This window comes from Rhinolophus sinicus, chromosome 5 (assembly GCF_057876585.1).
Source record: "Rhinolophus sinicus isolate RSI-liver-muscle chromosome 5, RSI-T2T, whole genome shotgun sequence".
NCBI lineage: Eukaryota > Metazoa > Chordata > Mammalia > Chiroptera > Rhinolophidae > Rhinolophus > Rhinolophus sinicus.
In genome coordinates this window covers 102,618,923-103,680,535 of record NC_142505.1, presented here as the reverse complement: position 1 = coordinate 103,680,535, position 1,061,613 = coordinate 102,618,923, and the positions used below count along the sequence as shown (strand labels likewise).

The window sequence follows — 1,061,613 nt, the reverse complement described above, 5'->3', positions numbered from 1 at the left end:
AAGTGTCTGGACGCTGATGGGAACCATATTGAGCACCTCTGTAACTGCAGACATCAAATGTGACTTGTATTCATCTTTTACTATCAGTATATATTGAGTATTACAACTTTAATACAATTTTCCTTTCTTAAAATGTGTATACATTTTTTTGGCACTGTGTGTGTGTGTGTGTGTGTGTGTGTGTGTGTGTGTGTGTGTGTGTGTGTCTGTCTGTCTGTCTGTCTGTGTGTATGGAGAGAGAGAGAGAGATTTATTGCAAGGAAACGGCCGATGTCAATGTGAGGCTGGCTCGGCAAGTTTAACATCCATAGGGCAGGCCAGCAGGAAGCACAGGTTGGATATTTTCAGGCAGAAGTTGAAGCTGCTGTCCACAGATGGAATTTCTTCTTTTTCAAGGGAAACTCAGTTAAGGCCTTTCAACTGATTGGATCAGGTCTATTCAGATTATTGAGGATAATTTCCTTCATTCAAATTCAACTGATTGCAGATGACTGTAGATGTTAATTATATCTACAAAATACTTCCAAAGCAACACCTAGATTGGTGTTTGATTGAATAATTAGAGTCTGCGATTGCACCAACTTTACTCATAAAACTAACCACAGCAATATTACAAACTGGACTATACATCAAAGGTTGGTGAACTTTTTCTATAAAAAATCAGATAGTAAATATGTTAGTCTTTGCAGGCCAAGAAGCAAAATCAAGGATATGTAGGTACTTACGAGTATATAAAAATCAAGTTTCCAGAATTTTTGCTGATAAAATTCAAACTTTGATATAATTGAGTACATCCATGTGTGATAGAGGTTTAATAATGAGAAAAATACATTTCGGGGGAAATCACATTTCTCTTCACTGGAGTTTAAAATTAAGAGTTCCTTTTCAAGATTGATTACAAATGTTCACCTGTTAATGTTGATCTTTAATGAAATTTTACATGTTTCATCTTTGACAATGTCTTTTTCCACAAGTGGTGTGTAATGAACAATTAACCTTGCACAAAAAGAGGGCTTGTGTTTGTTTTCAGCTACTGGGAGGTGATATCTAGATCCTTTGAATGTCATGGTTTGCCTGTGGGAACTTGGGTCACAGTGGACAGTCTAAAAATATGATTCAGGGGTGGGGTCTGCCTATGACAGAACGACCAACAATGTTATGTAAATGGGGGCGTTGGGCCACAGGATATCAGTTGACCTGGAGGTTGAGATCAATCACGTGGGCAATCAATCAATCACACCTATGTGATAGAGCCCCCAATAAAAACTCTGGCCACCAAGGTTCGGGTGAGCTTTCCTGATTGGCAATACTCCACATATATTGTCACATATTGATTCCAGGAAAGTAACATGTCCTGGCTCCAGGTGGAGAGGACAACCAAAATGTTTGGCAGGTCCCTGGACTCCTTTCTATGTACTTTTTCCTTTAGCTGAATTAAATCTGTGCCCTTTCCCAATAACAAATGGTAACTGAGCATAACAGCTTTCAGTGAGTTCTGTAGTCCTTCCAATAAATTATTGACCCTAATAATTTTGGGACTCCCCCAAACTTGCAATTTGTGTCAGAAGTGAGGATAGTCGTCTGTTGACTATGTGCCATCTGAACTTTGCAGTTGGCTAACTTTCACAGTTGGCTAAAACTCTCAAAGAAAGGTACTGCCAAATACTGATATCAATCCATGAGCATAAGATTTTATTAAGCATTTTCATTGCTCAGAAGGCATTTATGGAATTCTATTAAATCTTCTCTTGATTTTTGCCTTTTAGCACATCATTATATTGCAGATTAATCAATTCCAGTTGAAGGTTAGATAGAAGCTCTTCAACTGCACAGTTAAAATGGATTTTGACATTTAAAATGCTGGTTTGTGCTGCACTGAGGTCTGAAAAACATTGTTGACACTGTGTTTGAGCCTGGAAAAATGTGTTCATTGAATAATTGTGTAGGGATGGAGATTTAACTTTTTGTTTTAATTTTTGACAACACAGAAAGTTTTTAAAGCAATTTGATGTTACTTGTTTAAACATTAATTGTCATCAAAATGCCTTTACCACAGTGTTCTGCATTTAGCCATTGTTTTGCTTTGTAATTTTGGATGAATCCATTAAGAAACATTATGAAGTCTAGAGCAAAAGGTAGTTTCCAAGGTTATCCCATGTTCAATAACAGTGGTTGAAGGCTGTTCTCATTAGGAAAAAAAATCAATCTTAACCCTGAGCTCAAAAAGTCACAGATGACTTTAACTACTGTTAAACCAACTGCTATGTGATCAGTAGGGCAAGTCAGGATATTCAGCTTCTATTTTTGAAAAAAGTTCAGAAAACAGGCAATAGTTAAGTCCAGAAGAGCTAATGAAATTCACCTTTGACACAACTGGTTCAATAATACATAAAAGATTAAAATATTTTCCACAAAGTACCCTCTGATGAATATTAGAAGATTTTAGTATAGGCTTTAAGTAACTTACATTTTTACAACCTTTGTAAATTTGTCCAGAAAGTCTTTTTCTGCTCCACACATATTTTTACTACCAACTATTGTAACACATCTTAGCAGATTCCACTTCAGGTTGTACTGAATTAGTGTTTCCTCATTTTCTTTGAAAATATTTTTGCCCATAGCGTCTTCACATGAACTGTTCATAGAAGCTAATTCTCCATTCACTTCAAAGTTAGCATTGACTTGTCAAATAAACAACTAGCTGTATTGGTAACATCTGTCAACTTATCAAGAGTCAAGAAAAACTATTTGAAATCATTTGTGCTGCTTTTAAACTGATGATTTAAGTTGCTCCCAATGTCCTCAACTCTTCAAGAAACCACTGTCACCAAATGGTGAATAGTCTTAAACTACTTTTTCTGGACACATTTCATATGCTGCTACAATCAAAGGTACTTTGATTAATCCACCATCAATAAATGTCTTTCCTTTCATGGTTAATACGTGAATCACTTGAAGACTTCCTTTGGTTGCAGTCTTATTTTCATTTTCTATTTTTATAAAGAAATCATGCTGTGATGAGATGTTTTGTTTTAAGTAATTTTTCTGGGCACTGTTTTCCTGCAGTTGAGACTGTTGTGATGTGTATTTACTCTATTGTACTGTTGCATTCTGTTAGCACAGTTGTACTGTCCTGGCATCGTAAACACAATGCTTTCTTATCTAATTGGATAACAAAATAATCCATATTCCACTGTACCTTAAAAGCGTGCCATTTGTATCCCATTACATTTTCTCTTTTTTTTTTTTTTTTTTTTTTTTGACATGATGGCTATTGCATTTGTAATTAAAATGCTGCTGTACAGTGATATGCATGGCACTTGAAACACTGTGGAGTTATAATCACATGCCTGAGATTTACAGGTTACTGGACAGCACTGCAAAGTAATAAGAGCATCATATGAAGTCTTTGTTGCAAGTAGTAGCTCTGTCATTATAGCATTAAAGCAGCTACAGATGATATGTAAATGAATGAGCTTGGCTGTGTTCCAACAAAACTTTATTCATCTATGGACAGTGAAATTTGCATTTCATATAATTTTCATGTCGTGAAATATTCCTTTTTTCTTCTTTTTATTTCTTTTCAACTATTTAAAAATGTAGAAATTATTCTTAATTCACGATCCATAGAAAAACAGGTGGTGAGTCAGACTTGGCCAGTAAACTATAGCTTGTCATCCCTTCCTATACACAGTTCTATTATCTTTATAAACCCACGGCCAGGTGACCTAAGAGATGCTTGTATTTCATCTTAGGTTTCTGACATATATATACACAAGTTCACATCAACAGTATGGCAAAGTATTTGGTGGGGAACCAAGGGTGGGTAATGCCAGAAAGTAAATAGGTTGAGATTTGAAGAGCACTGAAGATTCTTCCCTCAATTAGCTTAAAACGCAATCTAAAATAGGTATCTGTTTTTTGAATAATGTTAAACAAACAAATTATTCAACATATTAAAAGAGTTGAAAAATTGCTTATAGTCAAGAGAGATGAAGTTTAGAAAGTTACTTTGAAGGTTAATTAACTTCTTAATAGAGTAGTTTTTAATATAGAAATCCTTCAACTTCATACTGATTAGACTATGGCTTTTATATTTCTGAAATATAAGCTTTTTATTATAGTTAATGATTATATGGCATGATGAAACATTTTGGCAAGAGAGATTAATGGTCAAATATAAAAATCTGACTAAAACCACTTCAAAAACTCACAATTATCTTGGTCACACAATTTTATTAAACACCATCTATCAGATACCGGGCTATTAAGTAGTGTACTATTGATGACTCTAATTTCACACAGAGTCTGAGCAATGACTCTGGGAACAAGGATTTCTCTGGCCAAGACCTTTCCTTGGGTCCAAACCCATGTGTCCAACTGCCCCTTGGGCCTCCCTTCCTACCCCACATTAATGTCTCCCTTTCCAAAACCACGCTCATCACGATAGCCACAGCCCAGGCCTAGCCTTCCTCTGACTGTTTCCATCCTATGTAAAAGGTGAAGCGACCAGGCTCTGTGCTCCAATGGACGTACCAGAATCCATACTCCATCACTTACCTAGCTGTGTAGTTTAGAACACATTATTTTACTTTTCTAATCCTCAATTTCCCAAAGAAAAAAACTGCTAACATTTATTGAGCACTTACTGTATGTCAGTCACTGATTGAACACTTTATTAGCATTATGTGATTTAATCCTCATATTAACCCTATTAGGTATGTACCATTATTAACCCCACTTCGCTAACAAGCACATGGAGGTCAGATGGGTGAAAACTCATTCTGGCCACCGAGCACCACGTCTGCCTACGTGTGGTATCATCACCCTCTAGGTCACTGGGTCAGAAACGCATTCATCTTCATCTCCCTTTCACTCCACATTTCCACCTCACAAACAGCTCTTGGATCTGTCCTCTCTGCCCCGTGAATACCTTGTCAGGACTCTCCCTGGACTGGAGCTGAAACTTAGACTGGAGCTCCCTGCCTCCAGGCTTGCCTCCTTCCAATCTCTTCATCGTGTTATTTCTCAGATGCCTTATCCAAGCAGTTGTGGTCTCCTCAGACTCCCAAAAGAAGCTAGGAAAGATAAACAAAACAGGTTGGTGGTAAGTTGGGGGATTTTAGTTACTTTTTTGAAATCAAGATATTTCATCGAAAAGTGCCATGCCAAACCTCAAGTGCAGGTCAAAGAACTCCATCTGGGCCCATAGTTAGTGAAATCGCAGAAATCTCTGTTTAAGGCACAGCAGAAGGGGAAGGTTTTAAGGTCCATCTTTCTCAAGTCATAGATTAGTTCTGAGATTTTACTATAATTCATGAGTACGGTTGTGATGATGACTAGATACTGAAATATTTCCAATATGAGTTGCTAAGAAGTCATTGCCTCATCCTATTCGTGCCTTGCGAAACCCTTACTGGCACCTCTGGAGTCGCTGTGGTGCCTGCCAGCTTGTCCCCTGTAGTTTCTGAGGGTGTACCCCCTTCCCTGCAGGTCTCCCCACCTTTCAGCCAGAGTGCATTGAACCAGGGCAGGGAGACATATATCTGCAGTTAGCCCTGGTATGTCAGTAGGTAAATGCCGAGGGTCTTCCAACCCACCCTCCACTGGTGTCTGTCATGTGCCTTTGGGAACTATGACTGCCACAGTATTATTCAGTATTTTCATCAACATCTCTCCTTGTGTTACTCGTAAGGCAAACAGCTTCAATGAGCATGTTCTGAGCAGTTCAAATAGTCTGGAGCTACACCTTGTACTTACCTAACTTTTCCTTATCAGAGGAAACTCTAGGTCCCTATCAGGACCAAAAAGACTCTAGGTAAGAGTGCTCAGAAGTAATTCCTAAACTAAAGGAAGCAGCCGCAGCAGCAACAAAGACTGTATGTAGATACAAAGGCATTTAAATAAGTCTGCCTTAAGGTAACAGTCAAATCTCTAGAAGTGAATGTGGGAGTGGGGGTTGGAGATGAGGGAGCTCAAAAGCTTTCCTACTTCAGGGGTTTCCTCTGTTTCATTAAATGCTAATAGCCTCAAACCTTACTGCTAACTAACACTCACACATGGCTAGGGAGCTCTGTCTGAACTGCAAAACCAAGATGTCAAGGCCCGGGCTCACATCCGTCAGTGCATCCTCCACACCCTTTAGGTACTAGTGAAACTTCTACAGCATCACCCTTGAAGGCCCCTCCTGATGAGATTCTAGCTGTTCTCTACAGCTTCACTTCCTGCCTCCTGCACACTGCCCCTTCTCACAGCCCTGCTCCCCTGCACCGAAACACACAATCATGCTTCACCACATGACACCATGTTGCAGAGGTGGTGTCTTGCCACAAGGTACTGTTTGAAGTCTCCTAAAAGTGCCACAAGTTCTCATCTCTACGTGCTCTCATCTTTCCTCCAACAAAAACACCTCTTCTTCTTCCTCTGGCCTAACCTGTTATGGGAAGACATCCTTGCTCGTCCCCCACCCCCATCCCCACCTTCTTCTCCAGTCGGACAACCCCCTGGCACCTACAGTAGTACGTTCTCATGAACTTCTATCCTTACTGCTTAACTGCCTCTTCTGTCCAGAATCTTTAGGCAAAGCTACCAAGGCTCAGGTTGTGCGTATGGGGACACAAGCCTGTTTCCTGTCTGGTTGGCACTGACTCATCACCTACAGACAACTATACATGCAACAGAGCTCCAGCACCAGGAGTCCAAAGCCCAAGTTTGAAGGGCAACCTATTTGTTTAACAAGCACGTTTGAGTCTCACAGTGTTTAATTAAAAAGAAAAATGCCAACAATTAACCATCAAGGGATTTCACCTAAACTTCTGGTTTTTCTCAAAACAAATACGAAGGTCTGGCAATGCAGGGTCTGCATCTCCACAGACAGACATCAACTGGGAGTAACTTTCGCTGCCGTTCTTGAGCCAGAGCATGCGTTCTAGTTCGCCGCACTCCCTCTTCTCCCCCCAGTACGGAGGCCAAGTCTCAATCACCATTTATCATCACACTATTATTTTCCTTAAGGAAGACAAAAATTTAAAACTACTTGAGCTTGTGTTCTAGCAAAAGTGGGAAAACAAAAGAGGCTTAGAGGATATATGTTTCAGGAAACATGGGAGAGGGTACATATATTTATAGATGTGAAAAATCGTCCTAGATATAGGTCTGAGTCTAAAGAGTTCTTCTAACGGAAGCAAACCCAGTTACTTCACTGCCGAGTCCCTGCAGACGTGTGAGTTGTAACCCCCGCCGGGTGGGTGCACTGGAAATGAGGTAGGCATACCCTTTCTGGCCACTAGGGAGGCTTTGTATTGGGTGACAGAAAACCAGCCAGTCGGGGCCTCTCCTTTCAGTTACAAATGGTAGGTGTTCCTGGTGAAAGCACATTGCTAGAGCCCAGGAGCCTTTTGAACAGGCTCCATCTAGAGAAATCAAGTTCAGAGCAAGTAGATGGCTCACAGGAGACAGCGAACTCCTAGTGAGCTCTCGCATCCTGGCAATAAGCCGCCAACCATGTGGGCGTGTCTGTTCCCTAAGATGTGCAACGCACGTCTGCACAGACGCTGTCACTGCTGACGTACTTGCCTTCACTCTTTCCTAGAGGCGAGCTCCTTGACTCCACAGACATTTATTGAGAGCCGATCACGTGAAAAGCGCTGTGAGAAGCACTGAGGCTATATCTTGGCAAACGACACAGACGAGAGATTCCTTTTCTCTGGACCTTGTAGCCTAGCAGGAAAGGCAGAAAAACAACAAGAACATAAGGTTTAATAAAGAGAATAGTAGCAACATGATATAAAGAGTATCTTGGGGGTGTGGAAAGGGGGAGTCAGAGAAGGACTTCCTGAGGAAGTCATATTTAAGAAGTGGCACCTGGGAAAAGCATGTTCCAGGGAGAACCAACCACAGATGTAAAGGTCCTAAGGGGAGAACAAACTTGGATCGTTCAAGAAACTGAAACAGGACCAGTGTTATGTGAATGTAGTGACTATGTGGTAGAAGATGAGTTTGGAAATTAAGTATGAACTAGATCGTGTAGGACCTTGAAGGCCATGGTACCACACTTCAATCTTATTACAAGCACACTGGGAAGTGATAAAGAGACAAGCAGCCCGAGTCAGGCGTTGGCATGGCACTTACAGCTAGATTGTGGTGTTCTGCTGCTGGAACATCAAGAATTTCTCAGAACTTAACATCAGACAAGGCTAATTTGTAGCCATGATGGATAAAGATAAAAAATAGACCACTCTGCAATAATGAATAAACGCAGAAAAATAAAAGTGAACATTACATAAACTACAAAAATGACCACACATCTCCCTGTGGCTAATATGAGCAGCCGGTGCTGTTTTCTTTTAATCAGTTTCAGGTTTGGCCTCATTCTAATCTTCCATCCTTCTATATGAGATTTATTAATATATCTAATCATAGAATTAACTGTGCTTCCTTAAACATGACCCAACATCACAAGCATCAATCTCGTAATAAAATCCTTTCTAACACACTCTTACTCAGACACCCTATGGCTCCCCATGCTGTAGAGTCGCAAGCAATAAACCCAGCATGTTTTACTTTCGATGCATCGTGGATGGTCTTCTGATGGAGGCATCGATAAGCGTCACTAGAGGTTTTAGGTAGGAGGTGATACAATTTTTTAAAAAACAACAAACAAATTCTCACTGGAAAAGAAACTCTACAGGTCAAGAATAAAAGCAGTTAGAGCAGTTCAAAGCTGTTTTAGCATCCAGGGAAACATGATGGGACAAGGCAGTCACATCCGAGATATATTTCAGAAGCGGGGTCAGCAGGACTTGCCTATGAAGTATAGGGGTACAAAGACAGATAGGTGCACAGCCAAAGCCAGAGACCCCAAATTAAAAAAAGCTTAAATAAGCTAGAAGCCTATAGCTTTTTCAGATAAAGTCCTAGCTGGCACTGTAGCGCTATGAAATTAGCAGGGACGCAGGCTCCTTTCTCGCTATTCCACCATCCCTCAAATTTACAAACATTAAGTGCATGATCCAAGATGGCTCATCACCACATTCTCATTTCCAGCTAGCAGGAAATGAGACAGAGGAAGAAGAGGGCATGGCTCAGAAGTAGCACTCATCACTCCTGTTTACATTCCTTTATCCAGGACCCGGTCCTATGGCCACACGTAAGTGGAAGGAAATTTGGGAAATATAGCCTTTATTCTTGGTGGCCATACGCCCAACTAAATGGTCTATTGTTGTGGAAGGATAGGAAAAGCGTTATTGAGACAGTGGAGGGGCAAGACAAAGCCTGGTTGGAGGTAGTTACGGAGAGAATACAAGATAAGGAAATAGAAGCATTGAGTATAAGCGACTCTTTTAAAGTTTTACTGGAAAAGAGAGCCGATAAATGGCGTGGTCGCTGGAGGAGACCATAGAATGAAGAAGAAATTAAAAGAGGTGTGGTGACCACACAGATATGTCTCTCAAATCTCCATCTGTAAGGAAAGCAATTGCTTATGGTCCTACGCGCTGTGTTCTAAACATCTTTCCTAGTGGATCACGCCAAGACTACACTTCCCATGGGCTGCTCACCGTCCATGACTAGGGGTGGTAGGGCGACCAAGGGAGGCATGCAACTAATATACTGTTTAAACATAAGTTTAGCCTATGTTTCCCAACTTTGTGGACTTTGCATAGTAAAAACAACTCAGGCCAACTCTCCCCTCTTTACTTTTTAATGCACAACACCAAAAGAAAGTTATTCTAAAAAGAGAGAGGTTTTCACAAACAGAATCTAGGGGAAATGTGAATAACAGATTATTCATGGTAAATAATTCATTGTAACCAGATAGGGAAAACATTGCTTCAAAGGGCCATATGTTCAGTTAGAAGAAATTACTTTTTTTAGGTTTTAAATTTCACTATTCTTATTCTCTTTTGAATTAATCTTTGCCTGTGCTTCTTTTATAATTTCTTTGCTTTCCTTTGTCTTCTTCTTCTATATGAGGTATCTCTCAAGGTTCACAGGAAGTACCATTATTAAAAAGAATAATAGATATGGGATCAAGTTTTCTGGATTTAAGACTGGGCTCTAAGGGAAAATTATCTTGCCTTACATTTACATCTGCAATACATTTATAATTGACATTTACATTAGATGGAGATAGGGATGAAGATTTACTTTTTTCCCCAGGTTATACAAATTGACCCAGTGTTATTTTTCAAAAACCACTCTTTGCTCCCTGCATTTGTAATCATTTTTTGGTCGTGCATTTGTCTGTTTATAGATTCTCTATTTTACTCCTTTGATATATTTCTCGTTTGCATTTATACTACACCAAATTAATTATCTTACAACAGGCCTCTTTATCTGTTAGTGTAAGTCTTCCACCTTTGTTCTTCAAGATTTCCTTGGACATTCTTGGCCTTTTGCATTTGCACATAAATTTTAGAATCAATTTGCCATGTTTCAAGGGGAAAAAAAATCTTGCAAGGAATTTAATTGGAATTGTGGTGAATCTTTAGATCAATTTGGAGAGAAGTGATGCCTTTGCTATGGTATATTCCACTATTTAGATCTTCAATTTATCTGCATGATGTTTTATAGTTTTCAGTGTAGAAGTCCTGTACATCTAATATCCCTAGGCATGTTAAATAATTCATACTATTGTATAATTATATTTTTTCATTTCTATTCGTTTTTAACTAGTATAATTGATTTTTAAAATTGATCCTGCATTTAATAGTTACTCTTAGTAAATTTAGTACTTGATTTTAATAATTAATCTACAAAGTGTTTTAGATTTTCTACATACACTGTCATCTCTAGATAACAACTTTTTACACTTTTAATTTTAACATAATTTCAGACTTACAGAAAAGTTTTGAGAATAGTTACAAAAATCTGTAGACTCTTTACCCAGATTCTCCAAATTTTAACATTTCACATTTGCTTAATCATGACCCTTTCAATATATATAAATGTTTTCCTGAACCATTAGAGAACAAGGTGCAGACACAATACCCATTTGCCCTTAAATTTGTCACAGTGCATTTCTTATAAACAAGGGGGAGGGGCACAATGATCAAAAGCAGGAAATTAACATTGACACCATACTAACAGATAATCAAAGTCCTCATTTAAATTTTTCTAGTTGTCCCATTGTTTTCTATTGCAAAAGAAAATTCCGTATCACACATTACATTCACTTGCTATATGTCTCACTAGTCTCCCTTAATCAGGATCAGTTCTTCCACCTTTCTTGTCAATCATAATTTTGGCATTTTGAAGACTACAGGCCAGTTACTGAAAAGGATGCCCCTCAGTTAGGGTTTCAGGATGGTTTGTCATGATTACATGCAAGTTATACATTTTATGGCGGGAATACCACATAGTGATGTAATGCTTTCCTCAACTGCCACTGAGATGCTGTTTCTCAGGATCAGCAGGTATGTCTTTGTGTAATTTTTAAAAATCGATCTCCCCCAAACCATGTTTTCATACAGACACCTTTAATTCCAATCCAACACCACAGGTTCATTTTCTGCCTTCCTCTTCATTTATTTAGCTTTCCTCCTGGTTTAGTTTTATTTCCTTCTTCAACAGTGAGAAATCTGGTTCCAATTATCCACAACATATTTAGTTCTTTTTTCAATCCTTCACTTCTTCTGCAAGTTTCCTATGTCATCTTTTTGGGGATGGTTACTTATAGATTACCCCAGAAGGTTCATAGGTACAAAAAACCTTGACTTCTAGCATTTGAAAAAGTTTTCCTAAGCCTTGATGCCTAAAGAATAACTATAATGTGAATAAAATCTCTGATTCAGTTTCTTTCCTTGAAGTTTTTAAAGTCTGTATCATTCATTAAGGCCTTCTTCCAAATACTGTTCTGGCAGTCTGGTGTCAGACTAATTTTCTCATGTCTGTAAGTTGATTTTTTTTTCTTACTTGACTTCTGGAGGACTGCTCTTTATTTTAAATAAAAATTAATAGTTTTGAGTGTTCTAGATCAATTTTCCTAGTTTAGAGTTATTGTTATATTTTGCTTCTCCTTCATGTGGCTTTTGGGAGGGGAGGGCTGAGTGTTGGTGGTGGGTCATCAGTTCATGAGGTGGTCTTGTTTTCTGTTTCCTTCATATAATAGCTTTGTATAGCTTTAGTCTTTTTTTTCCTATGTCATGGACGGAAATTTCGGGGTGTTTTTAAAAAGGTTTCTAGTCAAAGGTCGCCCCCTTCTGTCATCACAGCGAAGCACAGTCTTTAATAAAGTTTTTGTTGCCAGTGTTTGGGGGAGTTGTGATGAGTCGAATCCACTGACACTGTGGCTTTTTTCTTATAAGGCCCCTACTTTTCTCTTTCGCTTCTTTCCCCCTTACTTTTCAGTCTACTAAGGTAGTCCCTCCCCCTTTTGTGACGGAAATTACACATTGATTTCTAGTTTTGAAATAAATGTTTTTTTAGAGCAGTTTTAGGTTTATATATATTGCTAAGTTTAAAAGTGCCCCATAGGTCTCCTAGGCTCTGTTCATCTTTCATTCTTCTCTTTCTGCTCTTCAGCCTGAATAATCTCAATTGGCCAATCTTCTAAGTTCACTGATTTTTCTACCTGCTCAAATGTGCTGTTGAACCTCTCCAGTGAGTTTCTCATTTGTTATAGTACTCGTCAACTCCAGTTTCTATCTGGTTCCTTTAAATCATTTCTATCTCTTTGATAGCCTCTATTTGGCACTGTTCTCATGGTTTCCTTTAGGTCTTTATCTATGGTTTCTATTTAGCTCTTAGGGTATATTTAAAATTGTGATTTAAAGTTTTTGTCTAGGAAGTCTATTGTCTGGGCTTCCTCGTGGACAGTTTATTTTGTTTTTCCCTATGCATGGATCATACTTTTATTCTTCCATGCTTTGTACTTTTTGTTGAAAATTGAACATTTTGAGGATTATAATGTGCCAACTCTAGAAATGATTGCATCCCCTCAGTCTGTTGCTGCCCATTGTAGTTGCTGCTGCTGTAATTTTTAAATGACTTTTCTGCACTAATTTTGTAAAGCCTGTGTTCTCCATTATGTGTGGCCACTGAAATCTCCTCTCCGTTCCATTAGCTTAGTGGCTAGCTGGCGATTTCAGAGATTTCCTGAAATGCCAAGACTCGGCTGATTTTTCTTGATTACTGTTCATCTGGTTGCTACAAATCCTTGATTAGTTTCCAGCATCCAATAAAATTAATTCTGACAGTCCTTGCCAGCTTATTGGCTGATTCTGAGGAGAAATGGGCTTTTGGTGTTTCCTATCCACAATTTTTCTGATATCACTCAGTATTCTACTTTTCTCTAAAAAGGAGGATGAAGAATCTATCTATACCTACCTACTATATTTGTGATGTAAAAAAGAAAGAAAAAGTAAACTACAGAATTTAAATAGCTCCTGGTGGAAGAAGGAAGAAGGGAGAGAAATTGGACTTCTTAAATATACCTTGTTTTGTAGATTTTACTTTGGATCCACATATTTTACATAATTATAAAAACAACTGAAACATCAAAAAAAGTATTACCTGAAAAAAAAATCTATTCCCAGAGTCATAAACTTGCCCAGGTCTCACATTTATGTGCAGATTTTGAGTCCTGATATCTAACTACAGATGCTACAAGAATAACTACTTTGCTAAGTTATGTAGTATTAAGAGACTTAACACAGGTAAAGCACCTAGCAAGTCAATTAACACTAGCTCCCTTCCACAACAACCTTACCTGGGGAGACAAAACATAATTATTTTACCATCTTTGTTCTAGGCCCATACTGTCTGATCAGTGAAAACTGAACCAATCAAAGCTATGATTATAAACATTTTATAAGCTATGATTATAAACACCACAAGGCCACTTTTTAAATAATAATGGAGGAAGGAAAAGTGCTCACTGGAATAGAGTTTTGTTAGTGTTCCATTTTCCTTACAAGTATAAGGGTTTGTAAAGATTTATTATTTTTGCTTACATAAACACAACACACCCCTTGCCTTCAACATGGACACCCCGAAGTTACCTGAGTTAAAGTGCTCATCAAAACAGAAATATCTTGTACTCCTCGTTACCACAACTGCTTAGCCACATACAGCACATGCACCCCTTCCCCCTAGAATCCCACATATTTTGCCAACAACTCCTGACTGCTTTGCTTCTCTGAACGGCACCTTAAATCCAACCACGATCCTACATTCCTACTGCCTGCCTCAGTTTGCACCTCATTTTCCTGCCTGGATTACCAAATGGTCAGACTAATCTTTTCTGCCTCCATTCTTAAGTTTTTCCAAATCCATTTTCCATTATGCCTGGAGTGTGTTTTTACTAAAAATAAACTGAATAATTTGTTCAACCTTTCAAATTCAATTGCTTTGCTTATATCAATTATTCAGTCGCTTCCCATCATTTACAGCCATGATTTTTCAAAATATATTCCTAAAAGACACAAGATTCAAGAGAATTACCCGTCCCCAAGGATGTAAGGCAGAAGCTAGATGGATAAGTCTCTTGTCACCCCTTCAAAATTTAATCAGTTGCTCAATATGTTTATGTCTAAGTTTTTGTGTATAAAATAAGATTTCCCTAACTCCAGATCTTCATGATTTTATTTCTAGCTATCTCTTCAAATTCAATTTACTGTTACTATTTTTCACAAACTTTATCCATGCAGCCATTTTGAAGCCCTGTTTACTGAACTAGAGTTGCTTCATGCCTTTATTCTCTGAACAGCTATTTCTTCTACCTGTGATGCTATTTGTTCTCTCCATGCCTTTGGAAACCTGTAAAGTTGAAAAAAATATAAAAAGCCCCCAGGCAGTTTCTTGTTTCCTTCTCTGTTCCTTTAGTACTTTGTATATTCCATCACAACCTCTACAACTCTAATTTTTTTCATCATTTACTAATACCTGTGTCCTTGGACAAGTAACAACCTCTCTGAGGCTTTGGTTTCCTCATCTGTAAAATGAGGATAGGTATAATATCAGCTCACAGAGATGTTGGGAAGGTTAAACATGGTAATACACGAATGGGGTTAAAGAGTGCTTGGCACATTAGTTATTGTTAGCTATAACTATTGTTACTAGTAATAACACCACTACCAATACTCATCTTTGGGGGCCTACTAAATGCGAGCTCTGATTTTTTTTTGAGCCCCTAGCACACACATAGCTCACAGTAAAAACTCAATACTGCAAGAAATTGATGTACATTCAGTGCAATAAATATGGTCATCCATTTGTTATTTTTCTTAGGTTAAAATTGCTTACTGGTACCTCCAGCTACTTCTGAGACATTATTAAATATGCAATTTTAATTTCCCGAGAGTATACTTTTTGCAGCAAATTAAAAATAAAAGTTTATTATTTGATTTATTTAGGAAAGGCAATTTCCTTTTACCTAATATTTTTCAACAGACTTATCTAATTAACCCACTGGGATAGTTAATTCTATGTGTCAACTTGGCTGGGCCACAGAGCCTAGATAGGTGGTCAAACATTGTGGTATTTATGTGAGTGTTTTTGAATGAGATTAACATTTAAATCAGTGGACTTTGAGTAAGGCAGATTTCCCTCCAGAAAGGTGGGTGAGCCAATGCATGCAATTAGTTGAAGTCCCAGATAGAACAAAACATTGACCTTCTCCAAGCAAGGGTGAATTCTGTAGCAGATGGACTTGAAACTTAAACTGCGACACTGGCTCTTCCTTGGATCTCCAGACTGACAGCTTCTGGACTGCAGATTTTGGACTTGCCCGCCTCCATATGCACATAAGCCAAATCCTTAAAATAAATCTGTGTGTGTGTGTGTGTGTGTGTGTGTGTATGTATGTGTACACACACACGCACACACATATCCATACAATGTGTATATATGTATACTATATATAGAATAGACTAACACACCCACCTATAGTATATATGAAATTAAGTTATAAACAAGTCTATAGTCATTTAAAGAAAAATAATCTTTATTTGTAAAGGTTAGAATTAAAAATACAAAGATGAACGTAGATGCTTTAAACACTGACAAAATCTAGTTACAATATAACATATGGCTCTAACGGTATGTTCAATTATTTTAAAAATCCATATAAAATACAACAAATAGATTTATAATAACACTTTCCTTCATTAATAGTCTATTCACTGTGATTCATAGAAGCTCCATGAAGTGTCATCACTTAAGGAAATCTCCTGGTTCAACCAAATTAAAACATTTGGTCAAAAGACCATGGACATGCCATGTCTTTGCACAATGAACAGAAAGAAATAACCTGCCAGGTGGTATACTTCAGATAAAGACAACCTTTACTAAGCTCCAAAGCAACCTTTTGGGCAAGTGGTACCTTACTCTTATTAAAGGAAAGTCTTTACTGCTGAGGGCACTGGGCCTCTGGAGTTGATTTAGAGGACACGTACAGAATAGGGTGTGATTTCTTACAAGTTTTCTTTTCCAATTTGCTTGCAGTTTCTTTCCCTTCTTTAACTTCTGTTTGAAGCTTTGATTCAGCAGCTAACCTACAGGCATTAAAGCATCCACTCTGAATTCAAGCGTTGTTAAGAAGAATTAAAGAAGAGACAATCCTCTAGTACAATGGGCTTCTAATTAGACAGTGATTTTTTTATGTATATAAGGAAAAAAATATATAGTTGGCTAAAACGCTATTAAGAAAACTAAGTCACTGCCTTTCTAAAAGAACCTTTTTAATGTCAATAGAGTTAATGTTTTAAATGTCTAAAGAACTATCTTTAAGGTTGATAATAAGTCACAGCAAAGCCTAAATTAAAGAATTAAAATATAATGAGGGTGCCCATCGTGATAAGCACACCTAACAAAATAAATAAATAAATAAATAAATAAATAAATAAATAAATAAAACACGAGAGAACTATTTTAATGTTAACATGATATACAAAAGGCAAAATGCAACATAAAAATAACATGGAATTCTGGGCTGTATGAATAGATGTATTTATCTCATTAAAAAAACTCAAATTGATTCTCAACTAGCAGAATAATAATATAAGAAAAAAACACAGAGGAGAGATTTCTCTTCCATTTACTTTCTCTACCTTTGACCTGTATTATTTTAATTTTTTAAATGATAAGACCCTTACAACATGAATTCCTATAGCCATACATGTCCGACATCTTCTATTTTAGTCACAAATTCAAAATATCCAGAAACTAGAAGCTTTGAAGTTTTGATGTAAAACGAAAATAAATTTACCTTTGATATTTTGAAATGTCAAAATAGGTAGGTATCAAGGCCCATTCTTGAAAGCTTAAGATAAACAATTTCAAAAGCCATAAAAAATTTTACCTAACAGTTTTCTAGAAGGCTAAAATTTCTTAGACTACTGGAAAGCCCTTTTAAGGCTTTAAGGGGTAAGTTAATTTTTCTTTCATGGCCACACTTGAATCAGGAAAACAATAACAAGACACTTATTTAAACCAACAAAAAAAAATTCAGAGAGGTATTAGGCTGTGGTATTTTTGTTTCATGAAAGCGAAAAGTGTGACATTTAAAAATAATTCCCTAATTCGGGAGTCCTTTACCCTTGCAATCATTTCAGTCTTTCTTAAAGTTTTAAGAAAGTTGAAAGTAAACGGATAAAACTGGGGAATTATAATGCATGTAATACTAAGAAAACAGGTAAAGAAACAACATAGTTCCCCTAGCGACAGAGGAGAGACGGAGAGGTGTGCTGGTTGCCTTGAATAAAAGAGGGCACTGACCTGGGAGAGTTAGGGGTGTTTCCACATCTTTCATTTATGGCAGGAACGTCTACAAGTTTCACACATTTCTTTTCCTTTGTTGGTTGATTACTCATAGGCAGACTTTTGTGAGGAGAGAGAATGACTTCTGGTGTGCTTCCAGAAACTGTCTTTTCGAACTGCAAGTTATCATCTTGTAACTTGCTAGTGCAGGACTGTGCCTCCTCTTTCTGAGGTGGTAATCTACACACTTCTTCCCCAACAGCACTGTCGGCACACACATTGTTCGGGGTGGTTATATCCACAGGCAGCACCTCGCGCCTCTTTTTGAGCACAGGCACTTCAATTTTCTCTGAAAATAAAAATCATTCAAAATATATCCAGTTAATAAATCAAAGACAATCAACATAAAGAGGTAGAACTAGTTATAGATATTGTTTTTTCTTTCCTTTTTCCCATTCTTTTAAAACCCACTCATCTCCTTATTGATACACACTGTTTTTGTCTTTCATCTTTCTTTTTCTTGGACTCCATTAACTTTATCTTTTAAAGGTTATCTGGCTATACATTTTCCATTGGGAGCCCAACATATTTGGCTTAGGAATACGACTTAAATGTGCTTTACTGGTGTTGTGATAAAAGTCGCACGGGGCTTCATAAGGTCACAGTGAGGAGATGAGAAAGAATACAGTGGTTAAGAGTCAAGGAATCCAGGAACAAATCCTAGTATAAGCACTTTGCAGCTCCTTGACCTTGGGGGAAGTATTTTATCTTTAAAATGGGGATTCAAAGTACCCACTTCACTCAGTACGGTGTGTTGTAAAGATAAATGTAAAGAACAGGTCAAATTCTCTGAATATGCCTGTTAGCCCCGCCTACAAAATATATTCAAAACCTGAGTACTTCTCCTGATACCTCCCCAGTTCCAACCACATTATGTCTCAGGCAGACTACTACAATAGCCTTCTACCTCGCTGCCTAACATAACGTCATTACAACCCCTATGCAATCACTGAATTAATCGCTCTAATATGTCTTCCCTATTCCCATACCAATGAATCTTTTCATTTTCAGAATCAAATTTTAGTGAAGTTGGAGAAATCCTGGTCGAACATGGGGTAGAGTTCCTGCTCTACAGTGATGTTTTAAAGTCATCATTTTCCCTTTCTCTGGCACTGCTCCTTTGCAGCCTGTATCACCTAGATTCACTGTTCTTCCTCAAGTCTCTTTGCTATGTTTAGTTCAACAAACCTTTGAAATTCAAACTGGATAATTATTAAGAGAGCCTGTTAGAATAAGGAAGAGAAAAAGGATGAGAGAAAAAGAAGCCTTTTTAAACTCTAAGAAGCCTTACTATTGCGGACAACCTCCCCACTATTGTTGAGGATAATTCCAGACATTGAGACAATAATGAAGAGAGAGCATGAGGATAGGAGCAAAACCTATAACCTAAAACTTGTAATAACACTTTCTTTTTGGTCCAAGAACCATCACATTCTTTTCATTTTTTAAATTTATATACAGTAACATCACTCATTTTAGTGTGTGAGATGCACAGCCTGTATGGTTAGGCTATTTCCTATCTCAGTGATTCTACTTGCTAATTGGCCTCTAATATCTGTCCCACTATTCTTCCTTAACAACAGAATCCCCAAGACGTAGTTGGAAACCTGAACCCTGAGAATCAAGGCTGCATTTCTCAGCTTTTCTCGTAGGCAGGAGGGGTCATGACTAAATTCTGCTCAAGATGGATACTGACCAACAACGGGAACAAAACCTACATCCCGACACTCTGACCAGTCCCGGAATGCCTCTTCCAGACGCTTACCAGGGGGAGGAATAACTACCTATCTTGTTTAAGTTTCCATAATTTTAGGTTTTCAATAAACAGTATTAACTAATAGAATTTCCAAACATCAACTACCTCAACAAAATTGACTCTTTGGTATTACATACAACGCTTCAATCTTAAATGGCAAAGTCTCAAATGTCAAATTCTACTAGATACCCCAAAAAATACCTGTTATATTCATACACACCTAGTACCCAGTTCTCTTTGAATTTTCCCACCCATTTTGAAGCAATATTTTTTTTACTAGAGATTACATAACTATAAATAGTTTGCAATAGGATTTGCATATAAAGCTGTAGTAAAAAAAAACTGGTATGAACTCTCAGAGCTTCTCATGATTTAAAAGACAAAATATATGAGACATACATACCTTCAGGTTCATACTTCAGTTTTAACTCATCTATTTTAGCTCTCAGTTTCATATTTTCACTCTGGAAAAGCTGGAGGCATCGTTCATTGGCAAAAAGTTTTCGCTCAATATCCAGAGCCCGTTGGCTCTCAAACAATGCTTTCATTCTCTGTATGGACAATTCACCTTTACTGCTTTCATTTTCTTTGCTATATTAATAAAAAAAAAGGGGGGGGGAACGAAAGGTATTAAAATAACATAATATAAATATGTTGTTAGCGAATATCTTTTATTCTATATTTGAACTCTTAGTCAAAAAAATACATTTCCATGGGGTTTTTAGTAACAAAGAAACAATAAACAAAATAAGCTTTAACAATGGCACTTTTAAATAAAACACTAAAAAATCTCAAGCATGCCTCAAAGGAAATGGACAAAGGGGGGAAACTATTCTTTCCACGTTTATGCATGTGTAACTAAATTCTTTTAAGTTTAAAATTATGTGCTATTTATTATTGAAAATTTAGATTATAAGAACATTTTCTACGTTACACTTCTTTTCATATAGTTCTTACCAAACTAAAAAGCTCCACACAAAGAAATAAAAATATTTACTCATTAAAAGTATTTTTTCTTCAATAATCAGCACTAACTATATCTTGATAAAACTCATTTACTGCCCAAAGATATTTTTGTTGCCTTTCTTTTATGGAATTTTCTTTTGGCAATATTAAAACAAAAATCTGTAGTCTCTAATACTACTTATAATAAACAAGTCAAAAGATTCTCCATCTTTCCATCCAACCAACACTTACTTTAAGTTGTCAAGCTTTATCTGAAGTAAATCTGTGTAATAGGTGTTATCTTTCAGAGCATCAGAGCTGTCTGAAGGCTTAGATTCCACACTTTCATATAAACTCTAAAGAAAACAATACTTATTACTTAAATAACAAATTAGATTAGTATATGTTTATTAATAGTATCAGCTACCACTTATTGGATACTTATCACAAGCAGCCACTGTGCTAAGCAAGACCCATGTAACTTTATCTTCTGAACTAGGTACAAGAAGGAGCATTCCTTTCAGGCCCATAAGGGCACAGGTTTAAGATGCCACAGGCAAGTAAACTGAGAAGAGAGACTCTGAACCCAGATCTATCTCCAAAGCGTATGCTCCTAACCACCCCTGTATCCTCTGGTTTCCCTCTCCTTTTAAAATGGAATACATACTCAGTGGGTTTACTTAAGGCCTTTATGAGAAAGCCTAAAATTAGGAAAATATGAAAAAGAGTAGAGATACTTTTTGGTACCCACTCTTCTGAGAGTCTGATGGAATCTCTACATGATTTCTCCAGGGTGAAAAAAAGTATAAATCTGCTTAAAGACTTGTAAACAATGTAAAAGATTGCAGGTTAAAACCTCCTAAAGCCATAATTTTCAAAGTATAGTGCTGAGCCCACGGGTGAGCCACATGTACTGGCAAATTTAACCAAAACTGTAGTCCTTTCAGCAGATCTTATAAAAGAAAGAAATAAAGTTACAGAAACTTAAATTTTTATAATACACTAATAGCTACAATTTAGAATGCCTAAGAGCTTAACATTGAAAAGATCTGTCATTTATAAACTTTAGCTCTTTCATTAGTGAGAAGGTAGCTGTGCTCCCTGAGATAATTTATAAATGTAATATAATTCTAATTAAAAATATCAATAAGCATTTTTTGGAGCTTATTCACAGAGAAAAACAAACATGCAAGAATAGCCAAGGAAACACGTAGGAAAAAAAGCTACTCCTATAGTATTCTGTCAAAAATACACACCATGTTTCCTTGAAAATAAGACCTAGATGGACCATCAGCTCTAATGCGTCTTTTGGAGCAAAAATAAATATAAGACCTGGTCTTATTTTAATATGATATGATGGTATGATAATGATATGATACGGGTCTTATACTCATTTTTGCTCCAAAACACACATCAGAGCTGATGATCTGGCGAGGTTTTATTTTCGGGGAAACACAGTAGCCTGATTCTAGTCACTTCACACAAACCCAAAATGAAGGACAATATACAAAGTAACTGGCTTACTCTTCAAAAATGTCAAAGCCATGACAGATATAAAAAGACAGAATAATTGTTCCAGGTTAAGGGAGACTACAGAAACTTGACAATTAAATACAACATGAGATAGTGGACTGGACCCTAGCAAGGAAAGCATTCAGGTATTTTTGTTTTGCTAAAGGACATTAACAGTAATTGGTAAAATGTAAAAGGCAGCTAAGCTCGTACTATGTATCAATGTTAATTTCCTGATTTTGATCATTGTACTGTGGTTATATAAGAGGATGAACTTCAGTAACATTGAGGTGCAACTTACAGGGAAAAAGAATATCTGGTTTGCAATTTATTCTCAAATGTTTAATAAAAAAATATACCCACATAAAGAGAGAGATAGAACTATAAAAGCAAATATGGTAAAATTAACCATTGGGGAATTAGGAGAAGAGTATATAGGAAGGAATTACAACTTTTCTGGGAATCTGAATTTATTTCAAAATAAGTTTTTTAAATAGTTTATTAAAGACTTCTATAAATTCCAATTGCCACATAATGTTGGATGTGACAAAGCTCCTACTATGCATTCATTAAAAAATGGAGGTGGACAGCACTGAAAATTAATCAATTACTGATAACAAGCAACATGAGGAACAAGTCTCACTGACATCATGTTGAGTTGAAGACAGAAACAAAAGAGTATATAATGAATGATTCCATTCACATTAAGCTCAGGAGTATTTGTACATGTAATGCTAATAAAAAAGAGACACGTTAAAGCTCATTGAGTCAAACTAAAGATACGGGCACTTTGAGTTATAACTTACACACAATAACAAGTATGAGGGAGGTTCGTTTACGCTGGCTCTACTAAAAGAAGTAACAGTCAAAATCAGTAAAAAGCAAAAACAAACTAGAAGAAAAAATTAATTTAAATATTGGTCAACCTCAACTGAAACTATAAGTTAATTATATAAGAAAGAAACCTATTGGAAGTTTAAAGTATTAGTCAAACCAAAATTTAGTTGTTTTTAAAAGGTGTTACACATACCTTAAATTTCTCCAGTTTTCTAATTTCACCTGAGAGATGTTTAATTTCACCATTCTTCTGCTCCAACATGGCAAACAACCGTTCCTGCTGCTCAAATTCAGTTTGAGACCCTTTCATTTGTAGCAACGTGGCGATTTGTAACTGGAAGAAGAAAAATTACCCACCCCCATAAAAGTGAGCGGGGAAGAGGAAGATTCTGATAACCATATTTTTGGTATAATGCATATTTTGTACTATATTACTCTGAACTCATTTTGGAAATTATACTAATTAGCTATTTCTAGTCTAATAATCCAATAATTTGAAAACACTTATATTAATAAATTTAGTTACTTATTTTGACTACTTATGAGTGATATCTGAAGTCCATAACAAATCTTTGTACTTCGGTGAAACATAACTGAACTGCATGGCTGTGGTCTGCAAGGACGTCACTTAACTCATAAATAATAACCTGGCCAAATGCTGTACTCTACTCATCATATGCACTGTCATTGAGGGTCTGATGGGTTCCTCAAAAATTTTAATTAACTTCAATAGTATTAAGTGGGGGAAATTATTAAGCCACTCATATTCACAAATGTGAGATTCACAAAGCACAAGGATAGAAAGCAAAAGGTAAAAAGCAGTCTAAGGATATTCAGAAAATATTCAATATAAATATACATTGAAGAGCAGCAATCAACTTACCTAATTATGACTCCATTTAAACCTAGAATTTCATAGCAACTGAAAGGAAATTAACTAAAATCTAAACCTAGAATTTCTTTCTGCCTTCAAAAATCTCTGGAGTTCTATAAAAGTGTCAGTTAAAATATAATTTTAAGTAAAGCAAGCAATGATATGTGGGTGCAGGTATGGCTACAAGAAAGAGTCATATGACTTCTAACATTCTCAAGAATCCGTCTTTTGTTCCGTCTTCAGACTGGAGGCTAGACACACTTAGCCTAAGAAGATCCAGTATGCTACTTTTGTCTAAAGACAGTTTGGGATATGATGGGGACATTAGGAGATTAACAGCAGTAGTAGCCGAATAAATACTGAAAGGACACAAAGAGCAAATGTAAGAAAGTTTACAAAGAAATTATTCCCAGGTAGTGGAGAGCCTCAGTAAGCCAGGCAGCATGGTCAAACTCCTAAGAAATAAAAGCCACAGCTATTGTATATTAAGTCAGCACTTCCTTACTTGCCAAGCACCATGCAAGCATCTTTCTATGCTTTTATTTAACTCCAGGACAATTCTAAAAGGCAGGTTCTATCATCTCCATTTTACAGAAGAGGTGACCGATGCTGTGAAAAGTAAAACTACTTGTCCAAGTTCACACAGCTACCAAGTGACAGAATGAGGATTCAATCCCAAATTCATCCAACACCAAGGTTTAACCACTCACCTTTCCTATTTCTTTGCTAAATCTCCTAAATAAAAGGCAAGAAGCCTTCCAAACTTTAAGTTACCACATTAAGAGAGGTTAGGTATAACAGATCAGGAATCGGGATTCTAAGGACTGACATAATTCTGCAATCTTTCCAACTTCCACATGTCTTTCTTAAACCTCCTGTTTGACTAAAAGGATGACCAACAAACCCTTACAATTAAAAGGGCCTAGATGCTTGACTTGGGGAACTGCAAGGAAAGGAAATCCAAATTTCACCCTATAAATAAGCCTTAGAGGAAGAACTGAAGAATGTCAGTTAGTTTTAGTTGAAGTAGAAACCTTAGGGTTATGCTCAAAAGACACCAAGTCAACAGCAGGAAATAAAAACATTTAATTCTTTTCGTCCCCCACTCCACAGAAGATTTATACCTCTCTGGCAAGGTCAGTAACTATTAAAAAAAAATCAATCAATCAATGGATACTAAATATACTACTACTACTAAATCTTCACTAATAAGATTTTAAAAAATAAAACATATATGAATCTTTTGCTCAGTTTAAAAATACTGATTTTCTAAAATCATGCTGTTCTAGAAATAACTTTGTAAGAACACTACTTGAAAAGATGCTTTCTTTAATACATTTGTACATGCTCATACAGAATAGGTTTATTAAACCTTTGATGGTGATCATTCCATACCTTCATTCTTTGCATTTGTTCTCTATTAAATGCATTTTGCTTCTTTAGTGACTGATACTTGACTTTCATACTGATAAACTGACGTTCCATTGCTGCCCTTCGATCCTCCACCTGAAAAATATTAACATGCTTAATTACACTTGTATTAAGTGAAATGCCAATTGAATCAATGGACTGTTTACCTCTGCAAACAAAGAGTTGCCTTTACTATTGGGATCCAGGGCTTGCTGGAGTGCCTGGTCTAATTGCACTTGAAGGTCTTGATTTGCTACACGAGCTTTCTAAATTCAAAACAAAACAATTTAGCTAATAGAAATTAGATTAGCAAGAAAACAACTTATTATAAATTGCAAAAGAAGATGGTACTGCAATCATAATACCTCTAAGGCATTATAGTAAGAAACTGCTTCTTTCTCTCGCTCCTCTTTTTCTTCTTTAAGCCGGTCTACCTGGCGCAATAAATTAGAATTAAGAAGTTCTAGTTGTTCTTGTCTGTATTGTAGTTCATTCACTTCTTCTTCGAGGGTGGTCTATTTAATAGGAATTGAAAAAGAGGAAAATCTCTTGAATAATCCTTCATTTAGCAGCTGCTCAGTTTACCTATAAGCAGTAATTCACACCTAAAACTAGAAAAACTAGTTAAAGGTTGTAAGGTGCGTAATAAAATAATAAAAATCATTGCATTTTCAGCAGGGAACCAAATAAAAGGCTCTAGAGACTTTCTTTCCTATGAATTTAAGGCTTTAGTTTTTAATTAACTTTAGCCTGCAATGAAAACAACTACGTTCATACGCATATCAACTTCCAAGGGACCAATGTTTTACATCGGGCTTTTATGACACAAACTAGGATCAGAGCAAATGTCTCTAAATTCTTCCAGAGGTTTTATTAATCTAAAGGTAAAGTCTAACTTATATAATTATGTACTCTAAAGCTTTATTATGCATGAAGTAATTCACTTAAAAACTCTGTAAAACATTTTTTAATTAGTTAGATCAAAGTTAGGCCAAAAAAAAATTTCGGCCTTAAAAGAAGCTCATAAGGATTATTACAAAAACATGTAAAAAATATGCAAGGAAAAAAAAAGAAAACCTGAGAACACATATGCCATAAAAATTACCTTTATACTTTCCATTTCAGTCAACTCAATTTGAAGGGCCAGCATCTCTGAAGACATGCTTTCATGTACACGTTCAGACATTATCCGCATTTCCTTTGATTTACAAGAAAGGAGTTCTTTCTGATGATCTACTTTGTGCTTCAGCTGCTTTTCACTAAGCCTAGCTTCATCTAATTCCGCTTTCAGTTTTTCTAACTAAAGTAAAAAAAAAAAAAAAAAAAAATCACAATCTTATAAATCAGAAGGTTACCCCAAAGAGTATCACAACATAAACTGCAGTACAAACTTCTCTGGTCCCTGCAGGATAATTATTTTGAAGATAGTCAAGCTGAACAAAACTACTTAATAACTCTTTCTAAAATGCCACATAGTTCCAAATCTTGGCAAATTGAGAGTATATAGCTTCAAAGGGAACAAACTTATAGCAGAAGGGTGAAGCTTCAGAGTCAGGCCTAGGTTTAACCTGTCTCAGTTTCATTCTTCATGTGTACAACTGGTAAATGACTGTACCACCATCACAATTCAGACTGGGTGGGTAAAACATTCAGCACCATGCCCAGTATTAACTAAATGGCTTTTGTTATTAATGAAAAGCTATTGCTTGATGTCCAGGGTCATAATTATCATCTATACTGAATTATCTTCAACAGGGTTTCAACATTCTTAGAATATATCCTGATATTTATTTCCTATTTAAAAAATAAGAGCCTCTTACCTTGTTTTCCCACTTCTAGTTTCATGACAAAATAAAAATTTCAGGTGAATGTCTATGTGGATCTTTCTAAAAAACATCACTGATTGACTCAAACTTACTGCATGATGAGATTATTGGTGTTTCCTATTTGGCCAAGGCTAGATATCTTTTAATAGACAGTGACATGCCTTGAGTTTTAAATATTCAAATAATCCATATAAGTAACCAGAATAGGTCTGGACTCCTGACCCCTTTGGCTGCTGTGTGAAGAATAAATGGTATAAACAGCAATGATAGAAACAGGTTATCTGGACAGAGGGCCACAGTAGGAATCTAGAAGAAAGCTGATGGTGATCTGGACTAGTGGTAGTCATGCAGATAGAGGTTTTGCAGGCCAAGATTTAGAACTTGTTGATGGATTAAATGTGAGAAGTGAAAGAAAGATAGCATAAAAGCTCCAAATTTTTGGCACAAGTGATCTGAGAACATCAGTAAGACTGAAAATATTTTTTGACTGATTTAGTATTCGCTCCATCCAAAAACCATTTCTGTAATTGGCCTTGCCTCAGTCCCTAAATATTTCCTACATTACTCTTTTTTTTTGTTTAGGTAATGAAAGTTACTGATAAAATGAACATAACACCCAGGGGGAAAAAATAATGCATCATTACCAGTCACTGATGTCTCAACTAAGATTAGTTTCAGATAAGCTGGATTATTATTTGCCAGAGTGCTATGCAAGATTATTCTAAGCATTACACAAACATTTGACAGTTACGTTTGTACTGCATATTAAGAAAAAATATAATCAGCTCAAACATGCAATTTCATTGATAACATTACTTAAAATGAGAAAAGACTTGAAAGTCCCCTTAATGAGAAATTAAGTAATAGTATAGATGAGACACAGATATGGAAAAATCTTAAAAGATTCTACATCAAACACTGAAAATTAGAAAACAGGCTTCTAAGAAATCAGGACAAAAGTCACGGGCACATTTTGGGTGAGAGAGTTCTGCAAAGTATGGACTCTATAGAAAGAGGAGCTATGATAAAAGTTCTGGATTCCTAAGAGGTAACCTGAGGGCACTGTGCAGATAAGGAGGTCAAAAAGGAATGGACAATCACTGAACAACCTTTTATTTTGTATTTATGCTTGAAATGGAGCCAGTATAACACATTGTTGGATTAAGTGTAGCGATACAGGCTTGAGAATCTGACAGGCTCACTTCAAACTTTGACAGATAATTTCTAGCTCTATAGCTTAATTTGATTAAATATTGGTTTTCTCACCTGTTGTATGGAGATAATAATGGAACCTCCTTTATAGAGACGTTATAAGAATTGGATAATATGTATTATTTTCAATAAACAAACTATAAAGTATCAATTCTAATGTACATTAACTTACAAGAAGCTATTAGTTTTTTTTTTGTGGAATTACAGAGTGTACTACTAATTATAGAGAAAGCTAGGGGACTAGTCTATCTGAAAAAGGTCTGCCATACTATGCATACTATGCACTATAAGCAAGGAGGTCATGCTGGTCACTAAACTAAACTCGGTAACAAATATCCGGTTACTAAAATGAAATAATCGTATTTAATTAGTAGAGTGTTACATATACAAGTTCTTTAGGTAAACTCTTGTTTCTCAGTGTTCCAACTCCTAACATTAGGACGATAGAGCTCATGATCCTAATGTCAGCTACTTGGCATAGATGGTACTAAGACAATCTTCATCAACTAAAGTTTACACATTGCTGCATAAACATGGACCGTTTTTGTTCTGAAATGCATAGATATCCAAACCTTATTTTTTAGTTCATTCACTTCCTGTCCATGGCTTCTGCTCAGTTGTTCTTCTAATTTCTCCAGGTGCATTTTTTGATCTTGTTTAAGAGCTTCACATTCAGAGCTCAAACTTTCTAACATTCGACTCTTGAGCTCAACTTCTCTCTGAAGAGTATATTTTTCTTGTTCATAATTCTGAAAGGAAACTCAATTATAATTCAATTGCATAAAAATATAACTTAAAGCCATGTATAAGCAGTTCTCACCTTCAACTGTCTCATTCCTGTTTTACACATTTGCTGCTTTCTATGTAACAATCACATGTTAAATCTGGAATAACTTTGTAGCTAATCAGTGTTAAAAAACCCCTAAGGTGTATTTTGAGACTACATTCAAATCCATGCCAGGGATATGGTAATTGCTTCTATGCCCTGTCAACGAAGCAAAGTGTTCCATGGCAAGTCAATGTGTCAAGTAATCTCTGCCAGGGGAAAAAAACACACACAAAAAGACTTAATAGCACTGACGTTTTCCTAGTGAGAACTACTTAGTTTGATAATATGTCCTACCTGTAGCTCTCAATAAAATGAACAAAGCAGTGGACTATGTGGAAAGAGAAATACTAAGTCAGTCCTTACTTTTAGAATGTAGTCATCTGAGAATGTTCACAAATGACCATTTGAATGAATACAGTGTTAAGACAAAATGAGTATTAACAGAACTTTTGCTTACTGACAAAGTTTAAAGACAAAAGGGGCATCATCAGTTCAAACTCCTTCAACAAGTTTTAAAAAAATAAAATAAAATTAGATTAAATGTAAAAGAAAAATTAAGAGTTGCCACTAGTTATTTTTACCTGCTATATTTAAATTTTGATATAAAAGTTTACATACTCGTATGTTACTGAGCATTTACTAAATGAAATTGATTTATTCATTCTTTCAATAAATGTGTGCCAGACATTAGGGATACAGCAGTGAACAAGACAACAAAATTCCCTGTCTCATGGTGCTTATAATCTGGAGATAATTAGTACTGCAGAGAATTAAGAGAGTAAATGATGGCAACTTTACAACACATAGTCAGGGAAGGCCTCTCTGCTGAGGTGACATCCAACAGAAACCTGAAGGTTACGAGTTCAGTCCATGCAAGTGGGGTATGAACAACTCAGATGGAGGCAAGAGCTCATGTGAAGCCCATAAGGCAAGACTAATATAGCTAAGAACAAGGGAAAGTAGTTTGAGATGAGGTCAAAGGTTGGCGGGGTGAGATCACATAGGGATCTTCACACCCATATAAGAAGCTCAGATTCTGTTGTAAATATAATCAAGAAGCCATTGCACATTTTCAGCAGGGCTGTGACATGATCTTTTGTATATTCTTCAATGACCACTTGGCTGCTGTGTAAGAATGAATTGTAAGAACGGCAATGAGGGAAGCAGGCAACCTGGCTCAAAGGTACATGAGTAGTCTAGGGGAGAGATGACAGTGGTCTGGAGTAGAGTGGCAGTAGTATAAATGAATGTAGGTCAAGTTCTTAGAGCTTATTAGTGGATTAAATGAGAAGTAAGGGACAGAAATATATTGAGTAAAACTACTATATTTCTGGTTCACACAACTGGATGGATGTTAGTACGTTTACTAAGTAAGCTAAGGAAAACTGCAAGAAAATGTTTGGTTATTGGGCAGGGAATCAACTCTTCTGTCTGTTTAGATTGAGATGTCTATTAGCGGGCAATTGAATATACAAGTCTAGACATTAGGGGAGAACCAATGAAATGGTGTAGCGTCATGGGGTATTCAAATGTTATCTAAAGCAACAAAACAAGTGAGGTCACCTAGGAAGAGAGCAGATAATACAAAATCCAAAATCCAGTATGTGGTGAAGAAAGCGATCATAACTTGATTTTTTCAAACTCAGAACACACTGGGTCAGAAGGAGTATTAGGAATTCATTTAGTTCATTCCCCTTTATTGGGGATCAGGGTGGGTAGAAACTAGATCTAAAATCTTTAGAAAAGAATAAAAATAATATTAATAATAATTGCTAGGTAACACAAATCTTCAATAGCTAAGCACATCTTTGTAAACAGGAGTCTAGAGTCCTACCTCAGTTATGGTCATCATTTCATTACGACATTTATCTAATTGCGTCTGCAATTCATTTTGACTCTCCACTAGTTGTAAACCATACTGTGCAGCTTTCAGTCGCTCTTCTTCAACCTCTTTGAGCTTGCAACGAAGATCTGAGATTATATCTGCCTCCATAACTTTTTCCTATTTTCAGTCTACTGTAAATAGAGAAAAATAAAAATATGTAAGCTGAAACAAAACACTCCATACAATGATATCAGTTAAAGCATACGTATATATTTTTTCCAATACTACTGCCATATAAAAACATACTATGAAAGATTTTCTTCCTGAGTGTTTAAGTCGTCACATTTACATTCTTGTTCTAAGAATGTCTGAAAATTTTATTACCTGATGTGAGACAAAATCAAACAAAGCAAAAAACGAACAAACAAAAACCCTAAACAAGTGTTATACGTGCAAGAGGGAGAGATGTATGGTGCTATCTGAGCCTGTAACACAGAGGAGCTGTCCTAATCTGGGTAGTGGGTGGGGGTGAGGAAGGGGGGGATACGGACAAGAGAGTTCCCTGAGGAAATGACTTTTCAGCAGAGATCTAGTGGATGAGTAAGAGTTAATCAATCCACAAAGATGAGTAAGAGTTAATCAATCCGCAAAGAAAGGTAGACAAGGTTGAATGACAACTACAGCTAATATACGTCAGACATTGTGCTTGGTGCTTTGTATACTTTATCTTATTTAACCCTCTCAACAACCCCATGAAATATAAGGTACTCCCCCATTTTACACATGTGCAAACTGAGGCACAGAAAGGTTAAGTAACTTGCCCAAGGGTTGTCAGCTAATAAGTGGCTAAGTGAAAATGGGAACCAGGGTCTCACGCCAAAGCCTGGTGTCCCTGACTTCTCTGTTCTGCCTCTGGGGAGCAGCATATGCGCACAAAGCATCTAGGAGACAGGCAGTCCTGGAAATCAAGCTGCCTGTGTTCGCACCCTCCATTCATTACTCACTGGCTACATGAACTTGGACAATTTACTTAATGTCTTGTCTTGTCATCAATCAAATAAGGGCACTAAGAGGATTTTTGAGACGATTAACCCAACCAAAGGGTGAAAAGCAATTAGGGATGAATCTGACGAGCAGCCGTCTGGGAAAGCGCTGTCCAACCGAAATCTAATGGGAGCTATATACGCGATTTTTCATTTTCAAGGAATCACACACATACAAATACAGGTCAAAGTCCCTTGAATAATATCTGACTTCATCCAATACACCCAAAATATTATCATTTCCACATATAATAATAAAAATTATTAACGAGACATTACTTTTCATGGAGTCTTCGAAAGCCAGTGTGTATTTTATACGTAGAGCATTTCTCACTGGAACTGCCACATGGGGCTAGTGGCTCCTGTACTGGACAGCGCAGACCTAGTGTGTGTTATCCTTCGGAAGCCCAGGCAGCCCAGCCGGCCAAACCGGCCCTCCATGTTTATGCAGCATCCGCGGGGGCAGCGAGGCGGCCCAACGGAAAACGGAGACCCGCTCGCGACTCAGTTTACAGGAACTCGGGGTTCCGCTGAGGAAGCTGCCCGGGCGAAGGGCCTCGGCGGAGACCCAGCCCCAGGTTTCCTTAGGCCCTGCTCTCTTCTCCCGAGAAGCCCTCCTACGCTGCTCCCCACCATTCCTCTGCACACGCACTTCCCGTCAGTCCTTCGCCTCTGCGTCTCTCATTCCTTTCCCCTGGTGCAGGTGGCGGGAGTTCCCCGCGCCCAGGTCCGTGAGGGCAATTAACCCACCTCAGTCAGAGACGTCAGCCGACTCCCTCAGCTTGCTCTCAGGGAAGCGCCACGGCGTTTTGAATGCAGTTCCCGCGAGAACACGCACTTCTCACGAGATGTTCCGCCCAAGCCTCCCGTCAAGGAAACAGCGAGAACCTACAACAGCGTGCCCCGCCCACCTAGTGCGACTGCGCAGGTGCAAGCGGAGAGCTGTGGGCTTGGCGTGGGCTCGTTTGGGATTCGTTCTCTCGTCAACTTTAGTCTTAGTTGGTTTCCTGGTTGTCTTCCAGGTTTCTGCTTTTAGTTGCCTGGTTTTTTTTTTGTTTTGTTTTTGTTTTTTTTGGTTTTTGTTGTTCTTTTGTTTTTAAACGACAGTACCTTCTGGAGAGGTGGTGTCACTAGAAGGTGAGGCACTGGGGAATTCTGAGTTGTGCGGGGCTCACACATCCTTCCAGTGGATTGGCCAGTGTGTGCGCTGAGTACTTAGCTTGTTTTCCAGGAATCTGAGTCATGTGACAGAGCCTAAAAGCATCCTCAGGCAGACTCTCAGGTACCTTTATGGGACAGACTAACAGTGAAAGGGACATTAACACACTTGAGCCTTCCCTGTGTGCCAGTGCAGGGCTCAGCTTTACAGGGACCATCTCATCTAAGCAGCCTTGTGAGTTATGTAGGTATTGTTATCCCATTCTTCTACACAGGGAAACAAAGCCCCAAGAAGAAATGTGTCAGCCCAGTGGTAGCATTAGAATTTGATCTAATGCAGATTCCAGGCTCTTGCATGTGTTTCAATAATGAATTTATGTTTCGTAAATCTGATACCTATTCATTATTCAAAACTTGAAGCAATCAGAACTAATGATAGCCAACACGTATGAAGCACTGCTGAGCCCTAGCAGCTGTTCTATGGATCATGTGTTTCTGAGCCTGTCTTTTCTTGCCTACTTAAGGACTTGGCCATATCTCCTCTCTTTGTCATCATTAGTTTTTTTTCTTCCCTGTTTGATCTTTCCTATCAACAAGTAAACATGCTGTAATGACTTCCATCTCAAAAAATAATGCTAACCTCCCTTGGCCCTCATCACCTACCACCCTATTTATTCACTTCCCTTGATAACAAAATTCCTGGGAGGGGAAAAAAAAAAGTTTAGACTTGGTATCTTCATTTTCTTACCTTTTATTCTAACGTTTTACCACTTCAGGTTGTGGTCCCTGCCAACCCAGTGAAATGGTTCATCTCAAGTCACCAGTGAGTTCTATCTTACAAAATCCATTATTTAGTCCTCACTTCTCTTGACACCTGACAGAGTTGGTTGCACTCAGTGAGTCTGCCATTAGGTCTTGGGATGCTACACCGTTTTTTTTCTTTCCTCTTCTCAATTTCCTTTGCAGACTTCTGTTTTTGATTGAGGTAGGCCAGATCATAAAGAATTGATCTGCATCTATCCAATTGATTATTGCATCTATCCAAGAGGTAATTAGCAAAATCACAGAAGCTACCAATATCATTATTAAGATCATTCTTTAGGAACTGTCTGAATAGAGAACTGCCATTACCACCGCTGGACACTAGATGTCACAAGTGAGATGTCACAAGTGAAATGAATGCTAGATGGTCCCTGCTTGTTTAGATAAATCGCTTAAGATTCACAGTTCCAGATGCAGGTCCATATACCCAGATGAGGTCCGCATACCGTGCACTAAATGTCAAAAGTCAAAGAAAAAGACATTTATCTGTCATTGTCAGTTTACAGAATGAGAGATTGTATTTTGCCTCCTCACACAGAAGGTGAGTTCACCAAGCATAGGAAGGGAATTTTGATGCTGGGAAACAACCCCCCTCCCCCCCACCAAACACACACACAGCAATGCAATTCCTAATAGCAATTCCTCATACGTATTATAGCTGTTCAAAGCTGCGATAGATGGCTATAGTAACTAGCCATCATTCCTTCACTGTACCTGTTCTAGTGGAAATGAGAGGATTGGTTATCAGAAAAGGTGTAGAAGGGAGAGTTGCATTGTAGTGAAAGCTGTATGTATTTTGACATGAACTTACTGATTAAATTTGGTTTTGGTAGCACCGGTGAATAGTCTCTGTCCTCAAGGAGCATTTAGTGGGAGGGGTATTTACCAAACAATAAACCTTTACTCAGAGTGTGGCTTAGACTTCTTGCTCCTTCGTGTATTTAGTAAAACTCCAAGCTAGTCTTTTTGGCATCAAGCAAGAACAAACCCAGGACTCTGAGACACAAAGTTTGCAAATGAGAACTGGATTGATCTACAAAGTTCCATGATTCATAAGATGGGCCAGGAGATGACATTTTTGAAGTGACGCTCAAGATTGTGGTCATTGAAACCTGGAGGATGGCTGAGATCAAGAAAAGAAGGTCAGAGAGAGGGGAGAGGATGCTATGTGCAGTAATTGCCCTGATTCACTGAACGGGAGGAGAGTAAGGATCTGACAAAAGAAACAGAAGAGCCATCTGAGAAGAGATCAGGCCATTGAACTGTCACAGCTCCTGTGGTAGTTTGCTATCAAAATGAATAGTTGTACCAGGAGGCAGGTTTGACTAACAGTGATGATGATGATGATAACCCAGTCTGCAGTCTCTCCTGGCTCTGCTGTGGAGAGCATCAGCTTCAACTCTCCGTGAGCCCTATTGCTACTGTGTTTCCCCAAAAATAAGACCTAACCGGAAAATAAGCCCTAAAATGATTTTTCAGGATGACACATCCCCTGAACTTAAGCCCTAATGCTTCTTTTGGAGCAAAAATTAATATAAGGCCCAGTCTTATTTTCGGGGAAACACGGTATACGTTTTTTCACCTTGAATAGGTGCAACCCTCACTTGGAGCAAAGGCACACCATTCCAATATTGTGGGCTTTTATTGGTTAACATCCCAGCATCAATTTTCTCCTCCTTTTCCTGCCAAAAGCGTGTTGATTATTCTTTGGGTAATACATCTTTCCTTCCATTTTCAGCCATGTGGATTGTTTAAAATTGATAGTGCCCTTCAGCTTTAGATTATCCCATCACTGTGGTTATATAATTGGTTCAGAGGTGTGACTGAATCTAAGTCAATGAAATAAAATGACACATTCTGTGGGGCTGCTGGAAAAATGGATTTTATTAACCCCTTCTGTACTTCCACTTTGCAGCCCAGAGTTGCCAGCTGCCATCTTGGGTCCATGAAGCTTAAGTCAGCCTCAAATAGAATCAAAACAGCGCTGATAAATAGTGAGGGAGAAAAGGGTTCTGGTCGTGCTGTGTGGGCCCTACATGAGGTTCTTCTTGAGATGTCCCTGAACTGTTTAGTTTTTGCTCAAGTGGATTCAATTTGAATTTTCTTGTTACTTGCAACATAAAGAGTTTTAACCAATGCACTCAATGATACTTACATCTGAGCTTTAGTGGACTAATTAACCTGTCAAGTTCTTATTCTACATTTAGGATTTTACGAGGCTAAAATTGAAAGTCGCTATCTTTCAGAGAGAGGATCTAGTGATGGTTCCTCTGAGAAAAGTACTTTGGTTGAACCAGAAAGAAGGTTTATCCTAAATGAAGGATCTTCATGTATAGTAGAGGAAAATAAGGATCCAAACAGCTTGTATGTAATCCCTTTACTGGCACTGCTTCCCTTACCATTATGCCCCTGGTAAGCTGACTTCTTCAGGTGATTTTAGCACCTAAGCCAGTTAGAATTAAGACTGAATATTTATATCAGTTATGATTCTTACTTGCTAAGAATAGTACTGACTCCAGTTAGTTTGATATATATGTACATAAAAACAAACAAACAAACAAAAAACCAGTGTCCTAATTTTTTCAACTAGTTACAAAGCTGTGGTTGCTACTATGACTTCCTATATTCTAGCACTCATTACATATTCCTTTTGTTTTCTGACATTACCTCAACCATTTGAGACTCTATCCAGTACAGTGTCCCAAATCTACACTGCTGACTACAACTAATGGTTTATATTACTTACTGTTTTGTTAGCCCACATTTATTTGGTCTAACTTCAAGTGGGATGGGATTAAACTTAGGGTCCTGATCTTTCTCTGAGAGGCTGAAAATCTGTGTGTGTGTGTGTGTGTGTGTATTCAGTGGAAAGAACTGGCAACTGCCTTGATGTTGTAATGCTTAATTTAATGTATTTTATTCCTAGCAAAAGCAACTTGGAAGTGCACACAGTAAAAGGGGAAATTGATAAGTCAGCACCCCTAAGTAAGCAGCTGAATATACCTGTTCAGTAATACTTGCCCATAAGTTACCTCCTGCCTGTTACCACTAGGTGCCAGTGTTTGCAAATATTTTATCTGAAGGGAAGGTATTTTGTTACAGAAATTGGATTCTGTCGGTAGGTATAGTTACGTTGCTAGATTAAGCTAGAAAATTAGCCAAACACACATATTTGTTATAACCTACACTCTTAGTCATTTGTAATCATAGTTATTTCTTATCTGGGACACTCGTTCTTCTCCTACTTAGTTTACTCTATGCTGTCAATGGAACTGTATCCCTGAGAATTCATATGGTGAAGCCCTAACCCCCAATATGACTGTATCTGGGGATAAAGGCGTTAGGAGGTAATTACAATTAAATAAGGTCATAATGGTGGAGCCCTAACTCAGTAGGATTGGTAACCTTATAAGAAGAGGAAGAGAATGAGAGATCTCTCTCTCTCTCTCTTTCCGTGCACCACAGAAAGAAGGCCATGTGAGCACACAGTGAGAAGGCCACATCTGCAAACCAGGAAGAACGCCCTCATCAGAAACCGAATGGGCCAGCACCTTGATCTTGGACTTCCCATCTTCCAGAACTGTGAGAAACAATTTTTCTGTTGTTTAAATATTTCATTGCAGCCCGAGCAGACGATTATACTCCATCCCATCCTTTTCCCTGGAGAGGCTCTGTGACTAATGGTTAAGAATACAGTACACGTTCTGGAAGCAGCATCTGGGTTCATTTGCAGGCTCTGTTACTCCCTAGTTGTGTGAGTTGCCTTTAACAAACTGCTTAGGCTGTCTAAGCCTCAGTTTTCTCAAGTACAAAATGGGATACGAAGTACCTGATTCAGTAGGTAGTTGTACGGTTTCAGTGAGCTAATATTTTTTCAACAGTTAGCATAATGTCAGTAAATGGTAGCTGTTATTATTAAGAGCATTGTCTCAGCTCAAATCTCTCTCTCTCCTTTTCTGAATCCTTAACCTTGGTAATTTGTGGAATTTATGTCTGCCTCCCTCACTGAATTATAAGCTCTTTGAGGATAGAAAGGCCTATATATGTTTTGCTCACTATGGTTTCTCCCAGCAAGTGTGATAGTGATTGGACGTGCTAAGTGCTAACATCAAGTTTGAGGAATGAAGGAAAAATGCAATTCATTGATTTATATGAGGAACCTATAAACTCTTTTTGAGAGATCAAAGTCAAGTAACTTGTAAAAAAAATTTACTGTTCTTAATTTAATCCTCAGTGAAAAATGCTGAAAATTTGTTAATGATTTTACATGAAACAAATTAAATGTCCCAGAGACAGTATACCAAATAAGTACTTTAGGGTATTTGATACCCTCTGAAATTTTAATTGCTTCGTTCACCTATGACAATATGTGTCCCTCACTTGAACCAATATTTCTTCATTGAGAATTTATGTGTTGATGTTAAAATTTCATTTTAAATTGTACTCCAAAACTTAGTATAGAAAACAACCCTATTGGGGAGGCCTCTGAAGCATAGAATCCTAAGCTGAATTGAAGTAAATGTTGATTTTTGTGTCAACATAGACTTTCATGTATTCAATTCTCTTAAAAGAAGAGCCACCCTGGATGTACTTAAAGTTTTAAAACTCATGTTTTCCTAATATTTTATTATGTCTTGGACCGGTTTATTTATTTCCTGCAAAATAAATCTGGCACCTATTGTCCTATTGCTCTTCACAAACTAGAAAATATTAAAAAGGGTGTACAATTTCAGTAATCCTGAAGTCCATTAGTTATGAAATGATGAACTACATGAATAAGGCTCAAAAGCACAGTAATGAGAAACGTTAATTATTTGTATTGAAAAGATAATTTTATGTTTCCAAAGTTTTCTCAAAATATGAGAAATGAGAAAGTGTTTTGTGGTCTTTACATACCTTATACAGATAGTGAAAGCTCCTTTCTTTCTTATCATGGTGGTAAAACCTAAGGCAGCCCTGATACTAGATGTAAACTTTCCTTTGTATTGGTCATAGTTTTATCATTTTATTTTCCTCTCCATTATCAAGCAGGATGTGCAGACTCTGGCTTCATCACAAATGAACCCCATCAACTCCCCCATGACACACCACATGCTGGCAGTATTTGTCTGCTTTTGATAAATTGGTCAGTCTTGTGAAATACCTCCCTGAGCTAAAGTTCTGGAACTTGTCAGGTGTCCTCTCTGACAGTCATGTCTTCCTTTGGCTCTCAGATTACCCAACCAGTTGGGGTAAAGCCCATATCCTCCCACAAAGCATGCTTCTTTGGAAATTCAGATCTATTGGCTTTGGCACTAAAAAGTCATGCTCTTGCACTTCCTGTCAGATCAGGGCTGAATAATTTCTTGGGGGTGAGTAACCTTTTAAATGTTGGAGGACTAAGAGTTCCAGGGATCACTGTGCATTTAGCAATTTGTAAGAAAAATCAGAGGAATACAGTGTTCCTTATGACTACATGTGAATGTAGCAAAGCCCAGGTTATTTTCTTCCTTTTTGTGAATTAGTCAAAAGGTTGGCGTCACGCTCTTCCCTCCAAGTCAATCCATGCATTCGTGCGTAGAGCAAATTCTATGCACAAAAGAAGCCTCTGAATTATATCAGCACATAATCATTATTATTATTTTTGATTGAAAGCAGGGAGTTACAAAGGTCTTGGGTGACCATTATCCTCCCACCGATAAACCTCCTGGCAAAGGGGTTAATAGGTGTCCTATAAACAGAAGCAGAGTTAAGTTCTTGAAAACAGCATTCCATTCATAGGGTTTAAATCTCCCAGCCAACGTGGGAAAGATAAGCTTAAAAAGTAACATCTAATTTATTCTTAAATATGATTGGCAGGTCTGATTTCATTCCTACACCCACAAAAGTAATTAGTGCTGCTGTCATCCTAAGAAACAGAGGTATGTAAGTTTCAGAGTGGTTTCCAAACTTTGTCCTACCTTAAAACACCTGAGGAGCTTTTACAACTCCTGATGCCCAGCCTGTACCCAACGCTAATTAAACTGGAATGCCTGGTGGTGGGTGTCAGGCAACAGGAATGTTTAAAGATCCCCGGGAGAATGCAGTGTGCAGCAGAGTTTGGGAACCTGGGCTAAAACAGTCATGCACACTCTCTATCACACTTCAGCTTTTCTTTATGGCTTTTTTAGCGCAATGCTTTTCAGTCTCACTGCTCATTAGAATCACGGGGCATCTTTAAAAATCCCATTCCGATGCATTTGGTCCAGAACAGGGTGTAAATGTCAGCGATGTTTAGCTGTTCCCTAGTGGCTCTGATGTGTAGCCATGGTGGAGAATCACTGGGCTAGCTGACTGTGTAAAGCGGCAGGAGAAGATAGGTCCTTCAGCCTTTTTCTGGCCATTAAGAGCTTGCTACATTTTAAAATTATTCTTTAGTTTTGGTGAATGAATTTTCTTCTTCAATTCACTGGGCTCTAAAGTCCAACCATTTTCCTGAATCCGTTGGTGGTAGGATTATTGAATAAAATATAGGATGGCCAGTTGCATTTCAACTAAACAATGAATAATTGTGTAATATAAATAATGTTCCTGCAATACTTGTGATGTATAATACAATATTTACTGTTTATCTGAATTTGAATTTAAATTCAAGTTTAACCAGTGTCCTGTATTTTCATTTGCTACATATGGCAATGCTAATTGGTAGGAGAGCATGGTTCATTCTTAGGCAAATCAGCAGCTGATTTCCAGGAGAGTTCCGTCTTTTTAATCGTCAGGGTTTATGGCTTGTCTTTTAGCTCTTATCCCTTCTAGCTGCAGAGGTGGTAGGTAAAAAGGCATGAGTAATTTGGGAATTAAAAACTACTTCAAATTCCTCAATGAGCTGAGAAGGCCTGCATTTTCCTTTTGCTGAGGGTTTTGTTGGGTGACCAGCAGGGAGGAGTGTGGGAGAGGAGAGTCACTGTGCAGGAAAATGGACTGTGGAAACAGGTGAAGACCTGACTCTTGAATATAAGCTTTGGTTCCCCGAACCCCAGTTCTGTGGTCTCCAAAGCATTGCCATTTTGAGCCTTCTCTATGACTTTCAAGCACTTCAGACTTACTTTCTTTTTGCACATTGTATTTTTAAAATTTATCTGAATATCAGATGCTTGCTGCTTTGGCTGGAGTTGAGATAGTTTCCAGGTGAAACTGTTCTCATCGCTTACTGAGTATGAACTAATGGAAACTTCAGAAGTCCCTGACAATTTTATAAGAACCCCGTAATCTCAGGAGGCTTCCTTCCCAAGTAGTCTCAATGCCTTTCAGCCTCATCTTCTAAGGACTGTTCACCACTAGCTGATTCCCGAAAATTCCTTTCTCCTCACCATCCCAAACAGGCCTTGAACTATACATAAAAGTCATGAGTGGGTGTATTTCTTGGCTAATAGCAGGCTGTACACAAAGGGAAAAGGAGTAAGATTTCACAATAATTCCCAGAAAGCAGGTGTTGTAATGATTTTACCAAATTAGAGCCTGACATTTTGATGAACAGCTCTTGAGCACCCCTCATAGTTTCTTCCATGGAGGAGATAGGCAAATGAGTAATGTGTCAAATACCCCTTTGCTGGTCTAAGTTTACTAATGGCAGGAGGTAAAACAGATGAAGCGCATTAACTTTTAACCTGTTAACACTGATTTTTTTCACTAAGCATTAGATGTTTAAAAGGGAAATGCACAATGGCAGAAAGGAGACAAGACAAAGGGTGATAGGAAGGGGCTGGAAGCTGGCCTGCATCATGGAACATATTTGCACGCCAGCTGGGCCCTCTTTGCACAGATGTTTTTATAGGAATGAGAAGGAGAGACAAGTATTCTAATGTTTAGCATGTCAGCCAAGCAGTGGAATATCTCTCTTCCCGTGATGCTTCTCCTTTCTCATGCCTGGAGGTGGAGGTGGGGGGATCAGGGGCTTTGGGATAATTTTGTTCAAACTGAATTCAAGGAAATTGCATACACTGATAATAGGCTTTAGGGTGCCAACTCTGAAAACCAAAGAGCTGCATGTTTATTCACCTACAGATAAAACTCAATTCTCATCAGTTATTTTATTTATAGGTGAGGAAACATGTAGCTATTTGGAGGAAATACTTTCAGAATTGATCTCATTGGGTGTAAATGTTGAGCTTGTTTTATGGCACTGCAGATGAAGTCCTCCCTTTGCCAGGTGGTTGCCTTGGCCTTCTACTTTTTGCCTGAATGCTTCACTAGCATGCCTACGTAGCATGCATTCCAGAAAATGGAGGAAGTTAATTTTTCTATATAAGTTAGAGATCTGCACATTGGCGGCCCACTGCTGTGCTGTTTGGTCCATGGAGTGAAGAAAAAACTTTGAGCCAAAATTAGAAGCTTGGGAATTTACACACACACACACACACACACACACACACACACATACACACACACACACACAGAGCTGGATCGCTAGTTTCTCTTGAAAATCAGATTTGGCAGTGCTGTGCCCACATTCCTCATGCCAGCGATCTGGTGGGTCTTTGTATTGAGCACGTATTTTGCAATTTACCCCAGCCGCTGTCATTTTGTCATTGGGTTTGAAATGGGTCAGATATAAGGAGACATTACCTATATGTATGGTTTCTGTATGCATTTGAATTTGCCATCCAAGATATAAGGCAAGATTAGGTTATGTTACTGCTCCACTGTCCTCCACACTGATTCTATGATTCTTCTCTTTTAGACAAATGGAATTCTTAAGGTTGTTATAGATTGTCAGCTACTTTGCTTTAGAAAGAGACTTGACTATATTGTAGCTCAAATGTCATTTCTGTCCTATTTCAATTTAGTCTGCTTACAGTATGAATGAACTTATAACTAGCAGAATAACTCTTAAATTGACTTCTTTGGCTGTGTTTTTATTGATGGAGAATTAAAGTGATCATCTGGAAAAGCTCAACTATAAATGAAAAACAGAAATTAATAATTTGAATATTTAGAAGTGGTTGCCTTATGGGTAATGTCTAGCAAAGAAATGCTCAGCTGTTGACTCTACTCCACCTAGTATCAGAAAACTTTAGCACAAGAAGGGACCTTAGGGATAAAATTTGATCCCTTTGCTTTACAGATAAAACTGGGTTAAGGTGCAGTAAAGCAAGTTATTCTTCATCACACTATAGGTTTGTGTCAGAGCTGGGACTTTAACCAAGGCCAGTATTGTTTGTACTATCATTAATTGCCTCTAATTATGTAGGTGCAAATTCAGATTTATTTCTCAGTTTTCATCGTTGCTTATTATTTATTACAATAAGCATTATTTAAAATAAAACTTATAACATTGTCATAATGATCTATTTATAATTATCAGAATTATGTGTGATGAAATTATAAATTATTTCATAGGTACTTTTATTGAATATATAAAGGGGACCCTTAATAATGAAAAAAATTATGATCAAATTTTAATAAAAAGGCTTCCAAACAATAGGAAATGCTAATAGTAGTTTTCTTTGAATGACTTTTGATGGCTTCCCACACTTCTTTCGTTATCTGCATTCCAAATTTTCCACAGTGAACCTATATCACTTTTATAATTATTAGAATTTTAAATGCAATTACATAAGAGAAACAAAAGCAAATTCAGTCTGATAAAGACATGAAGCATTTATGTGAAATTAAAATGTTCTCACACCTCATTCATTCCTGTGAGTGGAATGTAAAGACCATTTCCTGTGACTCAAATATGCGCACACAAAGAGAAAGGATTTGACACTTTCCCACAGTGAAAGAAAAATGGTGGCCATGATTGCAAGGGGCATGTGCTGAGGGCTGCGACCTAGTGTGCATTCCAGGCTGCATAGTACTGACTTTAAAATTAAAAATCCAGCAGTTTCAACTCTCTCACTTATGATCCCTTCACAGTGTCTGGGTAATTGACCCAGTTTTCTGGTATGGACTTTTATTTTCTCAGAAATTCTGAAAGTTAAGGAGAATTCAATTTATGATTAACCTTTGTCTAGTGTTAGGGAACTTAACGGAAAGTTAGCACATGACCTCTCTCCCAGAGACAGTTACTGCAACAGCTGTGTGGTTACCAGGGGAAGAGTTTACTTGGATGGAGAGGGAAAATACTTCTTTATATATAATCTGTTTTTACTACTCCTGTTTCTGGGAAACCTGATATATACAATGCACCTATGAGTATTGGAGGTCAAGTTCTGACTGTGTTTTTATTAAATATTTGACTGTTTTATGTGTTATGGTAATTGACTGAGTTTGAGACCTGGTTGATTAAGGAGCTTGTCTGTAAGGAGCTTGCCTCTTGGTCTCTCTTCTCTCTGTCTCTTTGTCTGTCTCTTCTGTGTTTTATCTCTCTATATTTTGCAAATATTAAGTTTTTAAATACTCTGCTTTCTCATGCTTCTTAATCTTTAGTTCTTAAGAAGGTGAATCATCAGAGAACATTGGAAAGCTCAGTGTCCATCAATCAATCAGTTAATGTCCTTAGTCCTTTCATGTCCCCTCTGCAAAGCTGAGATGCGTGGGGGGGGGGTGGTGGTACTACTGACAAACAGAGCCAATGTTTAGTGTCTGTGAGGAACATACCGCTTTACTTTCTTTCCCTTCATCATGGAAGGGACAAAGCCCTAGTTACAAAAGGGTACTTTAGGACCCTAGAGAATCTCAATAAAATATTGCATCAACTTTTTTTTTTTTATCAGCAGTTAACTCTTAGAGGGACTGCTCCCTTTTTAACATTTTGGTATGTTTCTAGATAAGTTATGTCCTCTTTTAACTTCTAAATCAACATTCACACACACACACACACACACACCTACCTCCCTTATCTGTATCTATAGACCTTCCTGTTACAGTTGGGATGTAGCACTACTGCGGCTGATGGAGTTGAAAAAGATCCCTTAGGGCAAGGCTAGTGACACTTCACATGACAGAGGCCTGAAATCCCATCCCTCTTGTTTCCTCACTAAGTATTTTGGTAAATTACACTTTCTCACTTCCTCAGAGTCAGGATTGATGAACTATGGCTTCAAGCTGGGATGCCTGAGGCTCTGAGCACAGACAGGGAAGTACTTAGAAGTGACAAGAGCACCTCAGCTTATAAAGAAGAGTAATTGAAAAACCCCAGGCTGCTCCGTGCACTCCTTCTCAGGTTATTCCTGGAAACAAACTTTCATAGTTAAAACACCCTCTCATTCACAAGTCTTCTTCCTTCCCACCCGACAATGACGCAGGTCAAAGCCCGTTTACAGTGGCAATGCTGGGGAGGAAAATTCTAAAGGGGGACTTTTACCACAAGTTTTGGCTTCTATTGAAAGTCTTTAAAAATAACTTTCAAATAGTTGTTGGTTTAAAATGTCACTTAAGTTGGAGGATGAGTGAACTTTGCATATTACCTTACACTTTATGAAGTACTTGCAGGCGCAGTACATTATTTAGTACAAGAAAATCGGGGAGTTCCCCCGGTGGAAAATGGATTGTGCAATGTAGTCGGATCGTGATTGAGTTTGGGGTATTCATTGTAGTCCGATGTGCACATTTGGCAGGAGGAACTTGGACAGTCAGCGGACTGAAGAACATGACCGGGGAAGCACCCAGCTTTGCGAGTCCCACTGGAGACACACAGGCCTCGGGTCTCATTTCTGTTTTACTTCTTTGCAGGGAGGAGGCTAAGAGTGGACGCTTTGCAGCCTCGTTTCTTGGATCCATGTCCTGCTTTACTCACTTGTTCTGTGTCCCTGGGCAACCTCCTGGTGTTTTTGTTTTCTTATCCCAGAGTGGAGATAATAATAATGTCTAGTGCATAGTGTTGTGAGGGTTAAAAGAGATGTGACATGCAATGTGATTGGAGCGGTGCGGGTCCACTGGATGTTTTTAGGAAAGGTTAGCCATTAGTACTAAATACCTCACCTTGGCAAGGGCCAGTCACAGGACTGCCCTCATCCCAGTGTCCCCAGGTATATAAGGAACAAGAGAATTCTTGTAAGGATTCATTGAGAGCATGTGTTTTGTTAGTGTTAACCTTTTTATTTAAAAAATTATAAATACACACAAAAGTAGAGACCAATGTGACTTCAGTTTCCAGTTCCACATGTAAAGAGCTCAGAAGTCACACTCCGTCCTAACAAATAAAAGCGGGACTGAAAACTAAGCAACTCTTCTAGGATCTGTAGGAGAGGCGAGGGCAGGACACAGGGCAAACCGTTGGCCCCAAGATCGGAGAGACAGACAGGAGGCCCAAGGAGGCACAGCTTCCTGGGTCAGAGACTCAGAGCGGGTAGGAAGACCTGAGCTGTAACCTGAGCTGGAGGCTCAGTGTGGGCAAGTCGGAGGGGGATGCAGGATATAAGGAGACGCCCACAATATTGTCATATTTACCCTCAGGAGCCAGACCAGGTTCCCATAGTAAATATCGGAGAAATAGCCCCTCATGCTTCCATCAGAGGGAAGAGAAAGGCATCGCTTTGAAATAAGACAGAGCACTCTGTTCCTCTTAACAAGGATTGACTCAAGAGAAAGTAGTTAACCAGAGCCTAACCTCTCGGGGTATTATCAGAGCCTAACTGACCAGGGGATGGGAAATACTCAACTTCAGTCGGCTTTAGCCTCTCTGTCTGACCTACGACGGGAGAAAAAACTGAAAAACACAGTGAGTTCACAGTCCAGAGACACAGGCCCACCAAACACTGAACCCTGGTCATAGAACTACGGAGTATCTGCTCTTCCCCACACATCACCACACATCACTAAAAGTCTATTTACAACAGTAAACACCTGCTACGTCAAGTCTGGCTATCAAGAAAAAAATTACAAGGCATACCAAAAGTAAAACAAAGCAAAGCAAAACAAAAAGCACCACCATTTGAAGAGACAGCATCAGAACCAGACATGGCAGGAATGTTGAACTTATCAGCCCAGGAATTTAAAACAACTATGGTTAATATGGATATGGACTCTCATGGATAAAGTAGACAGAATGCATGAACGGTGGGCAGTGTAAGCAGAGAGATGGAAACCCAAAGAAAGGACCGAAAAAGAAATGCTACAGACTAATGTAAAGAACCCTATGTGTCCATCATGAAGTTTTAACAATGATCACTTTTTACCATTTTCATTTCAACTATTGCCCCATCAATATTTTTCTGGGACTTTTTGAGAAAATTACAGAGATCATATTCTTTTAACCATAAATTCTTCAGTATGCAGGTGTAGTGATTTTTTGCTGTGTGCAGCCCCTTTGCAGTGTAACTTACGTCTCCTCCCATTAGGAGGTGCAATCTGTTTCTGGCCTTGTGAAACTTGATTCATGAATTTAGCAAAAGCAATATTGTGGGATTCCAAACTCAGGCCTTGTAATCCCTAGAAAAAAGGACTGTGCTGCTGAAGCCTGTTCAAGTTGCTGACCTTACTGAACAATGAACAGGTAGGTAACACTGCTAAGTTCTGGGTGGTTTATCCTGTAGCAGTAGTACCTAGCACACAGATGTGGTTTTTAAAGAGCTTAACACAGGTCCTCATACATAACATAAAGCTTTTACCATCCTCACCAGGGGACTGAGCTTACAAGGCATGAGCCACTTTATAACTGTGAGGGAGACTGTCAGTGTGGAAAGAGTGTTCCATGACATTCATTCTCACTGTGAGCCTTCTGTGGCTGAATTAGATATTCCGGTTTAAGTTCCAAGGGATGCTGATCCTTGATCTAAGCTTTATTGGGGCACGGCCTCTTCTGAGAATCTGATAAGATCTACAGACTTTCTTCCTAGAAATAAAATGCACATGTACATAATCCCCTTGCCACCCCCACCCCCACTCCCCACCACCACCACACACAAGTTTGCTTACTTCGTGGCGGCACATGCACCAGTCAGAACGTGGATACAGTTAAGCAACTCTGACCTTGAGTGAGCAGACCCCTCCTTGAATCCCTAGGGTTGTACAGTCAACTCTAACTGCTATGTATCTGTGCATGACTATTGGCCAGGTGTTTGTTTCCACTGCTATTGCTGTGCCAGCTACTGGTGAATGAGGAGGAGCTGTTGGTCTGGGCTTCTGGCTAGATCGCAGGTTTAGAGTCTGAAAGCTTCTTGGCCAGTGCTTGGTTTAATCAGACACGTTTCAGTGTCTTTCAAAGCTTCTAGCTCATTCTTCCACGCCAGACCTTCCTTTAGTCTAAGCTCTGGGCGGTAGAATGCTTGGGACAGTGGCAGAGCCCCACCATGCTGCGCTGCTGTCCGATGTGCCAGACGCTTCTACGTGACTGGCTGTGCATTTCTTCAAGATGGTAGTTGCTAATTTATTAGACTTGTGCAGACTATAAATATTTGCTTTCATTCCTATGTGTATTTTACCAGTGTATGATTGTTGTCTATGCTGTTTACACACACTAGTTTTTTCATGATCTTATTAATGGAAATGGCCAGCCCTTTGGCCACTGAGTCCATCCCTTGCTAATGCTCCAAAGGGCCCAGTATTCTCCAGGAGTAGGTAAGGATGGGAGGAAGCAAGAGCATGCTGAAGGTTAGAGGGCCAGCCCGAAACTCAGGTGAACTGAGAAACTGGAATGCTTCTAAGATTGACATTAAGGTAACTTTATAAGAGAGATAAATGAAAGGTATTGATTATTAATAAATACAAAGTAGTACCTCCTCCATATCACTCATCACTCTTTGCCCTGACTTTGCTTTCTTCTTTGTGTTACCGCTTACCACATAACAATATGCATTTATGTGCTTTTTATTTACCTTCCTCCATTTTAATATAACCTCCATTAGAACATGGGCTTTGTTATATTCCCATAACAGTGGCTGGCACATAGTAGGTGCTCAGTAGTTATTTTAATTCTTTTTTGAATGAATGGCTGAATAATTGAATGAACTAATGTTATAATAAACTGGCATCTCCCAAAATTCTTCTGATATTGGTATGTATAAGAATCCTTTGGGGAGTGACTTTATAAGATGTAACTGTCTGATCTATATTTTTAGAGACTCTCATCATTAGTATGAGAATTGAACTCCAGAATCAGATATTTAAGTTCTCCAAGTGATGCTGAGGTAAGTGTCCTCGAAAGTGGTTTTGAAAAAGCTTTGTCACGTGATTTATATTTCTTCCAAAGACACACACAAGGAACACGTAGCAAAACACCCTGTGTCCCTGGCAGTTTGGAACAAATCAAAATATAATCAAAATTTTTAAAACAATTAGCTAGATAATTCAGAAATTTATTCTCATTTGAAATAATTTTCTTTCTGTTTTTGTCCCTCATTTTTTTCACCGTGTTCCTTTTCGTAGGTTTTTCTGAGATACATATCTCACAAGGGCTGAAAATTTCTCTTGACTAAATATTTCTTTCAAACTGAAAAAAATTGGTAGCAGTCATTGAAAATGTAAAAAGAAATGTTTGGAAAATTGTCAGTCTCACTTTTGTCACTGGAGTCTTTAATTTAAAGAGCATGTAGGTCAACCAACACCTATCACAAAATATCAATTAAGTCTTGAAGGATCCAATCAAGTAATTCATTTTTTTTTAAAAAAGGAATATGAATGGTTTAAAAACACTTTTCAAGTTTAAAACTTTTTTACTGATCAAAGAAATGCAAATTTAGGATAATGAGATTTTTCACTGACCATTTTGGCACAAATTAATATCCAATGTTGGAAATAGTGTGGGAAAACATGCAGTCTTGTACCAAAAATAAGCAATCCTACATGACCTGGAACAAGTTTTCTGAAGGGCAGCTTGGAAATAAGTGTCCAATTTCCAAATGTGGATATTTTTTGGCCCAGCAATCATATTTGAGGGTGTGTATCCTTAGAAAATTATTGCACATGTTTCCAAAGATATATTTTCAAGGATATTAATGGATGGAACGTTTATACAATAAAATATTTTATTAATAAAACAATATTAATATCCACTAATTCAAGATTAATGAAATTAATTGACATATCTTTATACAATAAAAATAGATGACAACTTATTGAGCACTTACTATTTGCATGCCACTGTTCTAGGTTGTTATAGGGATTACTCACATAATTTTCAAATAATCCTCAGCATAGACAGTATTATTATCTCACTTTGAAGATGAGGAAAGTGAGGCACAAAGAGGTCAAGTAACTTGCCCAGGGGTATGCAGCTGCTAAGTGGTAGACTTGGGGGTGATGTCCAGGCAGTCTGTCTTGAGTCTGTACTTTCTAACCCCTACATATGGGATATAACACAGCAACTACATGGAAAGAGGACATGGTAAAGGAAGTAGATTGCAGAAAAATCTAGCATAGTTACAGAAAGAAAGGAGTGGAGGAAGGAAGAATATGTGTAGACTGCTTAGAAAAACGTATGAAAGGACATATACAACACATATTATATCAGGGGTTACTTTTAGGTGACTTTCACTTTTTTTCTTCATAATTCCTAACAATCTAAGTTTCTTGTTCAATAAGCTTGTGTTTCTTTTACAATTAGAAAATCAGCCAACTTTCAGACTTAATTTGTTTTGACAGATGTTGAGGCATTCCTGTTTGACTCAGTTGGTATTAGTTTTCCCTGTTAACATTTCCTACAAGCCAGTACCTTCCTAAATGTTCAATTATTTAATAGTTTAATGTTGATTCTACATCTACATTTTAGTGAAACCCTAGATACAACTATCCTGGGCGTTGTAATGAAGGAAATATGTAGGGATATGAAGATACAATACTGAAATGATTGTAATCGGCATGGCTACTTGGCTGACCCTAGAGCCGTTGAAGGGATCTCCACCCTGCAGGCTGGAGAAGCTGTGTACTCACTTTTGCAGCCATCCTGGGACCTTGTGTTGGCCATGTGACACATGAGACCAATGGGTTGGCCGCTGCAGGAGCTTCTACAAAATACTTTGTTTTCTTTGTAGAAAGATCACACCTAACTGGCACTGCTCCTGGCTCCCCTGCGCTATTCAGCAAATTTTGAGGGTCTGATTGTTGCAGTTGTAGCAGCCATTTTGTGAACTTGAGGCTACAAGTGAGGGGAAGATCAAAAGATAGCCTGATCCTAACGTGTTGCTACCGACCCAAAGCCAGCTGAGACTCACCTTTAGTCTTCTTGTTTTGTCGGGGTGGGGAACCCTTATTTGTTAAAGCCACTGTTAACTCTTTTATTGGTTCACAATCAAGCATCTACACTCAAACTCGGGTATTATTCTTTCTTGCGTATAAAAACGTTTTATATCTTACCTTACATAGAGATATTGTTTGAATCATTTTCACAGAATCCTTAAAGACTACTAAAATTAGAACTGAATTAGAATAAGAGTTCATCTGTTAAACTTCTTCTTTTTATATACACAAAAGTAACATTTAGGGAGAGGAGATGATTATCACAAGGTTATACAGCTAGTGGTTATTTTCTCTTATAAACCTTTTCAGAACTTTGCATGGTAATGCCCTCAGGTGGCTATTTCTATTGACTACGAGTCATAAGTCATGAGTCATGGCTACAAGCTAAGTCATGAAGCACAAGGTGATGGACTATGGACATCCTACAGCATCTCAATAGATCAACTGCCTGACCAGAGCTGTATCTGCTCCTTACCCTGAGCATGGGAACTGGGGGCTGATGCATTTGCAGGAGATATGAATAGAAGAATGCTTGCCTGGCTGTGTTGGTAGCTGTTCTTCATCAGACGCACTTAAAGAGTCATTTTGTTGGATGATTTTGGTCACTGATAGAAGCTGAGATGTGCAAGCCTGTGGCAGCCGGCACAGCAATGAACTCATTATTTTTGTCTCAAAGGCCAGCTCAGCCTCTGCTGGAACATCTTTTTGAGGTTTCTGTATCACTCACAGCTAATGGGTCTGGACTTGCCGTTTATATTTCCAAAGTGGATTCCAGTGGTATAATATCATTTTAAAACAAAGCTTAAAAAGGGAAAATGAGGGTATAATATAGAACCCCATCCACAAGATGTTTATTCTAATAACTACATTTGAATGTCTACTAACAGGATCTTTTTCTCATGGCCAAGCCATAAAATGACCCCCAATCAGAAGACAGAGCTACATCCCAAACACCTGTGAGTCAGCTCTCAGCTCAAAAATCACATCTAGTGGAATGTTCCCTGATCCCTCAGTCTGAGGCAGACCTACAGCCACTCTAGTAAGATATCACTCTATGTTAGTTTCTTCTAGGCTCTTCTCACCATCTGACTATTGTTTTATTAATTTTGTTCCTATCCAGTGTCTCTCTCCCCTCACTAGCGTGTCAGATGAGAAGCAGCGGGACCTACTCTGTCTTGTGTCCTGTGGCCTTTTCAGCAAAGATGCCCCGGGATATGAGTTCAGTCCATCGTTGTGGAATGAGTGACAGGATGACTGTGACGCTCTCTCTATGGACTTTGGCTACTTAGTCAAGTCAACACGGTGTCTTTTAAGAGTAAGATGGATTCTACCTTTTCAATTTTGGTGAGGGTTTTGATCTGTGTGTTAGACAAGTACTCGTGTACCTCAAAGAGTCACAATATAAATATGTGGAAAAAGTACTGGAACAGTTAGAACTAGCACATGCCTTAGTCCCATTAAAATTCATATTTGTGCATATGTATGTGTGTGTACATATCAGTCAGGGTTATGGTCTGGGTTACTGAGGAAAAGATAAGATGTATTTTTAAAATGTGGCCAGAATTATGCAGATATTTTCACATTTCACTGCATTATATGTTATAGAGATGTTATATTTTCACAACCTTCCACTGATCCTGTGTGCTGTGCATACATACACATTGGTCTGAGACCCCGATGTAAAAAGTATTGAAACGAGGCCAGCATTAGCCTAGCTTAGGAAACCTGCGGGGAGCTTGACTGAAAGGAAACCTGGGCATCTGCAGCCTCTACGTACCAAGAGCAAGAACTCAATGCTGTACCCACCAGAGAAGAGCTTGGAGAGAGCCCCGCAGCACCCCATCCACCCTGGGGATGGAAAGGCATGTGGGATGCGGTGTAGCGAGAACATGATTCAGCTCCAGAGAGCAGCTAAGCTGCCAGCAAACTGAATTTTCAGAGTAAGATAAAACATTAATTACAGATGTCAAGCTTAGAGTTTGCTTTTTCTGCAAATTCCATGGGGTCTCTAGGCAACTTGATCTTTGAATTCCCAAGGTACTAAAAACCTACAGAGAAGAGATTATTTTAATGTTGCAAGAATCCCCACCTTGAGCACTGCCAAGTGAAAATCTAGCTTAATGACACAGACTACAAGGAATATTTCTGGGTGATTTTTTTTTTTTTTTTTTTAGAGGGCTAACATTTAAAACACAATTTAAGCTGATAATTGTAGCTGTAAATTCTTCCAAAATTCTATGAGTATACAAGGTGCCTTGCCTGAGCTTAAAGAAACAACTGTGTAATCACCAAAATTGGATTTTGATTTTAGAAAGCCTTCCCACACAACTAGTTTTTTAAAGTATTTGTCACTTTAAAAGTGTGTGTCATTTTAACAGAGAAGCACTTCCCAAAAGAGAAATTTGGTGGTTGGAAGGCAAAAAGCTGAGTCTTCATATTTGATATTCATAAAAGTGAAATCACCTTCTCCTCTCAGTTCATTATTACTGATTGCTGACATTCCTTGGGAACAGAATACAGATTAAATTACCAATGTCCGAGGTTTGGAATAAGTTACCAACCTCCAAGCAATATTGAGTTTATTAGAGGGAAAATGTTGTTGTGGATATAGACCCTCAGGCCACAGAAACACAGGTGTATAAAATGTAACATTCCTTTTTTTTTTTTTTTTTTTAAAGCACCAGCTCATCTCAATGTCAAGCCCCATTCTGTTGAGTGGCATAAAATATGAAATTAGTCACTTGTGGGTAAACTCAGTCTCTCCAGGTTTAAACTCAGTAACTTGAGAGTTTCTTTCTCACCATCCTTCTTCCTGGGGTGGCAGATGGAACCATGGCATCAGGGCGATGAGCCCACTGCAGGCGGGAGGCGAGCAGATCCCCCTGGAGCACACATGACACATGAGGCGATGCTCAGTGCTCTGTTCTGTCTCGGGCAGTGTGGTTGGCTGGCTTGAGCCCTCTTGACTCTTATGCAGCCCTCTCAGTCTTATTCCCCCAGGCACGGGCAGTGTCTCCCAGGAATCCGGGTGGAAGTCCCCTCTACTGTCACATTGTCACATCTGCTCATTGTGTCGTTTTCCCTTTTACAACAAATGCTAGCCCTTTGCTGAGAGCCCTGATCAGCATCTCACTGTTTTACTTTCCTTTCTGATTCTATCTCTCCTATTTCAAAAAGTGTGTTAATTTGGAAAAATTCCACTTTCAGTAAAGTTGTAATACGATGAACATCTACATACCTATTATGTTATTTAGATATACTAGTACTTAACTTTTTGTCTTATTTGCTTTCTCTCTCTGTCTACACACACACACACACACACACACACACACACACACACACACTTTTTTCCCCCTGAATCAATGGAGAGTTAGTTACCTACATCATGCCGTTTAACCTTGAAATACTTCACTATGTATCTCCCAGGAACAACACATTCTTCTATCTTATCACTTTGGGAATTTGATATTGACACAATGCTTTTACCGGTATCACTAATAATATACATCCACAAGTATATCTAAAAATTCCCTATCATCTCAGCAATGCCCTTTGGAGGTATTTTTCTCTTTCTAATCTAGGATCCAATTTGGGATTACTAACTGCATTTAGTCATCATTGTTCTTTACTCTCCTTGTCAGAGTGCATGAAGGGAGAGGAGGTGGAAGAGGGGAGGGAAAGACTCACTTTGTTCTTTAGGTTTAACCCTTGGTTTTTAAAGCTCAAAAGCCAAGAGATCAATTCTTTTGTCACTGTTTGCATTTTTGCTCTTAGATTCCTATCCTTGTGGGCAGTGAGTGCCAGCAAAGGAAGGCTGGAGGGAGGAAAAACCATGGCAGTTTATGTGACACTTCAAATTATCGCCCTGCCCCAGTGTTATCACAGAAAAATGGATTTGTGTCTCCCATTAAAGTGGATTTTTCTTCTTGGGGTGTTTTTGATCGTTTCCCCCAGTGTCATCTTGCTCTGCCTCATACAGGCAAAGTTCTTCCCTCTCTTGCTCTCTTTTGATTCCCATCCTTCTGCTGTATTATTGCAATCGATGCCAGAGAGAAAAGAGTTTTAGATGGCTTCTAGGAGGGACATTTTGGACACTGATTAAATTTAGAAGGATAATCATGTGCAGGATGAGATATGAAATCAGTGATATTGCTGATGAACATTTGCAAGATCCTGGTAACCAAGTGAATTGCTTTCACACAGATCTCATGTAGCTGAAAGCGTAAGTAGCACTTAAGTATAGCAAGTTAAGAGTGTCTTTGTTTTCCCATAGTCTCTGAAACTGTCTTTTGGAGGATGAGCTCAGTTTATTAATTAGAGCTGATAACTTGTGAACTTTAAATCAGTTGCAGATTTTTACCATGACAACCTTGCTACTTTTGAGAGGCTTATATTATAAAGCTAACAACTTTATGTCAGTGAAGTAAGGACCTTTTGTGCTGTTCTAGGCAGTATTTAGTTGACATCAGGGAGATGTTGTGTAAATACTTCACTGATGGAAACACAGAGAGTAATTATTCTTGTTTAAATAATAGTGTAAACAATTGAACTCAGATTCTCATATTTACTAAACTAACCCTCAAAACATGCTTTGCTGCTTCTGAATGTGAAGGAAAAGCAAAACAAAACTTTTCTTTCAAAAGCAAGTCACAGACTGGGAAAAAAATTATTCAGTATGTTCTTGTATGATAAAGGAGTTATATCAGAATATATAAAGATCTCTTATAGTTCTATAGTAAAAAGGCAAACAACCCAATTGAAAATGGGCAAAAGATACAAACAGACACCAGCTAATAAGCAGACAAAAAAGTGCTCAGTAACTTTAGTCATCAGGGGAATGTAAACTAGAATGAGATATCACTTCACTCCCACAAGCATGGATAAAAATTAAAAGGCTGCTAATACCAAGTAGTATTAATGACCCAGATGTTTGTCAACATGTGAATACATTAGGATGTCCATACAATGGGATACTACTCAGAAAAAAATAATGAAAAGAAATGAGGCAATAGCATGGATAAATCTCAAAGTATATTGAGTAAAAACCCAGGGAAAAAGAGTACATATTGTATGATTCCTTTCATGTAAAATTCTAGAAAATGCAAAGTAATCTGTAGAGGCAGAAAGGATACCATTGGGTGCCTGAAGATGGGGGTAGAGAGGAGGGGTCTGAGAGGGGAAGGATTACAAAGGGACATGAAGAAACTTCTGGAGATAATTCATGTGTTCAGTATCTTGATTATGGTGATGGTTTCACAGGTGTACAGATATGTCAAAACTCATAAAACTATGCACATTAAACAGGTCCAGTGTATTATATGTTGATTATACCTCCATAAAGCTGTTTTATATAAAAAAAAGAAAGCATAGCTTAGGAGAAAATATTGTAATATATAAAATTGAAAAAGGACTGGTATCCAGAATATTAAAAATAAAAAAGTTTCTACAGATCAATAAGGAAAAAAAGGCAACCCAGTAGAAAAATGGGCAGATATCTCTAAGGGAGTAAAATATATTGAACATAGGCAAGAGGGAAGTAAATGGAGTTAAAATGTTGTAAAATTCTTGAATTTCTTGGGAAGTTGTAAACGTACTGATTTATATTAGATCAGATACATTAATAATGAATATTGTAATTTTCAGGAAAACCACTATAAGATAATATAAAAATACATGATTGACAAGATAGTAGAGAAGACAAATGTAATAATAAAAGTACTTTTTCTTAATGCCCCACATCCCAAGAGCCCTGAGCTTAAATCTTTCACATCCTTCTCTAACCCTGGTTCAGTGTGCAAAAAGTAACACATTTGTAGATTGTTCTGGTTTCTTACTTTTTGTTTTTTCTCTTTTCCTAGTTTGGGTTAAGAATTGTGTGTGTGTGTGTGTGTGTGTGTGTGTGTGTGTGTATGTGTGTATGTGTGATTTTGTTTTGTTTTTGTTTTTGTTTTTTTGCTGCAGCTGCTGCCTAGGACTGTTATTGTTGTCATTAATAAGTCTTGAAACAAAGGGGATGGTATTAGGCTCCCAAAACATTTGTTCGATTACGTTTATCTCTCTAAACACAATCAAAAGGTGGTTCATTCTTTGTCCTAATAATCAGAAGATAGTTATGATTATAACTTAAATTTTATAAGTTATAAACATAAAGATGAAAGCAATTTCATTTAAAAATTTTTTCTATTTTTAAATTACATCCACACTTTTCTCCCCCACCCTATTAAATATGAAAATTTGGTCCCCATTTTAAGTTGATTTACTTTATGTGGACTTCATGTGGGATCAATTTCCCTTGGATAATGAAGGCCAACACTTGAAAAAATTCATCATGTTTGGGGGTTCAGTCCAGTTTGGCATATGGCATTCAGGAACTGTTGCCATCTAGTGGTATTGCCATGCAGTTAAGAGGACTACGTTAGCATTTCAATATCTATAGGTATTAGCTCAACTGGTTAATGCATGAAACTATTCATTGGGCCACAGTCTTAATTTTTCCAGGGTTGATATTCAAAATTATCTACAAACAAGAAGACATGGACACTGACCAATCAGAATGAATGTCTTTCATAAACAAATGGTAGGGCCATACTAGGGCATTTCAGCCAAATAGACAAATACCACTCTGTTTTGGATATTTCATTTCACTCTGGGCTAGGCCAGTGTCACACTGCATTCCTAACGCCAGCTTCCTTTACAAATGATTGTGCTGATATCACACTAACCAAAGGAAGAGGGTGAATTCTGTCAAACCACTTGAAAGTCCAAAGATTAGTGCTCAAGCGTTTAAAAAGACTCATGAAAACTTCCTCGACACCCCCTCACACCCATCCAAATAATCTCCTTTTTTTCAGGATGACATTCCCAAAGGGCAGAGTGAATAGCTAGGAAGTGGATGGGACTTTTGTTCATCTGCATTCTGGGAGACTGTGCCTCGAATACATTAGACTTACACTCCAGATGTTAAAAATCAGTGGTTTAAAAATCAATTGTTATTATTATTGTTTTTCTTTAAAATGGGGGTGGAGAGGGAAAAACATCTAAACTGTATAGTCCAGGATATTGGCTTTGTGCAATATTTTTGACTTCAAGTATGTTTTCAATGTAGTGTTAGACCAAGGCCAGGCCTGATTATGCAAGTCATGGCCCTAAAAGTGAGTGCCCCTTCAGTTTTTTTGTTGTTGTTGTTCACTAGCTGCCTCACTTGCCATATCCTGGTCCTCCTTGTGTTAGACCGTGACCACAGACTCAGAAGGCCCACTGCCGTTTTCCTAGGAAACTCAGATTGCATTCACTTGTTCAGGATTCTTTCCACTGTTCTTATTGCTCATTTACTTATTTGTCTATTTATTATATTTTCAAAAGCATATAAGAAATATGTAAATCTGTGCTTGTAAAACAATTCCCCAAGTGCAGAAATACAGAGAAGAAGAAAGTGAAGATTCCTTTTCAGCTCCTTCTTCCATCCAATTCAATTCCTTCTATAGAGATAAGTGTTGCTATTGGCTGATCCTTCCACTGTGCATTTATATACACACATATGCGTGCTTACCTATATGTACTTTAAAAAATTAATCAAACCCTCCATTGCATATTTTCCTGCAACTTTTTTTTTTAACCTCACAGTATATTTTACAGTTTTCTATGGCAGGAGCTACAGCTGGATTCACTCTTTTTAAATGCTGTGTAATCATGTGTTCAAAATAAGAATCATGCTAACATGTATTGGGTACCTGCTATGTGCCAGACAATGTTCTGGCTCTTTAGAGTGGCATCTCAATTAATTCTCACAATAGCCTTACAAAGAAGGAAATTTTATCATTGGGGGAAACTAAGTCACTGAGAAGCTAAGCCATTTGGCCAAGGTCACCTAGCTGGTAAGCAGTGGAGCTGAGACATGAACCCAAGCAGCTTGTTTCTGCAAACTTTGTTCCAGCCACTACATTTTGCTCCTAGAATAAATATATTATTCTTTATTTGGCATTCTCCTATTCGTGGATATTTAGGTTGTTCTGATTTTACATTATTATAAATGATATTACACTGAGAAATCCCTGTTTATCTGTCTTTGTGTGGATATGCAAATATTCCTGTGACATCTCAAAAGAGCCCTTTTGACTCTCTGAGTCCGAAGTCATTTCCTTTTCAAAGTGCGATAGGTCAGGTACCAGGAGGGCTGTTGCATTTGGTTATTATTGACCTTGACCATGAACAAATTCAGAGCAAAATATAGCAGGTATATCTGGAGAACTTGAGAAATGTCTGAGCTTTGAAGCCCAGTCTATCCTTTTATACTGATCTCATCGTTTGCTTCACAGACACTCCAGAACCCCTCCCCTGATCTGTCTCCAAGGAGGAGTTGCCTAGTCCACATGTCACATTCTGCCCCAAATTACTGTTTATTTCATTTGCATTTGACTTGTCTCCTAATGATGCAATTAGCATGTGGAGGAGGTCCGATTGCCCAGGGGATTGTGAGTGAGGACCAGAGAGTTCCATCTCATTGGGACCTCCTCAGATCTTTTTGGCTGGTTGGGCTGTAAGTGCTCTTGGTTATGCTTATTCTTGTGGTCACAAGAATATAAACACGTTCTCTGACATTTTTTTGTTTACTTAAAGGTCTCATCAGCCTATACTCTTTTTTCCCCTAGATTTTCTAATTTAACTCTTTACTTTTACTTACTAATCTTGTTACCTTTCTCCCCTGCATTTTAGCATATTTACTTTCTACACAATATTGAACACTCAACATAGATGTCATTCATCCAAGGTCACACATTTATGTCAAGTGTCTCATTTAGATGGGTACTTTGACTGGGTCCAGAGAGCTGGAATTTCTGAGTGGTCAAGTATCTTTTCCTTGATTTACTGGAAATGTAAGCAAGGGTTGGCCTCCTAGTGCCCTGGGCATGAAGTGAGCAGGGGTATCATACAGAGAGTCAGAAATATTGTTTAATATGAACCCTTCTCTTTCTTGGGAACTACACAAAAGGGCTCCACCCAGATAAGCAAAGAAGATTTTTCAGAGGGCCTGACTCTGTTATAATTTCTAGAGAAGACAGAATTTGAGCTTATAGGCTGTGCTTGTTGGTAGAATTATATTCTGCTTTTCTAAGAAATATTCTTTATGCTTATATTCAAAACAATCTATGCTCCATTGGGACCTTAATAGATATTTGATATTGTATTTTGTTCCTTTTTCCTCAGGTAAACTGATGGTAGAAAGTCTAAATCAGGTATTTAAGAGAAATCAGTTACAAGCCTCTCTTCATTTTCATGTACACCATACAATGCCCTCAGTCAGATAGATTAAAAAAAAAATTTAACTCTCCATTGCCTGTTTAAGTAATGACCTTTCTCACTTTCCACAAAGACAGAAATTAATATAAAAGTCTTATCATTGAGTTAAAGTCAATTCCTGAGAGATACCGTTGACCTTTTCCCAGATTCTTGTGAGCCACTCCCTTGAAATTACCCTCCACCTGTGTGAGCTGGGGTTCCAATCAGAGGGCCTCCCTCCTCTGAAGGGAAAGTATGCTTGTGAGCTCTGCCTGTAGTGAGCAGCTGTCAGACTTGAGCCATCAGAGGAGATGGAGCTAATGAAATTGAGGGGTCTCTTGAAAATAGTGCCCTCTGTTATCACTAGTTCTGCCATCACGCAGAACAAGCCACAAAATAATTTTGAGTTCTGGAGCATTTCCCAGATTTACTCTATCTCTTGTGGTCTCTTTTTTGGTGGGAGAATGTCCAAGGTTAAGTAAATAAAGCGCAAAGGCAGCTTTGCTATGAACAATAAACTAGAGGAAGTGAACGTTCTCGTTTATTGATTAGATTCGAGAAATACACTACTCTGTTTCCTAGTATTAAAATCTAATGTCCTAGAAAGAAATAATTTTGGAAAAAAGAAACCACTAGACAAAATACTGATAAAGAAGTTTCTATCTTCATCAAAATATGTACCTTATACTCTCTTGGCTAACTAGACATTGTGAGCCCAGAATAATTGAAAAAGATGAAAGATGTACATCATCTACTTGGCTATTTAAGTTTCAGACATTGCCTTTTTTTTCTGGTAATTAAAACCTTATCATTAAGAGGCTGAACTTTGAAATTATTTCCATTTGATTGCTGACAATCCCGGTTTTCCACAGGAGCAAGGAAGTGTCCTGGTAAAAGGTAAAATCATCATCATCGTCATCGTCATCATGAGGGCACATTCTCACTGAAGAAAAGACCATTTTGAGTTTAAAAGCATCTATGGATTTTCATAGTGCTCTGCCTTGAAGTTTTCATATATATATTTTTTAAATGCATGGAAGTTTCCATAGGAGAGGCTAACTCTGCTCATCCTTTTGATGTGCTAGGCAAGCAAACATGGTGGGAACTGTTTCCTTTCAGACTCTGTATTAGAAAAATATCATATCCCGCTTCCCTGTGGGATGTGATTACATGGGAGGAAGCCACAAGAAATTTCTTTCTGTATATTGACATCATGAGCTGTATTAATCATATGCATGACTCACTATTATTATCCGGCTTCCAAATCAAGGAGAATCAGAAAGCTATCTGAATAATTCTAACTACAGCTACCACTGAGATTTCCTTTGAACTCACGGCTGCATATTTACGAATAAATACTTTTTGTTGTTGTTGGGTTGCCTCTGGAAAATACTATTAAGTAGGGAAGGAGCTTGTCTGTGCCAAATTCCTTCAAGTAAGAGAACATATTCAAATCACTGTGAATTCTGAATTGGTAGTAATTTTCAGGCTAAAATTTATCTAAATAGAGATGAGAAGATTTCTATTCCTATTTAAGTGTGAAATTTTATGATGGAGTTATTGGTATCTTTGACTATTCCATTGGGGAAAAAAGAGGAGAATTTAAAACATATATGAAATTTCTGTTTTTGTTTTTGTTTTTTAAGATTGTCTATTCTAGAATGAGATTCCCAAACCACCAATAAAAATCCCCTTCAGCTTCCTGCCATTGTGTCATGGAGAATGGAGCACCACTCTGCTCTTGAGGCAGTGTAGCAGTTGTGTCATTGAGAATGGAGCACCACTCTGCTCTTGAGGCAGTGTAGTTGCTGCCCCCACATTTTGCTGATCCCAGGCTCCCTAGAGCAACTACTGTCTTGGACTCCTCCTTGAGTCGCTGATCGCCTGGTACCCTGACTGAAGAGTCTGTCCAATTCTAAATGCTGCCTCTGCCTGGAACCCTGTACAGACAGGCTTTACTGCCAGACAGGACACCTGAGGTATTAGGTCAAACCTGGGTCTAGGCTGAGTTTCTCCGTACTGTTTGGGGCCCTGAGTACTGAACTTCTGGCCTTGGGAGTTAGGTCTAGAACTGTACAACGGTTAATACTCGCCGTCCTAGTCCTACCTGTTCCCAGTTTCTTTCTCTGCTCATCAGCTTATGCCAGTAGCAGACAATACCAGAATTATGATAGGCATATTCTCAGGAAAGGAAAAATGCAAACAAACGTGACTATGAGATCTCAAACAATTAGTAGGCAAATCTTCAATAATCTTCCTCCAAAGTACTTGTAATGGTTTTATTTTCTGTTTAGGGTTTTATATATTATGCCCCTTTCTATTTATACTGATCATTGAGAGCTGATTATGTTTCCAGATGTATTGAAATAAGTGATTAAGTTATAAGCCACTGGATGTCACTCTTAAGCTATGCAAGTTTGGCTGTAGTAGAGATTTTTCAATACAAACTCCAAGTGGAGAGTTAGGAAACACAGCCACGGGTAGAAACTAATTGTGCCTTTTGGGCAGGTACATTTGCAGTGTCAGTGAACTATGGCAGAAGTTGGTTCCTATATATCTTCTCTGCTATAAACTCTAAGTGGTCATTAAACAAGACTAATAGATCCTTAAGCACTAAAAAGCTAAAAAGACATTCCTTTATCCATTCAATGTATATAGGTTAATCACATGCTGTAAGTGGAATATTGAGCTAATGAACTATGGGTACAAGAACAAATGAATTTGCATCATGTATACATTTAACTTACTGGAATGCAACTATGGTAAAAGAAAATGAAAGAAAATTCTGCTTGTCGTTGCACTCAATGAATTTATATCTGAGAATATTTTACCTATTGTCTCTGAGCCTCAAGGTCAGACTTTTACATTCTGCTGTGACACTGGAGCTGAGACTATGCAAACTGCATGTCCCAGACTTCTTTGCTGGCTGGCTTCTGGTTAGTTTCTGCAAATAGAGGCACTAGTAGGAGATTAGAAGGTGACAGGAGAGCAGAAGGAATATTCTTCCTGTTTTCAGTTCTAATCAGCTTCCCTTCAGCAGTAGCACTCAAGTAGGACTCTAACCTCCAGCTTATTTCCACATTTCTAGCACCAGTTCTGTGGTGGCTCCTTCAGAGGTGCCAGTAGCAACTGTGCCACACTTCCTCTTCGAGTTCCCTGTAAGAGTCCAAGTGGCAATTGTGATATACCCCTCAGAGTTCCCAGTATCAGCTGAGCAGTGGTACCTTGGGGGTCTGAATATCTGCTCTGTGGAGACACGTCCCCCAGCTCCCAGGTTCTGTTAACACCATTTCTCCTCTTTCACTCTCACAGCCCAAAGAGTGGCAGCTGCTTCCCATGCTGCTAATACCAGGGTTACCTTAGCAACCTTTCTTTGCTCTTTTAGCTTTCCAATCACTGTGTAACCCATTCCCTGTATTAAATCACCACTGTCTGAAACACCTAGCATGGCTTCTGCTGTTTTGATGAGACCCTGACTGCAGTGAACATGAGATAACAGACGTGAATGCTCCCTTTCCTCATTCAGTATCAAATTTTGTGTACTTCTCATGGTTGAGATATCTTGTAACCCTGAATGAGATTCTAATGTTTATATGTTTCAAATAATATGGGCGATAATCACAATCAAACTGATAGTCAACCAAAAAATCAGTAGAATATAAAGTTTCATACAAATAAAAATGTATTGATACACTGACCTGCTCCAAGCAGAGGAAACCTGGCTCTGATGGACTTAATAAAAAATGGTCTCCAAATTGTCCCTTTCTGAGAGATTTCCCAGGATGATTTGACATAGGAAATTTTTGCCTTTCATCTTGACTTTAGACATTGAACTTCTCACAATGCATCTCCATAGTCTAATCTTGCAAAATTGAGCATGACAATGTTCTTTCCTTCAGGAGCTTTCAATTTAGTAGAAGAAATAGGCACGTAGAAACAGACAGTGCGTATCCATGTTTGATAGGAGCGACACAGGAACAAACCCATTTGTCACCTGTTAGTAGTCAGATTTTATGAAATAGGTTGGAAGGGTAGAAGGAGAACAGGAACATGATGCATAGATTCTGCTAGAAATTTCATATACTCCCCTGCTTAGAATAGGACATTATTATTATTATATTATTATTATTATTATTATTATTATTACTATTTAAGTTTTAAAGACCGTTTGGAAGAAGATGATTGCCCAGTCATGGAGCTTTGCTTAATATATAATCTTCTAATATATTTCAGTGCCATTTAATTTTGCTTTTCTCAATGACATTAGAGAACATTTGATTACTTCCTCAAAGCCTCTCAATAATATACTCTTTAAGGTTTCATAGACCGGTGTTCATTCTTCATTTTGTGCTATCAGAGTCTATTGAGTTTCCTTTTTCAGTTTGTTTGTTTGGTTGGTTTGTGGCTATTTCTCCCCTAGAAACAATGTGATTACAGTCCCTGGTTCCAGCCTTGCTGTCAGCCCTGATCCTTCATTTCTCACTTCTGGAGCCGATGAAATAACCATTGTCCTTTCAGCATGGAACCCCAGGTTTAAGAGGCAAGAAAAGAAATCTTTCAGCTATAGTGCTGGTACCACCAGTCCATGGTTGCTTTTGAACCACAGTACGTTTCATCGTCTTACCAGGTCATTTATCTTTGAAGGTGGTGACATACTAGGGTGAGAGATGACCTAATGATGAGGGACGTCTTCACAAGTTATCATTTGAAGAAGTAGTTTTTGAAGAATAAGGAGGGGATGTGGGAGGGAGATTAGCAGTGAACTCTTTTCTTCAACTGCTAAATCTTTCGGGATTCATCACTTTATCAAACTATATTTGCCCAAAATTCTTCAGGGGTTCATTTAAATGAGAGGAGCAAGAGGAAAAGAGAGGGGTTTGAAGCTGAAGAGAGACTATTTGTTGCTTTTTTTCTGTCATGTTTTGTGCTTATTTGAACAGTTTTTGTCCTGCCAAGTGACTTAGTTTGAGGGATTTATTCCCTGGTTTTCAAAGTGTTGAGGGTGCAGAACAAATTTCCCCTGAAAAACGCCCCTCCTATTACTTTGAACTATATCAAAGCATGCTGCATGCATAATTCTGTGCACTTATCTCCTCTTTTTATGGCAACTCATTCCAGATGAATGTGACAACCTGAGAAGTACTAATACAATGGAAGTAATAAACTTATTTAAAACTGGTTTTACTTTACCTTAAAACAAAATATCTGTGTAGCTATGGCTTGCTGAGTAGAATATAAAGCTTTTTACAAATGAAGGATCTAATGAGATACTGACATGTTTTGAATATTGGTCCATGAGATTGTTAGAAGAACTTGGCTGCTTTACAACATTACGTTATAGAAAACTGCAGCGTGTAGTAATACAATTCATATACACCTTAATGGGAACCTCCTGGCTCTGACTCACAGCGAGAAGTGAAGCCAAACACTCCAGTCTGTAGTGCTTGTTCCAGTTCTTGGATGTAAATCTGGAATCATATTTACTTTGCATTTATTTTCTGAAGTGAATGATATCATGAGCGCCAGGACTCCAGGTATGGAGCACTCACAGGTAGTTCAGAGATACATCACCTTGCAAAAACATCTGTGTCAAAGATTTTCAGAGGGTGAGCCAGAAGAGACTGTTTCCAAACAGCAAAGACATAGGCAAGAGCCGATGGAGAGAAATCCAGTGGAGGAATTTAGCTTTATTTAGAAGACATCCAACAAGCATTTGTGAAGAAGAACGCTGGTTTCCAAAAAAGGAAAAAATAATTAATGGAGCTAAATCTTAGCCTGTAGCCCTGACACCATAACAGTATACGAAGGAATCTCAAACTTGCAGTCAATTAATTAAGTAAAAATGTCAAAGCAGCTGTTAGTATCATTTGAGTAGGACAAATGGTTGATTGAGTAGTCATTTTGCTATCTTGTAATGTGAAACTGGGAATGAGTTTAATATTAGTCATATCTGTGTAATATGATTAAATTACTTCAGGACAATCAAATTAATATGTTTTACTATCCCCACAACTGATTGTGTTAAAGGTAATGTGATCCACAAGTGATGTAGCAAAATTCTGTTTTGAAACAGGCCTCCGTGGCTGATTCAAAATGGTTATTTTAGTTGTGAAAACACAGTCTCAGTCTCCATGACCTAAGCAATACAGGTGGTTGGGGCAAATCTCCAAATACTCTAATGCAGAGAAAACATTGGCTCTTCTGGAAATTACCTGGGTTGTTTGACATGTGCTTTGCTTGAACTACTTCAATAAATTTTCCAGTGCTCTACTTTGCTTTGGTCAGAGAGACACAGCCCTATAATGTCTGGACACAAAATATAAGCTAGAGATGTAGGATTTTCTTTGCTATAGGGTTTCCATAGGATTTTTCCAAGCTGGCAGGTGCAGTGTCTAAAATTAGGAAAAAGACTGTTGATCTAGGTTGACGTTTACTGGGAGTGTGTGGCGTGAAATAACAGAGATGTGTAGCTGTTTGAGGGCAGGGACCAGAATGCTAGAACACAGCTTTGCAATCAAACCTGATCGATAACAGGACCTGTCATACCAAAGGTTTTCATCATTTTTACGAATCTTTCTATCCAGTCATCAGGAGTCCACTAAGAAAAAAAAAGAGGATCATTATTCTAAACACCATTCTATGATTATAGTAGGAAATGCAAAGGTAAATGCCAGGACAAGATTCAGGGCTGAATTAAATGCCTGAGTGTAAATAATACGGAGTGGCGGGGACTATGGCAAATTGGGACACTCATGCCCCATCTAAAGGTGACTTCCGTTACTCAGCATTATGGATACTATGTGTCAATAAGGCCCAGTCCTGCCAGACCTTCCATTTTTCCACAAGAGTCAGAAACCTAGATCTCTGTATGAAATGTCCCATTGTTTAAATGTTGGTAATGTCTTGGAGTTTTGGGGAGCCAATGAATTATTATACCCCGTCTTTTCTCCTCTTGCATTCGTTACCACTTGAGAAATGACACAGGAGTAAGATGGCGATCAAAATGTCAAGATTATTACTGATAAAGCTCATTGAAGAACAAGGCAGCATCTGCAGGCAGATGTATTTTCTAATTCCCACTGTCCTCAGAAGAAACCTTGGGTATGCAGAACTGCCTTGTGTGTGTGGAGTGGGGAGGTGGGGAATCATAGCACTCTCCGATTGTTAATAGAATAACTCCCCAATTAAGAAATGAGGACCACGAATGTCAGCCCTAGCCTCCTACCATCAGGGAGAGGTCAGAGAGCTCTCGAGCGGAAGCCCCCCTGGACTCACCATCACACACACATGAAGCTGTAAGACATGAGGAAGGCCCGGGGGATAGAAGTTCCACATTGGAAAACTCGTTTTCTCAAATGCTGCGCAGGGGAAACACAACGAGACTCAACCCACAGGCACTCAATTTTCAACCTCGGTATATACTTGTTCTGTGTTCACATGTGTCAATTAGTTGCGATTTTTAGAACTAAAAACTTGCAGTAATATTATTGTAAGCATAAATACTAAAAATAAAATTGTCTTCATTTTTATGGAAATTCAGCATGTCACTTAGAACAGTTTTTAATGGTTTTATACAATAATTGAATAATTGTGTCTTCTTCCATAGGCTCAGTTTCTCAACAGCGTATGTCAGGAAATAAATTTCAGTTGATGTCCAACCCTGTACTCTTTATTTATTTACCTGGCCCGTTAAGAAAGCCTCAGTACTCAAGTTTCATGGCTCCAGTTCTGACTTCACATTTCTCTCCCACTTACGTTTTACTTTCACGTGTGCTAAGACTGTTACTCACCTTCCAATTTCTGTCCTTGCCTCACCCTTCTATTTTAACATCTGAAGTCGTTTTCCTGGTGACTGTTTTGACTTCTTCATGATTCTGGTTCCTCCTCCCCTACCCATTTCCAGCCACGCTCCCTAGAGATGCTTTGAGTAAACACTCCACTAGGTTCAGCACCAGAGGCCCCCCTCTAAATGTATGCTTCTCCCATTAGGCTTGCTCCAGATCCCTTCAGCAGGAAATGGCATTCATAGTTTTTCCATTCTCAGTGGTTCTGGAAATGTTTATTAAATACATTTTGCAATGAGTGGACCATTGGCTGAGGCAGTGATATTTGTCATAACAGGATTGGTCTTGTTCTAATAGTTTGGCATTGTAAATGTGTTTCTTATTCAGCAGAGAGAGAAAACAAAGTCATCCTTGATGAAAATATCTTAAGAAAAATGATTTCCTCCCTAAAGTTACTGAATCTCAAGAAATATTTTTAAAATCCTGCTTCCATTTTTGTAAAACTCCTTTCTTAGAATCATAATTGACTAAAAAATCTTTTTAATTTCATTGTAGCGGTGGTCTCAGGCATTTTTGATTTGTACCCTAATTCACTCTTGCTCTTTGGTGTGTTTTTCATTATTCAAGAGCTTTTTTTTGTTTTTTTTCCGGCAAATGTCATCTATATATCCAAATGATGACCCTTTCCTTGCATACTATCCCTGAAATTTTCTCATCCAGAGCTTTCTCTCATCATTTTCAAGGGATGTCTAGAGGGTCAGATAGAGTGCTTTGAAGGGGGCGCTAAACAGGATGCTGGAATCCATGCTTGGTGATGTCCTTTTTTGTTCTAAGATGACTCTCTTGCATAATTTTTTTTTTATCTCTGTGTGGGGGCATGGGGAAAAAATCTCAACTCTGGCTTCTCAGCTTGCTCAGCTATGGGTCTTGAACTTCTGCTCCTGCCAGCACAACCCAGTAGGGAGGCTGATCTCCACCAAGGCAGGCAGGAGGCCAGAAGACTTTGCATACTCATGAGCAATGCAAGGAGTCAGGCTGGAAGTCGGAGGTTCTGACTAGGGTGAACCTAGCGATGCAGCATCCGCCCAAACTGTTACCAAATGACTTCCATTTATTGAGTACCTACTTTGATTTTGGAACTGCACTGAGCATTTTTCATGTGTTATCTCTTTTCATTTAATCCTTGCTACATCTGTGAGATAGGGGTCCTCAGAGACGGAGAAACTCAGGCTCACTGCTTAAAGACATACACAAGGTCACACAGCTAGTTAGCTGCAGAGTGAGGATTTTTCTGTGGTTGTCTAATCCAATGCCTGCTAAGCACTGCCCAATGGCCTGTCCCTACAATTTTGCTTTACCTAGGCATTCATTTCAGTATTCCAGTCCCGATTCGGCTGGGCACCGCGGCATTTGCCTAGCTTTTGGTAAACTCTACCCAGGTATATTTAGAGCTACCACCCATTGGGTGGTCCTGACTGTACGTTTTACCCTGAACTCTCAGTTACAGACTGCCTTAGTTTGCTGAGGCTGTCAGAACAAAAGACCACAGGCTGCGTGGCTTAAATGACAGAAATGTATTTTCTCGCAGTTCTGGAGGCTAGACGTCCAAGATTGAAGTGTCACAGGTTTGTTTTCTTCAGAAGCTGCTCTCCTTGGCTTGCAGATAGCTGTCTTCTTGCTGTGTCCTCACATGGTCCTTCTTCTCTGTGTGTGTGTCCGAATCTCTTCTTTGCATAAGGACACTAATTAGATTGGATTGGAGTCCAGCCTATCAGCTTCATTTTAACTGAATTAATTACCTTTAAAGATCCTATCTGCAAATACAATCACTTTCTGGGGTACTGGGGGTTCGGGCTTCAACATATGATTTTTGGGGGGACACAATTTAGCCCATTACAGGGCCTGAGAGCCTGCTACCCATGAACTGATTACTCAGGTCCCCAGTATTATACCGACTACTTTTGACTATCACCCGGCCCTGCTGGAATACACTCCACCTGAACCACCCTATAGGAGGGGGCCCCTTAGATTGTGAAGCCACTGGAAATTGAAAGCTTAGTTTTCGTACCCCATTGCCCCACATCCTGATTTCCACCCCTTTCCCACTAGCCTTCCCACACACACAGAGAGAAGCCTCAAAACACCTGTCTTCATGCTCATGATTAAAAAGACTGATACTTAAGGCCATTCCCTTAACACGAACGTTGTTGAGGTCATAGGTTCGGTTTCCATTATACTGCACATTAAAGAGATACCTTTATTTGAGCTCTTCATTTTCACCTTTAGGCTACTTTTTGATCTTTACACCATGTGATGACCCTGATCTCTTCGGCAGACACCTTTATAGCGATGAGTGTTGAAAAGTAGATTGTTTTGGAGGTCTTAGCAATGAAATATAGCAGTTGTGCACACAAGCTCTGGAATCAGATGACGTGTGTTAGTCGTGGAGCGCCACCTTAATACTAAAGTGACCTTGGGTAGGTTTCTTGACCTCTTTATGTCACACTTTCCTCATATGTAAAGGGGGGAGGGAAATAATACCATCTACCTGATGGATTTGTTGTTAGGATTAAATGAATTCAAACATACAATGAAATTACAACCGTGTCTGGCCCACAATAAGTACTAAAAAATCTTAGATCTAAGTTTTATTATTAGTGTGAGAGTTTATAGAATTATCTTTATCCTTTAGTGTTATTTTATCTTGGTTAATTTTTATGAGATGTACATATATGTATCATTTATGGCATTCTTTTATCCTGTAAAGGATAGAAACTAACCCAAACTGGCTTAAACATGGAAAAGTATGTATTGGTGCTTATAATTCAAGCAATTCATAGACATACCAGCTTCAGATATGGCTTAATTCAGACCCAAATGGTGTCTCCAGAATTCATAAATTTCTCTATAAATTTCTCAGCTATGTTGCCTTGGTGTTGTCTCCATTCTTAGTGGTTCCCTTCTCATGCTTGAAAGATGGCCTGCATCAGCTCTTGGAGCTGCATGCGTCTGTGTTGGAAGGCAGTGAAAAGCAGTGAGCATCGTTACCCTACCATTTCCAGAAATCATTCTGGGGTCCACTCTGATTGGACTAGGTCAGTCCATGTGCTCACCTTTGAGTTGATTCCTGATGCCATCAGAATGCAGGACTTTGGCCATATCTGGATCATTCACCTCATTCTTGAGTTAAGGGTGGTGTCAACTCCACTGGAAGCGCATGAGTTGAAAGTGGGGGAAATTGGGATATAGCTACTGGAAGAAAGATAGAAAGATTCCAGACAGCAAAGTAATAGATTTTCACATCATGGATGCTTTTGATAGATTCGAAGGACTTGGAGTGTAGCTACGGGGACTCCAGTACATATTACAACTCAGTTCTGTTATATGTCCAAACCTGTTACGTTGGATGACTAATTATGTCTAGCATTATATAAAAGATGACACATACAATTGGGAAAGTAAGCTTCCTAAATGAGCCAAGTAGACCTATGGTAACATACACAATGCTGGGGTGTGAAAGATTGTCACACTTGGGTTTCTAAGAATGGGGAAGAGCTCTTCGAACTTCTCCTTTTCATTATAACCTCTTCTCTCCACCCTCAAATGGGGGGATTGTGCCTAGAGTCGATCACTTTGGGCAGAGTCGTTGTACAGGGTTCAAAACTTGGTCTCTTCTCCTTTGGGGTGGTATATCAGACTGGTTCTGCTACAGTGGGAAAAGGGTCAGTCGTCTGTCTTCGGATGCTTGTTTCCCACTAGATCCTAAGAAGTTCCCGTACAGCGTGGCACGGAATACTTTGCAGAGATAAGCATTCAAACTGGTCGGGCTTTGTTGAGATAGAATAGCCTTCCTACTTGCTTCTAATCCATTCAAACCTGAATCCCTTGGCTGAAGGAGCTTTCTATGAATTTGAGCCCAGTTAGCTTGAATTCTGCTTTGACATTTGGGGTCACAGACCCTCTACTTTGCCTCCTTTGTTTAAAAACTCCCTTGGAGACATTATAAAAGAAGTAGTGTGAACCTATGGCAAGAATTCAGGTAGTGCTACGCCCCCTGGCTAACATACTATTATAATATCTTTATACCACCACTTAATTGCACCTAATTATTACCTTGCCAAAAAAAAAATACTTTTGAGAACATTTAGATGAAATATTAAACTCCAGAATTAAACTTTAAACTCCAGAATTAAAGGTCCAATGAATGAATAAGAGGGAAATCAAAGGCACATTATAATGGTCATGTGTTTAAAGAATATAGATCAGTAGTCTGAGCTGGGCTGTCAAAACCCCTGTTAAGAACAAAGGAATCTATCTCAGAGAACCAAAGTTGAGTAAAACATCTTAATGGAACCAACTGTTTACTAATATGATTTCCATGGGAGGAATCTGGCCCTAGCTCAAAAAATTTTTTTTAAATACAAACTAATCTACTAAAGAGATTTGTTTTCTTAACCCAAAGCCTGAAAATCATTTGTATGAAGTATAGCACTGTATACAATATGACTGTTGTGCGTTCCCCTTGTTAGGAGAAAGAGTGGAAAATATCAAATCTTGTCAAATGAAGCAAAGGGAAAAAAAATTAGTCTTTCATTTGGAGGAGAGAAAATAACATCCCAGGGATTCAGACGCCTGCTCTGTTTTACTAGGCAATCTCTAATTGAGCCCTCCTTCAAAAATCCAACTTCACAACTTATGTCTTAGAAATTTCCTCTAATTTAAAGTACTCAACAGTTTAGCATCTGAGAATGTCCCCTTCTGAGCTGGAAGGACTAATGATCAAAAAGGAACCTGTGAGATACAAAGATATTTAACTTCTCTCATGTGAGTTCAGTGATTTAGAGGAGATTCATATGCCAGTTTTTTCTTATTTTAATGACCTTTCCTACATGTGGCCTCCCTGATTCCCATAATAACACTTTGTTTATACAGATAATTTTCTCTCCAGCAGGAGCTCTTACATACTTTAATAACCTTTTCTCATAAATCAACCCAGTGCCCTGTGAAGTTTGATGAGGTACAGAGGCTAGGCCTTCCTCACGTGAGGCTCTGATGGCTCCATTGCCCCCTCCCAGACTTCCAAGTGGGCTAATGGTTGGTAGGGACCTGGGGGCAAGGCTTGACTGGGGAGGAAGGTTGCCACACAGTGTCTGGGGGAGAGTGCAAACTCTTTGAGACACAGAGTGTCTGAGAAGGTCCCGTGTGAAGAAGCCAGTATGTGAATTTGCATTTAGATTGAGGAAAGCTTGAGTCAGAGATTCTTGGGTTGGGCTTTGGTTATCTCTTAGGAATGCCATACTTTGTATTGACCCAAACCTCCATTTAGAAATTAAAATATCTCCACTGGATAATTCAAGTGAATTGGATGATATTCTTTTGGTATCACAAGATGGTGAAACAGAGCTCAGATTGGAATAGACATAAAATAAAAATTAATGGATGATGGCACTGGGATACCCAAAGAAGGGCTTCAGGCATAGTCTGATCCAGGGTATCAAATGATGTCAAGGAGCGCTTTCTTTTTCTTATCTCTTGGCTTTGGTTCCCACTAGAGGTCCTCAGCCAGGCTTTTAACACATAGTAAGAAAAATGGCAGTTAGCAATCTCCTATTTGTATCATAATGACTTAGGATCCAAAGGGAGAGAGAGACCTTTCTCTTGGCATTTCTGTGTCAAACTTCAAGGAGTATGTTGACACTGTGATTGATCATCTAAGTAGAGCCACATGGACTGTGTATGTGGGTCAGTTTCTTAAAGATGTCAGAGAAGGAAAATGCAAATCACTGCGGGACTTATCCATCTCTGTTAGCTCTACATTCCTCTTTCCTGTAACCTGCCCTGCCCCTCCCCAGCGCGCGCGCACACACACACACACACACACACACACACACATAGTGTTGTTTTAGGTCTGGCTAAAATATTCTGAAAGGAAATCTCATATGACAAAAAAAATGTAAATAAATATGACATAACTAACAAATTACAGTTCTTGAGGGTATCATTGTAATATCACAAACAATTCGTTAATGCTACTTACCTTGTCTGTTTTATTTCATAAACACTATTTTATCTAGCACAATATGTACCAGACACTATTCTAAGTATTTTACAAATAATAACCGATTTAATCCTTGTAACAACCCTACGATGCACATGCTATTGTTACTCCCATTTTAGGCATTCCCACATTAGGAAACTGAGGCAGAGTGGCTAAGATATTTGGACACAGGCAGTAGGAGTCAGAGCCGGGATTTGAATCCAGGTAGTCTGGAAAAGTGTCCTTCGAAAAGCACCTAAATGTATGAAATGCACGCTCTCCTGTTGATCAATCCTCGCCCCGTTAAAGCTGCTGCATTAATGTCTCCTGTGTCCTTTGCTTGACCCACACTTCAGAGTTGGCAGCAGCCACGTCTTATGCTGTCCACTGCTCCCTGACCTTTCTCTTCCCTTAGCACATGCGGCACACTTAGCATTGCTCTTGACTTGGATAGACCACAGCGATATTATTATGCAAAGGATCTTACGCCGAGTGGACTCTCAGTATGGGTTCACTCTTCCACATTTACCCTACCTTCGTTTCAGCTAATATCTACTTGGCTATTTTATTTATTTCTTAAAAACATTGTTCAGCTTTAGTCTTGGGAAATGAGAAGATCGTTGTATTCCATTCGAAAGAGCCAACACCCTGAACTTTGAGCAGAGCCAGGAGTAGCTTTGTATTCTGATAGAAATAGAAATGCCTTTCTTCTCTGGATCCATCATAGAAGGCCCAGTAGATGTCCCCCAGGTCCTGTGGACCTGAATTGGAGCAGACACCCATACTCTAGCTGACAGAGGCATTGAAAGTGAGCATATGGCATTTGTAACCTCTTATAGGAAGGGTAATCACTACCGGCTTCCTTCCCCTGACAAGCCTTCCCCAACCTGAGCCTCAGTTTCCTCGTCTATTAAGTAGAGATAGTAATACATATTCTTGTAGGGGTCTTGCAAGAACTAAATGAGGTAGGGACTAAAAGGTACCCAAAAGAATATGTGGCACAACGTACACATTCTATAAAAGTAGACTTGCCCTCCTGTTACCTGGCTTGTTGTCAAGGGGACTGCCCACCTTACACAACCAGGCAGCTGCTCTGTTGACTGAGGTATTACATGGACCCCTTTTTGGAGCCCTGTCATCCCTGGTATGTTATTTAGTCACAAAACTGTGAGAAAGCCATTATCACCTTCTTCCAAATGTGGGAATTGAAGCACTGAGAAGGAAAGAGTTGGGATCCCTGTCTCCAGTGAGGTTATCCATAATGGCTTTTGAGTCCAGAGCTGTGGGAACCATTCCTCTTGAGAATGAATCTATATGTCCATAGAGATTTTGCCAGGGATAACGTAGACACCCAGCCTGTGGTCACAGCTTCCTGCTCCAGCCTCAAACAGTGAATTTTTCCTGATGGTTCCTGGGAGCAATGTTTCTACACACATTTGCAAATACAAATACATTCATCTACAGCCCAAGGACATCATATTTCTGTCTCTACATTTTGGTTTACACATCGATTCCCCAGTCTTGTTCATCCACACAGAGGACCCACTTCGAATCCCTCTGCTTCTGCTTAAATCACTCGCATTTTGGAAGCATCAAGGAGGGGCATCTTTGAGCTAAGGGCTTGTGGGGTGTTGTGGGAATTTCCTGTCTGAAGCGTCAGGGCTAGTCAGCCTCTCTTTCCTTTATTTTGCCCTATGTGTGATATCCATAGCCCCCTGGACGTGGTGGTTAAGTGTACAACAATCTTTATAGTATATCTGGATGCCAAAAATATTCCTATTGATTCACATTGATTAAGTGAGAGGTAAATTGCCAACTGCCTTAACTTCAAAGCATCCCTTTGGATCTTGAATATTGCAGGAGTTTCCTAAAGCATTGGTTTCTGTATCGTCCCATGACAGTGTCGCCTTACCTTTTCAGGGACACTGTCTTTCCTTTTAACCACAGAGACTCTTGCAGTACAGTGGTTCTCAACCCACAGTAAAAGTATTAGGTTCTGCCACGTAACATTTTGAAGAACTGTTTAGATGCAGTCTATCTGTGTGTATACGTGTGTGCAAACATGTCTAAGGAATTGGAGGGTAGGCAGTACATGTCGCATTCTTCTGTAGGACACTGAGAGATTCTCATTCCCTCGCAAATCCTCTGCAGCAAAAGAGCTAAAGCCCTTAGACTGGCCCGAAAACATCATCTTGTCATTTTTCATGGACACTCCTCCCCTATTACGTGCCTGTCTGCAGTTAGTGCTTATACAACTGTTGCTAAGTCTCTGGCTGTACTTGGAAGGGAACAGAGTGGGCAGGAGGTGGAGTGACCCAAGTTTGTGAAAAGCTCCCCCTTCAGTCTGCAGCAAGCAGACTTGTGTACTCTGTGGAACTGGAGCCCAGCGAGCCGCCTCTGAAAGCGGTAGGAGCTGTTCTTAGGAAGGAAGCTAATGACAAGTGAAGCTCAAACTGATCTGATGGGTGGTAACTGGTATTCTTACATATGGCGTGGTGGGGCTGGGGTGAGCTGTCAAGCCTGCCTCTCATTTGATGACGATGCAAACAGCGTCACTCCACAAGTCACATTAAGAAAGTCCTCAAAGCATTTTGAGGAGTGTGGAGACAAAACAACAAAGATAATAACAGAGCATTTCCTTCCCAGGGAACTGTATGTGGAAAGTGCTGGAGAGACAGGAAACAGCCTGTCTAGCAACAAAGATTGTCCTGGGGTCTGGGTCCTGGTCCTGACTCTAAAACTCACCCCGAGATCAGGGGCAGGTCATGTGACCTCGGCAGTTAGCAGGGTTAACCGTTCTCTTTGGGGAAATTCCACCATTAAATGCAGGGACATCTTGTGAGTGCTGGGCAAGCGGGGTTTGCGGAAGATGAGAGTGACGTGTTCAGTAACAGCTGCGTTTGGGGTTTTGTTTTGCGTTTTGGAAGATCTTTTCTACTCTAACACTTGATATATTTGTATATGTGTATCTCTGTGGCACATTTTAACCATTGAGTAGTCACTCAGAAGGAGCAGCGGATTTGGCATTCTGGGCTTATGTGGCCCATTTTTAAAGACTCTGAAAAGAATTATTTTTTTTAATAAAAAAATCATTTGGTGGGAAAGCTCAAGCCTCAAACTTCTCAGTCCTCCTTCCCAAAGTAGAGAACCTTCAACGTTAAACATGAAGTCAAAATTTCTATACTTCTACATAGGTAACAAGTGCTAACAAAAATTAATCTAATATTGTCTCAGACTCAACAAACATGGTTCTCTGCACAGGAGATGAACTTTGCTGCTCCCCAGATGGGGATGGGAAGGGGTGGGGAGAGAGTGGTGATTGGGTATGAAATCTATAAGCTTTTCATTTCTCCTCAATCTGCCTCTGCCATCACCTCTCCCACCCTCTCCAATCTGTGACAAATGAATTCAGAGAAGTTGCTACTAAATTATGACATCAACCCTGTTGATTTCCTAGAGTTAGAAATTAGCACTTTAAAAATGTTAAGCCTAAATATATGATACAATCATAAAAGCCATATTTTAGCCTAGCACTAATCCCAATTGCTTACTTATTAATGAAACAGATAAAAACACCTTTTTCATGTCTTTTCCTACTGCAAGTAATACATTGCCTAGTTCAAAAACAGTTCGTTCAGAGAGAGAATATAGGAATAATCCCTAAGATCAAAATAGTTCACCTCCAGTATTTGCATCATCAGCAGTGTTGCTATGGACATTCTTGCATGTGTCTTTTGGTGCATGGATACAAGAGTTTGGTGCTTTGGCTTAGGAGAGGAATTGCTGGGAAACAGTAAATGCATTTTTTCAGTCCTATAAAATAATGTCCAATTGTTTGGTGCTTATACTCATTGACAATACTCGAAGCAGTTCAGGTTGCTCCAAATGCTCATTGATACTTGGTATTATTATTAGTCCAATCAACCTTTGCCAAAAACCCATCTACAATTGAACCAATAATACAATGAAAAAGTCACAAAAGATCACATAGGGTACTATTTTTATAAACCTCATAAAGAAAGCAAAATGAAACAATATGTTAGGTTGGTGCAAAAGTAATTGCAGTTTTGGACTGCAAGTTTCAGACAGTGAATTTTAAATCCTAAGTGTGGACCCTACTCCAGTGTCACTGGGGACATTTGGACACAGAGACAGGCATAAAGGGAATACAAAGTGAAGAAACATAGAAGACAGCCATAAACGAACTGAAGAGAGAGGCCTGGAACAGACCTTCCTCTCACAGCCCTCAGAGAGAACCAACCCTACCTTGCTAAAACCCTGATTTTGAATTTCTACCTTCTAGAACTATAAGACAATAGGTCTCTATTGTTTAAGCCACCCATTTTATGGTACTTTGTTACAGTAGCCCTAGCAACCTAATAGAGCTTATTTCATATGCCAGAGACAGACCAACTGCTTCCTGGATGAGATTATTGACATCTCAGAAATGTGGGCTTTTAAATGGTGGGAACATTTAAGTGTCTATAATGCCCGCTGGCAGGTGCAGAAGACGGCTTAATAAATCCTGTTTCCATAATCGATACTCTGTTAAATACGGAAAAAAATCACGATATTTCTCAATATCCAGGTCATCTAATAGAAACAAAACTGGCCTTGGAGTCCAAAGACCTAAGCTCAAGTTGTTATTCTGCAACAGACTGTGGGGTTTTGAACACATTCCTTCATTTGTGAACCCTCCCTAGGGAGGTCCTGTGGTCCCCATTCAGTTCTCTCATTCTCTCGCTTCAAGATCCCATGTTTAGAAAGTATACGTCTCTAAGGTTTCCAAAATGTCAGTCATCCCCGCAGCTGGAGGGAGGGAGAAGTCAGGGCAGGGCTCATGGGATGTGTGAAGAGGTTTGACTAGCTGTCTAGACAGACAACCTCAATGTTTAAACTTGACTGAACATCTGTTAATCATCTAAGATGCTCCTCATGCTACGCCAGCCTGCAGATGGTCACCTGGGGCCTGGCCACCAAAGGTGTTGTGTGATTGTGGCAACTCAGGGGCCACAAGATAGGGAATTGGTGAACGGGTAAGGATCTACCTACGTCCTACCTAGAATCCCGATCCTAAATGATACTAGGAACCTGAGTAGGCTACTAGCATTGGTCTACCATGAATGAAACTCAGTGTTCCTCCTTATTGGCGGGAATCCAGGATCCAAAACCCTCATTGCCAACTGTTTAGTCTGGCTATAAATGGATAAATTTTGTTCTCAGAAAGTAAGTTATCTAAACTAGAAAAAGCATCTCTTCCTTTAGTCTTTACTCCACCAGCGGCCCCTTTGTCTCCAGCCACGACCACCCGTGTAAGGGCGCTTATTCTGACAGTGGAGATTTGGAGCTCATCACCTACCACATAGAACCTGGTGCTTCCCTTTCCCTCAAATGTTGGGGAACTTGGAGTGAGAATAAGAAAGGAATTTTCAAATCAATCAAATTAAATCATATCACTCAAATCAGGGCAAGTGTGTGTTATGCTGCCTTGCTAACCCATCTGGAGGAGCAAGAATCAGACTGAGACTCCAGCTAGGTTGATGGAGGTTCGTTTCCATCTCCTTATACAGTGATGGTTCCTGAAGGAACAGGGAAAACCGAATCTTTAGATGGGAAAGATGTAGGCTCACCCTTAGCAATAGATTTAGCTGGCTTCACATGAGAGGGAAGGTGTACTAGGCAGGACGAAGGCGATACAAATATTGTTTCTTCAAGTCCTTTATCCAATACCAAAATGTCAGTGACAACAATACATGTTTTCTGAGACACTGTGTTAGGCATTGAGAATCTACCGATTAGCAAATTCAACCATGGCCCCTGCCTTCTCAGAACTTACCATCTCGTGTGTCAGGAGGGGAGCCCAGTGTTTTTAGAACACTGTATGTGCTAGTGCTTTCCATGGATTATCTTATTAAATACTCCCAACAACTCTGTTGGGGGACTATTATCATCCCTGTTCTGCAGTTAGGAAAACTGAGGGTGCAGTGGTTTCGTTTTACCTGTGGTCATTTATCTTAGAGGTAGTGATGGTGGCATTTGATTTTAGGCACTCTGGGGTGGAAGACAGTCCACCTATCCATCCTGCTTCCCCACTTCCCAGTGGGATCCTATTACCAGTTATATGTCTTACTTCTGCCCTGTTTGCGAGTGTTGGTTTGCTGGGAACCAGGACACATCCCTGGCTGGGACTAGGCTTACTCACGCACATCTCACTCTCCGCTGGAGTTCAGCATTTGCCATTCTTATTGTAACTCAGTGCTGCCCCTCACAGAGCTCAGTTGCAGAAATGCTATTTCAGTTGTGCCATCCACGTGTTTTCTGTCTCTCTTCTGACCCCTGCGTTCTCTCATTCTCTTAGCAACAGTTTGATGAGGAGGTTATACCTGGTCCTGGGCTGGTATTTCTTCAGTACCTTGGCTCTGTATTTGAGGTTTGGGGATGCCAGTTATCCATTCATTTTCTCTCCTGGGTTCTTTACCAGGGGCAAACAGATATAAGGAGTTTGGGGAAGATCAAATTTCAGGATCGGCTTTGTGAACCCCCAGATTTGGGGCTCCAGTCTATGCTGGAATATACAAATTGACCTTGAAGTCCTAATGGGGCCTCCCACTCCTTCCTTCCTCTTCCCCTTACCCTGAGTTTAAACTCTGGTGCCCTCTCTGGGGTCTGCCCAGCTGACACTTAGCTAGCCAGTTACTGGGTGGGACAGATTGCTGAGGAGGGGCTGGGTCTGCAGGTCTCCCCTCGGAGGCAGATCCACAACCTGAGCCAGCTTTCTGCCTAAGGGGGGAGCACAAAGTGCCCCTAGGCCCACCTGCTAGCCGGTGGATGAAGTAAGACAGTTCAGAGCCTGTCGTCCACCTTTGTGACAGAGTACCTCCAACACGCTAGATCCAGGACATGTCCGGCCGGAGAATTCACTGGACAGGAGGTAGTGATGCCATTAGTGGGGGGAGAGAAGAGCAGAAGTGTTGGTGGAAGTCCCCTCTTTTCTGAGAGTGTGAAGATTAGAGGAATAAGCACTTTGTTCACCACTCAGAAATCTAACACATGATTTTTCCAGGTAGCCGACCATAGAGCAATTCTTTCTGGGCAGGAAAAAGAGCCAGAGAAACACTTAATGCTGAAAGAGGAAAACTCTGTCATGCTGCAGATGAGAAAACTGAGTACCTGGGTGACTCACCTAACGACACACGTTTGCTTAGAAGCTCTTTTCAGGAACCCGGAAGTCCTGACTCCCGGCCCAGCGTTCCTCTGTTCATTGATTCAGGCTGGAACTCAGAGGCTTCTCCCTAAGAACATCCACACACCCACAGATGGTTTTCAGCTTGCTCGTGATAGAGTCATGGAATACTGAGGTCTCTGTTCAAGAGCTTTGATCAAGTGGCCTTAGGCAATATATGGCTTAGTTCACTCCCCATTCAGTCAGCTCTGTCTGTTGACTGTCACCCTCTCCCCAGCAGCCTTTTGTTCTACAGCAGGAACCCTCAGGGCAAGCATGGAAAATCAAAGAGCCCTTCTAGTAGATGCCCTGTCACTCTGGACCAGACAGAAACAGGGAGCGATGTGTCACAACCCATCTTCCTTATCCTCATCCCGTTTGGCAATTTTTAATTTGAATTTCTATTTATTACACCAGTAATAATATGAGAACTATAAGGAAAAGATGGTTCTTTCATCTGCCTCAGAAAGGGACGTGGGTGGAGCCCAGGCTTTGGAATGAAAGAGGCCTGGCTGTAAATTCTATCTCTGCCATTCCATTGACTTATGACACTGAACAACTTATTTCATCACTCTGAACCACAGTTTTCTCATTTATAAGTAGGAATAATAAAAGCTGTGTGTGTGTGTGTGTGTGTGTGTGTGTGTGTGTGTGTGTGTGTATGTGTGTGTGTGTGTGAGTGTGTGTGTTTAAATTATCATGGTTATAAGGTCCTGGATATATAAGTCTAAGTTTTAGTTCTTTCCCACTTTCCTTTTTCAATATAACCGTTTTAAATTTTGTTGTACTTCCTTCAAGTTCTTGTCCAAATGCAGGTATGCTTTCACATACGGTAGATGTGATTTTGCTTTTTGCATTTTTCATCTAACATTATACCATCATCTGTTTTCCCCTGTTACTCTTAAATTGGATTACATGAAAGTGCTGGTATTCAACTATTGTGAGCTAGATAGAGCAATTTCATACATTTCTGCCTAAAACAGAGTTTTCAGAATCATCGTTGTAAATGACTAGTATTCTATTGAGTTGAGGTACTATGATTTATGTAATGACTCCCCATTGTTGACTATTTTAGTTATTTCTCATTTTTTGCCATTAAAAATAGTTCGATAATAAAAACCTTCATGTATATAGATTTTTTTGAATTATTTTCTTGGGATAAATTCCCAGAAGTAGCTCCAATTTTATTTTATTTTGAGGTTAAATGAACTGTACTCCTTCTGCCTATATTTGTCACTTCTATAATCTGTTCCTTAGGTCTGGCTAGGATTGAAATCTGTTGGCAGAAGCAACTCAGAAACAATGGAAATTTTAGAAACGAGCACCTGGTATTTGTCAGGGCTGAGGCAGAAGGGCAAAGAACAAAGATACAGCGGGAATTCTTCTCTGGAGGTCTGGTCAATCTCAGCAAGAAATTAAAAAGAAAAAGAAAGAAAGAAAAAGACATTTCATTCATTTTGAGCTGTCAAGGAAGTCAGGGAGAAAAGGCACAAAAAGAAATTTGGAAGCCACTTCAAGGTCCATCAATAGGAAAATGAATAAATAAAATGTAGTGTGGTTCTTTGATGGACTATCATAAACAGTTAAAAATGAACAAAATTTACATATAACTATGAAAAATTCTCAAAAAAAGTTAATAAAGGAAAACAAATGATAGTATAATATAGCATACCATTTATGCCAACTTAAAAACCATACATTTTGTCTTCTCATGGATTCTAGCACATGCATTTAAAATTATTAAAAATGAACTGGAAAGATGCACATCAAAGTCATGGTTTTGACTATGGAAAGTAGGAACAGAGGCAATTTGAATTATACTTATACTAGTACATTTTTTATTAAAAACACAAAAGCAAATATGGCAAAAAGTTAACAATAGTGAATTTGGGGAAGGAGGTACCTAAATATATGTTTCATTATTTGGGGTTTTTTTCTGTATTTGTTAAATTTTCAAATCGTCATTACCATCATTAATAACAAAAGATGGAAAGATGAGAAGTGGCAGGGGTGATGGATTGGGGGAAGGCCACCCACATGGAAGGGGCAGCTCTTCCAGGTGGTCATGAATCAGCACATCTGTCTCCTCCTTACCTTTTGCTAAGTCAGTTTTCCTTTCCTCATGCTAAGACAGGTTCGTCCTGTTGTTGGCATCTTGACATTTCCAAGTGTTTGGTCAGCTGGTGTTTCCAGGAAGTGCTGAAACCCCAAGGCTATCCTGCCAATCTTGCCTAGAGTGAATCCCATGAAGGCTGACCCTCTGGGGAGGCCCTTCATTTGAGATCCCAGACATCATCTGATGGAAGTTACCTGTCTGATTTCAGAGCAAGTGTTGATGGTTTGGGCGCTGATCAGTTGCTGGTCCAGTTAATGAGCAGGTTTTTAAAATGTTTGTCTCTCTTTCTTATAAGTGGAACAAGAAACTTCCAGGAAGGGAACATTTATGAAGGACTAGCTTTTGATCTACAAGTGGACATGCTTAGGGTCAGGTCGGGCATGGAGGACATAATAGAGAGCAAACAGAATGATCCCAGTTGGAGCTGAGTGTCAAGCACAGAAGCTAAGGTTAGAAGGCCAGTGGCTCGTGCTGTCCTGTTACCCAACTACCGTGTTTCCCCGAAAATAGGACCTAACTGGGAAAATAAGCCCTAGCATGATTTTTCAGGAGGACATTCCCTGAACATAAGCCCCAATGTGTCCTTGGGAGCGAAAGTTAATGTAAGACCCAGTCTTATTTTTGGGGAAACACGGTCCAGTGGACACTGTGAAATGCCATCAGACTCTGCCTTTAGGGGTGAGCCAAGGGGGGTGGACTCCTGACCGCTCACAGCACATCCCTCCCCAGGAATTGCCAAAAGCAGTTGCTTGCACAGAGTTATTCCCCTTCCCCAGGTCTAGTCCACATCCGAAGAGTGGTCTAAATGGACAAACAAAGACCTGGCCCCCTTGCTTCAATTGGGACAACTTAAGGGCCATCCCAGCTCCAGAGATCCCCATGAGACGGAATAAAGACTCTTACAACCCCCTCACAGCTCACCCCTTACTCCTTCCTCTGCCCAGTCTATCCCTCATCCCCTGTGCCTCACGCCCCACTCGTATTGATCCCAAGAGCAGTAACTTCCTGAAAGCAAGTCTCAAGCTCTCAAAAGGAAAGCAAAAGCAAACCAAAACAGTGCAAACCTCAGCATTTCACGTTTTATTTTTGATGGACCAGGATCTATAACCTACCGACCTTGACATCCAACTTTTTCTTACGTTTTACTTGCCCCCATTTGGGTAGTTTAGTTTTGTAAATTGCCCTTCCTGCTTTCTGTCATCCCTAGTCATTAGTCAACTACTGTGCTTGCAAAAAAGAAGACTCAGATGCAAATCCTGGTCTTGAGGAACTTACAGTCCAGGTTGAAAACTAAGATCTCAATTTAAAAAATCAGCTAAGTGAAATAACTATAAAATTCTAGCTGAAGGAATATTATAAATGTACTTGCTTGGTGTGTAGAACAGACATGTTCTGTGAGCACAGGAGAGAGAAAATGTGATGAGTTAAAAAAGTTAGCAAAGAGATTGGAAAGTTAGCAAAAAATTTAAAAGAATTAGAAAACTGGCAAAGAACCAAAAAGTTCACAAATAATTTGCACACAGATATATAATGAAGGATTAGATAGTTAAGGAGAGAATGAAGGTAATTTCATGTTGGAGTTTGGAGTGATTAAAGCACAAAAGAAAGGCATAGCTGAAGGAATCGTGAGAAAAAGGAGGGAAAGGATACTGGGACACACGACTGAAGGCGTGTAAGTGTCACATTGTGAGGAGCATTGAGTATCGGGCTAAGGAGCTTGGTTTTGCCCCGAAAGCATGGGGGTTGAGGGAGAGGCGGACGCTGAAGGCTTTAGGAGCAGGTGGAAACAAGAAGTAGTGTTGAAAGAAGGTTGAACTGGTGGAGACTGTGTAGAATCTACTGGAAGGGAGGAAACCTGAGGCTTATACAGAGGTCTACGTTAAGCTACAAGGCAGAGGGTAAGCCAGCTTCCTGTACCAACCACTGAGAATTAGTCCAGATGTTCACTGTGACCTCTGTCACAGTATAATTCTCACCTCTATGCTCTTCTTTCCATAACCTCGTTCTCCGTCTGCTCATCTGCATCCTGTTTGTCCAGCAGGGCCCAGGACAGGTCGTGTCTCCTCCGTGAAATCTCATCTGGCCCCTTCAGTCCACACTGATCTTCTCTTCTTTGCACTTCTACAGTCCTTCAAGCCACACTGTTTAATTGTTTGTTCTAAGTTTAATCTAAGTTAGCACTGTCTTACAAGTTGCTGTTGAAGATCATTATAAACATATCAAAAGAAGTGCTAGGAACTACCTCTGTGCCGCTGGGTTGTCTGATTTCTTAATTCTTAAGGAATTGATAGATTTGTTTCTCTTCACCATCATCCCTGCAAGGTTCTTTTCAGCTACATTTTCTTCTTCTGACTAAAGACTAGTGCTTCGCACCGAGTAGTGATAATTAAAATTCATTAAACATTTACTGCATTTTCAACACTGTTCTAAGTGTTTTGCATCTGTAACTCTCTAACCCTCACCGCAATCCTAAGAGGTAAGTCTTGTCAGTATCCCCATTTTCCAGAGAGGGAACTTGAGGCTCAAGTGGTTAAATAACTTCCTCAGATTTACACAGCAGGTGCGGAGCAGAGTCAGAGTTTTAAACCAGGCAACCGGAGTCCACTACCCACCCACATAATCCCTACCCTGTTCGATAAAGCACTCAGAAGGGCTTAACGGGTGTGTAAGCAAATGAGGGTGAATCAGGCAAATTATACGTTCATGACTTGTTGCACAGTGGGAGATTAGATCCTCGGGGAAGGTATTCTCTGAATATGTCCAAGGAAAGAAACTTTGCTGCCGACCTTAGCTATTCCCACAGTGAGTTTCCTGTGTGGGGATAGGCTGCTGCTGACCTCTGAGGTCCTGTCCAGTTCTTACAGATTAAGCGACTGTGAAACCCTCTTTCACACAGGGTGTTGAGACTTTAGGAATTTCTACAAAGCATGTTTTATTGACTTAAAGGTGTATTTAATGTGAAGGCGCTAAACAAATCACAAACCTTTTAAACTATTGTTCATCTTAATCTGTAGCTTCAAGTGCTCATAAACCTCACCAGATATTAGATAGGCCTGTAGGGTTTGGGATTCTTCGGGGGCTCAGTTAACTTAAAAAGGCCAAAGAAAATGCACAACCAGGGTGTTTATCATCAATGCTCATCATTGTTTCCCACTTTCCTCTTCCTTATCAGAAGTCAAAGGCAACAAGTAAGATGTATGGCTGTCAGAGGGTTATCGCTTGTTGCCAAATGAAAAAGCACAGCCAGTTGGGTTTAGCTTGATGGCCCCTCTGTTGAAATTCAGGATCTCTTATCTTTGCTTCCACTTCTCCTGTCTAGACACTTGACAATGATTTGCAGGAAATTGAGGCACTTACCCCTACTGAGAAGTCAGGGCTAGAACATTTCTAAATATAATTTGTGGGGTGTGTGTGTGTGTGTGTGTGTGTGTGTGTGTGTGTTTAATGCAAGTTAATGTTAATCCAAAAGGAAAACAACGTTTTATTTTGTTTTCTGTCTCTGAGAATGGCATTCGCTAACCCTCACAGGCAGTACTATACGACTTTTCATATTCTAGTTTTTCTAGGCTGGTAAGCTCGTCAAATTATTTAGGGTACAAAACACTGACCTCTCTTCTCTGACAAATGACAATTGGAGGATCTAAGATTCTTGTATTCAACCACATATTTCTGTCTTTTCTCTCTCTCTCTCTCTCTCTCTCTCTCTCTCTCTCTCTCTCTCTCTCTCTCTCTCTCTCTGGCTTTCTTTTTATTTTCCTTATAAAGATAGGAGAATAATTTTACTCTCTCAACAGCTGGTATTAGAACTTCTGATGATGAGACATTGGCTTTCATTGGAAAATACACTGGTAAGATTCACGTTAGGGTCTTGGAGCCTTGGTAATGCCATCTGGCATTCAGGTTCTTAGAGGAGTAGAGACGGGTTTGGGGCTAAATAGAGTAGCGAATTTGGGATTTGGCTTTCTAGCTGGCATCTAGATGGGGTAAATGCTGTTGGGAAAGCAGAAGAGAGATGACGCCCAAAGTTGTCAATTCTAAGGAAAAGCTTTGAGAGAGAATAAAGAAAGCCAAGGCAAGCTTTAAGATATTCTATTAGCTTAAACTACTTCCCACCTCACCCCTCACCTCTCTCATGAAATCCAATTTCTTTAGAGAAGAGGAGGTAAGTCATATGTACATGTTGGTGACCAAAATGCTTTCATGATTCAAGAGCCAGAGCTCAGGAGGAAAGCAATTGTCTGGGGCACATTTTATGCTATTTAATTTATGCATAACATACCATCGGCTGCTTGGTTTGTCTGATCCAGAGTAGATAGCTAAACTGGTCAATAGGCTGTTGCTCAACCACATTACCTGTCATCCTGCAATACATTCAGGAGGGAGGAATTAAGGAAGAGCCAGCCATTTATAAAAAGCCAACTTTCCGTACAGGAAGCATTTCATATACGCTTTTATCCTGTACAAATTGTTAAGTGTGGTAGTTTGCTAGAGCTGCCATAAGAAACACTACAGACTGAATGACTTAAATGATAGAAATTTATTTCCTCATCGTTCTGGAGGCTAGTCTGAGCCCTTGGCTGATCAGGGTTGATTTCATTCTGTGGTTTCTCTCCTTGGCTTGAAGATGGATGACTTCTCCCCTTTCTTCACACAGTCTTTACTCAGTTTGTGTTTTTATGTCCCAATATCTGCTTCTCATAAGGGCTATTGGATTAGGACCCACTTATATAACTTAATTTTACCTTAATTACCTCTTTAAAGGCCTATCGTTAGATATAGTCATATTCTGAGGTACTAGGGGCTTGGGCTTGAATATATGAATTTTAAGAGGATATAAAATTCAGCCTATAGTACGGCATCTACAATTGGGGAAATTTCTACACACATGCACGTCAATACACATACTCCCTGCATCTGAAAACACACGTTTTGAGCTGCTACACAAAAACACAAGCACATCTTCGTGAAGCTTGAAGGAGTTCTGCCATCACCGGAGGCACGATGGCAGGGGTGATGCAGTAAATTCTACCTCATACAGCATGATGTAGCCCACCAGGAATGTTTCCTGCTTTGCAGAACTCTTTACAGTCACACTGGGGCTTCTTTCCCCATGTCTGTAAACTCCAAATGGTATTACTTTCAGTCATGCTAGACGTGTGAAACTCAGACTTTGACTTTGTCTCCTCCAAGAGCCAGCGCTTTTTGTTTGTTTGTTTCATCTCAGTGCCTGGCTTTCTTCAGTGCTTCTACAATTGCTCAAACAGGACACTGTTAGTCTCTATCAAGGACACTAGCAAATCCTTTCAATATCTCCAGCCTGCTCGCCTTGCTTCTCAGAGAACCCATCAACCTTGGCTGTGTCCAAGGATGTTCCCTTTATAGCTGGGGGTGAAGTTAGGTGTAGCAGCAAAGCCCAGCTTTTGTTCAGGTATTGCCTCCCTTGGTGGCCATGTGCTTGAGGAAATGGGGGACTTCCACTCTAGAGGAGCTTGTGTGAATCATGATTTGCTTAAGATAATTGTGATAATTTCCATTTCTCTGGCTGGTGACTAGTTTGAGCATGGAAACTTAGAGAAAGAAAGTCTGCTCAGTGGCTTCTGGGAAGAAGAGGTGCATGGAACACAACACCCCTTCTCTTTTTCACTGGTTGTCCTACTCTCGCTTTGATACTTGGTACCACTGGAGCTATTTTATGTCTAAGAAGCATCTCTGTCTATCCCAGTATAATGATACCTATCTCATAGGTGAGTTGAGAAACCCAACTGAGTTGAAATGCTTGTAAAACATTTAGAACTGTCTAGAAACAATAGGTATTCCACGAGTATGATTTTATGGATGTGAGGGGCATATTATCAGGGGCATGCTGATATTGCTGAGATGCTGAGTCAACTCTAACCCTACCTCTGTAGTTACTTCTACTGGGCCTCTTGTTTTGGGGGGTAATGCATATCCTTCGTGTTACTGAGGATACTTATAATAATAGTTGGGATTTACGTTACTTGGCACAGAAATCATCCTTACTGATACCTATCGGTAGACTCCTCTAAGTGGAGGCATAGCACACATCACCAGAACCTTCCGTTGTTTCTAGTGCTACTAGTTGATAAATTAGTTATTTTGTTAAAAGGTTAACTATGTCTCATAATCAAAGGCAGTATTTTTCATCTTCCAACTTATTTATACCAGGTACTCTGGGATTTCAAAAGCAATAGACCTTGCTTTTTTTTTTTTTTCTTTTGAGACCGTAATATACTATAGTGAAAAGGACCTGAAATATGTAGTCTCAAATAGTTGGGCTTAAGTATCTAAAGTGCCACTCACTGGTTCGGTAACCCTGGGCAATTTGCTTAATCTGTGTGTATGTGAGTTTCTTTATCTGTAGCGTGGAAATAAATAATCTTCATGTTCCATGGTTACTGAGAGGATTAAATAAGATTACACACGTAGTAATAATATTGAGGTTCTCCTATGTGCCACCAGTCACTGTATTAAAACACAGACATGTTTTTCTCCCATTCATGAATCTACTTAAAACTGTATTAAACAAGTCATCAAATGAGAGTTCCGTTTTACTCACAGATGTTGAAACTTCCCTAAATGGAGAAGACCTGGACACAGTGGTCTTGAGCATTGGAGTGGTACCTCTTCATTGTTATTGTCATTTGCAAGACATTGGAAAGTGGACATTTACTTTTCCATGATGTGCTGAAAGGAATGATGAAATATTCCCCACCTTGACACAAAAACCTTAACATGGTTCTCTCGTTTCACTCTATCAGGAAAACACTTTCTTCATTTCATCATCCTTGAGAATATTCCCAACCAAAAAGCTGTGGATCAGAATGGTTAGCATTGAACAGAGCCCCAAGCAGGCTAAAGGAATGCTCACCAAACACAACTCACCTCGGAAAAACAGAAGTCAAGACAGGCTCACTGGCGGATACCCAAGTAACTGATGTGTTCTGAGTTTCAGGTGAAGTGAGTGAAGATGTTTCCACTATGTTGGTCATTATTCCTTAAAATACTTATAAAAAAGAGTCCTGATTTCAAGTGCTTCTCTTTAGGCAGAAAACAGTATGCTTCTTTTGTATGCTTATAATGATGTTTACTTTTTATGCCTTAATTGCCAGAAATCCCAAAGTTAAAATTTTGTGTTTAATAGTGGTGAGTAGCTTTAGGCAAGGGTTCTAGTTGAATTATATTTCCCTTCTCCACTATTATATGGTTTGTGATCCAATGTCCTTCTTTAAATGGTCAGCACATGCTTCATCGTTAGTCACCTCAGGTCTTCTGGAAGTAGATATTACCTCTTCATTGATATATTCACACAAGCACCCAACAGATATGCATGGGCATTCACCATGTACTAGGTAAATAAGACCCTGTGCTGTTTGCACAGTAATCAGAGGTAGATAAGACCCTCGGCCTCCATTCCTGCGATTCTCACAACCCACTGGAAATGATAGATATTAAGTAATTTTACAAGTAATTTCTTTTAGCTCCTAAAAAGGAGAAGCAGGGGTCCTATAAGAATGGGACATAGGCAATGCAGGAATGCATGATCCTCATTTGTACGTATTATGAAAAGGCTTCCTAGTACTCCGTGAATCTGAGCTGTAGATATCAACAAGCTTTTTGGCTGATAGTGTAGACAGAGACTGAAGGAGATGCTTTACATATAAAGAATTGGGTCCTCATTATTATTTGTCATTTTAAAAAATTCATTCATATTTAGCTCATGATTATCATCAACAAATATAATCTTCAAAATCCCCAAACCATAATATATACTCTAAAAAAATTTACTTGGCATACATTTTTCTCAACATCTGGATTCTGTTGTTGTTATCGCTTTTCCCTCTATCTCTGCTGATAACAGAGAATGAATTGTAAGTTCCCAGAAGAGAGTTCTACATCTTTCTACATTGTTTTGCAGAATATAAAATACCTAGTCTACAAGCCTGTTTAAATTTTGGTTATTTTATTTTGAGATAATTTTTTTTGACCACTAAGTCTTTGGAAATTTTGTGGGTAGAATTCACAGTCGAGTGTGTATATTAACAGATGCATATGGGAAATTGTCCAAAAATTTAGAAATGTAAAATCTCAGAGGCCTACCCCCTCATTTGTAGATGGGGAAACTGTGACAGATAGGAGAAGGGATATACCTAAGAGATATATCTTTCAGGATATTACTTACGTATCTTATTCTTGGTAGGCGCCAAGTTCATCATCACTTGTGATAATTTTTACTCTAGTTGCTGAAGTGACAAAGGTCAATCTAAGAAAGTTGCATTTGACTTGTATTGTGAAGTGCAATACTTCACTTCTTTTCAGAGAAGTTCTTACTCTTTATTCATAAGTAAACTAGCACGTAGTGGATTTAGTACAAGTGCAAAAACTGGAGTTTTGTACCAGAAAATATGTACTAGGAAAAACCCAAGAAATCACTTTATTCATGTTTTGGTTTCATCTGGATACACATGGTTAGGGCCCAATTTGTGGAGTAAATAAAACGTGACATTATTTGTTTTGAGGAAGGATGTGCCCTTCAAACCCAAGGCAGTGAACTGATTATATCTTTTCAAACAAAACCTCTTCAGTCTAAGGAACCTGCTGTTTCTCCCTACCCTTTGCAAAATTGCTGTTTAAATGTAACTTAATAGAAAATTTCATTGTTTTGCATGAAGAATTTCTGTGACCTTTTCTCTAATAGGAAGTCAAGGTCATGAAGTGTTTGCATCTTCCAGAACCTACTCTGAAATAACTTAAGTTTCTGAGGCACAATGGCTTTCTAAGATGTCCTTCCAGGTAGTTTTGCCATTTTTTAGTTTAAAAGAAAAATTAGGGTACCATGATATGAAATTGTTCCAAGCTGTTTGTTTTGATGAATGCTTTAGAGCAGTGGTTCTCAAGCCTGGCTGAATATTCAAATAATCTAGAGAGCCTAATTCAAGTTCCCAGACACTCTGATTTAATTAATCGAGTATGAGGTAGAGTCAGACTTACCCTAGGGGACACAAGCTTCATGCACCTTGTTAGCTTCCATTGATCTCTTCCACATGCCTGAAAGCCCTGTTTGACTTTCTGACCATGTTCCACTGCTTCTATCTTTGCTAGGCCCTTGCGGAACACCCACCTCCACCACCACCTCTTCAACGCCCACCCCTTGAGCTTGCTGGAGCTCAAGGTGAAACCCAAAGAAACAAGAATCTCATGACCCACTTGCTGAGCTCTAGCTACTCCAAGTCATCTCTCTTTTTATAAAGATACAGATAAAGTGCCACACCTCAGGGCATGGAATCTGATTTCCTGAGAGTAGCGGTGGACTGAATGATGCTCGGAAAGCAGTTCCCCACTAGGCAAAACTTGACTAATAAGAAATGGGAGACAGGAGGAAACGCGGTAGATAGATTCCCCTCAGCTGCTCTTCCTCTCTTCTGTGGACTGCCCTTACCTGTGGCTGCTCCTTACACATCTGGAGTGGACTGCCCTTACCTGTGGCTGCTCCTTACACATCTGGAGTGGACTGCCCTTACCTGTGGCTGCACCTTACACATCTGGAGTGGACTGCCCTTACCTGTGGCTGCTCCTTACACATCGGGAGTGGACTGCCCTTACCTGTGGCTGCTCCTTACACATCTGGAGTGAACTGCCCTTACCTGTGGCTGCTCCTTACACATCTGGAGAAGTCCAAGCAACTACTCTGTCTCCTCAATGGTTTTTATGACCTGCTTCCATCAAAGTAAGACTGTATCCCATTACTTTGCCTCTCTCTTTGCCCACGTCTCTTACCGCCTCACCTTGTTGTCCTGGGCTTGCACTGCCCAAAGAAAGTGTCAATCATTTCAATCCTTTCCTCAGGCTCTGCTTTCTATAGAACTTTAATAGACACATTTTTTTTTTTTCAAGTCCCCAAGTGATTCTACCATACCAGCCAGAATTGAAAAACACTGCTTCCGAGGAAGACCTGACCTCCCAGCTCTTCAAGAATATCACTTAGGAATAGGGTTTTTCTTCATGTTGTTTCCTTTTCTTAATTTTCCCAAACAAGTCTAGAATCCCATTTAAAACTCGCTCTTTCCCATTTCTTTTTCTCACCACTCCCTATGCCTTCACTTTCTCAGGGTCCCAGCATTAACGTCTGTAAACACTTTGATGCGCTGCCTCCTAGAAGTGTGTTTCATACAGAGACGTAGCGTTCCCAGGTTCTTGTATGTTTTGCATAAACGTGACATCTATCTGTATTGTCTTGTAATACCTTTTGTCATTTACCAATATAGCTAAGAAATTGTCATAACACAAAGGGATCCTTTATTCTTTTGAGTTGTGGTATAGTATTTCATAATGTTGGTGGGTAGAATAATTTTTCCTTGCCCCTATTAATAGGTATTTAGTTTACTCATAACTTTATCACTTTAAAAACCATGCTGAATTGAGCACCCTTGACTGGGTATCTTTGTCCGTATGTGAATGTCATTCTCAAGGACAGTCAGCTAAAACTGGAATTATTGAGTTGAAAGGCAGTCACAGTAAATTTTGATATATACTTCTAAAATGCCCTTTTAAAATGGTGTCTCAATTTATACCTCCACCAAGAGTATATGACAATTACTGTTTCTTTTCCTAACACTGGATATTATCAATTTCAAAAAAATTGTCAATTTGGGCAAATAATAATATCACATGGTTGTTTTAATTTATTAAACATCATTTTTTTAAATCCTTATTTTAAACCTTTATGGCCTTGCATCTTCAGTTTGGAAATTTTTATTAAACTTTATTAGAACATGATGTGAGTACAGTGTGGTTGCTGAGAAGTTGGACTGTTCTTTATAACAATAGTCTTCTAAGGCAAGTCTAATTAGACTTTCTATAACGTTGAGTCTTGGAACTTAGAGGGCTGAGCCATCCCAGCCCCCTCTCTGAGAGGAACCAGACCTGGACACCAGACAAGATGATTGAAAAGGCTTTTCAATGTTTGGGTTTCTGGAAGAGGATTTCACACCTGGCTGGCCTGCTCTCCAATCCCCTGTTGACTCTAGTTCCACCCAGCCAGTTTGAACAGAGGCAGAGCATGCTGAGAACTTTCCCCAAAGACAGACCAACATGCTCTGCCAGGGAGTCTGCATCCAGAGAAGCTGGGCCAAGATTTTTTTGGCAAACAAGCTTTAGGCAAAGCTGAAGTTGGCTTGCCAATGTGGAACAGCCCGGTTCCTCAGTCAGATTGGAGGATGGTTGTAGTATGGATAGAGAAATTGTGATAGAAATGAGGTTTATTACCAGATGTGGGGTTACCAGGGCTGTAGACCCCAAGCCAGCCCTACATCTCTTCTCCTTTTTACAGATAATCAGTATTTTTATGCATTATTTTTCCCCTGGGACAAAAAAAGAGTCACGGTCCCTATCCTTGGGATACACCTAGTCTTATAAAGAGATACGGTCTTTTCTCCTAAAGTCTCCGAAAGCTACTAAGAAAATAGGTGTTACTATGTCCAGTTGGAGTTTATAATATGATTGAAGAGATGAAATATCTTCACATAAAACAACTCAAGAATACTTCAGAAAGCAATGCATAGTGATTTTGGTATAAGCACATTCAGCACACGAGGGAGCAATAGGAGTGGTTAATTTGGAAACAGTTCTAAGAGGCAATGTTTAATATTTAGGAGCTCAGAAATTTGGCTCCCTTTCATTCTTTCCACTTAAGTTTCCATCCTTGCCTCTCCCCAGGTATCTCCTTCAAATTGGCCAGAGATGGAAAGTCAGCCAGTGCCCCAGACTGGCTCTGCTTCCCAATGCATCCTTTCAGAGAGAACAGGACCGAGTCCTGTTCAGTGTGATATCTTTTAGCTTAGACTATTTATCTCACCTGCTTCTGACAGATCCCCTTATATGTGGGATTCAGTTTAATTGAACATATTTATTAAGAAGTTCTTTAATTTCAGAAGCTGTGCTACGTGTTAGAAAAATAACAATGACAAAAACATAATCTCTGCTAACAATTTAAGAAGAGAGAAAAACACAAACAACTAGCTATAAATAGTGTGATGAATGCTATACGGAGATTTAAATAAGAGTTGGTAAGAACATATAGGAGGGAGTTGTTTGTTTTGTACATGTTGAATTCAAGCAGCTTATGGGACATCTAGCATCAGCTAACCAGGAAGTCACTGGCAAGTAGATATAGAAATTAGGAAAATGGACTGAGATGATGAGGGAAATTTAGGATTCATCAATACTTGGTTTACTCGAAACGCTGGGATGGGATCTCCCAGGAAGAGAGGGATGAGGGTGAAGAACAATTGAATGGAAACATACCAAGTTTTAAAGCATAAACGGAGGTAAAGTCAGTGAAAAATTGAGGAAGCATAGCCTTATCAAAATACAATCAGGGACTTCTATGTTCACTTAATGTAGAGCAAAAGTGACCATCCTCCTGCCTGGAAAAACAAACAAACAAAAAACAAACAAATAAACAAAAACCTCACAAACAACAAAACAAAGAAATACTATAAAACGGCACTTTTAAAATACTTGCCATCAAGCAACAAAAGACAGTGATCCGTGTCAGATAGGAAAAATGAGGTAAGCCCTAAAATTGTCCCAGTTTATTGCTTTGAGAGAGTTTCCAGGCTGCAGCACAGAAGGAACCCTGACAGTGCCTGTTGGATTCTAGAATTGGAAGAAATGGAGTAGAGAATCTGGCGAGATCAAGGCTGTTAGGGTTGACAGGACAGAATACTGGAGGGAGAGAACTGCACAGAAAGGGATCTTTAGAGATCTGAAGGTGATGTCACTCCAGTATTCAGATAAGTACTCTTTGGTGCGTGCATGTGAAGAAACTACCCCAAACCTAGGTAAGACTGACCTGAAAGTACAGTAAGTTCTCTCTTTATGTCTTTGATAGCTTCTGTGGCTTTAAGCAAAATGAGGTATAACGAAACCAATTTTACCACAGGCTAATTGACATAAACAAGAGTTAAGTTTCTAGGGCATCTCATCAACATTATAATGAAGTGACTTGAACAAAATGATGTTTTGAGGACCTGCTATAAAACAAGGGACACTCCCTAGGACTCAGATAAAGAGGCCAGGATTAGTGCTTGTTCTTACCACTTAGAGTGGAAAATCTTAATATCTTAAGTGGATATCAGGGTTTATCTTAATTGGATATCAGTACTAAAGGGATTTTACTTTAATAGTATGATAAATTTAGCCCTACAATAAATACACTTAACTAAAACCAAGACCAAAAGGATCAGGCCCTCTCCCAGTAACTTAACAGTGTCACAGAACAAAACTCAAGAATATTTATAAGAATACCAAATATCCAACAGCCAACAATGTAAAATTCATAATGTCTTGTATTCAATCAAAATTACCAGCTAATCAATTAAAACTGCTTCAGAAATAAAAGAGATGATAATAATAATAGACAAAGATATTAGATCATTGTTATATAACTGTATCCCATGTATTTACAGATCCAGAAAAAAATTGAATATATTAATTAGAGTCAAAACAGATATAAAAAAGAACTGACTCGAACTTTTAGAGATGAAAACTACAGTGTCTGAGATGAAAATACACTGGGTGAGATTAACATCTGATTATACATTGCAAAAGAAAATACTGATGAATTTGAATATATAGCAATAAAAATGATCCAAAATGAAACACACCAAAACAGAATTTAAAAAAATAGAAAGAATATCAGTAAGCTATAGGAAAAGTACAAGCAGCCTAATGTACATATACTTTAAGTCCCTAAAAGAAGAGAGGAGTATATTTTTAAAAGGAATTAATGACTGAAGAATTTTCAATTTTGATGAAATCTGTAAAACCCACAAATCATGAACCCTCATGAACCCCAAGCATGAAAAGGAATCCATGTCGAAACTACATCATGGCACACCATAGTGAATTTCTCAAAACTCGCAATAAAATACTAAAAGCAGCTAAAGAAAGAAAAGCACACTATGTTCAGAGAAACAAAAATATGGATGACAGCCGATTTATCATTAGAAACAATGAAGGCAGTGGAACAAGATCTGTAAGTACTGAAAAGGAAAAAAAAAAAAAATCCTGCAAAGCCAGACTTACATACCCAGTGAAAATATCTTTCAAACTAAAGATTAAATAGAGATATTTTCATACAAAAATTCAAGGAACTCATCATTAGAATACCTGCACTACAAGAAATGTTAAAGGAAATCCTTTAGACAGAACGGAAATGACACCAGATGGAAATTACTACACAGAGGCATGCAGAGTAGCCAATACAGTAACTGTACAGATGCATATATACAAGTTTTCTTATTAAATATCTCTGGAAGAAAATGACTGTTTAAACAATGGTAATGTCAGTGTCTTTGGAGCTTTATTATATAAGCATAGGTAAAATGTATGACAAAAATAGCAGCAAGCCTGAAAGGACAGAAATGAAGTGTAGTGCTATGAGCACTATACATAAGGTGTCATAATATCACTTGAAGCTAGATTTTAATAAGTTACAACTGTATTTTGTAACCTTAAAACAATCAATAAAATAAAAAAGAGCTATAGATAATAAGCCAATAAAGAAGATAAAATGAAATTATACAAATAATCAATGCAGAACAACTCAGAAAAAGAGGGTCAAAAGGGAACAAAGGAGACAGATATAACACAAGCCGCAACATGATAGACTTAAATCTAATCATATCAATAATAATATTAAATGTAATTGGTCTAAACACCCCATTTAAAAGTCAGAGATTTGTAGGTTTGGTATAAAACATTTAGATGTTCTCTACAAGAAACATACTTTAAATGTAAAGACAAAAATAGATTAAAGGTAAAGGGGTGGGAAAAACATACTATGCTATCACTAGTCAAAAAGAAGCTTGTGTGACAATATTAATCTCATAGTAGCCGTCAGAGCAAATAATTTTACCAGGGATGAAAAGGTCACTTCATGATGATAAAAGAGTCCAATTTATTGAAAGGATATAACAATCCTAAATACATCTGCTCCTAATAACAGAGCTTTAAAATACATGAAACAAAACTGAAAGAAACACAAAGAGAAATAGAAAAGTACCCAATTACACTGAGATAAATAACTCTTTCTCAATAATGTAGAACAAGCAGACAGAAAGCCAGCAAGAATGTAGTAGACTCAAGTAATCCTAGCATCCAGCTTGTCCTAACTGACATTTATAGAACACTGTACCCGACAGTGGCAAAATGCACTTTTTTTTAAGTGCACACAGAACATTTATCAAGATAGACCATATTGTAGGCCATAAAACAAGTTTCAATAAATTTAAAAGGATTCAAGTCATACAAAGTATGTTCTCTGACCACAATGAAATTAAATTAGAAATCAATCACAGAAAGATATGTAGAAAAATCCCCAAATGTTTAGGAACTAAGTAATATTCTGCTTAATAACCTATGAGACAAAGAAGAAATAAAAAGAGAAATGAGAAAGTATTTTGAACTGAATGAAAATGAAAATACAGCATATCAGCATTTGTGGGATGCTGCTAAAAGAATATTTAGGAGAAAAATTATAGCTACAAATGACTGTATTAGAAAATTAATAAAAGAGGTCTCAAATCAATGCATTCAGCTTCTTCCATAAGAAAATCGAAAAAGAATGGCTGATTAAAACCAAACTAAGGATAGAAAGGAAATAATAAAAATTAAAGCAGAAATCAATGAATTATAAAACAAAAAACAATGGAGAAAATCAATGCAATAAAGGCTGGTCCTTTGAGATCATTAAAATTGATCATTGTAGCCAACTGCTGAGGAAAACAAGAGAGAACACACATTACCAGTATCAGTAACCACTGAGATTACAGTATCAGTTGATTACTGAGTAACCAACTACAGATTCTCTATATATTAAAATAATAACAAGGGGGATAGTGTGAACAACTTTATGCCTATAAATTGAGCAACTTAGATAAATTGGACAAATTTCCTTGAAAGACCCAAACCACTGAAGCTCATTCAAAAAATAGATAACCTGAATAGCCTAAATCTATTTAAGAAATTGAATTGTAATTTGTAATTAAAAATCTTTCTACGAAGAAGCCATCCAGACCCGTATGGTTTCACTGGTAAATTCTACCTAAGATTTCATGAAGAAATAATACCAACTCTACATAAACTCTCTACATAAACTCTCAAGGACAATGAAGAGGTCATACTGTCCCACTCATTCTTTAGTGCTAGTGTCACCATGATCCCAAACTAAGACCACGATATTGTAAGAAAACTACAACTTGATAAATTTGACTTCATCAATATTAAAAAGCATCTGAAGGACAAAGTTAAGAGAATGAAAAGACAAGGCACAGATTGTTATAAACTACTTGTATTCAGAATAGTATATGAAGAACTCTCATAATTCAATAATTAGAAAATACTCAACCCAATTAAAAATGGGGAAAGACTTGAAGTGACATTTCGGCAAAAAAGATATTCAAGTGGTACATAAGCAAATGAAAAAAAAAAGCTCAATATTAGTCATTGAAGAAATGGAAATTTAGTCATAATTATATACACTAAATACCTTTTAGAATGACTGAAATTCGTAAGACGGCCCCCTTCCCAAGTTGGTGAAGATGTGGAAGAATGGGAACTCACACACTCCCACTGGGAATGCAAATAAAGGGTACAATCACTTCAGGAAAAAGTTTGGCCCGTTCTTTAAAAAAGTCAACATGCCCCTAACATGTTATCCAACTACTCCATTCCTAGGTTTTTACCCAAAGGAAAAGAAAGCACATGCCCACATAAAGTCTTGTCCATGAATATTCATAGCCGCTTTATTTGTAAGAGCTCAAACTGGAAACAGCCCCGAAGTCCATCAGCAGGTGACTGGATAAACAAATTGTGGTGTATACATACAGTGCAATACTACTTAGCAATCACTGGGAGTAAACCGATGCCGGCAACAGTCTGGATAGATTTCAGAATAGTTATGCTGAGTAAAAGAAGTCAGATCAAAACCAAAGTAGCTCGCAAGTTGCCATTTACATAAAAGTCCTGAAAATGCAATTGGTCAATAGTGATAGAAAGCAGATCAGTTGTTGTTGGGGGCGGAGATGAGGAGGGCAAGCTGGCGGGATTACAGTGGGGATGCAGAAATATTTGGGGATGATGGCTAGGCTTACTCTTTTGACTGTGGTGAGAGTTTTATGGGTGAAACTCATACAGCGAAACTTAGCAAATTGTAAATGTGTAGTGTATTCGTTATGTGCAGTTTATGATACATTAATTAGCCTTCCTAATAAAGAAGCTTTTAAGAATCCTATAATCATTTTTTGTGTGTGTGTTTCCATAAATGAAATTCTTGTCCCAGGTGGAATGTTGAAAAAAGAAACCCTTAAGCAGCATTACAGTTCTCCATGCTTCACTGTCTCACTTCCATGGCAAACCAAAAAACTCAAGTCATTTTTAGCATGATGTCTGAAATGCCTTCAAGAGGTAACAAAGCTAGTGTACCAACTTAGATAAGGCTTCAAGTGTCCAGGGATAATTGCTGATTTCTCACAGGTCTGCCATACAGGGTGTTTCTCCTTTTTGTGTGTGGTAGAGGTAACTTGAGACAGTATAATGGGGAGCACCAGGGAAGGGCACTCGAAAGAGATTTTCATCTTTGCCATTAACTAGCTTTGTGACTTCCTGCAAGTCGCTTGTCTTCTCTGTTCCGTTATTTGGCTTTAAAATAAAGTTGGACTAGAGGCTCTCTACGGCTCTTTCAGGCTCCAAGATTAGGTTTATAACATGCCCTACCATCATACAGAGGTTTTTTATACTGCTTCCAACATGTGGAGAACTAATTTCACTAGTTATCCTTTGATAACATGATTCCGCATTTAGGTGGATTTACTGCTTACTATAGCCACCTTCTGTCTGGAGTATTGCAGTGCACATTAGCGTGTTAAGGCCAGCGCATCCTGCAGAAGAAGAATGAGTTTCATTTTGCTTTTGTTTTGTCTTCCCAAGTTTTGACCACAGAATCATGTTTCACTGAACACCTAATAAATATCTGATGATTCGGCTGATGCTGCTGTCACAGATTGTCTTCTAGGAGCAAGAATTAGTGAGGGGAGGAAGCTTTTGGAGGGTGTGCTGGCCCTCTGGGACCAGGAAATGGAGAAGTTAAAAGGGATGTGCGTGAGAGTGACCAAGGATATGGAAAGGGACAGCTGTAGGGTGATGAAAACTAGTAGACATTTTGGAGTGGGCTGTGGGGGAAAGAAGAGCAAGTGTTTCCTTGGGGATGTATGTTCTAAGACCCTCAGAGTTGCTTTCAACCCCTCTGAACCCTCCCTGCCTCCACGCTGAGCCACTGCAAAATAGGTTTCTGCAAATCCATCAGTCTGCATGTTCTACTTGGCTTTGAGTCTCTCGCTGGATTATGAGCAGATGGAGTCTTTCTATTGCCTTGGCTCAGTACCTCCCCTTGTGTACAGAAGAAGGTGGTTTGCTGGTGGTGTTGGGGGAGGGTAGTAGGTACAAAGTTCCTCTGGGGCCAAACCTCCTGGTCCAGGGCCCAGCACTTCTGATATCCAAGGGGAGTCTGGGTCACACACCCCTCTAAAATTCATCATTTTTACCAATGGAACTAGCTAGCTTTGTTGCTTTTTTTCTGTACATAGATTTGCAAATACGCAATAAATAAATAAATAAATAAATAAATAAATAAATAAATAAATAAATAAAATAAGACACTACATAAAAATTTGAAGGGAAAGTAAAAAGAACTGACTTTTACTACCTGTGAGAACCACTGAATCATTTTGATGACCATCTCCTGTCATTTTATGTATATATGCATCCACATGTTCATAAATGGGATTACAATTTATGGCAGGCAGAGCCCTCACAGGTGCCCGCATCCTACTCCCCAGAACCCGTGAGCGTGTTACATTACACGGCAGGGGGAATGAAGGTAGTGGATGGAATTAGGGTTGCTAACCAGTGCACCTCAAAATGGGGCGATTATCCTGGATTATTCCGATGGGCCCAGTGTAGTCTCGAGGGTTCTTCAGTGTGGAAGTGGGAGGCAGAAGGGTCAGGGTCAAACTGATGTGATGTGAGAAAGACTCGACCGGTCATTGATGGCTTTGAAGATAGAGAAAGGGGCCACCAGCTGAGGAATGGGTGGCCTCTAGAAGCTGGAAAAGCACATGAAACTAATACGTACTGTAAATACTATTATTGTGAAGAACACTTTCCCCTCTAAGTCTTTCACCATCCTTTCCTTGTCGCTACTTCTCCACCCCACATAAACAATTTCAGTGACCTGATATGTACCCTTTCATGCATTTTTGTGCTTATACGGTCATACAGACACAACCCATGTAGATAATTTTGAAATTATTTTATAAGAATGGAAGCACAATTTCCATTTGCACCATACTTGAACTTTTTAGATTGTTTTTACAACTAAACATGGCTGCAAGTTACATACTTGGGGTGCGAGTCAGCCTGCCGTACCAGGATTTCCTCAGTTGTCTGCATGGAGCCCAGGGATAAAGCTGACATTAGAAGGCGTACAGGAGAGATGCAGAGAGAGGGTCTGAGCTGTTTGCTGGGGACAGTGTTTGAGCTCTTGGATCGAGCTTTGTTGTCTGTATGTGAGAGCACTTCTGGACTTTTCAGCTGCATGGGTCAATACATTTCCTTTATTTTTTAGCTATTTTGAACTGAATTTTTATTTATTTATTTTTGTAACTTAGCAACACATTATCCTAACCGAGATGTAATCTCTGAAAATCTGTTCATCTTTGGCTACAATACTATGACAAGGTTTGGGAGGCTAGATGACTTACCAGCTCATTCCCCTACCCCACCACATTTCAAACCCTGGCCATTATTTAGTCAAAAGTCAAAAACCAATGAAATGGCCTGGCTTATACAGAACAAACAAGAAAACAAAACAACAATGACAACAAAAACAGCAAAGGTTCATTAGTTCATAAAACCAAGAAGGGGAGACCCAGGAAGCACCATGGCCTTTCAGCTTATCTTTCTATTTTCTTTGGCCCGCTCTCTTCAGTAGACTGGAACTATGGATGCAGGCAGTGCTTGGCTCATGACTGCCAAGTATTACAACCAAATCAGAAGTAGTTCTCAGTGCCAGCTCTGGTTTTGAAAATCCAGGGAAAGGATTCTGATTGGTTGGCTTGGATCATGTGCTCACCCCTTGGACCAACCTGTGTGCCTGGTGATGAGAAGCTATGATTGGCCCAGCCTGGTCACCCGTCCAACTCCATGGCCCTGGTTGAGGCCAGGTCTGTTCCCAGATGAAGAAGTTATAGCACAGATATCTCCACAGAGGATTATCGTCAGTACCTTACAGGAAAACTTGATAGGCAATGGGAGACTGAATGAAAGAAAGATCGTCAGAGAACTCTCAGATTTTCGGGCTCTATCCCTCCTGGGTCTCTGGAGTTTCTTGCTAAAATATGAGTAAAATTTAGGACAAAGTGAGGTACTTGTGATGCACCATTTAGTGAGCAAAACGGAGAGGTAGGCGAGTAACATGAAATGCATGATTTGTCTCATACGTTTAACTTTTAAGGTAGGTTTTGGCCAGAGGCTAATACTGAAGACCCTCGTGCCCCATGACATACTCCCTGACCGGCTGGCATGTTGGGTGCCTTACAGATGCTCGTGTTCCTAGAGTTTTCCTGGGATGATGGTTCTGGCTGTTATCTTTTCTGTCCCTCCCTGCTGGACGAGTCCTCGTCCTCCCCTGGCATCAGACTGGATGGCATTTTGAGTCAAGCTGTCTCTTGGAAACTGAAACCACTGTGAGAGGCTGGGTTGTGATGGTGGGACAACTGGTACTCGCTGAGTGGGAGGACGAGCGACAGCTTGCCAGCTGCTGAAGAGGGTTATTTGCAAAGTACGTGAAAGAGAGAAGACAAATTGTGAAAAGTGTGTGTGTGTATGAGAGAGAGAGAGAGAGAGAGAGAGAGAGAGAAGCTGGGTGTGTCCATATAACATTAATTTTATTTATTAAAAATACTTTGTTCTTTAATAACAGACACTTAGGTTTTCTGAATGTTTCTAGAACCCATGCTTCTCAAGGGAAACCTAGAGAAGAGAATAATGGCATGGGATCCCCCAACCTTCCACAGATGGTGTGTGCCCCTGTTGGACTATAAGGTGCAGTGGGTGGCCTCTCTCTCTGAGGCCTCCATCAGGCCATTGAAAACCTGTTGATGCTTCTATTAATTCCCTCTATGTCTGTGGAGGACTCCTTCCGTCTCCCCCATTTGTGTACCTTAGATGGATCATTTAAGCTGTCTTGTGGGTTGGGCCCAGTGCATTGCCCATCCCAGGTTCACTTCAGCTCTCAGCCCTAATGATAATGAAACAGACACCACTGAGCTCCTACTACGTGTGTGATCTTTGGAGTCAGACTCCTGGACTTCAAACACTGGCCCTTCCAGCTACTAACTTGGATGTGTCTCTTAAATGCTACGGGCTTCAGATTTCTCACCTGGGCAATGGGGTGAAAAAGTATACACACTGCCATAGAGATGTTCAGAGCTGTTGGTGAGAGAAAAGATGGGACGTCCCTAAAACAGCTCCTAGCACGCAGTAAACCATCAGGAGCTGTAAGCTATTGATATTAGGCCCCGTAACCTGGTGAGGGGGTATATTACCTGCAGTTTGGAAATGAGGAAATTGAGTGTCGGGGAACTAAACAATAACTGGCTCACAGGTTCTGAGGGATGGAGCCAGAATGTGTGCTTCTTCCTCCACGTGGCAGAGCTGCGTCATGTTAGGGGGGACCTCCTTACCCAGTTCATGTGCATTTGGGAGGGCCAATTCCTGCCTGCAAGACTGAGCGAATCATGTTATGCCTCAGAGCCAGTTTCCTCATTTATATGACGTGGATAATAGTACTCTTACATAATAGCTGTTATGATGGTTAAATGAGATAATGTAGTGGAAGTAGTAAACATTCATGTTTTCCAACCTCTTTTACTTTCTATTGGAAGCACAACAAAACATGATGGAAGAGGTAGATTTCCTACCTAAGAACACATTCCCAAATGATAAATTCTCTCTGGTGTATTTCATGCTGTGGCTCATCTGCATTTCCACTCTCCTCATGATGATGGAGAATCAGCAGCTGATGAGTCATCATTTTCTTACCCAAACTGTCTCTTTCCTTCTTGGAAGGACACAAGATGTGTGAGCAGTAGATGGCACAGCACAGGAAAGCTTTGGATAGGGATTCAGAACATCGCCCCTCAGCCCGGCTCTGCTGTCATCCGCGTGCGTGGGTGGCCTTGTCAATCGCTGAATGTCATTGGGGTCTCATTGCCTTGTTTTAAAATGTCGGCACTAAGGTGTCCTCTGAGGTCCTCACAGCGTTATCAGGAAGGACATATGAAAGAACGAGGGCAAAATAAAATCGGAATGAGTAACATGCTATGAAAACAGGGATGTTGATAGATGTCAGACCCAACTCGATCACTCTTCTTCTGACAGTCCGCGTGTATTACTAACAAGGTGCCGTGGAGAGCTGGACTTGGCATCTACATGTGGAAGTTCAAAGTTTAGCTCCAGGACCTTGGCAAGTCGCATCTCTTCTCTGGATTCACATTTCCTTTCCTGTGAAACCAGAATCATCAGCCCTGCCCTGCCTACCAAAATATTTGTCATGAGTACCAGGTGAGAGAATGTATGTGAAAGAGTTTTACAAACTGTGTGACATCATGTAAACTGTACAGCACCCAAAACAGGGAGTCACCCTATGAATTTCTGTTATGTGAACAAGAACAGGTTGTTCTTCTCACCCTGAGAACTTGACTGACCCTGCCCAATTCTCTACTCCCTCAGTCTCTCCATCCCTTCCATCCCCAGCTCAGAGTTGGCACACAGTCCCTCTACCGTTGTTTGTCTTCAGTGGGTGGCAAAAGGCAAGTTGAGCTGCAGTGCTCAGCCAGGGATAGTCAGAGAAGAACAAAACAAGGACAGCCTGGGACAGTGGCAGCCTCAATCCCAGGCTGCAGAGTAGAGATTTCTGCCCAAGGGTATAGTCAGTGTACTCCTTTAGGGCAGGAATGTTGGGCATAGCCACCCTGGAGATGGAGCAGTTCCCGGGGACCCCTTCCGTATCACGAGACAGCCCTTTGGTTACTGGGTGGTGTGAAGGTTTTGGTCATAGGAGGAGGATCAAGCACCTGGTGTGACGGTGCTGGGAGTGAAAGATAGTTACCAGCTTGTTTGCAAGTCTTCCAGGATTCTCCATGCATAGCTGTTCCCTGCTGCCGAAGCTCACACGAGCAGATGAGTAGCAGACTTGCTTCTTCCCCAGGCACAACAAACTCCAGCCTTATCTTCAGCGTCTCTAAGGAGCTGGGCAATGTGCCTGGAGCTGCCTTCTCCTCCTCTTCCTCCTCCTTCACTTCACCTGCTCTCTCCTCCCTCTTCGTCTCCATCTCCTCCCTCTTCATCTCCCCCATCCTCCTCTTCCTTGCTGCTTTTAACACAGCAGCAAAGAAAAACGCAAACATACGAAAAAAAGATAGATGCATTCCTGAACCTTTGGAGCCCTAGTCAGACTTTGGCCCTCTTCCTTCTAAGTCACTTTATTGAATCAATTTAATTCTCTGTTTCACCTTAAAAAAAAAAAAAAAAAAAAAAAAAAAAGGTGTTTATAATTCAGCCACAGGGTTAAGTAAACAGTTGACTGGAACAGGAAAAAGACCCTTCCTTTTCTTCCCCAGCCTTCCTCTTAGGGTGAGACTTGGTTTTCTTTCTAGGGAGGAATTTGTAGCTGCCACAAAGAATAATGTGGGACCCAGAGAGATAATTAATTAGGTCTTGTGTCAAAGCCAGGATGCAATGAAGAACATTCATGAAAAATTTTCAAAGACATTTATATGAAAAACATTGAATTTAAAACTGTTTTTGTAACACAAGGAGTACTGTTTGTTATTGGTTCCCCTAACCCCCTTCCCCATGATGAGAGTATCTGATTTGAGATATAAAAGGCCACCTAAGGAAATTTCAGGGAGTGTGGCACCTGGCCAGTCTGTCTGAATCCCTGCCATACCACTTTCTAGCTATGTGAACTGGGCAAATGCTTTACATATATATGTATAAATAAATATGTGAATATATGTATACATACATACATATCTATACATGTACATATGTGTGTGTGTGCGTATATATTTATATGGAGAAAGAGAGATTGATTGATTATGAGCAATTGGCTCACACAGTTATGGAGGCCGAGAAGTCCCATGACGGCCTCTGCAAGCTAGAGGAGACCCAGAATAGCTGATGGTGGGAATCCCAGTCCAAGGGCAGAAGACTGATGTCCAACTCAAGCACGCAAGCAGGAAGGAAAAGGGGCACATTCCTCCATTCAGGCCCTCGGGGGACAGGATGATGTCACTCGTGGTGGGGAGGGCGGTGTGCTTTACTAACCCCACTGATGCCAGTGTTAATCTCATCCAGAGGCACCTCCCAGACACACCCAGAAGTCATGTGTCGGGGCCTCCATGACACAGTCAAGTTGGTGTAAAGTTACCCATCATCACGTTCATTATACTTTACATGTGTTAGTTCCATAGCTGTGGCAGAGACAATGCTATGTGTTCATCAAAACCGTGATTCCTCCTTGTGGGCACACAGCTAGGCTGAAATACCCAACTTTCCTTAGAGTTTTGTCTGGATATACGACTGAGGTGTGCCAATGAATTATAAGCAGAAATGATGAGACCCCTTCAGGCACTGCGCTCAGGGAGGGGTGGTTTGTCCGTGTCCTTTGGAGTGCTTCCGAGTGAGAGGTTGCCATGTGCAGTCCAGGGCCCGGGTCTGTGAATGGCTGTGAGGAACGAGCAGAGCATCTCTCCACCACCATCTGTTTTGAACTGTGACACAAAGAAGGAATAAACCTTTATTGTGTTTTCCACTGAGCTTTGGGGGTTTGTTTGTTGTAGCTGTTAGTGTACCCTGACTAATAAAAGTGAGTCACGTTGCTTAAAACTACATAGGAAGAGGTTAGAATTCTGTTTTTCCTTCTTGTTTCCTGAGGAGTGGGCGAGGGTATGAGAAAATACAGGGCTCCATCTCCAGGCATTGGCTGTGACTCAACTTTGGCTCTTCCTAGACAGTGTGACACCATGTAAAACACATGGCACTGGGAAGCAGATAACTCGGGTTTCAATCTTGGCTCTCTCTCTCCAAACTCTGGGACCTTGGACAAATTGTGTAAACTCTCTCAATATGTCTTATTATCTTAAAAATGAGGATAAGTGGGATGTCATAGGAATGGTGGCAGCGGGGCGCACTTTTTGAGTTCTCCTCCAGATCTAATCACAAACGGGATATCTATAACCCATCAAAGGACTCTCTGCTCATCACGCAGAACAGCTAAGAGACTTGTGCAAGGATTACTTGAAGGTGGGCAAATTGGGCGAGCAGGTGAAGAGGGAAGGGAGCAGAGTGGAGACGCGACCTGCACCTTTGGCTGTGGGGACGCGGTCTGCATCTGCAGTGGTGGAAACGCCACCGGCATCCGCAGCTGCAGAGACGCAGGGGATCCAAGGACGAACAGCGAGCACAAAAGCCAGGAGGTGGGCTCTTTCCCTGCGTCCCACAGCTGATCTCTCCCGCCGAGGGGGCAGCATATCCAGCATTTGAGGCAATAATCTCAGCTGAGACCTCCAGTTGGGCTCTACCTCAGACAAAGGACACAAACTCCATACCTGGGCCTCTCACCCCGCTCTTCCAGAGATTTAAACTGGCCCCTGAACTGAGGAGTAGTGTCAGGTTACAGAGGAGCCTTAGTGCTTAGGCTCTGGGAAGACTGGCGTGCAGCTCTGACCCAGGGAAGAGGCTGGGAAGAGTGTGATTTTTGCTGGGCTAAGAGAGAAGAGACTCTTCCACCCTCAGCCACCACCTTTTCTGGCCTGCAGGAAGAGTGTGACATGGCTGGGCTGGGAGAGAGAAGACCCCCTCCATCCCCAGCCCCCACCCTTTCTGGCCTGCCTAGGGCAGGGCAATTACAACTGCGGAGACACTCCCAGGGATCAGCAGTAGGCGCAGACTCAGCTCTGGGCTTTCAGCAACTCAGAAATCTCCTGCCCGCCACACACACACACACACACACACACACACACACGGAAGAAGTGCCCTAAGACTCAGGAGAACTGGACACAGGGCTGGTGGTGCTACTCTCAGTGCGCATATGTGCAGGCAAGGGCAGAAACTGCACTGCCTTCGTAGAAACTACCATCCAGACCCCTCAGCCCCATGCATCTAAATCTGCAGTCCCAACGTCACTCTGGGCACCAGGTGACTGGCTCTGCCTGCACAATACGCAGGGGACTCTTTGGTACAGCAGAGGACAACCTGGAGATTACTTGGTGGGCTTAAGCCAAAACTGGCGCTGCTTTTTTTGTTTTGTCTTTATATCTTTGATATCTTTGCCTGTGTTGAGTGGGGTTTGTCGGTTGTTTTTACATGTGAATGTATTTGATTTTTTCTTTGTGGTTGTTGTTGTTGTTGTGCTTGGTGATTTGCTTTGTTCTGAAATTGCCCTACCAGGGCCCAGCTTAAGAGGCACAAGATTCAATATACCCAGAGGCCAACTTCAGACCAAACCAGAGTATTACCGGGTTTGACCTACAAGTGACACACCCAGAGGGAATTCTCTATAGGCACAAGAGCCCATAGAGGCCAAACCACATTTAAGTGGTCAACCCTCACGCAGCAGAACACCCTGGGGTGCGCAGAGCCAAGTCTCACAACTAGTCAGCCTAGGAGTTAACCCCACCTACTCACAAGTGAAAAGCAATTAAAGATCTTCTTTAACAGGACAATATACACGACACAAGAGTCACCTTTGGAGCACACGCAGAGGAGAAGAACCAAGTAGTGCAAGTCAAATATAAAGGACACATACTACAAAAGATAACCCAGCAAGAACTAAGAACTCTAGGAGATCTACCTAATACATCGAAGCAAACACAGAGAGTCAGCCAGAATGGGGAAACAAAGAAACATGTCCAAAATAAAAGAACAGAAGAAACCTCCAGAAATGGAACCAAATGAAACAGAGGTAACCAACCTATCAGAGACAGAGTTCAGAACACTGATGATAAGAATGTTTAAGGAGCTTAGAGATGACATAAAGAAGGATAGAGAAATCATAATGAACTACCAGTTAGAAATAAACAACACAATTACCGAAATAAAGAACTCATTTGAAGGAATTAACAGCAGGTTAGATGAAGCAGAGGATTGAATCAGCGACTTAGAAGACAAGTTAGCAGAGATCACCCAAACAGAACAACAGAAAGAAAAAAGAATAAAAAACAATAAAGATGGTTTAAGAGACCTCTGGGATAACATCAAGCGCAACAACATGCGCATCATAGGAATACCAAAAGGTTAAGAGAGGAAGCAAGGGATTGAGAACATATTTGAAGTAATAATGTCTGAAAGCTTCCCTAACCCGATGAAGGAAACCAACATACAAGCCCAGGAAGTGCAGAGCGTTCCAACCAGGATAAACCCAAACAGGTCCACACCAAGACACATTATAGTTAAAATGGCAAAGGTTAAAGACAAAGAGAGAATCCTAAAAGCAGCAAGAGAAAGACAGAGGGGTACATACAAGGGAACTCCCATAAGACTATCAAATGACTTTTCTACAAAAACACTGCAGGCCAGGAGGGAGTGGCAGGAGATACTCAAAGTGATGGAAAACAAAGGCCTACAACCTAGATTGCTTTATCCAGCAAGGCTATCATTTAAAGTTGATGGAGAGATAAAGAGCTGCCCAGAAAAGAATAAGCTAAAGGAAGTTATTACCACCAAACCAACATTGCAAGAAATACTAAAAGGACTTCTGTAAATAGAAGAAAGATGAAAACAATCTAACTACAAATTTAAAAGTGGCAATAACTACGTACCTAACAATAATCACTTTAAATGTAAATGGATTAAATGCTCCAATCAAGAGACATAGGGTGGCTGAGTGGATAAGAAAGCAAGACCCTTGTATATGTTGTATACAAGAGACTCACCTCAGATCAAAAGACACACACCGCCTGAAAGTGAAGGGTTGGAGTAAGATATTTCATGCAAATGGAAATGAGAAAAAAGCTGGAGTTGCAATACTTATACCTGACAAAATAGACTTTAAAATGAAGAACATATTAAAAGACAAAGATGGACACTATATAATAATAAAGGGATCGATCCAACAAGGACATAACCCTAGCAAACATCTATGCACCCAACATAGGAACACCTAAATATATAAAACACATATTGACTGACATAAAGACAGAGATCAACAGTAATACTATCATAGTATGGGACTTCAACACATTTATCAAGACTTGTTTTGTGGCCTAGCATATGGTCTATCTTGGAAGATGTTCCATGTGTGCTTGAGAAGAACGTGTATTCTGCAGCTTTGGGGTGAAATGCTCTGAAAATATCGATTAAATCCAAGTGGTCCAATGTGTCATTTAAGGCCATTGTTTCCATATTGATTTTCTGTCTGGAAGACATATCCCTTGTTGTCAGAAATAGAACATATAATCCTAAAATTTATATGAAACCATAAAAGACCCCAGATAGTCTCAGCAATCTTGAGAAATAAGAACAAAGTGGGAGGTATAACAATGCCTGACATCAAATTATACTACAAGGCTACAGTAATCAAAACAGCATGGTACTGGCATAAAAACAGACACATAGATCAATGTTGTATATCCTTTTTGTAGGAGGCTCTTCCTAGGCTGTGTGGCCCCGATTCCCTGCTGCCATTGCAGTCTTGACTATCCCAGTTTATGACCTCTTAAGTACTTTCTTCTAAAGAGGTAACGTCTCACCAACCATAGTATGGCTTCAAAATCCTTGACAAATCAACTACAATCTTCTTCCAACCAGGACGAAGTCCTCTGGTCATTTCATTTACACATCACCAATGCCTATATGAGTATGATGGGAAACCACCAGAGGGACATTAGAGCACTGGGGCTCTTGGCCCTTGAGATTCAGAAGCTGAGTTTCTATACTGATTCTCTGTTTCTTATATATTCAGTGGGTTGGGAATTCAGACAGAGCACAAATGGGACAGCTTGCTCTGCTCCAGGATACCTGGGGTCTCAGCTGGGAGACTCATAGGCTAGAGACTAGAATCTTCTGAAGGCTTATTCACTCACATGTGCAGTGGTTGATACTGGTTGTTGACTTATGGCCTTGATTCCTTTCCACGTGGGCCTCACCAAATGGTCTCTCCACGTTGGCTTGATTGGACTTCTTCACAGCAGGGTGTCTGGGTTCCAAACACAAGAATCTTGAGAGATATTGCGTTTTATAACATAGCTTTAGAAGTCACACAGCGTCACTGCTACTGCATTGTGTTCAAATTAGTCACAAAGTCTTGCCCAGTTTCAAGGGGAAAAAAATAGAGTCCTCTTGATGAGAAGGTTCTGGAAGAGGATGTGGGACTGAAAATATTGCCCTAACCATGTTTTAAAATCAGGACTGTTCACCGTTTATTAGCTCTGAAGTTCCTGGGGTGGGAGAGATCATGGCATACTTGCAACTCCTGGATTTCCTGCTAGTCGAAGTGATTGTGGGGCCCCTGGGTTCATGAGCTATGCTGAGAGCTGTGTGTGGCCCTGTCCTTTTAGGGTTTCTCCCAATTGTTTTCCTCTGACAAGCAAGTGAGGAAATACAGCAGAGAATCGTTTCACATGTTCTTGCCTTGCTCCAAGCTGCAAACATCCGCAGTAAATTCTGTTCATAACAATTAAAAAATTCAACTCAGCACATCTTCTGTCTTTTTGATGAAAGTGTATTTGATCCCCCCGCTCCCTACATTTGGATCCCAAGGTCCTACAAAGCTGACGATGGGGACCATCATGCTTCCTCGGGACTTCTCACAGGGAAGAAACCTAGATGGGGACCTGAATTGTTATCTCAAGTTAGAAAAGCAATCATTCTTTTTGGCCGGAGAGCTGCTTGTAAGAAATCTTTATCTCTGCCTGTTTACATGCTCAAGTCTCTACCCAGAAATATTCCACATAAACATTTTAACATGGTGATGGTGATAACACATTTTATTTTTATCTGCCACAAGAGTCAAGGATTCTGTCCTAGGGGCCAGTTGTTGTATTTTGTTGTCTTTGGTACTTAAGCTACTAAAGATCAGGAACTAAAATTAGTTTATAGAGAATTAGAATGGGGTGCTTCACTATTTCTTGTTCTTAAATCAGCACTGTTTGGTTTCACTCCATCTGTAGAGAAGTCAGAACATTTTACTGTAGTTGTGGTGGTGGCGGTGGCAGGATGGGAAGGTTGTATATCTTGTCTAGAATATTGGGTTGTGGTTTCCTGTCTTCAGTACATTGTTATTGCCATTGATGTGTTTACTGTCCAGACAAAAGGATCAACAGCTACCCATGGAAAGGCCTTTCCAATACAAGGCAGAAGTACAAGAGGGGAGTGGAAACCCAAGAGACTTCTTAAGGCCTTTAGCTCAGAGCTTTTCCCTGTCACTTCCACTCCATTCTATTACTCAAGCAATTCTTATTGCCAAGCCCAGAGTCAAGGGCAGGGAAGTACACTCCTCCCCCAGTGGGGCTGCAGTATTGGTGTAGATGTAGAAAGAGGTGAATAACAGAGGCCAACAATTCAGTCAATCACTGTTCTCCTCCCCTCCCCCCTTTTTTTCCTCCCTATAATTTACTTGCTGAAGAAACCAAATAATGTGTCCTGTGGAATTTCCCACATTCTGGATTTTTCTGATGGCATACCCGTAGTGTTATTTGACATATTTCTCTGGTCTTTGCATTTTCTGTAAATTGGTGGTTAGATTTAGAGGTTTGTCTGATGTGACTTCACAAGGATCTTTCATAGGTAATGAAGTGTACTTTTATCAGGAGGACCATAATGCCCCCTTCTCTCTCTTATTTGTTGTTGTTTTTCTCTTTTCAGTTATCTTTGCTTGGGTACAGTATTTAGTTAGGGGTTTGCAAAAAGGATACTATCATTTCTTCATTTATTACCGGGAACCCTTCTATAAAGAAAAACTTTTCCTCATCAACCTTTGTTATTTGAGGTACAGGTCAGGTCCTACAGGAAATCATGTTAACTGATTGATTCTTTCCTTTATTTACCATCTTCCAGAGTAATGTGTTGGTTCCTCAGCAAGCGCCAAAGATGGTGTCATATTAAGTATTGTTTTTAGTGTTTTATGAACTCATGGATTTTAATATATTTGAAGTGTTTTAATTCTTTGTTATGATATTATTCATGGCAATGCTCTCAATTGCCCCATTTTAATCAGTGGAAGCCTCTTTGAGCTGATTCTTGACCTTCTGACTTAATTCTTAAAACAGTTTTTGACAGTGTCCTTGCTTTTCAGGTGTGATGAGACATTCCAGGGTCAATGCTTGTACATTTTCTGCCTGTGATTTTTGTTGTTGTTCCAAAGGTTCCCAAGTAACTTAGCTGCTTTTGAGTGCTAAATTAAAGAGTGATGTCAGATGCTGAAATAGTGTTTATGCTCATCTATTGAGAAATAAGAGGAGGAATTCAATGAGGAAACAGGCATTGACGCTGAATAAGACGTATTTGTTGACTGGGCTACAGAGAAAAAAGTGGGAGATTCATCCTGAGCGCAGTCTCTGGGTTTCAGGACTCTGACATCCATCGTTACCCCTTTGTTGGTCTGACTGCCTACAGATCCATGACCCAGTGTTCTCTAGGAGCTTTGGGCCAGGTCAATAAATTTGTGTAACAGTAATTAATGTGTGCAGTGGAATCATCTCAGGGCAAGACCATCTCTGGACAATGAAACATCACCTTTAGTCCCTGGGTCACAGCTTCATTTTGGAGCTGTCTGCCTGCTCGTTCAGATAACTACTTACAGATCAGCCCTTCGGTCTTGGGTTTTGAACAGCTGGTAGCAATTTTCCTGCACTAAATGACTGCTAATTATCCTATACACCACACTTAATTCATGCCTTGTTGGCTGAATTGCGAGTTCACCTACTCATTGTAATTACTCTTTATCCTCATTTTTTTTATTGCCCCCTTGTTTCTTATCCCACCTTGCATTTCCAGTACCACAATATAGGGAGTTAGATCCAATTGAACTGAAGTTTCATAGCAATAGCAAGTCTCAGTAGATCGGGAAATGAACCCTGGTTCTCTGCACCAGACCACCTAATAATGAGGAAATGAAAGCTCTAAGGAGAAATTGTCATCGCAGCATCGCAGTGAGCTAGAAAGCATCACAAACAGGAGGCAGACACCCTGAGATCTAGTACCGATTCTTCTATTGTTAGGCTGTTTGCCTTTGATTGTGTCATTTCAATATCTCAGTCTCAGCCTTTTCACCTTTAGAATGAGAATAATAGTTCTTGCCCTGCCCATCTCACAGGCTAAAGTGGTATCATGTGTATTAATGGAATTAATAAACTTTGAAGTTCTATTAAGTATGAATGTTGGCAATTTAAGTTTTATGAAATATTATTACACCCTCACAGTAAATAGTAAGGGGAAGAAACTCTTCCAGACCTTGCAAATCATAATCTGTAACTTCTACACACTTTTTCCACAAACACATGATGTCTAAAGACATTATCCTAATGAGTCCCCATAACAAATGATGGGATGGATCAGACAACTGGAATTATTGGTTTGATTTGTGTCCCCCAACAGGGCATATTGAAGTCCTAAACCCCCATACCCGCGTGATGTGAACTCACTTCGAAATAGGGTTGTTGCAATATAATTAGTTATGATGAAATCGTACTGGACTCGATAGACCTTAATACAATCTGACCGGTGTCCTTATAAGAGGAGGAGGAAGGAGCACACAGAGAGGACGTCCTATGACAGCAGAGGCAGAGACTGGAGTGACACAGCTGCAATCCAAGAAATACCAGGGATTGACAGTCGCCACCAGAAGCCAAGAATAGGCAAGGAAGGCTTCTCCCCTACAGATTTCAGAGGGAACATGACTCTGCTGACACCCTAATATTGGACTTCTATCTTCCAGAAATGTCAGAGAATAAATTGTTTTTGTTTTAAGCCACTTAGTGTGTGGTACTATTATGAAAGCCTGAGGAAACTAAATAAATTCCCCATATTTCTGACCGATATACTGAGGTTCAAAAAAGATGAATGGGCAAGTATTTGCCAAGAACCTCTTATGTATCAGGTCGTCTTCTAGGCCCTAAGTATGTGACTCTACACAGAAAAAGTTAAAATCATGCTTTAGAGTACACAGCTTGTTAAGGACAAATAATATGAAGAGACCCGGGTCTCCGGCTTCCAGATCAGCCTTCCTGTTTTGGTTTATTTCAAGTATATTTTCCAAAGTAAGGAATGACTGTACTGCTGGCCATGCTTATACTGCCTGTGACTGAGCCTGGAGTTTTCTGCTATTCTCTAGGGAGCCTAGGAGCGTAATTCCATACTGGAAAACGTATTTCCTACAGACACATTACGTGTATTATCACAATCCTCTCTAACCCTGAGGATGGGCACCCTTCTTTCTTTTCTTGACCTTGAATTTGAGATAAAATAATCTGATGCAAGAACAGCTACTTGTGATGGGACGTTTCTGAACAAAGGGAGAGTAAGAGGAATTCCAGATTTCCATAACATTTCTAGTGGTGGAACTAGGTATTTAAAACCCTTTGAAGTGTTGACAGTCACTGGTTAAGGGACTTGTGCAGAAAGGTTTCCCCTAGAGCACCTGAGATTAGTCTTCCAGGTATGGGGAAGAACAGAAGAAGGGAGAGTTTGCCCTACCACCGAGAGAACAAAAGTTGGCTTCTCAGCTCCTTGATGATGGGGCAAAGGGACTCGGTCCTTTCATCACTTAAGGTAAAGAAGCGGTAAAATAAGTGTGTACAGGAACCCTACTCCATAAATAAAACCAACTATGGCAATAGCCTTGAAAGACTTATTTCAAGACCTCCTTTCCCTCCCACCTTGACATTTTAATGGGGTCGGCAGCTTGAGCTTCATTGTAATGGAAACCAGAAGACATCTCCAAAAGCAAAAGGCTACAATGGAGGCCCAGCAGCCTTTGTGTCTGAATGTATCAGCTCTGTCCTTAACAAATGGCAATGTTGCCTGACAGGCAATTACTGCTGTTCCTAATTGCTTCCATCAAACCCCGCTGTTTGAAATACCTAGAGCCCCATACCAAGCCCTGCCTCAGCCAACACTGCTGTCTTGGCTTTGGTTCATGCTTTATTTTTGGCACACTGGTCTCTGTCTGGCAATCGAGTTCCTTTTGACCCGTTAAACTTTCTGAAGACCGTCTCTGATCAAAGCCAGAAGATGATCTAATTAGGTTCTCTCTTAAGTGGAAGACTGGCAAAGTAAAGTGTCTCCTGTTCAGCTTGTCAGTACAAGGGGCGAAGATGAAAGCTCTCCTTAGGACTCTGCCCACAGATATATAGTCCATGGTAGAGCTGCCTGATAGTGGCATTTTCTTGAGTGCATGTAGAAATGGGTATTTGTGTGGGAAACTCTGAGAGTCCATGAGAAAGGATGAATGGGTTTACATTTTAAAGTGTGGAAATTCTGATAGCTTGCTATAGGAAGCATGATTTTTTTCTTACTCTGAAAGGTTTCCAATGTGATTAAATTATAGCACTCTTGATAGTTCCCTCTCCCAGTATCCCCATCTCAGCAAAGGCCACAACCAGATAATTAGGAGTCATCTGGAGGTTTGCCATGTCCCTCATCCCCTATTACTTTGAGTCCTTTCTCTACCTCCATTGTCACCAATGTACCTCAGTTCCCACCATCTTGCACCTGGACTAGGATAATAGCTTTCTGGGTTTTTTTATTTGTTTTGTTTTGTTTTATTAAATTTATTGGGATGACAATGGTTAGTAAAATTATATGGTTTCAAGTGTACATTTTTATAATACATCATCTATGTATCACATTGTGTGTTCCCCACCCAGAGTCAGTTCTCCTTCTATCACCATATATTTGACCCCTTTTACCCTCTGTTCTCACTGCTTCTTCTCTTGGCTCTCTCCAGTTCATTCTCCACAAGGCAACAGGAATGAATTTTTAAAAATGTACATCTCACAGAAGACTACTTACTATATGATTCCATTTTTTGACATTATAGAAAAGGTAAAACGAAAAGAAAAATAAACAATGTTTCCAGGGCCTGTGTCTAGGGGAGGGAATTAACTGCAAAGGAGCAAAAGGGAAGTTTTGGGGGTGATAGAAATGTTATATATCGTGATTGTGACATACGAATGTCGGCATTGTTAAAACTCATCAGCATGTATACTTAAAACAGGTGAATTTCATTCTATGTGCATAAGCCACAATAAGCATGAATTTTAACAATGTCAAAAAATGTAAAAGCTCCAATCTTAGGGCTCGTCTTTGGTTGGCTGATGCAGAGCTCTGCTCTTTGTGAACAGACCTGCCTATCCCTTGGGAATCTGTCAAAACAATCAGTGGCAATTGTTTAACATTGCAGTTGCTTATGGTAGCGATACCAGTTAAGGCTAACAAAAAACCCACCACCAAAAGTCTTTAAAGGAAAAGCTGGGGAAGGAAATGTTCATAGGAGAATTTGAAAACTATGGCGTATCCTTGGGAATCTAGAAGGCCGTGCAGATAGTTAGGGCAGTGCACATGCTCAGGAAGTACATGAGAAGACCCTAATCACACCTCTGGCTGACCTTGAGCATCTGCACAATCAGAAAGTGAAGGCTAAGGCAGAGTCATCAACCACGTGTTGGAGCGTTGAAGTCATGCCCCAGCAAACACAGAGAACCTCCTGGTGAAGGCTGAGAGATTTTTTTGGTTGAAGACCTTTAAGAAATCTCTTGTCTAATCATTAAACACTAAGCTAACCAAGCAGAGACTTCAGCAGCTCCACGCAAGAAATAATACAGACTTCATAGAATTAGTACTGGAAAGTCGCTAAACAGATATTAAGTAAAAAACCTAACATGTTATGTAACTTTACTAACAATTGTCACCCCAGTAAACTTAAAAAAAAAACACATAAAAACAAAACAAAACAAAACCCTAATCTGCTATTTTAAGAAACTAGAGAAAAAAGAGGAAACTAAACCCAAAGCTAGCAGAAGGAAGAAAATAATTCAGATAAAAGTGGAAGTTAATGGGAAAAAAAATTTTTTAAGATCGAGAAAATTCATAAAACCAACATGTTGATTCTTTGAAAAGATCAATAAAATTGACAATCTTTTAGCCAGATTTATCAAGAAAAACAAAGATAGAGAGAGAGAGAGAGAGAGAGAGAGAGAGAGAGAGAGAGAGAGAGAGAGAGACTCACATTACTTAACTCAGGAAAGAAAGAAGGCACATCACTACTGAACTTAAAGAATTTTTTTTTAAAAAAAGGTATTACAAGGGAATAGTACAAACAATTGTATGCCAACAAATTAGATAACATAAATGAAATGGACAAATTTCTAGGGGAAATAAAACTACCAAAACTGACTCAGGAAGAAATAGACAATCTGAATAGACCTACAAAATATAAACAGAATGAATTAATAATAAGAATAATAATAAAAAAAAAATCCACAAAGAAAATCCCTGGACCAAATGGCTTCACTGTTGAATTCTATCAGAATTCTAAAAAAGAATTCCAATTTATGTAAACTCTTCCAAAAAATAGAAGAGGGAGGCACACTTCCTAATATATTCTGTGAAGCCAGTATTACTCTGATACCTAAACCAGACAAAGACATGACAAGAAAACCACAGACCAATATCCCTTATGACTATAAATACAAAAATCTTCAACAAAATACTAGCAAACTGATTCTAGCAACATATTTAAACTATTATACAGCATGACCAAGTGGGATTTAGCCCAAGAACGCAAAGTTGGCTTAACATATGAAACTCAATCAATGTAACACATCATATTATTAGAATAAATAACAAGAAACATATGATAATACCATTGACTCTGAAAAGGCATTGACAAAATACTACACTCTTTCATGATAATAAAAAACAAACAAACAAACAAACAAAACACCTACCAAAGTAGGAATGGAAGGCAACTTCCTCAACCCGATAAAGGACATTTATAAAATACATACTTCTAACATCATACTTAATGGTGGAAGACTTAAAACTTTACCCCTAAGGTCAGGCATAAGGAAAGATGTCCACTCTTTTCAATTCTATGCAACACTATTTTAGAGATTCCAGCCAGGGCAACTAGGCAAAAAGGACACACACACACATCCTATTAGAACTAATAAGTGAGTTTAGCAAGGTTGCAGTTATGAGATCAACATATGAAAATTAATTGTACTTTTATACACTGCTAATGAAATCCAAAGGGAAATTTCATTTGCAGTAGCATCAAAAAGAATAAAATACTTACGAATAATTTTAACAAAAGAAGTACAAAGTATGCATACTTAAAAGTACAAAACAATGTTGAAATAAATTAAAGAAGACAAAAATAAATGGAAAATCACTATATTTTCATTGTTTGGAAGATTTAAGATGATGATACTATCCAAGTTGATTTAAAGATTCCACTACCTTTATCAAAATTACAGCTTGCTTTTTTCCAAAAATTGACAGGATAAACCTAAAATTTTTATGGACATTCAAGAGAACCAGAATAACCAAAACAATTTTGAAAAAGAAGAACAAAATTGGGAGACTCACATTTCTCAGTTATCAAACTTATTAGAAATCTATAACAATCTAGACCACGTGGTAACTGTCCTAGGATAGACGTTTAGGTAATGGAACAGAATTGAGAATCCATAAATAAAGAATCACATTTATGGTCGGCTGATTTTTGTCAAGAGTGCCAAGACCATTCAATGGGAAAAGAATAATCTTTTCAACAAATAGTGCTGGGAAAACTAGGTATCTGTATGCAAAAGATGAACAGACTTGTTCATAATACATACAAAAATTAATTCAACTGGATCATAGACCTAAATGTAAGAGCTAAAACTATAAACTCTTACAAGAAAATATAGGAGTAAATCTTTGTGACCTTGGCTTAGGCAAAGCCATATTAAGTATAACACCAAAAACACAAGGGACAAAAATAATAATAGGTAAATTGGACTTCATCAAATTAATATTTGGAGGACTTCAAAGGACACCATCAAGAGAATGAAAAGACAACTCTCAGAATGGGAGAAAAAATGTATATACAAATCATATATCTTATAAAGGACCTATATAGAAAATACGAAGAACTCTTCCAACTCAAAAATAGAAAGACAAATAACTCAATTAAAAATGGGCGAAGTATTTGAATTGGCATTTTTTTCAAGAAAGATTTTAAAATGGCCAACAGACATGTGGAAAGATGCTCAACATCTTCAGTTATTATGGAAATGCAAATCAAAATCATAAGATACCACTCCACACCACTTAGATGGTTAAAATAAAAAAGACAGATAACAGGTATTGGTGAGGATGTGGAGAAATTGGACCATCATATATTGCTGGTAGGATTATAAAATTGTACAGACACTTTGAAAATTACTTGGCAATTCCTCAAAAAGTTAAACATAGAATTATCCTATGACTCAATAATTCTTTTCCTACTGACATGCCCAAGAGAAATGAAAACATTTGTCCACATAAAAAATTTTTATACAAATTTTTATACAAATGTTTTAATAGCCAAAAAATGTAAACCCAAATGTCCTGGATGGACAACCCAAATGTCCATCAAAAGATGAATGGATAAATAAAAGTGGTATATCTATACAGTGCAATATTATTGAGCCATAAAAAGGAATGAAGTACAGGTATGTGACATAACGATGTTTCAGTCAACGACAGACCATACATACAATTGTGATCCCAAAATTTATAATGAAGCTGAAAAATTCCTGTTACCTAGTGATGCCATAACATCAAAGCACAGTGCATTATTCACGTGTTTGTGGTGATGGTGGTGCAAACAAACCTGTGCTGCCAGGCATATAAAAGTATAGCACATTTAGTTATGCACAGTACATAATACTCGATAATGATAATAAACGTCTGTGGTACTGGCTTATGTTTACCACACTAAACTTTTATCATTCTTTTAGAGTGTGTTCTTTCTACTTATAAAAAAATAAATTTACTGTAAAACAGTATGCTGAGTTATGCCAGCAGCAGTCTCATGTATCTTATGCTTACTGTGTCTTTTGATTGCATCATTTTCTCTTGTGATTGCTTTGATCTCATGTTGTTTTGCTCATTATGGCTCCTAAGCATGTAAAATCCACTTCTCATATTGCCAGTAAGAGGCCATGTCAAGTGATTGACCTGGAAACAAAACTGAAAGTGATTAAGGACCATGGAGGTGGAAAGTCAGTGATGTTACTGCTCACCAGTCAGACATGTCCCCTTACACCATAGCTACAAGACCTTGAAGAACAAGAACAAAGAAGCTGTTAAAGGATCTGCTTCATTGAAAGGAATGATGCTAACAGAACTTTGAAAAGGGTCTATATGAGATATTGAGAAACTTCAAATGACCTGGATTGATGACCAGACACAGAAGCTTATCCTTCTCAGTACCATGGTGATCATGGTACCAAAACAAAAAGTTTGTGATGTTGAAAGAAAAGACTGGACCTGACTCTAATGTTGAATTCATCACTGCTAGCTCTGGATGGTTTAAAGGATTCAAGAATTGTTATTCATGACATAATGTGAAAGTGAGTGATCATTCTGCAAGTGTTGATATGAAGGCAGCTGAAGAATTTTTGGAAACTCCAGATAAGCTGATTGGGGAAGAAAATGACTTGCCAGAGCAAATATTCAATATGGATGAAAACTCCCTGTTTTGGAAATGGATGCCTGAAAGGACTTTCATCCATAAGGTGGCCAAGTCATTGTCAGGTTTCAAAACTATTAAGGACAGGATAACAGTCTTGTTAGGGGCAATGCTGCACCCCACAAATTGAAACCCTTTGCCATCTGGCGCAGGGAGTCCCCCAGGGCCTTCACATATATCAGTAAGCACACACTGCCAGGGTACTAGAGGGGCAGTAGGAAGTCATGCATGACCCAGCTCCTCTTCCAAGATGCCCTCCTGGGTTACTGTGCCAGGGAAATGGAGAAGTGCTGTGTGGAGAATAACATGCCTTTCACCATTTTGCTTATTGTTGGTAACGCTCCCGGACACCCTCCTGTTATTGGTGATCCTCAACCCAGTGTCAAAGTGGTGTTTCTCCCTCCAAACACCACCTATTGGATCCAGCCAATGAATCAAGGCGTTTTAGCAGCTTTAAGGCCCACGACCCAAGAAGACCTTTGCCCAGGCTATCGCTGCAGCTGACGAAGACACTGATGCAATTCTGGAAGGACTACACCATCCATGACTGCATCTATGGCCTTCTTGGGCTTTGGGTGATGTCACCAAGGAGTGTATGAATGACATCTGGAAAAAGACACCCAAGAGGTTTGTCCATGACTCCAAAGGATTTACCAAGGATGAGGAGGTTGTGAAAATCAACACGGCTGTGGCTGAGATGGCAAACAACTTGAACCTGGGTGTGGGTGAGGACGACACGGAGGAGCTCCTGGACGTGGTTCCTGAGGAAACGACTAAAGAGGACGTGTTGGATCCGGAAGAGGAACACTTAGCTGAAGGAGAGGCAAGAGAAAAGGAAACTGCAGGAGAACAAGGAGGAGGTTAGCAGAAGCTTTTGCAGACCTCAACAGGCTCCTTAAAACGTCTGAAAACACGGACCCCAGCACCTAAAGGTTTTCATGAGAGAGAAGAATGTTCCTGGTGTATTATCTGCTTACAAGCAAATCTATGATGAAAAAAGAAGCAAACCGAGCCAACCACCGTGGACATATTTCTAAAGAGCGACACCTCCTCATGAAGAGCTTCAGGCAGGCCCTTCAGCAGGTGTTCCAGAAGAAGGCAGTGTCCTCACAGGAGATGACAGCTGCCTGTGTGTTACGGCCCCTGAAGACCTTCCAGTGGGTTGAGATGGAGGCGGTGACGGTGACACTTATGGCCCTGACCCTGTGGGGCCTACGCTAATGTGTGTGTTTGTGCTCGGTTTTTAACAAAGAAGTTTAAAAAGTGAAATAAATAAATAAATAAAATAAATCAGGAAAAAGCTTATAGAATAAGGATATAAGGAAAGAAAATATTTTTGTACAACTGTACAATGTGTCTGTATTTTAAGCATCATTACAAAAGAGTTGAAAAGTAAAAAAAAAATAAAACATTTGTAAAGTAAAAAATGTTATAGTAAGCTAAGGTTAATTTATTGAAGAGAGAAAAATACTTATAATTAATTTAGTATCGCCTACATGGACAGTGTTTATAAAGTCTACCGTAGCGAGTAGTAAGGTCCTGGGCCTTCATGTTCACTCCCCGCTCAGTGACACCCAGAGCAACTCCCAGTCCTACAAGCTCCATTCCAATGGTACGTACCCTACACAGGCGGACCACATTTTATCTTTTAGACGTATTTTTACTGTACCTTTCCTATGTTTAGATCTGTTCACAAATACTTGCCATTGTGTTACACATGCCTAGAGTATTCAGTACAGCAACGTGGTGGACAGGCTTGTGGCCTGGGAGCGAGAGGTGTACCACGCAGCCTGGTGTGTAGTCAGCTGTGCCATCTAGGTCTGTGTAAGCGCACTCCAAGATGTTCAAAAAATGACAAAAATCACCTAACAATGTGTTTCTCAGAATGTATTGCTGTCCTTAAGTGACCATGGCTGTCAAAATAATGCACACTCTAAAATATCGATTAAAAGTAAGCTATAGTAAATACGGACGTATGCCAGTAACATAGTTGTTTAGTAATCATTATCATCAAGTATTACGCACTGCGCACGATTGCTTGTGCTGTACTTTCCCACGACTGGCCGTGCAGTAGGTTTGTTTACACCAGCATCACCACAAACACGAGTAATGTGCTGCAACATTGCAATGGCTCCGACGTCCCTAGGGATAGGAATGTTCCGCCTCCATTATAATCTTATGGGACCACTGTCACATATGTGGTCTATCGTTGACCCAAACGTCATTATGCAACACACGAATGTAGCACCAAGGCTGAGAAACCCTGGCTGAGACAGTAATTCTTAATTATTAATTGCTGCGAAAACTGTCCAGTGAGGGACTGTGAGGTAATTTTAGAACAGGGGGATCTGACTGAAAACGCTGATCAATCTTTCCACAAAAAGAGAGAGAGCCAGCTGTTCTTGTCCCCTTGTGTAGTATATGAAATATTCTCACCAAAACATCAAATTTGAACCTGATCCACCTCTGGTGCAGCACCGGCTATGTGAAATATGTGAGTCATGTATGTAATTTTAAATTTTCCAATAGCCACATTAAAAAATAAAAAGAAACAGGTAGAAATTAATTTAAATACATTTTTATTCAACCCAATATAAACCAAGTGCTATTGTTTCAACAAAAGTCAACATAAACCTTTTTAATGGGCTATTTTACTTTTTTGGTGCCAAGTCTTTGGAATCTGGGGTGTATTTCACACTGACGGGACATCTCCACTCCGACAGGCCACATTTCAGGTGCTCAGTAGGCATGTGGGTAGTGGCTGCCACTTCGGACAGAACGTGTCTGGAGTTCAACACCAATCTGCGGGACGACTGGAGTACAGAGGAACACATTATACACACTCAAGGATACAATCGGGAAAGATCCAGAATGTGGGAAACTCTTTAGAACAATGATCTCGTTTCTTTCACAAAATAGTTGTAAGAAAAAGGCTGAGGCGGTTGGGGGTTGGGGGCGTTATCACTTTAGAATGACGTATGAACTATAACAATCAGATGGATGATGTGGGTCTTGTTGGATCCTGATTTGAACAAAACAATTGTAAAAAATTCTGTTTTGAACACTAGCTATTTTATGATATGAAAGAATGATTAATTTTGTTAAGTATAATACTGGTAGTATGATTATAGTCAAAATCAACCTCTTTTTAAAGACACGTACGGAAATATTGAGGAGATGAAATGAAACGATAGCTATGACTTGCCTCACAATAATCCCCTGGAGAGGGCAAAATGGGTGTGAGAATAGAGGAAACAAGCTTGGTAAGTTGATAATCCTTGAAAGCAGATGCTGTGTACATGACTGTGCATTATGCAATTGTCTTTACTTACAGAAATATTTTTAAAATAAAGATTAAAGAGGGATTTTAGAAATGTGCTTGGTTTTGACAAATACTGCCTGTGGCTCTGTTTTGCTGTCCTGGCCCATGGCTTTTATGTGCATCTGCCACTTAACGATGGCTTTCCAGAAGGCATCTCTTTTCTCCTTCCCTGTTTCCCCAACATAAGTGGCACTTTCCAAGGGAGTTGAAAAGAGTTGATGGTCGTATTACTTATTCTCATTTAGGGATCCTAGTGTTTTTAGAAATGAGAGATTCTGGAGATTCTATCATTGAGCTAGTGCAGCAATTTCAAGTTGGCATAATTGTTTGTCACGAGCAAAAATAAAGAGAGAAACATAAAGGGAAGCTTATATCACTAACCTGAGACAGCATGCCCCTATTGGACACAAGAAGTGGGTTTTTCCCCCCTAAAAAAAAAAAATTTACCTGAGGGTATGATTTTAGGTGATACAAAAGTCAAAACTTTCAAACTTTAAAATTATGTTTATTTTATGTGTGATAAAATAAAAACTGGCAAGCACATCAAACTCATAATTTTGTGGATGTTATTGGGGCAGGTAGAAAAACGTATAAAATAATAAGTCAGCTTAAATAGAAATATTAAGTAAAAAAGAGTAGAGGTGAGATACAGATATGGCATGAGCTCTGAAGGTGATTCACAAATGGGTGAATTTGGGGAAATGCTGGCTATGGGGATTTTCTTCTTCTTCTAACCTGGATCACAGGGGATGAAAAATATTTAAAAGCATGTGAAGAAACAAGCACATAAAACAATTCAGGCTGAAATATCATTTAATCCAGAGTGATTTTCATTATGAAAGCAGCATACTCCTGGATTAATCTCTCTGTGTTGTGCCAAGACATATTTCCCCATATCCTATGTCTCCTGGAGCACAAATCTGGTGGGAAAATACATATAATGAGAGAAAGGGTGGTGGCTTTTGTTTTAGGGATAACATGTGCTGCTCAGAAAGTTCTGAATAGGGGTGGAGAGGCCTGTGCTTGCATGTGCTGTATGACAGACAGTCAGTCAGTCCCTCTGCTGTTTCTGCCTCATCTCATCCCCAGGGCCCTCCCTGCTTCACCTGGTCCCTGCTAGTGTCCAACTTCACCTTATAAGCCCCAGTTTCCCAGTCAGCTTTCTGCTCTACAGCATCTGAGACTTGTTCTCTGTCAGAGCCTTTGGACTTGCTCTTTCCTCTGTCTGCCTTTCCAAACATCTTTGCTCGGCTGGTTTCTGATCACTTAATCTCAGTAGAGCCTTCTCTCAGGGTCTCCCTATTGAAAAAACCACTTCTCAGGTCACTCTTGATCTCGTATTGTGTTTTTATCTTCTTATAGAAATTAACACTCTCTGAAATGATGCTATTTGTTTACTTGCTCCGTAAAAGAGGAGCCTTGTGTGTCTTGTTCCCATATTTCCCCATCATGTTGACTGGTGCCTGGCATGTGCAAGGAGCTTAGTAAATATTTGCTGAATGAATACATGAATTAGATAAGCCAGGGTTTGTACTAGATCATCTCTGAGGGTCTCCTTCCAGCTATGAAATACTATGATTTTCAAAATCCATCACAGAAAGCATTCATCTTTCCAATGGAGAGCTTTGCTCCACAAATTGGCCAAAATAGGATTTCCTAGGGCTTAACTGAAATGGTGGATAAGCAAGGCGAGTGAAACATGTGCCTTCGGGTGCCGACACATCTTCCTCTGAGTTTAGCAACAGAGCAAAAAGCAATCATCATAATCAGTACAGAGATAGATGAGAGAGTAACGAGGTCTTCTGCCAAATTGCCTTTGTGGACGTCAGAGCCAGCTTCTCTGAAAACAGCCCTTTATTTAAAACATTACTCCAAACTGAGCTTGCCCCCCCACCCAACCCCCTTTTCTCTTACTTGGGCTCTCCAACTTGTCACATATGTGTTCAATTGCTTTCTTAACATCAGTTTGGGTAACCCTGATGCGAGGGAGATGCGAGAGTCAGCCATTAGGTCTGTGAAGGTCTGATGAAAGCAACTTTAACACATAACCATTTGCTTTGGCAGGAGCTCGGGCCAAGAGCAAAAGTCCTCTTGATGTGTCAAATTATAGATAAACACAAGTTTCAAAAACATTTGTGATATAACTGCAAATAAATGCTGGTAACTGGCAGAGTGCTCCGTTTACAAATAGTTCCTGTCAACCAAACAGTAAGAGGATAAACTTGAACACGACTGACTTCCCAAACATTTGAAAGCACTTTAATAGCGAGGCTCTGAGACTGCAAGTATAAAACAGAATAATAATTAAGGCGTCAAATACCATCGAGCCAACAGCAAAGCTGCATAGAGCTGTGCCTTGGGATCTGGGGTTTATCATGATGACTCAGCGTCTGATTCCTTGGGCCCCGCCTGTCTTTTGAAGACCCTCTGAGTTGTCCACACCCCTGCTTTTGTTTGCGTTGGCTTTTCCTCTTCAGGTCCCCAGTCTGAGAACATGACCTTGGGAACCAGCTGGAGCAGTTGATACTTAAGAAGGAGGGGTGGTACATTTCTTCCCTAGGTGGAGAGCTTCAGGCCTTGTCACAGTGGTTACATCTGGCAGGTTCTCTAAAGAGACAAAGTCAACAGGGCTCTTGACCTGTCTGTGAAGGTTTTGGGTGATGGTGGTAGTGGTGGTAGGAAGAGAAAGGGGGATATAACTCCTTCCACCATGGACACTGCGAGCTTTCATCCATCCTTCCATCCATTCATCCATCCATCCATCCATCCATCCATCCATCCATCCATCCATCCATCCATCCATATGTGTTGAGTTCTTCTGATATACCCACAGTGTACTAGACACCAGAATGCATTGGTAAGAAAACCCCGGTGCTAGAATCTGATCTTTATGACACAGCAAAGCTCTGAAAAGGGAAAGCAGAGGTTTAGCTTCAGGTCTGTCTTGTCACTAAGTCTGTTGCCTGTGTGCTTTATCGGTAGCTTCACATTCAGGTCTTGATCAGGTGGTAAATGGATGAAGCAGACAAGGTGGGGACCGTGACACTCTGGAAATTCCATGCCCCATGTGCAGTGGGGAGTGAGTGTGGTTCTGCTGGAAGACAGCACAGTTTTCTAGATTTTCGAGAAAAGCAAGAAATCTTGACCTTTCAAATGAAAAATCCACTCCTTTTAAATATTGGTGACTTCGTTTTTAAAAACACTGGTCAGGGCAAAAATAAATAAAATACAGTTTGCAGCCTCTTAGGGTACAATGTTCTCCTTCTCGGTTTGCTCACCGGTTAGAGAGAAGTCCTAAGTCTGTGAAGTGTGATGTTCTGTGTGATGATTAGAGGCTCCTGTGGGGGCCACAGGGAGCCATCCGGTGGGGCACTGGTCCCCACCCAGTGCCAACCAGAGTAGTGCTGTTTCTACCAGCGTTTCCAGATACCACTCGAGTCTTCCTTGCCCCCCGAGATCCAGGTTAAAGTGTCTGAAATCTGCCAATTCCAAAGTTCAAACACCTGCCCGATACCCCGAGAGTTCCTGGAAGTGGAGCGTGTGTTTCATGACCTCCTCTAGCTCTCAGGCGACTGATTATTTCTAGAAGTTGCGCTGTACCCAGACATGGGACTTGGTCCTTTTTTTGAATTCCACAAAAAACTAACTCAATCACCCCAAATGTTTGTAGACTTTACAGAAGATGCTTTACATAGGGGTGGGGGCAGGTTTGGGAAAGCAGAGAAAAGTTTTAATTTGTAGCAAGGTAATCAGCTTCACGGAGCAACAGACATGATTGTTTTTAAGACGCCGTCTCACTGACTCCCGGCCTGTTCCGTACTTGCCAGCTGTAGGATCTGGGGAGATTGCTTAGCCTTTCTGTGCCTCAGTTTCTCATATTTAAAATGCGGATGATAATATTGACTCACAGGATTGGTATGAGGATGAAATGAGTTAATATAAGTAAAACCATTAGAACAGTGCATATATATGTATGTATACAGAAATAAGACGTGCATTATATACACATATATAAATTCAAATAATAATAGTGTGTATTTGAATTTCTGGTTCCTCTCACCTCCCCCTCTCCATTCTTTTCTTTCTTTACCTCTTCTCCCTGCATTCAGAAACAGAATCAAACTGTTGTTCGTCACTCTCCTCTCTTCTCACCCAGAATAGTTTGTCTTCTTTCTCGTCTGAGGTCTTGGCTCCGGTGGATGCTGTGTCCCAAGTATGTTGACGAAGGTGTTTTCCAAACAACGATCGCTTCCTCCCTAAGAGGGATTAGGATGTCAAATGTCAAGCTACTAGTTTTTCTACTTGTTTTATCCATATATACATACAAAGGGATCTGTATCCTAAAAATAAACATTAAAAACACTGGTTAGGTCTTCAGGGTGTTTTCAGCCTCTAAAATTCTGTGATTCTAGGGAAACAAAGTTTCCTGTCGGCATGAAATGCGTTACTACATGTCTTCTAGTCACGGATCTGGGAAGAGTACATGTTGGCGCACGCAGCCTGGCAAGGGCTCCTCTTGGCACATTTCCAGGAGCTTGTTCGCCCTTTTCTAAGGAGTCAAAGGGGCTACAGTGCCAGAAGGCCAGAACCTAGCACGATATTCAGAAAGTATGCTTTTCCCCTCAAAAAATGTTTTTCTCATAACTCTCGGAATATTTTTAGCCTGTTTAATCCACCTCGCCCCGCTCCACCTCCAAAAAAGTCAGTCACACAGATGATATAGGTGGAGAAAGACTTCTCTCCGTGAAGAGCAAGCCTTATTATAGTCTTACTTTATGTATTGATGTTGGCTTGTAGTTGGAATAAGCAAATATAAAATCCCAAAGAGCCGTTCTCTTCTTGTACTCCAATAAAGCCAATAATCCTATGTATGTGTGCGTTATGACTTTTATGAAGCATATTTGCATCCATTAGAATATTCACAGACAATGGCAACATTAAAAAGTCAAACCTCCAAACTCTATCTCAGTTTCCAATCTTCCCTGTGAGTCCTGACCTCCTTGCCACTATGGCCTAAATAAGAGGTTGGACGTCTGAGTTTTAAGCCCTTGGTTGCTGTCCTTGGCATTTATCAGAATGAGAAGTTGACTTTAGAAGCATTGTAATAGAAATGGTCTATTGCAGATTTGGGAAATAGATATGACGAAATTAGAGAAACAGGAAAGGCGTGTTCTACAATCCGTTTCACACAGGTGTGTCATGGAAAGAGCACAGCAGACTTGGCTTTGAGTTTCAGCTCTGACTCTAACTCGCTTTGTGATCTTGGCCAAATGAAACTAACCTTTCGGGGCCTAGATTCTGCTTCTCTAAAATAGGAGTGGTAACATCTATTATCACTTTGAATTCCATAAGAAACGGCGAAGGAGCTGGGAAGGTCTGATATCACGTCGAGCAGGGGTTGGTCTGCCTTTGCGAAACACTCTGAGGTTTGCAACACCATTCCCTCTCGCATTGTGTTCCTGCCTCCCTGGCTCCTTCTCCTCAGTCTCCTGTTCTCTTCCTCCAGGCTAGCTTGAGTTGAGGCTCCTTAATGCTCGAACCTAAAAACAATTGTGTTCTTCTTTGACACTCTCTTCCTGGATGATTTCACAGACTCTTTTTCTTCACCTACTTTTACTCCACTAGAAGGGATGGCAAAATGGTTTTCCCATTACTCCATAGAACAAACCAAGAGGAAGAAAATACATAGTCACATATTGGCACCCCAAGTGGTTTTCAGGTTTGGGATTTTTCCAGAAGACATAATCCTAGGTCGGTCAGAGCCTACCAGAGGAGTGGTCTGGGTGGGCAGGAATGAAGACACCCTCAGCTGTCTAACAAAGCCAACATCCTGTACTCATGACAGCAGCGACCTAAGATCATGGGATATTCGTAAGACACTCTGAGTCTCAGGAACCACTGGGGGAACTCTGAAGCCCCGCTGCTATGCAGGGGATGGTGGGGGCGCTGAGCTACAGATGAGGCTCTGAATGACAACATGGTCACATTTGTACCACAGACCAGTGAGCCCAAGAGCACTAGTTATAGATGTGTGCTGCCTAACCTGCAGTAGGTTCTTAGTATGTTTTAAATCTCTTCATCTCTCTTTTTGGTGTATTTGGATACCAGAGACCATTGGTCCTTTTTGAAACTAATCATATTTGCTCTAATGATTAAATTTTATTGAAGATTTCAAGGAATTTTATAGTTGAAAGAAACCTTAAAAGGTCAGGTGACCCAACTCTTGCAGTGGGATTAAAGATGCTTGCTCATGTAATCAGTATAAAATAAACTATTTAAGGATAAAAGAAAACTGGGAATGTCTGAAGGAATCAAAAATTGTTGATGTGTTTGGGCACCTGATTTGGGCTAATTATAACTCTCGGGTAGTACATTTTTGGCACAAGCTTCCTGGCAGTGAAGGCAAAGTGGAAACATGTTCAGTTACTTAGTTTTGGTTTTCTGACAATGGAAAGCATACACATTTTTCTGCAGAGACAAACTTTTTCCTGGAACCAAACTTAGACATTCATCACATGAGTCATTGTATAAAGGACACCATGGGACAGAATGGGCAATATCTCCCTCCATGGCTTCTTGCAGAATGTTCAGGGTTTCATCTGGATGTTCTCATCTTGACAATTTATGAGAGCAAACGTGCTAGTAACTAGCCTACACAGGTTTTGTAAGTATAACAAGTGAAGTAAGGCTTAGTGAAATGAGATAACTCTCCAAGCTCACGTCGCTCATCCTGGTGGTTTCCATCTATGTTTTATTGGTAGTTCCCAAAGTGTCATGTTAAAGAGCTTTCTGAAGTCACCTTGAATAACAGTGGGAAAGAGCTCTGGGATCGATTCATGGCGTGCGTGGAAGAGGAGAGTGAGACTTCCAGCTATGCATTTGCCACCACTGTGTGATTACATTTTCCTGCAAGCAAAGCGAATTTCCTAAGACAGCAAGTAACAGATCAATGTGTTGCCTATAATTCCTCTCCCTTTGTTAGTGGAACTATCCCAAGATGTAAGTTACTTGACTGCTTTTTATTATATACCCCTTGGAACTTCAGGATTCACAGAAGTGATATATGCACCTAGGAACCAAACCAAACCAAATGAAACTCGCAACATCACCCCTCAAAAGAACCCCACAGCAACAATGCAAATCAGAATTATTAATATGAATTAAATATGTCTACATACATCAACTTGCAACTGTATTAACTGTTTTAAAATCTTACTCTGAAGCTAATGACTGTATTTTTTTTTAATTTAAGTAGTAGAATTCATTAAGAGTTTCAAATTTTTCAGGCTCTCTGTGTGACACTTTGAATGATTCAGCAATTAGACACTCTCTGTAACAGTTGAAATGTAGTGTGTCTGTATCCTTAAGGGCTGTGGACCCTTAAGATGAACCTCTTATTCCGAGGATGTGTGAGGCAACTGATAGCCCCCAGGTGGGCCGCTGTTGCTTTTGCCTGCTCAGCCTCTCTGCGTCTGGTAACAGAGCATGAGGTTCTGGTAGAGCTGCCTCCACCTCCCAGGGCAGGCACGTACCCGTTCTGGTACCACATTCGCCCAACCAATGAGGGATGCAGAAGCAGATACATATTAACAAGGCAGATCAGTTAAACCCCACGACTTAGGGCTTTGGCTGGACCTAGGAGATAAAGGCCCTCACTGGCCTTGGGTTGCTAGGGTGGTAGAATAAACAATAGCCGTAGGTGGACATGCGCCCTGAAAATGAATCTTGCCCCAAAGAAAGTAGCAGTGAATGGAGAGAAAGGGATTCAAGGCTTTGAGCATGTACACAGAGTTGTGCATCCATCACCACAATCAATTTTAGGACATTTTTATTACCTAAAAAAGAAACCCTGTTCCTCTCAGCTGTCATCCCTAATCCCTCCAGATGCTACCGCCAGCCCTGGGCAACCACTAATCTCCTTTTTCTCCCTGTCCAGATTTGCTTCTTCTGGACATTCCTTATAAATGGAGTCAGACAATATGTGGTCCTCAGTTCCCTTTTTATTAACTTTCATAGCTCTCTTTACTGTCCTTGCAGCCCTTAGTAGAATTAAAATTTTTAAATAAAAATTTTTAAATTTGTTTAATGTCTGTCTCTCCCATTAGACAGTACATTTCCACCAGGACATGGATTCCACGTATTTAATTCACCATGTACCCCGACCCCCAGTGCCTACCCCAATGCCCCTGCACCACAGAATAGACACTTAATAATGTTTACTCAACGAATAAATGGGTGAATGCATTAATGAGTGGGTGCTTGAATGAATAAATCAGATACGCACCCTGCTGTCACCACCGAGATAGAGCCAGAAATCCCAGTCTACTTCGTACAGTGACACAGGCTAATGTGGCTAACTTACTTTAAACCCAGTTCCCCATGCTGGGCACAAAGAGAAGTAAATATCTATCTAACAAGAAAGAGTGTGGTTACACATGCAGATGTGTAATATTTGTAAACGAGAAGGGGATTGTTTGTGTATAGGAGTGGAGAAGGGAGAGACTCGGTAAGCTGGAGCTAAGTTAAAGTAAACTATTTATTGCACTAACTAAGCCGCAATGTGGCCGCTGCCAACGGGTCACAACTGCAGTTTCCTGGTTTTTTGGGGTTTTTTTTTCTCTCTTAAAGGCCTAGTCTTTGTACGATGCACTCTTGAATAATAGGAAAGAACGGGTCCTAAGGCTCAGGATTTGCTCATGGCATTCTTGACTGGATTCCCTGGCTGGAATGACGCCTTATTCCATGACAATTTAGGTCTGGCTGTTTTCTGTCTGTCCCCGTAACCGAACAGGGAAAGCATGGGATGGCAGAGAAGTCAGATGCATGCTTTGTTCCTTAGACAAGCAGCTTGTGGAGTGTAGCACACACGCTCCCTGCTTGGATGGCTTCTACACTCTGGGGCTTGGCAAAGCTGTTGCTGAAAACACTGAACAAAATAAACTACAAAATGTAGAAGGAATGCAGGAAAAGTCATGAAAAACAAATTGGTGATTCATAGAGATTACAGTCTAATGGCTACAAGATTTTCCCGGCTTTGATTTGGACTTTTTCAAGAAATCAGTTGCAATAGAGGCTCCCTTCGTGGTTGGACATGAGAGGGGATTTTCTAGAAATAATGAGTTTTTGTTGGGGGTGTTTATTTTATTTTTAATAAAGCAAATATTGTTTTTATCCCCTTGCTTCTCCACTGAAGAAATAAAATCTTTAAGTAATCCCAGCTCCTGGATGCAGGCGGCATAAAGAATATACACAAACAGAGAGAGATTATTGCAGAGATGGGGTTATTATTTTTGTCATTCGTGAACACTTCAACAATTACATAAAGAGTTATAAATGCCAAATGTGACACCAGATGGTGCAGAGATGTGTGTGTGGATGTGTGTGTGTGTGCACGTGCGTATGTGTATTCTCTTGTGCCAGCAAATCCTTGATCAGAAATTCAGTGAGATCAATTTCTTGAACCTAGACCTCTGTTTATGATGATCTACAAAATTATAATTGATTTTTTTTAAAAAGATCCAAAATTCAAATAAAGAAGTAACTAGGGCTACTTTGCATAAATCTTGACCAGTGGGATATTTCACAATACATTTTTGGAATGTGTACTCCAGGAATTACTGTAATGGGTCAAATGTTCAGCCCATCTCTGCCCAGCGAAGGGATATCCACATGCTTACCGGGTGTAATACACAGAAGGAGCGCTGCAGTGTTTTGTTTCACCTGTTTCACCCCCGACTAAATATCTCCCAGTTGTCTGTAGCTTTTGCTGTTAAATTTACCATTCATTCCTCATTTCTTTCAGATAATTCAGTACCTTCTAAATTCTACTGATGGTAAAAATCACCCGGATGCTTGGTAAACTCACAGATTATAGTTTCTACCCATGGAAGCAGACTCCTCAGATGAATCTCTTTTTAATAAGTGCCTAGGTGATTCTTAGGATCAAAAGAATTAGGGAAAATGGGGCTAATGATAATTTTTCAGTTTCACTTTATGATAACAAAGCGTTTTCATGAAACTTTTTCATGAGAGTCTCACCATGAGTCTGTGACAAAAATATTATTATTCCCATTTTACATAGAAGGAAATTGATCCTCTAAACGGTAAAGTAACCTGATTAAGGTCACTTGGGGCTAGACCTTGATTCCAGGCCGCGTGGCTTCTAGTTCAAGCCCTCTCCACAAAGCCCCACTGCCTTCCAGGAGCTTGTGGTAATGATGAGGACATCGGCACTGAGAAATCTTGTTTGAGCAAAGAAAGGAGAAAAGGGAATTACGACAGGGGCTCTGAAAACACTCAAAGGGCTTTGAAGAAAGAGAAAGTCTTTTATAGTTGAAGATGAGGGGGAGAGTAGGTGAGCAAAGTCTTGGAAATGTGAACGTCAGTCTATTGTTGACCAATGAGAAGCTATAGAAAATAGTTGGAGCCTAAGAATTTTGTAAAATATGCTCCATAGAACACTGGTTCTGTAAGATACTCTATGAAAAGGGGGTTCCTATCTCAAATGAATGAATTTGGAAAATGTGGTGAACTTCACTCCAGTGAATAGATTCTCAAAGCACATCTGCATATTAAAGGCTCTGAGAAGTTCTTCTGCAAAGAATTGTAATTAAAACTTTAAACCTGCAATATCCCAAAATTATTTGACCATGGAATTCTCCCATTTTTCCATAAAATATACGTCTGTCTGAACATACTTTGGAAAATGCTGGCTTAGGGCATAGAGTTGGGAATATGTCAAATATTTTAATACCACGGTAATACCCACATAAGAGATTCTATTCTTCTATTCTTTATTTTCCTATTGTCTTTGTTTATTGGGGAGGGAGGAAAGGAGAGAGAGAGAGAGAGAGAGAGAGAGAACCCATAAAATAAGCTAGAGGATATTTATTGCCTGAAGTTTGTTGATTGTCTCTTGTTATTAACACAAAGCAAGTGTATGGCAAGAGAACCAAGCGGGAGCTGAGCTAAACTCTGAAATGTGGAACCCGATCTGTCTGGAGCCCCTGGCTCTTTCCAGGCATCGGGATTGGAGGCCCAGCTTGTCTTCCTTTCTGCCTTTGTCAGTCTGCCTCTCTGAGGATGAGACTGTCTAAAGATGTCGCCTCATTGACACACTTCCTGCTCTCATGTGTTTAACCATGTGGATTCAGAGGGAATCTTCATTCCAGGGGCCTCTTGGGCCCCAGGACTGTCCTAAGCAAGGTCCAGGTGGCCTCCAGTCAGAGAATGGCAGCAGAAGCATAACTAGGCAGGATCACCAACTGCATCAACCTTCCCAACAACACCACGCTGGCACAAGTGCGAATACTGTCTGCTTATGGTTATGAGTCCCATTTGCCAGAGCCTGATGGCACCCAGAGATGCTGCCTCAGCTCGAGTGGGAAGTGGGTGGAGATGGGTGTGGTGTGGAATATAGTTCAGATGGCTGGATGGGGCTCCCAAAGAGGGTGGAGGGTTAGAGAAGAATGATCTTCCTTTGTTCTTTTTAAACTAGTCTTTAAGCAGGGAGATATTTCAGTTGCTTGTGTTTAGATGATTTGGAGATGACTGATTTCTTAGTAGTGTAAACTCTGCCTTTATTATTCCACTGGGCCCTGACCTTGACCTGTGTCCTAGATCTGACACAGCAAAATGGCAATTGGAGGAGAGAGATGTGAAAAAGTTTTGTTTAGAAGGGCTGTGCTTTAAAAAGTGAATTTGTATGCATTCTCAAGGGATGGTTTATCACCATTTCAATGTCTCCATTGGTTTGCTGATGAATATCTAATGACCAGCTTTCCAAAGATTAATAAAGTATGTATGTGTGTGTATATACACTCATAAATTTATTGTAAATTTTACTGACATAAAGGGTATTAGCATAAAATTTGTAAGTAATAATAAAATACACAATATTCTTTGTTGTAAATTTCATATAGCCAATTGATTCTCCCAGGATTATTTTATTGATTTTTAGCAAGCTCTTTTATCCATAGCCCAACTGACAAACAAGTGTTGTTCTAACATGAATGTTTACTGATATTTTTGTTTATGTTAACAAGTCAGATAAAAGTGAAACAATGAAGATATATGCCTCGGGTTGCCAAAAGCAGTATAAATACAGATGCCTCACTTAAATTTGAATTTCACATAAGCAACAAATAAAATTAGTGTAAGTATGTTTTGAACAATATTTATGATATACTTATGCTAAAGATGTTCTTGTTGATTTGAAATTCACTTTTAACTGGGTGTCCTGTATTTTATTTCGCACTGAAGAACTTCACTTGTTCTTTAATGACACGAGTAGCTTCTTTGCTGAATCACATACTAGGTTTTGAATGCTAGGAAACTATTTCCTCATTTTTTTGTACCATTCAGGATGCTACGAATATAAACATAACACAATTTTAAGTTTTATCATTAATGACATTTTTGCCATCACTCACTTCAGTGTAAAAAATCAACAAAACAAGTCAACCCCTGATTTGTAGCGTTTGCTAATTTCTGTAATGTCTACATGCCCACCATAGCCAATTTCCATCTGCCGACTTGACATCACTGAAGGAGGACGAGGCCAGGGATGTATAGGGACACACAGTATACAGATGGGATTCCATCATACAGATACAGATGCAAACGACCTCAAAAGCATAGATAAGAGCTGCATTTAGTAAAATAATTCGGAAGTGGTGACTTGGACAATTTACTACCTTTGTTTTCAATGTAATTTATTAATATGTAGTGGTAAGTTAACAAAAGGTTTGTTTCAGGCTTGCAAAAGTCCTCACAATACAACAATTGGCTCTTACAAGCTGGTAACAGCTGCTGTAGCACGTTCATTATTGAACCTGTCCATATCATCCTATAACCAGCCTGATTTATTCATTTACAAAATCGGCTTGGCTCCTAGAGGTGTTTGAATTTGTGGCCTTTGTTAAGTTGTTGGGGAGATTAAAAACAAAAAAGAAAAAAACAGAAAAACAAACCAAAACAAAAAAACATGATACAGCCTTTTCTAGGAAGCTTTCAGCTGCTCAAAGGAGTAATTAGCATTTATTGAGCAACTTCTCTGTTGGAGACACTGCTTTCCCCTACAGATTAAGACTGCAACCTTGTAAGACCCCATGCTGTGTAAAAGCCAGAAAGGTAGAGGGGACGTGCCCTCTAGACCTAAAACGTCACTAATATTGTAAGGAAGATGGTTAAGAAAGGAAATCAAAATTCCTACCATGGTTGTGATATTATTGATTAGCTATGCCCATAATTAAGGATTGGAAGGGAAGGGATTGTGGGTAAATAATTATTCCTTTAGGGCAGTGGTCTTAAGGGGTGATGCTTTTTTTTTCCCCCTATATTTTCCTTTGATGTTTTTGTGAAGATTTTCTGGAAGATAAGCACTAAAGGCCACAAATGCATTAAATTCATCAAAGGAACATTCTTCTGTGCTGGGACAGCTTTCATGGAGCATAAACTAGGCCTTGAAGAATGAGAGGGATTTAGATAAGTAGGGAAAGCATTCCAGGCAGGGCAAACAGCATAAGTAAAGGGTTAGAGATAGGTATTTTGAAGGAACAATAAATAAAATAGTCTGGCTGGAGACGGTTCGGATTTATACATATATGTGAAAGCTATAGAAAACCAGGCCTCACAAAGTCCACTCTTGGCATGGAATCAAATCCAGATAACTAATAGAAAAATCGAAACTAATTTAAATCTCTACTACAGCTTCTCAAGGCAAGACAAAAGCTAGAGTACTTCTGCTCCTCATCGCCGATCTTTCTTTCCCCTTAGTTCTCATCTCTTCGGGTAAATAATTCTCTACCTTTTTCAGCACTTCTCTACTTCACTGATTGCCTCAATCTTCCCATCAGGTCTTAGGATAGGGTTGAGTGGTAACCAGAATTTTCCTTAGCAGATGGGGGAGGGAAATAGGCTATATACTAATGCAAAAGTATATTTTTGTCTGACACACCTAATAATAATAGTCGTATTCACATGTAACAGTGACATCAGTAAGTAATTTCTCTATATTGCCTCTCCTTTCCCACTCGGTAATAGTATGTTCATTTCATTTCTTTTTAGTGTTCTCCCTTATGCTAGGCCTTTGTACATGCTATTTGATCTGCATATAATAGTTATTTATTTCCTCTCTCTTTGACCCACCCCAATTCCTTTTAATCCTGAAGGGTTCAGTTTAGAGGGAGCTTCACCCAGAAGCCTTCCATGACCACACAAACTGGCTTAGATGCCTCTCGTCTCTGAACCTAAATTACTGGCTGCTTCCTCCTGCTTTAGAGCTCACCACATTACCTTGTAATCGCCTCTTCTACCTGTCTTGTTCCCACTGGACTGTGGGAAATTTGAAGACAAGCCCTAGGTCTCAATGTGGGGTGTGAATGTGTGTATGTGTGTGTGTGCGCGTGTACTCACATATATATACATTTATAAGCACATATATATATACACAAATATATGTATATATGTGTACTTATGTATGTATGTTTATATATGTACGTATATTTATATATAACAATATATAAATTATAATATGTATTTCTTATGTGTATGTACATACAGAGTTTTTAGTTCTCCTTTTATATTTTTGGATAAATTAATCCACTTATTGGCAACTTCTGTGTGACAGGCACTATATTAAGCAATTTGCAAACGTATCTCTTTTCCTGCTCTGACTCACCGTGTAAAGTAGAAGTCACCCTTACTCGTCAGAAGGCAAATCTCAGACTCTAAAAGGTGTAATGGTTGCCCATGGTCACACAACCAGGTAATGGCAGCAACAAAATTTGAACCCAAAATTTGACTGGCCCATGGCTATGCCAAAGCATAAGAAATCCTTTAAGGAGCCTGCCTTCAGTGGAGTGAGGGGAGAAGACGTGTGTTAACAGACAGGAAAGTGCAAACCCTTTTGGGATTGTCAGCCAGGCCCTGGGGAGAGGAGCTTGTGCCAGTTAGCTGTTGCTGACTCCTCAGAGTGGTGAGGAAGGGAGGGTAGAGAACAGACGCAAACACACATTCATCACCTGCCATTAAAGGACAGTTGTTTATTGATTCTTTTATTATGAGACATTTAAATATAAACTACTTATTTTCAATGATGATATCCTGCCCTCCTTCAGAGGCCCACGAATGAGGCTGTGTGCAGGCCTCCTAGGCGGCAAGCACATACTCTCTTACTTTATTGGGGAACATTGGGGAACAGTGTGTTCCTCCAGGGCCCATCAGCTCCAAGTCGTTGTCCTTTAATCTAGTTGTGGAGGGTGCAGCTCAACTCGAAGTGCAGTCGCCGTTTTCAATCTTAGTTGCAGGGGGCACAGCCCACCATCCCATGCAGGAATTGAACCAGCAACCTTGTTGTTGAGAGCTTGCGCTCTAACCAACTGAACCATCCGGCCGCCCCAACCACATATTCTCTTGAAATTTACGATGATTGTGTAAAGTTGTATGAGTTTCCTATAGCTGCTGTAACAAAGTACCACAAATTTAGTGGCTTAAAACAACACAGATTGATCTTTAATTTCTGTAGGTCAGAAGTCCAACATGGGCCTCGCTGGGCTAAAATCAAGGTGCTTTCTGGAGGCTCAAGAAAAGAATCTATTTCCTTACCTTTTCCAGTTTCTGGAAGCGGCCTGCATTTCTTGGCTTGTGGCCCTTCCTCCATCTTCAAAGCAAGCAACAGTGGGTCAGGTATTTTCATGTTGCTAGCTCTGTGATATCCTTCCATTGCTACACTCGGCCTCGGGAAATAACCAGGAAAGATTCTCCACTTTTAAGGATTCATATGATTCCACCTGGATAATGCAGGATAAACTCTTCTTCTCAAGGTCTTTATTCTAAATGACATCTGCAAAGTACCTTTTGCCATGTAGAATAACTGTGTCACATATTCTGGGGATTTGAGTGTAGACATATTTGGGGAGCTTTTATGCTACTTACCACAAAGGTATATACAAATAGCCTTATTGTCCAGATGAGGAAACAAAGACTCTGAAAGGTGAAATGACTTTTCTGCAGTCCCAGCTCTAGTAAGTGACACATGGGAGATTCAGACTTCGATATGTGTGACTCAGAAGTGGTCGCCTTTTCTGGGACAGCAAGCTGCCTTCTGTGACATTTCTGTGCTGGTCATAGAACTGAGCAGCAATGCCGAATAGGTAGCCACTTGTAGAATGTAACGAATGGGATGGCTTTCCAACTGGGAGCTGCAAAGCATCCTTGAATAATGAGAAAGCAGAGTGCCCTTCGTGATCAGAAGGTTATTGTTGCATTTTATCCCAGGTGTCTTTTAATCATTTCCCTGCACAAGTTACACTGGGTGTGAGCACTGCAACACATTAGCGTTGGACCATGGCGCACCCATTAGTGTGCTCAGGTTGCCATGACTAGATACCACAGGCTGGGTGACTTAAACCATGTAATGAATTTCCTCCCCCTTCTAGAGGCTAGATGTCCAAGGCATTGGCAGGGCTGGTTTCTGGCGAGGCCACTCTCGCTGTGTCCTCATGGCCTTTCCTCTCTAGGCAGAGAGAGCGTGCGCTGGTGTCTCTTCCTCTTCCTGTAAGAACAGCAGTCCTATCAGATTAGGATTGCACCCTAATGACCTCATTTAACCTTGTTACCTCCTCAATGACCCTGTTTCCAAAGACAGTCACATTGAAGGTTAGGGTTTCAGCATGTAATTTTTGTGAGGACACAGTTTAGTCTGTAACAGCCCACAAGAGGCATTTAGTAAATATTAGCTGAATGAGTGATTGATTTAATTAATTAATCCCCTTTGTTGAGCAGTTATGATATACTGGGTATTTACTAGGATTTAACATTTGTGGTTCTTTTCATCCTTAGAATGATCCTATGGTGTAAGTATTATTGTTCGTAGTTCTCTAGTCCTTGGTACACTGAGCTGTAATCCAAGGTAGTCGCTTAGGTTCCTTTCAGCTTCTTTAAAAAAATCTGTGGTCTTGTTAATGACCTGCTATGTGCTGTTCAGGACCTTTGTCTCCTGACACTTCTGACCAGAGGTTATAATTGTCAAGAGTTTGGGCTTCTATTAAACAAGCCTTGTATGTTCTTCTCCCTCAATCCTCTGTGTCGATCAGCCTTCTGTGAAAGGTGTAATAAGAGCCCTTGGGTTAGCATTTTGGGCTGGGAGGTCAGTAGCGCACGTTACCTACCCCGGCCATGATGGAGGAGGCTGACCTGAGCAGAGACGAGCCCCACATGTGCCCCGACAGAGCCGGCCCACTCAGGTGCTGGCTGTGCATCGACTCCATCAAACTACTGAGCGTCTATTATGTGCCAGGTCAGGACTGTAGAGGTTATTCTACCCTTAAGGTATTTCTAGTCCAGTCAGGAAGCCATACAGGTAAATCAGCAGGTACAATCTAGTATGTGAAATGCTGTTAGAGTCAAGGGCAAGGGCTAAAAGAATATAGAACAGGAGCATCTACACCAGCCTGGAGGGGTTGGGGAAGGCTTCCTGGGGGAGGCGATTCTTGGACTGAGTATGCAAAGATGAGAAATACTAATATTTAGCCAAGGCCAGAGAGTAGAGGAAGGAAGAAAGGGTGCTTGACTTAAGACAGTGTCATTCCTGTGTGTGGACATTTACAGCAAGAAAGAGAGCGATGTGTTTCAAGGTCCTTCACAATGAGCACAAGTCTTGTTCCAGTAATTCCACTTCTAGGAATTCATCCTGAGGAAGTTACCAGATATGCACATAAAGATTTATGTACATGGATGTTCATTGCTGCATGATTTATAATAATAAAAAAATTGGAAACAGCCTAAATGTTTATAGTGAATCGGATAAATGAATCCATATGATGGAATATAATGTAGCTATTAAAAGCCATGTTTAATGAGGAGAAAGTGCTTAAGCTATATTAAGTGGGGAATAAGTAGTTTAAAATATGATCCCAATATTGTTAAAATTGAATGTGGAGTAGGACAGAATACATATTAGGTATATAAGTTCTGCCTGGAAAAAAAAGTTTGGACTGAAATACATCAAAATGGTCAGTGGATAGTAGATATATTGATTTAAATTTTTCTTTGTATTGTTTCAAATTTTCTACAGAAGTATTCATTATATTTATAATTGTAATGCAAGTTTAACCCCTCAAAACTGCAGTACTGCTTTTGTCACTCATGCATCCCTTAGCATCCAGTTAGCACTGTACCCTACTGTGCTGGGGCCTGTCGTTGTGTCTCCATCTCTACCTGGCTCTGTGGACCTGTCTGCAAGAGATACCCAGAGCACAGCTTCAGGATGGCATTTCAGTTTCAGCACCCCCAGCTGCTTTTCTTCAGTGGCCTTTTCCACCTTCTCTGTCCTTTTCCCCCAGAAGGGTCCCGTTCTGCCCGAGTGCTGCTCCTGCTCAAAGCCTACTTTTAGGGAGTAAAATAAGTACATTTATTGAGCACTCACTATGTGCCAGACCCTGTTCTAAGCACTGTACATGGAATAACTCCATTAATGTACACAGCACCCTATGAGGTAGACATCATTGTAACTTCCATTTTACCGGTGGGGACACTGAGGCCCAGAGAAATTCAAGAACAGGCCCTAATCAGTAAGAGCAGGAACCTGGATTTGAGTGCAGGCAGTTCCTGTACACATACAGACTCCCAAAGAGATGCAGATGCCTAACCAGGAGCAGAACCTTTCCCAGGAAGGTGTGTGTTTTAGTAGAAGACCAAGTTCTCAACTGACTTAAGCCAATGCAATCGGATTGCGGTGAAGAGATGAATATTCAGTGGGTGTTGGGCCTCCCATTCCAATGAGATTCTCAGGGTATTCTATAGACCTGTTGACATGTGTATCTTTATGTTCCTATTTCTTTGAAGCTCACTTCTGGGCAAAAAGCCCTGGGAGCAGTGAAGAATTGGGCCCCTGCATGGAGTGGAAAGGGTGTGCCTGCAGAAAGGGCACCGAGAGCTGTGTTCCATGATTCTGCAAGTTCATGAGCCTCCTGTTATTGTTTTTCTCATGTCAGGGAGGGGAAACCCCAATCTGTAAGTGGTTATATGCAGAAAAAAAGCTAGCTTGCTAAAGGGCCTGACCAGAGCTTTTAGCAGGTTGAGAATCATGGATGGACAGGGTCCTGTGTGAACAATTTTGACGGGATCCCTCAGTGAATGAAACCCTTCTACTCGGGTCGACTTGGGCTGCAGAGGCGGAGGCCAGGGCTGGATGGGATGGTGAAATTACCAGTCCGATAGGCATACACTGAGGTATCAGGCAGCGCCAGTTCATTGGCTGAGTCCAAGGTGACCTTTTGCATTTGTACCAGTGTATTCTATCCAGCCCAGAGTGCTTGGTGGTTTATGCAGCCTGCCCAGGAAATTCTTTGGCCTGCCTGAAAAGGAAATTAATTGTTAGAGGGCTAGGCTTCTGGCCAAGAGATTTCTTTTAAGGTTTAATGTAGATAGACAAAAGCCGAGATAATAGCTATAGTAATATTAGTAACACTTACTTTACTTTCACATACATTCACCCAGGAACAAAAAGAAGCATTTTAAAGCCTTTGTTGAGGCTCTTGGCCTATTGTCTTTGTCATAGGAAAGCGTTGCTTTATCAGTCATCTTGGTTTCCTCTCCATGTTTACCCTGCTCTTGAGTCCGTAGGACTGGAAAAGTAGGACCCTGAAGACCCGTACCCTCTCCACTGTGTTCCTGACACAAGGCACGACTCACTACAGAACGAAGAGACAAAGGCCACAAACCTACGCTAACAATTTCCAAAAGTGAGACAGAAAGGAGATTCTAGTAGCCACCTGCTGATCCATTTCCTACCTTATGACTAGAAAAAAAGGAGGAGGAAAAAAAGGGAGACCCAACCATGTGGGACTGATGCACACAGCAGAAACCAGTCATCAACAGAGTCAAGGGGCAGCTAAGGTCTCGCCCACTTATCTTTGTCACTGCCAACCAGGGAGGGTGACCGACCATCAGCCAGATGGTCCCCAATAATCAAGTAATGATTGTGTGGGCTTGAGAATTTGCTTGGTCCACATCCAACCACCCCGGCAGACATTCCTCTTCTACTGGCCTAGCATCCTCAGGTGTCTTCGAGTGGAGGGTGGGTCCTGTGCTCCTAGAGGCCATGTATTGGCGTGAGAAGGAAGCCCCTGCATCTAACCAATGAGGGACGAGCGAGAACCAAACCCGGAATTCTTTGTAAAAATTATGTATTGATTACAATTGGCATAAACATTAGTTTCAGGTGAACAACATAATAATTCGCTATTTGTATCGAACACAAAGTGCTCACCATGATAAGTCTGGTTATCATCATACAGTTGACCCCCTTCACCCATTTTGCCCACCCTAACCCCCTACCCCTCTGATTACCACCCATCTGTTCTCTGTATCTCTTCCTGGTCCCTCCCTGCATACCAGCTGCTTCAAGTAAAAATATCAGGCCAAGTGATTTCCATCAGGTCTGCAGTTAAACTACTGGTTCTCCTACTTCCTAGCATATGGCCTTGGCAAGCTGACCTTCACCACTGAACCTTAGTTGTCATCTATACACTGGGGGTCGAAATACCTACCGTCTTAGAAAATAAAATAAGACATACATTAAATAGTCATTTTCCACCCTGGCAACATACTGGAATGATGTGAAGAGCTTTACAAAATGCTGATGCCTTGGTTCCGCCTCCAAAAATGTAATTTAATTCGTCCACAGTGCAGCTTCCATGTGATTCTAATGTGCAGCCAAAGCTGAAAATACCTCATGTAAAAGGACTAGCACATTGTTAGGCCCCCAAACCTGCATTTGATAAATGAAAGTTCTTAGCTAATACTTCACTAAGAATGGTAGACACTTCAAGCTGCGTGAAGAAATCTTTGTGGGTTGTTGGTTTGTTTGTTGGTTTGTTTTGTAGCTGCTAATATTATGTCAGGGCAGCGACAGTCAAATGTGTCCATGGCAGAGGGGCTCAAATGCAATCCTACATGTTTAAATCCTTTAACAAATAAGTAACCCTTTTTTTTTTCAATGTGGAAAATTTGGAAAACAGAGAACATTATCAAGAATTTCCTCACTGAGGTCCCACCGTTACTGACTTGATGTGCCTTCTAGTTTATTTCCGACTATACTTAAATTCAACAGTTAATTCAATCAAGTATTTATTACTATTTGTTATGTATCTATCATATACCAAGCACTGTTTTGGCTGCTAAACCAGTTTATCACAGTAAACAAGACAAACTAGAATATAATTTTGCACTCGACTTTTCCCACCGGACATTTTATTTTAAGCGTGTCTTCCCACCTTATTAAGTATTCTGTCAAATTCCTGGTTGTCAGTGCCTAGATCATAATCCAGTTCATGGCTGTCCCGTGATATAACCATTGTTGGACATTTAGGTTATTTCTTGTAACTATTCAGATCTTGGAAATACATTTTAAAGCATTTTATTATGGAAATTTGAAAACATCATTCCTGCATTTCAGCTGTCTACTTCTACCTTCTCTGAATGGGGGTGTGTGTGGGGTAAAGCTCAGCCCCTTCCCACACAGCACATTTTCCCCAATACCCACATCACTCCCTCTCTTGCTGCCTTCAGAGCTTCACTCAAGCTGCCCTTTTGAAGTGAGCCCTTTCTCTGGCACTTCCCATCACATCCTTGCTTTATTGAATTCCACAGCACTTGTGTCATACTGTATATTTCACTTTTCGAATTCTGTTTATTATTTGTGTATGTCTACTCAAATGTAAACTCCACAAGAGCAGAGATCATTCTTTGGTTCTGTTTCCTACTATATCCCCAATGCCTGGAGTGGGCATTTGCTGTATGAATAAGTAACATTTATCGGAGACCATTCCCACAGACATGGGAAATACGCTGCTGCTGGTACTGGGAGAGGGCCTGAGAGGCTGAAGCCAAGAGAACAATGAAACCCCATTTCAGAATAAAGTTCAGAAGCAAAATCTTGTCTGCATGTGACTGCTCTCTCACCAAGCTTGTCCTGGGACACATAGAATTTGAAGAGACATTCTCTAATGCCTCGCTCTGGGGAACTGAGAGCTAAGTGTTCTGCATCAGCATTGAAGCCTCTCTTTGTTTACAAAGTTTGACCCTGGGATTGTCCACAGTGATTGGTCCAGCTCAGTATCCATGGATGTAAGTAACTCCCCAGAATTAAATGGCCCTAGGCAGACATAAAGGCCTGGGCCCAAGATATCAACTGTTTGCAGGAAATGTTCAGTACCAGCCCAGGGGAGGCTTTTGTGTTTTTAGCAGACAGGGCCCTGGGAAGGGTGACTCGTGTTCCCTGTGCCTATATGTCCAGCCGCCTTGGGGAACCCTCTGCTGTTCCTGCTCAGAATGGCAGACAGATCCATGAAATTCACTCTCAATTCCTAAGCCTTGTTAAGCTGTAGCTAAGGCCCAACCTAGGACGGAGGCTTTGAGCGAAATCATCTAAAGACAGAAAAATGGCAGGGAAGGTAACCAGTAGTTGCGACGTATCTGCCAGAGCCAGGATCTGATATATTTATTTGTTTATTATTTGTTTATAAACTGTAACTCAAGATACATGATGCACACACACAGTTTAAAATAATGTAAAGGGCTGAGAGTTGAAAGTCTCTCTTTTATGAATATAAATCAGCTTTCCAGTCTCCCAGCTATTCCCCCCGAAGGCAACCATTCTTACTCGTCTTTTGTGTGTAAGTGTGTGTGTGTGTTTGTGTGTGTACAAATGGCAGTATACTACACCTCATTTTCTGCATCTTGATTTTTTTTCTTAATATAGTTTAGTAAATGTTCCATAGCAGATAAAATAGATCTTAAAGTGCTTCATCATAATCTATTATTTGAATGGACTATGATTCATTTAACAAACTCCCTATTGATGGAGTTTAGATGTTTTCAATATCTGCTATTGCAAAAATTGCTGTAGTGAATATCTTCATATATGTTTTAAATAATCTTTCTGATTATTAAAAAGTACTTATTTATCTGCATAGAAAACTAAAGAAATACAAAAAACAAAGATAATAGCTTTCACCTCGAGACAGACATCATGAATATTTTAGTGTATCTTCTGTGTCTTTCTTCTTGGTTCTTTATTTTTATATAAATTTGTACAGAATAATTTATTATCTTTCACTTAACTTTTGCTTATTGTGAGCATTTTCCCATGTCATTAAACACTCTTCAAAAGCAACACTTTAAAGCACTAGATATTTATCCATCATGTGGCTATTCTTTGATTTATTTAAGCATACCCTGCTGTTGGACAGTCTGGTTGTTTGGGTTTTGGTTTGTATATGCAGTGCTTCAACATACACTTTTGTTCATAATCTTTGTCTGAGTTTCTGCTTCCTAAGAGAAGGTTCCATGAAGAGAATGAACTCTTTAGACCCTTAACACCAGTGCCAACTTGCTCTCTAGAGAGTCTGCCAATCTGCACTGCTTCCGGGGGGCCTGCGAGTGTCCGTCTCACCTAACTCTGGCCAATGTTGTACTACGTAGTTACTAGGGCTTCTAACAACTATTTTCCTTCTTCTCCTTCCAGATATAATGTCAAATTGTGCTTCCCTAATGCCTTAAAGTTAGAAGTGGCTGTGTGACTTGCTTTGGTCACTGAAATGTAAGTGGAATTGACGTGTCACTTCCAGTTGGAAGGTTATGAGGTGGTGTGAAAAACACTGTCCTGCCTGGGTCTCTGAGGGAGGAGACATGCAGCAAAGCTCCCAGCTGACCCTCACTGGATACTTCATGTGAATGAGAAATAAATCTTCTTTTTAAAAGGCACTAAAATTTGGGGGTCATTTTCTGTGGGGTTCATTGGGAGAACTCAGCCTTAATGCTCTCAGATGTCTGTTGTATGTAATGGATGACCTTTTCTCCTATACATCTAAAATGGTACGAGTTATGTACCATCCGAGGGGAAACTGAGAAAATTGTCACTGGAATAGAGTAATCCCACCCACTCTCGTTGCCATAGAAGTTGTTTCTGGTAACCCAGCTCTAAGTCAGTCGTCACGTGGTATTTCCTTGGACGTAGGAATTGTTTAAAGAGTGGTAGAATGACTCAGTTTGGGCTCATGAAATGTGACGAGAAATTTGCTGGGTGCATCTGAAAAGAGGATTGTTTTCTAACTGACATACTAGAAGCTAACTCTTCTTTCTTCTAAATACTGTTATGTCTGGATATGAGTCCTGAGACTGGGGCAGCCTTCCCATGACCAGCTGTCAGACCAACGGAACTGCCCAAACCCCACCTGATCGGTGGTTACACGAGTTCTCAATTACTTGCAGACTACCGATGGGCTAACTAATATTTTTCAATTATTGCTTGAGGTTGGGCTTTTCCTGATCACCTCCTTTCCTACTCAATCCCCCACTCGCAGTCCAAGGTGGCGATAAAAGCAGGACAACCTGTTTCCCACCTCTCCCCTGCCTTCTTCCTCTCACTTTTAGTCTGCTCTTTCCGTTGCTGCATCTCTTTCGCAAACCTCCCATCCTAGTGACTTGTAAAGAGCAAGGGGCTTGGTCAGGAATAGCTTAGCACCATGTAAGTCTTAGCTCTGTCCACTCAGCTGCTGAGTCTTGCACCCCTCCCAGATCTCCCGTGGGGAACTCAGTGCAGATGCCGTTCCCAGAAAAGCACTCTGAGCACTTCTTCTTGCTTTGCTTGACAAGTTCAAAGTCAGGAGCATTGTTGAGGTAGAGTGGAGATGGCTCTACCGGAATCCTTGGCCCTAGGCTGCCGACAGCTGGTGCACATTCAGTGGAAGGAGCAGCGAAGGTCACTGTGTCTTCTTTCCGATGCGCTGAGCCCACCCACTGCACTCTTGTGTACCTCTGCCTGTGCCCTGGGGGACTGACCGCTGCCGATCGCACTGCATAGGTGTTCTTGCCTTATGGCTTCGGGATTGGTTTGGCCAATGGCAGGCCACCCCAGGAAATGAGAAGCAGAGGCTGTGAGGTATGGTATTCTCTCCTGCTCCCTCCATGCCTCACTGAGTTTGGGCAGAGTTGGCATTCCTGTAGGACCACAGCTCCTGCCAAGTGCCCTTCTTCTGCAGCTCTGTCTTTCAACGGAACCTGGTGAGTGTTTGTGCCTTCGCTCCTACAGGCCAGGGCTTGTGAAGGCTTTTCAATATTTTTAGTCCGGGTGCTTCATCAGCCCTTGTGCTTTCCTACCAAGCCCTGTCTATGCCTCTATAAGGAGAACAATTAAACTCCTACAGTTAAAACCTTTGAAGGTACAAGGTTTTACCTGAATGTGTTTCCTGCTGGGACCCTGACAGTTATAACCTTTATTGTGCTGTTATAATGTAGCAGACAAGGGGGCTATACACCTATTATTTATTGCTTAATGTAACCTTTTATGATTTGACTTCTGTTTCATGGGTAGTGAAACTGAGGGTCAAGGAGTTGAAGTAACCTGCCTTTCAAAAGTAACCTTATTACACTGGTACAAAATGGTGAATCTCGTGTGGGCCATGTTTTTTTGACTCCAGGTTTTGTAGTTGATTTACCCCACTCCTCAATTACCAACAATCCCCGCTGGACACCAAGAGCAGGAGTCACAAGCAGATGTCTTTCAGACAGGACCTGGCCATCAGATGGGTTTAGCTCAATTTGTTCCAAGTTTTAAAAATTGGACAATTTCACAGAAATCTTGATTTCTGGCTTCTATTGACAAACCAGATCTGGAAGCAAAGAAGTGACATTGTTGTGTGGAAATAATAGTGTGGAACCAAATAGCAGCGCCCTCCTTTTGATGGAGTACGAGACCTCTAGTTTGCACAGTCCTCAGCACTCCCTGATGCTTTGCAACTAGATTACTCCTGGCTGCTACCATCCAGCCTCTAGAGGCATTGGCTTTGAGAATCCTGACCTTGAATCTCAAGGTGCTACGGTGCTTTGCCAGACAAAGAATGCCTTACACTAGAGTGTAAGCTCCTCAAGGGCAAGAATTGTTGTCTGTTTTCATCTCTAGGACTTAGAACAGTACCTTGAGAGTTCTAGACGTGCAAGAAATATTTGTGAATGAATGAATGATGTCTTTGTGTGGCCCAGGCGTTTTGAGGCTGATGGCTTGCTGAAAATGTTGGGAGGATGTGGAATCCAGTAGGGGGCTCTCAGCAGCAGCAGTAGTCAAGATAATCTCTCTGATTGAGAAATATCTGCAAAGGCATCTCATACTGAATCTCTCTTCTTATCTGCCTTCCTGCCGTGGAGATTCCAGCTCTTCTCCTCGTTGAACTTGAGCCTGTAGACAGATGTCCTGAATGTTGCAAACTGCATTTCTCTTACCTTCCATTTCCTGCCCATTGACACATTTTACCCCACCCCCCTGAGGCCTCTGCAAGTGTAAACCCATAAAGTGTCTGGATTACAGACAATATTCAGTGTTTCTCCAAAGCTTTTTCCTCTCACCTTCCTTAGTGAGATTCTATCATCCAAGATATCTACTTTACATTCAGAGATCCAGATGCTTTGGGTGGGTTCTTGGCAAAAAAAAAAAGAAGGAGGAGGAGGAGGAAGAGGAAGAGGAAGAGGAAGAGGAAGCAGGAGGAGGAGGAAGAAGAGGGGGAGGAGGAGAAGGAGAAGGAGAAGAGAAAAGAAGAAAGAAAAAGAAACAAAGCCTAGATGAGAGGTGTTAGGAATAATGGGGCTTGAAAATCAGCAGGCTGCTGCACTGATGGAGACAGGATTTGGAGCATCCAGGCACAGGCGCAGAGGGCGGCTTTCTCCTCTTCTGCTTGGATTCATGTCCAGCCTAGAAGAGGTGAATTTCACTCCTGTAGGGACAGAGTCCCAGAGAGCAGTTTCCAGGCTCTCGACCTCATGTGGAAAGGTGCTGGCTCGGTTATTGGAGGGTCATCAGCTGTGATCAGTTAGCCATTAGCCACTAATACAACTGCCGTGCCTACGCTGGGAGGTTGGTTGGCAGAGAAGTGGACGGCGGATTGTGCCTAGCAAGTGCGTTAGCCAGCAGATTACATTGTGGATTATGTGGATCCTACTTCCAGTGAATCATCCGGCCGCTGCTAGCGAGACTGCGGTGCAGGAAGATCCCTCATTGGGGTACTGGTGGATGTTTTTGCTTTTGTGGCTTGACCAGCCGCCGTGGAGAATATAGTGGTATGAACCCCCTGTCTGTGGCTCCGTTGTTGTGCCTTTCTGGCCTCACATATCCTGCGTTCTTGTGGGGGGAGCAGGAGCTGAGTCCCTGCATTACAACCCCCCTGGCTCTGCTGTGACTCCAACAGAGGGGAGCAAGGCACATTGGGGTAGTGGATTCTCTAGCTCACCTATGCAGTGTGACCTGCACAAAACATTTTCCTCGAGCTGCAGTAGGGGTGTTCATTCCACAGCATCTGCTGGTGGAAGAAATTTTGTGGCAATATAATGACAACTCTCTGTCAACAATGCAGAGCCTTGCTTGTAAAGAAGTGAGCCCCCAGTCACTGGAGGTTCTCAGGGCTTGTTTCCCCAAAGCTGCATATTGAGGAATGGAGTTGAAGTTGGCCAGGGGACTAGCTCCACTCCACAAGCACATGCGATGTGATTGGACAGCTAGCTGTAGATCTATCTCTTCATCCTTACCCTCCGTGAGGAAGCTGGGGCTCAGAGAGTTTCAATGACTTGCCCAAAGTCACATAACAAGTAAGTAGGAGAGTCAGAATTGGAACCCAGAACTCCAAGATTCCCTGCTCTTGGTGACAGTATTTCCTATAGAGCAGGTGGAAAAGCCATCTGGGAAGAGACATGTTCACGCACAAGACAAAGGTATGAAAAAATGGAACGTTCTGAGAAGTGGGGAGATTCAGCTGGAGACCCGATTGCAAATGGCACCGGGGGAGGGGGGTTACTTGTCATGGGGAAAGGAGCCAACTTTCTTTTTTTAAGGCAACTTTATTATATTTTTAGAAATATGAGGAACAAATACAGAAGCTGTTCTTGGGTATTGCAGTAAAGAAGCTGAAAGATTTTAAGATCTAGACAGTGAATAAGGAGCCCATGTTCACTTAACATTTTCACCGCGTAATCCTTAAATCTTCCCTCACCCGCCCACACTGCAGCCGGGGCCAAAGAGGCTTTGGCTCCTCTTACCCAGAAACTGGAGCTGCTTCTGTGGTGAACCACAGCTCTCAGGGGCCTGGCTTCTGATGAGAATAGTGACGTCACCTTCGGTAGGAGTTTCAGATGGAGAATCCCCCAAGGACCTCAATCAATATATCTCTTGCCCCCATCACCTTCCCAGCCAGAAAAATATGTCCAGTCTCTGAATTTTATATGCTATTCCAATATCTCGGCCTGCCACCAAGCTAGACATTTCTTCTTACTCTCATCAACTTCCACGCGCCCCTCCAACCCCATTTCATTAAAGCCCAGCTCAAGTAAGGTGAACGTCAGAGTGTTGCAGCAGTAGAAATGCCCAAAGATGGAACAGTCGTTTCCCTTCTGTGGCTTCTTCAGTAACCGGGAAGAGGGGCTGGGGACTCCAGAGTAAGCCCCGCTCCCCATTTCTTTTTGAGGACAGTAGATGCTCTTTTATCTGTTTTAGATTTTGAGCTTCCGCATATTATTATTGTTAAACTGGGACTGAAAGAATTCAGAACCTGCCTCCTTACAGAACGTGTCTGCAGAGGTGGTAGCAGCACTTGGGAAAGTGTCGGAATGTACATTTCTTAGTCTTCCTTTCCCTCCTGTGTTTTCTTTTCTGGGCAAAGCTGTATGTGATCCACTTGGGAGGGCAAATGGGAGCCATGATGTGAGCTTATGGTATGAGGATGGTAGGAACTGTCACGTCCCAACGCCACTTTCATTACTGAAAAGGTGGATGGAGGAGAATTAATATGCATATCATTAAATCAATATTTTATTTCCCTCCCTGACCGCAGCTACCCTCCCAGCTTTGATCTTTTTGCTTCTGGGGCAGAGCTGGACAGGTGACTTTCATGATGCAAATCAGTCTCGCTGGGCTCCCTGCCCAGGCTTTGAGCAGTGCTTACCTAAGGAATAGGCTGGCAGGGAATGCTGAGTGCCCTCATCCCTGCTCATCCACTGCTGCTCTGTAACCTTGGAGGTGGAGCCTGTGGAAGGGCCTTCCTGTTCACTGTGTGGAAAAGTAACCGGATTCCTAGCAGCGGTCCTCAAACTATCTGAGATATGGTAATTTACACCCTAGGAGGCATTGGAGGGGCAAGGATGGCAAGGGCATCTTGTTGAAAAGATTTTCTCTACTTACTTATTTTTACTCAAATATAGATTAAGAAGCTGAATTTAGAGCAAGGCTAAGGGCACTGAGCAATAATAGATTTTTCTACTTGTCTCATATTGGAGGCTTCTTTTATTAAATCTGATAAAAGCTACGTACCCACCCCCATCCCCCAAATGTTTGTACTAGCCTGTCTTATACCATGTACTGCTGATGAGAGATATGAGTCTTGGGTAGGGACGAAGGACATGACATAGAGGAAGTGGGAAGTCGGAGTTCCCCCTTCCCTAAGGGAAGTGCAGGTAGATGAGATCTAGGAGGTAAAAGCAACTCCCAACCTTTTCGATCCTGGAGCTTGTGGGGAAAAGAAGAGAGGTAGAGGAAGGAGAGGCAAGGAGAGACCCGGATGTGCAGATGTGCCCATCTCTTGATGGCCAGGAATTTGATGGTGAATGCTTGGGTGGTGGGAATTTGATTCCCTCTTATTTCACGTTTGAGACTCTGAATAGATCATTTCACAAGCTGCCTTCATTAACTTGAATAAATTTAGGTTCATGAACAAAAATTTCTAGATCGTGTTTATATTTCTCATGACATTACAGAGTTGTGAAAACCTTGTTAACTTCTATGTCCATGGATTAGCTTCTAAAAATGTCGGTCCTGAACTATCATTGTTTCGGTCTCTTTCCAGTTGGATTTTAGTTAGTTTAGATTATAAGGAATCGAGATCTCCTTAACTTGCTTCAAATAAAATAATGGTGTTTTGAAAATAGATGTGTCTCTGTTGAAGACTAGAAATCTTGGACAGCAAGGCAGTCCTGGGAACCAGTATCTCTCTTGGAGATTGCACTTCTCTCTGTCCGCCTGCTCCTTTCTCTATGGGCCGTTCCCGTTATCCATCACTGCAACAAACCACTCCAAAACTTCGTGGCTTAAACTACCAGTGATCATTGCCGCTCATACTTCTCTGCGTTGATTATACCCTGCGGTTCTCACCTAGGTGTTCTAGGTACGTGCAGTCCGATGGCAGCTGGGGCTGGGGCAATCTAAAGGCTCAGCTGGACTGGACTTTTAAAATGGCTAAGTCACACAGCCAGCACTGGGTGCTAGCTGCTGATGGTGGAAGTTGAGCTAAGGATGTTGACGGGAGGAATTATATGTGGCCTCTCAGTGTGGTTGATGTTTTTCTTGGCATGGGTTCTAAGAAAGAGCATCCTAGGAGCCAGCATTCCACGAGACCCAGGTGGAAGCTGCAAGGCTTCTTATGGCCTATCTTTGGAAGTCACAGCCTGTCACCCCCACCATATTTGACTGGTTACAGGGTCAGGACAGAGTCAAGGGGAGAAGACTATAAAAGAGCATGAAAACCCAGGTGACTGGTCGATTGGAAGGGCCACCTTTGAAGACCAGCTATCATAGAACTATTTATTTGCTTATCCATAGTTTCTGCTCCCTCGTAACTTTGATTTGCTTATGACCCATCTTGACTGCTGCCTCTGGCCTTTAGATTTTTTTCTATGACACCCTTTCAAGTTCCTTACTTTACTCTTACTGGCTTAATCGTTCAGTTTACAGATTCTGAATTCTTGATGGAGCACCCTGTTTGGCTCAAAGTTTCCCTGTACAGACTGTGGATTGCTTGCTCAACTTTTGTCCTGTCAGTTCCAGCCAGATTTAGGTGGGGCCCAATGGCACTAAACATAGCAACCCAGATTTGCCCTCTCATTAGGGTCATGGGTGGGACAGTCTCTCTAGGAGACATGTCTTATACAAATTGTTTGTGCTTTGCCCTGGCCCATTGGATTTGATGATTAACTAGTGCTGCTACAGCGGGACCAAGAGCCTGGAGAAGTCAGTTCCAGAGTCTCTGCTTATGCCTGACAATCAATTTGCAGTTCTTAAATTCTGTCACATAATTCTACAGGATAGCCTCTATGAATTCTGGCATTTAACTTTGCCCACTGCTGTCCCTGACTCAGAGAATACACTTGTGTCTTAGTGCTTGAAAAGAGCCTGTGGTCATGAATTCTTGACCCCTCATTTTAGAGATGAGCAAATGGAGAATTCAGAAGAGTCTTGATTAAAAATAACTACATACTGGAGAGACAGACCAAACTCGTTTCCAAGATTCCAAATCCAGCACTCCCCACTGTACCATGTTGTTTCCCTGGGAGGAACAGGCAACTCAGAGGCCAGCAAATATGGACCCAGAACACTAAAGCTAGTAAGTGGTCCCATGTTGACATCACTAAGCCCCATTCAGACTGAAAACACTGCCCACTTTCTCACAACTTAGCAGCCAGGATTCTGCTCCTCGGTTGGCTGCTGGCATCTGCAGGTTCAGCTGACTCTCTCTCTACGTTTGTACACAGGTTTTCCTCAGCCCAACTTCCTGCCCCTCCAAGTGACCAGTGTTGGCTCAGGATCTTCCATTCCCACCCTTGCTTCTCTAAGGGAAAGAGGTCAGCATCTTGGCACGACTCCTTAAAGCCATTTTCACATGCTGCTTTAGGCTCTCCGGGGAGCTCGATAATATTCTGGGTTCGGTGACTTCAGCCCATATAAAATCATGGAGTATTTACTTATATGGGATTTTTCAATCCCACTTTCCAATCTGGGCTGAAGAATTAGGCAGAATGCCTTGAATTTATCCTGGGGATCATAAAATGGATTCTGTAGAGTGGTATCGGTTAAAAAATAGTTATCCATATGGAAAGTAGAAAAGTGCTGGAGAACCACCTTCCAGGAAGTTGTTTTCCATGAAGATGAAAACAACAATGCTTATAGTTTAGGGACAAGTTGGGTGACAGGAGGAGCAAGATGTCTCAAGGTTCTTTCCAGGTATAGCTCTGAGACAGTAGTGTTTTTCCTGAACATAGTATAAAAGAAAATACATTTCTCAATTTGTTTTTGTATTTATTTTTGTTTTTTAAGCCCTTGAGGCAGAGTTGTGGCAATTAAGGTCCATCAGTTTCAGGGTCTACTTAGACAAAATTGTGAACTCCACCAATGTGTTTTTCCTACTCTAGCTTTCCTTTGGCACATTTTTACTCCCATCACAGAAACTCTTTTCTCCCCCTTCAAGCAGAATACTATTTCTTTACTCTGTTATCAAAACCTGCTAAATATCAAGTATAACCTAATGTGTAGTGAGTGATCTTCTTTGTCTAATATATTAACTAACCTAAAAGAGGGACTGCTCTGGTATTTATAAATGCATGACCCTGGACCTCTTTGCCTGGCATAGCATCGTGGAAATAGCGTGGTGTCTGGAGCTAGGCAGACCCTGGGTGACCTTGAGCAGTTACGGCTTCTTCGGCCTCCGCTTTCCCCCGTATAAAACGATAGCTATTAGGGTAAACTCTGTGAAATTGTCATTTTAGTGCCTCAACCTAATATCCCCCAGTGCTGTCATGAGTTTTAAGTGAAATGAGTGTGCAAAGTGTATAGCACATAACTAGTCAAACGTCAGATGCTCCGCTAGTGTTAATTCATTCCTCTTCTTTATTCAGTCTATTCCAGCGCTGTAACGATGGTATTACTCCTTCTAAATAATAAAAAAAAAAGTAACCTTCCATTTTCCATTAAAAATCCTTTTATCTTTTACTTCCATTTTTGGTTCTCATATTGGAATGTTGCTCATCTAAACAGCTAGAGCGACTGAGCTGTAGGATTTTCTTATATTCAAAATTTTCTTATAATGCCCTCTTTCCCTCCTCCCACTCCCTCTTTTTTGTATCTATATTTTTCCTCCAAAATATGCTCTGCCCCAGAAACTGGCTATTTACACTACGCATGTTCCAGAAATCCCTTGTAATGAACCATACAAATCTATTTGTCCTGCTGCTACTATAATTGCCTATATCTTATTATAACTTAATATGTAACAGATTTTTTTGGCAAGGCCAGAAGCAACTGAGCATTCACTGAAAACGCAGCCGCTGAAGGTTGTTGAGGAGCCAGTGAACCCACTAATTGGATAAAGGGGAGGGAATGGTGTGGAAATTTAATTAAACTGGCATTTGTTCTAGCTGCTGAAAATATTAATCAGAAAATGAGTTGCACAAAAGAAGTAAAAGGCGGGGGTAACATGAAAAATGCCATTGGTGCCACTCTTCCTGGCAATGATGAGAAAGTGAGTCTTTGTTTTTTTGCATGAGGTGTCGGTCATCTGTCCAGTGGGCTCTGCCTACAGCTTGTTTGGGCAGAGATCACAAAGAAAGACACTCCGCAAGCTGTGAGTTGGGAGGAGGAGTGTGAGATTCTTGATTTGGGGACCAGATGCATCTCTTGGCAGTTCTTGATACAAACATAAAGATAAAATATGTGTCTGAAAAAAAAAGAAAGAAGAAAAACACCAATTTCCCCCCTTTTTATAAAGAAACACTCTTCCCAATAAGAGATGAGCTGAACATCTGCATCCATTCAGGCAATAATGCTTGAACAATTGTCAAATTTGAGAGGGGTGGATGAGGGCTTTGAACCAGGCATTTAAATACATTCCATAACCCAGGAGCCACTAAGAAGACATAGTCCTCCCTAGGCTTGCAGACAAGCGTGGAGGAGGGCAAACACAGCGGGGACACTTTAAGAGCTGCTCTCCTAGATTTGTTTAAGTGCTTTGAGTGGCCTGGACAGTTGTTCCCCTATAGACCATTGCCCCGTCGCTACTGGGGATAGCTGGGCCCTGCAGGAAACTCTCAGTTAATGGACTTATCTAAAGAGCACGGAGGGCAGAGACAGAGAATTCTTTATTTAGAAGGCCGAAGGCCCCAGAATTTTCTCTTCAAGATTGGCCATTTGGGCTTCAGCTTCCAAAAGAGCCCCCCTTTTTTTTTTTTTTCCAGAAGAGCCTTTTTGGTTAATGGAGGGTGACCTTGCTTTAAGAAAACCTGTTACACAAAAACCAGAATGTGTAAATGCACAGTGTTCTTGCTTCTTTGTCACGGCTGCTTTTTAATTTATTTATTTTTTTTAATTAATTGGGAAAGCTTTGATGACCAGTGCTGATTTGGGACAAAATGTGTGGCACCCCTTTTATAGAAAATTCTGTTTCTTGTGAGTGTCCAGGGCCTTGAGAACTGCTGCTCCCGCGGGGAACTGTTGAGTGAGGCACATTTTCCTATAACCTCTGATGTCTACATCCCCAGTCTGCTCTTTCCTTGGCCATGTAGTAAGAAGGCAGAGCCAGCAACTAGAAGAGGAACTGTTTTTCCTTGGCTTCTTTCAGTTCACCCAGAATCGTCTCTGTATTCATTTCCTAAGGCTGCTGTAACAAAGTTACAGTACAACCTGGGTGGCTTAAAAAACCAGAAATGTATTGTCTCATACGTCTGCAGGCCGAAGTCCAAAACTGAGGTGTTGAGAGGGCCATGTTTCCTCGGAAGCCTCTAGGGAAAACTCCTTGCCTCTTCCTAGCTTCTGGTTATTCCTGGCAATCCGTGGCATTTCTTGGCTTGCCTCCACCTTCGCACTGTCATCTTTTCTCTCTGTTTGTCTCTGTGCCCCTCTCCTTTCTCTTGTAAAGAACCAATCACTGGACTAGTGCCCACCCTAATCCAGTACGACTTCATCTTAACTTGATTCCCTCTGTAAAGACTGTTTCTATATAAGATTACATTCACAAGTGCTGGGAATTGGGACTTCAACATAGCCCTTTGGAGGACACAATTCAACCTACATTAGTCTTTAGAGAAAGAAATGGTAGTATCAGGTATGTTGTTTCCATTTGGGGCCACATGCTTATATCAACCTGGATTTTAAACAAGATCCATGACAACAAAAGTTGAATGTTTGAGCTCTAATTTGCATCCTACTGGTGAATGTATATTCCTAACTTGACCAAATGTACCAAAGTAAAGTATATGCAAAATAACACCACGAGTTAAAATGTATCCTGAAGTTCTTCAACACTTAAAGGTATTTAAATCTCTATTTAAAAATCAGTGCACTACTGGCAACTGTTGTTTCTTCATTTATTGTGAGCTTATAGCGTGGTATTCAAATGTCCCTTCTATTATGAAGTACTGATGATTCCAAATGGTATTTATTATTATTTTTAAAATTTTATAATGCCCTTATTTAGCAAACTAAAGTGTTGACTATCCTATCAATTCCTAAAATATTTTGGGCAATTTTACTACACAGTAAAATCCAAAAGTATTAGAATCACTGTCATAGGAGAGTCCTGTTTTTATTGCTTAGGCCTAAAGAGTTTCTTTTATGAAAACAATCTCTTAAATAGAGGCCATCACTGGTTCCATAGCGCTTGGATTTTTGTTGTTACTGTTGTCCATAAAATTAACTATCCATCTAGGGATGGGATAGAGTGGGAATTTGAAGATAAACCCAAGGCTGACCACCATGACTCTGGAATTGAGGACCTTTAAAATGCGGTTAACAACGTACATGGAAAGCTAATTCTGGTTTACAAAAATTCTGCACATTCCTGGCTTTTCAGAGGCCCGTCTCCTACATCAAATGCACTTTGTCATTTTCAAATTGTGATGCTAATGCCTGAATGAATGCATGGCAGTGATTCAGTATTTGTCTGCACAAACCAAAATGCTGCGAGACTCTTTCTAAGTGACCTGAACATCTCTCCCTACCGATCATGAGATGGGAAGGTCCAGGTGGTGATAGTCTTGATGGTCCAACAAATTAGCAGGTCACAGGTAGGACAGCAGAGTGAACAATTAGTCTAAAACATGGATTTCTAGATTTTTTTTTAAATGTGAAAAACTAGTTCAGCTGTATACTTTTCAACAGGAACAGCTTCTCATAATTTGAAGGAGGCCAGGCAAGCATTAGACCTAATGATTAGACAAGATTGACTCTGGATATCGTCACTTAACCTTATCAAAGCTCTTCAGAGCTCTCAAGAGAGGTTGATTAATTATTGACAGGCAGGATATGAGCAAATCCCACTGGATTGTGGTTACCTAGTGACAGAAATCAAAGCTGAGGAATGACTTAATAAAGCCTGTCCTAGGACCCGTAGAAAGGAAATGGATTCCCATTATTGCCGGGGGTCAGGTGGAAGAACTTCCAATCAGGATCTTGAGGATTTTTCAAGTGAAATCATGATGTCATTTCCCCAGAGATCTTTCGGGTTCAGATGAAGTGATACATGTCTGAGATGGGTAGAGAAGTCTTCCCTTAAGAGGGCAGGGAGACATCTCTGAATTGCATCCCACTGAAGTAGCAGGGGTTTCTCTTTCTGTCTTCTTCCAGGGTCCCCGTCACGTGTCCATGTGAATACAGAGAGTCCTCTCTCCATCAGGACACTCTCTCTCAAGCTATGGTCACAGACAGAGTAGGTACAGGTGCATCTTTATGTGTAGATAAATCCTCCCTCACCTGTATACAGCCCAGGGTCCGTTTTCACTTTGGTAAATGATACTTTCCACATTAGGTCATTTTCCAATAGAGTAAGCTGGTTTGGAGCATCCTAAACCGAGGAAAGGCCTTTGATAGGGAAGGGAACCTCGCTCCTCTCCCTCCACAATTCTGCCTGAGTCCAAAGGGGGGGAACTATCCTTCTCCCCATCTCCACATATATACTCTATCCTTCCCCAGAGAGCGCTGCTGACTCAACTGATGAAACAAAGAACATTTACTGAGTCACCTGCTAGTGGGTGAGTTACCTGCGTCAGGCCTTGCGTATGGTCTTCTTCTCTTTCTGTCTCCTTATGCTGTTCTCAAAGGGCCTTGCTCTTTTCAGACAGACTGGTCATCGCTGGCCACACAGATTGTGGGGTTAATGAACTCAGGGTCTGCTCTCTAGCCCTAGCCACATCCTTAAAGGAGGAAGTAGATTAAGCCACATTTTCTAGCATCGGTTGCCAGACTTGTCCTCAGTTGTGGGAGACAAAGGGAATGGAAGACAGAAGGAGATGACTTGGGAGCATTGCCCTGCACGCCACCCACAGCTTTGCCGTTAGTTCCTTTGTAAACAAACCCTCTTCAATGAGTGTATCCCTGGGGCCTCACTGACAGAATAACCCTTGATTACAAAAGTCAGGGTAAAAAGAAGACTGATTTTTGTACATCATGGTACTAATTACTTTCAAAAGGACATCTACGTTGCATTTGAAGCTCCAGAGTTCTTCACCTCTCTCCCAACCATCACCCTTGGATTACTGAATGGTGGACGTATTAACTCATTGAGTGGGAATGTTGTTTTAGAGAAGCCAGTCTTCAGTCTCCTCCTTGACTTTGGAACCATTTGGGAAATGGAGGCAGAGGGCGGAAAGGAATCAAGATTTCAACTTTATTAACTATTTGAGAATGGGCTTCTCCCTTTCCACCTAGAATTAGACTTATGCGCCCGCCCATAGACAAGGTGGAAAAAACCCTGCTCAGGTGAGTTCACCTGCTTCCATGGGACTGCAGGGAGAACAGAGAACACTCATGTTCTGTGGAGAATCTCAGAGTCAACCCGCAAGGGGCCGAGCCCTGCAATTCCTGCTCCAGTTTCCATCTCACAAATCAACTACACCATTCCTTCCTCCTTGGCAAGAAGCAGAGAGGGACACGAAAGGAAGGGAAGCAGTTGTCTTCCAAATATTTTGGAAGAGGGAGAAGTGTTTTATTTTATGGAACAAGGAAAGACTTACAAATCTTTTTAGGTTTACAAATCTCCTATAGAGAAACAATCTTCTAGGATCAAAATCTCCTTCTGGATTGACTATAGGTTGGCAATGGTATGACTTTTTGGATGTTTTCAGATGAAAGCTTCCTCTTTTGTCAAGTCCCATATGGTGGGAAAAGAAGGGGGATGCATTCTGCCCTGGGTTGCTATCGTCGTGTTACTATTTCTTGGATACCTCTTGAATACGTTTAGTATTATTATCTTTCACTAAGAATGAGTGAGTGAATGAAGTCCTCTTTAATTTAACAAACTTTACTGAGTGTCTGTCATACACTAAATTCTATGCTCAGTGGTGATACAGAAATAAAAGACAGAAACTATCATGAAAATATTCACAGATTAGTTGGACAGAGAGGTACAGAAAAGTAAGGTGACCGTGACAAGTGATAAGAACTGATGGTAGCCCATTTTTATTGAGTGTTGGATGTGATAGATATCGATATATTCACTTTGCGTGTGTTACATGATTTAATCCTCATAGCACCCCTACAAGGTGTTAAGTAGTACCCCTACTTTTATTATCCCCATTTTACAGAGAAGGAACCTGAGCACAGAGTTATTAAATAACTTGTCCAAAGTAACAGTAAGTGGCAGAGCTGGGATTTGAGCTCTAGCAGCTTGACGAACGCCCTGAGCTGCTAACTGATACAAACATACTATGATTGTAGTGTGCAGCCCTGGGTATACAGAGAAAGCATCCCAATCAAGACCACAGAGGTTTGTGAGATTCTTTCAAGGGCGCTCAGGGGTTGTAACCCGTTCATAAGGTCTTTGGGAGCAGCAGGAGAGGATTACCCTGGAGAGCAGAGCCTTCCATTTATTTTAATGCAAGGTCCAGAGGAGTCAGGGTCTCCTCTGAGACCCACATGGCCTCGTCTTCACTCCCTTCCCTCTGGAGATGGGCCCAGGGCCTGGGCCAGAGGAACCAAGCTCTTCTTCCTTCAGAACCTCCCAGCAGCTAAGTCAGTGGCCCTCTGTTAGGAATCCAGAAATGGGCTTGCCAGCCTTCATCACAAAGAACAGATTCGTGGGTGATTCTGGCTGCTTCCTGCCTAATGACAAAGTTCTGAGCATCTCACTGCTGCAGACAAGTGTGGGCATTGTCTGGTTAGACCAGCTCATACCCTTGTAAGATCTCAGGCCTACAGAACACTCAGGAGAAACTCCCCCTGCTTGGAGATGCCTTGAGAATCCTATGAGGAATTCCATTCGAATTTCCCCATGGACTGCAGAGTCAACGCTCTCTGTGCTGACACCCACAAAGTGACAGATGTGGTTCGCATCTGTGTGAGGCTGGCTCCTGACTCAGCTTCCTGGAATCCCTGAAGGCCGAGGCTGTTGATTGTCTCCAGGACATGCTTTCTGTTCTCACATTTTTTCTTAACACCCAGGTGAAGCGAGTAGGACTTGCAGTCCAGAAGCCCAGGGCTTGAGCCCTCTTTTCTCTACTTATATTGACTGTGGGACCTTGTAAAACAACCCCACAGCACTGGTGGGAGAGTCAGAGAGCCAAGGCAGGCTGTGCTCGGTATGTTGTCAGCTCAGTAAGTGATGGCTAATATTATTACTGCTGCTGTTATGGTTGTTACACGTTAACAAGTGAGTGTATGTCAATATTGTAAACTGAAGACTCAGCATTTTCCAATGGATTTCTCTGAAGCCTGCCTTCCCCAGTCACTCATTTCTTTGTGGCGATAGGACAGGCAGGTCGGGACCAGGCTACCTGGAGCCCAGGAAGAAATGGATGGTCTTGATGTCAGCTCTATATCCTAAACATATTGCTTTTTATCCGGGAGTTTACCCAAATCATTTTTGAAGTATTTTTCCAGTTATTTTCAAAAGCTAAAGAAGATTCCTCTCTGCTTTGTAAAGTAGTATTTCAGCTGCTGTTGATCTGATCCTTTGAGATCTAGTTTTCTAGGATTGCATCAACATATCTCTGTTCACTCTATCTGTGCTCAGCACGGTTTTATATTCCTTTCTTTCCTACAAGGCAGAATTTCTCACAGGTGGAGATGCCTATGTAACGAGCCATTCACACATATCTCTTGTATCACCTCTGGTGTCCTATCAGAAGTGGAAAGACTCTACCCGCTGGATTATCTTCTTACGAATCGTAATGCCCTTCTTGGTTAAGCTGCCTCCGTCCCAGAGACAGCGTAACCTAATGGCCAAATGTGTGCTTCACTATCCAGGTTCCCTCCAGGACCAGCAGTGTGAATTCTCCACCCATAGTTGCTTATATGTAAATGGGAATGATGATAATAACTACTACTTTGTGAGATTGTTATAGGATTTAAATGAAGCAATTAAAGAGCGTGGTACAGTGCAAAACTCATAGTAATCCTCAATAAATGGAGCGTTAGTGTTTGGGTTAGCAATACTGATTGGAATTGGGATTCAAATTAGGCTGAGTATTAATATTCGTACTCCATGTCCTTGCAATAGTCTCTGTCTGGAGTCGCCCTTCCCCTGTGTTCTTTGTAGAAGCCAAATCATTCTTCAATAAATTCTGGCTCTTCTAAGGTACCTCTCCTGCTCTCTCAGGTAGAATGTATCCATCCCCTTAGTACCTTTTAATTTACCGACCGATCCCTCTAAATGGCATTCGTGTATTACTGTGGCTGTCTCTCTTGCTAGACTGCTTCCTGAGAGTGGGCCCTGCGTCTAGGTCCTGTATGCACCACCTGTCGGAGAGCCTGGCAGAGCTGACCCTTCGTATATGCTCTATCATATGAAAAGAACTGCAGAGGCTGCCAAAGAGATGAGCAGGCCCAGAAGTGCCCAGAGGTCTGCTGACTAGAAGAAAACCAAGATGGACCCTTCCACTCCGGCGGCACTGTACAACTTCTAGACAGTGTTTCTTTTCTCAGGAGCTGGGCCAACTGTGCAGGGTTGGAGGCATATGGAGGAAGTTTCTGAAAGTTACAGCATGTCTCTACCTACCCAGAAAGACAGGAATTAGTGAGTGACGCTGCCTTGTCATGCTGTCAGATGCAGGAAAGACACTGGGGCATGTGACGGGGAATGTGGAAAGGAGGCATGTCATTTATAAGTTGTTGGCAGTGCTGTATTTATTTACTGCATAGGGAGGAGAGTTGAGTGCTTCATGCCAGTTCCACTCCTTTCCTTGTATTCATGAAGGGCTCCTTTCTTCTTGGTATTTATTGCTATGAGTCACTTCTGTGTGTGCCAGATGGAAGATGCAGAAGCTTCTGGCTCCTGGGAAAAAACGTGAGGTGTAGGGTGGGGGATCAGGCTGACAGTGGGGAGGGGAAAATGAGCGGGACTGGGGACATGTAGATTTGTTTTTCGATAGAATTAAGCTCTTAGTCTCCTCCATTTAGATGGAATTAAGCTCTAGTCCCACAAGGTTTAATCCATTCTCTAGAGACGGTTGTTCTCATGTGTTTTCCTTCTTACTCTTTGAGCCCATCTGCACATTTGCTGGAGAAATTAAATCCATATGGGCTCATTCATTTAACTCATTAAGCTGTTGTTTAATGAGAATAATTTTGTGACTACAAATCCTTCAAAGTTTACTCCTGGCAGCTATGATTTCCTGTTTGTGAAGAACCTGAGCTGTCAGGTCTGAGATTGTTGTTCTTCAAGTCCCTTGTCCCCAAACTGAAACTTACCTCTATTTCATGGAGGGCTGAGAGGGTTACCAGATGCAATACTGGCACCATATCTGTCCTTCTGGGTCAGGATGACCATATCCAGCTAGGCCTGGAAGCTTTCAGCGTGCTAAATGCTGTGGTCTTTTGGATTTATTACAGGTTACATCACTTCCACGCTGTTTGCTCTAATAATCGGGCTGGACGTGATCTCTTCCTTGGTTTAATTCTCTTTCTACCTCTCTTACATCACTGTTTATTTCTTTCTTGTATGTTAGATCTAACTAGTGTTCTCCACTAGATGGTAACTTGTATATATGCTTGAGGGCACGGGCTTTGGGGTCAGGGCTGTCCTGAGTTGATAGGCATAGCACCTGAGACAACGCCATTAAAAGCACTGATCCTCGGGTTCCTATCTTCATTTTAAATCTTATTTTAAAACTGTATAATGTGAAACTATACAGATAAAATGTTTAAACCATAAATATGCGGCTTAATGAATTCTTATAAAGTGAATACACCAGGTCACAGCAATCAGGGCGTAAGATATAGAACTTCATAAGGACCTTGGGAGCCCTCTCTGCCCTTTTCCCATCACATTTCACCCTCTCACCTAAATGTAAGTACAATTCTGGATTACATAACGATATCTTCTTTGCATTTTTTTCAGTTTTACCACCTAAATATCCTGAATTACTGTAGTTCATATTTTCTGCTCTGGATGTTGTTAAAATGGAAATCTGTAGTACGCATTCTTTTGTGCATGGTCTCTTTCCCTCGATATTATGTTTGTGTGATTCCGTCATCCTGTGTGTAGCTATGATTCACTCAGTTTCATTATGGTTTAATATTCCATTATATAACTGTAACCACAGGTTGTTTATACAGCCATTCTTCTTGTGGTGGTCATTTGGGTTATTGCAGTTAGTGGCCATGACAAGTAGTGCTGCTAGGAACCTTTCCGTCCATGTCTTCTGGGGCACATGTGCGTGCATTGTGGAATTGCTGCGTCACAGCCATGCATTCTCTTCAAATTTAGTAGGTAATGCAAGTATTTCTGGAGTGTGCCATTTATAATTCTGTCAGCAGAGTTCAACAATTCCCGTCGCTTTCCATCCTTGCCAACACTTGATCTTGTCTTTTTAAAACAGTTTTAGCCATTCTGCTAGGGGTGTGATAGTTCATTTGCTCTTAATTTGACTCTTCTTGATTATTGGTAGGTTGTGTACCTTTCCTTATGGAAAGGGAGGGATTATTTGGATTTTCTCTTTTGCAAAAAACCTATTAGATCCTCTTCTCTGTTTTTCTTTTCTTTTTTACTTTTCCCCTTGCTTATATTTCTGCTGGATTATCTGTCTTATTTTTATTGATTTGTAAGAATTCTTTATATGTCTTGGATATGAGCCTTTTGTGGGTGATATGTTTTGCAATTATCTATTCACACTCTGTGGTATGCCTTTTCATTTGCTTAATGGTACGTTTTGAGAAAATGAAATTCTAAATTTTAATGTCAAATGTATCAACCTAGTGTTTTTATGTCACATTTTAGCATTTTTGTTTCAAATTAAAGTCATAAAGATAATCCCCTTTATTATCATTTAAAATGCTATTGTTTGCTTTTTCATATTTAGGTCTATAATCCACCTATACTTGATATTTTGTTTATAGTGTTAGGAGTCTCATTTTTTTTCATATGCGTATCTAATTATCCCAGGACTGTTTATTGCAAAGGCCATGCTTTCCCTGCTTCTCTGCAGTGACACTTTTAGCATAAATCAAATGTCCACTTATTGTGTAGATCTGCTTCTATTATGAGGAAGTGGTCTATTTGTCTAACTTTACACTGATAAAACATTACCTTAATTACTATAACTTTATAATAAATCTTGATATCCAATAGAGCAAGTCTCCTCATTTTGTTTTTCTTCATTAAGTTGTCTTTGTTATTCTTGTCCATTTGCATTTCTGTTTATATTTTAAATCAGATTGAAAAATTCCACAGAAAAGATTTTGGGATTTTTTTTTTTTTAAGGGAAAACCAATCTGGAGAGAATTGAACACTTTTGCAATGAGTCTTCTAATTCACAATCAAGATATATCTCTATTTAGGACTTTAAAATTTTCACTCATTGTATTTATAATCTATGAGGAGATATTGCACAGATTTTGTTAAATTCCTTCCTAGGAATTTGATTTTTTTAAATTTATTGTGAATGCTTCCTTTTTATAAAATTTATTTTCAAACTGCCACTTGAATTTAGAAACACAGTTGATTTTGATATATTGACCATGTTTGTTTGACTTTGCTTAGTCATTCCATTTCAATTATTTCCCATATTTACATTTTAATGTCCCTTGTCCCTTCGTGTGCATCATTTTTCTTCTGTCTGAAGGGCATTCTTTAGTGCAAATCAACTGGCAGCAAATTCCATCAGCTTCTCTTGGTCTGAAAATGACAGTTTTAATCTTCGTTTTTTGCCAGTTTGTTTGTTTGAAGCCGGGTCCTAATAAAGTCTATACATGGTAATGACGTAATAAAATTTTTAATGATTTTAAGCAACAGCTTTCTCTCTGCTTTTTGCTTACATTTTATTTTATTTTTTTGGAGCTACCATCATTTCTTCTGTAGAGTTTCCCCATAAACGTAGTTTTGCTGAGAGCATCTCTGGACTGTCACTTAACATGTTCCTCTCTCCCTGTGTTTCTCACAGATTGGTAGTTAATGGATTTATTGAATGCAGATTAAATTATTTGGAAAGATTTTTCAGACATGATATTGAGTCCTTTCATCAAGAGGCACATTTTGTGTGTGTGTGTGTGTGTGTGTGTATGTGTGTGTGTGTGATGACAGCAGTTATTGACCAAGTGTAACCATATTATACCAATAACTCTCATATTATGTCTGACAACTTATTTTGGTTGTCTGAAACCTTTCATCTCTTACTTTCTTCCAAAAGTGCAAATGCAAATAATGTTCTTACATGTTCATGGTTTATTTGGGCCTTTATCCTTAAAAGATATTTGACTGACTAAATAATTAATTCACATTCCCCTCCATGGGAATTTTTAATATGGTACATCATTGTCTTCTGGCATTCAAGTATAGCTATTAAAAAATCACATGACAATGTGATTTTTTTTTTTTCTTTATAAGTTACTTGGAAACTTTGTCTGGTCATCCAAAGGAATTTTTCTATTTCTATAAAGTTCAATTGTTTTTCTGGAATGTATTTGGTATTGGTTGTTCTGGGTTGATTTTCCCATGGAAGGTGTATCCTTTCAATATGTACTTTCCTGTCTTAAGCTTTTTTTTTTAATTTTCACAAAATTTTGTTAAATTATAGTTTAAAATTTTTTTCCATTGCTTTGATTTTTTTTTTTCAGATACACCTACCTTCTATATCTTTTATTTTCTCTCAAATAATTTTAGTCTCTTCATTTCAGTTTGATTTTTTTCCTTTTCACTTCATATTTCTCTTAAGGCATTATTTTGTTTGTTAGTATATTCCTTCTAGTTTAATCTTTATTTCTAAAATACATTTCCTTTCCTTTTCTTTCTCATTCTTCCTCGAATCCCCTCACTTTATTTCTGAGTTTTTAAATTTCTGATGTACTGTAATATCCCCTTATTGACAGAAGATGTGTTCCAAGACCCTCAGTGGATGCCTAAAACCATGGGTAGTACTGAACCCTATATATACTATGGGTTATTTTCCTGTACATACATACCTATGATAAAGTTTAATTTATAAATGAGGCACAAGACAAGATTAACAACAATAATTAATAATAAAATAGAACAAATTATAACAATATTCTGTAATAAATGTTATGTGAATGTGGTGTCTCTCTCTTTCTCTCTCTTCCCCTGATAACCAAGTATATACAGCGTGGATACATTGGACAAAAGTATGATTCGTGTCCAAGATTGGATAGAGTAGGTCAGCACAAAATTTCATCAAGCTACTCAGAACTATGGGCAACTTAAAACTTATAAATTGTTTATTTCTGGAATTTTCCATTTAATATTTTCAGACCACCATTAACCACAGGTAACTGAAACTGTGGAAAGTGAAACTGCAGATGGGGTTAGGGACTACTGTATGCTATTCTTTTATATTTTGGTTATTTTCTTAATCTGTTTTCAGCTTGGTTAGATAAAGAATTAGGTTACAATCTTTGTGGACATGTCTTTCTGGTGTAATATCAGTGTCTGTAAGAATGTTAACCTGCTCTCCACTTTCTTTTTTCTCCTGATAACTTCAAATAGGTAATGATCAAGGTTCCTTTCGGTTCTTTTCTTTACTCATGAAATGTGTTATTGATCTTTTAGGAAGTAGGATGAATAGTTTTTCTAGCTCTGCTACTCAACAGTGCCTCCTTCCATTGTTTTTGTAAAATGTTTATATATATATATATATATATATATATATATATATATATATATATATATATGGCCTCATATTTTATGAGACCTCCTGGCTTTTCCCGCCTTCTCCACTGTTATCTGGGTCTTCTCTTTTCTTTGCCTCTGTTACCCTATCCTGAATTTTAATTCTTTCTCTAGCCATTTTTCTCCAGTAGAAGCTTTCATTCTGGAAGGAAACTTGAACTGGTTAATTTAGAGAAATCGAAAGGCCCCGTCTGCTCTAGCCATTCAAACCTTACCACAGATCCCTTGACTTCAACTGTGAATTATGTGAAAAAATCCCTCCCAGTTTAAGCTCCTCAATCTCAAATTGGACTCTTACATTTTTCAGGGAATAGCTGTTGAGGATTTTGTGATTCTCATTTCAGGACAATCAAATGCCATTTCTTCTCTCTGCTCTCTCACATACATGCTGACACCATACATGTCAAGTAGCTGTTGGTCTAAATCACTTAGGTTTGTGTAGGTAGGGTTACCTTAATCTCTATTTTCGTTGCAGATATCGTTCTTGGTCTCTTTGTTTTTTAATCTTAGTTGCTCTGAGTATATTTTATGGAGTGTTTCAGAGGGATTGAAAGACACCCATTGTCACCACTACAGCCATCTTCCCAGAATTCATCTCACATCTTTATTCATGAAGAATATTTTTGCTGGATATAGATTTCTATGATGGCAATTGTTTTCTTAAACAAAATAAAAAGCTGTCATTCTACTGTCTGCTGGCTTCTATGATTAATGTTGAAATTCATCTGACACTCTTTACTCCTTTGAACGTTATCTGTGTTGCCTATGATACCTTTAAAGAATATTTTATTTTTCAAAAGTTCAACATGATATGTTTGGGTGTGATGTATATGATATAAGGATTTATTAGGTTATCTTAAAACTGTGGATCAATATTTTCATCAATTTGAGACCATTTTCAGCCATCATCCCTTCTTCCCTATTTTGTCTTTTTTTCCTTCTAATTATTTTGGTTCTCCAGTTACAGGTATGTTAACCCTCTTCATTGTATCTTCTGGGATCCTACTTCCTCTACTCTGTTTTAAGTACATTTTTTTCCCCGTGATATATTCTGAATAGTTTCTTCTGCCTCCTTTTCCAGTTTACTTATTCTCTCTTCAGCTCTATTTAATAAACTTGAATCTAACCAGCGTTCTTTTTTTAATTCTAGGATTTCTAGTTATTTTTCTAGATCGGCAAAACTAGTTTTAATAATTTCTAGTAATTTGCTGAAAATATTAAATTCAACTTTTACATCTATGGGAATAATGAGCTAATTATTTTCATAATCTATGCCTAGAATTTCTACTGTTTGGGGCACTTGTGGTCTGTTTAAGTTGTTTTTACTGATTTTCTTTTATATTATCATGTTTTCTCTTGGCCTGTTTATTGTTGACTGTGTACTTGCTCTTATATATAAAAATGACTTTAGAAAAATAATGTAATGACTATCACGCTGTTACCTTTGTCCTGAGAGGATTGTCATTTGCTTTTTCTAGATGCCTATTACAACATGGGGTCATCCGAATCCAATTTTAGGACTTGGAATTTTTCTGAACCACTGGCATGAATTAAAACTATTCCATATGAATGTGATTTCATCAATATTTCTAGAATCTAGTCCTTCCACATTCTGATCCTTAGCATAGTATGTTTTCTTAGGACCTTTAAGTTTGGCAAGGCCTGATTTTCAACTTTTGTCTCTGTAATCCTTCATGGCACAGTGAAAGTACTGCTCAGCTTCTGTCTACTTCTGCTGCATCAGTAAGTGTCCTCTGAGCTAAAGTCAGGCCAAAGCAAGCTCACTTTTCTGAGATGTTTGTTTTCTCCCAGATCTTTTCTTAGTAATCCCACTTCTAACTTAATTGCTCTGTGACACTTTTAGAGGAAGATGTTGTACATATTCTAGATTTTAAAAAAATTGTCTTCATCAGGAATGTCATCCTGAACTACCCAATACTTCATTTCTTCATCTGGCAAATTGAGTCCATAAATATTGATCCTAGTTGTAGACCCAAATGCTGTGTAAATAAAATATTTAGCAGAATACATGGCATATAATGACCTTTCAATTAAAAATATCTATTATTATCATTATGTTATAGGCACAGGCTATGTCTTACTAATTGTTATACCTATGCAGCAACTGTTAATATTATTAAACCTCTCTGGCAGGAGGGAGAATAATTTTATAATTAGCACATCATTGAGAACTTCAAGGTGGGTAAATGGAAAGAAAAGGTTTTTCCAGTCCAGATTTACTTCTGTGGCTAAGATAATCAGAAGGGAGTGAGCAGATACCGGTAAAGATTGGTTAGAATCTATTTCTGCTTCCTAAACATTTCAACCAATTATCCACTGATTATGGAACGTATATCAGTTAGTATTTTTTAATCTTGTTTGTGTTTTATCTTCCATGTGTTGCTGGAAAATAAATCCCATTGGCCTTTCTAGTCTTCATGTACTTAACACACTCTAATCTTACATGGTCTGTAGGAGAAACAACACAGTGCGTTAATTTCTCAAAATGTGGAATGAGCCAAAGGTCATGAAGCCTATGGGGTGATTTAATTTCTTCCTCTTCCATCTTTCTGCTGCGAGTTCCCTATAGATAGGAGTGACTGCCCGATTTAGTGACACTTGAAATGAGACGACATCAGTTGGGAGCTTCAGATGCCTATCCCCCCATGGTCAGTGACTCTAACGGCTTTAGTTTTCCTGTTCAAGAGAAATAAAGGGCACCAAACTCCCTTCACTGCTCAGCTGGCCCCATTCTATGTGAGGCCAAGGCATTCTGAAAGGAGCAGACCACTGTTCCCTTTCATACCCATTACTGAAAGCTGTGCAATAATGGCAGTGATACAATTATCATTATAATCACTAACATGCATTACTAAGCTCTTCACAAGTTTTAACTCACTATGATCATCACAAAAACTCTAAGCACTGGATGCTATTATTAGACCCATGAAGAAATGGCTGCGAATAAAGTTTAATCAATCATCCAAAGTCACATATGGAGTAGGTTCTTACTACACTTTCTAGCTTTATATTTTCCACCTGCAAAGTGATGAATAATAATTAGCCTTGATGGGATGATTGGGTAAGGTAATTACGTAATATGCCTTGAATGTGATAGACACTCAGTATTGTTTGTTGTCTACACAGGCAGAGACATTTCCCAGAATTGTACATTTCATAGAATTTCACCAGGCTGTTTTATTTCCCCCCTTGGGTGGGTTATTTTGATCGTTATAGTATCTCAGCACCTAACACAGTACCAGGTACAGTATTGGTGCCCAATAAGTATGAAGATGTAAGCACAGGAATCTTGGAGTTAAAAAGGGACTTTAAAAGTTACTTAATCCAATCTGACTCATTAAAGGAGTCCTTTTTTAAGGGAACCTCTGAAGAGAGAAGGCAATTAATTAACCATTTTCACAAGGCAGCACACTCTATTATTGAAAAGATCTTATTCTTAGAAAATTCTTCCTTTACATGAAGACAAATGATCTATAAATTTAGGGACTAAGCTCTGGTTCTGCCCTCTGGAAGTGCATGAAATCGGGCTTTTTTGGTTCTGTTTTATTTTGCCTGAATCTTCCTTCAGATGTTGCACTACAGCTCATAGATCCACTAGGTACCTTCCTTTACAAGCCAGATATGCCCAGTAACTTCTATTATTCCTCATAAAAACCAGATGTCAATTCAGGACAGCGGGTCCTTTGAGATTTAAATAAAATTGGCTTGAGCCTCAAATCCCACATCCTGTGGGAAATCCAAGGCCCCACCCAAGGTTTCTGTGAATTCTTGGGATTTATGTTCTTAAGGTGACCTCTGGCTTTGAGTTCCTAATTCCACAGAACTCTGTCTCACTTATATTTCTTTGCCTTGGATCTTCTCAACTCTTTACCCAACAATGATCTTGACATCAAAATCATTCTTGTGAACCCTTAAACCACACACATGTGGGTGTATGGCAGATTTTACTGATGGTGATAATAGAGGCGATTTCCACTTCCAAACACACACAATTTGAAAATAAATATTTGGTATTATTGTTCTTCAGATCTCTTACTCATTCTGCACCAGCAATTTATTATTTGTCCCTGTGTACCAGATTATGTCCTCTCGCACATTGTTCTAGTTCCTTCTCTTCATTATTCTCCCTACATCATAATCTCTGTCTCTCTCTCTTTTTTTTTTTTTTTTTTTTTAACAGTATTGAAATCCCTGCTCATTACTTACTCAGGGCTCTCTCCTCCCAAGCTATGTCCACAGGGTCTCATCTTCTACACCAAAGCAATTTATCAAAATATTTTCCTAAACAACAATTACCTTCCTAAAAGGGCCCCTGCTACACACTTGCGACATAATTTCAACCCTTCTTCTCTCTCCTAGACGTCCTCATTAAACAAGCTTTACTCATTAATATCTCTCTTGGATTAGAGCTCCCAGAAGGAACATGGTGAGGTCTGAGCAAACGGCTTTAGTAATGTAAAAACTGTACGTAATAGAGTTCCAGAATGGTGCCTAGATAGGGCCTGAATGTAATATAAATGCCAGACGTGAATAGCATGGTGTCTGTTATTTCTTCTCCTTCAAGGTGTTTCAGCCGGCCAGAGATATAATTTACATATGTATGGAACAGTAGAATCCTTTGTTGTTACTCCTGCAAACATTCTGCACCCACGATGGGACGCAGACGCCCTGTGCACATGACTCTCATTCAGAATGATGAGCATGTTCTCTTAATCTGCTTGTACCTGGGGAAAGTTCTATTAATGTCACATACATACTTTTTAATCTACATTTGATTGCTTATGGATGTCAAGATGTGACTTGGACATTTTTAAAGCCTAAGAAAGCAATCAGAGAGATCCAGAGTGATAACAGCAACTTGGGAAAGCCCCAAGTTTGGTCCACCAGATATGATTTCTGTAGACAGTCTTGGAGTGCCCTAGAATGCTAAGTGGAGACTTGATATTCAGACTTGATGGCTTGAAGGAGAGAGAAACCCGGGATTTGTTTGGTTAGAACAGCGTATATTTCCCGAGTACTTACTTTGCGCCAGATGCAGTACTAAATGCATTGTATCTATTATTTAATTTCCTCTTCCCTAAAACCCTAGATTACAGGTAACTTTCCCATTTTATGGATGAGGACGCTGAGGTATAGAGCAATGAAGCAGTGTGCTCAAGGAGACCCAGCTAAGGCGCAGGAGAACACGTTGCCAACTCGGGCTGGCTTGAAAGCCCGTATTCATAGCCACTGTGCTGCTCTCCCACCCCGACAGGCGGGAGAAAAGAGGCCAGCTAGAACATTCCTCTTCTGAATTTTCATTTTTTTGCAGGGTGCCTGAACAGCCCCTTTTTGGGTCTGTAACATACCATTATTGGCAAATGTAAACCAGGTGGCCGGTCAGTTGTGTTTTTTTTTTAAAGTAAACCTGGGAGAGGAATTGCTTCTTTGTCTTTCCCTTGTGGGAGCCAGAGCTGCATAAGAAGTAATGGGAGAGTTCACTGAATTTTAAAGAAAAGAGAGGCAATGGCTCAGAGGGGGCATGAAGAGGTTACCAGGGAGGTGCAGGGGGTGACAGCTCTCTGAGATGAACTGGCCCCATCTCGGTCTCCGTGGAAATGTCAGTCCCTTTCATAGAGGATTATTTTGCATCTTGATTAAAGTGTCTCAGGAGATGAACCTCATTAAACAGAACCAATGGGTTGAAAGCATGTAATTAAGCTAAACCATTTTTATTCTTCTTAATGCCTTAAGTACTTGTTTGTGTGGAGGCCTGAACATCAAATGGCTTCCTCAGGCAAAAGACAGTGGGAGCCATGGCGTTACAGCAGAGAGAATTCTCTGGACCATTAAGAGTCCTCATGTTTCCTCAGGGGCTGAGCTTGCCCTCCCAAACTTTCTACTCCTATTTCACAGAAAGTACATGTGCATACACACACTCATTCTCACACACATACACTCACACTCACCACATACCACACACACACTCACGCTCACACACACACCACACACACACACTCACACACACTCACACACACACTCACACACACATACATACACACATACACACACCACACACACACTCACACACGCACACACTCACACACACACTCACACACACACTCACACACACCACAAACACACACACACTCATACACACACACACACACACAAACAGTCAGAATTTCAGAATCAGAGGTGTTTCTTGGTACATCACATACTTCACTGATTTGCTGGTTGATTCATTCATTCATTCAAATTTAGTAATTACCTACTGTGTGTCAGACACTGGGAGCCCAGGAGTGACTCAAACTTGTTCCTGGCCTCAAGGGATTTACACTCTAGTTGAAACACAGCAGGCTTCTTTTAGTGCTCTGTAGGGATCCATCTTTGGTTCCTTTTCTTTCCTTCTATTTTCACTTTATATCTTCACCTAGATGAGCTTAGCTATTCTCATGAATTCACACCATTTCTATGAAGATGATTCTCAAATATATGTCGCCTGTCCAATCCTCTCTTTGGCGCTTCATACCTGTCCCTAACTGTCTCTATGTTTCTCATCTCCAATGACTCACACGAATCTCAAAGTTCACATGACCGAAACTCAACTTTCAATTGTCCTCTAAAACCTTTCTCCAGCCTTCTTCCATCTTGGCAAATGGACCTGTCTTCCCCCCAGGAGTCCAAATCAGAAAACTGAGAGACATGAGACGCTCCCTTTTTCCCTCTTACCTCCCACATCCAGTGAATCTGCAAGCCCTCTCCCTGCTACTTTCAAAATTGATCTCATTAGATATGTGTCTTCATCCTCCTGCCATGTCCTCACTGTAAATCTCCGTCATCATCGCCCCTCTTACTACAATCGCCTCCTCACAGGTCTCCTTCCCAGTCTTATCCAGCTCCAACCTGGTCTTCACACAGCAGCGAGAGTGGTCTTCTCACTGTGCAAGTTGGACTGTCCCCATTCGGCATAATTTAACACACTGGTCACAGTAATTACAATGTTCTACAAGCCTTCCCAGATACAGTCTCTGCCTACCCCCAGCCTCTTCTTAGAAATCGCAGCCCTCACAGGCTTGGTTTGGCTTGATGTTAGGTTGCGGTGGGGGAGAGTATGTAAGAGATTCCAAAGTCCTTAGGATAATAGCTACCACGTGCCCAGCCCTGTACTAAATGGTTTATTTGTAGAATTTATAATCTCACCACACTCCCCGGAAAGACAGGCATTAATATACCCATTCTACAGATGAAGAGGTCTAGATGCGAGGTCACACAGCCAGGGACTAGGAGAACCTGGGCTCGACCCCAGACTGCTTTCACTTTCACGACCTTGTGTCTGATTTATCGCTTGTGCCACTTAGCACTCAACAAACGTACGGCCTTAAATCCAGTGTCAGTACCTGCTTGAACCAGAATTTGAACCCAGAGCTCCAAAGCCTGGGTTCTTCCTATGCTACAGAAATGACACTTCCTCTTCTACTAGGAAGCCTTCTTTCAAGACCAGTAAACCGTGAGAAGAGTCCTGGCTGTGCAGAATTTAAACTTCTTTATCAGTGACAGTCAACAGCGTCCGTTGACGCTGGCTTCATAAAGAGCTTTCATAAAAGAATAATGCACAGGCCCTCCCCCCGGGGACTCTGACTGAAGTGGACGGTGGTGGAATCTGGGCTCCAGGTATGGTTTTACATTTGCCTTCCGTGATTCTAACCTGCGGCCAGAACTGAGAAGCTGTCCCAGTTTGGTTGGAAGGAGGCTGCCTGCTTCCAATTGAGCTGGTCCTCTTGGCTGTTTCTCCCTTTGTAAGCCCATTGGCCAGCCCAGGGGAGCAGGCAACTTCAGGGCCCCGGTAGTGTTCCTGGACAAGCGAGTGCTTTGAGAGGCAAACATAATAAAGAGGTTTTCTAGAAGCTATTTCGTTTCACAGGATCGTGTGAATGATCGTTTCAGATCTCCTCCAAAAACTCATTTCGTGCTGAGCAGCCCCTGAGGAATATAACCCACATCTCTCTTCCCACCATTCTCCTACAGTTTCTTTTCAAGTGGGAGATGAATGGTCCCTAAAGGCGGAGGCTCCATCCATGTCTAGGGGCGTCAGTGGCTGCAGCTTTGCAAGCCTGGTGGAGTTCTGCAGGGGGTTTGGGGAAGGATGAGGAGTCAAGGCTCAGAGTTGGGCAGGCGAAGGAGATGCGAATCAGCGTTCTGGCTTTGCTCTCGTTTTCCTCTTTCACAGCCCCTGGTGCAGACCTCAGACGACCCTTCAGCACATTAAACTGGGGGTTAAAACACAGTGACTTTCTTTTTAAAGAATGAGAATAGTAGTCATATTTGTTTGCCGTCTGCGAGTCTTACCCTATAGTGTCAAGATTGACTTGGCAGCGAGCGCCTCCCTGCCTCTGATCGTCGTCACCCCATCAAGTACCGTCCATGAGCATCAAAGGCATCGGGGTCCTGTTGACTCCCTTTCTCCAGTAGAGCTAGATGATTGCGAGGCTTCACTCTGGGGCCTGGTGCTCGGGCTCCTGAGAACCTGCCCTGACTAATGGAATACTGGAGGCAAGTTACTGTGCCGCTGTTTCTCTAGCTGTAAAGTGGGCGCTCGGCTTTACCTCACTCTGCGTTACTGAGATTAACAGGATATGTGTGAAGTACTTCCTGGCACTTAGTAAGTACGGGATGAATATTTGTCTTCAAATAGCATAAAATACAGCCCATAACTCAGTGGATTAACTGTCAGCTTGTCCAACTGCCATGAGAAATACAGGCTAATGTTCAATCTTTGAGTTTGTGGCATTTCCCATCTTGAACATACGTATTCCTTGTTGAGGTAGAGAGTAGAGGAGACTTCTCTGTGCTATTCTCTCCATCTTTCAGTTCATCGAACAGGCCTGGGATATTAGCTGTGGACTCCTGGGGTGCCCATGAAGCAGCCCCAGTGTCCCCAAAGCCCTCACATCCCTTCTTGGGTGGTGCTTTGTCCCTCTGCTCCCACACTTGCTTAATCCTTTAAAATCCTTTGTTTCCCACGATGTATCATTTATACAGCTCCTTTCTTCCAATACTGCTTAAAGGGAGGAGGTTAGAGCTTGAGAATGGACATAGGAAGGCAAGAAGATGCCCTCACCGTGGTTTTGCCAGAGAATGAGTCTCTACATGATAGTCAGACCTTTGATTCTATCAATATTAAATCCTTGCTGGTGTATTTCATTAGTTGATATTATGCTAAACGTCCTTCTCTTTGTCATTTATTTTCTTGGCTTCTCATGTGCCGGCTTCCATGGGGAATACATCTATCTCATCTTGAAATCATAGCTCTCTGCGGGGCACCTACCCTGTGACACACACCAACTAGATTGGTGCTGTTTATACTAAGACCCCTCAAAAGTAGGCAGGTATTATCCCAATTTAGAGTAAAAGAAATCAAGGATAGAGGGATTCCTTCCTCCCTGTGATGCTGCTTTTCAAGACGTTAAAAGGTGAGTCACTTCAACAACCACAGGCACCAAAATAATTAAAGATTGCTTTAACCGCATTTTTACATTTATTCTTTGAAACATCACCGTGAAACATTTAATATCTTCCTCATTATGCAAATAGGGGAACCAGATTTCAGAGGATTGAAAGGGTATGCCCTCGGTGACACAACTCGTACAAAATTGGGACCAAAAGCCAGGTTTCCTGACTGGAGTCCCACATCCTGCTCCCAGGACCAGTTGTTGTCATTACCTTGTGGCTTTTCTTAGTGCAGAATCGGGGCCTGATATGTACTAGGTGATCATATGTTTGTTGAATGGATGGATGAAAAAGTGAAGGTTGTCTTTAGTTCCTTCTTCATCTCTTTTTCCTGCACCCCCAAGATGGCTAATCTTGCTGATACACAGAAGTTTCCTACTCTGTGGCGCCCAGGAAGCTTCCTGTCCTGTTTCTGAAACCTATAAAAGCTTAGCTGTCTTTTATCTCATTCTATCTTGGTTATAAGAACATAAATTATAAAATCAGTTAATGTTTACTGAGTATGTACTGTTCATTAGGTACTTAACCATATTAAATCCTAATAGCAGATTTAAGGGTTTAGGATCTTTATTTCTATTTACAGATGGCAAAACCCAAGACCTTAAAAACTACATGATTTATAAAGCTAGAAAAGAGTAAGGTCTGCTGTTCTATCTCAGATTTCTCTGGCCCTTCAAGTTGAGGGTCATGCTTGCCGAACTTGCCTGCCTCCCTGCAAAGCTGACAGTGACTGCCAAGAGTTTATTTTTTTTATTTTTATTTTTTTTACCCATCCTTCCCAGATGACATTTGCATTTTAATAAGGTCTTTCAGCACGTTAGCTCAACAGTTCTCAAAGTGCAGTCCGTGGGCCTCTGGGGTCCCCAAGAACCTTTCAGGAGGTCTGCAAAGTCAAAACTATTTTCATAATGATACTAAGATGCTATCAGCCATTCTCACCAAGTTAACATTTGCACTGATCATGCAAAAGCAATTGTGGACTTAACTGCTGGTGCTTAGAACACATCAAGGCAGCGATGCTCAACTGGCATTGCCTTCGCAGCACCACACACTCGTGGGAAAAACCAAAAGGCAGTTTTCTTAAGAACTTTTATGAAGAAGTAATATTGTTAATTTCATTAAAATCTCAACTATTGAGTAGATATATTTTTAATGTTTTCTGTGACGAAATGGGAAGCACACATAAAACACTTGTGCTGTACACCAAATTCTCAAGGAAAAGCACTTGTGGGATTGCTTGAGTTGTGAACTAAACTTGCCACTTTTGTCATGGAACACCATTTTTTCTTGAAAAAAATGACTGACAAAAAAACCTGGCTATTCAGACTTGAATATTTGGCAGACATTTTCTCAAAAATGAAAAGTGATTCTGTCACTTCAAGGAAAACAACTGACAGTATCTGATGTCAGTTAAAGATAAAACCTGAGCTTCCAAGTGAGAATTAGAATTTTGAAAAATGTGTGTCTGCCACTGTGAGCTTGACAGTTTCCCAATACTTAAAAGATTTTTCTGATAAGATCAGTGGTGATATTAACACAGTGATTCTTTTTATATTGTATAATAAAATGTATCAACATTTGGAAGATCTGCATAACTTAGTGAATCAGTATTTTCCAAATGATTAATGTATAATATTACAAAATCATACAGGGGTAAAAAGATCTATTCAAAGTTCAGGACAGGTCGATGGATTTTAATGTAATAGAGTACCATGTTTCCCCAAAAATAAGACCTAGCTGGACCATCAGCTCTGATGCATCGTTTGGAGCAAAAATTAATATAAGACCCGGTTTTATTGTACTATAATATAAGACCGGCTATACTATACTATACTATAATATAATATAATATAATACCCAGTCTTATGTCAATTTTTGCTCCAAAAGACACATTAGAGCTAATAGTGCAGCTAGGTCTTATTTTCGGGGAAATGGTACGAAAAGTTCATTGATATGCGGTCAGGTTCCACAGTCTAACTAATGTGTTTTGGTGTCGTAAAAAATGAGTCACCACAGTTGTCTAAAAGGGCTATTTAAATACTCCTCCCTTTCCCAGTTACATACTGTGTAAGGTGGGATTTTCTTCATAACCTCCAACCCAAACAACATATCAAAACAGATTAAAAGCAGAAGCAGCTATTAGGATCCAGCTGCCTTCTATTAAGCCAGACATTAAAGGAATTTTCAAAAATGTAAAACAATCACAGTCTTCTCACTAAATATTTTTGTTTTGGAAAATAGTTTTGTTTTGTTTTTTTCAGAAAAATGTTAACATGTAATGGCATTTTGCCATTTTAAAAGGAATTAGCAAATTATAGTAAATATTGAGAGGTATAATTCACATAAACAAAAGTTCTCGGGGATCCTCCATTATTTTTAAGAGGATAAGTGGGGCTTGAGACCAGATTGCGTGAGAACCACTGCTTTAACCCAAAGAAGTGATGATTTGTGTGTTTCTGATAAACCAGTGGAATGAAGAGGACGTTTTATCCTCCCTCCAAAAACCAAATGGACAATCTATGCTTGTTCCTCTGAGAACATCTGCACCCAGGGAACCCCCAGTCAAGAGTTGGGTTACGTGCTGTCCCTACATTCCCATTTTACAGTGCCACTTAAATCAGTGCTCAGGCGAAAGCTTAGTGTGACATGCATTTAATTCAGATTTTGTTTTTCATGGATCATGACCTTAAAACTATAGGAGTGAGCTAGGGGAGGGGACTTCTATATAGTACCTCTGGGAGGGTATCTTTCACTCCCATGGTGAATCTTAGTTGGAGAACACTTCTTGGCTGGGTCTGAGAGTCTGTATCTAATTAATCACCTCTTCAGTCGTTCAAGTGGACAGCCTTTGGGGCAGGAAGGGAGAGGCCTGGGAGGCAGAGCAGAATAAACATCTTAATCCAAATCAAGACTGAGACCAGCTGCCCAGGCTGTTCTTGTGGCCACACTCCCAGGGCTGCTGCCCACTGCTGCCCCTACTTTACTCCACTGCCCCTTAAAGGTGCCTCCTTCCCTCTCCTTCCCACGCAAGCAGCCCTTCCAGTGCATGCATTTGTGGGTTGGACTCTAATTGCTAGCTGTGCTGGGAAGCCTGCCTCCCTCTAATTCAGCCTTGACACAAATAGCTAGAAAGTTCACTTGCAAAGCCACAACTCCCACAGCGATGCACAGAGGGGTCCCCTTCTAGAAAGCAGACTTCTGTTCCATGCAAGTCAACATCTACTTACTGAGCACCTATTTGGTACTCAGCACGCCCTGTGAAGAATGAATTCCAAAAGCAAATTGAACAGAATCATGAAGGCTTGGAGTTTCCAGGCATCTGTCTACAATTCCACCCTCACACAGGAACTTCAGGGATGAAGTGTTGACTGCCTCTTCAAGCATTTTCGGAGAGCTTTAGTTCCCAGAAAATTCTTTCTTCTTCTCGAGGAGAGACTGCATAGAAACAGTGGTTCTGCCCCACAGGGTTTTAATCCTGTCTCAGTTACTTACGATCTTGAGCAAGTTGCTTTATCTGCCTATGCCTCAGTTTCCTCATCTGTAAGAAGGGAATAACAATACCCATTTCAAGCCATTGTTGAATTAAAATAAATTGTGCTTGTAAAATGTATCGCCCAGGTCCTCACACAAATTAAGTGCTTTTTAAACCAGTCCCACCCTGTAGTCACCTTTGGCCGTTAGCAGATTTGGTAACCCGGGTCTTTTGCAACTAAAATAATAACCTATAACACAGGTGCATCCCTGCTCCAGAGCTCACTAGATTTTCAGGACCTTGGGCAAGTTATTTTAATTTTTCTAAGCTTGATTTTTTTTTTTTTCAATCTGTAAATTGGAAGTAGGAGGGCTTGCTACTTAAAAGGCTTTTGTGAGAAATAAAGTAGATACATAGTAGCTCTGTGCTTGGTAGGTAGTAGACTTCATCATCACGTGCTTCCATCCGTTTTTGCCCGGAGAGATGTCTCCCTTGGAAGGTCTTTGGCCCACTTTTTGGATCTGTGCAGCTCAGTTAAATCTTTCTTCCAGGTAGATCCTTCATTGTAATGTCTCCCACAGGTTGTTTTCCCCTATTGTAGACTTCCCCAGTATCTCCAAGGTATTTCTCATATTAGGTTTTGAACACCTTTCACCTTCCTGGGAATGTTTCCTGGGTGGCCTTTAGGTTGTCAGGGTTCTTTTCAAATATGATTTTCAGATTTAACTGCATCTCCAGGTGCAGACTGACCAGCCCAGGACACTTTGAGACCACCCTCTTCATTGTGTGTGATGCTAAGTTTCTTTGAATCAACCAAAGGTTAAGTGGCAGCCTGCCACATTGTGCATTCCTAGTGAGCTTGTAATCAACTGAAGTCACGAAGTTGTTTTCATGTTTGCTGCTCCTGAGCCATGTCTCACCAAGGCCATACTAATGAGGTCCATACTAATTTTTTAAATCACAAATACAGGGTTTTTTCTTGATCTCTACAGTAACACTACACAGCCCATCCTTTGCTCTCATCTTGTGATTAATATGGGGCCTACAGAAACTTTCCTTGGCCTCTAGATTTCTTAAACTTTCAGTTTTCTGCCTCTCATTCAGGGCTGCGTGGCTTCCAAGCAAATTCAATGTGGGGACAGAGTCCCAGAGAACAGTTTCCAGGCTCTCAGCCTCATGTGGAGGGGTGCTGGCTTGGGTGGCAGACGGTCATCAGCTTTGACTGGTTGGCCATCAGCTGTTGCCAGTTGGCCATTGGCCACCGATATAGCTGCCGTGGCTAAGCTAGCAAGTGCGGATGGTGGATTGCAAATTGCAGAGAGGCGCGGATTGCAGTGAGCAAGTGAGGTTGGTTGGCCGGCTAGGTGGGTCAGTTGGTTGGTGGGTCGGTTGGCAGGTAGAGAAGTGAATGGCGGACTGCGGATCATATGGTTACTACTGCGTGTGTCTCCAACCCAGCCGCCAGCGAGAATATAGTGGTATGACTCCCCTACCTATGGCTCCGTGGGTGTTCCTTTTTGGCCTCACCATATCCTGCGTTCTTATGTGGGAGCGGGACCAGAGGCCCCACAGGCCGCCCCACATGACAATTCACTACTGCATTCTACCTGGAGAAATATTGGGGGCGGGGGGGGGGGATTCCCACAGCTCCCTGCCAGGCACTGCCTCCAGCAGAGGTAGCCTCGAAATCATCTTCCTAGAGATTCTGACAGGCAGCTGTTGCACAGAGAAGATGTAGATCTGGGAGAAATCTCCAGGGTCACGGGGTCATTTTACAGAGAGTGGAGTGGGACCCAAAAAGTCGTACTTGCTCAGGTGCACGGCAGAGCCAGTTGCAAATTCATCCTCATTTGACATCTAGTACTATCCCACTCCACTTATGACCAGCTAAGTATTGTACTGGGCACTGTAAGAGAGCCCAAGGAAGCAGACTATTTCATCGAGTTAAAGATGCACATTATTTCACATTTTAAAATCTTTGAAATAGAGATGCTATTTATAATCAATGGCATGTCTAATTGTCAACATATTTTCTTTTTTACGGGAATGCAGCATTTATTTGGGTGTCTTAAATCCAGTCAAATGTAGTTTATGAAGTGGCTTCAATCTTCAAGGTGTTTCCCCTCTACCGTATTTCCCCGAAAATAAGACCTCATTGGAAAATAAGCCCTAGCACGATTTTTCAGGAGGACATTCCCTGAACATAAGCCCTAATGTGTCTTTTGGAGCAAAAATTAATGTAAGACCCGGTCTTATTTTCGGGGAAACACGGTAGTTAGGAAGATGATATTTCTTATGTTTGATGTCACAGTAAACTGTATAAGACAGAATATTATTGGGAAGTTCACACTGACATCTTTGGCTATAGAAGGCAGAAAAAAAAAAAAAAAAAAAAGATTGAAAAGGCAAAACCCATCACGTCCCTACACTCCTTTTTTTAAATCCTTCCCATGGCTTCCTCTTGCTCTTAAGATGAAGGTGAAACTCCCTACATGGGCCACAAAGCTTGGCATGTCCTGGCCCTTCCTAAGACTCCATCCTCATCTTGCACCACACCTCTCTCTCTCTCTCCACTGTGGTCCTCTGTTAGCCCATCATCTCGCCATGCCTCTTCCCACCATGAGAATTTTCCCCATGCTGTTTTTTCTTCCAGGAGTCCTTCCTTCCATTCTTCAACCAGTAACTCTTAGTGCCTCCTCCAATTTCTTTACAAGGATCACTTCTTTGGAGAAACCTTCACTAATTCCCTAACTAGGTCAAATAGGTTTCTTACATGCTCTCAAAAACATGTGTAAGAAATCTTTCTCAATAGCCCTTGCCATGGACACATGTATTTCTACATTCATTTGGTCATTTGAATAATACCAGTTCCCCCCTTAGACTCAAAGCTCTAAGGGCTTTGAGGATGGATTCCTGTCTGTTTTTCTCATCATTGTATCCCAGGACCCAGCATGTACATAGATGACATCAATAAATATTTGTTGATGAATGAATGAATGAATGAATGAATGAATGAATGAATCAGTGACGAATCTGCAGATGTTTATAGAAAATTTCATGGTGGCTATATGATTTGACCTTCATCTTAAAAATTGATAGGCAGCGAGCATAGAGAATAGCACAGTCTTTGGATCACAGAAACATAAAGAAAAATCCCAATTCTGCCTTCAGTGGAATTATTGAGGTCATTAAACTTAATCATATATAAGGTACTTGTGCAGTGTCTGGAATGCAGATAACACTCAAATCACAACTTTTATTGTTAGTGTTACATCCTCATCTCTAATGGGTTGTTTGGGGTAGGGCTCATGCCTGATGTAGTGTTTTTGTACATTCCTCGTGCCTTCTTCCTGCTACGTGTCCATAAATGTCCATTAATTGAATGCATGGCATTAAAACTAAAGAAAAGTTTCAGGGCCAGCCAGATGGTTCAGTTGGTTAGAGCGTGAGCTCTCAATAGCAAGTTTGCCGATTCAATTCCCACATGGGATGGTCGGCTGCGCCCCCTGCAACTAAAGATTGAAAACGGTGACTGGACTTGGAGCTGAGCTGCGCCCTCCACAACTAGATTGAAGGACAACGACTTGGAGATGATGGGTCCTGGAGAAACACACTGCTCCCCAATAATTCCCAATAAAATTTATAAAAAAAAGAAATATTTCAGAGGGCAAGTATTGGGATGATTGAATTTGCTTTCTACCCAGATCCACAACTAAATATTAACTATAAAAGTTGCCTTCATGTTTTTCAAGAAATCATTTATGAATGGTAGGGAATCATTCAGAATGATAGGGAACGTTATCCATTCTCCTGCTTAGTGCAGATGTTCTCTTTCAGCATCTGTGATTCAGCAGAATTTTCAAGTTTGTCACCAGTCCGTGGGGAATGGACTTCCTAAAACAAGCTATAGGGGGAGGGCTTATTGAATCCACGGGCTATGCGTTTCCACTGTGGCCCCCGAGGGCAGTTCACAAGCTCGTGATTCCTAGCTCTTTAATCTGGCTGTCATTTTTGGCTGCAAGCCTCATAGTATAGAAAGTTTGACACAATATGTTTAAGAATCAATTTCTTTTCTTTCATCATGCTTAGATTTCGGTGAGCCTTTTAAACCCATGAATATTGGCATTTTCTCAGCATAGAAACCTTTTAATCTATTTTTACCTTTGATCATTGCTTTTAGTTCCATTTTATAACACTATTTGTCTATATATTAGGTGTCTTTTCTCATCTCTAATTCTCCCTTAATGTCTTCATATCTTTGTTCTTTTTTTCTGAATTAAATTTTTATTTTGAGACATTTTAGATTTACATGCAGTTGTAAGAAATAAGACAGAAAGATCCCGTGTACCCTTTGCTCAGTTTCCTCCCACGGTAACACCTAGCAAAAGTAGGGACTCACAAAAAGAATATTGACATTTGTACAATCCACCCATCTTATTCAGATTTCCCCAGGTTTACTTGTACTCGTGTGTGCGCGCGTGTGTGTGTGTGTGTGTGTGTGTGTGTACTTAGTCATATGAAGTTTATTACGTGTTGATCCACTTTCCACCACCACGGTCAAGACACAGAGCACTTCCATCTCCACAGAGATCCCCCATGTTGCCTGTTTATAATCACACCCAACTCCTTCTTGCCTCACTTCCCACTTTGTTCTTTTTCTCTGCGTTAATTTTATGTTTGTCTACCACATGCCTGATTTGAATTTCTGCCATATCAGTCCTGCTCTTCACTGCTTCTAGTAGAAATGATAGTTCTACAGTTAAAACCTTGTTTACTCACAATCTTTTATATCTTTTAAAAATATCTTCTTCATGTTTCTTGTTTTGTTATTCTCTTTTCCCCTTGTAGCTATTTTCATATGAACATAAAATTGTATAGGAGCCTGGAGAATCATCAAATCCAGGGAGGCAAATTCTTGGAAAATATGCTGACCCACACTTCTCTCCAGTGGCAGAGGGGGCTGGTCAAATACTGCCATGGCCTGCAGTTCTCCAGGCAAATACAACTAATTAATTGTTTCTGGCCTACAAAAGCAAATCTGTTTGCCACTTGTGGTCTTTTCTAATCCTTCATTTTACAGCTAAAGGAACTAAGGACAAATATAAGAGAGTCTCTACCAAATGGTAGAGGTAAATTAGTGTTAGAATTGGGAATAGATCCATATCTGAAAATGATGAAATGGAAAACCAGTACCATTTGCATTCTGACAGTTGTCATTGCTTGGCCTCAGGGGTATTTTGTATTTATGCTGAGTGTATGGATGGTATTTCTGGAACACAAAGAGCTCTCAGAAGGGAGAGCTCTTTTATCTTCTGATAAAGCTATTTTTCAAAGTGTTCTCTGCCTGAAGATTCTCCTGCCCAAATAAGGGAAGAGAAGGAAGGACAGAGGACCCTGCCTCTGAAGTTTTATTTATGTTATTTGAAACTTCTCTCCCCACCTTTCTCTTCTTCAGCTAGTCAACTCATGCTTTAAAAGCAAGTAGGACTTCATCTGGCTTTATGTGACTGAAAATACAAACTAGCACCGATAGAATGGGTAACGGAGGACAATTTGCAATCCTGAGCACGAAGAAACCTCCATATAGTGTAGAGCTCTCTTCGGAAGCGTGCGGTGGTATTTTTAGTGGTTAGGGCCATACACTCGGGGTTCAGCTTCTGAGGTGTGAAGGCTGTCTTCAGCACTGTAAGCTGGGTGACCTTGAGCAAGTTACTTAACCTTTTCATGTCTCAGCTTCTTCTTCTGTAAAACGGGGCTTATAATAACATCGGTACCCGCCTTATAGTGATGTTATGAAGATTAAATAAGGCAACACATACAGACTCAACACTTAAAAGGTTTCCTAGAAGTGATATGTAAGTGTTGGGAATAATTATTCTCACCATGTCCAGACCATGTACATAATGATCTTATGAAGTAGATATTATTTTTCCCATGAAGGAAGCAAAAACTCAGAAAGTTACATGACAAAAACAAATAAGTACTCATTTTAATTGGAGAAGAGAAAGCAAATACTTCCAGCTTGGGGATATCATGAAACGCTTCTTGAAAGAGCAGGCAGATGAGAAGGAAAGAGAGCATTAAAACATGAATAGATGGAGGAAAGAACAAAACATGTCATAGCCCAGGTATCAGGCCTCCTGAGGGAGGCTATAGATGCACAGGACCTAGACCAGCAATGCCATTCCATTCCTTCCCTATTTATTGGGCAACAGTTAAATGCAAACTGTGATGCAATTATGATGAGGAACATAAGACAATAAAGAAAATATAACCCTGACCTCACATGTATGTGCCATATATTCTGCCAGGACAGAAGCAGGGGATAGAGGTTGGTATTTTCATGCCCTTTCATTTTATTATTTTCTAATAAATTCCTCAGCATTGAGCAGGTGAAATTTTCCAAAGAGATAATATTTTAAGGTCCTTTCTTTTGTTACCGAAAATGTCATCAGAGTTTGTCCTCTGAGTGATGGCTTCAAAACAGGGATTGCAAACTCAAATACCCCCAAGGGCCACAAAGATACCGTAAGCCAATGAAGCATTCTGGGTGTTGGTGCAGAGGCACCAAAATGTAGAAGTTGGGGTGTGAATCATGGAAGCCTTCCTCGGAAACTTGGGGAGCACACAGCCTGTATAAAGGGCAGCTGATCTTCACTTGCAGTGGGTTTTTGCCAGCTCTTTCGAATCTTTGAGAAAATCCAGAAATCTAGACTTCAATGTGAAAGCTTTTTATTTTTAAATATTGCATCAAATATTGTAAACAAAACTAGGTGTGCCAAACAAAACATGTTTGAGTGTCTTTTTAGCTCTTGGCAACCAGCTGGAGCTCAAACAAGCAATGACATGCAGTGGATGCTGTTGTCTTTCCAGGTTTCTGAGAAAACCTAAAGTCCGTACTCCAAACTCTCCCCCCCCCCAGACACCCCCACTTTAGCCCCTCATTCCTACTGGCTCTGTAGACAACAAGCTAGACAATTTGAACCAAGAGTCTTACTGCCAAGGTATTTCTGCTGAGGTTTTCAAGTTTCAAGTCCCTGGTTTAGAGTGAGTAATCTCAAATTCAATTAGTGGAGAGTTCCTCTGGGTTCTACCATCATTGGCAGAGGGGGAAATGACTCAGATGGTGGAGTATGCAGTACTTAATAGGTCCAGTATGTGGGGGCTTTGGAGATTGTTGGTTATAGTGCTCACGGTGCCATAGGGGAACCCAGAGGAGGGTTAGAGGTTGCCACAGGCTCTCAGCTAAACTCGCTGCTGGCTCTTTGGACTAGAAAGATTTAGAGACATTTGTATCTGACCTCAAACATAAAGTAGGTCCAACACCTGAAGGAGTTGCATTATTTCAAGCTCCTGGCTCCTTCCCCAGCCTTGTTTCCTTCTGCTTGCCCAAACTGTGCACTTGCATTCTGGCATTACCAAACTATTTGCAGTTCCCCCAACCCCCTTTCTTGCTTCTGTACCTTTGCACATGCCATTTTGCCTTTCTGGAATGCCTTTGCCTATGTATTTATACTTTGCCTTTGTAGTTCACAGTGTCCTGTACATGGGCAGGCAGTCAATAGGAATTCACAGGACTGTACTGAATTGAAATATTATGCAACTCTGAAGTGACCACAACATGAACTGTCTCAATCCTCCATAGGACCTAAAGCATCGTTAACTCAGCCTTTGCCGTCTAAAGCCTTCTGAGTTATCCATGGGCATGAGTGGAGTGGTTACAGCAGGAGAAGCAGGAATGCACAGGTGACTGAAAAATCAGTAGGTTTGCCCTAGTGATAGCATTCACTTGAATTCTGTAAGTAGTCATTGAACAAATACTCGATTAGGCATTGTTCTAGGCACTTGGGATACAGCAATCAGTAAAAGGAAACTGTTCTCTGTTCTTCTATAGTTTATGTTATATGTGGTAGGACAGGAGAAATAAATCAGTAATATAAGCAAGACAATACCAGATAACATCAAACGCAATGAAGAAAATCACACAGGGTAATGTGATAGAGATGTATGAGGTGGGGTAGGGTTTCAGATAGAGTGGCAGTGTTGGTCTTCCTAGGAAAATAGTGTTTGTGCTGAGATATAAATGAGAGGAGTCAGCGATGATAAGATATGAGAAAAGAGCATTTCCATAGAGGAGACAATGACTGAAAATGCTCAGAGTTGGAAATGCACTTGGTGTGTTCAAGAAAGAAAAAGTCCAGAGTAGTTGGAGCAGAGTGAGAGAGGGCAAGAAATAAGCTCTAGAGATGTAGTCAGGTGCCAAAGAATATCGGGCCTTGGAAGAACACAGAAAGGAACCTGAATTGTTTTGAGTGTGATGGGAAAGCAGTAGAAGGTTTTGTGCAACTTTCATTCATGCCATGGCTTTCCTCCATGGGATGGATTATTTCATGAGCAGAGGAGGAGAAACCATAGAACAGAGTGACTAAGGCTGAGATTGAACACTGGATGGCCCTTTTCTTATGGACCCAGCTTCAGACCAAAAGACCTTTATTATTAGTAGTCTTGAGGTCAAGGCCTTGGCAGTACTATTAGGAAGCTGTAGACTCCATAAGGTGCAATATTATTGAGAATTAGACAACCTCCACGGGCAGTGTCCTTTCTGAAGGACACAGAGATCTTTGTGGGACTACATCCTTCCTTTGTCTATAAAACCTACTACAACATTGTTCCTCAAACCTTAGCATGAACTTGAAACACCTGCAGATCATGTTAAAATGCAGGTTCTGATTGGGTAGATTTGGGTGGCTCGTTTCCGGTAATCCCCCAGGTGATGCTGGGGCATCATGCAGTCAGATCATATAATCTGAGGACTACGAGGTGTGATCAAACAATGTGGTGAATGTTTAAATAAAATAAAAAAAATTACAGTAAAAGGCACATTGCCATTTATCACCCTCAAAATACTCCCCTTTGCTTTGAACACACTTATCCCGTCATTCTTGCCACTTTCTGAAGCAGTTCTGGAAGTCCTCTTTCGTGAGTGTCTTTAGTTGCACTGTCATGGCTGCCTCGATGTCCTGAATTATTTTGACTTTGGGGAAGAGCCAGAAGTCACACAGTGCCAGATCCAGTGAACACACTGTAATGTTTTTATTTGACAAAAAATTGCTGTATACTAGAAGGGATGTGTGACATGGAGCGTTGTCATGATAGAGAATGATTTACAGCACACTTTAAAACACACCTTCTCTCAACCGTAGCTCACACCTGACTGATGGCACCAAACAAGTTGAAACTTGTCACACACTGTTACTAAGGTTCGATGCACCGCTTTCCGTATTGAAGATCCAGCCTTTCTGTTGGATGGCACTCGGCAGCAGCACTCAGCATGTCTTTTGATCACAATGAAAGGCTCCATGTCACATTGCTTCTGGTATGGCAATTTCTGTCAAATAAAAACATTATGGTGTGTCTTAATCCACCTTATTTAATGAATCTGGCACCATGTGACTTGTGGCTCTTCCCCAAAGTCAAAATGATTCAGGACATCGAGGCAGCCATGACAGCGCAACTTAAGATACTCACAAAAGAGGACTTCCAGAACTGCTTCAGAAAGTGGCAAGAAATGGGATAAGTGTGTTCAAAGTGAGGGGGAGTATTTTGAGGGGGATTAATGGCAATGTGTCTTTTACTATCATTTTTTTTTAATTTAAACATTCACTGTATGTTTTAATCACACCTTCTATATTTTGAGAAGCCAGAACTAAGGCTTCTTTGACCAAGATGCAGCCAAAGTCCTTGAACTGCCTTCAGTTCACCTGTTCAGATTCAATCCCCTTGATTCCAGGGCTGAGTGACCTCATATACAAAGAGGGAAAAGATTAAAAGGGACCAGAAACACTTTGAATTCATACCTAGGCCCATGGAACCCTGAAGTAAGCAATGACGCCAGATGGACCATGTCAAATCAAAGTCATATATGTATTAAGTGGTCACTCCAGATGTCCTCCTGAGGCCACCAGAGCCATTTGTTCCAGAATCTCTTGGAAGACAGAAGGCAATTTGAAATCACACCTGAGCCCTGAGCACCCAGGGCTGGCCAGCTAGGCCAGCTGACCCTGACCGAATGGCACCCCATTTCTGTCTTTCAGAAACACCAGGCTCTCAGCTAAACTCCTCCTTCAAGGAAGGTTCTCTGTTTGCATTGCTTCAAAGTCTTGCACAGGATATTAGCCACTTCCTTCTCTATAATTCATCCTTCCACTTTACCATCTGGAATATTTCTCTTTTATAAGTGTATAAGTTGTTACAGTTTGAGGCAGTTGAATCCTAAATTTGGGGTAATTTATTGTTTTTAATGCTTTCTTTCCCAAATTCAGATTCTGTGGTTTGAAACAGACTCCAGCTAGGATTTCTGCTTCCTAATTGGACATCTGGTGGTCTGCCCTTTCAGGTCTTCTCCGGGTTCATTTTTCAGCCTCCCACAAGTGATTGTCAGAGGGTTCTTCAGATCACTCCTCCCACAGCATTCATTAATTTCCCCCATCCCATCACCGTCCTGAATGCCTTGGTCATACCCCTTACTGAGGGAGCTGAGACAGTTAGTGGGGACCAGTAGGCTGTAATTTCAGTTGCAGCACAAATGTATTGCTGTCCCTAAAACATGTTCCTACTAATACCCCAAATCCTACCTTTAAAAATCTTTTGGGTTAACAGTCACATAAATGAGAGGTAGAAATAGTACAAGGTGACCAATGAGACTGGGGGGAAAGAGACCTCACAATTGCTGTGTATTTAATATGTGTCAAACCCTAAGCTGATAGACTAGTGATAGCATCCCTACTTTACAGATGAAGAAACCAAAACTCAGAATAACTTTCCCAAGGTATCCTGAGTTTCAGAGTGGTGGGGTCAAAACTTGAATAAGATCTAACTCAAAGCCCATATGTTTGTCATTATTTGGTTAGCACTAGAAGGTTAGATGAAGAACAGGACACCAGATGGAGGCTGAAAATTAGGTTCTGGGGGTATTCGAGGATGGGATAATTGAGCACAATCAAGCCAGCAGGCAGAATGGGCACAGAATTTCTGGAATGGGGCACCAGCTACTATGTAGAGACTTACTAAACTAACCTTGGCATGATTGCAAGATTTTATGAGCTTATTTATGGCAAGAGCCACATTTTCAGTTTGGCTACCTTGACGCTTGCAAGTAAAAGTGAATGGAAATAAGGGCATTGGAAATTTTGAGTAGGAGTGAGGCAAGATTAGTTCATCCCTAGAACATCTCCCGTGATTCTCTGTGCAGAGGCGTTTGTTTGTAGGTAACAATACCTTAATGGTTCTCAACCCGTGGGAACTCTGGAAGAGGTAGTGTACCTGGGCCCCATCCAAGACCAACTGACTTGGGTTTCTAGCTGTGGGGCCCTGGCATCCATGCTTTCTAAAGCTATCGAGGGCTGATGAGCAGCCAGGGTTAAAACCACAGCCCCAGGATAAATGAGCTTACTATTTGTCCTTGCCCTGAGAACGAGAATAGAGCTAAAACACTGTGCAATTCTAGGGTGCAGAGGAGAGCAGGGAAAGGTTTCTGGTACTGAAATTTAGAAAACTGAAATTTTCACATTTGAAAAAAGAAAGAAAACAAATTTTAACCACTTTACAGTTTTGCCAAAGGACCAGCCACCGAGAGTTTCCCTTTATATCATGTTTTGGTGAGCCTTTTTTTTCCCCCAATGACCTTTACTTCCAGTGTTTAACCTTCTTGGAGTCAAGGTCAAGATTGACATCGGTAGTATCTGGCATCCACTTTAAAAGCTCAGTTTTAAAACTCTTTGCAGTACAGGTTCTCCTGTTTGTCTAAAGGAGTGGCTGCCAAGGAAAATGGTGCTTTGTTGATTTTAGACCCAGAGAATCTAAGGGGTAGAGTGGTTATCTCTCCTGACCAAAGTTCCGCACTAAGTGATCAGGGAGCCAGAGTGAGGTCTCTCCCATCCAAGAACTCTTTTTAAACTGGAGCAGCATTTAAGATGCTCCTGGAATGTGATGAGAAATGCAATCACCCCAATAAAATTAACAACAGAGGATGCTGAGAGGTGACAGTCTCTGCATGCCCAGCTCAATCCATCCTCATAATGGATGCCAGAGGATTCATGGGGTATCGTGGTTACAGTTCCAACTTCTTAGCAAGTCTCTCTCTTTTTGGAATTGCTGCAAGACCCCAGGAAGATGAACTATGTCCTATTGAATGCAAAATAAACTGTAAAAGATGATGGAAACTTCAGAGCAAGATGATCCAGCTAGCATTTACCCTTTTCTAATCTGTCGTGGGTCTCTTTCTTAGGATTTATTACAACTCAGAAGAGAAGAAATGAACTAGACCCACTATATCTAAATAAGAGCTCTTTGCCTAAGAGAAGTTATGGCCAAGAGAGAAAATATAAAAGTCTCATAGAGTTGAACTAAGCTTTTAGAGATAGTCTAGAACAGTGTATCCATCAGGACTGGGCAAGAAATGAAAATGTCTTCCCCATCTCACATGAATATACCTAATTGGCAGAATGTAATAGAAATACAGAATCCGAGCTGCAAGGAGGTCTGAAAAATACAGTGTTTGTTCCCACCCTCTCTGAATAGAAAGATGATAAAAAGGTTTTGAGAACCAACCCAAGTAATGGCCCCAACAAGCATTTTTCAATCTATATACTATAGAATAGTGAGATGTAGATGTTACTTTTTTAAAAGATGTTTTGTTCTCAAATGAGTTTGAGCCATGCTGGCAAAGCAAAGTGAAACATGATTCTTTACTGCAGTATATCTCGGGGTCTTTAATATCCACACATGCACCCCAGTTCTTAATATTTTGGAGAATATGAATTGGGTAAATACTTATCTAAGCCCATTTTACAGATGAGGAAACTGGGCTCCAAAGAGATTAACTAAGATGCCTTATGTTGAATAGCCAGTATAGTAGCAAAGCCTGAACCAGAATCCATGCCTCTTGACTAGTCAGGAGTATTCTTTCTGCTAAGAGGGAATGAAAAGAAGGTACGGGAGACAGGCAAGCAAGAAAGAAGAAAGATGAAACTGACAGGAAGGTGAGAAGGACTAGAAATATAGACGGAGGCTATGCATCTCTGTCTGCCCCAGTTATTGAGAGTAGCAAATACAAAAACACGCTGTATGTGTCCTGACCCCGAGCCAGAATGAATTCATTAAAGAGGTCAGAGCCCGGAACCCACATCTCCATTCCGTTTCACACGTGCCTGGAATATGTTGGTGCTTTGGCCCCTAGTAACAGGGGAACTGGTTCTGTGGGATGTGTCATCTTTATAAATAGAACCAGAGTCTAGTGGTTTCTAAAGTCAGGAGACACTCTGTCTTCTGGTGTCAGCTATTTATTTGTATTTCCGCTCCATAAAGTGCATCTTCTCTGGTTCCAGGCCTTGCCCCATCAGACGTCTGCTCTCCTGCCCAGATGTGCTGCAGATTCCTCAGCCTCTGGGCTCAACGCCCTGGGGGTGGGGGCAGTGGGCACCTTCTCCTCTGGTCCCTGCCAAGGCTGGCGCTGTGGTGAGGATGTTTGTGTTTGTCAAGAAGCTGGGGGACTTTGGACGTGGATAGTAATTCCCCCCTCAGATGGTAAAAAGAAAAATACTCTTCTCAGCTGCAGGTCTCATGGCCACATCTCTTTCTCTCAACCAACCTGCACACTTGTTAATCCTTTTTAACAGAATTTTTGGTGTGTCAGTTCTTTCTGGTTTGGGTCAATCTTGTCACTCACCAAAAATGCAGAAAGTAAATAGTAATTCTGAAATAATACTTTTGGCTAAACATTTCAAGCCTTTATGGGGAGCCTGCTGGGCAGTCTGGTTGGTATTATGGTGAAGATTCCCTCCCTGCACTCCTGCCTTTTTTTCTCCCGCATGCGTTCTCTGCTCCAGGCCACAGACAGAAGCCTCCAGCCTCCATCAGCAGGGCTGACAAGACCTTAGGCTTCCCCGCTGAGTCAGCATTGCCTTTTCTGGTAGACTTGTCTTGAGTTTACGTGCACCATTTTGGAAATGGGAAACTCAATACTTTGTGAAGCAACTCATGCTCTAGATATCTATTTATTCCTATTAGTCAACACACTTTTGGTTGCAAGTAGGAGAAAAGTCAACGCAAACTGGCTTAAACCCCACCTCACCCCTCATCCCCCCCCCCCCCCATGGCAATTTAATGATCACACAAACTGCGGAAAAGGAATAGACTCACTTCTTATATTGCTGGATCTAGGGGCTAAAATAATGTCATCAGGACCCAATTTTTCTGTCTTCACCCCTCAGTCCTGCTTTCTCTATGTGACTTCACCCTGAGGCAGATTTCTCTCAACCAAGATGTTCCTGGATGCTCCAGGCTGACATCCTCACAGCTCCAGGTCAGCAGATAGATTCTATCCTCCCCTTTTTCAACCAAGGCCTGGGATGAGGCTTACTGCTTATTGGACAGAGTTCAACCACGCCCACACTTCTCAACCAATCACTAGCCAGAGCCTGTTCATTAACTGATTGCCTAGGCCTGGGTCACGGGGCCACTTCTGGAGCTAGAGGTGAGCTGCTGTTACCGGAACCAAGGGCAATAGTTGCTGAATAAGAAAAGATACTCTCAGTTACACTCTGTTTATTCATATTCATTCATTCATTCATTCATTCATTCATTCATTCATTCATTCATTCAATTTGCAGAGATGAGTTGAGGACTTGTTCTGTGCTAGAAACTAGAGATAAAATCCTGAGTAACTTCTACTTGTCCATAATAATTCAGCTCAAGAGTCATCAATTCTATGATGAATGAATTCCTTCACTGTCACCCCCTCAGCAGAGTTAGATGTTCCCTCCTGAGGTTCCTGCTCTTTTCAGTAAATACCACAACAATAGCACACACCATTTAGTACTGCGTTGCTCCTCGTCTTTCGCCTTCATGTGAGTTCCTAGAGGACAGATATTGTGTCTTAGTTATCTAGGCCTCCCCAGATGCCAGTAGCAGGCACAGACAAAGCACTCAAAGAAAAAAAATCTGTTGCTGAATAAATATAAAAGAGGACTGAGAAGCACATTGGAAGGTGATGTGTAACAGAATAATTGAAAAAAAATGAAGGTATTCTTTGTTATTTTAAATCGAAATCTATCTCCCTATGACTTCTACCCACATATTCTTAGTCCTTCATTCTTGAATAACTCCAAATATGTCTACCGGTTGTTCTAACATCTAACATGGGACAATTTCTGAAACACAAAAGGCCTCAGTCAATATTTCTGAAAATAATTAACTGGATTTTCTCAGCCATGCAGCAGTATCAGTTGTGTAAAGGTAGATATCTTATTCTCCTCTTGGATATACTCTGCTGACGGCTACACCATCGTAAGAGCAGAAATACTTTCTTGTTGACAATCCCCTGTGTTGGCATGCTTGCATCCCAAAGTCCAATTGAAAATTGGTTGTTTGGAATTTGAGTTACATTTTCTTTTAGGTAAAATGTGGTGCTTGTCTTCCAGGCAGGCTAGTGTACACTAGCTAACCTGGTGGATTTGGTGCTGGCCTGGGACTCAGGGGTCTAGAAATAGTCCTCGCCCTCATTTGAGAGGTGAGTTGGGCCTTGAGCAGACCTGGGTCAAATGGGTCTTTGGCCTCCCTTACCTGCTTGTATTCCTCTTCCTTCCTCTCTGCTCCTGCTCAAACATGGGCTTCTGCTGCACCGAGGCTTCCACACCTGTGGTGGCCTTGAAACTCCTACTGTGCCACAGGGACCATAATTGATAGACAGACCCAAATGCTGTGTTCCAAGTCCTTCATGCCATCTGCTCTGAGGCTTTGCTTCCCGTAGGCTGCTCTTAGCCAGTGATTGAGCAGAAGGCATTACTAAGGCAGTCTAATTTCTGCAGATATTGGATAGGTTGGCTTGAGGACTTTCTGTCAGGTTGGCCAAAACCTTTAATTCTGTGTCAACTCAGCCCTCCTTCCTTCCGTCTCTCCTTCACAGGGCCCCACCTGCACTGTGGTGTGATGGCTCTCCTAGCCTCCTCTGACGCCTGCTCTGATCCTCTCGCAGACGTTCTCCCAATAGATATCTTGCATATCTAATCCCCTCTTGGCCTGTGCTTCTTACAGGATCAGGAATAACACACTTGAGACCTTGAGCTTGTACAGGAAACATGCAGTAAGGAGACTTCTCCAACCACGGCAGCTAGTGAGTGCTTCCTTGCTTAGGGCGTAGGAGAGAGTGCTGGCTAGTGAATCAAGGAAAAATTGGAGCAAGAGAATTTGGAGCTGCCTAATGATGCGAGGTTCTTCCATACATGACTTTAGCACCTAGCCTATCTCAAAACCCCAGGTCAAATGGATGATCTCTTCCCCGTTTCCTGACTTATATTTCAGACTCTTTTTTGTTTGGTCTTTACTTTATTTCCACATTAAAGTTACTTTGAAAATTAATTTTAATCTGGTTTAACGTGGAAATAAATGAGAGTAGAAAGAAAGGGTTTCTAGTGCCGTTTCTCTGAGTTTCTGTACCATCGTCTTCCATTACCACTGTCCATGCACCCAGGGCAGAATGAGATGTGAACATGGCAGGTGAATAATTGGGGGCCTTTTACACTATTATTCTTTACATGTCTGTTCAGTATTTAGTAGGAATAGAAAACAGTGATAAAAGTAGTTTTTCTATGTTCAAAATGAAGGTTTGTTTTTCATCACATATTACATGTGATTTTCTGAACTAGACAATTCCTTGAGAGGTATATTAAACTCTTTCAATGTAGACATTCTAATAAATCATTCCCAGGAAAGAGCACAGACAGCATCGTGAATTTTTCAGTTTCAGAATCTTAGCAGGCAGGGAACTCTCAGAGGGCCGTTCTCAAAGTTAGTGGTGAGACCTTATAACCACCATGTAAATTGCATGTACTTGCCACGAAACTATCAACGGAGATAGGCTGGCAGCAGTGGGGAGTGTTTAATTGCAGCCAAACCAATTTATATCTCACCAGTTTTGTCAGCAGTCATGTGTGGAGACCTGAGTTAACTGGCTCCCTCCCCTAGTTTTATTCTAGTGACATTTCAGTAGCCCGTATTGATTGGTGCTCTGGATAGCTGCCCAGCGGCTCACCCACTAATCCGGCCTGCATCATCCTTAGCCTGGGGTGTGGAATGGACTCAGCCAGTAACACCAAATCATGTCTATGAAATGCCCTCTGGAGAGCTCGAGTGCCATCTGGCCGGGGGCAGACTGGGGAGAGGGGAGCCAGGGGGAGCTAGACGGCGGAATGCTGTGCCGCTCATGCAGATAGAAGGGTGAATGACAGCTGCAGCAGGAAGGCCCGGGTTTCCTCCGCATCCCAGAGGAAGAGTATGCAGAGCAGAGAAAGAAGGAACCAGGTAGTGATTTTCACCCAGGGGTTATTTGGCTTTTCCTCCCCATCCCCAGAATATTTGGCAACATCGGGGACATTTTTGGTTGTCTCAACGTGTGGATGGATAAGTGGTACTGGCACGTGATGGGTAGAGGCCAGAGATGCTGCTAAGCGTCCTGTGAGGCACTGAACACCCCCCACGAGGAGGAGTGCTCATGTCCAGAATGTGATTAGTGCTGAGGCTGAGAACCCTCCTAGTCCTGGCTTAGGGTAACTTAGGGGTGTTTCCTTTCCTTTCTAGGAGGCGAGCTTGCCTGCAAGGCCCACCGCACCCTCTGCTTCACCCATGGTTTGCCTCCTTCTCGTCCGAGTCTTCCAACTCTCGAGTCTGTTCCACACCCTCAGTCCATGCTGGTGGAGAGTCTGCGTGGCCAGAGCTGGGAGAGCAGAAGGCAGAGAGCTGTGGTCCAGGGTGCTCCCCACCTTTCCTGGCTGTGCCTCTCACTGGCACACTGAGGCATTCACAGGAAAAGGAAAGGAAGCCCCTGCAGACTAAGAACTAGGCTGCGCTCAAGAACTGGTGGGGTCCACATTTTTCAGAGGAGGGTAAGCTTCCAGAAAGGGGGCTTTGTTAACATAGAACGGGAATGTGTAGTATGCTTGTGTTCCATTTGTCTAAATAGTGTTTCTGTGACGTCAGAGCTCTTACCTGTGTTCTGAGTACCCGTGAATGCATAACAAACTGCCCTTAAATTAAGCGGCTTAAAAGTTCATTAGGATCTCTCACAGTTGTTCAGTGAGAGGCTCACCCGGGTAGTTCTCGCTTGGACTTCTCCCAGGTCGTTATAGTCAAGTGGTGGCTGGGGTTGCAGTCATCTAAGGCTCACCTGGTCTGGACGTCCAAGACAGCTCACCCACATGGCCTGCATTAGAGTTTAGCTGAGGCTGCACCTGGGATACCTACACGTGGCCTCTCCATGTGGCTTGGGCTGCTTACAGCATGCTACCCGGCTTCTAAGAGGAAGAATTTTTATGACCTAGCCTCGGAAATCCCAGCATTCAGTTGGTTACAACAAAGTCACTGAGGCCAGTCCAGATTCAAGGGGAGGGAAATTAGATGACCTCTTGATGCAAAGAGGAGCGTGTACACACAGGAGGGAAGGGACTGGTGATTACCGTCTTTGGCTCTTTACCACTACCTTATCCTTGATGCCGGGGACTCTCCCTCCCAAACCCAGTGCCCCACACAAGAGAGCCTGCTCAGTGCTTGACAAGTAGCAGAGCAGCAGTATGGAGTAGGGGCGCAAACTGCAGATATTTAGAGGCGGGGGTCCTGGGTTTGAGTCTGGGCATTTCCACTTACCAGCTGTGCATCTCGGGCAAGTGATGTAACCTGTCTGAACCTCATTTGGCTCATTTGTAAAAGGCTGATCATAGGTGTGGCCCCCATGTGTGGTTTGGGGATTTAAATGTTGCCCAGCGTAGAGTAAGCATTCAATAATTGTTCACTGTTAGAAATGTAAAAAGAGGTTGTGCTTTGCTTTTGCAGCACCCCTTGTTTATCCTGATACAACCATTGAGGTGACCTCCAGGTATCCAGCTCGACGGGGCCACTGGTGTTCAGGTCTCCCCAACAAGGAGGTCATGGAGTCGAGGAAACTACCGTCAGGGAGACAAAATCAAGGTTTTGGGGGTGAGTGTGGCAATGTGACCCTCAGGGACCTGAAGAAGGAAGGAGTTTGTCCTGGAGAATAAAAGTGAGGGGCAGGCTGTGATCTGGGCGGGGAAGTGTGGTAGACAGGGTGGGGGGTTGGGGAACTGCCGCAGGCTCAGATCCCTTCTCCTTTCGGAGCCTTAGTTGTCTTGCAGCAATGGATGGGTTGATTCGAAGACCGTGAATGAGTTTCTTCTCGTCTTGGCCACGCTCCATCATGTTAGAAACCCCTAAATTGGGCCACTTCTCCCCATCAGCTCATCAACTCGGCCACCACTCTGGCTTAGGCTACCATTTATTATTGCTTCCTTAAGTGCTACAGATGCCTCTGTACCTGTCCTCCCACAGCTCTTAATCTTTTGCCTGTTGGTCGTCTGCAGAGCTGTCCGAATAAGCTGTTTTGTGATACGAATCTGATCATGTCGCTGACAGGCTAAACAGCCTTCTGTGTTGATTATTCTCCATTTGCCCCTGTCTCTGCCCTTTTTCGTGCCTGGTTGTGGGGATGGGTACTGATATAAAAGGATTCCTCTGGCTTTCTTGCTTCTGTTTGCATTCAGACAGTGAAGGATCCAGTAGGAGACTGGAGGATAAGAGGCAAGAGGGTTTGAAGTATTCATTTCCGCTGGAATCCTGCAGTTCTGTCATCGTCTATGACTTTCCATGACCACAGCTCCTGCACGGTGGCTCAACTTCCTGGCTCCAGCTCTCACTCTTTCCTCCCCTTGCCTCTTCAGGCCTAGAGGTGATAATAGCTTCTTGATGTTGGTTTGTTTGGGTGTCTCAACATCCTCCCTTGGTTCCTTTAACTCCACCCACACCCATGAAAAGAATCCCAAATTATGAAAACATTTCACTTAAGTATGGTTCAAGGAAACCGGCAATTTCCTCCTGAGGCCCTAATGGCAACAGCTTCCAATGGCTTCCTATTGGCCTCAAAGTTCCTCTTCACACAGCCCCAAAGCCCTTATTGACTAGACCCTGCCTCCTCTCCGGCCCCACTGTGCTGCTTCTGTCTCATCTCTTCATCTGGCGCCCTGGCCTCAACCCAGTTCTTATAATGCTCATTCCCACCTCCCAGCCTCTGAAAGTACCTTAACTGGAAATCTCATCTTCGTCACCCCCACCTCCCTCTTTGCAGTGTTGACTCTACTTAACCTTCAGCTCAAATGCTGCTTTCTTAGGAAAGTCTCCATGAATCACTAGATTAGGCATTTTATTTGTTTCTTAGATTTCTTCGTCTCTCATATCACAATGTATGCAATTCTTTTGTCAGTCCGTCTCTCCTGCTAGATGAAAGAGGCAGGGGATGAAACTCCTGGAAACAGAAAGTAGAAAAGTAGTTGCCAGGGGCTGGGAAGTGGAGGAAGTAGTGAGTTGGTAAAGGGTACAAACTTTCAGTTAGAAGATGGATAAGGTCTGACTATCTAATGTACAACATGGTAACTACGTTGATAACACTGTGTTGTATAATTTAAATTTGCTAAGGGAGTAGAACTGGAATGTCCTCACTGAAAAAAGGTGGAGGTAAAAATGTGAAGTGATGGATGTGTTCATTGACTCATTGGGGGGAATCCTTTCACAGTAGATACGCATATCAAATCACCATGTTATACACTTTAGGTAGGTATCTCACAATTTGACTTGTCAGCTATACCTTGATAAAGCTGGAGGTGGAAAAAGGCAGGAGAGCAAGCATCTTGTCGATTTTGGCTCACCTTTATGTCCTCAACTTCTAGCACAGTGCCCTAGTACGTTGCAGACCCTCAAGAACGAATTTTTGAATTGATACAGATAATCCAAAACCCCAAATCCTATTGCTGGAGGGTAGAAAAAATGGGTCAGTGCTTCCAAGGCCATTTAAAGAAAATAGAGGCTGTGATGAGGGCTTGAGTCACCAGATTTCACACAAGTTAAATTGCCCCTCTGCACCTTCAATTCCTTTTGGATATTTATAGAAACCCTTGTCTAAACAAAGCTCTGCAAGGAAAATTTATACCTCACCACCACCACGTGTGTGGTATGCAGCGGAGTAGAAAAACCATCAGAAATGCACTTGATGAAGGAGAAAACAGCAAAATGTGAGTCCCTGGGCAAAGCTTCTTGGAGAAGCCAGCCCAGCAGCTGCCTGCATTAAAATGATTGCTTTATATTTATGGGGGACAGGCAACAATAAGCAGTTTATAGCCTATAATCTACCACAAATGACTTGGGAAAATATTCTTAATAGATAATTCAGCTGAATGTCCCAGGGCGTTAGGAAGCCCAGCAGGGAACACTCAGAATTGGCCGTCATTGATCTGACAAATCCTCACCAACTGGCTGCATGTTAAACCATTTCTCTGCACAACTTTAAGTTCTTCCACTTAACAAGACTCTGCAAAACACTCACCAAACTCTGAAGGTACAGACTCTACCAGATCCTCAGCCCCCAGAGTTGCCACTGGCCCCTTAGAAACCGAGTCCTCCTCCCTAGGCTGCATCAAGCTGGGCAAAATGAAGCGTGACCTTGTAAAATATCAGTTGCTGACTTTTCCCCCCCCTAATTGTGGGGATGTTATCATGGCAGAAGAAAAATATCGTTTTCCACACTCCATTCTGGAAAACGATATCCATCTGTGGAAATGCTGAGCAGGCATGATTGCTGGGGCCAGGCATGGTATCAGACTGACAGGGTGAGTGAGAGTTCGGTTTCTGTAAAGGGTCAGCTAGAAGAAAGAAGTAGGTTCTGGGGAAATTCATGTTTTCAGTACCCTTTCTTCTGGCCCTCTCCCTAGTGTGCCGGGCCTTCCTGTGGCTCAGTGATGCCCAATGGAGCCTGCAATAGCATCTTATACTGTTGGTTCCTATATTACACACATGTATCTTTAACTGGACATAGAGAAAATGAGGTTTCAAGAGAAGGCAGCCCTTGCCTGGGGGTGCAGAGCTAAGGCACTGCAGTGCTCTTTAAATAACAACCACAAAATAGCTTATATGTGGGCTAGCTCTAATATAAATTGTAGACCTATTTCTGTGATTCTTTCTCACAATTAAATCTTACAATTGTGGTAGAAACCTTGTCCAATGGATTTGATAGCTTATAAGTCTTCCATGTCAAATAAATGCTTCCAATTCAATGTTCCTGAATCTAGGCACCATTTCTATCTGTAACTTATAGGAAGTCTTCCCCTGGCTGCTAGTGAGTTTTTGATCAAATTATGATTTTTCAGGCCTTCAGTCTTTAGCTTTCACTTCGATGTCATCTAGTGAAGTGGCTCCAGAAAGTCTAACATGACCAGTGACCCCTGGGTCCTGCTGGTAGTCAGGACTTCCAGGGGTGCAACTCAGTGAGGATAATCAATCCAGCTTCAAGAGCAGTGTCTTCATGGGTCCGAGAGGAACTTGGAAATGTCACCTGCTCCCATGATGTCCACGCCACACTGTAGCAAGGTGGGAAAGCATGAACAATACAATTTAGCAACAGACTCCAGAAATCTCAATCAAGGAAGGCTTTCTTAGGACTCTAAAGAAGGCATCCAAGCCACAAGCTGGAAGAGAATACTTACAATTCACAAAGCTGACAAAGGATTACATCCAGAAAATATAAAACTTCCTCATAAATCAATAAAGCAAAGATTAAATCACAATAGAAAAATGGATCATTCACAGAAGAAACCTGAACAGCCAATAATGTTGAAAAATCTCAACCTCATAGTAATCTTGTAACTGCATACTAAAACCACAGTGAGATAGCATTTTATATTATATAGATAAAAAGTAAAAGGTCTAAAAATAATAAGTTTCACTTGGATATTGAAAAGCCAATATCATATTCTCTATCAAAATGCTTATGAATATAAATTGGCAAAACCACTTAGGATAGTAATTTGTCAATATTTAATAAACTTAAAGATGTCCAAATCCTTGGATCCAATAATTCCATAACAAGTATATAGCCCATATACACTTCCACAATCATGTACAAAAAAATATTCAGATACCAGTAATTTGTAATACTGCAGAATTAGAAAGAACCTAAATTTCCTTTTCAATCTTTAGTGAAAATTGATGAATATTTGTGATGTTTTACAGTGGAAAACTACAGAGCAATTAAAATAAAGGCACTTGATCTGTATTTATCAGCATATTTAAATCTTGAAAATATGTTCACTGGGGGAAAAAAACAAGTTGCAGTGAATAACCAAAATATGATGCCATTTTTATACATCTTAAAACAGCCATCAAAACTAGATACTATTTTTAGACACACATATAAAGTATAAATACATGAATGGAAAGGATATAAACCATCTTCATAATACTAATAACCTCTGAGGAAGAGAGTTGGGCAGTGGCATTGGAGAAAGAAGAGGAAAGGCTCTAACTGAATGCTCTGTGGCTCAGAGAAGTCAGAAACTTCCAATGAGAAATCAAACCCCCAAACTTGTTCTTGGGTGAGTGAGTCTAAATTTACCCTACTTCCATGACATAAAAATCTCCAACTGAGAAACTGATGTTTGAAACAAAAAAAAGCAGTCCTGGACTGCTGAATTCCCTGAAGCACTTGGCAGAAACACTTTCGAATGACTGACCACACTCATGCACACAGATCCCTACTGATGATCAGCTCACAAACAAAAATTACAAAATACGCAAGAAAGTAGAAAGTGGGCAATCATAAGGGAGAGTCAGCTGACACAACTGACTGAAGAAGGAGCCTTCCAAGAACTGATATTGTAGAACACTCCTAAAGAAACTACATGATAATCAAGGATTTCCCGTTCCCATGAAGTGGACACTCATGACGTCTGCTCAGTGCCCTTTCAGATTGGCTACAGACAGATGACTGTGGTGCCTCTCTCTTTTGCCACTTTCTGAATGGATGGATGAAATTCCCTGAAATTCTGCTGGCGTTCTTCTACTGTGTTGAGGAGAAGGGCAGACATTTGTCTTTTTGGTTCATAGACCTCAAGGCAAAAAGGAACCATGTCTGGATCTGATAGGGTTTGAACTAGATGAAGTGACTGGTTTGGCCTTTGTGTTGTTTCCCTTGGGGGAGGGGAAGGGGATGAATGTTTTCTATAACTCGGAAGAAAGGGGATAAAGAATATTTGGTAATTAAAAAGCAGAACCATTTACTGCTCACCCAATATTCACGTGCCACCCCACAATTTCCAGGCCACTTGCAGTTAGGGCTATGTGACTTATTTCTAGGTAGTGGACTGTAAGTGGAAGTGACACAGTCACTTCTGGACTGAAGCATAGAAGAGAAATCATGGGGTCTCCTCCTCTTCCTTTTCATTCTTCAGTGACAGTGGCAGCTGCATCTTGACATAGTTTAGCCACTAGATGGAAACAGCCAGATTGCTGGGTTGCTGCTTGGAAGGCAGCTTCAGACTTTGCATGAGGGAACAATAAACTTTTATGTGTTGAGCCAAAACTCATGTCACATGTGATTCTTACACACACACACACACACACACACACACACACACACTGCTTAATGAAAAAAAAGACTGCATACAAAGAATGTTGCATAGAGAAGCAATCCACTATGAGGAGAACGGCAGACATAGCAAACTGAGGATTAATGCTCCAAAAGCCTAAAGCAATGGAATTATATGATAGAGGCTATATTAAAAAGTACATTTTGAGTTTTTGAAGTACTATTTACAGAAATATAGGGTACTGTTTGGGAATTAAAGAAAAAACTATTTGAAAAAGAAATTAGCAGATCTTTTAAAAAGGAAAAATTTTGCATTTCAAATTGAAAAGTCAATAGAGCACATGCATATACATGTTTACTCATTTTATGACAAAAGTGAAACGGAAATACAATAAGAAATGAAGTGTGTTTTCAATAAGTTAATATTTTATCAATTGGAATATCAATATGAGAAAATTGAATATTGATTTATACCTCATATTATACAAAAATTCCCTATAGTGTAGATTTAAATATAAAAATAAAGTTTTTAAATGGCAAAAATCTTTAGGCAAAGATTTCTTATAGTATAACCAACCATAAAATACTAACAATAAAAGACAGTTGGATGGTGCTAGAATTAAGAACTATTTGTCAAAAGACACCTCTATGAAAGTGAGAAGGCAAGCCATAGGGGGGATAAGATATTTACAGTACATATATCTGACAAAGGATTGCTACCCATAATATCTGAAGAACTCCTACAGATCAATAATAAAGATAAAATTGGGCAAAAGACTCAAATAAGTACTTCAAAAAAGAAGATTTCCAAAAGCCAGTTAACACTGAAAAAGATGCTCAACAACATTAGTTATTAGGGACATAGAAAAATAAATAAATGACTTCAGTGAGATGCCAGTATAATGCCACCAAAATGAATAAAATGAAAAAATAAAATAAGTATTGGCAAAGGTATCGAGCAATTGGAATTTTCCTCCACTGCTGTAGGAGAGTAAATTGGTATAGACACTTGGGGAAAGTATCACACAGTAAAATGAAGCTGAACATATGCATATCCTGTGTGGTGGGCAGAGTAACGGCTCCCCAAGGATCTCCTAATCTCCAGGATCTGTGAATATGTTGGGCTACATGGAAAAGAGGAGTTACGTTTTCAGATGAAAGTAAGATTGCAAATCACCTGACCTTCAAAAGAGGAGATTTAGCTGAGTGTGCCCAGTATGATCACAAGGGTCCTTAAAAGTGGAAGAAGGAATCAGAAGAGAGAACCAGATGACAGACTAAGGAGGATTTGGCTCAAAGTTCCTGGAGGAAGGCGGGCATGAGTCAAGGAGAGTAGCTGACCTCTGCAAGCTGGAAAAGCAAGGGAATGGGTTATCTCCTAGGACCTCCAGAAAGAAATGCAGCCCTGCCAAAACCTAGATTTTAGCCCAGTGAGATTCGTGTTGGACTTCTGATCTACAGAACTGTAAATTAATATATTTTTGCTGTCTTAAGCCACTGAATTGATGGCAATTTGTCACAGTATCAAGAGAATGCTAATCTATCTTATGACCCAGTAAATCTACTCATAATTATATACCCAATAGAAAGGCATTCTTGTATGTGCAAGAATGTTCTTACAGTCTTATTCATGATTGCGTCAAATGGGAAACTACTCACCTTTACATAAATGTATAGTAGATCATATGAAATGTCTTAATACAGGGAAATAATAAACCACAATGAGAGTGAATGCTATACACAACAGTAGGATGGCTCTCACAATCATAATGTTGAGTAAAAGAGCCAAAAGAATTCAGATCGAAAATTCCATTTACATTAACCTCAAGACGAGTAAAACTAATCTATGGTGTTGTAATCAAAATTCTGGTTGCCTTGGCCAGGAGTCTGGTGACTGAGAGCGTGTACAAAGGGAGTCTATAGGGTGCTGGCAACACTGAATTTCCTGATCTGGGCGGTGATTTCACAGTGTGTTTGCTTTGTGAAAACTATTTGAGTTGACATTGATGATTCATGCGTATTTGTGTATGTATGCTCTATTTCAATAAATAGTTTAACTTTGAAAAGGCAATGGATTGGTTGAAAGAGATCAGACAACAACTGAGGTGAGAAATGAAAATTGAGAAATACATCTGAAGAAATCCTCCAGGATACAACGAGAGGATATAAAGATGGAAAATATAAAAAGGAATGTAAGAATAAGAAAGATCAAATTTATCTATAATAGACGCTACATAATGAGAAAATAGAATAGGAGATTAAACATTCAAAGAGGTAATGCTGAAATTTTTCAGATCTCATAATAAAAGATATGACTCCTCAGATTTGGAAAGCAGGATAAATATAAATGAAAATAAACACACCCTTTTATATATTGTAGGTAAGCCCAGAAATACCATTATCAACAACAGTAGAGGATGGCAGGCAGTGGAATAAGAATTTCCAAGTGCTGAGGAGGAAACAGCAGTCAGCCTATATATATATATATACACACACACATATATTTACTCAGTATAGTTTCTTTATAGTTCCTGTGAGACAAATTCTCCTTTTAGTGCATGGCTCTATGAGATTTGACAAATTCAGAGTCATGCAATCTCTACTATAGTGAAGACACAGAATGGTTCTACCACACAAAAAGATTCCTTCACGCCTCATTGTCATCAATCCCATCGCCCCCACCCCAGAACATCATATAAATGAAATCATACAGCCTGTAGACTTTTCAGACAGACTAATTTCATTCAGTATAATGCATTTGAGATTCATCTAAGCTGTTGTGTATCTATACTTCACTTGTTATTGCTCAGTAGTATTCCATTGAATAGATGGAATGCAGTTGATTTACTTGTTCACCAGTAGAAAGGCATTTGGGAAGAGAACAGAGGTTCCTAAGGGTCCTTTGAAATACAACATGCCGATTGTTCTTTTAAAAACTTTATTTCATTAAATGGTTTCCTCTGAGCACATGCGTAACTTACATTAGCATGAGCTTTAGTGGAAAAACTTGGGTTTTGGAGTCAGACAGACCCATCTCTATTACCTACCATGAGACCTTAGGCAATTTGCTTATTAGTTTGTTTACATTCAACAACACTGTTTTGAACGCCTGCCAGGCTCTGTTCTTAGCACTGCAATGCATCACTGATGAAAATAAAGGGCCCTTCCCTTAGGAAATTCTCATGCTTGTACAGGAAATAGTTAATAAATGATAAAGATGAAAAAAGTGACTTACACGGTACAAAAAATGTATAAGTAAGTGCTTGGCAACAATGGAAAAACACAGCAGGTAAGGAGGACTCTGGAGAGTAGGTGGGGGCTAGAGGTAGGGGCTGCTATATTAGGTAATACGGTCAGTGGAGGACTCATTGACGAGTCAGACATGAGCAGACTCGAAGGAGCTGAGAGGGTGAGCCAAGTGGATATGGAGGGGAGGTTTGCTCCAGGCTGAAAGAAGGTCTGGGACCAAGCAAGGCAGGAGGCTGACCAAAAATTCAGCGACCAACGAAGAAAGCCAGTGGGGCTGGGGTGGAGTAAACACAGTGGGGGAATAACAAGGAGGGAGACCATCAATGTCAGACCATGTCGAGCTCAGGGCATTGTAAGAACTTAGGCTTTGAGAGAAGTGGGGAGTCATTGGAGTATTGTGGGCAACAGGGATGGAAACAGCCCAATTAGTGGGGAAAGGTGATCGCCCTTGGAGAAGGTTTTGGAAGTAGTGAGAGGTGGCCAGAATATGAAAGTATTTTGAAATGGAACTGACAGGATGTCTTGATATATTAAGACGCAGTGGGGGCGAGAAAAAGGAAAGGAGTCAGGGATGGTTCCAAAGTTGTAGGGCTGAGAGACTAAAGGATGGAGTTGTCATTCGCTGCGATGGGGAAGGTGACCAGGTGTGGGGACAGAGCCAGGAGTGCAGTTTCCAGGCTCTCGGCCTCACATGGAAAGGTGCTGGCTCGGGTAATAAATGGCCATCAACCGTGATTGGATGGCCATCAGCTGTGGCTAGTTGGCCGTCAGCTGTAACCAGTGAGCCATTGGCCACTAATATAACTGCCGTGGCTACGCTAGCAGGAAATGGGGGCTAGCAAGGAGATGGCGGCTGAGCCTGCAAGCGGAGGAGAGTTGCGGATCATTGTGGCTCCTGCTTCCTGTGTCTCCAACCCAGCCTCCAGCGAGAATATAGTGGTATGACTCCCCTATCTATGGCTCCGTGGGTGTTCCTTTTTGGCCTTACCATGTCCTGCGTTCTTATGTGGGGAGCGGGAGCAGAGACCCCGCATGACACCAGGAATTCAGTTTTGAATTTGCTAAGTTTGGGATTGCCATTAAACATGTAAGTGGAAATGCTGAATAGGCAATTGGATGTACAAATCTGGCGTCTGGGATAAAGATATAAAATTGTTAGCCATCAGTATGTAATGGTGTTTAAAGGCCTGAACCAGATAAGATCACTGAATAAATAAGTGAAATTAATGAAAAGAAGAGAGAAGAGGTCCAAAGACTGAGTCCTGAAGCACTTGAACATGAGAGTTTGGGGAAAAGAGGAACAAGCGAAGGACACAGCTGCAGATTATTCAGCAAAGAAGGAGGAAAAGCACCAGTGCAATGGGATAAAGTATTGAGAGTGGTCACCTGTGTGGAGTCGGTCAGAACAAGGGCTGAGGATTGACTGTTGCTTCAGCGACACGTAGAGGTCTTTTGACCTCAGCGAGGGTTTTCAGTGGCAGGGTAGAGGAGAAGCACGGGTGGCAGCAGCCTAGACAGAAAACCTGTCCAAGTGCAGAAAAGTTGGTGACAGATGCTAAAGTGTGGTAAAGAAGAATTTTCTTCTTTTTTAATAGGAGGAGAAAAAATACATTTTTATGCTGAAAGGAAAGGCCCAGTAGGGAAAATTTAATTAAATAGAAGAAGAGAAAGGGGAGAATTGCTAGAATGATCCTGGAAAAGATGAGATAGGATCTGGTGTACAGGTGGAGGGGCTTAGCTTTAGGTGGGAACACGGATGGTTCACACACAGATGAGAAGACAAGAAGAAGTCTGTGGATGGAAATTGTAGCAAGTGGCTAGATGTGTCAGTGGGACCTATAGAGGTGGAAGTTCTCTTGCGATAGCTTCAGTTTTCTCAGTGATTTAAGAACCAAGTTCAAAGAGAGACTAGTGGAGAGGAGGGGAAGGAGGAGGAAGGAGAAAGGAGAGTGGGAGAGAGCCAATGTGAAAGCCACATACATCTTTGAGCCTCAGTAATATTAGGGACAGGAATTCCTGAATTGCACAGATTTTGTGAGGGTTGGCAATAATATAGCAAAAGCCAATGTTCAAAAACTCACAGTTACCGTCATCAGATCTCCTGTGTGTATCCGCTTCTCTCTCGGGCTCTCAGTTCTCTGAGAATGTGGAATCATGTAGTACTTTTTTCTTTGGATGCTACCTATAAAAGTATGAACTCCATCTGATGTCTTAATTTTTTAAGTCACAAGGGTTTAGAACATAAAATTGCAAAGAGAGCAAAGAAGATAAACCACCCATACATCTTCCCCTTCTCCTTGGTGTTTTGCTTTTTTTATGCCAGTTTTTGTTCCATTCTCGTAATTAAATAGCACGTGTACATCCAGCATTACATATTGTTTCTTTCATTTAACATTATGTATTAAGCAGTTTCCATAATATTAATCTTCCAAGCCATCATTTCAATTGGTTGCATTTTCTAATGTGTATATTCAAGTGAATGAATGTACTATATTTTACACAATAATTTATTACTGGACATTTAAAGTGCTTTAAATATGTTGTAAAATTTATTACAATGAATGTCTCTGAGCATACTTGAGCATAATTGATGACTTCATAAGAAAGCTGTCTACCATTTAATGACCAGTTATTGACACCAGCTATGGAGCATTGTGCTAACGAGTTTTCATACATCTTATTTGATGCTCTTAATGGCAGAAGGAGTGATTTTTATTTGAAATACTTTAACATATGTACAGAATTTTCTAAAGAAATAATATCACAGAGAGAGGTGAAGCTGCCCATCCCACTGGCCTCCCTTCTTCCCCGTAGGTGACTACGATCCAGAATTTAGTGTTTACATTTCTATTGATTTGCTAATTTGTTCATATGAATGTGTCAATAAAAAATAGATGGTATTAAATTTGCTTGTTTTAAGCTTTCTATAAGTGGCATAATACTTCACATTGTCATTTTGAACTTCTTTTTTCACTTAATTGTGTTTTAAAACTATGTTTATGTTGATACACAATGCTCTCATTGATTTAAACTGCTGCATATTTTCTACTGTATGTATAATCACAATTTATTTATCTATTATTGGTAAGCATTTAGGTTTTCCCAATAATTTACATTTGCAAGCAGTACTATAATATAATTAGCATCTTTTATATGCATGCACTAGATGTGGAATTGTCGCGTTCTTTAGGATGAATATCTAGATGTGAAATTAATTAGTCTAGAACAGTGTTTGGCAGTTGTATAGTTTAAGGGCTCCCCAAGGCTTCGAGTGTGCATCTGGGCTGAGAACTGCTGCTCTAGATTGCATCCTTCTCAGGTACAGTTACCTTTTGCTTTCTAAATGTAGAACGAGGTGCATAAAGTCAAGGTTGCTGAGTATGAGACTCAGTATCTGGGGATGACGGATCTTAAGGGCACCCATGGATCTCCTTGGATATGGTCTCGGTAGAGATGTGAAAGGGCACTCGTCACCAGATAACACCTTTGGAATTCATCTGCCACCTCTGTCTGTGCTTTCACCTGTAAAAGGGAAGAATGAAAATGCAAGCCAAACAAGCTCAGCCAGGACAGGGATGGCAAATGCTTTTGAACTCATCTATCAGTGGTAATCAGTGGCTGGAAGCTGCCTCAGCAGAACAGTGAGACTGGGAAACCACCTAAGAGCTCTGTGCTTGATTAGTGATGTCTGCCATGGGTTGGATCTAAGAAGTATGTGGTCATATGGGCAGATAATTATCAACTTGAAGCCAGAATTTGCCCACCAGCTGCCATCAAGGAAAGCAGTTGTCTGCAGATTGGCCGTGCTGTGGCCAAGCAAGAGGTCTAAAGGTTGTCTGTGGCTTGATCAAGAAGAAAGCTTTGCCAGTATGTTTTGAAGTCTCATTTATTTCTCTGGGCAAATATGTCCTTGCTGACAGGCAGGGTGAGCTCTTGATCCTTCTAAGCCAGGGCAAGAACATACGTTTTGGAGTCAGACCTGTGCTGGAGCCCAGACAGGCCACTCATAGGATATGGGGCTGGGCGCAGCCGTTGACTGAGATGCTCTGTGCCCCCATACCTTGTTGTAAAGTGGGGACCATACCTAGCTCACGTGAAAGTCGTGAGGGTTAGTGATAAGTATGTAGGATTGTCCTGGGCCCAATTACCAACTAAGGGTAATGGCTGCCATATTCTTATCATTATTAGGATCATGATGATTATTAAAAAGCAAAGTAACAATCACGGTGATACACTTGGCAGATAGATCTGGTTTAGAAAATTCCACTATTGGTGGGATTAAGGAGTTTGTCTCTAGTTGAAATAAATGACTAGGAATGGGGGCCCGTAGGATGGGATACATCAGGATAGCAGAAAAGACTGCTGAAGGCAGTAGACACGAAGGTGAAGCAATGGGAATTATGCTAGAGGCCACGTGAAAGAAGGAAACTTCCAGAGGAAATGGAAGGGAAGAAAACACAAAACAGATTCAATAACTCTGAGTGTAATTCTGTCAGCTATGAAAACGCATTTACAAGTCACATTGCTGTGTCAGAACCCTGATACCTCATAGGTTCTGAAAAATAAATAGAAACAGTTTTGAGAATTCTTCCTTCAACCCAGTCAACATTCCATTGCAAAGTAAGAAAAGAGGGCAGGACATGGATTCAAAAAGCAAATTGTTGGGCCGGCCCAGTGGCTCAGGTGGTTAGAGCTCCATGCTCCTAACTCAGAAGGCTGCTGGTTCGATTCCCACATGGGCCAGTGGGCTTTCAACCACAAGGTTGTCAGTTCAATTCCTCGAGTCCCGCAAGGGATGGTGGGCAGCGCCCCCTGTAACTAAGATTGAACATGGCACCTTGAGCTGAGCTGCCACTGAGCTCCTGGATGGCTCAGTTGGTTGGGTGCATCCTCTCAACCACAAGGTTGCCGGTTCGACTCCCACAAGGGATGGTGGGCTGTGCCCCCTGCAACTAGCAACAGCAACTGGACCTGGAAGTGAGCTGCGCCCTCCACAACTAAGACTGAAAGGGCAACAACTTGACTTGGAAAAAAGTCCTGGCAATACACACTGTTCCCCAACAAAGTCCTGTTCCCCTTCCCCAATAAAATCTTTAAAAAAAAAAAAAAGCAAATTGTTCTCACCATGGTCTGTATGGAGTGTCTTCTTGGACCCTAATAAAAAGACTCTTTCTGCCTCTTTTACTAAATGGCATACTCATATAAGTACTCACAGAAGTGTTGTGCAAGTTACCAGCACATATGGAGCATAATAATAGATGCGTGTTGTAAATGTATTTTTATTTTATTTATCCATAACACAAAAGACAAAGGATAATCAAAGCAATGACTTAGAAATCAGGGCCAGGACGATATTTTCATGGAAAAGAATCGTTTCTAAGAGAAGAATAATAACAATCACTGCAATTTTATAGATGAAGTTGAGGCTTAGGTGAAATTTTGGAGGGATCAGGTTTATTGAGATATTTATAGATGATGAAATTGTCCCTTTTTTAAGAGTGTAGTATGATGAGTTTTGATAAATGAATATAGTCTTGTAACCAAAATGATAACTCTGATATAAAACACTTCCATCACTAAAAAAAGGTTTCTGTCTCTATTTGTAGTCAGTTTTCTCCCCTCACCTCCAGTCTGCAGCAATCAATGATTTGGTTTCTGATCTGCTTTTTGCCTTTACAAAATGTCATATAAATGTAATAATATACTATGCAAGTTTCATGCTTTCTTTCACTAGCTTAGTGCTTCTGAGAGTCATACATTTTGTTGCCTGTACAGATGCTTTATTGCTTTGTTTTGTTTTTTTTACTAAGTTCCATTATATTATGTACCACAAATTGATTATCCATTCACTAGTTCATGAACATTTGAGTTGTTTCTGTTGTTTGACTATTATAAGTAAAGCTTCTATAAACATCTGTATACAGGTCTTTTGAGGACATAGGTTTTCACTTTTCTTGGTTAAAATGCTAGGAGTGGGATTTCTGCATCACACAGTGAATGCGTAACTTTACTAGAAACCGCCAAAGACTTTACCAGATTGCATTCCCATCAATAATGTGTATGGAGCATCCAGTTTCTCTATATCCTCAACAGCACTTTTTAATTTTAGCCATTCTAATGAATGTGTAGTGGATCTCATTGTGATTTTTATTTTTATTTCCCTAATGATGAGTTATGTTTAGTTTCTTTTCATGCTTTTATTTGCCATCTATATGTCTTCTTTGGTAAAGTATCTATTCAAGCTTTTATCCATTTTCTATTGCATTTCTTGTTGCATTGTATTTTGTTTTTATATATATATATTCTGGACACGAGTCCATTATCAGATATATGTCACTTATGTTTTTATTTTTTTAACAATATCTTTCAAGTGACAGATATTTTTAATTTTAAGTTCAACTTACCAGTTTTTTCTGTTAGCGTCTGTGCTTTATGTTTCTTATCTAAGAAGTCTTTGCCTAACTCAAGCTCAAAAAGGTTTTCTTCTACGTCTTCTTCTAAAAGATTTTGTACATTTAACACTGTTATTTAGATATGGACCACTTCAAGTTAATTTTGCTTATGGTGCAGGCAAAGGGTCAAGGATATTTACTTATTTAGCATATAGATAACCAATTGTTCCAGCACTCATTGCTGAAAAGATTATCTTTTGTCCATTGAATTCCCTTGGCGCTTTGGTTGAAAATCAATTACTGTATCTATGTGGATGTGTTTCTGAACTCTTGATTCTATTCCCTTGATCTATGTATCTCTCTTTTAGCCAATACCACACTATCCTGATTACTGTATTTTTATAGTAAGTCTTCAAATCAGGTAATGCGAATCCTCCAACTTTGTTCTTATTAAAAATTACCTATTTTAGCTCCTTTGCTTTCCTATATAAAAACTTTATATATTTTTATATATAAAAACTTTAAAATTACCCTGTCAATTTCTACCAAAAAAAAAAAAAAAAAAATTCCTGCTGGGATTTTGATTCGGATTGCACTGAATATGTAGATCAATTTGAGGAGAATTGACATCTAACAGTACTGAATTTTCCAATCCATGAGTGCAGTTATATCTATCTATTTATAAGGACCTCTTGGTTTCTCTCATCAACATTTTGTCATTCTCAGCATTTAAATCGTGTGCATATTTAGTTACATTTGCCTTCAAGTATTTCATGTTCTTTAATGCTATTGTAAATTGTACTGCTTTTGTTTGTTTGTTTATTTGTTTTAATATAGAAAACCTAGATTTATTTGTTAAGCTATTATGAAGACAAAACAATTATCATCTGAAGTTCTTTGAGGACTTCATCCCAGTTTCACTTGTTCTATTACAGAAACTGACCTAAGAGGCTGGAAATGAAAGGATATAACTACAGAGCTTATAGCAGAACAAACTGATGGACGTGGCTAAAGGAGCAGAAGCTAGTCAGAAGCACTTGTGTTAGTGGTAGTATGTGTGGCCGGGATGTTTCCGCAGAGGCTCCCTAGAGATGCCTAAATGAATTAATCTGGGTCCCAAATTAGTAAAAAAGACCCTTACCCCTGTGGAGAATGAGCAGAGGCCAAGATTTCTTTGAGATCTTTTTGTCTCTCTCTTAAGGGATAAAGGTATCCATAGGCCCTAAAGGGTGTATATCTGAGATTCAGCCTCTGTCCCATCCCGTCTACCTAGACCTTCAGGTACTTGTGCATTTTCACCATATAGCCCTGCTGGGTTATGGAAGATGCGTACACTGAAGGCAGGAATATTGGCCTGCTCAGAGGGTATCTGTACACAGGACGTTTGCGGGTAAACGATAAACTACAAACACCCTCCTCGTTAATTCACCTTTGTTAGTAAAGGTCATAGTTTCTTCTGCTGCTGACAGCTTGTTGCCTCAGTATAGTCTGTCTCAAGAAAGAACTGGTTCAGGTAAGTTTTGGAAAAGGAAAAATACTTTCATCAACACTCACGCCACAGTGGAAAAGGCACCAAGGTCTCTCCCACAGTTATGAGCAGAATCCCAAAAGAGCATAAAATCATTTTCACTGTTCAAAGTCTGCAGCCTCAAACTGCCCAGCATCTGTCGGTGTAGCATCTACCTCCATCCCACCTTCATAATCTCTTACTGAATCTTCTGTCCAGACTCCAGCCATGTTACCCTGGCTGCACACCAACTGCGAAAGCATTCCTTCTCATCTCTCCAGTGTGGCCTGGCCTTCTGCTGTTAAGTGGGATCGTCTTTCTTCATAGGTGTAAAATGTAGGAATGTCCCCCTGCCCTTGTCCATGTGCTTCCACATCATGTTCTTCATCGTAATCGTCTGAATCTTCATCCTCAGGGTCAGGATACAAAGCCTGGCATTCAAACATTGCAGGGAACATTGCCTCCAATGCTGACTTATCACTGGGCACAAATCTGAATTCAGCAATAGGTTCAACTCATCATGTCTTCCTCTTCTTCTTCAGCAACAGACTCTTTTGATTCTTCTTCAAATCTGGCGTTCACCATAACATAGATGCTCTCCTGGAGATGCATTTAGGTCCCTGGACACCGCATGCAAACTAGTGATGACTTCCAGTGAGAATCCTAATCCAGAGCCATCTAACCAAGACAGATGGCTCTCAGCGATGTCAAGCACAGCCTGGGTGTCTGGCAGGAGCCCCTCAGCTGACCCCAGTGGCGGGAAACTTTTGAGGAAGCTCATTGCAGCAGTGATCATGAAGATACAGGCCAGGTGAGCCTGCTTTTGTGATTTCAATTTCCAGTTAATTCATTGATAGTGTCTAAGAAAACAATTGATTTTCATCCTGTAACCTTACTAAACTCCCTTATAAGTAGATCCTTTGGGATTTCCTGTGTAGATAGTCATGTCTATAAATAGAAGTTTATGTCTTCCTTTCTAATCTGCATGCCTTTTTACTTTTTCTCATATTACTACATTGGCTTGGACTTCTAGTAGAGTGTTGAAAATGAATGGTGAGATCAGACAGCCTTGCCTTGTTCCTGATTTCAGGAGAAAAGCATTCATTTTTACATCATATATTAACTGTAGTTTTTGGTAGACGTCCTTTATCAAGTTGAGGAAGTTTCCTTTTTTTTACCACCTAGTTTTCTGAGAATTTATTTTTTCAGATACTTTTTCTGCATCTTTCAAGGTCATATTATTTTTCCTTTTTACTCTGTTAATGTAGTAAATGACATTGAATAATTTTCAAGTGTTGAACCAATTTTTCACACCTGGGATAAAATCCACTTGGTCATGACATATTATCATTTTTGTTTATTACAGATTCATTTCCCAATATTTTGTGAAAAATTTTTAATATTTATGAGGTACATTGATATATACTGTCTAGTTTTGGTTATCAGAGTAATTTTGACCTCATTAATGATTTGGAAAGTGTTCTCTCCCTTTCTGTTTTCTAAAAGAATTTGTATAAAATTTGTCATGTTTCCCAGGGAAACCATGTAACCTGGATTCTCCTTGTAGGAATGTTTTGAAACTGAATTCAATTTTTTAAAATAAGTGCAGGACTGATTTGGCTATTTATTTCTTCTTGAGTGAGCTCTTATAGTTTGTGTCTTCCAAGGGATTTGTTCATGCTATCTAAGTTATCAAATATTTGGCATAAAACTTTCCATAATATTCTGTTGTTATTATTTTAATGTTAGTCAGCTCCACAGAGATGACCCCTATTTCATTCTTGATATTGATAGTTTGTCTTCTTTCTTTTTTCATAATTATTCTTTCTAGTTTTGTTTTCAATTGTTTTTATTTTTTCAAAGAACCAATTTTGATTTCATTGGTTTTCTCCCTTGCAATCCTTTTTCAATGTTAGTGATTTCTGCTCTTTATTTAATAATGCCATTCCTTCTGCTTATTTTGGATTCAACATGTTCTTTATCTAGTTTCTTAAATGGAAGCTTAAATTATTGATTTTAAACCTTCCTTCTTTTGTAATATAAGCACTTAATGTCAAAATGTTCCCTCTGAACACTGCTTTAGCTTCATTCCACAAATGTTCATATGTTGTGTTTTCATTTTAATTCAATTCAAAATATTTTCAAATTTCTCTTGTGATTTCTTCTTTGGCCATGATTTATTTAGAAGAATGATGCTTAATTTTCAAAATTTTTTATGATTTACAATATATCTTTGTGTCTTTGATTTCTAAGTTTAATTCTATTATGGTCTGAGAATATTTTTATATAATTTGAGTACTTTTAAAATTATTGAACCATAGTCCAAACTATGGTATATCTTTGTGCATGTTCCAAGTGGACTTGAAAATAATGTGTATTTTGCAACTGTCAGGTGGAGAGTTCTCTGAATGTCAATTAGGCTTACTTGTTTGCTAGTGTTTCTCATTTCTCTTATATATCCTTAGTGATTTATTGGCTATGTATTCTAGCAATTACTGAGAAGAGTGTCGATACCTCCAGCTATAAATGTGGATTAATCTGTTTCTTCTTTTAGTTCTACTAGTTTCTGTTTTCATATATGTTGAAACTCTGTTGTTGGGTGCATTCATATTTACATAATCACTCAATGAGGTATTGATTCTAAGAGTGGGTTAGAGGGTCTCTAACCTCCTACCACCGTGGTTTTCATCAACTCCACCCCTTACCCCATAGCCACAAAAGCTTAAAAGCTGTAGAAAAATATGATGTTGCCTATACAAGATAACTTTAATACAAATCACCTAACTAGTTTATGAGCCCCTTTGTTTGCAGAAACGCCTGCAATTGTAATGGACTGCATGTCACGTCAGATTGATCCAAAAGTTTAGGCTTCTCTTCATACGTACAAATGGAAGCAGTAATAATACTCATTGTCATATTTCATATAGACTGAGGTCAATAGAGCAGCGAAGGAGAAATAATTCTGACCTTTCCAGAAGAGGTCTCCTTTATGTCCTAGGATCCTTTCACAATGCCCTTCTTTATATTCCTACAACTGGCCCACTCATACTGTAAGGTCTTTGCATGGACTGTTTGTCTCTTGGAATAGGGACCTACCCACTCATATCTTATTATATCATAATTAGCTTCTTCTCATCTTCTGAGTTTTCTTCCCTGACCACTTTTTTGAAACTTTGCCAGAGTCACTTAGTCCTTGTCACATCACCCTATTAATTCCCTTCCCAAAACTTTATAATTCATAATTACGTATTTACTTTCTTGTTCAATTGATTATTTTATATCAGCTGCCCATACAAGATTCCATGAGAATAGCAATCATGTTTAATTTGTCTTCACTGTAGCATGTATAACATTACCTGTACCTAGGAAGTAAATATATGTGGAATGAATAAATAAGAAATAGATTAAGGACAGATAAGGAGTTACTAAAATTAAAAGCATTTCATCAATTAATCAATAGGAGGAGGTATTATTTTGGGGAGGGAGGAATTTTATGTTGTTTCTGAAATCATACCACATAGACAGTAGCTTTCCCTAAGAGCGGCCCTTTGTGATTTGGGGGAACATAATGGCCAAGATTGCATTGGTATGTCAGCCTGGGTAATGAATGCTAATAGCTATCATAAACAAAATGTCAGTGGGGAGTTTAGGTTTTTCTCATGTTATAGACTGAATATTTGGCCGCTGCTTTCTATGTGATGAGTCAGGGATGCCAGCGTCTTCCTTTCTGTGGCTCCCATCCTCTCAGGGCACTCTAGGATCCTTCACTGGATCCCCTCTATTTGCCCAGCCAACAAAGAGAGAAAGCTTGACTGATTATGTAAGAGGTTTCAAAGACCAAGTCTGGAAGTGGCATGCATCACCTCTGCATACGCTCCATTGGTCAAAATGAGGCACATGGCCCCAACTTAACTGCAAGGGAGGCTGGGACATGTAGTCTTCCTGTGTATCCAGGAGGAAGAAACTGGATCTGTGAGCATCCAGCCAGATTCTTCCACAATAGGGGACTTCACTTGATTGTTGTGAGGATTAGACAGTTAATATATGCAAAACACTCAGAACATGCCCAGCACATCAGGGGCATCCATGGTTCCAAATAAGTTGCAAGAGGAGTTCCTCTGAGTTTGCACTAATCACTGCTTGCTAAACAAGGCTGGGATTCTGAAGTTTCTGTCAAGCCCAACAGCTGGCTGGAGAGTTTTGTGAGCCCCAGTGCCAAGGAGGCCAGCCAAGGATGCAGATGCCACCACCATGTCTGTGCAGCACATCCTCATGCACTGCTCAGTTTGGTTCCCTGGGTGGCATGAGTTTTATGAGCAGGTGTTCTGGTTAATTAGGTGATTAATACTCCTCAAGTTGGAGAGCCATTTCCCCAGCGATAGTTCTTGCTTTGCTCAAATATGAGACAAATCTTCATTGCATAGTTTGGAGAGGCCCGTGGTTGCACTCACCTGTCTGCCAGGCCTCTCAGGTCAGCCCTTTGGTGCTGAAGACCAGGAGCCTGATCCCACATCTGACTGCGTGCCCATCTCGATGCACCAGTTTAGAGAAACAAGAGCTCCCCACATCATCTGACCTCCTTTCAGACCTCCTTTCAGGGCAAAGTCAATCTGGGGGCACATTGCTGGTTCCCTTCTGGGGATTCCACTCTGTATCATCTCTCAAGGTTAGAGCCATTGCCTCTGCACAGTGTTCTCCAGCTTCTAAAGCAAGGAGGCTAGCCACATCCAAGGACAAATCAGGCATCAAAGCTGTTTTTCTCAAATTTTCTCTCAGACCAGTAGAAATCTGCCCCAAACTCTTTTATAATGCACATTCTCAAAGTCTTCTCCCCACCCCCATACACCATTCTATTCCTGCCTCCTTGCCTCTGCTTCCCTTAATGCAAACACCCTTTTCCCTCCCACTGATATCATCAAACCCATGCATCCTTCAAAAGTCAAATGATATTCCTCAGCCCTTCCAACGCAGGTTGAAGTGATTTCTCCTTCTTTAAAATTTCATAGCCCTTACTGTGTGATCCACATCAATTAACATTTAATTATGTACCATATCTTTTCTCTCATATATCTTAATTTTGTCTTCCTAATTGAATTATTGGTAGCTGTGAGCTGTCTCTTCTCCTGAGCATATATAAGGTTATCAAAATTGTTGTTTGAGTGCTAAATTAAGCTAAATGCCACTTAAACTTCTGGACAATGGGTCAAATCCACTCTATCGTACCAGTTTTGGCCCCACAGCTAAAAACATGGCCACTCACTCCTATTCCTTACATGTTCCAGCTTTCCAACCACAGAGGTACTGAATCTCTTTCTCCATTTCCAGTTGGAAAAATCCCAGGGAAGACTCTGATTGGCTCATTTCAGTCCTGTGCCCACCCCTAGAAAATCACTGTCTTTGTGAGGCAAAGATCATATAAGAACAAGAAGGTTCATGGTTGGAGCGAAAGAAAATAATACTTGTCCACTGTAGGTAAATATGGATTTTGGAAAGTTGTGTTGCTTTATCTTCTTCAGGATAGGTTATTTATTTTAAAATTACATATTTATTTATCAAACATTTATCCAGTCATAATAGATCCTGCCCCATAGGGAAGCTCAATAGATTTACTGGCAGTAAACCTTTATTGTTCTTTCATTGTCAAGGGAGAGAGAAAGAAGCATTTGCATTGAAAAAAAAAATGGCCTCCCAGGTCTAGCTGATGGTATATTTTTCCCTTAACCCTACTCTCCAGAAATTCACATACATGATTGGTCTCTCTCCCAGGAAGATTTAATAGGGATCATAGTCTTATATCAAATTGGAGTTTTCATTGTCTCTCCCTCCCCTCCCTGTTCACCTACTTTTCAGAGATCTGCCTCAGTGACTCGGTGAGGTAGTGTGTCAGTTTCAGGGTCACTGGTAGGAAACAGATGACACAATTCAAAGAAGTAATTGAAGAAATTTAGTAAAAGGATTATTTAGAAAAGTGAGGCAGGGTTAAAGAATCAACAAGGGATGGGCTGCCTAAGGTTTAGCAACAGTGGGAAGCTATTCCTACTCTTATCCTCTAAAGAGATAAGGTGGTGGGTATGGTACCCGGAGGACAGGGCTGGAGGACATGAACTATGACCTTCAGTAGGGGAAGGTAATCACTGCCGAACTGCTGTCCTTGTGGAGGAAGTTCTGGCCTCTCCTCCAGCTCTCTGAGGTGCCACCCATGTGGCCAGACCCAAGAGAGTGTAGGTGATACAGACTGTAGGGATAAGCATCCTGGGTAATAGAACAGGGTGACAATGGGCAGAGAGTAATCTATACAACCCACTGGAGAATGACCAGAACAAATGGCTACTTTCAATGGGGTGGGAACAAACATATCAGAATTGTGTGGGTGTTGCCACGCAGCAGCCTACCCATCTGTCTCCTGGTACCTGCCCCTAAAGAAAGGAGAGTCTGTGAGAAGGATCCTTTCAGGGACTTTGCTTCACCTTTGTGCTTATACCTTATGTCTCCCTGTTTGGCCCCAGAAAGATGGCTGGCTAGTCAAAGACCGGTATGATTCCCCATGGGTGGGGGAGGACAACCCAAGCCAGACACAGCCACGTGGGGACCATCTGGGGAACTCACGGGGTCAATAGAGGTGGGCACAGCGCCTCACCATCCCCCAGCTAAGGAGAGCCTCTGCCTCTGTGGCTGCATTCCTTCCTACAACCTGCAGGGGAAGTGACTCAATGATGTGCGCTCCATCTACTCATATGCATAAAGGTTTTGTCCCTTGGGGAAGTACTTATTCTGAGACTTATGGTCCAGCTGCCTGCAGGCAAGGGTGATTGGCTTAAATCAGTTTCCTATTATAATGTGTGGGATTCACAGATCTTGAGATTGACAAGCTTTACTTCTTTTACTTCCACACCTAATAAAAGCCATGCGTTGGCCCAATTCGGGGCTCAGTCCTTGAGGTTGCAGTCCCTTGGCCCCGCTTGCACTCTATTCTTGTCTACTGTCTTTTTTAACCTTGTACCACCCTCCTCGCTTCTCACAATTCTTGTCGTGCTGGACACGACATGTGGAGGGGGGAGGGGGGATGTGTATAGTTTTCAAAAAACTCGCCCAGAAATTCTGAAAGAACATAATCTCCTCCTCTTCCCCCAAATGATCAAGTGGCACTGATCAAAATAAGTAAAACTGCAACGAGAATGTCAGATAAACTGGCTGATTAGGAAGATTATTCATTCACATAATTGTTCATTTATTCGTTCATCAATCATCAAAGATTTATTTGTACCTCTAAGGCATCAAGCATGCAAAAATGGATTAGACATCTCTGTGTGCTTGAAACTTTTTATAATAAAATGTTGGAATAAATAGATTATATAGAGACACTGCCCTTGAGAATCGAATAGTCTGGATCAGCGAGGTTTCTTGGAGGACTGGACAGCAAAACTGAGTCTAGGCTTTGGTGGGAGATGAGGTGGTGGAGGCAGGAATCTACTTCAAAGTTTAGGATTGCAGCGTCAGGTTTGCATTTTAGAAAAACCCCTTGATCATCAGGGTAAAGAATGGATTGGCGGAACAAACAAACAACGTTTAGAGAACTGATGTGGGTGCCAATGTGAGCAATGGCCATGCGTGAAACCAGGACCTGAACAATGGGAGGAGGCCCCAAAATTAAAAGGGACAGATTCAAGAGGTAATCATGGGGGACCATTAACAGGACTCAGGGACTGAATGGTTGTGATGTAAGACAGAGCGAAAGTGCTTCGCTGCTGTTTGGCCTCTTCATCACCCCCCTACGTTTTCAGCTAATAGCTCCCCAGTTTTCTGTTAAGAGCTTGCATCTACCTATCCCATTGAGTATAGTTTCCACGGAACCATCATCCATAGGTTCTTGTCTTCTCTGGCTGAGAGGGCGATCACGTGACCTTTAGCCAGGCCAACCAGTCTTGCCCTCCTGGGAATTTGGAAATGTTGGGCTTGGTATCTCGATCATGCCTTGGTTCTTGTCTTTTCTGAAGGCTCCTTCTTCAGTTTTTCCCCCCATAAATTTTGTAGGCCACCCAAAAGCCTTCTTAAAGAGTCCTGTTTTAAACTCCAGTTAGTCATTTTCTGTGGCTTCAACAAGAAAACCTCGACTGATTAACGCGGCCAGGAGTCTGGTGGTGTCTTTCACTGAAAGACAGAAGACGGGTAGAGGCGCATGTGTGAGAGGCGCTTACTTCGGGGAGGGTGGGCAATTTGCTTTGAGAAGCCTTTGGAAAAATAGAGAAAAATCCAAAATCAGGCCCCAGAGGCTTATGTGGAACTCTGAAAAAATGACACCACACAGAGTAAAAGCCATTTCTGGCACTTAGACATAAAAAGTCCCACCCAACAGCCTGGCCTCCCAAGGACTTATCTAGACTTCTCCGGAGGGGGGGTAATTCTAAGGGGAGGCTGACACGTTCTGCAGATGCCCCAGAAGCAGTGGGCGACAATGGACAGAGCCCCATTCTAGGCACTGGGAGCCTTGTGTCCTGGCTGTGGCTCTCTTACTAGTTAGCTGGGTGACCTTGTACCAGCGTCCTCTCCTTTCTGAGATTCAGTTTCCATATTAGTCAATACAGGGTTGAATTATATTGAGGGGTCTTCAAAAATTCCAAAAGAATTCTAAGTTTACATGTAAAAGAGTCAGCTGTACTGGAAAACTGGGTTGAACAAGTCTTAAGCCTGTCTCTTTACTGCAGGACTTCTCAGGGTCTTAAATTCGCTCATCTGTGAGGCAAATCTCCAGGAGAGGTGAAGGTGAGCAGCATTTCTCACTGCATTTCTGTCCAAGGAAACAACCTCCCTCCCCATGATGAACCCATGGGACTACTAGTTCCATGAAAAAAACACGTGGAACTAGTAGTGATCAGAAAGCACTTGCAGAAATGCTGGGTTAGGTGATTTCGGTGGTTGTTTCAGCCCAAATATTCCCTTATTCTGTGCAGCCAGTGGCCTGTATACCTCCTGTTGCTGCCACTGGCCTCTTCCTTGGTGGTGATTGACCCCTGTACTCTGTGTTAAAGTGGTTCTCCCAGGGAAAAGCATGTTTGAATGCCTGTGAAGTCACTTACAGATCTAGTCAGGCTCGCGGAAACCCCCAGCAGCTTAAATGAAAACAAAGCTTCCCCTCCCCCTCCCCACCGTTCTCAGAGCACAGACCCAGGCCCAGCCTGAAGGGTTTGCAAAGAAAAAAAAAACATGCTCTAGTGTGCATTTGGGAAAACAAAGAAAACCCTACTCTTTTCTACTCCAGACAGTCTGAGATGCTTGTGTGCCCTTGGGCCTTTACCCAGTTTTCTCATCTGCCTCAGACCTGGTACTAAATTGGTTCAAGGTTTGGAGGAAAGCTTCAGAGGAAAGGATGTTTAGAGTTCTTAAAAGCTGAAGTCACCCTGAGGCCCCGAGGCCCAAAGACCTCTATGGCCACCAGAGGGCGATCACAACAGTGTGTGTACAGAAAGCGCCTCCCAAGAATAACAGCAGTAAATTGCACCTAATGTGTTCATGAATGGTGGACGCTGAAGTGTGCTTGTGTGTGTGTGCATGTAGGTAGAATTGGGTGCCTGGAGCTATGACTTTGAAAATCTGCTAAGTACAATAAAACAAAATCTGCACCTCTACCATATATTCGCAGGATGTGGTCAATAGTTGAAAGTTCCCTTGAAGGAAAATGAAGTAGAAGGAATCAGAATAGCATTTAAATGAAAGAAAAAGTGTTCTCCGTGGCATAGTTGGTATTGTGGTACATGTGATACTGTATGTGTTTTTTGAGAATGGATGTGCACATTTGCATATGTGATTGAGTATGGATGTGTAAGCATGTGTGTGCACAGGTGTGTGTGTGTGTGCGCACGTCTGTGTGTGAATGTGTGTATGTGCAGGGCTCATTCAGGATTTTCCAGGGTGAGCAGACATCAAGGAAGTCTGGGCAATGCTTCCTCCAGTTCCTGTTCTCTGCCTCCAAACAAACAAACAAAATCATTCCTACAAGTATTTATGGAGCCTCTAACACCCGAGCCCCTCCCCAAAGGCATCTGGAAAAGCTCAGACCTGGCTAATTTAGAGGAGGCACTGAAAGAAGGAAGGCGCTGGGAGCAGAAGTGATGCCTCGCGTATGAACGTTTTGCAGAAACACTTTCTCTTCTTTGATGCTCCATGCACCCCAGTGAGGAGGGCTGTGGCCCCCTGGCTTAGAGGTGACATGATTGACCCAGAGTCACCCAGTCGGGAAGTGGAAACTTGGAGAATCCAGGGGTCCACATCCCGCCATCACTGCTTTTAGCTGCACAGCCGGCATTGGCTCTGGGCAGAGCAGGGCAGGCCTCCAGGTAGGGTTAGCCAGTTCTGTGACACGTGTGACAGGAGTGCGTTCGTGTCCATACAGTAGGTCCTTTAGGAATAAGTTGTGGATCTTTGCCAAGATGAGGTAGGATCTTTGAGTATCTTTGTAGATGAGGTAGGAACGCAGCTTTGATAGACTGTGATGTAGAACGTGGGTGAATTACACAGTGCCACGGTTTGGCGTCCCCCTAGTAGCTGTGTGACCTCCGGCAAGTCACTTCACTAATTTGAGCTTTTTTTCTTCTTCTTCTTTTTTATTTTTTTCAATCTATAAAATGGGGGCACTCAGATGCCCCCTTGCGGGCGGGACGGAGTTGGGACAGAAGGAAAGAATATGAACAGAATGCCTAGCTCAGTGACAGAATCAAGAAAAAGTGCCACCAGCCTGATCTATCCTTGGTTCCTAAGAGTGAATGAATCTCAATTCTGGGGCTCTCCTGGCAAAGCCCCGTCCCTTACCCAGTTACTTCCCTCTCCCTCCTCTGCTTCCTCCTCCCTCGGGCTCTCGGTTGCTCCAGCAAAGTTCCCAACTTAGTCTACATGACGCGCAGCGCAGCCAATGGGAGGCGGAGCTGGCATGTTTTATTTATTTATTTTTTTTTGGCTAGGGGTTGGGGGGGAGGCGCAGGAGGGGTGGGCCGCGTCTCTAGTGTCTGCCCTGCTCAGTGAATGGAGAGAGCGAGCGCCGGCCAGCTCGCCTGGCTGCCCCGTGCCCCAGCCGCCGACGCTGCGCTCCCCAGCCCGGCCCCAAGCCGGACCTCCCCGGGCTCCGTGCCCCACTGCTCTAGCCCCAGGACCCCGACCCGGCCCACGCTCGGGGCCGCGGGCCAGCGGGGACAGGGGGCGCTCGGTACCTGGGCACTCCGAACGATGCGCAGCGGGGCAGCGCCAGCCCCGCCGATGGAGCTGCTGCTGTCGCCGCCGCCCGGCGCGCCCCACTCCGCCCGCGCCCCGTGCGCCTGAGCGCCGAGCTCGCTCCTCCTCCGCGCCAACTCCACCGCCCGCTCCCCAGGCCGCCCGTGCTCCCCCGCGCCTCTCCGGGCTTCAAGCGTCTTGCCCCGCCAAGGCAGCCTTCTCCGGGCGCGGGCCCCTGCACACCATGGTCCCCGGGAGGACAGGGTCCGGCGCCGCTGTGCGCGCCCGCCTGGCGCTGGCCTTGGCGCTGGCGAGCGTCCTGAGCGGGCCCCCAGCCGCCGCCTGCCCCACCAAGTGTACCTGCTCTGCCGCCAGCGTGGACTGCCACGGGCTGGGCCTCCGGGCGGTTCCCCGGGGCATGCCCCGCAACGCCGAACGCCTGTGAGTACCCCTGCCAGCCTCCATTCGGGCCACCCACTAGGGTCCCACAGAGGGGCCCCCAGGCGCCAGATCCTGCCTTTGCCCTCGGTCACGTTGCATGCATTCTCTGCTCTGACCCTCTCCTGGATGGGATCCTCCATTCTCTGACTTAGGGGTTTGTGGCTTTAGGCAGGTCTGGGGATAGAGGTCTGGAAGCCCCTTGTGATGAGTAGAGTAGTGCCTCTCCTGGGTTAAAGGCTCCAGATGCAGGGCCCACTGACAGCTTCCAAGCAGAACGCTGGCAGGAGATGTGGGGAGGAGAGAGAACACTGCAGCCAGTGAGGTCTTAGGGTGACGGTAAAGGGTCTGCGCTCATTAAAGAGGGGCTTGAAGGGAAGAGCTGAGGGGTAATTGGGCTTTAGGGCGCCGATACAGGAGAGAGGGCCCCAGACTGTGACCCGCTTGGAGATCCGAACGGCCGGGCCAGCCGCTCTCTGGCTGCCCTTGCAAGGAAAGTTGAGCGTGTGTGTGAAGGTCTAACTTCTGAGGAACCAAAAGAATTCAGAGTGGGTGCTCGCAAAACCTGCCCTGCCTGGAGCGCAGCCTTGGAGATGCCAAGTTGCAGCCCCGGTGAATTTTTTATTGCTTGGTTATAAATGCCTCCCCAAAAGGGCTGGAGAATGGAAATGCTGACAGCCCTTTAAATGAGACCGAGCGCTATAATCTTACAAACCGCACTCAGCCTAGGATCCTGGGCTTGGCAGGGAGAGGAGAGGCACTTGGAGAGTGGGATGGATTGACCCTCGTTTTAACCTCAATTGTGCAACCAAATATTTACTTTTCATATGTCAACGTTTTGGAAACATTCATCATTTTGATCCTCCGACCAAATTCAAAACTTGGATTTGGGGTGGGTTCTTCCTAGCCATCAGTTGGGAAGTTGGGAAAGGAGGAAGAAATGGTGGAGCCGGTGGGAACTGGCCTGGGATCATAGCCCAGAGTGGGTGAGGGTTTGCTCTCCGGTGGCGGACTTCTCCAGGTCTTAGTCTCCTGCCATCCTCTTTCCCCACGTGTCTTAGGGGTAGGTGCCTGAGTCTTCCATTCTGCCTTCTTGACTTTGGGCTGGGAGAGAGTGGTGATGAGACTGAGATGAACTGTCCTAGAGTGTGTTATCCTTGTGAATCACCTCCTGTCACCCCATTTCTTCTCTTCCTTTTCCTCTTTACATGTCCCTGGGTGGAGACTCAATAGAACCGCCTTTTTCCTGGAGCTTTCCTTTGGCTCAAAACATTTTTTTCCTCCCACTGCAGAGATTATTCTGTGGGGTTGAACCATGCGATTCTAGAGGGTTAGAGCTGAATCTTCATTAACACATGTAGAAAAGAAGGCTCAGAAATGTGAAATGACTTGCCCAAGGTCATACCCTAAGTTGATGGTGATGAAAGGACCAGAATCCAGGTTCCCACAATTTAAGTCAGACAGTATGTTCTACCATACCAGTGAAAAGGGGGTTTGGTGGTGTTTTCGTCTGCCTATAACTTATAAAGTAAATCCCCCTCCCTCCTCACGTCAGGGCCAGCCACATGAGTTAGTGAAATAATAACTGTGGTTAATGTTTAATGAATGCTTTTCCTGCTCAATTTGTTTACATGTGCTATCTCTTTGAATCTCTATAATAGTCTTATTAGTTATATAGATAATGCTTATTATTTCACTTAACAGTTAAGTCATCTTGTGACTTGTTCAAGGTCATGTAGCTAGTGAAGCGTTTGAATTTGAGCGTATTGGCTCCTAAGGCCACACCTAGTACTCTGCTGGACATTCTTGGAGCAAGGGTTAGTTGGGCCAAGATCTATAAACAGAAGACGGCCTTGGGAAGGTTCTGGCTGGGCCTGGGTCTCGGAATAGGCACTTCGGCTGTACCTTACAACATTCAGCTTGCTTTGACATTAGCTGTCCTTTTGGGGCCTTGCGATTACTTCTCCCCCATCTTCAAAATCATGTTGCATGTTTGGGAAACCAAGGAGAGTAGACCCCTCTCCTCCTGGCATATAGGAAGTCTTCAAACGCTGCAGGCACATCACTGTAGCGAGCAGGCCACCCAACCACCTCCCCCAGGAGACCCAGGCAGCTCCGGGCTGCCCATTTGCTCTACAACTGGAGAAGCTAGGCAGACATCGGAGTCCTGGGCATTCCCTGGGCCCGCTGCTGTAGTCATGGTCACTGGCCGGCATCGACAGGGTAGGAGGTGCTTTGGAAGAAATACCTGTGTCTCACCTGCCTTGGTTCTGGTCACTGGGACTGCTTTGGCTGGGGTGCTGGGGCTGATACGGCTGCCAAGGCTGGCCCTCATTCTCGTCTCCTTCCTCCCCAGGAAAGGGGGCAACGTTTAGGAGACAGCTGGGCCCAGGGGGTCTGCAGGGGTCACGAGCAGCCCACCAGCAGTCTTTCAATCCCTCACTGTCTCAGTCAACTCAGATGTAGCATTTCAAGTCTGCAGACTTGTGGAGGGATAGTTGGCATTCCTCTGCAAAGGCTTTCTTTAGGGAGGAATTTCTCCTTCCTTCTTTCCTTCATTCATTCAACAAACATTACTTGAGCCTTTATGCATTCCAGTAACTGTATATAAAACCATTGCGTATACAGAAGAAAGCCAGAAATTCAACGTAAAGAATGTAAGCAAAGGACGGGGGAAGGAAACTTCCTTTAGTGAGGACTTCAAACTCCTCGGGGCTGTTTTCCAAGGGGCGTAAGTTTTGTCAGCACTGCCGTCAGATGCTCGGGACCTTCCTCAAGTCCACTCTTCTGATCCCAAATGTTTACATTGTGTTTTATAACAAAAAAGACGCATTTTCTCTCTTCTTTATTTTTGCTGCTCTACCTCCCAAAGAAGCTTTACTGAAGGTGCGTGTGTGTGTGTGTGTTTGGTTGGTGTTTCTGATTCTGAGGCCTCGTCCATTCATGCTGTGCCATTAAGAAAAACCTGCATGGGGATAATGTGGTCACCATTTGGACTTTGCTTTCGGCCTGGAATGGGGCCTGTTGAATTGTTTGTAATTAAGCTGCTATCAGAGTTGGGGGGCTGTGTTCCAGCTCCTTCTCCATAATGTCAGCACATCTCACAGAAAGAGAAACTCTGTCGTTTATAAACTCCTGACAGTCCTTTCCCCCTCAATGAGGAGGTGACACCCACAAGAAAGCTAAATAAACGCAGAGGAGAATTCAGTGTAATTTATTATCCGTGCAGCAAAGATAGAGGACAGGAGGAGAGGAAGTGAACAGTGGTGCCTGAAACAAAACATTTACCATAGAGCACAGAGTAAACAGATGTTGCCTTTACCCTTCTGAGTACAAAAGGAGCCCACAGATGTAATTCTTCTCCAACCACAATCTCGGCCTGGAAAAGAGGAGACAGATGAAAATGAACTCTCATGTGGGGCCCCTTCTCCCCGGCCTGCCTAGAGGCAGAGGCCCACTTCTCACCCGCAGCGAGGTGGTGGCCTGAACAGCGGAGTGGGGCAAGAGTGGACATCTTTGGTTTTTCACTTGGCTCCAGAACATGCTGGAGACTGCTGTATTTAAATAAACATTTCCTGTTTGCGAAGGAAAACGGGCGAAAGGCTGAAACGTGAGAATGTGGTAACTTAATTTTCTCCGTCACTCCAGATGACGGCAAACTTCGCTGGTGGTTGGGTCCAATAAAAACCCACACCGTATCATAGGCTTTCCCTCACTTGACCACAGAGGTCCCGAGGTCAAGTGGGAGACTTTCCAAGATGCTCAACAGCCAAGCCCTGCTTTCTCGGACTCTCTGCCCTCAGGGCCAGCTAACAATGCCAGGGGCAAGCTGGTGAATCACGGGGCCTGTCTGAGCCAACCATGATGATGTGGCCTTTAGGGAAGCCCAGTGCTCTCCTGGCAAGTCTGCTGGGCTGGACATGAGCAGTTGAGCGCACACACCTCCAGTGCGCTGTGCAACTCTGAACAGATTGCTTTACCTCTCTGGGCCTTGTTTTCCTGAAAGTAGAAACTTAGTGTAGTCTTAATGGTTTTTCATGTATGGTCCTCTTCCCCAGTATCTAGAACAGGACCTGGCACATAGTAGGCTTTCAAGTAATATATGCTGACTAAATGAATGATGATTCTCAAAAATGCAAGTCTTTCTTTAGTTCTTACAAGTGAAAGATGGGCAATTAACAGATTTGTATTTTTATGTTTGGCTTCAGGCAATTTACTAGTAACCTATTACATGAGTTATTAAGGGTTTCTAAAATTTGGCTTTCGTGAACTAGACATTATTGCCTTACTAGAGTTACCAAGGATTCCTAATGAGTGATTCACTCTGGAGTCTGGTTGCCAGGTGTTGCTTAGCAACCTTAGAAAACTCCTACTGTGCACATGCCAGTGAAAAGAGCTAGAAATCCTGAACACTTAAACCATAGGACTTTCTAATCAGGAACTCAGCGGCGTCATCCTGCACTCTCTGTGGCTTTTGATGGTGGCTCTTCTTGTATTGATTGATGTATTTGTAGGATCATTATTAAGTTTTGCTTTTGCCCATCATCTGGCTCTTGTGTTATTTCTGCATATTTGCCATTTTGATTGTTATATTGTTTCTCTCCAGCTCCATTTGTTGTCACTGAGTTCTTTCTCCCCTAGAAGGTGAAAACAGTGGGTCTGAGCATTGTGGGATCTTTTGGGTCGACTAAATGGGCTGTGGCAAGGTGTCAGAGCCCCGCGCCTAGTGGTTTGGGCGTGGGCTCTGGAGATGGCTCTGGTTTGAGTTTTGGCTCTGTTACGTCCTTGCTGTTGTACCCTGGGCAGTCATTCCAGTCCTCTGGGCTGCAGTCTGTTTAATCCCTTTGCACCATATTTCCACACCGATAACACAGGATGATAATTGCATGGGCCCCATGGGAATGCTGTGCACGTGGCCCAAGACAACCCATGTAATGCGCTCAAAAAAGTGCCCAGCACAGTGTTTCATCCACTCCTGCTCCTTTTCCTTCCTTGTAAAGGGCACAGTAAACATTCCTCTTGGGGAGGATTAAAGGAACTAATGGGCAGGAAGTGCTTAGCACGGTACCTGGCACGGAGTCCGCCACACACTGGTAAAGATGGTGGCCATGGCCGTTATTGCCAGCTCTTCATCTCAGGCCCCATTCAGCTGGAAGTTCGAGATGCCCACCCTAAACATACCCTGTGGAGGTAAGCTCCTGGCCTGTGGGCAGGCTGTGCCCAACACCCTCGTGCCTGCTCTCCTCCCGCTCCTCTCTAGTAAAGCCCAGGTTGGCCTCCCTTCCATGAAGAGGGGATTACGGTTGAAGTGATTTATGTCTTTTCCATGGGTGTGCTGCTTTGTGGTATATTTAAATAAAGAATGCAGTTTACTTATTTATTTGGGGTGGGGGGCGGGTTGGATTTTCAAGGGGAATTTTTGGCCCTGACTGGTTTTTTTTCAATGCTCATTCCTCCTGTCTCTCCCTAAATACCTCCTCATACTGACTTCCCGTGCCTGCCTCCATTACTGCTTTTACTTGAAACAGCTGCATTTAACTAGCATGCTCCACCCTCATTATGTAAGGTGGTCTTAACCCTTTTTAGAGCTGCTGAAAAGAAAAAAAACAAAAACAAAAACCAAGGCTTGGAAGCTTTTCCGGAGAGCTTTTCTGAACCACCACTACTTCCGGAGAGGACAGAGGGTAGAGGGTTCCCGCTGGGGTACAGGGTGTTGACTTTTCAAGACTCTCATTAGTCATCACTCTCTGAAATTCAAATCAGCCTCACCCAGGTGGGAAGAGCTCACACTGGGAATCCTTTGCTTCTCTGTTCTGAAGACCTGGGTTGTGTTTTCTAAGTACTGTGATTGCTGGTCTACCAAAGGCTATACGTTCCTCCCCACCCACTGTGGTCTTCATAGATCTGTTGCCAGAACCATCTGATACAGCTCTTCCCTGTACATTGGTGGAGGATGTGTGATTTGAAGTCCTCAATACTGAGCAGATAGGGAGGTGGGGAAGGTAACGATATTTGTGGGTAAAGGTGTGGACTCCAGAGCCAGATGGGGCTCCAGTCCTGGTGTACTACTTACTAGCTGGGTGATCTCAGTTTCCTCATTTGTAAAATGGGAATAACAATGATATCTCCTTTATAGGATGGTGTGAGTATTGAATTAACTCACATCGATTGCTTCAATCATGGTGTATCCTCTATAAGTAGTCTTATAATTATTAGTATTGTAATCCTTATTTATTAGTCTTCCTTCCAGAGCATGCTCAAGATAAAATCTGATTTGGAAAAAAATATGATAAATTGTTAGGGTTGAAAGGGGTTCTCTTGTCCAAATTCCAACCATGTGCATGCTGAGCTTCCACCAACATACGAAGGGTGATCAAAGAATACGGTGAATGCTGCTGCCAAGTGCCACCCAACAGGAAGACAGGGATCTTCAATATGCGAAGTGGCACATTGGACCTGAGTAACAGTGTGTGACAAGTTTCAACTTGTTTGGTGCAGTCAGTAAGGTGTGAGCTACAGTTGAGAGAAGGTGTATTTTAAAATGTGTAGTAAAGCATCCTCCATCATGATAACGCTCCGTGTCACACATCGCTTCTGATATACGGCAGTTTCTATCAAATAAAAACATTACAGTGTGTCCTCATCCACCTGTTTGGCTGAATCTGGCACCTTGCGATTTCTGTCTCTTCCCCAAAGTCAAAATGATTCAGGACATCGAGGCAGCCACGACAGTGCAACTAGAGACACGAGAGAGGACTCTGGAACTGCTTCAGAAAGTGGCAAGAATGATGGGGTAAATGTGCTTGATGCAAGGGGGAGTATTTTGAGGAGGATTAATGACAATGTGTCTTTTACTGTAATAATTTTTTTTTTAATTTAAACATTCACCGTATTTTTTTTATCACACCTCATAATTTTGGAGAAAGTGAAAGTGGTCATTCTCCTTTACTTGATTACGTTCAATGGTGAGGAACTCAGTTCTTCCTAAAGCAATTTATTCCATTTTTAAAAACAGTTCTAAGAATAAATTTTTCTTTGGGGGTTGAACTTTTCTCCCATTGATTGTTGTTAAACAGAGCAAGTATAATCCTTCTTTCAAATGATAGGATTTCAAAAATCTATTGCTGTTGGGTTTCTCACCACCCACTTATCCAAGTCTTCTCTTTTCTTCCATAGATTTTTATAACTTCCTCAACTATTGTGCATGTGTTAGACTCGGAGGCAGGCTCTATCCCCATTCCTAGTTATCTTATTCTAAATAGGTTCCAGTTTTCTTTGCCTATGTTACTGTGAGACCATCCGCTGTCATGCTATCTTGACTTTCATCAATGTGTTTTAAAGGGACGTTTTCACTTTGGACGGCCACCCCCTGGTTTGGTCATTTGATCGGGCTGTTCACTGTATTCTCAGTGTCTCCCTTGCCCTCCCTGCTGTTGATCCTATTCTCTCTCATTCATTCCAGACCCAGACTTGTGCAGTTGACTTTTTGGAGTCTAAGTGCAACAGTTTGCATTTATCCTAATTAAATTTTGGCTAATGGTTTCATTTCATCAGCTTTTCAGGAACATTTTCTATTTTTATTTTCTCCTCTAGCATATTAACCACTGCTCTCCCCATTTCCTCTGCAATTTCAGTGACCTTGCCCTATGGATCTTTATCCAAGTTGTCAATATAATCAGCAGTGTCCTGTCTGCTTTTCTCAAAGTCGTTCTGTGGTCTGGGGTGTGGATTACATAAATACATTGTCCTGTTCTTTCTGGCTGGGATGGATAAAATTGTTGAGGTCTTATTGGCCCATAGCATCTTCTTTCCCTGGGGTTCTGTTCATATTTTCTCTGGAATGAATTCCTATTAATGCTTAATTCCTTTGTTTGTTGAATTTTCTCTAACCTCTTGGTTTCTCATAGCACGTTCCATCATGACTTTAGCTTCATCCGTGTCCTATTAGGCTGGTGCCAGAAGCCCACGGATGTGGTGTGTGTGTGTGTGTGTGTGTGTGTGTGTGAGATTTTCTCCTGGAAAATATTTCAGCCTGAGAAACTGAGCCCTTCTGTCAGCAGTAGAGCTTGTCTGAGAACCCTCAGCTTCTTAGTGATTTCCTTTACCATCTTGGGTACCCATTTGCACAGGCTCCTTTGCTGGAGTACTGCTGTGACTGGATGTGAAGAAGGATGAAGCATAGAGAACAGAGGTCTACAGGCTCTCCCGAAATCTCTGTAAATCACCACCACCACCACCACCACCATGACCACAACTGCCAGTTATTGAGCCCCCTTTGTGCCTGGCACTGCTTTCATACTTGACACACACGGACTCACTTCATCATCTAACAATCATGCAAGGCAGGAACTCATACTGTCCTCACTTTATAGATGAGGAAACTGAGTCATAGAGGTGCAGGCACTTCCCCAGGTAGGAGCCGAAGAATCAGGGTTCATCAGGTAGGCTGGTCTCAGGTCTGCCCTGCAACTACTGGTCATGTCATTCCTCCCAAATCTTTTAAGACAGCCCCTTCTCTGTCTTCCAAACTCAATTCTCAAGGAACAACTAGAAGAGAAAAACAATGAGTCCCAGTTGAACCAGTGGGCATCGATTCGATGCAAGGCATCCAGAGAGGAATGCCAATGCTACGTTCTGGACACCTGGTGTCCAGATTGGGGACGTAGGTGGCATTTGAATTGGAGCTTGAATAGGGTTTCTATAGGTAGAAATGGGAACATGTACAGATTCGTACATGTCTGTGGTTGCGCGGAACCTAAGAGAGCATGAGCCCAATTTAAAATGATGGGAGCTGCCCTTTAGGGAGTTTTATCTAAAAGGGCATTTGGAACAGAATCTAGTAGGTCAAGTCTTAGGGAAAAACATCACATGGCTATGTGGCTAATTGTTATTTTTTTAAATTTTGAATTCGGGAGATAAACCCTCCAAGAATAGTTCTGATGAGCCCTCTTGGCCAGTATTTTTCCCCACAAGTATCTGCCTTGCTCTGGACAGGAATTGCCTTCTTTTCCAGTTAGATGTCTTAATACTTACTGCTCACTTTCTCTCAGCCATGATCTTAAGGCTCCCCCTACCTTGAGATCAGGTCCTACTAGAACAGACGGATATAAGATGCGTCCTGGCAGGAATGAATGTGACTTCACTTTTCACAGTCTTATCACTGCTTGTGTGGGCTCAGACTCCTCTTTTCATGTCCGAAACGCCAGTCTGGGTTCCTGACCCCTGATTCATTGTGCACTTTAGCAGCAGTGTGGGTTGTGGTTCCTGAAAGTCTGCCAGCACATTTAACCACCCACCTTGCCTCTCTCTTGAGTTTTTGGCCTCCCTAGTTCGTGTCTGCTACCCAGCATACCCATTCCTTATTCCCCTGCCCTCTACAGTTAGTGTCTGCCTTAACTCAGGCTGGTCTGCAGGGTGTGGACTCCATGGACCTCTTCTCATCTGAGGTTTGTGGGCTTGACTGTAGACGTACACACCTTGTGCATCTCTCCCTGAGCCGGAGCTGCTCCTGACCCCGCCATTGGCTGTCCAGCTTGGCCTCTTGCTCTCTCCTCCCCTCATGCAGCTCTCCTTAGCCTCGGGACTGAACCTAGACTTGTACTATCTAAGCTTCAGCTCCCGAGACTGGATTTGAGGAGGATTTTTATGACCTGGGCCTTCATCGGAGACTGGAGGTTCCCAACCCATGGTTGAGTCTTGGAAATAACTTCAGACTTCGTCTTCATGGCCATCTGAAGCCTGTTTTGATGCCCAGGGTGGTGTGTAGAGGACACCAGGGCTGGACTCTGTCAAAGATGAATAACAATGTGCCCCTGAGCTCCCTACAACTCAAGAGAACAGAGCAGATTGTTCTGTGATTGGGAAGCTAAGTGAGGATGATGTCATTGGAGAGCTGTCCTGCTCAGAAATGTGTTGCAGGAATCTCTGGACTGTCTAAAACTTTCCTGACATTCTTCTTTATTTTTTTTTTTCCTCCTCTCATCTCTTCCTAGCTCTAGACAGTAGGTAGAAAAGTATTTTGTATGTGAGGTTTCTAAGTGGTATTAATGGGAATCCAATGGGGAGTACAACTTGACGTAACCTTAAATGAGTAAAAAGACCTAGGCAGAATTGTGGTCTGCGTCATTTTTTTAAACTGTGGGACGTTGTTGGAGTATCTTTCCGAGTCTCGTTTGCCTCATCTGTAACCTTTAGAATGGTAGGAATAACACTTCTCTCATAGAACTGATGCAAGTTTTAAATGAGATCAGATATGTACAAATGCCTCCTCTATTCAGTGCTATGCAAATACTTGAATTCGTCCACCTGCAATGTCTGATTTTAACCACGGGATCCTGTATCTGAAAGACGATCAGGGTTTGTCTTAGAATCTTGCATTCACAGGTGAGGAAACTTGATAGCTGAAAAGCCTTGCTCAGACTTACCCATGTCTTCAAACTCTTACTGGGCTTTTCCTTTTCACTCATCAAGATGCATCTTTCACAAATGCAAATGTAGCCTCGCAACAGGCATGCTAGCTACTCAACCAGCTTGAGTTGAGAGGACTTTTGGCCTAACTAAGTAATTAATAAGTGTCAGTTTCCAAGAAAGTAGAACCAAAGAAGGGGCTCTGTGATGGAGGGTTATTTAAAGGAGCTGTTTATTGAGAGTCTATTATGTGCTAGGAACAGTGATGAATAAGCGAGTGAAATGTCCGCATAACTAGAACAGCTCAAAATAATAGGAAATCACTCTGGGTGTTGCTTCCCACCCAATGACTGACGAGGGAAAGGCCACCATGCTAGGTTCAGAGTGATTTATGAGATGGTAGGGGGAAGTGCTAGACACCAAGCCGTCAGGAACCACTGAGTAAAGCAAGCCCCACTCATCCCTTTAAAGAGGTACAAATATGTAGAAACATTCACACATCATTAAAAAAATAGTACATATAGAATTAAGAAAAAAAAAACTCATGGGGAAAATATTAATCTGAGAACAATTGTCTCTGAGAAAGCATTCAAGTATGCCTCTGCAGCTAGCTGGCAAACAGCGCAGGGTCTGCATTTTATTAGAGCCCCAAGTCTTAGAGCACTAGAGCGCTGACCTTATTTGAGAAACATTTCGTAAACACGGACACACAGCACAGCAGCATTTGAGCTACAATGAGATACAGGGCCTCCTTCGAGAGGCCAGCTTCCCCTGTTGGGCTGTTCCAGCTATAACTAGACCACTGGATATGGTTTCCCTGTGGTGTTAATTCCCTCATTCTCCTCTCTTAGCTTTAACTAAGCAGGTAGGAGTTTTCCCCCGGGGGGAAATGCGGGGGGCACTTTGGACTGAAATTTGCTCTTTGGGCAGCTTTGTGGGATAGTCTGTGGGGGAACTCGGCTTTGAGGGGAAGGGTCTAAGAACTGTCATTTGGCCCAGTTTTTTTTTGGAGATCTTGTCTTGCGTCTGGAGACCTGTCATGCATGTATGTAGGAGGGTGGGTCTCAGGCAGCATTCACTTACTGCTTTGGAATGGAAGCCCTGTGGCTTGCAATAGCTCTAAGAAACACGTGCACTACATCTCCTCCTACTAGAAGTTGGCATTTTTCTTTCCATCCTCTGCCAGCTTACAAGCCTGAATTTCTGCCACGGAACTTGGTTCTGTCCCTCCCCCCTCATTTCCTCCGGTGGCCAAGAGATTTTCAGGCTTTTGAGGTCTCTCTGGAGGTCATCTAGTCTCCCCCTCCCCACCGATCTCGGCCCTCCTGGACAGCTGAATGTCTGTAATGGGAGGGGGCCTCAGAAGAAGTTCGCCCTGCTTTCCTTTCAGCCTTGTTCACAGCGTTTGGTGCTCACTAAAGATCTCTCAGAGCCATACGAAGCTTCTGCCAATCTGGAAAGCTAGGGAGACAGAAGAGGGATGGAATCTAGTACAAAAAATAAGGACTTGTGGAGCCAGAGGGGAGAGGCACCAGATGGGTGATTTCGGATTGCAGATCATATCCTGAGGGCCATCAGCACCAAGGTAGTTTGTTTAGCTTCTAGAATGGGAAGATCTCAGATAGGAAATCTGCAGGGAAGGAGCACTGGGAACCAGGACTGGAGCAGGAATCCAAATGGGAAGGCCACTTACTTCCTGGGAGTTTTAACAACCCTAATGCACTGCCCCCTGCCCACTAATTACTTCATACCACAAGATGGTAACCAGTGTGCTCTGTTTACTCTGTTAGGCGAACATGCTAATACTTTTTAAAATGTTTCCCATACGCTTCCTCCTACCATGTGCCCTCCTTGTATGTTCTAGAAATTTCCCAAAGACCTAAATCTCCTCTGGGTTCTCTCCTGACTGGAGCTGCATGCTGATTTGAGCCATATTCAGCCAGGAAGCTCTCTTCTGCCTTTAAAACAGGAAACATCTCCTTCTGAGAAGACTGCACTCCAGTTTTCTTTGTCTGTGTTGCTAATGAACAAAGAGGCCCTATTGCAAAACAGCATTTCATGAGCAGAGTGGGCCCGAGAGCACCTCTTGCCAAATGTAGCTGTGTGTAGTTGTGTGGGGGGAACAGCTTTGTTAAGAGGAGGACAGAGGGAGGAGGCTCTGGGGAAGTGTCAGCAGCGGCCGCATGGGATAGTGGGTAGAATGCTTGCATGGGAATGTGGGGACCTGGCTGGACGTCAGCCACGCTGTGTGACCTTGGACAAGTCACTTGACCTCTCTGGGCCTCAGTTTCCTCATCTTTAAAGGGAGTGAGAGGAGTAGACTGGAAGGTCTCTAAGGATCCTTTCAGCCTGATGCATTCTCACTTCTGGGGGCTGGGATTTGGGGTTTAGACCTGAGCCAACATCTAGCCAACCCAAGGGACTTTCTGAAGGCAGTCGAGAGGCCAGGACAGCTGCTTCAGGGAGTGGCTGGGCCCTGATTAAGGCTCAAATAATTAGCTCAGCTCCACAGTAAGCCTTCTGAAATTAGGAAAGAAAAAGATGTTTAGTTTCAAAAATAGCAGTTGGTGTTTCTTACAACTGCGTGGCTTTGGGCTTTGTGTACTTTCTGCGTAGACATCATTTCCCTCCCTCTCCAGCAGAGCGGTTCAGAGTATCCATGCCAGAGTTCGTGCGACCTGGGCTGGAATGCCATCACAAGCTAAGTAACCTTAGGCATGCTCTTTCACAGGAACGCGCTGGGCTTGCTGGGAGGCTCACATGAGGTAATAAATGTCAAGCTCGGAGGACAGTGCCTGGCTGGCATTAAATAACTGCTCCAAAAGCCGTAACTCTGATGACTTACGGCTGCTTCGCAAACCACCCCAACACTTGGTGTTGTGAAGCAACACCGATTTGATTATGCTGCATGATTCTTTGGGTCAGGATTTTGGCCATGGCTCAGCAGTACGGCTTCTCTCTGCTCCCTGATGTCTGAGGCTTCAGCAGGAGAGTGCGCGAATGACTGGGGGAGACGTGAACAGCAGGTGCTGGAATCCCCTACGGGCGGCTGGCTCACGTGTCTGACACCCAGGCCCAGCTGACTTGAGGGCTGTACTCAGCAGGGACTGCTGACCTGAGCACCTACAGGTAACCTCTCGATGGGGCTTGAGCTTACTGCAGCAAGGTGGCCTTAGAGTTGTCTGACTTCATACATGGAGGCTCAGAGCTCCGAGAATAGTTGTACCTTTGAACAACTCAGAAGTTGCGTGGCATTTTAGGAACTAGCCTTACAAGCAACATAGTGTCTCTTCTGCTGTAGCCCAGATTCAAGGATGGAGACCAGCTCCTGAAGCAAGAAGTCCCAGAGACTCTGCCGCCATGTTTTAAATCCTCTATAGCCATATAAATATCATCCTTATCTTCTACAATGTGTAACTAATCTCTTAACTAGATTAAAGTTGCTTGACGGCAGGAGCTGTACATTTCTCTCCAGAGGCTTAGTACATGCTTGTGAAAATAAGACTAAGTCAATACATTTTAAAAAATCAAATTGGATAGGCCGGGGACTTGGTGGAAAGACCCTGCGCTTCAAAGCCAAAGAGATTTATTCGAAAAACATCTGTATTCAAAATGTACCCTTTGGCAAATCTTGCTTGTCTTTTTAGACTCAGTTTTCTCATCCAATAAAAAAGAGACAGTAGTATCTGTCTCCAGGATTGTTGTGTGCATTAGGGATAATACAGGCCAAATGCCCCACACATAGTTGGTGCTCATGAACGTTGTGAGGCATTGTGGCAAGTACACAGCCGCTCTGCGTAGGGAGACCCAGTTTCAAATCCCATTGCTTATTGTTCTGTGACTACTGTAAGTCCTTTTATCTCTTTGAGTAGTAGGATCCTTGTCTATAAAATGGGTATAATATTATGCGTTTAGGGTTCTTGTGAGGATAAGAAATCCGTTATATAAAAGTCTAGCTCCATCCCTCACATACAGTAGGTACTTAATACATAGTACCTACAAACTGAGTAGTCACAGTTAACAATTGTAGTTCTTTTGTTTGCATATTGATTCATCCATGAATTTATGCATTGACCAATTATTGACTTACTGCTAATAAGTCACAGTAGCCTCATTTCTCGAGGCCCACCATGCTAGGGTGTGTTGATGCCTAGATCTGGGAGGATACCGCACAGGATGAAGGGCATCCCTGGAAAGCAGCTCCCAGGCCCAGGCCAGCAGCTCGGGACAGCACGCTATTTGAATACATGTGCAACTGAGTTTTAATTGCCCCTGTTGGCTTTGACCTCAGAGCAGCCCTAGCTTCCTCGAGTTCTAACCATTTTGTTCAGATATCCACATGTCTCTTTTCCTCTTTGGGTCTAACTTCTTTCTTACTACAAGCAAGCGTGTTACCTCTTTACCTTGTGCCTGTTTTTGTTGTTGCCTTTTGAAAAGCATCGTTTTCCTGGCTCAAGTTTGGCAAACTGTACCAGCCTTATCTGTGTGGTACCAGCCAGGACATCAGCTTTCTTTTTTTAGATAGCTTATAGGACCCAAGGTTCTGTTAGAAACTATTGATTAGGAGCTTCTCCTTTTTCTCCCTAAGATCACCCCAAAGCCCCAGCCTTAGCCTTTAAAAAAAAAAAAAAAAAAGAATCTAGCTAATCTGATAAAGTACACCGACCTGTCTTTAGAAAAATGCACCAATTCATAATATTTTGCAAATGATTTTGAGGCCATTCACGAGCACCTCCCCAGGTGGTGTATTTCTTCTGAGTGACCTACCTGTTTCAGGGATTTTGATTACGTGGGCTCTGGGGTTTTGCTGAGCTCTACTTGCGGGTCATAATGTACCTGGGAGGCGCTCTTACGTCTTTTTGCTTTTAGACATTGTGTCTATCCCCTCCATTGTAGTGGACGTGTGTTGTGTTTGGGCTGCACAGGATTCAGTGTCCCCTCCTAGCGGAGTATCGTCTTCTTCATCCATGGCATATAGTCAGCTGGAATTGATCAGAGACCTTACGTTCTCCTGGTCAAGGGATAGGCTCATGACCCAAGTCAGTTCTACTGGATGCCTCTGCCTTGGACTTGAAATCTTGACCACAGGGACAAGGAGAGTGGACACGATGGCCTGCCGTTCATCTGAGCACTTGTGTAATGACCAGACATGCCTGTTGTGCTGTTCCCCATTGAATCTACAAGTCCCTGGTAGCCGTCTAGTGATTTGCCTTTTGCTCAAGTTCGTACACTTGTAACCAGATAACTCTAACTGAGAGAGCCACCGACGACAAACTTCTGGGGAGAAGGTGGCATAATGAGCAAGATGACGCCTGGCGTTTGGAGAAAGGCAGACCCAGATTTGAATCACAGTTTTCCGTTCACCAGCTGAGTACCCTTAGGCAAGTTCGTTTTTCTCTTAGGGTGTTGGCATCATTGTAAAATAAGGATAACGAGTCCAGAAACCCTGATTCTCAAACTAGGCTGCACACTGGAATCACCCAGGGAGATTTAAAAATGACCGATGCCTGAGTTTCATCCCCAGCCATTCTGATTTAATGATTTCGGGGTGCGTCCTGGGTGTTGTGATTCTATACAGCTCCCAGGTAGCTCTGATCTCCAGCAGTGTTTGAGAAAACTGACCTAAAGAAATTCTTCAAATCAAGGGAAGATTAAATAAGTTATGTAAAATACTTAGCATAATGTAGGAACTGGCAAAAGTTGCTCTTTCTTTCCTTTCTTAAGGTGAATGAGATTCACTTGCTTCTGCCACCAGCACCGTTTTCTTTGTTTGGAGTAGTCATAGCAATGCATGACAACCACAGTGCAATAGAACCCTACTTATTTATACCATTTGAGGTGAAGGCCAATCACGCATGTTGCCAGAATTATGGAACATAAAAAATGTGATTACATTCATATCCATGGAATAACTAGGGTGAGTTCAACAATGCTTTGTGAGAGCATTCTATGGAGTAACTGTGTTAAGGGATAGATGAAATTGCTTTATAATTACCATGGCAACAGCGACATTGAGTGTTGTCTTCCTGTGGGACCTGGCCCACGACCCAGATCTGCCTTGCAACATGCTGAGTGACCTTGGCTCAAGCAGGACCTCATCTCTTGAGTCCTCAGTTTCCCCAGAGCCCATGTTCCAGTTGGTGCAGGTTCAACAGAATTTTTAAGGCAGTATGTTGATGTGACAGCAGTTAAAACAATGATGAGAAGATCCTGTGGGCAGCAGAATGAAAGCAGGGCCCTGACCCTCTTAGAGGGGACAATTATAGATGTTGGTTCTTTCATCTCCTCTTAACCTTCTCCCGTATCTAACCGTGTAGGAAACTATCCAAACCTCTGTTCTTATAAAGTCCTTTCTATAAAGAGGTTGCAAAGGGAAACTACCTCAGTACTATTGACATTGGGGGCTAGGTGTTTTTTGTTGTTGTTGTGAGGGGCCATCCTGTTCATTAAAAATATTTAGCAGCATCCCTGACCTCTACTCACTAGATTCCCGTGGCATATACTACCCCCTACCCCAACCCCAGTCAGACGACCAAACAATGTCTCCAGACATTGCCACTTGTCCCCTGGGGGGACCAAATCACCTCTGGTTGAGAGCCACTGCTCTAGCCCAATCTCAGTGAAGTGCGCTTCAATTAATGAAGAGCATGACTGTGTATGGGCAGTCGTTAATCTCTGTAGTGCCTGCAGAGGTTTTCCCAGATGCACGTGAGCCAGACAGCTACCAGGAATCCCAACTTCCATTGTTACGGGTAGGGGTTCTGAGTTACCGAGAAGTTAATAGTAATAATAACCACGGCTGTCATTTATTGAGTGTTTATTATGTGTTACGTGCACGACTAAGTGCTTTATGTATTACATTGTCTCAATTAATACTTACACTGACAGAGTTTGCAAACCAGTGGCTAGGAGGCCAAATCCAGGCCTCCGACATGTTGTGCTTGGCTCACATGTATTGGCTCATATAATTGTTTTGTGTGGGTTTTTTTATGTCAGTGTCTTGCCAACATTTTAAGATTGGGTGAATTCATATAAAAACCTACTTCTAAGCTTCTTTTTCAAAAATTGGGAAATTTGGCAACAGGGGGTCAGCTTGGCTCTAAGGCAGTTATTGACTGGCTTTGAGATGACACGTGTCTATTTCACTGCAGTCCTCACCACTCCCTTAGTGACTCCAGCACTGAGACTATGTGTCAGCTGCCGTTTGGTGTCATGTTGTTTTCTTCTGCTCAGCCCAGCTTTTCTCGTTGATACCATCTTCTGGCTCCTCAGGCTGTTGTATTTGTGGCTCTTTCCTTACACCCACTCTCTGTTGGATATATTACTATTCTCATTTTAAAAATAGGAGAACTAAAGCTCAAACAAAGGAAGGGTCTGACCAAATTCACGCAGAAAATAAGCAGCAAAGCTGGGAGAGAAGCTGAGCCTTCCTACCTCAGCAGCATAGCCCTGCCTGGCATCACAGAGAAGCCGCTGGCAGAGTCTTCCTGCATCCTGGGATGCTCCAGCCAGATCTTCTGCCTCTTAGGGTTTGCTCAGAGAACCAAATCTCAGTGTTCCTTTTGCTCACCAGGAAACCCACATGTCACCAGGATGGGAAGAGTGTCCTCCGAGTGTAGCTCCCAAGCTGCGTTTTTCCCTGCGTCTGTGCCACTCTTTGGTCTGTGTCCAAAGGCTGCTCACACACTCCCACGTAGCTGAGGGGCCAGCTGGTGTGTGTGCTTCTCCCTGAGACAGGCCGCTTGCCTGCGGGGAGGATGTGATTGCTTTAGGAAATTAAGTGGGAGTGATTAATTAGGAAATGTACTGAGGACTCTGGAAAGAAATAGCAGAAAAGAAAAAAAAATTGGAACCCTAAATACAGAAATGCTTCTGGCCACATGGCTAAGGATACAGCGTTCAGTGGAGCCGAAAGCGTTCGATCCCATTTATCTGGTGCTGCAGCTTTGATACAGCCCCCTTGCATGGGGGTGCTGGAAGGAACCATGAAGTCAGCTGGCCCGACCTGTCCTTCCACTAAACGGTAAATGAAGGCTTGGAGAGACCACAGAGACCACCAGGAAAAGCTGGCAGTTTAGAAGGAGCAGCAGGGTTTGAGAGTTAGAAAGACCTGAGTTTGAATTCTTGGTGCGTTCTTGCTAGGTGTATAACCCTGGACAGATCTGAATCTGTGAACAGGCTCACTGTGAAATCCAGGTAGCATTGACTATTGCCAAGGGTCGTTGCAAGGAGTGAGTGAATAGAAGCATGAATAATGACAGCTAATAAATAATACGTGCCAGGCACTGTTCTAGCACACTGCCTGTGTTTTCTCAATTTTTACAGCAATCTTATGAGGTCGGTACTACTCTTAGCTCATTTTATAGATGAAAAACAAAGGCACTGAGAGTATGTATTATTTACTCAGTGTCCCATAGCTAGTAAGTGACAGAGCCAAGTTTCCCACGCTGTCGGACTCAGGAATGCACGTTCTTGACCACGACGCATCGTGCCTCATACACATGGTATACAGTTTATAGATAACACTACCTCATTAATAAGGAGAACATTTATGTGTGATATAATTTATATGTAATTTGTAATGTATGATATAATTCCTATACATTTTTTATATAAAATTTTAATATGTAAGGTGTTACATTAGGTTGAACCCTAGGGGTTTGCATTTTTGTTGGTAGAAGAGGTTGAATAATAGTAATTTTATAGAGTTCATCATCATATATGATACTGAAGTCATTTGGCTTTGTCTTCTTTGTGTACGTGTATGTGTGTATATTCAGAAAGAGCACACACACACACGTACACACACCGACGCAGCGGGTTTTCTCGTCCATCGCACGGGGCTAACATCCCTGCCACTTGGAGCTGCTGTACCATGTCCGTCAGACAATATGTGTGGAAAGCACCTAGCACAGTGCTCAATAAATAGGATCTATTGTGATTATCCGGTCACAGCCATGGCTCCCACACACCTGCAGGGGCCTGCTATGTAATGCTCCTTCTTTCATCCCCAGTGGCTTGGCTTTTGGTTTGAGGGTCTCCATGTACAATCAAACTTTTACGTTACAGGTGAAGTATTGAGCCCAGGAGCTATTTTTTATTCCATGGGATTTTTGATATTTTCAATATGCTTCAGTCTAATACAAAGCTTCTTGTCAGGCCAAGCTGAATACTGCTGCCTTCCATGCACATAAGAATTACGGTGCTGCCAGCATGAAATACCACTCTGCTTAGCCTCGTAGCTCATTCCTTCTGTGTTTTCTCTCGGGTCCTCATGGTACAGTCCCCTGCTGTTCTTACTGAATTTTTGGCTTGTCAGTCAACCTTCTCTTTGGTAACTCGACCCATCTGTGGGTTTTAATACAGTGAAAGTTCTTTCTGACCTCTTGGGGTGTGGCTTTTAGGTCTTGGCAGGAGAGCTGTGTGGTGATGGTTCTGCTCTCTCCTCAAACCTCTTGCCAAAATGAGCTTGGAGAGATTGGTGGCCCAGGTGGAGAGGAAACCAGGCTGAGGTCCTGGTCTTCAGTCCTGACTGCGGACCTGGATACGTATTGTCAGCCTTTCCTGTCAGCATGGGAGATGGTGAAGAGACTAAGTGAGGAGTCTGCCCTCCTCCTGAGCCACTTCTGCATTCCCAGGAGTCTTGGCGACCAGAGGAAGGAGCCGAGTGGGGGTTGTCTGGGTCTGTGCAGTCACAGAAACAATAAGAGCTCACTTTTATTGAGACCCCGCAGTGCATCGGGCACTGTGCTAAGTATTTATTGTTTCATTTAATCCTCACAAGGATAGGATCGAGTCCAAGCGGAGGCACGGAGAGGATACGCAGTTTGCTGTGGGCACACACATGACAAATGCTAAAGCTGTAATTCAGGCCAGGCTGTTTGACCTGTAGCTTTGGTTTCTTAACTACACACTCTATAGCTTAGTCTTCTTACTTTTGAGGTGCTACGAACTGGGCCCCCGTGACTCTAAAGCAGCAGGTTTTACTGATTGCTACGTGTAGGAACAAATGCACAGAGAGGCGCAGGTGGTCCCTGCATGAAAGCCCTGAGAGCGTGTGATCTCAGCTGTTGCCTGAGTCTCTTTTGTGGAATGGGGCTTCCTTGTGCGAGCTCAGGGAAGACTTGTGCAGGACCTCAAGTCCAAGGGAGTAATACAGAGCTGTAAACAGGAAGGCCCGTTCATTCATTCAGTCAACAAAGCTGTACTCAGTACACCCAGGTGTGCCATGCTCTGGCGAACCAGCCAGTTCTTCCCTCAGCAGTTTGTTCTTACAAAGAGCAACCTTATCATACCTACTACAATGGCTATTTAAAAACAACAAAAAACTAAAAGCTGAAGAAATAACAAGTGCTGGTAAGGATGTGGAGAAATTTAAATGTGATATAAAATGGTACAGCCTTTGTGGAAAGCAGTATGGAGGTTTCTCAAAAAGTTAGACATAGAATTACCATAGGATCCATCAGTTTCACCCCTAAATTTGTCAAAAGAATCAAAAGCAGGGACTCAAACAGATACTTGGATGCCAGTCTTCTAGAAGCATTAATCATAATAGCCAAAAGTTGGAAACAATCCAAGTGTCCATCAACATATGACTGAATAAACAAAATGTGCTATATATGTATCATGGAATGATACTCATTCCATGAGTACCAAAAGCCGTGACGTTCTGATAAATGGTACAATATGGATGAACCTTGAAAACATAGTGTTAAATGAAAAAAGCCAGACATAAAGGACACATATTGTATGATTCCACGTATATGAAATATGCAGAACTGGCAAATTCTTAGAGACAGAAAGTAAATTACAGGTTACTAGGGGCTGGCAGAGTTGCGGGTGGGGAATCAGTACTTAATGGGTACCAAGTTTCTGTTTGGGGTGATCAAGTTTTGGAAATAGATCATTGAGATGGTAATTGTGAATGTACCTAATGTCACTGAACTGTGTACTTAAAAGTGGTTAAAATGGTCAATTTTATGTTGATATACTTGACCACAATTTAATTAAAAAAAACAAAACAAAAACAATCTCATCACAAGAGGAACAAAGTCTGCTTTGTAAAGGAGCAAAATCTTAGAGAAATCCCTTTCTTACTCATCTTAGCACCCAGGCTTATGCCTAGCACAGGGCCTGACATACAGTAGGTATACATTTCTTTTTTGGCTGAACCAAACTGGGAACAGCTAATTTCATTTGTAGTTGAAAATGGCAGTGAGGCTGTTGAGTGTAAGTTTTACTACCATGGCAACTGTGGAACACAAAGATGATAAACATGAAAATGCAGTAATATTTTTGGCGGGTGTGATTAGCTGGAGGTGACAGGGCCTGTTGCAGGTAAATATTAAATTTAAAGGAGAGTGAATTGTTAGTAATTATTATAAAAACTCGTAATCCCAACCAAGCTGTGTCTTTTTTGTTCCCGTTGAAGCATCTGGAGGCTCCTTGGACCAGTTGAGCCAAAGGGGGTGGGGGGACGAACTCCAAGTTGGTATTTGGACTCCAGGAACCTTTGTTAGAAACTCTCAAGGGAAAACAGGAGGCCAACTACACTTTTCTCCATTTATCAATGACATAGTTCGAAACCTCAGGAATAGGCATTGTGGGTCTACAGAGCTCCTCGGCCGGTGGCAGGGTCACAGGTGGTATCTGGGGGGAAGAAGAAAGAAGACCACAATTTGGCCCTTAAGGAAGTAGACCTGGGAGGAGATAAAAGAGATTTGTCTTGCTGCGTCGTTTCATGGGCTAGAATGCTTCTTTTAAAAGAAGAAAATTGTTTCTAAAAGCTGATGTGAATTTTCTGTTGCATTCGGTTGTTCTCCCTCTGTGTTTAAGTTGGTAACTATTTTTGGATTCAAAAGGAAAGTCTTTGCCTCACCTCCCCTTCAAAAACCCTTTTCCCTCGACAGACATATGCACAGATGTGAGATGTACACACTTAATCATTGTCAGCAAGGGGGGAGCTGTCTTAGAATCCGGAAGTCTGACCTCCTGCAGGGTGCACCATCCTGCCCCAGCCCACCTAGGACTTTTTCTTCCTAACTCAGAATTCTGAGTTATATCCGCTCCTGATGCACGTATGGCGCAGTGGCCCTCTGACACCGCCACTAGGTGAACCCCATTTGCAATGTCTTTAGGCATCCTCTGGGGGTGATTTCATGGTAGTACAGTGACCACTGGGTTTTGAATTAGGGCTAAATTTAAACCCAGGCTTTGACACCCGATGGCTGTATAACTGATGAGTCACTAAACTCCAGTTTGCTCATCTGTTAAATGGGCCCAATGATGCCTATGTCCCAGGGTCATGTGGACAGCACCTATAAAGGAGAAGTAGCTGTGTACAACCTGCAAGTAGGCAGCTGCCCAGTACTCGGCAGCTACTGCTATCATGAAGCAATCAAATAGCCATTTTGTGTTCTTGGATCTGGCATGGAGTGCACTGATGCTGGTCTGCTTGAAAAATCCCAGCCAGCCATAAATGAGCAGAGGGCACGGTAATACCCAGCTGCCTGCCATGAAACAGAGATCACTCACTACCGTGTTTCCCCGAAAATAAGGCCTAACCAGAAAGTAAGTCCTAGCATGATTTTTCAGGATGCTCTTAATATAAAATAAGCCCTACCATATTTCCCTGAAAATCATACCAGATCTTATGTTAATTTTTGCTCCAAAAGACACATTAGGGCTTATTTTATATTACGAGCATCCTGGAAAATCATGCTACAGCTTATTTTCCGGTTAGGTCTTATTTTCGGGGAAACACAGTATATTTAAAGCACCAGACTACATGGTCTACACATATTATCATGTTCTGTTCTCACAACTCTATCGTGTTGGTACTATTATTATACCCATTTTTCAGAAGAGAAAACTAAGGCTTAATGAGGTTAAATGGCTCGCTCAAGACCACTCACCTAGTAAGTACTTGCACACAGACAGTCTGACCCCAGAGCCCAGGTGCATGACCAACACACTGGCTGTCGTGGCAGGAAACCCTGCCTTGGAGTCACTTAGGAAGCTGCGCTGAGAAGATGCCAGTCTCAAGGTCTGCCTTGTGCTCTGACCCGTCAGTCTTAGAAGCCCTTGTCCTATCTTGACCATCTCCCCATTTTCCCATTAAATGAAGCCCTCATTCTTTATTGCTTTTCCAAGCTTGCCACACCCAGTCCCTTCAATCATGTATTAATTCACTCCTTCATTCTGTCAACATTTGTTTGCGGCACAGCTCCCTTGTATCATGGCTGCTGGCGCGGGAGATTGTTTACTGAGTTGACTTACCAGTCCCCAAGCACTGCCTCATCACTTTTACGTCTTATCCCGCGTGCTCGGCAGACAACTCTACATGGTAGACCCCATTACCACTTACTGCTTATTACTACTTTACAGTTGACCAAATAGAGGCCAGAGAAAGGTTAAGGTAGCTGCTTAAGTTCCCCCAAATTATGTGAGAACCAGGATTCAAATCCTTCAAGGCTTTCATCAACCCTAGACCCAAGGAGAAACCTTCCCTTTACCGACTCCTGTAGCATTAATTAGTCTTCCAGACTAGTGGTTCCCGGACTTGAGCAGGCATCAGAAGGCTTGTTAAAACCCAGATGGGGCCCCAGCCCCAGAGGTTATGACTCAGTAGTTTGGGATGAGGCCCACGCATGTGCATTTCTGTCAAATCCCTGGGTGATGCTGGCGCTGCTGCCCAGGGGAACCCACTTTGGGAACCCCTGCTCTAGTCCAAGCTCTTTGAGCACCAGGCTCCTGTCTGGTTTCCTGTGGCATTATACGAGGCACACAGTCGTGCATAGTATGATATGTATGTTATTTGGAATTGTTCGCACATTCGGTTCTCTTTTATACACCATGTAGTGTTTTTCTTTCTCCATGTGCAAATTCTTAGGTTTTCCATTTAGGGTTTAAACTCCTGGAGGTCAGGAATTTCAGCTTCTAATTTTTAGCACCTTTTGCAGAGCCTAGCACACACTGGGTGTCAGGTAAGTGTCCGCTGGTGGGTTCCTTGATTCAGAGACCTACCTCGCTAAGACCCCCATTGCAAGCCCGTTGAATTCTGTGAGGACAGCTCTTGAGACAATCTCTAGAAACCCAGAAGAGCGTCTAGTATATAGCTGGTGCTCAGTCGTGTTTGTTGAACGAATATCACTCGGTGGGTTTGGTCAGCAGCCCACCTGGGTTCCAGCCCAGCTGGGGGCAGCAGCCTCCGGATCTCCCTGAGCTCCTGAACCCGGCTCCAGCTTGGGAGCGCAGCCTCAGAGCACAGGTTGCTGGGTGGGATTTCCAGGGCTTTCAGTTCCCCTACAGCAATGGGTCTGTGGGGACAGAGCCCCAAAGAGCAGTTTCCAGGCTCTTGGCCTCACGTGGAAAGGTGCTGGCTCAGGTAGTAAATGGCCCTCAACTGTGATTGGATGGCCATCAGCTGTAGCTAGTTGGCCGTCAGCTATAACCAGTGAGCCGTTGGCCACTAATATAACTGCCATGGCTACACTAGCAGAAAAATGGGGGCTAGCAAGAAGATGGTGGCTGAGCCTGCAAGCGGCGCAGTGAGGGTTGCGAATTGTGTGGCTCCTGTTTCCTGTTTCTCCAACCCAGCCGCCAGCGAGAGTATAGTGGTATGACTCCCCTACCTATGGCTCCGTGGGTGTTCCTTTTTGGCCTCACCATGTCCTGCGTTCTGATGTGGGGAGTGGGAGCAGAGACCCCGCATGACACCCTGCATGGCAGAGTCTCAGACTTAGCTGCACACTGGAACCACCTGGGGGGCTTTAAAATAATACTGATGCCTGATAGCTGCACTTAGAGATTCTGGTTACATTGCTCTGGAGTGTGGCCTGGGCAGCAAGACTTTTAAAGCTCCCTGGTGATCCTAATGGGCAGCCGAGGTGGAGAACCCGGATCGAGAGCACTTGGCTGCATGACTTGTCTGGGGTGTTTACAGAGACACATTACGTACGTGCAACGGGATGCACACGTGTGCAGAGCTGCGCGAGGCAACGGGGTGCTTCTTAAGTGGCGCAGAGTGAGCCCCTCTGACTCCAGGATGAGGATGCAGGGATTGGCAGTCAAGCCTGGGGAAAAAGTTGGCAAAGCCCGAGGGTACTTGAGGGCATCGAGCTTGCCTACCAACGATGGCCGCCGTCGGCTGACTGCTGATGGCCACATTTCATAGCCAAGGGGGCTCTGTTTCAGGGCTGAATGCAGGTGGTGTGGCTGCTGCAAGGCCCTTTTGTTCACCCTCTTCCAGAAGGGGCCGTCCTCCCAGGATCTGAGGTGTGGGGCTTAGCATTTGGCATCATGTGTATCGGCACTGAGTTTATTCTTGGGTTTCTCGGTGGAAATGCACACGGCTACTTGACACCCATGAGCTGGCTGAGAGCAATGGGAAAGGTCATGCGTGCCCCCTTTTTCTCCCCCAGCAGGTTGCTTGACTCAGCACAATCCTGGTGTAATTAAGCATGACAAGAAGCCAAAGGGGAAAGGGCTGGTGCTTACCGGTGCGCACTCAGCCCGGGCCCCCAGGGATCGGGGTATTCAGAAGTGCCAGCTGTTCTCAATTTTATTAGAGCCCAGGTTTGGCTCACCTACAGCCATCTTCCTCAGTTTGGCTCTGGGCAGGTGGGGGTGCGCTTCCGTAGAACTGTAGGATCAAGTCTCCCGGAGAGATGGTTGGGTGAGTAATTCTCATTCCCTTCCCTTCTCTCTACTCATGTGGACTCAGAAACTGAGTGTAGAGACGTGACCACAGCAGTACATTCAGATCGTTCACTGTGGTTTGAGAAGTAGCGTCGTGTTAGGATTGGAGCAAGGACTGGTGCGTAGGACGTGGTTTCTCTCCTCACGGAGTTTTTACACCAGGTGGGAAAGCACCCAGTCATAGTCAAGCCTGGAATCAAATCCAATTACCTGCTTGGGCCAGACCAGTAACAGGAAAGGGTGAACTGAGCTGTCTATGGAGCCATAGCAAGTGATGGGAGGGGCTACCAGGGGCCAGAAGTGAACTGGGACCACACGCCGAGCCAACAGTCATTTTATAAAAACCCTCTTTGCCAGGTTAACAAAGCAGAGTCTGTACAATGGGGCTCAATGCTGGACAGCCGGTGTGACACCCACTTCTAGCCACCGAGGGTGGTGAGCGCTTGGCTAAAGGGCCATAGTCTCCCTTCCGTCTGTGTGAGGGTCTAAAGCCCAGGAGCCCAGAATGGACTCCTGACCCTGGAGTGAGCTCTTCGGGAGCAGCGGCTGCTCAGGAAGCCCATGCTGAGCAGCTGCGGACGCTTCCCAGTGCACCTGGCCAAACTGGGAATTGGCCTGGGCCGGGGGTCAGTGTGGGCGTCTGGTGAGGCTGCACGTGGGGGAGGGAAGGTATGGCAGTGACTCTGCCCTCCAAGTATGACTCAAAGGCTCACTCTCCCTTTCTGTCCCTTTAGAAACATGAGACGCGTGGGTCAGAGAGAAGGAAGACTAGGACCCTGAGCTCTCTCGCCCATTCTTAGACAGGAATTGTCGATATTGAGGGCTTGGTGGGCTCTGCCCTGCTCCCACCCCACCCATTTCCCTCTGGTCCCCCTCTGTCCTCACCTGCCTTCTTTCACCAGCGCTGTGCTCATTGGCCCATCACCGCACTGCTGGCCAACATCCCCCAGGGGCAGTCCTGGAGGTTTCGCCTGTGGGTTCAGCCTCCCGAGCTCTACCGTGTGATGCCAGGGTCTGTGGCAAGGTTTCTGTATATCAAGTGGCCTGTGTCAGCCTCAAGGGGCCTTTCTTTAAGAGGCTGACCAAGAAACGCGGGCTCGGGCTCATGGGATTCGAGGGGCATGTCCCTTTCTCTGGGTTGGAAGCACCACATAGCTTCCAGTTCTTTCTGGCGTCTGATGTGGTGCTATTTTTAGCATCCTACTCTAGATATATGGGACTCTCCCACTGTTGTTTGCTTTCTATTTATCCATCCATGCGCTTCTGTTTTCCACAGAGTGTATTGCCGTGAAACGGTTCCTGCAAAGCCCCTTGCATCCTTCCTAAAACAATTTACCCTCTCGCAGTGCCCCACGAACCAGACCCCATGGCCCCAAGCCACGTCAGAGTGAACAAACCACAGACTGAAATTGCAGTCGTTCAGGAGAGAGGAGTCTTTAATTTGGGCTTAAAATAGCCCACAGCCTGAGATTGGAGGGACGAGAAGCAAGGTGTAATCGCAGCAATGGGTTTTGGAGACCCACCCCAGGATCACTGAGCAGGGGCCGGGGCTGGGAGACAGACAGGCATAGAGGCTGGGAGTCTGGGCTGAAGGTCCTCCCCTCCAGCTCATTTGATGCTGTATTCTTGGGTCTCTTTCTTAATGGAAGAGTGAATGACATGGCCATAAAAATACATGGGACCTGTCTACGCCATCTGAATGGAGCATCTGCTCGCTGCCTTTGCTCAAAACTCTGTGCAGCCATCATTGTCATGTTAGCTATAACCAGGGCCACCATGTTCCGGAACTCCTGGGGTCACCAAACACATCGGATGCCCCAGCGGTGCCAGTCTCCCTGTGTCTCCTGAACAGTGTCCGCTGGGGTGTGCAAGCAGCAGGACTGGTCATAAGAGCAAAGAGACATTGAGCATTTACGGGCTCAGCACTGTTTTATAATCTTAACTTGTATAAACTTGATTCATTCTCAGCCCAACCCAAGAAGGACACGGATTCTCTCCATCTGACCCACAGGGAAGTGGAGGCATGGGGAATTGAAATACGTGACACGGGGGCAGTGTGCCAAGTGCAGAGTGGGCTTTAGGGTGACCCTGGTGCCACTCAGCCATTATGTGTCTGTTCCTCTTCTTATAAAGACACTACGCCCATCGTGGGGCTCCACCCCATGACCTCACCTGAACCTAATTACCTCCCCAAGGTCACACCTCCAAGTACCATCACACTGGGGCTTCGACGTATGAATTTAAGGAGAAGACACTTGTAATGCGGCCGTGTCTGGTTTTTGACGCTCCTGGACTGTAGAAGCTCCTCGATCAGGGCTCCACAAACTTTATCTGTAAAGAACCACACATTAAATATTTAGATTTGGGGGGCCGTACAGTTTCCGTCGCAAGTATTCAACTCTGCCCAGATAGCATGGAAGCAGCCATAGTCAATCCATAAACGAATGAGCGTGGCTGTCTTCCAGGATAGCTATATTTGTGGATAGTTAAATTTGAATTTCATAGACTTTTTATGTGTCATGAAGTGTTATTCTTCTTTTGATGCTTTTCAATCATTTAAAAATATAAAAACCATTTTTAGCTTGTGAACCGTACAAAACAGGCAGTGGCCTGGATTCGGCCCATGACCTCAGTTCACTGACCTAGAGCTCCGGGTTTGGAGGGTTCTGTGTTTCTTTCAATCCCTGCCTTCCCAGGGTCTCTCTTGTCCTGGCTCAGTCTGCAGCCACAAATACTGATTGAATGAATTACTCCAGGGTAGACTGTCTCAGGTGTGCTGAATGACGCGGGGACACTGCTGATTTTCAGAGAATGAGTCCCAAGTTTCCCTTGTTTAAAGCAGGGGTGGAGATCCAACCTTTGTCACCACCATGGCTGAGAAGGGGGCAGGAGCCTCCTTCGGTGGGTCTTCACGAATGTTTGTAGGAGAGGGAAGAGGGATTTTGTGTTTTCTACATAAAGTTAGAGATTTTTCACAAATAGACCTCCAGAATGTGATTTGTAATAGGAAACAGATTTCCCCCCTGAAGAAAAATGGAATGTCCCCACCTCCCAAACTGAGAAGAGAATTGTTTCCTCTTTACAAAGGAAACAAACTGGATTCTCAAAGGAATAATCAGAGAAGTTTTTAAAATTGTTATAATAAGCAAGATATCGTTTCCTGAATGATGAAAGCAAGGCTTGCCTTCCTTGGGTCTGGACATGGAGGACCGGTTGGAGAATCACAGGCCCTTCTTGCTCCCTGCCCAATTCCTGTCCCTTGGCATTTTTTTTTTTTATCAGTGCCAGATGGGGGAGAATGGCTTCCATCTGAATGGGGTTAGTGGGTCCATCCTGGCCCGGTGTGTTACTATTAGGTGGGTGCAAAAGTAAGTGCGGTTTTTGCATTTATTTTTAATCTTTTAAACCACAACTACTTTTGCACCAAACTGATATTATATAAAGATATTCTCTTCCTTTCCAGCTCTTCTCTTTCAGCACACTACTGACATGGGTCCTCATTCCCCAGCCAAGCTTCCTACGGCATTTTGGGCCATGGGAGAGGGCATTACAGATGGGGGGCTTGCCCGAGCAAAGGGATGGCACTTGGAATGAGCCTGCTGGGTGGGAGGGACCTGCGTGGATGGACGAGCTACTTGGGCTCCACTTTTAGGCGTCCAGAGCCCAAAGCTGAGGCTTCTTACCTTGGTGAAGGTAGAGAACCGTGATGGGTTGAGGGACCAGTGCCATAGACCTGGACAAAAGTCAGCTGTGTGTTTGGCCAAATGCTCTTGGGTCTGATGCCAAGTAAGAGTGGCTGGGGACGGAAGAAACTGCAGTCCTTTGATTAAAAAGGCCTTACCTCCCCGGTTCTTAGCTGGGTCCTGAAGACGTGGAAGGGGCTCCCACACAGCCCTTGCCCTCTAGATACAGATTTGAGTCTTTCAATTCTTTAAAGTTCCTGGGAGCTACAGGGGCAAAAAGCAGGGAGCCCCGACAATCTAGTACTGCCCTGCAGAAGCACTACCGTGTGGATAATAATCAGAAGATTTGTGCACTGGGGCAAGTTACTTAACCTCTCAGGACCTCAGTTTCCTGTAAAATGGAGGTAATATATCCACTTCCTAGGATTGCTGTGAGAACTCAAAGGAGATGAACAGCACTTGATAAATCAGGAGAACTCAATACAAGGCCAAATAGTTTTGTTATTGTTAATCATTATTTTTATACTTTCCCAGCTGTGATAATTTCCTGCATTTGTACAACTCGTAATTAATTTATAAAGTCCTTTCTCTTATAACACTTCATTTGCTCATCTCAAAAGCTCTCTGAGATTCAGCAAGTACTGTTACCCTATTTTGCAGATGAGAAGAGTGGCTTGCCCGAACCACACAATTAGGAAGTTACAGAACGGGGTTCTGAGCTGTGGTGTCGTAGCTCCTGGTCTGGCTGTCATCAGCTGTGTGTCATTCTGCCTTCTCACAGGGGTACGAGGCTGTGTCAGCCCTGTGGGTGATGCCAGATGGGTCAGAAGTGTTCTCTGCTCTCAGGGAGCTTGTAGTCTAGTTGACATTCAGACAGCCTTGATCTAGGAAATGGAGAGTCCACATTCCAGGGGAAGCCACTTTTGCTGTCTCCAACAAGAAAAGGCAAGCCAGAAATTGACTAGCCAGGAGTCTTATATGGCGCCATCAGATGACACCCAGCATTTTCTTGTGCTTAACCTGCAAAGACCCGTCTCTGATTTCCTGCATGTCACTCAGCAAATTCCCTCCATGTGTGAAATGAGCATGGAAGCCAACTCTGTGGTGGATGGTGTTAGCTCCAAGTTGCATCACATCCCCTCCACCACTCCTCCTTCGCAACAGACCTTAACATTATTCTGTGATTACTTCGCATCATCTTTCCCAAATGTGCATCAAATTAAAGAGTTATTAGGGCATGGCAGGACATGTGTATGGGGAAGAATTTCCTTTAAAGTCACAGCTCAGCCTGAACTTTCTTTATTAGTGTTTATACAAAGTATGTAGTCTGTTCCAGTGCAATCCATGTTTATATTCCTGCAACAAGCATTGCATTCCTTGGGCTGCCCCTTCCTGTTTTCTTAAAGTGATTGCTGCACCTATATTAAGAGCTGATAGTGGCAGTAAGAAAAGATGATACAGGAACATTTGTGACAACATGGATGGATCTTGAGAGTATAATGCTAAGCGAAATAAGACAGACAGAAAAAGCAGAGAACCATATGATTTCACTGATATGTGGTATATAAATCAAAAACAACAAAAGAACAAGACAAACAAATGAGAAACAAAAATTCATAGACACAGACAATAGTGGTTACCAGAGGGTAAGGGGGGTGGGCGGTGGGAGATGAGGGTAAAGGGGATCGAATATATGGTGATGGAAGGAGAACTGACTCTGGGTGGTGAACACACAATGGGGTTTATAGATGATGTAATACAGAATTGTATACCTGAAATCTATGTAATTTTACTAACAATTGTCACCCCACTAAATTAAAAAAAAAAAGAGCTGATAGTGTGTGTGCTCTATGGCTCGTGGGGCCTGGAGACGTGCACCAGTCAGAGAATGACACTTAACTATGATACGTCCCGCAAATGGCATCAACTTTAGAGTGGTGTGGCCCAAGTGGACAAGGGGACTCCTTAAAAACAAGTGTGTGGTGGGCAACAAGCCCCCTTGTGAGCACTTCCTTTGTCTACTTACTGCTGTTGTGGGTGTTCTGTAGCTCTACCTAGGACCACGATCTGTGTTGATTTGCTCAGGATAGTCCCAGGTTTTCCTGGTTTCCTGGTATTATTAAAGACATCTCCTTTGACTTGCAAAAGCATTCAGGTTTGGATGGTAAGTTACCTGGTCACTGTAGTTCTACCTGGTGCCCAGGTTTGCTGGTATAAGTGAAATACGGACATCGACTTTGGATCGCAAGTTATGGTCGATGAAGAACAAACGTAACTCAGTTAGAACTGTCAAAAGCTCAAGTCCAAATCATTCAGTTACTCAGCAGATGTTTCTTTGTGCCTTTTACGTGCCAGGTGCTATGCTGAACCCTGAGGACGTAACTTAAATAAGACATGGTCCTGACGCCCAGGAAGCTGGAGGTTATTGGTTTCGATAAAATTTTGAGAATGTTACAAAAATTAGCTGATTAGATCATTTCAGTCTGTCTTTCACCCTTCAGTATTCTGTGTTTCTTCCTTGAAGGTGATTACTAAGTTCTTAGGCACTGACACCTGACTGCCTGGATATAGACGCCCACACGTATGTACTTATCAGCTTGTGACCACAGACAAGGGTCTCAGCTCCCTGTGTCTCCATTTGTTCATTCATAAAATGGGGGTAATCATAGCATTGACCTCATAGGCTGGTGGTGAGGATTGCAAGACGCGCTCAATGTCAAGTGCTAAGCATAGTTCTCGGCAGCTGGGAAGTACCCAGTGCACCCTGGCTCTTGCATAATAATTACTCGTTTCAGAGATACTTATTTAGACCCTAATGTGGACTGACTGCATCTGTGGTACTTCTGTTGACCAGACCTTTGGTAGCCTTCTCTTAAAAAGGCATAATTTAAGGTAATGTATGTTACCGTGTTTCCTCAGTGTCCCTGAATTATCCCCCAGGATACTTCTCATAGGCTTTGAACTCCATTACCGTGTTTCCCCGAAAATAAGACCTAGCCGGACCATCTGCTGTAATGCATCTTTTGGAGCAAAAATTCATATAAGACCTGGTATTATACCCAGTATTATACCCAGTATTTATTATATTATATTATATTATATTATATTATATTATATTATATTATATTATATTATACCTGGTATTATATTATACCCGGTATTATATTTATATTATATTATATGAGACCTGGTCTTCTATTATATTAAAGTAAGACCAGGTCTTATATTAATTTTTGCTCCAAAAGACACATTAGAGCTGATGGTCTGGCTAGGTCTTATTTTCAGGGAAACACAGTAAGGGAGTTCAAAGCCTATGAGAATTATCCTGGGGGATAATTCAGGGACACCGAGATTCTGACCCCGGGGGATTAACTAGTTTATTTTCCTCCTTGTAAAGTTGGGGGAGGTAGCTTTTACAAGGTCATGCTATGAGACAGAAGCAGAGCACAGAGAAAGATCGTGATTATTTAAGTTCTAGGCCTTTCTTTCCCAGTCTGCCATATTGCCATGTGTATTAGTCAGCACAGACAAGGGTATGCTGCAGGAACCAAAACCCCAGATGTATCTGTGGCAAAACACAGGAAGATGGTACTGCATCCTCATATCATAGCCCAGTGCAGTCTGTCTGGGCCGTGGCCTATGCTCCATGCAGTCACTCCAGAACCCAGGCTCCTTCCATCTTACCACCACTTTTGACACGTGGCCTACACATGTCAAGACGAAAAAAGGGCAGAGAGTGTAACGTCTTGTCGGATGTTTTGTGGCCTTGACTAGAAATGGTGTATATCACTTCCATCCACATTCTTTTAATCAGAAATCAGTCTTATGGTCCCACCTAGGCACAAGGGGTGCTGAGAAATTTAATCTTGCTGTGTACCTAGGAGGAAAATGAAATAGATTGTTTGACAGATAACATGGTCTCTGCCATGCCATATGCCATTCCTTGTCACATTTCCAAAGGCTGATCCCAGTCTCTTCTGAGATTTCTGTCCCCTGACCCCCGGGGATTTGCAGAACCGTATTTTCGTATGCTCTATATGTGATTTGGGTGAGGTTTTAAGAACAGGCCTTCTGAGAAGAGTTTGGAAGAATTTGAGATTTCTTGTAATGATAAAGTGGGACATAAAGGGTGAACCTTTTGGATAGATAGTTATAACCTGGAGGTTATTGCTCAGAATAGAATAAGATGCCTGTTCTAGAATTGCTTTATCATCTCATTTAATCCTCACAACATCCTAGGAGGTAGGTACTGTCATTTTACCCATTTTATAGATGAGGAAAGACAAGCTTAGGCCTGGGCTAAGTAACCTGCCTCAAGTCACACCACTGTCTGGTAAGACTTGAGCTGAGGCTGTCTGATTCCAGGCCGTCTTTCTTAGGCACTGTGCTTTGGAGCGGGGATCTCAAATTCAGGTGCCTGTAAGGACCAAGGACGTGGCATCAGTGAGGGAAGCAGCTCGGGTGGACTGATGAAATGCAGAGCACATGCCTTGTCCGAAATGAGCAGTTGCCTCTTAGCTCCAGTTTACAGTGGCCCCGAAGGCCCAGGGTTATTAGATCATCGGATTTTTTTGGAGACAACCCCAGATTCCAGATTTGTAAGTGAAATTCTCCCAAATTGGCAATTGATTTACAAATCTTAAAGCCATACTGAGATCCAGACTACACATGTCCGTAGGCCAGAATTGGCCTTTGGGCTACCAGTTTGCAAATTCTACTCTACTGGGTCCAGCCGGGAGCTAGATATATCCCATGCATGCCCTTTCCTGCTGGGCATGGCGCTGAACAGAGCAAGATGAGGCGGGGTGGCAGGGAGCCCTCCTGCTGGGAGGAGAAGGAGAGTGGAGACCAAGCCCGCCCCTCCTCCTTGTAGGACCCTCAGCCTGCCGTCCAGGTTGCCCCTCCGTCTGGCCCGTTCTCCTCCCTGCAGGTAGCTGTCTGCACAGTGCTGGCTGCACTCTTTTGCAGGTGTAAAATTATATATGCAGGACTGTTGCCAAGCCAGAAATTTAGCCCAGGGAGGCTCAGTTCCCAAACAACTGAGGTAGTGTGGAGCCAGTTTTTAAATCAAAATCAATTTCTCTCCCGGATATGTGTACGTGTTTTTAAACTTATATGTAAGTGATGTGAATGTGTGCACGAGTCAGAGAATAGTTGAATGTTGCCTCCTGCTGTGCAAGTCAGGATTGGTAAATCAGGATGGCGGCTCTGTGAGGGCGACCCCAGGGACACATGGCTGCCTGTGACCTGGCGGCAGTCATTTGACAGTTCTTGAACACATGCTGTTTCCTCTCTTCCATCAGGGATGACGGGCAGGTGGCATTAGGTCCTTTGGGCTGGGGAGAGGAAGCACAGACAGAAAGACACCCATAGGCTAGGGGTCCCAAGAACTGCCCTTTGGCCAGATTTCCAGAGTCTTGAATGTCTGTAGTTCTGCCGGTCACTTTAGCTATGGCCAGAGTCATATTTCACAGGACCACATTTTTCCACATTTTTGGGGGCAAGAGAAGTGTGCATGAGTAATACATATTTACTGGGAAAAGATTGGTAGTCCTAATAAGGAAAATGTAAAATGGTTTAAGAAAACAACACAAAAACTCTTCACCCCAACATCCAGACAAAACTAGTGTGTGTCTCTCTGCATGTCTCCAAGGGGCCTCACTTCAGCCGAGGTGTCTGGGAGGAAGTGAGGGGCGCGTAACCTGTGGTCTTGGCTCCCACAGAGCTTCGCACTCCTTTGGGAGACGAGGCAAACACACAGGAAGCAGGCAGCAACACGGAGTGGAAGGAAATGTGATGAGAGATCAAAATGAGTTGTGCAGAGGCTCAGTGATGCAGAAGTTGAGAGATTCAGAGAAGGGAGAGAACAGAGTAGAAGGAGAGGCTGGGAAAGCTGCAGACAGGAGGACGGGAGGCCTCATAAAGCCTGAAAAGAGGGTGTCGCTTTCCTGGGGCTGCCGTAACAAAGGACCACAAACTGGGTGGCTTCAAACAGCAGAAGTGCATTTTGTCGTGGTTCTGGGCGCCAGACGTCTGAAACTGAAGAGTCGATAGGGCCAGAGTGGCTCTGACATCTGCAGGCGAGGATGCTTCCTCATGTCTTCCTGGCTCTGACCGTGGCCGTCAGTCCTTGGCTGGCAGGTGCATCCCTCCGATCTCTGCCTCTGTCATCACACAGCGTTCCCCTGTGTGTGTCTGTTTCTTCATCTTAGAAGGACTCTAGTCATATTGGATTAGGGCCTGGGGACCCTAATGGCCTCATTTTCACCTGATTACATCTGCAAAGGCCCTACGTCCAAATAAGGTCACATTCACCAGTACCGGGAGTTAGGACTTCACCTTTTGGGGGAATACAATTCAACCCATAATATAAGGGTAGGGTTTGGATGGAGAAAGGATGGTGGTGGCTTTAGAAGCCAGCAAATAGCAGGGACATATGTGTCACTGGAGTGCCTAGCTGAGTTACCTGATCTGGTGGGTACTCCGTAAATGTCTGTGGACCAAAAGAAGAAAGAATTATGTGAGGCAGGCTGAGAACAGCAGAGAGACCAACCTGGCCGAAGTACCGTTGCCCTGCGAAAGAAATTGGCACGTGGGAGAAACGAATCTGGTTGTAGGGGGCAGGTTTGATGACAGGGAACAAGTTGGAGGGCTGTGGAATCAGGCATTTCCTGCTTGACTGCTTCTGTGGCTCTGATTGCTGAAGGCATGACATCTGTACCCTGGGTACTCCCCAGACTGGGTGCCATGTGACTCTGTGTTCCCCTTTGCTGCCATTCGGCTCTAGTCACCCGACCTCATTTATGGTCTCAGACTCTCCAAATTCTTTCTCTCTTCAAGGCCTTTGTGATTCTGTTCCTCCACTTGGAAACTTTTCCTTTCAGCCTCTGCTCTCAGCTGGCTCCTTCTTTTCCTTCAGGTCTCAGACCTAATATCTCTCCCTAAGAGAGGCTCCTCGTGACCAGCCTAGCTTGTGCACCCCACTTCCTACCACCCCCACCTTCATTCCTTTAACCTTACTGTGAAATGACTGCCTATTTATTTTCTTGTAATTTCTAGTCCTGTTGTTTATTTGTGGTTGCCTATATTCCACTATATTAATTTTCTGTTGCTGTGTAACAGCCTTACACAAACTCGGCAGCTTTAAAGAACTCCCATTTATTACCTTATAGTTAGCTGGGGGCCTCTATGTCAAGGTCTCACAAAGCTGCAATTGAGGTGTTGGTTGAGTTTCATCTGAAGGCTTAACCGGGGACGAGTTTATGTTCAAGCTCTCGAAGTTGTTGGCAGAATTTAGTCCCCTGCAGCCTGTTAGACTGAGGGCTTCAGGCTCTTGCTGCTCATCCTCAGTCCCTTGTTGGTTGTCTGTGGAGGCTGCCCTCAGGTCCTTGCCATGGGGAGCTCCCTAACATGACCACTTGCTTCATCACAGGTTACAAGGGAGAGTCTCCTAGCAGGATGGGCACTGCAGTCGTGTAATGTAATCACAGAAGTGATATCCTGCGGCCTTTGCTATAGTCTATTGGTGAGAAGCAAGTCAGTAGGTCCTGCCCATACTCAAGGAGTGGGGATTACACAAGGGTGCTGATACCAGGAGGTGGGGATCATAGAGGCCACCCTAGAACCTATCTGCCACACTCACCAGGAGACTACAAGTTCCCTGAAAGGAAATCTTTTGTTGTTGTTCAACAATCTATCCCTTGCCATAATTACAGTGCCAGGTCCAAAGTGGGTGTTTCATAAAGGTACATTGTAGGAAGAAAGAAAGGCTGGGAAGGAGGAAAGGGGGCAGGAAAGGATGAAGGGAGGGAGGGAGAGAGGGAGGGAGGAAGGAAGAAAGATCTTGCTTTCCCCTGCAACATGCTTTAATAGCCAAACAAATCTGCTTGCATTTATCCCAAGGCAATGACTCTGGGCTTTTATACATTCTGTTTCTTTTACCTGGAATCCTTTCCCTCCTTCTCACATATTCCCTTGCCAACCATCCTGGAGTTGGACAGCTCATTTGTGAGATCTCAATTAAAATGTTACCATTTCCTAGAAGCCACTCCTGACCCTTGTAACCTGATTACTCCATTCTCCTTCCTCCATTCTCTCTCATAAGCTTTTGTTTATACGGCTGACACAGTATAGAGCAGGAATCTGTAAACTACAGCCTGCAGGCCAAATCTGGCCTTCAGCCTGTTTTGTAAATAAAGTTTTATTGGAGCACAGTTATACGCATTAGTTTGCGTATTGTCTTGGGCTGCTTTCATGCTGGGAAGCCCAACTGTGGTGATAGAAAATATGGCTGGCAAAATCTAAATTATTTACTAGCTGGCCCTTTAAAGAAAAATTTGCCAACCCCTAATGTATTTATTGCAGTTTATGGTGATGGACCCTTTGTTTATTTTTCCCCACTAAACTCTGCATTGCTCAAGGGCAGAGACCGTGCCAGTCTTGTCAGCATTTAGTACAGCACCTGAAACTTAATGGGCAAGACATTTATTGAATGAATGAATAATAAATGATGTATATCCATCAGAAAAAGATAAACAAGTGGGAAATACTCAAATTAGGGTTAGTCACGGAAGGTTAACTTACAAAGGGACTATTTCAGAAGTGTGAGCGTGGTTCAGGAGCCACGACTAGAAATGACAGAGCTCTTACCACCCTGGGGCCAGAAGAGATGAGAAGAGGTATAATGTTCTAGAAACAGGAAAAGGTTGTCTGAAGGGGAGCTGTGACCTTTGGTGGAGACACAAGCTAACCTGCGTGACCTCTGACTCACTCTGCTCCCTTCCTCCCACCTCCTGCTCAATTCAGAGAAGCAGAAGGGCACCAAAGCCAGCCCCATAACGTGTTCCATTCAGGTCAGCCTCCCAGGAGGCGGAGAGCGAATAACTGAAATTGCAGCCAAAGCCCCCTCGCCAACTTATTCTGATTTGGTCAGAGCATCTTCTTTGCTGGTGGTAAACAGGTCTCGGGCTGGGCCATAATTGTATCTTAATGCTGCTCCCTCTTTCCCTTTTCCTGAGCAGGAGTCCCCAAATCGAGCTGTGGGATCTTGAATGTGAGTGCATCACGCCGTCTGCCCTTGTCCTCAGTCCCTTCACTCTCTGATTCCCACCATGGCCCCTGCTGTCACCACACCACCCAACGCACTTTCTTCCCATCTGCCTCAAGAGGTCTCTCTCTGCGCTAAGTGAGGGAAAGGACTCAAGTGCACATCTTCGGGTTTACAGTTGAAGCCTTTGCTTTACTCTGTGCTGACGGCTTCACTCGGCGATGTTTTCACTGCTCCCCCTTCCCACATGAGCCATAGCAGGAAAGACATTGTGCAGGAATGCCACAGAATGAATCAAAAGAAGGCTATGAATATACATGTGCCAAGATAGTGACAGTGGCCTGCCCTAGAACATTGTTGTTTCATTTTTTCCAGTGTAGTTCTGAATTCCTTCATCCTCTTCCACCCCACCCAAGGTGTCAAACAGATGTGAAAATACCACAGAGCTGCAAGTCACAGGGTTGGTGTATGATTCATGATTGGGATGGGGAAAACAATACAGGGGATTACCATGGTGATGCCCTGGTCATAGAGGATGAGCAACATGGCAGCAATCAGACCTGGGCAGAAATAGCAAGGAAGCGCTTGTGCCCAGACGTGGCAGAGGAGCCCCTGGCCTGACCTCACTGGGCAGCAGAATAGCCACTGGGCCATCTTGGCTGTAGTGGGGAGAAGCGAGGCCGCTGGGAGCACCCCTTTGCTTTCTTCAAGACACAGGGATAGGGAACTCTGTTGTGTTTCTTGACTCATTTTCTTTCAGTTGGCAGTTAATCTGACCCAGTAGAAGATGCTTACGCTCTAGATGGGCAGCGTGATGTGATAAAATAACATGGCATTCGCATCCAGAGACCCGAGTTCACATCCCAGCCTTTGCCACTTACTGGTCGTGTGACCTCATGGCAAGTTGCTTTATTGGTAAAATCTTCTAACCTGGGGTGGCGGTGGGGGAAACTAAGCTTCAGTTTCCTCTTGTGAAACATAGGCTAATAAGAGTACCTCCCACGTCTGATTGCTGTCTGGGTAAGAGAGAGTGAACATGAAGGTTTTAGCACAGTGCCTGGTGCATAGTTTGGGCCCAACAAATACCGACTCTTATTAAGGCTGATCTTCGATATTTTTATCTGTTGAAGGAGGATGACAATACTACCTTTCAGAACCATTGCAAAGACCAGGGAAAAAGCAAAAAGGATGGAGGGCTCCTGATTCAAAGATACTGCATTTGTCAGTGTAGGTTGCTGTAACAAATAGTCCCCAAATCTCAGTGGCTTAAGAGTGGTTTCTTGAACATGCCTGACCCTAATGTGAGTAAATGAGGAGAGGGGGAGGGGAGGTCTCTGTTTCATGCAGTCACTCAGGGGCTCAGGCTCTTCCCGTCTGCCATCCTTGCGTCCTCCCCTGGATCTAGTGACTCCAGCCCAGGATGAGGAAAGAGAATGAGTGTGGAAGATGGGCAGGAAGTTTGATGGATCAGGCCTGAAGACGGCGTACATTGCTTCTGCCCATGTCCTACTGAGAACTCGGTTACAGGGTCGCACCTACCTTGGAGGGAAGCTGAGAGATGGATCTATCTGTGTGCACCAGAAAGAGGGAGAATTGGGCCCATGGACCGCTTGCCAGTCTCTGCCCCAATGTTCAATGACTGTTGCCCACTATTGTGATTCATAGAACGCTTGGGGGATTCCCACTGTATCCTAAGCCCTTCTTGGAGGGATAGGCAACCCTAGTTATGCAGTCTTACTCCTCAGACCCTGCGGGATTCACACCTCATCCCTAGCCTGGCACGGGTGCCTTTGGCCCCTGTGAACCATCCGTGACCATAATGCCGAGTCTCAAGGGTGACAGACAAGCCTCAGAAAGGACATGTGAGCGTCATGTGACTGTAGTTCCGTGGTTAGTGGGAAACTAAATGTTGGAAGCTGGCTTTCTCTTCCTTTCTCTTCCACCACTCTAGTTTTTGCAAAATGAATCACTCCAAAACTTAATGGCTTAAGACGTAGCATCCGGTGTAGTCTTCTCTATCCCCGTCTCTGTGGGCAGGGGTTCACGCGTGGTTCATCTGGGTGATGTGGCTCAGAGGTTTTCGTCAGTTATAGCCAGATGGTAGCTGGAGCTGGAATCTCAAAGGTATGTGCATTTATGTGCTGGTCTTCTAGGCTAGAAAGATTCAAACAGTCAGGGCTGAAGCAGCTGGGGCTCCTCAGGCACCCCTCTCTCCCTCCCTCCCTCCCTTTCCCTCTCTCTCTCCCCCTCCCTCCCTCCCTTTTCCTCTTCCACTCCCTCTTCCCCTGTCCCCCCACCCCTTCCTCCCTTCCCCATGGTCTTCTGGTCTTTTACATGGCAGCTTAGGGAGCAAATACTCAGAGAGCCAGTCAATCACTTACTGTCTCTTCTAACCCAGCCTCCGAAGTTCTGCATCACGTCTGCCTGCATCTTATTTGTCCAGCTCAGGTTCAAGGAAAAGGGGCATACACTCCGCTCTTGATGGCAGGTGTAGCCAAGAAACCACCTGCAGGCATGTTTTAAAACCACCCACATCTAGATACTGTAATGGCGTCTCCATCCAGAATCACCCTGGGTGGGGCCATGCCTGCAGGTTCAAATGCGTCCTGGGCTGAGATCTGCTGATTCCCTCTGAGGCCAAAGCTGAGGGATGAGAAATCTAGCTAACAAGGCAGAGGAGCCTGGACTGCCAGGATGTGGGCTGGGCGAGGACGGGCACGTGAGGTAGCACAGCCTTCTCTGTGTCCATTTATTTAATCCCCATTTTCAGCCAAGCATTTTTGCAACTTCTCACCATGCCAAAGTCTGCATGTAGGAGAGGGTTACATGGAGGCTCAGAGAACTTCAGGAAATTATGCAGCCTCACAGAGCTGGGAGTGGGGGGTGGACAGATACTTGAACCCTGACCTGTCTCACCTCAAAGCACACATGCTCCCTGACCTTCTCCCTCGCAGGCTGGCAGTTTGTGTTTGTTGGGTGGCGCCGGGGAGATAGCATGGAAATAGGTGTCCTAGGCAGCGTGAGGGGGCCACTCTTTTCACCTATTGGAAGATATTCTATCTCTTGGAGAACCCCAGGATTCATCTCTAGGCCAGAGTTTGGCGTGGGGCAGTCAGCTGTTGTTGGTGCACTGAAATTTCAGAGTACAGGAAAGGGGGATATGTAGTTCAACTTATTATAGTAACAATAGCTGCCATGATTGAATATGTAACAAGTGTCACATAAGAGCTGTGCATGCATTATCTCATTTAACCCTCATAATAACTCTTGAGGTCAAGATTATCACCCCTGTTTAGTAGGCAGAGAAACTCTGCCTGGGAGATGAAGTGAACTGCCCTGAGGTCACCCATTAAGGAGCAGGCCAGGGATTCGGACTCGGGGCTGCTTTCCTCGGAGCTCAGCCTCCCAAACGTGGACTGGGGCAGCCCCACAGTCGCCCCACCCTACCCTCAAGCCTTCAGCATCTCAGCAGCACACTCTGTGCCCCTTCACATAATACATAATAATTGATAATATTGATGCTGGGGTGCCATGTTGTGTCCCAGTAATTAAACCCTTGGTTGCATTGTCGTATTCAGAGTTGTCAAGGGCCCTGAACAACCGTCCCGATTGTGACGGGGTGAGCAGAGCCCGCAGGGTGACAGTGAGAACGCAGACTCCTGCCTGCGTGCTGGCCTGTTCCTTGCAGGAGCAGCCCTTTTCCCTGCGCCGTTCTTGCTCTTCTTGTACCAGCATTCAGCTTGGCCTGAGAAGTCTAAATACTGCTGCTCTCCATCACAGGCCAGTTAAGAAATGGCTTTGCTATTTAGAGGGCAGAACACTGGCTGAGGAGGGGAGGTGCTTCCCAGGTGACGTTGCTCAAGGACCCACTGTTTTTTGTTTGTTTTTTTCAGTATTTCAGATCTCAGGGCACTAATCCTTCCTCCAGCTTGATTTTGCCTTGTGCCAAGTGCTACAATCTGAACATTGTTTCCTTCTTTTTATGCAACTGTAGAACTCACAAGTCTTACTGAGACGTGATTGCAAGATGGCAACTTGAGGATCTGAGTAGGAAAACCAAAAAAGTACTGTAGTTCCCCCTAATTCATGGTGGCTACGTTCCGAGACCCCGAATGGGTGCCTGAAACTGCAGCTAGCCCTGAACCCTCTGTGTACTATGTCTTTTCCTGTACATACTTACCTTTTCCTTTTAAAAGGAAGCGCTTTTCGGATTCTCTTTGGTGTATCCAAATTGCCAGCATCACTACTCTTTTGCTTTGGGGCCGTGATGAAGTAAAATAGGCCTGACTTGAACACAAGCACTGTGGTTTCACGACTGTTGATCTAATCACCGAGACGGCCACTCACAGGTGGCGGGCATTGACAGTGTGGACGCACTGGACAAAGGGGTGACTCACGTCCTGACAGGAAGGGTTAGGAAGGCGTGAGATTCCATCATGAAACTCAGAATGGCGCATGATTTAAAACTTATGAATTGTTTATTTCTGGAAATTTCCACTTAATGTTTTCAGACTGCCATTAACCATGGGTAACTAAAACTGCAGAAAGCGAAACTGTGGCTATGCGGGGACTACGGTAGCCAACAGTTGGCTGGGGACCATCACCAGAAAATGGCCTCTTAGTACCTTAATGTTCTGGAAGCAAGCAAAGCCAGTTTACAGGTGTCTTGTTGAAACCCCAACTTGACCAAAACCCTGAAAAGATTCTCATAAAGAATGCATAATAAATGGGAATGAATCGTTCAACATTCGTTATTGAGAATTATCATATCATTTATGGTCCCTTTTGTGTGTCCAGTCTTCTTAGATAATTTTGTGAACACAGTGTTTATACAGTTGTTCGCAGGTTCGTTCTGGACTTTGGTTTTCTCCTTTCTCCCCAATGTCACTGACACCATAATGTTCCCATGGTATACTTTTCTCTTTGGGGCCATTTTCAGGAACTTCAGCCTGCAAGTTGAGGCCGGAGTGATCCATATAGCTGTCGTTACCTCCTATATGAGATTAATGATGTAGGAGATGACCGTAGTTTGTGCTAGGCACGTATGCTACTGTGTTGGGCTATGGAGTTTAATGAGGTATGGTCTTTGCCTTCACGGAGTCTGCAAACTGGCTGGAAAGTCGACAAGTACTTAGCTAGGTACCACAGTCAGTCAAGATTCTTTTGGTTTCAAGTGATAGCAAATAGAACTCAAACTGGTTTAAGGGAGGTGGGATGGAGTCGCTCATGTAATCTTAAAATACAGAGGTACGTGGCTTCAGTCATGGGTGGATCCAGGATAGCAGCAGGAGTCTGTATATGTTTGTCTCCCGACTCTGGAAGGCTCTCCCTTTGTGGTGATAAGATGGCTTCAGGCAGCTTGGCGACTCCACTGGAGAGAAAGCTGCTGGGAAGTGGAGTGGGGTATCCATTCCTGAAACAACCACTGTGGTCAGGGGAGTGCAGATGGCTTCAGCCGGGCCTGGATTAGGTGCCCATCTGGAGCTGGGACAGGAGCCAGCCTCACTTATGTGACAGGGTCTGAGAGTTGGGGGAGGGGAGCTTCCAATGAAAAATTAGTTACCTGATGAAGGGGTGACAGAAGCAAGGCAGCTCCATAAACAGGGCTCTACTGCATGCATAACGGACAGCTTATTCCATGCAGTATCCTTAAGGTTAGTTGGGCATGCTCAGAGGATATCATTTATCATTGGAATTGCCTTCTCCTTGACACACAATATCCCTCCAGTCCAAGCCAGTCTGGGTTGAATAGACCATAAATGTAACCTGCAAAAATCTGACGCGAATTTGCTCTTCATTGCAGTGACCTGGACAGAAACAATATCACCAGGATCACCAAGATGGACTTCGCTGGACTGAAGAATCTCCGAGTCTTGTAAGTCGCATGTGACTCTCCCAAACGTTTTCATTCTCAGCTCTTCTGCCTTGTAAAAATGTTCCGTTGCCCTGACATCATAAGCACTGGGCAACAGGCGTTCAGCATCCTGCAGCAGGAAGCCTTGTGTTGCTGTGCCCAGGTTTTCACAGGTGTCTTGGTGCTGCCGGCTGGGCCAGACCAATGGAAGAAGTCAGTTCCAGCAACAGGGAAACCGAAGGCTACACACACATAAATCAACATGCCCAGCTTCTGGGATGACAGCAATGCTTCCCTTCCAAAGAGATTGTAATTTCTTCTCCAGCCTGTGCGTCAAAAGAGCAATCAAGACGAAAGTTATTTATCTTGTTGCTTAATGGAGAGGCGGGGAGGAAGGAGGGAGAGAGTCAGATAGGGTCAGAGCCCTCGCTGAACACGCCCAGCTGTGCAGACAGGTAGCAGAATTTAAGATGGGCATTGGTGGAATGGGGGAGCAGGGACTGCCAGGTCTCATTGCTGAATATTGAACAGCCATCTCTAAGTCTGCGAGTGATAAGCTGCCCAAGTGATGGTCCACGGGCAAGGCTCAGGCATTCAGTTGTGCAAGAGAGGTGCAAGTGGACCCTCTTTCCTTCTGGACTCAGAAGTGGATTGCACCCCATAAGTGTGACTCCAGACTTGGAGCTTGATCTGGGCCATTTGGTCACTGCCTTGGTATTTGTTTCCTCATGGAATCTTGGCTGGCAGATCGTTACTAGAAGCAGCAGCTAAAGGCTTGGCATCGGAAGCCACCTCCTTCTTTGTACTAATAGCCCTTTATAACACAGTGAATTTTATTCGAAGGACAGGAAGTACCAGGTCCTGGTCCTGACGCAGAACTGACTGCCCACGCGACCTTGGGCAAATCACCACAGCTCTTTGGTTCTCAGTTTTCTCATCCACGACATAGGGAACGAATAGCATATTAGTTTGCTAGGGCTGCTGTAACAAAGCAGCACAAATAACAGAGATTTATTGTCTCACAGTTCTAGAGGCCAGAAGTCCAAAATCAAGGCCTTGACAGGTTGGTTCTTTTTGGAGAGCTGTGAGGAAAGGATCCGGTCCAGGCCTCTTCTAGCTTCTGGCGGCCTTGGGTTCCTTGGCTTTTAGATGGTTGTCTTGTCCTTGGGTCTCTTTCTGTTGTCTGCACTCTGTGCCTGTCTGTCTCTGTGCCCAAATCCCCCCTTTTTATAAGGACACCAGCCACATTGGATCACGGCTCACCCTAATGACCTCATTTTAACTCAGTTACCTCTGTAAAGATCTTAGCTCCAAAATAAGGTCGGATTCTGATAGACTGGGGGTTAGGACATTAACATATGAATTCTGGGGGGAATACAATTCAATCCGTAACAAATAAAATTCCTTCTGACTCTCATAAGCGCACATACAATGCTTTATGGTTTTAGCATTTTCATGAACAGCCTATGTATTCTCAGTGCAGCTTGTGGAGTGTTGCTTGTATAACTGTTTTCCTGATTGAGAAGTAAGAGTGGTAATGCTGATGACGATAACCAAGTACATGTGGTACCTTCCACAGCCCCAGCTCTGTGTTACATAGTTATTAACCCCCATCTGCCCAGAGGAAGCAGAGGCTCAGATCAGGTAAGTGGCCCCCACTCCACACAGCAGGTGACTGAAGGAGGAGGAATTGGAGCCCAGGACGTGTGCTCTCTAACCTCCGGGCAGTGCCACTGTTAGTTTGCATTAGAGGGAGTTTAGAAAACCAAGAAGGAACTTGTCTACCTGCTTTGTAAATGCAGCACTGACGTCCAGGCAGCTTATTGAGTTTCCCTGAGCACGCTGGGATCTGCATGCGGGGCCCCAGCCAGGATACACTCTCCCCACGACGTGTTCTCTAGTCTTTGGCCAATACATTCTCCTCTCGCCATCCTCAGAGGGCAGACCCCACCCTCTGCCAAGTCTCTCTTTGGCTCTAAGCAGTTATATGTCTGTCAAATGACTGACAGCTTTGACAAGTGGGTGGGGATCAGAATTGAGATTGGGATGAGAATGGGGGAATTCCATGGCTTAATTTTAGAGTGATTTTTATTGAGGCGATGCAGGTAGTAAACACCTAATTGCAGATCATTTGCCAGCGTAAAGAACAGGCAGTAACTTCTCTCTTTATTTTTTTCCCCCGTTTCTAACCCCTGCCTCTGTGAAAGATTTCCTTTCATACAAGTCAGAAAATGTTTCATTTTCTAACAAAGTAAAAAATAATCTTTTGATTTTACCATTACTTCAGAAGGACTAATAAAAATTCCAATTTCCATATCTGTTCTCTGCAAATAGAAAGTTTAAAATAATCACAAAAGGTTGTATTAATATCCTTCGGATGGTCTGCAACATTCCTTTGACTACAGTTTATGTTTTCAGTTAATTGGTACATTCTTCTTCTTTTGATAAGCAGTGCCCAAGCCCTCTCCCTTTCCCCACTTTATAGACTCTATTAATATACTGGGTTTCATTATCTTCCTTATCAACTCAAAGACAATCCCATTCAAGTGGCCCTTTATTACTGTGAAAGAATCGGTTAGGTGGGATCACTGAAATGCTTTCTAACAAACACCAGGAAAATACCCAGACATATAAACCATAGTGCCCCTCAATCTATTCTTTGTAGCTGAGTAACCTAGACAATTATCTTTTCTGAAAAGCTTTCATCACACCTTGGCACATTCCCTGTATCTGTTTCTTATTTACAGTTTATAGTGAAGTCAGAAAAGACTTGATAGTCTTGAATAATTTGAGCTTGCCACCCATTTCCAAGCAGAACTGCTAATATGGTGCTGGTGGGTGGACAAAAGTAGATAAAATGGAGATTGGGGAACGTGGGCCTCATTCAAAAGCAGTTTTTCCCAAATAAAGTGCATTCAGAAAGAAGATATAAGAGTTGCCCGTGACGATTCTCTCTCCCATGGGATAGGAGTAGGAAAAGGTCTCCTCTAGTGCTGTCACGTAGTTCCCTGTGTAGTAGTCTGTTGCAAGGACTCTGCGATGCCCACAATGTGGGAAACAGCTTTATCCCAAATGGGGTTAATAAAAGAGCTAAACTCCACCCAGCCATCATCACATGGGAGCGACTTCCGATTCTGGTCCAGTGTTAAAACTAAAAAAATAACAGTGCCAAAGGAGCTGAAAATGAACACAGTCTGTATCCTCTAATGCAGAACAGACTCAAGCCAGGGGCAGTCCAGCCTAGTCTGGATGCCCTGAGCGCCTGCATCTGGTCAGTCAGATGAGAGCGATATCCAAGGCTTTAGCACAAGCTCCTGAACTGCATCTCAACCCAGAAGTCTGGGGAGGAGGTTCACAGCTCATCGATTCATCAGATAATGATGATTTGTCGAGCCTTTATGTGCCAGGCTGATGGATCTAGGAAGTAATATGTAGGGGCCCTAGATACCGTATCAGTCAGGATCCTGGAAGAAAAGAGAGATACTCACACAGGACCAACGAGGAGCACTAAATAAAGACTTAGGAGAGGCAAGGTTAAGAGAAACCAAGACAAGATGATGCGATATCCTGGAGCTTGTGACAACAGGCCCCTAGGCCTCGAGGAGCAGTGGGAGGAAGTGGTTACTGTAGGAAAGTAGGGACTACCTGACAGGACCTGTGCTCTTAGGTAGGAGGGTGTCCTCTCACCTGCTGATCACCTGCCGGTGACTCCCATTGGCCAAACCCAACAGGAAGCCGGAGTCTGATGAAGCTGCCAGAAGTTAGCCTCCTGGGGCCTGAGCAGAGCAGGAAAGGGGCAGGTATCTGTACAGATATATTTGCATTTCTTCTACTCCCTTTTCTGAAAGACGCTAGCAGTGTTAGATTAATTAGTACAGAACTAAGAGATTCAACATAGGAGGTTGACTGCTTCAGAAACCCAGAGGGGATGTGACACTTAGCTACCCTAGTGTTGCTCCTTGTTATAATTGGGAAGTGATGACAACCAGCTCTGTGATGGATTGATTGATAGTAAAAACCCAGCTGAACAAACCACCCGTCACTAATACTGAACTGCATCCCTGTTTAGCAAGATGTGCTAGTGTGAGCCTATTAGCATTCCAAGGCCCTCCTTGCCATATGGAGGGTGGAAAAGGAAGAGGAGGGAAGGAAAAGAACATTATTGTGTACCAGACCCTAGACGAGATAATTTACACACTTCATTTTTATTTTCACAAGGACTGATGAGATGTGTTCATTTTTTCCACTTTACAAAGGAGGAGACTGAGTCTTAGTGAGGTCGACTAGATAGCCTGTCAGCTGGTAAGAAGGCAGGAAAGGGATTCTAAACCAACTCTGGCAAGCACGCCAGCCTGGGAGTTAGAGGGCCCACCCTCGCTGGCTACGTGACTTTATACAAATCATTTCTCCTGGGACACGTCTCTTAACCTCTCTGCTCTGTGGTGTACATATTCGTTAAGTGAGTAGACTATACGAGACTAGCCTAAAGGGGCCAGAAGTAACACGAATGTGTGAATCAGAGTAGATGAGGACGGTGGAAACTGGGGAGCCCATGCGTCCTGCCCGACCCATACTCAGTTCTGGCAAATTGTTGATATTTGGAAATGGGAGAGCTGATTTTTCAAAAGGAGTTTCTTGTGTGTGTGTGTGTGTGTGTGTGTGTGTGTGTGTGTGTGTGTGTGTGAAAGAGAGAGAGAGAGAGAGAGAGAGAGAGAGAGAGAGAGAGAGCCTGATTTTTAATTGTTCGCAACAAATTCACAAACACATAAGCTGTCACTGAGCCCAAACACAATGCCGCATCGCTCTGACAGTCTCAGTTAGAAACTACGTGTCTCCTAGACTAGCCTTTCCCTTGATGCAAAATCAGTACGTGCTGTGGCCCAAAGTCCCCTTTAGTTTTTCATCCATTCCGTAAGCCTTAATTAAATGTGCTGGTGACTTGCTAGGCCTGGGAAGATGAAGACGAATGGAAGGTCTTCCCTTCTTGGTCCTTAGGCATCTTGGGGAGCTAGACTTGAAAATAACAGTGGCCCGAGTGTTAAGCCTAAGAAGTGCAGGGGGTTCTGGAATGTGTCAGAGCTGGAGGGCTGTCATGGAAGGACTCCTTCTGAACAGAGAGCTAAGCCTCCTCGAGGCTCCTTTGCCTTCCTTCGGCCTTGCCTTCAGGTGCGTCAGGGAGCCTCTCTTCCTGCCTAATCCACAGCAACCCTCGGCCCTTCCTAAACTGCACCCTCCAAAGAAGCATCCTTCAGTCAGAACGACATCCACCCTAAGTCCCATTCAGCCCCCAGGGGCAGCCCCCGATGGAAACTATGCAGTTTCATTGCTTCCCTTCCCAACGTCCAGCTAATCCAGTTTAAGTTGCCACTTTTTTTTTTTTTTTTCTTCAAAGTCAGGGAAACAGATGTCTCACTGTCTGCTCAAGTCTTAGGATTATGCCACATGCAGGAACCCAATTCATTTAAGCAGACTCTTTCGGTTTTTAAACACCTGCGTGGAAGACTTTGGAGGTCAGCAGAGCCCGTGACCCGGGAGCCCCAACTTCTGTGACCATCAGCCTCATGTTGGGAACAGCCAGGCCCCGGGTAGCAGAGTTGCTGGCACCAGGCTGGTTTTTCTTCGTCACAGGAAGTTGTCCAACAATAGCTCCACCCTTTCTACGAGGCGACCCAGAGACAGAGTGAGCAGAGCAGGCCCTTTTCAAGGAAGTAATTTTGAATCCCTGAGGGAGGGAACTCCAAGGGAAGAGATGCTCATTATATGTGTGGTTTTTATAAGAAGCAGCTTTTACCTCTTCCTTTTCTGTGAAACATCCTGCAGTGCTTGGGGGGACATTTGCTGAGAACATTCTTAAAATAGAGGCATGGAAACCAATCTGCCAGGTAGAAGTGTGCAGGCGGCGAAACCCTGGTTACCGTGACACCAAGCTGGGATGTGTGTTTTCTCATCCCACTGTACTGATCTTGTGGAGGGTTGTGGGGAGCACGCGAGGGTCATGGGGCCTGAGTGACCGCACCTGCATGGCCAGGAGTCTAGCGTGCGTATCCCGGGCCCCTGCTGTCCTTGACCACTGTCTCTGCTTCTAGGCATCTGGAAGACAACCAGATCAGCGTCATCGAGAGGGGCGCCTTCCAGGATCTGAAGCAGCTGGAGCGATTGTAAGTACAGCACAGCCACCTTTCTGGAAGTCTGATTTATTTAGCTTTTCGCAAATTGGCTTCATTGTGACCTTGCTAAAAAAAAAAAAAAAAAAGTCTCCAATGTTTAATAAAATGTTTGCTATTATATTTAAAGCACATTAGATTCATGTTACAGAAGCACAAAGATTCATATAAGCACTTTAAAAAAAAAAAAAGATGCTAGAATTGGCATCTGGGGTTGGTTTTTCTTCTTCCCAGCCTTGAGCTCGCTCTTGGTATCTGTGTGTGGGGCTACTTCTGGCTCAAACCTCAGCCTTCCCTTTCGCGGAAAGAGGCCCGCAGTCAGTTCCTGTTATGGAAACCGGCGTCAGAGGGCGCCACCCTCCTCAGGCCCTCACCTCCTCCCTGCGCCCCCTCTGCCCCATTCTCATGGGAGAGGAAGGACACAGTGGGCGAAGCCTTCAGAGAGCATGTATCTCCTCTGAACGAGCATCGGCCTGTGTCAAGAAGCCCACACGTTTCCACGAGAGAATACATTGCCAGTGGGTTAAAAATAGGCCGCTGTTCTGACTGTATCAGAGGGAGAGAGGAAAAGGAGCAGGATGGGAGATGGATGGGGTCCCCATTTGTTTTGTTGATTAATGCTTCAGCAGAAAACTCTTAGGTCACTTTGATGAGGGAGGCTGCTCAGATGGTTAAGTGGGCAGCTTCACCTTTCTTCAGTTAATCACATCTGGCAGCTCATAACATCTGGATATTTGCTTTCTGCCCTCTGAGCGGGGATTGTCCCCAAGAGCACTTAGTCATGCTGGTGGGCGGCTCTCTTCCATGCTTGCCTCCACGTCCTGGTTGGCCTGACATTTCAGCCTCCTTCCTCTGCACTCAGGCACTGGGGGGCTGCAACAGCTCCCTGCTCCACACATTACCTAGAAGGTCGTTCCATTTGACCTGTTGTCAGATCTCACCTACAGAGATGAGCGTGGGTAAGGTAGGGCGCCTGCCACCAACTTGTCAGCCCGTGATCATCTGAGGCAACATGGGAATGGAAAGGAGTGGAACCCAGCAAAATCCTCTATTCTTCTTTCTGTTGTGTGAACTGTCTCATTTATTGCTCTCCTGCTGGGTCAAAGATCAGCATATGTTCTACTCTTGTTGGTTTGAAAATATGACCTTTTCTTATAAGGGAAAATAGTTATACAAATAATGAATGTTGCTTCTTTTTATGCTTTTGTTTTTAAGTTTCTTAAATCTTAAATTCTGCTCCTTACTTAGACCAAGGAAAAAAATACAAGTATTTGTTGGACCTGGTTCCTTCATTTGCAATAGGCAACCTTTCTATGGAAGAATAAATACACAGTTCTTCGTGAAAAGGCCACCTCTTACTTAATCTTCTGATTAGAAGAGTAAATAAATTTCCAATTCATTAATTTCATGGTTGTTGGGAGGGAACTAGTGCAGTACCTTCGACATGCGAGGAACTGTGCCAGTATTTTATATGCTGTTATTTTATCCCCACAAAATTCCTGTGAGGTGTTATTACCCTCATTTTGCAGATGAAGAAATAGAGGCCCAGGGAGATGAAGCCAAAGAATTGTCAGGGGGGGGCCAAGATTCAAAGCCACGTCTGTCTGACATCAAAGCCCACACCCTTTCATACTTCTGTGCTGCAGACGTTAGATGAAGTGTGATCTTTAGCAATGGCCCTGCAAATAGCCTCTCACATGCCCATGTAACTCTAGGGAATATCAGGGAAATGTTCTGGCAAAGGCACTTTTCTTTGACTTGGTGAACATGGCTGAAATACCACGCATGTCGGGGGACTAAGGGTATTACACGTGCAGGGTAAACCTGGCTATTTCTCTCCTTTAGCTTATTAGTGGGATAAGGCTAGCTGCTGTACTAGATAAACCCTCAAATCTCATGGCTTAACCCTGTGGAAGTCACTTCTTATTCATATCAAACCCAGGAAGGGCAATCCTGGTTGCTGGGCCTCTCTCCTGCAAGGAGACTCAAGGACCTGGGTTTTCTCCAATCCTTAGCCCTGTCGTCCTTACATCTGGCCTTCCAAGGTACCAGTCTTTGTCTGCATCAAGCCAGTGGAAGGGAAAATCGCATGAAGGATTGCACATGGAGTGTTTTCAAGGACGAGACCTGGAAAGGGTACAGGTTGCTCCCCCTCGTACATACCTTGGGCTAGAACTCAGGCACAGGAAACTGCTGGGGAGACTGGGAAAGGTGGTCGAGTGATATGCCCAGGAACTAGAGGAAACAGGCTTAGTAAACAACTAACCAGTCTCTGAGTTAATATTGTGAGCAAGCTGAAGAAGTGCTCGGTTAGGAAGAAGAATGGAAGTATAGGCAGCTGACTAGTATGCACAGCTGGGTAGGCACTTTCAGACTTTAAGGTCTTTAAGTGTCAGCGAGAGGGAGAGTGTGTGACAGACATCCTGACTAGCGTTAATCTGGTTTTAGTTATTCAGTCTGTCCCCAAACAGACTGAGAGCTATAAAATGGGAAAATACAATATATTTGCTGTTAACAACTAAAGAAGTAGATGGCTGATCGTTCCATCTCTAGCTCTCACTCCTGACTTACCTTATGTGTGTCTCTGTATTTGGTAGTAGATTAATCTTTTTTGGTCATATTCTGAAATACAGGCTGGAAATTATATAGGTCGTGATAATTCATTTCTGGACTGTTTATTTTTCTTCAGAACAATCATTATTGCTTTGATCTCTTGAGCCTCAATGAGAAAAGGCGGGGAATTCTGACCTGCAGGTCTGAACTCAGATTTCTCTATTTCTCCATGAAAAGATCCCTGCTCGAGACCGAGGGGGTTGTCCCTCCTGTCATAGCACATTGTCTGTCGTTGTCACAGCACTTAATCACACCACATTTTAATTCCTTGTTTGCCTGATGTCTTTCCCCAAATGATGAATGTGTGGAGATCAGCAATCATGTTCCATTTAGCTCTTAATCTCAAAGCCTTACATAAGGCATGATAGTAACTGCTTGTGGAATATTCATCAAATAATTAGGGTTTTGTCTTATGCCAGTGTTTCTGAAGTGGGACCAATTTTTTCCCCTAGAGCATACTTGAAAATATCTGAAGATATTTTCAGTTGTCACAACTGGAGGATGCACTGCCATGTAATGGGTAGAGGTCAGGAATGTTGCCAAACATCCTACAATGCACAGGACAACACCCACAGTAAAGAATTATCTAGTCCAAAATGTTAATAGTGCGTAGGTTGAGAAACACTAGTGTTATATTTACCTATTATGTGTCAGACAGTACCTTAGGCACTTGACTTATGCCTCTCATCTAATCCATACAACAATATTATAAGATTAGAATTATCATGTCCCTGACATGACAAAATATAAAATTCAAAGTATTGCCCATGAAGTGTTGTTGTTAAATATGTTTACCCTAAATCTAATTTAGCTAGATGTCACTTCTGGTTTCCAGAAAGTGAACAGGATAGAGAAACAAGTGAAATCAAACTTAAGAGGAAACAAATCCTGTAGGTGGGACGTTATATAAGATAACTGCCCTGGTCTCTTCAAAAAGACAGTGTCATGTAAGATGTCACACATAAAGGTCAGTGTGGCTTTATTGATAATAGATAAAATAGACTTTAAAACAAGAAACATTGTTGGAGATAAAAAGGAATATTTCATAATGATAAAGGAGTAAAAACATACATAAAGCAAATTTTGACAAAAGCATACAACTGTAGAATAAACATTCTTTTCAAGTATATGTATGGAATGTTTATCAAGTACTGGTCTAGAAATCAGGTGTCAACAAATATCAAAGGATTTAAAACATATGGATTATTTCCTCTGACCACAACAGAAATATTCAAGAAGTCATAAGAAAAGGATAAATTAAAAATTCCAAAATATTAGGAAATTAAGTAATATACTTCTAAATAACCTCTCAGAGAACATATCATAGAGGAAATTAAACTATATATTTTTCTGATCTTAGTAAACACACAATATGTGTGGATTGCAGCCAAAGCCATGGTCAGAGGAAGATGTATAGCCTTGAAGCTATATTACTCAATTTATGATATATCTTATGTATGGTATATATTTAAAAAGAAGAAAGGCTAAATTCTTGATGAAAGTATTCATCATAGCAAGCTAGAGAAAGAACAAAGTAGAAGAAAGGAAATCAGTAAGAGCAGAAGTATATGAAATATAAATAAATAAATACACACACACGCACATTTATATTAAAAAAACTCTAAAAAGCCAAACTTTCATTGTTGAGACAATTAATAATATTATTAATACTGGCAAAACTGATCAGAAAACAAAAAGGCAGAAGGTTAAATTACCAATACAAAGGATAAAAGGGGGACATAACTATGGATTTTACAAAGATTAAAATGGTAAGAGCAGATTTTGAACAACTTTATTTTAATAATGTTAAAGATTAGGTGAAATTCATAACTGAGACAAGGGATGGAAAGTCTGTATAGTCCTTTGCCTATTAAAGAAATGAAATCTTTAATTAAAACATTTCACCAACAACATCTAGGTTCAGATGGCTTCACCAGTAAATTCTACCTAACTTTTAAGAAATAAATATCAATTTAACATAAAACTCATTCTCCAAAAAGAATGGATATTTGTCATTTGGACAACATTACCTTTATAGCAAAACCCACCAAGAGAATTTCAAGTAAAAATATGAACCAATGTATTTCATGAATATCTTTACAAATCCTAACTAAATAGTAGCAAAATGAATTTGGTGATACATAAAAGGGATATATTACAACCAAATTTGGTTTATTTAAGGAAGGCAAAGTTGGTTTAATATTTGAAAGTCTCCTCTCCCAAATAAACACATGCTGAGCAACTAGGATAGCAAAACCAAAGACACACAAACAACATCTACAATAAAACTAGTGGACAAAGTATCCCAGTAAATCCCTGCCTCTTTAAGGTGTTGGGGGAAAACAACTTATGGTTACAAGACTTTTGTGTTATCTCATCTGTGTCAGAGAAAGCAGAGGGAAGGTCACTGAAATTCTTAAGACCCTGAGAAAAGGATATCATTTAAATTACCAATATGCATTCACTGGAAAGAAAATAGAGTGGCCAATCTGAGAAAAGCTGCCAAATCGGAAGGGAGTTTGATTAGATCCAATTTATGGAAAGTACAAAGGAACCATATGTGATAATGACTTATTTGGAGTATTTTTGGCCCTATAAACTCTTCAAACGAACAAAAACAAGGCTCTTTTTCAAAGAAAGGCCTAGCATTGATAAGAAACTTCTGGGAATAGTTGATCAGAACAGGCAAAATAGTAGAAATGAAAAGAGAACTTCTTGATGAAAGTGTTAGAAATCACCAGAAGAATCGTATCTTAGAAAATACAAGGCCCTGTGTTTCATTAGTTTGCAAGAAAAACCAAGAATGAGCTCTAGACTCTTGAAAGTAAAAAAGTTATCACTTCCCACCCCTCCCTCATAAAACTAGAGGGAATTTCTTTCATTTAAGAAATAAACAACCAAAGGATTATGATTGAAGCTCATACAAAGTTTTTTTTATAAGAAAAAATTTAAATAAGAAACATAATAACCTCCATTGAAACAATGAGAAAAAGGTACTAATAAAACCAATGAAAACTATTATAGCTTAGTTCAAAACAAGCTACACAAATTTAAGATCATATAAAGTATAAAAGAACAACATACATCTAAATTTAAAAACTCAGTTATTAGATGATTAGAAAAAAGTAGGATTTGAAAGGAGGAGTGAAGAAATAAAAAAAAAGAATTTAGAAATAAAAGAAGTCATTTCAAAATAAATACTGCCAATATCCTGAAGAAGAACAAACTTGGAAAAATTGTACTTTCCAATCTCAGCCTTACTATAAAGCTACAGTGATCAAGATAGCATGGTACTGGTGAAAAATAGACATATAAATTAATGGAACAGAATGGAGAGTCCAGAAATGGACCCATTCAAATATAGTCGACTGATTTTTAACAGGTACAAAGACTATTCAATGGAGAATGAATAGTCTTTTCAACAAATGATGCCAGAACAATTTGATGTTCATGTGTAACAAAATGAACCTAAACACAAACCTTCTTACACAAAATAAATTCTAAAGTGTATTGTAGTCCTACATTTAAAATGTAAAACTATAACATTTCTAGAAGAAGATATAACAGAAATCTACATGACCTTGGGTTTGGGGATATATTTTTTTGTTATAACACCAAAAGCATGAACCATGAAAGAAAAAAATAGTAATAAGTTGAACTTTATTAAAATTAAAAACTTCTGCTTTGCAAAGGGCACTGTTAGGAAAATGAAAAGACAAGCCACAGACTAGAAGAAAATGTTTGCAAAACACATAGCTGGTAAAGGACTTGTATACAAAATATGCAAAGAATTTTCAAATCTCAACAGTAAGAAAACAAACCACGTTTGCCCCCCCCCCCCCAAAAAAAAAAAGAAATGGGCAACAGATTAGAACAGACACTGCACCAAAGAAGATAAATAGATAGCAAATAAGCATATGAAAGAATTCTCAACATAGTTTTTCATTATGGTAATGCAAATTAAGCAAAATGAGATACCACTGCACATGTATTAGAATGGAGAAAATACTGAAAACTGACATTACTAATTGCTGGTGAGGAGGCAGAGTATCAGGAACTTTCATTTATTGTTCTTCAATAATGCAAAAATGCAAAATGTTTCAGCCCCTTTGGAAGACAGTTTGGCAGTTTCTTACATATCTTAACAGAGTTTTATGCAATCCAGATCAGTGTTTGGTTGCTAGGGATTCCGGGAAGATGGGGTGAATGTTGAATAGGTGAAGCATGAGGAAGGAGGGGCTCAGGATGGTGAGACCTTGCTGTAGGATGCTGAAATGGTGGACACGTGCATTTGTCAGAACCCAAAGCATTTTACAGCACAAGGGTGAAACTTAATACATAACAATATTTAAAATCTTTTGGAAATTGGAGGATCCCCAAGTGGAATGCAGATTGTGATGACTGTATGAGGTGTGATCAAACAATATGGTGAATGTTTAAATTAAAAATGAAAATTTATTACAGTAAAGAACACATTGCCATTAATCCCCCTCAAAATGCTCTTCCTCGCTTCGAACACACTTATCCCATCGTTCTTGCCACTTTCTGAAGCAGTTCTGGAAGTCCTCTTTTGTGTCTTTAGTTGCACTGTCGTGGCTGCCTCGGTGTCCTGAATCGATTCAAAACGTTTACCTTTCATGGTCATTTTGACTTTGGGGAAGAGCCAGCCAGAAGTCACATGGTATACCAGATCCCATAATGTTTTTATTTGACAGAAATTGCCATATATCAGAGGCAATGTGTGACATAGAGCTTTTCTGTTGTGATCAGAAAAAATGCTGAATGCTGCTGCCGAGTGCCGTCCAGCAGAAAGGCAGGGATCTTCAATATGGGAAGTAGCACGTTGACCTTAGTAACAGTGTGTGACAAGTTTCAACTTGTTTGGTGCAGTCAGTCAGGTGTGAGCTGTGGTTGAGAGAAGGTGTGTTTTGAAGTGTGCCATAAATCATCCTCCATCATGACAATGCTCCGTGTCACACATCCGTTCTGGTGTATGGCAGTTTCTGTTAAATAAAAACATTACAGTGTGTCCTCATCCACCTTTTTCACTGGATTTGGCACTGTGCGATTTCTGGCTGTTCCCCAAAGTCAAAATGACTCAGGACATCGAAGTAGCCACGACAGCACAACTAAAGACACTCACGAAACAGGACTTCCAGAACTGCTTCAGAAAGTGGCAAGAACAATGGCATAAGTGTGTTCGAAGTGAGGGAGAGTGTTTTGAGGGGAATTAATGGCACTGTGTCTTTTACTGTAATTTTTTTTAAACATTCACCATATTGTTTGATCAGACCTCGTATGAGTCAACCTCATTGAAGGTGATGGGGGAAAAGGTCAATTTGGAACTGAATGGAGTCTGTAAGACTAAAAGGCAAAGGGAACAGCACTAAGTACTGTACTCTAATTGGTACATTGTTTACCACAGGCTGACAGGTTAACAATTCTGAAATCACCGTATATGTACATTGCAATTGAACAATGGATAGATGGTGGGGACTGGTTTCTCACTAGTAAAATGGTGGGTACGGACAAGCAGTGGAGATAGCTATAGGGATCCATATGGAATGGATTAGAGTTGGGGACGTCAGTATGAACGAATGTCTAACCTAATATAGATGCTTCCCTTAATCCAGATGGATGGATATACATTCATACATTTATTGACATGCGAATATACACAGATTTGTATATAAGCAAACATCCCTTGTTGTGTCAGGAGGAGGCCCTAGAGGCAGTGACAATGAGCGTGCCCAGTGCCCAACTGTAGTTTCTAATGCCATTCTCCAGTAAAAAGCAACTAAGGCATCTCGGAGAATGGGCTGATTCTAGGGCTGTGGCACGAGATGTGTTGTGTCAGAGAGGAAGTAAAAAAAAAACCAAAAACAAACAAACAAAAAAACCCCCAAACAACCTACTCTTATTAGGGTATATCAAAGGACTTAGGAGCAAACTGAAAGAACTTTAATGGCCAAATCTAGAGCAATTTGAGCAACAAAATAAATAAATTAGATTATTGCCAAGGTATAAAATAAATATCCATGAGTCCGTACTGATATAAATAAATACTTGAATAAGTAAATAAGTAGGGAAAGGAGAAATCTCCCATGCAGAAGAATTCTAAGTAACTTACACAGATTTTCTGCCCTCAAGGGGGTAGAGTATAACTCCTTACTCCTAAAATGCGGGCTTCACATAATGATCTTTCACAAGTACTGTATGAAACAGGGGCGGGGAAAAGTAACTATGACACACAGATGTAAAAAGTTTACATCTATGATATTCATCTCGAAAACCCATAACCACAGTCTAATGAGAAAAACATCAGAGAAATCCCCACCAAGGGGCATTCTGAAACCATCTGAATAGTCTTCCTCAATACTGTCTAGGTCATCTAAAACAAGGAATGTCAAGAAGTGTCACAGCCAAAAGGAGCATAAGGAGATGTGACAACAAAATGTATAATAAATAGGGCATCCTGGATGGTATCCCAGAACAGGGTGGGGGGGAGGGGGGAATCTATATATATTTATATAATGAGGGAATAAAGCTTTGACTTTAGTTAATGATAACATGTCCGTATTGGTTCACGGCGTCAGATGTACTGCACTAGTGTAAGATGGAAATAACAGGGCACATGAGATCACTCAAACTATCTTCCCAACTTGTATGTAAATCTCAATCTATTCTAATACAAAATGTTTATATTAAAAAAAAAAAAAAAAAAGCTGACTATGCCAAACCCTGCTTGAGTTACAGATTCATGAGCAAAACAAATGTTACTGTTTTTATATGAAATATACATAATACATACTAATCTAGCTGGAATTTGGGAGCAAATAAATGTAATGGATAATGCTTTAAGAGAAATGGAAAATGGCAAAGAGAATATTTTAAAAATCTGTATATTAATATAGAGGTAAAAAAGATTTAAGAGAAAGTGAAAGATACAGAAGTCAGTCAAAGAAGTTCTAAGATTTACAATATGAATGTCTGAGGAAGAAAACTAAAGCAATGGAACAAAACACAACGAATAGTAATTTAAAAACTCCTGAAATAAAAGATAATGTGAAGGTACATTTTGAAAGGACACTGAATGCCTAGAAAAATAGACCCTGAAGATTTAATACCAAAACATAGTCTAATAAAACTATTGGGTCTTAAAGGAAAAAGAATAATCCTTACACATTCTTCACTGAGACACTTATAATGGAAAGAAAATCAGATTTCCAGTGTACTTTTGACACCAAAGCCAGAATACGATTGAATAACTTCTTAAGGAAATAAACCGTGAAGCAGAGGTTTTATAAAATGTGAACTAGAGCCATACATGTAAAGTGTAATGACAGCTGACTGTTACGAAATTCAGGGACTCAGCCATCAGGGCGCCCATGGAGCTCATGCTGAGGAATCCACCAGAGAACAAGTTGCACACAGCCCAACAAGTGGAGAGACAGTGGCCTGAGGACAGACGGAGTGAACCTCAGAACTCCCTGGACTTTAGGTGGGGACCTGTGACTCGGTGTTAGCATCCGGTGAGAGAAGGGCTGTGCTGTCCACAATCCTCCGTGCTTGCTCTCTCCCTACGCTGGCTAAACAGACAGCTCTCCGAGAACCTAAAGGATGTCGAAACACAAAAGGAAACGATTCTCGGTCCCTGCTGACGTGCATCTGGCTCTTACATGAACGAGAAATAAACTTCTGTTATTTCAAAAATAATAATGTAATTTATTCATCCTATTGACAGTAAATAAGAAAAGTCATTCCTCTCCATAGATGAAGAAAAAAGTACTTGATAAAATACAACACTAATTCATGATTTAAGAGCATGTAAAATAATGAGAATAAAATGGAACTCCTTTGCATAAAACCTAAAAGAAACATCATAGTTAATGGTGAGATATTGAACTGTTTCTCCTGCAAGATGCCTGTCATCGTGACTTCTGTTCACTATTGTATTAGAAATCCTGGTCCTGGCAATGATAAAAGAAGGGAGGCAGAGAAGGGGGGAGTGGAAAGAATAGATATAAGGATTGGAATAGAAGAATTATGTCATTATTTGCAGATGCCAGTATTGAGTACATATAAAATATAAAATAATCTACATATAAGTTATCAGGATTCCTAAGTTAATTCCCAATGTCACTGGACACTAGATCAATACATCAACAAATCAGGATAACTTCTATATACCAGTGACACATAATTAGGACATTTTTAAAAATGATGTTTACAATAACACCAAAAAATATCAGCTTCCCAGGAATATAGCTAATGAAAGACGTGCAAAATCTTAACACAAAAAAACAAACATTACTGGGAGAAATGACAGATGACTCAGATACATAGAGAGAAATATTATGTTCATGGATTGGACAACTCATTATCTCAAAGATGTCAGTTCTCTCCAAACTGATACAGAGATTTAGTGAAATCCTAAAAAAAAAAATGTGAATAGGTTTTTATAGAAATTAAGGTGATTCTAAAGTTTATATGGAAATGCAGAAGGTTAAGAAGAGCCAAGATCATCTTGGAGACCCAGATGTAAAGTACACGTGATGTGTAACAAAGGTGGTACCATGAAGCAGCTTGGAATTGTGATAAACTGGTGTGCATTTGGAAAACAAACTATCTTGCCCTCTACCTCTTACCATCAGTTACAAGTGGATTGTAGATTTACACATGAGAGCTAGAACAGCACTATCAGAAAATAACATAAAATATCTTCATGGTTTGAAGGTAGTTGATAATTCTTAAACAGGATACAGAAGGAACTAAATTTAAAGGAAAAAGTAGATAACTTGGACTACATTAAAATAAATAACTTTCATTCATCAAAAAACGTCGAATAAGTGAAAAAAACATGTCAGAGTGGATGAAGATATTGGCAGTGCATGCAATTGACAAAGGCTTACATTGAGAATATATAAAGAACTCTCACAAATCAATAAGAAAAAGACAAATGACCCTGTTGAAAAATGGGTAAGAGTTTTGAACAGACACTTTATACAAGAGAACATCCAAATGACCAATGATTATATGAAAAGATACTCACTGTGTCAATAGTCTTCAGAGAAATATAAAGTCAAACTTCGCACATATACCACATACCCATCAGAATGGTTAAAATTTACAATATGTTGAAGATAATATGAAACAAACTACATTTGTCCTAGACTGCTGTGGACTAATTGATACAATTACTCTGGAAAACACTTCGGCAGTGTCGACTGGAGCTGAATATACACATATCCTGTGACCCAGCAGTTCTGTTCCTGGATATACACCCCACAAAAAGATTGCACAGAATGTTCATAGCAGCACTATTTGTAATAGCCCCAAACTGGAAACAAGCAGAATGCTCATCAACATGAGAAAAAATAGATTGCAAATGAAAACAGCAGCATAAAAAACTGCTACATGTAACAACATGATAAAGCTCAGAAACAGAATGAGTGACAAAAGCCAGACATAAAAGAATATATATTACCCGAATCCATTTACATAATCTTCAAAACAGGCAAAACTAATTATATTAAAAGTCAGGGTAGTCTTTATCATTGGGAGGTTGTAAATGGAACGGGACATTGAGGGATTTTTGCAATGTGTTGTCATCTGTTTCTAGATATGGGTAGAGGTTTGTGGATCTATTCCCTGGGTGAAGAATGCTTCAAGCCCTACCATTTTGATTGGTACTTTTTTCTGTATATATGTTGCACTTCAAAACATAATTTATTTTAGAAGACTTTAGAGATAGATATAACAACCAAATTCAATTCATGGCTCTTAATTAAAGCCTGGTTTGAAGAAATGAACATATAAAATAACATTTTGGGATACGTAAATGGAGACATCTGAAAGTGGACTGGATGTCAGAGGGTGTTAGGGAATTATTAATTTTGCTAAATGTGATAATGGTACTCTAGTTGTGTGAGAAAAATCTCCTTACTTTTTGAGATGCACACTGAAGTATCTAATGATCAAGTCTCTTTATGTCTATAATTTACTTTCAAATGATTCCATAAAAAATAAATAAAACATAGAGCGAAATGAAAATAATTGTTGAATCTGAGTAGTGGGCCTATGAATGCTCAACACATGTCTCCTTTTCTCCTTTGACAATTTTCTGATTAAAAAAAAATATTTTAAATGTAGTTTTAAAAATCATCATGTGTCCTTTTCACAGAGAAAGAAAACTGAAGCTTAGAAAGTTTAAGTCACCTACCATGCCAAGATTTGAATCCAGGACTATTCTGAATTCAGAACAAGAAAGGCGCAGAAGGAGATTGAGACATGCTATTACCCAGTGTCCTCATTTTGCAGACAAGGAAACAAGCTAGAGAGGAATTGGACTGCCATGAAATGCTCACGCCGCATGCAGTGTTGGAGCGCTTGGGTTGCCTGGGCGTAGCTCAGTTTTTCCAAAAAGCAGCACACAGGGTGTCCTTAGCTCTAACCCCCAGTTCCCACTTACCCTTTAATTAGATGTAAAGTAAATAATTATATTACATATTTAAATGCATACGTGTGGCAAATATATATATTTATATTTAAATTATTGCAAGGGTTCTTTTGTTCTGGTGCATAGAACCCTGCTTGTCCCACTAGCACTAACGTATGTTATGTTTCTTGAGCTGATCATTTCGAGACCAGACCCTCAAACAGCCATGAATGTGGCTTTTTCTTCACCGGGGCCTCATTTGTATCAACATCAAACCCTGCCCATTGTTATTAACTCAGAATTATGCACAGGGTTTTCTTTGTGAAATGAATCGCCTGCGCTGTCTACACTTAAATTACTCTAACTCCATGAAAAACCCCCAGTGTCTGTGTGGGTGTGTAACCTGCCAACGCCAGAAACACCACTGTTGACAGATTTTTGATTGGTTTACGTTATTATTCCTTATATTTAAAAAAAAAAAAAAAAAAAAAAAAGTAACTTCTATCTGGGAATATATTCCCCATCGGTTCCTCAAGAATTACAAGACAGACTGAAGGGAAGCCACAAAACTAGGGAACTATTAAGAGGAAAACTAAAAGCTGGAGAAGACTTGGGGGTCACGAGAAGACCCAGGAGGGCCTGTCTGCCTGTGGCCCAGACGAGCCCAGGTGGATTCTCTCCCTCCACACTTTCTCCTCTGGACGGACGAAGGCAGATGAGGAAGGACGTTGGTGGAAGACGTACACCTAAAATCTTCCAATTAGTGGAGGACGGGGCTGTATCTCTAGAGAATAAAACTCAGGAATGTAAGTTAATGATGACAAGAATTTAATCAGAGAAGTAGGAGGAAAGAACGGCCGAGAGGTCAGGGACGTGGGCTCTAGCATCGTGGCTCCGGCTTACGTGCTGTTTGACTCTGGACAAATCAGTGAACCTCTCTTAGCCTCGGTTGCCTCAGCTATAAAATGCCTGTATGTCTGCCTCATAGGGTTGTTGGGAAAACTAAACAGCATGCACGAGAGGAATTTAGGATGCCGTCTGGCTCATAGTAAATGCTCATAAGAATTTCACTGCAGTCCCTTAAAGAGAACTGGAACAACAAAAATGATATGTGTTCCTAGAGAATCTCCAAGACAGGCTTATTTAGGCTGGAGGCAAGAACAGCAAGGGCCACTGCCTAGAAGTTTCCACAGGCCCTTAAATCTGCTGATTTAGTGAGAGTGAGTGTGTGGTTCTCGATTAAGAGCGTGGACTCCAGAGTTCGGATAGGCCCGGACTTGAACCTGGATAAATCTTCTCGTTTCACTTACCAGCCATGAGACCTTGGGCAAGTTTCTTAAGAGCCCCAGGAACCATCTGTTAAATGGGTATAATCATTGTTGAGCGGAGTTGCCTTTAAAAAAAAACAACAGGCTCGTTTCTAAAGTTGGCACCAAAAATGAAAGTGGAAAATATTCGAAATTATCGCTGATTCTATCTCCCATACACAAGACCAGTTGGGACCATTTTATATGAAAAGCACCGTTGACCACTGGCGTCCCCATTGCCGAGATGCTCGCTGGGAGTAGTGCCTGAGGCCTGAGAGCTGAGGGGAAAGGAGACGCACGTCTCTAAGCCAAGGTCATTTGCGGGCACAGGTTCGTTGAGCAGAATGGCTGGCAGGACCTTCTGCACCTTGCATTTCTCACCTTCTCCTTTGAGTTTTGCAGAGCGCCCACACTCCAGCTCACTCTCAGGCTCAATGCGCACATGGCATGACTGCTAACCCACGTCATGGGGCACTCGTGACATTAGCCCTGGGAAGTGCTCCCACAGTTACCCCTCGGTGTATTTAGCCATCTTCCTGAACCTTCCTTCTCTTCCCTGTCTTCATCATCGTCACAGGCCAAGAGAGATGAACAAAGAGAGAGAGCAGTTTGTTTGACTCAGTGGGCCAATGACTACAGCTTTACTCACTGGCTTTTTCCATCTCTTAGGCCAAACACCCCATGCCAAATACATCCCAAATTGCCTTCCTGTCCCTGTTCTCCTATCAGAAGTTGTCAAAGCATGTTTTTTTCATCAGATAAATGAGCTTAATAGTATTTTCTGTCTGATAGGAATGAGGGCATTGTCAGAAAGTATGTATCTACTAACCTACTATAAAAAGGCAAACAGATAAAATGATACAAATTATCATTAATATTTCTCTGTTACTGTCCTAGTAGGGCCGTGGCCACATAAGCAGTTTAGAATTGTGCGCGGTTCTTCTCTGAATGCCTTGAAGATCGAAAGAACCAGTTCTTTAGGTTCATTTGTTTTATTCTCTTTCTTTATATCATTTTTTGGTTAGAATTTAAAGAATGTCTGAAGAATCAATTTTGTCATTTCAAAATGTAACAAGGAGAATTGCTCTAAACTTGGGAATATGTCAGCCAACTTTGAGTCTTAAAATGCTTATATACTTCTCTTTTTCTCTCTTGCTCTGTGTGTGTGGTGTGTGTGTGTGGGGGGGCACTTTTCCAAGATGCGGAGGTTTGGAATAAAAATGGTGATTGACCTTTAACGAGAGAGCTGAGAGAACTGCTTCTGTATATTGTATGGCTGTGAGCTGGATTTTAAATGTTTGATTAAGTTATTAGAGTGTTTTGCTTTGGCATAATGTACTATAAATTCATGATTGCCGGCCAAAGCAGTTAGTCAGTGGAGAAGAATAAATTGTTTTGAAAGGTGCTTCAAAACCTGGATTTTATTCTCTTGGAAAGACAGGGGTTTAAATAAATCATGTAATACAAATGAGAATTTCCATAATTAAGGTTTTAACTAGGAAGATCCCTAGGAGCTTTAGAGTGGTAAAACGAAGAAGGACATTCCACGATGCTTTCATTTTCTTTTCTTTTTAAATGTATGTTTTGAGTGTGCTGCTTTGTTTTTAGGGGCCAGAGACCAAACGGCACAAAACAAGCACACATGAAACATAAGTTGTTAAACAGTTTATCTTGGAGATGTGAATGCTATAGGGAGACAGATATGCTAAACAAATGTATTAAAAAAAAAAAAATAGTTCCGAGACACCTTTGCTTCATAAAGTGCTTCAAATGGTTAGAGGCCACTATCGATTGCACCCATATTGTTACTTAGCGAATTTCTGTTTGGCAGTTCTCACTGCTGTCACCCAGTAATTTCACTCTGACAGTTTTCCTGTTTTCAGAGCATGTTCTCCTGCTTCTGTCATTTAGGAAATCTCTCTTAAATGGCAGTGCCCCTCTCTTGGGGGCTCATTCTGGCTCTTGGCCTCAGACCCTCCCCCCAAGAATCTTCTGGCTGTTTTCTCAAAGTCCCACAGCCTTCCTCAGCTCTGCGAGGCTCTTCTCCCAGGAGCACCTAAATAAATAAAATGTGATTAAACGTGTGTGATTGGTTCTTGTGCTACTTTGTTCATTTGATCTGTGTACACATTGGAGAACTTTCTACTGCACAGTGTGCACATATACCATTTATAATTGATGGCGTTGGGGAGTGGTGCTCATTTCTAGACAAGTATATCATCAGGTCCTCTGTGGGGAACCTGGGCACATGTGATGCTATGGTTTCTACAGATCGAAGGAGATAAAGTTGGGACTGCAGCCCTTTGTGGAAGCTACCCATGTTGTAGTGCCAAAATGCTGCTTTTTGGTGGAGATGGCTTTCGTGATTCGGAGCGCAGGCTGTGTCCCAGGCTACCTCCCTGGACTCTCAGGGTCTCCACGGGCAGCCGTGCAGCCTTAGGCAAGGGCCTCACTCTCTCATCTGTAGAAAGAGGCAACAGAATCACCTCCCCCAGAGTTGTTGAGAGGATTAAACGGAATAATGCATGTCTTGTATCTAGCAAAGCACCTGACACAAAATAAAGTAGCTGGTTAATGCATATTAGCTGTTGATTATATCATCGTCAACATGACAGATTTAAGTGACATAATTTAGTATATAAAAATATCTTCCAAGAATGGAAGCAAGTATAAATTTGAAGATGGACTACAGCTAATCCCTAACTCACGGATGCTCAAGTGTGTGCATCCCTTTTATACCAGTGGCCGTCCAGGGAGGCCACCCCATGACCTGTACATAGCAACTCTCCATGCCGCTCAGTTACCCATGATCTTGTACATGTGCTGTTGCCTGGGACCCGCCCTTTTCCAAGCTGGTCCCCACTTCCTATAAGGTGGGAGCTGTAATGACAGGACTGAAGGATGCAGAGGAATGTGGGGAGTTCAGATGAAGTCACTGCCACTCCCCCAGTCCTAGTATCCTTCTCATTGAGGTGTCCCCTCGTCTCATAGTGTTAATATGCCCCCTTCAGCTTCCACTTTGTAAGATGACAGAGAGAATCTAGGCCTGGGTCTGAGCACAAATGAAAATGAATCTTCCTTGGGTCTTTGAGCATCCTGAGACCCACCATCACCACCTACCACTGCAGATTGTGACAAAGTGAGAAAAGGGGCTGAGGACAACAGGCTGGCATTTTTATGTTGGACTTAACCTCTCCCTTAGAATAATGGACACTTACTAGACATCGACTCAGTCAGACACAGTGCTTGGGGATTTACAGACATTGTATGACTTCATTCTCTGAACTATGCTGCAAGGCAGAGGTTATTCTCAGCATTTTTCGGAGGAGGACACTGGATCTCAGGGAAGGTGAATCCCTTGCTTTCTGTCCCACGGAGCAGGGGGTGGCACCTAGGACCGAAGATTAGATCAAAGCAAGTGCTCAAGGTCTCTATGGGACTTTGGTTTTGTGGTGGGGACCGAGCGGCGGGGAGTGGTTACAAGGCCAGTTCATTTCCCATCCTGAGAGTGGGGATGGGTCCGGGAGAAGACAGGAGCTGAGGAAGCGTAGGTCCTGTCTCCCAAAGGCATACCTGGGTGGGACACTGTCCCCCACCGATGCCCAACATTAAGCGTCAGTCTCTAGTCCTCCTGCTGCCTTCAAGAGCTCATGGGTTTACCCATCTCTGTACCCCCAGAGCTCCCTGGGCCGCGATGAGTGGTAAGTGGGCATGAGAGTAGGGATTCCACCTCCCTCTGTGCATCGTAGGACCAGGAGGGAGCTGGGGGGGAGCTGCCTTCTAACCATGTCCTCTCACCTCTCCCCTCGTCTCCATCTCCACGGCCAGGTAACTCATCCACACCAGCGTCTTCTCTTACTCGAGAGACCACGACACCTTCTCTCTTACCTGTCTGCTCCCACTGTGACCCCAGGGAAAGTGTTCTCCGAGCCAGAGCAAGCCGCAGCAAGCTTCTCAAATACAGACCGAGCTTAAAATCCTTTCTCTGCTGCCTTTGGCTCTTAACATCAGCTTCAGTCCCTTGTCGTGGGCCCCAGAGCCCACGGGGTCCAACCTCACCCACCTCCAGCCTCCCTTTTCCCCTCGCTCTCCCTTTCTCCCTCAAATCCTCACTTAGTAACAGTCATTCATACTTCAGCTCTGTGACAGGGTCACTTCTTGAGGGAAGCCGCCCAGGCCTCTCCAGGCTGTTAAATTCCTCTCTGGCACATTCTTACGGGACTCTGACCCTTTGCTCATCTCAGCCTGTACTTCTGCATCCCTTAGGGATGCTGACATTTCCCTCGTGACACTGTGAGCCCCTGAGATGGAAACAACATGCCCAGCACACACTGCTGGCACTTAACGGTGCCTGGCCACAAACCATGCTTAACATTTGTCGTGTGCTCAGGCAGTGTTGCTGGTGATTCCAGGTAGAGGTGCAGCCAGACCCAAGGGTAACCGTAGTGACCCCTCACCATTTCCCTCCCATCTCCAGTTAGACGGTGTATGCTGGCCTCTCCTCTGCCACACCCCAATGGGAATGGCAAGCATCTAGAACTTCATTCTGAGTACCTGCCTGTCACAGTTGTTACCTTTGAGGCCATGTACCCATCCCAGTGAAGAGCTATTTGTGAAACACCTCTTCTAGAACTCCTTCCACCTGTCCCCAGACTCTGATAGACGACCTGGCATCTAGTAGGTATTCCGGGAACATTTGCTGAATGTTCAGCAGCATATTACTTTGAACGTCCTTCTCAGTGGCATTATTTTTTTTTTTTTTTGAGGTATAGTTTATGTAAAATAAAATATGTAAATTTTGAGTGTTATCTGACTTTTTAGAGTGTGCATTTAATTTTAAAAACGGATAAACTGTTTGGAGCCAGGTTGAGTAATTATAGTATGTTGGTAAGCTGGGCAATCTCTCATAGTAATTTCCTGTATACTGTCTAATTTCTGTAGCGATATCCTATTATGTGTCTGGCATTCATACCTGTCCTTGTTTCATCTTTACTGTAACCCTGGGAGTAGTAATGATTGTGCTTCCATTTTACCAGTAAGGAAACCAAAGTCCAGAGAGGTTAAATAATTTGACCGGAGCCTCATTGCAAGATTTGAAAGCAGCTCTTGTTACCTCCAAAGCGGACGGCCTTGCCTTCGCCTGATGCGCTGCCTTTTCTTAAGACCTAAGTGGGAAAGATGAGCTGTGCCTCCAAAGTCAAAAGCCTGCTTGTTCTGTGAGCTGTGTGAGCAGGCTCTGTGGAGGCAGCCCACAGGCAGAGGACCCGTCTCTACAGCCTCCCCCTTCCCTCCCAGATCCCTGCAGATGGCCTGGGAGACACATATGTAGGCATTGCTACAGAAATGGATCTCTGAGTCAGCCCTTGGAAAAAAAGAAACCTCTTTGCCGGTTTTATTTTTCTTGGTTGATTTATTTGACAAGGACCCATTCTGTACATCGTTTTGGAATTTCAAAATCTTTATCTCCAAAGGTCTCTCTTAAAAATACCAAAGAAGAAGTTAAAGAGAGGCTATGTATGCTACTCCCCAGGCAATGCTTTCTAAACCCTGAGCTCTGCTGTTTTTACTTTATTTTCTGATCCTGAGATCGCACAGGTTGCAGAATAAGGTCTGAGCAGAGCTAAATTCCATCAGATGGGAGTCAAGTTGGCACTAATCCCTAAAGATACATCGCTGTCACTGCTGCTTGACCTGTCAGGACACCTACGCTGCCAACCCCGAGAACAAGGGCACACGGATTATTCACTCTGACAGGGCTTCTCTAGTGACACCGGGTGTTAGAACCAGCCAGCAACAGGAAGTGTTCCCAGCTCTGGCTGGCTGCGGATCCAATTACCGTTGGTCTTCTTTAGCTGGAGGTCCAAGATGCCAGACTCCGAGGCCTTCAGTGGAGATTCCAGGCTGGCATTCCTGGGGTCACGACTTCAGTAACAAGTCATTTCCAGAGGCATCCCTCATCCTGGCCCTGGCATGTCAGATGCAATCAAAACAGGCACTAAGCTTCTTTGAGAACTTTCTCCATTTTAACATGTGTTTCAGCTGTGGGAAAAGCAGGGGGTGGAGGGGAAGGGGGAACCTCAGGCAGAATTTACAGTTGCCTTTAATAACCCATGCAGCTAAATTTATTAGGTCACAATGCCCCTTTGAACGATGGCATGGAATTTTCCATGCACAGTCTGGTTTCTCTGGTGGGAAGCAGACCTTCCCATTGGGTTTTGTTTGTGCCCTTGTTGAGTGAACAGCCATGCCTTAGCCATTTCGGTTCAGAACCAGCTTTGATCAGGGGTGGGCTGGGGGATTTCACCATGGCCCTTGAGGTTTATACCTGATGACAATGGCTGAAGCACAGACATCCACCCATGGCCCCTGTGTGCATAAACCAACTCTCCATGAAAGGTCTGTGTCTGCACACATTCTTCCTCCTAAAGACACTTGCAGCAAAGTTCTGCATCGTTTTTGCAAGCTCTGTTTTCCTGAGTGCTGTCTTGTTTTGCTAAGAATAAATTATGGCATAACTGTGTCAGTTTCCTCAGACCCTTCTAATTGAGCCAAGAAGTTCAGGACGAAGATGTTTTTCCAGTAGCTTCCAAGTCTCAAGGCCTAGAAATCAGGAAAATAATTTGCTTAGATCCTGGAATATAATTTTTGTTTAAAATCACGATCCTGACAGTTTTGGTTCGATGACACCTGAGATCAATTCAAACCAGCAGACTGCTATTGAGCACTTGCTATGTACAAGATTCCTCGCTAGCCTGGTGGGAAATACAAAGAATTCACAACACGGTGGAGCTTCTTGACTTCCGAGTGGTAACTTTCCTTCCAAGTGTGCCAGGCTGTGACAGACATAACATTTTCATGGATTTTTGTGTGTGTGTGATGAGTATTAAATAAGTCTTCAAATGTGTGGCCTTTAAGGGTATTTTGCTTAGAATAAGAGTAAAGCAGGCCTTTAATTAAAATGAAAAAGGTGAGTTAATGTACAGAAATATATTAAATAATAATGCAAATGATGCCTAGAAATGATAACAAGGTGGTCTATGCATGATGAGACTCTCAAAAGCCACTGCCCTGGATGTACTTAAACACACGTCCCCAAGGAAGCTAGTCAGTTTATTATTCAGGGAGGTGAGCCAGGGCCTTAGAGTATTTCACAATACCTGGTCATTAGCTTGCACGGCTCACCGCCCAGCGAGGCCGTAATGGACTTTTAATGAAACTGCTCTCACACACGTCCTTGTGTACTTCCCATTGTCCACATGCCAGTGGCACTGAAATATAGACCACTCCTTGCGTCCTTCTCTCTGGATGACGAGGAGACATGGTGGGGAGGAATGAACGTCCCACGAGACTACACATCCCACGGCTCACGTTAGCGTCGGTCGGAAGGGGGTGCTGGGGAGGTGGCGAAAGGCAGGTGCAGCCCCACGAGCTGATGGCTACAGGGCAGAGGAGGTACAGAGGGAGCAGCACGGGGACCCCCGGTCAGACGTGCCTCAGCGAGTGCCGGCCCCAGAAGCAGTGAACAGACCCCACCACGCACCCCTCCCAGGGACCTACACCCATTCCAATGCGTGATACTGTGGAGTGGAGTGAATAGACTAAAGCTGTCTTTGCACCTCTGAGGTGACTCATTTGTGGGCCCCTTGATTTGGGTCTGAGTTTAGTGGTCTTTATGTTCCGATTCTGGCAGCGTGGCACAATGATACATTGTGTCTGTGATGCGGCCCGATTTATGGGCGCTCACAGAATGACAGCCTGTTGAATGGGAAGAAGTGGTGCGTAGACAGGGCGGCCTGAGCCGGAGGGGAAGCACTCGTTTTCTGAGCCCCGTTTGCTGAGTTAGTCGTGAGATTTTCTTCTGTCCGTGTGAGCCAGGATTTTGAACCCTGATCCATATACAGGTTTACATTTCCTCTTGGAGCGCCACACGAGCTCCAGTTTGATTCTGTAAGGAAATCAGGAACTAGCACAAAGGCATCCTTGCCGGATAGAGAAAGTGAGTTCTCGGGTCCTGACCCCTCGCAGGGACTGGGGTGGGACCCTCTGGGTTTGGGATCCAGGAGTCAGCACTGTAAGGAAAAGCCTGAGGGCACATCCTGGGCAAATCCTTGGTCCCAAGAAACCAGATCAGCTGATTTAAACAGAGTGGGAGCCAGAAGTAGAGGCCAAGTGCAGGGTCTGGTCGGGAAGGGGAGCGGCGTTGAGGTGGATGAGATTTGTTCTGAAAGTCACTGTTCCTGGTTGTCCGCACGTGTGCAGAGGGCTCTGGGAGGAGGGGTCGGTTTGAAGGACCAGTTTGGAGCGGGCACACGACGTGACGAAATTTCTATCTCCACTGTTGCCTGCTGTTGAAATTGAAAGTCTCAGGTACTATATTCACGGTACAAATCTATTAAGGATTAAAAATCAACAAAATGTAAGTGTCCCTGCTTTACCTGATTTGTAGTTCCCCTCCTCAAATGTAGCCATTGTCTCAGGTTTGCGTTTTGTTTTGTTTTGTTTTTTATGTTTCCAGAAATTATTCTTATGCAAACTTATGAGAGAGAGATCTTATACACCAATGAGAGTTTTATCCATGGATGGAGAACATAATTAGTTGGTACAGTTGAAGGAAACCAGAAGGAAGCAAAAAACAAAACAAAATAGAAAACAAACAAAAAACCTTAAACCTCAGGACCTGCCATGGATGGATCCAATTTTTTAAATCATTTGAACGTTATTTTGTAGATTTTTAAAAATTGTTAAGCCTATATTTTAGAACAGTTGAAGGTTCACAGCAAAACTGAAGAAGGTACAGAGATTTCCCGTCTACCCCCTCCCCCCACACAAGCACAGCCTTTCCCATTATCAATGTCTGCTCCAGAGCGGGACATTTGTTACATTGATGAACCTGCACTGACACGTCATAATCACCCACAGCCCGTAGTTTACATGACCATTTATTCCTGGTGTTGTACAGTCTCTGGGCTTGGATTTGGATTTTTTTTTTTTTTTTTAACCTCCAAATTAAGACTTTTCTTGCACTTGGCGAGGACCCATTGCCCATTTGTGAATGAAGAGGGCCTGTGGACAAGTGGGTTGATTTGAGGATCTTATTTCTTCTGCGGAGGCCTCGTGGGGGTGTTGGCCGCGTGGGGCACCGTGGTACCCAGGGCCGCGTGGGGTCCCCAGGACAGGGAAGGGGTGGAATGAGAAAGCCCTGAGTGCAGCAGGATTGGAGGGTGAGAGCGAGGCCGCGTCTGAGGAGGGGAGCCAGGAGCCACTACTGCAGACCCAGGGTGGCAGAGGAGGCCCAGGGGCACTGGGATTGGCCGCCTGGTGGGTGAGTGAGGAGCCTAGACGGAAGAAGCACGTACCGAGCAGAGATTGCGGCCTCTATGTTTGCCTCTGCATGTGTCTCCACACACACAACACTGAGTCCCTGAAACTAGAGGCTTCTTGACCACGTGAGGTCTGAGAAGGCTTGAGAGAGCAATGGAAGAAGGAGCCATTCAATGAATGCTCACCTATGACCATGTGCCTTTGTTGACAGATGCCTGTCTTTGTACTTTTGGTGATAAATTGTTTCTCTGATCTCATCTTTTGAATTTCCACGTTGCCGTTTCTCGGGGTAGGAATAGGCGTCCCAGAAAGTGTTGCTGCTCGCTTGTAGCTGAGGCTGAGTAAGATGACAAGCCTCCCTCAAGTGGTTCTGGAATCCATCCCTCCCAAGGAAGATGAGCCCCTTGTTGCTGCCTCAGCCCACCCACCCTTACCACCTCGGGGCAGCACAGACAGCCTCTGGCCATACAGGACAGACGGACGGCAGGGGAGCCAGGAGTGTTCAGTGAAGGCACAGAAGAGGTGAGAGGTGCCTTCTGCACCCAGCCTACCTCCAAGTTCTGCCGCTTACTAGTGGGGTGATGACCTGTGTACCAAGTACCCCATGTTCTCTGCACCTCAGTTTTATCTTCTATAAGATTAGATTAATAATGGTCTGGGCCTTATAGGTTGTGAAGAGGATTCACTGGGTTAAAACCTATAAAACCCCTAGCACACTGCTGCTTCGCTCTCAAGAAAGCCTCGGAGGTGTTGCCACTATTCTTCTGGAAACTTATCCTGTCTCTGTGTCAACCGATGGCACCACCGATGCTGGGGGGGGGGGGGGGTCAGTCTGGTGGGCTTTGTGTCGCTTCTGGCCATTAAACCACTGCTGGTCAGGGCCTGAGGTTGACCCGCTGGTGTTTGCCTCTGTCCTCGGAGAATGTGGCCTCAATGTGTTTGCTGATCTAATCAGGAAAGCGATTCAGGGCCCATTCCAATGTTTACATTGGCTCTGGGCCTGATCTTGTGTGTCTTGAGCTGTAAGTCGGAGAAGATGGGCCAGGTCTGGTTCAAGTACTCTGCAGGGTGGAGCCTCTAAGCATAGGCGTGATACAGATGCATCTGGGGACGGTGGCCGGGTGGTGGTAGCTTTACTTTAGTTGTACTGATTCGTTTCTTTCAGAACATTTTATAACCCGAAGAGCAGTCCATTGGACCATCATTCTGCCTCCTGTCTGGGCACTGAGTTTCTAGTAGCCATCGCTGGCACTTGCCAGTTACAAGCTCTGTGTTAACTACTTCCATATGCGTAATCTTGGGTCAGCCTCAGAACTACCCAGTGAGTCAGTTTGATTATTTTCCCCTTTGCATAGAAGAGGAATTGGAGGCTTGGGGATGTTAAATCATTTGCCTAAAGTCACAGATGCTATAAGTGCAGAACCAGAATATAGGCAGCCCGTCTGCACAGCTCTAAACCCTCAAACCTTAATGTCCACGCGGGTCCTCGGAAGACGAGGTTGATAGGCAGAGGCGGAGCAGCAGATCCGGGGCCTGGCCTGAGGCTCTGCATTGCTCACCAGCTCCCAGGTGAGGCAGCTGGTCCCTGGAGCACGCTTTCTTTCATTGAGTGACATGGCACCAAACTAGGACTCCACACCGTCTTATCTTGGTGTGTTATCTATTTTGCTGGGTCTAACATTTGACCTCGTGCACAGTTGCCTGGCAGCCACTGGCTCACCCACTCATGGTGTAGGTAACGTCCGGTGGGGCTCTCAGCTAGTGAGACACTAAGCCCTGCAAGGCTTTGGGCGGTTGTTCTGTTCTCAGGAGGTTGGTCTGGGTAACCTCTTTCCTATCTGTCTTGAATCAGTCCCACTGGACTGAGAGAGGGGGGCCTTCGGTGCCCTCCAACATGTCTGTTTTCTAGTCTTGGCTGGATTTCTGGGCTTGGGCTCCAGAGGAAGTCACCATGACCTTTATGTTGCACTCAAACCTCTTTCTCTTCTTGTGCTTCCCACCTCTGATCATGATCACGTTTAGCTTTTCGTCTCCTCCTAGGAGCCTTTGATTCTTTCCTTGGTCCCAGCTTTCCTGTGGTTCTCCTAAAGTGGTTCCAGCCTACATCGTATCTCTGCCATCTCCTCTCTCCAAAACCTAGAGAAAGGGACAAGGCCCTGATCACCTCTTAATAACAGAGCCATTATCTGCATGATAGCTGATATGTGAATTACATACTTCATTAAGCCTGTACCACTGTTCAGCAAAGATGCTTTTATCATTGCCATTGGTCAGATGATGCATGCATGGTCAAGACGCTCACTCAACGTCACCCAGAGAGTAAGTTTTGACTCCACTGTTGATCCCAGAGAGTCTAATCCAGTGCTTTCACTCCTAACCCCTCCGCAATACTGCCTCTCTCCTTCCTGTCTGTCTCCACTACAGCTGGGGCATCACCAGCAAACACATGTTTGATCACTTATTCATTCAACCACTACCTTAGCCTTCTAGTATGTTCCAGCACTGTGCTAAATACTGGTGATACAATGGAGAGCGAGACAGGTATGTCCCTACCCTTATAGAGCTCATCCCGGTGATCACGTTATTGCTACCTGTTAGCCACGTGACCTATATCAGGTTCGTTAACCCACAGGAACTCAAATGGTCTGTATGAAACTCAGTTTTCTCATCTGCAAGTGGAGATCATCATAGTACCTACTCCAGAAGGATGCTGCAGCTATCAAATGAGGTCACACATGTGTCACTTAGCACTGGCACATAGTAGGCGGACGATCATCTTACCTGAAGTTGAGTGTGGATTAAGTGCAGGTTTCTCAGCATGCCGTTGCAAGTCCTTCGCTGCAAACACCCATGTAGCCTCCAGGATGAGCCGTTGCTCTTCCCCAGGCACGACATGCTCTTTCCTGATTCCACGGAAAATGAAGTACCATTTTCTTTTACTGTTCATAATAGTCTACCTCTTCTTGTCTGTCAAACTCCTACTCAGTCTTCAAAGCCCAACACACATGTTGCCTCTTCCACTAAACCTTCAGAGTCTCACCTATAAGAACAGCCCTCTTCCCCATGACACTCTTGTCCCCTGGGCTCCCGTGTGGCAATGCGTCATGCTGCCTTGTGTTCTGGCGTACAAGTCTGTCTCCTTTGCTCAACTGGGAAGTTTCCCACTCACTGAGCACTCACTGTGTGGTGGGCATGGGGATACTCAGAGTGGCCTGTGATGAAGGTAAGAACCGTCACGGTGTCTGACTTCATCAGGGTGCCGTCGAGACAGCTCTGTGCAGTAGAAGTTTCTGCAGGCCTGGCGGTGTTCTAGCCCTGTATTGTCCAGTACGATCACCGCTAGCCACATGGGGCTGTTAAGCGCTTACAATGGGACTACTGTAGCTGAGGGACTGAATGTTTAATTTTTGTTTAATTTTAATTCGTTAAAATGAATTTAAATAGCCACATGTGGCTAGTGGCTACTGTATTGGACAGTGCAGGTAGTGGGAGAGAGTTGCTAATCAAATGACCACCAAAAAGTCGATAGAAAGTTACAGGTGTAATAAATACTATGCAGAAGGACTATCCGGTTGCTGAAGGCATCCTAGGGAGGGCCGACCTAGGCTGGTGGGGGTGATGATGAGGGAGGGCTTTCCTGAGGTCGCAATGATTGAGCAGAGATCTGAAGCTACTCAAAAGAATGTAGGGATGAGCAAAGGGCATGCAAGCAAATAATGGAGCAACATGTGCAAATGGTCTGTGGTAGAAAAGAGCATGGCCTACGAGAAGATCTCTGCAAGCCCAAGAGCAAAAGCCACCTGCCTCCTCTCATGCCACGTACTCTGCACACAGTAGGCACTGAATTCAATTTTAAGTTTGGATGTGTGAGGCTGATGCGATGTCTCACTTCCTGTGCTACCTCACCCAAATCCTTCTCAGAACTGCCCCAGCCAGAGAGCCAGGAAACGGGAGTTCCCATTCCCTCACGGACGGTTCCAGTCAGTAAGTAATCTTGTATTTTTGTCTCAAGGAACCTTCTTTACCGTATGGTTGGTGACCTCCCACCTCTCAGGATGATGGGAAATATTCTGGGTATACATTGGAAGAGTTTTACTGTGTGTTGTATTCATCTGTTCGTTCATTCAGCAAACACTTGTGAGTGGCTACTACAAGCAGGTACCCTGCTGGGTGGAGGTTGCAGTAAAAAACAAAAGGATACAGCCTCCATCCTCACGGAGCTTATGATGTAAGCTGAAGCCGCCGGGGCCACTGGGTCTTCCAAGGACTCGCAGCCTGTCTGGCAGGATGTCATATTCTGGGTCACTGCGCAGCTCACATGCTCCAAACCCAGTCACCCACACTGGGGTCCCGTGGCCATGGCGTCCACCCTCGGATTGCCAGGTACTTTTGCTGTGAACTCCTGGGAACTTCATGCAATTTGCTCTGCGTTCGCCTCAGGAACTCTGCCATACATACAAGTGAGGAGTGTGTGAATTCCTCAGCGTCCTCATCTTTTAATAAGAAGAAACAAATAACTCCTTGTTTACACCCAGCTGTGTCCCTCATACCGATCCCTTATTCACACCATTGGCTCACAAAAGAGCTTAAACAAAGTTTAGTTCCCCAAGGCTGGGGGACGGGGGGAAAAATCTAATTTTTTTTTCAACCTACTCAAGGTCTTGTCCAAACGAGTTGTCACCAAAAAATGAAAGCCAGATGTTATTTTAGTGAGAAATAAGTATGTGGCCAAGCTGTGGATTGAACCTGAGGTCTCCCTGGATGGTTTCCACGTGTGACGGTAGCCGGACTCCCAGGTATCGGCGGCCGCTAGTCTCTCTCTTGTCTGTCAGCTGAGGCCCAGCACGCACGACGGCTAATGAGCAATTAGCATCCACGCCGAGCATCCCACCGCGGTGTTAGCCACTGGCTTCTAAGTCAGATTCAAACCAGCCCCGGGAGCTGCTGAGTTCAGGCTGAGAGGCAGAGACCCATGTCCCAAAAGGGGGGGAAAGACAAATTCAGGCTGCAAGTGCTGCCTCCAGCTTCTCAATGAGGGGTCTGCTTTTGTTAGGAGCCCTTAAATCCTCACGGGGAACATACTTCAGATAACCATCGAGGAATTACAGATGAAATCAGGGCCTCGGAGCAAAGAGCGGCCCTTTGGGGTTTAACATTACAGTGTGTTCTTCCCTGAGACTGATTCAATGGTGAGCTTTTCAGCCAACGGAAGTCTTTTCTGTAATTGGCCGAATCTCCATAGGAAGACTGCTGAGCTTGCTACTGCCTCTATCAGAGCATTTCTCATCTCTCGGATTTTTCTCACACTTTACAAGTTCTAGATATAGTCAATTGTGTGTTGGCCTTTGAAACATGTTATGCTGGTGTTAAAACTTCCTTGAAGAACAGAAAAAAGGTGAGAGAAAGGGAAAAAGTGATAGGATAGAGTTCAAAGGGTCATTGGGGCTCAGAGCAGAGAGAGAAACCTGAGGGGAAGAGACGAGCAGCGTCAGATCTGGAGACTGTGGGTGAGGAAATCAGAGGGTTAGGCCATCAGGCGACCTGAATGAGGGCTGTCTGACCCCAGGCTGGGTGCAGGCACAGGGGCGAGCAAGCCAAGGGGAGGCCTGGATCCAGGTCCACCACAAAGACACAGGGGGAAGAAGGCCCACAGGCCCTGTGAGGGGCCCTGGGGAAGGAGGGGTTCGCCACGGGCAAGGCAGAACCCCATCATTGAGGCGCCTGTCTGAGGCTGCCTCATAAGGCAGTCGAAGGTAATATTTCCTCGTTCATAGGGCTATGATGAGGGTAAAATAGGTTAATCAGTGTGAAGTATTTAAAAGAGCAACACTCCACAAATATTATTATTATGTGCAGGCAGTGGTTTAGACACGAGGGAACAAGAAAAACAGTTCCTAAAGCATGAGTTTGAGTCTAGGAAAGTTTTTCCAAAAAGATTAGTTTGGTTTTTGAAATGTGCCATTTATTCATATATTCATTCAACCTTTCTTTCCTTAATCAAGACATCTTTGTTGAGGCCCTTGGATGTGCAAGGCACCCAGAGATACAGTGACAGTCTAGGACAGGGGCTGGCAAGCGGCGGCAGTGGGCCAAAGCCTGCCCACTGCCTGTTTTTGTAAATAAAGTTTTATTGGAACTCAGCTACACCCATGCATTCATAGATCGTTTACTAAAGGCTGCTTTCATGCTACATTGGCAGAACTGAGTGGTTGTGACAAACCAGCTCCGGGCCTGCACAGCCTGAAGTCATGACCCCCAGGCTCTTTACAGAAAACACTTACCAACCCTGAGCTAGAGGTGCCTTGCAGTACAGCACCCCCTCTCTAATGACAGAGGCAAGTCAGTGGGAACGGGCAGTGTAGTACAGTAATTTCAGAGGACCGTCGGAGTAGAGAGGAGAATCAGGCAGCCTTCCTGCAAGACATGCTCCCTCAGCTTGCTGAGATATGGCGGTAAGTAGGAGTTAAAGAAGTAGAGAAGAAGGGACAAAAATATTCTGGAGAGAGGGAACAACATTTGCAAAAGCCCAGAGGTGAAAGAGAGCAGGGTGTGTTCAGGAGCTGAATGACACCCATCACAGCTGGAGCATCAGGAGAGATGACACATTGCTTCCCAGGAAGGGTGAGGACGCACTGCTCACTTCTGAGGGCAGTGGGGAGCTACTGAAGGCTTCTCAGCAGGCGGACAACATAATCAGGCTTGTGTTTTAGGGAGAACCTTCCCCCTGGAATACAGAGGCTGGCTTTAAGCGTTGAGTGGGAGGGTGGTTGGCAAGATTGGAGGCATGAAGACCGGTGGGAGCCATGTCCGCAAGGCAGGGGAGACCGTGGTAGCCTGCACTGGGGGAGTGGCGGCAGAGTTAGAAGAGGGGCATGGTTTGGAGACGTGTTCAACGGGCACAGCTCACAGCACGTGGTGGCGACTGCTCACAAGGAGTGTCAAGGGAACAGAAGGGAAGCATGGAAGAAGGCCACTCCCTCGGATGGGGACCGCGTGGGCACGAGCAGCCTTGGGGTAGAGGGAGGTGGTGACATCCCTCGTGGGTATGCCTGTGGGGCCTCGTGAGGAGATGTCCAGTTGGATTCTTTCCGCAGCAACCTGTGCCATTCATTCCACAGCTTTAAGACAGAAGGTAAAGATACTAGCTGTTTGGGTGTCTGAGGGACTTGCTTTCTAGGAAGAGGAAAGCAAGGAAAAGGCCCAAGGGAGGTGCACCGTGATACGTCCCAGGAGCAGCAGGGAGGCCGTGTGGCTGGAGTAGAGAGAGACCGTGGGAGAGTGGAAGGAGGTGAAGGTTGAGGGGTAAAGGAGGGGCGTAGTGAACAGGCCCTGAGGGGCCAAGTGGCCCATTGCAAGGACATTGACTTTCAGTCTGAGTGAGATGGGAGCCATCGGAGTGTTCTGAGCAAGAGAAGGGCTGGATTCATGTGGGTTTTAAAGGATCCCCGCAGTGCTAGTGGAGAGGAGAACATAGTGGGGTGAAGAGGGGTGAGAACAGAAGCAGGAGTCAAGAGATCACTGCACATCTGAACTCAACCCCTCCTCTGTATCGGTCAGTTTTCCCTTCTAGCCTAACAACCCCACAGTCTCCGTGGCTTACAAAAATAAATATTTATTTTCTTTGCTGACAGATCATAGGTTGGATGGGTTTGGCTGATGTCAGCTGTTCTCAGCTAGACTCCGCTGAGCTTGGATTCGGGCTCTAGGTTGCGTTCCGGGTCTTACATGTGGCTGCTCGTTCTCCTTCGGCTGGTGGCTGCCCAAGGCATGTTTTCTCATGGAAGATAGGGGAGGAGCTGGGATCAAGCCAGTCACAGAAGCATGTTTAAAGCTCTGTTCATATCCCACCTACCTTCTCTTGTCCAAATCAAGACCCACGGCCCAGCCCAACCCCAGTGAGGCAAGGAGACACACACAGCCACTTCCATGGGAGATGCTGCAGAGACCCATGGCTAAAGATTGGGTATGTGGTTCTTCAGCAGAGAAGGAGGGAAGAATTGGAAATAATAAATCAAGCTACCATGTTCCCATGTTCCCTGTCTGTCCCAATTGTCCTCATCCAATGTCACCAAGTTTTCCCTTATCTTCCTGTGTCTTTCATCCTCTGATGAAAGAAAGGGCACCTCTGATCCTTGTCAGCTCACACGCTGCCTCACAAAGTGGCTTCCTTCACGTTCTCCCCGTCCACTCTGGCTTCTCCCCGATGGCCCTGCTCCGTGCCCCTGCCTGAGTCTCTCCTATGTGATCCTGTCTTCACGCTGATCCTGCTCCAGAAACATCAGTGAGCAGCCATTTAGCAACACAGGTTCCCCCGATGCCAGTAATTTCTGTGTCCCTGTCATGGTTTGGTCAATCTGGGTCGCACCTGTACTATTATTCCTTATTATCTTTAATTTGACTTTAAGTCAACTCACGTTATTCCTTAGCCTCATCGTAAGTAACAATGACCGTGAGAGTTATATGTCTTTCTAAAAACATAACAATATATGCTGATTGAAATAAACATGCTTGTGCGTTTACCCTCTGAAATCACTAGAGGGTAACTTTGGGACACACGGGCCTCGCACAAGCCTTTGCAGCTTCGTCCCACCTGTCTAGTCTCCATTCTCATCTCTCCATATTTCCCTTTAAGGTCATCATGCTCCCCTTGTTATCTGTGTCCCTGTCATGGAAAGGCATTTGCCCAGAGCTTTGCTCCTACCACCCTCTGAGCCTGGAAGACCTTCCCCCTTTCTCTCTACCTGTCCTCTAAGACTTGCCTCTTCCACCAGGCCCCTAGGCCCTAGTCGGCTCTCCCTTCCTGCTTCACTTGTAGTCTCAACCCATTGCCCAGGATTCCAGCTCATGCTTTTCTCATTGTTTCCCATGCGCTGATCTTACCAACGTGATTCACAAGAGCCTCAAGCCTGACACGGCCTCTGCCTGCCAAGTCTCTCTCCGCCCACCCCATGGGTATTCTTCCTCCTTCACTCTGCATATGAAAATTGGGGCTATGGTGCCCCATCACTGTACCTCTCACCATGCATTCTCTCTACCCTTTCTCTGTTTTCATCCCCTGGCTCATTCCTCCTTTTCTTTAAAGATGCGAGTCACATATTGCCTCCTCCATGAAGCCGTAAAGACTTCGCCCCCAGCTCGCTGCACGTCCTTCTCTCTTAGCACAAATCACATGTGCTAGTGGTCATCAGTGTGCTTCTCTTTCTCCCCAGGCTGACTGTGAGCTCCTTAAGGACAGGATGCTGCTGGATTGTGTGTCTCAGAGCATGACATGGAATAGGCATTTCGTAAACGTTCAATTTTCTCATCAATTTATGAATTAAGTAACTTGAATTTTGCTGTTTCAACGGGACTATACGTTCTTTGAGGGCAGAAAAATCTTGCCTTCTCTCTTTTCCCTTTCCAGCATTGCCCCAGGTAGGCCAACAGTGGTGCTTGTTAAATTTGCAGTAAGATGAGTTGCAAAGGAAATGCAGGAGGTGTCTAAGGCTGACAATGAAAATCGGTGCCAATTAAGATGGTTTTGCCATTCTAAGCTCTGTTGGGCCTAAACTGATTTTGAACACCAAGCGTGTCCTGATTTTGATTATGGAAGGCAAAGGGGGTATGTGTGGACCCCTGTGCCTTTGTCCATGATTGAAAAGATGTAATTCATGTTAGGTAACTCGTGCTGGCGTTCTCCGTCAGCTCTACATCTGGAGATGGTGTCGAATTCTTTTCAGGATGGAATTGGTAGTGTGTGTGTGTGTGTGTGTGTGTGTGTGTGTGTGTGTGTAAAACAGAAAAAGAGACAGCAGTCCAGATGCCAACACACCTGGAATCTATTTGTGAGATCACTGACTCAGTCCACAGCTTGGGCCATTCATTTATTTCTCGCTAAGTGAACATCTGGGGTTCAGTTTGAGACGCCAACAAGTTTGGATGGGATCTCAAAGCCGTGGTTGGGATGGGGGTCTGCTTGCCCAAAGTGGGAGTGAGCGAGGTGAGCAGAGGCTCTTAAACTATTCTCCAGACTTTGGTTCAAATGCAATAGCCAGAGAGCTGAGAAATTCTTCCCGTGCTGGAAAAGCATTCAAAAGCAGGAATTAACCAAAGGAGATTCAGTCTGAATAAAGCAATCTGAAAAGCACCCTTTTGCTCTTTCACTGGGTTCTCTTTCTACCCTAAGTTCTAAGTAAATCCAGGTATCTTCCTTTTCTAGGGAAAAAAAGAAGAAAAAAAAAATGGACCTGAACCAGGAAGGATATGCTATGAGAAAGTAAAATTCTAATTAGTTATAGATGAGAATTGGTCACAGATAATTACTCTACATTCCTTATCTCATGCCTGAGAAGGCTCAAAAGATCTCTTTTGTTGTTAAATATGTAGACATATATCTAGATACCTCGATAAACACCCAGGGAAGCATACCATCATGAACAGAGCTTGCAGAGTGCAAGTGTTTAGAACAGAAATGAAAGGGAAATTTGTCATTCACGAGCTAGGAATGTTTGAATCTTTAGCTGTCAGGCCTGTTTTTTTCCCATTCCTTGCTTGCTTGCTTGCTTGCTTGCTTGCTTGCTTGCTTTCTTTCTTTCTTTCTTTCTTTCTTTCTTTCTTTCTTTCTTTCTTTCTTTCTTTCTTTCTTTCTTTCCCTTCCTTCCTTCCTTCCTTCCTTCCTTCCTTCCTTCCTTCCTTCCTTCCTTCCTTCCTTCTTCACTTTGAACTTTCTCAAGCAGAACCATTTTAAACAGTACACTTCCAGAAAATTTGTGCTGAGTCGTGCTTGCCCTCCATGAAATATACCAGCTAGAGTGTTTATCCTTCAGTTTGCATCTTTCGTTTTCCTCCCTGTGGGTCAAAGAGGTTGGAGACCCAAACGAAAGGCCTAGAGTAATCCAGAGGGAACATGGAAAGTCTGTGGTGTGCTATGCTCACACCTTCCAGTTTAGAACCAGCTGGCTGCATTGTTTGGGAAATTTTAAGGGGGGAATGTCCTCAGCTGCCTAAAGTATGTTCCTCTTATTTCCTAGTAGAAATGACTCTACATTAACCGTAGGCTGCTCCCGGCATGCTTCGTGTCTTACGGAGCGTGCTTTTGTAGAGCAATACGAACTTCTAAGGAATTCTCAGTCTTCCCCCTCTGCCCCCCAGCATAGCTCTCGCATACATGCCCAGGCAGCAAATACAGGAAAGAGTTAGCCTTTGGGGGTCTTCTGCCTTTGCCTTTTGTCACCCCAGACTTTGCAGAGATAGAAACCTCACTCAAAGCCCCGCATGGTGTAGAGACCCTCACCCTCCGTCTGGCTTCATTCAACTTGGAAGCTGTTGCTGCCTCCCCCTCAGCCCTTTCTACAAATCAGCTGACGTGTGTTTCATACTCTGAATGCTTAGGGCCCTCTGTCAAGCACTGTGGCAAAAGCGTTTACTCCGTACCATCGTGGCTGCAGCCTTCCAGGAACCTGGCTGCAATACACTGGAAGGTCCCTAGTGAGATACCCTGGTTGGAACAGCCGGAAGTGAAGCACCCAGCACAGCACCTTAGAGCACTTCAAGTGTTTCACACGGTTTACCATCATCGAGGTCTCCTTTGTTCCTCAGTAATTCTGTGGGCAGGGGAAGTGGGTCTTCACATATTCATTCATTCATTCATTTATTCATTCAACCAACCAGCAAATATTTATTGAGCACCTACTAGTTGCTAGAAACTATTCTAAATTCTGAATTACAGTGAATAAAACAAAAATCCCTATTCTCATGGTACTTCACATCTAAGGAGTATTCTCATAGATATCGTCATCCCCATTTTCACATGAAGAAACCAAGACACAGAGAGGTTAAATCGTAAGGACACACAGCTCATTTAGAGCTGGACTTAGAATCCAAGGATCCTATCCAGCTCCTAGAATAAGAGTAAAATAGGGATCTTAGAATAGGACTCATCTAACCCACTGATTCTTTCTGACTTCTGTGAAAACCGAGGCTCAGAGAGCTGCTGTGGTTTACACAGTCACACAGCTCTTGGTGGCAGAGCTAGGACCATAGCCTGGCTTCCCTAAGGCCCTGGCCCTCATCCGCCTAACCACCACCGTCTTAGTCTCTTCTGGCTTCTTTAACACAATGCTGGGTAGCTTATAAACAACGGAGATTTATTTCTCAGACCTCTGGAGGCTGGAAGTCTGAGAGCAGGGTACCGGCATGGTGGGCTTCTGGTGAGGACCCTCTTCCTCGTTGCTGACAGCCAGCCCCTTGCTGTCTCCTCACATGGGGGAAGGGGCGAGGGCACTCTTTGGAGCCGCTTTTATAAAGGTACTGATCCCGTTCAGAAGGGTTCTGCTCCAGTGTCCTAATCAACTTCCCAAGGCCCCATCTCCTACTGCCATCACCTTGGGGGTTAAGATTGCAACATGAATTGGGTGGAGGGTCACAGACATTCAGACCATAGCAACCTCCCCTACTTCAGTCAGCATACATTTCATGGCCCCTTTTCACAATTACTATAAGCACATCTCCTCGACTCCCTTGCTCCTGTCTTCCTCCATCGTTACCTGGATAAACCCTAATCTTGGCTGATTTCAATCTTGGGTGGTTTGCACCCTGCCACCCAGGCAACTTGGAGATGACCGGAGAATAAACACGTTTATGTGGACAAATCTCACTCACAACTCAGGGCCACTACCCTCGAGTGAGACTGGCTGCTGCCCGCCAACCCGCCAGCCTTTCCTAGTCAATTCACTGCCCTGCTCTTTCCTAGACGACTATTTCTCACTTTCTCTTCTCAGTCATCAAACACCTCCGTCCCCTCCTCAGTCTCTGCTGAGGATCTAGCTTCCTTTTTCACTGAGAAAATCGTAGTCGGAAAAGGCTTCCACAGACGCCCAGCACCATATCTGCCATACACTGTCCTCTAACCTCTGTCCCAAACCCCCCCACCCCCGCCACTGTTGGCACAGATCACCTGTCTTTGGCCCTGTCAGAGGCCACTGCCAACCTTTGTACCCTGGGATTTCCTGTCACCTATTTGTGAGCCTCTAAGAGTTCCCCCTTATCCTTTGCATCATCAATTTGCCCTATTTTCCGGGTCACTCCAATCAGTATAAGCAATTTCCCTTATCTTAAAAAATAAAGCAACAGAACCTTTCTTGACCCCATATTTCTTGCTGGCTAACAGCCTATTTTCTGTCCCCCTTTAGAGCAAAATCTCTCAAAATCATTGGTTTCCCTTGCTTTTCTCTCCCCGCTCTTCCTCGAACCACTGCAGTTCACAGTTCCTGCCTTCGTCTGTACCAGGCTGCGCTTTCTGGGTTACAAAAGGAGCTCCACTTTGCCAAATCCAACGTCCTCCTCGGCACAGCATTTGGCAAATCAACCCCGCCCTCCCTCTCTCCTTGGAGCCCTTTCTCACTTGGCTTCCACATCTCCACTCGCTCTCGCTTCTCCCCCTACCACACCGAAAGCTGTTTCCTCCAGACTCTAGTCTCCAGTGCAGCCCAGCACGCGGACTTTTCTCCTCTTCTTTTCTTCATCTCCAGTGATGACCACATCCAGGTTCATGGCTTTAAATACCTTCTACATGTCTACCTTGGTCTTACCCCTGAAGCTCAGATTTGCATGTCCAATTGTCCATGACGTATCTACTCTTGGATATTTATAGACATACCAAATGTAACATGTCCACATTGAGTCCCCTCAAACCTGCTGTGTCCAGTCTTCCCCCATCTCTGGTGACAACAATTCTAAGTGTCAGATACACAGGCCAAAACCTCACCGTTACCCTAATTGGCCGCCCCCTCCCCCTGCCATGCCTCACTTCCAGTCCATCAGCAAATCCTGTCTGCTCTGCCTTCACAAGATTTCCATCTTAACACCTCTGTAGCTGCCAGCCTGGTAGCAGAGCAAAGAGAACTCCCAGAGAAGGGAGGGGTGTGTGCAGAACCCTGCGTCGGGCGAGATACAGAGCGAGAGAGTCAGAAAAGATGGAGGCATGATTCTTGAGTCTCGGGAGCTACGTGGCCTATTGACCACCTTAGAAATGTGGGGTGAAGACACTGCTAAGGGGATCCGAGCTTGGGCCACAGCCACATGGTCTGGCCTCCTGGAATGGATCTGGCCAGCTCGGACAGTTATGTGTGACTCTGATGGGGCATGTGCATTGTGTTTGCCGTGTATGTCACGTGTGTTGCATGTCTATGTATGGGCATTCACATACCTGTGTAAAGTATTGTCTTCTCCCACCCTAGACATGTTTTCCTGAAGTCTGAGCCCTCAGTGTACTAATGGAGTTCTGTGTACAATCTGCTGGGGATCCTCAGAGACCCGGCTCATGGCTTTAGTCCTAGATAGCAGCCTATTGGTCACATCTCCTGGGGTTCCCTGCATTGTTCTAGGCAAACATGACTTAGCCTGTGGGTTACCCACCCTGGAAGCAGGGTACGCTCGGTGCCCTTTGCCTCGTGCTCTGCAGAGCCACTAGTGTCCACTGCTGCTGTGTGGACAGGACTCCTTCCACTCTTTCCCCCACCCCTTTCTCTCCTCCGGAAAGTCAAGGTCTCCTGAACTGTATTTGAGCATGTGGCAGCAGTAGGAACAGGGGTCAGAGGCAAGGCAGGCTCAGGCCACTGATGTGCTCTGCTTTCTTCCTAACAACCGTGTAATTGGAGGAAAATTGGTCCAATGTGAGGTGCGGCAAAGTTCAAAAGGGGTTGTTTGGAGGTCTTTGTGCTTGTTTTCTTTTCATGCTGAAGTCCTGAGTTGGATCCCAGTAAGGTGAGATCCTGGGCAAGCCCCTGAGCTCTCTAGGACTGTATATGAAGTGTGATCAAAAGCTATGGTGAATGTTTAAATAAAAAATAAAAAAATTACAGTAAAAGACACATTGCCATTAATACCCCTCAAAATAACCCCCTCGCTTTGAACACACTTATCCCATCATTCTCCCACTTTCTGAAGCAATTCTGGAAGTCCTCTTTTGTGAGTGTCTTTAGTTATGCTTTCGTGGCTGCCTCGATGTCCTGAATCATTTTGACTTTGGAGAAGAACCAGAAGTCACATGGTGCCAGATCTGGTGAATAAGGTGGATGAGGACACACTGTAATGTTTTTATTTGACAGAAATTGTCGTACCAGAAGTGATGTGTGACACGGAGCATTGTCATTATGGAGGATGATTTACGGCACACTTTAAAACACACCTTCTCTCAATCATAGCTGACACCCAACTGACTGCCACTTCCCATATTGAAGATCCCTGCCTTTCCATTGGATGACACTCGGCAGCAGCATTTACCGTATTTTATGATCACCACAGAAAGCCTCCATGTCACACATCGCTTCTGGTACAGCAATTTCTGTCAAATAAAAACATTGTGAGATCTGGCACTGTGTGACATCTGGCTCTTCCCCAAAGTCAAAATGACCATGAAAGGTAAACGTTTTGAATCGATTTAGAACTTGAAGGCAACCACGACGGCGCAACTAAAGACACTCATGAAAGAGGACTTCTAGAACTGCTTCAGAAAGTGGCAAGAATGATGGGATAAGTGTGTTCGAAGAGAGGGGGAGTATTTTGAGAAGGATTAATGGTGATGTGTCTTTTATTGTAATAATTTTTTTTTATTTAAACATTCACCGTATTGTTTGATCATACATCTTATATATATAGGGATAGAGTGACCTCCAAGGGCAGGCAGGGGCTGAAATACCCTTGGTGAAGTTTTGCGTGGACAGACCCTTTAGGTCTGAGAGGGAAGTGAAGATAAATGCTCTTAAAAGATGGCTCAGAATTTTTTTCTCCTGCCTTGGGGGCAGTGATTTCTAGGAGCCCTCAGAGCCTTCTTCTAAAACCAGAGGGACATCATTAAATAGGCTTTGGACAGCAAGGCCAAGGGATCACAGGGTCAGTTTTCTAGTCTGCTTTGACTCAGTTTCCACAGCTATCAAATGGGCACATACTTGTTGCTGGCCTCCCTCCTAGGATTGCTGTGATGCCTCCTGGTCAGCCAAGCACCAAAGAGTTAAGGAAGCAGAATGCTGAAGGGTTCAAGGACAGATGTTGGTAGAGAGAACTCTGTCCAGACCTTCTCTATCAGCTGTGTGACTTCAGACAGTTACATAACTTCTCTGTGTCTCCGTTTCCATATGTAAAAGAATGAGAGTAACAATGTTTACTTCAAGAGTTGCTTTAGGGTGAAATGAGATGATGTATATACAACACCTCACACAACACTTAGCACACCCTTATATGCACTATGTTGGTAGATAAAAGGAAGGAAGAAAGAAACAACAAGAACACAGAGGTCATTATTATTGCTTTGATGCTAAGGCAAGTTTGTTGTTATGATAGTTCACACCGAATATTCAAGTACCCCTGTGGATTTCCCAGCTTTCTTTGCAGTGGTTTGGCCATGTGACCCGTTCTAACCAATGGACTGAGAGCAGAAGTGATATGAGTCACGACTTTGTCAAAGAAATGATGACCTGGGGTGGCTCCTCCCTGCCTCTCTTCCCCTGCCACCGTGGCCTTGGAGGCCACAAGTCCTCTATGGCGTCTTACAAGACGGGGCGAGTGTTTCACATGAGTGTGGAATCTGTGTCTACTGTGTTAACTCAGAGCTATTTGGGGGTTCATTTGTTACTGCTAATAGCCTCGCTGACCAGTACAGTCACCTCTGAAGGAAAAAGAAATCTCCCGTATTACTGACCTCCTGGGCATTTAGGGATGATGATAATGATAATACTAGTAGCTGCAATGGCTGCCATTTACTGAGTCTTTGAGAAACACTGCAAAGCCCAATGCAGGGGTTAAACCAGTCAGCCCTCTCAGGTAGCTCACCTGTGTTGTTATTACATGACATTGTGTTCCTAAATAAACTTAAAGTTCTTTATAAAAAGGGTTCTCTTAAACAGCTTCCATGAGGGAAAAACTGCTTACAGGCGAGAGTTTTAGACCAACTACAAAGTTATTTCTCCTACAGAGATGTCAAAAATAAAGGTTTTTAATTAGGACACTTTGAAGTTACAGATTAAACATAACATCTTCAGAACTGTCATAAGCCAACCTAAATGTCGCTGAACAAATGCTGAATTCCGTGGAACACAAGACTCAGGTCAACTTGCTCCCAAACCATCAAATAAGTTGTTGCTTAGTCCAGAAGTGCTGTTGAAAAGAGGCCCCAGTGGGATCTCAGTGAAGCTACTACCAAAAAATAAAAATAAAATCTGAAACAGAAAATCTCAATGGCAAAGAGGAGCCAGTCAAGCAACTGAAGTGGCCGTGGCTGTGGAGGCAAATAAGCTTTCTTCACACACGTGGGACCGTTTCTGAGCAAGACGGTGGGGTAAACCAGCAACCATCACAAATCAGGTTCCTCACCAGACTGATCAGGGTGCATCCAATTTGCTTTCTGAAAATTTGCATAGCATGTAAAAAGCCTGACTGTCATTTGTTTGACAGGCAAGGAAACCAAAAAAATATGAGACCTTTAGTGACCTACAGCAAGTGACTGAAGACAAAATCTCTGCTCTTTGGACTCTGCTCACAGAGTTCCCTTGATGTACCGTGACATCTGTACATCCTCATGGATGATGTCGCCACCTCTGAGCTGGGATTCCAGACCTCTGCAGTTTGGTGCTACCCTTCTCCTGGAGCCCGCCATCATCCCTGGGGCTTCCCGCCTCGCGTCCCAGCTCACAGGGAGCCCTGGGACTCTCCATCCCTCCATCAGGGGAGGCCTAGACCTTCTATTCTGAGTAACAAAGCTGCTTTGGCCCTGGTTGTATCAGACAAGTTGGTGTTTCCGAAAGTGCCAGTAGACATGGAAAGCATCCAGGCTGCCTAGGAAAGTGCCAGGAGAAGGGGACCCAATTAACTTCGTTATTAAAGCAAACAATTCTGGTGATTTTTAGAAGTTCCCACACGTTGACTTTTTCCCTCCTTTAGGCGTAGCTGGGCAGCTGGACATTCCATGCCTCCCTGAGATAAGGGAGGGACTTGCTCTGGTGGTGCTGGGGCCTGCTGCTGACGTACCATGCTTCCTTCTGGCCTGGAGGCCTCTCACACCACCCTTGACCTAGTGAGGGGAAGCTCTGAGCCCCACCCACTTCACACCTTGGCAGGTCAGTAAGGCAGGTGAGTCTAGAAGCTGAGTCTCTGAGAAGATTCTGAGGCTTCAGACAGACTCAAGCAAGTGGGCTTTCTGGAAGTCCTGTTGACCTCCAGATAGGATAGCTTTCCTCACCTGATTCTTCAGGCTCCCCAAATTGACCATCCTTGTTTTGTGATTTATTCATGAAATTCAAGGGGTTCTTATTGAACACCAAGCTGATATTAGATGTGTTGCCCACTCTCGAGGACCGTAGAACATAATGGAAGGATGAGATCCACGCATCAGGTAACACATCAAGACAGTCTATAAGGAAGGGTTGGATTGAAGATCATCATTATCCACAGTAGCTAAGAGCATAGGTAGTTTCAGATGTCTGGGTTCAAATCCCAGCACCATCATTTTGGTCAAGTTTGACTCTGGGCAAGTGCCTAACCCTTCTCAGGCCTGTTTCCTTAGGGTGACGAAGCCTGCTAGCCGCGAAGTGTTTCTGTGGGGAATTAAATGAGATGGTAAAGTGGTCAGTACCGTGCCTGACTCGTGGTCTTAGTGTTCTTATTAGCTACTGCTGTCAGTTGTCAGACATATTGGAGAGACACCTGTGGTACAGAAACCCTGAAACTTCCGCGTGGTGGTGCCCCCTTTCTCTGTTCCCTTCAGCGGTGATCGGTAATTTCAACTGATCAGTTACCCAGGCAAGAGTCCCAGGGGTGCTTTTAGCTCCTGCAGTTCCTGTGCTCCCTCAACCCTCATAAGCATCCAGTCCCACAGCCCTGTTGATTGGACATCACGTCTCCCTCCTGCACTGCAGTCCCACTCCATCCTAACCAGGTCCTCACACAGCCACATTGATTACTCAGGAACTCTCTTAACTGGTCTCCTTGCTCCCAGTGTCACCCTCTTCCCAAACTGCTTTGCTGCTACTCCAGAGAACTTCCCAGCACCCAAACCACATTATCATGTCCTTGCTCACACCCCTTTTCTGGCTCCCTATGACTCAGGGAACAGCCAAGCCCAAATCCTTCATCGCGACCCACAAGGACCCCTGTGCCGTGACCACTCCCGAGCTCTACAGCTGCATTGCTTGTGTTTCTCGTCACCTCCATATTCCAGCAATGCAAGCCTGCTCCCCAGATGCTTTTCAGTCCCCTGCCCCCATCCCCTCATGCCCCATAGCCACACACATACTGCCCTTGAAGTCTAAAACCTTTGCCCTTGTCTCCAGAAGAGTCACAATCATGCTTCAAAAGCAAACTCCAAACCACTATCTTTGAGAAGCCTTATTTTACTCATCTCTGGGTTAGCTGCCCCTCCTCTGTGCTCCCGCAGTACATTTCCTTACAAGATCATGGTGTAACTTTTTGTTCTCATGTCTGTTTCCTCCACAAGAAACATTCTTAATCATCTAACATTCTTAATCATCTGCATTTTATTATGCAGATGCAGGAAAGGACTGCACCTTATTAATCTTTGTACATTCATATTGAAAAATGACTGCAGAGATGATGGCTGGATGGATGGATGGATAGGTGGATGGGTGGATAGATGAATGGACGGATGGGCAGATAGTGATTGGATGAATGGGTAAGTTAATGGTTGGATGGTTGAATGGACAAATAAATGAATGAATTCAACAAAGTGCCATAAACCTCTAATTAGACCTTCTACCTAGGTACCTCCAGGAAGCTCATCTGTGGTCCTACAGACAGGCTCTATTTCTTGAAGCTTCCCAGTTCAGGATGAAAAGCAGAGTGACCTTGCTACTGGCAGCCAGTGGGTTTTTGACGTTGATGTTCCCTGTTGTTCCAGCAGGACAGCTGAGAAAGTGTGTTGATCTTAGAGGAAGGGAAGTAAGGACCCCAAGGAGGGCTTTATCCCATCGCCTACCTGGCCTGTAGCCTCTTTTGTCCACCTCCTCAGGTGTGTCCTCATATGGGTCCCTTTCAGTCCTTTTCTCCGTCCAGGCATCTCAGATTTTATTTCCAGCTTGAACTACGGCAGGAGAATGCCACCTCTGGGCCCAGGGTGACAGAGTAGCAGATGGCATTAGTGATGGAGGGTACCATGGCCAAAGCCACTGTCTGTAGTCCAGTGCTTACCTGTCCCTCTCGGGACCACGGCACATTTCAGTCTGTTCATTTCCCTGTTCGGGAGCTGCTCTGACAGTAGCCACATGAGAAGTGCACCTTCTGCAGCCCAGAGCCCTCATCAGCTCTTCCAGGAAGACCTTCTAGGCCAGCTTGGTTCACTAAGGAAACATGAATTAATTCTGGAATCAACTGGAAATGAAACGGAGTGTGCAGCTCCTTGTGATCCAGAGAACCCGCATGTGGCCCGCCCAGGCTGGATCAGAAAGACCCTGAGTCTTTGGGGAAAAGAGCCGGGCCCAGCCCAGCCGCCCTGGAATCCTCATTCAGGGTTTAGGAAGCAGCAGGCAGAGCAAAAATGGCTAAATTTGGTTGTGTTTTTATTTTTGTCCAGCCACAAATACCGGCAAAAAACAGAAAACGATTCCTTCCCTTCCTAGAGCCAGGCTGGTTATATTTTTAGCTTCAACTATGGTTTTGGACTTTGAGAATGCTAAACACCCTTCCCACAGTAGGCAACGGTGGGCTGAATTTTAGGACTTTTGCCTAGACTGGAGTGTTGGTTGTCTGAGTGTAACTGTCACTAGGCTTTGTGCAGCTGTGACAATAGAGGGTGGTTCCAGACAGGCCCACAAAGAGTCCCAATTCTCAGGGACCTCCAAGAGAGTCCTTTTCAAGGAGGGATGTGCACTCAGGGTGGATGGTTGTCTGGGCGGCAACCCTGGATGGAAGGCAGACGAGGAAAAAGAAAGGAACGGGGAAGGGAGCTGTTTATTGAAAGGCTGCCAGTAACATAGTGGTTCAGAGCCAGGGCTCTGGAGGCAGACCACCTGGTCCCCACCCTGCCTCCACACTTCCCAACACTGCGGTCTTATGGAATGTGCTCACCATTTCTAGGCCGCAGGTCTTTACCTATCAGATGCAGACAGTAACAACTCCCGCCTCCGAGCTCCGCTGCCTGAGATCCTGCCCATGCAGCATGTAGCACAGCACCCGACATGCAGGGAGGACTCGACAAGCACCATTTATATTATCACCGTGCTGTTATTGCAATGCTAGGCACTTATGCATACACTGTGTCATGAAGACTTGGGGCAACCCGGTGAGGAGGGGTACTACGCAGATGGAAAACTGAGGCTCAGTGGGCCAGATAACGTCCCCAAGCTCCCACAGCAAGAGTGTGGCATAGCCAGACCTGAACCCTGCCCTGGCCAACCCCGGTTTTGCCACCACGCCTTCTCCAGGACCAGTCAGTGCTTCCATATGATTTAAAGGGATTTATCGCTGACGGTGTGGGAACTGCTCTAAATAAGGAACCAGATCCCTCCTCCCCCTCTTCTCCCCAGGGCTCTTCACTTTCTTTCCACTTGAGTGACAGGAACACTAAAGAAGGGGATACCAGGAGTGATCAAAAGAGCCCTGAGACAGAAGGTGGGATGGTGACTTCCAGGGACTGGGGGGGAGAACGGGGCCTTATTCCATGGGTGCAGCCTTTCCATTTTGCAAGACGATTAAGTGCTGGAGGTCTGTTGCATAACAAAGTGAATATGCTTAACGCTGCTGAACCGCACACTTCAAATGGTTAAGATGGTCAGCTTTATGTCGTGTGATTTTTTTTTTTTTTAACCACAATTTAGAAAACAAAACAAAAACCTGACTCACAAGAGCACGGGTGCGGGAGTCATGCCACCGTTGGGGCCAGGGAATCGGAGCTTATCCCGGCCAGGTCCCCAGGGGTCACAGCGGCAGCACCGCTGGTCCACGCCTGCCACGCCTGCCACACACTGCTTGAAGCCCCTGGGCCGAGCAACACACTTCTGACGGCAGCCTTATCCTCTGAGGTCTTCAATGCTCCTCTCTCACACGCTTTGCCCTTTTTTACTTCTTTCTAGTCCCCTGTCCTTCTGAAGTTTTCAGCTATCTCCTAGGATGAAAGGGGGAAAATAGCAAAATTCCACCCAGGCAATGTGGCTGCTTGGTGTGTGGGGAGAGCGTGAGCTCTGGGGCCAGAAGCTGAGAGGAAGCTCCCCTTTTCTTTCCCTTCGGGTGGCTTTGCTCTCGGATGGGGCGCTGCAGTTCTCCCACGTAACCAAGCAAACACCGTTCACGCTAAGCGGAGAAATTCAACCAGGCTAGAAACTGATCTTTGGCCCCAGGAGATTTGGGGGAGTGAGATGCTGAGGATTCTGGGGGCAGAAGATGTGGGGACACCGGTTTGGGTATTCACTAATGATTATGCTGTGGACGACGTTAGGACAGAGAGGCATGGGAGGGAGCATGGAACAGCGTCTCCCTCTGGGCCACACGACCCCAGGACGGCAGCCATCATGGAGACCACAACAGTGGCTCGGCATCCCTCAGACACCCAGGCTGCCTTCTTTTCTGTGACGTTAGCATGGACCATTCCCAGGGGAGAGTCAAGCTCTGTTGGCAGCATCCAGCCTGGGGCATTCCTACTGGGCTACGTTGTATTTCCTAGAACTGCGATCCCTGGCCCAGAGCCGGCTGTACCCTTGGGCCTGTGTAGACAGTGCCCAGGGCCAATGATACTTGGATGGGCCCATGAAAATGGTTTAATTTCTTTTACAAATAGGAGAAAGAAATGAACTTTCAGGTCAAAGGACATGTTATAATATAGAATATTAACATGTTGGACTTTATACCAACGCAGTTGTAAAATATATTATTATTATCATTATTGTTGTTATTTATTATTTTATGGAAGAAGGTACCCACAAAGGCACAGGTGTCCAGGGCCCATGAAAGGGGCCCTGCTTGTTCTGGTCCAAAGAGCCAGGCTGGCAGAGATTCCACTGGGCCCTCCAACCCATGGGGATGTGCCTGGCCCTCGTCTCTGTTCCTATAGCAACCGTTGTCTCTCCCTCCCACCTCACCATTTAGGATCTGGAATTTTCTCTCTGGTATTTTATTTCTTTTTAGCCACCCATTTCACATGCCACTTCTGTCACTGGACAATCGCTCTCTGGAGCACATGGTGAGAAAAATTCCAAAGGCTTGTCTGGGTCGGTGGGAAAGAATGTTGTGATCCTTTCGTGGTGTCTCTTCCAGGCTCGTGATGGGCAGGGCAGTGGGCAGGCTGTCCTCGCTTATGAGTGACCTTCCGCCTTCCATCCCCTACTTGATTAACTACAAGCTCCACAGGACGGAATACGCCTTATATGTGCTGAGGATCCCACGAGGAACAATCTGGAAAGACTCTTAATACGTGTTCATTGATTGATTGAACTGGTGTCTGGATGCTTGATTCACTCTAATGTCCCCTTGACACCCTCTCTTTCTCCTCTTCCTCTTTAGGCGTCTGAACAAGAATAAGCTCCAAGTCCTTCCAGAGCTGCTTTTCCAGAGCACGCCGAAGCTCACCAGACTGTGAGTAGCGTCGAATCGTGTTCTCTGCCTGGTGTCTTGCCTGGCTTTGGTCATGTGGAGAACGTGGTTGCCTTTGTGTGTGGGGCCTCAGGCTGTGAGGACCTTGGCAGTTAGGCCTCGGCAGGGCGTCGTGTGCTGTGCCCCCAACCTGCCCTCCCAGGATCGCGGCCGAAGTGGCCAGTGGGGACTAGCAGCTTGTGTAGTGCAGGAAACACTGCCATTTAAGTTGGGTCTGAACTTACCTCAGGGGAATTCCCTGAGGGGGGATTCAAGGTGAGTTTATTCACAGGAGACCCCCCCAGTGGTCTCCAAGGGCATGGATTTGGACTAAACATTTCAGCCTTACCTCCTTGCTGGCTACAAGTCCGGCAAGTCGCCTTCTTCCTACCACTGCCAGTCTGGGAACCCTGGGTCGGAGGCCTGCCGTTTTGTGGGAAAAGAAACACCTTGAATTTTGCTTTGTCTTCCGGAATGGTCCAGGATATAATGTGGCGGGAGGAGTTGGAGAGGCCTCTGTGCATTTACTCAGTGTGCATTTGGAAGGTCAGGACCTGGAGAAGTACATCTGATGGAGACTGTGGTTCCCGTGTTGTGGGCATTAGGCGGGTGCTTATTATTGATGGTGAGCCACTCCGTGATTTTGAACCTGAGAGTCCTATTGGCAGGGACTAGCATACATTGTGGGGTGAACTGGGGTGCCCAAGGCTTGACTTCTGAATGGAGTGACACAGTGACACGCTACTTAGCAGTCAGGCAGCGAGATTTATAGCCTGGCTGGGAAGACTCTTACGGTACTAGGGAGGCACCAAGCGGTGGCCACCATGCTCACTTCCAATGGCCGAGTTTACCACCAACTTGTGCAGTCAAACAGTGCATGCAATTCCCGGGATAAAGTGGGAAATATGAACCACATGTCGGTGTGTACCCTGAAGAATGAGTTCTGAATTAGGAATCTATAGCACTACATCCATCTGTACACACACAGTGAGACTATATACATGAATGTATTTTTAAGGGTGCTTTGTTGGAGCAAGAATAGGCAAGGTCTGGCTGGTGTTTCCTTGGTACAATGACCTCACTTGCCTTCTCTAGGACACACCAGTACTCTGTCAAGGTCTCCTCGTGCTGTGTGTTGCATTTCTCTCGCTCAGTCCGCCTGGCCGACTTTGCTAAATGTGGGGAAGTATATGCCTCCCTTTCCGCTCTTTCACTCTGAATTCACCTTGATGGGCGTGAGGGCGGAGGAAGCACAGTGAGTGTCTAGCCGGGCCGAGTGAGCAATACTAAGAGGGCATACAGGGAAATCACCTTGATTTTGAACTTCCTCTCCTCTGTATTGTTCCTTCTTTAAATGCTCACCTAAAAGCCATCTCTTCACCCATTGTGCCTTCTCAACCTGCTCCTAACTAAATAATGCAGACTATCTGCTATTCGTCTGGAATCTCAGCAGTGCTTTCTAGGCAAATAGAAGGCACCTCGGGCTGGGCCTGCTAGGAGGCTTTGAGCAGGTGGGGTCTGAGTGTTCCACTTTCTTACTGAGGGAGGTTGGGAGAGTCACTTTCCCTTCTGTGCCTAAATATGCTCATCGGGAAAAGGGAGACAGGCCCTATTCCCTTCTACCTACCTCACAAGCAGCTGTAAGTGTCCAGTAAGACGACGGTGCGTGTGTGTTTTCTAGGGGATAAAGTGTGATGTGAGTGTAACCACCATGATAACTGTTGTTACTCCTGCATCCCTCACAACCTTGGTTTCCAATCTCCTTTCTCTGGGAGCAACGAAGAAACTAGGAGTTGCTATGAGCACTGACATAAATTACAGTGCTGAGCTTTTGCTTCAAGCCAGAGAGCTACACCGGAAAGGCTGGGACGACGATGCTGGACTCATTTTGGCATCCCCCTCCTGCTCTGTCTAGGCCCCTAGCCAGGCAGAGTGTGGTACACGTGGACACTCGTGAATGGGCGGATGAATGGATGAATGATACAGGCCTGAGGGTATAAACAGCGTTCTCAGGGGATCCTTGGTTCTTTTACCCACAATTCATTCATTCACTCATTAATTCATTCAGTAGGCTTTTCCCGGGTGCTTGTTCCAGCGTGGCAGTTCTCTGTGTGCCCCATCATGAGATGTTCTGAGTGGCTACCAAAAGGCTAAGAGCTAAAAAGAATTTTTTTCTGTTTTTAATTGAAGCAGCTATATTAACGCCGGTTTGGGCTATAACCAGCAATCCCTTTTTCTCTCTGGGCTTGAGCTTTGATTTTTCTTAATGGCCCTATTGTGTCTTTGTCTTACTTTGTCAGCCACTCCAGGGCCGTTTGGGGAAGTAAACAGGGTACAAATTAGAAATCAATAACTGTGCAGTCATGAGTGTGTATACACATATGCCACCGGCTCTGTTTTAAAAGAGCGCTGCGTCTCAGCAGACACAGCGGGCCATTTTCTAGGGAATGGTAAATGTGGAGACTGTGTGGCTATCTGCGCCTGAGCCTGCACGTGAGACGTGCAGCAACTCCAGTCACACCCTTTCTCGTTGGGGCTACAGACAGAAACTCCTTAATACTCAGTGTTTATCCAAGGGCTATGGACGTGTAATCAGACGTGTTTCGAGTAGTGATGGGAGAGAGAAATAATATTTATTGAGAACCTTTGCTATTGTAATACTGCTACTTCCTAGTGACAGAAATGTAACTAAAGTCAGTGTCACCCAAAGAGGACATGTATTAGTTCCTATGCCTGACGAGTCCCATGATGGTTGTAGGTGGCTTTGGGACAGCAGGATCCAGGGGCTCGGTGGTGTCCATCCCTTGGCTCAGTACACATGATGGTGGCCAAAAGCAGAAGACTCCGCGGGTTCTCCTCCAGCAACTCAGGGGAGGGGGTGCCCTGGCCAGCAGTCCTGCAGGAGAAAACTGAAGGTGGAAAGCTTAACTTGGCCACACAACCGTGTCTGAGCGAGGTCCTGTTTGCAGTGATAGGTGTCCTCTGGGCGAGGAAGCCGTGGTCGGGTATCCATCCCACTTGTTTGGGGATGAGGGCCTGGGCGTGGGATTCTCAAAGGAAAGAATAATTCTGTAATCAGACGCCAGAACGGATGCAAACTTGAAAACAACAGATACCTACACGGTTCCTGAGCATCCACTCTCTGCAGTTCCCCGTATCGTGCATGAGTGCCTTGGCACCGCACAGTAACACCTCAAGACAGTAACAGTCGCAAGCACATTGGGTGCCAGGTACTGTTCTGAGCACTTTACATGTAGCGCATCTGATACTCCTAACAACCCTAGAGGGTGGGTACTGTGCATATTACTGTCCTGTACATATGAAATTGGTGCTCATTGAGGTTAAAGAACTTGCCCGGTATCAAAGAACTACTGAGTGACAGAACCAGGACTCCAATTTGCATAATCTGACACCGGAGTCTACTTTTCTCTACTGTAATCAGCTCCCTGCCTCAATCCTCCCATTTTGTAGAAGAGAAAACTAGAGCTCAGAGCTTCAATGGCTTGTCCGTACAGCCCGTATTTCTGAGAAGCAACACTGCACTAGACACTCTGCCTCAGGCTCAGATTGAACCTTCACACCAGAAGGGAATCTTTGTTAAATCTACTTCTGAAGCTCAGAAGAGTTGTCTAACTTATCCGTACTCATGTAACCAGGATACAGTGGGCCAGGGACTCACACGTGTGCCTGTGTCACCACACTTACTACCATGCCACATTGCCATGCTGAGTATTTATGGAGACGTAAAGTTAGGCTGGAAAGGACCGATAATGGCCCTGCCATATATCCGAGCACTTCTGTGAGGCCTTGGCTGGTTACCCCGCTCCCACGCCCTCAGACCCAGTGCCATCTGATTCATTGATGCACGTGTGTATTACTGGTGTATCTGTCCTCTTACTTTGCTCTCAAGCACATGGAGCACGGCCGTAGCTGCTAGGGTTTAGAAGTGCCCTGAGCTTCAGGTGCTGTAATATCACCGTGGTCTGTGAAACGCCCAGCAGGTTCCCCGTCATGCCTTTTCCACTCAGTGGACATCGGCTCCCTCCCATCCTGATGCAGATCGTAAGGTTCCCAAGGTCGGGGCTGTGCTTCCACCCTTCCCAGATTCCCTAGGGGCTCCTGATCCAGAGCACAGCCTAGGAGATGGCAGGGAAGTGAAACGGTGAAGGGGCTGCCGATTAGGAGCCGTGAGGCTTAACGTCTCCAAGTCTCAGGTTCTTCATCAGTAAAACAGACACCAACAGGACCTTCTCTGTGTCAGTGTGAAGATACGTGGACACAATCCGTGGGCCGTCTGTAGCACTGAGGATAGCACATAGCAAGAGCTCAGGGAGAGATGACAGTGGTTCACTTCCGCTAGCTGACTGGCGGACCGGTGCATGTGCTGGGGCCTTGGCATCCGTGGTGGGAACATTTCAGCACCTGGGAAAGAATCCAGGCTTCAACATAGGTGAGGGCTGAGGGAAGCACTGTTCCTGGAGTGGGAAGAGCCTGGTCCTCACCCTGGCTCCGCCCACCACAAGCTGTGTGACCTTAGGCACGTTCCTTCAGCGCTCTGGGTCTCAGTTGGGTCAGCTAGGGAGGGTGGGGTGGAGCATGTTCTATTACATGGTCTGTGGGTTAATTTGTGTGTGTGTGCGTGTGTCCTTCCAACTGTATCTTTCACCTACACATGAAAGAGGGAGTGAGGGATTTCTGGTTATTAGAGGTTAAGCAGCTAACACTGCTAGAAATTCTTTAGCAGGAGCAGAAGACAAGGTGAAAACAGGGATTAAAAGCCTTCTCCATCTCACTCGATTAGAGCTTGGAAGTAGAGGAGCGACACAGTTGTTCACAACTGTTTGTTAAGGGTTTGGCTTCGCCATCTGAGGATGAGCAGACCACCGGGGTCCTTTTGGCCCACCTCTCCTGCATTTAGGTCCAAAGAGCCCATTAAATATTTGGCAGTGCTTGTAAACCAGTAGCTGGGTAGGCAGTTATGCTAGCAGTGGTGCAGACACCTCCAACTGTTCTCTGCTCAGTCCTGCGGGGTATTTGACAGCTTTTAAAAGATACCACTAGGGTTAAACCTGTTGCTCACTTGGGTCAGTGGAATAGCAGACACTCAGGAAGCTAATCCCCAGGCAGTTGGAAACACTATGAAATGTGGCCGACCAACTTAGCCCGAGTCCCTGGGGCTCCTATCATGGCGGAGCAGCGGCCCTCAGAGTTCGGACATGACACTTCCGTTTCCAGGGAACTTATTTCCAATGAGCGAGCCCTTCTCGGAACCCTCATCTCTGCATACTTGTACCTCTCCTCTGTGCTTGCCGTTTTCAGCTCTTATCACAGCCGTGTGTGTACATGCCCTATTTCCCCAATCAACCCGGAAGCTGTGTTCAGCAAGGTGAGCTAATGTCTCTTTGAGGCAACCCAGTATTTGCACAAAGAACAGAAACTAGGGAAGTGTACAGGCCTGGGTTTGCATCCTCCTCTCTGGTGACCCTGGGCAGTGACCTCCCCTTGCTCAGTCTCCAGCTGGTTTGCTATATGCAACAGGAAGAACCATCGTAGTTCCTGTCCTAGATGCTCAGGCTGCCGTAACCGAGTGCCTCAGACTGCATGGCTTAAAGAACAGGAATTCGTTTCCTGTTCATGGCTTAAAGAACAGGAATTTGGGGCCTGGAAGGTGAAGAGCAAGGTGCTGGCAGCGTTGGTTTCCTGCTGCCTCTCCCCATGGCCATCCCCTCTGTTCTCACACACCCCTGGTGTTTCTGCCTCTCCTCATAAGGACACCAGTCATATTGGCTTAGGGCCCCACACTAATGGTCGTAGTCTAGCGTAATCACCTCTTGAAAGACCTGATCTCCATTCTGAAGGAGTGGGGACAAGGGCTTTGACATATGAATTGGATGGGAGTGGGGGACACATTAACACATAATCGTTTCCAAATGTGTGTTGCATATTTACCGTGGGTCACATGCTCTGCGAACTGCTTTCCCGTATATTCTCTTACTCATTCTCAGGTTAGGAGGCTAGATACTATACTGTCCCCATTTTAGAGACAAAGAAACAAGGGTGCTCGAGACTTAGACAGCTTGCCCAAGGGCACGGAGCCAGTAACTGGCAGAACCAAAATTCAAACCCAGGCTTGCCTGACTGCAGAGCCCACAGTGCTCACCACGGTTTCCATTCTGTAGTCACGAGACGTTCCTAGTTAGTCCCCGTGCCAGGCACGTAGTAGAAGCTTGGTTGGCTCTAGTTCCTTGATTTCTGTGAGGCCCTAGATGAGTCCAGATTTGTAACTCTAGGTAGTACCTTCTGCGATTCACAGATTCTTTTGCAGCCACCTTAGTCTTCCAGTTCTGCACTGAACTTTAAAGCATCACTACATGGAATATGTGTCTCCATAAAACTCTGTATTGATGTGAAACAGTGCTATAAAAGTGAAAAACTGGTGGAGAAAACAAAACCCATGCTGCTCAATTTTCCAGCAGAGTTGTTACCTGATGTGGTGAAATGATAATAGGATGATGGGAAAACCAATCCCTTGTGGTGGTGGCAACCTCCGACAGTGCCTGCCTGCCTGTGGCTGGGTCCCAGACACCTGCTCCCGTAGTGCTGGCCCAGCTTTCAGAGGCCAGGGTTGGATGGTGAGACCAGCCTCACCATTGCAGACACGGGGTCACTTTTTCCAGGGGCACAGCCACCTAAAGCTCATGGAAAATGTCCCTGCAAATTGGAGCTCTGTTTCCACCTCCTCATTCTCCATTCCTCCAGTGCTTAACGCTGTGGTGAGGCAGACCTTCGGTTTGCGTTACGGAATATGAATACTTCCTCGATGGCAACTTCTGTCCTGTGCTAGAAGACAGCTTTGCTCTAATCCGCGTGTGGATACGTAATGGATTACAGTGGGGGCCGTGTCGCTCTTGGGATTTCTCCTTTGTGTGAGTTGTACTGTCTCTGCAGGACCTTAAACCGGAACCAGGAAAGAAGTCACTCAAGGTTTCTTTTCTTCTCTCTCCTTCACTGCAGTTTTATGTAGCCGAGCACAGAAGCCTGTTGTCTTATCCTTGATGACAGGCTAACACTTAGAATTGTCTTGCAGACACATCCTATAGAATTTCAGGGCTAGGAACAAAAGTTATCTAGGCCAGCATTTCTCAAACTGTACCATGCGTCGGAAGATCTGGGAATCTTGTTCAAGTATGGGTCCTGGTTCTGGAAGTCTGCGGTGGGACCTTAGGGCCTGCGTTTCTAACACGCTTCTGGTGATGTCCCAGGGCCAGGACCACACTCTGCAGAGCAAGGATCTAGGCTATATGGTTCTCAAACTTAGCATATGGAGAGGAAAACAAATCCCTTGAGGTCCTGTTTAAAATGCTGGTTCCTAAGCCATGTACCCAAGAAGTCTAGTTCAGTAGATCAGGAATGGACTTAGGGATTTGACTTTGTAAACAGGCGCCCTGGGTGATTTTGGTGCCCGGCACCCATGAGGCATGTTTTCAGAAACATGATCTAGTACAGCCCCTTACAGATTTGGGGGCAGGGAAGGAGTCAAACATCTCTTGATGTGTTAGGTGCCTTCTGCCTTTGCCACCTTCCTTGGTCTTCCTGCAAGACAGGTATTTCTATGCCCACCACACGCGATGAAACTGAGTCTTCAGGAGTTTAACTCACCAGAAATAAACCCAGGTCTTTCTGACACCCAATTCTGTGGTTTTATTATACTTTATCATGTGCCTCCTATGTTGAAGCATACCTTGAAATAGAGAAAGAGAGAGAGAGAAAAAACAATCATGGATCTCTGCAGCGTTCAAAGTTCAGTATTTGTACTTTATGCTCCTATGAGCATATATGAACACATGTTCATATCTGAGATCTAGGATATTAAGACTTGAAACATTAAAAGAGAAAAAATTTATAGACTTAAATGAATGTTTGCAAGTAGACATTTCTAAATTCCCTCCAGTTTATCAAAGATAAACTTGGGTTTTACTTTTTCAAATTCTTCAGCTCTTTGGGCCAGCAGAACAGTTTTCTAAAGTGATCAGGCGATAGTTGAACTGAGAACATTCTGCCAGCTTAGGAAGTTGTTGTGTGTGTGTGTTTTTTTTTTTTAAGAAAGAAAACCAAGCTGTGACTTTACAATGCTTTGGAATTACAGAATATGCTTGTAATTTTTACAATTCTGCGCAGACTTCTTTGCCACATCTGGTTGATATTACTGGCAGGGATATATGGGGGAATAAACCATAGGCTGGAATGTGAAACATCCCACAAAATGAGTTTCTTATAGATTGCTGCATAAAACATTCTGAGTCCCCCTTTCTTTGGAAGGGTGGCTTAAGTGATTTCATGGATTCAGTATTTTCTTTGGTTTGAAGGTAAACGGTTTTTGCTGGTCTACTTGGTGGGGGTTCCCAGATGTTTTTTCTGAAGATGTGTGCAAAGGGTTAACCATTCCAGAGTCGTGCGATGGATCAGGGTGAGCCAAGCTACCCTAAAAGGAAGTCAGCCCAACCTTTGGTCCAAAACACTGGACCCTGGTGATGATGTTGAAACCCTAGGGCCAACGGAATTGCACGGAGAAGGGAAGAATGCAGGCAGACTGGGTCAGGTGTGTAAGGACCTCAGGAAGCCTCCTGCATCTCCGCGTGGGTGGTACGTTAAACAGCTGATGGCAAGAAGAGTTCAGCTCTCTCACATGCCACTGGAAGCCTTCGCACGTCCGGCCGGGCATTCTCTGTGCTGTGGACGGAAACAGTGAGTTGGGAAAATGTAAAAATAAAACAAACGCCCAGCTGATACCTGGAAATCAGTCAATTAATTCCCCGTTGGGGACATTCCTGTCCAGTTCCCAGGAAAAGAAATGCGTGACCAGGATCCTAAAAATATTCACTGAATACCTACTGTGTGTGTGTGTGTGTGTGTGTGTGTGTGTGTGTGTGTGTGTCGCTGCCACGTGCCGGTGGTTAGGATGCTGAGGACAGAATGCAGACGTGTCTGAGCTGAGCCCACAGGGTGTGAGTATGGGCTCCTCGCCACCTGGCTGCTCCTCAGACTTCCTTGGCCGGGCCCCACCTGCAGGGTTGGAACAGTTCAGAGCACCATGTGCTGTGGCATGTGGTAGGGTCAGCCAGCCGGCAGGACTGCATGGCCATTTCCAAGAGTGCTCAGGTAAAGGCTGCGTCCTCCAGTGACAACAGCCGTTTGCGGAGAATGAGACCCAGAGGCCAGCCTCACCCGTACCCCGGGGTCCTCCTCCGAATCTGGAGGTAGAAACTGCCTAGGGAATTGACAATGTCAGGGAAATACCACATTGTATATAGAAAAACATCAGCCTTTTGAGGTGGGCAGACCCCAAACACACATTCTTCAATTGCCTGAATGATGCAAATGTACCCACATCTAATAATCCTGAAATATTTGTTCTCGAATCACATTCACCATCAACAGAAACATTTCTAAAGAGCCTAATCATCTCTCATTCTCAACCAACATTTGGGAATCTCTCCAGGGGACAAATACTGTTTTAATTTGATGCCCCAAATTCTAGCATAATTTCAGATCACACTCACACACACAAAGTCTGTAACTTTGGCTTTCTTCTGGCTTTCCTGTGGGCACAGTATCCTGGACATTGAACATTAATTTCCATTTGTAAGGTTTGCAGTCCATTTACAAAGTCCTGGAGATTGAAGCTTGTAATGAAAGTGTTGACACAGTATTAACAACAGCAAAACTATGATAACACAGTACTGTCCAAACCAAATAGAAATGGAGAAGTTTAAGTAAATTGCACGCTCCTTGCCTGGATGTGGTGTGCTGGACCTGAGTTTCTGATTCATGGTTTACAATAATATTTTAATGTTTTATTCATGATGTTTCTTTCTTCCCATCATTCCTTCTCTAATTCTCCTCACCCTACTTAGGGTGATGACGCCTCTTGGAAGTCTGGCCTCGTCTAGATTGGCGCTGCCTGGTGTATAGCCAAGAACTCTCCCCGTGGTTGGCTAAGTAGAGTATTCAGCTATTGAGCCGATGGTTTGGCCTTTCATTGGTGTGTCTAGGGTGGTGGACTCGAATTTTTTATCAGTGAGTCAGCTTTTGATTGGAATATACATAGAATCATGCCAACATTTCCCCTAGTGAAGGGCGCATCTTGACTTTTGGAGGTCAAAATGCTGTAAGGGAGAAAACTGCATTTTTAAGAGGGTGAAAGGGTAACCAAGGATTGGTTCCTTTCATCTCAGTTTCATTTTAATTTAGGATTCATACAACTCCGAGCTCTGGCTCCAGATGCTCAGAGAGACCCAGCTTCAATACATTTTGAGAAAATGGAAATCAGTAGTAGCAATACAGAAAAAAATGTTGGATCATCAATTTCACTAATACCATGGCCCTAATCACCTCTTTCCTATGACTCTATATTACCTCCTCTCCTTTTCTTTTTCTCAAAAGTACATGAACATACACATAACATACCACACACATACACTTAAAACCTTCTGTCTATAGGACGATCCCAGGCAGATAAATGAAGATCCCTTTCAGGCTGCTGAACGAAAGCGCAGACATAATTTCACATGAGTGCAGGATACTGACTTATAAATTAGCTGAAATCATTGAGCAACACTGTGAGGAGATATCAGCGGGTCAGAAAGGCACAAGCAGTGGCACAGGGAGGGGAGATGCTTTGTCTCCTTGTCTCATAATTGGTGTGTTTGGTGCATAGAGATCGTAGTGGCAGATCTGCGTCAGAGACAATAAATTATTATGAATGTTTTCTCATCTCCAGAGAGTTTCTCTTTTCCTTGGAAGAGATATTCATGGGTCAGGCTTCTACCCGAGACCCTCAGGGACTTTTACTACATTTTATAACACAGAGAAGAGCATTGTCCACCCGAGTTCCCAAGGGCTCAGCCATTGAACAAAATTAGCTTAGGAAATAATTGTTATAGCTTCCATTGCTAACGGGCCTTCTCTGCTGATCCCCTTCCTCTATGCAGGGCACTTCCTTTATTTAAATAAAGTGAGAGATGGGAGCTCATTAAGGCCTAATGAGGCCAGAAAAGCAGCAGCAGGGAAAGTGGAGTTGCCCAGGGAATACTCTGCTCACCGTTTTCTCCACACGGGTACCGTCCGTGTGGGGAGTCACACAGACTGGTGGGGAGATGGGGTAGATTTGCCAGCGCTTCCTTCACCATGCATTACCAACTTGTCCACCACCTCCTGTCTCTGCTGCCATCACCCCAGTTTAAGCCCCCATCCTTTCTGGATTAGATGACTACAAGGGCCTCCTCACTAAATCTTCCTGCTTCGATGCATGTTCCCTCACCATCCATCCAAAAGCCACCTTGTTCATTTTAAGACAAATCAGATCTAATTCCCCATTTCAACCACATCACCCTCAGAAGAAATCCACGTCCCTCCGTGACACCTCCATGCAGCACGGAGGTGAGCTGACCTGGAGGGCCAGTGGGGTGTGATGCTGTGCTCCCACCAGAGACAGAGAAACAGCCTGTGCCAGAATCCTCTGCGAGCAGATGTGAGCCCATGCCTGAGACTGGGAGCTGGTGAGGGAATGTTGTTTTGGGATGCTGATTTTCTGGAGGGGGGGGAATTGATTACACTAATTTAGTGAACATTGACCTAACCCTCCAAATTATTTTCCCCCTTGGTCTGAGATCTACCAGAGGTTGTTGGAAAGACATCTGATGGATGAGTCCAGACCTGAAGTGAACCGTGTCTTCTAACTAAGTGAACCAGAACCACACCGGAACATCAAAATGTTAATGCTTTCCAAACTAACGCACTCTGGGCCTCTGGCTGGTATGGCTACACCACCAATCTACTGTTTGTTCCTCTTCTGCACCCACCAAGCCCCTGCCCCTCTGTCACTTCTCCTTTCTGCAAACCTATCACCATTCAGCAGTGGGCCAACCCCACCCCCACCCCCCATGAAGGCAGGCCTCTCTCTCTCTCTCTCTCTCCCGCCCCCCCCGCCCCCCCGCTCCAGGATGATGAGTGATGCTGCTTTTCTGAACCCTTGACAAAGTCCCCATCCTGATTCCGTGTCATGAGGAAAGAGGATGTGTCTTTTCAGTGAAGACATATCCACTAGGTGAATGGGGAAGGGGGAAGATAGGATGGAGAGAAAGGAAGGAAACCTGGAATAAGGGGGAGACGGAAGGAGGAAGAACAACAACAAGCATGGAACAGAGGTGGTAAAAATAGATACAGTAAAGGAGAAAGGAAAGCAAGAAAATAGGACTCTTTGGAGGAAAACACACCTTAGCTTTGTGTTTGTCTTTTTCTGGTTCCTCCCAAGGCAGATGGGAAATAATCTGATCACACACGTAACCTCTCCATTCCGTGCCAAGCTCTACGTAAGCGTCTGTCTCTACAGCACCCCATCAGGAGGTAGGAAGCATCATCTTCATACAGTGCCAGAGCTGGCTGGTACCTTCTGGAACTTCTGCGCCAATGCCTTCATTTTATGAAGTTGGAGAAACTGAGGCACGGAGCAGTAGGGAACTCACAAACCCCAGCCCTCGGATTCCTGGTCCGGTGCTGTGGGCACAGCCCAAAGATTCCTTCTTACCTTGGTCATGATGTTTCATTAAGTGAGGAGGAAGAAAAACTATGGAAGAAGGATTATTGGCTTACAAAGGATTAAGGATTAATGCTTCCAGGGGTCAGTGTGGCTTGCGTAGCAGTTTATCTTTTAAGAAAAAGGATATTCTTTTGAAAGAGGCAATACTGGTTATAAATTTGCTCATCCAAGTAAGGCTGAGTGATTCTTCCCTATGATGGTGGAGGTTCTGTGGAAGCTTATGTGGTTATTGTCACAACCTACTAAGGAGGGGAATTGAAAGGGCAAACCTCATGTGCGAGCCATTCCAAGAAGAGAGTCAACAAAACCGGCAACCAAAAAGGAGGCGGAGAGGCCGCCCTAAGGCTTTCGTCCTGGTGCTGGGAGCACGGAGGCGCCATCAATGGGAAGCGAAGAGAAGAGGAAGTCTTCTTGGAGTGGTCTGATGGAGACCACTGCTCAGCGTTTGCAGCCCTCCCTGGCACATCTGAATCGCCACCCTCGAGGAATTTCAGATGTTAAAAAGCTAAAGTCAGCTTGGTATCAGCAGCAGCAGCAGTTTCTTTCCCCTCCCAGCTACTTCTCCAAGGACAGATCCTTTTAAGGAGCCCGTGCACTTAAGCAAAAAGACCCCAGCCTGTTACTTATAACTGAGCAGCCACTAAGAGTTGACCAGGTTTTCCTAGTGGGCTGGGGTTCTGCACCCTGCTTGCCTGTCACATGTCACATCCACCTGTAGTGAATCCGCCAGCCTCCAGTGTGGAGTCCCCAGTTGCTATGCTAATGATGGCAGCCCACCGCTCCCAAGAGGTGCTGACTTCCCAGCTCAGCCTGAGGGACTTCAGTAATATCTCTTTCTAATGATATAATTTGATTCCATCATGGGAGGCTGCTCTGGTCCTAGCTCACTTAGCACTAAATCTCTCGCTAGATGCTCTCATTACTTAATCTTTTCAGGCCCCAGACCAGCCCGGGCTTCTTCTTTATTTATCTGGAGCCCTGTTTACTTCCCTGTTGTAAATTACTTCTGGCTCCCAGCCGTCTGATTGCCTCAGTGATAGACTAATAGCTCCGAGCTACCGCATTTGCCTTGTGTGATGAGGCAAATAATGTGCTTAACCTATGGGAGAGAAGTGCACCCTCCATTGATTTCAGTGGGGGAAAATATTACTCAGGGGAAAGGCCCAAATCATTTACCTAATGGCTACTGGTGGAAGCCGATGTAATTACAGACAGAATTATGTGAAACAAATTGCCATGCCCATAAATCTAAGCCTCCAGTTTCTCAAAGGCAGAGAGGGAATTGCAGCACTGGCGTGGGTTCCTGCTCTCTGACGAGTGGGTTTCTGAGAAGGTGCTAACAGAACTTCACTCTCCAGGCTGCTGGGCAAGGGGGATGCTCTTCCCAGCTTCAAATTCTCTAAACATCTAAGGCCAGGCTGGACCGACTAGCCCATGGGCCCATCTAACCCACTGCCACCTGCTACTGGAAATACGTTTTATTGGGACACAGCCGCACCCTCCATTCATAGGCACTCTATGGCTGTGTCTGTGCTATAGGGACAGTTGCAAAGTTATGACAGAGACTACGTATCCTCCAAAGCCAAAAATATTTACTATATGTCCCTTTATAGAAAAAAATGTTTGCCAATTCTTGCTCTACCAGAAGAACTTTCAAACAAATGTTTTATATGGCTATGGAGAGATTAATTTGGATCACACCCCTTAACTTTTCTTCCTTCAGATAATTCAATCCCATGTCAAGGAAATTCAAAGGGAACTAGAATGTTTACCACTCACTCTAGTGCTTCTGCATCTATTCATGTGGCCTTTTTTCCGAAACCATGTGACTTAGTAGGTTGCATGAGCCCATTTGACAGAAAAGTAAACTGAGACTGAAAGGTGAAGTGATTTGCTCAGGGTCATTCGGTGAGGAAATTGCAGAACTGGGATTCAGAACTGGGAATCCTCCCCACCGCCTTTCCTGTCTGGCTTCAAATTCTGTCTTCGCGCAGCTAAACTTCACTGCTTCCCAAGAAAAAGAAGGGAGAGGACTGGCAGTGAGGAGGGTTTATCTAGGCCTCGTCTCTCTCCACAGGAGGGGTGTGTGAGCAGCCAAAGCACAAGAAACACACCAGCTAGAGGAGAAGTGAGGGGATCTTGTTTTCTTGCTGTGAAGTAGATGGTGGAGCAGACCGAAGGGTACTTGATCATGTTGTTTGTCAGGCACTAAGAGAAAAGCAAAGGGAAGAAGACCTGGGTGACACTAAGCTCATTCCATGGCCCTTGTTGCCTATGCAGTGCTGACTGTCAGAGAACATGACCCATATGGCTTCCTTGTGGGGGAGACTGGGGCCCACCAGCTCTGCTGCAGCCGAGGTGGGAGGAGCATCTTGGCTCTCGCAACCTCTGGGAGCAGTTCTCTAGGCTGTGGGGCACCCTGGAGCGACTTGATGCCCTGAACATCTGCAGTGCGTGCGGGGAAACGTGGTGTGTCCGCAGGCCTGCTGATGTCACCAGTGTGCCGTCTGCAGCTGTGGAAATCTCGGGTTGGAAACAGAACCAAAAGCACCTCTTGCAAAATAGGCATGGGGTCCGAACCTGGGAAAACGGGAGGGCGTAGTGGAAACAATAGTCGTTCATACAACCCTGTAGCAGCAGCTACCGTTCGTTGAATGTTTACAAAGTACCAGGCTTTGTTTTTTTGTCATTTAATATTCATTATCATCCTGGGAAGTGGGTATAACTGTTCCATTTTATTGAGGAGGCATTGTCGCTCAGTGTAATTTGCTCAAGCAGATGTGTACATGGGGGAGCTGAAAACCCAGTCTGCCTGACGGCTTAGCCATTCGGCATGCTAGGGGTGGGAGTGGGGGGGCAACAAAACAGAATGACTACTGTAGACCAGCTCTGCCCCACGGGGACAGGATTTTGCTTTTCTGGGCCTCAGTTTGCACAAGTGCTCTCTGATCTCTTCTGACAAGCGCGCTGATTCTAACATGAGGACCCCACCCTCCTGACCCCATCTAAACCTCATTACTCATCAAACCTCATCTAAACCATATTTCCCAAAGACCTCACCTCCAAATGTTGGAGATTAGGACTTCCGCCTTCTGAATCTGGGGTGGGAGGTGGGACATAAACGTTCAGTCCCTAATAAATGGGAAGTAGTGCCGTAGAGCAGACGCTGGTTTCAGGGAACTCGTTACCTTTTGAGGTGTTTGAGGCAGAGGACAGGCACATCAGCTTGAAATGTCTAGATGTACATTTCCCAGATGTGTTCCATCTTAATCGATGTTCAGTAAAACAAAGAAATGTGTCCTGGTCAAATATGTTTGGGAAATGTGCTAAAGGAAATACAGAAGGCTTCTTGATTGCAGGACTTCTCAGAGCCTTTACCTTGTTCATATGCCTTATGAATTTCCAAGAGGTGAAAATAAGTGCAGAGCTAGTTCCCAAACATTTTTTGACAGTGGAATCTGTGTTCACTGGTGTTGAAAAAATGTGAGGTTAGAACTTTTTAAAGTCAGGTTAATTTGTAAGTATAAGATCCATAAAAAGATGCTGAAAAAAATATCTGAGGGCAAGTCAGTATTTCCCCTGGAACACCATGGTGATCAAATGGACCAAAGATTGGTCAGTTCAGGTTGGTGATTCTGAGGCCCGTTTAATTGCAATCTCAGTGTGACGCTTAAGGTCCTTTCTGTTGTCGGTTCTGATACAACATCCAGGCCCTTCTCCAGATTCTTCCTTCCACTGAAGTCAAGAAGCATTTCAGAGGCTTTCTTCACACCCTTGTTCTTTCTCAAATCTTCCCCTGATTTGCTAGAAGTGTGGCATTTCCCCTCCATTCCCACTGTGTCTGAACTCGCTGGTCCTCTCCTTTCCTCTCCTAGCCCATCACCCTCAACGCTGCCCCTTTGACTCTGTCTTTAGGGGTTTCTCTGGCCCCACAGGCAGAGAGTAGTTATGGTCTCCTGAGGCATTCTGGTGAGTTGTTGGAACCCAGATTCCTGCCTGAAGCCAATATCCCGACCTCACCCTACCCAGTCTCCCTCCACGGGTGGGGGGAATTCCTCCCAGCTTTGCGAGATGAGATGGATGCCTGCAAATACTCAGCAGCTTTCCCAAAGCAGCCATGCGTTCACTGGGTGGGCTGCAGTCCACAAGGGACGGGGCCCTTCCCTGCTCTGCCACCCTGTCCCTCAGGAGTGTAGTCTGACCCATGGACCTCCTGCAGGGAGATCCCATCGTCAGCTGAAATCTTTTCCCTGAGGATGCAGGTCAAGGGAGTGCTCCCCAGCTCGGGGAGCTGCATAAAAGGCATAAAACACTTGCATAAAAGGCACAAGCACAAAGGAGCCTGCAGCACGCATGCAGACTCCCGCCTCCCCTGCCAACACATCTGTTGGACCCATTGCCACCTCCATGCTCTGGCCCCTGCCATTCCCCCTGCTTGGGATGCCTGCTTCTCTTCTACGGCCTAACCGAGTCTAGAGACAGTGTGTGTGATTCTGAAGAGTGAGGGGGCCACAGTAGACAATTCTTGCAAACAGTAAATGGAGGAATCCTTATAAAGCACTGAGCACACTGCCTGGTGTTCCGGAAACACCAGTTCCTTTCGTCTAGTCCCCAAGCCTTAGGCCCTCCGCATTCAGTGAAAACTTCGTGGTGCTCTCACCCCATTTGGGTCCCCGCGTTCCTCAGCGTGGTCATCGGAACCACATTGATGACAGTTCTCGTGGTATTTTTGCAGTGTTTTAATGGACTGCTGCTCATCTTTGCTCTTACGAAACGGGACGCTCCCTCTGTTTCTGCCTTTGTCTTCCAAGTGCGTGGTTGATAATCACGTGGTCTGCTGGTGTAGACTGCATAGCATAGATGGTGAAGTTACTTGTCTGTTTGATTGGGCCACCTGATTGGCTAAAGTCAAGGATTTGAAAAAAAAATCACCCCATTCTTCCTCCTCTTGCGACCACCCTTTCATTTAAAGAAATGGCAAATGGTGGTCCTGCGGCTAGCATCCTGCCCACGGATACATTGTGTTTGGCCCCCACAATTTTTTAAAAAGTGAGTTGACTATATTTAAAAAATTGAGAGATTTCATATAAAAATCCAGATTGCTTGTCCTCCCCTCAGACTGGGAGCTCTGGGAGTAGCACTGGGCCCTGACTCCCAGAGAGCAACAGTCCTCAGAGCCAAGCCTGGGGCGCCCCTTCTCAGGAGCAGGCTTTCTCCAGTTTGCTAAAGTGTCCATCACTCTCACCAGCCCACATGCGCCTTGCTCATTTCTCTTCATAACCCACATAGCCATTTAAGGTTTGGGGACAAGAGCTTCATTCTCCAGCAGCACTGCACAGAAGAGGTGACCTTGGCTCTGGGGTGACAGTGCCCCAGGGTCACAGGGTTTGGAATGACCTTAGCCCCCAAGGTCAGGGCCGACTGGCCAGTGATGGTGGAGACCACTGGAGGGGCTGGCCATCAGGCCTCTTCCTCACTGCCCTGTATGAAGAGCAGCCCCTAGCAGGGCTCCCTTTTCCTTTGCTGGGTGTGGAAATTGTTTTAAATTCTACTGGACCTTTCTCTGATGGGTTCCACAGTCTTTTCACCCCTGAGAGGTTGGCGTGCCAGACACGGCGATCTCCGTCCCATAGAATAGGGTACCCAGCAATACCAAGATCTTCAGATGCTCTTCTTGGGAGTCTGAAGGCCAGGGCGTGGGGAGGAAGCACGAGCCTTTCAAAAGTGGGCGTCCGTGTCATCTCTGGACCCTCACAACACACTTGCCACCTCCAGTCCAGCACTGCCAAATGCCCTCAGTGGGTGCTGTCAGGGAAGCGCAGAGAGGATGCCGGCTTGGAACCCGTAGGAAATCCTTTGCCTGTTCAGAGCGTTCTCTCATGCCTGTGCTGCCTGCCCCACATCACAGACCTCCCGTCTGTGGCTAATCCACGCAGCCTCACAGGGTCAGGATCCAGCCTTGAAGCTCCTCTGCCTGGTGGGGTTTTACAAATAGGGGGTTGAGAAAAACTGCTAGGTCTGTTTTTAATTGGAACAGTGACTTCATTTCATCTTGAAGTCCTTGGTCAGAGCCCTGTTTTTGCGGTAATATAGCTTCTCTCAAGTTTAGGCCCCTCTGTCCCCGGGTCTTAGTTGTGTTGATGCCGGCAAGGGATTTGGGGCGTGCTAATTACCGCCTGGACAACGCAGCAATCTCTGATAGGGACCAATTTGTGGTGAGACTTCCTTTGCCAGGGATCCCCTCTCTAATTTTCTGCACCGTGAAAACGTCTTCCATTCTCTCTCATTTGACATCCCCAGGGCCCCTGGGCTCAGGATCTTCTCACATGGAAAGGTTTGGGAGAAGCCAGATAATTTATTTTCCCCGGTTATGTCATTGAAAGCTGATTCCATTATTTATTCCAGAAAAATGTGTGTTTTCATACACTTCATGTATAGACGTACCAGAAAATGATATATTAATCGGAAAGGGTCCTTTGAGACCTAGTGTAGGCATTGCAAATAGATTACATCTTGAGTGTCCACTGTGATTAGATACCCGGTGCCCAGGGTCGTTCGTTGAAAAGGATTCTGAGTCCCATCCAAACTCAGGAAGGCACCCTGGTTGGTTGCCATGGACCCAGGACTGGCAGTGGCAGCATATTCCCTAGGTGCAGCCACCCCTGATGAAGCTCAAACTCCCCATTTTATAGATGAGCCCTTACAATACCCTTATGTAAGTTAGAAAAGGCACCCGCTCTGGGGTGACAGTGCCCCAGGGTCACAGGGTTTGGGATGACTCCTGAGAGGGTCTCTCAGTGCTGTAGAGCTGGGCTTGCCCCTGACTCTCTGTCCGAGCAAGGTCTCTGGCCAGTGGGACAAGGCGCCTCTGCAGTTTGCCTCCCGTCACCTTCTCCCTGTGTTCCTCCTGAAGGACGCAGGCAGGTGAGACATCAGCCACCAGCTGGTGGGGGCATTCCTTATAGTTAAGAACTTGAACAGGCTCCTGTCTAACTGAGTGGTTTAAGACTCTGACATCCAGACAGACCTGGGTTTGAATCCTGACTGCACCACAGTGGGGTCCTGAGACAAGCTAGTTCATTTCCCAGTGATTCAATTCCATTTTGTTCTGTTGTGAAGTCGTGTAACTCACAGCACCTACCTCATCGAGGCATTGTAAAAATTAAGTGAGATGATGTATGTGAAGTTTCTAGCACAGTGCACAGAATTTAATTACCACAGTCTCAGTAAGTGTTTGCTATTTTTATCCTCTGACTCCGTGGAGTGCGTTTTCCCCTGTCAAAAGGGGAGAGAACTTACCAGATTAGTGAGCAGTCCCGGGGCTCGGGGACTCTGCAATTTCGGGACAATAGAAAACAATATGGCAGAATATTATTTTCCACAGAGTCATTTTTTACCGTATTAAAGTTGATTTGAGTGAACAATTTTGGAAATAAGTACTAAATCACAGTGAGACATGTAGCCTCCTCTCTGGAAAGTGTTTTCTCTACTGGGAGGTTGCAACGAGGGGCCGACCCGTGCGCAGAATGAATGGCCCAGGAGGATGTGAGGGATTTGGGTTCTGTTGACCTATGGTGTGGAGAAATGCTTGGAAAGATGGAGAGGAGCCCCCACAGGAAATTCCCTCATTAATGCCCGTCTTTGTTGCCAGAAACCTCAACAGAACGTTAGAGTTCAGATCCTCACGGTGCAGAGGTTAGGAAATTCTCAGGTAGTGTTCCAAGAGAGCTGTGCGTTCCCTGCCCCCCAAACCGGAGCAATTTCCAGCATTCACCCAGCCTCGGCCCTGTTACTCATCTCCAGTTAGTAGTATTGCCAGGGGACCAATGAGGGAGACGCTAGGAGGCAGGTGGGGGCGGGCAGGGGACAGTGCCAGGAGCCAGCCTACCTTGGTTTGAACCCTTCGCCACTTACCCCGGGCAGATTATTTAACCTCTGTGGGTCTCAGTTTTGTCATCTGTGAAGTGGGTATGAGAATAGTGTTCCGCTCACAGGATTGCTGTGAGGATAAAATGAGTTAATAATGCACACAAGTACGTAGAACGGGACCTGGAACCAAATAATCATTCAGTTCATGTTGCCCAATATCATTGTTATTAGCACAGGGATGGGGGAAGGGAGGTGGGAAAGTCACTTTGGAGAATATTCCAGATTCTCCAAGGGATATGGGAACATACACAGACTTTTCTGGATACAAAGCTTGATTCTGCTCTACCATTCATTCTTCATTGTTTCTACTATTTCTGAGTTTCTCTCACTTGTACTCTCAGTGCTATTACTGACATAAACCAGAAACTGGCAAAGATGAGGCCTGTGGCATTTTAGGGAAGGTGATCCGGGGACCAGGGCCAGAGGAAAGCATGGAAATACCATCTGTGGAGAACCTACCATGTCCCAGCCCTCTGTTAAGTACTTACTGGATTAGCCTAACCCAAACCCGGCAAGTTGTTTCTCTGTAGGTGAGGAAACAGATGTCGGGATTGGAGACCTGACTGGGCCACAGCCGTGTCGTAATAAGGTCTCCCTAGATGCAGACCCAGGTGTGTGGCTCTGGGATCCGGGCTGCTTCTGCCACCTCACACCGCTGTCCTAGAGCTTAAGACGCTCTCCACAGCCCTGCTGGCAATCACAGCGTCTCCGTGTACCTGGATGGGCCCGCTGCTAAATGAAGCATCTGACATGAACACGCGGAGTGAATCATTCACCGGGCAGCGGTTTCTCATTAAGAACATGTGTGTCTCGGCATGAATGTGTCCTTTGGGGGAGTCATTGGTCTCTGTGGAAAAGAAGGTCAGAAACAAAAAGCAATGACCTTAGGAGTGGAGGAGGAGGAGGAAGATGATAAAAGATGGTAGCATTAGTTCAGACTCTGACCTTAGACTGAACGGTGAAAAACATAATGCGCGATTTCCGATTTCCAGTCCTGGCTTCAGTCTTTACTGTGTGACTTTGGGCAAGGTCTTTACCCTCTCTGGGCCTCAGTTTCTCTATCTGTAAGACAGGTTTGATGATGTTAATAGTACCTACCTCATTGGTTTCATTCAGTCAACACGTATCTGTTGAACACCCACTCTGATGTAGACACTCAGACACTGCTCTGTTCCAGGTACTGGGGACATGGCTGGGAGTGGAACAGAGCAAAATACCTGTCCCCAGGGGCCTTGTGTTCTAGTGGCGGAGGCACACGATAAACAAGTTTGGTGAATAAAACAACTAGCATGTTGGCTAGAGCGATACATGCTAAGAACAAGCACAGAGATGATTGAGCGACAAAGTGAATTTTAGGTAAGATCGTCAGGGAAGCCCGCACTGAGGTGCCATTTGACTAATCACTTGGAGAAGCTGAGACATCGTGACACGTGGATACCTGGGGAAAGAACACTACTGAATGAATGAGTGAATGAATGAGGTTGTGGGGATGAAATACGCATATGATCATAATAAATGTAGATCATTTAGAATAGTGCCTGACACATAAGATGTGCTCAATATGTGTTAGCTATTTTTATATTTAGCAGCTTAAGCAAAGAAGTTGCCACGTCCCCTACTTCTGGCTTTCTGAAAAGTCATTTTCAAGATAGGCGGAAAGGAAAGCCGCAGAAAGCTCTTTCTGATTCCGTTGGCAAACAGTGTACAGTGGCCCTCTCTTTCTGGTTGGCGTAGGCACGAGCTCTAAGACTCATCACACATAGTACATGGGTCATAATAACGGTCCCTTATACACGTAGTCCTTTACAGGTTTTCCGTATTCTGCATTACTTGTTCCTACCCCTGGGCGGGTAGGTAAGGCAGGCGCCTGCCAGCTGCCCACCTGCCTCAGAAGAGGCAAAGGGATCGGGCATTTCCTGAGCAGCTACTGTGGGCAAGGTGCGCTGCAGTAGCTTTACATGTGTACGTTGGTTCTTTAGTCCCCCCCTCCCCGCGAGTCCAGGAGGATAAGCATCGTGGCCACTGCTTGAGAAAACCAAGTGTGTGCAGCTGGGGCTGGGGCTGGGGCTGGGGCTGGGGCTGGGGCTGGGGCTGGGGCTGGGGCTGGGGCTGGGGCTGGGGCTGGCCCAGAGAGGTGTAGCAGTAAGCGGCCTGGCTGGAGCTCACCCCCACGCACCCTGTGGCACAACACCCTCTATGGGTTACCTATGAGTCTGCCCCCATCTTTGTCCCTGTGTGAAGGCTTGGGGTGCCACCTCGGGGCAGCCAGCCCTGCACAGGAAGCCAGGGGACAGGGCTTGTGGTTGGCTTGCAGTTGAAGTGAAGTGGAAAGCAACCCAATGAGACAGGCCCAGATCTGCTGATCCTGAGCTAGGAATGCCTGAGATAAAAGCAGCCGTGGACCAAGGGAACAATAGCCCCACATACCAGAAGGAAAGGGCACGGTCATTGCCCCCAACCCAAACAACTGCTCTTTATCCGGCAGAGCCAGGGCCTGGAGGCTTTGGCTGGGTACGGCCCAGGAAAAGGCTGACTCACAAGAGATGAGAGAACACCCCAGAGAGAATGGGAAATGCAGAAGCCAAGATTGTCCCCAGTGCCATATACTTTGGGGCTGAGTAATGTGACAGACAAATCACTCCCTTCATTATCCCACCCAGAGTGGAAGCACAGCCTGAAGCCACAGAGATAATTTTTACTAAAACAATCGAGCAAAATGGAATCACGACCCTGCTGCTTCTTCAGGAAAAGACACTGCGGTCGGTGCCCCTCACTCGCTTCCAGTGGGACCTTTGGAAGCAGAGCTTTCTCTAAGGGAATCGAATTAGCTGGAAAGATTTAAGGTCACATTTTCCCTCCTGTTGACTTATGTTTATTGGTCTTGGTGGGGAGTCTGAGGGCGGTGATCAGAATGGCCTTCAAGGGAAATCCTAGAACAATAGGCCAGACTTCCAAATATGTGGTCATATTGAGATGCCTTGGGTTGCTTTATGATGGCTTTGAAAAGGAGCAGCCAAAACATCTTGACTTGCTAAAATCCTTCTAGAACATAAGTCCCTGGGGTGAGGGGGTGGGGGTTGGGTGCTGTCGGAACCCATCAACCAGTACCCTTCTCCCAGGCCCTTTCAGTTCCACTCTGCCCTCTGCCCCAGGGCCGCTCTTGGCCCGGCCCACAAGCACCGTGTCTGCCCAGGAACAGAAGGAACTGATCCAGGCCAGGCCTGGTAAAGTCAAGTGAGTCCATTCAAGTTTCAGCTTCCTCTAGCACAGCACTTGGTGCCCAGAAGACTTACATGTCTGTGTCGTTTGAGAGATGTGTGCAGCTTGTGTTCACTTTGTACCAATTAGCGGGAGACAGGAAGGAGAGCTTCTTCTCCCGCTGTGAGGGGAAGGTGATGATGGTGCAACCCAGCTTTCGGGCAGACACCCTCCTGGACGGCTGGTTACACATCCAGGACCCACCTCCGGGGTTTCTGAGTCAGGAGGTCTGAGTGGGGCTGGGTAATTTGCATTCCCACCAAGTTCTTGGGTGGTCTGGAGCCTCACTTTGAGAAGCATTGTCATGAGAAGTACAACCCACGTTCAAACCTTACTCTCCCACTTACTGTCTGACCAAAAGTTTCTGCAAGTTAATACAACTCTGGGAGATCCAGTAGACTTTTCTCTAAAAAGAAAATAATAAAACCATCAAGCTGTTATGAAAATTAACTGACGTCACGAAAATACATACTATGTCTTTACCCAACATGGATACGGCTCTTGCTGTGTGCTAGGCACTTGCTGGCATCGTTCACACATATGAACTCACCTAATGCCTGTAACGAGCCTAGGAGGTGGTCCTCCCATTTTCTTCATTGTACAGAGAGGCCTGAGGCCCGGAGACGGTCGGTGACTTGCCTGAGATCCCATAGCTCCTAGGTCGGGGGAGCTGGACTGCAACCCAGGCAGCTGGCCATTCAGTGCTTCAGAGCGCAGTACCTGGCTTGTGCTGGCAAACATTCTTTCCCGTTTCCAGGTGGGCTAAGAATGGGCCCTCCAAAGGCCGGAGAGACTGGTTTTCTCGTTTATAGAAAAGAAGACTGTTTCATGACCACAGCTTGAAAATCACATGCTTGACCTCTCTTCTGATACCAATATGGTCAGTCGGGAGTGGCTGTTTCTCTGTAAACTTGTCTGGCACCAAGGTTTATCATTGCTCAGGAGGAGGGTGCTTGAAAGAGGCCTGTGGGCTGGAGGAGTGTAGGAGGTAGGTTGTGGGTCAGTAATAAAAGTGGAGAGAGGTTTGCAGCCCCCTCAGCTGAGGGCCTCAGGGAGCCTGGCGGGCGGGCAGTGCAGAGGGGCAGCCTAAGGAAGGGGCAGTGATGGACAGGGCGGGCGGGGAGCAAATAGTTTCAGCCTGGCTGGGTAACTGAAGCCGAGAGGGCAGGCAGTGGGAGAATTCCAGCTATGTCATGGGAAATGGCTATGGCCAGGGCTCTGATTAGCAGCCGACCACAAATCCCCTGGGACCCAGCCAGGGGTCAGGAGACCGGGGCGCTGCTGGGATGCCAAATGGTTGTTGTATTTTATTGTCAGAGAAGAAGGAGGCGATTTTGACTGTTCTCCCTGGATATGAGTGCTGGCACTGCCAGGAGCCGGGAACTGGGTGGGGACGTGGGAGTGAGAGGGAAGCTAGAAAAATCTACTTTTCATTCCAGGGAATGTAGAGGAAAGACCGAGCCACGCTGCTGGGGCTTGGCATGATCTCAAGGCCTTTTTGGCCACCATCTCTGAAGCGTTTTGCCCTTTCTTCTGTCTTGAAGGTGAGACATCAAAGTCTCTGGAGAAGAAATAGTGATAAATTGACCCAGATCCCTCAAAGTGTAGATGGGATGGAACGGTAGGGCTTCTGGGAAAATGAAATTCCCCAGTGAACCCCTTGCCCTGTCTGCTTGTTTGACATCTTGGGCTTGGAGCTGAGCAATGAGATGGGGGAAAATCAAGTTTCAGAATAAACGAGCTCAGTGCCAACCCATAATGGAGACCCCTGAAGGAACAGGGTCACATCGCTTGATTTATTCTTCTAGCTTATCTCAAGGCCTGGCCATGAGCTTTTATAAATGTTTGTTGAATGAATGAGGGGACTGATTGATTATGTTCAAAAAAGATAATACATTCAAAAAGAATCTCAGCTAACTCTTTAGAAATGTCTGGTAAATAAAAGCTTTCTCTGAGATCATCATGGTCCCATGTGACTATGGAAGGAAGCCTTTCAGCCAGGCTAGAGAGAATGAGACAGCCTGTTTTATTTTTGTTTTGGGGGTGGGGAGGGGGTAGTGAGGGGAGATTTGATAGTACACTGTTGGGGTTATCAGCCCAAGCTCTAGAGTTATACTAATCAGGTTTACACCAGGCAGATGAGATGTGTGACCTTGAGCAAATCACGTAACTTCTCTGAGCAATAGTTTCCTTACCATTATAAAATGAGGAAAAAACTAGTACCTTTCTCCTTAGTTCATTAAAAAAAAAAAAAAAAAGTCTCTGTGAAGGGCTTGGCATAGTGATAGAACCAGACTGTCAGTAACTGTAATTCTTTGGTTTTAATGAGGATTAGGTTCAACTGCAAGGAACAGAAACCCCCACAGTAACAGAGTTTAAATAGGGTAGAGATTTGTTTTTCCTTGAACTAAGAATCCATGGAGAGGTGTAGAAGAATCCAGAGTTGGTGTAGAAGCCCTACTTTAACAAGTCCTCAGAGAGCCAGATTGCTCTGGCTTTTGTTCCATTATCTCTTCTGTTGTGGCCTTAACCTAGTAGTCTAAGATAGGAGTCTAAATTCGAGTGGCAGCCATCGCATACATTTTCCAAGAGGCAGAATGGAGGAAAACTCAATAAAGGGAAACAGCATGTGCCAGTTGCCTTTTAAGGGAAGTAACCCCATAACACTTCTGCTTACATCATATTAGCATACAGTTGAGTCATTCTTTTTTTTTTTTAAACCATCAATCTCTGTCTTTTAGCTGATGTATTTAGGTCATTCACATTTAACGTAATTATTGATCTTTTAAGTCTGATGTTTTATTTTCTGTTTTCTGTTTGTTATGTTTTTTGTTTCTCTAGTTTCCTTTTCCTTTCTTTTTTCTGGGTTACATAAACATTTTTTTAAGAATTCATTTGATTCATCTATAATGTTTTTGAATGTCTTTCTATATATAGCATTTTTAGTAGTTTTCTAGGTATTAATTATACATACTTATCACATTCTGCCGCTGTTGACAGTTGACCTGCTTGAGTGAAGTATAGAAAGTTTACCTCCATTTATGTCCCTTTACCTCTCCAAACTATAATTGTCTTAAATATTCCCTCTGCATACATTAAGAACCACACCAGACAACCACCAAACATAATTTAAGAACCTTAAAAGGAGAAGGAAATAAATTTACTTATATTTTTACTCTTCCCATTTTTAGTTTCTGATGTTCATTTGTTTTCTATTTAAAGAATTTGTTTTACATATATATATATTTAGGGTAGATCTGTTAGTGACAAATTATCTTAGCTTTTTCTGTTTTCATTTGAGAATATCTTTATTTTCCCTTCCTTCTGAAGGATGCTTTTGCTGTATAGAGTTCTGGGTGGATGGCTTTTTTTTTCAGCCCTTGAAAAAATTTGTGCCATTTCCTTTTGGACCTAATGATTTCTGATGAGACATCTCCTGTCATTTGAAATGTTTTTCCCTTATAGGTAAAAGGTGGTGTTTCTCTCTGAATGCTTTCAAGATTTTTTTTTTTCCTTGAGTTTTCGGAAGTTTTACTATGATGCATCTCGATAGAGATTTCTTTTGGTTTATCCTGTTTGAATCTGCTTATCTTAAATTGTGGGCTTATGTGTTTTTCCAAATATGGGAATTTTTCAGCTGTTATTTCTTCAAGTACCTTTTCAGCTCTGCTGTGTTTCTTTTCTTCTTCTGGGTCTCCAATGACACAAATGTTAGATCTCCAAAGGCTCTGTCCATTTCTTTTCAGTCTATTTTCTCTCTGTTGTTCATATTGGGTCATTTCTATTATCCTGTCCTCAAGCTTACTGATTCTTTCTTCTGCCCACTTCATTCTGCTGTGGAGGCTATCCATTGAATTTTTTATTTTGATATTTGTATTTTTCAGTTCTGAGAACTCTATTTGGTTCTTCTTTTATCTTCCAGTTCTGTGCTGAGACTTTCTAGTTTTTCATTTGTACCAAGCATGTTCTTTATTGCTAGTGAAAACATTTTTATAATGGCTGCTTTAAAATCCACATCAGTGTTGGCACCTTTTGATTGTCTCTGCAAATTTAACTTGTGACTTTTCTTGTTCATGGGATGGTGAGTGATTTTTCTATTGAAACTGAACATTTTGGCTATTATGTAAAGGGCTATTATTTAAATCTTCTGTTTTAGATGGCGACTGACACTGCTCTGGCAGTGGGAAGGCGTGGCACTGCCTTGTCACTGCCAGGTGAAGGTGGAAGTCCTGATTCCCTACTTGGCCTCCAGTGATATTTGGGGGAGAGGACTCCTCGTTAAGGCTGGACGGGAGTGGGAATTTCAGCTCCCCACTGGGCCTCAGCTGATACCACCTGGCTAGGAGGTCAAAAGTGCTGTGTTCCTGATCCTCAGATGGCCTCCCCAACACAGGGGAGGCGTCGTTACTGTTGGGCAGTGGTGAAAGTGCTGACCCTCCCTCGGACTCCTTTGACCCCACCCCAGTCAAAGGTCACTGGTGAGGGCCACCTGGTTACGTACCATCACGTGAGGCTAGAAGACCAGGTTCCCCACACGGTTCCCACTGACACTTGGGGGAGAGATTTCATTACCGTTCAGCAGGGATAGATGGGCCTTCTCTGATTCTACCCCAGCAAGGGGGCGGCGTGCCTTGTCAGACTGATGAGGGTAGAAGTCTAGGTTCCCACTCAACCAGTGCTGGTGGAGGTGGGGCTAAAGATTCTTCTGTGATCTTTGGCTGGAGTTGAGCAGTTATTGTCTAGAAGTTTTCTATTTGCTAAGCTGCCTCTTTTCTGCTCTTTGACTAGTAAAGCAGGCTTTACGAGTGTAAAGCAGGCAGAGGTGAGGCATATTGGGGCTACTGGCTTCACTAGCACCAGGTCAGGGATATACGAGGCAAAAAGAAACCCCAGAGCCTCCTCCACCTTGTGATTCCTCTGAGTCTCTAGCCAGACTTTCTTTTTTCCACCTTCTAGAGTCTTCTGATCTTTGTTTCATATCATGTCCAGGGCTTTACACTGAACTAAGTGGGAGAAAAAAGGAAAATCCCAGCCACAGAATAGTCCTTTTGTTCTAACATCCCAGAGTGGAATAAAGAAAATGGTTCATCTACTCCACCTTCCCAAAAGGGGAAGTCCTCAGCAGTGGCTTTTTAAGCATTTCATCAGGTACCTTGATGGTTCTAGCAGGGCAGACCAGAGCCAGTGGATGATTTGGGCCATGGTTTGTTCATCTCTAAATCCATCTGTAAATTCCCTGGTGGTTATTTTTAAAGATTCTGCATAGTGTCCATCAGAAATGAGACGGAAGAGCCGGTCTCAAGGGAAGGGGACGACACAGCCCCCAACAGGACAGAGAGAGATGTGGCTGGGCCTTCCCATTTCCACAGCCTGGGAACGCTGCTCTTCCCGCCGATCCTAGGACCGTGCTGCTGAGCTGGAAGACTGTTGACAGGCTGAGCAGAACACTTGTCAGAGTGGCCACTGGGGATGGGATCAGTCAGGATGGCCTCAGTTCAGGTCATAAGGTCATTAAATTGGATGTTGCTTGGGTGTGTGTGTGTGTGTGTGTGTACACGCTCCTTGTGGACTTCTGTGAGGCTTCTGTCTTAGAGGAAATTGTGTTTTCAGAGGCTTCCCTTCATTGCCATAGGGATTTCTCACTCTTTGTCAGGAGGGAATGAGCTGGCGTGAGAGTCACCGGTTTTTCCTTTAGCAGTCAGAGGAAAGAACAGGGCAGCTTACAATGATACGCCTAACCTTTCCCAGAATGTTTTCTGAAGATTCCATGGGCTAATAAATTTTAAAGTTCTATGGTCAAAAACATTTGAGAAATACTAGGTTAAAATAAGTTACATTTCTTTATTGTGAGACTTCCAAGAATCTTTAATGTGCTGACATGCGTTGTGAAATCTGCAGCGCAGTGTTTCCCAAGTTTGCCTGGTCGTGGCTCCATTTTGTTATGGAGAATCGCCGGAGATTCGTGTCCTGGGCAGACATCTCGTAGGACATGTTCCTTAGACAAGGCTGAAAGTTTCCCAGCGTTGAAGAAGAGTCTTGCTGGTCTTCCTAACCAAGGTGCACAAGCAAGCTCCCCATCTGTGCCCCCTCTGTACCTTTAGAAAAGGCAATGCCAGTTTCCATCTGTCACTTGGGGAATTGGAGAGTGATATCTTACACCTCTGGCCCCCACAAACCCTTATTTTAAAGGTAAGGAAAAGTTCTAAGACTCTGCCTTGGGTTTCCCCAAAGAGTCGAGTCCCCCGAGTGACACAGGGGTACAGGCTCATTCCACGGATCTGAAGGAAGACTCAGGTTCCTGTCTTCTTCCTACCTTCTCTCTGTGGCAGCCCTGTACCTACAATGGAATTGAGATCTCTGCTCATTTAGGGCCCATTTGCTTCAGTGATTTGATTTTACCTGAGACAAAAGGTTAAAACTTTGGCAGCTTGTGAGGCATTGGGGTTTTCAATGAATTAATTTCAGATCCAAATTATTCGTGATGGTGCGTTATGTAAACGTGACTTGAGCCAGGAGAAAAGCTCTGATCGCTATCGGTTGCAGACACTGAGGTGTTGACAGTGGTTGGAACAGTCTCGCTTTGTCTGAGTAGGAATGCAACCTCCGAGGGCTGGCCATGCTGATAGGAAGACGTGAGAGCATTGTCCTCTTGTCGAGGTAAATATGTGGATGTGCTTTGTAAACTGGTCCTTATCTGACTCACAGACACAGGGCTTAGCGGCTCAACCCCAGCCACCGATTACTAGGTTACTCAAAACCGCAACTGCTTCTGCACGTCGGACATATTTTAACCAGGTCTTGGTTGAAGCTGTTTGGCCAGAATGTCTGTTTCTGACTTTCTCATCCTATTTCATTCTTAGAGCTGATTTTTCGAGGGCTTCCTCTGTTAAGGAGCCCAAGTAGAGCATTCTTTTTGCCATAAGATATGTGACGAAAAGATGGCTCAATCTGAGGTTGCTTTGAAGGTTAATCTGGAAGAGCCGTGGTGAGAATACACGTTCCCAAAGACTGTTCCAACTAATCATGCTCATTTCTGATCCTCATTCTCAGTTTGCTACAGATTTCAAAATACATTTTAGAATTCCCAAATATCGACACCACATCATTTGTATAATAGCTAATAGTTATGGTACACTTAAAAGGCACCAAGCACCATGCTTTCCTTTCTATTCATTATCACATTTGATTTCCTTAACAACTCCATGAGGACTTCACCATGAGGAAATGGAGGCACAGAGTGATCGAGGAATATGTTCAAGGTTGCACAGCCGACGAAGCTCTGGGGCTGGGATTTGAAGCCAGCCGTCTAACCCGGAGCCTGTGCAGCTCTTCTCAAGATACGCCTGGGCACGGCCCTGTTCCCGGCAGTGAGATGAAACAGGCAAGCAGAGGCTCGACATAGAACTTGAGGACTAGACAGAAGGGGCAGATTCACGCCCAGCTGTAGGTGATGGCAGCAGGCACAGGTGAGGGAAGTGGAGGGTATGGCCGCAGGTCATGCCAAGGAGCTGTCAGCCCGGGGAGATACAGTTAGGAGTAATGGGAGCAGAAGAAAGTGATGGAAAAGTCAGGAGTCTGTGTTTCCCAGACATCTGGAAAGGCTGGCAGCATCAGGGGACTTTGTCAAGGTTTCATTTGGGTGGGTAAAGTTCAGAGGCAGGACCCACAAGTGAAGGGACACAGGTGCCACATAATTCACTTTAATGTGGCCAGACCAGAGGGAAATGTCTGGAATCAATAATGTCGAAACCAGAGTCCAAGACGGAGACTGAAGGCAAAAGGTGAGCTAAAAGATCAGGATTAGAACCGAAGTCAAAGCCATGCTGCTGATGGGAGGGGGGGGGGGTCCCCAACATGTGAGGCAGAAATCCTGAGATCCTCTCTGCCCAAGTGATAATTAACTCCTAGTATCGACCAGTCCCCCAGGCAGAATACAAGCTGGCTACGCCTGACACACAGCCTGTCTTGGAGCCAAAGAGAAAACCCAGGCCTGAGCGTTTCCAAAAAAATGCCAAGTATCTGAACATTGTCTGAGAGTCTGTTAGTGGAGATAGGAAAACAGCAGACTTGGGTGTTGCAATACCACCTAGCCACTCACTCAAATAAAACACTGTTTGCTGCCACAGTTTACAGGATATAATATTTGTCGAGAGAATGGGAATTCTACGGAGGGACCTGTAAACTCCCCAATATCATTTCCTTTGCTTTGTAAAGTCTGGAAGTTGGATATGAAATTTTTGGACTTCGGGGGTTGTTCAGAGAGAGGAAAATCATTGTTTGTCCATTTTCCAAATACTGGAAACTTACTCTGAGTGAAAGCAGGGCGAGGAGTCCTCCCCTCCTCCTGGGTCCAAGTGGAGGGAGGGGGGGGTGAGCCATGTAACTCGATTGGACGCAACTCGTCCGTATTCAGCTGTGAGTTCTGCGACGTGGCCCACGTCAGAAAAGCGAGGTCTTACCCAGACACTCACCATAGGAGATGTGAACTGGATTGAAATCAGAGCAGGGACGGCTATGGGGACCTCAGCGCCTTCTGAAGGTATTTTTAGAATGTTTTAACCTGAAAAAGCGAAAGTGCCAACCTTCTGGAGACCACAAAGCTGAGAATGGCTCGTGGCCACACCAGGCTCATCCCTGATTTGGGGGAGGCCCCCTGGCTGCTCCCCTGGGGTGGTAGTGGGAGAGCCTGTCCTTACACTCTGTGGATGTGACATGCAGGGGACAGCTCTAATCGTAGCTGCCCCTGTGTTTAGCCTGAGACTAGGACATCCACAGTGTCAGGGAAGGAAATTGTTATTCCCTGTATTTGTCAGTGTGGTTTACAAAGCACACGTGCAAATGGGTTTGATATCATCGCCGGTACTGGATGCAGCGGCCAGACCTATTGCCCCCCACTTTTCTGATGAGAATCACGAGGGTCACACCGCAGTACAGGAGGCCCTCAGCCTCTGCACCAACACTTTCTGGCCCTACACTCAGCACATGAGGCAACAAATAACTTACCGCCCAAATTACCCTGAAAAATAACAAATCACCTCCCAAGTGCAGGACCAGTTTGCTCTCCAGAATTGGAAGAGATCAGTTTGCTCCGCGGACTGCCAGCCGAAATAGTGGATTTGCATTTAGAGGTCATGTTTCATGAGAAAAGGAAAACCTCATAATGCTCAGTGTGCTGAGACGCAGGCAGGTGAGAGGCATATAGGAGCTGGGACGGCACAAGGCGGGGCGCGTGCGGGCCTCCCCTCCCACGCTCACTGGCGCAATTTGCCTCCCGAGTGGTGTGGCAGGTAACTATTTCCAGTGTCAGCTTTCTCTCTCTTCTTCTTTGTGACAAACACATGTAGTTGAATGAGCCCCATTTGAATGAGTGTGGACTGAAAGTTACAGAGCAGACGGACATTTCAGGCAAAGCCCCCTGACGTCAAAACTAGAACTCTTTATGTGGCCTCCGTTGGTCTGGTGTTGCCTGGCCAACAGAACTGCTGACCATTCAGTCGTAATGATACTAGTAATAATAATTATAATAATGATGGCAACAAGTACTGAGATCTCACTTGGCATTAAATGTTATACATGCTTTATCTCCTTTGCTCTTCAGAGAGGAGCTCTGATTATCCCCATTTTATGGATAGGGAAACTAAGGCAAGGAAAGATTGAACAAGGTCACTCCGCATGTAAGAGCCATGGGCAGGGTTTGAACCTAGACCTAGGCATCTCCCAAGTCCATGCCCGTAACCAGTTCACTCGTCTGCCTCTTCCTCACGCTTTGCCCGACCAGGGAGCCGTGTGCTCACGTATGCTGGGGAGAAGGCCAGCCCCTCAGAGGCTAGAAGGAGCAGACCCGAGCACCTTATCCCGGGCTCTCTGGCTTGCTCATCGCTTGGGAACTTTGTAGCAAGTAACCCTATCAGCTGATGAAATAAAGTCCTCAGAAGGATGACACTGATCCCAAGTGAAGCCCTGGCCAGCCCCTCCTGCCAGGGCTGATGACATTCTTCAGATACCGCACCACACTGTACTCTCCAGAGAAGAGTTTGGGTCCCTGACAGGAGGGCTGGCCCAGCACTGATCTTCCTCCTGCCAAAGCTGTGATTCCAGACTGACTCTTAAAGTGAGTTAGTCCTTGGAGCGCCACAGTGCAATGGGCCATTGGAACCTGGTCCCCCTGGCACTGTGCATGGAGCTCAGTGAGGTCTCAGAAATGAGGACAAGAGGTTTGATCCCAGAAAGGGGGGCGGGGGAAGCAGAGTCATTCAGCCAGGAGCCAAGTACACTCCCAGGCAGTGACGGGCTGCCAATGGTGCATTTCATGAAATGGCCACCTGCTGTACTGAGAGAGATGGCCCCAGCCAGGCCAGTAGCCACTGGCTCAGTGGGGAGCAGGGTGATTGCTGCCTCAGTTTCAAACATTGAGCCCGGTATTCCTTACACTTAACTCTTGCCCTCACTCCCAGCCCTGATTTCCTGGCCTCCACGTCCCAAGTTGTGTTGCTGGGGTTTCTTCCACTGCTGGACTTCTCATGTCCAGAAGTCCAGCTACTATCGCTTCTCGGCCTTTTGGCTAAGATCAAGTGCAGAAGTCCAGCTACAAAATGCTCAGGGGCCCTCTCTCGGGGGCAGGGAAAGTTTGCGTTTTGCTTTCTCCATATTGCTGGGGACAAATTTCAGTAGATATTTCCATCACCTCTGGCATGAGTTCAAATTGCCAATTCCCAAAGCCACGTGCAAGGGTAGTCCGTTAAGAATGACAGATAATTTACAAAGTGATAGCTGGACACTGTTCTACACCCCTGGGGCCTTTGAAGATGTGTAGATCAGACCCATCTTCTTCAGATGGGAAGCTCTTGTTCAAGGTCTTGTTCAAGGTCACAGTGCTTCAGTAACGACCAAGAACAGAAGCCAGGTTACCTGATTCCCAGGCCAACCCTCTTACTCTCTACATTCTGGTACTCGCATGTGGCGAAAGGGTGACAGAGTGGCTAGAACAGAAATTGCCATTCGCCCAAGTCCTTCCCCCGCTCCATGTGAGAGGTGTCCATATGTGAGAAAAAGTGCGTGTGTCAGGGAGGGATGTGTGTGAAGTAAGGTAGGACATTGTTCTTTGATCTCCGCCTGGGACAGAGGTCATTTTCCTTTCCTTGTTTAGACCCAAGTGTCATCTGCTGGCCCCGAGAACCTGCACAGCCTCATAGCTTTATCTTTATTTTACTTTATATTTAACCTCATTAGCCATTTGCAGGCCCTGCCTGGAGCGGATCATAATGGCAGACACACAAACCAAGGGGCCCTGATGTTTATCTCTGCCATGGAGTGTCTGGTGCAGTAATTAACTTTGAGGTCTTAAATGCAACAGGATGTTGGGGGGGGGGGGGGGTTTGGATCCGAAGACCCCTTGCTAATTTGCAGATGTCTTTATAAAACAGAAACCAGTTATTTATCTGTTGCTCGTATAAGGAATATTTACAATATGCAATTGCATATCAAAATGTAACAAAGAAGAACCTGGTTTGGGCATCTGCCAGGGTTGAAATCCTACTCACTGGCCTCACGGTCCTGGGAAAGTTGTTTAATGTCTCAGAGCTGCAGTTTCCTCATCTGTAAAACAGGAATGATAAAACGCGGATCAATGAGCTCCTCAGCCAAAGGGCCCTCGGCATTGTCCCCGGCTCACAGGGACGTCAGCAGACGTGGGGAATCCTGTGTACCCCCTCTGCTGCCCGGTGCCCAGCTGGACCACTGTGCCTGCAGCTCAGAGGCTGCTGAAGGAGGGCCATCTAATGCCGATTCCTGCTGACTCCGGAGAGAAGACTTGGTTAGAATTTGATTGTTAAGGAGCAGCACCTCTACACCTTCCTAGTTCGGGACACCATTGCATAGACCTTTGGTCATTCAGGTTGTGCAACGTCAGACAAATTGCTCCACTTTGCTTTCACACACTCAAGCAAAAGTAATTCAACTATGGCCCCCTTCAGCTCCCCGTTTGTTTCTAGGGACTCGTGCGCATAACCACTAGAGGGCGCCCCAGAGTCCCCCGGGGTCTCGGCCTCCTACTGTTGGGTACACAGAGAAGTCAACAGTCAGTAACTGCAGAACCCTCCCAGGGAAGAGGCAGGCTGCAGTGCAGAGGACAGGACCAGCATTTTGGAGCTGGAATTAATAAAGAGTCTCACCACATGACCAGAAAAGCCCCGCGTTGTTTTCCTTTGTGAAGTCAGGCTGTATCTTTTTCTAACAAGACCATTTACCATGATTTTACCCCAAAACAAGCATCGAGTACAGAATGCCTTTCTATAAGCAATTAAATAAAATCTGTTAGTATCATTTCCTCTTAATTTGTCATGCAATTAGCATGTGACTAGAATTTCCCAGACTATGTTTCTTTATTCTGTTTTAGGAGGCTACGACGTGGCTGGGGGCTGAACTTTAGAGTTAGAGTGGTCTGGCTTCAAATCCCAGCGCCCTCCACTTGCCAGCTGTTTAGGTTTTGGCGGATCATGTCACCTTTCTGACCCTCAGTTTCTCCTCTATAAAATGCGTATAAGGAGATTCCTTTCAAGGACTTCTGTGAATAGTAGATGTACAGTGAATACGCTACCGGGGATATGGTGACTCTTCACTAAATGGCAGATATGATGATGATTTTGATTTTTCAAAAGACAGTGTCAGTCACAAACACCTGGGAGAGCAGCAGCGTAAGACTCTCAAGATACAGTTAAGTGTGTCCGCCTCACTACTGTCACAGTTTAAATTTGATCCATCCTATTTCCTTGTTAAATGTTTATTAGACTAGTTAAGAAGTAAGCATTTTATATAGAGCAACAATGCCGCATCAGAATTAGTGACAATTTTTATACAACACATAACGGAGTTCGAGAGCTGTTTATGCAAGATGACAACAGCCACCGAACAGTGTGCAAAGAAAATATTATGCCTTCTTAGCCATTTCTAACATTTCAAGTCAAGGTGTTGCATTTAATTAGTCTCTAGAAGGTTTAATCTCAGACTTATTAAGAGCATTATTTTGTGAAGGCAAACAAACAGGTCTGCTAGCGGCACCAAACATGTTTATTCCAAATAGTTAATTAAATTGTGTCAGTTCCTGCCCTGGAGCTTTCAGCCTATTCTGTTTTTCTACTCGTGTGGACATTTTGTCATCATTCATTTTTATTTCCTCGCTGGCCTTAGAGAGAGAGAGAGAGAGAGAGAGAGAGAGAGAGAGAGAGGCTGAGCAGCAGCCCATGCGTATGTGTAGTTGGAGCATTTTGCAGTTAAATTGGTTAAATACGGGCCCTGTACTGGCTACTGGGATTGTCTCCATTTTTCCAAACCCATTGGGATTTTCCAGCAACCTCAAAACATACCTGCACGATTCTGACGCTGCACATAAGGCGGCAATAGTGACTGAGACGTGAAGGTCCCTGGCAGCCCCTGGAGCTCGGAGCTGCGTGGAAGGAGGAGCAGAGACAGGAACTTGGGTACAAGGAGACCTGAGGGTTGCCTTCCAATGCTGCCAACCCACATCTCTTCCTGTTTCACTCTAACCTTCAGAAGTAGAAAGGGATAGATCAGCTTAGGCTGCTCCTCTGAGAAGTACGGGACTCTCTTTTGCCTTCGGTAGTGCAGGGAGGCAGCCCCATGGGTGCCAGGACATGGAGGCAGAAGGAGAGGCACACACCTCTGCACACGTGGGATGGAATGCAGTTCGCTGCACTGTTAAGTAAGGAGGACTCGAGTCCCTAGACACCCAAGGCCCAGGGACACTGGACTTGGGGCAGGCTGGCCCACGCACCCTCCACTGAGAAGCAGGAAGCTCCGGGTCCGTCCACGCTCCTACTCTGACACGTCCAAAGCAGTTAGAAAGAAAGGTGCAGAGGTCCAGGTCCTCTCCAACACGCTTGTAAGTCCTCCTTGCGCATGAGCGTCAGACATGGTTCCGTCCTCACGGAGCTGTCATCCAGGAGGCTAGATAATACCAGCTGACATTTATTGAGCACTTACTATGAGCCAGGCACGAGGCTAAGCAGCTTCCCTACAAACAGTTCTATGAGGTGCGCCCGATCATGGTCTCCACTTTATAGACAGGGAAACTAAGGCACAGAAACTATAAGTAGTCACTCAGGGATTCTGCTGCAAACAAACAAACACAAAATGTATCATGAATTTACACACACACACACACACGTATATACATACACATATACAGACGTATATATGTATTTCTTTATACCAGCACAGAAAATGTACGTGCCCAGTAAGGCCTGAAAGAACTCAGGGCTAACGGTTTCAGGAGGAAGGGGTGTCCATGAGCGGGTGTTTGGCAAACATGCCATAGATACGGGGCGTACCAGTTGGGTTTGGAAGCCCTTCCCAACGTGGGGCGAAGGAAGAGCCAGGGTGTCCTAGGCAGGTGGGCAGCAGAGGAGGGTATGCGAAGGCTAGCAGGGGACTGAGGCCAGCTGGCCTGTGGGCGGCCTGGAGCTTCAAGCCATTGTCATCAAACCAGAACAGGGGAAATGAAGTGATGAAAGCCCCAAAGCCAGCGGAATCTTGGGGGACAGGGGACCAGGCACCGGCGTCCATCAGGGCAGTAGGTCTCCTTGTCCTAAAGGTGGAAACTGCCCTCAGTTAGCAGGGTCGTGGGCCACCCACTGCATCAGTGCTGTTTACACCAACACCAGTATGTGCTTGAGAGGGAGCACGTTTGTGTTAGGAGCAAAGCCTGGGTTTTGTGTTCTTGTTCTGCCACTTCGCTGTGTGTCCCTGGAAAAGTGACTCAGTTTCTCTGTGCCTCCGTTTTTCCTGCGCTGTGAAATGGAGGGAGTGACAGTGCATTCCTGATGGGGTTCTTGTGAGAACTGAAGGGCCTGCCTTTGGTCGGTCTTCAGTATGTGTCAGCTGTGCTGTTTCTCCTGTCGTCATCATCATCTTCAGCTTTGAGACGTGAGCATTGTTCCAGAGCTCAGAGGATGGCAGGGACCTCCCTCTGTTCCTCAGCCATCTAAGGTCATTAGCTCCGCTGAAGGGTGATGGGGAGCCCAACCCATGAACCCGGCCGCTTGGCTGCGAAGAACCGAATTCAGCCTCCTTCCCATAAGGCTGAGAGCATGGAGGGGCCTCCTTGTATCCGGGGAGCCTCACCCAGTGGAGGGCTCTGCCTGCAGCTCTGGGCTTCTCTAGCATCTGCACATTTGTACCTTAGGAGAAGTGTTGACAGGGGAGAAGTGGCAGTGCAGTGAGACAGCTTTCCTGGGAAGGCCTTTTGTCCTCGGCGAACCTAGTAGCATCGAGCAATAATAAATCGCATTTCCTCTCCAGTCCAGGAGACAGGAAGCTCCAAATTGGACCCTAATTAACTCTGTGGGAACTATGGGTTTCTCCAGAGCCTGGCAGTTCTGATTGGGTCTCAGGAGGTGTCACACAGCCTTAGAAAATAATTACAACTGGAATGACGATGGCTGCAAAGTCAGACTCCTGACGGTGCACCTCAGACAAACGTGTGTTTCTCCTTCCTCACAAGGTTCGCTGCCTTTAATTGCTACGCTGCTTCATTAAGGGGCAATTAATTTTGCAACTGGGTTTAAAAAGGCGGTAATTATAAGGCAAGGACACAAAGCCCGTGGTTAAACATAATCAGCTGGATGTAAAAAGTGCTCCCTGGCAGGTTAAGGAAGGAGCGAGGGAAGGCGCCTGTGTCCCAGGCAGGCGACATTTTCCTTCTTGGCTTCTCCTTGCTCAGTTCCCAACTGCCTCTGCTGTTACAGGGTCGGGTGTGGGACAAGCCCATCTTTTTGTGCCTAGGTTACAAGACTTGGCATCTTATAGGTCTTCGATTGTGAGGTATTGGCCAGTGGGCCATCTCCTGCCGTCGAAGTCAACCAGGAGACTTGGGCCAAGCTCGGTGGTGGTGGACATGGCTTCCCCAAAAGACCGGAGCCCTTCTTAGGACCTTATATGTTAGGGGCACCTTTTATTCCAGGGTCGCCCTGACTACACATTCACTCATCATTCATCCAGTGTTTGTTGAGAGCATTCTAGACACTGTCCTAGATGAAATAGTGAGCTCCGCACACATGTTCCATGCCTTCAGATGGGCCAGTAGGAGGGGAATGAAATCATAATCCAAATATGTTACTGGAGGCAGTGAAACGTGGCACGTAAGGAAAGGGTCTCTGGGAGCATAAACCAGGGACATCAAAGTGGTCAGGTAAGATGACCCCAAGAAAAGGACTTTTGAGATGCCATCAGGCGTGGACCTCAGTTAGACAGGTCAACATGGGACAGAAGGAGGGAGTATTCTCGTCCCAGGGAAGAACAGGTACAAGGACTCAGACCAAGAGTGAGCGTGACACCTTCAAAGAACAGAAAATACAGGTGGGTAGACTGGCGCACAAAGGGAAACGGGATGAGTGTCACAAGACAAAGGGAAGAAGCTGGGTATCTTGATGGACCTTGGTTTTCTCATCCATGAAACAAAAATGGCATTGCCTTGTCTACACCACAGAGAATTGGTGACGATCAGGTGAGAGAATAGCTTTGTGGCTGTGTTATCTGTACAGCAATATTGACTGAGACCCTACCAGGCTTTTTCCTTACAGTGAAGAATCAAGACTGGAATCACAGTCCTCAGCTTAATGCTGGCGGTGTGTGACCATAGGGCCTTGTGCTTTGATATGTCTGTATTGTCTCCCAGTTTTTCACCATATACTCATGATTCTGCCTATTGTAACCCACGCGCGCACACACACACACACACACACACACGCACACACAGATCCATATTGTTTATGCAAACAAAATCAAAGTCATGCTGCAGCAAGATAGCATGTGGATGGGCTTTGGTGTCAGAGTGAGTTTCTATCCGAGCTGTACCAATCCCATGGCCTTGACATTGTACGTAACCTCTTTAAGCCTCAGTTTCTCATCCACAGAATGAAGGGGAGAGTGTCTACTTCACTGACGGGGTTTGGATTACATGAGACCATCCCTGGAGAGCCCTTAGCTGACTATAAACTCTAAATAAATAGTAACGATAATAAACATTATTAGTACTAAATGGCTTCGTACAATGTCGGGCACCTAGTAGGTGCTCAATCCATGATATTATAGTTACTGGAAAGACTATTAAGAAGGAGCCTCTAGAATAAAGAGTCAGAGACACAACGTACACAAAAATGAAGACCTACAGGCTATTAACAATCACCCCCTTTTCCTCTTGGCATCTCAGCTTCTTTCTCCCTGCAGCAAATAGGCTTTCTTTTTCTCTTTAAGGCTTTCTTTTTTTAGAACAGTTTTAGGTTCACGGCAAATTGAAGAAGGTACAGAGATTTCTCCTACACCCCCTCCACCCACACAGGCACATCCTCCCCCATTATCAACGTCCCCACCACAGTGGGACATTTCTTACAACTGATGAACCTACGTTGACACGTCATAACCACCCAGAGTCCATAGTTTACATCAGAGCTCACTCTTGGTGCTGTACATTCCATGTGTTTGGACAAGTGTACAGTATGCATCCATCAGTGTTGTATCACACAGAGTATTTTCACTGTGGATGGGCTTTTTACGTAGCAAGAAAGGCAGTCTCCAGAAGCTCCAAAAACATGCTCTCCCATTGGTGACCAACCTGGAAACGGATGCCCTCTTTCAGCTCCCGTTAGAACCACCCCCAGTGTGGACTCTCATTGGCTCTGCTTGGCACACATACCCGTCATGTGGACCGATTACTCGGGCTCTGGCATCTGAGCTTGGGTGGATGGAGCCCCCACCACATGGTTGGATCAAGGGGTGGGAGCAATGTCCCCCATAGGAGGTGGGACGATTTAGCAGAGACACCCCCTCATTAGGGCCCATGTCCAGAGTGGAACACAAGCTCAACCCGCAGTTGCTCTTAACCTGACCCGTCAGTCACATGGGCGCCGAGGATCACTGCCCCGTAGGTGGACACAGAACCTGGACGGTTCATGAGTCCCAGTTCACAGTCAGTCTCGGAGCTAATGAACTGCTTTGCTGTTTCTCTCTGTCTCTGGGCTGAATCCAATGGGCAGTCACCCAAAGCCCGAGTGATTTGTGGGCCTGAAGGGAGGAGGGGAGACGCTGATTAGGGAGCCAGCAATTACTCTGCCCGAGCCCATGCCGGCCAGGGCCTTATCTTTATTTATAGCTGGCTGAGCCTCCCAGAGCCCGGTTTTTGCCCTTGAGTGACTAGTGTACTGCAGTTTTAGTTCATAAAACACTGTTTGTTTATAATCCTTAACGGATTCTGTTTTATTAAAAGAGAAGGCTCCATCCAGAGTATAAATAAAGTTAACTGGTTAAGTTTTAGTTTATATTCACAGTGAATATGCAATGGATGGGCACCCACCACAAAACTATGCGCGCTCATGACCTGACTTTATTTTTTTTAAAAAAAGATTTTTTAAAGGTCTCTGTGGCCTGGACGAAACCTTTTCCAAAGTGGGGAGAGTTGGGGTAGAGGACTTGGTGATCCTAAAATCAGCTCGTGGCAGTGGACATTTTATGTTTTTGTTTTTGTTTGAAGCAGTGTGTCTTTGAATATAGTTCTATGATTTGGGAGGTGGAATTAGGGTAAAGGTCAGTCTATTTCTATTTGAGTGTGTGTGTGTGAGAGAGAGAGAGAGAGAGAGAGAGAGAGAGAGAGAGAGGTTGCAACTCAAGGGCATAGTGAAGGCTTCTTGGAGCAGGTGGCATTGCGCTGAGTCTTGAAGGATGCATCGGATTCTGACCAATACAGAAGCGAAAAGGAAGGGGAAAAAAACGACTCAAATTCATTGTGAAGAGGAAAAGTTTGGGTTGTTTAGGATATTGTAAGAGGATCGATTTGAAGAGGGCAGGAAGACGCAAGGGACACGAGATAGACCCTAGGGTCCTGCTGGAGGGTAGCGCCCAGATGCAAAGGGTTTTATACTTGATTTGGGAAGCAATGGGGAAACCACTGATTCTTGCAGTGGGGGAGGGGCATGGTTGGCCTAACCTTTGGCCTACATGATTCTTCCGACTGGGACCATCCCTCAGAAATGGTTCCCCCTCTTTTAACCGGTGTCTTCCTTAAACCCTAGAAGAACAGCCCCACGTCGCTCTCCCGATTGCCCCCCAGCCTCCCTTTCCTCCCCTTCCTCCTGGTCTTCCTGTTGGTGTAGCCCCAGGGGGAGGTGGGCCCCAGAGTGAAGCTTTGCTCCTGGAGGAAGGGTGGAAGGGGGAACATCGGGTCCCTGTGAAGTGCATGGGCTCTGGCTCTTACCCAGGCCCTGCTGCTGCTTCTGGACTTTCTAAGTAACGTTTGGTCCCTCGTGGATGGGACGGGTCTTGGAATCTCCCTTAGCAGTCTTGCCAGAGGAAAGAGAAGTCCAGGAGTGAAGGGGAGTCGGTTAAGTCAGTGAAACTCCTGGGTGCCAGAGGTAACCTGTCTGCGTCCTCCCTCCCTCCCTCCCTCCCTCCCTCCCTCCCTCCCTTTTCTTTCTCCTAATGAATAGATTTGTTAAGCTTCTATTATGTGCTTGGTATTCCACACAGAACACTCCATTTTCTCCTTGGAAGAACCTGGAAGGGTTCTTGTGAGAGGAAGATGACAGCCTCAAGCATTAGCGTTATCCTTATGCATTTAGGAGGGAATGGCAAATAATTGGTGTCTTAGTTGAGACACCCCTCCACCCCCGTGCCCAGGCCCTGCCTTGCAGATTGATCACAAAACACTGTCTCATAGAACATGGAAGACGCCTCAGAATCGTTCTTGACAAAATGCTCCAGGCAGCCAATTCCAGTTCGTAGTAAGAGTGGGTTCCTGGGATAGTTCTTGCCTGTTGAGCGCCCTTACCCAACACCACCTGGGCCTGCCCACCTTCCTTCCCCCATGACTGGAGGCCCACATGTGCCCCACCCCACCTGCCACCGCTCTCCCCTCATGTCTCCACCCACCCAACCCCTCCTATGTCAGTCAAAGCTGAGGAGACACAATGGCCTCCACTGGAAATGGCAGTGGTATCTGAGGGTGGGGCGATGGTGAGGGGCGAGGCTTCATGCTGCAGGAGGATGGAGGGCTGGGTCCCGTGCTGGGCGTGCTGTTCACTAGCTGGGACCTCGGGCAAATCAGTCCACCTGCCTGGGACTCAGTCCCCTCATCATTCAAACGAGAGTTGGATGAAGTGGTGTCTTGTGTCTCATCCAGCTCTGGCATTTTCTGAGCTAATTAAGTATTTCCCTTTAAAATCTAAGAAACTAGGTTCCCATCTTGCCTTTCGTGACAGAGGAAATAACAAGGGAAAGAGGTCAAACAGGTTCCCGGGTTTTGTCACTATGTGTACTCTGCGTACAAGAGCTCTGTCATGTGTAACTGAGCAGAACTCAGTGCGGGGTCTCCACGTAGACCGTCGGCGGCGTTGGCATGCCTCCTGAGCTCCTTGTTCCCAGCCTCCTCCCGGCCTGGTTTGCACGTCCCTGAAGCCTGCCGAGGAGGTGCTGGCAGCCCCTGGAGCTCTTTATGAACAGGCTTTCGCTCCATCTCCAGCCTGGCTTGTCACTTGCCCATTCGGCAGGGGGTAGGGGGGTGGGGCAGTTCTTAGCATCCTGAACACCTGTCCCCCCGCCAGCGCTGGTGCAAGGGTGCACAGATCCCGCCACTGGGAAGGAGAGCCCACTGCTCGCTCTGACGAGGGCTGTGGGACGTGGCAGTGAGCCAGCCACCCCCTCCCTGCTCAGGCATGCTCACTGCACTCACAGTGTTTGAGCTGCGGTTAATATATCAATATTTGCTCGAGAGGGTATTTGGCACGGAGCAGGTCCCTGGGACGCTGGTAGATAGATTCTTCCCTTGCAGCATTCTTCATTTCTTTGGCACGGATGGAGGGGGTTACTGGCTGCTGACAAGAGGCAATGGAAAAGTAGCCCCGGCTTCTCCCAGGAGCACTTCAGTCTCACCGCTTGGCACTGTGTGATGTTGTCAGTGCCCCGTCACTCACGCCACCCCTGCTAGAATATGGTCCTTATTCCCATGTTTGTTTGTGTCCACCACTCAGCTGGAAGCCCCAAGAGTCAGGCTAGTGCTAGGAGGCACGGAGCTTAGTAGCGGAGAGCGTGGGCCCAGACCGGGCTCCTGGGATATACCCTGCTCTCGCCAGCTGGACACACATGCTGGGCAAGCTGCTGCCCTCTCACGGCCTCAGACATCCCTCTGGCGAGTGAGGAGGAGGACAGAGAGCTGTGAGGATTGAATAACGTCAGACATGCAGAGCAGCTAGCAAAACACCTCATGCATAGTAAATGCTCAATAAAGCCTGGCTCTTGTTAAGCATTGTTTTTCAATAAATGTCTAGTGATTCTTGGATCCTTTTGTCGGCCCTAAGCTTCTCAAGGACGGGACTGAACCCTCGGATTCTTCTGTGGTTCTTCCAGATGTTCTAACAGCGCAGTGCTGGGTACACAGGAAGGCTCCAATAGTGTGGGGGTTTCAATCAAAGTGTCCTATGTCAGAGGCTGGTGCCCTCACTGCCCCAGGCAGTGGCACCAAGGAGAAGACTTGTCTCTGGACCTGGGACGGGGCTTGTAGTGAAAACTGAGAGCAGGACACTTCTGTCTGTGGCCTCTCTGGGAAGTGGGTTAAAGGCCACGGAAGGTCTTCCTTCCAGGAAGGGCTGGGATGGCGGGGAAGGTGGGGGGAAGCTAGATGCAGGCAGCAGTTCTCAACGGCAATCAATTGATCAGCCAGCCATGAGCAACCTGTTACTGACAGAACTCCTGAGGTTTCCAAATGGTTACTGTAAAAATGAGAACAACCTGCCCTTGACGGCGTCACTCAGGGCCCTTTCCATTCTGAAGCACTTGGTTGCCTCGCAAGCCGGGGGCTGTGGAACTGCTGGGGTCCCCAGTTTGGCACAGCCCTGGTTTTGCCTGTGCAAGGGCGTCATACATAAGGGCACAGATAGCAACTGTGGTGCCAAGGGAGGCAGGGGGAGGGCCACGACATGCAGCTCCGTGGGACAGACTGAGCGGCACAGCTCGGGACAGAGCAGCCACAGCAGGGGCACTGTTACATGCCAGGCGCTTTATGTGCACACTCTCATTTCATCTTCCCGGCAGCTCTGGAAGGCAGATGGCTTAGCGCATGCTCCCTGGAAGTGGAGCCTGCGCTCGGGATGCTTCAAGTGATTCCATGAGGAAGAGCTCCAGGAGAAAAGCTCAGGAAGTGAGGGAAGCAGGCAGGACAGGGGAGGGAGCCACGCAGAGATGTGGCTGCAGGACAAAGTCCAGCCTCAGCCTGGTCCCTTGAGGAGGTACTGGCATGTGAATGGCACCACAGATCTGTTCTCTCTGGCAGCAGCAGGGCAGGGCTTCTGTTCTCTTGTCAATCAGTCATTAGCTGAAGGTCACACCTGCCAGGAAAAGGTGCGGCATAACGCCCTGTGCATTTCTGGGAGAGGGGCTCGCATGTTCCAAGGCACTTTGAGCTATTAGCAGCCAAACCTCATGGCAGCTGGGGGACTATGAGGGAGAACTGTGCGGGGCACCAGCAGCATGTATTGATCCAATTAGTAGGCCCATTTTACAGATGAGGAAACTGAGGTCTGCAGTGATTGTGTCATTGACCCACAGCTGTGTGGAGCCAGGAGTCAAGTCCAGGCACCTATCTCCAGTGCCTTTGGTCTGGCGTGACTTACGCTCCCTCCCTGTTAACGCATGTGTCCCAGGCAAGGGCCAGATAGGACCCAGTAAACCAGAGATGCATGGGACATGAGCTCCTGAGGCCTGGAAGTAAGGTTAAAGGTCATGAGAGGAGCCCAATGGGCTCTGTAGTGTAACCAACTCATCCTGCTTTGCCCAGGACTTTCCCAATTTGGGCACTGAAAGCCCCACATCCTGGGCTATTTAGGGGACATGAGTGAAGGGGAGCAAGCCAGGAAAAGCCCAGGGCAGGAGGGTATCCTGGCCGGGAGCTGAGCAGAGAGGGTGGTCTGCGATCCAGGGTGGGCTAATGAGAGGAGAGACTTGGATGGAGCAGAGAAGGGGAGGGGAGTAAGTTACCAGCCCCCTGAGGCCTCCTTGGGGAGCTTGCCAGAAATAGATACCCTCCTCCTGCCTCCTGCTTTGAAGCAGGCTGTTCTGCTGTGTGCGTGTGTGTGCGTGTGTGTGTGTGTGTGTGTGTGTGTGTGTGTGTGTGTGGTGGGGAAGGTGGGGGAGATATGCACATTTGGAGCAGTCCAGTGAGTGAATGCTGTCCTGTTAGGTTCCGACCCCATCCGTGCGGCTGGGCAAGGGAATAGCTTCTGCCCGTGTTTTTGAAGGGCCCACTCGTCTGAATCTGAGTATCTTCTGCAGAACTGACAAGAAAAACGATCATGAAGTCAGGAGCCATGAAACTCATGAATAGTCATGTCCTTTGGTGAAGCTTTCTGTGTAGCAGGCAGATGGGTGGTTAAGATCTGAGGTGCAGAGGCCTGAAAGCAAAACTGGGTCCTGGGTTCCCAGGATCAAGTCTTAGGCTATAATGGCTCAGCTCTCACACACATGTGAATAATCTACATAATGAACACATGTACCTGTGTGTATGCACACCTACATATATTCATGTGTGTGTATACATATATACACATGTGCATGCGTGTCTACCCACATACACACACACCCTTCTTGCTAGAAAAATACCCTGGCCTATTCTCCAGATGAGAAAGCTGACAGCAGGCCCAGACTCTGGGCTTAAGCTTGTGTTTAAGAGTTGAAAGAAGGGGCCAAGGGTCACCCATTGAACGTCCAGGATGACCCAGTTAGCAATCCCCCATAGCACTGTAGACACACGGTCCACTGTGACTCCTGATTGGACCGCGTTTCCTGCCAGCTGGGCGTGGAGGTGGTCATGGGATCACCTGGGGTCACACCACAGGTTAGAGCAGAACTCTGGCCACGACGCCTCGCTCTAGTCAGAGAGGAGGGACAGCTCTGCTTCAGCGGCCGGGAGTGGATGGGGTTTGGGTGCATGGGTTTTGGAGGGCATGCTGGGAAACGCAGTCAGCCCCTACAAGAGGCAGCACCCCCAACTCCCTTTCATTTAGGAGTCTCTCGGGTCACCGCTGCATCTCATTTGCCGTGCTGGTTTCTTCTCATGTTTCCTGATCAGTGTTAGCCACTGAGACGTCTGCCACTTTGGGGGATGCTCTGGGGAAGGGGTCCCCCGCACCCTCTGGAGCTGAGTTCTGACTGTGATGTCCAGCCTAGCTCCTCCCCACGTGATAGGAAAATTGAGAGTCACCTTTACTTCTAGTTCTCCCTGTCTGGCATTCTGACCCATTTCCTTATGTTCAGAAGATTGTCCTGGGACGGGGCAGGGCTCCCTGTTTGGGACCCACAAGACCACACTGCTAGGGCACTACAGGCAGGTCAGACTGGGACACATGTTCCTGTGGGCCAAAGCTGTTGCTTCCAGTCTCTTCTCAGTCTCCTGGGGCAGAGAGAGCTGCTGTGCCATTGAGAAGGACGGTGCCATCTACCCTCGGTGGAGAAAGGGGGGTCAGAAGGCTTTGAGCAAGCCAAGGCTGGGAGCCGGCTTAGGGATCTTAGAGGTTGTCTAGTCCGGTCCTCTTCCAGCTTGCGGTGTTTTTAACACTTTTTGACATGTTTTATCTGTCCCCAGAAAAAGATATGGATATTTTACATCATGACCCAGTAAACAAATGCATATAAATATATAAATACTGAAAAAAGGGTATCACAAAATAATACCCTTCTGGGATCGCTGGTGGAGACAGCAAGTGTTGTTTCCATGTTTCTGGTAGTTTCTATGTTATTTCACATTTTGAAAGTATTAGTCTTGATAACCACCAAATTTGTCTCATCAACCTAGGAACAGAGAGCGACCCATTGGTTGAAAGAACACTGATCTAGTCCACACTCCCATTTTCTAGAGGAGAAGACAGAGAAGACAGAAGGGAAATGACTTACACAGGGTCACACGCAATCCACATGTATTTACTGAGCAACTACTACATGCCAGGAATTGCCTTAGGCAGTGGATGTTTAGTGGTGAGCAAAACAGGTGTGATGTCTACCCTTGAAATGCTTAGAGTCTCATGAGGGAGGTAAACATTCAACCAAACACAGACTGACATGTAAAATTTTAGTATAAAATGTGATCAATGCTATAAGGAAAAAACAAGGGCGAAAAAAGCAGGGAGCTCTAGTAGATACCAGCTTTTTATAACATGATCAGAAAGTCTCCCCGAGGATGCAAAACATAAGAGAATTAGGCAACTATGGAGGAGTGGGAGATGGAGAAGTGGAAGAAGAGTGTTTCGAGCAAATATGAAGACCTTGGCTCCAAGAGGAATTGGATCTGAACTGAAAAAAGCTATTGTGGCTGGAGCACAGTGGTGGGGAGACAGGCCTGAGGTTGTCCGATGCAGGAACCCACTCCTTTTGGCCTTTGGCTTTTATTCTGAGGTCAGTGGCAGTGAGAGCCACTGAAAGATCGTAAAGCAGGTATGTGCCACTACCTGATTTGGGGCTGGAAAATATCCCCATGGTTACGATGTACAGAGAAGAGTGTGGGGGTGGCGGGGGAAGGGGAGAGTGTGGAAAGAGGGAGATCAGTTGAGTTTTGTCTGCAGACCAGCGGACCTGTTGCAGTGGCCCGGAGCTTTGCACACTTAGAGAGACTGCATTTCTAATGAAACGTGCATCTTTGAAAATGATAAAACAGGCTGCTATGTGTAAAACTTAAGTAACTCAATTTGTTTCAGCAGCTTGTGCTCTAGTACAGCAATTTGCTTGGCATATACACGGGCCTCCATCGGAACAGTAATTATGCCATGCTAATTATTTGGCTGCATTGTGTAAATCTGACATTTAATTACGGGAAAGTATGTGAGAGTAGATTTTCTTCTCCTTCCGCCTGCCTGACAGGTAGTTTTGTTTCCCGTACCTCTTTTCCACCTACATTATCTTTATGCCAACTTGTCATCTGCAACGAAATCATGTTTCCATGACAGCTTTGCTCAGCCATGTTGCCTGCAACTTGCAGACAATTACCAAAATAAACAGTTGACGCAGATGTCATGCTCACCCCTCCCATTCTGCCTCTCCCTCCCCCTTGATCTAGCTCCTACTATAAAGATCTGATTTTTTTTTCTTCCACTTTGAGAAAGGAAAGTGATCCCTGTAGACCTGGAGCATCCTTTGATGCATTGACATGTCTCTCTGTGGCTTCTCTTATGACCTCTGACCTTCTCCATGGAGACTGCTAGCAAGCTGACTCCCCTGCATAGGTGACATATCCCAGCGGCTGTTAGGTGGTAGACAGACAGGCTCCGGGCTTTGCATTCACAGGGAGGTGGCAAAGGTGGGCTCACCACTCAAGATTCCAAGAAGCTGGACCGAGGCTGCGCATGCGCTCCAGAGGGGCCCATTGACAGCTCTCTAAAGCCATGTCAGGCTGGGTGCTGGCCATGCCTGCAGAGCTGGACTGGAAGGCTGGGAGCTCTGCGGAAGGAAGGGCGTGAGGAGGGGTAGGAAGCTTCTGCTGCCGCCAGAGATGCCCACGTCTCCACTGGGGTAAGTGGAGGAAGACAGATGAACAGACAGATGAACACCTCCTGCTGGTCTCTCATCTTGGCTGGTGTGCGTATTATGGCCTCTCCACACACCGGAGAGGGTTATTCACATCTCTCTGCTGGGGGGAAGGTAGTCGGTAAGAGAAAAGCCACGAGAGAAAAGAAGTTTTGAGAGCAGAAGAAGGAAGAAGCAAATGACTTGAAGATGAAAGCTACCAGAACACCACAGGGCATTTTTTTTTAAAAATATGCCTCGCTACAGGGCTCTATATCTCAACCTATAGCAAATACACATTAAAATATATAATACATACACAACCCTGCTTTGGATATACATTAAAATAAATGTCCCACAGGTTTGGGGATCACAGGGCCTCCCCAAGGCCTGAGCAGGAGCCCTTCTTCCCTCTCTGTGTCCATTATATTTCCTTTATACTTGGGGTTAGCCAAGAAGTTTGGTGCACCTTAGGGAAATAAAGAGAATAGACGGAAAGACCTTCGGCTTGGTACAGAGTGTGCTTGTTGAGAAGGAGTGCTTCCCTCTAAGTTCAAGCAGCCTTAGGTCTGGATCATTCCAGGTTACTTTTGCTGTTTCAGACCAAAAGCCGAAACCCTCTGGCCAGGAATTTGCCCAAGTCAGCGCTCCCCGAGTGCCAGGCAGACCTCTGTGGCTTCACAAGATGATTTTTGGTGGCACATGGACCGAGATATATTTTTATTTTCATAGTCACGTATTCATTTTAGTGTGCATTAAAATATGTGTAGCCAGCACATGCAACCCATGTTTTAATGGCTGTAGTAAAGTTTCTTGTATAAATAACAGGTTTGGCATGCTTTCTTTTCCCTCTCTTCTAGGCCTTTTCTCACTACAGCCTCCCTCAAAGCTTACTCCTTTTAGGAATGCCAGCCTCAGGAATCCCACCCGTGTCCCTTTAACCCTACCGTCCTGCTTCTCCTCTGCTTCCTCTCCCTCCTCTGTCATCATCCGCGGGCTTTCCAGAGAGCCTAATGTGAGCAGGGCACATCATAGGGGTGCATCCCATGGGAGGATTGTACTCAGCTGCAGGGACAGAGGAATGAGGGAGCGGCTTAAAGAAACGCGGGCTTTTGAGTCCTGAAGGAGGCAGAACAGAGATGGTGCTTGGCTGTTCCAGGATGACATCAAAGCCCGGGCACCTTGTGCCTTCCTGGGTCTCCGTCCTTCCCATGTGACGTTTGTCTTCATGTTCGCAAGAAGGCTGCTCCACAGAAGTGAGCCTGTGAAAGGCCTGCTTCCTTCTAGGCTGCGCTTTACATTTAGGAAGGAGACCCTTCCACTCACATCTCACTGGCCAGCACCGTGTCACGTGGGTGTGCCTAGCTGCAAGGGAAGTGGGGAGAGAGCAGATTTTAGTTTGCCCATCTCAGCAGTAGCGGAAGACGAGGGAGAACTGGATTATGGGTAGTTTGGGGGTAGCTAAGCTACAGAGAAGTAGACGCGGTGATCTTCATTTTCCCACTTGAAAAGGTATGAATTAGCCTTACCCTCTTATAGGTTGGTATATGATCGTAAACTTGTAGAATTGGAAAAGAATCTAGAGATCTTTGGATCTGATCCATATTTAAAGAGATGAAGACACTAAGTCAGAGATAAAGGGACTCAGTAATGGCTCAGCAGGGCAAGAACCATTCAAATCTGGCAGACTCTACTCACTGGGCGGTTCTCTTCTGGAATAAGTATCAAAATGATCTGCAGGGCTTCCTAAAATCCCTATTTCTAGGCCCCACCCCCAGAATGGGTTTGGGGCGGGGCCTGAGAATTTGCCTTTTTATCAAGTTCCCAGGCAATCTTGATGCTGCGGGCCCAGGAACTCCACTTTGAAAACCACTGTGCCAACCAATTGCAGGCATGCAGTTTGCAACCAGTACTTCCCATGGCAAAGTTTTCTAAACTACACTGTTTTAATTTGTGCTTCTTTGTTCCTTAGCAACTAAATAACATAATAGCAGATAATTGATGCTGTTTACAGGCCAGCTACACTCGCCCTTGGAATCATCAATGGTTACATTGTTTACATGCCAGGGGCTCTTTGCTCCTATGGCCTGAAGTGCCTCCAAAGGGATGGGCAGTGGTCCATCTTCAGTCACTCTGCTCTTTCCCCAAGATGACCACTTTCTTGATTTTTTTCACCACATAAATTAGTATCTATAAACGATATGTGGCACCCTTTTGGTTGCCATATACGGTTGGCAACCTTGCAAACGTTTTACATAAACAATATCATACTGCATATATTATTCCATAACTTACTATTTTTTATTCATCATGATATTGAACTCTAGTGGTGGTGATGCATTTCAATCTAGTTTATTTGTTTTAACTGTTTTGTACTGTTTCACTTTTATACACCATAATGCATTATCTTTTCCCCTTATTTCAAGTTCTTTTCAATAGGATTAATAAGGTTTTGCTATTGCTACTATAGCAGCAACATATTGAGGTGAGGTGCCATTTTGAACTCTTTTCATATATTCACTCATGTAACAAACATTTGCCCGGTAGCTACTTTGTGTCGGGCTGTTTTAGACACCAGGGTTATCGCTGGAATGACCTGTATTAATACCTCCCCTCCTCCTGATGCTTTCAACATGGTACTTGCAACAAATCTATCAAACAAGTGTTGCTCCTCACATGTTACAGACGAGGAAACCGAAGTTCTGTAAATTTAAGGACTTACTTAGGTACCCACTGGAAAGAGCAGGGAGTTTTGAATCAAATCTTCTCACTGTAGTTCTAACACTCTTTCTAACACTTCAACAGGATTTCTGGTGAGCCAGTATTAAGCAAGCTTAATGATAATTATCATTGCTCATCTGAATTCTCTTTGGAGGCCTTGACTTATTATTGTTGTTGTTGTTAGTTAGGAATAACTTTCGATTCACAGAAAAGTTTCAGAGGTCGCGCAGAGAGCATCTCTATACCTCGCATCCGTGTACTCTGCTTTGTCACCCTGATTTACACCTTCTGTTAGGATGGGATGTTTGCCAAGGTAAGAAACTGACATGGATGTGCTATTAAGCACCAGACTTTATTTGGATGTCACCAGTTTTTCCATTAATGTCCTCCCTGTTCCAGGATCCTGTTCAGGTCACCCTCTTGCGTTTAGTTGTCATGTCTCCCCAGTCTCCTCTGGTCTGTGACATCTTCTCAGACTTCCCTTGTTCTTTATGACCTCGACAATCAGTGTGCTGAGTCCTTGATTTAGTTTAGTTTATGACAAATGTCCAAACGAGGTAATATGAAGAATTTGGAGAGCCATAACCGACTCACCTGAGAATTAGGGTTTTGTAGGTCCCAGCAGTTATGAGACATTGACATTTTAGCCCTTCAGAAAGGGGTATCTTTTTGACACTGCTGCCTGGGTGCTCTCCTGGTGCGAGGACACACACAGGGAAACAAGAGAATGATCTTTTGTCTTGAGACTAGAGGGGCCAGATGATTGCAGAATATGGCAAAGGGTAGGTTTCGGTGAACAAGCAGCTGACCGAGGGATTATAACCTCTTATATTAATTTTTGCTCCAAAAGACGCATTAGAGCTGATTGTCTGTCTAGGTCTTATTTTCAGGGAAACATGGTATTAAATAAATACAAAATAGTTTCTCATTTAAATCTTTAGTTAATCATTCTATGATACATTTGGTTAATTTTCAATGCTGAGAGAAATAAAACTCTCTTCTCCTTATATATCAGATTATTTCTATAAACTAGAGTCCTAGATGTGGGGTTATTGGACCAAAGATTATAAACATTTTTAAGGCTTTTGATGCATTCTGGGGTAGATGGGGAACACATTTTATTAGAGCTCTATGGAAGCCAAATAATAATGCTGAATTTTCTAACCCTGTCCTACGTAACTGCTTGCTCTCTGGCCTTAAACTTTGAGTTAGCCACAACTAAAGTTCTGCGTCATTCATTCATTCACTTATTCATTCCTTTGTTCACATAAGTCTGTGTGTCAAGCATTCTAGCAGCTGTGAAGATAAGATGCTGAGCAAGGCCAGAACTGCCCTCCGGGCCAGAACAGCAGGTGGCCCATGATTGGGCTGAGAAGACAGTTACATAACTCCTTTTGAAAGCATCTCTTTCCACCAGAGGCTTGATGGTTCAACGCCGACTGTCTACCTCCAGTTTTGTTTTTCTAACTGAGCTGTTTTGATTTTAAAGAAAGTCAGCCACTCCACATTCAATTTGAGGGACTTTTGATTTGAGCCCAGGAGGCAAAACTAAAGCATTGTCTCTGTGTGTGAGCGAACCATTTTGATGAGATGGCTGGTGCTCATGGGCCTTATTGCTGCTGCCTCCTTTTAACAATTGAAATACCCTCAAATTTCTGATAAGAATGGAAAGTGCAGTCTGGATGCTATCTCCAGCGGTTTAAAGGACCATGCCCATTTTGCCGCTGTCTGTGTTGGAGAGGAAAGTCCCTGATTGTATCACTCTACCCTTCGGACCCTACTCATTGATCATCTTAGCCTCACCCAAAAGGTTTTTGTTTGACGTTTTCCATTTTGTGCTGATGAGCGGTCGTGAGAGGCGCCATCTTGAAGTGGTTTCCCAATGGGGTTGGAGGAATGAATGTCTGCCTCTTAGCCACCTGCGACTGAAGGCCGCAGCAGGAAGTCTCAGACTATCTCTGACGATGACACCACGGTCAGTTGTCTAAGGAGCATTTTGTATAAATCACTGCATCGTTGAAGTCAGTGCAGACATTTCATTGTAATTGTGTGGGTCCTGAAGTCTTGATGACTCCTGGTGGATACCAGTAGTGACTCATGGGTCATGGGGTCGTTGGGTTGAGTTAGGGAGAAAATCCGGGCCCCCCAGGACAAGGCCTGAGGCAGTTCTCGTCTGCGAGCAACCGGCAGCCCATGCTGCCTCCTGTCACCAAGGGTCTCGCACTCCTCAGGGCCCGCCGCCCAGTCTCCTCAGAAGAAAGCTGTAGACACACTGTCAGGTTCATGCATCTCCAGCTTTCCCACTGGCCCCCGGAACCGCAGTGGTTGATATCGCCGTGTCAAGAGAGCAGAGCCTATGTCTGAGCAAAGCTGATACGGAGCGTGTGTGTGCGTGTGAAAGGCAGCGCTCTGTGTCAGCCATGGTGTCATTGGAGAGGGTCATCCGGCCCAGGCTGTGCTTTTCACCGTGTCACCACTGAAGTCCCTTGGCTTTGAATCACGGTTGTTTCTCTTATACTAACACGTTTGGTTCACTGGTAATAAAAGAGACCGAGGCTCTGAGGGTCACTAAAAATACGTTTAGCAGCATGGCGTTCCCTGAATGAGTCTCTCTCTCTCTCTCTCTCTCTCTCTCTCTCTCTCTCTCTCTCTCTCTCTCTCTTTCTCTCTCTCTCTCTCTTTCCTCCCTCTTTCCCCTTGTTCCTCTTCCTCTCCCCCTCTCCTGCTCTCCTTCTGTCTCTCTCTCCTTTATCTATATGCGGTTGCTTTTCAATTGTTCAGAGTGGGGGAACAATTCGCTTTGGAACATAAATAGGGTGTCCAACATGGATCATTTTTTTAATTTAAAAAAGCTGTAAATAAAAATGTATCACAGTCTCTTGCATGGAAAAATATTCCTACAAGGTCCTTTGCTATCCAACTGCGTATGCACCATTGGAGAGCTGCAATCTGACGTGGCCTCATGGTCTTTCTATGGTTAAATGCAGTGTCTCCTGCTATAATCCCATGGGGCCCCTTTTCTCAGTGGGTTCTGATGCAAACGTGCTGTCATGAGATGAGCTCAAAAGCAAGTTCTCCAAAATGAAGTCCCTGAGAAGCGTGAACTCTTAGACACTGGCACGCTCTTCCAACAGCCAGGCTGGAAGCACATCTTATCTCTTAGCAAGCTGGTTTCATCTCCACCTGAGGAAAGATAAAGAACTTTGCTCAGGAAATGTGAGCCCCTGTTCCCAGGCCTTGTTGCTCTCAAGCTGATGGACAGGTATGGAAGGAATGCATTTGTTGGCAAGAATTAGATGGTACCCAGGCACAAATGGGAGTCACGTTCTTATCCATCCTCTCTCTGCTTTGGGGGAAAAACCATGTTGGAGGGGGATGTTCCGCAGGGAGCGGGCTGCAGAACAAGCTGTCTCAGTTTCAGCCAGCTGCCGCTTGTCAGCGGATTCCAGCAGTGGCATCTGACTCTCTGAGTGGGGAAGCCAGGAATGTGCCTAATGGTGGAGGTGGGTGGCCAGTGGGCGGCGAGATAAGCCTTCACCGCAAGTCAGAAAGGCGCGGCAAGGACTTCGCTTGCCCTGCATATATGCTCCCGAAGCAGGGAGTTGCACCGCCATAGCTCCATTCAGACTTGGAGGCGTGCTGTTCCCTTTGCTTCTGTTTCCAGCCAGATGACTTTTCATGGCAAGCAGGTGGCTAAGGCAGGAATTCGGCAACCTAAAGAACCGGAAGTTCCACTCCAGGCTTGGCCAAATGCATTAGCGTTCCAGGGAACGCTGCATGGCTGTTGCAGGTCATACTTGAGGATATGTTTTAGCTCATGTGCAAAGATGGGCAGGATGTCACAGGCCAAAAGCAAAGGCCATAAAACAGTAGGTACAGGACATACAGCGTTGGAATTCTCTCTACATATGCATTTGGAAAAGAATGGAAAATACCAGAGATAATCGTGTTTCTCAAGGTGCTATTAGTGGTGATTATTTTTCCTTGGAGTTTTTCTGTTTTCCAAAGTTTTTTCTTTCTCCTGATGACTTACGATTATTCTAGTTCTTGCAGCCTCTACCTGTATCCATATTCAAATCCAACTATCTTTTGTCTAGGATTGTGATGGTTTAGAAGAGATGAGTAAAGTCTGAAATCCATCTCTTGATCCACTTGCCAAACCATCCCTGGACTATGTCTTCCCAGAGGAAAGGGGAACTTTTTCTAACTTACTGCCCAGAAGAGATGCCTTTTTCTAACTCACAGTGACAATGGATTTTCTTGCTGCAGATTTCTCTCTCTCTCTCCTCTCTCTCTCTTTCTCTTCTTCTTCTCTCTCTCTCTCTCTCTCTCTCTCTCTCTCTCTCTCTCTCTCTCTCTCTCTCTCCATGTTAATCATTTTGACCATTTAATATAACCACCATATTACATTACAAAGAGGAATTATTTCCCAGTGTAAATGTAGCAGGATTCTTTATTCTCAGGTTCAGATTTTAGGAATGGCTTTCTGTAAAGGTAGGTGAATTTCAAGGGTTCTTCACAAGAACCAGCTTCTTTGGGCCTTGCTATTCCTTATATATGCTTAACTCCATATTTCCCGGGAATAGAATAGATTGGCAGACGAGCCAGAATATTGGACTTTGAAATGTCAGTAACAGATACTGCCCAATGAAAGACCCAAGTAACCCCCCCGTGCCGGTAGGATGTAAGCTACCTTCGTGTTTCCGGGGGTGGTGATGGTGTCACCAGTGGCCTGTGACCATGTGGCTGTGCTCTAGGATAGAAGATGGTCAAATTATTTCATCCTCTTTTCAATCTACATCTCTTTGTATGGTCTCACCTTTGTTCAGTTGGAGAAACTGAGGCAGCCTAACAGAGAGCATGAGCTACCCAGGAAGCATGACATAATGGACCCAAATGGCTCCTAGAATGTTTTCCTCAAGTCACAGAAAAGCTGTGAGGAGCCCGGAGGACGCTGGGTTACCTGAGCCTAGGGCTTTGATGCACATGCAAAGGGCAGCCATGTGCCAGAAATAGGTCCCCTGTCCCCAGAGACTGGGGCGGCCCTGTTTTAATTTCAGGGTTGGGATAATCACAGTTTAATGAACAACCAAATAGTTATCCTGGGTTCTCCTCGTGCGAGTGTGGCCTGAGACCTTGGCTTGTGTTGTCTGAGTGTGTAATGCCATCTGCCTGTGCTCCTCATGATCCTGGGGCAGCCTTCACTTGGGGTTCTATTTCAGAGCACCCTCCTTTCTGGGTCGCTCACATATAGCGTGTAGTGAGGCGGGATGTAGAGCAGTATTATCTGCAGGGCAGTCTGGGCCCAAGAGGGCCAACTCCCCACTCTCCGCTCAGTGACAAGCAACAAGAAGTCACCCCACGTTAGTGAAAGACCCACCATTTGGTAAACAGAGGCAGTGTCCCTGGATGGCTTATGTGCAGCTCTAGAATTCTCTGAGAAATCAGTAGAATGGGAGTGTCAGGTGGTGATGTGTGCTGGAGGAGAAGCACCACACTAGGGAACACAGCAGCTCAGGTATTTCTCGGTCCTTGGTATTACCATCTCCAGTTCCTCACCAGGGGTCCTTCCTGCCATAAAACCCCATGGCTTTGTGAATGGAGCCGCTAGCCAAGGATGCCTTAGAGAAACATTATTCACAAGGAAAAGCCTTCAAACCAGGAAGAAATGATGATTGGTTCCCCCCTCTCTCTCTTCGCAGAATAAGTACCTCCAATTTTTACCAACAGAGGGGTTTTAAAACATGTTAATGATGAGACTGTGTTTACCTCACACAAATGCCTCTAAACGTCAATATAATCACCCCCTCATCTGTGGGGGACACGTTCTAAGACCCCTGTGGATGCCTGAAACCACCGGCAGTCCTAAACCCTATGTATACTATGCTTTTTCCTATACATACACACCTATGACAAAGTTTATTTTATCAAGTAGGCACAGTAAGAAGTTACCGACAATAACTAATGATAAAATTGAACAGTTATGACAATCTGCTATAATAAAAGTCATGTGATTGGCTTCAGGGCCATTATTAAGTAAAATGAGGGCTCCTTGAACAGAAGCTCTGTGATAATGCCACAGTCCGTCTGGTAACCTAGATGGTTACAAAGTGACTAAGGGTGGGGAGCATGTACAGCGTGGACATGCTGGATAAGGGGATGCTTCATGTCCTGGGTAGGACGGAGCGGGACGGTGTGAGATTTCATTATACTACTAAGAACGATGCACAATTTAAAACTGATGAATTATTTATTTCTGGGAGTTTCCACTTAATAATTTTTGAACCATGGTTGTCTGAGGGTAACTGAAACAGTGGAAAGCGAGATGGCAGCTACTACTGTACAGAGCAGCAAAGGGATGTTGAGATGAATGACCCCTTGTACATTGGTTGACTAGGAAAATCAAGCCCTTTCAGTTCTGAACACTGGACATTGACAGGATAGGACAGGCTGCGTGTCAGTCAGCAGTTGGGGTAGACAGGCCATCAGAGGTCACGGGACAGTCTCCCTGTAGAAGAGCCAGGCGTTTCAGACAGAGACACAAGTCCACAGGGGTGGGGGGTATTTTTTTGCATCACTGTAGTTGATGAGTCTAAAGCTATACAAAGCTACACTAAAGCTGTACAAAGCATGCCACTCTAGAACTTAGATTTGACCTTGTTCTCTCTAGAATGAAATCAGGTAGAGATTAAGTCCGTTTTGATTCTCACGAGAAGAATGTAGGTAGTGGAGAAGCTAAAGCTCGTTCTGAGCCATCGGAGTTAAGAGACCAGGCTCTGCGCCAGCTCGGGGCTCCCGCAGGGCTGGGTCATGGGAAGGGCCATGCTGAACAGTCCTAAGAAGACGGACTTTGGAGTTGGACATACCTGGGTTATAATCCTGGCTCTACACTTAGTATCTATGTCGATTTGGGCAAGTTACTACCTCTCTAACCTTAGCTCCCTTATTGCTAAATAGGGGGAAATACAGTATAGTGAGTCATTCTAAGAAGTAAGAGATCTCATGGTAAATCCTAAGGAATGGAGGCTAGGGTGACAGGAGAGGATCCTATAGTGACCCTTAGACTGAAACACTAGGATCGGACCCGGCAACTTGAACAGGGAGAGCGGGATGGCTGGAGGCTGAGTTGTGGTGGTGGGTCAGAGGCAGGTAAACCAAGACTGTGGTAGACAGAAGAGTAGTGGGAAGCTGTGGGGGTGGGCACAGCTGTGGGGGTGGGCACAGAGCAGGTATGTGTGCAACGTAGGAGAAGTCTTAGATCACACGCTGTGTTGGTTTCTTACTGCTGCTGTAACAGATTGCTCCAAATTTTGTGGCATAAAGCAACACAAGTTATTTTCTTACACTTCTGGAGATCAGAATTCTGAAGTGGATCTTTTAAGTTTATTTTTTATTACATTTATTGGGGTGACATTGGTTAATAAAATTATGTAGGTTTCAAGTGTATAATTCTGTAATACATCAACTATGTATTGCGTTGTATGTTCACCACCCAAAATCAAATCTCCTTCTGTCATAATATATTTGACCCCCCTTTTCCTGTTCTACTTCCCCCCTTCCCCTCTTCCCCTCTGGTAACCACTAAGTGGATTTTAATGGGCTGAAATCATGATGTTGGCAGGGCCACACGCTCCCTCTAGAGGCTCCAGGGGGGAATCCGTTTCCCTGCCTTTTGCAGGTTCTAGAGGCCGCCTTCATTCCTTGGCTCATGGCCCCTTTGTCCGTCTTCCAAGAAGCAGGGTAGCGTTTAAATCTCTCTCTGTTTCTGTTATCACATCACTTCCTCTCTCCTCCTGGGCCAGGAGTAGAACTCTGATGGTGGCATTAGACAGAAATCACTTCCCTTCCATAAGATTTCTCCAAAGCATGTGTTCCCAGAGCAGGTATGAGGATGTGTTATGCCATCACCCCCAAGCTGAATGCTCTGCATTTATATCTGTGGTCATTGTGTTTCTTGAAAGATCAAGTTAAGTCTAATTTTAAATGGAAAGAAAGGTAGGACTTTCTTTACATTGCTACTTAAGAAGGTCTCCTTCTTGGTTCTGTTCTGTTTGTGCACATGGAGTAGGGTTTTAAATAGCCAGGTCCAAGGCTGGTTTTGGAAGCCGATGAGAGGTGCAGCTGCGAAGAGCTTTATGTTGAAAAGGGCTTTTAAGGGTCTCCCATCAGTTAGCTGATTTTTTTCCTTCTTTAAATAATATGACAAACGAATGTTCTGATAAGGCTGTCTTTGGTGTGGCTTCATGAGTTGACATAATTAAGAGCCATTTCCACTTGGCAATGCTGCAAGAGAACCATCCAAGTCAGAGGAACAAGGAAATTACTTAATTAGCAACTCAGGTGAGCACTCGGTCTTGAGAAAGTAGATGTTAAGATTGGAGGGAAACCTACAGAGGCAGCGTACCAAGGTTGGGTGGTCAGCCAAAGACACCCCCCCATCCCTTTCCTGCTGCCCCTGTGTGACCTTTGCCGATTGTACACCTGAAATGGGATGTGGGTGGGCTCTGACTGCTGCTGCTGCCCACAGGTTGGACAGAACATCAGTGTCAAGGAAAATGATCGTGTCTTTGATTCCCTCCAGTTCTCACGAAATAAACACCACCTGACAATTCCTTTGAGATTGATCCGTCACTATTTCATTGCCCTGGGTCTTCCTACTGGGTTAATGATTGTTTTTAACAATGGCGGCATTAAACAGCATGATAACAGTTTCTAATCATTAACAACATAGTGAGGTTTTGTGCCTTTATCAAACCTTCAGGAATACCGGAAACTCATCCCATGATGGGCACTATTCCCTAGGAGTGCCACCTGTGCCCACGGAGAGGACAGGTTCCTGTGGGACACTGAGTTTGGGATCAGTTCCAGGGATCATCTGTGAGGCTGAACAAGTCTGTTCTGGTGGAACCGGGAGACCTTTGCTGTGGATCAGCCACGCCTTGACTCCCACAGGCACCGGCTTGGATGCTTTCATAGCTGCAGAGGCAGTCCCAGCATCGAGGGTTAGTAGACGTGTGTGGGATCTTGGTCAAGACGGACTTGCGGTTAAATATGAGCTTTAGCACTAACTGGCAGTGGGGCATGTGGGAAATTTTAACACAGGAATAAATATAAAGTCTTGTAGCATACTTTTAATATGGTGCCTGGTATATAGTGAGTGCTCAGAAATGGTAGTTTAGAAACTGAGAACACCACTCAGATCCTTAAAAAATAATTCATGAAACTTCACTCTGTTTTCTGGGACTTAAATGTCATGGGATACGTCCTGAAGGGCAGAAGCAAACTGAAGAATGTCATAAATGCCATTCGGGTGAAAATGTGTCTAGAATGTTCCCCGCTGTCCAAGTCACTAGCAGAGTGGCAGGTTTGCCCATAAACGTATTCCTGCAGTTGCCAAGTGAGTCGCCCTCTCCTTTAAAAACGCCAAGTTTCATCTAGTGATGTCAGAGGTCCTAAATCCCCCAGACCTGGGCAATCTCTCCTCTAGAGACCAGAGCAGACCATTTGGGAGGCTGCATCTTATATCTCTACCTTCTGCGCCTTGACCCAATTCTCCTGGGCTAACGGCCTGGTCTTGCCTAGGATTTCAAGAGAGCAGAGCAAAACCCCTAACTCCAAATTCTCCTTTCCCTTCTTAGTCTCCTGTGGCCTTTCCAAGGTCAAGGAATCCTCAACGACTTAAGGGAGCATTCAGGTCATAGGCAACTCCAGGCACTGTTACAGGGGAAACAAACTCAAAGACCAACGTGTGGTCTTAGTGTCGTCTGCCAAACGGTCCTCCCCCAGCACACAAATGCCCTGCACTGAAGACTTCACTGAACGCCTCACACAACCTGTCTAACAAAAATCATTGAGGGAATAAAGACTATTATGCATACACATTGGAAAGGTACACATTGCAAAGATATTAAAGTAGAAAGCATGCATCATGGAATCAAAGAACTATGAGCTCGTATCAGAGTGGCTTTTCCTTGTTATGCCAATTCATGCTTAAAACACTCGGAAGGGTCATCAAGCGCTATTTACTGTAAACGGACAAGGGGAAGGAACCCAGAGTTTTCAAATCTGTTCAATCTAGTTCTGACTTCACTGCCAATATTCAGCGCTTACCTTGTAGGAGAACAAGAGAGTTCTCTTGAGAAGGGAGACCTTCGGTTGGCATGGAACCTCCAGGGAACGGGAACCTTGGCCTTGGGTTGGGTACGATGTTTTAAACAAACAGAACTCTGGCTAACACTGCCCATCAGTGGTGGTAGAAATCCTCTGTTCCTCCTTCCACATCAAACTTGAGGTGAAGTTCAGGTTGGCAGCAGCTTGGCTCTGCCATCGTGTCCAAATTTCACTATTTCTGGCCCGAATTTGCTTTTCCTGGCAGACTTGAGCCAAGCCCCAATGAAACATATCCATGGCTTGCAAAATTGGGCTGGGAGAAGGTGGGGGGCGGGTGCAGAGGAAGGAGGGCTGGGGAGACTGTCCAGGGTAATCGCTGTGAATGGCCCAGGGATGAAGAGCTGCGTCCAGGAAGCCATTTCACGAGAGCGCTGTTCACTCACTTCCGGTTTGGCTCTCCCAGCTCCCTGAGGCCGGGCAGAGTTGCACTTTTTATAGACTGTAAGTCCATTGTGAAGTTATGTATCCTGGCAGTTTGTAAGCAGTGTTTTCTTTATTTTTATTGGTGCCGCAGGACAGACCAGGCACACACACGCTTGTTGGTGCCTTCCCTTTCACGCCGTCGCTGATTAATCAAGAGGGACTGCCCTCCTCCCCTACCCACCTCCTCCGTTCCTCATAGGAAGCCACGTTCCTTCTGGACCAAGGGCAGCTTCTGATGTGCTGAGTTCCTGGCTAAGGGTCCTCCAGCTCCCGGATGTTGTGGGAATGAAGGGGCCGTGAGGACGCGGCCTCCCTGAAGGCGTATGTAAATCTGGAAGGCTCCATGGCCTTTGAGGCTGGCCCAGGAAAACCTCAACAAGTCAGCTACCTTTTGCTTTTTATTAGATTCCATGTAAACAATCAGGCCGTGATTGCCGTGGGAATCCGAGGACAGGAGGCTGTTTCACGCTTGAGGACTTTTCTCCAGCGTGGGTGCCAAGCAGTTGGAGCCTCTTCTCACACTGCAAGCTTGATTAGCCTGGTTTTCCCTCCGACCTCAGCATTTTGTTGAGGGGAAGAAGTATTTGTGGCCAAAGGAAATGTAATTAAGTGAAAGATCATGCACATTAACCATCATCTTATCAGTGATGGTAATAGTCCTGGTTGCTTATATTTTGCAATCAGCCACCATATTCTGTCAGGATAGCCTTTACACCCCCCCCACCGCCCCTCCCATTCCATGATCAGTGTCTTTGGGCTTCTACTCGGTCCCTCCTCAAATGATCCTGGACATGTAACCAGCTCATTGATCCTAGAGCGATATCTCGGCACCTTGCCTTGAACATTCAATAGCTCCACATTTCCCTGGGGTGAAGTCTTACCTCTCTGAGTCAGACATCTGAATCCCTACACAGCCACACAGCATGGTCTCAAACCATGTTTATGGCCTCGTGTCCCACCCCTCTTCTGTGGAAACCAAGCCAGGGAGCTCATGGTCCCTCAGACACCTGTCTCACCACACACATCTCCACTCAGAATGGCCTCCCTTGGCTGGACTGCCCTGCAGTGATGCGCCATTCAAATTCACATCCCTCTCAGACCATCCTGAGAGCCCCAACCCCAGTGGGTGTCTGTCTGTCTATCTATCTATCTATCTATCTATCTATCTATCTATCTATCTATCTATCTATCTATCTATCATCACTATCTCTATGTCTCGCTATCTCTAGCTCTGTCTCTCTTGTCCTTCAGCACTTTCAGGCCAGGACCTTCTTTTCTGCTGTCAATGGAATGGCTGCCTGAAGGGCAGGGGCTGCTCTCTGCGTCTGCCCCCCCCCCCCCGCCCCGCGTGCCCCCCTGTGCCTGCTGTGCTGTGTGGGCCTCGTCAGGTAGAGCTGGGCTGACGTGGATGTCGGGAGCCCTGGCCGAGTCAGGAGGACTGAGGCTTGTCTCACCTCCCAGTGTGCAGGCCTGGGCAAGTTCCTTCATCTCGCTGGTCCAGAGTTTCCTCATTCGCAAAGTGGGGGGAGTGATGACTCATTTGACAGAAGTCGTTGTAAGGATTAAATGAGATATTTTGGGTTAGGCCCTTGGCCTGGCGCTCAGTTCACGACTATTATTGTCATTCTCATTCAATAGATGAGTGTTGAATAGAAGTCTGGTAACAGGACCCAGGGCCGTTCGGAGGGGTGGACTTGGGCTTGGTCTATGCCTGGAACCATTAGCCTGGATTTCGTACGTGTCACTAAGTCTGTTTTCTCAGGTGTAAATAGGAAAGAACAGGAGGACCCACCTCCCTTGGTCGTAGAATTCATGTGATGATGGCTGTACAGCGCCGACACTCAGGAAAGGCTCCGCTGATGAGGGAGCAGTGGAATCACTGTGGTGAAACGCTCGGGAACGCTGACCCACGTCACGTCTTGGACTCGGCGGCCCTCAGTTTCCCCAGTCCCGACATGAAGTCTAATTGGGGGGGGGGGGGGGAGAAGCTTCCTTTGCCGCTAACTTTCTGTAATTCTGTTCTTCTGTCCCCCTTCACCCACTAAGTCCATACCAGAGCTGGGAGGGCTTTGGAATTTCTGAGACTGTTTTGTGTTCCCAGCTTAGAAAGATGGGGCCCTTCAAGTGGCTGAGAGGGACAGATCACGTACTTCCCCCCAGGCAGCTCGTCAGTCCCCTGCACATGCCTTCCCATGCACACAGAGAACCCCTGGAAAATACGTGCTCTGGGCTGTGGGCCCAACAAAGACAGATTAGCACCCCTTTTCCCCCAGCCTTGCTTCTCCATTTCATCAGCTTTATCCTGGGGTGGATAATGTTTCTCTAACTGCCTAATTGGGAGAATTTAGCTGGAAAATTGCCAGCATGTTCTCTTTTAAAGGTTGCCAGCAGCCGGAGACTGCCAGCTGTAATGTCAGTAGGTAATCCCGACGTTGCTGCTGTGGAGCCAGGCAGCACCCCTCTTTCTCCAATCTACTTCCTGAGTGGTTAGAGCAGGCCACCAGCTCTAGGAGAAAAGAGCTCCAACGAGCAGGACAGAGGTGACCAGGGGGCTGCTGCAAGCGCTGATCTGTTTCCCCCGCCCCGCGTGCCCCACTGGGAATGAAATGCAATGAACTGGAACGTCCAGGATACCTTGGTGCAGCGGTTACCTCCATGGACTCCCACCACGGCAATCCTGAGTTTACACTGGCTCTGGGGCTTGTCTGGGGAAAGGGGGACCTAAATACGAGGCCTCGTTCCTGTTTGACAGACACGGTGTACAGCAGAGCTCAGGACTGGACCCTGGGCCAGACCACGTGCTGGGGTTCAAATCTAGGCTCTGCCATTCACTGCAAAAGTTGCCAAATCTCCTGATTTTATCATCTATAAAACATGGATGGCAATACTAGCACCTACCTCTCCTCCACAAATGGGGGGACCCAGGCTGATAGCGGCTCTGCCATCTTTAACATGTGGCACCCAGGATCTTGCAGGTTGGGTGTCGAGCCCCAGAAAGGGAGAAAGCATAAAGCATTGAATGGGAGGGGTTTTGATGGGCAGATGGGAGAGGGGTTTTAGAGGGGGGTGGCCCATTCCAGTCACATCCCACTCTCTAGGGGGCGTCATGTTGTCCCAGCCTAACTCAGCTAGGGAAGGTACTTAGCTGGTGCTCCAGATGTGGAGGCTCTGCCACCCCATCTCTGCCGCCCACAGGCACCTTCCTAGTCACAGCCATGGCGGGCATTTATCACGTATCTGCCAGGTGTCCAGAGCTGTTCTGCTGCACACGTATTAAGTCAATTACCCAAAACAACGTATATACCTATTATATATCCGTGAGTGTCTTGGTGGAAACCCACTGGAACCCTTGAAGGGATAATTAAAGAGGGTGGAAGAATGTGTGCACCCCATGTTCACAGCAGCATTATTCACAGCAGCCAAAAGGTAGGAGCAACGCAAATGTCCATCGACAGATGAATGGATATACAGCATGTGGTCTATACATGCAGTAGAATAATGTTCAGCCTTGAAAAGGAAGGAAATTCTAACACATGCTACAACATGGATGAGCCTTGAGAATAATTATGCTAAATGAAATAAACCAGTCACAAAAGACAAATACTGTATGATTCCACTTATATGATGTATCGGAAGTAGAAAACTCATACAGAGTAGAATGGTGGTTACCAGGAGATTTATTGTTTAACGGATTCAGAGTTTTGGTTTTGCAAGATGAAAAGAGTTCTGGAGACGGGTGGGGGTAGTGTTTGCACAATAGCGTGAAGCTATTTAATGCTATTAACCTGTACTCTTCAAAATGATCGAAATGGTAAATTTTATGCTATGTGTGTTTTACCACAATTAAAAATAGGGCTTAAGGAAGGGGATATTAACAAAAGATATAGGTGGGTTTTAAGTGTCATTGAGTGATGCTTAAGCATGGAGGAGGTGGCAACTATGACAAGTCATGTCCACCCATAGGCCGAGGGACAAGCAGAAGGAACACTTACCAGAATGAGGAGGGGACAGTAGCCATGGGGGAAGGGCCGCCCCACAGGAGCTGTGGCTTTAGGTGCAGGAACTCAGCAGTTCCAGGCCACAGCCCGCAGAGAGGAGCCAGGGGACACATGGTCAGACCTCTGTACTGCTGCCTGTGAGTCCCACTGGCCCCACCCAGCCGGAATCAGAGGGCAAGGTGATGCTGATGGTGTCTTCTGAGTCAGCCTCCCCAGGGCTCAGAGAAGGGCCGAGGGTGGAGAACAGACCTGGGCAGCGACCAGAGAAGGTTCACTGTATCTACATGATTCCCATTCTACAGGTGAGGGCACTGAGGTAAAATAAGTCCCCCAAGGTCACCCAGTTAGTGACTGCAGAGAGGCTTTGAACCTGAGATGGCGGGCCCTGAGCCCCCTGAGGGAAAGGGCAGAAACTGAACCATCACGAAGTTCTGTGGTGTGGCCAGCATTCTGCTTTCTCCACATCGAAGGAGAGAAAAGAGACTCCAAGAGCCTAGTTCCGTAACTGCCCAAGGTCAGGCAGTGAATCTGCAGCGCACCCAGGGTTTCGGACTCCAAAGCCGAGCTCTTCCCACCAACTGCAGGGACCTTGCGGAGGCCGCGGCTTGCTGTCACCACCACTATCACCAGCATCAGGACGCGGTCACTGAGCAAGGGCTGCATTGTGCCTTGTGTCGGGACAAAGGCAGCTACTGTGCACAGACCCCATGCCTCTCCCACACCCCCTGAGCCTACAGGCCTGGGCACCCACTTTGTAACAAGCCATGCTAAACACGGAACAAATCGCTGTCCTTCCCAGTCCGCAGACACCAGCCTGCCAGAGCTGAGAGACACACATGAAACCGTGTAGCAAGCCCCTGGGCCAAAATGACCCTCAGTCCACTGGGAGTTCAGTTCATGAATTCAGTGCATACCAAGCGCTGGGCTAGAGCCCAGTCTGAACTGGACATAAGGGAGGCCCAAGGTGCAGACCTGGGTATCTCACACACCACCCCCTTCTTTCATCTGCACCACCGTCGCCTAGATCCCGAGCCCAGAAGCCCAGATTCTTGAGTGAAATAGGAGGAAGAAGAAAAGCCAGCCAAGCTGAGGGGCACACGACATAGTGTGGGCACAGGCCCGGGAGTGGGACAGTTTGGAGGAACTGAAAGGAGGCGGGTTGGGCTAGAGAGAAGAGGACCAAGTGGTGGTTCTTGCTCAGTCTGAAATCAGACGCCAGACCCAAACAGACAGAGTGAAAGGCGCTAAGCCCGCCTCCTTCCCGGGCTCCTTGTGGTCACGACATGCCAGGCCTCCCATGTGTCATCCTGAAGAGCCCTGCCAGGCCTCCTGTCTGGGGCCGTCACCCCTTAGGAAACACTATCACACGCAGAAACCCAACCAGTCCTCTTACCACGTTCAAGGCACACAGCTTAGAATCATAACAGCTTTTTTCAAGCCTTCAGAACTGTCAAACCCATATCTACTTGGAAGAAAAGCCCAGGTTATACCTCTTAGCACCAGGGAAGTACGTATGCCACAGCTCATAGGAGATTAAATAAAGCCAACAAGTGCATTCAGGTCTGTAAAGTGTGAGAGGGAAGCTTAATTTTCTACCCTGTTCGCCCCCCAGCACCTTCGGGTTTGGAATGCAAGCTTGAGCTGGGAGGGGTGCAAGCTGCAGGGTTGATATATGAAAAAGAGAAAGGGAGACAGACAGAGTCACTCACCTGTGCAGTAGCAGTGAGGAGCGAGGTCCAGCCATATGGGCAGCCGTGAGGAGGCAGAACTATGTGCCCTGCTCAGCACTAATTAGAAGCAAACGAAGGCCTGGCTGAAGTGGCTGCAAGGACACCAGTGGGGACCATTTCCTGCACAGGGTGGGCAGCCCTGGATGAGGGGCTGACAGGTGCTGCCTCCTCTGATACTTTTGGCAGCATCTCACCGGCTCCTGCAGCTTATCTCGAGATGCGTGTGACCTTGGAACGCACAGGGAAGCTGAGTTTGGCTAGAGGTTCTGGAGACCGCTTTCTACAGGGAATGGCTGTCTCCCCAGCTTTCTCTGTTGAGGGTTTATCTGCAAAAGCTAAAGGACTGTTGCTTATTTTGAAGTTCAGCACCGGAATGGGTGATATTTTGACCTAGCTATTTTGACACGGGGTCATTTTGACATGACCTAGAAATCGAGCCAGTAAATTGTCAGTGCGTGTGGCAATGCCTTGATGTGCTGCCGGGAGACAGGGAGGAGGTGATGGGACGCGTAGCATCAGGAATAGGGGAGGCTTAGGATGGAGACCAAGAATGAGGAGATCAGAAACAGTACAGCATCAGGGGTAGGATGATGGTTGCACTCAAAACTGGTCATTTTTAAAACAGTATTTTGCATGTTGATGCAACATTTGTTAACATTGAAATGACTGTCAAGATGATCACATCAGAAAAACCACTTTGCACTGGCGATGCTAAGGAGAACGGTTCATTGGACAGGAATTTTCATTGAGTTCCCGTGTCTCTCCTGCCCTTTCACACCCTTGTCCAGACCCTCATCGTCCCTCACTCATACTATTGCAATGGTCCCAGCACTGGTCGCTCTGTGGTCTCCTCTGCATACTGCAGCCGGCGGGATTTTGCTAAAACACGTCTGTCTGTTTAAAAGTCTTCTTGACCTCTGCATTCTATACAAACCCAAGGCTGCCGACTCGGATCTCTGAATCCTGTTCTTTCTGCTTCCTGCTCTGGAACATGTTGGTGCATCCAAGAATGACCTTGAAGGGCATTGGCTGGTGGCTAAGTCTTATCTTCACAGTCCTAAGGCCCTCCTGAGGCTGTCGTGTACCCAGAAGGCGTCCCCAGTCTCAGGAACACTCGTCATGCCTTTGGGAGGCAAGGGAGACTGTTCACAGCACAGCTGAGTATGGCCCTCCTGCATTCCTTTGCCTGAAAACGGCTTTCCCATGGGGGCGAAGATGGGGCAAGTAATGATAGGTACTGGGTATTTCCTTAGTTTAAAAGGAAAAGGAAAAGCTTTCTCCATCTGTGTGAGCATGTACATATACGTGCATTGGAATCCTTAATGTTTCTTTGGAGAGAGGTTAACTTTATATGCGGTTTATCCAAACGATGTATCTCTGGGGGGCAGGGAGGGAGAAAACCGCCCCCACCCTATTAAACAGTATTTGTGATGCATGGGGGACAAAAGTTAAAGAAAAGAAACCCTGAACTCCACGAGCGTGAGAAAACAAAGGGGAAATCGAAATCGTGGATGTGCCAGAAACCTGCCACTCACGGAGCCCACAAATCACAGGGAAACAAAAAGAAATGGAAAGATTTGGTATTAAAAACCCATTTTTCCCTGAACCTGTGCCAGCGCCTATAAAACAATTACATGTGATCATACTTGAGGCTTTTCTGAGACACTAATTCTTCTCTTGACATTAAAATGTTGTTGCATGCTGCTTTCAAAATGTCTCCCGCATTCGGGAAGGGCACACGTCCGAGGGCAGGCTGGAGTGCGGGACCCATGAACCCAGCTCCGGGAAACCGGGAAACCTCTGGTTTTCTTCCTTTTCTGCCGGGCGACTTTTCCTTGGAGCTGCCGATTTTTGACCACCGGGGTGTGATCTGCTTGTGTGGTTCCCAGAGGGTTCCCTGGTTGCCAGGCGACGGGACAAGGGGATGAACGGTTTCCTGAAGTGCCCCCTCCATAATACAAGGAAAACTCACCGAAGCGCGGGACCAGGAGAAGGTGATGCGGCTCCAGGCGTGGCTGAAGGTGGGATGCACACACGCGCTCAGGGACCCGGAGAAAGCTGACCGCGGATCCATTGGTGGATGTGAAGTTCCTCGCAGGCGTCCAGTGGGTCTCTGATTTCAGATTATATAGCGCCCCTCTGTGAAATCGGCTGTTAGTTTGTAAAGCCTTTTCATTCTGACCGGTGAAAACCTCATCAGAATTACCCTGCGCAAAGATGTCAGGGAAAATATACATGAGGAAATGGGGAAGTATGATGGAGCCGGGCGTGCACTCCCTCTTCTCTGGTGTTTCTGCACAGGCTTATTTATTTCTCACACATTTGCTCTGCGGGCCTTTCCCCTAGTTGAAGCTTAGATGTAAAAACGCCCAACAGGCAGGTGATGCCCCAGCTCTGTCTCCTTGCTGGCATGGCTTCATGGGTACACCTCTCAGCAGGGGGCCCACCTTCGGAGCAAATGCGAGGGTATTTCCCAACTGAGCTTTGAGGGGTGGAGCCGAAAGAAGGAGAGGCAAGAAGAAAAATAGGTGAATTAAGTGAAAAGCATGTTGTGGGCCAATTTAATCAGGGTTAATATATCAGGCCGCGTATTGTTTTTGGAACTGGATGCGGGAGTAACAGGATCCCTGACAAGTTGTAGCCAGCCCTGCTAACGAGTGACTCCGGAGTTCACAGCCCGGGCTTGAGGAAACCCTAGCACGGAGCAGCCAGTGGTAGATCCACTCTGGTGGCGGGGGTGGGCTGCAGGGCCAGCCATGGTTCACTCTCTCCTTGGTCTCACGACTCTCCATGCTGGTAAGAGACAAAGGCTGGGAGTCCAGGCTTCTGGGCAGCATGGCCAGCCCCAGGCCTGTGCGGCCTGCCCCTGGCCAGAGTGGGGGCAAAGGGGGAGGGGGCACCCGGCCATGCTTTCAGAAAGCTCCTGTGTTGCTGGCTGCAGGCAATTCCTTCCATCGGCGGAGAAGAGGCAGGCCCTGCCATCGCCCAGTCACAGCGTGGGGACCCTGGGGACGGTGTGTAATTTAATCCCTGTGTTTTGCCAGTGGAAAACGAATGGCCCAGAGTAGGAAAGAGGTCTCACTCTCCACATATGCTACTGGCCCTGGCCCAAGGGACGACTCAGGATACTCAGAGCCACTTGCTCTAAAACTCGCCAGGCAGAGTTGACCTTTCTTGAGCTGGGGGCCACAGGATCACATATCCTTGGCTTGGTTTTCCTCACAGACTCAGGACCACCTGAGCCAGGGCTCCTCAGACCCCTACTCAGAGACTCCACGTCCAGGGACACTGCTGGGAGAAGGGGGCCGCACCTCCCCTTCCAACAGCGCAGGCTCGGTTTGTCTGTTTCATGTAACATGCTAGGGAAAAAATCCTATTCCTTGGTTTCAGATGCAGCCTCCACTGCTTATGAGCTGTGTGACTTTGAATGTGTTATCCTACCTTCTCTCAGCCCCCACGTCCCACCTGCGTAAAATGGGAAAAAGAATGGTACCTATTTCACAGGATTGCTGTGAAGAGTCGGTGAGGTGATGCATGTAAGCAGTACGGATAGGGCCTGCACGTAATCACTCAAATATTACTGCTCCTGTTCATTATTACCTTGGTCGTTATCACAGTAGCGTTGTGGGGAAGATGCTCTTTGAAGGAAAAGAAGAGTTTCCTGAAATATGAAAGCATTTTTGAAATCCACTGATTTGGAACAAAAGTGACCTGTCATGGTTAATTTCATCAACTTGACTGGGCCATGAGGTGCCCAGATATTGGGCAAACATTAGGCTGGGTGTTTAGGTCAGGGTATTTTGAGATTAGATGAACATTTAAATCAGTAGACTGAGTAAAGCAGATTGCCCCCAGTAACGTGGGCGGGCCTCATTCAATCACTGAAGGCCCGAATCGAACAAAAAGGCTGACCTCCCCTGAGTAAGAGAGATTCTCCTGCCTGACAGTCTTGGAACTGGGACATTGACTCTTCCTGGTTCTATAGCAGCCTGTCTGCCTTTGGACTAGCCCTGAGACATCAGCTCTGCAGATTCTGGATTTGGCAGCCTCCATATAATAAATCTGTGTGTGAATGGTGTGTGTGTGTGTGTGTGTGTGTGTGTGTGTGAGATACACATTTATATACATGTAATATGTATATATAATAGGCTGTTTCATATTTATATATACTGTGTTTCCCTGACAATAAGACCTAGCCAGACAATCAGCTCTAATGCGTCTTTTGGAGCAAAAATTAATATGAGAGCCGATCTTACATTATATTATATTATATTATATAAGTATATTATATTATATAAGACCCGGTCTTATAGTAAAATAAGACCGGGTCTTATATTAATTTTTGCTCCAAAAGATGCATTAGAGCTGATTGTCCCGCTAGGTCTTATTTTCGGGGAAACACACACACACACTCACACATATATGTAAAATCTCCTATTGGTTCTGTTTCTCCGGCGAGCCCTAATATGTGACCTAAGGGCCAAGTTTGGTGTGGGGAGGTGTGTATGTGTATACACACATATGCATGATTGTCTACATACCTTCCTATTTAAAAGAATCCAAATAACTGAAGATGGGGCAGCAGTAGTCTCAAATTTGCTGGAGGTGATTTCAACTGTCCGCATCATACAGGGCATATGATCCCCAGTTCTCACCCCCACCCCAACACATATACTCCCTTTTATAGCCACCTCAACACAGACAATGGAGAAAATTTTTGAGGGATACTGGGAAAGTTGGCTGCCTTCCAGAATATAGGATTCATTCATATAATCAATATTCACTGGTAGGAGACAGGGTAGCCGTGAATAAGACATGGGTCGTGTCACTTAAGGCGCTCACAGTCTATTGGGGAAGATGAATGTGTAAGTGGAAAACTGCAGTGCTGCACGTTAAGTGCTGGGACAGAGGTAAAGTGCTGGGACAGGGTTATCCAGTTTGGGGTAGTGAGGGTGTTAGGGAAGGCCTTCAGCTAAGTTGTGAAGGTTGCACAGGTTAGGCAAGTGGAGAAGAAGAAAGATGCTCTAAGCAGAGGGAATAATAGCACATGCAAAGGCCCTGTGTTAAGGGAAGCAGAACGAATTTAGAGGATATTCTGCCACAGCAGGAGCAATGGCGGCACGCAGGTGTTGAGGCCAGAGACAGAAGGAGCTGCAGATCATCGGGCTGTTTTTCTTGAAAGTGATTCAAGACCATTGAGAGGTTTTTAGCAGAGAAATGACTGTTTCTCCAGCTGCTTTGTGAAGAATGAATTGAGAAGGAAAGGTTGGGCAAGGTGACCAAGGCGTCTCCGTGGCAGATGTCTGGAAGTCTAAGATCCCATTCTAGTAGTGACACCTTAGATCTCTGTCATATCCTGTGTGCGGGAGAAGAATTTAATCTCGTGTCACACTTCAATGTGAGTGAGTTCAGGGACTGTCCCCAAGAGCAAGTTTCCATGGTAGGAGGCGTAGAGGGTACTCAGGCATTACAAACAAACTTCACCCACCTCATGATTCTGCCCAGGTTCTGTCCTGTGAAGAGGGACTATTTAAGAGTTCAGTAATGACCTTGGGACGTTAGTTGGCTGTTCTTCTGGGCTAAACATTGCGCAGCAAACCAAAGTTCTCATCGTCCCTTGATGCTCACGTTCATGGTTTTCTTCTTGGAAGGTGATAACCAGTTTTCCTTTACCCCCTTAGACCATCAAAGTGAAAACACTGACTTCAGATATCCATGGGACTTGGGGATGGGAATGAATGCTTGATACGGACTTTTCCTTTGTCAAAACAAACGGAAGTCAAAAAAGCACAAGGGAGGCAGGCTCCAGTCGTCAACTTTCTCTCTGGCTCCCCACGCTGGGCTGTTTGTTTAAAACACAGGAGGACGTTTGGAGAGGCAGCAACTAGCATTTTCTTGCCAGCAGGCTTCATTGATGAATGGGATTTCCCTGTGTCAACTTGTTGTCCTCCAATGAACATGGAGAACACTGACGGATGTGTCAGCCTGCTCCTCAACCTTGAGGTGTCGCAGGGCCCATTAGTGAGGATAGAGTGCCTGGAATTAGCCAAGGAGCCTGGAAGATGGAAGGCCTCTGTCTGCTCCAGCCTTTCGCTCCACCACAGGCTCGGGGATAGATGCTCGGTGGCAGATGGTCCTGATGAAGGTTGTGGATCATGGTTTTGGCATCTTTGTGCCCCTGTTCTCCCCAGCCTCAGTGTCTGAAGGAATGACACAGCATCAGAAGGAACCTCACACATCATTTGTTGGGATACCCTTATTCTCCTCTGCCTAGATGAGATCATGGGCCCATATTCCTGACTCCCGTACATTGCAGAGAACCTTACCTGCCTTCGTTACAAAGCACTTTCTTGCCACCTTTTCCTGTGTGCCTGCACCATCCCTGTGAAGTGGATATCATATTCCCTATTTAACTAATAGGTACACTGAGGCTCACCTATTTCGGAGGGGTTGACCCAAGTTCCCAAGCTTCCACGTGATGCCACGAGTCCTGAACCCAGGGGTTAAGTCCAGAGTGTTGTGCTGCCCTCTCCTCCCTGTCTGACCAGTGGTGTGTGTCAGTCTCCTTGGGCCCAGCGGGATCCCACCCTGGCCATTCTCCCGTGGCTCCTCTTGCTTTGGACTGGATCCCGCACTCGGCTTGGCTCTGCTCCGGGCCTGCCCCTCCCTGCTTCCATGGGCCAGTGCTGGCTGCTCTGTGTTATCACTGCAGCCCAGGCTTTCGGGGTGCCCGAGGAGAGCTTGACAGGGTGATTAGATAAGAGGAGGTGAAACAGAAGAAGGCGTCCCAAGCTAAAGGCCAGTCGTCTTTCTGACACCTGCTCCCCAGGGAAGAAAGTGCCGTGTGGCTCATGGTAGGGAGGCCTTTGTTTAGGTAAACCCAGCATGTGGGCCTGGACCTTCCTCTCCCAGCTGGCAACAGTCCCACGTCCCTCCAGGGCTCACCTTCGAGTCCCCTCTCCCCTCCCCTCAGGCAGGGTTAGGTGCCCCTCCGGCACACTCACTCCTCCAGTAGCACTTGTCACACACACCACATCGCAGACCCCACGTGAGCTGGCCACCTCGCCTCCTGCATTGTGAGCACACTCAGGTTGAGGCAAGGAGCAAGGGTCTGTGTCAGGACACGGTCACCGTTGGCACGAGGCTGGGCTGTGCAGTCAGACTACCTGGATTTCAACCTCAGCTCTAGCACGTCATGGCTGTGTGACCCACGCAGAGGATCAGTTTTCCATCTGGGCTTTTAAAACAGGGCTAATAAGCATATCCACCCAGAAGTTTTTGTGAGAATAAAATGGTGTCATGTCTAGAAAACATCCAGCCTTATGAAGGGTGCTCAGTAGGTGCTCAGAACATGTTAATGATTATTATTATTATTTGTACCCCAGTGTCTAGTAAGTGCACATGTAAAGGAGGAAACCTGGGAGGGAGGAAGAATTGATTGAATTAAGAAATGACAAATGGTTGAGTGGATGATGAACAAGTCATACAAGTGTGTTAGTCAGGGTTCTCCATAGGCTTTGGCAGGTCTCAGCTTTCCATAGTAACAGAACCAAAGGAGATAGATAGGTAGGTAGGTAGGTAGGTAGGTAGGTAGGTAGGTAGCTAGATAGATAGATAGATAGATAGATAGATAGATAGATAGATAGATAGATATGATTTATTATAAGGAATTAGCTCGTACAGTTATGGAGGCTGAGAAGTCCCATGATTTCCCATGTGCGAGCTGGAGACCCAGGAAAATCGATGGTGTGATTCAGTCTGAAACTAGTGCCCTGAGAACCAGGGGAGTCAATGGTATAAACCCCAGTTTTCGGGCAGGAGAAGATGAGATGAGATCCCAGCTCTATCAGTGAGGCAGAAAAAGGTGACGACTCCTCCTTCCACCTGTGGTTCTAGTCAGGCCGTCAGCACATTGGATGACGCCCACTCAGTCTGCTTTCCCGAGTCCACGGATTCAAATGCTAATCTCATGGGCAACACCCTCCCAGACACCCGGAAATAATCTTGATCTGGGTGCCCATCAACAGTCAAGCTGGCACATACAATTAGCCATCACATAGAAACACGCGGATAAGAACGGGGCCCCAGCAGTACTCCGAATCCTTCCCACCAGCCTGATGTGTCGAGGCCACTGTCTTCGGGTGCTGCTGCACCTATCCGTCACCTGTTTTGTGCAAACACAAGCTGTATAATCTGAAAGGCACATTCCACTGATCAGTGAATTCCGGAAACAAGAAAGGACAGTCCATAGCTGAGATGGCAGAAGACTGGGGAGAAGGGGTGAGGTGGGAGAAGATGCTTCCTTAAGTCTCCAAGCCATCTCTGGAGAAGGTCCACCAGAGGTGGCCGATTTATGAAGCCTTCCCCAGGCTACTGGGAGCAGGCCCTGAGCTCCTGTGCTGCTAGGAGAGGGCCGACATCTGAGAGCTGACCTCAGAGCTCAGCGCGCTGGCCTTCTCCTCCCTGCCCAGGTGTGCGACCCTCCCACCTCCTGGAATGTGGCTGCGCTGGAGATGTAATCAGCAGAATTCCTCTAACTTCTCAAGAAATGCCCCTTTGAGAGGGGAAAAGTACAGACAGGTTGGGAATATGTGAATTCTGCTTCTTGTGTGAGAACAATTGTCCATTGTAATGAGCCGGTGCAGCAGCGTAGACATCTAAGATTTCAAATGACATCTTTGTCAGAAGCCGTCCACATGTAACTCAGACATCACTTGACGCGTTCGTAGGTGGGCATGTCGACTTCATCCACTTTCGCTGTTGTGTGTGTTTGCTGAGCTGTTTCATATCCACCAAGCTATATGCAGCATCTCCCTTTCCAGATTATCAGAGCTGCAAATATCTCAAACGAGACTCACGTGATGTGTGGAACAATAGACAGCGAATCCACTGGGAGGTGGAATCCTACCAGCATTTGTTCATGTTCTGGTTGAATGTCATCAGAATCATCTCCCTGAGTCTCTGGGCTCAGGGAAGAAAAGCTTCTGCATCCACTCGGAATGGATTCACACTCAGGCCAAAGGTGCCTAAGATTGCGTGTAGTTACCAGTTGCGTGTCTGGAAAGCATGTACATCATGCACATGGGCGTGGTTTGGGCAGGGGGTGCCCATGTTTCAAAAGATGAGGTTCTTTGTATAGGAAGAAAGACACTTGGTCACTTGACTCCATGAAAAGGGAAGGAGTAATTTGTGACTGAGTAATGAACCCCAGCCCATGAAACATCATGTGTGAGAAGTCAGCTCTCCAAAAGAAATAAAACCAAGCTGGGGCCCAGTGATAACCATCGAGAAGGTGCGGGCAGCTTGCCCGGAGTCAGAGGTTTCCTTTGCTCTGGGCATCCCTTCTGACAGGTTTTCCCCAAACTGAGAGTAAGCGCTTGTCAAGTACATTCAAAAATTTAAAAAGGAGGAGAACATTTTGAATGGCCCCTAGTTCAGGCCCTGGGGGGTACCCCATTTATGTTTTTAACAGCTCTGGCTTTGGCAGGTCTCAGCTTTCCAGTTGGCAGAAACGGAGTGGAAAATGCACTTGATTCTCCAAGTTGTGCCTGGGGACCTGGGTTTGGACCTAACAAAGGGCAGATGGGGAGCAGCATTGAGGGACTTTTGGGGGCTCCAGAGCGAGCTGTAAATCACAACTGTCAAACTGACAGCACTCTTGCTACTTCGCTTCACCTGACTTCCCCCCAGAATGTCCTGTGGCCCGAATTGTGCATGGCTGCTAGGCTCACATTGTCCCCTAACTGCTTCCTTGCAGAATAGACCTCTCCCTGGTAGTCTGCCCTTGATAGTCTTAATGGGTCCCCAAACTGTCCCTAAGAGATGAAAGCATATTGGGTAATAGATAACTATAATTTTTAAAGGGCATATATAGCAGTTCTCTGAAAGGAGCTGTACGCTTCATGAAGTGTTACATAAAGTTTGTAGAACCTGAAAATGGGGGGCCATATATGTTTAATAATGGGATTTTCTTTCCCTTTTCCTTCCTTCATTCCTTCTTTTCTTTTTCCTTCTTTCCTTCCTCCCTTTCTCCCTCTCCCCTGTCTCCCTCCCTCCCTCCCTCCCTCCCTCTGTCCCTCCCTCTGTTCCTTCTCCCTCCCCTTCCTTCCTCCTCTCCATCTACCTGCTCCCTCTACCTGTTCACCAATCTATTCATCCATCCATCCTCCTTTCATCCTTTAGTAGGTGAAACACAAGCCAGCTTTATTGCCACTTCCCAAACTTACTGGACCAAGTGGGGAAGAAAAGGGAGGGTCCCTCTCCAGGGAAGGGAGCTCAGACTACTGGAGCTCAGCCCGGCAGACGGGGCAGGTGCATACTGCGGGCAGAGCAGTCAGGTGGTGGTGTTTCAGCCCCGCATGGATGTCCAGCCACATTGGGGCATGTAAGGCATCTTAACCTGAGGCTTATGGGTGCCGGTCCAGAGCACCGAATGAACTGAAATTGTAGGCAAAACGCATGTGCATATTCCTGGAGAGATGGTCCCCCAAACTCATCAGATTCTTATCTGTCAGAGCCACCTGGAACTTAAGTTACTGATTAGCTGCGTTTTCACCCATCTGCATGCTACCTCTTCTCTCTTTAATAGGAGGAAGACATTGTGGGGTAGTGGTAGCTGAAACACGAGCTCTGGGGTCCTGCTGCCTGGAGGGGAATACCAGCTCCGTCAGCTACCAGCTTGGTGACCTTAAAGAATTATTTCATATCGCTGAGCCTCAGTGATTGGACTACTTCATAGGAATGTCGCATGGGTTAAATGAGCTAATGCAGGCAAAGCACATAGCAGTGGGCATGAACCTCTATCTAAAGGGCTCAGTAAATATTCGTAATCATTGGTGCTTCGGTGCAATAGTCTAGAAATACCGATAAAACACCAATGGTCTAGCTCGAAGTTATGCTCCAAACTAAAGGACAGCATATTGGGGCCTCTGGGCCAAATGCTACTCACAGGCTGTTTTTGTAAATAAAATTGTATTAGGACACAACCACACCCATTCATTTATTCATTGTCTATGGCTGCTTGTCAAAGCACAAGCACAGAGTCGAGTAGTTGTGACAGGGACCGTTTTGCCTGCAGAGCCTAAAATATTTGCTACCTGGCCCTTTACAGGAAAGCATTTGCCAACCCCTGCTGTAAACAATTAGAACACAATAAATAATACGTAATTTACCCTGGAGAAACTCACAAGGTCACAAGGAGGCTTAGACGAGGCTGTTCATAACATCATCATTTTCCTGTCAAATCCCTGGGAAAAGTCTAACTGTCAGTCAGAAGAGGAATGCGGTATTCATACTATGGCAGAACAAAAGAATGCATTCTACCCATGTTGAGTCACGTGGAAAAGTCTTCAGTAGGGACTGTTGAATGACAGAAAGTCGAGGATGTTACCATTTGTGTAAAACATGCAAGACATATTGTATATGTTCTACCAGTTCATACGTAATTATGCAAATGCGTAGAAAGGACTCTGGAAAAATATGCAACAAACATATAAGAATGCTTGCCGTTGAGGAAGAATGGAGCTTGAAGGTTTTTGTCAACAGAGACTTCGGCCCTGTCCTTAATGCTTTCACGTTATGCTCAGGAGAATGCATTCATGTATTTCTTATTGAATTAAAATTGATTGAAAAAGTATTATATAGAGAATGTAAGACTCCCGGGCAGAATGTTGAGGTATAGACTGATTCTGATAGTGGAACGATGGGGGAGGAACATGATGCCAAGCAGAAGGGGCACAAGAACAAAACGATGGGACTGGAAAGGCGCTGGTGTCATGGGCAGTGAGGACAGTGACCAACGTGGCCCCGTGACAGGCAGGAGGAGGTGAGGGTCGGGGAAGGGCAGCAGACAGCTAGCATGGAGGGAAGTCATTATTCACAGTAAATGTCAAAAGCACTATACCTGTTGTCACACTGGGCCACTCTCTAGAGAGGCAGCACGTGCGAAGGTCATGGATACTTACGGTGAGGCTAGCCAGAGCCCTGGGGTCCCACGGCAGCCCAAACTAGGGGTTTGGGGCAGGGGGTGGGGGGTGCTCTTCTCAGTCCACACCCCATGCTGATTTTGTAATTTCTTCACGTTATGTTCTAGCAGGAGAGGACCAGAGAACTTGTTGGGCTTCATAAAACTGACTAGACAATTGGGTTTGGTTTTTAGCATGAGGAGGAAAAAAACGCTTGTTTCTAAAACAGTTGCTGGAACATGTGAAAGTGCCAGTCAGATGTGGTTTGGGCGAGACGACTCTGCATTCATATTTTTAACATTAGGAAATCCACCCAGTTGGAGGAGAACTGAAATGAGCTTCCGGGGATGAGCAGGAGTTGTACATTGTACAAGAGGAAACCGAGTAGGTGGCCAGATCTGGGGCTCTTGTTTGAAACAAGGGTGTGCCCTGGCTCTGAGCACTTGGCGGAAATCGGGAAATCAAGTTTCACCGCTGCAGACGTGATTGTCAAACTTCATCTCTGGGAGTAGGTAGCAGGGAAGCAGTTGTTGTTGTCCTTCCCCACCCCATCCACAGTGGTCCCTGTGGGGTAAAGTGGAACCAGAGAATCATGAGCCGTTCTGGGTCCTCTCCAGGCAGGGGTCAGTTGGCAAGCTGTTTCTGTAAAGAGTCAGAGAGTAAATATTTTAGGATTTGCATTACATGTGGTCTCTGTCACAACTACTCAGTTCTTCTGTTGTGACATGAAAGCAGCCATAGACATGTGGATGAATGGGGATGGTTGTGTTCCAATAAAACTTTATTTATAAAAACAATGGCAGGCTAGATTTGGCCCATGGGCCATAGTTTGCCAACCTCTGTACTATCTTTTTTTTTAATTAGCTTCAGGTGTACAAAACAATGTAATAGTTAGTCATTTATACCCCTCACAAAGTGATAACCGCCCCCCCCCGACACCTACTACCCTTCTGACATCGTATGTAGCTGTTACAATTCTATTGACTCTATTCCCTACGCTGTACTCCACATCCTGTGATCATATTATATATATATATTAAATTATAGTTGACATTCATTATTATTCAGCTTCAGCTTCAGGTGTACAGTGCAGTGATCAGGCATCTACACTGTCCCTGAAGTGGTCTCCCTAATAAGACAAGTGTCCATCAAATACCCTACAAAATATTTGCAACATTATTGATTACATTCCCCAAACTGTCTTTCGTATCCCCGTGGCCATCTTGTGGTTACCGACTGTGCTTTCTAGTCCCCTCACCTTCTCCCTCATCCCCACCCCCCTCCCATCTAGCAACCCACTTTTTCTTTATATCTCTGAGACTGTTTCTGATTAGTTTGTTCATTTATTCTGTTCTTTAGATTCCACATGTAAGTGAGATCATATGGGATTTGTCTTTCTCCGTCTGACTTATTTCACTTAGCATAATGTTCTCTAGGTCCGTCCATATCGTTGCAAGCTCTGTTCTAAGTCGATGACTCTACATCCCGGGGTGCCAACACTGTTCGGCCCCCAGGGCTCTTGCCGTGTGTTGGGAGGTGGTTAAGGGCAGCGGCTTTGAATTCTGGCCCAAAGACATTATTAGCTCTGTGAACTTGAACAAATGGTGTAACTTCTTGAGCCTTAGCACCCTCATCTGTAAAATAGGGACAGCTGCCACTTCACTGGGTTCTCCATATATGAGGTCAGATTAACAAATGGAGGAAGGATAGCATAGTAGTTAAGAATACAGAAAACAGATTTACTGGATTCAAATCCTGTCTCCAGCATTACTCAGCTGTATTATTGGGCCAGGTTCTTTATAATTCTATTTCTCAGTTTCATCATCTGTAAAGTGGGATTAATAAAGTCCCTACTTTATCATATGTTAGGACGATGATGTGAGTTCACAGATAGAAAGACCTCAGAACAGCACTGGGAACATAGTATAATCTGGTAGTAAGTGGTAGTAATTACTTCTATTTGAAGTATTTTGTTTTAAATAATGATAGATTTCACCTGCCTTAAAAATTAATAAATTAAAATTGATTCAAGGTACCCCGATAATAAGGCCATTTTTACTCCCTTGCATTGCAATATAATTTTTTTTTCTTTTTGGAGAAGGTGAGAAATGAATGGGACATCAGTTTATGATCAACAGCCTGTCTTGTATCTGACACTACCAATAGAGCAAGCAACTAATTCTACTAATAATATATTAATTGTCCTAAAAGAAAACAAAAATTAAAGCATGAGTTACTCTATTGTAAGACTTTAGCTCCCATAAATTGGGGAAGTGAGAGGAATGAGGGACAAAGGTCGTAAGCAAAAGCTGAGAACATTGAACAGAATGATCGTCTTGACCCCACAGCACAATCCAGACCTGGGCCAGTCAGCCCCTATCCTCCCCGCCACCCGGCCCCACCCTGGCCACAGCTTAGACTCGATTTTACCCAATTATAGTCTGTCCCAGGCTTTTGCCGGACTTTGGGGGGGAAGTGAGCTTTTTGTTTTCCTACTGGAATCGCTAAGCTGGTAGGACACAAGCCTGGAGGAACCAAAGACCACTACATGAGCAGGACCTGCCTGTGAAGGAAACCAGTCAAGAGGAAAGCAAGAGAGAGAAATTCTTGACATTACTTTCCTCACCAGATCCAGCTGTACCTGGATCCTGTTAACCCCCATACTTTAAAGTTATAAATAAATTGTCATTGTTCTTAAACCAGTTTCTGTCACTTGTACTTCAAAGAGGTTTGACAAATATATCCAACCGATTATGCTGTGACAGAAAAAAAAAAAAGTAAATCATTTTTCAGAGCTCTGCTCTGGATAAAACAAGGCAAACTTCTCTCGCTTCCTCTAACCATTTAGAAATAAGCCAGTAGACACTCTGGATCAGGCCAGGTTAATAGTTCCGAGAAACAGTCATCCACACTGGCCGAGGTGAAAAGCAAATTTATTTATAGAAAGCAAATCAGGCAGGTCTCAGAACTGCTAGAGATCAGAAGAACGGGGCTCAAGATGGGGCCGGGAACCAGGACAATTGGGCCACCAGCACCACAAAGGGCCACCATGGAGAGAAGGCCCCGGCACTGCCAGCACATCCGGTGTTGGCTGGGTGCTGGCCCTGCACACAGACAGCCTTCTCTGGCACTGCTGCCCCATAAATGCACAGTGCTACCACCCCTGCAAGATTTCTACATGCTGACTGTTAGTGCTCTTTCGTTAAAAGTTCAGATTCAAAATCTCAGGCTGGTGTATCTGATCCGCTGAGCCTCGGTCACATGCCTGCTCTAGTTGCAAAGGAGTCTGGGGAAGTGGCCATTTTGACTTGTAGAGGAAGACAGACTGACTGCCCCTCTCCCTGAGACTTTAGGTAGCAAAAAAAAAAAAAAAAGGAATGGAGTGGAGTGAGTCGAGTAGGAATAAATAAAATACAACGGCACGTATGCACTATGGCCCATCTTCCCTTTCCTAGAAAAGCTGCCACTCTGCATGGGTATCGCTCACCATCCTTGGCCTTCAGCAACTGCCACAGCTCACCTCCTGCCCCCATGGGTCAACCAGAACCTATGATCTGACCCACCCTGCCCACCTGTGAGTCACTTCTCTTGGCCGCCCAGTGATTTGCCTGGAACCTGTTACCTCCCCGGGCCATCAGCCTTAGGCAGTGTGATTTCCAAAAGGCCCTCAGTCTGGCTCATGCCATCTGTGAGCAGACTCTAAATGGGCCCACAGCACCGAGTGGCAACTTACTGTCAGGCCGGTTCAGCCTCGCCACATGGCTTAGCACATGTCTGCGCTGCACTGTGGGCAGAAGGAGAGTCGGCCGAGGAGCAGCACCCAGAAGCCACAGATTCCATGGAGCCTGCCCGCCTTGTCATTTCCCTGTTGTCTCCCCGGAAACGAATGCTGCCCCTCCCTCTTGGTGACTGCACAGTGAGGCTGCTTGCTTCAGTGATCGTCAGTGTAGCTTATCCCCTCAATCATGAACTACTCAGAAAAACGCTGCACACACTGTGCCACTCGGCTTCTAGCTTGTTAACACAGGGGACTCGAGAAACTCTGCCTGGGCCCATCGCTGTGAGTTGGATGACTCGAAAGAAAAGCTGGATGGAAGAGGTGCTTTTTCTCCCATTGCTCACCATCCCTTTCAGGGACTATGGGTAGGAAGGATAGGCAGGAAGAGTGGGACCACTACTGTCACTGGGAGACTGTGTTTTCTGCCACTTAAAGCAGAGTCTCCACTGCAGCACCGTGGAGGGTGGGCGTCGGATTACAGGGTAGAGAGACCTGCAGAGTAGAGTCTGGATAGAAGGGTAGAAATATTGGAATGTATTAACCTCATCGTGTGGGCAACATTATCCTAAATCAGGAGTCCAAGATCAGGTGTGGCATAAAACCTAAATTTAATGTAATGATATGTATTTGTCTCCATCATATGCCGTTCGCTATGCTGGTAACTGGGGGAAACCACCAAAGACGCAGTGAGGGATAGCCAGCGTGAAGGATGGAGAAGACTGGCTGTGGCCAGGAAGGGGCTAGGTCTTCGTGCTGTGATTACTGCTCCCCCCACCCTACATCCATCTCTCCGGTCTTGCTCACGTCCGGGCTGGTTGGAAAGCCCTGGTTCAGAAATGCTGGTTTTATGCTGTGATGCTTTGGGGCTTGGCTGTTCCAGTGCCCAATGTTTGTTGTTGTTCTTCTTGTTGTTGTGATGGTGACAAAGAACAACTTCTAACACATTTTGACAGAGGTGTCGCAGGGCAGTGAGGATCTCAGCATTTTGCAAACTCGCTGCTGGACGTTTTGTAACACATGTTGTGTCTTCCAAAACATCTGATGTGCCATATACCCCCTGGCGAAGGTGAGGACCACTTAGGAGGGAGGGCAGCCCTTTCTCATCAGCAATACCAGGCAGATAGCCCCCGACTCTAGGAGGTACACGTGCTTCGCTCCCACCTTATCTAAGCCACTGTCCTTTGTTACCTACTTTATAGAATCTGGGGCGCAATCAGCCTAGAAAAGAGCCGGGTATTCTGCAAAAGTAAAGAGACATCAATATTGGCATCTAGGGACCCTCCCTGCCCTCCTGCCGCAATTGCCCACCTTAGAAGCCAGGGGAGCCCCCATTTGTAAGTGGTCTGGGAAGCACAGTAAGGTTGGAGAAGAAAGAGAACGTGGGGAGGGATCGGGGTGATGGCAACACACTTTCAGAACTCAGAATATGACTGGATTCTTGGGTTCTGACCCGAGCTGTTCACCCACCCGCAAGTCATTTATGTTTTGTTCATGTGCGAAGTGGGGAGTCGGCCTGTCTAACCTCTAAGGTCTTAGAAACCAAAGTGTCCCTGCTCCTTGGCTTTGACCGTCCTCACAGTGAATAGGAATCGATTACTTAGGGTGCTAGAGCTCCTGAAGGACACTTGTGGCTGGGAGCGGACCCGCCGCGGGCGTGAGAGCAGGGCTGCTGTGTTTGCTGTGGAAGCCGATCCCCTCAGTCATGGCCTCTGACAGAGGGTTTCGGGAGCACTGTGGGATTAAAAGGTTGGTGCCAACTCTCTGGGCTTCAGGCTGGTGCCCTGTGGCTGAGTCAGCTGGAGATCAAAGATGCCAACATCGGGCCCGCTTCTAGAGAGAGCAAGATGGTGCCGCCTGGCAATGCCCAGGTCATTTCCGTTCGTAGCCTGGACATGCTTTCTATCCAGCTGTGAAAATCACAGGAGGAATTTTCATGAATTCACAGCCTTTCATTACTGCAGAAACAAGAGAGAAGATGGATCAGCGTTAGGCCCGGGTTAAGCGTTGCAGACTTCTTGCCGGTCCCTTTAAGACGGGTTCTGTCTTACTGCGTTGGGGCAGCTTGTGTTTGGTTTGGGTGTTGACACCAGGCAGTTCTGAGTCACAGCCGTTACCTCCTTCTGGTTTCCGTTTCATTAATTTTCATTAAGGTTTAAGCAGCCATGCCTGTGGCCTGGATTTGGGGAATTGGGGTGGATCTGGACAATTGAAAGTTCTTTAGGTTCTGCAGGTTATCTCTGAGTAGAGAAAGACTAGAGAAAACAACTCTTTCCCCCTCTTTTACTGCTGTGTGAGGCAATTTCAGTGGGATTCATTGACTGCTGCAATGATTTGCATTTTATTGCCCAGGTCTGCTCACTGGGTCCGAAGATGCCATCAGAGCAGAAGCCCAAGGTTGCTGACAGCCTCCGAGACAGCGGGCCGCTCCACACGTTGCACTGGCTCTTCTTATTTTTTATAACTCAGTGGGGTAATAAGCCACATGTGTTTCTAGCCTATCTGTTCTGGCTCTGAGAGTCAGGTTTTGTGTTTTTCCAGAACCCTGCCAAGCACGTAAGCCTTAGCAGAAGTCAGGGCTGACTTTAAGAAAGCAAGAAACCTGGGGTCTAGCAAAGGTTGGACTTGGATGGCAACCTAGTAAGAATTTTCTCTAAAGCCTGGGTAGAAATCTAATGGACGTGTTGGTGCTGTTGAACTTGTAAAAAGTTTATAGCTGTAGGTTCTTGTCTGTGGCAGGGATTAGACGCTCCTGCTGGGAGAGCAGGTAACATGAATGGGTGAAGCTGGTCAGGTGGCCAGTGGAGGGAACTGGGCCCCTCTGGCCCACAGGGAGCCTTTGTGTGACTTAGGAAAAGCGGCCCCTTCCTCCCCGCAGACGCCAACTGGACCAGCTTTGATCTCAGCCCCTCTGCGCCCCCTCAGCAGGCACTACCGGACCCAACCAAACGCAGTGGCCTGCCCCCCTGAAAGGGGTACACCGCTCAGCTCAAGACAGCGTTTGTCACACAGAGGTGTGGACCCAGCTGGCTAACTGCCTCTGATTTGTTATTTTCAAAATATACTGGAAATCTAACTTTTGGGTGGGAAACACCCCTATTTTAAAATGTAAGCCACAACTTCAGTTTTCTTTCCCCTAAGTAGTGTTGGCGTGAACCAACAAGGCATGTATGAAGAAGGGCGGATTGGGCTGCAGGTTTGCAGACACTGGTATTATATGGCAATACACCACCTCCACTCCTACACACACACACACACACACACACACACACACACAATTGAAACAAAAGAGTTGAGGATTCTGGGATTCTTTCCTATGATTCTTCCACCCAGATGAGTGCACATTTGGAAAAGAACAAGCGCCGAGCATGAGCATGTTCAAACTGGTAAGGTAGAGACTGCTCTCCAAAGAGAAGAGAGTCAAGTCTCAAAGAAGTGAGACACAGGGCCCTTGGGAGAAGAGGGGGTTCTAAGTGAGCAGGCGGAGCGAACCAGGAGGGCCAGTCGTGCTCCAGGGGGGTGTTTTCAGTAGCCCACAGTGAGCCGTACCTCTTTAATTGCTAGGCAGACTAGAAGAATCCCGGGTCTCCCCTTGGGGAGTTAAAAAGCGGGGAAGCAGAAGGAGGAATTCCTGGAGGGCGGTTGGCATGCCAGCTCCCTGGTGCCCCAAGCTCTGAGCAGAGTTCCGTGCTCCCCGAGGCCCGTGACAGCTGACTCCAGCCCTGACAGTGTTTGGTCCTCCCTGCTGAGCCCAGATTGAGTGCATAGAGATGGCTAATTAAACTCTAAACTGACAAACACACTGGAGAGGCTCCCTTTGAAGAGCAGGAGATCACGGGACAATTTCCTGCTGGCCAGTTTGCAACCCCAGGTCGCATCAGTTTGGGATTGTGTTAAATTTAACTAAGGCGTGTTGATGGCGCTCCACACCATTCCCTTTTTGCTGAAAGTTCTAATCTCAGATTGCTGGTGATCGCTTTTCTTCCCACATTTCATTTTCAGTATGTGTGCTTTGGGGGAGGGGGATGGATTTTACATTAGTCAAGCTTTAGGGGCCCAATTAACCCAGAGAGTCTTTTTGTATAAGTCTATTAAAGGAACAGATACACGTCCTGCTGCCCGTATATGTGTATTCGTACATGTATCCAGATGACCATGCATTTGATGGGTAAATGCAAATGCACGTTATATATATGGAAGTAGTGTCCATGATGAGGTTAGTTTGGTTTGGGGCCTTTGTGTATCCCATTCCCTCTTCGGGGTGACCACTTGGTTCCAAATAGTTCTGAGGGACAGTGCTTCTTACCAGCCACCAAAGGAGCCTAATTCTTATTTTGGATAAGTTATGTCACATATGGTAGTTATTGGATAAAGATCAGATTATCTGATTCTTTGATCACTCCATTTGCTTTGGAGCCGTAAGATGTAGGGGCTGAAAAAACAACTTTTCCTCCACCTTCTAAGGTCTTGTAGCTGGGCTAATAATCAAATTAACAGAGACAGATTAACAGGAGAAGATAAAATTTTACTACGTGCGCATGGGAAATTCACATAAGCAGTGAAGTAAAATTGGGTATATATGTCATTTTGGACAAAGTAGAAAAGGGGGTTAAGAATCTGAGATTTCAAAGGAAGTAGGCAATTTACAGGTAGTTGAGGAACAGTGGCAGGTAAATGTTTCCTTCAGTGGGACATGGGGTTGATGAGTAAACAGGGCCCTGCTGGTGCCTTCCTAGCTACCATACTTAATTCAAATTAGGCTGAGGTAAATATCCTAAGGTTTCCTTCCTGGGGCAAGCCTTGCCCTCTGAATCTCTTAGGCAGGAAAGGGGGAGGATCAAAGAATCTTCTTGAGTCTTTTGCTTCGTAATAACCAGTGTAAAATCTATATTGCAAAAGGCAAAACTTTGGTCTCCTTCAAAGAAAAATGGATAAGTTCAAATTGTGGATTTGCCCTGTTTTGAGCTGCTGGCAACACATTTATCAATGACTGTGTGAACGGTGTTATTGAGGCAAGAAAGGAGCAGGATTTAACTTCTCTGAAAGGAGTACGAAATTGCATACGGTTGCTGATGAAGGTACCTGATCACGGCGGAAAGATAAACAGCCTCTTACAGGAAGGAAGGATTAAATAAAGGCACATGGAGAGTTACCATCTCCTCACTTTTGTCCAGAGTTACCAGGATACTCTGAACTGAACATTAAATGGCATATTGTCCTGGTGCATTCATTTCTCCCATCTGCCACATAATTTTACACACACACACACACACACACACACACTTTTCCCAAACCTGGGCACTGGGGTAGGTATAGCAAGTCAGTAGACAGACATCCAACCCTGAGGAGTTTACAGGGTGGTAGAGGCCTGTGTGTTACTTTTTTTTTTTTTAAATAAACAGTCTCATTACTCTTTTGGAAATAAGCGAGACATACAATATAAAAAATAATTACTCCAACATTAGCTTAACTGCATCTTTGGCCAGAAATTAAAACTGGAAGCTCTGTAGATTTAAAAAAAAAAAAAAATCAGAGCATAAAATATGAACCCTGTATCTTCAGGGTGTGTGAGCTTCGTTGGGAGGGTAAGGGAAAAATAGAAAAAAAGCTAGAAAGGATTGAGTGTTTTAAACTAATCACGAAAAGCAGTGGTTTGTTTAGCATAGTGTTCCACTCAAGGATGGGGTTGCGGAATCACCACCCCCATTCCAGCTAAGGACAGTTACTGTGTTACTTTGTGCAACTCCCTACACCTCTCTGAGCTCCGCCTCTGTCATCTGCAAAATGTGTTAATAATAAGGACCTTAACAGAATTCTTTACGTTAAAAGAGAAACTGAATATATATTACCTTGTCAGTACTTATTAAGTGTTGTGGTGTGTGGGGTCTGGAGTCAGACTGGCTTGGGTTCAAATGCTGGCTCTGCAGCTCTCTGGCTGTGTGGCCTTGGGCAAATCGCTTAGCCACTCTGAGCTTTTGTTTTCGCAACTGAAAACCTGCGCTGATGAGGCCTATCTTTGTGAGGAGTGAGTGTATGGGACAAAGTACAGTGCAGGATGGATTTTTTATAAAGTTGGGGCGTTTTTAGCTGCTTTGAATATAATTCATTCTATTCAGCCTCCTACTCCAAGCACCGCTGCCCACTACTCACGCCCCCCTCTAGCTACATGCTGAACAGGGATGTGTGCTGCTGAGTGAAGTTTCTAGTGGCTTCTGGGACCTTCCCAGAGCAGACCCTTCCGTTCAGCATCCCCTATCCTTGGAGGCCCTGATGGAAAAAGGCTGTGAAGCGTCCAGTCACTCCAAAACATGTCATAAAACCCCAGGAGGAAAGAGCCCGTTAGCACCTGCACGACTGGGGACCCGTGTCAGCAAAATGGCCGGGAGCTTCCTGCTGAAACCGGAGGGCATGGCAGGTTTACAGAGGCCCTTCATTAAGATGAATTATGAACCTATGCGTCTCTCTGGCTGGATTTGGCCAGGTTGGGGGGCAGAGGCCCGGCTGGCCCCCTGCCTGCGAGGCCTGAAACCCTCTTCCTCTCCTCCCAGGCTCCTTCCCACCCTGCTGAGTACCCCCTACCCTTGTTTAATGAAAGAGAAAGGCATCTACCCCTCCAGGGGGTCTCCAAGACAAGAGGTAAACTTCAACCTGAGAAAATTGTTTTTCTTGTAAGTGGCAGGCACCTGGCTGGCCAGGCCTGGCCCAGGCCCTTTGTGACAGTACTGGGCCCTCTCCTGTCCAACCCCCTCTGGCCTCAGGCCATTTACAAGTCCACACACCAGGAGGAAGAGGAGCCATGGTGGGGGGCGGCCAGCCACAGCCAGGAAGCTAGCTGTGCATTCCTTCCCATCCTAAGCCACAGGTCAGAGGTTATCCCGTCAGCTCCTCCAGGGTGCCTGGCTTTTTATGTTTTTGTTTTTTGTCTTTAAAACCATAAAATATGATAAATGGTTGTTCGGAGAAGCAAAGCACAAGTGTTCTCTAGAGCAGTGGTTCTTAAATGTTAATGTGCTTGAGAGTCACCTGGGCATCTGGGAGTGGTGGGGAAAACCTGCAGCACAAAGGTGACATTTGGGGGCAGCCAGCTGAGCACTCGGAAGCTCATCTGCGACAAGAGGGTTGGAAGGAAGAGGGTGTTAGTTCCCCCACCCAACCGACCACCGACCGCAGAGTTGGCCGAATGGTGGAATGGAGGGTGGCTGGTGGGCAGGAAGGGAGAGATTTGTGAAAAATAATTTCCCCCAGAGGTGTCATACAAAGAGAAGAGGACACTAATAGTATTCGCTGAGTGCCCACCATGCGCTTGACAGTTTTGTCCAGGGAGGCAGTCTGACATAGCAGTGCAAGGGCAGTTTCTGGAGCCAGATTGCCTGCCATCAAATCCTAGATCCATCACCTACTGTGGGGGTCTCGGGCAAATTCTGTCGTGTCTCCCAGCCCTTGACCCCTTGGGGCATGATGCTAGCACCTCCCTCACCAAACGATTTTCATTAGCACAGGGCTTGGCACATAAATACCCAGTAAGTGTCACGTGCTATGACCATCATCTTCCTCCCCTTCTTGTGGGGCCCCAAAGCTGCAGTTCCCTCTCTGACCCTGCTCCCTTGGCCTGGTCAGCAGGAATCTTCCTTTAAGCGGAAAGAATTGAAATGCTCTCTGCTGGGAGACCAAGGATGCAAGGATGAGAAGCAAAGCTTCTTTGTTTAGCTAGAGGCTGTGAAAGCTGAAAACAAAACAAAAAAAGCAGAAAAGAGGCAGGTTTGTAACAACACGCCTCACCCTGTAATCTCTGGTTTACACAACCACCTGGGCAAACCCGGGCCTGAAAGCCGTGGGCCCCTTGAAGCTGTTCCCTCCCAGCTGGAAAAGGAAGGAATTCATTGGTGACTCATTGCCCTGGGATACACACGGATGAGAGCCAAGGATTGCTTTTCTCCCCTCCCACTCTCCCACCTCCCTCACTCTCCCTCCGAGTTCTTTTCTGTCCTGTTCAGAGAGCTGCAGGTTAAGGCTGATTCTGGAAATCTGTTTTGTTTTTTTCTGCTATTCCCCAGAATTCTGTGCCATTACGAGGCTTGGACTCTGGAGTCCCAAAGGACAATTCTGGGTTTGAACTATGGCATTGAGTAGGTGAATTAATTCTTCCAAGCCTCAGGTTCTTTATCTTTTGAGAACAAATGTCAGTGGAAGTTTCCACTAGACTTTAAGTGACTTGAGGGCAGGAGTTGGGTCTTATTTTAGAAACTTACTTCACTTGGAGCCTTTAGTATTATATCGACCACACCGTGACCGTCCAATCCCTGTACGCACTTGAGTGAATGCGTACCACCTACCTTACTGAATTATTGGAATTATTTTTTGAGATACTGTGTGTGAAAGCCCTTAGCCCAGTTATGTTCATTGTGTGTTCATTTTACCGTTTCTCATGTTACTTAGAAGGAGAAAGGTGTAAAAGGTAAGGAAAGGAATGTGAAAGAAGGGGACGCTGGAGAAGAAGGAAGCAGGGGAAAGCCTGGGGGTGAAGGGGGTGAGGTAGGAGGGATTTGCAGGAGGCCCGCTGCCTTTCACACACTGGGTCTGTGGCTTCCCCTGGGCCATTTGCAGTTCTGAGTCTCAGGTTTCTCCACCACCCGATGGGAAGAAGACCATGCATTTTATTGGTGGTGTGTACCCAAGGAGACATGGATTGGGTACATCAGGTACAAAATAGTGTGAAATCCGAAGGTGGAGAGGAAAAGAGAGGCAAAGAAAATACAAAGAAAGAGACTGTGAAGCAGGCGAAGCAAGAGAATGAGAAAAGGAAGGGTTGGATATTTTTTCGCTTCAAAATCTAGCCTGTTCCTGCCGCTCCTGGCGAGTTTGGGCTGCACTTAAGCCTGAGAAGTCATTGCTCTTGGACCTCACCTCATCGCTGAACCCTGTACTTTGTACCCGATGTGATTCCGTTGAAGCAGGGCGTGTTTGGGGTCAGGAGTGGGTGGGAGTGCACAGAATACAATTCCTACGGGGGAAGCAAAAGGCAGATCGGTTCCAGACTGTGCTCCTGGAAAGTAGGTGAGGTTTCCTAGGGCTCTGCGACCTTCAGGCCACGCTCTTGAGCCTGCGTGGGCTGGGGCTGTGATGGGCAGATGGCCCAGCAAGCCAGGCAGCAAACTGTCGGTGTGAACAAAGCCACGGCCTGAGAAAAGTACACCTGGGAAGTGTTGTTGTTGTTTTAAATAACATTTAATATTTTTACAATGACAGTTTCATTTTTAATAATTGAGGAAACTGTGGACAGTCATTCTGAAAAATCTGGAAAATGTAGAAAAGAACCCCTATAAGACCATCCAGAGACAATCCACCGCTGGCTTTTTGAAATATCATATATACCTTCGTGGGTGCACGTGCGCCTTTCTATTTAATGAGGGTGGTATAAAATTGGGGTATATTTTTATTATTTTCTACGTACTTGTTTTTTTGTTCCCCAAGACCTATCAGTTCAGTAACATTTCATTCACTGTGTATCAAGTCCTGTACTCAAGGCGTGAACTAGATTGTTTCTGATTAGCTTTTCTCAACTCCTTGAAGTTAAAAAGAATATTCTTGGGAAATGTTAATTGCAATACTCTACAACTTATTCTAGAATTTCCAAAGACTAGAATTCCCTGGTGTCAACAGATGCCCTCCACCCTCCCTCTCCTACCGTAGTCACAGCAACTTCAGACTTTCTGGTGGAACGAGAAAACACAGCTAAAACGTCAAACCCGACTGTCACCCCAAAGTGTCTGATCCAAAATTAGAACCAAGGGAAGACAAGCAATCACTCCCAGGTGACGAATCATGACCTGGCCAGCAGCAGAGGCTCTCGGTGACATATTCTGCTTCTATCTGACTCCCCTTTTGACAGTTGGCCTTCTGCACTGGGTGTCCTGCATTATAGAGCTGCTCCACGTATGAAAACAGCTCAATCTGTGCAGCTCTCGGCCTAATCCATCCCCTGTCAGGATGGGGATTAAGAGGTCAACAGTGACATTTCCAGAGTGAACCCTCTGTCCTCCCTGCAGCCAGCTGGTCCCAGGGCCCCAAACCCCTTGGGGAGCTCTGGACGCAAGGCGCTCCGGGGGCCTGGCCCACTTTGAGCCCTCACTCCAGCTGTTTGTCGCAAGGCTGGCCAAGGGAAAAGACCGCAGTTTGGTCCTCTGGAAGGAGTTTCAGCATCGCCACAGAGAACACTTGATGGTGTAAAGGTTCCCCCTTAAAGAAAGCTCACCCCAGGTCCAAACACAAAGGAGCCAGAATTAGGAGTCCAGCATGATGGCTTTCAGCCTGAATTCCGTGCCCAAGCCCGCTCCTTAGGAGGGGGTAGAAGGAGAGGGTTACACTTGAGACGTCTGCAGTTACTCACCTCTCAGACCTTCTGCTTCTTCATGTAAAACTGGGTTAATGAGAGTGCCTACTGCATAGGATAGGTTTTAGGAGTAAATGAGTTATTATATGAAAAACTTTGGGAATGTGGAAACACATGCTCAATAGATGCTAGCTATTATTGTTATTATTGGTCTTATTATTTATTTGTGTCATTTGGTGTATCACTCAGGATTCCTAGTGTCAAGCTGCAACATCAGACTTAGCTGATTTGAGCAGGAAAGGCATGCATTAAAAATTATTTTGGGTAGCCTACAGAATTGCTCAGAGAGGGAAAATGAGACCCAGAGGCACCCGGCCAGGATCAACACCCCATTGCCCTGGAGACCTGACTTTGAGGGCACCCCCCCCCCCCCGCCCCAGCTCAGGAGCTTACGTTGTGCATGATCTTGCTCATTCTCACAAAAGGGTTCTTCCAAGTCCCCGCTCTTCTTATTCGTCTATGGCTCAGCTCTGTCTGACTGGTGGAGACTCTGCGCTGTGTCTCTTACCTTGTTGCCCCGAAAATAAGCCCCAGTTAAGATCGTCAGCCAGACAGACGCTTTTAGTACGTTATGACCATGTTCCAAAAGAAGATGACATGACTGTATTTGAATAAATGTAGATTGTTGTACATGAAAAAATAAGACATCCCCTAAAAATAGGCCCTAATGCGTCTTTTGGAGCAAAAATTAATATAAGACCCAGTCTTATTTTCAGGGAAACACAGTCTGCAAGGCGATCTAGGAGGCGAGTATCTGGCATTGTCTGGTTCCGCTGTCAAAAGGGGCCTTGTCTCTCACCGAGACTCCAAATGGGGAGAATCCCCCCAATGTCAGAAGAAGGATGGGGATATGGCAGGGTTGTGCTTGTGCGGGGTGATTACCGTCGTGCACAAGCCCTCCCCGCCTTTAATGTGCCGGTGCTTCTGGAAGTACAGGAGAATTAGAAGGCTGACTTCCCCCACCCCTAAAGAGAAACGCGGTAACATGGAGACCTCGTGGGGAGTAGAAGCCTGAAAATACAAGCCCAACAATGGCATGTGAGGTATGGGGTTTGAAGGCTAAATTCCCAGTGATTTCCATGCTCCCTGCTCTGCGTGAGCGTTACCCAATAAATAGGAAATTAATGTGCTGTAATTACGGGATGAGCCCACTGACCACCGGAAGCCGCCTGCGTGTTCAACGTGGGGCCTGCTCTGGAGGCTGGCAGTGTCACAACGAGTAGCAGGCGCCCTTCCCCCGATCGCTCCTACGCTCTAGCCGTGATGTTATCTGTGCAAGAGGGAGGGGGTTAGCGGCTGAGAAAGGGGAGGTGGCAGGAAGAGTCTCCAGAGGCTCAGACCAGCTCAGCCATAAGGTTGCCTGAGGGAGTACTCTGGCCAGTGACTCAGCCACATAGATGATCCGTGTGTTTTAGCCTCCCTGGCCGGGCCCTCTCTGCTCTTTGGTGACCCCTGCCCAGCTGGAGTCTAGAAACATCCCTGACCCTCTCCCTGGGTGGCTATGTCAGGATGATGAAACCTCTCCAGACAGGCGAGACCCAGCACAGTGGCTCCATTGACCCATCTGAGACCCTTCAGCCTGGAGTAAGAAGCCACATCTTCATTTGTACTCACCTTTCGTCACAGTCCCTTTGGAGCTGGAAAAACATGATGTGAATAATGGAAGAGTTGATTTTACACAAAGGCTTACATGCTTTTAGTCATTTGCTTCTTTCAACCCATTGGGGAAGGTCCAACAGATATTTACAAACCTCATTTGATAAATGAGATAGGCATATGGGGTTCAGGAAGCTTAAGTGACATCTCCAAGGTCACAGAGCAGTGAATAGAGGGCGAATCTCAGGTCTCCAGTCTCTCGGTGCAGTGCCAGTGCAGTTGTCACTCTTCTTGTCTGGAGACATGGCAGCGTAGTGGGACAGGGGACAGCGCAGTGTGTGCTTGACAGCCTTGGGACTGGACTTAGGCTGCCGGGCAGCTGTAAGGGTGAGAGGAGACAGTATAACCCGTAGCACACAGCCAGTCAGATGGCAGCACTCAGCAGTGTCCTTATGCTTCCTGCTTGTCATGGCTCTCCGCTGTTCTCTGGCCCAGCAGCACACTTCCCTCGCTGTACACAGTCCCCTCTCTCTTGATACAATACTTTCATGTGACGGTCGTCTTCCTCTCCCCCTCACTAGTTTCTGGAATCTGAAGTAGTAATTCTCATACCTGTAAATAAAGGAGTCTTTGGCTCTTGGGGGATCAAAACTGAGCTTTTGTTCTATTCCCAACTCAAGTCAACTTAGATCCAAGAAACATCAAAGGGAGCTTTTGTTACCTTCTAGTGTTTCCTTGTGACATTCCGAGAGCCCTGCACCTGTCATTTCCCCCCCTTTCTCCTCTAACCATAGTGACCCAATGCCTGCCCCCTGCCTGCCTGGTCCCACCCTCACACGAGGAATTGAGAAGGCACGAGTGGCCATTTCCTGAACAAGAGGTCACGTCAGTTGTGGTGGTAACTCGAGGGCTCAGGGTTTTTGCTGTGGGAACAGAGGGGACAGTTTCCATTCCAGTCGCAGTCCTGGATTCTAGGCTCACCCCCAGCGATGACTCACGTCACAGGGTTACACAGAAAGTCCCCTGTGCTGTTAGTGGACAATGGAAAGCACTGAGTATCCTAGAGGCGTGCGGCTTCTTTAGAGGGGCTGTGACCTGAAGGAAACTCCTAGAGTGAGAAAAAGCCCTCTTCCAACGCTTGGTTCTAGTTTAGTCCTCTGTCGCTCTGTGTGCCTCCACCACAGTAATCAGTGTTTTATGAACTACCTCTGCCTCAAAGGCTCTTTCTCCAACCTTATGTCACACAAAATAAGAGTTTAATTAAACTCTGGGTTGCTCTTGCTGCTGCTTCTTAGAGAAGGGAAATACAGCTGGAGGTGTTGGATTGTGCAGAAATGATTTTATCGGTTGCTTCTGCTTATAAAGAAGAAGACACACAAGCACAGTCCCTGGTTGTGTCAGCTACACAGGCCCCATCAGGGACTGAAACTAACACAGCACCTTCTGTGTGACGGAGTGTAATGAAGGCTTGCGGAGCACAAGGGCCACGCGTATCAAGAACTACCCGTGTGCCACTGCGGTGACAAGCACAGTTGTGAGACTCTTTCCTATTAGCCTCATAACTACCTCACCTGTGAGATGAGTTCTCTTGCTAGTTGCACTTTGCAGCTGGGGAAATGGAAGCTTCCAGAGGCTGAGGAGCTCGTTGAAGGCCACACAGCTAGGAAGCCAGGACGTAGGCCCAGTGCAGTTCGCTGGTTCCAAAGCTCAAGTACCTAACTGCGACACATGCTTCCTTTTAAGGACGATGATGGATGATGATTAAGGAGGCTTAGCATCATGGATTCTAGAAAGTTTGTAAAGTCAGTTTGCGAGTTAGGGCGTCAGACTTTTTTTTTTTTTTTTTTTTTTTTTTTCTTGAGGCAAAGGGAGAGAGAAAGTCTAGGCATATGTTGGTAGACGTAGCATGCTGGCATTCAGGCAGCGGGTTTGGGAACTCAAGTGATGAATCTGGCCTTTGCATCTTTAAATACCTCAGAAGGTCAGAATAGCACAGCAACCCTGATGCTGAACCGAACACTCGGTCCTCCCAGTTGGCAAACATTAGCTGGTTGAAATACTTCCTGATGGAAATACCGATAGCACGCTGACAAAGTTCAGACTTGTTTCTAAAGGTCACCTCAACCGGCCGAGCAATTAGTTCAAGTTTGCCTTTTGCTTTTCCCTGGTGAGAGTTTTAGCTGAAACCTCAAATTTTAATCCACTTTGCAACATCTGCTCAGGGACAGGAAACAATCTGAGATTAGACCCAATATAGAATGCGTGGTGATCAAAAAGTTTCTCTTCAGCTGGGCCAGAAGCAGAGTTAGACATTCATCCTGAGTGTAGCGACAGGCAGCCACCTCTCCAAGGGGCGTCTCTTCAGTCTGCCGTGGGCTACTCCCCGGGGACGCTTCCTGAACCCCAAGACATGGCAGCCACCTCCTGGACACATGGCAGCCACCTTGCAGACACGTCATCTGACTATACAGCAGGCCCTCCACTCATGCCCTGGTGCAACCCTGAAAGTCCCCTCTCCCCTCTGAGTCACTTGTCACCTTCAGCCAGAACCTAGAAATCTGCATCTGTTGGGACCGTCTGCCCCCCTTTCTTCCTTTCGTTCCCTTCCTTTTCCATCCCACTGGCTCTTCCCTCATTCGCGCCACACAACCTTTCGCCTGGCCCTTTCCACTACCCTGTGCATCCTGCCTTCCTGTGCCGATATGCAGGCAGAGTGTCCTTTCTAAAATACCCATCTGACCTTGACTTCATCCTGCTTAAAATCTTTCAGAAGTTCCCCACTGCTCTCCGAATGAAACCCAAACTCTTTCGTGGATTCAACAGGTTCCTGCTTGCTTCTCTGTCCTCATGAGTTATACACTCTCCACACTCTGTTTTTCGATTTCATTCCATCTATGTGTCTGTCTGCCTCTCTACCCGCTACCTGCCGTCCCCCTGCCCTCCTACCACCCTCCCTCCCCAATAGGCCGTGCTCTCTCACACAATTGCCTCTACCTGTAATGGTTTTACTGTACTGAGTATGCTGAGCCCCCAGTGGAAGTTAGATGTCTTTCTCCCAGGCTCCCAAGCCCCTGGGAAGCACTCCCACAGAAGAGGCAGGGGTCCTCTCTCTCCAGGGATAGGACCTGGCTCGTAGGTCATGCTCAGGCTGCCAGTGAGCGAAAGGGGACTGAATGAGCCTTCGATGCCCCTGCTCCTCCTGCTGACTCTGGTCCTAATGTGACTCCGTATCTCTGGCCGTTTCTCTTCACGTGCCTCACCTGCCAGCCACATCCACTCTTCTGCCCTTCATGAGATGGGGGCGTCTGGAAGACAGTCCCCGGACATGATGCATGGTCTCGAGTCCGGCTTGCATTCAGCTCCTGTCTCTGACACGGGATTTTCACGCCTCTTGATCTGGGCCCCTTCTGTCAGTGGGGCATGGGAGTCGTAACACCCTCCAAGGGTTGGGAGGATTGAGAGAATTTGTATCCAGCACAGAGCCCACGTCGGGCTTCTGCTAGTCAGTAAAGGGTAGCGCTGCTCTTCTCTCAGTGCCTTCTGCCCCACTGAAGCACCATTTGCGCCTCTCCACTCATTCTCCTGTACGTTGCAGAGGCTAAAAACTCACCCCACAAACTTACTGATTGAAACCGAATTGCCCCTGAGCTGCCGCTGCTTTACAAGTTAACCTTTTCCTGTGGGATCATAAGAAAAAGATTCTGCATTTTTCTTTTGAGGCTTTTAAAATGCAGATGTTTAATAGGTGTGTCCCCACAGTAAGTGGAGTAAAAGCGCTATGGCAGAGCTTCTCCATCGGGGAAGACTGTGTGTGCATCGTGCACACATACCCAGTGCCAGGGCTGCTGTGCCATCAAAGCTCTGTCTTGTCTGATACCTAGGCGCTCAGGCCTCATGGCTTTAGGCCTTTGAAGAGTAGCTATTGCTGAACAAGGGGCATCATACGAAACATAAGGTTCCCAGGGGCATCGTAAGAGGCAGTCCTGTGAAACATGCCAGGATGTGGCCTCTCGAAGGGTATTGTTGGGGACATTGTTTTTTGAGGACTCACTGAAGAAATTCCTTTCAGCCTTTGGTTGTCAAGAAGAACTCTTATTTCTATAGAACTATTGCTATTTTGTAAACGTTTGTATCACTCTTTGCTTTGGACACTGGGAAGCTCAGAGTATAACTTGTAGCCTACTTTAAACAAGTCCCTCTGTTAATCAGCATCGTCTTCTGACTTTATCCCAGGCTTCATTTTAGTGGTCTATCTTACTTTCCTTTCGCTAGTCTCTTTGCCTCAGCACCTAGCTCTATGCCTGGTCCATAGTAAATACTGTTTAATGATAATCTGTTTCCCAAAATCTATTACCAACAGACTACTCTTCATGGGTTTTTCTATAGAAATGTGTGTGTGTGTGTGAGAGAGAGAGAGAGAGAGAAAGAGAGAGAGAGAGACAGAGAGAGAGAGACAGAGAGACAGAGAGAGACAGAGACAGAGAGAGACAGAGAGAGACAGAGAAAGACACAGAGACAGAGACAGAGACAGAGATTTGGAAAATGGCAAGATAATAGATGACGAAATGTTATTATTAACATTTTTCCTCTCTCCCTCTCTTTTTTCTGTCCTCATTGTCTCTCTTCTTAAAACATAGTGAGAGTTTCCTTAAAGCAGGATTTATTGTACTTTACGGCCACACAGGGAATAGTCCTTACCAGCTCGACCGGTAGAAAATTTCCAAGCTGCACAGTTCACTAGTTTATATTACCTAATAGAGAGATAAATAAGCCATGATTCTTCTTAAGGACTGGCTCTTAATTAGATTTTTTAGTGGATCCTCTTTGACTTCCCCAAGCATAAGTACTGCTACATTAGTGCATCATTGTGATTGAAAGCAGCTAATAAGATCGTAACTAAATAATTTTCCTCAAGTGGTCCTGCCCAGCCTGACGCTCTGCGTGTTAGCGGTGGCTGACCACAGCCTACCTGTTTTTCTGTGCACAACAGAGCTCCTGTGTTATGTCAGAGGCTGGGAAGGCTGCAGACACAGGGGACAGACCGCGATGTCCCTCAGAGCTCATGTTTTGTGTTTTATGGAGTGCTGCTTGCAACACCCGCCAGTGCCTTCCTCTAAGCAGGGCTTCTCACAAGCTTGGCCCAATTGGAATGCGTCCCCAGCTACGTTTAGGTCACTAGTTGGGATGTAAGTTGGGAAGCCCACTCGCTGGAGATGTGTGAGCTTGCCAAAGGCTGCTGCAAAGGCACAGCCACATCCATACTGGCCAGTGGCCTAAGAATTAAAACTTGCCACATCCTCCCTCAGTCTGCCAGCTCTTTCGCCTTAGAGGGACAGAGGTGACTGGATTGCCCTGTAGAGGATGAAGGGGAGCCCTGTTTCCTACTGAGGTAATTAGTCTTCACTCTTTATCCTTTACAATATATATATTAAACCAAAATGTGGTCATTGTGGAAATTTTTGAAAACGCCTAGAAGAAACAGAACAATCACAGTTTGTTTTACTATTAATGCTGCATGTCTGTTCTTCTTGTCTTTTTCTAGGCATATATTTATCTCTACTTTTGTTTTTCAGAAATGGCATCGTGTTGTTGCCTTAGCAATATATCATGACCATTTTCCCATGTCAGTAAACCATCGAATACACAATCATTTTTTAAGGTCTGCAGAGTATGTCATTACAAAGCTGTACCATAATTTAATAACCTGTACCCAGTGTTGTACTTGTAAATGATTTTTAAGACTTCTGTTATAATAAGCAACACTACAATTAATATCCTTTTAAAAACGATTTGAGCACAGTCATGAGCATTTTCTTGGATGAAAAATTTAGATGCTGGTCAAAGGGATTAGAGAATGTTAATGTTTTTGCTAATGTTATCCGATACAGGGAATTAGAATTTGTACGATTAATATTCTTTTCTAGGTTTCAAGGAACAAGGAATAGTAGTTGATTTGTTTTGTGCTTTTTGCTTTCCCCACCCGAGTCAGGTTGATTTTTTTTGTTTTTTTTCATGTGTGTGTCAGCCACTCAGATTCCTTGTTTCGTGGATTGTCCCCTCTCGTGTTACCCATTTTGTGTCGTGGCATCAATTCTGGTGTGACCACCTTGTGAGTGGCCCAGGTAGCCCTCCTGCTCTACCAAGACAGTTTCCCCCACTGACTGGCTCTGTTACTTCATGCTAACGGAAGGATAGGCTCAACTCTGGGTTTAGGGTTGCAGTCAAGTCTAACAAAGTACGTGTAACAAATTCCAGGCTGCCCCAAAGTATTTTTAAAACTGTACAACACAGTCTTGTTTTATTTGTGTCATTACAATGAGACTTTGCTTGCGTCCTTGCTCTGCCACTTACCAGCCCTGTGAACTTAAGCCAGGTTGCCTCCCCTCTCCGATCCCCAATTTCATCTGTCAAATGGGATAATGACCCTTAGCTCACAGTTTTCTCTAGCAGCAAATGTGATAAAGCTCAGAAAACATAGCGCTTGTCACACAGATGGCAGCCATTGAAAGACGTTAGTATCATTATTATCGTTCAAGACTGTGCAGAATGCTGTCCAGTTTTCTGCTGAAACATGTCGGGTTTGAGTCACCGTGATGTACCCTGTGGGCCCTCCCCCACCTTCTTTCCCTCCCCTTTGGGACATGTGGGAAGAGGTGCATGCTGTGTTAGAAGGAAGCCCACCAGCCCCTCTTGGGCATTTGCATACATCCCTCCTCTGTCCTCGCCCACAATGCCGTGAGAATACAAGTGCTCCCAGGCCCCGAGGACACCTTGTGGGGGATGCCTTGGCCTTCGCATTTCCCAGCAGTGAGTGGGATGCCTAATACGGTCAAGTGAAAGGTCAAGGCAAAGGTCAAGGCCAAAGGAGGATAACTTTGGGGGTCAGACGCCTCCATTTCGTTCCCAAGGGACACAGGCTTAGAGCTTCTGGGGACATCAGGATGTTGGCTCAGCCCTACAGACATTTCAGAGCGGCCGCCCAAGTGGAGGGAAATGGATTTATGAGGACACGGACATGACCCTTGGGCCCTGCTCTGTGTGACGGCTTCCACGTTATCCATTTGGGATGGAGTAGGGAGAATCTTGGCTGCCACTTTTGATTCCAGGACCCTGTGTGATGCTGTACACAGTAGCTGCTGTAAAGGTGGGTGGTGAATGTTTGTCTGCGAGTTGGAGAGGAGATGGGAGTGTGTTTCAAGCTGGTTTGAGTGCGGCATTAATCTTACTTCTTACGCACGTCTAAGACTCTCTGAGGAATCCTCTGAGCATTTGGGTCTTATCTCCAGGTCCAGCTTTGAACCTCTCCACCAGTATTGCCTGGTGGAAACAGTTGTCTAACTATGTGACCCTTGTTCTGCTGGGTTTCCATTTCTTCAAGGGCGATAGCAATAATTTCCACAATTTCCTCAAAGGAAAAGTTTGGAAGAGAAAATTAAATAGTAGGAGTGAAAGGTCAACTCATAGTGTCAAGGTGAGCAGTTAATCTGGGTTCTAGTTTTAAAACGACCGGGAAAAAGCCTCTGAAGCTTTTCTTTCACCATCTCATTTCAAAGGTGAGTTCAGCTGGGTCCCTTCTAGTTACAACAATCTGGGAGTCATATGAAATGTCCAAAGGGATTCATCAACAGCAAATCCCTAGAACACAGAAGGTGCTCCTAGAATTCAGTCAATATCGAAGGAGATCCAGCTGCACAGTACAGATGTGCACGGAGGAGAGACTGCCTGCCCTTGCTGATAGCCACAGTCAGGCGTGGGAAGCGGTAACACTCAGCGCTCAAGCAGCATTACATACCACGGACATTACATTTGGCAGCAGAAGACCTGGATTCCAATCCTCCGGGGTCACTTTCTGTCTATGCAACTAAAAACACATCATTTTATCTCTCTGACCTTAGCCTCCATCTCTGTAAAAAAAAAAAGGCGAATACACCTGCTGAGTCTCGTGAGTGGCGAATAAGGTTGTATGTCTAAAATGCGTGCATGTCATAGGACCTCACACAGAGTGGGCATTCACTCGTGGGACCACCATTGCTATTATTGGACTACACCAGAGAAGACACGTTTCTATTTCAGCCCCCCAGTCGATAGGCAGTGGCCCCAAGCCAAGAAATATTCAAGCACAGATTGTTCTGTCCCTGCCTCGCCTTCCCACTTCAGTTAGGGTCCTTCCAGGAAGTCACAGGTGAGTCACAAGAGTTAAGTGTGACTTTTAATAATCCGAGAAAGAGCATCTGTGCATCTGTTTAAAAGAGAGCAACGGAATCCATTTTTCTGGCACCATCCAAGATGGAAAGGTGTTCATTTGCAATGGGCTGGTTTTGTGCCTTAAACCCTTTCCTTATGAAAATAATTTACCCTGCTAATTACATCACATTAACTAACTACTCCCGGTATAGATTAAAGGACTGCTTTTTCAAATCATTCCATAAATTAAAAGCAGTCCTCCCAGATACATGATTTCATGGATAAATACTACATTTGTGTTGTCAGAATTTATGTTGAGAGGAAATGGAGGAAATGTATCCTTAAAGAAATATTTTGCAGTAGTTGTTAACACCTTCTACTCCTTCTGCTCACTGCTTCCAGTCCCATAACATAAATGTGCAAGCTGTTAGCATGAGATGAACATTCCGGAGCTTCAGGGGCCACCTGCCTGCATGGCTGGCTTGGTATTTAAATTCCCTTTGCTTTTCACAGATTTAAATACTGCCAGGGTTCTGATTTATGGGGTCCACATCACACACATAAAACTTGCACTTGCTGCTCCCTCTTTCTTATGCATGGGAAGAAGTCAGGAGGTGGACTGTTGCCCCAAGTGGCATCGATTGTGGAACCGATAGTCACCTGTAGGGTGTAAAGTCTAGGAGAGAGCATCCAGAAGCCAGCTGGAGTTGGCAGTATTTGGGAGCCTCCGTTCTGACAAGTCTGTCCCCACTCCTTCCTTCAGCCATGAAAGAATAAAGAGAACGTGAGCGGATTGGGGGAGCAGAGACCTGTGGGAGAGGAAACGCTGAGGGGTATCGTGTGCCCCTGGCGGGAAGGAAACCCGCAGCCCTCCTTCCAGAGATGGAGCTAGTGTAATGGGATGCCAAGGAGCCGTCTTGTGACAGGGGACTGAACTAAGTGACCCTGGAGGGTACATCTGGGTCCCGCATCTGGCGCCAGGGCGAGTCGTGGCCCTCTGGGCACAGCTGGCGCTGGGCTCAGTTGAATTTAGGATTCCCAACCTCCCTCTACATCTGTATCCAACTGCCAGTGTCCTACTTTGTCCAAGTGTCCTGTCTACTTGGCAGACAACCCAACAGTGCATTTTTTATAACAGTTCATACAAGTAAATTTTCCAAAATATAAGGAACATCTTAGCGAAGGCTTGATTTGAAGAGGTTCTCTGTCTCTCTCTCTGTCTCTCTCTCTCTCTGTCTCTCTCTCTCTGTCTTTCTCTGTCTCTCTCTCTCTACCTCTATCTCTCTCTCTTTCATACACACACACACACACACACACACACACACACACCCTCTTTATGGTCTTGCTCATCTTCCAGGACCGTCTTTTCATTCATAGTTAACGACCTTTCTCCTTTCTGGCTGTATTGAGAACGTCTCCATATGGGTAAGGCAGGGAGGGAACATTAATGAGAAAATGATGGTAAGAGTAACACCCTATTGGACCTGACACTGTGCCAGAGGGACTCATGGGTAAGACAACCTCACAGGCAACCTCTCAGCTCTCACGGAATTTGCATTGTCTTCGGCAGACAGGCCATAGTAACCAAACTCATGAGTAAATGAACTAATTTCAGAAAGTGTAAAATAATAATAATAATAATAATAATAATAATAATAATAAAATATAATGTAGTAGTGACTGTTGGCAGGGGAAGAAGAAGGGGCCGAGCTTGACAAGTTCAAGGGACAGAAAGGAAGAAAGTGTGGCCAGAGCACAGTGAGTAGGGGAAGAGGGTAGAAGCAGAAGCAGAGAAGGAGGAGAGGTCAGATGGGATGGGTCACGGTGGGGACTCAAAGATGGGAGGTGCTTGTCTGTACCATGAAGGTACGAGAAGGATGAAGCCGTTTCCAAAGTTTATTCCTAGACGTCTGTATAGACTCCCTGAGCAATACTGCGGTTCCTAAAGCTTTAGTGAGCACTGAACAAATTGGGTGGGTTTATCTTCCAGCAATAAAGATTCCGCCTCGAAGAATGGCTGGCAAAGTTCTGTCAAATGAACTGCCTGGAGTTTTTTCTGGGATGACAGACTCTAACTGTCCCCAACATAGAGGGGTAGATTCAGCCTCTCTAGGAGGTGCCTTCCTGACGCCAAGAGAGTGGATGATGGGGAACGATTCCATCATCGTGACCCTGGTCTCCAGCTGTAGGGAAGGGGGAGGTTTCTCAGGGCCTAAGTCATGACCTTAGATGTTCCAACATTTTCCCAGGAAGGGCTGGTAGCAACTCACGGATGTTTGCTTTAAAGTCTTCTTTGTCCCAGCACTTCTGGCTGTTGAACTACACTGTCAGTAGCTCATATGACAGAAACAGAGCCAGCCTCCTCCTTCCCAGCATCCTGGGTGGGGCTCCGGGAGAGCTCTGTCAGACGTTCAAGTGTAGATGACACAGGGGCTCAGACGCTGCAGAGGAGTGTCTGCCCATCGGCCCTCACCTGGTGTGGTCAACAGGATACTCTCTGCAGTCAGGACGATGGGGTGACAGGAGGAGCCAAGGGGCAGGGAGGTGGGCCTCAGTCTCAGAAGAATGGTGATTACCGTCACGGGTGAGTGAGGGGAGACTTATGTAGAACAAAACAGACCTGAGGGGCAAGTAGACCTGGGTTCTAGTTCAGTGCATGTCACTAGTCAGCATCCAATCACACACACATCATGTGGGAAACATCAGGTCAGAACTTTCCTGTCCTGGTTTCATGGACCAAACTGCTGAGAGAGCCACCAAAGATACCACTGAAGCCGCACACAGCATCCACACCGTTCTAAGGGCCATTCTCCTCCCTGGCCTGAGTTGACAATCCCTCCAAGTTATCCAAGAAGGAAACACTAATGGGAAAATGATAAAGAGTTGCTTCTCTTTATGGAATGTTCATTCTAGACACCACGCGAATGAATTACTTCATTGAATGCTCACAGCATCTCAGGAGACAGCTCCTGTTACTATCCCCAGTTTGCAAATGAGGCCTGGTGTGTAGAGAGGTGACAGCCTTGCTCAAGCACACAGCTTACGGAGTGACTACGTGAGACCTATGCCCTGGTGTCTGTGACCCCACAGCCCAGGTTGGCATGTCTGCACTTCCCATTTAGGGCAAATGGGTGGTTCATCCTGAGCAGACAGCTGGAGGGGCTGTGCTTTTCCCAGCGGCATTTGAACAACCGTCCGGTTTTCTAACCCAGGACCCGAGTCCATCAAACCAGGTTGTGGTGAGTCCCTCGCACAGCCTGTCGTCCACCATCCTTTTCTGCCTCCATCGGTGTTTCTGGTCAACCTCAGGCTGGAATTTCACCCAGGGCCTGGGCTGTGTCACTTGGGGTGCTAGAGAGCAAGAGACATGCGGAGTCCTGAGCCAGACTGCTGCTCGCCCTGCAGTGGGGTCTAAGGTCAGTACACACAACTAGAAAACTCACCTCCCTTGGGGCTGGGAAGGTCCCTGGGGAGGTGAAAGCCAGGCAAATGTGAGTCTGTCCAAGTAGCTGCTGTTCCTCAGCTTTCAGCTGTTGAGCCCCACGGTAATGCAGGGCTGGGATACTCAGGTCTATTAATTATGTCTTAAGTCCAGCCAGAATTCGGATTTCTAAAGGTGAAATCTTCCACCTTTCAGATGTTGGCAACTAATTTAAAGAACTGTTTTCAGTTTTGTGCCACGTATACTCAGCATGTCTGTGGGCTGAAGGAAGCCCAGGGGCTACCTGTTTGAGACGTCTGCAGGAGAGGGTGAGAGCTAGGGCTTTGGGACAGATGGCACTGGGTTCACATCCCTGGGCTTCTCCTTCCGAGCTGTGCAACTTACATAAATGAGTGGACATCTGGATCAAATAGGGACCCTGGTGCCACCTTGCAGGCTTGCTGTAGGATTAAATGCATCATGCTTTGGAAATACCTGGTGCAGTGCCTGGCAAGTACTAAGTGCTTAAAGAATGTGGCTATTGTGATGCCTGTGGTCAAGGAGGCATGAGGGTGAGCTACCTGATTTTACCCAGAAAGACAGAAAGGCATTTTTACGCTGTGGTGCCCTTCATAGAATCTCCACGGTCTTCTAGAGCCAAAGAAATCGCAGCTTTCTGTTTGCCAGGACGATTCAGATAGTGACTCTCTTACCAAGAAGGTCAAAGGAGGCCATAAGCTTGTGACCTGCTCCTTCAGCACCAGCTTCAGGACAAAAGCACGTGTTCTTGCAGCTCAAGCTTTAAAATAAACACTCTTACTCAGGGTTCTCCTCAGCTCTCTTGAAAAACTCTCCTGCACATGTGATCTTCACTTGGGACCTTGCAGCATCCTAACTGTGTTTACTCTGCGCAACGGGGCCTGAGATGGTGGCTTCCTGGCATGGAATATTCTGGAGGTTCTTCGTTGCTACCCTCTGGAGCAGCAGAGAGTCCTTCCCCTGGGGAGATGCACTTTACAAACCTGAGGCCATCTTTCTCTTGCCTCTGGTCTCAGCCTACTGTCTGAATCTCATAAAAAGTGTGAGAGATAGTGGAGGGCTCAACTGCCACGGTGCAGGATAGCCAGAGAAGGAAACAGAATTAGAAATTAATTCATAGAAAGCCATAGACAGCCTAGCCTATCCCAGCACAGGCAGAACCACAGACCAGCACCAGAAAAAAATGCCCCACAATCTCAATCTAGAAACAGGTTCTCAAAAGTTTTAGCACCAATTCCATTCATAACACACAACACAATTTCTCTGAATTCTCATTCTCTCTCTCTCGCTTTCTCTCTCTCTCTCTCTCTCTCTCTCTCTCTCTCTCTCTCTCTCTCTCTCCCTCTCTCTCCCTCCCTCCCTCCCTCCTTCCCTCCCTCTCTCTCGGAATAGGTAAGGTAGATCGATAGCATTTTCCTATTTTACAGTTGAGAAAACAGGCCCAGAGAGGTTAAGCGACCCACCAAGGTCACACAGCTTGCGAATGGCACAGCTGGGAAGAGCACATGGGTGTTTTGACTTGATTGAATGCTCTTCTGTAGCCCATGCCGCCTTGCTGCTAGGGCACTGTTTCCTCCACGGGGCTGTGAAGTCAGCCATGGGGCAACATCAGCTCTGCCAATCTGCTTCCCGGCCCCTTAAAATGATTATAAAGTGGAAACCATGAAATCAGCAGCTTCACGAACGGCAGGAACTCGGCCTCAAATAGGCACAAACCCTGCATCCAGCAGTTACTGCTGAAATCACTGGAGCCTCGTGGAATCTTTTCTTAAGAGCCTGCCAGCTATGACTGTCTGGGAGGTGGCCATCGATCTGTTGTAAGCACTAAATAATTTGTAAGTCAAGCCTCTCTATTGATGGCAATGGGATGTCGAAAATCACTCGATGTAACGTGCATTGAAAAGACAAATCAATTATCCCCGGGCCTCTCCAAAGGTGCTTTGGGAAAGCAGCACAGGGATATGTAAGTATGTATCAACATGTATATTAACGGAGCACAGAAGGAACAAACACCGGCATAATAAGCGAAGAATCTTTTGTACCGACCCTTTCCCATGCTGGGAAGTCTGCCCGGCTAAGAATCCACACGTCCCCTGATCAAGGAGCAGCCGGTCCTCACCCACCGGGCTTCGCAGCAAGTGAAACTCCTGCTGCCCAGAGGAGGGCCTCCAGAACCTAATCAGGCCCCTTTCTGCGCAGTACTCTTACCAGAGCAGAAAATACTGAACACCCCACTCCACTGCCTCCCCTAGGCCCCTTTCACTCCCTCCCAGGCTCCTATGAGAGAGCTGCCTAACCAGCCTGTCCAAACCAGCCTGCTCTGACCAGCCTGCCCTAACCACTCTGTCCTAACCAGCCTGTCCTAACCAGCCTGTCCTAACCAGCCTGTCCTAACCAGCCTGCCTTAACCAGCCTTCCCTAACCAGCCTGTCCTAACCAGCCTGCCTTAACCAGCCTTCCCTAACCAGCCTGTCCTAACCAGCCTGTCCTAACCAGCCTGTCCTAACCAGCCTGCCTTAACCAGCCTTCCCTAACCACTCTGTCCTAACCAGCCTGTCCTAACCAGCCTGTCCTAACCAGCCTGCCTTAACCAGCCTTCCCTAACCAGCCTGTCCTAACCAGCCTGCCTTAACCAGCCTTCCCTAACCAGCCTGTCCTAACCAGCCTGTTCTAACCAGCCTGTCCTAACCAGCCTTCCCTAACCACCCTGTCCTAACCAGCCTGTCCTAATCAGCCTTCCCTAACCAGCCTGTGCTAACCAGCCTATCCTGACTGGCCTACCCTGACCGGCCTGCCCTAACTAGCCTGCTACTCCACTCTGCCCCCTACAACCCACATCCATGGAGAAGCCGGCGTGTTCCATGGAGAACCTGGGTCAGATCATGTCTTGCCCTGCTCAAACCCACCTCTACTCATGGCCCATCGTATTGAGAATAAAATTCCAATTACGCACCATGGCTGATGAAGCCCTGCGTCTTTTGACAGCTGCGTGCTTCCTTGACTTCTCATCCCTTTGCCCGGCGCTTTCCCTGAGCGGCAGCCTCTTTTGGCCTGCGTGCTCTTCTGACTTCATTAGATCAAGATGCTGCTGCCTCTGGGCCTTTGCTCAACCTCAGCCTGAACGTCCTGCTTTGGACTTAGTACATCATTCAAGTCAAATCACAAATATCACCTCCTCAGAGAACCTGAAATAGGTTGTATTGTCTTGTTCTATTTCCTTTAGCATATATCCCATCTGAAAATTTACTTATTTACTCAATTACTATCCATCTCTCCATCTACAGTGGCGGGTTCCAGAAAGCAAAGACTTGGTCTGTCTTCTTCGCAGACACAGCCGCAGTGCCCAGCATGCCTCTTGGCTCAGGGCTGGTGTCCTCATGAAACTTGACTGACTGGACTAATTCCACTCCCCACTAACTGGCCTCCATGACCAGTTGAGAAACAACCATATTGAAGTTTACCAGAGATTCCGACATTGATTTTAAAATTCGTTTGTTCAACACTCACTAATTCCCTACTATTTGCCAGCCTGTATGCCACACACTGGGGTCACAGAGCAGCCTCTGACCTCACAAAATTCAGGGTCCAGAAAACTCTGTATACCTGTTCAGCATGGAAAGAATTGTAACAAAAAGAGTGGGACCCTAGGTCAGGGGTTTCAAGGAAGGGGTTTCAAACCTTGATCTGTATGTTGGAGGATGAACAGCAGTTAGACAAACGAGGGGTTGACGTATTCTTAGCAGAGGAAAAGCAAACATTAAGAGACCCAAGAGATTCTGGCAGACATCTGTCATATGGTGGCTGGAGTAATAGATCCCCGTGAAGGAGAAGCAGGAAAACAGAGGTTTAGATTCAGAAGGACCTTCCTAATGTGAAGGAGTTTGGACTTTACCTTGAATCAACCACAAAAACTCTTAAGAAGGGGAGCGAATGTAGGTTTGGTTTTAGGAAGATCGCTTTGCCCTAGTGGAAAGGATGTGTCAGAGGAGGAAAATGTTGGTCTTAAGAGACCCTATGGGCCTGGACTAGGGGAGTGTAATGCTTTCCTAAGGCATCTGTAACAAATCACCGCAAACTAGGTGGCTTAAAACAGAAATGTATTCTGTCACAGTTCTGGAGGCCAGAACTAAAATCAAGGTGCAAGGAGGGCCACGTCCCTCTGAATCTCTAGCAGAGGAGCCTTCGTGCCTCATCCAGCTTCTGGCAGCCTCGGTTGTTGCTTGGCTTGTGGCAGCATTGCTCCCACCGCTGTCTCAGTCCTCACATGGCCTCTTCTCCTTCTGTGTCCGTCTTCATAAGGTATCTTCCCCTTAAAGAGCACCCATCATGTTAGATTAAGGCTCACACTGATGACATCCTCTTGATTACATCTACAAAGACCCCATTCTGACGTAAGGGCACATTCGCTGGGTGGCTTATAAACTACAGAAATTGATTTCTCGCAGTTCTGGAGGCTGGAAAGTCCAAGATCAGGGAGCCAACAGATTCCATGTCCGGTGAGAACATTCCTCGGTTCTGCAGACTGCTGACTTCTTGTATCCTCACGTGGCAGAAAGAGAGCTGGAGAGCTCTGTCGGGGTCTGTTTTATGCCGCCCGGATCCCATTCGTGAGGGCTCCACACTTTGAGCCTAACACCATCATACTGAATATTGGGTTTCAGCACAGCAATGGGGGAGGGAAGCACTGATATTCAACCTATAGCACAGGAGTTTGGACTTCAGTATATCTTTGGGGAGGGACATAATTCAACCACGGGAAGTGAACGAAAAGAAGGGGAACAATTCCAGACTTGAATGGAAATGGATTCAATAAGTCTTTGAAACTAAGTGGATTGTGCAAGTTTAAAGGAGAGGGTAATCTAGAAAGATTCCCATGTTTTGGGTTTATGCAGTCGGGTGAGGGTAGAGCCAGTCATTAAATTATAGGCTACATCATACAAGGAGTGAGAACCCAAGATCCGTGTTTCTCTTCTACAAATACTTAGCACATCCTCCAAAGCAATCTTACAGCCTGAAGAACTCCCCGAGAGAGGAAGTAATGGCAAAAAAAAGCAACTGCATGAGTAAAGCATAAGGGAACATTACCTTCCTCAAAATTCAGACCAGAAGCCAAAATGGAAATCAAATTACTGAATTCAATTGATTTCTTAAAAACTCGAGCCACAGACACAACCTGAGTTTTCCTGGTGGAGGAAAAGGAAGGAAACCTGTTTTCCCAGCCTAATCTATTGACCCTTCATTCATTCGGGAGCCAGGTTGAAATCAATAGTGTCTTGTTTGGTTAGAAAACCTTAGAAAAGGGAGGCCAACTCTAGCGGCAGTGAAGCTCAGAAGAGCGTTCAGTTGCACAGGAAACAGCCGACTCTACACAGGTACAGCACCCTCCACCGTGGCCCCCATAATCCAGGGTCTTGTTCCGACATGGTTCATCCGGTGCCTATTGCCGAGCCACTTTGATGTCCAGACCAAACGCAACCCGCTTTCCCATGGGCATCGGTGCTTTTCAGCATGTTTACCTGGAGGCCATGGCTCTCTGCAACATCCGCCCATGCTTTGAAAGAGTGGGGCAGAGGTGGGTGGCGATCCCCGTGAAAAGGCCGATTGAATTTGTAGGCACCAGGCAGAGGCGATGATACAGTATTTCAGCAGTGGCCTGAGAGGAAGCTTGGATGGATGGTGCAGAATGAAATCCACCTTCCTTCTTTCTCCTTAGGACCCAGTTCAACCTTGCAGGACCTCGGTAGTACGATCACTTACTGGGCTGAGACATTGCCAGGTCGAGGCCAAAAGCGGATGTGACCCACCACAGTTTACAGATTGTTGACAGACGGGCTTACTGGCTCTCACACTCTTTATTCTTTTGGACATTTTCCCTCCTCTACTTCTTCTGACAGTTGGAAAGTCTTGTCTTGGCCTTGACAAGCTTTCTGTTGCCGGAGGCGGGAAACCACCTCTGCTCTCACTCTGACCCAGCTAATTGGCCCCGAGGAAGTAAATTATGTAGAAAGAAGAGCCGCCTAGACTCTTGCCACATATATCTCCTAAGTATAGGGGACACAGAGGGTGACCACAGCCTTCTTATAACTCTGTTATGGCCTCTTGACCTCTGAGCAATAATAAATAGTATTCTCGCAGGCTGTCCTAAAGATATGAAGACGTTTTGTGAGAACATCTGGCATTCATTGACTCAGGAAAAGGGAAAAAAAAAAATCACAAAGCCTGGGACAGAATTTCATTTTCTTTTCATGTTGCCATGTGGGTGAAGGAACCCTCTCTGGCTTTAAGCAAATGTGTGTGTGTTGAGGTGGGGAGGGGGGGTTGGGGGGTATGTGAGTTCCCTTTCAAGTTTTAAAGGGAGCATAAAAATGCACATGCATTTCTGGGAAGAAGTCCTCTGGCAGGAGGGGCATCTTTTTGAAGGGGCTGAGGATGTCCGGTTAGTGTAACTTACTGTCCGTATGTCTTCTTTCCTTCTGTTCCTGTGAAGTTTTCTCTGTGCCGCCCTCTAGGAAGACCTGGGTCACAGGTGATGAATTCTGTAGGTTGGTTAGGGGACACCAAAGGTGTGCAAGCGTAAAATGGACAAGCGCCCAGAGCGCTGGTGTGTGTGCTCACTCATTCACCCTCCAGTTCTATCAAACAACCTGGCTCAGAAGCTCAAAACTCAACAAATTCCGAGTCCCCTTGGAATGCCACGGAAGTTCACTTCTAATGGTGGATTTTTCTCTTTCCCACAGGATGAGAATATGCTCTCTTCCCCTGTTCCCTCCCCCAAAAAAAGTTGGTCTCTCTTTGATCAGTGAGTTTAAATCAGAATAGGTCTTAGGTAGCCAAAGTGGCTTAAAATGTTAGCAAACAGTGGGATCCCTTTTAATTTTTAAAGAGAGCTCTAATTCTACCCTTTATGACTTGCTTAATTATCCTGGGCCCCTGAACAGCTGTCTATTGATTCCAATTAACATGATTGACGTCTCCTCTGGAAGGTAAAAGCTAATCAACTACAGGATGCCCCACTGAGAATTCATTTCCTTCTTGGAGTCACTCCTGGGCAGGAGGAAACTTAAATAGAGAATTGAGATTCAGCACCCACAGCTCTGATTTACTCCTTTATATACAGCACCCCAGTGTCTTGTGGAGGGAAAAAAAGGCTAGAAATTAAAAAAAAAAAAAAAAGCAATTTATTTTTGAATCAAACTAGCATTAATTCTGTTGGCTTTCATTTTCCTTCCTTTCTATTTTTTTATGAATCTAAATTGATCCCTTGAATGTTTGATTTTCCTTTCCTTTCTGGTTCTGAAGGACCCACAAAGTCTACTTCTGATTACTTCTGACAAGTTCAAAAGTTGACACAAACTTTCTGGTACAGCCAGCTTTCAATTTTTCCATCTTTTGGTTGTAGACCTCGATGGCTTTCTAGTGGTATTTTCAGATTTAAAAAAAATCCAAATAAGAGAGAGGTTATGTCAGATAACAAACCAGGCTCCAAAAGATAGCAGAGGGCTAGAATGATACTGGGTTGAAATAAAAGCCATAAAAGAAATAAAGCCAACAAATTCATTCAACACATATTTCTGTTATGTTCCAGGTACATAGAAACTTCTAGAAGGGGTGGATGTGATTTGGCTGTGAAGCCCGTGGCATCCCCTTTTCTCCATGTGTAGTCCGCTTAGTCAGAAAGGAGATCTAAGTATGACAGTTGACGTCAGCAAGCTCAATATGAACAGTGTTACGTGGTTGCATAAAAGAAAAAAGTGCCATTAAAGGCTGCATAGTATCCAGTTCAAAGGGGGCAGTGGTTAGGCAACTCCTAACATTAACTGGTATTTTATTTGACTATAAATCTCATTAGGGCTGACACAATATTGGCCTGGCTGATTACCACGTTCTGATAGCCTAGCACTGTGCTTAGCCTGTCACAGATACTGAATGGATATGTGTTAAATGAATGGATTTTCTGGCCACAAACCTAATAATTTCAAAGCAACATGGGCCAACTTTGTGCTCGGAAAGCTGGTCAGAGAGAATAATTATTGGATGGAGGGTGGATGGATGGATGGATCAACAGACGGGTGGACGGACAGATGGATAAGGTGAGATAAAGGGAAATGAGAAGAGATTTTGTTTTGGACAAATAACTGATGATGGGTAAATAAGGCTCCATGTTCACTCTCAAGAAAGAGCTCATAGACTCTGGATATTTGTGCATAAGGAGACAGAGCATTCCATCGCTAACTGTTGCATGACTCCCCTTTGGTTAGGTTTAGGCAACGAGTGGGAAGAATGGTGAGAGAGCCCTCGACATCAAGCAGTGTGGTCTGGGAAATCTAGGGTCTGCTGATGTGTTTACTCCACGCCTTTGCTGACTAGAGAAAATACTCTCCCCAACACACCTCTTTTACCTCTTGTTCTGGCGCTATGGCATTTACTAAGAGGGGAAATAGGAGGGAGACAGCCAAAACGGAATAAATGGCTTAACTCTGCCCAGAAACCAGTGTCCAAGCCTGACATTGCATGGCTACCACCTCCCTGGTAAAGATTAAACACTTGTGGCAGTATTTCTTGACCAACATGGAGCCAACAAGTAAAACAATACCACAAACCCACCCTGGGAGTTACAGAACACTTTCATTTTGTTTCTCTTTCACCCACTTCCAAATTTAGGTTTTTGTCTAACAGATGTAAGCGTGTTGCCTATCATTTGTCATCCCCAAATACCAGTGTCTGTATCTTAATGTCACTTCCTCTTACCACTGCAATAAATCTTGGGACAAGTAGAAACTTCCCAGCTTTCAGCAGGGAGTCTGGGGCCCTAGACTAGCCTTCCTGGGGGGGAAATGAGAACTTCTGATGCTTCCACTCATGATCATTCGAAAAAATTACAATCTCTCTACATCTCGAGTGTTCCTCTCCACTTCGCCACTTCCGTTTCCGGTTGGCTTTTCCTGCTTACAAAGCTTTTGGAGGGAGGCAGAGGAAAGGTTAATAACATGACCTAAGAGACCAGCAGTCAAACAAAGCAATACCTGATTCCAGGAAGTATGTGTATTGATTCCTCCTGATCTGTTCTGATCACCCGACAAACTATAAAAGCCCTAGAGGTCTTAGTTTTGGAGGCGTCCCACCTTCCTACCATAGCACACACAGTAAATTGCACTTACATCACACAGTAAATATCATAAATTCACAGAAAAACTGAAGCAATTTTTATACTATTGCTTCTTATCATTTTGATTTTATACTTTTTTGTGTATCGGGGCAAACATTTCCATGTGCCCTGACAAAGCCCAGGTGACGTAGGTATTGACTAACCTGTAAGACGGCCCCACCCGCCACAGTAATTCCAGTGGCCTCCTTGTAGGCTGTTGGCTCTCATCAGAAAACAGCCTGACTGTCCTCTCCGTTCAGTCAAGCTGGATTTTCAGGCCTCTGCTAAAGGCCCAGCAATATGCTTGGCTTCCAGGGGCCCCAAGTTCCGGCCTCTGTGTTGCTCAGTCTAGTCGGCACTCCACATTTCCAGAGCAATGTCTTAACTAAATGGGGGCTTTTGCTGAGCAACCGAACCGGTGGGGCAAGGGAGCTGGGGTCCCTTTTTCAAGTTGTGATTCCTTCCAGCAGAATCCCACGTCACCTGTAGAAATGAGGTAGATGCGGTAGCTATAACAACTTAATATGGTTATTATTATTATTATTGTTATCTGAAGCAAAAGTATGGTGTTTTTTAATGTGTATTACTGAACTGGAACCTGTTGCTTTTTATACCCAAATCTTAAAAAGTACAAACATTTTTGGAGCCCTTGGCAGCGACACTGGAACAAGTCGGAAGGCAAACTAAATAACTTGCTGTGAACAGCCGTGTTTGTGATAATGCTGATAAGTCTGGTTTAAGGAAATCAGTCTCCTTTTTTGATCGTCACACCTCATCTGTCACACCAGCTAGATGGCCAGCTTCACCAGGGTAGAGATTGTCTTATAGTTTGAGGAACTACCAGTAAAAGATCATTAAGGACAATAATAAGAACTAATAGTAAAAATTATCCTTCACTGAACGCTTACCAAGTGCCGGATTCTGTCATCAGAATGGTTTATACCTTACCCTTCTGGTCAAAAATTAAGGGAACTCTGTAGACAAACTGCTGATTCTCTGTTTAAGAATGAGGAAATTGGGGCGGCCGGTTAGCTCAGCTGGTTAGAGCGTGGTGCTCTTAACAGCAAGGTTTCCGGTTCGATCCCCACATGGGCCACTGTGAGCTGCGCCCTCCACAACTAGATGGAAACAACTACTTACTTGGAGCTGATGGGTCCTGGGAAAACACACTTAAAATAAACAAAATCTAAAAAAAAAAAAAAAAAAAAAAAAGACAAAACTGAGGCTTAGAGAGGTGAAGTGAAGTGAAGTGAGATCACCCACGGACAGACGGTGACTACACAAACCTTTGTCTGCTGCAAACTCTGTGTTTTGAGCCTCCTCGGTTTCTCCTTTCTAGCTTGAATTTCATGCAAGGGGCATGGAAAGAAACTAAATGAATTTGGGGGGCAGTATGTGGACCCTGCCAGCAGTGATGAAGAGGAATTTGGCATTTTCTTCCACTGCGTTTCCTTCTTTTCTGTCTTCTTTCCTCCTCCGCTCTTCCGTCCACAAACCTTTATCGGACATCGTACGAAGTTGACTGTACCCTGGTCCTGTTTTCAAGTCTCTCTCACCTAGAAGAGCATGTGACAACGCAGTGCGCCCTAGTGGCACGATGGCCCAAGGCCCGTCATACAGCGGTGTCCGGTTTGTACTAGCACAGGGGAGAAAGCCAGGGAAGTGGGGGGAGAAGTCTCCCCGCAGAGAAAGAAACAGCCTTGTGTGCAAAGGCCCAGAAACGTGAGAACATACAGCATATTCAGCGCGTGACACCATAATCGGGGGATTTCGTCAGACCAAATGGATGGAAGGAATCAGCGTGGGAGGCGATGGTTACAAGCCTCAGTAGCATTAGAGCCATTGGAGTGATGAAGACCCTTAGGGGTTGCTGAAGGCAGAGACCCCAGTAAAGATGGGCCTATGTTAGGACGGAAGGTAGCGGGGATGGAGGAAAGGGTAGGATTCAAAAGCCATTTCAACTGTTAAATCCACAGAACTCAGACATTTGAAAAGGGGCTGAGAGGAACAGGGGAAAATGGGTCTGAGGTTTTTAGCTGAAGCAATAGGGTGGGTGGGGGTGTTGTTTACCAGGATGGAGGGGATAGAGGTGGCTTGAGAAATTGGTCAGGGAGTTGTCAACAAGTGCAGATTTAGACATGTTGGGTTTGTGATGCCTACAGGACATCAGGTGAAGTATATTTTCTTCGGCTGTGCATTACTGTATGCCTTTGTTTTTCCCAATCTACAAATAGAACTTGAATCCTCCTTAAAGAAGTAAAGATGCCAGTAAAAATAATGCCGGAATTACTGTGTCTTGACTGTGGCCGGAGTAGACGCCCTGTGGCAAAGCCCAGAATATAGAAAGCAAATGGTGTTTTTGGCCGTCTGGGATAGGCACCCAGCTGCTGAGGAGGGCTTTAGACCTGGAAAGGGGCCGGAAGCAGAGGGCTTTTGGGGAAGGATGGAGAAAAGGGGGCAGGAGAATTATCTCTAAGAAGAAATCACTTTTGTTTTTAATTTTATACACATGGGGCTCATAATACTTTTAAGAACAGGGCTTAGCAATGGGAGAGATGGAGAGATAAGGGTGAGAGCCCCCCTGCCTGAGAGGCTGGAGGCACTGCTGCTTTCTGCTGAACAGATCCTGGTGCTCCAAAGAATGTAGTTTTGGGGCAGGGCGAGGAGAAAGTGATTCCCAACCGTTCCATGGCTTTCTTCATGCTTTCCTAAATGTGCAGTCCACCTCTCAGCTCTGATTTGCCCAGAGTAGACCCCGAGGTTACAGATCTGGAGAAGTTTCAAAGATGCAGAAGAAATCTTCAGTCTCTCTTGTGCCTTATTCTTACTTCCTTACCTGCTTTTCAAGCAATGTCAAAGGGAACCGGTATCCTCTGCAGTGTATCCAATTCCGGGAGCCTCACCTCCCTTCTTGTATTAATTTAGGAATGTTTCATTTCTGCAAAAATTGTGCTGTGATCTTTGCTTTTCTTTGCATGCCTTTCATCTGGCACTCACAATGTGCTGTACAGATGTTCCACTGCCAGACCCGGTGCCCCCTAATTTGCTTTGAGATCCCCAGCTCGTTACAGTCTCTCTAGGCAATACCACCCCTTACCTGCAGCCAAGCCCACAAGTAAGATATGGGGTGTGTTTGGGGGGGTGGTCTCCATCCACACAACTGCTTCCTACACCTTTACCTTTATCCATCAAACCCTTCGCATTCTCTACCTTCCCTGTTCAGTCTGTCTAACGGTCACTCATCAAGTCACATTCATTCATTCATTCATTCATTCAGTATGTCTACACTGAGTGATACACTAAGCACTGTGTTGTGTGGACCCCTACCATGGTGAGGTAGACTAGGGAGTAAGAGCTTGCTATGTTTTGAATCCTGGATCTATTTACAAACTGTGTTGCTTTGGGCAAGTCACTAAATTCCTCTGTGGCTTTAAAACTTTATGATAAATTAAAACCTTAGTAAAGTACGTAGCACATAGTAAATGCATAACAAGCCCATATTCATTCAACCATTCATTCATTTATTCATTCACTCTTTCATTCAGTAAATACCTATTGAATACCTACCACGTGCCAAGCAGTATTCTTGAGGGTGTGTTCAGGTGTACACCGGTCTTGAGATATCAGTTCTTCCAGGATGTAAATTACTTCATCTCAGTCCTTTATCTTCTGCAAGGACCGTATTTTGAGAAAGTCTTAGAAGTAAGATTAATACACATTCTCTTTTGCTGCCTGTTGAAGCAGCCTCCAGGAGGACTCTTCCAGGGATGGGGGAGAGTCCAGGCAGTGAGGAAGCAGCAAGCCTAGCTGCACCCAATTTGCACATTCCCAGTCTCATCTCACGTAGGGCTCCAGGCTGGCTTCCCACTGGCTCCAGCCCAATGGCAGTCACCAACCCCCCTGCCCCCGACATCTACTCCCCCAGCCCATTTCAAATTTAGGTCTGCTTACCGTGACAAGCCACAGAGGAACGCGTCGCTATCCTCAGTTGCTGTCACAAATGGCCTAAAAAACCAAATAGGATCCTTCAAGTTTTACACGCACCCACTGCTGCTACATACTTGAAATTCTTAGAAGTAACACACATTGCTCCCAGCTTTTCCTCAGGGAGAACCTGGCCATCCCATTCACGTGTCCAGCTGCAGCTGTGTCAGGCAGACCCCCCGCCCAGAGCGAGGAGGAGACTGAAGCACTAAGCCCGCTGAAACCTTAGTGTGCTCCAGCATCTCTGTCCCAGAGCAAGTCCTGAGCTGTGGGGGGTCCTCCCCAACCGCCACGGACAGGGGCTGCTGCTGCAGAGAAGATAAGCTTGCACAGCAGGGCGCTAGGGAAACCCTGCCTACTGCTCCTGTTGATGCTGCAGAAACGCAGCACTAAGGCGTCTCCTTCTCCATGTCCCGAGCACAGATGGGCTCTTGAGTCCCGCGGAATTGAAAGACAGGAAAGCACCACAGTCTGGGGCCATTCTCTTTCCAGCAAAGTCCTCGCCCTCCTTTTTTTCTCTTGAGATAGAATTCAAATCATATCACATTCGCCATCTTCACGTGTGCCATTCGGTGGTTTTTAGTATATTCACTATGTCGTGCAACCATCCCCACTGTCTAATTCCAGAGCACTCTCATGATCCCCAAAAGTAACCTGCCTCCCCTTGGCAGTCTCTCCCCCTGAGCCCTTCCCTGCAGCTCTCGCAACCACTAAGCTACTCTTTGCCCCTGTGGATTTGCCTTTTCTGGACATTTCATGTAAATGGAATCATGTAACGTGTGACCTTTTGTGTCTGACTTCTCTCACTTAGCATAGTGTTTACAAGGTTCATCCATTCTGTAGCGTGTAACGGTACTGCATTCCTTTTTCATGGCTGGATAATATTCTACTGTCCAGATGGTTAAACCGCATTTGGTTTATCCATTCATCGGTTGATGGGTATTTGGATTGTTTCTACCTTTTGGCAATTGTGAATAATGCTGCTATGAACATGTGTGTACAAGTTTTTGTGTGGACGTGCGTTTTCAGTTGTCCTGGGTGTATACCTAGGAGTGGGGTTACTAGGTCGTATGGTCATTCTATGTTTCGCTTTTTGAGAAATTTCAAAGTGGCTGTAGCATTTATATTCCTACCAACAACATATGAATGTTCCATTTTTTCCACATCCTTGTCAACACTTGTTATTGTCCTTTTCGTTTGTTTTTCTTGTTTTTAGGTATAGCCATCCTAGTGCCTACAGGGTGTGAAGTGGTACCCTTTCTGATCTGCGTCAGTTTGGCCACTCTAGGCTTTTTCTGCTTCTCTGTACTCGCTGCTCCTGTTAGTACAGTTTCCTCCTATCTAGGATTCACTTTTTTTTTTTTTCCTAGAATGGAAACAAAGATGATGGACAGTTTTTAATATTTGGGACTCTCATCATTGCAGCGTGTTTACTGTTAACCTGGCCAGAATGTGCGTCACCCCGACCCTGAGCTCCCAAATCCCATGCCTTTCAAAGGTGAAGATGCCTCTTACTCCCCTTCTTGGTTAATTGTCGGGCCTGGATTTGATAAGGCAGACAGAGCTGCTGCCTCTTAAATGGGCCGCCCTTCCTGCCCCGGCAAATGGAGAGAGGAGAGAAAGAGCTCATCGCTTTCCCAGGCTGTTTCTTTATCTCCTGCTTCTCTTTATTTCTAAACCAAGGGGTTAATGAAATAGAAAACCCAAAAAATAAAACAAAACAAACAAATGAAAAAACTTGGGTTTGGAAGAAATTAAAAGCAAAGCATAATCACATTAAGGTTTACTGTTGACGAATTTGCGAGCCCTTGAACATAAGTTTGTATAAAGTGCCCTCAAACGAGATTGTGATAAGCAAGTTATCAAGTTATGCTAAGGCCACTTAAGGAAACTAAATATTTTCATGTGTTTTAGTTGTGTGTTTCATTACCTCTATGCGTTAGGGTTATGACTTATTAATTCTTATCGTTAAAGTGAGTCCTAAAGGCTCTCCCGCAAACAGTGACGTCACCAACCCATTGTGGATACTTGTGGATAATCTGTGTACAGTTTGTGGTTCAGACTTTTCTAGCGGATTTAAACTGTCGTGTGTCTCAACCAGCGCAAACTAAAGAGACTTTAGAGTACAGCCATTGAACCTGATTTCTAACAAGATCGGAAGAGTGAAGTGCAAAGTAACACAGACTTTGGCTTTGAGTTCCAGCTCTGCTCTGGCTGTGTGACCGAAAGCAAGGCATTTTTCTCTAGTAGAAAACGAGATTCTCATATGTAGATTGCAGGGCTGTTCTGGGCAGTAAATGAGATTACTTATGTAAAGTGTGAGCACAGAGACAGTCACATAAATACCAGCCATTCAGGAAGGAGAAGCCATTAGCAGTAGCTGTACAATAGATGCACCTTTCTTTAAATAATAGATGTGTTCCAGAAATGGTGCACGTACACACCCTTTTATTTTTTATTTTCTGGACAATGAAACGTATTACCTACATTAGTGATCTGATTTTTAAGGAACCCCATGGTGAATCCTCTTTTGTAAATGGATGAATCACTTCAAGTTTTGTCTGGTTTTTATACTTCCGATTTTTGAATAGCAGGGTTGTGTTTTTTTTTAACGGGGCACAACCTGTCAATCTTAAGCCCCCATCTTTTGTCTTGGTTTGAAAAATGTCACAGTTTTATTATCAGGTTGGCAAACGCAGGTGTGGCCAACAAACACCACCCCTCTTCATGGGACCAGACTGTATGTGACAGCCTGGGGTCTCTGGGTCAAAGGAGATACTGCGCCTGGGGGAAAAAGACTGATTTAACTAATCTTGCTCTGCATTGGGCTTTTAAGGGAAATCTCACAAAAACGTTTCAGTTAAAATGAAAGCAAAAGTGGTCCGATGATAATAAGGATCTCAGTGATAACCCTGGGAGAGCAGATGGGACTGGATTTGACAGAGGAACCTTTCAGCACATCTGTCTTTGACAACTTCTAATGCAGTGTATGCAGCCTTTGAAATTAATTGGTCACTCCAAAGCAGCGTTTTTAATAAGGCAACTGAGAACTTTTTGTTATGTAGAACAGTCCTGACTGGTACTGACTTTGAGGCCTGAATTAATTTTTCATGAGTTCATAGTGCTTCAGGCTACCATTCCAACCTCTGCTGGTTTCTGAGGATGTTTTAACTGTGTAGAGCGATTTAGTTTAAGCATCTCCATATGAAGGTATTAGAGGAGCTCTGTTCTCATGGCGACTACCTGGAAGGGTGATTCTGGAAAGTCTGAAAATCCCCCCGGTGGCCCTATGAACTGGCCTCTTCCATTTCACTGTCAAGTATTCGTTCTCATTTTCCCAGTTTCCTTGCATGTGCCCCGTGGGCCTGCTGTATACACACAGCCACGGAGCCAAGAGGCCAAGTGGGAGAAGCAAGCTTCCCTCTTGGAGAGAAGTGCCTTCCTTAGAACCGCAAGGTTTGAACGAGGGATGGCGTCCGTAGCTTATTTTTCCCCCTTCACCCCAGGAAGTGGTCTGGGGGCTCTCTTCCGACCCACCTAGTTTCCTAAGAAGACTTACTTTCAGAGGTCTGCTTGCTGGAAATGAAGGTCTTGTCTAACAGAAGTGGGAAATGCTGACTTCAGATCAGTTTATCTTAGAAAACAAAGTCGGCTGCCTCATTTTCTAAAGCATCTCCCAAATACACTAATCCACATGGCGGCCCCTATTCTCCAAACCCCTGTAGCAACCATGATGTCTTCAACCTTGGGTGAAGCATTTAGTCAACCATAGCCATTCATCAGGTAAGATATATTTGTGGCAGGAAAAAAATAGGAAATACCTTTTAGCTTGCCTTTCTTTCCCAATATTTCATGAATATATCATATTTTCCTGGATTGTGAATACAAGAATGGAGGAACGTCTGAAAGGAGGGAGGGAAGGCAGGGAGGCAAGGCAGGTGTGTGGTTATTCTGTAGTTAAGGAGACTAAGCCTAAATGCTGAGAACACTGCAAATGTAACAGATCACAAGAAAAGCTCTGAAAGCCTTCCCTGCCCATCCTCCCGAGCCTGACGCAGAGGCTCCGGTCATGTGTCCCCACAGCGTCTGGTCCATGGTTCCTTCTAGGTCACCCCAACTAGACTATGTTCCCCGAGAGCAGGGACTTGTTGTATGCCTATGTTCTGTTTGCAGCTCTGTCCCCAGCACTTAGCATCAAGGCTACACACAGCTCAGGAAATGTTGAATGAATGATTGAGTGAATGAATGAAAGTCGTGTGCATGAATCGGGGCCTCTTCTCAAAAGAAATGATGCTGAAAAATGATACGTGACTATCCAAGATACTCACCATTGATTTGGAGAATGATACTCCAACTCATAATTTAGTCTGGGCATAATAGTACCAGGAATCATGGGAAGAGTGACAAATATGGAATACTGGTCAGGTAAAGACATTGTGGGAGCTGCACGTTTTGCAACCTTCCTCATGTTCATGGACAGCACCCCAATTACTCACCACCCCCATCTCTTTATCAGCCTCACTTTAATCCATCGGTCACCTTTTGCAGAGGTGGGCAGTAGGAGGAAGGGGCCGGCTGGGAGAAAGATTTCTGCTCCTGGAGGGGAGCTAATCAGCAGTGGTCTGCTGCCTACTGGTGGGATTCTCCAGGTCCTAATTTACGCACAAGACTCCCTTTTCCCCTTTATTAAGGGATAATTGATGAGGTCAGAAGTTTTGGAGGGTCCTGGGAGATTTTTAATCCAGTGCCATCAGGCAAAGCTGACTACATCAATAAGACGGTTCCATAGGGGGACGAAGGAGTAATTGAGATGCCACACCAGCTGGAATCCAGATGAAGATACATTTGGAAGCTTAATCACAATCGTGTTCTACACTAAATATTCATACTTCTGTCTCCCAAAGAGGACAGGAAATTAAGTTGTCAGGGCAGGGGGATGAGGGCTTAGCTGAAAGAAACCCTCACCTCATTCTTAATCTCTAAATATGCAAGACTGTCTCCCATGGTTGAAGCCAAAGCGTCTTCTTTCCAGTTTTATTTCCTGAGAAATATTTGAGTTGTTTATACACAATTTATCAGCTTTACAGTTACCAAAACGGGCTGTTAAGAGAGTGCAGCCTCCTCACTGTGGGATAAATACAGATGAGCAATGCCATCTCAGTAGAAAAAATGCTTTATTGAGCCAATATAGAAAAGTATTAAAGTTGTGTAAACAGCAGGAAGGAGCAGGGGAATTCCTAAACAGAGCTGACAGACTGTGATTGCGCGTGGCTTGATGTACTGCGCCCCGAAAGTTGAACTAAACCCCGGATGTCGTCAGAAGGAATTACGTTACATATTGTGGGGTTTCTTTCATTTCTTTTTTTTTTTCCAATTTAAACTCTTTACAGTCCCATCAAGTCATCTAAATTTCATTGCAAATTGGGATTTGGAAGAGGTATGTTGCTGCCATAAATTAGATGAAAGTTTCCTTTCAGATTCGGGCCCAACAGTGTGAACCAAGCACTAGCTTTTATTAAAAGGGACTGTGAACTTGCGTGTCACAGAATCATATGAGAAGGTTGCATTAGGCAGGATGTCATTGGCTGCAAGTAACAGAACAGCCCCCACTAGGATTAGTTTGAATAAGAGACGTAGTGACTCATGTCTTTAGTTGGGGGGAGAGGGGACACCCCAGATACAAGAACTTCGGGCTCCAACTCTGCCTCTCCAAAGTTCTCTTGGTGCTCTGCCTTCCCCAGTGTGCTGACAGCACCCTCTCCCTGGGTCTTAGATGACTGTCAGGTATCCAAGCTGTCATATCTTGATGCTTCAGTCTCCAGAAGAAGAAAGGGTCATCTCTTCTCTATGCCTTTCTCTTGGGAGACACTCAACTTCCTAGAGGCTCATCAGTAGACTTGCCCTCCCAAGAAACCTGCTTAGGCAGCCCCCGTGTGGTTATTTACAGCCACCTTGGCCTGGAGGTGGGGGAGGAACACCGCCCTCCTCTCAGGACCCTGTGTGGGGGGACCAATGCACAGCTACCATGACGTCACGAGCTCCGTGGTGTGGTGGAGAGCTGGGGCTGTGGAGTCAGCCCTGCACTGGAATCCCTTCTCCCGCTGCGTGCTGTGTGACCCAGGCAGTCACTTATCCTCAGTGAGCTTCACTGGCCCGTGGGTAGACTATGAGTTTGAGAACTGATCCAGAGAGCTTGTGAGGATGAAAGTGGGGAGCACGGAGCACAGGCCAGGCGCTGCTCGGTCCTAACTCCCTTTCCTGTGCGCCGTTTCAGGTGAGTCTGGGTGGCCACTTGCTAACTTTCCCCTAGGTAGAGGTCCCCATTCTGTAATTCTGTCTTCCAAGTACATCCATGTGTCAAGTATAACTTAGTTGAATGTATGTGCATGCAGCTATATTTGGTATGAATGTATGACGTGTATGTATACAGATGACATGTGCATATATGTGTATGTTATATATGCATATATATTCAACCAGCAGCCACGTGCTGACGAGCTATCCTGTGTTCCACCGTGTTCCAGGCAGTCCAGTGTTCTGGTTCAGTGCTGCTCAAAATGTGCCCCACAGATTGGGGCCAGTTAGCAAACTGTGTGTGTCACTGGTCTGAGACAGGCAGGTACAGAAATTGAGAGTAAGTGTTTAGACACAAAGGAATTTGACACCCCTAAAACATCCATGCCCATGTTCATTTTTCCAATTCCTCACTTGTATTATATCCCACAATATAATAAATATTCTACAGTATTAGTGCATGACAAATGGCAAATTAAAAAGGAAACACACTGGCCCTTCACAGAATCAGTGGAGAAGTTTGCTGGAATAGACACAAACCAAAGCTTTCCAGATGCTAAGGTTTATTTGGAGTGAAAAGAGATGGTGACACGAAGTTGTTTAACAACAGTACAAACACAGTAGTGAAATATGATGTCACAGGCAGTTGTGAATGACCCAGTGCCACATCCGTGGTCGCGATAACACTTGCCACAGATGTCCACAGCAGGACGAGGTCATGGTGTGGCCGTCGGCAGGAAAGTCTTCCCTGAGCAGGTGGATTGGTTTTGATTTCCGCTGCGTCCCAGGTCGCCTGCTTTGGTCTGCTCTGTCCCTTTTCACTCAGTGGCTGGTCGGGTTAATCTCCTGGTGAGCGAGGGCCTGCGAATGAAGCTGGATAGAGTTATATGTCAGACTGCAGCAGGCGTGCACTCAGTATCCCACCCCATTACCCCTGACGGGCTTTGATGTAAGTGCAAAACACGTCAGATTACACGGGACGTCATGTCATGTGTCAAATCAGGGTTGGGGCCCCATTCTGACACTTTAATTAGTATGGGTGGAGGGAAAGGGTGTATTATTTTTCTATTCCAAGGCAAAGACCCTAACACCCACTGAGAACTGTTTGGTTATGCCCAAGCCTGAATGCGGTCTCCTCTCCTTTTAAAAACACAGCCTTCACCCCCTAGGACGATGGCCAGAATGTCAGCCGATGAAAAGAGCCGTAGGCCGGGTGGTATAAACCTCACTAGATTCTAGTCCCCGGGAACAACTTGTGTGAGCGAGCTACACCCCCAAGTGTCCTCATCTTCAGCAACACGCACACACTCGTTAATGATGGACTTTGCAGGTTTCTCAGCCTTAAACCATGGCTCCTAATGCTTTGATGTATCTCGTGGAAGTATTAGCTGTTGCAAGGAGATGATGCCTCTGACAGTGCTCCAGGGGCCAAGCATGATTTTTCATATATCATAGGCGGTGTAGAGCGTAGGAGGATTGGGAAAGATGCCAGTTGGAGACCTTGGCTTTTAGGAACCCTTGGTCAGTTAGCAGCAGCTCACCCCACAGCTGGAAACACCGTGCTTGGCTTGTGCCATGACAAACAGGTGTGGGTGTCCAAGTTCAGGAACACATTCCACCCGAAAAGTGTCCGGGCACGACCATAGCCCTTTGCCATTTGTGAACGTGGCCTTGAGAAACGAGAAACCTGCACTTTGCTCTCTGCTCCCGGAAGAAGGTCGTCCAACTTAATACTGAGTGAAATTTCTGACTGTCAATAAGCTGCATTCATGTTGACATCTAGACTCCTGTGTAATTAAGACCTCAGGTCTGGCGCTTGGCTTATCAGCGTGTCGATTCTCATTTACATGACTTTGGGTTTTCCCACATCTCGGCACAGACACCGCCAAAAAAAATACTATGAACAATGAAAGGGCTAAGGATAGAGTTACACAGCCCATCGTGTCTCTAATCCCTACTTAACATTTCCCTTAAAAAGAACATTGCCCTATTCGGAAATGAAAAGCAGTGTGTTTAAATGTTCTTTATGGAGGGAGAAGGGAGGTCAGTTTTCCACTGCTTTATTGTGAGCTTGAAAAACATCCGATTTCATGCCCCTTACTCAACTCTGCTGCATAATTGGAGGGTGGTGTCTTCATCTCTCTTTTAGAAAACAACAAGCTCTTCTCACCTCCCTGTAACTGGACAGTAAAAAACGGAGGCTGGACGCACAGATCCCCTAAGTGTGTCAATCTGGTATCGTTTATTCAGGCTGAAGTCTGTTGGGTGTAACTGGATCCAACAAAAGAGAAAAGTGATTTCTGGGGCTGCTGGCAACCGTCCTTCCTTCCTTTCAGAGCTTTCTCCAGGGCAAGGAGTGGTGGGGAACCCAACCTGGGATGCCGCCTCTTCTCCCAGCTTTAATGGCTACAAGGCAGAAGGGTTTATTTTTGCAACTCGAATGAGAAAAGCCATGTCCAAGAGAAGTGAGGGGACATTCACCAGACCACACATGTAGTTGGTTATATGACCTGGAAAACCACGCGGCCTCTGTAGGTCTTCATTTCCACATTGATGAGATGTGCTCATCTGTAAAATCAGGGATGGGGGATAAAAAGGCCCAGGGAATGGAGACCCAAAGGTTGTGTAACAGGATTCTGGGTTCTAGCATCCCTGTTTTAAGTAGGAAGCCTAAGATAGAATAGAAACTTGGGGTTGCTTTCAAAGAACCTCCCACTCCAGCTCTTTCCAATGGGTGACATTGGAAAGGTTACTACACTTCTCTGGGCCTCAGATGCCTCATCTTAGAAATGGACCTCTGTAGTGCTTTTTTTCTTTTTTTTTTTTTGGAGTGTTGCTGTGAAGATTAAATGTGATAATTCCTATAAGGTACTTAGAAGAGTAACTGACATTAAGTTATCCCTCAATTAATGTTGCCTATTATTAGTAATAGTATGACGGTTACTACTGGTATTTATCCAGATGGCCGTTCCCTTCTATATGAGACAAAAGCAATGATTGAGTCCACTACTGCCAGGTTCTCCCCTACAGTCTATCCTCAATGTGGATCCAGTCCTAGGAGGCCTGGACAGTCCTGGAAGGCATCTAAGAACCCAGGTGGTTCTCAACCTGGGTTCACAAGAATCACCCCAGGAAATTCACACAATACTGATGCTTCGTTCTCATTCCCAGAGGTTATGAGTTAACTGCTCTGGAGTCTAACGTGGCATGAATTGTTTTAAGACCTCTCCAGGTGGTTAGTTAAGAACTCCAGGCTAGTGGGGGCCCTATTAGTTTTGATATTGAAAGAAGACCTGAAATATGAGTGGGATAAGCTATTGTTTCCCAAGCATAGTGTTTACTGGTGGTGTTGTGTGAGAGCCTGTTAGATACTTTAGATTATTTATATGTTACTAAAGCTACAACTATCTTAATGTAAATTAGGAAAAAATGTAACTAGCATACCGACCCTGTGATTTCACAGGAAATAGTCTTTAGGTTGAAATTTCTGTTAAAAAAAAAGTGGAGGGTAATGTATATAAAGTCAATTTAAATAAAATATCAAGTTAATAGTTACACATTTATAGTGTAAAATACAACGTTAGTGCATAAAGAACTAAGGTTTGGGAAACGTAATCTGAAACAAATATGATTATAATTCTGAGCAGATGTGTCATTCTAAAGAATAAAACTGTTTTATTCAGTAATTATACGTTTCTCAGCATTTGGGAAAAAATAAAGTTAGATTTATGAAATATTGTGAAACTGCTAACCAACCTAAGAACACAAAATCCTTGGTTTCTAGTAACTTATTTTCAGGATGCAATCGGAGATAAAAATGTTATTCATATTTACTCTGAACTGCAATTGCTTTGTATACATTGTCACGGTCAATGAAAATGACATCCTGCGTTTTAATAATGCTTTACCGTTTGCAAAGCGCTTGCACTTACATTACGTAATCAGGCTTCCTAACAACGGAGGTTGGATTCTTAGCTCTTGTCACAAATGGGGACAATGAGGCCCAGAGAGTTAGGCGAGTGGCCTGTCCCACGTTACACTTCTGAGACTGGCACCTCATCACCTACCTCCAAGGTAGAACTTCGTGTTTGCATCGCTCTTCGAAGAGCTCTCTCCCACCAACAGTTATAAGCTGCCTCAGGGGCATCTCTCCTTGTGTGACTGGATTTTCTTTTCCATAACTTGTTCCGCACCCAAGAGCAGTCAGTGTTTCCAGTACCGGAAATTAATTGGGCGAGTTAGGTCACATTATAGAAAAACCACCTTACCAACTTCCTCACAGATCCCGTCGCTGTACTGTTGACCTACCGGACAGTAACCCAAATCGTCTTGAAAACATGTCAGTCCTGCATGACATTCCCTACTTAGACCGCTGCAATGGCTGTCCATTTTCCTCCCTGTAAATTGTGAGCCCTGTTCCTCCTGACCCCTCTCCCATCTCCTGATACTCTGGTCCTGCTCACTGGGCACCGGCAGCTTCATCTCATGATTCCTCAGACAGGCCACATGCCTGTCACGTCACATCTAGATGACACTGTTCCGTGTGACAGGGCTGCTCGCCTTGCTTCTCTCTCCTCCGCCGAGAAAACCCTGCTTCAGCGTTATCTCCACCGGGAGTGCAATTCCCTGACCTCCTGATCAGTTCAGGGGGATGAGATCCCCCATGTTCACTCTTTCATGCAGCAGACAGATGTTTCCTGCAGAGCTCTTATTATGATTTGAATTGTTTATTGGTGTGAAGCTTCATGAGGGCAGAGATGGAATCACCTCCATATTGCTTTTCTCCCATTCCTGTCCCAGACCCTAGCACAGAACTTAAGTACATGTAATCGCTCCACAAATATTTGTTGGATTGATGAACAGAATATGCAGAGGCTGAGGGGTAGCTTACCCTCCCTGAGGACAGAGTGCAGTGTTCACTGCCTACACTGAGAGCAAGCCAGGAGGTCGGAAGTGTTTGCAAGGACTTCCAGGCTGATCGGGGCCAACTGCACTGATAGCATCCGCAGCTGTGGTCTACACCTGCCTAGTACTACCACCATGCTGGGTACTCCAGACAGGAAGTGAGGACCTGCCAGTGGGGAGAGAATGTTCTCGTTAAACCCGGGGTAGAATTCCCACAGCCCTGCCGGCCCCACCCTTCCCTGGCTCCCCCAGAAGTTCCCGAGGCAGCATGTAAGAACCCTGAGGTCTCTCAGGAACATAATTTTAAAACCACATATCTAGTAGGTAAACACAGCAGCAGAAATGACAAATCTGTAACCTATTCCCAGTGACACCACTTTCTACTTCTGAGCCAGTAAGGCGCTTTTACTGGCCAAGCTTCAGTTTTCTTACCCTTCCAATAGGTGTAATATTGCTTAACGTACGTAGCTCATTGGGTTGTTTTGTAGACAAAATGAGATAAAATGAAAATATTTTGAATAAGTAGAAGCGCTTTACATTATTATCTGAGCCCAAGTTACACAGATGTGATTTCTTCTCCTTAAGGGCTTTTAAATGAAGGAAGATGCACTGATTTTCACAGCTACCAAGACGTTCCAAAGACAAACACGGTGAAGAACAAGCACATCATTCACCAGCGTTAGGGATTTAGGTGGGTGATACAGCAGGGAGAGCTTCGCCTGCGGATTGGGAGACCTGGGTTTGAACCCACCTTGTCATCCGGTGATGAGCTGTGTGAGATTGGTAGGTCACATAACCCCTGGAAGCCTCAGTGGCCCCATCTGCGAACCTCAGGGGGCAGAGTGGGTGAGGAAGTGAAGAATCCTAATGACATTATCGAGTTTGGAGGATCGAATGAAACTGTAAAGTGCCTTAGCAATGTGAGGCATTAAATTCTCCAAGCACTTGCATTACTTAGCCAAGGGGCAGGCAAGGAGTTGCCAGGGAAGGCTGCCCAAAATAGCAAGGAAGTATTGAGAATGACTTGCATGATGGCAGGGAGAGGGCAGGTCTAGCGAGCGAGCGAGCGAGCGAGAGAGAGAGAGAGAGAGAGAGAGAGAGAGAGAGAGAGAACGTGTGCTTCAGGCAAGGGTGCAGCCTGGGAGAGGGCTTATTTCCAAGGGGCTGGTGGGACCCAGCCAAGACGGTGGGGAGTCCCTCCGCCCCTTGCAGGAGCTGAAGTGGCTCCTAAAAGCTCTGGATTACAGGGCAGAGGACAGCATCCAGGTGGGCAGAGGTGTTAAAAGGATCCCAGGTACACTCAAGGGTGTTTGTTTTTTATTAGAAGATGAGGATTACTTGGATTAACGAAGCCTTACGGATGGAGAATGTGCAGACTCTAATTGCACCTAAATTACAGTGGATTCCATTGGAACCGTGTATTCTCCTTCCCAAGCCTAACCACCGCCCTCCCCCCTCCCTCCCCCCTCCCTCCCTCTTCACACAATGCTAAATGAACGTGTCATTTTAACTGAGATGAAAGGCCTTGAAATTTATTTTCCACTTCCCTCCAAGATCCCTTGTTTGCAAAATACAAGAGGACCTAGGTTACTAATCTAGTTCCAGTTTATATATTACCAAAAAAAAAAAAAAAAAGTATTTCAGGGATTCAGATTTCTGGTAAGCTTTTCCAAGTCCTCTTTTCTTGCTAGGTTTTTCTACCACACCAGTGACCAGAATCAGGGATTCTCGATGTTGAGTGTGCTTGAATCCCCTGAGAGACCCCATCCCAGAGTCTCTGATGCAGTAGGTCTCAGGAGGATTTCCCCCAAAGCTTGCATTTCTAACCAGTAACACTGATGGTGGTGGTCCCAAGACACTCTTTGAAAACCCCTGAACTAAGAAAATGTCTAAGTATTTTCAAGAACCTGGGGAAAGAAAAAAAGAGAAAAGAGAATGCAAACCTCAGGGTCCTAGAGCTGCATCTCCTTGGAAGAGGAGGTACAGTCACTCTGACCTTAAAAACTACTTCCTGAGTCAAATATGCATACATTCTCTTGGATTTTGCAAAGCATGTGGGTTATGGGAGAAAGGTGCTTTGCTATGGCACATGCAGAGGAGCTTGGAACTGGGGCAGGTTCTTCCTGGTGGCCCTCACCCCTTCCTCCTTCAGTCTGGTTTGCATACCCTCCTATTCTGACTCGTACTGGCAAGTTGATTTTTGACATCTCCTCAGACACCACACCTCCAGACCCCGGAACATGCTCTCTGCCTTGCTGCCACCAATGTGTGTCTAATCCTGTACCACGTTTATTTACAGATTGCTTCTTCTATGCAAGGCTGGGTAAGGCTTGGGCTACTTTTGCTAATGTTTCCAGTACTTTGCAAAGCTCTAGACAGTGAGTCAACAAATTTGGGGTTTTAGCTCTGGCCTTACATCTGTTGTACCATGTGACTGTGGAAAAAGCATTTTAAACCCTTGGGCATGATTTCGCTCATCAATTAAAGGAGAGAGTTAGTCTAGCTAGATTAGTGGTTCTTCCTCTTTGGGGAAAAAATGAAAATGAAATGTATGGACCTCTTCCCAAGAAAATGCACATGTGCACATAAATGCCAAATGTTGCTTACAGTGTTTAGACTGCATAAATAAAAAGGTAGTAATAACAAGCGATAAAAATCGCTGGCCTTTATCGAGTGTCAACTATATGCTAGGCACTGTGCAAAGCACTTTGCCTGTATGATCATATTTAATCCTCGCAACAACCCTGTGAGGTCCCCGTGCCCAATTTCTAGATGAGACAATCATGTCAGAGACGCGAAGGTATTCATCTCAGGTCACCTGGTAGTACGCAGTACAAGCGGGATTTGAGGCCTGAAGCTGATAAGTGGTCCTCTGGGAATGCATGACTCTCAGTTAAGAATGCCCCCTGCTTTGGTGATATTTCAAGTTCCTTGAGCTCTGAAGTCTCAGGAGTCAGAACTTTTTTCCAAGTCCTAAGAACCGAATGTTGTGGAAATGACCTGTGGCGTTCTCAAGGCTTTTATGTGTCAGAGGTGGTCACAAAACTTAGAATTTAAAGGCACTTTGGAGTTCGGGCTCAGAAAAGCCCGCTACTTCTGTCCTTTGTGTCTGTCTTAAAAATGAACGCTTTCTTATCGTGGTTTCTGACCAGAGGCCGCCTCCTTTCAAGGCGAGCAGAAGTACCCATCGCGGCTTGAGCAGGTCAGTAATGTGACGAGATAAAGGGCAGTTTCTTAATGAAAACCACTCTGCCTCCTGCCAGCAAAGGAGTTTTCTTAGTGCATTTCAAGTCCGCTAACACCTCTTCCCAGATCAATGGCTTTTCATAAATGCGCCAGGAGATCTTTGAACCGCTAATGCTTCAGGGGCTGTTTAGGTTTGGAGTCAAACTGTTTAATATAACTCTCCTCCAAGTCTGGCTCTATTGAAAGGTCTCAGGAAACAAGGCGGGGGGATGTATAAAAAGCAGAACCGCCATGGCCAACTGACGTCCCCTGCCTCGGCCTCCTGTTTATACAAGCAAATTGGACCAGGCTGATTACTTTCAGGAGGGGAAAGGAGGAATGAAATGACATGTGGGTCATGGTGGAGAGTTGAGTGAAAAGGAATCAGATTAAAGGTGCCTTTTGATTGGAGTGAGGCGAGTCATTTGCTTAGGAAGGGGGGCAGCCATCGACTGGCTTCATCAACAGATTAAGTCACCAACAGATTAAGCAGTACAATAAAAACTGCATTGTGCCAGGGACGTGTGGGCCAGACTTCCCATGTTCCTGGGAAAGTGAGCGCCGTTTCATTTCAAACGTGTTTAAACACTTAAGCGAAAGGCAGGGTCTTTTGCAGAAGGTAGATAGATGCCTGTACGCCTCCAGGAGGTGTTACACCAAAGGGCAGGCTTGCTTTCTTCCGTCGAAGGCCGTTCCCACACCTGCTTTCCCAGAGCCCTCGGTGAGACTGATAATAATGAAGTAATAACAACAGTTGGCATTTCCCTAATGAACCCCCCGCAGGCACTGGTTATGTCTGTATCTCATCTAAACCTCACAGCAGTTCTCTGAGGTGGATGCTCGACTGTTACTAACCCCACTTCCGGGTACCTCAAGGCAGAGAGGCAACCTGACCCATGTCACCTCCGTGTGGGACGGGCACCTCAGGGACCTCTTCCTCTAAACCACCAAACTGTCTGTCACCCATGTGACTATGATCCACCGTCAGCTAACGTTTGGCTTACTTACTCCTAAAAATCTGTGACTTAGTGGTTATTTCATGTATCCCCTCGTTTAGAATCCAAGCCCCTCGAGGAGAGGGGCCGCGTCTCCCTCCGCTGTGCCTGGTCCAGGAGAGAACGAATCCCTGTCCTTTGCTCTTGAAAAGAGCTCCAGGTAGCTTTAGGGTTTTGTGTTGTGTTTTCTCTCACGATAATATCAGTACAAGCTCACTGCATAAAATACTGCTTTGGTTACCAAAATCATATAAAGATCAAAAGAAGAAACCACCAGGGATAACAGTCCTTAATATTTTGGTATATAGCCTTCTCTTTTCCTATGCACACACACCCATAAAGATACACTTTACATGGGATTGTACTGCGTATGTTGTTTTGTAGCCTGATTTTTTGCTAACAGCGTGTCGTGGGCAGCTTTGTACATCGATAATCATCGATGGTCAGCGGTTTGTAGGTTGTAGCCTAGTTCCCTTGGCTGGTGTGTCAGAATTCCCTGAGACACACCTGCTGGGCCTGCGTGGTCCCTGACATCCGCTTGTCTCTGCAAACACGGAGCAAACACACGTGCACTTACAAGCAGGTACTCCTGGCCTTCAGACCCTGTTCTTGTACCCACTTCCTGAAGACGTCACCCTCAACAGCCATTGCTTGGACTTCCGTCCTCCTAGAAATGGCAGCGCATCTGCATTGTCAGTTTCAGGATGCCTTGGAGATTTGTACAATTCAGTTTTTAATATGACAATTAGGCTACTTACCTTAGAACAGAAGGAAGTCACACACGCCATTCCTGACTCAGCCCCTGGGAACGTCCTCGTCTCCTCTGCTGCAAGCACTCTCTCCCTGGAGGTGTTCCAGCCAAGGGCTCAGAGCCATTTCCATAAATGGCCTGTGTGTGGAATTGCTGTGGACAGCCAATAAACCCGGGGTCAGAGGTTAATGACTGCCAGCCAGAGCATGGGGAGAGGAGGTAGGCTGGGGACTTGGACATTTGGAGAATGAGCCACTTCTCTTTAAAGTTCATGGGCTCCAGCGCACCCTGGGGAATCACAGTTGGTGATAGCTATGCAAGGACCGGCCAGGTAAGAGGGTGGAGCTGGGGGAGAGTTAGGACCGTGAGTGAGAGTTAATACAAATGGCAGGCCCCAGGAGCCCTGTTTATTATTTTTCATCAGCCAAATGAAGGCAATTTTTAGATTACTTTTTTGGAGGAGCTGTCACCATGGTGATGGAATTGGAAATTCTTTTTTGACAACATTGCTGTTAAACCATTTGTTGGATTATTTGCATATCATGGCTCTAGGAGGTCCCTAGAGTTGAGTGCTTCCCTCTCTATGAAGAACAGAGCCGGTCTCAGCCATCACGTGGATTCTTTACCACAAAGGGGGCCAGGTGTCCTATGTGCCTGGTCTCCATCAGGGAGGGCATGAGGCTCCTGGATTCCGCCGTCCTACAGGCCATCCTGCAACAGGGTCTCATGAGACAAGACCAAAGAAAAGAAGAAGAGCAAAGAATTTTCCATGTATGCCGGGGAAATGGTTGTGAGTCTCTCTACTTCTTCTCTGGACCCACCTGCTGTGGTCTCTTGTACATCACGTCTACAGACTCCACCACAGGCCAGAGATGTTGGAGGAAACGCAATATGACCTTCCAGAATGGCCCAGGAACTCAGGAGTCCAACTTGCTGCTCTGTTACTGGGCAGAAGCCATTTCTGAATTCACCTCTTTCCTTCCCTGAATGATAGTATCTTTAAGATTCCAGATGGACTGTAGACAGTTTTCCCAAAATCCTCTCTCTTAAATCTGACTGATTCCAGAACCATGTCCAGAGAACTCCTCTCTAAACACCCCCCTCTGGTTGTGGCCCAGCAGAAGAGAGGGATTGCATTCTGAAGCTTCCCACACTGACTCACACTTCCATTCAGACCTGTTCTCTGAAACAGCACTAGCGCCAATAATGAAGAACAGTGTCCTGATGAGAAGTAATTCAATTTTGCAAGTTGTCTCGTTTGGTGAGATGTGGAGGTGTTCGGAGACTCCTGGAGTCACTGTCTTTCTCTCACCCTGTGGCCCTCTGAGGATTCCGTACGCCTGGGTAGGAATTGCTTGAAGCTGGACCTGCCTTGGGCTTGTATCTTTTCTTTATTTTGTCTCCTCCCCCCTCCCCCCATTACTCCGCTACTTTTCTTTAAAGACAAGCGGGGGGTGGGGGGCATTATTCAGGGTTGTTATCAGTTTGCTTCTGGAGGACGGGTGTGTGTGACAGCTTGGGTAAAGCACAGAGCCCAGGCTGTTTGTGTCACACTCCCTTCCCACCGACAAACACTGCTGCTCGCCTCCCTGTCCTAATGGGATACCACGTATGTTCTCCCAGTTCTATGCTGTTGCTCTGGAAACTGAAGCAGCCGCAGCTCGATCTGGAGCAGGATCATGGCCTAGTCGGCCGGAAACATCTCACAGCTGTTCTGGCAACTTCTGGCCAAAAAAGTGCATCCGCTCCCACTGCCCAGTGAGAAGGTTTTGACCAGTTGCTTTCCCTTCTCAGTGGAAAAGTTTGCCTCTCGAAGGTGGACAATGTGTGTCTGCCCACAGCTCACGTTGGGGTTTATTAAAAGAGGACTCAAACTCCTCTGAACCTCAGCCCTGCTGCTTACTAGGTAAGGCACACAGACAGGGCTCAGTAAATAGGAGCTGTTATCTCATTGCCGTGGGAACACCCCTCCACTTCCTCCCGGGGTGGACTGCATGACCTTGCTCTCAGCAGTAAGCTCCTGGCTCAGAGGTTGACCAGCTGGGTGACTGGCCATGTCCTGCACCTGATTCTCCGTTGGTTCCCCGTACGAAGAGAATCATGACGCCGACCTCAGAGCTGGTTTGGGGGGATGAATAAAATAGCATGCGTGAGCCCCGCAGTTAAGGACACACCCAGCATGACCTGCTGGCAGAATCAAATTGCACAACTTCAGGACATAAATCTTTCCTCTGGGGACAGAAAACAGTTCTTTCTCTTTCTCTGTATTCAGTCCCCAGGCGTTTCTGAAGATGCATGTGCCCTTATGACACCTGGTCCCCGTCTGCAGAGATGGGGAAGCACAGGTAGGATGCCCAGGCTCTGACCCCCTTTCCTCACACGGCGCACAACCCTTACCCGAGCCTCATTACCTCTGCTGGCACCTTGCACGCAAGGCCTTCGGTGTGGGTGAGGGGAGCCCAGGAGTCGAGGGCAAAGAAGAAGGCAGGTGAAAATTACAGAAGGCGATAGAGAGAGAAAGTAGCGGAGGGTGGGAAGGACAGAGAACAGAGGGTAGAAATACGAGAGGCATGAGCAGGAGGGAGGGAGGAGGTCTCCCAGTGAGCTTAGAAGTCCCCAGGTGCACAGAAACCTTTGAGGAAGGTGAATCGTCGCCTCTTCTCAGTGGCAGTGCCTCCAACCCAGAGCTCTCAAGCTGTCTCTAAAGCAGATGTCAGGACCTTTGAAAATCTTTAGTCTTACAATCATGCTTCTTTAAATGAAAATTCCATGCCCCCCTGCATATTTTTTTAACAGAGCCCCAAAAGAACTCAGCCCCTTCTTTTTACAAAGAACAAACCATTTTTCACAGTAACGGAGGACAGGACATTCCAAGGCCGTCGTGGGGGGCTCGCTGCTGGACACCAGCATGAGGAGCTCACAGCCATGGTTCTCAGGCCCTTCCTCAGTGTGTGTGCGTTATACGCAGCTCTGTGCGTCTGGACATCTGCTCAGCTCCTCACCGAGAGATGGGCACCCACAGGGATCGTAATGTGGCTGGCATGACACTGGATAACTTGATTAAGAAAATATTCGGGAACATAATTAAGAAATTATGCTCAGATGATGGAAGCTAGAGCTTCCATGTCTTTACACATCCTCGTATGTGCAGAGGACATCATTTTCGAGGAAGCGTCACTAGAAGTACAAACAATACAGTGCTGTTACCGAGAAGGGGATACTTTTTTGCTTAATACCTGTTCCCATCTTGCTCATTTTCTGGTGGAACAAAGCAGGGCTTTACGTTTGAATGGGCTGTGTTCTCACTTGGTGCACTTCTGTGTTTAAGCTTAGAGCACACACACAGTTGTTTACTTGGCATGGCTCTCGCTCCCCTCAGGAGGGGTGTCAGGGCACACGGGAAAATTCTGTCACCTCTACACACCCAGCATTTCATCTAAAATGGTGAGACACCTGAAATCCCATCCTGTACCTGCCTGTTTGACCCAAAACCCATTCTGTCCAATAGGAGGCTTTTAGGGCCAAGAAACAGAGTTCTTTGACTCACATAATTTTTCAGCCTTTCGTTGTTTTCAGCAGTAAGATCGGTTTTAGACAAGGCAAGCATAAGCAATACATAGTGGGTATAAACTCAGTCTGCAAACGTCACCGTATACAACAATTTCTCACTTGTGTCCACTTTCCACGTAGACTAAATCTCAGGCACTCTGGGTCCCTCATACCCTTTCACAGGGCTATGTCCAGCTTCCAGGGTGTTTAAATGGTGCTCAGCATTAGGGAGGTGGAGCTGAGCATCCTCAGCCTGCTCACCTTGGCATCCAGTGGGACAAGCCCTTTTCACACAGCTCTCTTCTTCCTGCAAACCTCCAGGGTTCAAGAAATTATCCTTCAGTTTCCTTACTCCTCAGAGCAGTGGGAAACCACTGAAGGCTGTCTTTCCGGCAAGGCTGCTATTTGCCACCATGAGTCTATCCATCTTCTAATGCTCCTGCCCCAGGATAGAGCCTTGGGGGTTCGGGGAGCCCTTGCCATCTCACTTGGGTCCACCTGGTAGAGAGGCGTATATCTCCTCAGAGTTCAGCTTTGGTCTTTCCCCTTCATCCCGCCCACTTGCATCCTGGTACAAACAGATATTTACAAAGGGGTCTCTCAGCATGCGTTCTTCTGTGTCGCAGCTTCCTTCATCCTTTTATTTTCCCCAGCAGGAGAAATCCTAGGAGGAGGGTGGTTACCAATGCTGACTAATCTAGTGTACCCCGAGTTCACGCCCTGCTGTCTAACAGAACTTTCTGTGTGATGGGAATCTTCACTGTGGTAGCCACAGCTACATGTTACTGGTGACCCATGAACTGAATGTTTAATTTTAATCGACTGAAGTACAAATAGCCATACTGGACAGCACATGTCTGGACTTTTTAAACTTAAAAGCCAAGACTTAATGTTGTTGTTCTCTGTGTGGTGCTGAGACAATCCATCCCTAAGGCAAAGGTGGAATATATCCTGTCTGCTTGGGTACAAGAAATTGTACGTGTGTTGGAGGGTGCATCATGGAACAGATCGGTTATCACTGCAGTCCCACAACAAATAAATAAAAAGTTGTGTTGTGCTGATTGAATCGGTGGACACCCCAGAATCTGCCCGTTGCCCATCCCATAAACATTACAGAAGATACTGAGGCACCTCTGAAGGATCGCCGGGTTCTTGGAACTTGCTTTGGAAATCACTGAGGTGGTTATATCTGAAATCCAGCCTGGCTCTTGCATTTGAAAATATAGACTTGTATAGATGAGGAAGTCATGGCGTCAGAGGGGTGGTGACTTGCCTGAAGCTACACAGCTAATTTTTGCAGGAAATATCTGAGAGCCAGGTCTGCCCGCCTTATTCCAAACGCTTTCTCCTATACCTCATGGCTTTCTACGGGATTCTAACCGTGACGCTAGACGGTGCCATGCCCCCTGGAAATAATTATTTCCTGGACAAAGGGGCATGTCTCTTCCTCTAGCACTGTAGGTGGTGGGGCACCTACGAGTCATCGATGGGGAGAACCGACTCGGTGTGCTGGTGTTGTAGGACGTGAGCAGAGACGTTGTGCAAAAAGGCTTCCCACAACCACTACCCTCTCTGACCCCCCTCCATCCTCTCTTTCCCTTGTACACAAGTAGCAGTCCCCATACGTCCCATCCGTCCTTCTGGAAATGCTAAGGGTGTTCTGGATAAGGAAAGGCCCTTCCTCAACTCTCTCTAACATCTAGCCCACGGGAAGAGGCTCTGTGTTTAAGTTAAATTGAATTGGACTGCTGCAACAAATGAATGTAGTGTAATGTGTAACGACTCCTACTGATTGAGGTTTATTTCTCTCCCGTATAAAGTCCAAAATGGCTTTTCCTGATGGTTGAGGGCTTGCCTCCAAGTAATGACTAAGAGAATCAAACTCCTTCGTGAGGCTCTGTCACTTTCAGCAGGAGATTGCCTAGGATCAAGGCTAGGCTTGTCTGCAGCATGGAGGATTAATTTAGGGAGATTTAATAGGCCAGGCTAGGCTAGACTCATATTGTTTTCTTTCAAGAAATCTTGGCCAGAACTCAGTCACATGACCATGTCTAATTGCAAAGGAGGCTGGGAAATGTAGTCTAGATATATGGCCAGGAAGACAAGGAAATGAGTTTATTGAATAGCGAGCCAGTCTCTGCTACCCTTCTAAACCACTGTTGCGCAAACTTTTTCTACAAAAAGCCAGACTGTAAATATTTTAGGGTTTGCAGGCCTCCTGTCTGTTGCAAATACCTCTGTCATTGTAGTACAAAAGTAGCCACAGACAACATGTAAACAAAATGGCATGACCGTTTTTCAATAAAACTATTACAAAAACAGGCAATGGGCCAGATTTGGCCCAGGGACTCTAGTTTGCCAACTTCTGTTCCAGACAGGGAAGATACCTGTTCCCAAGCAAAACACAGCATAGGCACATTTTAGCGTATTTGCAAAGACCTGAAAAACAGTATGTGTATTTTCTCTGGGTGCTACAGGCAGCAAAAGAAAGTGGATTAAAGTGATTAAAAGGAGTCAGCGATGTATTTAATTAATCCTTTATAAAAAGAGAGATGTTTGTAGCTGCGCTTCAAAGGAAAAGAGTGCTAGTTATGAAGAGGCAGTTTACTATAAATGTAGATTTCAAGATTCCACCCTCAGTACCTGGGGTGGGGCCCGGGAGTCTGCATTTTCAGGATGCTCTCCAGCTAGTTTTCAGCAAACAGTTGAGGTGGTGGGTGATCACAGCTTGCTAGGTGCGGTCTGGCTCTCCTGGATGTAACCAGTCCTGAGCCTTCGGGGTACATCGCGAGTCACAGCAGGGTATGCACAAGTCCACTGATCTGGGCGAGCTTAAGTTTCCTTTTTCCTTCAAGGAAGCTATCAGAAGGCAAGGCAGTGGGAGTGATCCCAAGGGCTTTCTGATTTATTATTTTAAGCGATCATCTGATTATTAATGGCTTGCGCATGGCACACCCCACAGTTGGTTGTGATGCAAGGAGCAGGGAGTCAAGTCTTCCAACCGGCTGTGCCCGGCAGGCCGTTTTGCTGCTTTTAGGCACTCCATTACTTACGTCCCTCTTCTGAAAAGTGTTGACCCCCAGATCAGAGAAGGGACAGTGTTTGCACTGGCAAGAGAGATTCGCAGTCTTAGGGAATGAGTTGACACAGCTGGGTGACTGATTTCTAACACCATGTCACTTCCCTTCCCCTCCCCACCACACAGCTCAGAAGTTCTCCCTTTGAAGGCAGTGAAACAGCCCTAGCCACCTGCTCCCCCTCCTGTCACCCAGCAGCCCAGAGTAGGAAGAGGCAAATGGACCTGGCAAAGTCAGGAGTGGCTAGCTGTCAAAGCCGGGTGCTATGGGCACCCCAATGGAGAGAGGCCAAAGTGTGTTCTGGGTGACCTGGAGAAAGTCAGCACAGGAGTGCCCAGGCATGCAGGGCGACCCGTACGCCAGCCCACATGTTCATGTTCGAAAGATGTAGTAGAAACATAAGGAAAAAGAAACGTGCCTTGGAGCCCCCTCCTTTCCCTGGAATTAGCCAGTCACCTACCACCAGAATCACTGCGGGTGTTTTCAGTTCCCTCCACAAGACGGCAAAGCAGTGAGGGCTGAAGAGCGAATCAGTAAGTGCGTCTCCACAGTTCACCACCCAACTCAGGGATGAGAGAGGGGCAGATAAACTGCCCTGAGATTTCTTTCCTTAGTCGAGGACAGCAGTCCTGTGCTCAGATGTGGTTTCTGAGCATGGGAATTTGCCATAAGTGAAGTTTCTCCCGATCCCTCCTCAGAGGAGGCCCGGCAGCCTCCCGACCTGTCTGTCTGCAAACAACGGTGGCCAAAGCCAGACCTTCCTCTTCAACCCAACAGCTTGGCAGTGCCCTGGGCTCGGGATGGTGCTCTAGCATCTGAGCAACCCATCTCCCTGGAAAAGGCAGCACTTATTTTTATTTTAATGCCCTTGCCAGCAGCCATCTGATGAGTTTGGTAAAATGTGTACAGAAAGTCACCTCACATTGATTCACGCCCTTAATGCAGACAGAGGACTGTCCAGCGACTTCAGTATACACAGGAATCATCTTGGTAACTTGTAAAAATGTGGGTTACAGGGCACCCCCCTCCCAGGGATTCTGATTCAGAAGTCTGGGGAGGGGCCTGAGAACTTGCATTTCTATACGCTTTCCAGGTGACTGCTACAGGTGATGCTGGGAGAAGTGGTATAAGTAGGAAGCATGCAGGAGCCTAGGGGTGGGGAGGAGAGTTGCGTTTTGCTTGGGAATTATATTTTGAAGAATTCTGGGTATACCCATAACCGTACTCAGCAGTGAAATCTAGCAGTCTCATCAGTTGGCATTCGAAAAGGACTTTCTTTTGTTCAACTGGAATTTTCCTCCCACCTAAGCCTATATTCCTTTCTTTGATCCTTGGTGGCGCCAAATTACTTCTCTGATTCTTCCTCGTAAAAGCAAACTAAATAAAACTTTGGAACTGCTTGAAGACACTAAGCCATCCCCATCCCTGTTTTCCTGCCTGTTTTGTTTTGTTTTGTTTTGTTTTGCCTTATAGACAAAATTCCTTTAGGACTTCCTCATAAGACGGGTTATCCAAGGCATTTTGTCACCCTTCCTAGAGTTACCGCTGCAGCACACACCTTTGAGGTCATCCGTTTCTGCAGGAAACTTGGCCCCGTTGCTCTGCACAGTCTCGGGGAAGCATCCTGCCCACTCTGAGATTCTGGCTGCAGATGGTGTGGACTTGGCCCGCCCTTCCCAGCCCTGCTGCAAGCAAGGGCTGGCAGAAGCGTTACGAATGTCCCCCAAGCTGCCAAGGTGGCCGCTTTCCCTTCCATAAAAGCTTCCTTTGGAGTAGCCTCCCGTGTTCCCAGGTCTGTGCCTCCCTGTGCCACCCGTGCCATCACCCTTCCTTGACTCATTCCTCCAGATGACTGTGTTAGGGACCCCTGGTGCCTGGTGTGAGCTGGGTCATTAAGGGAGGAGCAGAAGGCAGTGCCCCAGAAGAGTCTGGAATGTGGGCTGGGCGATGAGGTGCAATGCTCAGAATCACAGGTGATGCATGAAGCAGCCTGCACTGCCTACCTCAAAGTCAAAACTCGAATTAAGGCCCAGCTGCATATGCCACAAATTTACGTGACCTTATCAGGTCCAATCTATTGGAACTGCAGATCCAAGGTAGATTGCAGGACAAATCACACAGAAGGTGCGCAGTTTACGTGAACATTTAAAGCAGGTGCCATCTAGCCGTCTTAAGTTCAGCAGTGATCGTTTATATCACAAGGGACGGCAGACAGAGCTAGCTTCAAACCCTGTACAAGCTGTGTGACCTTGGACCGGTCACTTGACACTCTCTAGGCTCTCGTAGCCGTATGTGCAAAATGATGCTAAAAACCATAAATTACATTTGTGGAGCATTATAGTGTGTTCTTACCATTGCATTACGTGCTTTACATCATTCTGTAATTGAAAAGTCATGCCATCCCTTTGAAGCATATCCTGTTATTTGTCCCATTTCACAGATGAAAAAACTGAACTGCAGAGAAGGGCAGAATCTGTGTGACTATTAACATGCTTTTAACACTGTGCTAACATTTTATTGTCAGGATTGCATGAAATGTGTATAAGGAGCTCAGCACAGTTCCGAGCATACAGTGCTCGATAAATGATAATTACGTGTATTGTATATGTTTAATGGATGGGCCTGTCCCAGATGGAGTGATTTCTCAATTTATAGGACTAGACATACTTAATGAAAATGCTATTATGTTTCATCAAACTTGTACATTATGTGGTTTCTCCTAGGAAGAATTTCTGGATCCATAAAATTTACTCCTCCTAGAATCAGCATGATACCTTAGTTGCTAGCATTTCACCCATTAGCTCTCTGTCTTGATTTCTGCAGAATTTTATTTCCCATTGAATTATTTTTTCTTTTTTTATTGAGGTATAATTGACATATAACATTGTATTAGTTTCAGGTGTACAACATAACAATTCAATATTTGTATAGATTGCAGCAGAAATGTTGCATTTCTGTGGGCACCTGTTTCTGTGTTAGACCAAACTTGAGACCAGGACTCACTGAGAGACCCTTGCTTGCAGCCTGGCTGGTCTTCCTCTTTATTACTCAACAGGAGACTTGGGGATTTGTCCGAGAGCCTAAGGACTAAAGAGCTGAAGCATATTTGGGGAACATGAGCTACTTCAAACCTTGTGAAAGCAATCACTGATTTGCTGGCTTCCCTGGCTGGCTGCTGGGGTCGGTGGCCTTTGTGAGGCAGATGAAGCCCCTTGACCAAGAGGGAGGACAGAAGAAAGCCAGACAATGACAGGGAAAAGGCACAGAAGAGAGAAAGAAAAGAGGGTGAAGAGTAATGTTTGTCACAGAAGTGTAGGATTATTAAACTGGAACATCCTTCGAGAGTATCCATTCCAATGTCTTATTTTATCAGTGAGGTTAGAAAGTTCTAGAGAGGCTATTGCACGGAATTACACAGCTACGGATGATGTGGCAATTGTGGACAGTCGTAACAGAAACTTTGTGCCTGCCTGTCCGGCGTGCCTGCACGCGTGCACTTTGCCAGACTCTGGGTTTGTGAACCTCGTTGCTAACTGGCTCCTGGAATTCGGAATTCCCTGTGCAGAGGCACCCACAGCTCCAGCCACTGGATTCAGGGTCACCAGAGAACATGCCCTAAGCCTGCCTTTGCAGGAGCACATCCATGCTGGGGGTAAGAACAGCCAGGGTGGGCCACGATAGGTACCAGGACACAGGGCAGCCAGACCTGCTCTCGTTTTGTTTTTTCATAATATACAGAAAATCCACACTGGGCCAAATACATCAGTCCAGCGAGGGTGCAGCTTTGTCTTTGTTCTGTTAGTTGGTTTGCAATCTATTTTTGTTTGGACACATAGCCTTCCTCAAAGAGCAGGTTTTGCTTTGTGCCGCCCTGGAAGTCTTGTTCTGTAGCCTACAGGCCTACAACCTTCGAGGTTGCTTTTTAATCCTCCTGCAAACACAGCGACCCCTCTCGGCCCGCTTATCTCCCTTCCCTGCAGCCCTGTGCACCGAGAACAGTTTCCCAGCTCAGAGGAGAGAAGAACAGCGTGCGTGTCCATGGGAGGGAAGCCAGCTGGACGTTGTCTTGACCTGTCCTTTTTTTTCAATCTTAGACTTCTGGCAAAGGAGAGTCCTGATTATCTTTGTCCCTTCTCCCATCTGACCATCCTCTCTCCCCCACCCGCCCTTCAGCTTTCTCGGCTCTCACCAAATGTATACTGACTTTCCACTCCATGTAGTTAGGTTCAGAAAATTCACTAGATGTAGCTAGAGAGAGAGAGAGAGAGAGACAGAACGAGTATGAATGTGTATAATGTGTAGAGGCAGGTGATACTTCCAGGTAAAAGCATCTTGAATTTCTCAGTCCTTCTTTATCATGTCATAAAGAGTAAAACTCAGTCCACGAGTGTGGCGTAAAGCTTTGGGACATCAGGAGTAAAATAACTATCTTTCTTTCCCCCCTTCCCTCCCTCCCTTCATCCAGAAACATTCCTGTACTCCAAGCCCCACTGGCAGGCAGGTCTCTTGGTTTTTGTGTGGCGTTTTATAAATCTCGTCCTCTTTTCCCTCATCTACTCACTGCAGAAACTAGCGCATCCTGGGCCGATAGCATAAACAAGACAGGCAGAGTTTCTCTTCTCATGGAGCGGACTGTCTGGGGCAGCAAGTAAGCAAATGTATAAATGAGATGCTTTGGGATAAGAGGCATGAGGAAATATAAGGGCAAATGTGCAGAGAAGATAAGAGATGAGCGATTTCGTATTTGCAGGTCTGGGAACAACTCTCTAAGGAGCAGACATTTGGGCAGAAACCTGAATAAGTACAAGGAGCCAGCCTTGCTCAAAAGAAATATTTGTCCACCCAGGAACTGCCTCTGGCCCTGGCGGCCCTGGACTAGCTCCTGAGCCAGGGTTGAATTCCAGGTGAGTCCTCATCTCAGGACGGGCTTAGGAGAGGTCAAGCAGCTGCTGAAAGTGGAGTAACCCAATCCCGGGGACAAGTCAGCCCTTCATGGGCATCCAGGTAGTCCTTTGAAAAATGAAACCTGTGGGCAGGCCTCCCAAAGCAGAGAGATCGACTTTCAGTTTTAATTATGAAACCAAAGCGATGTCGCTGCCTATGTCCGATTTTGCTACATTTCAGCTTCCCCTGGAGGAAGGTTTCCTGTCTCCGATCCTGTAGGCCCTGGGATGCTTCCCTCCTACAGATCCTGCTCTGTATGGCTGCTCGGATAAGGCTGGACATGGAACTTGGGTTGGACGGGCTCATGAACTGGTAGGATGGAAACAGCGGCCCAGCTGTGTGCGAGTGGTGATGAAAAGCGTGTGGGAAGTGAGGACTGGTTGCAGGGGTTTAGAGTTCAGGGACGCGGGCTGCAGCTCAAATGATGACATCACGAAAGGATGGGACGACTTAGGAGTCCAGGAGCTTGACTCTGTCTTTTCCTCCCCTTAGTTCTTATGCACGAGATAGAACATTGCAACGGGAAGATAGGCGGTGCCAGCAAAAGACCCCCTGTTGATAGCTCACATTTTTGGCACTTGCTATGTGCTAGACACTGACTTAAGCAGTTGATATGCACTATTTTGCTTAACCCTCTCCACATGTTCTACAGTAGGTCAGAGTCCTAGTCCTGTTTTATAGATGCAGAAAGTGAGACTCAGAGCGATTACATAACTTGCCCAAGGTCATCTGGGCACAGGCAGTGGCCAGGATTTATCTTGGGTCTGACTTCAGAGTCTGGATTCTTCACAGTTTTGCTTTACTGCTCTTGTGTAGGCACCAGACCTACCATAGTAAGACAAACGGAAAGAGGTAACCTACCTTCTGAATGCCGTTTTCTGAAGTGATTTCTAAAGATACTTGATACGGGCAACTTTCCAGAATTAGCTCAGTTGGTAGCTGTTTAGTGGATAATTAAGTGGGACTGGGGGTCGGGGGAAACGGTGAGAGGGAGACACATGGGTGGAGAATGGTTTCCACGGCTAGATCTTTTCTTTGTTTGACTCTAGTAAATGGCAGCGAGGCCCCTAATGAAATCGCAGTGCTTAGCAGAGCCTCCACGTTTACACATCACCAGCTCTGGGCGCAGGAAGGGGACTCGGGCCTTGGCCCTGAGCTCAGTCCTGCTGACCTTCTGTCCATTCAGGTGAGCCAGGCAGGTAAAAAGAGCACCTCGCTCCACGGAGCACACTCGTGCCCAGACACGGTGGCCGAGAGTCCTGACAGTGACACAAGGCTGGCCCCAGCTCCTTAGCGGTGGCGTCCTTCCAAGGACGAGCCTCAAGTCCACGGCTGCCAGTCGATGAGACCCTTGAAAGAAAGATTCAGATACAGTTATCACAGGTCCACAGAGCTTCGTGTCATTTTGCTTTGGAAATCTTACAAAAGAGATGTTTATAATGAATATTTGGGTGATCATTAAAATCCTTGTCTCATTTCCCAATCTAGAAGGTGCCCTTTCCCCAAACCAAAAAATGGCATCTACCAACAAGGAAGAGTGATTCCTGCTTGTATTAATTACTTAGTGAGTGATCAATAATATTTATAACATATCAAGGTATAAAGAATTAAACAATGACAACTAAACTGGTTCCTATCTTCCAACATCCTTTTAAAAAAAAATGGACCTTTCCCTGCCTTTGAAGTCCTCTATGTACTGTGAAAAGTGAAATTTGTATCAAAGTGGGCAGTGGCATACAGGGAGTACAGGGAGCTTCCCCAGAATCACAGCTTTACTTCTAAAACATACCTTTAAAAAAAAAAAAAAAAAGCACCAGCTTTTGTAACAGCAAAAACAGCTGCAGTCCATTTGCTGACAGCAGCACCAGGTAACTTTTTGAGTCTGGCTGAGCTTTTTTCCTTCCCTTTGACCTGATGTCCATAAGTAACGATTTTAGGATGTGTAAAACCCTGAGCTCTGACAGAGTGGGTCCCTCCCCCGTGCAAATGGCTGTCTTGAGTGTGTGGGACAGAACGTTCCGCAGCCTGGTCTCCTCAGGGGTCCACAAGGCAGCCCCAAAGTCTGGCCTCGTTCTTTGCACAGCTCTCTTCTCCATAAATCACCATCCACACCGTCTTCTCTGAGCGGCTGTGGGGTCAAGCCATCTTATGGTAGGGAGGTGTTGCCTGGCCTGGGGCGTGAAGAACCGGAGGGTTAGCAGCTAAACCTATTACAGGCTTGTAATGGACTCTTAACTGTGGTCATCTCACGGAGTACGTAGAACCGTTGCCTAGTTCCAGCTCTTCTGCAAATCAGAAGTCATCTGGAATCAGACACCCCTAAAATGTCATGCCTCACACAAGCTTGTGAGGCATTGTGTGTTGTGAGAGGCATTTTGGAACTGAACTGCGTAGTGTCGTCTGTGGCACGCTGGAGCCTGGGCCAGGCTGGGCCTCAGAGGCAGGGCAGGGTCCCAGAGCAGAGCCCCCTGGGAGCCGAAGCAGGTTTTGGTGACAGCTTTGAACCACATGGACTTAGCGTCTTCAGCAGGCTTAGCTTCCCTGAGCCCCGATTCTTTTTCTGGAAATAATTAGACCACAGTTCTCATCTCACCAGGTCATTGGGAGAATCACATGATAGTTTATGTGAAGGCACTTCATAAACTGTAAAGCCCTCCAAAAATAAAAGGCATTGTATTTGAATGGGTATAAATCTCAGTCCACAAATTGAGTTCTACAAACTCAGGTATGAATTTTCATCCAAATAATTTCTGTTAATTTCAACCTCAAGCCCAATCTAGAGTTGCCACATTGGACAAATAAAATACAGGACACGGTACAGGCTCCTATGTCGTGTCTGGCAACCTTAGGCTATCCCTCCAGACCAGCAGGTCACTATGGTAGCAATTGCTTGGGTTCCACCCTTAGTCCGAGCCACAGTTCTAGGGACTTGTCATTGTCAAAGTGAGGCAGAAGCCAAGGCATTTACCTCTGGGATGCCCCTTATCCCCTCCACATGGCATCGTTAGGGCCAGCAGCTCTCTCTGGTCACCCTGGGAACCTGAGACTTTTTTTTTTTCTTTCAGAATCACCTTTTCTCTTGTGTTTGTTTAGACATACCACACAGCCATTGCTTTTGGGGGTCTTGCTCAGGCAAGAATCAAGGGGTTAAGCCCCCTTTGCCTAAGTACCCAACAATCCAGCCTCAGCCAGTGTCTCTCACTCTCTCATTCTCATTCTTGCCTCCCTCTGTCCCCACCCCAGGATATTTCTCTCTATTCTGGGAGAGGGCCGCTCCTACCTTCGCTTTCTCCAGTTCACTTTGCTTCTTCCCCCAATTCTTCTTTGTCCTCCTTCCTCCTGCATAAACCCCACTGGTTCGATTCTGGGCATCAGCTTTTGGAATATTAAATCCAGGGAGTCTTACACGTGACTTCTTTGTCTCTGCAATGAACCATCTTTGAGTCAATGAAAGCAAGGATGGTCGGCTACTTGCTTGAGGCGAGTGGGCAGGAAAGGAAAACATGGATGAAAACTAAACACAAATTAATGGTTCAAAATATGTTCCAACCATAATTAAAACAATGCTGATTTAGCATGTAGTTGATTCTACCCGATATCGTGGCATTTTTTCACTGATCGTTTTCTGGTCTACACTTAAACAGTTTGGGGAGGGGTGGGCGCCACACTTGATCACGTCTGCTATTTGACCTGAAGGAAGTGCTCAGTGAATGTTTGTTGAACTTGTTTTGGTGGCTTATAACTACTTAGTGGTATTGGTTTGTAGCAGCCATCAGCTGCAGGGCTCTCACCATTTGGAGCCTGGGCACCTTTCAGGAAAGTGAGCTACTGTGGATGACAACCGCGGAGCAGATATTACCTCCCTGGGTGACTGTCGGTCCCGTATTCACCAGCAGGGGTCGCTGCGTGGGCCTGAGGAGCCTGCACAGAAAGCTGGCGTGGAAGGGAGCTGGTGGCTACACAGAATGCTTGCCCTTAGGGGAGGAGGGAGGAGAGTATTTGCAAACACACTCCTTGCATGCTATTTGGCATAATTTCCAACTAAAGATATCTTTCCAAGAGCCTTGCAGACCCTGACAGCGGACTCAACCAACTTATGGTCACCCAGAGACATGGCTGCGTGGGATCTGGAAAGTGAATTAGCCGGCTGTGGGTTTCCTCAGCCGTGGGGGAGGGCATGGACGGAAAATGGATGTTTCAAGAGGAGGAAGCTGATTTTCAGGCTGACACCTTTTGAAGGCCTTTCATGCTTGCTTTGTGTTCCAAGGCGATTTCTCTCTCCTAATTTACCTTTCCCGGTTTCTTCTAAAAGGAGCAGTAACTATTGCTCATATTGAAATGTTACTTTGGGTGCAGAAAGGTCGAACTGCTCTGCTCAAATCCCAGCTCGCCCCCTTAGGAGCGGTGTGACCTCAAACAAGTGAGCTCATCCCTGAACTTCAGCTTTCTTGTCAGAATAATAATAACAGCACATGCGTGTGTTTGCCGTGAGGCGGTGCGAGGGTCATGTGACAACATACGTCCAAGCGCTCACTGCCACACCTGGCGCATAACAAGGACGCAGTGAGCGTTTGCTGTTACTGCTTCTGGAATGATTTTTCTGTGAGGAAAGGAAGAATGGGTGATTTCTCATTTTAAAAAGGGACGGCTGGACCCAGAGAAGCCACGTGGCTTGTCCAAACCTACAAGGGAAGTCAGTAGCTGAGCTGGGGGCTGCTCTTCCTCCGTAAGGTAGACCTGGCCAGGACCACAAGCTGTGTGGGTTTCTCTGGCTCCTTTCAATGCCGGCTCTAATCACGGCTGCTTTTCCAAGCCTCCGTGCTCCTCGCTGCGGCCAGGGAAATCAGGGCCCATTCTCCAGGTGTCCTCCTTGTCCTAGGGCTTCCTCCCCACCTCTCAGCTCCATTGCCACAGATTATGTCGTGACCCAAAGATGACTGACCACAGGAATCATTCGCCTTGTCTCGTAGGAGGCTAGAGATACTCTTCTCCATGGGACCCTGAGATTTTTCTAACGCACATCCTGCCAGAGATGATTTCTTTCCATCACAAAGAGTTGATCCTGTTTTGGCTTTTTACTCTCTTATTTTCCTTGAATGGGCTTTACACAGGAGAAGAATAAAGTTATCTCTTCACTAAGAACCACATAGAGCTGGGAGTATACGCCCAACTCCATGGCAGGACGACTGCTCTCTACCCACCGTGTTTCCCCGAAAATAAGACCTAGCCGGACAATCAGCTCTAATGCATCTTTTGGAGCAAACATTAATATAAGACCCGGTCTTATATTATATTATCTAAGACCTGATCTTACATTATAGTAACATAAGACCGGGTCTTATATTAATGTTTGCTCCAAAAGACGCATTAAGCTGATTGTCTGGCTAGGTCTTACTTTCGGGGAAATGGCACTAATACCCAAGGACAGTGGCGGTTCTCCTGGACCTGGGTGCCAGGACCTCCTCGCAGGCTGGCTGCTTTGCAAGGAGTTACTGTTTGGTGTCCCTTTAAGGCAACAGTGAAAAGGGAGATTAGCAGGGAAGATTACTGTCCACATTAACACCCAGAGACGACTTCCTGGGCTGTGAGTGTTCCAGCAATAGACTTCATGGGGAACCCAAGACTTCTAAAAGCAAAGTGTGCGCCTGTGTATAGATGTGTGTGTGCCTGTGCCCATCACACACCTGTGCAGGTATGTGTGTGGGTACACATATGGGTACACACGCTTGTGTACACACAACATAACTGCATTGGGAAGAGGCCATCGCCAGCTCTGACGAATCTTGGGAAGAGAAGCTGTTGAGAGGAACTTTCTCCTTTGAGAAAGTTAAAGCAGATAGGATGCAGTGTACATAAGCAAACATTCGCAGACTGTGTACCCCAAAATGCACGCTTTCAAGAACACACACACATGCACAAGTGCAACATAAACACATTTACACACCTATCCAGAGACTCCTAGACCCTCTACCTAATCTCATTTTAAAGTCTGTTATTTGGGGATCAAAGAGTGTGTAGAATGAGGTTGGCGCCAGAGGGGTGACCTAATGTCCCGCCCTCCCATCCTTGATGATCAGGCACGTCCCCTGAAATTGTCCGTGAGTCATGATGACAGAGTAGGAAAATGTCCAAAATTCTGAGGTCTGGCAGGTATGCAGGTGGCAGTTGGGGAGTGGAGTGGGCAGAGCTGTGTGACAGGAGTGGCATGTCTCACCGAGTGCCCAGGCCACTTCCTGGGCATCACATGTGCCTTCTCGCACTCTGCCAGGGAATGACAGCTGAGAAGGCCAAAGGGATTGGCTTTACCCTCCGATAAAAGGGAGGCGTGAGTGGGAGGCACTCGGGGTTCCTGGTAGAGCGAGCTCTCGCCTGGGGAACTTTGGGCAGGAAAAAACAAATGAAGGTCAAGAGCTAGGTTTTCTCTCATTGAATTTTCAAATCCTGTTTCTAATAGTAAACACCAGGCTGTCATCAGCTCTTTGTACTCAGAGGTGTGTGTGAGAGAGAGAGAGGGGAGGGGGGGGGAGGAAGATAGGGGGAGAAGGGAGAGTCTTTAAATTTTAATTGGTCTGCAATGAAAGACTTAACTGTTTAAAAAACAAAACCCTCTTAGTCCCAGAACACAACTTATGTGCTCATGTGGGAGGCTGGGGGCTAGGGAAGGAAGAAGGAGGGAAGGGGCCGATTCCCAGTGGGTCCCATGGGGAGTCCTGCTGTTAAGGGACAGTCGGGTACAGTTCAATCTGCTAAATTCTCTAGTGTTGTCCCAGCTCTACAAGGGGAAGGTAATGTTTGCTTCCCTTATCTTTAAGATTATCTTGTAAATGAAATAGATGATTATAATACGCAAAGTTGGCTTAAGGTTTAGCATGCACTCTGCTCCAGAAGATGAGCTGCCCGGTGGATGCTGATGCTGTAAAGCCCTGAAACACAGGGATGTGGCAGATGCCGTGGGGATCGGGCCTTGACATGTCACAGGATGATTGTTTTCTTGTCTCTCTTCTCCCTCTGCTGGATCGTGTACCCTAACCTCATGTCCTGGGACTGTGCCTGCTCTGCCCACCATAGGATTCCTCAGGCCTGGCATAGCACTTGCTACCGAGGAGATGTCAGAAAATACCTGTGGGATTTCTTGTGAGTGTTTGGGGAAAGGGTGGCATCTAAGCTACTGTGGCCCTGACGACTGCTGTGTAGTGTAATTTGGTTGTAAAACTAAACCTGGGCGATAACTCAGGCGTCTTGCACTGTGTTTGCTGAGGCTGTGTTATAGCCACGATGGGAGAGGTGACGGTACCCTCCAGAAGGAAAGGACTGTGTCCATCTCGCCACAGCTGTATCCACCTCTGTAGAAAAGTATCTGGAACAGAGAAAGGACAATATTTGCTGAATGAATGAATGTTACAGCTGTGTCTTTTCCCATATCCCAATTGTGTAGCTGAAGAATGAATCTGGGTGTGTGTGTGTGTGTGTGTGTGTGTGTGTGTGTGTGTACGTGCGTGCACTGGTGCTATCGTAAATGCAATTTGCAAATCCATTCTAAATGCCATTGAGTTGAGTTGAACTTACTGCGTCTGTCCTTATTCAATATGGGCCCAGGTCCCCAGAGAAGGTATTGGTGATGATGATGATGATGACGATGATACTCACCATTAACTGAGCACCTATCATGTGCCAGGAAATCTATACGATTTACATGCATCAACTCACTGAAGCCTCATAGCCGTGCTGTGATGCAAGTACTCGATTCCTCTGGAGTTCACAGAAAGAAGCCCAGACGACTCAGCCTACATGTCCAAAGCCTCTTGCTTAGGAAAGCGTGGAGGCAGCATTTTAATCCAAGTGTGTTGTATGCTCCCAAAGTCCCCTCTCTTACCTCCCCGCCATGCTGAGCAATAGCAAACTTGGCAATGGAGGAAGGCACAGAGGGGTCAGTAAAAGCAACAGAAGAAAAGCAAATTGTAGGGAGTCTATGAGGGTTGATCTTAAAAGCCTTGTAATGGCCTTATTTTCTCCAGAGCACATTCTGAAAGCCAGTGATTGACTGTGGCTCCCTGGCTAGGGGGAGATGTCCAGCCCCTACCTGTGCCCCAGGGCTCCAGACGTAACCCCGCAGAAATCATTGGTTCTGAAGGAACCATTCCCATTCCCATCCACTGTTCCTTCTCTGAGACACACAGAATCTCAGCCCCTCCGATTTTGTGGGTTTTTTCCAGGCGGGTCATGGGCTTCCAGCCAACAATCCTTTCAATTAATGGACGAGGAGCAGCACCCATGAAGAAAATTAAAAACAGATAAGAGAAGGGCCCGTTGCTCAGAGCAGAGGAAAGGAATAATTCTTGGATTATGCTGATGATTTACCAGTGTTTTCCTAACGTGAGAATCGGTCAGCAGGGGCCTGGGTGTTTTATGAGGGAGGAACCTCTTCCAGACAGTTCACTCCCCAACCTCCCCGATAAATCCCCACACCCCCACTTCCAGTGAGAATGTTGCCCTCTCCAGAGTCACCGTGTCAAAGACTGTTTAGCTGTTCTGTACTTATCAGCCGCAACCCCAACATTAGTTCATGCTTGGAATATGAAGCCATTTCATATTTATTCTTGTTTTATCTGGCAAGGAGCCTTAAAAGAAAAAGGAGTCCCCTGCTGATGCTGTTCAGCTCTTATATCTTTATAGTCTCTTGAATTGATTTGACAGAGCAATCACAAGCCACAGGCCATGGGTGAGACCAAACGCTTCTCTCAGCAACAGGCTGGGAGAATGGATAGGGCTGCTCAGCTCCCTGGACCTGGTCCAGCCGCGGCCAGGTTCTGCCCGGAGTGGGTGTGTGCATGCACTTGCCGGCTCTGGCCCCTGCAGACCAGCGCCATAGGAAGAGTTTCCTTGTGGCAATTGTCTGGTGGGAGCCTCTGAAAAGAGCAAGGGTGTCTGGGGAGCTGTTAGGAATGGTTTTCACCATAGAACATTCTAGAAGCTGAGGTCAGACTACCCCAGAGGGTGTTCCAGGCTCTTGGATGAACTTCTCCAAAGCCGTGGTGACCTTCGGGAAGGTTTGCAAGTAATCTGGCTTGCTGGGAAGCTAACATTCACATTCTGCAAGCCTCAGATAAGTCAAGAGGGTTTGAACCCAAGGGACAGCGAGAACGTGAAATGATGTACAGAATTGTGTGTGTGTGCAGACATTCATTTCTGGGAAAAGGATCTGTAGGTCTTAGTAGGTAAGCAAAGGAGCCTGGGACCCTGGTAAGCTTAAGAAACCCTGAACTAAGGCAGCTTTCTCCCAAGTATACATGCCCCACTGGCAGTTTGAGATGATTTTAAGTACAACTCAGACAAAGTTCGTATTTTACTAGCCATGTACTTATTTTTGTGTGGGTTAAATACGTGTATGTATACATATATATATAATATATCAACTTTATGATTTCAAATAGTACAGACAGAGGTGAGGCTAAAACAGATTATGTAAGTAAACGGAAGGGTCAAGTTATTAGTGGATATGGATAAATAAGTAACTAGTACAGGTTCTGTGTATCTGTGGCAAAATTTGCTAATACTGAATAAGGAAATACTTGAATCAAGGAAGAAAAACATGAAAGAATGCAGCCCTCCTCACCTCTTGTCCCGATTTCTGAGCTGTTTCTAAACTAGATCCGGATTCTGGTCTCCTCCCCAGTTGTCTGCACACCACTGCCACCCTAACACCCACTCAGACCCCAAGACTCCTGCCCCAGAACACACGATGGCTCCCAGTGGCCGCCACGTTGTCCAAATTCCTCTACCTGGGTTTTCAAGTCTGGCTTTCCACCTGATGCTACGTATCTCTCTGTTTCCCCCCTTCGGAAACTCTTCTTCTTTCCACCGTCCGCCCCAGCTGCCCAGATTCCATGTCCATTTTGCCTCTGCTTTTGCCAGTGTGATTCCCTCCAGATCTGTGCTCTTCTTCTTCCTCTCATCAGCCCCTGCCGCCCTCAAAATCTGTTTGCAGTTCACCCTGGTGCCCCCCTTCTTGGGAACATTGCTGCGTTGCACTTGTGCATGTCACAAGAAAGGGGACTTTGGGTTAACGACCACTTTGTTTGGCACCCGTAGCCGAGACCCAGAGCGGAGCTACAGCCAGGTGTCTAAAACTTCCCTTTGGCTTTTTGGAGTTGTTGACGAAATGGGATAAGTTTGTGATTATTCATTGAAAAACAAGTGAGATAAACTCCTGGGTTCCAGAAATATTAACTCGTTGGTCCTCATCCCAGCCAGGGTTATCAAAACCAAGAATTGTTCATTTTTCACAGTTTATGAGGTTTATCTTTGGCCTGTCATGAGATGCTGACAGAAAAATGAAATTGGCCTGTTTCTAGTCTGTTTCACTTTCTCGTTCCCACTCTAACAAGATGAAATGCTCCACTGTAAACACTCGAGGATAAAAAGAAATAGAGACATGAGTAGCGAGTGTGTGGGTACCTCTGAGAGTTACAATATTTTGCGTTTTTATCTCAGTCTTTTTATTTTAAGGCCAAACTCGAAAGATGGGGGCGGGGCTTTCCGTTTCAAGCTGAAAGTGAATTTTAAGTGAATCAGTAGAGGAGAGTGACTGCAGATTAGTAAGTGGGGGTAGTTGGAGAACTTTTTATTTTCTCAGGATTAGGATGATGGAGAGGCACTAGCTATGAGGAACTTCTGGAAGTGTTTTCTGAGATATTTTCATTTCATCCCCATCAGACATTCATTAAAAATTAGCAAAGCATTTGGGTAAACACGGAAGTGGTTTAAAATGTGAGAAATACTATGTATTTTCAGAAAAGCGTTTTTTCAATTGAACAGGACTATTTATGCCCCTCTGACGTATCACAACTTTACTAATACATAAGATGACAAAGTGATAGGCTTTCTACCTGTGACCCTGCTCAGTGCAGAATTCACTAAAAAAGGTGTTGGAAACAACTCAAAGGACGGATTAGCAGGAAAAATTATCCAAGAGAGGTTTTAGAATTAAAACCTCCAAAATATGAGCATCTAGGATAAAATAAATAATGACTTCATAGGTTCTCAGGACTGTTGTTGTAACAATCAGTTGATCCGTCTTTATCGGATGCTTGCTTACCGTATGCTCAGGTCTTTCATAACTGGCAGGTGTATGTCTTTCTTTTTGTGGCTATAGTTGTATGAACGTCATTTCCGACCATCCTTCAGTGCAGACAACGTTTACGAGGCCTGTGATGTTCAACTCCGCGTTGTGTGATTCACTTTATGCTCTGACTTCTAATACCATAAAGTTCCCGTTATTAGTTCTTAGCTAGAGGTTTTTTTTGTTGTTGTCATTATTGTTTTCGGGTTCTTGAACATTTTCTGTGATTCCTCTGTTGTTTTTCTCTTTGTATAATTCTGAATTGCAGACTTAAGCATTAATGGAACTGAAAGAACTTGCCAATTCTGGAATGGGTCCTGTTCATAACTCTTGCAACTCTTTGTGTTTTTGACTAACAGTTTTTGAGACAAGGCATACACGACTCAGAATTGACAGCCTTGCCCCAGCCGGCCAGTGGATCCGTGCTGTAGCCCCGTGGCTGGGGACAGAGGCCCTGCAGGCAGACCTGGACTTGAATTTGGGCTCCCCCACTTCCTGACTGTGTCACTCTTGGCTACTGGCTGAAAATCTTGTGCTTCAGTTTCCTCATGTGTAGCACGGAAGTGAGAAATATACCTGCCCCATAGTGGCGGTGTGAGAATTATTGGGTTACTATGCTGAGTTATGCATGCCTAGCCAATAATCACTTACCCATGCATGTTGACTATTGCTCTTCTTACCTGCCAAGAAATAGTCCACGTTACCACTTTTTTTTCCCTGTAGCAATCTGAAAATGTCATATAACTTCTTAATAATGATCACGGCATTTATTGAGCACGGATTTTTGCTAGAGATGGGGAATGTTTGGTCCCCACTCCTCCTATTTCCACAGAGGGGCGGGACCATCAAGGCTCCAAGAGGAAGAATTATGAGGCTGTCTTCCACACTCCTTCACTCACTTCTCCCTACTCTGAGCCCAAAGCTACAAGGTCTTTGAGTCAAGAGAACCACCTGAGTCCAGCAAGTCCCCTTTTGTATAGATTTGCCAGCTCGCAGGTGGGCGCCCACCATGGCTGCAGCCACAGAGCCTGCCGCTGGGGCGGAGCCAGGAGCATCCCATATGAGGCCCATGGATAGGCCCTCTGCTCACACTCATGGGGTTAGACAGCATGAGGCAGACTGTGCTTCAACGTGCCTCCTCTGCATACCTGCCACCCCCCCCCCCCCAAACCACCCTTCCGGGGACCTTGTGCAATGTTCTGGGAGGCAGCATGAGGAAGCCCAGGGTGGCCAAATGCCTGGGTCACTTCCTTCCATGGAGCCTTGTCAGAAATAAAGCCAACGTTCTGGTCTCCATCTGCCTGGTCCACGTTGGTCTAGAACTTGGAATGGATGGGGTTATGATTAGTTTTCACAAAGCATCCCCCAAACACCTGCACCAGGCTCGGTAGATGTGTTGTTTCACTTGATCCGACAATCCTATGAAATGGAGATTAATATTACTGTTTATCAGAGAACCAGGCTGAGAAAGATGAAACCAGCAGCGCAAAATCAACAACCTAGTGACTGCGGATCTGGGACTCAAAAACCCAGACCTCGGGGTCCTGAACCCCTCACCTGAGGTTCTCATACTTGGAAGTTCACTCAGCATCCTCCTGAAGATTCATTAAAACAAAGGTTGCTGGGCCCCCTCCCAGAGTTTCTGAGTCAGTGGGTCTGGACTGGGGCCCTAGAATTTGCATTTCTATCAGGTTCCCAGGGGACTCTATACTGCTGATCCAAGGACCCCGCTGTGAGAACACTGCTGTAAAATCAACCTCATTCTGTCCAGTGGCTGTTTCTTAGTTCCAAGCTTCAGAGTTCACCAGTACATGAAGGTGGTATAAAATTTTGGTGCAAAACACTAGAACTAGGAAAGTCAGCTTATTTGAATAATTCAGACATTAACAATGTTGCATGAAAACCAGATCCTTTTGAAGACACTTGGAGTTATTTGTGCTTTCTAAAGTGAAAATGAATTGAAGAAAGGATGAAAGGCTGTGTCCCTTTAAGCCATGACAGAGTATTTCATTCTTAAAATACATTTTCTGGTGACATTTTCTTCTAGAGACAATCTGGATGACTTTTCTTCTTGTAACGCTGTGAAACCAGGAACCATTCCTAGTAAGTCCCAAGAGATTCCGAGAATTTTTTACTGAGAGCTTTCACATAGTTTTGACTATGAACAGTTGAGAAAGAAATAGACAGAGATGGAGATAAATAGATCGGAAATTGGTCCCAAATTCAGGGAAAGGTGAGTACGTGAAGAATAGAACCCCTGGTCCCTTATAGACACCGAAGATAAGGCCAAGCAAGGTCTACAGGTGGGTGTGGCGTGCACAGGACAAACTCAGGTGTGTAAGAAATACCGTTCCCAGGAACCTGATTTTGACCCATCAGTCCTCATCTTACCAGGCTGGTTGGAAATTCCATGTCAGTCACTGTCCGGATCGAATGCCCTTCGCCCTCCAGCATCCGTCCTGGCAGAGTTAAGAGTCTGCCTGGTGCCCAGAAACAAAGGCTGGCTTGCCCGGACCCCCACTGCCCAGGCCACTGAGGTCCCTAGGAAAGGGATTTGGAAGCCAGATTTCTAGACAAGACAAACAGCTGTGATTCTGGGGCTCCTTCCTCCTTCCTGGGGCACAGCAGGGAGTGAGGCCACTCCCAAATCTTTGTGTCCCTTGACTACCTTTCCCTCCCCCATCCTTTCTAGTTTTCAGGAAAGAAGCCCCTTCCCACTTCTTTTCCAGGTCGCTCTGCATCTCCTTTCAAATCCCATTCGTTCCCAGCAGGACCTCATGCCCATAGACCCAGGGTCAAAATACTCAACTCTTTCCAGGTTATGCAGAAACATAACTGCACTCTGTCCTTGCAGGAAAAACAGCAGAGCCCGGATTTGATCCTGAAACAATGTAACTGACCTTAGATTAGGGCCATGGTTCTCATAGAAGGGGGTGCCCCTCGCCAGCCCCCCTCATGCTAGGGATCAGCGTAGCAGAGACACAGCTTTCCCAGGTGATGATGTGAACTCTCAGGGGCCCAGCTTCCAGGCCGTGTCCTGCAGAGCGCAGATGTCACTCTTCAGGAGGGGGCTAACAGTGTCCAGTCCCCTCTGTAGGGGGCAGACGTTGAGGTTCTTTGCAAGGAGATGGAGGAATCTTTGTCAGTCAGGAAGCTGGTCCCTCCCTCCCACCACGATTTCTTGGGGGGCCCTAACCTTGCCTCCCAGCTGTAAGTCAGGAGGCTCTCCCGCAGCACGCCCGCAGAACCTGATAGTCCTGAGGTGGCTGAGAGGCTCCTAAACTGGGTCCGGCCGTGCACCAGACTCGACTCTATACCAGCTCTGGCCCACGGTACTTAGCGAGGCAGGCTTGAGTCTCACTGGCTTCTGCATCCCTTTGGAGACCATAAAAACCTCGGTGGCCAGAGTCCGTCCATAGAGGAGTGCTACTTCCAAGCACCATGCCTGGGGGTGACATGAACGGGCTGGATGCCATCACTGACCAGCCCAAGTGGAGTGCCCATGTGTGAAGGGCCATTTAAAAAGGCACTGCTGTAACTCTGGTCAGGTCCTTTCTTACAAGCCGAGTCGACAGTTCCTTACGGCTCTCTGAATTCACCGTTTTTAAGAGATCAGACCGTGGCATCGGGAAGGGGGCTTGACACTGTAGCTGAGCCCCCCCAATATACGTAAGCACTCTCGGGGTTATTGGAAATCATAGGTGATTTCTCTTGCATGAGTGCGGATTGCGGGGAGCGGGTATGAGTGCCTAGGGGAGACTGTTTATTGGTGTTCACTGAAAATGAAAGTGAGGCTCTTCCCAGCCTCCCTCCACTTCACATGGAGCCATTTTCTGTCACTCTGGTGTGAAATGGGACAGGATGTCTGTAGCTGTCCCCATGTTGACTTGGGCCTAGGAAAATTGTGTATCTGGGCGAGAGGAGAGCAGGCCAGGCTTTGGAGGTCTCTGCCAGCAGACCTGGTGCCTGGGTCTTTGTTCCTCTGTCAGAAAGGGCAACGCCCTCCCTTCAAGGGAAGAGCTGTCGCCAGAACACAGTCTCTTCACTCCTGCTCTGTGCCTGGTGCTGTGCTGAGGGTCTCATGTACATTAATGACCTTGGCAGCCACCAGTGGCACGTGGGTCAGGGAGAGCGTGGAAGGCTACTCAGGGTTGGTCAGGGGGAGTGGAATTCAAAGGTGATCCTTCTCTGGGAAATCAACCACAGTTCTCAAGCTCTAGACGATCACAGAGGCCCAGATGCCCAGTGCATTCTGGCCTTGCTCTCTGGGAGCTGGGCTGTGTGCAGAGTTGGCAGGAACCAGCTTAACGCTGGTTTGCCAAGTAAGCAGTTATGCCACAAAAGGGAGTGAGGAGGGGTTGCAAGGGAAGCCGCCATTGGAGACCACAAGTTCCCAAGCCATTGGAACCATTTCCATCTAACTAATGACAATCATTTATTTTGCAAATATGTCAAGTGGGTCCACTCAGGGGACAACCTCTTGACACTGATAGTTCTCAATTTTCTGACAGTAGATTACCAAGTTTGTTTTTTTCTTCTTAACCCCTAACACAATTCAAATCATTTGCTTTCAGCACTTAACCATTGATTACCCAGGGAAGAACAACTAGGTTTAGTGGTAGCTTGTACAAACCATGACTAAGGTGTCACCATTAGCAGTGGGGAGAATATATTTAAAGTCATGTAGTTAATATGAGCAGAGACTAAGGGATTCTTGGAGTGTCCCTCATCTTGGATGACCCAAATGGCTAATTTTTTCCTGTCCTCTCCCACACCGCCCTCTTCTCAGCCCAGCCCTGGATAGTTCCCGGTGAATATCTTTCTGCTCTGTGTGCCTGAAGGCCTGGGGTACTGTCACACAGTGTCGGTTTGCTTGTTTGTGCCGTGTGTGTCCTGCAGGGCAGATGCAAACTGCCATTGAGAGGCACGCATAAAAGATGAGGCTTTTAAAGTTAGGTTTGGTTTGAATCTTGCCTCTGCCCGCTACTAATTGTGTAACCTTAGGCAAGACACCAGAGTCCTCTGTGCCTCGTTCCCTTATGTAAAAATGGAGATACTAACAGCTCCTAACTCCACCGGCTTGGTATAAGCACTAAGTAAGATCACATGTGCAAAGTAGAAAGCCTGACACATGGCGGGGTTTAATAGGCTAAATATTATTACCCTGTTCGTCACCATTTGACCAGGATATAGAGAGGCTGTCAGTCTTGGCAGCGAGGTGGGGCTAGTGTGAGCGTGCACGTAATTACATGGTTGGGAGTGGGAGGAGACCAAGGCGGACAGATAACTGAATCCTGGGATGGTCCTTTCACCCTTACTGGGGTGTGAGTAAGTCCAGGTCAGAAAGTGTGGAAAATAAAGGTAGAGGGCGGTGGAAGTGAGGGCTCTTTTCCTGTAGGAATCCAGAAGATGCCTTTTGATTCTCTGTATGTCCCAGGAAGCCCTGGGAGCAGGTCTTCACCAGCTAGAGCAGCATTGCATCATCCCTTCCCAGCCCCGAGGGGCCCATTTAGCCTGTTTGTTCCTCAAGGTCATGAGTCTTATAGCCCATGGGGCTCTGGAGGCTTCCCCCATGGATCCCACACAGCCGTCCCACTCCTGTGCCTATGGGACAAGTGTGTCTGCGGGCAGCCTGGTAAAATCCTTTTCTTTGCCTTCATCTTTTTTTAAAGCCACACAGCTCGTGTGAGGGGCAAGGTCAGAATGAGAACCCCAGCCTCCTGAGTTCTCGTGTCCATTGCCCCACTGTGGTCCCACGTGCCCCACAATCCTAGCTACCTGGAGCAGCCCTCAGTCAGCTGCTGTCTGAAACTTACATTCCTTGTGTTTTTCTTTTGTTTGACTTACGTTGTAATACGACGTCAAGAGAAATCCAAGGGCTCTGCCAGGATGGGGGAGAGGCGGGATGATGCGATCACTTTTCTGAAGCGGCTCTGTAGCTAACGCAGCAGAGGAGCGAGCCACCACCCTGCAGCGACAGGACGGCCTTCCAGGCTGGTCAACACATTTTCTTGTTTTTATTTCCTGCACTTCATCCTTTAGTCAGAATGTTGTTTTTCCTGATTACTTAGAAAGTATATGAGAAAACAAAGACGCTTTTCCATCAATCTTGATGAGGAGATAGAAAGCTTGTAGTCACTACAAATGGAAAATCCTTCTAAGACTCCAGCATTTCGGATCAGGCAGTAAAGGGCACGTTGAGCTAAGGAGAGAGGCTGCCCACCTGGGGGATTTCATCGTCTGACCTTTCACCTCACACCGTCTCATCGCCTCCCTCTGTATAGTGGGTTCCTGTGGGTCCTGCTTGTGTCAGAGGGTGATGGGAGGAGTCTCTGAAAAAGCAAGGCTAGGATCCTTGCTGGCAAGGCCTGTATAAGCGCAGACGTACATGTCAGAGCTTGTGCCCTGACCCCGGGAGCCCGGGCAGAGCACAGAACCCCTGAGTCCTGCTCTGTCACATCAGCCTGTGCACAGCTCCCCGTGGACCTATTCTAGGCTGACGTCTCAGGTTTCCTTGGGCCCTTAGGAGATGGAGAGGAAATGTGTATTTTCGGTTTGAAAAGGAAGATAAATCTCTAAATGTCAGACCCGAGGCTTGCAGTGAGCACATAAGGATTGTTTTCATTTGGGCTCTGAAAGAGCTGCATGGATTGCCCCGTACCCACCCCCTCAACACCCACCTACTGAAGCCCCAGAAGCTGACCCTCCTTGAGAGACTCAGGGCTGAATCCTACCCCTTGTCACCCTTTCCAATAAAGAGAACTCTTTGAACCTCACCAAGCTCTGTGACCATTGTTCTGCACGTGAAGAGCCTGTGCTAACACCCACCGGCATTTTCTAGTACGAGCGGGCCACTGTATCAACCCCGATGAAAACGGAAATGCTGATGACACTGGGATATGCAACCGTCGTTCCCCTTCTGTGTTCAGTCATCCTGGGAAGCAGAGGCTAGAAAATATGTTCCAAGGAGTGTTCATTCCTTTGGAGCAGTGTTTCTCAAACCGCATTCCTCGGAACCCTGAGGTTCCATGGACGAGGTCAGAGGCAGAGACAGGGGTCGGGGGCCAGGAGGAAAGGGGCAGCCACTGGAGAAGCCCAGTGGGCCGGGCTCCAGGCCGTCCACCTCGGTCCGGGACCATCTGCTCTTACCCGCCCTTTATGTTGTGGATGTGTGTGCTGCTTCATTGACAGAAGGTTCCACTGCTTTTTGAAGAGTTGGAAGGCCACTGGCTTATTTAGAGATTCCATCCACAGGATTCAAGCTATAATTATAGTCACAGGAAGAAGTAAATAAAAATCCATTTACAAATCCAGCTTAATTAGCCCTTGCATGAAGTGAAAGTAAACCTCAGCAGAATCCTTCAGCATCCTGAGTTGCCATAATCCTTTTTTTCCCTTTCGGATGTAGTGGAGGGTCCTTGAACCTGTCATCAAGCACCCCACCCCACCCCCACTCCTAACTCATAAAGTTTCCCTGCGCTCTGTGTGAGTAACTTCCATGGGCTCCGGTTGGAGAGTGAGAAAACTTGAGCGATCTTCCCTATCTGAACAAAACGCAGGGGTCAGTCTCTTTTCTGCAAGGGGCAACTTCTCAACCACTACATGGTGACCCAGGAGAGGGGGTGGGGTAGGGGGCAAGTCCAGAGGCAAATGTAATGGCTTTGAGCCAAAGGGTAAAATGCACATTTTCAGGAAAATTCGATAAATTTGCCTGAGGCAGGTCCTGCTTGCACACTGAGTTCTTATATGGGCCCTTTTATATTCCTGTTTGCTTTGCTTTTAAATAAAAAATGAGTGCCTGCCAGCCAGGGGGGCCCTGAAAGGGTGTGCACAGTGTTGCCCCACCCCCGCGCTCCAGGGTCAGAGGCAGATGGGAACTGCCAGCCCAGCGTCAAGAGGGAGTGAGTGCGGGGTGGAGGCAGGCAGGAGTCTGGGCTGGGTTTGTATGGTGAAGGACAAGCAGGGGTGGCCACTCTGAGGGGTTTTCTCCTCTCAGGTTTCTGGGGCGAGTCCTGGAAAATAACTTGCCTGCTATAAAGAGACTACAGAGGACCTTCCTAGGGGTCTCAGCAAACACGGGAAAGGGAGAGCCTTTTCCTGGTTCCTCCGACCACCAGGGCACTGTATTTCCCAATTCTGGCTACAGGTTTGGGGCTGAAAAGAAATGCCAAGGTGGGCATCTGTGGTTTATGATGCCGTGACCTCGCCTCGGATCCGAGAGGGCTCCAGCTGGCAGAACACCTGGGGCTGCCATGCCCCTCCTGAGCCTGGGGCACGAGCCCTCTACTCTCTGGGGCCAAAGGGTAAAAGGCCATTTTCACGAAAATTCGATGAATTTGCCCAAGGCAGTTCTTATTTGCACACTGAGTTCTTATGTGGGCCCTTTTATAGCGCTGTTTGCTTTGCTTTGCTTTAAAATGAAAAATGAGTGCCTGGCAGCCAGGTGGCAGGGGAGGCTGTGCTGGTCGCTGCTGGCAAGAGAAGGAACCTTGGAGTATTTCAAATCCTAGCCCCACTGCTCTCTCCTTTTGAGCCCTCTGAGCCTCAGTTTCCTCAGCTCTAAAATGGGGATACAAATAGCACTTGCTTCATAGCCTTTTGGAAGGATGAAAGAAGACAATCGTCATGGAACCCACAGCTCAGTCCTTGGCACACAGAGACACTCCGTGAACATCAGCAGTTATGAGTTCTTCTTGTGGGGAGGCAAGTAAGAGCATGGGTTTGTAGTAAAAACGATCTGGGTGCCCGTCTCCAGCTGTGCCAATTGCTAGCTGTGTGATTTCGGATACACTCCTTGACCTCTCTGAGCTTCATTTTCCCCTTTTGCCGAATAAAGATGATAGTGGCCGTCTCACAAGGCAGCAGTGACAAATGAAAGGAGGTCATACCAGTAAGTGCTTAGCACAGGGCCTGGCACGAACTGAGTCAGCAGTCAGTAAATGGTAGGTGTTATTAGTGCTGGCTCCCAAGTATGGAGTTCTCCAAGGAGAACTTGTGCTTTTTCCCCCAAAGTCTCCTCAGACTGTGTCCCTCCAGCTGAAGCAGCGGCCAGATCGTGGACAGAGTGCTGACCCACCAGAGAGGGACAGGGCACCCCCCCCCACGGGCCTGCACCCTGGCCCCCTTTTGGAGCCATGGTGTCCAGGTTGTTGGCTGGGACAGGAACATGTTGTTTTAAACTTTTTGATTCTCATCAAATTTAATACAGATAACACTCTTAAGACTGCAAGGTGATGAAGGAAGGTCTGGTGAGAGATAAAGACCTAGATAAGACAGTGAAATAGAAGTGACAGGATTTCACGGGATCTGAGTCATGTAAAAACAAAACAAAAACATACGCGCAGAGCATGAAACCAAAGGCTTTCCCTGAACGTGCTGGAGCTGGGACTGGAGTTTCTCGCCAGGCCCCACCCTCGCAGTCCTCTTTTGCTGTCTGCTTTGTTGACAGCGGGGTGGGGGCCGATGAGAGAGGAGATTGTGGGATGAGACGGTCAGAATGAGAAGGTGCTCCTGACCGAGATGCCCTCTTGGCCACAGTGACCAAGAGCAGAGACGGGCACCCCGACGACCACACGTGAAACATGTCTAGACTCCGCTGGACAGCAGTCAGTTGTTAGTCAAGCCCATCCCTTCCCGTCTTCAGGGGAAAGGCCCTCTGGATCTGCCGGCCGGGTCTGACCCCCAAGGACTTTCAACCTGATCCCATCACTTCGCAGGAGAAGGACACGAACCTCAGACAGGTGAATAACTTGTCCAGGGTCCTTGCACTGGATTCTGGCAGCCCTGGGCTTAAACCCCAGAGCTCTCAGCTGATGATCGATTTCTCAGCTCATTTTCTCTGGCCCTCCCATTTTAGTGGCGCTACGGGCAGTGATGACCACTTCTTCTTCCGGGTCTTTTGCCCAAATGCTCTGCATTAGTTTGTATCTTGTGAGCACTGGTGACAACTCAGACTTCTCTAGGTCTTTTAGGATCTAGCTAACGCACGTGTCAAACATTTGGAATTACAGTAGATGCAGAGGTGAGCTGTGACTTGTACCCATGGTCTTCCCTTGGTTGGTCTCTCCTTTCTGACCCTGGGGAAGGGGACAAGTGCGGCACATCCCACAGACGGCAGAAAGTCTTTCTATTGTGTTCTCAGCAGATTTCACTCAAGAAACTAAACCTGAGTTTACAGTTCATCTTCTATCTTATAGAAGAATCACTTGGCTTTTTGTCTTCTTTTTGCAGAGACTTTCATTCCCCACAAAATTTGTTTTGAGAAACAGATTTCTAAATTTTTCACTAACAAGAATTTTGTTTTGTGAGCCTTTTTAACCAAAAAACCCAAAAGAGATCATTTCTTAAAATGTATACTTAAACCGTATTCAATCGTGAATGGATTTGTCTGCTTTTCATGGCTCTGTAACAGAGGCATTCTTTCCGTCCTGTTTTGCAAAGCTTTTCTGCATTCAGTTTAGCTTTCTAATAAAAAACTTGAATTCAGCGGTGTGTCTCTGAGGCAAATCAATTTAGTGCCAAGGCTGAAACTGTGGAGATGTAAATGTCCGATAACATTGAGAGCGGGAGTTTGTTGCAGCTGGATTTGTTAATGAAAATAAATCCAGAAAATTTTGCTTTCTGAAGTGAACAAGGAGAGTAACCACTGGTACTGCTGAGACAGGGAGCGGCAGAGAGATTCCAGAAGAAAGCTGGTGCATTCTTGGCTGCGGAGGCCAAAGCCAGCCTGCTGCCGTGGCTCAGTGCTTGCCCTGCTGGCCCCACGGGAATCTCCTAGTGGATCCTCCTCCGGCCGACTAAAGTGATACTGGGAAGGCTTGCCACCGAGGTTAAGTTTAAATCCCACCGCTCATCCTCATATACGATGTGTGTGAGTTGAGGAGCACATGAATTATCTCCCTAAATATCTGGTGTGAAGTTTGCTTTCTGTTAGATCTTCCAGCCTTCCTGTGTATGTCCTGCCCGGGGTTGCTCATTTCCAGAAGCTCTTCTGAGAGAGTGGCCCGGAAGCCAGACACCCCTCCTCTGTCCCCTATGGCTCCAAGTGGAGCGGAAGCCCCTCGAAAGAGCTGTGGATGAGAACCAAGGTTCTGGATCTTTCCTTGCCAGCCCCTGCGTATGACCTGGGCAAGCCCTTTCCATTCTTGTAGTAGTGCCTGTGATCCCTTCCAAATATAAAATTAAAGAATTCTAGGGCTTTGGCAAATTTCTATGTCTACATCATTGAGAAAAACAGAAAAACCACGTCGTTGAATTACAGGAGCGACGGGGCAGAGAAATGCCCTAGATTGACCAACTGTCCTGGCTTGCCTGGGACTGAAGGCCTTCCTGAGACACAGGACTTGCAGTTTGCAAACCAGGATGGTCTCCCAGGTGTACTTAACTGTGCCCTGCATCAGCCTCCCTGAAACCCTACTGTAGACATGCTTAGGGGAAGCCCAGTCTCAAGGGGATTTCTTGGCCCAGCAGGCTGAGGGAGCCTGGCTGATGCAAGGAGGGGGTAGGTGCCAACCACATTCCCCCAAATGTAACACCTTAACTTGCAGTTGACTTGTTTAATCAGCTTCAGCTGTGCCATTTTGGGTTGTTGTGCACTATTATTAAACTCACAGAAAGTGGAAGCAGAAGCCCGAGGATTTTCAGTCCACCCCCGCGCCCAAAAAAGAAGAAGAAAACTCATCTACGTATTCCATAAGAAATCATTTCATCCTCTCCCTGTTCTGGGAGTGGATGTTTCCTCTCTAATGGATAGGCTGCCACCTCGTGGCCATGAGGGGGAATGTGGGAGAGTGCAGGGAACCATGGAGAGGAAATGCCTCTGGGTTAAATCAATTCAGCCCCTACCTGGCATGAAGCAGCAAGCTAAGTGCTGTGCAGCTAAGACTGTAATGAGATTAACAAAGGTCGAACTTGTACTATGCATGTGATAAACAAACATGCTTAGCACTTCGCGTGCGGTAACTCTAGTTTCCAACAACCCTGAGTGGTAGGTATTATTATTATCACCAGTTTACAGATGAGGAAAGTGAGACAGAGGTCACTTTTTTAAGAGCTAGAGTCTGCAACCAGGATAAGCATGGTCCTAAACGTCATGAGCTTGACCACTTGACTATATTGGAGGTAAGATTAGCGTGACGAGAAACACAGGACAGCACTGATAGTCTGAGTGGGAGAAGTAGGTCATCCTCGATATATAGACATGAAGGATGGGTGCCGGTCAGGGCATGGCTCCAACATCGAGTGCAGTGGAACCCACAGCAAAGGGGGAGAGACAACTAGAGTTGTCAGCATTAAAGGTGAAGGCAGAAAGCAGGATTTGAAGTAGCCGTTGAAGGAAAGGTAGGACTCTATAAACAGAGCAAGCTGCAGCTTAGTGACTATTAAGTGATGTGCTGACAGAGTCCGTGCTCGATAAATATTAGCTTCTGTTAACAATGCTTATTATCGTTGTTAGTGAGACCCATGCTAAGGGTTTGACACATATCTCATTCATTTGCAAAAGCTCTATGTGCCCTGATTATGAACCCCATTTTACAGGTGAGGAAACTGAGCCTTCTAGAGATTGTCGCTTACACATAGTCGCATCCATAATAAGTGAAAGTCACCATTTGAACCCAGGCCCTTGTGACTGAAAGCCTATGCTAAAACCTCGTCATGTTTCCTCGTGGAGGGAAACAGAACTGGCAATAATGTTCAGAGTATTTCTGGAAGAATCAAAGTCATGCGAGCATCGTAGGTGGATTTGTGCAGGGGAGAGATGGGTGAGGACACTGGGAGCTGAGCTGGACGCCTGGACGCCAGTGTTCTGGCTGAGAAATATGCTGAGAATCCTCTCCAGCTACCAGTGTGGGCTGAGAGCTGCCTTTGTACTGCGAGGGGGTGAGGAGGACCATGTAGCCCAAGTGAGAAGGACCCCACTGTTAGGGCTGACTTTCCAATCTCCACACCTCTGGCCATGCAGTGGTCTGACTGCTTCATTGGTCCATTGACCTCAGGCAAGTAGCTCCTCCTCTCCTGGTCTCAGTTGCCTCATCTGTCTCATGGGCATCATCATTTGTGCCCGACCTCCCGGAATTTACTTAAGTAGCATTTAGCACTGCGGGATGGGAAGTTGTGAGACTCCAATGTCAGAAGAGACGTGAAAGAACTGACTTCCGCGCTGTATTCTGATTTCCTCAACCGCATGTGCACGCTTGATGGGGTAGCCTCAGGTCAGCGTCTTTGTACAAAAAAAATAAATGTCGTGTTTTCTTTGTGAGGCTGGACAGCTCATGCAAAATGCCGCACTAGATTAGTTAGGTATCTTTCAGTTACAAAGGTTTAGGAAAAGCCAACCCAAGTTGACTTTAAAAAAAAAAAGAAAGATGATTGTCTCACAGATCTGAAAAGCCCAGGAGCAGGAGTAGGGCTGGATTACATAACCAGGGGTTCAGCTACAACCGCCACATCCAGTTTCTCTCTCTCTCTCTTGCTCTCTCTCTCCCTCCTTCCCTCCCTCCCTCCACTAGTTTTCTCTGCAGGAGCTCCATTTGCAGAAAGGTGCTCCCTTTACTGTGGCAAGATGGCCATCACAGCTCCAGACCTCACATTCTCCAGGTTCAAGTTGAGTGGAGAATAATACCTGCCTTTGTCTTTGTTCCCTTGTTCCTGCAAACATACCTCCTCCCATTGGTTCCAGTTGGGTCATGGGACAGAGAAATGAGGAGCTCTGATTGGCTCAGCCCAGGGCCACATGAGCCTCCCACTCATGCACAGGAACTGAAACGTGCAAACAAAAATTCAGGCTGTTGCAATTCAAAAGGAAAAAAAAAGCAGGAAAGAAATGCTGGGGAGATGAATCATTAATCAACAGATGACCCCATCATTGCCTTGCCCTTCAGTTTGGGATACAGACTCCCCCCTGTGGAACCAAAGCTGCTACTTCGTTCTTCTGATGACTTGCTAACAATGACAGCAGAGCAGAGATTCCTGAGACCTTACAAAATCCAGAAAAATGGGCAGTTACCTTGGGGACCAGGATGGCATATTCCTGGCTCAGCTCAAATGAGAGCTGTAAGGGAGTTGGGTCCTGGCTCTTGAGCTGGTTGCTGAACCGGTTCAAGTGAACTTAGCCTAGTTCAGTTCCCTTCCCAGGAATTGAACTCTTCCTGCACAGTGCAGAGCCCAGGTGGCCGCGGGTACAACACTGAAAATCCCTGGCCTCATCTAGTAGGACCTGAGGGCCGAGTCACGGTAATTCTGTGAAGGAACCAGAATATTTTAGATGACCCCTTGATGGTTTCTTGTTGCTTCTCTCTTACATTTCGCTTCTATGTGTGATGGTTATGGATCGTTATTTCCTAAAGGTTATTGTTGGAATCATCTGGGTGCTTGAAGGTGCAGAACTCTCCTACCGTGGACCTTGTAGTGCAGAATGGGGGTGAGAGACCAGGAGCTGCCTGTTGAACCCTGGGATGCTAAGTTTGAGGTGCTCTTCCATTATGTACAAATGTCCCCTGTAACTCCCATTTTATCAACACTTAACCAAAAATCAGCCTCACACTACAATTATGTTCCTCTGAATTCTGGAAGTAACCCATTAAGAAGCAGAAAACATTGTACATGGCCCCCTCCTCTTGGAAAAGCAGGGCAAGCAAGAGGTTTTCTGAGTTTCCCTGACATTTTCCCCCAATGAGGTCATTAAGCCGCATGCAGCCTCACCTTGATATTTCTCGGGGACTGGGAAAGCTTCCTTCTGTTCTTGGTCTCATACAGACAGCATGGCTTCCCCAATTTCACGCTCAGAGGCCATCGTGGTTAAAAGACAAAGCCAGCTCAGAGCGAGGGTCATGACAGGAAGCACGCCAGGTGACTTAATTGAATTTGGGTGATTCAGATGGGGTAGCTGGTTCTCATTTAGGAAATTCAGATTGAATAACCAGTTCCCTTGTGAAAGAGGGCGATGTAATTTGAGAAGTCTGCATCAGACACCGACAGCCCAGCCAGTTCCAATGCTGAGTTCTCGCCTCTCTTCATGTTCACCCGCATTTTAAATCCACGATGCGTTTGTCTGTTTCCTCCACCCTTGGGACTGTTTTTTAAGTTCTTTCATTATTATTTTTTTTTAATTTTATGATAGAAGGATATGTGTGTGTGTGTGTGTGTGTGTGTGTGTGTGTGTGTGTGTGATATCACTTTACTGTGATGGTGTGATCGTCTGGACCCAAACCCTCGGTGTCTCCCAGGTAGGCCTGTACTCAGTTCCAAACTCAAGTGGCATTCTGGTTTGTCACAAGTGCATTTTACGTTTGCCCTTCTTTTTCCATTATTTTTCCTGTGAAATTCTTCATTTCTTTTTCCTTTCTCTCTTGGCCCCCTTTTAATATGGTAATGATATCCTAATATAGTTTCATGCCAAGATTCAGATTTTGGGGGAGGGTTCTTTTGAGAAAGGAAAACGTTTTCTGTAATTTCTCTATCCATGTCATGCACCTAAACAAATCCTTCTGGGAATAGCTTAGACCGTCTTAAATAAGTCATTATTGCATCTAATGCTTACCATGTGCCAAGCATCCTTCTAGGTGCTTTATAATTTAATTTCTACAATAACTCTAGGAATCAGGTTCCTTCATGTTGCAGATGAGGAAACTGAGGCACAGAGCTGTTAAGTGATGCCTCTTGAGGCCCACAGCTAAGCAAGGAATGGACCTCAGGCCTCTGTCTCTCTCCACCCCTCTGTGCCACCTCTCGAAAAGAATCTTAGCCTCAGAGAAACAAGGCCACATCAAAGTCCCACTTAGGATTTGCAACATCACTGATAAAGAAGATATTTGCTCTCATCCTATGAGAAGGGATTGCGGGGCTTACGTGGAAAAAACCTTAGCCCTCACCTACTATTGATTTATGTGGAAAGATAAATTGGCACCAGACAGGGAAATCCGTGGCTTTAGGTAATCTTGGGGAGTTTACCGAGGGGATAAGGCTTGCGAGAGCGCTACAAAGTGAGGGGCATTTTATTGTCCAGAGAGGGATGTTTTGATTGCTAAGTTTTCTGGAGCCGGTAGATAGCAGGAAGTCTGACTTAGCCTTTTGACGTTCCAATCCATCTCGAATGCGAATGGGAACGTCCCCTGAGAGACAGGCATCGATTCACCCAGGTCTCCAGGACAACTGTATGACTACTCTCACCCTCCAGTTTGGATATTCCGTGCCTTAGGTTGTTTGGCTTAAAATGCAGGGTTATCCTTCCTCAAAGGAAACCAGTCGCGTAAGTTAAATGCTATGGGGCTGATATCTTACCACACACACCGATCTTACATACGTGTGCTTGTGGCAGAGGCTGTTTCAAACACAGTGCGAATGTTGCTGACCACAAGTATGCAGCCCAGAACGTTTGAGTGAGATTTCCAAAAGGCAGGGTGCGGTGGGGATAATGACTGTTTGAAAGAACTGTTAATAAACAGCAGTCCCTCGGCACGAAATAAGGCGATTGCGATCCGGAATGCTCTCCGTCACTGACCTTCCCATCAGCCTAGTCCACAGAGATTCTTAGAAGCCCTGGTTGTCCCCCAGCTGGGTGCCCCCCAGCTGGGCTTCTGCTCAGTAACAAAGCAGGACCCCAAAAGCCAGCTCTGTTCAACTCTTGATTCGCTCTATTTAAAAAAAAAAAAGCTGAACGGACGGAGCCCAAACTATCTGTGGATATAGACTTTTTGCCTTAAAAAAAAAACAACTCTAACCTATAGATTAATGCATTTCCTAACATAATAAAAATGGAATAAAAAGGACACACCCAATAAAAGCCTGAATGTTTAAATATGAGACAGGCCTAGAATGAAATTTCAAAAAAATATCAGAATACACATAGTGAGAAAAAGGGAAAATAATTACAACCCTGTGCATGTATAGGTGATGAACGTCACTTACTAGGTAGGATGTGGTTATGTCAAACCGTTGTAAAAATTTCTAGATAATTTACTCTCAGCTTCGGTGTTATGTCTTCAGAGACCAGGAACCAACAGTTCATGGACTGGCAGTGAGCACCTGAACGTTCTTGGGATGCCAGTCTTAGCTCCAGCCTTCAGTGCCCTTAAATAGCCACGGTCCGAGGAGCTTCCTAGGAAACCTGATGTCTTTGATACAGTAACCCAGAACTGTAGGAATAATGCACCTGACATTGATGCACACCATTTATCAGAGGGATATGAGAGCCTATGATGTACCTTAAGAATTCAGGCGTGGAGGTATTGATCGGAGATGAAATTAAGACTTATGATTATTATAGTAAAGGGCGGGAGAGATGGGGGGAGCAATTGAATGGGCAACTCATTTGACTCAATCTGCAGTAATCAAAGTCAGGGAACAGTGCCAGCCACTGAGGCCTGCTCTCGGGCCTGCCACCTGAGGCTTTATTTGTTTTGTTTTGTTTTATTTGAAGGGCGTGAGGGAGGATCTATGTATGCAACCCCTGCCGCATGCATTGGCACTCCTGTTTATGAGGAAGGAATAATCCCCCTACTTCCTTCCTAGATGCCCCCAAGTCTCGTCATAGTCCTTTGTCTTCTCCACCCTCTCTCTTCAGATCGCATCTCCACCTCCCTTGGATCCCCCCATTTACCAAAATCTGACCTGTTGCATCGTCAGATCCCTTTTAGCTTGTACCCCACAGTGTGCCAAGTACACAACAATAAATCAACGTGTGATTCAAACTACAGGTATATTGATAAAGGTATATATAGTCATCACACATAATGACAAAATCACATATTGAGACAGTCTCTAAAAATAGTGCCTTGCACATGATTGTTGAAAATTGTTTTTAATGCTTTTTTTATTATTATTTTTTAAATATGTGTTAAGGAAAAATGCAAATGAGCAAAAAGCAGAAATCCTTCTAAGTCAGTATATAGAACTCAATCATGTTTTTTCTTAGCATCATAATATTCCATTGTCTGGCTATACTAAAATGGATGTAACCATTACTTCATCGATGGACATTTGGTTACACATTCATTTTCTCACTTAACATTACATTGTAAACATCCCCAGGTCATTAAATACTGTTTTATCCTAGCGACTTAATGACTATTGCAGAGTATTCTATGGTATAGAAATGAGACCCTATTTTTCTCCCAAATTTCTGCTGGTAAATCAGTAGTGTTACTGAACATCTTTATAAATATGTCTTTGTCTGCCATCATGATTGTCTTCTTAGGTGAAATCCATGGCCTTGAAAGCACTGGATCAAATGGCATGGAAAATTCTGGGGCCTTCCTGAAGCCTTGTCATATTGCCCCAGCCAAGGACAGAGGAGACCTTGGACTGTGGAGAAAGACAGGCTTTGGTCCCAATCCCCGCTCTGCCTCTTGCCAAGCTCGGTGGGCTTCGTTAAGGACCGACGTTCTCCGAGCCTCACTTGCCTACATATAGCAGGGGTCAAAGCAAAAGCATTGACTTCACAGGACTGTTTTGAAGCTCAAATAAAATCATGCATTTCAAGCCCGGAGCACAGTTCCTGGCCTAGGAAGCAGCCTTCCCCTTGGTCAAATGACGTATGAGTGAGGACACATTTTCAACTCTGACTGTCATCTCCATCAACTTTTATACAACCCTCATACCTGGGTCCATAGTACATTTTAGGTGGGAAGAAGGGGAGCTGGAATTTCAAAGGCATGCAGAACTGGCCTCGCTCTTCTGTGGTGTGAACAAATGGTTACTGGATGAAACAGGTTTGGGGTTTGAGTCTTCTGAGGGCTGTGTCCCATCCTCTCCACGTGCAGGGCCTCAGAGATGTGTGTTTTCGCTTCCTTGATGAACAGGATGACAGTGTCAGGTTCTGCAACCCCAGGAACTGAAAAAGGGTCCCTTTGGCCCAGTTTTCACTCTCCCAGGGTTCGCTGTGACGCACGCTCCTGAGGAGGGAGGGGAGAAAGAGGAATGACACCCGCTGTTCCCCAGCAAAACTACATCCACCTCCCTTTGATCTGTTCTGGTTGAAACCAACAAAGGTTAAAACTGAGAGAGCCCCAGGGAGGGCAAATGGTATGTGGTTGGCTTTGTTTGGGAGCCCGAGGCCTGCGTCTGCCCTTGCTCCTGCAGCAGGCACATTTGTATGTTTGGATTTTCCAGAGGGGATAAATCACACAAACAGAGCACCTCAGGAATCCTTTGGGGAGTCAGCGCTGCTGCAGCCCCCTCCTGTTAAACACATGCCCCATTCTCCAGGCTGTGGAGAGGACTGCACACACTGCCCTTGTCTGAAGAGCTTTTTCTGGAAAACTCATTCTTGGAGAGAACTTTCTTTGTGCAATAGTTCAGCCTTTTAGACTAAACAGACGATGAGAAAATAGTGAAGCATAGAAAAAAAAAAAAAAGACAGGAAAAAAGAGTTCCTTTCGGTAAATAAAGAAGGGCTTGCTTTGGGTTTGACATTCCCTACCTCTCTGATTCTTAGGCTCCACGCTCACCGTGGCACCCAAGCCAAGAAAGAGACTGAGAAACAGACCCCGTGTTTCACAGGCCCTGTTTTCTCTTTGTTTTCTCATCACTTGGCTGGTTCTGTTCGCCTGTCTGGCCTCCAAGCCCACATCTTGTCCCCTTCAGGCCCCAACGCAGGCCTGCAGGATTTGGCCCGCAAAGCAGCATCTATGTAAAATCAAAGCCTTGAAGGCTGGTCCGCTTTGAGGACAATCCGGGAGCCCGGATTCCTTGGCACGTGAGTCCCGCGCCACTGAGTAGAAAGAGAAGAGTCTAGTTTTCCTCCACCTCCACGGCCAGGACCGCGCCCTGCCCTCCATCCCTGTTCCGCGGGTCAGGCTGGGCTGTGGCGCGCACATCCGGCTTCTATTACGAGATGCGTTTCGCTTCCAGCCCCTTCTGCTCCAGTCCCCGCCATGCTCTCCCCCCTCCCCCCATGAGATGAATCCCAGTCCCACCAACGTGCTGATGGAGTCAGGGCAGATGACAGCACCGCCCAAGGTTGAGCTTCCAACTGAAGAGGGGGAGAATCTTGGACCGGCCATTTCGGGAGACAGTTAAAAGATTAGATAGTAAATTTACTTAACAGAGACTAATCGCCTGGGACTGGGTTTCATATCCTGTTTTGAAATAATGTATTTTCTTTTGTGCTCTGGTCTGAATCTGTCATCCCGGCTCTAATAATGAGAGGCAGCGATTTTTAATCTTTGACCCTCTTCTATATAATCTAATCACGTTGGTTTTCGGGTCCTCTTCTCCTTATTTGGTGAAGTTCAGAAACGAGAAAGAACTCCATTTCTCGGGCATCGCGGGCCATTCTCTACTTCTTTTAAGAGGCTGGATTGATGGTAAAATGAGGCTCTACCTCTTGGATGTTCAGCTCTGTGCTCTTCAGATGGGGGAGGAGGGAGCAAGCAGAGAAGAAGAAAAGGAAGGAAAAGAAGGCCGCAGCCTCTCCTGTCTGAATCAGATGAATGAAGGGTGGCAAGTCTGAGCCACAGTAAAATGGCTGTGACATCCGCTTCTTACCAAGGCTGTCTCCCGAGCTGTGAGTCACAAAGCGGGTGCAGCCCTAGGTGAGGTTGGCCTCCTCCCACAAATAACTCTCTGGAGTTAACAGAGTTAGGAAGGAGAACCAGGTAATGCTCCGATTGTCTGCACATGGAAACTTTTACACATGTAGCCTCCGCCCCTTCCCTTTCAAGCTGGGAGGTCTTGGGTGTCTCTCCTTCCGCTCTGGGTTTGGCTCACTGGCGGATGTTTGACCCCAGGCAACTCGTGCTGAGGTCTTCCCTTCGGGTGGGGTTGCCAGATGGGGTGTCTCTCCAGGCTCTCTGGCTTTGGGATCGCCCTAACAGGAATCCTGGAGGCTGGGAGGTTGGGTTCAGTTCCAATGAGAACTGGGAGAAAGTGAACAGAGGAATGCTTTCTCTTTTTCTCCTGCCCATCTCTCCTCATTTGCGTGATTGGTGCTTGATGGATGCGAGAGGCATAGACAAGGTCCCAGCACCTCTCTCTTCACCTTTTCCATTTCTCAGGGCTCGGTGACATTCCAGACACCTCTTTGGCTGCCTAGCCAGTTCTCTAGGTGAAAGTAACAAAACACAACAAATCTAGTTACATAAGAAGGGATGTTTTTGAAAGTGTGTGGGATGGAGCATCTCAACTCAAAGGGAAGGTTGAAACTCAGGGCTTGCCGAGACAGGCACTGCTCATTTTCAGAGGGTCTTCAAAACAACAGTCACTTAACAGTCATACCCAGGCACCAGTGCTAGTGACAGGTGCCAACCACTTGCAGCGTTTTCGGTCCCTTTACCTGTAATTCAAGCGCCATGGGCAGAGACTCCGACTGGCCCAGCTTGGGCCAGGCATTTGGCCAGGGAAAGGTAGGGCGTCTTGATTTACGGTCCTACCAGATTGTATGCAGGGCCAGGCAACTTCTCAGTAGGTAGCAGGACAGGGAGCTGTTATCCAAAGAAGGTGAAGGCCATGGCGGACAGCCAAGAAGCAGCCCATTTCCGCCAAACATCTGCAAGTCCAGGTCTCACTAAGGCCTGGACTTGCTCGGGAGGTCTTGCTATGGCAGCACACAGAGCAACACAGGATAACAGACATGACAGGAGAAACTGGTGCCACTCTTCCCTGGCTCCTTCCCTGCACGGTGCTGCCACCTCACCCACACCCAGGCACCTGTCAGCATCAGAATGGGCAGATCCATTCCCACGAGGTGACCTTTCGCGTTGAGCGTATTTCTTTTGAATCTCCAAGGGGCTAATCTTCACTTGTTTTCATTAACTTACCTCCTGGGTCTCCTTGTTCCTCATTCAGATCCTTGCCACCACTCACATCTCTGTCCCAACCCTCCCCCGAATTCACAGCTAAGATAAATAATTCACAGGCAAAATAAATACCCAGCCCCCAGCCCCAGCTCTGTGTCATTACCTCTCCGGTGTGTGTTGGCTTCGCCCTTATGGGAAATGTGAGGAGGGAAATGGGTCCTTTTAGTCTGTGAATGGTGCTTTATTATTTTGATGCATGAATGCAGAAGGAATAAGAGACAAAATAAAGTTAATAATACATTGTGGTGTAGATAATTCATCACTTAAATCAATAGGAACTGCAGGTCACTGAACTGAAACGGGTGTTGCTGTGATCCAAACATGGAATTAATAATTGAAACTACACTGATCCGTCTTCCTGGAATGGGAAGACAGACAACCCCAGGGAGAGATCTGTACAGCACAGGAGGAATGAGGCAAGAGAGATAGACAGATGATTCATTTAATTCCTACGGCTGTCACATACAGTAAATAGGAAAATCTGCTTTCTATCTGCAATCAGCCTCATTTGGGAGCGAGGTTTGCTGAATTATATCCTCAACGGTGTGTTTATTTTTTCACTTATTGCAGGAATTTCAAATGATTGGTTAGCATGGAATGTCACACTCCATGAAGTTGCAAAGGCTCTCCAGCAGTGACTAGGCAGTGGTATGCACAACACTCAGCCCCACTCCCTCCTGGACACCTACCTGGAAATTCTGGGTCTTCAGTTTCCCAGGAAGTTGGGTTCGACCACCATGGTGTAGACAGTGGAATCTGTAGCGAGCAAATAAGCATAACACTAGAGTCAAGAAGACAAGTTCTGAAGGAAATCTCAGTTCTACAAACGTAGGCAAGTTACATAGTCTCTCTGAGCCTCAGTTTCCCTCCCTGTAAAAGGAGATGAGAGCACCCCGCTCATAAGGCACTTGAGAACTGCATGAGACAATAAATGCAAAGCGCCTAAAGTCACGGTGGCCCCTGGTAACCAACATGTTCGGTATGGTTCTCAGTGACGGTGGTGGAGTTAGTGGGCCAGAGTAAGGCTGAAGTTGGTGGTTATGGAGAGATATTTACCGCTGTTTAAAATTTTAAAATCCACCTAGCTGCTGTGGCTCTTAAAGCAGGAGGATCGATTGTAGAAGTTAATCTCTGTGCTGTTGCCTTGTGCTTGGAGGAATGAGAGTGAATGGGACCCCAGTCTGGGGCCCACAGAGAGATATGGATGCAAAAGTAGGCCCTCCACTTGCAGGTGGGGAGTCGGCGGAGTTAAATTGTTCCGCCTAATAAAATGGAAGGAAGTGGGCTGAGGAACAGGTTTCTAGAGGCCTTTTTCAAAACAGAAAAGAGCAAAGGAGAGAACTCAGGGAAGAACTCAGGAGGTGGAGCGTTGCAGGCAAAGGTGGGTGAAGTTTTTTAAAAACAGAGATGCTTGAGATTCCAGTTTTTTAAATTATTTTTTTCAGTGACAGTTGACATACAACATTGTATTAGTTTCAGGTGTACAACATAGTGACTAGACAGCTATATACCTTACGAAGTGATCACCCCAATATTCTAGTCCCCACCTGGTACCATACGTAATTATTGCAATGTTATTAACTATATTCCCCATGCTGCACTTTACATCCTCATAACTGTTTTTATAACTGGCAATTTGTACATCTTAATCCCTTCCCCTTTCTGTCCCATCCCTCCAACCCCCCTCTCCCATCTGGCAACCATCAAAATGTTCTCTGTATCTATGAGTTTGTTTCTGTTTCGTTAAATTTCCCTCCATGTCCAGTACCTTCACATTCGTCTGCATCTTATATAAGTGTGTGCATGTGTGCGTGTGTGTGCGTGTGTGTGCGTGTGTGCGTGCGTGTGTGTATGTGTGTGTGTGTGTGTGTGTGTCAGGGTAGGTGTGATGGTCATAAGTGAAGGAAAGGAAGCTGGGTTTCCTGGCTGGGGGGACATGACAGAACAGCACGTGAGATTGGCCAGATGACCCATAAGCTGATCTACCGTTAGCAGAAGTAGGACCTCAGAACAAGAGCCGACTGGGAAAAGCCCTGGTTTCTGCCCCTCCCCCTGGCCCTGGAGAGACTCGGGGGACACAGGGCTTCCTCAGCAAGTGAGGCGAGTCCTGCTCCACCTACACCTGTGTAGACTGAGGGGGGTCTGGCTGGACATCACCTGCCAGGTCTAGGAAAGCGCGTTGCCCAGGAAGTCCCTTCCTATGTTATAATACCTGCAGTTCTGCTCAAGGATCTGTTTGTCCCTTGTAGTGACCGACTTTTCTACCTAATAGAGGACCGGTTGTGTAGGAGGAGGCGGGGGTTGTGTAGCCAACCCTGGGAAAGGGAACGGTGGGCGACCAGCCACCTAAGGCCAAGGAGGAAGGTCCGGCAAATGAGCAGAACTTCTTGCAAGGGACACTCCCAGTCCTTTCCCTATCGTCAGAGGAGACGCTAGAGGTGTCAGCAGGTAGAAGACCAAGGCCACCACCTCTGGGGATTTCTGAATCCCTTGCAGCAGCTAAGGTCAGTCATGAGAGCTGGGCAGCAAGAGTAACGCTAGCAAAGGAGAAATCGGCTTGGCTAAGCCTTCGTCTGTCAGGCTGGGGGCCCAGGGCAGAAAGTAGGAACATGACAGCCCCTCCCTATGAGCAGAGGAAACCACATTCTAAATTGTTATTAAAGAGTCACCTCTCCTCTTCTCTCAAGCCTTTTCCAGAGCCCAAGAGCTTCTTCTAAGTGGAACATATTTTGAAGGGAAATGCAATATAGTCCATTGAATGCAAGTGTTTGGTTCTAAAGTCAACAGTCATGTGAAAATCTGTACGACCAGCTGTACCCTTGAAAAATCCCTTAAATCACCCTGAAGTCTCCAGAATCGGGTCCCTTCAAAACTCAAAAGCCAAAACGGAACTTACTTTTTAAAATGTTCTTTTCTTTTAAGATCTTGCCTTCCCTGGAGTAGTAGAGGCCAAGATCGAGCTTGAACTGGAAAGAGGATGGGCATGACAAAGGATTGTTCTCTTTTTGCTGAGCAGTATAGTTCTGGGTCATCAGTCAGATGCCTTTGCTGATACAACTTCAGTAAATAACGGTAAGAGTGGAGAAGGCAGTGACCCAAGAGGCAAAAGACCTCAGACTGAGGTCTAGCTCTTCTGCAAACTAATTGTGTGACCTTGAACAAGACACTTGACCTTAATTTTCCAAACTTGAGAACAAACTCAGTGAAAATATTTAGGTAAGTAAGTAGTTAGATACATCAATCCCACCTTTTCCAAAAAAAAATAAAAAAAAAAAATGAAGTATTCCAAACAAGAGAATGGGATTCTTTTATAATTATCATTTTATTGTTACCTGTATTTTTCACGAAAGTCCTATGAATTTAGAAATTCAACTTTTTCCCTTTAATATTGTTGAATTGGATTACAAATGGCCGGAATGTATGTACAAAGTGTTGAATATATCCCATTTTAGAACTAAAATCAGCTAACATCTGTGATGTCCTCCTGTCAACTGAGAAAAATTCCTCCCCACTATATACTAGATGCCGTGTGTATTGGAGATAAAGAAGTTAAATGAGGCAAGTCTTGATTGACAGTTTGGCCCCTGGTAGATAACTTCAGAGGAACTGTAATACCTTACAGAACATGGAGGACCATATTGTTTACAACTTTGTTAATTTATACAAATAGGCCGTGAGGATGTTGGGCTATATTCATGGTCTTTTCATCCTTTGATTGGGTTCTCTGGACGTGCCCCCTTTTTCAGAATGGGGTGGGGAGAAAAGACATGAGGAAATTTCTAGCTGTCAAGACTCCAGGTATCCCTGGGCCCCACTTGTAATGATACAGCTCCATTTTTATCTGATTTATATATTAAGATTTTTGTGTCAGATTTCATTTAAAGAAAGGGTATGTCATGAGAAAAAAAAAAAGAGAGACAGATGATCTTTCAAGTCTAAAGTCTCCATGGCTAAGTTTTGTGATCGTAAATAGAGAAACAGATAGAAATCTGAGCTGGTGAGTCCTGGGCAGACGTATCCTGAGCACTATGCTGATTTCCAAGGTGGGTGTGGATTCCCTTCCATCATCCCAACCACCCCAGGACCGTAGAACCAATAGGCAGTCGAGTCTTGTTCTTCATGGTCCTTACGGTCTATAAAGTTACCTAGTACCACTGAGTTAGTGAATTACACACACACACACACACACACACACACACACACACACATTTCACATGGATTATCATCTTGATTCCTCAGAACAATTCATCCTAGCAAATTCTATTTTCTCTATTTTATGAAAGGAAAAACAACGTTCAGAAGTAAGTGTTAAGTAGATTGCCTGAGGCCACCCCACTCAATAGGTATCACAGTTGGGATTCAACCCCATTCACCTGGCCTGAGAGCCAGCTCCCGTATGGCACTGCCCTGCCACCACCCCCTCCACCCCCTGCCATCTCTGGAGGAGGCCTGACACAGGAAGGCAGAGCGTCACCTTGTTCGGCCTTAGCTGGGGCCCTCTACATTGGGCAGCTCAAATTTTTTGCCGCTGTACACATGTCCACAAATGACCTCGAAAGCACTGCATGGTTTGATTCTGAGGTTACAAATACATTTTTGCAAGTAAGCGAATTCACAGAGACGGAATCTGTGAATAATGAAAATCAGCTATCTGTATAATGTCAGCCATTTGCATTCTAGTCAAAACTAGGTAAATGATTCATTCTACCATCCTGCTGCTCATGGGCACAGTACGTCTTACGTATCTATTTGCCTTTCCTGGTCATCTGTCAGTCAAATGATCTGAGTGGACCCCTTGAACAAGTCAGAATGTTCACACACTCATGGAAGAACAAAGTGAAAAATGAATGCATTGTAAGAAGAAAACATAAACACCACAAACAGTTCCCTCCTTCTCCGTCCCCTTCCTTTCCTCTCCTCCACCATTCCCTGCTGCCTCCCTGACTCCCGCTGTCCAAAGGAAAGGCCCGTCCTTACCAACCTCGTTCCTGGATGTCTTGTGATGTGAAATCTGGAGCATGGGTAGAGAGACAGGACCTGAGAGGCAGGGTTTTAAGTGAGGGCTGGGGTGTGTTGGCAGGTAAGGGTGTTCAGAACATGCGTGAGGTACGTACGTGATGCGTGGAGATCGGGAAAAAGGGTGTCTGAAACGTCGTTTCCAGAAGAGTGTAATTTGAGAGATTCGAGTAAATATCGGAATTCCTTTTTCACCGCCTGTGGTTGCCTAACTGCTTCCTGACATATAACTCCAGGGAGAAACACAGCCTTCATCTTATCCGGGTCCAGGTCAAGCCCCAGGTCTGGGTCTGTTGATGCCTGTGTTTGTTTATGTCATCTTTACAGCATTATTTTTCTATATTGAAGTCATTAGAGGACAGGGAAGTGGATGCAAATTTGAAGGTGAATCTCACTGGAAAAATGAATATAAAATTTGGGGGCGGGGCTAAGTGTCACAGGGACTATGACCCTTTGGAAGAAAAAGTTTTCGGGATGAGTCTATGCCTTTCACGTGTGCTTCTCCTAAGAAGAGAAACAAACCTGGATGATGTCTAGGAGTTTTTCTTCCCTCTTATGTTATTCAGATTCTGTAAAGCTCAGGTTGCTCTGTAAACTAGGGATAAGAAAGTACCTAACTCGGTCGGGCCAGCCTAAGAGAATTCAACGAGATAAACTTAGCGCAGTTTTGGCACCAACAGACAACACAATATATTTGTTATGACTGATGAGCACCATCCTATCCATTTATTCAAAGAGGTGTTTTTGAAAAGTTATTTCTAAACAGAAATGAAACCATGTTCACGCAAAACCTTGTGCACGAATGTTTATAGCAGCATTATTCATAAAGAGGAAACAACCAAATGTCCATAATGGATAAACAAAATGTGAAGTATCTATACGATGGAGTATTATTCAGCCATAAAGTGTAATGAAATACTGATACAAGCTACCATGTGGATGAGTCTTGAAAACATTAAGCTAAGGGAAAGAAGCCAGTCATAAAATATCATGTATTGTATGATTCAATGCCTATGAAAATCCAGAATCGGGAAACCTATGGACAAAAAGTAGATTAGTGGTTGCTTAGGACTGGAGGCAGGGCAGAGATGGAGTGTGGAGGGATGGCCAAAGGATATGGGATTCCTTTCTGAGGTCATGAAATTAACTGTGGTGATGGTTTCATGGATCTGTGAATACACTAAAAACCAATGAATGATGCACTTTAAATGGATTAATCGTAAGGTATATGAATTACGTCTCAATAAAGAGGTTTGAAATTTTTCAATGAAGAATAGAGGGGGAAAGTTATTTCTAGATGATTTTGCTTCTGACCCTGAGTCAGAAGCCAACCGTTAGAAAACTGTCGTTATATTCATGACAGACACGAAATAAGACAGCAGGAAGCTGTCTGTGCCCTTTCATTCCTTTGGGCTCTGCAAGGACCATACACAGACTCGATGCCGAGCTGGAGCTCAGCTTCCTTAAGTTGGAAAGAATTTCAAAGGTCATCTAAGGAAAGCATGCTGCAGTCACCGGCAGTGTTCTGCCTCAGCCAAACACTTCTTAATCTCTGCTTTTATCAGGAAATTACACCTAGAGAGGAGAAGGGGACCTCCAAATCCATGTGGGGGATATTTGTGGCACAGCGTGGGGGGAGGAAGGACTTTGGAAAGAATGCACTTGACCCAGGAAAGAGGAGGAGAAGGCAGAGTGACAACAGCTGCCCTGACGTGTGGGTGAGATGTTGCATGCCGCTCACACCCGGTACAAGCACACACACACTGAGTTCCAACAGGCAGACGCAGGTATGAGTGTACAGAAGACAGCAAGGGCGGGAGAGCAAAAGGGAGCCAAGGGGCACGGAGCCCTCATTACACGTTGCACACCACACCAGGTGTTTCACAGTCAGCTCACCTGATCCTTACATCATCCCTAAAAGTAAGTGCTATTATACCACTTCCACGGATAAGGAAACTGAGGCTTAGAGAGGTGATGTACCTTTTCAGGTACAGAGCGTGAGAGCCCTGTATCCGAGCCACGACGGTGATCTCAGGTGACTCACACAGGAGCATAGTGATGACGATGACAAGGACTATGATGAGAGCAGTGGTCACCATACAGCTCGCGCTCACAATACGCCAATACTGGGCACACCTTCCCGGCTTTATCTTGTTTGGTGCCCACGTGACCTCTATACAAACATAAGCTCCCTGAGAGCAGGAAACTTGCCTTTTTAACCGTTGAATCACCAGCATCTAGAGTAGTGTCTGGCCTGTACAAGATGTGTAGTAATTGTTTGTTGCGTGAATGAACAGAGGAGGTGGGTTCTCTAAGTCGGCAAGTTCTTTGCATGCAAGGGGCTGTTTGGCTGTGGTTCACCACCACAGATGCGGTGCCGAGGAAATGGCCGACATACAATAAGCACTCAATAAATAGTTGCTGAATGAATGATGCCCCATTTCACAAACGAGGAAACTGAGGCCCAGAGAGATTATGTAACCCGCCCAAGGTCACATTGCCAGGAAGTGGTAACATAATGGCAATCCAGGCTCCTGATAATTATGAGAAAAGGGGACTTGGCAATTTAAGGGTAGGAGTAAAAAACTGCATAGAAAAGAATAAGTGAAGGTGTGAAGTGAATTTGAGATAAACACACACACAAGCGCACACACAATGCTGTGACTTGCCAGGACAGCGTTAAACAATGGCATCTGTGGGCAAAAGGCAGCTCAACACTGGACTCCCGCAAAGGCACTGCTTCTGGGTTTTCTTACTCGTGTGCAGTTCAGAACCGTTGTCTTTTTTTTTTTTTCTTCCTATTTTTAAAGAAAAGGATGGTGAGGAAGAATTAGGGTGTTAACTAACCTTTTGTCACTATGAGAAGTGTTGTTTCAAGGACCCTAAAGGGAACCTGAGATAAGCATTGCCTCACCCATCGCCAGGAGCTGGGGCTGCTACAGCGATAGAAAGCAAGTTTGTGGAAACTGCACCTGTCACAGACAAATTCAGGGCGTCTCATTCCCATTTATCAAGCTGTCAACTCCTAACCTGTCAGAAAACCATCTAGATGCTTTTGCGTTTCTCAGCCAGATTGAGTCGAGCAGATCCATCCAGCTGTTTTTCCGGCCTGTAGCTTGATGGCTGTTTTCAGGATGACCTGAGAGGAGGGGGCTCTCTTCCTGCTGCTGTTCCTCTGAACAGGAGGAAAACAAACAGAGCCGCACTTGGGGGAAATGTAGACGCCAACAATAGAACCGCCTCTGCCCAGGATGGCACAGGTTGGCTTTGGCTATTTTTGTCTGGTTAAACTCTGGCTCCTGGGCAGTATGCTGCTCAAGGGACAACATGTCAACTGAGGAGAAAATTAAAGCTGAAAACCTCGGTATAATTTATTCATCACAACCTAAAATTGACTCCCTGCTTGTCTGCATTCAGTCTCAGCTCATTTTACTGCTTCCACTGTGTCCGTTTAAAAGAGAAAACATAAGAATCAGCTGACGAAGTTAAGATAAACCCAGACACGAAAACGGCACAGCAGTTCTTTCATTTCACTTCTCAGATGACTTTGTTCCTCTCTGCTGGTTAAGATGAAAATGACTGCATTAAAATGATTATCATTATTTCAAGTTTGGTGTCTCTTGGGGGGAAAAAGTGCTCTGGATGTTTTTGTTTGTTTGTTTTTTTGTGATTTTTTTTTTTCCTGAACAAAAGTTCTCTAGACTAGGAAAGCAAAACCCCAATCACAGACTCCAACTGTGTTTTCTTCTGTTTCTGAAAACATCAATGCGCAGTAGACATTATTGTCCCCATGTCATAGATGAAGATTAGAGGTAGAATGACTGTCCCAAGGTCACACAGCTAGAAAGAATCAGAGCTAAGACAGACGTAAGTCACTGTGAGTCAGAGCCTCCAAATATCCTTGCCTTTCATGTAGGAGATATTGGTCAGTAGGGCAAAGACCTACAAAGGCAGGAAGTCAAGACGCAGTGAAATAGGAGATGTATTTGGTAAATAGGAAGTTACTCTAACTTTGGAAAAGTCGTTTGGATTGACAGATGCAGTGGAAGCCGGACAACTGTGGAAAAGCAAGTGAGGTTTGTGTCCTATCTCCCCAGGGAGATTTTATGCTCCTTGAAGACACGTACTTCAAAAGAGCATGTCACTAGGCCTGCGAAACTTTGTCCTTTGTAGTGCACCCAACAGAGCCAACTACAAAGATACTCTCCACAGTTTACGATGTTGACAGTGACGGCAGTGAAGGATGGTGCCTGCCAGAGTGACGACAGGGATGGGACTCGCCACTGTCCAATGGGGAGACGGGGGCACCCATCCCAGCCATATTTGGGAAGAGAGAAGTCTGAAATTCCAGGATAACAGGGAGAGGCAAATGAGAAGATTTACATGTTGCGTTGGGAGACACAGAAGAGTAACAGCTGAGCAAGGGCACGGGAGGGAGGCAGAGTCGGGAGCTCGCTGATAAGATGGTGGTGATCAATGTGCCCGTCCCGCCGACCTGGGAAAGCAGAGGAGGAGATAGGCTGTGAGAGGAGGATTGACACGGTTAACGGAGGGGAGAGATAAATAATTCCTTATCTTTATGTTCAGGGAGGAGGGTGGTAAGGAATCTTAAAAACCCACTCTTTCCAAGGCCCAGGGAGTGTAGAGAGGAAGGAATTTGAACGCCTGCCAGAGCAGGTGAGCGAGGCTTGGGAAGAAAATCTGGTGCCAGGGCGGAGATGCTGGCAGGAGGTGTGAGCATGTGAGTGCAGCCCACATCTTTTCTGGGAAACTGATGCATTATGCTTCCTGCAGAGGAAGGCTGACCACACCAAAGATCGTAGCTGTAGAGCTATGAGCTGCACAGGTGCAAGTAAGTCTGGTGATAGAAATCCCTCAGAGATTTGACATAGGGGTGCCAGAGGAATGCGAGGGTTTTTTAAAAAAATATATACAAGTGTTAGATATTGACTGCAGAAAAATTGCATGATATAGAGAAGCCAAGAAATAAAAATGATTTATTTATAGTCCATCACCTAAAAATAATCATTAATATTTTGGTACAATTTTTCCCCAGAACTTTTTCCTTACACACACACACACACACACACACACACACACACACACGTATGTTTATCGCATTGGATTACACTATGCATTCTCTTTGGAAACTTCCCTTTTCACTTAGAATACATATACAGAGCTTTTTTTCTAAGTTTATGAAAAACAGCCTTTTCCGAGACAGCCGTTGGTCTTTCATTGTAGTGGCGGACCATAACATTCAGCTCCTACAGTTGGGAAGCTTAGGTGGTTTCCAGATTTTTCCCTCATCAAAAGTTCTCCAGTGAACAGCCTTGTACATATCATTTTTTTGTACCTTTGTCAGATTATTTCCTTACGAGCAGAGTTGCCAAATAAAGGTTATGCACACATTAAGAGCTTTTGAGCTGTATTGCCAAATTGCCCAACTGAAAGGCATTACCAGTTCATATTCCTTCCAGAAGCGAGTGAGAGCATCTGCCTCTCCCCATCCTCACTTTCACAGGGTATCATCTTTTTCTTTTTTAGAAAGTTAATGCTGTTCAAGTTTGAGAGGATGGAAGGAACACCATGACCTAACTGCCTGGAACCCCCACCCCCAGCACTCTTGAGGCTGAAAAGGGGTAGGCACTGCCATTTAGAGCCTCTGGTGAAGGAGTTTGGGGAATCAAACCATGTAAGACAGACTCATAGATACAGAGACAAACTGGTGGGGAGAAGGAATTGGGGGAGGTGTTGGGGAGCGGATAAAAAAGGTGGCGGGATTAAGAAGTAACGTGGGTAGTTACAGCACAGTCACGGGGAGGTAAAGGACAGCACAGAGGATACAGTCAGCAGTGTGCCCACAACGATGTCTGGTGCCAGGTGGGTACTAGACGAGTCGGGGGGCGGGGGGGGGGATCACTGCATACATTGTGTAAATGGCCAACCACTGTGCCGTACACCCGAAACTAATTAATGCTGAATGTCAACTGTAACTGAAAAACGATTTAAAAACAAAACATAAAAGTGCATTTAATGTATGGGTGACGGCAGGGACCGGGAGGTTCTCTCTGTCAGGTTTAATATATAGAATCAAGAGACGGCCTCTGCCGCCACAACCGCCAGTTTACACAGGAGTGTACACACGTCGTAGGGAAACAAGCGAGCGGGCCCATGGTCGGGACCCACGGACAGGAAGCACCACGCTGACCCCTCTGCTCTTCTTCCTGTCTCATGCGCCCTGCGGATTCCAAGCGAGGTCCCAACGTTTTTTCTTTCTCTGACAAAAATCACCCTGGCTTTCAAATAAAATCCAGCGACCTCCTCAGTCTCTTCTAGGCAAAAGATTGAACTTCATCTGGGTCCCATTTGAGAAGAGCAGGCATCTGAAAGTCTGACATAAATGGTGCAGATAAGATCGAGAGCTCACCTGGGGAGACTTACAAGTGTTTCGCATTCAAAGCACATGTCTCTCATGCTAATCAGATAACTGTAGCATTTTAGCTCCTACATCTGGCACCAAACTCTTGCTTTTATGTCCCTATTTTTTTCCCAGAAGGTAATAAAATTCACAATTGTATCTCATAATCAATATAGCGTCTCTTCAGGCCCTTCTGCACATCACGAGCACGGAGCACCGAAGCCCTGGCCCGCCTCTGATAAGAGAACCATATGCTGTGGCTTGTTTTTCCTTGTTGAGATACTCAGTTCTGAGATCTTACCACTGGGTGACTTAGAAGGCAGATCTTGTTTCCCCAACCAAACAGGGCAGGGAGAGAGTCGGGGTGAGTTCACAATTGGGAAGGTAGACACGTCTCAGTCCATTCCAGTGGGATTGTTGAGCTATTAACCTAGAAACCAGAAACACTAATTCGGAATCATGTGGAAGCTTTGCCCTCAGAAAGACAGTGAACTTGTACGTGTCACTGCTGATAAGTGAGAGAGAAGAATTCTGTCTGTACTTAGAGTCGCCGTATAACAGCCATTTGCAACAATGGTGTATCAAAGTGCGTTTGGCATGAAGTCCATTTTGGATGGCTAGCAAGAGATAGGCCGGCAGGGAACCATGCGTGAATAGGCAGAATTCGTCATGTTTTCCTGAACTAACTTAATATTGGTCAAAATGCACTGAAAGTCACAATGGTATATTTTGGGGCTGACTAGAATAGACCAAGTACTTGAGCAGCTTTTATAGCTACCTCAAGTTCATGTTAGTAAGAAAAAATGCCTTATCAAAGTTTGTTTGCTTCTTGGCTGTTATAATCTGAAACTTCATCTTCCTGTTTTAGCTTTCCTTGAAGTATTTTAGTATCTTTTCGAGTTAAAGTGAGTAAATTCTCATCCCTAATTAGCATGTTATTATCTCCTAACTGTTACGCGAATAAGTTTCTGCCTTAATGTGGTTCTTAACATTTTGTCATTAATAGATATTTAGCATCTAAAGATTTTTCGCTTTCATGATCCTCCGTCTGAAGGAAATCATTTTTCCCTTTGAGAGTGATCCATGTGGGCTCAGGTGTTCTGAGAAGAACGAAAGGACGAGGGTGAGGTGAGCAAGGTGCCCAGGGCACCCTGTCCAAGATGGGCGCGTCCTCTCAGGGGTCAAGTGCAGGGTCAGCACCTTTGACGGAGCGCCTCCTAAAACGGTGTCTAAGGTGCCTCTGCTGGCTTCACCCTAGTCCTGGCTCGGGGCCTGGTGATGGTCTCCAAACCCTTTTTGGACACAGCAATGATATGAGCCATCATCACTAGAAATGTATTAAGGGCCTTACTAGATGTCAGGAAATGTGCTTTGTGTTGTGTGCAGGTGAAGAGCAGACATGTCTTATGGTCAGGGGGTGCCTTTTTGCTGACCTCCAGGTCGCTCAGCTACTAGCAGCACAGACTGACTGCTCTTTCTTCCACGTTCAGCCTAGTTTGTATTGTAACTTTGCCTCCATTACAACATTTGGGCCCAAAGGTTTGAAACAAGTACTGCCGGTGACCGGAAATTTCACGGGTTGGCTGTGTTGAACTGGATCATTTTATTCAGCTGTTGCTCTATTTATAAACAGGAAAGTTCACTTAATTCAACGGGCTTCTTAGCTTTTGTTCAGCTTGAAAAATGAAATGAGTTTGTTTTTAGTGCTATGTATTCAGCAGTCTCCTAATTTCCCCTCATGCATCTTGTGGGCCAATAATATGTGAAACTAGGCCTCAGGCTTTCTGGAAGTGCATGTAAATATCTGCATCTGTCTTATCTCCTATTGTAGTAATTTATCCAGGAAACTTATTTCCAACAGGTTAGGTGTTCAACTCCCCCACATACACCCACATTGGATGTTTCTGTTGAAATATTATTTTCAAAGTATTTCATCACTGAATCCAGTTAAATTGTTCCTAATATTTTCCCATGACTGGGTGACTTTAAAAATCTTGGTTGTGCTACAAAAGTGTTTGCCCAAATGTTTATTAAATTAAGATTTGCACAGACACTAGCCTTTTATCAGCAGGAAAGGCTGTCTTTGCCCACTTGGAGAAAAGTCAAGCTAATGTGTGTTTTTTTCCCCCAGTCCCTCACATTTCTCTCCATTTGGGCCGCCTTCTTGGAGCTCGCTATTGCAACTAGGGACGGCCCTCTGTGGCCTCATAAATCAGAATTGTTCATATTTATGGCCCTGTTGGTCTTTTAAAATGCAGTTTGAGGATTTGTTCTTTTTCCTTTCTCTTAAAACTTTACCATTTGTTCTTTTGTAAAGGCACGATGTTATGGAACTAAAAGTATTTTCTCCTGGTTTTTAACCACAAACTAAGTTCAAGGCAACTCTTAAACAATGTAAAAATAATAATAATAATAAAAAGAGTCTGAGGTTTAAAGATGCAAGTCATCCTCTTTGGTCATTGACTCAGCAATCCCAACCTAGCATTTTTAAGATCTGTCAACAAATGCTTACCAAGTGCCTATGATGGGCCAGACTCTGGGCTAGAAACTGGTAACACATTGGTAAACAAGACAGGCTCCATCTGTGCCCTCATGGAGTTTGCTTTCCAATACAAGGGTCACTAAACTTTTCCATAAAAGGGCCGGAGAGTAGTATCTTAGGCCTGGGAAGTCTCACGGTCTTTGTCACAAGCACTAACTCTGCCCTGTGTGATGAAAGCAGCCAGTCGGTGAAAAAATGAGCAAGGGGGCAGCCGGATGGCTCAGTTGGTTAGAGCACGGTGCTGTTAACAACAAGGTTGCTGGTTCAATCCCCACATGGGCCACTGTGAGCTGAGTCCTCCACAACTAGATTGAAACAACTAGTTTGACTTGGAGCTGATGGGTCCTGGAAAACACACACTTAAAAAATAATAATAATAAAAAGAAAGAAAGAAATGAGCGAGAGTAACTATGTCCCAACACAACTTTATTTACAAAAATGGGCAATGGGTTGGATTTGGCCCATGGGCCAAGGTTTGCCGACCCCTAGCCAAAAGAAAGAAAGAAGTGAAAATAAGTAAGAACTGACTATAATAATCACCAGAGGTAATCACTGCCATCAAGGAAGCAGGGCGCTGAGATGGACGGGGAATGGGACGCTCGCTCTGTATAGCGCAGTCAGGACAGGAATGGCTGCTTTGGAGGGGTGTCGTTGTAGCTTCAGTCCTGACGGAGCTCAGTAGCATCAAGTCCTGCATTTCAGACAGTGAGAATGGCAGGTCCAGAGGCCCCAGGCAGGGAAAGTGCTTGGTGGCCCCAGTGCTTCGTGGCCCCCACTGGGGCCACCTTACATCCCTGCCAGCTTTCGTCATGCCTGAAGTAGGGGCGTCTATGAAACATGGGGCGTCTGTTGGCATACCCCAGAACCAGGCCGTGGAGGTGGCTGCCCGGGCTGCCCTGGGGACTCCTTGGGACTTCTAGTGGGTGGATAATGACATCTCTAGCCGCCCGGGGAAGATGGGGGTTGGGCTCACCTTTTCTTTTTCTCTTTTTTTACTTCTGCTTCTTAAGAGAGGACCTTTCACCAGCACATGGAATACAGAAAGCTTCTTTGGAATGTGTCAGGCTAAGCAAAAACACATGGTCTGGATACATTCTCCTAAAATAGAACAAGAGAAAGGCGGGAAATAGAGCAGCCTCCCATAAATCATCATTTGTCCAGGGAAAAGATTTCTGACAGATATGCAGGGTACCGATATACGTGTGTGTGTGTGTGTATGTGTGTGTGTGTGTGTGTGTGTGTGTGTTTGATTTCCAAGGCAGCAGAATTTCATCATCTGGTCCTGTCTGGAAAGCAAAATGCTTGTGCTTTCTACATCTGGAAGCCGCATTTCTGGTGTGGCCAGCCACTAGAGAAATTCCCTGAACCCCGTGGCTACCAGAACTGGTCAGAGATCCCTGGTGGGGGCAGCAGTTGAGCAGGTGGCTGAGAGTATCAGAGTCCATAGGTCTGCCCAGTAAGAATGCGGAAACACTGCAGTTCTGTGCAGTAGAGAGGGGAACCATGGCCCTGTGGCCTTGCCACACCTCCCGCCCTTCCCCATCCATGCGCCATACAATACCCAGAACGATCTCAAAGCACAGCTCTGGCTCTCTCTCTCTCTCTCTCTCTCTCTCTCTCTCTCTCTCTCTCTCTCTCTCTCTCTCTCTCTGTGTGTATGTCTTTCACATGTATATATATAACCACATACACGCACATAGGCGTATGCATACTTAAATCGTACCCTATTGCTTTAAAGATAAAGATAAATTTCCTAGCATGGCATAAAATATCCCTATAGTTAGGCCCTGGGCTTCTTTCTTCTCCAGAGTCATCTTGCATTTTCTCCAGCATCACTGAACCTTTTATCAATGCACCCACCCATCCTGCTTCCTCCTGACACTGAGCCTCTGCACATTTGTGGAAAGCTCCGTTCCCTGGGACCTCTTCACCTTGTTCTCCACTCAAACACCTGGCCAACTTATTAAGTCTATTTTCTATTTCTAAACTCCTATGACACTAGTATTTCCCTTTCAAAGCATTTATTACTACTATCGTTTTATATTTACTTATGTTATTTGATAAATGTTGATTAATCTTCAGTTAGTCTTATTTCTCATCCCCCACCCTCCTCATCAATCCTGGGGCAAGAAACAGGGCAGGGTCTGTGTATACGGTCAATTCTGTTTTTGTTCATTGTTGTACTAAAATGATATCTGGTACCTGGATGAAACTAAATACACTTTTTAAAATAAGTGAGTGAATTTGCTGGCTATTTCCTTCTGCAGTGAGCACCTGAGTAGCCTTCAGTAATTATATCCTGCTACCTGCTGGTTTCTCCCCTACCAGGACTTTTTCCAATCAAAGATGCCTTGGTCCCTGACTGGGTATTTCAATGAAGAGGGAAGGGGAGGAGGGAGGAATGATCATTCTTTCTGGAAATGAAGATTTTTCTGAGCAAAGGGAGATGTTAAGGATTATCCATTGACTCCTCATTACACAGGTGAGGAGCTAAAGGTTTTCAAGGTCACTAGTTATCAGCCATCTTTACAGCCCAAACGGTCAGTTCTTAGGACACAGATTGTGACCAGAAGTCTTGCTGCTTGCCCTCTGTCTCAGTCCAAGATCTTTCCTGAGTGCGGTGCCTTTTTTTTTTTTCCTGAAGACAGATTTAACCTTCAGCAAGCTAGTAAAGAAAGGTCCAGCTCCCTTCCCCTTCCCCTTGGATTCTTCCTCTCCTCTCTGTGTTCCCCCACCCCCACCAGGCCCAGAGCCCCTTTCTAGTCGAAGGGTGTTCCACGTCTTCTAGAAGGTGCAGCTTAGGCCCACCTTTCCTGACCTAATGTCATCCTCAAAACTTACCTGTCCTGTATCCATGCGCATTGATTTGTACCTTTGCTGACTCAACCGTCAAACCGTCCACCTGGTTGTGTCCATGAGTCTATACGCAGTTCAGCTCAGCTAACCTACAGGAGCCGCTTAGCAGTGGGAACTGGGGACACTGTTGCAAACTACTGTGGCAGCTTTTCACCCGCCTTAGCTAGTCCAGCCCTGCTCTCAGCAGAAAAGGCAGTAGCCTCACCTCTAAAACAGGGATTCCCCCAGCCCTGCCTATGGGGAAGGCTGCCTCTGCTCATCCAAACTGAACAGACTTGATCTCACCACCCCTTGCCACCTACACGTGGACTGGAAATCACTCAGGCTTGCCGACATGTGCACGGTGAGAAATTCCCTGCTTCTGTCGCTGGCTCCGCCCCCCCACGTGGAACTAACTCTCCTGCCTGACCTGCAGCTGTGGAATATGCCCCAGCCCCCCGAGCCTCAACTTCCCCATCTGTAAAATGATTCCAACCCATCTACCACCTTTTGTGTGTTTCTAGGTGCCTACATGTTCTTTCCTTTCATTGGGGAGGTGGGGGCATGAATTAGAGTCACTGTCTAACACCTGGGAAGCACGGGAAGATAAGCAAGGTATCAGACAATGGGGAGTGGTAGGGAGCATGGTTATTGGGGAGCAGGTGCCCACCAGGGGGACAGCAGGATCTAGTGGGCAATGACACTACATCCAACACCAAGCCTGCCCCTCCCCCACTGGATGGCAGCCCTGTGCTTACAGTGGGACCCACCCCAAGCCGCATGTTGTGCCCCTGACTGATGTAAACGAATCCGAAAAATCCCATACACTTTACTTTCGTGATTATTTCAGGTAACCCAGTTTTAAGCCTATAGCGTGGTATTCCCAAAGCTACGAGTATTCATTCAAGATGGCCCCGTCAGCCCAAAGCTCGGGAATTCTGCGACACATAAAGGCTGGTTTCCCCTCAGTGGTATAGACCAGAGCCAGTGTCCATTTTGCCCCCAGGAGTCAGCCTGCCTTGTAATGAAACCAATATCTTAGAAGAAAGAACGGGGATGCAAACATAAATTGGGCGCTTGATGACCTTATTGAGCCCTAAATTTCACCACCCGTGCCTTCCTTCTACCTCTGGGCTTTTCAGGTATGTGGCTTGGGTTTCCTCTTACTTGTGACAAGATTCGTACCTGATTCACTCCATCCAATGTTTACCATGTGAGAGTGAAGGCCCACAGTTTTCAGATCTTTTTTTTTTCCCCCAAGAAAATCTGAAAATCTGGAGTTTTAGCTCGCATTTCATTATTAAAATACTGTGTGAGCGTCTAGTCCGTACCTCCCAATGCGCTAGGGATCTGACTTCAGAATTCTCTGGTTCTGTGACTACAAATCCTTACTACACCCCCAGACATTTTCCTTCCAATAACCATAACCCGGCTTTGTATTGTCAGCTCTGTCTTAAAATAATAGCATTATCTGGGACACTGAAGAAATAGCCACCAGTTTCCTCCATTGAGCTCATGAATGTCTGGATGAGTTAAGGGCTTTGAAGCTTCCCAAGGTTTAGGCAGGTTGGGAAAATTTAGGGGAAAAAAGAAATCTAAGGGGGGCACATCTGTGTGTTCGTTGCTGTCTCCGGCGGCACCTCCTCCAGCTGCCCAGAGGGAGGGCATCTTCTCCCGACTCCAGTAACCCCACGACTACAGTTCCTGGCCCTCTTCTGGGCTCTGTTTCTGCCACAGAGTCACAGACCGTTAGAATTGGGAAGTCCTTGAGCGGTCATCTGCTTGAGCCTCTTCGTTTTACAGGTGGTTCCAGACCGGAGAAGCTTCCTGTGCCTACATAGTTAAGGTGCCAGGCTAAAACCCATCACTTCTGCTACTTGGTTTTATCTTATCTACATGTTGCTATGTTGTGCCTCTTTCTTTTCTCCCAAACCAAACAGTCCAGGCCAAGAAGGTATCTGTGACTGAAGGTATCTCTGACAGGGGCTGGTTTAATTTTGGACTCACACTGGTAAGAACGCACGTTCCTGGAAGAGTCATGGCTCTTGGGAGTCAGTCGGTTCTGAGTTTGAATCCCAGCTCTGCCATTTAAATCTACGTGACCTTGGGCAATTTCCTTAAGTTCCCAGCGCCTCCGTTCCCACCCTCACCCATGCGTAAAGGAAGTGTGACGCTGTACCTCATGTAGTTGTTATGACAATTAAAGAAACCAATCATGGCAAACATTTGGCTCACTATCTGGCATATAGTGGGCATTTAACAAATATGTGTAACTTCTTTTTGGAAAGCTTAACATTCTAGGGAGGAAGTACTGCTCCTGAACTCTTGTGTGTTGAATCGCAGTCACTCGTCTATTCCTGTGTGCATTATACATCAGCGTCACTGGGCACCTGCTATTGCCACGTGTCTACTAGACACCACTGGCGCAGTAGTAAACACGGAAGACAGGGCCCCTGCCCTCCTGCAGTTGATAATCCAGCAGAGAAGATAGTTATTTAAACAAGTGCATAGAAACGCAACAGTGTCCCCGAGTCTCTTTAGCACCACCAGCCTTGTTAGGGACATGGTGTAATATGTGGCTGAAGTGAAGGGCTCCAGAGTCCGCCTGCCTGCAGGTGAGTCCTGGCTCTGCCTCCTCCCAGTACGTCACCTTGGGCACGTTACTTAACCTCCCTGTGCCTTAGTCCCCTTATCGCTGAAATGAGGAGACTGACAGTTCCTGCCTCGTAGGTCTGTTGCGAGGGTTCAAGTGTAGGTAATGATACCTGGTGCAGAGAGAGCGCTCTGTGATTGTTCCCTGTTATTATCTGGGCAACACGGTTCTCAAAATGCCAGACGTCTTCATTTGCGTTCGGAAGTCACAGCCACAGTCCTGCATGTCTGAGCTGAACAGAGGAGAACTTGGAGCTGATCCCAGGCACAGAGAAGACAGCTGGGGGCTAGGGGGCAGCAGGAGAACTGAGCAGCCGTGTCTCGAGGTCCAGAATCCCTCTGCCCACATCATAGGACAGGTTCTTGGCCCCACACTTCAGGTTCCATTCTACCGAGATCACCTGCTCCAGACAGCTGGGCAGGTAGGGCCTCTGCCAGGTTGTCGCTCATAATTTGAGCAAAGGATATCGTGTTTGCTTTTTCTTTTACTTACAGACACTTTAGTCTGCAAAGTTGCAGATGATATAGAATAGTGGTCTCTCCAAGGTGGTTTTTCATATGCATGTGGGGGCTTTTCTTGCACAAGTTTGGCTGTGCAGTCATATGTGTGAACCAACACAGGCAGAGCCTCTCTTTCTCCTGATGAGCTTCACCTGGCTTTGAACACCTGTCAGAAGCTAGGATGTTATTTTCGGGTTAAGCTTTAGATTCTCTAGGGCATAGGCCAACTCTTTCATTTACGGATGGTAAACTGAGGCCCAGGATGAGACATAACCTCCATGAAATCACAAACAAATTGGTGCAAGGAGTGTGATTAGAACTCAGGCTTCCAGATTTCCAGACAAGTGCTATTTCTGCTTTGCCACAGTGCCAGTAAGGCTTAGTGCCCAAAGACAACCACCATCTTTTCAAATCTCAACCCAAATCTGTTTGCTGTGCCTACCTGGAGGCTTCTGCAAGAAAGCGTGGTGAGGCTACATTCAGCCTCCTGGAGATAAGAGCTATGATTGATTAGCAATGTCTGCCACGCACAGGCGAGAAGAGCCATGTATTGCACGTATCCATTATCCATGGCTTAATGTAAGTCAAACGAGGCACCACTCGTGGTAGAATTTCAATCATAAGCCACAGGTAGGAAGGAAAATCTAAGGCGTTAGGTTAAATTAGGAGGTGAAGGTTGGTGGAGAATGTGGACGGGTATGTCAGTACACCACTTCACCCCCTTCCATCAGCACACACACCATCCAGTTGCCCCTTGCAGGCAAACATCTAATTTCCCTTCTCTCCAGCCCCCCACCCCCACCCCCTGAGGTAAAAATCCATCCAGTCTATGCCAAGGAATTGTCGTGGGTTGTAGATGAGAAAGGTGGCAGTTGTAGCATAGTGGTTAAGGGCACAGACTGTGCAGACTTTGAATCCCACATTTCTGCTTCATAGTTGGCTTACCTTGAGCAAGTATTTAATTCTTTGGGCCTCAGTTTTTTCATCTGTAAAGTGGGGATGATAAAGCCCGTCTCATAGGGGTTTTGTGAAGATAAAAAGAGAGAATACGTGGAAAACCCTGAGGACAGATCCTGGCATATAATAGACTCTCGTGTAATAAAATGGCAGCTGGACATGTATGTACGTATCTTGAAAATATAAAGTGCTGTGCAGAGTGCCCTCCAGCTGTAAACTACTAATCAGTCATTCTTCCAGTTGGGTAACTGATGTTCATGTATGATGAGGCCCTCAGAGCCCTATTCACTAGTAGGTTTTCTCAACTGTGAGAGCTTTAAACAAACTTTTGTGCTAAGTGAATTTTGTTACATCCTAATATCTTGAAATATGAGTTAATGGATTATAGGGTGATCGTATATGGTTAGTTAGGATACTTTAATTATCAGAATATTCCATCCAAAGTTGCCTGAGTGTCAGGACCGAAGCTAACAATTCTCAACAGCCCTGCAAAAAAGTTGTAGAAAGGCAGTGTGTGGGCAGGGGAGATCAAATGAAATGGTTTTGTGATCATTCTGCTGTTTAAAATAGTTGTATTAGAAATAGGAAGGAGTTAATATTTAGATAACCAAACTGAGCTACCGTGTTTCCTAGAAAATAAGACCGGGTCTTATATTAAGGTTTGCTCCAAAAGACGCATTAGAGCTTATGTTCAGGGGACGTCATCCTGAAAATCATGCTAGGGCTTATTTTCCGGTGAGGTCTTATTTTCGGGGAAACATGGTATTTATATTGAACCCCCACCCCAGTGTTGAGCTGAAGATCTTAAGACTCAGAGTGGTTAGGTGACTTGTCTAAGGTCACACAGTAGAAGAACCAGGACTAAAAGCCATGGCACCATGGTCCCTCCCCACCTGTATGTGTACACAGTAGAGGGTACAACCGAATCACCTGAGGAGCTTGTGAAAAATATACCTCAGTATCATATAATCACAGCCTCCTGGGTGGGGCCCAGAAACCTGTATGATTAAACCAGCTGCACAGGTGATTCGGAGGCACTCAGGTCAGACAACCATCGCTGGGCCCTGGCCACTCCAAGTGGACCCGAGAACCAAAGCATGGGTATCACCTGGGAGCAAAGAAGCCCAGGCCCCAGCCCAGCCTTCCTGAGTCAGAATCTGCACGTTAACAAGCCCCACTCCCCTACCCGCCCCGTGGATGTGCGCCCCCTACTGGCTGACGCCCTACAGGATAGTCAAGTACAAGGTCCTCACAGGCCAGTCCAGAGGCAATGCGCTTCAGAAGGGGCCGAGATGAACAAAAATATCTGCCTTGACCTGAAGAGACTATACAGACCTGGGATGGAGTAAAATTAAGCCTTGGACCTTGGGGGCATGTCAGCAATAATTTCAAATCCCAGCCACTTTCTTCATGGGTCAGCTAGTTGAGCCTTCTCGCTGCAAGTTAAAAGTGATTTGATTTTTTTTAATGAACCTTAATATTTCTTCAAATGTATTTGCATCAGTCTTACTAATACCTACAGAAACGTAGACAGATTTTCCCCAAATTGTCTTTATCTCACATGCAGAGAACATCTTTACCTTGCTTGTCTTACTCTGATTTCTCAGAGATCCTAATGGCTTTTTATGCCCTTTGGATTGTTTTTGAAGAAGAATTTTGTTCTTTTGTTACTTCTAATAGCGGTTGCACATGGTGTGCGTGATAAACAGGCTTTACATTTGAAATGAGGTGGGAAGGAATTTCATTTCTCACTAGGGAGGTTTATTGTTTGATTTCTAATTTTACAGGTACCATTGTGTGTGTGTGTGTGTGTGTGTGTGTGTGCGCGCGCGCTTCCCCTTTAAATCTCAAAGTGAGTTTTCCTTGTCATGGAGTGGCTGTGCAGTCTGTGTGTTGCCAGCAGGTTGCTGTCCTGCTGTGTTGCTGGCATGGACATAACCCAAATGTTTTGTTGGCTGGTCTCTCCTCTTGTTTCTTGAGCAACGTTAGACCAGATTCAGCCAGAATCACATCCCTAAACCAGAAATCTTAGCCACTAATGGACATGTTTCTGCAGGATTTGCCGGGCGGGGTAGAGAGAGCAGAAAGGAAGGTTCCATCACATGTCACAAAACATCTAAACAGATTCTTCCCTAGAGATCGCTTCCCTGCTGGGACTCTGTTGGGTTTGTCTTCCTCCCTCACCTCAATCAGCAGTCTCTAAAACCCCCACTCTTACACTGAATCTTGCAGCAGTGGCCTGAAGCCCATGGCCCTTTCTGGTCCCGATAAAGATTTGGAATTGCTCCAACGATGACATGCTCCCCAGGCCTGTCACTTGCATGCACCAGTTTACCTGCCACCTAGCTGGAATGTGTGTACCGGGGTGTAGTCAGGGCCGTGGATTTTGATCTCATGCCTTCCTCGTTTCTTACCCTTCAGAACAGCCTGACCCACAGGAGGAGCTCAGTCAACTCCAGCAACCTCAACTAGTGAACAGGCTGGGCCTGCTGTCTGGGAGAGGGAGGTGTGGGAGGGAGAGCAGGAAGCACTTTAGTCCAAACCATTAGTATTCGCAACTTCAAGAAAACAGCCACATGGAGTCCCTCTTGGGGGAGCGTCCAGGGAGCACTGCTGTCTAACCTGCAAAAATAGAAAAATAATTTTCTTTTCAAAAACGCACGCTACCCAATTGATTTGCTAATGGATTCTGGCAGCCTTTGTATTAGTCTGAGAAGCCATTCAGACCACCACTGACAATGTCAAACGTATAAATTGCTCTTGTTAAAACCTGCACATCAAAATTAAATAGGAAACACCTGGTGAGCTGGGCCCCCCCCCCATGGGGAAGGCCAGGAGGGCCACTAGGTGGCCAGAGAAGTATGGCCAGGGGACAAGTCTTCCTCCAGAATGCAAGATGACATCCTGAAGTCTCTGGAGGCAGAGATGCGGGGTGGGTCCAGTCAAATCTCACATGTAGGTACTTTTTTTTTTAAATTTGTCACCATTAAGAATCCAGCATTTTTGTTTTGCTTGGAAATCAGAAGATCTGGCCACCCTGGCCCACATTCTTTTATGGCAGCAATCGGCTAGCACAATTGTCCCTTCATTTTCCATTGTACCAAACAATGGCTTTACTTCCAGCCATTCGCTCTTCTATTTCACCTACCTGGCCCCTAACTGGTGTGGGAGTCTGAGCTCCCTGTGTTCTTAGACTTTGGAGACAGAACCTTGGCTTCAAATGACCTTGAAAGGTCATATCCTGCGGGCAAACCTTGGTTTTCTCATCTGTGAAATGGAAGTGATAATGCTCAATTGGTAATATTTTGTCAGTTAACTGACAGAATAATTATCTCCAGGAGCCTACTTTGCAGAGTGTTTACCAGCTTAAAACTGTGAGATAAGAATCTTGAAGGTGTTAGAAAGGAATATTCTTCCTTTCCTCGCAAAGGTGTGTTTTTGCTCCCCAGATCCCAACCAGAACTAAGCCACTATTTCTAATTAAAAAAAATAATAATGATTTATGATAATAGCTAACATGTATAGAGAGCCTTCTATGTGCCAGACACACTTCTCTCACTTTAGGTCCGTTATCTGTGCTCCTCCCCGCCCAGCAGGGTTAGGGTTGTTCTTCCTAGTTTATTGATGAGAAGTTAGGGCCCAGGAGGTTGGATAAGTCCTTTGGAGAAGCAATCGCCAAAGTGTTCTGCCCCCCTCCACTGCCTCCTTCTTTGCTGGGGCTTGATCCTCTAGAATAAGGCAATTTTCAGAGAATTGTTGGGCTCTGGAGTGACACCCTTTTCCCCGGAGCAGCAATGACACCTTTGAAGTAAAATTTTCTCAGCTCCTGGCTCCACAGGAAAAGCCTATTTGGGGCCCATTATGGCTGCATTCTAGAAGCCATCAATTCAGACGCTTAAACAGAGCATTTCTTCCGTTCTCAGCCGCCAGCAGCAGAGAAAACATTTTGAAGGGCAAATAAATATTTATGTATGAGGGCTCTTTGTGCACAGTAAATGTTTGATTCTGTTGTCCCAATTCCCTGGGCTGCGAGTCAGTGATGGAGCCCAAAAGAGAGTGGGAGTGAATATGCATTCAGCACCTAAGTTCCGTCAGCAAGGTGATACTGAGCGTGTGCTGTGCGCGCGCCCTGGGCCCTGCATCGGTGATAACAGCTTAGGAAGTGCTCGCTCGCAGGTGCCTAGAGACCCTGCCTAGTGCTTTGCATTCATCTCCTTTAATTGACACAACCCTTCATTTTACAGATGAGAACCTGCTAGACTTGTTTTTGACTGACCTGATGTGTGTAGTAGACACGGCCAAGAAAGGGAAGATAATAGTCTCACTTCTTTCTCTCCCTGTTCCTCCCTAAATTGTGAGTTCATTGGGATGATAATAGTTGCTAAGATGCTGTGGGCCCTTCCTGGGAGGCAGCCCCTCTGCTAAGCACTCGTGTTTCTTTGACGCCTCACAACAGCCCTCCTGACATGGACGTGATAAATGCCACAGAAATGCCTGTGCAATGAACGAACACCATTTGTACTGATGCGCTCACAGCCATGGTAGCAGGAGGAGAGACCTCCCTTCGGGCTGTACCCAAGTCTCTGTGGAGGAGGCATCAGAGCAAAGATGCCTCCCGCCCAGTGAGCTCGTCACTGGGTTTGCCTGCCATGCTCTCCGCCCCTCGTTTCTCCTTTTCTTACTGTCTTTGCCTTTGTCTTTTTCCTCTTCTTTGTGATCTTCCCTTTTCTTTGGATCTCATTTTTTTCTTCCCTGTCCATTCTGTCCTGTACGTTTTGGCACTTCCTCTTCCTCGTCCTCTTCCTGCTCTCTCTCCCCGTCCTCCACTCTCGCCCTTTCTTCTCCTCTCCCCTTCTCCTCCTCCTCCTCCTCCTCATCTTTCGCCTGCTCCCCACAAAGTCACTCCTCAGGCCTCCAAGATTTAGGGGAAATGTTTGCAGGAATTTCTGGGGTGACAGACCTGGGATGGGGGGGTGTGCAGCATCTTAGGGGAAGTGATACCTACCAGATGTGTCGTTGGTGCCCACCGTCAGCCGGAACCGTACGCTGTGCCAAGCTCCCATAATAAAGCCCTTACAGCGGGGGTGCCGGGACTGCTTCCTAACCAGAGATGGCTCAGAGTCGGGTTTTTGCATATATTTATGCCTCCAAATCCCTTTCTGCTTCTTCAGAAAGGTGATCTGTCTTCCCCCAAGTTTATTAAAGGTGGTTTTCCAATACCGCTTATAAAATATTACAGGTGGCCCCGTGATTCATGGCCTCATAACCCACAGAACTTGAGAACTTTGGGGGAATATTTCTCATTAAGTCTATTTCCCAACTCTTTGGAGCTGCCTCCTACGTCTCCAAGAAATACCAGGAAATTCAAGACAGGTGTGAGGCGTGGAACACCGTGGATCTCCTGACATTGAGCCCGGATGACAAGGGTGAGGGAGAACGGGGAAGAGGGAGGTATCCTTCCAGCTGGGGTTCTCAGGCTGTGTTTGGATCCCCCACATTGGAATAGCCTGTGTGCTTAAGATCTTCAGTCTGTTCACTCGACTCAGCACCTTCCTTTGGCAAAGGTCTGTCTTCACGAGACCATTGTGTAGGGACAGATGGGGAGAGTGACAGGTCAGGCCAGGCCGTGGGTCGGCCTCCTGATCAGCAGGAACCCCTTGTTATAAAGCAGGCCCCCTTCCACAAGGAGTAAGCCAGGAGCACGTTTCTCGGACTTTCCCATCCAATAGTGCAGCTCCTTCCTGTTGCCTGAGGTGATATTTTTCAGAAGCATTGTTTACGGCTGGGAATAAGTCGTTCCTTTCACCAGGCAACATTAAGTCACTGCCTTGAATTCCAGGCCAACTATCTGTAAGGTTTTCCCAAGGACTTTTGTGCTTTGACTATTATACAGAAACAGAGCGGTGCTATTGTCTTGCTGAACCTCGCGGTCAGGAAACCCCCTCCCACACCCTTGCTAATCCTCTTCCCTGGGGCTGACTTTTCTCTCGGTGACTGCCATCTCTCAGAGAAAGGAATAGAACCTGACTTTTGTAACGTTTTCCTTTCCTGCCACTCACGATTGAGACGTGCCATAGTTGAACCCTACAGGATGTAGCATAGCTCACTGAAATGAGGGGGGGGAAAACAGACATGACGTTTGTTTTTATATTTTGGGTCATGAAGGGTAATAGTCAATTTATAGACTTCACCTCTGTGTGCTGAGCAGCAAGAGATGGATCAGTCATTTAACTATTGGGTGATTTCACCACGCGCTCTGCTCAGTGTGCCCAGGGTGAGCCTGAGATGGAAAACAGGAGTCTGCTCCTCATTCCAACCCCACCTCCTTGTGTGGTGGTGAAGAGGCAGATATTTCTTGCAATCGGGATCCTTCCGTCTTTACTGTTTTATAATAGAGGTGACAAACTATGGCCTGGAAATTGGCCAGAGGGCCAAGTCTGGCCCTCTGCCTGTTTTTGTAAATAAAGTTTTATTGGAACACAGCCGTGCTCCCTGTGTCTGTGGCTGCCTTCATGTTCCGTCAGCAGAACTGAATAGTTGTGACAAAGACTGTAGGACCCACGTAGTCTAAAATGTGGACCATGTGGCCCTTTAAGAACAGTTTTCCCACCCCTGCTTATATATTGACATGCACACATTACTATACAGAGCTGTATACGCAAAGCCATCCACTGCAGTATTTTATGGGGGACTCAAGGGCAGTTTTAACTAGCTGTGACTTTGCCTTACACACCAGCTTCTGTATGATAGATTCCCCAAAAAGATTCCCCTCCCCTGGGGCACTTCGATTGTTGTTGGCGTTTTTGTTGTTGTTGCTGTTTTTAAACCCAACCTGGTCAGCTGTTTTTGGCCTCATGCTTGTTTTGTCCTCATGGTACGTGTGTTTGGAGGATTCTCAAAGGAAGCCTTCTCCAGAGGCTGGGCTGGCTATAACAAGAGCGGCGCCTCCCTGTGAACCTCACTGCAAACTGAGCCCCTGGCCTCTGGGTCCCCCTGACTGCCTGGACGTGCTGTGGCCGGTGCTCTGGGGACATGTTATTGGAAGGGAAGGGACGCTTAACCAAACTAGTTAGGTGTGTTCAGGGTTCAAAGCAGGGCTGCAGAGCCTTGGAAGTCTTCCAGTGAAGGCGGTCTCACAGGTCAGTATGCCACGGTCGTCAGAGCCCCCAAAAATGCTTATGAGCCCCCAGAAATGCTCGTGCTCCCCCAGGAAGTTCTGATCCTGGAGATGTGGGCTGTGCGGGTCTGTGTTTTGAATAAGCTTTGCCGAGGGGTCTGAAGAGCAGCCTGGTGTGGCAGCTGCTGATCTAGACCTGCGTTCCTCCCTGAGAGCTCAGGAACTGGCATCCAAAACTGACTCTGCAGCTGACCCACCAGGGCCAAACCCCGGGGCCTTGACAGTCTGTCCCCACCTGGGATTCCCTTGTTAGCAGAGCCCTGGGTTTTTACAAAGATGGCTTTGAGGCTGTCCAAGGGAGGGAGGGACACCTGAGGGGTGCGCGGGGGGCGGGGGGGGGGGGGGCAGGTAGCAGAGCTCCGCCTCGTCTGTGTTCAGCCAGACTCCATCTGTGTGTTTTATGTATTAGGCTCATGTCAGATTTTGTTTCTAGAGCAAGAGCAGGCAAGAAAACATATCTGCTAATGGGGAGAAAAAGGGGGAAAAACACACACAAAAATCACTCAGCCCTGCACCTTGCAGCAAATCAATCCACTGAATATTTTCTACCAGATTCCCCTTTTCTTTAAAATCTCCAGAGAAGGGGTCACCCATTCATCATCCTTCACGATCGTTTCTCTCAGGAGCTGAGAGGAAGCTGCTGCCTGCAGCCCTGCATCCATCCACAGTTCCCCCAGGCCCCACTCTGTCCTGTTTGTACCTAAATCACATCAGACCTAAAGCCTGCCCACTGCAAACTGGCCTCTGTGACCTTCTCCTCTAAACCCAGAAAACAACAGCTCACCTCAGCTGCTCCAATGCCTCTTGTAGCCATGACTACAAGTCACACAGTGGTTGAGCACCTACTATGCACCAGGCCCTGAGTCATGCCCTGGACACAGTGTGCAGGATACTTGGTGGGCCATCCAGCCTGGAGAGGTGACAGGGAGGAATGTGGTCTGTCACCACCCTTTCATAGGCAACAGTTTCCAGTGCACTTGCCGTCCGGCCTTTCTTCCCAGATGGGGCAAACTAACTGTCAGGCTCCTTCCCCATTGCCTCAGGCCCTGGATGTGGGGCTCGTGTTCTGAGAGGATTTCACCAAACCCAACAAAGCGTGCAGAGGAACGGCCCCTGACCGCATCGCCGGCAGCCCTGAAACTTCAGTCCTTCCCTGTGTAGGGCTGCAGCGCAGCAGCAGCAGCGGGCCCTGCATCCCAGCCAGGCCTTCCTTTAAGCCGCTTCCTTGGGCCTCCGTCTTGCGCAGCGTCTCTGCCCTGCCACCTCCTGGCCAAAGCGGGTGTGGAGCAGGACCTGGGAGGTGACGTCCAGATGGCCGGGCAGCTCCTGAGAGATCCAAGGAGTATCCAGGAGTACAGTCTGCAGACAGCACCCACAGGCCACGCACAGGTGATGGGCCGACAGCAGCTCAAGTGCTCCCCCAGAAAATGGCCCCGGCAGAGGCAAGGATCTGTTTTCTCTCTCGCTGCATTTCTCTGTCAACCTCTGCGTTTACATTGCCCCCCTAGTGTCTCTTTAGATGCTTAAATGTGCGCTCTCTCTCTCTCTCTCTCTCTCTCTCTCTCTCTCTCTCTCTCTCTCTCTCTCGTCTAATTATGTGTGGTGTATGTTCCCTGCTTCCATAGACAACCTTTACTCTCTGTAGTGCTGATCAAGCATAAAGGAACCAGTAGTGACTGAATGATAAAATAATAGTGAGAGACCTAATAGTACTGATAAGACACCCTAGCACAGTTGCCATTTGCTTGTGAAACGTTTTCTCTGTGAGGGAAGGACGGAGCTCATTTCAGTTCCAGGAACTTTTCTATCAAAGGATGGTGCTGATAAAAGACCTCATGAATGGAGAGGTGTTCGGGGCATGGAGAGAGCTGCTGTGTATTCAGCTAGGTCAAGTTAGCGACGCCCTCCCTAAGTGCTGGCTTCCTTGAACCACAGGCGGGGGGTGGGGTGGGTGTGAGGGGAGGGCATGTAATAGTGACAGTGGTGTAGCAGGACCCCAGGCAAGCTGCAGGGGGAGAGGTACTGACTGACAGGCTCCCAGATGCCTGTCCTCTGATGACTCAGGGTCTGTGTGCTTGTAAGTCCACCCCGAAACCTGCTGAAGATGCTGGAGACAGGCGGTCCCTGCTGTCACCCAGCCTCTCCCCTGGATGTCACTGTTGTGCTGTGTGAACACTGGGGAGCACGTGTGGATGATGAAAAACCCTCCCTGGAAGTGCTGGCCCTGGGTCTGGGGGAGGCACAGCGGGACAAGGCAGGCCCAGTCCTATTTGCAGGCGTTTGGGAGGTTGGGGCTTAATGTCCCCAAGTGAAAGCTGCTGCCCCATGATGGCAGGCAGGGGTGACACCAGGGTTCTCTGGTGCCGCCTATCCTGGGGCAGGACTGATTCTCTTATCTGAAGAGGCCAGGGGGCTAAGAGAACTAGGGTCACCAAGCCCCCCCTTCCCCCGCAGTCCCCCACCCTCCATGGCCCTCAGGCCCTCAGTTGCCAAGTCAGAAGCAGCGGGAGAGGGTTGCGGGCCAGCGTGTGAAGTGGTTAAGGGCACAGATGTGACATCAAACCTCAGCCTCACTGAACAGGCCAGGTGAGCTCGGGAAATTGTCCCGCATCTCAGAGCCTCCGTTTCTTCACCCGCGTTACATGAGGCTCCCGCACAGCATTGCTGTAAGAATGAAATGGAAGGAATGCATACGAAACTTAATACATGTAGTGCAGCTATCATTATAACAAGGCATTTAGAACGAATACCCAAAGAACCTTCCAAAGCCTTAGCCAGGGAGGAAAATCTTGTCCCTAATCCAATCATGAAAATAAGCACCAGCTCAGAGATTAGAAGAAATCAAGAGAGATTTGGCCCAGACCTACCAGAACCAATGCCCTCTTTTCCTTTTACTTGGTTTTGAGTTTCCTGAGACGCTGGCTGCCTCTTCATGGAGCCACATATGCATGTGTTTTGATCTATGTGTTGGGAGGAAGCCTTCGACTTTAGCCCTAAAGCAGTCAGGGCAATTTCCCCCCCTATCTCAGTGTTGTATTTGAAATAACTGAAAGCAGACCTAGAACATACTACCGTGTTTCCCCGAAAATAAGACCTAGCTAGACAATCACTGCTAATGCATCTTTTGGAGCAAAAATTAATATAAGACCCAGTCTTATTTTACTATAAGACCCAGTATAATATAATGTAATGTAATGTAATGTAATGTAATGTAATATAATATAATATAATATAATATAATATAATATAATATAATATAATATAATATAATATAATATAATATAATACCGGGTCTTATTTTACTATAAGACCCAATATAATATAATAGCGGGTCTTATATTAAGTTTTGCTCCAAAAGACGCATTAGAACTAATTGTCCGGCTAGGTCTTATTTTCGGGGAAACAGGGTCTAAGGAAAGCTGAGCTCCAAGCAGGGTCTCTGGCATTAATGAGCGAGAAGAGGCGCAGACACACTGAGGTGAGGCCGGGCCCGAATTTGTCAGCCTCTCCTTTGCCCTAAGCGTGGACTCCAGTCCAGACACCTTTGATCTTTTGGCTTTCTAACCTGGAATGAGATTTCACACTGTACGTTGTTAAAAGGACTCCCTGATACCAAGCCATGTGGTGGAATTTTGGGTAGTGTGAGCTAGTTTTACCAGGGTCTCGCTCCAGTGACATGGGTTGCCAGTTTTACCAGCGTCCCATGCCCTTTGCACAAGTTATGCATCAGCGTTGCAGATCTGCTGACCTGGAGAGAGGTACCACCTCGGGACCTGGTCACCACCTCCCACCTCCTCTCCTCTAGTATCACTGGTCTGTCCCAGTTGGGGTTCTGACACTCATCTCTGTTTCATCAGCATCCTTTGGATGAATGGAGGTGCAGACCCTTCAACGTATTCAAATGGGCTTATTAACTTGGGACTGCCTTTCTCAGCTTAGAGAAAGTTAGGGATGCAAGTGAGAGGTCCGTTTGATGTTAAAGAGCCATCAAGTCCCCTTACAAAATGGCTTGGGGGATGGCAAGCCCAGACTTGCTAATGACTTCCACCCATAGACAATCAAACAAACTGGGAAGTGGAAGGCGCCCTTTTAGTTTTCTTGTTCATTTGACTTTTCTGTTTTTAGGGAACACTTTTGACACCTTATTTCCGTAATCACTGACTCGACCCACACTTCCTCTTTCAGAGCATCTTGGGCCAAGTGCGCCCTAAAGAGGCTTTGTGTCTTTGTGTCTGAAGGGTAACAGGGAGAACAGAGGCAAGTGTGGCATGCTTCAGTGGGGGAAAGGTAAATTGGAAAAGCAGGAGGGAAGCAGTGCCCGAGCAGCTGCAAAATTGTTCCAAACCATTTTCTTAACTGGGTTAATTGTTCTTCCCCGTGGTGCAGAGACACCTCTGCCTTCCGCCTTCCCAAGTCTGCATTTCTTTAATGCAAGGAGCAGCCTATTAAGAGAGACAGATTGTCTACGAAGAGCAGCTGACTCTCCACCTCTGTTTCCTTTCCCTCTATCGGCTCTCTCCCGCCAACACCCCTTCCCCCCAACACAGAGCTCATCTGACTCCCTCCCTTGGCACTAGCTGTATCACTGGGAGGGGTTGTCAGTGATAGGAAGGGGGTGGGGGGCAGACTCAAACCAGCTCTGCTTAAAGAGTAGGAATAATTATAAAATCTCAGGCCGTTATCCAATTACTTTGACATGTGGCCATTCTAGGGAGTTCTAACTGGATTAAGTTCATTATAAAAAGATTAGTCCTAGGGTGGGGACCGCGCATAACAAAGTGAACCTTCAGAACGCACGCTACTGGGCCACCAAGGACTTTGGGGGTAAAACCGAGCGAATGGCTTTGTTTATTGAATTACTGCTTAGGGATTCACCAAGGAGTTTTATTCAGATAGAGTCTGTGGCTTACAGCAGCTGTCAGCAGTTTCCTGTTTGTTTTCCTTTTTTCAACACTGTTCTTCAATGCCATTGTAGTTATTGTCAAAGTGCTAATCCAAGATATTTGTCCCTGATGTTCTGTATGAGCGTGGAGGTGCGATTATTGATCAGAGTGGATCTGAGGCCCACGGAGCTCATGCATTATTCATGAACTGTGTGGACATGTGCATGTCTAGAGAGAGTGTGTGCCCATATAATACGTCGCATTTGCATAATGTTTCATAGCTTTACAAAGCACTTTCGCATTTCGCATTTCACCCACACAGCAACACTTTGGAGTAAATAGGCATTATTATAATGATTTTACAGACACTGAAACTGAGACTCAGAGAGGTTAATCTGTGGTCACCAAGCGCGATAGCCCTAGAAAGGAGGTTACCACTCAGACCTGCTATTCCTAGTCTAGCATTCTGCAAACACATATGAACACAGTTTACATATATATGTGTTTTAACCATAAAGTATGTGTTCAGCTCATGGCGGCTGGATATTTGGATTAACCAAGTTGGTTGGGATCATTTTTCTTCCTTTATTTGCCATGAGAAATGTATATCAGTTTTGAACAACTAATTTAGTTGCTAAATACTGTCTTCCCCTTCCCGAGCTCGGGAAAATTTTGTACACAGAAATTTTCAACAGTTTTCGTGCAACTGTTCTTTGGGTATTTTCTCAAACTCTTCTTTTGGTATATTCACTAGAGTCTGTCCTCCTTGAGGAAATTGGTCATAACTTCACCTCCCTAGAATAAATGTTTGAGCCCCTTCTGAGGATCCTGGGATTAGAAACACAGATATTAGGGTCAGTGGAAAGATGTAAGTTACCAATCTCTTATCATTTCACTTAGCACTTAGTTTTTTGGGGCCCCCAATTCCTCTGGGTGAACTGGTAAGAATTAAAACTCTAAGTAGGTAAATCTGAGCTCCTGGTGTGTTTTAGGATTAGCAGTGCCTCCACTTCTTCCTCCTAAGCCCATTGCAGCCATTACTAATGGATCAGCACACACTTCTCTACTTAGCCTGGGCTTAGATTTCCAACACATCTCAAAACTGACCCCCAAGCAGCCACCACCAAGAGTCGAGGATTGGCTGGCAAGATGACATCTCTTTACCATCCTGTCTTAGACTCTGGTGACCCCACACAACTCCAGAGGCATTGAGAGGTACAGCCAGACCAGCCGGTCAGTCCCTTTATGTAAGCACTTTAAAACGAATAGCCCATTTAATGCTTAAAAATTACCCTATGGAATAGCACTTCTTATTCCTACTAGACAGCTGAGAAAAGTAAGGATAAAATGACCTAACCTAGGTAGTGTGTGGGGCCAGAGTTTGAACTCAGTTCTGGCCGACTGGGCTCTGTTATTCTTCCAATTGACAGATAAATGGGCCCCATGTCTTTGATCTCTTTCCCTGATTAGAATTCATGAGAAAACTGGATAGAAATGGGAAACAAGGAAAGCATCCATCCCAAACTTTGTGGGAACCCAGAAAAAGTGGAACAAAATTAAATTGTTTACAAATTTCTGGTGATTCGAAAGGCCTCAAAGCAGAATAATGAGAAACAAATAAGCAGGCAAACTGCTGGCGAAAACAAGAAGATCATCTTTCAAAGATTCCCAAGTTAAAATTGACTGGACTTTAATTATCCAAGCCCTGTGGGCTAGTTCGCTTTCCTATGAGAGTCTTGCGTTTCGCTGGCTCCTCTGACTCACTCAGGAATGACAACAGTTCGCAGGGATCCTGGGTGGTTCCATCTGGAGATGCGGGCAGACCTGCCAGAGCCTCACTAAGACAGAGCACACACACACCTTCGCCCTTCCCCTTTGCCACGTCTGCTTGCTGCAAACCTGCGTGCTTCCATCGTTTATATTTTCCCAGGTACATATCTCATGACAACACTGGCAGCTTTCAATTTATTAGGCTTATTAGCAAATAAAACTGTCCTGAAAAGCCCAGACTTGATATCTGGAAGATTCATTTCAGGATTGATTTAATGCAACCTGCCTAGTAGTTTATTTCACATCTCCAGGCTGGAACTAAATCACCCTAGTCTGGCTGATACCCTTAATATGACGGTTGGTGTTTGCAAAATAGGCCAGGCTGTAAAAGAACCTGAAGACTCTAATTGCTTCCTTTTTTTTTAAAACAGAGATGATAAAAATACTTTATGTGTCTAGGAGATTCTGTTTTCTTTCTTTTTTTTTTTCCCTTCTTTGCTACCAGTGATGTCATTTGAATATAAATGGTGGTAAATACATTCAAGGATGTGGTTCTCCTTAACTGTTGATTTGCAGCAGTGGGAAACCACCTACTTTCTGTGGAATTACCACTCTGCATGAAGGACTAGTGACATCTGGCATTCAATATGACAAGCCTATAGAAGCACCATTCAGAAACATTCCATCATTTAAGTCTTCCCGTTCTCAAGCCCGGGGCAGCCATCATACTTTTTCAAGACAAAGACTTGAACAGAACAAACCTGTTATTACCAAACCAGCCAGTGGCACTTATCAAGGGCCATGACCTCTGTTAGCATCATCTTACCCACATCTCATTTGACACTTCTCATTTATTGCCTGACAGTTTTATTTAGCTTTCAGCTTCTCCTCCCACACGTATTTACCATCTGCTGAGAGCCTGGGCCCTAGACTTAGTCCATTCCAGTTCAAATCCCATCTCTGCCATTTCCTACCTGGGTAACCGTGGCTATTTAACTTAACCCCTAATCTCAGTGTGCTCCTTTATCAAACAGGGATAAAAATTGGATATTAGGATTGTATTAAGTAATGTACGAAGCATCTGTAACAGACTGCCGAGCACGTGGAAACTACTTAATAACTGGTAGCTGGTGTTATGATTAATACAGAGAGCATGACAACATAAAACATGGTCTTAAATGTTACTTTCCATTTTTGTATAGCACAGTGCCTTGCGTAAAAGTAGATGGCGTGCATCTGAGAAAACTCTTGGTTATAGAACATTTATGACAAAAATCCGTTTCACTGCATTTTAACATAGTATGTACTATTTTATATTATAAATATGTGTATACACATTTATACATATATATGCATATATATACATATATACACATATCTCCTCCAGCAAAATAGTGACCAACAGCAATACTTATGGCAGCGTACTTGATAGAGAGTGCTTGAAGCTGTCCGATGTGCTTTGAATGCTTGCTTTTTCTGACAACATACTTCTCCCTCTATCTTGTCTGCTTTAGGAAATTGGTTAGCCAAGGCTTCCTTCATAGAATATGCTTAGAGCATCTTAAGCCTTCTGAGTTAGCAAAAATTCCAGATTTCTAAAGTGTGAGATGCTTCAAGTTTGACTGTATTCCTGGGACACTCACCAGACAGCAATTCTAGCTGGAATTTCTGAGCCAGGTACAAATCGTGCTCTTCCCTGTTACCTGTTTTAATGTAGTGAGTCAGGGGACAGGGGACGCTGGCATCCCACCGTAAAATGTCCCAAGCACAGCAGTACTACCTGGAGACCCTGCTCATCAGTCCAGCCCTCATCTGCAACCGGAGCGGACTTGTTAGCCAGGTACCTTTACCTGCCTGCGGCTGCTTGGGCTGCCTCGGGTTCTCCTTTGTTCTGTATTTCTCGTTCCTTGTACGTCTCCCCTTGGGTGTCCATTCCTGTGTTGTCTACAGGAGTGAGGACATTTTTTCATGTCATTGTCTGGCAGTGGATCTGAAGGTTATCGTGTCTTCCACTTTGTACAAGTATCTCTAGCCTCCAAATTGGGGTAGATTGGTTTCTGCTACAATTATTGTATAGAGAAAGAAAGAAAGCAGGATAGAGGGGATTTAAAATCAAATTGCAATGTCTAAATGCCCTGAGAGGGTTCTTATAAATTACAGTCCTCAGATACCTACGCTTATTCTAGAACGTGGCAAATGTCATCGTTAGCAGCAGCCCAACCATGCCACCATGTATTTGTCACTAACTAGGTACCAGGAGATGGGCTAAACACTTTACATGCATTTCTCACCTATTTCCTGTTAAATGACCCTTTCCCTCACACACTAATACCTGGCATTAGAATCAAACATTCTCTGTAAAAGTTAGGTGCTGAAATCCATCCATACTGACAGTTAAATGCAGACAGCATTTTTTAAGGGGCTTTTTTGCTTAGTATTTTGCCAGAATACACCTCATGTTCTCTCATCATGGACAGAATCACAGCAAGTTGTATGAAATAGCCCTTCACCCTTCCTCCAGTTGACTTCTCCGTGTCGGAAAATTGTGATATGTAGAACAAGGACCGTGTTGCCATGTTCTGGGGAGGAAAATGTCATAAATACACAGATCTACAGTATCTATAATATAGGCAGGACCCCTGAGGGTTATGGCCACAGTGTATACTTGCATTCCGGAAGTTAGACATTCCGTCTAAGGTCATTTGGATCAGGAGCTTTAGTGTGAGTCTGATGGTTTGCATTAGAAAATACATCAATCATGATTATAACTGCTCTCAATTCTTAGAGACTGTTATGTACCAGGCATTGTGCTAGACACCATACTTTATTGTGCCTAAAAAACAAAAAAAAATACAAGGTAGCTGTTGATGCTCCTCTTACTCAGAAAGGAAAACTGAGATGCAGGGAGGGCCGCATGACTCACCCAGCTAGTGGGTGGCCAATCTGGGATCCGTACCCGTGTCTGCGATCTTCCTTCCCAGCCCCAGCTCCCACCAGTGTCCCGGGCTCAGAGAGTGCCAGGCCCTCCCATCCAGTGCGTGAGGCTAATGCCATCTTGGATACCATCTCCCCCCTACCCCAACTCCATATCTCAGCAGTCTGATTGATTGTATCGTGTTTCCCTGAAAATAAGACCTAGCCGGACCATCAGCTCTAATGCATCTTTTGGAGAAAAAAATTAATATAAGACCCGATCTTATTTTATTATAAGACCGGGTATAATATAATATAATATAATATAATATAATATAATATAATATAATATAATATAACATATACCGGGTCTTATATTAATTTTTGCTCCACAAGACGCATTAGAGCTGATGGTCCGGCTAGGTCTTATTTTCGGGGATAAACCGGACCTCTGAAACATATAATTGATCCACTTTTCTCACTGACACCACACAAGGCCAGGCTGCCATGACCCTTTTCCTCACTGCTATCTCCTAAATGGTCTCTCCTCACGCTCTCTTGTCCCATCCAACTCATGCTCCGCGAAATCAGTGTCTCTTCCAAAATGCGCATCTGATCCTTTCACTCCCCTGCTTAAAGCGCTTTACTGGTTCCCCCCATCTCTTAGGGCAGAAATGAAAATCCTCCCCCGTGGCCTCCGGGCCTTGCCTGGTTTCACCCCAGCGTCCTCGCCACGTGCGTGCTCTCCGCCTGTGTGCTGTGAACACACTGGCCTTCCCCCGACCTCTCCCGTGTGCGAGACTCCGTCCTACCACAGGGCCTCATCGGAGCTTCTCCCCGACTCCACCTGGTACAACTCTACTCCTGCTTCACACCCCACCTCGAGTGTCCTTTCCTCCAGGAAGTTTTCTCTGACTGTACTCTTGCCCCCATAATACTCCTCTGTGTGCGATAAACCCACTTCCAGTTATAATTAAAGAGCTACTTGTGTGGTTGTTTACTCTCTTGGTACCTCCATTAAACTGTAAGCTCCTGGAGAGCTTAAATGTTCACCACTGTAGCCCCGGTACCTGGCATGGGACAAGAACCTAATAGGTGCTCAGTAAATGTATGATGAGCAAATGATTCCAAAGCCCCCTCCCTTTGCTGAGCAGCACCCTGCATCTACTGGGAATCAGTGTCAGCTGCTCATCCAGCCTGGGGATAAGACATCACGGGTAGTCCTGGACATGGAAAGCTGTGTTATTGCAGCATGTGTAATTTAGCTGTGCTATTCCCTGCTTGTCAGTCCAGCATGATCTAGGCTGTTCACAGAGTTAATTTCCTCCTGGGACACTCATTTTTACTGAGTGGATCCTAGGGCTTGGGAGGTCTTCACAAATGACCGCTTGCTTTGAGTGAAGAAGCTGTGGTCCAGGAGGGCCATGTGAGTGGACTTGGCCTAATGGCGGCTGGTTTCCCATCCCCCACAAATAATGGGATCCGAGTACCTGAGTGCCAGGGGGCAGCTTCGCCTGCAATCTCTTTGTTCCATTTCACTAGTCCCGCACCCATGTGGTCGTCTCTAGGTTAAGCGTGCCTAATTGTACAAGGAAAGCTAATTATAACTATGGGAGTCCAGAGCCTTTATTTGCTTGGCCAGGTTCGTTTCATTGTTTGAAATTTACTTTCTGATGCGCTTTTTTGTTTTGTTTTGTTTTTTTGGTTGCCAGACAAATATAAACAGATTTGCTCCTTTAATGTTTGCCATCTTGGAAAGGATATTCTTTAAACAAGAATCAGACACAAATACAAAGGATGCTTCTCAAAGAAACCACACCACGGGGCCTGTGAGTGCTGTCATGAAATTTCTCTGAATTTCTCTAGGGCCCTAGGCGCTCAGAACGGGATGTTGTGATTTGTGCTGAAGCTCGCTCTCCTAGCTACTCCTTGTAACCCTAGACAGACCCCTATTTATGGAAACACCATGAAAGCTGAAACGCACTCAGACTTCCCTTGTGGCCAGGAGTCAGAGGCATATGTGGGCCCAACAGACTTTTCCATTAAAAGAAAATCATTTCATCAGTACTGGGACAAAAGAAGGATCAGTTGACAAATACTTCTTCAGGTACTGTGGGAGAATTAAAATAAAGGAATGAAACAAACGTACCAAAACAACAGAGTGGAGGCTGTACCCCTGACTTTGAGGAAGGTGCTCTCTGGTTGTGCAGATAAGATGGAATCCAGAGCCAACCAGGGAAGGAGCAGACTCTCCCTGCAGGCTGATGAAGTCGGAGAAGGCTTCCTGGAGGAGGTGTGGCCAGAAAGGCCTTCAGTGCACAGCGCAGTGGCTCCATTTCAGGACCTGGAGGGACTTAACCTTTACCTGAATCCTACGTTACTATATAGTAACATGTGACCTTGGGCAAATTAGCTGCCCTCACTGAGTCTCAACTGCAAAGTGAGGGCAAGACCTACCTATAGAGCTGTTATTCTCTTACTGTTTTTTTATTGTTCTGTATTTAAAGATATATGAGATAATGTATACAATGTGTTTAGCACAGAGCCTGGCCCACGAGAAGTGCTCAAGAATAATGAGTCATTATTTATTGTTGTTTTAGTTCCCCAAACAGGCTGTCTTGCCTCCAGACCTTTGCAAAGGTGCTCTGCCCTCCAAATACATTCTGGCCAGTCTCAAAGGCTGACTTGCTCTTCTTTCAGGACTGAACGTCAATGTCAATTCTAGTAGGAAGCCTGCCCCTCATCCTGTACAGCTCTGCAGCCTCACGGTTCCTTGTTATCTCAGTGTGGTATCAGCCTGACGTCTCCTAGGGGCACAGACACTGTCACACTGACCTCTGCTTCTTCCCACAACAGGTTCAATAATAACTAGCAGAATGAATGAACGAATGATTTTTCTCCTGTAGTTTTACTCCACAGAGAGAATATGTGAAAGAGGAAATAGATCATTTAAAGAGAGCTATTTAAGTAGAATTTCAAACAGCAGGAATGGGAAGCAGGCTTGGGTGCCTCAAAACCATCAGCCTGTTCGGCTCTCCAGTCTCTTCCCACAAGCAGGAGCTTCCGGTAGGTTAATAATTCTTTTTGGAAGCTCTTGTGGGTGATGAGGGCTATGCCATCTGCCAAGAGGACTTGCCCACTTTGGCAAATGGATCTCTGTAGACAATGACAGAGCTGAAGTCCTGGGGGGCTTCTGGGAGGCAAAGCACCCCCCCCCCCCCGAAGTACTGCAGTTTGTGTATTTGTGACAACTCCAGAGCCACTGCTGCTTGGGAGAGCTGAATGCAGAAACGTTCCCTTCAGAAACGTCAGAAACGGCAGGAGTGGGGGGTCAATCAAGCAAACACCTGCTCAGCACCGAGCTCAGTAAATATCAGTGCGTAATAAACGAAGGATGAATTCTTCCTCACCTCTCTCCCCATTCCGTGTGCCGTTCAGCCCATCCCGGCCAGGTTCATCCTCTTAAAACATCTCTGTTATCACGTTCCTCTTCTGCTGAAAAACCTTCCTTCCCTCCCCATTGCTTATTCCGTAAAATCCAAACTGTCCCGCTCGGCCTTTGCTGACCTCCAGGTCTGGTCCCAGACGATCTTTGTCATTTTCTCTCTGACACTCTGTGCAAATCGATGCTTTGGAGCCAGTGGCCCTGGGCTCCAGGCCTGGCTCCAGCTCTTACTAATGACGCTTTCGAGGGGAAGGAGCACAGCTCCTTGGAGCCTCAGTTTCCTCCACCCTGAAAAGGGAATCGCGATTCTTGCCTCCTGGTGACGGCAAGAATTACAAGAGATGCTGGTCAGAAAGGCTTAGCAGACTAAAAGGTCCTTTGTCATATGCTAATAATTGTCAAATACCCTCCGCATCAGCCCATTTGCTCTGTGTGATACCCTCACATGTCTTTGCCTTGAATCTTTGCTCATGCTCTCTCCCGTCCTGGGATTCTCTTTATCCAGTGAGACTGGATGTCGTCATCTCTATAAGCTAGCAGTTCTCCCGCTGCACCTTGTGTGCTTGGTGGTGTGATTCACCTGGAAAGCTCAGCCATAGTGTCAGATTCCAAAGACAAGGATTGCACCCATAGGAATCGCTGGTGTTGACGGAGCTCTTGATAGGGGCCCGGCTGCCACATAAGGTTATGCATGTTGCACAGTGTTCAACTCTAGGGGGCGCTACCCAAATCGTAGTCTGTGCTGCTCAAGTCTTGACGTGCACTGGGCTGGTTTAGACATTCATGACCTCACTCAATTCTCACCACAGCCCTGGGAGGCACACTTCCCCATTTTAAAGATGTGGAAACAGAGGGTAAAAATTGACCAGTCACACAGCTAGGAGGTGGAGGAGCTGGGACTTGACCCCAGGTCTGTTTCCCTCCAACTTCACTGGTGACTCCCTGATCCCCCCACGAGGTGTCCCCAGTTGCTTACCCACGTCACACACGTTGTTTGCTTGACTGAGATGAGTAGACCAGGGCTTTGCATCCTGCGAGGAATTTTGCCAACAAAAAAAACAAAAGCAGAAACTACCGCTCTGTCTGTTTTCCTTGTAAGACAGGGGCCCAGGAAGAGAGAGGACTTAAGGAGAAGAAACCCATACATTCGTGGCTTTTTCTCCTCGTCCTCTTTCCCTTCTTCTTACCTAGGCCAGAGGAATGACTTGAAACTTTAGGGTGACTTCTGTCAAACAGAAGAGTGTCAGGAATGGGGTGGGGAGTTGAGATTTGGGGCTGAGTTAGGAGAAGTGGTACCAACAGGTCTGGCCACCTAGAGGGAGCTCCTGGCGTATGGCAGCCGTGTTCCCCTGTAGCAGGCAGCCTGCCCTCCCTTGGCCAGTCAGTGGTTCTTACTGATAAACCGTAGCCTGATCCCACCACATTTGAAACGACCGCTCAGCACCATCCCACGAGCAGCACTGGGACGGCTGCAGCCCTGGCAAACAGGCGGGGCTTCCCGAAAAGGGGGGTGGGCAGCCCTCGCCGGCAGGTCTGTGACTCAGAGGGAAAGTGTCAAAGAGCGCTTTAAAGTCTGGCTCCAGTGCATGAGTACACGGTGAAAACATCTCTAGGAAGCTGTTAAAGCAGATGTTGGCAGGGGAGCCTCCAGGAGTCATCTCGGGCCAGCATATCCTCGGCAGCATTCCCTGTGCACAGTGTGTGCTGACAGATAACCGTGCCACAGACCTTCCGGCCACAAAGCACTGCTTCATTCCCTGACACTCACTTAGTGCAGCCTAGCGGCAAAGCGCTGAAGCCAGGAAGCGGGGCCTGTGGCCATGAGGTCCCCTGATGGTCCAGTGCCACCCCACCCCATCTGCTAGGTCACTGCCCTAGTACATGTTCTCAAAACACACTGTCCTTTGCTTCCCAGAGAGAACTTTTATCTGAACTCTGAATGTGACTTGAGATTATTGTGGAGGAATAGGTGGGGTAAAGGTCTGTCTCCTACTTCGTCCTTAGGCTCATTGATGCCAGGGACGTCTCTTTGTTTCGCTCACCCCTGCGTCCTCAGTTCCTAACACAACATCTGGCATATAATAGATGTACAATAATACTTGCAGCAGGGATGGAGGATGGATGGATGGGTGGATGGATGGATGGATGGATGGATGGATGGATGGATGTTTGAATGGGTATATGGATGGGTGAATGGATGATGGATGGGTGGATGGATGGATGGATGGATGGACGGACGGATGTTTGAATGGGTAGATGGATGGGTAAATGGATGATGGATGGATGGATGGATGGATGGATGGATGGAGGATGGATGGATGGATGGATGGATGGATGGATGGATGGATGTTTGAATGGGTAGATGGATGGGTGAATGGGTGATGGATGGGTGGATGGATGGATAGATGGATGAATGCACAGATGACTTGCTCTGGGGAGTTTGGTCTATGCCTGTGCTTCCTTCCTGCCAAATCATAGGCAATAATGCAGCTAGAGGGGTCCCCCAGGTTTTCACTGATAAGGGCATGGAGGTCATTGGGCCTGGCCTCGTTGGCAGCAGTAGGGGCTGGAGAAGGTATCAGCAGAGGGAGGCAGCAGCATTGTCAGGCCCAGGAGATTCCAGAAGGCTTTGCAGGCTCTCCATGGATTTGTAACATTTATCCTCTGAAACAGGAGGTTTCATCTTCCCTGGGCCTGAAAGCCCACAAGTTATTGACCAGGACGCACGTCCTTATGCCATGTGGCACCATGAAATGGCACAAAGGACTTAGTGTGCTGGCTGGGTCAGGTCTCTGGGGGGTCACCTAGAGGGCGCTCCCTCTACCTGGTTTGAGAATGTCCAGAACTGGAGCTCACTTCCTCATGTGAACCGAGCAGCAGGTGTCAGCTGTGAACCCCTCACCAAGGTTGTTTCTAGATGTGAGGGGGGAAGACAGTACCCCAGACGTCCTCGTTAATTATAATAGTAGCAGTAACAGTGTAAGGGCTTGTACTTGCTGAGCACTTACTGCGTCTCAGATTCTTAGCTCTGTCTCCTTATAGCTTCCCAACAACTCGGGTACAGTAAACTGGACAGTTATCTCCACTGTGGAGATGAGGAAACAAGCCTATGAGAGGTTTCGGTAACTTCTCAAAGTCACACGGCTAGAAGTGGCAGAATCCATATTGGAAGCAGATTGCTGGGCCTCAGAGCCCCAAACAATGAACCATTCAACCTGCCAGTGCATCTGCCTGTTTTATCGTTGGCTTACATGTACACCTATTCCCCTGAGAGGCCTGTACAGAGGAAATTAAAAGGGAGGCATTTACATTCCCATCTTCCCCCGCGCTGGCGCTGTTTCATCTGGGAGGATGCCTGGGAATCTGTACCCTGACTTCTCCCCAGCGGTGCAGGTGGACCACGCCCCTCACCTCTGTAACATGACGGGGCCCTCCCTTCTGTCTCAGGAGAGATGTGTTCAGGTCCCTGGGCTCACCGTGTCTCCTCCACGCCTGCCTGCCTGCCTTAAGTGCAGACACCAGGTCCAAATGTGGGTATGATCCCCAGGGAGGAACAGCCCACAGAATAAACCAGGCCAGAGCCTGGCTGCGAGGATGCCTCTTCCCCTGCAGTGGAGACCAGCCCCAGCCACTTCGCAGGTGTCCACTTTCTCCAGAAGCTCCTTTCACTGTGGCCCGAGGGCCAGTGTGAACTACTTATTGGACAGTCTCCCAGGCATTTCCCTCCCCACAGGAGCCAGGCGTCGTTTTCCGTTCATGCACAAATAGACTTCTCAGACAGACTTCAGGTAAATAACCTGCCAGTCAGTACAGACAGCTATCCCTCCCGCTTAATTCCAGGAAGCCTCATTTCCAGTCGTGCAGAATTTCTGCTCTCTCTCTGCTCTGACCGGTGCTGATGCAGGCTCTGGAGATGCTTGGGTTTGAGTCCCGCTGCTGCCACCATGTATCTGCCAGCACAGCTTTGGTTAACTGCTCAGGGCCTCAGTTTCCTCATGTATACAACGAAGGTCATGATAGCACCAACTCATAGGATTGTTGTGATTAAATTATTGAAATCATATAAAATGTTCAACACAGTGTGTGGCATATAGTAAGCCGTCAATAAATGTCAGCTGTTGCCATAGCAACAGCAATGCTAATAGCAATTCTTCTTATCGGATGTTGGGTGAAGTTGGGAAGCACTTGCTGGTGTAACCTCGAGCATGTAGCCTAACCTCTATTAGCCTTGGTTTACACATCTGTGAAATGGACACAGTAAGAGTACCTAACTCACAGAGTTGAGTGAATTAAGTTCTCAGAACAGTGCTTGGCAATAGTAAGCACTCACCAAGTATTAGCTATTATCATTATTATTACTCAGTGTTTCTAATGAATGATGTATTATTGGGTCCAGACCAGTGACTTATAACCTAATAGAGAGAGTTTTACACTGAGAGCCAGAAGGATGTGACATGGACCAGCCCGGGGACTGGGGGCCGAGGGATTTAAATGTTCTCAGCCTGGGTCAGCCTCTCCATCCATAAAGTAGTGCCCATTTCCCCGCTTCCTTCCAGAGAGATTGTGAAGAGAAAATGGGAGAACAGGTGTGGACATGCTGAAGCTCTAAAAGTTCTATTTTCAGTACAGAAATATTCATTAGAGTCACTCCGAGCTGTTTAAATGTTTAAAAAATAAATTTTAAAAATCCTCCAAAGGAGAATGTAGAGTGTCAAACGCTAGAGATTTTTAAGTTACATTTGGCATTTCCTCCTAGAAAGATGTGAGCATACACAAGGGGTCAAGAAGTGGCCCACCTTCTAAGCAGAGGGAGGAAAAGTGGGCAGATGTGATATACACAGTAGCCTCTGTTACCTTCTTTCCGGGCTTGACCCCAAATCCAGTCCTTGCCAGGAATCCTGGAGGGACACCAGAGTGGCATGGAATCAGGTGCTTATTCTTTAAACCAGTGTTTTGCAAAGAATGGTGGTCAACATAATTTTAGGGCTATGTGGAAAACGTTTTGAAATTTCTTATTATGCATTAATTTAATGTATAATAGAGAAAATATAACTAATACATTCAATTCTTGATTTCCCTGATACTACTAGTTTTCCTCCTTGAATGATACTTTAAATGTGAGCTGATTTAAAGGAAAATGTAAGTAAATATGACAAAAATCTTGAAGGTGAGAAAAATGACCAAAGTTTTCGAAATGCTCCATTAAACAAACTTTTTGCGGAGCACCTATTATTTGCCAAGTGTCTACGGGGTACTGGAATGTCACAAGTAACAGTGTATGGTCTCTGGCTGGAAGCTTTCCATCTGGTAGGAGAAATAACCACAACCACGCTACCTGTGACACAAGGTGATAGGCCATGTGCTAGCAGTGGAAGAAAGTACAAACCAATCCAGATCAGCAGCGATCCATTCTGCTAGGATAAGTGAGACGGGAGGAATTCAGGGAGGAATGACATTTGAACTCAGTCACCCAGTTAACGATCAAGGGGATAGTTTGAGCAAAGGCCCAGAGACATAAAGGGGTGTGGTGAGCTTCAGGAATGACCAGTAAAATTCATCGCAAGAAGCAGCATAAAGCTAGAGCAAGAGGTTGGAGCCCACTGGTCTAAGGTATTGTATTTCACGCTAACTACCTTGGACTTTATTTTTAAATTGTGGTACAATGCGCATAACCTAAAATTAACTATCTTAATCATTTTTAAGTGTACAGGTCAGTAGCATTAAGTATATTCCCTTTGTTGTGCAAGCAATCTGCAGGACTCTTTCCATCTTGCAAAACTGAAACTATACCCTGCTCCCCCATCACGCCCAGACCCTGGCAGCCAGTGCTTACTTTCTGTCTCTGTGGCTTTGACTGCCCCACGTCCCTCACATGAGTGCAATCATGCAGTATTAGTCCTTTGTGTCTGGCTTATTTCACTCAGCAGAATGTCCTCAAGGTTCATTCATGCTCGAGCACGTGTCGGAAGTCCCTTCCTTTTTAAGGTTGAATAACAGTCCACTGTGTGTATGTACACATTCTGTCCATCCATTCATCTGTCAGTGGATACCTGGGTTCCCTCAACCCTTTGGCGTTCGTGAATAATGCTGCTACGAACATGGATGTACAAATACCTCTTCAAGATCCTGATTTCAGTTCTTTTGGGTATATGCCCACAAGTGGAATTGCTGGATTATAGGGTGATTCCATTTTTAACTTCTTGAGGAACACCATACCACTTTCCATAGGAGCTACACCATTTTACATTCCCAGCAACCATGCACAAGGGTTCCAATTTCTCCACATCCTCGCCAACACTTAACTATTAGAAAGTAATAATTTTTTTTTGATAGCAGCCATCCTAAAGTGTGTGTAGTGTGCGCTCTCATTGTGGCTTTGGTTTTCATTCCCCTGATGTTTAGTGATGTTGAGCATCTTTTCATGCGGCTGTTGGTTATTTTATATCTTCTTGGAGAAAAGTCTATTCAAGTCCTTTGCGCATTTTTTTTCGTTGGGTGGTTTTGTTGTTGTTGAGTGGACTTTATCTGTTAAGCAGTGATGAGCAAAGATTCTTAAGCAGGGAGTTAGCACAGTCAGATCCACATTGTAGAAACATAGGTCTAGCGGTAAGAAAGACGGATTGGAGAATAGAAACACAGCCCAGGGCTCCCAGTAAGCGGGCTGTGCAAGATCCAGTTGAAAAATGATGAGAGCCGGGACCAAGGCAGGGTTGATGACTAACAGAATAACTATGTCTACTCACTCCTGAAAACTGCAGGCCCCCCAAATCGGAGCTATCTATTCCCTCCTAGAGAAGCGGGCTTCTCAGGACCTCACAACCACGCCTCCCCCACAGCTGGGTGGATGGACTCAGGCTTCCTGCTCTTTGCGACCTATGGCTTATAGATTTATGACGATCCCGAATTCTGAGTTACTGCTCCCGGAGAAAAACACTTGTCATTGAATGCCCTGTTGGATGAAACATGTCCTCTGCAAATCACTTTCTGAATGGTGACTTGCGGGAAAAGCTGGTGGAGCTTCCAGAGCCTACCCACCCGGGGTCACGAGCTAACCCTTGTCAACTGACGTTTAATCAGTTTTCCAGCAGCTAGCTGAGTTCCAAAATGTGTCTTTTTGGCAGAAAGAGGACCGAGGCTTCACTTGGTTACTGCCTTTGAATGTAGCAAATGACATTCTCTTGTGTTGGAAAAAGCAGTGGAGCTTAGAGTAGGCAAACCTGGACTTGACTTTGGGACTGAGCACATCGCCCTCAGCACCTCAGTATCTGCTTCTGTACAATCAGGGAAACAGCTCCTTTTGTTTTCTTTCACACGATTGAGGCTATAGATTGCCTTACTCACTGTTCACTCCATCTTCCTTATGCACTTTACTGCAGAGAAGAGAAAGCTGCAAATGACAGTCCCTGGACTCTCCTGCAGCCAGGGCTCTGGGGGTGACTTAATATCTGCTACCAGATGCACTTGTACGAGACTGGAATCCAGAACCGAGTTATGTGGGAAGGGAGGAGGCCTGCCAGGGGTCCGTCTTGCTGGTGTCGCTCCTGCACGCAGGGCATAGCTCTGGAGCCAGCAGCTCTGGATGTAGCTTCTGAAACCCCGTGTGGCAGCAGGATGGTCTGACTCTGGAACTAGCAGTCATGGCAGCGGCGTCTTGCTTCCCCAGCGAGTGCGTACAAGCAGCTCCCTTGCTGGCTACGTCTGCAGTATTTTTCCAACGAGTTACTCCCTGAGCTGCGTCCTGGAGCCGGTTTCTCCAGCCCATCCAGGAGGTTTGTAAGCATCCGATCCCAGTTGCTACAAACTTGATAGATGCTTCCAACGTTGTCCGTCTTCCCATGAAACTATCTAGAGTGAGGGAGTCCTACCACCCGCAGCAGAACCCAGACGCGTTTACACGGTGCAGGAGAACAACACAAAATAACAAGGAAACAGTCCTAGCTTCCTTCCAGCTCCCAGAAGATGCTCCACGCATACTGGTTTACTCTGAAGCGGAAATTGGGGCTTAAATTGGTGGAGGGGGCCACTGCTTTCCTCTATGACTCAATCTCAGGGATGTGAGGAAGGGATTTTTCTACGCTTGTCCCTCCATTCTGCCAAGTCCTTCCACCTGCTCACTGACCTTCGGAAGGCTTTGAAAACGGGCAAAGTCTGTCTCGCTTAGAAGTAAGGCTTGCGCTCAAAGGTTCCTATGTTCACTATCCAGGTTTGAGTAGAAGGGAGGTGCAGTGGTTGTTTTGGGCTCCTTTCCTAAGAGGAAAGTTTGAGGGGGAAGGAGTGAGAGCGATGGAGGTTACTGGGCCCCAATCCACAGGAGGGAGAGAAGGGGAAACCAGACAAAGGCTGCAGCCAGGACTGCCCTGAGTCCCAAGGGCTGTCCCCCAGAAACACATGATGCTCTACGGGCCATGCCAATCCATGGCCATTAGCCCTGTTTCTGTAACCCCACCCCCCCACCCCACCCTGGGCAACCAGAAGCTGGCCAGGATGGCTGAAAAGCCGGGAGCAAGGGGGTCGGTGATGTGAAGAGAGGCTGGAGATCACGTCGTGCGTGCCTCAAGGACCACGTTAAGGTCTCCTCTAGTCCAGCGGTTGGCAGACTTCTTCTGCGAAGGGCCCGACAGGCTCTGTCGTGACTCCTTAACTGCAGAGCAGCACAAACGCAGCCAGAGACGGCACAGAAGTGAGTGTGTGCGGCTGTGTCCCAGGAAACTTTCTCTCAGGCTTGGCTGGGTTGGAGGGGACCCAGAGGCCACCGTTTGCTGATGCCTCGCCGAGTCTAAGGACACTGAGCAGCCTTTACAAGGTATTTAGGAAGGGGGTTGCCTCATTATATTTGTTTGTCAAGGAGCCCTCTGACTGCAGGGCAGAGAGTTGATTGGAAGGGAACAGCAGGATTTGAGAGGCCCAGGTGATGATGGTGGCTTGAGTGAAGAAGCTGCCAGTGGAGACAGAAGTGAATTGCACACATATTTGGGAGTAAAAACAAGAGAACTTGGTGATTGGTCAGATATAAGAATTAAGGAGGGAAACAACAAGATGGACACCCACGACCTGGCTTGTTCCGAGGCTCAGCGTGTTCCCTCTTTCTCTTTCACCTGAAGATTTGTACAAGTCAACCATTTCCCCAACACAGTCTCCATCCAGGCATCTCTCCTCTGTTTAGGCATCACTGTCTGCCATTGTCCCATCGTAGGCTCCAGGCAGGAACCATCCTGGACTCCTTTTTTCCCACCAGTCCTGCTCTCCTCCAATGAAGTTCATGATCTATCGACTCAGCTACGCAACATCGCTTAAATGCAAATATCCTTGCTTTCCTCATCTGCTCACTTCCTAGTTCAGACAGCAAGACTTTGGGTATAACATGTTCCACTAACAAGGGAATCCCAAAAGACTTCTCTGAATCAATTCATTTCCTGAGCTAGGGGGGCAGAAGTTCCCTTGTCGAGCAGCACCCATAGTTTCTTAATCATTCCCAGGGGCCCCCTCAAGCCCCTTACTAGCATGTGGGGCTCTCTCACAATCCATTTATACATCAGTGCCTGATCGAACTTCATGAAGCACTTTTTTGTGTACCTGCCTAAAAACCTCAGATGGTTGCCCACTGCCTCCACACTGAAGCTCATGGCCGTTCACTTGGCATTCCGACATCTGCAGTTGCAGCCCAGCCCCTGTCGATGACCTTGATCTCGCACGCTTTCTTTCCTCTCCAGACCCCTTAACCTTGGTCAGCCTCTTCTCTCGAATGTACCATGTGCATTCTCACTTCTGCAGATTTGACTCACGTCTGTTCCCATGCTCCACTTATTGTGTTCTATACAGGATTAATCTTGTTTGCAAAAGGAAAGACCTCAGGGTGAAACCTTGCTCTTTGACTTACTAACACTGCAGCATGGAGCCAACTACTTAACTTCTCAAAAGCTCAGTTTGCTCATCTGTAAAATGGGCTTCATTTCATTAACCTCGCAGGGTTGGTATGCATATTAACAGAAATACATTTAGAATGTGACAGGTGTTTGGTAAATATTGCTTTCCTTCCCCCACACTCCCTAAGAGTGGTTTGAATAATTAAACAATTTATGAATCGAGTACTTAGAACAGTGTCTGGCACATAGTATGTACTCAGTAAAGGTTGATTTTTTTTTTTTTCTTACTTAATTTGAGGAAGTATCAGGCACAATTTATAAACAAACTATTCTCCCTCTGCTTGTCACTCCATCATTATGATGATCAGTTTGGGAAACTTGAAGATTAAGAATGCTACCTGGGCAAAGAGGGTAGGCAGCTTGGAACTGAGACGTGAGGCGGTGCAGCCAGAGGGAGGAAAAGGGCACTAATGTGTGCATTTCCCAAAATCAACTTCACCTAATTTTTAATTTTGCTAATGGCTGGCCTTTATTCGAGACGTCATGCTGAAATAACTCTTTTAATAAAGGAGAACTAATGCACTCAATTTTTCCTCCCTTCCTTTACATCAGCAAGGATTTGGTGCAATGATGTATATCACCCTTTTATTTTAATTAAGCATATAGCTGTGCGAGGCTTGTAAAAATGTTGCCAACAGAGAAATGCTTTAACGGATGTGAACTTGAGGTTGGCATGTCTCATACATCTTTACTACATCAAACTGTCCTCTTCATCTTGCACGTGAGGGGAATGGATGAGCGTTGGTGGGTGCATCTGAGTGGAAGCTTGAGGGAGGTGGGTGTTTGGGAATGTGAGGAGTGTGGGATCGTGAGAGTTTTCAAGGAGGTTGGGAAGAGAGGAACAAGGAAAGGGAGAGCTGTACACTGTGCACGATCGTGCATGGAGAAATACCTTCTTAGAGGTTCTCTGTCACTTTTCCTTCCACATGTCAGGTGACAGATGATATCAAAATACACAGATTTTGAGAACAAAATTCGGATTTTTAAATCAGAGACCTGGGATAAACCCAGCAGTCTGACTGCAGAGCTTCTGCATTCGCATTCTGCTAAGCTGCTCCCCACTGAAGGAGCTTAGCAATGTGTCAGGGTAGTGAGGATGCAGTTATTCATTCCACAGGCTACGGATGAAAGAGCGAGTGGTGCCCTGTAGGTGTTTGTGCAGTGCCTTGTGTCTGCTATTTCAGTGAGTAGGGAGAGAGACTCAATTTGAATATGCCAGACAAAGAGAGAGACAGAGAAACTGCCTTATACAAAAGAGGAATTAAGGAGAAGAGACTTCACCCACACTCAGAGAAATAAGATTGAACGAGAAGATGGAGAGAGGAGGCAGTGCTTTGGACACCGGAGTTCCCTGCATGTCAATACACTCGATTCACAAGGGCTGGAAATGTGCATCAGAATTGAGTGAGGACGTCGATGGACGTAGCCCCACCGTGGGCACCTGTATTCCCTTTGTGCAGCGTGACTGTCTCACTGGTGAATAATTCACCCTGAGATTATCTTCCCCACCTCTAGTTAGGTTATTGTTTCTGCGTTCTGCAAAATTGGCCCGGGTGTGTGAAGCTGTTGTGATTCCATAAGTGTGAGGTGTCCTGGAGACGGGTAGTTAGTGACCTGGTGACGTTCACAGGTATAGGGTCTCCGAAGACCAGGGGACTGATGTGAAGGGGCCAGAGGCGCCAGCTTGCTGAAATCTTTGACTCCCAAAATATAAGCCAAATGAATCAAATACATGTACACATCTTCCCTGAAGGCAGGGCTGATTTCCTTTCTTTGTATCCTTTGCTTGCCCTCTGCTAGAATTCTGCCCAAATGGAGCCAGATATCCGAACGTCGCTTATCTTCCGTAATCAAGGTCATTCTTACAGAGAGTTGGCTGTTGGGGGAGCGCAAGGTGCTAGAGCTCCCTGCTGAAAAGAAATGACAGTCACTTCCATGTAGTAAAAACCAACCCCTCTCCGCCCTTGGTGGTAACCCTGCTAAGTTGCTTAGTGTGTACTGACTGTGGACATGGACTCTTCTCGAAGCAAAGTCTCTGAATAGAGGAAAGAACATTGAATAATATCAAATTGAGTGTAGCCACTGAAACGGCATGGAAAAGGTTCTTTGCGTGTATGTTCCCGGTTTTATCAACGAGGAAGTGACTTTAAATAATAAATGTGTAGAATCCAAAATATAATCTACTATTATCATTATATTATTATTGAAAATTAAAGCATTTGGTGGAGCTGAATCCGAAAAAGACAGGAAAAGAAAAGACTCATGTGTGATTCAGTTTATCTTTATTAGATAAAGGACTTTTTTTTTTTTTTTTAGTCTTTAATTATAAAAGTAATAATGTTCTTTGTTTTTAAAAAAACACACACATTACCTAAACTTACAATATAAAAGTCCCTATCCCCTCTCATATCCCTCCCTACAGAGGCAGCCACTATCAAAAGGTTGGGTATCTTTCCAGAAAGTCTCTATGCATGATCTCTATACTGTTTGGAGGCTTGCTGTTTCACTTACTATATTATAGCTCTGTTTTCACATCAGAACATAATTTTTTTTAATAAGCTGTATGGTATTCTGTTGTCACGATGCCGTAGAATTTAGTTTAACATTAAGCAGATAATCATTGATATTTAAATTATTTCTAGTATTGCTAATGCAATGGTGCGGTGAACAACCTTATGGATGTATCTTTGCACATTATTCTGAGTATATTTATAGGCTAAATCTCTAGAAGTAGAATAGCTGGGGTGAAGGGTATGAACACACTCTGTTTGGGTAGGTATTGCTAATTGGTCCTCTGGAGGGCGTTTTGATTTTTGTTTTGAGAAGGAGGTTGCGATGTCTGCAGAACATTTTGAAGAAAAAAATGAAACAGGCACAAATTAAAGCCAGAGTTCTTTAGACAAAAAATACAGCATTGCCATTCATGTGTAACCTTGAATGCATCCCTGAAGCTGTGACGTCTTTTTTTGCTAAAGATGCTGCATCACCGCATTGATGCTTAGGGAGGTGGCCATGCCATGTCTGTGCAGGATCCAAACCACTGCGAGCTGAGTGCTTCCATCTGACCATAATTAATGGCGAGTGCAAGGAAGTTGTTGGAAACACAAATCAGGTTCACAAACCTCTTATAAAACATCTCCAGAAACCCTCACCTTCGTGTAGCCATTGACGACATGGCTGGGGCCTCAGTGACAACCGATAAACGAACTCCCTTTACCAAAGCACGACTAACCCCAGGGACCCTTAAAATCTCACTCTATGTTTTATTTTATTTTAGTTTTACCCAAGTCAGAACATCAGGCAGAAATGCATGTATGTGTAAGATGAAAGCAGTGCACAGTTGAGTTTTCTCCTGCTATGAGTCTCTCTCCACACCTTGAATTTTGGACTCTCGAGCCGGTTTTAAATGCGGCTTCATTTTTCTTCCCTGTCATTACCTGATTTCATCTGAAAATCTCAGCATGTGGTTCTCTTTTCCCTTAATTCATTAGATCTGGCGTTGCTGTTTATTATATCGATGTGACATCTGTCTAATATAACATCTTTGAAGGACCAAGATGTTTTTGTTTTTGTTTTTTAAAAAAGAGGCTTTAACTCTTCAGGGCTAACTGGAGACTGTTTAAATTTATAGAGGTGACTTTAGCCCTTTGTAGATCTTCCTCTAGATAGAAATGTATTTGTAATCAAAATGATAATCCATAGGCCCTCATTCCTCAGCTGAGATGAATGGAAAGAGACTTGGGGGAAGCCTGAGCTATTTATTCACAGATTGTTTAAAGTCAGAGTTAGCCTGTCTTGGAAGAGAAGATTGTATTAGCTTGATAAAGCTAACCCTTTCAGCCTGGGGAGAAAAGAATTATACAATAGCACTGCAAAGGTTTCCTGGGCTTCTCCAAAGCGAAATTAGATTTGAACACACCAAAATTTTCCGTACTGGAGGGTATGTTTCTGGAGATAATATGGACAAAAAAGCAATACGCAATGCTTCTTTTTCAATAGGAAACAGGAGACATTACAACAGACCTCAGGATTTAGAGAGAAGGCTGGCAGGGAGCCATAGGGGCATGGTGGAAGGGCTCTGTCCATCATTCTTCAGACAGAGTCTTGTAAAATACTGTCGTTACTGTCCAGAGCAGGGTGTGCCTTGTTTGGAGTTCTGGTTGGAATTCTTCAGCATGGAAAACAAACACACACATATACACACACAGGCGTGCCTTTGGCTGTTATTTATATCAGGGAACCCAATCTTTCCTTTCCTGCAGTGCCACACACAGATTCAGAAGTAGGCAAGGGATGAGCTGACGTGTAGAGCCGAGGCACAAGGCCCCCGACAGAGCCGAGCAGGAGGGGTTCGGTGCTGTTAAAATCTGCCTTGGGAGTCCAATGTGCGATGACACTAGGATTCAGCTAAGTATTACTGCTGACTCTGGCCTTGGCACCTAAGCTCACTATACGCTTGACCTTAGGTAGGGTGTTGATTTCAGATTCTTTGAGAGTTTCTCGGGCCCTCAACTTGATGATTACTGTGCAGTGATGCCCGTGGCCGTCTGATGCTGGGTACTCAGTATCCGCCCTGAAGGGGAAGGAAAACTCCTGTTTAGCGATCCTTTCATTATTTCCGTCTGCTTTGTACCTTTGAAGCTGAACATATTAGTCATGTTGTATGACAAGGATTGCAGGGATATTCCCAGCTGTTCGGAAACAGAGGGGGAGAAATGACAGGCGGAGAAGCTGCTATCAATAATACAAAGCACCACGGGTGAGGTGTGCAGCATTTTGGTGTTGTCAGCAATCCAGGCAGACCCCCGTCAATCTCCTGTATGAGGCTTCCCCAGTGGCGCAGAGAAAAGTTGCCTGGAGAAAGAGAGATGGCGAAGAAAAAAGAAAAAGAAAAAAAACTCCGTAAGACTGAAAAATGCATTATTTCTAAAATTGGCAATCCTTTTTGATGAGTTAAGTGGAAGCAAGTTATGATCTAAATCAATAGAATTGATAATGTTTTCGTCTTGAAAGGTTAACTGTATTTTTGACACTCCCCTATCTCCCAAGCAACTTGGCTTTTAAGAAAAAAGAAAAAAAATCCTCTGGGCAAGGAGCCTCAGATACACTTAATTTAGGGCTGATGTTTATGACTGGTCATTGACCTTGAAATTCCATTAGTGCTAATGAAGGACAGTGCTGGATGCGTCCTGCCTGGAGTCCGGTAAGTGATGCGTTTGGCGCCTGGAGGGGGCCCCGCCCTCTGGCTCCATGCTCAGCTGGGACCTGACTTCCCCCAGGCCCTGCTGCCTGAGCTGCAGCCCTCTGTGTAGAGCCCTCCGTGCAGGGCTCCGGAGACAGCCTCCCCTGGCTGTGGGATCTCCCAGCCCCCTTTTCTAAGGAAAGTGAAAGACCCTATGAGAATGAGAGTTCACTGCTTGCTGTATATGCTTCTCCTTTCCCAGAGCAATGGAATTCAAAGGCAGATATACAACCAGCATCATACAAATGTCCTTCTGGAAGAGACCTTAAAGCTCGCTTAAACTGAGATCCCTCTGATAGCCATCACCTAGATGTAACAGTTATAAATATTGTTGGAGGCCTTCTCCACCCAGCCAGAGGCAGTTTCTCTGTCTTGTCTCTGTTTGTATTTGAGTGTGTGACCCCGAGTCCACCTTCTGTCATAAATAAGGAAATTAAAGTACAGAGAGGAGAAGGGACTGGCTGAGGGCAGAACAGCAAAGCGAGGGCCAAGCTGGGACCAGAAGCCGGGTGTCCTCTGTCCCGGGAGACCACTGTGCTGATTCTTAGGGACCAAGGGGCTGCTCCCAGGAAGTTTGAGGAGCAGCAGGCGTCGCAAGTGGAAGGTGCCCGTTCAGCATATGCCCTGCGTTTTCAACATGCAGATGACAGCTTAATGCTACTGCCATGGTACTTCTCTCTGACCAAGATCCCATTTTCCCCAAGCCCTGGGCAGATTCTGCCGCTGCCCATGGCATTAGCTCCAGTTCAGGGCTCTCCTCGGGGACTGCAACCTACATTGTCAATGTGAATTACTCAATGTAAATAAGATTAGCGCAACCTCTTTTGAGACCCCTTGGGTAACATTTATCAAAATTTTAAGTGCATGTACCCACTTAGCCCTAGCAATTGCACTGCCAGGAATTTTTCTAACATACCTTCACACAATTTTCCAAGATATACGTGACTTAAAGTTCACTGTCCTTACAGAAAACTGGAAGCAACCTTCAATAGGGGACCAGTTAATAATTCATGGCACATCCATATGTAAAGGAATAGTATGTGGTCATTTGAGCTACAAAGAGCTGTATGTGCAGATATGGGAAAGGTAGTCAAGTTAAACGGTATCGTTAATTTTTAAAAAATGTATAGCAGTATTAGATTTTATTTGGGACTATTTTAAATGCTATGTATACATGCCAGTGTATGCATTACATTTTAAGAAAAGTGCAAGGTGTGATCAAACAATACGGTAAATGTTTAAATAAAAAAATGTGTTACAGTAAAAGATACATTGCTATTAATTCCCCTCAAAATACTCCCCCCTCACTTCGAACACACTTATCCCATCATTTTTGCCACTTTCTGAAGCAGTTCTGGAAGTCCTCTTTTGTGAGGGTCTTTAGTTGCGCTGTCGTAGCTGCCTCGATGTCCTGAATCATTTTGACTTTGGGAAAGAGCCACAAGTCAGGCGGTGCCAGATCCGGTGAATAAGGTGGATGAGGACACACCGTAATGTTTTTATTTGACAGAAATTGCTGTACCAGAAGCGATGTATGACACAGAGTCTTTCCATTGTGATCACAAAACATGGTGAATGTTGCTGCCAAGTACCATCCAATGGAAAGGCAGGAATCTTCAATACGGAAAGTGGTGTGTCGAACCTCAGTAACAGTGTGTGACAAGTTTCATCTTGTTTGGTGCAGTCAGTCAGGTGTGAGCTGTGGTTGAGAGAAGGTGTGTTTTAAAGTGTGCCATAAATCATCCTCCATCTTGACAACGCTCCATGTCACACATCGCTTCTGGTATATCGCTTCCACCTTATTTACTGGATCTGGCACCATGCAACTTCTGGCTCTTCCCCAAAGTCAAAATGATTCAGGACCTTGAGGCATCCATGACGGCGCAACTAAAGACACTCACGAAAGAGGACTTCCAGAACTGCTTCAGAAAGTGGCAAGAAGGATGTGATAAGTGTGTTCGGAGCGAGGGGAGTATTCTGAGGGGGCTTAATGGCAATGTGTCTTTTACTGTAATATTTTTTTATTTAAACATTCACCGTATAGTTTAATCACACCTCATACAAGAAAATATTAAGATCTTCAAAAGAAGAGAGTAGAAGTCAGAATGAGGAAGAAATGGATTTTACTTTTTATATCTATCTGTTTCTTTTTAATCATAGACAAGTAGTTTTTAAATATTGAATTTATAAACAAGCGTGTGTGTTCAGATAAAGCAACTGGGTTAGAGGAGAACCAATGGAACAATTTTTTTTTTATTTTTTTTTAATGTGGTCTTCTGGTCTCTGAACAAGATGACAATAGTGCTTCTCAAACCAGCAGCATCCAGTTCCATTACTATAGTTACCTACTGAGCCCTGGAGGTGCTAAGCACTGAATAGATGCAGTGAGGAGGGACAGGCCAGTGGTAAGGAGCTTGATGTCCAATTAGGGAGAAAAGACCCTTAGACCTGAAAATAACTGGAACACCACCGGTCTGGAATGAAATGCTGAGCTTGGCTTTTAGGCTCTTGGTGCCTCACAATATGAAAGAGAATCTTCTCTCTGGAAACCAGTGCGGTAGGGGTGGAATCCCTAAGCCAAATGAACCATCGTGGATGATGCGTTCTGGCTGGGACAAAGAAGAGGGAGAGCAGTTTGGGGAAAGGATAGGCAGGACCAGAGCAGTGGAGCTGAGACTGAGTGTAGAGGTTCAAGGGCTTCGGTTTGATAGGATGTGGGTTTGTAACCTAAGTTGGCCACTTGTTGAGGAGCCATAGACAAGCACATGCACCCCCGTTCCCTCATTTGTAAAATGTGGAAAATGCATCATAGAGACATTGTAAGGATTAAAAAAGATAATGCACATTCAGCGGTCAGTCTGCATGTAACACACAGCCAAGTTTTTCTGGCTCTGGGTGAGTATGGGTGGGGAGAGAGAGCAAAACCAGAGGAGTAGACATGCGGCGGCAGCCGATGGCAGAGCTCTCACTCACTGACGTGGAAGTCAGGTTGTCTGGATCTGATTCTTCACGCTCCCCCTTGGGAGCTGTGTGACACAAGGCTCCTCTGATTTCGGGGATCCTTGGTTTTCTTGTCTGGGAGATGGGGAACGGTGGAAAAACCGGTGCATTCTAAGTGTTTGGTTAAGTGGTAGTGGTGGTTGTGCAAATGAAAGCCAATCAGACTTGAAGGGGGCCCAGCACAGCCAGCATTTATTCATGCAGTCTAGGCTTCAGGCTGTTTTAAAACCATGTTGTATCAAATCGTATCCAAGAGTGTCTAAGATACATAAGATAAGATCTAAGACACAAGGAGGGAAAGGTTTCTCTGAAAAGCTATGGAGTTCAGACTCAAACCTGAACCTGGCTTGCATCCAACATGACATCCAATATAAACCTCCTTTATTCTGAAATCGGGGGCTGGACTTATTTAGAAAGGTAACCAGAGGGTGATTAAATGATGGCCACTTCTTATTGCTAGAGCGCATATACGTTTTTGTTATGCTAGCAAGACTCAACATGTGGCGAGACAGTTTGAAGAAAAAAATTTCCTAAGCCATGCATTTAATTTAGATTTTGCAAAAACCCCATTTTTAATCTGAGACTCTTCATTAAAAGCATACTCATTGGGAGCTAATGAAAAGTCGCAGAAAATAAGTTTAAATCCACCGTGCAGCTGTTCTCCCACGTGCACTCGCTATACCAGCATTTGGAGACTGTACAGAAAAGGAGAAACGCTAAGAGGCTCGATGCTACAGCTCAGATGCCCTATAAATTATTCAAAACTTATGCACTGCGGCCTAACATACATATATCTGTTATGTACATAATAATGATTCCTTCACAAGTGTTTTTAATAATCATGTGGTATTTAATTAACATGCACTATTTGTCTTGGGAAGTTGGGCTGAGACGAAAGTCAGGAGTAAAGCGGAGGCTGGCTTTCATCAAACCAATGAAGAAGCTGTTTGATTTTAAACACAGCTTTTTCTGGTTTTGCTTTTGTACCTGGTGCAAAACATCAGGCTGCACACTCTCCATCTCCCAGAGTCCAGGATTTTTGGTAGTGTTTTCTTCACAAAAGAAGAAGGGGGGCTGTGGCTTCCCTCAGCGTCTCACAGGTAGGGCTCCACATGCCCTTTGTAAGGAGACAAAGCCCAAAGAGAGGCTCTAGTCGCAGAGGTCATTTTGGTCAAGTACATAGGCCCACTTGTTATTGCCGTCTAACTTTGGGAGTATCGTGTGATGGCTTAATCCATCACTGATGCATGGCCAAATACGCGTGTATGTGTGTAAGTGTGTAAACATACGGATGTGCATAGGTGATTATATAAACGTGTATGCGTGTGTTTACGGATAAAAATATTTCTTTAAATAAACAACTGCAATGACCTAATGTAATGGAAATTCTGCTCATTTAGATATTTTGGTCTTGAAGTTGATTTTTCTGTGACAGCGGAGAGTACGGAGAGTACGTAACATTGAGCCTTCAGTTTCATTACCATGTAAATAAACAGACTCCATCTACATAGCTAGGCTGAATCAGCCAAACAGCGGAATACTCTAATGTGATCCACCAGCAAGGGGAGGAGACAATTATTTTAAGAAGCTGTTTCCAGCCCAGATGGTTTCGTTCTGCACAAAATCATTTGATTATGTGCTTCTCTCAGCTTTGAAATCATGTACCTATCTGTCCCTGTTTAACAAGGAGGAAAACGCTGCACATTTGTAGCAAATTAAGTTAATGGGTTTAAAGCAGAGCCTGCAAAGGAAGGCGGGACTTTCTCTGGAGAGCCAAGTCTAAGCAGACATGTCCAGTCTTGGCTCAGTGGACCGTGAGCTCCAGGCCCTTCGAACATGCTCGAAACCCGGTTTTGATGCAAGAAGTAGCTAAGTTAGGGGATTGCCACAGTGGAGAGGAAAGCAGAAAACATTGTTCTGTTCTTGCATCTCTTACTTTTTTATCATGCGAAAATAAATCTTCAGGCCACATTCTCAGAACTCTAGGCCAGGGATTATATCAAATGCCTTCACGTAAAGCAATTGAGTGAAGTGGGCAGGCATAATAAAATTATTTCTCTAGGATAAAAACAACCATGGAAGCTCAATGACAAATGGCAGTGGACACAGGAACCTTGATGTTAGGAGGCAATAGGGACTTCTGTGTGTGATGCAGAACTTGAAATACAAACTGCCTGCACCTTCCTCAGAGGGCAGCTGCCACTGAGCTTTGCCATGGGAGAGAGGGCCTAAATTGATGGATATTTGGAGTTTTCAAAAGTAGCCAAAAATCCAGATGTTTCTGTCAATTTTGAGATTTGAAAATGTTAGCTCAGATTTTAAAAAAAAAAAAAGAATGTGCAAGCCAAATTAAACACCAGTTTGCAACATCTGCTGTAGTCAAAGAAAAACTCTGCCCTAAATATTAATCCCCTGTGTGAGAACAGTCCGAGAATATCCCCTTCCGTCTTAGATGCTGTTGATTCACATATACACATGGGCATGATGGATGTGTGACTGGAGGACAGATGTCTGTGTGTGTGATACAGGTTTGCGTAGAGAAGCTCCTGAGCATACTGGGAGAAAAGGCAAGAAGACTGGGTGAGCACCCGAAAGTTGTCCCCACATCATCTCCGTATCTGTACGGAAGGTCACAAGTCAAGGTGTTGGGGTTAAGAGCATCGTTGGGGAGCCCCTGACATAGGGTTCGTGGGGTGTGTGCCTCTACGATTCCTCCACAGGTCTTAAAAGGGAAGCATTTTCATTTGAAATGGAGGTTGGACACCTCCATCATTCTTAATATATGATAGAGAGTTAATCAGGCTTAGAAAAATGGCGGCGAACTTTGTTAACTGGTCTGTTTTATTCTGTTATTTCAGGACAAGGAAGCTTTATCCTCAGTTGTGTTTGCTGGTCTTCAGAATTCCTTTCCTCCTTTTTTCCCAGTGTAGGTCTCACCGTGTTTCTTTGCACAGTTTGTTACCCTGCTTATAGGTGTTCCAAAATCCCGTGTCATCAGAGGAAGGAGAGGTCCCTGGGGCCACCTTGGGAGCAGTCGATCCAGAGCATGTCTGCCTTCTCAGCTTAGCGGCGCAGTTGTGGAAGGTCTGGGAATTAGAGATGCTATTAATTCAGGCTCCCGTCCTCCCCCACGCATCCTTCTTGACATCAGGGTACATTCCCATAGAGTGACATCAGCTGGGCTGGAAAGCTGCCCTCAGTCCTCCACAGACCAAGCCGTGGCCCGCATGCCACCCAGGCAGATAAGGTGGAGAGAGAGAGCGAGGGGATGAGACGGTCAGGAGGACCAAGGGGCCCTGAGCACCACTGACGTGGTGGCCGTCCTGGTCACGGTCCTCCCAGAATGTTTGCAAGGAAAACAACACAATGACTTAAAAAGATGAGTGTGGCAAATGCTGAATACAACATGGAATTATATTTTATTTTAATCTATTTTAAAGTAGGCAAGACATCCACATGGTTCAAAATCCAAAAGATACAAAAGGGCATATGATGAAGTTTCCTTCCCACCCCTATACGTAGCTGTCCACGTGGTGACATGATGTGAAATGAAAAAAGAGTATAAAGCTAAAGCTTTCTCCACCTCTCGCTCCCTAAGTATGTATATTGATTTGTATGTTTATTTACATAGATGTGTATGTATATATACACACACACCAACTTATGAATAGAAGACTGAAATAGGCAAAATATTTACAGTGATTATTTTGAGTGGAAAGATTATAGGTAGTCGCTTCTACCTTCCTGTATTTTCCAAAATGTCTTCCTTCCATGTGTATTGCACTAAGGAAATAAATTTCTTTATTATACATCTAATACCGTCACTGAAGTCACTGGAGCAAAATTGGACATGACCAATCATCAAAAAGAAGAAAATAAATGTCACTCATTTTGTCACAACCCAGAACTCAGAGCTGATGGTACTTAATTTCTTTTTGCATGTTACCTCCCTGGTCTTTTCTTTGCATACCCATGATCAGACTTTACCACTGTTGAATAATTTGCCTTCTAAGTAACAAAATAGTCAACATATCTTTTCTATTACCTATGTAATGGAAAAAATAACTTTCAGAAAAAGAATGCTGTATCTGCGTGCAAACAGGTATTGCAGGAAATAAGAATGGCGTTAGACCTGGGAGGCAATAGGTAATAAATTTGCAGCCTGATAAACCAGTAAGACAAACTGGAGAGAAAGGAAAGCGGGCAGCTATGCTCCAGTGACCTGCCTTTCAGTGTGCGGTCCCAGGACCAAGGCTGCTTTCCTCGCTCGCTCACAGCTGTGCTTCTGCATGGGCACACGGTTTGGCAGAGCAGAGAGCCTGGCACCAGCCACATGGAGCATACAGGTTTCAAATACTTGATGAGAAAGTATAAAAAAATCCCTCCCTTGCTCCCAGGGATGGTAAAAAGGAGCTCTGAAAGTGTAATCACTCCCTTTCATTTTAACTTTCAAGTGCACACAACCTATAATTACTTTATTATAAAAGTTATTTAAAATACGTAAATATCAAGAGTTATAGAGCGGATGTTTCTGGTCATATATTTTTTCTTTCCCTCTATTTTTTAATTGAAAAAAGAAATGCGGACAATTCCCCCTTAACGCTCTCCCCACAACCCCACTCCTCACTGAAGGTGTAGCCACTGCTAATGCCGTGTTTCCCCGAAAATAAGACCCAGCCGGGCCATCAGCTCTAATGCATCTTTTGGAGCAAAAATTAATATAAGACCCGGTTTTCTTTTACTATAATATGAGACCTGGTTTTTATCAATAATATAATATAATATAATATAATATAATATAATATAATATAATATAATATAATATAATATAATTAATATAATATAATACCGGGTCTTATATAATATAATCTAAGACTGGGTCTTATGTTAATTTTTGCTCCAAAAGACGCATTACAGCTGATGCGTCTAGCTAGGTCTTATTTTCGGGAAACATGGTACGGGACCGAACTTTTCTGATACACTTGCCTTCATATCCATAATCACACAAAGACACATAACAGGTGCCTGCTTTTTTTTTTTTTTTTCTTTAATTAAACTTAAACTCTCAGGATTTTTATCCCCTGGGTTCTAAATCTCACTTATTCTAAGCTGTTTTCCAGAGCAGTAATGTTTCCCTCGTACGAATCACCAAATGCTAAATGTGCGCTTCTCAGCAAATGCAATTCATTTGAGAATAACTCCCAATAAATTGCCCGTGATGTTTCTTCATTGCTCGAGACAATGGGCAACGGCAAGGCAGTGAGGTCGGACCAAGCCAGTCATTACTTTTAATGTGGTCTTGGCAGTGTTAATTCTTTCTGTATTTTTAAGTATAATAGCATGGTACGGTGTGTTAAGACTTTTCTTTTCTCTCTCATTCTTCTTTCCTTTCTTGAACATTAAAATATAGGGGGAATGTGAGGAGGGGAACGTGATAGTTTCCTTGTGAGAAAACATACTGCTGACTCCGTTTTTGCAGATTTGGAGGGGTGTGGGGCAGATAATTAGGGTTCTGGCCTTGCTGTTTCTCGCATTCCAGTTGAGTCCTCTTAGCCCCTTGTATTTGTTTAACTCTCACCCCCTCTGAATGTTTCGCTTTCTAACACTCGATACCTCAACCAAGAGCTTACTGAGAACCGACTTCCATGCACGAGTTCATGCTACACGACATGGGACATGAGTTAAAATCTTCTCAGAAGAGACTGACTCTTCAGCCTGTTGTACCCCCAGCATCTTATGGAAGCTTAAGCTTTCGCATGACCCCAATGAATGAAATGTGCTGAAATAAAATACTGTTTAACTCCAGAATAATTGACAATATTAAACCAGAAAGATACCATCTTCTTTCCAAGGTCAAAAACTCGAGACATCGTCTCTGTGTTCATGGGTACCCAAGGCTGTCCTTTCTAACCGGGCGGTGTCGGGGAGACGGCGGTGATGAACCAGGCTCCTCTGAGCAAGCGTTGTGCTTTAGCAAGGGCAGGACAAGCTTCTGCAATCAGACAGACACGTCCAATCTCAGCTCCTCTCCACTCTGTGCCCCTGGGCAAGCTGCCTAGTATTTGAACTGTGGTGTCCACACATGTAAAATTGGAACAGTGGGGCCTGCCTCATCATTGTTTTGGAAGTTGAAGCGAGCATATAGTAGGTGCTCATCAAATGCTTGTCTCTCTGAGTATGAGTGCAGACTTAAGCCAGCACTCCTAGCTTTATGGGTGCATTCCTGTTGGAGGGCTTTGAAAATCTCTGTCTTTTTAAAGAAGGTTGTGAGATAAAACCCTGAGGAAACCCAGGATTATCTAGAACTTCGGTGCCAGCTCAGGGCACCCTGGACTGCCAAAATAATGGCAGAGAGGAACTGCCCCCCCCCCCCAGAGACCAGTGGTATGAGCCCTTTTGTCGTGGGTTCCTCTAATTATGCACACGTCTCACAGAACTATTATCTCCATGGCAATTCACACTCCTGCCATTATCCTGCCCCCAAAGCCCGAATTAGCATTCTGCAGTGATGTCTGGGAGGTTTTTTGTGTGTTTTTTTTTCTATGTTCTGCTCATAGGAAAGAGAAATTGAAACCTATGCCAAAATGCTTAGAAGAATACTAGCAACGTGATTAAGTGCTGGTTAAGTATATGGAAGGTGTTATAATCATTGTTATTATTGTCATTATTATTTCTCAAGTAAAGTTTTCTGGATTAGCCCCAAAGAAGAGGGAAGCTCTGAATTTCAAATTCTATAGCTTGCTCTCTGAGGGGCGCTCTGACTCACTGCCTGAACACACAGAGACTGATTATCGGGAATGGAGAATTAGGCTATTTGGGTGTTTGTTTTTTTTAATCACTGGTCTCGTACCCCAAGCAAACTTAGCAGGAAAGGCCATGAGGAAAATGAAATGCAGTGTTTCTTATCTAGAGTGTGTGGCCCCCACGTTGGTTACTAGTAAGCAAATGCAGATGAGGTAAGAAACGGGAGTCCACTGAGTTGGTCTCCAGGCTCTGAACCTTCCAAAGCTTCTGGAAACAGAGTGAGGGGAGTGCAGCTCTAGAAGTAGGCAGGCCAGAGCCTTGGTTTCAGTGACCCTCTGCTGAGTGGGGGCCTGCGCTTCCTCCTGAGTGAGTGGAAGGGGCTGGTAACGTTCACAGGTTTCCCAAGTACCCTAGGTGATGGGGAGTGCGGCCAAGCCGGCTCCCTGTCACTGTACCTGTTTTGTACATCATGGTACTATGGAAATGCCCATTCGACAAAACAGTCTGCATTTACATAGTAGTTTTAAACCCACAGGACTAGATGAAAGCATGCTTGAAGGAATCCCATGATTGATACTTACGGAGAGTAAGGAGGGTTAGGTGCTAGAGGTGGGGTCAGGGGCAATGACCGAGAGGACGGAGGGGCAGGGACCTCAAGCAGGGTGCTGAGAGGGCAGTGTGCTCCTGCCACGCACACACGGCCACGGGGCCAGGCCTGAATGCCCTCTGACTGCAAGTCACCCATCCCACTCCCCTACAAGTGCGCTCTTTTCACCTGGGCGGCAGTGGGCAGCTAGAACTAAGAGCAAGGACTCGGGGTCCTGGCCTGACTTTCTGTGATGTGGGATCCGGGGCAAAGCCTCCCCTTTGACCTGGACAATGGGGTCCAGCTCCCTCCTCTACTGAAATGCTGAGGTGCCGAGAGGTCCATAACTCATCAGGAAATGCCAAAGAACTACAGCCCTGGCAGGGAAACCATGGGCTTCCAGGGGCAGCAGGTTCACACCCCCAGGGAGCAGATGCTTTTGATGTTTTTATCTGCCTATCTCCTGCCAGGGTGCAGACTTAGGTGGGCTTATTCCTCACTGCAGAGAGCTGGATGAGGAAGAGGCATGGATGAGAGAGCAGCGATCTGTGGCCTTTTAAATGAAAATGTACGTGAAACTGTGAATTAGTTAAAATATCAGCTATGTTTTCACTGGCTTTCCAAATCAGCGTAAGGAAGACCTATTCCTGTCGGTCTGCTTGTTTAGTCGGGAGATTCTCATCAGCATTCGATGCAGAACTGTCCTCTCCCTGCTTCAAACCCTTCGGTGGTTCTCCTTGTCCTGGGATCTAGTCCAAACCTGATCCCATCTGCCATCAGCTCCCGTCTTCCCAACCAGCCTCCACTCAGCCACTGCCCTCCCCTCGCCCCGTTGTAGCCGCACTTACCTCTGTCTGCCTCCCAGCCTGCTGCATGCAGGAGCAGCTGAGTCCTGCCACCCCCTTCCTTCTCCCAGCGTGCCCTCCACCAGTGGTTCCCAAACTCCAGCCTGCATTAGCATCCAGAGGGCCTGTTTAAAACACAGGGGGCTGACATGCAGTAAAATGCAGTGAGATGCAATGAAATGCAATGCCTGGACTTGTTTCGACCTTGACTACAAACCCAGTTTAAGGACTTGTTAAGTTTGTTAGGTGTCATGACGCTAGGTGGTTCAAGTAAAAGTCCTTACTGGTTGGAATTAATACTGAAATAGATATATGTGGGTAAAATTGCATGATGTCTGAGATTTGCTTTTACAGTAGTCCAGAAAGGGAAAAAACACACACACAAAAAAAAAACCGAAACAAAGCATGTGTATGTGAGGAGGGGGCTAGGGACAGATGAAATGCTCTTAGCAAAAAATTGATCATTGTTCAAGCTGATGTTTATTATACTATTCTCTCTAGTTCTGTGTATATTTTTAAATTTCTACTAAAACATTAAAAACGATTTCCTTGGAGGGGGAAAAAAAAACCCCGCAGATGGCTGTTCCCCACCCCCAGAGTTTCTAATTTAGAACATCTAGGATTGCATCTGATAATTTGCATTTCTAATAGAAATTAGATCCCTGGGTGATACTGAGGCTGCTGGTCAAGACCCCGCACTGTGAGAAGCGCTGCGCCCACCCCACCCATGCCCGTCCTGCCCTTGTCTGACACCTGCTCATCTTTCACGGCTCCACTGGAGCCCCGCTCCCTCTGGCTGCCTAGCATGGATTGAGCGCTCCTTTTATACATGCTCCTGTCACACAAGCGTCTTGTCCTTCTTCATAGCGTCCACATGAATGATAAAAACTCATCGGTACAATTGCTTGCTTATGTTTGTCTCCCGCACAATTTTATGAGCTCCATGAACCAAGAGCTAGTTCACCACTTATCCCTGTGCCTCCCACTGTGCCTGGCACATAGTAGGTACTCAGTAAATGTTTGTGGATGGATGGACCTATTTTAACTGCAGGCAGAACATTCAGAGGGCTGTTCACAAGTTGCAGCGCGTGTCGCAGAGAGAGAGCCAAGGAGGGACGGCACCTGCCCCATCAGCCAGGTCAGCCAGATGCTTCCTGGCAACCAGAAAAATGACGGCTACTGCACCCAGACCTCCCTGGACAGGTCCTTTCTCTTTCGGGTTTTCCAAATGTCAGCCAAGAAGCTTGGATCTTGTAGCTCTAAAATTTGTTAAGAACCCTGGGTTCTGAGCAAAGATGCTTCATTCTGAGTAGTGTCCAGTGACTCAGGGTGTTTGGTCCTTTCTCCTCATCTTGGCTAGAGTGTGTCAGCAAAGGGAATCAAACTGGGAGCGTTGACCTGGTCCCTGCTTCACTCCAGAGCCTCTGTGTGGAGCCGTCCTCCCCCAGGACCCAGGCCAGGGTGGCTGTGAAAGGCTGAGCGGCCACAGTACAGCCTTCGCATGCCAGATCCTTAGAGGAATCAGGGTGCACAGGAGTCCACGGGGCACCCACCTCCTGCTGCCTGTCACCCTGCTTTAGGGCAGCGTGCCACCCAGCGGGCTGGCTGAGGTATCAGGACTGGGGTATTTAACCAAGACTCAGAATACACTTGTGTATCTCAGATGAGGGTCCCCAAATCCTTTCTGGTTCTTCTCATTTTCTTTTTTTGCAGTCGCAGATTTCGATAGTAACTCTGAACTTCCGTAGCAATACTCACAGTCTGCTCCTTCTGTCTGACCTACTGGGAGGCTCCCACAACAGGTGTACGATTTCTTTGCACATGTCTAGAAGTTCTTCTCTCTGTTTTCCATCCTTAGGAAAATATAGACTGTAGTTCTATACATAAATAAATTGATGTAGAAATGATGTAGAAAAGCTCGGAGAGAGAAAGAGTATAAGAAGAAAGAAGCAAGGATCTTGACTTCTTGGCCACATGGTTCTGTTAGAGAAAATCGACTTTTAAACCTGGCTTTTACATAAGGGATTAGGAATCCTTCTACCCAGATGCTTTGATGTGATGGTAATAGCTTTCTCAGGAATAATACCTTTTAACCTTCTGCCCTGTTTTGTTTGGGGTTTTGTTTGTCAGGGCAGAGGGTGTCCGTTTCCCTGTCTGGGGGGGCACCAGGGAACTCTAGTTGAAGATTATTTAAAAAGCAAGCTCCAAAGGACCCAAAGAAAGTGAAGGCAGGGCGGTGGCAGGTTCAATGGTGTGAGGCTTAGAAAAGTTGATAAGAAGGATTAGAACTAAAGAATAAAAAAGACCCTTGAAAAGCCAATCCATTATGGGGTCCATTACTTTATATACATTCTCCAAAACCACATGAATAAAGGGGAAGGAAAAGAAGGAAGGAAAAAGCTGGCTTCAGTTCAGGACGTCAATTATGTCTTTTTTTAATCCCCTTTTCACAATTTATTTGACATTTTGAACAGTGGCCAAAAAAGCTATTATAACTATAAAACATATTCATTGGTATAAATCTCATTAAGTTGAGCGATTTAATTAAGGTATTGACATGCTTAATTGATACGTGTAAGCCAAGACCATTTTCATATCTCATTTCCATATGCTTTTCTGCTTTCAGAGAAGCAAGGAGCTGGATCTTAAAAAAAAAAAAAAACACTCCCTCCATAAAAATGCTATAGATTCATCTGTGCCTAATGTCCCAGGGGACCACTTCGTGCCACTCTCCTTGATTCTGAGCCAGCTACTCCTCTAAGTGGCACCGGTTGGATAGAAGGTGATGTATACCCAGCTTGAGTGCCTGTCAGGCCCTCTTATGATCAATAGGAGAATATTTATATTAATAAAGCACCGAGTTAATTAAATAAAATGGTCCTCCGGGTAAACTTAAGATACTAGACGGTGGGCATGGATCGATGTATTCTGCCATTTGAACATGAAGTATGTGCCTTGAAATTTTATGGTGCTTTTAAAAACTCGCTTCGTAATGTACAAAAGTTTGAAACCACCACAAGTTCTCTGTGCCAAAACCGCTCGCTCCTCTGGCTTCCGCCGCAGAGGGAGACAGGAAGGATGGAATCCGCCAGAGATGGGAGCTTAGAGGTCCTGCAGAGGGAGACAGGAAGGATGGAATCCGCCAGAGATGGGAGCTTAGAGGTCCTGCCTGGCCTCCCCTGGTCTGAGCGGCTCCCCTCCCGCTGGGGGCTTCTCTTGGCAGACAAGGCGGGGCTGGGGGACCCAAGCCTGAGCTCAGTGCAGGGTCCGGACAGAGAGGATGACACTTCCTTGTCCCCAGAGCAGCCTTTAAGTCAGATGTGAGAAAGACACACACACACCCCCACACACCCCCCCCACACACCAGTTCTTGGTCCCCTCAGCCTGGGAAAGCCCCAAAGCTAGGATCTTTGGGAGAGGAACTTCTGCTAGGCTTGCAAATTCTTGCTGGCTTCTGCCGGATCCTTTCCCTCTTGCTGTCCTCTGTCTCTCGTTCTCTCGGTCTCTTTCTGTGAATCTCTTCTGTGTGTGTGAACCAGTCTTCACCCTGTTTCTCTTTGTCTCATTTCTGTGACTCTGTCTTTATCTGTGTGTCTCTGCCTTTCACAGTCGCTTCTGTAAAATCACTCTCTCTGTGTATGTGGGTTTCTCTGTGACTTTCTCTTTTGTTTTCTCTAGTCTTCTGTTTCTCTTTGTTTCTCGCTCTTGGTCTTTGTCTCTCTGCCTGTCTTTCCCTCTCTCACTCTTTCTTTCTCCACCTTTCCCTCTCTGTCTCTGTCCTCCTGTCTCTCTCATCACATCTTTCTAACTAGCATCCATCCAGCCATCTATCTATCTATCTATCTATCTATCTATCTATCTATCTATCTATCTATCTATCTATCTATCTATCCATCCCTCCCTCTCTATCCCTCTTCGCTTCGGTTCCCCTGCTCATCGACAGCTAACTTTAAAGAAGCACCCTTGTACGCAGACTCAGCCCCTCCACACTGGCACTGAGAGGAGGTCTTTCTGGTCCAATCCCCCTCACTCCTGGAGCAGCCTCCTCCACTGGGTGTGGGGATAGGAAAGAGGACAGAGACCCCCTGCATCTTGCCTTAGCAGCTGGGTCCATCTGCAGAGGGGAAGTTCATTTCCTAAGAGGTGACGTCATGCCTGCTGTCCCCTTTGTCCTCTCCCACAAACCGTGCCTTCTCATTTTCTTAGCTTTGACCCATAGCACCTAACTTTGTGGGTACGCTGTAGTCACCCTATTAATGATGACCATTCATTGCAATGTCAGCCCCCACAGTCTTTACAGTGTAGTGAGGACAGCCAGGGAGTGTTCTTTAGTTGTCAATTCAACTCACCTTCCTCCCTTGACTTATCTCAGCCTTTCCTCTCAGGGATGTTTCCTGCCTGCCTCTGGGCCCCTTGGGAGCTCACCCAGGTCCCCAGCCTCCTTCGGAAGGTGGAGGATGCTGTGACTTGTCCTGAGTCTGTGCCCAGGTGGCTGGGTCAACATTCTGCTCTCCGCCCAGAACCCGTGTTTGGGTTGAGGCCACTTTCCACCTCACCCTGCCCAGGCTGTGACCTCAGAGCCCTCCTCTCAGCTGTCCCACCAGCTGCCTCGGGCTGTCCTCTTCCATCCTCTCTCTCCTTGCAGAAGTCTCCTGCCGACTTCTCTGCTCAGCAGTTGCTGCACAGTCCTCCATTTGCAGCCAGCTTCCTACGGGGTTACAGAGAGCGGTGTGGCTTTCACCTATGTCCCCACCTTGGCCGCCACACCCTCTTCATCGTAGGGAGAGCCTGGTAGATTCCATGAGGTTGAGTCCCCATGCAGGACCCAGTGAAGCACTGAGGCACAGGAGGCTGAGGGGAACCCAATTATTGCTTTCTTCGGTATTGAACTTGACCTGGAGTTGCTGCTTTACAGTTTTTGAGTTTCTGTGCACTATTCTCTGGGCCAAGGAGTTTAAGGGATTTTCTTGTCTTCTGCTCACAGTGTTTGAATGCAGACTTGAACAGATTCAAGTACTCGTAATAATTAGTACTTTTAAAGTGCTAAAGCCAGGTAACATACAAAGAGCTCTAAATGCATTAGTCATTTCATAGTCATTCCATAAGTATTTTCATTGCACCCATGTTACAGATGAGGAAACTGAGGGGTAGACAGGGTATCTACTCATACAAAGCCACACAGCTAACAAGAGGCCGAGGTGGAGTTCACACCAGCATCTCCCAGGCTCCTGAGTGATGCTTTCAATATTTGGCCTGACTGCCTCCTGGGGTCTTGCCCACATGCAGGACTTCTGGGGTCAGGTATGAAAGGAAAGGAGTCGAGTTACCAGGAAAAGTATAGGAACAGTCTCAGAGAAGCAAGGGAGGTGTTCCAGAAAAACTCTCCCCTTATCCCTTCTCTCTGCCCCCCACCTCCTTCTATGGAGGTCCTTTCCTCTTTCCCTGGGACAGGAGTTTACTGTATTTGGCATAAGACTAGTAGCAGCAGCCTCACATTTGTCACTAATTAATTTCACCTTTACAGATCACCAGGTTCTCCTAGCACTCAGATCCCTTGTCTAGGGCCTTTGAAGCTAAACAGCCAGAAGCAGATCTGGGATTAAATGTTAGTGTTAACTTCAATCTCGGTGTAAATCTATTTTTACGTAAATAAGCAAGAGAACAGCATCTATTCTCCTTTCGTCAGGACCAGGACATCCACAGGTGTGAGATATTAGCAGTAACTGCAATTGCTTTGAATGCAATAAATAGTGCAGGGGGTCATGATGAGAAATGTCAGCTGTAGTATTAACATAGCTTAATGGCTTAAGGTGCTATATACTGCAACACTCGCTTCAAGAAGCTAGCCTTGCAACTCAGGGTGCTGAGCTCTTGCTGAATTGCTTTCCTGCTTCAGTAAAAGATAATTTTGAGCCTTTCTGAAGCCATATTGATTTTATCGGCAGATGGCCCCAGGATAACATCTCACCTTCACCATTGAGGTTTCACTTATTTAATGGGGTTCTGAAAAGTTACAGGAAGGAACTGGCATATACCAGCCACATTTCCTTGAGCTACAGCTCTGCCTTGCAAATTCCAAGCAAGGCATAATCCCTCCCTACCCGCCCTCGCGTGCTGACCTTTCTTCAGTGAAACAGAGTGGACCACAGAAGAGTAACCCCGCTAGTGGAGAAGGGAGCAGTTGTTCAATAGGGTCAGGCACACACGGGGCATCCAGAGGAGTGTTCAAAGAAATCTGTCTTCATGATCAAGTTGAACATTTAAGGTGACAGGGGTGGGAATTAGGAAGTGTCTTCCATTGCTCCCAAACTGCGGTCCCTGGGCCCTCTGGACTGCCTCTCTTCCTCCCCCCTCCCCTCCTCTCCTACCCCATTTTGACTTCTGCTAAATCCTCAGGCTCTGTGAGGTTTTCAGATTTTCTCTAGACAGTTTGGCAGCAAGGAAACTGATCGCAGAGCAGATTATCACAAAGATAATCAAAACTTTCTCACTGCCAATCACCCCCTTCTAACAGCTACTGGAACTAAATGCTGAAAGTGTCTCTTTCTGCACCCGGACTTTCAGGATCTATATTATCCTAGTCTCAGTGAGTTTCAGGATTCAGAAACGGGGAGAGGGGGCGTTGTTATTGGCGGTGAAACACTGTCAGGCACACGTGGTCCTTTTCTGGATCGAATTCACTTTCCAAATCTGTTGTATCCTCTCAGGTCAGGTTTCAACTCTATTCTGAGTTCTGCTTAGCCAACCTTCCCAATCTAAGTGTTCATTCCGTGCTTCAGTTTAGCTCACTAATCTTTTCCCAGTTGGAGACCTTATCTGACACTCCTTCCAACCAAAGCCTATTCTAGTGTCACTAGTTCTCGAGCATGACACGCCACCAGGGAGACGGAGAAAGAAGGGTGGAGGAATAGGACAAGAGCCTCTTTCTAATCTAAAGGGACAAAATGAACTGGGGAAAAAAAGAAAATCCCCATAGCTTGAGATTTATTCTCAATCATCCATGAACCAGGAAATGGCATGAAATCATTTTTGCTTATTTTTTTTAATCCATTCAACACATATTTTTAAAGCTGTGTGTCAGGCCTTGTGCTCAGCAAAAATCTCTGACCACACGAAACTAATAATGTAATAAGGTTGCCAGTGGAAAAGGCCATGTCCCCTTATAAGCTTGACCTTCAGTCAGCATGTAGGTTAGCAAACAAGCATTCTCCCCAGATCCAAACTCACTTTTACCTCTGCCCAGGACCCTAATTCACATTTACCGTTTTGGTAAAGTCAGTTCTGACAGTGCCCTGGGACAGCTCCTGAGTTAAAGGACCCTGTTGCTGGATGATCTGCCATTTTGCTTGAGCTTTCTTTTTCAGAACAGGTACGAGAGACAAGAGAAAGAGACTGATTCAATCACAGACTCGCTCCTTCCTTCCTGGTGCCAACAGAAGTGGGCCCAAGCAGCAACTGAAAATACAAACTTAGAATCCACCAGAAAAGCAAGTTAGAAAGCACGCTCTCCATCCATCCCCTTAGTTTTTGCTGATTACGGCACAAGCTGGTCTTCACCTATGGGATATTATGCCTCAGAACCTAGGCTATCAGGCCACCATCTGGGAGGCAAATGAGGGTGCCCAGGGCAGCAATTAATCACGAAGCAGGCCAAGCACACACTGCACTTCAGAACAATTCCATAAACGTCCCCCCTACCCCCACCATCTCCCGCTGGCTCCCAAGGTTTCATCTCCTAATTGCAAAAGCTTTTTGGCATGGAGATGTCTTTGTGGAGAAGAGAGGACTCAATTTGGGCCATCAAGTCACGGGAACAAGGGCGCTTCTCCAATTAATCAGCAAATGCTTGGCTCCAGCTTTCGGCCAGAGAGCATCGATTTACGTAAAGCTACTTCTCAGGATGAATTTGCCTCCTTCTACTCCCCCGGCAGTCCCCTTGTCCAGCCAGCATTAGACATGCTACTGGATTTCAGATTGACAGTGTCGGCTACGACAATCAAATTAGGGATGAAAGCCTCAGAGGACTGCCAAGGGAGCGGGATGGCGGGGAGGGAGGGGCTGGGAACAGTGTGTGAGCCTGGGAGGAGGATGGATTGCACAGAAATAGGCTCCCTTTCCCAAACTCCATTGGGCAGACACATAGCTTCCAACAGGGGGAAAAAAAAGGAAAGAAAACACTGGTCTCCATCGTTTTGAACGAGGTGGACCTCCCCACCCCATAACCAAGACTGATAAATTAAACCAAAACATCTCATTGGCCCTAAAACTTGGCAGGGGACGATGTCAGTTGCAAAATTAGATCCTGATGAGCAGATGATTTCCAGCATCAGATTCCTGCGTGGGCTACAAGGACACCAAAGTCTCAGTTGTACCCCCAAAGGGTACGTGGTGACAGATGCATGGACTTGAGTCAGCTGCCTGTCGCGGGAATCCTGGTGGTGTTTCCTGGACCACTTAGCTAAGCAGGGAAGTCTAGGCCAGAGCAGAAGGCGCAGTCGGGCTGACACTAGTGAGAGCGCCCCGAGCAGCCTGGGTAAACTGCCTCGCTGCTGAGCTGTGATAATCCCAGAGGTCCGTGAGCTGTTGAGAAGCCCAGCCTCACTACCATTTGCTGGAGATCATCCCTCAGTTACAGTGCTGCTTCCTGAACACAAAGGGCCTTCGTTGGAGTGGCCTGTGATAATTAAATAAAGAAAGCTTCTGTTTAGACTGGAAGCCTCCGTGAACCCTGCCCGCCCTGGAAGGCTGTTGGTTCAGAAAGATTCAAATTAAATCCTATGGCTTGAAAGTCACTCTCTGCTCATAGGAAGGATGGCTGAATGACTAGAATAGTTCAAGCCATGGCTTGTTTCCCGTAATCCAGAGGTTTCTATCTTGAAGGGCTCCCCTTCACATTCCCTGTTACATACCTAAACCCCGAAGGAGTCCCATATTGGGCTCCTTGAGATTGGTTCCAATCTCTCTCTCTCTCTCTCTCTCTCTCTCTCTCTCTCTCTCTCTCTCTCTCTCTCTCTCTCTCTCTCTCTCTCTCTCTCTCTCTCTCTCCCCTCGCACCCGTAAGTGGGCACAAAGCTGTAGCCCCCAGCTTCTGGCCTTAGCATAGAACTGCACTGTCCAGTACACTAGGCACCAGCCATATGTGGTTACTGAACACTTGAAATGTGGCCGGTCTGAACTGAGATGTACGTGAAATTCAACTGGAACCCACAGACTTGTTAGAAAAAAGGATGTCACAGATCTTACTCATAATTTTTTTCATTGATTATATATTGAAGTGATAGTATTTTGGATATATTGGGTTAAGTAAAATACTTTGTTAGAATTCATTTTAACTGTTTCTTTCTACTGTTTTTAATGCAGCTAGTGAAACGATTTTAACCGTATGGATATGTCGTGTTCCCTGGGACAGTGCTGTCCTAGAGTGAGCAGCTCTCCCCCGAGGAGTATTGACCCCTGCACCCTTCAGCCCCGGGCTGAACGGTTCTGTTGGCCAGCACAAAGGGTTATTCGTTGACCATTTGGGGGAAATTCATTTAGATGGGCCCTGCATTCACCCAGCTCCCCCCTCATGACGTTTAGTGTGGACATTCAGCCTGCTTTACTCATTTACTTTAACCTGGGTAATCCTAACGCGTTTGAGTCGGTGATCTCTAGAACATCTGCCCATAAAGAGGCAAAACGGGCACCCACGTTGGTGACTGAGCACAGAGCACCGTGGCTGCCTCCGCAGCCCTTTGTAGCAGCTCGCAGCCCTCTGTGCCTCAGAGGCGACTGGCGCCGCTATCCTTGGACAGCAGGCCGCCACAGGCGCTCACAGCCCTGGATGCGCTGCTGGCTGGCCGCACAGTCCTGCCCACTGCCTGCCCTCCAGTGACCTCCCCCCATGGTTGGAGCCCTTCTGGAAACCTGCAGGAAGTTACCCGTCTGTGAGGTGCCACCCTAATCCCAGTCAGCCAGAGTCTGCCCTCTGCATTTGGGAGAGGCCAGGGGCAAAGTGCGTGCCCTCCTCCTGCCATGTCTCTGAGACCCCAAGGAAGGGTGTCACCACCTGTGGACTCTTACCCCTTCTAGGTGAGCCTCCAGACTGGGCCCCTGACTGGCTTCCCAACATACAGACCATTTGTTTTCGTTCTCTACCCCCTCAGCCACCTCCGGTGAGTCTCTCCATCCCTTAGGCGTTTGGCCCAACCCCAACAGGCTCACACTGAGACACAAGGAGGTCGCTGCGTCTTGGATCCAAGATTTTTCCTAAAATCAGACGAGACATCAAGGTAGTGGGATGCTAAATTTGTTCATGCTAATAAAAGGAAGAGCGTGGTTTGCATTGGGACATTGCATCCGAGTACAGAAAGCGCTTGCTTGTCCATTATCTGCAATGCTTATCCTAATTTCACGGACGTTCAAGCGGAGGCTCAGAGAATTGAATGGATGTTCCTGAAGACACATGGCCTGTTCCGTAGCACAGCTGGGGCAGGAACTTGGTACCTAATCCCATGCACTAATCATTCTACTCATGTTCTCAAACTTGTTCAAAATTTAGACTCCAGAAACCGTCTCTGGGGTTTCTGATTCACTGGGTCTGGGGTGGGTCCCAGGAATCTGCATTTAAATGTTTTATTATGGAAAATTTCACACATGCATAAGTAAAGAACAGGTTATAAATGACTGATACCCATCAGTCAGCTCCAGTAAGTATCAGCTCACAGCCAATCTTGTTTCCTCTGTACATCTACCTGCTTCCCCCGATTCTATGTTACTCATCACTTCATGCTTAATTATTTCAGTGTGTATCTCTCAAAGATAAAGACATAAATGAAAGAAACAATAATCCACAATACCATATTCACATCTAAATTAAAACAGAAAAACAGGGTCATATATTTTTTCAAAGCCCTATCAGTAAATTCTGGCCAGGTAGGCCATGAGTCCCACAGTGAGAACAGCTGCCCTGTGCCACGCCAACTCTTTATAATGACATCGAACTGTCCTGATTTTTATCAACCTGTCCACTTAGAAAGCCAAAGTACTTGATGGAACAATGACTAAGATTGGCTGGCATCTTTCCCTTTTTGTTTCCCTTAGAAAACTAAAAAGAGTTTGGGGCCTCAAGCAAAACTTGTGAGTTATATTTCTTGGTGGTTAGAAACAATCTGAGGTGTGAGTCGAGCTACAGACTTTCTTCTTGATGAAAAGGGAGAAAACAGTGAACTGCAGCTCTGATGTTTTGAGGTATCTAGGGGTTTATTTTACCTTCCTAAATGTCTAGGTGTCTGTTCCCTTGTATCTGGGGTCTATGAGAATGCAAGATCCAGGAGGACAGAAACTTGGTTCTGTTCATTTGTGTATTTCAACATGTGACATGGTGTAGCACATACTAGGTGCTCAATTCAGTTTTTCAATTGAGCACCTACTATGTGAATGAAATAAATCTCTGAGGTGACATGTAATCTGCCCATGTTAAATGTCTGAGTGGTATGATTAGGACTTTTCGAATGAGCTTGTTAGAGAAGGCAGAACAGAAGGGGCTCTTATTGATATCTTTCACTCAGTAACTTTGAACATCAGGAAAGAAGCAATGTAAACTCCTGCTGCTGTGAAATATTCAAAAACCCAACTAGAGCAGTGGGGATAATTGGTGTGGTTTTTTTGTCCACCATTGATACTTTGATTCGCTGGATCCCCAAGACAGGTGGCGGTTCTTTCAGGAAATGATTCAGTCACTCCCTGTACTCTCCCCTGGACAAAGGATGCCATTGGCCAGAAACCCTGCTGGAGGCACTGGGGCTTCTTAGCTGGGACATATGCTTGGGTCACATTTGGTTTTGACAGTGGCCCAACTGCAAACATACAATCTTGCTTATTAAGATAAATTGCCTGCAAAAGAGATTTGCCTTTTAAGCTAAATCCTCCCTGAAGTCCACATTGTAAAATCCCCAGGGAACAATTTTTCCTGTCCTTCCTGCTGGATACAATAAGCAAAATAACATCTTTCTCCTTGTTTTCTGGAGCAGAGTGCTGTGTCACCGTTACTATACATTAGGAGTCGGGGTGGGGGGGCAGGGTTCAGCTTTTGTTTAGGAGGGTAGTATTGAGAATACAGGACATTGTAGATTTATGGATTGTCCATCAGAAATTCAAAAATCTCTAAATGAGTTTTGATTGATACCTGTTGTCCCAATGGGCTGGTTTCCTCCTACTAGGCAATGACTGAGAAAGTAATTCTAATATATACTCAGGCCAAACAGAATCAGAATGGTAATCCACTGCCCTAATCCCAAATCCAGTCATGCTGTGAGATATAAGTGCTTTCAGATCATTTCCTGGTTTAGTTTAGCTAATCAAGAGTTGATGGATTTTTTTGTTTGTTTTTAATGTTACTGAAAAGGCACCTGACTGGTCTCAGTGAGGGGCCTTGGGGATGTAGAGAAAGAGGTTCCAGACTAGGTTGTTCAGTTTTCTTTGGTCACTTAGCTTCCACCTGTGGCCTCTTGATCTTCGGTCTTGGATTATGTCATCTTTCATGAGTGTTTTTTTTGTTGTTGTTGTTTTGTTTCGTTTTTTTTTTAACCTTCTGATCACTTCCTGATTCAGAACTGTCCTTGAAGCCTTCTTATGAATACTTGGGGTTGAATCCCGTGGGTTACTGACACTGGCCCCCATCCCCTGCTTCTTTGGACTATGCTGCTGAAGGTCATGGCTGGGAACGTCCTCAGCAATCTGTCCTTGGGTTCCTGGACTCTCCTCGTCCAGCCATGTGGAGAGCGGGCAGAGCCAGGGAGTTTGCATTTCTGTTCTCTCCAGCCAAGGACTGTCGGATGCAGGGCTGCAAACACCCAGACCCGCTGGTGAGAGACAGAGCTCCCAGATTCCTGGGCCAAGGCCAGGACGTGACCTAATTGTCCTTCCTTCCCCTTCTCCATCCTGCTTCCTCCATCCCTTACTGCCTCTTCCAAGAGCACTTTGTGAACCCATCACTCGACTGAGTGTTTGCTTCTGAGAGAGCCCAACCTAAGACAGACCCTGAACAACCTCTCCTGTTTCATCCAAAAGGATCCAGAATCAAGTATGGCTATTCCTCTCTAGATGATAGATGAGGGACTCTTTAATCCCTCCCTCAGATCTTATCCAAAGAATATTAGCAACATTCGTGAGTTTTGTTCTTTGCAAAGTTGTAGGTATATGTCCTGAGGGTGATGATAAAGGATGTTTTCAGCAATGTGAATCCAGGGCTAAATGGGGGGAAAGTCCAAAAAATAAATGCAGCCATTCATTGAATGTCTACAGGGTTCCAGGTGCTGTGCAAAGTACACACATATATCAACTCATTTCACCCTCACAATTAACCTCTGAGGTCCATAAAATTAATAGTCCTACTGCAAAGATGGGGAAACTGAGGCATAGAGCATTTCAATACTTTGCATGATCATACAGCTAATAAGGAGCTCCACCCACTTCAGAAACAAGAATTCCCCAAAGATGGGGGAGCTTCCAAGCGCTTTTTTGTACCTTCAGAATAATTCGAGATTGATATCTAGGAGCAAATCCCCTCTCTGCCCCCCAAACTGTCATTTAACACAGACAGGACTTCCTGGTAATATGAATGTGACCAAGATGAGCGCATTGTCTGCAGTGGAGCAAAGAGGAGACTGTTTTCCTGCTCCTTGCCTGGTAAACATGGGGTGGGCAGGGATGGGGGTGAAGGTGGGGACTGTCTTTCACTGGTGCTCTGAGAACAAAGCATGCCTGACATTGCAGGGAGAGCCCCGGGAAGCATTTCAAAAGCTCCACTGAAACTAGACAACCTTTCAATCCATTTATCAAAGTGTCTGCAGTTCCCATTTCAAGGTAGATGAAGCAATAATAAATTTGCGAAGAAAGTTAATCTGTGTCCAAAGCATTTTAGTAAATTAAAAAGGGGGGTGTGGCTGGAAGGGAGATGTATTGGTTCTTGCCAACTCCTATATGACTTACTGTCTCCTTAATAAGTCCTCTTTGGTCTTGTGTTTTTGGATGGAATAATCAGTCAGTTAATCATTTTCCGGAAGCAGGAAAATGCACTTTAGCTAATGCAGTTCCCCTTTCTTTGAGAGCCCTAATTATTTAAAAAGGTGCCCAAATTCGTAACCCTCTTTCCCAAACAAGAAAGCCTTTCCTACCAGCCATTCTCCTTTGTTTCCCCAGAAAACCCCAGCATACCTCTCACCCGACTCTAACCTCATACCTTTCATCTAATGTTTTAAAAAAAAGCAAGTCCCCTTTCCTCGTCACTTCCCAGCATTTTCCCTCAGGAAGGATGAGGCACTCAAGCCCCAACAAGCAATTGGCCTGAACTAGGCTCCAGGGCACTACAGATAGATTTTGTTATTTTTATGTTAAGTGTCAGCTGCAAAACGGTGGCTCTTGTCTTTCTCAAGGACAGTACTTAACAATAGCCCCGTGCTCCAGCATCACGCTGAGATACACTCACTGTTGGGAGCCCTCACCAAGGCCCTCGAGTTAATTGCGAAGGGACAGTTACAGAAAATGAAGCACCAGCCCCGAACCCTCCTCCTCGTCCCATCAGTAACACCATTAAAGCTGTCAGTCTGTCAGCCTACTACAGGTATTTATGAAATCAATATACAATCCCACAGATGGATGGCAGCGGTATTGTTAGCCGGAGCAGAGACCCTCAATGGAAAATAAAATTAATAAAATTTATAAGCGGATTGTCATGGAGAACAGATAAATTCCCTACAATCTATTGGTTTGCTCAGTTGTGGCAGGAGGGAAGTCACAGCAGGGAGGTGGAAAGAAAGCTGTGCTTTAAACTGGGCTCCCTAAACTTAGAGCAGGACTGGGGATATTTACCACAAGAAAATAGTGAACAGAAACCCCAAGGGCTGCCCCGCCCAAGTGCAGGATTTTGCCTGTGTGCGCCCTTTTGTGGGAGACCTCCCAGCAACTCGACCAGCATTTTCTGCTTAAATATTGCTCTCCTCTCCCCGTCCCACCGTATTGCAAACCAGGACCTTTGTGCGGTCACTGTTCCTTCAGTTTGGTTGGGGCAACTTAAACTCGAAGGGTTAATGCATTCCTGGGTGTGTGCCCCTTCTCTGGCTTCCAGGCATAGTTAGAGCTGACAGTTCTGAACCTCTCTCCTGTTTGCTCCCCCTGCCTCTGATTTTAATCATCAGCCATTTGCCAAGAAGTACGGTCTGAGCTGTTTGCCGGGGCGGCCAAATTTAGCAGCCAAGCCTGGGAGGGTGATGGGCAGAGACCAACCTTCGCTTGGCAGAAAAGTCTGGGCCCAAGGTGGCTACCGGAGCCTTGGGTACAGCCCAGATGCCTGGTGGAAATTGCATTACTCAGATGACAGGACATGGGCCCCCTTCTCCTGGAGGCTGATGGAGAGCAGAGAAGTGGCCTTGGTGACACTGCCTGACCTCTGCTGTCATCGTGGGCTTTGTTCAGCGCCGGACTCCAGGCTGGAGCCTTGCTCATTGAATCAGGTCCAGCCAGGGGGAGCCTGCAACGGGGCTCATCATGCATCTAAATGTACTTACATCAGCTGCAGACGGAGGAAACTGGGCTTGAGATGGGGAGCACCCTGTTATTCAGCCCCAGAAGCCACTAGTATTCATTCTGTACCCCAACTCTAAGCCTTGTTCACAGTGTCCCCAGGCAACCCCCAAGGGTCTCGAGTTTCAGCCGCTCAGAGTGTGGCGGCTCGTCTTCTCAGGTGAGAGCAGGAAAATGGGCACCTCTCTGCTGCTTTCTCTTTTTCCTCCTGCCCCCCTTGCAAAATGTTCGTTTAGACAGCTCGGGTTTTGGTGGAGGATGGTGGTCTGACCTCTCTTTCCAAATATATTTGGAGTAATCCATAGCATTTGATTAGGTGTCCGTGGAAATCAGCGTGGGAGTGACCATTGGTACACTCGGACTCCAGGAAAACTCGGCAGTGAAAGATGTGTTTACCCTGTGACCCCGCACGTTCTCCTCACAGGACTTTGTACCATGGAAGTAGCTGAACAGGTGTCCCCAAATTGTGTGGGCAGGAAAATCCATCCTAGTGTTTCCTTAAATAGAAAAGTGATTAATGAATACCCAACGTTGTGGGATCCCTTAGCCATCCATACAGCTGGATGGTCCGCAGGCATTAAAACCGTTGGCATAGATGCACTGGTAATGACATGAGCAGATGTTCTCAGTACAATGAGTGAAAACAGAGGTTGTAGCAGACTATATACTATGAGAGCATATTGGTGAAATGTATGTATGTCCCTCCTAATTAGTAACAGGGGTTATGTCTGGGTAGGTAATTTTTTTACCATAATATCTGAAGGTTTTTGTGTTGTTTTCAAAATAATATATATATATATACAAATATATACTATATATTATATATATATAATATACATGTATGACCAAAGATATATACATATGTGTGTGTATATACATGTATATGATTGCTATATATGATTGATTACTCTCTGAGATCCCAAACAGCTGGAGATAGGAATGAAAACAAGTGCATGTGTTTGGTCTAGCAAAATAAAGAAATAAAGAAATAAAAGTGGAAAACAAAATAAAGAAGGCCGCGTGGTCTTCGGGAAGGAGTTTGCCACTTTGGGTGTTCTTAAAGAAACCCCTGACACAGGACTTGGGTTTGAGCTGCTTTGAGACCTGAGGCTTTGTTAGTGACCCTCCTCCTCACTCAGCGACATGTTAGCGCTGCCAGCGGGGATCCCCGTTTTGGATGGTTTTGTGGAAATGCAATTTGAATTCATCATGCTTGTCACTAAGACGATCCAGGAGGCCCCCTTGGGGGGTGTCTCTGGGGCTCTAGAATAAGCAGAGATGGTCATTCCCCCTCAGAAAATCAGGATGGCCATGCTCCCATTCCAATCCCAGAGGACAAAGGCAGAGTCCCGGAGATGTGGGGTTGGGGTGGTATTGCCCCAGCAGGGGGAGGGATGCCTTGGGGGAGGGGGCCAGGGGTCGTCTCTGGGAGGTGGCAAAACAGACTTGGGTACTGTCTGTGCAACAAAGAGGCCAGTCCTGGCTCGTGGCCTGGAGGTGTGAGACCACCCACAGAGCCCGCCCTGGAGGCGAGCTGCTCGCCCTGTAACCATTTCAGCAAAGGCCATCTCGGGAGGAACAATATGCAGGCTGTGACAGCCTGGGGCCTGAGACTAAACAGTCCCCCAAACAGCCTCCATGGGGTTTTGTTATCATAATGAGATGCAGAGAAAGCCAGCCTCAGGGCTAATGCGGTGCCTCTTCTCTCCTTGTTTAGGGATCTGAGCGAAAACCAGATCCTGGGTGTCCCAAGGAAGGCTTTCCGCGGCATCGCCGACGTGAAGAACCTGTAAGTACTGTTTCTGTTGCTTTGCTGCAGGTGTGGCTCTCTGGCCGGAGCAGGGGTGAGGGACGAGGGGGGACGAGGGACGGGACAGGGAGGCCGTGTCACCGTCGCACTGCCTGAGCCAGGCGCCTTTGAGTCAGACTGAGGGCTGTGCTTCCGTGGTTCCCAGGGAACACACGTCGAACGCACAGCAGCTCCACACGGTCCTGTTCTCCGGTGTTTCATCCCCAAGTAGGCGCCTTTGCGTCTCAGACCTGGGTCGGAGCCTGGCCCCGCAGTAGGTCTGTGGCCTGCTGCTCAGCTCTGCTTCTCCCAGTGTCATTATTGTCCCTAAAACTGGGGTGGTAGCCTGGTGGGGGTGTGGATGCAAGTGAGAAAATATTGTAAATCCGCACTGCATCGGACATAGTACATGTTCAGCACATGGGAGACTTGGTGATAAAGAAGATGATGAAGGTCATGATGGTGAAGATGTCACTTGTTGTTAGAATCTCGTGAGAGCCCAGGGGCTTGTGTCCCAGGGTCATAGGGTCATGGGGACTTAGGCAGATCCACTGCACGAGGGGCTCGGACTTTTTTTTTTATTTAAAAATACCTATTGAGTCACAGGAAGTTTCAAAAACTGGTAGACAGGTTCATGTACTCCTTCATTCAGTTTTTCCCCCCCAATGGTGACATCTTATAAACTGTAGTCTAACATCAAAGCAAGGAAACTGATGTTGGTGTAATTTACTGACTTTATTCTTTAGATTTCACAGTTTTACGAGCACTCATTGGTGTGCATGTGTGTATGCGTGTGCACACGCGTGTGTGCATGTTTGTGTGCACACATGCACACGCGCAGTTCTGTGTAACTTGATCACGTGCCAATCCCTGTGCCCACTGCTGCCATCGATGCAGGACTGTCCCATCACTCTGTTTTTGAACTTGCCGGATAACTTCGGTCGTTTCCTACCTGGCCTCCACTGTGCTGCACGCTTGTTAGTGTCTCCTGGGCCCTCAGCTTCACGAGAAGCATGCCTTCTGAATTTTCTACCCACATCAGTGTGTCGATGTGTTCAGAACATGTGTTTAGAGAGGGGCACAGAAGTTCTGGTTTGTGTGAGCAGGCGTTTCTGCCCACTGGCCTCCTCCATGGGCTCACATTCAACTTGAGAAGTCTTGAAGGAGGCTTTTGAAAACTATTTTAGCTGTCACTTTTTCTTGGAGTATACTGGGAAGCTGATGATGGCTTCCAGACAGAGGTTATCTGCATCCCCTGGTGCTGAGAACTTGTCGGAAAGCTTTTGGTGTTAAACAAGCAAAGCACACAAGAGGGCAGAGGCATCTCGGGTGCAGGGAAGGGGGCAGGGAGGACTTTGTAAGGGGCTCCCAGACGGAAGGCGGCCCACTGCTGCATCTGGAAAGGTTTGCCCTGGAAAGGGCAGGAGAGGACAGGGCTGCTGGGACGGACGAAGCTTCAGAGAAAGTGACTCAAGATTGTGCCCGTAAACCAACACTAAGATGTTTGTATTCAGTAGCATCCCAGAAATGAAGGCAAGGCCAGAGGGGGCCCTAGAGAGCCTGTAAAACCCCGCCGTCAGCCGTGAGAAAACTGAGGCCCAGAGAAGGGCAGTGGCGAAACCGGGCCAGCCAGCTTCTTGATGATTGAGCCCCAGATTAGCATTTTACATATGTGAAGTGGTGTATCTGTCAGATATTACAGCTTTCATTTTCCATGGGCCAGTTAACAACAAAATATATATGTGTCTGTGTGTGTATATATACACACACACATATATATATACATATGTATGTCTGTGTGTGTAGTGATGATGTAGAGGAAGAACTGTAATTACCAACTACATTTTTGATTCTCAGGAAAGTGATTCCATCTTACAATGGTCCTCAGTAGTTGCTGGAGGGTTTGGAGATTATTGTTGTTGTTTTCCCATAATACCCTTAACCTTGCAAAGGCCTCAGGAGCTAAAAGGTTCAACATTCTACAAACACTGGCTTCTGAGTCTCAGAAACTCCTGTCAGGCTCTCCTCCTCCAGGCCGCACAGATGTGTATCACTTAAGGGTCTTCTCTCTGGTTTATACCCAGTGTCAGCATGTGGTCCTGGGGGGGAGAGGGGAGGGGAGTAAACTCGCTGCTTTATGGGTGAATTAGCCAGCAAAACTAAAGATGGATTGACTGCTTTACACCTCTAATCGGTGCAGTCAGCACACATTAGAAGGTACAAAAGTATAATTCCTGTTCTCAGGTAGCTTCCAGTAAAACTGGGGACCAAAAAAAAAAACATGTGCATACAAGAGAGCGTTTTGTGATTTAGCAGTCCACATGAAAATCGGCACATGAGTGGCTATGCATGGGAAAGGGCTGTCCGAGCTCAGAGAAGAAAAGTAGCTTTAGGCAGTGTCGCCTGAGGGTTAACGTCCTGGCTGTGGTACCTGATAGATGTATGTCTGATTTCCAGCTGTGCTGGGTACCAAGTCTGGGGCCATAAGAAGATCACTTGACGCTTCTGAGCTAGATTCCCTCCACTATAAGATGAGGATAGAAACTGTCCTTAACCTCCTGGGGTTTTTGTGAAGGTTAATAGAATGAGTAACGCGTACAAAGACCAGTACTATGCTTGGCACATGGGAGGTATTTAGAAAGTTCTAGCTACTGTTACCATTGTGCTGTATTCCTTTGTTGTTGTTACAGTTGTAAAGACTGTAGCTGAGCCTGAGTGATCTCTGGAATTCACAGAGTACACAAGGCAAATCGTGTGTGCAAAGTGTGGCGGCAACCCTGTGTGCGACGTGTTTCAAGGGACACAGAGTCACCTCGTGGAAGTGAGGGAGGGGTGTATGAGGCAGAATGATAGGTGATGAGGTTAGAAGGGGAGGAGGTGGAGGCCGGGTGGCGGCGAGCCTCACCCGCAAGGAGTGTGGACTTGAGATAGAGTCTAAGAATGTGGGTGGCTTCTGATCTGGGCAAGGTCATGAGGAAAGCGTTCATTCTGGAAGCGGAACTGGGACAGGATGAGGGGCAAAAGGAAAGGCTGAGGAGGAACATGGGGGCGTGGTTCAATATGAGGGACGAGGCCTTGGACTTGGGAGGGAGCAGCGGGAAGTGAAAGGACTGGGGGGGTGGGGGCCAAGTCACCAGAACTAATGAAAAACAAGGAGTTCTTGGAAGCCAGGGAAAAAGAAGTGGAAACTGATGAGATCCATACTGCGACAATACAGAGCATGATGGCAAGTTCTCAGTCGTTCAGCCAAGCAGCCACCAAAATATGTTCTGAGCCCATGAAAGGCCAGTTCTGGGGGAAACCATAGGAAGTAAGGTATGTCGATCTGTGAGCTCTGCCTGCTTGGAGCTTCCACTCCACAGAGATTGACAGGTCAGGAGGGAGAACCAGGCCTGAAGGACATGAATTGGCTGTGAAGCGATGCCAAGTCTTTCACGGACAGTGTGGGTGGAGCAGCTTCTACGTTCAGAAACGTCATTCTGACATGCCTTCCTGTCCCTGCTTGGGAAATGACTTTGGTCTGTGGGCAACGGCTTATTAAAAACATGTCAGCTTCCATGTTTTTAATAAGAGGGAGTTTCACTCAATAACCTTTAGCCGGAAGAGAAAAGGTGGTGCTGGTAATTGGAGCTATAGGCCCAGAGCTGAGGAGCAAGTTCAAGAAGGCGAAGGGAAACGTCTGAGTAGAAGCGGTAATTGAAGTTGTACATTTAAATCTGCGTCCGTGCACGTGAAGGAGGAGACGCTTCGCAGAAATTAGGTTTGTGTAAAGCCTGTTGGGGAAAACACTTCTCCTCCCCCAGCTCAGTCACCCACATGGAGCCTGTCAGTGATGAGTGGTGAGTTTTCAATCTCAGGAGTATGTATTCCTGTCCTCAGTCTGAGAACCACCTCCCAGACCCCGAGTCCCGTCCATCACCCTGTATGAGCCTGGGAATATAACATTATTCTACTATTACTTAAGCCAAATAGGAGTAGAAGATGAATTATTGGACCGTCAGGCTGTGGCCTGGCTACAGTTGGGCCGGATTATCCGTAGGACCATAAGCTTCAGGAAGAGGAGAAAATCAAGGATGGTCTATTTTTTAAAAATAATTTTGTAATTTTCACATTGTCTTTGCTTCTCCTGACATTCCCCTTCAAGAAGGAAGAGTCTTTGTTATCCCCACTTTGCAGAGGACGACACTAAGTTTCGATCGGTGTGTGTAATTTGGTAAAAGTCAACAGACGCAATTAGGCCAAGGCCTCCCCAGCTAGCCTGCCCTTAGTCACACCCCCAAACATCTAGTCATAGACACGTGTGTCTACACAATTCCTCCCCGCTCAGCCATGATGCAGCGGGAAGAATGAAAAGTAACTAAGGAGGCTGCTAGTGGGTGGAGCAGGCAAGCAGGTGAGCCAGCAGCTTTTATCAGAGCTGAGAGAAAGGAGGCAGGCGGGCGGTGTTGGAACCGTGTGGGAGTGGGGAGCCCCGATGTAGCACTGGTGCTGAAGGGACTTGGTGCCCAGAGCCCCAGGCTGTGGAAGAAAGCCCCTAATTGCTTCCTGCTTCTCCAGGGAAGAAAGAGAAAGTAATTAGCTGGGGATCCCTCTCTATGCAATTACTAAAAGCTGGTTTCATGGGCGGGTCCCACTCTGCTGCCTGTCTGTAAGGGGGAGCGAGAGGTGCTCTATGTAAAGAGACAGGCAATGAGATGGACAAATTGATCTGCAGGAAGAGACACTCAGAGAGACTGACCTGTGAGTAGACCAACATTTGATGCACCAGCATTACATGCCTACTGTATGTAAACACTGTGTAGGTACTGGACAAAGGCAGAGAGAGAGAGAGAGAGAGAGAGAGAGAGAAATCAAAACGACATAGAGATAGGAAACAAGAGAGATGACAAGCCACAATCCAACAAAGCATAATAAGAAACAGACAAAAACCAGTATAGATTGTTTTTTTAAAAAAAACAACAAAAAACGTCCCCTTGCCCTGCCTTTCTCAGCAGTCATGTTTTCCTCTGTTTTTCGGTTCCTATTTGCGAGGACTCTGTAGGACATGCATTCCAGAAGGGAAAATCAATAACCCTTGTCTCTGCCAGCTCGCAGAATTTGGAATTGACAGTTTCAAAACAAAGCTGGGCCGTCTCCTTTGTGTTCTCTAGTCAGTCTGAGTGGCTGCGCTGCCCAAGTCTGCCCTCCCGCTTCCTGAGATTAATGAGAGGCTGTCTCTGCCCGGCGTGAGGGTGAGGGGGGGTGGGAGGGGACGCGGAGCACCCATTCCATTGGCAGCGCTCTGCCTGCTCATCTCGGCAGCTGTTCATTCTGTCCCTGCACCTGGAGCAGAGTGCGCACTCCTGGTCATGGCCTGCAAGGCTCTCCGTGGTCGGGTCCCCTCTCGCTCAGCTCCTGCTTCCCACGCTCCACTGCATTCCGTGAACACCATAAGCTCCTTCCTGCCTCAGGGCCTTGGCCCTTGCTGTTCACACAGACAGCATGTGCCAAGCCCTCAGACCTCTCTACAGATGTCACCTCCTCAGAGTGGCCTTCCCTGACCCATGTAAAGCAGCTCCTTGGCACCCACTGCCCTTCCTCTCTATCCCCGGATCCAGTTATGTTTCAGAATGAACATGTGTACGCAGGGACCCTGCCTGTCTCAGTCACTGTGGGATCCCCAGCGCGCAAACAATTCATTGCAGAGAGGAAAGCGGACTAAGAATGCATCGAAGGAATGTATTTGTTTATTCATTCCTCAGGTGTTTGCAGTGGGTCTATTACCTACAGGAAATCAGGCACAATTATTAAAATGCTTAATATGAAAATTATAGCAAGAATAAGACACCGTGCTTGTACTCACAGTCTACTGAGGGGGCAAATGGTAAATGAGCAGTTGCAGGATGTGGTCAGGACTCTGCTGGAGGCACGAAAATGAGGGGAAGGCCAGAGAGACAGGCCTGATTCAGGCTCCACTCAGGAAGTGACCTGAGTTGGGTCTTAAAGGATGAGTAGGAGTTTATCCGAGGGAACAGCATTCCAGGCAGAAGGAACAGCATGTGAAAAGTCAGCAACCTGTGTAAAGACACCGAGGTGTGTGAAAGAGTTGACACTTGTCAGAGATTCGTGACTGGAGCACCGTGAGTGAGCCAGGCATTTCTGCAGTTGTTCAAAGATTGTGGGAGCCTGAATCAAACAGGCAAAGTGGACCAAAAGAGTTAGTGTCTAACTACAGAGACCTGCGGGAGAAAGCCGATAGGCCTTCGGCAGCTGACGGGTCGGGTGAACTGAGTGCCTGTCCCGGGGCTCATCAGGCTGAGGCAGAGGCGGCCTTCAGTGCAAAGCATCTCTGTCCGCGCTGACGGGAACAGTGCCCACCTCTCCCGACAGCAGTGCTGTGTCTTGGAAGAGGGATTTGGGGAAATCTGCCCACAGGAGGCACAGAGATGCTGATTTATCACCTTCCCGTGGTGCAGCAGGTTCCCTGGCCTTCCCTCCTCTGCATTCCTGGCTGAGTGTGTCTGGTTCAGAAGCGCTGCTGGAAGAAGCTGGACCGGGCCCCAGCCGCTAAGTGCTACCCAAAATGAGCTGTCTCAGGAAAAGGGTCAGCCTGCCTGCCTCCCTCTCTGCCTTTTCCTCTCTCCCTCTGTCCCTTCTCCTTCCCTCCCTCCCTCCCTCCCTCTTTTCCACCCGCGCTTCCATTTTTCAACTCATCTTTCCACACATCATCATGGAGCCCCTTACCCTTGCCAGGCCCCAAGCACGTCCTAGAAGTAAAAAGACAAATAAGGCACAGTGCCTGCTCCTGAGAAATTTCACCTACAGAAGGAGGCAGACAGATACATGAAGAGCTTGTATAATCTGGTAAGTACTCGTCTAGAACTCTCTTCTGTATCTGCCCCATGGCTAACAATGGAAGTGCTCAGTATACAGTGGGTTTACTAAAGTAAATCCCCCGAAATGAGGGGAAACCAGTCAATTAGATGCCATTTGTCTGAAAAAGACAGGATAGTGTCATCCAATGGCAAGGAGATGCTGCTGGGAAGTGCCCCATCCCGGAAGCTGTGCCTCGAGTCGGAAGTTGAGTAGTACATGGAATCCCTTCCCGGCCAGATGACACAAATTTATATATTGCGTTAGAGGTCCTCTGTTGCATATTTCTTAATACACACAGTTATATACACAGTCAGTTATAGGTGTCTGCTCAGCTGCCTCTCCTCCAGTAGCCTGGAAGCTATGAAGAGGGAGAGGTCAAGTCTTTGTTCGCTGTTTTATTTGCAAGACTTAGTCCCAAGCCTGGGATGTAATAGTCATTCAGTAAACAATGAATAAATGGGTGACTTTCAGCACAAAGAGACTCCAGCACTTAGAGAGCAGCTAAACCCTGTATAAAAGTACATGATTGTATCCTGGCGCGAAGAAGAATGAAAGCAAAGCAGCAAGAAGCAGCCCAAAGAAGCCTTCATTCATTTTTTTTTTTTTCCAGCATAATGGAGACCATTCTTCTGGCACCCATGCTAAAATATATTATCTGGGACATTTTTATTTGTGGACAAAATTCTTTTTTAACTTACCACATATTTAACCCCTCTGAGCACTAAATCCCCAGCAAGCAAAGGGTCTAAAACACACATGTAAAATACATTCCCTGTTTTTCCTACATTCTGGCAAGAAGGCGGTGATTCTAGGCTCTCAGAGTTGGGCCTAGGGGTCATATGGGACATTCGCCCCTGGACTGAGCTTATGCCTGGAGATTTTTAACTGCAAAGAGAAACGAAAGGGGGTTGAGGGGACATGAGTGGTACAGTGGTGAGTACGCTTTGAGAGTGTAGTAACTATTAATGTTCTCATTCTTTATCTCGTTGGAGTCAGTTTTGCATAGTGATTAAAAGGAGTTTTGGAGTCAGACTTAATTTTTTTTTTTTTTCCCAATCCCAGCTTTGCTGCCTACGACCTTTGTGACTTTGGGCAAGTGCCTCAGTCTCTTAATCTATGAAATGGAAAAAATCCTAGTGAGGAGAAAAACAGGAGAACGTGCCTCACATGCGTGAAGAACACTGTGGTTCACCCAAAGCCTTCCCGTGAATTATCTTGTTTCATTAGCACAGTAGCCTTGCCAGATCATTAGGGAAACATTTATTAGCCTTGAGATGCAGATGGAGAGGTTAAAGCTCAAAGAAATGCAGGAACTCTCCCAAGGCAGCAGAGCTGGTCAGTAACAAGGCTAGGACGGGATCCCCGGACTCGTTTGGCATCTCAGCCAGTGCTTCTCTGAGCGGTTAGCTGCGCCAAGCTCTGAGATTTGGTAGCATGGAGTGATGTCCTAAAGGAAACAGCAGCGACAGAGCAGCTGCAGGTGTTGGAAGAGCATTTCTGGCTTCCAGCTCCAGGCCAGCAGACCCTAGGCAGGCGCAGGCAGACATGGTCACCGTGGGAAAGGTTTTCTGAGAAGACCGTCAAAATTGTCTAAAAGTGTGTTGTTGTTGTTGTTGTTGTTGTTGTTGTTGTTGTTTTTAATAGATTTTATTTTTAGAGCAGTTTTAGGTTTCTGGAGGAATTGAGCAGAAAGTAGAGTTCTTATATATATCCCCTCCCGGCCCCCCACAGTTTCTCCTCCCATTACATTAACATCTTGCATTAGTGCGTTACTTTTGTAACAATTGATGGACCAATATTGATACATTCTAATTAAGATTCATAGTTTGCATTAGGGTTCACCGTGGGTGTTGTATATTCTGTGGGTTTGGGCAAATGTGTAACGACCTATATCTACCATTGTAGTTGTATATGGAGTAATTTCACTGCCCTAAAAATCCCCTGTGTGCTGCCTACTCTCCCAAGCCCTAAAGTGTAAACTCTTAAAAGTACAGGTAAAGCCCCTCACCTTTTCACAGCCCTTCACAACAGCTTATATATACTCAGTTTTTCAGACTCTAGCAACATGAATCTTTTTCCTTCTTTGAGAGAGAGAGTGACGCCCCACAAGTTTCAGTGCCATAGAGCCAGTCAGCAAGAAAGCCCAGAGCAGCCCCAGCTTCTCCACCCGTAGCCTGGGGTATGAGCATTAGAATTCCTTCTAGTTCAGAGAAGACCTGTGGTTCAAAGAACCTGCCCAGGCCTGGAGTTGTATATAAACTCTGCATAAACGCTGAGGATGTTTAGATAATAGTTAAGTACTCACAGTTCTGAGTCAGGCTGTCTGGAGTCAAAGCCTGGTTCTTACCACTTACGTGCTAAGCAAATTACATAACTCATTCTTACCTCAGTTTCCCCAGATATTAAGTAAAAAGAATATTACCTTCGTCATGATGTTGTGATGAAGAGTAATAATTAATATTATTCTGCTTTTATTCCATCTCTGAGAGTCAGTTTGGCTCAGGTTATGACATCTAATGGACTAAATCTCCCCTTCCTAGAAAATCCATGCCCAGAGACAAAGGTTATATATATAGTGTTCTGGCTCCCAGGCAACCCAAACTCTTAAAAATATTTAACTTCATCACACCTTCTCTTTCTTCTAGTGGGTCTGTCCTGTTTTCGTGTATAGCTTACAAGAAGCCAGGTACAAAATAGGTCAGAGAAAAAGAGTGTGCTTTCCCCACCCCTGGCCCCTCCCCTTCTCCCTCCCCCTCCCCCTCCCCCTGTCCCCATGGAGACGCAGAGAGTACCAAAAGAGCCCAGGAGTCCTAGGCTTGGTCACAGCTCGGCCATTAACTGCTGCCCGCCTGCGATAGGCTGAATAATGCCCCTTCCCAAAGATGCCCACCCCCTAATCCCGGAATATGTGACAGTGTGGCCCACATGGCAAAAGGAACTTTACAGGTATTAAATGAAGGATCTTGAGATGGATAGATTATCCTGGATGATTCAAGTGGACCCAATGTAATCAGAAGGGTCTTTACAAGAAAGAAGACAAGTGCTGGACGCAGAGGTAGAAAAGACCATGTGATGTAGGAATGACGACAGAACACATCCTGGAAAGGAAACCGACCTACGCTCCCCTGGGGCCCCAGAAGGAACACAGCCCTGCTGATACCTTGCCTGTAACCTAGTGAAACTGATCTAGGACGGGTGACCTACAGAATGCTGAGAATATACATTGTCACTGTTGTAAGCCACTATGTTTGTGGTACTTTGTTACAGCAGCAATAGGAAGCCCCCTGGCTGCTGCTTACCTTCTTGGTCTTCATTTTTGCATCTGTTAAAATAAGGCATGGATGCGTCGTGATCAGTGGATTTCAATTTATGTTCTGAGAAAGCTCGTGCTTCAATATCTCACCAATGAAAAGTTCCTTTTCAATAATGATAAAGTTTTAAGTTGCCTCTTTGAGACAACAAGGCTCAACATGAGATTTTGTGTAACAAAGAGTCCTATTTAAAAATAAGCAAACAAGGCTTGAAAGATCATTGGACTAGATAGATTACCTTTCAGGTGGGTTCAGAGTGGAATGTGTGATGATTCTTTGAGACCATCTTCCATCAGGGAGGAGCTGGGGTTTGTCATTGAGACAATGGGCCAGATGGGGGGATGGCAGAAAAGAGAATAAGGATAACACCAGGTCCCAGAGGCTGAAGACATAGACTGGACTTGCCTTCCGAGGAAAGGAAAAGGGAAAGCTGGGTGTTGACTGGGAAATAGGCCCTGGAATGGAGCTGCAGTCTTCTGAAATCTTTCGGGCATCCTCAGGAGGGGGTAGACATTTCTGCAGCAGGTCTAGTTCAACCAGCGCTCCTGAACTGCCTCCCTTCCTGCTGGCTACCCGATAAACAACTCTGCGTCTCAGGGAAATGACTGGTTCTGGAAGGAGAGTTCTTCAGAACTCAGGGGGAAAGACTTGGCCAGCCACGGTGCTCAGAAAATACTTGCTGGGAGAATAAAGAAGTCGTGTGTGCAGGGTGTGGGACAGTGATTTTCAGAGCCTGAGATCTCAGCCGCAACTCTGCTCCTGGTGGGTGCAGGTCTTATTGGAGCTGGTGTTTCAGAGAGCCTTGTATGAGAATTGACAAATCCACGTGCTCAGAGCCCGCTGTGCCAGAGCGAAGAGCTCTGTGTCTTCCACAGGTGTTCAGCTCCGTAAACGGACAGCTTGTAGCAATGTGTCCATGTAGAACGACAGCTACTGTTTGCTGTTGTTAACATTCTCCTTTAAAACTCTCTCCATAACCAGTCCCCAGGCACAAGTGTGCAAACCGAAATTACTTCTAAATGCCAACCATCAGCTCTCAGGGTCTGTGTCTGCCGGCAAAACTACCTAGCCACACAAATAAGTACCCAGCGGAGAAGGTTTGGTTTACATGGTGCATGATCCAGTTGCAGTTGTGAGATTTTATAGCTAAAGAACGTTTTATCATGGAAGCTTGCATTTCCTTTTCTCCTCTTAGAGGCAATGCCATGTCTTGGGCTCTGGGATGGGATGTGTGTTGTGAGATCTCTCTAATGCCCATGATTTAACCTGAAGTGCTCCTATCTACCTCCCCCCTCACCCCCCACCGAGAATAAATAGAGGCACTGAGTGCTTAGAGAACCCTAGCCATGGAGCAGACATGGTCTTATTAATTTCTACCTACTATCTCACTTAACCCTCATGACTGCCTCCGGATTTCATCACCAGCTTACAGATGCTAAAACTGAGGCACAGAGAAATGATTTATCCAGGGTCACACGCTCGTACGTGGCAGAGCTGGGATTTGAACTCAGAGAGTTTAAATCCAGAGCCTGAAACCACTATACAATACTGCCTAAGCTTAGAAAAGCATGCGATGAAAATCAAAAACCATGGACCGAATCCCACCTCCACAGAGGTTTTATTTCTTCTTTATAGGGTTTCAAAAATCAGTAATTTCGCTTGAAAAATCTGGATTCCCAGCTTCTCTGGAAACCTCAGACGTTGAACCATGTGTTGCTCAGTCCTGTGTGGCAACAATAGACTGGACCTGAGCTGCAGCTTCCCTCTTGGGTGCAGTGTGTGCCCTCCTGTGCCGGGCGGGCCTGTTCACTAGACCTGCCGACTTCTGGAGAATCCCATTGTCGTATGTGTCATCTTAAAGGAAGCGTTAGCAACCCACCTCTTACCCTAGGAAGAGCCCCTGTCTCCAGCGCAAGAGGTGGGCACACTGCTTCTCCTCCTTGAGTTTTCCTGTCCTTTTCAATAAAATGAAGATGATTAACCATTATCTGAGCCACACATTTTCATGTAAAAGTTAAATGAGATGGCAAGTGGGAAAGACTTAAGCTAGAGCTTGGCACAAAATAGATGCTCAATAAGTATTACTATTCTGCACTGCATCCGAACACATCCTTTCACCTCTATTGATGCAGAGGGAGATTGTCTCACAGTTGGACTATTGGCATGTGAGGGTGAAGGAGAGGGATGGTTTGGTCTGGCGGTCGTGGGGGTTCTCTCTGATCCAGTATGTTGAAGATAAACTCTTCAGTAAGGGATTGTAAACTCATATACCACGAGTTGACAAACGACAATTGGACTCAGCATGGGTGCTGTTAGGAAGTACCAGGAAGTGGTGGGAACTGTGCCTAAAGAAAGAAGGCGTGCTCCAACGTCACTGCCCGTCAGTTCTGCCAGATGCACCTAGGCCCAGCTTTAACAGTTGTTTTTTTCATTTTCCTAAGAGAAGCAAGGAATTTAGATTTCTATGTGAAATCATCTGCTTTTGAGATGTTGGCATTTAACACAGAATCTCTTTAAACACTGAGTGTCCACATCGAGTGGGTCCAAATTGCACCATCTATGGGTCAGATTCAGCCACAAGTGTCTGGCTTAGATGGCGCCCCCACTCCTTGGGGACAACAGAGGGTCTTGAGGTTCAAAGCCCTGTGTGTCAATGATCTGATGCTTGCTAATGTGTTGGCAGATTGTAGTGTCCTAATTCCTTAACCATTCAAAACCCAAGTGTCTCCAAAGGCCCTGAAAGAGTGGCTCTAATGGTGGCAACCAAGATGGCTAGCGAGGGATAAATGCGGGGACACCTACACCTAAATCCGCATTGCGTGGACCATTGCTAATGTGCTAAGCAGAGCACAAACCCCAGACTTGAACTTCTGTTCCGATCACAGCCAAATACTCTTGGGTTGGCTACATCTGTGTATGGCCCTCGTCCATTCTTGCAGCAGTTGACTCTGGCATGCTTCTTTCAAAGTCACACCCCAGCGGTCATCTTCACATAAGCCTCCCAAAGCCTCTACCCCCCACGGGACCGACACACTGTTTAGCTTGACTCAGTTATTCAGACAGATCGCCTGCATGTATTGACTAAACAGTCTGTGTGCCCCCCACCCCCGTCCCCAGTGTCATCTCTACCTGTCATTGATTGTCTGCCTGCTCTTTGGAAACTGGCCAGAATCAAGAGCTTACAAGTTTTATCGTCCCCTTCCTTTCTCTGTCCCTGGGGACCCCAGAATTTCTCTCAGTTTGCTTTCTAAAGTAACAATTGTAAAGTAACAATTGCTTTACAGTTGTTTCACTGTTGCCGTATGCAGTGTTTCCACAATGCGGTTTGAAGACCCGCTGCTTTAAGTGCCCTGGGCCTGCTTAAGAAAGCAGGTTCCTGAGTCCTGTTAGTGACTGAAGGAATCGTGGTTTCTGGGCGAGTCCTGTTAGGCCCAGAAATCGGCATTTTTTTTTTTTTTTTTTTTTTTTTTTTTTTTTTTTTTTTTTTTTTTTTTTTAGATTTTTTATTTATTGGGGAAGGGGAACAGGACTTTATTGGGGAACAATGGTGAAATTGTTGTCCTTTCAATCTTAGTTGTGGGGGGTTCTGTTCAGCTTCAAGTTGTTGTTCTTTCAGTCTTAGTTGTGGAGGGCGCAGCTCAGCTCCAGGTCCAGTTGCCGTTGCTAGTTGCAGGGGGCACAGCCCACCATCCCTTGCGGGAGTCGAACCGGCAACCATGTGGTTGAGAGGACAGGCTCCAACCAACTGAGCCATCCGGGAGCTCAGCGGCAGCTCAGCTCAAGGTGCCGTGTTCAATTTTAGTTGCAGGGGGCGCTGCCCACCATCCCTTGCGGGAGTCGAGGAATTGAACTGGCAACCTTGTGGTTGAGAGCCCGCGCTCCAACCAACTGAGCCATCCGGGAGGCAGCTCAGCTCAAGGTGCCGTATTCAATCTTAGTTGCAGGGGGCAGAGCCCACCATCCCTTGCGGGACTCGAGGAATTGAACTGGCAACCTTGTGGTTGAGAGCCCACTGGCCCATGTGGGAATCGAACCGGCAGCCTTCGGAGTTAGGAGCACGGAGCTCTAACCGCCTGAGCCACCGGGCCGGCCCCCCAGAAATCGGCATTTTAACCCACTCCTCAGCTGATTCTATAACGTAAGAGAACTACTGGTGTGCTGAGTAAGGACTTGGCATCGAAGGGAGAGAAATCTGGGTGCGAGTGCCAGCCGCCCCACTGATCTTAAGTTGCTAACTTCTCCAAGCTTGGTTTTCTTCAGGAGACTAGTATCTAAATCAGATAATGTTTGTAGAGTAGTTAGCGCTGACATGTAGTGAGCACTGCAAATGTTCATTATTATTATCTCATTTAATTGTTGTAACAGCTCAGTAGGGGTGGTGGGATTGTCCTTCTTAAAGATGAGAAATGTAGACTCAGCAAGGACAGGGAGCTGCAGACACCACACAGCAGAGCTGAAGTTTGAACCAACCTTAATCTGACTCACACTGTTGAGTGTTCTGAAAACAGTACTAGGAAATCAATCCAGAAGTAACACGAGAGGTAAGAGGCCTGAAGGATAGAAGAGGGGAACCCATACCAGGCTAGTGCTGTCTGCGTTGGATTTCCCTGTTCCTTTCGGCTGAGAGGCTGTGGTTCACGTTGACTCCGTTTGTGCCTAATAATCACCACCCCCAACGCCCCCACCCCCACCCCCACCAACACCCCCACCAACACCCCCACCCATCCCCCACCTCTGCCATCTTAATTTGTCAACCCCTTGGAATGTTGTCAGTGGCAATACCGCCCCTGACAATGGCTTGGAGGACCGGGAGGGTCTCCCCTGGAGCAAAGCCAGAGAACAAAACTTCCCTGAAAAGTTACTTCCAGGCGTTTGTCTCCCCAAACAGTGGAGGGTGGAGGACCTCTGGTTTGCTTTGGAGCCTGTTCGGGGTTTCTCCCTGTGAGTGTCCTACGAGCTGTGGGTGACCCTGGCCCAGCTCTCAGTTTATGCTGACTCCGCTGTACCTTGAAAACGTGACCCCGGCTTGGCAGTGAGACGGTTGCCATCTGCCTGCGGCCAGCTTAACCCACACATCTTGTAGGGAGAAGGAGACAGCATCTGAAAAAAAAGAGATGCCCAAACTCACGGCGCTCCTGCAAACTTGGTTAGCTACGAGGGTGATACTTTACCTACAGCTGGGCTGGGTAGGGAGGCGACTCGGACCACCGCCTCTGTTAGAGCCAGAAAGCAGTCTGAGACGAGGCATTAAACTGTTAAGAATCTAGCCAATATATTATGAAGGCTTTTTTAAAAATCAGGTTACCAAACCATATGTTCCCATTTATTAAAAATATAAAAAGAAAGGTACATGGAAAAGTGTGAGTGTAGTTTTATGTGTGTATATATTTGCGTGGGGAATAAAGTCTGAAGGCCATAAACCAAGATGCTAACAATGGTTAACTGGAAATGGAAGGTGATTTTAATTTTTTAATCAGGTTTATCAAGGTGTAATCTACCTACCATAAAATGCACCCGTGTTAACTATACAGTTCAATGCGTTTTGAAAAGTATACAGTCATGTAACCACCACCCAAAGTGTGCCTTGTATCTCTCTGGTCAGTCCCCTGTCCCAGGCCTGACGCTGGCAACCACCAGTCTGCTTTCTGTCGCTGCAGTTTTGCCTGTAGACCTAGTTCATATAAAGGGATTCTTACAATATGTTGTCATATGTATCTAGCTTCTTTCACTCGGCATAATATTTTGAAATTCATCGTATGTTGTATTGTCTGTCAATAATTTGTTCTTTTTGATTGCTGACTAGTACTCCACTGAATGGATACAGTACAATATATGTTTATCCATTCCCTTGTCAATAGGCGTTTGGGTTGTTTGCAAATTTTGGTTATTGTGAACAAAACTGGTATGGATATTCACTTATGTTTCCATTGCTCTTGGGTAAATACCTAAGACTGATTTTATGTTTTTACTTTATTTGTTTTCCAATATTTCTACAATGAACATACATTACTTAACAACAATGACAACAAATACCAGAGTAGGGAAAACCTGTCCTGCATCCCATTGTTTTAGAAAGCTGCCATCAATGGGCAAAGAAAGCCTTACTATATTATGGCCGTGGCTTTCTCCATTCCAGGGCAGTGCATCCAGCTTCTCCCCATGCAATTTAGATGTGATTAGAGAGATTTATTTTCTTAAGTGCCGGGTAAGAATTTATGGGACACTGAATTGATCAGGATGTGGGGCATATTTTACACTGACAATGGGGGTGTCACTTCGTATAATCCCCTTAACAAGCAATCTGTCAGTGGTTATCAAAATTGAAAACATACGTACTCCTCAATCCATCCATTGAACTCTTATGCATTTATTTTAAAGATAAACTTGCACAAGTCCCCAAAAGATGGATAGGTAAGTGTCATTTGTAGAGAAATTTCTGGGGAGCCACCTAGACGCGCCTCAGTAGGACACTAGTTAAATGAATCATGGTGTGTCATCCTTGGGACTCTTACAGAGTAGTTAAGAGCTGTGAGATTGATCTTTATATATGACCCAGGACAGCATCTAAAGCCAAAAAATGGCAAAACGGGTGCAGGAAGGTCGTTGTCGTTTTTTCCTATTTGTGCTGTTAAAACAGTGCGCTCATGTTTGCTCTCACATGCTTTTGTATGTGTGAAATATCTGTGGACAGATCTACAGGAAACTCTAATCGTAGTTCCTGCTGGGGAAGGAAAATACAGAACTGGAGGGGCAGAGGCAGCAGGGTGTTGCTTTTCACGCTAAACTCTTCGATGGTCTCTGAACTCTCCTTTATCATGTGCATATATTTACCTATTAAAACAGTTTTGTGAGTTAAAGAAATCATCTGATCTCAGCCCAAAGAGTTGGAGCACACTCGTTTCACTTGATTCCCTTGCACAAGATATTCGAGTGTGCTTTTCTGAACAAGAACTTACAAGACTGAGCCAGCTATGCCCTGTGTCTCCTGTTTCTGTCACGGCTGACCCGTCGTAACTAGAAACTATGATCATTTCCATTTGCATAAGTACAACCACACTGACCCACAGGCCTAGTTGCCAGTTTTGAATGAGGGGGAATTATTTGTATTCCAAGGTTATCTCTGATTATGGCCTTGACCAGCCCTGAGATATCTTTCAACAGCGAACCCCCAGCAGCCAACCCCATGACCTTTGGAAAATGAATTTGCCTGCCGTTGGGCCGGCCCCAGGTCTCTTGCCCAAGTAAAATGTCAATTAGATCACTGGCTAAATATTGCTTTTGTCTACTTAAGCATATTCAGCTCACAAACACACAAATGTTTGCTTGCTTTCTTCTTAAGAAAAAGAAAAAGAAGAAAAAGACTCCACACCCAAGTTCAACGTTCTTCGGGCTCTGTGTGGTCGCAGAAAGAAGCCGGTGCATTGATTCATTAGGGAGACACAGATTTTGAGTCATTACTCAGTTGTCAGGCAAATCAAACTTTGTGGTGTTGGAAACAGACTGCGTTTGTTTTAGGTCTGTGAACACTTCCGGCCTTATAGTAGGGGTGTCTCATGCATGGCATTTTTCTCCTCCACCACTCCTAGCACACCCGACAATAAAGAAGATAAAACCCAGCTTTCTCTTAGATGATCTTCAGCAGTTAAGGACAAGAGAGAAATGAATGGGGAGGAAGTTATAGTGACTCAACTTAGAACAACAGAACAAGGCGGGCACCCCCCCCAGGCGATACAACCTCAATGAACTTTAATCAGTTTCTGGTTTTCTGCACTCTGACTTTAAGACATTCATGGGGGTTGAAACAAAAGGGGTTTTCCAAAAGTTTCCTGAAGCAGAATGTCCCTGCCACCATTCTCTTTGATCTGCCTTTTATTGCCCAGGCCTTATTTTAAATGCCCCAAGGGATTCCTTTGACCTTTGACCCCATGTCAGCCCTCGGCATGCTTTCCAGATGCAGGGAAAATTCCTAGACCACAAAACCAAGATTTGCCACTGGAACTGCTTGAGAAATGGTCCCTTTTTGTTCTCTTTCTAAAAAGAAGGCTCTCTCCTAATTGCACCTCTCATGGCCCATGAAGGGGCAGGCTCTCGCTGCCACTAACCAGCCACTAATGTTAAAAAAGGGTCCATCTTTGCCCTGCAAGCAAAAATCCCAAGGCCCCCAAACTCAGGGTTCCTGCTTTGAATTTTAAGGGTCTTCCTTATTGTGTGTCTCAGAAGTTGAACAATTTGAATCAGATCTTACTGGGTCCTCTTTACATGTCTCAGGCCATTTTAAAGAGAGGGTTAGCATTGAACTTCCATTTGCGTCCATTGTGAAATTGTTTCACAGCATTTGCCTCTTTCCAGACATTAAGGTGGCCCGTGTGCAGTTTGGGAACCTGTTGTCAACCAGTGTAATTGAGTTGTGAATGTGCAAATTTTCTCTGCTGGATTGTTCGTCACAGACGACAAGCCTTCTCAGTGGACTATCAATCCAAGACCCTTTTCTGGAATCAACTCTTTCATGCAGTTAGATTTCCTAAAATGAATTCCTTTCTTTGCCCATTTACTACTGAGACAAGTATAAGCTGTGCTTTTATAATAAGTGGTTTGACTGGCGTGCAATTTCTCTACTGCAGCCTGCCTCTCTGCCTGTTGAATTCAGGGGTTGGAATTCAGGTCACTTTACTTAGCGTCAGAGGCTTACCAAGCTAGAAAGAACCTGAAGGAAACACAGTCTGCACCTCTCTCCCTCTTTTTTTTTTTTTTTTTTTTTTAATGTGGTGATTAAACTTGTCCAGGATCATTCAGACAGTGAACAGGAGTTGTGACCAAAACCTGGGTCACTTGGACCTGTGCCTGGTTCTTAATTTATTCGTATAAAAGTGACTGAGTGGCTGTGAACGGAAGCCAGTGCCATTGAAAGAAAAGTTCCTTGTTACCCAGAGTTCTCCTAGAACTGAGAGGCACACCATTCCACGCAGGGCCTCACGGGGAAGCACCAAACAGTAGGCAGAAGCAGGAGCGAGAGGAGAGCGTGGGCCACAGCCTTTATTGAGCTTTCCCTGGGAAAAGCAAGGCAGGGCAGGGTGAACCGTTTGGGATTGGCTACTTTGAGTAATTCCCGTGGGCCTTGGAGTTTAGCAACTGTCCAAGTGGTCTGATACCTGGCTCTGGGTGACTTAGGAAAGGGAACTATGGACTTGGTCTGTGAAAGTGAGATAAAGGAGGGGGTTGGGGGGATGGACTCTGTCTGGATTGGTTGGTTTGTATATGAAAGACAGGCTCACTGCCAAGTTGTTTACTACTATCTCTAGGAATTAACTCGCTCTGAGAGGGGCAGTCTCTCCCCAATCCCCCGCAAGTTGTGAAACCATCATAAAATATAAAACATGGTGATCCACCCCTAAGTTCCTGGGACTCCTTAGCTCCTGCTTATTAGCCCCCCACCTCCTCATCACATCTGAAGGCCAACATGGGTTGAAAGAATTAAGCAGCCCTGAATTCTAGTGGCATTTCAGACTTGACAATGCAATTTACTCATCATTTACTGTCTTATTTTTTTCCCGCTGGTGTATCGTGTCATTCTTCCCTGTCCAAATAGTGTGACGAAGGGGTTTGTGATCAAGTTCTGACCACTCTGCCAAATGCGATTTTAGGATTTTAAGTAACGCTTCCTCTCTCTGGTCCTCACTTTCCTCTTCTGTTAAAAATGATGGACTTGGACCTGATGATCTCTCAGATGCTTCGCACACTGACATTCTATGGTTCCCCAGTTATAACCACCCAGAGGGCTGGGATCTCCTTCAGCAGGACTGATGGCCATAGCAGGTGATGTTGTGAATGACCTCAAAGCAAGCAGTGATGCTCCGAAGTTAGGGGGATGCATAGGTGGGTGGGTAGGTAGGTAGGAGGGTGGGTGGGTAGGCAGGTAGATGTTTCCCAAGAAATCTCAGTGTCACAATTTGCAATCAGGGCTCAGAAAATAAGTCCAAGGAAGATAGCGCATTAGGACTAGAAGACTTGGTTATGTCAACCCCTTCCTCTGTCACCTCCTCCTATTCCCTCCCAAATAAACAAAAAGGTCATCTTCTACACACACACACACACACACACACACACCCCTAGATTTTATTCTGAAATATGTGGGATGCATAAAATAGCAAATGCTGTCAGATCTCAAGTTGGGCAAATACAGAGACAGCATTTTCAGTCTCATTGAAAAGTAGTTGTCAGAAACATGCCATTCATTCAGAGTCTCTAAGTGCTCTGTCAAGCTTTAACTTGATTAAAATTGAAAACCACATTGCTTGAAAACCAAATGCGAAATCGAAATCTCTTTACTCAGTGCTCTTACATTCTGAAGCCTGGACTTATGGATTATCCTCAGTTAATTTATGCCATCTTTGTGCCATACATTAATTTTGAATATATTTGTTGAAAATTTCCTGTAGCTTGCATTTATGGTTGTCAAAGGGGCTTTTATCTTGAAAAAAATGGTGCTGGTTTTAATTACAATTCCAAATAGCTTCATAACCATCGTGAACCCTGGATTTACATCATCTTTATGACAGCACGCAATTCCTGCTTTATTGATTTTGTCATTTGCTTCATTACAGTTAATGCAAACCTTTTGTACAGACACAATTCTGGGGCTGCGCTCTTCTTGGAGGGGTTTGTATAGACATCACGATCAAAATAGACCCCAGCTCTCCACCCCCTGCTTCCACAGCAATGCTGACCAAAGGGAAAATCAGGACAGGAAATAGTTCCCAAGTGGCTATCCATCACAGACAAAGGAAATGTTAGCTCTGACTAGCCAGCCCTTTCCTCTGAGCAGATGGGCTCCGACTTCTTAGTTCTGAAGTCCAGGGAGGTGGCATTGCTCACTGTAGCAAGACGCTTGGGTTCACCCCGCCCCAGGCCTCCTTTGGACTCTGTTTAGAGAAGCCTCGAGGCAGTGGTCACCCCGAGCCACATTTCACATGTGAGTCCTGAACCCCCTGCACCCAGTCTGGCCAGGGGGCAAAGGCTCCAGAGTGCATTGGGATGGGAATGTGTCGTGGCCAATGCTGAGGTCCATCCCAGGATGTGAGCGCCCAAGAAAGGAGAAGAACCTGGGATGGAAAATTAGAACTTTGGGTGGTGAATTTGTAAAAGGATTTTTTAAGGGAAAAAAAAAAGAGAGCTTGAAGAAGTCTTAGAAGACACAAGCTCGTGTGTTTTTATCCATCAGGCACCGGGCTTAGGGGCCCAGCAACAGCTGTGGGAGATGGGAAAGCTGCTGGGCGTCCGTTCAGTGAGGGACGCTGCTTCCGGGCACATTGTGGACAGAGGCCAGGAGACTGTCCAGGTAACGTCTAGATGGTTGAGAAAACAACACTTTTAACCTGGAAATGAGCATCGCCTCCTCAGGGCCAACTTCAAACAAGCCTTGCTTGGCCCAAACCAAGGGTTGTGACGGAACTAGCTGTTAGCTGGAATATAAAAATAGGATGAATTTGGCAGAAAGAGCAGTGCGCATGCAGAGGTCATTTCTGGAAGGGTCCCATCTCTAATGTACTTTAGTGACAAATGTTAGAAAGTCTAGAAGGCTTTCTCTGCCTTTGTACCTCTCAGGAACTTCTTGGTGAGTCACTCAACATGAGTGTATCACCAGGGATGGCTGTTTCCCCTTCCGCCTTCTGAGGCTGTGACCCCCTTCCGCCTTCTGAGGCTGTATCCCCCCTTCCGCCTTCTGAGGCTGTGTCCCCCCCTTCCGCCTTCTGAGGCTGTATCCCCCCCTTCTGCCTTCTGAGGCTGTGACCCCCTTCCGCCTTCTGAGGCTGTGCCCCCCACACCCCCACACTGTCAGTTTTCTAGTCCTCTGTTGATGGGGATAGCTAGCCTGAGCTTTCTGGGGCCACTGTAAAAATTACTGAATGCTTTTCAAAAGTTGTCTCTGTGACGAATGAGAGGGAGAGAGAGAGGATGTTTCTGACCAAGAAGAGGAGACATCTCCAGGAGATAAGCTGGAGGGAGCCACAGCAGCCTGGCCGCCTATTTCTAATCCCATAAGCACCCAGAAGTTTGAGAGAGCTGGTCTTGTCCTACCTAGGAAATGCTGCATGAATCTCTGCCCAATAGGCACTGCTGAGGGTTTCTGAGCTTGGTGGGTTTCCATGGAGCAGTTTGGCGGAAGTTAATACCACATTTCATTCACACTTGTATTTTTTTCCTAACCTACTGTTCAAACCTCCAGTGCGCTAGAGTCTTCCCATGCTAACAGTTCTCCACAGGAGGAAACTTACATTTGCATTCTCAACATACCGCATTAAAAATAAAATCTGGCTCCTTGACAGTACCTGTAACAACAAACGAGAAAATCCTCCTGTGAGAGGTGGATTAAAACTCTGCAGCCCTGACTGGCAGCTCTGGCGGGATGCAGAGACATCTTCCCTTTCATGCCTTTATTTTACTGATAGAGACATTTTAGCCCTAAAAAGTTAGGCCCCCACCCAGCACCACACCATCTTAGCTGAAACGCTACTGCTGGCACATGAGGAAAAGAGAATCACTCTCTTTTCCATTTTCCCCCAAGTGCAGTGCTCATCCTCAGTTTGGAAATGTAAGCCATCTCCTTATTTCTCGTTTCTGGAATCGGGAGAAATTAGAAACTGACTTCAGGCCTGATGCGGCCAGCTGAAAAGCAGCAGCCCTGATAGCAAGGCCGAGACTCACTCAGAGAAGGGAGTTTGTCAATGGAACTGGCCCTCACCTTGTACCCAGGTGGGAGCCATCGCAGTGGGCCCCCCCTGGCTTCCAGCCCTTTCTTTCCTTTGTTCTTCTGGCCTCTTCCTTCTGGTTCAACTTTTTTGGATTTATGCAGTTCAGTGAGACCAATGGGACTGCTCCAAACTGTCCCGTGAGAATTTGGAGTCACGCAGTAGGAAGAATGGCACCCCATTTTCACCTGGCCCTCACCCTCAGCCCTCCCCAGGAGCCTTGCCCGTGGGGCTCCCATAGGCCACCCAGCCCAGAGGCCCAGGCAGGGAGAATTTGTGGTCAGAGACGCTTCTCTCACTGCCACGAAGGTGACAGCCAGACCTCCTTTCTAGCCTTCTCAGAGAGGGAAGGCAAAGAACCAGTCTGAGGAAAGGCAAAAAGAAAATGAGGAACTCAGCTTCTGAAACGCAGACTCACCCCCTGAGTGATCTGTGCCAGTACCTGTGGAGAGCAGCAAGCAGTGCTGTGGAAAATACAAAGTCTGGCTAATCCCACATGTTGTATTTGACTTGGGAGTTGAGCAGGTGTTGTTCCCCCCCCTCCCATCAACTTGACCGACCTCATTCTCTTTGCTTCAACCAATTTTGGTTTTTCCTGAGTGTAGAGTGATGGGTTGTGTCCCCAGAGCAAGCCAGGAGAGAGAGTTTTAAAACTTGCTCTCAATAACCCCCAAAGGAGGCGAATCAAATCCCGCCATGTTTCTTTTATTCTCATTGCTCTTCAAATGCCAAGATACTTCTTTCCACATCAGACAGTGTTGGGTTTGCTGCCTGATCCTAACAACGTAAGTTCTGGCCCAAGGTTTCCCTGCCCTTCTCTGTGATGTCACAGGAAAATTACCCTCACACTGTGGATCTCTCATGAAGGTCTTCTGCGTCACAGAAAGAATGAGGTCCTCTTTTTTTTCTCTTTTAGGTAAAATTCACATAACAGAATTCACCATTTTGCAGTGTATAATTCAGTAGCACTTCGTATATTCACAATGTTGTGCAACCATCATTTTTATCTAAAACATTTTCATCCGCCTAAAGGAAACCCCACACCCACACAGTAGTCATTCCCATTCCCCCTTTACCCTCACTTCCTGGCTCATCTGCTTTCTGTTTCTATTATTACCTGGATATTTCACATACAAAATGTGTCCTTTTGTGTCTGGCCCTTTCACTGAGCATAATATTTTCAAGGTCCATTCATGTTGTAACATATATCAGTATTTCATCCTCTGTTTATGACTAATATTACCTGTAGGTATGAATCACAATTTGTTTATCCATTCATCTGCTGATTTTTTCTGCCTTTTGACTAAGAATGGTGGTGCTATGAACATTTGGGTACAAGTTTTTGTTTGCACACCTGTTTGCAGTTCTTTGGGGTATATTCGTAGGAGTGGAATTGCTGGGTCATCAGGTAACTCTGTTTGACTTTTAGAGCAACCACCAAATTATTTACCACAGCAGCTGTACCATTATACATTCCCACCAGCAATGGAGGAGGGTTGTAATTTCTCCACATCCTCGCCAGCACTCGCTTTCCATCGTTTTCATGATAACTGCCCTACTGGGTATAAAGTGGGACCTCACCGTGACCCCTCTAGGGTTTTGTCCTGAGCACCTCCTGTGTGCCTGGCACTGTGTGGCAGGTGTAGTCCCGAGCAAGACAGATCCTGCCCCCTCTGTCCTGTTGCTGAACAGTCCAGGTGTTTATTATTCATAAAAAGTAATAGTACAGAAAAAGCAGCTGGCCTTTTCCGAGAGTATTTCAGCTCTGTGCGTCAGCTGGATTGAGTGCGGTTATCAGCACTGCCCATGTGCTGAGCTCTGATGCACCTTTTTTCAGCAGTTAATTATGGGGACCTTGATATCCCCCTTACACTGAGCTTCCAGGACACATTTTAATTGGCTTCTGTTACCACAAAGATACCTTTGAGTGACACCTCGCTAATGGCCACTGACCCCGCACATCCGACTACACGACCTGGTTCGTTTGTGCTGCCAGTTGTTTCAGGACCTGCAGCTTGTACACCTTTGGAAGACAAGCCTGTGTCACCACTGGGGAAGGCCATGCCCGGGGAAGGACTGACTAAAGCCTGTGCAATTTGCCACTTGCCTGGAGCAAAGAGCCATTTCCTTGGGGGTTCCCTCGCCCCTACTCAAGAAAGCACTATGCTGTCCAGCCTGGTCAGGAGACACCCGTCAGGTCCCAAAAGGTGACCTGGCATAGTAGCATCTCCTTAGGGTGTGGGTGTCTGTCCAGCATCCCAGCATTTGGAGCTAAAATCAGTCAGCTTCCCCCAGCAATTCCAAAAGTTAAGTGGCCTGGGACTCCCAGGGAATCTAACAGAGACACACAGGGGACAGTGAGGGAACACTGTTACGTGTACTGCCCTCACCTGCTATCTCCTGGCTAAGAATGCTTGCAGATCAGTGAAAGCAACTAGGTCCCAGTGACAAACGCTGAAACCAAGCCCTGATTTTTCTCAGCAGCCTCTTCCCCACGTAAGATAACTGAGTTAAGACCGCGCAGTCATAGCACAGGTTCCGTAGCTTTGCACTTGGCATGTCAGAGCGAGGTGGAATAACACGGTGGGCAAGCCCCCGACCTCCCGCACAGGAAGACAGGTTTGAACCAGACTCTCATGATCAGCTGAGTTCCCTTGATGATGATGCAGAACCTCTCTGAACCTCGGTTCCCTCATGCGTTTGCACCTAGTCCTACCGCTGGGAAAGAAATATTTTAATGGAGGGATGATCGAAGGGCCAGGCGGGTTTGGAGGGAGGAGTCCATTTTGCCTGGGTTTGTACAAGAAGGTTTCATAGAGGATACGGCCTCCGAGGAGGACCTTGACGGATGGGAAGGGAGTCCCCAGACGGAGGAGGGGGAAGGAGCAGCACGTGTGAGGCACGAACGTGCAAGGACTCGGTGCATTCACGTGTTGCACAGAGGGGTTGCAGGAGCACCACACTGAGGAGCCTGGCTGTTCGTAGAGAAGTACGTCACCCAGTCGCTGCGACCCTGACAGAGCGGGCTTCCCAGCCCAGCACAGGAATGGAACTCTCAATGCCTCACTGGCCTTTTCTGTAAAATGGGGGTTGTGCTGTTGGGAGCCCAATTGCGACAGGACATTGAAGGTGCTCGGCCCAATACTTGCTGCCTACAATATGCTGGACGGATGCTCTGTGCGCTTATTACTGTGGTTGTGTTGTGGTTCCGCTTCCTAGAGTAGGGAGTCGTTGGAGGCTTATGTGCACATTAAGGAATGTGAAGATGAAGAAATTGTACACCCTAGAGGGTTGTGTGGCGTTTGACTATTTTAGATGCTCCATACATTACGTGATTGGTTATTCATTGAAAATGGCCACCAAGCAATGGGGTTCAATTTTTCAGTTAACTCTCCTTAATGGTTCTCATCTAGGGGAATTGTGAATATGGGCCCATGTTAACATCATTCTCCCAGTAAGAGAAAAATTTGTATTTTGCATAGGTTTTTGATGGCATCTCATATTTCAGTCTCATATCAGCTAGAGAAGTACAAAAAAGCCTGTGAGTCTGAACTGCTGCCCTCAGTTCAGAAAGACTATATTGAATATCTCAAATAATAGATTCTTTGGTCTGGGACAGAAGAAGAAGGGATAAAGGGATGGGCTCAAATCACAGAAAGATCTGAGTAAGATGAACAGGAACTTTTTCTTGAGAATCTCATAAGAAATTGACCTCAGGCCACATAGCTTCAGAGCTGAAAGAGACTTTGGAGATTATGTCAGATGAATTCCTATATTTAATATTATTTGTTTCAAAGCAAATTGAGCAATGCCACAAATATATTTGCAGGCTACATACATTTCACTACTTTCATACGCAAAACTTCCTTTTGGGCTAAATGTTACTATCTCCATTTTATAGATGAAGAAACTGAGACTTGGGGGCAGGCGGGGGGTGTTAGTCCGTTCAGGCTGCTCCATCAAAAAACACCACAAACTGTGTAGCTTACAAACATCAGAAATTTATTTCTCACAGTTCTGGAGGCTGGGAAGCCGAAGGTCAAGATGCTGGCACTTTCTGTGTCTGCCGAGGGTTTGCTTCCTAGAAGACTATCTTTTCTCTGTAACGTCACATTGTGAAAGGGCAAGGGAGCTTTTACAGGCCTCTAATCCCGTTTGTGAGAGCTCTGCCTTCATGACCTAATTACCTCTCAAACATACCACCTCCTAATACAATCACCTTGGGGAACAGGTTTCAACCTATAAATTTTGGGGGGATAGAAACATTCAGTCTACGGTAGTCTGCCCTTCTCCCCCACCAAATTCATGTTCTTCTCAAATGCGAAACACATTCATTCTATCCCAATAGGTCCAAACTCAGCCCAGCATCAACTTAAAAGTCCAAAATCCAATGTCTCATCTAAATATCATCTAAATCAGATATGGGTGAGACTCAAGGTAGATTCATTCTGAGGAAGATTGCTCTGTTAACTGTGAACCTGTAAAATCAAACGTATTATGTGCTTCCTGCTTCTAAAATACAATGGTGGGTCAGGCCCAGGACAGACATTCCCATTCCAAAAGGGAGAAACAGGGAAGAAGGAAGGAGTGACAGGTCCCGAGCAAGCCGAAACCTTAAGACTTAAGAGTGGTCTCCGCGTCGATGCTCTGCCATCCAGGATCCCTGGGCCAGATGTGCACTGCATCGTTCACACCACTAGACATTTACAGGAGCCCGAGTCTTCCATTTTATAAAACGGACAGCAAATGTTGAGAGCCTCCAAAAGGTTAGCATGGGTTGGAAACTCAAGAAAGTTTTCAATTTCTACATGCAAGATCCGTGAGATTCTTTTAAAGGGAAACAAAGATCTTTCAAAGTCTTAGGAGGCCATCCCTGCCCTCCCATGAAGCTTCCAAGCACTGTGGGTAGGGGGTAGGGGGGGCAACGGGACTTCACCCCAGAGTAGAGCTGCTGAGGGTCCTTGTATTTGAGTAAAAATCAGCGTACCGCCTGGGCTCCTGTGCCTGCAGCTGTTTCAGTCTAGGAAGAAATTCTCTGCTCTGGCTACTGTTTGTCAGTCATATTCCACGGCTGGGATAATTTACCTCTAGAGTCCAAAGGGAAAATTACTGAAACACCCATGAGGGTGAAAAAAATTTAAAAGGGACTACAGTTTGTGCTTGTTGATTTAAAAAAAAAAAAAGAAGAAGAAGAAGAAGAAGAAGAAGGAGTAAAAACATGTGGGAGATAACTTTCAGGCCCATTAACACAAGCACATTTTTACATTTCATCTTTCCGGTGTCTCTTCTCACTCCTTCCCTCTGCCAGGGAGGAACCCCAGATGGTTATCGCTCAAGAGTGTAACTAGGGAAACCACAGACCTGCCCCAATTGCTATGGAGACAGCCTTTTATTTGTTTGGCCTCTGAGTATTCATGACATCAGCAAGGCCTCCGAGTGAAACAGATATTTCTTACAAAGAAATGTTAATTCCCATTGTGGAAGGTTGAGAATGCACATTAGAACATTTCAGCTACTTTCAGGGCTCCCACCAGCCTGGTTGTAGGTGTGTTTGTCTGCAAAGGGACAGCCCATTTCACAGTAGATGAGTGAGGAGCCTTTTAGAGCCGACCTGACTGGAAGCTCGAGTTTGGTCCCTGGGTCTAAAAGTTGCTGGGAAACAAATGAAACTCTCTCATCATGAATGTGGGGTGTTTCCGTTTGATTCGCTTCTTGTTTGGTTGGTTTTGTTGTTGTTGTGTAATTTATCTAGAAATGCCAGAAATTTGTTTCATACTGAAACTTGTCTAAATTAAATGAGAGCTCAGCTTCTTTCCAACAACTCTCCTTCATGCTAAATTGGTTTGCAAGGATTCTCCCCCTGCATTTTTCAGCACAAATTCATTTGCCAAGTCCCCAACAAACCGGAAACTATGTAAACACAGCAGTGGAGTTATTGCTGTTTCCCAGCGGTGTGTAAAACCAGCCTTTTCTTCCCCAAGCTCCAGCGTGCCTCTTTGGTACCAATCCATCATCTGTGTTGGCATTACAGCAGAGCTCACTTTCAGGCGCTTCCACTGGAGTGGATGCAGTTACTCTCCTGCTGAGGAGTTGCAAGTGTTGAACAATAATAAGATATATACTAAATAAGAGGCATTATGCTAGCCATTGGGCACAGCATGCATAGTAACAATGCTTGTTAAAATAGAGTCACGCTTCTATTTTTAACTAAATTCTAGGCAGGATATGCTGATCTGAGAGCTTAGTTAACCTGGGACTCTGTCCTTTACAAAGAAGGTTTGGCTGCTTGAAGCCTTTAGAATGCGAACAATCACTTGATTATCCAAATAAATCTGTGACTATAACGATACAGGTACATTACATTTTGGCCGTCAACAATCACTTTACTTATTTTATAATATGCTTTTGCATTTACGTGCATTCGATAGGGAGAGATTACGTGTAATTATTATGTAGGAAAAATAGGCATAAAGTTGTCAGTTCTGTAGACAGGAATCTTTGTAGATACATAAATAAATCATGGATCAGTAAACATCTATATGCATGTATTCTTGGGTCTGGTGGACAAGTGTACAAAATGTGCAAAGTAATAGATTCACCTCTTTTTGCTCATTTGAGATGTCATTTTAATGTGGAATTACAGTAGCTCCTTAATGATGACAAGTAGTGACAATTCATTAGCAGACTACAGCTTAGATCGTGTTTGATTTGCCTACAAAGTGTGACCAATACTCAATTATATGAAGTGTATGCATTTCTTTTGAACATAATTTTTTTTCAGTTGAAATAACCTTGAGCTTTGTGTTTTTCTTTCTTTTGAAGACCCCAGCCAGCAGCAGACAAATGCTTCTATAATTTGTTCTTCAATAATGACTTTTTTAGAACGTTAAACTGTCATAAAAAACAACCTTCAGAACTGCTACTAGATTTCTTGTTTTCTGCTTAAAGGACAAATGGATAATGGAGAGAAAAGAAATAGCATGTCAAGGCTACCTCATGTTTTGTCTTCTGGTTTATTTTAAGAAAGCAGGACTTCCCCCAGGTATTTTTTTTTAACAGTTACAGCATTTTATTTCTCCTCAGTGTAGAAAAAGAAGTACACTCGAAATATATGTGTGTGTGTGTGTGTGTGTGTGAACATACCTATTTCATCAAAAGCAAATCCAAATTAGTTTAGTTTTTAGAATTCTCTTGTACCCCTTAAGATCGTTGAGATGTAAAAACCATAGGTGGTAACATTCTTCCAAATAGTTTCAAAGGCCGCCTTATGCTTTATTTTATATCCTGGGTACCTAATACAGCATGAATGTCTAATAAGACTCAGTGGCTCTTATGGGTTAATTTACTGTTGGATTCGGAGACCGTGGACTTGCTTTGACTTTCTGGTAAGGCTTCCCTTGGAAATTTCATGCAGAAGTCCTTCCGCTTGTTAAGCACATGTCATGTAGTTTTTTGCTCAGAAATTAGCAAACTGTTTAACTCGAAAGGGTACTGAACCTTAGCTACTTCTCCCATTTAGCATGAGGACTGCGGTGAGTGCTGAGGTCCTAGAGAGGAAAGCTGCTGCAGGATTGGGGGCCCAGAGCGACAGCACCCTGAGGCTAAGTTTAAGTCCCAAGGGCAGAGAGGCCTGGGACGCCCAGCACATCTGGATGAGAAGTGAACACCTGGTGGGTGTGCCCCGGTATGTAGACCTTGCATCTAGATAACCAGTTGGGAATTCTACTTTCCTTCCAGATATCCAAAGCCTGTTTTTGGAGATTTCTGTTGTCAAGGTATTTCTCCTGGGGAGTCAACGACACCATTGAAATCATGGAATTGTCTTTCTTCTTTTGTTGTTGAGGTGGTGCTTGGGAGATGGGTAGATTGCTCTTAATATCACGATCAGGTTTTTAAAAACCCTTTTAGAAGGATTTAGATACGCTTCTTTGAAATTTTTGAACCACACAAATAGGTCTATCCTGCTTCAATTATGAAATTTGACGTTGTGATTGAAAGAGATGAATTGTGATAACATTCCGCTTACGGGAAGGGAATTCTTTCGAAAGTGCTGCCTCCTTGCCTGCTGTTTGTGGAGCTTATTTTGAGCCCTCACTCATGCTGGCTTTCCTTTCTGACTTGTTTATATTCTCAGAGTATAAAATACAGTAGCCAGGAAGCACCTCTCAGGGAGTCTGCATTTAGTTCTTGTCTGAGGATTCCTGTCTAAATGGACTCTGGGATCATTTTAGCACTCACATTGTTTGCCGAAATCCGAGCTGCCCAGGGAAATTAGACCAGTTAATTTAATATCAAGAACGTTTTGGGGCTTCTCAGCTTATTCACAGGCAGGAGCGTGTAAATCAAATTGAGTATTCTGTAGAAAGCAGAGGACAAAAAAAGTTGCCTCCAAAAAATAGCCAGCCTTCCATCCATCCTCTGCCTCCCTGCTCCTCACCTGTACCCGAGCCCATAGAAATCTTACTTTATTCCAAGTGTCCTCCTCAGATGGTCCCCAGCAGAGGTGTGTGTGGCAGAAAGACAGCTCCCGTGTGGTCGTAGAGGGAGTGCTCAGTCATTGTGCACTAGGGATAACAGGGTCCTAGGGCCACAGCCAGTCCTGCATGGCTTATGGCGTCGGGTTTTCTTCCATATAGTTTGAGCCCAGCCCTGCCACACTTTCAATGGAAGGAGTCATTCGCAGCCATCCGAGACCAACTGTGACTCCCCGGCCCTGTGCTAGGCACCGGAGGGGGTTACTTCGTGTGGTAGAAAGAACGGAGTCCGTAATAGAACAAAATGCATTTCTTGTCACCAAGGAAAACGGAAAGAGCCCTAAAAGTCTTCCTAATGTTGCTGAGTTCTCTGTGCTCCTTTTCCAGAGTTGCTTTGCACAGGCCTCCTGGGTACCTGTGTTTCGTTTGGACTGGCCGGTGGGCTTTCTTGATTTGTTTTGGAGAGGATCTTTGAAGGAGGCCTTGCAAAGGCATGATCCAGACCTTTGACCTGAGAGCTCAAAACACCTCAGCAGCCTCCATCAACCCCCAGAAGCAAACTACTAAGTCACGTTCTTTGGCCTTAGCTCCAGAAGGTTCTGTGTGTTTACCAAACTCTCACAGAAATGCTGGCCTTGTGTTCATTTCACCTCCCCTCTCTTGAGCGTCAGGACCAATTTTTGTGTGTCTGCGATGTACTTTTGAAAGAAAAAGCAACCTTGTGTGATCCAAGTGTGTATTTATTTTGTTTTAGGGACCTAGCTTATTTGCATGAAATAACAGGATTGATTGCAGATAATTAAGGAGCTCTTTACGAACACGCTGATGCTCATTGCCATGATCATGTACTAGCTGGGCAGTGAAGTGACTTAGGTTTTCATTTGTCTGACGGGACTCTCGTAGGCATTGTCCGCCTATAGACTCAGGTAACGCGCACGATGCATCTTGGGAATGACTCTAACAACCGGGGTTGGTGTACTGTTGACCTGTGGTTCAAATGAAAGGAGACAATCTTGGTTATGACAAATAAATGTCTTCTGGAAAAGCACACTTAAGCATAAATATTTTAAATTTTGATACACTTTGTATGTTCTAAAATGGTCTATAAAAAACACACCCACAGAAATGTTTATAGTAAAGCTTGGTTTTCCCCGTTACTAATAAACAACTGGGTGTTGACTTGTGCCACCCACTGAAAATATTTAAACATCATGCAATCGATGATGTAGTAGACATCTCTGCTTTCAGCCTTAAAATGATCAGGGCCTCTCTAAGCCTCGTCATCATGGGTTGCAGGACACCAATGGGACATTCAGTGGTGGATTTTTTTTTTTTTATCTTTTTCACATTTCCTTTCCCCTCACCCTTTATAGCTCTTTCCATCACTGTGTTATTTTTTTCCTCTTCTTTCTGTGAGTTTCTCTTCTTTCCTGCAGATTGCATCCTTTCCATGTAAAATTCTATACATCTAGAGTATCCTGTTTGATTTCTAGTGTTCTCAAAAAGAAAAGGCATAGAAAACGCTTCACAAATCCAGCAAATAAACAATATTCTAATCGCAGGGACCTCTCTAAAATGTCTGTACAAAACTAGACACACCACAGACTGCCATCTCTACACACTACCCCGGACTTCCCAATTTGATGATTTAGATGATTTTCTACTTAAGTGGATGGTGCCGTTTTTGCCGAATTCAGCATGTTTATTGAGCAATTTCTTGGAGCCAAGAGCCAGCTACACCGCGTTTCTGCTTGGTAAGGTCTGGTGGCCTTGGCGCGGGGCAGGGGGTGTTGATTCATCGGCCCTGAAACTGATGATAAATCCAGAAGCTGGGCAGCAGTCATGGGCTCCCTTAATGGAGCCTTTGCAGGGAATCGGCGGCCCGACACTTACGGGAAGTCTATGGAAAGGATACTCAGTAAGCTTATATTAGGAGAGGCTCCAGCAGAATCAGGAGTAGAGAGAACTCAGACTCCGCGGGAGTGGGTATCAGCAAGAACTTGGAATACCAGATACCGAGCACGTCAACCTAAAGAGTGCTTCTGCTTCTTGAGATACCCGCTTCCTGTTTACTGTGAAATTCTGACTGTCTGCTCTCTTGCACCGTGAGCATCCATTGAGATGACTCGATTCCCATATTGTCGTGACAGAGTGTATCTGTCGTGATGCATTGCCTCACTCTCATTGCACGCATTGCACGCGTGTGTATTTACACAATCCTATATCTATATATTTTTTCAGCGAGAACAGTATTTTGATTCTAATTCTGCCTTCCTTCAGCAGAATGTGAAACACTCCGTGAAGGTTACCAAACGCAGCTTTGACATATCTTTTGCGGAGAGTTGTCTTGGGCTAGGTAGGCACAAGTTTAACAAATGAAAATTCCAGCATCAGGAGATCCCTCCACCTGGGAGGGACTGGTGTTTTCTGAAACAAAGGAAAGAAACAGGAGCCTGTGAGGGAGTTTTTCAGCCATACTTCTTTTGGCCAGCCACCCCTACTCCCAAAGACTGTGGTGTGTTCTGCACACAAAATACAATAGACAGTCTGGTGATAATAACGATTTTATATACATCTTTTTTTTTTTAAGACATAAATGAGTTATATATAATATATGGTATTTAAGTTGGAGTGTGGTCATGGCAAAATATCCTGACGTACACATCAGATATATTATTATTTTGATTCAGAAATTACGGTATCTATTTGTTATTTCTCGACTGAAATTCCTTCATCTCCAACTAGACTATATATTCATCAATGCATCTTTTTAAAAGACATTATTTTCATTCTCATGAGATGGAAAGGAACATAAAAAAAAGGCAGTCCTGAAATAGGTGCATTTAATTCTCCCCAATTTACATTTAAGTGGTACGTCTTTAAGGCCATAACAATATTCCTTCCCCCCCCCCCATCAGGAACGTTTCCATCAATGGATTTCATTAATGTTGATGATGGTTGGTGCAGTTTGAGGGAATCTGTATTTAGTCAGAAAAAGCTTCAATAGAATGACCTACCAGATGGGCCCCATAACAAAGCACAGAGGCATCAAACCACCACAGACATTTGGTGCTTAGAATAATAAAAAGACTATAAAATTAGATTAGTTGAGTCTAATTTGGAATTGGTATATTCCCCATGCACCCTTGCCGCTCTTGGGCAGATAAAGCCTTGAGATTTAGCACTGTGTCAGAGCAGAAGACTGCAACTTCCAGTAAAAGGGAGCCAGGGAGAGGGAGCGAGGGAAAAAAAGCATTCTGGGAGGTCTCGGAGGGCAGAGCAGTGACCTCCAATGATTTACAGGCCTTTAGCTTAATGAAATTGTTTCAGTGACATGACGGTAAGAGCTCGTAATGGATTGGATGCCCTAATGTAATGAAATTACTCCCTTCTGCCTTAAAAAAAAAAATGCGCAATTAATATTTACTGAGACCTGACAGCCTTTGGTGCGCTCGTCTGTGTAGTTCTCTCAGACAGTCAGAGAGGAGAGACGGAGCAGCGTGGCAGACAGGCTAGCTCTGCGCGAGCTCCTGGCGGGGACGAGCAGAGCCTGCGAGGGGTGGAGGGGCCGGCGCTAGGGTGGCCAGGGACGCCCGGCCCAGGAGCCGCTCCTCAGCACTGCCCCCACTCAGCCTTCATGCTCTCCCCTTGCTTTTCCACAGGCAACTGGACAACAACCACATCAGCTGCATTGAAGATGGAGCCTTCCGAGCGCTGCGCGACTTGGAGATCCTGTGAGTTGATTTTGCGATCGCTGCCTTGTGTGCATGTGTGTGTGTGTGTGTGTGTGTGTGAGTGTGCGTGCGTGCGCGTGTAGGAGCAGAGAGAGGGGGAGTGTGTGTGCAGGGGGTTCCGTGCGGGTGCATTTCTGGGTCTGCTGCTGCAGTGCTATTAAAATTGGGAAGTGGGAGATCCCTCCGGCTCACCTTGGCCAAAGTGTCTGCAGGCAGCAAAGTGTGATTTCTCACCTCCCACAAACGGGCTCCTGCTAATTAAGTCTCAGCTGAGCCCTTTCTCCCCCGATGCTCCCACTGCGTTTGTTGCTGGGGGAAACAGATGGGCTGGAGTAGCCCCCAGCACCTGCCAGCATATTCAGGGGGCGTCTGTTGAGTGTGAGTGTGCAGGAGACAGGTTACAGGTCTGGGGAGACCAGGTTACAGGTCTGCGGAGCATGAGGGGGTCCACTTGAATCCCCTAGAATCAGAAAGGGAACTTGGCACAGAACTGGAGGGGAATGTCAGACAGGCAGATAAAGTACAGTTGTTGCCGTTGCTCCTAGGATCTCACCTCAGGTTTAAACCCAAACTTTAAACAGTAACCTTAAAGTGGTGGGGGTGGGGAAGGATGCGAGGAAGTGACCCTCCCCTGAATCCCACTCTATCTCCCTTATCTAGGAAACCGTAGCTGCCTTTCTGTGTTCCGGGTTTTCAAATGGGTCTAGCTAAGGAAACATGATGTCAAGGGGCAAAGTCAGCCGGGAATCATCCTGGGGTCAAACAAAAGTTGAATTGTGTAAGAAAACATTTTGATTGTTCTCACCTCATGCTACACTTCTACTGTCCCTGATTTGGGGGACGCTGGAGAGGCAGGCAGTGAAACCTAGCAGAACTTCTGTCAGGACATACGTGGTTCGGTCCGACTCAGCCCCTAATTAGCTGTGTGACCTTGGACAAGTCCCCTCCACCCTTGGAGCCTCAGTGCTCTCATCTGGCAAATGAAGGGGTTGGTTACTGTCCTGTGGGAGTAACTTCTCCTTTCCAAGTTCTAAATTGCTTGGTTCTAAAAATAATTCTGATGGTACAGTTCCAGCCAGTGAATGGTAAAGGTGGGGTTTGTTGAGCATCCCTCCAGGATAAAAAATGTACATAGTCACCAGGTTACATATCTCTGACTTCCAGAAGAACAAATACATGTTGAACAAATAAATGAATGAATATATTAAAATGTCCCTTGGCACAGAAAGGAAGGAGTGAAAGGGCTGCCTTTCACCTTCCTTTTCACCTGGCCCCGCAGACAGTAGCACTCGTCTGGAGAGCTCCTCTCCACGTTGCGTGAGAGGAAGGTGATTCCAAGAGGAATCACGGGAAATGAAAGGGGATGCTGATGCTGCAAGCTGCTGGAAATCTGGTGAAAGCTGAGACTTCCCCGTACAGAAAAGACAGGACACACAGCCTGGGAGGTTAGGTTGTCATTCGTAAGATGGATGGTTTCTCCTCACCCAAACTCTGACCCCAGAACAGGCAACAAATGCATGTCTGCTAGGGCGAGGATGGCAGCCCAAATTTAGTAACTTAGGACTTCTCTTATCAAGAGGCTGGAACTAAGAAGAGTAGGCACAATTTCCCCTGCCTGCAGTGAAGCCTTTGTGGAAAGGGCTGCTAGGAGCATATCCCCCTATTCTTGAAAAGGATGAGCAAATTCCTTGGGAAGAGACCAGGAAATGAAAGTCACCAGCTGCCACGAAACAGCTGGGCGACCTGAGAGCCGCATGTTCATTCTCTCCCAGGAGTGTGGTGTCTCGCCTCACCAGGAAGGCTGTCTGGGGGAGAGGGAAGGGCTTTACAGTCAGACACACCTGGGTGTGGAATCCCAGACGCGATGGGACTTTGGGCAAGCTACACAACCTCTCTGAGTCTGTTTCCTTAACGTTCAGAAGAGGCGCCTTATATACGTCATAGGAAGGGCTCTCCAAATGTTCTCCCTTCCACTTCCCTCACTTTCTCCCCATCAAACGCCTGTCCAGGAAAGAATTGGACTGTTCCTCTCTGCTCAGATGTTTGCTATTAAAATAAATAATTAAATGTTGGTATCCAGGTATACCAGGTCTCTCAAACTTAAAGCTTGAAAACCTATAATGGGAATAAGAGGGGGGGAAAAAAGCCCACAAAATCTGATTACTTTATCTTCTCAATTCCAAACAAAGCCAGATCAATAGCTTTGTTTTAAAGACACTCTCATTTGGCTTCACATGGCTAAGTACTTAAAATTAATCATAATCAGTTATTCCATGGGTTTTTAATTTCCAGCAGAGGCACACAGCTCTGGAACCATCCATCTTAATGGTGAGCCATCTGAAATTGGCTAATGCTGACATCTCCATTTAAAGTACCTCCCCTCCCCAGCCCCAGACCTTCCAACTCTCATCTACATATTGACAGTTTATAATACTTCCCTGTAATCACAACTTAGGCACCATAAAGAATCTTCACATGAAATAATAAATAGGAACTAAGTGAGGGTATCACACATGAACTTAATAAATTCTTCAGAGAGATTCAGAGAAAGAGAAAGAAGTGGCAAACACCCTATCCCTGGAAAGGTCATCTTTAAGTATCTAAAGCTTTAAAAGTCTGCAAATTAAGAAGACAAAATATAATATTTCAGGGGTGTTTCCTCTGTGACATTATGCAGCATGAAGTACAAAACAAGGACTCATTACCTCATAAAAAGCTCCCTCAGAATGAATTAACTTAAGGAAAGTATGTGGACGTCAACTACATTTGACCCTTGAATAACAAGGAGGGTTGGGGTGCCAACCCCCACACTGCTGAAAATCCACATATAACTTTTGACTCCCCTAAAACTTTAGTTGTCGCTTTGTATCCGCAGGGGGTTGGTTCCAGGACCCCTCACAAATACCACAATCCATGGATACTCAAGTCCCCTATATAAAATGGTGTAGAGCAAATGCACAGTGGAAAGTGCGCAAACTTAATTGTCACACTGTACAGTCAGCCCTTCGCATCTGCAGACTCCCAACCTCGGATTGAAAACAGTATAGCTGTTTAGTGTAAAAAATCCATGTGTGAGTGGACCTGCGCAGTTCAAACCCATGTTGGTCAGGGGTCAGCTGTACTAGTGGAAATATTTAACATAGGATCACCCTGTGATGGAAATGCCGTAAAACTTCTTTCCATCGAGGCTGAGGTTGGTTTCACCGGTTGCATCAAATGAGAACTCGGGAGGCGAGACAGCAGGAACTACTGGCAATAAGGAGAGAGGAAGCAGTGCCAGGTTGGAAAAGACTGTGCAGTCTATCCACCTTGACCTCGTTTTTGGCTCATGCCTAAGGGGGAATGTGCGGCACAGAGTACGGTGGACAAAGGCCCGGAGCCACCACCTCCCCTTTGCAGGTAGCCAGAAAAGAGATTAAGACAAGCCCAGCATAAGTGAGTCTTCTCAAGGCTCCCGTGCCACCACAGGAGAGGAATCCCAACGCCGGTGACAATCGCTAGCATTCGGGCAGTTACCTGTCCCCAACACCATAACCAGTGCTTTTCCATACCTTATCTCTTTGCAACCTTACCAATCCTGCCATGAAAGTGCTACCATTGTCGCCCTCCGTGTACAGAGGAATAACGCATGTCAGAGGAGCTGAGGCACGGCTTAACTAGTCAGCAGTAGAGCTGTGTGAGTAACCATCCTGCCAGGCTCCCTTTCTTATCGCTGCTGCCAAGGCGCCCATGGCCTTGGCTCCCCCGACGCCTCCAGCGTACGGCACCGCGTGGTGTGCTCTGGCCCCCGACGCACAGCTAGGCAGGCTACCAGGGACTCAAACCCCCGCTGAGGAGAAGGTCAGCACTTCCCACAAGCCTGTGACATGTCTTTCCCTTCACCCAGTTTAGGGGTCTCCACAGAGTTCAGGGGAAATCAGACTCACAAGGGAAAGAAAATAATCCTGCTTTTTCAATAACAACGTTCCAGTCCCAGAAAAGATTTCTCACTTTTGAATGTTGCCAACTAACTTTGGCAGTCAACGGTCTGGGGGTTCCATTCTCCAGATCTCCCCAAAATACAGCCCCGTCTTTCTGTATGGCACTTAAGCTTATTAATTAGGGGCCCTGTTTTCTGTGAGTCAGACACCCTTCTGTTACCCAAATCATTGTCCTTTTGTTTCCACCTGTTCTACATGTTTGGCTGTTCACATAGTAGGTTTTCTCCAAGGAAGGTGTGCTTATTTATACTGCAGTCGAATATGCCAAGACTGCATTTCCAGCCCGTGTGGTCAGGCATCATTTGTGGGGGTGCTCTAAGCCATGGCTTTCTAGTCCCTGTTGGCGAAGTTGAGGACAGCCAGGTATTTCACCAATTATGCCAGGCTCCCCCCTGCCCAACATGCCACCCTGGGTAAGAAAAATATTTAATGAAAAAAAAGAAATGTTAAGAGTATGGAAAAATGAAACAAAAAATGAGAAAACTTAGTTAACAAGATTTAATTACATTTTTTGCAGTAGTCTAACAGGAGAAGAAAACAGGTTTTCAGGCATTGTCTCCTGACTCCATGTAGCAAATCAGAAGTTCAAGTAGATAGGCTGCCAAAATGCCAGACCAGAGATGTCGGGAACACATCCTGAGCACGCTCTCTTCTTCCAGTGAGTGGTCTGCCCTTGGTAGAGCACTGGTACCACGAAACTGTCTGCACGTCTACAGGCCTGCAGAGAACCGGTGTGTGCTGTTTTGACGGTCTCACTCCCATTTATGGCACTTGCCAATATTGGAAATTCAGTGACATTATTATGGGCTGGCCCTGGAAGGACCTTAGGTGTCTGCAGAATGCCTTCTTATTGTTAAGATAAGGCGCAGAGAAGCTGAGAGCAGGGCCGGGGCTAGAGTAAGGCCCATGCCTCCTAACATTTTGCACATTGGGCTTCCCTCACCCTAGTCCCGGCCCTGGCTAGGAGACGCCCAGGGCAACAGCAAGTTGGCGGTTCAAAGAGACTAGAAGCGGGGTCTCCAGAGCCCTGATCCCACGTTCTTTGCCCACATTGGGCACCTCCATAGAGTTAGGGGGTTCAGGAAAAACCCCCCGGTAAGACTGGGATCCTAAGTGCAGTTGTCCTTCCAGAACCTATCGTTAAGTGTTTTTTTATTATTTAGGAGATTGGGGGAGGGCAAACGTTAACCCAGGATCCCACTTTCAGCTCTCGTGAAACCAGAGGTTGCAAACTAGACCGCAGATAACATTGGGCCCACGGATGCGTTTTTTAATACTGTAGAGTGTTTTCTAAAAATTTTGAAATTAGCATTTAATATTTAAAACATACAATGTTTTTTTCATAAAAGTCTAGATTTCCAGCTTTGGACTTTTAACACACCAGAAGTATTGGTGGCCCTACGCTGCATTTCTGCATTGCAACCGTCCATTGTAGCTGAAGTGCACGTACCCTCCTTTGATGGGGTGTGTAGACACCACTTTCACACCAGTCCCCACTCATTTAAGTTACCTGCCAGCCCAGGCAGAGCCTGCTGTAACCCACCCAGGCAAGGACACACTGTGTGCCTGCATAGTGCCCGATGCCAGGGACAGTAAAGCTTTACGTGAGCAGGTGCACAAACTCTCTAGGCCAGAGCTCACCAGAATAATTGAATGGACATGTACAGACAGCTAGAACTAAGCGACGCAGCATCCAGAATCCCCAAACTGAGCAAGGACCCCGCAGAAGCAAGCAGGAATCTCTCAAGCTGCATCTTCTGGGAAGTTCTTCTCAAGAGTTCAGCTTGCTTCCATATTCCCTTTAATTTAAAGTGGTTGTAATTGGGTTTATGCAAATGATGAGAAATAAGAGATGAACACCCCCCCCCACCCAGTTTCTTGCTCCCCAGACCCTGGCGTCAACCTGTGTACTGAGCTTCCTCTCAGCCCACGTTGAGAGGAAAGAGATTCAAGACTTAAAGCAGTGGTAGGACTTAACCAGACTTTTAGGGTGGTTCTAATTCCACATCCGGTGGGTACGACATGGCCTGACCCTGAGCCCCTCCTGTAGACACAGAAGAATGGAGAAGAAAGCCCGTTAGTGGTAACAGAAGGCAATGAAAAGAACTTGACAACAGTCCTGATACCCAGATAAGGTGTGCGCAGTCTCCTAGCTTGGGGCTGCTGTCTGTGCTGAGGGGTTCTGGCCACTGGATGTAGGGACATTCAGACATTATCGGTCCAGTTCACCAAACCCAGCACTTCATACAAGTGGCAGTCTGTCCTCTACTTCATCCGAGCTTCTTCTGGATGTGGAACTAGATGCTCTGATTAACAAGCAGTAATAATAATGCAATCATATGTTCTATGCAGTAGGCCCCCCGTATCCCCGGGGTATGTCGCAAGACCCCAGTGGATACCTGAAATCTTGAATAGTACCGAACTCTATATATACTGTTTTTTCCAAACATACATACATACCTATGATCAAGTTTAATGTATAAATTAGGCACAGTAAAAGATTAACAATAACTAATACTAAAATGGAACAATGATAACAATGCTCTGTAAGAAAAGATGTGACTGTGGTCACTCGTGTCAGGGGATCCCTTGCTGAAGTCTTTCTGGGGCAACGCGTTGCCATCAATCAGAACCTGTTTTCTGTTCATGTTTTCCACTCGCAAATTTGATGCCTTTTCCATCGTAACTAAGCACTTACCACGCACGATGGCTGTAATTTTTGCAGTTTGAGGCATGATAGCAAAACTAGCACGAATTTCTTTTCCCTTCTTCACAATTTCGTGGATAGATTTGTTCTTACTGTAGATTTTTAGCGATCTCAGAATATGATCTTTCTTCTTCCCTTATTCAGTTGAGAACTTTCACCTTTTCACTTAAAGGAAGCACTTTACAGCTTCACTTTGGCATATCCGAATTGCTAGCATCACTAATCTTGCACTTTGGGGGCATTATTAAGTAAAATAAGGGCTACAAGCACTGTGAATACTGCGACAGTCAATCTGATAACCAAGACGGTTACTAAGTGACTAACCTGCCGTTAGTGTATGTACAGCATGCGGACGCTGGACAGAGGAATGGTTTACGTCCGGCATGGGACGGAGCAGAAGGGTATGAGATTTCATCACGCTACTGAGAATGGCTATGAATTGTTTATTGTTTATTTGTAGAATTTTCCATTTAAAATTTTTGGACCGCAGTTGACCACAGGTAACAAACCACAGAAAGCACCACTGTGGATAAAGGGGGGACTACTGTAATACAATGATATTTAACAATTATTAGTATAGTCATGATAAATATTTTCATTACTGTTATAGCCTCCATTTATTTTTGTTTCTGTTGTTCTTTACATCTACTATCTTCTAGGCACTATGATATTACAATGAAGCATTTTATGTAAATCCTCCCCACAGCCTTATAAGGTGGATCTTGTTAGCCTCCTCATTTGACTAGTGAGGAAACTGAGGCTGAGAGAAGTTGAATGACTTGCCCAGTGTGACACTGGCGAGTACAGGGGGGCTACTCTTCCAGTGTCAATCCCAGCTCTGCCTGATATCTGAGCCCCTGCACTTAGCTGTTCTGCTACAAAACGATTAAAAATTTTAAATGTTTTCCAAAACACACACCAGAGAAGCAGTTATAGGCATTAGTGAGATTACTGGCTATAGTAAATGCCCAGCATAATTCAGGAACCACAGTGGCCCCAGAAGGCACTCGGAACTAAAACCTATGACCTCGGCGTAATCAGCATCACATCCAGAGCCACGAAACTGCCCCAGACGTGGAGGAACGAGGCGAAGGCTGAGCTGCGGGTGGCAGAGTCCTCCTATAGGACAGGCTACCAATCCAGCTTCACCAGATTGGGTGGTTGGGGTTCATTTCCTTATTGTGATATAGAAGCAGTAGTCTCAAATCCTTAGGCTAGTTATGAAGACTAAAGGAGATATACCGTACTTGTATGCCTGGCAAGTACCATGTTTCCCCAAAAATAAGACCTAGCCAGACCATCAGCTCTAATGCGTCTTTTAGAGCAAAAATTAATATAAACCCGGTCTTATTTTAATATAATATAAGACCGGGTTTAATGTAATATAATATAATACAATATAACATAAGATAATATAATACCAAGTCTTATAAAATTAATATAAGACCGGGTCTTATATTATAATATATAAGACCCGGTCTTATATTAATTTTTGCTCCAAAAGACGCATTAGAGCTGATGGTCTGGCTAGGTCTTACTTTCAGGGAAACGTGGTAGCAGACACCCAATCAGGGCGCTCATAATAATTGAGGTTAAAGAATTGCCCTGTACTGTTTCACTGCCTGATCTCCAGTGCCTCCCACAAGCCCAGCACATAGTAGGTAGCTGGTTAAGTACGTGGAACCACATCGAGTTGAAATTAAGTGAATGGAGGCGCACTCTGCCCCAGCCCCTGGATTCTCTGTTATGTTTTGGCCCACACAGAACGATGGTGGTTGTCCCAGCGTTATTTTAAATATTGAACAATGTAATATTTTACTGAACCAGTACATTTCTCACATTACCATTGTTTTTTAATTCCTCCAGCTAAATGCCGATTTATTTTTCTTTCTTATTAACAATGAACAAAATTAGAGCCACCGGGAAAATTGGTGTTTTCCAACAGACAAGACTCGCTTTTGTTTATTTACAAAATGTTTCACCTGGGTTTCTCTGGGAAATGCAAACATTTTGTTTTTTCAATAGACTTGGACTCAGAGTGTTTAGTCATGACACAGCTTTGAATATAGAACTGTCATGGCTTAATGAAAGTCTTAAAATAATCTCCAGAGTATGATTTTTTTTTTTTTTTTGGTACTTTGCTGCAAATTGTGATTTGTTCAGGCAATCAGTATCAAAATGACACTTTGTAGAAAGCACCAGTCACTTCCATTCAGCACCCAGAATGCTAGGAAAGGACCTGGGTTTCCTATAATTGGGTGGTTTGTGCCACACCACACATCCATCCTTCAGAGTCACCCAACTTGAAGTTTCATCATAGTCCTGTTAAAACGACTAGCTTGGTTTTGAGAACATCAGCTTTTAAGAGAAAAGTAAACATTTCTTTGGGATGTAAGGTAATTTTTGCTCCATTTCAATAAGCAGCCTTCACAGTTGAGGTAACTAGCTAGGATCTGGGGAGATTAGTGGTTCCTGTTGGATTTCCTCTTCCTGTTAACTAAGGCTAGTTTCATAGCTGAATGGAAACGCATTGGTATGCGTTCCTGGGTTAAGAGGCTATGGTGAGGATCACTGAATTGGTCTTGAATTGGTGGGCTCTTGAATCGGTGGGACCCCCGTTATCCATTTCTTCTACGAGCAGCATTTAGGTGGAATCATAATGGAAGTCCTGCTGTCCCCAGTGGACGCAGATTCTGGCCACAAGGTCTCTGGGCTGAAATTCTGTCTTGACAAACCAGGTTTGGGAGTATCCCTTTGGTTTGCTTTCTCCCAGCTAAAACAAAATGGAAAATTAGCTCTTTGTCTTTGAAAAGAGAGTCCAGAGGGTTTTCTCCCAGGCGCAAGCTAAGGAGGCCAGTGGGGAAATGCCACAGAGCTGCCAAATGCGTGTGGGGGTCAGTTCATTCCCAAAACGGAGCTTCTGCACCGATTTGCAAATGTGCTCCTGTGCCAATGGTCAGCCTCTGCCCGTTTCCCATCCATCCCCCAGCTGCCAGCAGTGGCTTTGGTGGCCAGGATTTGAGCATGTTCAGGGAGTATCTTGCTCCTTGATCCGCTGTCGTCTCATGGCTCTCATGGGCGCCACGATCCCCTTGAAGAGCCAACCCTGCCTATTGCTGCTGCTGCCACTTCCGTCCAGGATGTGAAATGTTAGATGGCTCGGCTTACCTGTGGTCAGGAGTGCATGACTCTGCAGACGTGGGTCCTGAAAGCCAAGATCCTAGGAACTCAAGCAGGAAATTGTCCTCCTCTGCCAGTTAGCTTCGTGGTGGGGAGGAAGGCATGGGGGAGAGTGGAGATGCAGAGCTAGAGAGAATCAGAGTTCCGACCTTTCCCTGAGCTTCCGTTTCCTGTCTGCGAAGGCCCACAGAAGCAGGGGATGGTGAGCAGGAGGGATGAAGGCAATATGATTCCGTTTTTCCAGGGTCACCTTTGGACTCACCGTAAAGCAGCTCTAGAGAGCCCATTTCTCCACTGACTGATACCTACGTCAGAGGACCCCAACTATTGGCTCATAGGCTGAATGAAACCTGCAGATGTGGGATTTGATTTTTGTTTTGAATTGCTTGGGTCTTTACAGTGTTGTTGTTGTTTAAATAGAATTAGTTGCCAATGTTTGAAACTCAGGTAATTTTACTTGAAAGTGTATGATTTGAACTTTCGTTGAATATCTAGAGGTTATAGGCCCGCATATGCTGGGAGGGTCTAGAGCAGTTCTATCCAATAGAATTTCCCGTGATGAAGGCAGTGCTTCATATCTGTGCTGTCCAGGATGATAGCCACTAGCTGTACGTGACTCTTGCGTGCCCGAAATGTGGCTACTGCAAATGAGAAACTGAGTTTTTCATTTCATTTTAACTGATTTAAATTTAAATTGCCACATTTAGCTCGTGGCTACCTTATTGCACAGCGTAGGTTTAGAGCCCAGTGGCAGGCACCCCATTTGGACAGGGCCTGCCCTCTGCAGGTCTCCATAGCTCCCACCAGCCCAGCTTGCCTGCCTGCCCGGCCCCAAATCTCAGGGGCCATTTCACATTCATTAAGAAGCACGGTGTTTAAACAGTGTATTTTCTGAAACTAAATACGTCAGAATATCTGCCACTCCCCTCACCCTTCACGCTTCCATTTCTCTATCTTAATTTAAACATCTGGATCTGATTCCCCTAAATAACCCATTTGCATGGAAACCCTGGAGAATGATTATAAAGCCGTCTCCCAACAAAGCAAAACCCTCTCTGCGTGAATTAGTTCCCTGATCCCAATTACTCTCTTCTCTCAGCCTTGTAAATGACTTCCACAGTGTCAATTGGGTAGGGAAATCACTCCCATGTCTGGACCCGTCCCTTCTGCATACGTGAGCTGGAAATGTGGCAGCCGGTTAAGGAAGCAAGGCCATTAACCCCCCAGCAGCTGAGCCAGGGGTCTGCACAAAAAAGAAAGAAAAAGAGCCGACCCCACGTAACTATTTTCAAATGCTGCCCAGTAGAGTCGGGTGGCAACTTTCAGAGTTTGGCCAGATGTCCTGTCTTTATACAGATCTGAGCATCCACGATCCCTTCCAATGCTGTCTAGAAAACTATTCCCGTTCCAGAAAGGACATTTTAGAACCAGCATCAGCCCAGCTGGAATCGGTAGGCTGGAAAGACCTTGGACGTCAACTGTTCCCACCACTTCATTTTAAGAGAAAGAAACCTACCCAAAAGGTTAAGTGACTTGCTCACAGCCGCAGGGAAATTTCAGGGAGGAATTAGGCCAGAAGACGGCCAGCTCTATTGACTTTATCCAATGAGCTCTATATGGCTGTCTGCCTTTCCCCTATATCAGCACGCAGGAAACAAAAATGTGTGAAGACAGCCTCTGAGTCCTGCCATCTCATCCTCCTTTAATCTCCAGCATTTTGCCAGAGGGAGCATTTTACATTCAGCATGGGGACCACACCCTCCCCTTCTAGGGCCTTCCCTGCCTGCGGCCACTGCTTGGGGGCTGACCCCCGAGTGCCCCAACAGGTGGCTGTCCAATCAGAGAGCAATCTGGAAAGAGATGAATGTCCACATCACTGATCTCGGCTACCGGTGCTGACCAGAGCCCAGTGAGTAACACTGGGGTCCCCTGCCCGTCTCTGAACCCCAATAGCCCAAGGTGTAATTGCAGCCAGCTCCCTGAGGGTCCCTCCCTCACAAATGGCAGAGGGTAAAAGCAGGACCTGTTTGGCATCTCAGCCCAGGAACTGAGCCTCACGCACCCGGTGCAGTTTGTCTGCTAACAGCTCTGGTCTGGCTCAATTCTGAACTGTGCACAAGAGGCAACTTGTATGTTTGGCCACAGAACTGATGAGCGGCGTGCAGAAACCAGACAGGAGCACACCTGCCGGGCGAAACACAGCTTTATTCTTTAAACGGAAACTTCTTCAGGGCTCTTTGTCTCCACGAAATGGTAGTGGGGAAAGAAAGCGTTGAGTCATTTTCTACCGTTTAAAGATAGCTCATTGGAACAGTGGGTTGCCAGAGTGTATCTCAGCTGGTGATGCAGTATGGATGGAAGGCTTTACCACATGCCACCACAGGCCATTAAAATACTTTGATTGTATACATATGTGTTCGATATATATATTTGACACACACACGCATGCGCTCACGTGTGTGTGTGAAATATACATATTTGATTCACATTGTTAAATGCATCTGTTTGGTTCAGCGACCGAAAACTGGCATCTGCAAGCCAGATCCCTCCCCCAGGTGTTTCATTTGTGACTTTTGTACCTTAAGGTGATTGAGTCACCCATATTAAAAAAGCAGGAGACCTCACATAAAAATTCTAGATGTCTGGCTTTCTCGTTATAACAGGGAACATCTGGCACCACTGCACCCCCATCCCAGCATAGCAACGTTCCTATGACACGAAAAGTGACAATCCCATGGAGTAGAATTGCGTTTCCTGCAGCCCCACCAGCCCACTTACTTAATCAGATGTCAACCCTTGTTCCCGTGCTCGCCGATCAGCCCAGACGCTGTTCAGAGTGGAAATTTATTTTTATTAAAAGGTGCCAAAAGCATGGCCCTCCACATTTTGAAACTCATCCATCTATTCAGTAAATATTTATTGAGTCATCCTGTGTGCCAAATGGAGGGCTAGGCCCCGCCCATACAATAGGGAGCAAAGCAGGCGTGCTCTCTGTCCTGACTTCGTGCCCAGAGCAGTGGGTATTTACACACTTTCCTCATCTTCCTCTCTCACTGGGCTGGACAGCAAATGCAGCTGACGTGGAAATTGTCCGTGTGTCCCCCTCTCAACCACAATCTCTATGTCCAGTTATGTAAGTCGGAGGTCATTCTTTCACCCTCAGCCCATTGCAGACATCTGGGCACCCTGGAAGCGGCCTGATTTTGAAATAATGTAGCAGACAAGATGGATGGTCCAGGCTCCTGGTTTATAGATGATGAAATAGAATTAGGACACTGCGGCCATCTCATTCATGTTGTCGTTTAAGGTACAATTTTACAATTAAATTGGTCATTGGGAGGCAGTTGACTCATTCTGAATCACCGCTAGGCAATATGTGTGACGTTCTCGGTACGTGAGTGAGCAGTGCTTCAGAATCCAGGGACCGGTGACACTGGAGCAGCATGAAAACGTGCACCACCGGTGTCTCACTGAGCGATGGCGGGATTTGAAAATGGATCTTTCCCTTTTGATCTTCCACTTTTTCACATTTATTTCGAAGGCATCCTTTTGTTGTTGTTGTCACTGAGGCTCTGCTGGGCAGCAGGAGATGAGTGTCTGCCTGTCACAATAGGAATAGATAATAAAGGGAGACCCAAAGACAGACCCTTCTGTTAAGGAATCCATATCATCCAAGGCCCCAATTGGCAGCTGATTGTTTTTATTTATTTCTGTAGGTTTTACATGACACCTGGAGACCATTTAAAATGTTACTTGGCGGTGAGAGCTCTGTGTTTAAAAATAACACTCACCCAGTGCCAAAGCACTTTAGAGTCGGGTACAAATATTGAGACAAAAACCCCAGCTGTTATTGCTTTGGCTGCTAATTTGAGGTGTCAAATGAGAGCCCTACTGCTATACGTCAGTGAATAAGGCCCCTTGTGAGATCATTATGTTTTCTAACAGTTGAGAGTAATGGACTAATCAGTGCAGCATCAGTTGTTTTCATTATATGCCCACACAATGGTTATGAGCTTTAATTTAAACGGTCCGCGGGGACATCAAGGAAATGAGTAATATGCAGCACCCAGGATAGTCCAGGAAAGTGAGCGACGGAAGAGGTGGCTTCTCGCCCTCCTTTTTCCTCTCTCCCTCTGCGTTCCATTCCTCTGGCCCCAGGTGCCCTCAGAGACTCATCGCCTGCTCCAAACGGGCGAAAGAGGAGCTTTGTTTAAGGAGCAGATCTGTAGTCTTGGTTCTTGAGGGTATTAAACATTCCAGTCAACCAAGCCAACAGTCAGGGTGGCTTTGGGCAACAGACTTGTTATAACGTCAGTCCCTGACCTCAGGTGGCTTTGAGACGTAATCACCCTCTCTTCCAAGTCACCTCCGACACCACCCACACTCTCTGTGCTGAGTGCTTTCTGTCCTGCAGATCAACGGAGGGTAATGCTGTTGCTTTGAGCAGCCTTGGCAGAGAGGCCAATGCCACCGTCCCTGCCACTTCCAAGTCCGTGAGGGCTAGTCCACCATTAACCTCCGTGACTCACCTCCACCTTGGGAAGACACAGAAATTAGGCAGCTAACGTCTGTCGGAAGACTGTGCTGGAAAAGACAGTTTTGCGTAATGGTTAAAAATCTAGGTCCTGGTATCACACTTGGAATATTGGCTCCACAACTCGATAGCTGTGTGAGTAGGGAAAGAGTTCATTGATCCTTCTTTCTAGGATCCAAAATGAAAATGACCATCAAATCTCAGGATGGTTGGGAGAATTAAATGAGATAATATGTGAAAAGTGCTCAGCCACGGTGAATTCAACACAGGCAGTGCTGGAGGTAGTTACGTCTTCCAGGCTTAGAGTGCTGGCTGGCCATTGGGCCAGCACATTTGTAAGTGAAAGTCAGGATATCTCCAGGCTCACGGAGAAAGACATCCTGTTGCCATGGCTGCTGATGACTCACTGAGTCTCCTTCCTGGGGAATGTTAAGGAGGGAACCATCTTACTCATCTAGACTTGAGGAATGTCAGCCTGCCTCCAGACAGGGATGCATGGGCCAATCTCTCTGACCCAAAAGTCTGGATCCTCACCTGCGTGGAGGGGAGAAAGAGGGGTTCCAAGAGTATCCTAGGAAGGTTGGCACACTGGGAGATCGCAGTGGCACTTACTTACTGTGGATGCCTGGTTTTGCAATTATGTGATACATGCTCCCAGATAATATGGCTGCATTAGAGCCAATTACATAGTGTTATGGACACACAACACGCAGATTACACCCAGAGCCGGGAAAGCACAGAGTGATAAAGTGATGGCCTAATCGGAGGGGACAGAGGAAAATGTCAGCCTGATTAAGGTTGCCAGGGTGGTGTGGCTGCAGCTGGACTTAGCTTCTCCAGATCAAAGATGGCTATCTTGAGGGGTGCACGGGAGAGCCACACTTCAGCTCTCAGCAGAGAAGAGCGGGGAGCAGGGGCAGACACCACGTTGGAGTTCTCCAAGGGGACCAGCCACCGCCATTGAGAGCCACGTACTGTTTCAGAGCTTGGGCCTCTTCCTAAGCAGGAAAATGCTGCCCTCCGCACAACAGGCTTCTGTCCCAAAGGTGGCGAGGGGACAGTTGTGTGCTGCCCTCCACACTCAGGTAAAGGCTTTCTTCTTAGCCTTTTCCCTTGTTCAGTGGTTTTCCAACTGGAGCTTGCATGAAAATTCTCTGAACGGTTCATTAAAAGACACAAGGCTGGGCCCACCCCTGAGTTTTTGGTTCGGCAGGTGTGGGTGGGGCCTGAGGACATGCATCCCTGGCAAGTTCTAGGTGATGCCCCAGGTCCGGGAACCCCACACTGAGAACCACTGCCAAATTCATTCCTCAGCCAACTCATGTGGATTCTAGGGCACTAGGGGTTAGTGAGCTCACTGCTGTAAGTTACCTGCCCCATCTCTTAAACAGCCTTTCCTAGGCTCTCCTTCCACCCCAGCATTGCAGGTTCCAGGAGAGTGGGCCCCGTCTGCCCAGGTGGGGCCAGGAGTGTGGAGTCCAGAGGGAGATGGCATGCTTTGAATCCCAGCTCTGCCACTTGCCCCCTGGGCTTTCCTGCGTGTGGTTTTTGTTTTTCAGTTGTGAAAGCTTCCGACCTGGTCTTCTTACTGAGTGGCCATCTGACGTGGCCGGCACATTGAATGTGATCACTGGGAAAGACAGGACAGGCACTGCCCAGTTCTAGAGCAGCCAGGGGTCGGCAAACACTGTCTATAAAAAGCCAGTTAGTAAATATTTTAGGCTTTCAGGCCATATGGTCTATGTCGCAACTACTCAGCCGTTGAAACATGAAAGCAGCCACAGACAGTACATAAACAAATGAGTAAAACTTTATTTACAAAAACAGGCCGTGTTGGATGGGATTTGGCTTGTGGACTGTAGTTTGCCAGCCCCTGGCACAAACCAGCATGTTCACCACTTCCTCATACATTCATCATTCCTAGGGAGCCCTCGTCTTGCCACAGCACCCCAGTATCTCACTAAGGAACACAGGGGAGCACAACTCTTTCAGGGTCATAAGGTCCAGTTTACGCGCTATAGAAACAGCAGTAAGTTCAGTAATCCCTAGGGCCCTGGAAAAAATGTTTAATGCCCCCTCTCTCGTGCTCACAATTGAGAGAGAGTGCAATCCATCAGTAAAAGAAGCATTGTCCAAACAGATCATTTTAATATGGAAAATGATCCCTTTTAATTAGGCATTTATGCTCCAAGTTGGACAAAACAGAAGAAGAACTAGACAGTATACAGGTCAAACCTCAGTCTTAATATAAATGCAGTATTTATAATGGGGAAGGGCTGTCATTTGAGTCCAGTGAGGGCAGGGGCTTGCCTTATTTCTAGTTCGTACTGAAATGCCCATTCGGTAGCTTGTGATTGTGCAAACAGGGAAGGCGAGAACAGTCCTGAAGTTTTATACAATTAAGTTGACCCTGAGCTTACGCTTGAACCCTCACGAAAAATGCTGAATTGAAAGAATTTACCTGGGGAAAAACCTCCAATCTGGGTGACTTGAGTAAAGCATATTTTCTCAAGGTATCTCCAGAGGAGCAGAGAGATGAGGATGAAACTAAACCCTGGAGCTAGCAAAACTCTTCCAGGACATGGAGGTAAATAAGACGAGGTTGATGAGGTCACCATCACTGAATCTGAGCCAGCCGTCCCGTGGGGGTGGGCGTGGATCATTGTCAGACCAAACTATTTATTGTTCTGTTGGTTAAATTTTAAGAAAGTTTATAGAACAAGAGGCAACGGGAGGCTTGTGCAGCTATTTCTAGCTTTGGGTCCCTGAGTGGAGATGACAGAGAGCATATCCATACTGGAATCACAAACTTGCCCTGGAAACAGAAGGCAGTGGGTAAGTTGAGAGGAACTGGTGTAAAGGAAGAATAGCAAGGCCTGCCTCCTCCTCCAGGAGACGCAAGTCCCTTACCTCTCGTAGCCTCAAATTGCCCATCTGTAAAATGGGGGTAATAATTTCAACCTCAGAGTGCTACAAGTATCAAATGAGATGAATGTGAAAGTGGTTTTTAAACTATAAAGGACTAAACAAACAAGCCACAGTGATAATAGCTAGTAACTATTGACCATTGGGTATGAATCAGGCATTGCACTAACTAACTAACTAACAAGTATGCTTCCCATGCCTTATTTCAAGTGCATGGCTGTTGGCTGGATAATGCCCCACCAAAGATGTCCATGTCTTCATCCCAGGAACTTACGGATATTACCTTATATGGCAAAAGGGACTTGGCAGATGTGACTGAGTATCCCGAGAGGGGAAGGTTGTCCTGGGTTATCCAGTTGGGCTCTAAATGTCACCACAGGGTCTTCATTAGAACTGAAGCAGGAGCTCACAGTGAATAGCAGGAGATGTGACAACAGAACTAAGAGGCTGGAGTGCACAAAAGGAGCCACGAGCCAAGGAATGTGGGTGGCTCTACAAGCTGCAAAAGGCGAGGAAGCAAATTCTCTTCCTGATGCCTCCAGAAGAAACAGGGTCGCGGGGACCCATGTTAGACATCTGACCTCCAGACTATAACGAATACACTGGTGTTGCTGTAAGCCACTAAATGATTGGTAATCTGTTCCAGGAGCAATAGACAATGAATACAGGCATCATTCCTGGAGTGCGGCCCATTTGAACTCAGACCCTGGTAGCGCCACCTGCTTCATCCAGAAAATGGAGATGATAAGAAAGACCTGCTTCACAGGGTGGCGGAGGAATTAAATGAGATGGTTCAAGTAGGACCCTCCACCCAGTGCCTGCCTGGCGTACAATAAGCTCTCAGTTAATGCTCACAGTCATTAGTATATCATTTAATCACCGCTGCAGCTCTGTGAAACCAGTGCTATTATTATCTGCATGCTACAAAGGAAGAAACCTCTTAAGATTAAGAAAACTTACTTGTGGTTGCACAGGCTGTAAGTGGCAGAAGCAGAACCTAAACCAGGTCTCCACCTGCAAGGCCTTTGCTCACCGGCTCTGCTTCACCATGTTGGGGTTATCACAATGACACCTCCGCAAATACCAGATGCTTAGGCAGGGGGCACAGGAACCAGACAGGGCACAGAGCTCCCTGCGCGGGCAAAAGCCACTGAGGCTGGAAATCAAATAAATCTGTGTTTATTAGGGAAACAAAAACTCTAGCTGCCATGGAGATCAGCGTCCGAGAGGTTACCAACCCTCTGACGTCCCTGGGCTGGCCAGCCCCACGCAGCAAATCACAGAACTCTAAATACTGTGTTAAGTCATTTTGGTCCTAGAATAATTGCTATTATCGTAAATGTTTCATAGCCCTCATTACGGCTCACTTTTAAATATCAGCGTAGTAATACACTAATAGGTCATCGCTGCTGGATCACTGCCGGATGCAGTTAGAGTCAAAGCCTGCATATAACTGCACTGTCTATGCAGCTAAAGCAGGGCTGGCTGTGAACTCAACCCTGATGGTGACTGGCTGAGCACGGTCAGAAGGAAGCCTCTTTTCTGCAAAGGCATCTTGCTTTTTGCCTTTGAGAGATAAAGAGGATGCTCAGGATTTTGGCTGATGGTGAGTCAACAACCCTGACTAGGTACCAATCCTCCACGTGTGGAGCCCAGAATTCTGGGCTGGATAGGAAGGGAAATGAAGGCATCATTTCTGCCCCAGAGGCATTTCTAATCTGATGCAGAAATGGGGGTGGGGGCATGGTCCTCACCCCTGCAAAAACAGGAGAGCCTGGTCTGATGATGTTCTGAAGGCTTCTTGAGTGGATGGAGATAGGATGGATTAACACACACACACACACACACACACACACACACACACTCATACTCATAGGAAAGATAAGCCACATGAAACAAATAGCTCCGTAGGTTCAACTTCATAAAATGCAAGATGGCTGTGTGCTGGTGCGTTCGGAAAGTTGCAGAGCGGGCAGCAGCAGATAACGGAAATTCGGTCTGGTCCTTTTTACCACAGTATATGCCTAAAATAATGCCAGACGCATGGTAGATGCACAATAACTAGGGGAAAGAGGGAGGGAAAAGTGTTAGGTTCTGTGCCTTTGTGTGAACGGATTTCCTCCTGGCCAAACAAATGCCAGGTAGACCAGGGGGGATTGAGGAATAGACTGAAGGAAGGGGCATGTGACCCCTGGAATCCTGCTGTGAACTAGGGTCACCAAGGGCTGGAGGAAAAATCCGTGCAGGGCCCCATGGGTGGGGTGGTACGGGGGCCGCTGTGTGCCGGGCGAAGCTTTGCTTCTATTTCCATGGGGGTGGGGAGCGGGAACAGGAATGAGCAGGACAGGACTAGATTGTCTCCATCAACGTCAGTAAAACGGTAGCTTCCGTGTCCTGAGTACATCCTGCGTGCTGAGCTTTTTACACGCTAAGCCTTGTACCGCCTGTGAGGTGGTACCCTGGCCTGCCTCCTTCAGCCAGTAAAGAACCCATTGGTAAGAGATGCTGATAATTTGCCCCAAACCACACATCTAGAGTATAGAAGACTCAATTTGAACCACGTGTGGACTTGCTCATGGGGCTGTAGTAATGTACAAGACAGAAAACGTTAGAGGCCATTTTAAGAGGAAAAGAATGTGTTCACTGAGGGCCAGGGGGACTTAAAAAAAAAAAAGTCTGTTTAAATAATGAAGGCTTCCAAGAAAAGGCTCCTTCCTGGACCAGCGGCCGGCCTGTGAGAGAGTTAGAGGAGTTGGGCTGGTGAGAGGGGGACAGAAGAAGAGCGGAGGAGCCAGTTCTCCCCATGAAGGAGTGGGCCAAGGGCTGTGGGAACAGCTCTTGCTGTCAGGGATGCACAGTGCAGTGGGGATGAAATCCTACTATGTGCTATGGTCCAGGGAGCAGAGAACGAGGCCCAGCCTTGCCGTGTGCGGTTGCCTGTCCGTCTGGACAGTCGCTGCAGTGACCGACCGGAAAAGGCCCTCCTGCTACCTAATGTTTCCTTCCATCTCTGCAAATGGCTTCCTTGGCGGCCACGCTTTCCTTGGGCTTCCACAATAGGTCCCTGAAGAAGGGTAAGCCCAGGGCTGTACTTAGCTACATCCTGACTTCATTCTTCGGCAGCCTCATTTCACCGTGATCCATTTCCGGAGCTCACATCGCTCTCGTTTCACTTACGCACAAACCAGTTAGTGCTGACGTTGCACTGTAGGAGTGCTCATCCGTGGTCACGGGGACGCTCCAGAAAGAGGACACTTAATCCCTGTCCCCACAGAGCTCACAGACTCACGTGAGATAAGTAAGATGTGCTTAAAGAGTCAGAAGATGCCTAGAAAATCCTTACAGAATAACCTTTCCACATGGCATCCTGTTTGAGGCAGTATGTACCCGGAGCAACACAGGAGTTTGCAGCACGATAGCACCGGGTTCAAGCCCCATCTCCAGAGCTCAGCTGTGGGTCCTTGGAAAAGCCATGTTGCCTCTCTGTAGCTCAGCCTCCTTATCTATAATGAGGCTAATGCCTACCTTGTAGGGTTGTGTGTCACTGAGCAAAATGATGTCTATCCACTTCCTACTCCCTAAAATGAGAACAGTAATACGTAACTGGCATTGTAGGTGTGAGAATGAGAGACACTGTCATGAAGCACTCAGCACATAGTAGGATTTCAGGAAGCCATATTACTGCTTCAGGTGGGTACAAAGTACTGAGAGAGCAGCCAAGGGGGGGGAGGGATCCACTGGCAACAGGAATCGGGTTCTCCAAGCAGGCCCGCCCACTTGTCCCCAGCTGCTCCGCCCACTGGCCCGTGGCTGCTGAGGTGTGGTCCCTCTTGCAGTCACATCCGTCCCTCCCCGTTGTGCTGCGCATAGGCTCTTGGTGCCCCTCAGGCTGCTCCCTGCTGACCGTCTCCATTTTCCCTGGTCTCTGCAGGACACTCAACAACAACAACATCAGCCGCATCCTGGTCACCAGCTTCAACCACATGCCGAAGATTCGGACTCTGTGAGTAACGGGCCCTGGTCCTCCCCCCCCCCGCCCCTGTAGGCAGCCCACAGTGCACCCTCCAAGCTGCCTGTCAAGCCTGCAGTGCTATGACGTGCCCCATGCTTCCTCTATCCAAATGCTGCCTCCTCCTGCTATTAGCTAAGGGGGTGCTGGTGAGCCAGGGCAGACGGGGGTAAGGGTCACGGTGCCCCCCGTCACTCTCGCCCCCCCATTCCGCAGCAGACAGACTCATTGCTCTCCATCCTGGGACTGTGGGAATCTTCTTGTGTTTTCCATCTTGGTGGGAAAGTCGATTCGTGTTACCCTGTCACAGAGCATAGAGAACCAGGCCGTAATGACTCACCATTTCCTTGGCTAATGTCATGTACCTCTGACAGTTCTATCATTATTGCCAATGGTTACACTGGTTTTCCCCTCTGGGAGCGGTGGAGTAGAGTCTTCATGGCTCCTGGTCCCCTGCCTCCCAGCCCCACTCACCACACTCCCGTGCTCACCTGCACGCTGGAGCATATTCTGATACTGGGATGCAGGAACTTGGTTCTTGAGCTTTAATGTTGGGTGGGCTCAAGCCCAGCAGGATGTGGGCTGGGACAGCAGGTCTCCCGACAACAGCCCAGACCGAGCGCAGCTCCGGTGCCTTATTGCCTGGGGAGTTTCCCTCTACTCTTAGCCGGAAACCCTGTGTAAGTTTCTCTGCGAATGGACTCCGCTGCCCCTTCCAAAGAGGCTCGTGCTCATGCTTTCCCGTGGTGGTGGAGCCTCAGGGCTGGAGCATCACAGTTCCAAGGGAGAACCAGCCCCCAAGAGCTTTCCGCCAAATTCACTTAGGGCCAAGATACAGGGCTGGATCCCTCCTGTGCCTGTATTGGCTCCGGGACCTCTGTTTCCTCCTTTACAAACCATGGCGGGGTGAGGAGCCGATGAGCTAGATACGTAAAGTGCCTGACACGGAGTAGACAGTAAATGATATTAATTGTTTGTTTTCTTATCATCGTCTTCGTTGTCAATCATTATCATCACAGTATTTAGCCAGAAATCTGGACTGAAAGTACCAAACACCCAGCTTAGCAGTGGCGCCTAATTAACATGGAATCCACAGAAATTGGAAAACCCTTAGAGCAGTGGTTCCCAGAGGGGGTCCCTAGATGGGTAGTGTCCACATCACCTGGCACTTACTAGAAAAGCAAACTTTCAGGCCCCACCCCAGACCCATGGAATCAGAATCTCGGGGGGTGGGACCCGCCACCTGTTTCCAGCAAGCCCTTCAGGAGGTGTTGATGCTCTTAAAGTCTGAGAACCGCTGCATTAGCGAGAAAGCAACCTCACTAAGTGAGAAGCAGTTTAGAAGGAAACAGCATAAAGTGCCCTAAGAAGGACACAGACTGGGAGTCAGGCAAACCTGAATTTAAATGCAAGGTCAACCACTTACTCTGGGCAAGTTTCTTCCCACTGCTGCCGTTCAGGGACAGCTAGTTAATAAGTTAATGAGAATGAAATGTGCTAAGGTGTAAAGTCATGGTGTGCACTCAACAAATACTAGTTATTATGAAGAAGAAGAAGAAAAATGATCCAAGCCCAGCTTCCATCATTGTTCTCCAGTTCTCCTTTTGATCCCTCATAGGATAACATAATTCCTTCAAGGGCATCTACCTTTTTCCCTCCCTTTTAAAAATGGAATGGTGCCCGTAATGGAGTTTTAAGGAGAAACCATTGGGTCTTCAAAGACCTCCTCAGAGTCTCCAGAAAACCACCGATGAGCCTGAGAAGAGAATGGCCCAGCGGCCCTGGCCTCGGGGTGCTGGGCCTGTGTCCACGAGTGGGTTGAATAGGAGAAATACGGCTCTGGCTGGCGGAAATTGGCTCAGCTCCAGGGAATGCTGCTTCTGTGACCACAGGGGCTGCTGTGATTTCTACTCCCCTGCTTCTTGTTTCCAGTTTAGCAGCAGCAATGACAAGCTGGGCTGGGTCCACAGAAGCGGGGAGATGGCTAGGTCTGGGTCTTGGGGGCTTGGTTTGGCTGTATGGGGTGAGGGAAGAGGGTGGGACAGAGTGTTCTGTTGGCGTCCTCCCCTGTGGTCCTGAACACTCATCTGATGAGTTCAAATCAATGAATCAATCTCGTCTGTTCTCTTTGCTCCCTGCCTGGTGCCATTTTCTCTTTAGTTTAATTTCAGAGATGGCTCTGTATAGAACTCTCCAGAGACTTGAGCTGACTAATCCCCCTTCACTGTAATTAAAGTGGGGGGGGGGGAGGGGAACTGGTGCTGGAGAAGGGGGGAAGAGGAGAGAGGAAGTCATAAATGGGATTTCTAAAGGAAAGCTTTTATATTGAATTCAGAAAGCCACATTTTATAGAAAATGAACACTGACCCTCTCTAAAAGGATTTGCTGGAAATTTAATTTAGTGTCTGTTGCTAAAAGGCACCTTTTACAAATTGGCATTTGTACTCATTCACCTTATCTCCTGTAAAGGTGGGTTAGCCAACTTGGAATATGGTGTATCCGTCAGCAGAAGATGGCAGGACACCATGCAGGAACCTCCTGGCTGCCTCGATGCTTCTGTGTCTAAATCAGAGATGAGAGCCTTGTACAGGCAGGACCATGGGTTGGGACGAGACTGCAGTGTGGAGCTAGTTTCCTCATAATGGTAGTAACAGCAGGCTTTGTTTTAGTGGTTTACAACGTGCCAGGCCGTGTGCTAAGCACTTCTCGTGAATCGTTTCAATACCTAGGAAGGGAGGGACCACCCCCGTGTCATCACCCTCCCAACTCACCAAAATTATTGAAAGTAAAATAATTTCCCTTCTCACTCAGGAGGACTAAAAATACTCCTGGCGGTTTCCAGGCTCACGTTTCATGACAAACATGATTATTTTTTTCTTTTAATCTTAGTATTTAGGATGTTATTACTCAATTTGGTCTCCCAGACATGATATGAAAGGCAGCTTGAAAGAGTCTGCGACCACTAGCTCTGGCACCCTCTCTCCCAGCATGTTTGATGGGTAAAATTCCGAGAACGGGGGGAGCTGAGCCCATCAACTGCCTCCGGCTTCTGACAAGAGCCTTCACGTGGCTTCTAAGTTATTTTTGGTCACCTCTCTTCCTGGTCCCCTTTGGAAGAAGAGAAATTCTTACAAAGACAGACAAAGGAACAGGGACCATCAGTAGCAAGGGTAAGAAGCGAGGTGGCTTGAGCTGCAGGCGGGGACTGAGGAAGAATCAACCTAATACAATCTTCCAAAAGGGGAACAAACCTCTGACATTTTGATTATCTCAGAAATTAATCCTCTCAGTGAGGATCTGACTTACCTAAACCTCATTTTGGTTCTTCCATTGATCTCTTAGCCCTGATTGGAACTGACGGGAATTTGTTCGCATTGATCCGCCTCGTAGGTCCACACTCGTTGCTTCAGAGTGAATCCCTGTGTCCTCAGCTTTCCCTCCTCACTGCCACAGAGGGCAGTCCCTTTCCTAACGAAAGCCCCACTCTCATTAAAAGGTGTGATCCTCCTGGCATATGAAAGAACTCCGCCCCTCAGCCTGCACATGCCACCACCTTGTCACCAGGACTGACCCACTGGTCAGTCCCAGGCAGCCTTTGTACCCCAGGGTCTATGTCCAGCCGTGGAGTCCTCTCTCTCTCTGTCTTTCAGGACAGCTCAGGACTGGGTCAGTAGACAGACCATTTTCACTCATCTGCCGTTCCCCAGGAAGGCCCAGTGTGGTAAAGGAATTCCCTTCTCTCCTCACGCTCCTTAGGAAAGAGGAACCAGCTGCAAGTTCACCCCCAGACTCCCTGTGAGAACTGAGGTGCTTCTCCAAACCCTTGCTAACTGCTAAACTTCTTTCTGAAGTGCCTTCAGCAGCACTGGGGAGCTTTGAAACTCAACGGGGAGGATTGATTGGGGCCCGTTATAGGCACTGTATCTTGGGCCTAGGAGCCTGTTAAAATGGGTTGGGCCTTAAATGTTGGCCCTGGAATACAAAAAGAAAATTACATCATCAAAATTAATGTTAAAACAAAATCATAAAAATCTTTTCAGCAGGAAAAATAAAATGACATTCTATGTGGGAATCAGGTTCACTGAGTTCCTCTGATGGGCTGGGATGTGGGGGCCCCCCCGAGGCTGCCAAGGCACCCACTGGCTCTGGCATGCCCAGGGTTTTCCCGCCCCACCCCCCGTGCACGGCAGTGAGGCTACGCCGGCATGCAGCACAAGTTGGCTGCACTTGCCCGATGTTTAGCGGTGTTGGCCTCACGCTAAGTGAAGTGTGGTCAAGAGCCCTTCAGCTCTCTCCATTTCAGGCATGGCGGCAGCCCGAGTCCCTGCTTTCCACTGCCACTCAGTGTTAACTGGCTTGACACAGAGTGCTTGAAAGTCCCCAGATACTGCTCTCTGATTACCATGTCCCGGATTGGGCATCAGAAAGCCAAGTATATGATAAGCCGATGTGACTAAAACTGGCCTATCACCACTTCTAATGACATAGGGTTCTAGGGAATGTGGACGTTGGAAGCTCCGGTAGAGAAACCTGGGGGAAGAACCCTTAGAAGCCCCTGGATATCCTTAGTTTGTCCCCCAATTAATGGAAAGGAAATTCAAGTCATGTAACAGACGGGATTGCCCTCAGAAGTGGAACCTGCAGATTGCTCTGGGGAATCTTGCTCAGTCAAGGGCAAGAAATTGATCTGGAATCAGCTACTAGAGGGAGAAAGCCAGGGAGTCCTGGAACTGGCTTTCTCAGAGGCACCTGAGCCAGTCAGAAGAGCAGATAACCCAGGTAGAATTGAACTTGGGAAGATGAAGGGCATTATGGAGAGACGGCGGTGGGTTACAGGAGTCTGGTGTGGACAACAGTTATTTAAATAAGTGCATCCTTCACTCCATGCCCTGCTCTGCTCACCCTGGCTGGTGCTCTCCGTGGTATTGGTTTTGGGCTCACCAGCATTACGTGCAGGGGCTTCATTAAAGGACACGTAGGGAGAGAACGAAAGGGTAAAAGCAGCAGCAGAGCTCAGCCGCCATGCCACCATAACCCGGGGCATTGAGATTGAGAAGCTGTCTCAAGCCATCTGTAACGCATGTTAGCTACAGCACTGAAATTCGCACATGAGCCACCCCTATGGAAGTTTGACCTGAATCAGGATGGTCACTGTCATCCTGTCACTCTCCCCCTCCTACGTGCTGAAGGTGTTTTGAGTGGGAAAGAAAAGGGTGGAATTACTATTAAGAACTGGGGAATTGCTCAGCCCCTGGAGGCCTCCGCTGGGTGTGGCCTCCGTGTGAAGATAACGGTCATTTGTGGTTGGCAATAAAAGGGTTGAGATTCCTGTAGTAATTCAGTCATGCAGAGGGGAAAGCTCCCCTGGGCTCCTGAGCATTATCACGCTAGACAGAGGGCACAGAGGTTTGGCCCGCTCTGTCCAGCCAGTGGCAGCCTCCCCTCTTCATGCTGTGACATGTCTTCCCTCTGTCGCTGCCTCTCCCAGGCGCCTCCACTCCAACCACTTGTACTGCGACTGTCACCTGGCCTGGCTCTCGGATTGGCTGCGACAGCGGCGGACCATCGGCCAGTTCACACTCTGCATGGCTCCTGTGCACCTGAGGGGCTTCAACGTGGCAGACGTGCAGAAGAAGGAGTACGTGTGCCCAGGTGAGGCCGCCCCCCTGCTCTGCCCTCCTGCGCTGTCACTCACCCACCCAGGAGGTCACCCTGACCTTCAGCACACACCTTGGCCCAGAGCTGGGTGTGGAACCCCAGGTCACCCCAGTGCTTAGAGAATACTGGAGGCCTTCAAGGGGTTCCAAGCAAGAAGCTCTTGTCATCTGTTAAGTGAAAAGGCTCAAAGAACTCATGAACCACTTTCTGTTAGAAACCTAACATTTGTTAGGGACTTGAGCGTTTGCTAAACATGTTTCTGTCCTCCAGTTGCTCACAGCAATTGGGAGACAGGATAATGGAGGCTGTGGGGTCAGCCTCCTTGGCTGGAAATCCTAGCTCTGCCCCTTACCAGGGTGTGACTTTGGCAAGTTTCCACTTGTCTGCAAAATGGAAATAATACTAGTACATAACTCACAGGATGGGTGGGAGGATTAAATGAAGTAATGCATAGAAAGCCCTTAGCATAATACACAGCACTTGGTAAAAGCTAATAAGTGAGGCTTAATTATTATAGTTTAGTGGGCCCACAAAATGCGCTGAGCAAACATAGGCGTTTGATCTGTGGGCGATCGAAATGTAATAGAAGCACAGAAAACAGAACTGTGCACAGATGTACTGAGGCAGCGCGGACGTCCGGGGATGGGAGGTGGTTGAGAGACCGAGAACGTCGTCCCAGAGGATGGAGCCGCTTTTACACAGAATCCTAAATGTGCTTGCTGGTTTGCTTTTCACTTTCCGTTGATATCCTCCAGTCCCACCGATTCTCCCTTTTCTTCTGGCAAAGTAGAGCGAATCCCTTGATTTCCTCAACAAAGGAAACAATAGAAACTATGGTTGTTGAGGACGTTCCCAAAGAGGCATATCTGACATCCAGGAACCCAGTCCTGGGATCAGGGCCCAATGGCCTGCACAGGCCGGTCTCAGGGAGACGGTGCAGGAAGAGAGAACAACAGGGCGCTTAGCACGGGTGGGGCTGCAGTTCCCACCGTTCTTAACTGGTGCAGCTTTCCGTCCTGCAGGTTTATTGAGCAGCAAACGCTGCAGGAGCTGCTATGACAGGAGTGCGGGTCGGCCCTCTTCTTCTCTGGGCTGCACTTGCAGTATGTGTATATGTAAGCATTTCCTTGAATCCAGCTTCCTCTCGTTCTCTGCTGTTGCCCCTGTCATGTTACTACTTCATCAAGTTCTTTATTATCCAGCGACATCCTAACACGTCTCAGAGCAGTACCTCAATAATTTCCTATAGACGCCCACTTAGAAATCACTTCCCATCAAACACGGATAATAAAACCGCTTATCACACAGGCACCAAACTCAAACACAGTGACTGTAATTACAGTAATTATTAGGCAAAGGGTACAATACCGGCGTAAGTGCCAGTGAAAGAAATAATTATAGAGTGCAGGAGTCAACCAAGAGCTAATGAGAAAAACTAATTAGAGAGAATGTGAAAACACATCGTTATAGGTGGTACCAAGCTCCATGCTGCACACGAACATAAACACCACCTCATCACAGAAGTGCCTTCCCATCGAAGCAGTCGTGAGACGTTGCTTATCTAAACGTAGTCGGGATCCAAACCCCAGGGGGGTAAGGCCAGGCGATCCTCTTGGGTCCTGGAGGTGCTAGCTCCCCAGATGTCCCTCGTCTGGAGCGGCTAGATCTCACAGGCGGCTTCGTTGTCACATAGAAATGTCCTCATCGCCTCCCGTTTATGGCAGTGACGCCCATTGCTTGTGGGAGACCCTGCAGCTTCCTAATACGAGGCCAGGTGTCTTTGGAGGACATGAGCGTTTAGTCTGCAGACTCCGTGCATGACCAGGCCACTGACCTCCACCCTTTCAGCACAGTATGAATTCAGGGGAGGCCCACAGTGGGACCACAGTCCATTGAGGAGATCTTTAGGTGCTTTCCCAGGTCTCGGGTTAAAAATAGAATATGTGCGGGCTCCTTTCTGAAAACATCCAAGGCAGATAGGATGGCCTGGGGGAACTGGTGTATTGAACATCCGTGATGAACGAACCGCCGCCATCATTAGTGGCGTCCAAGAGGACCACCTTCTCCAAAAAGTGCTAACTCTTTGATAATTGCTAAACGTAGTTGGTGAGACTGTGATAAAAGGCCGCCAGAGGAAGCAGCATGGAGCAAGACTCAGGCTGTGTACACAGAAGAGGTCAAGGAGAAGGGTTATTTTCATGCACTGACCACCCCCCACACACGCATCGCCCGGCGGTGCAGGCCCCACCCCATAGCAGAGCCCAGCAGGACACCTGAAAGAGGTGGTTTTGTCCAGACCTGACTGCGGCCGTTTTAGCTGCAGAACCAGCAGTGTTCCTCCTCTCGCAAGCTATTCCCCCAATAACTTGCAGCAAGAAGACTTTAGTCAAGAAAGGCCCAGGGACAGGGGGTTGGCAGGGGAGGCAAGCCATCTCTTTAAAAATAGAGGTTATCTGCTCAGGAGAAAGAAAGGTGTGTGGCACCAATTAAGCCATCCCTGCGTGTAGCTCCATCACCAGTGGCCCCTGTACAGGCAGCATCAGAAAACCTCCCTGGGCCCTTAGATGGTATCAAAAAATTCGCCAAACACCCGACTGCAGAGACAGGAAAGAGCTTGATCTCTCAGGCTGTGAGGGCCTTGCCTGTCCGAGTCCCTGATAGCTCCCTTTGAATTAAATCCAGCTGTCTGGAGCCCAGCCTCTTCCCAGAAGCCCCAGCGACGGGCCCCTTGTCACTCCAGCTAACCTAGGAATTCACTAGCACCATGCTTTGACAAAATTCATCTCCTCTGTCACCTGCGCCCTTCCCGTCGAAGGCATTTATTTTTTTTTTCCTCTGGGGAGACAATTAGGAATTTTTCACAAGGGTGAGGGACTATATCTTTGTTTTATTTATTATGAACGTTTTTCTGTGATACACAACTGAACTGCTTGGTTTCCTTCAGCCACTGCTGAAATGATTTCTCTGTTAGCTTTTCCTGATTCAAGACCAAGGTTAGTGCCCTAGGACTCGAAGAGTCCTGGTCTCGTTGCCTGAACCTGAGTGGGACTTTCTCAGAGTTCTTATCACAGCCCTGAAGAAAGGTTCCGCTTTGGCCATTAGTTGGCTCCTGTTATGTGAGTTGCAAAGTTTTGTTCGTTTGGTTGGTTTTTTCCGTCTTTACCTAAAGGGCTTATTTGGGAGTTTAAACTCTAGGATTTACCTTCCATGCGTCAATTTGCTGACACCTTAATCTGAGAACGTTTTTACCAGTCACAGTTTGTAATTCAAGGGGATTCGTTAAACCTTTGACCTCCTGAGTCAGTGATCTGTTTCCTTTGAACATCTTTGAACCCATTGGGTTGTCCCCCCATTTCACACTCATCTGCCCATGGCCTTCGAATGTGAGATACCTTTTCATGAAGATTAATCTTGTCTTCTAGCAATAAGGGGCCATGGCATACCTCATTTCAGATACCCCGATACCTAGAACCGTATTTGATCCTAATAGCCTCTCAACGAACATATTCTCATTTATTATTGAAAATGAGATAGGTGTATCTCCCTGGAAACAGGAAACTCCCCCCCTACCCCGCTTTTTTTCTTTCTTTCTTTTTTTTTAATTTGGGACCAGCTACTAAGTATAAAGATAATTAAGGTAAGCCTGACTGGCCGCCCATCTCCTTAGGAGATTTTAATTAAAACACCATAATTGGACATTGCAAGAATGAGATTATTAGGTTTATGGCCATTCCCAAAATTATCATGCCTCTGGTATTTAAATCACGTTCATTTATATTCTCATCATAATTGCTTGAGTCCCATTGTCATCACAGTCTGTTGTTGGCTTTTGAAAGGCCAGAGGCCAACAGGGATGCTTAATTTGAATACTGGAATTAATTTATTTCCACATGCTCACAAGGCCATTGGGTGTTTCGACTCTGTGCATTCTACTCGGTGATATTCTCTTTAAAGACAGGAAGAAAGAGACGCAGCTCTCACACCAGCAGGTGTGACCATTCCATGTCACCACCCGAACTGCCTCTTTCTCACGAGACTCCAAAGCTCTAATGCTCTTCAATTTCACAGCAGTACAGAGAGGCCTGTGGGTGTCTTGGGCAGAGGGGATGGTAAGAAGAGCACTGCACTGAAATGTGGCGCCTTATGCTTCACTCGCTCCATGATCCTGGGCAGTTTGCTTGTCCTTCCTATTCGTTCATTTCCTCACCAGTATAACAGGGACAATCGTAATAGAACCTACGCCATGGGTGTTATGAGGCGCAAGTAAGGTCATGTACACAAAGCATTTAATACAGCATCCAGCACGGAGGAAACATGCCGTCAATGTTGGCTGCTTTTATGAGAATGATGGTTATTCTTAGTTTGGCCATGACTGTGTCCTTGGGCAAGAGCTCCTCTCGCTCAGGGCTCCTGTTTCCTCACCGTCTCCATGACCCTTTGTAGGTCTGAGCTCAGTGACATGTGCCCCATTCATTGGGGTGGGTAAGTTAGGGCTTTGTGCTTTCAGCGTGACGATCATCCCCGTTTGCCAATTAGGAGAACAAAGGTGAGGTGGCAGCTGGGCCAGATCCACCTCCCTGGTCACCACTCCAGCTTTCTTGTCCCTCTGAACCAGAGGGGGAGTTGTGCCGCCCGCAGAGACAGGATGGTTAGTTCCCTGTCCACGCTGGTGATTATGAGCATGTTTCCTGTGTGAGGCCAGGCGGGGAATGCATTCCTGTCCCCTCGCCCATGGAGTGCCCCTCTTCCTGATGGGACAGGGGCACCCCAGTGATCAGTGAAGAGCAGAGAAGGGCCAGTGCCGCGTTCCCCCAAGCTCTGCCCTGCCCTTTATCAACACATGAGGCCACAATGCGGGGAAGCTTAGGAGACTTCAGAAGGCGGGCATCTCCGATCCCTCTTGTTTGGCACAGAGGTCGCTCTGGCTCCAGATCGGAACTGTAGAGCAGAAGCGTGACTGAGGAAAGGCGATGGGCCCCAGCTGGGTGATGGGCTCTGGGCCCACACCCTCACCTCCAGTTGAGGGTGAGAACGTCCTCCTGCCTCCAGGAGCCGAGGGCTTGGGCACTTACTTAAAAGGGAAGGAATGAAGAGCAAATCCGCGTTCACCCCTAAGCTTAGAGTAGAACACTGTAGAACGTAGATTACAGGGGCTTCTGCCTGCTTGTCCATCGCTGCGTTCTGATGTAAGGGAGAGGAGGAGGTGGCACCAGTAGGCAGGCTGCTCCAGGACGATGAGGACTCGTGGGCACCGTGAAAACATGTTATGCAACATGGAGACACGCGTGAGGCCAATCCCAGACAGTCCCTTCCATCAGAGACGTAGAGACTCTTCCTATCCTGATATGAAAACTCCACTCCCATTTCTTTCTTCCTCTCAGCTTGTAGAACGGCAGGTGTTTCCTCGCGTTGTCCCCTTGGAAATCCACTGCCCCTTGCACCACCCCCGTCCCCTTCGACATGTGTGGACAGGAAGGGCTGGGAGGGATGGATTTGCTGGCAGAGTTCAGTGGAGCACACAGGACACCCTGACCCATGCAGGTGAGTAAGGCTTATCGGCAGCCCCAGAGGACTGGGCAGATGTGGCAGAAAGCCTTCAACTTCAGGCATGAGAGCCCACCTCGCCAATGCCGTCCCATCCCCCACTCTGTGGCTGATTCTATGACCAGAGCCCAGGGCACGCAGAACTCAAGGGCTCCCCTCAGCGCCCTTCCAGAAGGAAGGCTCACCGCCATAGCTTGGTGACATTCGGCTCCCATGTCTGCCAGGCTTCTGGGCCAATTTCACTTGTGAATTTGTCCTCTCACTCACCCAAGGTATGTTTACTAAGTCGGTGTTTTGTGTCGGTCCCTGTTTTAGGCACATGGGATGTGACAGGAAGTAAGACAAAAAAAGTTAATGCCCTTATAGAACTTACATTCGAGACTCAGTCTGTCCAGACACAGAAAGCAAAGGGGAGGGACTTCTGACGTCACTCAGAGGCCCAAAGCGAAATGGGCTTTGGTCCATCAAGCACTGATCAGAGGGGAATGTTTCCAGGGAAAATGAACCCATCTTTCGGCACCCTCTTCAACCTGAAATTTTGTTTAACAAGGGAGTAATGTCCTTACTATGTGTGAGTGCCTGGCTGGGGAGCTGCCAGCCCGGGTGCTCAGGAGGCGGTAATTACCACTGTGCGTAATTAAAGGTGTTGTTAGTGACCTGGTTAAGGAGTCTTTTTCAAAGGCTGTTTTGCCTTAACAACATCCCCTGAAATGGAGCACACACTGCCTACAGAATCAGAGCTACCCTGGGAAACACCCAGCTCCTTCCCGGAGGGACTCAAGGCTGCAACCTGGGTCTGGTTTAAACAGAACTAACGTTAGCAGAGCCGTCCAAAGGAGCACTTTTGAAAAAAGTCCCATTTCAGAACTTCCTGTTGCCCATAGAAGCCCTTGACCATAATGTCTTATTTTCCCCCTTTTTTCAGAAACACCCCAACCAAGTAATATATGGACAGATCAAAAGAGGGGCAGTCATCCCTCCTCCATGGACGGAAAGGCAGGAGCTCCGACTCCAGCCCTCCCAGGAGCCCAACATTTCCCAAACAGGACGGTACCCGGGCTGAGGCAATTCTCCCTGACTTTGTCTGGCGCACTTACCCCTTGATGTGGAGGGCCAGACCTGGCAGTTTTCTTTGGAGGAGCGCCATCTGTGCTCCAAAAGCCCCGCGTCTGAAGCCGTACTGCTCCCAGCCTCCCCGGGATGTGGGTGAGGGGATAGGAGGCCATCACACCGTAGGTCCTCTTAGTCACCTGCAAAGAGAGGTGGAGCTGAGGTGGGAAGGGTGCTGGTAGGTGTCTCACTTCTGCTTCCATTTTTCTGAAGAACAGGGGTAGTCAGTCGTTAGACCCAAAAAGGATTTCAGACATCTGCAATCCAAACTCCTTACTCACTGAGAAGGTAGCGAAAAGCTCAGAGTGGGTACCACGACTAGCCCAAGGTCTTGCAGACAGTTGGTAATAATAACATTAATAAGGATGATAGCAATAGCAGGCATTCCTGAGCTCTGACTCTGTGCCATGCATTCTTGTAAGTACTTTACATGCATTAACTTCCTTTGCCTTCACAACAAAACCATGCTGTGAAATAAGCATTGTTATTCCCCCTGCCCATCTTACAGATGGGGAAAACTGAGGCACAGGGACATAAGGATGAAATGATAGAACTAGGATTCAAACTGGGGCAGTGGGACTCCAGAGCCCACGCTCTCATCTGTGACATTCTCCTTCCTGATCTGAGGCTCTGACAGGCTGGCTCTCTGGCTTGCCATTGTCTTAGAAGTGTAAAGACTTTCACAGTTTGGAACAAAGCCAGTATCACCTCTCTGTCAAAAAACATGAATGTTCCAGGTGGGGAGTTTAGTGTAAGTTATCATCTCTCTGGCATTTTCCATGGTCTCCATTGGAGCCACTAGTGTGCCACTGGAGAGTTCGAAGTCCTTGTACCCTAGACAAATATTTTCTCAAATGTCCAGCTAAGAGGATGTTTTAAAAAAAAAATTGTGTGTGTGCGTGTGTGCGCGTGGGTGTAAGAGAGAGGCACCATGGGAAATAAAACTCTGTATTCACTGGGTTGGCACTTTCTGGCAAGGCAAACCTCCCAAATTAAGCCACAGGCATCTGTTTGAGCCTCTACAGAAGGCTCACCCCCAGGCAGGGGGACTACTGAGCATGGCAGCTGTCTCCACCGTACTCGTAAGTCTCACTCAGTGTCCACATGAGGACTTGCCCCAGGCCCAGTCAGTCTTCTGATGCAACTTCTGTAGCTGGACTCACTCTGACTGCCCAGACTCAGCTCATCCAGTGAACAGAGGCCAAACGCAGGTCACTTTTCCCTGCAGTCATTTTCTGTGTTTCATGTTTAGTCTCTATCGACAGCTCCCAGCCAGAAGTTTCGTGTCTGAGCAGTGAGGCTGTCTGCAGAGTTATGCTGGGTTTGGTCTCACCTGTGGCCCTTTGCTCTGGGAAAAGGGAGATGGAAAGACTGAAATGACCTCTGTGTCTGGATCCAGCAGGAGAGGGATAAGAGGCCATTGGGCTGAGTCTACCTTTTGGACCACAATGTCCACACTTGAAAAGCTAACCACAGGTTTGAGACTCTTACCTCACTTTGAAGAAGGAGTCATAGCATGAAAATGTATATAATGTGCTGAAAACATTTGAATTTACTTCTTGTATGAGAGATTTGACATGGCCACGACAGTGATTATGATTCTTGTGATCTTCGAATCTTGATTTTGCCAGCTGATGGGTATGTTTGTCTACGTTTGCCTTTCTAAGTAACCTCCTTGGATTCCATTTTCTTGGGTTTTTACCACTTTGCTTTAAAGTCACACTGGTTCTCATCTCGGACCAAAGTAAGAGCCGAGTTGAAAATATGTAGTAACTTATTTTGTTTCTAATGAGGTAAGTTTCATTTGCGTGTTCTCTGGACATAACAGCTGTTAAAATGTCTTGGGTGTCACTGCTGATGACTGTATTGATATGTAGACATTGATGCCCCAGATGGGGAAATTCTGCCACCTTTTTTCCTCGCACTTGGTTTGGATAGTGATTTCCAGCCACTTGAGAAAGGAATGAAGGTGTATCTACACTCAGCATCAATTCCCAGACAAAAGCCAAAAACTCTCGGGTGTCATTCAGACATTGGGCACCCTGAGAAAGCGGTCCCAGGATAAGGTCTTTGCATATTTTCATGTGTGATTGACTCTGAGAGGACCTCTTTCTCTGAAAGGCTAAGATGATGAGATGACAGAGCAGGTGGAATAATCCAGAAATAGTCAGCTCAAGGTCAGAGTCTCTCCTCTTGGCTCAGTGTTCAGCCAGTGGCAGCTGTGTCTCTGAGATGAGCGGAAATGTCAGCTGCTGATAATTTTTCAGGTAGCTTTATCAGCAGCGCCTTCTCATTGGGAAGCTGGTTAAGGGGCCCGGAAGCCCAGGAGGCTCCTGACACTGATGTGAGTTGACCATTGTGTTCTGGCCCCACAGGCCCCCACTCAGAGCCTCCATCCTGCAATGCCAACTCCATCTCCTGCCCTTCGGCCTGCACTTGCAGTAATAACATCGTGGACTGTCGCGGGAAGGGCTTGACGGAGATCCCTGCCAACTTGCCAGAGGGCATCGTGGAAATGTAAGTGCCCCATCTGCCACCCTCTGTCCCTGGCGATACCATTTCACTGCCTCAGCCAATCCCCCAGTAAGCAGGCAGCCTGTTGGCCTGCTAGAGCTGACCCTCAGGAATCTCTTTGCTGTGCTTCCAGGCTCCCCCAGGTATGGTAGCTCTGTGGTCAACAGCGTAGATTCCATCAGCACACTACAGCCCGTGGGCCTAATATACCTGCCACCTAGCTTTGTATGTTCTTGGAACACAGCCACACCTGTTTGTTTACGTATTGTGCGTGGCTCTAAGGCAGGAGCGAGTGGCTGTGACCCAGCAGCCTAATGGACATCCTGTTTGGCCCTTTACAGGAGAGGTTTGCCAGGCCCTGGCCTGGAGTCACCCTGTGATTGTGTCCTGGCGCCATGGGCCAGCTGGTTGACTTTGGGCGAAATGATTGCTCTTTCATGTTGAGTTTTCTTACCTCTAATAACGTGGTAATCATAGTACTCTCAGTGAGCCCTTGTGAAAATGAAATGAAATACTGCATGTAAGCGCTTATCACCGTCCCTGGCACATGGGCACATGCTCTGGAAGGTGGTGGTGGTCATGGTGGGACGTGTGCGAAGGATGAACTGACTCCATAGCAAGAGACTGAGCTCTGAATCACTTCAGATTGGACCGTTGTCCCCTAGATCGATCTTCAGGTAGAGACAAGATTGGACGTGTTTGTGTGTGTGCACAGCTGCCCAAAATTCCCGTCAAATGTGTTTGTCCACGTAGCTCAGTTTTGCCCACTATTCCCTCATGCACTAGAAAATGGCTGGTGTCTCATTCTCGATTGAGTAGAGCGCCAGTCGGCTTTGACCTCCAGATCGCTCTTTGTATGACAATAATTGTTTTCATTTTCTGCCTTCACCTTTAGGTGGCTTTATTAAAAACATGATTAGGTGGGACCCTCCTGTTGAAAACATCATTAGCTGAAATCCCTCTTTATAAAAAGCATTCATTCCCCTCGCCTCTCTGCTTCTGCATCATGTCCGCCTCCCTCCCCCATCTTCCTCTTTTCCTTCCTCCTCCCCCTCGCCTTCCTCTGCCTGCCCTTTGGTTCCCAGTTCATTCCAATAGGTGGCCCATTGGCTCCTCCATTCACGCGTTCACTCTACAAATATCTGTTATGAGCTCCCTGTGTCCCCGTCATTGCTCTGTGCTTGGGGGCCTCAACAAACAGACACCGTTTCTGCTTTTGTGGTGCTTGTGTTCTAGTGGTGGGAAGACTGTGATAACCAACAAGGCAAAATAAATGAGATCATATAATAGACAGTTGTAGGTTCTATGGAGAAACCTAAACCAAGGAAAGGATTTGAAGTAAATGAGGAAAAAAAACAAGTGAATATCTGGAGGTAGAGTGTTGCAGAAAGCTGGAATAGCATGTGCAAAGGCCCTGAGGTAGGAGTCTACCTGGCGTACCACAAGGCCAGAATGGAGCAAACACAAGGGAGAGTGTCACGGGGTGAGGTCAGAGGGGTAATGAGGGCCAGATCATGGAGGCATGTTAAGGATTTTGGTTTCACCCTAACTGAGAGGAGAAGAAACGTGTGACTTCCAACCGTGAGGCCTTATTCCCTCTTTCTTCATCTGCTTGGCCAGCTCTTCTCTGATTTCCTTTAATACTTTCTTCCCCAGCCCCAGGGGACGCAATCCATTCCTCCGCGCCCTTCCTGGAGGTAGGAGCTAATTAGCAAAGTGTCCTCTCGTCCTGACATCCACACCGTCTGTGGTGTTCATCCACCTTCACTCAGCCCTCAGTCATCCTTTCAGCAAGAATCACCAATTGAATTGTTTCCCTTTGTGTTTTACCGTAACTCTCCTTCACGCCTTGAGGTCCAGACTGTAGCCTTGAGGAGCCCCTCTGTGCATGGAATTCCCTACGACCTCACCAACTCTCCTGCTTATCCCTCTGCTTCCCTCCTCCTACCATTTCTGTTTATCCCTGTCCTCACTCTCTTCCCTTTCTGCAGCCTTTCCCTTCTCTTTTTCTCCCTTCCCTTGATTCATTCTCCCCCTGCTCTTCCTCTCCCGCCCATGGTCTTCCCACTTCACTTCCCAGCCCCATTTCTCTCTCCACCCAGTTAACCCTTTGCTCCTGTTTATAAGACACCCCCCCATCACTCCAAGGCAGGACTCTGCCCCCCTCCCAGATGGATGTTCAAGATAGAATTCCTGCCAACATTCATCATTTCAGATCCCCATAGATGGTTCCTTTCTTTCTCCATCTGCCAGGTTTTCTCTTCAGCAGGCACAGATTTTCCCTTGACCAGGTCTCAAACCACAGCCTGAGGAAAGAGGTCAGTCTGTGTGGTCAGGCTGTAACCACTGACCCCCCCACCACACCCCTGATGCGGGAGGTCTGAGCTGCCCACCCTGCCCTCCTGCTCCACATCTCGCTACCTCAGAGGTGCACGGCTCAGGTGTCTGGGAAAGAGAGACTGCAGACGTCCACGTCATAGGTGGGGCCCACGCACACCAGACCATACCTGGGCCGTTGAGCTCAAACCTGGACATCGAATGTTAAAGGGGATATTAACAAGCTGGAGTAGTGATTTCCAAGAGGCTGTCTGATTATTAGTGAGTTTTTCCTGATTTGGGGTAAAGTGAGAAAAACAAGAACAACATGATGTTTTTCCATTGAGCAAAAATATTCAGCTTAAAGGAATGTCCTTTATTGTAAATTCCTGGACTTCCTTGTTCTGCTTTTGTTGTTATTAAAAATGCCATTTCTTTTATAAAATGATGGCCACTGAAGGCAGGATACATGTATGTGTTAAATATGTTTTATTATATGCATAGTCATTATAGAATTATAAATGTACATCTTTATATGAATGTGTATTATGTATAACTGAGAGAGAGAGAGAGAATGCCTTAATTGGCAAAATAAAAGGTCTCTAACCACCTAGCCCATGAAATCCCAAAGTCTGGGAATGACTAACCTAGCTAGAGTACTTCCAAAAATAAGCAACCACTAACGACAACCAGGTGGTTAAGAGTGTAGACCATGGATTCAGGCAAACCCACATTCTAACGCCAGCCCTGCCTTTTAGCCATTGACCAAGAACGTTTCTGAGTCTTGGTTTCCTCAACTGAAAAACGCAGAGGCTAATGGTACCTTCTTAATGCTTCTTGTGAAAGTTAAGTGAACGTTTGCTGTCAAATGCTTAGCATTGGGTCTGGTACATGGGGGATACTGTGTTAGCAATGATACTGCTCTTAGTGGTACTGCTATTACTACCACCACTTTTATTAGGCACGGTGAGAGGGGTTAGAAACCACAGGAGCTGGAACTGCCTGAATAAGAGGTTCCTCTGTAAAGCTAGGTCAGTTCTTTGAAAGTTATGGTTGAAAGAATAGGTTCAAGAACTAGCCTAGCCACTAGCGTTATAAATTGAGCCTGGCAGTAGCTCATTTTCATGCAAATGTATGCAAACATGCAAATAAGACTGCCCCTGCTTACCTGGCACCCACAGCCCATCAGACAGATTGCCCAGGTCTTCATTCACGTGCTGTGCTTGCCTCATTCTCCTGTGATGAAATAAAGCTGAGACATTAAAGCAGAGGAGGCGAGACTACGGTTGAGGGTCCTGGGAGAGGTGACCTGTAAGAAAGAGCTTGGAGGAGGAAACCTACTTGTTCCTAGAAGCAACAAAGCCCGTGCTCGGGGACCTGTGGGATGGCCTGAACATCTTTAAAGCAGCTAAAATGCATCCTCATAGCAGTGAGAGAAGACCAGCCAATGGGGGAGGTTGGAAGATGAGAAAAAAGGGAGCAGAGAGTTGAAACTTCAGGGTCCGCCCCAGGATGAATAGGACATGTCTAATTTATCATCCCAAAGTCAGCCGAATGGGACTTTTTCTTTTTACTATCAAGAATTCCGCCTCGTGTCCATAACCTCTTACACAATCCATATTTCTCCTTTCTCCTTAGGCGTGCTTGGCACCCTGGCAGGCTCTCTACTCCCTATGCTCAGTCCTTAGCTGGTAGTGGTGTTCTTAAACCTTGGGAGGGGCTCTGCCCTCTCCAATATTTTGCAGGGGGTGCTTTCTCTCTCACGCAAAGCAATCAGGCAGAATTTTAGATTTTTCCAAAGCCAGAGCAGCTCAGGGGAGTGTGTGCTGGTCTCCCCCCATCGCCAATTCCTCCTAAAAATAGCTTTCTTCCAGAGAACCCGCAGTGAGATGGTTCACTGCAGATGTTCCTCGAAACTGCGCTCCCATGAACAGTACTGCTCTTGCTGCTCCCCAACTTTTCTCTCAACCCGTTCCCGCCTCCAGCAGGGATGGGTTCTGGGAAGAGGCAGAGACCCACATGCTTCTCTGTTCTGTCATCGTCAGTCCACCCTCCTGGATCCTCAAGGCTGGAGAGGGGCCATCTGTACCTCAAGCCCCGTCTTAATCTCTGTCCCATCTTCTTCCATGTTTGCTCCACACCCCCACATAGTGGCATCCAGTGTCTCATGCCTTCCACTATTGCTGGTTAATTTATTTGCTGAAGAAAGGCTGTGGATGGGCTTAAAGGTCAAGTCAGAAATGAAGGCATCTCGGGAGAAAAGTAGCCCCCCTTTGCACCTAGCCTCACCTCAACCCCATTGTTTGTCTGGGGTGGGGAGACAGCTGCGTAACAAAAGCAAATATCCTCCCATTTCACTGGTCACTAGGGGATTTTAAAGAGAGAGAGAGAGAACTAAAAATCAAAAACAAAGAAGCAGAATGGAAAGGCAGAGGCGCTCTGGAAATCATTGACATCAGTGATTCTTAAATGCTCTGAGAGCGCCGGGTTTGTTTCTGCGGGGCTGCCACAGTGGACGGAAGAGAGATGGGGTGGCACAGGGGCTGGTGGTGTAAAAGGGAAGCGGACATGGTAGCAGGATAATTCAGAACGGAGCCTCGGGATAAATAGCCCTGGTGTGAATCCCATCCTGCCTCTTACTTTGGGCATGTTTCTCTAACATCTGGCTCACTCAGATCCCCCCTTTGAAAAATGGGGTTCATTGTACCCACTAGAGATGTTCCTGCAAGATTAAATAGCATAACGTGTAGGAAAGCAGCACACTGTTTGGAAGCTACCAAATGGAATCTAAAAAGAAAAAACGTACGCACGTGTTTACATATACAATGTGATAGAATGATTAGCCTCACATCCCCGTACTATTCTTCATTCATTTTTTTTCTAAGAAGAAAAACAGCTGTCCTCTGTTGGAGGCCTCTGGGCATCTGTATGTAACGAGCAAATCGGGCTCTGTGTCTGCACCTCTGTGTTCTGTGGGCAGTGCCAGGTGTTCTGCAGAGTAGCTTAGGAATGGCTCACGTCACACACGTACGTTCCTCATCTTTGCTGTGGACCAAACACATAAACTCAGTGCGGGAGGTTAGGACTCCCTGCCTCTCCGAAGAACCACCAGCAGCGAAGGTAAAGAAAGGGAGCGGCCAGGAATGTGACTGATGGGAACCTTCCCCCTCAGCCCTGTTCCAAGGGCAGTGAAGCCTCAGAAACTGAATCGTGGTCTGGTCTCCAACCAAATGGCCCAGGAGAACTTGGGCGAGGGATAAACATGGATCTGGACATCCTCACGAGCTCCCAAGTCAAGGGAAAACTAAGAGGGATGGGAAAGACGTAAGAACCATTGTAAACTCTCACGATGGTGCCTTCTACAGGAGGCAGTGTAGCCTAGGGGTTAAGAACGCAGACGTCTGAGTCAGACCAGTCTGGGTTCAAGTCCAGGCCCTGGCGTACAGCCTGATGTGAGGCTAACTGGCCTCTCTGTCCCACGACTTCCATGCCCGTAAAATGGGCATATTTATGAGACCACTTGCTTTGTAGTCTTAAATACAGTGAGCCAGTGTGTGAAGAGCCCGTGTCTGACGTATAAAAAGCCCTCAGTGAATCCTCAGTGAATGGCAGCTGTCCCTCATCGTCACTGCCTCAGTCACACCACCACCAGGAGTCCAGCCCAGCGCCAAGACCCTTTTGCCGGGGGACCCGCAGCCATGCCCGGCACAGCCGTGTCCCTGCCAGTCACTCTGGCGATGTGTTGACTTATGTATTGCTAGAAATATATTGTGTTCAGTCGCATGTGTGCAAATGACAGATCATTAAGGAAGCACGAAGGAACTAGGGCAAATCCACACCAGCGCAAATGACTGAAATCCCCATCCGATGTTCCCACTGTTTTCACTTGTCCTAGAAGACGCTCAGATGTTTGATTGGTATGTTTGTTTCTGTGCTAGTTCTAGGAAAGCAGTTTGCAGCCTAAACAATGTTTGCCAGACAAAGAAAGACAACATGTGCCGGTTAAGAGAGACTTAAAACAGCTGCTGGCTTCAGACACATCCCCAAGTGTGACCGTTTCTCTGATGGGAATGCTTCTTTTTGTCCTTCACACTGAATTTCTGTCCCCGGGAGAATGGGTCTCTGCATGCGTGTTCCCGGCTGTAGGACTGGGCTATGTATGTGTAAAAGCAACCACAGGTACCCGCTGCATAGAGACTGTGTGTGCACACACATGCATGTGTGCACACACCCTCCAGCCTTACTTCCTTGATGGAAGGGCCACTTCCCTGAGAATGAGTGCAGGCAATGACTAACAGAATGGAAATGCCTCAGCCCCCGACGGTGTTCAGCACAGCTCAGTGATGGAGACTTCGGGCTTTCGAACTGAATGAATTTGAGTTTGAGTCCCGGCTGTAGCTCTTCCTGGCTTTGTGAATCTGGGCAAGTGACTTAACATTTGTGAGCCTCGGTCTTCTCATGTTTAGTGGAGATGGTAATAATGAATAGGCTCTGCCTCCTAGAGGCGTGAATGTTGTTAGACGCACCATGGAGATCTCTTAGTCTAATGCCTGATTCTAAGCGCCTGATTTTCATGATCCTACCTTTGCCTTCATGTGTGAAGTGCACTGACTATTCACAACTACCCAGCCACCCCCAGGCAAATGGATGGCCCAGGGGCAAGGTTACCCTACATCCCATGTCCTTGACATTTCACTGGGGTTGGATGTCCAGCCAGTGCCCACAGCCACACAGGAAGCGGAGCAACACCAGAGACAAACACCCTCCCCTGAGTGTACCAGTCTCGAGTACAGGATGCCCAGCGACGTCCCTGCCAGGGCTACAGGCTTAGGCTGGAATTCTTTGTTCAGTAATCACACCTTTGTGCTACTCGCATATTTCATCCATATTCACATCTACATTCCATCTTCCCGCGACTCCTACAGCTGTTTTACAAAATACGTACTTCTGCAGAGGCTGCACGATATGTCAGAAGAAGCCCTGGGCTCGTAACCCCTTAAACTTTTCTGTGACTTTGGGAAAGCCACTTTCGTCTCTGGGTCTCAGTTTCTCCTTTTTCAAAAAAATATGCAGTGTGTCCAGTGGGTAGAAACAGAGAGATGGCAGTTCTGCCACTTACTAGCGCCGTCAGCTTGGACAGGCGATTTGATCCCTCTAGGTTTTATTGTCCACATCCACCGGATGGGGCCAACACAACTTGCCTCCTAAGTGTAAGGATTAAAAGAGATAATAGACATAAATCAACTCAATGCCATAAAAGATAGCTCTTCCTGTGCGGTAGCAATAAAATTTGGTTCTGTGATGGGCCGTTTTGAGCTGGCCTCTGTCACCAGAGGATTAAGCTCTTTGGGTGCAGGTATCACCTCCTGCTCACCGATGCATCCCTCCCTTAGCCCTGCACCCATCCCTAAAGTGGAGGGTCATTGGTTTTGAACTGCGTGGCAGCCAGCTGACCTCACACCCGGTGCTGACATGACTCACATGGGCTCTTGGCCCACAGCTGGGAGCAGTGGGTCCTCTTGGAAAAGCTGATGGGATCGCCATCGTTAACGGATAGTGGCTCTCTCCAGAGGCATCATCCAGCCACAGTCCCTTGCCAAAGTGGCAGGTGAATCACAGGATTCCTGGAGAGCATTTGCCACCTGACTGGCAGCCCCAGAGACCCACAGAGCTGCTGCCTCCTCGGCTGAGAAACTCCTGCTGAACTCTCCTCACCTAGAAAACGAGAATGTCCTTGGAACTTCTCAGTCAAGGCAGCCTGCCCAAGTCAGCTGCCTCGGCATGCGGCTGCATCAGGAGTCTGCAGCCTCTGAGACCTTGTGGCATGTTTTTGTGGCTCACCGTGAGCCAGCCAGGTCCCTGCCCAGCCAGCCTGTGCCCACGGGCCCAGCAGAGCACACCCCCGCCTTCTGGCTGGCCACAAAGGCTTTCTTAACAGACCGTGGCAGTCTCATTTGTAGACTCCATTCTTCCGGCATCCAAGAATGATCTGTCCTGATGCCCCCTCTCTCCTCTCACCCGCCCTTCATCTTTCTCCCCCTTCCTTTGGCCTGGAGAGTGATTTGTCTGTGTTATGGGTAGGCCTGACAAACCATTCCACATTAGCAGCTGAGATGTTGTTTGAAATGGGAAAATTGCTGGCAAACTGCTCCATTAGCGGTTCCAGTAACAAATACTCTGTTCCCCCAATGAAGATGAGATCGCAGAGGCACAAATTAATACGACTGTCTCCCCGGCTCTGCAGCAGGAATTACTCTTCAAGATGAACAGGTTCGTCCCAGCCAGAAATGTGCATCCACGAGATGCAGCCTCCGAGGGAGCTAGTTCCTCTCGTTTCCTCCTCCAGCTGCCCCCCCACCCCCGCCCCACACACACCTTTTCTGTATGTCTCCCCAGCTGAGGGTTTGGGAAGCATCCATGCCAAATGAGGAAGTGATGAAAAGATCCACACCTTTGGAGACAAGAGAGATGGATGAGGGGGAGATGCTGAGTCCTCAGCCTGGGCCTGGGTACCATTCATCACCTCTAATAGAGGGCCCTGCCTGCTGCTCAGGCCTCTTTCCCACCACACCTGTTCCTGGTGACAGGAAGTCATTTGAGAGATGAAAGAATAAAGAATGGAAATGCTCCTTGCTCTCCCAGCCTTTTCTCTTCCAAGGAAGCTCTGAGCCCTGGGCCTGCAGCATCTCTTGTCTTCCCAGAATAATAGGAGAGGAAGAAGCATTTCAGGAAAGTCTGTAAGATGTTATAGCCATAGATTTGCGCAGCAGCCCGGGGAAGTGGTCCAGCCGGGTCCCCTGGGGCCACCAGGATGTCAGGGAGCCAGTCTGATGAATGTCAGGCTGGAAGCTAAAGACCTGAAGGCTTTTTCTCCACCATATTAGAACAGCCCAGAAACAAACATTGAATCATATGCGAAACTAATATGTCAATTATACCCAAAAAAAGAAAGAAAGAAAAGAAGACCAAAGAAAAGAAAAAAAAAGAAAAGGAAAACCTAGAAATGAAGTCAGCCGTTGTCACTTCTGCCTGTACAAGCCCCCGGCACAGTGTGGTTGAGTTTTAACAGAATAGTAACGTGCTTCCATATAAGCATTGCTAGCTCACAGTCCATTTCTTTTTACTCTTTCTTCTCTTTATCCCTTTCACTTTTCCAGCACTCTGGTTACTTCCTACAGCTTTTTTTTGAAGAAGCTGGCTGCCTCCAAAGCCATCTTATAATAAGCAAGAACCAAAACTCCTCAAGGAAAAGTCATCTTTTCTAGCTTTCTCCCAAGGGAGTGAGACCCTGGGCTGGGTGCGCCATACACCGGAACATGAGTCTTTGGCTTTTGCACAGAGTTCGCCTGGCCTCCTGTGAGCAAGAATATGTGCCATGTGATGGGAGAGACCATTCTGTCCTCAGGGCCCTCAGCAACCTCTGGTTGTGGGTGGGTGCGTCACTGACTCTTCTCTGCTCTGTTTCCCAGACGCCTGGAACAGAACTCCATCAAATCCATCCCTGCCGGAGCCTTCACCCAGTACAAGAAGCTGAAGCGAATGTGAGTTTCCCCTGGGGAGAAGCGAGCCCACATGTTTTCAGTTTGGGGGATAACATGTCAGGTGTGGTGGGCAGCCTACTCAGAAGACAGGCCGTGTCATGTTCCGCCTGGACAGTGCAGTGTCAGGCCTGGAAAGCTCTCCTAAGCGTGGGAGGTAAGGGTCAGAAGTGTTGCATTGAGATGGGGAGGCGTATGGTTTAGGCACCTCAGAGCTAAGGGCCTCTCCAACTGGAGCAAAGTACAGTGACCTGGGTGGGAGGTGGCGCTCAGCTGGCTCTTCTTCCCTTATTGTCCCCTGGCTTTGGGGTTGTGGATCTGAAGTAGGAGTTTCAGGGGAGATGTGACAGTGGCACTGTACCGTTCTGCAGCACGGTCACCAACATTCCCACAACCATGCACTCATTCAGTGCCACTCAGTGAACGTCCCCTGCGAGCTAGGAGCTGTGCTAGGATCTGGGGGTGACACGGTGAGCTGAAACGCAGTCTGCTCCCGTGGAGCGTGAATGTTTGAGTGGCAGACACAGAACATGAACTCGATGAGCACTCGAAATTGGTAAGTGCTAGAAAGTAAAACAAAGGGGAAGAAAGGCGTCGCGTCACGGTGGGTGGTCTTCAGGGGGCTTTGCCCACTGAGGCCTCTGTGTGAAGGTGACCCGACTGAAGGAAGGGAGTGAGGCACGACAAGCTGTCAGGGAAGGACACTGAAAGGCCCTGGGGAGTGTGCCTGCGGGCGGGGGTGAGTGAGGGGTGCAGTGGTGGGGATGGTGGTGGAGAGGCAGGTAGGGCCTGGATCCTGTGGACCCTGTGGGCTACGCTAAGAACTTTCTATTCTTCCCAAGTGACACGAGAAGCCTGGGAAGCTTCTTATCCCCCAACAGCATGACTTGCCCACGATTATCCCCATTCCCCTCTGACCAATATCCCTGCCACCATCACCTCTTATCACTACCTGGTGACGCCTGCACCGCTGTACCTTCCGTACCGCGGCAGCCACTGAGAGCGTCACGGGCCTCATCCCCGCCATTGTGGCAGCATCGTCCACACCACCCGCCCCCATCATGGGAGCGCCCTGGGCACTGCTCCGTGAGTCACCCCGAGCTGGGCATCTGAAGGGAGGCTGGTAGGATTCAGAAGGGGCCCATCCATTGCTGTCAGAGATTCCAGGAATCTGGGAGAGAGACGTCTTTCCCTCTTCCAGGCTACAGACTCATTTATTACAGCCCAGAAATGGAGATGCTGGTTTCATTGCACTTGCTCTCTCTGGCCCCCACAGAGGAGACGGAGAAGGCAGGTAGAAATATACCTGGACTTAATGTTCCCTTCCACTCCAGGCTGAGTCACCGCTTTCCCTCGAGGAGGAGGAGGTGGCCTATGGGAAAGAGGTTAAGTGCCGCTGACTCCTTTTGTGTTAAAAATAAACATCCCCACGAAACTCTGGCATTGGGAGGCTTTCCCTCAGATCGCACGAAGCCAACTTCCCATCTCCCTGGAAATCCAAACCAAACAAGATTTTCTGCTGGTACAATTCCAGAAGTAGAAACCAACATAATGAGCCAGCCCGAAGCATGTTTTCCTTCCCTCCCCTTGGCAGCGTTCCTGCTGGAGGAGCTGTAGAAATATAGGCCTTAATATTTAAAACCTTGGGCCATTAATCTCCTGGGCTCCCTGCTTCCCCACTCACTCTCCTTACCCCCACCCCAGTTCATTTTTAAAGCCCAGCCTGATTATGCAGCCGGATAGTAATTCCAGTGAAAAATGACAACTTCAGTCACTGCCCCAACCTATATCTCTTGCATGATTTAAGTTACTGCTCTAATTTTTTGTGAAGTCCAGGTAATTTAGAGCTTGGCTATGTTTTACTGTCCTTTCTCCATCCTGTTGGACTTGCCATGATCTGTGCATTCAAAATTCATAAGACCTTCTCAGTCACAACCTGGAAAGTGAATTTAATTTTTGATCACTTATGATGGTATTTATTATGATGCCTTTTTTCCCCCAAGGGGATGGTGGTAGGGAAGAGAGACTACTAAAAACGTTTTCAGCTAACAGAATTTCAGAAACCTTGACTGAAGTGTGATAGCTTAGGAGAAGTAAGGTTCCTGGTGAGAATGGATTTTAAAACCCTCAGTGTGGATTCTTCCTCCTACACATGACGAGTTTAACTCTAATATCTGACGAAAACAGGTTTCCCTTCAGCTATGAATGAACCACATGCTTCTCTTATCTCTAATAATAACACCAAGAAGAAGAATTCTCCCTGAATGAATGGCTTTGTCCCACCAATTTCTAGTGGTCAGCTTAGCACAAAAACACTTGCAGTTAAACACTAGTATCAAGGTAGAGAAACCATCTGGAGGGAGAGTAGCAGGTGCTGGAGGGGACCCCCCTGCCTTATGGGGTTGGTTGGCTGGTAGTGCTAACGCCTGAGGACAAACCTGTGTTGTTTGGCCAGCATGGTGTGTGGAGTTCTTCATTTGCGTGATCTCAGGTAGCACGCCCCTCAGGTAGAGCACGCACCTTTATTTCCCGCTTGACCCTTGTGGGCACTGGAATTTGCCCTCCTGTCCTGAACAGTCTGGAAAGGCCACTCACTCCCTCTGGGTTGTTCAGTTTATAAGTCCCAGGGGACTGGGGTGAGTCTGAGACCAAATTCTAAAACGCTGTGGCCTGAAGTTTGACTCAGGGCCCACCTGGGTGGGGATCACCTGGAGATGTGTAACATATGCAGATTTCTAACCCCAGCCCCCCAGCTGACCCAGTCAGACTCTGTGGGTGCATTTTAGTAAACACCCCAGTGAAGTTTGGAGGTTTGAGAACCACTGGTCGAGAGTCTGCTCTGGGGGCCCCCTCCCGTAGTGGGAGGGGTCAAGCATTGTGGGTCAGTGGGCACCTGACGCCTCTCCCAGCCTGCCCTCCTGTCCAGTGCCGCTGCGTTCTGCATCCCTCATAGTGAGGTGCAAGGGAGGGTCGAGATGCCAGCTCTGTACCGAAATAGCCGTGTCACTTGTGACTCCAGGTCCTTTACCTCACAGGGCTGCTGTTTCCTGCCGTTCCTGCAGAATTAGGAAGTAAGATGAAATGAACCCCAGGGTCAAGTCCCAGCTAGACTACCACTTCTCCAGTGTCCACTCCCCACCATCCCAAACCACGAGACATCTCACCTCGTGCTGTAGAAAGGGGTGCGTCTGAAAGCCCAGCTGGGGACTGAAAACCAGTTTGCCCTCACAGAGCTAAGGCAGAAGGCTTCCCCACTGATCACAGAACTTCCTCTTGCATGGGAGAGGTCTACATACCTTGAAGGGGCATCCCAGGATAGGGGGTGGGGGAGGAAACACCAGTTGCTGTCACCAGTCTGATTGGAACACAGACCTTGCACACTGGCCTCAAATGCCTTGCTAGGCAGCCACGCTGAGGGTGAGCAAGATCAGGATAATCCGGGGCATTTGCTTGTTAAGACCCTTATACAAAAATGGAGCGCTGAAGAAAAGCCTGGTGTAAGCTGAGGAGTCTGCAAGCACAATCTGTGGATTTGTCAGAGGCGATCTTGCCAGCTAAAGGGATAAGCTCGACAGCTGTGCCTAAGGAGCCTTAACCTGTGAAGTATCTTTCAGCGCTCAGGCTTTGGAAGCAGGGAGGAAAGGGAGCAGAGGCCTAGCCAGAGGTGGTGGCAGGTGCTTTGGAAGGCTGCGAGGAGGAGGAGGAGGAGGCGAGAAACAGGCTGGAGGAGTGTGTGCTTCAGAGGCTGGGGGGCTGGGAGCCTGGCCTCGCTGGAGGCAATTGCGCAAGAATCTGCTTAGATGTGCTTTCTTCTCGCTGTTCCCTTGTCTCCTCCTTGTTGACCCTCCAAGACCCTAGCTCCCCCTCTTCTGCACAAAAGACCCATTGATTTATTGTTGTTAAACAGCCAGAGAGGCTCCTTGTGGCTGGAAATTGGAGCATCTCCCCTTCCAGTGACAGGAGCTCAGCGGCTGTCCCTGAGCTAATGACGCTGAGAGAAAGCCCTCCCCCTCAGTGAAGTGCCATTAGCACGGTGCTCAGAAGTCACTGGGAAAGAGCCAGGTCCCCTGCACCAGCCAGGCCCGGTTAGCTGCCTCCTAACACACAGCATCCCTCTCGCTCATGTTATCCCAAAGCCCTGGGCATCACCACCCTGGGCTTGCTCCTGCCCACGGCTCAAAGCCATCCCATGAGAATCTCGTGATGTGTTTCCATCACACAGCCTGGAGGATGCACTGAGTCAGACCAAGCCGGAAGTCAGTGCTCAAAACCTCCATGCAGGTCAGGGAGGAAGAGTCACCGAGGAGGTGAAATGACTCAGGATTTGGGGGGGACAAAAATAAGCGTTTGCTGAGGCATGAGGCAGAAGGTGATGCTTAGAGGACCCCTGGGCTGCGTTGGGGGACTCCAGTTCCTCTCTCCTTTATGCAGTAGGGCCTGGTAATGTGACCTAGACAAGGCCGTAACTTGACTGGGTGCAGTTTCCCACCTGCAAAATGTGGACTCACCTGTGCAAAGCCATGTGTCCACGTTCAGGTGCCGGGGCTGAACATTCTCTGAAAGCCGAGAAGAGTGACACACATGGAGTAGATTTTAGCATGAGGCAGTTGAACTGAATTGTCCTTCAGCCCCTTCTCTTGTACTATAAATAAATAAAATTGATGGAGTGATTAATTAATTCTCCACCATTTTGAATACCTGACATGCTTGATTCACGTTTAGGAATGGCCGTGTTCTCAGACTCTCCCGTTCATGTTTTTAGAGACATCAGCAAAAATCAGATCTCGGACATTGCACCAGATGCCTTCCAGGGTCTGAAGTCACTCACGTCGCTGTAAGTGGGGAGCAGAGTGGCGGGGGGGGGGGGGCACGGGGGGAGGGGAGCTGGATGCATCCATGTTTTCCAGGAGGTGTTTATCAAGGCTTTATGTTCCCTTACACACTTGTGGCAACCTGGTCAAAGAAACAAATATTTCTTCAGGGGAAATTGATCTGGGGGAATATTTCTACAACCCTAATGCATTATTTGTATTGATTAAGTGCCCAGCGGCCTGCCCAGTTATTGGCTTTTAATTCGAATGCACCTTCCACTCTAACTGTAGTCCCCCGTCCCACCCCACAGGCCTCACAGCGCCTTCTAGGGGGATGGAGCGAGAGAACGTAACATCTGTTTATTCCCGACATCTGTATTTTCCCCATGAATGTGGCCTTGTCAAGGGAGGAGCCAATTTTCTTTCCCTGATATTCAGGCTTTTTCTCCAACCAACCTCATGGCCATTTTGAGAAAGTATCAACCCCACCCTACAAGTGCTTCCTTCCTCTGGTTTTGAAACCTTAGGGCAGTGCCATGGATGGAACCAAAGCTTCACCTACCAGGGGCTCAGAAACCCACAAGGGCACCAAAACATAAAGCTTTGTCCCGATTCTGTCAGTGACTCAGTGTGTGGCACAGGGCATGTCACTGGAGTCTCCCGTGCATGTTCCCTCACAGGCAAAATGGGGCCAGAGCTGCCTTTCCTGCCTAACACACAGGCAGCGGTGACCGTGAGTGCAGTAATTAGAAGCGCAGTACTTGTGGATCACGTACTGTGTGCCAGGTACTGTTCTGGCGTCTTATACGTCCCGTCCTCACAACGACCTGGAATATAGACTCTGTCCTCCTCTCTCGTTTATAATAACTCCACACAGACTGGGGTTATCTGTTTTCATCCTGGCTGAGTCTCTGGCACCTCCAACAGTACCTGGCACAAAGTTATTGTGTGAAAAAAAAATCTTGGTGGATAAATCAATGTAACTTATCCAAAGTCCACTGTAACAAGTGGGAAAGGAGGGATTTGGACCCAAGGAGTCTGACCCCAGAACCCACAATCCTTAGGCTATGCTGCCTCTTGAGATAATGTGAAAAGTGGACATAAGATACAACAAAGGTATCATTTGGTGACCTGCCCACCTGGGCAAGACTGAGGAGGCTCAGAGGCAAGCTGTCCACGCTTTGCCCCTCTATGCAACCTGTTTGCTTAATTAGTGAGTGGGCAGGTAATCTGATACACGGTTTTCCCCCACCTGGCCCCATCCCTCTGGGAACGGGCAGAGAACAGGGAAGTCTCTTGATTCAGCTGTTGCCTGCTGCTGGCAGAGTAAATTAGTTTCATTTATCGGGTAGAACATCTGGCTGGGATATCAAAGACAGGATTGTGTGTGAGATTAGTGTCTGCTTATTTTGCTGAAGATCACAGAGGAGAAGGGAGAGCAGCCGTCTGCCACCAGGACCCTATCCCTGCCCCCACCGTCCTGTTCACCTTGTCTGGTTTCCCTCTGCTGGCCTTTGGGGACAGCCTGAAGACAGTGAGATGCTTCTGGTCTTGCAGGAAAAGAAATTCAGAATATGACTGCCACTCATGAAAAAGACATGCCACCAGCCACTTCTGAAATACATCGGGGTGCTGTTTAATAAGTGCAGTGCTCCTCACTGCCAATGTATGCCTTCATCCATTCACTAGACGCCTACTGCATGCTGAGTAGTAGTGTAGGGAATGAGACTGTGGCAGTGAACTAGACAGACAAGACCTTTGGTCTCATGGAGCTTTGAACACAAACACACTCAATCCAAACTCAAGAGCAGCCAAGGCAAAGGGCAGGAAAGCCTCTACCCCATGTCTGCGCATTCACTCTTCCTCCAATTCTGACTGCTAAGCCCTGTTCAGTCCTCAGCTCTAGGGACTTGGCCATGAACAAGCCACATAATGTCACGTGGAGCCTATATTCGGGGGGGGGGGTTGGGGGGGTGGAAGGGGAGGTACAAAAAATGTCTAAACTAAATGAACATGTAAGTAACATAACAGGATATAATGAAAAGTGAGAAAGAAATAAAACTAGGGTGACAGGTAGTGAAAAACATTAACCAGAATATTCCAGAGAGAGACGTCCCAAGGAAGAGGTGCTTGAGCTCAAACCTGGAAGATGTGAAGAAGGAAGTCAAGGAAAGATCCTGGGGGAGAGCCAGAGGGGTCTACACCCAGACGCCCCTGTCAGCCTGTTGGAGAGTGGTTTTGACCCACTCGGCTCTGAGACGTCCCGCACAGATGCATGATGGGTGATGCAAGGACCCTCAGACCCCTGGCCCCGCGGCCCCTCCAGCTTCTACTGTAGAGAAGTTGGGACATCTGCAGAAAGGAGCAGACTGTGACATTACTACATGTGGCACCGTGAGCGGTGGGACATTAATATGAATTAGAAATGTGAGCCTGAGCCATCATGCTGACTTTTATTTAGTCATTAATTTGTTGAAACATTAATGAAACATACCCACAGGCTGAGAGAGGCACTCACTGTTAACTCCTGGTGGCGTCTGGAAAATGGGGAGTTTGGTTAATCGCTCCCACTTACCATCTCCTGGTCCTACCATTTTGCCTCCTCAAAGACACTTAGGATTGAATATTGCATTTCATTCAGTGCGCTTCAGGGCCCAAGAGGAAATTTTAAAAAAGAAGAAGAAACACCGTCTTTAGCTAAGTTCCCTCCATTTCAGAGAGACTGGACCCAAGAGACAGCAAAGCCTGTGCCATGGGTGAGAGCAAAGGGGCCAGAGTGCCCTCGCTGCCGTGCTGGAGACCAGCCGGACCCATGGGTGCTGGGCTGGACAGACAGATGCAGCAGGCTTCTTTCCTAAGCTTCACAAGTCACCAGACACCAGCCCACAAATAGAAGACCCAGTGTGCGGGACACTGCAGGCTGAGAGAGGGGGATGAGAGAAGTCCGAGTTCCTTGTTTCCCGGAGCGTGAGAATAGGAAAAGGGGCTGGAGTATAGACGCCGCCATCCCTCTGAGGTAACAGCACCTTGTGCCTCCTTTTCTCCTGAGAGCCATTCCTGGACTCAACAGTCCCTGAGCCATCTGGACGGGTCCCCAGATACCCAAAGCCCTGTCTAGATGGATGGTGAAGGGACTCAGCTCAGGAATTCCTAGGGTGCAATGGGACATGAGAAGGAAACATCCTATAGGCTGGGCTCAGCCTGATCAATACCCACGAAAGACACGGAGACACAGGGCCAGTTAGCTCCCCACTCATCTTATTTATTTCTGGGGTGTGAGTCATGAGCGGCTCAGGGAGACACCACAGAGGGACTGCTTCTTCCTATTGTGGATTATTTATGGATCTGGGCTGCCCAGGAGTGAAACAGGATGGAGCCCATTTCTCCTGTCCTCCCGACAGCCTGCCCCCCTCCAGCCCCCAGTGGCACTTGCCTCGTGTCTCACTGGGGGGAGAAGGGAGGAGGTGGAGTTAGAAGGGCACACTGAGAGTCCGCCTCCTCGGAGCTGGCCCAGGTGATGGCCTCCTACATGAGCGGGTCCCAGTGGCCTCACATCCGTGGTAACTGCTGTCTTCTCCGTTCCTTTCCAGGGTACTCTATGGAAACAAGATCACCGAGATTGCCAAGGGGCTGTTTGATGGGCTGGTGTCCCTACAGCTACTGTGAGTAGGAACTTTGTCACGGTTTGTGTCTCTGGGACTGTCTGTGGGTTCTTTCCTGCCAATCTTCAGCCATGCTCTGTAGAGTTCTTCTTTTGACTTTATGTGCACCAAAAGGAAAAAAAAAAGTTCTGAACTGTCTGCCCCTCACCTCCATCACCTCCTTGCGGTGGAAGGAGAGTCAGAGAGTTGGCACAGGGAGGCCAAGATTAGTGTGAACAAACCTAAATGATAGAGCTAGGAGCCTGCCCAGGCAAGCGTGTGCTAGGAGTATAGCAAACTGAAACATCCACGCACCAAGTGCCAATACTAAGGGCAAAGCAGAGATGCTGATAGACATGTGACCCTGAGGAAGGGTGGGGGTGGGTGATGAAATAATTAGGGACGAGCATAATCAGTCACCGATATGACTCTATCTGGGTAAGAGATGGCTGAGTGGGAAGCGTTTATTTAATTTAAAGGAAGATTTGTTGCCTTGAATTTTAAGCTCCAGGATTATTTATTTGCATTTATTTCATTCTGGTCATTTGAGCTTAAATGTTTGAAGAAGATAATTGAACTCTGATGTGGAGAGGCAAGGAAAGGAATTTAGCTCATCCTGTACCTTAAGATTCTGTGATGGGGGAGAATTATCTCTGGTGTGTGAGGGGGTAGCTGTAGCATCACACGTGTGTACTGTGGATACGGGAATGTACATCTGTGCACGTCCACGCCCACGTCTGCTCCGTGTCTGTGTCACGGTTCCTGTTGGTATTGGGAATCGATCTTAAGTATCCTGTGAGCAATGGAAAGTACCACGTCTCAGAGCTAAATGACTTGCCCTTGGTCACGCAGCAAAACAGGGATAGAAACGGGAGTGAAACCATGTGGTGCTGTGGCTCAGGGAGCCCCCAGCGCGCCGCACAGCATGGGACGTGTGTGCACAGAGGTGTGCATCTGAGTTCAGAGTGTGTGTGTGTGTGTGTGTGTGTGTGTGTGTGTGTGTACCTCCAAGGCACAGGCTGTGAGGAAGGGGCCAGAGGCCTCCCTGCCCCCGTGTGCAGTTACGTGGCGCTCCAGCATGAGCTTGCAGATGAGGTGGGCAAGCTGGGTCTCTGGATGGGTGAAAGGCAGGAGCAGGGGTGGAGAGAGGAAAGCAGGTGACACATCTGACATGGCGGCACCCAAGATTCTTCAAGAAAGAGGCAGTGAGACTTTTCTTGCAGCCTTTCCCGTATCACATCTGTCCTCCGTCCCTATGTCCTTTACGGCTCATCCTCCCAGACAATATAATAATGTGAATCATGCCCAGTGCCGCGAGTGCCCAGCTTGTTTCCTGGCAGCAGGCAGGCCTGTGTCAATGAAGCTGAGATCAAGAGAAAGAAAAGTCTGTATCTTTTCCCTGCATCTCCCCACCCCCCCGTGCCTCCATGTGGGCCCACTCTGTGTGTCTCCGTGGGGGCAAATTCCTGTCCAGAGGTCCCCGCCCTCAGTGGGCCTTCAAGGCTGTTTGCTAGAATGACACCCCAGGAGCTGGGGGTTGCACAGATGGCGTTCTTTGCTTGTAGCAAAGAAACCATAAGTTATAACTGCCACCATAAGGCTAGTTAACTGTAGCTATCAATCCCTTAAAGGAAGAATAACAATAGCGTTAGCCTGCAGGATTTGGGGTGTTGTGTTCCACTGGGCTGGGATGAATATCCTTTCACAATCTGTGTGTTTGGTGTGGAGAAGAGAATGCCCTGGAAGGAGAAACACAGCATGCCTCACACATTCAATAAACGCATGTTTCTTAAATAAGGACATGCCTCCCAACTCCAAGCTGACGGCAGTTGCAAGTTAACAGAAGTAACAGGAATTTGCATGGGCCAGGGAGACAACTGTCGTTTAATATCACCAGTCTACGCAGATGGAATTGAGTAGCTGGGAGTAAAGACAAAGCGTCCTCCCCTCTCGAGACCAAGAATTGCCACAACTCAGGCAGGCTCAGTTTCCAGAAAGAAGCAGCAAGTGTAGCCCTCGCTGGCTTTTGACCTGCTGTTGAGCAACTGGAAAGCAGGTCCTGATCAGATCTAATTTAGCGTTCAGCCGCTGTAGATTGGCTGTCTCCTTGTTACACTAGAGACACTCTGGTAAGAAGGCTCTGATTAGACAACCCTGCTAGTCTGGATAATTTCCTCTCCTTTGACTCGAAGGCTTTTTGTGAGAGGTTTATGTTTTTCCTTCTCTCTCCGTCTCAAATTCTTGGCGCATCACAAAGCCACGTCAGCTCTGTCACACGCGGTGATCTTGCACATTTCCTTCCTGGCACTTGTCATGATGCTGCCAGTAATAAAATGGGTACATTGTAGTTGGTTGTCCGGCCATTCCCCACTCCCCACCCCCCTTTCCCCATTTCTCCAAACTTTTCAACCATCCCGCCAAACTTGCCCAACCTGGTCTGTACCCAGCCCCCCTGGGTCTTTTTCTTGGCATGTTCATTTGACCGATGGCCAATACTGATAGCAGAATAGCTCAGCCTTCAGAGTTTCTCAGAGGCGGCAGCAAATGGGTCACGTGGACTACCTTCAGCTCTCCTGGGAACGACCCCCTACACCCCGTCCTCTGGCTGTCGGCCTCACAAGTCACTTCCTTTCGTTTAAGTTCCACAATCAGAGTCAAAGGAGCTTCTGCGCTCTCAGCACAGTCTCCCACCTGCTGGCACAGAAGCCCCTCCCCTGCACTCTGACAAATCCTCTGTGGTCATTTGGTGGTGGTTTCTGTCCTCACCGCGTACTAGTTAGAAGGTTAGGAAGCGCTTTCTTTTACTAAACCTCAGTAAAGGCCTCTGGGAAATTCGGAAAAGGCTATTCTCATAGTCTCCACATGTTTGAAACTAGCTAGTATGTCTCCCTATATCTAATCCTAAATAGATCGTTCCTGCAGACATTCATGGTACAAACACGCATTCATTAGTAATTAGTAACAACCCTTATTCTATCTGGGAGACGCAAGGTAGCCTGTCAGCTTCCCTTCTTACACAGGCTGCTGGGAAGCAAGTCAGGTGCCCATCTGAACAGGAAGTGTGTTTAGAGACTCCTTCCGAAACTGCTGAGAACCAGAGGCATCTCAGAGTCCACGGTGAGGGCAGGACGTGCACTGGCACGGGCTCCCACCTCCAGGGACGGCAGCCGCTGGGGGACCAGGAAAGTGACTTGCCCTCTTCTCCCAAGCCCCATCCATCCCTTCCGCACTGGAAATTTAGGGTTTGCTCCCCGCTGTTCCTCTGCCTACCCAGGCTCCGGGGCCCCTGGGCTCTGGGCCATCTGTGGAAATGGTGATCCTGGGTGTGCAGCCAGCCGGAGTGCCCCCACACCCTTTGCCTTGTAACTCAGAGGTCAGTTCTCCCCCAGGCGAGAAAAGTGGTCAGCATGTCTCTAGAGCCGTCACTTCCTCCTCTGATGGGCAGCTGCAGGCTGCACTGTGACAGCTCCCCCAGGGAACTAGAGCATTTCTGTAGTGCTCACTGATTGCATGGCATGTGTAGGAAAGTCATTCAGGTGGGGCAGGCAGTCATTTGAGGTGGCAGCTCTCATGTAAATGCTGGCCGTGGTAAATATTAAACTCGCTCCAGGAGATCTGAGACCAACCAGACTGTCTTGGGGCTGGAGTAAGTTAACGCGGCCCAGGCACCTGTTGTTTGATTTTCTTGGAAGGCAGACAAGACCATTTGAGGATCTTGGAGTTTGCCAAGCAACGTGCCAATTACAGGGCAGCGGCAAAACATCACTCCCTACAGCTCACTTTCCCTCGCCAGCTGTTTCACTAGTATTACTGCTGCTGCTAATAACAGCGGCTAACATTTATGAATACCTAATATGCTCCAGAACCTGTGCTAAGTAATTTCATATGCACCATCTCATCTCACCTTTCCAGCAATGCTAAGGAAGGTATTTTTGAAAGACCCATTTTACAGATGGGGAAACTGAGGCACTGAAGAGTTAAGTAACTTGGCCATTGCCTCTCATCATGGAATTGACTAAGCATTGGAACCCATGCAGTCTGATTCCGGAGTATGTGCCAGAGACTCCTGCTTCAGGCCCAGTCACAGGCAGCTCTGCTGACCTGCTTTTGTGTGACACGGAACAAGAAGTGACTGTCAGTCAGCTCTTCTTGTTATGTCTCAGTCTCCATGGAACTTCTCTGGTTCGTTGCCATCCCCCCACGAGCACTTGCCCTGAACCCTGGACAGTAGCAAACAAGAAGCTACTTGTTTTTAAAAACAGGATTGAGGTGAGATGAGAATGCTCCCCAGCAGTGGAAGCAGACTTACTTTGTGATACATTCTGGAGAGAGTTCTTCCCTCTCTGTGTACCTAGAGCTTCCTAAGGAAAACCCTTGGGGAGACTTAAGTTCTGGAATCCTCCCATTCTTGGTCATTGAGTGAATGGGTGACCCCTCTTAAAGGACTTATTAGTAACCAGGTGGCAATCAGATAGGCAAGTGGCCATGCTGCCAGCGGTTGAGAAATGGAGGGGGCAAGCCACATCACACCAGGTGAGGCCCCTTGATCTCCCGGTAGCAGGTGACGGCTCCACTATCTGGTCTCTCAGAATCTCAGCTTCCTGCCGATTGCCTTAGGAAAACCCAGTTGCTTGCACACTGTTCCAAGGGCCCCCCTGTCTGTGGGGTTGAAGGAGGCACTGTTTTTCAGACAGGCCACCCGGTGGCATTGCTGTATGTGCAGTTGCCCTTGCATCAGGAGTCACCATGGCAACCCATAACCCGTGACCAGCAGTCAGTCATTATCAGGAAAGAAGTGAAGTCACTTTGCCCCCCGTTGGGACTAGGAGGGCTCCTCCTGTGTCCTCTAGGGAATGTTCAGCGTGACGTGACCCAGAACCCTCATTCCCATGTGCAGAGAAGATTCTGGGCAGGGTTACAATTCCCTGACCTCATGGCACAAGGATCACCAGGTTTCCCTCTGTGTCTGGCCTTTGCTGGAGATCAAAACAAATCCCCCATATTTTATAGGGGAAGGATGAAAGCATGTTTGTTCTAAGGCTAGAGAGTGGTTCTTACTACAGTTAATAGATAAGGAAATTCAGGATGGCAGAGTTAATTCTAGAGAATCTGTTTTTTTTAAGATTTTTAATGAGGGAGGTTTGACTCTATCCTGCAGCTTAATCGGGTCCAAAACAGCTCCCCTAATTGGTATTCTCTCTAACAGTTTATGCCAGTGCATGAGAGTGCTAAGTACTGCCAGGGATACGTGGAGAAGCTTCTTTTAATAACTAAGAGTCTTTTCACCCATTCTTTAAGACTTAAGTCTCCTGTGGAAGGAGCCAGAGAAAGATACCATCTTTCCCCTCCTGTGTGTCGGCATATGAGTGTTTATGCAACAGAAAGTGACTCCCCAGCCCTGTGTCAGGAAGAGGAGGCTCCATGACGCCCCCTTGGCAGGAGCCTGGGCCCGTCATTCCATCTCAAGGTCTTTCCTGGAAGGGCTTCACTTATTGTCCAGGAAGAGGCTGCTACACTCTTCCCTGGCACCAGCTTCCTGAGAAGGCCTTGTCCTGTGGAGTTTGGAATGTGCTTTTATCGTTTCCAGACAAACTGGAGGTGCCAAAAGCTATCAGTAGGGGGGCGAAGACCGCTGTCTTCCACAGACCCTCAGGCAGGTGTGGAGAATATAAATACCACCAGAATGATAGCTCTGGGCCACTGAATCAACATGTGAACCGCTGGAGTTGCCAAGGTGATTTTAATGCAGTTTATCATTAAACCTGACTCCAGATGTTTGTGTTTGCCAAGCCTTGCAGCAAAGGCCTGTGAACCCCAGGGGAACTGTCACTGAGCTGTGACCAAGCTACTAGCTAAAAATGGGGCCTCAGGGGTCTTCTGCCCATTGGCCTCTTTAGAGAGGCTGGCTGTGGGGGGTCCTTTTCGCAGATCAGGGTGGACCTCTCTCCCTCCCGTGGTCCCTCCCCCCTTTTACCTGGACCTGGAGTGAGTGAAGCTGCTACAAGTGCTAAGAGCCCCTGGGACGTGTGTGGCCCAGCCAGGCTCAGTCCCCCAGCAGCAGGATGAGTCACAAGAGCCCTCCTTAACCGAGACTTGGGGTATTTCACTTCACCCCTCAAGCTCTAGCTCTGGGGTTCTCAGTGGCTGTTTCCTGCCTTGCGTTTCCTGGAGGCAACAGCTCCTGGAAAGGATTCTCTCTCAGCAGCATCGTTATGTTGGTTAGTCAATGAGCTGAGTGCTAATACCTCTTGACATGGAACATATGTGGACGCCGAAAGTGCTCCAAGAAGTGGAGGCAGGGGTGGCTCATACAGCTAACACGTGGAAATAAATTTAGAAGGTGATGTGCATGGACTCCCACTCTCAGATGTGCCGCTCTCCTCAATTTCCTGTGACGGGAACATGGCTTTTGGGGGTTTGTTTTATTGTAGAGTCATTGCTAAGTTAATGAGAGTGGCTTCAAGAAGTAGTGCTACCTCGTCCCATAAGCACTAGGTGATTCCTGTGGTCCCTTAGGGCGGGGCTGCGCAGCAGGGTGACGTTATGGGGGGGAGGGGAGTCTTTGGACAAAGATAGCATGCATCCAAATCTCAACCTACCACTTAATAATCGTGCAACTTTGGGCAAAGATACGTAGGCTTCCTGAGTCCCAGCGGTGTCATCTGTCTGATGGGGAGAACACTGACTTCACAGGGTGTGGGGAACTTCAAAAAGCTAGTATTTGTAAGGTGATTGGCGAGTACCTGGCTGCAGGTAGTGCTTCCTACCTGTTAGGTGTGACCTAACATGTTACCTGTTAGGTTATGTGGGCTCAGCTGTGCACCTGGTCTGATCATCTCAGCCCCCCTCCGCCTTTTGGTCTATATGACTTCCGAGGTTCCTTTGAGAGGTGGGTCTGGGAACAGGTGGTCCCAAAAGATATGCTTTGGGGGAAATATTTATGAACGTGATATGATCCCAACCCCTGGATTCAATCCAACCGTAAGCAGATCAAGCTGACATTTAGTTGGGGCGACCAAGTTTTGAGTTTGCGTGCCAGGCAGCCTCTTAAATGGGGTGAGCTGGAGCACCCCGTTTTACATGAGGGGAGTGCAGAGCCAAGCATACCAGCTTCCAAATCAGCATTTAGTCCATGACCCCTGAAGGTTGAAACCCTGCTTTGTACAGGTGCAAGACACTCACTGAGGAGCCTGCCACTTTGGGCCAATGGCAGTTTGGTGAGAAGCCCATCTCTGCCAGCTTGGTGCCAAGTCCTCCTAAGAGTTGGCAGGACTTCCAATGCCACCACCACACAACCAACAGGCAAGCAGTCTTCTAGACCCAACCAGACCTCCATCCACCGGAAGCGTGCCCAGGCGCATTCCAAAGCTAGCAAAAATAGCCACTCCCCAGAGACAGAGACACCTTCCATCAGGCAAGGAAATGAGAATATGGATGTTATGTCGTGGAGAAGAGATGAGCTTTGGAGTCGGACAGGCTGGAGCTTCACTTCCTGCTGGGTGACCTGCACCATGTGCATCACCACTCTGACCCTCAGTTTCCTCATCAGCAAAAGGAGGACGATTATATGGCTGCCCTGGAGATGAAAGAAAAGACTGCATGGAAAGTGCTTTGGAAAATGCTTGGCACAGTCTGCGCACACAGCTGTGGTCTCATAGATGGTGCCACGTTATTATCGTGTCACATAGCGGTCACACCGCTGCTCCTCCGGGCTCAGCCAGGACAGGTCAAGAAAGAGGGAGAGGCCTGTGCTCAGGACTTCTGGGAGAGCTGCTGAACCCCATTTCAGATGGTTGTCTCCTCTCCACTTGCTCCAGCATAGCGTGTTTTTGTTTTTGTTTTTTAATTCGCGTCCAGCTCTTGTCCATGGCCCAATTAGCTCAGAGATCCATCCACGGAAGCCAGGCTGAGTAGCTGCCACCTTCCTCCCAAAGGAGAGAGGACAGAGGCCAGGCCGTTAGATCCAGCAGGTGCCGGGGATCAGGGAGGCTGCCCTCGCATCTAACTCAGGATAAGCAGCTTAACATTATCTCTCCCGGCGCCTCTGCACCTTGCCTCAGGGAGCCGAGCATCCTGGGAGAGAGTCGGTGACCTGCGACTCCTCCCTTGGTGTTTTCTTGTGCTCCTGCCCCATGCCAGCTGCACTTCATGCTGTGTTCACCCAGTAATCCTGCCAGCCTGGGTGGTCGTGATGCCTTCCATCTTTGCGATACCATCCCCTGCTGAGAGATCTAGAAGCAGTAGGGACGTGGAAGCATCTGGATCAGAAAAAGACGGCTTGGCAGTTAGGCTGAACGGTCGCCAGGGTGGCATGCCGTTTGGACACCCTTTCAAGGCAGGCCACTCCTCTCTCCCATCCTGGCCAGCGTCCAGCTCTCCCCAGAGCCAAGTCCTGCAGTGGGCTTATGACTCTGTACTGGGGTCTCAGATCTAAACGCCTCCTCAGGCAAGGTAGATAGCATGAGGGCAGACAAGAGGGGGCAGTGGGGACAGTCGCAAACAGAGAACATATATCGTGCCTCAAGGGGACAGCCACTCTATAGCTGCCTCTAGCAGGCCAAGAGTGGCAAGACCTTCTGAAATTGTTTTCAGGAGAAAATAGAAGAGTGTGTGTGTGTGTGTGTGTGTGTGTGTGTGTGTGTGTGTGTGTGTGTGGTGTGTGTAGGGCCCCTTCATTCCTGACTCTTTGGCGCTTCTCCCTGTTGGGCTTTTCTAGCTTTTCTTCCTGATGCTCTGCTCCATAGCATCCTTCCCGGGACGTCCAAAACGGAGTGGCCTTGACGAAAATGTAATATGCAAAGGACAGAAAGTTCTTGGGAGAAATGCTGCAAAGGGCATAGACACATGGGTGGGGTAGATGGGGCATCCATCAGGAAGGAACTGAACCCTCCAGACACCAGTTATCATCATAACTGCTTCCAGCTTGCTCCCTGGAAACCCGCCGAACTCTCAGCCTCAGTTTCCTCACCTGTAACTTGTGAGGCCGGCTCTGCCCTTCTCCCCAGGTTGTGGTGAGAATGACAGGCTTTCGGAAGGGCACTTTGGAAAACATGAGACGTGTTCTAGCAGCGTGAGCTTTCTTCCACTGCGAGGCAGGAGGACATCTGTGTAAACCCTTGGGACCGTGCCCATTATTAGCCAGATTAAACAGGCCGTCCTTCTTCCACTTGTCACTGCCACAGCTGCCTGCCTGCACACAGGGCTGCAGCAAGGACAGGTGGCACGGCTGAGGTAGCTCCCAGGGGCAGCCCAACCCTTACCACCAAAGTCCCCCCGGACCTTGGAATCAAGAGGCCCCGGAGACAAGCCAGCCTGTTACAAACCTCATGCGTCACTGAAAGCTCTGAGCCAGCCTCAAAAATAAGAAATTTTTAAAAATTCAACATTTTAGCTGGTAGTTTAGTTCCCCCTCCCCCACGTCCATTCAGAAGCGAGTAAGAAATGATTTTAAGCTAGTTTTCAGGGCACAACTAGTCAGTCTAGAATCATGAAGGAAATATGGGTACTAAGAGGACCCAAATTTGCTTGACTTTCCAGCGCCATTCTAGAAAATTCTCCTGTAACCCTCTCGGCATCGTCTGTGCTAGACCAGAGTTTCACAAAAAGGCACCTTCCTGTGATGCTTTTTAATGATGGGTTAGGGGTCTGAAAAACTAAAACCACAGCCGACTGTCCCTCGCGGATAGGAGGCTGACCCGGGGGCATCAGTGCCACCTTGGAGGAGTGTGTCCCCCAGAAGTTGCATAAGGATGTGGGTATATTTCTTAATAAATATTTGTGCTAAGCACTAAGAATAAAGGGAGGAAGAAAATAGATGTCATTTGTGCCAACATAGAGCTTTCAGTCTTGCCTAGGAAGCAAATGATGAGAAAAACAAATATCCTATCATTGCAAATTGAGAGAAACACTATGAAGAAAATAACGGGGCTGTGAGAGACAATAATGGGGGGGGGGTCTGGTGGTCAGGGCAGGCCTCTCTGAGGAGGTGACCTTTGAGCTGAGATAGAGGAGGAGAGGGAACCACCTTATGAAACGGGGGAAAGAGAGTGTTCAAAGGGCCTGGGCCAAAACGCACATGGTGGATTTTAGGAATTGAATGGTATTGAGTGGGGTGGCTGGATGGGAGGGTAACGGGGCCGAGGTCAGATCACACAGGGCCGCGCGCGCGCGCGTGTGTGTGTGTGTGTGTGTGTGTGTGTGGACAGAGAGAGACAGACTAAGTATACGCATACGTGCATGCCTACCCATGGATGTATTTTTTCTGGGAGGATGACCTATAACTTGCATCAGATTTCCAGGAGGGTAGGTGATGCAAAAGAACTCTAAGGACTTTTCTGAATCAAAATTGCCCTTTGTCAACTAAAGCCTGAAAACAATTGAGCCAAATGAGTTTTGTTTTGGTTTGGTTTTTGATTCCTGGACTCTGTTTCTCAAGCTGAGAGTGAAGCACATGGGATACCATTTCCAGTCTTCCTGGAGGTAGGGGAGCGGGTTGGAGGGAAGGCTACAGGTGAGGGCATGTGGCACAGCGTCCGTGGGAACCAGGTGTGCAGGTGCCCAGGCGTGTTCTGAGTTTCTGTGGCCACAGGAATGCATGTCCCTCTCTTCGTCCACTCAGTAGCAGGAGCCCCAGGCTGGGGGGCACCCGGGGAGCATTAGGGCCTGTGGCCCTGGGTCCTGGCCAGGGTTAGTGAGTCACGGCCTCTCTCCTGCTTGCAGCCTCCTCAACGCAAACAAGATCAACTGCTTACGGGTGAACACGTTCCAGGACCTACAGAACCTCAACCTGCTCTCCCTGTATGACAACAAGCTGCAGACCATCAGCAAGGGGCTCTTCGCGCCCCTGCAGGCCATCCAGACGCTGTGAGTACACTGCCTTGATTGTAGCGCATGCCCAGGCACAGAGAACCCCCAAAATGAGGGCAGAGTGAGCAGGCCCAGGAGGCTTTCTAGAGCCTTCCGTGAGGATGGAAGGGTCGCATCATGCTGTGCTGAGCACTCACGCTGGGCTCGGTACCACGCTCAGGACCTTCCCTCTGTGCAAACCTTAAGCCTCATAACAACCCGATGACGTAGGTGCTGTTAAGACCCCCAAGGTCTATGTGAGAAAAACCAAGGCACAGAGAGGTTAAGTAACTTACTCACAGTGGCACAGCCAGTAAGAAGCAGGACTTGAATCCAGGCAGAGGTGCTGCTCAGCCGCTCTCTTAACCTCTGCGGCCACTATATTCTGAGCAGGCGCCATCTCTGCTCGTCACCCATTCCTGCCTACGAACACCCTGCAAAACCAAGCCTCCAGTGCGGGTATTCTGGGAGTACCCACCTCCCTCCCGAGCGCTGCAGATGTTTAGAAATAGTTCAGTCAGATAGATGACCACTGACTGCAGATCTCAGCAGTGTTTCTGATGGCTCCAGCCCCAGGCTGAGACCCTAGCCCCAGCCCGTGGCCTGACCATGAGCCCAGGGGTTCGGGAGCCTCGCTGAGTCACCTGGCACTCACTGGCCCCATAGCAGAGACAGGAACCAATAAAGAGTAAGAACAGCGGCTGCATACTGACCCCCTGCCACGTGCAGAGCATTGTGTGCTGCGCTCTGCAGAGTTTCCTTACTGAGCCAGGGGACGCGAGCCCCACGGCGCTGCTGTCAGGATGCTGAGGACAATAGCAGTCCCCGCTGCTATATATGGAATGCCCACCCGGTGCCAGTCGCCATGCCAGCTGCTTTGGGCGCCTGGTGTTACTGAGCTGGGAGAAGTAAAATGCAGTCTGCTCTCAGGGTAAACCCTAGGCCTGCAGCTTGCTCTGCCCTTCAGAATCGGCGTGGGTGCCAGTCGAGGCAATCACTCGTGGGTCCTACCCCAAGTGGGCGGAGCGAGACTGAGTCCCCAGACCGATGGCAGCCACACCTGTGACTGTCTTTTGCAGATAGCAGGCCTCAGGCCCCCTCTCTGGGTCCTGTCTGAAAGCAGCCCCCATGTCCCCCCCAACCCCCGTGCCCCTAGGACTGCCCAGCACCACGCGGGGTGGGGGAGGGGTAGGCACCACGGTCACTCCTGATGAACTCCCCTCCGTCTCGCAGCCACTTAGCCCAAAACCCATTTGTGTGTGACTGCCACTTGAAGTGGCTGGCCGACTACCTCCAGGACAACCCCATCGAGACCAGCGGGGCCCGCTGCAGCAGCCCTCGCCGGCTGGCCAACAAACGCATCAGCCAGGTCAAGAGCAAGAAGTTCCGCTGCTCAGGTAATCAGGTTACGGGGCTGGGCCCCACTTTCCGACTCGGAGCACAGTAGCCCCCGAGAGGCCCAATAATCCAATCTGGAGGACGGCGAGTGCTGTAATGGCTCCTGGGGAGCAGCTCTGCAAATTAAATTGGGGAAATTCAGTTAGTCCTGCAGAAAACCAATTACCTTATGGATTTAAAATAAAATACACACACAATAAAAGCATGGGGTGGGGCGATGCGCTGTTTCAGGAGAGAGAGAACCCCGGCGGCAGCCTATCTCCAGGGCTCCGGCAAAGCTAGAGGCTGGGGGCAGCCTTTCTGTGTTTTCTTTTTCTTTTTTTGTTTTAGTTTCTAAAGCATGCTCCCCACGTGGCAGATAGAGAGATGTACCCCAGGCCAGACTGCAGGCAGCGTGTGATCCTGGGGGCCTGTCATCCCCTCTAAGACCACCTTAGTACAGTCCTTAGACCACAGGGTTTTAAAGGTTTTCACAGACATTTTCGCCAGCCCCTCCCCCACCGCAAACTGGTACATTTTCATGATGGAGAGAACAGCAAAGGGTTGTGCTTGGGAAGACAGCAAAACCTTGCACTCCGGTTCCCAAACCCTCTCTACAAACCTTCCTTCCCACTGTACCCCGGAAAGACACGGGGGGAGAGGGGTGAATGGCAGAGGAATTCTCAGCTCATCTTGGAAAGAGAAGTAGCTCTCCTTGACCCAATAGCTAGGTGAACAGGCAGTTAAAAATGACTATCATTTGTGTCATTTGCTCCTGGAAAAAAAACCACCAAGCTGCATTGTGCTCCCAGTGGTGAGAGATTGATAGCGTGACGTGCTGAGACGGGCTGGAGCCAACCCTCGCAATCTGTGTGTCAGCAAGAACCTTTCTTCTCCCCCAGCCCCAGAGCGCCTGGTATGAGTGAGTTTTGCTGGGGAGAATGCCAGCGTGGGCACTGGTCGCCGGGAGAGGAGCAGCAGGCTGGCTTCTGCTTCTCGCAAGTGGTTCTTGACCTGTAAAGTCAGATTCTTTAGCCCAGGTCTCCAGGATGGTAAACTTTAGCTACTTTTCTTTTTTCCAACAGAAGCAAACACCTGGAGAGGGCTTGGGGCTAATATAGGGAATTTGTGGCAGTGTGAGACGGTGCGCCCAGAATAACAATGTCACTTTGGAGGGCAGTTTCTCGCCTGTGCTGAGTACTTCTGCTTTGATTTGGTTCTTCCGAAAGTCCTGTGAGATCAACAGGATGGGTCCCCATTCGGCAGCGCAGGGAGCCGAGGGCTCAGCGGTGAAGGGGCACCCCAAGGTCACAGCCAGCAGTGGTGGAGGCAGGGCCAGACCCCAGGTCTGCCTCACTCCTGGACGCTGTGCAGCATCTAAGAGAGAAGGAGAGGGAGGCCCAGCTGCTTGAATGACTTTCTCTCCCTGTCTTATGGCCCCACCCCACCCCCACCCCACCCCTGAATTCTTGCCTAAAGTTCCTTCCTGGAGCCGGTAACATCTCCGGGAGGAAAATCCTCTCCCGGCTCAGAGCTGTCACCCAAGGCACAATCACTGGTTCCCAGGGGCCTTTCCTGTGACTTACACCTCTAGTCCCTCTGTCCCTACCCCTGTCTGGCCAGGGCTGTGTTCATTAGCTCTGACAAGCAGTTAAGCCCAGGAAGAGGAGCAATAAGAGGCAGAGGAAGGCAGGATGCCATCTGCCAATCCCGACCCCTCGTTCTCATGGGAGTCCTGTCGTGATTTGGGCTCCAGATTGATTCGAAGGCCCTGGGGGAGTTGGGGGGGGGGGGTGGCGTGAATCAGCCCAGGGTGTGAGCGATGGCATCTCCCAGGGACACAATCTTGGCAGTTGTCTAGGATTGACTATAGGCTGGAATTGGAGGGGGTGGGGGAGTAACAGAGAAAACTAAGTAGGAGAAGAGGAAATAGCAAGTAGACCTAGGAAACAGTACAGGGGAGCCTAGTTCTAACTCTAGCTCGGCCCCTAGCTACCTACCTTTGCATTGGAGGGGTCCTGGCTTATTTTCCTATGTGGGGTCAGAATGGTCGGAAATATAAAAAAGAAACAAACAGGGAGAAGGGGCAGGGTTCTTGGACTGACCCTCTCTAAAATATCTTTTGTACAACATCGATACTAAGCAGAAAGATTATTCCTATAAAGGTAGAGAACGTGAGAGCTGTGATGAGTCGGACATATAGCATTCCGCATGTTTTTATCCTCTGTAGCAGCAGAGAGAGAGGTAGAGAGAGCTACTGCTGAGCTCCACAGACCTTGGCTTTCAGAGACACCGGGGCCCAGACCAGCCTTGGCCTTGTGGGAGACAGAAGCCATAGGTCTAAAGCTCTGTTTCCAGGAAACCCCAGAAGAGGAGGGGCAGGTGACACGTACCGGATTTGACAGATAATAACTCTGTTTTGCTTTCCCCTAAAAGCACCCCATTGCAAAGACAGCTGATGTAATTAGGAACCAATTTGAGGGCTGCTCCTGCAGCACATAAAGCCCCTCGGTAGACAGGGTATCTGGTCTTCCAGCTGCCCTGTGTCTGCCTCTCTCAGCTGCACCCATCGCCCTGGGCAGCAAGATCAGGTTAGAGGTGAAGGCTGCCAGCTGGGTAATCTGACCATCAGAGTCCGTCCTCCTGAAAAGGCATTGTCTGGCTGCCTGGGACCCCAAGCCCTCCCCGGGGCGGGGAAGCACTTAGCAGTTGAAAGATGCTGCCTGTCTTCCATCCTGCCTCCCTGATTTGTGTGCAGAGAGCCAGTCAGCAAGCAGAAGCTCTCATGGTGAAAAGTACAGAGGGTGGTGACCTATTGTGTCCAAAGTTGGCAGACAGCAAGACACCTCTCAGGGAATTCGAACTGTGGAGCCTCCGGGACCACCCAGTCCATGCTGGAAAGGGACAAGTTGGGGCTTGCACAGCAGAAGAGTTTTACCTAAGATTTTAGATTAGTATTTTCAGGACGAGCTCCAAAACCCAGGAAGATTCTTGGTAACTTTTCCCCTGGTCCTTCCATTTCCTTTTGTTGAGGACACCAGAGAGAAGGAGATAAGATTTAAAGGCTTGGAAGCAGGACTGAGGGGGATGCATTTTCCCTGCTCTGCTCCTGAGGGCCTGACCAAACTTGAACATGAAATCCCCAAGCTCTGCATGTCTGCGGGTCATAGCAGAGTTAAGTCGAGATTGCAGTGGCCGTCTCCAGTCGGTGAGATGGGCGGGCCTAGGAAGAGAAGGCCCAGAGCTGTGCAGGGACCTTGACTAACCGGCCCACTGCTGCAGTGAACCCATGCGCCGTGGAGATGCTGAGACCATCTTGTCCCAAAAACACATTGTGGAGGATCGGTGACTTGTCCCTCCTATCGGAGGGCTGGGCCAGGAGGGTCCCAGTTACCGGGCCCTGGCTCTGGTCTCTGAATGGTGCACATCTCCTCCCCGTGGCTTGGCAGGAAGTCCCAAGCCAGCAGGTGCATGGAAACTGCCCCTGACCTCTTGCAGGTAGGGATTTAAAGACGGGGCGCCCTCATGTGGGCTCTTGGCATCCAAAATAGTTGATTGTTGATTGCCCACCCCACCCCTGACCCACTGTCATGATTCTCAGCCATGGAGGAAATCAGAAAATCAAGAAGGACCCTAGAATCGGGTGTCTCCCCTTTCCTTCCTTCCCTTAACCCCTCATCCTGAAGGCACTGGTCACCTCCTCTGTAAAAAGTCAGTGTTCTCAGACCTCTGTGACTGTAGGTCTCCAGCCCCACACGTGGGGTCCCATTGGCTCCCCTGTCTTTCCCCCTGACCAGGAACATGTGTTTTCTCTCAGTACTTCCCCCCATTGTACCTCAAGCGATCTGGGAGGAACGTCTGTCAGCCAGAGGGTTTCTGGGGACCCTGAGGACACAGGAGACTCCTGAATTGTGGCGCGTCAGAGGACTTTATCCTAAAGAAGATCATTGCAGATTGGCTAGACCACTGGGAATTGTGGCTTGTCTGTTGAAGGGGCTGGGGGAACAGAGCGTGTGGAAGCACCTACTGCAGGGATGGACTCTAGGTTACAGAGCGAGCAGAAGATGCTTCTGCTGAGTCTGATGTCTTGTCAGATCAGATGGTGTGATCGGGTGGGGTTTAGAGACTCGGTTCAGGCCTGTGACGTGACCACAGACCCCTGACTTCTGTAATTCCCTTAGGAAGGATCCATTCTGCCCTGATACTCCTGAGTACGAGTGCCCAGTAGTCGCCCACCCATTCTCCTCCTTCCCTCCTGTGTCTGCCCTGGGGCGGGACACGGGCCAGGGGGCTCCTGTCTTCAGAAGTGCTCCCGTGGAACCCCACTCCTGGCACTAATCACGCTCGGTGGGGGCCTGCTCCGGCTTCCGCTTCTCCACGCTGCTTCCTCTCAACGCTCCTGTCCTCTCTCTGACGCTGCTTCCTGACCTTGACTCTGACCGGTCGCCGTGGGGCTTTCCTTTGTGCTTGATCTAACCATGTGGTGGAACGATGGAAACGGAACATGGTTCTGTCAAGCACCGCGGAAAGCACCGCGCTCTCCTGCAGCATGGCCCGCCACCGCCGCCACCATCGCTGGACACCTCTTCTCTGCTCTGGAGCACCGCCGCCCACCTGCCCCGGTCCAGCCTCACAGAGGGCGGGGGTGGGAGTCTTGAAGCATCCACAGAGCACCTCCCCTCCGGGGAGCAGATGTGGGCTGGAATGGGTATGGAGAAGCGCAACGGGGGCAAGCTAGGATCTGTAGCCACATCTCCTACCCCAGATGGAGCTGCCATCCCCCAAATCTAGTCCCAATGCCCGCCAACGGGTAGAGACAGGTTCAAGCTGAGAAACCACTGTCGTACCTTCTTCTATCCAAAGGGAGCAGGTATACCCAAGGCACATGCATCATTGTTTCATGGAAAAGTCCCAGCCCAAAGTCATTTTCTCAAGTGGTCGCTAACCCAAAGGTCATACTACTTATGACCCCCCCACCACACACACACACCTACCATCTCTATTGGAAGCGTTGGGAAAAAATGTGAGCTCAGAATGGGTGACACTGGCATGAGTCTGAGGCTTGAGGTTGAACCTATGAGACTGCGCCTGAACCGACCCCCCACTCCTCATGAGTACGCTGGCCCTAATCCCCCTGCAGCCTGAAGTCCAGTCTGTTTCCTTGACCTTCCAAGCGTAGTTCACATGGAGGCAAAGTACTGGGTTCCTTGCATGGTGCTAGTTCCGTAGAAACCTGCTGTCTCTGACAATAAAGAGAGGGATCTTGGTGCCTCCCATTCTGCTTGTTTCTTGATAAATCCTAGACCCGGTGTAACCAGAAGATTGTGTTGCTGGTTCATGCCATGGTGTCTATGTCCTATCCCACGGGAGAGCGCCATGGCAGGAACCAAAGCTTGGCGTAGGCCCAGGATCGGGCTCTCGGCTTCCAAGGGGATGTGTCTCCTCTCTCTCAGGTTACTGACCAGCCAGGGCCCAGCATGGCTGAGTGATGGAGAGTCCTGTGCAGCTCTCTGGAGTCTTTTACCCTGTATCACGTGCTTATGTCGGCCAGGTGCTGGACTGTTCACATCATTACCTGGTTTCATTTTCACAACCCTCTCCATAAGTCACATTTTACAGATAAGGATATCAAGGTTCAGGGAGCTTAACTACCGTGTTTCCCCAAAAATAAGACCTCGCCGGACAATCAGCTCTAATGTGTCTTTCGGAGCAAAAATTAATACAGGACCGACCCAGTCTTATATTATATAAGATAATGTATTATATAAGACCGGGTCTTATAGTAAAATAAGGCCGGGTCTTATGTTAATTTTTGCTCCAGAAGATGCATTAGAGCTGATTGTCCGGCCAGGTCTTATTTTCGGGGAAACACGGCGACTTGCCCAGGGTCATTGGACTCCAGCATGAATGTTTTTTACAGTTGTAATACTCGGCCTTCCTAGCTATGGACAGTCCCCTTGCCTTGAATTACAAAATCAAAAAAGACCTTGACTTGAATTGATACAGAGTTGAAAAGTTGACATTCCTTTTCAGATTCCCTCTCAAGCTTACTTCCGTTCATGGAAAATAACGAGTAGGAAAGAGAATAACCAGCACTATTTAAATGGGCGCTCCTCTCCAGCATGAATATGCCAAGATCCATTTGGCACAGAACAGATGCTCTGGCCCAGAGAAATGTTCTTTCCTTCTGAGCAGAGGGGGCATTCTGAGCTGCTCAGTGCCGTCCCCCCATGCCAGGAGCGTGTCCGTAATGGTGCCCTTCCATCGGCACCCCCTCCACCCCCCAGTCCTACAGCAGCAGGCTTGTGACCAGGCCGTGCCCAGCCACGGGCCACGGGCATTTCCCTCTGCACTCAGGCACATGGTTACCTACGTAACAGACTCAGGTGGGGACAGCTTACTAGGACAGCTGTTTACCCAAATGATCACCAAACTGCTGGGAACACGCCAGCCACTGGTGTCTGGTCCCCTGGCCTTTGCCCACGAGTGGTAACTGTGTGCCTGGCCGTGTTCTCTTGTTTCTGTCCATGACTGACGGCCCTTTTCTCATCCACATAAGTCTCTTTTCAAGCTGATGGACCCCAGCAGGCCTCCTGCCCCCCTCAATTCCTCTTCCTGCTGTTTTCCTTCTTTCTGTCATCCTTCCCATCTCAGAGATACTGGAGGTAGAAAAAGAGGACTCTGGACATGTGCATTGACAGGTCCATGGTCATCAGATAACAGCGAGTCTGTGACTTCCGCTCAACAAACTGGTTGCCCGGCGCTGACACAAACAAGCACACTGCTCATGACAGTAGCCGTTCTGGGCCCAGTGCTGCCTCTGCAGCCAAGTCCATCCAAAGAATGGGCACTCGGCTCCCTCCCCGCCCCGGACCAACACCATCTTACATACATTCTCTCCTGGGGAGAGGCCGGAGGGCAGGGACTCACAATAAAATCACGTTGCTACGCGTTTCCACCCCCTGGTCTATTAAAGCATCTCTGTGATCATGTACCAAGTGTCATTGTTCTGAGCTGCCCGGGGAAGGGGAGGGGGACTCCAGGGCAGGGGCAGGAGCCGGTGAAATGCCAGATGACATCAGCTCTCCCAAGACCCTTTTCAACCGGGCTTTAGTTTTATGGCCCTTCTTGAAATCCTCCGAGGTCTCTCCTGTTTGAACTCGCCCCGAAGAGAAGAAGCCTATTTCAGTTCGTCCTCTCCTACTAAGTATTTCTGGCAGTGACAAATATACATTGAGATTGAAATTGACTTTTAAAGCTCTGGAAAAGTTAAAAATACTTTTGGGTGGTTATGAGCATTAGGCATAACAAATGGCTCCGAGAAACCCTGGGTAGTTTCAGTAATGAAATATGAAGTGATGGAGGTGGCATTACAGGCTGGCTGTGACTGGGGAACGAACTCTTTCGGTTACGTCCGTACGCCATTATTAATATTTCTGGCTCCCACTCACATAAAATATTACACTCCGACCCCCTCATTATTACAAACCAGGGCAATAACAAAAACAGCAGGGGGGAAATGCTGGAAAGAACACATTAGTCCGTCGAATCTAATTGCAAAATCATTTTATTAAAATGGGTCAGTGGCTCCATTGCAGAGGTCCGCCAGTTATAATCTAACTATACTACAGAGAGCTATTCCTGCTAACTACCGCTGCTCTCACCTTGATTAAAACGAAAACGCATTTAATCGGCGGCTGTCCCCAGACACAGCCCAGCCGCGGCGCGTCTTCAGGCTCATTGTGGAGAAGAGCAAACTGCGCTCCGTCTTGTGTTCCTGCCTTTGATCAGCACTCGGGGATCCTCCGCTTTGCAAGGATCCCCCCCTAGACACTTCTGAAGGAAAAACATATGCATATGTACGAAATGCCCCTTCACACCGTCACTGCGTGGAACCACTTGCAGGGGACAAGAGAGGGCTGTCATTTAGCAGGGTTTGCAAAACGAAATTCACCCAGGACTCGGCACACGGATGTGTCTGCAGGGGAAATGGGCAAATGGCCCAGGTCAGAGTTAGTCAGTGGGACGGATGCTGGCAAGCCAAGGGCGAGGGATTTGCATAAGGCATTGGGCCGGGAAGCCGCCCAAATAACCATGGGGATCCGTGACAGATTTTGCTCACAGAAGCCTGGGGGTGGAAGGTGGAGTGAAGGAGGTGGGTAGGGAGGGAGCAGAGAGAGAAAGGAGACAGGTCCAGGCCTCTGACCCCTTGTTTTAGGTAGAAGGTTCACTTGAGAACCAGAGACCCACCACGTTCATTCTCAGTCAGGAATGAGTACAGGTTGATAGTGGGAGAACCAAGAGGGTGAAAGATACCGGCTCCCCGCCTCGCTGCAGCCCACGGCGGGAACACACCATTCAGCTTAGCTCCATCACGAGGGGCTTCACCATCATCCCGAGAAGGACTAAGAGAAAGGTTTTGTCAAAACAAGCATGCCTGCAGCAAAGCGTAGTACTAGTCACGTGGGCGCTGGTAGTATCCTGCCTGGGTTTGTCCCTCTGCCATGTACTCAGGGACCTGCGGCCCTCAGTTTCCTCATCTGTAAAATGGAGTCATAATAACCACAGCATTTCATGAGGATTTAATGGGCTTACCCATTTGAATCTCAAAGAACAGTGCCTGGCTCGTGGTCCATGCTCAGTAAACGTCAGCTAATGTCACAGGCTACACTGATGTTTTAGCGGCTTCCAGCGTGCCAGATGTTCCAGTAGGTTCTAGAAAAAACAGTAGTAGAATCACAAACATCTGGACAACTCTTGGCCCTTTTCCCAGAGCCCTTTTACTGCTTTGATCTTCCTCGCACCTTCACAACAACCCCTGTGAGCTACGTTGCAATTATTTGATGCCCGTTTTACACGTGGAGAGACTGAGGCGAGTACGTGGCAAAGCCTGGAGAAACCCACGCCCTCTGCTGCTAAAACCTCTGACCTGCCAGTGCCCCACGGGGCTCCTCCTGCAGATAGGATCACCCAGGGACTCCTCGTAAGCGACTAGTAAGCAAACAAACGATGTTCACGTTCTCTGGAACACTTAAGAAATACCCACATACGGGCCTGGTGTGCTAGTGGCATCCCACTGCTGCGTTGGACAAAAGTGGACCCAGCTCTCATTTTGAGACTAGCATCGCGCTCATGAAACATTGATGGGGAAACAATGAAGAAGACCCGGGATCCCCATCAGCCGGCTGGTGTCTGATGGGAGAGACAGCTGCCCCCGTCACCTCGGGCGCGACGTGTAGTCGCACAGAGGTTTGCCCAGGTGCCAGGGCCCTTCCTGGCCAGTAATGCAGCTCCCCAGGGCACCTCTCAGACAGCATGTCGTTCGTCCTGTTACCATTACTGTGCAGCCTCGAGAGGAATTAAATCTCGAAAACAATAAATCTTAGCTCCACCGGCTTTTAGCTCATCATCACGGGCCTTTCACTACCATTAAGCAGGGCTTCCTCTGACAGGCAGAGGGGGGCAAATCTGACCCTTACAGGAGTTGTTTTTGTCTTCACAGCGTTTTGAATTCCTTACCAACTTTTTTTTAAAGGATTATCAGGCAACCCTGAGCCAAATTCCCAAGCCTGAGGGCCGTGGGCCCCCGCTCCCCGGGCCCCCCAGTTGCAGTACCGTCTGTCAGTTTGAAGCCAGGTGTCTGGTCATGGCGCGTCATGTGCTGGGCCTCCTTTATCGCTTCGTTACCTACTTAGGCCCCGAGGACAGCTAAGCTTGTGACCCCCTCCCTTACCTCCTTCCCACCCCTGGCATAGCCCCCCTCAAAGCCCCATCAGAATGTGTCATTTGGATTGTCATGACCATGGGCACCATGGACGAAGTAGCCCCCTGAATTACAGGCCGATTCTGTATACAGGTGCCTTCTAGGAGCATTTCTCTGACTTTCATCAGCTTCTTAAAAAGGTCCGTGACCCACAAAAGCATACGAGCCTGCAGAGCTGGGGCCTGGTCTCTGAGAGCACCGGGAGTGTTGAGTGACAAAGACCAGAAGGAAAGTGAGGGGCTCGGGGGGCACCAGCAATGTGGCCAAGGGGCAATGCTGTGCCTGTCCCTGTGTCCCTGGACCCCCACTGCCCACAGCCTTGCCTGGTACTGGAAACCCCGGTGACACTGACGCCCTTCTTTGACCCCGCCCAGGCTCAGAGGATTACCGCACCAGGTTCAGCAGCGACTGCTTCATGGACCTCGTGTGCCCCGACAAGTGTCGCTGTGAGGGCACCATTGTGGACTGCTCCAACCAGAAGCTGGCCCGCATCCCAAGCCACCTCCCCGAATACGTCACCGACCTGTAAGTGCTGCCCAGGCGTGAACGTGCTCCCCGCCACACACACCCTCAGTCACCCTGAGCCAGCCCAAGCAGGGTCTCCGGGAGGTGGCCCCCTCCTGGCTCAGTCACATGGGCTCCCCTTGGCTGTCCTCTATGTCCTGGGCTGAGGGCAGACAGCAGGCACACCCTGGGGACAGCTTGCTCGCACCTAAAGACAGTTCATTCATTCTGAACACCTACTGTGAGCCAGGCACTGTGCTAGGCCCACCAGCTTCCACAGTGAACAAACCACACAGTCCCTCCTGGCCCTTATGAGTGTACAGTGTAACTGGAAAGATGGATATTAAATAAGTAATTGTCTTAAAGCGAGAAAGCAACTAGGATGATTAGCTGTATCTGAGCCTCCAACTATCCACGCTACGAAAGGGGGGTGTTGGTTTATCCGGAAAGGGAAGAGCTAAAAAGTTACAGCCTGGTGGGGGTGAGAACACACGGAAGCTGATGGACCTGGTCCGACGCCTGTCTTCTCCCGTCTTCCTGACATTTGGCCAGTTGCTTCTCAGATCTGAGTGTCAGATTCTCAGCTATAAAATGGAGGCAGTGATCCTCCTTCCTTGGGTGTCTGGGAAAACTAAGTAAGAGAATGCAAGCACAGAATTCTTCTTGAATCTGGAACCCAGGAAATCCTGGAGACATGAAGCTGGTCCTCATTCTTATCACTGTTATTCTCGCTGCCTTCACGAGTCACAGTAGCACACGGCAAGGCTCTTTCACACATGGCTCTCCTGCTGTCCCGAGCATGTGTGAATGTTGGGCACGGAGTCCCTTAGCCGCCCCCAGCAGAGGGAAGTGGTCATAAAGGAGCTGAGAGGCTTGGAGCATTGGGAGAATGTGGGGAAACCTCCCTGGGGGGTTTAAGTTGTCAGTGGGCCTCTACAAAATGAACGCATATCACTCACAGTTGATTCGGTGCTGAGTACTCAGAAAGTCCAGCACACCTCGTCCCAGGGGCTTCCTCCAGGAGGAGGAGCCTGGCCTCTCCTTTCCTCCCCTCACTCTTCCTCTCCCTGCTTCCCTCCACCCCACCCCAGCCCAGGCTGATGGGGCAGACCCTGAAGTTTTCCATGGGTCTGTTGATCTTGGCTGAGTGTGAGGTCCAGGCGGCAAGTCAGCCGAAGCCATGGGGGTCCCGGAGGGGGGGCGCCCGGTGGAGGGCAGCAAAAGAGGTACCGACCTCATCTGCTTGCTTCCCATGTAGGCGACTGAACGACAACGAGATATCTGTTCTAGAGGCCACTGGTATCTTCAAGAAGTTGCCCAACCTACGGAAGATGTAAGTCGGCTCGGGCCCTCGGGGGACTAGGCGGAATGCCGGGGCGTGGGTGTCTCCCTCAGTCTCCCCCTGACCCCTGCTATGGGCATGTGTCGGGAAGCAGGACACGAAGGCATGGCCGTGGGCACAGACCACATTGAAGCGGCATTGTTTGCACATTTCCAGGTGGTGTGCAGAGCGGGGTTCCATGCCATCGCCTCCGCTCACCCCAGTCCCCATCCCACACCCACTGTCGACCCCAAAGGGTGGTGGGGAGGACTCAGGAAAGGACCAAGAATGGGACATGGGGTCTAGGGTGCATGTCGCTTAGTGATTTTTATAAGGTGACAGTTTAAAGGTTTGTTTTTAAATGGCCTCTAAAGGCCTCGGCCTCAGTGAGGCACCTTGGAGAGGAAATGCCAGCTGCTTTGCACTCTCTAGGCGTGACCAGAGTCTGTGTTTGGGCAAAGGGCCCACGTGCTTTTATGCTGGCCTTTCCACTGCCAGGGCTGCCTCTGTCACACCCCGGTGCCTGCCCAGGACTTCGGGCCAAATCATAAACATAACAGGAACGATGTTATTAGCGTATTTATGCTGGGCCAGCAGCTGTGTCCCTGCATCCTGTGCTTCGTCTCCTTTAGTCCTTGCACATTTCACCTGCTTGATGGTGGCCTCACATCCCCTCTGTGCACATGAGGAAGCCTGCAGAGCTCAGAGAGATTCTGGCACTTCTCTAAGAACACACAGCCAATACACATGAGAGCTGGCATTCAGGTTCGGGTCCTCTGTAAGCACAGTGTGAGGTCAGGGTTGTTTCCCCTCCGCTCCCCTCCCTGGTAACCCCAGCAGAAGCACCAGCCCAGACGAGGGGCTCTTTACCATCGCATTCCCATCTCCTTGACCCCTCTCCCCACCCCCACCCCTGCTCCACGTCTCCCAGCCTTAGAATTCGGGTCTGCCCCCGGGACAAAAGAAATATGGTCCAGCCTCACGACGCACAGATCCTAATTGCTAATTTGCATCCTCGCTAAACATTACGTGTAATCTCAAAATCAATTCTCGTGGTGCTTCCATGGTCCTTCATAAACACGGTCAGAGCAGCAAAGCGTTGAGTCTCCTCACATGCATGTCGCCCGCCGAAATCGAACAAGGCCACGCTTTCTTGTTTCCGCTCTCATACTGTAAACAAGTGTCTTTTCACAGTATATTTAGTGTCACTTTTTTTTTTTGTATGTCTGTGCCATTTGTTGGCGATTTCACTGTTTAAAATGGCACAAAACAATGCTGAAGGGCTGCCTAGTGATCGTAAACACAACAAGGCCGTGATGTGTCTTGTGGAGAAAACACGCGTGTTACATGGCTTCGTTCAGGCACAAATTGTAGTGCCGCCGGCTGTGAGTGCAGTGTAAATAAATCAGCAACGTACGGCAAGTAAGGGGTCTTCCTTCCTACAGAAACACACGTCAGACAAGGTTCCGCACTGACCAGAGGCTCACAGGAACCTAACCCTTCATTTCCCCTAGGAGCAGTGGTCCAGCATTCCCTAACTCATCCTCCTGGTGACTTGGTAACACACAACTACAGAGAATAATGAGAATTGACTGCAATTACTGTTTTTATCTTGTTCTGCACTCTCCCACCCATCTGTCCCCTCCATGCGAGGAGAGAGTGCTTCTCCAGCTCTGTGCAGCATCTGGATTCCATTAGTGCTGTTCAGCCTTCCTCCCTCCCTCCCTGCCCGCAGTGACTGCTCTGTAATTGGGAGCTGCGGAGAGCACTCTGAAGGGACAGCTGACAGCGGGGCACACGTGGGTCCTGATGAGGGTCGTGGCTGTCTGTGTGGTCCCCTGTAGCTTTAGGGACCCAGCACAAATATCACTTGTCTCCAGCCAGGAGAGAGTCCTTTTTAATTCAACCCAGTGAAATGCACCCTTTTTTTTTTTTAACTTCAAGACAGAAACTTACATAAAAGTATTAAAATAAGTAACGCTGGTCAAGTGCATATTTGCGTAGTAACTGGATCAGGTAGTCTTCGCTTCCATAAAGAAACATGGATGCTCCCATTTTAGGTGAAACTCAAGCACTTTGAGTCTATCTTTCACTGTTCCACTTTGACAGGACTATTTTTGTACGCCAAGGAAAATAATAGTGCGAATACACGATAAGTGGCCTCAGCACCCAAGCGACAAAAGGGAGTGGTGGGGACTGTGGCAAAATGTAAGCCCAGTTCCCAACAAAAGAGTGTCACTCAGCAGGTGCCACTCAGCTCATCCCAGTATTTCCCCTGCTGGAATGTAGGTCACAACTGCCAAATGTTCCCACTTCTCCAGAGCAGCCAAAAAAACCCAGATGTGAGGAAAGAACAGACAGGCCTGCCCCTTCCCTGCTGTGTAACCCTGGGAATGTCCTTAGCCTGTCTGAGCCTTAATCCCATTATTTGCATAACAAATAAATCCACCTTCCTTGTAAGTTACCCCCCTTACTATTTCTTTAGCATTTTTTCTTTCTTTTTATTAGTTTCATGTGTACAAAACACTGTAATAATTAGACATTTATCATTTATACCCCTCACAAAGTGATAACCCCCCTCCCCCAATCTACGACCTCTCTGACATCGCATACAGTCATTACATTTCCACTGTCTCTATTCGTAATGCTGTACTCCGCTACTTGTAACTATATATATATAAAATTATAGTTGACATTCATTATTGTTCAGCTTCAGCTTCAGGTGTACAGTGCAGTGATCAGGCATCTACATCATCCCTGAGGTGGTCTCCCTAATGAGACAAGTGTCCATCGGATACCCTACATCTTTACAACATTATTGATTACATTCCCCAAATTGACTTTCGTATCCCCGTGGCCATCGTGTGGTTACCGATTGGCAGTTATGGTGAAGATCAGAAGTAGGAATGAAGAGATAAGACGGAAGACATGGCCTGTGGCCCTGGGACTGGGGCGAGAAGGTGCAGGAAGACAGAGGACATCTGAGTTGAGTGACCCAGGGTTACTGGTCATATATTTACAACAGGAGTTGCAGACTCAGATGCTGTCCAGAGCCCCGGTTGTGCACACATGTGCAAGGGGCTGGGTGCAAGGCCACAATAAAGTAGCAATAGTAGTAAAGAACAGCAAACCGTATCAGGAGCTAGCCACTAACACTCTATTCAAACGCCTTACTCCGTGCCACACAGCACTGATGTTCATTCTTTTAACCCTCACCAAGAAAAACAAAAGAGCTTGGAGATTACTTCATTTACCAATGAGGAAGCTGAAACACAGAAAGTTAAGTACCTTGTCCAAGATCAAAAATCAACAAGCAGTCCAGGAGCCAGGAGTGGTGACAGGGCTGGTGAGCGGGGCAATGCACGCACCATACAATGGCAGTCAGTATGTGTGTGCATGCACACGTGTGCATAAATCCATATAAACAATGCCAGCCGACCAACCAGGTGACCCGATGGGGCAAATCCAGTCCCAACAGCCACCAGCTGCAGCCACTCACATAAAATAACTTGATGGCAACTCCTTTTGTTAAGTAAAGAATGCTTATGCGCTGGGACCACCCGTACACCCCATAGAGGTGGTGGGTCGGCTGGCTTTCTGCCCATCAGCGTCGTTAAAGCCAGCTGTGCCTGTGCCTGAGTGTGCTGAGCTTCCTCAAGAGCTGTGGGGCCAGGGTCCTAAGGTTACACTCTTGATGGACCCTGACAGGGCCTGTGGGCCAGGGAGAGTGAACACAGAGCCAGGGGTTTAGACTCCGCGTGCCCTTGCGAGCCATGCTGAACCTCTGCGCCCTTACCTGTCAGGTCAGAATAACGAGATCTCCCTGAGTATCACGTGGGCTAAAGGGTGCAGGAGAAGTGCGAACTGTTACCCACGAGGATTATTAGGACTGTGGTCAGCCAAGGCCACTTTTCAAATGACATCACATTCAGAGCACAGTCGAGGCCTCTCTCAGGGGACTTGCAGGTCACTTCTGTGGAGGAGAATCTCAACCAGAGGCTGGAAAATGGCAGCCCCCCACGTGGGTGGAATTGTTGGCTATGGTTGTGTTTTTAATAAGAGTTAATTGCCCACTTTTTTTCCCCTTTCTTCCGCCTCCTCCCCCCACTCCTGTCCAAGCCGTTGTTTCTCAGTCCACTTGTGTAAGACACAGCTCCCTGGCCCATGCTGGTATTATGAGCCTTGCACTCCCCCCGGATGAGGCAGTCGGTCACTAGTCGGTTGCCAGTTATCTGTCAACTACTCACAGCAACTCACGGCAGCTCTCGCCCGCCGTTCACGCTGGCTGCCGGCCACTCGTGGCAGCACAAGGTAGCCCGCGGCAGCACATGGCAGCTCACGGCAGCAGCTCATGGCAGCTCACGGCAGCAGCACATGGCAGCTCACGGCAGCAGCTCATGGCAGCTCACGCCGACCTCCGGGTGCTCACGGCAGCCCAGCTCCAGGGAGAGCTGTTGTTCACAATCTTAGCTGTAGAGGGTGTAGCTCACTGGCCCATTTGGGAATGGAACCAGCATCCTCGGCGTTAGGAGCATGGTGCTCCAACCACCTGAGCCACCAGGCCGGTCCCCAGATGCCCACTTTTAAAACTCAGGAGTTTGCACAGGAAAAAAACAAAATCTGGATTTCTGGCATCTCAGAAAATCAGAAGTTCTGGCAGAACTGGACCCACATTCCCACAGCTGCAGTGAGTTGAGCTGCCGTGTGCTTACACGGGGTGTGTTTTCCTAGTCACGGCCGTGTCCCCAGTCTTGCTGCCAGCCTTAAGTTGCCTGCCTGGACCTTGGGGACATTTGCGCTTACAACCCCAGTTTGAAATAGGATTCCCACCTCAAGGGGAGAGAGCGGTTCGTGAGGATGACAGGACCTCCCCGACTGACACTGAGCCGTAGTGCTTGCTCAGTCATGACCCCGTATCCTCGGTTTCCAGAAAAAACCCTTAGCTCTCTCTCCCTACTGCCTTTCCGTCTGGGGCTGGGCTTTAAACAGAACTACAGATCCTTTCCTGTTGCCAGACAGAGTTTATATGCTGTCCTGCAAAGCTGGAGAGAGATGGACCTAGAAGAGGCACAGCTTCCGCCTCAGGCTCAGACTTTGCAGAGGTGCCATATGAATCCCAAGCCTCCAGGGTCCTCGATGTTTCTTGGGCAGAAGGAGAACAAAGTCTGAAAGGTTCACCCAGCAGCTTACAGAGGCAGCGGGGCCCAGCGCGAGGTTGGTCCTGCTCTCATGCCTCTAAACCAGCCTGGGCCTAGGGTGGGAGCTCCTGAGGCTGTGTCCTCTGGGGCGTGAGACCCCCATCCTCATCAGAGTCAGAGTTTGAAGCAGGGTTCCTTCAGGCGGTTCTGCAGAGGCCTGACGCGCTCCATTTGTCTAGAGTGCTTGCCCCAAGCTGCTCTCTCTCTTGCTCCAGCCCCGGCTGCCTGCAATTTTGAGCAGTACTTTGATGGATGGAGAGAGAACAGCAGCCTGGTCTTCTGGAAAATTCTATCCCCCTTTTGTAGTCTCCTTATGTTTTCCATTCTCCCAGCCCAAGGAAATCCAATTCACAAACCTTATAGTAATGTGATGTTAATTTTGCTCATTTAAAGAAACAGATGTCAGGAGATGGGATCCCTCCCCCTTGATGGGTGCTGTAACTCACCTTCATGGCTCGGCCCAGCTACTTTAATTCCCCAAGAAGCCTAGCTCCCTGGAGCAAAATCCTCCTCCTCCAGCATTTGGATGAGTTATAGCTGCAGGGCGAGCCTCTCTCTCCTCCCATGTCTAGTTCGGGGGTAATTTGCAGTCTCCCCTGTACACGACCTTCATTCCCGGGTTATCGCAGACCAGGACTACCAGGATTTGTAAGAAAACCGGCTGAATTTCAGGAGAGCCAGGCAGGGAGCAGAAATCCAGTGTTTGTCTCCCGACTTTCTCTGATCTTGGGGGAGGGGTTCTGAGGAGGTTTGTGCCTGTTGCCTTGGCAGGACGGCAGGACGGAAGGGGCTGGGGGACGAGGTTATGACAAGGAGTGTAGAGGGGCCGGTGACGCTAGAGTGGGACTGAAGCGTAGCGTTTCTCCCCCACACCTGCCCACCGCTGGGGGCACTGCCGCACCGTCAGGCCCAGCACTTACTTGGGAGGGGGGTAGGCAGCCCGCATGGAGCCCTTGGGTGCCCATTTCCACCACTTGCTCCGAGTCTGTCACTAAGGGAGGCTTCAGCCCGAGACTTTGCTGTGGGGCCGCCCAGAGCTTTGGGAGGAGGGCGTGTGAGAGAGGCCACAGTGCCCGGGCCTCGGCGAGGTGCTCTGTACCTGCAGCAGCATGCCCAGCGGCACTGTGGGCCGCCGGTCCATCTCCAGCGTGCCCTCAGCTCTGCCGGCCTCAGGGTGCTCAGCCCCTTAGCAGCTCTGTCTCCACCCGCATGTGGGTCTTCTTGTTCACAGAACAGGGTCGGTTCCTGGGCGTGGCTCTGACCAGCTGTTGGCTTGGGAGGCTGGATTCCTCCCTCAGCTGGTGTCAGCGCCATCACTTCCTGCTCCGCCCGTCCCACCTGGGATGCCTTTCAGGCCTGGACATTGGGGTGGCCCATGGAGAGCCCGGGAAGGATCTCCACAGTGCTGCAGGCTCTGCTTACCATTCAGACGTCCTGTGAGGCCTGCCACGTGGCAACTGGCATCGGAGGGAAGAGCCTGCTCTCAGTGATAGGACCACGTCCATGTTAGGGAAGCACCAGACCCAGAATTCCGCAAAGCAGGCATCTGAGGAAGCCGGTATATCACGTCACCACAGGAACAGTAACTCAGGAATAGGCAGTTCACTGAAGGACTTTTCATGTACCCGAAAGCTGGCCTCAAATCCAAGTTCTATCAGCTTTGTGACTGTGGGCAAGTTACTTAAACTCTCTGAACCTCCGTCACCTCCTCCATGAAAAGAGATGATGATAAAAAATAAGAGCCATCTGGTAGGCCTTGTTTTGAGGATTTGTTGTGACTCTGTTGGCCAAACCCCTCACGTGGTATCTAGTACATAACAAGTGCTCGAAGTGTGGTGGCTAGAAGGCATCCATTTACATTCAGGGATCTCAACTGGTGAGAGAGCGAGTTCTGCAAATGTCTCACCCCCCCCCACCCCCCCCCGGGGGGAGCCTATCTTATATTTTTCTCATGCCCTCAAGAATTCTTGAGATTCACTGCTTAGCGAGAGTATCTGTTGAAAAGAGAAAGTAAACTTGAGAATCACTATTTTAAATCCACTAGTCCCCAGAGCATGGAAACGATGCTGACCCTGAAAAGACTTCAAACCCTCACAGTCTGCTTCACAAAGGTAGCCCCCGCTGTGTGGATGGGGGTCCCTGCTCCCCTGAGTTACAAGTGCTGTCGACCAAACGACAGGGAGTTCCAAACCGCGCTCCCCAACATCCAGTCTTCCAGGGGTGCCCTGGAGGGTCCCCAGCTGGCTGCAGGGCCGGTGGTCCCTTCTCTGCGTCTGTCCTGACCCATTCTGTCCCTTCTTCTAGAAACCTGAGTAACAATAAGATCAAGGAGGTGAGAGAGGGCGCCTTCGACGGCGCCGCGGGCGTGCAGGAGCTGATGCTGACAGGGAACCAGCTGGAGACCGTGCATGGGCGCATGTTTCGTGGCCTCAGTGGCCTCAAGACCCTGTGAGTGCCCGGGGCCTGGGCCAGGGCAGAGGGAGATGGAGGGCAGGTCATCAGGGAGGGAGTGTGAAGGCTGGCGGGCCGGGTGCGGGCCTGGCCTGCGGAATCCCTCTCTCCTGGGGCCATAGTGGCCTCAGACGTTTCCCACATTTCTCAGCCCTTGAGAGGAAAGAGCTTAGCATGCTAAGCAACCCTCAACACACACACACGCACACACACACACACACACACACACACACTCTGTGGCACCGCTGTGGGAAGGAAAGGCTGCTGCCTGTGCTCTCTCATCTCCACCCCTCTCCCTGCAGGATGCTGAGGAGTAACCTGGTCAGCTGTGTGAGCAACGATTCCTTTGCTGGCCTGAGTTCAGTGCGACTGCTGTCCCTCTATGACAATCGCATCACCACCATCACCCCTGGAGCCTTCACCACACTCGTGTCCCTGTCTACCATGTAAGTCCTCCTGGGTCCACTGCACATTCACTCTGGGCTCCCCCCCTGCAGACCTCTCCCCTCCTACCTCCTTGCCCTTTTTGGTCAAGGTCAACACCCATCTATACACTTAATAAACATTTGTCAGGCTCCCTCCACATGCCAGGCACCACCTATGTGCTGAGGATACACAAGCGTGGTCCTTCCTGGAGCTCACAGCATAGTGAATCACAAAAGGAGGCCCACAGGGATATGAAAACCCAGCGTGGGCCTTGTTGAGGAACACGGGAGCTGTGTTCTGGAAGATAAGCAGGAGTTAGCCTGTTCAAAAAAGTGAGAAGCGCATTTTCTCCTGGGGGAAGCGCTCGTGCAAAGGCCCTGTGGTGGGCGGGAGCAAAGCAGATGCACAGGGTTGAGCAAAGCCCAGCATGGTCGCTGCATGAGTGAGAGAGGGCATGGTGTGAGGCCAGGTTGCAGGACTGCCGTGGGCCACTGTGGTCCCCATCCAAAGCACATCAGGAAGCCACTCAAGGTTTTAAGCAGGCCAGTGTCATGAAGCAACAGGGTTCTGTTTTGTTTTTTCTAAGGAGGACGCAGCTCACAGTGGCCCATGCGGGGATCGAACCAGCAACCTTGGTACTACTAGCACCACGCTCCAACCAACGGGGCTAACCCGCCACCCCAACAGGGGTTTTTAAGTGATGTCACTGGCTGCTTATCAAAACTAGAGTTCAAATCTATAGGTTGGTGCAAAAGTAATTGCAGTTTTTGCAATTTAACCTTTTAAACTGCAATTACTTTTGCACCAACCGAATAGCTTTCTGGACACCTACATGAGTGCTCCCAGGTAATTCACTGTATTGGTAAAGGAGGCTGTTTAGAATAACAGTTAAAACGTTGGGTGCTACAGCCAAATTTCCTGGGTTCAAATCCTGGCTTTACCTCTCATTAGTTGTGTGACCTTGGAAAAATTACTTCATCTCTCTGGGCTTTAATTGTCCCTTCTACATAATTTACCTCCTAGGGTTATTACGAGGATTGATTCTGCTATTATTTGTAAAACACACAGCAGGGGCCTGAGATATAGAAAGTACTCAACGTCCATGTTAGCTTTTATGTTTGTGCATCGTTTTGCCATGTGGCTCTCTTACCCTCAGTGGCTAATTCATCCTCTCTCTCTTCTCTTCCCCAAAGACTCTTTAAAAGACACGAGAAAAAGGCTCCTCGTATGCAACTGTTTTGTTAACTGCTATATATCCTCAGTGTCTAGATCTGTGCCTGGCACTAAGTAGATAGCCATTAATTAATTGTTGAATAAGTGAATCAACTGAATGAATGAGTGATATTGAGATGGGGGGCGATGGGTTGGGAACCAGCACCAGTGGGATGGTTCATTCAAGCCCACTTATTGCCGCTCCTAGGTGCCTCCGTGCTGGGAATGCAAAGATACGACAGATGCGGAGAGGGGTAGGGTCACAAAGTGTTAAGGGAAGCAGCTTTGACTCGGAATGCAGCATGCCCAACTTTGCACAGCTACTGGGTGTCAGAGCCAGGACTCAAGCCCAGGAGTGTGTGACTCCCAAGCTCCTCATTATCATGTCATATCTTCGCCACTCGAGGGCCATATGGCCCTCTCTGCAACTCCCCTAAGCTTTACTTTCTTCATTTGTGAAACGAGAATAGTGTTACCTCCTTCCTAGGGTTGTTGTGACAAGCTGAGTGAGAGTGGATTTACAGAGTGCTTCTCCTTTCCAGTCGTCTAGGAAACACTCAGAGCGTGATAGCTGCTATCATCCCTTCATCCCTCCATCACCCCAGTCATTGCATCCAACAGCTGTGTGAGGAGAGCCTGCGCTGGCATCACACTAGTGCCAGGAGACACAGAGGCAGACACACAGACCTGGTGCCTCCCCTCGGGGCACAGAAAGTGCAGTGAGGGTGGCAAACACTGGACAGTCGTGACGAGCTCTGAGGGGTGCTATGGAAGAAGTGAAGGCAAATGAGGGAAAAGAAAGGGACAGGGTGGACCTTTTCATTTCCCTTTAGATGAGTGGCTCGGGCAAAGCTTCTTTGCCGAGGGGGTCACGTAAGCTGAGGACTGACGGATGCGGGGAGAAGCCAGCCAGGCAAAGAGTAGAGAGATCCATCCCAGGCAGGAGGAACTGCACGTGAAGGCTCTAAATGGGAGACAATCTCTGATGAGGAACTGAAGGCAGTTGTCGCAGCTGGAGCTCAGCAAACAGGGGAGGTCATGGCAGCAGAGCAGGGTCACGTCCATCGGAGGCGGTCTGGGATGACACACTCGCAAAGACTGCCTCTGGATTTTAGGAGAAAGTCTGCATTCCCTTCCCCAGACCTCCTGCCTCCTCTTGCTGGACCCAGAGCAGCTCTGCCTAGAGAGCTGGGCCCTAGGGCTGCAGAACAGGACCCACAGGGCCGGCTCCCACAGTGGAAGGTTACCGCTCAGAGAGGGCCCTTCTTTCCCCCCAGAAACCTCCTGTCCAACCCCTTCAACTGCAACTGCCACTTGGCCTGGCTCGGCAAGTGGCTGAGGAAGAGGCGAATCGTCAGCGGAAACCCCCGATGCCAGAAGCCGTTCTTCCTCAAAGAGATTCCCATCCAGGACGTGGCCATCCAGGACTTCACCTGTGAAGGTGAGAAAGCTGTGTGCAGGGCAGGGGGCAGTACCCGGGAGGGCAAGAGAGGAGAGGCCCAGCAGCTGCTGAAGCTCAGGGCCCCCTGAGAGCTGACTCTACTCTGCCCTCAGGCATGCAGCTAGAGCTGGAAAGGGCTCTGCAGGTCTGCTGCTAGACCATGTGGCTCCTCTGTGCAAATTAGGAAAAGGTGCCTCTTTCTCAACACGTTTTGCTTCCATCAGTCTCAAGTTTGTCATAATATACCGATTTTGTTAAAACCGGACACTTTAGAGCACTGTTGAACCAAATACTCTCACACCCACCATGTCCACAGTGAGACTGGTGCCCATGAGATGATACAAAACCCTTGTGCAGTACACAACCTGCACAACTGTACATGGACGCCCTGGGCCTCAGTTTTCCTGCTGGCATCATGAGGCTCAGTGTGTGTGAATGAGAAGCACACTTCCAGATGAGCTCCTGGAGATTCCTGTCACTGGCTAGGGCATATGAACACCTGGAGAGCCAAGGCATTGGCTGTCAGGATACCAGAGGGTATAATTTGTTTGCATAATTGCAAGCCAGCACAGTTTTTACTTGGTCAGCTTTAGGTTATCTAGAGACAGGTTAACTGGTTTCTAGATTAACTGAGTTAAGGTACAGTGGGGGCTGGGGATGCAGCCACCACACAGGGTTTGTGTGGTGGAAGAAGGGAAGAAAAGGAGGAGACCGAGGGAGGGAACGGACAGGGCTCAGCCCTGTGCCCCAGCCGCTCCTTTAGTCCGTTGGGTTCATTCCTGAGTGGGCTAACAGTGACCGCTTTCCTACGTAACACTCGGTCCATCAGGACTTTAGAGTCTTCGTTTTATGTTAAGTGTGGTAGCAGATGGGCAGCCCTACTCCCCAACCAGGCAGGTAATGTAGTCTTTCCCCTCCAACCATGGATGAGACCAGTAGGCTCCCTCATCCTGGTCTGGCCTGCAGCCGAGGGCTTCCCTATACTGAAGACAGCGTGGTCCCACCCTGGCCTTGCGCACCCGTCCCCTCTGTAGGCGTCCGTCACCCACCCTGCTGACTCTGGGGCTCTCCACAGGCAACGATGACAGCAGCTGCCACCTGGGCCCACGCTGCCCGGAGCAGTGCACCTGCGTGGAGACGGTGGTGCGATGCAGCAACAAGGGGCTCCGCACCCTCCCCAAGGGCATTCCCAAGGACGTGACCGAGCTGTAAGTACCCCCTGGACACCCTGGAACCCGCCCCACCTGCATCCGTCACATGTTACTCCAAGGCTACCTGGGGGAGCCCCACTTGAACAGATCCCAGTGAGACGGCAGCAGAGCCTTGGCCTGGCCTGGGGACAGCAGCAGCTTGGACTTGGGACAGGAAGGACTCCTCCCTGTGCCTCTGCCTGGCAGGTGACAAGTCCCTGATCCTCCAGAATACAAGTGGGAGGGTTACTGTCTGCTTTTCTGTATCCCCCCCGCCAAGCACCTGCTCTGTACTCTGCCCTTTTAGATTCCCCAACAACCTCTCAGTCTGACACCAGACACAGCACAGAATAATCGTCCAAACACCATTCGGCAGGCACTATGGCTTACCAAGCACCCCACGGAGATGACCCTATGCCACCTTCAAACAACCCATTTCACAGATGAGATCTGAGTCCTGAATCCAGTTCACTGTCCATCCAGGAGCCTTCTTATTCCACAGCCCAAGCTCCTGACACTAACTCCCCAGGGGTTGTTTCTGCCCCAGAAACTCCCCGTTAAATGAAAGACATGTTGTTCTCTTCCTGTGGGGCCCTTAATATTGTGAAGAAAACCTGATTTCTGCCCCTGGAGAGCCCAGCAGTCCCACGGGCAGGGCATTTTCTCTGGTGTGTACCAGCAGCAGCCAGTCAGCATCACACACTCTCACAGCCCACACAAGCTGTGCTCGCTCTTGCATTCCTTCCTTCCTCCTACCTTCATTCAGCACATACTGGTGGGGTGCCTCGTGTGTCAGGTACTCTGCTAACACTGGGGAGACAGTGGTGAGCAAAACGGGCATGGCCCCTCCTGTCGTGGGGTCACGGTTTCTTGGGAAGTCGGACATTTGCTCCATCGTCTCAGAGGCTCCTGTGAGCTGACAGCCATGAAAAGTGCTGCACAAAAGAGGCACGGATGCTGTGATGTGGCAGAGGTTTGACTTCGATGTGATGCCCAGAGGAAGCTGCTCTGGGGAGATGAAGCCAGAGCTGCAGGCTGAAGGCAGGAGCGCAGGGCGAGAAGGGCGGGAGGGCTGCTGCACGTGCAAGTCACTGCTTGAGCAAAGGCCAGCGTCAGGAGCAGGCAGAGCCAGGAGAGGGACTGACGAAACCCAGCGTGCCCAAGCAGGAGACACACACACCACCACCACCACCACCACCACCCACGCCTCAAGCTTGCACTTTCTCCCCAGGCCCCAGGCACAGCCCCTCCTTCAGACCAGCTTAGCCTGTGCCCTCAGACCCAAGCAACAGAATTCAACCCAGATGCCTCCTTGGGTGGGTTTCTCTGACGGGCTCTGCCCTTGCCTCCTGGGGCGGACCCTGAGTGTGCCATTATCTTGGAATAGCAGATAGGTTCCTGGGTGTGTGTTGTGGTTCCTGGCATCTCCTGACACCCAGGGAAGTTGTCACCAGGGCTGGGGGCCCAAAAGAAGGAACGGAGGCCTTAACAGTCACTAAAAAGTCTGTGTCGGCCCTGGGCTGGGGCTGAGGCTGTGCCCTTGGAGATCTGTGTGAGCAAACGCCCCTCACACAGTGAGCTCCAGGCCCTTTCCTCCGCCGGGCTGTGCCGTGGGTGGGGGGGCTGCAGAAAATGACCCAGGTACTTGCCTCCTTCTTGGGTTAATTGAGTGCCAAGTGACACATGTCAAAGAGAAGAAAATGCCATAAAAACAGGCCCGTGGATACTGTTCCCCAAAGCTCATGAAACAGAGATTGAAATAACAAAGATAATTGGCTGTAATTATAAAGTAAACTTAAGAGCTTTGGGAGGAGACCCGATTTCCTGCTCTGGAAATGATGGCGCTTCCCTCAGCCAGACGTCGTTTGCAAAGCTCACCAAGGAGAGCAGCACTCACCTCTGTCCCCAAACCATCTCCTGGAGGGGAGAAGTGAGGGCGGAGAGCAGGAAAACAGATGCCAGAGAAGTGAAAGCTGGCAGGCCCCCAGGAAACGGGCTTGGAGGCCTGTGGTTCAGGGGCATCGCTGAGCCTCCATCGCTGACTTCCCAGCTCCCTCAGGCACCATTAGTTATCTCAGGCAGAGCTGCCAGCTTACAAAGCAAAATTAAGTTTAATTCACTGAGAAGAAGAAACAAAGTTACATGACATTTCTCCAAAGGGCAGGGTGTGAGAGAGCCTGTTGCAAGCAAGAGAGAGCAGGGCGGTGTCGTCCCAGTGGGAAGTGATATTCCTGCATCCCTCCGCCCTTCTCTGTCTCCTCTGGTCTCTCTCCTTGGGGGAGACAGGCCAAGCTAAGAGCTGCTTCCCTCGCATCTGCTCATTTAGTCCCTGCGTGTTGTCGTTAAAGTAGGGCTGTAGCACCACGTGCCCGCTGTGTCACGATGAGCTGCTGCCAGGGAAGTAAAAAGTCTCCCCTTTGGGAAGCAGCCCAGTCAGGATGAGAAAACAGTTTAGTCTGACCCCAGATCCCGTGCTCGTGGCCATTATCCCAGAAGTTCTGAGACTGTGGGGTCTCCAGACCCCTTTACGTTTGTCCAAAGCATCATGGACTCAAAGAACTTTTGTTGACATGGGTTCTATCTATTGACGTTAACCATATTGGAAACTGCAACTGAGGTAGTTTTTAAATACGAGTTTATGAATTCGTTTAGAATTCACAATATTAATAATATACCCATTACATATTTATATAAAAAGCATTCTTTTATGAGAAACAAACCAAAAGAAGTTGAATTGAAAAGAGTGACATTATATTTTTACAAACGTAATAGACAGCTCGGTTTTCATATTTGCTTTAGCACTCATTCATTTCTTTGTGTGACATGTTGTTTTGGGTTAAGTCTAAGTAGAAAATCTGGCTTCACACAGACATGTAGTTAGGAAAGAAAGAATTTTAATAGCCTTTTCAAATAATTGTCGCTGTTCTTCTTTGATGATACACCAAACCACACTGTGATCGTTTCTTAAACGCCAATTGCAGCGTGGAACTCGAAACCATGCTCAATGACGTGAAAATCCCCTGGTCTGCCTTGCACTCTGAATGGAATTTTCCCCCTGTGTGGTCTTATAACAGCACTCAGTGGTCATTTGGAAAATACGGATTCACAGAATTATGCAGGCCTTCCCGATGCTGACACGTTGCATCATATAAGACCGAAAATGCCGCAGCCATTCCTATCACCACCGATCTCATCAGCAAAGCCTTTAAGTGAAGGGACACTGTCAAGCTCAATGTGGCAGTTACAAGCTTTCTAAAATTGTAATTTTCACTTGAAAGCTCAAATTTTATCATCGCCAACAAATACTGTCAGTAGTTTCCCTTGAAGTGACAGGCTCACTCTGTTCATTTTTGAGAAATTGTCTACTAAATATTTGTCTCGGAATAACTTGTTTGCTAGCCATTCTTTTAAGTAAAAATGGTGTTTGATGGGGGGAGAAAGGCTAGGTCAGCTTGTAACATAGGTGCTCTTCCTCACGACAACCAATGTACTTCATGTGCCATCCGGGTGCTTTGTACACACTTCGCATTTCATCACAGAGAGCATTAAAAAGATGTGTGCTCAAGGGTTGAGATTTAATGCAATTAACCATTTTTTACTGCATCATCAAGGGCATTCTTAAGTGAAACTGGCTTTTTCTTTCTTTTTTTTTCTGTCCTACAAATGCATGGAGGTGGAGAATGTAGTAACCACTGATACCATTTTGTGCCACTGCCTTGATTCATACGGGGGTGTCAGAAATGTTACACAGTGCAAAAAGAAAACAATGATTTAATCTAATCACAAAAATAGTCTGAGCCTCAGAGAGCCCTGAAAGAGTCTAGGGGACCACCAAGGGTCCGTGGGCGACACTGAGAACCATTCAGGTCATTGCACACGAGCAGGCAAAGAATACATAGAGACGCCCGCCGGAAGTCAGCGGTAAGTTCCTGATTTCAAAGCACGCCTACAAAGTCTTATTGAGTGCAGAGCAGAAGCAGATGTGGGACATCTCAGCCCCCAAGGTCACTGACACAAATACCCCATGCAAAGGGCCTCATCGGCTTCAGAATGCTGCTGTTGCTGTGCTATGAGTCTTCTAGACTCAGAGTGCTATTCTGGGACAACTTAAACCTAAAAATCTGTTTGCTCCCATTTAAGGGAGCAAACGTCAGGCCTTACAAACATCAGGACTTCTGGTTCTAGAAGCAACTCCGCAAGCCCACATCTCCCTGAGGGCTACACAGGGAGTCAGAATCTAGCGCTTCCCCCACCCCCCACCCCCAACCCCTCTGCCAAGCCACGCTTGGTTAATAACCAGGCCGTTTTGATACTGATTTTGGTCTGAGGACCCTGACCTTAGATTTTGTTGTCGTACCACCGATATCCCAAGGAGAGGGGAAGGGAAGTACGGCATATGTCGCCCCAGGAACAGCTGTTGGAAGAAGGGGTTTCTATTGGGATATGGGGTCTGAGGACGTCATGGGAAGCTGGCTGGCATTGCAGGCAGACACACACACACACACACACACACACACACTCTGCACCGATAGCAGACTTGTAAGGGATGGGGCTTAACCAGTAGGACACAGGGCGAGACGCAGCTCTTTGAGAGTGAGTATGGCAGGAGATGACAAGAGTCACTGGTTAAGGGGAGGGCGGGACGTGGCCTGGCACTGGGTAGCTCCAAGGGTTTAGAGAATGGAGGTCTGGGTACAGCAGGCAGCTCAGATGAAGCTTTCTCCTCACCTCACATCCAATGAGGGCAATGGACACACATGCAAGACAAGGGGCAGAGCCATGCAGTCGGTGACAAGCACAAATGAGTGACAGTGTGTGCTCTGGAATAGGGAGGGATCCAGGAAATCCTGCCCACCCAGGGCCTTTAGGAAAGCAGGGAAAATGCCTTGTCTACATGAAATCCCCCACAATTAACCATTTATAGAGCATTTACTGTGTGCCAGGGGCTATGCTGGATTTTTTTTCTCGTGTGCTCTCATTTCATCCAACAACCCTATAAGACAGTTGTTTTTACTCCCATTTTGCAGATGAGATAACTGAGGCTCAGAAAGGTTGAATGATTTCTTAAGATCATCTTGCCAAGAAGCAGCAGAGCCTAAACTCGAGCCCAGGTCTGACTGACCCCAAGGCCACCCCTTAGCCACTAAACTGTTCCCTCCTCTTAGCAGAGGCCCAGATCCCTATGTGCTCTGCCCAGTGGCCTGCCTTCTCGGCCACTGCCTTATTGGGGATTTGCAGAAGGTAGCCACAGGTCTCCTTGGAACCTGCCGCCTGTATTTAAGCAGGGAGAAGGCAAATCCAGCACCCCTGCCAGGATGCTGTAGGTACCTGTCAGTGGTTCTGTCTGGGTCCATCCTGACAGCTGGACCTTCTCGTGCAATGCCAGCTTTCTGTGCACCCCCCGCCCCCCAGCACTGGGCAGGCTCCCCAGAGACTTTATAGAGCAATGGCCCATCCTTGCCTTTCTCTGGCCCAGGGAAAGGGACAGAAACTGCCTACAGCCAGCCTGAGGGGGTGATCACATCTTTGGAGAGCAGGCTGGCCCTGGGCATAGTAGCACAGGAGGCCTGGCGCAGGCTCGGAGAAGACCTCAGCAGGTGGCTTCCGCAGAGATATTTCTAGGCCCTTGGGCAGTCACGACCATTTGTGGGGGCTACTGAGAGCTGAGAGAGCCCCCTTCACTCCATCAAGTGTTTATTGAGCTTATTGTGCCAGATGCTGTCATGGGAGCTGTGCAGCAGCCACGGGGACAGATAAGACCCCTGATGTCAGAAACTTGGAATACGGGAGACGGACTCTACGAAAGCTAACCAGTAAACTGGGCATTTCAGACAGGGAGTAGAATAGCATGTCCCAGGAAAGGAAAGGAGGGAAAGGAGTAGAAAGAACATGTTTTGTGAAGACTGCAAGGCGGTAGGATCTTAAAGTCAAGAACGAGAAGGCCGTGAGGTGGAGCAAATAGAATGGGAAAGAGGGTGTTGTGTGCTGAAAACCGGAGAAGGGATACGGCTCTTTATCCCAGGAGAATGAGGGAGCCCAGGAAGAATTTTAAGCAGCAAAAGGACATGATCTGATTCTCATTTTAGAAATATTACTCCAGAAGATAATAGAGAATAGGCAGCAAGGGGATGGTTATCTGTCTTTCAGTAATCATATGTATTATTGGATGGAGTTATGTGTGTGTATCGATATATATGTAGACAGTCAAAATGTATTGAACACTAGTGTGCCAGGCACTGCTCCAAAAGCTTTTCACAGACACTCTTATTTAATTTTCTTGATCACTTTAAGGTGGTGATTATTATAAGCCCCATTTTATAGATGAGGAAACAAGCTCAGAGAGGTTAAGTAACTTGCCCAAGGTCACACAGCTATTAGCTATGTGAGCCTGTGCTGCCTGACTCCTGAGCTGCTCCTGCATGGTCACCGCAGGCTGTGGTGGAAATCCTGGCATGGAGTGGAAGCTCCTGGAAGGTGGCTACCCTCTGTCATTCACCATTGAGCAGGTCCTAGAGTTTCGTGGGGTGTTTTTTTTGTTGTGTTTTTTTGGCGGGGGGGAGGTGGCAGGGGGCACGAGTCAGCACCGCAAAGCTCAAAACAGGACCAGGAAACATCCATTCACAGAGACCTGTATGGATTTTCATGCAAGGCAGGTGTATCCTCCCGTGCTAGTTCTGGGGCTGAAACAGAGCATTTAAATGCAGGTCAACATGAAGGTTAACCCACTGGAAATGCTCTGGTGGTTCTAAGGCTGGCGGGGCAAGAGTGCAGTCTTCCGAAAGCGTCCCTCCGGGGCCTGGGCTGCGGGCTGCAGACAACTTTGGAGTCCAGAGTTGTCACAAAGGGCTTCCTACAAAGAGAAGTTTCCCCACACAACCACATCTGCATTTCTGAAGTGAAATCTTTTGATTGGTTGTCTTCTGAGCTGCGGATGCCAGGTCTCCAGGGACCTGCACTCAAAGCTGCTCCCTCCCAGCGCCCGACGCAGCCCCACCTGGGGCTTTTGGGGTTTTTCATCATATGGATAAAGTTTCCTGAGCATGTGCTTTGCCAGCTAGTGTACGGGCTGTGTGGCGAGCAACACAGAATCAGTTCTGCCCCATTAATCATGGAATCACACGAGAGAAGTCACCATGGGGGTTAAACGCTGTGAAGAAAATGTACCGAAAGCTTTGGGAACCTGTCGTGTTGCCGGTGGGTGTGGGAGATGATATCGGGAAGTGATACTTGAGCTGAGATCTAAGCGTCTGTGGGAGGGAATAGACAAGGAGGGAGACGAGAGACTCACATGTGCAGACACCTGTCCCCCCAGGGGAGCGTGGGGCGTCTGGGGAGGAGTAAGCTCAGTGCAGTTGGAGCCAGAGGTCCAGAGTTTGCCGTAAAAAGAACCAGAAAGGGAGACAGGGACTGGGATGGTTAACTTTGCGTCAATTCAGCCAGGCTGTGGTGCCCAGTGTTTGGGCAAACACCAGCTGGATGTTACCGTGAAGGTATTTCGTAGATTCAATAACATCTACAGTCAGCTGGCCTTTTACGTAAAGGAGAGTACCTGCGATAATGTGGAGGGGGGGCCTCCTGTAATCAGTTGAAGGCCTTAAGAACAAAAAGCTGAGGTTTCCTAGAGAAGAAGGAATTCTGCCTCAACGTTGTAACGCAGAAGTCCTGCCTGAGCTTCCAGTTTGGTGGCCTGCCTTACAGATTGCAGACTTTCCAGCCCCCCAGTGGCATGAGTCGATTCCTTTACATAAATATATTCTCTTGATAGGTGTGGGGCGAGGGGAGAGAGAGAGATGGGTACTCCTTCTCTCGCAAGCAGTGGAAGCCAGGGAAGGATTTTAAGCAGGAAAAGAGGCTGATCTGATCACCAGCATAGCACTGATGAGAACCGGGGGGGTGGGGGGGGGGCAGGGGAGCTGGCACAGGGGCCCTGAGCCTCCGGAAGTATCTGTCCTTGGTGCTCATCCTCCAGGGCCCTAAGCCTCCCTGTCTCAGATGAGGATGCTGAGTAGAGGCCAGGTGGAACTGTGGTCAGAGTGCAGTCAGCCACTTGCTGGCTGTGTGACCTTGGGCAAGTGTTTTAACATCTCTGAACTTCTGTTTCCTCAACTGTGAATCCCTGTCACATAAGGGTATTGTGAGGGCTGGGTACAAAGTGGGTGCCTTTATTCAGCACATGTGTATTGACCACCTACTGTGTGCTGCTCTGTACATGGTCTTGGGGAGAGTCAACACTAGACAGTTTTAGACGAGAGTCCTGCCATCGTGGGGCTTAGCAGTCCAATGGAGGAAAATGTCATTAGTTGAATAATCTCACAAATAAATATTAAATGACAAAAGTAGTGTGTGCTATAAAGGGGAGAAAGGAGCTATGAGAGTAAGCCGGGGACCCAACCTAGTCTGGAAAGCCAGGGAAGGCGTCTCTGAAAACACGCCCGTGTGCGTCCTGTCTGCCTGGATTCATTCTGCAGCTCTTTTCCAGGTACCTGGAAGGAAACCACTTAACGGCCGTGCCCAGGGAGCTGTCCGCCCTCCGACACCTGACACTCATGTAAGGAGCTGGGCTTCGGGTGGGACATTTCATTTTCTCTCCTGGGGGAGCGCGGGAAACCGATATGGAGAGGGAGGGAGGACAGCGTTGCAGGCTTTCAGCATTTCTGCCCTTTTCTCCCTGCATGGGGCAGGGAGAGGCAGCTGGGAGAAACGGGTCGGCCCGGTGTGCCTGCCACCTTACCCAGTGAGAACCCCAGCGCCTGGCATCACCGACCTTCCATATCACTTTTCCCCTCGGCTTGGGGGGAGGTGGGTGAGCCTCTGACCTTCCAGGGCCCCAGTTAAATTCCTGAGACCCTTCAGTCTCCAGCTTCTTGCAGGTATGGCTGCTCTTATGATTGCCAAAAGCATAAATGGGCATTTCTCCTTCCTCCTTTAGTTTCCCAGAAAATGTTCTAAGTAGATGGTTCAAATTGAGGTTCCCTCAGGTGGTAGCTGCTCCCCAACTCCAAGTAGGCCAAGACACAGGAAAACCCCCAAAGGAGGGGCAGGGCTGCTGGGCGTAGGCAGGACTCAGGAAGCTGGGCGGTCTGAGATTTGTTCCTCAACAGCTCCCCTGCCTGTCAAGGAGGTGGACCCAGGAGGGCGCCAAATAATTCCTCGGCCAGTGGTCATTGAAAGATGCCTGTCTGTTTAGGGGGTGGGAGACCATCCACAAGGGGAAAAAGAGCCTTCATTCTTTCAGAATCAACCAGTGCCCCACTTGGGAAAGTGGGGGCCCCTGAAGAAAGGGAGAAGAAAGCCACCTGCACTTACTCAACCTGGCTGCCCTGATAAGCCCGAAACCAGCCTCTAGATGACACTCTCTCAACCTCGGCACTATAGATATGAGGGGCCAGAAAATTCTTGGTTGTGGGAGCAGTCCTGGACATTGTGGGATGTTTAGCAGCATCCCTGGCCTCTGCCTACTAGATGCCAGTAGCTCCCTTCCCCTAGCAGTGACAACCAAAGCAGTAGTTTGCAACTTCAGCCGAATACAATAATCACCTGAGTAGTTGGTTTGGATTTTTTTTTTTTTTTAATGCTGATGCTGAAGCCCACCCTAGACCAGGCCTCAGAGGATGAAAATCTCCCAACGTGATTCTAATGTGCAGCTAGTGTTGAAAAGCACTGCTCTGAATATTTACTCCTGCGGAGAAGCTGGAGGTTGTAGCTGGCAGAGGACTACAGCCTCACCTACCTGAGTCCCCCTAAGAGAGAATCTGATAAGAGGCATAAATGAATGCCAGAAGAGAGGGAGGGTAGAGGGACAGTGAAAGTAAAAACCGATCAGGAAAGCAAAGTACTGGAATCAGGAGAGATGATCTTATGTGTTATGTTTTGCTGGTAGAATGAAATGGATAGATAAACATGTAATGGAGTGATTGACTAGCTAAGTGAATAGATGAGTGAATGAATGATTGCTTGAATGAATATTGAATGAATAAATGAACTTTGGATGAATGAGTGGGTAGATGCATAGGTGGGTAGATGGATATATGGGTGGATGGATGGCTGATGAAAGGATGGGGGAAGGAAGGAAGGAAGGAGGGAGGGAGGGAGGGAGGGAGGGAGGGAGGGAGGGAAGGAAGGAAGGAAGATGGATGGATGATGGATGGATGGATGGATGGATGGATGGATGGATGTTGGATGGATGATGGATGGATGGATGGATGGATGATGGATGGATGGATGATGGATGGGTGATGGATGGATGGATGGATGGATGGATGGATGGATGATGGATGGATGTTGGATGGATGATGGATGGATGGATGGATGGATGTTGGATGGATGATGGATGGATGGATGGATGGATGATGGATGGATGGATGATGGATGGGTGATGGATGGATGGATGGATGGATGGATGGATGGATGGATGATGGATGGATGTTGGATGGATGATGGATGGATGGATGGATGGATGTTGGATGGATGATGGATGGATGGATGGATGTTGGATGGATGGATGATGGATGGGTGATGGATAGATGGATGATGGATGGATGATGGATGGATGGATGATGGGTGAATGGATGGGTGGATGGATGGCATGTGTGAACATTGGGAATGACCCCCTTCGGATACACTTAACAGTAAACTGTGACCCTTTTGTTTTATTTTTCCTAGTGACCTGAGCAACAACAGCATTAGCGTGCTGACCAATTACACCTTCAGTAACATGTCTCACCTCTCCACCCTGTGAGTACACTGAGGTGCTGGCATGAAGTAGCCTGTGCCATCCTTTCCTCCTGACCCCCAGGCCTAGGTCCTCTGCTCTAATGATCCTCACAGCTGTGGCTGCCCCCGCACAGGGCAGACCATAATCGTCAGGAGGAAAATAAAGTAGCTCTGGACTCCACTTCCTGGGCAGTTAGAGAGCAACTGGCGCCTAATTACTCCTGAAGAAAGTCCTCTTTGGAGTGCCTCTGTGCTTTGCAAATTTCTTTCCCAGTGGAGGATTTCCCTACACAATTCTATTTTGTTCAGATCCATTTATTTCGCATTATCTCTGCATGTTGTGAGCACTCCCCATTTGACGATAGAGGGAGATGATGGCAAAGCTGGTTAGGGACCCAGCCTGCTAGAGAACATGGGAGGAAAGTGGGGAAATGAAGCCAGTGATGGGAGATGTTTCTCTTCCCGTTATTGTCGGGATGCTTCTTCTCACTATATTATAATGGGGAAGATAAACCACGTGCGTGGGCTGGGCCACAGTGTGGACAGGGTGCCCCTGGGGAGCTGAGATAGGAGAGCCGACCACGCCGTGTGCTTCTCCGCAGGATCCTGAGCTACAACCGGCTGCGGTGCCTCCCCGTGCACGCCTTCAAGGGGCTGCGGTCTCTCCGAGTGCTGTGAGTACCCGGGGCCCGTGCACCTCAGGCCGGGCAACAGCAGGCAGTACTGGGCGCTCCTGGTCCCCATTCTCCTTTGCTCGGTGCCCACTCCGCCCCCCATGCATACCTGCCCACCTAGCACCCTCATTTGCTCGGTGGGGCAGAAAGAGCATACGCTTGAGAGTCTCCCACCCCGGTCCCAGCCCACTGCCACAGTGCAACCTTGAGCAAATCACTAACCCCTCTGAGTTTCTGCCTCTTTACCTGTAAGATGGGATCAGTAGCGTCTGCCTCGCGAGGCTTAGGATATGCGGTCACAGCACAGTGTGCAGCACATAGCGCCGTTTTGATGACCGTTATTCCACAGTTGGTCCCTCTCACTTCCCTGTGACCCTCCGTAAGGAAACCCAGCTCGTACACCAGAGACCACAGGCTGGTAGCCCAGGGCTGGTCTAGCTCACTGACAGCTAGTAGTTAGCATTTGTAGTCTGCTCATGGGGTATCTTCTTTAAAAAACAAAATTTTAGTAAGTAGCCAACATTTAAATATCAGGAGGTTTCTCATACAAACCCTAATTTCTATGCTCTTTGGGAAAATGGAGAGGCCTGGCCATTTCAGGGCTCCCCTCTGCATCCCTGCCTGGCTGAGTAGCCCTCCGCGTTGGATGGGGTTAGGCAGTCTGCAGCCTCCACACCTGCCACCCCCCCGCCCCCGTCACCTATGACACCTGCCTGGCCTGCCCCACTGAGGCAGATGGAGTCACCTGTTCTCCAAGCACCGCTCTGCCCCGTCCTAGCTGTGTGTCTTCTGATCCATTAAATCAGATAATAATGCTAACTGCCTCTCAGGCTCTTATGAGGATTAACTGAGATACTGTATATGAAGCACTTGGCCCACAATAAACCCTTTGTAAATAGTCACTTGTTATTAGTGTCACCACGTTAGCACTTGCAAAAGCAGGAATCGCACCTCACTGCCACCCCCAACCCTGGGCCTGATTGTCTTCTGATTTTTGTACCTTCCCATCCAGCCCCTATTTTGTTAGCCAGGGAGGATCCTTTGAATGAGAGCAGAGGTGCCAGACTCTCTGCCCCCAAACCTATCAGCCTCTTACCTTTCTGGCCCATTATTACTATAATGGCGATAACTATATTGAGGGGAGAGATGCTTTTCACGGCCACTGCCTCTTAGCACCTTTTACAACAGTGCTGTGAGGTTGAGAGGATTGTGCCCATTTTAAAGGTGGGAAAACTGAGGCCCAGATTGGTGAGGGGAGCGGCCCAAGGTCCAGCAGTAGGACGCTGCAGACTCCAGCCTCCTGACTCGCACCCAATAAGCTGGTCCATTTCGGAGCTTCCAGGCTGATGTGATTTATTGAGACCCATGAAACACCGGTGTCAGCGACAACTCCGCCACATGTCATCTGCGTTGTTATTAAAAATCAATTCTCTGGGGGCAAAGGAGTGCCTGCGCTGACAGTGTGCAATCTGTTATTGTCACTTATTTATTACCCACCTTCTCTGGGGAGTTGGAGAATGGAAACATCAGCAGAACCATTTCCCTCTTTCCAGTTGAACACAACGGGAGATGGGCTCATCTCATTGGCTGGGGCTGAGGCTGGACCTGCTCTCCCTCCCACCACCCACCTCAATCCCAACCTCTTGTCTCCCACCCAGTCTTCCAATTCTGTGCACAGGTTTGCTGCCAGGGCATGTGCCCTGCCAATTTTAATGGGATCTTTGTGCATATGTTCATAATTAGAGTGGTTTGGGGTAGGACACCTCAACACATAATGGGGAGAAAGAGAATGCTTGCCTGTCCATCTGTCTGTCTGCCTGGGTGGTAGAGTGGACCTCAGCAGGGTTTTCCTCTTCCTCAGCACCTCATGTGCCCCACTCCAGAACCACCACTGTCATTACTGCATCAGGAATACACATAAACAGGCAACACACTGTGCCTGCTGCTTGAATTAAGAGCTAGTAGATTTTAGCATCATGACTTTAGAATCATGGGATCTTGTAGATAAAAAGGGGTCTTAGAGACTTCATCTCAACCATCTACCTCAGTGGGGAGCAACCATTTCCTGCATAAGGGCTACTTCAGGAAAAATAAAAATGTTCATGGCTACATTTCTTTTATGATATTTGTATCCTTTCCCCCTAGTAATTGCACATCTAGGAATTTATGCTAGAGAATCATCCAAAATGAGGGAAAGGTTCCGAGCATTAAGATCTTGGTTGCACTGTTATTTTTAACCTAAATTTTAAATAGTACCTACAAGTGCCGCAGTGGGGAAATGTTGAAGGGAAGCATGGTGCCACCAGTCAATGAAGTGCAGCTATTGCAGGAGGTAAAGACGAAAACTGGATAGCAATGTGGCAAAGCCTTTGCCACATAACATCACAGGGAAAAATAAACCTAATCTGTACATATGTTACAGTTAGAACTGGTAAGCATTTATATCTGAGGAAGTATTGTAAGGGACGTGGACAAATGAAAAATCTCATCCGTAGCTAACTGCTAGTGTTACGTCATTTCCATCATAAGTGAAGGTGAAGATAAAGATGAATGAAGAATCGCGTATTTACAATTTCGGGAGTTGGGGGGGAGAAAGGGGTTTTTTGAAATTGGTAATTGAATATCTACAGCTGCATTTAAGCATTTGTGTATTTGTTTCTCGTTTCTAAAGGGTCTCATCATTTTGCTTAAATTTCAGAAATGACCAGAGAACCAGGGAGGCTGGCAGTCTGGGGTGGGGGAGGAGCATCAAGGTCCCACCACAGACTGAGGCCCAAAAGCGATCTGCAAAGCAGAGGAGACACCTGGCATTTAAGAGAGAGAGACAGAAACAGACAGAGTGTGTGTGTCGGCGGGTGGATGTGAACACATTTCAGAGAATATGAAAGGAGGGTAGTCAGGGAGCCCTGAGTACAAAACATTGTGTGAAAATACGCTTTTCCTGCTTCGCTCCGAACCTAAAAATAGCTAGATGAGAACATTCTCGCGGACATTCTAGTTCTTCTTCTGGGATCTGCGTGTTCCCTGATCTTTGCCCCACACCGAGCCACATGCCTTGTGCGTGTGTGGTCCCGACTGTCACTCTCCAGCCCCAGCCCGGCAGGAAAGCCACCTGGAATCAGTTAGCGCTGGGAGGGCTGATTCTGCATGTGCTCACGAGGGAGGGACTGGATTAGCATTCATTGTCCTCAGTATTTTTAGCTCCTAGTCCCTGGAGTAAGATGTCTTTGCTGTGTATGCACATGGGGCTGTTGGTCATGCTCTACGGACTGCATGGATCCTCCCAATGACATCCCTGTTTGCCTGTTGTTGCTTGGTTACCTTCAGAGACCAGGAGCTCACTCCCTTCCCAGACAACCCCATTTCATTTTTGACCAGCTGTCGAACTTAGATAATTCTGGTGAGCCAAAAGGGGACTCCTTTTGACATCTAAACCATGGTCCTGGTTTGGCCCTTTGGTCCCACACACACAAAAAAGAGTTTAATTGGGATTTTTAGAAATGGGGAGTCAGTCTTAGAAATTATCCTGTCCAAACCTCTCATTCATAAGAAGACAGACTCAGAAAAGTTTAGTGACTTGCTCAAGATCATTTGCTTATCCATCCTTTCCCGAATGCCTCCTGTGCGTTAAATGCTGTGCTAAATAAACACCAAGGGGAAAAAACAGGGAATGAAACACCGCCCCTGCCTCAGGGAGCTCCTGGTCTAGAAGGGGAAATCGACCAGGAAATAAGCAAGTGCAGTACAGGGGGTCACCTGTGAATGAGAGAGTGAGTGAGACACTGGAGTACAAGTGAGAGGCAAGGAAACCAACTTTATCCATCACAAAGGCTTTCTGAAGGGAAGGTAGTGATCACCGCTGACATTTACTAAACCTTCACTACGGATCCCATGTACGGGGCTCAATGCTTCAGTGACGTTATTATTTTCACTCTTCACATCAATCCTATAAAGAATATACCACTGTTGTCCTCATTTCATAGATGAGGACACAGAGCCTTAGAGAGACTGAGTAGCTTTCCCAAAGTGCGCCAACCCATAGAGAGTAAAGTCGGGATTCGAACCCAAGGTTATTTGCTCTCAGAATCACTGCTCTTAACTTCTCCCAAGGCTGAGTCTGAGAAGCCAGTGGGAGATAACTAAGTAGGGATGGGTGTGGAGAACATTCCAGGCGGGGAGAATGTAAATACCCTGCACGGAGGCCCTGAGGTCAGAAAGAGCATGTACGCTAGGGGAATCCCAGGAGGCTACGGAAATGTGGCTTCTGGGCTGGGAGCAGGAAGAGCTGCTGCAGACCAGCCAAGAGCTATGAGAGGAACCACGGCTGGAACCCGAGCCTCCCAGCTCCTGGCCCAATGCCCTTTCCACTACATCCCACCATTTTCCTCATCGTAGGTCACCATCCATTTTTATCGCCACCCATTTCAGACTTTTTCTTGAAGATTGGAAGGACATGGCCTCCTTTCTTCCTTGCGTAGAGAGTCCTCTGATGAGATTTAAGAGTGGGGTGGAATGAAAGACACAGGAGAAAGCTGAGGGGCACAGGATCATGCTGCCAAAACTCAGGGTGTCTTCTCTCCAGTCCTGGGGTCCCGTCACGGGCTCACTACCACCTTGGACACCTCTAGGCCGCATACCTTCAGGCTTCTGCTGTAGGTGGGTAATGCTTGGAGAAGAGTGACCCCAAAATATGTCCAAGAGCGTAGAGGGGGAGGAGTAGTGGCCATGCTGACAGTAACATAGCTGGTGTGAGTCCTTACCACGTGCAGGGCTTGGTAGGACCAACACCAGCTGGACCACTTGCCTCGTACCTCTCAATCCTCACCACTCGCTTATGAAGTGGTATATTAACTTTCTTCCTGACTCAAGGGTGAGAAAATCAGCTCAGACCACCTTGAGCGTGAAAAGAGAATTTAGCGACGCAAGTTAACTGGAAAGTTCAGTAGTATATCCTGAGCTCCAGAGCTGGCTGCAGGTACAGCCACATTCCTGTCAGAAATGTGTCTCTCTCTGCCTCTGTCCTTGTAGTCCCAGCGAAAACCCCACAAGTGTCTCTCATTGACCCACTTAGGTCACATACTCAACCTCAGACCTCAGACCACTCACTGTGGCTCCAACTGGGCCGACCTGAGCCACAGCCCCACCTGCCGGTGGGGCCAAACCACTTGGACTAACAGTAAGGGAGGGGTGGGTCCCCAATGGAAAAGGGAAGAACTGTTACAGAAAAGAGAGTATTAAAGCCAAGCAACCCACACCCGCCCCAAAAGATTTTTAGTACAATACTGAGAATTCCTCCATTTTAGAAATGACAGACGTGAGACACGGGTAGATTGTCTCCGCTCACACAGCCAGTGATGATGAGAGAGTTTGACTCCAGCTTTTAACCCCGTCACCAGGGCGGGGCGCAGCCTGCTGAGAAGAGCATCCACCACCACCCCCCTGGCCCAGCCCACATTTAGGATGAGGACAATCCCTGACATCTGTCGTACAGAGGCCCTGGGCATTCGGAGACCCAAGTTCAGGCAGTCTGGGACTGACACGGGATGGGTGTGTCCTCACCTTGCTCTGAGGGCAGCCTCATCTGGACCCCAAGTTCCCAAGTTTACCTTTAACACCCCCAAGAGTCAGGAGGGGAAATGGGAGTCCCAGGTGCCTAAAGATGAGCCTTTGGGAGCTCAGAGATGCTTGCCTGGCCCAGCCCCTGTGCGGTGTGAGAGAGAAGCAAGGCGTGCTAACTGCTTCCTGGGAGGGCACATTCTCCTGCTTCCCTGGCATCCTTCAGGGTGGGGCGAGAGTCCCTCTTTGGGGCCAGACCGGGAGCGGGAACCTGCAGTGTAGGCAGGTTTCCTTAGTGTTGTTGTCCCAGTAAATTATAGCCCCATTACTCTGCAGATTATAGAGATCTCAGCGCGCGGTCCAGAATAAATGGGAGCGTGACTTGCAGGAGTCACAGCGCCAACGCTGCCTTCGGTCGTTTGGTGTTTTTAAATTAGGGCTTCGAGCCTCTCCTGGGGCCCAGGCCTCGTTTGGAAATGATTAACAGCGGGGCTGGGTGCATTTGCCAAACAGCAAGCAACCATGAAGTCACCCGAGTTAATAGCAGGCAGGGGCCAGTGTGATTCATAAATAGCCACATGAATTAGAGATTAACTGATACTGATAAAAGGGTTAGGAAGCTGCTAGCCCCTCCTGCCCAGGGAGGTGAGAAGCTACCTGGACCGCTCTTTAGAGCACGGCTCACCCTCTTCCTGCTTTCCTGGGGAGGAGGAAGAGGAGGGGCTTAGGGCGATGAGGATGCCGATTTAGGCAACTAAACGTGGTTCAGAGGAGCAGGAGTGTCAGCATCACCTGGGAGCCCCATCCCAGACCCCCTGAATCGGAATCTCTGGGACCAGGCTCAGAAATCTGCATGTGCCTTAGCTCCGGTGCTCAGTTTGAAGGCCTTTGTTCTCTATTAAGTATAATTAAGCTCATGTCTGTATGTTAGCCCAAGACCAGGGCAGGCTGCCTTCAGCTACCAGGAAAACAAAAGAGCAGATTCATGAGTTGTTATCGTGTTTACACTTCCATGGTCAATGCTAATCACCCCTTTTACTGGGGCTCCCTTCACAGCATGCGGGTCGGTCGGTGCCCAGCAGTCACTAAAGACACCTTTGTGAGTCTATGAATTTCACCCACCTTGCCTTTCCTAGGACAGACACAAAGTGAGTCATCAATTTGGTGGGTTTTTTGCATTCGATTGATGGTTAAGCCTTCCGTGGAGGGTATAATCCATGCATTGTGGATTTGATCGTGTTGTTGCTTGAGCAGTGAGGCAATGTTCATTCATTTTTCCCTGAACCTATTCTCCAGGCAGTTATTGAAAGCTCAGTATATGCCACCGCTCTGCAGGTGAGAATAGCTCCTGGCTGCTGCACCGCAGGGTGCAGAGAGGTATGATGGATACCAGGCAGGCTGTCTGGCCCCTTGGACGTGCTGTAGGGAAATGCTCTCTGATGTACAAGCACCAGACCCATGTGTGTGCGTGGCTGACACCAAACCCTCTGGTGTCAGGCTCGCAGGCCGTCTGCACAGGAGCTGAGTGCCCGCCTTCCTGTGTCACCTGAGCTGGGATTGATAGCATCTCTGCAGCCCCCCAAAATCTCTCCAGGTGACTAGAAAGGAAACCAGTTTCTTGATCTGTACCGGACATTCTTCAAGACCCTTTCACCAATACTAATAACGGTTCATCATTTAGCACTTAGCACATGACAGACTCTGCATAGATGAATGCACTCACGACCACTTTCTGTGGCAAATCTTTTTACTTTATTCCCATTTTACAATAGGAAACCAGGGCCCAGAGAGGGTAATAACTTTGCCCACAGTCACACAGCTGGTAAGTGGCAGAATCAGGGTTTGAATGCAAGCGGCCTGGCTCCAGAACTTATGGTCTCCACCCCAGTTCTTCTCGTGATCTCGCTGAACTCCAGTGCCTCCATTACACAACTTTATCTCTCCGTTTCCCGAGTGCAAACATGGAGGCCCAGAAAGGAAAGTAACTTACGTATTGTTCCGCAGCTAAAAGGGACTGACTTCTGAAGGCCTGTTTGAATCAAAGTCCATCTTCTTCTTTCCTAAACGCACTACCGCCCACCTCCCTGCGGTCCCCAGCAGGGAAACATTGACGCACCTGCCACAAGGAGATGGCACCTGCTGCTGCGAGCAGTGGGGCTCTGAGGGAAACCCAAGGGTGACTGGGCCAGCCTGGGACACCCTGGGAGTGTCCTGAGTTCAGACCCATTACTGGGTGTTAACCCCCTGACCTGTGCTTCTGCTTCAGAACGCTCCACGGCAATGACATTTCCAGTGTTCCCGAAGGCTCCTTCAGCGACCTGGCATCTCTTTCTCATCTGTAAGTAGCCATGTTTTTCTCCCCAGCTAAACGGAACGTCCTTACAGCACCACAGATCACAGCATCCCTGTTCTGTCGCACCGGGTATTCTCTCTGTATGCAGAACGTTTGCAACACGGTCCCCACATCGGCACACTGTGTGTTCTCTGCCTCAGATGCCTTCAGACGCTCCATCAATTATGTACACAGTGTAATTACATATTGAATAAGAGCTAACACAAAACTCTTACTGTGCGCGCAACGCTTTACATGAATTATCTCACTTATTTCTTACTGCAATAGGCATTTGTATCCCCCTGTGACACATGATGACCCTGAAACAGGTTAAAGAATTTGTCCAAGGGCTGCACAGCTAGTTGTGCGAGCTCCAGTTCAAGTCCCAGTTTGCCTGGACTCCAGAGCACATATTCTTTCCCTCTGCACTCAGGGAGTCAGGCACTCCCCTCCCATTACACCCAGGGGGAGCTGAGGCCCTAATTGTTATCACATACCGCTGCCAAGTGAAAATGCTTGAGTTTGTAACCTACTCGATATGTGTTTCATTGTTTTCATATTGTGTGCCTATAGTGTATGCATATTCTAAAGCATTCAAAATAGAAATGTGGACGGATATGATTTAACAAAATAACAAACAGAGGTTCTAGTGTTTTCTTCCTGGACACCACTTTGAAGAGGGCAGCCCTGGACAGTGCCACCCCCTCTCCTGCATTTCAAGCTGAGTGGTGTCGGGGAAGAAATGCTTCTAGATCCCCTCTTCTGCTCTGTGGCTGGCCTAAGAGTCATTGTGCCATGACAGATTACCAGGAAAACAGCACACGGGCTTATTTAATATTTTTATGGGTACATGGGCGTTTTCAAAGGAAAATGAAAATCCAAAGAAGCCATTGGCCTCGACACTCACAGCTTTTGACACAGGGGATGACAAATTGTGGGGACACGAGAGGGGCTTGGGCTGGGGGGCCGTAAATTTTGGGACAGTGACTAGGAAACATACGGAGGAACCCAGGGGAAGAGCAGAGCCGTTGAGTAGGTCTGTTTGTACAGGTCCATGTCAACCTAGACTCCCAGTGTCTAGTTATAAGAATGTTCTTCTTGTGCTGGTGCAGGAAGAGCACCTTTCTTGTGGGAGATACGACCTGCTTTTAGGTAGAAGGGGGGAAATCAGAGAGCCCTTCCCGCATCTGCCATTTTTCACATGGCCTTTGGTTCAAAATAATCAAATGCCAAAGGCATCTATTTGTTCTGAGCGTGTTCTGCGCCCCATCAGTTGTCTGAAGCTGCTTGCTAGGTTGCTGGGTATTAAAACCTTCTCTGCAAAGTACATCCTCCAATGGGCCCTTCAGTAGGGCAAGAGGGCCAGATAACGAGATGGCCAAAGGCCCAGGAGCTTCCTAGAGGTGCCAGGATTGAGGTTGAGGATTGAGTCTTACCAGGGTAGGTGAGAGCGAAGCCTCAGAGATGGAAGGGGCTTGGGTGGGGTTGAAATACCTGCGGGGATGGAGGTAACGTCTGGAGTCAACTGGCCCTCGTGCCAGACACCCCCAATCTAGCCAAAGTCAGGAAATTCAGCTTTTCCAGAGAGCCAAGGGTATGGAGTCTCCAGGTCAAGTTGGGTGCGGGGGGCCTGACCTCCTGCTCTGCCTCCTAGGGCTCTGGGAACCAACCCGCTGCACTGTGACTGTAGCCTGCGTTGGCTGTCGGAGTGGGTGAAGGCGGGGTACAAGGAGCCTGGCATCGCCCGCTGCAGCAGCCCCGAGCCCATGGCTGACAGACTCCTGCTCACCACCCCCGCGCACCGATTCCAGTGCAAAGGTAGGTGCTACGCCTCGCCTCCCCCTCACTGCCCCTCCCGGGGTCTGCTCTGCCTCCAGCAGCCTGTCAGAGCTGGATGTCTCAATAGATATGACTTCTAAAACCGTGGCTCTGTCTCTTCCGCAGGTCATACAAAGAGACTCAGATGCTAAGCTTGATGTGACTCTGTATCTAGGGGTCCGTTTGTCGTTCTCTCCCCCCAAGGCCTCCTGCTGGCATTTCTCCATATTCCTCCTTGACTTCTTTCTGTATATTTTATTGCACAGTTGAGAAAATCTTTAACCTGCATTTTTTTTATCCAACCTTCTGAAAACGTAAGCAGTGATTTTCCCTTTGTTACTACAGCAAACTTTTGGCACACGTGACTGATGGGCTGCGTCGTTACTATGGTAACAAACCACGGCTTACCACGTGGCAGGCATTATGTGAAGCACTTTGTCAGGCATTGTTTCATTTAATGTTCCCTTTCCATGTATTTATTTCATTCTCCAACACCTCTCTGGGGTACACACTAGTATCACCCTCATTTTTACAAAAATGAAACGACAGGCTGACCAAGGTGACATGACTTTGCAAGACCACGGGAAGGAGGATTCCAGGTCTTTCTGATTCCGGCTTCTCGCCCTTGACCACCGCGCTGTAATATTCCATTGCAGCTTCTCTAACCAGTTCCGAGTTTTGAGCCTTTAGAGTAGTTCCAGTTTTTTCCTTACCACTGATGCATAAAGGTCTTTCTCTGTTTAAAATTATGTCCCTACATAAGATTCAGGGAACAGAAGTTACTGAGCCAAAGTATATGATGACGTTTAAAGTCTTCACACATTTTGCCAAACTGATGTTTAAAAAGGGTTGTAACCATTTTATGCCCCCACAAGCACCATTGGCGTGTATTTTTCACTCTTGCATTATTTTACCTCATTTTGTAATCACTGGTAACTCAATAGGTTAAAAAATTGTATCTCCTTCTATTTTGTCTTTCTTTGATTATTGAGGAAACTGAACTTTTTTTCAAAAATTGACTTTCCGTTTGTATTACACATTTGCCCATTAATGTCCTTTGCTTAATGTTTGTTTTTTACAGATATACGTTAATTATCCTCGAAAATGTCATTGTGTGCTTAGGACACAAGTCTCCCTGGGACAAATAATCTCCCTGTTCTCATGTGAAGCCAGGATTGAGCGCCTGCCCTAGGCTGTCATTCTCATATAGCCGCTGTGTTCGCTCACCCCAAAACTGGCCACACACACACTGGGCTCAATCTCAACCCGGCCTCCAATCTGACGACTGTTATTGTGGGTTCATTTAAAGTCCTGACATTAGGTAGCATATGCTTACCGGGGCTTACTGTCAAAGCTGGCCACAGCAAAGCTCTGTCCCTCCCTCCAGCCCTGACAGCTGAAGAGAACCGGTGAAAATGTCATGGATGCAAAATGTACCTGAGCACAGCTTGCCACCCATCATCAGCTCATCGCTGTGTCCTCTGGGGCCGTTTCTGATTTCCTCCTGTCAGTTTCTTACTTCCTCCTGCAAGGAGGACTTCCTGTGGCCCAGGCACTATGTCCTGCTTTGCCAGGCACTATGTCCTGCTTTCCCCTGTCCCATGGGGAGGCTGTTTGGGACGGAGGAATGGGAGGTCCAAATGGAGCCTGGGCCCAGAGTTTCCGGAACAAAAAAAGATACACAAGAGGTTTCTAATTACGGTGTATTGTTTACAGATTAGTACCAAAATCGGATCAGGCTAATTATAGTAATTGATTTGACTGCAGAAGTGCTTCCGAATGATGTCCCACTGTGATTTTTTTTCCTCACTGGACAATGGCTGAATTAATGGGACTCTAGCTGAACTGGATGTGCTGGCTGAGGAGGACCAGCTGCCCTTTGTGCCCAGAGATGGGGAGGGGCTGGCTGCTGGCTGGGGAAGGGACCGGAGCAGAGGGGAAGGGAGGCATAACAGTGAGCCCTCTTGGGGACCTGCCACTAAATACTATGTGCTTTTGCTGTCCAGGGCCAGTGGACATCAACATTGTAGCCAAGTGCAATGCCTGCCTCTCCAGCCCCTGCAAGAACAACGGGACGTGTAGCCAGGATCCTGTGGAGCTGTACCACTGCACCTGCCCCTATGGCTACAAGGTAAGACGGGAGGCCCTGCCCCCACCACTCCTGGCCCAAGGAGGGGGGCCCTGTGCCCTGCTGTCCCTCCCTGCTCCAGGGGCAGTCTGGATAGCTGCATTTCACAGGGTACCCCAGAGTAGCATTTGCCAGTAACACTTCTGTGCTCGTGATGGGGGCAGCCCAGTTTCTCGTGAGCCTGCCAGTCACAAAGGACCCCATGCAGTCTTGGCAGTGATGCTCTGAGATAAGGAGAAAATGTAATATTTGTATTTTCTTTGTTAAGCGTGGGGAAATTAAGACAGAGAGTCCAAGTGCTTCCAAGTAGAGCATCCGTTAAACCCTCTCTCCTGGCTTCCCTTCCAGGGGGATTTCTAGACCCTCCCCCTACCTCCCCAACTCTGCCCTCAGGACAACCAGCCCTGAAAGTGCCTCTTTCAAGGTTCCAGCTTGAAAGAGACAGGGAATGGGGATTAAAAGGCCTATGTGCTGCCAAGCCAAGCACACTGTTGACAGGCTGTCAGCCAGGAAGGGGATGGAGAGCCCAGCTCCCCATCTGTCCTCTGCAGAAATCCAGGCTAATGCCAGAGCAATGCTTTTCTCCTCTCTCCTCACGCAGCACCATCCAGAACATGTTATCCCTACTAACATCTACAGAGTATGAGCTATGTGCCAAGCAATCTGCTTGGCATTTTACTCACCTTTTCTTTTTAAACACTCCCAACAAACCTTTGAGGAAGGGACTCATTCATTCCCATTTTACAGATTGGGAAACTGGGCCTCCGATTGTTGTAAGGGCTTTACTCAGTGTCCCAAAGCTTGTAAGCAGTAGGGTTAGGATGGGACCCAGGACTGTGTGATCTCAGAGCCCCACCATTTCCCCTGGAGGTTTTCCTGGTTCACTGAGCCCCTCAGTCTGCCTCCTGGGGTCCGCAAAGCTGTGTCCGATCCTCTTCCTCAGGACTCTCCAGCTTCCCAGGTTCCAGCCTCCCTGGGCACCTGACAAACCCCCTGGTCCGTCTAATGCTCATGCCTGGCACAGGCTGAGTGAGAGGGAGCTGTCATCTCCACGGGCATTTGTGTGTGTAGGGCCAAGCTCCAGAGACAGACTCACTGGGGAATATGGCGCCATTGGGGCTTTCTTAGCTGCAGCTGTGCCTCCAGCAGACGGTGTCAGAGTGCCACCTACGGGCCTGAGACAACAGAGCCAAAGGATTCCCTTTGAAGCCGGCCAGGCAGCCAGCCCTGCCCAGGCCCACCCCCAGGGGCTGATTCATGCCCCTACACACACACACACACACACACACACACACACGTGCGTGCACACATGCACACTCAACGGTTGTAGGGGGAGAATAGACATTAAGCAGACATACTTAGGAGGCCTGGATCCTCACACTCCCTTGTATTAATTCAGTGGAGAAAATTCAGACTGTGGAATTACACAAAGGCTGGTGTGGATTTCAGCTTTGTCAGTTACTAGGTGTGTGACAGTGGCCAGTGGTGTCACCTCAGCCTTCCCATCTGTAAACTAGGACCTACCTGCCTCACAGGTTTGCTGTGAGAATCAAATGTGTGGCATTCAGGAAGCACTCAGTAGATGGCACCTTGCTAACTTTACCTTCGACCTTGTGCTGGGCCCTCAGACCAGGGTGTGGGGTGGGGGGTTCTCAGTCTGTGACACTGTGAAGTGCCAAAGACTGTCAGTTGCTCCCCTAGAATGGTGACATCTCTTTACAATGTCCCGATTCCATACATTTGTAGTTTGCTTTTTTTAAATTGGGGAATATTAGGGAACAGTGTGTTTCTCCAGGGCCCATCAGCTCCAAGTCATTGTTCCTCAATCTAGTTGTGGAGGGCGCAGCTCAGCTCCAAGTCCAGTCGCCGTTTTCAATCTAGTTGCAGGGGGCGCAGCCCACCATCCCATGCGGGAATTGAACCTGCAACCTTGTTGTTGAGAGCTCGCGCTCTAACCAACTGGGCCATCCGACCGCCCTATAGTTACCTTCTTAAGCATCAACTATGGGTTAGGCACTCAACTGCACCTTATACATGTGCTCGCTCCTCTAATTTTTACAGCATGTGAAAGATAAGGTAAACCACTTCACATCCTGAATCTTACTTTCTTCCTTTTAAAATTGGCCTCAGTCTGAAAGCAGTGGGGTTGGGTTTGAAGACCCAGGTTTCTTCCATCTACACTTGAAGACACCATGAAATTGGCCTGGCTATCAGTGCCCAAGCAAAGAGTGCGTCCCCTCTGGGCTTCTGCAGGATGACATCACTTGTTTGGACTTAGCTCACAAGATTCTGAACATCTTGTAGATTTCAGATGAATTTGCACAGAATTTTTGACCTTTAGGAATCTGTTGGACCCAGGCAGGTCTGGGGTGTATTTTGATGGTGATGGTGATAGTGATGGTGATGATGGTGATGGTGGTGATGGTGGTGATGGTGGTGATGGTGGTGGTGGTGGTGGTGACACTGATGCCTATGACAACAACAGTCATATGAGCAGCCAGCATTTATTGAGTGCCTCCTATGCACTGACAGCATATTAAACCAGATTCATGCATTGTCTTGTATACTTTTCATCAGGACCCTAGGAGGCAGGTCCTAAAATGATCCTCATTTTCCAATTGAGAAAACTGAGGATAGTAGGTGAGGGCGTTGGAATTCAAAGTTCAGAGCCGACTGATTCCAGAACCCACGCTCTTGACCACCACATTCACTGCCTATTGACAAACACCATGATTACCAGGGCTGAGGGCGAGGGTCCCTGGCCATTTGGGACCTGTCTGAATCTCCAAAACAGGGAAGAGTAGGGAGAGGGTTGGAGAGAACACCGGTCCTATTCCTACCTGACTGCATGACCTTGAATAGCTCCTGCTCTGCTCCCTAGCTCAGGTTCCTCAACTGTAAACTGCAGCAGGTAGAACCGAAGGAGTCCTCTGGTTGTGGGTTGCAGCACAGCCCCTGTCCTGTTTGTTCCCCTGCCTCCCTTTCCTCCGGGGCTGGCGCCCACCCAGAAAGAACAATTGAGGTAGTAGTCCTGGGTGCGACCATGGTCACCAGACACCCACAAAACCAAGCTCAAAGTTCAGGCATTTATCTAGCTATTTCCAGATATATCAGTTTTCCCATCCAATAGCTGGGTGACTTTGGGAAGCCACAATAATCCAAGAAGAAAAAAAAGAAGATCGCAACCACTGTTTTCATGTTCACGTGAAGCTACTGTTAATCTACCCTAATGCCAGGCCTTTGTGAAGCCGTTTAAGCACGTTATTTCATTAGAGCTCTTCATCGTCCTCCGAAACAAGTTGTATGGTCCTCTTCTGATAGATGAGGAGCCTGAGGTTTAGAAAGTTCAAATACCTGACCCCGCCTCCCACACCTGGAGAGCACAGGTGCTGGCCCCAGAATGCAGCGCTCTCTCGCGGGAAAGCCTGTGCTCAGCCACTGCCCTGGCACCAACTCCCGCTAAGCTCACTTTCCCTGCCTGTGATGGGAATTCTCATCCCTGCAGAGCTCTTGTAAGGATTCAGAGGGGCCACGTATGTACTATGCCTGCCTCAATGCAGGCTTCAGCCAATAATTCACAAAGGGGAATGTTCTGCCACTGTTTTATAATTTGGGGAAATAAAAATACATATTTTGGCTGATTCCTTTTCAGCCATTTAGCTGCGTGCACATATGTTCAGTGTCTCAAAACAGTGCTTCTCACACTTCAATGTGCACAAAAGTCACCTGGAGATCTTAACAAAACGCACCTTCTGGGTTCATTAGATCTGAGATCAGGCCCAAGGTTGTGCATTTCCAACCAGCTCCCAGGGACGCCTCTGCTGCTAGTCCAAGGGCCACACGTTGAGGAGCGAGGTCACAGAGCAGCCTTCCTGACCCCATCTCAGGGAGAGCTTTCCAGTGGGGATGGCTGTTCCCAACGCCCTTTAAAGGCAGCCATGAGCCCAGCCATGTCTGTCACACGCACATGCTCAAGGCGGAGGTAGGGGCGGAGGAGGATGACCAAGGAGCATCACAAAGCTGGTGGATTTGAGCCAAATGACGCTGAAAAAGGTTAATTAGCCAAGCACTGACAGTGGTGATTATTTCTCAAGGACGTGTACGACAGAAATCCCCACCTCCAGGCCCCATGACTATATCAGCAAGTGCTAGACTCTGTCTCCAGAATTTCTGAGCTTGGCATAGGGGTCTGCAGGAGACCCCACCCACTCCTCTACCACCCCCACGCCAGGGGAGGATTCCACTTAGAGTCCTTGGTACTTGAAAGTTCCCAGAGCAGAGGCTGGCCCAAACCGGGGCTAGGAAGGCCTACCCGACCTCCTTCTTAAGTTCTCCTGTCCTGCCTTTCATGGCCCATTCATCATCCAGCGCACGCGCGTACACACACACACACACACACACACACACACACACACACACACTTCTATTTAGCACCAACCACAGACCTGGAAGTCTTCTGATCACCCATGTTCAGCCCTGCCTCTGACTCGGTCATCATCCTCCTCCTCATCAGAATGGCTCTTATTTGTGGAGCTGCCATGACACGCCAGGTGCCTTATATGACGCATATGTCATTTCTAATCACCCGTTAACTCCATAGGGTGGGTATTATGATGCACATTTTATAGATGATGAAAGCAAGGCTCAGAGGTAGTAATTTCCTCAAGGCACATGGCAGCCAGACTGGAAGGTGCGCCACAGCTGCCCAAGTGCAGACCCCACGCTCGTGAGGGGAAGAATAGGTGGCCCAGCAGAGGTTCCCAGGGCTGGCTTTGGACTGGCTGTCTGGGCTCAGCTGCTGCCTGTTCCACTTCCTGCTGTGCGGTCTCGCACACATTACCTCACTTAATTCGTCAGCCTTCCTGGTCCGTAGAAATGAGGGTAATAACAATCGTACCGACCTCATATGGTTGTGGTGAACATCCATATGAGTATCGTGAGTATAAAACACTTAGCATGAGGCCTGGAATGGAAAATGTGCTCAAAAACCCTGAGTGAGAAGGAGGATTGCCGTTTCCATTCCCACGCGGACTTCCCCAAAGAGCTCCCATGCTGCTCAGCTTTAGGACCAACCCCACCTGCGTTCTCCTCCCTCCAATAAACCTCTGGCTCTTTAAATGTGATGGGGCAGGAAGAGAAGCAGACAGCATGCTGTGCCTCCTGGCTGCTGGAGACGGGACCTGAGGCTTAGGCGATTGAGACAGTCGCGAGCAGGCAGTGCCCCAGAGTCCTGCGCCCACCTGGCAGCAGCATGCCAGCCAGGAAGCCCAGTCCCTCTCCATCATCGGCACTGGCAGCAGCAGAGCGGGAGGGGACTGTCTCAGGCAGATGGCAAGCAGGTGGTGTGGCCATGGGAGGGCTCCCGTGTCACCCCTGCCTGGCATGGTGCCCACACCGAGCCCACAGCCCAGAAACACACGCAGCAGACGCCTCCCCAAGCCCCGAGGTTCTCCAAGGCACTGTTTGCGAAGACTCTGGTGCAGCATGGTCCATGGGTCCCAGGGGAGAAGCTGGAGCCAGGGGGCCAAGCGTGGGGCTGCTCCCTGGGGTGTGGGGGTTAATGCCTGCAGCACTGCTTAGCCCCCCACCTCAGTGGGGATGCCTGTGCCCTCTCTGTTCCTTCAGCTTGGCCTGTTCCTCCCCACCTACCACAGAGTTGGCTCCTTCCTGCTCTGAAGGAACCCCACCCCACCCAAAACTCTCTTTCACAGTGGTTCTCCAGCCGGCCTAACATTAGAATCTCCTGCAGAACTGTAGCATAAATACCCACACGGGCCAACGTCCAGACCTATCAAAGACGAATCTCTGGGGAGCTGTCACTTCACAGGGCAAGGACTGTTGGCCACACCCTACTCGACTTGTGGATTATATTTAGGCCTCAGTGAGGTTAATCCTGTCCACTAGCAGCTATAATGCCTACTGTGTGCTAACCGTGTTATGTAATGTTAAGCATTTACTTGTATGGGAGGTCTGGTTTAATTCTTATCACAACTCTGAGCTAGATTTTGAGACGTAAAAAGTCTCATACAAGGTCATAGTCAGCCGACTAGGGAGAGATAAAGACAGACTGTGAAGCCAGGTCTTCCTGTCCCAAAGCCCAAGCTCTGCCTGCGGTTTGGCATACAGAGAAGGGTGTGAATTCCGGGACACAGTGGAACTGGAACCCAGACTCCTGAATTCTCCACATTCCTCCCTTTGGATTTCTCCGAGTCCCAGGGCCCCCTGCCACCTCCCCAACCGCATCCCAGAGGATGCCTGGAACTCCCAGCAATCTCCTGGGTCATGGCAGCCATGGAAAGCCTCCCTAACCAGGCGCTTCTCCCTCTTCTGCTCCTCAGGGCAAAGACTGCACCACACCCATCAACACCTGCATCCAGAACCCCTGCCAGCACGGAGGCACCTGCCACCTAAGCGAGAGCCACAAGGATGGGTTCAGGTAACAGCTCACCCTTGGGCCTTCCCTCTCCCGGGGCTTCACGGGCAGGTGAAGAAGCATAGCCACTCTCTGAGGGCCTGCTGTGTGCCCAGATTGCGCCGAGCCCTTTCTGTGCGTGATTTCCAGGCTCTTCCTGGAAGGGGCTACGATTACCCGCGTTGTACGGATGAGGAGACTGAGGCAGCAGAGGGATGAATTCTTTGCCTGCGGCTGCACCGTTAGTAAGCATTGGCAGAGGGATTTCAGTGCAGGTAGTCTGTCTTCAGAGCCAAGAGGACCCCATGGGAGGCTGCAGTTGCAGGCTGAAACCAAAGGAGGATGGGATGGTGGCCCAGAGACCCGCTCCCCTGGCAACGCCACCACTCTTTTCTGGGTTGTGAAAAACATTAATAATAGGGGACATGGATTCCATGCTGTTTATGTGAGCTAGTCATATATGATCTCATTTAAATCCTCCCGGTGGCCCTATCTAGTACAGGTAGGTACTATCCCCATTTAACAGATGAGGAAACTGAGGCACAGAGATCGATTTCCTTCAGGGTACATGTCCTGAAACTCATTGCTGAATCTTACAGCCCACCTCTTCCCACACTCCCCTAAGAGCTCAGGAAGAAAAGGGCAGATGAATGGAATAAGCAGATGTGGTGTACATATACAACGGAATACGAGCAGTAAAATGAACTCCTGCCCTCTGTGATGACATGGGTAGACCTAGAGGGTGTCCTGCTAAGTGAAATAAGTCAGACAAATACTGTATGATTTCATTGACATGTGGAATTTTTAAGAAGCAAAAATGAGCAAACAAAACAAACACAGACTCATAGAAACAAAGAATAAACTGATGGTTGCCAGAGGGGAGGCGGGAGAGGGATGGGTGGAAAGGCGAAGGGGAATATAGTCAGTGACATTGTGATAACTGCACGCTGACAGATGGGTACTAGACTTAGGGTGGTGATCACGTCATAAGATATGTAAGTGTCGAATCCCATGTGAAAGTAATGTAGTGTATGCCAACTACACTTTAAAAACAAAAAAGAAAGAAAAGAGAATAGAAGTCATTCACATTTTTCTCATCCCCGTCCTAGGCATGGGCCTTCCAGACCCCTCTCAAACCTCGGGCCCCCTTCCTGCTTCTCACCCTCCCAGCTGCGCTCCAATGCCCAGTTTCCCCAGCCCAGGGCCTTGGCATCAGCAGACTGGTGGGAACTGGCTTGTTTGCCCACCCAGTGAGCCAGTGGGTTAGGCCGTAAAGGAGTGGGTGTCTGATGCCAAGCTGTACGCAGCCATCTTAGAGCTCAGGTTGCAAACCATTAATTTTCAAAGGCACTCTGGCCGGGGGCTGCTGTGTGGTCTGTGAAAGAAATCGCGTCTCGGGCTCTGTTGTTCTCCCCAGGGCACCCAGCCTGCCCACATGTCCACCTGCCAAGCCAGGCCCAACAAACTGACTCTTGGAAAGTGAAATTCAAGGCAGAATTCGTTTTCCTGCCTGGGGTGGGCCCAACCACCCTCACCCTCTCGCCGAGAGTGAGGAGAAACCACAGCGCCCCAGCCAGAAAACACACCTCCAGGGTGAAACCTGGCTCTGCCCACCCAGCAGAGGGATGGGGGTTGGCAAGAGGGAGAAGTGTGCCCCACGGGCCATAAGGTTTCTCCCCTCTCAGGTGTAGGTGCGGTGAGCAGATGTATCCCATTTCCACCCTCAGTTGTTGAGGAAATTCAAATGAACTAGAAATATTTTTAGAATTTAATTTTCAAGGAAAAGGGCCCAGATGTACAGGATTAAGGAAAGCACGTGGAGGGTGAAGGCCATAGGGCTCCATGGCGAGGATGGCACAGCTTGTGGGGGCTTCCCAAGGGGCAGGAGAGTTCGCTCTCATCAGGTCAGCACCTGCTAGAAAGGACACCTGTCAGGGAAGCTTTGCTCCTTCTCCCGTGGCATCAATTTCCTAGGGCCGCTGCAGGAAAGTACCACAGACTGGTGGCTTGGAGCAGTAGAAATGTATTCTGTCATAGTTTTGGAAGCCAGAAGTCCAAAATCAAGGTGTGAGCAGGGCCGTGCGCCCGATAAAACCTTGAAGGAAGGACCCTTCCTTGTCTTTCTCAGCTACTCGCGGTGGCTGGCAGTCTCTGACATTCCTTGGCTTGCAGCTGCATCCCTCCGATCTCTGTCTCTATCTCCATGTGGCATTCTCCCTGTATCTCTGTCTTCGCATGGCCATCTTCTTATAGGGACAGCAGCCATATTGGATTAGGGGCCCACGTTACTCCAGTATAGCCTCGTCTTAAATTAACTAATTCCATACGCAATGACCCTGTTTACAAATAAGGTCACATTCTGAGGTACTGGGGTTAAGATTTCAACAAATCGTTTTGAGGGGACACAGTTCAACCCATGACACTTCTATGAGTCGGAATTCTGGAAACGTCATGTGCCTCTTCGTACAGATGCTTATTCAGTCCTGATGCATCGTCTGCTCATGGAAAGAGCAAAGGCTGGCCGAGCTGGCCGGACAGGAGACCAAGACCAGGGAGACATGACCTGTCCTACATCCTCACAGCTAACCTTGACAATCCCCCCACCGAGTCTCCAGTGAGTGCAGGGGAGACTTTAGGCTCCCCCCACCCCGCCGTCCCCTTGACCAGCCGTCCATATCCCCTTTTCACGCACTCCAAAGGCTCTGGGGACAGCCAGAGTAACTGGTTTCAGGAAAGTAGGCAACACCATGGTGTCAGATCTTTGAAAACCTACCCCCTCTTTCTCTTGGCTCTAAAGAAATAGCCTTTCTCATGAACATCCAGAAAAAAGGAATGAGTCATTTGTCTCTACCTAAGAGCTCAGACTCAAGGACACCCTGGCCTTTCGTAGAAAATGTGATGTGGTTTTCAGGTTGTAGAGGAAAGGAAGTCGAGTAGGAGTCTGGAAATCCACTTCCTATTAGTTTACTTTGTTAGCTGAACCCAAACCAAAGCAGTCTGTTTCAGCAGACCTGGAATTCCATACACATTCATGGATGGGGTGCAAATCCATGACTATGGGTCGGCCACAGGAAGTACGATTCACTGTAGTACTCATTTCCTCAGACACTCACCTCCCACCTGGACGCCCAAACGCCCCCTCGCCCCTTCTCATCTGCCCGGCCTTCATCGGTTCTGACTTATTTTGCATGTCTAATCCTGGGGATATGACCAAGGTTATGCAAAGGACGGTGAGCTGAGGTTTTCGTCCAAGAGATTTAACACTTCAGGAAATGTGCCGTGCCGATCTGTGGTGTTTAAAGCCTAACTCCCCAGAAAGCCTCAGTATTGGCAGGAGAAGGGTCCTCCCACCCCCTCCCCTTATCCGCCAGCAGCTGGAGGGGGCTCCGTGGGAAAAGGTTTTGTCTAGAACTATATCCAGCTCACATGTTCTGAGCATTTCCTATGTACCATGTACCCTTCTACGCATTTTACTCGTATAATGTCATTTAATCCCCGCAACCACCCTGGGGGTAAATAATATTGCCCCAGTCAACAGATGAGGAAACTGAGACAGGGAATTGAGGTCATTTTCCCAAGGTCAAATAGCTAGGAAGTGGCAGACTTGGAACTTGCTCCCAGACAGATGCTTGAATGCAGAGCCGGATCTCGGCCACCTCGTCCTGCTCCAGCTCAGGACAGAGAGGCTGCCCTCGAGTAGAAAGTCCCTCAAAGGAGGATGTTTGTTATGGTTCTCTCTGACCACAAGAGACACTACCCATGGAAGAGTCAAAGGAAGAGGGGTGGAGAAAACAGCTGGAGCGAGAGCCAGGAAGCCACTTCCATCTGTGGGGATGGAGAGGGAGGCACTGCCACGGGGAACCGTCCCCAGGGGCGAGGCAGCCCCCTAGGGCCAGGGGAGTCGATAATGCCCGGAGACGGGCGAGATGAAATGGCCTCTGAAGTCCGGAAGGTCTTCCTGTTGGGACTCCAAAGTGCTGCCTTGGGCCTCCATCCAGAGAGAAACCTGACTAATTCTATTCCCCCCCAATCTTCTTTTCTGCCGCTCAACCCACCCCCTCCCTGACCCCTGGCTCCCCTCCTGCCTACCCACACGTCCCCAAAGCTGCTCTTGCCCTCTGGGCTTTGAGGGGCAACGGTGTGAGCTCAACCCGGACGACTGTGACGATAATGATTGTGAGAACAACGCCACCTGCGTGGACGGGATCAACACCTACGTGTGTGTCTGCCCCCCTAACTACACAGGTGAGGCCCGGCACCAAGGGGGGCTGTGTGTGATGGTAGGGCGGGAGCCGTTCTCTGAGCTTCTTCCAGGGACCCCACCTCCTTCCCTCCCCGCCTGTTCACTGACTTAATGGCCATGACCTCCCTGGGGAACCTGGAGGCCCAGGGGTGTGAGGGTAACAGACACTGGCATTGTGTTTATGCTTTGTTTCGGTCTAGTCAGCCTTCTCTGCAAATCTACATTTTCCAGACACTCTGCTAGGAGCTGGGGATACAAAAATGAGCAAGACAGAGATCCTTCTCATAAGGAGCTCATCAGGAAGTAGAGAGAGACCCCGGTCAATACAATGAGAACATGACGCTTGTTCTCATTTGTCGTGGGGTCACAGAGAAGCAGCCTAACCCAGTGGAGAATGAAGGGAGGCTGCCCGTAGGAGGTGACTCCCCAGCCACCCCCAGAACAGCACCTGTATTTCCTATAGTCCTTTTTCCCGAAAATAAGACCTAGCTGGACAATCAGCTCTAATGCATCTTTTGGACCAAAAATTAATATAAGACCCAGTAATATAATATAATATAATATAATATAATATAATATAATATAATATAATATAATATAATATAATATAATATAATACAATCTAATACCCAGTCTTATATTACTATAACACTGGGTCTTATATTAAGTCTTGTTCCAAAACACGCATTAGAGCTGATTGTCCAGCAAGGTCTTATTTCTGGGGAAACATGGTAACAGCCCCTAATGAGGATAGGGATAGTTAAACATACCATTCGATTGTGAACAAAATGCGACCAAGTTGTGCAAGCAGCCTACTTTGTGATAGGATCAACCTACCCTGGCCTGTCGTAAACTGCGATTCCGTGAATTCCGTGAATGCTTTGAGAAAAAGGCTCCATGAGCAAAAGGGTTTGGGTAGCACTGTGTATAATAATAGCCCTCTTCTTGGAGCCCACGATGCAAATTAGCATGTCAGGCGTGCTGACAATTCCTGCTTTAAAGAAAGCCATTTAATGTTGTCACCTTATTTGATCTCAGAGCTTCCCTCCTGCCCTACCCCCGAACACCCTTCCTCACGCAGACACTCTGTGTTGCAAGAAACGTATCTCAGGAAATACTAGCCTGAGGCCAGGATGAAGATTAGGACGATTAGGGTCTCGCCCACCCTAGCCTGGTGGGCCCTGGCTGAGGCGTCACACATGAGGTGGGAGGAGGATGAACAGAAGCCGTCCTGAGGCCGGCAGAGACGGAAACCCAGTGGCCCCGCTGCCTCATGCAGACCTCCAGCCCAAAAGCCATGTATCCCAGCCAAGCCCTGGGGACTGCAGGCATGTGCCGAGGCCACCGGAAAACCACCTTCTTAATCTAGGCCTCCCGGCTCCCGAGAAGGCTCAGTGCTGGGAGAAAGTGCAGGGCAAACCCGCCGAGGGTCAGCCTCCCTCATGGCATACGTCTTCCGAGAGTGTAATTACAGCCACGCTGAATTAGCAACAAGGAACACTCACTGTGCACCTACCGTACACAGAGCACTGAACTCACTACTAGATTTACAGAGAAGTCTGAGGTCCGCCCACTAGGGCCTTCTGGGACATCTTATACCTAAGACGAGAGGAGTCATAGAGTTAAAATCATTGGTCCAAAAGAATCTCAAGGCCAGAAGAGAGTAAACATCCCAACAGCTAAGAAGAAAGAGAAGGCAGAGGGCTCAAAATCGGCTTTGGGGCAAAGGGTTTGAACTGAATTTATGTGGGCAAATGAGCAGTGGGGGATGCTGAGGGGACACTTCGGAGGTGGCTTTCTGCCCCCACCGAGCGCCGCCTGTGTCTGCAGCTGACCAGGTGCACTTCTGATATAGTGCACTTTGTTCTGAGGATGGGATGTCGTGGCTTTGTCTGTCCCAGGTCTCTCCTGTGCACTTCTCTGGGTCTCTGCACAGAGAAGGAAGAAGAGGCTTGTAAGAGCTCAGTGCCCTCTGTGGTCTTGAAAGGCTGGCAGCAAAATGAGGACAGGCTAGGGGTCAGCTTGTCTCACCACAGCGGAGAATAGACTCCAGAGCTGTGTCAGGCATTCTTCCCCCCCCCACACCACCCACCCTCTGGACCCTTCTTCCTCTGAGCTATTCCCTGGGAGCCGTAGGCAGCCTTCTCTCACCCACACCCACACCCCCAGCTCTGAGAGATCGGCCACAGCTAGTCTGCCTCTCCGCGATCGCTCTCCACCTGGTGTGACCCGGTGGAATTTGAGGAAATCCCAAGCTCAGAGGTATACCTACTACTCGCCTCACCCCTGCCAGCCTGTGTCACCCCTCACATTCCCAAAACACTTTCAGGGGGTGTGAGCTTTGCAGGGCTTATATGCCAGGGCCTTCCCTGGGTATTTATGACCCATTAGGCATTTCGTGGCTCTGTGGACTTCAAAGGGAATGTCTCCAGAGACCAGAATTCCGAATGCCTTCCATAGTTTCTTCTCTGAGAACATCCAAGGGGCTTACTTCTCTGTAACAGGTGAACTGTGCTGCTAAGCCATGTCTGCACCGCCAGGAAACCTCTGGGCTTCCCTTAGGGCACCTGTCCTCCCACTTCCATCTCTGTGTTGTCGTCACCTGCTTATTTGTAGGTCTCCCCAACACAGCCATGGGGAGGACAGGGAACAGGACCAGGTCACTGCTGTGTCCCCAGCACCTGGCACAGTGCCTACCACCCAGGAGGTGCTCAATAAAGAGATGTGGAATGAAAAAAACAAATAAGCAGAGCCCAAGGTCAGGGTCGGGCACGGTGGTTTCACTGCAGCAGCCTCTGAATGATGGAGTGAAAAAACCAAATGATGGTGCTATGACAGGGCCCAGGAGAGATCCTGGAATCTTCCCATTGTCACTGCTAGGGAAACTGAGGCTGAGGTACAGGGGAGAGGATGGGCCAAGAGAGCAAATGCGGGGCTCCTATATCCATGACCCCCTGATGCCTGAGTTCCCGCCCCACTCTACCAGGTGAGCTGTGTGACGAGGTGATTGACCACTGTGTGCCCGGGATGAACCTGTGTCAGCATGAGGCCAAGTGCGTCTCCCTGGACAAAGGATTCAGGTGAGGCTTGGCTTCGTGCCCCCAGCACGGGGTCCTGGGGACTCCACACAGTCCGGGTTTGAGGCAGAGGCTCTAGGGCTCTCTCTGTCCCCCTCCCCTAGAAAAGAAGAAATTTCTAGGGTCCTTGATTCTGGCTCTGAGTACTGCTGGGGTTCTCAGCATGGGAGAGAAGGGCCTGTTGGAGCAGAGGCGGACGCCCCCGCCTTACTTTAGGAGGCGGGATGTAAAGTGAACCCCAAAGGATGGGCAGGATTTAGGGCCCACAGGTGGAGGCGAGTCTAGAGTAGATGAGGCTGAGAGGGGGGCGTGGGGGGCGTCTCCTTGTTTCCTTTCTTTTGACATCCCAAGCCTACAGCTCCTCACCAGGAAGATGCAAGCGGTGTGTTAGGGCCTCTGGTTCGGCTGAAAGCAAAGGAAGCTTCAGTGCTTCCACATGTGCACCCTCCTTCAAAGCTGCCTTGTCTGCCCCCGCTCCCTAGAGAGGTGCCAATTGGGCTGTCAGGCAATCCAGTTACCTGCGTGTGAGTGAGGGTGAGGGGTGCCTCCCAAAACCCCTCTCCCTGCTTTTCCTGCCCCCGGATTGGACTTCAGTTCAGGGCTGCTCTTTAACTGAAGGAAGAGGCGAAGGGGAGGGAAGAGATGCCCAGACCATAAACTTGAACCCACAACAGAGCAGGCTGGACTGGCATGCAGAGGGCTTTGCATGTGCCTAGCAGACAGTGATGGTGGCTGGGACGTGGGCAGGACGTGGGCAGGACGTGGGCAGGATGTGGGCAGGACATGGGCAGGACGTGGGCAGGACGTGCGTAGGTGCAGAGGAGGGCAGCAGCACCCCAGGCCGAGTGGGCAGCAGGCTCAGGATGCCGGTTGGAAAAAGAACAGTGAGCGTGAAGACTGGTCAGAAGTGTCCAGGGTGCAGGTCTGGGGTCGGGGTGCTGGGGAGTTAAGGCCAGAGACGTAAGCAGCGCCAGAGACCACGATCCTCTGGTACTTGTCTCTCAAAACCTCACTCTACTACTGTAACCAAGGCCCTTGAGTTCTAGGACGATACAGAAAAGAAAGACACCGGTCTAGCTTTCAGAACCTTGAGACAGTATTTTTATGCACTACATCGAGATTTCTGAGGTCTACTGCCAGCTCAATAATGTGGATTTTTTTCTTTTAAATCAAAAAAATCTCTCCTCCCAGTGCAACATTTTATCATTGTATCCCCCTCCCCGCTCCCATCACCATAACAACTCACATCACAAGGCCAGCTGCAGGGACATCAGCGAGAGACCTTTCCCCAAGTCTGAAGCTGTTTAACTTTGGAGATTTCCTTGTGTGCTGTTCTAATGAGGTCTCCACAGGACAGATGGTACTGTATGCCTATCTGCGATATAAACACTCAAATACTAACATGCCGAAGCACTGAAAATACTGTGAACACGACCCACAAACACTGAAAATAATCACAGAAGTAAAGATGACAGTGAGTGGCATGTACTGAGGACTCACCATGTGTCAGCACCGTGCACGTAACACTCAACAATCCTAGGATGTAGAGGCTGCTTGTTACCCGCTGTCTGAGTGGGGGAAGCGAGCTGCCTGGGCACGCTGCATGGAGAACGCTGCAGCCATGAGTCAGTCCAGGCCTGACTGAGTCCCCAGCAACATCTGGACATGCCTGGTGTCCTGGGACCAAGGCTGTCCCTTGGGTACCCCACCCGCGTCCAGAATCACTAGGTCAAATACCTAGGAAAATCGCATCAGTCTTACACTTTAAAAGAAACCTTTGAAAACAATAGGAAACGAGGTTATCACAGCACAGGCTCCTCTTTCGCGGAGGACAAAATGTTGGGTGGATTCTCGCTATTGGAAGTGAGGCCCGTGATAGCCGCGTGAGCACCACGTGGGAACTTGTCTGGAATGCTAGTGCCCCGGCCTCTCCTGAAGCGGAAATTGCACTAACGAGCTCCCTGGGTGTTTTGGGTGCTCATCCAAGTTTGGGAAGCGCAGGTGTGGAGAATACTGTGGCATTGGAAAGAAGGACGTAAGCACATGTGCCTCCAGACCGCCACTGCGTGGTCTGCAAGTAAGCACGGCTTCCCTAATTCCCCATGAAGACCTTGGACTCCAGGCCTAAAGGGCTGAACTTGACCCTGTAAGTACTGAGCAGCTGTTGATGCCTTGGAGAAGGTCCCACAGCTTGAGTAGCTCTGCAGGCACTTAAGAGCTCAGAAGACACAGACCCAGAAGCCTACGAGGAAGGGAAAGGTGGTACAGACGGGAAGGTGGTGCAGGCACTGGCCGAGGGCCGGATGGCAGCACTCAGCATGCACCCCACAAAGGCACTCCCGACCTGTGTCTTCAAAAGACTGGGGGTATGAGCTATGAGGTGAGAGCCCACAACTATGCCAAAGGCAAACAGATCAGATCTTAGCATATTGTACCGTGGTCGAACTTGTCCCCTTCCAGGGACACCCCAGCCCCTGAGTGCTTTACGTAGCCATGAATCCACAGTCTGCACCAGGCTCTGCAAAACCAATGCCAGGATCCTCTTGGGACTCAAGCCACTTCTGTCCACTCCTAAAGCGGGGGGGAGCGAGGACCATCCTTTGTCCTGATGCTTCTTCCCCAGTTAGGTTCCTTTATGTATTCTGAGGTCTTGCTTTCCACTCCACCCTGCCTGTACCACCTCCCCCTGTTGGTACCACCTTCCTACTCTGACTTGGGAAGGCTGTGGTGATTTTTACTCTGCCCAGTAGAATTCAGCTGGTGGGCCAAGAGGTACGCAGGCTCCAGGCCCTGCAGGAGGCTGAAGAGGCAGGAAGTGTTTATGTTTGTGCCTGTGGCTGTGCCTAAGCCCGTGAGTCACGTACCTTCTGTTTCTCACTGGGACTTCGGCAGAGTCTTACCCCACACAAGGAGCCCAGCGATGCCTGTTTCGGGCCCACACTCAGGGACGCCAAGTCGCAGCACAGCAGCTTTCTCTGACATTGTTAACCTGGGCCCACAGGACCAGGTGGCCCTGGTGACACATTGCAGGGCCCTGGGCTGGGGCAGTAGCTCTAGCTCCCATGCTGTCACCTGGCAGCATGAGGTGTTTGCTAGGGCAGGGGGACTCACAGTTCTTATCCCAGCCCGAATCTCGGGGGAAAATGAGCAAAGGAGATCAAATCAAAGGGAGTACGAACACGTCATCTTCACTACCATCGCCATCACCTTCTCCGTACCATTCGCTCCGTGTCTGCCTCATGCGCTGCGCAGTGGGCGTCACTGAGTTTTTAAAACAACCTTAAGAGGTGAAATTATTCATCATCAGTCACATTTAAGAGGAAGAAGGTGAAGCGGAGCGGTAAGGAGTGGCTGACACACTAAGAACAGCGTCCGACGGTCAGTGTAAACGAGGCGTCCCTGCATTGTGGGGACGTACGGAACGTCCACTCTCTCGGAGCCGGGTCTCCCCCTCGTCGTGGAGGAGCCCCTGCGGGATGCTGGGAGGCCTCAGTGAGGCATTCAGGAGGGCGCTTAGCACAGCCCCAGCCCCACGCGAGGGCTGGAAAGTGGTGGGTCCAGCCCACACCTGAGTGAGTCCCAGCCTGTGTGCCTCAGCCTGGCTCCTGAAGACAAGGTGCCCCACTGGAAGCAGGCAGAGTGGACTTGCAGGGACCAGAGGCTGGGGATGGCCAGTGACAGCAACTGTGGGAACAGGCTTTCGGAGCCTGTGGCAGTAGACGGGGAGCTATTGGGTGCCGAGGAGGGAGGAGCAGCCACCTGGACGGGCCTGGAGCAGCCCGGCTTTGCTGTGTTCCAGGTGCGAGTGTGTCCCTGGCTACAGTGGGAAGCTGTGTGAGGTGGACAGTGACGAGTGCGTGGCCCACCAGTGCCGCCATGGGGCCCAGTGTCTGGACGCGGTCAATGGCTACACGTGCGTCTGCCCCCAGGGCTTCAGGTACGTGGCGGGGCCCTCTGGAAGGTGCCATCTGGGCCACACGCCAGGGGCCAGTGGGCTGGCAACCAGAGGGCCACGGCAGCCCCAGCCCTGCGTCTCTGAGTCACTTTTATTCCCCCCCACACCTTCCTCAGCCCGCCCAAGTCCCAGAACAGGTGTTGTTAACTCCGAATTATAGACGGAGAGGAGAGCTGCCCGGTCACCTCCGCAAGGGAGGTGAGGGCCAGCTGGACTTGAGGGCCAGCTCCCATCACGTCACGCTTGGGCCCCGGTTCCATGCAATGGCACGTGCCACTCCCTGGAGCCCAGCTTGCAGGAGGTGGGTGGGAGGAACCACATGGCCACGCTGGCAGGATCTTCTTTCTTGGTTACAGAACAAAAATAATACGATGCCCTGTGGCAGACAAACGGAGGCGAATGGAGGGTTTGGGGTCGGTCACTGGACTCAGTGATGCCAGGACAGAAAGGGGAGATGGGAGGCACTGGCCAGGTGGTCAGGAGCTGTCTGTGGTGTCAGTGGAAGGAGGGGCCTGGGTTCCAGCTCTAGCTCCCACACTGATGGGAAGGAAAGGGCACGGGGATGACTGAGGGAAGGCAGGGACCACATGTCAGGGGGGTCCGACCGGCGACAGTTCCGTCTGTGTCAGTACCCACTGGGTGGCATAAACCCAGCCGTGCAAATGAGCCTTGGTCGTAGGCTGGGAAGGAGAGCCTGGAAGAAACCCAAGTTCTCAAGGCCAGTGCTTCCAAAGCCTGGCTGAGCCCTGTGAGCTCAGAAGCCCGTGAGCCCTGCCCCACAGCTGCTAAATTAGGACTGGGAGGTGAGGCAAAGGGGCTGGGAATCCGCACTTTTTATAACAGTTTTAAGTTGTGGTAAAATATACAGACACTGTACCATCTTAGTCATTTTTAAGTGTACAGTTCAGTGACATGAAGTGCATTCACATGGCTGTACACCCTCCAGAGCTTTGTTTTTTATCTTGCAAAACTGAAACTCTGTACCCATTAAAATTTGACACCCTATTCTCTGCTCCCCCTAGCCCCTGACAACCACCATTCTACTTTCTGTCCCAACACACTTGACCACTCTAGCGACCTCATATAATTGAAGTCATATTACACCTGTCTTGCTGTGACTGGCTTATTTCTCTGAGCATAATGTCCTCAAGGTTCATCCAGTAGCGTGTGACAAGATTCCCTCCCTTTTGGAGGCTCAGTAAGCATCTATTTTGTGTATAGGCCACATTTTATTTGTCCATTCACCTGTGAAAGCATGAGAATCTGCTCTTTTAACAAGTTCATTCTAGGTGATTCTTAGTCACACTGAAATTTGGGGACCTGAGCTCTAATCCAACCTGATTATTTTAAAACTGGGGGAGCTTGGGCTTGGAGAAGGAAGACTTGCCCCAGTTAGAAACAGGGCTGGAACTAGACCCTGGACCTCGTCCCGGCTCCCATCTTGCTCCCACCTCTCTGCCAGGGGCTCTTTGGCCAGAATAGCTGATGGTCTCCTCTCGCCTCATTCTTCTCTACCCCCTTTCAGTGGGCTCTTCTGCGAGCACCCCCCGCCTATGGTCCTGCTGCAGACCAGCCCCTGCGACCAGTACGAGTGCCAGAACGGGGCCCAGTGCATCGTGGTACAGCAGGAGCCCACCTGCCGCTGCCCCCCGGGCTTCGCCGGCCCGCGGTGTGAGAAGCTCATCACTGTCAACTTTGTGGGCAAGGACTCCTATGTAGAACTGGCCTCCGCCAAGGCCCGGCCCCAGGCCAACATCTCCCTGCAGGTAGGTGCCAGCCCACCCAGCCTTCAGACGCATCCCACACTCCCCAAGCTCTGATTGTTCTGAGAACAGCGGGGGCACCCCAGATCAGAGCGGTCCTGCCCCTCCCCCACAGCTTTGGCAATCTGGGCCGGCTGTGTCCAGAGGGTTCCGTAGACAACCCCTGACCAGCTCTCATGGCAACCAGTAGCCCCCACTTCCAGCCTCATTCATTCATGTCTGTAGGGAATATTCATTCAACTGCTGGGCAATGAGAATTCAATTGTGGACGAGGCAGGCCAAGCCCATTGCCTAGAGCGGATGACAAGGAAAGGGACGATGACAGCCCTGGGTGTTATGGAAGCACAGAGGTAGAGCAGTGACCCCGCTGCTGGGGAGAATCAGGGAAGGTTCCCCAGAGGCAATGATAACCAAGCTGGGAGCTGAGCGGGAGTTTTCCTGGAAAGGGGTAAGGGGGTGAGGGGCTGACAGGGCAGGATGAAGAGGCTGAGATGAGCGTGTGCAAAGGGCCAGAGGCGCACACAAGCAGGGAATGGAAAACCATTTAGTATGAACCCAGTGCTTTCCAACTAACTTCTTCCGGGTTCCTCATCTGTGGACCTCAGCACATTTATTCCAAACTGCATTTCTGGGAGAAGTAAATGCTGTTCTGTGTGATAGAGAAAGGGGCTTGCTGGGGAGGGGGAACCCCGGAGATACAGGTAGAGGGTGTAGACTGATTAGTAGTTTCTGCCACGTGGTGCTAACAGGGCCCTGCCCCCGTTTTGTTATGGCCGTGCTAGCCCAGCCTTAAGCTTGCGGAGCAAATACTCATTCAACAAAGACCTGTTAGGTGCCGTCCATGCCAGGCACCGTTCTAGGCGCTGGGGCTACAGAAATGCGCAAGAAGCCCCAGCTGCCTCGTTTGCCTCATGGGGCCTACAGTCCAGTGGGCAGGCCTCTGAGAGGAGGGCTGGCCTGGGCACCACCAAGAAGGAAGCTCTGGCTGCTGTCACCCCCTCCTGGGTCCTCATCGCCCTCCTGCCTTCCTCCCTCCGTCCCACCCACCCTGGGTCCCAAATAGCTAGAGCAGCACCCAGTGCCCAGACACTCCATCCTACCAGGCGACCTGCTCCACAGCCCATTCCTTCAGGCTGTACCTGTGCCAGGTGGCGGCAGACTAGTCAGAGGACCCGGCCCTGCAGCCAGGCGCCCGGCAAACAGGTGCCTTCTGGGCAACAACTTCGGAAACCAGTGGTTCTCGGCCTTGGCCGTACATTAGAATCACCTGGAGAACTTCTCAAATTGTCTTTGCCTGGGCCCCGCCCCCCAGGGAGAGACTCATGGGTAATTGGTTTGGTGTGAAGCCCAGACACAGAGGTTTTTAACAGTTCCCCAGAGCACTCTTAGCACGGGGCCCAGTTCATAGTAAACACTGAACTCAATGGTAATTGTCAGCATTTTGTTTATAATTATTATTACACTTTGTACAGAGAGACTGAGCCCCCGAGAGGGGCAGGGACTTGGGTGGGATCGCGCTGCCTGTCAGCAGGAGAGGCCAGGTTAGAGCTCAGGGCTCCCGGCAGGTAGGTGGGTAGGTTGAAATATAACGTGATGGGTGCTCAATAAATGTCTGTTGAGTTGAATGACCCCATCAGCATTTTCCGGAGTATGTATAAGTACAGGCTTTACTCCTGGGAATTCGCAGTCTAGACGGAGGGGGACATCGGGACATGGATTCCGGGGGTCATTCAGAAGATGCCACGTGAAGAGGCTCTGAGATCAGGTGGAGAGGTTCGGCCTCAGGGGAGCCCTAACGCACATGCCTCTCTCCAGGTGGCCACTGACAAGGACAATGGCATCCTTCTCTACAAAGGGGACAACGACCCCCTGGCACTGGAGCTGTACCAAGGCCACGTGAGGCTCGTCTACGACAGCCTGAGTTCCCCGCCAACCACGGTGTACAGGTAAGCGCCGCGGTCCCTCCAATGCATGGTCGCCGTGTCTGCCACCTGCTTCCAGCCCTGCTGCGTAACTGATGCCTCTTCTCCCGAGCCCCCAACATCTACACTGTTCCTTTCTGGGTGTGGCAGGTGGGAGGGAGAAAGGTGGTGTGGGAGGAAGAGGCAGGAGAGGAAGGCAGACCCGGGGGAGGTGACACCTCGGTACCGTAAGATAAATGGCCAGCTGGCTATTACTGCAGGAGCCCCTGAGCTCCAAAGGGGACAAGGCTGCTTAATGAGATGCCCTTTTCAAAATGTCATCCTAATCTTTTATTAGTTTAAGAAAGAAAACAGGGAGATTAGCATGCAGTTCAAGGGGAAGACGTTCCACGGCTCTGAGGGAGGTAGGACTGTTCCTAAAGTGATTTTCAAACTGTTCTGAAGGACAGTCGTTCCTGAACTTCGGTCCTTCCAACAGTCACCCTGAGTTCTACAGTGTCGGTTTGTCAGCTGTGCTGTTCCGTACCACGCTACCTCACATCGACTTGAAATCTGCTCACTTCTTAAATCTAGCTTCATCTTAAGTAATGGCGTCTGTGCAATCACAGATCTGCTCGTTACATATGTTAGACTTGTGGTCTCCTTTTCAGCAAAAATAATCCTGAGTTACTAAAGTGAAAAATTCTTGTAGTTATCCATATTTTTGTAATAGTTACAAAGATGACTATTAGGAGAGGTGTCGGTCTGTTACACCCAAAATCAGGTAAAACAGCTGGTGGGGGAGGGTATTTGAGACCCGCATTCAGAGGCTGGCCTTCCCCTCTGAAGCAAGAGTCCATTTGATAAAGATTGGGGCAAGAGCAGCCGTTTTCAGACTTTTTTCCCCAGTAACTAAATCCTTTCGCCAACCGAAATTTTTATATCGAACTCAAGAACACTTACACAGAAGCAAGACCTTGCTGGAGGGCGCAGAGCTCCCCTCCACAGACTTCCCCGATGACCTACAATACACCCCCAACAAACCCTGTTGAAAACCGTTAGCTAAACCAGTGGTTCTCGAAGTGTGGTCCCAGAGCAGTGGCCCCTGGGAACTTGCTAGAAACGCCCTTCAGACCCGACCCCCAGGCCGGCTGATGGAAGCTCTGGGGTCAGCAGGGCCATCTGTGTGTTAAGGAGCCTCCAGGTGGTGGTGACACAGGAGTCTGGGAAGTGCTGGCCCACAAGGGAACCTTCCCGGGGAAGGATCTGGAAGAAAGGGAAGAATTTGTGTGAGCAGGGAGAGCAGCAGTGATAAGCCTAAAGGACCAAGCGGAAGGTCCAAGGTGGAGGGTGGGTGCGGGAGGACCAGCCAGTTAGGACAGTTGAGTACAATAAACACCAGGAGGAGTGTCTCCCGTGGCCTCAGAGTTCCCTGAAGTCAGGGCTTCCGAACATGGTTCCTGGAGCCGCTGGTCATGCGCCAAGTGGAAGGGACAGAGAACCCAGGGCAGGCCTGTGGTGGCAGCCACATCTGGGCTTGAACACAGTATTCAACCTCTTGCCTCAGTTTCCTCCCCTGTGCACTGTGGAGAGTATCAGAGGTACCTCTGGGGTGTTGTTGACAGTTATGGTTTGAGAAAGCACTTGGCAAATTGAGCCTCCACGTGAGCATGTCAAGGACAGAAGGTGGCATCCAGGCTTCCGGAGCCACTGGGCTCTGTCCGGAGCTCGGGGTCCTCCCCCAGCAGAACCCCGCCCTCCCCACACTGAGGTGAGCTCTGCATGGGGTGGTGAAGGGGTGACGTTGCCCGTGGGACATTGGAACCCTCTGCTGTTGCCTAAGTCAGGACGAAGGGAACGAAACGGGAACCGGGAGAATTGTGGCCTCCTCCAGCCATTGTCAGGGAGTCAGATGAGGCTTAGCAGGGGCCTTGGAGAGACCCAACACCCTTTCTCTTACCCGTGGGAGGAACCCGGGGAAGGATGCCCATGCCTAGTGCCCCATGCCAAGCCTTTAGTGCCAATCATCAAGTCCCCAATATTAAACCATATTAGAAATGGTTTTGCTTTCAGATACTTTTCCCTGAGGCAGCCCTAGTTTGGGACCAGTAGGGCCCTTTTTCACTGATTCAGTAAATATCGTTCAGTCACCTTTTGTGGGCCAGGTCCTGGGCAAGGTGTAGGGGCCACAGAGTTAAAACTGTCCAGGGAACAAGATGCGCATATAAATAAGCAACCATCCCACGGGCAGAATAAGACAGGTCTCACCGAGACGCTGGTGCATGCTGTGGGGACATTCCTGCTGGGTGTATCAGAGAGGGCTCTCTGGAGGAGGAGGGAATGTTTGAGCTGAGGTTTGACCTATGGCTGACAAGCCTTTCCACAGGCCCTGGGCAGGGGGAGACCCCGTCAGTTTGCAGAGAAGGAACTGGGCTTCCTGCAGGGCTGGGAGGAGCTGGGGTTTGTGGAGGGCACAGGCCAAGCTGACCAGCCGCTGACAGGGTCAGGAAGCCATCCCAGCCACAGTCACTGTGGTGACCTCTGGCCACCCAGGAAGGTCTCCTCAGCCAGAGCCAGGATCAGGGCGCCAACTAAAGCTGACCTATCAGGGGAGTTGGCAGCCTGCAGACTGCCGCTCACTGAGGCCCCGATGACCGGCCCCAGAGTGAAAAGGAGCAGTCGGCCCAGAGCAGCCAGATTTCACAGCTTCCTTCACACAGGTGCCTGGCTGTAGTCACAGGTGGCAAGGAGGGTACCTTCAGGTTCTATTCTAGGCTCCAGGGCAAGTACACAGAAAAGCCACCCCAACCCCTTCCTGCCCCAGGATGGGGACAGACTGCACCAATCCCAGGCCTCAGACTTGTCAGAGGGGCTTTAGGCATGATTTCCTACACGCAGGGCCCACAGGCTAAGATGACAGACGTAAGGAAGTGGGCTGGGGTCCAGTAGGGAGTGGTGGGGACTGTGGTGGCCTGGAGGGTACAGGCCTCGTCCAAAGGGACGGCTGACCTCAGCTCCAGCACATGCTGCCATGTGGGAACGCGAGTTCTCAAGAGAAGCTAGACATTCAGGGTTTCTATGTGAAATACCTCAGTGTTACATGTCGGCCACGTTCAAACACCACGAGAGAGCCCTATTTGGCTTGCAGTGCATTCTCCCTGAGTCTTAATTACCGCAGTCCCAGCCTTTGCCAAGGTTTTTGTCTCATTTGATCCTCACCACAGGCCCAGGCAAGCATCATCACTCCTGCTTTAGGCTCGAGAACCCTGATGCTCAGCTGAGATCCTTGGCCCAAAGGCACACAAGCTAGTGAGTAGGCAGAGCGAGGATTCAAACCCAGGCTCCCACCCAAACCCGCTCTGCCACGTGCTGGGACACAAAGGGGGAGGCCGAGAGAGCGGGGCCCCGCTGTCCTGGTCCAGGAGTGGGGGTTTCTGCAATGCCCACTGAGGTCTCCGGCTGCCTCTCAGAAATCCCAGGAACACGTTTGTTCCTGTGATGCTCTGTCGCCACCTGGTGGTCACAGCTAAGCATCCAGATGTGCTGGCTCCTCTGGCCCAGTGGGTAAGGAGGGAGACTCTCAGAGTCCCCTCTCTCCCCTGAAATCCCTGAATATCTCCCCAGCAAACTAGTTACGGGGCGTGGAACCACAGTAGGATCATTTCTTTTAGCATTAATAGGTTGTTTTCGTCAGGGGTTTTTTCCCCCAATTTTTTTTTTTTATTAAAGTTTATTGGGGTGACAATTGTTAGTAAAGTTACATAGATTTCAGGTGTACAATTCTGTATTACATCATCTATAAATCCCATTGTGTGTTCACCACCCAGAGTCAGTTCTCCTTCCATCACCATATATTTGATCCCCTTTACCCTCATCTACCACCCCCTCCCCCCTTAACCTCTGGTAACCACTAAACTATTGTCTGTCTATGAGTTTTTGTTTCTCACTTGTTTGTCTTGTTCTTTTGTTGTTTTTGGTTTATATACCACATATCAGTGAAATCATATGGTTCTCTGCTTTTTCTGTCTGACTTATTTCGCTTAGCATTATCTCAAGATCCATCCATGTTGTCACAAATGGTCCTATTTCATCTTTTCTTACCGCTGAATAGTATTCCATTGTGTATATATACCACAACTTCTTTATCCATTCATCTATCGAAGGACACTTTGGTTGTTTCCATGTTTTGGCCACCGTAAATAAAGCTGCAATGAACATTGGAGCACACATGTCTTTATGGATAAATGTTTTCATATTTTTTGGGTAGATACCCAGGAGAGGGATTGCTGGGTCATATGGTAATTCTGTTCATAATTTTTTGAGGAACTTCCACACTGCCTTCCATAGCAGCTGCACCAGTCTGCATTCCCACCAACAGTGTATGAGGGTTCCTTTTTCTCCACAGCCTGTCCAACAGTTGTTACTATTCGTCTTGTTGATGATAGCCATTCTGACTGGGGTGAGGTGATATCTCATTGTGGTTTTTATTTACATTTCTCTGATGATTAGTGATGTTGAGCATTTTTTCATATGTCTATTTGCCATTTGTATGTCCTCTTTGGAGAAATGTCTCTTCAGGTCGTCTGCCCATTTTTCAATTGGGTTGTTTGTTTTTTTGTTGTTGAGTTGCATGAGTTCCTTGTATATTTTGAATATTATCCCCTTATCGGGGTCACTGTTTGCAAAAATCTTCTCCCATTCAGTTGGTGGCCTCTTTATTTTGTCAATGGTTTCTTTTGCTGTGTAGAAGCTTTTAAGTTTCATATAGTCCCATTCATTTATTTTAGCTTTTACTTCCCTTGCCTTTGGAGTCAAATTCATGAAATGCTCTTTGAACCCAAGGTTCATAAGTTTAGTACCTGTGTTTTCTTCTATGCAGTTTATTGTGTCAGGTCTTATGCTTAAGTCTTTGCTCCATTTTGAATTAATTTTGGTACATGGTGACAGATAGCAGTCCAGTTTCATTCTTTTGCATGTGGCTTTCCAATTCTCCCAGCACCATTTATTGAAGAGGCTGTCTTTTCTCCATTGTATGTTTTTTGCTTCTTTGTCAAAAATTATCTGTCCATATTTATGTGGTTTTATTTCTGAGTTCTCGGTTCTATTCCATTGGTCTATGTGTCTGTTTTTCTGCCAATACCATGCTGTTTTGATTATTGTTGCCCTGTAGTACAAGCTAAAGTCAGGGAGTGTGATACCTCCAGTATTGTTCTTTTTTCTTAAGATTGCTTTGGCTATTTGGCGTCTTTTGTGGTTCCAAACAAATCTGATGATTTTTTGTTCTATTTCTTTAAAAAATGCCATTGGGATTTTGGTGGGGATTGCATTGAATCTGTATATTGCTTTGGGTAATATGGCCATTTTAACTATGTTGATTCTTCCAATCCATGAGCACGAAATGTCTTTCTATTTCTTTGTGTCTTCTTCAATTTTTTTAAAAAATGTCTTATAGTTTTCAGCATATAGGTCTTTCACATCCTTGGTTAAGTTTATTCCTAGGTATTTTATTCTTTTTGCTGCAACTGCAAAAGGAATTGGTTTTTTTTATGTCTTTTTCTGAGATTTCATTGTTAGTATATAGGAATGCATTAGACTTTTGTACGTTGATTTTGTAGCCGACAACTTTACTGTATTCGTTGATTGTTTCTAATAGCTTTTTGGTGGAGTCTTTAGGGTTTCATACAGAGCATCATGTCATCTGTAAAGAGTGACAGTTTAACTTCTTCATTCCCAATTTGGATGCCTTTTATTTCTTTCTCTTGCATGATTGCTCTGGCGAGGACTTCCAACACTATGTTGAAAAGCAGAGGTGATAGTGGACAGTCCTGTCATGTTTCCTGAATGTAGAGCAAAGGGCTTCAGTTTTTCACCGTTAATTATGAGATTAGCTGAGGGTTTGTCATATATGGCATTTATTATGTTAAGGTATTTTCCTTCTATACCTATTTTATTAAGTGTTTTAATCATAAATGGATGTTGTATCTTATCAAATGCTTTTTCTGCATCAATTGATATAATCAAATGATTTTTGTCCTTTATTTGTTTATGTATTTATCACATTGATGAATTTGCATATGTTGAACCATCCTTGTGTCCCTGGGATGAACCCTACTTGGTCGTGCTGAATAATCTTTTTAATGCATTGCTGCATTCGATTTGCTAGAATTTTGTTTAGGATTTTTGCATCTGTATTCATCAGAAATATTGGTCTGTAGTTTTCTTTTTTTGTGTTGTCCTTACCAGGTTTTGGTATCAGAGTAATGTTGGCCTCATAAAATGAGTTAGGGAGTACTGTCTTTTCTTCAATTTTTTGGAGGAGTTTGAGCAGAATTGGTATTAGATCCTCTTTGAAGGTTTGGTAGAATTCACTAGTGAACCCATCTGGTCCCGGACTTTTGCTTTTGGGAAGGTTTTGGATGACTGATTCAATTTCGTTACTGGTGATCGGTGTGTTTAGATTTTCCAGTTCTTCATGGTTCAGCCTAGGAAGGCTATATGTTTCTAAGATCTTGTCCATTTCTTCTAGGTTATTGAATTTGGTGGCATATAGTCCTTCATAGTATTCTTGGATGATCCTTTGTATTTCTGTGGTGTCCGTGGTAACTTCCCCTTTTTCATTTCTGATTTTGTTTATTAGTAGTGTCTTCTCTCTTTTTATCTTAGTGAGCCTAGCCAACAGTTTGCAATTTTGTTAATCTTTTCAAAGAACCAGCTCTTTGTCACATTAATTTTTTCTATTGTCTTTTTGTTCTCTATTTCATTTAGTTCTGCTCTGATTTTTGTTATTTCCTTTCCTCTGCTGACCTTGGGTTTCATTTGTACTTCTTTTTCTAGTTCTTTAAGGTGTAACGTGAGGTTATTTATTTGGGATTTTTCTTGTTTCTTAAGATAGGCCTTACTGTAATGATATAAATTTCCCTCTTAAAACTGCTTTCTCTGCATCCCAAAAATTATGGTAGGATGTATTTTCATTCTCACTTGTTTCTATGTATCTTTTGATCTCTCCTCTAATTTCTTCTTTGACCCAGTCATTCTTTAAAAGTATGTTGTTTAATGTCCATGTATTTGTGGTTTTTCCTGCTTTCTTTTTGCAGCTGATATCCAATTTGAAAGCCTTGTGATCAGAGAATATGCTTGGTATGATTTCAATCTTCTTAAATTTGCTGAGGTTAGTTTTATGTCCCAGTATATGGTCTATCCTTGAGAATGTTCCATGTACACTAGAAAAAAATGTGTAGTCTGATGTTTTAGGATGAAGTGCTCTATAAATGTCAATTATGTCCATTTCATCTAATGTGTCATTTAGGGCTGCTATTTCATTATTTATTTTCTGTTTGGATGATCTATCTGTAGCTGTCAATGATGTATTTAGGTCCCCTAGAATAATTGTGTTTTGGTGAATTTCTCCTTTTAGTTCTGTTAGTAGTTGCTTGGTATATTTCAGTGCTCCCTGATTGGGCGCATAAATATTGATGAATGTTATGTCTTCTTGTTGTATAGTCCCCTTTACCATTATGAAATGTCCATCTTTGTCTCTTGTTACCTTTTTCACCCTGAAGTCCGTTTCATCTGATATCAGTATGGCTACACCTGATTTTCTCTGAATACCATTTGCTTGGAGTGTCAATTTCCACCCTTTCACTTTGAGTCTATTCTTGTCCTTGTAGCTTAGATGTGTCTCTTGGAGACAGCATATGGTTGGGTTTAGTTTTTTGATCCAATCTGCTACTCTGTGCCTTTTTATTGGTGAGTTCAGTCCATTTACATTTAGGGTGATTATTGATATGTGAGGATTTTCTATCATTCTATCTTTAGTTTTCTGGTAAGACTGTGTCTCCATTGTTTCTTTGCCTTTTTGTTGTTGTCTATTATTTCTGTGTGGTGGTATTCTATGACGTTTCCCTCTGTTTCTTCTTTTTATTACAGCAGATATTTCAGTTCTGGATTTTTTTTGAGTGGTTACCCTTAAGTTTATGTAAAAGAAAGTTTGATATTTGGAGTATTCCATTTTCTTCAGCATGCTTACTTTTTCCATTCCCATATTCGGTTCAGGCCTTTACTCTCCCCCTTTTTATGTTTTGGTTGCCACAAATTGTCCCTGTTGATGGTGGTCGAATAGCCTCCTTTAGTATTTCTTGTAGTGCAGGTCGTGTATTAGAAAATTCCCTCAGCTTCTGTATGTCTGGAAAGGTCTTTATTCTTCCTTCATATCTAAAGGATATCTTTGCAGGGTATATTATTCTTGGCTCATGATTTCTCTCTTTCAATAGTTTGAATATTTGGTACCACTCCCTCCTGGCTTGTAGATTTTCTGCTAAGAAATCTGATGATAATCTAATGGGCTTTTCTTTGTAGGTTACCGTCTTCTTTTCCCTGACTGCCTTGAGGATTCTTTGTCATTGATTTTTGACAGCTTCAATACAATGTGCCTTGGAGAAGGCCTGTTGGGGTTGAGGTAATTAGGTGTTCTATTTGCTTCTTGGATTCGAGGATCCAGTTCTTTCCACAGGTTTGGGAAGTTCTCATCGACTATCTGTTTGAATATACTCTCTGTTCCCTTCTCTCTTTCTTCTCCTTCTGGTATGCCCATTATTCTTATATTGCTCTTTCTGATGGAGTCAGAAAGTTCTTGTAGAGTTCTTTCATTTCTTTTAAGTCTCAAGTCTCTTTCTTCTTCCATCCGTGTAATTTCCAGGTTTCTGTCTTCGATGTCACTGATTCTTTCCTCCATCTGGTCAATTCTACTACCCAAGCTGGCTATTTCATTCTTAATTTCTCCTATTGAGTTCTTAATTTCCAGAAATTCTATTTGGTTCTTTTTTTAAATTTCAATCTCTTTGGTAAAATGTTCATGTTGTTCTTTGATTGTGTTTCTGAGTTCATTAAACTGCCTTTCTGTGTTTTCTTGCATCTTGTTCATTTTTTTCAGAACTGCAATCTTGAATTATCTGTCATTTAAGTCACATATTTCCATATCTTTAAGTTCCTTTTCTGGAGACTTTTCACTTTCTTTCTGAGCTGTCTTGTTGCCTTCGTTATTCATGGCAATTAATGATTTATTATTTCTCTTCCTAGACATCTACAGGAGTGGGTTCTGCGACAGGGTGATAGGAAGAGGTCTTTCTTTTGTTTTCCAGTACATGTTGGTAGAATGTTTTATTTTCTCTCTGACTGCAGCCTTTTTTTCTCTCTCACACTGGAGTGTTATGTTTTCTCTGCACTGTTCCAGCTTCTCACACCATGGGGGGATTCCCTGGAAGGTGGGCTTCTCCTCTGTTAACAGTTCGCCTGGGTCATAGGGCGTCACGTCCCTGTGGGGATGCGGAGAGCTTTTGAAGTTCCAAAGCTCTTCCTGCACCAGATTCAGAGCCCGTATGTTTCAGCAGTTCTGTTTACTCCTGCAGGGATCCGCCCAGATAGGTGGGGACAGGGGCGGGGTGAGTTGTGAGAGGTGGCCCAGAGCAATGGGCTGCAACCACCACCACAGCGGTCCTGCTTCCACAGCTCCCTCCCCTTTGCCGGAACTAGTTGGGCTGCGAATCTGTGTCTGCGGACCACAGTTCTCAGAACTGCAAATATTCTGTTCTTTTGATCTGATATTGCTACTGTTCCACTTCTAACACCAGGTAGGTGGGAGCGAGGCGAGCTCTGGGAGAGTAGGGAGGGGGCGGTTAGTCTCAGTGCCTAAGGCTCCGTTCTCTGCAGCAGTGAGGGCTTAAACCACCGTTTTCAGCCTTCTTCCCTCAGTCTTTTCTCCGAGGTCTCTGCCATGAGCGTTGGGTTCAGCCGTGTTATATGCTGTCCCCTCAGCCCTGTGGAGCCCTGGCGGAGCCCTAGCAGTCCGAGTTCTTCCCTCTCCCGCAGCTGCGGTAGTTCCGGGATGCAGCGACTCAGAGCACTGAGCTAGGTCTGCATCCTGCGCCCGCACGGCTCAGTCTCTGCACTTCTCCCTTTCCTCCTCCCCCACTCGCGCAATTTGCCCACCTTTAGGTGAATTCAGTAGTGAGCCTCTTCGTCTTGCCTGTCTGCTGTGCAGGGAGTCCTTTGTGGAGTTATTGTTGTTAGATTTGTTGTAAATTCCAGGGGAGATTCCAGAGGCTCACCTCATGCCACCATTTTGATGATGTTACTCCCAATTTTTTCTCTTCCTTTGTAGCAATAGAGCCATCTTTCCTGTTGATATTTTACTTTAAAGGCCAAGGTGGTGTGTTTTTTTTAAAAAAAAAAAAAAAAAAGAAAAGTAGAAATGGAGCCATCCTGATTGGCAAGACAATGGTGAGAAACTACAGCTTTCAGGGCCAGCCACTCAAAATCTCCAGGGACCCAAGTTTGCAAACCACTGGCTTGAGGCCTGATTAAGAGACCCTGGTTAAGAGTCTCTAGGAGACCCTGGTTCAGATGCACCAGGAAGGCGGCAACCTGTTAGCCCAGGAGCACTTACTGGCACAGACAAGATTATGGGAGGTTTGGATTCGGTTAATTACCCTGACTGAACCTCAGTTTCACTACTTCCTAACAGTGTGACCTTGGTCAAGTTACTTAGGTTCCCTCCCTGTAAAATGGGCTCACAGGAGTCCCCTTCCCAGAGATGGTAATGAGCCAGTGGAAGCAGATAGAAACCGAAAACCTGGGCGGCTGTATAGTGGAGAATCAGGAGAAGGGCTTCTCTAGGCTCCACTATCCTCCTCCCCAACCCAGGCCCTCCTGCCACACCCAGCTCCTCCAAGCCCAGAGTCAGGGTCAAGATCATCATTTCCACCTTTGACTGGCATATGCTAGGTATCAGGCTCTGCACTGGCCGTTAAAACCCAGTGAGGTCAATGCCATCACCACCCCCATTGTATAGAAGCATCAGCTAGGGCTTACCCAAGTGATGTGACTTGCCCAGGGTCCTTCAGCTGGAGGACCCAGTGTGATACTAAATCTCTCCAACCCTGAGCGTGGACTGGCTGAAGAGTGTGCCTGGAGGAAGGGGCCTGCCTAGGACTCTCCCTTGTAGGCATCAGGGGAGGCCCTCCATGGAGCCAGAGGCCACGGGTCCTCTCTGCCCGTGCGGCTCCTGCCAAACCACTGTCTCCAGGCCAGGTGCCCTCCAGATGGCACACCAGGGCCTGGGCCAGCTGGGGGAGCACAGGAAGGAAAAAAGGAAGGGAGCCAGCAGCCAGGAAGGGATCCGTGGTATGTGGTCGTTGTGTCTGTGTGTCTATAATGGGAAAGCATCTGCCCCCGACACCCTGAATATTAATGTTGGAGGGAACGCCAAGACATGTGCCCAGAGCTGCAGCCTCTCTGCAGCTTCCTCTCTCACAGGTGGCTGCCCAGCATCTACTTACACACCTGGGAGAAGGGGAGTTCATTTGCATTCGGGACAGCATAGTTTTGCTTGGGTGTTTAGAAAAGACTGTGAGGGCTCAATGTCAGAGGCTTGTGGTCTCTGCACGCCAGCCCTCACCCCCCACCCACCATCGCCAACTCATCTGCGGGGTCACAGGCCTCTGCCATGTCCTTGACTCACTACTTAGAGTAGCTGCAGCTGCTGAATAGACACAGCTCTGCCTTCGTGTAGTTTCTTGGCTCCCCATCACCCAGCTAGATCCCCCAATGGACTCTTAGCCACCACCCCACCCCGCCACTACCCTATCTCTTGACCAGACCTTACATTGATAAGTTGGGTGTTCAGTTTAGAAGAAAGGCTAAGGAAATATGAGCTTTGTGAGTGAGTAATGGTACCCTGTCTGTCCTGTTTGACACTGATTCCTAGCACCTAGGACGATGTGGTGCATACCGCGTTTCCCCCAAAATAAGACCTAACCGGACAATCAGCTCTAATGCGTCTTTTGGAGCAAAAATTAATATGAGACCCAGTCTTATTTTATGTGAACTAAATAATGGCCACAGTGGTGTGCAGTAGATCAAAAATTGTGTCTAAGGATAGAATTGGCTCAACTCTATGAAATGCTAGAAAAGAATGCACAAATGAAAATCAAATGCAATGCCCTAGACTGGAGCTTGTATTGGAAGGGGGAAATGTTATAAAAGACATTATTGGGCCCACTGGAAAATGAGAATACGAGATTGATTAGATTCGAGTATGGTGTCGGTGTTACATTTACAGAAGTTGAGAACTGCTGTGCTTACGTAAGACAATCCCCATCTTAGGGAAGTCACACTGCAGCATCTAGGGATAAGGGCCACTATGTTTTTGTACCTTACCTTTACAGAGTTCAGAAAGCTATGTATGTATGTGCAGATGTGTATGTATAGACATGCGTGTGTGGAGATAGATGATAGAGATAGATAGATAGATAGATAGATAGATAGATAGATAGATAGATAGATAGAGTGAGTGAGTCAGTGATAAAACAAATGGGGCTAATAGGAGAATCTATAGCTCTAATAGGTGTTCTCTGTACTGTTCATATTTTTTACAACTTATGTAAGTTTGAAGTTATTATATTTGCGAATGAAATGAAATGCAAGTAATATGAGTCAAGTGCACGGCCCAGAGCCCGGCTGTGGAAAGCACTAAACAATCCCTTTGGCTCTCCCCTTCTCTCCTGCCCAGCGTGGAGACAGTGAATGATGGGCAGTTTCACAGCGTGGAGCTGGTAATGCTAAACCAGACCCTGAACCTGGTGGTGGATAAAGGAGCCCCCAAGAGCCTGGGAAAACTCCAGAAGCAGCCAGCAGTGGGCATCAACAGCCCCCTCTACCTTGGAGGTAAAGCCCCTCTCCCCTGACACCACACCTGCCCTCTACACTCAGACACCTGCTCCCAGACCCCCTGGCTGGGGCTCCACTGTTCTCATCTAGGCACCATTAGCAAAGCCAATCAGGGAAGGCTTTCTGGAGGAAGTAGCAGCCAAGCTGATTGCTAAAGGCTGAATAGTTAGCCAGGGCATGGGGAGGAGAGAGGGCAAGGCTCCTTCTGAGGACTACCAGTGGTTCAGGGAGGATAGTGGGGGCAGGGAGGAGATGGAGGCAGCATCCAGGCCCTTCCATCTGTGGGCTTCGGATCATATTCCCTGTGCTCTGCCACCTGCTCAGATACTGTGAGGCTCAGTTGGTGCATTTAGAAAACTGAGATTTAGGTCTTACAATGGCCAGAAAGAGAAGTAGCCACCAGTCTGCTAGAGCCTGGCCTGAAATGCAGCCCTGGGCTGGTCATTCTCACGGGGTTATGTGAACCAGGGCTGCTTGTTCCACACGGAGAGTCCCAAGACTCCCTCCGCCCAAGGAGCCTCCTCTGGAGTGCTGGAGTGGCCGGGGAACCTGCCCTTGGTCCAGATGGTCCCAGAAGGAACACAGCTTCTCTCCCACTGAAGACCCCCAAAGTTCCACTGATCGAGGCTGCCACCCAAACTCTATCCTGCTTGCTGTGCTCTCCTGGTGGCATGTGACACCAGCAGAGGCCAGGTAGGGACAGCAGGGATGTGGTGTACCATCCACTCCTCCACAGGGACACAGGTGCTGGCCCTCCTCCAGCCAGGGTGGCCATGTGGCTGTGGGTGGCCAGATCTTTTTTTTCTAGGGAAGCCTGAAATACGGATTTTTAAGGGATATTTTCTATATTTAAATAATGAGAACAAATTCCAAGTTTTTTTTTAAAAGAATCACAGTGCAGGACAAAGGGTAAGTGACCTTGTGTGCACAAGGTCCCAGGTCTGGGCCCATTCCCTCTGTTTGAACGGCAGAAGCCCAGGGCTGTGAACGCTTAACGGGGACCTGTAAGGAGCTTCTGGGCGCTGAGGGTGGATGTGCGCCGAGGGCTGGGTGGGCGGGGCCGGTCTTCAGACCACGCCCTGGCGCCCCTCCACAGGCATCCCCACCTCCACGGGGCTCTCGGCCCTGCGTCAGGGTGCCGACCGGCCGCTGGGCGGCTTCCACGGCTGCATACACGAGGTGCGCATCAACAACGAGCTGCAGGACTTCAAAGCGCTCCCGCCGCAGGCCCTGGGCGTGTCGCCCGGCTGCAAGTCCTGCAGCGTGTGCAAACACGGCCTGTGCCGCTCGGTGGAGAAGGACAGCGTGGTGTGCGAGTGCCACCCGGGCTGGACTGGCCCGCTGTGCGACCAGGAGGCCCGGGACCCCTGCCTCGGCCACAGGTCAGTGTCCCGAGAGTGGGCTCCCCCCTCAGACACCCCCACCTGAGGAAGCTGTTGGGACTGTAGACAGGACCTGATTAGGTGTGACTGCTGGAAAGGTCACGAGATGACCCATGCAAGTAGCATCTCCAGCCAAAGCACTTCCCCTCCTGTAGGTTAGAAAAAGGCGGGCCTTTGAGCAGCCCTGGGGGCATTCATCAGGCACAGGGGTTCCTGTGCCCTGCACCAGCTGTGTGTAACTGCGCACAGCCGAATCACAGGTCATGGCTTACTCATTCGTCATGCCTCCGACAGGGCCTACTATGTGCCTGGCCTTGTTGGAGAGACTCAGCATCTTAGCGTAAAGAATCTGAATCAGCCAGATAGCACCAGAGCCACGACGGGTAATTTGGTGGGCTGACCAAGCTGGGACGGGGACTCTATGAAGGGTTTGAGTTTCCTGAGTAGCTAGCTCTCCAGAGTATGTGTGTAACTATTATGAGTTGGCCAACAGTTAACCTGAGCTCTGCGTGTCATCCCAAGAGAGACAATGCTGCAGGGTAATTATAATGGTGTCAGTCCCTCCACTGCACGGGAGAGGTGGGGAGCGGGAGAGGTGGAGAGCGGCATTTGTAGGTCATGGGGATGGTGGAAGCACTTTGTGCACTTCCTGGCATTCGCAAGTGGCTGCTGCTCGTGGTGGTGGTAATAGTTGTATTATTATTAAGATGGTAGAGCAGTTAAAATGCTTGGAGAACACTTAGATTCTCCCGAGCAGTGATGCTGGATGATGCTAGGCCACTGGGCTGGCGGAGGGCAGCCCACGGGATGGAGATGGTCCCACAGCTCTGGGTCTCCAGCAGGGGAGGCCTCCAAAAGCACTGACACCCCTTCTCTGCCAACAGCTGCAACCATGGGAAATGTGTGGCGACTGGGCCCTCATACATGTGCAAGTGTGCAGAGGGCTACGGAGGGGCTTTGTGTGACCACAAGAATGACTCTGCCAACGCCTGCTCTGCCTTCAAGTGTCACCACGGGCAGTGCCACATCTCAGATCGAGGGGAGCCCTATTGCCGGTGTCAGCCCGGCTTTAGTGGGGAGCATTGCGAACAAGGTGGGTGTACAGGGAGCCACTCGGAGGCCGTGTGATCCCCCCTCTTACCTGTGGACCCTGGGGGCCCTTCACACCTAACCCGCACCCGAGCCCCAGACAGTGTCGCCCTCTAACCAGCCCTGCCGGCTCCCCTGCGAGCTCCCTGGAGATGCAGACTCTCATGCCTCGGGCCCTTTAAGTCAAAAAGTGCATGGGAACCGGAAGTCTTCCTCCTGCCACCACGTTCCCGGGCAGGACGCCCTTCACTAAAGGATGCTTTGCATTTCATACCTAGTTGAAATACTATCCTTAACCAAGTTGTCATTTTAAACACTTTTATCATGTATTTTGAAATAATTTCCGGTTTGCCAGAACAACACACACATGGCTATTCCCTGCCCATATACATAGCCTCGTCCTGAACCTTTTAACAATCTCATACGTAATGTACAACAGTTGTATCAAGCTTTAAAATGCATGAAGCCCTTTCTCATCCACAGTCCCCATGAGGCTCAAGGGTGACCAGGGAGTGGTCAGAGGCAGTGTGGCTGAGCGTCCTGGCTCTGAGTCCATTCCTCTCCTCTCCTCCCCGGAGCCATGCTCCAGACGCTCTCCCAATGCAGTGAGGGGAGTGGAGGGTGGAGGTAAGAGCTGGGTCAGAGTCCAACCAGAAGGTCCCCTTCCCGTCCCCCCAGTTATTTCTAAGACTCGTGGAAAAGCCATCCCCACCCTCTCTGGCTCACTGACTCCTGTTCCTCATTCGGATCTAACCCCAGCGTCACTTCCCAGAAACATACCTTGCCCCACCTTTGCTGCGTGCTCCTGCATGAGCAGGCCCCTCATTGCCTCCATCTGTTTAGCATTCCAAACATAGTCATTCGGGTGGTCGGTTAGAGCGAGGTGCTGATACCCCCAAGGCTGCTGCTTGGATCCCTGCATGGGCCACTGTGAGCTGCGCCCTCCTTAAAGAAAAAAGACAAACAGCCATTCACATCATCGTGTCACTCATGTCTAGACTCCACCTCAGACACAGGCTTCTGACAGAGGGGACCGGGGTTCCTGCCATCACCCACCCTTGCAATCAGGCTCGGCTTTGCCAGACCTCCTGGTTTTCAAAGAAGCCAGAGATCCCAATTATTCGGTGGAAGAGATGTCCTAGGGTGGTTTTGCTTTTTAACAATTGGGTTTTTAAGCATGTGAGGCACAAAGTTTGGCGACAAGATTTAGCCCATGGTCCCCTATTTGCCACATAAAGTCAGGTCTTTAAGATCCTTGAAGGAAGTGACCAAGCCTGGTAGGTGGATATGTGGATGGAGGGAAGCTAGGTGTTGGGTGGGTAGATGGGTGCGTGAGTGGGTGCGAGGACGGGTAGGGGAGAATGACTGGGGGGTGAGTATGTGGAGGGGTGGGGTGGGCAGATGAGTCGTGGGGAGAGGGATGGCGAGTGAATGAAGAAGTACGCGTGGTCATGAGAACAGCCTTCCCAGCCCTGGGCCCTGCCCCGCCACCACCGCCACCACCTCCGCTGCCACGCGGCCCTGACTTTCACCCGCTGCCGTCCGCAGAGAATCCATGCCTGGGGGAGGTAGTCCGAGAGGCGATCCGCCGCCAGAAAGGTTACGCATCCTGTGCCACAGCCTCCAAAGTGCCGGTGATGGAATGCCGCGGGGGCTGCGGGCCCCAGTGCTGCCAGCCGACCCGCAGCAAGCGGCGGAAATACGTCTTCCAGTGCACAGACGGCTCCTCGTTCGTCGAAGAGGTGGAGAGACACTTAGAGTGCGGCTGCCGCGCATGCTCCTAAGCCGCCCCCGGCCTGGCCGCTCGGACTCCAGCGCGGTGGCAGGGGACAGCCACGTGGGACCCCCTCGGGATTCGGAGTCAAGCGGTGGAAGCTGGAGAGGAAAAGAAGAGAATATTAAGTATATTGTAAAATAAACAAAAAAATAGAACTTATTTTTATTATGGAAAGTGACTATTTTCATCTTTTATTATATAAATATATCACACCATCTGAGTATATGTACCATATAGTGAGTTATTTTTACTGAGTTTTTGTTTTGTGTTGTGTATTTGTCGTGTTTTTATAAACAGCTTTTAAAAATTTTAAGAAAAAAGTAATAAAAATGTTTTAAAAGGATAAGAATAAAGAAGTGATAGCCAGTCTGAGGAAGAAAAGTCTTTACGTTTATGAAACGCTGTCATGTCAGCAGAAACCAACACCTGCTTATGAGCTCAGGAAAAGGAATAAGAGGAAGAGAGGGAAGGAAAAACTTTTCTTTGTTTCTTCTTATTTTTAGTAACTTTTTTTTCTTCCCTAAGAAGTTTTTAAATCCTGGTTGTTGGTGTCCAGGATGCCCAGTTCTTCCAGGAAAAGCTGCTGGGCTCTGGTCTGTGCTGTGACCTCAAAAAAACCGCTGCCTCTGTCTGCCCCAGACCCCCTGCAGGGACAGACCCCTGCAAGCCCTTCTCCTCCCTCCCAACTGGCCCTGGGTTCCGTTACAAAACTATCTGAGCTCACACACAGGCTTACAACGGAGGCTGTGCTGCCAAATTTTAGAATAGCTGCTCTTTTCCTGCCCCGCCCCAGCCACCACAGTTCTCCTGGGGAAGCAGGAGGGGTCGTGCTGTGTCCTTCGGCCCCAGCCACTGGCCCTTCCTCTGACGGTTCTGACCCACTCTCCTCCCTCCAGTCAATGTCACGCCGGACTGTGACGTCAGGGCTGCTGGGATGAGACGGTCGGGAGCCAAACTGACCCACAGCCCTGGTAGAAGTCTGACTCTGGAAAGTTCTTGGAGGCTCTTGCTATGGGACAGACAGGCCTTAACCTGTTCTTCTAGGCTAGCATCATAATGACAGACCACTTGCCCATCTGGGCATTTTCCAATGCATGTTGGCACTGCCCTTTATTTTATTCGTGTAACTCCTGACCCTGGGAAGGGAAAAACAACATAGCCCCATTTCACAGATAAGGAAACTGAGGCCTCTCTCCACCTCTGTAACTTGCCTTAAGCCACACATCTGCTAAATGGAAGAGCCAGGCCATGGTGCCCAGACTCAAACCCTAGATTCCGTCTCCAGAATGGCGTAAACATGGGAAATTTGGGCAGTTTATATTCATCAGGGAAACCCACCAAAAATTAAAGTGGATGTTTTTCCCTGCTATTTTTCCTGCTATCGGTCTGTCTTGGTCTGCCTCCCTAATAGCCAGAAAGATTCTAGACAAAGGGTCACGTATCAGGGAATGTGAGCAAAGGCAGCCCTAACTCCACTCCAAGAACTGCCAGCCCTCCTGAAGGGGACCTGCCCCTTCCCCCCTCAGGCTCAGCTGCTCGCACCAACTCCCTGTTCCCAGTCGCCCACCTCTCCTTCCCCCAGTGGCAGGGAAGAGACCTTCCAGCACTGAGGGTCCACAGAGGAGCCCAGTGATTGTGAGGACCAGTGGTAAGCCAAAGGCTCCAAGGATCCAGAAGGGAGGAAGAAAAGAAAAAGGAAGGTGGAGGAGCATAAGGCAAGTGGCAGATAGGGAAGGAGGAAGGGGGGACGAGGGGAATGAAGAGCAGGAGGGAGGGAAGCACAAGATGGAGCAATTTACTTAACAACACACAATATACATGACGTTCCAGGTATGTACTGGGCCTTGTTTCAAATGTTAACAGCTAGACTTACTTAGTATTCACTACATTATACATCGGATACCATTCTAATTTTTTTTCACTTAATTCTCAGAACAACTCTGTAGTAAAGACCTTACTAACCTATTTTACGGTTGGATAAATTGAGGCATGGGGAAGTTACGGAACTTACACAAGAGCAGATGTCTAATTGTTGAGCTAGGATTTGGGCCCAGACTATCTGACTTCAGAACTCATTCCTCGTGGGAAGAAAACATGTCCTAACCTTCAAGGATCCTACCAGCCAGGGCAGAAACAATCGTGGGAAAGGACAGTTGCTTTATTATATGAGTTTACCAATGGGAGTATAAACCAGGAAAATGGCTGACCAGAGTACAGAATTTCCAATCCTGGGTCTTCAAGGATGAATAGGAGTTTGCCAGGACATGAGAAAGGAAGTTGAACTTTCCAGGGGATGGCCTCTTAAAAAGCAGCAAAATACGAAAAGGCTTGATGATGTGTTTGGAGAGCAATCACAGGTCTGGGGTGGCAGGACTGTGGCATGCACACTGTAGAGAGAAGGGGGGGTGAACATGAAGGCAGGGGTTCGACCGCAAAGAGCCATGTGTGGCAGGCTAGATCATGAGCCCAGCAGGGTGTGGAGTGGGGGAATAGCAAGACAAACTCTGCTTTAGAAAGAGAATCGGTGGCAAAGTAGAGAAAGGCCTGGAAGAGGAGACAGGGCTCCGCCACACAAAATGGCTTTGGGGGCTCCCGGTTGTTGTGGCTTGACAATGCTGATTTCCAGCTGGGTCACAACAATCTCTGGGTTAGCTCAGAAGTACTGCCCTGCAAGAGGTGTCCTGGGATCTGCCCAACACCTCTCCCACCCCCATGCTCTGCCACCCACCCCGCGCAGGCAGGTGGAGCTAAGCCTTATTCCACCGCCAGCACTAAATAGCCTCTGCCCAGCCGGCCCACAGCCCACTCAGCCTGCCACCTCGACAGCCCCACCCAAGGTCGCTGGCTTTCTGGAAGGACTTGCCAGGCTGCAGCTTTCCCTCTGCCTCCTTAAAGAATTCAAGCCCTCTCTCTGCCGTTCACCCCCTGGGCCTGAGCCTGAGCCCAGCCACAGTCCACCAAGGCAGCCAAAAGGACCAGGTTCCTTCCCTCAGTGTGGTTTGGGGGTGGTTGTGAGCCTTCCCTCAGTTTTGGAAGCCCTGACTTGACGAAGTGCCAAATGCAAGACCATTAAAAAAAATGCTCCCTAAAATGAAGTTTCTCCAATAAACGGAGATTAAAATTCTTTTACTTGAGCAGCGAAATTCTAGAAACAAAGTCCTATGGGGTGGGAAGAGTTTGGTTAGGTAATTTTCATGTTTAATGGGTCAGTGTTTGTGTGGGAAACATGCACATGTACAGAAAAGGGAGCCTGGGCTCTGTTTCCCCCTGAGCAGGATTCAGGGAAAGGGGGAGGGAGGGTCCTTTTCTGACTCAACAAAGGGACCCTAAAATGACTGATGAGATGATGTATTTAAAAGCTCTTGTAAAGTGTAAACTAAAAACCTTACATGTAAGATGCTGTTGTTATTATTACTGTTGTTGTTGCTATTATTGACATGCCCAAAAGTCCTTTGTAGAAGATGGCTTTGCCTTTCTAATCTCATAGGAAGGAACCCAAGTCTAACACTTCAGAAAGATGGCAAACAGGAAGACGAGGAGAGGGGCGAGGAACAGGAGATCTCCCAGGGCCACAGAAAGAGGAGAAAATCACCCAGGATGACCCTCGGGAACCCCAGAGTGCCTAAGATGGGGTTTGAGCTAACCTTGCCCTTCACCACATACAAATCTATCACCAGATGAACCCTAAGGCCAAGCAGTCACCCACTGCCTTTGCTGGGAGCAGGACCCCGTAGCGTAAATGGACCTGCCCCTGAAAGACTCAGTGTCCCAGATTTCAGAACTGAAGCAACTGAGGGGGTCCCTTGTGAGTGGGAAAACTGAGAATCAGAGAAACAGGGTCTAGACCAGAGACCAAGGTCATCCAGCAAATCACCAGAAGCAGGAATAGATCCCAGTGTCTACCCAGCCCACAGTTCCTCCTGCTACGCCACAGTGGGCACCCAGGTGGAGCGAACCCTAAGATAGACCTTCCAACACCTGCTAGGTGGCCAGGAAAGTATCCCCCGCCTTCCTCCACAGCCATCTCCCAGTGCCCTCAGATGGCTGGGAAGCTGGGGCACTGTCTGGTTTGGCGGCGCTTATCCATGTTTTCCACTCTGGGTTAAAAAGTGCCAAAGGACACACTTGGGGAAAGTTGAGAGATGCCAGCTAGCCAGGACCAGCAAAGATGGAATTGAGCATTTGGCAAAGCTTATTTCTCTAACTCCACAATAGGTTCTAAGAAGAAAAATATTAAGATGTTTTTAAAAACAATGTTATAGTGCCACTTCCCTAGTATGGGATAACTAATGTGCATTTTTTCCCAACAGACTGTAATATTCTGATGTCGTTAAAATAAATGGATGAGTTGCAGGAGAGCGCTCAGATGCTCTTGTGAATACCATAAGCTCAGCCCTGCTCTGTGGTGTGTTTTCTTTTTATTCCTGACCTTCACACTCTCTGGGGAAAAGAGTACTGCATTTATGGAGTTTGGGCAAGTCTGGTGTAGAGTTAGTGGGGGGGAAATGGATTTTTGGACCATGAAATGGGAAAACTGGCTTCCAGAGCTCCCCAGAGACATGGGAGAGAAGATCCAACACACGGCTAGAGTCTGCAGGGCGTGTGGCTTGCATGAGCACAGACTGGGTGCCAAGGGTCACAGAGGAGGAAGTCACTCCAGTTCCGAGGAGGCAAATGCTGTGTAAAACGTGAAGGAAGATTCCTCCTGGGAACTTCAGTGCCGAATTAAATTCCCTCCTTTATTCACTCCTTCCCTCAGCATTTCTTGAACATCTAACTACATGTCAGGTACTGCTATGCATTGAGACCCCAAGGATGAGCAACACCACATCCCTGTTCCCCAAGAGTTTACTCTCTGAGTGTCAATCAGCAAATAAACAAAGCCCCACATCAGGCACCTCCAACTTTTAAGTCCTGCACCTGAGAGACAAGCTCCCAAAACATCTAGCTTTGAAAACCACCAGGGCTCACGTCCACGAGCCCCTCAAAGCTGTAGTGAATTAAGAAATAGTTCTCAAAGGGATCGTACGACTGGACTCACCAACCCCAAGGCCCAGCACAGACACAGCCAACTGGAAAGCGACCAGTCTGTCTGTGTAAGAGCCCTATTTGCTTATCTTAAAGCACCAGCCAGAGGGGCAGGCATCTAATTTAACACACATCTAGGAGCCTATTAAAATACTCCATAGACAAAGGTCAGCGGGTGCCATCTTTGCACTCTCCCTCTGCTGTGCTTCAGATCGCCAGTATCTCCTGGAAGGGAGCTTGTGCACACATCTGGTGTCCTGAGTTTTGTGGCTGCCACCCCTGGACACCCCTGGATCACCTGGCTCTGGTGACCAGCAGGGCTTGTGTTCATGGGTTCAATGGCACAGAGGCAAACTAGGAAACACTTCTTACCTGGCTATCACCCATGGCTCAGTGCACAGGGAGCAGACAGAAACACCTGTCTCCCAGTCTTCCCTGAAAGAGATGTATTTGCATACTTGAAAAGCTACTGCGGGCTGGCCCGGTGGCTCAGGTGGTTGGAGCACCGTGCTCCTAAAACCGAGGTCACCGGTTCGATTCCCACATGGGCCAGTGAGCTGCACCCTCTACAGCTAAGATTGTGAACAATGGCTCTCCCTGGAGCTGGGCTGCCCTGAGCAGCCAGAGGTTGGTGTGAGCTGCGGCGGGTTGCTGTGGGCTACCGTGTGCCAGCCAGTGTGAGTGGCCAGCAGCCAGCGTGAGCTGCCGTGTGCTGCCATGAGTGGCCGGCAACCAGTGTGAGCAGCAGGCAGCTGGCGAGAGCTGCCGTGAGCCGCTGTGATCAGCCGACCGACGACTGGCTACCGACTGCCTCATGGGGGGAGCGCAAGCCTCATAATACCAGCACAGGCCAGGGAGCTGTGTCCTACACAACTAGACTGAGAAACAATGGCTTGAATGGGGGGGTTTGGGGGGAACAGGCGAAAGAAACAGGGGGTGGGAGGAAAGCTACTGCCTGAGAGTCTGGCTTCCAATTAGTTGGCTGAGAGCCACCCCTTTGAGACACTGACATGTCTCACCCTCAACTACTGGGATTTACTAAGAGTAGTTCTCTCATGCAGGGTTGTTGTGAGGATTGTGAGGATTAAGTGAAACAGTGTTTGTAAAACACTTGTCAGAAACTAGGCATTAAATAATGGTAGTCTGTGGTATGTGAGGTGTGTAACTAGTACCACCTTCAGGTAAATACATGTTACAGTTGAGCTGAAAAATTATCATAGACACTATCAGCTGCATCCACATTATGAATCAAGTGTCAGTCAGAACTTCACAGTCATGAGCCTTAGAATTTGCAAACAAGGAGTCCACGGACAGATTGGTCTATAGATATGCTTTCATTGGCTTGCACAGTATTTTTTTAAATTGTGACAATATTTAAAATTGTGGAGAAACCACATATTTTTTTTTTAAGTGGTAGGTTGCTTGGACAAAGGTTTGAGGGACAACCAAGAGCTAGGGTAAGGGTAAATGATAAAGTTTGTCTTCTACATGAAACCACTGTCTGAATACTGGGAGAGGTGGCTGCTTTATCTAATTCTAGAAACCAACACAGAGAATCAAAACAAAAAAAGAAGAAGAAATAAAAGAATATATTCTAAATGAAATATCAAGCTAAAACCTCATTTTAAAAAAAGAAAGAACCGTTAATCAAATTGTGAACATGTGATTTATGTGATAGAATTCAAAACAATAGCCATAAACATGCTCACCAAGCTCAGGAGAACAATGTATCAGCAAAGTGAGAATTTCAATAAAGACACAGAAAATATAAGAAAGTACCAAATAGAAATAACAAAGCTAAAGAATATAATAATAATAACTGCGTTGAAAAATACAAGAGAGGGGTTCAACAACAGACTAGATGGAGTGGAAGAAAGAATCCGTGAACTCAAATACAAGGCAGTGACACCCACCCAATAAGAGGAGCAAAAAGAAAAAAATGAAAAACAATGAATACAGACAGCTAAGAGAAATTCTGGGACAAAATCAAGTGGACCGACACACACATTATAGGGGCCTCAGAGAGGAAAAGAAAGAAAGAGGCAGAAAACTTACTTGAAGATATAATGGCTAAAAACTGTCTTAACCTTCAAAAGGAAACAGACATTAAGATCCAGGAAGCCCAGAGATTTGAAAAAGATGAACATACAGAGATCCCACATCAAGACACATAGTAAAGTGTCAAAAGTTAAAGACACAGGGATCATCTTAAAGCAGAAAGAGAAAAAAACGTGTTACATACAAAGTTACCCCCATAAGACTATCAGATTTTTCAGCAGAATCTTTGCAGACCACAGGGAGTGGCACAATACATGCAAAGTGCTAAAAGAAAAATCCCAACCAAGAATGTTCTACCAGCAAAGTTGTCCTTACAAATTGAAGGAGAGATAATGATTTCCAGACACGCAAAAGCTAAAGGAATTCATCACCACTAAACTGGCTTTACCAGAAATGTTACAGGGAAGGGGCAGCCAGTTAGTTCAATTGGTTAGAGCGCAGCACTCTTACAACAAGGTTGCCGGTTCAATCCCCACATGGGCCACTATGAGCTGCGCCCTCCACAAATAGACTGAAATAACTACTTGACTTGGAGCTGATGGGTCCTGGCAAAGCACACTTAAAATAAATAAAAAGTTTAAAAAAAATGTTACAGGGAATTGTTTAAGTGAAAATGAAATGACACTAATTAGTAACAGGAAACACATGAAAATACAAATCTCACTAGTAAAGATAAAGATAAATATATAGTAAAATTGACAATAATCTAATGTTATAAAGGTGGTGGGTGAATCACTTCTAAAGCTAGTATGAAGGTTAAAAGACAAGTAATGAAAATATAACTGCAATAATTTGTTAATGGGTACACAAGATTAAAAGATGTAAATAGTGACATCAAAAACATAAAATGTGGGGCAATCGGTTAGCTCAGTTGGTTAGAGTGCAGTGCTCATAACACCAGGTCTCCGGTTCGATTCCTACATGGGCCAGTGAACTGCACCCTCCACAACAAGAGTGAAAACAACAACTTGACTTGGGGCTGATGGGTCCTGGAAAAACACACTGTTCCCCAGTATTCCCCCCAAAAAATTAAAAACAAAAACATAAAACGTGCAGGAGGTACTAAAAATGTCGAGATTTTGAATGCTTTTGAACTTAAGTTGTCAACATAAAATAAACTGTTATAAATATGGGTTGTCTTATGTAAGCCTCATGGTAACCACAAAGCAAAAACCTATAGTAGACCCAGAAATCTAAGCATAATACTACAGAAAATCATCAAATCACAAAGAGAAGACATAAAAAATTACGAAACAGACAGAAAACTATTAACAAAATAGCAAAAAATACATTCATGTAATTACTTTAAATGTAAATGGACTAAATTCACTCATCAAAAGACAAAGTGGCTAAATAAATTGAAAAAAAAATTACAAGATCCACCTGTATGCTGCCTATAAGAGACTCATTCAGATCTAAAGACACACACAGACTGAAAGTGCAGGGGTCGAAAAAGATGTTCCAAGCAAGTAAAGAAAACTGGGGTAGCTACACTGATACCAGAAAAATTAGACCTTAAGACAGAGACTGTAACAAGAGACAAAGAAGGTCGTTATATAATGACACAAGGTAAATCCAACAAGAAGATAAACCATTTGTAAATATTTCTGCACCCAACATAGCAGCATCTAAGTATATAAAGTAAATATTAACAGACCTAGAGAGAGAGATAGACAGCAATACACTAATTAGGAGGGAACTTTAATGCCCCACTTTCATCAATGGATAGATCACTAGGAGAGAAAATAAGAAAATATTGGCCTTAAATGACACATTACACCAAATGCACATAACAGACTGTAAAGACATAGATGTGAACAAAACAAACTCCATCTCTGTATCCTGGATTTCATTTCATTTTTCAGTTTCATGCTGTGACCTTTGACCAACTTTACTGTCCTTCACAAGCATATCAAAGCTTCCTAGTTGATGATTATTACCTGTGTTCCTCAAAATGTAGCCATAAATATTTTTGTTAGCAACAGCCAGAAGGATATGACAACTGAGATAAATATCAAACTGGTAAGAGTATCAATTATAAGCAATCATCCATCACAAGAGCATCAGTAGGTAAGGTCCGTGATGCTACTGCGTTCTTTGTCCCTCTGTCTTGTCAATCGTTAGTACCTGAGTTGTACTACTAAGAAAGTACTGTAACAGGGGTCTGGTAACGTAGTAATTTGCACAAAACTGTTGGGCCATCTGTCCACACCAGCCCAGCCTGCCTATAAGTAAACTACCCTATAATAAATTCTGTAATATCCCATGGAGCGCTCTGCTTTATCTTTCGGACTGAACATACCCAACTCTTGGTGGGATTGTAAACTGGTACAGCCACCATAAAAAAAACTATGTGGAGGTTCCTCAAAGTATTAAAAATACGATCCAGCAATTACACTTCTTGGAATATATCCAAAGGAAATGAAAACACTGTGTCAAAAGAGACCTTCACTTCCATGTTCACTGCAGCATTATTCACAATAGCCAAGGCATGGAAACAACCTAAGTGTCCCCTGATGGATGAAGAGCTAAAGAAAATGTGGCATAAATGTATATATAAATATTTTTAGCCATCAAAAAGAAGGAAATCTTACCATTTTTGACAACATAGATGGACCTTGATGGCATGATGCTAGGTGAAATAAGTCAGACAGAGAAACACAAATACCATAAGAATCTTGTTTATATATGGAATCTTAAAAAAAAACAAAAAAAAACAAACAAAAAAAAAACTGAATTCATAGATACAGAGAAGAGATTGGTGGTTGCCCGAAGTGGGGGGTGGGAGATGGGCAAAATGGATGAAAGTGGTCAAAAGATACACACGTCCAGTTATGAAATAAATGTCTGGCAATACAACGCACAACATGGGACTATGGGACTGCATGGTGTATTTTAAATTGAAATTAGCAGTACGATATTATATATTTGAAAGTTGCTAAGAGTTCTCATCACAGGAAAAAATGTATAACTATGGGTAGTGATGGATGTTAACTAGGCTTATTGTGATTAACTAGTCTCACGTTGCAACATATACAAATATCAAATCATTATTTGTACCTCTGAAACTTACATAAGATTATATGTCAAGTATACCTCAAAAATACGAGACAGACCTAACATGATGAGTTAAGTCTAGGAATGCAGTTTGTGCATGCCAGCGCATCAAGTAAACCTAATCGACAAGTGCAGATGGCAACATTCGGCCGCTATAAAATAACACCTAATGCCTTATTAACATTCATGAAAGTCTATAAAACTTTCTTCATTGAACTCAAGTGCTATTTTCATTTGGTATGAAAAATTAAATTTTAAAATGCAGCCTAAAAATATATCTCTTTACCTAAATGGGCAAGAGAGAGAGAATACTTGCTAAACCCTGCTCTGAATCCTAAAATAAAATATAATTTAGTTGAAGAGGGATTCTCAGGGTGACCTCTTCTCCAGTGACTTTGTTTTGAAACTGATTTCATCTCCAATCTCCTTCTGATGGCGGCTGATAGGATATAAAAGCAGCATTTGGGGAGGTGGGAGATTGGCTAGTCACAGGGTGAAAAGGTGAATTCCCAGAATGAGAAGGTGGAAAAGCTGACATTCATGGAGCACACACTCTTTATCACACATTTATACACAACCCTATGTGTCAGACCAAAGCAATGCCGCCAGCAGGCTCTGCTCACCCCCATTTACCCAGTGAATGAGAAAGACTTGAAGCCCACAGCTAAGAAATGCCAGAGGGGGGATTTGAGCCACGTTTGACTCAGAACAACACCCATGTACTTTCCACTACAACATCACGATTTGCAGAAGCCCTTAGTAAAAGTCCCTTGTTGGACATCTTCCCACATACAGGGTATGTTGTGCAAGATACTGGAGCTCATGGGACTGAGGAAAGCTGACAAGTTAATTAATTGGAAGAGTGAAACCGGACCTTGTAGTAAGCATTGGAGTAAAGCCAATGCAACTATTGGGGAACATGATGGAAGAGCTCTTCTGTGGAATGGCTGCTGTGGACCAGAGGTTTTGTGCATTTATCCCAATCCTCACAGAAAGTCTGCAAGGTAGGGATTGCTATCTCCATATTAGAGCTGAGGAACCTGAATGTTAGAGAAGCGAGATCATTACCTGGGGGTTCCACGGGTAGCTAGTAAACTGCAGAGCTGGCATTCAAACCTGGCTGCTAAGGCAAAAACTACCCACTTTTCCACTCCACCATGCAACCCCACCTTTGGTCTGCAGAATAATTTTCCATGGACTGGGGGAGGGAATGCAGGAAGGGTTTCTGATGGTAGGAGGAAGTCGTGATGCACGAAGATGAGGCCTGAGTCGCACTGGCAGGCCTTAGCTGTGATCACCCAGGTGTGGCTGGTGAGCTGGCACTTCCCCAACCAGCGCTCAGCTCATGCGCTGAGGGTCATCTTCCATACACATCCTCAAGGAGACTCAAAACTTTTCAGCTGACTGGAGCCACTTCAGTATTATCACCAATATCCTCGACCCCTTCCTGCACTAGAGAAAATCACGTGAACCAGAGTGCTAGGGGCTGCCACCCACGTGCTACATCACTTGGGTAAATACGTCATTGCTCTGAGCATCTGCATGGCTGGATAAAATCTACTTGCAGCCCAGAAAAGTCACCTGGTTAAAAGGTCCTGCATTAACCCTATTTCCAATAGGGGAGGGGGCTGGTTCCCCATCCCCACAAACAACCAAGCAATCCTCGGACACCAGCTGGGTGTCCTACAATTTAACTCAATCCCGACACTATCGACCAGAAGACAGCACCAGAGTCCACAGGTTAAAGGTTCAGTTTTCCAAGACTGCCTCCTGCCCATCCATTCCACAAGCCAATCGCAAGTCCAGGTTTTTACCTGTACGTACATCTGACAGGCAGGCTAGACTGGAGATTCTAACAAGCCCCCCCACTTGGGTTCCATTAATTTGCCAGAGCAACTCCCAGAACTCAGAGACAGTGTACTTACTAGCTTACTGGTTTATTAGGAAAGGATATAACCCAGATCAGCCACGAAGAAGAGAAGCACAGAGCCAGGCATGGGGAGGGGTCACCGGCTTCGGGGGGACATGAGTTTTGGGGGGAAACACTATTCAACCCACTACAGGAACTGTCTTCATTTATAGCGGAGGAAGCTGACACATTTAAAAGGGAAATGACTTAACCCAAGCTCATACAGTTTCATGTATGAAAACAATGTTAGAGGGAAGAGAGGTCATAGGAACCACCATTAATTCTCAGAGATGGTACATTGGCGGACGCACCTTCATCGATCAAGATTAAAAAGCCCATCCTGCATGAAGAAAGCCCAGAGGGAGTCTGCCCAAAACAGGTTCTATAATTCTGACCCGGAGAACAGAAGGTAGGCATTTTGTTCCACAGAAACCAGAGAGAGAAACCAGAGAGGCAGCTGTGTGTCACCAGCCAGCTCTTTAACCAGATTACAGCGAGTCAGAGCGAAGCCACCCCCTCCAGTTGCCTCGCAGGACAACTTCCTCCGCTTAGTTTCAATACGATGCCACAGTATTAACCAGAGAAGTGCCGGCCTGGCCCACAAGGTCAGGACGCATCTCAGCAGCACTGTCGGTTCTCACGGGAGGTGTAGACACTTGGACAGTAAGCGGCAACCTGATCCTGTGCCTGTTTCCCCTGCTTTTCTGCCCCTTTATAAATACAGCTTTGTGAAAATCCAGCCACACCACAGCCTCAATCGGGCAGCATTTTCCCCCCAAAACTCAACTTTCCTTATTGGGCATAGAGCATCTGTTACAAGTCAGCAGCTAGGACAAGCCTGTCTTCCAAAGGTCAGGGCTCAGAAGCCCCAGCCGTGGCACTTAGAACCTAGTGGCTGAAATGATTGGCCTCCAAGCTGTGGGCAAGAAAGTAAGCTCACAGGGAGATTGATCACAGATTCCTAACTGGGCAGGTCCCAGGGTGAGTGGTCACGCCCCAGGCACGTAACTTCTTTACTGAACGGCTTATCTTTGCCTTAAACCAGCCCGGCCCATTGTTCCCGTGCATCTGGGTTAACACACCTCTGAAATGCCTCTCTTTCAGACCCTTCTCAATGTGTGAACCGCCTTTTTAGACCCTCCTTTTAAGGTATAACCACCCTCAGGAGAGCACACAATCTTACCCAATCCTGTACTCCAATCGCCACCTTGCTTTGTCCCACCTTCACGTAAAGTTCCTTATGTCCCCTCCTTAATTTCAAATGCTTAAAAGAATATATTCTCCAAAGCATTTGAGCAAGGTCTCTGGCATATGTTGTCAGTTTTGGCTCAAATAAACTCATAAAAATTCTCTACACGTTTAGATGTTTCTTATGTTGACAAAACCAAATTTAGCCGATCACAAACTGCTGGGTTTCTTTTTACTTAAACTGATTTAGTTCCCACCTCCCCTTACCCCCCGCACCCCCTCACACACATACACTCCCCCCCACCACCACCACCACCACCAACCCCTGCTCTCTGACCTTCTTTCCTTTCTCTCTCTGGCCTAATTCCCGGAAAATGGGTTTTGTAAACGCCTGGGGGACTGCTTGGGTGGGCCCCAAAACTTCAGGGAGAAGAGACAAGTAAAAAGTACAAAAGGGACGAGGAAAGAAGCCAGACGCAAAGATCACAGACTGTATGGTTGCACTTATAGGAAATGTGCAGACAAGGGAAACACATGGAGACAGGAGCCCAGACTGGTGGTTGCCAGGGTTTTGGGGACGGACCGGGGAGTCTCTGTTGAAGGTGATGAAAATGTTTTGGAACGAGGTGGAGACGGTGGTTACACACGTGCATGTACTAAGGGATACAGAATTGTATACTTTAAAGTGGTTAACTTTCTGTTACGGGACTTCCACCCCAATTAAAAAATAAAAAGAACAACAAAACATTAAAAGAGGGAAGGAACAAAAGGGGGGAGTGGGACGAGGAAGGAAGCCCTGCAGCTGAAGTGGAGCTTTCACAAGAGCCAGCTGCAAGGACAGCACAGGAGCTAAGTGCACACACACATACACACACACACACACACACACACACACACACACAGCACAAGGCCTCAGGCTGAGTGCCAGTAGCAGTTTCCCCAGGAGCTGAGCCCTGAGCCAGCTGGTAGGTCCCCTGGACTAGAAAGTTCTGCCTCTTCAATGCCTCAGCTCAATCATGGGCTCTTTTCTCTGATCATGTTTTTGAAGCGAGTCTCTGCCTATGTCAGGAGCTTAAAATGAAATGAAGTGGAAAAAAGCAAAATGGGGGGAAAAATTATGTTTTAATTTAGGATTCTCGGTTTACCTATTCAGAAGTGCTAAAAATGTACATTGCCTTTTAGAAAGTGAACTGAGCTCCTGCTTTGAGCCCCAATCCTGCTGCAGAGAAAAACTCAAATCTCAATCAGTTCAGCGTCTGCCATTCCCTTTCTCCAGGATGGAACCTAAATTCTAGGTGTCTCCTGTCCTAGAAAGGTGCCCACCCCTTTCTGTCTTCAAGTATTCCTGGGAGCTGCCGAGATGGCACGCGACTCGTCTGGACCTCTGGACATCTGTCTTGGCTAATTTGCCCTGTCTATCTATCCAGCAGGTCTTCTCCAGGTATGCAGGGTTTTTTATGCCGTTTCTCTGCTCCCCATGGATGTCTAGGCACACTCGATGGCAGCTATGCCATGCTGGTGAGACGTTAGTTAGCGTGTCGTTAGGTAGACAGGAAGGTCCCTGGTGGAATAAGCAAAAGGCAGCCATACCCTGAAATTCCAGGTTCTGGAATGTCTCCTTCACTCCAGGACAAAGATATGAGAATGCGCCCTGAGGTTAATAAATTATCTTGAATCCCTTTTGGCCAGACAAAGGAGCAGACCTGATAGATAGGAATGAGTTATTTCGTTAATCCCTTCAGGATGGACAAACAGGACAAACCTGGTAGATGAATTCCATTAGAAGGCTCCAGCCCCCTTTCCCAAGAGGACAAGGGAAGGTATAAAAGAATTTTTGCCTCAGTCACTGGGCACCTCCATTCGGGACCCCCTCCTGCTTGGGAGTTCTGACCCTTTGCTTTCATTCCACTATCCTCTTTTTAAAACTCTGCCTCTCCAGGGTCCGTGTTTCCATTCTTCGGTCTCACAAGACACGATCCTGGCCCTCACTCACTCACTCGAAAGTCTCTACGTCATTTGGGGGCTCACAGAGAAACACTCCCTGCATCACGGGGGCCATAAGAAATGAGATGTAGCTGAGGCCGTTTGCCCACTTGCTTTCTACTCTCAGACACACTGAAAAGTCCTTCTGTTGCCCCCCCCACACTCCTACACAGGGCTTTGGGAACTCTTCACGCTGACTCAGGGCATGGAAGGGGTGCAAAACACATAGCCCCAAGATGGGTCACTTGGACAGGGAGATTATTTTGAGCTGAAGGCAGCCGAGACCCTGTGGCCTCGCGAGAAACTCTTACCTCTCTCTTAAAGAATTTAAATTAGGGGCCTTGCCCATAGTACGAGTTACCACCAGAAATAACATTTTATGACCTATCGGGCAAACTTCTAGTTACTAAACATGGGCTCTTCCGAGGGACCTATCTCGCTTTGAAGCCCCCAGGTACCCAGGCTCACTCTTAGCTCTGAACGGCACAGACACCTCATTTTCCCTTTCTCTCTGACTCTATCCTGCAGGTGGGGTTCCAATAGGTATATAATGTAATGAACTATTTATTTTCTCTTGTTATTCTATCTCACGTAGATATAAGCGTTAAACCAGCCGACGGGACCTAAAAGGAAACTGTTTCTTCCTCCCCACAGTGAGATAGAAAAACCATAGGCAGTTAGGGACATGGCCCCAGTGGAGGGGATTAAGGCCGAGAACATAACAAAATCCAAAGAAAATGACTTTAAAATAGCTAACAAATAAATTCAAACTGCAGAGCCCGCCAAGATTAACTGCCCAGGTGCAGAAGACCAATAGCTCTGACTCAGAGACATCAATAGTTCCCAGCGTAGCCCAGCTCAAGGGACATTCCACTTTCGGATCCCCCCTCTCTTCGGAGAGCTGTTTTCTTGTGCTTTACAATTAAACCTTGCCTCTCCGATTCGCATTCCCATTCTTCGGGAACTGCAAGGTCACGATCCCTGGAACACGCCAGGATCCTATACCAACAGCAGTATCAGCTATTCCTACCCTCCCCGGATGGCACAGGAACATCTCTGGGTTTGTGTCCCTTTCCCAGGTTCTGCCTGCAAAATGGATACAGGTCTCTTCTACCCTGGGATTCCCCAGACCTACATGCAGTCTCTGAAGTGAGATGCAAATCCATGTCTGACTCTAAAACATGGGGACTTCCTCCTAAACGAACCTGACCTCATTGCAGGGAATTGGGTGCTTTAGAAAGACATCACTCTGACGGCAGCTGGGGTCAGGGACCTTTCAGGTAGAAAAACTGAAACACTCCTACAGAGGCTAAGACGGGATTGTGATGGTGGCATTAGATCTTCTATTTTAAGATTTGGATCTCTGGTATAATTTGATTTAACAAGTGTAATTTAGCTTGGGACTTTGTGAAAGTTTTCTTCTCTTTCTTTTGCCTCTTAATGATTCTGCTTGCTGTATATTTACTATGCACACCAGTTTCAACGTTTCTATTTACTTGGCCCAGTGCTGGCCCTGTGACTTGGGAGAGGTTTTGCAATTGTGTAGGATCCACTCTCCTGGCTCCAACTTAAATCTACATGACATATGCAAAGGTTGCGATAACCAGCTTTATCGCATCTTCTCCCACCCCCAACTACAGGAAAACATAAAACTTGAGACCAAGCAAAGACTCAGCTGTAGTAGTTCGCAGTAGTTTCCAGCAGACTCTGCCCAGCCGACCCTCCTCTTACTTTAATAAATCTTCTATATTTGTATCTCACTCGAATTCTTGCATGGCCCGTGAGCGAGCAGAAACACAGCTTGTAAGAATTTATTTGAGCCAAACTGACAATTTCCGGTGAGACAGGTTAGTTAGTATGTAGTTAGGTAGACAGGGAGGTCCCTAGTGGAATAAACAAAGACAACCATATCCTAAAACTCCAGGTTTTGAAATCAGTCCTTCGCTCCAGGACAAAATGTAACAATGCCTTGAGGTTATCATAAAATTCATTTTGGCCTGACAAAAGGAGCAGATCGGATAAGAGTGGGTTATTTTGCTAATTCCTTTGGGATGGCAAGCAGGATAAACCTGGGAGACAAATTTCATTAGAAGGTGCCAGCTCTCCTTCCCCAAATAGGCAAGGGAAGGTATAAAAGTAAGAGCTTTTGCCTCAGTCACTGGGCACCCCATTCAGGACCCCATCCCGCTCAGGAGCTTTGACCCTTTGCTTTCAATAAACTATCCTCTTTTTAAAACTCTGCCTCTCCTTGGTCCATGTTTCCATTCTAAGTTCTCACGAGACACGATCCCGGAGCTAACTCACTCAAAAGTCTCCTACGTCGCAGAGAAATATTCCTACCTCACCAGGAAGCAAAGTCTCAATGGATTGAGAAAAATGCTCTGGAAAATGGCCATTTTACAGCTTATTTTATACATCAGAATCAAAGAAGGAGGGTTACATGAAATCCATTGATTGTAGATTAAGAGGGTGGGAGAAAGCAAAATGGGGAAATCTCTGGGATTGGATAAAACATAAAATGGAGAGATACATATTTCTTTTACATTGGTGGGTACAGGATCGTTAACAGCACTTTACAGCACATAGAGATGGTATTTGGGGAACAAGATAACCACGAGGGATTCTGTAGTTTCCTGCTCTGACATGGTGGGTTGTGCCCCTTGGGGGTCTGGAAAAAGGGATTCCTCTGACATTCCAAGGGTATGTTATCTTAGATGCAAAAAGACAACAGATAGGCTTACTTAAGGTAAAGATTGACCTTTGTCAAGGAAGCTACAGGCTAAGGACATGACTACTGGCCACGACTCGCTTTTAATTAGGAATTTTTATGTTCAAACCATCTTATGTGGCTATTTTCAGTCTCCTGAGCTTGTTAGGTTTTGAAACAGGGACCCCCACAAAAGAGGCCTTGCAATATCCCCTGTCCCAGTTTCCTGCTTTAGAGAATTACCCTGAAACTTGTGCTTGCTTACGGTCACAATACCCCTTGCCCACTGATCACAATCTCTATGGCCGAGCATTCTTTCCAGGTTACTGTCATCACCGCTCCTGGGTTGATGACCATGTTGGAGCCACATTGCCTGAAGGAAGACTCCATGCAATCCCCTGGCACATCATGAGGCCTCTGGAGGAATGTCCAGAGTTTTCCTTAAATATCTCAGGCTGGTCTGAGAATGTGAAGGCAGTTTTGGGCGGTGTTAACCTGCTCCTTCTCAGACCACCGGTGCTCTGATAATAAACGCTTATTCTATGACCCAGCCCCTGTGTCGGCCTCTTGGCTGAGTGGCTCAGGCAGCACGAGCCCCAGACTCGTTTGGCTTATGGTTTCAGTTTCACCCGTGGCCCCTTTTCCGCCCACACCATTTATATGAAATGTCCAGAATAGGCAAATTCAGAGAGACAGGAAGTAGATTAGTAGTTGGCAGGAGCTGGGAGGAGGAGGGGATGGAGAGTGACTATTTAATGGGTATGGAGTTTTTTGGGGGGAGCAATGAAAATGTTCAGGTATTAGATAGTGATCATGGTTGTACAACATCGTGAATTTACTGTAAGTCACTGAATTATCCGGTTTAAAATGGCTTAAATGGGAATTTTCTGTTACATGAATTTACCTCAGTTAAAAAAAAAAATCCCAGACATGCTTGCGTTTGGTGATTAAGACCACTTTGTAACTGGTTGGTGAGCTCAGGGAAGGGACCCAGTTGGAGCAGGGTTTGGGAGAAGGTGGCATCTCCTAGATATGGCCCTGGATACACACTTGCAGACAGCATCTTTTTAACTCCATCATCTTTGTCCCTTAGCTTTAAAATTCTTGAAGGGTCTGGTTCAGACCCTCTAGGCCATGATAAGCCTTACCTAGAACATAAGGAAACTCTGGGGTTAGAACTTTGCTTATTTCCAAACAATTGTGAATGTCTACGGTGGGTACACAGATGTATGTCTATAGTGCCCATAGCCCCAACAAAGGGCACCCCCCTGCTGTCTGGAAAAGAGATTCTTCTAGCGGTGTTCCTGCTCCTTTCAGGCCTCTGCGAAAACAAATCGCTCTCTAATAACCAAAATGACTACCTTTGGTTAAAGCTTTGTTATGCGTCATCAGATCGGGTGCTAAGCAGTTCATTAATCCTCAACACCTACCCCACCCCACCCCACCCCCAAAAAAAGAAATTATGAAAATGGTATTATCAGTCCCATTTTGCAAAGACTAAGAATACAGGGCCCCAATCAGCCTAACATCTTGTATAAGCTCATACAACTGATAGGGGCAGGAGTGAGATTGCAACCTATAACCAAAACATCATTACAAGGTGCATGAGTGAACCTTCACCTCTTAGGGCCATGAAAATGGCATGCGATTGGAAATGGAAAACACTAAGCACAGTGCCTAGTATACGAGGTTTGACAATTAAATTCGTGAACTCATCCTAGACAAGGTGCTACATGCCTCATTGCTGAATATCACTACGGTCACCTTTGAAGTACTCCCCTTAGGAAGTTATGCACCAACACCTGCTCCTAGTCCACACTTCAGAGCAATTTTGGAACTCTTTTTCTGGCCGTCAGAGCTGTTTTCACATTACCCTTCATGTCTTGAATGTCATCAAAATGTCTTCCTTTTAATATTGCTTTTATCTTTGGGTACAGAAAGAAGTCATTAGGGGCCAGATCAGCTGAGTAGGGAGGGTGTTCCAATATAGTTATTTGTTTACTGGCTAAAAACTCCCGCACAGACAGTGCCGTGTGAACTGGTCCTTTGTCGTGATGCAAGAGCCATGAATTGTTGGCGAAAAGTTCAGGTTATCTAACTTTTTCACACAGCCTTTTCAGCACTTCCAAATAGTAAACTTGGTTAACTGTTTGTCCAGTTGGTACAAATTCATAATGAATAATCCCTCTGATATAAAAAAAAGGTTAGCAACAGCGTTGTAACAAGTTCGCGAACTTAGTTGTCAGAACTCGTATGCCTTTTAGTGGATCATGAAATCAATTCCGTGAGTTGTAACCAGTATTTAAAAAAAAAAAAAAATTGATGTTTGATCACTATGTTGTTCTGTATGCCTGAAACTCATAAAAAAAGAAAACAAAATTGAATAGACTAAATGCCAGCCTCAATCACATACCAGTATAGTTTTGTGAGACATTTATTTTAGGTCGTTTTAAATGTAAGCATGTTCCTAAGTGGGAATTTGAGCCTCCCATATTTGACATGCTATTAGGATAGTTTTGACGTTTATAAGTTGTAACAATGTTGTGTTGAAATATGACATATAAAAAAAAAAAAAGAAATATGACATATATTCAGTAAAGTGCACAGGCTTAAGTGTGCACCTGGACAAATTCTTATATCCTATTTCCCCAAAAAGAAGACCTAGCCGGACCATCAGCTCTAATGTGTCTTTTGGAGCAAAAATTAAGACCCGATCTTATATAATATAATATCAGACCAGTCTGATATACGACCCGGTTAATTAATATACGATCTGGTCTGATGTTGAATTATGTTATATAAGACCGGTTCTTAATATTAACTTTTGCTCCAAAAGACACATTAGAGCTGATGGCCCGGCTAGGTCTTCTTTTTGGGGAAACACGATATATGCATGCACTCATTTAATAATAACTGCCATCTAGATCAAGATATAAAACATGCCTGGCACCCCAGAGACTCTCTCCTGCTGCTTCCCAGTCAAACCTCTCCACCCCCTAGGCCCAAGAGATAATCACTATTCTGACTGCTAGAATTATCAATTTATTTAGCCTGTTCTTGAACTAGATGCAAAGAATGTCCACTGTTGGGGATTTTGGCTTCTTTAGCTCAACATCGTGTCTGTGAGAAACATTTCTGATACTGCATGAGCTGTAGTGTGTCCCTTTTCTTTGTTGTATTGCATTGGACGAACACCTCACAATTTAATTATCCATTTCTCCTGTGGATGGACATTTGGGTGGTTTCCAGTGTTTGGCTATAGTGAACAAAAGTCCTGTGAATAGTCTTGTGCATGTCTTCTTCTGGACATATCCACTCATTTCTTTTGGCCGTACTAACAGGAGCAAAATTTTAGGGTCACAGGGTAGATGTATGATAACTTTATTAAAATTGCCAAATAGTTTGGCGTTATTTCAAAAACGCAGTTCTAAACAACAGGGAGCCACTGAGGGTTTTCAGAAGAGGAGTGAAGGGAACAGGCTAGTGTTTGAGAAAACTCCCCCTGGAGCAGCATGGAAATGAACTCAAGGTGGGAGGCTGGGGCCAGGGGATCAGGTAAGGAGGCCAGCAGGTTTGGGGGTGAGCCCCAGCGGAGATGGCCTTGAGCCAGGTCTTTCTTTCAGGTTGTGGGTCTTTATCCGCCCCATCAGGCCTGTGCACGGACCTCTCGCCTTGCACCTTCCCTGGCACCTGGCACCCCGCAGGGAGTCCACCCCACCCATGCTGCAGTGCAGGATATTCCCTTGAGAATGGCTAAGAGGACCCAGGCCCACTCCTTCTACCATCAAAGCAGCATTACAAGGGTGTGAGGCAGAAACCTTCCCTCCCTCTCTCTTCCCAACAAGCAGTGGTCACCCCATGGATACGATCAGAGATTGGGGTGTGGGTAAAGGCTGACAAAGAAAGAAAGCAACTTGTGTGTCCCTGTTCTTTTCCTTCCTGACATTGTGCCAGTCACTCTGTGTGTGCCATCTCATCCCATTCCTATAACAATCCTTGAGAAGAGATATTAGGTTGGTGCACAAGTAACTGTGGCTTTTGCATTTATTTTTAACCCTTTAAACTGCAGTTATGTTTGTACCAACCTAATATAATCATCTCCAAGGGCAAGAAAGTGAGGCTCAGGAAGGGGAAGTCACACACACACACCCAAGTCCTGCAGCTGGTACGTGACAAAGCCAGGCTTAGCATCTAGGTCTGCTGACAGAAGGTCCAAACTCTTTCTGAACAAAAGGTTTCGTCGTGTGACTGCGTCCCATCTTGATTTGAGATGCTGACTAGAGAAGGCAGGCTGGATTCATGCCCCATGCTAATGCCCATGGGCTCTGTGAAATCTTCCGAGAGAGAGCAGAGACCTCAACTGAGCAGCTGCTCTCTGGGGGGTGCTGCCATGTCACACACTGTGTTTAAAGTGTGGTAACTTCTGACTTTTCCCCACATCTTTAACCCTTGTTTCACTTAGTCAGCGGTTCTGACTAGAGCTGACCTCCCAGCTCCAGCACCCAGCACTGGGTAATGTGGGCAGTTGCTCGGTTACCTCACCTCTCTGGGCAGGGGTCACAGATTAGAGAACCGGTGGTGGGTAACAAGGAGTCCGGGGGCTCGAGGACGGTGGAGGTTGGGAAGGGCCATGTCCCTGGATACCAGGCCCAGACTGGCCCAACAATCATCCCTGTATTTCTACACGAGTGTTGCAAGATGAGGAGCAGCTGCTGAAACGCCTTGGCTCTAGGCACCACATTTCCTTTTAATCACCCCAGAGAATTCTGGAGGCTGAAGAGGACTCCAACGGGAAGCCCTGAGGACATTGCAACCTGGAGCTCTCTGAAGGAGTCGCTGAGATGAATGAGGCTCTCTCAGCAGCCCACTGAGGACGGACTCCCAGTTCACACACAAGCATGCACGCACCCACGTTGGCCAATGCAATCACCACCATCGCCACCCTGTTCTGTGCCCTGAGAGGCCCAATCCCAAGGGCAGCTTCCTTTGGGTCCCTCACCTACTGGCTTGGTGGGAGCCCAGCTTGCTCCGGGGTAGCCTTGTCTACTCAGCGAGGCTCTACCCCACCTCTTGACTGCAATGTTAGAAAGGAGAAAGCATCTGCTCCGGATTGACCCCTGACCTCCAAATGACACTTGTCACGTTCTCACAGTGGTTCTCAGGGAATCCCCTCAGTATGTGCGGGCAGGGGAAGAAAATACACAGCACCTGTCAATGAAATTCCTGCTCTGGGTTTTGCCCTCCTCCTCACCTACCTGCCTCTTTTATACTCTCAAAGGTGCAAAGGGACCAGGTGTTTGGATCCCCATTAAGCATGTTCTTTAGAGCTGATCTAGCACCTGCCTTTAGCAGGGGAGGCTCTTAACAGCCCTGCGCTCTCAGCTCTGAAGGTCCTCATGCGCAAGAGAAACAGAATATTAGAAAATCAAGAACGCTATACACCCCTCATCTTCGCCCCTCGCTCTGTCTCCCTTCTTTCCTTCCTTCCTTCCTTCCTCCCTTCCTTCACAAATCTGCATATAGTGGATAAAGTCCACCATTTGCACACATTGTACACACACACACACACACACACACATGTCGCTGAAAACAGAGTGTAAGAGGCCTGGGTAGCAGAGGTGCTATCTCCACAAATATCATCTGGGCCCAAAATATCCTGTCACCAGTCACCCTTTTAAAACGTTTGGCCCACACAGGGGAAGTTTTGCAGGCCTGGAGTCCATTCGGCTCCCTGCTAATTGTACTATTACCTAGTTTCCCCAAAAATGAGACCTCGCCAGACAATTAGCTCTAATGCGTCTTTTGGAGAAAAAATTAATATAAGACCCAGTCTTACTTTACTAGAAGACCCAATCTTCTGTAATATAATATGATATGATGTGATGTGATGTGACGTAATACGATATAATATAATATAACATAACATGACATGACATGACATAACATAATATAATATAATATCTGGTCTTATATTAATTTTTGCTCCAAAAGACGCGTCAGAGCTGATTGTCCAGCTGGGTCTTATTTTTTGGGAAACACGGTAGGTTTTTACTGTGGGAGGCAGTCTGATTCCTTCATTTCTAATCTCCTAGGGGCACCTCATTATACTCCCCCAGTAAAATCATTCCAAAAAAGGAGTGTCGGGCCATGACCCCTGTGCCTGGGTACCCCCTAAGGGTCATCACTGGGTGAAAGCTATGTCATTGAGTGTTGGCATCATCTGAGCCAATAACCAGGCCAGACTGGATATTCTCAATGGATGCTTCTCCCTCTGCAGTGCATGGCTCACGGTTCACAAAGCCCCTCTACACACCCCACTTTATCTCACTCTCGTGCAGACCTCTGCGACAAGAGAATATTATCAGCCTCTGGGAAAGTTGAAACGCTCATTTCAAGTCTGCTGAGGTTCTTAATAAACCAAACTGAAAACAATGGACGTAACCCTAATTACATTCCTCCCCTTCCCCATCTTCCCCCACTGCAAACTTACCTATACTGACACCCACTGATCCCTGTCCTCCCCTCCTGGGCTCTGGACCCCACCCCCTCCTCGTTGTCAGAGAAAGACCCATGTACCATTTATTCCCTCTCTCAACTAGTAGCTTCTGTCTCTTTCTCTTCTGGATCTACCCAGTCACCTACGGCTCATTTTTAGAATGATGCAAAGTTAAACCTATAGATGGAAAATAGATGGAGGGAAGAGGCAAAGGAAGAAGGAGAAGAAACAAGGAAGGAAGGGGGGAAAGAGGTGGGAGAGATGGAACTGGCTCTTTCCCCACAAGAAATAAACCCGCTTGCATTTGTTCTGACTCGACACTCTGCCAGCTAGCGCTTTAATCTCCTTCTCTTCACAGCCAGACATTTTGGGGAAAACGTCTATATTTGTCTCTACTTCTTCACCTCCTATTTATTTCTCAACTGGCTGCAATCTGGCTTCTGTACCCTCCTCTCCACTAAAGCTGATCTAAGTTCCTGAGGGAGCATCTAATTGCAAAATCTAAGAGACTTAAAAAAAAAAAAAATTGTTTCCCATGAAGATGACCTGACCATCCTTTGCTTGAGCCGCTCCTGTTCCCTGGCCTCTGTGACCCTACCTTTGGCTCAGATGCATCCCCCTTCTCCATCTCCTTTGCTTTTTTCCCCCCTTAAATGGCAGGGCCACTTCCTAAGCCTCCTTCATTCCTTACTCTATTCACTCCCCCAGAGACATGACATTCAAATCTACAATTCCAGCCACCACTGTCAGCCCCCACTGACGACTGCCCAAACCACGTCACAACAATAACAACAACTATTTACTAACAGACGCTATGTGCCAGCGCTGTGGCAGCCCACAAGTCTTCTGAAACAGGTACCATTATCAGCCATATTTCATAGCTGTGTGAACCCACAGTCACATGGATATGAAAAGGCTGTTTTTAAAGTCCACACGCATTACCACTTCTGGTCCAGCAAGATGAGAAACTAAAAAGAGCTGCTGGCTCCCTCCCCCAAATCTGATCCTGGAGAAAACATGAGGGTCATAAGGAAGTTAATAAATCTGAGGAAATCATGCCCAAACTGTGAGGAATCCCCCTGGAAAGCCAGAAGATAGCCAGTCCCAATGAAGGTGGGAAGTAGTAGCCTAGGAAATAAGAGGTAGCCCAGTGCCAACCAGGCGACAGATTCTGAAGGGATCCGAGAGCTCCTCTTTTCTCTTCCTCACATTTCAATGGGGCCAGGGGTAGAACCGCCTGCCAGCAGCACTTTGGGGCAGAACAGCAGTGTGAGGACAGAGAGAACAGCAGATGCAAACAGCCTGGCTCTGGACATTCATCCCTGCCCCATATCCTGAGGATGAGGGGATTTCAGAAAAAGAAGACGGCTCTTGGAAAGGGCCCAAGGGTTAGGGAGAGCCAGGCCCTTCAAGGACAGGGAGATAAGCAGTGCTGGGTTCCAGATTGTAAGGCCGGAGCACACACGCTGAGGTGTACACCTCCACACATACTCACATCTCAAACTGCTCAGAACACAAGCCAGGGCCAGGCCTTTCAGCACTTGCCCTAGACACACTTTTTCAGCCAAGATGGCGAGCCCCCCAGGGGAAGGTCATTGTGTATGAGCTCACAAGGTAAATAACTGAGGGGACAACACCATGGAGAAAGGTCAAAAGGATGGACAGTGGATATCAGATAAAGCACAACTGACGGGCCAGAACAGACAACAATTCAAATAGCAGAAAAACTCGGGCAGTGGGGACTCATTGCCCTGATCAGGGTGTCTTTGGCAATATGTGTGTTGGGGGCTGCACGGTTATACAAACAAAACCTGCATTGTTGGTACTGCAACACAGAAGGACATGCCCATCTGCTCTGCCCTGGCTGCCTCGGACTTATCAGCGCTGGTCATGTCTAAAGGGCATCATGTTGTGTTAGGCTGCAACAGGCCAACATTGCTACTAATAACAACTATTAAAAGCTAGATAAATCACCAAAAACTCACATTTTAAAAATGTCATTAAACGAGTCTTAATAAATATAATAGGACTGAAGTCATCAAAGTGTGTTCTCCAGCTTCTAATGGAGTTAAATTTGAATCTTAGAATTCATCAAATACCTAGAAATTAAACCACATATCTCTAAATAACCCATAGGTCACAGAAGAAATCACAAGAGAAATTCGAAAACATCTCAAATGAATGAAAACAAAAACCTAACATATCAAAATTTATGGGATGTAGCTAACACAATCCTTAGAGGAAAATGCGTATCTTCAATTATCTATGTCAGAAAAGAAGAAAGGCTTAAATCAATAGCCTAAGCTTCCATCTTAATAAACTGGAAAGAGATCAACAACGCAATAGAGAAAGATACAAAAGATCTCTTTGTAAAAGAGGATAACCAAACATCTAATAAACATATGAAAAAGCACTTATTTTGCTAGTCATTAGGAAAATGCAAACAAAAACACAACGTGATGCAAACCCATCGGAACCAGAAAAGCTGAAATTAAAAAGATAGAATAATATCACGTGTGGGTGAGACTGTGGAGCAACTGGAACTCTCATACACTGGTGATGGGGGTGTAAACTGATACACATCTGTACAGCAGTATTGACTAAAGCTGAAATATGCATACCTTACGAACCAGAAATTGCAGCCCTGATGATATCTTCAACAGGAAGACAGTGATATTAATACGTTTAAGAAATTATTAGGGAAACTATCTACAAATATTTGTCTTGATTAGCTAAAAAATAGAATGTATAGTAAACATAAAATAAGATTTCAAGACCCCATATATAATATTAATTTTAGTTTCAGTGAAAGTAAACTCATTGCTCAAAAGACAGACTAATAGGTATTTATTTCCTCCCTTTTTTCCACCTCCCCCCCCCCGCCCCCATTCAAGCCACTGTTTCTCAGTCGAGTTGTGTGTAGGACACAGCTCCCTGGCCCAGCTGGTATTATGAGTCTTGTGCTTCCCCCGGCTGAGGCAGTCGGTCACCGGTTGTCGGTTGAGGCACTTGGTCGCCAGTCATCATTTGGCCACTCACAGCGGCTCACAGCCACTCACGCTGGCTGCCGGCCACTCACGCTGGCCGGCACACAGCAGCCCGCTGCAGCACACACCAATCTCTGGCTGCTCACGGCAGCCCAGCTCCAGGGGGAGCTGTTGTTCACAAACTTACATAGAGGGTGCAGCTCACTGGCCCATGTGGGAATCGAACTGGCGACCTTGGCGTTAGGAGCACAGCACTCCAACCACCTGAACCACTGGGACAGCCCACAAAGACACATTTTATTAGTGAAGTATTGGCCTATTTATACATAGTCCAGGCAAATGATATTTTCAAAAATTTTGCATTCAATCACAAACTCTCAAAATCTAAAGGAAGCTCAAAGGCAATCCAAATTCACACCTTCCATTCCTGGCGGTGTCAGTTCAGCCTAAGGACAGGCTCTCACTCCCATACTGGGAATTTCCACCTCTTTTCTCCCGCAGTTACTATTGGAAATAACATCCTTACCATCTGTTCCTGTGTAACCCCCTCTCTGGTCTAGTTCTGTCCCGAGAGCACAGCTAACCAGACCAGACAGGACAAGCTCCCCAGCGACATGACCTCCTGACCGGGATGAACACTGCCGGTCTCCCTAAGAGTTTCTGCGAGGGCATGGCTTCCAGGCCCCTCACCTCCTGGCTCCCTCCTCCCCTCACTCCAGTGCCACAAAGTCAGATCTATTACTCAGGACTCTCTTGATTCCAAGGGCCCCAACACCAAAATCAACTTAACTGAAGAAAAGAAAGAACAGAGGAACTGGGTTCTTTGGCTCAAGGAACCGAAAATCCAAGTCTGACAAGAAGGAAGAATGCAAATATATTATGAGCATGAGGACGTTGTCTCCTTGTCTTCCCTCTGCTGTCAATTCTCTCTAGAGGGTTGAAGCAGAAGAAGCAAGCTTACACCCAGAGCGTCACATCCCTGGGGGGAAAGGAGGCCAATAAAAGTACCAAAATTAAGCCTCGGTGGTCCAGTTTTGGATTGTATTACCATCCTTGAACCAATCATTTGGCCAGAGGAATGGAACACGCTGACCGCCAGGTCTGGCTACAGGCCGACCTGGAATAGGGACGGAGAGCAGGAAAAGGTTGGTTTCCCAAAGAAAAAATAAAGTCGTTACTTTTAGAAGTGAGAATGGAGATTGGACAGGCAGAATCCACAGACGCTTTCCAAATACGCACAGCCAAAAGCGTGGTACCATATGGTCTGACAAGCCCAATGATGGTGAGATTCTAACTCTTTTTGCCCTGCCCAAAAGAGGAAGGTGGTTTCTGGGGCTCCAAGGAGAACTGGGTATGACTTGGATTCAAGTTCAAACGTTTCCTTCTTTCCTCTTCTCACTTCTTCCTTACCCAACCCACACACACTATCCAGATGCCCTCCTGTTGAGGAAGCAAAGAAAAAGGAGACACATGTGATGCCAAGGGACCTGGATTCCTTGGACCTCCCAGAACCTTGACAGGCTGCCAATCCCAAAGACATTCCTTTCAGGAGAAAGGGAAGAGGGGATGGATGGGGTTATGCTGAGGCCCTCAGGAGAACTAATGGAAAAGGAACTGCTTCTAAGTGACCAGTTTACACAACTCACTCCCAGGTTGGCCTTACTTTACGTAGTACAGATGCTTCTGTATAGGTTAATACTTTTTTTAAACATCAAATTGTAGTTTAAATGCACTGTGAAGACAATAATGAAAACTAGCTATCATTTATTCAGTGTCCTCTATTCACAGGGCTATTTTAAAACTCTATGAAATAGATATTATCTCCATTCCACAGATTAGAAAACCGAGTCTCAGAATCTGCAGAAGGTTCCAAGGGCTGTTAAGTGCCAGCAAGGATTTGAACCCAGGTCTGTCTGTCTCCCAAGCCACCACTGTGTTTTCTATCACACACTCTAAAGAAAAGGAATCCCAAAGCAATGACTTTTATCACGTTATTGATAATGCCTCAGAGTATCAATTATGAGCATGTAGGTTTTTATATCCAAGCTTGTTTATAGTGAAGTGTAACTCTGGATGATTCTCATGGTTAATGGGGATAACCAGTATTTAAAACTTTTCGACATTGAGATTACAGCCATCTGTGACGTTGTTCACCCCCTCGGCCATGCTTTTTGCTCTAGCGAGCCTTCCAGGAAGAGGTTAGCATAGCGGTCAAGAGCACCAGCTACACCACCACACGGCAAGACCCAGATCCAACTACTAGCTTTGAAATGGCTTTGAACACATAGCTGATTCATTTGGCGCCTTAGTTGTTCCTTCTACAAACTTAGCAACGGTAGAACCTATGTCATAGGATTTTAATGAAGTTCAAACAAAATCATCTAAGTACAAGTCTCAGCACCACACCTGGTATACAGTAAATGTTCAATAAATGTTCCTGCCAGGCTGTAAGCTCCATGAGGGCAGGGAGTATGTGTGCTTTTCTCACCACTGCAACCCTAGACCGTAGTTCAGTGGCTTGCATATTGTAGACACTCAATAAACACGTGTTAAACGAATACTTTATTCAAGCGAGCTCATTTAATCCTTAACAAATCTATGAAGTGGGGACAGATAGTAAAATAATTTTCAGTAGCATGAAGTGCTCGGAAGAAAAGCAAAGGACAGAGCGTAACAGGAAAAAAGTGGAAGAGGATGTGATGTAGACAGCCAAGAGCTAACTCATGTTAAGGAGAAAGCCAAGTGTAGGTCTGACAGGGGACTGTTATGCTGAATGTTTGCGTCCTTCCAAAAGCCATATACTGAGGCTTTATCCTCCAGTGTGGCTGCATTTGGAGATGGGACCTCTAAGGAAGCAACTAAGGTGAAATGAGGTCATAAGGGTGGGCTCTGACCCAACAGGATTAGTATCCTTATAAGAAGAGACACCAGAGATCTTGCTCTCCCCACCCCCCTGGGCACGGGCACCTAGGACAGGCCATGTGAGCACACAGAGAGATGGAGTCCACCTACAAGCCGAGAGAGGAGGCCTAAGAATGAAACCTCCTTTGCCAGCACCTTCATCTTGGACTTCCCAGCCTCCAAACTGTGAGATAGACGTTTCTGCTGTTTAGGCCACCCAGTCTGTGGTATTTTGTTAAGGTAGCCCAACTTGACTAAGATAGAATATACTCTAGGTAAAGGGAATATAAAGTGCAAAGACCCAGGAGGAACGTGGTGTTCTCAGAACAGCAGGAAACCAGTAGAGGAGCAAGGGAGAATGTGGTAAGACAAAGGGTCAGAGAGCAAGGCCAGTCCTAAGCCGTAACCACGGGCTCTGAGGGTAGAACATCAAGAAAAAGCACCCACGCCAAATGAAATCACTATCATCATCGCCATCATAATTAACATAAAGAATTGACTTTTTCTCAAACTTATGCAACGTGTAAACAAAGGCCTTTTTAGAAAACTAAGATATTTTTCACAGTGTTATACCACCGTCTGTGGGATAAATCGTATGCTTGCCATGCAATTTCAGTTTCTGCACAAATCAGATTGCTGTGCTCGAGGAGCAACCGCTGGAAACAGAACCCCTTTTATCTCCCTCAGGCAAAGACAAGTATGTTCCAGCTATGAGGCCCCAAAGCCATGACCTTCAACCCCCAGCTGGGGCCCATGTGAACAGTGCTAGGGAAAGGCTCCAATTTCTCTGCACTATCAGATCTGGCCAAGCCTGTTGTTTTTCATGCCAGTACCAGGGTGGATCAACAGCCCTGGTTAATGCTGAAACCACTGGAGGTAATTAAACAGGCAGGACTGGGCTTGGCCTCAGAGAAGGAAGGAGCGAGATTGCTATGCAACTTTTCCTTTCTGCAGTGCGAGCACTACAAAATCGGCATTGGTATCTACTTTCCTCCTAATGCCATTTAGTTTTGGAGGCAAAACCCCAGTGAAAGGGAGTCAGATGGATTAGGAGGCCAAATGCAGACAGAGGTGGGTGGTGGGGTCTGTAGCGTTAGGCATAAATGTCTTCACCTTTTAGCTAAAGAGATGGCTTGCAGCTGTGAGCAATTCTGCCCAGCCCCTATCTCCACCCCAGAGGCCCATTTGGCAACGTATGGAAATATTTTGGGTTATCACAGCTTGGGGTTCAGGGAGTGCTACTACCATCTTGTGGGTAGAGGCCGGGGATGTTGCTAAACAATGCACAGGACAACGCCCCACAACAAAGAACTACCCAGCCGCAAATGTCAACTCCGATTTAAGAGTACAACAAAGGAAGAAAGAGATTGAAATATTTAAGAGCTTTTCATGTGCCATATGACACACACACACACACACACCCCATTTAATCTTCACAAAGTGTGCCCATTTCCCAGATGAGAAAATCCCCAATTCAGTGGGGACTTCACGCAGCTAGTAACTAGCAAAGGAGGAATTTGAACTTGACTCTGGGTAATTCTCATTAGGTCTGATACCCAGTGCCTAGCAGAAGTTGGTACCTAACAGAAGTTCAGTAGAGACTTACTTGAATTAATAATGGATATCAATGAATGCACGAGTCAATGGCCCTGAAGTACATGCACATTTCATCCCACCACTTTCTGAGAATAATAAAGATCCATTCAGGTTTTTGGTCAGGGCAATATGTTGCAGATGCCAGGAATAGAAATCTCCCCAGGCCAACTCAAGTCAAAATGGAAGCCTATGGTGAGAATGCAGAGGTATTTGGGAAACAAAGCACAGTCAGGACTTAACTTAGAAAGCCACCAGGAATCAGAATGTCCCATGCTGTTATCTCTGCATCTTAGTTTGCTCCCCCAACATGATTTGCTTTGTTTAACCATCTTGCCTATGACTCAACATACCAGCCTCAGCTCCACGTTGACTCTGAAAGTCCCAATGGCCTCTCAGCTTGGCTCTTCGTTAACTAGTTTAGTCTGTTAATATCCTAATTACACCTCCTGGAGGAGGAATTAGATTGTATAGCCTCAGCTAACCTGCAAAATGACTCTGTCTTAGCCAGACAACTGCAATTGCACGAGACACTCTGAATGAGAATGGGCCAAATGAGCCTCGTCCAGCCTAAGGACCATGAGCAACAAAAATATTCTTTTAAGCAACTATGTTTGGGGTGACATTTTACCATCAAAGCACAAAATTCAACCAAGTAAACGTGCAGATCTAAGTGGCTTGACTAAGTGATTCATGAATTGGACAGGACGATCTCTAGCAGCTAGAAGGTGCTCCAAGAGGTTATGAAGTGGGGCGCAGCTGGGCCCCCTGTACTCAGAATGCCTCCAGGATGCCCTGTCCCGGTTCCAGCCCTGGCTCCTTATCTTAGAAGATCACCTTGTAGATGCTTATTAAGTACAAACTCTATCGCTTAGCATTTTCCCAGGTTATTCCCCCAACGTTCCTGGACCACTGGTGCCACAAGAGATACGATGACAGACGGGGGCATCATGAAAGGAGAACAGACCTCCGGGACATCATGCAGACTCTGGGAGAGTGCCCTGATTTTCCCTTAAATACCCCCGGCCGGTCTGAGAATGTAGAGCTGTTTTTGGAGGTGTTAACCAACTGCCTTCTCAGACCACCAGTGAGCTGATAATAAATGTTCATTCTATGACCCAGGCCCTGTGTTGGTCTATTGGCTGAGCGGTGCAGGCAGCATGAGCCCGGGATGCATTTGGCCTCCGCTTACAGTTCCACAGAATGGAAGGTTTTTACAGAAGAAAGGTACAGCAGGGGAGTTATTAGCAAAACTAAATAAATAAGTAGAGAGAGAGAGAAAGCGAGAAAGAGAAAGAGAGAAATGAAAGGACTATTTTTAGGCCAGGTCGTCTTCTTTTGAGGGGAAGGCAATGGCAGGAGTTTTGTCACACTAGTGTGGATCAGGAAGTTCCGGACTGATTGGTTTAAAATTCCACTCCTGGGAGAGGCTGAAACTGTAAGTAGGCTAGTTGTTAAGTTTTGGTTTGGTGCAGTGGCTTAGCAAAAGTGACTCCATTTTGGCTTGTTGTTTCTTTTGCTTGTTTTTTTGTTTGTTTGTTTTTTGTTTTTTTAGTATTACACGGCAATAGATCAATAAAACAGATTTTGGTATCAAAAGTGGGTTGCTGCTATTGCAGAAACCTAAACATGTGGCATCGTTACAATTCTGCTCCCTAGTTCAAAGTCCAAAGACCAAATACATATTTCTATTATGAGTCACAATATCACAATCATCCTGTGTGTTGACCAGCAGACAGAAGCTGGAGGGCTCTCCAAGAGCATGTTAGTGAAAGTCTAGAGGCCTTGATTGTGACTTAAAGGAAAGTGAAGAAAATCTACTGGAAGCTGGAGGAAAGGGGACCTTTGTGGGTGCTGGAAGGTTTGGAGACACTGTTTTCTGCTGTCATGTGAAAAGTAGGAAATAGTTCATAATGAACATGACGATCTGGCCAATCTACCTATTATAAAATGCAAAAGAGAGAGTGCAGTTAAAAAAAGGAACTTTTTTGGTTTCAGGCAAAATTTAGAGGGTGTGTAAAAGAGTCAGAGTTTCCTGGATTTGGAAATAAATCTACTTCTCATGCTTCACCAGAGGGAAAACTATTCTCCAGTTAAAATGCCCTTCCAGCAAAGGTTGGCCATAACATCTTTTGTTAGGAGCTCAGAAAGGTTTAGGAAGGTACTTCATTAATCCTTTCAAATAGAGAAAAATCTTCTAAAGAGCTTACAGGTATGTCTCACTGTCTGTCTTTATTAAACAAGATTTTTAAGACTCTTAAGAGCATTGTCCCACAGCAGCCTGAAAAGGCACCCAAGATACCGTGTTTCCCCGAAAATAAGACCTAGCCAGACAATCAGCTCTAATGTGTCTTTTGGAGCAAAAGTTAATAGAAGACCCAGTCTTATTTTACTATAAGACTGGGTCTTTATAATATAATAAATAATAATATAACATAATATAATATAATATAATATAATATAATATAATATAATATAATATAATATAATATAATATAATACCGGGTATACTATAATATAATACTGGGTTTTATATTAATTTTTGCTCCAAAAGAAGCATTAGAGCTGACTGTCCAGCTAGGTCTTATTTTGGGGGAAACAGGGTAAAAAAGGACTTACATGAGCCAAAGAGATATGTGATTGTGGTTCTTTTTCTCAGTGGAAAGAACTCCAGTAAGCATCATAAAAAAAAAAATCCTCAAAGTTTTTTTGTGGTTTTTTTTTTGGAATTGGCTTGAACTAAAAGAGGAAATAGTACAGGGTGAAAAGAGGGCTCTGGATTCCAGAACTTCTAACAGGCAGGAAGTAGGCTCAGAAACTACTCGGGGCAAATACAGGTTACATTTCATGGCAAAAGAAGGTTAAATCCACAAAACGGAACCAAGAATTCAGAAGGCAGAGCTGCAGAGAATCCTGAACAGAACTGGACCCTAATCAAGGAATCTGTAATGTGTTTACTGCAGTTTTCTGATTTCTATCCCACCAATATATGTTGGGTGTGGAAGACAGAAAACTTGTCTTTTTAGGTCCCAGGTAATCAGATCAAGAAGAATCATTCTTGAAGAGTTATAACTAAGGAAGCACACTCAAGGCACCTCATCCACACGGGAAAGTGGTCCAGACAATGAGATCCTGGATCCTGAAACTGATGCATGAGACTGGTAAAGAGAAAAACCACAGGCCCAAAATGGCGTCACTTGTGCTGTAGTCCATATGGCAAACCTAGATTTAATATCTGACCTGACTGCTGTTTCAGCCCCTCCAAGAAACAACCTTAATTAACCAGTCTGGAATTTTCTGGTCAACACCAATGAAATAATCTGTCACTTGGGCCTGCCCTCCACAACCTCCCACGAAAGGAAAGGCGATCTGCATGATAAAAACCCTTGCCATCCCTATTCCCCACCCCCAAAGATGTCCCCTTCGGTAGGTCTAAAAATAATCCTTTCTTTTCCTGGTTAATGGCTCCCTTGCCCCACCCTTCTTTCTATAAAAACCTTCTATTTCTGTACAACTTCTAGGGGTTCCCTTCTATTTGCTGGGTGGGATGAGGTGTGTTTCATGAATTGCTTAATAAAGTCAATTATATCTTCAAATCCACTCGTTGAATTTTGTTCTTTAAGATGTTTGGAAGAGTCGCCAGATGGAACTGCATTTTGTGTGAAGGAAGAATGTAAATAATTTGTGGTCAGAGATAGACTGTGGTAGTTATGAAATCTGACCTCCAACTTCTTTGACGTTCCAGAGCGGTGTCTAGGTGTCTTCCCTACAATGCTGACTCTGTAACTGCTTGATCGAAAGAAGGCAGCAGAGTGGCACTGTGCCAGTTTCGGGCCCAGGTCTTAAGAAAGGTGTACATACTGTCTATCTCTTTCTTGGGATGCTGGCTTTTGGATCCCACCCATCATGCTGTGAAGTCCAGGCCACAAGGAGAGAATCCAAGTGTCAAAAACTTCACTGAGGTCCCAGTGTAGAGCCAGCATCAGTTGCCAGACGTGATAGTAAGAAAGCTTGACCAAGATTCCAGCCCCAGCCGATATCCACTTATAACCATGTAGAAATCAGTGACACAACTAGCTGATACCAGTAAAGCCCCAGAACCATGCGAAATAATAATTAAAAGACTGTTTTTTTTTGGTTTTTTTAAAGCCACTAAGCTTTGGAGTGATTTGTTACACAGCGGGCGATAGCCAGTACAAGTACTTTCAGTAGTTTATATAATCTTAAGTACGGTGACTATGTGACAATAAGCATAAATAACTTTAATAATTATAAGGAGTCACAAAAATAAAAGAAATAACAAATGTAACTTTACTATTAAAACGACAGAAGATTTCGGAATCAGAGAGAACTAGATTCAAATCCTACTCGGCATCCTGTTCGTTGTGTTAGGTAAAAGTTAGAAAGTGTAGGGGGAGGAGGAGGGGTAAGAGGGTGTCCATACTAGTACCTACAGAGAAAGCGCTAATAGCTTTGATTAACTGCCTCCAGCCACGCGTCTGTTTTTACAGCCACAGAGGACAAGAGGTAGTTTGGAGCAAGATAAGGATCTGAGTTAACAGAACTCCACCCTTCTTAGAAGCTCACGCCCTCCCATAGAAGAGCTTGCACCACCTTTTCCCAGCAAATCAATATGTAATTCCCTCATCCCACCTGGCAAACTATATAAGTCCTCAGGACAAGGGGACTGGTCTGAGGCCTCTCTCCCACCTCCGTAGTCTTGTTCACTTCCCAGAGGACGTAGCACTAATAAACCCTGCTTGCATATTAATCAGCTTGCTACCTTTGGTTTTTCACTGCCTCATAACAGTTGCATGACATTAGATAAACTACTTAGCTTCTGATTCTCAGTTCCTCTTTAGAATAGAATTAAGAACACCCATTACATAGATTGCGAGCTTTAAAATCAGAGAATAAATGTAAATCCTCTAGCCCAGTGTTTGATACATAGTAGCTGCTCAATAAATATTTCATTATTGTTACTGGATATTAGTTGCGTCAGTGTTGGCTGGCAAGGCCACGATAACAGACAGGCCTTCTCCCGTGTACAAGCACTAAGAATTCTATTAAGCAGGCCGGCCATGCGCCCGTTTGCCTTGTGCAGAAGGCTCTGGGGCTGGATGACTCTGGAAGCAGACATGTCACATGGGGCTTGGGCCTTTGGTTGGTTCCAGATGGAAACTGTTCCAGTTCAGTTCCTACTGGGAACGGACTCACCTTCTGACCTTGAGCATTGGTGGGTATGAAGGTAAACAGGTGAAAAGCAAATAAGGGAAAGGAGACCGATTTCTGTACCATGGGCAAGACCTGCACTGTGCACAGACTCGACCTCGGTCGAGGGGATGGAGGGTACAGTCTGATTTTGTGTTAGTCAGGTCAGCAAGGTGGGTGTTAATTAAAAGTTGACTTGCACAACAACCTCAAATTGCTGCTGCAGAAGTGGAGGTTCCTGCCAAAGGGAGGCTTGCAATCTAGTGAAGATACTAATTCAATCATTCTTACATTTATTCACTCTTTCCACCACCATGATGTCTTCCTCTAGCAAGTTTCTTTGCCTCAGCTGTTATCTTTACCCCAGACCAAGTAAACTTCCAAAAATGTGGTTCTAATCCTGACACTCCCCTCCTTTGAAGTCTTTGGTGCGTCCCTGTGGTTCTTTGGACAAAGTCCAAATTCTTTCACATGGTTCACAAGAAACTTTATGGTCTGCTTAAAACCCTCCAATGGTTTCTCATCCCTTTTAGAATGGAATCCAAACTCTCGGTGTCCTGCTGGGCCCTGGGGAAACTGGATCCTCTCGGACTTCACCACCCCCGCACTCCCCCCACCTTATCTCACTCACTCCACCCTTGACCCTCTTGTTTTCCCAATATGCCTCAGAGCCTTTGCTCGCTCAGGGCACTCATCCCTGAGATCTTTGCATAGCTGGCTGCTTCTTAAACTTCTCAAGTCAACCCCTCCCTAATCATCCAATCTGTTACATAGCATCAAAGAGTTGACTTTTCTTAACAGCATTTATCACAAGCTGTAATTATCTCACTTTATCTGTAGGAATCCTATCAGCCAAGGCCATTGCAATATCTCCAACTTGTGGAACAGTGCCTAGCATGTAGTACGTGCTCAAAATGTTTGTTAAATCTCCATGTCACAAATTTGGAATCCAAAGCTCGGCGAGCATGGAGGACTTTCAGTGGTAAAGCCAAGTCTGACTGATTTCAAGGCCCAGGGTCTAGAGCAGTGCTGGTCCAAGGAGCTACTCAGTGAACTCTCCGCGACTGGCCCAAGATTAAGGCAGTGACAGATGGAGTCAAAATGGACAACTACGCAAATCTACCTTCATGCAGCATATGTTGCTATGAAAAAAAATATCAGCCGAACTAAAACCCGTGGGCTCGGTGAGGTACTTGATTTACATTCTGCTGTGAGCTCTGTGTCTCACTGGGAGCTGGTAACAGCAGGGGGGTCAGCACCCCCTGTGCAGTGCAGTGTCAAGAGCGTTGCTCTGGTCTGACCACCACCTGTATTCCTGACTCTTCTTAGCCGGAGACTTCAGATGAAGCACCTGGTTGATTCCTGGCTCCTTCCTCTCATCTGTGGGCCTACGCACAGAATTGTCAGTTAATTTGTATCGTAGATGAAGAGAATATTGAGACTTGTTTTTTTCTTTTTTAAACCCTGCTTTTCAAAGCCAGCAAGAAAACCTTTTTTTAAACTGTCCTCAGGTTTGGAATTTTCATGAGGCTCTAAGCTCCAGAAAGCTATTCTTGCTGGTTAGTTGGCTACACTCTCAAAGCCCTGCTTTCCAGCGTAGAATTATGCAACTATTCTTGTCCGTACTGGCCTCACAGCCCGAGGCAGTGACAGCCTTAAAAATGCCATGCGCCTGTCCTTATGTGCTCTTAGTTTCCTGGTACACTGGTGCTGAGCTCCTAAACAGTCTGCCACCATTCGCCATCACCATGGGTTTTCTACCACAGTTTTCACCTCTTACCTCACCAGATAGCCACCCTGCGCGCACGTGCACGTGCGCACACACACACACACACACACCTTATGCCAAGATCTGTAGTGGTTGCAGCCAGTAGGGAAGGTTTGCTCATTCATTCAAACATTCAGTGAGAACTTTCTATGTGCCAGAAACTGTTAAGAGTTGAGGATTAAATGACAGGGCCCTTGTTCTCTAAGAGTTTTCTGAGCCTAGAGAGGAAGTTAGACCAAACGTAATTGAAATAATACCATGAGGAATGCTATGAACAAAAGTACCAAAGTTTGGGGCCGGCCCTATGGCTCAGGCAGTTGGAGCTCCGTGCTCCTAACTCCGAAGGCTGCCGGTTCGATTCCCACATGGGTCAGTGGGCTCTCAACCACAAGGTTGCCGGTTCAACTCCCGTAAGGGATGGTGGGCTGCGCCCCCTGCAACTAACAATGGCAACTGGACCTGAAACTGAGCTGCGCCCTCCACAACTAAGACTGAAAAAGGACAACAACTTGAAGCTGAACAGCACCGTCCACAACTAAGACTGAAAGGACAACAACTTGAAGCTGAACAGCACCGTCCACAACTAAGATTGAAAGGACAACAACTTGACTTGGAAAAAAGTCCTGGAATTACACACTGTTCCCCAATAAAGTCCTGTTCCCCTTCCCCTCACCCCCCCAAAAAAAAGTACCAAAGTTTTAGAAGGTCAGACAGGCACCCTCATCTAGTCTGCTAGATGTGTACACTAGTGAGGCAGAAAGACATAAATCAATGCTCAAATACCAGCATGAATGCTTTATTCTCTAATAGTCACCATCAATGTCACCCTTTTGCTCCCATTTGCCAGGTACTGTGTTAAGCACTTTATATGCAGGAAGTCACTTCATCTTCACAAAGTGTGAATGGTAGGGAAGCCATTTTTATCCCCATTCTACAGATGAGGACACTAAGGCAGAGGCAGGTAAACTTACCACTCCAAAGTTGCACAACCAATCAGACATGGGAACCTAATTTTGCCTGATTGTGCTGCCTAGTTTACAACTATTTCACTCTACTCCAACCTTGTCAAAGCTCTGATGAATACACTTTCCTAGTCATCCCAGGCCCAGGAAGAGGCCAGCTGTAATTAGGACTGCCCCTGATTAAACATGGCGTTAGGAAGTACATTGATGATTCCCAGATCATACTCTCTTCAATATTATGCCCATAAAGTATGTTTCACACCCCTAAACTGCCATTGTTGTAAATAATTATTGGTTGCTGTAAGCATCTAGAAGGATGAGAGCTTCTAGGTTACTTGTGAAGGACTTAGGTCCAAACTCATCCAATTTAATTATTTGTGAGCCACCATTCTGGGCCAGATCCTATGATAGGTTTGGGCGCTCCAAGTAGAATAAATCACAACCCTAGTCTTCAAAGTGCTCTTCTAGTATTGAAGGAGACAGGCAAGTAAATGGCTCACTCTGTTACTATGCAATGAGTGGCAAAGATAAAAGCATACACAAGGACCGAAAGTAGCACAGACAACAGGAAGTCTTCTGGAGGAGGGGATTTCTGGGTTGGGTTGTAAGGTATGAATAGGTGTTCAACAGGAACTCAAGAAGAGCGCCTTACACATGCAAAAAGGGGTGAAGGCATTAGCCGTTGCGTGTACTCAGTTTACTATAAGCAGTTTTGGTCCTATTGGAGCATATAATGAAGGGTATATAGTTGCAAGTGAGGCAGCTGAAGAGGTCCACAGCAGCCCATCATGACGGGTCTTATATCTTAAACTAAAAGGCTAGGGGTTTTATCCTGAAGACAAGGTGGGGGAGAGGCACGTTTCTAAGCCCTGGAAATAATACAGTCTGCTTTGCTTTTGAGAAAACTTACTCTGGCATCAGTAAGGAGGGTGGGTGGGAAAAAGCCAGCCAAGAGGCAAGAAGGGCCTTTATGAGTATAAAACTGTGAGATGAGGAGGCTGGTGGTCAGGCCAGAGCAGGAGGTTGGACGGGAGGGACACACATGGACCGCAGTGAAAGGACTGGGTGACTCATTGGACGTGGGCTGTGAGGGGTGAGAGTCCAGGATGACTCTCAACTTTTCCGGCAGGTGAGTCGGTGGGTGCTGGCAGCACCAGCTGAGGCAGGGCCTTCAGGAAAGCGAGCAGGTAAGACAAGAGGGCTGAGCGAGTGGCAATTCGAGTCTGGGCTTCAGGGAAAGTGCCAGGAGGTAGGGGTCAGCAGGCAGAGCACAGATCCAGAGAGAGGCTCAATCTTGTCCCCATAAGCAAACGTCTGGGAGGACTCAGTCCCAGGCAGAACGGAAGTATGTGCCAACCAGGCTGGGGTTCTCTAAGCTGTTAATTGTCAACGGCTAAAACAAGTGACAGGACATGGATTCCATCCCCAAGCTAAGGACTGGATGTCCCTGCAGGAGCAGCAAGGCCAAGGCAGAACCCTAATGTCCCACTTATTTACTCCCCATGATCGTCCTTCTTGGTGTCAGTACCATGCATCCCCCAAAGCATAAGCCCAAACCCTCAGACCTCCCCTCATCTCCTTCATCCATCACCACTCTGTCTTCAACAGCCTGCTCACTCTTGACGCCCCGTTCCTTCTTTCTCGTCACAGCATTTACGGTATCTAAATATCACTATCTGTCTGCTTTATACTATCTAGAATAATCTTATACATCTGTCCACTTGTTTCCTGTCTATTCCCTCTGGAATGTGACCTCCAGGAGGGCAGGGGCTTGTCCTGTTCCTCTCTGTATCCCCAACCCCTAGAACAGTGCCTGGCACACGATAGGAGCTCCATAAGCATCTGTTCAATGGAGCACTTGATTCAAGCACTTCTCTCATCTCTGCTGTCACTGCACTGATTTAAGCCCCCGCACAACTCCTGGAGCCCCCCAGACTTGGTGACTGACTGCCTGTGGGCCAGGAGGGTGACGGAGGGGCCTGAGGTGACTAGTCTTTCCATTTCCAAGTCGCGGCAATTCTCCAATCCACCCATTCTCCACAAAGCAGCCAGAGTAGCTCTCTAAAATCACACATCATGTCACGCCCCTGCTGACACTCTGCCAGTGGCCCTCAAGGCCCAGCACGCCCAGTTCTCCAGCTTCACCTCCATTCACTTCACTCCTTGCTCCCCACTCCCCATCCTTGGCTTTTGTTCTTCAAACCAAACCTACCTCCAGGACCGGCCACACCTCTGTCTTCCCCAGCAACCTGCGTGGATCCCGGCCCCTATGCCACCCTCCACCTTGTCCCAGAAGCCTGCTCTGACCATCCAACCTAAACTACAGCCTCCTCCTCTCCTGCAACCCAGACGCCCTCCAGCCCATCAACCTGAGCGTTTCCTTCACATCCCTTATCCCAGCCGACCCTTGTTTACAGATTTGTTAACCTGAGTTTTGTTTCTCTCTCTTTTTACCTCTCTTCCCCACATCAGGTACTCCAGTGCCCGGAACATAGTTAAAGCTCAATTAATATTTCTTGGATGAAATTGTGCTCCCCCTATCACGATGGTGGTGATGATGGTGATGACGACGATGAAACTCAGACGAGGGTGCTCCCCCACCGAGAGATGCCGGTTTGAGTTTGTGGATCCAAGGACTGACTGTAGCATGTTCTTGACCATCTAATTAGAAAAAGAATCCGTTGTTACAAGTGTGGGCTGGGCTTTGAAGCTAGTGTGTGTGTGTGTGTGTGTGTGTGTGTGTGTGTGTGTGTGTGTGTGTTTAATTCATGCCAGGGGACCTCAGAGTCCTCATTAGGTATAATTTACCACCTGTCTCCATGGATACCCACTCAGTAAAAGCAAAATGAGGATGTGTCAGATGTCCTCTATCACTTTGCAAGATAGGGTGGATTTATTGTGTTTGGTAGACAATAAATATTGAGACAGGAAGACAGCCTCTTTGCCCCTTTAGATGCTCTTCCCAGCTCTCACACCCACTCTACTGGGAAGGATTTTGAAGACATGCTAGAGCAAAGAGAAAATGCAGGTAACCAGACAGGACTGGAGGTGAGGATTGGGGCTGACAGTCAGCAGGGGCTGCAGAAGAAAGACTCTTGCCAAAAAATGAAGCAGGATGACCTGTCAATTTCAGTAACATGGGGCGGGGGGGGTGGGGGGGGCGGAGGAGGGAAACTTAAAGGCAAACATAGCTGGACACATCTTGTATTGCCCCTGACAGAGACATAGTTTTGTGAACCTCAAAAAGCAGAGATGGAAGAAATCTCACACAAGCATTTCATTTTACAGATGGGTAATTTGAAGCCCAGAGAGGAAAAAGGACTTTCTCAAAGTCACAAAGAAATTTTGGGGCTGATCTAAGACCAGAATTCTTTTTTCAAAAAAAATAGTTTATTGGGGCGACAATTGTTAGTAAAGTTACATAGATTTCAGGTGTACAATTCTGTAATGCATTATCTATATCTCACATAGTGTGTTCACCACCCAGAGTCAGTTCTCTTTCCATCACCATATATTAAGAATTCTTACTATTTCAAGTTCACTGGTTTCCTAGCATATAACAGCACTGTTGTAAACCTAACTTTTAAGCTACATTAAGCTAAGTCATCCATGTGTACTCTCATCTCTGTGGCCACAGATACTAACAAGAGTCTATGTTGAAAAAATCACCCAAATTCTTATGGCTTCTCATTTCTAGCCCTCCTTCCTCTTGGACTATGGCCAGCCTATCATAAGGTATGTGTGTCACTTCTCCTTTGACTTCCAAGCTGATGCTATCAAAACGAGGCAGGAACCAAGCAAAAGATACATGCTGGTAGAGAACAGGCAGTGCACAGAAGAGTTACACAACCAGCGGGTGAATCATATTAGATAACGAACACTCTTTGAAGTTATGTCAAATCAGAAATCATGACTCTCTCCCAATAAAACTGTTGGAAAACAAGACCATTCAAGAATATGTGGGGTTCTATGTGGGATGAAGTGACAAAAGGGGAAAAACAAGAGGAGAAGAAAGTTAAGTCTACCACTCAGGGTTCTAAGTTATCAGGTCACATATCTTGGAGCCTGGAAGAATGTTTCTATAAAACAATCTAGATAAAAAATATATTTCTAAACAATAAATGTGGAACCTGGGATCAAAATTACAAAAGGTAACAAAGCACCAATCAAACTTGGGGTCCAATCCTAAATAATTACCTTGGGCAGTATAGATACTTAAACTTTCTTTCTTATTTTTAAGATAACAATTGTAATACAATAATAAATGTAGACATCACTTACTTATCATTACCAGGCCATGCCTTAAGCACGCTATATGCTTTCTTTCATCGAATCCCCATCTCAATCCCTTGAAATGTGACTAGCATCATTATTTCCAATAAGAACCAGAGAGATGAAACAGTTTGCCCAAATTTATCATCAAGTTGTAGGACCAAAATGTAAATGCAATTTTGAGTTCTTTTTTTTTTTTTACTGTTTTTTAAAAAAATATTTTTAAGTGTGTTTTTCCAGGACCCATCAGCTCCAAGTCAAGTAGTTGTTTCCATCTAGTTGTGGAGGGTGCAGCTCACAGTGGCCCATGTGGGGATCAAACCGGCAACCTTGTTGTTAAGGGCACTGCGCTCTGACTGAGATAACCGGCCGCTCCACGTTTGAGTTCTTTATCATAATATTTCAAAGGGTGGTGATGAGGATTAAGTTTAAATTAAAATTTTAGAAGTAAATCACCTTGCATAGTGCCAGGTCTTAGAACATGTTCCCTAAGTGGTGGTTTGTGTCCTTCCCTGTCCTTATTCACAGCCCGTGGTTTATCCTGTACAAGGAAGGGGCAATAAGGCAAGAAGGCTCAATCCTCCATCGCCTATTCTCAAAGCATTTGTGACCTGAGTCCTGGGTCAGCTAAGTGGGGGGCAGATGTGGAGGGGAGGCCAGGAGAAGATTCCCAATGCCATCCCTTCCTTTTCCGGCTAGAGGACTCACAATCTAGGAGGCAGAGGGAAAAGGGTGCCCTGGCTTTGCTAGGAGAACTAGAGCACCTAATTTTCTTCCCTGGGAATCAATTTCCCCTTTGGGAGGAGGGAGCTGGGCTGCAGAGCTCCCAAGGGGACCATGGAACGGTGACAAAGAGCATGTGCTCTGCAAGTGACTTCTCATATCCTGCCCCATCTTTAAAATGAGCAATAAAACGAATAATAATTGTAAGTACTTCACAAGGTTGCTAAGTGAAATCAAATAATTCACAAAGAGTACCTAGCAGCGTGCCTTGGACATGGTAAGCATTTAATCAACGTTACCTATTACTACTATTGCTGTCATCATCATCATCATCATCATCATCCCTCCAAACCCAGTATCTGACATGTCTCTGTTAAAACCAGGGGATTCCTTTGTGAATGACTTATTTATAAATGCATTCCACGGTCTGTCTAAAGAGTGCCTCGAGAGCCCCGTATTGAGCGCTTTCCATGGTACAATTACTAGGTTTCTTGCCTCCAGGGAAAGCCTGCGACTTGCAGGACAGCCATGACAGTCCCCGCAGACTTCCCTTCCCCTTCTTCTCTTTTGGCGGCGGGGCTTGGCCAGAACCCTAGACTTTCCAGCCCACCCATATGTCACCATTGGTCGCCTCATCACTGGCGTGATTACGACCCCGCCCCCTTCTCCCTGGGACCACTCTGAGGAGATCTTAGGAATCGGAGGGGCCTTGGAGGGGCGACCGTGATGCATCCTGGGCTTCGTAGTCCATCTGCACCGTTGCAGCCAGAGAGTTGGGGCTCACGCCCCGGAGAACTACAGTTCCCAGCAGCCCGGCGGAGAGCGGAGAGAAGGGGGGCTAGCGTCACGTGGGCGCCCTGCCGGGGCGGGCTATTTCTCAGTGCGGCGGTGGTGGCTCGGGGACCGGGCCTTTTGTTTGGAGCAGCTGCGGGAGGGGGGGGCCCTGGAGCGGCGAGGCCGGTGGCCTTCCCCAGCTCCCTCGGTCCGGCCGCCCCTCGCGGGGGTGGGGGGCCGCCCCGAGGCTGGGCCTCACCTCGGGCCCGCTGCCCCGCCCTAGGCCCGCCCCGCCTGCCCGGCCTAAGGGGAGGAACCCGCCAGGCCTCTGAGCTGCCCAGCCACCTCCGGAGTCGCCACACTACCCTCGCTGCACTGAACCCGGGCTGCCCCTCGTCCGCCAGGCCGTCGCCATGAAGATCAAGGATGCCAAGAAGCCTTGTAAGATGGGGACTTGGGCCCTCTGGGCTGGGGGAGCACCGTGGCCCCGTCCGGAAGCCCCTTGGCAGGGCGGCCTGGTTCCAAACCCGTCGCTCGTCGCCGGTGCCTTGCAGGGGTGGCGGGTGGAGGGGCCATTTCAGCCTGGGGTTCGAGGCGCCCTCCCTACCCCCCTATACTTGTGCGACCAACGCCTGCAGCCCCCCGGCCCTTTTACTTCCTCCTCGAGGTCTGGTAGGTGCTAGAGGGAGTTTTTGACCCGAGCCATCAAACCAGTGCCCTGTCTGTGCTTCCTCTGCAGTCGGGTTGCAAACGGGTGGTCATGCCTGTCAAACTGCGCAGGGGCAGATACCACCCATTTTTACCGATTTCTGGGCTTCCTGCTTGTGTCCTTGAAATCCCGGCGGGTTCCCGGGAGTTGTTGTCACCGTAGTTAGAACCAGAACTTTTACATATACATGCTTGTAACCTGCTAGCGGCTTATTTTTGTTTAGAAGGATAACGAGTTTATGTTTGTTTGAAAAAACACACAAGATGAACAAAAAGAGAAATCGCGGTATTTCCACCAGTCGGAGCTAACCTCTATTAGTGGTTAACTACTGTGGAACCATTATTAAACATTTTGGTGAATACTAAGATTTTTTTTTTATGACTACATATGTATGTACTTTTTGAAAACATTCTTTCCATGTTTTCAGAGAACAGATCAACTTTCATTTGCTTCCTTTTGTTTTTAGCCTTAAAACCTTTTGCCTCTGTAAATGGTTTGTTGAATCCCTCAGCCGTTGTGATGACCGTACTTTAAGTCCATTCTAGCAGAGCAACTAGGAATGTGAGGATGCCTGCTTATATCTCAGAATGGTGTTGATACTTTGCAGATTTTAGACTGTCACATGTGATGTTTCCAACAGCTCTAAGAAATCTGTAAAAGGGAAGCACCATCTTTTCCCACCCATCAAGGTCCTTGTAACCCTCAAAGGAGAGGAAACATACCAAAGCACTCTGAAAACTGCTAATTGTTACTTAAATGTGAGATAATTTGTTCTGAATTTTACAGTCGAGTAACTTGAACTTACTGAGTCCTAGAGGAACTTTTCCGAGGCGAAGCCAACCAACTCGGTGCTGATGAAGTTCAGGGCCTGAAGTCAGCTGACTCATAGTCTAGTGTTGTGTCTTCTGCACCCATAGGGCATAGTCTAAATACCCTGAGAAACACAAACCTTTCTGATCTGGCAGTTATAGTTGCCAATGTAAAGAAATTAATGGTGATTTCTCGTGATAACTAAAGAGTTTTGTTCAAAGAGTCTATAAAATAGGGATGTGAAGGCTTAAATGACAAAGTAAATAGAAACGCTTCTAATTCACATTTGCTGAATTACACTAATCTTGCACAGATGCAGTATGTGAAACACTTGGCCATCTTCCCCCAACACATATATTTTTCTCTGCTTGTCTTGGAATTTCCATTTAGTATAATGAGTTTAACAATGACAAGCTCAGATGCTGACTCGTAGGGGTTTTTTTGTGGTGTGTTTTTCTTGCCATGATAGTGATTTGGTTACTTAGATTTGGGCAAACTTATAATAAGGTATGACTACCACCTCTGTCAAAGGTTTTTGGAAAAGATTAAAAGTTTATAAAATAAACATTAGTTTGAGAAATAAAAGGACACCTATTGTTTAAAAGTAACTGATCTATTACATTGTGGGACCATTAATGTTAAAATAGGGTCATGCTGAAAACCTAGTCAGTTAATTTGATGTAGAAGTCTAAAATATCATTTTCAATTTCTTATATGTAAAAGGTGATTTTACTGCCTACTCAATTCTTTACGGTAAAAATAAAGAACATCTCTATTTGAAGAAAGTATGAACTGCCCTGGAAATACAGAGTGTGCCCAAAAAATGTAGACACATTTTAAGAAAGGAAAACTGTATTAAAATTGTAATAATCAATATATATCGATTACAAAAGATGAATACAAGTCACGTTTGACTTCTGTAATTACAAGAGGGGCTCAAAGTGGTTACCGTCAGTGTACTTTTAATACAGTTTTTTCCTTTCTTAAAATGTGTATACATTTTTTTGGCACCATCTATTACTGGAAAGTGTTTCCAATTTTTTAAACCACTTGAATTAGCTAAAGATATTTGTTTTGTTTTTTGAGTACTTGTATAGGTTTTTGTTTTTTTTTAATAATTATAAATTTAGTGAGCCCTTAGTATGTGTAAGGCACTATTTATATGCATTGTACCTCATTTAGCACGTACGACAGCACCAGTAACTAGAAGCTTTATCTCATATTGGTTGAACAAGCGACTATGGCTTCACACACTTTCTTACATTATTCCCCTAAGTGTTAGAAAACATTTGCTTTTAGATATGTCTCTAATATATTACCAGGTTATAAAACAAATGCATGTGTTTAACTAGAAAATTTTTTAAAAAAAGGAATTGGTTTCATCCTCTAGGTTGTATAACTAAAAACTTAGCATTTGGAATTGTGTGTTAATTCAACTCTAGGGTAAGGATGAAGTCAAACATCAACCTAATGAAAAATTTTGGCTAGTTAAAATATGAGAACCGAAATAATGGCAAAGTTTGTTTGCTTTGACTTTACTTGTGTTTTTCGTACTGCTTAAATATTAGATATTAAAGATATTAAAAATCCGAACAATCATGTGTTCCTCTGTACCTTAACTGACATAATTTTTTAAGCAAAACTAAAGTTTTGCTTACTCATACGGCATGTGACGTGATTAACAAGATGATAGTAAAATACATACAGTATATATATGTTTAAAAATTGGATATGATACAGTTTTTGCGTCTGGCTTTGCTAAGCCAAACAATAAAGTATCTGAAGTTTTTGTCAAAACCAGAGAGAAGTATTTAACATGTTTGTAGTTAGCGTCTGTATAATTTGGTTGCCCTGTTTGTAAATTGAATCATTACTTGAGAATTATCACTTCCAGAAATCATAGGTAGTAAACTTGCAGACCTTGGTCTTAGAGGAGGTTTTGTGAACTTGACCCTGAAAGCAGGGGAAATGAAAGCAAAAATAAATGAATGGAACTGTATGAAACTAAAAAGCTTCTGTACAGCAAAAGAAACTATCATCAAAACAAAAGGCAACCAACTGAATGTGAGAAGATATTTGCAAATGATGCCTCCGGTAAGGAGCTAATATCCAAAATACGTAAAGAACTCATACAACTAAACAACAAAAAATCCAGTTTAAAAATGGACAGAGGATCTGAACAGACTCTTTTCCCAAGAACACATACGCATGGCTAACAGAGATCTGAAAAGATGCTCAGTGTAACTAGGTATAAGGGAAATGCAAAACAAAACCATCATGAGATACTCTCACACCCGTGAGAAGGCTATTATCAATGATGCAGAGGGTGCAGAGAAAAGGGAACCCTCCTATACTGCTGGTGGTAACGTAAACTGGTACAGCCACTATGGAAAACAGTATGGTGGTTCCTCAAAAAATTAAGAATAGCGCTACCATATAACCTCGCAGTCCCTTTTGACAACACTTATAAAGATCTATGCACCCGTTTCCTTGCACCTTTATTCTCTATAGGCCAACACATGGAAACAAGTGTCTTTTGAGAGATTATTGGATAAAGAAGATATGGTACATATATACTCGTATTATGTAATCTATTTAAGCCATAAGAAAAGATGAAATACTGCCATTTGTGACAGCATGGATGGGTCTTGAGAGTATCATGCTAAGTGAAAGAGGTTAGACGGAAAAGGACAAGAACCATATGATTTCACTCATGTAGGACGTAAAAACAACAAAGCGACAAACTCAGACACAGCAATATGGTGGTTACGGGGGTGGGGGGAGGATGAAGAAGGTTAAAGGGGTCAAATATAAGGGGAGGGATGGAGTCTAGACTTTGGGGGTGAGCAGACAATGCTTTATACAGATGAGGTATTAGAACTGTACACCCGAAACTTACATGTTATTAACCAATTTTACTCCAATTTAATTTTAAAAAAGAAGAATTACCACTTCCAGTAGATAATAAGGTGCAATTGGATATGATAGTTTCTGGTAACCCCATGGATGTAACTAATTTACCCAAGGTGGGGGGAGAGGGATTACTTGGAGCTCTTCTAAGGAATTATAATATGTGAAGATGGTTTTTTTTTTCCCGTCTGTTTCAAAACACCAACATTTTTATTTGGAATGATTATTAGGAAGAGTGAAATTTCTTTTATCCAAAAACTTGAAACGTATCTGGAATTTACGAGTACACATGTCCATTTTAGAATTGTGTTCCTTAAAATAATCCAATAATGTTCTGAACATATTCAGCATTTGGTTTCTCTATGCAAAAGAAAAATGCTAATTTCACATAGGCTTGGGTTAAATCTGCACTGGGCCAATAACAATTAAATGATTCTCCTCCCATCCCTTTACTGATACTTAGCAAGATACCAAACTTTTGTAACAAAGCTTTTAAGAAATTATCAGTCTGCCCTTGTGGCTAGATAGCTAATGCTGTTTAGTCATTTAAAAACATGATCGGCTGAGTTGAATTGTAACTGCTTTTCGTATTTGGAAAAAATAAAAAGATGATCGGACATGTGGATTTCTTTTGCATACATTATCTGATAAGAAACATAATTTTTGGTAGCACTATCCTTATGATAGTTTTGGATATTTTTGAAACATACGGGGAACTAGTTGTAGGCTCCAATCAGAAACAATAGAAGCTACTATTTTTTGAAGACCGAATATACAGATCATAAGCGATTCTAGGACATTCTCAGTTTAGAGAAGGTAATGTATATTTGCCATCATCAAAGTACTTATTTATATTTATGGAATGTGTAGTTTTGTTTTTTAAATGTGTATTTTGTTTCACTTTTCACCTTGGCAGTGGATAATTTTAGTCTTAAAAGAATAGGAAATGTTAGGCTATATGCAGTTAGTAGGCTTCTTGTGCACTGGTCACCTATTAACCTGTCCTTGGCTACAGCCACAAAGCTAGATCCTTGCCTGAGGTCTTAGGAAACTGATATTTTTCTTACTTCGTGGAACTATTACTGGACCTGTGGTTGTACTTAATAACCTTACTATTTTCATACTTTCATTGCAGATAATGTTTGGGCTCCGTGCCCTCTCCCCCTCTCATTTTGGTCAGTGACAACATGACAAACATAAAGGTGTTTTTTGGTGTTTTTTTCCCTAATACACTGAAAAATGTAAATGTGCCTAATTAGACCAATTGCTAAACGACAGGATGGATCATAATTAAGATTTGTGTCTTCTGTGTTCTTGGAGCCTCCCCCACACTTTTTCTTGGTGACTGCTTCTCTGGCCTAAGGAAATGAATCCCAGATCTGCTGAGTCGGAAGGCTCCCTATGCAAAAGAGGGCTATTACCAACTTTTTTTTTTTTTGGAACCACTGGCAATACTGAGTTCTCTTTCAGTCCCTACCTTCCAAATAGTAAGAAAATTGTCGTAATTGAGATCTGCTAGAAATAGAAGGGACAGGTAATGTTTGCATATTATGGTTACTAAGAAATTTGTCAGCTGGCCTCTCTAGTTATCCTCCATTTAAGGACAGCGCTAAAAGAAAAGACAGACGTAGCTAATAGGCTGGATGTGAGCTGAGTCTTGGGCTTTTTGCACTGTTGATTTAAAAAAACCTACCTCTGTGGGCAACACCCCTTAAGGAAATGTAATCATTTTCCAACTTAGTCATTTCATAAAACCTGTTTCTCTAGTCGAATATACATACAAACGAGCGGGTCACACAACGGTTTAAAATTGAGGGGTCATGTTCTGTTCTGTTTCATGAGTTCCTGGTTGATGGTTGTAACTCTTTGTGCCTTACGTACCATAAACATTTTATAATTTTCTTCAGTAGTGAATGTAATTTAAGACAAATGAGAGACGCAATATACTGTAATGATATAACATAGCTTTGTTTACAGGTGTTTTACTTTCTCTGTAATGTTTTTGAGGTAGGACAAGTTTGGTGGTTTCATGAAACTAGATCAACGAAAAGCCTTGTAAAGAAGAAGCAGTGGCAGGTTTTGGTTTTTCTTTATCATTTGATGATAGTTACACCCAAACAATCATTTTCTTTCTATGGGAAAGAGTGAAATGACACTTTCCAGCAGCCTAGACTTTAAAAATAGGTTTTCATTCAGTGAGTCTTTCTACTGCCCACCCCAGAGTTGTCTTTTGGAATTGGCTGCTGACATACCTTGGGTCAAAAACCTTGGTGCTCATGCATCAGCTTTAGAAAATCAGATAATTTCTCACACTCCGATATTTTACTATAAACTTGAAATGTTTTCCTAGGCAGTAAGGTTTACTTTGAAACTTAATTCATGGTTTTATGTAAGAAGTCAAAGTTCTTCACATAAGTTGACGGGAATTTTTGCTTTGAAGAAGGACATTGTTCAGGTATTTATTACCTAGGAGCAAAGAGGCTTCCGACTGAAAATAAAAATGGCATGAACTTTGAACCTGGTAAGGCTTCAGCTTTGTAGTTTGCTCTCTGAGTAACATTTTTATTTGTGTGTGTGTATACTTTGACACCTGTGTGTGTTTGACACTGATGAAGGCACAGAAAGAAAAACTAAAAACATTAAATGATTTTTAATGTGTTTTGAATTTTGGAAAATAAAGGTTTTTAGCTTAGTAATCTCGCCTTGTAGAAATTTTTCTATCCTAAAATGTACTTCATGTGGCAGTAGTGATTTCCACACTCCCCTCCCCATGCAGGCAATGATCGAGTATCAAATAGGGAGAATTCATTTTGGTTATGTAATCGCAGAAGGACCTGTATTTTATCTAATGCCCAATGAAAAGTGTCCTAATTATACATCTGTTCAACAAATTAGGAAAATTCTGAAGGAATCTCTGGTTTATTGGATCAATAGAGCTATTCCATATATTTTTCTTTAAATGTGTTTGTCTAACCACTTGCCGTGAATTTCCCCTCTAACTGCTTCTAGTGACTTAATTTGAAGTTGGGGGAGAAAGCTGACATGTAACCTTTTACATGATGAATCTCTTAAAGCAGGAATTCTGGATTTCATGAGTAAACTGAAAGTAAAATGTAGTGATAGCACATTTTTTTTTACCTAAAGATATATTATATGGTTTCTACTTTTTTTTAAATTGCAAATAGCCTGTCATTCATTTCAAGAGATTATTATCTAAGATGGCCTCCGTTGCTAGCCACCCAACAGAGCTGAGAAGACTGAGGCCGTTTCTTCTGCATCTTAGTTGTTTACACAAATCTACAGGTGACACAAAAAAGGGTTTTGCTGCCCTAGCTTCCCAAATGATGTTCTAAAGTCATTTTACTTAAAAAAAAAAAAAAAAAAAATATATATATATATATATATACACACATAAATATATACGTATATATTTATGTGTATATATATTTCTTTCTAAAGATTGTCCTTAATGTAAGTAGAGCTTGATCTGCAACTTGGGTTTCAAACACAAAATATAAATGAGCTATTTCTCCACCAGAAGAGAATGAGAATTACTCCTTCCTCATCTTCAGTTTCATTTACTAATTTCAATAAATATAAATTCTGAAATAGAGAAATGTAGAGAATGCTTTCTCATTGAATCATGTTCTGAGTTCCTAATGGTACACACGTATCAAATAAATAAAATATGAATAATTAAGAAACAATGTAGAATTTTAGAGGGAAGTAGTTTTCTTGGAGAACTTTTACATTAAAAATTATTAATACATTTTACCAGGCATTCTGTAATCTGTGTATCTTAAGTCTTAAATTATTTTTGAGTCTCTCTCTAATAAAAATCCCAGAGAACAGAAACAAACATTGAGGAAACTAAGATTCAGAGGTTATTGGCTTTTCCAAAGTCACGTGGCCCACTCAGTGAGAAAGCCCCAAGTCCCAAACCCAAATACATGGCTTGCCCCCCCCGAATGTGCTTGCCCCCAAGTACACGTACCTTCAGTAGTATTAACAGCTAATTTTATTAACCAGGTTACTAAAGAAACCTAATATGCTCAATAAGCAAAGAAAATATATTTTTGTTTTTTCCCCCCATCTTCCGCCACCCCCTTCCCCCACTTAGGTTCAAACCGTTGTTTCTCAGTCTAGTTGTGTAGGGCACATCTATCTCCCTGGCCCGTGCTGGTGTTATGAGGCTGTGCTCCCTCCAGCTGCGGGCTGCTCCTGGCAGCACGTGGTAGCCCACGGCAGCACTCAGCAGCCCACGGCAGCCCAGCTCCAGGGAGAGCCATTGTTCACAATCTTAGCTGTAGAGGTCGCAGCTCACTGGCCCATGTGGGAATCGAATCAGCGACCTCGGTGTTAGGAGCACGGCACTCCAACCACCTGAGCCACCGGGACGGCCCAAGATTTCTTTTTAAGGAAGTGCTTTCCCCTGGAGTGTACCTGAAGTGATTATTGGCCAATTTTATTACATTAAAATCGTTTTAGAAATGTTTTCAAGCCCTAGGTGATGACCTATTTATTTAAAACAGAATTGGCCCAAATTTTTTTACATGGTAAGGATTTCATAAAGGAAAAGGAAAGCCTACCAGACTGGGAATTAAAAGGCTTTTGAGGGCCGGCCCGGTGGCTCAGGCGGTTAGAGCTCCGTGCTCCTAACTCCGAAGGCTGCCGGTTGGATTCCCACATGGGCCAGTGGGCTCTCAACCACAAGGTTGCCAGTTCAATTCCTCGAGTCCCGCAAGGGATGGTGGGCAGCGCCCCCTGCAACTAAAATTGAACATGGCACCTTGAGCTGAGCTGCCGCTGAGCTCCCGGATGGCTCAGTTGGTTGGAGCCTGTCCTCTCAAACACATGGTTGCCGGTTCGACTCCCGCAAGGGATGGTGGGCTGTGCCCCCTGCAACTAGAAATAAAAAACGGCAACTGGACCTGGAGCTGAGCTGCGCCCTCCACAACTAAGACTGAAAGAACAACAACTTGAAGCTGAACAGAACCCCCCACAACTAAGATTGAAAGGACAACAATTTGACCATTGTTCCCCAATAAAAGTCCTGTTCCCCTTCCCCAATAAAAATCTTTAAAAAAAAAAAAAAAAAAGGCTTTTGGCCAACTATATCAGCATCCTATGTTAGGAGTCTTTAGAAAATACACAACACTTTGAAGGGGAAAAAGTGAGTTGCACATAGAAGATACGTCTAACCCCAAAGTATTACAGACTGAATGCATGATTGCAAGTAAATGAAGTTTGTGGCTAATGAACTAGTTCCTAATTCGCATTTCCAAAAATATCTTTTTATCTTTTATTCTTTTTTTTCGTCTTTTATCCACAGCTTTCCCATGGTTTGGCATGGACATTGGGGGAACGCTAGTAAAGCTTTCATATTTTGAACCTATTGATATCACAGCAGAGGAAGAACAAGAAGAAGTGGAAAGCTTGAAAAGTATCCGGAAATATTTGACTTCTAATGTGGCCTATGGATCCACTGGTATTCGGGACGTACACCTTGAACTGAAGGATTTAACACTTTTTGGCCGAAGAGGGAACCTGCACTTCATCAGATTTCCAACCCAGGACCTGCCTACTTTTATCCAAATGGGAAGAGATAAAAACTTCTCAACATTACACACGGTGCTATGTGCTACAGGAGGTGGTGCTTACAAGTTTGAAAAAGATTTTCGTACAGTAGGTATCTTGACTCAAAGCCAAAAATTGATACCCATTCACTTCAGTTTTTAAAATATGACGCTAAGTTTCCATCTGGCATGTTTCGTACATAAGTTCTTCCTGCTGATGCAGAGGAAGTACGTATTTATGACTCGTTTTTGATTTGGGGCATTTAAATACCTTTATAGGATTAGTAAAAATTGCCCAGATTTGGGATCATTGTTGTACATAATGTTTGGTAAAACCTGCTAACTTTAGAGACTGCTACAATAAAAGGGACTTCAGTGAATTTGGCAGTGTGCAAAGCCAGATATAAATGGGGCTTCAATTACTCTCACTATTACTGTGTGCTGTGCTTGCATGTTTTTTGCAATATTATCCATATAGTCATCTCCCCCAGGGCCACCTCCTTCCCAAACCCCAGCTGAAGCCAGTGTCTTTTGATTAGTAGAACCTGATGGAAAGTTCGCTACCCTTTTTTCCCTGGTTTTATGTTGTCTCAGAGGGGGCCATTTGGATATGGCAAGAGGACTGTATAAGTGTTAATTTGAGGTATATACTAATCGGGGTTTGCCAGGCTTCTAGTCCTTTTCATTAGAATAAAGATTAAAAAGTTGGTATTTCTGGCTACTGAAATTTGTTTTCCTTGAAAATATGCATGTACACCATTTAATTTCTCAATTCATAGAAAAGTCTGTTACTAGAACATAAGTGATCACGTACATGGCTTACAATAAGTGAGCCCCTAACAATTTGGGATAATTTAAAAGTCTAAATTTTTATTAAAAATTTTTTTCTTTGATGGATAATACTGATTTATATTCAGCGTATTGTTATTTGAACATAAATTTCAGGAATCTGAGCCCAGTTTGGTTGGATGTGTTTGCCAAAAGCAGTGAAAATAACTGGCATCCAAACATGGACTTCTGATTTTTTCTTTTAAAGTATCAGTTCTTTTCTAGTAATGAGTTTCTGTAATACTTGTTTTTATTGATGCTCAATTATTAAGATAATATTTGAGCATCTAAGATGTGTCAGTTACTGTGCTAGATAGACACTTTGCTGGGAACAACACATAAACTGAGCCCGCAAAGTGCAGTATTCTAGACTACACAGATTAAGTGAATTACAAGTACAAGTACAATGCCTTATAATTAATACTATTGTTATGGAAAGAGGTGCCATGGGAACACCAGAGGAGTGCTACATAAGTCCTAGAGAATTGAAAAGCTTCCCAGAGGAAGTGTTATCTAAGTTGAGGTTTTTTATAACAAATGCTTTATAATAGATTCTTTACTAATGAATTTGTAATGAATTTAATAATTTCAAACTAGTACCCAAAGTGTAACATGAAGACAGGAAATTAAGGTGTGTGCGCGCGCGCACATACACAAAAACCCACACCGTGTTTCCCCAAAAATAAGACCTAGCCGGATAATCAGCCCTAATGTATCTTTTGGAGCAAAAATTAATATAGTAAAATATTAAGTAAATTATAGTAAAATAAGACTGGGTCTTTAATATAATAAATATAATATAAATAATGTAATATCATTAATATAACACTGGGTCTTATATTAATTTTTGCTCCAAAAGATGCATTAGAGCTGACTGTCTGACTCGGTCTTATTTTCAGGGAAACAGGGTGTGAATGTCAGTAGGTAGAGCCCCTGGTATGAGCACAGGGGAGGGTATAATGAAGTAGTTAGATGCCTGCACCTACATAGATTCACCGTGAACTCTAAAGCTCAAATCCTAGATATGATATGGTATGTTTTATTGGAGAATCTAATAACATATATGTTGTTGCTGTTGGGATATAACTTTATAAGATGCTAAAACCACACTTGCACAAGCACACAAGCAATAAGAAGTACTCCCTCAGTTTATTTGGTGGTTGCATTCCTAGCAATTCAGTGTATATTAAAACCATGTAAATAAGACTATGTTTATACACACAGATAGATAAACACTTTGTGCTTACATAGGCTCAGATACGGTAACTATAAACAGATTTTCCTCTGCTACCTACAAAATGTCCATCAAAACCAAGATAATGCGGGAATGGGATAATTCTGGGTTTTGCACAACTGCCCCACCCATTACAGATGTCTGGCATCCTAAACCCCTGCCTCTAGATGTTAGTTCTGTCCTCCCCTCTCCTGCATCTTTGTGAAAACTAAAATGTCCCCACAAATTTTCAAAATGCCTCCAAGAGGTAGCACCACTATCATTGAGAACCACTGGACTCCAAGTCCCATAGAGATTTTGACATGAAACAAGACAAGTGAAACTGAGGGGGGTTGTAAATGATTTTGAAAATTATACAGTATAATTGACTCAGTATTCTGAATGCTGTTTTTCATTCACTTTGTAAAACATTTTTCTTTTTTTTTTTTCCTCTTTGGTATTATTTTACAGATTGGAAACCTCCACCTGCACAAACTGGATGAACTTGACTGCCTTGTAAAGGGCTTGCTGTATATAGATTCTGTCAGTTTCAATGGACAAGCAGAGTGCTATTATTTTGCTAATGCCTCAGAACCTGAGCGATGCCAAAAGATGCCTTTTAACCTGGATGACCCCTATCCACTGCTGGTAGTGAACATTGGCTCGGGAGTCAGCATTTTAGCAGTCCATTCCAAAGACAACTATAAACGAGTAACTGGGACGAGGTAAGTAACCTTTTTCTTTTGCAGCATCCATAGTGCTTTGTACACAGAAGTTGTAAAATCATTAAATTAATACTAGCTTCATCAGGAAAATAATGTGCATTTGTTCCACAGCAAAAATGTAGATGTGCAAATATAAGTGAAAGTGTTGCTGATAATACTGTTGTATCAAATATTATGACTCAAATTAAAATCATTAAATATTTATGTTTGCTTAGCATCAGTTGGCATTAAAATTTCCATAATGTCATGAGTGAAGTTTTATCTGGAATGATACCAGTAACTATTTTCCAAAGCATTTTTCTTTCCTTATTTTTCACTTTTTTATAGATGTATTTCAAGCCTAAAGCTTGCTACATGCTGATTTCATGCAGAGTACAGGGCAACACTGTAATGAATTCTTAGAGGATTGATTTAACATGAGCTGTTTGTGGGATAATATTAATGTCCCTAATATCCTATCAAATTTTCTATACTACCTAAAACATGAATGTGAAATGAGATTTTTAAATTTTCTTTATGATTCTGATACGTATTTTTTCAACTTTCAAGGAGGGTGGAGACTTCTATCTTTAATTGAGGAAGAAAGATCAGGAATACTTTAGATTGGTTTGTAGAAAAAACTCATTTCAGTTTTAAAATAGTCCTCCTACTTAAATGATACTTTAATTAGTATTTCATTTCCGTAATGGCTAAAAATCTACCTCCATTGTATATGTACGCCAGAGAATTACAGGGCAGTGCAGTAGTTTCCCCCTCCCCCATCCACGATTTTGCTTTGCATGGTTTTAATTACCTGTGGTCAACTGCAGTCCGAAAATATTAAATCAAAATTTCCTGAGAAAATTTATAAGCTAGAAATTGCACACCATTCTGAATAGCTGTCCTGCTTCATCCAGTGTCGCCACGTGTTCACACTCCCTGCCCGTTAGTCACTTAGTCGCCAACTTGGTTATCAGATTGACTCTCAGTATCCCAGTGTTTGTATTCAAGTAACTCTTACTGAGTAATAATGGTCCCAAAGCACAAGAGTAGTGATGCTGGCAATTCGGATATACCAAGAAGTCTTAAAGTGCTTCTTTAAGTGAAAAGGGGAAGGTTCTTAATAAGGAAAGAAGAAAAAGAGTGTGCTGAGGTTCCTAAGATCTGTGGTAAGAACACATTTTCTATGCTTGAAATTGTGAAGAAGGGTAAAAGAAATGCCTGCTAGTTTTGCTATTATGCCTCAAACTGCAAAAATTACAGCCATCGTGCGTGGTAAGTGCTTAGTTACGATGGAAAAGGCATCAAATTTGCGGATGGAAGACACGAACAGAAAACCGGTTCTGACTGATGGCAACGCGTTGCGCCAGAAAGACTTCAGCAAGGGATCCCCTGACACGAGTGACCACAGTCACATCTTTTCCTACAGTGTATTGTTATAATTGTTCCATTTTAGTATTAGTTATTGTTAATCTCTTACTGTGCCTAATTTATACATCACACTTGATCATAAGTAAGTGTATATAGCATGTAACAGGGTTCGTTGCTGTCTACAATTTCCGGCATCTACTACAGGTCTTGGAATTCATTCCCTGCAGGTAAGAGGGGACTACAGTATTACCTTACTTAATTCTAAAAGACAGAAATTCAGCCTGTTAACTAAATTCCAACAGTTATTCAGGGATAGACCCTGTTAGAATTTTAAGTGAGACTGGGAAGCAAAGCTTTTGATTTTAGGAATTAGAGAGCACTTGGTTTCATTTTGTGAGCGTATCCAAAAGAATAACAACCAGGTAGTTTCCATCACTAACATGATGACCAGCCTGATGTAAATTTCCTCACTGTGTTCATTTCTAGGTCATGTGAAATGTTAATGTATCACACTGAATTGATTTCAGCGTTGTCAGGCCAAGTAAATTGGCCTTTCAGAAAATCATTTCCTGGAAGCCATTTAGAATTACAAGTTTTCTCCTTTTAATATGGTACTGATTTTAACACATTCCTTTTTAATGTATACAAAAACATTTATTTTTAGCAATTACAATGTATAAAGTATCAACTGAAGATAGTGGAAGATAAAAAGATCTCTTCCTGTCCTCATGCTGTTTCCAGCAAGTGATTTATTCCTTCAGTTTATTCTTTGATCTGACAAGTTTGGTTTTGCTAAGCATTGTTCACCTTTCCTCATTATGTTAATATTTCAGCACTTAGCATTAGTAGTATATTCTTTCTGTGTGTTTATTGAGTAAATAAATGATCCACCGTTTTACTTTGAAGAAAGAACACAGTGTATAAATGCAGCTCATCATGTTTCTTTACTTTCTTTAGCCTTGGAGGGGGTACTTTTCTGGGCTTATGCAGTTTATTGACTGGCTGTGAAAGTTTTGAAGAGGCTCTTGAAATGGCATCCAAAGGTGACAGCACCCAAGCTGACAAGTTGGTCCGTGATATTTATGGAGGAGATTATGAAAGATTTGGTCTGCCAGGTTGGGCTGTAGCATCTAGGTAAGTTTAACATTTATGTTGTAATTGAAGTTGCTTATTTATATCCAAAATATGTAAGGAACTCAATACAACTTACACACACACACACACACACACACACACACACACACACTCACACAAATCCAATTGAAAAATGGGCAGAGGACCTAAATACACATTTCTGCAAAGAAGACCGACAGATCGCCAACTGACATATGAAAAGATGCTCAACGTCACTAATCATCAAGAAACGCAAATTAAAACCACAATGAGATATAACATCGTCAATAAATCAACAAATAACAAATGTTGGGGAGGTTATGGAGGAAAGGGAACCCTCATGCACTGTTGTTGGGATTGCAAATTGTTGCAGCTTCTATGGCAAACAGTTTGGAGTTTCCTCAAAAAATTAAAAATAGAACTACCTTAGGACCCAGCAATTCCACTTCTGGGTATTTATCAGAAAAAATCCAAGACACTAATTCGAAAAGACATATGCACCCCTATGCTCTCTGTAGTGTCATTTGCAATAGCCAAGATATGGAAGCAACCTAAGTGTCCGCTGATAGATGAATGGATAAAGAAAATGTGGTACATGTATACAATGGAATATTAGCCATAAAAAAGAATGAAATCTTACCATTTGTGACAACATGGATGGACCTCGAGGATATTATACTAAGTGATGTAAATCAGACAGAGAAAGGCTTATACCATATAATTTCACTTATATGTAGGATCTAAAGAACAAAATAAATGAACAAACAAAACAGTTTTAGTATATGTGCTGCCAAAGCGAGCACAGAACAAACAACAGAAACTCATAGATATAGAGAACAAATTGGTGGTGGCCAGATGGCAGGAGAGATGGGAGAACGGGTGAAAAGGGGACAGGATTAAGATGTACAAATTGCCAGTTATAAAAACAGTCATGGGGATGCAAAGTGCAGCATAATAATGCAATAACTATGTATCCTGTCCAATGGGTGTTAGACTTCTGGAGGCAATCACACCGTGAGTTATGTAATGTCTAGTCACTATGCTGCACACCTGATACTATTTGTCAACTGTAATTGAAGGAAGTTGTAAGAGGGCTTCCTCTTACCCAGTTTAGGTTTTAAATTTTGAACACTCCTTTATTTTGAAAGTTAGATATTAAAAATCTTTCTGAGCGCACCCTATAGGAAAGTATTTTCATTAATTCTTGAGTATCCTTTCAATGTTTCTCTATACAAATAAATATGTATCCTTACCCTCCCTTATACAGAAGGTAACATTAATATACCATTAAAAAGTGTACTGTATGTGCACTTCAACAGCAGTATATTCTACGGTAGTCTGTCTGCCTCCCTCCCTTTTCTTCCTTACCTTTCTCCCTCCCTCCCCTTCTTAACAGCTTCATGGTATTTCATTGTTTGATGATGTTTGTTTCCAGGATTTTGCTATGTCCATTTCGTAGATCAATGAGTAACCCTGTGTACGCGTAGATTTAGTTGTAGGCTAAATTCCCAAAATGACTGAAATGTTGCTTTTGATCACATTTGATTTTGTTTGTTTTCTCATTTCTCTGCAGTTTTGGGAATATGATTTATAAGGAGAAGCGAGAATCTGTTAGTAAAGAAGATCTAGCAAGAGCTACTTTAGTAACTATCACCAATAACATTGGTTCTGTGGCACGAATGTGTGCTGTTAATGAGGTAAGAACATGTATAATTACAGGGAAAATGTGAATTGGAGTCGATGTACATCTAGCCAGGCTTCTTCATGTTCCTTAAGGAGGCCCATAGGGTCCAGATCTCCTAACCCATTAAATCCCAAGACTCATTAAGTTTCAGTTGTTACATTACCTTTAAAGAATGTAGATCACTCAAATCGGAAATAGGACAAATAGATATGTACATTTCACCTTTTCAAAAAGAAATACAGTCATGTGCTACCTAACGATGGGCATGTCATGTGCCACTTAACGATGGGCAATTTCAGTGTGCAAACATCACAGAGCTCTTACAGAAACATAGAAGGTACAGCCTGCTTCACCCCTAGGCTATAGGACAGCCTCCTGCTCCTGGCTACGAGCCTGTACAGCACGTTACTTACACAAAACAACATGAGATTCAGTCAAGCACGAGGGAAAATGATGCAACCAAGAAACCTGGTAACACAGAAGCGTGAGGCTGCTGTTGGCATAATAATGACATACTGTTCTACCTAGAAAGAGTACACTCTAAAGTAACAATAAAACGTATAGTATACTAAATACAAAACCAGTAACATAGTTGTTAATCATTATTAACTATTATGTTCTGTACACAATTGTACATGCTGTACTTTCATACGACTGGCAGTGCTGTAGGTTTGTTTACACCAGCATCGCCACAAACGTGAGTAATGCGTTGTGCTTCAACAGTTAAAATGGCTGTGACATGGCTGTGACATCGCTAGGCAATAGGAATTTCTCTGGTCCATCATCTCCGGGAACACCATCGTATATGCGGTCAGTTGTTGACCAGAATGTTGGCATGTGGCACATGACTATATACAAACTAAATCTCTTGAGGATGTAAAAGGAAAAACATGGGGTTTTTTGTTCGTTTTTTTCCTGCTGATGTTGCGTTTGCTGAGTGGAGTGCCTGGAAGTTTGCTCACTGCCCTCGGCTTCTTTACAGTGCTGCCTTGTTGCATATGGATCAAGCAGCATTGTACAGGGCTATGACGGCACGGAGGCTGTTCTTCTCGCGAGGTCTGCGGCTTTTACTGTTCCAGCTTATGTAGCTCATAGGCGGATGGTTTTTATTTGAAGGAGGCTATACAATTCTGCGTGCACGTGATAGATATATTTGTCCATTTAATTTTTATAAATGTCAATTACTTTTAAATGAATAGAGAATTTTGTTTTTTGAAGGAGCCCTTCATTTGTTCATTTATTCATTTATCGAGGAAATATTTACAAGACATCATGCACCAGGGATTGTTCTAGGCACTTGGGGTACATTTGTGAAGAAAACGATGATCTGGAGCTCGCATTCATTCTAATGATGTAGCAAATAAGGAAATTGTTTAGTTTGTATCAGGTGACAAATGCTCTTTTTCAAAATGAGAAAATCAAACAGGACAAAGGATTGAGAATAGACCAGAGTGGCAGAGGACAGATTGCTGAGTAATTGCGTGATTGACGGAAGCTGTTTTGAAATTGTGACCTTTAGGCAAAGATCTGAAGTTCATGAGAGAATCATACATGTAGATATTTGGCAGGGAAAGAGGCTCCAACCGAGAGGATAACTGTGTACAAACCCGAATTGATCCTCTGAATTATTCCGTTGAAATCCAGAGTTGTATCTCTTTAGTTTCTTAATAACCGTGTAGTGAGTTGGTGGAGGAGCCGCTGGCAGGCATTCTAACCGAGGTTTTGCAGTATTTCACTTTTGGGGGCTCATAATAACACGGGGCGTTTTTTCATAGCCCTGCAGGTCTAGATTTTCACTGGCCAATCGTCTTAATAGTAACTAAGGCCATAGTTGACGCTGTCCAAATTTAATGTGCAAAAATGTATACTCAAAAGTCAATATATGATTGTGACAGTAGAAATAGGTTTTCTGTAGCTACAGACACCAGTTCCTCCCTCTAAGATTTCCTAATCATAGGGATACCTAAGCAACCATTAGGGAGTGGGATCTTAGCAGAGAGCGAGCTGACGGGTGGGCTGGGACAGAGAGTACAGGAGGCGGCACCCCCCTCAGTGTGGCCTCTGTAAAGTCCACGGTTTGCACGTCATTGTTGAGCATACGCTGCAACATGCTGGCCAAGTGTACAGCTTGGTTTACCCCTAAACACATTTAAAATACTCTTCCGTGGTTTGTCTCCTTTAATCTCATCAGTAACGTTTCTCCAAATTACTTTGTTAAACAGATTTCTTGGCCATTTTCAAAAACAGTCTCATCTATAACCATGTACTACAGTCTTTCCAGAACTTTTCCTTTTTAAAATAGACTTTATTTTTTAGAGCAGTTTTAGGTTCACAGCAAAAATGAGTGGCGCGTACAGAGTTCCCCTATATTCCTGGCCCCACAAGCACAGCGCCCCCTACCGTCCACATGCGGCACCACATGGCTGCTCTGTTCCAGGCGGGGAGCCTGCACTGACACAGCGTTGTCACTGTAACCACGTCCGGAGGTTACATTTGGGTTCACATCCTATGGGTGTACATCCTATGGGTTTTGACAAGTGTGCAGTGACATGTCCAGAACTAATTGTTAAATAGTCAGGATTATGGAGGTATGTACCAGGACTTAGTAGACACTAATAAAAGGTAGTTTACGTTAAGTCAAGATACTTGCATTGTGAAATCTGTCATAATTCTTTTTTCAAGTCATTTTCTTTGTTCTTTTCTCTTAGAAAATAAACAGAGTTGTCTTTGTTGGAAACTTTTTACGTGTCAATACTCTCTCAATGAAACTTTTGGCATATGCACTGGATTATTGGTCAAAAGGTCAACTGAAAGCGTTGTTTCTAGAGCATGAGGTAGGACAGGAAAGAATGTGTTGTGAATTTTAATGTAATGCTTTTACATGCAGGTTCCATGTATTGCTTCTTGCTCTGTAGTTATAAGTAAACTATAAAACGACGATTTACTGGAGTAGTCCATTGATGCCCTCACTTCATTTTGAGTTGGGGGGTGGGGGGTTACTGGGACCTGGCAGGAACTCCATTAACACGAGAACGGCGCAGTCCTTCTAAGAGAGTTATGTCAGGTCTGTGAGCTCCTTAAATGCTGGGGCTGACTGTGTACTTAGTAGATGACTTGCTTTGTTAAATTGTTTTCCTTTTTTCCCCCCTCCCATGAGATAACAAGTGTTTAATGTGAACAATACAACAATATGTAATTTAGCAATGAAAATTGTTCTTAATCTTCCCACCACAACCTAACCCCCACTTCCAGAGGTAACCACTGTTAGCATTTTGGAGTTTATTCTTCCAGGTTTTTTATTTATTTTTTTCTTTGGTATTTATTCACTACATCTAGTTAAATTCTGATCTAAGCAAATACCAATTCACATAATGTTTTGGATTAAGTAAACTTAGCTTGAATTACTTTGTTTCTGGTCTGTCAAAGGGATATATTGAAAATGTAATAACACAGAGTCAGTATTTGTTCTCTTAGAAGTGCCCGTGCTTCACTGCTGCTGCTCTGACTGGACAGATCAGAGTGGTATAGAAACTCTTGTGCAGCTCCGCGTGGCATGGGGTATGCAGTGAGAGTGCAGCGGGAGCAATGGGAAGTTTACTAGGAAAGGGGATGAGGCACAGAACTGTGATAATAGCCCTAGAAGCTTTAGTGTCTAAAAGCCACACTTGCATAGGTATTGCAAAGGTATATATATTGAGAATACAGTTTAAAAAACTCTTTATAATAGCTGACAACACAGACATTGTTAATATCTGAATAGATGTTCTTAACTAGATTATAATATAAATATGTGTTCTTAATAGTAGTTAATGCTGTATGCTAATTTAAAAAGCTGTTCCTCATCAATAATTGTTTTCACATTATACAGGGATACTTTGGAGCAGTTGGTGCACTTCTTGGGCTGCCAAATTTCAGCTAAAGCATCAGGTTTCTCTCTGCTAATAAATGTCATCCAAGAAGAACTGAAAACCAGAGGCATTATTACTGCATTGTTTGTCACTGGGAACCAAAGGATAAAAGAGTAGCACTATTCCTGTTGATTTTTAAATGTCAAAATGGAAAGCCGCTAAATGTTGCCATATTAAAAGAGAGAACTCGGTAACAGGTGAAGTATTTCTAATTGAAGTGCTTTCCCTTCTGTATATATTCAGTGTTAAATGCAATACAGCCTCTGATAATTGAGCTTTCTCTCAAAAAGATTTTCTATTTATTTTATGCAGCCAACATTACAGTACTGTATGCTCAAACACAAATCTTAAAAATCTCAGAAATGTTTAGCTCATGAAAATAATTGATTCTGAATATTTGTTACAAGTCTGTTCTATGTGTGTTTTGGTTACTAGTAATCAGACAGTAACATTCCCTGTATCAAAATTAATTGAAATGGCAATCAAAGATGATCATTTTTATGTGATTTTAGAAATGTTAAGGCAATATTAATTTTCATTATTGTAGTTTTTCTAACATATCCCCCCTCCAAAAAAAGTACGTTTATGTGATCTTTTCCCAGAAGTACCTTTTTCAAATGCTGTAATTTAATTGAAATACTGTTAAATATTAGCCTGAATTTTAAGTGAATCCTAGAAAATGCACATATTTGGTGACATTGCATTTTCTGTATTTTATTAGTTAATCAATACATTTAAAAATGTTTAATATTTTTTAACTGGAGACTTAATTACTTATTTGAAAGCCCATTCCATGCAGTCCCAGGACTATTCTAATGGAGTATGGTTTGCATGCATTGGTAGAGTTCCGTGCGTTTTCTATCCCATACTTATCTCAGGCCCAGACTCAGTCAGTTCTGTTTAATTAGTTCTGAACCATCAAAGCTAAAGATTTCCTTCTGTTATGAACAGCAACAAAATCACGTTTATTCTAAAAGGATGTTAACAGAAATCTGAAAGATGAGTTGTTTTGAAACTGGGATTCTGAGTTTCAGTAATTTGCAGAATTACAAAAGGATCAGTGTTTTATACACTCTGGTAATAATGGGATTATAGTTCCAAAATTTGTAAATCCTTTTGCCTTGGAATTTGTTCTTTCTTTTGAATCATTTTTTATAATGTTATAATTTTTTTCAGATTTTCACTTTGACAGTAACATTTTGGAGGTCCAGTAGTTGAGTGAAGTTGTTCGAGACTGTTATTTATGGTTTACAAAGTAGAGAGATGGGGGAAAAGTTTGCCTCCTGAGATTACCAGGAAATCTGGATGTGCTCCGAAGAGCTTAAAAATTGTTTACATTACAGAAAGAAGTATTACGATATGTTTTTACGGAACACGCAGTTTTGCTCCATGGAGAATAATTTTCATTAGACTATCAAGAGGTGCTTGATAAAGACATTTCTGTAGTTTTCAGATTTTGTGCTCAATTACTGAAAATCCAGTTTGCTTTACTAAAGACATTAACGTGAATAACAGAAGTGAGTGGGTAAGGGGGAAAGTATGTCAAGGTAATTGTTAGAATTTAGAATATTTGGAACTTTGAATTTATGTCAACCAGTGGTCATTTTGAAAACCTACAATGACTAAAAGTTTCTTCCTTTAATGTTTCCATTCTAATGACTAGACATTTCAGCCAAAGCTATCTCTCCGGTCTATTTTAAAATTCTGCGATTTGGGCTGTACAAAAAGTGTTTATTTCTAAATGACAATAACTTCAAGTTATATTCCTGTGGCAAACTGTATGTTAGCAGCTGTGGGTTTGGGGCGGTCTTTAAGAAAGAAATGGAATGATCCAAGTCTGTGTAAGTTAATTTCATCAATACTTCGGTTAATTTGGAACTGATTCATACTTCTTGTCCTTCGTAACTGAAGTTACCTGCTGTAATGCGTATGAGGGGAGTACCGCCCCTCCACTCCTGCTCTTGGCTTTTCTCATGGGTATCCTAGAATTACTGGAATAATAACAGAATTATGATGGAGGCTGCCAAGATTTCTAGTTTTTTATTATGATTTCAAATTCCTTGTAAGTATACAATGGTGAATAGGTTTGACTCTAGTCCCAATCAATATAATGCCTCTGAGATCTGCGTTCTTGAAAAGAGCTAACAAATAAAATGTGAGCCACGTGTAATTTTTAAATTTTCTAGTAGGCACATTTAAAAAATGAAAAGAAACAGATGAAATTCATTCTCATATATTTCTGTTGAATACAGTATATCCTCTATGTTATTTCAACATGTAATCAATATTAAAAGTTATTTAGGAGACATTTTACGTTCTGGCTTTTTTGTACTTAATCGTCAAAGGCAGTTTCTATTTTACATTTGCAGCGCATCTCCGTTTAGACTAACCACGTTTCAGTAGCCATGGTTCTCGGGAGCCACATTTGGGTAGGTGGTTACTGAATGAATGCAGTTTCAGAACTAGTACTGTGATTTCTCCACTAAAACTTCATGAAGATGTGCTTTTAAAGAATGTTTGAGGGGAAAATATGGGAAGCTTGTTTTTCAAATAAAGGGGGATAGGAAGTGGCTCAGTTGGGCAAGTTTATTTTACCCAGACAAGTTGTATTTCTGACCATTCCAAAAATACCTTCCATTGCATCCTGCCGTCTCACCGTAGTGTGTGTCATGTTTTCCAGGGATACTGATGGAGTCCCCAAGACACATTCTGACTGCCCTCAGTCTCCAAAACGCACATTTCCTTCACTGAAGCAAATTCGATGATTCTAGGGACTTCCATTTCCCCCACCTGATCTAATTAAACTGTCGGAAGCCAATCGTAAAGAGTGAAAAGAGGCCCTTTTAATTCTTCCTTGAGTTTTGTACACCCAAGAGAATCCTCTTTATACCTTTCGGATTTAATTTTCATTCCTAAAAATTGTGGTAACATTGCAAATGCAGGGAGGACTATCAATTTGTGTTGGGGCTTGGTAAAGAACAAGGTCTAGAACTTTCCACCACCACACAAAAAAGACTGCCTTTTATAACCAGAGACTTGCACAAGTCGTGGCTTTCAGTTCTGCAGCCTGACTTCTTCAAAGACAAAGTGTTAGTTGACTCGGTTGCCGGTCGACATGGGCAGTTCCTTGCTCAGCTCCTCTAAATGGGTGGACTCTGAGTTTAGGTAGTCAGTGCCATTGCCAATAATACCTGCGTGGTGACTGACAGTCCTTCAAGAGGGTCAGAATATTTGCCAAACATTAGACTCTGCAAAGATTCCTGAGTTCTTGCCTTTGTGTGTGATTGCTGTATAAATACTGCTTCCTGACAGTTTCATTTCTGTTAGCAAAAGGATGCAGCTGAAAGGGAAAAGGTTTTCCGGTATGTCTAGTGATAAGTCTTGCCTCTAAGAGCAGTCCATCACATCTTGCCTTGATTTCTAAGGTTGCATTCTTGGGTGGAACGCTTAGCAAGGCAATAGCTTCCAGATATCTTTCATAACCGCTGTTTGTTATGTTCAAAATTTTTCGTGTTTTATCTTTTTTTTTTTCCTGGTTGAGCACGTAATGCTTTTTAATCTATTGCATTTGAGAGTGTAGTTTAGAAACTCTCCTTCAAAGCCATGTGAAAAAGAATAATCACCAGGAAAGTGAGTGTGCATTATTTTGCATTTAACTTACTATTTTGTGGTACGTATGAACAAAAAAAACTAGGAATATATTGCCTTTTTGTAATACTACTCTTGGACCTATTTAAGATGATTTGCCATGAAATGTCAGTGATGTCCTATTTTCCCCAATAAGTTTATTACAGTGTTTCATTCTAATACCGAAGGAGTTCAGCCAACTTTTATCTATCAGATAATCTCAAAATAATGTGCTTTATATACTACCGCCTGCTTTCAATACTTGAGACAGTAATTGTCTTATATTTTCTACTGAGCCTGGTAAAAATCATCAGAGACCCAAAAAAGTAATTTTTTTCTTCCTTTAAAGTATTTGCATAGCTAGTTAAAAATTATGGCATGAAAAGTCATCCCAGCTTTGCAGCCTTATCTAAATTTTGAGTAACTTCCACTTCCAGAAAGTTCACATCTTCTTAAAGTGATCCCTTTTTTTGCGTTATCTGTCTTAAGAGGTCAGTGGATGTGGGCCAAATAGGTTTACCTTAAAGTAATCTGAAGGGTTTTATGTACGAGTATGTCCATAAAAGTGTGTGTACTTTAATCTGTAAAGGTATCTGGAATTTTAATTGTGTTAACTTCAAAATTACGTGGGCATTATTATAACTTTTCCATTGTACAAAAAGAAACATCCCACTAAATCCATAGATATTTGAATATTAGGTATTTTGGGGAGGGGTTTTAGTGGCCTTTTCTTCAAGCTGTTTATCTCTGAACATTGTGAGTGGGGATAGATGTGTCATAAACCCCTCCTGGAATTATTTATTGCTTTTGTCAAACAATTTGTAGCGAAATTTATAAAACACGATTTTAATTACCTACCAGTTAGTTGAAATATTTCATGATGGATTATAGTCGTCTACTTCAAATGTAATGAAGACCGGAAACACTTTTATCCTTAGGGATGTCTGAGAAGAATCCGACTGGACCTGTGTATGACATTCCCAGTGTACTACTGAAAATAGATGGAGCAGTGAGCTGATAGTGGGACTTCAGGTACTGAGGCAGTGCTGAGTGACGCGTCAGGGGGAAGTCAGGTTTTTATCCGCCCTTAAGAAAAAAAGGAAAATCTTTACACTCTGGCTCTTTCTGTAGTTAGAGGTTATTTTCCTTTTCGATTTTCAGTCTTGGCCGCAGCTGCCACTAGTTTTGTGTTCAAAAGAACTAATGAGGAATGTATTTTTCAAAGGAGTAAATGAAGTTAAAATTCAAGATTTTGAATTGTATAAATATGCAAGTGAACTTCAATTCTAAGCTAGTGCTATATATTTTTTGTTACTAACATCTTTCCTACTCTGCAGTACTCACCAGTTCCAATAGCTTTCAAATGAGACAGAGCTGCTTTTGCAGAATGTGTAAAGTCTACACAAATAATGGAGGTAGTCTGAGATTATTTAGCCTTACATCGTATCTGAATCATGGATATTATACTGGCACAGTCAGTAGTTGTCGCAGATATTAAGCCATTTTGAAATTTGCCACTTTTTTCTGAGGTACTCTGTTTAGTTTACAACATTTAGAAACAGAAGATAACTTTATAGACCTGACATCAGTATCCTCCTCTCCTTTTCCAAATACAGCTGTTGGAATTAGGATGTAAGTCATGATAAGATAGTTTTATCATTTTTTTAATACATTGTGTGCTTTCACTTTTTATTTGAACTACAGTAAAACTTTTGACTTTGTAACTGAAGTTGTCTTAATTCTTCCCAGTTATTGACCAAATCATGCGTAGATCTTTGTATGTGTTAATTTTACTTATACAAGCCATTTCAGTTTAAGTTGCCTTACTCTCTCTATTGCAGTCTTCTTGTCAAGTCTAAGGTTTGTCATGTTGGAATTCTAACACTGCATCTGTAATGTAAAAATGTACGATGGATGTACTACAAATTTTATTCATAATAAACTAAGTTATAGCCTATTATAACCTATAAGACATTTCTTGTAAATTGTCTAATTTATTTTTTCATTCGTGTACAGTTTCTTCTGTAAATTTTTAAAATATTTGTTGTGACCTATTCTATAAACATTACCACACTCTTAACGCTTACTTGCATGAAAGAAACGGGTTTGGCTGGTTTGTATGTAAATACATTGTATGGCCTTTAAGCCAACTTCAGTACTCTCTGCCTTTTCTGTAGTTTAACTTTCTAGTTTTGTTCATATTCTAAATAAATGTTAAAATCATGCTTTTTATTTCCTACTTTATAAATAAATTCTCTAAGTTGTTTACTATGTGTATCTTTTTATTATTTTTTATCTTAGAGATTGTACTCCCATGTTTCCACTCTGATTAAATGTGAGGTTTAACTGAAATGAGCTGTAGCAGAATGTAAACTCTGAGAGCAAGAACTTTGCACAGTCCTGTTCACGCCTGGATCCCCCCAGTACTTGGCAGGGAGAAGGCATTCAGGAAATATTTGTTGAGTGAATTAATTATAGAGAAAGTGTTATCTGTCTGGTCTGTGTAAGATAAAAGTAATTATAGTTTTTCACCACCTTCCTCTCCACAACATTAGAAAACACAAATGTTAGTTCTTCAAAGATGCAAAACCTTGAAATTCAAGACTTTCATTTGTTAACGTGAAAAGCTCTGCTTCCCCTTGAAATGAGGCCATGTTACCCCACACCAGAAAGAAACGTGGACGTCGTTTCGCCCTCCTCTTAGCTGTGCTTCGCAGGACAGAAGCCAGAACTCCTGTGGTGCTTTGGTATTACAGTTGGGGGAGCGTTACTTCACATGTTTCCTTTAAACCAAAACTTCATTTATTTATTTATAGTAAGCAATGCCTTTTAGATTGGCTTTATAAAAAAAAAAAGGCATTGATTTTTAGTACATGAGGAATTCAGTTGGAAAACTTGTGTTTTCAAACCACATGATTGTCTAGACTTCATGTATACAGGAATGGTTTAAATTATGTACCATGTGAAGTACATAATCCTTTCTGTTAAAAAAAAATGCAGCAGGAACTAGGATGAAAAAAGTATGAGATGGTGACTAAGGGAGAAATGAGTTTGGTGTGGAAATAACACGGTTGAGGTGTAGTTAGCTCTCCAACTAGAAGTACTGAAGCGCAAACACAGTTCAAGGCTACTCACCTACGTGTGAGTGTCGTTCAAAATAAACTTACTCCAGGAGGGAAAAGGGGTTTGTATTGGATGGTATATAAATTCTGAAAGCAAGAAGTCTTTCCTAGTTACAGGTTCCTCAACTGAGTGTATTGTATATTGAGCAAACATTGGTACTGTTTCAGCATCTAAAGTCTATTGATCACTTCTATGCAAAAAGATTTATAAATTCCTACTTTAAGATATTCCTATGCTTCTGGGTTTTGAGGGGGTTTAAGTTTTGTTTTTTCCTAAAATAAACTTGGCAAACCTGACTCATCTCTGGGACCTTACGTCTTCCTTTATATAAAAACGGGTACTTATTTTAATGTTGCTTTTCTCAGAGGTCAGCATACATTCCAGAGTGCAGTTGACTGCACATTTGCATAAAGAAGTGCATATTCCCAGTGAGGGCTTGAAGCGGAGACTTTATAGTTTCTGGAAATAGTAACACAGACAGCCAAAGCCACAAAGGCATGTTCTTTGGAAGTAAAGAACCCAATTTGCTCATTTTTCTCTAGTAAGAGTTTGGAGTCAGCTACCCTGATTTCTTTGCAAAAAAACCAAACCAAAACAAAAAAAAACCCCAAAACATTATATTAAACCTTTCAGAAAAATCAAGGCCCTGAACCTGGAGACACACAAGTGAATACATATTATGTAGGGGTTTCTTTTGGGGAGTTATATTTCAACAGCTTGCATCAAAAATCATGATACTTCGTGTTTTCAGATTTCCTAAAACACCTGATCAATTTTTCAGGACAACTGTTTAATACTTAAAAAAAATGATTTTGGTGAATTTTGTAACTACGACTGATTTTTGTTTACTTTGGTTTTAGAACTGTTTGCTTTTTTTATAGTCAACTTTATAGAGGTATGGTTTAAGTACAATAACATTCAAATAAGTTTGGTAAATGTATGCACCCACCCATGTCAGCACCACTCAGAGATACTGCATCATTCTACAAAGTTCCCTTGGCCCCCGTCCTAGTCAAGCCCTCCCATCCCCTTCCCCTGGCAATCACTGATCTGCTTTCTGTCACTAGATTATAATTTATCTTTTTAGAGTTTTCACCTAAGTGGGCTCCTACAGTATGCACCTTTCCTTTCCCATCTCCCAATCCCCCATCCCTCCCAGTTTTAGGCTTTCTAGAACTAATCCATTCATATGCAAGTCTTCGAATGGACATATTTTTTCTCTGGGGTAAATAGTGGAATTGCTGGGTTATTATAATAACTGGGAAACTGCCAAAGAGATACATTTCCACATTCCCACCAGCAAAGCACGAGTTCCACTTGCTCTGCGTCTCTTTCAACACTTAGTATTGTCTGTCTTTTTTCATTTTAGCCATTTTTGTGTTTGGCTAGTATCTCTGTGTGGTTTTCATTTGCATTTCCTTGATTACTGATGAGGAGCATCTTTTCAGATGCTTATTGGTCTTTCATGTATCTTGTAAAGACTTCACATCTTTTACCCATTTTTGTGTTCTGTTATTACTGAATTGTTAAAGCTATAGTTATTCCAGTTGGAAGTGCTTTGTTGGATATATGTTTGGATATTTTCTCACAGTTTGTGGCTTCTCTTTTTATTTTCTTATTTTTAAGAACAGAACTTTTGTGGAAGTGCATTTTTCTCATTTTTTTCTTTATGGTTTATATTTTTTATGTCCTAAAATCCTTGTCTACCCAAGATCATGAATATTTTATCTTGTGTTAGTCTAGGCATTTTGTAGTTTTAGTTTTTATAGTTAGGTCTATAAATGCATGAGTTAAGCGTCTAGGGGTGGTTGGTTGTTTGCTTTGTTGGCATATGGACACCCAGTTGATCAGCATCATTTGTTGAAAACACTATTCTTACTCCTTTGATGTGTGGGGTCCAGGGATTGGAGGGAAGCAAGAATTACAAAGAATCAGGAGGAAGATTGTGGGAGTGATGGGTATGTTCATATCTTAACTGGTGATGGTTTCACAGATCTATACCTATGTCGAAACTCATCAAATTGTCTATTATAAATATGTAGTTTATTGTGCATCAATTATGCCTAAATAAAGCTTAAAAAGATACAAAGTAACCACTCGCTTGGTCCACACAGCCACTTCCCTCTCTTGATCCTGATTATGAAATTTATGATTCAACCAATTCTAGACAAGTAAGTAAAACGAAACGACTGATGTTCTGTTTTTTTTCTCGGGTGCCTTTTCATAACGCTAATTTAGTCTGAAATCTTCCCAATACTGTAAAGAAAGAAGGCTATTTTGAATCTTAAACAGACTCATCTCAATAAAGCTAGAAAAAATAAAAAGACTCCTAGCCTAAGAGCGAACTTCAAATCAGAGGTGCCCTAGGATCTTTCACACACCACAAGCCAGTGACGAGCCAGGTTTGGGAATGGAGGATCCAAGAGTTAGAAGGAATCTCACAGGCAGCTAATTCAAACTCAGGATTTTACAGGGAGGAATAAAGCTCAGAGAAGTCAAGTGGATTGTCTTAGGTCACACAACAGTTTATCAGTGGAACCAAAGCTCAACCCTAAGTCTCCTTACCCATTCCAGTGCTAAAAAAAAAAACACAAAAAACAAAACCCTTTCCGTCTTGGCGAAGTATGATAGCATATGGCACCAGAATGTTATCAAATAAATAAAAAATAAATAGGTTATAAAACCCTATCAAGAAAGAACAATCAATATAGAAAAAGCAGAACAAGAAAAATCATAGGAAATAGGGCAAATATCTCCATAGACACAAATATAAGTGGACTAAATTTTCCAGTTAAAGGAGATTGGGTTTAAAAGAGAAAAATCTATATGCTTTTTGTAATAAATATTAGCTAGGACCTGAACAGTTTGAAATCAAAGGGGTAAAAAATGACAGATCAGGCAAACAGCAAAAGAAACCTTATGTACCTATATTAAGGTAAGTAAAATAATCCTGAACACAAAAGTCATCATCAGAAATAGGGTCATTACATAATCATAAAAAGTTCAATTAACCAACAAGACAACAAAAAATATATGCAAATAATAAAATAGCCAGGAAATAAAGTTAACATTGATGAAACATATGGCATGAAACTGCTATCACAGTTGGAGACCTCAACACCTCTGTCAATTATTGATAGTTCAAGCAAACAAATCAACAAAATATAAGTTGGAACACCACAGTTAAGCTGGACCTAATGGACACACATGAAATTCTGCATCCAGCAATAAGAGAGTACACATTTTTCTCTAGCACACATGGAACATTTATAAAAATTGATCACATACAAGACCATAGAGTAAGTCTCAATAAAAAAAAAAAAAAAAAGACCACGTTCTCTAAGCACATCATAATTAAGTTATATGACAATAACAAGAAGATAAAAATGTACATATTTGCTGATGGCTTGTGGTTAAAAGCAAGTATTCTGAAAATCAAATCATGCTGTATACCTGAAACTAATATAATGCTGTATGTCAGTTATGCCTCAATTTCAATATATGTATATATATATATATATATATATATATATATATATATATATATGTAATTTTTTAAAAAAGCATTCTTGAGCACGGGTTCAAACCCTGCTCTGACTGACTAGACATGTGTTCTCAGGCCAATTTCTTAACTTCCGGGTACTTGGTCACACGCACAATAAGGCTAATAATAGTACCTTCTTGCGGTCATTAACATTCAGCAGAGATCAGAGTCCCACCTCTCAGACACATGGTAGGAGTGCATTTCTGGCTCCCGTGTAGTTGAGCAGATTCATCCGATGAGTTCTGCCCAACTAGTGAGTGAGTTGTGACAAAGGATGTGCACTGTTTCTCAGCTGGTGCACTCAATCACCTGTTTGAGACCTTCCGGAACCATCTCTGCCCTCTAGAATCACAGGCAACAGCATTCAAGATGGTGGCCACTCTGTTAGTCCAGATTCTTAAGTGACTAAAATTAACAGAAGCCCCGCTCCCTCAACCCTCCAACAAATAATGAAGGCAAAATAATGAAGTGTGAGGAAGAAAACAAACTCTTCATTTGGGCACAGACTTTGGGAGTTTGTGACTGCAGCATAAACCATCTGACATACTATTTCCAACTGATAAGAAGTTGAAAACAGAAATGGAATGCTGCTGAAGAGCAAAAACCTAAGCTATGTGGCATTGGACTGGGGGCTGGCAGCAGGGGGCACAGACACCTCTGTCAAGGATGGAAGGATGTTGACTCATGTTATGACGAAGAGAAACTTCGGTCACCTGCTAACTTGAAAGGTAGGTAATGTGCCAAAGAATTTATGGTCTTGGGAAAAACAGAGTGTCAGTAGCACATATTGGCAGCTTTGTTTCCATTTAATAACTTACTCCAAGAAACAGGTGGGTTCAGAAAAGAATTAGCCAGTTTACAAGCAGAAATGAAGACAGAGGGAGAAGGGATTAAGCTAGTGACTGTATCGCTGGACCATGAAATCTTAGCCAGGTAAGGAGGGAAGTGACGACGTGGGCGGGGGAGGTGGAGGGGTGGTGAAAAGATGGTGTCAAGAGGCGAGAAGGCCTCCTGGGGTTGGATTTGGGGTTCCCAAAGGACACCTAACGGGAGGAAGGAGGTTAGGGTGGGAGGAGCAGAGAAAGGCAGTGTTCTCCATAAAAACTGCCTCTGGTTTCTTCCTCAGCAATTCTTCCCATGTGGCAGAGATAGAACTCTCTGTGCACAGTGGCTACTGCACGCAGCCGGAATCCCGGCGTGACGTTTGTTTCAGAAACCTGAGTTCTCCAGGCAGAGGCTCAGCTGGAGGCAGTGGGTGAAGAGGTGTCTAAAGGACAGGGGACTTGGAGCCAAAGCCCATGTGGAGCTTGGTGGCCACCAGAAAGTAGAAATGGCGAACAGGAGAAATAAAAGAAAAAAGGTAAGATTTTGGAAAGAAATGCATAAATGTTTTTGCTCCAGAGACAGAAAAGCCCATTCAAACCAACCTAAGTGTTGGGAATCCTACTTAAAGCCTAGATGTGGAGATAAACACTGACTGCAAACCAACGTGCAATTTTCCAGGCCTGGCCACAGGTGACCACAAAGGCTTTACCTGGCACACCTCACAGGGATGGTGTTCTGTCCACACCAGACATGGCGCAAAACCTGCGCACGGGGGTCTCTGTCTGAGTGGGTTACAGTCAAGGGCTCAGGGCCCTTGGCAGCCCGTTTACATTCCCATCCATCACCGACTTTTCTAGGTCTCCTTACCTGAAGTCTTGGACAGGAGGTCTCCTTCTGGCACCTCTGCCTCCTGGAAGGGAGGGGGGAACTTGAAGACGCTTTCCCCCTTTTCCCTTTCTTTCCTCCTCTTCCCCCTCTCAGACTCAGTTCTCAGAACTTTCTCCCTCCTAACCTTTCCCCCTCATCCCTGCACCACCTGCCTCAGGGGCCGTAAGCTGCCAGAGCCTTTTGTTTGGGGCGCCCTCAACAATGAGCTGGCACCACGAAATGCTGATCACCTTGACCCTTGGCTAACGCACCCCATTCCATGGGGAAATGGAACAGGGGAGTCGGTGACTTCTCCACTTTCATCCTGTTGTTGATTTCATGGCAGTAAGTACAGATGCTCCTTGACTTACGATGGGATTGTGTCCTGAGAAACCCATAGTAAGTTGAAAACATCCAAGCTGAAAACGCATGTACTATATACCTAACTGACCGAACACTATCGCTAGCCCAGCCTGCCTGAGACATGCTCAGGACACACACCTCAGCCTGCAGTTGGGAAAAGTCATCTAACACAAAGCCTACTGTGTAAGGAAGTGTTGAGTGTCTCGTGTATTTATTGAATACTGTACTGAAAGTGAAAAGAGGGTGGTCACATGGTACTCGTCATTAGTGGACACAGCTGAAGGCCCCCTGGCGCAGGGACAGCGTTCTGTAGTCATGATGGGATGGGAAACACAATATCCAAAAAACAGTACACGAGGGGATGGGCTGTGGACCCTGTGATCACAGGGCTGACTGGGAACTGGGCTCAGGGTGTTGCCAGCACCACGAGGGAGTATTGCAGAGACAGTATCGCACCCACATGACACTAGCCAGGGAAAAGACCAAAATTCAAAATTCGAAGTGTGGCATCTACTGAATATGTATCACTTCTGCTCCACTGCAAAGTCGGAAAATCCTAAGTCGCACCTGTAAACACTTAACTCCTTTATTTTTCGCTCCTTGCTCTCTGAGCTGCTCTGAGACCTGACAGCTCAGGGCTGTCTCCCAGCTCAGGTGAGCTCCAGACCAACTGCCACCTGCACGCAGCGCGTGAACACTGCGTTTTCAGGCACTGACTTCAACCCTCCTCCTCTTTGGGGTCTGGGAGCAACCGGTGCTGTCACAGAGGCCCCAGGTACCAACAGGTGCCGCAGAAAAGCTCAGCTGTCATTCAAAACACTGTCCAGAGTCGGCCTCTCCCCATCAATGACGAGAATTGTGTGGGGTTTTAACTAGTGGGTGTAAGCCTTGCACACACATTAGAATCCCCGGGGGACTTATAAAAACACACCGAAGCGATGCCTTCCCCTGAGTTCCTGATATTAATTCCACTGACTTAGAGAAGGGAGCCAATCTGTTCCATAACATCCCAGGTCTGCTACCTTCGAGCCACACCACCTTGGGTGATTCACATCGCTTTCTTGAGCCTCAGTTTCCTCTTCTGTGATATGGGAGTGAAACAAGGAGTCTGGAAGCACCTGACACATAATATGTAAACGGTGTCGCCATCAGAACCTGAATCTAGAGCTTTCAGAAGAGGAGCTTTCTTTCAGCCTAAGGGCTTGCAAGACAACTTGGAAGAACTGGACTTGCCTCCTTAAGGAGGAATGCTGAGACCTGGGTGGGTGGGGATGCCATGGGGCCAGTCTTACACCAGAGGCCCTGTCCTAGGCCCTGCACTTTGGAGGACTGCACTGTGGCCTTTCTCTGTCCCCACCTCGGCCCACGGGGCAAGGGGTCCATAGCAAACAACTCCCACGACCCCGGGAGCCCATATTCCCACTTTCTAGAACAAGCACCAGGAACCAGAACCAGCCAGCACAGCCTGAGCCTGCTTCCGTCACCTTCCCCAGGCCCATCCTCTCCAGAGGGGACCACTCTCCCAGTTTGCAACTCAAGTCCCAAGGGGTGGCTTAAAGAGGCTGTTTGAAGGGCAGGGCAATGCATCTCCCCCTTGAGGGCTGTGATTCTACAGACATGGCTCCTGAGGCCTTGCAGGATCTGGGACAAATGAGGGTGGAAAGAGCAGGGGACAGGCCACGTCGGGCCACACAGATGTTAGGGGAAGCTCCGACACCAGTGCTCATTTCACAGCAATTCATTACGCTGAACATTGATGTTTCAGTATTTTCTGGTATCTTTCTTCTCATTGTTAGTTTTAAAACAATACATTTTAAAAACAAATAAGTGCCGAGCTGTATGCCTGGGACATCATAAGTGCTTGATAAATAGGAAATAGAAGAATCCAAACGTACTCACTGTGGTTGCTTGGTAGCAGGATTGCAGCTGGGAGGGGAAGCCGCCAGTTTAAAGGAAGTTGGTTTCTTCTGGTTTAAAATAGTCCCTTCTAAACAAAGGTTCATTCCTTCAAAGCTTCTCCCTTCCCATCCTTCCTCCCTTCATCCCAGGAGGTGTCTGGGCAGGGGGAGGCTGTCAGAGGGTGGGGGGGAGGTCCGAGCTGGGTGTTCCTTCCCGCTGGCCCCTGCCGACTTCCTCTGGCGCCAGGATCCATCACTCCTGGCCTTTGAGCACCAGCCTCCCTGCTCAGTGCAGCTGCTGCGGAAAGTGAATGCAGCTGGCCCCTCACAGACAGACGGACATGTGGGCCAGGCTCAACCCGCTCCTGTCAGGCTTCTGACCCTCTGGGTGAAGTTCCACCCGGATCCCAGCATGAACCAGACCCCTCAGCAGCCCTACTAAGAGCCACACAGCAATGCAACCCCAGGCCTCTGGGCTAACTCTCAGCTGCCTTGTTATCACAGGAACAGGAAACAAGGAGGAAAGAACAAGATGCAGCGCTCCGTGCAGGCATTTCACGTTGCACACTGGTTTCCTCAGTCAATTCTCACAAGCCAGTAAGACAGGGTTTTTAGCTGAAAGTTCCCATCCAGCCCTAGTGTATGGGCTGAATTGTGTTCCCCCAAATTCAAATGTTGAAGCGCTAACCCTCAGAGTGACTGTATTTGGAGATGAGGCCATAAAGGCAATTAAGGTTAAATGAGATAATAAGGGTGGAGCCTAATTTGATGGGACTGGTGTCCTTACAAGAAGACACCAGACAGAGATCCTTCTTTCTCCCCCTCCTCTCCCCTCCTTTTCTCTCTCCCTCCTCCCTCTCTCCCCTTCTCCTTTTCTCCCATATCCTCTCTCCCCCACCCCTCCCTCCCTCCCTTCTTCGCTCTCAATCTCTCCCTCTTTCCCCAGGAACAGAGAAAAGGCCATGTGAAGACAAAGGGAAAAGGCAGCCATCAACAAAGCGAGGAGAAAAACTCCACCAGAAACCAAACCTGCTGGCACCGTGACTTAGATTTCCAGCCTCCAGAACTGTATGAAAATAAACATCTGCTGTTCAAGCCACCCCGACTGTAGTATTTGGTTACGGCAGCCTGAGCAGTCTGACACCTAGAGGTCCCAAATTCAAAGCCTTCTGGGAACGCACGCTTTCTGGGCTCTGAGCAGGTCAGGTGTCCAGTGTCCCTGCTGTCTATTTCCTGGGCCTTCCTGCCCACTGGAGCTACAGCCCCACACTTTCCTCTGCCCTGATTCTCCGAAACCCTTCTATAGTCTCCTAGTGCTTATTCCCACATTTCTCTTGGTGCTGACTGTCATTCTATTGGGTCAGGAACCCACCTGAAACTCAAAGGCATTCTTTAGGAGGTTGTTTTCATGCCATTTCTCCACTGATGCTCTCATTTCAAGCTTCAGACATGGGCTGTGAACTGTCTGTGTGTGTGTATGTGCGAATGCTCGTGCCAGGGAAAGAGGCCAAGTTTCCTCTGCTCCGTCCCTAGGGAAGAACCAAGAGCTTCTCATGGAGGCTGAGCTGGCTCTGAGGACGGGCTGGATCCTGTAAGATTCTGGAAGTAATGTTTCCTGGGAGTCCATTTCCAGCCTCAGGGTTTCAGGCCAGCAACAAATTAGCCTGGGATTGGAGAGACGGCTTTTCAAAGCAAAGGAGCCAGCATAGACTTCTATGGAAACGCCACAGATTTTGGAGTCAGACTCCTATGGTTTTGATTTTTGGCTGTGAGTCTCACTGGGGTATCTGTAGCAATCCACGTCATCTCTCGGAACTGCACTTTCCCATCTGTTAAATGGGAATAATAACCCTTCTTTGCAGAGCTGTAATGAAGATTTCACACCCTGTATGGAAATGTCTGTTTTGGGTTTTTACAGACATTTACTCCCTTCACCCTCTTCCTGAGTCAGTCGGACCAACAAATCTGAACTGTAGCTCTCCCCCTGGAACTGTAGCTTGTGTGTGCGTGTGGTGGGGGCCTGCTGGGGAGGAGTAGAATGGTGGCTGCCTTTTAAAAAAATCTCATTTTTCTTCTTTTGGGGTTCAAAAACTATGTCCTCATAAAGTGCAGACTCACCGCAATCTCTGCCCAAGTACATCTTTAGGAAGGTAGACCCACTCTCCAAAAGATGCATCAGGGAGCCGTCATTTCGGAATACATGTCCCCGACCTTGCCAATTGGGAATGGGGATTTTTTGAGTGTGTGCGTGAATGAGTAAATGAGAGGCCTTAGTAAGGCCTGGTTTTGGAGCACTCCCAGCTCTCCTGGGATTGCCTACTCTCCTGCTCCCTTCGGGCATGTTTGGAGAACCAGAATTTAATGTGCTGAGTCCAGCAACTCAGGGTCTACAGGAAATGCCCTTCAGAGATGGGTACTTTCTGAGAATCACTTCTCTGGCGGTTTCTCAGACATGTGGTGATATCATGCCTTACAGTGGGACACTCTGCAAGGTGGAGACACATCCTACTTTGAAATCTAAGACAAGGGTAGCACAGGAAGGTGGAAGAAAAAACAATGCAGCCAGAGAACCCACGCTGTGTTCCTGTGTTGAGACTTGCCGTCTGTCCAGTGTGAGGCACGTGGAGGAGAGGGACGGTCCCACTGGTGTAGAGGAAATAGCAGTGGATTCGAGACCAAAAGACTGGCATTTAAGCCCCTCCTCCTTACCGGCTGTGTAAACTTGGGCCACCAGTTCGCCTTCAGAAGCCGCGATGCTTCCCTGGTACAAGAGAAATAGTAACAAAGCCTTCTTAGGCTGTGGTGCTGATTATGGACTATGGGAATGCAAAGGGGCTTAGTTGAAGAGTGAAGTACTGAACATGTATGGTGGTCAGGACCCTGGTTTGGAGACAGGCAGGCTGAGTGTGTTGGACTATACTGTATTATGGTCCTTCAGTATCCAATGTCACTCCCTGGAATCAGGCTTGCTCACGTGACTTGGAATGTGTAGGAAGTGCCCCTCAGCTCCAAGGGGGACTTTACAAGCGCATTACCAATTCCCCAGCTCTCCCTGCTCGCCCTGGGACGCCAAGCATGTGTGAAGAGGGGCGCTGGGGAGTCAGTGCCCTGAATGATTAGAGTAAGCACAGCTCCCAAGCTGTTCCTTGATGGACCGCTATCATCAGCTGTTATCATCAGCTGTTTGAGGGATTTGGGGATTTGGAGATTGGGGGATTGGTAGTGAAGCAAAACCCAATCTGATCTCACCAATACACCTGGAGGCTGTTTTTTATGCCATTTACTAGAAAAACGAAAGTAAGGAAAACAACACACAAAGAAAACACACAGTAACGCTGAACACAGCAGTCCTGGGGCGATTTGGGGGGGGTCGGGGGGGGGGTCAGCCTGAGCGGGCGCTACTTGCTGCCGCTCTTGGGCAGGGGCCTGTAGACCCCGACCACCACGGCGTGGTCTCGCTCATAGGGCTCCAGGGTCAGCTGCTCTTGAGGCTTTAAGTTCTCCTGCTGCAACTTCTTCACCTCGGAGGCAAACACGGCCTCGGCAGATGCGGTGGAATCGATGCAGTTGGCCTTGATGGAGATGAGGAAGTGGCCCCCGTTGCGCAGGAAGGTGTGGGCGTTCAAGGCCACGATGCGGGACTGGTCCGGCTGGGCCACGTCGGCGAAGATCACGTCCACCATCCCGACGAGCATGCGGTACTTGAGCGGGTGCCGGGCGTCTTCCAGGACCGGGATGATGTTGGTTCGCTTCTTGGCCACGTTGACCAGATCGCGGCCGGCGCGGTGGGAGAACTCGACGGCGTAGACCAGGCCGTCGGGGCCGACGATGTCGGAGACGTGCGACACCGTGGTCCCCGACGCGGCGCCGAGGTACAGCACTTTGGCCTTGGGCTTGATGTGGATCTGGTCCACCCCGCCCAGGATGGCGGCGGCCAGCTTGGAGCGGAAGGGGTTCCACGCGCGGTACTCCTGCTTCACGCCGCCCTCGCTCACCGTGACCCGCCGCTCGCCGTACACGGACTGTCCCGGCACCATGTTCAGCGTGACCAGCGCGTCCTCCGCGCCGCGGTAGATGAAGACGCCCTCGTGCCGGTGCGGCTCCACGCACACCGCGTTGGCGCCTTTCCTGCGGCGGCTCTTGCTCTTGGCCGCTCCGCCGCGCCGCTGCCCGCCGCCCCCGCGCCCCCGGCCCCTGCCTCCGCCGGAGCCGCGCGGCCGCGTCCCGCAGCCCTTGCCGCCGGGGCCGCCGCCATCGCCGCCCCAGCCGCCGCCCCCGCGCCCCCCAGACCCACCCCCGCGCGAGCTGGCCGCGGACTTCATGGCGCGCCCTGCTTGCCCGGCGGCGGCTGTCAGGCGTTACCGGTGGCTCCGGGCGGCGGTCCTGCCGCGGGGCGAAGGGTGGCGGCGGCGGCGGCCGGGCAGCTCAGCCGCGGCGGGGACGTTGTGGGCAGCGGTCGGGACCGGCTCCACCGCAGTCCCCGCATCCTTGGAGCCGCCCTTTGACGCAGAGACTGGCGTGATTGCATCACCCGCTTTGGCGACTCTGTAGCCCCGGAAGCCCCTCTTCCCAGACCACGCGCACATGCAGCCCGCTGCCTGGTAACGCTCCCTCTGCCCGCCTCCTCTTCCTCGGCTTTATCCGGGACCCCTGGCACCTCTCCGGGGCGTCTCCTCGGCAGGAGACCGGGAGACAAGCATGGGCTTCGGACCTTGCCCTGCCACTCGCTTGCTGTGTGGTCTCGGGAAGCTTGCCTGACCCCTCTCTTCGGATCCTGTTTGAACTTGAGCAAGTACCTTGAGTTATCTGTGCCTCATCCCATCTGTAAAACAGGACCTACCCAGCCATGGCACATGCTAAGTGCTCTATTAGCATTAGCTCTTTTAAAAAATGTATTTCCTCTGGCCAGTCTTTTTTACTGAGGTAGAGTTTACATACACAAAAAACGTACCATTTTGTTTTAAATAAATGTACTACTGTTAGAGCATTTGCCACCTGTGAGTGGCTCTGGCACTCTTACACAGGGTTAGTGGGGATGCAAATTGGTACACATACTCTGACAAAACACTTAAACGACGTGCCTAAACTTCGACTTAGTTAACTAATTTGAAAATTTTACCCTAAAGGGATGAGCCCAGCAATGACCAGTGATAGTAGTTAGAACTACCAGAGCCAGGGCGGTGATGGCAGCGTTGGTGAAGACCGTTATTCTCATGGAAGTGGTGGTGGAGGTGAGATGAAGACTAATCCAAGAGATACCTAGAAGATAGAATTCACAGGGCTTTCTGATAGATTGGATATAGGAAGTCAGAAAGAGGAAAATTCCAAGCCAGGGGTTGCCAAAGTATAGTGCTTCTCTGCTGTGGCTAACAGCCTGCAAACTGCAGCCACGGTTGCTTTTACTTAGTCTGCTCTCTTCCATCAGCCGTGCTAAATCCCAGAACCTGTTCTGGGAACATGGGGCAGCAAGAAACTGTTGATTCTTCAGTGTGAATGGGGATGCATAGGCCGGAGCCCTAAATCCTACAATACACCTCAACAGGAGCCAAAATCTCATGTTTATCCTTGAATTCTACTCTATGCTTCAAAAATCCGCTCTTTCTGTCTGCAATATCTTCCTGAGTAAAAAAAAAAAAAAAAACATTGGGAAGCACCAAGGACAGCAAACAGATGCCAACACAGAAACTTGAGCGTTTGGTCAGTACCACGGACAGCGACACCGATTGAGGCCATTTTTTTGCTACGGAGCTAGCCTGAGGCCCACCCAATAGCCTGGGAAGGTGGTGTAGGCGGTGTAAGCCACTAGCAGACCTCCATATTAGTGGGACTAAGTGCCTGCTCCAATGTGAGACAAAATGTACCTGAAGATCAGGGAAAATATCAGGCAGAGGGTGCCGAATGTGCACACAGCAACGCTTTCATTCCATCCCATACCAGGACTCTTCCTGTCTCAAATTCATGGACAGCAACACCAGGTCTGGTTTTCCCTGAGGGCAAAACTGCCTCCTGAATGGGGGCCACAAGTCCATATGTTGGAATGTGGAAAGGAAGTCAGAGAGTGCAATGGATGATTCCTGAGGAGGATGGTTCACGAAAAACACTCTCCTCAGAGGCTCCTGCTCTCATTACAAATTAAGGAGTGCTCCCCAGAATGATGGGCTACGCCTGGTGCTGTGGACTCAAGTTCCCCCGAATAAGACCCTGTAACGGTTAATTTTATATGTCAACTTGACTGGGCCACACGATGCCCAGATATTTGGTCAAACATTGTTCTGAGTGGTCCTGTGGGGGTGTTTTGGGATAAACATAAGATTTAAATTGGTAAACTGAGTAAAGCAGCTTGCACTCACTAATGGGGGTGGGCCTTATCCCATCACTTAAAGGTCTGAATTAAAAAAGGCTGACCCTCCCACAAGTAAGAGAGAATTCTCCTGCCTGACGGCCTTGCAACAGGCATACTGACTCTTCCTGGTTCTACCTGTAGCAGCTTGTCTGCCTTTGGACTTGAACTGCAACATTGGCTCTGCATATTTTGGACTTTTGAGCCTCTGTAATTACCATGTTTCCCCAAAAATAAGACCTAGCCGGACAATCAGCTCTAATTTGTCTTTTGGAGCAAAAATTAATATAAGACCCAGTCTTATTTTACTATAAGACTGGATCTTATATAAGACTGGGTAGAATATAATAATATAATAATATAATATAATATAATACCGGGTCTTATATTACTTTTTGCTCCAAAAGACGCATTAGAGACGATTGTCCGGCTAGGTCTTATTTTCGGGGAAACACGGTATTTGAACTGTTTCCTTATAATCTCTCTATACCGATGTAGATACAGACATAGATAGCTCAGTCTACCTATCTTACTGGTTGTGTTCTCTGGAGAACCATGACTAATACAGACCCTGACACAAGGACCTGGGTCCAGGTGGTTTTTTGGGAGGTGATCCCAGGAAGCACTTATGGGGTTGGGGAAAATGAGACAGGGAAGGCAGAAAGGCTGTAAGAAAGGGTGCATTAATGAGCAGATGAACACATTGGATGATTAGGGCTCACTTGTTTTGAGAAACTGTGGACGGCAACTCAGAATTGTTCCACGGCAGGCTGGGAGGCTGGGGCATTAATCCGTTATTCTCCTTTCCCCTACTGTCAGCTGTTTCTAGGGCATTAACTTCCTTGCCCTTTGAGTTGCTCCTGTGGATGGCTCAGCAAACTCCCCTGAAACAGCGGAGTTCCCAGGCAGACAGGTAGGCACCTGAGGTGAATTCAGAGGTGGGCCAGGGGATATTGGGTAGGGCATCTCGACAGTGCCTGCTTCACTTGACCACTGCATCTCAGATACAACCAGGACTTTGTAACTCAGAAAATGGACAAGGGCTCATAAAGCTTATTATACCAGGAAAGAAAGTCATACTATAAATGTACTAAATACCTGTAATACAGATATTCAACTTCGTACAAAATCCTCATCCATGAATAGTAATACCTTTCACTGTGGTACGCAGAATCACAGAGGTCTGCAGCGACATTTGGATAGCTTATTCCTTCTTTGCTGTTATTCAAAGTACAAAAGCCCAATCCCGCACAATGAGTCCTCCCTGCTGTGCCTCCAGGCTACTGAAGATGCAAACCCAAGACCAAGAGATCCGCCAAAATTTTACCTAAATTGCTTTGGATAATTCTGTTCACCACTGCAGGTTTAAGCCTTTGAGAGCACACCTACTGACACATTCTGACCTTTGTCTTATCACTTTGTTATGTTGTCATGAACTCTCCTTTACCACAAGTATCTCCCAGACCCGCGTTCATAGCCTCTGTTTTAAATGGACCGAGGTGCCCTTTTTAGTGCACTTGCTGTTAATTTCAGAACTGATGCCTGATGCATGCTCTCAAGGGTGTCGTGCGTTCCTATGTGAGCCACGAAACGGTACTGAAGGGCAGCTAGTGATTGCAAACGCCCCATCTAATGAGCAACATATTCATGAATTTAGAGTTGCTCTTGGGGAATAATTACTGTAAACCACCAATAGGATGGGCCATCTGGCTGGAGGTACCTGTTCCCCTAGGTTTGGTGTCCCATCCTGCTCACTAGATTTCCTACTAAGGCAGCCTCCATTACGCTCTAGCAGTGACACTTTCTCCAGGTATCTTCCCACATCTGCCCCAGGCTACCCATCAATTTCACCATGTTACTGCTGTCATTGCCAATAATCTGCTAAGGGTTCCAGAACCATCCTCCCTCAAGGTATGCAAGCCCAGGGCAGCTGACTCAGGCCTTTCCTCACTGCCTCACTGCTGGTGACAGTCTTGGAAGGAACCCAAACCACAGTTTTCAGATCTTGCTTCTGACCAGAGGCATCCTTTCTCAGGGCGGTGTGTGATGACTCTCACGGACACCTTTTGTCTTCTGGCTTTGACCCCAACCTGGCACAGCCGTTTGTTACAGACCGTCTGTTGGGATCCTACAGCTGGGAGCTCCCATCAGCCAGCATGACTCTTAGCCCAGTTGGACATGTTCCACCTGTCCTGACCCTGGAATGCTAGCAAGGCAGGGACTCATGCCAAGTACTGGCATTATAAGGGGCCTGAGGTGTCAAAAAAACTGTTACACTGAAACTTTCATCTCGGGCTGCTGACAACATTAAATCTGTCTCATTCCCAAAGGTTCTTTAGCAGTGAGACCCATCTACTCAAGATGCTTCCTAAAAGGATAAACTGACGTTATGATCCAGACATTTCTGACAGCCAATTGGAACAACTGTGGTCACTTCAACATTTGTTCACATTACAATTGACTTCTTATTCTGAAAGATATGCGTGTATTGATGTTCACAATTCTATCTGTGCTGGGCCCCGGTAGTGAACATGGGGTACATCAGTCCTACACACAAACTTAACAAGACACATGAGAATCTGCTCTATTTCTCTCCTACACCGTTCCAGAAAATCGCCTGAGGGGGGACTGCCATGATTTAGGTAAAACTGGAATAGCTGTAGGCTGTGACTCCCCACGCCAGTTCTCATTAGTACTTAAACAGTCATAAGCCAAGTGGCTTCTCCCACCTGTTTTCTGTAAGCCATAGTTCACTTCCAAAGGTGACTCAAGGTATTTGCATGTCTACCCCCACCCCCACCCCGTGCCAGCCACAGCTGTATCTGGTCACGATGAGCTGGGCCATGATGCAGTCACATATAACCCCAAATCTCAATGCATTAATGCAACTGTGTTTATTACTTGCTTATGTTTCATGTCCAGTGAATGTCCGTATGAACTTGGCTCCACAGGACACTGACGGGCTCAGGCGCTCACATCTTGTGGCTGTAACATGAGAAATGAGAAGGCTTCCGTTGTTACCATGGGGGAAGAGAACACATGGAGAACTCACATTCTTTTTTTCTCTGTTTTGGCCTTGGGTTTGACACAGTCAATTCTATTCTCAACTCACTGGCCAGAACCAGTCTCACGCGCTCACTGAAAGGCAGCTGGGAAATGTGAGTGGGACAATGGGGGAACAATAACTGTGTTTGCCACAGATACCCCTGCATGACGTCTGGCTGGCTCGCCTGGACCAGTGTACCCAACATAAACAGCACACACAAAATCGACTGTTTAAGGTGCATATATTTAAATGTATTTATCAAGACAAAAAGTCATACCTTTTCCTACCACATGATTAAAACCCAGAGTCTTTATCCCGTCATAGCTAATAGTCTTGTTGAACGAAGTAGAAAGAGAACTGTCTCTCCTTTTCTAGTCTCTGGGCCTTGGAGACCAGCTCAGGTCCCTTAATTGGGATCCCATACCATTTGGCCATTATCTTGCTGCTGTGGCCCTTCATCCCTGGACTGTCCCCGGCTCTCATTCTATTTCCCTCTGCAGAATTAGCGACCAGCACTCAGTAAATGTTCACGAGGAGTAAATGGGTGTTTCAGCCAGGGTTCTCCAGAGAAACAGAAGCTTATTTTTTCAGTTCTTGAGGCTGGTGGTCTAAGATCAGGGGACCAGTATGGTCACTTTCTGGTGAGACCTCTATCTTTGTGGCTTGGAGATGGCTGCCTTCTTACTGTGTCCTTCTAAGGTGGGGAGAGCGTGAGCTATTAGTGCCACACCATATGACCTCATTTAATCTTAATGACTGCCTTCCTCCAAATACAGACACTGAGAGAAAGGGCTTCAACATATGAATTTGGGGAGACACAACTAAGTCTATAGTAATGAGCTACTTTTCCAAAGGTGGTCTTTCTAGAAGAAACCTTGGAAATCATTAGAAATTTCTCTTTTTACAGAATAAGAAATTGTGATTCAGAGGCTAGCTGGCTTGTCCACACCACAAATCCTTAAACCATCCACAAGTTGCTACAAATGATCTAAAACCCTACAAAAATACAGTGAGTCGAATTGGGCTCTCCTTCAGTCCATTACATTTTATCTTTTGCAAGCAATGCCGACACTTGTCATGAAATTGTTGGCCAATAAGGAAATGCAAAGCATGCCAAACACAAAATATAGCATTTTTTTTTTACTTCCACTGACCCCATGGACTTTCATTAACCTCAATGAAGTTTCTGTGACCCAACTGAGTATTATCTAACCAAGTTTCTAGGATAGTTAATGCTGGCCATTTGGGGCTGACATTGGCCAAGAAGGAATGTCAAAGACCGACTGGAAAAATTAAAATAAAATTATGCAAATTAACTTTGAGTAATCTCTCCTTGATACTGTTCATGCCCTAGTTTATTTAAGTCCGCTGTAAGAATAATTGTTCAATGGGGGAAATCAAGGCTGCCAAATGACTCATTTACCCCAATATTCTAAATAAGTTCTCTATGAATGTATTTGTGTCATTAGTTTGCTCTGCTTTCTATGAATTTGATGGTCAACAGGAAACCCCCAAACATAGGCACAAAAACTGAAACAACATATTTGGGCTTCAGTTGCTCTCACGGATCCTCTCTGACCCCAAGGAACTCTAAACAACATGTTTGTGGCCTCCAGGAATTTTTCGTTTTGTCAGAGGGGTCAAATGCAGAGCCTGACAAAACTTTTTCTAAAATAACCCCATGACTCCTTCTTAACCCTAACCTTATCTTTATAACCTCGTCTCTGCCCTTTAGGAATTTCTAGGAAGATGGGGAAAATCAAAGGCTTCCAGAAAGAAATAATGAGACTAAAGGAGACCCCTCCTGTACCACTGACCTCTGGATGATTCCAGTTGCCCTTGAAGTTCTCCCAAGGTGTCAGACGATTGAAAGTGATTTCAATAAAAATAAAATCAGTTTATTTTTATTTTCTCCCAGCTTTACTGAGCTATCTATAATTGACATTTAACATTGTGTAAATTTAAGGTGGACGTGATATGTGTACATGTATTGTGACGTGCTCACCAGTACATCACCTTACCTAGTTAACATTTCTTGTGTATGTAGTGACAACTTTTAAGATCTACTCTTAGCAAATTTCGAAGTTTGTACCCTTTCACCACCTTCACCCACTTTCCTTATGCCCCACCCCATCTTGCCTCTGGCAGCCATCAATCTATTTCTATGAGTATGGTTTTTCAGATTCCACATATACCAAGATCATACAATATTGTCTTTCACTGTCTGACTTATTTCACTTAGCATGCCTTCAAGTTTCATCCGTGTTGTCACAAATGGCAGGATATCCTTTTTTATGGCGGAATATTTCATTATATATATATAGATCTATATTGATAGATACATTTATAGCTCACATTTTCTTTATATTCATCCATCGACATTTAGGTTGTTCCCATGCCTTGGCTATTGAAAATAATGCTCCAGTGAACATGGGGCTGCAGATCTCTCTTTGACACAGTGATTCTGTTTCCTTCAAGTACATATCCAGAGTAGAATTGCTGGATCATATAGTTCTATTTTTAATTTTTTGAGGAACCGCCATACTGTTTTCTATAGTGGCTGTACCAATTAACCTTCCCACCAAGGTGCACACGGGTTCCCTTTTCTCCACGTCTCCAGTTTCTATTATTTTTTTTCTTATGTATGTTTCTTTACATGCCTTGTAATTCTTTTTTGTAATTTTTGAAAACCCAACATTTTGAATATTTTAATGTGTCAACTCTGGAAATCAGGTTCTCCCCCCTTTCCGGGGATTGTTATTGCTTGTTTAATGACTTCTGAACTAATTTTGTGAAGTCTGTATTATTTGTTGTGTGTAGCCACTGGAGTCTCTGTTCTATTACTGTAGTGGTTCACTAGTGATTGGAGAGATATTTCCTTAAAAGCCTGGAATTCCAAAATATCTCCCGGTCTTGCAGATGTGCTCTGTGCATGTTGGCGCAACCTTCAACACTCAACCAGGAAGTTCACAACTCCGCCTTAGTATTTACTTCCTGCTTGCATGAAGCCTTAAGAGCAGCGAAAGGTAAGAGCTTAGGGCCTTTTCAGGTCTTTCCAGAGGATTTGCACAGCCCTGGGCACGGCCCTGGATTTCCAGGTACCCAGCTGTTTATCAGAAGTTTTCAAAAGTCCTTATTCCCCAAAGCATCTCATTCCCCAGCCTTTCTTTACCCAAGCTCTTTGGTTAGTCTATTGTTTTCCCCAATTGTTATCCGTTCCCCCCAGGCAACAGCAACTAATACACTTACCTGTAAATGTTTTGGAGAAGTACTCTCTAGGTAACCATTTTTGTACTGGAAGAGTTTTGAGTTAGGTTAGGACAAAGCCTTGGAGCTGGTACTCCTGGGAGCCACCAGACCGTTCAAAAGGAACAAAGCCAATTCTTTGCAACTTAATGCTGCTGTACTGGCTGTAGTGCTGGTACCTTCACAGGGAATGTGGCTGTTAATCTTCAAAGCCAATGCTGAGCTGGGGGAGAGGGAGATGAGACCAGGTAAGTTAAAATGCCACAAAGCTCTCCATCCTTACCAAGATTCAACTGTTTCTTGTTGATTATGTTGCCCTGGTTACTGCAAACTTTTAGTCAGTTTCCAGAATTCTGGAAACTTTGATTATGACAGGTTTTGCCAGTTTTTTATTCCTTTTTTTGGAGGGGCAGACTTTTAAAGTTCCTTACTCCACCATTTTTGCTGCAGTTTACATACCGTGTTTCCCCAAAAATAAGACCTAGCCAGAAAATCATCTCGAATGCATCTTTTGGAGCAAAAATTAATACAGGATCCAGTCTCATTTTACTGTAAGACCCGGTCTTAATTTTTGCTCCAAAAAACGCATTAGAGCTGATTGTCTGGCTAGGTCTTATTTTTGGGGAAACAGGGTATAAGGGATTGAAAGAACTATATAGGATAGTGTACCCAAAAAACTGTAGACATTACATATTTTCAAGTGCACAGGAAGCATTTATAAAAACTAAACAACTGATGGGCTGTAAAGGAAGTCTCAACAGTTTCACAGAATTGAGATAATGCATTTTAGACTAGGAATGTATATATTTTCCAATAATGGAATTAAAACAGAACTCAGTGACAAAGACGATTCGAATCTAGCAGCCAGCTGGTTACTAAAGTGCACGTCACAATCATTGGATGCCAGGGTTGTAAAGCAGGACAGTAGAAATGTTCTAGTCTGCTCCTCCCTTTTACAAGGAGGCCGAGGGCCGAAGGTCACACAGGAGCTGTGGGCGGAGCTAGGTCTATCTGCCAGGACTCCTAACCCAGGGCTCTGTCTGACACAGGGCTGCCCCTAGTCCTTCCCTCATCCAGAGGTCTGGTCTGGTAGCATTCACTTTCCCCCAACCTCACTCCCCCACTGAGAAGTCTAGCTGTTTTCTGACAGTCTTACTTCTCCTAAAGTCTAGCACATCAAAAACTGGCTAATCAGGTTTACTACTGCCTAAGGGAAGTGTCTGATATCATCTGTTGCCTCATATTCACATTTCCATAATTTCTAGTAAGACGTTTTAAAGACGAAATAATCAGATGCAGAAAGCCAAGAGTCCCCATTTGTCAATATATGAACTAATCACGACCTTCAGTTAATGTAATATACTCCCATAGGGTTTCATGAGTTCCTTCTCATTGAATGCTGTTTACCCATCAAGTTTCCCGGATCTCCTGACCCGTGGACTCAGTAGTACAGGTAGACGGTCTCTGCAGTCGGCAGGCTAGGGAGACACCGCTTAGCTTCCCTTGTTTGCTGGAGGGAGCAGTGATCTGATGTGGACACATTCAACTTTTTCTTTTACAACATACCTTATTTTTCCTTCCAACTAACTTTTCCCTCCCATTTTCTGCCCCGCTCCCTCTGGTTCAAGCCGTGGTTTCTGTCTAGTTGTGTAGGACACAGCTCCCTGGCCCATACTGGTATTAGGAACCTTGCGCTCCCATCCAGCTGAGATAGACAGTCGCCAATCGTTGGTCGGCCGCTCACAGCAGCTCATGGCGACTCTTGCTGGTTGCTGGCCGCTCACGCTGGCTGCCGGCCATTGGCCATTCATGGCAGCCTACGACGCTGACTGCTGGCCACTCATGCTGGCTACCGGTGTGGCAGCTTATGCCCACTTCCAGATGCTCAGGGCAGCCCAGTTCCAGGGAGAGCTGTTGTTCACAATCTTAGCTGTAGAGGGCACAGCTCACTGGCCCATGTGGGAATCGAACTGGCGACCTCGGCATTAGGAGCTTGGCGCTCCAACCACCTGAGCCACCGGGCCGGCCTCATTCAACTTTTATACACCAGTTTGCAACTCGCAGATACTGTTATAACTCATGATCATCATCCCTAAGGTTTCTTTGAACTTGGAGACCCTTGGAAACAGCCGGGAGCAATCCTGTTCGGGTTTATCAAGCGCTTGTTTTTGCAGGTACTGTGTTAGCTTCTTTACATGAATTCTCATTTCAGCTTTATGTTGGCAGACTACATCAACAACGGACCCAACCATCACTCTTACTTCCCTTCCGCTGACCCCCCCCTCACTGTCATCAAAAATCTCCACCTTCTATCTTGCTAGCAAAACTCCATTTCATGGGGTGAAATGATACCAAGCTCAGGGGATGAATCTGGACTGATCTGAGCAAATCATGGCAATCCTGTTCTTTGCTTAGTCAAGTTCTTCCAGCTTTCCCTGCAACTGGAATCGGCATTATGACCAATGAGGTGTTAACAGTTAATCTGGAACTTCATGAAAATTTCCCATCTGTTAAATTTTCTTGCTCCTTCCCTTGAATCCAGGGCTATTATATTGCCAGTGTCATATTTTGCTAAAATAGAAAGAGCTTACATTTGAGAGTTAGATACACACATGGATACGAATACCAATTCTGTTTCTGAGCAATCCAGGGCAAATTACTTATTTCTGTGGAATCTCAGTTTTGGCACTTGTGAAACAGGGACAGTATCTACGATAGAACAATGGAATAAGGAATAAATGGGACAATGAAGGTGCGCAAAGTTCATGGGCCTGTATCAGGGCTCAATCAATGGGATTCCTTATCTAATTAAAATGAATGAAATCACATCCCTGCTCAGCCAATAAACACTCTCACTGCTACACGAACCCTGTTACTCCATGTCCCCCACTAAGCCATTCTGGTTTAATGCTCAGCAGAAACAAGCATATTTGTGAAAGAATTGGTTTTTCTTTTCAGAAGCCTAGGTGTTAGAGATAAAGAACCACATGTTACGTAGATAGTTGACAAATTTCTTTTACTTGTTTTTGTATCCACGATTGTAAAAAAGCAAACAGTGCTAATGGCCACTTTGGTAGAAACACACAGTGTTCGAACCTAGGAAGGATTACATTCTTTGAACGGGTTTTATCCCCAGGATGTCAAAGCCCTTGGCCATGACCGCAGCCACTGCCTCACATAGCAGCATACGCCACATGTTCACCTTCAACACTTTTCCTGAGAAGACAGAGAGAACAGCATAATCGTTAATTCGTTTTTCTCTTTGAAAATCACTATTAAAGAATCTATGTTACTTCTGGATTTTACTGAGAAGTGAACAGCCTAACCCATATGTGTCTTGAGCTTAAACTAACTAGAATCACTTTACCTTAAACTATAAAGAGACAATCCAAGAAATAAAGGTGTTCCTGTTCAAGAAGTCTATTTTTATCTGATAATGAGGACAAGAGATACAGGGTTTGCAATGATTAGAACTGTAAATTTTATATTTCTTTTTAAAATGTAGAGTTCTTTCCTAGGCCTCAGGGTCTGAAATAAGTATCAACTTTAATACCATGATAATGGTGAGATGGTTTTTCCTAATAAAGTTTCAGCTCACAGGCACGACCCTCTGAAACGCCTACCTGCCCTGTGACACCTTAGTTCAGTCTATTTCATTAACTATGGAACATGCCAGAGCAGAAAGCCTAAGGTAAGAAAATTGATCATTTTTTTCCCCAAGGGCAGCTTCCATTATCAAGAACCCCTACAGATTCATTCTGGGACCCTCAGTCACACTGCTCTGTTGGAAATGTCCTATTCCTAATGAATGGTCTTCAATTGTTTTCTTTCGAGGCTTCCGGTTTCATGCTATGTGCCTATGTGTGGAAAAACTAGTCTGTTTGGGACTGGGATGAATTCCACTAACGCTTTTATTAGAGCTGGTTTAATTCTGTCTGTTACACAATATGGCTCACTGTGTAACTGTTTGTGAAAAAAAGGGGGGGCAGCTTCTATAAATAAAACAAGCTGAAAACCACCCACACCCAATTCAAATACATGCCTTCCCCAAAGGTGTCCCATCCCCCGTGTGGTCACTGGGTGAGGCACTCACCAGTCTGTCGATCTTTTTCCACACAGTAGCAGCTATCGTAGAATTCCGTGAAAGTAGTTGCCAGCTCATAGATATAATCACAGAGAGTGTGGAGAAATAAGTCATCTAAAATCTTCTGCAGAATCTCAGGGAACCGTAAAATGCACCGGCCTAATTTCCATTCTTTCTCATGGTCCAAGATGATCTTGGTCTCCCGAGCAGCTTTCTGGAGCATCTCTTCATCAATATTGGCCAGACGTGCAATAGACCTGAAAAATCAGGCAACAGCCATCATTCCCTTTGCCAGACACATTCTTATTCACTCAAAAACATGTAACATAAAGTGACTGACAGAAATTAGGAATCATTGTTTGATTCAAAATAAAACAATGCTGTGCCCACAGTTACCTGATTCTGGTGAAGGCATACAACAGGTAAGCAGCGGTGTTTCCTCTGTCATCCAGCATTTTGTCAAAGGAGAAGATGTAGTCATTCAACCGGTTATGGGAGAGATCGGCATATCTGATACAGCCGTAAGCAACGGATGTCTGGGCAGCCTTCAGTTCCTCTGTGGTTAAAACCTGTAGGAAAAACAAACAAAATACTTCACAGCTTGCTGACTGCTGCCTTTGTCCTGGTGTCTCATAGGCACAAGACGAGGGTATGAGTATTTAATGGTGCTCCTTTATCAACAAACTGTACCTACACAGTGGAGAAAACTAATCCTATCACCGTCCCAAAGTGCTCAAAATCAACATTAACGATTATTTATGAGACTTATCAACATCATGTGCCTCCTGAAATCAATGAAGTAAGAACTCTCGCCGAGACTGCGTAACTTGAATTTAATTATGAGGAAATATCAGACAAATCCAGCCAAGGGAAATTCTACAAGAAAACTGATCAGTACCCTTCGAGTGTCAAGGTCATGAAAATCAAAGAAAGCAAGGAACAGCTCAGGTTAAAAAAGATTAAAGAGATGGGATGACTAAATGCCACGTGACCCTGGACTGGATCCCGTCCTAGAGAAAGGACATTCATGAGACAAATGGGGAAACTTGAATAAAGTCTACAGATTACACAATAGTATTGTATCACTGTTAATTTCCTGATTTTGACAATCCTACTATGGCTATGTAAAATATTAATATTTAGGGACGCTATTAAGGGAATTCTTTGAACTACTTTGTAAATTTTGCATGCCTAAAATTATTTCAAAATGAAAGGCTAAAAGAAAATTATGATTAAGGTATTCAAAAAATTAGAGGGACAAAATTAGATAAAAAGATGCAAAATTTCAAGATATTTGGAATGTAGAACAAAATGTAATACCTGAAATAGAAAATATTCAAAATGAAGCACAGAGAGAAAAAAGTGAAAGAAAAAAATCAATGTGAGAGACATATATAGGACACAATTAAAGTTCTAACACAGGTACTTGGAATTCTAGAAAGAACAGAATACGGGAAAAATGCAATATTTGAAGTGATATGACTAAGAATTTTCCTAAACTGATAAAAGAACTCAACCCACAGATTTCGGAAGCTCAGGGTAAGTACAAAGGAGAGAAACAACTTCCCCCCAACCCCAAACCACAACCAACCACTTCTTAGTCAAAGCACCAAAACAAAGACTAAGAAACATAGTAAAAACAGTCTGAGAAAAAGATACATTATCTCTAATTGAGCAACAAGAAAAGCGATACTCAAAAGAAACCATGGACGCTGGAAGACAATGGAATGCCATCTTTAAAATACTGAAAGAACAGCTGCCAAACTAGAATTCTATAACCAATAAAAATATTGTTCAAACTGAAGGCAATATAAAGATGTTTTCAGACAAATGCTGATAAAATTTGTCACCAGCAGACCTGCACTACCAAAAGATACCAAAAGGAGAATGAAGGAAAGTAATCCCAGATAGAAGTAAAAAACTCTGGGAAAGAATAAAATGCACAGGAAGAATAAATATGTGAATAAATATAACAATGATAGTTTGAAACAAACAAACTCTGGACAAAAGACTTGAACAGACCCTTCACAAAAGAAGATAACTAAATGGCCAAGAAGCATAAGAAAAGGTAGTCAACATCATTACTCATCAGGAAAACGCAAATTTTAACCAGTGAGATGCCATCACACACTCATGAGAAAGGCTAAAAACACCAACAAAATCAAGTGCTGGTGAAGATATGGGGCAACTGGAACAACCATATATTCGTGGTGCGAGCTCCTTGGAAATGTTTAATAAGGTTAAGCATAAGCCCACCCTACAGCCCAGCAATGCCATTCCTAGATATATATCGTAGAGCAAAAGTGCAGGTACCCATAAAAGGGCTTGAATGACAATACTGAAATTAGACTTTTATTCATAATAGCCAGCAAATGGAAATAACCGTAATGTCCACCAACAGGGGAAAGAATAAACAAAATGTGGCATATTTGTATAACAGAATATTATTACTCAGCAATAAAAAGAAATGAACTAATGATATACTCAGAAAACAGCACATACTTTATGGTTTCATTTATATGAAGTTCTAGAATGAACAAAAGTGATCTATGGTTACAGAAAACTTTCTGGGATGATGGAAATGGAACTTGATTGGCTGGTGTTACCAGGAATATATATATAACAATTCATGAAGCTTTGTATTTTATTGTATGCACATTAATTTCAAAAAATTGTTGCTGGACTGGCCACATAAAACAGCCAAAGTAGTTTTTGTCATCATGCAGAGTAAACAAATTGTTAGATAACTAAATTTCCACTTTTCATTTGATTGCACCAGATGTGCTTAGGCCAGGACTAAAAGGCCAAGCTACTCTGGAGATACCAGCCGGGTTCACAGGGCACCCACCTACTAGAAGTAGACAGCAAAATGATTTCACATTTCATTTTGCTAGCAATGTTTTTTAAGGGAGTAGGTGGAGAGAACGTGGCCTCAGGGCCCGACTTCTTACTCTCTGGGTCATCAGGAATCTCTGAGGGCGCGCCTCCTCAAAGGACCTCTGCTCGTGTTTGGCTCTTTCGTGTCTATATTTAATCCTATTGTTTCTCCTTCTGTAATTTTACCTTTGCATTTACAGTTGTTATGTTCATTTCAAGTATCACCTGACTTGCTGGAGAGTAAAAGACATAAGACCCTTTGAATCTCAATCCTTGACCTCTGTTACCCCATCTTAAAAAATTTTCTCATTGCATTTTGTTCATTGTGATGTCATTCCTCCAAATTGCAGACAAATCCAACCATAATCCTTTTTGAGGGCGCTATGAAAGCCCGTCATGTTCCCAGATGGCTCAGCAGCGGCCTGGGGTGGGAGATGCTGACTGCGGTCACCGCTCTACAAAAGCTCTGGAGAAAGGAGCTCAGCGGATGTCAACTCTGCCAGAAGTCGGACACTCACCCCATATCGGTCTGCAATGTTCTCCCACCACTGGTTCAAAGCAGTGACAGGTGAACTGCCAATAAAAGGCAGAGACCACATGCACACTAACAAAAGGCAAAAAGGCCATGGCCTTGTATAAAAGCCAAGAACTGTATTTTCAAAATAAATGCGCAGCAACTCATGAAACAAACTTACTGTGCAATAAAATCTGAGTAACATAAGCCTGTCCCAAGTGGAACGACCCTTTATAATCCTTCTCAGTTCTCTGAAACAAAAATGAAAAAAATCACAATAGAATGCATGGTGCACAATATGCAAATGAGGTCTTGGATTACCTTGTCTCTTTCTTTTTCCTTCAATTTGTCCATGGATCGTTTTAGTCCTTCTTCCAAAAGGTCTATGAGGCGCACTGTTTCACCTGAACGTGTTTTAAACTTCTTCCTAAAAGATTCAAGGAAAGTCCTCATTAAGTGGATTTTGAAGTAGACCATCCGACTTAGAAATCTTTGTAAATGAAGGTCTGACCCCACTCTGTTCCAGTTGGCACCCAGGGAAGGTGCCAAAAGAAAGAGAACGGGTACTTCCAAGTGTCTTTCATCTGTCGCCCTCAACTCAAAGCACTCTATGTGTTAGGCTCCTAACAGCTTTCCCTGCATGTTCACCTTTTTAATACATTCCCTGAAAGGGAAAGAAAGGACACATTTGTTCTTTTGTTCATTTTCCTGAACACAAAGTTTGGCTTAGCTGTTTTACCTTAGAAAAATTATTAATAAAATACACTTTGCTTCTAGAATTGTTTGGGAAGTAGGCAAATTCCTAACTGGAATCTCAGTCGCATTTCTCTACATGGGAATTCCACTTGTTCAGTGCTAACCAACCCTGGATGCATATTGGAATCAGCTAGAGAGCTTTAAAATGATGCCAGGACGCCATTCACACTTAACTAAAATCCGACTGTCTGTGGATGGGGCAAAGGCACTGGTGAGCACTGCCCTGGGCAACTGCATCATTAAAAGCTTTTCATGAAAACTGGTTTTTACCTATTAAACAGAAGTTTGCACAACACCGAGAATATAATGTCTTTTTCTTTCAAGTTAAAAATCTTTCAAACACAATGGTACAAATGAAGCATACTTTTCTAACACAAAGCCTACCAAAATAATTGTGATACTTCCTACTAAAGTTATATTTTCAGAGTTGCCTTAGAAAGATCTTCTTGCCCTTTACCACAGAGTTAAGACTCTTTTATTATCCCCAAAATATATTAAATACTTCATGGCTTTCCTTATGCCATCCGCTCCTTCTTGAGTGTCCAACAGCTTCCAAGTTTTCTGTCTGATGAGATGATATCCATCCTAAAGCCTAGCCAGAGTGCTAAGCCTTCCTTCATGTCTCTACTTTGCAATAACTGGTCTTTTTCGTTACTCCCTACCTGTGCGCACCTTGAATTTTTGTGATTTTTTTTGTGTGTTTACGCCTCTAACCAGTGGAGGGATGCATATCTGAATACCGAAGGAGATTTAAAAACAAGCCTAATACTCATGTTAGACCTAGTAAGTCAGTAACCCCCGGTGGGGCCCGGGCTCCAGAGCACTGCCCTGCTCTAGGAGACAGGCTCCGTCAGGGAAGGGGTCATGTTCTATGTACCTTTGTGTGTACACCGAGCAGCACCCAGCCAATGCCCTGCACAGCAGGTGCTCAAAAGACTGCTGTCCACGAAACATCAGCAAGATGATTCAATAAAAGGAGGAATTATTTATTATAAGAACTCTTAAAAGAGAAAAATCTCACTGAAAAATAGGTGCAAGAACCTGGGAGCATTTTAATGGAAATGTTTAAAATATGGCAGGCTGCCACTGGTTAAGTATCATTGAAATTATTCTTCATTTTTCATGGCCTAGGATGCCATAATTACATGATGCTGAGAGTGCGGAAATATAAAACAACACTGAAAAAATAATCAAGGGGAAAAAGCCCCTTAGCCATTACATGATAAATTCAATGTAAGATACGAATATTGGTGATAAATATCAGGAATAAAAGCAAATTTGGTAATTTTACCCAACTGTAGGAAGAATCATCTAAATGATAGTCCAAAAACCCAAGTTAAGAAACTAAGATACTATAAGCAATATTCAACTCATCAGTTAGCTCAGCGCCATCTCAGGATCAGGGACACTGTACTACGTACTAAGTAGGACCAGTGTCTTTTGATCCCAAAACAGTGCAGCTCTACAGAAGATTCATATATTATACTTAAAAAATGTCCGCTGCTGCTGCCAACAAGGTCTATGACCTTCATATAACCTGTACCTGAAGGAAGACCCTGACACACCGAGGCTGCCTTTTATATGCTTAACTGGGGATTCTGTACATTGGCTGGAGCAGCCCGAGCTACTTCATGTGGTTTTCAGAAGCGTTACCATCTTTGTGCGACGGTACTATTTGGGCCATGTCACCTAATCTAAATCTAAAACGCTTGATTTTGAAGACATGTCGATTAATTAGTTAAGTGATCCCAAGGTACTGTTAAAAATTTTGTGCCTTTGAATTGGTGAGTATTGTATATAAATATTTGCTTGTATTTACCTTTTTATTTGATAAACATTGGGTAGAATGTGGGAAAAGAACTGGAAAATAGAAAAACTGAAAATATGGATATTAACATGTAGGTCTCAATAAACATATTTTTGAGATGAGCATAAAAATGAAAGCTGGAAACCTTAAAACTCAACTGGAATCTCAATAAACTTCTTTCTGTGTGTTGGCCAGGTGTTCAACAGTGAGGGAAGAAACAGACATTTACAAAACATTTGAGATACATTAATGAGTATTTTGTTTGAATTGAGGCGGTACTGTGATAGATTTTACAATTTAGATCTGTGGGAACGGAAACCCTCTTTGTAATCTGTTAAGTCTATAGTCTGGCTTCCATTCAACTTTGTACAAATCTCCATAAAAGGCTACATTCTCTGGCAGTGATAAGATATAGGTACAAAACAGCTCAGCTGATTCACCATTAGAACATATGTAGACTTAAAAAAAAAATTGTGAACTAAATTTAATTCTAATATGGCATCAAACGAAATGCAGCCTCTTCCAAAGACATCTGGGGCTCAGGTATATCGTTATCACCTGTGGATGGTCCAGACTTACTTATCTTCCCCCAGCACCACACCAAATCCAGCATGAGACACTCGAGTTACTTTCGGGTCATACCAACCGATCATCTGAGCAGCAGCAAATACTGTCTGAAAATGCACAGACTACAAAAGAACAGAATTAAGAAGTGACTTGCTAAACTTTCTAATAATAAAAAAAATGACTTAAAGCTCTTGCACTTAAGAATAAAGATATGGAAAATTCAAATCGCTCACAAAATTTGTAAGGCAAGTATAATTATAAAAGCTCTTTTTTATTCCCTATGTATGAGAAACAGTAAGAGCAGGACTATTAAAATTACTTTCTATATTCGAAGGGTTTTAAAGCAACTGAATTTAGGGCAGGTTCATGGGCACTAATATCAATTAAATTTCATGTCTCACAACTGCCTTTTCAGACAGGAATGGTCACTGAGGTTCAGAGAAGTAACACTGCTTCCAGTTTACAGAGATAAATTGAAAAGCTGGGAAGTGCCAAATCGAAACCCTGTTCTTTCACCTATGTTAGTTACAGTGCTGTTCTGGGAGAAAATTTATAGTCTGCAAGTGCCAAATGCCACAGACCTCACCATAGCATCTCATCTCCAATCAGACAATGTAAGAACATAGAAAGATCTACAAACTCACTTGTCCACTGTCCACCACATAGATAATCATATTTGCTTTCTCCTCAAATAGTCTTTGTTTAATAGCAGCCAGGTCAGATGTATCATAGGTATAACCTCCATCTGATTTTACGATGGTTAATGGTACGGAACATCCTGGGACAAATACAATCTTTCTGCCATCATCCATTTGCACAAATCCTAAAAAAATAAACTTCATTAATAATGTTAAAAGAACCCTGAAGCAATATAAATGCTTAGCTATCACAGGATATTTATTAGTGAGCTCAAGAAATCACGTTTTTTCTCACCACGACCAACTATGAACCTTGGAAAATGGCTCCTGTCAAGGTTGTCTGGGCACCTAGGGTGTTTTCAGGGAACAGTTTTCTGGACCCACACTACACTTGGCTCCCAAACTCTTTGTAGAACCTCACTGGAGTCTACCTGCTCAGCAGGTACAGAACATTTGTTTTCCGTGCTTTGTTTTCAAGCTGAGCCGGAACCATAGCCTTCTTCTGGGAGACAGATGCAATTTCTATCACGGCCTCTTAAAATGTATTGAAAGAACATGATGATGATAACAGCTATATACGAGTGCTACTATGTGTCAGATACTATTATTGTTATTGTACAGTTTAGGAAACTGATACTTGGGAAGGTAAAGGCAGTATAAAAGGATGGTTATAAACAAGCTGTGAAGCTAGACTGCCGAGGTTTGAGTCTCAGATTTATCACTTACTAGCTCCGTGACCTTGGGAAGTTACTAACTTCTCTGCCTCTTTTCTCATCATTAAAAAAAAGTCCTTACAATTTTATTATCTTAAAAGTATGGTCCCTTGGACCCAGACTAATAAATCCATTTCCCATTCAAGGAACCAGGCTTTCTTGGAGATACCAGATTAGCTGACTTCAGATATAAGGCAGGGAATGTACAAAATAATTCTCAAATATTATGTACTAGAAAGCAAGTAAACTATCAAAGATTATAGGGGTCAAGGAAAAAAAAAGAGACAATTTGAAGAGCTACCATTAGCCAAAAATGGAATAATTTTAGCATTAAAAAGAATAAAGGCAAATGACTGAGAAATACAAAAATATCCTCATTCATATTAATGATAAAAACAACTCAGCTGTCCTATCTGGAAGATGCTAAGAAACTAATTTATTATTCTGAAAATTGATAAAGAAAAATAAAGAAGCATGCATTTATACTGCTGGTCTTATGTGAACTGTACCTCAGGATAACCAAAAAAATTATGTGACAAAGCTCTGTACAGGAGAATTCCAGGTAACAGACAAAGAAAGAATGACAGAATACCACCACTTTCTAACCTCTAGTGAAGTAATGGATCGAAGTCATGATCATTAATACCTGCTACAACCACTGGAGGAAAGTTTAATGGGGAAATTTAAGGCTAGATAGGGCTGACAACACCTTAACCCACTAATCCGTCTTAACATCATAAAAGAGCCAACCAGACATTGTCTGCATTCTAAAACTAAACAAAAGACAAAATAAGGAAGAAAAGAGAACACAAACCACAATCTAATCAAACCGCTTTAGAAAATACAGAAAATGGAATTAAGTTAAATAACACCATGTGGGAATTTCTGTAAAACACATCAACGGCCCAGTTTCTTCAAAAAGGAAGGGAAAGAGATACCTACGGATTTACAGAACTTAAGACATATATTAAACAAATGTAATGTTCAGACTCTGAAAAATAACCCTCCTGATTAAAAAAGATTACGAATCAATCTGGGAAATTTAAACTCTGACTGGCTACTTAATGACATTAAAAAATCATTATGAATTTTCATGGAGTGACAGTGACACCGTGATTTTGGAGTTGGAGGAAAGGCCTGGTTCTTTTAAAGACACATACCAAAATAGTTATAGACAAAATTGTATGATGGAAGCAGTGTACAGACATATTGGTTGGCCTGTATTTATAATTGCTGAAGTTGGGTGACACATGCATAAAGGAGGGGGGTACTATAATATTCTCTTCACTTTTGTCTTTGTTTGAAAGTTTTCATAAAAGCTAAAGAGTGCCTACCTTTATCTTCAAATTCCTTTACAACATCATCCATCCTATCTTGATAGAAGGATTCCCCCCTTTCTATTAAAGAGATGTCCAATGCATCGTAGATTTTATTAAACTCTAGGGGGGAAAAAAAAGGGTTAAGAATTTAAACAAACCGGAAACGTGCATCTTATATTAAAATAAACTTATTTTATTTATTAAAATTAATATTAAAAAATGTACAATACAGAACATTATATACATACTGCCATTTTGAAAATGTGGAAAGAATATGGTAAGACACACATTCAAATATTAAAGTGGGTGGGACTATATAGATAATTTTTATTTTCTTTTTTCCTGTCTACATTTACTTTTTTTCTGCAAAGACCACATACTTCTTGTGTGCCTTTTAAAAAATTAAAAAATGTACGAGTACAAAAAGAGAAAAGCATTTATTTGTAGATTAAGCATTTACTAAATTTTCTTACTTTTTCCTAACTTGTCCCATTTACCTATCTGTCTAGCCATGCATCAGTGACACAAGCCTACCTATGGCAGCATTAGAAACCATTTTACTACCTAGTACTGAAAACAGCCACCATTAGCCTTCTTTTCCAAAGATCTACTGGCTATTTTTGTCCATTTATCCTTCAAAGTGACTTAAAATTACTCTATCAAGTTTGAAAACTTGAAATTGTCTTAAAACGACAAATGAATTTGGAGCGCTGGGGGCTGTGCGTGATACCCTAGTCAGACATCCCGCTGTATGTGTTGTGCATTTCTCTTCCTTTTGTCCCATACATTTCTGGATAAATGTATCCCTAAGTGTTTATAACTTTGGTTGCTACTGTGAATAGGATCTTTTCTTTTTCTTTCCTAATTAACTTTTGCTGACTTCTGAGAAAGTTAAATTTTGCATCTGCCTGTCTATTATTTCTTAGTTTATTCTAGTTCATTCTTAGTTGTTTCAGTTTCAGAAAATATTTCAGAAAAAAATCTGTTTGCTAGTCCTTGAAAGTTTAACATGTCACGTAAGGTCAATTCTGAAGGACCCTAACATCAATTCTCAAGGACACTACATGCAATAGTATTTGTTCAATGAACGAAAAAAAGCCCAGAAACTCACCTTGGCGGGAGACATCACAGATAAGCTTCCAAGCTTTTATGATATCTGGATGTTTACTCTGGAGCAGAACTACACTTTGGTATGCTCGCTTTTTAAATTCCTCCTCAGTATCAAATCTCTTCTTGGATTCCTGTGTTAAAAAAAAAAAAAAGTGAGGTTTCTAAAAAAGAGCCAAACCTGCATTTCTGTATTAAGAATTTATTCATTTTTCAAAAAACAAACGAACAAAACCCACAAGAAAAAAGCCAGGAAGTGAAAATTTAGATACCAGAACAAAAACAAAAGATGTGCTCTATCTTAATAATCAAGAATATTGTTACAAATTAATGTTCCCAAGAATCCTATTATTTCGCTTGAAATCATTCTTCCTGAAAACACAAAATTCTCACCACAGTGCTATCTCCACTTTTCTAATTCACACAAGCCTACTCACACCAATGCTACCGTGTTTCAGTAGAGTACACGTGAAAAATAGCTAACAGGTAGGAGTGAATTTTCTGGGCTCAATTTTCCATTCTGCCTGTGGTCTTGGATGAGTAATTTTTTTTTTTTGCAAATAAAAATCCTTTCATAGTTTTATTTCTATTTTGAAAGTAATACATGCTTACTGTAAAAAAAAATACATAAATAGGTATATAGTTAATCCCACCCCAAACCAGTGACATTTTGGTGTGTAATTCTAGACATTTCTTTGCAAATACACACCACTGTGTTTTAACCAAAACTGTAAATATATGGCTTTTCTTTTACTATGGCTTTAAAATTTAGCAGTGTATTATAAATATTTTCTTGCACTCATAGATATGCCTCATTATATTCAGAGTGCAGAATTCTAAAAGGTGATTATAACATTAGTTATTTTATCTGTCTGGTATTAGTAAACATTTCAGTTGTTTTCAATTTTTTCATTAGAAAATATTTACCAAAAGACAAAAAAAATCTCCCCAAGACAAACAACAAAAAAACCCACAAATGTTTATTTTTTTTTTTACAATCTATTGCTCTGTATTAATAACTACTGCAATATAATCAATAACAAATGGCAAAATTTTCAAAACATGGGTAGTGTAGACTAAATGAAAATGAAACAAAATTATAGGAAAATTCCCCAAAGTAGGTAAGGCCTTAATAATCAAGAATTGATTGCACTATTTATTTTCATTTCTTAACAGCCAAAGTAGATATTGTTTATATTATAAATGACTTAACTGAGGTACAATAGGATCATACCATTTTCCTACAGCACAACCAGAAACATCATAATCACTAAATCAAAATTCATAATCTCTAAATTTATAATCCAGATGTCTATCTCATTATACAGCCTCAGTTACGAGATCTAAAAACACTGGTTCATTCTTTTATTTCTTTAAAATGTTTACTTTTTAATGCAGCAATCCTATTGTTGGGAAGTTGTCTATCATTAGAATATAATTTTAAACAGCGAAGAAAACCTATGTGGACAAAGTTATTTACTAAACAAAGAGACTCCCCAAAATGGGGGGAGAAAAAAATAATCGAGAGATTAATGTAAACTTTGTACATCAATCCAACAAAACAATGTGCAGTCATATCATAAAGTAACGTAATAAAGTTTATAATAAAATGTTAAATAATTACAATACAATAAAATCACAAATGATGAAACTGATGTTTGTATATGGATGAGTCAAAAAATCAAAAAAAGCTGACCACAGTGATTGACTTGAAATTATGGTTTATGGGTTCCATTGTATAATGGTTAGCACTCTGGACTCTGAAATTACGGTTTATAGTCCATTTGTCTTTTATAAAACTGCTCTTACATATACTCAATGACATTTTCAAAGTATTGTGAAGAAGACAAGAGCATCAAAACCATTTTAAATACTAAAATTTGGATTAACAAACTCCTAACCCACTTAACAATGGGTAATGTGCTAGAATTCAATTTTCAGCAGACACCAATACAAAAGCAAAGATGGGATGTTAAAGGGTGGAGTTTAGCAACTTTTATTTACCCCACGGAAGGTTCAAATACCATTCTGAACTCCCTAAGGAAAACGAGTAATTATGCTGAACGGTAAACACACCAATAACACAACAATAAATGGTATCAAACCTTATAAAAGGCCTGCAGATCCCCAATAGGAGGTGAAACTGTTAGATAATCCGGAAATTTATCTTGCAGGTGAGCGATGAGCATGCCAAACTGGGTCCCCCAATCTCCTACATGGTTTAATCTAATACCAATCAGAGAACATAAAATAATTTTTAAATGATAAATATATTTAAATTAGGGGAATTATATTCCATTAGGAACCACTACCATTTAAGTGCCAGTACATCACATTTAGTAATATCTTCTTCACTTAGTTGTTTCCTCAACTGGTCTGCAAGCTCCAGGAGAGGCAAAGACAACATCTGTTCTGTTTAGCAATGCGTACCCAGTAGCAGAGACTGCACACAGCAGGCCTCCAGGATTTGCGAAATGACTGAGGTTTCTATCCATGGATTATAATGTTTATTGTGTAGTTAACTGGGACAATGAAAGCTGAGCTCATGTACCACAATTTCATGAAAATTTAACTTCAACCAATTTTCTTAGGGTTAATTTATATACCAGTGGTTCTCAAATGTCAATGGACAAAACTCTTCAAAATATGACAATCCAACCTCTTCCCATCCCTCACTGCTTCTAACTAATCTCAAACCGCCAGACTTGCCTGGATTATTACAATAGGCTTCTAACTTATTACCATACTTCTCCCTCCTTTGCCTAGCTCCTTCACAGAAGCCAGAGTAATCTTTAATTAGATTACAGGCACACCTCATTTTACTGCACTCTGCTTGTGCTTCACAGATATTGCATTTAAAAAAAAAATAAAAAATCGAAGGCAAGATCCTACACCAGCAAAAAAAATTATGACTCACTTTATTGTGTCACTTGCTTTATCGAGGTGGTTTGGACCTGAACCTACACTATCTCTGAGGTCTGCCTGTACATTGCTCCACTAACTAAGACTCTCCAATAGCTTCTCATTACAGTCAATAAAATCCCAATTTCCTACCATGGCCTACAAGGCCCAGCATAATCTGTCCCCCACCGATGTCTCCCCATACTAGAATATAAATCCTTGGTATTTTGGAGGCACTCTAGAAATATTTGTGGAATGAAGGAGCGGTGGGGGGACCTTTTCCTTGGTTCTACACCACAGAATCTAAAGTCACTAGTTCAGAGAGATCCAGGCCATAACTGATTTTAAACGCCTACTTACTGGGTGAATAGAAGCAGAACCACACTTATGAATCACTGATTGAGTTAGATTCTTTCTCAAGTGACATGTGTTATTTCTATGGGAATCTCCAAAGGCAAGAGCACGTACCTTAGCACGTCATACCCTGCAAATTCAAAGAGGCGGCACATGCTCTCTCCTATGATCGTTGACCTGAGATGGCCTACATGCATCTCTTTAGCTATGTTGGGAGAAGAAAAATCGACTACAACCTGGGATAGAAAATAAAGAGATTTCTTTTTATAGACAACAATATTGTACTACTATTATGTAATGTGACAAATACAGCTACAAAGGCAATCATATTACAATATATGACTGAATCAAATAACGTGTACACCTTAAACTTACACAACATTATGTCAAATATATTCAATAAAAAAGATTTTTTTTAAAGGGTTATAAACATTATATTCAGCTAACACATTCGTTAATAACATATTTAATAATAAACTGGGACTTAAACAGTAGCTTGGCTTGTAATTCAACTGTGTTAGGTTTCCTGATGAATCTACTCATTCACCATTAACTAAAAAAAGAGTCAAACTCATTTATACAAATTATCATTCTCTATTTCAGCGACAGCTCAAAAGTATCAGCTGGACCTTGTGGAATGAAGTAAAAAGAAAAATCACAAAACAAGCAAGACCCAGGAGAAAGGCTACATCAGTTATGTTCATAACCTCAAATACTAATGACTAAATTTCAATATAAATGAAAGCCATTCCCAGTTAAGAGCTTTTCACACAGTTCTAACATATAGATTAGTATTAACTGAAAATTGTACATATACCTTTTTATGCTCTCCAAGGGCAGGTAGCTGAACGCCATTCACCAGGAGACTGGTCAACTGTTCTGATACAAAGTCCTTTCTTAAGTGGATATTAATAAAACCTAAAGAACAACAGAAGAGAGAAAAAAAATCAGATAGCTTCCTGTCTTGAAGGATTGCGCACACCCAAAGGCTTTCTCAATCTCACTGGTGCTGGCTCCAGAGCTGATGTGGCTCTGGCAGAAGGCTTCCGGAACCCAATACCACCTGGGGCCTTGACTTAAGCTCTCTTATCAGCTCCTAGTTTCAGCATCTGTTTCAAACAACACCACTCTCCTGACAGCTTCTTACTTGATTAAGGGCCCCTCACACTCAGCAAATGATTTGTTCACCTCTTAACAGAAAATAGCCCTTTTGCCACAGATTTACCTGCCATTATCTATGTTCTTTTTGCTGATCAAAAACTGAATCACGAGGTAAAGTAACTCATCCAAAATTGGGCAGCTAACGCTAGACTAAACCTGTTTCCTACCTCTCAATCTGAGGTGCTTTCACCACCTTATTCAGTATACAAGTCTTAAGCCTACATTTATATTTAAAAGTGGTTTTCATTTTTTTATTTCAAAAAGGACTCAGCATCAATACAACTACTTAAGAAGGGTAACATTGTCATACCAGGACCAGCAATTTCAACTTTTTCAATACATTCATTGTCTGGGAGGTGTTTGGTAATGTTTTCAGCAATTTCTCTTGGATTAACTTTCTGTTCCTTGGTTTTGAGCATCTATAACACAATATAAAATGATTTATTACACAGACGTTTCAGCAAGTTACTCTGAAATGCACAACTGACAAAGCATTAGAAGCATCTGACATAAGACTGATCAAAAGGCAGAAGCAGAGAAATCCAATGACCTTGTACATGGACAGATTTAAGCATCAATAGTCTTAAGAGGAATACAAAAGTGCCAAAACCACGTGATCTCCGTTTCAAAATGAGTTGCCACAAACATCTATAACTTTTCAATGAAAACATAAGAGTCTTTAGTTATTATGCCTGTTTCCAAGATATTTACATTTCTAATTTTCCAATCACAGAAATGTGCAACATGCAGAGCTGGGAAATAAACAGCAGCCTTATAAACTCAACCTAAACACAGACACACAGAAATTATCTGGGAGAAAAATCTGGACTCTTTAGGTTAACCCTTTCTATTAAGCAAAGAAAGGAAAGCAAAAAGTCCCAAACCAGGTACAATGAGCCATAAACTAATTAGACAATGTAGCTATTAAAAATAGGGAATTCTTCTAACTGGAAATGAAATGTCAGCCCACAGCTGCACCAAGAATTTGATGGAAATGTTGGTTGGTAAATGGCTTACTTTTAATTCCTCCCCTTCCAACACTCACGAATAACACAGCACTCTTGGACACACAGGACGGAACAAACAAAACAAAACGGTCCCTACTATCGCCCTTCAATATTGAGAATACATACAAAAATGTAACTGAATATTCAAATCTGTGCTTTTTGAAAAAGAAAAACATGTATCTCCCTTCCTCAAGTTTTTCAGAATTGTGGAAGACGTTTTTGCTCAGGATACAACCCTTCACTATTGTTTATATAGATGGTACGATGACGATAACGCTTCAGAAAACGAAATCACCAAGAGTGCTCTGTAATAATACAGTCAGTCACCTGAGAGATTCCCATTGCACTATTGCACTGATAGTCCCCAAACTTGGGCTGCTGACTTGGTGTCACTATGAGAGGAGGGTTTTCCAACTCTGGAAACGCAGCCTTAATGGCACAACCGAAGACCTCTTGTAGGCGGCTATTGATGTTAATCATATTTTTAGTCGGTCTCTTCCTTTCTGCTTGAAGACTCTGTTAAGATAAGAATGAAAACTGTGTCAATAAAATAAAAAGCTATCTTATATGATGTATCCAAATATTTTGAGAAACCTTCAAGTGTCTGCAGAAGAATCAAAAGGTGACGTACACTCATAGCACCACGCTCTCCTATCCGGGATATGCCGCGAAAGGTAACAGGACAAGCCTGTCCCACAGCACCTGAGGCAGACACGGGAAATGCTCTCAGTTCTCCTTCTACAGTCATTTTACCAGAACAGAAACTGGGAGTAGGGAGCATAAAGGGCTGACTAAATCTTCTTAGCTTCTCTCAAGTTCTGAGAAAATAGTATAAAATTTGATACACACATGTCAAATGACAGTGAAAACTCTATGGACAAAAACAAGTAAAAAAATGTATTCATCTATTCTCTTTATTAAAATGTTAACCTCTTCCAGGCACGAAATGAAATGGAGCATTGTATTGATAGATGATATCAATATATCAGAAACACAGGTTGTTTTGTCTTAATATTAAATAATCCCATGTTGGAAACTACCTATTTCTCATTTTCTTTGAAGTCGAATATACTCACTTAAGAGGGTGTATAGTTAATTACCTCTATTACTGCACTTCTCACCCCCACAAAATCAGATGTCTGTCCCACCAGACTTCTGGACGCAGAGAAAGTGCTTATTCATGGCTCTATCCCCGGCATCTAGCACCACCGTACCTGCCATGGAGCAGGTCAGGAAATGGTGAATGAACACACGTGCTTTTAATGGGGTACAAACGAAATACTGCCTGCACACTAGTCACAATTTTATGTTAATCAAAATGTCAGTGATGTGCAGTATTAATAGTGACAATAATTAAAGTTATTATTCGAGTAGTACTGTGTCAAGAACTGAGCCATGTGCTGTATTTAGATACATCATCTTACTTCATCTACACAGCAAAACTGAGTTTGCCACTTCTATCACTTTCATGTGGGCTAGAGATTGAGTAACTTGCCAAAGGAAACAAAGGTTAAGTGGCAAAGTCAGGATTCCAACTCAGTTCTCTGGAGCAAAGAAGCCAAGTTCTATGCTTCCTCAGCACCCCCTTTAGTATATGGAAAAAATTGTATTCTTAAATTTACTAAAAACCGATTTAAGTTTTCAGTTGATCAATAATTGATACCCCTCTGCGGTGACACTCAAAAAAGGGGGAGGTATGCTTTTCACAATCTAAAGATTTCCAATAGCGAATACTGAAGCTTTTAAGATACGATCCTAAGACCCAAAACCTACTACAAATACATCTCTATCTTTGTATTTTTAAAGGCTAGGGGTACCAGTATATGTGCATACATGCAGGTTTTTGTGTGTATATATGTAAAAACACATATATGAATCCACTGTACTTGATTTCTGCACCATGCAACTTCGTATTTCATTATATTTAATACTTTTTGCCAAAGATTTGTGCAAGTCTTTTCTCCTCAAAAATAGTAAGCTCCATGAGGTTAAGAAATATTACATAAGGTACGAACATCTCTGCTATAACTCAACATAAGCTTTCTGAAACACCTCACAATATGCAAAAAAATGACATCCTAAAAATAACAGTTTATGAGGAAATCCGCACCAGAAGCAGATTACTCATAATCATTGCTTTTGTAACAAGGGCACCATTACAACAGCAATCTTAAACTCATCACTGTTAAAAAGGTATCTGTAATTCTTAGCAAGTACTAATTAAATATGAGACTTTGTTATAAAAAGATAGAGGGATAAGAAGAGCTGAAGTGGCTGAGTTAAGGAAAACAAGGGTGGAATGCCTCGGAGACAGACGTCCAGTAAGTGTTTCTACGTCAGACCCTGTGGCTAGTGAACCAGGGTCAGAGGTGGGGTGAATGGGCGCCCCACACAGTCGTTTTTCCTTCTGTGGCTTGCTGTTTTCCAGTGTGTTTGTGCACCTCGTGTTCAGCTCTGTCAGTGTCACTCCGCAGGCCAAAGTATTTGTGAAAGAAACCATACGCCTTCCGCATTACACTGACTGTACTCGCCTATTTACACGTTAGAGCTAACTTCTATTACGGACACGTGTATTAGAATACACCCTACGACTTCCTTTTGTATCCTGTCCATCATAGCCACCAGCAAATATTAGGCATTTAATAATACTTTTGAATTGAAATAGAGGAATAAGTATAATAAATAAGTGTGGAATGAATGAGGTCATCAGAGAAGTGAGATATTTCTGGGAAGATTCCATGGAAAAGGAACTCTGTGATTTTAGAAGGCTAAGACAAAGCGATTGAAGCAGAACAGATGATGGGTAGGTAATAAGAAAGACTTCACGGACATGGGTCAGGCAGAGTCTAAGATGAAAAACTCAGATACAGTGCCAGTGCAGCCTGGCTGGAAGTAGTTTACACACACACAGGAGGACAATTATGGAAGTGAGGTCACCCTTCAGGATGCGTCACTGGCAGACCCAAATGAAGCAAGGTCAATTTTTTGACAAAACTGATAAACACTGTTAGATTACAAGGTCATTAAATAACAAACACAGCACAAGCTTTATGGAAAAGAAAGTTCCAAAATATTAAGTGGAAAAAAAACACAAAAAACCAGCCACTATGACACTTTATGTAAAATATAAAAATAAAATTGTAAAAAAACTAACTTAGGGCAGTGAAGGACTGTGCATGTATTTTAAAATACTTCCCTTTGATCGAAGCAATTACTTAAAATTCAAAACCAAAATTTTTTTTTAAAGCCATAGGCATACACTGTTGAAAGAAATGTGTCAAACCCTACCTGAAGCCAGCATTAAGCTGGCCAAACATTAAGTACCATGAAACATTTCAATGAGCCCTGGGAGTACAGGACACCAACTTCTCCATTACTTGCACCAACAACTTAGTCTTAAATTGTTTCAGGCAGGGAGAAGAATAGGGTTGTTCTCCTTTTTCCAAATCCATTAGCGTTTCCTTTCAGAATCTTTGACAAGGGTTTTTTAAAAAAGGTGCAATAATTCCAATTGTAGGATGAAACCAGAACTGAGTACTCACCTTTCGAAGGATATTCAGTCGATACTTTAATTTTAAGTTTTCTTCCCGCAACTGCTCCAAATTTGGAGAAGCTTCTAAACAGCCACAGTTTTTCAACCGTTCAATTTCAGCAGTCAGAGACTTAATCTCTTTTTCCTAGGAAAGAAAAGGCACTTTGTTTGGTCCAGTATGATGGATGGCCTCCATGATGTAATAAATTGTCCATAAAATTACTTCATTTCCCCTCTCCACCAGGGCATGGCAGAGGTAACAGGAATGAAGGACTGTGTCTTCAACTGTCTGCCTTTTGCCCTTTCTGGGACAAAACAATTTCCCCATGTTTTTCCTCTTTGATTCCAGTGTGTTGTCCTAGAGGAGGCTCTTTACTCTAATACCTAAAACAAAAGATACACCAACTCTGAAGGAAGTCAAGTGTCCAACCTAACTGCATTACTAAGGGAGAGAGGCCTCATTTGAAATTTCAGCATGTTTGCCAGGACATAACTACGGCATAAATAAGCATACATTATGCTCTAGGCACTGAGCTGAACACTTCAGAAATTATCTCTATAATTCTTACCCTAACCCAGTGAACAGGTACTTATTACATCTCCCCAATGACAAAGAACGTACGCTCAGAACAGCGAACAATGTACTTGACTAACTTGTACTTTGTGGCTGCTGATTTAGCACGACCTATAAAGCAGTTCCTTTTGATATGATAAGAATAAACCACTTTCATATCACCCCTCCCTGCTGCGCATAAAAGGTAAAGGAACTGTTTCACTTTCAGTTTTAGGAGCTACTATGACTATGAAGGCAGACAGCAAACTCCTGTTGGATAATGAACCACGGGGCTACTGAGGATTCCTGCTGCTCAGTCTCAGGGGCAGAACAGCGGCTGAGCTGCCGACCCAGGGGTCCTGCTCTTATCCCCCCGTCCCTCGGCCTGTCCTCCCGCCTGCCCCGAGAGCACGCGTGTGCGCGGGCAAGAGAAACACCGTGGGGAGAGGCTGCACGGAACACGCACGGCTCCGGCCACCGGAGATGCTGGTTGGGAGGGTCCATGAGACGGCGGGACCCTCCGTCCCACTGAACCTCACTGTCACAGGGGTCCTCGAATGCTGGGCTCCTCCTCGCCCACCCCCGGGGAGGGCGTTCGCCTCCGAGGCAGCGCAGGCCCGGGGCTCGGGACCCCTCCGTCTGTCCGCGTCGAAGGGCGGCAGCGCGGTCTCCGCCTCGCCGCTGCCGCCGCCTGGTCCCTCCCCTCCAAGCCTCTCCACGGGCCCCACGCGGTCCTACCTGCTGCTGCAGCCGTGCGGAGCACTGAGCCACCTGCCCTTCCATCCTCCTGCCAGCACCTCCCGCAACAAGTGGCCGGAAGCGGAAACGGCCAGCCCTGCCCGGAAGCGGAAACCCCCCTCCCGCGGTCCGGAGGCTGATTGGGTGCCTCGGCCTCTGCTGCCTCCTGGCGGAATCCAGGCGGCACTGAGGGGAGACTCCACGGGAAAGGCGGGGACGATGCGCCCTTAGGCTCCGTTGTTGGGGCGAGGGCGGAGGGTTTCAGGGGAACCGGACCAGAGCGGCTCTGTGCGCGGACTGACTTGGACAGAGGCACTTACCTGGAGCTAATGTCTCTCAAGGGCTTCAGTTTGCCCCTCTGTGAAATGGGTACAGAACAAAATCTATTCATCAAGAATTTACTGGGCACATTAATATGCCAGACACTAGTCCAGGCGCTGGAACACAAGCTGGAACAAGTCAAAGTCCCCGCTCTTATGGAGGTTACATTTTAGAGTGAAGATACATACAGGACAAAAACAGTAGCTATCAATCTCATAGTTTTATTGGCCAGGAAAATAATGTGGTGGAGTGAGTTGGGTCAGGGACGCCCCCTCTCTGTGCAGCATTTGAGTTAACGTTTTAAACAGCTCCCCGGGGATGTAAGTTTTGAGAAGGCAGGTGCCTTAACCATCTTGTCCACGCTTCCCTGTAGCCCCAGTGCTTTAAAGCAGCGGCCTCTAAACTTTTTTGTTTCTCTGCCGCATGAAAGAATTTTTAAAATTCATACTCCAGGTAGATTTGTAAAAGTTGACATCTGCAAACTCTTGCCACCACTTTAAATAGTATTATAGCAATGGGCTATTTTCTGGCATGTTGCTTCTTGTGTAAGTGCTCTCACGTGTTTTCATCAAAACTGTGGAGCTGTAAATTTAGCTCAGCCGATTTATGGCAAGTATCCACCATATTAATTGGCAAAGTTAATCCTCTGTCAAATCAAATAATCTAAATCATACTTACTTTTTTAAAATTTAAAAGTTATTTGCCTTAATTTTTAACTTTTAAACCAAATGAAAGTGTTAATATTATGTCCCCGTGACACCTTCTCATTTCTTAATTCCAAGAAGGATGGAGGGAGGGATGGATGAGTTGGTGAATGGACAAATCGATGGACAGATACATCTCCGCCTTCAAGATAAAGCAGAAAGTAAGGGCCATCTTCTTACTAAGCTCCCTTTGCTTGGTGCTCAAGGAGTCACCCTCAGGAGAGAGACATTCTTGGAGTACCTTGTTCAGTTCCTGTTAATTTACACTTGAGGCAATAGGACGGGTGGTATGCCTTTCCCTGTAGAAAGGCATATGTATAAAGAGAATTGGGTGACTGAGTTTGCAGGCTAATCAATTTTAGGAGTACTGATATACAAAAAGCCAGGATCAGGAAATGGATTCCCCTACTGTTTCCAGGCCCACAGACCCCTTAAAATGTCTTCCTCTATGCCGGGATGCTTATAGCTTGGCTTGGAAGACCCTTCTAGAGTGGAGCTTGTCACAGCGCATTACTCAACAAGTATTTCTTAACTGAAAGAATAGAAGGCTGCTAGGCAGAGAGGTAGCAAATGCAAATTGCATGAGGCAGGAACTAAATGTATTTGAAAACAGGAGGGGTATTAGGTGTGGGCAGTGGTGGAGAGACTGGAAAAAGGTGAAGCCTTCAGTATTCCCGTCCCACCCAGAACCCTTTTCCTGATTGGTAATTACAGAGAAGGGACTAAACTCATCTCTGGGGCAAACATTTAATCTCATTCATTCATCCCACAAATATTTATTAAGTACCTATTCTTTGTCAAGTCCAACAGAAAACAGGGCAAACAAGGTCGCTCTTTAAGGTCTTACATTCTAGAGGGAAGAGACAGACGAGGGTACAGTGCTCTGAAGCCAATAAATCAGGTTGCCGTGCCTGCCAGAGCGACCTGTGGGAGGGTAAGGGCATGGGCAGGCCTAACGTCAGGGTCAAAAGGGCTCTACAAGCAGGTGAGGCTTGAGCAGAGATCTGAATCGTGATAAAGAGAGGGCCATATGAAGACGGGATGAAGACACAGTGGAAGAGCATGCCAGGCAAAAGGAACCAGAATTGCAAAGGCTCTGTGGTGGGAAGGAAGAAGAAGATGAGCATGGCTGGAGTCTGATTAGCAGTGAACTGGACAAACCTCACTTGTTAGCCTTCTTAGAAGCAGGAAGCAAAATGATAGCCAGTGTGCGTATTGCAAAAGATTTGTAGTCAAAAGGCAACCACGGGTTTTATGAACAGGACCATCAGACCCAGTGAGGTTTGCTGAGTGTCTTTTCTCAGGCCAGTATCCTAGTCACCCCCTTTCTTTATACCTCCATGAGAAACCAGAGGACTTCAGACTTCATTCCTGAAAACCACATGTTCAAAGTCCCTTCAAGTTGGGCCTCATGTGACCACATTGCTATGAAACAGAAACAGAAACTAGAGCTGAAAGGTAATACAGACTTTGGAATCTGAAGACAGGAGGTGCATTCTAGCTCTGGCCACTTATTAGCTGAGTGACCTTGGGCAGGTCATTTCACATTTCTAAGTTCCTGTTTCCTGAAGATTCTGGAGAACGTGTACATGCTTATGAGTGGCTGTTTATTTATTCCTGAATTTCTTGCCAGGCAAACGACAACGGATACTCTGGTAGTTGGCCAGTGACTGTTTCTAGAGAATTCAATGCCATGGTAGACAGAGGGCCCTCTTCTTCTGAAGGGGTCTGGCTCTCCCCTCAAATGCTCCGTCAGCTGAAGCGACACCGAAACACACTTCTCAGGCAGGAGGATTTGCTCTATGTAGCCTTTCCCATACACAAGGAGGCCGTTTAGAGCTCGCCTTCACAGAAGCTGCTGCTCCAGAGTTGTGAGGGGCTGACCCTTGCTGGGAAAGCTGAACACGGATAAAGGTGTGACTGAGTGAAAAAATCCCATCGCATGAACTTCCTTCCCGTTTTGTTGAGCACTCTTGACACGGTTCACCCCAGTTTACAAATAGAGCGAGGATGCAGCTGACCCCAAGGTCACCCCTTCTTTGCCCACTACTTATATGCTTCTCTCTGCTGGGTTGGCCCCAGAAGCTGGAACCATGGCTCCAGGTGGCTTTTGGAAGAGAAAATCCAGTCTTTAACCTTCAGGTAGAAAATGCAGGGGAACGGCTCTGACTGGCCCAGCCGGGATCCCACGTGTATCCGTGGTAGCCAATGGGATGGGTCACTCTGACTGCCCAGTTTGGGTCATCTGCTCCATCACTGCTGCCAGTGCCCTTAACAGAAGGGCAAGGTCAGCAAGGACAGCAGGTGTCTCAAAGCTCTGAGCTGTGCAGGTATTAGGGTGCATAAGAGCAGCACAAGACACAATACTTTAGCTCTTGGGCATGCTGCAACTGATTGGGGACATTGATATTCATTTGAAGAAAACGCAAAGCCAATCCTCAACGTGTGGGATGGAATTTCACAAAGGAGAGAGAGCGCACTGGACACCGGTGTGTTCAGAGAAGTGACACCCTGGGGAAAGAGGAAGTCCCAGCTGGTGGTGAGAAATTGGACTGGAGAGTTGGAGGGAGGCCTGGCTATCGAAAGCCCTGGAAGCCATGTGGGGAATAATGGTGGATTCAATGCCATTGTAGGTTCCTTCTACATAAGGAGAAACAGCCAGGTAAGCAATGTAGTGGGGAGGTGGGGGAGAGTCTCCACAGCTAGGGGAAGGAAGGTCCACTTCCTCCACCATGCCTCCCCCAGTGGCCTCCAGTGCCCACATGTCAGCGTCCCCTGTGTGACTCTCTAATAGGACGCTTCCATCTCTATCTGGGTTTCATTCACATTATACTAGTTGGTCCCTCAAAAACTGCAGTGCGCCTAAGACTGACAGTGGGAGCATGGATAAAAGCAGGTCTCTGGGCCCATCCTGGTCAGGGGAGGGCCCAGGAGTCTGTATTTTTAACAAGCTGCCCCAAGTGATTCTGATGTGGCAGGTGGGGCAACAGACTTTGAGGAAAGTTGCACTGGACGATGTCAGAGAAAGGAAGGAGGAAGAGATTTTGCCACTTGTTTGTGAAAGGTGGGCTTCTAATTATCTGCAATAGTCCCAGCTGAGCAGCCATTTTCATTTAATGAGTGGAACGGTGGGCAAAAAACTAAAACCAAACAAAACATCACCTGGACTGGGCTGGGGATGGGTGGGAAGGAAATGCTTGGGAAGGGGAAGAGTCAACAATCTGAGAAACAGATGACGGGAGGGGTTGGGGAGAAAAAGAGAGAGGAAATTCGTTCAGAAAGGCCACTTTATTGATGGAGATAAAACGGAAAGGAATTCTCCGCAGCCCTCCCTCATTCACTTCAGTGGCTTCACGGGGCATCTGAGACCGGTGTGGGCAGGCCCGTTGCCAGCTCCGCACTGCCCACTCCACATCAGGCGGCCACAGAAAAACACATCACAGCTCAAAGAAGACTCACGGATGCACCCCAGAATCCCCCAAACAGTTCCTGTGCATTTTTAAAATATTGTACAAAATATGTTAAGTAGGAAAGGTCAGCTGTGCTGTGATGCCTGGAGGACGTCCTTTTAGGATTACCGTCCCCCAAACATTACTTACTTATTGCAGTGAAACCTCTAGAAGGTAGAGCTGTACAAAAAAAGAAAAAAAAAAGAAAAATCTAAACAACTTTAAGAAGAGCAGCGACTTAACACTGCTTTAGTTCATTTAAATTTTCTTTCTCAAAAATACATTCCTAAATATACAAACTATACAATCTTGTCATTTTAATGCTGGTTTTTTGTTTTTTTTAATAATAATAGAACCCAAACTAAAAAATCTGTTCATCTTCCAACCAACAGGAGCGCTAGAGGACTTGTGACTCAATACCTTCATATAACACCACATAAATAACTTTAGCCACAGTCTATGTTCACAGCGTGGTCATGAGAACAAAGGAAATACTTTTCTGGCGTTAGACGTCATCTGCAGAGAGGGTTGGGATATTCATCCGAGGCCGGGTGAAAAATGCCATCTTCTCCCTGTGAAAGAGGCCATGCCTTTAGAGCAGGAGTTTCCAGCCTCACCTGGCAGCCAGCAAGGGCAGGACCATTCGTTGCTGTGCGGGCTGTCCTATGCATTCAGGACATGCAGCAGCACTGGTCTCTGCTCACTACATGCCAGTTGCAGCTTCCCCACCCTTTTTTCTAGTTGTGACAACCAACAATGTCCCCAGACACTGCCAAATGTCCCTGGGGGGCGGGGGGCAAATCATCCACGGTTTAGAACCAGTGCTTTAGGGGGCATTAGCAGGGTCAGTGACTTTTAGTTCAAATCAGGGACCTCTCTGAGTTTAAAAGGACCTTTGGGCTACTTGTAGTGTTTGTTTGTTTTAGATTCCTAACTGGATGAAAATTAGAAGATGTCCAAACATGGTTATATAAATTACAGTATATTTTAAATGTTTATGTACCACAAAGGAATGTTTGTTAGTCTTCTCTGAGAGGACATCACGAGTCTAAACACAAGGCCCTCTGTGGATGGGAGGCCCAGATCACTGGGGCTGGGGGCCCTGCTGTGAAACGCCTGGGTCCAGCACAGCAAGAATGTGCCTCCCTGAGATCCTGGCAGGAAGCAGGCAGAGCCAGGGGGGCCCCCCCGGCAGGCATCCATCACCTCCAGCTTATTTATCATTCAGCCAATCCTCCACAATTACTGGTGATGAAATGCTAGGAGGAGAGGCCAGGGCAGGTGGCTCGTTCATTAAACAAGAGGATCTGACAAATTAGCTTGAGTTGTGCGGGAACTGAGCAAGACAGCCGAGGAAAAGTACTGCAGAGCGCACAGCCCACCAGGGACCCCGTGGCAGAGGATGGACAGCTGATACAGACAGTGCCGCTGCTCTGCTAGAGAAGAGAGCAGTGAGGTGGAGAAAGAAGTCTGCGGCTGGATAGGCTGGTGTGAAAGGGAAAGGAGGGCAGGTGGGCAGCTGGCCGCCCGCTCGCTTACCTGAAAGACTGCACTTCTGGGGGCTCCTTACAGCTCTGGCCTCGGAGCCTGTGCACGTCCTTGGCGGCCGCCCTCATCATCTTGTCTGTCTGAAGCTCACCCTTGTGCTCTGCTTGGTCCATCTGCAGGGCAAAGCCGGCAAAGCCATGAGGTTGTGGGGAATCCTTAGGGCTTCCAGGAATGGGTCAGCCAAAGAATCCCTTTGCGGATGGGAACGAGGGACCCACACTGTCCGTGGGGCTCAGGACTGTGGGACCCATTCAGAGCTCGGGCCTGTCTCCTTTGCAGCCGGGCGCCGCCCCGCCCCCCCCCGCCCCGCCCCCCCCCCCCCCCCCTGCCTTTGGCGAGCGGCACTTACCCGCTTCTCTAGCATCCTCAGCAGCAGGCGGAAGCGCTCATCCTCCCGCACCCACTGCGGCAGCTCCTTCGCCCCGTGGCTCTTGGCTTGTTCCAGCTGCTCCTTGAGCTCCTTCAGCACCGAGATCTCCTGAGTCAGCTGGCTGTGCCAGGTCCTGGTGGCCTGCAGGTCTAACTCGAGGTCCAGCGAGGTGCGCATCAGGTGCTCGTTGCGCAGCGATCTGAAGGATGAAGGCTGCGGGGCGGAGATGGTGTTGACTGCTTCCTACTGGGCCGGGACTAGTGAGGCCACATGACCCCCTCCTCTGAACCTGATACCTGCCTCCATTCATCTTTGAACCTCAAATACCCACCTCCACGCCTCCCGCGACCTGTCTTGATTTTCCCCACTTCTACAGCTCATGTGTTTTGAGCATTTTCAGGTCCCAGGCACAGTGCTAGTGCTTTACTCCCACTACCTCTGGTCCTTTTCTCCACCCTCTGAGGGCTCCTCTGTCGACATTGCACAGGTGAGGCTCCCAGGGGCTAAGTCACACAGATCATCAGTGGGAAAGCTGAGAGTCCAGCCCAGGCAGCTGGCTCCAGACCCGACCCACTCACTCCCCACACATGCCCGGTTCCCCACTCTCAGTGCGCTCAACAGTCACGCTCAGTCGGTGCATTCCTGTGTCTGTCCCGCTTTCCAGCTGTTTCCTCCATGCAGATCTGCTTCCCTTTGAGAGCAGAAGCCTAGTCTTCCTGACGTGGTATTCCTGTAATGGACATCTGTTGCTTCTGCTTGGCCAGCCTCGACTTCCCCAGGCCTATAGTAAAGCACCCCTATCTTCCCCTGGGGATCCTCTCCTCCTCCATGCTCAACCCGTGTGGGATGGGAATGCCACCCGAACGTGGCCGATCAGAGCTGCAGTGGCTGCTTTGGGGGTGAGTATGTCATTGAAAGCCAGCCAGTAATACTCAATTCTGGGACTTTTGCTGAGCTCCTTGGAACAAAAAGCAGTATCTTTACACAGAGGTTGTTAAGCTGGCAATATATAAACCTTTATCATCACACGGGGTGGCTTTGTTTAAGAGGTAAGCTATCTGGAGGGAGCCGCGCCATGGGAGGGGGACTGAGGCTTGAGGACATTCTTTCAAGTCCTGGATCAATCCATGCCTGAAACTAGTCCAACATCCTGGAGTTTCCCATTAAATGAGCCAATGAAGTCTCCCTTTCATTTTCAAGCTGTGTGTGAGTTCTTCAGTTACCTGCATGTACAAGTTCTGAGTAAGAGAACCATTAACTATTCTTCTCCTACCAAAACCCAGCCATGGTTAAAAAAGAGCAGCTCAGTGACAGTGGGAGACTGAATTCTAAGCCGGCCCCTAGGATTCCCAACCCCTAACCCACACACCTGTACAATGCTCTCCCTTTCAGTGTGGGTGGGACCTATGAATACAATGGGATATCACTCCCATGATTAGGTAACTAATCAGGTGACTCTGAGTTAATAAAAACGGAGATTATCCCAGGTGGGCCTGACATAATCAGGGGACCCCTTAAAAGATGAATTGGGCTGTTCCTGGAGAGAGATCTCCTGCCGGCCTTGGAGCAATGTATGTTGTGGCCAGGCCCTGGGAGTGACCTGTAGGAGTTGGGAATAGCCCCCGGCCTGCAGCTAGCAAGAAAACACAAGGAAATGAATCCTGCCGAGGCCTTGAGGGAGCCGGGAATGGAATCTAAAATTCCAGAGGAGGATGCAGTCAGTCGATTCTTAGATTTCAGTCTGAGCAGAGGCTCCAGCTAACCTGTGCCTGAACTCCTGACCCATGGACACTGTGAGATAATGAATTTGTATGATGTTAAGCTAAGCTGATGGTACCTTGTGATGCAGCAACAGCAAACAAATACAATGACCAGTGAAGGGATTTGTGACATGGTCCGTAAAATGCTCCTCTGAACTTCCTCACTTAAGGCTGACCTGTATACTTTCGGGAACAGGAAACAGCTCAGTGCAGAAATTCTAGAAGGCTCGTTGGGTGGCCATTGTCTGGTCTGTGCTCATAAATGAACAGGGAGAGGAAACCCTGTTGAGGATCTATGTGGCTCCAGTTCTCAGAGCAAGAAGAAGTGGATTCTTTTGCTTTGCACTGACTGATGTCCAGTCTTAGAAACCTACCCACAGCAGATGGAGGCACAGCTCAGGGCAGCGTCCGGGGCCCTGGCCCAGACTCTGGACTCTCCTGTTCCCCAGGGTGCAGTTTGGCCCCCCGGAAATGTGGGCTCAGACCCACCACCAAAGGCTCCTGAGGAAGTCATCCCCTTGGCTACGAGGAAGAGGAGGTGAGGAAGGGGGAATTTCTGCAGTGGCATTTCTCCCGGAATGGACCCAGAATCCTCTGAGGACCTTGTTAAAAATGCAGTTTCCAGGGCCCCACCCCAGCTGCTGAATTCAACGGTCTTGGAATGTGGCCTTGGAGGGTGCATCACCCAAAGCTCCCCAGGAGACTGTGCAGCCACAGGAGACAGGGAAGGGGTAGGAGACCCAGGGTGGGCAGTCGGCCGTCCCCGCCACCTGACGCCTGTCCACACTGTCCCGCAGCCAGCACCCTCGTCTGCACTGCTTTCTCCTGCTCACTCTAGTTCTTTCTGGAGAGACACGCAGACCTTTCCCTGCTCGGGGCCGTCAGCATGCTCTCCTTTCCCTTTCCCTTTGTCTACCTCTTTCTGACATTCTGGCTTTTGGTTTCTTCCAGTTCTGCAAACTCACCAGAAGAGCTGTAAAGTCTGTGTTCCAAGCACAAAGAGGGGAGGGCCGCTCTGCCTCTCCAGTAGCATGGCTGCTAAAAGTCCCGATCAGGAGTCAGTCCTTTGCCTAACGCCACCCCACCCGCATCCCTCAGCCAAGTCTCCATAAGGAAAAGTGAGATTTCCCTCCAGGGACAGCTGTGGCCTCTTCTGGGCATTTCCAACTGCACTGAGAGACGCCCACCCATGCCTCCCTGCTTCTGGTTGGTGCTGGAAGTGCCTGGCGTCTATGCCGTCACGGAGGGCTGTCAGAACCTTTAACCACTCAGCCTGCTGGACGCCACACTGAGCAGTCTTATGGGAATCGGTGACCGCAACGTCTTGGGTTGGTTAGTTCTTAGCGACAGGGATTTCTACCCAGGAAGCCACATTCCTGATCTAACGTATACGTTATGATGATAATGTTACATTTACCCTCTGGCACCTTCCCCGGGGCCTACACAGGCCTTATAGTTCACAAACGTCCATTCTCAAACACCAGCACAATCGCAAGAATGGCTTTCTTAAATCCAGTGGCTGAGGAGGAACAGTCAGAAGTCAGGGGATGTGTTTGGGGAAACAAGGGCAGAGCCCATGTTCAAACGGTTTTGAGCGGATGGTCTTACCCGTTTCACCCGGACGCTGCGTCGCTCCAAGGAGTTCCGCACAAAAGGTGGCTTCTTGGACAGCGTGGAGCTGTCACTATCACTCCGATTCAGCTACAAGGAAAAAAGTCAGGGAAATTAAGGTCCAAATGCATTCGGAAGGCAGGTGGGGGCCAGAAGGGTGGTGTTTCCCCCCCACTCAGCCCATTCTTTGCTCTCCTGTGCAAACACCCAGAGTTCCTGATCCCTGGTGACTGCAGGAGGCAGGTTTCATTCTGACTTGCCTTTCCTTTCTAGAGGAATGTTTACTGAGCACGTACTCAGCACAATGCATGTTGTTGCGCACTATATGTGTGACATCTCATTTAATCCTTCCAACAACCGCGTGGGATGGGGGCACCCTCCTTTTAGCTTTTACCAATGAGGAGATAGTGGCTTAGGGGTTGTGGGACTTGCCCATGGTTGGCGAGCTGGTAGCAGCAGTGTGACTCCAGGATATACTACCCCTTGACCTACCACAAAAAGTCCTATTTGCATGGACTCTTCCCTGTCTCCCTTTATGGCTGAAATGGAGCCACTGTCAAGATTGAGATAGATAGATAGATAGATAGATAGATAGATAGATAGATAGATAGATAGATATCCCTGAGGCTTTGTTCTTGTGCTGCATTATATATATATATATATATATATATATATATATATATATATATATATATATATATATATATATATATATCAGGGGTAGTATCCTTGGAGAAGATGGCGCAGACAGGCTGGGCAAGGGCTGCGCCCACCGCAGCTCTCTCTCCCCTCCTCAGAATCCCTTCAATCCTTTGGTTATTTGTACCCTCCCGAGAAAGCTGACGTTCTCCATCCATGGCCAGTGATCAAGGCTGTGGTCCAGGGAGATGCTTTTCTACCGAGTGTGCGTGTTCCTCACAGGACTGGAAAGGGAGGTTGGGATGACAGCACATCCCTGCATGTGTGGGGCAGGGGCTTCTTTCTTGAGTCCTATTTTTCCAAGTGAGTGGGATCCCCAAAGGCCGATGCTACAGAGCCTGTTTGTTCTGGCAGCTGGCAGCTGACTGCTGCAGATCTGTCTTGAGAAGCTGTTTGTGTGTCATCATTTTTGTGGTTATTAACAATTACTAGTGATCATGATATCAATAGCCCTGCTATGTTGATGAACAGCCACCCCAGGGACATCACGGATGAAACGGTTACTGTGCCAGGCAGAGTCTCGACCAGAACCAGAACTAGACTAGTAGCAATAATTACAGCCCCGTGGACAGAGCACCTACTAGGTGCCATGTGCTTTACTGATGATTTCATTTAATCCTCAAACAATCCTAATAGAGGGACGGGAGGGCCAGAGAGTTCAAGACACTTTTACAAGTCGTACCGCTGGTGAGCATCAGAATAACAGTTCAACATCCAGTCTGACTCCAAGGCCACGTCCTCTCCTGGCCCCCAGGGTGCACACAAGGCTCAGAGATGAAGCTAATATACAGATGGAGGGGTGGACCATTGTGATTGGGGTGAATTCGTACACATGAACAGACTGGCTATCACACCAGAAGGGAGCTTTATTCTGCATTGCTTCAATCCAAAGGTGGCACTTGCAGAATCAGGACACTTAATCCTTAAGTGTCTATGTGTTAAAGACCATGTTATACGTGAGTGATGGAAACCCATAATAAGTCCTTGAAGTTAACAGGGTTTTTTCTTACATAAAATATTATAATGCATTTTATCTCAAACATGGTAGAACATATTGCTGCCTTGTTATTATTTCCATGGGCGAAGGAGGGAAACTGAAATAACTGCAAGCCACAGAGAGCTAGTTCAGGAATGAGAATTTCAGAAGGACTGTATCCATCAGGTGAGCCAACCAGCCCATTCAGCAGCACTGCCGATCAATACGTAGGTTTTTAAGACACGGGGTGCTGGAGAGCTGTAAGGGGTGCAATTCACTGTCCCTATTTTCGTGGACTTGGAGCTCAGTGGGGGCCCAAGCCCAGGACACTAACCAAGTGACGCAGGCCATGCTGAATGAAGACCGCAGGAGGGACACACCCAGCAGAGGTTGGCATCAGGCCAGCGGAGGGGCTTACTTGTTATTCAGACTGCAGGAAGGCAGAGAAGTCCTTCAGGAGGTTGCTCTGAGTACTACAAAGGCTGAGGGCCCTGGAGTCAGACTCTTGGCTTTGCACTTAGTAGCTCTTGACCTAGAACAAAATGCTCTCACTTTCTGAGTCTCAGTTTCCGCATCTATGAAATGGGGTTAATGCAACGTGCCTTGCAGGATTGTTTGTAAGATTTGATGACACAGAAAATAGTTCTTTTTTTTTTTGGGGGGGGGTGCTAATTTGCATTTGAAACTCTATCCTATGGGTGGGGAAATCCCCACTTTATAACTCATGGGGGGAGACAAAGCCCACCTCCCACTAATGAAGCTGAAGGCACAGTCTCGTTTTGGTAGCTTCCCTTTGAGCTAAAAGCAGGCACAGGACTAGACTCAGACAATTAGATGCAACTGCCACAATCTTTGAATCACAGCCTGGTTAGTTGGACACAGTTCTCTGTTACTGAGCTTCTGGGAGTAACCGGGCCACCCTCTTGTTCCACCAGCATGTCATGTTCATCGGTATCTCAGGAAGAAGCGCTGAGTGGTGAGCAGCAGCGCCCAGAGCTGTGACCTCCTGCAGTGGCAGGAGTCTGGTGGAGGCCTCGGTGTTGAACCCCGAGACAGTGGTGGGCTGAGCTGGGGCCAAGTTCTACCAGCATGGGCGACGTCCTCACCTGATTGCCTCTGTGGTATGATTTTGGCTGTGGTCTGGCCCATCTTGTTCCTCCCTGATTTCTGAGGCGGGTTCTACAGGCATCTGATAAATATGTGGGTGACTCAACTTCCTTTCCAAAAATTTCTTTCCCGCGTCTATTGACCACAGTTTGGTGCTGTTGCCTGCCACTGAGAACCCTGACTAGTAGCACAGAACTTGGTGGTTGGAAGTGGAGTGACATGTCACAGACTGGAAAATGTGGAGCTGGCTGGGTACTGGGGGTAGGCGGGGGCAGGGGGGCAGCACAGAGTCCAGGGTCCCCCGTCGGGGATCATAATGCTCGTTTAGTGGGTGCAGAACAGAGAGCTAAATTGTTACCTGTTGTATCTTGGGAGACAGACGGCATGACTAAGGAGTTTTAGGGTGAAAGATGGGAAACAATTTAGGGTGTTGTACCAGTGACTACTTCTTGTAGCTTTCAGTAAGATTGTACAAGAAAGAGGTAAACTTGGGCTGAAGGGGGCCAGTTGGAAAGCCAGGAAAGAAAAACACACGGCTGTACTAAGAAAAGCCCTGTCTGCCTGAGGCATATGTTCCATGCTGACTGGGAGTTTCTTAATTTGCAGCCGTGCAGGGTTGGAAACTGGTCCAGATGATACAATACGGGGAGTGTGGTGCTAGGCGTGCTATCGATGCTTAATAAATAGAACTCAGCTCCTGGTTATTTGAGGATGCCATACCTAGAAAAGGGCCACTGAAAATCAATCCATTTAAACAGGGGACCAGAATTTTACAGCAAACATTGGGGTGCGGGTTGGGGGAGGGAAGTTTTGAGTCTTTAGTTGGAAAAGAAAGACACGTTACAAAAGCTGTGTTTTATGTCTTCCACTTAACAAACTTACAACTGCATGCTCATCCTGATGAAACAGAATGAATCTAACACTAATTTCTTTTGGGGTGATTTTTTTCCCCACAACATTCTTCACTTTGTATTTGATTTCCACTGTGTGTTCATAAAGGCGGTAATGTTACCCCACACAGAGGGTTTTAACTATTATCCTAAGGGCTTTTCTAAATCCTTCAAAACACATCTGAAAACAGGGATTGGGTTTTTCTCTTCTTCAGCTGTGAGCTGGCTTGACTGCAGGATTCTTCGACTGTGATTCAGGAATCCCCAGTGTCCAGGTCACATGCTGTGACGTCAGGAAACCCCTGTACCTTTTGCAATACAGGCAGCCAACGTGCACTGTGCTTATACTGCTCATTCAAAGGCTTACAAGCTCAAACAATTAGCTCTTTTGAGACTTGACACAGAAGGGATGGGTTTATGGCATTTCTGGGAGGCACTGCAGGGAACATTTCTGGGGGGACTAATTTGATAAGTAGCCAGTAAATTAGTGGAATTTTCATATATTGAAGACGTTAGGTCCTCGACTCAATCTCATACTTGTAGGCCTTGGATACTGAATATCAAGAACCCCCCTCAATATGCCCTGCCCCTCGCAAATAACAGTAGATAGGTAGGTGGCAGGTTGAAGATACAGGGCGGGTTCCATGGGCCTCTCCGTCCGCAATGATTTATTGGAACATTAGGCAGGAAAGCTCTGCTTATACATCCGGTCACTGTGCACTGGTTCTGTATGGTGGCAGCGAAAAATGGATGTTGACACATCCCTTGAACCCAGGACTCAGGTAAGATGTACAGGTGTCACATCTGTGCCGTCCTCGGAGGAAGGTCAGTAACAGGTCTTGCTCTCTAACCCCAGCAACCACCATGCACGTGCTCAAACCCTCATTCATGATAAGACTAAAAGGAGTGGGCTGGTCTAGGAAAGGGGGAGACTATCTGGGGAGCAGGGTTTCCACATGCTAGCAGGGCCGCCAGACAGGTTGGCAACCCAATAGGTAAAGAGAGCCAGGGGGCCAGAGCGAACCGGAAAACCCCCGCCCCTCCAATCACCCAACTTCTCGGCTCCAGCCAGTTTTTGCTGGGAGAGAATGTGTGGCTCGTGGTGCCAGACCGTCCCTTTTCTTTAAGAGAAACTGACATTGAGTGAAATCGCTCCATGTTTCTTCTATGTTTAATAGCCTTTCCTAAGTTTTCCTGTTTCCTAAGTCTGTGGCCATTATGGAACCTGCACCCTGGGATTGATTGCCCAGGAGGTGAGGAAGAAATGCCCGTTCAGGGACCGTGAGGGGTCAGTGTGATCTCAGCAAGCAGCTGAGTGGAAGTGCAGGGTGTGGACAGGTAGGAGGGGAGTGTCGGTTGGAATTGTAATAATATTGGCCACGTACGAGTTACCGAGCCTTTCCCACACTTTACCAAAGTCAGTCCTTCAAACAGCCCTGTAAAGTCGGCCCATTAACTCCATGTGAGGAAACTGAGGCTCAGAGGCGTTACCTTGCCTGAGGTGACCTGACAAGGGGAAAGCAATGGAGATTTGCACCCAGAACTGTGCGAGGCTGAAGGCTCTTGGCTACCCTGTGGGAAGCAGGCCCTCTGGGAGGAGGAAAGAACAACGTAGCGTTTGCTTACCCGGCACACGTACTGGCTCTGGGGTCCAGGGGAGAAGGTCTTGGAGCGGATGATGGTGCTTCCTCGAAGAAACGGCCCTGGCGATGGCGTGCCCACCCGCCGGTCCTTGGGCCGCACCACTGTGGGGGAAGGGGCTGGGGTCTCTGTGTTGGTCTCTTTGTCCACCTGAGGGAGAAGCCATGGTTGTGAGGACCCCAATAACCACAGGGTCTCAGCCACCCAACCCAAGACCCACGCGGAAGACTCTCCAGCGACTCCCCACTCCTGTCACCTCACCTTTGTCCCACAGACACAGCTGGGGGCTTCCTTGGCTCCAGCCCTGTTCAGCCAGGACATAGCCCAAGGTCCCGAGTGCCGGCTGCTATTCCTCGGGGCTAAGGGGAGCATATTCAGTCCCCAAGCTAGCTCGCGTGAGTAGCAGACACACCTCAATCACACATGTCCTGGACTTCATATCCTCAAGCCTTACATGCCAGGTACATTTTGACAAAGTCACACCCAAGGCCTCCACTGCCCCAGCCAAGAACTGCTGACGTTTTCTTGGAATTACGGAGGCAACCTGCAAATTTCGTTTCTTACACTAGGCGATTCGGTTTTCTACCGCCCTTTCACGGTAGTCACCAGTAAAAGATAAGCAAACAAAAACACCTAAATGCGGGGCCTCCATTAGCCTTAACACTGCCTTTGGGTAAGTTTGAAAATGGCACCCCCTTTGGCTGGAGAAACTGCGAAATGCTTTCCCCTTGGTGTGGAGCGGTGAGAAGGCGACCCTGGATTTTTCTCCGGTCCCCCTTGGCCAGGCACCTTTGTGCAAGGCCTGCAGCTCCGCCTCCAGGAGCCCTGCGCAAACGCAGTGGAGGGGCTCTGTTTCCAGGAGTCCTGCAGGTGGAAAGAGCGCAGAGATCTCTGTGGAGAGTGAGTCCTGTTGTAACACGTCACCTTAGTGCAGCAGTGAAGCTGGGGGCGAGAGGAACCTGACTAGACTCCCTGCTTCTGCTGGTGCACTTTGGGCCGACCCAAATGAAGGCGTGCATTCCAGAACCTGTCTGCACGGTGAGCATTACTCTGTCCAGTTTAGAGATGAGGCAATGAAGGCTCGAGAGGGATGGAGTCACCTGCCGAAGATGACGCAGCTAGGGAGTAGCAGAGCCAGCATTTGAACCCAGACCCCTCTGACTGCAAAGCTAGGTAGAGAAAGTATAGGCAACGACACTACTTTACACCTTCTGCAGGTCAACCCATTCCAGAGGCCTGTCCCCTGACGCTGGAGGACAAAACTTACTTAGTTTAGCCCTGAGCCTTTTCTAACTGCCCGGGCTCAAAGGTTGAAGGTAATTTCCCTAAGATAGACCTTCCCATCTCCCCGGCCCTCCCTACCTTTACCGCTGGGCACTCATCCATTTCTGGGGAGGATTTCTCACTGAAAATGTCCTCCTCTCCCTCTTCCTCCTCTGCTGCTGCTTCGTTTTCGCTGGTCTCCTCCTCGAACCTCCTGTGATGACATAGAACTCTGGTCACCCACCCAGAGACCACCTTGATCTGCTCACCTGCCTTTAAATGTGCCCAGGGGAGGGCTTCCAGGATGTTTTAAGACGTAGTTTTGAAGAAAAAAAACAATCGATTTTAGTGAGATATAATTTACATACAGCAAAATGCCTTTTCAGTGTACAGCGTGACAAGTTTTGACCAACGTATTCCTCTGTGACCAATACCACCAAGATCTAGACCATTCCATTACCCCGAAAGCTTCCCTTATGCCCTATCTGTTAATTTCCCTCCACCCCCAGCCCAGCACTGGTCAGCTTTCTGTCACTATAGGTGAAATCTGATTTTTCCAGCATTTCGTGTGCATGGGAATCAGAGTTAGGTGCCCCTTTGTCTCTGGCTTCATTCTCTCAGCAGAACGTTTCTGAGATTCATCCATGTTGGTGATTGTATCAATAGTTCACTCCTTTTTGTGACTGAGTAATAGTCCATCGGATGGGTGGACCACAGTTTGTTTAGCTCTTCATCAGGTGATCAACATTTGGATTTTTTCCATTTCTTAGCAATTATGAATAAAGCTTCTGCAGACATTCACCGACAGGTCTGTGTAGATACAGGTTTTCCTGTCTCCTGGATATTGTGTTAGTTTGCTAGTGATGCCATAACATAATACCACCGAGTAGATGGCTTAACATAACAGATATTTATTTCTCATAGGTCTAAAAGTCCAAGATCAAGGTGTGGGCAGGTTTGGTTTCCTCTGAGGTCTCTCTCCGTGGCTTGCAGACGGCCACCTTCTTGCTGTGTCCTCTGATAGTTTTTCCCGTCATTGGTATTTCTCCGTGTGCCGAAATTTCCTCTTCTTACAAAGATACCAGTTATATTGGATTAGGGCCCATCGTAACTTTAACAACCTCATGTTAAGTTAATCACCTTTTAAAGCCCTATCTTCAAATGCAGTCACATTCTGAGGTCCTGGGGTCCCGGCTTCAATACATGAGTTTTGCAGGGGACATAATTCAGAACATAACAGGTACATAGCTAGGGATAGAATTGCTGGGTCATACAGTAAGTCTAAGTTTATACTTTTAAGAAACCGACAAACTGGTTCTCCACCGTGGTTATGCCACTTTACATTCCCACCAGCAATGCTATGAGAATTCCAGTTCCTCATCTAGACTTGGTATTGCCAGTCTTTAAATTTAGTCATTCTACAGGGTGTGTACTCACGTCTCACAGTGGTTTTAATTTGCACTTTCCCACTGACAACCTTTTCATGCATTTATTGGCCATCCCTGTATTTTCTTCTGCAAAGTGTCTTTTACAATCTTTAGCCCATTTAAATACTGGGTTGCTTTTTTATTATTGAGTTGTAAGAGTTCATTGCACATTTTGGATATAAATCCTTTGCAAATATTTTCCCCAAGTCTGTGGCTTAACTTTCCATTTTCCAAATGGTGTCTTCCAAAGAGCAGAGGCTTTTGATTGTGATAAAGTCCAATTTATCAATTTTTAAAAATGGCTTGTGCTTTTTATGTTCTACCTAAGAAATCTTTGCCGACACCAAAGTTGCAAAGAATTTCCCCTGTATTTTCTTGTAGGAGTTTTATAGTTTTCAGCTTTTATGTGTAGCTCTATGCTCCATTTCAGATTAATTTTTGTACATGATGCTCAAAGTTTATTTATTTTTTTCTATATGGATATTCATTTGTTCCAGCATCCTTTGTTGAAGAGGCTTTACTTTTGGTGATATTCTTCATAATTAGTCTTTCTCCATGGACTTCACGGTTGGAAGCAGTTGGTGTGACAAATGGACTGCATTTGTTAATTAGTAATCTATCTCTATTCCCATCTTTTCCTTCTCAAAGACATACATAACCGCCAGGCTTCTGATCAGCATGAGACAGCATTACCACACTGAGCTGAAGGAATTCCAGCCAAAAGCAGAAAATTTGACATCTAGTTAGCTGGCTCAGTGAGACTGTGGGTAAACCTAAAATCTCCCTTAGGATTTTCCCAGTGGGGAGATCTTGGTTCTCTACCCCCAGCCCCACCATTAAAACCTCCTCTGCACTTAGATGGGGGCTTGGATACGGCGGGGCTTTGCTCTCCCTTCCACGGCACCCGCAGCCTCTCTGTCTCCTTATAAAAGAACCATTAAACATGGGAACATGCAAAAAGTGCCTCCTCCGGAATTCTGCAGACGCCACATTAACCGGCAGTTACTGAGGACTTAATAAGCTCCAGGTGCTATGCTAAGGCCTTGTAGCACTGCAGCAAGTGATTACTGCCTCCATTTTATAGATTCACAAGCTGAGGATCAGACAGTTGACAGGCCTTGTCCCGTTCACGGGCTGCTAAGTGGTGGAGCCTGGTTTCCAACCCAGGTTTGTTCAAATCCTCTAAGCACTCAACCATATGGAAATCTCCTTTGATTATGAATCTGATTTAAATATTTTCAGAAAGAAAAGAAAACAAACACCTCGATTGTAAAGAGAGAAATAATTAAAATAGACAACACCTTTTTACCCTTTGGAGCAGCATGAAAAGAAATATCTGATAATCTCGAGGGCTGGTGAAGGTGGGGGTAACAGGCCTATCCCTGTGGGGAGTGTAAATTAGAGCAGCCGGTCGACACTCTGACGTCAACTTGGCAGAATCTGCCAGAATAAAGCATGGACAGAGTCTTTATGAAGTACTGTAGTTGGATTATACTGAGTGGCGGAGAGGCAGCAGGTTTGGGGGTACACGTAATCACTGCTGGCAGGAGCATTTCCTAGCGCCGTCTTATTTGAGAACTATTCCACAAGGCCACTTCTCAACATCTGCCCTAGACCAACACAAGTTCCCAAGGAGGCCAACACAGGGATTTCCACTCTAGCATTGTTTGTGATTATATTCCCCTCTATTGTCTAACACTTTTAGAGTTTTGCTTTGCTTGTGAATCTTAAAAAAGATCCAGTCTTCTGAGTATATGCGCTGAAGAAACCGAACCAAATCAAAGGAGGGAAAGACAAGGGCACCCTGGGCCTTGGGTACTGGGGGAGGAGGAGAGTAAATGAGGAGACAGAGCTGCTCTTTTGGAGGCCTCTGCACATGACGCCTGAGCTGGGCAGGCACAGCAAGGCTAGTTAACATTCCAGGGCCCAAAGAAGCCTGCCGCCTGGGGGCGGGGGCTGCAGATGGATTTACCCCAGTAGAGCAGCTCTGGGATTCCCAGCCCTCTTTGCAAGTCAGTGTCTAGGGGAGTTTGAATGGCAAAGGGTGGGGAGAGAGGGGCCACAAAGGGAGAGAGAACAGAAGGCGGTTGCTAGGCAATGGTGTGCAAAGCCTCAACACAAGCTTGGAATTTGGGGAAAGCACTGATGTGGTGCCGAGGTTTTGGAAGACAGGTCCTGAGCCTATTTCCGGCACCAGACCTTTGCCTGTATGAACCCCAGTGCAGCCCAGCAGTGTGCTAGAGAGACGGAGAGAGACAGAGAAAGGGAGGCAGAAAGGAAGGGGGAAAGCGGAGTGGGGGAGAGGGAGAGAAGAGAGAGAGGAGGGCGGACAGGGAGGGAGGGAGGGAGAGTAAGGGAGGGAGGAATTGAGACAATTTAGAGAGAATCCTAAAACAAACAAATGAACATATAAAAATTAAGGAACGCCGCCATACCCTTCATCACATGAAGGGATAGTAAAGATGCGTAAAAGAGAGGTCAGCCCGAGGGCCAAATCCAGCCCACTACCTGTTTTGGATCAAAGTGTCAGTGACAGGGGCAGTGACAGTGGTTGGTGTGCATTTGGTCTGTGGCTGTTTTCACGCCCCAAACAGCAGCGAGAGTAGATGCAACAGAATCTGTGTGGCCCATAAAGCAGACAGGTGCTCTCTGGGCCTTTCCAGCAAACATGTGCTGACCCCTGGAGTAAAAGAGATTAAGGAAAGATTCCTCCTGAGGCCACATGTAGAATTTCGGGCTGGAACAGAATAATACAGAAGAGTTATTGAGTGCTTCCTGTGGGTCAGGGTCTGTGTTGAGCTTATCACCCATCACTTTATTGAGACTCCAAAATACCCATGGGTGGTGGCTATTCTTAAAATCTGTATTTCACAGATGAGCAAAAGGAGGCCTCGAGCCATGGTTCTCAGCCCAGATTACACATTAGACTCACTCAGGGGGGCTTTTAAAATGTACTAATGCTCAGACCTCACCCAGACCTGGGCTCCCACAGGAAGCAGCCCAACCGTCCTTCCTCCCAAATGCCAAGACTCACAGGCTACGATCATCTTCTAGATGGAATCTGCCTGCTTCCTTTTGAGCTCGCAGTTAGCAGCGTTCCTTCTTGTTTTCTTTTTTAAATTTTTATTGGGGAGTATCGGGGAACAGTGTTTTTCCAGGACCCATCAGCTCCATGTCAAGTCGTTGTTTCCAATCTAGTTGTGGAGGGTCCAACTCACTGGTCCACGTGGGAATCAAACCAGCAACTTCGGTGTTACCAGCACTGTGCTCTGACCACTGAACCACCCGGCTGCCCAACCTTCTTGCTTTCTTAATAATAGTTTCTATCATCTATGGAGCGTCTACTGTGAGCTTTTTAATCTTCATTAATAGCTATTCGTTCAGTCCTTTCCATAGCAAGCAATAGATCTAACAATACTCTTGTTTTATTTTCATTACATGTAATTGTCCATGCTTCTGAGGCAGACTTGGCTCATGGCCCATCCAATATCCAGTTCCACTTTCCTCCTTAGTAGTAGAATGCTGATTTTTGTACTCAACATACCTCATTTCCCAGCCTCCCTTGCAGCTAGATAGGCCAACTGGCTATGCTCGGCCAATGAGAAGCAAGTAGAAAAGGCTGGGGGGGACTTCTGGGAACGCTCCTTGGTTAAAAGGTACATAGACACACGCTTGACTTTCCTTGTTCCCGATGCATGCGAGGGCTGGTGACCCAGCAGCCATTTGGGGCTATAACGCAGTCTTGATGGTGGAGGCCACACAGTAAGGACACAAAACAGAGTGAGAGAAGGAGTCGGGGTTCCCAGTGACATCTTGGAGCTGACAGATGAGCCTTGGATTGCCTTCTCCCATTCCTCTTTCCAAGTCACAAAGAAATAAACTTCTGTCTTCTGTTTTTAGCAGTCAAATGCCATTCCTTAATGAGGAATCGTCACTTTATGGCAAATTACATTTATTTTCCATTTATAATAATATAAAATGCCTTTAAGGTTCTTTTCTCTTTTTTTTACCAAAACAAACGTAAGTGCATCAAGAGAAACTAACATCAGAGGGGAACTAGCATGACTGTTTCCTAGAACACAAAATAACAAATTGGGAAGGGATTTGGGGAACCACTATACCAGGCTATTGTACTGCACCGTTGCCTGTGGAGAAACCATGAGGAGAGAGAGTGTCTCAGTCTCCCCAGGGGATCACGTCTCTTGGTTGCCCTGGTGTCTGGGGATCTCTGCCCTAGGCCCAGGCCCAAGCCGGACCCGTTCCTGAGGCTCCAGGGAACGCTCACTTACCAGCTGTCTTGCAGGGTCTGGGTGCTACTCCTTCCTTCCTGCCTCTTCTCCAGCTCCACTGCTGTCTGTTCCAACAGAGCAGACACGGCGTCCTGTGGAGACAAAGGCTCATGGGCTCATCTGCACATCACGGACACCGCTCCTCTTGGCAAGAATCAGAGCTTCTCAGAGCGTGAGCCTCCCAGTGAACGGAGGGTAAAACTGAAGACCAGAGGGTAAATATCTTGCCCCAGGGTCACTTCCACATTAGAAATACAGTGCTTAGTTCTCATAACTAGCAGTTCTCTTGAGAAGAACCCCAGTCTATGTGGACAGTGTTGGAAGACAGCTAAGTTCAGTAGTTGAGTGAGACAGAATTAGAGGTCTTCGGCTGTAAGGAGATCACAATGTAGTCAGGGAGACTATCACATGAACCATCAATAACCAAACAATGTGAGAAGCACTGTGAGAGAGGTAAGTGTGGATGTTTGGGAATAGAGGAACAATGGCAAAGCCAGCTTGGGGGGTGCAGTCAGGGAAGGCTTCCTGGAGGAAGAAGGTCTGAATGTTGTTTAGAGTGGAAAAGCCTGTGTGACTTGAAGAAATGCTTTACCCTCTCTGAGACTCAGTTTCCTCTAATACCTACCACAAAGGGTGGTTATGAAGATGAATTGAGAATATATACATAAGGTGTGCCGAAGAGTACCTAGCACATAATTAGCCCCCAGTAAATGGCAGCAAGTAGCAGTGAAACTGATCTCGTAGTTTCCTGAGAAAACGGCTAATTTGCAAAAACCCTGAGCCAGAGTCTGGATAATTCCTGAAATTTTCTTTGGGGAAGGAAAGAGGAAACTGAAAATCCGTTGAAGGCCTGGTATATGCCAGACACTGACAGATACAGCATTTTATGGAACCTTTACAACCATCCCGATAGGGAGAGATTATGATGAGTCCCTTGAGAAATGGGAATGAGGAAACTAATATGGCTAAATTTGATGTTCCTCATCCAAGAAAATGCGCTAGAAAGTAGAGGGGACTATTTTTCAGACCTTCGCAGACTCTTTTTGGAGTGGGCTTGGTTGCTTAGGAGACGTATGTCCTTAGGTAACCGTTCGGAGCCTTGGTAAAATGCACATAACAAACAGGACAGTGCCTGACACCATAGGAAGTGCAGAAAATGAGGATGATGATAAAAAAAAGGAGGAGGAGGAGGCAGAGAAGCAAATAGATTTCATCCTCACCCTATCCCTACCTGTGTGACCTAGCCCACCCCCTCCATTGCAATTCTGGGCAGTGATGTCCCAAGTAACCAACCATTTGGGATCCCACACACTGTGGCACTATGTTCAAGGGGAATTTCACTGCTCCGTGGAGTTCTGGCCAGTCTAGTTGGCCAGCAGTTGTGGACTTACAAGTGCAGGAAACAGTTTAAGGATACTTTTATAGGTTAAAGTATACTGCACTAAAGTGAACACAGTACATATCTTTAGCCCAAAATAGGCAAAGGTAAGATTTTCAAGAAATAAATAATGAAACAGCATGGATCACGTCCTTACCAAGTGCTCTTTAAAATTTTGTATTTCTTCCTAACTTCCTAACAACCCTTTTAGACTTAACAGATTCAACATGAAGAAATGGAGGGGCGGGGAGGTACAATATTGACCCCCATCAGCCAACTAAGAAACACCAGGTCAGTCTTCTGACGGTCCTTCCTGTGACCTTCCTCTGCCTCTTACAGAAAGCCTCCACGACAGACTACTCTGCATGTAGCAGGGTCTGAATTTTCTGACTTCCACAGGTTTCGCCTTCGTTCTTCACTTAATTTAAAAAAAACCCATCAATTAAGGTTTTCAAATTAGGTCAAGCAGAATACCGAAGGAAGACCACGACCGGGAAGGGGGACAGTTGCAGATGGGGGACTGGTCCCTCACAGAGATCTCTCCTACCCTGGCCCCTTCTCCCTCTCCTCTCACTCCCCTCTGCTCCATTTCTTCCACCTCAGATACCCAGACATCTCCCACCCTGGGAGAGCTCTTCCTTCCTTGCATCCCGGTGCTGCATGGGTGAGAGGATGGCGCAAACCTGAGGCTCAGCTCACCGTGCTCTCAGGCCCCGGGGTGGGGGCCAGGGCTCCCCCTGGCTTGGACTCCCTGCTCTGGTTCTTCAAGTATTTGTAGCTCAGGAGGTTGTACCAGCGAGTCGACCTCTCCCCAGACCGGCAGACCTCAGCCAGGCTGATCTGGGCACCTCCCTGTTGAGGATACGAAAAGGGAGAGTATAAGCGAGGACTGGAAAGGAGTTCCGGGGAATCTGGCTCCTGGGAAAAGTATGCGCAATACCTGTCCAGGTGACATGGAAGCTTCCTTGGAAAAAGAAAGGGCTAGTTGTTAATCATTTCCAATAACTCACTCATTCACTGACTTAGTCATTCATCAGTTTACTCACTTGCAAAATGCTGATTCAATGTTTATCTATAGATACTGATATAGACAGCTCTCCGGGATATACGTTAATGGAAAAAATAGGATAGTGCAGAAGAGGATACATACACAGTGTGCTACTTTTTGTACAAGAAATGGAGAGAGGGATAAGAATACATACATTATTTCATGCACCACAAAGAAAGAAAAATAGTTGCCAATTAAACTATGAACTGCCCGCCATCGAGTATAAACTGCATCTTGACTTCAGAGATGATAAAATGTGAAAATAACACGTACGCTAAAATCTATGATATAGAGAAATGTTATTAGGTGATGAAAAGTTGTAGAGAAAAATAATACAGGGAAAGCGGATACCGTGTTTCCCCGAAAATAAGACCTAGCTGGACAATCAGCTCTAATGTGTCTTTTGGAGCAAAAATTAATATAAGACCCTGTCTTATTTTAATATAAGACCGGGTCTTTAATATAATGTAATTATAATATAATAATACAATATAATACCGGCTCTTATTTAATTTTTGCTCCAAAAGACGCATTAGAGCTGATTGTCCGGCTAGGTCTTCTTTTCGGGGAAACAGGGTGGGAGGGGATGGGAGAGTGGAGGGGGAATGTGATTGTCAATAGGTGGTGACACTTGGGCCAAACCCAGAATGAGGTGAGGCAGCGAGCCTTGTGCCTTGATATTTGGGAACAGAGAATTCCAGCCAGAGGAAGCAGCAAGTACAAAGGTCTGGAGTAGGGAGCATGCTGGTGTATTCCAGGGGCACAAAACAGCTGAAAAAGAGTCTTGAGGATGACAGCTAAGAGGTAACAAGGAGTAGATCCTGGAGGGCCTTGGAGGCCAGGTAAAGGGCCCAGGCATGGACTCTAGGTGGAGACAGAAGCCATGGGAAGCTTTCAAGCAGGAGTGGCATGCACTGATTTGCAATTTTAATAGAATCACTCTGGCTACTGTGTTGAAGACGTGAAGTGAGGCGAGGACAGAGGACAGAGGCGGGGAGACCCAGAAGGAGACTGCTGCAACAAGCCACGTGACAGATGGCAGTGTGGGGCAGTGTGGAGAGGTGGCTGGAGGCTGGGGCTCTTTTCAAGATGGAGCTACCAGGAGTTCCTGAAAGACTGTGTGGGGCACAACAGAAAGAGAGGGTCAAGGATGACCTTGTGGTCTCTTGGCCTGGGCAATGGAAGACTGGTGTCGCCATCAGCTGAGACGGTGAAGACACGGGAGGAACGATCAGGGTGCACTCGTGCACAAGTTATCTGAGATGCTACTGGACATGCAAGTCTGCGGAGATGCCGTGTAAGTCTGCGGAGATGCCGTGTAAGTTGGGCAGCATTAGGGCTCATGGGAGCCTGGTGACCATGACTTTAAAATGATACCATCTGGTGTGGCTGTGTGTGTTTTTGTCCAGTTGCATAGGTGGAAAGCAGGTGGAGAGTTCACTTCGACAGGGCCAGGATTTTGCCAAGTGGGGATGGCAAAGTGAGAAAGGGGCCAAGGAGATGGTGTAATGAACTGTTGTTAACTATGGGACATGAGTGGGGCCTGGGAAGAAGGCTGCCTCCACGGAACCTGAGCTTTAGTGGCACTGAGCTTAGCAGTTGGGGGTGGGCAACCAGGACCCAGCTGGAAAGGCTGTGACCTGTTAATGCCACACGAAAGCTTTGGGGAGAACTGGTGCCTGTGGTATTGGGGAAGGCAGACCATGTATTCTTTTTAAACCATAATCCAGGTCCAAGGACATGAGAGACCCTTAAAGTCATCCTGTGACAGATCGGAGAGTTTGATGACTACGCGCAAGGAAGCTGGAATCTGTGCTGAAATCCAGACCTCTAAACCTATGTGCTGGACAACCCGGGCAGGTTACTTAGCCTCTCTGGGCCTTGACCCCTTATCTGTCAAATGGGGGTAATCCTAATGCTTCTTCCTAGGGCTGTTGTGAGGATTAAATGAGATACTGTACACAGTTCTTAGGCCAGTACTGGACACACAGACACTGCTCAGGACACGTACTATTGTGGCCTGGCTGATTCAATGGCTCTGAACAGACCAGGGATTCTGCAAACGCAGCATTGCAGGGAGAGTCTGCGTGGGAGCAGACAGCCCTTTCTCCTTGTGGCTCACTTCCTCGCCTCCTCCAGCCACCAAAACATGATAGCCTGCCACTCCATGTCCCCACAGGATACGGAGAAGTAGGTTTCCCATTGGCCACGGGTGGAGAAAAGCCACCGTGGGATGAGTGCTTGGCTGCTGCCATGGCAACCAGCAATGGCCAGACTTCAATTAGGGACGAGGAATAAAAGGCATCCAATTAGGAGAAGAAAACAGGATTGAGTCTCTCCTCGTTTCGGAATGGCCAGGGCTGAGGCAACGCTTCACTGGAGGAGCCCAGGTTTGGACAAGCGTTCTGCCCTGTCATTCAGCGTCCACCATGCTTGCCACACCCTCCGGTTACCATCCCCACCTGTGGGCTCCAGGGAGCGCTGTGCTGGCACAGAGACAACACCGGGAAGCTGACGTGGGGGGGCCTCAGAGGTGGGTTCTCTGTGCTCCCGCCACTTCCTGACTGTGTGTCCTTGGGAAAGTTCTTTCTCATCTTTGTGCCTCGGTTTCTTCACTGGTATAACGGGACCTATTTATAAGACTGACTGAAGCTCAATAGAGATCATACATGTAAGGAGCTCAGCTCAGTGCCTGCCACGTAAATTGCACCCGATCGACACTAGCTACTGCAGTGTTGTCAGTGATAATCACAACGCAAGTGGCAACGCAGCTGTTATGCACCCCAGCTGAGGAGGACAGGGAGGGGAACTGGCATCCTGCAGACGCCTCACTGCTTTCCATGCTTCCTGTCCAAGGTGCGGTCCAGGGACCAGCACCACCAGCACGACCTGGGAGCCGGTTAGAAATGCAGCATCTCGGGCCTCATTCCACACGTGCGGAATCAGAATCTGCATTGTAACCAGAGCCCCAGGGAACTCGTGTGTGTGTGTGTGGGGGGGGGGGGGTGAAAGTTTGGGAAGTGCTGCTTTGAAGCCTCTCTAATCCCCAGAGAACCACCTGCGAGACAGGCAGTGTTAGCTGTATTTTACAGATGAAGAAACTGAGACTGAGATTGGAAGAGGCTTAGGTGACATGGCAGGGAAGGGCAGGGCTGGTGACTCAGCCTCAGGGCCAAGGCACGTGGCCCCACAATTCCACGGCAGAGAAAGGTTTTATAGCACAAGCACATCCGTCAAGTACGGAGAGCAAGGAGGTTGCAGGTCACGTGTGGCTCCCACCAGCCCGTAAGGAGGCAGGACGGCCACTGCCACTGTCCCAGCTTCCAGACTCGGGGGCGGGAGAAGCTCCGAGAGGCGTTCACATCCCGTGTCTCCTTTGCAGGTGCCCATGTTTCCTGCTACCTAAAGCCATTGTTCTCCAGCAGGGCCCTCGACACAATGCGTCATTTATCCTCACTGGTTTAAGGGGCAGCCATCAACGGTGGCTTTATATCACATTATCATTCAAATGCTCTGAAATCTAAATGGCACACGGGTAACAAAGCTTTCACTTCTTTTAAATCATTTGGGCGCCACATCAAGCCCCTGCGTTAGCTACGAATCCCCATTTTAGAGATGAGAAAGCTGAGGAACATCCATCTGCACTTGGTTCTGCCTGTCTCTAGGGACCCTGGGCTACTTCCTCTCCAATTCTGACTCCTGCCAATGCTGGGGGAGGGGAGGTGGAGGAGGAGGGGGACATCGGAGGAGCTCTGCTCCAGGGAGGGGACTAGCAGTGGCCCCATCCAATGAGAAGCTACTGTGTGTCACACACGTGAGTAGGTGCTTTACATGAACTCTCTCACTTCATCTTTATAATGACTCTTCCAGTGGGCATGAGGGAGGCATTATCATTTGCATTTTATGGATCAGAAAACTGAGGATCAGAGAGGTTAAGTAACTCACACAAAGTCACCCAGCTGTATAATGAGTGGTAAAGGTGGGATCTGAGCTCCTGTCTATTTGCTCTCCTCTAATGCTGCACGGTAAACCTATGGCATGTGGCTAGTTCCTTCCAGGTTCTGATAGTGCAGAAAAACATTGTCAGGTCTGTTACTCTTCCTCCCGTGAAAAGAGCTCTCCTCACCCCCAGTCAGTCTGAGAACGCTGTTTACCTGTGGAAGAGTCTGCCTAGAGCCCCAGATGACCCTGGATGACACCAATCTGTGTTTTCTCTAAGCCTTCATCATGAAGTACAAGGTGGACCAACACCCAGAAGGACAGAAGTCCGGACAGACAGACAAAGAGCCCTCACCAGGCAGTCTTCCAGAAGGGTCTGGTCGGTGGTACAGACGTCGACTCTTAAGGTCTTCTGGTGAAGGGCTGGGTAGGACATGGACACCCAGAACACCTCGTTGAACACGAGGGTGTCCGAGGCGTCCAGGGGCCGGGTCCGGAACAGGCAGGTGGTGCTTTCAGAGCAGGGAAGGACAGCCACCCGGATGTTGCTACAGGGAGACAAACGCAGGGCAGCCTGGGTCAGCGCAGGTCTGGGATCGTGCTGAGCTAACCAGCTGCTGCAAATGATGAAGAAAACCGTGGACCAGGGCCTGTGATCTCTCAAGAGGTCACGCAGGTGTTTGTGAGGGCTGCAGAAAGGGCCCCTAAGAAGAATAATACATGGCTCTTCCTTCTCCTGAACCCCCTAAATCCTTAGGACCTCACAGCATATGGAGCTTGAGGCCAGCAGCGTGTGAACTTCTATGGTGAGGGTGCTTGTTCACACACAGGAATCCTCATATAATTGCTGGGAGGAGGGCAAACCATGACGGACAACCCCTGCGGAGGGGAACGTGCCAGTCCTAGCAAAATCTCAGGTGCATTTACCCTTTTGACCCAGACAGCTCGCTTCTAAGCACCCTCGCACTGAAACCCTTGCACAAGTGCCAATGACACCCAGAGGTTATTCATCCTGGCGCCGTGTGTGCGAGCAAAAGAGTAAAAACAACCCCAGGGTCCAATCCCATCTTCCTTCTGTGTGGTCTGCTTTCCTCTTGCCTTTCTCTCTCCTTCCCACACGTTGCACCCCCGATGCTGGCTGGGTGCAGACTGCAGATACATACAAAGCTCCTGCTGCTGCTGTGAGGCTACGGTGTGATTCAAGGAGAACATGGAGGCAGGTAACTGCAGTGAAACATACACCCGGTCTGCGCTGGGAACAGCCAACAGGCAGACAGTGAAGGAATTGGCCGAATTCTCAATTTCAAGGGAACACCCATCGCCTCCAATAGAAGTACAGTGACAGGCGCTGACTCTTGAGAATGGAAGACCTGTGTCTTTCTGCGTGAAATACTTGTGAGAGCGGATACAAGGGGCCATGACCTTCTTCTCCATGAGGTTTCAAGTTCACAAGGGCAGGGATCTGCTCAGCACCCTGCTCTTCATGCTGGCACATGGTAGGTGCGCAGGACGGGTTTGTGAAGCGTGTTTGCCCTCACGCCTGCACCCACGTTCACAGTGCTGACACGGCATCATTAAATACCCCCAGTGGGTTTACAGGGCCTATTGTCTGAGCAGGACAGAGTGAGAGAGTGACCTGGGGATGGCCGCAGGCGGTGAGAGGATAACGCACACCCCGTGGGCTACATACTCACACTTTCTGGTCTTGTTGCAGCAACAGAGCAGAAAGGTTACTCAGCTGGATGATAAATATTGCAAATTGCTTACTCTTCTCATCATACCTGAAATGGAAAGGGGCATATGGAGAACCTCTTAGTAACATCTCTCTCTCTCTCTCTCTCTCTCTCGCTAATCATCACAGGCGTGGTGGCTGCTGGCTGCGCCGGGGACTGCGGTGAACCCGAGAGCACAGACCCAGGGTTTTGCTGCCATTCAGAAATGTAGGCGCTATCGGTCTCAGTTTTAAAAGAGAAGCCAGACGTGCGTGTGGCATGTCCCGATATTTAAATGTTGGCAATTAATTCCTATTACAAACATATTGAGGCCATCCCCCCATCAAGAGAAAACAACAATAAGTCTGGGCTGCAGGCCCCAGGGGTCGACTTCGGTCCAGGTGGCTGAAATCTCGATGGGATGGTCAGACAAAAGCCACAGGGACAAGGGCCAAATAGACTCACTGGGCAGCTCAGTGAGTCAGGGCAGGTTATAAGGTCTTCAAAAACCTCATGTTTCTCTTCTGTAAAGTGAGGAGCTGGGAGGCAGGGGAAGAGGTGGGTCCCCTTTAGCTAGGAGCCTACAATTGTCAGCAGGGCCCGGTGGTGTGACCTTCCTCTCTGTGCAGCCGGGTAGGTAAATGCTGGTAAGACACTGCCCTCGAGGAAGGGACCCTGCACAGACCACTCTCTCCCCTCTGACCTTGCCCTCCCTGTCACTTACTTCAGGGCAATCTGAACCCGGGTTGCACCCACTGCTTCTGATTCGTCACTGTCAAAAGCAGCGGCTTCTGAAGCACCCAGTCTGGAAGGCAATATCGGAAAGAAAAAGGGTCATACATCCTTGTGGCGACCTGGGGCCAAAGTCATTTTCCAGAAACAGGGTTCTGTCTGGAAAGGTACAGTTGGATCCTAAGGAGCAAAGTGTGGGGAGGTCCGCTCAAATTCCCTGCAGACCCTTCCATCCCATCATTGCTCTGGATCCCTCTCAAAGGGGCTGCCCTGTCTCCAGTACTTGTCCCCCTAGCCTTACACCCCTAATGGCAATCGTGGAACTAGCCTTCTCCCAAATTTGAAGCGCCCCCAGCCCTAGAAGGAGCTGCACCGTCTGCATCTTTGGCATTGCTCCAAACAGGGCTGCCTGGGGGGTTGGGGTGTGGGGTCACCCAGGCAAGTCCTCCTGTGGGTCCCTCCCCCATACCTTGGAGACCCAAACTCTGCGGACTCAGAGTTCCCAGAGATCCAGGACTCAGGGACCCACCTCTGTACGGACGCCTCATACACACCACTGTCCCCAGCCACGGATTCATCTGACACGGCAGCTGAGACACAGGCCACTTTAAGGCCACACCCCTGGGCTGTATTCACCGCTGGAGGAAGAAGTGGGAAAAGGAAGGATGGCAAGACGGGGTTCAGAAACCAAGGCACCATTTTTGCAACACACTTTTGATCTATTCACCCTGTTTTAAGATGGTCCTGCCGAATTCCAACCCCCCACCCCGAACTCAACAGCCAGGCCCTGCCTTGCGTTAGGGTGAAGTGAAGGTAGCATCAGATGCTGCGTCTGGCATCCCAGCCTCTGGAGTCGGACTGCCTGGGTTCAGACCTCAGCTCCACCACTTATTGCTTCATGATACTGGGACACTGCTTTAACCCCTCTCAGCCCCAATTTCTCCTCCGTAAAACAGAGCTCATGATACCTAACCTTGTAGGGCTGTTGGGGGGATGCAGTGAGACATTACAGGGAAGTCCACAGCACAGAGACTAGTGCGGAGACAGTGCTCTGTCAAACCCATTACCGATGTGCTTCCCAGGACTGTCATTCCTCTCACTATGGCGAGGGCTTCTAGATGGATCCCTACAAGCCTGGGGCAAAGGAACAGCCCCTGCACCCTGGGGAAGGGGAAACGGAAGAGGACGAACGGGGAGCGAAGGATTGAAGCACAGGCTCTCCCCTTGGCCTACCCCATTTGTCTCCCTGCCCTTGACGGAGGCCCTCAAAAGTCTGGGACCCACAGCTCAGACCAGCCACTTGGAAAACGCTGCACATTCCTTCCTGACCCATCACAGGGGCTGACAGCGTGCCAGGCCCATTGCCAGGTTCAGAGCTACCAAGATGAAGAGGACAATTCCTGCCCTCCACACGGCAAAAGGCCAAATTCAGGTCCCTCAACTTCAAAGCCATTGCTGCTGAGCACCGGCTGCCTGCTAGGTGCTGGGGACAGGCTGGAGAAGAGACTGGGGTGGGCAGGCTGGGGAAAGGGATGGTGGCAGCACGCATGGCAGATGCAAGCAGCCATCCGGGTGCAGCTTTCCCAGCCTGTGTCCCACGCCTGCTGCAGCCTGCGGAGCCCTCCCGCCTCCGCACCCCCACACCTCCACCCTCCACTAAACCACTTAAGGAGATTAATTTGTCTGCTGACTGAACAGCAGCACTAATCGCATAACCTGCTTAGCGTCTGCGCTCAGCCGGGCATCGCTCACGGAGGGAAGGGTTCTGGAGGTGGCATGACGAAAACGCCATCCTGAGACATGCAGTCTCTGGCCCCCAGCCCCAGGGATGCTGTGGGGGAGGGAAGGGGGGTCACTTCCGGGCGGGTGCCCTGCTGGGCTTAACACCCCCTTGGGTAGCATCGGGAAGTCTTCCTGAGCCTTGTTAGAGGTTCCACCTGCAGCTCCTCCTCTCCAGAGAATAATTTTCTGAAGTTTGCCACCTGCTGTAGTAGGAAGCCTGCTTTTATTTTTGTTTGAGAGCACTCAGCATGACTCTCTTCCTGAGGAGGGAGCCCCAGGGATCGCTCGGCTCCTCGTCTAAGGGAATGGCTGGCACTCACCCAGCAGAGTCTTTCACTAACCAGGAAATCGTCTTCCCCCCTTGCTGCCACTGGTCCTTGCACACGAATGGTGGATTCTGGGCACAGCGGTGGCCTCCTGCCCATTCCTGGAGCCTTAGGGCCGAGATGGGTCCAGCTTCCTCTCCCTAGCTGGCTCACCAGGAGCAGGAGTCAGTACCTGCCTTCATGAGGGTTCTAGGCAGGTAGTCCTGCAACCAGTCCTGACTCGACTGGTTTGGAGCAATGCCACTAGCCTTGGACATCGTCTAACCTCACTGTGCCTCACTTCTTCCACCTGTAAGATGGGGATGAAGCAGCACCAACCTCAGCGTTGTTATGAGGCTTAAACAAATAAATGCGCGTAACAGTACCTGTGTCTTGTATACCTGCACTCAGTCAGTCAAGGCCAGGAAGGCCCAGGAACCCCAGGGGAGCTTAGTGAGCACCTTGCTCAGTCCCGACCTTCACAGATGGATGTGGTGGGGCCAGCGAGGACCAGAGTGTCTCAGGTACGAACACACTGAGCTATTGAGCATCCTAAGAGGAGCGTGGGGAGTGACGACAAAGAGGGTGGGCTCCAATCCTTGCTTTCCCACTTGCTCGCTAGGGGACCTAAGGCAAATGATGTCCCATTTCTGAACCCCCGTTTCCTCATCCGTGAAATGGGCACAACAGACGTAACCAAAGGCACCTGTATAAAGCACACTGCTCACCATGTAATGTGCCCCAGGAAAGGTTAACTAGTAGGCTTTAGGATGTGGTTGTTAAGAGAGGTTTTCTCTCAGGAAGTCTCAGCGGTCACCACCAGCATCGTCACCTTTTTGGAAGATTATTACTTGAATCTCAATCCACATCAGAATGGTCCTTCTGACCCCATGCAGAACGGGAGTCAGATCATTCCCTGGCCTCAAACAGTCACATGCGTCCCCATGCCAGGAGGACAGAACCCAAAGTCCTCACCACAGGCCTTATGTGACCCAGGCTCTGCCTGAGTTTCCAGCCCTGTTGGTGACCCCCTACCTCTGGCTCCTCTTGCAGCCCCTTGCTCCACCTCAGAGATCTTGCTCTTGCTTTTCCCAAGGCTGGCTCCTTCTCACTGCTGAAGCCTCCCTTCAAATGCCCCCTTCCTTCCCAACCCAATCTGAACGGGCAGGCCCACCCTTACCTGAAAGGCTCTACCATATCCTGTTCTATTTTCTTCCCAGTGCTTTGATTGGTCTGGTTGGACAGTTACTGTCTGTGCCTCCATTTGCACATATGCTTCATGGGGACAGGCACCTGCCCTCAGCACTGTATCCTGATGATTAACTAGTGCCTGGGACACGGCCTATTTGGTGACTGAATGAATGAACCATGTCCATCCATTAGCACAGGACCTGGCATTTAGTTTAAGTAGGTACTGAATAATAATTATCTGTGGAACGAATGAATCCACCATAGAAAAACCCTTCCTCTGCCCAGGACCTGGGAACATAGTGAACACATAATAAATACCCACTGAACGAATAAACAACGCGATACACCATGTCAAGATCTGGCACACAGAAAGCAGTCAGTGATGGCCATAAGGATCCCTGGGCCCTGAGCTCAGGCCTGGGCTCAGCCCACCTTCCGCCCTCCTCGGGGTTCCCACCCTTCGGGGGTGGCGCTCTCTACCTTGGCCCAACGGCTTGTCCTCTGTCCCCGGTTCCTCCAGCGGGTACTTCTCCCGGGAACTGCTACCAAGGCTCAGTTCGCAAAGAGCGGCACTCAGCTCCGGGTCCTCAAACTCCAGGGGGCTCAGGAAGGCGTCTCCAGCCAGGAGGGGGTCAGCGATGAGAGGGGAGCAGGGCGGGGATGGGGAGGACAGGGAGGAGCGGGGTGACAGGGAGGTCATGGACTTCGGGGTGCCCGACAGGGAGCGCAGGGCCTGCAGGCGGCCGCCCCCCTCTGCCTTCTGAGTCTTGGCCACCTCGTCCTCGTGGATGGTGGTGATGCAGCCCGATGGCCGGAAGCCCGTGGCCCCCTCCAGGAGTAGGAACTCCACCTTGCTCTGCAGTTCCGAGTCCAGCTGCTCGAACGGGTCATAGTAGAGGTCAGTGAAGCTGGCCGAGGTGGAGGAGTCCAGGCTGGAGGCCGCCAAGGAGCCCCGGCTGGAGGTGAGGGATCCGGGGCTGCTGCCCGAGGACAGGGACTGCATGCTGCTCGAGAGGCTGGGGACGGGGAGAAAGGAGGCTGAGGACACACAGGGCGGCTGGGCCACCGGGAACGTCCTGCCTGGCTCTGCAAAGCACCACAGGCACTTAGAACACATCACCTCACTGGGCTCTCCTGACAGTCTCCAGGGGAGACCATGCACCCCCATTTCATTAAAGAGGAATCTATACCCCGAAACGGCCACATAATCAGAAAGTGGCAGACACGGGATTCAAACCCAAGCCGACTGCCTTAAAAAGCCATTTTCCTCTCTGTCTCTCTGTTTCCCAGACCTCCACTGGCTGCATTCCATTTTCACGATAGTTCTCCATAGTTGAATCGAGTCCAAAATAATACTTCTGAATATTTCTCTTCAAATCAACTCAGTTTTTTATGCTTTAATACATTTATCTTAAAAGGAAACTTTCTATCCTAAGCATCATTTGAAAAGCAGTATCACTTACTACAGATAGAAGGCAACTGTTACAAATATCTGACAGAAACAAAATGGGATGAAATTCCAGGGACACACTGTGCCCACCAGGCCCAGGCCCAGGCCCAAGGCCCACTCTGTGCACTGTGGATGTCAGTTGGCAGGTATTAGAGACGTGAATGAGACACAGCAGCACCTGACTGGGCCTTGGTCCTCTGTTGTCAGAAGGACTGGGCGCTGTAGGCTGGAGAGGTGATGCGCCCTGCCCTCGGCCATGTCAGGCCCAGCCTGAGTCTGCCAGGTGAACCCCCACCTGCTGTGCTTCTACGTGTGCACATGGGCCCCAGAGGACACACACAGGGCAGAGCCTGGGCGGGGCCACCTCGGGACGCCTGCATCTGGCCAGCCCCAGGGGGGCAGTCCCTCACTGCCCACCACTCACCTTTTCAGCTGGAAGTGCAGAGCTGCCACCTGCCGAGTGGCTTCCTCCAGTTCTCTCACCAGCTGGCTCCTCTTACTGTTTAACTTTAACCTAAAGGGAGAGACGTCATGAGGTGGGAGCCCCAAAGAATCCAGCCTCTATCTCCCTGAAAGAGGAATTACAGGTAGACCCACAGACACAAGAACTTTCTGGAAGCATTTTACTCTGATATTTGGGGAGATGTGGCCTCCACATAGAATCCTATAAGAACTCCTGTACTATTCATCACCTACTACATACCAGGTGCTGTGCTTGGAAACGTATGCCACTGCCTCCGTTCACGTGTACAATATACCTGCGTGGTCAGAATGGCTTTTACCACTTTCCACACAAGGAAATTGAGGTTCTTAGAGTTAAATAATTTAGTTAAAGCTACAGATTTAGTGGCAGAATTAGGATTCCACCCAACCCTCCCTCCCTCCTCTTCCCTCTTGTTTTCTCCCTTCCTCCCACCGATCTATCCACCCCCCACCCACTCGTAGAATGCCCATCTTATATGGCACTGGAGATAGTGCTGTGAGCAAGACAGAAGTTGTCTCTGCTCTCATGGGGCTTACCTTCTACTGGGGAGGGTTGGGGGAGCACAGATATTAAGAAACACTCAAATATCTAATATCTCATTAAAACACTGTGTGACAAGGTCCATGAGGGAAAAGTACAGAATGACAGAAAAGAACATGAGTCCCGAGAGACCTGCCTTCGACGGGCAGGTGAGCCTCTCTGAGCACGTGACTCTGTGGTTGAGCCTGCGGGTGTGGCCCAGATGTGTGCTCTCCTCAGCTCCCGGGACCCACAGCTGGACCACCCTCCTAGCCTCCCTTGCAGCTGGCTGGGTGGGGTACGTGACCAAGTTCTGGCCAATAGGATGTGAGAGACGTCATGAGCATCAGGCTGGTGTGGTTTAGAGAGGTGGCTGGGTCTTCTCTACTGTCCCTTGGAGGACTCTTTTGGCTCCAAAGGGGAGGGGCCGCAAGACGAGAAGAGTCTGGGTCCTAGAATGACCAACCACACAGAAGGCTGCCTGTCAGCCAGGAATATCCACCTGGAGGTTACGTAGGGAAGAAATAAACTTCTACTGGGTTAGGCCAGAGACTTGGGGGGTTGTTTCTTAACAGCAGTTGGCTTTCTCTGATTAGTAAAAAAATTTAAGCTGATATAAAGGATGGACAGGAGCTGGCCAGGAAAAGTGCAGTGGAAAGAACATTCCAAGCAGGGAATTTCAGTAGAGGCCTCTTTCATTTTCAAGTGCAGATAATGGGCTGGAGGCTGTGGGCTAATGACAGGTGGCTGCAATGCTGTGATTCAGATGGTGTGGACTGAGGTGGCTCTGGAGGAGACAAAAGAGCGCATGGGGGGCAAGGGAGTTAATGAGGAAGAGGCAGGTGAGTTTTAGGCACACTAGGTCTAGGAGCTGCTGCACCGACTGGGCACTGCAAGGATCTGTGCGCCCCCGCCACCGAACCCCCAGCAAGGCGCCCACCACATGGACCTCTGCTCAACAAGTAACTGCCGGAGGCAGGACTTTTCCCCAGTTGAAGTAGGCCAAGTTCATTTGCTCTGCTGGACCTGGACCTCCAATCTCCCATGCACAGATGTATTCCACGGTTGGCCTCTTGGATGATGGCCCCCTAGCCATCCTGCTGGAAGGGGACTGGCTGACCTGGGGCTCCCAAAGCACAGCCAACCCAGCCTAGGGCCTGGGAGAAAGAGTTCATTTCCATAGAAAAGCCTAACCACACCCTCCCTCCAGCAACCACAAGCCCTGCAGTGAAGACCAGTCCTGGCTCTAGAACAACTGAGAAGCGGTGAGGGATGGGCGGGGCCTGGTACTGGGCAACTGGACTTGTGAAATTCCAGAAAGGCACCTGGAGCAGTGGGGAGAGCAGCCTCAGCACGGTCCTGGGCCAGCTCAATCCCTGGGACTGTTCTTCCAGAGTCCTCTCAGGGGCAGGACAGGAGCAGACAGGCAGACGGAGCCCACAGTGAACAAAATCCTTGACTCTCCACGGAACAGACAGGACTATGGACTCTCCCGACCCTCCACGAGAGCAAAGCACTGAGGCGGTGTGAGCTCTGGGGCTCACCACCGCTGCCTCCGTTTTCCTCTTCCCTGGGAGCAAACCACAGAGGCGTGTCCCAGGTGTAAAGGCAGGTCCCCACTGGAGCCCCCAACAGGATGCTGAGGGCCCTGGGAGTCAGGTGGCCTTGACTTCCTGAGCACGGGGTGTGGCCACCGGCAGCAACAGGCAGGTGCCGAGGCCTCCTCCCCAGGTCAGGTGGCATTTGTGTGTGATGCCTGGCACAGGCTGGGAGGCCAAAAACACATCAAGCGTAGAAGGCAGAGGATCCAGAAGGTGGGGCTGGACTCCCCACAAGCTTAGCTCAGCACCTGGGGTGCTGGTTAAAAATGCAAGAGCCTGGGAAACCGGTCCCTAGGGTGAAACCAGGGAGTCCACGCTCTGACAAGCACCGGCATGACTGCAGGGCAGCGCTCGGCAGTGGTGGGGAGGGCCCCCGGGAAGGGCGGGGACGCAGGGGAGGATGAGAGGTGTTGGGATGTCTACAGTGCTGACTGGTTTGTGAGTGGGGTTTGGCACGCTCAGTGATGTGGCTTTCAGGAGGCGTCTAGCCCTGTCCTCAAAGGCACCTTGAGTGGAGAGGCCGGTGTGTGAAGGTGAGGAGCGCAACACTCTCATTTTGAAAGAGAAAGAGAGAGAAGAGAAGAGTGGGCAGCGAGCAGCCTAAAGCAAATACGGGCTCCAGAGCCAGTGAGCCTGCGTTCTAATCCCAGCTCTGCCACGTGGTGATGTTGGGTGAGCCTCAGTTTCCTCATCTATAAAATGGAGATTAACCTCAAGGTGGCTGGGAAGTTTCAATGAGATGATACAGGTTATTACAGGGTCTGCCATAATGGTATGTTTTGCAGGTACCAGGGAAGAGCCTCAATTCATAATCTGATCCAACCACCTGCCTTCAGACTATATAGGTATTCAATGTAATTTCCTGTTTTTGTTCTTTTCCCTATTAGGCAACTGAAGTCCATAGGGGTCAATGACCTGTTCAAGGTCAGCAGTGGGCAGGAGACCTCTTTTGATCCAACAAGGAGTGAGGCTGCCACGAGTCTGATTCTCTTTAGCAGTTGGCTGTGAGCATGATCAACAGCTAAGCGCTTCCCAGTGGCAGCTGTAAGTTCTGGGAACAAGGGAGGGACCCAGAGGACTTGTAGACAGACCAGGATATGCAGGCAGAGACCTGGTGAGGTCTGCCCAAGCCGACACACCACTTATTCTTTCAACTAACACTAAAGGCACGAGAGTGTAGACACACGGGCCTTGTCCCCAAGGCACACAGTCTGAGGGAAAGCAGGACAGAGAGTCTTGGCGCTAAAGGAGATTTCTAGAGAGTGCTTCCAAAACACCAGTTACTAAAGCCCTATCCTTCTCCTCCTCCCACCTGCCTCGTGGTGGGTCAGTGAATCAGCCGCCCCTCCCAGGGGAGGATACAGGAGGAAAGTGACCTGTCCCCAGCAACAACCCTCACAAATGGCTTGGTGGGGAGAGAGCCCCCGCTATTGACTGGTCAATGGACTCTTTGATGTTTTACAAGAGGCCAGGCAGAGGTTGGTCAGCTTGATCCATCTCGGCACCCCACCGTGTGCAAATGGCGCTTACTCAGTTGCTAGAATGGGATTGCCAGCTGGGTGCCTTAGAGTTCATAGGCTCCCTGAAGGTGTCTTAGGACCCACCCTGGGGTGAGGTGACACAGAGAGAGCATATCCAGGCACCTAGGCCTCCCGGCCTGCTTCCACTGGGGCACAGGCAAGTTTACTGCTTTATAAACTGGGCTTCAACCTCTGATTTCACCATGGAGAGGAATTCCCTTGCCCCCAAACATACACATGCGCACGTGCGCGTTTGAAAATCACTGTCTTCAGATCTAGGTTCCTTAAGGGCAGGGATCCTGCTCCATAAAGTCTGCTGCCAGGAAAAGTGAAAACAACTAGATTTTAAAGCATCAGGGCAGGGATCGTGACTTATTCATTTCTGAATCCTCCGAATTGCCCTTGCACACAGACAATGTACAACAAAACGTTTCTTCCATGAGTGAATAAACACTGGGCTGATGGACAGAATGAATGAATGAGTGAATGAATGAATGAATGAATGAATGAATGAATGAACGAACGGGAAGCTGAGGATTACACCACCTCCTGTGAACACGGGGTTGTGCTCTGTGTAATGTGGGTGCTGAGGTTGGTGGGACACTGAAGGAAATAAAGTCTCTAAACCAGAGAATGTAAACCAGTGTGGCTTTCAGGTTAAAACAAACCCACCGATGAAGCTGATTTCGCTTTTATAGCATTTAAAAGAAAAATTTGGATTCGTTGCCAATATTTAACAAAACAATCCAAACAATGTTTTTCTTGAGATACGGCCTCTGGCGGCCTGGGCCCTGCTCTCCCACTCACTGGGGGCGCCCATGTTAGACAAATGGGGTGTCCCCACTCCAGTCTGACTGGGCCCACGGCCAGGTGGCCCTCTAGCATTTATGTCATCTGCTTGACCCCAATAAGCATCTCAGTTTACAACTTCCATCGAAATCTAAAAGTGTTTTACAAACCAAAAATTGCAACTCCTTAGCGTGTGGCCTGCAATCAATTTAGTGGGTCATGACTAGCATAAAAAGAAATGCAAAATGAGAGCGAAAACATCCGAGGGCCGCCACACAAAGGGAAAAGTATGCACTGTTTTGTGAAACTTTTGTATAAATTGAGTCACTGTCACAAAGTAGGAAAACGACTGCTCTAAATTCTAGTTACGTGGTTTACCTCAGTCAGAAGATAGTTTCTGAAAACCCGCACCTGAGTGGACCCTTTCGGTAATGAGACCCCGTGTGTAAAATCCTGGGGTAGACGCATGGTGACTCATGTCCCCCGATTTGCCACTTTGGAAAGTTGCAAGATCTCTAAACTGAGCGCTCTCAGGGTGGAGCCCAAGCGTCACAGGTGGTCCCTCCCCTTCTCCGTGCTGGGGGCTGGAGCACTGACCACCAGGCCCCCTCCCGGGTCCAGCCCAGCCGCACCTTTCCGTCAGCGCCTTGCTCTGGGTGTCGCGGGCGGCCTGCAGGTCCTTCTCTAGCCGCTTCCGGGCCATCTCCAGCTGCTCCACTTCCCCCTGGGACCACTTCCGGGGGCTGATAAAGTGCATCTCCTTCAGCAGCTCCTCCTTCTCATTGATGAGGATCAGCCGGTCCCTCTCCGAGTCCAGCACGCCAGGCCAGGCCTCACTGTCCAGCTTGGCCAGCTGGATCTTCAGGTTGGCGATCCTGTGGGCCGAGAAGGTGAGGGTGACGCGTGTGCCCATGGCACTGCAGGACCAGGGTACCAGGCTGCATGGCCAAGATCCTGAGGGACCAGGAGCCATGACAGCCTCGGAGTAGCCTGACAGTTACTGATTTCCTTTGGATCCGCGTGGCGTCTCAAGGAACATACTGTTATCTAACAAACCCATGTGGTACCTGCCACGTGCCAACAGTGAGTACACTCTGCAGGGACAGGGGAGACACATAAACCAGGCCATGCCCTTGCCCCGAGGGACACTGAGCCTGACAGAATAGAAAGACTCATCACTAGGCAATAGCCTCTTCCCACTCGCGCTGTGACCTTGGGCAAGTCGTGCCATCTCTCTGAAGGGAGTCACACAAGCTCTTTCCTCCTGGGTTGAAGGTGAAGGCTTAATGACAAAATCCGCAAGTGCTCAGAGCACAATACTTGGCACATGGTAAACACTCAATAAATGTTTCTGCTGCCTCTGCTGTTATCACCTGGTTTGACCATTTATTAGGTATTAACATCGGGCAAACCCCATGAGCCTCATAGGTTAAAAAAACAATTGTTCACGCTTCAGAATTGTGAAAATGAGCCACTGTCAGGCACACAACAGCTGCTAAACCGGTGGCAGTCATGGGCCCACTGCAACGACAGCACACACTACAACTGCTAACCAGGTGTCCCCAGTTCAGAGTGGTGGCAGCAGTATGAACCACTGCAGATTTGGGGCCAGAGGCCTTGAGTTCGAGTCCTGGCTCTGGCCTTCGTGACAAAAGGGAACTCTGGTTAAGAAATCATTTTGGCATCATGGGCTCCTCGTACAGTGCCTGGTACACTGCAGGCACTTAAACGATATTAAAGGAGGGAGCTGGAAACCCTATCCTTTAACTGCTTTGACCCTCAATATTGTCATCTGTAAGGTGGGCGTAATAATGGTACCTGTGAGATGGGTTATGAGGACCAGTGAGAACCTTACTGTTAAGAGCTCTTTATACACTGACAAGTGCTTTTAGGTATCAGGTATGGGTATGGTTGGGCCAAATTAAGAGTCATAGTATAATTAAGAGTACTAACACAAGTATCTCAAAGCAATCATGTGGTCCTTTAGGATTCAGTCTTTGCAAAGTGCTTTCGATGACCATGTCCTAGCCTCAGCCTGCCCTCAAGGGGTGGGTGACACTTGGTGGTTAACCCTTTCAGGTGGATGTCCAGAAAGGACCTGGCTCACTCAAGACTGCAACTCTTCAGCATGCCCAATAGTTGTCGAGAGCCCAGGCCGCTGGACTCCCACTTTGATCCTGTGTGCCGACAACGTGGCCCAACTCTCAGTTTAAGAACACACTGTTGGACACAAGATCTCCAGGTCGTGTAGTGAAAATTCCATACAGAGAGACACACCTAGGTCTGTTCATTCCCCAGCCAAGTGTCTCAGCAGGGATTCTTAGAGTTAATTAATGCGGATTCCATTTTCACATATACAGCAATCCATCAAGACTGGCTTTGGAACAACTTCGTAGCTGCTGTTCTCCGGCTGCTTTGAGACTAGAGCGGTATGGCCGGATCTGGCAGGGGCCCCACTACGCGTGGGACATTGAAGGGGTGATTGATGCTTTCTTGGATGTTCTCTCTAGTGGCACTGTCCCTATGCCAGTGCTCCTTAAACTCAGGGCCATCTATCCTTTGGAGAATCTGATGAAAACTACTAGACTCACTCCCTAGAAATGCATATGTGACAAAGCTTGGCCTACACTGACCAGATTTTGCATGACAGCCATCTGCTCTCCTTCCATCAGGTCCTGCAGCCTCTGTGTCCCATTCAGCAGGCTGCTCTGTCTCTTACACTTAAACTAGATTTGGGGGTGGGGGTGGGGCACACAACGTTGTAAATGCAGATAAGCCAGGATGCCAGGAGATCAGAAGTTGTGATGCAACGTCTCTCAGTGATGAGAAGTGTAAGGGCTCAACCCCAGAGGGAAGATTCCAATCCTTTAGTCTCTCCAGACTGATCCCCTAAGACTGGCATGACTGCCGGCTGGAACAAATCTAGGGTACAGAGTGGCCCCCTTCAGAGGGGACAAGAAGTGGCTGTCCCAGCACCGAAATCCTGTTGTTTTGCTCTACCTCTACGGGGAGCTGAAATAGTGCACAGCATGTTTTTTTCTACCTGACAAGTATCCAATTTTTCCTTCTGTTGCTAATATTCCAAGTTTTCTTTGGGAAATCACTCCTCCCGTATTTTCAGGTCACTTGGTTCCCACAAAGCTGACTTCAATCTCCCTTCTACACAGAGTTGGGCACGGGACCCATGCCTAGACCTGCAGATAATTCTAATTCCCCCCATCCTGCAACAATGACTGGTTTACTCAGAAAAGCTTGTCAGTCTCAGCCCCCACACTTGTTAAAACTGTTGGGAAAGGTAGGCATTCTTTCAGCTGGGGGCTGCTAACCTGGTAGAATGTAAGCAGAGAACTGCTAGGGGTCATCTCGCCACTTTGACAGGAAATCTGTCAACACAAAGGCAAGCAGAGTGGAGAAAGGGAGAGAGACTGAGTCTGTGTGATACCATGTTAGTCCCTGGATCCAGCTGTGCCTGAAGCTAGTTGCCCCAGTACTTTGCAGTTCAAGAAGCCAAGAAATTCCTTTGTTTGCTTCCTCTACTTCCTATCGAATTTCTATCATTGCTGCAAAGGGTTCTGCTGCTCACACCGAGCTGAGAGAGGGGAAGAGCTGGGCGCTGCCACACTCCACCTGGATACTGGCTTAGAAGATCGATGGGCCAGGCAACTTAGCCCAAGGAGGAATGGATGCGACATGCCTGAGTTCATTCACTACCATGGTGCCCTGTAGGGCCTTTCCCAGGAGGCTGGCTCAGTGTATAGCAAGACCATGAACTTGAAGCCAGATCACCCAGGTTCAAATTTGGACTCCCCCACCTTAAAAAGTCATGAAACGTTTTGATCGTAACTTTCTGCTCTCTCACATCAAGATGACACGATATAAGCTATGCTACATGGCTGCTTTTAAAATTACATGAGACAATGCACATACAAATGTTTTAGTACAATGCCTGGCCCATAAAAGACGCCCTAAATCCGTCGGCTTTGATTGTTATTTTAATGTTACTTGTGGCAATGGAATGCAACTGCTTAGGATTCTGTGAAGCCACAGAACATGTAAAGTCACTAGGGTCTCCACACAGTTGAAAAGCACAGCTTGCTCCCAGCTGGGCAGGAAACACGAGTGGATAGGATCCATAGTTTTTTAGCCCTGTTGCTAAAACCTCAGTTATGTTCCTTCAAACTAAACTGCATATAGGATCATTGGAAAACCCTGATTATAGAAACTGAGGCCACAAGGGGAAAGATAACTAACTAGGCTTTGAGGTTTACCCAAACTGGCTTCAAAGCATAGCTCTACCCTTTATCTAAGTGTCCCTGGGTCAGTCATTTCCTCTCCCGAGTTTCAGAGAGGATTAAAACATGAAGATTATAATATCTATCTTCATAACCTTTGTAGGACTAAACAAGATGAGGCATGTAAAAAGCCAAGCACAGAGCAGACCCTCCACAATAGTTACTATTATTACTATTATCGCTACTATTGGAACCATCCACCCCCAGCCACCAGCCTCTCATTACCTTCTCTTAGCCTCTTCATATCGAAGGCGCAATCTAACCTTCTCTGCCAACTGATTGTTGCTGCTGCTGCCAAACTGGAGGAAAGAACAAAGTCAGGAATTATATGGCTGGTATGACCAGGGCTGAGTGGGATTTCAGGAACTCAGGAGAGACTTGACAGCTTGCGTGGGAAGTAGCTAAGAACAGCCCCCAATTACTGAGCTGGCTGTGAGGATCGCAAGGAAGCGAGTGAGGCAAAAATTCTTTCTTCCAGGCCGTGGGAAGAGCCTCAAACGCAGACTTCGATCCCGTCTAGAAGAAAAGCCGAGGGCCCAGAATATCATCTTGCAGCCACAAATGGCTTGGAGCCCATTCAAACCCCAGAAGCATGGAGGACAGCTGGTCAGGAGGAAATCGGGACAGCCAATATACAAGAAAGCCATTCTGTGGGCACTGGGGAGGCTCAACTGAAAACTCAGGAGGCTGCAGGCAGGAGCAAAACACTGGGTGAGCGAGGAAAAGATCCTAGAAGTGGAAGGAGGCACAAAGTTCCTTCACAAATACTTTGGCCCACAGGTGGCTGAGAGACGGACACATGGGTGGCGTGGGAGCGGAGGGGGCAGCCCTGTGGGCCATGCCAATCTGACAAGAGCAGCAAGAAGCTGCAAGGCTCACCCAGTCAGACGTAGATAGAGCTTCTCTTCACAAGTGGGAACACAACTATAGAAATCAGATAGAAATAGCATTTTAGCCATGGAGGCTGGGAGGACAGTTTGTTCAATGTCACCTGCTCTAGGAAACAAAAGCTGTCCAAAAACAATGGCTTGCCACACGTTGGTCCTACTCTTGCTTCCTTGAGCTACGTCTGGACAGACTTGCCCTATTTAATTTTATGACACGACTGAGCTTTCGAACTGGGGGTTAGGCAGCTGTCTGAAAGTTGCAGCATTGTTTTGGGATGAAAAGGAGGAAAATATCTTCTGTTTTCCAGCTACTGAAAGAAAAACAGAACGCTGCTGCCAAATGGTATGAAGGAAACCAGAGAAAGACCCTTGGTCCTTCAAGAACACTTTCTGTGCAGTATCTAGAGACACAAGCACATGGCCAGGCAACCCTGCGGACATGGAGTCAGGGCTGGTTTATCTACTGTCACGCTGGGGCCAGGAGGGCTGGGGGAAGACGGAGCTACCGAAGGCTGAGTTAGCAGCCAGCCCCACAGAGCCACCAGCCCGCGCCTCAGGTGAGTAAGGAGAAGGTGACCGCCCATCACAGCAGCTTCCCCCAGGCTGGCCCCCAGCAGCGCGCACTGCATACTCACACTTCCCGAGATGTCTGTCTGGGAGCTCACGTCCAGATACTGTTTCGGCAGTGGGAAACCCGAACTCTCCAGAGAGCTACTGCTGGACCACAGGTCAGAGTGGGACCCTCTGTCGGTGCGGAAGCCGTCCTTCAGCATGGCAAGGCTCTGAAGCGGGGAGGGCAGAGTTAGGGACACACCTGTCCTGGGAGGGAGCTCTGGGCCTGTCACACGCCATGTGCCTTTCTCTCTACCTTTCGTAATTTAGTAGGAACCCATGCTCCTCCAGACATTCTGCTCATCTTGTACAGAGTTAGCAGTGAGTGGATACTTAGTAGGTGCCAGGGCCCTTACATGGGAGCGACTTACATGGGGTGGACATTGGCTCGGGAGTCACACTGTCTGAAAGGCACCCCGGCCATGCTATTTCCTAGCTGTGTGATCTGAGCTAGTTGATTCACCTCTCTGTGCCTCAGTTTCCTTTCCTGCAAAATATGAATAATCACAGGTCCGACCTCACATGGCTACCATTCCGATTAAACGAGATGACCAATGGAAAGAGCTAGTACAGCCAATAGTCAGTAACTGTCAGCTTTGTCACTGTCTTACGCAAGTCTGACCATTGTCCTGCCAGGAATGACACGATTATCCCCACTTTACCCATGAGGGAGTTGACATGGAGAAGCTGGCACTTGACAGGGCAGGATTTGGTCCTAGTCTATCTGCCTTGAGACTCGGTGCTCTGAACTACTCATCATGGCAGGAACATGCCTCACTGCCCACTACTGCCTCGTCTGAATGCTCTCCCTGAGCAGGGGCTTCGAAATTATTCTGTTTGGGACAGAGCGTAAAGCTTCCTGCAGCAAGTAATTTAGAGCATCTCTGAGCCTCAGGCTCCTACTCCGCTGACGAGAACAATCATATCTCAGAGGTCAGGGCGGCTACTGGGAGAGTCAGGGAGAGGCACAGGGGTGGAGAGAAGGGGCTTCTGAGTCAGGCGTTCACGCGTTTGCATCCTGGCTCTACCACGTACTCTCTGAGCCGTACAGTCTTTAGCTGTATCATGGGGGTAAAGTAGGGTTGAGGTGAGGAATAAGTGAGGCACAAGCCAAGTGCTGGGCACAAGTGCCTGGCACATTAAATCACATCTATTATCGTTCGTTCAGTCTCCAGCAGAGAGTCAGAACACGCAACGAAATGCTTATCAAGATGCTCCATTTTAATGATGCTGAAACACCAGGTTAATGAAGCTGAAACACCTCCCTCCATTTGGTTCTTTGAAAAGTAATCCAAGTGCCCCGAGCTAGTGGCAAGGACATGGGCTTTGGACTCAAGGGATCCTGGTCCAGCTCTGCCATTGACGCTGGCTGTGTGACCTTAGGCAAGTCACTCAGTGCTTCCTCCCCTCTAAGATGAGACTGAAAGATCAAGGTGACCAGTGAGGAGAACTCAAGTGATCTGTGCAGCAAGTGGAAAGAGCCTGCATGAGTCCTGGCACAGAAAAGTGTGCAAGAGAAATGGAGATGGGGTCCACATCAAGGAAACGCTCGTACCTTAATGAGATCTTGCTTTTCCTTTTCTCCACAGGTGATAGCCTTTTTGATGGCTTTTGTTTCCCTCAAGACAGCCTGAGCTTCGTCCAGTTTGTAGCTGCCTTGAGCATCAGACATTTTCTTATCGATTCTAGGAGACAGTCAATGGGAAAGGTCAGACGAAGATGGGGTTTCCCCAGGAGAAAAACACAGACCACAGTGCTTCCTTCCCTCAAGAAGTCTCCTCTCTGTCCTGCCTATGGGACGAGACACAGAGAGGGGCTGTTAAATGGCAAATGTCCCGTAGTGTGGGCTGGCAGAGGCAATCCCACTCTGGAAGTCAAGCATCCTCTAAGTGTCAGCTCTTACATGAAGCCTTCCCTGACTACCTCCCTGGGTCCTCTAGGCAGGGCTCGGTGTTCCCATAACATGGCACAGAGATGCGACGCTGCACTCACTACGTTGTGTTATAAGTAATAATGTATGTGGCAGTGTCCTTCATTTGACTCTGGCAGGCTGCAATATATTTGAGTAGTTTTAGTATCTGGCATCGACGAGTCCTTTAATCTCTCACCCTCAGAACTCTTTTTTTTTTCTTTTTTTTAAAGATTTTATTGGGGAAGGGGAACAGGACTTTATCGGGGAACAGTGTGTACTTCCAGGACTTTTTTTTTTCCCCCTAAGTCAAGTTGTCCTTTAATCTTAGTTTTTGGAGGGTGCCGTTCGGCCTCAAGTTGTTGTCCTTTCAGTCTTAGTTGTGGAGGGCACAGCTCAGCTCCAGGTCCAGTTGCCGTTGCTAGTAGCAGTGGGCACAGCCCACCATCCGTTAAGGAAGAGGACGTGCTCCAACCAACCGAGCCATCCGGGAGCTCAGCGGCAGCTCAGCTCAAGGTGCCATGTTCAATCTTAGTTGCAGGGGGCGGAGCCCACCATCCCTTGCGGGACTCGAGGAGTTGAACTGGCAACCTTGTGGTTGAGAGCCCACTGGCCCATGTGGGAATCGAACCGGCAGCCTTCGGAGTTAGGAGCATGGAGCTCCAACTGCCTGAGCCACCGGGCCGACCCTCACCCTCAGAACTCTTGATATCTGAGGCTAGATTAGTCTTTGTTGTGGGGGGGCGTCCTGTGTATTGGAGGATGTTTAGTATTATGCCTAGCCTCTTCCCACTAGATGCCAGTATCATCTTGACCCCAAGTTGTGACAACCCAAAAGGTGTCCATACTTTGCCTAATGTCATCTGGGGGAGAAGAACAAAATTACCTTCTGTCATAAGCATGAGTGGAGTTGAGAACACAATGAAAGAAAGGTTAGAAGGATGAAAACGCCCCAGACCTACCACTTCATAATGTGACCTTGGGCATGGCCCTCAGCCACAAGGAACCTCCAGTTTCTCCCTTTAAAATAAGCTTGATATTGTCACCTGCTCTGCCTATGTCACAGAGCTATTAGGAATGGCCAGCAGGATAAAGGATGGAAAGTCGGGTGGTGAACTGGGAAGTACTAGACAAATGTAAGGGATTCAAATACTCCCAGCCTGGAGCACCCATCAGGTCATCGGGGTCCTAAACAGGTGTATTTTGATGGGGACGGAAAAATTAAAAAAGAAAAAAAAAAGTTAAGAGTTGTGATGTTCCAGATCAAACCATAGATGGTGTGGATCCCAACCCTCTGGGGACAGGAGGGCTGTGGCTGGACAGGGCCTGAGGACAGAGAAGAATTTTAACTGCTTCTCACTATTGCCCAAGGTGAGGAGGCCTGAGGTTTCAGTTCTAAGTAGAGAAAAGAAAGTTTTACAGTCTGAGGGAACACCACAAACCTATTAGTTTAGGACAAGAAATGGCTCATAGGCATTTCTTTCTGGTTTCTTGCTAGAGGCCAAATTTTCCTGGGCTAAAAATAACCTGAGTGGGGAATCACTGACCGGGAGCAGGTTTTCATCCTGGTCTCATGTCTCAGCTTCTGAGCAAGAGTGGGGAAGAGAGAGGGAGGGAGGGAGAGAGGGAGGGAGGGAGGGAGGGAGGGAGGGAGGGAGGGAGGGAGGGAGGGACCACTGCCTCAGAAGAGCCCTCCCCCCCTTCCCTTCCGTTATTTCAGCCTCCGTGGAGAGAAAACAAAGCCCCATTTATGTCTCCTCACTAAAAATAGCCTGTCTATTCCTTTCGAGAACTTGGGCCTGGGCAAGCCTGCCAGGTCAGCGAAGACTGGTCTCCGATTTTTGAGAAACTTAGTCTAAAGGGAGCTTTCCCCAGTGGAGGCCTGCCCAAGGCGCCCCATGCAAAGGAGGATCACTGAGGGCAAGTGTCCCGGACTGGAGGGGGCCCTGTCCCAAATTGGGGCGGTGGGAAGAGCAGGGGAGACGCTGTGCGCTTGAGTACATGCAGGGGCTGGGGGCTCTGGGGAGGGGGCTGTGCCCAGTCGCCCTCTGCCAACAGGGTCAGGATGGCTTTGAATCCTCAGCAGGATGAGACAGAAGCGGTCTGTCTCTGGGCCTCTGGCTCTTCAGACAGCCTCTACCTGATTTTTCTCAGGAGCCTTAGCAACCCCGGCTCTGGAATTTGGCTCCAGAAAGGGAACACTCTTGGGATTGGGATGGGGGGAGGGGAACAAAGGGTCACCATTATGTACTCGGTGAATGAATCTTTTTTTTTTTTAAGGGAAAAGAAAAGTTGTGTGGTTGCGGGGAAGGGAGGGGTACATGTGTTTTAGGATTTCCAAATGACGCAGCTGTCCTTTCTCTCAGCACTCCAGAGATTCACACGCCCGGAGCCACAGGACCACCACAGAGAAGAAAGGCAGAGGAAAGGCTCTGACGGCAGCCAGCTCCTCTTGGTCTTATCCAGGCAGCTCTCACCTGGGCAGGGTGGCGTTGGGGACATGCAGAAAGACACAGTGCTGCCCTCCTCCCATAGGGGTAAAGTGCCACCTCCCAACTCTCCTATTTACATGGGCTCAAGGCAGCTGGCAGGCCCCTGTGCCCAGCTTTTGACTTCATTCTTCAGTCTCCTCTAAGAGGTATCCTTCAGCCTTCAACCTTGTTTCTTTTGCAAACTGTGGTTGGTGACCATGAACTGAACAAAAAATGGCTACGTTCCCCCTTGCCCCATGGAACGCAAAGAAGGGCAGACAGGAAGTAGAAGTGGCTGCATTGTCCCCTACTAGACTCTGAAAAGAATCCCAAGGGACATAGATGGCAAGGGAGCCTATGCTTTCTGGATGGGGAGGGGTTATCTGGGATGATGCCAGTAAGGGAGGCATGTATTAGGAAACAAGCTTCAAAAGCCAACAGTGCTGGGTTCCAATCCCAGCTCTGACGCTTACTAGCTGGGGGGCCTTGGGTATATTTTCCACCCCGTCAGTGCCTCATCTATAAAATGGGTCAGAATAAAGACGTCTCTTAACAGGGTAAAGGCAATGAAATGAGGCGCAGTGCTTACCCAGCACAGCCTCCAGCCCAGGGCAGATATTTAGTTCATCCAAGTTCCTTCCCAAAGCCAAGCAGGCAATTAGCTAGAGGTCACCCCACTCCCCTCCCACTCACTGGGTTCCCCGTATGTACCAGGCACTGGCACACATCTGACACGACTTTTCCAATGCAATCTTTACAATGACTTATTTTTCAGATAAGGAAACCAAAGCTCAGAGATTCCAGGAAACGCATTTGAACCCAGGCCATCTCCTCCTGAGGCTGCATTCCCAAGCCCCCATGCCAAGGTGTGCATTAAAGCAGAAGTTCCTCCAAACGGAACACGGGAGCGAGCGGGCTTCCAGCTGGGGAGCGTGGGCAGCCAGAGCTGTGGTGGAGTCTTACTTATCTGGGCTGATATCAAACGTCGGGTGGGAGGAGGGAGGGAATCAAAAGGAGGCTTGTCTTTGGGGTTTCAGCTCAGCTTACCAAACGACAAGAATGTTCAATGCTGCTACAGGGTGACAAAGTGGTAAAACAGGTTTGTGGTGGCTCAGAGAATAATGGGACGTGTTCTCACCACCAGCTCCCGAGGACTGTAAGAAGAGGGCAGAGGGGAGGGTGCTGGGGTACGCCGATGAGGGAGTGAGGAGCCCGAAACTAAGTGCTCAGAAGCTGCTCCACTGCGAGTGAAGTGGAGGACTGAGGAGGCTTCCCAGGTCAAAAACACGAATTTCCTAAGCTCACATGACTGCCCACAACCGTCCCTGGCAGCACTAAAGATCAGCGAGAAACATAAAGCACGATCCCTTAATGAGATTAGAATCCGGTTTCAGACAGGATTGAGTATGTAGCTATACGTAGGTAACTAACATATATCTATATGAGCACATACGTATAAAACCATAATATGTGGTAATTTATAATGCAGAAATGTATTACACACCATCTATAATACAAAGCCGTACTTTCCTATACCTTGTGGGGGAGTCACGGTGGTTCACCCCAGGCACTGGGGACTTGGGGGTGGGAAGATGTGAATAAGAACCAACCGGCCCCTCAACTGGTGGTCACGGTTCCCTCAATAAATTGGTCTTAGAGCTAGACATCAAAAGGCTCAGGCTGCGGCCACAGACTGGTGGAAGTGGATTTGAGGTTCAGACGATAAGGAAAAGGTACAATCAGGGAGAGACAAAAAGCAAGTGACTACAGAAGCTGCAGTCTGTACAGATGTGACCTCCCTGGGAATCTATGAGATGTGTCCCTGAGAACAGAGAATCTCCGACTGGATGTCCTCCCCGGAGCTGCCAAGACCAGGCACCTTTGTAATGACTGTACAATGAGCCCATCAGATACACTGCACGGGACTCAAAGCGCAAGTCTTGCTCATGTGTGTTGTCAATAACGACAGTAAGCTAATACTTATTGAGCACTTACTATGTGACTCGGTTTCCTCATCTATAAGATGGAGTTAGCGAAAACCACATTTCGTAGAGAGTTGCAATGAGGATCAAACGAGGTCACTCAGGCGGAAACACTGAAAATACTTCCTGGCAGGGAGTAACTGCTCTGCGCTAGCACAAGCGGGACGACAGTGAACACATCTGCTCTCAGGAAACGACAGAGCTACATCTTGCTTGGCTCCAAGTCAGCTTCTGAACGTGAGAATTATCGTTACCCAGGATAACTCGGTCAGAGTCATCCCGGAGACTCCGTAAGTCACCATAAAGGACTCTTCTAGCAATTTGTTTGTTGTGGGGGAGATCCTTGCTGCTTCCGTGGAGCACACCAGAGGAAGTCGCTGCTGTTTTAGGGAGGTCGTGGGCGAAAAAAGAGCTTGTTTTGTTGGTGTGCCTATGAGAATCTCCTGGGTCTACTGGAGCGGATGAGATGGGGCACAGAAATGCTCCATGTTATGTGTTTCTAGGATTGACTCGTAAAACTCAACTGAATGGAACAGGCTTGAACGGCTTCTGGAATTCAGGGGACGACAGGAACTCTGGTCTGAAATGATTCCCCCTTTCTCTTTCTAAACCTGAACTGTGGGTGATGACATCGTCAGTCAATGCCAATGGAACAGAACAGAATGAATGAATAGAAAGCCACATTTAGAGAAGGAGGAAAGGGCCTGACAGAGAGAAAGACAGAGGGCAGGTGGGGGGCATGGGAGGGGGGCACAGTGGAGTGGACTCACTTCTGCAGGGTCTGAAAGCCACGCTCTTTGAACTGTAGCTCCTGCTGGAGGTGAACCATCTCTCTCTTCAGCTTGTTGACCTGGGTGACAGAAAACCACACACACACACACACACACACACACACACACACACACACGGGACTAGGTAAGAGGTTGGCATTGAGCTGCAGGCTGCCTTCTCCCAAAAGGGAACCCCAGACTCCCCCCACTGCCGGCATAATGACTCAGGTCACCACCACATGGGCCACACTGGTCACAATACCCTCCCCTGGCCGGTGCTGCCTTGTTCTCTGCACTGCCCCTTCAGCCGGCATTGCAGCCCGGAGTCCGGGACGTCATCCATAGCCAGCCCTTGCCCCAGGGAAACAGGAGGCGGGCAGGAGTTGGCGGACGTGCCACAGAGCTTGGCCTCCCCACTACCTAGCTGGGTGAGCTCTCTCAGGGCCTCTCCCCTCGCTGAGCCTCCCCTCCGGTTCTGCTGAATGACACCGATGGCATTCCTTAAAGCAGGTAATGGGTGTGGGAGTGCTGTGCATGGATGCAAGAGGCAATACAGTAACTTCAGAGACAAGACATGGCCGGGAGCCAGCTCCGGCAGGCAGGAATGCTGTGCGTGGCCTGCAGGGTTTGTAAATTTTTAAAAATTAGTGGCTAATAATTAAATATTGAGAAATTTCATATAATAAGCCTCGCTATGCAGTTCTTCTCTACAAATACTTGAAGGTGTGCCAGCACTGAGCCCACATTCCTGCACGGCCACGGCAGGCGAGGGCCGAAATTCAGCTCCTTCAGACACGGTGTCTGTGTCCAGGTTAGAGCGTCTGCCTCCCTCACCGCCAGCCCTCGCCCCACTTGTATGGCTGCTTCCAGGCATGTGCGTGGGTAGAACCCATCTGAAGCTTAACTAAACCAGTGTTCTAAATACGGACTTTACCTTGAACACATCACTTAATTGCTGTGCTTCAGTTTCTACATCAGGGAAATGGTAACTGTGACGTAATTAAATAAGCTAACGTAGCCACGAGCAGTAGCTAGGAAGGTAGCACATGACACTACGAACTCTGGAATAAGACTCCATCCCTGGTGACCTTGGGCAAGTCACTTCTCCCCTAAGCCTCTGCTTACTCATCTGCAAATGCAGACACCGACAGTAGCTACTTCATGGCGTTGTCCTAAGGACCTGAGGCAATACGTATGGAGCTTTTAGCCCCATGCCTGGTACATAGTGACTGGTTGTGAAATGGTAGCCGCTGTTACTGTTACTATTCCCATGCTGAGGACAACTACTGCTACTCATGTTACTGTTTAGGGCCTCCTTAGTCAGCACTGGCTGCCACTGCCCGCTTGAAGGATTTACTCTGTTTTTTGTTGTTGCTTTTTTTGGGGGTGGGGGGCGGCTAGGGGCCTAAGGCTGCTTTAGTGACCCCCCCCTCCCCATCAATAGCACAGACAAAGAGGCCCTACCCGGGATTTTGCAGTGGCAATTTCAGCTTTCAGGATTTCAGGGTCATACTTAGAGCTGGATGATGAACCGGAAACCACTGCAATGAAAAAAAGAAAAAAATTCTGTAGAAGAAACACGTTTTGGCAAAGTTGGCTTGTTTGGCCATCTGGATGACCCCAGAGAGGAATGACTAGTAGTGAACAACCTAAATATCCAACAAAGGGGAGTTTGTTGAATAAATATGGTACATGCATAAAATGGGGACTATGCAACTTATATGATTTAAAATAATGGTGCAGAAGAATATTGAACAAAAGAGAAAAGGTCCAAAACGTATGTGAAAATGATAGTTTACAAAAAATTATAAATAACCTAAATATGGAAAATATACACAGTAAACAAATATATACACATGCATATACCTCTAAAAAAGACTGGACAGAAATATACCAAAAAGATAACATTGATATCTACAAATCTGGATGATGGATACTATTAATTTTCATCTTCGTGTTTTTATCTTTTCTACATTTCCACATTTTCTAACACGAACATATTTTTACAATCAGAAAAAAATTACTGAAAATATTACTTATTGTACTTTACAATATTAAGGTACATTTGAAAAGGAAAATGAATTACCCATAAACCTATTGTCCTAACACAATGATTTTTTTTCCTCCGAGTTGCCTTCCAATGTTTATCGACAGTTCCATCGTGTACTGTCATCTTACTGCATTTTAAAAATAGTTATGTCTTGAAAAAGGATTTTAAGGCTAGCAAAAATAAACACAACAGAGCAAAATCCATTTAAAGAAAAATGAGACAAAAGGGAAAATGAGAGTGAGGCAGCAACGTGGCCATAGGTGTGAGGTTAGGGCTCACAGCATCCATGAGGTCCCACTTCCTGACCAGTCGCCACAAACCTGGCTGAGCTTCCTCACTGGAACTGTGAAGAGGGAAACAGGGCTGATAAAGGATTCACAGTATCCTTAAGGTGAACACAACCCCACTGTTTGGGAAAAGGACAGCCATTCCTGGTCGGGAGGCCAGAGAAGTGTTTCTCCCATGAGTCCTCAATCCCACTTGTGTGACCAATTTCACCAACTCCCCATCACGCTGCCTATTCCTGTGTAGCAAGACCACCTGCTGGCTACAGACCTACCCGGATTTTTCTGAAGATAGAGAAGCTTATTTGGAGATCAACCGGGACATACAGAGTGAAGGGGATGATCCTCTTCAGATGTGGCCAAAATACTTGAATGGGCCTTCTGCTTGCATGAGGAAAGTTACAATGTAACACTGGGAAGCTCCGGAAAGGAGAGCTAAAACTGCTCTGCCTCTTCGGATGTAGCAAAATACTTGAATGGGCCTTCTGCTTGCATGAGGAAAGTTACAATGTAACACCGGGAAGCTGGGGGGGGGGAAGGAGAGCTAAAACTGCTCTGCATAACAGCACATGGGATGGTTTGCACATGGCAGTGTTGCATTTCTGCCTGTTTACAATGGTGATGATGGCGATGGTGAGGGTGAGGAGCATGATTGAGGCTGGGCTTTCCCAGAAGAGATGAGGAGGGGGCATCAGGATGGAGAGGGCCTTGTGGCCCTCGTGGTGAGCATGGAACAGGGTCTTCAGGCACAGGGACGTTTCGTTTCCAAATGGAAGCTTCCACTTCCTGCGTTCTAACTTCTTTGGTCTTTGCTGCTCTTGGGGATTGGGGGTGGGGGTGGGGGCAACCTGGTTGGATGCAGAGCTGGAGGCAGTGACTTAAGCATAGTCCCCAGGTGGGCAACAAAATGTTAAGGTAGTTAATATACTTGTTACCCACTGATCAATAAGAATAAACCCAGGGAAAAACAAGAATCACCTCCAGTAATGAGATGGGGATACACGCAAAAAGGGGGTGCCTGTTTAGCAAGCGTTCTGCCCTACCCACCACCCTGCTCATCAGACCATGGTGCTGGACTTGGGTCCACACTTCAGGGAAATGGTCAGACGAGCATGGGAGCCGCCTGGGAGAACTCATAAAAAATGGCAAGACCTGTCCCCTAACACAGCGAGGGTGGTTGCAGGGACCAGCAATACCAGGGCTGACTTGTGGAACATGGGAGCGTTCAGTGGGCATGCTCAGAAATCCTGAAGTAACGGGAACCCCAGAAAGAACAGACTCCGCCACCTGGGCCACCGGGGCTTGAAGTATTATCCTCTGGAGCATCACTGAGCAATGCACACTATTTGTACCCAAAGCTGCTGAAATGAGATGTGGCCTGTTATCATTTTTAAGTAAACATTTTATCAACGTAAAAAAATACATATGGAAAAGTGCACAAATCATATGTGGGCAGCTTGAAGAATTTTCATAAAAATACACTCAACAAACTAGCCTCCCCCATCAAGAAACAGGTCATCAGCTGGTGTCTGTGTCCCCTCACTGCCCCTCCAACAAAAAGAAGTTTATATTTGAAAAGGACCTTAGAGACTGCCTTTAAAGTCTCACCTTTTCATAGTTTTTAATTTTTAGTTTTTGCTCAAGTTATATAGGAACACAGCTTAATGGTCCAACACAGTACGAGTTTTGCTATTAAAAAAAGAGCATGTCACAGGTCCCTAACCCCAATATTTCACTCCCTGTAAGGGAACCATTTCAACGTTGTCAGCCAGTTTTTCAGGTATCCACCTATATGTGTGTAATATGCTTGTATTGCTACTTCTTGATTTTTATCAGTTTTAGGCATTATTTATTCACTTGTCTCTCTGAAGAAGGAAGCCTTAGGTTCCCTCCCTTCTCAGCCCTACACCACACTTGTGCACCACTCCCAATGCCCTAGCCCCCTCAGAGACAGCGTAATTTCGGTGAAAGCAATCTTTGGTGTTTGCATTGCTTTTACTCTGTAAACACTATTTGGGGCAGAGGCATGTAGCCTCTTGCTTGCTTTTCCTTTCCAAGCACGTTTATTTTTCCAAGAGTTAATAATTGTCATTTTTATGTTTGTCTACAAACTTATCACTGATTCAAACTTACAGCCTGCCAGTTAATTCAGTCTCCTCTCAGAGGCCAGGCCAGTATGCCCAGTCTGCCGGGTTGCTCTATTTGGCTCTGCCTCACCAGGCGTGTTAGCTTCAGTGTGAACTGCTCACTCTGTCTGCACAGCTGGCACCCTGAGATTCCCTACTTGCCTCCGTCTCCTTCCTCTGTCTTCTCTTCTGTGGCCTACCCCTTCATTTTGGTGGAACACCACTTCTAGGAGCTTCACGAGAAGGAAACCACAAAGGAAATACTTTTTTTGAACGCTTGTGTGTCTAAATATATCTTTTTTTTTTTCTGTTACTCACGCTGCACAGGGTAGCCCAGCTCCAGGGAGAGCAGTTGTTCACAATCTTAGCTGTAGAGGGCGCAGCTTACTGGCTCATGTGGGAATTGAACTGACAACCTAGGCGTTAGGAGCACGGCGCTCCAGCCACCTGAGCCACCCGGCCGGCCCTAAAAATATCTTTATTCTATTCTATACTTGATTCAAGGTAGTTTTGCTGGATATAGAATTCTAGGTCGGAAACGATTATTACCCTTAAAAGTTTGAAGGCATTGCTCTCTTGTCTTTTAGGTTTCCGGTGTTACCACTGAGAAGTCCGGAGCTGTTTGGAGCCCTAATAATTTTTGTGTGACCCGGTTTTATTCTCTGAAAGCTTTTAAGATGTGGAATCGTTCCCAGTGTTTGAAGTTGCACAACGACAGGCCTTAGTGAGGTTGACTTGTATCCACTGTGTTGGGTTGTTCCCAGAGGCTTTTCCATCTAAAAACCCTCTGCCATCAGTTCTGGGAAATTCTTCTGTATAATTTCATTGATGCTTCTTTCCCCGTTGCCTCTGCTCTGCCTGAACTTTCTTTATTCAGAAAGTAGATTTCCTGGCCGGGTGCTCTATTTTTCCCTCTTATATTCCATCTCATTATACTTTTCTTCTGCTTTTTAGAAGATTTCCCCAGTGTTACTTTCTAGTCTTCATACAGATTTTTCATTTCTATCGTATTTTAATTTTCAAAGGTTCTTTCCTGTTCTCTGGAGGTTCCTTTTGATAAAAGGTAGCCTCCTGTGCTTGCTTCATGGTTGCGTAGCTTCTCTATGTTTTCTTCTCCACGTATACTTCCTGTTCCCTCCGAGGCCCTCCCATCACCATGTGTTTGTATCAATCTCTATTTTTCATGTGTGAGCCTTTCCTCAATGTCTGCAATCTCAGCTGTTGGCTCACATTTAAGAGTGGGGGCCCAAAATGTTGACTGAAGCAGAGCTGTTTACTGTGGATTCCATGGTACATGACTTGGCTGGACTGTTTCATCAGGAATCCTCACTGTCAGTGTCTTTACATCTTTTCATCTCTTTTCTCTGTTCAGATTTCCCCAGACTCTTCTACTGTCCAGCCTGGAGGGTAATAGCCTGGCACCATTCTGGGAACCAAGGAGTACACATGGCTGGCATCTCCAAAATCCTGACTGTCCACATTCACTTAATCGCGTTTTCAGTATGGTACACCCTGGCATTGAACTTACCTTGATCCTGCAGTCCAGAAACTCTGTTTTGCTCTCTCCAAAAAAAAATAAACTTCAAGTCTTTTTCCAGGTTGGGGATGGGCAATTGCGTGGCTGTTCCAATTTGGGAAGGAGATCTGGTAGTCTGTCCCAGAAACAACTTTCTTCCAATCCTCTCTATTTGAGACTGTCCTCACTTCACTCCCAATCCCAGTCATAGGTGCATCTCCAGTTTGCACTATGTAGATGACAGTGTTGGTTTTTCTCACTCCTGGTACATTTTCTCTTTTCTCAGGTCTATCAGATAGGTTGCCACCTGTCTGCTTTCACCTTTTACTGCTGTTCTTTTTTCTCCAAGTTTCCCTGTCTTTCTGCACATGTGCCTTTAAAAATCTCTTATCTGATCTTTTCTTAGTTTCAGGAGTGAGTGAAATCAGATGGGTGGGTCAACTGGCCTTTTTAACTGCAAGGTTCCCAATGATTTATTTTTCGAATTTTCTCTCTCCAAGACCTGGAGAGAGGAAAGAGCATGGGGAAGTCCCAAAGAACTCAGCACGCTTGAGTTCTCATCTTTCAGAGAATGGGAGGACCCCAGTGTAGCCCAAGGACCTTAGAAGTTGATTGGCTGACTTGGATTTAATTAAAGAGAATTGGTTTTAGGGTAAGACACTCCTGGGTAAAAAGGCTAGACTAGCTCTGCCCCTTTTTACCAGGGTGACCTTGGGGAAGCTACTTCCCCGCTCGGGGCCTCCATTTCCTTATCTGTAAAATGAGAACAGCAGTATCCTGCAGGAGTGTGTGTCTATGTGTACGTGCGTGGGGAGGGAGGTTACTTTAAATGGCACGTGTAGAGTGGCCAGCACATTGCCCTGCAGGAATATAACAGGTGCACATTAAATGTTAGTTGTCTTCTCCTTCCTCATGGAGCTAGAGATTGCACCAGAGGTGACAACAAAGTCTCCATCCCCAGAGCGGAGTTCCACTTTGGCCAGGCCCCACATTCCAAGGCCAGGTGGCAAAACTCTCACAAGCCCCAGCAGGCCAGGTGAGTTAGAAGCGAGGCATGTAACCTCACCCGTCTATCGACAGGCGGAAGAGCTTGACCTGGAAGGCAAACCTGGCTTGTAAAACCCGAAGAAAGTCATGAGGAAGCTTGGGTCATTTCACTTTAACTGGGATGGTTGGGCTGGGGGACGCCCCAATTCCTGGCCAGTGTGGATCTCAGATCAGGTTGCCTGAGATGACCCCGCTGCCGTCAGATGGAAGTTTTTTAACATTCTTTAACAGAGGTGTCTTTGGGCCTGAGGGTGCTCTTGGGAGCGTCCAGAAGTCACATGACAGGACTGCATAGTTTATTCCCTATCATTAAGCATGGATTTTTTTCAATAGGTTCCAAGGATCTGTTAAAAATCCTTGTCATTTCAATGCCAATGAATTAATAATATCAAATAATAACTGTTATTATTTATTGACAGCTTAAGGATATGACAAGTACTATTCCAAGTCCTTTACATTTGTTAACTACTTTAAGCCCCATAACACCCCAATGAAGGTAATACTATTACTATGTCCATTTATAAATGCAGACTTTGAGGCAGAGAAAAGTGGCATAACTTGGGCATGGGTACAGGACTAGTAAATTGCATATCCTGAATTTGGACCCAGGCAGTCCAGCTCCAAAGTCCATACACTCAAAATATTATGTCAAGTGTTTCCTGCCAAGAAGAATGTTTATTGAGCTGTGACTTATGTTCTAAGGGAATTGTTTTACCTGGACCAGTGGTTTTTGATGGGGAAATCTTGCCCCCACGGACACATCTGGCAATGTTTAGAGACATTTTTGGTTGTCACAACTTGGGGTCAGGAGGACGACTGGTGTCTAGTGGATAGAGACCAGGGACGCTGCAAAACATCCTACAATATACAGGATAACGCCTACAACGAGGATTTACCTGACCCAAATGTCAGTAGTACTGAGGTGGAGAAGCCCTGACACGAAGCCACGAGAGGAAGGTCCATACCATGAACACTTCTACATTTAAATGGAACAAAGCTCAGACTTACAGAGATGAGGTACGGTCCCCAAGTGGACACAGTAACGACAGAACGGGGACCGGAACCCGAGACTTCTGACTTTGCCGTCCAGGGACCGCACTTCCCCCCACACAGTGCTGCTCTGCAGGGCGGCTTCATTCTTGCCCGAGCGCCTCTTTTCTCCACCCTGACTTTATTTTGGAAACTACACTTACGGAAAATTTGAAAGCACAACACAATGAATATTGCTATATCTTTCATCTAGATCCAAGTTATCACATGTCCCCATGTTTGTTCTGTCTATCCCTCCCGCCACCCCAATTCTTTCTCTCAGTAAGATGTCTGGTTCATAGTAAGTCCCACCGGAGATGGTGGCCAAGATGAAAACCCATCCCACATTCAAAGCCATCAACATGTCACTGACATCCATTCATCTGCTCATGAGACTGACAACATCATCTCCCTCCCCTTTTTTTTGGAATTAAGTCGCAGGCATGTGTGTCCTAAGAACAAGGACATCGTCCTACAAAGCCACCACATCATTATGAGAAGGTCTCAGCTGTCTGAGAATGTCTTTTACGGCTGCTTCCCCTCCCACCCTCATCCCCCCATACAGGGTCTTATCAAGGTGCAAACATTTTATATGGTTTATGCCTCCTGAGACTTTTGTAAAAGTCTAGAACAGCTTCCTTTCTTTTTGGTTTTTCAAAGCAGTTGTGTTTGAAGAGTCCAAGCCCACTATCTTGTAGGATATTCCATGTTATGGATTTGTCTGGCTGTGTTGTCATGATGCGATTGAGAGTAAGCGTTCTTGTCAAGACTCCTCCACGAGGTTCCTCCTGCCCCTCATCAGAAACCACATGTCAGTCTGTCTCATTCTTGGCGACGCTAACTTATCAGCTGTGTAAGGCGGTGGCTGCAGCTCTGTGCCACGTGCACATACACTTCATCCTCCGAAATTACTGATTGATTTGTGGGGTGATACTTTGGGTCTATGTAAACATCCTGTCCCTCAAACAGGAAGGTTTATACACTTGTCATTTTTTTCAGACTGCGTGAATTCAGAGACAAAAAAAAAAGACTTCTTCAGTTTCACTAGGGACAGTATCTCCCTTCCAGGATTGCGGTAAGGGCAATGCTATAGACTGACTAACTTGTGTCCCGAAAAATCACGTGTTGAAGCCTTAACCCCTAATGTGATGGTGTTTGGTGGTGGGGCCGTTTGGAGGTGATTTGGTTCAGGTAAGGTCACGAGGGTGTGGCCTTATAAGAAGTGACACAACGGACAGCATGCTGTCTCTCTCTCTGCCATGGGAAGACACAGTGAGAGGTGGCCGTCTGGCAGCCAGGAAGAGGGCTCTCACCAGAACCAGACCATGCTGGCTCCCTGATCTTGGACTGCCAGCCTCCAGAACTGTGGGAAGATACATTTCTGTCACTTAAACCACCCAGTCTATGTAGTATTTTTGTCATGGCAGCCTGAGCCAAGACAGATTAAGAGCTAAAACCCTCACGACAGTTTCCAGGACATAATTTGACCCAGAAATAGCTAATGAGTATAACAGAATTCGTTTCCATAATCTGAAATCCTGGGATTTTTCTTGAGTTGCTCAGGAAAAGGGCAGGGCTGGGACAGTGAGTGACCTGGTAAGTTTTGTCCAAACTTGCCCCTGGCAGACCAAACTTCTCAAAGTGAGGGCTTCATAAGGAGGAGGGGTGTCTGGTGACCCAGCCAAGCCACGGCCTCCCTGACACTATGGCCTAATGCTGGCTCCTTGGCACACACTGAAAATGTTGGGGAGACAGACGGAATGGGTTTGGAACTTATTGCCTCTCACCAGCTGTAAGACCCCAGGCACGTTATCGATCCCCTTTAAATCTCGGTTTCCTTATGTGTGAGAAGACGTTTAATTGTACTTGCCTAGAGTCGGTACAAGGATGAACTGAAATAGCAAATTCCGACCTTCGCAGAAAGCCCATCATGTAGTAAGCACTCATCAACCACAGGAGAGGCTTGGGTATTAGAAACAGGGGTCAAAGATTTAAACAAAGTCACGTTGGAAGAGGTTAGCGGGCTCTGTGACAGCCACCATTCTGGTGTGGCCATGCAGTGGGAGTGAACGACGGGGGGTGGGGGGGTGGGCTCTGACATGCCTGCTGCCCCCCTGCAGGGAGCAGGGACCACAAAGAGGCCCTGGCCTTATAGCTTCTCTTCTAGTGGAGGAAATACCGACAGGCAGCTAAGCAGATGTCCTGTGATACGTGCTATGAAGAAAATACACACAGAGCCATTACAGAGGATAACTTTGGGGCGCGGGGGGTCTGCTGATAGAGTTGTCACAAGTAGGACTCTCAGAGGACACAGCCTGAAGGATAAGACTGGAAGGATGAGAAAGAACGAGCAGCGTGCAGAAGTGCTGAGGTGCAAAGGTGCAGGGCAGGCTAGGGAAGCAGAAGTGGAGGAGGGGTGGCCTCCGTGCATCTGGAGATTAATGGATGAGAGCACGAGATGGGCTGGAAGTGGCCGGCAGAGGCCTGACCACCTAGGGCTGCGGAGGCCACAGAGAGGGCAATGGGAAGCCACTGAAGACGTGCTTTTACATTGTGGTAACACATATGCAACATAAAATTGACCACTTTCACCATTTTTAAGTGTACAGTTCAGGGACATTACGTGCATTCCTATGGTTGTGCAAACATCACCACCATCTGTCTCCAGAACTTTTTCATCTTCCCAACCTGAAAATCCATACCCATTAAACATGAACTCTCCACACCCCACTTCCCCCAGCCCCGGAAGGGTTTGAAACAAAGCGATAATGTAACTTGACTGGCATTCTGAGGTGACTACAGATGAATGAACAAAAAATGGAATGAAAACGGCAAATGAATCATTGCAGGGCAGGAGCAGGGAGAGATGGTTTGCGCAGGAGTGGACACGGAGGAAAACAGGCAGATGAGAGAAGCACTGAGAGGCAGTACAGGCAGGATTCAGGGTAGCCATTCCCCTCTCCCTGTAGTGGGGTGGGGGGCGGGGCTGGGTGCTGGTGGGGGGTCAGGGGATGGGCACTGACAGGGGTGGGGGATGGGTGCTGCAGGGTGGGGGGCGGTACTCACAGCTGACCTGGGAGCCCAGCTTGTGCTCCCAGACGGCATGCAGCTGCTGATACTCCTGCTGCGCGAGCTCCAGGCGCTGCTGCTTCACCTGGTAGATCTCCTTCTGTGCGCTCAGGGCCTCCTGGGCCACCACCAGGTAGTCCTTCAGCATGTGCTCCTGCTCCCGCCGCCATTGTACCCGGGGGTCCTCGATCTGCGTGGTTTCTGGAACAGACCCCAGAGACTCTAGGTCAGCACCTCACAACTGTGTGTTTGGTTGGGGGCCTATGGAATCCACTACCAGAAAACAAAAAGCATAACGAATACAAAACCACAATCAATGTGAATGGGTTAAACTTAACCTATTAAAGAACAGAGACTATTCATTGCGATTAAGCAAACCAACACCCCATAAACCAGGATCGGTTTCCAAACCTAAAGTCCATCTGTCTGAAAACCGCTAGGAGAAAGACCAGACTTGAGTTCTAATCTGGACAGAGAGTCTCAAAGACATTATAGATGTTTAAGGGCACCTGTTTTGACAAAGAGTAAGGTAAAACAACTAACATTGCAGAGGATATGAAGAAAGAGGCACCTCCATACCCTACTGGAAATGTAAACTAGAACCCCCTAACTAGAGGGCTATCTGACATGCACAGTAACAGCCTTAAAATGTTCATACCCTTTGACCAACAATTCCCCTAATTTATTATAAAAATTAATAAACAATTCAGGCAAAGATGCATTGGTACAAAACCATGATAAAAACGATACCAATGAAAATAAATAACAAGCACTTCATAATGTTTATTCTATGCCAAGTACGATTCTAATTACTTTATATCTATTTATTCCTTCAATTCTTTCACGAACCCTATAAAGGAGATTCTATTACTACCCCCATTACACAAAAGAGAAAACTGAAACAGAGAGAGGTTAAGTAGCTTGCTCAAGGTCATACAGGAAATAAGTGCTCAAATAAGTATGTTATATTTACATAATACACTAAGACAGTCTTTAAAAATGTCTGAAGAAAATAAATAAACTGGAAAGGTGCTTCTGATATAAAAGTGAAAGTACAGGGTCCAAAACTGCATAATTTTGTATTTATCAAGATAAATATGCAGTTCTCCAAAAGATTAAGCGGAAACTTAGCAAATGATCAATAGTCACTGTCTTGATTCTTCATTTTAATTTTTTAAATTTTATGTACAATAAATATGTGCAGTGAAAATTTGGGGGGGGGGGAGAGTCAGAAGACAGACAGACATTAAAGAAAAGAGGCTAGCCAGAAGCTGAGCAGACGTAGAAGAGGTCAAAGCATCAATGCCCAAGACTGTCAACTCCTCAGTCATTTCCCTCTTGGTGGGTGGAGTCAGGCATGACTGACACACCAGAAATTGTATAATCAGGGCCACACGGTACATCCAGCCTGCAGATAGGTTTTGCTTAGCCCAAAGGCCTTTTGAGTACTGGTATTCAAAACCAGGAGCACATGCCACTCGCAGCTTGAAACTCTCCAACGGCTCCCACCTGACATGGAGCCGAAGCCAGAAGAACCCTTAAGGCAGAACACCGCCCACCTACGTACTGCTGTCCTCTGGCTGCTGTCCTTCCCCCTGCTTCCTCACTCACTCCGCTGTCTGCACACCTGCCCCCTTGCCATCCCCAGAGCAAGCTGAATGTGATCACACCTTAGTGTTTTGCTCTGTCTGTCCTCTACTTGAAACGCTCCCTCACCTCCTTCAAGTCTTAGCTCACACGGCCTTTTCTCAACAAGTCCTTCCCCTGCCCTCCCCCGGCCCCCCAAACCCATCCCAGCACACCCCGGCCTCACACACTGCTTTCAATTTTTCCCATAATACTGATAATTTTCTAACACACTGCACAATCTGCTTATTTATTCTGTTTATTTTCTCATTTGCCAAAACGAAAGCTCTCTAAGAGCAAGGATCATTTCCCTCTCATGTATCCCAAGCTCCCAGAACAGTGCCTGGAACACGTGTCAATAAACATTTGCTGAATGAATGAATGCTAGATGGTGGATTTAATTTGTTGTTCAATTCTATTGCGTCTATAACTCTTAAGAGTGCAATTTCAGTCAGTGCACAAAACACACAGACAGAGGACGGGTCCGAGTCCACAGCTCTGAATGCGAGGGCCTCGATGGTCACCTTCAGGCCGTATTTGTATCACTGGTTCCATCTACACAGGGGGCACCCTCCATGCAACAAGGGCACCTTCAAACAAGAAGGAAACCAGTAGCCTAAGAGCTGGTAAAATAACCAGATAGAATTATTCCCATTCTGACCCCCATTTACTCACTCCCCACCACATACCCACCCCATGTCTGCCATCATCCCCTCAAGAATAAACTCTGCTACTGCCCGCTACTCCTTCCTTCCTTCCATCTCTCCATCATCTCCCAGAAGCACCTTCAAACCCCGCTCTCACCATCAGACCTTAATGAGGGGGGTGCGCTCAGCAATTAGAAGCAGGAAAGGACTGATGAGGGTTCCTGTGCATCCGTGTTTAACCCAGCACACCATGCAGCCCTCCCAGCACTAACCTCATTCCCCAAACACACTCAATTAGGCATATTTACTTCTCATTACCCAGTACGCAATCATGAGTGCTAATAAAAAGCTCTGCTACCCCCAACAATGCAATTAATGCCATTAGCTGTCTCTCAGAAACTCTTCTACCCTTTGGTGCCAACAGTCTGCTCATTCATCCATTTTAGTCACGCATTCATGCGTTTACGCCCTTTTCTTTCTAGCAGAGGTCAAGTGCACACCTACTGTGTGTCCTACCAGGCAAAGGCCTGGGGTTAGGGAGATGAATTGGACACTCTCCTACTCCAGAAACAATTGCAGCAACAGCTAAGTGGTTACACTACGGGGTGATGAGGGGCACACAGAGGCATGGCCAGGTGCTACTGAAACCCAGACAGGGAAGTGGACGGAGAAGCATCTCAGGGCTGGTTCAAACCCCAGCTCTGCCGTGTTTTAGCTGCGTACGGAGCGGTCAATTACTACCGCTAAGTCCCATTTGTTAGATGGGGACCATCATCCGACACCCCTCAGGGTAGTTGAGAGGATTAAATGACATGAGGCCTGTCAAGGGGCCTCGCCCAGCACAGGGCACAGAGTATATGCTCAGGGAATGGGCTGCTAGGATTTGGAGCCTCAGGCTTTGCCAGGCGTGTCTCGTCTCATTCCATTCTCCTCCTGCCTGAAAGGATAAAGGAAATCCTCTTGTTCAGAAAGTTGAGAATGGAGACAGAAAAACAGAAAAACCCTCTTTCCTCTGTACACACGAACAAATGGGGCAGCAAATTTCAGAGGACAGGAGTGGTCTTGGCCAAGAAGGTACATAACGGATGAGGCCCAAATACACATCAAGTCTCCCTGGCTGGGGGACCACAACCTGGCTGCCTCCACCTGCCAGACAACATGCTTCTCCCTTTCTCAACCTATTCCTCCATCACAGGCCCAAAGAGAAAGACACTAGGAATCTTCATTCTGGATCAGGATATTTGGATCGCAGATGCAAAGTGAGGGTGGTGGACGGGTGGGGTAGAGACACACATACCAACCCACTGTGGACACACATGTGTGCACGCGGCTGGGAGCTTGCTGGGGCTCTGGCTGCTCCAAAATGATCTGTCAATGACAATGACACCTCTATCTTTAATGCAAAAAAAATCTTACACGCGTGAATTGATGCATGGAGAAAAGAAAAGAACACATGCACGCACACACATAAACACACACGTTTGGGAAATTTCTGGAATGATACATAAGAAATTGTTAGCAGGGCTCTGGCTCTGTAAAATTGGGGAGATGGGTTGCAAGAGGTGGAGTTTCGGATTCTATTTAAACCTCTTCTAAACTGCTATTTTATACGAACATACATTATCTAGCTATCTCAACACTGACATCTCTATAGAACTAATAACACAAAACGCAATCTGGCTTCAAGAACCTCCGCTGGTAGCTCTTTCAGACTTGGGGGTGAGCGTGGAGGGAGGGGAACGGGGAAAAGGGATGGGGAAGGGAGGATGGCCAGGAACTTACTGGTGTTGTGGTCTATGAAGTAATCTCCAACCTGTGGGTCATACGCCTCTTCCCATCCCAGCGGCAGCTCATTGCTGATGCAGTCGGCAAAGGTGAGCGGTTTGGTGTACCTGGCAGGGAGAGGAGAAACAGAGCGCATCAGCCGACAGCCCCCACGCCCCTGCAACTCGCTGCTTCTCTTGGCTTTCCTGCTCTTCAGGGCTAGCCCAACAGATCCAGACACTGTGCTGCCACCAGATCTGCCCTGCTGTCCCGGGAAGGTGAACACATGGAAGGAGGCGAGGGAATCTGCGTTCCCGCCCCAGCTTTGCCACTAACGAAAAGTAATTTGAGCAGGTCACCTTCCTCCTCTGGGCTTCTGTTTCTGCATCTCTAACAGAGGGCTTTGCAGGAAAGGGCTCGCAGGTCAAGTCCGGCTTCTAGGCTGGGACTCCAGCCCTCTCTGGCTTCTCCACCCGCAACTCAAGTACCCACCCCATGCCCAGTCTTCCTCCTGGCCCTGGCCCATGTGTGCCAAGCCCGCTTCCCCTCTGCAAAGCTGCAGTAGCAGCATCTAGAATAGCAGATGTTCCATCCCTGTGAGTTTGGCCAAAAGCAGTATTTATTTGCCTCCTGAGCTAGTTCCGTAATGCCTGTGCCCACTGGTGGCCTTCCCTAGACAAGCCAGGCCAAACTGATCTTTTGGCAATAACCACCCTCTATGTCCCCATTTTGCGGGGAGTGGCAGTAAGCACCCAGTCAGACAAAGAAATCACCCAGCTAAATGAACAAAGGCTTGTCAAGCTTGGAAAACACCACAGACCACTGGTCAAGTATTTCAGCCAGGGTGCAGGGAGCCAGGAATCGAGACATACAAAAGTCAGACCGAGGGGCCCCTCCAGACAGTTCCTTTGGTTTCTCCCACTTACTGCCTCTGCCTAAAATACACATTCGGATCTTCTCCCTCTCCTGTCTGCTCCCACCCCCTCCCAATTTCGGAAGCCCAGAGGCTCAGCTTCGGAGTCGCCACTCTTTCTACAGACTGGCAAACTGAAGCTCAACAGGACAGGAAGAAAGGTGCCTCGGTTGGCGTCTGGGATTCCTCATCGAGAGCTTCCCTCCAGGCCACAGAAACCGACTCTCTCTCATCCTGTGCAATTTCCTTCCTTCTTAAACTCACTCCAAATCAAACTTAAAGCAAAATACATGGGAAAACAGCAACACCTTAAGAGTCCAGGTAAAGAAATCTGGTGTGTTCACGACCACTGTATATCCAGAGTCTGGTAGGCTGCAAAAAATATCTATTGAATGGATAGCTCAAAAGTTTCTATTAGTAATTTATAGCTATACTGTAGGAGACAATAAGGATGAAGCCAGAGGTATGTACGATATGCACCAGGCTACGCACTGGCTAATAAGTGTTCAATAAGCATCACTTGTATTAGCTGTGTGAGTCTGACAACTTACTTAACCTCTCTGAGCCCCAGAATTTTTATCTGAAAAGTGGGGATAATAATAATTCTCCAGGTCATTGGTTAGCTTAAATAAGCTCATGTGTGCAAGAACATTTAGCACAGATCCTGGTGTGCTCAGAAAACATTAGTTGTTATGTTCTGTGTCCCAGAAGGGAAACTGAGGCTAAGAAAGACTGAATAACATTCTCAACGTCAATGACGAAGATGGGATGTCAAAGAAGGCAGTGTCTCCAGAGCCCCTGCTGTGAGCCAACAGGTTCTCTTAAAAGTTGACATCGTCAATGCATCTCCCCAGCCCCAAGGAAAATACATCACAAGCCACTGCCTTGGAGTAAAAGGAGGAAAAGATGGAGAAGATACACACGTGGAGGGAACTTTCCTCAGCTGAGAATGCGCTTCGTTCAGGAGTGTCTGTGCCAGTCTGGATAAAGTTTTTGCAGCGCTTTCTTCAGCCCACCCCACCACCACCCCATGCTCCACCCAGATTTCAGAAACAAAAGGCCCCATCGCAGAGTACCTCCCCCTCCTCCAGCTTCTCTCTGTGTTTGCTCCGTCTTCCTTATGGAGAATGAAGACCAGGGACCAAGAGCCCAATCTCATCCAACATCATTTTACCCAACAAATCTTTGAAAGGGTCTCTGAAGAAAAAGCACACATAGGCATTCCCCTCCACGGTGAGTTAGCCTATTAATGAAGACAGGTACATCTGAGGAAACAGGAAAGCTCAGGCCGAACACATTCAAGACTTCTCTTGCTGGCTCCTTTCTCTCCCTGCACGCTGCCCTGAAAACCCTGCCTGCCAGCCTGGCTGTGGAGAGAGAAATCTTATGATACATACAAGTTGCAACCCAGGAAACCGAGAAGATGTGTCCCTTCCCAACAGCTCCCCTGAATCTTCTGGTATAAGGCGCATCACCTTTCAAAATTCCTCCCTGGAGATTAATGACATGATTTCATCCAGGGAGCATCTGAGCAACAGAATCCTACGTCCCTCATAATTGGTGCTCAATAAATATTTGTGGAATGGGAGAATACAACAATGTTACGTAGGAACAAAAAATAACAAAGTATTCTATATTATATGTAACAATGTGTTCTATAGTCTGCTATCATGGAAGGATGTTCTCAACCTACTATGAGAAAAACATTGTTAAAAGAACATCTACAGGATGCTGCTATGTGTAGTTTGCCTTAAAGTGTGTGTGTGAGTGTGTGTGTGTCTGTGTGTAGAAGAGAAACTGGAAAGATACACATTAAAAGGTTATTTCGGTACAGGGATTTCGACGTTGATTTAAATTTTTTCCTTTTTTCTTTTTTTTACTAATTTCTCCATAGTGTTCATATACTACTTGTATTAATTGTTACTAAAATATTTAACAATGGCTAAATCTAGGCCTAGAAAGCGCGTTACACACATCACATTCCCTCTCTGGGTACCAGGCACCCTTACTCCATTTTACCAACAAGAAAAGATCAGCATCACGCAGTTAGTAAACCCCAGAATATAATATGAAGCCCCACGGCCTGATTCCCAAACCTGAGCTTTGCTAACAAAAATGAATGAGACCATGAGACCATGAGAGTCTGAGAACAATCTGGAACACAGAGTAAGCTAAGTCAGAGACACAGATGACCCAGCTGGACCAGAGGGAAGTCCGACGCAGGCAAAAGGCACTGGAGCTCCGGCGTATTTGTACCTTTAGTTATACGCGTACATCCCTCCCTACAAAGACGTTCAGTACACTTGGAAAACCCACAGCTGCTTAATGAAGAGGCAATTAAACATTTCAAAGTCATTAACCCAAGTGATTCACTGCGCTCTCTGTGTATGAAGATGGGGATGGGGGAGGCAGGACTGAAACACCAAATGCATCACTTTTCCAGAAAACTATGAACTCCGCAGATTGCTCCAGTCTTAGACACCGAGAAGTCAGGACTGAAATAAATGTTAGCTACAAGAACCCGTAATGTGACTGGCCCGTGGATGGTGGGGAGGGGGCGGGGAGGCTGCTGACATGCTGATTCCCACCGGCAGGAATTCGGAACAGTGCCTAACAGGGATGAAGAAGAGTAAAGAGCACCCAGGTGGGGAGAGGGCGAGGAGAAAGGAAGGCGGTGGTTCGATATGCAGGGTTCCCTTTGAAGTGACATGGGCGGGAGCAGAGGGCTGATATCCTGACTCCTAGAGCTCTTCCATGGGAAAGAGAATGCTTCTATTAGAAGACTATACAACTTACAAAAAATCTGGACAGCAAGCATCTCTCTGGAAGAAATGCCAAGAGGGAGATGAATTATTCAGTGTGCAGAGACGTGTCATTCAGAGAATCAGGATGAAGAGAAGTGTTTTGAGCTGCAGAAGGATTTAAACACACACACACACACACACACACACACACACACACACGTATATACACATGGTCGTCTTCCTGCCAGAGAGAGGAAGTGTTTAAACCAGTCCTCCCGGGAAACTGTGGGTGCTTCTCTGGTCTGCAACGTTTCCCCTTGGGCAGGTGCCAAGAATGTGAGCTGGGAAGAGATGTCCGCTTTCAGATGTGGCCAGGACTTGGGGTCCCCGCCTGGAACTCTCAGCCCCTACCCTCCCATGAAGCGGTTTGCCCCAATCCAGTCCCAGCCCTCAGCCTCCACACCCTGGGCTGCTGAAAACCCTGATGTGAAATCAAATGACCCAAATGCTGGAAGGGCGAGAGGGAGGGAGGACAGGGGTGGAAAGGTGCCAAGCAAGAACTAGTTTTGCCTCTTCTTAATTACAAATCTCTGAAGGAATACAAACATTCCAGAATGTTTCACAATAGACCCTCCTGGAAAATGGGCCCGGATGTGTCACCTTGGAGACAGGTAGGTTCTGGCAGATCCCTGAGCACAGGCACACTTGTCCCGCCTCCCAGCTCCACGTTGCTTTCCTGTGGGCTGTGGGAGAGGGTCTGGGAGCACACTTCCACGGCCGCCCGGCATTCAGTATTCAGACAGTGTGTCTTTTCTAAGAAGGCAGCTCAGAGAAGGAGCGGAAAGGCTTTTGCCAAGTCTAACGCTGGGTGGTGATTCTCTGGGGACTGAAGAACACATAACATATCTTTCAAGTTCCTGGTGCTTCCCGAGCAATCCCAACGCTTCCCACAGTAACCTCTTTATCTCCTCTAGCAAGATGCTGGCCCCCGACCCGGCTCTCTCCTTGGGCCAGCTGGGCGGGACCACTTTCTAAAGGGCCCCCCAGACTCCATGCCAAGAACTGTCCAAACTTTCAGCTGAACCGCTCCTCCCTGCGCAGCACAATGGACAGGCTGGTTCTCCTCCCTCCCCGGGGTGTTTCACACGCATAGTTCCCATAGCTTAGATTTCACAAGCCCTGATTACACTCCTTCACCTCCAGGCTGTGGCTCAGCACCATTTCTAAGCAGTCCCTTCCACCTTTCGCATCTGGGGTGGGCGGGAAGAAAGTGCACTAAGGAAGTTCCCCTTCCTTCCTCTCATTCAGCTCGGTTCAAACACCTTCATTCATTCCTTTAACAAATGTGGGGATAATAAAAATCACCATCTCACAACTTTGTTAGGAGGGCTGATCGCCCAGATCAGAGACAAAGCTCATTTACTCAACACGAGCCCTGCCCTTACATGCTAGTGGGGAGACACCCCAGCCAGGATGCCAATCAACGTGGTCATTTAAAAAAATACAGCAGGAACAAGTGAAGGGGGTGGGCTGGTAAAGGGCAGCCTCTGGGAGGTGATCTCTGAGGGGAGGCCAGATGGTGGAAGCAGAGGGAACAGCTGGCACAAAGGCTTTGGGGCGGGACAGTGCTGACAAGTTTGAGGGATGTTAAAGAAAGACACATGGCCTCTCTTTATGATACGAGCGATGAGGCAGAGGCAGAGAGAGTCAGCAGCTGGGCTGGTAGGGCCCTGGGGTCCCTGGTAAGGGCTCTGAGCACCTCCCCTGTGCCCACCTGAAGGCGGTGGCCTGGAGCAGCTCACACCTCACCCTCCGCTTCCCTCTTTTCTGTCATTTCCATCTGTCCTCCAAGCAACAGGCATATATCATGTGGATACAACGTCTCCATCCCATGCCAGGCGTGATAAGGGCTCAGACGTTCGAGTCAGCCTTGTTTCCGTCCTCAGCAGAAGGTCCAGCCAGGGAGGACGGCTTCCACTGAGAGCAGGCAGGGACCCATCCCCATGACATCTGGTGACAGTGTATGTAGCAGTTACACTATCTGAGGCTGTGCCCCACAGACAATTAGAGAACGCAGGGATAGCTAATACGGTGCTAGGGCAGCCACACAGATGTGAAAGGGCAAAGAATCGGGAGAAAAAGGGACAGAGGCAACGGGGTTCAGCCAGGGGAGGCTGGAGAGGAAGAGGCTGGAGAGGAAGAGGATGGTGGTTGGCTTCACGGTTAATAGAGAGAAGGGGTGGATACTCCCCACAACGGCTCAGGAATCAATGAAACTGGGCTGAAACACATGCTTGCCTCTTGGAACCATGGGTGTGTTACGTAACCTCGTCAGGAGGAGGTTCCTTCTCTGTGAAACTGAGAAGTCGCGATCTCCTGAGGGTGTTGTGGGGATTAAGTGAGATAACCCACATAAAGTGCTGAGCACAGGGCCTGGCGTGGCATAAGCCCTCGGTATTTGTGGGTTGTTAACGTGATCGGTCGAGAGACTTCTGTGTTCTACGCACTGTGAGAATTGTGTCACCTTTCATCTTTAGGGGTTCAAATGTCAGCTATCATCATCATCATCATCGTCACCATCATTCTTCATCCCAACAGATGCCCGGTGATGGGTGATGGTTAAAAGTCACAGGCTCTAGGGCGGACGGGTGGCTGGATTAGAGCGTGAGCTCTGGGCAACAGGGTTGCGGGTTCAATTCCCACATGGGCCAGTGAGCTGCGCCCTCCGCAACTAGAATGAAGACAATGAGCTGCCACTGAGCAGCCACTGAGCTCCTGGGCGGCCGGATGGTTCAATTAGTTGGAGTGCGTCCTCTCAACCACAAGGTTGACGATTCGACTCCCACAAGGAATGTTGGGCTGCGCCCCCTGCAACTAAGGCTGAACAACGGCCACTGGACTTGGAGCTGAGCTGCGCCCTCCACAACTAAGACTGAAAGGACAACAACTTGACTTGGAGCTGATGGGTCCTGGGAAAAACACACTGTTCCCCAATAAAGTCCTGGAAATACACACTGTTTCCCAATAAAGTCCTGTTCCCCTTCCCCAATAAAATCTTAAGAAAACAAACAAAAAACAAAACTCACAGGCTCTAGAGTCAGCCACCACCTTCCAATGCAGGCACGTCACTTACCTGCTCTGTCCCCTTGGGCACAAACCCTACCCTGTCTGACTCTGCTTCTTCATTAGTGAGGTGCTTCATCTGTACAGAGTGTGACTCTGTGGTTAAAACGAGCTGTTCTTATGAGTTAGGTTGTATAACCCTATTGTCATGGGGGGGGGGGGGAGACCGAGGCAAAGTAATTGCCCAGGATACAAGTCTGTAAGCCGCGCGCTGTTCCCCCCAGCTCCCTTCCTAGAGAGGCTGGGAACTGTCTGCTTATGCTCATGTTCGCTCTTTTTGGAAATTAAACCAGAGAAGTTAGGAAATGGCAGCTGGAGTGGATCTGGTGCTCAAAATTTGCTCTCTGAAGAAAATTTCAAGTTCTTTCTCTTAAAAATGTTTTCTCCTTCCCTCCCCTCTCAATATTCTGGTTTTCTGACCTCCAGATCTCCTTGCTTCTCTGCTTCGGTTGGGCCGGTTTATCCAGAAGCTTTCCTGACCTCGTCACTCCCACTCCCGGAATTCTTTTATGGGGAAGAGAGGAGGAGGGAGAGAGCTAGAGGGAAGGTTCCAGACTGCTCCCCCATCCCTTTCTCCTCTTCAAACTGGGTCCCCACAAACCAGTGGCTCCTCTCTCTCTGCTCAATCTTGCCTTCACTTTGTCCTCACTCGGTTTTGGGACCCCACACCTGAGTCTTGGGCCTGTCCCCTTCCTCGGCCGACATCCCCATGTCTCTGTGCCCTCAGCTCACTGACTCAGTGGTGAATCCATTCTGCTGTTCCTCTCTGGGTGTCATTCGCTGGGATTTAAGGTTATACTCTGAGAACCAGATCATGGACCAACTAACTGACTACTGCAGGGCCCAGTTCAGACTGTAGACATGTTTGTCTATTACAGTGCTCTGTTTTGAAACTGGAATCAGCATGGCTTCTGGGGGTGGGCAGTGTCTGGCCCACAGTCCCTACTGCTCTGTCACGGGTCACTCCTGCCACGTGTCTTCTCAAGACGCATCAGGACTCTGGAGCCAGACTCCCTGGGTTTGAACCCAGCCTCTGCCATAGTTGAGCTGTGTGACCTTGGATAAGCTACTTAACCATTCTGGGGCTCAGCTTTCGCATTTGCGAGACAGGAAAAATAAGAATACATTTACTGAGCACTCACGATGTGCCAGGGACGGTTCCAAGCACCTTACATATATTAACTCACTTGGTCCTTGTAACAACCCTTTCAGGTAGGCAACCGTTCAGACCCAGCCCACAGTGTTCTGTGAAGATAAAATGAGATAACGCATGAAGCGACATGTGGGTACACAGTGTATGCTCAGTAAATGGGAGTTATTCACTATTATTCTTTCCATTGTTATCTAAATGAGGCCCTAATGCAGGGGTATTAAAGCGTGTTCACATTGACAGGGATATCTGGAAGCTAACTGCTTTGTTTCTCTCTGTGAGAAAACGGAGGCACAGAAAGACTTGCCCAGAGCCACCCAAGGACAGTGGCAGGGCTGAGACTAAAACGTGGGCACAGCCCCAGGCCTACCTCACACTCACAACAGCAAGAGAGCAACTCATCCTGGTGCCGAGTTAGGATCCATTTGAAATGCAGCAGGTGTCTGAACAGCCTTCAAGAAATAGCTACTGATAGTACTTTTGGGGTCATAGAATAGTCATAACCCCCTTATACTGGAAGGAAAATGATCACTGGGCAAGAACCCATATGAAACTATGCTCCCTTTCATGGAGAGAAACGGTTGGGAGGTGGGAGGACCCCCCCACTTGGCTCATTTCCTCACGAAGGGGTAGTTTCCTACAGCCCAGCACCACAGCAGAACAGAGGGCAGGTAAACATGCTTCTCCTCACCCAGCCCCACCCCAGCCTCATCCTCATTCTCATTCCCAAATAGGCTAAGGGAGTCCTGTGCCCCAGAGAAGGGCCAACAGAAGCAAACGGGACTCCCAGTTCCATCCTTCTTGGTTGCGTAAGCTTGGCCCGTTCCTTCCCCAGCTCTAAGCCTCAGTTTCCCCCAGAGGTACAAAGTCGCCAAGAAAATCTTCCTTGCAGGGTTCTCCCAGGGATACACTGAACTAGTACACAGGCATGACTCAACACTGCACTTGGCACACAGCCTTGGGCAGGCACGCAGAGAGGGCACTCAACGCCCAGCTTTCGCCTTCCTTTCCTATGACCTGGGTTCCCACGGGGTCTTCCTAGGTGCGGGGCTGTCCAGGAGCCTCCAGCTTTAAGAACAGAAGTCGTAGCCCACCCTTCCCTGGAATTTGGCCATTTCTCTGTTTCTTGATTTCTCTTGTTTTCTTGATTTCACCCCAGCCATGCAGCCTGAGCTGCTGGTCCTTCGAGACATGGAATTGGCCGTGAAGGCTTGTCCGGGAGCCTGCCTGACCCAGGGCCCCTTCCAGGACAGGAGTTTAGACAGAGCACTGGAAGGAGAGTGGTACGATCAGGGTTTGCATCCTGACATTGCCGCCATTAGCTGTGCCCTTGGCCAAGGCACGTACCCTTTGTGGGCTTTCCGTGTGCAGAACAAGCTGAGATGTAACATCTCTAAGGGTTCCTTGCAGCGTCAGCCTTCAGAAGTCCACAGTCTGGCCCGTTCGGCCCCCTGGCCCATCCAGGGCATTGTGAAGTTGCAAAGAAACAATCATCAAAACATCTTTTACTGCAGGCCAATTAAGTATGAGGCACTGGACCATATGCTCTCCGTAAAACAAATCATTTCTTTTATCATCACAACTTTTCGGTGAGGAGGATAAGAACCACCCTCATTTAACCAACAAGGAAACGGATGCTTGCTTGTAATAATAATAAAAACTACCTTTCACTGAGTGTTTACAAAGCACCTAGCCCTGGTCAGGGTCCCTCACAGAGACTCTAGTGCCACACTTCTGAGCGGCACACTTGTAAATACATTTTAACATCTCTGCAATGGGGGCGTGCGTTACCACTGCGGGCCCCTCACCACATTGTCAGCCAGGCTGTGGCTGATGGAGCTGTCACTGCCTATGTGTGCACAGATGTCAGCGGTGTCAGGGGCTTGGGACCAAATCCCAGAGACAACAGGGGGGCACTTTTAACCCCTAGGAGTGGAATGGTTGTGGGGAAGAGTGGAGGAGGCAGTGAACAGACACGTTCAGCAACATTCCCAAAGCAAGAGTAGGTTGACTTTGCATAATTGCCTCTGGCTGCAGAGCCCAGATCAAAGCCTTTGAATTCCTCCGTGGGTCCTCATCACGAGGCAACATCACCAACTCCCCTGAGGACACTGAGGACGATATGAAAAGCACAGACAGTAATAGTTTGCGACTCCAAAGCATTGGATTCAGAATAGGGAGATGTTTTAGGAACACGGGAGCTTTGTTTTGTTTATGTATTTCCTTGTTGTTGTTGTTGTATGTATAAAAGCAATATGTGAGTAAAAAAAAAAATTGAAGTGTGAAAGATTTATTTCAACAAGTATGAAATCAACAGTCTACTTAATTTTTTAAAAATTGGGTCATAATTTAGTTGCCAGCATTTTTCCTTTCTCAGGGGCACATAAAATAGTGGTGCTTCTTAAAATCAGTGTTCTGCTGATTGTAATGACCCCGAGCTGGAAACAACCCAAATGTCCATTAATAGGTGAATGGATAGACAAATGTAGTGCAGTCACGTGCCGCTTACCAAAGGGGACAGAGTCTGAGAAATACACTGTTAACGTGATTTCGTCGCCATGCGAACATCATAGAGTCACGGACACACACCTAGAGGGTACAGCCTGCTGCACCCCTAGGCTATAGGACAGCCTCCTGCTCCTAGGTGACAAGCCTGTACAACACGCTACGTACCCAAAACAACACGAGATTCACTCAAGCACAAGGGAAAATGATGCAACCAAGAGCCTCCCCAAAAAACACGAGATGTGTGAGGCTGCTGCCAGCTTCACATGACAGGGTTACAGCAAACATTTTTTTCCATAGAAAGAGTACACTCTAAAATAATAAATAGTAAACACATAAACCAGTAACAGTCGTTTGTTACCATTACCAAGTATTATGCACGGTACGTAATTGTACGCGCTACGCGTTTCTACGACCGGCGGTGCAGTAGGTTTGTTTACACCAGCATCCCCACCAGCGTGAGTAATGTGTTGCGCTGCGACATTAGGACAGCCACACTGTCACTAGGCGAGAGGAATTTTTCAGCTCCGTTATAATCTTATGGGGCCACCACCATGTTATGTGGTCTGTCGCTGATGAAGTGTTATGTGGCCGGTGCACGACCATACATCCATACCATAGAATACGTGCTACTCAGCAACAAAAAGTAACAAACTATTAATATATGCAACGACATCGATGAATCTCAGAAGCATTCTATTGGGCATAAGAAGTCCAGGAAAAACAAGACTATACTGCATGATTCTATTGATATAAAAATCTAGAAAATATAAACTAACCTATAGGGGCAGAAAGCAGACCAGTGGTTGCCTAGGGATGAGGGAAGAGGGAGTGAAGGATTACAAAGGGGCATAAAAGACATTTTGGGGCTGATGGGAATGTCTGTTACATTGATTATGAAGATGGATTCACAGATACATAATATATATACACACACGTATGCATGTCAAAACTCATCAAATTGCACTCTTTAAATATATACAATTTAGCATTTCAATAATTAATTCCTCAATAAAGTTGTACGGAAAAAAATATAGGGAAACCCCATGTTCAGTGCAATATGATATTAACTTGTTTAAAATAATCTTGTAAATACTACTATTAGCTCCGTTTTACAGATGTGGAAACTGGGGGGTAGAGTGGGAGGCTGATACATCCAGGAGTACTCAGCTACTTGACAGGTAAATGAGCTCTGCCATTGAGTGTGGCCAAGCCCCTTTCCACCCCAGGCTGCTATTTGCCATCCCCACCATGAGAAGATGACACAGTGATTGCCAGGGGACTGTTCAGTCCTGAGTTTCCAAGACCGTGTCCTAAGGACTTGTCCAAGGTCATGTGGCAACAGAGGAGTGGATCCTCCTGGGTATCCAGGTTTCCTGAAACCCCTCTTCCTCTTGCCTCTCACTTATTCCCTGAAAATACCTCCTGCCGTCTGCTCAATGGTTTGCAACCCTGAGCTGTGTCAGAACCTCCTAAGGGCTTGGTAACGTGCAGGTGGCTGCAACCCACCCACGGTTTTTGATTCAATAGGTTTCTGATGCTGGGCTGGGCTGAGAATTTGCATTTCCAACAAGCACGCAGGCGCTGCTGACGCTGCTGGTCCTACCACCACACTCAGGACCCACTGGTGTAGCATCCCTACCTCCTAACTGCAGGGACCTAAAAAATAAATGCTATCCAACCTGCGTTCAAGAAATCCTCTCCTGCTCCTTCGCTATCAATGACAGCTGACATGTCACTGTAACCCACAGGGCTTTCATCTGCCCAGGCCCTCCTAACTCTGTATCTCTACCTCTCACTGGCCCTGTACGCACACGTAAGGGGCTCCAAATGCCTGGCTTCCAACCACCCCCCTTTTCCAGGTCCTTCCACTAGACAACTGGAAGAAGCCCTTTGGAAGCCGAGCCATGCACTTCACACTAGATGCATCCTGCCAGAGCCCCAGGGGACAGCCCCCCTCCTATTCTAAGGGCAGCAGAGGCAGGGCATTCCCCCAGGTTGTCCGCTCAGACAGGGGGCCATTCTGATACCTTTCCTAGATGCCATAGCTGGCATATCTAGGGAAGCACAAGCCTGGCCTGTCTGAGGCTCTGAAAACCTGCAGACGCCCAAGGGTTTGCTGGTGGCATCACAAGGGGCAGACTGACATAGCCCGGAAGCTCGCCTTGTCTGCCCATCTATTTCTTTATTCTCCAAGACCACAGAGGCTTTATAGGAACTGATTACAAAGGAGCTCTGCACAGGCTTTGAAAAGAAAATGGTTTTCATCCCTGAAAAGTATGACTTTCTTTAAGGGTTATTGCCCCCCCATCATTTCTTTTCAAAGAAGAAAATAGACTGTTGTTCCCTCAAGGGAAACCCTACCTGCAAGTCAACACTAGGGACCACAGTGGAGGCAGCTGAATTGAAGTCAGCAGTGAGACAAATAAGCAATTAAAACAGCTATTTTGGGAAGCCCTGGAAATCAGGATTACAACATGAATTATTCATTCATACTGCCAGGATGACTTCTGGGCACTGTCTTCTGATCTCCTGCTCTTGTGCATTCAGCTGTTCAAGCACAGAGAGGGGACACAGTACCCTGGCCCTGGGATTGGGTGCCCAAGTGTGTGCGTATGTACAGGTGCCAAGTGTCCTCTCTCTGTCTCTCTCTTTCTTTCTGTCTCTCTGTCTCTCACAGACACACACACACACCCCACAAGGAGGCCAGGTGGCCACTCCAGATGGTAAGCCACACGGAAAAGAAACCCACAGGTTGGCAGGCGCCTTCAGCTCTGGTGCCAGGGGAGAATGTATGAATTTCCGATTGGCTCAAGAGGTTTGTGCGCATGTTGGAGGTAAGGGGGTGGGATCACCGGCACAGCACAGGAGAGAATCGATGCGTGCGTGGTGTTTCTAATATTCCACAAGCTTCCCAGCTGCTCTGGGATTGATTTAGAGGCTCAACAGGCAATGCGTGGGATCTGGACATCAGCTGCCCCCCCACACTGAGCCTGCCCAAGGTCTGGACATCAAAGGCTGCACCCAGCAGGCTTGGCAGAAGGGCTCCACTTGGACTCTGAAGCCATCAGCCCTTCCTGCTGCCTGAACACAGGACACCACGGTGGTACCGTATCTTATATCCATCCGAGTGATTGTGGTCAAGTCCCTTTGCCTCTATGGGCCTCAGTTTCCCCATCAATGAAACAAGGGGATCGACTCCATCTCAGCCAGTCCTCCCAGGTCGGGCACTCCATGGTGCCATTCTGTCACGAAAATCTAGCATCTGAGAACTGACTTGCATGCTCCTCTGTACAGATCCAGGGTCAAAACGTCTACAGCAGGGGTGTCCACACTGCGGCCCGCGGGCCAACTGCGGCCCATGGTCCATTGTTAATTGTCCCGCAGCAAATTCCGAAAACATATTTAGTTTACTTAAATAAACCAGGTGAGGCAATACGTACTTCACCTCGAGTGGGTGGCCCGGGTGTTTGTGTATTTTACCGCATATGGTCCTTGGTAAAAAACGTTGAAAAAAGTTTGGACACCCCTGCTCTAGAGAATAATGACACTAAAACATGTTCTGCATTTGACATGTATTAGAGGTCATTAAATTCTCACAGGGGTCTAGTTCAGGGGTTCCTCTGACAATCCCACAGTACAAATGAGTAAATCGAGCCATAGAGAGCTATACTAACTTGTCCGAGGTCTCTCAGCTATAAGAGGCAGGTAGACTGAGGAATTGAATTCAGACCTTAACTACGACTCAAAAGCGAACGGAGACAGCCAACGCTACACAATTGGGTGGCCAGACGCAGGAATTTTTAAAATACTAGAGAATCTAAAACTATCCCCGATAGCTTTAAACTGTAAAAATTAGGGGGTCTATTTTTGCCCCCAGATATACATTTTAGTAATGGGGAATGTTAGTTAATTAATGTTAGTTAATTAGGAACACTGTGGGTGAGGCTGTGGGAGGAAAAAAAGAAAAAGAATCATCCATCCGATAAATGGATGCTCATTTTTGGAGCCCAACCCAGGAGCAGCGGTCTCGGCTGGTGACGGACAGAACGAGGCAGAGAAGCGCCCTAAAAAGAAGAGGCCTCAAGAACTTACCCACTTGTCCTGAAGACAAATGCATCCGTGAATTGCTACTGTTCTCACCCAGGTGGAAAGATATACATACCAAGATGCTCTAAGCGGCGTTCCTCATCGGGGGACAAAAATGAACGCAGCCTCAGTATCTATGGGGAATGAATGGTTGGTCCACTATGGTTATAACCATTTGATGCAACTGTTTACAATGTCTGCTCATGAGCATTTTTAATGACAGAAGGGGGGGAACGCTTATGTCACAGAATTTAAAAAGAAATTTAAAAAGCAGGATAAAACATTGTGCAGACAGTAAAATCATACCTGCCTATAAGAAAAAGGGAAAATGACTGTAAGGAAAAATGCCACGATGTTGACAGTGGTTGCTTTTCAGTGCTGAGGATAAGGTTCAGGGTGTTTGTGTGTGTTTGTTTTCTCATTTGCTTCTGCGGCTTTTATAACCAGAAATAAGACCACAGAACTTAAAAATACCAAGTACATTTTTCTACCCATCTTCAAGCCCTTCTATTCAGAATCTCTTACAATGCCTTCATAAAAAAAAATTATTCTAAAATGAATCCTATTTTTTTCTTATAAAAAAATTCAAAGCATAGAAAAACATTAAAAGACTGAAAGAAAACAAGCATAAAGAGTAGTTACAGGATCTCTGCTTAGAAGAGAGGCCATGAAGCAGAATGGAGGCCAATGAGTGGCCCTGGTCCCGCCGCCCGGAGAGAACCGAGTGGGCCCTCCTGGGTCTCCTCCCTAAAGCCTGCAGACCCCAGAAGGGACCAGCCTGGGAGGCCGTCAGGACCTGATGTGAAAGGCCCAGAGGAGACTTGCAAATGACTTCTAGATACTCCCTCCACTGGTGTCCAGGTATGAACAAAGGGAAAAAACAAACCATTAGCAATCACCCCAAATTACAACCGATTACATTTTGCTGGAGAAGTGCTGGTGGAGGGTGATAAATACGAATAACCCACTTGGAACTTTCTGTGTGTCAAACAGAAAGCTGACAGAGATCAGACCAGCCTTTCATAACATCAACTGCGGTGAGGCCAGCGTTAGGATATTCGACAGTAGGCGCTGTTACAACAACTCTCACCCAACCCCCTGACCCTCTCTGCCCTGAGAATGTTCTAGCCTAGGAAAACTGGCAGCTCCCTGGGGACGTTGTCAAGACACAACTCCAAGACCGCGTGATGCATACTCCATAGTATTTCATACACTCCATGCCTTTGTCTTTGCTGTTCCTTCTGCCCAGAACACCTTTCCCTGCACTTGTATCTATCTGAGGCAGGGGCTGGAGAACTGTTTCTCTACAATGTACGTACGTTTATTATGTGTCCATATGTCTGTCACTTCTGTGAGTTTCATGAGGACCTGAGCAGTATCTTATTAATCACTGTAACCTCAGCATCTTCCTATATGAGAGGGCACCATGTGAATGCTCATTGAATGAATAAACGAGCTCACAAAAGAACAAATGAAGAAAGAAATGTCTCACTGGCATTCCCAGCAGGGTTCACAGCTAGGCCCTCTACTTTCCAAGTTTCGCTTGTCCTGTCCTAACAAAGAGAAATCTGTGGTAGGGTCTTCAAACTGCTCTTGCATTCTTGACCTTATTTGATGCTCAAATAACCATCGCAAGAGTAGCGTTATTGCCATCACTACTATGCCCCCACTTTCCAGATGAAGCAACCAACACTCAAGACTTTCCTACACTTACAGGGCTCCCGGGTCCCTGGTTTGTGCCAGGATTGGACAGGAGCCATCTGAGCTCTGGCCCACTGCTTGGTCCCCTCCACCACGAGCTGTCCCAATGGGTTTCCCCCCTCATTCCCAGCTAGTAACTGGAGAAGTGTGGCAACAGCCAATTCTCCTTCGCCCGGGAATGGATAACCCACTGGGTAGCCGTGGAGGCCTCCGTCTCCTACTCCTGTTTCATTCTCATTAGTATAATCAACATCATGGAGAAGCGAAACCCTCCCCAGCACAGGCACGCTACAGCCGTTCAATAGCTCTGCTCAAGAGTCCTGGGAAAAGGAGGTGGAAAGGATCCTTGTGGACTGCCCACAGGCTTCAGCGATGCAGGAGCCCCCGCTGACTCCATCACCACATGTGCTGCCCGGAAACTCTCCCAGCCAGGGGCCTCGGAGGGCCCTTGCTTCACACTAATCTACTTTGGCTTCTTGTGCACGGACACCAACACAGGGGAGCCCAGAGCCTTAACTAGGCCAGGGGCGTGGGCAAGAGCTTGGGGACCACAGACCAGGGTTCCCAGCTAGGAGAGCTGCTGCCATGAACTTATGCGGCGTGCTCCCCAACACAGAACGGGGTTCAAGGAGTGTGGGTTCTTCTGTTTCCTTTTGCTTTCAATCCAGAATGAAGCCTTCTAAGAACTAAACTCTTCAGCTACTTAACAAGTTTAATCAGTAGAAACCATGTGGCAAGATTTCCTGGTGGAAAAGAACATATTTGGGTCCAGTACCAGCTGAGGAATGACGATTCTTCCCTCTGGCTCTCTCCACGCCCCACCTAGGTGGGAAACTAATCCTTGAGCTTTCTGTTCTCAGCCAGTAGCCTGGACCTTCAGCTGCTGGATTTCCCAAAGCCCCGAGAGCTCTCCCATTTGGCCTCATCACGGTCCCCCACAGAATCACTGATGTCTTGCTCGCTCCTGCTCTCTCTGTCAGTCTTTTTCTCTTTCTTTCAGCCCCTTCCTCTCGTCCCACTTCGTAGCCCCCTCTCTTCATTTCTCCAGCTGTTGGCTTTCTCGGTTCTTCCACCTGCTCTTTCCAGCTCATCACCTTTCCGTAAAAAACCCCAATAAATCCAATCTTGTTGCTCTTCTGCTTCAACCCCTTGCCACCAAAACTAGAATGAAACCCGACCTCCTTGCTGTGGCCTGTACAGGGACCTCCCCGAGCCAGACCCTTGCCTCGCTTGCTCCAGCCTTACTTTCTGTAATTCTCAGAACTCAGCAACCTCATTCGCATCTCACAGCCTTTGCTCACGCAGTTCTCTCACACACATCCCTGCCCACAGATCCATCTATATTTTCCAGGGCTGTCTTCTTCTGTCCATCAGCTCTCAGCCTTGATGCTATCTCTAAGAGGCGTTCCCAGGCAGACCCATCGGAGTGGGCCCTCCCATTACTTCCTATCACTGGATTTGGTGGTTGACACGTGGACGGCCTTTCCCACTTGCATGGGTCTAGCCTGCGTAGCTCACCTCTGTCTTACTATGATGGAGTACAGAGTTGGTTGATGTGCCCTATTCCTGATGAATTAATGAACTTGTGAGGGTCCCTTCCTCTCCAAGGGGAAAAGTTTTGGATTTCTTTTTCCGCCTTTCTTTTTCCCTTTGCTCTCCCTCCTATGGCCAAGCCCCTGAGCCCAACACTTACAAGGCCAGCAGCAGACTCCTACAGTTCCAGGAGCACAAAGCCCAAAGCCCTACACCAGGGCTCAGTGCTGGAATCATTCCCCCTCTTACCTCAGTGCTCTCCGAACCCTCCCCCCACCCACAGCACAGTGGGAACTGCCAAAGAACAGGTTCTGAGAACACTCCTTGGGAAGACTTTGAACTGACAGGACAAAGACAGGTCCACACCGGAGAAACCTGCCAATGGAGTGACCACATGGCATCCAGAAACCTCTCTCTGCGGACGGGCAAAAGTTAGGCCCTAGAAGTGGATCTGCAGTAAACAACCGAGGGTCCCACAAGCTTCAGGTGTAATTACTTCTATATCGAGGACAGTGCTAGTGGTAGGTACACCCCACGTTCCTGAAAAATGTAGAATGGAGGAAAGAAAGAATGATTTTTTTTTTGAAAGTCAGCTAAAATATATTTCAGAAATGTATCCAAATAGTTTACATTTCTCTTTTCTTTAGAGAACAGGCAAACCCATTAAAAAAGATTCAGCAATGAACCCCTCCCCGATTTCTGTCTGTTCCGGTCATCAATACTGGAAAACAAAAGATTTAAAAAAATGCCATTTTTGAACAAATATCTGTGACGCAGCTACTACGTGGCCCAGCACCAAGTCCCATATAGGAGCTTCAAACCAGCTGGAAATAGACACATAAACATATTCATTCACACATAATAACATCTACGGAGGAAAACAATGGAGACGTTGTTCAAAATGAAACGTTCATGAAAGGTGCCCCAGGATTCAGAGAAAGGAGAGATGTCTGCATCCGGCACTGCTCCCGGGAGGCTCCCGAAAGGAAGCAGGAAGTAGCAGCCTGGGCCCTGAAGGGCAGCCATTTTTCAACCAAGGTTGTCTTCAACCTTCACAACCAGGCAGTGTGCAGCTGAGGAAACTAAGGCCTTGTGAGGGGCTGTGATTGGCCCAATGGCACACAGCTGTGGAGGAACGGCCCTCAAGACCTTGGTCCAGGGGCTAAGGAGGTCAGGCTCCCTGGGGCCTTAGGAAGGGAAAGGCAGCAACCCTGGTTCTTCCGGGCTCAGTGAGGTCAGAGCAGGCGGATACTAGGAGCAGGGGTGTCCCGTTTGCTACATCAGTAGCATCTTATTGGTTTACCTTCATGTAAGAACTTCACATACAAAGGGCAAGAACTGCCTCGGGGTCTGGAAGAACAGCATGGGACTAGAAGAAAATTCTGGAAGAAAGAGCCAGGCCAGTTACAGGGCATTTCTAGGAAAGCCTGGGGAGGGAGGGGGGAAAGTTGGTGGTGGCCTCTTCTTAGCGAAGGCAGGAGAGGAAGGTGAGCAAAACTGCTGAGCTGAGTCTGGAGACGCCCAAGGCTGAGAGGCAGCAGGGAAGGGGCTGTCCCAGGACCCCTGCAAGGGCCCGAAAGACACCAAAGGGTTTCCAAGTGGGAGGGAGGCTGCCAGTGGAGGAACAAGGGCTTTGGCGCACGCAGATCTGGGTTTGAATTTGAGTTCAGTCATTCATCTCATCAGTAATAGTAACAATAATAGTTCTCATTTACAGAGCATTACTGTTTGCTAGGCATTGTCCCACGAGTTACACAGAGTAGTTTAACCTTCATAACAATCCACCATGCATTACATCTGGCATACGGAAAGCAGTCGAGGCATGTTAGCTGTTATAATTCTGAGACGACTCAGGACCTTTTCCACCAGGAGATAAACCCTTTTCGTCCCACATCCCCAAACAAAGAACCCAGACTGCAGTTTGGGGACCAGTCGCCCCCTAGCCCCACCCCAACCAAATTCCTTCTAGGCTACCTTCAGGAAGGGCCCTAGGAAGGCCCTTTCCTGGGTTGATGTCTATCTTTCTTTGTGCTTCTCAAGGGGACCCGAACCAGACAACGACTCCTCGATCTTCCCCGTCCCCAGCCTTCCGGAGGAGCCTCTGAGTTTCCTCCTTGGAGAAGCCCTTGTTTGTGATGGCTATCACCCCCAGTTGGCAAGTTGGAGAGGCTCCCCTGGCCCGTCCGATGTTGAGGTGGGATAAAGGGAGGCCTGTGCTCCCGGCCAAGCTCCCACCCCACACCGGAACTTCTTGAGAGGTGTGCTTCATGAATGAGACAATGGTGTGTGGCCCTTCCCTCAGCCAGCAATGCCAGCAGCTCTTCCCATCCGGCCGTGGATTAAAGGAGCCTGGGTAAGTGCCCAGGCGGAATAAAGCCTGCAAACATCCTGGGGACGTGCCCCTCCTTGGCAGGAAAACAGGAGAGAGGGTGAGGGTGACGGCTTGGGTCTAACTGAGCTGCACCCTAACACACCACACACACACACACGCACGCGCACGCACGCAGAGCAGTTGCGTCCAGCGCTCAGGACCAGCTCTGCCACTCGGCAGCTGTGCACCTGCACACAGCACTGTGTCTCTCGATGCTGCACCATGCACCTGTCAGAGGGGCTGACAGTAACACCCATCTCACAGAGGTAAATAAAGGAGCTAGGGCGTGCCAGGGGTCGGCACAGTGCTTGCACACAGTAGGTGCTCAATACGCTTTACCAGGGTAAGTATGTCGAATAATTAAATCACCACCACCAAACAATACTCCTCTGACCCTCCAGACCAGGTGAGATGCCAGCTTTGCGTCAAATGACTTACAATGTTTTCTGCAGGCAATGACCGCCCCGGGCAGGCATCGGGACTGTTTAGCTCACTGTGTTTCCCCAGGGGACAGTGCGAAGAAGGCCTGGCACATACGATAACCATGAATATATAGGGATTTGGTTCTTTGGATGGACTTGACGATGACTTCATGAAAAACAACCCCATCAGATTGCATCCAGGCTAATGCATGCAATAGATGCTCACAGTTTCCTCTGTGCCTTCGTCAGACCCTCCCCGACACGGGGGTTGAGGGTACAGGTGGGAAAATGAAGGCTGTGTCCAGATGGAGCCATGAGCTGACAGAGTAGCACAAAGAGGATTTTAGTTGCACTTTAGCGAGGGACCCACAAACAAGCTCCCACAGAACAAGCAAGGACTTCACAAGACCCTTTCCTCAAGTCCAGCATCTTGACGAAAGAGGCAAGGAGATCCTGGAGCGGTGCTGGGAACTGGCACAGAATTCCAAACCCTCTCTCAAGGCAAGACGAAGGTGAGTGGGGGGAGAGGGGCTGTGAATGGACCCCTCCAGGCAAGGTGGGCTGAATAAGCCTCCTGGACTGGCCTCCCTCCTGGGGTCTGCCCCAAGGGCACGTGGCCCAAAGAGTTCATCAAGAATTCACAGCATCCCGGGCCCCAGGAAACCGTGCCTGAGTGCCCCCAAGTCCTTGCACAGCTGCAAGAGCCCCTGGCCTTGGGGGACTGGATGAGGGATTATTGCCAATGCCTGGGGTGATTTCTGAGGACCCCTTAGGAAAAGGAAGGAGGTACTTAGCATGCAGGCCCAGTGTCACAGACTGAGAATGATTTTTTTTGGTGGGGAGAAGGGGTGATTAGGGGAAAAAGCCTGTTTAAGACAGGGGCAGCAGGCTCATTTCCTGCTTTGCTCAGCTCCCACTGCCCTCCAAGCCCCCTCAGAGACGGCTAAGAGACCCCCTGAATGCTTGTCCAGTGCTCCAACATCAGAGGGAAAGACCTGGGAACGGAGGGGGACACAGTGCCTGACGTAAGCACACAGCTCCTATTCAAATCCTTTGACAGGGACCCAAACATCCATTGTCACATCAGAAAAGAAGGCATGTCGGCAATCATTTCTAAACAGCCACTAATTTACAGAACAATCTCACTCAAAGAGCACACATACCAAGCCTGGGCCCTGGGAGGTCCTTAGCTTTTACTTTTTAACTAATCCTAACTAGTCGCACAGGTTTTTCAACAATGGCTCAGCTGAATTCCTTTGCTCATAGCAAAACAGGAGGTCTTCCAATGTATTCTGCATGCCTTTTATTCGCTCAACAAGCATGTCAGGCATGCCTACTAAGGACAAAGTATGTGGTTCTCTTGACAGGGTTTTTGCACCTCCAAAATACAGATATCTAGCCTAACGCCAGACCTGCTGACATCGGTCTACAAGAACCTGCCCTTCCCACACCCTTTTCCTCTTTGCTTCTTACATCAGGCACAAGGCACCTGATTCACTTCAGGGAGCACCTGGAAAGGCAGGGCTGCGGCATCTGGGTCCCACACTCTCGAAGGGCTGTGCCCTCCCTTGGCCATCTGATTGTTATGAGACGGGTCAGTGAGTCTTCCTTACCAAGGCAGTGCTGGGTAGAGACCCTTGCACCACACAAAGGGGCAAGGAGATCCTGGAGCGGTGCTGGGAACTGGTCATACTCTTGTATGGTCATTTGTTCCAAACCTTTATGTGGTTCTGAAATGCCTCCTTCCTGCTGTAGCCCCATTTATTTTAGACCTCAGACTTGGATGTAGACTGTCGCTGACACTGGGAACTGCGACTCCACAGAAAAACTGGGCCAAAGATAAGTAAAAAATTCTGGTGAAAACCATGAACAACATGTGGTAATAATAGTAACACTTGCTGAGGGTACACGAAGTTTCAGGAACTAAACTCTTTGACCTCAACTATCTATCTCATTTAACCCTCATAAAAGCCTTATGAGTTAGGGGATCAACATTACCCCCTGTATATAGGTGGGAAAAACCATAATTTAATTATCTCGTCAAGGGTCACACAGATTGTACAAGTAGACACTGGGATTCAAACCCAAGCACTTGACTCCAAAGCCCACACTCTTGATTATGGAAAACTCAATAACTGGATATTGATTATTATTATCTTAGCTCGCTTAGGGAGGGAAGAATGACCACAATCTAAAACTGAGCACTTATAAAATCAGTGCCTACTCAAATATTAGTCTCCTTTCAATATCAGTGTCCAGCCCAGCCCATTAACATTTTAAGTCAACATCTTAATGCATTAGTTAGATGTCTCTGCAGTTGACAAAGCAATGCAAATACAATGCACATCCACTGAAAGGGAGATCGTCGATATTCTAACTGATGCAGGATTCCATCAAGTAGGTGAAAGTAATGCCGTAATACTACTCGAATCACACCCCAGGAGCGGTCGAGTTTCTCAGTTAACGACTAAGGAGAAAACCCACGAGGAGGAAGGAGAGACAATAGGCCCTTCAAAAGAGAATTTCAACCCCAGTAAGGAATAAAACGAGGCCCTTGGGAAACTGGTGATTCTCTCTCCAATGTTTTGCAAAAATGACCACCTCCTTACGAGTCTGCTGAGAAAAGTCAAATGAAAAGAGCAAGCTGTTCCTTATTGCTGTCATTAATTGTGCCCAAATAATTATGGAAAAATAAATCAACACTTTACTCATACTAAGAATGGGGCCATAGTTGCAACTACAACTTAAGTTTTGTTAAATGGGACCTAAAATACACAAATTGTCATACTTTGCACTTTTGTTTCTCAAAATTAAGCCCTAATAAAATCTCCCCCCACGCCTAATATTTACTATAAATGTCTGACCTCTGTTTTAAGTAGTTTGTCTTCTAAATGAAACCTCCCCTTGGAGTACGAAGCCCCGGCACTGCTTTGTCCAGGCCTCCCAGCTCCCTGCTGTGGGCGGCTTTGCTAAGAGCTGAGCAGCCAATATTCCTCAGAGATGCAGAGAGCTTTTCACTCTTCCCAGAACTCTCCCAGGTATGGCTCCATCTGTTGCCTTCAGGAACTCCAGCAGTTCAAGTGTGTACTGCTATGCTACCCACGAACCCCAAACTCTGCAGTTTACAAAGCTCTTATTCTTTCTCCTCTGTCACCTTGACCCACAGCACAATTCTGCAAAATGAACACTCACGTGTTACAGGTGAGGAAACTGAGGCTCAGAGGGAGTGAACGTATGTGCTGGAAGCCTCGTAAATCAGAGGTAAAAGTTTTAGACTGCACCCCAAGTTTTAACTGCTTATTCTTTCCCATGAGATACCGGGCTCTCTCAAGCTTAGAAGGACCAATGAAAATCCTGCAGGCTAACGAACATTTTTTCGGGCCAATGAAGTCTTTTTAGAAACTATCTGCAAAGCTGCCTTAACACAGCCAAACATCTCTCCTTTCGCAGAAACAGTCTAAAATCATTAAGCAAAGCAGTGATAATTAGTACATTTCCACGGCCCTATCCTGAATGTTCTCGGCAGAAGATGAGTATCAGAGGAACTCGAATTCAAATGGTTAGAAGGCCTTGCAAGCCACTATTTGGATTTGCTGCCTGACAGCTTCTTGTTGGCTACAGCTAGAAGTGGCAGCGTTCTCTAATTCCTAACTGAGCCAAGGGAGAAGCACAGGAATTATTAAGAAATGCCATCAATGGAAGACTGAGTTGGGGTGCTGGGAAAAAGCTCTAAGAGGTCCGAACCCCTGCACACTGAGAAGAAACAACTCTCAAGCCAGAGTTCAACTCTTGAGGTGTAAATCAGCCTTCAAAACCATGACTATAGGTTTGTGTTAATGGAAGAGAGAATTAAAGGTGGGCAAGTTTGGGGACGGGAGTCCCCCAGTGTGCAATGGGAAGTGCATGCAGAGTCCCCAGGGGAACTCCTAGGGCTGAGGGGGTGCGCATGGAACTCCAAGCTTCTGGTATAAACAGAAACAACTGCTTGACTTTGGAATTGAAAATGCCCTTTGCTCCCTGCCTGGCGCCCAGACACGGGTCCTTGGCAGTGGGCACTTGGATAAGCCCACTGGATACGGGCGGAAATTCTCAGGAGCCCCACAGCCGTGCCCTCAATCCACAACATGGTCTGTTCTCTGTGGCACTTTCACATTCTCTGCTTAGGAACAAACCTCTGTCGCCTACGGGTTTCCTTAGCTGGGTCTTCGGGCTCTTCCTCACCTACCCTTTGGGGTTCTTTCCCTTTCCGTGAACCCCTTCCTCCACACAATAGGGTCGAGACACAGAGTTCCTGCCCCCTCAACGTGTCAGCATGCCTGGGTCTTCACAACCCCAGTCCACCCCCTGCCTTTCTAAATCCTACAAACCCTTCAGGGTCTCCATGAAATCTCCAGGCACCTCCCTGGGTGGGAACCGGTCAGCATGAATTCAACCCCGTGTCTAATTTCACTGCTGAAAACTTGTGAACACGCGTCACTGGCTGAATGCAGGCTCCTATGTAGGAGGCAGGGGTGCTGCCATCCCCGGCAGCACCTAACACTGTGCCTTGGATTCGGCCAAGCGCCTGTCCAGCTGCTCGTGGCCTGATGTCTGCTCAGTAACTCTGCCCTCCACGGTCCCTCCCTGCTTCAGCTCCATCAGCCCCCAGAACGTGTTACCCTGACCTGTAGCTTTTCTCTCTCCCTTCCTCTGCTCTACGCAGTTCAGAATACCAGCAGGCCACCTGGACCCGAGCTGTGACTCGTCTTCCCCACATGTGAACGTCTCTCAGCAGTTGCTCTGGCTTGCGCACTGAAACTCACCCATGCGGAGGGTGGAACTTCCGTCTGATGAAGTACTTGGAAGCCGTGCCCTGGGGACGGAGAGCTGCTTCCTCCCGTCAGGCGGGCTGTTGTCTGACACAGGCTGCAGACTTGACTCTGGGCCCTGAACCCCACTGGCACCGGGCAGGGAGGAGCATGGCTCTGTGTGGGGGTGCTCATAATTAGCTAAGGCCTGCTCCCAGCCCTCCTGGGAAAATCGGGGTGGGCTCAAATGCTGCCAGCAGGAGATGGCAGGGCTCTCTTCTGCATGCGGGTGAATCACCAGGTCCTCTTCATGGCTCACTTAAGAAGGGGTCAGAAGGGGGCATGGCTGCCCAAGTCCCTGGCAGGGGATTATCGAGTGACTGACACCTTACTTTTTCTCATATCCATTCTTCATCAGCAAATGCCACCAGCATCCCTTTGAGGAGGAATGGATATTCTCCCCCGTTTGAAAGGCCAGTTCACTGGAGGGAAGGAGATGAAAAACACCACCCCAGGTTTAGATCTGAAGCATTCCAGCCTTTTAATGTTGAAGATGAAAGGTGGGAATGGAAATCTGGGTCTCCCTGACTGAGACCTCAGGAATACCCGACAGCAAGATGTGTTGTTCATGCCTGCACCTTGAGCTGAAGAGATTTTTCTCAGTCAGCACTGCCCCTAGGACCCGTTATCCATGGAGCCCTGTGCCTACACAGAGTGCTAACTACAGGCAAAGTAAGTTCTTGGCCTTTGAAGGAGGCACGCTATACCGGACCTATCCTATGCTGGGGGCACGCACCTGTGCAAGGCTGCTGCTGCCCTTCCCTCCATCTCTTCCAGGTTACCACCTACACATTCTGTGGATCTCAGCCCAAACACCTCAGACGAGGACGAGGACAAGTCCCAGTGCCCCACCCCTGCCCCATGACAAGACCTTGTAACTCTACTGTTACAGCTGTCACACCAGTTGTTTTGCCTTTGATGACTGCACTGTGGTCTCTCTGGAAGCTTCCGAAGGGCAGGGATGTGTCTGCTTTGCTCTCCTTGTCTCTCTGGCTCCTTGCCCAGCTGCTGCTACACAGGAAGCTCTCAGGAAGCATGGACTCTGGAGCCAGACTGCCTGAGTTCTAATGACAACTGTCACACATGAGCTGTGTGACCAAGGCAAGTCACTTACCTTCTGTGCCTCAGCCCCCTCACTTGTAAAATAAGGATAAGAATAGTACCTACCCGATACCCATGAAATGAAAACTTACGTCCACACTAAAGCTTGTAAATGAATGTTAATAATAGCATGATTCATAATAGCCTAAAAGTGGGAATAACCCAAATATCCAGCAACAAATGAATGGGGAAACAAAATGTGGTATAACCATACAACGGACTATTACTTGACAGGAAAAGGGAACAAAGGGCTGACACATGCTACAGCATGGATGCAGCTTGAAAATACGATGCTAAGAAGCCAGATGCAAAAAGCCACTTGTACGGTTGGTTTCATTTACATGAAATGTCCAGAACAGGCAAATCTATAGAGACAGAAGGTCGGACAGTGGTTGCCTAGGACTGGGGGTGGGCCGGGAGGAGACTGAGGGCTGATAGCTGAGGGGTGCAGGGTTTCTTTTCGGGGTAATGAAAATGTTCTGAAAGTAATTGTGGTCATGGTGGCACAACTCTGTGAATATATTTACTAAAAGCCACTTCTCCCAATAAAGTTTTATCTCAATCAAGTTGTTTAAAAATACATAGTACTTATCTCAAACTGTTGTTACAAAGGTTAAATTAAATGCATTATTTGTGAAAGTGTTTGTTACCTAAATTAACCACATAATACTACTCAGTAAACCTGGATTCTACGCTGGGCACTCTGCTAAGCGCTTTACAAATCGTACCTTATTTCAACCTCATAGCCCAGCGAGGTGCCTCACTCGCTTTACAGATGAGGAAACTGAGGCTCCCAGAGATTAAGTAACTTGCCTATAGGAACATGGCAGAAGCAGGCAAAGCCCGTGCACTGAACCATCACATATACACATAACAATGTTCCCCAAATCCAGGGCCCCTGTACTTGAAGTGGGAACCACCTGGCAAAACCAGACAAGATAACTTTCTCCTTTGCATGAGAGTACCCCTCCCCAAGGTCCTGTGACCCGAACTGCCATATGAGCCAGCAATGCCACTTCTGGGTATCTATCTAAAGAAAATAAAACCACTAACTTGAAAAGACATCTGCCTCCCCACGGTCACTGCAGCATGATTTACAATAGCCAAGACATGGAGACATGGAAACAACCTAAATGTCCACCGACGAATGAATAAAGATGTATTACACACACACACGAATATTATTCAGTCATAAAAAAGAAGGAATTATCGCCATTTGCGACAACATGAATGGACCTTGACGGTACTATGATAAGTGAAATCAGTCAGACAGAGAAAGACAAATACTGTATGATCCACTTGTATGTGTACTCTGCAAAAACAAAACCAAGTTCATGGCTACAGAGAACAGACTGGTGGTTGCCAGAGGCTGGGGGTGGGGCAAAATGGATGAAGGGGGTCAAAGGGTACAACTTGCAGTAATAAAATAAATAAGGCATGGGGGTGTGATGTACAGCACGGTGACTATAGCTCACAATACTGTACCGCATATTTGAAAGTTGCTAAGACAGTAGATATTCAAATTTCTCATCGCAAGAAAATAAATTATGCTGCTATGTATGGCGACAGATATTAACTAGATTTCCTGCGGTAATCATGTCCCAATGTGTACAAATATCGAATCAATATGTTACATACCTGAGACTAATCTAATGTTGAATGTCAATTATATCTTCATAAAAAAAAAAAAAAAAATGTGAGGTGCTAAGAAACCAGGCTTGGCCACTGTAGGGACCAAGGTCCCCCTGGAAGCCACTGACCTGTAGCTGTGAGGACACACATAGAGTTATGTAAACGAAGGAGCTTTGAGAGGGAAGAAGCAGAGCACATCAGCCGGGCTCCTTGTAGAAACCAGACTCCCCCAGAACAGAGGGGTGGGGGTGTCCTGAGACTCGGGGAAGGAGGGAGCTGCCCTGCCCCAGAGACAGTTGTCTAGGGGGACAGGAGACATACAGGTCCAGGTGTTTGCAGGACCCCCAATAATTTTGCCACCATCAGTTGGTGTAGATGGCTAGGCGGCTGGTAAGGAGAGAAGGTGATGCCCCTTTTTCTTAGAATGTCACGCTGATCCTTACATAACCCAAGGACATCCATCTCGGTGCCAATTTCTAACTGTAGTCGTGGTGCATTAGAAATAATAATGAATGCTTTGCAATCAAGATGATTAAGAATGGCTGGTATTTGTTGAGTACATACACCCGCCAGTTTAATATGAGAACGTGAGACGGGCATCATCACCTTCTGACACACGGGAGAAACTGAAGCACAGAGAGGTTAGGGATCCTGCCCACAGACGCAAGCTGTGAAGTGAGGGAGCAGAGATTGGAACCCATTGAAATCCTTGCAATAATACATGGATTTCCTAGCAAGTTAGAAACGCCGACCACACAATTAACAGTGACATGCATCCCTACTCCCAGTAGAAAAAGTCAGTGTCTAAACACACGGGCAGGGTGTTCTGGGACACAGGCTCAGATGCTTCTGGCTTGGGGTGCTGAGGAGGTAGGAGACCGCAGGGTACTGCTTTGAAAAACAGAGCGTGCCCTGGTTCTCGTACTGGACCCAAAATTACAGAAGCAGAGATGGCTGACCATACTGGAAAGGCCTTTGCAAGCCACCTACTGCTCAGGGTCTCAAACTGGGTTCTGTCTGAGACTGTGTGGGATATACAGGCCCTACCCATCCAGGCAGGCTGGCAGCAGTGAGGGTGGGAGGCATTGGGAGGGTCCACACACCAGGGTGCAATGTAAGATTCCGCTTGGAGAAATGGCTCCATTGCTAAGAACGTGCGGAAACCCCGGATAGAGTCCAGGGCTCTTGCTTTGTAGCTGAGGAATCTGAGGACCAGAGCGGAAAAGTGATTCGCTCGAAGTGACACAGACTCCCATCCCCTGAGGGGGAAGAAAGCAGGCTGATGATGCTGTGTGTGAAGCCGGGTTCTGCCACGAAAGTTCTTGAATCTAATATCTGAGAAAGGAGAGTCATCTTCCTCCTCAAGTTTTGTAAACAATTAAATGAGCTAGTGAACGTGAAGGGCTCAGAAGATGGTAAGTGGTCGGCTGCTGGCTCTCAGGGCCACTTGGAGACTGTGCAGTCGTCAGAACAAAGGATTCAGAGCTCCTACATGGATCTATGTTCAAATCCCGGCACTTCCACCCCCACTGTGTGACTACGGGCAGATTATTTCAATTCTTAGAGCCCTGACCTCATCTGTTGAGTTGGCATAAGAATTCCTCCCTTACAGATGGGGGACCCAGATCACACGAAGCATGCCCCGTGCGTTGTCTGGGACATAACAGCTGCTCAGTAAACACCTGCTATTTTCATCAGACCACTTTTTAACCTCTGTGGCCCCTCACTGGAGGAACGGTTGCTGAGATGTACCTGCAAGTGCGCAAGGAGCACGCGCTAGGAACCTCACCTCCTCCAAGGTACGCAAGCCGAGGAATCTTGGAAGGCGCACCTGCACCACCACGTAGCAGGAGTGGGTCACGAGCGGAGTGTGACTTATAAGTCCTCACCTTGCAGCACCTCAGAAAGAATGTGTTGCATGATTGCACCTTTTATCTTGATTTTTTTTTCAAGAGAGGAGAAAAAAATAAAGGCAAGAACTTCAAGGTCAGGTTCATTTCCCTGAAGGCTCCTCCTGGGCTGAAGTGAAATTTCAAGAATGCAGTGTCTGGGCCCAGTTTACATTCCCACTCTCTCGGTATCCAGGATACGGGAGGGACCTGTCACATTCCATCCCACCAATCAGCCTCCTCAGTCATATCCTGCTGGGGCTAGGGCCTGCCATGGTTCTGGGAGAAGCATCGCTGCTTAGCAGGAGGGTGGTCCATTCATTCACTTGTGCAACATGTGTTCAGAGCTCACTGGAGCCAGGCAGTGGGGATGGAGCATGACGGGAAAACAGCCAGAGCTCCAGCTGCTGAGCAGCTTGCAATGCAGCGGAGAAGACAGACTGTTACACAATGTGAGCAGTTCTACGGAGCAGCAGCACACAGTGGCAAGAGAGTGTGTGGAAGAGGGTCTGACATAGTCAGCAAGGCGACGCGGCTTCCCTGAGAAAGTGGTGATTAAGCTCAGGGCTGAAGGATGAGGAGGCGTATGGGTGAAGAGAGGAGGGGAGAAAATTCCAGGTACAGGGATTTGCAAAGTCTCTGTCAAAATCATGGACCTGGGCTGATGGGTGGGGGAGGGGGTGGGGGTGCTGTGTAGATGGAGCCTGGGTGGCCTGTCCTCTTTCCACATGGCGTTCTCCTGCATCCTCTCCTTCTGGAAGGCTCTGGTAGCTACATCAGCACTGAGCGCAGTGTCCGTGGACTGATAATGCTTCAGAGCAGCCTCTCTGGGTTGCAAAGGTCACAGAGGTGCTGCCCACCATTAGACGCTGATAAACCTCCACCTGGCCTTGCATGGCGTCACTCCAGGAAGGGGACATAGGGGACTCCCAGCCTGTAGGGCACATTCCATTCTCAGGCCTAAAGGCTGTGAAGAGACGCCCAAGGCCTGTAATGACATTCACACTTTTTATGCACCTCCAGTGCAAAAGGGGCACCCCCCACCCCAGCTCCAGAAGGGACAGGAAGTTCTGTAGAAGCTTGTCTGACACTACACACAGGAGACGTGCTCCAAAAACATTTGAGGAAGGGAGGCAGGGAGGAAGAGAGGAGGGCAAAACAACAGTTAATCTGCTAGTTAATTAGTGTAGTAAGTCCTCGCTCCTTGTCGTCGATAGATTCTTGGAACAGCATCAAAACGACGGATAATGAAACCAATTTTACCATCGGATACTTGATATAGCAACAAGAGGCCAGTTCCTACAACATCTCATCAACGAAATGATGTTATTCGAAGACCCGCTGTGGTTTCTTTGAAACCCTGATGAGTCTCATGGAGTTCTTGGTCCCCTGAGTGTGGACACGCTGGCTGGCTTTCAGCCTGGTTCGATGGATGACCAAAGCTGGCTGCCTGCCCCCTGGGGTCCCACCCCCAGAGATCCTGGAGGTTTGAGGTGGGGCTTGAGTAAAAAAATAATAAATCAGAGAAAATACAAAAATAAATCAGAAAAGAATCAGCAAAAACAACCCTAAAACACAGGCAATGTAAACCTTTTTCCTCCTCACCCATGGGTGCAAGCGAAAGTTAACAGGAAAGTTAAGATTTCCTATCTGCCCTTCCAGAAATATTGTCATGGACATACCAGCCTGTGTGCGTACCCAGCATGTGCGTGCACACACACACACACACACACACACACACATATGTATGCTGATCTCATGCACACACAATCTACATCAAACCTAAGAAAGAAAGCCTCAGTTACAAAACTAGTTTTATTATTTATACAATGAAGAAAGGAAAACACTGCCAATAAACTATGGCCCAATGCTTTCTTTATCTTAGACTATTTACTTTTTATGGATTGAAAATGCTCCTGTAGACTTATGTAGAAATGGACTTCATTATATGGCTGTCTTTCCCATTTATGAAAAAAAAAATATCAGCAAAATAAATGCGCGAAGGCGTTGATAAGACAGAAGCCTTTCTCAGCGCTGAGTCACCTGCACCTGTGTATTTCTCACTGTGTCATTCTTTGTGCTTTTGAGCGTTGAGGCGGCATTTCCTGAAAGAGCTCCAAGTGTGTCTCTGCGATTTTCTTCCAAGTCACGGAAAAGTACCTTGGAGTTTTGATACTGGTATCTTCTTGAATTTACCAGAAGGTGTCAAAGAAAGATTTTTCTTGCTAAGAACAAAGGTCTGTCCACCATAGTCCTTAAATGGTTTGCAATGGAAACACGGAGGGGCCCAGGATCCGGGTCCATCAGCAGAAATACCAGTTTGTGTATGTGTCGGCAATGAGCGTGGCCAACGGCATTTCTAAGATTCATCCCCTATTTGAACAAGTTAACAATTGAAGAGGTTAATGCTTTGTTTTTGTAAAACAACAACAACAACAACAACAAAAACAAGTGAAAAAAACTGATGAATTACACATCAGCGCAAACACAATCTCCCGCAACTCACTCTGTTGACTTGGATTTGCAAACTCCAATCACATGAGTCGGGCAGGTAACTGGGTGAAGTGGGAAAGGCGGTGCTGCAGTGAACACGGAGACTCTAGAGCAGTGATTCTCCAAGGGGGGGTCCTGGACCAGCAGCTTGGAATCCCATGTGGGCCACACATTTTTATGGGACAGAGAATTCCTTGACACATCTCTACAAGATGTTATTAGGTTGGCGCAAAAGTAACTGCGGCTTAAAAGGTTAAAAATCATTGCAAAAACTGCAATTACTTTTGCACCAACCTAATAATAATAATAATATATAGGGAAGCGTGAGTAATTTGAACCCCATTTTTAAACACCAACATGCCATTCTGAATCTTGCTGTCTGCTCAATCGTCTATGTTGGAATTCTTTCTGTACCTGCACCTCTAGCTCTGCCTGGCTCTCTTAGCTGTCTACATGGCACACTCCATTGCATGGCTGCCCTGTAACTCCTCTATCCAGCTCCAGAGTGAGAGATTTCGGCTGTTTCCTGGTTTTGTGGCGCTCACGCTCAAGGTTAAGTGAGGACGCTGCAAAGCTGCATTTGAAGTATGGCCCCCAGCAAGGCAGGAGGGACTCTGGGGTTCCCAAGCTGGGGGCTGTGAGCCACCCCCTCACTTCTTTCTTGGCAGATCTGCCTTCAGGTCAGTTTGAAGTTCTGAGGAGGTGGGGAGGGACTGGGTGTGGAGGATTCTGGAGGTACCTGCTGCTTCTTAAGACTCAGAAATTCAGCAGCTTTGGGGAGAGGACAGTGAAGAGGGCCCCACTCTTTTCCCATCTCCCTCTTCCTAAACTGCAGAGCCCTGTAGCCCCCAAACCTAGCGGCTGCCTGCCGACACCCTCACTACGTGGTGCTCTCTGCAACATGCCCCCTTTTCTCCCCTTCCAGCCCCCACCCCTTCTATACAAACAGAAGAAAGAGAAGGAAAAGGGACTTCCGTAACTGAGTGCGTGTGAAGGTGGAGGGAGGTCTCAGCTTCATGACCCCAGGTTCCCCTCCCACCAAACTGTCCCCTTCGGGCACATTCCATACCTGCACAGTGAGCTCTGTAGGGGGGTGGGTAACAATAATGATTACTGAACCCCATGCAGAGCCCACACCATCCCAATGAACCCTCACAATTCTGAAGGTGCCGATTTGACTGATACGAAAACTGAGTCTCAGAGAAGGTGACCGCTTTTGCCTAAGTTAAACAACCCATAAGTGGCCTGCCTCCACAGAATGTCCCCGTTTTTCATGGGTTTCTTCCAAGGGGGTGTTTCTTGGGCAGCAAGCTGCCTGTCAGAAATCTTTTTCCTGGAGGGTGTGGGTCCCAGGCCAACCCCCAAGATCCCCCTGTTCAATGTATTACGTCCTTGGCTATGGTGAGGGGACCCACTGCGGGGTCACAGGGGAACGGACACTTCTGTTAGAAATCTTTTGAAGAATTTACATTTTTAACCAAAGACAACCATTTTCAATGGATATTGCTTTACATCATTTCACTTTTCCCTTTATCTTTCTACCCTTTTAATGAGTCTTTCCCTGGGTCCCTCTCATGTTCATTCACCGACCTCCCCAAAAGGGGAAGAGGTAAGGTGGGTTCTCCTAAGCTCTCCTCCTTTACAGTGGGTCAGGAGTAGAGCCCAGGAATTCACAGAACTCGGCAAAAAGGCTACGTCTACTAATCCCAGGTTCATTAGCATGGCTCGGTAATTATACACGCTCCCCTCCCCAGCCACCTCTCCCCTCCAAATACCAAAAAAAGGGCGGGGGGAGAACAGATTAAGTTTTAACTTTTGCTGGCAGGACACCTGCTCCTGAAATTCCTCCTCTCCCCACCTCCTGGGATTTACAACACAAAAGTAAACATTTACATTGGTTAAGATTTACCAAAAGGAAGTGTGCCCTGGAATGCATCCTTTGAAGTTCAGTCTCAGAAGAAGGAGCCCCTTTTAAATATATAAAAATAAGAAACCTCAAACCCTTCTAGGTGATGTCTGACTTGGGCCTTCTCAATTTTTCACTTGCCCTTGACACCAGCAAGGATTCAGGCCTAAACCCTCGGAATCAATCAAAACTACAGGTCTCTGCTCCAGGGTACATGGGGTTACCCGTCAGCCATGCTATCAAGTGACTTTCTGGAAACTCTAGGGTAGAACTTTCTTCCTCACTGAGATATTACGGAGGGGGGAGGAGGAAAGAGGTTCTTACAAAGGGGGATCCAAAGGGCATGGCTAACTTTACAGGTGTGAAAGATCTTGAACCCCACCCGCTCATTCCAGACACAGCTGATTTTCTCCATGAGGTGTGCTTGATTCATTGGAGGTGGGCGAGGGGTAGGGCACCGCCAGCTCAGGATACATGCCGGCTGAGCAAGTACCAGATAGCAGAGTCATCAGACACTGACGTCATGTAGGTACTTCGGGGTAAAAAGAAGTGAAACAATTCCCCATACTTTTCCCTAAGATGGCTGGTGTGGGCCGATGGAAAGGCTCTAATCAGAAAAGGGAGGCTGTGAAGTGGTGTGGCGTTTGTATCCAATCAGAACCTCTATTCCTTCAGCGACAGCACCTCAGTAAGGTGCAATCACCCAAGAATCTTGACCAGGAGATGGTTACCTGCCCTGCGCAGTGAAGAAGAGCTGAGGAAGCAAGGACTCACCAAGAAATAGCACCATTAATAACCAGCTCTGTCCTGCTGCTGGCTGCCTTACCTGCTCGGCGCACCAGTTTCCAGCCCAGTCCAGTGAGGCAGGCATTCTTATCTCACCTTACAGATGAGATCACTGAGGCTAGCTAACCGGGCCAAAGTTGCAAACTTTGCTCGGCTCCACTCTCCTTCCCCTGCACTGCAGGCCTCCACATGGAAGACGTGTATTAAAAGCAGGCTTGATACGCTAGAAGCAGCACTGAACCTGGACTCCTAAATTATTGGAGGCCTAGCTCAGCTTTTTTTTAGCCGGGTGACCTTGAACAAGTCACTCAACCCTCTGCAAGTGTTTCTGGCTTTAGTGCTGTCCTCAGCCGTGGAATTTCAGTGGGCTGCACGCTGGAGGAAGGAGTCTCCACTCGCCCACTTGTTCCCACTTCCTCTCTGATCTGGCTGAGCATTCAGAAGTTTACCAGCACAAACCGCAACCAATTTTGGTAAGGCTTCCTCACTCCTGGGTTCCCCATGATGGGAGACGCACGTTCCTTCTAATGTGAGCTTCTAGTCTCATTCTATGTCCTTCCAGAGTTGGCAAAGCAGACAACTTCATACTACACTAAACCATTTTACAGTCGAGCTTTCGGGAAGTGAACGTCTACAGGCCTTTCATGGTTCTTCAAACTCAGCCCCAGCGAGACCTCATCGTGACTTGGCCAGACAGCACATCCAGAGGCTCTCAGCATTTCTACCTGCTGCCTCCAGTACTTCATACAGCCTCAGTCTCACTCCGAAAAACACCCTGAATTTGATCCAAGGACCAAAACTACAAACCCATTTCTCTGCATTTCTAAAGCTCAATTTCCCGACCTGTCCATGGGGGATGAAATGATTTGCCCTCACAAGAGTGTCAGTGGAGAGCTCATGAGACCTCAGAAGGTAAAACTCTTTTTATCATAAACATTCCAGTCAGCACTTACTATGTGCTGGGCCTTTTAACACACCATTTCAATGAGTCAGTATGAAACATGCATGTCAGAAACAAATGCAAAAATACAGGACACAGGGTGAACAAATGAACTCACCAATAAATGAAGGAATGGAGGGAAGAAGAGGGGGAGGGAGCTAAAGGCCAGGGGGGCCCTGAGGCATGTGAAGAAGTTTTGGGGTTTCCTATGGGCACTGGAGAACCATGAGAAGTTTCTGAGAAGGGGAGCAATTTGCTCGGGGAAGCCCAATGGAAGAAAACTCTAAAAGTAGCCTCAGCGTGAGTTGCTGGAAAATGATTCTGGAGTCTGGCCACCCTGTTAGCCAGGGACTGTTACCATAGCCAATGCATGAAACGACATCATAAATCTTAGAGAGTGGCCATGGGGACCATGAAGGGCGAGGGGTTGGTAGAAGGGTGGGATGGACTTTAAAGACCTCAACTACTGAAAGTTCTGGACATTTCTGTCCCATCAAACATGCAGATTTGCAAAGATAAACTCCCCCAAATGTTTCTTGTTGTTCTAGGTCTCAAGTGTGAAACGAGGCTGTCATGTCAGTGTCCTGAACCCACTAACTTCTATCCCAACATTCACCTCATCACGTTAACACAAAACAAAATTAAACAAAAACATCTTTGCTGTACACTCATGCTCACAGCAGCATTGCTCACAGTAGTGGAAAAGTGCAGGCAACCCCAGGGTCAGACAGATGGATAAGATACAAGTGGTATGTACATACAGTGGAATATTATCCAGCCTTAAAAATGAAGACATAACATGCAAAAGTAGCCAGACACATGCCATAACATGGATGAACCTAGAAGACATTATGCTACGTGAAATGAGGCAGTCACAAAAACACACACACTGCACGACTCCACTTACATAAAATGCCTCAAGTAGTCAAATTCCTAGACAGAAAGAAGGTCCCATGGTGGTTGCCAGGGGGTAGGGAGGGAGGAGGTGAAATGAGGAGTTAGTGTTTAATGGGTACAGAGTTTCAGTTTTACAAGATGAAAAGAGTTTTGGAGACAGATGGTAGTGATGGTTACATGAGCAATATGAATGTACTTAATACCACTGAACTGCACATTTAAAAATGCTTGACTGTAAATTTTATGTTATGTGCATTTTACCACAATTTTTAAAAAAGTTTAAAAGGAATCAATCAATCATTGCTGGATTGTCAGCTAATGGGACTGCCTGAAAACAATACAACGCTTTGTAACCCAGGCACACCCCATCTGGGAAGCACCTCTCTTCTTCCAGGCAACTTTTCATTACTGTTTTAAAACCCCCGCTAACCCCTTCCCCGACCCACCTGGTGCTGACTCAGCCCCTTGTAGTATCTGAATGGCAGAAGCCAGACTGAGGGTGAACACAGCCACCTTAACCTGTGTCCTGGGACACCTGAAGTTCTCGGTGACAAACACTGACCCCACCCATCACTCCATGACCCCAGCTCTCCAACCTCAGGAACCAGGACCCCCAGGACTGGCTGACATCCCAAGTGAGATTGGCACGTTGCAGAACACGCTCTATGGCAAGAAGAGGTGGTGTATCCTATGGGGAACTGTAGGATATAGGAGTATCCTAAGGGCTCTTGTCAGAGAGCCCCAGGGCCTGCCTTCCCAGAGGCATGGGAAGGACACAGTCGTCACAATGTTGGGCACAGAATGAGACCGTGAAGCTCACCTTGCTTCTGCCCACTTCTGTCCTGTCATTGACTCAAAGGAGATCAGGCTTGGAATGAGGAAATGCCTCCATCAATCCTTCCCCTTGCAAGAGCTGGGAAACTTGCTCTACTGGATCCAGCCATTTATTCATGTATTTTGGACTCAGCTATTAGGTGTGTACACATGTAGGATCATTTTGTCTGTTTGACGAATTGGCCTGTTATTATAAAAGCTCTCCCTCTGTATCTGAGAATACTCCTGTTTTTAGTATACTTTGTATGTATGTTATCATTTTAGCCATCCTAGTTTTTGATTGGTTAGTATTTGTATGGTATGCCTTTCCCATCCTTTGACTTTTAACCTGTGTATTTATATTTAAAGGGAATCTTTTGTCTTGTTTTTTCCCCCCTCATCCTGACAGTATTTGCCTTTTAATGGGAGTGTGCGGTCCATGTTTTAATGAATTATTAACATAGCTGGATTGACGTCTACCAACTTGACAGTTGTTTTCTGTATTATCTGTTTCTTAATTCTCTTTTCTTCTTAAAAAAAATCATCCACACAATACACTAATATTGTGTTTGCTTTAAACAGTCAATTATCTTTTAAAGAAATTAAGAAAAACATTTTAAGTCTTTTGTATTACCAGTGGTCTTAATTTCTCATGTAGATCCAAGTTTCCATCTGATGTCATTTTCTTTCAGCCTGAAGAATTTCTATAAACATTTGCTGTCATATAAATCTGCTGGTGAGAATTCCTCTCAGCTTTTATCTGAAAATGTATTGATTTTGCCCTCATTGTTTAAAGGATACTTTCGTTGGTTATAGAATTGTAGATTGACAGTTTTTACCCCCTTTCAGCACCTTAGAGATTATTATTCAGTTACTTTCAGCTTGCACTGTTTCTGATGAGAAGTTAGCAGTAATTCTCATTGTTCTCCTGTATGTAACATGTCTTTATTCTCTGGCGGATTTTAGGATTTTTCTCTTTATCTTTAGTTTTCAGCAATTTACTATGATGTCTCTAGGTGTGGTTTTTCCATATGAATACCTTGGTTGGGATTTGTTGAGTTTCTTGGATCTGTGGGTTGATGTTTTTCATCATCTTTGGAACTTTTCAGCCATTATGTCTTCAAATATATTTTCTTTCTCAATATAGCTCTCTCTCCTTTCCTTTCCATTCCAGAAGCCAAATATACATTTGTTAGACTGCTTAATAATGTTCCACAGAGCACTGAGATCTTCACTATTTTCTCCCAGGTTTTTATTTCTTCCTGTGCTTCAGTGTAAATAGTTTCCACTTCCCTGATTTCCCATTCAGTGATCTTTTTTCTTACAGCATCTGATCTGTTAAACCCATCTATCAAATTTTTCATTTCAAATACTGTAGTTTCCATCTAGAATTTTTATTCAGTTCCATTTCTCGACTGATGTATTCCCCTTTAAATCCTTAAACATACATAACAATTATTTTAAAGTCATTTTGTGCTAATTCCAACATCTCTGGCATCTCCGAGTCCGTTTCTATTGACTGCCTTTCTTCCTAAGTTTAATACCTTTTTCTACTGTATGCTATACATTGTGAACACTAAATTGTTGAGAACCTGGATTCTATGTTTCTTCTTTAAAGAATGTTAAACTTCATCCTGATGGGCAGTTAATTTACTGGCAGATCAATTTAATTCTCTTGAGCTTTTAAAACTTTGTTGGGCTATGAGGTAAGTTTAAGGATGGAAGTCACATGCTAAGAATGGGGCGCAGAAAGACATAAGAAATCTGGGTTCCTGGTGACAATGGAACCACCACTCCCTAACCCTGACTAGCCTTTTTTTTTTTAATATGATAAAGAAGTAAAGTTCCACTTTATTGCCTTTCTAGTTTTGAAGCGACATGAGGAGTTATCTGTGTTTTTTTGTTTGTTTGTTTGTTTGAAATATCTGTGTAGATGCTGAACATCACTAGTCATTAGGGAAATGCAAATCAAAACCACAGGACAAACCATTTCATCCCCGTTAGGATAGTTACTATTAAAAAGAAAAAGGAAAAAGCAGAAAATAACAGGTGTGTTGGGGAGGGTGTACAGAAATTGGAACACTTGTGCACTGCTGGTGGGAGTGTAAAGTGGTGAAGCTACTGTGGAAAACAGGGTAGCCGTTCAAACTCCCACGTGATCCAGCAATTCCACTTCTGGGTAGATAACCAAAAGAATTAAAAGTGGGGACATGAACAGGTAATTTGTACACCCGTGTTTATGGTGGCATCATTCAAGAGCGTCAACAGATAGAAGCAGGCCAACTGTCCAAGAAGAGATGAATGGAGAAACAAAATGTGGTCTATACACACAATGGAGAATTATTTGGCCTTAAAAAGGAAGGCAATTCTGACATAAGCTACAACATAGTTGAACCTAAAGCACATTAGTCTAAGTGAACCAAGACAATCCCAAAAGACAAATACTGTATGATTCCATTCATATGAGGTACCTGGAGTGGTCAGATTGGTAAAGACAGAGAGCAGACTGGTGGGTTGCTAAGGGCTGGGGGGAGGAGAGAATGGGAGTTAGTGTTTAAGGGGTATAGAGTTTCAGTTTTGCAGGATGAAAAGAACTCATCTTTCATGGTGGTGATGGCTGGCTGCACAGCAATGTGAATGTACTTAATTCCACTGAACTGTACGCTTAAAAATGGTGACAATGGCAAACTTTATGCTATGTATATTTTGCCCCAATTAAAAATAATCTTTACAAGAGTAAAGTAAAACTAAGTATCTGTGTAATAAACCTTGGAACGTGTATTATTATGATTACAGTTGGAATTATCCTGAGTTACACTCCTTTTTTCTTTTCTTTTCTTTCCTTGAATAGGGTGCTGACTACATTTCTGAACTTCTGGAACTGAGAACATTTGCAAATAGATTAAGTACTGTGGCCTTTCCTTGGTCTGCATGCCAAGCCAAAGAGGTGATTAGCAAGCTCAAACTACTGATTTCTAATCAGAAAGTTAAAAAAAAAAAAAAATTCTTTTGTCAAAGAAAACGGGAACAAAGGGCCAATAAGCCCAGGGTAACACAATAAAAACTGGATGCCGCAGTGTAACAAGGCCTTTCCATCTCATCGCAGCCTTCTGATCGAGGAACAGGTCCTCATAAAGCCAGGATTTTCCCGACGTCATTGGGCTATTGCATTGCACTGATAACACATCATTGAACTGCAGTGTGGCCCCTCACAAAGGCAGGCAGAGTCCCTGAATGCCGACAGGGACTTTGGGGAGACGCGTTCCAGGAGTCTAGCAATTAGATGCAACCTGTTCCCATGCACTTGCTTATGCTCCCCACATAATCCTGCCTCTCTCTTTCCAGTGAGGATACTGGGAATCCTGGAGAACAGGACTCTTTCTGAAAAGGCCCCTGTGCTCACATTTCCAAATAGCTGTAGATCCTAAGAGGGCAGGAGGCAAAGGGGGAAATGGCAGGAAGGCTGGGCAGGGGGCGGGGCCTGGGTACTGACAGGGAGCAGACGCCTCATGAGTCATCACAGACCCACCTGCTCAGCACCCCAGGCCATGCTGCCCGCCAGCCACTGGGCCACGTCTCCCATTCTCACTACAGAGCAGGGTCTGTGGGATCTAGACTCTAGGAAGGAGGCAGAAACTTCTGCCAGAGCCTGCATTCCAGCCACTGCACCCTGGAGGTTGTGAGAGCTTAACTCACTGTCCAATCAGGACCCACACAAGATGCTCTGAGAAAGGGTGGAGAACTCAATGAGTGTTCGCAATATTACATCAAACGCGCCAATGCCGCACTGGCAGGCACTCAGGCTGTGCAGTCAGAGAGCTCTGGATTGAAACCTAACCTTCTTGCCAGCTTGCTACGTGAACTTGACAAATTCCCTAACCTCTCTGGGCCTCAGCTGCCTCACCTGGAAGATGAGCACAAATGAAATAGTAAATGCACATCCAATTCCTCAGGAAATGGCAGCTGTCACGCATCCAGCTGGATTTTGGATCTAACAAGATTTTGGAACTTTATCATTTTTTTGAATATGGAATCCTGACCAAATGATAACACTGTAACGTCTTCCTTCAGGAAGCAAACCACGTGTAACGTGGGGAGGTGAGAAGAGAAAAGGGAGTGGATTCAGAAATAACATCCCTGTGGAAAAAAAGGCACAGGAGAAACTCAGGAATTACCTAAAATCGTATAATACCTGACTCCCTCAGGGAATTACAGCCAACGTCGGAAGATTCGGACACAGCCCACATTTAACTAACACTGGATGCCCCCCTTTCACCAGCTCAATTCGAGAAGCACTTGCTGAGGGCCCACTCTGCACTGAGTCCTCAGCCGCTCTGACAATAACTCAGCCAACTCTTTCTTTTCAAAGAACCGAGGAAGGTTCTGACCCTGCTTGGGACTGAGAAGACAGGCTGCCCTCACCCTGACCTCACACATTAAGAGGTTAGTCTGTCTCCTGTTCTGAAGTCCCCTGCGGTCACAGCAATCTGGACTGACCCTAGAGTCTCATTAGGTCAAGCCTTTCCAAAGCCCCCCTCCCTCCTCCGCACCACCAGCCCCCAGAGGTCCCCCACTCCCCCCCACACAGAGATAAGCGAGATCAGAGGAAGCGCCCGGGCTGGACTGGAAAAGCAGGTTTTGTGGTGTTCGAGTTGGTAAGAAGAAGGAAATGCATTTTGTTTTTCAGAGCCAGGCGATGGGCAGCATTCTTCAGATGGCAGGCACTTGGCTCTCCCTTCCCCCCAAAAGATTAAGACAGCCTGCCCACAGCCTGCCCAGGGCTTCTCAGATCTGTGTGTGATTTCTGTTGGGTCAGTCGTTACCGGTTTGGCAAATAGCAATGCAGAGCCTCACACCAACGCCATGGCAGCAAACTCTGAGAAATGCTGAGGGAAAGGACTAGGGAGTTATGTGGTCCAGCAGCTCTCTCCTTTCCCTCCTCCAGGCTACCCGGGGAGGCTTGAGCATTCCAGCCGCCCTGGATTAGGGGTTGGGCCCGGGGATGGAAAACCAAGTCCGTCTTTCTGAAATGTAGATAGAGAGCTGGGCTTCTCAGCCCCAAACAGGTGGGCTGTGTCCCTGCTCATTCAAGCCCTGGGCTCTCCTTGCGTCCAGTGCTTCCCCTAGGAGTTCAGACTGACCCAGAGAAGAGTCGGAAGGTGGCAGTTTCTTACTGGGAAGTGTCTGCTTATCTTCTTCTACTTTGTAGCTTCCCAGTTGCCTCTCTGCCACCTTCACTTGCATTCATGCATTCATGCATTCATTCATTCACTCATTCATTCATTCGTTAGTACTGATTATGTGCAAAACTTTGTGCTGTGCCTGTGGAGACTTCACCATTCCGTGGAGAACACAGAACGTGAAAAATGACAACTGTGTCAAAGGGTACACAGCTGGCTCCCTCATTCTCTGGGACAAAGATGACATGGCAGTCTCTCGGGAAGAGGTGGCTGTTAGCTGGGTGGAGCAGCCCAGGGAGGGAGTATGAGCAGGCAGGGCGCACACATGTTTGCAAAGGAAAGGAAGCACCTCATAGGTGAGGGGAAGGAGACAGTTTTGAGTTTAAGATGTATTAGAATCTTCTGAGCAACACATCAAAAATGCAGATTTCTGGAAGCCCTGATGAGAGTCTGATTTGGTAGGTTTCAGGCGGGGGCCCAGGAATCTGTGTTTTACAAGCTCTTTGGACAACTCTTATGCAGGAAGCCTGTGGACCACACTCTGAGAAATCCTGTTTTAAAGGAATGGGAGGGAGGGGGAAGCCACTTGTGGCTTAGATGGAATATTGGTTTATTTTCCTGGAATGTCCCCAAAGGAATTTTGGACAGCTCACTAATGACTCGTTCTTCAGTCATTTTACACAGACATACACACAACATCAAACAAACTGGAAATGCAAGCAGGGAGGGTGATAGGAGCCTGGCTCCCACTGCTGGGCTGTCACTGTGTTCCACAGGACGGTGGTGGGTGTTGTCTCAGGAATGTGTCGAGGCAAGGTCCATGCTTATGCCGGAACACTGTTCACAGGTGAGCCAGAGTCCGTGAGCAATGATGGGAAAGCCTGCTGGAAGCCGGCCATGCCGCCTCACCACCCTCATGCCAGGAAAGGCCAGGCGGTTCACAGGGCCTCTTCCAGAGCTACTCTGCAGCCGGAGCTGCCTCCCCCGTCTCTGGTCACCGGTTCCCCACCAGGAGCCTGCCCTCTGCAGCCCCAATGCCACCCACTCAGGCTCCCTACAGCTCAGAGCAGGGTTTGCTGGGGGAAGGGGGGGGAGGGTGGCTGGCTCAGCCAGCTTAAGCCTCGGTTGAAGGCACTGTTTCTGCTAGCCCCCTCGTGGCAATATTTCTGCCGTTCAGTTAGTTCCGAGGAGCCCGCCATTTATTTTGCTGGCTCAAGCCCCTGCCTGGGAAGCTTATCAGGGACCCCAGACCCTTGTCCTGCTCTTGCCAATGTTCTCTGAGGAATGGAATCCTGCCTGTGAGAGCTCTGCCAAGTGACTGCTGGGCCACGTCATCCTTACGCATGACAGGCGACAGGCCCTACCCTCCTGCAAGGGTTCCCACCTTCTGACTGCCCCATGCCCCCCGGGGTCCTGTTCTGTGCCCTGGTGGACTTCCTGCACAGCCAACATCTGCTCTGACCGCTGGCATCTGACCCTGCAGGTGGACATGCTATGGCCTCAGGACCCTGCCGTTTCTCAGCAGGTGTGATCCCCTTTCACTTGAGCCCCCTTCACCAACCACCCAGTCCAGCTTCCATTGTTATTCCACGTGGGGCCCTGGCGAGGGGCTGGGAAGCTCCTTTCCCTTGATAATGTGTTTACAATCGGTTGTAATAATCCGCTGTTTATGAATATGACAACTATGTGTTGTGCCCAAGCTCAGAGCTGGTGAGAGGCACCGTCAGCCACAGAACAAAAAACAATAAGGCCGGGCGAGCAGAGGTAGTGTCGAAGGGTCCGTGCCACTCAGCATTTAACGTACATCAGAATCACTGGGAGTCTTGTTAAAATGCAGGTTCTGATCGGTGAGTCTGGCATTTTCTCCCCGGCCCTGCCCATGCACCGCGCTGGTCCACAGCCCTCACCTCCAGCAGCAAGAGGGTCGGGATCACACAGTGAATGGAAGATTGCCACCAGGGGTGAGGCCCCAGCAGGGCTCAGGCTTGAACAGCGCTCAGATACAGCAACCAGTGGGTCCTGCTAACTGCCACTGCATTCAGAACAATTTCACTCCGGAAGTTCGGAGAAAGAATGACCTCAGGATGCCAACTGCCCACGGCCTCTCCTGAATGGGCACCTGCCATCCAATTTGGCTACCACATGACCCCCGACCCCTGCCGTGGTTTCCTGTACCAGGTGAATCCAGTGCAAGGCCAGCTCTGTGATCTTTCCAAATCAGCCTCTGTCACAAGAATTTGGCTTTGGGGACACTGAGTTAGCTGTGGTTGCTGAGCTAAAGGGTTATGAGATAGGCTGGGGTCGTGAAGGCCATATGAGTCACCTGCAAACTAATGCTGTAATGATGTCATACCTGTCAACATTTTTGAGAACTTACTCTGCGCGTTGCTCTCTGCTAAGTGCCTTAAACAAGAGAATTCATTGCTGTAATTCTCACGACAATCCTTCAACGTGGATGGCAGTCTAAGAGCCTGAGCTATGGAGCCAGGAAGCCTGAGTCTGAATGCAGCTTTGCCACAGTCTAGCTGTGTGATCTTGGGCAAATTACTTAGCTTCTCTGTGCCTCCACGTCCTCATGTCTCACTAGGCACAGTAATAGTACCTCCCTCAGAAGGTCGGTGTGACAGGCAGTTGAGCTGATCAATATAAAACACGGAGAGCAGTGCTTGGCACTCAATCAAATCTTGGCTGTCATTTAATTACTCTTAGCCTTGTTCGTACAGAGTGAGGAAACTGAGGCTCAAAGAGATTAAGCAGCCTGCCCAACGAGACAGAACTGACTCATAACAAGGTTTGCAAATGGACGAGCAAATTTCAGATCTGCTGTAGTTTGTTTGTAAGCTTCTGGAGGAAACCATGATGGGGATGGAGGGACAGACGGGAATAGAGGGACGTGCATGGAGACACTGCTGCCTCCGGTCCTCGTGGCCTCCAGCGGCAGCTCCCACCTGCGCAGCAGTGGGGGCCACGATGCTTTTCTTTAGATGCCTGTGAAATCTCCAACTTCACAGCAGCCTCTATCTAGAGCCATCGCATGTGGGCCTCTGGTGGTTTGACCAGAACAGGCCTGACTTAACGTAGATCGCCTCGAGCCAGGAGCAGGGAGGGAGATGATGGATGAGGAAGGCCTCGTGGAGCAAGTGACATCACGCGTGGTCTGTGAGGGAGGTGGGGCGTCGACGGGTACAGGTGGCGCTGGGCACGAGGGGCAAAGCTGTTGGTTCAAGATCCAGGCTGGACCCCGTTCTAGATTTGTGGGAGTGTGCAGTGCTGGCCTGGACAGAGACACGCTGTCCAGCGGGAGACAGGAAATGGGCAGAGCAGGTGAAGGCTTGGGGACACAGGACACCGCGAGGGAGAATGTGCAAAATGCCTTCCTTTCTTGGATAAGAATGACTGCCAGTAAAGGAAGGTCGGTGACATAATCAGAAACCAAGGAAGGTTATGGAAGATGGCACTGTGCCTCTCCTGGTGACAGCCTGGAACTACGCTCAGAAGGTGGGTGAGGGAGGAGGAGGATGGAGGGTGAAGTCTGAATGGGGGCGGTGGAGGCACTGGGTACGGAACTCCTCCGAGCTCTTCAGAGAAAGGGGCGTAAAGGCTGAAGGCTATTCCTGGAGAAGGAACACCTGAGCACCGTGGAGAAAAATCCATGGATGCCTGAAGAAAGGAAGAGATTGTTTTAATGTGAGGACCAAGAAGTAGGCCAGGCCGTGGAGGAGGCTGAAAGGATTGGAGTCCTGGCCGGGTCTTTAGAATGATTTGCAACGTGTGACACGTCTATTCCCTTCATCAGTGGTTCTCAAACGTAAGATGGTGTCAAAATCACTTCGGGGCTCTTTTTACAAACGTGGAGCCTGCATTTCACCCCATCTAGAGGTTCTGATGTCCACTGAGGCCTGGCTGGGAAACCTGCATTTCAGCCACTCTCTTTGGAGGCTCAGATGTTTGTGGTCACAGATCACGCTGCTTGGGGGGAAGAGAGCTCCTTGCCAAAGTTAAAAAAACAACACCTCTGTCCAGGCCAGCACTGCTTGTTGCCACTACAGTGGGTGCCACTATCTCCTGACTGGAACTAAGACAATCTTCCCGAAGACGTAGAGAGGTGATCACTATAAAGGTATGTTATTTAAAATTAAAGGCAAATTCAGTTTCTCTGACGACGAACCTTTATAACGTAGTTTGATCTTCGGTGTCCCTCACAAGGCCTGTTATTTCTAATTCGGCATACTCTCCATTTTCCTAATCTGTAATTATTTTGTTTATGTCTTTATTATTTGTCGGTAAGCTCCCTGCGGAACAATGTCTGTCTTTGTTGTCTGCTGTACCCCCTTCCTAGCACAGCTCCCACCAGGAACCAAACGATGCCAAGGGAAGGTCATTGTTTGGTGTCAGTTCTACCCAATTGCAACGGAAGGTAATTCGTGCACAGCTAGGGCCACCTCAGGTCTCAGATGACCCACCTGACTTCTACTGAGCCCAGAACAAACATCCTGAAGGATGGTCTATGGGGCGAGCAACAGTGCTGCAGACCAAGCCCGTATGCTGCTCCGACACCAGCGTGCAAAGGGAACTTGATTCTGCTAAGCCTTTCATGTCAGGGTAACAAGAGATGGGGCTCCCTTGTGCAGAACAGGGTGGAAGGAGGACGAAGCAGAGATGCTGATCACCACCACGGAATGGGGGTGTGGTCAGGGGACTCAGTCCTTGGAGGGATTTTGAGAAAACGAGTGTACGCAGAAAAAGAGCTCACGCCCGCTGCTCACCGAGAGAGGGACATCTGCTAAAACAGGAGGAGAGCAAACAGAAAGGTCTGGCTCTCCAGACAGAGCCTGAGCCACTGGGAGAAGTTGCCACTGCAGGAATCACAGTAGTGAAAGGGACTCTGGTCTGCATTACCAGGATTAAGGCAGTGTTGCTCTCCTGGGCAGCCTCGTCTGACCTCCAGGAGGGCGAAGGACATGCACTGTAAAGGGCAGACAGACTGGGCTCGCACCCCAGTGCCGTTCCTTGTCAGCTGTGCAATCATGGGCAAGTTTTCAACTCTCTCGGCCTCAGTTTCCCCATCAGCAGAATGGAGATGGTAACAGTGCTTACTTCATAGGTTTGCTATGAGAATTAAACCCGACGATACGTTCAAAGGACACGGGCCAGATCTTGGCACAATCTAAAATCTGAAGCAGTGTTTGCTATTATCAGTTCCTATGCACAGGCTATGATCTATATGACAACATCTGCACTCCCCACTCCCTTGTGGTCTCAAGGACAGAGACGTGTGCATGAAATCCACACCAGGTTCTGCTGAGGGCAGACAGCAGCTGAGAGGCCCAACCCCCAGGCCGACAACTCTAAAGTAGCGTAGACCAATTTATATAAAAACATTTCTGATACAACGGGAGGTGAAAGATTTTCACATTAAGGCAAAGATGAGCCCAAATCTCTCTGATATTTAACACATCAGGAAAGAAATAGCAAGACAGGTACAGAAGAGGGGAAACTACTAGATAGCAAGGTGCCTGATGGCCCCAAATATCTACTTCTCCGCACACACAAACTTTTTTAATACTTCCTGAAGGAACTCAATTTTCCTACGCAGAACTGTATAAATCTTAAATGTTAAAGCCCTTTACACGGTACGTTTGCATAATCTCATTCAAACTCTACAAGCGTTTTGAGGAAGGAGATCTTCTCCAACCTGGCTGTACCCCGCAATCAACTGGGGAACTTCTAGAAATGCCACGTTCAGGCCAAACTGCAGGCGAATTAAACCAGAATCTCTGGGAGTGGGTCGGGCATGAGTATTTTTAGCACTCCCCTCTGGTAAGTCCAACGTACACCTGAACTTGAGGAGCACACTCCAAACACAACCTCTTATCCGCCAGTGGAGAGCAAGGGAGACTAGGACTCAGGAAAGGCAAGCGATTGCTGCTATGAGGAAGGGCCAGAAATAAAATCCCAAACTCCCAACTGGGGAGCATTCATTTCCTGGCTTGGGAGCTCCTACTGTATGCCAGCCACTGAGCGGCCCTACCACTATACAGCATAAGGTGCCATGGAACCCAGGCTAAGGAGGTGGGAAGACCTTTCTAAACTCTGTTTGTGAGCTGAGTCTTAATGCAAATAAGATGTCAAGTGTTGGTGGGGCCTGGTGAAGGAAGAGTATTGGTCCAGCTTGGACAGCAAGGGTTTGGGATGCTATTAAAATGTTCATAAGCTAATGAAGACCATTTCAACTGGTCACATTTATGTGTGCTCAGCAGGTTCTTCAAACCTGACTAGTTTTTGCCTGCAACCACTAACAGGCTTTCAGAAGTCATTCTGGCTACAAACACTTGGCTGGTGGTTCCCAGACTTGACGGGGCAGCAGAGTCACCTGGAGGGCTCCACCCCCTAGTTTCTGATTCAGTTATGTCTAAGGTGGGATATGAAAACCGGAGTTTCTAACAAGTTCCCAGGTGAGACAGATGTGCTGGGCTGGGGCCACATGCAGAGAACCACTTGGGCGCAGTGACCGAGAAGACGGCTGAAGAAACATCCAGGGTTCTCCACTGGCTGTCGGCAAATGTTTTGTGTCAGCAACGGAAGTGAACCAAGCTGGCTTTGAAACTCCTTGAGCTGTTAAGATACCTCTTAACATTCCTGTTGGCAAACGGCATTGTTGACTGAGAATATGGTTATCTGTGTCAGTAGGATTGGTTTTTCCAGAGAAACACGAAAGTGGCTTGTGTCCCCCAAAAATGTGGCTTTCGAAAATATAAAAACTGAGCAGGAACTATGTAACTACAGATAAAGCTGTCGAGGCTGCAGTTAGAATGGTCCGGGCAGCGGAACTTGAATATAACCAGAGACCTCGAACTTGATTCCGACCCACCCTAGGAGGCAGGCTTTAATTAATTCTCATTTTGCCAGTGAAGAAACTGAGGCTCTGGAGGGTTCAGTAATGTAACCACGGTCACAGGAATAGCCCGTGGGAAGGCCGGGGGGTAAAACCCAAGTCACCATCAAGGAGAGCAGTCAGGGACGCTGTTGCCCTAGGGGGCTGCTGAGGCCTCAGCAAGAAGGGGACAGAGGAGGGACGTGCCTCTTCCCCACGGCCATCGCTGCACCTCCTAGAGCTGATGAGGACTGGTGGGGCCCGGAAGTTCCCAGGGCTGAAGGGGCCCAGGGACCCTTCCTCTGAAGAGCAGCTCAGCACGAGTGTCAGCGCCATTGACAGACAGGAGGGAGTGTTTCCGTGGATCCTCTCGTGACCAAGGATATATCATTTTGGACATTCCAAGGTAAAGAGAATGTCCTTGTGGCTCCTAGAATCCCCCCAGACCTCCTGCTTCTCAGTGGTTTATTTCACAATGGAGAAAAACCTTTCTGGATCCCCCCACCCTCCAGAAGAACAATGGTACGCCCTTAGCAATCCTCAGGAAAACACAAGGAGAATCAAGTTACCTCACTTGCCTTCTTCAGTTTCCCTGACTATAAAACAGGGGTAATACAGTACCCCCCTCCCAAGTTATTGTGAAGATTCAATGAATCAACTGGGACCTGTTGGGAATGCAAATTTCCAAACCCACAGCAGCCATACAGACAAACTGGAGGTAGGAATGGGGTTAACCAGCCCTGGAAGGGGGCGCGTTTCTGATGCTTCCCTCAATTTGACAACCATGGCTTTAGAATGTAAACTCCACTAGGACAGGATTTCTATTGGTTTAATCACTGCGGAAGCCCCAGTGCTGGCACAATCCCTGGCATATTACAGACACTACCCCTGTACAGGCATTCAATACTTGCAAATGACTGGATGAGTCCAGAGGAAACGGGAGAGGAAGGAAACCAAGATTCAGAGAACCTGGTATTTATACTATAGCTGCACAGCTGGATGACTCTGTCCCACACTGATCTGTAGGAAAGGCTCTGAGTCGGGGAATGTCTGTCCTGTCCCACCCTGCATACCCAGTGCCCACTCATCATAGCAGGCTCTCGGTAACACCCTCTCTCGGCACAAAGGTTTCCCAGCTCCAAATCTAAGTTCACACCATAACTGCCAACAGGTGTCACAGACACATCCACCCCCCCGCCCCCGTCTTCCTAAGGGATTCTAGAGAACACCAAGCCCCTGTCCTAGTGCAATTTATCTGTTTAACTGTTTGTCCATGTCCCTCGCCCAAGGGTACACCGTGGCAGCAGGAACTTTGCTCTGATCCTCAGCACTGGCAATGGGGCCTGGAGCCCAGTGGGCACTCAAGAAATACCTGCTGAATGAATGGCCAGGCCCCACTGGGTGGGACGAGATAAAAACCAGTGCTTTTCTGTGCCATCACCATGCTAAACTCAGCAGGTTCACAAATTGGGTGTGTGGGGGGGTGGGGGAATGACTTCCAGAGTGGAAGGCCATGGTATCAAAGCAGCTCCCCATGAATTCCAGAGACCTCTGGTTTCTGCCTCAGCCTTCTTAGCTCTGCCATGACAACTGTGGTTCATCACCTCTGCTGCACATACAGCCCTGCTGCCAGCTCACTGGCAAGAGTCACTTCACCCCAGAAATTCCTAAGAAGGGCTTGCCTCCGATAAGACTGGGGGAAAAGAATTTATTGACTTATTTATGCAACGAGTGCTGCCAAGGTGACTTGCAAGCGCTGATGTCAACAGTGGCTTACCAGGAAGAGACCTGAGCTGGGGAGGACGGAGCAATGGTCCCAGCGCCTCGACCCAGACATGGGGGGCAAATGAGCCTAACTCGTCACCGCCCGCATCGGAAAGCCTGGTGAGCACCAGGCACTGGGCTAAGACTTGACGTGTCTGGTGCCCGTTTCATTCTCACCACAACCTCGGGGGTAGGCAGGTACTCTTACTCGTTTCACACAGCCAAGAAGAAGGAACTTATTCAAGGTCATTTACTATGTAAATGGCAGAGCCAGGACTTGACTTGGTGTCCTCTGAAGATAGTGCGGTATGTCAAACCAATGTGTGTCTGGAACCCCACAAACATTTTACTCCATAGTGAACAAGGTATGTATGCTAATAGGTGTGTTTCTGTTTATTTCTCTGTAGTTAAAAGGTCCCTTTCCCCTTGCTGCCCCTTTCTCCTCCTTTCCTCTCTCCAAATTCACCGAAAGACAATGCAGTGGCACAGAGAGGCTTTGAAATCAGACAGACCTAGACTCAGATTCCAACTCTGCCTCTTTCTGCCTGTAGGACCTTGAGGTTGTCACTTGACCATTCTCAGCCTCCATTTCCCCATTTGCAAAATGCCAGAAAAACACAATCAGCACCAGTGCTTGGCACACGACAGGCGCTAGATCAAGATGATTGGAGATTATTATGACGATCCCGCTGTCTGTCACCAGGGGCCTCTTACTGTTCTCATTGTTAGTGACACAGAGACAACAAACAACGCGCTTGTCAGAAATTCCTGGAAATGCACAATGAAACGCTCACAGAGCCCTCGCTCTCCAAGAAAAGCCACGACAGATGCAGGATGGGAAGGCTGTCCCAGGGTCATCTCATCCTAGCAGCCACCTGATGCCTGTATCTTGATACTTCTACTCTTCCAAGTCAGGGACCAGTCAGTGGATCCTAAGGGCTGCCCCAGTGACGAATCGAATGAGTAACTGCCACTGGGAGGGGAAGAAGCCAGCGTGGGGACAGCCAGCCGGGCTGCCACTGAACCAGGCCCAGCGACAGCAGGCAGCCGGCTGGGGCAAGTCCGCAGCTGCCGTTGGCCTGGTGTCCCGGCTGCCAGAGAGTGATAAATGGAGAGGGGGAAGAAAAAAGCCAACCAGTGTATCCCTAATCTCGATGCAGCCTCATCTTTTTTCTGGCTGATCACTGAGTGAGAATTTAAGCCCCGGTCCTTTTTCTTAGGCAGACATTTGAAACTGAAAGATCCCATTTCTTCCCAATGGTGAGATGTCACGGGTAGAAACACTGAGAAGGAAATGGGCGGGGGGAGGGCATGGGACCCACTGTACTTGCCCTTTTTCCCTCCTTCCCAGTCTACTCCACCCTCTCTATCCTGCCCAGCATCTTTATAGAAACGTTCCATGTCCTCCCTACACAGCAACAGTGACTGTCCCCTCCTCAGTCTCCCCCCATATTTTGGCAACAGGTTTTCTGCTCAGGAGCTGGAGGCTTAATGGCCTGTCCGTGAAGGTTAAATAACAAAACACCACTGTATCCAGTTTCTGAGTTTTCCCTTCTTTTAGCTCACTCTGAGACAGGGATTCGAGGAGGCCGAGAAGGCTGTCAGCAGCAGCAAGCAGAGCCTTTCGCTGTTGCACCTCAGAGCTGTACAGCCGGCTGGCCCCTCTGGCGGGAAGTTTTCACACGGACCCAGCCCAGATCCAGCTCTCAGCTCTGTCCCAGTGGAAATCCTGGGAGATGTCACCCAAGCCATTTCTCACAAAAGAAGTGGATTTCTCTCATCCGGGGCCCCTTGCGGAGCTGGGGGACCACAGGTCCTCATCACCTGCAGGCCGGAGAGAGCTCCTGACTCAGCACGGACAGCCAACTGCCAGGAGGTGGGCACACGCCCCCTCCGCCCCTGCAAATGCCATCAAAACCTGACCAAGGCTTCTTCCACCCAAGAGCTCTGCAGCAATCCGAACCACAGCCACCTTCAACTGCCACTTACTCTAGCCTTGCTCTCCTTACATGCACCTGAGCTTGGCCTTCCAACCTTCCCAGTAACTAAGGCAACCTGATTCTCTTCAAAAGAGCAGTGTTTCCCAGCTACCTGAAGTCCCCGGGGATTGCAGAACCAGGTCAGTTTGGTTAGGCCGGAAGCAGGAGGGGTGGTGACAGACAGCAGCTGCCTTGGCTACTAATCTCTGGCCGTTGGGAGCATTTATTCAAGCGACTTGGAGATGACTTTGAACTCTCTACACACACTGCATCCTTCAGAGTCTCTCTCCTCCATCGATCTCTGTTCTCTCCCTCCCAGAGCTCTGGTTTAGCTGGATACTCCCAGAAGGTTGAGTCTGTGCCCAGCAGTCTCCTAAACTACCACGTGGATCTCACTGGTCTCTCTGTTCAAGATCTCCTCTGCCACATCTCTCCCTGAGATCCACAGCAGGTTTGCCTCAGTTGAGGACTAAATGGTAACTCTCAAGCCCGACTTGGCAACAGGCCACTCTGGAGCCCAGAAATGCCACAGCCAATATGAGCGTGGAGTTAGAGAAGTCCAACTACCTGAGTTCCAATCCTGGGTGAATCACCTACCGGTGACCTTGAGCAAATTACCTAACCTTTCTAAGTCTCAGTTTCCTCATCTGAAGATGGAGATAATAGTACTTATCTCGTAGAGTTGGCAGAAGGATTAAATGAGATAATATAAAACACTGTGCAGCACGGAGTAGATATTCAGATGTTAGCATTTATTATTATTTTATTCATTTATGGGTTCCAAAGTCTCTTATTTCTTCCTGTTATCTATACTACCACTTTTTAATCTTATTTTTTCCTTATAATTGGCGTGATATTCTCATGCATCGTAGACTCCCATGGAATGTGTGGATCTTAAACTCAAGTGTTCTAAAGAGAAGAAAAGCCCTCTACTAACGTGTGGAGGCCCAATCTATAGGTATTAGTGGATCATTAAGGGCAGAAGAATGGAGAATAGAGGCTTTGGAGACATTCTTCATAGGGCTGGTTATAACTCCCACTTAAGAAAGCATGTCGAGGGGCAGCCGGTTAGCGCAGTTGGTTAGAGCGTGGGGCTCTTAACAACAAGGTGGCTGGTTTGATCCCCACATGGGCCACTGTGAGCTACGCCCTCCACAACTAGATTGAAACAACTACTGGACTTGGAGCTGATGGGTCCTTAAAAAAAAAAAATACAAAAGAAAGCATGTCGAAACGTAAATAGGCAGAAAGTGGCATCATCAGTCTGACAATAACCTTAAATCCATTTTAATTGATTATAAAAATAGTAACTCACTAGCAATTGCTGGTACTTTAACTGTTTGACACATAACCAATTCCTGTGGCACAACGCACAAATGATTGTGACACTATGAAAGAAACTTGCCGGTCTCCACAGTGAAAAAGGATTTTGAAGAATAACTCAGCCATAAGCATAAATATTTCCAAATTATAACAATGGATGAGGAGAAACTGGATCTTCTTTTTAGGGACAAGCTTTCATTAAAAAAAAAAAAAAAAAAAGAGGAAAGGAGACCTGTACTAGAGACTCCAGGTGGACATTTATTTGCTGTGTGGCCTTGGGCAAGTCACTTGTCTCTGAGTCTCAGTTTCATCCGTAAAATGAGAGTGCTGGATTACATGAACAGAAAGGCCCGTCTTGACTGACAAATTGCTACAGAGCTGGGCAGAGACTGAGTCTTCATTTGACATAAGTGTTTCGCAGGTACTTCTAGTAAAAGCTAAAAGAACTGGCATTTCCAAGAGTCTCCAGCGTGTCTGGCTCTGTGCTAGCTAGCTGCCCTACCTGACTTAGCTTATTTCACGCTCAGAACTGCCCTTACCGGCTTACGTGCACCTCCCCATCCCAAGACAAAACCAAGGCTCAGAGAAAATATGTAAGTTGCCAAGGTCACTCAGGTAGCAAGTAGCAGACCCAAGACGCCAGGATGCAAAGGCTCACCCTCTCATCGCTGTCCACACCTGCTCTCTGGTTAACCACGGCCTCCACGCCAGAATGGCTGCAGGGAAGTAGAATTACGCCTGCCCGAGCTCCATTCCCCAAAGCCGAATTCCTTCGGCAGTGCAGCAGAGGTCTTGATTCCGCAGCTAATGCAGCCGGCATCCGAGTGGTGCAGCGATTAGAAATGTGCGCGCTGGACTCAGAGTGCCTTCATTCACACTCAGATCCACAAAAGCTGAGAGGCTTCACCAAACGCAGCCCCTGAGCCCCAGGCAGATAACTACCTATCCCAGCGTTGTTAGGGGGATTAAAAGAAACCACCCATGTAACGCTCTTTGCAGACAGCCTGAGTGCAGTAAATGCTCAGTCCTTATTTCCTTCCCACCTAGCTGAACAGGAGGGGATATAGCTAGTGACAAGTTCACCTGGGGCAGGGCTGAAGCACCTGGGGTCCATGAGCCCCCTGAAATTATGTGCCAAAAACCGTGTTTGCACTTTTCTCCGGGAAGCGTCCTTAACGTTTGTGTCAGATTCTCATAAGGGTCTGTGACCAGAGGAGGTTAAGAGCTGTTGAGTGCTGTAGACCCAGCTTCCCACAACACACATTATTTCTGAAATAACAGAGTTAGCTAAAGTTCTTCCTCAAGTCATGAGAGAAGTTGCTGAGTCCTCTCAACATGGCCTCTCAGCCAGGTACTTATCAGACAGACCCCAAAACCGTGCCCCCAGTTTCCAACCGGTTCCTCCAAGAAGGTCTAACCACAAACCACAGAATAAACAGGAATTAGGCTTCAGGAACCTTCTCTGGCCAGGCCAGCTCCCACAATCCATTCTTCCTTAGAGAATAATCAGCATATTTGTTTTTTGCATACCAGTAAGTCAAATACAGGCAGGACACAAGACCTTCGGGAGTTATTCTGCTAAAGAAACACCTCAGCATGGGGCTGCACCTGGTGCCCCATGGACGGTCACCCTCCCAGACCGGCCTTGCCTCAGAAAGAGCCAGCCCCTGGTGTTGCTGGAGCCTTTGGCCCAGTAGGCAGAGCTTAAGCTGCCCACTGGACCCTCTCCGGTTGTTGGGACAACCATCCTCAGGAATTACAGCCTCCCAGTCTTGCCCTGGGTGAGAAGGGGAGAAAGTTGGCAAGGCCAGCAGCCTGGCTGCTCTTCCAACCTCCTGGTGAAAGAGAAAGCTGAAAACTGAATTCCCTACCCCCAGCAGCCTCAGGCCGGACAGCACACAAAAGAGCACAGCCCCAGAGGCAGGAATGTGCCAAGACATTCTTCAGGGTTGGTAACCCGAGACACTATTTTGTTCTGGTGGCTAAGAAATCACTTTTTTGACTGAAAGACCATTTGACTTACTTCTTTTAAATTCAGGGGAATGGGCAGGCATCTCCTCGATTCAGGTAAGGAAAAAGCCAAGACAAATGCAAACACACACACACACACACACACTGAAAGGAGTAGAAGTTTTTTGTATGATTTTTTTGTCTCACAGCATTAACCAGTCACAGAGATGTAACTACCTTACAGAATTTATCTCCTCCACCACCCTAAAGAAGGAGTCCGGCTCTTTTTAGTTTTGTTAAGTTTTTTCCTCCTCCTTGTAGTAGCACCATCACCCTCCGCCTACCCACCTCTCAAATTCTGCCATAGAGTCAGGCAGGGTAAAGAGAGGCCTAGGAGTCTGAAATCATATCTGGGAGCTGGCAGGGTCCTTAGGGGTCATCAAATCAACTCTCTTCTCTCACCAGTGAAGCACTTACACCCCAGAGAGCTCAAGCAATTTGCCTGAGGCCACCCAGGCAGGACTAGAAGGCAGAAATCCCTACCAGGGTGTGCAGGAGGGAAATTCCAGAGAGCCACGAGTGGATGCCCTCTGCTCAGCTCTTTCCCCAAACTTCCAAATTTGGCCCACCACAACAGTGACCCCAGGGTTGCACTCAGCACCCCAAGCTCAGGGGCCTCACACCAGCCCAATGCATGTGAGATGACCGGGAGGTCCAAAACCAACGGCTTGCAAGGTGAAGAAGAGGGAAGCTCCATTAAGCACCAGTACAGTTTTAATCCCTCTTCATTGCTTGCCAATCTGCCTGAAAGCAAAGGCTGCACAGGCCTGTTGCTAGGGCCAGGGGCAGGTCACAGTACTGAGCTAAAATATAATGGTACTGGGTTGTTTTATTTCCTCCACTGTAGTTTGAAGGATCCTTTCTATTTATGGCAACAGATATTACTAGCTTTCCATTTGTGAAAGTGGTAAAAAAAAAATTTCGAATTGAGTTGATTTAAAATCAAGTATTATGTAAGCAATAGCAGAGGTGGATGTGGCAAAACGTAGTGAAGATGATTCACATAATACTAAAATTTGGGAAATTATGCTCTAGCCCAGTCGGTTTTCCACGGAAGCTATACTGCTTGCCCCTCTTCCAAGGGTAAAGAATCACTGTTGTTTGACAAGCTTTTGGCAGCTGTATTATCCTCTCAGAGCCCCAGAAAAGTCCGCAGATGCATGACCTGGAGTGGTCAGCAGCGCAGGTATGAGGCTGTCCGCCTCTGACGTCCTGCTGCTGCCAGCACTTCTTCCTCAGGAAGCTAAACTGGGGGAGGACACAGAAGCTTGAACTTGTATCTGTTCTAGGAGAGGACAAGGGGCTGCCCAGTTCACCAACACAGTAACAGAGTCCCTGGGACAACTGACCCTGAGGTAGGTGGGGAAGGCGAGTGAGTCAGAACACGTTAGGCTAGACCTAGACCTTCGGAGCTGACATATGGCAGGACAGTGGAAGGATTAAAAACAGCAAATCACACCTCCGGGCCTCAAGTTTTCTATTGTTTGAAAACAGGAGTCGGACTCAGCTCTTCTACGTCCTTCCCAGCTTTTAAAAGTTCCACTTTTACGCCTTCCTTTCCAGGCCAACCATTAGTCTCACAAACAGGGAAACTGAGGCTCAGAGGTAAAGGCAGCTTGCCCGAGGGACGCTTTCTAGCATTAAAATTTTCTCTTCCAGATTTACCTTAATGAGACATTCATCATGGTTCTGAGCATAGAGGAACCCAGTAAATGTTGAATGAATTTAAATGCTCACAGAAACTACTGGAAATGTCAACTCACATCTTTCGCTTTTCTTTTTCTCACCCCTCCCCTTGTTACACACCCATTCTGGACTTGTGGGACCTCAATCTCAACTCCTGCAAGATGAAGGATCCAAAAAATTCACCTCCATTGCTTTACAGTCACCTGACACCCAAGGTCGCAATGACCAGGTGAAAATGTCACATTTCTAAGCCACTCTGACCACAGACCGCATGGGCAAACGACAACAAAGCTATCCCAGAAGGTGGTCCTCCCTTCCCCCCAACACATATACGGGGAGGGAGTACGTGTGTGCAAAGAAATCCCAACCGGTGGAAACCCGGAGAAAGTCTGGAAGCTAAGAGCCACACCAGCCATCTCAGACTCCACCTGCCTCAGCAAAAAAATGAATAAAAATCCCGTGCTACAGCCAGCGTGGTGGCCATCAAGGTCAGGGCGTGCTGGTGCAGAACTGAGGAGCCCGGTCCCCAGGGGAAAGAAAGGCAGGAGAAAGAGGCGACGGGCTGGGCTTTGCCAGAGGCCTCTCACCCCATCGACACCCTAACAGCTTCCAAGTTGCTGTGAGATTCTTGGAGAACCAGTCTCTCCATCAGCCCTCCCTAGCTCCTTCCTTTCCTTCCCACACCCGCCTCCAGGCCTTCCCCCCCCCCCCCCCCCCCGGGCTGCTCCAGTACTCTTCTCAGAGCCTCCAAGTCACCTGTCAAAAATCACACTCCAGGCTGCCTTTCCCTCCGCATAGTGTCCTTCCTCCAGCAGTCTCCCACTGAATCCTGGGGTCCTACCACCCCCTCTAAACCAGATGCTTCCGCATCCCCCTCGCCGCTCTCCCCTCCGGTTGCTGGGGAAAGCCTCCCCCGGGAAGCCCCAGCATCACTCCGCTAGGTCTCTCCCCGCGCCCCCGGTCGCCTACTCTTTCTAAAGGGGGCGGGGGGCGGGGCTAGAGCTTAAGGTCAAAACTCTGGGCAGGTGCCGGCTGGGGCCTAAGTCCTCCATCCAGGGATGGCAGAGGGAGCAGCCTGAGACAACTCATTGGCCGTCCCCTCCTCCCAGCAGCCCACAGGGACAGCAGCAGCGCTCCAGAAGGGGATGGGGCGGCGGGGGGGACAAACTGAAGAAAGCGCAAGAGGCTGGAAGAGCTCCCCCTCATCACCTGCCCAGTCCCGGCTGGTCGTCCCTGGGACAGAAGGGGGCCCGGGTTGGGGGTGGGGGCCTCCTGGGGTCCTACCTGTCCCGCGGGTCGATCCAGCTGGTGGTGCGGCTCGTGTGATCTATGTAGTAGACCTTGCCGTCGAAGTCGCGCGCCTCCTCCCAGCCCTCCGGCAGGGGCAGCTCCGGCCGGGGCATCTTCCCAAGCGCGGCCCGCGCTCCCCCATGCAGCTCCCGGCAGCCGCGGGGGCCCCAGGCTCAGCGGCTCCGGCTGGCTGTACCCGGCCCGGGCGGCCGCCGAGGCACCATAATGGGGTGGGGGGGGAGTCCGCGGATTGGGGGCCCTAGCGAGGGCTGGCCCGGGTGGCGCGGCTGTCCATGCGGCCCTGAGATCCCACGGCCCCGGCCCGGCGCCGCCCGCTCCTCCGGCCGCCGGCCTCTCACGCTGCCATGTGCGCCCGCAGCCGCGCGGTGCGGGCCCGGGTGCGCGCCGGCCCGGCGGGGCAGAAGGAGCCGAGCGCAGCTGCCGCCTGCCCTCCTCCGCCGCGCGGCGCGCTGCGCCCTCCACGCCGCTTGCCGCCGCCGCCTCTTCCTCCCCTCAGCCCGGTCCCGCTTCTCCTCTCGGATCCGCGGTTCTGCGCTCGCACGGTTTGCGACTTCTGCCTCCGCCAGGTGCGGCTAGGGCGGTACAGGTAACGCGCTGCCCCGGAAACGGGAGGCGGAGCGCCGGGCGCCTGGGTTTCCAGGTCTCCTCCCCACGCCCAGCGCCGCGAGGGCGGGTCCTAGGGCCCGAGACGCGCCCTCTCGTGGGACAGTCCGAACCGCCCGCCGCCCGCCCGCCCCTTCGCTGCCCCTGTCAGGGCAATGGGAGACCTCCCCTTACCTGGGTCCCGGACCCAGACTGGAGCCCCAGGAGGCTAAAGCAGGACCCGCTCTGCCTCTGTTTCCCAACGCTCCTGGCTTTCTCCACCCCGCGTGTCCAGGCTCTTGGCACAGGTGCCCCAGATCTTACAACTCCCCGCTTCTCTGTTATGTAGAATTAGGAGTCAGGCAAGAAGTGGTTAAATAGAAACATTCTTGTAAATCGGGGAACATAAGTTTTCCAGAATCTCTGATCCCTTCCCCCAACACACGCACCATCTGTCTCCCTCTTAGTCCATTCTTCTCCCCATGTTGATCCACCCATCCCCCACCCTACCCCGTATTTGCAAATGTAGCAGGCTCGCCTACGGGTCCATAAAATTAGGAGTGCTATGAATCCCCTCCCCCGGGAGGTCTTCCAGAGGGTGTCAGGGTGCGCACTTCGTTCATAAAAGTAATAGTAATGAGGTTGCTGTTTTTAGCGAAATTGAATACTTCTTGTCCCAGGCTGTGGGCTAGCAGTTTCACATGCGTTCTTTCCTGCGACATCCTTGAGGTAGGTATGTTATGGGTTTTGAGGGAGGGTGTTATGAAAAGGAGTAAAGAAAGCAAAGCAAAATTCCATCTTGAAAAAAATTAGAAGAAATTCAAAAATCTGACACAATATTTCTTGAGAAGTGAAGAATGTGAAATTAAATGCAAAAAAGATAGTAGCCCGACTGAGTTGAGGATCAATGGACTTGTCTGTTTCCTAAGTGTGTGGTTAGTCATTTTTTGTCCTGTATGTGTGTCAGGAAGCTGGGCTGGAGGAATGAGGCCCAGTGCCGTGTATCCTCTTGGCTGAGCCCCACAATCTCCCTGACAAGCCAGCATCCTGTGCTGGGTGGGCCCAGGTGTGCTGAGCAAGGGCGGGAATCCCATGTTTGTGGTCTCATCTCATCTCACTGGGGAAGACCCACCACGCATCTCCTCACCTCCAAATGCCTTCTACAGGGTCAATTACTTCCCCGAGGCAGGCCAATGTATGGGCTCAGCATTTGGCCCTTCCTCCCCTCTTTCATTCTGTAGATGCCATGTGCCTCAGACTGGCCACCAACACCGAAAAGTAGGAGTTCCCCACCCTTTCATGGGGCATTCCCACAGCCCTCTACACTTCCTCTGCTTGGGCCAAGCCTTCACTGCAGAAAAATCAATAGCCTCCCACTATGGGTTAGTAAAACCAACATGGTACTAGATGCTTCACACACACATGATCTCATTTAATTCTCACAACAACCCTCTGGAATAGGGAATACTACTCCTTAGATCCATTTCACTGATGAGAAAACTGAGGCTCCAAGATATTGTTCTGTTGCTCGGGACACACAGCTAATCAGTGGATCCAGGTCTGTCCTACTCCTGCACTTGTGCTTTCAAATACTGACCTATACTTTTTCTCTCTCTCTCTCTTTCGTTTTTTAATTATAGCAGGTCCTTGAATAATATCATTTTGCTTGGGAATCAGTCTGTTTGGGTCCCAAATCCACGCTATTTTCTAGCCCTTTGACCTTGAGGAAATTGCTTAAACAAAGTCTCAGTCTTAGGTCTGGAAGACATCTGACTAATACAGACTCAGTAGGCTTGTTGAAAGAGCTAAGTAGGAAGTGAGGAGTGTAGAGGGCTTGGCACTCAGCAGGCAGCCATCACCCAGGGCCCTCACTGTGGTACATCTGGAGCATGACTGCCTGGCAGCAAGCATTCCCCTATGACATGGGAACCGATGAAGTCTTTTCTGTTCCAAACACAAGCCCATGCCTTTCCCTTTCCTGAAAATTGTGCACTGTTGCTTGTGATAATCCTAATTATTGGGTTTGTTTTTGTCTTGGTTTGCAACCAAACCTTCTCACTGGCTGGTGTTGGTTGTGAAGGGAAAACACCTTCTACACTGCCAAACCCAACTTTCTTTTTTAGCCCAGGTGCCGAAGCCCTGGCATTTTCCAAATGGCTGTTCCTTCAAACCTTTAGATCTCAACTGGGGTATAGGAAAGTGAGACCATAGCAGGAATTGGCTCTTTAAAGCTTTGGTCTGTTTGTCCATCCTTCTTCCCTCCATCGCCCCCGCCCCAACACACCCCCGAAACAAAAGAATCCCAGGTTATCTCCCAGGAGCTGCAAGCAGGGTGAGGTAATAAAACAGATGACTGCCTGCCCCAGGTGGTGGCGGGTGAATCATCCCCAGGCATTCTTCAAGGCTGAGGACAAACCTGAAAGGGACTAAAGGTAAAACTGGCTGAGCCACGTGATAGAGCGAATTGGACGTTACTCTACAGGTGACTGAACTGCAGGAATCTGAACTGAAGGCAAGCGGCCCAGCCTTTCCCGGCCTTTCTCCTGGGGCTACGTCTGGCTGCCCGTGAGTGGAGCTGGAGGAGACAGGATGGCCAGCCTGGGGGCTGAGCAGAAGTGACCACAAGCCAAGCCTTTCTTCATTTACTTTCATATCCAGTCGGCTCACTGGAGACACCTGTGCCGGGGATACATTGTCTTGTTTTTATAAAAGATGTCCACTTAAATCCTTTCCCCCACTCAACAACAAAGGAAGGCCAGTTTCCACAAATGTGATTCAGAGAATTTCAGAGCATCAGGGTAACATATTTCACGAAGATGGGAAGGAGGAGAAATTAAGCTTTAAAAAAAAAAAAAAAAAAAGGAACAGATATGTCAGTAATAGTTTCCGGTTAGCTTCTGCATTCTTCAAGGAAGTGGGGGCTATGGAAACCTCTGCCGAGAATTTTCTTCTGACTCCATAACTGTACCGCCCTACCTCATGCTATCCCTCCCACACGTCCCAGAGAATGCAGTTACCTTTCTATGAGCCGATAATGTCCCCTTTCTTTAGTCATGCATTAGATGAAGTTCTTAACTGGACCCATGGACTGTTTTTTCTTTTTTTTCCAATGATGGGAAAACATGTCCTAAGCCTGGGAAAATTAGGGTGGAAGAAACCTTAGCAGTATGAGTAATGAGGCAGAAGAGACGGTTTCTTATTTATCGCTGGGTCGTCAGTGCTTGAAAATAAAATAAGTCTAGTGTTGCCTCCTTATTTTACAAATAGGGAGATGGAGTTTCTATGAATAACCACTCATTGCCCTAGTTCGTATTAGTCCCATTTTACAGATGTGTAACCTAGACTCAGAGATGAAGTGACTTTCCTATGGTCACGTCGTAAATAATACAGCCAAGATTCCAACTGAACTCCCAGTGGGTTTTACTTCTGAATTCACAGCAGCGTGGGCTCTACCTTGCCAACAAAGGACGAACTTGGGGGCACTAACAGTCTGGTTGGAAGTGGGTGGAAGAGCAGCCAGGAGACTAGTCTTGAACTTGGACTTCCATTTGGATTGCATATTTATCTGGTGTGGCTGGAGGTGGGAGGGGGCATAGCTGAAGTCATAGCTGTGTTTACAACAAGAGGGCAGAGTTGAAGTGGGTGTTCTGAATTCTAAGCTGATAATAGATCAACCTGAGTTTTGACCTCCACCAGTGCTGTCAACGAGACCCACCTGGAGGTTAGCTATCAGGGCATTTAACAGGCTAAGCTGTCTCCATGAAAGAAGGGGCACCTTTCTTCTGGTGCTGCCTGCTCTCCCTCCATCCCCCACCTCCACCCCCTTTTTCTTGCTGGTTCAATTCATTAAATTAACTGAATTTCTCCTGGATAGGAGGCAATCCTGGGGCTGGTAGGAGAGGTTTCCACTCTCCCAACCAAAAGTCTTCTGGGTACTGAGGACCGGGAGCTATTGTGTCTTTCACCAATGAGGAAATGAATTATGCACTGAAAGAGGAGGTGGAGATGAAATCTCAGTTTCAAGGGTGGGGGTGGGGAGAGGTGAAAGAAAGCGTGTGAGCAGAGGGAGGGAGTTCCTGCAAAGCAGTGCTTTCCTCCATTCCCACCCCAACAGCAGAAGAGGACCCCTGGTGGGAACGGAGGTGGGGTGCAGTCACCAGCCGGCTGGCTGAAAGAAGCCTGTCTCAGGGTATTTATAGAGATTTATAAAGCTTGCATCGCCATGGTACCCAGGCGCTTAAATTAAACTGCAGCCCAACTGCTTAGACACTGGTGGAATAAAAGGCTCTTTACCTGTCCACTGATCCCAGCTGACATCTCATTCTCAGAATTTTAGATGAGCAATCTGAGTGAGTTTTACAAGATTCTAGGAAGCAAAGTGTAGGCTTGGGGCTTAAACCCAGCTAAGTTGCTTCAACAGGGTAGCTGGGTGGAGTACTGAAAAATACATGGGCAGAAAAAAAACCTGTGTATGACACTTGGCTCTGCGTCTTGGTTGATGTGTGAGTTTGAGCAAAAGACTGCACCTCTTTGAGCCTGTTTCCTCAGCTGTCAAATACAGCAACAATACCCACCTCTCTGTCGATGTGTTACAACGACATGAAGTGCTAGCTTAGCTCCTGAAACGCAGGCGTTTTTTTCAAAGGTGGATCCCTTCTCTTCTCAGCTCTTTATTTGTTTATTCAACAAGAATCTTGTCTGCAACTTGTGTGCCAGACAATGGGTCAAGCGCTAGGACACCAGCATGTTTCTGGTCTCACGAGGCTTACAGTTTAGTAGAGGAGATACACAATATACAAGTCAATCAATGAATAAATAACAGCCCGTTGTGGTTGATAACAAGAAGGAAATAAATAGAGTGCTTTGACATTTCATAGGCTTGGACTTGGTAGAAAATCTGCCCTAGATAGGGCCAGAGAAGAAGGCCTTTCTGAGGAAGTGACATTTAAGCAGACACCGGAAGTTGCCAGTGATGTGAATATGCAAAGGACATGCTTTGCAGGCTAAGGGAGCAGTGTGTAGTAAGGTGCTGACCATTTACTATGCTCACCAGACCCAAAGGGCCCTGTTGTTTCCATTCCACTGAAATACCACAGGAGGTGGTTTCCATTTGGGGGTCCAAGCTAGGAGGTGGTCACCTTAAAATCTTGCAAGGTTCTCTGATGCTAAACACGTGATTTCCAGCATTGATCCAGGCTGAACAGTCCCTACTCCCCAGTCCTGGTTCTCAGCTGCAATAATCTGGAAAGTTCTAAGACAGCGTAGTAAAGGTTGGATACTCTGCTCACTCTGTCTTTAGTTTTCAGATGTTTAATTATGTGATGAAGAGACAATGCATATACAGATGATGTAGAATTGTACAATTTGAAACCCATATGATTTTATTAACCAATGTCACCCCAGGAAATTTAATAAAAAATCAATAAATAAAAGATTGTATACCATCTTAAACAAAGAAGTTTAATTATGTGTTTTGGTGTGGGCTTCTGAGGTTTATCTTGTTTGGGGTATACTCAGCTACTTCCGTCTGTAGTTTGATGACTCCTGTCAAGGCTAGGAAGTTTTCAGCCATTATTTTAGGAACTTTTAGAGTCCCGCTGTCTTTCTCCTCTATTTCTGGGATTCCTATCTTTTATTATAGTCCCTCAGGTCTCTGGGGCCCTCTGTTCCTTTTTTTCTTTCACTCTATTTTCTCTGTTGTTCAGATTAGGTCATTTCGATTGTTCTCCCAGCTGACTGATTCTTTCCTCTCCATTCGGCTCTTGAACCCATCCACTGAGCTATTCATTTCAGTTGTTACATTTTTCAGGTTTAGCATTTCCATTTGGTTCTCCCTCATGTCATTTATTTCTTCGCTGAGGCTTTCTGTTTTTTTTTTTTTTCCATTTGTGTCAAGTGTGTTGATGATTGCTTATTGAAGCATTTTTATCATGACTGCTTTAAAATCTACATCGAATAATTCTAACATCTGTCATTTTTATGTTGGCATCTATTGATTGTCTTTTTTTCATTCGGTTTGAGCTCTTCCTAGTTCTTGGTATGACGAAGGACTTTTGACTGAAACCTGAACATTTTTATATTACATTGTAAGACTCTGGATCTTATATAAACGAGTTTTAGCTGGCTTTCTCTGATACCATTCCAATACGGGAGTGGGGGGCATGAGGCTAGCACCTCAGTACTTCCAGGTAGAGGTAGAAGTCTGAGTTCCCACTTGGCCTTAGTGACCCCTGGCGAGGGGTGGGGGACAGTGTCCTCATTGTCCTTCTCTGACACCATCCCAGGGGAGTGTTGAAGCAACTGCCTCATTGCATCCTCTTGAGGGTGAAAGTTTAGGGTCCCTACCGCTGGTGTGGGTGAAAATGGGGCCACAGTTTTTCCTGTGGTATTTAGCTAGAGCAAGGTGGTTATTGTCTAAAAGCTTTTCTGTTTGCTAGTCTGCCCCTTTCCTGGTCCTTTGACTAAGAGAGCAGGCTTTTTGGACATTTTTTATTTTATTTTTTTTGTCTGGACCCAGTCACGTTCCTGGGTTTTCTGTTTCTCCAGCACTCAATCTGGGATATGTGAAGCAAAAAGAAAATCCAGGCAACTCCAACCCATCACCATGTCATTCCTCAGGTCAGGAGGTCCCTAGCCATCTGCCTTTTCTGTACTTTCAGACTCTCCATATGTTTATTCGATCTATAAGTCCCAAGTTCTTAGTGGAAGAAATAGGGGAAATATACCTATTCTATCTTCCTGGAAGCAGAAATTCATTGCTTACTCAGAGCCAACAAAACTCAATATGTCTAAGCTGGAATTCTCCCCTTTCCTCAAGCCAGTTTCTTGTCCTATTGGTCCGCCTCCACTTCCCCCCACCTTCATCCTTATTCTCTACAGGTATCTAGGTAGGAAACTGAGGGCTCTGCCTTCACGGCCTCCCACAGGTCACTTCCATCTTTTTGACCTAAGCCCTTTTGTCTGATGCTTCTCATTTTAATGTGTCGTAACTGATCGCATAACGTGTATTTTTGCCAACCTTTACCCCTCCTTTATACCTTCTTTCTAAAGCATGTGTGTATAGGCGCAGTCCTCAGAAAATGGTCTGAAAGCAAACACACTTGGGAAGTGCTGGCTTTAAAAAAGTAAAGAGATTTCTTTACTTCGGGACTTCTCAGAGCTTTCACTGTACCTACATCCATGGTGCGTAGCCAAGAAAACAAAATAGAGTACAGAATTGCCCAAACTTATTTCTCCAAACTATCCTTTTCCTTCCTGAGGCATCTCTGGAGTACAATGTCTAAAACAGGGGTTGGAACACTTCTGTAAAGAACTAGTTAATAAATATCTTCAGCTTTGCAGGCCGTATTGTTTCTGTCGAAACTACACCTCTTTCATGGTAGCTGAAAGCAGCCAGAGATGATAAGTAAACAAATGGGCGTGTTTGTGTGCCAATAAAACTTTATTTACAAAACAGGCCACCGGCCCTCAGGTTTTAGTTTACCTACCCCTGTAACTAAAACATCATTTTAATTACAGAGACCGGGGTGTCGTCCTAGATTTCTCCCTTTTCCTTACATTCTATCTACAAGAGTCTTGGATCCTGTTTACAGAATATGTGCTGGTTCCCATCTCTCCATCTCTCCTTCCGCTTCTGGGATGTAGCACCTGTACAAGTACTGCCTCCCAACCCGGCTTCTACTTGCCCCTCATTCTACACAATATAGCTGGATATCTGATCATGGTATATCCTTCATGGTGCTTCCCTGGTTTTAGGATTCAGTCCAAGCACCTTACCTTGTGTTATAAGGTCCAGTGTGGGCTGGCCGTGGGCCACCTTTCCAGTGTCAGTTTCCTGCCTCTCTCCCCTCATACTGCACAGCTGGGCTTGTATGGGTGGTTTGCACACATTAGACTCTTCACACAGGCTGGCTCCCTGTCTTCAGCTTGTGGATTCTTCTTCTTCAGCTTCCAGGTTAGATGTGACTTCTTCCCTCACTGTTCAAAGTCGGATTGTGTGTCCTTCCATCTACCTTAACTTTGGGCAATCTAGTTTTATCACTTTACTTTTCTCTGCTTTGTTTTGTTTTTCTCCCCTAACTAGACTTTATACCCTGTGAGGTCAGGGTTGTTTTTTTTTTGTTTGTTTTGTTTTGTTTTGTTTTGTTTTGTTTTGTTTTTTAATTTCTCCCACATCTGCAGTGCCTAAAACAGGCCCAGCACAGATTGCCTCGGGCACGTGTTGGAGGACGGCGGCCATACCTCGATCAGGACCTAAGACTCCCGGACACCACCTTTTTAAAACCAGTTTTCCTCCTTGTAGAGAACAGATGGCATTAATCTGTTGGAATAATTAGGAGCCCATATGCCCCTCTAAGAAATAATTTGCCCATCTGTGGTGAGGAATGAGAATTATGCAGCATCCAACGGGCTTTTATGGAATCATTTTTCCTTTTAGTTTGAGTGTAATGGATCTTTCTCAAAGTCTTTATTTGAGAACTCTGTATCTTTCTTTACAGAGCCAAAAATAATGTGTGATCCATGAGTATATCCCGGATACTTAAAAAAAAAAAAAAAAAAAAAATCCTCCAAAAAAACATTCCTGGGACCACAGGGGACTTGTGACTATGGAATACGGTGAGGACAGAATTATTGTGTCAGTGTTGCACATCTTGGGAGGGACAGCGGTATTATAGTTATGCAGGAGATGAGTCCTCTTCTTAGAAGGTATAAGCTGAAGCATTTCGGAGTGAAGTGTCACACAACTTACTTTCAAATCGTTCAGCAACCATTTGGGCATTTCAGAGGCGGGGAGGGAGAGAAGCAAAGGTGGCGAAAATGTTGACAAGCGGTAAATAAGAACGAAAAACTGGTATTGTATTTTATATTTTGTTCAATGCCCAGCATCTCATGTAGCATGGCGTCTGTCACGGAACACACTGCAGTAAACATTGGCCGAACTGTAACACCAGGTTGTTTAAAGATGTGCATAGAATTGCCTAAGATGATCTATTGAGTTCTTGCCTATGAACTTCTGAGCTCAGGCTTTGAGCAGCTTTATAACCAAGAAGCCCAGCAAACAGCCATCTCCCTCTGGGGGACTCATATGACCTGAGCTTCAAGTGTGTTCCATAGAGGTTAACATTTGTATAGTGAAAGCACAGAAAACAAACAAACTAAAAGAAAGGGGAGAAATTTGCCCACTGCGTTCCAAATAAGGGAAAAGACATCAGAACTTGCATGTGACCAGGGGCACATTTCTGGCCTGATCCAGAACAAGAAGGATGGAGACACTCTCATTTCACCTTCCTGGACAGCTCCCTGGATGTCCCTGCAAACGCTCAGCTGCGGGTGGCACACAGCCCCTCTGATGTCTACCCCTTGTCCAGCTCAAGGACCAAAATTGCCTGGGAGGCTGAAGACGTGCCCCTGCCTGGTGTACAGGGATCGTGGGCAAGTGGAATCCCTTCCCTGGCCTCCGTCTCCTGCGTCTGAGGTGGCACTTCCCATGTCCACAACTCATTCCAGTCTCAAAAGGTAAGTAACCCTGGGCACTCAGACCTGCCTGACATTGAAATCCAGGCTGCAGAGTAGCTGCTGTGACACAACCACCCCCCAGCCCTGGGAATATAGAGGATTCCACCTACACATGAGATCTTGCAACTGAGTGCTGGGTGAAGTTCTAGATTCACCTCGATGGAGGTTGGTATTACTGTTTTCTGAGGGTACGAGGATCAGGAAGCCCCTCCCCTCCATAGACTCTCATGCTGAGCTCCAGAGCCTCAGAAGAGAAATTAATTTCCAATCAGCAAGTTAACAAGTAACATGGTTGCCCCCATGAGGGGGGCAAGGTTCACAGGTGTGCTATCAGCAAGCGCCTAGATTGGGCAAGGAAATTACTGGGGGAGGTGGGAAGCGCATTCTGCCAACACTTGGAACCACTGCCATGGACACAGTCCACGGCCTGGAGTTTGTTTAGTAGAGCCTTCCTGTCCACAGGGGGCCCAGGAACTCCCTTCTTCCTGCGCTGCACAGGGAAGCGCTCCATCTGTGAGGTACCCCCCGGTGAACAGTGAGTGGGGATCGCATCACAAATGGACCTTCCGAGCCAGGAGGATGGTGACAGCAAGCCCAGTGAAGCTTTGAGGGCTGAATGAACGAATGTGCTCCGTGAATACTGAAGGGTTATGCAGACGGCACGGACAGGTGCTAGGGGCCCGATTCTTCAGCTTGCAGGAAATGTGAACCGGGCTGAGTGCTTCCTATCTCCCCTGAAAATCCAGGACCTGCAATGTGGGCTGTGTGTTTGGGAGGCTTGTGTTTTGTGCCTGGAGGTAGGCAGGAGGGTGTGTGTATCTGTATGCTCAGATCTGGTGTCGCCAACAGAGCAGGTGGCTAAGGCCGCAAAGGTCCTCTGTGTTGCTACATCCAAAAAGCACGTGACATTCTTTTGTCTTCCTCCCCTTGCTGTGCCCTTCAGCAGGGATGCCTGCCTGGAAAACAGCAGCTCCCACCCACAAGCACGCCGTGTTAGCCCTCTCCTGAGGAAGCACCTCGCAGGTCCTCAGCATCTCACCACCCACATACACACCCCCACTGGAGAGACCCACACAGGGGTGGGTTGTCAGGCCTCCTGGGCTGTAGTCCCTGCACCACAATATCCAGCTTCCATCGCCCTGTGCACGTTCCCTCTTTAGAGGGAGATGGGGAGGGTGTTTCCGGTTGAGGTTCCTGGGAAGAAGACTGGGCATTCCTTAGGGAGTGTGTCAGAACAACACCTGGGAAGCAGGGAGGGAGGCAGGACTGAGATAATATTACATGTCACTCACTCAGCCAAACAGCCAGGCGTTTGTGCCCCTGAATCTATGGACCGGTCACTGGATGTGGGCTTCCCCTGGGGAGCGGTGCGAACTTGCACCAGGCAGCTCCCTTCACGGAACAGTGGTTCTAAACTGAGGGCAATGCTCCCTCCCCAGAAGACATTTGGCAATGTCTGGGGACACTTTAGGTTGTCACAGCTAGGCTGGGGATGCTGCTGGCATCTAGTGGGTAGATGCCACAGATGCTGTTAAACATTTTGCAATGAATGCACAGGACAGCCCCCATGACAGAACCACCTGACCCCAAATATTCACAGTGCCCAGAATGGGAAACCCTATACTGGCACATAGGCTGGTGTGGTGGGCAGAACAACCTCTGCTGACGGAACATGCCTGACAGTGAGGGCAAGTCCTGCTTCCCACGTACGGAGAGAGGGAGAGAGCGTGGACCCAGAGTGAAGGAGCAGGGGACATCCAGTCCCCCACCCAGAGTTCTGCCCAGAGACAGGTTCTCCAGGCTGGTGTTGGAATGAGGCTCCTGCCTTCCCCAAGGAAGGGTCAGGCCTATGGTGTCCTCAGGGGTTGGGCAGGAACCTGGGTGGGAAGCCTGAGGGCCTGGATGCCTTTTGGGCAATGAAGGTTCCACCTAGACCTTCCCAATGCACTATTTGTTTACGTGTCTGTGTCCTCCCTTCCAAATCCCCATCAAAGCTGAAGTAACTTCTTGTGCACCCTGCCCTGTGTTCCCCTCACTCCCTACCTCGTTCTCCTCCCAGCATGTCCCGTTGTGTTGCTCCTGTGTATTTGCTCGTTGGCATTGCCCACTAGACTGCTCCCGGATGGCTGTTTCATTCATGCTTGGCTCCCCGGCACCGGGCTTTGTCTACCAGCATGATTTGTTGACAGAACGGACAAATGCACGATTTTGATTTCTGTGGCTATTATACCAGCACCAAATACGTTTTTGTCTGGGCAGTTATCTTCCTTGGGGAACCACCCCTTCCTTCTCCTTATGGCCCTGAAAGGTCTGATGGGATTTGGGCCAAACCAAAGGTCTTTTGTGAGTTGCCATATCCGTGGGTGCCACAAGGAGGTAGGTTTGGGGGTTGCTGGTGATCACCTTTCCCTCCCCTGGAGAAAGCCTACCTGGGAGTAAAGCCACATCCCAAGGGAAGTGGAACAGCAGGTGAAGCAAAGATGTTTGCTGAACCTTGGGTCCAACCACGTCCAAAGTCAGTCACGCGATTGGACTTCCCCGTTTTTGCTTTGGGTTGGGGTTCTATCACTTACCATCTCAAGTCTCCGGATCCATATTGTCATGCAACCTGGGGACAGAGCCAGCCTGTGTTCATCTTCGTCTCCTGTCTACTCCAGCCTCCTCTATGGCATGTTCCTGTGGTTGGCTTACCACGGGGCCAATTCCTTCAGGCTGGTGACTCTTGCCTTGCTTTGAGTAAAATCTGCATGCATTCGGCTCGGATAACACTAAGATAAAGGGTGGTTGAGAGCGTAGCCTGGGAATGGAAATAATAGGATAGCCGGCTGAGATCAGGAGAGGCATTAACAGCCACCTAGGAGGGGCCTGTTCTGTTCTGTGACTTCACCTGGTCACGTCCCCTCTCAAAGCTTCAGTTTCTCATCTGCTGTTGTTTCACCAAGTGGCTGTGAAGTTCAAATAACATCAACTCATTTGGGGGAAGGTTTTTATGAATGCATAAGTATAAGGAGATCACTTTCACTGTCCCTGGAATTGGCTCTCCTGGCAGACGCTTTCTTCTCAGCCTCTAGCGGCCTAACACCTTCTCTGTAACAGGGCACCCAAGCCAAGTCCAGGCAGATTTTACGGGAAAGGCTGCCACCTTGTGGCCAAATGCAAACCCACCATTTACCAGGAGGACGCAACGGCTTGGGAAGTGGGGCTTTTGGAATAGGTGAAGTCAGTCTCTGGGAAGAAACCCCAGCTAGAACAGCCTTACGTTTAAAGGGCTGCCTCACAGCCAAAGTGCGAGTTCTGGGCATTGGAGGGAGGGTTCTGGCTGCTCAGCTACCTCAGGTTGGAAGGTGGGGCTCAGGTGTGGGCATGGTGGATCGGGACTTTCCTGGAAATCCCTGACTCGGGCCCATCAGAGGACCCCTGAAGGTAAGCCTTGGTTAGATGGCTCCTTAAAACCTTCTCCCTAGGTGTTGACCCTTTCTCCTGGGTGGGGTGGGGTACAGGAGGCGTGATGTTGGAGAGAGGCCCCTGATCCCGCTCTGGGCAGGGGGCGGGGCTCTCACTGGCTTCTTGCCTGAGATCAACTCCCTGCGTTGCTTGGCCCCACTCGCTGCATCCACCCCAAAGAGACACGACACAGTGGTTAGTCCCCTCGTAGCTCCCACCAAACGAGGCTTCAAGCTGCAGGCTATTCTGTGGGCGTCTCTCCAGGTGATTTGACACCAGTTGCATTAAACAAGGCAGGTGGCAGCTGGACAAGAGCACACAGGAGGACCTGTCTCCTGCTGGGAAACGGCCCAAACTCACTGTACTTGGGGAAATGAGGGTGTTCGCCCATGCTTCTGAGAAGGATGCGCCTCCGAAAAGTTTTGTTCTCTGGTTTGCTTTACTAAATCACAGCTTGCTCTGTGGGTAACGCTGACGGGGCCGTGAGACCTGATCCCAGTGTAAAGATGCTGGCCGTGCCCTCCCCCCCTCTACCCCCTTTCCTCCCACCTGGGGAAACCACCCAGCCTGGGAGGCAGTGGTGACCAGAGCACTCTGGAGGGTCTCGGGGGATGTGCCGCCCAGACTCCCCGGAGAGGTTTTGGAATCTGAGCTGGGTTTGCATCTGATTCCACCACTTACCTTATGGGGGATAACTGGCCTCAGTTTCCTTACCTGCTAGAAGCTCATCCTTGCAGTCTGTTCACTCAATTTACTTCCATTTCCTCCTCTATAGTCCAAAGTACTTTTTTCTCAGGTCAGTGGCCACCAGCCTCCTCCTTCATCTTGCTCACACGACCACATCAGCTCCCCTGCCTGTTCTCCACACTGTATCCAGCACACTTGTTTATGAAATTAAAACTGACTCCCTCTTGTTTTAATTTTAAAAATACAGTATTTCATCTTTGCACCTTCTGAACTCCGCCAGCCTTTTCTGTGTTCCAGCCTAACGGATTGTCTCACCACAGGCCCTTTGCATATACTGCTCCCTGGATCTGGAATGCATTTCCCCCTGTTCACCTGGTTAACTCCTATTTAGCTTTCAGACTTCAGCAACTTCTGTGCCATTCTCAGTCTGGGCCACATCCCCTGTGTGTGCACCATGGCTTTATAAGTTGATCCTTCTCAGCACCAACACCTCTGTCATTTTTATTTCTTAGTGTAATTATTTGACTATTGTCTGTCTGTGTCCCTGACTGAGTTTCATGAGGCCAGGACCCATGCTTATGTTTATTCACCCCCTTTACTCCCCAGAACTTAGCACAGGACCTGCCACATGGCAAGCTCTCAATAAAGTGTTGTTGAACGAATGAAAAAAGAGGATTAAATAAAAGTATTGTGTGCAGGGCACTTTACACTTTCTTGGTATGTAGTGAGCATCTATAAATACTAGCTGTTAATGATGTTATTCTAACTGCAGGGTTGGTGGGAAAAAATTCATCTAAATCAGAAGTGCTCTCCTTACTTGGGTGGCCCTATGTATGCAAGTTTTGGGGTAAATTGACCTAGTCTGGAAGAAAATACACACACACACACACACACACACACCCCTACACAAATACACTCACATCTTTCAATGTTACCCTCAGTTTCCTGCCAGCACCTCTCAGACCTAGAATGTGGCAGCAAGGAGAAGCCTGCCTGTTCCAGGAGGGCTGTGGGGACCCATCCACGCAATGGGTGGGCTGAGGGTCCTCACCGCCCACAGGTCCCAGCCCACACTCTCCTCTCTACCTCTGCTCCTGAGAGGAGGCTACAGGTATAGGCAGAGATCACTCTACAATTTAGAGTTGTTTGGGGAACACTAAAATACCACCAGCAAAACTCCTCCAAAAGTTGGAAATACCAGCTCAGTCTGTGCGTCCTGTCAGTTCCCCTTTTCTCCAGCCATGTTTACCGTTTTCTCACCTCAAAGCATTTCCACAGAAGACCAGTGTCCACAGGAGTTTTAGAGACTTTATTTATGTATAAACCATTTAAACACTTTGCCATAAATTATCTTTGCCTGTCCCTAGTCTTTGCTTAGCAGCAAATTAAAATTAATATAAAAACTCGATGAACAATTCATACATGTATATTACAAAAAAGTTCCTGTACCAAAGTTCTTATCAGACATTTTTTTTTGTTTTTTTAAAACATTTTTTTTTTTTTCATTTTTGTGGGTTTTCTTTTTTAAATTTTTTTTATTTTCTCTCCTCGTGGTGACTTTCATGTGATTGTCTCAGTTTCTGGACCAAACAAACACACTAATAATTTTAAATCTGAAACAGTGATTGTGCCTTGAGGCTATGTATGTACAGGGTGATCTGAAGTGGTGCCCGTTAGCAAGAGTGTCACAATGCCACACCTCTACTGCAACTGATACCCACAAACTACGGAATCTAAACAGACTACACCCTGTAACTGCGTATTACTGTCCACAATGGAATCTTCAAAGACAAAAGAATATGAAATTTATCTGTAGTGATTATAGCCACCATTTTGAATTAATTTTTACACTCTGCGCTCAAATAAGTTAGCTCAGGCCAGACTAAGTTGGGACCTGAGAGTTAAGTGCTGAACGGTATTATTTCGCTTTGACTTTTGATGAACTTCTTTTTTTCTCGTGTTTTTTTTTTTCTTTAAAAAGTATTTCCAGTGCTCACTCTTTCACTTGTAACCCCCCCTCCCCAGTCGCTACACACAAATCACCCCCAAAGTCGTGTTTTAAATGCACCTGTATTTTAAACGAAAACGTCTGTAGTATTTGTCCAATAAGCAGTCTGAATGGTTTTCCTCAGCTGGTCCGGTGACGCTGGCCCCCATGGATGTCTGCGTTGCTCACGTGTGAATGAGTGAGGTAATAGGACATGAGGCCTTCTCGTCTTCATGTCTTTGTTTTTCGGTCAGTGTGTTTGCTTTGCTTTTTGTGTTTTGTGGGTTTTATTGTTATTGTTGTTTTGTTCCTTTTGGACACTTTGCGTCTCTTTTCTGTGAAGACCCAGAACAAGTGGGTCATATTTTTAGGGGAACTTGCAACATTTTGTGTGTTTGTTCATTCATTCGTTTGTTTTGTTTTCCTCAGAATTTTCAGCCAGGCTTTAGTCTACTTCAGGATGTGGGACTTCTTGCTTGGACAGTAGCATTTGAACTCAAAAAATGTGAGCTTTTTTGCCACTGGTACCCAAAGCAGCCCGGCCTCAGTGCCCTGTTAGGTCTTCATCTCCTTAGGAGAGGAGATAACAGTTACTCCCGCTGAGCCATCCAGACGAGGAATGGCAGCCGATTATTTTGTTACCTCTTTCCCATCTCATTCTGTCTTAAAAACTGGATGTTGCTGCTACTGTCTGCGAGCTCTGGGTATTGCTCTACGGGAAGTACGTAATATCCCTCATAACCTTGCACACGTCCTGTGCTCAGGAGCTGCTGCTTCTCCCCCTCCGTCCACAGGCGGCTCCCCTCTCTCCCGTCCCTGGCTTTCTGTTGCTCCTTGGCCCAGGCAGTGCCCAGGGCCCTTTGTCTCGCCTGGTCCAGGACTCGGGCCTTCTCTTCGTCCAGGGTGTCCGGGGTGAGGCCGTAGCGGATGCTGAGTAGCAGCGTGTTGTACTGGAACTCAACGTTGGTGAACCTTCGAGTCCTGCCGTTAACCAGCAGTGTGGGTTGTGACACGGTCACGTTCACCCCGCTCTCCAGCACCTTGCGGCCAGTGGTGGTGCCCAGAGTGACCAGGTCGCCGTCGGCCGAGCCGATCTTCACAAAATAGTGGGTGTCCTTGCCCTCGATGCTGTAGTGCATCTTGTCCAGGTAGAAGGCGTTGTTTAGCACGGATGCCACCTTGCGGCTGTCCTCGCTGGCGATGCTGGACACGCCGGTGGTCACCCGCCCTTCTTTGATGGCAAACATGATACCTTTGCCAATGATGGGCGTGGTGGTGGCAAACCAGTGGCCTGCTTTCTCTCGGATGTTGGCGTGGAGCTTTTTAGAAATGACCTGTCCTTCAAGAGCCATGAAGGCCTGATTGTGCCTCTCTGTTGTCTGCTGGACCCCTGTAATGAGCTACGGGCACAAGAAAACACAGAAAGCTGAGACAATAGGCTGGGCAACTGTTTGCATGGGTTGGGAAGCTCATTGCAAAAGCGTCAGAAAGCAAGAAGCTTGGGGCCCCCCGCGAGAACCCGTCTTACGTCTGTAATGATATGAGGTAATATAGGCCTACCTTTTGGAACTAGGACAGGCTGGGGGTTCCCAGTGCTCTAAGGAAGTGGCCTGTCCACTTGTAACTGTGCCACTATCTAAAGACACGGTGAGGATATTTGTCACCCTGCTGGCACCTGCGCCCAGGCCTACACACTTACTATGTCTCTCCATTAGAGGAGAAAGAGAGTCAGTCTGCACTCTGATGGTTTGGCAGCTGCTTTGCACACTTCAGACTCAGGAATCTCCTGACCTGAAGGGCAGGGTGTTTGTTTGAGCAGCTGTGAACCTCGCGGCTGTGACCTAGATTTCTTTGAGGCCAATGCCCTGCATATTTATTAACGTCCTTGGGTTAAGACCTTGCTACTCAAAGTATGGCTAGCAGCCGAGGAAGCACCGGGGCCCACCCTGGTCGAAAAGCAGAATCTCAGACCTCACGCCAGACCTACCGAGTCAGGAGCCGCATCTTAACATGCTCGGTGGTTTGTGTGCATGTTAATGTTTGAGGAGCAGCAGGCTAGGAGACTCTGGCTTTGTGGGCCAGAGGGATTATCCCTGCGGCCTGAGTCACTGGCTTTGGGTTTTAGCCCTGGTTCTGCAGAGGGAGGCCATCACCATTACCGCCTTGGTCTGGAGTTCTCCACTCGCAAATTACAACTTGTCTCAATTGGTGGTTGGGGGACAGGCTGGGATAATGGAAGAGGCTATGTTTGGGCGGTAATGGCACTTAGATAAATGAGAGAAATGATGGCTATTCATCCACGAGTGGTCCCCAAAGGGCAGAACTGAGAGAACGCTGTTCTCAATTACCCAGCAGCCCCTCCTTGTCTCTCTCTAGTTACACAGTCTGGACAATTTTCAGAGCAGCTGAGACCTTTCAGACTTTTAGAGTGCTGACCACCGGTTCTGTAGCTGGGATTATCTAAATACCGATGCCCTTCCCTCCAGTCCGATTGTGGCAGAGGTCTCAGCTGCACCCAAATTGAAAATGACCACCCTTTGGTCATCACTGAAAGACCAAGCACAAACTAGGTTCTGAAAAACTCAATCTGTATACATTTGGGCCATAAAACACTGGGGTTTTATGTGGGGGTATAAAAATGTTCTTTAATGGGACAGAAACTACAAACCATAGTTTTATTACATCCCATAAAAACCAAAAGGTTATGATATTATAGGCAGTGCAGATGGTAGGTTGTTGTTAGATTTCTCTGTGCTGTTGTTAATCAAAGAGTGACTCAAGGGTATATACTGAACAGATAATGATACCACAATTAAAGTAATAATTGAGGTTCGGAAGAAATATGTGACACCACTGACATTCACGTTCCTGGGAAGTCACGGTGTTTTTTCATGTGCCTTTTATACCCAGCTCCAATGTTTTCCTCCTCTGCTGACATACCCTTGGCTCCCATGCAATTCTGTTTGCAAAAGGCAATGATGAGAATCATTCAGATTCTCGGCAGGAACCTCCGCTTACCTGTCCGTTCTCACTTGCTTGACTCTCTGACAACTCGTAGGGAGGAGGCACGAAGTACATTTTGGCTCTTGGGAAGCCAGGAATTATGTTGCTAAGCTGAAATCCAAACATCACAAGCCAGCTTTTCACATCTATGGTGGAAAAAACAAAGATTTCTGAAATCATCATGGATGGAAAGCAATAGAGGATCTGAGAGAAAGAACAAAATAAAATGGGTGGTTGGCTGTGAGGTCTAACAGGAGAGGGAGGTAAGAGCTTGTGAAGGTCTCCTGGTCCAGACCCAGAGCTTCTTTACATGGGTTCTAGGAATAGATGTCCTTCCAAACCTGGTCAGCTGATAACCCAGCATGTGGTGATTTAGAAGGCCAGGGCTAGAGCGAGGTAGATCTAGCTTCATATGTCCTTGCTGGGTGACCTTGGGCAAGTCCTGCCCCTCTCTAAGCTTCAGGTTCCTCCGATGTGAATTGGATAAACTACTGTAGCAAACTCGTTGGGTTGTTGTGAGGATTAAAGGACGAAATGCATGTACAGGGCTTGTCACAGTACCTGGCACATGGATTGCTCAACAAACGTGAACTCCTTCATTTGGCAAGTATTGAAGGGAGCATCTATTATAGGCCAGTCAATGTGCTTAGAAGCTAGAGATACAACGATCACCTAGCTGGGTAAGTGACGATCATTAATACTCAGTAGGGCATCTGGGCAGGGAGTGCTACGTGGAGGCTGGCTCATTATGGAAAGGAGGTTCCAAGAGTGTAGGGAAGGCAGAGTTCTCTGGCTCTTGCGCCCCTTTTCTCAGGTGACTATTCCTCAAGGAGAGACCAAAAGAGAGCTCTGCGTGCTCAGAGTAAGACTGCTCTTCCCCTGCCAGAGGTCAAGATTGAGTCTGTTGCAATTCCCATCCCATAGGTCCTGCCATCCACGGAATATAAGGCTCTCACAGTAAGACCGTGTCCCCCAGAGTGCCTTGCCTCCTTCCACAGTGACCAACAGAGCGTCCTGGACATCCATCCTTCACCACACTCAAGCCCTCACCCACACCATCAGCCTGGAGTCCAGCAGGGCTCACCTCTGCCTGCTCCTTCTCCCTGTTTGTAACATTACGCCTTATGTCCCCTTTCCACTGCTTCCCAACTCCCAAAACACTTCCACAGGTCCTCTGGAATTCACACCCATCCTCAGCAAAGCCCCCATGCCATCAACCTCCTCTCAATGGTTCCCTTCCCTTCTTGCTCCTACTGAAGCCATCTTTCCCCCATGGACTCATTTCTCTCCTGCTTCTCCTATAATCACTGGACCTGGAGGTATGAGTGCTCCTTGTTGAGGTATTACTGACTTCAGGGCCACTCACCTGCATTTCTTGATGCTTTTCTGCTCCACTCAGTCTCTCCATCTCTGTTCCTGAATTCGTTTCTGGTGATTTCAATGTACAAGCAGTGCATCCTTCCAACATTCTGGCCTCTTAGTTCCTTTGATGACCCTTCTCCCACTCACTGTCATGCTTATCCTCTGGGCCGTGTCATCACCAATGATTTTACTGATTCCCTCATTATCTCGATTTCATGCACATTACCCTCTGACTACTGCCGGGACTCTTTCTAGCTTCATCCGTTTTATAACCCGACACTCATGCTCTTTGATCGTCTCCCTTCCTTAGGACCTTCAATCCATCCTAAACTTCTTTCCCCCATCTTGGTCTCTCCCTTTTTCTTACAGAGCACACATTCTACGGCCAATTGTTAGAATCATTTCCTTATGTATTTTCTCCGATCCTTTGCCCCTTTCTCACTTCATCACATTTGCTTGGCGAAATCACCACGTTGGTTAAATCCAAGTCTTTGCCTTTTTCATGTTTGTACCTGGGCAGTTTGGATGTGGCTGGAGAAATGAACATACCCCTACTGACAGGTGTCACTGTGATTTCCTGACCACGAACCCTCATTGTCCTTCCTGCTGCCTGGCCATCTGACTACATTCCCGTCCTCCATTCAGTCATTCTCCCATTCTCCTTGGTGATGTTATATCTCTCATCGCTCTTAAAACCTCCAACACCTGCTTTCCCTTCCTCCCTCTAGAGTTGACCTTGTTGCCTATTCTCCTGAGAAAACTGATGTGGCCAGAGAGGAACTGCCCTAAACTCTCATCCCATTTACTGGCTTACCAGCATCTGTACTCACAGTTCCCATCTTCCTCCTATAGCGGTTTAAGTCAACCCTCAACTTGGGTACTAGGTCACATCCTTTCTTGCCCACTCAAGGACATCACGCCAGCAACTCTCTCTTTCTCCCCCATGCCTCCAATTTACTCCCGTTTCCAATGGACCAACCCCATCAACATACAAACATGCCACTAAATGTCCCTTAAAAACTTCCTCCGTTGTCTCTACTGCTCCTTTTAGCCACGACCCATCTCTCATCGCCCCTTCACAAAAACTCTTCGAACACATAACAATTCTCTCATCACACTGCCTCCCATTCTCCTCCCATTTTCTTCTGAATCGGGCTTGCCCTCAAGTACACTGAAACCACTCTTGCCCAGGTTACAAGTGACCTTTGTACTGCTAAGTCCAGTGTTAATCTGGGTCCTCATCTTGCTGGAACCATCAGAAGCGTTTGATGATGTGATGTTCCTGCCTGTTTTTCTTTTCTCCCCTTGGCTTTCTGGACAGTACATCCTTTTGTGTATCCTTCCCCTCCCTTCATAGCCACTCCTTGTCCCTTTGTGGTTCCTCCTCCCCCCCCTGATCTCCTAATGTTGGGGTGCCCCAGATTCAGTCCATGAACACAGAGGAGACTCTTATCTACTCTCACAGACGTGGTGATCTCATCCGGTCTCAGGGCCCTAAATACCATCCCCATGCTATGCTGACTCCAAAATGCGTATCTCCACCCTGGACCTCTCCTTGAATTCCAAACTAGTGTATCGAAGTACATTTCAACTTTACATCCAAAACCGAGCTCCTGTTCTTCCTCCTCAAACCTGTCCCACCCACAGTCTTTTCCATCCTTGTAGCTACCATCCTTGACCCTTTTTCTCACATTTAATCTATCAATAAATCCGTCACTTTAAAAAAGTCATCATTTCAACTGTTTTAAAGAGCACAGTTCAGTGGCTTCCAGTACACCCATGATGTTGTACAACCAGCATTACTGTCCGTTCCAGAATATTTCCATCACCCCCAAAACAAATCTCATACCCATTAGCAGTCATTCTGCCTTTTCCTCTCTCATACATCACTGACAACCACCTAACTCCGTTCTATCTCTGTGGATTTTCCTGTTCTGGGCATTTCATATAAATGTAGTCATACAATATGTGGTCTTCTTCTTTCATTTAGCATTCCTTTTTATGGTTGAATAATATTCCTTTGTTGGATATACTGTATTTTGCTTATCCATTCATCAGTTAATGGATATCGGAGTTGTTTATACTTTTTTTTTTTAAATTTACTATTATGAACAATGCTGCTATGAACATTTGTGTACAAATTGTTCTTGAAAACCTATTTTCAGTTCTTTTGAGTATACACCTAGGCATGAATTGCTCAGTCATATGGTTAAATCCTTTTATTTCTAAAATAGATCCAGAATCTGGGTCTATTTCTCGCCATTAACACCACCTCAACCCTGGCCCATCATTTCTTCCCTGGACCTCCCACTGGCCTCCCTGCTGCCACCTCTGCATCCCACATACCTCATCAGCATGACAGCCAGAAGCAGCCTTTAAACATGGAGCAGACCAGGCCGTTCCTCTGCTCAGAACACTCTGGGAACCCCTCCATTTCTCTCAATGAAAAGCTAAAGTCCTCCTAATGGTCTATAAGGACCCTCGCCCATTATCTCTCTGACCTAATTTCTCCCCTCTCCCCGCTCACTCAGCTCCAGCCTCTGTGCTACTTCTTGACCACACCAGGTGCACCCTGGGGTCTTTACACTGACAAGAGCCTCTGCCAGGAGTGCAGACACTGAAAGGAGCTCCTGGCTTGCTCAGCTCTTCCATGTCTTCTCAGATGTGTCCCTCTGCAGTACAGTCCACCCTAACCACCACATTTAAAACCTGCCCCCACTCCCATTCCACCCCCAGCAATCCCAAGTCTCCCTACTCGGCTTGTCCCCCTCCCCCACCTCCCTCCTCCAGCGATCACATTCCAACATGCTGCATCACTTGTGTGTTTATTAGATTCATTGGCTAGTGTAAGAATTTAAACTCTACCAGGGCAGGGAGTTAACAAAATCTGTTTTGGTCACTGATGTCTCCCCAGACCCTCCAACAAGGCCTTGCACAAAACGGGTGCTCGGTAACGATCCATGGAATGAATGAATGAACACAGAACATACGTGGCAAAATCTACCCTCCCTGGCGTCAGTGTAACTATCTGTACTTGCCTGAGAACACGCTTCTGCAGGGGCTAAGTGTCCTCCTTCCGTGGGACTGTCGTGAGGGAGTTAATGTTGACTTTGCTACAAAACATACAGGCAAAAAAGAACCCAGAGAGGGAGCCTGGGATCCCTGGTGCATCCACTGGCCTGGGCCTTGGGCACAGACTAGTTCCTTGAAGGACTTGGCAAGTACACATATTCGTGATAGCCCATTTAAGAACACAGGTTTGAAATTACCTTAAAAAATGTGTCAGCATCAAGCAGAGAGAAGCCTGGTTTTAGTCCAACAACAATCGTGTATTAACAGAGCAGCTATTTTGTGCAAGGTTAGTGCTGGGTGCTGCAGAGCGTGGGTTTCCTAACTTTGGAAACCACGTTCACTCGTCACAACTGATTTGCCATATCCAGGTAACACCTGTACTAGTATTTACTTTCTGATTTCCGAAAAATAAATGTGCCTTTCCCATTGAAGTAAATGCATTTTAAAAAAGAAACTTTGTCACTCTCATAAGTGGGAAAGCAGACTCACTGTATGCAAACAGAAAATAACTGTAAAGTTATAACAAAGAAAACAAAGCAATGCAATTCAATTGAGCATGATTTTGTTACCAGCTACTGAGGGAGTCTTAGATCTGCTGTCTCCATTAAAAAGGGAGATTAGAAGTGTTAATGAAGTGTTAAATACATACCAGTATCCAGTGGAGACTTTCTCTTCCTTGACTGATTTGACGGAATAAAAAGAGGGCTGAAAAGAGACTAACTTTCCCATCTGTGTTTCCATGTTATTTAATACCTCATCTGTATACCGCAGGAAATGATCCCATCTTTCGCCAGGGAGACACAGTATGTGCAGGGAATTCCCAGAGAGGCCAGAGAAGTCTTTGCCTTTGGAAGATCCTCCCTGTCCTGGCCTTTCCCCTGTAGGGACCCCTCCCTAGCAGTGAGGAGGGACCGCTGGTCCTGCCTCTGACCAGGAATTTTAACGGCCACTCCCAACAACAATAATGGCTCACATCATCTCCCCTTTTTTAAAGTTCCTGACATGGCTTGGTTTCTCAGTCTAACCCTATTCTGAAATGTTTATTCAAGTTGCTGGTGTCCTCCTCTGTTCACAGAAGGCATAACACCAACACCCCTCCTCCTTTCGAAGTAACTGGCGCTATCTGGTGACAGGTTCCTGAAACAATCTGTTGAGAGGGAGTCGCTGAGACAGGAGCGGGCAGTGCGGCCCCTCCCAAGACCTCACTACTCCCCTCTTCTCAGGTTCTTCAGGGCATGTATGTGATTATGCTGCCAGCTCCGACGTGAGTGTCCTTTCTCCGAAAATGCTGTCGGCACAGCAGCTTAGGTGTTAAGGCTCAATAGAAGAGGGTAATGGGAGAAGGAGGCTGTGCCTTCCTCCTCACGTAGGGACATTAAACTCCACAAAATCCAACCTTATGCTTATGTGTGCCTGGGCTTTGAAGCCCAAAGACCGGCCTGGGGGAAGGTGTGGGGAGAAAACAGAGCCAGTGTGGGCGACGTCTAGGAGGTTCGCTCAACTCCCAGTTTGTCTGGGGTTTCAGGTTTGCCACAGCCATGCCACTCAGGTAAGAGTTAGGATCTGTTTCAGGGTGGAGCTGGAGACCCCTCCTCACATCCCCCCGAAAATTATGCCAAGGCGGTGTCTCCGCGCTTCCAGTACAAACTCCCTGCCTCTGAGTCCATTGCTACTTAAACGTAATAAACCCATCGCTACCATGTCCCGGCCTTTGTGCTACGCTAGGTGCTTTATACCTCACGGTTCATTCACTTGTCACAGTCCCATGGAGGGAATGCTGCTGGAGTCATCTTTTTGCTGATATAGAAACTCAGGCTCAGAAAGGTTCAGATGTTTGTTCAAGTTACCCAGCAAGTGATTGGCGAAGCCAAAACGGGTGATGTGCTCAGGTTCTGCCATCAGAAGGAACTGGGCTGAGGACAGGCCAGGCTCAGGGCTGGGCGCTGGTCCCAGTCTGTCCGGGACTGGGGAGTCTCCTGGGATGCTAACATTGGGAGGGGGTCTGTCTCCCAGTCTGTCTTTCTACTAATACCTCTTTTTTTTTTTTTAATCACACACGTATCAATCATCAATATATTAATGTAAAAACAACTTTTAAAAAGGGTGCTGCTTTGGAGCCATGAGTGGGAAAGGAATCACTTCTTGCCCTCCTCACCCACACCTGGCAGCCACACCTATACTCCAGCCCAGGTGTCACGGGATTCCTAATGGGTACCCTGTATCCTGCCCTCTCTCCTTCGTGCCAGTAGCATCCCTAGGCGGAAACAAGCTGCCTCCAGCCTCCGGAGCTGCCTCTAGCATTCAGAGAACTGTTTCCAGACAGCAAAGATTCTCCAGAGCACCAGAGAGAAGGTTCTGTTTTTTGCGTTCCTCCCGACTACATCTTAATTACTTCTTCAGCTTAAATTGTGAATGGCAAGTTCAACTACTCTGCTCAGCTCCTAAGTGGCAAATTAAGACTCATTTAGAGGGGGTTTACAGATGAGCCAACATGCGAATAGCGGAGAATGAGTTGGTGTTCTCTGCTGGGATCCCCTCTCCAGGGGTCGTCTCATCTTGAATGGGCAGCAGGTGTGGGCTTGTGTCTGGTCCTGTTCTCTCTCTCCCCAGGCCCCCCTTACTCCAGCACCGACTAGACATCAGCCCTAGACACGTGGCTTCTGCAACACTACCTTGTATGTCAGACTCTTCCTAATGGTTTCTGGATTCAATTTTGTTGGACTTAGTTCAACTTGATTTAATTCCCATTTATTGAGTCTCCATGAAGCACTGGCACGAGGAAAGCCATCTTGCCATTCAGAAAACTCTGCTAAAATTTTTTTTTTTCTTTTTGCCTTTTCAGAAGAACCAGAAAAGTAGCTGAGGGGGTCAGTTGAGGTTGATTGTTCCCTGGGAATGATTTTGTTTGGGCCTTGGCAGCTGTGACTATCTGTGCAGCTTACTTTGAGGGCTTTTTAAAAATTTGCCTCTGGCCAATGCATATCCTCATATCCAGCGCCAAGCAGGGCTTTAGAAAGCACATTCTGGGTGGTGGGAGATTCTCCTAAGGCTGAAAGGCAGGGTCTGCCTCCCCGTTCACACTGTTTCCTATGTCTGGAACCCTCTTCTTCTCCCTCCCCCACTTCACAAAGGTCTCTGCTCAAATGCCACCTCCTCAGAAAGGCCTCTGTGAACACCCTAAATAAAGGGGACACTGCTCATCACTGTCTAATCCCTTATCCTGGTTTATTTACCTTCACAGCACTTATCGTTATCTGAAACTACAGACATACGTGTGCGTGTGTTCCTGAAAGGTCCTTTAATTTGCAGCTGCAGTGAACTGGGGCAGACAAGTCATGTGAAGCCACAGGGAAGAGAGGAAGCCTGGCCCAGGAGCACGGGAACGCCTCCTGACGAGGTGCCATGGGGAGGACAGAGGGGAACAACTTGGTCCTGGGCTCAAAAGTGACCAGCTGCTTCAATTGTGGAGGGATGCTGGGCTCAGCTTCAAAGGGTCTGGAATTTGTCAGTGAGGCATGGCATGGCCACACCTTGATCTTTAAGGTCGTCTATTTCTTTCTGCAGCTGGGGATGCTGAGGGCAGCACTGTGCTCCAGACAGCTACCGCTTCCTTTCCTATCTTGGGGCTGGATAAATGACCCCTCGAGGCTCAATGCCTCCCTGGCTCATGGCCAAGAGCTATGAGTTTCCTGGAACTTTGGGGCGGGGCTTGGATTTGGGGTCCCCACGTTGTCCCTCTACGATGCATGGGCAGGTGAGATGACCCTAGCTTCTTTGCTGGGAGTCATTCTCTTTGGGTATCCATCCATCCATCCATCCATCCATCCATCCATCCATCCATCCATCCATATTTCCTTGCTTATTTCCCTGGGGGACTTTGTCTTGCTTGTCACTGTATCTTTAGTACTTAGTATATGTTCGATGCTATGAAAACATTTGTTGAATGGGTGAATAGATGGATGAATAGATGGATGTTTGTGGATGGATAGGGACCCTCATTTCACCAATTTCTCACTTATCATGAGGAAGTACATTATTTTCCCTCCTTGGCCTCTCCATCCATATGATTCTCAAAGCTTCCATTGCCTCTCTGACTTTTGCTCATTGTTTGTTTCAGCCTTGACCCATTTCTGCCAACCAAGATTCCCTTCTTCAGGTCCCATTTGACATGGGGCCCTTCTGTACTTCATCAAAATTTTCAAATCTTAAGTCATACACACACACACACACACACACACACACACACCTTTGAGAGAAGGGTGTTTGACTTGTTCACCATACCCCCAGAATCAACAAGCATTTAGTCAATGAGCATTCATAGAGTGGCACCCCTAGCGTGGTGCCACTCTATGAATGCTTGTTGATTAAATAACAGAACAGATACCTATAAGGTAGCACAGACTTAATTCTGCTTTGCATTCTCATTGGTTGTTTATATGTATACCTTGGCAGCCTGGTGTCAGGAACTGGGTCTTAGGTATCTCAGCACCTATGCTAACTCATTGCTACACTAGTAACGATAATGTTAATAACACAAGCAGATACCCTTTTGTTATCATTCACTGTCTAAGTGCAGGCACTAGACTTTATCTACATACGTTCATTTACTCTTCAAATCATTCTATGGGGTGGTTTTATTAGTGTCCTGTCACAGAGAAGGAAACTACAGCTCAGAGAGTTTGGACAACTAGCCCATGGTACACTGGCTTATAAATCAAAGAAAGAGAATTGCAACGAAATATTTCTGACCAGAGTCCTGTTCTTTCCCCCACCATAAGGCTGTTACCATCTGTTGGGGTAGCAAAGGCTCTTATAAAAGTTATTTCAAGTGAATGGATTTGGACATGGTCAGGACATCTCCAAACAGACTTGGTGACCGCTCTGTACTGCTGTTACTTGACCGTTCAAGGCACTGTATGTACTGCCCAGTGTTTGCAGCAATACAGGATTCTAACCTAGTATAAGATGTAAGACCTTCTGAAGTTCCCAACAGTCTACCAGAACAACCACCCCACAGGGAGCCACTGCCCAACTGAGGTGGCAAAGTCCTCACCTGTCACGTAGTTCTTCAAATCCAGTTCGTTGCTGAGAGGATTGTTGCTCTTGAACATATACAGGTTAAAGGGGGCTGGCTCCTTGCCCACGTTTTTCCACATGGTGTAGTCTGGAGAGGTCCATCGTCCCGCCAGCACGTCATAATCGCGTTGCGTGAAGTGGACCAGCTTGGTTAGGGGATCATAGAGACCCCCATGGAAGCCAATGACCATCTGGAAGTCCGGGTTGGAGTCATAATAAATCTCCCCGTAGGCTGTGTACTGCAACTGTTTGATCATGAGACCATTGATGCTGAACACGGCCAAGGGAGTCCCTGTGTTATCCGAGGCAACATAGTACTCCTCCCCACTGCTGCTCTCCATGGCGAAGAGGTGACCTTGGAGGTCGTAGTAGAGCGAGGTTATCTCCGAGTTGGAGTGATTATAGACATGGGTGATGCGAGTCGGGTTGTGGAGGTCCGAGTAGAAATACTGTAGATGGTGGCCCAGGTTGGTCTTGTAGGAAGCCCGCCGCCCCACACCATCATAGCGGTATTGGACGCTCCACCCGCTGGCCTTGTTGTAGGCTCTCGTTAGGAGGCCCTTGGAGTTGTACTCGAAGATATCAGCCCCTCGCTGGCACAGATACCCATCATCATCGATTTTGTACTGCACATCACCAAGTCTGGTTATCCGATCCCGGAGGTCATAGCGCAGGGGCATGAGGCGCACACTGTTGCCCGGGTTCAGCAAGTGGAGGTTCCCATTGAGGTCATAGCTGTAGCGCCAGGTCGGGCGGTCATTGACAGCCACACTCTGGAGCTGCCCATCGCCGTCGTAGTCATAGGTGTACTTGGTGGTGTTGGCATAGGGCCCCAGTTTTAGCTCCCTCTTGATCACTCTTCCCATGCTGTCATACTGCACGGTCATCCAGTACATGAGGGACCGGAACATCTCATACTGCACTTCCTTGATCCGCCCGTGGGTGTCAAAGTGTTTGCTGAGGGTCATCACGGCAGTGGTGATGATCTGGTTGATGTCATAATAGATAACTCCAAACTTGCCAAAGTGCTCAACCTTGCCAGAAATCTCGTCATAGCGGTAGAGGTCAACAGGAAGGGGAGTTTCACTTATGACGGGCTTAATGCTTGCGATCCGGAAGCTGTTGTCATGATAGGTGTAGTCAAACCTGGCGTTGACCATGCCTTCCTCAGAAAACCTGTAGATCTGCTTGTCCACCAATGGGCCAATTTTCCGGTACCTGATGGTACAGGAGAAGCCCCCACTTTGGAGGTTGACCATCTTCAAAACACCAGTGGTCTCGTCATACCCAAAAGTGACGGCAGTGCTGTCATAGACAATCTCTGATAACTTGGAGAGTTTCCCATACTTGTAGAATACCTGGCGCCCGGTGCCCAAAAAGGACGTCTTTAGGATGCGGCCATCATCACTGTAGTCAAAGATGACCGAAGCGTTGCTTTCA

The 1,061,613-nt window shown here is 45.8% G+C and overlaps 7 protein-coding genes and 1 pseudogene across 17 annotated transcripts in view; 2 read left to right on the top strand and 6 right to left on the bottom strand.

The window, feature by feature from the left end:
- Nucleotides 1-4,193: 4,193 nt before the first annotated feature.
- Nucleotides 4,194-32,685, bottom strand: SPDL1 (spindle apparatus coiled-coil protein 1). 2 transcript variants are annotated; one of them, XR_016021378.1, is made up of 13 exons: nucleotides 32,577-32,685; nucleotides 30,793-30,974; nucleotides 28,702-28,878; nucleotides 26,197-26,391; nucleotides 25,457-25,606; nucleotides 25,259-25,357; nucleotides 25,077-25,187; nucleotides 23,001-23,141; nucleotides 20,711-20,814; nucleotides 19,917-20,104; nucleotides 17,716-18,046; nucleotides 7,576-7,719; nucleotides 4,194-5,078 (listed from the first exon to the last, which is right to left on the bottom strand). XR_016021378.1 is itself a non-coding variant. In XM_019740976.3 (12 exons), the coding sequence occupies exons 2-12, from the start codon at nucleotides 30,949-30,951 to the stop codon at nucleotides 16,346-16,348; spliced, it is 1,803 nt and encodes a 600-aa protein (XP_019596535.3). In that variant the 5' UTR covers nucleotides 30,952-30,974; nucleotides 32,577-32,685; the 3' UTR covers nucleotides 15,922-16,345. The 2 variants fall into 2 exon arrangements, 1 of the variants encoding a protein (XP_019596535.3); XM_019740976.3 differs by lacking the exons at nucleotides 4,194-5,078; nucleotides 7,576-7,719 and adding an exon at nucleotides 15,922-16,493.
- Nucleotides 32,686-221,145: 188,460 nt separating this feature from the next.
- LOC109451699 (methylosome subunit pICln-like) lies at nucleotides 221,146-221,807 on the bottom strand (annotated as a pseudogene).
- Nucleotides 221,808-232,001: 10,194 nt separating this feature from the next.
- On the top strand, nucleotides 232,002-785,295 carry SLIT3 (slit guidance ligand 3). Its single transcript, XM_019740962.3, has 36 exons — nucleotides 232,002-232,666; nucleotides 277,302-277,373; nucleotides 283,439-283,510; nucleotides 330,674-330,745; nucleotides 597,997-598,068; nucleotides 633,117-633,188; nucleotides 654,446-654,517; nucleotides 660,012-660,175; nucleotides 669,211-669,352; nucleotides 679,135-679,206; nucleotides 683,966-684,037; nucleotides 687,605-687,676; nucleotides 698,375-698,518; nucleotides 699,734-699,897; nucleotides 710,015-710,165; nucleotides 711,403-711,477; nucleotides 718,968-719,111; nucleotides 719,417-719,560; nucleotides 722,030-722,193; nucleotides 723,269-723,401; nucleotides 731,863-731,931; nucleotides 734,046-734,117; nucleotides 734,699-734,770; nucleotides 742,593-742,664; nucleotides 744,313-744,476; nucleotides 746,483-746,607; nucleotides 752,943-753,040; nucleotides 757,122-757,261; nucleotides 760,246-760,339; nucleotides 764,136-764,273; nucleotides 765,817-766,057; nucleotides 767,870-768,000; nucleotides 780,521-780,675; nucleotides 781,775-782,060; nucleotides 782,945-783,153; nucleotides 784,698-785,295. Exons 1-36 carry the CDS (start codon nucleotides 232,470-232,472, stop codon nucleotides 784,931-784,933), a joined length of 4,572 nt encoding a protein of 1,523 aa, XP_019596521.3. The 5' UTR covers nucleotides 232,002-232,469; the 3' UTR covers nucleotides 784,934-785,295.
- Nucleotides 785,296-830,648: 45,353 nt separating this feature from the next.
- Nucleotides 830,649-857,264, top strand: PANK3 (pantothenate kinase 3). Its single transcript, XM_019740953.3, has 7 exons — nucleotides 830,649-830,984; nucleotides 840,305-840,657; nucleotides 843,061-843,314; nucleotides 845,622-845,798; nucleotides 847,351-847,474; nucleotides 850,170-850,295; nucleotides 851,330-857,264. The coding sequence occupies exons 1-7, from the start codon at nucleotides 830,957-830,959 to the stop codon at nucleotides 851,378-851,380; spliced, it is 1,113 nt and encodes a 370-aa protein (XP_019596512.1). The 5' UTR covers nucleotides 830,649-830,956; the 3' UTR covers nucleotides 851,381-857,264.
- An 11,617-nt stretch (nucleotides 857,265-868,881) lies between these two features.
- On the bottom strand, nucleotides 868,882-870,276 carry FBLL1 (fibrillarin like rRNA 2'-O-methyltransferase 1). The gene has a single exon (XM_019740114.3). The coding sequence runs from the start codon at nucleotides 869,936-869,938 to the stop codon at nucleotides 869,015-869,017; it is 924 nt and encodes a 307-aa protein (XP_019595673.3). The 5' UTR covers nucleotides 869,939-870,276; the 3' UTR covers nucleotides 868,882-869,014.
- A 10,971-nt stretch (nucleotides 870,277-881,247) lies between these two features.
- Nucleotides 881,248-902,976, bottom strand: RARS1 (arginyl-tRNA synthetase 1). Its single transcript, XM_019740948.3, has 15 exons — nucleotides 902,877-902,976; nucleotides 901,596-901,730; nucleotides 898,381-898,569; nucleotides 897,357-897,465; nucleotides 896,703-896,803; nucleotides 896,000-896,121; nucleotides 894,736-894,856; nucleotides 892,635-892,764; nucleotides 891,539-891,643; nucleotides 889,498-889,676; nucleotides 888,866-888,975; nucleotides 886,045-886,150; nucleotides 882,729-882,901; nucleotides 882,342-882,589; nucleotides 881,248-881,464 (listed from the first exon to the last, which is right to left on the bottom strand). The coding sequence occupies exons 1-15, from the start codon at nucleotides 902,919-902,921 to the stop codon at nucleotides 881,355-881,357; spliced, it is 1,983 nt and encodes a 660-aa protein (XP_019596507.3). The 5' UTR covers nucleotides 902,922-902,976; the 3' UTR covers nucleotides 881,248-881,354.
- Nucleotides 902,977-907,170: 4,194 nt separating this feature from the next.
- WWC1 (WW and C2 domain containing 1) lies at nucleotides 907,171-1,031,903 on the bottom strand. Its single transcript, XM_074313878.2, has 23 exons — nucleotides 1,031,418-1,031,903; nucleotides 971,481-971,590; nucleotides 967,423-967,626; nucleotides 957,769-957,845; nucleotides 956,305-956,384; nucleotides 950,728-950,857; nucleotides 949,196-949,342; nucleotides 947,899-947,972; nucleotides 944,014-944,256; nucleotides 938,893-938,982; nucleotides 937,499-938,034; nucleotides 934,270-934,378; nucleotides 933,733-933,813; nucleotides 932,991-933,077; nucleotides 931,652-931,844; nucleotides 927,009-927,161; nucleotides 924,932-925,023; nucleotides 919,315-919,429; nucleotides 917,938-918,102; nucleotides 912,637-912,729; nucleotides 909,248-909,481; nucleotides 908,890-909,011; nucleotides 907,171-907,922 (listed from the first exon to the last, which is right to left on the bottom strand). The coding sequence occupies exons 1-23, from the start codon at nucleotides 1,031,534-1,031,536 to the stop codon at nucleotides 907,856-907,858; spliced, it is 3,321 nt and encodes a 1,106-aa protein (XP_074169979.2). The 5' UTR covers nucleotides 1,031,537-1,031,903; the 3' UTR covers nucleotides 907,171-907,855.
- Nucleotides 1,031,904-1,046,961: 15,058 nt separating this feature from the next.
- The window catches only part of TENM2 (teneurin transmembrane protein 2), a 1,142,683-nt gene continuing 1,128,031 nt past the window's right edge, over nucleotides 1,046,962-1,061,613 (bottom strand). For all 10 annotated transcript variants that reach the window (XM_019740872.3, XM_019740888.3, XM_019740899.3 and 7 more), the window contains 3 exons: nucleotides 1,060,151-1,061,613; nucleotides 1,050,679-1,050,809; nucleotides 1,046,962-1,049,060 (listed from right to left, as the gene is read on the bottom strand). The exon at nucleotides 1,060,151-1,061,613 is cut by the window's right edge and continues 152 nt beyond it. In XM_019740872.3, coding sequence (XP_019596431.3) covers nucleotides 1,048,299-1,049,060; nucleotides 1,050,679-1,050,809; nucleotides 1,060,151-1,061,613 — 2,356 coding nt within the window. In that variant the 3' untranslated portion in view covers nucleotides 1,046,962-1,048,298. The remainder of the gene's footprint in view (nucleotides 1,049,061-1,050,678; nucleotides 1,050,810-1,060,150) is intronic.

Bases quoted from the DNA above. Each gene is read 5' to 3' on its own strand.
- SPDL1 (XM_019740976.3), bottom strand. From the start codon at position 30,951: ATGGAGGCAGATATAATCTCAGATCTTCGTTGCAAGCTCAAAGAGGTT. The intron at 23,142-25,076 runs GTATGGAATGAT...TTCTTCTTCCAG, and splicing joins AACAAATGCAAAGAATGAAG to TTACAAATCGCCACGTTGCT. The intron at 16,494-17,715 runs GTCAGTGCCCTC...TAATGCCTGTAG, and splicing joins AACACCCCTAACTCTCCCAG to GTTAGCTGCTGAATCAAAGC.
- SLIT3 (XM_019740962.3), top strand. From the start codon at position 232,470: ATGGTCCCCGGGAGGACAGGGTCCGGCGCCGCTGTGCGCGCCCGCCTG. The intron at 669,353-679,134 runs GTAAGTGCCCCA...TCTGTTTCCCAG, and splicing joins CCAGAGGGCATCGTGGAAAT to ACGCCTGGAACAGAACTCCA. The intron at 742,665-744,312 runs GTAAGTAGCCAT...TCTGCCTCCTAG, and splicing joins CTGGCATCTCTTTCTCATCT to GGCTCTGGGAACCAACCCGC.
- PANK3 (XM_019740953.3), top strand. From the start codon at position 830,957: ATGAAGATCAAGGATGCCAAGAAGCCTT. The intron at 840,658-843,060 runs GTAGGTATCTTG...ATTATTTTACAG, and splicing joins TTGAAAAAGATTTTCGTACA to ATTGGAAACCTCCACCTGCA. The intron at 847,475-850,169 runs GTAAGAACATGT...CTTTTCTCTTAG, and splicing joins GAATGTGTGCTGTTAATGAG to AAAATAAACAGAGTTGTCTT.
- FBLL1 (XM_019740114.3), bottom strand. From the start codon at position 869,938: ATGAAGTCCGCGGCCAGCTCGCGCGGGGGTGGGTCTGGGGGGCGCGGG.
- RARS1 (XM_019740948.3), bottom strand. From the start codon at position 902,921: ATGGAAGGGCAGGTGGCTCAGTGCTCCGCACGGCTGCAGCAGCAG. The intron at 897,466-898,380 runs GTGACTGACTGT...ATTGTGTTATAG, and splicing joins GTGCAATGGGAATCTCTCAG to ATGCTCAAAACCAAGGAACA. The intron at 888,976-889,497 runs GTGAGTTTGTAG...GTTCTTTTGTAG, and splicing joins ATGTGGTGGACAGTGGACAA to TCTGTGCATTTTCAGACAGT.
- WWC1 (XM_074313878.2), bottom strand. From the start codon at position 1,031,536: ATGCCCCGGCCGGAGCTGCCCCTGCCGGAGGGCTGGGAGGAGGCGCGC. The intron at 947,973-949,195 runs GTGAGTATGCAG...TCTTTCCTCCAG, and splicing joins AGACAGACATCTCGGGAAGT to TTTGGCAGCAGCAGCAACAA. The intron at 938,983-944,013 runs GTGCGGCTGGGC...CTCTCCCTTTAG, and splicing joins AGCAAGGCGCTGACGGAAAG to GTTAAAGTTAAACAGTAAGA.